General features: G+C 35.5%; 19 protein-coding genes, 2 long non-coding RNA genes and 3 other non-coding genes across 36 annotated transcripts; 13 read left to right on the forward strand and 11 right to left on the reverse strand.

Moving 5' to 3' along the window:
* Nucleotides 1-1,114: 1,114 nt before the first annotated feature.
* Nucleotides 1,115-3,034, forward strand: LOC126970856 (speckle-type POZ protein-like). Its single transcript, XM_050817004.1, has one exon. It carries the CDS (start codon nucleotides 1,207-1,209, stop codon nucleotides 2,200-2,202), a length of 996 nt encoding a protein of 331 aa, XP_050672961.1. The 5' UTR covers nucleotides 1,115-1,206; the 3' UTR covers nucleotides 2,203-3,034.
* Nucleotides 3,009-3,812, reverse strand: LOC126970900 (probable RNA-binding protein EIF1AD). Its single transcript, XM_050817051.1, has 2 exons — nucleotides 3,513-3,812; nucleotides 3,009-3,371 (listed from the first exon to the last, which is right to left on the reverse strand). The coding sequence occupies exons 1-2, from the start codon at nucleotides 3,633-3,635 to the stop codon at nucleotides 3,024-3,026; spliced, it is 471 nt and encodes a 156-aa protein (XP_050673008.1). The 5' UTR covers nucleotides 3,636-3,812; the 3' UTR covers nucleotides 3,009-3,023.
* A 4,679-nt stretch (nucleotides 3,813-8,491) lies between these two features.
* Nucleotides 8,492-14,343, forward strand: LOC126970915 (uncharacterized). Its single transcript, XR_007730729.1, has 2 exons — nucleotides 8,492-13,373; nucleotides 13,715-14,343. It is a non-coding gene; the product is annotated as an uncharacterized LOC126970915 (long non-coding RNA).
* A 6,565-nt stretch (nucleotides 14,344-20,908) lies between these two features.
* LOC126970791 (DNA polymerase subunit gamma-1, mitochondrial) lies at nucleotides 20,909-49,098 on the reverse strand. Its single transcript, XM_050816889.1, has 18 exons — nucleotides 48,668-49,098; nucleotides 47,922-48,117; nucleotides 46,688-46,842; nucleotides 45,170-45,369; nucleotides 42,683-42,831; nucleotides 40,937-41,150; nucleotides 38,936-39,453; nucleotides 36,791-37,009; nucleotides 35,391-35,496; nucleotides 33,118-33,248; nucleotides 30,587-30,756; nucleotides 29,302-29,425; nucleotides 27,367-27,547; nucleotides 26,316-26,485; nucleotides 24,914-25,049; nucleotides 23,848-24,016; nucleotides 22,234-22,350; nucleotides 20,909-21,111 (listed from the first exon to the last, which is right to left on the reverse strand). Exons 1-18 carry the CDS (start codon nucleotides 48,943-48,945, stop codon nucleotides 20,916-20,918), a joined length of 3,429 nt encoding a protein of 1,142 aa, XP_050672846.1. The 5' UTR covers nucleotides 48,946-49,098; the 3' UTR covers nucleotides 20,909-20,915.
* A 3,607-nt stretch (nucleotides 49,099-52,705) lies between these two features.
* LOC126970839 (AP-1 complex subunit mu-1) lies at nucleotides 52,706-54,410 on the reverse strand. Of its 3 annotated transcripts, none has more exons than XM_050816984.1 (2): nucleotides 54,268-54,410; nucleotides 52,706-54,193 (listed from the first exon to the last, which is right to left on the reverse strand). In XM_050816984.1, exon 2 carries the CDS (start codon nucleotides 54,184-54,186, stop codon nucleotides 52,918-52,920), a length of 1,269 nt encoding a protein of 422 aa, XP_050672941.1. In that variant the 5' UTR covers nucleotides 54,187-54,193; nucleotides 54,268-54,410; the 3' UTR covers nucleotides 52,706-52,917. The 3 variants fall into 3 exon arrangements, with proteins under 3 accessions (XP_050672941.1, XP_050672943.1, XP_050672944.1); XM_050816986.1 differs by having other exon boundaries at nucleotides 52,706-54,208; XM_050816987.1 differs by having other exon boundaries at nucleotides 52,706-54,203; nucleotides 54,268-54,409.
* A 227-nt stretch (nucleotides 54,411-54,637) lies between these two features.
* Nucleotides 54,638-56,611, forward strand: LOC126970873 (uncharacterized). Its single transcript, XM_050817023.1, has 2 exons — nucleotides 54,638-55,012; nucleotides 55,828-56,611. The coding sequence occupies exons 1-2, from the start codon at nucleotides 54,638-54,640 to the stop codon at nucleotides 56,209-56,211; spliced, it is 759 nt and encodes a 252-aa protein (XP_050672980.1). The 3' UTR covers nucleotides 56,212-56,611.
* Nucleotides 56,612-64,190: 7,579 nt separating this feature from the next.
* Nucleotides 64,191-80,956, forward strand: LOC126970849 (peptidyl-prolyl cis-trans isomerase D). Its single transcript, XM_050816997.1, has 8 exons — nucleotides 64,191-64,431; nucleotides 65,104-65,241; nucleotides 67,486-67,592; nucleotides 68,499-68,684; nucleotides 71,555-71,671; nucleotides 73,519-73,678; nucleotides 78,341-78,444; nucleotides 79,594-80,956. The coding sequence occupies exons 1-8, from the start codon at nucleotides 64,359-64,361 to the stop codon at nucleotides 79,831-79,833; spliced, it is 1,125 nt and encodes a 374-aa protein (XP_050672954.1). The 5' UTR covers nucleotides 64,191-64,358; the 3' UTR covers nucleotides 79,834-80,956.
* Trnad-guc (transfer RNA aspartic acid (anticodon GUC)) lies at nucleotides 75,403-75,474 on the forward strand. Its single transcript has one exon. It is a non-coding gene; the product is annotated as a tRNA-Asp (tRNA).
* On the forward strand, nucleotides 75,851-75,922 carry Trnad-guc (transfer RNA aspartic acid (anticodon GUC)). Its single transcript has one exon. It is a non-coding gene; the product is annotated as a tRNA-Asp (tRNA).
* A 27,718-nt stretch (nucleotides 80,957-108,674) lies between the features above and the next one.
* Nucleotides 108,675-129,410, reverse strand: LOC126970805 (centrosomal protein of 97 kDa). The gene is made up of 15 exons (XM_050816926.1): nucleotides 129,292-129,410; nucleotides 129,045-129,205; nucleotides 128,493-128,637; nucleotides 127,510-127,625; nucleotides 125,323-125,522; nucleotides 124,406-124,489; nucleotides 120,714-120,870; nucleotides 118,600-118,678; nucleotides 116,205-116,366; nucleotides 115,434-115,884; nucleotides 114,552-114,679; nucleotides 113,437-113,522; nucleotides 112,523-112,630; nucleotides 111,094-111,173; nucleotides 108,675-110,049 (listed from the first exon to the last, which is right to left on the reverse strand). The coding sequence occupies exons 1-15, from the start codon at nucleotides 129,293-129,295 to the stop codon at nucleotides 109,932-109,934; spliced, it is 2,079 nt and encodes a 692-aa protein (XP_050672883.1). The 5' UTR covers nucleotides 129,296-129,410; the 3' UTR covers nucleotides 108,675-109,931.
* Nucleotides 129,411-129,436: 26 nt separating this feature from the next.
* LOC126970831 (GPI mannosyltransferase 3) lies at nucleotides 129,437-155,373 on the forward strand. The gene is made up of 10 exons (XM_050816975.1): nucleotides 129,437-129,568; nucleotides 129,910-130,181; nucleotides 130,968-131,193; nucleotides 132,682-132,829; nucleotides 137,090-137,218; nucleotides 140,008-140,160; nucleotides 143,045-143,146; nucleotides 145,094-145,273; nucleotides 147,367-147,586; nucleotides 148,382-155,373. Exons 2-10 carry the CDS (start codon nucleotides 129,918-129,920, stop codon nucleotides 148,463-148,465), a joined length of 1,506 nt encoding a protein of 501 aa, XP_050672932.1. The 5' UTR covers nucleotides 129,437-129,568; nucleotides 129,910-129,917; the 3' UTR covers nucleotides 148,466-155,373.
* Nucleotides 155,374-159,258: 3,885 nt separating this feature from the next.
* LOC126970886 (uncharacterized) lies at nucleotides 159,259-165,409 on the reverse strand. Its single transcript, XM_050817037.1, has 6 exons — nucleotides 165,137-165,409; nucleotides 162,671-162,882; nucleotides 161,571-161,623; nucleotides 161,388-161,486; nucleotides 160,703-160,803; nucleotides 159,259-160,163 (listed from the first exon to the last, which is right to left on the reverse strand). Exons 1-6 carry the CDS (start codon nucleotides 165,193-165,195, stop codon nucleotides 160,064-160,066), a joined length of 624 nt encoding a protein of 207 aa, XP_050672994.1. The 5' UTR covers nucleotides 165,196-165,409; the 3' UTR covers nucleotides 159,259-160,063.
* Nucleotides 165,410-165,616: 207 nt separating this feature from the next.
* LOC126970803 (centromere/kinetochore protein zw10 homolog) lies at nucleotides 165,617-172,334 on the forward strand. Its single transcript, XM_050816921.1, has 4 exons — nucleotides 165,617-167,236; nucleotides 168,295-168,498; nucleotides 169,321-169,586; nucleotides 172,109-172,334. Exons 1-4 carry the CDS (start codon nucleotides 165,748-165,750, stop codon nucleotides 172,319-172,321), a joined length of 2,172 nt encoding a protein of 723 aa, XP_050672878.1. The 5' UTR covers nucleotides 165,617-165,747; the 3' UTR covers nucleotides 172,322-172,334.
* An 8,683-nt stretch (nucleotides 172,335-181,017) lies between these two features.
* On the forward strand, nucleotides 181,018-183,121 carry LOC126970772 (adhesive plaque matrix protein-like). The gene is made up of 2 exons (XM_050816844.1): nucleotides 181,018-182,725; nucleotides 183,113-183,121. Exons 1-2 carry the CDS (start codon nucleotides 181,307-181,309, stop codon nucleotides 183,119-183,121), a joined length of 1,428 nt encoding a protein of 475 aa, XP_050672801.1. The 5' UTR covers nucleotides 181,018-181,306.
* Nucleotides 183,122-186,827: 3,706 nt separating this feature from the next.
* Nucleotides 186,828-194,732, reverse strand: LOC126970890 (UPF0587 protein CG4646). The gene is made up of 3 exons (XM_050817041.1): nucleotides 194,230-194,732; nucleotides 192,666-192,782; nucleotides 186,828-186,972 (listed from the first exon to the last, which is right to left on the reverse strand). The coding sequence occupies exons 1-3, from the start codon at nucleotides 194,477-194,479 to the stop codon at nucleotides 186,857-186,859; spliced, it is 483 nt and encodes a 160-aa protein (XP_050672998.1). The 5' UTR covers nucleotides 194,480-194,732; the 3' UTR covers nucleotides 186,828-186,856.
* A 2,041-nt stretch (nucleotides 194,733-196,773) lies between these two features.
* LOC126970800 (ataxin-10) lies at nucleotides 196,774-207,746 on the reverse strand. The gene is made up of 8 exons (XM_050816918.1): nucleotides 207,499-207,746; nucleotides 206,564-207,429; nucleotides 204,587-204,718; nucleotides 202,882-203,689; nucleotides 201,225-201,369; nucleotides 200,243-200,306; nucleotides 198,579-198,640; nucleotides 196,774-196,949 (listed from the first exon to the last, which is right to left on the reverse strand). The coding sequence occupies exons 1-8, from the start codon at nucleotides 207,654-207,656 to the stop codon at nucleotides 196,824-196,826; spliced, it is 2,361 nt and encodes a 786-aa protein (XP_050672875.1). The 5' UTR covers nucleotides 207,657-207,746; the 3' UTR covers nucleotides 196,774-196,823.
* Nucleotides 207,747-212,633: 4,887 nt separating this feature from the next.
* Nucleotides 212,634-258,139, forward strand: LOC126970795 (E3 ubiquitin-protein ligase SH3RF3). Of its 3 annotated transcripts, XM_050816896.1 has the most exons (17): nucleotides 212,634-212,914; nucleotides 218,169-218,294; nucleotides 231,261-231,431; nucleotides 232,134-232,222; nucleotides 234,055-234,169; nucleotides 235,656-235,755; nucleotides 236,554-236,680; nucleotides 241,496-241,571; nucleotides 242,518-243,410; nucleotides 243,871-244,055; nucleotides 245,945-246,084; nucleotides 246,994-247,123; nucleotides 248,744-248,811; nucleotides 249,658-249,833; nucleotides 251,404-251,535; nucleotides 254,885-254,998; nucleotides 256,614-258,139. In XM_050816896.1, the coding sequence occupies exons 2-17, from the start codon at nucleotides 218,181-218,183 to the stop codon at nucleotides 256,789-256,791; spliced, it is 2,808 nt and encodes a 935-aa protein (XP_050672853.1). In that variant the 5' UTR covers nucleotides 212,634-212,914; nucleotides 218,169-218,180; the 3' UTR covers nucleotides 256,792-258,139. The 3 variants fall into 3 exon arrangements, with proteins under 3 accessions (XP_050672853.1, XP_050672854.1, XP_050672855.1); XM_050816897.1 differs by lacking the exon at nucleotides 251,404-251,535; XM_050816898.1 differs by lacking the exon at nucleotides 251,404-251,535 and having other exon boundaries at nucleotides 254,888-254,998.
* A 9,380-nt stretch (nucleotides 258,140-267,519) lies between these two features.
* On the reverse strand, nucleotides 267,520-267,591 carry Trnad-guc (transfer RNA aspartic acid (anticodon GUC)). The gene has a single exon. It is a non-coding gene; the product is annotated as a tRNA-Asp (tRNA).
* Nucleotides 267,592-287,075: 19,484 nt separating this feature from the next.
* On the forward strand, nucleotides 287,076-287,926 carry LOC126970881 (uncharacterized). The gene has a single exon (XM_050817030.1). It carries the CDS (start codon nucleotides 287,132-287,134, stop codon nucleotides 287,804-287,806), a length of 675 nt encoding a protein of 224 aa, XP_050672987.1. The 5' UTR covers nucleotides 287,076-287,131; the 3' UTR covers nucleotides 287,807-287,926.
* Nucleotides 287,927-291,365: 3,439 nt separating this feature from the next.
* Nucleotides 291,366-320,607, reverse strand: LOC126970811 (nuclear pore complex protein Nup58-like). The gene is made up of 12 exons (XM_050816934.1): nucleotides 320,380-320,607; nucleotides 318,824-319,491; nucleotides 318,328-318,426; nucleotides 316,891-317,010; nucleotides 311,252-311,320; nucleotides 309,519-309,649; nucleotides 306,532-306,673; nucleotides 305,463-305,606; nucleotides 304,426-304,569; nucleotides 298,160-298,276; nucleotides 294,382-294,462; nucleotides 291,366-291,805 (listed from the first exon to the last, which is right to left on the reverse strand). Exons 1-12 carry the CDS (start codon nucleotides 320,454-320,456, stop codon nucleotides 291,693-291,695), a joined length of 1,905 nt encoding a protein of 634 aa, XP_050672891.1. The 5' UTR covers nucleotides 320,457-320,607; the 3' UTR covers nucleotides 291,366-291,692.
* A 17,228-nt stretch (nucleotides 320,608-337,835) lies between these two features.
* On the forward strand, nucleotides 337,836-340,764 carry LOC126970917 (uncharacterized). The gene is made up of 2 exons (XR_007730731.1): nucleotides 337,836-338,739; nucleotides 340,599-340,764. It is a non-coding gene; the product is annotated as an uncharacterized LOC126970917 (long non-coding RNA).
* Nucleotides 340,765-394,570: 53,806 nt separating this feature from the next.
* Nucleotides 394,571-972,581, reverse strand: LOC126970799 (brain tumor protein). 8 transcript variants are annotated; one of them, XM_050816916.1, is made up of 7 exons: nucleotides 972,305-972,581; nucleotides 913,475-913,499; nucleotides 612,434-612,492; nucleotides 516,407-516,471; nucleotides 472,998-473,025; nucleotides 422,169-422,215; nucleotides 394,571-406,819 (listed from the first exon to the last, which is right to left on the reverse strand). In XM_050816916.1, exon 7 carries the CDS (start codon nucleotides 406,798-406,800, stop codon nucleotides 404,260-404,262), a length of 2,541 nt encoding a protein of 846 aa, XP_050672873.1. In that variant the 5' UTR covers nucleotides 406,801-406,819; nucleotides 422,169-422,215; nucleotides 472,998-473,025; nucleotides 516,407-516,471; nucleotides 612,434-612,492; nucleotides 913,475-913,499; nucleotides 972,305-972,581; the 3' UTR covers nucleotides 394,571-404,259. The 8 variants fall into 8 exon arrangements, with proteins under 8 accessions (XP_050672873.1, XP_050672872.1, XP_050672868.1 ...); XM_050816915.1 differs by lacking the exons at nucleotides 913,475-913,499; nucleotides 972,305-972,581 and adding exons at nucleotides 449,043-449,095; nucleotides 612,636-612,803; XM_050816911.1 differs by lacking the exons at nucleotides 913,475-913,499; nucleotides 972,305-972,581 and adding an exon at nucleotides 612,636-612,803.
* LOC126970867 (collagenase-like) lies at nucleotides 621,692-632,400 on the forward strand. Of its 2 annotated transcripts, none has more exons than XM_050817017.1 (5): nucleotides 621,692-621,810; nucleotides 626,484-626,751; nucleotides 628,129-628,218; nucleotides 630,064-630,266; nucleotides 632,232-632,400. In XM_050817017.1, exons 1-5 carry the CDS (start codon nucleotides 621,742-621,744, stop codon nucleotides 632,334-632,336), a joined length of 735 nt encoding a protein of 244 aa, XP_050672974.1. In that variant the 5' UTR covers nucleotides 621,692-621,741; the 3' UTR covers nucleotides 632,337-632,400. The 2 variants fall into 2 exon arrangements, with proteins under 2 accessions (XP_050672974.1, XP_050672973.1); XM_050817016.1 differs by lacking the exon at nucleotides 621,692-621,810 and adding an exon at nucleotides 623,504-623,707.
* LOC126970871 (uncharacterized) lies at nucleotides 820,031-822,078 on the reverse strand. Its single transcript, XM_050817020.1, has 2 exons — nucleotides 821,874-822,078; nucleotides 820,031-820,983 (listed from the first exon to the last, which is right to left on the reverse strand). The coding sequence occupies exons 1-2, from the start codon at nucleotides 822,043-822,045 to the stop codon at nucleotides 820,361-820,363; spliced, it is 795 nt and encodes a 264-aa protein (XP_050672977.1). The 5' UTR covers nucleotides 822,046-822,078; the 3' UTR covers nucleotides 820,031-820,360.
* Nucleotides 972,582-1,056,854: the final 84,273 nt, after the last annotated feature.

Here is a 1,056,854-nt window from a genome sequence, read left to right on the forward strand (position 1 = left end):
AATTATTATTGGGCTTTTTTATAATGTCTCGTTTACTAGATCATATCCAAGGTTGTGAATACATATAGCAAATAGTTGGATATATAGCTGGTTTTGAGGTGAGATCTTTATGTCACCATTTAAATTACATTGGTTGCATCGACTTGGTAACTGTGAATATTAAGTTTGAATACCTACCACAAATTAATAAGTTCATAAGGTGGAGGTGGAATAATATGTGCCTCAAGGAACGTATATGAGGTTTGTAAAGCTGCAGAATTTGTAATATATGCAATATAATTGTTTACATTAAAATGTCAAATATCTTTTAGCTTGGTGAAAATAGTAAACCTTACATTTGTCTTGATACTCCTATAATCCCAAAAAATTGTGCAAGTTTCAATATTGTGTGAGTACATGTAAACCGTAGGTATTGAATTATAAAATAATCTACCGTTTTTTAATTATCTTTCATTAAACATAAATACTAAGTTACATTTTCTTGTCTAGTTATATATATTCTTACATATGCCTTTAATTTAAATGCATAATTATATTGTTTAATGTATGCTATCCGATTATTTTATACTTCAAAAGCAAGCCATGCACCCATATGTTCACCTTTCTTTCATGTTTATCAAAAATTTAATAACAATTAGACCTTGTTTTTAAATACAAAATAATATTCTTAACAGATATCATGGAGTGACTCATAGTAATGATTACTGATTATTAATAAGCTAAATTAAAAAAAAGGTATTCCATAGACAACAGTGAAACAAGCAATCTTTAGTAGATATGACAAGCCAAGTATATAATATATGCATTTTAAATTATAACATAAAATATGCTAAGCAGATTTAACTATTAAACCTAAATATAGGCTATAAAATTGAATCTAATTATTTAAAAAAAACAGTTCTGTTTTGTGAGAGTATTTTTCTTTAAAATGTGAGTTGGGGGTTTCAGGTCAAGCTTTAGGGAGAATGCGACACCATAACTGGCAGCACTGTTAAAATGTTTTTTCCTTAAGGCCATTGGACTTGCATGCCGTGCCACTAAATAAATAAAATGTTTTGGCATAAATACTTGCATCCCGTGACTCATGCCATTAAAAAAATATATAATATTGATCTAGGGAATAGGGCAAAGAGTATTATGAATAGGGATTATTAATTACTTAGACCGGTATCAATTTACGCAACAAAAACATTTATTTGTTTCACAATGTCTAATATCAATTACACAACTAGAACCGAAGGACAAACAAAAGTCTACACATTGATGTGGACAGTTCCTAATTTTGTGATTTTATTGGAAACCAAAGCTAGGAGGGAATTACGAACAGCAGTTGATGCACGATTTCAGTTAAAAATGCAGCTATTAGGGCGCGACAATGATATCATTGAGATTTATTATTTGTCGCCAAGTGCCCTATTTTTGAAAGCCATACTTACTTTGTGCTTAAAACGATTTGAGGAAAGATCCATTGTTATGAAAGAATATCACACAGTTCAAGCAAACAAGTGGCAATATTTGGCAACTTTATTTAAGCGTGATATCGCAAGTTATGATGGTCGGGATATATTTCTTTTAAGTGATGGAAGCCTGCGTCTCAAATTTCAATTCATGGTTACCAATGATATTAATGTTGGTAGAGCTTACATCCCTGAAACACAATTGAGTAGCGATTTCGAAAGTCTTTTAAATGATGGTTTGTTTTCTGATGTACTGATGAAATCTGCTGATGGATCTGAATATAAAGTGCATAAGGCTGTATTGGCAAGTAGAAGTTTGGTGTTGAAAGCACATTTTGAACACAATACAACTGAATGTATCACAAATATTGTAGAATCTCCCCTTGAATCAGATGTATTGTTTGAAGTACTGACATTTATTTACAGTGATAAAGCACCTAGAGTAGATGATATACCTGAAAGATTATTGGCTGCAGCAGATTTCTACCAACTTAGCAGGCTTAAAACCTTATGTGAAGAAGCATTACACAAAAAACTTACAGTTGAAAATGCAATAGAAACTTTACAATTAGCAGATCTACATTCTGCTAAGACATTAAAACAATTAACTTTAGAATTTATTAAAGATGGTCAGTCTCAATTGATTACAAAAACAGATGGTTGGTGTAAAGTCAAGTCTGTTGATTTGATAAAAACAATTTATGAGTATATTATGACTGATGATGTAGATGTTGATATAAAATAATATCATGAAGACTAAAGTAAGTGGTCAGAATTTAGTCCTGACCTAATGAAATGTATTATATTCTAGCTAAATGTGTGGTTGCATTATAAACAACATTAAAGTATTCATAGAAATTAGTTTGATCTGATAATATATATATAACACAATTAAGTTATATCAATAACAATGATTAGATTAGATAATCATCAAATATCAGCTAACAGGTATCCCTGAAAAATTATAATATATATAATAAATCATGCTGTCTGCTTAGACATGTGGTCAAGTGATAAATATTTTATGAACCTTCTGCATTGAGATAGGGATAAGCGCAACAGGTTCAGAAAAAAGACTTAGAAAAACATGAATTAAAAGTACCATTAGCAAAGTGATAATTGCATACTGACATCATTAATATTCAATATGCAACTGGCGGTAAATCATGTAATTTACCACCAGTTGCAGAAAGCATCCTTTAAGTTAATGTTTCATTAAATATAATACTGACATATTCTGTTTCATTTTGTCAGTCAAAAATATCATGAGATATCATTAACACTAAGGATGCTTTCTGTAACTAGTGGTTAAACCTGGCTGTTAATGCTCAGGGATATAATGAAATAATTAATCTTGTAAGAGATTGTCTTGGAATGGATTTGTCTTATATAGTACTATTATTGATGCTTGTTATTTATATTTAATGTTAAATTTCAGGTTTATTGTGATATTTATTTTTATAGTTAGTTTGTTTTGCTGTCGTTTAGTGTAAAATTAATAGTGTATGCACTATACTGATCTTATCAAGGTAATTATAAATTAAAAGAAAATTAACATTAAAATCTTTATTTTTTTTCACTTTCCTGATCACTGCAACTTTCAGAGTTACTTAATTCACTAGAGTCACTTTCACTATAATATACATTTACATTTACTCTGTTTGTATTTACAAACATATCATCTTCAATTTCATCATTAACTTTTTTGTTCTCATCGAATTCCGTTGGCCAAATTTTGTTTTCTTTGTAGTATTTTATTGAGTCCTTATTCATGATTTTCACTATTTCTGCTTTGACTTTGTCTCCTTCAATAATTGGTTCAACAAGAACATAGTCACCCCGTTTAACCCAAATATTTTTTCTGAACTTTGTTGGCATTGATACAAGGTATTCTTCACCTTTGGGTGTGGCAATCTTAAAAGAAAATTGTATATATTATTTATTTTTTCAGTTAAGTTACTAAGCCTATGAGTTGTAAAGTAATATATCTTATTTTAGGTTACTAGAGATTTGTGATAATGCTGGAAATATTTTCGATTAAGTACGATTTTTTACCTCATGTAAGTTATTTCCTCTGCTTTTCAATACCTTCACGATGCTTTGATTTTCTTTTGGTAGCTCATAATCGTCCCACAATGCTTCATTCATTACATGTTTCCGTTTATTTACTTTCGACATTACGTTTGTAACTATAAATCCCACATAAAAATACAAATAAATGATGCATATACACCACAATTTCTTCAATGCGCCAAACAGGTATTCTTTTAGGTAATATTATATTTTAAGAAATATAAATATTGATGTTTTCACTTTACAAGTTAACAAACCTTCTTATTTGAACTTTGAAAATTAACATTTTGAAAAATATAACCTATATCTTTAAACTTCAATCAATACTGACACTTGACAGTGACAATCTGTAACGCATGCGTCGCGAAACGATTTATTAAGCTACGACTACAATACATTACCGTCTAATAATTATGGAATTAAATTACTGCTAAAATTACCGCGTTCGGTGGTGCAGTTACATTAGAGTTTACCGAGATAAGCCAATCACCTATGTGGTAAACAGGACATTTTCAAGATGGAGGTTGAAGCTGCGGCGGCGTTACACACCAATCAATTGTTATATGAATCTTTTACATTTTAACGAAACTAAACCAAGACTTAAAAGGAGTTGGTGGATGATAAAAATGCACAGAAAGCGTAATAGGGCTTTTGTGTTTGTTCAAATGGTTTCCTAGTAGTTCATTAAGGACTCTTTCTTCTTCTTTAACTCCTCTATTGTACATTGGAACGACAGACATTGTTTTGCTCGACGCCAAGCATCAATTTGTATAGTACGATTTTAGTGGTTTCTTTGCCGGGAATCCCATAAATTGGGTTCCAATTGGAATGCCTCTTAAAAACTCAAGCACTAGTAATGAAAAACATAAGACAACTCTGTTGGTTGGCACGAATGTCCCAGTTGAGCTCATGTTCCAATCTGAATGATCCGTAGTGGGACCACTAGAAGCAAAAGTTAACGCGGTAATCTTTGATATGTGAAAAGAGACCGCCACCCGAGCTATTGCTACCGGAATATGCCATATTGATTGACATTGTAAAATTATGGCCATAAATCGTGGCTACACCTAGGTGCTGTTTCAATTATTGGCATTTCACAGTAATTTAGCCGCAGCATAATAGTACTAAGAGCCAAGATATATTATTCAAAAGTTATTTGAAGTCTATGGCTGATCATAATATTATCGTCATGTCTTACGGATAATAATATTGGCGGGTGGCCTAACGAATGGGCATTTTATTTCCGCTCATTTTATTACCTACATGGTTATTGGTAATTCGACGTAGTCCCGTTATGGCAGCCACACATAGCGATTTACTTCAAGTAAACAAACGTGTGTGGCAGCGTTGCGTACAAGTTTCAGTCAGCTTGGCGCAACTCTCTAATAAACTCGTATATATATGGCATTGCACTATTTTTTTTTATGAGAGGGGGCAAACGGGCAAGAGGCTCACGGGATGGCGAGAGGTGAGGCAACCGCCCATGGACATCCGCAACAACAGGTGTGTCAAGAAATGCGTTGCCGGCCTTTAAGGTGGGAGTATGCTTTTTTCTGGAAGGTCCCTAAGTCGTATCTGTTCGGAAAGACCGCTGCCGGTAGTTGATTCCACAAAGTGGCTGTGCGACGCAAGAAATTTCGAAGAAAACGCGCGGTTGTGGAATGCCAGACATCTACGTGATGCGGATGGTACTTTGCACGTAATGTCCGATGGTGGAATTTGGCCGCTGGAATCAACCCGAACAGCTCCTCTGAGCACTCCCCGTGATAAATGCGGAAGAAGATGCAGAGAGAACCCACATCTCTACGCAATGCTAGAAAATCAAGCCGATCGGAGATGACTTGATCGTCGATGATTCGAGCCGCTCTTCGTTGTATGCGGTCAAATGGAAGAAGCTGGTACTGGGGAGCACCCGCCCAGAGGTGAGAACAGTACTCCATGTGAGGCCGAATTTGCGCCTTATAAAGTTGCAGGCGGTGGCTTTTAGTGAAGTACTGTCTCGCCTTACTGAGTACACCAAGCTTTTTTGAGGCCAGTTTGGCCTTCTCTTCCAAGTGACCACGGAACTGAACGTCGCTCGATATATCGACGCCAAGTATGCCAATACAGGCTGTAGCAGCTAGAGGAGTGATCTCGAATCGAGGGGATACGACAAAGGGAGACTTTTTAGTGGTGAACGCACAAACTTGTGTCTTCTTGGGGTTGAATTAGACAAAATTTTGTCGGCCCCATTCCGAGACTTTGCAAAGCCTAGTCTCGATTTCAGACACAAGTTTGTTCCGGTTCTCGTCGACGCTATCCCGATACTTGTTGGCATGGCCGGTGTAGGAAGCATACCCCGTGCTGTCGTCTGCATAGCAATGAATATTGCTGATTTGCAGCATATCATTGATATGCAGAAGAAACAGCGTAGGGGATAGCACACAGCCTTGCGGGACACCAGACTTTATGGGTTTTAAGTCGGAGCATGCACCGTTGATAACAACCTTGATGCTCCGATCAGCCAAAAAGCTAGTGACCCATTTGCACAACTTCTCGGGAAGCCCATAGGATGGCAGTTTCGCTATAAGCGCTTTATGCCACACCCGATCAAAGGCCTTCGCTATGTCCAAACTCACCGCCAACGCCTCTCCCTTCGACTCAACCGCTTGCGCCCATTCATGGGTGAGGTACGCAAGAAGATCACCAGCTGAGCGACCCTGACGGAAACCGTACTGGCAGTCGCTGATCAGCTGGTGCCCCTCTAGGTATCCCAAGAGCTGGCGGTTGATGATCAGTCGATCAAAGTAATGGAGTCCCATTACTTTGGAGAAAATGGAGGTAATGGCAATGGGGCGGTAGTTGGACGGATCTGAGCGTACACCTTTCTTAGGGATCGGGTGCACTAAAGCCGCCTTCCATAATTTCGCGACTACACCTGATGAGTAGGAGAGCCGGAAAAGACGGGTAAGAACCAGCGCCAGTTCCGGAGCACATGTCCGCAGCACTATCGGGGGAATGCCATCGGGCCCGCTCGATTTGTGAATGTCTAAGGTGAGAAGCGCCTTAAGCACGGCACCATGCCGGATTTTTACCTCCAGCATATATGAATCGCACCGCGAAATATGCGGTGGTGGTGCACCTTGGTCATCCAGAGTCGAGTTGGACGCGAAGAGGGGGCCCAGGAGATCAGCTTTCTCTTTCGCGTCATGGGCCAGCGAGTCATCATCCCTGTGCAGTGGCGTAATGGCTGGCTGGCAGAAGTTTCCTTGGACAGCCTTGGCGAGCGACCAGAACGCACGAGTTCCCGAGGGAAGGCGTGCAAGTCTCTCGCCAATTCTGCAAATTTGCTTCGACTTCGCGTCAGCAATAACTCTTTTGAAGGACCTGGAGACATGATTGAAGTGTTTTTTAAGTTCGCTGGAATTCACATTCTTAGATACCATTGACCCAACCCTGATAGCACTCCTGCTTTCGGCGAGAGGCCATTTTGCAGGACCGGTCAAACCATGGTTGGGACCTGCCACCGATAGGCACAGAGGAGGATGGAATGAAGAGTTCCATACCTTGCAGTACCACATCAGCAGCAGCATCAGCAGCGGTATCTGGATCTCCCAGCGAAAAACAGATCTGCCTCCACGGGTAGGATGCAAAAAAGCACCGCATCTCGTCCCACTCTGCTGACCTATAGTGCCACACGCGGCGACAGCCTAAGAAGCGGGGCCGTGTTAGGCGCGTGATCGGCACGGTGCTCCGGATCAGGCAGTGGTCCGACGACTAGGTAGCCGTCCGGATGCGAGGTCAACAGAAGGTCCAACAGTGAAGGTGTATGATCTTGCACATCTGGGATTCGCGTTGGCGCAATAACCAGTTGCGTCAGACCATATGCTAAGGCGAAGTCGTGAACAGATCTCCCTGTATGATCGGTGGTACGTGAGCCTAGCCATTCGGCGTGGTGGGCCTTAAAATCGCCAAGAAACACGATCGCTGCAGTGGGGATCTGCTCCAACACGGAATCTGTAGCCATTTGGATGTGTTCGAGGAGCCGGTCAGTCTCTGCGTTACCGCTATGGGACCTATACAGGCATGCGTAGATTCGCGGATGGTCATCGCAGTCTACACGCAGCCAGATGATGGATAGGTCCTGTCCTTCAAGAAAACTCAGGCGTCGAGAACAGACATCCTCCCTGACGTAAACGCACACGCCAGCCTGTGGTATAAAGGAGTGTTCCAAATTATACCCCGGGTAGGAAAGGTAAGATGAATCAGCCAGGGAGCATATCTGTGTCTCGGTTAAAAAGAGCAGGGCCGGCTTCGCCGTCTCCAGGTGAAAGTGGACGGCATTTCAATTTGAGCGAAGCCCCCTGATGTTGCAAAAGTCCACAGCGAGTGTGGAGGAGGGTGGTTTGAGCCTCCTGCTCTGTTTGCCCCGAGTCAGCGCAGATTTGCCCCCTCCAGAATACGCGGGGCAGCCTGGGCAACCACTGTTAGGTACAGGCCCTAATTGTGGACGCCCAGGGACGGATTCTCCAGGGCTGCATAGCCTGGTACCGTCCTGGAGTAGTCTCTTTTTAGTCTGTGCTGCCATTTGTATTTGGGAGGGGGGGTGTAGGCCTACGGATACCCCACTCACCGGACGAAATACAGCGGCATAGCCGCTATTTCACGCCGGTTTCGAGTGGGGGAGTGGTATTTCTCCGGGCGTGCCGGCCCAATTCGGTTGTGTCCGTGAGGACCCAACATGGCACTATCACTCCTGAACTGCACTAAAAATAATGGCGGCAAACGCTGTCTCGCTCTAACATATATTCGGCTCTTTTGTTTGTTTTGGTTTGAGTGTCATGTGTCATGTGATATGTCATTCATTCAAAATAAAAGTGACTGTTAACAATTTTTGTTACGAATTTTCGTTTTCTTTATTCGTGTATTATTCAGGGTAATGTGCTTAATTATTTATAGAATAAATGCGTAAGACTATCTAAGCTATACCATGTAATAAAAAAATGTGTAAAATATGTGGTTTACAATCTGGCTGGTCAGATGATATGGGAATAAGAGAATTTTCATGGCTAAATTCTTTTTGGTTAAAGAAAGGTAAGCACTTATGAAGAAATAATAAGCTAATAAAGAATGCTTAAAGTGATAGAGTATTGATTTAATTCATCTAGAGTAAAAATTATAATATTATAATCTATCTGTAGTGTTTGACACTTTTTTATCGATTGTCGATATTTTATTTTAAATTATTATTAAATTTTATTTTATTTATTTTAATTAATTGTATTTTTTTATGGTATCTATATTTTTAATTAATAAGTTTAATGAACTTAATAAAGTTTATAAGTTTATTAACCTTTAAAACCTTTTTATTATATTTGTCGGAGGAAGCCATTGAAGGAGTTGCTTGTTGATTGTACGATACTGCATAAAATTGTCTCTTTATCATGTAAACACATTTTAGAAATCTTAATATAATTTAATACGAATTTTTACATTGTTGTAAAGCCTAAAACATGTTTCTAATAACGGATTTGTGATTATATTTAAAGTAGGAAGTTATTAAGTAGCCATTGTCAACTGAATTACTGTTTAACGCATAGTGTGCAATGTTTAATGTTTATTGAAATTGTAAAAGCTTCTAATAACTTTTAATTTGATCTTACTTTATAAGTTACGTTTTTCCTAGACTAAATAACATTATTATCGTAATTTAAGTAACGAGCAATCAGAGCAGAGCACGTGGCTTGAGTGAGGTCGAGGCGCCATCTAAATAAGGCAGTTTGACAGTTGTTACGGGTTCAGTCGTGGAGTGAAGACGGAGCGATTTGGGTCCTTGAAGTTGGTTCGTTAGTGGTGTTAAACAGTGGCGCTTTGAACTCAACTGCTCGGTCTTAACAGTTATAATTTCTCCCACCGAGAACGGAGGACAAGACCATCACGCTGCCTAAATTTGAACCGGAAGTAGCAGACAGCGAAGCACGTGCTTGGCTAGCAACGGCGGACATCTGCTTATCGGACCGCAATATACAGGGAAGTCAACTAGTTCTTATACTTAGCAAAGCCATGAGAGGTTCAGCCGCAACATGGTTTTCCCAAATAGCTTTTCCTAATATGAAATGGATTGAATTTAAGGAAATTTTTCTTTCCCGCTTTGATACGCTTGAAACGTGTGCAGCGACGATACTAAACACGCTAAATAGTAAACCGCAAGAAGGTGAAAGCCTCGCTGCATATTCAAGTCGTCTGTTTACTCTGCTTATGTCACGTTGGGATAGTTTAGGTAAAGCGGAGATAGTGGTATCGCTAATACTTGCACATATGGGGCAAATAGAGCCGCGATTACAACGTCACATATATTCGAAAGAAATAACTACCCGCATTAAAATGCAGCGAGAGTTGATGGCCTTTTCTTACCGCAAAAGAAGCTACCAAGAGGCAGCGAAAACGCCCTAAGCTAAGTTCCATATCGACCAAATGTTACTATTGCGGAAAATTTGGACATAAATCCTTTGAATGTTTCAGCCGACCACAAGACAAGCAGCAAACAACACCGTTCTCCGAGCGCCCCAACACGGCCGTTGCTACTCAGACCTCTGTCACTGAGGGCCACGTAGCATCACGGTGCTCGAAGGCATTGCCGGTTGCACCAGCAGCGGCACCCGGCGTTGTGAAGCGAGTGGACATGTGCGATGTGAGACCTGTCACCGGAATAATCACTCAATGTGGTGAGCGCTTCTCGTTTTGTTTTGATTCCGGGGCTGAATGTTCCTTAATTAAAGAGAGCGTCTCTCGCAAGCTTCTTGGTCTATTACAATATGCAATTGTTACCTCGACCGGTGTAGGAAAATCTAGCGTATTATGCGACTCGCAGATCTTATGTGGAGTCACTCTTAGTGGTCATGACGTAGAAACTTTATTTCACATTGTGCCTGATGATTGTCTAAATAACGACGCTTTGATCGTACGCGACCTGTTGGATTTAGGGTTATCAGTACATATAACAAGCGATAAACTCACTATTGTTGAGAAACCCTCTCGAGTCAACATTTGTAACGTGGGTAGTGCGGTGGTTGATTTTCGTAACGCAGATACCGATATGCCGGATGATCTTAAACCAAAGTTATTAGACATCCTAAACATTTTTAAAGACTCGTTTGTCGAAGGCCTACCAGTAGAGTAATGACAGGTGAACTAGAAATTAATTTAGTAGACCCTAACAAAATTGTCCAATGGCGGCCTTATCATCTCAGTCCGGAAGAGCGAACGATAGTACGTAATAAGTGTAGTGAACTATTGTCTGCGGGAGTAATTAGACCAAGTAAGTCTCCTTTTGCTAGCCCGATACTTTTAGTAAAAAAGCGCGATGGCACCGACCGGATGTGCGTAGATTACCGAGAACTAAATTCCAATACGGTTTCCGACCGGTACCTCCTGCCTTTAATCGGGGATCAAGTTCAGAGACTCGCAGGCACACGATTCTACACGTGTCTTGACATGGCCGGGTTTTATCAAGTGCCTATAAATATAGAGTCAAATTCCATTGAAAAAACAGCATTTATTACCCCTGATGCTCATTATGAGTTTACTGCTATGCCATTTGGCTTAAAAAATGCCCCCTCTGTGTATCAGAGAGCCATCAATACAGCTCTAGGTGAGCTCTAGCGTACTCTTACGCAATCGTTTATATGGACGATCTGATTATACCCGCGGACAGTGTGGAGCAAGGTTTAGAACGTCTACAAGTTGTGCTAAAAACCCTCACTGATGCTGGATTTTCATTCAATTTGAAAAAATGTGCCTTTTTAAAGAAACGGGTCCAGTTTTTAGGGTATGAAATATCAGAGGGTGAAATCAGACCCAATCCTCGCAAAATAACCGCGTTGACTAACTCCCAACCGCCGCAAACCAGTCAACTACGACAGTTTCTGGGCTTGGCATCTTATTTTAGGCAGTTTGTCAATAACTTTTACTTAAGATGGCACCACTCTACCGTTTGCTAGCCAACAATAATACAAAAATAACTTTGACCACAGAGTGCGAAGCAGCTCGGCAGGACTTATGTCCCCTCTGTGTATCAGAGAGCCATCAATACAGCTCTAGGTGACCTAGCGTACTCTTACGCAATCAACGCTTACTTCATCCCCGGTTTTGATCCTCTTTAATCCAGAGCTGGCCATAGAGCTACATACAGATGAGAGCAGTGAAGGTTACGGCGCGATCCTCTTCCAAAGAGTAGACTCAAAATTACACCCAGTAGAGTACTATAGTAAACGCACTACGCCTGCAGAGTCTCGATACCACTCTTATGAGTTAGAGACACTAGCGGTTGTTAACTCTGTGAAGCATTTTCGTCATTATTTGTATGGCAGAACTTTTACGGTCGTTACTGACTGCAATTCGCTGAAAGCGTCAAGGGCCAAAGTAGACTTAACCCCTAGAGTGCATCGGTGGTGGGCCTTCCTCCAAGCCTTTGATTTCGACATACAATACAGGGAAGGCAGGAGAATGGCCCACGTCGACTTTTTCTCGCGAAATCATTTACCCGAGACAAACAACATCGCCGCCGGTGATACTCGTAGTTTAAATAGAGAAAATTACGTAGTAGATAAACGCGTCAATATAGCTGAGCTATCTTCTAACTGGTTACAAGCGGAACAACGGCGAGACCCCGAATGTAATGAAATTATTAGTAAATTTGAAAGCGACGATTTGTACTTAGAGAGTTGTAAAATCTACGAAATGCGATCAAATGTTCTCTACAGAAAAATTCAAAGGAACAATCGCAATATTTGGCTTCCAATTGTACCTAGAGCGTTTCGCTGGTCGGTTATAAAACATATTCACGAATCTATTCTTCATTTAGGATGGGATAAAACGTTAGAAAAGGTATACCAACATTACTGGTTTCCAAATATGGCTAAATACGTCAGAAAATTTGTTGAAAATTGCATAACATGTAAAGTAGCTAAATCACGAAGTGGTAAACAGACAAAGTTACATCCTATACCGAAAACTAATATACCTTGGCACACGATCCACATCGACGCCACAGGTAAGCTCAGTGGCAAAAACGATCAAAAAGAATATGTTTTTGTCCTTGTAGACGCTTTTACTAAGTATGTGTTACTCAGGCATTCCACAAGAATTAACACCGATAGTGCGATCAGCGCTCTTAAAACGTCCATATCTCTCTTGGGGACCCCAGTCCGTGTCATCGCGGATCAAGGCAGGTGTTTGCCAACAAAGATTTTAAGAATTTTTGCGCAAGTCACAATATCCATTTACACCTAATAGCAACAGGCTCTTGCCGCGCGAATGGCCAAGTAGAGCGCATAATGAGTACACTCAAAAACATGCTAACAGTCGTAGAAACAAGCCCAAATAAGTCATGGCAGGACGCTTTAGACGATGTCCAACTCTCTATAAAGAGCACTATTCATAGAGTGACCAAAGCAAGCCCTCTGGAATTGCTAATAGGTAGAGTAGCTAGACCGTTAAATTTGGTAACAGTAGACGATCATGAGATTGAGATAGAAGTGGAAGAGGTTAGAGAACAAGCCGATAGGCTTATAAAAACAAACGCATGTCTTGATAAAGCACGGTTTGATAAAAACAAGGCAAAAGTCATATCGTTTTCTGTGGGAGATTACGTTTTAATAGAAAATCACGAACGGAATCAAACAAAATTTGATGCTAAATATAGAGGACCCTTTGAGGTAATTGAAATACTGGACGGTGACAGGTATCATCTCAAAAGTTTAAGTTGTAATCGCACTTGCAAATACGCGAGAGACCGCTTACGTCCACTTCCCCATTCTTATGTCCCAATGGAACTGGATCCGTGTCTCTCAGATGACTGTGATGGTAAGATTTTCGTATAATACCTTCTGTTCGAATGACTGATCATAAGTGTACTATCGTGTGATAAAGCGTAGTAATTTTATCTAAGGTATTTTAGTACAAGTAGATGGTTAAAGTCTGGCATAGTTTTGTTAGAGGCGTGGTGGCCATTGAAAGTAAAACTAGCAAAGGGCGAGGTGGCCATTGAAAGTGAAACTAGTTAAGGGCGAGGTGGCCGTTGAAAGAAATAAGTTTTTCAAAAGGCAAGGTGGCCATATGGATGTTATTGTTATGTTGAGGTTATTAAGGTTCTGATATCTTCTTAGTCAGGAGTGGCCGAACTACACCAAAATATCTTATTTCAGATAATGATGCGCGGCCTTCAACATCACACGAGGGCGTGTGATATGTCAGGACGGCCGTGTCGGAGGAAGCTTTTGAAACACATTTTAGAAATCTTAATATAATTTAATACGAATTTTTACATTGTTGTAAAGCCTAAAACATGTTTCTAATAACGGATTTGTGATTATATTTAAAGTAGGAAGTTATTAAGTAGCCATTGTCAACTGAATTACTGTTTAACGCATAGTGTGCAATGTTTAATGTTTATTGAAATTGTAAAAGCTTCTAATAACTTTTAATTTGATCTTACTTTATAAGTTACGTTTTTCCTAGACTAAATAACATTATTATCGTAATTTAAGTAACGAGCAATCAGAGCAGAGCACGTGGCTTGAGTGAGGTCGAGGCGCCATCTAAATAAGGCAGTTTGACAGTTGTTACGGGTTCAGTCGTGGAGTGAAGACGGAGCGATTTGGGTCCTTGAAGTTGGTTCGTTAGTGGTGTTAAACAGTGGCGCTTTGAACTCACTGCTCGGTCTTAATAGTTATAATTTCTCTTTCTGATTATTAATTATCGGCTTGAATGTGTAACTGTGATTTTGTGTGATTTAAACGTGCTGAAACTAAATTAAATATTGTGAAAACTATAATCATCGTGTTTTGTGCTCGCACTTTACCCTCATGACGCCCACCACGTCCTCAACCACTATAGATGATGTCGTTGAGAAAAGTGTTTCTCCGACATATTATATTGTCGTTATGATGTGAAAAAAATATTTACAGCCTAAAAATTTGGGTTAACTAACTTCTGTTTATTTATTTATTTATTTACAAGTAGGTACAATAACAGATAACAAGACAAAACTATCATCTAATAACAAGTACAGCATATTTTTATGATCCTGAGATCCAATTAAAATTGTACACATCATTCACCAAATACAGTAAAAAAAAAATAAAAAATTAATAAGTGGACACAATAGTAATTACAGTATAACGAAATTTAGTTAAACATTAAATTATTTTAGATAAACTAGAAAGTTTTATAAAGAGTATTTTTAAAAATGTCTACATTTGTAAAGAATATATCAAAATCAGCACACACTTCGTTAAATTCTCTACAAATTCTCATAATCGGGTTGTTATGCGATACATTATTATTTGAGGAATTGATCGAAAATAAACATGGAGTACGCACAGATCGTGTTGGAACTTTAAAGTTTATCAAACTTAATAGATGACTATCCATAAAACCATTCGCAATGTTATGTAAGACGCACATATCAGATACCCATCTCCGTTTATCAAGACTATGCAAGTTAAATTTACGTAAGCGTTCAGAGTATTCCGGAATTTTACGTCTAACACCCAACCTGCTACAAAGAACTCTTACAAACCGCCGCTGAATTGACTCTATTCTATCACGGTGAACATTATAAATTGGAGACCAAATCACTGAGCAATACTCCAGGATACTTCTCACTAAACCTTTGTATAATAATATCCAGGAGTTTTCCTGTTTAAATGGTCTGGCGATTCTAATAACAAAGCTTAACATCCTATTTGCCTTTGAACAAATATCATCGTAATGGCTTTTGAAGGATAAATCCGAGTCAAAGATGACGCCCAAGTCCCTATCACATTCACACGATCTAGAACATTACCATCGATAAAATAATCATGAACAAATGGATTTTTCTTGCGAGTAAATGTAATGAGTTGACACTTTTTTATATTCAGCATCATGCGGTTACTTTTACACCACTGCCAAATAGTCTCGATGTCCCTTTGCAGCAATGAGCAGTCTTCTGGACCGTTTATTTTACGAAAAATTTTTATATCATCGGCGTACGCCAGACACTCACATCGAATTTTGGATAATAAGTCATTTATAAATGCCAAAAAAAGCAAAGGACCTAGATTTGAGCCTTGAGGCACACCAGAGCTAGCAAGAAATGGGACTGACTCGAAGCCACTCAACGCAACTAGTTGCGTACGATTTGATAAATAAGATGTGAGCCATCTATGAAGATTACCATGAATTCCCAGGTGATGTAGCTTACATAAAAGCACTGAATGGTGAACGTAGTCAAAAGCTTTCGCAAAATCTGTATATATCGAATCAACCTGACTCTTATCGTTAATTGTGTCACATAAGAATGAAGTATATACCAGTAAGTTAGAAACAGTTGAACGACCCGCAAAGAAACCGTGCTGACGTGAGCTTAAGATGGGCTTCAGATGGTTAAAGACATGTGCATACACAAGCCTTTCAAAGATTTTGGCGACATCTGTTTTGTCCCCAGTCTTATATATTGGTGTTACTTTAGCAATCTTCCATAAAGCAGGAAAGATTCCATTTTGTAGTGATTTGTTGTAAATAAGAACGAGGGGTTTGGCGAGACTCGCAGCGCACATACGAATTAAAATGGGTGGTATACCATCTGGTCCAGAATTTTTGGATAAATCAATGGATTTAAGCTGTTGAATAACATTTTCTAGAGACACTGAAAATTGGCAGATTGAAAAAGCCGAAGGAGGAAAGTCAGGAATATAGTTCACATTACTATTAGCGTTCATAGAGTAAACCGACGAGAAATGATCAGCAAACAAGTTCACAATGCCAGGGCCATCATTAGCGTATCGGTTATTGTAACTCATCTGTCTTGGGTAGGCATTAGTGACTTTCTTATTTTTAGTGTAACGCCAAAACGCTTTTAAGTTTATAGCCAGATCAGACTCTATGCGATTTATATATGTGTGAAAACATTGATCAAAAACTACCTTAGCTCTACATCTTAACATTGCAAAAGTATCATAATCTCTTGGATTACCGTAAGTTTTAAATTTGACATGAAATTTAAATTTAGATTTTAGCAACTTTATTAGCCCAGTAGAAAACCAAACGGGATAAGATTTTTTGCGTACTTTGGTTTTGGGTGTGTACTTTTCAATTATTTCATACAAAGTGTTATAAAAACAATGAACGAACTCATCACAATCAAGTTGCAAAGCCGACTGCTCCCAATCAAAGTCTTGAATTTCCCTATTACAGCTCTCGTAATCGGTCTTATGAAAACAGAGTTTCTCAGTTATAGAGTTGTTGAGTTCAAGCAACGGGGCTCGACCACTAAGTAGGGTAAGCTCAAAGGGAGGGTGGTGTGAGTCTAAGCGGCAAACAGCAATGGTATGACTTAGTGAGATAGTATCAGGGGAATCCGTTATCGCCAAGTCCAAGATTCTATTTAAGTGGTTAGGAATGTAGTTAAGTTGTTTTGATAAAGTCAGCTGGAAAAACTCAAACAATGCTCTAGATTTTTCGCACACGTGGCTTAGAGGAAGTCCTGTTTGGTTCGACCACATCATACTACCCAAGTTAAAGTCACCAATAATGCAGATTTTATGGTTTGGATGGCTGCTCATAATATTTTGACATTTATTAAGAAATTCTACATATAGGCTGGTGGGTAGGTAATCCGGTAAATATACTGTACATAAATTGATAGTAGTAACAGGATCTACTTTTATTTGAATCCATAAATCCTCCACCAAATCGGATTGCCAATCGCATCTCAGGACATATTCAACCTTTTTAGATATTGCCATAAGTACACCTCCACCATGGTTTTTTTTAAAATGTTTAAGGAAATTTTCACATCGATCTCTGCGCATTACAAAATACCGATCATCGAACAATTCAGAAGAGTTGATATTTACATTTAACCACGTTTCACTTAAGCATACAATCTCAAAATTATTACACAAAAAAGCATTATACACATCAATCGTTTTAGACTTTAAACCTCTTACATTCTGGTAATATAGAGAGATAGCCATTTGTACAAAAAGAAAAGTCAAATAAGTATCGTTTGCAAAAAGTGTACCGTTAGGAATAAGATGTTTTAACTCATTAATTCAAGACTTTTTTCATTTCTGATCAAAATGTATCTTGAGTCAGAAGATTTCCTAACATAAATTTTTCCATTCCGAATCCAAACAAACGAGTACTTTAACTCCTTGGCTTTTTTCCTGGCTGCAGCGTGTAAAAATTTGTTTTGAGGGGACAAGTGTTCCGAGACATATACAGGTTTTTTATGTCCAGTTATGCCGAGTAATGAGTTAGTATATATTCTGTTATAATTTCAGATTCAGGACCCACGCCTACGACCTTATTGCAACATCTGAAAAACGAATACCAAAGACTGTCTTAACCGAAACTACAACGCAAAACAAAACTACTAATAAAATATTAATTATGTTAATTGTTTTTTTTTCTTTAAAATACCATAACTAAACGTATCCCTTAGTTTAAACTTAGAGAATAATTAACGGATAATATATATATATATATATATATATATATATATTTTATTCGTTAATTATCGATAAAAATTATGGATTGATTCCAACCCTATATATTTATTATAATGGCAGCTCTGATATTACGTCATTAGTTGATTATGTTTGTATCAAGATTTAGTACAATACAATACAAGCAACATTTCTCATTATTTTGTATGGCACTCCCGTCCCTCTACGTAGTGTTTAAATTCTCTTTGGTTTCAGTAGCGTACTAGTTGCCTACACGCACGCACATTCTGCGATTGATTTCCCGCCAAATGAGTGGGACTGAGAATTCATAAATATTTATCGAAGTAAGCCATATCTTTGGCGAATAAAAAGTAAATATTATCAAAACAGGGGTAAAAACGGAGGGGATAGTAGTGACTATTTGTGATAGTTACAACCCCCAGTATTATGCATTATGCAAAAGTGAACCATTTTTGAGTCTAGGAAGACTATGACAGCTGTGAAGACTTCGAAAAAAAAACACTAACCTCTATTTTGAGCAATGCACGCACGGTAACACAGTAGATATCAAATGATTTATTAATACAGCTTTACTTAGTTTCATCGGTGTCGGTACCGACTAGTTTCGGACCATTCGGAGGTCCTTCATCAAGGTGAAGTGTGGTAGGTTCGCGATAACGTCCCACCTCTTACTGCGGACTTGGGCTCTTAGTGCGCGGCTGTAAATTAAAATATAGATAATGGTCAGTTTCGACGTGGCGTCTCTTTTCACTAATGTACCAGTAGCAGAAACTATAGATATCATTAAATAACATTTAATTGCCAGCAACATACCTACTGAGTACATGGTTATTTCTTCTGGCGAGGGGATTTCTATCTGCAAATGGATGGAGTGGCAATTGGCTCACCTATAGCACCAGTCATGTCCAACATATTTATGAAACATTTCAAGGAGGAAGCGTTGAAGAGCGCGCTAATAAAAACAAGGCACTGGTGGAGATATGTAGACTATGTGTTTGCTATAGTTCCCAGAAAAGGAGTTAGGACACTACTGGACTACCTGAACAAAAAGCATCCGAAGATAGGTTTTACTGGTGAAACGCGCATCCAGTGGTAGCCTGGTGCATACAGTACCTAAAAGCAGATTCCCATCACCATCCGTCGCACTTGTCGTCTATACCACGCACTCTCATTAATCGCGCCCTTCGTTTGTGCGATTCGCAATTTATTGAGACAGAATTGACACACGTGCGGCAAGTGTTGGAAGGCAATGTCTACAACAAACACGACCATCAAACAGCGGCCTCAGCATGTGGAGTGGGTCACGGCGTATCTACCATACGTGAGAGGGGTAACGGATCAAAATGGACACCTATTACGCTGTAGATATATCATTACGACAATTTTCCGCCCCCTGACGCAGATTGGTAGTCTTCTACGATCTCCTAAGGATCGGAACCCTCTGGAGAGCCCTGACGTCTACGAAGTTCCATGCGAGTGCGGTAAAGGCTACATTGGTGAAACGGGACGCAACATAAAAACCAGACTCACCGAGTACGCAGCAACACCTCGGCAGTGGCAGAGCACGCCCTAAACTCCAACACGTCACATTATATAAGTTCGATAAGGTGAAAGTATTGGCTCGCATTAAAAACTTTGAGTCTCGCAAGCTGCTGAAATTTATAGAAATTTACCGGCGACCTAATTTTAATAGAGACAAAGGTTGGGCTCTGCCACTAACTTGTAAACCTGTGTTACAAAACGCGTCTCGCTATAAGACCCATAGTGCCGATGATCATGTAGTGGACATTGTGAGTACATTCTGTGCACCCGTGGACACCAACAGTGATACAGTGTCAGTGATACCGTGCTCGTCATCACCTCGCGCCCCCCGCCCTTTCCAGCCGCGCGCTACGAGCTCAAGTCCGCAGTAAGAGGTGGGACGTTATCGCGAACCTACCACACTCACCCTGATGAAGGATCTCCGAATGGTCCGAAACTAGTCTGTACCGACACCGATGAGTGAAGCTGTATTAATAATTTAATAATGACTCGCGAAAGTTTTAATAATTTAACAGTAGGTCATACAAATCGCAAGTATAAGACTTGTCACGTACAGTAAACTAATATTCATGGCCTGTGTTCATCGGTTGTCTAACTGTTGAGTCTGAACACTACCTGTTTCTCGGGTTCACCTATACTTACACTCCGCAACGAAGAGCGTCCTTTGCGTAACCCACACTTCTTCTAAAGCAGTGATTCGATTGTACCTACGTCAAGCGCAGTGTTTGCGTTAGTGTGACAATCAATACCAAACTTGCGATTGAAGTTTGTGTGATTTATTTGTGTGCGTAATGCGCGGACATATTGGTGCCTGGCTTGTAGTGTGAATTAGAGTGGGAGTGATGGGCGGCAACGCGTTTCAATACGAATCAGGAACTATTTTCTTCATTACCTCTTCTGTGTTTGATTCCTACATTAGGTATTTACATGAATTGCGTATCGTATGGGCCCAAACACGGAACCCGTAGGGACACCCAAATGTTACATCCGCCTCCTCACCAGTCAACCCTGCAATAATGGTGGGGATCTTCGTGGATTAAAACATAATTTTAATTAAAGTATGTCTGTATTTTTTTTCCTTGTTTACCCTTTTTCTAAATTTTGTGTATTCAAGTCACTTGTTCTGTAAATAAAGTTATATGAGCTACGTTTTAACATAACTCTTACTCATGTAATATATAAAAGTAATTACAGAAGCATGCCCATACTCCCATAATCGATTCATACCGACTTTACCCCAGCGTAACATATACGAGTATGACCAGTCTCATTTTATACCCACCAACTAAAGTGATCTGTGTGCTTCACGAAGTTTTCACTTGAAGAAATAAAACAAAACTGTTTATCTTTATGGATTTATGTCACACTTTTCAAGAACATCAAATATCGATAGTGACTCCCCATTAGGTATGTTATATCCCTTGTCTAACCCGTGAGGGTTGGATGGTGTGGTACAATTTAAATTAGCTTCCTTCCTCAACACCTTGTCAATCTCCACGGACGTGAAAAACGCTACTGATAGCGGAAGATCTTTGATTCCCACTCTGAAAAATAATAAAATATGTATATAAATAATAAAAACAATATATAATATGTATTACACATCAACTGTAGAATTGTAGCGATAATTTTTTCATTGTCATTGATTAATTTTGCGTAAAGAAATCTATTTTAGTGAACGTTCTAAAGATACTACTAGAGCTCACTTTGGCCAAGTCATTATCAAGCCAATAAAAAAAAGTTATGAGCGGCTTCAAAAGTTTAGTTTTAAACACAGTACATAATATGTTAATGTTTTGTTTTTATTCTATGAATGTTATAACGCCCGCGCGTTAGTAGTCTGCGACTTCAGCAGCTATTTTCATCAGTTTGCAAACGGTTCTTTTCACCGGTGATTTTAAAGTGTATGTCTAGATGTCATCACAAAAATGGCGGACACCTTTGAGAGATGTTAATCTAAGTATCGTTTTCAACAAAGCGTCTCAATACGCTAACCACGATCAACTGAATTTCGTCAGTCTTCATAACTGTGCGTAAAAGAAACAAAATACACTTGATTATTGATTACGTATTTTGTAAAACGTATATTCCTTCTGGAATACGGAACTTGTGTATCTTTGTGAATAAATAAAAAATATGATGAAAAGAGACGTGACGAGCAAAACGTACCTTCCATTACAATGCATGCCGTTCAGGATTCTTGATAGAAACCAAAAATGCGCATCGCAATAATATCGCTCGTCACCATGAGACAAAGGATGTTAGGTCTCATTAGTCTAGTAATTTCACTGACTACGGCTCCCGTTCATTTGAAACACAATTATACTTGCACATTATTGCTGAGAAAGAACGAAGAACAAAGAAGAGACGAAAAACAGTGTTAAAGTCAAGCGGAATTAAACCGATTGGTGGTGACTGTTTTACTTACAGCTTAAATTATTAAAATGTCTGTTCTCTACGTGATCGTGTATACGACCAAAGATGCCAACAGTCTTAAGATATGTCCCACCAATATTGTTGTTGATAACTCATTGGTGGAAATATTGTGCAATATAGGGTTGTCACTTGTCCGTTTCAAAATTATGCCAAGAGTAAGGCAAGCACCGACCAGCATCCATGGTCATGAATTAAATTTAAAATAAATATTTAAACTTAGAACGCCTTACCGATGAGAACAGAACGCTCTTGTATAAAGATTGGTTATCTGTAACGCCAGCGCTGTCCGATACTTGAACTTTTCAGGAACAAGATACCGCACCTCATCGTGGAAACTCAGACTAAATCTAAAATAAAATACATTTTGTATTTAACCATAACCGGCAAAGCATGTTTTTTGAAGTTATACTTCTTTAGGCGCGTTATGAAAAAATTATCAGAGTGAAATTTTAAGATGCGCGCGCATCACTATGACACAAAAGTAACAGGTTGAAGTTGGATTCTAAAATTTTGTGACGTTTGCGTCATTCGTTATTATTTTTTTTTGGTTTCTTCGTACATTATTAGGACAGACGAAGGGTTCAAGCCCATACAGCCGTATTCATTATTTAATAATTAATTGTCAAAGCCATCGTAAAAGTATCGTAAAAAGCCAAGTAGAGTAGCACGAGGAATAATTAATCATTTTAATGCTTTTTATTTCGTTAGGCCAAAGAAGTATAACTTCTTGCGTGCATACATAACTTCAGAATTGTAGGTAAATATATTGGTAATCTGTTATGAATGAGGATATCGAGTCCCTTGAGTAAATTCTGCTTCGAAAATTTCTAGCATATAAATCAATTAAGACGATGCGTTTTATCATTTCAGTGAGAAAAGCGCAAATCTATAGCGAAGTTTTTATGGGATTACTTGAAGGACAACAGCCTTTTTTACCCATTGGAACAGACACAGCACGAAAAGCTTCTCCTATACACTATCCTCACGATACAGTATTGTAATCAAAGAAAGAGTATAATGTTGTAAAATATTAAAAATATAAGGAAATTTGTATCGAAAACGAAATCAGTAGTATATATAGTAAGGCGGGAAAAGTTGGGTTATGTTATTGCTATGTCTAACAATTTTAGGAACAAAATTTAAATATATTAAAGTGTCTTTCATATCAAAACAATGAATGATCACACGGCACGTATGAAAAGGCTGTAGCAATTTTAACCACATATTTTCAAAATCCGAAACAATGATTGATTCGCCAAGAAAAGGAATTTTCACAAAGTCATAACATTGGTAAAAAGACTGTGATCACCCATCCAAAAGACTATTATATTATTATTCTGGTGGTAAGCGTGAGCGGCAGTGATAACTTATCATTAGTGATGACATGGTCAATTTTGACTGCAAAATTGGCAGATCGCTCAAACGAGCCCAGCTGCTCTATCCAGAAGTTCAGAACATTACAGAATGTTTGTAGAGTTCTTAGAGCGACATCGTGATCGGATATATTTGCCCAGTTTTTGCTACCCTCGTGCATTCCAGTATAGTATATGAGTGAGCGTTTCAACTTCGACAACTAGACTGCGTACAGACTAAGTACATGTCCGTTATGCCGACATGATATCGTGTTTAAGCGGTATTTGTGCGTTTATTCGAATGTCCAATTTTTTAACGTGACGAAAAGATTAGTCTTGCCGATGGTGCAGGTATCCCCTGTATCGACTGCCGACGAATGTGGTTTGCCTATGAGATTTTGAAGTTTATTGTAACAGAGTGTATTTATGAACGTTAATAATCAAGTAATTCGTATGTTCATTGGCCTTACTAGTTAGTAAATAATAAAATACCTGGCGGAAGGCACCTCATGCTGCATGCTGACCAGCATGAGATGAAGGAAGTCGGCAGCAGCGCTCTGCACGGCCCAGTTAAGACGAGTTCCACCCCATCTTCCTGCAGCGTGCTCCAAAGCACGAGATAGCCGAGCCGAAAGGAACGCTGTACACGGCGATTCGGAATCTACAATCAAATTGTTCATGCATCATATAGTCATAGGCAAAAACGTTGCGCGCGAGTTGAATGCAGTCGGGGACTGAGGCAAAAACTGGAAGCATCTCCCCCCGCTGTCCGCACGCCTCGCCTCGCGCGCCTTCAGTGTAAGTGCTGTACCGTAGTCTTTGCTTACCGTATTATCGCGTTAATACTAAAGTTGCAATCCCGTATTATTTTTCTTATTTTCACAATGACTGATTCGAGTCCGTCAGTTTCCGTTCCAAAAATACGAGATCTTACTCATCGCCAAGCACGATAAATGGCGAAAAATGTTTGAGACGTGTGTTGAAGAAAGGCAGAACAATATTTGAGATATAATGATTGGGGTAAAATGATAAACTTGAAGCATTATTTAAATTTATCGACACATTCATGATTACGGTCATCAATTATAGTTAGATCGGATCGCATTCGCTGAACTCTGCATTCAACTCACGTGCTATCTGTATTGAACCACTACATACGGTGAAGCACAAGCATTTGATTACTAGAGGTAAAGAAACCGAGCGAACAATAGAGACTGTGTACGCTTGCCCAGCTGGACTTCTAAATCACATAAAATACCCATTGCTTTTAAAAGATGTAGAACTTCATATGGAATATATCCTCTTCTCTAAGTATAGGCTAATACTGGATAGGTGCATTTTCAGCTTGCAATAGCCAGAAATAAAACCTGTGGGGTTTACAAACTGCATGTTGATGGGCCACTGAAGTTGAGCAGAGTCGAGGCTGTAAGTATACCAAAAAATAGTGTGCAATTTACCCTACAAACAGACTCACGTACTCCTCCCACTGGTAGGATTATTCCTGTTAGTGAAACCTGAATTTCCCTTTGTATCACATAAATAAATCAGTCTTTCATACCCGCGATATCTTCAAGCTTGTTGAACATGTCCGACTCTGTACCACCGCGCCATCTCGCCCGCTCGAACATATCTTCCACTCGTTTACCGCTAAGTTTTGCCAGTCTTTGCGCCTGGTACGACGTCATTTCTACATCCTATAACGTCATGAGATGCTAGTACATGACTATACTTAATATCAAACGTTGGCTGTCAATGGTAATCGATACGGGCTCTTAGAAGTAAATGAAGATATCTGTAAAACCAAGGACAAAAGTGTCGATGCGAATAAATAAATTTCTTGATAAAGGCCAAGTTGTAAAATGCCAGACATCAACGTGGTGCGCTTTGAATTTCGCATTTTGAAGTAATGTCCTGTGGTGGTATTAACCTGAAAATTCCTCTTGGGTCAAATCGTTTCAAAATGCGATCAAATTGAAGGTGCTGGGACTCTTGAGCACCTAAGTGAGACCAGTACTCCACTTATAGGAAAATTTGCGCAATGCAGTTGCAGGCGGTGACTTAAAGCGAAGTCATCATCATCAGCCGGAAGAAGTCCACTGCTGGACAAAGGCCTCCCCCAAAGATTTCCACGACATTTGGTCCTGCGCTGCCCTCATCCAACGTATTCCGGCGATCTTAACCAGATCGTCGGTCCATCTTGCCTACCAACACTGCGTCTTCCAGTACTTGGTCGCCATTCGACGACTTAAATGCACCAATGGCCATCTGTCCGACGAACTATGTTCCCTGCCAACTGCCACTTCAGCTTCGCAATCATTTGGGCTATATCGGTGACTTTGGTTCTCCTACGGATCTCCTCATTGCTGATTCGATCTCACAGGGAAACTCCGAGCATAGCCCCTCCATTGCCCTCTGAGTGACCAATAACTTTCTCATAAGGCTCATAGTTAGCGACCACGTCTGCGTACCGTAAGTCTTGAAAGCGAAGTAATGTCTTGTAAAGAGATTATTTATACTATCGGTGTAGTTTAAGATGTAGTAACAGTTATTGAGGGAATGTGTAAAGAGGATAGATGAAAATAATAGGACTGCATAGTCTTTAAAAAAATCTTCAGTAAATTTAATAATAGTTAATATTTTTAGTTAAAACTAAAGAAAAATTATACCGAAGAATTGTAAATATAATGCAAAAACTATTCCCGCTTTTTCTCTGGGAAATTTTATTATTACATATTCCCCTCGCCAAACTTCTGGTTCGACGCAAAATTGCTGTTAAAATGGGCATGGGATGGAAAAATACAGTTTAGGCTAGTACTAGGTATTTTGTCACTTCGCCTTTTACGACACCCACGGGAAGAGATGGGGTGGTGCTATTCTGGTGCGACGCCACACTCATGACATCCCACACAATATAGTTTTCAGTTTTAATCATCTTTTCCAACAGAGGCGTTTTTACTAACCTGTCCATCGTCACCGTCCATAAACCCTTCCGTATATTTCTTCTTGAGGGTGTACACTTTCCTTCCCTTGGTAGATGTAAACATCTTGGCCGCTTTGCTCTTTGCCTCTGATATAGTCATTGTCGGGTTGAACTGCTTTAGAAGACGCTCGGCGAAGTTCTGACCAGCCCCTACAAGGCACAATTGATTCCTTTTATTTATTATCTATATCACATCTTGACACAAAGTAATAATTTTTTATCTACACACATGCTTTAAATCCTCTATTAAATATTCTAAAACAGTTAGCTTATTGCCAACATTAAAACACTCAATGTTCTAATAATCATTACAACACTCGTTTGGATGATCCAAACGAGTGTTGTAATGAAATCCAGTACAACATTATATCATCCGTTTTCATTATAACACTCCATTGGGTGATATTATCGTTACTAGGACTGGATTTTTTAATACTACTGTACTATTAGCAACTCACATTCGTGTTTAAATACCCCTTATTACACAACAGTTGCTTATTATGTAACTATTATAAAACTCCCACAACATTTTTTAGAGATACTATTAGTAATGTAATGATCATAATGCAGTCAACATTGCCCGCGTAACAATAGCAACTCTTCTATTTCTATTATTAATATTGTAACGAGCAAGAGGTTCGTCGGTAGAAAAAGCGTTGAATTCTAAGGATTAATTGATTAGGCATGTTCGATATTCTTGTCATGCAGTGCATTCTAGAATTTTCTCTCTAGAATGTTCCTTCACTAGTCATGAAAATACCTGAAAATGGGTTTTCGGAAAATTCTACCAAGTAACTAGTCTCGGCCTAAAAAACAGTTTTAACCAAAAGGCCACAAAAGCCAAAAATCGTTTTCAGGAGAAACTGGGCGGGTGGACATGTGCGTAGTTGTATTTTGCCCTACATAAGAGCCTTTAGTTTTAAGTGCATTCATATAACCGTTTGACGTTCAGTAAGTGATTTTAAATCCTATTCAGAATAAAAATATTTGAATTTGGCAGAGGCCGACTTTAAGGAACTTAAATGACGCACCGTAAATCCTCGCGTAGTTAATAACTTTGGCATGATCTCTGTTGACGTTAGCAGCACGTGCGGTCAGCGAGTGAAGATCGGTCTGGGTTCGTTTGTCTCCAGCCAACACGGCCCATCCAAAAGCACTTCCTCCACAGACTCCGATACTACTGTCTCCTAGCAGCGCGGCTATCCACAACTCCTGCATCATACACGGGTAAAAAGTCATATAAGTCAGTTTGACGACTCATATATTGCCGGGATGCCGGCTAGATTATGGGTACAACAACGGCGCCTATTTCTGCTGTGAAGCAGTAATGTGAAAGCATTATTGTGTTCGGTCAGAAGGGCGCCGTGATATTACTGGGAAAATGAGACTTAACATCTCATGTCTCAAGGTGACGAGCGCAACTACAGTGCGCGAGTGAATTTTCGGGTTTTTCGAGAATCCTGAGCGGCATTGCATTGTAATGAACAGGCTACTCGTTTCGTCCCTTATTGTTATAAAACAAATAGCGCAGAGGCTAGTGTCCCTGCCTATTGAGCTAGATGTCCTAGAGGTTCAAGTGACGGTAGGTGAAAACATTTATATGATGAATATGAATGTTTGTTTGCGAGTCATGGATGGTTTATATACATATAAACCATCCATGACTCCATCCATCCGTTTAAGTAAGTATATTGTATTAAATATATCGTTGTCTTGTGCTCATAGTACAGGCTAGTTTGGGGCAAGATAATTTATGTAAAAGTGTGTCCATATTATATTTTAAACAATTTATTATTTTTAAAGTTATATACCTCACTTCTGGAATTCATTATACAAATTAAATTTGTAAACAAAATGTTATGGACGAGCGGGACTCGAACCCGCGCCTCTCGGGTTCCGTCCGAGCGCTCTTACCAACTGAGCCAACCATCGAACGTAAATCTTGGCATGCCTTGTCCAACTCTCAAGTTGTGGCTCCATCTACAATTTGCTTTACCGTTGATAACCTGCTCAAACACAATTACTTGTAAATTAGGAAATTGATTTGAGTTGTCGCTCTTTCAACTCTAAACAATTTGTTATTTTTAAAGCGATATCCATATATAACTTCTGGGAGATTAATTATACATAATTTTATTTTTTCTGATTGTATTCCTTAAGAATCACCACTAACTGAAACAAATGGCGCTCACAGAAATTGATATAATTTGCGCTCTCTTAATAATATTATCAAATAATGAATGGGACCTTCAAAACCACACAAAAAAAAATATATCGACGCCATTACAAAGATCATTTTCTTCTATGGCAACAAAAACGAGCTTAATAAATATGTTTAGCTACACCCATGCTTTAAATCCTCTATTAAAGATTCTGAAACAGTTAGCTTATTGCCAACATTAAAACACCCAATGTTCTAATAACCATTACATCATCCAAACGAGTGTTGTAATGTTGTACTGAATTTCATAACAACACTCGTATGTTTTTTTTTTCAATCCCTTCATGCTCAAAGAGTTTTAACAGATGAACTCGATGCATGATATCTATATGAATTTCAAAATAAGAACATTTTTGTTTACGCGCGTTCCACACTACCAGAACGTCGCGCGCCGTAAAAAAAGTAGGTTATTCGAATCCCCGCCATTTTTCTTCGATATTTTTATTGTTTTGTTTACAAAAAATGAGCGATTCTTTTTAAACGCTGAATATTCAAGTGAATTTTAATTATTGCACTATACAAAATGTAAATTACTACTAAAATAAATAATTCTTTCATTAATACTTAATTTATTTGTATATAATCAGTAATGGATGATATCAGGTTACTACTAAGGCTGGCTGTTTTAATGTTAGCAGTTAACTAACTGTTTCAGAATCTTTTATAGGATTCATATTTACAGTTTGGATTTATATATATTAAGCTAAATCTTAATAACTCAGCAATTCGATGACATCGACGGTACCTGCGAGTCAACATCGGCCCCCACAAAGCAGTAAGAGGGGGGAGCCTGTACCATCGCACGCAGCTCCGACCCAATCCTCTCTGGATGAGCATTACTCGCCGTCATCCAAGTCGGTTCGCTCGCTCTGGTAAAAGACGAACCACATTTTACAACTCAAATCAAATCAAAACCACTTTATTCGTGTAGGTCAAGGAAATGACACGAATGTGAAGTTTTCTTGTCTTTTTACTTTTACCGTCACTTGATAAAAAGTTGGGCTTTAATGAGAAGAAAGGTGGCAAGAAACTCATTGCCACTCATTTAAATCAACATTTACAGCTTCACCGTTTTACAAATCATTTCGACTACAAGATATGTAAAATGATGCAACAAAAATACTCAAACGTCAAATACTCAATGCCTTACAATACAACATAATATACAAGCTAGGGCTTCCAACCGACATCTCGGTATTGCGGGATCCCGCATCATTATCCAATGCCGCGATGCGCGATTACGGGCGCGAGATCCGCGGGATTTGCGGACTGAAAAAAAGCGTGCAAAATAGGATAATCTGCGTGAATTATTATTCTTAATAACTCAAGTTATTAACTGTTTCGTATTTTCGTGATGTTCATACATCCTTTTAGGAATACCGACCACAAGTGTGGAAGCAGAAAGGGCATTTTCTGGCCAGGCAATAGAGTAAAATACGCAGTAGTTTGGCAGACGACAGTTTGGAAATGTTGTGTTTCCTTCGCAAACATTTTCAGTTAATATTAAAAGCTGAAAAAGTTAATAATTAAGTAATAATTTATCAGTTTAAAATGTGTGTTTTATTGGTTGATTTTGTAATTTTGCGTTGTGTATTTTTTGAAAACGATTTGTTTTGTTCTGCTTTTTATTCAGAATTTGTTATTGTTTTTTTTTTGTGAAAAAAAAACAGTATAATTTAATTGATCTTATTTTAATAGTAATATGTACGTAAATAACTGTGGAGTTGATAAATTCATTGTTTTAAAATGTGCATATTTTCAATATGCAGGATCCCGCAAATACCGAGATCCCGCGGGATTGAAAATTCGTAGTCCCGCAAATGCCGATATTGAAAACAGGCCACGGGATTGGAAGCCCTAATACAAGCTATACAGGGGCGTGCATTGGTTTTCTAGCAAGATAGGCACTGTGGATCTAACTAACTAACTAGTCGTAGTAGAGCTTTGGAATAAGCAAATATTGCTTGCCGTAGGAATCTGGTATTTAGCGTAAGGAAAAATTTTATGAGTTGTTCAATAGAAGCGCTCACCGTCTCGTGAGCGTCCCACATATTACGACTTGCGGCACAATAGCTCCGAACTGCCGCGAGTCCCGCACATCTGCCGGCAGCAGGTGTCTCGGCAACCAAACCACCTGTTGACCCATCACCCGCTCCCTGTTGTTTCGCCAGTACGACATCATACGGCCATAGCTCAACACCTGGAATTTATGTAATGACAAATATGAACACGATGAACGGCAAAAAGTCTAAAATGAAGTGGCAGTGGACAGTTCACATAGTTCGAAGGATAGATGGCCCCGGTGGGGCAGCAAAGTCCTCGAATGGCGACCACGTACCGCAAGACGAAGTGCCCCCACCCCAAGATGGACCGACGATCTGTCGTCGGAATACGTTGGACGAGGGCAGCGCAGGACCGATCGTTGTGGAGATCTTTGGGGTAGGACTTTGTCCAGCAGTGGACGTCTTTCGGCTGATGATGATAAAATATGAACACAAAATCAAATAAACTTTATTTAATTAGGCTTTAACTATGCGCTTTCGTATCGCCAATATAAATATTTCTTTTAAATTACTGAGTCTACATATGGTAGACAATTCGATAAAGGTACAAGGTAGGTGAGAAAACCATACAAGAAACGGCCAACGGTCACTCTTTTCAATCAATAGAGTATTTTACAATGGCTGTTATATACAAAACAAATTAGTTTGTAAGGTGCTGCATCCAATATATGAATCGTGTTCAAAGTTAAAAGCATTTTAAATATCAAATATTTCATAAAAAGTAATAAACAATAAACTGTAAAAATATTAATTATCGTATATTAGATGCATGCATAATTTAGGATGCATGCATAATTTAGGATGCTTCGTAAACATAATGGTCGTGATTATTGTCATAATTAGTAATCGTTTCCAAGAAATACTTATCTTAAAAAGTCTCCTTTATGTTTTATTTATTTTATTTTATTTTTTCTCCTTTATTTATCGTATGCTCTCGATTCGAGACACTCAGCCTGTATCGGCAAACTTGTCGTCGATATATTGAGCGACGACGATCAGTTCCGTGGTCACTTGGAACGAGGACTACTTGGACGAGCCTAAATAGGCCTCAAAAAGCATGGTGTACTAATTAAGAGGAGACAGTACTTCACTATAAGCCACTGTCTACAACTTGTATCTGAAATTGAGACTGCTTTGCAAAGTCACGGAATGGGGCCGACAAAATTAAGTCCAATTCAACCCCTAATAAGACACAAGTTTGTGCGTTCACCGCTAAAAAGTCTCTATCCCCTCGGGGATACGACAAAAGGGATTCGAGAATCGAGATCACTCATCTAACTGCCACAGCCTGTATTGCCATACTTGGCGTCGATATATCAAGCGACGTCCAGTTCCGTGGTCACTTGGAAGAAAAGGCCAAACTGGCCTTTAAAAAGCTTGGTGTACTAATTAAGGCGAGACAGTACTTCACTATAAGCCACCGCCTGCAACTATATAAGGCGCAAATTCTGCCTCACAAGCATCTTCCATTTGACCGCATACAACGAAGAGCGGCTGGAATCATCGACGATCAAGTCATCTCCGATCGGCTCGATTCTTTCGTGTTACGTAGAGATGTGGGTTCTCTCTGAATCTTCTACGCATTTATCATAGGGAAGGCTGAGAGTTGTTCAGGTTGACACCAGAAGCTGAATTCCATCCCCAGCTATTACGTTAAAATGCATAATTCCATCCACATCATGTTGACGTCTGACATTCTTACCTTTTCCTTCTTTTTTTCTATATCTTTGCAGTATAATCAATTTGTATCTTTCTTTACTATTCTAGAACCAACTACTATAACTTTATTGTGCCACGAAATATGATAAAATATTGCGGTTTAATTAAGAAACATACATAAAAAATTGTGCAGTAGGTATTAATTTTACTGCGGTTTATCTGGTAAACATTGAATATTTTAATAAATTTGTGATATTTTGCTGTTGCACCTTCCGAAAAACATTAAAATAAAATACTTTATTAATGCTACAAAAAAGAAATAATTTGACTGATAGCTAATGAAATGTGGATTCAGAATATATATTTAACTCAAAACCGACCAAAAGGTCTATTACTGCACGGTGGACTGTACTCGTATAGTATTAGTTTTTTATTTATAATTCTTTTCTCTGTTGACAATATATATTACTTGTATTGGTATTGGTAAGCAAAATGACCGTTGTATAGATAGAAATAGGTTAGTTAGAAATATTTAATTTATTTATTTCTAATATTTATAATGAATAAAGAGACTAGAAAATTACATGTTGAAGCATACCGACTGAACTCAAAATATTCAATAAAACAAAAATAACACTGAAGTTATTTTTTCAATTGATAGAAAAACCAGTGATATTATTATAGTGATAATTCAATGTTAAAAGCAATAGTAAATATATCGAAAACAATATTTGAGGTTATCTTATGTATATTTTAATATTTTTTTGAATTACGCCAGAGAAGTATAACTTCTCACAATGCGTACATTATTTACGCACAATTATTTTCATTATGAATACCTTTTCTGCGTCATTTCCTTGAGCGGAGAGCACATTTTGACTGAACATATTCAAGAAGTCCTTCGCGAGTGGATTACCAACTTTATACTTGGGCCCATCTTTGTGTGGCAGCCTTAAGAAGTGACAACAGCCTAAAAAGAGAATACTGATTCAGAAAACTAAAAATATATTTCTTTACATGATGTGTAACCAATTTTTAATCGAACTCGAACGGTTGGCTCAGTTGGAAAGAGCGCTCGCACGGAACGCGAGAGGTCGCGGGTTCGAGTCCCACATCGGCCAAAAGATTTTTTTTTCAGTTTCATTTGTGTAATTAAACCCAGAAGTGAGGGTTATCACTTTAAAAAGATTACAAATTGTTTAGATCTGCAAGAGCGACATCTCAAGTCAATTTCCTAATATGCAAATAATGGGGTTAAGCAGGTTATCAACTGTAAAGTAGATCCTGTAGATGAAGCCACAACCTGAGAGTTGAACAAAGCATACAAGATCTTATCAACGAACGCGAGAGGTCGCGGGTTCGAGTCCCGCATCGTTCATAAGATTTTGTTTTATTTGTGTAATAACGTGATACGTCGTTTTTATAACACCGCTTTTATACAACGTACCTAAAATGTAAAAATAATTCTTGCTTATTAGTATTTTATCACAGAATAGATTAAAAGAGTAGAACTGCCTTAAAACTTTCATAGTATAGGAAACAATGTCACCAAAAACACAAAGCTAGATTAAAATGTATTTGCAAAACACAGAGCACAATAATATAATTTGCTACAACATATAAATGCGGCTTTGGTAAAAAGCTTTAAATTGTTGTTCAAAATTAATTCTTATTACAACTCACGAATGTAGGCTATTATTTCATATCTTCAATATATTTTGCCATCATGAAAGATATTTATCCCATGCTTTAAATCATCCATTAAAGATTCTGAAACAGTTAGCTTATTACCAACATTAAAACACCCAATGTCGTAATAACCATTACATCATCCAAACGAGTGTTGTAATGTTGTACTGAAAATCATAACAACACTCCTTGCTTTTTTTTCGATCCCTTCATGCGCAGAGTTTCAACAAACAGCCACATTCTTATTGCTCGATGCGTAGTATCTGTATGAATTTCAAAAAAAGAACATTTTCGTTTACGCGCATTCCACACTACCCGATTATTAGGTATAATATATTATTCGAAACCCCGCCATTTTTTCTTGAAAAAATGTGCGATGCAAGTTTTGACAGCACACCGCCGGATATTTTAAACGCTGCAAAAGAAAATAATATTCAAGTGCATTTTAATAATTGCACTATAGAAAATGTAAATTACTACTAAAATAAATAATTCTTTCATTAATACTTAGTTTATTTGTATATGATCAATAATGGATGATATTAGATTACTACTAGGACTGGCTGTTTTAATGTTAGCAGTAAGCTAATTGTTTCAGAATCTTTTAGAGGGGTGTAGATAAAGTCTTGTATGCAACTGTTGATAATTAGGTATTAAAACACTCATGTGATACTATTAAACCGTTTTAATATATTTTATAACACAACAGTTGCATAAATAACTATTTGCTCTCCAACAAATATTAATCAGTTAATTAATCCAAGCTCCTTGAAAACCGCACTGTGGAGGACCACCACACATCCAGATGGTGTGGATGATATCCTAACTTGTGGCGTGTCGTGCAAAGGTGGAATTCGGCGGCAGGAATCAGGTTAAACAGCTCTTCTTCAGCTGTTATCGCTTTCCAAAGTAAACAATTAAGTGGACTATTTGACGCTAGAGGGAGCGGTTACCAAATTACTCTACAAGTAACTCTAATAATCCTGAGCGGCTCTAGATTGTAGTGGGCAAGGCATTTCATTTATTATCAAGTGAAGTCTTATATATTAAATATATATATCTATTATTAAAAGATTAGATAAAGATTAGTAAGTATTCACTTGAGTGAATTTTCATTAAATTGTTATGTAAATAGTTTAAATTGTTATTTGGAAACGTAAAATTATGTATCTAGTCGGTAAGTAAAATATAAAAATTAATATTTTCATATTATGTATGTTCCTATAATTTATTACTAAATATATAAAAGGCTGGTTTAAGCTAGTGTTTAATAAAGAAAGCTTTAAAAAGATACAATTTAAAAAAATGTTTTGCTCAATATGGCGGTGCTTTTATCGCTTGAAATCGGTACGAAAGACGTACAGGAGGTTTCATTAAATCTTATTGATATAAAAGTTTTTTACAATAATCTTCAAACCATCACCTTGTATCTCGATACCGCTCCAAACACCCAATCCGTGGTACTGATTGGCAGCCGCCTGGTCTTCCTTTCTTTTTCTGGCATAGTACGCTCGCTTGCCGAGATCTTCCTGCAACAGTAAACATAATATGCCTGTAAGAAAACACTGTTTAGTACATTTCTACAGGTTCACCGCCTCCCTTTTAGTTTTTAATTTAGTTTTAACTGCTTTCATAATAATTTAAGTAATTGCCTATGTAATCCTATAGAAAAAGTTAATTTTGTAACATACTTAGGTGTTAAAGTAGATACTAATTTCTCCTGGTTCCACCATGTTGACTTTATTTGTAGCAAATTAAGAGTTCTTCTAGGAAAATTTTACCACATTAGTTTTAGAATACCCATTAGTACCCTAAAGTGCTTATACTTTTCTTTGGTGGAATCCATAATTAATTATGCGCTTGATAGCTATGGGCTTACTTTTAAATTTTCTTTCTGTAAATGATTAATATTATAAATAAATAAATAAAAATAAAATTGCCGCCTTTTGGCATATTACACCTTCCAGAAACACTGGATTCAGTTACATCTAGGTTAATAAATATGTTTAAAAATACTTTTAATTAGTTACAGTTCGAAAAAAATTATTATAGAAAAAGCATTATTAAAAAGCAAAATTCCATTCTTTAAATTATATATCTAGCACGCCGGGTTCCACCCATGAGGAGCACGTACCCCTAAGCAAGCAAAATTAACGATCAATTGAGAGATTTTTGCGAAAGAAATAGAAAAAGAAATATTTTTATAGCAAAACAATTTGTGTTTTCAAAGATACAAATTAAATTTATAACCAGAATTTATGTACGATGCGGGACTCGAACCCGCGCCTTTCAGGTTCAGTCCGAGCGTTCTTAAACGGTATCTACTTTGCCAAACAATGCCGTTTTACTACCAAACATATACCAGATGTTATATATTAAATCGTATCTTATTTTAATTATTTATTTTCTAATTATTGTACTGTCATCATGCCCATTCCAATATGCAAATAAAAATAAACAATATAAACATACCTCATATAATCAAACTGCCTAAGATCTCGTACCTCGGTCATATACTGCGCAACGATACCGCCCGCTGCAAGTTTGCAGCGGGCAATTTTCCTCATCAAAATAGTTATTTTGATGAGGAAAATTGCTGCAATATTATTTTCCTCATCAAAATAGTTATTTTGATGAGGAAAATTGCTGGGAAAAGAAATGTTCGGAGAAGAAAGAGGTCTTGGCTCAAAAATATAATGGAGTGGACTGGCATCAAGTCAAGACAGTCCAAGAATTATTCCGCTCAGCCCATGGACAGAAGAAAAAAACTGACTGCTGACCTCCAGAAATGGAGAGGCACATGAAGAAGAAGAAGAAACATACCTCAACAGTCTTCGGCAGTATATATGTCTCAGCATCAACTCCCTCCTTACACTGGACCAAGGGGCACATTTCTAACAGTCTCTCTAGCGGCACTATTGCCACTTCATCCTCTATCTCCCCCCTTGTTCTACTGTATGGGACTAGGAAACCCCACCCTTCAGATTTTATATAATGCAGGGGATATCCTTCCCAGGTCAAACGGAGAAGTTTCGGAGTTATCTAAAAAATGGATTATTTAACAATGCATATGAGATTTGTACACAGTAAACAACAGATTATATTGTATGACAGTATATATGGTGCATAGTTCAACGGACAGATGGCCGGTAGAACAGAAAAGTCGTCAATTGGCGACCACGTACCGGAAGACGCAGTGTTAGTAGGCCTCCCTAAAGATGACCCGATGATCTGGTCAAGATCGCCTGAATACGTTGGATGAGGGCAGCGCAGGATCGTCGTAGAGATATTTGGGGGAGGCTTTTGTTCAGCAGTGGACGTCTTCCGGTTGATGATGAAGATGGTGAAACAACAGATTTATCTGAGATTTCAGTTAAATTCATCGAAGTACTGTATAAGTTTACTAAGACTGTGCTTTTTTGGTACTTTATTGAAAGGAATTTGGAATCCGACAACTGAGTCGAAAGTGAGTCATTTTATACGTACAAACAATTAATATACCTGCATATTTACAGAAAAATCTATGTCTTATTAATTATTCTTCATTTGCTAATTTTGTTTTTTCTATTGAATATTTTGAGGCAATACGAAACTGGCTAGGTGCAATTTACATACAAAGTATGTGTCAGCCTAAATCTTTAAAAAAAACTGTCAAAAAGACTTACTTCTCTTTGCGTAAAATTATAATCATTAACATCATATCAGACGGTAGACGCCCAATGCTGGACAAAGGCCTCCCCCAAAGATCTCTCCTTCCTTAAAGGCCGGCCACGCTCCAGTGATCCCTCTGGTGTTGCAAGAGAATGTGGGCAGCGGTGATCACTTAACACCAGGTGGGCCGTACGCTCGTTTGTCCTCTTTATCTAAGTCGGAGCGTAGACTTCACCAGTTGAGACCGTTTCAGTTTTGGATTGATATTCAATGTGCCTCTTACAATGCGGTGATTACTCCCAGTTTTCACTGAGTATCTTGAGGCCTTGAGGTCGACATAATGAAGTCAATCTCGTTTTTGCTGGCACTATCGGAACTGAACAAGGTGATATATAGATAATATGAAGAAATATCATAATATAGAGATCCCCCTTCTCAGCCAGGAACTGGCCAAATTATATTAATTTTTTTATTTGCCAGATAGATGTACAACAGAATGTATCACTCAGCAGAAAGTCCAATTCCAGTACTTGGGTATATTATAAAAAAAACAACTACAAATTCATCCCCGCAGGAATTAAGACTTCTATTACCTATATAAATAAAATTATTAGAGGCTTTTATTTGAGCGCGTATCACGGAAAAATTACTGGATAGATTTATTCCTCAGATACTTGTCCATTATCTAAAAAAAATATTGTGATACCAATATTTAATTATATAGGCACATTATACATAATAATTTTATAGGCACTACGTGTTCATCTGTGTACGCGGAAGTAGTCTTGGGTATCAGCTAGATAAATATGCTCTTTTTGTGTATACAATTTAAGAAAATTTGAGAGCTAATAAAAAGTATGTTACAACAACAGGAGAATGAGACATAATCTAGTTTAGATCAGTTATTAACGACTAAAATAATTAAAATGCTTGTAATTCCTGTGGACAAACTCAAATAGTCCAAACACCTACATTAATTTAATAGAAATCTGACAGAAAAGAACATTTTTTTTTTCAAATAATGAAGCTGTGAATGTGTTTCAAATAATGAAAAATGATGATTATATATACAATTCATTCAAATTAAAATATACAATTTAATTAGAGAAGACATCTTAATCAAAACCCTAATTTAAATTATTAAATTTTACCATAACCCATTAAAGAAATATTCGAGGACAACGAATGGCCCAAGTTAAACTTGTTTGCCACAAACTTGTTTGAACTTGGACAAAATATTGTAACTTGTGCTAATTTCTTTAAAAGCAGGTAAAACGTCGGGATAAACATGTAAATAATGTGGATTTTCTTTATTACCTGCATACTTGTCGTTATATTATTAGCTCCTGGAACCCAATCGGGAGCTTTCCCCGGTTTTGTGCTCAGCTTCCTATACCACGCTGGGTATCCAGGTAAATAGGGCCTCTTAACAGGCAACGAATCACCCAAATCATACAGATACAGAAATTTATCCTCCAAATCTCCCACATTATGGGGTAATTCAAACCTACTCCGATGCAATTTATCTATGTACTCAACGGAAAGGATATCTTCAGATGTATTCTGTCTCTTTTCATCAACCATTTCATGAATAGTTCCATCCTTATCTTTTACAATTTTGTTCTTAGATTTCTTCAATTTCAACCTTTGTGTCGACCAATCCTGATCCCACATCCATAAATCGTTTTTGTATGCGTCATTCTCCATCATACGACATGCCTCGTCTGCCTTTGTTGACAATATTTGTCTCGATTCAAGTTTGCAATCTTCGAATACTGTTTCAGCTGAATTTATGTATTGCGTCCAGTTTGAATTTACCGGTAAATATGCAGTACCTGAAATAAGTGATTATTATGACTAAGTGCATGCTGAGACGCAGGTGACGCAGCACAGTAGGTACAGTACCACTGACCTGTATAAATACCACTAGAGAGGCTGTGCCACATGTTTGACAGCAATTTTTTTGTGCCTATTTGAAGCGCCACTCGCGAGCGTCCAGATAACAAACTTTGACGTATAATACAAATGGCTGCGAAGGAACGTACAATACTCTGAAGTATTTTTGCACTTTGAATTAACTTCGTTCGTTTTCCGTGTTATTTATACATCAAGAATCAACGTAATAAAACCACAATTTTTTTTTTGTATATAGTTTCCCACCATGTATCGATGTTTGCTAAGGTGGTCATCAATAGTTTTAGTACCGCAGACTCTCGCTACATGGCCAACAGCGCCAAAATGGCGAATATCAAACAGGCACAAAAGTACTTTAAGACAGCAGCCAGTCTAGTGGTATATAGTAGATGTCAGTAATGTAATGTACAAGTACAGTTTTAGCAGGGCAGGGCAGTCGAGGCACTCATGTGAGAAATAATGTACTGTATGGTTTGGAGGCGCAAAATGCCAAAGAGAAGGAAGAAAAGTATTTAGAGTGAAGTGAAACGCGAAGCTAAACACAAACAAGCCATGGATAATTCCCTCCCCTAAAATATGATGAGGGAAGCCGCGATGATCATGCGTTATGCTCGTGAAAGTGCAGCACACAGTTGACAGGAGCATCTTCTCAACGTGGTCTCTTGTTGGTTAGTTTAAAGATTGTATTTCTTAACATTATTTCACATGTAAATCAAATACTCGCATAAATATCCACCAACTATTTTATCGACAAAAATACCCTATATAGGGGGTCAATTCCAAAACCCTACCAGTCTGCAGCTACTTTTATATTTATCTTAGCAAAATTTACCTTAATTTGTAAAATAACGGTGGTTTAAATTCTACGTCTTACAGAGGCTCAACTAAAACTATAAAAAAAGCTGGCACATAACTGTTTTTGTGTGATTGCAGAAGGGAGAAAAAATATTTTTTACAGTATAGGTGCTTTATTTTAAAACTGTGCGAAAACCACACTGTTAACCCAGCTTTTTTTTCTAATTTCATAATAATATTTGAGTTGCTTAACAAATTGATATGGGAATCACTGCTCTCGGTCTCATAATTTAGGAGTTATTGTTGATCACATACACGCCTTTACTAGCGTGCACAAACGCAAGTATGCGATCCGACTCCTTTGTTACGTTGTGTGTGAGCGGATACGGAAACATTCATCATTCATACATCGTGGATCTGAGTTCCGCCGCGACCACACCACACGCGAAATATCGGCTTGAAATAATAAAATATATATCGTGAGTACCCGTCATAATAATTACAATAGTGGGTCAAATATTGGCACATGAATGGCATACAATAGTTTATGCAATATTTAAAAAGATATAACATGTCGTAGGGAAACCTATTAGTGTTCTAGAACATTACCTAATTCCAACATGCCGGCCAACGTCACGGGGTGCGGAAATCTCTCAAGGAACATCGGCAGCAGTTCCCTTAAAACGTTATGCGTGGCAATGACGTCACCGGCGCAGTACTGCATCAGCATATGGAAATTATTCCTCACATCGTCCAGGGTGCCCTCTACGAAGATGTCACGAGATTCCTTGTTCACTGCTACACCGCAGTACAATTTGTGGACCTAGACATAAATGAAATCTTTAATGATTAGTTCAGGAGAGTTGTCGCCTTTGAAGTCATGTGTCACGCGGGGGCCATAGAAGATCAGCGTTTGTGTTGGAACATAAGTCTGAGTGGCTCCTGTTTTAAACACCACACGTTTTTTATATTTTAAGTTGCTTCTTTTTTATAGGTGTGTCTAAATAAATGTTTTTTTCTTTCTGATACTCATACAAAATAATTAATACTACAATTTCCTATTAATTATTAATACTACACTTATCTCCATGAGAGCAAATGATGAAATTAATAAAAAATATAAAATTAACCTTGAAAAATTATGGCGTTAAGATAATGAGACGAATATAAAGTTTCTAGAAGAGGATAATTTAGTAATATAGTAGGTTTCAGTAATGATCATAGTGATACAATGTTTGATAATTATTTTACATTTTATTCGTATACCTAGTCTTGACATAAATACTGAAACAAAGAAAAAAAATCCTATTGCAAATAACATTTATTACTTTTACAGTGTGTTAGTTTAATCCATAAATATAAAACAATTTAAAATACAAAAAGCTTATTAGAAGTGGTCTTCATTGGCTGCAATACAGTCCTTTAAACGTCGAGGCCAGTTATCAATAGAAGCACGCACTTTTTCCATGGGAAAATTCTTCACTACCAAACGTACGGATTGTTTTAGGGACTCCTTATCATGACGTTTAGAGCAAGCCGCATTCTCTGAAATTGACCATAACTCCCTAATCCAGCGGATAAAGATCGGGAATAGACGACCAGTCTTCAGGTCTGATGAATTCCGAAACGTTCATTTCCAACCAAGACTGCGTAGACCGAGCTTTATGGCCCGGCGCCGAATTGCTGGAAGGACACTTGGCGTTGCGTAGAGACGTCGCTTCATTGTGTGTCTTCTACCGCATTTATCACGTGGAGTTTTCCGAAGAGCTGTTCAACCTGATTCCTGCCGCCGAATTCCACCTTCGCACGACACGCCACAAGTTACGATATCATCCCCACCATCTGGATGTGTGGCGGTCCTCCACAGTGCGGTTTTCAAGGAGCTTTCTTCCACGTACTACAAAGCTGTGGAATGAGCTTCCTTGTGCGGTGTTTCCGGGACGATACGACATGGGTACCTTCAATAAAAGCGCGTACACCTTCCTTAAAGGCTGGCAACGCTCTTGTGATTCCTCTGGTGTTGCAAGAGAATATGGGCGGCGGTGATCACTTAACACAAGGTGACCCGTACGCTCGTTTGTCCTCCTATTCCATAAAAAAAATCACATTGATAAGAAAGGGCTATAATTTTTCTATCCATCGAGAGTTATTGAGTCTTGAAGGGAAAGCAGGTTAAGCTTGGACCATTTATTTCTTAAACACAAATATTCCGGAAGTTTATCATGAACAGCACTCGTTTGGATTGTACCTGGGGCAATTTCTGAACAAAATAAAAATTATTCTTGATAAATTCATTTATTTTAGGTGAGCAAGGGATGCTCATTTCTTTCCTCTGATGAATAATATTTAACAAACCTCAGTAAGACTATTCAGAGAGCTGATCTCTATCCAGTCGTCATCTGAAGGGTCTGGTTCTTTGTTCTTAGTTTTGAGGACAGCGCGCTGGTAGCTGGTGACGCCGCTCACACATGTATGCATCGACATTGTGTCCATAAACCGAACACCTGAAAGGATAGGAATTTTTATCTACACCTATGCTTTAAATCCTCTATTAAAGATTCTGAAACAGTAAGCTTATTGCCAACATTAAAACACCCAATGTTCTAATAACCTAATCCAAACCATCATCCAAAAGAGTGTAGTAATGTTGTACCAACTGAATTTCATAACAACACTCCTATGTTTTTTTATCCCTTCATGCGCAAAGAGTTTCAACAGACAGCCACATTCTTATTGCTCGATGCGTGGTATCTGTATGAATTTCAAAAATATAACAATTTCGTTTACGCGCGTTCCACACTGCCAGAACGTCGCGCGCCGTAAAAAAAGGTAGGTTATTCGAATCCCCGCCATTTTTCTTCGATATTTTTATTGTTTTGTTTACAAAAAATGAGCTATTCATTTTAAACGCTGCAAAAGAACATATATAATATTCGAGTGAATTTTAAATGTAAATTACTACTAAAATAAATAATTGTTTCATTAATACTTACTTTATTTGTATATAATCAGTAATGAATGATATTAGATTACTACTAGGACTGGTGTTTTAATGTTAGCAGTAAGCTTAATGTTCCAGAATCTTTTAGAGGATTCATATTCTGGGTGTAGATAAAGTCTTGTATGCAACTGTTGATAATTAGGTATTAAAACACTCATGTGATACTATTATCATTCCACGTCCACATTCGTGTTTTAATACGCCTTATTACGCAACAGTTGCATAAATAACTATTACTTGATGGCAAGTGACCATGGCAATGAAGTAATAAATGACGACCACTGCTGAGCGAGTTGTTACTTAGGTTATAGGTTATCACGGGCTGTTATCCGCAACTCGACGACTATGGCGCGCCTATTTTGAGTTGTGAGGTGGGCGGTTCATCTTGCCATCCCAGCCCCTCGAGGTAGTTAATCAAACCTCTGATGTCACCCATGACCTGGGGGAGAGTCCTCGGTGACTCCAGGAATTTGGCCCGGTATGTGACCACACTCCTACACTCCAGAATGATCTGTGCGGCCGTCTCGGCGGACAGCGGACTGTCGGTGACACCTATACTAAACAGATTTTTGTTCAAAGGGCCGTGACCCGTTATTACATGGGTTAATCTACGTAATCTTTGGCGTGGGAGTTTTAGTAGCTTGCGAGAGAGCCTGAAGTCCATTTGGAGTAGGGCCTCTTACGCTTGTCTACACCCACTCACTTCCGTCCAGTATTTACTTTGTAATTCCTTGGTATGTTGTTGTATGACCGTTGGAGGCTATTTAGAGGGGAGAGGGAGTTGTTACTTAAACTTGTACTGAGAAGATTCAAAAACAACGCCAATACGTGAAATCTACCAAGAGCACACTGAAATTTTAAACGTATTTCATTGCCCCGTAGAAATTATTAATTAAATATTTTACGAGTCGAATACACGCGAATAGCCTATACAAACTCGCAGATGTGTAAAAATATATATGTTACCAGTGGGTTGGAGATAGAACATAGCCTTTACACAGAAGTTTTCGAGAGGTCTATTGAAAGAATATTTCGAGTGAAGTGCGCTATGTCGGACTTAATAAAGGGCTTTCGATATTTGCGGGCTAATGATCCAGGTCATCTCCCTTGCTTTCGAGCTCGATTGCCGCTTAGATATATTGTGATAAGTAAACAAAAAGCTAGCCTGTTGATCTTGGCGTAGCCTTTATTCTCATCTCTGATCTGATGCATTCCAGTATCAGCTCGTTGCATAGAAACGGCTCTTCATAATAACTATGTCTGCTACTGCATTTATCAGGGGGAGTATTCCGAAGAGCTGATTGATCATTTTTAGGGATCATCTGATCTATCTAGACAAGCATGAACTTCAAACCGGTGCCTAATCAGAGTCATTCAAAGCATAGTTGAACTAATGCCATACGGATCTCTCGAGTTATTGACATACTCGGAAATCAGAGCTTACCGAAAGGTTGTTACGAGTCTTAGATCAAGTCGAAAATGTGCTAAAAATTTTCAAAGTCAAGCTTTCGGGTGTCCTTTGGTAGTGATCACCACCACCCATTTTCTCCACCAATAAAGACAAGATACAATACTTTCTTCTACGTACAACCAAGCTGTGGAATGAGCTTCCTTGTGCGGTGTTTCCATGACGATACGACATGGGTACGTTCAAAAAAAACGGCCGGCAACGCTCGTGTTGTTTCTTCTGTGATTCCTCTGGCGTTGCAGGAGAATGTAGGCTACGCTGATCACTGAATATCAGGTAAACCATGTTTGCTTGTTTGTCCTCCTTAACCTTAAAAAATATATTTGCCAGCCTATTAAAAACTCTATAACCACTTGAACAGTAATTTAGATACCTGTCTTCTCTAACCAGTACTGTTCTTTAACTTTCGATCTGTCGTAAGAGACATTATGGCCAACAACAATCCTTGGCCTGTTTAAGTCTCCGAACGGCTGGTCACCATCCGTCTCCAGTGGTATCAGGTTCTCGTACTTCACTTCATTGTAATGCCTGTGGTCTTGACAGTCTGCCAACGGTTCACTAATCCAACTGTACCTGTAATTTATATGTATGGGGACGAGCGCTATGGAGTCTTGATACGCTCCACCCTCAGCCGTTTTGCAAACGTTACATTCAACCACACTTACAATCAACATCCCTCATACAATACAGTAACTTATATACATCGTCAGTGACGTAGCGTGCTTTGGCGGGGCCCCGTATAAAAATTTGTTTGGGGGCCCTAATGAAGGGTAAAGATTGCTCACAAAAAAAAATATGATTGCATAAAATTAAAAGAAATATTTAATAATCATAATTATCTATATGTCACTTTTTACAAACTATTCAAATTAAATATAGGCAAGGAGAGTGTCCTTGCCTTTTTCCTTGGTTTCAAAAAAAGAAACTGCTTTTTTTTGTCATTTCTGAAATAAATATAAAATTGGGAAGTTTTATTAATTTTTAATTATGCACGTCGGGCGATAGCTACGCTCCTGTACATTATCCAAAGAGATTATGACATAGAGCAGGCAACACAAAGAAAATAAGCTAAACATCATCATTATCATAGCTAGATGGGATGATTTGCTTTGAGGGAGCCAAGATATTTACAGTCTACCCTCGGAAATAAAAATGCCCAAACATTGACTTCTTTAAAGCAAGTCTTCAAGGACATATTCTGAATTATTATGAAACATTTTAGCACAATCATTTTCGTGAGTGTGTTGTTTTATGTATTTGCTGAGATCAACACTTGTATTGCAGGTAATCACAAAATGACCTTTACAAACGTAAACTCTTCAACTGTTCAACGCAACCAAGTTATTCAGCAGTTCACAGAGCACTGATCGGGCTGATACTGGGATGCGCCAGACCAGAGATGACAGCACTACTTCATGTGTGGATGGACCTGCGATTCGCAGAGCGCTAGAATGTGGGCCGGCTTGAAGTATTGCCGTACTCTATTAATGACGCCCAGCTTCTTCGAAGCCAATTTGGCTTTGCCCTCCAGATGGCCACGAAATTGGCAATCGCTCGACATTTCGAGATCCAGTATTCCGATACTGGACGTGTTGTCGAATAGCGGTGACACGATAAATGGGCTTTTTTTACTTGCTTAACTTAAACGACTTTCTTAATGATACCACATATTGGGATAATAGTAGGAAATTATTTTGTGACGAAATTTTATAAAAAAAATAAGAAGCCCACTGAGTTTCTTTCGCCCGTTCTTCTGAGGCATAAATTTTCGAATGGGTGGTAGTTTATGACGCTCAATGAGAGTTTTTAGATCTTATTTTGAATAAAATTTGATAATAATGTAAAATATTATTCTGATCTATTAACTTGGGCTTATTATGGTGATACGTACCAAGCTGTAGGAGACACTGCACAAGCAAGAGTAGGTCTCTTCCCTGCTGACATTAAAACTTCTACATCAAATATCAACGCATCATCTGAAGGACAAGGAACTGATCTTGGACCATCGGATGTGTACTGGCTCCATCCTTTATTTTTTGACCATTCCTGCAAATTGAATATGGTATTATATAAATATGAAAATGTTGATCATAAGAGGACCTTCAGGACGGTAAATGACTCATCATTATTTCGGCCGTAAGACGTCCACTGCTGGACAAAGGCCTCCTCCAAAGATCGCAATGACGATCGGTCCTGCACTGCCTTTATCCAATGTATTCCGGCGATCTTGACCAAATCGTTTGTCCGTCTTGTGAAAAAGATTAGCAACGCGGACAGTACGACCTGCTATTTTAACTTTGCCTGCGACCAGCGTACCGTAACGCACTTAATAGTTTTGTCTCCTCAAGATTACTTAGTGTCTGTGTAAAGCGTGGGTATGTATGTTTGCGTCGATTCAAGTACTATCCTATTAATGTATTATGGCTTGAGTGCTGCCGATAGCCATTTTTCCAAATTATGAAATCAGTCTGTCAAATATGAGCAGATGTGTTGATATACCTAACTGGTATCTCATGCAAAGGCGGTCTCCATTGGGATTTAGGATGTCTATATTTTTATGCACTGTTACATGTATCCAAGATGTTACGCTTTTTAGATGTTTTACATGATGGGGGACAGTGAGTTGCACTGCTAATTTGTTTGGATGGCACATAAGTTGTGCCAGTAGGTTAAACACCAATTGAGATGCAGGTGAACACCATAAATGCTTTATTATATGCAACATTAATTGTCAACTAGTGGTGAATATGTACAGGTTTAATCTCTGCTTGATTACATATTTTTCCATGGCTCGGTGTTATTATTCACTAATCAGATGCTAATTTTTTTTTTTTTAAATTTTGATTGGGCATGATACCACTGCAAATGCAGAAAGAATTATGCAGCCGCCAATTATTCATTAAGCTCAGAGTATGAATACCCTTTTGTTACTAATACATGGAAAACATCAGCTCATTTATATATTTTATAATATTCATTTCTCATGAATATTATATATGTACATATAGATAAAGCACCGTAGGGATGTAGTGGCTGAGTTCTGTTTAACAATTATATTAATAGATTGTTCACAGACCAAAAACCTAGAGTATGTCAAATGTCAGAAGTCTCAAGAATAAATTTACCTTGGGAAGTTCTGGTAGATTGCAAGTAGATAATATTTGTAGTAATTTTCTATATGGAGCACACTGTTTCTCTCCAATATTGTAAAAGTGCTCTTCAATATCTTTTCCTTCCAATTTTGGAAGATTTATCACAACATCAGGTAGGTGGCTGTATTGTTTATAATTTATACCATGGCTTAGTAGATGATCCTGGCAGCTAAAAACATACAAAGAAAATTTTGTCATCTAAGCAAAAGAAGTAGTATAGGAATAACTTTGGTAAAATTATAAAAGACAAACAGCATTTTGAGCCTTACATAAATTAAACAAGCAGGAACAGTGTGTACCAAATTTTAACAGAGCAAAAGACTCATGAGGAAAAACTGAAGTCTTTTTTCAGAGATTCCAACGACTCATGTGCACAGCCATTATGTGATGCATGCACACTATACCAATAACAACCCTCGAACCCCTGGGGCTAATACCTCTGCATTTAACAGAAAACTTTCTCCTAAAACTATTGGATAGCAAGTACAGCCTATCATATCTCAGTCGAATAGAGTAAAAATCCACTCTGTGAGGCCCCTGCAACTGGATACCTAAAACATATCTTACAAAACAATATAACCACATACAATAGACCAGTTAGGTGCATATGAATTGAGGATTTTTCCAGATGAATTTAAAATGGGGTCCATTCCAATACGGTTGAGTATACACAGCTCCATCTACCAACGGAAATGGGTACATGAAGAACATTGAATTACCTTTTTATAACATTAGGATCTATAGCAACTGAAGAACCGCCAAAAAGCTGTTCAAAGATGTTCTTTGAAACCATTTGTATATTTACATCATTGATTCTAAACTCATCACACACACTGTCGGGTTTTTTGATAACCGGTTTGCTTTCTTCAATATTCTTTATATTTTTCTTATTCTTTACTATTTTTACTTCACTTGTAGGAAATATGTCACTATAATGTTTCTGGGTAATCCTACACGATCTGTTTATACTTGAAAATATTCCTTTCTTCAGCCGCATATTTATGTGATGAGATTCAATGGATAGTATAATAACTTTTAATTTACAAAAATATATTATGGGCTTTATTATTGCACTGACCACTTTTACTTCGAGTAATAATGTTTCTAACCTAGTAGGTACCTACATTTTTTTGTTTACAAACATTAATGATTTTTTTTATCTTATGGGAAAGGCAATAGAAGCGCCATGCAGCCACCGTCAAAGGTATGTTTTGTCAGGTCTGATTTAAAGCGATGAGGCAGAAGCCAAGTCATTCTTCATTCATGTAAGTTTCATCTCAGGGTATTAATTCATTTTAAAGGTATGATCAATCCCAGCTTATCCCTTTTTTAAATTGACAGTTCCGATTTGCTTGACGTAATAAAGTATAAGCTCTTACAGCCTAAGCACATGGTCGGATTTGGTACGGCAGGACCATCGGACGGTCGCCTCGCACCAATTGGCCTAGCCGCTAGCATCGTACTCGGTACGGTCCGAATGGTAATAATATTTTTGTGCGATGGACAACGCGACATACCATCGAGTATGGTAAGCGTACGCGTCTGATGTTTCGGCCGTACCAAATCCAATCATGTGCTTAAGCTATTATAAGTCGCAGGATTGATTTTTTATGCAATCGTCTTCTCGTCCGCCAAATTTCACTTTCGCATGACATGACAAAAACTTGGATATAATCAACACGTTCTTGATGAGTGGCGGTCTGCCACAGTAAGGGTATCACGAAGAAACTTTCTGCCTCGATCAATCAAACATTTCCTGAAACAAAAGACATGGGTAGCTACTAGAAAAAAAGTCGCGTACCCATACCCACCTAAAAGATCGTCAACGCTCCCGAAATGCTAATTGTGACTAACATGTGACTCGCACACTCGTTTTTCTTGATAAACCAGACAATGATCGAATATCTAAAGAAAAGCGTCATCACCTTTGTGTGTTAACACACGATACCGGCTAGATGCAAACCACAGTGGCGCTTTCAGCTATCACGCTACTATGTGCACGCACTGCTCGTTTAAAGGGTGACGTTACTAGTAAAATTACTGGACTAATATATTTTTTTATGGGATAGGAGGACAAACGAGCGTACGGGTCACCTGGTGTTAAGTGATCACCGCCGCCCACATTATCTTGCAACACCAGAGGAAACACAAGAGCGTTGCCGGCCATTAAGGAAGGTGTACCTACGCGCTTTTTTTGAAGGTACCCATGTCGTATCGTCCCGCAAACACCGCACAAGGAAGCTCATTCCACAGCTTTGTAGTACGTGGAAGAAAGCTCCTTGAAAACCGCACTGTGGAGGACCGGATCCAGATGGTGGGGATGATATCCTAACTTGTGGCGTGTCGTGCGAAGGTGGAAGTCGGCGGCAGGAATCAGGTTAAACAGCTCTTCGTAACACTCCCCGTGATAAATGCGGTAGAATACACACAATGAAGCGACGTTTCTACTCAACGCCAAGTGATCCAGCCGTTCACAGAGCACTGGGTCCCCGACAATTCGAGTTGCTCTGCGTTGCACGCGGTCATATGGATCGAGCTGATACTGGGGTGCGCCAGACCAGATATGATAGCAATACTCCATGTGTGGCCGGACCTGCGCTTTGTAGAGCGCTAGAATGTGGGCCGGCTTGAAGTATTGCCGTGCTCTATTGATGACGCCCAGCTTCTTCGAAGCCAATTTGGCTTTGCCCTCCAGATGGCCACGAAATCGGCAATCGCTCGAGATTTCTTCGAGACCCAGTATTCCGATACTAGGCGAGGCTTTAAAGGAAGTGTTGTCGAAGAGCGGTGATAAGAGAAATGGAGTTTTTTTGGTGGTAAACGAGCAGACTTGGAGGTGTCCAACATATCATTGATATTCAGAAGAAACAAAGTAGGACATAGCAGACAGCCTTGGGGCACTCCAGCATTCACGGGCTTCGGGTTCGAGCAATATCCGTCGACAACGACCTGTATGCTTCGCCCAGTGAGGAAGCTAGAGGTCCACTTGCACAAGCTCTCGGGAAGCCCAAATGATGGAAGTTTTGAGAGGAGCGCCTTGTGCCATACACGATCGAAGGCCTTCGCTATATCCAGGCTAACTGCCAGGCCTTCCCCCTTGCTTTCAATAGCCACCGCCCATCTATGTGTTAGGTATACCAGAAGATTACCTGCTGACCGACCATGGCGAAAGCCGTACTGTCGGTCGTTGATCAACTGATGACCCTCCAGTCAACCGCCAGCTCTTGGTTAAGTATACCAATGGCGGTTGATTGTGCTCTCCATGATTTTGGAGAGCAGGGAGGTATAGCAATAATAATATTGACACACTTTTTACACAAATTATCTTGCCCCAAGTTAAGCATATATTGCCTGTTTTATGGGTTACAAGACAATGACCCATTTAATACAATATACTTACTTAAAAATACATAAATTCATTCATATAAACATACATAAATACATTTAAACATCCATGATTCGGAAACAAACATCCATATTCATCATATAAATGCTTGCACCTAACGGGATTCGAACACGGGACCTCCAGCTTAATAGGTAGGATCGCTAACCACTCGGCTATACAGCAATAGGCCAGTAGTTTGCCGGATCCGAACTATCTCCTTTTTTTGGATCGGATGGACAAGGGCTGACTTCCATGGGATCTGTGCAAGCACATCGTCAATTGCCGCTTGAACGCAGCCCATGAGATGATCGGTTTCTGCGTTACCACTATGGGACCTGTAGACACACGCATAGATGAGGACGCGGTCCTCTAAATGTACGCGGAGCCAGAGAGTAAACAGGTCCCTACCCTCAAAATTGCAAAACATAGCGGCACTAGGCCGCTACTTAACGCGGTATTCTGTGCGAGTGTGGTAATTAACCCGGACGAGTCTGGCCCGTTTGTGCTGCCGTCATAAGACGGGAGCGTGACTCTCCCACTTCTAAAAAGCCCTTAGTCGCCTCTACGACACCCATGGGCCTGGGACTCCCCTATTCTTTTTACGCCCCGGGGAAAGTACAGGGCAAAATTATAATAAGACTTAACATCTCTCAAATAGACAATCACAATAGAAATGCTTCTCAGATTTTTAATTTTTCAAGAATTTTCAGCAGCACTCCATTATACCAGGCAAAGCATATCACTTAACACAAGGTGAATATCTTGGTTGTTGCATTAACACCTGAAGAACCAGAAACAGTGGTTTGTGCCTTTCTACAGTATGAGTCAAGGTAATCAATTGTGTGCTATGCCTTCCTCTTACCACTTCAGCATACCCACTAATATAATAAATGTTGTACTGAGTAAATATTTGGTGGTGACAAAAATCTCAAATTCCATCATGTTTGCACATCCGCGTGAACATGTCTATTAAAAGATTACTTCTGGTAACAAAAACACTATATCATAATAATAATATTGACACACTTCACACAAATTATCTTGCCCCAAGTTAAGCATATATAGCCTGTGTTATGGGTTACAAGACAATGATATATTTAATACAATATACATACTTAAACATACATAAATTCATTTAGACATCAATGACTCGGAAACAAACATATCCATATTCATCATATAATTTATGCTTGCACCTACCGGGATTCGAATGATCGTGTTTCAAACAAATTAGAATAGTGAGACTAATACAGAGTTCAGACTTTTGACCGCTATGTTAAGACAGAAATGAAGTTATGTAGTGGTAGTCGTGCCCTTGAACAGTGATGTTGATAAAACTTAAATTATAAACAATGTCAAAAAGAACAAAAAGTTTAGATTACAACAATTTAATTTGTCAAAATACAAAGGTTAAAATACTTTATTGAATTAAAATACACATAGTTATAAATATAAGGAATGTAACAATAAACTTCATAGTTCTTAAGAAAATTTTCATTAAAATCAGTTATAACTCAATTGAGTAGAAATAAGGATGATTTAAAACAAAAATAATCTTAATCGAACAAAAAATCTCTTAATATACTAATTGGTTCTTAATTGATAGTCTCCATTTTGTGTTATATATCTGACCCATGGCAATGCTTGATAACCACTCTTCTCAATAATTTTTAGGTAACGGACCTGAATACCAGAAGTCGTAAAGTATGGTATCTCAAACTTGACTTGGATTGGTGGTTTGCCATCAGTTTCCTCACACTCCACAGAGGGTAGGCCAAAGTGAGCTCTCATTAAGTACTCTTTACCACCTGGGAATGATTTAATTGACCAAGTTATGGCATTTTGTTCAGGCGTATACTTTACACTACCAATAGTTGTTTTAAATTTTGGTGAGTCTGCATCAGCAGGGACTGGTATAATTATCTCAACATTATTAGCAGTTGAACGTCTTTTGAACTGTGACTTAGCTTTGATCATATACTCTACTCTTGAATGAGCATGTCTCTCAATAACAGATTCGATCCAAATGAGAGGCTTCACATGAGTATTTAGCCTGTATGACATCAGTTCAAACTCACCATCTGGTGGAATAAATGAAATAGTCCTGTCATTCTCAAACCTGGAAAGCCTCACACATTGATGGAACTTTACATCTTCTAATTCAACTGATTTTGACTTCCCGCGGCCAGTACTTTCAAATAGAACCTTATCATTTAAACCAAGACGAAGCTCTGGCATTCCAGACAAGTAGACTCTCATTTTTATAGCTCCCACTATTTCACTGCGTAGTACATTTCCATTTGAGTTAGCTAATAAATTAACTGATTCAATGACATCAAGAAATACTTCATTTTTGCGATATTTTATACCTTCTGACCTCCATGACACAGCATTTGTGACTGCCATAGGAATTCTAGGTTGCATTTCCAACTTGTGACCCTCTTGAGTTATATACTCTTGTAGTATCTTGCTATCTGTGGTCTGGGGATATCCAAAATCTATCAATTCATCAAGGAGCTCATAAATTACAACAAAATTATCACGGATACTTTCCTCCTCAAGTTCTTTAAAATATTCACTCATAACTTCAACAATCTTATACAAAAATACAAATACTAATGCAATATTTGCATTTTTCTTGGAAGTAGATACAATATACAAGTTGTTGGTCTTTATATATGCAAAAGTACATTCGTTGGTCTGTAATAGTGGAGTTAACATGCCTTCTTCTTCCTTCTCCATCAACAGAGGCATAAACTTATCAATGACACTCAAGTCCACATCGCCACGATAGGTCCTCGAAATTAGGACTTTACCTTTGACATCCAATATGTATATTGCAGATGACGACATTTTGAACCTGAAATAATCTACACTAGTAACTTACGTATAGGGCACCTCCTATTTTTATTTAGCATTACAGATAATACTTACAGGTTTAATATTTAATTCCTGAAAAATCTATAGAGAAAATCGATTACATATCCATTCGAAACACTACATAACTCTTTAAATATCTATACTAATCTCTCAATAATTATGTGCAAAAATCCAGGTGTAACAGTGAGGCGACGACCTTTGGTCGACAGCTGACAAAAGCATGACAGAAGAGTGACAACTGTGTTGAAGTAAGAAACAAACTTAGGTAACACTTTCTGTATTTATGGCTATCTTATGCGGGCTACACACCTTCAGTTGTAACTGTACCATTTAACTGTACAGTCGAACTGTACAGTTAAAACGTAGGTCCATACAGCCTACCCACGTTCAAGTAAAAATATATGATCTTTCAGTTTTTATCATCATGGCCTCCATAGATGACGCTTTAGCGATCGTAGGGCTAATGTATGTGTTAAAAGTAAATAGAAGAAAACGAAAAAACTTGATAAATGAATTGAGAATTACTCCAAAAGATTTCAATAATTATTTGAGAATTAATGAAGATACATATTTGCATCTGCTTTCATTAGTGACACTATTAATAAAAAGACAAGACACCATATTGAGAAATGCTATAACACCTCATGAAAGATTAACGGCAACTTTAAGATTTTTAGCTACAGGGAGATCTTATGAATGTTTAAAATTTTCTACAATAATATCGCCACAAGCACTTTCCACCATCAAACCAGAAACCTGTGAAGCAATTTATAAGGTTTTACACAAGGACTACTTAAAGGTAAAAATAAAAAGACTCATGTTTTATTTATTTATTTTATATTCAAATTTTAATCATATGTATCGCGCATATGACCCCGCTGTTTCGTCTGTCCAGTCCGGGATTGATAGTTGGACCGTAGTATCACCCATAGCATTTATTGCTTGTCTCTTGAATTTCTTGACCATATGAAGATGTATTTGTTTGTGATACTATATTTGTCATCTGAGGTGCTAGTGTGCCTGCTTGATAGTACTGAGGTTGATGCATGGGTGACTGATTTGAAGTACCTGTATATTGTAATGGTGATGGCATAGAGTTATGAGACGATGATGGCAAAGAGCTATGAGATGGTGATAGTATAGAAGTTGAACTACTTGACCGTAATCGAAAATTATTTAGTATCATTGTTTTTTGGGCCATTACTCTATGTGACATTGCAAGATTTCCCATCTCAGCTTCGAATAAAGTTTCATTTATTATTTTTTCAGCCAACAGCTGTTGCTGTTTATTTTTAAAGTCTCGAAGTTTCAATGCTACCATTTTTCCGATAATGTCGTAGCGATCGTCTTGATATGTCGGCCGTTTAAAGTGGTCCTGAACGGATTGCAAAACGTCTTTTGTTAAATCTTCATTATTTTTCCGCTTTGTTTGCCGTTTAGATGCCGAACCAAAAGCAGACGAAGTTGAAGCAGTAATTGAGGTGAAAGCCGCAGGATTCTGATCAGAAAGATTTTCAGTAACATCTAACTCTGAATGCGCTGCTTCATTTTCAGACACTGATGTTGCACCCGATGATTCCATCACGTTAATCTGTAACATTTTCTTTGTTTCAGTTTCCACAAAGTTGCAGTGAATGGAAAGCAATTAGTGCATTATTTGAAGAAAGATGGAACTTTCCACATCTACTTGGCGCAATAGATGGTAAACATATTGCTATTACTCCACCTAAAGGATGTGGATCGGAATTTTACAATTATAAAAGACACCACAGCATGGTACTTATGGCTATTGTTGACGCTCAATATCAGTTTTTATTATGTGATTTCGGTACAAACGGGCGAGTTCCAGATGGAGACGTATTACAAAATACGAAATTTTTTGAAATGCTCCGAAACAACCAATTGGAAATTCCAAGCGAAGAAGCAGTAAGAAATACTCAGAGACGTTTGCCATACGTTTTTGTTTCTGATGACGCATTTCCGTTGAGACCGTTGTGATGAAACCGTTCAGACAAGCAGAATTGACTTCAACAGATAAAAAAATCTATAATCATCGTGTTTCGCGCGCATGACGAATTGTGGAAAATGCCTTTGGCATTCTGGCTTTACGTTTCAGAATCTTCCATACGGCTATAAATTTACATCCAAATAAAATTGAGTCCGTCGTTATGGCATGTTGTGCATTACATAATTATCTAATAAGAAAACTGCCAAATTCTTATACAAATCCAGATTGCTTTGATCGAGAAGACTGTGATACCGGAACCATCATACCAGGATGTACAACAGATATTTCGACTATGGAACCTTTAGAAAGAAGAAATGTGGGAAACATAAGTCGGAAACCCAAAATGATAAGAGAAGATTTTATGAACTATTTTAACAATGAAGGTCAGGTCCCTTGGCAAAATAATTTTATTTGATTTAATAAAATTATACTTATTTAACAAAGATACCTATAAGTTTCATTTACTCACCTCATCTTCTTCATCCAAATTCGACCGACTAGGCCTTGGTATATTTTGATCGTCTAAGAAACGTAATAGTGGGTAATACCATAACTCTGGCTCATAAATATCTTCAGCGCCTGATCCGGATTTTGAGGCCATGACTTCTTTATGTTCCTTGTTATACGTACAGCGTAGGTTATTAATTTTCTTTATAACAGCCTCTTTATTACTTTTGAATCTATTTCACGTAGTTTTAAAATATGCTTTTCATAAGCTGAATCTTTTATTACTCTATTATGATAATCCTTGCTCTTGATTTTCCATAACGAAGGCTCCGATTGGTATAGTAGTATAAACTCTTCCAGCCATTCGCATTGAGCCATGGTCGATAAGTTTTCGCAAAGGCAGATAGCAAGGTCGATCCGTGTTCACTTCACGCTCGCTGTGACAAAACTGACAAAACTGCGCAGTTTCGACTACACACTCTCAGTTTTAACTGTACAGTTATATCTGTACAGATTTATCTATTCATATTTTGATTAGATTCAGTTAAAACTGTACATTTCAACTGTTTGTTCTACACACCTAACGATTTACCTGTACAGTTCGCACAAATCGCACAGTTAAAACTGAAGGTGTGTAGCCCGCATTAATAGCGATATACATTGGGTATGTTCCGATATGCACTGCGACCACTGTACAGTGTGACGTCAATTTAGAATACTGTGAAGCCGTTCCTTTATAGCCTTTATAGTTATACTGGTTACTACTTAAAACCGAACGCAATCTCGTTAGAGTAAAAGTGTTCTGTGAACGCAATCGCGTATACTGTCAGCCGCATTTTTTGTCAGTGATAGAACTGTGCAGTGCTCTCAGTGCATATTGGAACATACCCCTTATTATACTTACTTACTGGCTATATACTTACTTATTGGCTAAATGCATTAGATGATTTTTCTTATTGGAAAATATATACTTCAAAGGTAGTTTGACGAGAGTTTAAGTTATTATTAAGGGATCCATCACAAAGTAACAGAAATCCTCAATTCTTAGGGGCAAATTAACGATACTCGGGCGATTTTTTTATATATGCAATCCAGATATTTCAGTCATCTACCGTAATGCTCAAGTAATTGTCGTAGTCAAATATGACGATCAATGGAACCCCCTTAACGGCTTATTTACTTTACTACCATATCTGTGGCACAATTTCAAATTATCTGTAACCATATTGTAATGTGCTTACGTTTGTTACTGCATTGCAGCATGACACTATGTTCTATCTATTTTTGCGTTCTTCGCAAGTCTCTTTTGAAATTGTGCTCGAGGTAGATTTCCTCTATTGAGATATCTCTCTGACTTCGTTGGCTTCATTAAAACAGCGCTGTCTCATATGGCCAGCACGTTTAGTAGGTCTTTACATATTATTCAGTCAAATTAGTTGGTGTACTGCAGATTTAATCAAAATCTAAAAAAAAATACAATAAAACAACCGCTGATTAGTTTTAAGGATTTTGTATATATATTGTGTACCTGAATTGAAATATATATTCCTCATACTACTCAAGCAGTTGTTTTATTCAATCTCCAAACGCTCAGTAAAGGGCGCAACAAACTCAGTGGGCTTCTTTTTTTGTATATAAAAACATGGTTACAATGTTAAATCGAACAGTAAAATTTCTTATTTAATAGCCTGTGGGCGGTCGCTCTATTCCCAATGAGTGGTATCAATAAGAAAGTCAATTAAGTTATACCATTACCCCACAAACGTTTTTTAATTCTTTTTAATTTTGTATTACATTTGTTTTGATCATTATCTGGTATCTTGTTGTAAAAGCATATACACTGCCCCACAAAAGACTTACTAATTCGATTGAGACGAGTAGTAGGCATTATTAGTTTATGATTGTTTCTGGTGTTAACATTAAGATAATGATAGTTTCTAACAAACTCACTTATGTGCCTACATAGGCATATATACATAACATTATTAAGAATATATTGAGAGACAATAGTCAATGTTTCTTTAACAACATACAGTTTATATCTATCTATCTTCCTCCATCTTTTTTTTTAGTGTGAACATAGTTTCCGTTAAAATTAAGTTTTTAATTATATCTGTTACAAAAATAATGTTACCTCGGTGTTTAATACCTTGATTAGTGTCCTTGCTTGAAGATAAATTGGTATTGCATCAATATTTTCAGTGGATCTGGCACAAAGCACTGTAAAAACTTTATTGCACTATCACGTTCTATGTATGATTAGAAGAGACACACCACAACAACGAGAACAAGAATATTAATTGAATATAGAGATAATAGAATAATCATTCGTCAGTTTAAATCTACACACGAAGCCGTCCCTCACCGTGCCATCACCTTTACTGTGAAACTTTATTGTGAATAAGTGAGTAACAACAAAAATATATTCTTTTCGTGTGTAGGGTACTTTTAAAATGAGGAGTGTATAAATAATTATTTTAGAATTGCTCAAAGTGCTGTATTTGACTTATTTCAAACTGTTCTACAAATACTGTGTAGCTTTGTTCTTACATTGCGGACTGATACTGGAACGACTATAGTTCAAATCCCAAGTTTATATATATATATATAATTTTTTTTTTCTTCTTTGCTCTTTTTTTTTCTATTTAATTATAAATTCAATTATCCTTATTTTTATGAAACTATCTACTGGAATATATAATTGATGATCTGCCAATTTTGCTCTTTAACTAATCAATTGGTGCATCCTGTCAGAGGCCGAGAGAGTAAGACTGCCATTAACTCGTTTTATTTACACTACATATTGCCATTAACACCAACCACAGGCTACAATGCCGCTCCAACATTCGCCGAATAAGTCGAACGCCAGTGCTAATAAGCAGGTTCAGTCGGAACCCGATATTCCTAGCAAAGTGAGCCAAGAGTATGACAGCTCCTTCGTGTCGGTAAGGAGTAAACGCTTGCGTACTGACTCTCACAGTGAAACTGATCGATTATCGGAGTTAAAGGACGAAATCAAAAATATGCTATGCTCCTGGAAAACTGAACAAAACTCTGCTCTTGCATCATGGAAAAATGCCCAAGACTCAATTCTAAAGAAGCTTGTTTCTGATCTAGCAGAAGTCAAATCTCAATGTAATACCATACAAAAATCTAACCAAGACATTGAGCGATCCCTAGAATTTATTAATAAACAATGCGAATAATTGCGTTTAAAAATGATAACATTGGAAAAAGAAAATAAGGCAAACAGAAGCAGTATATTGTTATTAGAATCAAAAATTCAAGAGATGCACCGGATGACGCGTTCTTTAACTGTAGAAATTCGCAGTGTCCCTGAAAAGAATAATGAATCTAAAGAAGATCTAACCACGACTGTTTCCGATATAGCAAAAACAGTGAACACTAAACTGCAGCTAGCGGGCCTTCGTGACGTTTACCGCAGTACTGGAAAACCTGGATCTATTAGGAACATAATAGTAGATTTCACTAGAGTACAGGACAAATACGATCTCCTCGCCTCTGTTCGCAACTTCAATAAATCGCGCAAGCCGGCAGACAAATTACATACGCAACACATTGGACTGTCTGGGGAGAAGAAACCCATCTTTGTCGATGACCATTTGCCCGCTTCGATAACGTACGCTAGAGACAACGGGTATAAATTTTGTTGGACTTCGAACTCCAAGGTGTTCCTTCGTAAGGATCAAGGGCTCAGAAAAATCCTGATAAAATCTGAGCAGTGCCTACAAGATCTTGATCAAAAACTATGACTAAGTATTACTCCCGTACGATCGTTGCTGTTATCAGATACTATGTTAAGAAAAATCTATCATTTTATTAATAACAAACCATGTAAAACACACTTCTTACACGAACATTATAAACTCACACAAATATCTCTTTATAACTCTATTTTTTTAATAATTGCAACACACACTTATCACGTTTCTAAAAACAGAATCATAACATACACAAATTCGATTTACATACTTCATGACTATTTTAGCATTAATAACTTATTCATGAATTCAGATAATCTCTTATTTAAGATAATTGATAAACATAAACCTATTTATTTGAAAATTGATATATTTAAAAATACACTTTACACTAGCCGTCCTTGTCCATGCTATATTTTGTTAATAAATATTTGCAATGCTTGATCTAATCACAAACAAAATAGATGCTTTTAGTGTCGCAAACTCTTTTCAGTGCTCACACGATCAATTCTTACAAATAATAGGTAACCCCGCTCGATGTATTAAAAGCCTTCATATAAATATCAGGAGTATATCTCTGACGTTGATATTCTTATTCTAAGTGAGTGCTGGCTTAAAAATACCCATCAATTACCGCCACTAGATTGTTACGCTTCATATTGTACCCACAATAACAAACTGCAGAACGACGGCATAGTGATGTACGTTAAACAATATTTGCACGTTATAGTCTGGGAACCTAAATTTGAGGATGGAAATTGCATAATATGTACCATTGGAAAAGAGTTTGCGTTTATCGGTATCTATCGCTCCCCATCATATTCCAACATAGACAACTTCATAAATTCTCTTACAACTGTAGTCTCCAGCTTAGATACGTTTAAAAATATTGCCATATTGGGGGATATAAATATAGACATTAAGCCCAATAATACCGACAGATGTTCGGATTACTACCTGACATCTACGGCTGCTCTAGGTTTATTACCGGCCCACACATTCCCTACTAGAATACACAATTGCTTGGATCATATACTCTTAAAAACAAACCTCACTTCTAAAGCTATAGTCTTTGATTCCCCTATAACTGATCATCTTCCCATTATGCTGAGCATCGACCGTGGTCGATTACATCATGGCGATAATTCAAACAGGACTAAAACTAGCGTAGACTATGAAGGTGTTCGGAAGGCACTCGATACATCCGACTTTTCCTCTATCACGTCTACTATGGACGCAGATTTGGCAACTAACCGACTAACTTCTATAATTACCAACACTATGAGCCTTTTTACAAATTTAATAGTCACATCTCGAAAAAGACATAACATAAAGCCCTGGATAACTCCAGGTCTACTTCGATGTATGCGTAATAGAGACAACTTACATAAAAAATTACGTCAAAACCCTACTAATCACATTCTTGATACAACATATAAAAGATACCGTAATTTTCTGAGTAACCTTCTGCATAAACTGAAACGTGAATTTCAAAAAAATGAGTTTTTGAAAACACAATCCAAAAGCCATGTGGAAGGTGGTTAAAACTGCTACAAATTTCAATTCAACTCGGAAACCAGAGTCCTCACAGCCTCTCCTTACCTTATACGATGATCCTCATATTGCAGTTAATGCAGTTAATAAGCACTTTGTGAGTTTAGCTAAAAATCTAGCAGCTAAGATTGTTCCCAATACCACAAGAATGGAGTCACTGACAACCTCCACACAATCCAACTCCCTTGTTCTCCTTGAGATTGGTACTGATGAAGTTGAACGCATAATCTGTGGACTACGAGACGACTCTGCTCCGGGTTGGGACCGAATCACACCCTTGGTAACCAAAGCGTCCAAAAAAGTCCTGATACCTGTGTGTGTTTCCTGAGGTAATGAAAAGAGCCTTAGTCAGTCCCATTTATAAACAAGGGGATAAAGGGGACGTATCTAATTATAGGCCGATTTCGGTTTTACCAGTCCTGTCCAAGGTTCTGGAAAGGATACTTAACAACCATCTTGTTAAATTTCTCAATAAATATGACATAATAGCTAAAAATCAATTCGGGTTCAGAAAGGGTATATCTTCAGAAGTTGCAACCACAAATCTTATTAGTAACGTAGTGAGTAAACTTGATAATAAAATAAAATGTTTTGCAATCTTCTTAGATCTCTCCAAAGCCTTTGACACGGTATCAATTCCGACCTTAATCACTAAGTTAGAGCGTTATGGAATTCGAGGTCAAGCGTTGGGAATTTTCCGGAGTTATCTTTTGAATCGGCAACAGAGTGTGAAAATAGACAAGCATATCAGTGACACGGAGTTAATTGACCACGATGTCCCGCAGGGCAGTATCTTGGGACCTACACTCTTCCAGCTGTATGTCAACGATCTGTGCAAACTAAACATACCATACTGCAGCATATACGCGTATGCAGATGACACCGCACTCGTTGTACATGGTAATGACTGGAGTAGTGCCAAACAGCACGCCCAAGAAGCGATTAACATCGTGGCCGATTGGCTTTCAACTAATTTACTCACACTAAATATCCGAAAAACACAAATTCTTCCTTTTTCCTTAACATCTGCTTCCTCGGTTCCACCTGAAAACTCAAATATCATTATACATACTTGTCATCCAATAACACCCACCTGTAACTGCCCCTCTCTCAATATTGTCTCCAGCGTAAAATACCTTGGAATCCACATAGACTCTAACCTAAAATGGCATACACAAATAGAAGCGTTAAAAGTGAGGCTGCGGAAATTAATATACATATTTAGGACGTTACGACACTTGACTGATCCCAATACGGTGAAAACTGTATACCTTGCCTTATGCCAATCACTTTTGACCTATTGTATCCCTGTTTGGGGTGGAGCCCGCGTTACTATTTTGTTAAGTCTGGAAAGAGCTCAAAGAGCAATAGCTCTTATTATCTTAAAGCATTATCTTTAGAATACTAAAGATAATGCTTTATAAACCTATCCGATACTCTACCAACCTCCTTTACTCAGAATGCCAAGTCTTAACGGTCCGGCAACTATATATTCTTCGGAGTGTATTAAGAAAACATGCGACCCTACCCCTCAACGTGACTGTTCTTGAACGACGCCGCACCCATATATGTCCCATAATAAAATGTAAAACGGCCTTCGCAAAACGTCAATATGATGCTCTCTCCTCTAAGCTTTACAATAAGATTCATGAGAAGACTTTTATCTACACACTAAGCAATTTTTAGGTAAAAAAGAAAACCACCACTTATCTTAAACAATTATCATATTCAGAAACGGAAAGTCTACTGTAACCTACTCTCTAAGAATTATACACACACACACACACACATTCATTCACATTTAATTTTTATTTTTTAAATTTGTTTCGTTTGTCATTGTCATTTGTCGAGGAATCACTGACCCCGAAGATACAGTTTTAACTAGTTTCGGGGTCAGAGGTCTTTTAATATCATTGCAAAACCAAATTTTCAATGTTCAATGTATTGTTACAATTAGCGATAAAAAGATGTAAATAATTGGTATTATGTAATAAATATTGTACATTTAGTAATTTAAGTTATTTGCAGTGAGTGTAAAAGAAAATGAAATAAAGTATTATTATCTATCAGGGAGTTCTCGGTTTGTTCATGGTTTTTCCATTTTGCGTGTAGGTGTTAGCAAATCCTGTTGCTACTCGATTCTAGGTCTATGACGCTCAAATTGATATTAAGTGTCACTTTGTCAACCGTCAGGCGTCAACTCCAAAGCAATTTTTGAATTTTGTAGTTGTCAAGTTGAGGTAGGTCGGGTTGACTCTGATGCTGCCTTTTTTAATTTTTTCAAAGTTATTTATTTACCTTTTATGATTTTATTGATTTTTATAAGATGTCGAAGAATAATAAAGTAAAATTTATAAGATTCAGAAGTCTTGCCACTATTCATATATAATTATATATATGTAAATGCCTTCAAAATGACAGCTTTAAATAAAACAAAACAAAAAAATCGTTTAGTGTATTTAGATATTTCCATTGATGGAGAAAAAGGTTTGTTATTTTTTAAATTGTACACCACGCATCATGGAGCCTTATGCTATACAATATTCACACTAATTAGGCACGATATAGCCCAATTGATATAGCTTTGTTTACAATGCATTTATAACATTCAACTGATTTCAAATTCAGTTCGATGTATTGAGGTCATTGTGAAGTGCATAATTGCTTAATATACCTAAACAGTGCTTATATCAAGTAGGAGTGTTACATTACTAATTTAATACAAGTAATAATTTAAAGTACACTCTAAATATATATATAATTAAAATATATTTTTTTTTACAATTAGTATGAAGAAATTCTATTAAATTGTGAGACTCAGCAAGCCATACACAATTTAACATAACTCATGTGCCTCCCAAAGAGTTCAATATAGTATCAGTGAATATATTTCATAATATTGTTTATAATACTTTAGATATTAATATTGCTTGCGCAATTTTATACAAATGAGATACAAGCAAACAAATTAGAATAGAATATTGACAAACTTATCTTGGGCCAAACTCGGCATAGCCTTTACTATGGGCACAAGACAACAATATATTTAATACAATATACTTACTTAAACATACATAGATACATATAACCATCCATGACTCGGAAACTTAATTAAAATTAGAAGTTTGTATTATTTTAATGTACTTTATTTTTTTTTAGCTGGTCGCGTTGTTATAGAATTAAGATATGATACTGTGCCTAAAACCGCAGAGAACTTTAGAGCCCTTTGCACAGGTGAGAAGGGTGTTGGAGTCTCTGGAAAGCCACTGCATTATAAGGGAGTCCGATTTCATAAAGGTAAGAAGTATGGATAGCCATTCAGAAAAGATTTACAGTTCATTTCATAATATATTATGACCTTGTAGCAACCATCTTGCTATAGCGATGTTTTTTGAATTGAAAGCATACTTTAGTACAAAATGCATGTGGCTATAGCAACTTTGAAAGTGACACCCTGTTCAGATTTGTGACCGTTTTTAATGAACAGTGTGTAAGAAATTTGTAGAAATCTCATACAGATATTGTGGCAATTTATCATGATTCTTTTTAATTTTTGTGTTAAGTTGTTTTCACATTGTACATGCTTTTCAGCTTATTCTCATATACCATTACGAGAAAGATAGAAAATATACTGTTTTTATGCTGGTCGTAATAATTATCACTTAAATTCGCTCGTTAACTGTTAAACAATGAAAACAAACCAGTAGGTACTGTGACTTAATTCAATTCACGATTCATTGACTATTGGCTACGTAGTAAACTTGTAAGTTGTAGAAGCAGGTGCAAGGGGTGCTCTTTTAAAATATCTAGAACATACTAAAGGACCTTGACCTGTTGAGATTTATTTATTTATTTTATCTTCCAATGCGATTTTTACATCCTTAAATTTTATAATATACTAGCGGATACCTTGCGACACGTCGTTCACGTACGTATTTTTACACCTTTCGTTACATTAGTGGACTTAAAGTAGGGATCCCTTATTTTTTTAAATGTAATATAGCCTATAACACTCGGGGATAATGTAACTTTCCAACAGTGAAAGAATTATTCAAATCGGTTCAGTAGTTGCGGAGCCTATTCAATGCAAACAATTATGAGCTATTTAAAAATATACAACTTGTATTAATCATAGAAAATAATATAAAAATCATGCAATAGATGAAGCCACAACCTGAGAGTTGAACGTCGTTGATACGTCACTCGAACAGTTAGCTCAGTTGGTTAGAGCACCGGCACGGAACGCCAGAGGTCGTGGGTTCGAGTCCCGCATCGTTTATAAAATTTTGTTTTTCAAATTTTATTTGTGTATTAATCCTAGAAGTGAGGGTTATCACTTTAAAAACATAACATATTGTTTATAAAAATAGTCTCACGTATTAATCTGGCCTGGCTACTTGCACAAAATAATAACATACACAATAGTATATTATAATACTGACCCACTTTGACAATGTATGGATACAAGACATCAACATAAAATATACTTACTTAACATACATAAATACTTATAAACATCCATGACTCAGAATAGTAGATTTTTACCCGAGTTAAACACTCTACTTTTCATTTCGAATATGGGGAAAATAAAACTAGTTGGTTATCTAGACACAGATTAGTATCCCGCCAATTTATGTCGACTTTTTAAATTTCAAATATGGAACTCACCGCGTAATTGTTGCGGTTTATTCCGCTCAAAGAAGTTTGCGATAACTTCACACTGGCTGTTTAGAATGTCACGTGGCCGCAGCATTTTTTTTAATTAGTTGTTGTTTACATAAAACTCTTTTTCCCTCTCTATGGAGGGAAGCAGCATTTTCCACCCAATAATCAAAACAACATTACTTTCCGAGTATTAGTAATGAATAGAAACATTCATATTCACCATCTAAATGTTTGCACCTACAGGGATTCAAACCCAAATCTCTAGGTCAGTAGGCAGAGTCACTAACTACTGGGCTTTATTGGTTGTCATACTTATATATTATATTATACTTGATTCTTTATACCTTCAAGTGTAGGTAGGAAAGAATCAAGTATTTAATTCAAGTACTAGAGTGTTTTTATGAAATATGGGACGAGACGAGCAGGACGTTCAGCTGATGGTAATTGATACGCCCTGCCTATTATGCAGTGATGCTCAGGATTCTTGCAAAACCCAAAATTTCTGAGTGGCACTACAATTGCGCTCGTCACCTTGTGACAAAATTTTCTCTCAAAAGTCTCATTTGTCCAGTTATTTCACTAGCTAGAGCGCCCTTCAGACCGAAACACATTAATGCTTACACATTACTGCTTCACGGCAGAAATAGGCGCCGTTGGGTACCACCCATAATGTAGCCGGCATCCTGTGCAAAGGAGCCTCCCATTGGTGAACTCCCAGTGGTAGAACACCACAGATTGCTCTGACCTCCTTTGTGATCTCATACTAGATAAGGGTCTTTAACTAACTTATCTTCAGTACATTATAATTTTGTGCTATTATTGTAGAAATTCCGAACTTTTTTTTTTCACCTATTTATTCATGGTTTACACTTTCAGCTGTTACACAGTTTATGATACAAGGAGGTGATATATTAAATAATGATGGAACTGGCAGCGAAAGTATTTATGGACCAACATTTGAGGATGAAAACTTTAAACTCACTGTAAGTTTTATCTATGTATATAAAAGAGAATGTATGTTTGTATGTTCCCTAATAACTCTAGTTAATAGGGAAATCCTAATAGCTAGTTTCAAAAAATATAACATTCGAAATTCAAATAGTTTCGATTAGCTAAAAGTGCAAAACTTTTAGTGTGCTCCATGTATATTTCTAATTATACAGTATCTTGTTACCAATTATTTATATGGATAAAATACCACTCGCTCATCCCGAGATCTCCCTTATACCTTCTACCCGATTGACTTGACAATTAGAATAGTCATAGATAATGTCAACACGAGAAACAAACATAAACTTGTTATGACTACTACTCGGTTAACTGTTAATAAACTTTTGTGTGGTAACTGTTACTATAACATAAATGATTTTCATCATCATACCACAGACTGGGAATGGAGCGAACACCCTCAGGCTATTTAATAATTATAAAAGTTTATTATGCGATATTATATTGTGACCGTATTTTTATCAAAGAAAAGCCCGCTGAGTTTCTAACGCCCGTTTTTCTCAGGTCTGAGGCATATATTTCAAGTGGGTGGTAGGTTTTGATGTTCAATAAGTGATTCGAAATTCTATTTTGAATAAAAATACTTGAATTTGAATCATCATCATCAGCCGGAAGACGTCCACTGCTGGACAAAGGCCTCCCCCAAAGATCTCCATGACGATTGGTGCTTCGCTGCTCTCATCCAACGTATTCCGGCGATCTTGACCAGATCGTCGGTCCATCTTGTGGAGGGAATACCAACACTGCGTCATCCGGTACGTGGTCGCCATTCGAGGAATTTACTGCCCCAACGTCCATCTATCCGCCGAACTATGCCCACTGCCAGTTCAGTTTCGCAATCATTTGGACTATGTTGGTAAGTGACAATGTGATCTTTACAGCACGATGCGGGAGTTCTCAGCATGGCCAACGCAGGGCGACGAGACACAAACGGATCTCAGTTCTGCATCACCAGCGTACAATGTCCGCAGCTAGACAATACTAACGTCGTATTCGGCAGAGTGCTCGCTGGCTTGGGCATTGTGTATGAAATTCAACGTTCTGCGATCGAGTCTCGACCCAGTGTTGTGAGTATTTGTTATATGAAGGAGGAGAGGATGAAATGTAGGACAGATATGTATTCAAAAATATTCAGATTTTTATTCTTCTTTTTTTATGACAGTAACGGACGAAACGAGCAAGTCGTTTAGCTGATGGATATTGATACGCCCTGCCCATTATAATGCATTGCCGCTCAGGATTCTTGAGAAACCCAAAAATTCTGAGCGGCACTAAAATTGCGCTCGTCACCTTGGGACAAACACAGTAATGCTTAAACATTACTACTTCTCGGCAGAAATAGGCGCCGTTGTGGTACCCATAATCTAGCCGGCATCCTGTGCATCCCACTGGTCCCACTTTATAATTCTGTTGTAAAGCTATCTTAGAATATGGTTCAATTATTTGCAATTCATTTTATGGTATACATGTGACGGATCTTGAAAAAATACAAAATAAATTCACTAAGCACCTTAAATATAATAATATATTATATACCCAGTGGTTAGTGACTCTGCCTACTGAGCTAGAGGTCCCGCGTTCGAATCCCAGTAGGTGCAAACATTTAAATGATGAATATTAATGTTTGTTTCCGAATCATGGATGCTTATATGTGTTTATATATGTTCAAGTAAGCATTACTGTGTATTGAAGTACTTGTTCGATCACACAATTTAAGAAATATATTATATAATTTCGTTATAATATATATATTTTTTATCTCGTATATATAATTTCATTTAAGTCAGCAATATCCATTTGTTTTTTTTCTTCTAAAGTATTGTAAAGTTTTTTTTTGTTTATCCTGTTTTTAAATAATGCATATTAGTGGAAACTTTATTGGTGTGTGCACAATATTTTGTTTTTTTGTAAATGTTTTAAATACTGTTTGGTTCCCAAAAAAAAAATAGGCACACAGTTTGTTATGTTTTTTTAAATTGAAAACCCTACCCTAACTTCAAGGATTCATATACAAATAAAATTTGAAAACAAAATTTTATAAAAAATGCAGGACTCGAACCCGCAACCTGAGAGTTGAACAAAGCATACAAGATTTTATGATGATACGTCAATCGAACGGTTAGCTCAGTTGGAAGAGCACTCGCACGGAACGGCGGTCGTGGCTTCGAGTCCCGCATCGCTCATAAAATTTTGTTTTCAATATTTATTTGTGTGTGTACACAGGTACGGGTCATCTGTAAGACTAGAGGAATCACACGAGTGTTGCCAAATGTGTTATAAATAAACGCTATGTAAAGTTATTCCAAATTTAAAACTTTTTGTCTTGTTCTTACCTTTGTCACTACAGAATGGCGATGATCTGATACTGGCGCACCCCAGTATCAGCTCGATCCATTTGACCGCGTGCAACGCAGAGCAGCTCGAATTGTCGGGAACCCAGTACTCTGTGAACGGCTGGATCATTTGGCGTTGCGTAGAGACGTCGCTTCATTGTGTGTTTTCTACCACATTTATCACGGGGAGTGTTCCGAAGAGCTGTTCAACCTGATTCCTGCCGCCGAATTCCACCTTCGCACGACACGCCACAAGTTAGGATTTCATCCCCACCATCTGGATGTGTGGCGGTCCTCCACAGTGCGGTTTTCAAGGAGCTTTCTTCCTCGTACCACGAAGCTGTGGAATGAGCTTCCGTGTGCGGTGTTTCCGGGACGATACGACATGGGTACCTTCAAGAAAAACGCGTACACCTTCCTTAAAGGCCGGCAACGCTCTTGTGATTCCTCTGGTGTTGCAGGAGAGTGTGGGCGGCGGTGATCACTTAACACCAGGTGACCCGTACGCTCGTTTGTCCTCCTATTCCATAAAAAAAAAAAAAAAAAGAATTACATGACAGAGAGAAGTAATTTTAAATTTGGTGTAACTTTACATTGCGTTTACTAATAACACAGATAGTGTCGAATTCATTTCATTTTATCATTTCAAAATTGTTTATTAATAAATTATAAAAATAAAAATAGATTAATACAACAGAAATATACAGCGATTTTCGTTTGAACATTAAACATGAGAATGGCTACGCAACTTTGAGGCTAGGAAAAATAAGGAACGACTATTAAAGTTTTAACAAACATAACAACATAAATCTCGTTAAGACAATGTATATCTGCTTCAATTACTTAAATAAATTGTGCCATAAAAGTGCCAAAAAAAAACAATTTCGAAAATAGAACGGCGGCCATCTTGTTGAGATCCAATGGTTCTATTGCTATTATCGGGATTTATATGCTAGAGAAACCAAATTCAAACTAAATTCAAATGGGTTTTTACCTTTTGTTGCTTATTTTTCGCGCCCCACACTCTTTAGTTTGCAAATGTTTCTTATGTACAGTTTTTAACGCAAAGTTGGGCCATAAAAGGCATTTATTTTCTCAAAATTGATTCCTTTAGAATTCTTTTTGATGTCATTTCTAAAAACTACTAGATACTACTACCGCTTCGGAAACAAATGGCGCTCTGAGAGAGAAGAAGCGGCGCAAGAAACTCTCCCAGCATTCTTTTTTTGCGCTCTTTTCAATCAAAATATACAATATTGTACAATCATTTCTATCGCTATAAAATAATCATAAAATAGTCCCAGGCTGTCCGATCATTTAGATGTTCAGCAGTGGAGTAATAGGATTTACGGCAGAGCCATTTTTTTATAAAACATTAAAATTTATTTATAGATAATGCCTGAACAGTGGCTGGGACTTTAATATAGAAGTGTATACATTTACCCTTAAAGCTATTATGTATCTTATAGTGCACGCGCGATGATATAGGTACTGGTCGCCATCTTGGTGACGTAACGTTGCAAACTGACATCAACCAAACGTTGATATGACAAGGTTGCATCCCTGTTCTAACTCGCGTTAGTTATAATTTACGTTATTTCCAGGAGTGTGTGATCGAGGACTGTGGCGAAATACTCGATGAGAATTGGGATGTGTGCTGCAGGGACGGTACCGTTGACCGCATGCCAGAGTTCCCGAGGGATATACGCTTCAATCTTCCTGTAAGCATTCTTGTGACTTAATATAAAACTTTTCTGATAAGTTAATGAGAAAAATGTATTATAATTATAACATGATGGTTTGCGATGGTAAAATTGGTATTTATTTACAAAGACATAGTAGTCTTATACTACCAGACAAGAACTTTGGTATAACAATTGTGTCGCAATTTTAGATCTCGCGGGCGGACAAAGAGGGGAGCAGGCATGGTGAATATGCCTTGCAAACGCAGATGTAATAATAATGACAATGTTTTATTGGTCATTTTAAACAAAATCGTTAAGTGTTAGTTTGTTGAAAACAACGTTCACGGCTTACAGAACAGTGCATTGGTCTTCTCGCTTGCTCGTAGTGGACTGAATGAGTTGTGGTGTCGGAACCGAAACTCTGAGCAATTATTTCAGGCCACAGAGCTTGTCTACTAGTATACATAGAAGTCTTTAATTTGGTATGAGGATTAGTGACGAGACCGTCAAGAAATTAGAGTGTGGGTAAATGATAGCGTAGAGCCGCTCAGGGTTCTCAATTGAACCCAAAATGCTGAGAGGCATCGTAATTGCGCTCGTCACTTTGAGACATGAGGTGTGAAGTTTTTTTTTATGGAAGTTAGGACAAACGAGCGTCACTTGATGTTAATTCGACAGCTTGGTGGTACGTGGAAAAAAGTTCCTTGAAAACCGCAATGCGGAGGAATGCTACACCTCCAGATGGTGGGGATGATATCCTAATCTGTGGCGTGTCGTGCGAATTGGAATTCGGCGGCAAGAATAATGTCAAACAGCTCTTCGGAACACTCCCCGTGATAAATGCCGTAGAAGACACAATGAAACGACGTCCATACGCAACTCCCAAGTTATCTAGCCGTTAACAGAGCACTGGGTCCTCGAAAATTCGAGCAGCTCTATAGTCTCACTAGCTACAGCACTGCGAAGCAAAACAAAAAAAATGCTTGTACATTAATGCATCATGGCAGAAAAATATACCCATCTATCCGACATCTTGTGCCTTTCCTTACTCTTACTGATAAAATTAGTGAAAGTAGTTAGTATATTGACATAACTATATCGTCATTTTTCTGATAATATTAATTGTTTCCTGCGTTTATTTGCAAGGCTGCCTGACCTTCGGAAAACTTCAGTATTATCATTGTATTGACAATGTTGTCAGCGATATAGTCAATAAATTGCATATTCTTGGTTTTTTCTCAGGTATAAATTTATACCAAGTTTATTTGTAAGGCCGTCAAATTATAATATTCTAGGAAAATATACAATGTACAGTTTGGATGTTCGTATAGTGTAACTTGAAATAAAACTTTTTCTCAAAGGGATATAATTAACTTAGGTTGAAGATATTCCCAGAAGGCCTACCATCAACTTTTAGTTAGCAATTCAATTCCGATGCAGTTCAGTTTAGGTAGGCGTTTGAATCGCTTGTGGAAGAATGAACGAAAGAAATTTATCTGTGGTCCGCGTTGTGAGAAAGAGATGAAGCTCTACAGTCGTTGCATAAGTCTGTCGCTCTTACTCGAATCATATACGATCATATGATTTTAGTGGTTTTGTTCGTAGACATTAGTACAAATATATTTTAAAATTGCGCTTTATAGCGTCCAATTAAGCCCTTTTTAGTACTTATTAAATAATAGTAATATATAAATAGTTCTTTGAACTACAAATTATAGGTTTGCTTAGGTTTTTTCGTAAAAATAAAGTGATTAAAACGAGTTATGAAATCCCCTCGATTCATTTTTGATTTGACAGGAGCACAGAGAACATTTTATTTAATTCGTAGGCCCGCAGATCTGTCTGCCAATGGGTATTTATTGGTGTTAATTGTATCATTCCAGTTGGATAAGTTGATATTGGCTATCCACGATATAAAGAACAGCGGCAACGATTTGTTCGGAGCCGGGCGGTACAAGGCGGCCTGCAGGAAGTACCGCAAATGTTTGCGATACCTGAAATATATCAGCGGGATGATACCGGGCAACGATGTTCAACACGAATGTGAGTACAGAATAGTATATTGTAATACAAGTGAGCTTAGTTTCTTTTTAATGAAAGAAATGGACGAGACATGCAGGACGTTGAGTTAATAGAAATAGATACGCGCAGGATTATTAAAAAAACCCAAAACATCTGAGCGGCACTACAATTGCGCTTGTCACCTTGAGACATAAGATGTTAAGTCTCATTTGTACCAAGTAATTTCACTAGCTACGGCGCCCTTCAGACCGAAACACAATAACACCTAATACATTACTGCTTCACGGCAGAAATAGGCGCCGTTGTGGTACTCATAATCTAGCCGGTATCCTGTGCAAAGGAGCCTCCCACTGGTAAAAGTTCCATACGAGGCTGTGGGTTGTAAATTAGCCGAGTTTCTAGTGAGCAAGTTGCTCACGAGTTTTATACGCACTCAATACAATTGCGATGAAAAAACGAGCATGTATTGCATACAATTTAAAACTTTCGTAAGCACCTAAGTAGTGTTGGTAGCCCCCCACTGCTGGACAAAGGCCTCCCCCAAAGATCGCCTTAACGATCGGTCCTCCGCTGCCCTCATCCAATCTATTCCGGCGATCTTGACCAGATCGTCGGTCCATCTTGTGAGCGCCTACCAGCCCTGCGTCTTCCGGTACGTGGATGTCATTCGAGAACTTTACTGCCCCCAGCTGCCTGCAATCTGTCGTGCTATGTGCCCTGCCCACTGCCACTTCAGTTTTGCAACCATCTGGCCAATGTCAGTGACTTTGGTTTTCCTACGGACGTCATTTCTGATTCGATCTCGCAGGGAAACTCCCTCTCCATTGCCCTCAGAGCGACCGTGAGCTTTCTCATCAGGCCTATAGTGCGTCTGACATCACTGGCAACACACACTGTTAAATATTTTTTTTAAGAATCAAAATAATTTGCATGTAGCTTCTTCGTCGGTGTGGTAGACACCACTATGTAAGCTTTCGTCCCTGATGAGACCCTCGACTTAGTTTCGTGCCTATAAACAGAACCCTCGGTGGGAATCGCTAACTTTCTCCACCAGTAAACTATGTATTTTAATATCGTTCATTTATTTTACCGTACGGTAAATAATAACTCAAAAACTATTAATATTCAAGGAAATTTTAAATATTATCCTTAAAGTGTAGGAAACGGCAATGCTGTACGTCCGTAAATTTTTCGCCTTGGAATCAATAGCATCGTTAAAAAAAAAGCATATTTTCAAAGAATTATACTGTTGTTATTTAATAATTAACAATTTTTTTTTTAATCTCTGTTATTATACTGACTACTAATAATGACTACATAAAAGTTTAAAAAATAAATCTATAAAGCTTCGGTATCGTGTAGCCCTTCTTATACTTAACAAGATTATGCGATAAAATTTAATTAAAGCCTTTTATTTAGTTTAAATAGTAATTTTTTAAAATTAAAAAAATTGTTTTTTTTTTCATTTATTTGTTAACTACCTTTAAAAAATTTTTTGTGTATTTTTTTTATCGAGTCATGTTTAAATGTTATGTATGGTTAAGTATTTATATCGTATTAAATATATCGTTGCCTCGCACACATAGTACAGGCTATGCCTAGTTTGGGGCAAGATAATTTGATTAACAGTGCGTCAAAACTTTTATTATATTATCTTCTCCGACTCATTCAGTATGACCGTTTATTCCGGGGAAAAATTTCATATGGAGTATTTACTATTTCAATATTTCAAATGTGTTATCACATCCTCGGTAGTATAGTGGTAAGTATCCCCGCCTGTCACGCGGGAGACCGGGGTTCGATTCCCCGCCGTGGAGTTTCTTTTTTTTTATAATTTTTAAATCCGAATTATTTAAATAACTTTACAAATTTAATTTTTTATTGTTTTTTAGTGAATTATGATGAAACTATAAGTATTTTTTATAATTCTTTGTTGGCTTGAGAGACTGGTCCCTTACATACTGGTGTGCCGTTAGCTCTTCAACGCCACTAGTTGAGAATAATTATACAGATGTTTAGTACTCTCAACACTTGACCTTAATCTATTACTAAATACAGATGCTAGCATCTTTTTTGTTGTCTCAAGGTTAAAAAGGCGATTAAAACAATAAGAATAATTAAAATTTATGAGCGATATTATGATTCATACGATTTGTTAGGTACATATTAATAATTTCACATCGGTTGTCACAATCCTCGGTAGTATAGTGGTAAGTATCCCCGCCTGTCACGCGGGAGACCGGGGTTCGATTCCCCGCCGTGGAGAACAATTTTTTTTTCAAGTTTATTTTTTTTAGTTAGATACTCTATAATTTCTTCATTTTTTTTATAAAATATGTATAATATGCAATAATATTATAATAATTATTAGTTACATTTAATGTTAATGTATATTAAAGCTATTAAGCTTTTGTTAACAATACCTACTAAATATTTTTTTTATATCTTATCTTTTAAAAATTTACCTTTTCTTTCTGTATAAATTATTTTTGAGGCTAACCTTGTTGCTCTTGTAATTTAACAGTGTTATGTAATGCTTTATTTTTAAATAAGAGTTAATTATTTTTATCAAAATTATTTACTAACACTACCACCGATAAGCTGCTTTTGTTGATCGACAAGAAACTCAACGTCAACAATTTCTCTTTTAAAATTCACTATGTTATAATTACAAATAGTTGTCCTAATATCGTTAATCACTATCACGACATATTATAAAAGAGTCCTCCGCCGCGTCTGTCTGTCTGTCTGTTCGCGATAAACTCGAAAACTACCGCACCGATTTTCATGCTGTTTTCACCAATAGACAGATTGATTCTCGTGGAAGGTTTTAGTGTATAATATAATAAATAAAGTGTTAGGTTTTTGTATACATTAACGTTATTAAAAGGCATAAAAGGCATTTATTTTCTCAAAATTGATTCCTTTAGAATTCTTTTTGATTTCATTTGTAATAACTACTAGATACGACTACCGCTTCGGAAACAAATGGCACTCTGAGCGAGAAGAAGCGGCGCAAGAAACTCTCGCAACAATCTTTTTTGCGCTCTTTTCAATAAAAATATACAATATTGTACAGTCATTTCTATCGCTATAAAATAATCACAATCTAGTCCCAGGCTGTCCGATCATTTAGATATTCAGCAGTGGAGTAATAGGATTAACGACAGAGCCATTTTTTTATATTTGTTGGAGGTGTCAGAAAAAATACGAGAAGAAAGAGAAGAAATACGAAATACGACGACAAAGACGGCTTACCGTCTGGGAGCTTTTAACGTTCTCAAAACCCTTTGAGAAATAACATATTTCCGCGAAAAGTCCGCGATGGCACATGTCTATCTCTTAAGGATATCATAAATCACATTTCAATACTTACTTTAAAAAATTGGCAGTTTTCAAGCGGTAATGTAATAGTTATTTATGCAACTGTTGTGTAATAAGGGGTATTAAAACACGAATAATAACGATAATAGTATCACATGAGTGTTTTAATACTTATTATCAACAGTTGCATGCAAGACTTTATCTACACAGAATATGAATCCTCTAAAAGATTCTGGAACAGTTAGCTTACTGCTAACATTAAAACACCAGTCCTAGTTGTAACCTAATATCATTCGTTACTGATTATATACAAATAAAGTAAGTATTAATAAAACAATTATTTATTTTAGTAGTAATTTACATTTTGTATAGTGCAATACTTAAAATTCACTTGAATATTCAGCGTTTAAAAAGAATCGCTCATTTTTTGTAAACAAAACAATAAAAATATCGAAGAAAAATGGCGGGGATTCGAATAATCTACTTTTTTTATTAAAACGCGCGTAAACGAAAATGTTATTTTTTTGAAATTACAATATATAGAAATACAGATACCACGCATCGAGCAATAAGAATGTGGCTGTCTGTTGAAACTCTTTGCGCATGAAGGGATCGAGAAAAAAAAACATAGGGGTGTTGTTATGAAATTCAGTACAACATTACAACACTGGTTTGGATGATGTAGTGGTTATTAGAACATTGGGTGTTTTAATTTTGGCAATAAGCTAACTGTTTTAGAATCTTTAATAGAGGTTTTAAAGCATGGGTGTAGATAAAAGTTATTATTAATACTTATCATTTTATTACTACATATTATAAAATTATTCAGAAATACGTTTTTGTTTAATTTTTACCTCATAAACTTTTATTACACATTTCCAATGGTTTTACAATATGTTATTCCGGACATCATTATTTTTATCTATTGACAGAACAGCGTCTGTTGGGTTTGCTCACTAACATACACTTAATAATACATTATATAGTTAATGTATGTTTGTTGTCTCCGTAAAATGAAATGTGAATAATTAATTAGTTGTCAATATGTAGTCCGCCTATTATGAACAAGTTTATTCCTGTTTTTATTGCGTTCGTGGAGATACGTATGTTTTCGTTTCCGTATTTATATCGTTTTTTAGTTATTATTAATCCATTACTGTTATTGTAAGTAAGTAGTTATTTTAATGAAAGGAACTTTTAAAATATAGCAATTGTCTTAAATAATCAAGGATATCGATAAAAATGTTTTGAACCCCTGAAACTTTGTTTACATTCTTTATCTCGTCTCGTTGGCCTTACTATAGATGTTTCTCAACCCACACATCATTAAAGCACGTTTAATATCTATTTTTTTTTCAGTGCAAGACTTTGTCGAGACGTTCCAACTGCAGGCTAGATTGAATCTGGCGGCGAGCTTTGCGCGGCTGAATGACCACAACAATTGTCGTGACTGTTGTTCACTGGTAAACATAATTTTATATACACACACACACACACGCCTTGTTCCCGTCGGGGTAGGCAGAGACAATAGAACGCCAATTGCTTCTACCCTTACAAACCTCACGCGCTTCCCCTACATTCATTACTCTTTTCATACATGCTCGCCGGGTGCTTCAGATCTTTCCTTTTTTCAAAACATTACCAATTTGGTCGACGATTCTCCTACGAGTACGAGGTCTGCCCCGACGGACTCACACACACACATAATTGTATGTGCTAAGTTTATATATTCCGGAATTGGGTTCCGAAATTCTGAAGTTCTTTTGGTCGACGGAACCACGTTGCAAAACATAACATTTCTGATTTCGTGATGAAAAATCATCAACGTTTGTTGTTTTACAATGATATTTACTTTGGAGGAAGTGACGCATCAAAAATTAAGGGAAACTAGAAATACTCAGCTCACGCAATTAATTGAGACACCTTTCCATCGTGTACGTACAGGTTGAAAAAGTTTGCTCTTGAGATATGTATATGGAGTAGTAGTGCCGCTCTGAATTTTTGTGTTTTTCAAGAATCCTGAGAGGCACTGCATAGTAATGGGTAGGGCGTATTATTTACCATCAGCTGAACGTCCTGCTCGTCTCGTCGAACTGATTGAAGGCGAACCTTAGCAGAATTTCACTCAAGAAGGCTCCCAACATTTGAACCTACTATCTAAGATCCAATACTTTGAGGACATCCCTTTAGAGACGTCTATCTATCCCTTTAGGGACAATTGTGTGTTCTGTGTCCTCACTTATTAGGGGAAGTGCCCAAGAGCTGTTCCCGCTGATTCCTGCCGCCGAATACTAACATCGCACAACACGACTTATACATAAATATCATCCCTACCGTCTGGATGTGTGGAGTTCCTTCACAGTAGTGTTTTCAAGGAACTTTAGTGCAAGAACAACCAAACTTTTAAATCAAATCCCATGCGTACTATTTCCAGCTCAATACAACATGGGTATATGTACTTAAAAATACTGTGCTACCACTTAAAATGCTAGTAACGCTTCTGTGATTCCAAAGGTGTCACAGGAAATGGATGGCGGTGATCACCTATCACTAGGTGATTTGTACGCATATAGTTCGCTCGTTTGTCCTCGATAAAAAAAAATTAATTACAGGTCCTTCGAGCCGATCCGCACAACGAAAAGGCGTTATACCGCCGCGGACAAGCTAATTTCGCCCTTAACAACTACGAAGCGGCACTCTCTGATCTCAAACTCGCCGAGCAAGTAGCCCCTAATAACAAGGCCGTGCAAAAACTTTTAGAAAAAGTGCGAATCGCTAGTAAAAACTACAACGACATACAAAAACAACGGCTGTCAAAATTTTTTCGTGACCAAGCGGAGCAAGGTGCGTGAACACGCCATCACTAAAGTGAAATTTAGTTTTGTCCTTTATAGAATATGATTTAGTAATTTACACCTTATATCTAATAAGTTAGAGATCATACTTGTTTGTTATGAAATGGAACCGATACCTAATCTTTTTTGTGACAGTGGCATTACATTAATGACCATAGACACACTGGCAATGACATAGGCATCAACACTTCGTCTAGTATAAGTTGGCATGTGGCAAACAAGGGAAATTATGATTTGATTTAATTATTTATTACTGAAATTTATATATTTAATTGCATATATTTTTTAAATTAAGCAAAACCTTTGAAAAAAAGAAAAATTGTAATATTGCAAATATTGTAACATGTGAAAACGTAACAAACGCCCCGTCTAAGTGCCAACTTAAACTGGACATAAAATACACACATATATACCATCATATTATATTGACTAAAAATTTTTGTGGTTAAAGAAGTTATGGAAGTTATACTTCTTTAGGAGCGTTATGAAAAAATGAATAGGCTGAAATTTTAAGATGCGCGCGCAAGTTGGTTCCTAAAATTTTCTGACGTTTGCGTCATTCGTTATTTTTTTTTTTGGTTTCTTCGTCCATTACTAGGTCAGGTAAAAGGTTCAAGCCCATACAGCCGTATTCATTATTTAATAATTAATTGTCAAAGCCATCTTTGCAAGATTTTTACAAAATTGTTCTTTCTAAAAACGTAGAATAGCACGATGAATAAATCATTTTAATGATTTTTGCTTCGTTAGGCCAAAGAAGTATAACTTCTTTCGTGCATACATAAGTACACACACTTTTTTAAATTATGTTTTGGTACAGAATGCCCTGCTGAAAAATAGAAATGACTTTTGTGTCGCGACTGATTTTTATCGATACTAAAATTTGTGAAAAAAAAGATAATGTTCACGAATTTTTTTAAGAGACACGTCACTTTTCTCGCTAAAATAAGACGTATAAAATAGCGCTTGGCAAATAACGTAAGTCTTATGATTTATTATAATAAGTAATAGATAATGAAATAAATATATTTTTTAATAAAATAGTTACCAAAGCTAAAAATATCTTCTTACGTTGTTATTCTAAGATCACTAGTTATCAATTAACGTCATATTCAGGTGCCCCCCCCCCCCCCCCCCCATTTAAGCATTTATTCAAATAAGGGTATCGTCTACAAATTTTTTTTATCAGAAACCTAGGTTTCGTTACTTTTGTTTTCTTATAATAAGTTGAGGAACATCCGATTTAGTAGTAGCAGATGCCCTCGCTACCTATAAATAAATCTAAGATCATTTATACGTCTAGATAGACAGCTGTGAAAAAAAATGACATTGACAGTTAATCTGTATTGAGCAATGCACGCACACTGTGTGTAAGATGTTTTTATTGGTTGTCTAGCAAGACACTTTTATATTATACAGCAGTGGGCGGCTCCTTTGCACAGGATGCCGGCTAGATTATGAGTACCACAACGGCACCTATTTGTGCCGTGAAACAGTAATGTGTAAACATTACTGTGACCGAAACACAGTAATGTGTAAACAAGGGCGCCGTAGCTAGTGAAATTACTGGGCAAATGAAACTTATCTTATGTTTCAAGGTGACGAGCGCAATTGTAGTGCTGCTCAGAATTTTTGGGATTTTCAAGAGTCCTGAGCGGCACTGCATTGTAATGGGTAGGGCGTATCAATTACTATCAGCCGAACGTCCTGCTCGTCTCGTCCCTTATTTAAAAAAAAAAAAACTATCTAGATGTATAAATTTTCTAAGAAATAAATATAAAAAACCTGTGTTTATTGGAGATCTATTGTTAACAATCCTTTCTTTCTTTCCCCACTTTGTGTTTTTCAAAACAGACATGAATTCCCTCTATAAATGAACCTCTATAGTCTATACTCAATAATTTGTGATTATACTTGTATAAGCGATGCGTTGAATTGGAACATGCGTAATTATTGTGATAAATAGTCACTGCCATTTTAATTAGTTAGATATAGGTTCAATTATTGGATAGGCGTTACTTAATTGTAACACAATAATAAAAAGTACTTTAAGCACTGCGATTTACCGAATTTGTTATTAAAATTGTAATTTAGTGTTCGATGCGGTGCAATAATGATATTTGTTTTTAAACTTTTATCATCGGCGGAAGTTTAACATTGTAATTATTATGACGGGTACTCACGGTATATATTTTATTAATTTGATGGTGATATTTCGATCCGATTGCATGAGTCGTGGTCACGGCGGAACTGCGTAGGCGGCGAAACGAAACTCTTGACACATTGATATTTGACACAAATGGTTTTTGATTCCCTAATTCACTACACACACTGACGATGTCCATAAAAAGGCATAAAAGCCATTTATTTTCTCGAAATTGATTCCTTTAGAATTCTTTTTGATGTCATTTCTAATAACTACTAGATACTACTACCGCTTCGGAAACAAATGGCGCTCTGAGAGAGAAGAAGCGGCGCAAGAAACTCTCCCAGCGTTCTTTTTTTGCGCTCTTTTCAATAAAAATATACAATATTGTACAGTCATTTCTATCGCTATAAAATAATCACAATCTAGTCCCAGGCTGTCCGATCATTTAGATATTCAGCAGTGGAGTAATAGGATTTACGACAGAGCCATTTTTTTTATAAAACATTTAAATTTATTTATAGATAATGCCTGAACAGTGGCTGGGACTTTATTATAGAAGTATATACATTTACCCTTAAGCTATGTGCTTATGAAGCATGCTTTCGGGTCTTCCATTTGTACTGCAAAGTGGGTCCACGGGATCCCATGTTTGCGCTAGGATGGTTTTAGACTAGCGCAAACATGGAATCCCGATGCAATGTGTCATGAGTTTCTCGTCGCCTCCGCAGTTCCGCCGCGACCACGATGCATGCAATTGGATCGAAATATCAACATCAAATTAATTAATAATCTTATCAACTCTTAAAGTAGATCATTTAGATGAAGCCACAACCTGAGAGTTGAACAAAGCAAACAGAATTTTATAACGAGGCGGTACTCGAACGGTTAGCTCAGTTGGTTAGAGCACAGGCACGGAACGCCGGAGGTCGTGGGTTCGAATCCCGCATCGTTCATGAAATTTTGTTTTTCAAATTTTATTTGTGTATTAATCTTAGAAGTGACGGTTATCACTTTAAAAACATAACATATTGTTTAAAATATATATCGTGAGTATAATAATTTCAATAATGATATTATTTTTAATATAGTGGGTTTCTTTTCGTACGGTGCAATATTATTTTGGTATGTTAAAGTTTAATCGAAGAAATTATGACGGAAATTTTAATGTATCATGGACAAAATTGCGTTTTTTTATTGTTGTATCAAGTTTATGTATATATTATCATTGCGTGTAAGATCGTATTTAAAATACCTGCATTATTGATTATATGTCACAACCATGAAAAACTGTTTTGCGAAAGTAAAAAGTAGTAATTTTTCAAGAATTGGGTTTTTCTAATCCGGTGTTGAAACCTCCGATTAACACAAGTAACGTTACTTTGAATTGATCTAATTTGGGATTAGTAATAGTAGTAGTTAATTGAATTATTGTTAAGTCACTTCTTCTCGTGAGAGGGATTGTGGTTTGAAGATGATCACCAATAATTCTGGGTAGGTTTTATATTAGACTCACTATCCCAGAAAACATTGTATTGCCATACAAATTTAAAAAAAAATGGGCTATAAAAATATATGTTGGCCAATTCTCAGACCTACCCGATATGCATATAAAATTGAATACAAATCGCTTCAGCCGCTTTGGAGAAGTGTGGAAACAAACACCGCGACCCGAGAATTTTATATATTAGATGTTATTAAAAAAATCAGATATTAGTGAATTTTGATTATTCCGAGAATTGAGCATTAACTAAGGGCGCAAAAAATTGTGTTTGTGATATTTTAGAATACCATACTTAATTGAATTAGATGTGTTAGTTATTTAACATAAGGGGTACATTATGTTTTATAGGGGTTTATATTATGTTTTCCTTAATTAATGAGTTCAAAGGTACTGGTATTATTCTTGATAAAGGTAGGTTTGTGTATTCAAGTTACTTAATCATAGAAAAGTACAATATTTATATGTAAATTTGACCTATAAAATCGACAGGCCACCAATCTAAGACTTAAAATTTCTCCCGTTGACAGCCAGACCAATCACAGAGTTCCAATTTCTCCCGTTGATAGCGGACAAACGGTTATTACTGACATGTAAATTATATTCTCGTAAGGTTAAGTATTTATTTTTTTAATTCAACAAATTTTTTTCAGAATTGGTTATTTTAATCACATATCGAAAATTCGAAATTACCAACCATTCACAAAACTTCTCCGTCATTCGTGATAAGTATGGGCCAAAATAATTTTCCATGAGTTCTTTTTAATTCAAGTATGCACATCAAAACCACACTGTACGCTAGACTTTGTTCCCATTTTTATAACCAGTCAACCATGCCATACACGTTTTCATTATTTATTGGCAGTAATGGTCGCCTAAAAGTAACCCGGTACCCATAAATAATAATAGAAGTTAAAAAATTTTTCTTTAAAATTTTAATGATTAATTCTTATAATTAGCACAGAATGCTTGATGGCTCCCGTCGTTTTCTTAATTAAATACAAAAAGGAATACATAATTAAATCCTGAAGTTTACTGGTCACCGTATTTATATATAATATCCAAAATGATGGAACTTTTTCTTACATTCTGCGTTCACTTGAGGGAGCCTTAAATAGGTACTACACTACAGGCCTGATACTAAAGACTTACGGCACAAGTGGAATAATTCTTTCACTCTCGCAGCACCATATAATATTACAGTCGATTATAAAATAATTTTAGGAATGAAGTTTTCAAGTGGGGGAAGTATTAAAATACGCTGCAAACTCAAAATAAATGATAACTGTAAGCTAATAAAACAATAAAGAATTTATTGGTGCTATTTTTACCAGTAGCAAAAATATCATGTCATGATAAAGGTTAAATTAATATTACAAATTATCTTTTAGTCCAATCGCAGATACACATGTGACAGATGACAGCTTACCTGTCGCCATGTTGGTTTTTGTGATTAATGTCAATTGTGAATGACATTTAAGACAATATCTTACCTTTTATTGATAAGTTGGTAAATTTGGTTGATATTGGTTAATTATTAGATAATTTATGCGTCTATATAGACTGTGACAACTGGGAAAACGTGGAAAGATATTAAAGTTGTCAGATAACTTCAATTTTGAGCAATACACGCACACTAAAGTAATAAACCTGGCCTGTTTTCATTTAGACGTATAAATTATTTAAGGGTTGATCTGCTTGTTGGAATAAATAATTTATACAATAACTATGTTGTAACTGAACTTGGTAGTAGTGTATGTAAGTAATTGGTTACTTAAGTTATTTTAAGAGTATGGTGTAATTAGGTATAGTGTAAGTAAAACGTGATAATTAAACTATAAGTAACTACTAAATGTAAAGTTAGTTCGTATGAGTTTCTTTGTATTTATGTTATATATAATTATTTGATATAGAAAAAAAAATCTGTATATTGTCTAGAAGTCTCGTATATAATCCGAGATGGAATCTTGTCACATTAACTTTTCGTAATTAACTGATTTTTTGAAACGGGTCTGAACTCGACGTCACTAAAATGGCGGACACGCCTTCTAGCAGTCTGGCTCCTTTGCACAGGTTTCCGGCTAGATTATGGGTGCCACAACGGCGCCTATTTCTACCGTGAAGCAGTAATGTGTAAACATTACTGTGTTTCGGTTTGAAGGGCACTAGTGAAATTACTCGGCAAATGAGACTTAACATCTCATGTCTCAAGATGACGAGCACAGTTATAGTGCCGCTCAGAATTTTTGGGGTTATTGAAGAATCCTGAGCGGCACTGCATTGAATTGGCAGGGCGTATTAATTACCATCAGCTGAACGTCCTGCTCGTCTCGTTTCTAATTTTCATAAAAATAAACTAGGATTAGTTAGATCTACAGTGCCTACCTTGGTATAAAACCAATGCACGCCCCTGTGCTCTCATCTCTACGCGGGAGCTCATCAGTACAACAATACAGTAACAGAACCTTACATTAACTTCAAACTAGAGCGCCCGAGTCTACGCACATACACATACACACAATTTACACGGTCCCTAAACAATCTTGGGAAGAGAAAACTGTGGAATACCACGCATTACGACGCCGAAACTGGCCGCTGTCAGAATTAAATTACCTTAAATTTGATGTTGACCGCTGTGTTACAATACTGTTCTATGACTTGTATTGTGCCTGTACTCACGTAGCGAACCAATTGTAATTTCTGGTCGACTTGGCTCTCTGGCGTTACGTAGAGATGTGAGGTGTCACTGCATCATACCACATATAATGGAGAGTGTGTGGATACATTAGGCAGGTTAATACCACCAGATTAATTACAAAATGCGATATTTTACTAGCACCACAATGATGTATACATATTATATTTAATTGTTATGTATCAATTATTAAATATTGAAATGTATATATAGATGTCCAATTTGTAATAATAATTCTATTTGCATTGTTATTAAAGAGATATTCTTAACAGTTACTTTTAGTCTTGATTTGTTCGAAAACTACTTTCAAGTTTGACTGCGAGAGGTTAATCTTTTTATTCTGTGTTTGGTGCTGGTTATACCAAAAAAGGCACGTTTCGAAATCAGTTTTTAAATATCCCCAAAGATTGAACAAAAAAATAAACTGATTGACCGGGCAGAACTGAAGTATGTATTGAAAAGTGATCATTAATAGAGCAAAACATTAGGGCGTCGATATTTTACATTTTAACTATAATGAGAAACACTGAGTAGTAAATAACAAATAGATATTTCTGTCGTGTCTATGGCGTTTTGCGTGTATCATATAAATTAAATTCAAAATGAATTCCATTGGTATTTTATGTAATGTTTGATATATAATATCAATTATTTCATTAAGTAGAGGTAGTTTTGTACCGGCAACATGACAATATACGATTTTATATTACATCTGCATTTTTATTTACTTCCTGTAGCAAACCTTTTGTCAGCTAACACAACTAATCTTTGATCGACCCCGCCCGTTATTATTTTAAACTCTTAACTTTGTAGCAGCTGGAAGAATTTAAAACTTACGCACAATTTATGGTACAATGTGCATGTGTTTATGCAAGTGGACCTCCAGCGCCTCACTGGGCGCAGCATACAGGTCATTGTCGACGGTTATTGCTCGAACCCGAAGCCCGTGAACGCTGGAGTGCCCTAAGGGTATGTGCTATCTCCTTCACTGTTTCTTCTGCATATCAAGGATAGGTTGGACACTTCCAACATATATAATATTGCTATGCAGACGATATAATATATACTAGTGATGCCATATACACGGGCCATGCAGGTCTCTCGGGAAATCGTCGATCAGTGTCAGAAGAGTCTTCTGTCGACTCCTCTCTTGAGAAGGTCGCGGAATGGGGTAAAATAAACCTTTGCTCTCAAGAAGACTGCCTGTGCTGCCCCGGGGCGTAAAAAAAATAAGGTAGTCCCAGGTCCAAGGGTGTCGTAAGAGGCGACTACGGGCTTTTTCAAAGTGGGAGAGTCACGCTACTGTCTTATGACGTCAGCACAATCGGGCCAGACTCGTCCGGGTTACTTACCACACTCGCACAGAATACCGGCGTGAAGTAGCGGCCTAGTGCCGCTATGTTTCGCATAGGTTAGTGTCGAGGACCGGAGGCCATTCCACCCCCATCCCCAACAAAGATTATGAAAGCGGTCCCTAAAGAGATAGTACCCCAGGAGGGTACCGGCTCTACCAGAGTCGGAGAATCCCTCCCCGAGCACTCTAGCTCGGGCTGCCCTTCGTATTCTGGAGAGGGCACAGTACGGCGCATGACCAAGGACAAACGAGGCAGTAACACCACGGCACCCCGCTCCACACTCAACGTGGACTTTTGCAATATCAGGGGAATTCACTCCAACTTAAACGCCGTCCACCACCACCTTGAGACGGCGAAGCCGGCCTTGTGTTTCCTTACGGAGACGCAGATATCTCGACCTAGCGATACGTCATATTTAACGTACCCCGGGTACAAAATTGAGCACAATTTTTTGCCTCATGCCGGGGTATGTGTGTACGTTAGGGAGGATATCTGCTGTCGCCGTCTCGGCAATTTTGAGGGTAGGGACCTGTCCACTCTCTGGCTCCGCGTAGATTTAGAGGACCGCGTCCGCATCTATGCGTGTGTCTACAGGTCCCATAGTGGTAACGCAGAAACCGATCATCTCATGGGCTGCGTTCAAGCGGCAATTGACGACGTGCTTGCACAGATCCCCTCCGCTGAAATCGTAGTCTTGGGTGATTTCAACGGGCACAATGCCGAATGGCTTGGATCACGTACCACAGACTACGCAGGGCGATCTGTGCATAATTTTGCATTGGCGTATGGTCTGTCCCAATTGGTTGAGTCGCCGACGCGGCTCCCGGATGTAGATAGCCACATGCCGTCCTTATTAGATCTTCTGCTGACTACACATCCCGATGGTTACCAGGTCTCTCTCAACGCCCCTCTCGGAACGTCCGACCATTGCCTGGTCAGGAGTGTAGTGCCTATCCGACGCCAACGTCGCAGACCACCAGCGAACCGCCGCGTTTGGCACTACAAGTCAGCAGATTGGGATAGGATGCGTTCCTTTTTTGCATCCTACCCTTGGAGCAGGGTTTGTTTCCCTTCGGATGATCCTAGTGCCTGCGCCGTTGCAGTAGCCGATGTGATACTGCAGGGCATGGATATTTTTATACCAAGCTCTGTAGTACCGATCGGTGGCAGATCACAGCCCTGGTTCGATGCGTCAGTTAAAGCAGCATCTGACTCCAAAAAACAGGCGTATCGAACTTGGGTTGCGGCGCTGGGCTCAAAGGATCCGAACTGCAAAGTTCTGAAGAGGAAATATAACCGTGCCTCCAGATTTTTTAAGCGGCAAATTGCCCGTGCGAAATCAAAGCACGTCGTCAAAATTGGCGAGCAGCTTTCCAGTTACCCGACCGGAACACGTATGTTCTGGTGGTTGTCGAAAGCTGCTCTTGGTAACTTCAACCAGCCGTCCATGCCGCCGTTGCACATGAGGAATGACACCCTGGCATAATACACCCATACGGCAAAAGAGAAAGCCGATCTCCTGTGCACTCTTTTTGCCTCCAACTCGACTCTTGACGACAACGGAAAAACACCGCCGACCATCCCGCGGTGTCAGAGCTCCATGCCTGAAGTACAGTTCCGACAGAAAACTGTTAGGCGAGCTCTGTTTTCGTTGGACGTCAGGAAGTCGAGCGGGCCGGATGGCATTTCTCCAATCGTGCTTAGAACGTGTGCCCCTGGCATAATGGCACACAATGCCCCTGGCACGATTGGACGCCGGTGCTAACGAGTTTATTCCGGCACTCTTATTCAAAAGGCGTAGTCCCTGATTCATGGAAGTTAGCCCTTGTCCATCCGATCCCAAAAAAAGGAGACAGTTCGGATCCGGCAAACTACAGGCCTATTGCTATTACCTCCAAAATCATGGAGAGCATAATTAACCGCCAGCTCTTGGTATACCTTGAGGGTCACCAGTTGATCAACCGGCAGTACGGCTTTCGCCATGGTCGGTCGACTGGCGATCTTCTGGTATACCTAACACATAGATGGGCGGCGGCTATTGAAAGCAAGGGGGAAGGCCTGGCAGTTGGTCTGGATATAGCGGAGGCCTTTGATCGTGTATCAAGGCGCTCCTCGCAAAACTTCAATCATTTGGGCTTCCCGAGAGCTTATGCAAGTGGACCTCCAGCTTCCTCACTGGGCGCAGCATACAGGTCGTTGTCGACGGTTATTGCTCGAATCCCAAGCCCGTGAACGCTGGAGTGCCCCAAGGCTGTGTGCTATCTCCCACGCTGTTTCTTCTGCATATCAATGATATGTTGGACACCGCCAACATGCATTGCTATGCGGACGACAGCACTGGTGATGCCGTATACACGGGCCATGCGGGTCTCTCTCGGGAAAACGTCGACCAGTGCCGGGAGAAACTTGTGTCTTCTATCGAGTCCTCTCTCGAGAAGGTCACGGAATGGGGTAAGTTGAACCTTGTCCAATTTAACCCCCCGAGGGCTCAAGTTTGCGCGTTTACCACTAAAAAAAAACCCCATTTGCCGTATCACCGCTCTTCGAGAACACTTCCCTTACAGCCTCGCCTAGTATCGGAATACTGGGTCTCGAAATCTCGAGCAATTGCCAATTCCGTGGCCATCTGGAGGGCAAAGCCAAACTGGCTTCAAAGAAACTGGGCGTCATAAATAGAGCACGTCAATACTTCAAGCCGGCCCACATTCTAGCGCTCTACAAAGCGCAGGTCCGGCCTCACATGGAGTATTGCTGTCATCTCTGGTCTGGCGCACCCCAGTATCAGCTCGATCTATTTGACCACGTGCAACGCAGAGCAGCTCGAATTGTCGAGGACCCAGTGCTCTGTGAACGGCTGAATCACTTGGCGTTGCGTAGAGACGTCGCTTCATTGTGTCTTCTACCACATTTATCACGGGGAGTGTTCCGAAGAGCTGTTCAACCTGATTCCTGCCGCCGAATTTCACCTTCGCACGACACGCCATAAGTTACGATATCATCCCCACCATCTGGATGTGTGGCGGTCCTCCACAGTGCGGTTTTCAAGGAGCTTTCTTCCTCGTGCCACGAAGCTGTGGAATGAGCTTCCTTGTGCGGTGTTTCCGGGACGATACGACATGGGTACCTTCAAGAAAAGCGCGTACACCTTCCTTAAATGCCGGCAACGCTCTTGTGATTCCTGTGATGTTGCAGGAGAGTGTGGGCGGCGGTGATCACTTAACACCAGGTGACCCGTACGCTCGTTTGTCCTCCTATTCCATAAAAAAAAAATCTCGAAATCTCAAGCAATTGGCAATTGTCGCGCCGTCATCTGGAGGGCAAAGCCAAATTGGCTTCGAAGAAGCTGGGTGTCATAAATGTTCAATTTAACAGGCAAAACTTCAAACCGGTCCACATTCTAGTGCTCTACAAAGCGGCCACATATCGAGTATTGCTCTCATCTCTGGTCTGGTGCACCTCAGTATCAGCTCGAGCCTCATGCCCTTTTGCCCCTCTTGTATAAAAAAATCTAAGATCCTGCCCCTTTTCTCGATACCTTTTCAATGAGTCGATTAACAACAAGGGACACACAGGAGTAAATAAAATCACAAAACATTTTCAGGGTATTGTAATAAAGGTGGGTACTGTATTACTGTAGGGAACTAAGGTACGCTAAACTAGCGGCACTCTATAATGGTCGATTTGGCGTCTTTCCGCTCATAAAAACTTAAACTGTATTGAACAAACGATTACCTGTTTTTTATGTGCGCTAATTTTATTGTAAAGTAAATTGACATAGGAATGTTACATTAAGTCCTATATTTCACCGGGACACCGTAAGCTACCAAACGTCATGACGCAACTGAGCTGGTCGCACCACCAAATTGGTTGCTCAACCAAACGGGCACTAGGTCCCTATAGAGCTGTATACATTTTATTGGTAGCGGCGCCTGGTTGAATATAGCATTTATGGTGTGTCAAAACGGCCATGATAGCATGCCGCTAATATAATTGAAATAGGACGGTGTCGTTTATACGTGGGTTGATGAATGGCGATTATATCTGCTCACGAAGTAGGCTGGTTTGCGACAATAACTTATAAGTAACGGTCCAAGACCCTCAAGGACAATCAGCATTCCATTTCTTTCACATTCGTGCCGTGGCCCGAGATCGTATTTTATACAGATCACAGTTTGTGACGAATTTGTGAGCGCCGATGTAACACACTTTATTTATCTGTTATTTTTGTGTATCAGAAAATCGCAGATGTTGCAAATTGTCTTATAACATTTTTTATGATTGAATAAATACATGAATTACGACATCACCGGTAGTTATGGGCCGTCTGAAATGTCATCCCTCTATGTCCGGAGAACAGAATAGTTTTAAATTTTTACGTTAAACTGACACGGTTACTCTAATATCGTCATTATTTTTATATTTCTGTAATCAATAACATTTTAATTCGTTATATTTTTAATTTAAATAAATTTGAAGATAAATATTTAATTAAAATGCATTTCAAGCCAAAGCTAGATTGTGTAACGAATAACAATCTATACTAATATTATAAAGAGGTAAAGTTTATGAGATTGTAGTGGGTAATCTCTGGATATACTAAACCAGTTATGAAAATTCTGTTACCCAAATAAAATTTAAAAACAACATTTTATGAAATCGAATCCACGATTTCTCGCGTTCCGTGTGAGTACTCTTCCAACTGAGCTAACCGTTCGAGTGACGTATTGTCATAAAATTTTGTATGATTTGTTCAACTTTCAGGTTGTGGCTTCAATGGTGAGCTTAGTTGGAAGAGCACTCGAACGGACCGCGAGAGGTCGTGGGTTCGAGTCCCGCATCGTTCATAAAATTTAGTTTTCAAATTTTATTTGTATATTAATCCCAGAAGTGAGGGTTATCACTTAAAGAAAACATTACAAATTGTTTAGATTTGCGGCATCGGTAAATGTGGACGAAGTCATGAGACGAAGACCAGTAACTAATAATATTGTGATTTTTAATGGGAAAGAAATGACCGCGGAAGTCGTCAAGTTTGAAAACTAATCGCCTTTCATTGAACATTACAACTGATACAGGGGCAAATAAATTAATGTACATTACCTAGTAGAGGTACAAAAGTGCAGCACAGATAATACTATGGGAAACACTACAGCTAACGTATTCAATGTAATCTTAATTATTCGCTGTAGAAAGCTAGTAAAATCTTAATTTTTACATTAATCTTTCACTTGTAAACCTTAGTTAAATACAGTGTAAAAAAATAAACATTTTTTGTAAAAAATACAATAAGGCTCTGAACACACTCGAAATTATTTGCGGAATTCCAGAAAACACAAAAAACAATACAAACACAGGTGAATTTAAGAATACTATCTCAATTAAAATTTTGAAATTATGTAATATTTTTATTTTGAAATCTCATTGTTGATTTTTATATTAGGTGGGAATAATGGTGGCTAGAGGGCGATCAAGTCTCTCGTTATGCATAAATCTTGGTAAATATATAAAAAAATCACAAAATACTATACTTCCAACATTGTTATTAAAGGAGATTTTTAAATTACATTTGTTGCTTGTCATGTGGAAACATATCGACGCCTAATGTTAAAAATCCTATAACTGCAAACATTCATGGAGAAAACTTCTTGTGATCAAATAACGATAATTTTAATGTAAGCCATAATAACACAATCTGGCCGGATGAAGAAGAATTAGAAGTGTTAATAAAGCCTTACAACGGCATTGTTAATCTTTTGTTTTCCGAAAACAGCAACATTTAAAACTTAGATACAAAAACTAGTAACACTACACACTGCTCTCTTTTAAACGTTTTTGAACTGAATATTTTCTAACTAAATCGCATTGACGAACAATAAACAACTAGACTCACGATCACGCTCAAAACTCTACCTACGCGTCTATTAGGCAGAGTTTTCGTTCAGTTGTGTTTCGACCGCGCTTTGAATACAACTTCACGCAATGACAATGTGTTCAGTGTAAAACTGCCCAAATAACTGCATATCCAATCGATTTGTCAATGTCGGATTTCAGGTAAGTGCCCCTTTAAGTTAACTAATGTGTGTAACTAACTTGACGTTAGACAAATTAAATTTGTAACCAAAATATATGAACGATGTGGGAGTCGAACCCGCGTCCTCTTGGATTCCGTAACTGGACGTTGTTAATCATTTTGCTAAATAATCACATTTCAATTGCTAAAACAAAACGTTCTTGCCTCGTGTTCGCGTCCGTCATAATCAATCTCAAAATCAAATTCTAATGAGCGTATACTTTGAACATAACTGCCACGTATTAAGGTGCTAATTTGAATTAATATTTTAATTTTATCTCTATAAGTTAATGAATACGTATATAAATATGTATTTATGTATGTTTATGTAAGTATATTGTATTAAATATATCGTTGTCTTGCAAATTCACTGTACAGGCTATGCCTAATTTGGGGCAAGATAATTTGTGTAAGTGTGTCAATATTATAATTATTATTGTTATTATAAAACGCCGCTCGGACGTTTTTGATAACCTTTTGATAGGTGATTGTGTCCTGTTGTTTAATCTACATCAATGCTAAATTGCAAATTATTTAGGCACTAAAACATCGGCAACAAGTTTTTATTCCTAATTATTCTACACTTACAACGATAAAGAAGATAAAAATGACTAGCGATAGAGTGTTGTGTCTTTATTGTTTCGGCCTTGTGTCGTATAATATGTAAATGATAACATTTGAAAAAATTGCAACTTAATTAAGGGCACCAGATATAAACTATAATATAATAAATATATGAAAACACAAATTCTAATATCACTTTTTGCTTTCAGATATCATTTAATACATTATAATAGCTCGAAACATTGTAAATCGGGAAGCCGCTTACAATGTAACGAATTTCTTCAGTGCTGTTTCTTTCGACATCGAAAAAAATATTTGAATGTTTGTGAAAATAAAGTACAGTAAGAAAATGTCATTAATTATTCTTAAAAAAACATGAAGAGAGATATTTGATAGCTCTGAGAATAAGTTGGATACATTTCTGTTGCCTAAGCTAACAAAAACAATAAAAAAATACACATTCTTATAAAATAAAAGCGTAGAGATTCCGTGTGGCGATAATACTTAACAACGAGGCTGTGATGTTTTAAAGCTATATTATTCATAAACACATATCAAAAATCAAACTTAATACCTAAGGTTCGCCGCACACAATCGAAATGGTTAATAATTAATATTATAAACTAGCTGACCCAGCAAACGTTGTATTGCCATCATAGTATCATCATCAACTGTAGTTAATCTATCAACTATAGGTAGCTAATATTAAGTTTGTTTTTTCACCTCCTGAGAAAGTTACACAGATACAAATATTCTAATTAGTTATTCATTTTAAACTATTCTATCAATTTGTTGTTTTTTTTAAATTCCGAAGATTTTCATATTTATTCACCTTTTAAACCTTCTCTGGACTTCCACAAATAATTCAAGACCAAAATTAGCCAAATCGGTCCATTCGTTCTCGAGTTGTAGCAAGACTAACGAACAGCAGTTCATTTTTATATATATATAGATTATTAATGTCGTTTTATAATATTATAAATCATTACCAGCAGGTTACTAAGTTGTTGGATTAAAAGACAAATGTTATATAATCACGAAAAGTTAGACCATGTGGTCCATCGGCTGGCGATTTTCCATTACGATTAGGACTTTAATAAAGTTGCAAATGTAAATTACAAAAATATTTAAATATTTAGCATAACAAAATATAGCAAAGTACTTTAATAAGGTTTGTAATATAATTATTTTATTTAAATTAACCAATTTCGATATATGTGCAGGTTACAAGTCATGGTAATGCTAATAAAAACGTTTTGGCATTAAAAACTTACTATTTAACTTATCTAAAAACTAAATTATTCTATATACTAACTATAGTGTAGTAACAAAATTTTAACGGCATTTTAAAACAAAATTGTACTAAATCAGAAATTGGCCAGCGAAATCTGATAAAAACAAGTAAACGCTAATGTTCTGTGAATTGTAATACAAAACGAAATATGTATATGAATTGTGCTGAAACTGTGCTCATGGGTAAAAAGGTGACTTGGTATTGCCTTTATGCATAAGCATCTACTAACGGAAGTCCAGCGGGCTGTATCTCATGAACACTAAAACATTTGAAATTTTCACAGAGTGCGAGTTATTAAAAATAAAAAGGTACATAATCATTAATTTTGTATCATGGCATCTGTGCCACGCTCAATTGCACGAGGCCGATTTTTAAATAAAAATACAGATTATTATTTGATTGTCAATGTTTCATGACATGTAAAATTTTCACCATGTCAAAATTTTGAAATGAACTCACCATGGCATTTGATACCTTTTCTATTAAATTTAACTATCTATTACTACACCGGAATTAATTTTTTTTGTAATTTTCCAAGGCGTTAACTTGCTGCAGCGGGATCCGTTGGCCAATAACTATAAATCCAAGAAACTACAACTAAACATTATCATCGACTAGCTACGCAATAACACACTTTTTAATCTCAAATTTTAATAACTAACGAGCTACTAATAACACAATTAGGAAATATTAATAATTTAAATTACATTTAATATTTATATCTTATGTGTCTTTTGGTTCTGGTCGAGAAAAAATCTGACGATAGAGCCAATTATATGATTGCAAAATACACGTAATCATTTTCCCATCTATGATTGGTCAATATCTCAACATACATAAGCTCTTACTGTTCATGTTCCATAATATATTGGCAGTGTCGAATTATTATTTATACTTTACTTTTTGTCATAAGTCTTACGTAATGCGCAAAATTAATTAATAATCAACCAAATCAACAATTAACAATATTTTATCAAACATTGAACATCGAACAAACAAACCTTTAGTGCTTATACAGTTAACTTTTATTCATATTATTCACCTGTCGTTTTTGAATACAGTAATAAATGAAAACATCAAACAAGCATTATTAATGCACAATATTTATATCAAACAATATGTTTCTTACTTGTTAACATTTACATCTATGATCTGCTGTGCGTAGAATCTATTCTGCATTAGTGTATCCACAAAAATCTTAACAGAATGTATACACGAAATAGGCTAGGCCCAAATACACTTCCTTGAGGTATTCCGTAGCTCAATTTGACAAAACATTTATTACAAAACATAGAATAAAATGAACGATTGCTGCGACTTTATTAATAATATTTAAAACCTAGTCTAGAAGGGTTGTAATTATATCTATAATAAAATAAAAACCACTAATGCAAAAATGATTCAGACTTAAATCTTTAAAATCTGTACCAAGATGTCTTTTTTATAACAAACCGTCACTTTTACACGCACATATAATAACATCAGATAAATATATACCATAGATAAAATAATTTAACAAAAATCATCTATGGTATATTTTTGTCTCTCGTTCACACGAATATAAAAGGGAAGGCAAACAGTGCATATAAAGCTCAAAGCGCGTTCCACTTTAACCCTTACGACTTACATTATAAAGCACATTATGACGACGAGGACGCAAAATTAGTTTGTTGTTTAGAAGGTACCTGTAACTGGCAAGAATTTCAACAGCAACAACATTTAAATCACATATTCGGATCCTGAAAGTGCATTTTTTTTTATAAAAACAAAATTGTATACACAAGTAAAAATATATTTTTTTGTATGAGTGTACACGATGTCGATTTTGTATTTAAATAAAGATATTAAGATATAAATAAATATTTAAAAACAATAAGATTACTAAATACTTACTATATATAGGTGAATTCCAATAGTGTGGTCAAATAAAATAAAGACTTAGGCTACGTTTTAGTTTAATAAAATTTTACGTACCCGTGCCAGTCTCGAACAATGTGTGACGTTGACTTGCTACCTATTCTATTAAACTCTGCTAATAATTCAAACTAAAATGCCGGGCAGCGTAATAAAACTTTGTAAAAAGAATACTACAAGAAATAAGAAAAACACTGGGATTACATATCATTAGTAAGTATTTTGCATTTATTAATTTCAAAGTAAAATAACACGAAACGTATAATAAAAAATTTGAATATGTATATGTATCTATAATAAATAAAATATTATCTCATTATAAACAACTAATTTCCCGTCCTCGCCAATCGAAGTCGGACGCAAAAACAGCCTGTCACGTTTTAACACAAGCACACACAAGCAAACATTCGACGAATACTTTCATTGCACTTACATCTATAGTTACACACCTTTGTACGTACAAACTACAGTTAGAAATCATACACCCATATAGAAGTTTCAACCCATTTCAAAATTAATTCAGGCTTTTGGGTACACTTTAAATTTGATATAAACCAGCTTCCTTTGGCGACTTGTGTGGACTTCATGATTATTCAAATTCAAATATTTTTATTCAAAATAGGATGTGACATCACTTATTGAAAGTCAAATACCCATTCCAAAATGAATGCCTCAGACCTGAGAAGAATGGGCGCAACAAACTCAGCGGGCTTTTTTTTTTTCATCGAATAAAAAAATTTATTCATGTTTACAAAGTAATATTGTACAATTAAACTTATTATTTAATAGCCTGAGGGCGGTCACTCCATTCCCAATCGGTGGTATCATTAAGAAAGTCATTTATGTTATAGTAACCTTAACCACACAAAAGTTTTTTAACAATTCTTTTGAATAACGTAATACTTTTGTTTTGAACATTTTCTGGGATCTTGTTGTAAAAGCATATACATCGCCCCACAAAAGACTTACAAACACGACTTAGCCGAGTAGTAGGCATCATAAGTTTATGTCTGTTCCTGGTGTTAACATTATGGTTATGACAGTTTCTGGCAAATTCACTTATGTGCCTATGAACATACATTACATTATCAAGAATATATTGAGAAGCAACAGTCAAGATGTTAATTTCTTTAAATTTTGCTCTCAATGATTCTTTAGGACCTAGGTTATAAATAGCGCGTGTACGGTCAACAGCATGTCGACTGTACATCACGTTTCGCGTATCAGCGTTTACGTCGCCTCGCGTTATTTCCTAAGTAATATTGTAACCAGTTCGCGACAAGCCGCCGATCGATTCGCGTGCTCATTACCATACCAACATTTTACCATTTTACCATATAGCATAAGTTAAGGTTTCAATATACCATTTGAGCCTAACTTGTGTTTTACTCTGTACGGAACCAAACCACCGTACATTGTGGTCCTTCGGCCTTTTGTTAACCAGTGACAAATTTTTTTTTTTAACCATTCCAAGGACATTGTGGTCCTTCGGCCTTTTGTTAACCAGTGACAAATTTTTTTTTTTTAACCATTCCAAGGACATTGTGGTCCTTCGGCCTTTTGTTAACCAGTGACAAATTTTTTTTTTTAACCATTCCAAGGACATTGTGGTCCTTCGGCCTTTTGTTAACCAGTGACAAATTTTTTTTTTAACCATTCCAAGGACATTGTGGTCCTTCGGCCTTTTGTTAACCAGTGACCAGAATTTTTTTAACCATTTCGAGGACACAAAAACATTGTGATCCATCGTTCTATTAACCAGTACCATTAGTTAACCATTTTAACCAAAATTCGTCGCGTGTGTAGTGAACCAAATTAGTGTTGACCAAAGTGCTTGTGTGTGGAGTGTAACCAGTTCACCAGATCGGCGATACTACCAGCGACTACCAACGGGGAGACTGCTGAGGACACACCAGGTCACCACGTACCAGTCTTCAAGTAAGATCTTTCCTTTTTATCACTCACCACTCTTTACCACTCTCTTTTGACCCGTAACCATGGAGGCTCTATTAACCACCCAAAACCAGATTATGTCCGCGATTAACACGCAGTGTGTTAATTTCAAGAAGGACGGGCCAGAACGAAAGACACCCGCCTATATTGAAAAACGTCTCAACGCTTTAGACTCGTACTGGAGTGAATTCCAGACCAACCATACTAGGCTTTGTGCTGAGTTTGAAGACCCTAACCATCGCTACTTCGCGGAAAACCATTACCAGCGGACGAAAGATTTTTACCAGGAAGTTAGGAATATGATTTCTAATTACGTAACCAGCGATCCCAGCAAACCATTACTGAGACCTGCTACACCATTATCGCAGGGCTCAGATAGGCGCGATATTTTCTCTCCCGCTCAGGAGGGTCCCTCTTTTAGCTTCCCTGCACCAAAGCTATCGAACCAGGGCAACTCCAGTAGGGTCGAAGAAATGCTGCGAAAGCAGAAGAGCAACTTCAAGGCGCTATCCCGTACCATAGAGGCTGTCGACCTTGAAAGCTGCTCCGACCGCTGGGAGTTCGAAGATATTTTACGAACTATCCAATCAAGATGGTCGGTCATCGATTCTCTTCACTGGGACATCGACAGCGAAGGGCTGCTCGACAACGAAGAGTATGAGACAGCATTCGCTGAGATGGAGAAGAAATACAACACCATGAAGAAGGCAGTGAACAGACAGATGTGGTCGTCATCTTACAGGGAACGTTCAACCCCACAAATGGACATTCCCACCTTCAGCGGAAACTACCAAGATTGGATATGTTTTAAAGATTTATTCTCCGAAACAATTCACCATAATAAATCTTTACCAAATGCGCAGAAAATGCAATTCTTGAAAAGTAAGCTCCGTGGCGAGGCTGAAAAATTAGTTCACCATTTACGCATCAATTCTGAAAACTACGAAGTATGCTGGGACATATTAAACCAACGTTACCATAATACTAGGTTAATATTTAATTCTCACATACAATTGTTACTAACCATGCCTACGATTCAACATCAATCTGCAGCGGTCATCAAAAGGTTACATGACACCACCAACGAGTGTCTTAACTCTATAAAAGCAATGGGCATCGACATTTCCAACTGGGACCCATTGATCGTCTATATTTTGTGCCAAAAGTTAGATACTGAAACCCATAATGATTACATTGTGTCGCTTAAGAATCCAAAAGAATTGCCTACTTTGTTAGATTTTTTGAAATTTTTAGAAATTAAATTTACTTCGTTAGAAAGCTCTCGTCGTAAGCAGGACTTCAACAAATCAAATTCATCCCAGGTACACCAAAACCAATACCAAAAACCATGGGCTGAAAAGCATACCAATAACCATTTACATAATTTTATGAACAGAAATTTTAAACCAAGACCAGCTGTAATAAACCACGTCAATACGAAACCAGTACATATTGCGCCACAACGGAAATGCATACTCTGTAAAACGTGTTGCCATGAATTGTTTAAATGCAAACAATTTCTAGAATCCGCACCGCTGAATCGACTTAAGGTCATTGAATCCAACAAATTATGTAAAAACTGTTTAATTAACCATTATGACAAGGAATGTTCTTCGGAAAAAACTTGCCGTTTTTGTAACCAGCAGCATAATACTCTTCTGCATAATGCTCTTGTCACTTTTGCACCATCTACTTCTAGAAATACCGAGATCGAAAATTCTCCTAGAAGATCCAATATATGCGTTACCAATGCCCCACAAGAAACCATGCCCAAATTATTAGCAACAGCTAAAGTTAATATTATGTCTATGGATGGCTGTCACCATACCATGCGAGCCCTCATAGACCCGTGCGCGGAGTCATCTCTCATTACAGAGAATGCCGCTCAACTTTTAGGCCTACCCAGGATTAAGCGCCACTGTGTGGTGGTCGGAGTAGGCGCAAAAGCCAACAATAGTAAGGGAGTCGCACAGCTTTCAGTGTCATCTCTTCATAATAATTTCACATTTAAAACGGAAGCCTATGTGATGAAGCATGTCGTCGGGAATTTACCACACGAAACATTAGAAAAACCAGCTTGGCCGTATTTACAAAAGTTACCACTCGCAGATCCAGAGTTTTATAAAAGTAGACCAATAGATTTAATTTTAAGCGTTGAAGTTTACGAATTAATTATTTTACCAGGTTTAATTCGTAATGGCACATCACTACCAATCGCGCAAAATACCAAGCTCGGTTGGATTCTTAGTGGTACCATAAAACCAAACCAAACATATTGCAACGTCGTCATGGTCGACTTGCAGGATATACAGCGGTTCTGGGAGATTGAAGATATCTCAGACAACTCTGTAAATATTACGGATGAAGATAACCATTGCCTTCATCATTATCAACAGCATACTACGCGCAAACCAGACGGACGTTATGTTGTACGGTTACCATTAAAACCAGAGATTACCGAAAAATTGGGTGAGTCTAAAACCAAAGCCGTAGCCCAATTTCGGCAATTAGAACGCAGATTTTGTAAAAATAAAATTATCGAACAGAACTACAAACAATTTATCCATGAATATATTAATTTAAACCATATGAAGAAATGTAATAGTAATCCGATACTTCAGTGCTATTTACCTCACCATTGTGTAATCAGAACGGATTCCACGACGACTGCCACGCGAGTTGTTTTTAATGCCTCAGCGAAAACTTCGACTGGACTTTCGTTGAATGACCTTATGTACTCTGGACCAAATTTACAAGAGGATTTGTTTACTCTCATATTAAAGTGGAGGCAGTACCAAATAGCCTTCACAGCCGATATAGAGAAGATGTTCAGATTTATAGATGTCCATGATGATGACCAGCCGCTCCAGAAGATCGTGTGGAGGGACGCTGAAAAGCAACCATTAGAAGAATACCAACTTACCACTGTCACATACGGCACCAAGGCCGCACCATTCCTAGCCATGATGACATTGAAACGTCTGGCTAAGGATGAAGGTCACCGTTACCCAGAAGCAGCAGAAGTTCTGGCTACCAGGCTCTACATGGATGACCTCCTCCATGGACATCATGACCTCCAGTCTGCAAAGAGGCTGATTTCCGACCTCATAAATCTCCTTAAGTTAGGTGGATTCAATCTAAGGAAGTGGTCGTCAAATCAACCAGATGTACTACCAGATAACCAGTTACCATGCGAAGACCAAGCATATGTTTTTAAATACCAGGAATCAACCAAGGCATTAGGACTTAAGTGGCATCCCGACGAAAATTATTTCACTTTTCAATTGAATTCCGAACCAGTCAGTAAACTCACCAAAAGAAGTTTACTCTCGAATATATCGAAGATATTTGATCCGCTTGGATGGCTTTCACCAGTTACCACCAAGTTGAAACTACTCTTCCAGGAAGTATGGCTCTTAAATCTTCTGTGGGACGACGAATTACCAGCTGACATCAACACAAAATGGAAAACCATAGAGGCTGACATCACGAAAATTAGCCATATTACCATACCAAGGTGGTTGCAGTCTTCTAAGAACGACACCATTGAATTACATGGGTTTTGTGATTCATCACAAAATGCCTACGCTTGTGTTGTATACTGCAGAGTCAACAATATTACCAGCAACCAGTCTTCTGTAGTATTAGTAGCTTCGAAGTCTCGTCTCGTACCTGTAAAGAAAAATGTATCGTTACCTAGATTAGAGTTATGTGCAGCGGTTCTACTTACCAAGGTCATGAAGATCACCTGTAAATGCCTATCAGATTACAACATCAAAATCTACGGTTGGTCTGATTCGACAGCTGTGTTAGGCTGGCTCAACGGCGACCCATGTAAATGGAAACCATTCGTCGCGAATAGGGTGAAGCAGGTCATTGACATTATACCATCGAGTAGCTGGCATTATGTGTCAACAAAGGACAACCCAGCTGACTGCGCAAGTAGAGGCATTACCACAGAACAGCTGATTAACCATTCCATGTGGTGGATAGGTCCCCACTGGCTACGATCGTTTGAAGAGTCCAAATTAACCAATAAATTATATACAACCTGCGAAGAGCTTAAAAAACCATTATTAAATATAAATGTAAACACAATTAAATATCAAAACAAGGTTATAGATAGTATAATTAGCAGATACAGCGATTTTACGCGAGCTTCAAGAGTGCTTGCGTGGGTGTTACGTTTTACACCTAAGTCATTTAATACTAATAAAACAAACTACTTAACTATATTAGAAATAAGAAAAGCTAAAAACTTAATTATAAGGCATATACAACAAGTAGAATTTTTAGAAGATATACAATATATTAAAAACCATAACCAACCTAACCCTAAGAGTAAATTATTAAAATTGAAACCATTTATTGATAACCAGGGGCTCTTGAGGGTTGGGGGGCGATTGACCAACGCCAAAATAGAAGATAGTATGAAACATCCGTGTATTTTACCACATAACCATTTGCTTACTGACATGATTATTGACCACGCGCATAAGATGACCTTTCATGGGGGTCCCCGGTTAACCCTTGCTTGGCTGCGTCAAGAATATTGGATCCTGGGAGGAAACAATGCTGTAAAGAAGAGGCTACGGAGATGTGTGCTATGTAGAAGGCACGACCCCCTGAAACACGACCAGTTGATGGGAGACTTACCACCTGCAAGAATCAACAGGACCCGCCCCTTTTACCATTTGGGGGTTGATTTTACTGGTTTTGTTGACGTCAAGTCTGCGAAGGGTAGATCAGTGAGATGTACCAAAGGATATGTCGCCGTCTTCGTGTGTATGGCGACCAAGGCTGTACATTTGGAGTTGGTCTCTGATCTCACCGCCTCAGCATTTTTGGCAGCCCTCAGAAGACTTGCGGCCAGGAGAGGATCGCCCGGTCACATTTACAGTGACAACGGGACGAACTTTATAAAAGCAAATAGAGTTTTGCAAGAGGAGATTGTTAACTTGAAAACCATATTGAATGCCCAGTTTTATGCAGAAATAGCTGAAATGTCGATAGAATGGCACTTCAACGCACCATCTTGGCCAAGCGCAGGCGGTCTCTGGGAGGCTGCAGTGAAGAGCTTGAAATACCACCTGAAGCGAGTAATAGGAGAACAAAAACTCACCTACGAGGAGTTCTCTACTCTTCTAGCTCAGCTAGAAGGATGCCTTAACTCCAGACCTCTGTGCCCGCTGAGTGAAGACGTCGAAGACTTAGATTGTTTGACCCCTTCTCATTTTCTGTCCAGTGGACCAACATTGACCATTGTTGAGTCAGAACACGACTTACGAACCAGATGGCAGTTAGTGCAGAAGATTTACCAAGATGTGTGGAAGAGATGGAGAGCGGAGTACCTCACACAGTTGAACGCTAGGTCCAAGTGGCGACGTTCACAACCAAATTTAAATGTTGGCGGCATTGTAATTATACACGATGCTAACCTGCCACCGGGTAAATGGGCTCTCGGTCGAATCGTGCAGCTACATCCGGGGCAAGATGGGCTAGTTCGAGTAGTCTCTGTTAAAACCAAAAATGGCATTATGAAGCGACCAGTAGTCAAACTATCTCTTTTACCTATTAACCACTCCAACGACGAAGACAGTAACCAAATTCATGAAACCACTGACCATAACCAGCCGAAACACCAGTCGAACGACGATTTACCAAAACCAAAGCGACGAGCTAGAAGAGGAATTGTTAATTTATTTACCATGGCACTTATGTTGTTTACCTTTTTATTTTCACCAGCCACGTGTGCATACAACGCTATAAACTTCAACGACAGTCAAAGTTTATATTTAGATAAAATATCAACCATGCGACTAGTTCAGGACGAATGGAAACTAGTTGTATACTACGATTTAAAACCATATTGGCAAGGCAGTAAATTGTTATCCAAATATATTGATCATATGGAATATATTTGCAAGGAATCGTCAGTCAGAAACCATTGTGAATCTATTTTAATACAATTACAGCACAGTTATACAGAGTTATCGCATTACAATAACATTCTGTCGACGCAGCAGTTCCCACGCGGGCACGCGCGGCGCAGGCGCGGCCTTATCAACGCTGTGGGTAATGTTGCACACGCGCTGTTCGGTGTACTCGATGACCAATTCGCTAAGCAGTATATTCAGGACATCGATTTAATTAGGGAAAACCAAAACCATCTTGCTGCTCTATGGAAAAACCAGACTTCCGTAATAGAAGCAGAATATAATGTATTGAAGAGGATGCAAGGCTCAATTGACAAACAATATAAAATATTTACTCATTACCTTAACCAGTTAAAGAACGCTACCAATGATGTCAAGAGTCAATTGAAAGACGTGGAAAACAATAATGAATTTTTATTATGCGCTATGGCAGCTAACAGCTTGGAGTCGAATTTGAAGAATGTGCAGGATGTTCTTTTAGATACTGTTTCGGAGGTGTACTTTGGGAAGTTCAACATACATCTTTTGAAACCCGACCAGCTTCTAGAAGAATTAAATATTATTTCCGGAAGATTGTCCAACGATTTAAGTTTACCAATAGAGAACACGCATACAGAATTAACCAAAATGTACCATTTACTCAAGGTCAGAGCGAAAATGCTAAATGACTATTTTATTTTTGAAATTAGAATACCATTAGTGAGTAGAGACCATTACCAAGTATATAAAATTTATCCTGTACCAAGACGGAACGGCAAAACCATGGTCACCCTAGTTCCAGTTTCGGATTACATTGCGATCAACTTACGAAGAGACTCATTTATGACCATATCACACTTAGAATTAAATAATTGTCTTCATTTAGATACTGAGACACAACTTTGTCCTTTGGAAAAACCAATTTCTCATATGAGTCATGATGACGTCATGTGCTCCAAAGACCAGGAGACGAAGCAGTGCAGAACCAAAACTGCCAAATGTCTAGATTGGTGGTCTCAGCTAAGCGAGGTCAATACATACTTTTTCTTTTGCTGCGACTCGTATCCAGTACGTATCATCTGTGGAGAGCAAATGTTTTCCAATCATCTTAATAATAGCGGCATTATTAGGTTGGGTCCAGATTGTGTTCTGAAAGGACAAGACATTACCATTTATGCTCGGAGGCTTCAGAACAATACATTAACCATACAGACGGATATACCAGCTATAGACATTCACCCCATCAACCACATCTTTAACCAGAATAAGACGTTCGTGTCGCTGATTTCGGAGCCAGCATCAGTGATGGGTGGTTACGATCAGGAGCTAGATGATATAGGCGCAAAAATAAAACAAATGAATTCAGAGAGTGGTCTAAAGGGTGGTATATCTTATCACGACGTTCACCACTACGTCGCGATATACGTGGTGGCGGGTGTGCTGGTGGCCGGGGCCGCCGCGTACGCCGTGCGGCGGTGGTGCCCGCGCCGCAGCCGACGCCAGGACTCCAGCGCGCCGCCCGCGCCGGCAGCCGCTGGCGCAGGGCCAGCCGCGTCGCACCCGCCGCGCCCTGAGCCGCGGGGTCTGACGAACGCAGCGTTTGTGTATAGTGTTAGTGACCAGTGTGTAAGTGTAGTTAACCACGGGCAATCTAGTGCTAGTAAAAATAGTGATAAGTGTAGTGATGAAGTGAAAGACCAATCCACTTCTCCTGTAGTGCATAGGCATAATTTTAGTGATTACTGTGGCTAGAGACATTAAGGTTACCATTAGATAATGCAAATTTGTTTATCACCTTGTCTCACGTCACTCGCTAACCATAACCATTTCTTTTTTGTACCATCTTCACCACCACTCTTTCTTCTCTCGCGGTGGCAGCATGTACGGTCAACAGCATGTCGACTGTACATCACGTTTCGCGTATCAGCGTTTACGTCGCCTCGCGTTATTTCCTAAGTAATATTGTAACCAGTTCGCGACAAGCCGCCGATCGATTCGCGTGCTCATTACCATACCAACATTTTACCATTTTACCATATAGCATAAGTTAAGGTTTCAATATACCATTTGAGCCTAACTTGTGTTTTACTCTGTACGGAACCAAACCACCGTACAGCGCGAATAGCCCTCTTCTGCAGCACAAATATTTTATTAATATCGGCAGCGTTGCCCCATAGCAATATACCATAGGACATAATACTATGGAAATAACTAAAGTATACTAGTCGCGCCGTATCTATGTCAGTTAATTGTCTAATCTTTTTAACCGCGTATGCTGCAGAACTAAGTCTGTTCGCCAATCCTTCAATATGGGGGCCCCATTGTAATTTGGAATCTAGAGTTATGCCAAGAAATATAGCAGATTCCACCGGTTCTAAGACCTCTCCGTTTAACAAACAAAACATTTGCATTTACATTTTTGACATTTGGTACGGTAAATTTAATGTATTTAGTTTTCTTGCTATTTAACAATTTAACAACTTGCTGTTTATTACAAACCAATACTACTAAGAAATGGGCCATTACAGGATGACTCAATTAGTTTCATGCAGCGCTTTTCTGTAATGACATGTGTTAATATTTCATGTTAAAATAATATAATCGTTTTTCAATTGAAAACTTATTCAGCAGCGTTGGACACTTTTTCAATGGGTGAAATCTCGTGAGTTCGCGTCTTCACCGAAATGCTTAAAGCAGTATATCTGTACCTCTATACAGCTGAAGTATTGTACAACATTAGTGCTGTATACATGTTATAAGTGAAATTGAGTAGATTTAGTTTAATTTTCAATGGTTATGTACTGAGTTCTTAAACATTATGAAATTTTAAATTTTAATACTAAAAGTTCTAGGCACTTCATTTCATCAGCGCTCAAAGATTTAATCATTCTTATTGTTCTTTCGGCTTGACGGTACCGCCCATGTGCAAGCATTATTTATATTTCAGACTACCTGACCCGCTAAACGTTGCTTTGCCATATAAATTATTTTTCGAGTTAAACCGTTTCTTGGACATTGCAACATTACTTTATTTTTCTAAAATTAAAGAATTTCTCTAAAATAAATGTAGCTTAAGTTATTCCTTATTACATCAGCTACCTGCCAATAAAAGTCCCGTCAAAACCGGTCCAGCCATTTCAGAGATTAGCCGGAACATACAGACAAACAGACAAAAATTGTAAAAAAAAAATATTTTGGTGCAATTATGGTGGTGGTTATTATATGCGGCACATATATATTGATATACATGTAGTAAAAGACGGTTATTTCAGTGTTACAAACAGACACTCCAATTTTATTTATATGTATAGATTAAAGGGTGCCTTTGCTAGTGAAATTATTGAGCTTCTGACACTATCTGTCAAAGTGACAAGTGCAATTGCGATGCTGGTTAGAGTATATATATATATATATATATATATATATATATATATATATATATATATTATAAGATTGGGCAAACCGGGCTGATGTGATGGGTAGTGAGTGGAGAAACCCATGGACATCCGCAAACCAGGTGTATATATACCATTAGAAACATTGCCGGCCTTTAAGTTGGAAGTATGCTCTGTTCGGTTCTGGAAAACCGCAGCCGGTTAATTTATTTATAAAGTGGCTGTGCAGTGCAAGAAGTCTCTCGCTAAACACGCGATTGCAGAATGCTAGACGTCAAAATGATGCAGGTGATGATCATTACATTACGACAAAATGCTAATGTTTTATGTAATGATATACGGTATATACGGTTTTATTTTACAAGGCTTTATAGGGCTCCTTGAAATCGTTAAATTTTTCATCAATTTATTGAAATATTGCCAGAAATGAATTTATAGTAACTGCGCAGTCACACAGATTCTCAGAGATCCCTTGAAATCGTTGAAAGAAGGTTTACATGAAAAAAATATAGAAATCGTCAAGAAACTATCCAAACTGCATCTATGGGTGTATGTATCATATCGGAATTTATAAGTCGCGTAATTTACGTAGGATATTTGTGTATTAATCCTAGAAGTGTCCAATTTAAAAACATAACAAATTGTTTAGATTTACAAGAGCGACATCTCAAGTCAATTTCCTCACATGCAAATATTGGGGTTGAGCAGGTTATCAGCTGTAAAGTAGATCCTGCAGATGGAGCCATTCCCTGAGAGTTGAACAAAGCATACAAGATTTTATGACGATGCGTCACTCGAACGGCTCAGTTGGTTAGAGCACTGGCACGGAACACCAGAGGTAGTGGGTTCGAGTACCGCATCGTTCATAAAATTTTGTTTTTCAAAGTTTATTTGTGTTACGTAGGATATTTTTAAAATTTATACGATCCTAAAACTCAATAACAATTCGTAATAAACGATGGATGGTTCACAATTATTATTATAAAACGAATCGAGATTTAGTCAAGTACAAAATATGTTCTATATTTGATATATTTATGACCAATTAAATTATTTCGTAAATTTAACTTATTTGAGATATGACAACGTACGGTTAACTAAAATACAATTTATATTTTGTTTTCAGATTAATTAAATGATTATCCATTATTTAATTGACTACATAAATAATGTTATGGATATAAATCGAAACAATTCAAATATAATGGTTTAGTCTCTATTACGAACACTCATACGTAATTTACGCGACTCAACGTCCGACGTAACAATACTGAGTAATAATGTAACGTTTTATCATTCTTCGATCAGTTCTCGTTTCATCACGCTCACTCGTTCGTCTGGTGTCTCTTTCTCCTCTATCAATGATTCAGTTCGTTCAACGTCAACGAACGCAATTTCGCTGTCTTTCTCGCTGCGAAATTAAAGTTTTAATAATTGTATTGTTAATGAAACAGTCTTTTTATACTAGATGAAACTACCAGGCAATTTGATGTGAAAGTTTACTATATATTTGAAAAGATTTACTGTTTGATCCCGTCCAATGCTGAGCTCTTTTTGGCGGTGTGTAGACTAGTCACCTAATTGCGTGTCTTCTACCGTATCAGGTTCTAATGAGGTTTAGCATCGCCGAAGAGCTGCAAGACCTGGTTCCTACCGCCGACTTCTACCATCGGCACAAGCTTGGATATCATCTTTGCCATCTGGATATGTGACGTTCCTCTTCGGTTTTTAAGGAAATGTCTGCCACAGAAGAGAGAGCTGAGAGCGAAAGAAAGAAAAAGAATATGTTTGGAGAGCGAATGAAAGAGAAAGAATATGTTTGTGGAGCGAATGAAAGAGAAAAAATGTTTTTGAAGAACGAATGAAAGAGAAATAATATGTTTGGAGAGCGAATGAAAGAGAAAGAATATGTTTGGAGAGCGAATGAAAGAGAAATAATATGTTTGGAGAGCGAATGAAAGAGAAAGAATATGTTTGGAGAGCGAATGAAAGAGAAAAAATATGTTTAAGGAGCGAATGAAAGAGAAAGAATATATTTGGAGAGCCAATAAAAGAGAAAGAGTATGTTTGGAGAGCGAAGAGAAAGGGGACGTTTTGTTTGCGGTTTTTATTTGTTGTGGACGAGGCCATAGATAATTGCAACGACTGTAAAGTGCGAAATATACGTGTTGACACGTGTGTAATAATTCTCATTGAAAATGTATTGGTGGTTTCAATGGTATTGGTAAAAGGTGATCACTTCCTATAAAAAATCTCACCCGTCATCACTACGATGTATCGCTATGTATGATTAGTTTCTAATATTCAATTTTATTATTACGGTTAATATTTCTTTTTATTTCAAAATAATTAAATTCTATTTGTCCCCAAACGCTTGAAGTAAAACAAAATACTTTCTGTGTCACCTGATGGAATTACAAGACCGTTGGCCCCTAAATAAAGCGGTTTTACTCACATAGATGGCGCGGGCGAAGACTTAGTGGAGGGGAGATTGGTTAGCGGCAACGACTGCGGTCTACGAAGCCATCGCTCTTCCTGTAAATTACATATAAAAGGGGATATTTTTAAGGACTGGTGACACACGTATACACAAATTTTCTTGCCCCAAACTAGGCATAACCTGCACTATGGTTACAAGACAACCTATAATTGGCTCTCTGTAATTATCTTAAGTATCGTTTAAGTTTTTAAAGCTGTTGGTTTTCCAAATAAATAAAATATACTTTTTTTTATTCCAATACGGGACGAAACGAGCGGGACATTCAACTGGTGGTAATTGGTACACCTTGCCCATTACAATGCAGTGCCGCTCAGGATTCTTGAAATACTCAAAAACTCTGAGCGACACTACAATTGCGGTCGTCACCCTGAGACATAAGATCTTAAGTCTCGATCTCATTTGCCCAGTAATTTAACTAGCTACGGAAACACAGTAATGCTTACACATCACTTCTTCACAGCAGAAATAGCCGTTGTGGTACCCAAAATTTAGCCGGCATCCTGTGCAAAAGAGCCTTCCCACTGGTGAAAATAGCTTACTTAACATACGGGATCCGACTCCTGGCTCAGTAGGCAGAGTCACTAACCACTGGGCTATATGGCTCGTTAAATCATAATTGAATCAAACATTCAGTTCGGATGGGTGACGTTTGTCAAGGTTAAACAAAAATAATCTGTTTTAAAATAGGCCCAACATAGGCAGGGGCGTGCATATTATATAGGCAATTAGTCAGTGTCTACCTCGTTATGAACCCAAATAAATATAGCACTAGTGTTAAGGCGAAGAGTATGCAGAAAACACGCAAACATGGTGTTTTTAGACAAGTTTTATGGTGAAAGTATAACATTTCGAGCTATGAACACTACTTAATCCTGTTACACATATCCTTAACTCATATTTGTAGGTTGCTAATGCTTGCTGTTGGTTATAGTTAACACTGCCGAGCCTTTTTGAACTACCACTTTTCTTTGAAGTTAAACAAGTTTTTTGGCATGACGTGACGCATTTTTTTGGTACTTTTCTCAGAAAAGTTATTCTTATAGCTTGTACTTTTTTGTGTAGGTTAATTTATTCAGATTAGAAGTGAATAACGAATTTTGAAAATATTGGCTTTGTTACATAGATGGCGGGCCGGCAGCCGTGAACTCATATCGCTCAAGGTCGCTGGCATTTAGTGTCGCCTTAAAGGTTCTTAACTAAACTTCTATTGGACACCCACTCATAAAATTTTTCCTTACGCTCGATACAAAATACCTACAGTAAGCAATCTGTGCTTATTCCAAAGTTCAACTACGACTAGTTAGATCCACAGTGCCTACCTTGCTAGAAAACCAATGCTTGCATAGGCAATTTTTTAATAATGCCTTTTAACCTGTAGGTATACCTGCGGCGTGGCGACCGCACTGATGTCAGTCTGCGTGGCGACCGCGTCTCTGCTTCCGCTACGCACAGCACTCAGTACCTCCCGCATACACCCGCGGAGCTCTTCAACCTAACGACGGATTAAAACCATTCTTAATTGTACAGGCATGCAAAATAGGATGTGACATCACTCATTGTGTCAAGTCAAAAAACTACCACCCACTCCAAAATGAATGCTCAGGCCTGAGAAGAATAGGCGCAACAAACTTAACGGGCTTTTTTTTCATCAAAAAATATGTTTACAAAGTAATATTGTACAATTAAACTTGTTATTTAATAGCCTGAGGGTGGTCGCTCCATTCCCGATCTGTGGTATCATTAAGAAAGTCATTTATGTTATAGTAACCTTTACCACACAAACGTTTTTTTAACAATTCTTTTGAATAACGTAATACTTTTGCTTTGATCATTTTCTGGGATCTTCTTGTAAAAGCATGTACATCGCCCCACAAATGACTTACTAACTCGACTTAGCCGAGTAGTAGGCATTTTATACTTTCCGTTCTTGGTGCTAACATTATGGTTATGACCGTTTCTAGCAAATTCACTTATGTGAACATACATTATCAAGAATATTTTGAGAAGCCACAGTCAAGATGTTTCTTTGAATTTTGCTCTCAATTGTTGTGTGATACCTTCGCAACCCGCGCCCTGAAACGATTTTTACATTCATTATCTAGACACGTTCGCCTTACATAGGCTCAGGGATATGTATCAGGGAAAATGCGTCTCACGTCAACAATTTTTCAGATAACTTTCTCTTATGGTATAAATGAAATGAAAGCTTTAGAGTAAAACCGAAGTAAATGTAGTAGAGAAGTATTAAAAATAAAAACCTTACTGTATACAAAGTTCACAGTGAAATATAAGAATTACCTGAGTCTGTAGAGTGGAGCAAGTTTCTGTGAGTCTCCGCAACACTTCAGAGTTGTCTTGGTTGTTCGAGTTTTGTTTCTGCGTTTCTATAAATATTAAAAGAATTTGTTATTTTTAAGTGATATCCCTTACTTCTGGAATTAAATATACAAATTTAATTTGTAACAAAATTCATAGACGATGCGGGAATCCAACCCTTCGCCTCTCGGGTCAACGTTCGACACACGGACACAACTTGAGTTTTTTTTTATGAAAATAAGGGACGAGAGCAGGACGTTCAGCTGATGGTAATTGATACGCCACGCCCATTACAATACAGTGCCGATCAGGATTTTTGATATACCCAAAAATTCTGAGCGGCACTACAGTTGCGCTCGTCACCTTGAGACGATAGATGTTAAGTCTCATTTGCCCAGTAATTTCACTAGCTACGGCGCCGACCGAAACAGTAATGTTTACACATTACTTCTTCACGGCAGAAATAGGCGCCGTTGTGGTACCCATAATCTAGCCGGCATTCTGTGCAAAGGAGCTGCCCACTGGTAAAGTACTGGTAGAGTTGGACAAGACATACGCAAATTCCATGAATTCACTCGGACGGCCGTTGGATCAATTGATAAGAGCGCTCGGACGGAACCCAAGAGGAGCGCGTTCTAGTCCCGCATCATCTATAAATTTTGTTACAAATTAAATTTGTATAAAAGAATAATTGCCGGCCTTAAAACTTAAAAATAGTTCGATTGTGATAATTTATATAGTGAACTATAGTATAGTTTCGTAAAATAATCACACTAGATGAATTAATAAAACAACTTCGAAAAAATGATGTTAAGTAAATTTCACTGCCCCAATTCTACAAAGGAATAACACATCCGAAGTCGTATCGTCCTGGAAACACCACGCGAGAACGCTCCACAGAATAGTTTTGGAAGAAAGTTCCTTGAAAACCGCACTATAGAGAAAACCCTCACATCTAGAAGTTGATTTGATATACCTTACAAAAAAACAACAAAAAAATCTCCAATTTCTTAAGTAAAGTCAAAACTTATTGTCAGGGCTGATCGTTTTAATTGACCCCATTTGTTAGTTGGTGAAAATGATAATGAAGGGCTCACCAGATGGTTGGAGCTGCAAGGTGGAAACCTTTTTCCAGAGCGCATTGATGGCCTGCATCTGTAACTGCTGGATTTTCCTCTCGCTTTCCAACGCAGCCTTCGTTGCTTCCATGTCGCTTGTTAATCGTCTGAAATAAAAAACAATTTAAAAAAAATCAAACGATCCTCCGAGGGAGAAGAGTTCCTCACACCTTTTCTTTAACCCCCACTCTTATTTGATATAAATATTATTTGTTTGTTTATATTTATAAATATTCCTGACTTTAGGCAACAATTTCCTGGAAGTTTTGATCCCAGAAATCTATGTAATAAATAATATACATTGTACAAATGAAACTGAAAACAAAAATTTATGAACGATGCGGATCTCGAACTAGGCGGACTCTCGCGGTCCGTGCGAGCGCTCTTTCCAACTGAGCCAACCGTCCGAGTGACGTATCGTTCATAAAATCTTGTATGCTCTGTTCAACTCCCAGGTTGTGGCTTCATCTACAGGATCTACTTAATAACATGCTCAACCCCAATATTTGCATATTAGGAAATTGACTTGAGATGTAGCTATTGCAAACCAAATGTTGTGTAATTAATCCCAGAAGTGAGGGTTTTCACTTTAAAAACATAAATTAATATACAATATTATGTAAAAAAGGCGCGACTAGCCCTTGTTGATAATATCCCAACTAGATTACGATAACTATTTTTACACTTACCCCCTTATTCATAATAGTCTGCTAACTTAAAGCATTGCTTATTCTCACTCTGTCTTCATCTATTGACCTAAGTCAGAATGAGAAAAAACACTCCTAAGCGGCTGTTTAAAGTTAGCAGACCATTATGAATAAGGGGGTTAAAGATAACATCCTGTATACATGGAATACATACTGGATATGCTGTCTCGCTCTGGCCGCTTGTATCGCGTGCAATATCCTTATCGTATCCTTATTTAAATTCCGACTTCGATATCCTCGCCACATTCGCTGGATGGTAATGGCCGCCACAGTTTCCTCATTCAATCTCTTCTGCCGCCTCTGGTTCGACGCCAATCTCTCCAAGTCACCGTTCAACTTCTCAGCCGAATCAACTTTCCCGTTGCGTTCAATTTTCGACCTTAACTTTGGGGAAGAGTTCGCACTTTTGCATTTAGGACTTCTCAGGCTGCGGATTTTTGGTTCTGAACTTGCAGTTTTGGTTAACGTTTTCTGGATGTCGTATATCGGGTCTTGATAATCGGGGCTCATAAGTGATTCTGGGACGGGCACCATTTTAGAAGCGGCTTCGAGTGGCTGGTTCGATGGTTTTGGCTGTTCTGCACATCTTGGAGGTGTATTGGAACCTGAAATTTATAAACTTTATATATTTTAGTGACATCTGTCTGAATTAATTCTTATGTTCTTAGGGGTATATCTCACCACGGTGACGCAACCAGACGAAATATATATAATTTTTTTAACGGAATTAAACTTAAATTTTAATAACAGAAGTTCAAAAACATTATGTGGGAGTTTATGATGTATTAGTATACTTTTCCCCATAAACGAGTGACCAGTTTTATGATATCTGAAAGTTGGAACAGCAACTCTATTTCTACATCTGGTCTTTATATGGTAATAATCACTGTTTAAACACCCGAAGTAGAAATATACATCGAAGTACCTTGTTTCTCCTTGTCCCGTTTCTCTAGATCGTGAAGAGGAAGCTCGCCAGAGCAGGACAGCGACATCTGGTGCGAGGGAGACGACGTGCGAGAGTAGGACGCATGGAAACTCGAGCTGAGCCGGTCGGGCGAACGACCCATATGTCGGGGCGTCATGCGAGCTGCAATATAATTACTAATGTTCTATTTTAAGCGTTAATAAAGAAACATGATGAAACGAGTAGATGATTTCATTTCATTTCATTTCACGGATCACCTACCACCTAAATGTAAAGTGATCCCCGCCGCCCAAATTTTCCTGCCACGTCAGAGGAGTCAATACCGGCCTTTTAAAGAACGACTCTCAGGGTATACACTATTATTCTATATTTTCCATCACTAAATATTTATTTAAAAAATATGAAACGCCGAGAAGGCAATTCAAAATACTAAAAATATATATTAGCTGAAGTATGATACACATGGTATAGTTGACCAACGAACGTCACGGTGTCGAATTTGTACATGGGTCGATATGCGCGCTCATCGTAAAAATGGTCTAAAACTAGGTAATTTAATATATCATTAACAAACAAATACCACAAGTTTTAGAGTTGCCGCTAAAATGAGCTGAAACATGTTTTATACATCTCTGGTGAGTGGTTTTATTTTTAATTCAAGAAATGGCAAACGTACACCCATACAGCCAAAGCCGGAAATATGTAAATTATAGAATACATCTAGCAGCAGCATCTTGGCAAATTATATCAACAAGTATTTTTTCTTAAGTTGACATTAAAATGTGAAGTTTTATGACTTAAACATGGTAATATTATAATGTATTTAATATAGTTTGTATAATACCTATCCTAGATTTAATTATCTGAAATCAGTTAAGGCGCGGTCTGACTATTGTAAACGCTACAACCAATCCTACAATATTTGTGTTGATCATGTGGCTAAGCTGCAAATGGGCATTTATTTTACTGATTTTCTTTTGTTTACTCAAAATTTACATATTAAATTGAAAAATTGTTTGGTTTAAGTTTTAGAAAAGTACTGATTCTATTAAATTCTTTAAAAAAAGAATGTTGTAATCGATGAGAAATCAGAAATTTTTGACTCCAAAGTTTATTTTTGGGGAGCAACTTCGAAATTTTTTTTGGATATTTTTAAATCTTATATATAAAATTCTCGTGTCACAATATTAGTAACCTTACTCTTCCGAAACGGCTTTACTGATTTTTATCAAATTTTATATGTAATTCAGTAGGTCTGAGAATCGGCTACTAACTAGTTTTCATCCGCCTAAATGTTAAGGGTATTCCACACCAAAAATTTTTTAGTTAATTTTTTGACAAATTTCCATCCACCAAACCGATGTAGGGTTGCAAGATGGCAATCGAATACAATAATTGTAGTACGATTTATTTGATAGGTCTGAGAATCAGCTGCATCAAAATTTTAATAATTTTTTTTTAATATGGCAATACGAGGTTTGCTGGGTCAGCTAAAAAAGTCCTTCTTTGTGCACTGTATTTTTTGCGTCAAATTTTTTTTTATTGCGTTATATTGTAATCGTCTCTCTAAGAAACCAATTTTTATGGATATTGAGGTATGTCCGCGCTTTAAGTTAACAAATCTTTATTAGGCTATAGAGTATAGAATTTTTCAAAGAAAAAAAAGATGTACTTTATTGAGTCTGTACCGTCTTTATCCTTAGCCTAATAAAGAATTGTATACTGAACTAATTTCGCCACGGAAAGACAATTTTTTTGGTGCCACAGATAATTAAATCTAGGTACATACATAGGTTGGTGATTGTGGCTGTATAAATGACAGATACAGTAAGTTAATAATTTATTTTCGATACTTAATAATTAGTGCAGTGCTCTGTGAACGGCTGGAGCACTTGGCGTTGCGTAGAGACGTCGCTTCATTGTGTCTTCTTCATTTATCACGGGGAGTGTTCCGAGGGAGTGTTTAACATACCTGCCGCCGAATTCCACCTTCGCACGACACGCCATAAGTTAGGATATCATCCCCACCATCTGGATGTGTGGCTTTCTTCCACGTACTACAAAGCTGTGGAATGAGCTTCCTTGTGCGGTGTTTCCGGGATTATACGACATGGGTACCTTCAAAAAGAGCGCGTACACCTTCCTTAAAGGCCGGCAACGCTCTTGTGATTCCTCTGATGTTGCAAGAGAATGTGGGCTGCGGTGATCACTTAACACCAGGTGACCCGCACGCGCGTTGTCCTCCTATTCCAACAAAAAAAATAGTATATTCATGATTGCAATCACCTTTTAAGCATTCGGAGAGGAGACGTCCTACAAGTATAGTTTCCACATAGATGTTATCAATTTGATAGATTTTATTTTAATACATACGGTATTATTTTCGTTTGCTAACCTTGCATTCTCGGCGACTGCATTTTCGACTTCAGCGGGATATGATTCTGGTCTTTCAACTGCTGTTGATGATGTTGTGCCTGAAACTCCAACAAGTTTAGTCACATATATACATAAAATGGCAGCCTGCGAGTGCATAATTTCATATTATAACTAAGCACCCAGGTTGATAACATCGTCAATACTTCCAATGATTCTTCCTTGATATATTATCTATTAATTATGCATTTATTTCTACATTTGGGCCTAAGGTTGTATAGAAGGGTTTCAGCTTTCATCTTTCTTTATTAGAATATAGGAATTCCATATATATACAATATAGGAAATATTCAATACAGTTATGCATTGTACATATACATGTACGTTTACGATACGGTAGGCATAGCAAGCTCTGACATCTTTTACTTGCATCAACCCATGGCATAATAATATACTCCGCTTTGTATTCTCTTCCCGTGGTAGCTGGGTCACAATTGGCCTAAGAATACGTGATAGTAATAGTAAAGATAAGTCAATTGATATGTTCAGCGATAATATAACAAAATTTAAACATAAATTAATTAAGACACTCGATTCTGCAGCTGTAGATATCACATAGATATTAAAATTCAAAACATTAAAATTGTGAATATTTTTTTATTTATTATTATTCTTGTATTTTCATTTTTATATACCTCTCATTATATAAATTTAACATTTACATAACTTTATTTAGCCTTTACTTATTATATAAATTTTAACTTTTTGTAGGACTTGTATTTGTGTACATGCTATAAATATATTTATGTGTATCCATAGCACCTAAGACTTGTTTAATGTTAATGTATCACAAAATGTAATTCTGTTGGTAGTTCATAAATAAATAAATAAATCAGTTGCGATGACTGTTCTCAAACTGTTCTGTTGTATTTTCGAGTGAAACAACGTTATAGACTTGCTACAAATGTGACCGACACGACAATAGCGATGAAATGGCGAGCTGTCATTATGACACTTGTCAATGCGATGTCTTGCCACTGTGTGTGATTCAATTACCCGAGCAAAATGTGTTTTTTAACTTAATAAAGCAATTTTAAACTCGAAATGAAATAAATAAATTCATTTAAATATAAATAGATGAATCACACCAGTTACTAATTAGTTAAGCTAGTAAGAAATTTGTTTCATTTTCATTAACTCAATGAGAAGGTAGGTACCTAAATTTACTGAAAAGGTCAAACAATGGTAGCACATATCGTGACGTAGTCTTAAGCCATCGTGGGATGAGAATACCAGGCGGAGTATATTATACATCAACCCTTTAACGTCAGAAATAGGTGAGTGTTAACAAGGTACTTTATTTATTAATTTATATAATTTTGGGCAACTAACAATCAACATATCTTTACATGCTTAAACTCAAAATAAAATAATAAAATGGATAAGAGTTAATTCACTTATAAGCTACCCCAGCATTCATAATTTCTACTACGCTTATAGGACAGTAGTTTTAACAATTTATTAACTAAAATTTAAAAATATTGTAATATGTAATTTAAAAGAATATTAGAGAGATGCCTAAAACATTAATGCATAAAAAATTAAAATTATGGTTAATAGATAAATGCTTTTATAGTTTAAAATAATTCTTTAGCCAAAAATAATTGTATTCAAATGTAATTTTTTGAGAGGTACCTACACATAACACATACAAACTAATGTTTATTTTATATTATATTATTGAATTAAAGCTATGTAATGTGTATTAAGAACGTATAAGTATAAATAAAATATAATATTCCAATATTGACAATCAAATATTTGTTTGCCGGTATATTGGCGAATTGTGCTGTACAACAAGTAATTGTTAACAACTATGTTACAACGATTCATACAAATAAATCATTTCATTTCAGAATAAAAATGAAAATATGAAAACAACGTTTCTAAGTCACATGTGTAAATTAAGTATTATCTTTTTATATTGAGCAAGCGGAATGAATAGATCAATGTTCTGCGATTTGACCAGTGAGTTATATGACCTACAGAGCCTAGAAATAGTTGCGTTTTGATCCAGATTAGTCCTAGATTGTGGCACTACAAACAGTTCTACTGCTACGTAATTTGTTACCTTACCTTGCTTAGAATAAGCCTCAATTTCCTCTGATCCTCAGTCTCGAGCGCGTCGGCAGTGAGCGGACACGTACTGGCAAGGTATTCACATAGCTCGCGATTCTGTCCCGTGTGGAAGTATCGGCCTTTGCCCTGACTGTACAGCCATTCAGCTTTTAGACTGAAATATATATATGGATGTCATATACTAGGGTTAATTCAAGCAGGTTTAACTCGAGACGCGTGTAGGGATGTCGACATCGCGTCTACGAACAAATCTTCGCTAATTTTTTTTGTTCGTAGCTCCGCTTATATTAAATCTATAATTAAAAAACACACGAAAACTTGAATTTGTGAATTATTGATACCTTTTTATTAAAAAGTCGCTAACCTATTATTAAAATGAACACCTACTTACACAAGAGAAAAAAAAACTGACATTTGACTTACCTCTTTGAAAATAATTTAATATATTGAATCATCATTTTATTATGAAATTATTATACTGTTAGAAACACAAGAAAATTTTCAAGACGTGACGTCACCTCTAGCAGCCGACAGACCGCTATATAAGCGGTAGCAGAACAGTTGGTGATTATCTCAGCGGAAACTCCATAGGGAGTGCCGCTTGCGCCTCTCTCACCCCAAGAGAAAGTCGCCTTCGATGTAGGCTTAGAGGGCACCTGCCCAAAGCCAACTGCAGGTGGTGTTTAGTTGGTAGGTTTTCATGTGAGTCCCACATAACCAACGCAGACTCAGGCTGCGTTGGTATGCATGAGCATTCACCACCTCCCTCCCGTCGTTATCCCGGAGGGTAGCCCTTGTTTGGGCGCAAAAAAAAAACGTAGGTGACCATTACTTCGTTTGTCGTCGGACTGTCAACATCTCACCGAAACTCTGTCCGTTTTCGTATTGATTGTTTGTAGTGAGTAATTATTTAAATTGTGTTGACAGTGACAGGTAGACAGGGTGAAGACGTCTATAAAAGGCGACGTCTTTCTAGCGTCGGCACATTTTCGCTGCAACCGTTGACTATTTAGGACGTTACTCTGCCCGATTTCTATTCGAATATTAGTCTTTGTTGTTTGAAATTTATTCTTAGAAGCTTAAAAACCCTTTTTGATCTTATTTCCTAATTATACTTTAATAACTCGGAAGTGCAAACCCCGAGTGCTCGGTCGTCGGTCACGTGATCGCCGGCAAGCATCCTCTGCCCCCACCGCACCACCTCTTCCTACTTGTGCCGCCTATTTATCGCGGAGATGTTCTACTCATACATCTTTTACTTTTCTAATATCGTAAAGAGACGAAGTTTGAATTTTGTAGGAGTTAATCATCAAATCCAGCCAGACACTAACAGAATTTCAAGAAACTAAATTAAAAGTTTGCCAAAATGGAATGGAGAGGAGTATTTTAGGTATAAAAAGAATTGATAAAGTAAAATTACAAGAAATAAAAACGAAAACAAAATTCAAACATGCACACACTGCATACAGACAGCTTAAATGGCGTTGGACGGGACATATGTTACGAGACCGTAAAGAAAAATGGACTAAGTTAATAAAAGAATGGTACCCAAGAGATGGCAAAAGAAATAGAGGCAGACAAAGCAAAAGATGGGAAGATGACTTCAAGAAAGTGGCTGGAATATGGACCCGTTTAGCGAGAGACAGGAATACGTGGAAATCTTTAGAGGAGGCCTTTGTCGATAGACAAGCTGTCCTACACAACATCCAGTTGCCGATAGTTCAAATAATAGAATAGATTAAATCAATTAAGTGTTTAGTAAGTAGGCATGTATATGTATACTAATTGTAAGGAAAAGCAGCAATAAAAGCTATTTTATTTATTTAATCATCAAATCTATCTGTAAATCATAATGCCGGTCGACAACTGGCAATACAGCCGACAGTTAAGTTCGCCTGCCTTCATTGTAAGTAACTCTTTTTAATGAGTCTCTATGTGAGCTTATACTCATAATAATAAGGGCAAAGTATTAACTACAACGACAACCAGTTAGTACCTATGTAAAATACCGAGCCACGAGGAATACCTTGTAATAATCTTAAAAGGTTAATACAATCAACGTGTTACAAGTTACGACTTATCGTGCAAGGCAGGCCGTGAACAAGGACATTTTTTTTATGGAATAGGAGGACAAACGAGCGTACGGGTCACCTGGTGTTAAGTGATCACCGCCGCCTACATTCTCTTACAACACCAGAGGATACACAAGAGCGTTGCCGGCCTTTAAGGAAGGTGTACGCGCTTTTTTTGAAGGTACCCATGTCGTATCGTCCCGGAAACACCGTACAAGGAAGCTCATTCCACAGCTTTGCAGTACGTGGAAGAAAGCTCCTTGAAAACCGCACTGTGGAGGACCGCCACACATCCAGATGGTGGGGATGATATTCTAACTTGTGGCGTGTCGTGCGAAGGTGGAATTCGGCGGCAGGAATCAGGTTGAACAGCTCTTCGGAACACTCCCCGTGATAAATGCGGTAGAAGACACACAATGAAGCGACGTCTCTACGCAGCGCCATCGTATCCAGCCGTTCACAGAGCACTGGGTCCCCGACAACTCGAGCTGCTCTGCGTTGCACGCGGTCAAATGAATCGAGCTGATACTGGGGTGCGCTAGACGAGAGATGACAGCAATACTCCATGTGTGGCCGAACCTGCGCTTTGTAGAGCGCTGGAATATGGGCCGGCTTGAAGTATTGCCGTGCTCTATTGATGACGCCCAGCTTCTTCGAAGCCAATTTGGCTTTGCCCTCCAGATGGCTACGGAATTGGCACGGAATTGTCGAGACCCAGTATTCCGATACTAGGCGAGGCTTTAAGGGAAGTGTTATCGAAGAGCGGTGATACGACAAATGGGGTTTTTTTAGTGGTAAACGCGCAAACTTGAGTCTTCTGGGGGTTAAATTGGACAAGGTTCAATTTACCCCATTCCGCGACCTTCTCGAGAGAGGACTCGATAGAAGACACAAGTTTCTCCCGGCACTGGTCGACGTTTTCCCAAGAGAGACCTGCATGGCCCGTGTATACGGCATCAGCAGTGCTATCGTCTGCATGTATCACTGGCTATGCCTGCGCAGGTATTTGATGATATGGCGGTAAACTGAGTGAGTACTCAGACGGGGCGGGGAGACGCACAGTGTGTTTGACGTTTAAAAAAAAATATTCAATAATTTTTGATTTAATGAAAAGAAAAATAATTAATGTTGTTATGTTGGTCAAAAAGCCAATGTTGACACACTTTGCATGAAACTGTCGTAGGTTTTAATGGATTAAAATAATATTAATTTAAAATATGGGGGGGGGGGGTCTAAATCTATTCAGATTAATACGAAATGTTTTATTTTTTCTTTTTACCGAAATGTTAATTACGGTTGATTAATTGGAACTCTAATTGTGGATCATAGTTTCATTAAATAATGTTTATTAGTTTTTTAAATTTTTCTATCCCTAGGTACCTACATCAAAAAAGGAGGTGATTTGTGTATTATTTTTTTTTTTACAGTTTATTATGGGCCGAATTAAATAATATTTTCGTTTGAAAGGGTATGCTTGCATATTGGTCTCGTTGTGAATTTTAGATCTGATGATGGCATCTAAGAGCATTTTAGAGAAATCTTCAAATTTAACAGGTTGACACATATCTTTTTATTTCTTTTATTAATATTATTTGAATATGGAAATATAAATCTTACCTTTCAATGGCGCTAACAGCAAAACCATCAATCAGTTTAACACTCATCATCCAGTTGAGGACGAACGGACGGTAGTCGAAACCACTGTTTTATTGCTAACAAAATTATTGTTATCTCTTTATAGTGTCATACTCATTACTATACTTTGTCATATTAAATCATTTATACGTCTATATAGACGGTGACAGCTGTGAAAAAGTCGAAAAAAATTGAGGTTGCCAGTTAACCTCTAATTTGATCAACGCACACTAATACAAAGTGACATACAAATCGCACGTATAAGGTATTATAACTTTAGTGTGCTTGTCACACACTACAGTAATAAATTAATTAAGTGTTTGACGGAGAACTAAATTTTATATTTCGCAATACTTATTTTCAATTAATTAAAATATATTCAATAGAACTTATTTTAACTCAACCTATAGAAACAAACGATAATATTACTTTTTACAGAAAAGCCCCAGCCCATTATATCACAGTGATATATATACCTTCACCACAATTTATTTACAGGGAACACACACACATAGTAAAGTATATAAATCAAATCAAATCAAAATCAGTTTATTCAAGTAGGTCACGAAAATGACACTTATGAATGTCAAAAAAAAATTAAATATTTTTCTTATTGAATATACCGCTACTTCGTAAAGGGTTGAGCTAATGAGAAGAAGTAGCAAGAAACTCATTGCCACTCTTTTATATCAAGATTTACAGATCATTGCAATCACAATGTAATATGTAAAATGTAAAATGATGCAACAAACACACTCAAACGTCAAATAGTCAATGTCAAAATGTAAATTAATACAAAAGTTATTATTATCACCATAAATCAATAAAGGTATTCTGTGAGCATTTTAAATGTTGCACTATTATAATTATAATATTGTATTATCATAAATAAAGGATACAGTTTATCCTTTGCTGCCACAGCTACACATGGGTTGCCCTGTATCGTGAAACTATCCAATTCGGTCAAATGCACCAGATGTGATATTTCATTGAGATCCTGTATGTTGTTATGGGCCAACCCTAAATGTGTCAAGTGAGAGGGGAGATATCTGTCACATTGACGTAGATTTGTTATTCGATTACGTTCCAAACTTAAATTCTGAAACATAATATTATATTCATTTATTACACAATAAATCTGGTTTGCATCATATTAGCTGTTATAGTTAAGGATTTAGTCAAATTTAACGTTAACACTGCCTTATATATAGACTTCGGAATATCTTATTCCTTGGCATACAGTACAATGGGGCCCCAGAATTATGCGGTTAAAAAGATTAGACAGTTGAAAGAAAGAAAGAAAAATTGTTTATTGATGTCATTATACATTCTGATAATAGTTCTTAAAGTTATACTAATCTAATTATGATCTAATGACGCCAATGGACCCCCAACTCACCATAGTTGTGGTTTCGAAAGAATCCACAACGCTGGTCTTCTGTGGAAACCCAGAGAGCGCTATTAACGCACAATTTTGTCACACGAAGGTGTACAAACTATTAATTCTCTATGAGCACAAAGCACAAAAAATAGTGAAACTCGGATCTAAAATTACATTAAACTTGCCATTGCCACACAAAACAAACTATTTTTTTAAATATTTATTATTTATATTAACTCACATAGATACGGCGTGACTAGTTTAGTTATTTCCATAGTATTATGTCCTATGGTATATTGCTATGGGGAAATGCTGCCGATATTATTACAATATTTGTACTGCAGAAGAGGGCTATTCGCGCTATTTATAACCTAGGTCCTAAAGAATCATTGAGAGCAAAATTCAAAGAAATTAACATCTTACAGTTGCTTCTCAATATATTCTTGATAATGTAATATATGTTCACAGGCACATAAGTGAATTTCGTAGAAACTGTCATTACCATAATGTTAACACCACGAACAGACATACACTTATAATGCATACAACTCGGCTAAGTCGAGTTAGTAAGTCTGTTGTGGAGCCATGTATATTCTTTTACAACAAGATCCCATAAAATGTTCGAAAGAAAAGTATTACATTATTCAAAAGAATTGTTAGAAAATGTTTGTGTGGTAAAGTCAAAAGGTGAAATGCTTTATTTGTAACCTTTGACAGGCCGCTATTTAACATTAACAATACCTTTAACTGGTGAAGATTGGATGGTTATGGTAAACAGATAAAGTTATGACATCATCTAATAGCTGTCAAATGGTATGTTATTGCTATAGTCAGTTAGTGCAACCCAGCCTTAGTTATCTATATAAAGCAAATGAAGACTAAAGAGAACAAATGAAAAAGAGAGAAACAGAGTGGCTGCACAGCTCATCATTCATTGCATAATATAAACACATAGACTCTTTTAAAACATTGGAATCACTGAAGTGTTTTGTTTTCTGTGGGAGTGATTCACAAAAAAAAATTGACTTATTAAAAATTACTTATTTTGTATATAAGATGGTTTATTTTGCAATGGTCTTATAGCTTTTATTCATTTACATTCACTCAAATCATCCTAATTATAAGCAATACACGTAAAATAATACGCACAGAATGCTGCGCGCGCGCAATAATCGCTGATGTGAGGCATACCGCGCGATCGTTTCCCAGTATAACCAGGTTAACACCAAATAGGCCATCTGCATCTTTTATCACAAAATCATGTAAAGAGAATAGGGTGATCCGTTTTAACAAAGGTGATCTACTTAAATCATAATATAGGTAATTATGTTTGATAGTTAAGTAAGGGTCAGAGAGCAGAGCAAAGTTAGTGATGTAACCAAACGTGCGAAATTGAAATGGGAGTGGGCTGGCTATATCGCCCCCAAGCATGGCTAGTGGTGCAAGGCAGTGATAGAATGGAGACCGTGGGGTGAGAAACGCCCGAGAGGTAGACCGCAGATGCGGTGGTACAACTATATCAAAGGACTGGCGGCAACAAAGTGGTTGGAAACTGCTCAAGACCGGAAAAGATGGCATAAGCTGAAGGAGGCCTACACGCTTGAGAATGGCTTAAGAAGAAAGTTAAGTAAGATATAAGTACAGAAGTTTCCTTCAAAACTACTAGGCTGCTACAATATTTTTAATATAAAATATTTTCAATTACCTTCAAATTCTTCAAATATGAAATATCAGCAATAAATGAGATCTGATTGTTAGATAGATCCAGATGTTCTAATTGTATATTGTGATTTAAGTGTTCTATTGATTTTATATTGTTCCCTGAAACACAATTAAATTATTAATAAAAAGTTGTTATTCTTAAATGAAGTGATTATTATCACTTACTTTAATAACAAAAAAACAATTTTATTATTCTGAATATAATATAGTCATATATCAGCAGAAAATCTTGAATTTTGTATAAGGAAACTAATTTTTAATAAGTCATCCATAGACAAGTATGGGCCTCACTAAATTGCCATCACCCATAATTACATAGAGTTTTATTATATTTATATTTTAGGGATAAATTGATGTGAATTGACACAGTAAAGTTAGTCAATAAATCTTCCTCTTTATCTCTAGCAAGTCACACTATCAGTACATAACATCAGCATTGTGGCCAAAATTTGTGTTATCTCAAAAGATCTGGACATGCATTTCATCATATCATTAATGTATAAGTTTCAGAGTTACTTTTGTATTTTCATGCCAAAGAAATAAACCGTCTAACATGCATACTGTACAAGTACTCACACATCCTTTTTAAATTTTGAAGTATTTAAGGGGGTTTTACAACTTTCATTTCAAGATAATGAATCCATACTTCTTATGGGGGATGTGGACAACCACATATTATGATAACAATAGTGTGATTCACTGCCAGAATTTACAAATTTGCCATTCCTACCATGAATAATGTATTTTAACAACAACACATCAAAGAATTTGCTATATTCCTAATTGGAATTGAAAAAGCAACTTTACAGGACTGGTAGACATACTTCTTGATCAATGAAAAGTGAAGAAGCTCACTTTCAAAAGAAACTCAATTCTTAAACACAATACATAGTTGAATATTATCATAAAAAATCAAGTAATTGAAAATACTACTGTGACATTCATAATAAAATAAAAGTTTGTCACCTGCTAATTTTAACACCTTCAAAAATAGCATCTCTTTTAGACCTTCAATTTGTAATATGCCATTGTTATTTAATGATAGAACCCTTAAATTTGTTAGCCGTGCTACACCATGCATTCTCACTAAGAAGTTGTTGCATATTGAAAGCTGTAATCATAAGAATTGCAGAAAAATTAATACATTAAATAAAGAAATCAGTGTGAGGCGACATGTTTGCTGTCTTCCATAAAAAAATTATAGACAAGGAATTACAAAATTATCTGAAAAAACAGCCAAATGCCTCAGTTCTTTCACAATTTTTTTTATACAATTTTAATACAATTATTTTATAATTTTAAAACAATCAGAGATAATAATCATGTAGCTATTATAAATAACTATTACATTTCTATTAGAGATAATCAAAGGCTCTTAAAAAATAAATGGTTAACAAATTATTTCACCATTTTTCAGTCAGAGTGTAATCTAACAAATAATTTAATGAATTTGGGTAACTACCTGCAGGTAGCTTAATAAATCTTATATCAGTTTAAATATATTGATAAGAACTTTACGTTTTGAATGTGAAGATAGGTGTCCAAATTATCTAATCGTTGTAATTCGTTTTGATCCAGAATCAAATTATTTATCGTCTTGGACTTCTCCGGAGACAGTTTCTCAATTTTTTTGAGTTCTTTCCTCGATAAATCCAATAATCCATTGTCCGATGATGAATCTGAAAATTTAATAGTGCCTATATATTAACTTTTTGGATTTAAATTCTTAGATACAATACATTAAACGGTCATAAGATCAACACACCCATAATAAAGTTGCAACGTTGAATTACGGCCTCATAATTGTCGTAAGATTTATTATTTAATTATTACAGTATTTATAATCGCTTCTTCAAATTCAAGACATAAACAACAAGTCCAAAGAGAATACAATTTAGTAGATACTAGATTCAACTTGGAAGTGTCAAAAAGAAAGACGTGAGTCAAAAATTTGATTGATTTATTTTTTGATCTAGTAAATATTTGTTATCACTCATCTATGGTGCAAGAAGCTGATAGCTGTGGTGTTGTTAACTTTTGAGGTTAGTAGCTAGTAATACATAAATAAGTTTTGTAGAAATATTTATCGTTATCTAAAGTATGAAAATGTTTGTAATTAAATAATAATTTATCTGTACTATGTAAATAGATTCTAAAAACAACAAAGTTCATTCAAGAAACTCCTAATAAAAAGACGCGGTAGTGGACTGGATATCATTAACTCCGTTTATTGAGGACATTTACATTTTTGAAGCTTGATTTTGGATAATGATATAGTTATATAATATCACCCTATTTGAATCCTTCACTCCTTTTTATTTTTATGAACTAGAACGGGTTGGTCTTTATGTCTATTTATAGCTAATATATGTAATCATTTTAGGCGGGAGAATGGCTTTGGCGAGCGGTCTGCGGCCGCTCCAAGTTTTTATTCTATTATTGAGTGCCAGGATTTTATCTGTCTTTCTGGTGCAAACCTGGTATGTTCCTGATGAATACTGGCAAACATTGGAAGTGGCCCACAAACACGTATTTGGTTATGGAGAATTGACTTGGGAATGGCAAAAAGGCATACGAAGTTACTTATATCCAAGTGTAGTTTCAGCAATATACTATGCTTTGAAATTAACCAGCCTCGATTATCCTACGATTGTGGTAAGTACAAATAAAAATATACATTTAAATGTTTTAAGTAAATTGTAAATAAACAAACATAAGAAAGAAAGAAAGTAATAAAACAAAGGTAACTTAATTGAAATAGTTTCATACAGGGTAATGGCACATATCTACCAATAATGCTACTTTGACTGCCTGAAAATTATTTGCTGCAAATTCTATCTATATTAGAATTTTGTTTACATCACAAACTGACATAAAAAAAGAACATGATGTCACCCCTCGTTTTTGATTGAAGAAAAACACTTCAATAAATAGGTAATATCCAGGATGAGTAAAAAAGAAGGATTCCCAGCCGTGATATTAACAAGTGAAGCACTTTTATGCTAGTGTGTATGCTGTTACGGGGGATACCAGTAACACAATTTTTTCTACCTGTTTTACACTTTTTCACATAACACACAACATCATTTTTAAAACATTTTATTGCCACACAAAACTGATCTGGTAAAAATCATAATGGCTGCCGATTGGCTTATATTGGTGTAAGTGTGTGCTTGGGGCTATGTACTTAGACATTTACCGGCTTGTTTAGGTGCTTTACTGTTTTGTAAGGTGGCATGGAGTCCTTCTTTTTTTACTCATCCATGGTAATATCATATTTTCAGGTTTTAGTTTAATTTTAGTAATACCATGTACAAAATATATTGTATTATTATGAAGACACAAGGTGTGCTATGCATTTCATAGTTTCTTTATTTCTTACTTTCTATTAACATACACTTATGGATATAGTGAAGGAATTGTAGTGTTCTGTTGTTTCAGGTACTGGCCCCAAGAATTTTTCAAGCTGTTCTAAGTGCTTTTGCGGACTACAGCTTTTACAAATGGTCAGGAAATCGTAAATGGGCACTGTTCGTCATACTAACATCATGGTTCTGGTTCTATACTGCAAGCCGTACACTGCTACAAACAACGGAAACTGCACTGGTTGCAATTGCACTGTCTATGTTCCCATTTAAAGCAGGGAAACCTAGTTATTATGAAAAAGGTTTGTATATTGTATTTGAAACATGAAAGACATTTTTTCAACATTTATTTGCATTTTATCACTGCATACATATATACACACCATATTGTTTGATTGCATTGTGCCATCTTGTAGTTAGTAGTTTGGTCTTTTTTGCTTTAGTAGTAACCTAATATGTTCATTCCATTCCTGATTGGCTAAAGATGTATGTGTTCTAGCGCTATTGTGATTAAAGACCACACCCTTTCTAATGATCAATTCCGGACATTTTTCTCAACTTCTTATCGCATTAATCTCATCAGTGAGATAGCCAAATCATATACCCCCAATAAAACAGGCGTATCTAACTTGGTTTGCGGCGCTGGGCACAAAGGATCCGAACTGCAAAGTTCTTAAGTGGAAATATAACCGTGCCTCCAGATTTTTTCAGCGGCAAATCGCCCGTGCGAAGTCAAAGCTCGTCGTCAAAATCGGCTAGCAGCTTTCCAGTTACCCGACCGGAACACGCAAGTTCTGGTCGTTGTCGAAAGCTGCTCTTGGTAACTTCAACCAGCCGTCCATGCCATCAGAGCTGAAGTACAGTTCAGACAGAAAACTGTTAGGCGAGCTCTGTTTTCGTTGGACGTCAGGATGTCGAGCGGGCCGGATGGCAAGCCTCGCCTAGTATCGGAATCTCGAAATCTCGAGCGATTGCCAATTCCGTGGCCATCTGGAGGGCAAAGTCAAATTGGCTTCGAAGAACCTGGGCGTCATCAATAGACCACGGCAATACTTCAAGCCGGCCCACATTCTAGCGCTCTACAAAGCGCAGGTCCGGCCACACATGGAGTATTGCTGTCATCTCTGGTCTGGCGCACCCCAGTGTCAGCTCGATCCATTTGACCGCGTGCAACGCAGAGCAGCTCGAATTGTCGGCGACCCAGTGCTCTGTGAACGGCTGGATCACTTGGCGTTGCGTAGAGACGTCGCTTCATTGTGTGTCTTCTACCGCATTTATCACGGGGTGTGTTCCGAAGAGCTGTTTAACCTGATTCCTGCCGCCGAATTCCACCTTCGCACGATACGCCACAAGTTAGGATATCATTCCCACCATCTGGATGTGTAGCGGTCCTCCACAGTGTGGTTTTCAAGGAGCTTTCTTCCACGTACTACAAAGCTGTGGAATGAGCTTCCTTGTACTTGTACTTGTTACGATACGACATGGGTACCTTCAAAAAAAGCGCGTACACCTTCCTTAAAGGCCGGCAACGCTCTTGTAAGCAAGAGAATATGGGCGGCGGTGATCACTTAACACCAGGTGATCCGTACGCTCGTTTGTCCTCCTATTCCATAAAAAAAAGCTTTTTGCGCCATTTCTTTTTTCTTAGAAATGCATTTGTTTCTGAAGAGGTAGTAGTTGTTTAATTAAATTTTTTTCATTGAATGGGTTTATTACCGCCACAAGCAATTAAAACAAGAAATGGACATAACAACATGAAAGCATTTAATAAGGGTGTATAACTTTTTCAGAAGACAACAGATGGGTGTGGATTGCTTGTGTGTCAGTTTTTGTTCGCCCCACTTCTGCACCGTTGTGGATTGTTCTCTCAGTGTATAACTTAATGACAACCAATAAGGGGCCACTCAAGCAATTGCTGTCTACATATTTGCCTATTGGGTAATTATTTTAATTTTTTTTATGGATCACTTTTAACACTCAATTGAAACATTGTTGTCATATTATAAAAAATTGAAAAATAATTTTAGGCTTTCCTTGCACACCATTTCTAAAAGCTATTTTAAAAGAGTCATGTATCTTCAACATTAGAAGTATATTATGAGAATGTATAATATATTGAAATGGGATTCTGCATCTTTTAGTGAAATTAATGGGCAAATGAGCCTTACACCCATATTCTAAGTCGTTACCTCGAAAGTCCCTCGACTAGAACTCAGTCGAGGAGGCCTCAAGGAATGACTTGAAATGACCTCAAGTTTGGTATTCATAGTTGTCAGTTTGAGGAATTCATGAGGTTCTTTGAATGAGTTGTGTCAAGTGATTAGTGAAGTGTCAAACGAAAGTGAACACATAAATAAACAAATATGAACGCAGCGTAATTAGAATTCCTTAAATGCACTTGAAAACAAAAACCTATGTTTTGCGCAAAAAATTGTGTGATATTTGTGAAGTGGGTGGCTTGGAGAAGAAAATGTTTTGTTCGCTTCGCATTATACAAGTGAATTCAATCGTGTGTTGTTGTTCTTATGGAGAAATTATTGGTTTAAAATGACTGCAACTGGAAGACAGCTTTTCAATGAAGCCGAAAAGATTTGTCTGCAGGAGTTAGTGATCAAATACAAATTAAATTCGATACCCACTATGGGGAGCGCAGTGGCTAAAAAAAATGCCTGGCTTAGCCTAACAGAGGAGTACAATGCCATAGAAACGAATTCAAAAGTAAGTACTTACTGTAGTTGAAAATATATTTTATTCTATTATATTCACTTAAGGCAAACTTTACGAAACACTTGAGCAATTATTTCTTTATCACTTTATTTTTAGAGGACTGAAGCTCAACTTAAAAAATGTTGGGACAATTTGAAAACCAGGCGTAAAAGTATGTTGGCCCTAGAGAAAAGGGTAAGGATGAGGACCGGTGGTGGTTCCTTTAATGCTTACATACCTAGTACCTCTAGCCAAGTCCCGGTACTGGAGGATGCTCTCGCTGAACAGACAGATGTGGAGTTGGCAGTGTTAATCGACAGTGATAACATACCTTGTAGTGTAGGTAAATAGCATTAAAGTACTTCTGGTACTTACTGCTTTAAGTTTATTGCCATTTGTGATTTTTTATGACTGTTTTTCTGTTTGGCTGTAATCCAAATTGATGATGTGATGTTGTTAGACACGTCATCTCAAGTACCAGCAGTTGAACATGTGTCAGAAAGAGGTAAAATAACCAACCTCTTTAAAATTATAAAAATTAATATTATGTTATTATATATTATGTTTATTGTTGAGTATTAATGTTATTCGTAATTTTACAGAAAACATTATAAACACTCCTCCACATTTGACAGAGTCCCGGTTGACTGTTTATAGTGCAGCTCCATCACAAGGTAGTTATAAAAATATTTTGTCAAAGTTTAAAATGAATGTACATTCAATTAAATTAAAAAAATGTTATACCTGAACACATTATAATAGGAAAAATAGTTGCCATAATCAACCGCTTAATTAATGTCTGACGTAAAATATACTCTTAACGTTTATTACCAGTTGTTAGTGGTAGTGACTGGGTCGACAGTTTAACTTGTTCTCTATTGATGGTATGGTTAGAGAGACAGAGACCACAGGCCTATTGTTATTATTAAAAAAAAAAACAATAAATGTCTGAAATTGTTGTTTTACATTTACAATATAGGTCTTATTATATGATTTACATTTCAGGGTCAAGAAATATACAGACCAGAGTGATTCAAGAAGAATTTCATATCTGTCAACAAACATATGAAAAATCTCAGCAAAGGGAAGAGGAGCTGCATAAGCGCAGAATAGCTGAGAAGGAGTGGATGGTGAAGACAGCAGAGAAGATTATTCTCAAAGCCAAAACTGAGAGAGACGCTGCAGAGGAACTTCTCCTCTGCAATAGAGCCAAAAGAGAAGAGGCTGAATTAAGTTTAAGAATATTTAAAAATAAAAATTTTGAAAATTAATTTAGTATTAGGTTGTATGTATATGTTTATTTCAATTTTATTGTGGTATAAAAAACTTTATTGCTTAGTATTCATTCATTTATACATCATCCATAAATTTAGTTGTAAACAGTATTTAACAAACTTATTAATAGAACAATAATAGTAAAGATTAATATTTAAATTTTCCTTAAAGTAACGTTTAAAAAAATAAAGTAACATATAAAAAAATGTATGTATAAAAACATAATAAGATGTAGGTGTTAACTAAAATGTCTTGCTATAAATGCAGCCATTATAACACTACCTCATGCTGTATCACCAGTGTGAGGTACTGGAACTACAGCAAGATTGGTTAAGGGTTCAATCATTTCTTGATTGGTCTCAATACTAATATTATGTAGCACAGCACATGCCACTATAATATTACATGTATTTGACAGATTATTTTGCAGTTTTCTATTCAAACATGCAAATTTTCTTTTCCATACACCATTATACCTTTCTATAATATTTCTAGTACTGATATGGGCCCTATTATATTTGAATTCAGGTTCTGATTGTGGATTATGGACTGGTGTATACATGTATGATGACTGCATAACCACTATCACCAATCAGTAAACCTGCAATTTCCCCTTCTTCAAATCTCATATAACACCTGTTATTATTAAATATTCTAGAGTCATGGACAGATCCAGGCCAGCGTGCTACGATATCATATATTTCCATCCGAGCGCCACATACTATTTGCACATTAATTGAAAACCAACCTTTACGATTGCGAAATACTTCGCCGTTTTGTCGGTTTGGATTTTTTATTAGAATATGGGTACAATCAAGGCATCCAATAACCCCAGTAATTCCAGCAACACGATGAAATTGAATCTTTACATTAGCTCGCTCAGGGACGCCAGGAAATTTAATGAAGCGCCTTACTTTTAAAGCTAAAGCTTTCGATACATTGGCCACAATCTTTGAAACGACTGATTGACTTATTTGGTGCAAGTCGCCGCAAACAATCTGTAAAAATACCGATTAAAGTTAAAATGTATAGATACAAAGCTTTGTATTGCAATCTTATGAATGTAGACAAGTTATAAGAATACTTACTTGAAAGTTTCCAGTTGCGTAAAATTGTAAGGCTGCTAGCATTTGGGTTACGGGTGGAATCGGCAATCCACGATTGCTGTCTCCAGTATTTTGGAAGAGCAGGGGTAACAAAAAGCTTGCCACAATATTTTTGGTGAAGCGGAATCTTATTCGATTCATTTTCATCATAAATTTCCATCGGGTTTTCTGCATCTCGTAACTATCGTCGCGATAGGTAGTCGTAAGGACTATCGTACATATATTCAATAAAATTTTCGAAAGACATTATAAAAAATTAATGAAATAATGTCTTTTGTAGCTAACAATTACTTATAAACTTCCTCAAGGTAGATGGCGATCAACCTTACATTTGACAGTTGGTTCCTCGACTCAAACTCACCTCGAGTGAGGAAGGTGTTTGAGGTAAGGACAAAAATGAGAACTGTGAATATGAAAACTCCTCAGTGTGGTTGAGTCGAGTCGAGGAAATCATGAGTTTACGACTTAGAATATGGGTGTTAACATCTTATGTCTCAAGGTGACGAGCAGTATTGTAGTGCTACTCAGAATTTTTGTGCTTTTCAAGAATCCTGAGCGGCACTGCATTGTAATGGGCAGTGCGTATCATTTACCATCACCTGAACGTCCTGCTCGTCTTGTCCCGTATTATCATAAAAAAAGTCTTCAAGGCATACATCATGGAGTACTTACAGGAGCTGTTCCGTTTGATTCCATCAGGCGAATGTGCTATTCGACAACCGCGCGTTTTGCGAGAAATTTCTTGCCTCGCACAGGCATGTTGTGGAAACAGTAAATGATTTAATCACTTATCACCAAGAAAGTCACATTATAAAATATACTTATTTTCTTTTTCGCCCATCTATCGCATGTCGCATTACAATCTATTAAAGTAGGGTAGAAGTTGTATTATTAATTTCTACTATCGCTTTCAAGTCAGTTTGTCCGCGCGGTCTAAGGCGCAAGATTTAAGCTCTGGTTCCCAAGAGGGAGAGTAGGTTCGAACCCCACACCTGACAGTCTTTTTTTATTATAAATCATAATATATAAATTTGTTTATTTTTCCATGCTGATATTAATAAAAAAAAGTTTCACTTGCATAGTGGTTTCATAAAATCATTTTTTGTTTCAGTATTCTTTCTTCTGGAGTCCTTATCGGACTTGACTCATTTATGTATGACAGACTAATTGTGACACCTTGGGAATTTTTCAAGGTCAATATTATTCAGGACATTTCCTCATTCTATGGAGAACACCCATGGTAAGTTTATTTATTTTATTTAATAGGAAGCAAACATTGTATGCAATCTTATGGTATATTTACACATTAATTACTTATATTATTTAACATTGTATACCCCATTTACGGGCTAACTAAAAACATTATTAACATATGACAAATTCCTCGTTTACTTACTATCTAAATTACTTTATAAATTACCTACACAAAAATATAAAAAACTTATAACTCTAAACAAGTTTACAACTCTAAGTTGTGTTGTTTAAATAAAATTGCCATTATTGTCTACGGTTCAATCAGCTGTTACCACTATTTAATCAGTGACAGTATCTCGATTAACTAAATTTTTAATTAAGTACATGGTCACTGGGTCACTAAAAATGGGTCAAGTCGCCATTTTGGCATGCAAGTATTATGCTTGTATTTTCGAAAGAATAGGACTAAAAAAGGTAAACCAGCGAAGCCCTTGTAGATGAATCTTCGGCTCGGCACCTGGAAGGATAGAATAGCCGAACGAATTTGACAAAGAGAATCTTCCCCCTCGAGCGGGCTATTTATGAGACAGCTGAAGCAGGAATGTAAGAACTACTGTTGTACCCCTTTCATTAATAGAGACCACAGATTACAAATTTAGTTAATCACACTTATTATATATTTTATTTTATGAAATGCTCACATAATGCCTCTAATTATTTACGGTATGTGTGGATTGATGCATCTACTATACTCAGTAACTCTTGTGTTTATGAGTATTAATTTACTTTTTTTTTTTTTTGACATACTCGTGTAAGCCTTTAAGTTTTTCACATTTGAGTATTTTTGTTGCGTCACTTTGCATAAATTGTAATTGAAATGATTTGTAAAACAATTAAAATGTAAATCTTGACTTAAAAGAGTGGCAATGAGTTTCTTGCTACTTCTTCTCATTAGCTCAACCCTTTACGAAGTAGTGGTAAATTCAATAAGAAACAATTTTTTTTTTTTTAACATTCATGAATAAAGTATTTTTGAATTTGATTATACTGTCATTGGTTACATAAAGTCTTAACAATGCATATTTGTTGGCATGTTTTATAACAACACATTGATTTGACTTTTGTCAATTAATAGGCCCACTATTCAGGCAAAGAAAAGTCTCTGCTAATTGTTATAAAGTATAATGTTCAAGTTAAGTTGTGTCCATGAAACTTTGAGATACTAGTGCAAAATAATATTTATAGGTAATAGTTAGTATTTTATAAATCTATACTAATATTATAAAGCTGCAGTGTTTGTTTGTTTGTTTGTTTGAACGCGCTAATCTCTGGTACTACTGGTCCGATTTGAATGATTCTTTCAGTGTTGGGTAGTCCATTTATCAATGAAAGCTATAGGCTATCATTTTTTTTCAAAATTAGGGATCCGTAATAAAATTTCTATTTTGTAACACAAGGTGTAAAATCGAAAACCTATTTTTGCGTGCGCTGCAAAAACTATTGACAATAGAACAAAATGATGTACAGGCTATAATATAGGCAATATTTTATTACTTATAAAACTATCGGCGTGAATTATACTTTATATGGCAAAACAAAGTCAGCTAGTATCAGATAAAAATTTTATCATTACATCTCATTCTTAGTATACTATGTTTCAATACCTATCTGTAATTATCAAAATTTGTGATAAATATTAATTTATTCAGTAACCAAAAAAAATTCTATTTTGTTTTTAAGTCTTCTATATGTTACTCTGTAATTCTAGAATGGATAGATCTGTTTTAATGAAAATTAGTAAATAATATTTTAATGTAATTGCGTACGTGAAATGTTGTAAATCATATGGTGAAAATTTATAACTACCAATGTAAGTTGCCCTAAAGAATCAGGGGTGTGCATTGGTTTTCTAGCAAGGTAGGCACAGGTAAAGATACAAGTACCTAATAATATAATAGTTAGAAAGTGAGATAGATTATGGCTTTGGGGGTTAATCTTGCGAAACATTTGTTAGAAAATAAGCCCCGGCCAGTATTTAGTCAGTAGGCATACTTATTAACGCTGTTAAATTGAGATGACATGTTTTTGGAACATTACATATTCATCTAGCCTACATTTTTCTGTGGTAGTATATCTTTCACGAATATGTTTTCTAAATTTGAGTAGGCAGTCTTATAAAGTGTCTATCAAAGGTTTTTATCGTAAGCCAAAACTTACTGGGTAGGTGTATAGCAATTTGATTATAGAATAACGGAACTAAATTAACTTTAACTTGTTATTCTAGCAGTATATATTAATTTATATTTTTATTAAGGTAAGCATCGTCTGATTGCCTATATGGAATGCACGCCCCTGTAAACAATATAGTTGAGAAGGTTAAATAGTTAATTGATACATGTTAAATTTCAATTTGTTATCTGCTCTTTTCTTATTCTTCTTCTTTCTAATTCCACCTTCGCACGACACGCCACAAGTTAGGATATCATCCTCACCATCTGGATGTGTGGCGGTCCTCCACAGTGCGGTTTTCAAGGAGCTTTCTTCCACGTACTACAAAGCTGTGGAATGAGCTTCCTTGTGCGGTGTTTCCGGGACGATACGACATGGGTACCTTCAAAAAAAGCGCGTACACCTTCCTTAAAGGCCGGCAACGCTCCTGTGATTCCTCTGGTGTTGCAAGAGATTGTGGGCGGCGGTGATCACTTAACAACAGGTGACCCGTACGCTCGTTTGTCCTCCTATTCCATAAAAAAAAAATTCATTGGAACTTTTCTTTGCAAGAACAATCGGTCCCAGTTTAATTGAATGTCTTTAAGTTAGATTTGATATTTCCAGGTATTGGTATTTAACTCAGGGTTTGCCTGCAGTACTGGGAATCAGTTTGCCCTTGGTTCTCTGGGGTATATTGGCAGTGGTCCGCAGACCAAAGGAACACATAATTGGTGTGGTCATTCTCACAGCAGCTGCCTTTCATATCATATTGCACAGGTGAGCTAATCATTTACCAGTGGGAGACTCCTTTTCACAGGATGCCGGCTAGATTATGGGTACCGCAACGACGTCTTTTCTGTCGTGAAGCACTAATGTGTAAGCATTATCGTGTTTCGGTTTGAAGGGCGCCGTAGTAGTTAGTGAAATTACTGGGCAAATGAGACTTTACCTATTATGTCTATAGATGACGAGCGCAATTGTAGTGCTTCTTAGAATTTTTTAGGTTTTTCAAAAGTCCTGAGTGGCACTGCATTGTAATATTGACACACTTTTTACACAAATTATCTTGCCCCAAGTTAAGCATATTTAGCCTGTGTTATGGGTTACAATACAATGATATATTTAATACAATATACTTACTTAAACATACATAAAGTCATATAAACATACATAAATACATTTAAACATCCATGACTCGGAAAAAAACATCCATATTCATCATATAAATGCTTGCAGCTACCGGGACCTCTAGCTTAGTAGGTGGGATCGCTAACCACTCGGCTATACAGGTCGTCAATGTAATAGGCAGCGCGTATCAATTACTTCACACTGAACGTCCTGCTCATCTCATCCCTTACTGTCATAAAAGAAAATTATATCTATATACAATAGTACGGCCCTGCTGCTTTTCTTTTCCTCTAGGTATTAAAAGCAGTGGTTAAAATTCCTTGATTACTGGTGTTTCACAACCACTTGACTATCAAGAAACTTTGTGTCACATAGCCAGGTTGTAATATATCTGGTCACACTAAACATGAGATGGATATTTAGTAAGGACACAAGAGTATGCCCGGTTCGGTCTGGTAATATTTTGGAGCCAACAATATGAAAAAATAGCAATTTAAGAAAATATTTATCAAGCCTTTATAACATACGAAATAATGTTACTTTATTATTAATTCAGTACTAAAATGGATAAAATTTAAGTGTAAAACCACTTTTACAAGCAGAGGCTATAGAGTAATAATTGTATAGATGTTTGACATAATTATAACTTTCAATGAAATAGCTGCCCTATGCCTTAGTAATAAGATTAATTTTTAGTCGCACTCAGTTTAAAGCTACGGTGGACTCTTAATACATTGATAATAGTTTACATACACTATGCTCCTCTAAGTCATAGGTTCTCAACGTGAGCGATAACGCCCCCTTGTGGGCGTTTGAGACTTTCGGGGGGTCTATAATATAATATCTTACGTTTAACTATAATCGTGGCAATAGCTGTTTTAAATTCCCGACTGATAGTATTATGGAAAAAAACATATTCTCAAAGTGGGCGGTGAGCAGAATAAGGTTGAGAAACTATGCTCTAAGCTATGTTATAAAGAACGATATTAAAACATAGGATAAAAAACTCTTAAATTACTTTTGGCCGTAATAAAGCATAATATTGGATGAACTAAAGCCAAAGAATGCGTATGCCTTGTTTATTTAAAACTTTCTTATGCTTCTCCATGTTTGAACGACTTTTACTCCGAGAATTAAAAAAGAAAAGAATATATATGCTTACATTACTAAAAATAATATACATTTGAGCTATAGACAACGAACTGCATATTTTCCTTCAGAATAAACACCCGGATGATTCAACGATTTTTATTTGATGGTCCATTGGCTGCAAAGAGGTTGTTATACGTCATCTAATCTAACTAAGACCAAAAGCGACAATCTACCAACTAATAATATTCAATATTTGAACCTTACTCATCCAGAAAAAACTTAAATATAATATTATTAGATCTGTTTTTATCAATTAAGTACGTTCTATACATGCAGATAAATCACGTCGAATGGAAACAATGCCGAAATATGGAACATGTCACAAATTAAACCACATCAGTATAGATGTGGCGTTTAGATAAACGCTCTTAGTCACGGGTTATCCTGCCTATAATCGGCAGGCCGTATCAGTCGTCACGCCAGCATTAATGAGGGCATTTGCCGCTCTTATTATACCAGCTGTTTTAGAGCCAAATGGTATTACCTGCCGCGATGGAAAGCGTCCTGATGGAATGTCGCTGGTGGCATGGGCACGGGGAAGGGTGCTGGTGTGGGACGCGACTTGCGTCGACACTCTGGCTCCCCTGTCATGTTCAAGTTTCGTCAGTTGGTGCTGGGGTTACTGCTTCGACTGCCGAAGACAGCAAGCGTCGCAAATATGTTTGTCTCAGTGAGTCATACATCTTTGTGCCGTTTGGTGTCGAGACACTTGGCCCGTGGGGCCCAGAGGCGCGAAGAATGTTCAAAGTACTATCTTCGCGCCTCAATAAGGCTACTGGAAACCCAAGCGCTGGCAGCTATTTCGGCCAACGGATCAGCCTTGCTATACAACGCGGAAATGCTGCCAATATTCTTGGTATTTAATTTTATGTAGTCCTAGTATTGTAAATATAGTTATAAGATTTGTTTTGTTTGAATAAATACTCCCAGTTGCCACAAATGACACCATAATAAGCATCGACTGATATATCTATACATTGAAACATTTACTCCAGTTGTTTAAAATACTTACCTTAATAGTACATAATATGTTATGTTTTTTAAAGTGGTAACCCTCACTTCGAGGATTAATACACAGATAAAATTTGAAAAACAAAATTTTATGAACGATGCGGGATCCGAACCCACGACCTCCGGCGTTCCGTGCCGGTGCTCTAACCAACTGAGCTAACCCTTCGAGTACCGCCTCGTTATAAAATTCTGTTTGCTTTGTTCTACTCTTATTAATTCAGTTCAGATTTGATTCGGACAGTGACAGTTGACACACGATTAAAGAGAGAAGTGTGATAACATTGTCTTGCACACTTGCGGTTTCGCTATCAGAGTACGAATGATATATTTTATATAATGTAAATTATTAAAAAAATCTCAATTTGTGCAGTTTGATTAGTCACAAGGAGTTCAGATTCGTCCTGCCGCTGCTGCCGATGCTGATGTACCTTGCCCAAGATGTCATCGTGCCATGGAGTAGGAAAGCTAAAAAGTAAATATTTCCATTTATATATTTTTTTTAAGTTTATAATATAACTTGATATGCTTAAGGTTTCACACGCATATCATATTAAATATTGTGTGTATAAGAAATTGACAAATGATATCGCGGACTTTTTTCTAAATGTAAATCTTTATTATAATGGCTATCATTTTCAAAAATAATTATGTAAATCTGACTCATAGAATCAGATATTAGCGTGTTCGAAGAGGAGTAAGATAGTAAGATTAACAACCCAACCTTACCACGCAAAATAGGCGCACAATAGACGTCGCGTTCCGGAGAGTAACCCGTGAATAAAATATTAAATGTGGGACGCTTTTGTCCAAGAAGAGGGAGAGAGTGATTGAGACCGAATAAGAGAGAGTGAGAAATGGCGAACGTATTAACTCTTGGCTTAACTCGTGCCGGTTAAGCACGGAGCCGTGGTTAAGTAGAACATCAACACAACTAGCGTTGTATACCTAGTGCAGGTTTAGCGCGCGGCTTAGTAATTATATGACCTCGATTTTTATCACATGTTTTAAGTACTGTGCTGTAGATACGCGACAAGCAACGCAATATCAAAATATAGAAAGCCAGGAAACATATACAGAAATGATATTATAAAAACATCATCGATACTTATAATATAATCCAAGTCGGGCAGGCTTTCCTATTCTTGGACATTTTGCTAAACGTAAACAAACATTTTGGCGTAGACAGTTCAAGGCTGATAACATAAATACCATGTTGACTTAAGGCTAGTAATAAAGACTATTTATTTTTGCTTTTTAATGTTGCTATATTAAAAACAATGGTAGCAGCTTTGATATTTAATTTAAGAAAAACGCAGGTGTTTAAAATCATTGAAGTAGCTATTTTAGATTACTTAAATTTAATGTTTCATAGGGCATCGTAGTTTGGTTTTGTTTAGTGACCGCAAAATTAAAAAACCACACTCCATAGAAAAACGGATCAAGTCCGTTTCGTTCGCAACGTAAATGAATTAGAGTAGGTTTAGAAATTCGAGATTTCAATCAATGACGTTCGGGATGAAACTTCGGAATGAATGGAACCGTAGTAGGAAACACTTGAAACTTTGTTTTTCGTTGAATAAGAGTAGACCTACCGTATAATTTCTGCATCTACGCTTTCTATTGTGTTTATTTTTTATTTAATTTGTTCTCTGTCCTGCGTGGCGAGCCCAAGTGGGCCTATTTTCCGATTTAATTGCGATTTAGCACAAAGTGACAGAAGAAAGAATTACCGACTAACTTTCCCTTATTAGATACCTAGATAATATTTACGTTTGTTTGTTCGCGATTGACAACCGACCGCTTATCTACCTCGAGGGTTCCGTTTTCGAAACTAAAGCCCGCATTACACATGCTTGCCACAGGCACTCTCTCGCTCTGTCGCATGATGGTGGCGACACACTATGAATCCATGAAATACTTATAAGTATAGATAGAGACGAACTTATAAGTTCGTCTCTATCCATCTCTGACCACTCTCATATTTCTCTGTCACCTTTCAACCTTGTGTAGTGTTTTCCATCGAGTTCAAGGCTTTTGACCACCAACGTTTTGGCTACCGACGTCATGGAGTCATAAGATATCCCAATTAATAATTACATTTATATAAATGCTGTTATTTATTACTCTGTTAGTAATGTATTGTATATAACTATCACTTCAGTTTAAAAATAATATAATAGCACCTAATATTCGGATCTTTAGTTAAATTTAATTCGTGTAAGTTAGTTGGCACTACAGCAGTGCTAGCTAATATTTGCTAGCAGTAATACGGTTGGGTATCGTGCCCTATAGAAGCTAGAGCGCTCAGTTCGAGTATTCATTACTCATTGTGAATTGTAAGGCGAAACTTTGGCCAAATGCAGTGATATTAATAATTCTGTAATTTAGTAGAGATCATTAAGTGATTTTATATTTACAGATGGCAACTGTACACCCTAGCCGGCTTACTAGTGGTGGGTAATGTAGCACCTGCTTTCTACTTTGGTACCGTACATCAGAGCGGCCCGCTGCGAGTGATGCCCCTGCTACGTGAGGAGATCAAAGACAATAAAACCTCTGTACTGTTTCTGATGCCTTGCCATTCAACACCACTTTACAGGTACTAATTATAACTTTTAACTGAATTAGATGAACAAGTATATGATCCATCTGATGTTAAGTAATCACCACTGTTTTTACTTACAATATAATAAATAACATTAGTTAGTATATATGTCTAGATAGAGCTTCTTGCTGTTAGACAACTGATGAAAACAGGCCAAGTTTATTACTTTGCTGTATGTGACTCTTTGTAGGTGTGCGTGCATTGCTCAAAGTAGAGGTTAACTTCCAACCTCAATTTTTTTCGACATTTTGACAGCTGAATAAAGTATATCTAGACGTTTAAATGCTTTAAGTAATAATAATTGACACACTTTTACACAAACTATCTTGCTCCAAACTAGGCATAGCCTGTGCTATGGGTGCAAGGTTGCAGTTACCTTGCACCCATAGCACAGGCTATATATCAAAAATATGCCAATAACTCCACATCAACATGGTTTCTATAAAGGTCGGAGTGTTGACACGAATTTAATTAGTTTTAGTGAACTCATTCTCGATGCTTTGGATGATAACGCACAGGTAGACGCTGTGTACACTGATTTTGCTAAAGCTTTTGACAAAATATGCCATAAGACCTTATCACATAAGCTTTATCGGCTTGGTATACACGGCGATCTTTTTCGTTGGATACAATCCTATATAGAGAATCGTTCTCAAGCTGTTGTCTTAGGTGGTTATACATCGCGTTACAAATCTATTCCTTCTAGAGTTCCACAAGGGTCCCATTTGGGACCATTACTGTTTATATTATATATTAACGATATTAGTGACTATATAAAAAATTCTAACTTACTTTTATATGCTGACGACACAACAATTTTTAGAGTTATCAGAAATGTAAAAGACTGTAATTCTCTTCAAGTAGATTTGAGTAGCTTTGAATCTTTTTGTTATAGCAACCATCTTTTTTTGAACTCCGATAAGTGTTTTGTCATCATTTTTAGTAGAAAGCGATTACCAGTTATATTCAATTACAAATTGTGTAATAAAAAATTGACTAGAGTTACTCAAATTCGTGACTTAGGAGTTATCATGGATTCAAAGCTAAGTTTTTTGCCTCACATAGATAAAATGTTAAGCAAAGCATATAAACAGTTAGGTTTTATTTTACGAATTGGAAAGCCATTTAAAAGGCCTTCCACGTATAAAATCTTATATAATAGTTTCGTACGGAGTCACGTCGAGTATGCCTGTAGTGTTTGGAATCCTGTCCATACTATCCATACCAACCGAATCCAAGGACTCCAAAAAAAATTTGTAAAGTCACTCGATTATAATAGTAATTCTAGGTACTCCAGCTACGCTGAATCATGTAATATTCACAATGTTGTCAAATTAAGTGATCGCCGAAACTCTTTTGATGCAATGCTACTTTATAAAATCGTAAATAACCACATTGATGCTCCTTTATTACTACAGGCCCTTAGTTTTCAAGTCCCCAAAAGAAATATACGTACTTGTCGAAGTAAACCCTTGTTCGTAGTTAAAAAAAGTAGGACATGCTATGCTGGAAATAGTTATATAAGACGGACCTGTCGACTTCTTAATGGAAAACTTGCTGATTTAGATATATTTTAAAGAAACCTTGTCCAGTTTTAAAAAGAATAGTCTAATTGTGCTAAGAAAAAGTGAGATTTGAACGATTATAACATTTTTATAATTTAGTAAATAAGTAAGTAATTTAGTAAATCTTAGTTTATTATTAACATTTTTTTTCTAGTACCTCTATTTATTTTTATTTTGTATAATTTATTTTTCTCTGCTGTACTTTAGTCTTAATTGTCATAAAATATTAATTTTAAGGAAATTGTAGGTCTAATTCATAACTAACATCTCTTTGTACACCTGAATATGTATGTGACTGTTTGTTTCTAAATATATAAATAAATAAATAAATATATTTAATACAATATACTTACTTAAATGTATAAAAATACATACAAACGAACCATGATCCAAAACAAACATGCATATTCATCACATAAATGTTTGCACCTACCGGGCTTCGAAAGTGGTACCCATAGCTCAGTAGGCTGGGGCACAAACCACTGGGCTATGCAATACAATTATTGTGTGATTTTTTCACAGCCACCTCCATGCAAACATCACCACCCGCTACTTGCACTGCGAGCCCACATCTGCCAACACTGAGGCAGAGAACTTCTACAACAACCCGCTGAGCTGGTGGCGTTCCGAACTAGCCAGAAAGCAGCCGTACACCCTGGTGGTAATGTTTGATGTGCTGCGTGGACGACTCGAGACTGTGCTGGCCGACTACGAGTTACTGTATGATGTACCACACACCGAGGTACATAATTATTTATAATTCTTTATTGACTACATTTACAGATTACAGTAAACCACAGCAATACTTAATGCCGGCCCACATTCTAGCACTCTATGAAGGCCACTGTTAGCTGAGCATTTTAGCCGTAGGTTAGTGGACTGTATAGAAGGACTAGGAAACTGGCCTAAGGAAGCTGCACCGCTGGTTACACTTAATCCAGCTCTTGTTTGTAGTCCAATTCAAAAAGATAGATAGAGGCTGTAACATGGTCTAAAAAACGCTGGCCACAAACTCTACCGGTGAATACTACCTTCGCACGGCATGCCACAAATTTGGATTTAATCACCACCACCTGGATGTTTGGCGTTTCTTTACAGTGCGGTTTTCAAGAAACTTTTTTTCCACATAAAACCAAGGAATGGACTCCTTTGTGCGGTGTTTCCAGAACGATAAGACATGGTTATCATCAAATCAAGCGCTTACAGTTTTCTAAGAAGCCAGCAACACTCTTGTAGTTCTCTGATGTTGCAAGATAATGTGGACGGCGGTAAGCACTTAACATCTGGTGACCAGACACTCATGTCTTTCTCTTCCAAAAAAAATGTGCTAGTCTTTTGGATAAACTTTTTAAAAATGATTGAGGTGGTCATAGTTTGTTTGTAAATTATTACAATATAATTTTGTAACATATTATAAATTGTATAAGAAAATGAGACAATTTCGGATTAATTAATTGAGCATTTAACACAAAGAGAAGCATAAAAGATATTTTTATTTTTACTTCTCATTTATGTATTTATGACCGGTTTGTTTCAGCTACCAGAAGGTGAAGTGAGTGAAAAAATTCTGGTGTTCAGAAAGTTAAATAAACGTACTGTGCAGCCTGATCCAGTTGTGTAATTATTATAATTACATAATATTACACTCTTACACATGAAAGCTCTATTCTATAATGTCATTACACTTAGTAATCACAGGATATTTTCGTGTGACACTTGAAACAATGCCAAATCAAATTTTTTATTTGATCCAGTGATATTATTTCTACGTGGAAAGGTTTTTGGGTTAAAAGGGATTTGAATAATATCTTGTATTGCCAGAAGAAGAACGCATGAAACAAAAGAATTAGTATTTTTTAAATGATCTTTAAAATTAAATGATTTTATTTTAAAAGGATATTGATGTGCATATTTCTAAAATTTTGTAATGTTAACATTAATATTTGTTTACTGAATTTTAGAAAAATAAAATAATATTCTAATGGCTTTATAGAATAGAACAGTAGTGGTTTTAGAAAACTTAAGAGACATATTTCTGTAGGACAACTTTTAACTAATTAACACAGGTGAATTGTTTCCTGTGAACTGGTACTGTTTCTTAGCGAGAATTAAATACCTTATAAATAGAGATGGGATCTATAGTCGATTAATCGGATACCGGATATTCTAACCATTGTAGCTTGTAGCTGTTATGTTAAACTTAGTGTTAGGACGCGCTTGAATGACATTTACGGCCTTACAAATAAACTTGGTATTAAGTTATACCTGAGAATAAACCAAGCATATGCAAAAAAAAATACAAATTGATATTTTGCATATGATTGGTTTATTCGGACGTATAACGCATCCCGCGTTTATTTACATTAATATTAACACACTTTCGCGCGCGTAATCAACGGATTTGAAGCTCAGAGGGATCGGATCGCGAAAGGTTTATAATTATCATTGTATTAACAGTGTTTTCAGCGCTTATAGCTAACATTTTGTGTTTACTCGGTTTATTCTCTGGTATACAAAGTTTATTTGTAAGGCCCTAATGTATTTATTTTTTCAACTTAATTTATCTTATGTTAATAAGAAATTATTATTGGATAATAGAAATTCACCCGATACGGGCTATCCGTCGTATCTCTATTTATAAACCATCGTTTAAGAAGTCTTTAGACTATGGAAAAGTTTTATTTCATGAATGTTGGGATGACAAATTATCATTAACGTTGTTATGCATTTCTATTTCATTTTTATACATATTTTTGTGACAAAGAATGTGACAGGAATTTAGCCTCTACAGTTATCATTTAATATTTTTTTATTCATCAGCTGCTCGCCGTACAGTTTATTTTCGTGGCTCACAAAGTATTCATTCGGATTTTATGCACAAACTAATAGGTATTAATTTTTGCCTAAAATCCTAATTTGTTTAAAAAAAAGTAGAATTAGACCTTACAACATGGGCAATCTGGCAGTGAAAGTTATGTCAAAATCAATTCATTGATTTGACGGAACAAATTGACAGACTACTGATCTTTTCTGGCTTTATTCCGTGTTCATATTCCTATGCATTTCGTAAAAAAATTATTTTTACAATATAAACACACTTTAATTTTATGCGAAGAATTTGGTTTGTAGTACAAAATCAAGTTTGTACCCCAAAACAGTAGTAATAGTTATTATTATATAATTGACATTATTTTTTATGATAAAGACATTATTATTATTATATTTTTTACATGTTTCCGTAGTAATTCAATGATAAAAATTCAATTGATATTCATATCATTAATTAAAATAGCTGTACAATGATGGATTATTGACATAATTATTGCATTAAATTAATTATTTAAATGTGTTAATTAAATTTAAAATATATATATACAAACATACAAAAAAATTAAACAAATTTCATACATTTTTCATTTCATTTATTCAGAATTTACTTTTATTAATAAATAATAATTAATTTTTGTTTCTAAGTTTTGATTAGTGTTATTGTGCTGCGAGTGTCTAAGATTATAATATTGTGTATTTCACAAATCCATGAACTTATAGCCAGAAATCTTGGCACTCTGGCTGTCATCAAATGAGAGAGCGGTATTGCCGATGTAGCTATCTTGCTCACAAGTTCGTACATGGGAAAATGTATAATATCTACTATTAAATTTTACTCGATTATTCAAATATTTTTTTTGCATTTCGATCATAAACAGTAACGGGTCGAATTATTCGAGTGATATCTGTAAGTATTTGGAAAACTGTTTAATATAAAACATAAATACGTTTATAAACGAAAAAATATGTATTTGTAATATTATATTACTGTGAGAAATTTTAATATCGAAATTAAATATTCGACGTTCTACTATTATAACAAAATTATTGACCCCGCGTGCCAGTAATTTATTGAATAGTATATATCCTATTACTAGTGTTATAATACTATAACAAATATACTTGCCAAAGGTTCATTTAAGAATACCTCGGGTTTTGTAATTGTACTTCAAATGATCCTTTCATTCGTGTGACGTAAATATTTTTACTTTAGTTTGTAGTTATGGTGCACTGCATTTTTCAAGAAAAGTGTATTATCACAGATGTCATATTTGACATCTGTCATGTTTTGATTTGACACTTAATAATGATCAATTTCTTTGTTGTCTACAGTCATAAACATATTCTGCTGTAGTATATAATGTCATACCCGTGTCTCGAATTGCTCTGTGAGTATTAAGGCAAGGGATATAATAAGAACTAAATCAAGTTGTAACTTAAAATCATAGCAGTAATATGTTAAATTGTAGACAACATTATATTTCTTATTCGAGCAAGCCGAGGTGCAGACAGACGAATTATTTATGTACCATAGAAATTAAAATATACTCTTTTATAATTAATGATTGTTCTATATATCATCTCGAGACCACCGATTTAACAAGTTTGAATATATATATTATTTTATTTACACTTTCTGTTGGGACTTGATGCATTTGCAACATTATTTTTGGTGAACTATAATCATCTTTAATTAAATTGTATTTTTAATGATCAACCTTATATATTCAATCTAACACTATCTGGTATTTGTTTTGAAATCTATTAAGGATACTGTGTTATTTCAGCGGTTTGTCAAACTAATATGGTAAGATTTTTTATTTGTCATTTCGTTTTGTGTACTACACGGCCACATCATCTTTGGACCTCCTCACTGGGACTTGAAGCCCTCTCTCGTTCCCCTTTCATCCCCTCGCTGTCGTCCTGTTGCGTCAATACGGTTTGCAGTTCAATACCGTTACATATTCATTGCTTTGTTTTTGAAGTCATTGTTATGTTTTGACTTTTGTTCTGACAGAAAAATAGACACTTTTTTACTTAACCCAGATTCTTACACTATTTTTTCATCATTATAAAAGTAATAATCAGCAATAACAACAACAAAGCATACAAGATTTTATGACGATACGTCACTCGAAAGGTTAGCTCAGTTGGCAGAGCACTGGCTAGGAACGCCAGAGGTCGTGGGTTGGAGTCCCGCATCGTTCATAAAATTTTGTTTTCAAATTTTATTTGTGTATTAATCCTAGAAGTGAGGTTTATCACTTTAAAAACATAACAAATTAACCTTTACATTAATCAGTAATTCATAAATTAAAATAATTAATAAAAATGTTCTAGTGATGCTTGTTTTGCACACCGTAAGGCTTCGTTCACACGGCATTGTCCTGCACGTTTTTTTGCAGTATACGTCTTAACGTATAAATAGTGACCCTATAACGTTCATAGAATCATTCACACGTCGATTGTACTTCAAAAAAACGTGTACCGCTTATACGTTTAAACGCATACTCAACGATCTTGTCAAGCAAATCGAATGAACTTTGACGTATTCGGTTCGCAGTGGCATATGGTATAGCTTTGCCTCCTTCACACGACACGATGTCATACGTGTTTTATCGAATAGCAACCGAAGAAGCGTTTAGTACCTGAGCGTCTTTTGGAGGGGTGGCAGCGTGGATCCATCAGTGACGTCTACTCACTGTGACAACTGTGGAAACTGTGGCTATTCGTTTATACACGAATGAAAATTTACCATATGAACACCCGGTTGACTATACGTTGAAAAACGATTACAGAAAAACGTGCAGGACAATGCCGTGTGAACGAAGCCTAACCAAGCGACGATGTGACGTCATCGCCGTCTGATCCAGAGATGACGTAACCGGGTAGTAGTGCTTTCTGTTGTCTTGTCTTGTGGCATGTGACTTCGAACAACTCTCGTGGCGAGTTGCACATTTATTATTGATATGTACGGTTCTCCAAAAATAATGCGAAACGTTAATCAATATGACACAAATTTAGTATCGAATATATTGATAATTATATACATTGGCTTATTATTAATCTTAGTATAAGGTATTTTGTGCTAAATTAATGTAGCTTTAAGATTGGAATTGCAATAGATATTATGATATAGTACCTAAGCTTAACACATTTTGCTCAAGGTTCAAAGACGAGTAAGTAATGTTTTCCTTAGTGGATTATATCATATTGAAATGTTTTTATATACTTATATTGTAAGATTAACATAAGGAGTATAAAGTATTTTCTGTTTTAGAGGGATATTATTTTCATTGTGTAGATGACAATATGAAATAATATTTCGATTTATTTTGTATGCATCAACATAACACGTTTTCTTTTAAACGAAATTTTTGTTATATACATTTTTTTATTTGAAATCTGCGTACACCTACCCTAAGAGTGGCAACGATTCTGTGATTCCTCTGATGTTGTTAAAGTCTTTGTGACCTTGATCACACATCAGGTGATCCCCTACACTCTTCCATTAAAATATACTGAATATCATGTATTTGAGCAAAATATAAGTAATTTTAATATTTTTTAATGTATTGATGAATTTTAACCTCCTGTCATCTACCCGATAAAAGTAATAGATTAATTCCTTTCGTGGATTTGTGCCCTATATGGGGGTTGTGTGTTAGTATGTTTTTAAAGACGAGTGTAATAGGATATTAAATATTAGGTTGGAAAAACATTAAAAGTGTACTAACTCTGAGGCTTAGACGTGGGATTAATACCTTTTTTCTATAAACAAATGTATTTATACAAACATGTCCTGCACGGCACATTGCAGTTTCAAATCATAAAACTGCATACTCAATATCTATACTAAGGCCAGCGAGTTGTGATAAAAAATGTAAACAAACGGACCGTTACTAAGTTACATTGCAAAAGCGACCGATTATTATCTCCGTCCCTATCACTCGTACGCAGTAATGGCGTCAGTTGGACGATGATAGCAGTTGTTTCGTGGTACAGGAAAGCAGTCGCAGTTGTCAACATTTAGTCCGCCATTTTGTGAACAAATTCATTCCTGTTTGTATTGCGTTCGAAGTGATACGTATTATTACGTTTTCGTATTTACTTATCAAAGTTATCAAAAATATGATTATATATTAGTTTAAAACTAAAAAACACGCTAAAATCCAAAAAAATCTCTTTGGTATTCAAAAATTTCCTAATATTAGATAAATCGGTTAAAGATAATGGTTAAAATATAAAATTAACATCAATTCCTGCCTTATCGACGATAGATAAAATTTATATAAATTAACAAAAATCTTATTTTGCAAATTGAAAAATGGAATAATTTTATCAAATTAATGCATTGTCATCGGTTCTAAATAAATCTACGAAATTTGAACGAAAGCTGGCCGTTTAAGCTGGATCAAAATAGCGTCCAAATGAGACGGTTACAAACAAACATACATACAGGTGAAGCTAATAAAAAACCGTGTAAAAATATCTTTATCTTGTCTCTTTGGCCTTCTGTACAACTGTCTCAATATGTGTTTTTCCAACCTATTTATCTATTGCTAAAAAAGAAACGGGAATCTAATATGGGCATACTGTGAATATATTTAGAAGTTTAATTTCAATGAGTGGCATTGATTTTCTTTCCATGTCTTCTCAATAAAGCTCTCAAGTTTTCCTAAATAATGGACAGAGTTCAAATTTGTTGGATAAAGTTCTGTTTAACATTTTTTTTTAATTCTGAATAAATAATTCAATTTGTATAATAAATAGTCTGGATGTATATTGAATGAAAATGTAAGTTGAAAAGATAATTTCACTTTCTTTTTATAATTTGTTTGTTACAATAGAATTCACAACACTGATAAAGCTTACAAATCTTAAGCTTAACATCAGATAAACGGAAAGCTTATTTTTTTACACCACATAAAAAAAATATACTTGAACCTTGAAGATAATTTATGCGTCTAGAATCTAGATTGAGCCTCTTTCTACTTCTATAAGGCAACGCATGATAACAGTCCTGGTTTATGACGATTGTGTATGACACGTTACGTCTTACACTTTCCATATGTCAGTCAAGTGTGCGTGCGTTGCTGAAAATAGAGGCTATTTTTACAGTTACAGTTAGCCGCTATTTTTTTCAACGTGTACACATCTGTCACAGTCAGTCTAGGCGCATGAATTATCTATGAATTGAATATAGGCACTATCACATTGCAGTAATTTTTGGAAATATGAAGGCAATGAAACTAACGAACTATAAGTAAATGATTTTATAACACTCATGTAATATACTCATAAAACAACCGAAAAATGTATTCCGCGCTGTACATTGAGACATTGAAATGATGGAGACGTAAAAAAGACAGCTAGTGTATGCCACTGTCCAAACTTTGTGTAAACAAAAGTTACTCACTGTCAAAATGCGTCACAATTAGGACACTTTTGACGCATCGTACAGGAATTGCGCGCGGTAATATCTGCTTCTTTTTATATATAAAAATATCATTCCCAAACATAACATATATTCACAGTATGATATATTATGTCTCTGCAACAGCTATGGGGTTCTTAAGAAAAAAAATTGTAGTAATAATATTTGAAATTTTGATAAATTTACATTAGAATTTTAGAAAAAGTTTTGTTGTTGTAAGATGTCTTTAGTGTGAAATTTAATAAAGATTTTATTTTACGGTATTGATTTTTTGTTTGATTTCAATAAGGGCTATATTTCACCGGGACACCATGGCGGCGCAACCAGTCGCCGGTACCAACAAATATATACAGCTATATAGAAAGTTACTCACCTGGTGTACGATTGGTGACGCGACCAGATGGACGCGTGCACAGAATGTTACTGGTCGCGATACCACTAATTAATTATAGAGCTATTTGGTGTCTCACTCACTCGGCCGCTATTGACGCTCCCACCTCAATGCATGCAACACGTGTGCACTGTTGATTTTTTTTGGCAGTAAGGGACGAGACGAGCGGGACGATCAACTGATGGTTATTGATACGCCCTGCCCATTACCGCTCAGGATTCTTGAAAAACCTAAAAATTCTGAACGGCACAACAATTGCGCTCGTCACCTTGAGACATAAGATGTTAAGTCTCATTTGCCCAGTAATTTCACTAGCTACGGCGCCCTTGATTTAGGTTCAAGGTAGAAATAGGCGCCGTTGAGGTACCAATTGCGTTTGTTAATTGCATATGATGGATAATTTCGATAAAGAAAGGTTTATTATCGAAATAAAAGTAGATCATCATTTTAGGATTATTCCGATAGACATTTAGAAATAGTTAATGGTAAGGCTAAATAAGAATGAAAATTTATCGAATTAGGCGTTACTTTGCGAAAATCCATAAATAATTATGGTGCCAGTGCTCTGCCAACTGAGCGAACCGTTCGAGTGACGTATCGTCATAAAATCTTGTATGCTTTGTTCAACTCTAAAGGTGTTGTGATGCTGATTATTACATATTATAATGATGAAAAAATTATAATAGTAATAAACAATAAATGATTTAAGATTCCCCGTGAAACATAGACCTTTAGAGGACGCAGATATTATTGATTGGTTGTCAACGGCCCTAAGATTTATGCTATATATTTGATTATAAGAATTACCAGATCCCTGTTGCTTCGCATGACGCACCATAAATAGGATATCATTATCTTTAGAGGGCGCAGATATTATTGATTGGTTGTCAACCGCCCTAAGATTTATGCTATATATTTGATTAAGTATAAGAATTACCAGATCCCTGCTGCTTCGCATGACGCACCATAAATAGGATATCATTCCCACCATCTGGAAGTCTGGCGTTCCGCTTGCGGTTTTCAAGGAAGAAAGTTTTCTTCGACGTAAACCAAACTAAAACTAGCGCGATGTTGCCAGGACGATATGACATGCGAACATGGGAGTACCACAGGGCTCAATCTTGGGTCCTTTTTTGTTCCTCAACATCAATGATTTACCATATCTTATTCATAATAAACATGATATTATACTGTTTGCTGACGATACATCTTTGTTATTTAAAATAAAACGCCAGCAAAAAAAAAATCTGTCAGGTTGACGACGACATTGCTGAAGTAGTAAATTGGTTTAATGTTAATAACTTTAATGTTTTGAACAAAATTCATAATTTGAACAATATTCAGACCGCTTACTATGCATACATTCCCACATGGCCTATCATATAATTCGGTTTTGTCTTTTTGTCCCCAAGCAAACCTATGTTCTCCGATGTTGCCCTCTTTGGAATCATGAGATACTTTTGTCAAGTTTGGACGATTCTCTACGAAATTTACTATCTAAAATATTAAATTATTCATTGTCTGATATTTCTTGGTGCCAGGCTTCTCTGTTCATTCGTTTTGGTGGAATTGGCATCAGAAAAATATCTAGTAAATATATCCTTACCAGCATTCTTATCTTCTGTTCACAATGTCAGCACTTTATATGACAAAATTATCTCCCCGTCATTAGGGTCCCTGCCACTGGTGTATGCGGAAACTGCTAAAAATGCTTGGAAAGCTGCCTGTCCAAGTGAAAATTTCCCTTTAAAAATGCGATCACAAAATCTATGGGATGAGCCACAGTGCAAAATCATTCACAAAAGGATATTATTATCAAATCACAATATTTCGGATCAGGCTCGTTTTATTGCTGTTAGCGAACGAGATTCAGGGTACTGGCTTCAGGCCACTCCTTCGAGTAACATAGGGACACTTCTTGACAATTCCAGCTCTCTGGATAGTTCTCAATTGCAGTTGGTTTACGTCTGGGTATCCCTAGAACAGTTCCCCATATGTGCCGCTGCGGAGGCAATGTAGACAGCCTTGGTCACCATGGCTTATCTTGCCGCCGCAGTGCGGGCCGTCTCTCACGCCATGCGCCTTAAACGACGTCTTGCGTCAGGCCTTTACTACCGTCAACGTGCCGGCTATCCTAGAGCCGGAATGTTGAATGGAATTTCACGTGATGATGGTAAGAGGCCTGATTCCTTGGAGTCGTGGAAAGCCACTGGTGTGGGATGCGACTTGTGTGGACACGCTAGCCCCCTCTCATATTGAACATTCATCGAGAGTGGGAGGTACAGCGGCGGAATCTGCCGAAAACCTAAAGCGGAAGAAATAGTGATGCACACTCGGTGATGGATACATATTTGTTCCCTTTGGGGTGGAGACGATGGGTCCTTGGGGTTCATCGGCACAAAAACTCGTAAAAGAGCTATCCAGGCGTCTAACCGAATTAACAGGTGACCCAAGATCTGGTACGTACCTCTGTCAAAGGATAAGTTTGGCTATACAAAGAGGTAACGTTGCCAGCTTCATGGGCACCTTACCTGCCGATAGCGATCTTAATGATATTTTCCATTTGTAATTAATTAATTTTGTTAGATTACTTAAGTTTTATTTTATTATTATTTATATAAATAGCGTTATTAATTATTAAGTCATATTTACATAATTTGAAATAAATATTCGATAACTTAGGTACTTTTAAACGAAAGGAAAACAAAATGTATAAGGTTTACACTTCCAATTAATATAAAGCACCAACCAACACCTATAAAAATTAATAATGACAAACTTGATGTAGAAGAAACGACAATTCCTAGGCATTATTTTATTTTATTACATTGGACTTTAAGCTACAATGGGATGCTCATATAAAAAACTTATGTAATCGACTTAGCTCTGCAGTATTTGCGATAAAAAAAAATTGGCAGCTGACAGGTGTTGAAACTGGTAGACTTGTATATTTCAGCTACTTTCATAGTGTCATGTCTTACGGAATTATACTGTGAGTTAGGGCTGCAGATATTGACAACATATTTATGCTGCAGAAAAGGGCAATTCGAGCATTCTATAAAATGCGTTCAAGGGATTCATTGAGAGAAAAGTTTAGTGAAATTAATATTATGACAGTAAACTGCCAGTACATATACGAGAACCTCCTATACGCTCATAAACATATTAACCAATTTAAAAAGAATAGTGATGTACATAATGTCAATACTCGAAACAAACATAAACTCGCAATTCCATTTACCAGGCTCCGTAAAATTGCTAAATCTTTTAAATTGGATTGTGTTATATTTTATAAAAAAAACTCCCAAATGATATTAAAATATTACCTATTAAAAATTTTAAATGTACCGTAAAAAATAAATAACATCTAAGGCCTATTATATCTAATGTGAAATATTATTTCAATGATATAGTTGGAATTAATGTTCTAAATTTTGTTAATGAATATTGTTATACATATTTGAATTCTTTTGTAACTTTTGTACTTCATCCTGACTTGCACTAAATAACCTAGAAAGTTTTAAAATGAATAAAGTTTTTCTTTTTTATTTCGACTTTGACCCATTAAGAAAAAGCGCGTAGGTACTTCTCTAAGCGTATTTCAGCTGCAACTATTGTGACAGACAGACAACAGTCTTAGTAATAAGCTTAAATATCTAAATGTTTATTATATCTAATGTTAAATTCAGAATGGTATAGATAAAACGAACTTAAATACATTTAATATATCTGTATTCAACTCACAATAGTTGGTATGTTTACAATATCATGTAGGTAATAATAAATTCTAAACTAAGATAATTTATACGCCTAGATAGAACCTCTTGCTGTTGGACAACCGATGAAAACAGGCCAGGTTTACTACGTTAGTGTGCGTGACAAGCTACGTCTTACACTCGCGATTTGTATGTCACTTTATGTTAGTCAACGTCAAATAAACTTTATTCTATTAATTCACTATTATTATTTTTTTATTACTGAATTTACCATAATATGTTCGTAAAAAGTTGAGCTCGTGCGAAGAACATAATATAAGAAACTCGGCGGCCACTGTTTTCAATCAAATAGAGTATTTTACAATGGCTGTAATATACATTACAAATGAGTTTGTAACTGCATCCAATAAACTTATGAGTCGTGCTTAAATTATTTCATAAAAAGTAATAAATAATTTACTGTATAAATATAAGTTGTCGTATATTGGATGCATCCACCTATAGAGCTTGAACTCGATATTGCTTGTGTAAGAATGCTTCGTGAACATGATGGTTGTGATTACTGTCCGTGTCTGATTACTGTTCGTGCTTTGCCCAAAATCTTCTCAAAATAGAGGTTAACTGTCAAACTTTTTTTTTCGAAGTTTTGACAGCTTTCACAGTCTATCTAGACGTATAGATTAATGTGTATTCAAACAACAATAGTATGATTACAATATCATATAGGTAAGAATAAATTCTAATTTTCTAAGTGCTTCTGTTTGTGCTTTGTCTAATTAAAATAAAGTTTCGACACAGAGGTACAGTTGTGTAGAAGGTGTGACAGAGTTTCTGGCCGCCTGGCGTCTATGTTGCAATGGGCGGTAAGCGTTCCACACAAAATATTTTCTTCACAGGCCCTCGCTTTGGGTCCATGACTCGTTCGTCATTTTTGCGGGGAATATTCCTGAAATATAATATTAGTTTTGTTCTTATATAACACGTTTATTACAAACTTGAATACTCGTTATTAATGCTGAATATATTCTTGTGCATATATTATTACTTTTTATGGAATACCAAACATAAGCAAAATTTCTACACACTTACTAAATAACTAAGAATAATTTATATCCTAGTTTTTTTTTATGTAAGAGAACAAACGAGCGTACGGTAACCCAGGTTAAATTCTCTTTGGGGTAACCTTATGTGAAGTGATCACCGCGGCCAGCATTATCTTGCAACACCAGAGGAATCACAGGAGCGTCCGGCCTTTTAGAAACGTGAAGGTACGTACTTTTTTTTTGTCGCATGGAACTGGAAATACCGCGCAAGGAAGCTCATTCCACAGCTTGGTATTACCTAGGTTATCATAATGCTAAAGGTTTAATCTTATTTCAATAATATTATAAATATAGTACTTGGTATAAATTTTTCATAGAGCTTTCAAAAAGCCTTGTAGTACTGTATTTTGTTCCTACCGTTGTATTAATTTAAACTACTTACTTCCAATATGAGCCATTTCGTTGCAAGCGCATTATGTTATTTTGACATATTAGTAACTCATTTTGCAGGTATGTCTTCTGATCATTAACTCTTACAAAAAGCTAGAAAAAAGAAATTTTATTAAGAATTCGCAGATACCAATAGAAAATAGAATTACGTCCATTCCATTGGTTGAACGTGGCAAAAGAAAATACACACAACGCCAGGTGCACGAACCCGATGAAACGGTTGGTCGTATAATCTTGGTATGTACAAGATTTTCCGACGAAGGGCCAAAATCCCAGGAAGGTTCTGAACTCCTGGAAGTCGTTGAGCTGGTTGGAGGAACCGATCAGCCCTGCACACTAAATGGACCCAATTAAGGGGTTGACTGTTGAAACTAGAGCTCCTTATGTTCGTTGTCATCATTCATTGCAAAAATTCTTTGAAAACAGTTCAGTTCAAACAACTCTACTTCATGGGACGCTGCCAGTGATAAATGCGGTATGAGACACACAATGAAGCCAAGTCTAAAGCGATGCAGCGTTGACAGAGTACTGGAGGACCTCCGATTATTCGAGCAGCTTTGCGTTGCACGCGGTATTTGCGTTGAACATGAATTTATGCACAAAATCGGATTCAACGGACAGATTTATACATGAGAGCGGCCCCTCGCGTATAAACATAAAGTAGAACAAGCTCTTACTTTTGATTCAGAATCCAATCGCCATTCTTTGCTTCGAAGTGTGCTTATGAGGTCGGTTTTAAGTCGTTCGAAGCGTTTCACAGTTCTCAATAATTCAGCCTGAAATTAGTAAGTAATTTACGCTGAGAAGACATCCGTATTATAGTTAGAAAATCATAGAAACCCATATTGTGTTCAACTTACTGGACAAAGTATATCTAGATTGATATTTAAGTCATCGTGTTTCAATTTGCAGTCTGAAACAAACCATAATAATCAGCTAACGAATAAGCCTAGGTAGTTAATGGAGAAAATAATGTAAAATTGCGGCATAATGTACTTGCAATAACAGCAGTAGGTACCGTTAGCAAAACATTAGCTAAAACAAAACAAGCTTTCGCCGGCAATTTCGCTCTTTGATTGACCGAAATTGATAGATGATATGTAGGGTAGATCATAGACCGACAGATATTGTGTCATTTCTCTACCGATTTTTCTTGCACTATAATGCGGCATAATATCTTACAATATAGTGTGAGTGAGAATTAATGATAAGCGTCGCCATTTTAGATTATTTGCTTTCATAGCTCGGCTAATAATAATAGGTAAAGTATTAAATAATATTTTTTTAATATTATCAACTTCTACATAATCTTTACAGAAGAACACATTATATTTTTATGTTGAAATATTCAAACATTTTTACTTATTCTTATTTTATTTGCACGGTAAAATATATTGAATTACATATGTACCCACGTTATCTATACTTTTCTTTTTTTTTCCGTTTTTTCTCTAGAACTCTGGGAATTCACACACTTGCACATTTTGTATTAGCATTCTTGAGATTTTTACGGTCGAGGACAAGTCTAGCGAGTCTGGACGATGTAGGAGGGTATCTAAAGCTAGGTCCTGTAGGGTTCGTATACGAAACTCGTATTTACCATTTTCTCGTTTCTCTTAAACTAAGAAGACTTTATTCAAAACTATCCAATAAATTGCCGTGTTGCACGCACAAAAGATGTACCTGCAGACCAGACCTGTATCATTTTATTTTTGAAATTATTCGATTAAGGTTTGATTGAGCCGTCTGAATGTGTTTTTCAAGTTTCAAATTTTTTGTCAAGTAACAAATGAACGACAAACGAAAAACGAATCCTTCTTTCGAAGACTTCTTTTCTATGTTACTTGATAAATAAAGTAAATACAAAGTTGTAGGTACTATATTTGAGTAAGTATCTACTTCTTATAAATAATTATACGAAATAATTATTACTAACGGGGAATATTTATTTTTGACTAACCTGGACCACACACTTTTGCATTTCTAATTTTTTCGCGGAGTAGAGGTATTTGTTCTTTTAAAGTATCAATGGCATCTAACAATTGTTTGTGTTTAGCGCTTTCTTTATGAAGATCACCGTCGAAATCCCATGGATATTCTGACTTTCGCATTTCCTCCTGAATGAAAACAATTTGTTTTTCTTGCTCCCCATTCTGCCATGCAGCAGCTTCCCTTTAATTTCATATTACTATTATTACTATTAATTATGTTATATATATATATATATATATATTATACTAGCGGACCCGACAGACGTTGTCCTGTCTTAAATTTGAAAATATTAAACTATTTTGAATAAGTCTTCTATTGAGTCTTCTATTGAGTCCTCTGTTGTCCTCTCTCTTTTGCCCAATTTCACCCGCAGAAGTAGAATCACCGCTCGTCGATAATACCTTACTTAAAGCGTCGCCTAGTATCGGAATACTGGGTCTCGACATCTCGAGCGAATGCCAAATTGGCTTCGAAGAATCTGGGCGTCATTAATACAGCATGGCAATACTTCAAGCCGGCCCACATTCTAGCACTCTATAAAGCGCAGGTCCTTCTACATAATATGAAGTATTGCTGTCATCTCTAGTCTGGCGCAGCCCAGTATCAGCTCCAACCATTTGACCGCGTGCAACGCAGAGCTGCTCGAATTATCGGGGACCCAGCGCTCTGTGAACGGCTCGATCACTTGCCGTTGTGTAGAGACTTCGTTTCATTGTGTGTCTTCTACCGCATTTTCGACGAGGAGTGTTCCGAAGAGCTGTTTTTCCTGATTCCTGCCGACGAATTTCACCTTCGCGGTGTGGTGGTCCTGTGGAAGTGCAGTTTTCAAGGAACTTTCTTCCACATACCACAAAGCTGTGGATTGATCTTCCATGTGCGATGTTTCCGGGACCATAGAAAATGGATACCTTCAAAAATATAGCGTACCTACACCTTTTTTAAAGGCCGGCAATGCTCCTGTGATTCCTCTCTTGCTGCAAGAGAATGTGGGCGGCGGTTTTCACTTAACACCAGGATTTATTTTATACCTCCTGAGAAAGTTAGAAAGATATAAAAATTCTAATTAGTTATTCATTTTCAACTATTCGTTCAATTTGATTTTGAACGACGGGGGATACGTCAAAGGAAAATCAAAATTGTTGTTTTTATTTAAATACGAGCATTTTCATGTTTATTCAAACCTTTTAAACCTTCCCTGGACTTCCACAAATAATTCAAGACAAAATTAACCAAATCGGTCCCGCTGTTCTCGAGTTTTAGCGAGACTAACATACAGCAATTCATTTATAGATATATAGATTATTACTACTGATCTGAACAACTCCTTGGACTACTAATTATTGTGAGTATTTTAGAAGACGTGGCTTACTCTAATCGCACGCCGCCACCGTGTTTCTTAAGAAATCTATAGCACTAAATTTCTATGGAAACAGTACGTAAATCCAAAAATTCGTGGCTTGCAATGAAAGCAAAGGTGAGAGGTAGTCATTTCGAATATATTATTATTTATTTATTTCTGAGACTTGGATAAATAAATATAGGTAAGTAATAAGTTTTATTAAGATGTCGTTACATGAAAAAAAAAATGCGCATATTTTTATTTGTAAGACAATTAATGGCTGAACTAGGTATGTATAAATAGTCAAAGAATATGTTCTAGTACAAGTACAGAAGTCTAACTCCGCAAAATCAATTAAAGAATTAGGGACTCTTGCGGCCATACAATTAGGTGTAATTCAGATCGCACAGCGCTATTAACCTACATCTTTAATCACCTAGAAGTTACCTCACTTTCTATCGCGTGAGTCTTACCTCTTCTGACGACATTAGGGTTTACATAGTCAAACCCATTTAGTACAGGAAATAAATAGGTGGCTATCATGTATGGTAATTTAATTATGACAAGAATAATAAATAAACAATAATTATTATTGTTGATGCTCCGTGTGTGATGTCGAAATCAAATATTTTTATTCCAGTAAGATTTTATGATACAAAACACTTTGGAATCATCAATAAAATTTTGCACTTGATTCGTAAGGGCGCTTCTGTTGAGAAGAATGGGCAAGAAGCTTAAAACAGTCTGTATAATATGCATCGCAGTGACTTTTTGAGTAGGTAAAATTAGCTTAACAAGAGTTTTAAATCTATATAAGCCGAACTTTGTAATGCGTTTTGGAAGACTATGATAAATCTCACACACTCAGCTATGTATGACATTTTAACTGGAACGCCATTTAAATTTTCACTGAGACTACTATACATTCATTAGCTCACCTACAAAATATGGAGTATTACATTTATCCTTATAATAAAAATAATATATTTCAATAAAAACTAAACTATATAAATATAAAAACTAACTTTTAACAAGAGGTTAACAATATTTATATTTTATTTTCATTCCATAAAGATTTATATTAATTTTCCTTACCTGCACGATTTTTCATGTTCTAGCTCTGCTTTCAAATTTTCTATTTCATTATCAATCATTATAAGGACAAGGACAGTAAAACTATGTAATGGATAATATAATTTATGAGAATACTATTTAAGTTCTCAAATTTTATAGGTAAAGTTATGAAATAAAGTAATATAATGAAGTAAACTATTGATTTAACAAATTATGCTCAGCAACCAAAAACGAACCGCCATTTTAGTATTATGAAATTTCTTATAATATTCATTTTACAATTTTATTTATTATATTTTGTAAATACCCATCACATTTTATTATTTGTAACAACATTATAATATATCAAACAGATCTTAGGCAAAGATATTAATTTAGACCTTTCAACAACACGATGATGGAAGTTTAGTTTGACCCACTCTTTGGTCTGTAGCATCAAATCAAACGTATTTATTATTTACTCTTGCTACCGTCTGTTTCTGGCTTCGACAAGTTGTTATTTTGAAATTTGAAATTATTAGGCAGGTACCTATTTACCTGCCACCATATTTAACTTTATAAATCTTATCGTTATAATTAAAATTGTAGTACCTAAAACTTATTTAAAGTCTCGTTATTTTCGTCTCTTCATTATGAGTACAGTGAGCCCTGAAAATAATACAGTACAACCAAATAAAGATTATAAGAAGCAAAAAGACCAACTTTTAACTAAAATACGTGAATTAACAGAAAAAATTCAACTACTTTCATTTGCCTTGCATCAGAATATTGTTGATTTGTATCTCAACTTCACTCCAACTAAAAGCTTGGAGCAGTTGAATTACAAGAACAGAAAAGCCAACATTTACAATGAATACGAAACGATTCAAAAAGACGTGTCCTCATTTGAAAATAAATTTAAAACAGAAGAGTTTTTGACTTATTTCAAGAAATTGAATGATTCTCAAAAACATTTACAAAACTTGTGTGATGTTGCAGAAGGTAAATATGTGTTAGATAAGGCACATCACGAAATAGAGAGATACAATTACAGTGAGGCTATTTTAACAGTTAAGCAACTGTTAGATAAATTACTTTTGTTAAAATTTGAAAGCAATTTGGCGAAAGCACTTACAAATATGATATCCCAAGCAGAAAATCAAATAGCAATTTATAAAGCTCAACTAAATATAGAATGGGAAGAGATATTTACTTGGACAGAACAAAGAGGTGTAAATCAATTAACATACTCTCTAACAGTACAGCAAAGTGATCTAATTCTAATAAAGAAAATATTAAGATCTCTGTTTGAAGCAGAATGCCTCAATGCAGAGCTGGGTTTGTTTTCTGATTTCTTTATAAATAAATTACTACATAATGTAATTAGACATAATTGTGATATATTTACTGATGATCATGTCGGTGCATTAGTTTTCAATATTAAAATTGATTTGAGTGATCAGTCAAAGCCAAACTTACAAACGATTGTAAATAATTTAACAGCTGTGTTTGAATTCCTGCAGTCGACACTTGGCTCACTACTAGAAACTGAAACAACATTTATTGAGATTTTCGCCAAATCTATAAAGACACAATTCTTCTCTAAAATAATTGAGGATTGCATTAGAAATAACCTACCATCTTGTGAGAGTAGCTACGAAAACTATAAAAACATTGTCATAGAACTTGAATCTTTTAATAAGTTTTTAGTTGATTTAAAATTTGTTGAAGCAAATAAATCACCACTTGATAAGTATATCAATGACACAGAATGTGTATTGTATAATAAAAAGTGTGATAAATTGTTAGCCGATGTGCGGCAACTGATGAATCAAAGTCTCTCATATCAAACTCTTACAGTAGGAACTGTATTCGATACAGAAAATGAGTCTTTACTTGATGTCACTCAGAGGTGTGTCGCATATGACCTTAGTAACCCATTGTTCCTACCTAAATGTGTTATATCACAAAATGTTAAGAAAATAATGACAATAATCACAGAACACTTGGAAGAATGTGTCAAACTGCCTGAAAAGTACAGTAATAAGCTTGTTACTTATATTAAAAAGATAGCTGTTATGTACCAGTCTATAGTACCATATAAATTTAAAGTCAATCTGGAATGCTGCCCTTTGGACATAGGTAAGACAAGCATATTTTTTAATCTTACTTAGAAAATAGTTATTTGTTCAACAAGTGAGCAAAGTTATTTTTTGCTGCGAGTGCTGCAAGACAAAAAAAAAAATTGCTCTCATGTGAAACATACAACTTTTCACCTCAACTACCGAGAAAGGTGTTATAGGTTATAGTAAGAGAAACAATTAAGATAGTAAATTGGCTAAAATGAGTTTCGGAATGCACTGGATCACATTGTTTATTTTTTAACACGGAGTAATTCCCAGATGTATGGTCACATGGGGTTCGAAATTTAAATCACTTAGCCTCACGAGTATTCACGTATTTTCGTGGTGAGGTGAAAATATATTTAACATTCTTACTTGTGATAAATCAATAGGAACCTCTAATAATGAAGATAAACACATAAAATCAATTCTGCAAGAAAATACTTGTGTTTCAGTTTAATTAAAAATTGATTTGGTAGGTATTTCTACATTGTTTGCATTTTCAATAAGGGCCTTCTAGTTCAAAAGCATGTTTATGGATACAATTAATACCATAATACCACCAGGCGCCATAATACATCTACTACACTCAACACCTAATGGAGGAGGGAAATTTTCATGGAAAAATGAAACCCTGATCCCATGTCAGGTAAAAGTTAGCCTTGTTTTCTTCTTTCGCCTATTGCTTCATTGCTTACTTATGCATTACATTGTAATATTCTGCATTATCATATCAGCCGGAAGACACCCACTGCTGGACAAACATCTTTCCCAAAGATCTCCATGATGATCAACCCTATATTGCCCTACTGGGGCTGCCAGGATCAGTGTCTTTCATTTTGGGGGGTTTTGCAATGATCGCCATACTTGGCAGGTGGGTTGGCAACCACAGAAGATGATTATGCTCTCTCAGATAGATACTGCTGCCCATACTCTGTTCTATATTCCTTAGCCATCTCTTTATGACACCCACAGAAGGTTATGGTGTGGTTCTATTCTGGTGTGACACCGCACACATATGTTCTATGTGGCAATAAAGATTTTATTTATTTATAAGTAATAATTATTTCATTACAGCTTTGTTCTTCAACAACTGCTTCTACTTGGCTCATAGCCTGCTGGGACCTCCATGGAAAAACACCCTGCCAGCACCATTGGCTGACTTTCTTAATTTAACCCTCTTGGAGTGCATACAAGACCTCAGAATAGTTGGATTAGAGAAGATTTCGATTTATTTGCAAAGTAGAAAAAAATTTATAATAGAACAAATGGAAACTAATGGTAATTTTTTTAAAACTATCATGAGAAAAGTATATTTTTGTGTTGTGTAGTGTTGATATATCCTTAATATATATAAATTATGTGACACGTTTTTTGTCCGCGATGGACTCCTAAACTAATGAACGGATTTTAATGGGGATAACTTCATGGAGTGCAGTTTGGTCGAACTTGAGAGATAGGATAGTTTTTATTTGGATTTGGGACCCATAATTATTTTTATTTTCAATATTTGTTTTGTATGGACATATTTTCTATGAGAGAATTTCATTATAACAACAGGGAGCATTTTTTATGAAATAATTCTTGATGTTTTGAAATATTATTGGTGAATTCGTATAAAACAGTATTTTTTTATTATCTACAGAACAACGTCTTTCGAGTCAGCTAGTATAAATATATTATTCCATTTAACACACACAAGTATTAATATTAACATACACACATATTGTCTACCCATTAATGTACCTACCACCTCTACTGTAAAATGTGACTTGCAATAAAATATTTTGATTTGATTTATTTGAAAAAAAAAATATTCATTTAATATAAGATAATTTTTTTTGCATGTGTTGGTATATATATATATCCAGTGGTAGTAATATAGATTTTGTATATTTTGACAACACAACAATGTTAATTTTCATAAAGATAAAATAATAATTTTTATGTAGCAGCAATGTACCTACACCATACCATCAAGTAAGCCATATGCTTTTCTATAAATATTGAGTTACATGAAGTTTATCGTCCTACTGTATAACTAACACCAGTTTGTTTATCCCATTTTAAATTTATATGTTAATATAAGATCTCTTTTTCCAGAATTACCATGGACACTAGAGTCCTATGACACATTTAACTTTGGAGTGAATAGTTCTCTCAGAATAATGAAGGAGTTGAAAAGCAATTGGTACAATATTCTACCACACAAGATGTATGAACTGGCATTATGTACTTTGGTTCAAGCACTGTGTCAGAGTATGGTAGGCAGAATATTTGCCGAATCGACTCCTGTCAGTGAGAAACTTGTTTACACCCTGGCAAATAGGTTTATTGATACAGCTGAGGAAATTAAATGTTTGTTTGAGGTGAGATTATTAGCACACTTATTTACTTGATATTTATTTTTCTAACTTTTAGGGATAATTTATCAGAGTGAATTTTATAATGACGACTGACCCGGACGTTAGTTGGTCAACTAACCATTTGTATCATACTTCAGAATAAATTATGCGGTATAATACGTCCTTCCCAGGCTTAGATATTTTCTACCTTACCAAAAATAAATTTATGCTGAATGTTAAAAATATATTATTAGACAAAAATGACATCAGTCAAACCACCTAAATTATTAAAAAACACTCATAATAACAACACACTCACCCAAACACTTACATGATATTTTGCGTATTTTTTTTCCTTTCTCGCTTTGCTATATTTGTTTTATCTCAAGTAGATTATTTATGAATTTATGATTATTTTTTATTGTTTTGCCTATCTATACTAATATTATAAAGCTGCAGTGTTTGTTTGTTTGTTTGAACGCGCTAATCTCTGGTACTACTGGTCCGATTTGAATGATTCTTTCAGTGTTGGGTAGTCCATTTATCGAGGTAGGCTATAGGCTATATATGTTTTTTTTTCTTTCAAAATTAGGGATCCGTAATAAAATTGCTATTTTGTAACACAAGGTGTAAAATCGAAAACCTATTTTTGCGTGCGCTGCAAAAACTATTGACAATAGAACAAAATTATGTACAGGCTATAATATAGGCAATATTTTATTACTTATAAACTATCGCGTGAATTATACTTTATATGGCAAAACAACGTTTGCCGGGTCAGCTAGTATAATATAAAATCACTATTTGCCAATGATTTTTACTTTATCATCTAGCTAATAAGAGATGTAATGTGCTGTAGATTTTACGAAATAAATTAATGATAAAAGACTTCTGTGTATACTATTAGACTAGAAATTTGGAATAACAATTGTGTCGCGATTATGGATCGCGTGGGCGTACAGAGAGGGGAGCAGGCATGGTGAATATACCAAATGCAGATGTAATAATAATGACAATTTTTTATTGGCCACTTTAAACAAAATCGGTAAGTGTTAATTTGTTGAAAACAACGCCAGCTTGCTTGCAGTCGACTAACGGCCGTTCTTGCCGTACTTGAGATAAAAATCGTAGCTATCGTTGACTTTTCTGTGCCAATAAACTTATCGACGGTAACTCACCTTATCCGTACACGCTGCCTGTCAATAGGAGGACGTATAGCTTACCAGCGATAGAAGTTTGTATGGAAATTGCACGCGTCCCAAGATTATTGACAGCTAATTACTGATAGTAGAAGTTAGTAATTTATCTCTATCTGTAGATAGTACGGCCGTAAGCGGGTTCCGGCGTCCGAACCGAAATTCAGTGAGCAATTATTTAAGACCACAGAGCTTGTCTAGTAGTATACATAGTCTTTGGGAATAATAATAAATTTTGAAATAACCAACAAATACTTCATCTTATATTCACAATAATTTAAGTTTATTAAGTATTATGAATGCCATGAAATGTGGTGCTATTTGTATAAAAATAATTTTATCGATATTTAAATAACTGGTAAGTATTTAACTAAATTATGTGGTCTCATTAATCATTAAATTCCTGTATCCCCTAGCTGGGGCAGAAGGCATCCACAGTGCATCTCCATCGCGATCGGTCCTGAGCATCTCTCTTAATTTCACTCCAGGTCCCAGGCTTCGTCAATGACAGTCCGCCGACAGGTTTGCTTTGGACGGCCACGTTTGCGTTTTCCTTGAGGGTTCCAATCTAGGGCTTGCCTCGGTATATGGTTGGGATCCCTACGGAGTGTGTGGCCTATCCCTACCCAGCTCCATTTGCGGCGTTTTATTTGTTGGTCGATTGGGACTTCATGACAGCGTTGCCAAAGATGATCGTTGGAAATTTTGTCGGGCCAGTGAATACCGAAGATATTTCGAAGGCGTCGGTTAACGAAAATCTGAAGTTGATGAGAGATAGGCATGGTGACCTTCCACGTCTCACACCCATACATCAATACGGTCTTTTACGGTGGACCGGAATATTTTGAGCTTAACTCTCCGTGTCAGTTTCCGTGATTGCCATACGGATCGGAGCCGTGCGAAGGTTGCTCGGGCTTTGGCGATCCGTGAAATGATATCCTCTTCAATCCCTCCAGTCTCTGACACGCAGCTCCCGAGATAACAAAATTTGTGGACGCGTTCCACTACCTCTGTGCCATTGAGCAACGGGCCTGAGCTCGTTGCCCCGCACCTCATGTGACTTGACATGTGATAAATAATAACTATATTTTGATTGATTGCATTTATATCGTCTGTATTACAATATTGTTCTTTCTACAAAATATATAAAACAGCATGAGGAATATTTTTGTTTTGTTACCTCAAAGGGCTAAACTTAGGTATTCTAAACAGGACACTAATGGGGCACTGCAGATTAAACAAACACCTCTCAATCCTAGGCCTCACAGATTTCAGAGTGTATAGATTCTGTAATAAATTTAAAATAGAATGTGCCTTTTATTACTGTCTGAAATGGTTTTTCCCTTTCAGGATCATGCAGTGTTAGAAAATAAAGTGGAAATATGGAAGAGATTCGCCAAAATGCCGCAGCTCCTTAAAGCTCAAATGTTGGAAATAGCCGAAATGTGGAACAGTTGTAAGGAGTTGTCTGAAAGTTATATCTGTGAGGAAATCAGACATATTGTTAAGATTCGGTTCCCAGATAATAAATATAGACTTAACATTTTAAAGGAAATACAATGATTATTATTTTGAATTTGTTTTATTGTTAAGCCAGATTACATCCATACATTAAATATCCTAAATTAATAATTTTTGCTTGGTTATCTTTTCTAATGTATTGCTTGCACTAGCGCGAAGGTGAAATGTAAAGCCAAAATTAATAAATATATCAATCTTTGTGACCAAAAGTCATCTTTAATGGATTTATTCGAAAAATTGCATTGGTTTTTCATTGAGATGGTTTCTATAATCCTAATTCACTCAGTCACAACTTGTCACTAGATGGCGTAACTACAAGGAGTATGTAAATTGATTTCCTTGCAATACTGATATATGGAAATGCTGGGAATGTACTTTGTGTTTCGTTTCCCAGCCTTTCAGATTGTATAGGAATGGTGTAACGATCATCAATTGTCACTTAAACCAAAAATACTTTTGTTTTAAGTTTTCAAGGAGTATTCTTCCACGTACTACAAAGCTGTGGAATGAGCTTCCTTGTCCGGTGTTTCCGGGACTATACGACATGAGTACCTTAAAAAAAAGCGCGTACACATTCCTCAGAGGCTGGCGCTCCGGTGATTCCTCTGGTGTTGCAAGAGATTGTGGGCGGCGGTGATCACTTAACACCATCGGGCCTACCATGAACTCTTATTGCGATTCAATTGACAACCTAAAATGAACTGCTTTGCTATTTCGTACCACGACGTGATTAGAGCTATATAATTTAGGTTGACGTCAAATCAACTGATTAAATCGCAATGTTGTCAATTGAATGTCAAAAATGATATCAATTGAATCGCAAACTGATTTAGTTCGTTCATTCATTAGTACCATGACGTAATATTTCAACCTAAACTGGATAGCTTTTATTTGCTTTTGTTTGTCCTCCTATTCCATAAAAAAAGATAGAAACATATCTTATTCACCAATACGGGAACTTCCTACCAACCACCAAACTCTGCCTATCAGATAAAGTATAATATCTAGGCGCCATCTTTGATTATGAATTGAATTGGACGAGCTATATCGATGCCAAGAGCAAAGAATAACATAATTATTGCAACAACACTTGATAAACGTTATGAAGTTACATCAGTTGGTAAAGGGGTTTTGACATGGGGAGAAGAACTGGTAAGAAACTTCTACCACCATCTATTGAATCATATAACAACTTAGCCTATTTCATTTTATATAATTAGGCAATGATGGTGCAGACTAACTACCCAGAAGGGGATCTGAGGGGGTACTTTATGGACCGGAACCACTGTGACTCATACCCTCATGCACAAAACAATGGAGACACAGTGAAGGCAAAGAATGCAGTTGGGGTGATATCGAAGAGGTTTGCTCTCAATCTGATCAGACAACACAAGTACAAAATACGCAAAATGTAGGTATTACTAACCGGCCACTGGCAACATAACAAATCATAGGTGTACAGACATCTAGTGGGAGGCTCCTTTGCACAGGATGCCGGCTAGATTATGGATACCGCAACGGTGCCTATCGCCACCGCATAACTGCCGTGAAGCAGTAATGTGTAAACATTACTGTGTTTCGGTCTAAAGGGACCGTAGCTAGTGAAATTACTGGGCAAATGAGACTTAACATCTTATGTGTGAAGGTGACGAGCGCAGTTGTAGTGCCATTCAAAATTTTTGGGGTTTTTCAAGAATCCTGAGCGGCACTGCATTGTAATGGGCAGGGCGTATGAATTACCATCAGCTGAACGTCCTGCTCGTCTGTCCCTTATTTTCGTCATTCATAAAAAGCCTTTTATGCAGAGGATTCAAGCAGACAGAAGAAACGCTACGTGCTTACAGAGTGCAGGAGTGTTGCCGAACGACGGGAACAAATTATCCCATTGCCGGCATTCGTTCCTGATGCATAAGTCTGAAAAGGCTGCTAGACTTCTGGGATGACCTGGGTTGGTTGCAGTAAGTAGAACGAAAACGTACAATGACCTCATCAATAGGTAGTGAACCAACTCAATTCTTGAATCAAAGTTAACAGTGTTCTAAATCTATCGTTACGCTACGTTCCCGTATTAGGCGTGCAAGAAAAATAATGTTCTGTGAGTGTTAGTGATAATTATAATTGTTGTGCATATGTCTTCGCGTGCAAACATTACGTAAGTGGAACCCAATTGTAACGTACGGAACAGCGGAAACAGGAAACTGAGAAATTATTGTCCACGCTACTTTACATGTAAGTAAGTCACGAATAATGTTTTTAGATACAACATTGAGGAATAAATGCGTCCGCTAATTGCGAAGAACCAGGTTAACCTAGTCCGAGTCAGTCTGTAATATAAAGTAAGTAAGTACCTACTTTTGTAAAAGTTTTTCAGCTATTGCACAGCTTCTATCGCGGGCCTTGAGCGTGGAGACCGAATGCAGAAATTCCGTAACGAAAATAACCTAACACCCCCCACTAGATGTATATAGATATTTCGCCACGGTCATTACAGTTGCCGTGGAAAAGCGGTTATCACGTATGCTTTTTGAGCTAAGGTCCCAGGTTCGAGCCCGGGGTACGTGTTGATTTTTTTTAATTTCTTTATTTTTATTATCACGTTTTTTTTAATTTTTATTATTATGACAAGCATTCTTATTTAGTTTCACCTGTCCCGTTGTCTGTCTGTAATCAAATCTTGCAAGTTTAATTTTACTCACTTCCCGTTTGCTTTTTTTAAAATTAATTTTATCAAAAATAGCCTCAATATTATTACTTTTTTATTTTCATTGTTGTTTTTGAATCCAGAAATTCAAAAGGAAAAAAAATACTGCATAAATAAAATAAATAAATAATTATAATTGCATAAGTTGATAAAAATGCTTTACCGCGGCAGTCCCCGAGTGCCACACGTCTTTTTTTTTTAAATTTGCATGGCGGCCTTTTTGAAATTCGCCATCTTGATTTTCAGCTGTGTTAAACCGTTGCAGCGAGATACAGTTGCTCAGGATGCCGGCAAGATTATGCGTACCACATCCGCGCCTATTTCTGCCGTGAAGCAGGAGCTAGTGAAATTACTGTGCAAATCCTACTACTCCACAGCTGAATATCTAAGTGCTCCGACAGCCTAGGACTGGATTATGATTATTTTATAGCAATAACAATACAATATTTTGTATATTTGATTAAATTGAGCTCCAAAAAAATGCTGAGAGAGTTTCTTGCGCCGCTTCTTCTTTCTCAGAGTGCCTTTTTTTATGGAATAGGAGGACAAACGAGCGTACGGGTCACTTGGTGTTAAGTGATCACCGCCGCCCATAATCTCTTGCAACACCAGAGGAATCACAGGAGCGTTGCCGTCTCTGAAACACCGCATAAGGAAGCTCATTCCACAGCTTTGTAGTACGTGGAAGAAAGCTCCTTGAAAACCGCACTGTGGAGGACCGCCACACATCCAGATGGTGGGGATGATATCCTAACTTGTGGCGTGTCGTGCGAAGGAAGAATTCGGCGGCAGGAATCAGGTTAAACAGCTCTTCGGAACACGCCCGTGATAATAGCGCCATTTGTTTCCAAAGCGGTAGTAGTGTCTAGTATATAAGAAATGACATCAAAAATAATTCTAAAGGAATCAATTTTGAGCAAATAAATGCCTTTTATGCCTTTAAATAAGACTTAACAACATCTTATCTCTCAAGGTGAAGAGCGCAATTGTAGTGCCGCTCAGAGTTTTTTGGGTTTTCAAGAATCCTGAGCAGCACTGCATTGTAATGGGCAGTGCGTATCAATTACAATCACCTGAATGTCCTGCTCGTCTCGTCCCTTATAGTCATAATAAAAATACAGACAGAACGACGGACAGCGGAGTCTTAGTAAGAGGGTTACCCAATATGCACTCAAAATTTCATGAGAATCGGTCAAGCCGTTTCGGAGGAGTTCAATGTTTAACACCATGACACGAGAATTTTATATATTAGACTAGCTGACCCAGCAAACGTTGTATTGCCGATATTAAAATCGCGATACAAAAGTAACTGTTGATCGTAGATGGGTGAAAATTTGAAGTTGTATGTATTTTTTAATGCTGACTCATAATCAAACAAATTTAAAAATAATGTCAAAAAAATTAAAAAAAAAATCGTGTGGACCACATTTAACATTTAGGGGGATGAAAAATAGATGTTGTCCGATTCTCAGACCTACCCAAAATGCAATCAAAATTTCATGAGAATCGGTCAAGCCGTTTCGGAGGAGTTCGGTCCCGCACACCGTGACACGAGAATTTTATATATTAGATACACCTGGATACTCCTAGATAATTCTTGTGATACAAAACATTGGCATTGACAGAGAAAGTAACAAACACGCACGAATGCTATTTATATGTGTAGCGTTTCCGCGCTTGTATCAGAACGTATGTAGCTGCGATCGAAATAAGAAACGTTACTATGCATCGAGTATCGGTAGGTGCAACCCTTACTAAACCCGCGGGAATTATTTGAAAACGCAACCGTTGTCTAGTGAATTGTGATAGTGCAATAATATGGATGAGTGCGTGCGTTATAGTGATATTAATAAAAAGTGTTGAAAGCTAAATAAAAGTTATACATTTTAAATTCATTGCAATGTGGAGTAATTTTATCATGTCACATAATAATGATCTGGCAGGTTTTTTGTTTTTATCAAAATGAATGCCTTGAGAATTCTTTTTGATGTCAATTAATTCGCTACAACTGCTTCGGAAAAAACTGCCAACAATATTATTTTTTGTCGCTTTTTTAAAAATGTCTAAGTCTACTAAACTAGTCATATGCTGTCTCATCGTTTAGATAACCTGCAATTGAGTAATAAGATTGATGATGAAAGAAGGCTTAAAGAACTTGTGTCGGAAGCCATAAATTAAAAAAATATGTCTTTTTTAAAATTTATTTAGAGAAAACGTACGTAGGCTATGACATGTCTGAAAATGAATACAATTGCCCATATAATAATCCGAATTATTAATAATAGAATTTTTAACCGATTCCTTGCTTTTCGTGGTGTAGCTATGAATATTTACTACTATGAGCAAAAATGTTCCGATGTTATGACGAAACCTTTATAAAAAAAAAAAAAGAATAATTAATATTTTTTTCTTAAGAGACTGTCTATAACGCAGCTGATTTAGGTTACGACAAGCTCTCGTCTGCAGTGATAAAACTATAATAATGTTAGCAGCACTTATGTCCTTAAGTTTAACAATAAATATTACTAAACCTAGTCCAATTTATAGCCTATAGTGAAAAGGTAGATGAAAATATGCATGAAGATATAGAATATTCTTTCTTTATTTTATCGAAAATAAGAGTCAATGTAACCAAAGAGATGCTACATTTTGATAAGTGTCTCTAGCGTTTCAATTGAATTTTAGAATTCAACATTTCAATCAATAAAGATTTCATTCATTCATTAATTTCTAATAGATACTATGATTTCGTAAATCTGTAGTCTATGTTTGAAGTTGTCAGTAAGAATTTAAATTGCAATAAGTAGGTATTTAATGTTACGCATTTATGATAATAGCTTACATTAAGGATTGGTCTCCGCTGCGCTCTAGTTGGAGCGTAGGCGCTACCGCAGGCGTAGTCATAAAGAGCGGCAATTAATACTACGCCCAAGTGGGCGTATGTACTCGAACAAAGTGTGACGTTAATGTATCACATGTTCTGTTAAACTTTACTAATAATTGAAACTAAATTGCTGGGTTGCGTAGTAAAACTTTGTAAAAATAATACTACAAGAAATAAGAAAGACACTGGGATCACATATCATTAGTAAGTATTTTGTATTTTATTGATTTCAATGTAAAATAACACAAAGCGTGTGTTACATTTTGAAAGATGTAATAGAGTGTGAAGATGCCACGCGCACAAGCATCTAATTGTTGCCGTAATAAAAAAGCTATTGTTCTTAAGTAGTGCGGTATCTAGTTGGAACGCAGCGGAGACCAATCCTTAATCTAAGGATTATAGGTTATATGTACTTAGTATTATATGGATTTTAATTTTTCTGCATTTATTCTTATAAATTTTTACAATTGCGGAATCGTTCTCATCCAATCTATTTCAGAAATTATAAGTTAAAAGCCAATATAAGCTTCAAAAATTAGCAATAGACACATGATTATTATTACTTAAAGTCTACTATACTAAGGATTCTACAAATAGTTTTGTGTTTTCCGACCAACTATTAATAAGTTTGCGAGATTGAGAGTGCCTTTTTACAGGTCGGTAGTTAATTAAAAAAAAAACGTAAAGTCTGATAAGAAGTTGTTATCATTCATCATGCAATTGGACACTTTGTAATATTTTCTACATTCTGAAATCGGTTTCACCGCACCGCTTAATGAATTCAATAAATTATGTTTTATGACAAATATCTCAATATTAATAAGAATTTTCAATAACTTTAACATTACCAGTATCCATCCACCAGTTATCCATTGGATCTAAAATTGTTCTATAAAGTTAACATTAATTGTAGCTTAGGTTGCCATGCATACTGAAAATCTTGAATATTGTTTTTGAAGTGCTAAAACGGTTCATTATCATCATTTCAGCCGGAAGACGGCCACTGCTGGACAAAGGTCTCCCCCAAAGATAGGGATGACTATAAAAAAACTAAAAACGGTTAAGCAGATGAAATTTAATACTAACGGTGTAGACTCCTTATACCTATACATTTATAATTTGCAATTCAATCAACTGAGGTGAGGAGGCGCGGGATAATAAATGCTCATTTCAATCATAACATATCGTAAACAATCCATACTGACTATTGCGGATTAATATTAATAGATCTGTTTCTAATGTGGCATCAATTAACTTTGTTTGGATTTAGGTGTCTATTAAGTCGTTGCTCTTCACTTAAATTGTGTTTTTATTGTACCTTGCAAATTTCCTCCTTCTGGTCACCCCCAAGTAAGGATTGGTAAAAGAGATATTAAAACAACTGCTTTAAAGTTTAAACTAATGGGTACCTATTCTCACATTAGTAGTTATTAGGTTTCGAATAAGGTTAATTACAGGGAAATGATGAGTGATTTTGAATCTTCAATTTTTTTATATTAACTAATATAATAACATATTTATAATGTATGTTTCTTATAATAATAATGACACACTTTACACAAATTATTTTGCCTAAAATTAGGCATTGCCTTTGCAATGGGTGCAAGACAACAATATATTTAATACGATGTAGGTACATACATTTAACATCCATGACTCGGAAACAAACATCCATATTTATCATATAAATGTAAGCACGGTCTACCCGGATTCAAACCCGGGACCTGTACGACCCATATAGCCACTGGACTGTATGGGTCATCACTTTGCATTTTGTTCATATACTCTTAGCCTAGACTGTCTATTATCATAAACCCAATATCTAAAAATAAACTAATCACAACTGAACTAGTAGGTTGGACAGACCCTCAACGATATTCTTTGCAATAATTGGTAGGTATGTAGGTACTAATAAAAGTGCGTAAAAAAGCTGCAGGAGTTTTTATATTCGACTTGCAGAAGATTATGCATGAACGAAAACTTTAACAAAATGAAACCACGCAGAATAGTACAAGTAAAAAAGAATTTCAGATGTTAGAGAAAAATAATTAAAAACTATATAAAACTACTAACACAAAAAATACAAACGCAAAATAGAAACATATATGCATAATGTTATAGTCTGCTGTTATACTCATTTTTATCAAAAGGAGCTGACTCAGCGTCATGCTGCGTTGGTATAATACCAACAGAGCGGTAATATTTAGATTTATTTTGCTTACGTTTTCTACAATATTTAGTTGATAACATTACCACACTTTAAAAACATTTTCATAAATATTTTTAACTAAAATAGTTAATATTTTAGGTATTAAAGAGTAAATGTGATAGGTATATTGAAATATTGTGTTATATTTACCGGCAAATTTAGTGATTTTTATTTTATTTTCAGACGATATACCTTATTATTGCGCTGGCTGCAATTATCACTAAATGTTCCGGACAAGCAAGAAATGATTCCATCGACCAACTGGCTATTGAGACGAAGACATTTCCTGTATCCACCAACAATACAACTAACATCACCAAACAATTCATTCCAATTCAAATCTTCCCAAAACCAACCAGTAATCAGACATTTGTTTACGAGCAGAGACCGCCAAGTAAACCACCTATTTACCTTACTCCAGACAAAAAGTATTACTATGATGTCCAAAGACATTATTATAAGCCCGTGCCACAGTTTCATGCTGTACCGCCTAGGCCTATGTATCCCAAAGATCCCATGAGGTTTACTGTTTATAAAATGCCCCCAGGGCATCAAGTCCCTCTTCATTATCCTCATCACACATCACCAGGTCCAATATATTCTACGACAACTCCCAAACCAACAGTTATACCGAAAAGCCCTCTAAAAAGTCCACCAATTAATCCAATTACTCCTGTTAAAAGTGTTCCAGTTCCAAATGCAAATGTAATAAGAACTGATTTTCCAAAGCCGACCTATATCTTTTATCCTAATAATATTTCGTTCATAACAACAACAACTACGACAACAACTGTTCCCACAACGACACGACGGCTACTTAGAACAAAGAGAATTTGGCCCAAAAGAATATTAGATAAAATGAATAACAATACAGCTACTAATGACACAACTAGTAATACAACTCAAATTAATGATATTCTGAAAAAGAATGCTACTGATCAATTTGGTTCAGCGAGTTCGCATAGAAGAATATTCGTGAATCAAAATAAAACAACAACAACTACAGATAAGCCTGAAGCGTCGACTAGGGCATATAGAAGAGTAACAAGAATACCAACACACAGATCCACAACGCCAGTGCCAGATTTCGACCATTCAAAACCAAACGATTGGATACCAATCCTCCCGTCCCATTACGCAAAAATTCCAAAAAAGCATACGCGGGTAAAAAGACGTTCTGATTTAACGTATGTAGACGACGAAGATGAGCAAAATTTAGGACATAATAAAGTGATGTACCTGCAATCTTACGGAATTGTGCCGGTAAGAAATTCAATACGGGGCTCACTGGATGATCCTGAAGAAGCAACGAACAATATAAACTATCGCAAGAGACCACGTCGGGTGCCTCCTTCGTATTTACCTCGTCAGATTAACCCCACAAGTCATCGACATGTGCAACAACCATTAACCGAATATCCGCCGGCCTATCAAAATCCTCATTTAATTCGACAATCGCAACAACGACATGTGCAACAACCATTAACTGAATATCCGCCGGCCTATCATAATCCTCATTTAATTCGACAATCGCAACAACCACAGTCTTTATATCAACCGGCTTATGGAACTTCCAACGACTATAGTCATTTGCAACAAAAAATACCTTCATACCAAGCGGCTTATATCGACCAAGATGAATTACAGTATGTACAACAACCGATCCGCCCGATTTCACCGACGTATGCAAACGTACAAAATCTACGCCATGTACAACAACCGTTTTCTTCATTGCCATCTGTTTATGGCCACCAAAATGAACTTCGACAAGTACAACAGTCGCTGCATGCGTTACAACCAACATATGCAAGTGCAAGTGAGCTGCAGCCGGTGCAAGTTGCATCACCTCAACTCAACCACGGATCTGTGGCGGTCGACGACAGCAACAACATAGCAAAGGTACTTACGAAGATTAAACACCATCATCACCATCATCATCACCGTTATATTAAAACGGTTGAGAAACAAGTTAAGGTACCAGTCAAAGTCGAAGTTCCGAAACCGTACCCTGTTGAGAAAAAAGTACCCTATCCAGTCCCAGTAGAGAAAGTAGTGACTGTTGAGAAAAAGGTTCCCTATCCTGTAGCAGTCAAAGTACCAGTAAAAGTAGTAGAAAAAGAATATGTTCCCAAACTTGTACCAGTTGTTCAACAGGTTCCTGTTGTCAAACATGTGCCTGTAGCTCAACCTGTTCCAGTTCAAGTCGAAAAGAAAGTCCCTTACCCAGTTCAGGTCGCTGTGCCATTTGAAAAGGCAGTTCCATATCCTGTGCAAGTCGAAAAAAAAGTTCCATACCCAGTACCTTTTAAGATATACATCCCAAAACCATTCCCTATTTTCAAAAAGGTACCATTTCCCGTAAAAGTTAAAGTTAAAGAACCTTTCGAAATCATAAAACATGTGCCAGTAAAAATACCGTATCCAAAACCATTCCCAATCAAAGTACCCCATCCAGTTCCTGTGCAAGTTGAGAAAAGAGTCCCTTACCCAGTTGAAGTTGAGAAAAAAGTTCCCTATCGAGTTGAAGTTCCAGTCCCGCACAAAGTAGAGGTCGAGAAGAAAGTCCCGATATACATACCAAAGCCTTATCCAGTCGAAAAGAAAGTTCCCTATCCAATTAAAGTCCCATATCCTGTGAATGTTCCAGTTCGGGTGCCAGTCGAAGTGCCAGTGTATATCCACCATCCCTTTCAAATTATCAACGATGATAATTTGAATGGAGGTAGTACAACTCAACATTTGATCGCAGGAGAGCCGTCGGAAACGATGGGACGAGGAGAACAGCAGGAAGCAGTGACTAGTTCCCCGGCTACTGACATCACTGTAGAAACCAGCTATACAGTGTACCATGGAGATACCACACCAGCATCCACAAGTGCATAGACTAAAATTCTAGGTTATTATGGTGAGTGAAAGTGAATAAATCTGAATGCTGTGATAAATGATCAATCTATCTTATAAACGCCTACACTCAAAACGACTTTAACGACGTTGTAAATTTATTAATTAGGTATTTAATACATTGTAAATATTACTAAGTATGAATGACTGTTGAATGAATATTATTTTAATAATTAAATTAATGATTGTCAATTATCAAACATTTATTTTATTTTCGTCTTGCCCAGCCTTGCCTTTCACAGAGGCCAATTTGAAAAGTTTTTTTTTTATCTTTTTAAGGAATAGGAGGACAAACGAGCGTACGGGTCACCTATTGTTAAGTGATCATCGCCGCCCACAATCTCTTGCAACACCAGAGAAATCACAGGAGCGTTGCCGGCCTTTAAGGAAGGTGTACGCGCTTTTTTTTAAAGGTACCCATGTCGTATCGTCCCGGAAACACCACACAAGGAAGCTCATTTCACAGCTTTGTAGTACGTGGAAGAAAGCTCCTTGAAAACCGCACTGTGGAGGACCGCCACACATCCAGATGGTGGGGATGATATCCTAACTTGTGGCGTGTCGTGCGAAGGTCTAATTCGGCGGCAGGAATCAGGCTAAACAGCTCTTCGGAACACTCCCCGTGATAAATGCGGTAGAAGACACACAATGAAGCGACGTCTCTACACAACGCCAAGTAATCCAGCCGTTCACAGAGCACTGGGTCCCCGACAATTCGAGCTGCTCTGCGTTGTACGCGGTCAAATGGATCAAGCTGATACTGGGGTGCGCCAGACCAGAGATGACAGCAATACTCCATGTGTGGCCGGACCTGCGCTTTGTACAGCGCTAGAATGTGGGCCGGCTTGAAGTATTGCCGTGCTCTATTAATGACGCCCAGTTTCTTTGAAGCCAATTTGGCTTTGCCCTCCAGATGGCCACGGAATTTGCAATTGCTCGAGATTTCGAGACCCAGTATTCCGATACTAGGTGAGGCTTTAAGGGAAGTGTTGTCGAAGAGCGGTGATACGACAAATGGGGTTATTTAGTGGTAAACGCGCAAACTTGAGTATTCTGGGGGTTAAATTGGACAAGGTTCAATTTACCCCATTCCGCGACCTTCTTAAGAGAGGACTCGATAGAAGACACAAGTTTGTCCCGGCACTGGTCGACGATTTCCCGAGAGATGCCTGGCCATGGCCCGTGTATACGGCATCACCAGTGCTGTCGTCTGCATAGCAATGACTGTTGGAGGTGTCCAACATATCATTGATATGCAGAAGAAACAGCGTGGGAGATAGCACACAGCCTTGGGGCACTCCAGCATTCACGGGCTTCAAAGTTAAATTTTATTGTAGATTGGTTTAAATTGCCTATTGAAACAAAAATTGTGAGAAACAATTTTGCTTTACAAAAGGGTGTAGTCTATGCCTGCTGTCAACATAACGACTAACTATGATGAACTGTCATTGAACATTTTAAATATGAATTTCAATTGCATATAATATGCTGCGCAGGTGTCTATTTTGTGGCATACATATTATACTTTTTCTATTTTTAAAATTGTATTATGATATTTTGTTAAAGTGGTAGCTAATTGGAATAAATTCTTACAATTTTTCTTCATAACAAGGTTTTTTGTTTGGGAAGCTATAAGCAAAACAAGGCTTTCTTTGGTAATTTTTCATATTCCTTTCATCATTATATTTTTTCTGAAAAACCTATTATTTTTAGTACCTACCTACCTATTATCTTTATGCTTATTACCACGATCCTGAAATACTTCTTCGGTCACTCTTCGACCGTAATTTACCTTTTCCAATTGTTAACAGATTTTATTCAGGTAGATTGCTTTATGGACGAAATACGTAGACGATATATCACTTTAGTAAACTTTTTATGATAAAGAAGGGCAAATAAAGGGAAACAGGCAGACGACAAGTTAACGCGTACCACTAAAAGAACCCCATTTGTCGTATCACCGCTCTTAGACAATAACTCCCTTGAAGCCTCGCCTAGTACCGGAATGCTGGGCCTCGAAACCATCAATCTGGGTCGTCAGGAGGGCAAAATCAGATTGGCTTCGAAGAAGCTGGGCGTCATAATTAGAGCACGGCAATACTTCAAGGCGGCCCACATTCTAGCGCTCTTCAAAGCGCACATCCGGCCACATATTGAGTATTGCTGTCATCTATTTGACCGCGTGCAACGTAGAGTTACTCGAATTGTTGCCGACCCAGTGCTTTGTGAAGGGGTCGTTCACCTGGCATTGCGTAGAGACTTCGCTGCATATTGTGTCTCTTATCTAATCTACGTGAACGGCTACGTACCTACACACCTTGTTAAGGTAGCCTGGAAACATCACGGAAGAAAGGTCACTTCACAGTTGGTACTACGTCTATATAGCATAGGACTGGTGGCAGGAATAATATCAAATAGCTCTTCAGAACAATCCCGTTATTAATGCTGTAGAAGAGACGCAACAAAGCGAGGTCTCTATGCGACACCAAGCGTTCACCGAGTAGGTTCGAGTAACTCTGTGTTGTATGTGGTTTAACCGATTACCGAACTGATATGAGGTGCAACAGTTCCGAGATGAAATCAAAACTCCATATGTGAGCGGGGCTGTACTAAATAGAGCACTTGAATACCGTCTTGAAGAATTGTAGGCACGGATCAAAGTTTGATCATTTGCTGTTGGAACTTTTAATCACCCTCTCTGGTTCTCCAAAAATACGAGCAGATCTGCCACAGACATGGCGGGAAAGACGATGCAATTGTATCATCATACCGTGCCCCGTTAATGATTTTAGCTTCGTGCAAGCGAAATTGATAGAAATGTACATTGCATAAGTTCTAACATTGCGTTTATTCAGGCGTAGCCATTTCACTTTCGTTGAAACGCATTTCCTATTCCGTACTTTTTTCCAATTAGTAGATATGAGTTTCCTTACCTTTAAAATTGATTATTAATTAAATTACTTTTTTCCACTAGGTTAATAAATTAACCTCTAAAGATGACCCAATAGTAAACTATTGGGTCATCTTTAGAGTTTCGTAACAGAACAGGAAAAATGGGGGAAGGTACCGCTCACCCTAAGTGTATTCAAGTGTACATCATTATGTTATTGTGTAAAGTTTAAATTTCTTAATTATTTTAATTCCTAACAAGATGTGTTCGTAAAATTAGGCAAACAATATAATACTTAAATAATATTTATATAAAGCTTACATTTTTTCCAAGATTGCAGAATTTCTTGATTATAGAATTTAAATCTTGTATCATTATATAATATTACGATTTATAAAATCTTACATTGGAACCTATTTCTTATAGCCTCTATTTTAGGAAGACACTTATCTTTTTTTGAAGATTCAAACCTTCATGCAACGCTCTGCAGTAGGTCTTCGCGAAGAAGCAGTGATCTCTTACAGGGTACACAGGTACCTGTGCCCATAAGCTCGTTTTGTCTCCATATACCTCAAATGTTTCTATTGGAAATACAGGAAATAACTACAGTTCAAGGAAAGGTTTGATAAAAAGATTCCCCTCCTATTATGTTTTTTAAACTTTATTTGATTGCTCTCTCTTTATTTGTTATATACTTATTATATTGCTATAATAAGTATATCAGTAACAAAAAATAAACTGTAAACTACCCTCAAATCACGCAAAATAATTTTTCGTGAGGTGTTCCGTAAAAAAGGGATCTAGTAACAAGCGGGTTAATATGGCGCTATAGTTATGTTAAAAATATTGTAATTATTCTTTTGATTTTTCGAACTATTTAAATAAAATATATTTGATGTTTTCTAAATTTTAAGTGACGGAACTCTACATGGATATAGGTAAATATAAATAATAATAAACACGTTTATATATATATATATTATATTATAATTTTATTTCACTTTAACAAATCTCCACTCCAACTCGTAAATAGACACGCACACATTATTCTTCTCATCATACTCTTCCCACTCTTTGCTTGTTAAATCCACATCTTGAAATTTTGTACCTGGAATATAAAGATTCATTTAAAAAAAAGACGTATTAGAGTTTGCGTTGTTTTATTGAAATTTAAATTCACAACAATTAAATTAAAAACTTTTTTTTCACCGCTGGTCTCATTCTCTTGCAACATCAGAGAAGCGTTGCCGGCCTTTGAGAAAAGTGCACGCGATTTTTTGAATGCGTCGTATAATCACGGAAACACCGGGCAAGGAAGCTCATTCCGTAGTTTGGTTGTATGTGGAAGAAAAAGCTCCATGACAACTGCACTGTAGAGGAGCACGATTTGTGGCGTGCGAAGGTGGAAGTCGGCGGCAGGAATAAAGTCAAACAGCTCTTCAGAACGCTCTCCGCGATAAATGTGTGTTATACAAAAGAATTGTTAAAAAATGTTTGTGAGTGTGTTATAGTAACCTTTACTACTATAACATAAATGACTTTCTTGGTAATGCCACAGATTGGGAATGGAGTGACCACCCTCAGGCTATTAAATAATCAGGTCAGGGCCAAGGCATTCATTTTGGAATGGGTGGTAGTTTTTGACTTTCAATAAGTGATGTCACATCCTATTTTTGATAAAAATATTTGAATTTGATATTTTTGGTTATGGGTTGTGGTGTGATGCAGCAAAAAGGTCAAATATGTTTACTTTAATTCCTATACAAAAGGAAAGTTTGAAGATAGGTACCCTTGTCAATAGAAAACATGAAATGATGGGGCGGAAGCTCAATAGATGCATTGTAACGGCAAGTAGTGCGGGTCTTCTTCTTCGTCTTCTTCCCTTCTCTAAAATATGATTCAGAGAGGTGATGGCTGAATAGCACTGTTATTGGAAACTCTGCTTCATATATTTATTTAATATATTTATAGTTTTAATTTTTATGTATATTTTTATAATCAATAGATCAATCTATATCAATCAAAGTGGTCCTTGTATAAAAAATAATGACTTACAATACTATCAAAAATATAGTTTTATTTAAAACAATGAAGTATTAACTTATAACTCATAGTTAACATTAATTATTATTGATAAACCAGACATGGATTGGAAGTACTGGAGAGAATTTGACAAGGGCTTTGCCACTAAGCACTTCAAATTCAGGGACATCATATAAATATTTTATGTTGTAATCGGAACCTCTAGGTACCAAAGTTCCATCTTTAATATTCTAAACTCTCCTTGTTTAACATTGTAATTATTATGATGGGTACTCACAATATATATTTTATTAATTTGATGCCGATATATAAATACAATTGATTTCTGCTGAACGCCAATAGGTACTTACCACAACTTGTTAGATAAGCTATCGAAATAAAAAAGTATTGTGGTTTTAGACCACACGCGCTATTACACGGGCAAACATGGAATCCTGTGGTCTTACTCTGCAGTATAAATGCAACAAAAAGACCCGAAAGTATGAAGGTCGTCAGTAGTGTGTGTCGTGAATTAAGAAATCAAAAACTAAAACGAATTGGGCGCCATATGGACAGATTGATGTACTATTAATGTCAATGTGTCAAGAGTTCCTCTCCGCCTCCGCAGGTCCGACTTCCGCAGTGACCATGATTAATTAAATTTGATATTGGCATCAAATTGATAAAATATATATTGTGTGTACCCATCATAATAATTACAATCTTCTAGTAATAGATAAGTGTTATACTTTATATAAGAGTACCAAACATTCTAAACTTCATAAAATACTATACTTAATTAAGCCAGTAACTAAAATAAACCAAAGTATATATCACTACAGAAATAATTGTATCATGCATTATATACAATTTAAGATTTACACCTATTGTAACAAAAACACCTTTAATGGATAATAATAAAATAACTCTGTTGGAAGATTTAGATAGCCTGACAAATAACATCACAGCTCAACAATGTTCTATTGAGTATTTTAATAAAAACACTCCTAGGGAAGATATATTCCTCTCCGTCGTAACCCAAAATATAAGAAGCGTTTATAACACATCGAACTTAGATGACTTAGATATCAATATAAGTATGCTAAAAAGAAATACTGACGTTATAGTTTTAACTGAATGCAGAATAGATCCCGAAAAACCAGTTCGACTGAAACCCTACTATTTTACTTATTACACTGATAGAAAAGTGAATCAAAATGATGGTGTTGTGGTATTTGTAAAAGAAACATTAGAACCTATGTTCTAATGTACACAATTGTCAAAGAAGTTGCTTTGGATGGCGCTTCCTGCCTTGAGATCGTATTGCGAAGCCCTGTGTCTAAAATGACACTAATTTGTATATACCGGCCGCCAGTAGAAAATAAACCTGAAAATTTTATAACTTCATTAAACGCCTATCTAGATTCATCTCATCTAAAATCTAATGTCATAATTACAGGAGATATAAACATAAATATTATTGAAGGGCACAGTGACAAATACGCTAATTAATATTTAGATACATTGGCTTCACATAAGTTACTACCTGGTCATAAATTTGATACCAGTAAAAATTGTTGTTTAGACCATGTAATAATTAACCTTGATCCTTCCCAATTTAATATTTTTGTAGGAGTTCTAAACACTACAATTACGGACCATAAAATGACTGTTATTTATCTATATCGTTTAAATAAACAAAAACAACAAAATATAGAACTTACACAGTTACACAGTGGAAAATCTTTAGCTATTGGAATCTCAACACCTCCTCATATTGTACAGCAATATTTTAATCGACTTCCTTCACAAGCAAATACAATTGGAATACTAGAACCCGAGCCATCAGCAATTATATCAAACTTAAAATCAGAGACTGCCTCGGGCTATGACAATATCCCAACCAAGTTTATTAAAGTGGCGAAAAAAGAACTTACTCCTATAATCACACTACTTTGTTCACTCTCACTCGCTCAAGGTATTTTTCCACAAGAACTCAAATGCTCCATTATACAACCTGTACATAAGGGTGGGTCTAAAGAGGATGTTAATAACTATCGGCCTATTTCCGTCTTAACAGTTATCTCTAAAATATTAGAAAAGATTATAAATACTAGAATAATCAAGTACCTAAATACGTATGGTTTGTTATCTAAATCTCAGTATGGCTTTCGTGAGGGAGTCAGCACTGAGGATGCTATTCAAGATCTGACTTAAGAGGTAACAAAATATGTGGATGGAAATAAAAAAACTCTATGTATTTTTCTTGACCTAAAAAAGGCATTTGACACCGTTTCTATTCCCATACTTTTGCGTAAAATTGAAAAAATTGGTATAAGAGGTAATTTTTTAAATTTACTGACTGATTACCTTCATAATCGGGCACAACGTGTTAAAATTAATAAAGAAATTTTTAGTTCTGTTAAATATTCTATTCTACATCATACGGAATTCCTCAGGGTAGTGTTCTCGGACCTACGCTATTTTTAATGTATATTAACGACCTTACAGATTTAAAAATACAAAATGGACAAGTTTTCCCTTATGCCGACAACACTGCCTTGCTATTTCATGGAGACAGTTGGGCGGAGGTCTTTTCTTTGTCAGAGAAAGGACTACTCTTAGTACAAAACTGGCTTAAAATTAACATTCTTACTTTAAATTTAACGAAAACAAATTATATTACATTTTCAATAAAAGATTCTACTCAACCTAATAAAAATTTTACCTTATCTGCTCATACATGTGACATGGCTGATATAGAAAACTGTCTGTGCACTAAACTTGAAAGAGTAAACACCACCAAATACCTCGGAGTAATTATAGACAAAAATTTATCATGGTATCCTCAGTTAAATGTAGATGCCAACAGAGCTAGAAAATTGATCTGGATATTCAAACGCCTACGTAAAGTCTGTGATATCAGACTTATTAAGTATATATATACATCTCTGATACAATCTATCCTTCTATATTGTATAAGAATCTGGGGGGGTACTTTTAAAACTCAATTCTTAAGCATAGAACGAGCACAGAGAGCAATAATTAAATATATGCTAAGCAAAAATCGTCTGTATGATACCACAAAATTATATGAAGATGCGGACCTTTTATCCGTAAGAAAATTATATATATAGCAATGCATACTAAAAATACACAAAAGTAAATCTATAGATCCTTTGATTTTAAATAAACGTAAAAATAATACAGTAATTAAATGTAAATTTACTAAAACTAAATTTGAGTCTAAACTATTTGATGCACAGGCTACTAAATTATACAATACCGCTAATAAAATCTTAAATATATACACAAAGACATATAGGGAATGTAAAACTAGCATTACAAAATGGCTGAAAACTCTTAATTATTTAGAAACTGAAAACTTGCTAAATTAATTATAATATGAGTAAAATAGTGTAAATATGTGTTCTAAAAAATATATATATATATATTATATTAATTTTTGTTGTAATTATAGTATAGTATATCATATGAATAGATAATTAAATTTCGCTTCCTGAAATTTGACTGTTATCTAAATATCGTACTTTGAACATTTTACTATTTTATAAATATTCGTAAAACTACAAATTACCTTAGTTCATAGTTACAGTGGTCGCACATTCTTGAGACAATGACAAGTGTTTTTATGTAGGTATATTATTTACAAGTTTAGTGTGAGCCACGCAAATATTAATCTTCCTTCAATATTGAAACAATTTTTAGTTTGTTTATTTTATGCCTAAGATTGGTTTATTTAAGTATAATTCATGTTTTTGTTAAATGTGTAAGCATTCTTATCCGTTGGAAAGAGCAGTCTTCCCTAACACAGGTTCTGCGAACTTAAAAGGGAAGTCCTACAAATACTATTTACTAAAATGCTAAATAAATAAATTTTTGATTTTTGATTTTGAGTAATCTTCGAAAAATATAAAAGCTATTTTTTATTTATTTACTATTTTTAACAATGGACTAAATGGTCCAACAATATTTTTCAAAACCTGCTATTACTAGATTTAAGATCTTCTATGAAAAATTCTTAATATATATATTAATAAAATTCTTAATATATATATCATAATAAAAAAAAATCTTCTCAGGTCTGAGGCATTCATTTTGGAATGGGTGGTAGTTTTTTGACTTTCAATAAGTGATGTCACATCCTATTTTGAATAAAAATATTTGAATTTGAATAACCTGCTTTAAGTTTTATCCTATGATATTCATTTGTTCCTCTTTTAAAATCTAATTTTTATTGTAACATAAGTTTTATCAGTTTTATTGCAGGATTTGTGCAGTTGCAGTACAGTGGAAATTAGTAGAATATGTCAACTAGCACTGCATGACTCAAGTGACAAGTGTAGCAGTGTAGTTGCAGTCCAACTAATATCTTCCCTTTCTTGGTGTGCATCCGTGCAGAATGGGATGTTGCTATGCCAACTCAACGGCTGACAGGCTTGCCCTGCATGTTTCAGTATGACAACTCTCTCTGTTATCCCTACTTAAACATTTTATTGAGATATAACCATTAGTTGGGAATGCAACTAATGGTTATTATATTTCTAGTGTTATAATAATGAAAATCACTATTAAGAGCAAAAAGGTGACTTTTTTTGTGAACATATATTAAATTTTCATAAATGTACTGACAATGAACAGTCATTAGTAGTAGTAGTAAAGTATTACACCTTTGTACCTTTTACTCAACTGCATTGTAATTATTTGTGGTAACAAGTATTTTGTGGTAACAATTGCATAAGTTAATTCAATATTTACCATTATTAGCAGATTCTGCAATCCAACCTGACCTTGGTTCAAAATCAATAGGTTCAATTCCTCTACAATCAAACACTACAATAGTCTTAAAGTCGGTATCATCACCTGTTAGAAATCCTGAAAGAGAATAATTGTTAGATTTTTAGTCAAAGTTTTAATTTGAAAAAACATGTAAGATTTGATGTTACATAAATATTATAATATACATGCTTGTCATATTTATGACTTTTACAAAATACATTATATATTACTAAATCCTTACTTACTTATATAAATTTAATTTAAAATTTAAACTTTTATATTATAATATTATTTTTATTATTAGTAGCATGTTATTATTATTGTATTATAAAAAAAGTGCAAATTTTTTTATTGAAAACTAGTGGACCCAACAGACGTTGTCCTGTACACACGTCTTAAATTTGAAAAATCTGTCCAGCCGTTAGGAGGAGTTCACTAACATACACATGAGCAGGAGAATTATATTATATGGACGTAATTGAGAATCTAAACCAATCTCAAATTCACTGAAACAAACAAAAAGTCATCAAAATCGGTCCAGCCGTTTAGGAGGTAGTTTAATTGGGAATCTAAACCATTCTTGAATCCACCCGAAGACACACATCAATCTCAAATTCACTGGAACACACAAAAATCTCATCAAAATCGGTCCAGCGGTTCAGGAGGTAGTTCAATTGTGAATCTAAACCATTCTCGAATCCACCTGAAGACACACAGAAAGTTTCAATAAAATCAGTCCAGCCGTCTAGGAGGAGTTCAGTGACATACACACACACACACAAGAATTATATATATAAAGATATTCATCTAATGAATATAAGCAGTTTTTACTAAGGTATATTTTCAATTTAGATGAGAAATTAATATTTGATGATACTTCTCTTATTATCTTTGGGATATATTTATAGATTGTTATGCACATACAAAAACAGTTTCTCTGAAACAATGTAGTTCTACAGTAAGGTACTTATTGTTTTATGGGGCCCCTGGTTGGAAATAGAGAAATGTGTTTATATTTACTAAATTTGCTAAAATTTTTTTTGCAAAAAAACACACAGCACTGCCTAATCATTAAAGTTTTAAAGAGTATGTCAATATTAATAAATAAGTTTCCTAATATTGTAGCTACCTAAGTTGCTGTACTTTAATAAAAACTACAACTGATAGTTGTAAAGAAAGTTGTATGACTGCAGCAACAGCCAACATGTAACCACTAAACCCGTGTGATACAAAGTTATTGGCAGCCATAATGGAAGAGCATTCAGTTTGGTGTCAAATACTACTATTGCACACAAACTTGCATACTCTAGGTATCACCAACAGTACCAACACCTTTTATATTGAGCTTAAGGGTCTCCTAAGTGATCACTGCCACTCACACCTTGCAAAACCAGAGGAATCACAAGTGTTGCTGGACTTTGAATATATATGATTACAGACTAACAAACATATTATTCAGCAACTCCACAGCAAGAAGCATGTAAAGACCCTAGAGCTAAGAACTATAAAGAGATACAGAAATTAAGTTAAATTTTAAACATACCATTGCTCTGATCAACAACATCAATCATATTTTCTCTACCACATAGTTTGCATTTTATAGCTAAGTTCGTCTCCGACCTCATGTGTGCTAGAGGTAATTTTTCCGATTCGGTTAAATCGTGAAATTTTTGCGATTCCTCCCCACAGCTTAAACATTTCAATTTTAGGAACCACTGATAGTCGGGGTGATTTGTGTATAGTTTATCTACATTTTCGAACTGCGCTCTAATTTGTAGCGCTATTTTCACCATATTATTCGTGAGATGAGTTGTATTTTGAAGTGATAGAATCTCTAATATTGATATATTTGTATTACTCGCGTAGCAGTAGTGGGTTACCTCTCCAATTTCATAGAAATTGTTTTATTTATTAAATTAATACACGTATTTCAGAATTTGTGGTACAAAGAATATTCAATATATGATTTAGTACTTCGAATATGCGTTTATATTCTTATTTCTAAGATAGTATTTACATTTTACTCTAACGAGTAAGGATTTGGGTCTTAGGAATATGTCAATTGTCAACTGACAAGTGCAAGTGTCAAGTGGAGAATTAGGTACCAGAATCATTTTTTTTTTTTGGTTTTGTTCATCCAAAGGTACCAGAATCACGATTCACGGCTCACGGTTGTGACAGCTTGAATAAATATGGCTCGGAGCAATGACATAATTGCTCTGAGAAATATGGACCATGGAAGTGTTTAGTTTGTTCTGCGAAACGGACGTAAGCATGAGGGCGCCACTTTGATTGACGTATTGACACCCCTTGAAGATTGTTTGTTTGACGGCTGAAAGCGCAATTTATTATTTTCTTTCATTTGATTATAAGCCTGACGCCACTTGTGACCATTTGTCTTGCATACACAACTCACTACGAACATAATTTTGCTTAAGATCACGTCTTATTAAATATAATAATTGAATAATCTCAAAAACATCGAATAACACTTACTGCATAAGATGTTGAAACTGATGAACAACTTGTTTTTATATATGTACTTGCCTACATCATCTCCGTCACTGGAGTTTAGCATTTTGCACCCGAAGCGAATCTTAATCGCCAGAATATTTCATTTCTAGAAGTACCTGTTGTAGTTTATGGTTTTACTTTTAAATAAAATATCTATGCCCGACGCAGTGTCCGGTTTCTGCCTTCTTCTTCTTTGGTTTGATATTTCGTGATCGCACCAAGCAGTAACATAACATATTGCAACAATACTTGGTAAACGTCATGAAGCTCTAAAATCAGTTCTAAAGGGGGATTTAAAATGGAGAGAACTGATAAAAAAAACTACCAGCCCATCTTTTAAATCATATAATAACAGAAATACTTCATCATCATGTCAAGCGAAAGACATCCACTGCTGGACAAAGGATTCTCCAAAGATCTCCACGACAATCGGTCCTGCGCTGTCCTCATCCAACCTATTCCCAAAAAGGATGTAAATGCTACGAAATAAGAGGCGGGGCTGCCCAAGAAAAAATTAAAATTTAGTTTAGTATGATACGTGCAGTTATTTGACATAAATTTTGAAATAGTAGTAATTACAGTATGTTGATTGGTGGTCAAGTATAATCTCCATTTTTTACAATTTTATATCGAGGATTGCACATTTCATATAATCGAGTGAATCGCTTTTTTCTTAGAGTTGCGCTAAGCTGCTATTCCGACCATCTTGACTAGATCATCGCTCTATCTTGTGGAGGGCCTACGGAATCTGCGTTTTCCAATACATGGTCGCCAATCAAGGACTTTATTGGCACAACGCGTATCTATCCTTCAAGCTATCTCCCTGCCCATCGCCACTTCAGTTTCGCAATCTTCCGAGTTGTGACGATGACTTTGTTTCTCCTACAGATCTCCTCATTTCATAACAAAATTGCTTAGCATACTTAATACTACTTATATAATTTTAAGTGACCACTTTCTGGAATAAGCAACTCAGTTTGTTTCGGTTTTGCCACTTATCAGCATAAGGGACTACTTACACTTATTCAGCTTCGTTCGCATTTCGCTGAACGACTTTAGTCTGCTTTTATTAGCCGTACAGTACAGTATTTACCGTTTCAGCGTCGTATAAATGAGAAAAAGACGACCGAACTCTCCTTCCAATCCTTGCGAGCATAATGATTACGCAATTATAAATCAAATCTATTCAGGAATTATGCAGGTCGCAATTTGTGCACAAGGCGTTGAGAACTAAGCGTTGTCCTGCCGCGTTCGCCCTCATTTTATGAATGATTGCTGCGAAAGCTGAACGGATGCGTACGCGTCTCTATAAAAACATTGTTTTCTATGGACATAAGCTGAATAGGTGTGAGTAGTCCCCTAGTTTATTGGAGTGTACGTATTTTTTTATATGTGATCGACAAAGTTATGGAATTAATGAATTATCCCGCCGAATATGGAAGCCGGTCCGGGTGAAAGTGAAACCATAACGAATTGCTCACAAAGATTAGGTGCCTTCGCAGATCTTTTTAATAATTATATAATGACAATGGAATATTAATGTACCCAAAACTCACACAGTAAAACAATAAACAATGATTGTAATATTTTTAATAACTTAAGAATACATAACGATGGATATATTTAGTTCCGCACTAAAGGAACCACTTTGATACTATTCCCCTGTGAATCAGTATGCAGTGTGAGCCCCATTTCTTGGAGTACTTCATTATCTACTGGACCTTGAAGAGTTAGTTTTGATATGACCTCCTGTAATATAACATTTTAGTTAGTTGTGTTAACTATAAATAAGAGAGATCTGACGGCCTACCATCAACTTTTAATAAGCGATGCGAATCCGATGCAGTTCGGTTTAGGTACCTAAACTGAATCACTAAAATTCGTACCATGAAGTGCTTTTTACTGTATGACGTTTGGATCGCTTATGTCTTCATATTCATTCTTATGAACGAAATAAAATTGCGTTTCGAAACGTAAAATGATATGATTTTAGCTGTTTTTTTTTCAAAATACATTTTAATAATTGCGCAATTGCGTCAAATTATAAACCATTAAGCCCTTTTTTATACTTATTAAATAATAGTAATATAAATAAATATAGTTCTTAGAATTACAAATTAAATGATTGCTTATGTGTTTTCGTAAAAATATCGAGTTATGAACGCACCTCCATTGATGTTTGATTTGACAGGACCACAGAGTACATTTTTTTTAATTCGTTCTTGCGAACAGGCTATAGCGCGGGCCCTTACTGCTTCGTCTTTAATATTTTCATTTTTGGTATTTATTTTCAGTATTTTGTTTTACAAAAAAGCCCAATAAAGTATTCTCATCTCATCTTTAAATCAATAAAATTTTTCTTTTCTATGTTTTCACTATTTTTTAAAAGTTATTAACAACACAATTAACTATCCTCTAAGGAAGTAGCAACTTTTTTCGAATCGGTCACTTTGACAAATAAGCTATCCAGTTTAGGTTGAAATAACACCTCATGGTACGAATGAATGAACGAACTAAATCAGTTTGCGATTCAGTTGATATCATTTTTGACATTCAATTGACAACATTGCGATTTAATCAGTTGATTTGACGACAACCTAAATTAAATAGCTCTAATCATGTCGTGGTACGAAATAGCGAAGCAGTTCATTTTAGGTTGTCAATTGAATCGCAATAAGAGTTCATGGTAGGCCCGCAGGTGGTATAAAATACACATTTAAAAACAACCTGGTTCAACGTTATAAAAATTAGAGTACAAAAACTGAGCTCTTGGCCCAATTTCTTCTCTTAGGCCCGGTATCCACCAGAGCGGAGAGGAGAGATGTATAAACGCAGTTTTATGGCAAAAATAACCTCAATAAGTACATTAACTTAGTGCTTGATTTTACTTTTGAGTAGGTAAGTAAGCAAGTAAAGGGACCCTGGGCTCTATAGCGACAGGTTACGTATAAGGGATGAATAGATATAAGTTTATTTTTAATAGTAGTAGTAGGAAATAACGACATCTTGGCTCAAATATTCAACTTGCGGCCCGCCCGGAATAATTTATGTTATGTATACGTCTTCGTAATAATGATATCAAGAATATTTTTAACTTCCAACCGTAAAGTGTTTTACTTGACTGCGAAAAAAGGATTTTTATGATTTTCGAGCACATGTATATGTATACAGGGCTCCAAGAAATCAATTTGTTACTCTATAATATATATAGCATAGGCGAAGGAATTTTGTAAATAGGTTAAGTTGTTATTTATTTGATTCAAAACAAATTACTAACGTAATATTATAACGAATCGAGGATTTTCCCTTTATTAGTTTAGACAGATTGCAGATTCACAAGCAAAAACTTCATAACAAATAGTATTATTTTATCCTTACCTGATTTTCGGGACAGTTTTCACAAAGGTTGCGTACAGCGAATATCACCCATTGCATAATGACTGCGATTACATAAGAAATATTATCTTAGAGGACATTCGAAAAAAACTGTCCGAAGCAAAACTCTGCCTACGCGTCTATTAGGCAGAGTTTTCGTTTATATACTGTGAACATTACTGCCACGAAGTAAGGTGTTAATTTGAATGAATGTTTTAATGTTGTCTGTATAAGTTAATGTCAACGCCGGTCGGGTTTTATTTGACGAGCTTTTACTACTAACTAGGCAATTGGGAGTCTAATTGAGTACGTCAATGGTGCCAGGACTGAATAATTCTTTAAACACATATATAATTCCGCAAATAGTTTATTGCATATTATAACCGTCAGTAGTAAACTCCTTATTAGGTAACAATAACTCGTTATACACTATTACTAATCAATAAAAAACTCACTAGTACTTTATCGGTTGTTATAGGTATCGTTCTGAATGTTCACTTTATCGCTCAGATATTAACCCCCTTATTCATAATAGTCTGCTAACTTAAAGCATTGCTAATTATCACTCTGTCTTCTTCTATTGACCTAAGTCAGAATGAAAAATAACACTCTGTAGCAGCTGTTTTAAGTTAGCGGACCATTATGAATAAGGGGGTAAGAATATTAATTACACAAGTAAGGATTAATCTCGAATGTTCTCAAATCAATCTGTTCAAAGAATGAAAACAAAGTTGTTTTGTAAACTACTCTATTTACAAAACAGATATGGATAGTAATTATGATGACGGGTACTCAGGATATATATTTTATTAATTAATTCTATATGATATGTATGTCTTCTATGCGCCACGAATTTAATAGATCTCGCCAAAAATCGACATTTAACGTTACCTTGCGTTACACTATAGTGTTCTACACGACAGAATACTAAAATTACCACACTACCTTTAAGAGGGCAGGTTAGGAATTTTATTCTTAGTCCTATTTCCTTCTCCTATATCCATTGATTTAAAAATAAAACCTCGACCGAACCGAAGGTTTTGGTTTTGACAAAAAACTCTAGCTTCAGCAAACAGTAATTTTGATTTTAGCAGAAAATCTACCGAACCTTAGGCCGCACCGAAACTTCGGAAAATTATTGAGAAAAATTTTTGTTCGAAGAAGTGTTCACATGTTTAACTTTTGATTATTTTATAGCAGCAATTTCAAAAGAAATAAATATTTCTTTTCCCAGCTCGATGAAAAGCTGTCCCTGGTACGAGGGACAAAAGTGGCCAATTCTCTCACGGCAAGACGACTTGTGTCCCTCTTACCAGGGACTAATCCTACAAGTTTTCATCCAGTTGGGTAAAAAATCGTATACGCACCACGTGAGATAAGTAGGACATTGCCACCCGAGATTGTCAACGTCGCCTTCGGCTCGGGAGGCAATATTCCGCGGGTGAGAATGACCTACTTTTCTCCCTAGATGCGTAATATACTATTTTTGCACACACTTATATGTTATTTTGTTTAACACGTTATAACTGCTGTAGAATTGAACAAAATAAGACAAATTTCAGTATATAATACATTTTTATAATGCCTGAAAACAGTTTCGATACTACCTACTACGGTTTCGGTAGATAATCCTGTTACGGTCGTAAATAAATATTATAAAAGGATACGTGGATTCCTTGCATCAATGTTACAGCAGTCTAATAGCACTGGAATCACCTCCAACTCTCGTATCTGCAAATACATATCATAATATATTACATTACATTCATTTACAGTGTAAATTAGTTCTCAACGTGGGCGATAACGCCCCTTGTGGGCGTTTGAGACTTTCGGGGGGGCAGTAGAAGACCCAGAGAAAATTAGAGGGCATTGAGATGGCGCAGATGGGGCGTGGGTAGATTAAAAAATATAGTCTAAAACGGCAAAAAAATACACGATAATACTCTAGAAAAAAACATATTTTCAAAGTGGGCGGCGAGCAAGATAAGGTTGAGAAACTATGTCTTACACGGATACAATATCGTTGAAAGTGAGAGGAGGAGAGGGTTAAGGTATAAAAGGCGCTGTCTCCCTGGATTCGAAACACTTCCGCTGCATCCATTGACGAGTTAAGGCGTTAAATTGTCCGATTACTGTTTGAATATTAGTCATTGTATTGTATACAAATTGTTCTTTTTAATTTTATGGTAAATTATTTAGATGTTAGCTTGTTTGTGAATTTATAGTAGGTGGTATTAATATTTGGAGTAAAAACCCCCTTTTGATCCTATTTCCTAGAATATAGAATCAGCAGAATAACTGTATGTGCAGTATCTAAGACAGTAAGCCACCACCATCGCTAACCACCGAAAATATTATCTAGGAACCATACCATTGCTTATGTTTATCTAGACTTTGACGTCACAGTGTGCTTCAACCAATAGCATTGCGTTTCGATGTTTTATCTTTCGCGCGTATTTATTGCACTTTTATTTAATATTTATTATTCATCAAAAATTTAACAAGAAAAAACTTTTTAAAATAAATTTAATAATAATAACGATTTAAAAAATAACATTTGAACTAAATATAAGTTACATGCATACACCCTATTACACTGCCATTTTTTTAACATTGTACAAGCCACATGTCACCCCAGTAATCACTCACCTGTTTCTTATTTTCTTGGTTCTTCCAGCACAGGTTGGCGATAGTTCTAACTAGTGTTGCTTTAAATCCGAATGCCACATGTCTTTCCACTGTTTCGACACAGGTCACAGCTTTCTTTGGTGTAGTCATATCAACTGCTCCCAATCTAAAACAGAACGAACTCTATCGAGTAAGGTTTCTCACTCATGTGGAAGCCAATTATTGAGTTTATAATTGGTCAATCACATTTTTAGTTATTATTTTGTGTTTTAAATAATCTTAGGTCGGGTAAAAAGTCTTTTTATTATATTATTACTATATTTGTAATAAAATCTCTTTGACTTTCTTTGAAATGACGCCTGCGTGTCTACCATGAACTCTTTTTGCGATTCAATTGACATCCTAAAAGGAACTGCTTGGCTATTTCGTACCACGACGTGATTAGAGCTATCAAATTTAGGTTGACGTCAAATCAACTGATTAAATCGCAATGATGTCAATTGAATCGCAAATTGATTTAGTTCGTTCATTCATTTGTACCATGAGGTAATATTTCAACCTAAACTGGATAGCTTATGTGTCAAAGTAAGCGATTAGAAAAAAGTTGCTACTTCCTTAGAGGAAAGTGAATCGTGTTATTAATAACTTTTAAAAAATAGTGAATACATACAGAAAAGGAAATTTTATTGATGAAAGATGAGATGAGAATACTTTATTGGACTTGTAAAACAAAATACTGAAAACAAATACCGAAAATGGAAATACTAAAGACGACGTAGTAAGGGCCCGTTCGCAAGAACATCAATCAAACATCAATGGAGGTGCGTTCATAACTCGTTATTTTTACGAAAACACCTAAGCAAACATTTCATTTGTAATTCAAAAAACTATTAATTTATATAACTATTATTTAATAAGTACAAAAAAGGACTGAATGGTTTATAATTTGACGCTATAAACCGCAATTTTAAAATGTATTTTCTATGCAAAAAAACCGCTAATATCATATTATTTTAGGTTTCGAAACGCAACGGATATGGTTCGAGTAAGAGACACAAACTTATGCAACGACTGTAGAGCGTCATCTCTTTCTCACACCGCGGACCATAGACAAATTTATTTTGTTCATTCTTCATAAGCGATACAAACGCCATTCAGTAAAAGGCACTTCATGGTACGAATTTTAGGGATTTAGTTTAGGTACCTAAACTGAACTGTATCGGAATCGCATCGCTTATTAAGTTGATGGAAGGCCCTCTGTACTGCTTTATTCCTGTGGTATTATAAGGGTTTTGGTGGTTTTGATATATGAGTAATATACGGGTCATAAAAAACCGTAACAATAAGCATAAATGAAAATTCGGGCTTTGAAGAAAAAATTCTGAAAATTCAACATTTAATCCACTTTATTATGGACTCGGCTTACAGATCTAAGGCATAATAAAACTTAATTCAATGATAGGTTCTCATTGCAACAGTTACTTACATTAGTGGAGCATAATTTGGTGCCCCAACAAAAGTTAGGTATTCATTAAACAATTTAGCAAACACATTAAATCTATGTTCTACAACTCGTCATATTTTACGTAAATACATATATAATTAAAGGTTCTAAGCAAGAACTATAATTCCGGTAATTTGAAAATATATAGATGATAAAATGTTCAAATAATATTACCTGGTTTTCTGTATTTCCGGTGAATCAATCTTAACAAACGGCACTTTCATCGACATGTCATCATCAGCAATTTTAACTTCTTTTGCCGGATCACTTTTCTTTTCCGCATTAGCATCACTACGAGTCTTCTCCGACGAAATACCCAGTATCTTCTGCAATTGTTCACTAAGATCAAAGTCTGTTGATAAATTCTGACTCTTTTTTATTTCCTTAGGAGTGTCTGGAGATTGTTTTTGAGACTCAGATTCTTGCACAGCTTCAGACAAGGGGGGAGATATTTCACTTGGAGATGCTTTCAAGTTTGTACTCATATCATTAATTATATGAATTTCTGTCGGCGGATCATTTGGAGAGCTATCTTGAGATTCAGTCCTGCTGTTATCCTGTAAATCCAATTTCGGTTGTAATGCTACAGGTATAACTTCAGCTATAGTATTCATGCTTCCCAGAGGTGAATTCGCATCCAGAATCAATGGTGGCTCAGTATCATCACATATATCTATTTTATGTTCAAGACTAATACGTCTTGTTGGCAACTGAATGCGCTCTTCTGCATTCCCTTTTGGCACAGAACTGCTACGTTTGAAGGCAACTTTTGTTAATTCATTATCCGTTTTAATATTATTGGCTTCCGAAATGAGGACTTTCTCTGGTAAATCTGGTAGATTTATGTTTTCAATTTTGTCGTTATATGTGATAGTGTCAGTACATTCAAAGAATTGCTCACTACTCTCAGATTCGGTGCATTCTGAAGTTGTTTCGTTACACGATAGCATGTTCTCAGCAGAATCGTTTTTGCAAAGCGGATCTAAAAGAAATTTTCTCTTAAAATTTTTCCTTTTTTTGTTTTTGATTACGATATAGTGGCTTTATTAAATATATCTATAGTTCATACAACCTCAAAAGCCTTAATTACACAATATATATTATGTTATAAAAGGGATTTGATCCACTGTTTGGTGGATAGTGGAAGAATTTTTTTGAGAATGTTTATGAGGATGGACTCTCGACAGATAGTGAATACTGTTTTTGCGTACACATACAAGGTTTCACAGTATAACATATTGTGATGGATGCAGGATAGCATTTTGGTGCAGCACCTGTTCACGAGTATAACACATCGACCAGCCATCGCTTGCCTTGCGCATATCTTACAAAACGCCCTATGAAGTCGCCACGAGCAGTTAGCATGAAAACCCTGCCCGAAAACTCAACTATAAAAAAAACAGATTTTTGTGATATAACTCATCATGAAATATGTGTACTCACAATCAACACTATAACAGTGTGCAGAGAAGCCGTAGTGTACATACTTGTGGTAAACAGCATCAAAAGCTACCAGTGGGAGGAGTCCTTTGCACAGAAATCCGGAAAAAGTATGAGTACCACAACGGCGCCTATTTCTGCCGTGAAGCAGTATGTGAAGGGCGCCGTAGTTAGTGAAATTACTGGGCAAATGAGACTTAACATCTCATGTCTCAAGGTGACGGTGAAGGAGCGCAATTGTGGTGCCACTCAGAAATTTTGGGTTTTTCAAAAATCCTGAGTGGCAGTGCATTTTAATAGGTAGGCGTATCAATAACCATCAGCTGAATGTCCTGCTCGTCTCGTCCCTTATTTTATTTTAAAAAAAAACTGACCCCATCAAACTAACATGTAGTTGTATATTAACAGTGACAGTTGAATGAATATTACATATACATACTTTGTCCACACTTATCGGCAGCAGTTATTTCATCATTGATCAACTGTTTTCCTGTTGCTTCATACAATTTGTTCAGAGATGAAAAGAAATTATTGCTCTCTTTACCAAGCTTGTGAATCGCTCTCAGAAGAACTAAAAAATATTTGGTACAATAAAAAACAAAATTTCAGTGTTACTACTCTCTTAAAAATTAAAAGGATAATAATCTAATATATATAAATTACATGACACGTTGTTTGTCCGCGATGGACTCCTAAACTAATGAACAGATTTTAATGAGGATTACTTCATGGAGTGCAGTTTGGTCCAACTTGAGGGATAGAATAGTTTTTATTTCGATGTGGGACCCATAATTATTTTTATTACCAATATTTGTTTTGTATAGACATATTACCTATGAGATAATTTAGTGACGCACGGTTTGACAGTTCTGCTGTGAAACAATTTCATTATTACAACCGGGAGCACTTTTTACGAAATAATTCTTGATGTTTTGAAATATTATTGGCAAATTCCTATAAAACAGTCTTTTTTTCATTATCTACAGAACAACATCTGTCGGGTCATCTAGTAGTTTATATATATTCCGAATGTGAGTGCTGACGTCGGTCGAGCGTAGTGCGTATCCGTTCACACTAACCATCTTGCGTTTAGTGTTCAGCTGACCGCAAACTTGATAGCACGTGTACAATTGCGAAGAAAAATTAAACCATTCTGAGCATCTTTAATATGTGCGTACTACTTAAGCAAAAGATTACGGAATAAAAGTCGGAGAAGATATTGTGTTCACCCAACTATTATAGAGCGCCTAATTGAAGCAGAAAATGTGTGCAATATACCTATTCGAAATTGCTCACGAATTTTTTTTACGATTTTTTATAGCAGTAACACACGCGCGTACAGTCGGTCGCTCGGAAAAGGCTGTCGGCTTAGAAATTTATCGCCATAGCGCGTACAGCGGACCAACGATTCTCGTCAGCACGACATAGCTTTACGCGGGTACCAATTCATCAACTTCATCAGCGCTGGACTCAATGTGATCATATGTTTTCATAGTTATAACTCAACCGTCTTCAGCGCTGACCAAAGTAAAATATACAATGGTTCTGATGTATATGACCTTACAATATTAATTATACCTTATTAATGAATTGAATAATATTGAACTGTGTATAATTTCTCTTTGGTGTACGGTGTGGAACAGATGGTTTCATAGCCAACTCATTTTGCAGATACTAGAGGATACATGTATCCAAATTGGATTTCTGTTGAAAAAATATTGTCAGATTCTATATTTTTGTAAACACCCATCACCATTGTTGTGCACCACACTCCCAAAGTGTGGTGTCCAAAAGACCCAACCCTATGGACAGGGTGTGTTTTCCTTCTGATGACAGCAGGGCTAATTCTGGTGCAGTGACATGTGGTCAGCCGTAAAAATTATCTGTAGCAGTCGATTTAAAAATTCTTTTTTGTATTATCTATGATGTTTTAGTAACTATTCGTAGCTTTATACTAATTAGTAGCTTTGAAGTATGTTATAGTTATAAAAAATTACAACATTCATTAGTAATAATGGAAATGTAATCTGTAGGTAAATCTAAAAAAATCATAAAAAATTAATGACAGCCCTACTTTAAACTAAATTTGTTTAAATTACGCAGTATCTATTGTTTATGTAAACTAACAAAGTGCTAGGTTGTATAATAATAAAAGCATTGACGTTCGTTTTTATAAACAAGCCGAGACACTTCAAAAGTAATAAATTTTATTGTGTAACCCGAGCCCGTTGACTTGGTGTCGGTATCGCGCGGCGGCATAAGACTGGCCATCGGCTCACGCGTTTTGTGGCGGCTTAGCCACTGACGGGTTAAGTACAAATACTCTTTTAAATAAAATAGATCATGCCTACCATCAAGCACACCTTATTTTACATCTTTTACTAGTTATTATAAAAAAAATCATAAAGATACTTACAAGCACAATTAATAAATAAGGATGTATCACTTTGTAAACAGTCCAAATACGTATCCATACTAGAAGCTGTGGCAATTATTTCAAGTAAAAACACTACTTCTTGAGGCTCAATTGTATTCACATACTTGTCTACGGTCTTCAATATACAATCCGATTTACTCTTGAACTCGTGCGACATAAATTTAACAAAATTAACAGATAAATTTATATCCTGAGATTCAGTTGACATAAGGATATTGTACGCAAGATTCAAAACGAGCATTCGGCATTCTGAGTCCAATTTGGAATAAAGTTTTTCAATATAAGTATTCTCAACTCCAATTAGATATTCAATTATTAAATGTGGATATTCAGAGTTTCCATTATTGTACATGTATCCTAAGGAGTTTAATAGACTAACATCATCCGGCAAAACATTTGGTTGCCCCAAAAGTATGTTATATACGATCATTGCAGCAGCAGAAGCGATTTTCTCATTTTGTCCAACTAAACAATTGAGGATTGTAGAGTCAAATTTGTTCCAAATTATTATTTGGTTGAATGGATTATTAACAACAAGATTTCCTAAGGTCTGAATGAGTACAGTCATGCATATCTCATACTTCTTTTGAAGTTCTTCATTTACAAAATCTACCCTAGGATGTTGGTATTCTGTAGCAAGTACAAGCATGGAGTCAAGAATTGTTAGTTCCTTGGATATGTATGTCTGCATTTTTGTACCAGCTGCCGCGCATGAACGGACTAGGCGAATGCATTGTTCAGCAACAGCCAATGTACTGCGATTGTACGATGCTTGTTCAACATCTAACTTCATAATATGGAGTACTTCGGCAATCAGTCTTAAAGTATATTCCGATGCTTTCTTACTAAAACACACCATTAAATCAAAAAAATATTTTTGTATTATTAACTATAAATAAGCCACTGAAACTTACGGTCGTAGGCGCCCGGTTTCTGCATCTCTAGATAACTGTGCTTCAGCACGTAACATTTCTTCCACCGCATCCCATTCCCCCGTTTCTAATTGGTAATTTATAAGTTTGGCGTCTAATAGAATTTCTTCAGCAAACCAAACACTTTTATCTCTAGACATTTTAATAAATTACAAAAGACTCCAGAGAAAACTTAGGTTTTAAAATATTTTCATAATAATTCCTTTTTTTATTTATTTTGCATTGATTTGACTTAGAAGTTTGAAGACCATTTTACGGCACGGGATACAAGTCTGTAGGCCAATTTTCATAGGCAAAGTGCAAGTTCCTACAGTCAGTCCACAGAATCTGTCGTATCAAACGTGGATTCCACCTTCGTTCCAAGTTAAGTCCAATTAGCTGACTGCAACCAGTACCTTAAACCCTAAAGATCATTTCCGTCCCAACAACTCAAGTATTTAAAAGTTTAAAAAGACTCGATGCCACGAAGGGATTGGGTGCAGATGGTTTTCCGTGCAGTCAGCAGGCCTGTTGCATATTTTTTTACTTTGCTTTTAAACTGTACAAAATCGAAACAACTATGGGTATGTTCCGATATGCACTATGAGCACTGCAACGAGCTATCACTGTAGAAAAATTTGTTCCGTTATGGACTGTCAGTATACTGCCGCTGTACCATAGGGAAATATATGACGTCATAAATCACCGCCATATTCCACTGTGAGCACTGGCGTTTTCGAGATAAGGTACTCGCAGTACTTTGATCACGTGATTAGTCTAAACCACTCGAGTGCCTAACGTTTTATAAACAATACATACTGTTTACTCGTTATCGCATATATTTTTAATCGGACAGTACTACAACAACAGTTTTTTTTTAATGAACTGTAAAACTTTAATACACTCATTTGAATGCTGCGTCAAAAAATGCGGCTGATAGTTTACGGGATTGCGTTCCGTTTTAAATAGTAACCAATATAACTGGCTATAAACTTATAAAGGAACGGCTTCACAGTATAGTACATTGACGTCACACTGTATAGTGGATGTAATTAGGTATCTATTTAAATAAATCAATTTCTTGTGTAAATTCATTGTGATAAAGTTTGATGTGAAAACATTTCTTAAAAATATTTAAGACTTAGTATTAGCATTATATTTAATTTGTTACTGTTAAAAATGGATAAAAGTGATTCTGCTTAATTTTATGTAACATAATTAAAATTTGGGCATTATTCATCAGTATATCAATCCAAACATTTATAAAATTTACGATATACTTCATTTAAACTTGCAAAATAAGTGCTCGAAAACTGTTGTACTTAATTACAATTCAAATATCATAATAATTAAACAATACGATTATATGGCAGTAAGCGTGCAGTTGCAGTGCAGTTTTATTAGTGGAATAACTATTCCAGAATTCCTGCAATGCAACAGGCCAGCCACAGATAAAAATTCGAAACATGTTAGAACAGAAATTACAAACCAAAAAAGGCGCCCGCCGAAGAGATCGGTCGAGTTTTGAATTAATGCATAAAGTTTTTAATTTGTTGCAGCACTACTCTACCTAATAATCGGTAAATTTCTATTTTACTATATAATAGAGTATATTAATTATAACATAATATTTCCTGTATTATAGTAATATATGTACATTATATTTGTGTATGTTACATTTTATTTCAAATAGCGGCTTCTCAAATTAGTCACAACTAAAATGTATTTTGAGCCATCGCTTATTTTTATTTATTATGTATTTCGGAATATGTTGAAATATATTTACTGTAATAACTATCGCAAAACATATTATTTCAGTAGATGTTTTGTGTTAATATTCTAAAGTTATTTATGAAATTGGTTTTAAATACTAGACCTCTCCTAACAGACGCACATATTTACTTAGCTCGCGCTCAGTGTGTTGACACAAGCTACTTTTACTTCCGATTTTTAAGATTTTTGTGGTAAACATGTTATATATATATTGCTGAGAAGTATGCGGGATATAGGCAAGGAGAATCATCTCATATGGGAGGAAAGTTGAAAAAGTGTCCAGCTTATGCTGTAAATAACAGTTCAAAAATCTTCCACAGTGGCGCTGGTGTAGGCACAGGCCACAGGGTATGGTATGAAGAATATTGAATGTAGCAATTGAAGTAATTGAATTAAAAAAATTAAGGTTAAAACCTAGTATTCCGAAGCACGAATTATTAGGTTAAAATATTGTAATTGATAGAGCTTTTGTCCACGATTATAATGCTACCACTCTTATTACAAGGTAATGCTCCAGAGAAAAAAAACAACCTATCGTCAAAATATGACATTTTTAAGGGCCCGCTACGCTCGGCTCGTGCGTTGTTTTAACTGTTCAAACATAACCTAACCTAACCAATTTTTATAAATTATTGTTGATAGAGTTTTGGTCCACGATTATAGTGCTACTAATCTTATTACAAGGTAATGCACAGTTTTCAAGAAAATAACAAAAAAAATATTACAATCTCTAAACGGGTAAAACACGTAAATAAAACACAGAAACGGAATAAAGTATAAAAATGACAGGAAAACGGAATAAACATTAAAGGAAATATGAGAAAAATAATTATAATAATATTGTTTTTTTACTGGCTTTATAACTCTAACCAACCTTTTTAGTCTAAAAATTATAATTGATGAAGCCGTCAGTCTATCCCAGACTATTTATTACGTTTCATTGTACTCGTTTTCATTTATAATTGTCAGTTATTAGCAAGTTTTTAGCCTGTCGGTGCCATGACAGCGCTCATCTATTGTTTTATTTACGTGATTTAACGGTTTTAGGTAGAAGTTTTTTTCGTTATTTTCTTCAAAATGGTGAATTACCTTGTAATAAGAGTGGTATCATTATAATCGTGGACTAAAGCTCTATCAACAACAATATTTTTTACCTCCTAATTCATGCTACGGGACACTAAGTCCAGTCCAAATTTAATATTAATGTCGACCGACGATAACCTTAAACAATTATTATGGGGAAACATACACTTTGAGTGACTAGTATTATTTTATATTTGGCGCTTCTCTTAAGATTTATCTTGAGCTACTGTGGCGCCACCCTTATTTAATATATTTTGACGGACACTTTTATATACACAGATGATTCTCCTTACCTCTACCCTTCATACTGAGTAGGTCATTTCGTTGCCATTTTGATAGAAGTATTTTTTGAACAGAAAACATATATAATAACATGACATAATAAGAAGGATAAAAATCTTCTTAGCAATCATCCTTTTTCTACCTCACCCTACGTTTAGCTTGATACATAAAGTTTTTTTTTAAATAACCGGATTTCTATATTATTTAAAACAAAATCCAGAATAAATTTCCTGCCGTATACTTTATCAATAAAAGTAAAGATACTTACGATCTATTCATAAAATAGTTTTTTGAAGTGCTATTTCTGTTGATCATCATTCCGTGTGTATGTTTCTACATGAAAACATCAAAATATTACTATTAAAAAAAAAAGATAAAAACTAGTTAATAAAACAAGTAATTATAATTGAAAAACTTCATTTATTTAAAAATATAACACTTTTTCCACTTTTTGTCAAAATAAAGGGTTGAGTAAAACAAAATTAAAACACAATATGAATTATTATTTGTGCATGGTTCTTTAGCTTGTCACTCAAATCAAGGTGAATACAGCTCAAAACATACTATCAAAACGCGACGGCACTCCACGCCATCCGACGGGTGTTACTACTAATCAATCCCATATATTTAATACGTTCAGAAACATATATGCAACACGCCATGTGATCACAGCCGACGCCACGCGTGTGTTGTACGAGAACTTTCGTCGTGTATGAACGATATTTATAAAAATGACCGATGAAAAATTAATAGAACTAGTCAAAAGATACATGGCTTGAGTTCGGTCCAATATAGGGATCATAATAATCGAATACGACGGGTAAGTATTAATTTTTTTAGGGTTTTGCACGAAAATAGTAAAAATGAAACACTTGGTGTGACTGTCACTATCCGTCTATCTGGCTGTTCCAGTCGATTATTTCTGTAAGTAAAACGACATGAAAGGAATAGTATTCTTATGGTTAATACCAATTTATTATTATGGTTAATAGTTTTTGTTTTAATTATGGTCAATAGAAGTTTACCTATATTTTAAATTTAAAGGAAAAATAAAACCAACGCTCTTTTTTAATAGCATAGTTTATTTGATAATAATAAATAGCCCCGCATTTGGCCGGTTTTTTTTGTATTATAACTATTAACCATAAAAATAAATCGGTCCCTACGTTAACTGACTATGACATTTGAAACCCTTGAAATTCCCCCTTTTTATAAAATATTATTTCATTTTTGTATTCCAATGATGTTGGGTAATTTTTATATAAAATACTATTCCTTTCATCTCCATCATCATTTACATATTGAAATTGACAGATAGAGAAAGTCGCACCAAGTGTTTCATTTTTACTATTTCGTGCAAAACCCTTAAAAAAAATTAAGACTTACCCGCCGTATTCGAATATTATGATCCCGATATTGGACCGAACTCATGTCTTATAACACCGGGTATCTTTTGACTAGTTCTATTAATTGTTCATCAGTAATTTTTATACATAGCGTTCATACACCTCGAAAGATTTCGCACAACAACGCGTGGCGTCTGGTGTTAGTCTGGTGTCTAGAAACACTCTACTTAACACGCTTCGGGTTTGGGTAGCGTGTGTTTCCCCACATCTGATAACACGCCGATCTAGCTCGAATGGATTTTACCGCGTGTGGGGGTTGTGTGATCACATGGCGTGTTACATATTTGTTTTAGAACGTATAAAATAAATGGAATTGAATAGTACTGACACGCGTCGGATGGCGTGGAGTGGCGTCACGTTTTGATGGTATGTCTTGAACTTCACTCTATTGCTACACGCTCCGCGATGGCCAAAATCGCACCGATCTGCACTATACCTTGCGATCAGAGAGCGTCGATACGGGCAGAATACTTGTCAAAGGCTCAAACACTCAGTGCGCGGAGCCAATAAACCGAAAAGAAGATATCTATGACATCGACAAGTGAGTAGTGACAGCATAAAATTAGGAAAATACGATTTACGAATGGCATTTTTTGCTGCACTTGTCAGTTGTGCGTGAAATTAAAATTATTACTGATAAATTATGTAAAACAGTGCAATTAATACGGATTCCATGTTATATATCAGTTTTTAATGGAAATATGAATTATAATCATTACATGATGTATAATATTATGTAAAGTTTCGAATGCTTCGGTGTATCCAAATGTTGGAATGGTCTTGTCGGGGTGGTTTCTCGGTGCTCCAGGATTTTAAGTGCACCGTGCAGTGATGGTATATTTTGGCGTTGACTTCGTTGAAATTTAAAATATTCGGTGTGTATGAGTCATCTTTGTTAATATTATAATTTAAACCATTGTTGAATTCATTTTCGGTGAGTTCTAAATAATAATATAAATAATACGCGATCTTACTCATGCATTAATATTTATTTGTTTTATATTAATCAAACAAGTACTGTGTGTGTTGTGTTTATATATAAAAACTATATGTGTGAAAATAAATTCTATTTTCAAAATTTTAAATTTAAAAGAATTACGCTCATTTTCGTAAAGTTAAATTTGGAACCACTAAAGTGAATTTAATTTAGTGGTTCCAAACAATCTATTAATATCCTCTCTGGTTTTAAAAATGATAATGGTCAATAATGATACATAGGTTTATTTGTTATGAGTTTATGACCATGCATGCACCTATGGCACAGGGCACATTTGAAATCAATAATGTTAAAACAATAATATTGTAAGATGCATTGTATGTACTCTAACAATAAATGTTTACACACAGAATATTATTGTGCAACAGAGCTCTCATAACTTCTTGATTCCCATAAGGAGCAAGCAATGTTGATTGTATTACTGTTTCAACAATTTGTTTTCTGTCAATTGTTGAAATTAGCATATGGTGGCACATTTTATAATACAAAAATAATAATATTGACACATTTTTACATAAATTATATTGCTCCAATATGGCCTATATTGCACTATGGTTGCAAGACAGCAATATATTTAATATGATATACATACGTAAATAAATGTCTATTAGAAACACATATTAACATTCACCAAAATTGTCACCTTTTTGCTCTAAATAGTGATTTTCACTATTATAACACTCTGATTGCTTGTAACTAATTCTAGTAGGCTTTATAATAGTTTTAAGGGTAAATGTATACACTTTTATAATAAAGTCCCAGTTACTGTTCAGGCATTATCTAATATTTTTTTTAAATATTTTATAAAAATAATGGCTCTGTTGTAAATCCTGCTACTGCACAGTGGAATATGTAAGTGATCGGACAGATTGGGACTACATTATGATTATTTTATAGCAATAACAATACAATATTTTATATTTTATTTAAAAGGGGGCAAAAAAGACTAGTGTTGCAAGAGAATGTGGGCGGCGGTGATCACTTAACACCAGGTGACCCTTACGCTCGTTTGTCCTCCTATTCCATAAAAATAAAAAATAAAAATGACTGCTAGGACACTCTCTTGCGCCACTTCATCTCTCTCAGAGCACCATTGATCTCCAAAGCAGTGGTAGTGTGAAGTGACATCCAAAAGAATTCTAAAGGAATCAATTTTCTGAAAATATATGCCTTTCATGTATAAATTTGAGTGAAAATGAATTACTTACTAGTTAAAAAACAACTAAAATCTTCTGTAAAAGAAAATATTTTCATTTCAATTTTTTTATGGAATTGGAGGATGAAGCAGTTCAGCATAGTGTCACCTACCACCAGCTGGTGGTAGGTGATCACTACCAGCCATGATCTCTTCAGAGGAATCTCAAGAGTGTTGATGGAGCTTTAGACATGTGTTAAATCGAAATAAAACACTTTTTGAAAGATGTATATGCAAATTGTGAAAAAATACTGTGTTAAATCTGTTTTAAGAACCCTGTTATGTTGTAATGATAAACACCACTTATAAACACTTACCTATGTAAAACATTGAGGCACTTGCATTGAGTGCTGATTGTCAACTATTAATAACATTTATATAATACTACTAGCTGACCCAGCTTGTAAAACATTGAGACACTTGCATTGAGTGCTGATTGTCAACTATTAATAACATTTATATAATACTACTAGCTGACCCAGCTTGTAAAACATAGAGACACTTGCATTGAGTGCTGATTGTCAACTATTAATAACATTTATATAATACTACTAGCTGACCCAGCTTGTAAAACATAGAGACACTTGCATTGAGTGCTGATTGTCAACTATTAATAACATTTATATAATACTACTAGCTGACCCAGCTTGTAAAACATAGAGACACTTGCATTGAGTGCTGATTGTCAACTATTAATAACATTTATATAATACTACTAGCTGACCCAGCTTGTAAAACATAGAGACACTTGCATTGAGTGCTGATTGTCAACTATTAATAACATTTATATAATACTACTAGCTGACCCAGCTTGTAAAACATAGAGACACTTGCATTGAGTGCTGATTGTCAACTATTAATAACATTTATATAATACTACTAGCTGACCCAGCTTGTAAAACATAGAGACACTTGCATTGAGTGCTGATTGTCAACTATTAATAACATTTATATAATACTACTAGCTGACCCAGCTTGTAAAACATAGAGACACTTGCATTGAGTGCTGATTGTCAACTATTAATAACATTTATATAATACTACTAGCTGACCCAGCTTGTAAAACATAGAGACACTTGCATTGAGTGCTGATTGTCAACTATTAATAACATTTATATAATACTACTAGCTGACCCAGCTTGTAAAACATAGAGACACTTGCATTGAGTGCTGATTGTCAACTATTAATAACATTTATATAATACTACTAGCTGACCCAGCTTGTAAAACATTGAGACACTTGCATTGAGTGCTGATTGTCAACTATTAATAACATTTATATAATACTACTAGCTGACCCAGCTTGTAAAACATAGAGACACTTGCATTGAGTGCTGATTGTCAACTATTAATAACATTTATATAATACTACTAGCTGACCCAGCTTGTAAAACATTGAGACACTTGCATTGAGTGCTGATTGTCAACTATTAATAACATTTATATAATACTACTAGCTGACCCAGCTTGTAAAACATAGAGACACTTGCATTGAGTGCTGATTGTCAACTATTAATAACATTTATATAATACTACTAGCTGACCCAGCTTGTAAAACATAGAGACACTTGCATTGAGTGCTGATTGTCAACTATTAATAACATTTATATAATACTACTAGCTGACCCAGCTTGTAAAACATAGAGACACTTGCATTGAGTGCTGATTGTCAACTATTAATAACATTTATATAATACTACTAGCTGACCCAGCTTGTAAAACATAGAGACACTTGCATTGAGTGCTGATTGTCAACTATTAATAACATTTATATAATACTACTAGCTGACCCAGCTTGTAAAACATAGAGACACTTGCATTGAGTGCTGATTGTCAACTATTAATAACATTTATATAATACTACTAGCTGACCCAGCTTGTAAAACATAGAGACACTTGCATTGAGTGCTGATTGTCAACTATTAATAACATTTATATAATACTACTAGCTGACCCAGCTTGTAAAACATAGAGACACTTGCATTGAGTGCTGATTGTCAACTATTAATAACATTTATATAATACTACTAGCTGACCCAGCTTGTAAAACATAGAGACACTTGCATTGAGTGCTGATTGTCAACTATTAATAACATTTATATAATACTACTAGCTGACCCAGCTTGTAAAACATAGAGACACTTGCATTGAGTGCTGATTGTCAACTATTAATAACATTTATATAATACTACTAGCTGACCCAGCTTGTAAAACATAGAGACACTTGCATTGAGTGCTGATTGTCAACTATTAATAACATTTATATAATACTACTAGCTGACCCAGCTTGTAAAACATAGAGACACTTGCATTGAGTGCTGATTGTCAACTATTAATAACATTTATATAATACTACTAGCTGACCCAGCTTGTAAAACATAGAGACACTTGCATTGAGTGCTGATTGTCAACTATTAATAACATTTATATAATACTACTAGCTGACCCAGCTTGTAAAACATAGAGACACTTGCATTGAGTGCTGATTGTCAACTATTAATAACATTTATATAATACTACTAGCTGACCCAGCTTGTAAAACATAGAGACACTTGCATTGAGTGCTGATTGTCAACTATTAATAACATTTATATAATACTACTAGCTGACCCAGCTTGTAAAACATAGAGACACTTGCATTGAGTGCTGATTGTCAACTATTAATAACATTTATATAATACTAGTAGCTGACCCAGCTTGTAAAACATAGAGACACTTGCATTGAGTGCTGATTGTCAACTATTAATAACATTTATATAATACAACTAGCTGACCAAGCAAACGTTGTATTGCCATTATAGTTAACAGCTGTAGTTAATCTACTAAGTATAGGTAGCTAGAATAAAGTTCGTTTTTTACCTCCTGAGAAACAAAGATTCTAATTAGTTATTAATTTTTAACTATTCTTTCAATTTGATTTCTGAACGACGGGGGCACATCAAAGGAGAATCAAAATCGTTGTTTTTATTTAATTCCAAGCATTTTCATAATTATTCACCTTTTAAACGTTCTCTGAACTCCCACAACTAATTTAAGACCAAAATTAGCCAAATCGGTCCAGCCATTCTCAAGTTTTAGCGAGACTAACGAACAGCTATTCATTTTTATATATATAGATAAATATAATAAGACTGTATAGAAATTTTTATCACCAAAAAGTACACAAGCCTTTTTAAACTCTATTCTATAACTAAAAAGGTTTGAAATGGAAAATTAAACTTGAACTTTAAATTATATATAATATTCAATACTAAATTGCTAAGATTTTTATATGTCAAATAATCTATTTTTGTTATACCACTACAATAGCTGTTTAATATTGGTCTTACTACTTTGCTCACCTGCTTCATTTACTTAACTAAGTTGTAATTCTATTAGGCTCAACAAAGTCCTCAGTGCACCATTTAAAATTTGCACAGGAATATAAACATAACAATATCTATTTTATAGACAACACAAGCACAAGACACAGTGTTAATAATAAAAAAATATTTACGCATGTGTTTTTTTAAAAAGTGATCTAACAATAATGACGTCTAAAATGTAGCTTATCATTACTGTATTACGCAAAAGTGTTTAGCTTGTATTAAACTTAAACATCATTAACCACAACATAAAAGTGTACAGGAACAAGTCAAAGAACAGAACACAATTTTTGTCAGCTGTCGTCTATCTATCTATCTGTCATCATATAATCTAAATTTTACATATGAATATGATCTATCCATTCGACACACCTTAGATATGCTTCAAATTGTGTTTAAATATAAGCAATATCTCAAGATTGTTGAACACTAAACAACAGAAAGACACAGTTTTGTAATAGACCTTTTTTTAAAACAAGTGTTCAACACGTTTAACTTTTAACTTTTTTGTAACAACTAGAGTAATTACATGAATATTACTGGCATAACCTAATTCATATTTTATTCTGCAGAGCAAGGAAGGCATGGATGAAGGTCTGCTCAATGACCTGTTGGAGTGTTCCGTTTGTCTGGAGCGCCTCGACACATCCTCAAGAGTTCTACCATGCCAGCATACATTTTGTCTCAAATGCCTCAAGGTATGGCCTCATTTTTTTTTAATATATTTAGTTTTCTAGTGTTTCATATGTAAAGGAGAATAAGTTGTAAATAATCTTATATTTTAACATGCAAGTAACTTATTTATTAGAGCTATAGGTAAATTATGTAATGAAATTCATTGATCCTGATGATTTATATATATATATAAATGAATTGCTGTTCGTTAGTCTCGCTAAAGCTCGAGAAGGGCCGGTCCGATTTGGCTAATTTTGGTCTTGAATGATTTGTGGAAGGGCAGGGAAGGTTTAAAAGGTAAATAAATATGAAAAAATGTTCGGAATTAAATAAAAACAACAATTTTGTTTTTCCTTTGATGTGTCCATACATAATTTCTATGAGAGAATTTATTGACGCACGGTTCGACAGTTCTGCTGTGAAATAATTTCATTACGACAGCAGGTTGCATATTTTACGAAGTAATTCTTGATGTTATGATATATTATTGACAAATTCATATAAAAACATTATTTTAAATATTATATACAGAACAACGTCTGTCGGGTCAGCTAGTTAAAAAATAAAAATGTGTAATGAAGCCCTTAGCACCAAAATTGAAAGCAAAGTGCATATTGATAGACAGAAATATACTAAGCTTAAGAATCCTTTTTCACCATTTTTATATTTTCATTTTTTTTATTCATATTATTCTATAGGGTGTATTCAATTGATACCCATATCAATAGAACCATTGAGTTCCCTCGATAACCTTGAGTGTAGTAGCTGTGTCATGATAAATTACACCAGATTTCAAAATGAAATGTCTTCACAAAACTTCATGCATAATAGTGTTAGACCAATGAGTTCCGTTATGTTGAGCCTAATGCTGAAGGTCAATCTAGGTCATTTCTTATGATGAAATGATCTGAACCAAACCATATTTTCAACTCAATGGGTTGACGGTATCTGCTATAATAATAATAATATTGACACACTTTTTACACAAATTATCTTGCCCCAAGTTAAGCATGCAAGCATATTATATAGCCTGTGTTATGGGTTACAAGACAATTGATATATTTAATACAATATACTTACTTCAACATACATAAATTTATATAAACAAGCATAAATACATTTAAACATCCATGACTTGGAAACAAACATCCATATTCATCATATAAATGCTTGCACCTACTGGGATTCGAACCCGGGACCTCTAGCTTTGTAGGTAGGATCGCTAACCACTCGGCTATACAGGTCGTCTATAAAATTCAGTTGCATCATTTGACCTGAATAAACATGCTTTTGATTAATTTGAATAATTGTTTGTATGAAAGACAAATACAATGTATCAGTTTCATTATTCCTTATCAGAAATTGAAACAATATTAGCACAATTTATTGACAGCAAGATGTTGCTAGGCCATAAAGTAAGCTGAATTGATTATAACAAAACTGTTCTAAATTGATGTAATAGTCACAATTGGCTTGAGCTGAACTTACAGGGGTGACATTGAGACCTATTTTTGTTCCTCTGTCGTTCTTACAGTTGCTTTGATGATCTTACTTATTATCTATAATATTAATATTATTTTTACCCAGCATATTAAGAGGACAAGGTTTTCAGCTTGATTTGTATATTTTCGGGCAAGCGCGTATGTGTGTGTAGTTGTTTGTAACTATTCTGGCGTGCGCTGCAAAAACCGTTAGAATTACACTATACTCGTATATATATATATATGTGTATTGTATTACGGAAATGTTTATCTTAAATAGTCATAAAAAAAAGCCTGTGACAGCAAAAATATACTCGTATGTATTTTAAATTGCGTAAGGTGTTCTAGGGGCGGAGGGGACCAAGCTAAATACTTCCATTTCACTTGGGGGGAGGGGGGTCTGCCAAATATCGCGTTATTATATTTCCATAGCAGAAAACGATGTAAAATTGTGTGAAAAATTATTTCGAGAATAAAATATGGCCAAATCTGACAATAGTGTTTTTTCGTATAGTACCTGCCTACCGAACCCCGCAGAGCAGCGAAATAGCGATCGATTGTTACATCGAAAAATTCTCAAAAATGCCTCACGTAATGAATGGACACCCTCTTATCAAAGCTATTATCGCCAAAATAAAATAGTGAACCATATACAATAAAAATTGATAATTTCTTTCTAATACACATGTGGTAGTAACAAATTGATCCTTATATCAAAATTATATTAAAAATTAAAAATATAAAAACTTTTATTGAACATTCGTACACGTCCAAATGTTTTGAGTTTTCTTTATTACAATGTTAATGTTTGAGACAAATATTGGCGAAATTAACTCTAAACATTTGGATAATTATGGATTTCCGCAAAGTAACGCCTACTTCAATAAATTTTTCATTCATACACGTTCAACATCTACCTATCTCAATGAACCTTTGGAATAACAAGAAGTTTCTGTTGAATGAACTACGGCCGTGTTTATATTATACTAATTATTATTTGAATAAATATCTCAGAAGCTTTGTAGCGGAAAGTAATAATAACCAGCGATAGAGATGTACAGTGCACTTAAATGGGGCACGTTAGTGCTATCCGTAAACAATCGCTTCTAGCTGTACAGGCGCGCTCAAAAGTTTTACAATTTACTTTTTTTTAATATTCGTAGAATGTAAAATTAATGAACTTATTTATTTAAATTTTGGTAAATATATTAATGAGACAAACCCTTTACGAATGTTTACCCAGCGAATTTTTGTTACATTAAAAGTTTTACATAGATATACAAGATCTATCAAAAAATATTAAATAACATTGAAATTGAATTGATGATCCAAATGTTGTGAGATTTCTTGAGTGTAATTTCAACTAAGACTTGTCTAATCGATTCGACACGTGTTTCGCCCTTGACACGAGGCATCCTCAGGAGATGTTGTTTCGAGGATAAATCTTAGAGGAAATTACAGTCAAGAAATCTCACAACATTTGGAAAATTAAATTGAAATGGTCGGTGACAAAATAGTATAGTCACTTTTGTTCGGTATTGATGAATGAATTATGTAAATGTTGAACTACTATTACTGTACTGTGTTATTGTTGTTGAAGGAAAATAAGCGGCAGAAAAGATGTCGATCAACTCTGTTCCTTATTATTTCCTGTTACATAACTAATGACGAAATTACTGCAATACTGTCAACGGTGACTAATAAATCACTACAGCTATCGTCAATATTATCCTAGATTCATGTGCGTAATTAATTGTTTTTGAATTAATTAATGCAGATAATGGGGGACCAACACGAACATTACGTAGATATAAAGTATGGGTATAACCGCTCGTTCACGCGGCTGTGATTGTTGCCTTACGAGTTGGTTTCTGAAATATAGTTTGGATTGTTTCATTTTTCATTGATCTGAATTGAATGGTTTTTTTAAAATAATATTTTTTTATAATGTGTATATTTTCTTCTGAACAGCTTTTTAAACTAAACAGAACCAGAAGGGCAAAAACTGATATGCGTACATAAACCGTATAGGCTCTTGAACAAAAGCTATAAATTTTTGCCCAGGTATTTTGCAAAAATAATAATATATACCTGATGAATGATATGCTGACTTCGGTGTACAAGCGTTTTAACCAGTACGAGTCTTCTTACGAGGTAGATACCATGCAGCGCCTTTTTCAGCCGTAAAAGTGAGTGCGAGCATTATTGTGGTTGTGGATTGAAGAGCGCCGTAGCTAGAGAAATTTCTGGGCTGATGATGATGAATTAAATTTTTTGGCTTAAAGTGGCGAACCCAGTTGTGATACCGCACACAAATTTCGGTTTAGGTTCTCAGAGGAGTTATTCAGGTTGATGGTGACCAGCCGCCGAATTCCTCCACCGGAAATTACTTTAAACTGCATATCTCCACCCACATCACGTTGGCGTCTGGCATTTTAGTTAGTTCTATTTATTTTGAGCATTGGTAACAAGACCATCACCTCAAACCAAAATACAATAAAAGATGAATATTTAAATCATATCTCAATATACTCGATTATAAGAAAAACCCCCGTTAGGTTTATGGGCAAAAAAAATCTTGATGTAGGTTAGGCCACCATTTTTGTCAATTTGTTTAAAAATTGACGTCTGGCATTCTAATCACGCTATTAGCAGAAACACTTTGCCTAGTACACTTTCTGGACTCTGCATTTTTCCTAATCCAATTTCCCAATCCACGAAGTAGGGACCTTCAAGCTTAGAGTATACCCCTTAAAGGCCGGCCATCGCATCTTTGACCCCAGGTGTTGCGGATGTCTATGAGTGGTTATCACTTCCCATCACGTGAGCCTCTTGCAGGTTTACCCTCTTCTTTGTAAAAAATATAAACTATTTATTTTTTATGACATTAAAGGTCAAACAGGTCATTTCATTGTAATTAATCTTGACATAAAATTGAAACCATCAAAAACATAACCTGTAAAAAAAACCATGTCTCGCAACTCAGTTCTTCTTCAATCTTAAGAAGTTGTGAGATCCATGTAATACCAAGTCTGTCTATTTATCCCCCATTTTAGGGTCCTTAAAGTATTATTATTACCTTTACATATTTAATATTAGAAATGAAACAAAAAATACGGTATCACTTTTGTCATCGACGATACCCCAGTTAACAGCCCCTACCTCCGGCGTAGTAAATAAACACGCTTTATTACTCGTCCTAATCTAAAACGGTCCGGTATGTGCACTGAGTCACTGGTATTGAGTCATACGAGTAATTCACAATTGACATGTCTTGAGTACTCCTTAATTGATAGTCTGGGGTCGTACGGAGTCGTATTGTTCTTGATAACCGAGAAAAAGGCCGCGAAATGAGGTTATTGGACGAGGTATCTGTGTCTATAAAGTAATTAATTATTAAAGCATCATTGAATATTAAAAACGTAACTCTTATAGGATTCTTGCTTTTTTTGCCCGCCAAGAGCCATTCTCTCAGGAACACGCCTTAGAAGAGATCATTTTCACAATTTTCTTCCGCAATCCTTGATGGATCGTCAATCTTTAGACTATTTGTAGATTTCTTTATTCAACAAGACTATCGCCATCGTCAGCAGTGATCAGGACATGCAGTTTTCTAGAAAATTCGTTGCCGATGCGGCGGGTCTTAGCGCCCGGCACTGCGGACCGAGACACGCCCAGGTTGGCAAGAATCTCTACACCGTTGGGTGTCATTAGCGCCTCATACTGGGCCCGGGGCGTTTGGTATTGGCTGCAGATGATTCTCGCTGTCTCGAGGCTAGAGTGTGGCAACACTGCCAACATTTGCTGCCACAGCAACACATTTCTTATTATCTCCTCTCATATAGAAGTCTGCTTGTTCGTCCACCAACCTATTCGATTCCTTGTACTGCGCTATGCACAATAGTCAATGCCACCTCGTTTGGAGTCGTTACAGTATATCGAGATAGATGAGTTCAACTACGTTTGAGTTGTTGAGGAGAATCTCAATTGGAAGCCTCTTTTCTTTTAACATCAGCGCTTCAGTTGTCAGATGTAATAAACACTTGATTCCTTTTAAGCGCCTTATATAAACTTGCTTGCCCACACAGGTTGTGACAAGATTTGAACGCCTTTGACATATGAGCTTACTTTCTGATGTATTCTGTCAATTATTGGTAAGAGTTTACTGCTGCAAAAATGGCTCATTCAAGTTAGTGCACAGAAATCGAAGCACATAACTTTCACTCTGAGAAAAGAAACTGTCCACCAGTTTGCTTCAATAACAACAATTTGCCTCAGTGTAAAATATCTTCGATCCTACTTGGCACGAATAAACGAGGCCAAGTGAACTACAAGTTTAAACGCCTATATTGGCTGATGGGTAGAAACTCTGCACTTTCTGTGAATAATAAAAATTTAATTCTTAAACCCGTATGGACATGTGGCATTCAGATATGCGGAGTCACCAGCAAAAGTAATGTTGACTGCCTGCAAATGGCGTAAACCAGCTTACTGAGGACTATTGCAAACCCTGCTTGGTACTCATATCACAAATCTGATTAAAGTCTGGCGACTGATTGCAGATTCACATGACGGGTTTTTGAATGACTGAACGTCTAATTTCCCCTAAGCTCAACGTTCTGGACTAGTCAATAACATATAACGTTCTTACATATAGAAATATTAAACATGCCACAATTACCACCATAATAAGCATTGGCTGCTATATCTATACATTGCCGCATTTACTCCAGTTGTTTAAAATATTATTGGTTATTATTGGACAAGCCGCGAAGCTGTCAGGTTATTTCCACCAAAGCAGAGAGATGTGAGCTGTGCTTATTACAACGCTTTCGGGTGTGCGAGACGCAGGGAGAAGGCAGCTGTGAAACGGACGCGAGCGCGGGCGAAATTCTATAGAAAAATGAGACATCTCCTCTCCTCTCCACTTTAGTGGATACCGGGCCTAAGGTTTAGAAAGAGTTCTGCAGTAGCGACGCATCTTATGATGATGAAATAGCAATGACTTGCGAATCCCTGAAACTTCAACAACACGGCGCTGTGTGATCTAACTTGTTTACGTTCCAGGAACTTGTCGTATTTTTTCCTAAAACATCAACAGTTAGTCATTGTTATAAGTGGCACGAATTAATTGTTTACATCGCAGCTGCTATCATGTTTGAACCAATTAAAAGACTTGTCATATTCATCTAGATGCGATAAAAAGTCATCAGTAATTATTTTACCGAGAGATTTTTTATGCGTTGCATCTTGATTTTGCTCATGTATCCGCTGAAATACATCTCGATATATTGGTATTTTATTAGAGGAAATAGTTTTTGCTTCATATTTATAGACCATTTAATTTAAAACGAAGGGGATCCTTTTCAAAGGGGATTACTATTTAGGCCTCATTTCAACGTCAGCTAATCTTCCTTCTATGTTAAATTGTATCGCGTAACGTGTATTTTTTTAGTATTTTATAGGTACAGTCAGCGTAATCTATACTAATATTATAAAGTTGCAGTGTTTGTTTGTTTGTTTGAACGCGCTAATCTCTGGTACTACTGGTCCGATTTGAATGATTCTTTCAGTGTTGGGTAGTCCATTTATCGAGGAAGGCTATATAGGCTATGTTTTTTTTTCAAAATTAGGGATCCGTAATAAAATTGCTATTTTGTAACACAAGGTGTAAAATCGAAAACCTATTTTTGCGTGCGCTGCAAAAACTATTGACAATAGAACAAAATGATGTACAGGCTATAATATAGGCAATATTTTATTACTTATAAAACTATCGCGTGAATTATACTTTATATGGCAAAACAACGTTTGCCGGGTCAGCTAGTAATATATACACTGGGTGTGACATTGGTACTGACATTTCGTTCTGTAAGCTAGAATTAATTAACTCGCTTTTGCCACCCCTATGTAACATAAGGTTAATGTACCTTTTTAAGGCCAATGTTTTGGCTTCAATCTTCAAATATCTGTAAATTATTAAAAAGAAAGAACTGACAAAATAGGTATGTACATCACTTTAGCAAGGCCCAAATATTATATCTTCTATATTCCTACTGTGGCCTGTATATTAGAAACAGGCTTAAGGTGTCGAGGATTTGTTTTAAAAGGTTCACTTATATTTGGAGAGCGTTTTTCTCCCATCCAAACATCATCCACAGTCTACGAAGATTCTTCATTTTCTTATGTATGTGGTGTGTGGTGTGATTTCGGCGGCAGGAATCAATAAACAGCGCTTTTGCATTTTGTGACAGTATAAGTGTGGAACAATAACAAGAGGCATTATTTCCTCCTTAAAAATTAAACCAGGGAGCTCATTCCATAGTTTGGACTAGGAAGAAAGTTCATTAAAATCGCACTAAAAAGCACAAAGGAATTTTTTATCTCAAAATTGATTCCTTTAGAATACTTTACAATGTCATTTCTAACATACTAGATACTACTACCGCTTTAGAAACAAATGGCGTTCTGAGAAAGAAGAAGTGGCACAAGAAACTCTCTCAGCATTCTTTTTTTTGCGCTCTTTTTAATAAAATATTGTACTTTCATTGCTATTGCTATACAATAATTATAATCTATATATAGTAATGTCACTGCACACTGAAAACCGTCAGACATCCAGATAAAGAGTATGATATCCTGAATTTGTGACGTGTCGCGCGAAGGTGGAATTTGGCGATAATAAAAAGATTTCGATGATATTTGAAAAGAATATTGAACTATAGTCGATACCATGAAGAAAACATTCGAGAAACTTCGTTAGGTAAATAACTGCCATGTTTCCTCTTAAATATCAATATTGGTCAATAAAATCAGTTGCAGTTCAACATATCTAGAGCACATCCCCGATATCTGAACGAAGTGTGTCGCACGAAACGTGTGTTGCCAAGTCGCCGCGTTCTATATTTACGTGCGCGCTACAAATAACCACCCTCCTAAAGTGCTATCATTTATTGTCGACCTCGACGATTGATGGAAAACTGCATTCGGGAATGTTTCTTGTCATTTGGAGTTCAATGTGATTTGGGGTTTTTTGATTTCATTTCACAGCGGACACTAAATTTAATACGCACTTTAATACATATGCAAATTGAACATATACCAAAATTGATGGATGATGCGGGGAAACCGTGTCCCTCGGGATACGATCTAATTTGAAAGAGCAACATCTCAAGTCATAGTCTTAATATACAATTATTGGGGTTAAGCAGTTTATCAAGAAGATCCTGAAGATGGCGCGACAACTCGGGAGTTGAACAAACTTATGATGATTGACGGATGATGCGTCATTAGGACGGTTGGATTAGTTGGTAAGAGCGCTTATAGGGCTTATCCCGAGGGGCGCAGGTTCCATCCCATCCTGCATCGTCCATAAATTTTGGTACATTAATTTGCATATTTTAGAAGTGAGGAAGATCAAATAAAAATAAATTATAGCTGTACTACGTAATAAATAGCTTATCCTTGAAGGCACTTAAGGAGTTATAACTTCAGATTATGATGTATAATGATAATCGAAGCCTGCTGGTTGAGGGTCACTGGTGTCTGTATAGTTTGGTAGACTGGACAGTTTGTTTCGCGTCGATCAGATGTTTGATACTCTAACAACAATAATCAAACGATTATTTAAATATAGTGTTATCTAATCAGTGAAAAGTTCCAAATGAATGTGAGTCAAGGTGTCAGAAAGTACTTGAAATTATATATACGGAAATACGTAGGAAAGTTGTATGAAAAGTACTTATCGGTGGTAATGGGCGCATAACAAGTGTGAGCGCAAAAGAAGGTGCATTTGTTACGTGATTGTCCATTGCTACCGTCATTTCTGGTCTGGAGCACCCCAGTATCAGCTCGAAACATTTTTTTCAATTCTGTACATATATTCCTTTAAAAAGACGTAAGTACTATTTATTTAAAAAACATATTATAGTTGCAATTTATATCAGAAAATTAATTATACTAAAATAAATTACAGCTCATTGCGGTAATTTTTTATAGGTAACCTATGGCTAATAAACTGCATACTCCGTAAATTTTCATTTAAAATTAGTTTTATTAAAAAAAAAACGCACTGCTCGATTCTGCAGTGCGATCTTGTACTATTAGTTTATGACTTTATGTCGCTCTAGATCGTTCTATATTTGAAAATCTCTCTCTCATAAAATTTAATCAATCTCTCCATATTTACAAATTATTGATACTATATAAACCTTTTTATACATTTTCAAGTAAGGTATACATTATTTCCCGTGTACCACAGTACTCGACATCCCTAGTTGTGGCCGGAAACGGAAGTCAACAGTGCCGTATAACTAATATTAATCTTAATTGAAAACTGTACTGTGGCGCTGGTAGGTTAGTGTTTCCTCTTCATTGGTATGGGATGTGGGAACGTTAGATGAATATACTCAATGTATTGAGCTGTCTGTTGGTTATAGAATAGCCTGAATAGTTCGTACGGATGACTATTAAGATTGAAACTAGTCATAACTTCATCGAGCACTAATCAATGCGTTTTTACTCCTAAAGATGTCATATACTCATTAAATGAAAACAATATGGCAAATCGTGCATAAGCAGAACTGATACTAGGATTTTTTGTGCGGTTCTTTGCCTTAATAGCCTAAACACATAGTCGAATTTGGTACGGCTGGGCCATCGGACGGTCCGGTAGGTGCCTTGTACTATTGGTCCGGTGTCGTAGTCGGTACGGTCTGGTAATAATAATAATTAAGTGCGATGGACAATGCGACATACCATTGAATGTAGTCCGCTACCAGGAGGTCTACTCGCAAACTCGACAACGATACATTCAGAATGATACGATAATACTCCGAATATATCGCAACTATCCTACTCTAACAAATGTTCGAATTCCTTATCGTTTATCGTTACCATAGACTAATATTTTGATTTTTTTACGATGTTAGTGTGAAACATATTTAATGTTCAAACCTAAACATTATCTGTGCTATGTCGCTGTTAAGTGTCAAAAGTCAAAACATACTTTAGGTGCTAAGGACCATGCCAGACTCTGCACCACCAATTTGGTATCATTTACACATAATGTAAATGTTTAAAAAAATATGTAATGAATATAATATGACCATTTAATATTGAATAAATCATACAAATCTTGCGGATAATAAAATGTAAAAAAAAGTAACTCAGCCCTTCTCGTCGACTTCCTATTTCTCAGGCGGCCATTTGCATTATTTCTACGCATAAATGATCAACAAAATGACTTAAATGACTTAGTAGTAAAAGAATCCTATTGAATAGTAAATCACATATAATTATTACACATACATTATTTCAATAATATTTATTAAGTATGTATATTGTATGGCAAATATATCTATACAACTTGAAACTAATGATAATAGCATCGACAGCCTAGAAGGTGTCGTTGAGACTATCGTAAAAGTGACGTTTGATTATTTGTGAAATTCGAATATTCGTCTCTGACATTTTCAACTAAGAGTAGGGCTAGGTCCGATAATATCGAATAATGTTTCGTTCGTTCAATCATCGTTTCGACATTTATTACGATGTAACTAAGAGTAGGATTCGAAACGACTAATGCCACGATTTATCTAATATCGATTCCAGGAGTAGGCCCTCCGACTGCGTCCGATGGTTCGGCCACACTAAATCCGATCATGTGTTTAGGTTTATGTTCTCCTCTTCCAAGGAAAAGTAAGACAATTAGCCAATAGCGGAATACAATGTATATCTAACTCACCTTATAGCCTTGACGCTCCTTATTTTGTCTGGAGACAAATCCATCAAATCACCATAGCAGCAACTCTCATTGGCAAGATGATGTCAAGATGTGATGAACCAGTTTAACTTGAGCCGTACAGAAATGGCTTGCGCTTGCTAGGATTTTATTCTTATCTAATGATTATGCACTCGGGAAAATACAATTTTTATCAGATAACAATCGCGGTTGTGTTCCTAAACAATGACTTTGCAAAATTCTAATCAGTTGTGAAGGTACGATTATTAGTTGAAAATTAGGCCAAGACCAAGTCAAATCAAACGTGTACCCCGTGAAGCGCGGCGAATTCATGTACAACTTTGCAAATCTCGTACCTACGTAGCATAATATAATGAACTAATTAAAAAAAATCTATCCTTTTCGTATTTACCCGGTTCAATGGTGAGTGAAGTGATTACTTATTGGTTTCCTGCTACTTAAAAAGTTTGACCCAGAATACAAGAGATATAAGCTTCATGCGAAGAAATAGAGTTGTTTTACCTGATTCCTGCCGTCGAATGCCACCTTCGCACGACACGCTACTAATTAGGATATCATCCCCATCGTCTGGATGTGTGGCGTTCCTCCAGAAATCGGTTATGCAAAGCTGTGGAATGAGCTTTCTTGTGCGGTGTTTCCGGAATGATACGACATGGGCACCTAAAAGACCGTACACCTTCCTTAAAGGCCGGCAACGCTCCAGTGGTTCCTTTGGTGTTGCAAGTGAATGTGGGCGGCGGTGATCACTTAACACCAGGTAACCCGTACGCTCGTCTGTCCTCCGTTTCTATAAAAATAAGAGAAACCGGAGATAACATTTGACTGTATAGGTTTTTCGTTCCTTAAAATCCCCGTCTAGTAAAGCCTTTTCATAAATAGGCAAAATATAATAAATTCAGGGTGGCAGGGTGGTAAAACTAGTCTCACAATGTGAACTGGCTATCATTCTGTTCAAATTTAAATGAGCTCTGTTGTCACGAAAAGTTTAATATTTATATTGGAAGAATATGTCACCAAAAATATCCAAGCACAGTTTATTGCGAATTCTTCTATTGTTTCGCTCGGGCGGGTCGTGACGTGTTTATATGATTTTGTATATATGTAGTAATAGTCTTATGAGTATATTTTTTTCCTTAGAGAGTGCGATACAGAAACAGTATTAGATGATTATGACCTCTGCAGCTGTTTTCATATAACATCAGATGAACCGCTTGCCCATTAACTTCCTCTCATAAAAAATAACTTAAGAAAAAAACAATTTAAATTTTCCGTGTGACCTGCTCGGCACAATACGCTGCGGTATATTTTCAAACGCCCGTTCCCTATTTTTTCATTTTGGAAGCCGTCAGTGGACTGACCCAAGTCCTCTGTTTGGATGTGGCCTGCTGTCGGGTGATGCAGCTACCCGGTGGCAGGCCTCGGCGTCCCATGCCCTGCGGTCCTGACGTCGTGTCTGCTGCATCATTCACGTTCCACGACCGCGGCACTGGAACTCCTACTTCTTCTGCCTCCACTCCGGGAGAGTGCAAACAGAATAAGTGGGACCATATTATTTTGATATAACTCGACAATGACTACGTGTACTCCCAAGCCGCGACCCTGCTTGAGAGTTCATAAATGGATAGAATAAGATTTAATACGCCCAATACCTGGTTACCTCCTCTAAAATGGGGATATCTTATATTATAATTAGTTTTAAGGTTGATTTTGCATACATATAATATAAACGGTTTATTCTATTTCAGGTAATAGTTGAGTCTCACAAGGAGCTACGATGTCCGGAATGCCGCGTGCTGGTGGAGGCCCGGGTGGAGGAGCTTCCTCCGAATGTGCTGCTCATGAGGATCCTCGAGGGAATGAAGAACTCAGCACCGCGCCGCGTTGTTGGCGCGCGGCTGAGGACTGCCCAGACCCAGGTAGATACCACAGTGCCATTCTCACCAACACCAGGCGTATTCGTCTCCATCTCTAGGCCCAGTGCTTAGTGACTGGTTGACAGTAGCTTACTACACGTTGGAACCCTGGAAGGAGAAGATAATATTTGAATGATAATGTTTCAAGCTTTCATAGTAATCTATACATATAAATAAAATTGGAGTGTCTGTTGTAATATTGAAATAACCGTTTTTTACTACATGTTAATGAATATATATACGGTACATATACCAAAATAACTATTTACAATTTTTGTCTGTCTGTTTGTTCCGGCTAATCTCTAAAATGGCTGGACTGATTTTGACGGGACTTTTGTTGGCAGGTAGCTTGTGTAATAAGGAGTACATTACGCTACATTTATTTTAGAAAAAAATGTTTTATTTTAGAAAAATAAAGTAATGTTGTAATGTCCATGAAACTCTAAAAATAATTTATATGGCAAAACAACGTTTGCCGGGTCAGCTAGCTACACTTAAAATAGTCCATTAGACATTCGTCCCGGTAGATAATTTTTGAGCTCCCTGGCCTTGACCTTGAAATGACCCTTTAGGGAGGGAGCGAGTTGAGCACCGGTTACAAATGCTTTGAACGCAGGTCTACCTAGTGGAAAAAGTTTACTCAATATTGTCGATAAGAGCAAAATTTTTGTGCCTACAAAACTAAAAAAGTAAAAAATGTTTCAGCCTCAAGTGAGCCAGCAAGGCAGATCTGACGGGAAACAGCTGCCTCCGCACGGCAGAGCCTTGTACGACTATATCTCCAAAGAGCCTGGGTAAGTGAAACTAAAAAACTCTATAGCATTTGCGTTTTTAGTATTATTGATTATCACGAGACGTATACTATTTATATTCGTAATAAAAGAGTGTGTATGTATGCACGCAAGAAGTTATTCGTCTATGACGTAAAAAAAACAAAAATCCTTAAATTTTCTTATGCCTCGTGCTGTTTTACGTTTGTAGAGAAAACCTTATTGTAATAAAGAAGGTATTAAATTAAGGTATGAACAACCAATGAAAATATTATTATCGCTTTTTTTTGAGTTTCTTGCGCCCGTTCTTCTCAGGTTTGAGGGAGTCTATTTTGAATGGGTGGTAGTTTTTGACGTTCGATAAGTGATCCTATGATGAATCCTATTTTGAATAAAAATATTTGAATTTGAATACCGCATTATTTATTTAAATAACTATACGTTATTTAAATACGTGTAGTAAATATCATTAAAATATTTGTATACACTTGGAGATAAATATTATTTTTTATTTTAAAACTTGTATAGGCTTGGTAGCTGAAGTATGATACAAATGGTTGACCGGCAAACGTCAGGGTGTCGAATTTGCGTGACGTAAATTTGTGTGGGCGCGCATCATAAAAATTCACTCTGATTTTTTTTCCCTTACTTAACTTCAAAAGTTTAAAAAAAAAAATTACAACTTCAAAATCCAAACATATTATATTTAAAGAGAGGCTAGTAAAATATTCGAAATCATATATTCTGTAAAATATAATTCTGTATAATGCATTTGGTCATGCGAAATAAGTTGGTGTCAGATAAACTAAATAAATTTTCATGCAGTGATTACCACCAAACTACTGAACAGCATAAATAGAAGAACTAGGCTCACTTTAAAACTCTCCAACATTTTCCGCTGTTTCAATTACAAACAACGTCTATTCTTTCTCATAAACAACCTTCACGAAATAATATATTTATTACTTTTATAATAAAAAAAGTAATATAGTTATGGATAAAATAGATGTTCCCCCCTTTACTTTTTCAAATTAAGTTATGTGTTCCTAATAAACAAATCCGTAATCCTATCCCCATCCATCTCCTCAATTTATAAACACTCTATCGCCGTAATTCCTTCTCCATTCGTACAAGTGTCAAATTTAATGAACTTGTAAATGCTAACCCCAAATAGACATATTTTTTACTTAAACCTAGTGCAATTCGGCAACTGATAACCAGATCACTCTATCTCCCCTAAGTATCAAAGTATTGTATCATTCAAATTAATGTGAACTTTAATTATATCATTTATTAACTGTAATTAAATTTTATAAATATAAACTTCTTGCTGTTAACCACTAGCAAAAATGTATATATTTATATCTTAAAATACGTATTACGTACTAATTCTATATTTAGAACTAATGTAAATGAATATAACATCTCGTAACTCTTTATTAAATTTATAAACTAATTTCTATCATGTATATGAAAACTAGAGATAGATCGAATCCATAGTCCAAATGATTGCGAAACTGAAGTGGCAGTGGGCAGGGCACATAGCTCGACGCACAGATGGCCGTTGGGGCAGTAAAGTCCTCGAATGGTGACCACGTACCGGAAGACGCAGTGTTGATAGGCCCCTCACAAGATGGACCGACGATCTGGTCCAGGTCACCAGAATACGTTGGGTGTGGCAGCGCAGGACCGATCGTCGTGGAAATCTTTTGGGGAGGCCTTTGTCCAGCAGTGGACTTCTTCCGGCTGATGACACCATCATGGTGTGAAAACGAATAAATTGCTTTTTGGTATACAAATAGATTTATAAATAGCTGTAAGTTTAATAAATAAATAATGATATGTATTATTTTTAGTGACCTGTCATTCAAGAAAGGCGAAGTTATTCTGCTGCAGAAAAAATTGGACGCGTTCTGGTATCACGGCGAATGTTCGACGCGGTCGGGAATGTTTCCTATCAACTATGTCCAGGTATTTTATATGACGTCATCATTGACATACAACTGTTACTGCTGAATGATCATTGGTCAGATAATAATCACAATATAAACAACCAATATTGGCTTCTGTGAATTAACTTAAAGCCTGTGTTCCTAACGCGATATCTGAGACATTCACCCTTTATTAGGCGTATATGGATTAAAATTTCTATGTGCTCGTTTGCAAATCTTTTCATCTTTCACTACAATTTAATTAATTTAATCGACACTAGTTTGTGAGTATAAAAATTTTTACACCTTTAATTTTCATTATTGTTACATGTCAGGACTATAAGATCGGTTATATATATATCGCAAATAATTTATTATACGTCGCAACAGTCCGTAATAATAAGCCGGGTCTGCTGCGCCAAATCTTTTCAGAAAACATGTTAGCAAAACAGTTAGTCCTTGCACCTGTTTTTGTTTCATTTCAAAAATGAGTTCCGACGAAGTGCATCCAGCTTTTTGTATTTTTTTTTATTTTCTACTATTGTAACATCCCAAAGAACCGGTTTTTATGTTATTAATTGTATAAAAAACAAAGTATTTTCTTTATTTCACTCCATCACAAACAAATCAAATAAAATTATTGCTAGCTACGAATATTAGATACTTCCTCATTCAGTGAAAGCTAACAAATTATGCGTGTATGTGTGTGCGAAGAGCGGTCTCCAGCTCGGTAGAAAGAACAAAACAGACACAGGACAGACGGCACCCATTATTCAATCATAAACCGGCCTGCCCTAGGCTGCGCTCCAGGAATAGCTTCTTAGACTCAGTGCAGCCTCTCAACCAGTCCGCTGAAACTACTCGTCTTGCCATGTGGAGGTCACGGCTAAGCACCTCAAACCCGAACATCAGCGTGAAAGAGAAACTAGCCAAAGGATACAACCTCAGCTGGCCTATCTGAAAGTCGCTCAACCGCCTTAGAGCAGGAGTGGGAAAATGTAAGGCAAACTTAGCGAGGTGGGGTTTCATATCTGGACATGATACGGAGTGTATCTGCAGTCATCCGAGACAGCCCGTTGACTGGATGCCCTGCGTGCCCAACAACATGCACGAACGATACCTCGTTCGTCTGCTCCACGAGACTACCGACCGAGCTATCACGGTTGCGGCTTTTTGGGCTGCCCGTATTTGAGGTGACCGTCGACTTGATCAGAAGAAGAAGACGAAATTCGACGTCGCTGTAACATTATTTATAATATCTATGTATTTATCTATCCCGATGTTACGTCAAGTTCACAGTTAGCGTGGGCATAGGTGAGATATAAAGGAATTCATATGCGCTGTTTTTGTGATTTCGTACCTTGAAGAGAATCTCTGAAATTATCCATTAGTTTTTTCATATTTCTTCAAAATTTTGTGCAACTTCAAAAGAAAACATCCCAAAAAAATGAAGCGCCATTAGCAGTGTGTTCGTAATACTTTATTTAAAAAAATATAATTAAGTACTATTATGATTGTTCTTGTAGGTGGTTGTACCTTTGCCGACCCCAACGGCGCTTTGCAAGGCGTTGTATGACTTCCGAATGTCCGCTCCGGATGAGGAGGGATGTTTAGCTTTTGATAAAGGTATGTATAGAATGTAAATTTCAATAAAGGTAAATGTAAATGTACTGCGTTATTAATAAACGTGAAGTAAAGTTATTCCAAGTTTAAAATAACTACTCCTTGTCCATGTAATTCTGTAGTAAGAAAAAGAAAAAAGTTTTAAATTTGGAATAACGCAGGTAATGTTTAAGTTATTTATGGATGGGTGTATAAGTGGAACGAACAGATAGATAGCCTATCTGAAGTTTAGCGATATCATCGGTGAATTTCAGAGAGTATATGCTCTGAGTCGACTACTTCGGATTACACCCGTTACCCTGACAATTATTAAAAAACTTATTAGGTCAACCCAGGACCCGACCCGTACCGTTACCGCACCAACTCGCCTGGCGCGGTTACTATTTTTGTGGTGGAAATCTTATTTAGGCTGCTATGCAGTACTAGGCGAACATAAATGAAGAAAAGAAGGCAATCTGTTTCAACAGTAATGTTTGACGCGTGTCTTGTGATGTTATTTATTGGAGTAATGTTATTAGTGAACATAATAATTATACTAGCGATAATGTGTTCGGTAATAATGACGGGAAGCTCATGTCATCCTGACGATATATACCAGGATTTCATAATTCGTTCAGAGGTTTATACCAAAGTTTAGAAAGGCGTCACAGTACTACTGTAAATTGAATTAAAAACTGGATAAGTATGAGTATGTCATTGTAAATTTGTTAGACCTACTAAGATAATATTTATACTATTAAAATTATACCCAAACGTTCGTATGTAAAATTATTAAATGAAATGTTACCTATTGTGTTCCAGGTGCGATAATAAAAGTGGAGCGACGCGTGGACGAGAACTGGGCGGAAGGGCGCGTGGAACAGCGGCTTGGCATATTCCCCATCGCCTTCGTGGAGCTCAACCACGCAGCCAGGATGCTGCTCAACAAGTAATAATATCACTTTATAGTAATGTCAAATACTCGCTGGCTGCAGTGTATAAATCCTCTGTGCGAATAATAATATTTTATGGAAAATGAGCGTACGAACATCTATCTGTACAGCAGTATGTATCTAGCTAGTAATAGAAAACCGCCCATTAATTCTGAAATTTGAGAGGAATCCGACGTTGTTGGGTTGTTTGAAGTTAAACACACACCCTCTTATTCATAATCGTCTGCTAACTTTAAACAGCCGTTAAGGAGTGTTTTTTCTCATTCTGACTTAGGTCAATAGAAGAAGACAGAGTGAGAATTAACAATGCTTTAAGTTAGCAGACTATTACGAATAAGGGGGTAAATCTTTTGTTTTTAATAGAAGCGTTACTCGTTACCATCGGATACACCGAATTCCACCACCGGACAACTCCCCGACGTCGACCTGTAAGACACATTCCCCGAACAAAAAGTTCATTTGCATAGCGCCAATTTAACTATTTGGAACGATATCTTTACAAAAACATTAATACTAAACTTAAAATTATGCATTCTAATATATATGAACTTAGTTATAAACTCAAGAACATGTTAAGTAACCTAAATTACGTAGCTACTAAAAATCTTATTCGATAACCACTACTTAAACCAGGTATAGCAATTGATAAATAAAAAGCTAAACACATACTCACACACAGACACACACATACACACACAAACACACACACAAACACACACATACACACACATACACATACACACACAAACACACAACACACGCCCTAAATTATAAATAAAATAGTTTCTGTGTTCATAATTTGTTGCATAACTTCATCTTCATCTTGTTTGTTAATGACTACTTATATTAGTTATAGCATTTGATAGCTAAACAGATATTCACACACACACACACACACACTCAATTATATATAAAATAGTTATTGTTGTCATCATTAGTTGCACAACCACCATTGTTAGTCACTTGAAAATATACTTTACTTTGACATTTTACATTGCACAACTGGGAAGAGACTGACCCCCATGTCACGGGCTGACCTAGTTCTGGGGTCGAGGGTAATTTTAAGCAAGATTGTATTTTCTTTTTGAAACAAATAAAAATTTATTATTATTATATTATTATACGACGACCTGTATGGCCGAGTGGTTAGCGATCCTACCTACTAAGCTGGAGGTCCCGGTTTCGAATCCCGGTAGGTGCAAGCATTTATATGATGAATATGGATGTTTCCGAGTCATGAATGTTTAAATGTATTTATGTATGTTTATATGAATTTATGTATGTTTAAGTAAGTATATTGTATTAAATATATCTTTGTCTTGTAACCCATAACACAGGCTATATATGCTTAACTTGGGGCAAGATAATTTGTGTAAAAAAGTGTGTCAATATTATATTATTATTATAAAGGTCCTCCGCTATATCCATGAATGCCGGGTTCCTATTTTAAACGAAGCTCATAGTATAAGAACTACGCTTTTTGTATTCGGCATTTTGACTGACGCAATCTCAATGCTTATCATAACGTAATGGACTTCCAATTCAATAAGTAAGCAATATTAAATCAAGTACATTGGTACTCGAGTATTGACTCTACGATAACTTAAACAAGCATTGGGAAAGATAAACAAAAAGTAATGAAATACTTTTAAAGGATTAAAACGCGTGTAATTGTAACTGTGTTTTTCGAATAGATTTTTGCGTAAAAGTTGGTCCCCCTGAAAACGAGATATCTATTGCAACGTCCGATTAATGACAGCTGGCAGGTAGCGAAACGTCCGATGACGCGATTAAGATTATCCGACGGCGAGCGCGAGATTCATCATTATTAAAAGCGATATAATTACATAACGACTCCACCTATGGCTATATAAAGAATACATTCACGTAGTTAAAAGTATAGAAAATCAACGTGTAAAATCATAAATTATGTTTTTGAACCCAAGTTATATATAAATAAAAGGTTAAAGCTCGAGATTATAGGTAGAAATGTGATAACATTTTCATTATATTAAGTTTTTATGTAAAATATTAGCGCACACATTAATACAACTTGATTATTATTGAAATAGACTATATAACCTATTTTTTGATATTAATATGTCATTACTTCGACTTACGGGATTGTTGCATTAAACTAAAATAAAGCACCCATTCTTAGTATATACCTACAATTTATCTGCGGAATGCACAAGTAAAACGTGAAATACTTGGTTGTCTCAATACATCCAGATTGTTGAATATTATAAACATTATATTGTCCCTATTACAAGCAATGATTTACTGTTAATTAATTGGATTACAATAAAAATTTGATATTTAAACCAAATCGATAAAGTAGTATCGATCATACTGTTATAACTTGTCGATTTAATGTCGTAAGAAGAATTTTATATGTAATTTGTAGATAAAATCGGAAACTAGATATCATGAGGATTAATTTCATATATAAAACAAATATAATACGTAATTAAAATATTACACTTACATGATAAACAAAACAATAACAAAACACTTGACACTACAAAAATAAACAAATGACAATTCCCCCCGCAAACCGATTTTCAATTAATTATTTCTTTTAATTTTTGCTCGGATACTTGATATTTAAAGATAAGCCTATTACAATTACTTACCATAGAAATTATTTAAGTTTTCTTTAGTGTTAATTCCGCCAATATTTGTCTTTAAAACAATTCGACACGTGTTTCGCCTCTACACGAGGCATCCTCAGGACGTGTTGTCTCGCCAAAATCTGGCACGAGACTCGAGCAGAAAACTTAAATAATTTGTATAATTATGGATTTCCGCAAAGTAACGCCTTATTCAATAAATTTACTTACCATAGAGTCTTAAAAATCGTATTTGACAAGCTAATTCACTCATACTACAGATTATAACACAAAATAAATACGCAAGTCGACTGGGCCACTCTGGTTGCCTGGACGTTTGACTGTCTAAAGAAAAAAGCCGCTCTAGTTGCCCGGACGTTTCAGTAGATATGGAAAGATCTTGAAACGTCGGGTTAACTTAAATAATAATAAAAATATAACTTTTACGCAAAAATGTAATGTAAAAACAAAGTTACAATTACACGCGTTTTAATTCTTTATAAGTGTTTTATTTGAATGTGTAACACTCGCGTTAATCAAAGAGAATATTAAGAAGTATTGACTACTATCCTAGGACCTTTTAAATATGTGTGAATTACGACGAGTAAGTAATTGCTAAACTTATTGCTTCTCTAGTCGAATTCTTTATTTATTTACTTTGTTGGAGATAAAAACAGAAACAAAACATTAAATACACATTCAAATTATAACGAAATGACATTGTTGAATGAACAAACAAATTTAGTCCCATCACCTTTGTTACGTAACTCTTTCGGGGGGTAATACGTCACAACAGCCGACCAATCACAACGCGTCATTTCATGTGACGAGGGTATAAATGTATATATATTTGTATAATTATGGATTTCCGCAAAGTAACGCCTACTTCAATAAATAACGAACTAAGTTAATTTCAATTGTTCCCTTGGAACGTCTCACTGAGAACATAGATGTTGAAGATTAAAGCGACAACGTACAGTTTACAATAAAAGTTAATTGCAGTTAAGGTTAATAACACTTGGTAATAGTGAGCTATATCATTGAAAAACTTGAATATACAAAGCAATAACATTTTAACTTAGATTATTTAAGATTAGTTTTATAGGCAAAAAGGGTGCACGAAAATATGTCAATGTAATTCAACGTATGTTTATGTAGTGTACATTTATTTATTTATGATACCTTACAGCTAAATAATACAGAATAGATACGCCAATTAAAGGGAATACTATTAACAGTACAATAAGTATGTGACAAAGTAGTTTAAGACAAAAACGAAAAATACTAGACAAACTTACAAGAAAAAAACATATATATATAAAAAATAGTAGAGACGTGAAATAAATCTTTATTGATGCCCCAAGTTAAGCATATATAGCCTGTGTTATGGGTTACAAGACAATGATATATTTAATACAATATACTTACTTAAACCTACATAAATTCATATAAACATACATAAATACATTTAAACATCCATAACTCGGAAACAAACATCTATATTCATCAAATAAATGCTTGAACCTACCGGGATTCGAAACCGGGACCGCTAGCTTAGTAGGTAGGATCGCTAACCACTCGGCTATACAGGTCGTTCATGTAACTCTTATGTTTACTCAACCATAACCAATGGACGATAGTTAAATTTCTTTCTAATTATTTAAAAATAATATAATGATATTTAGATCTAAATTATGCGGTGCATTAATATTGTCATTGGTTGTATTTAATACCTTCTCAATTACAATATTGTTCATTCTACAAACGTAAAATAGCACGTGGAATTAAGAAAATAATCTCAACAAGCTATCCACCTTTATGGTGTTACGTATTTGAACATTACTAGTCTAGGACTGTTAAATGACGTATCATTATTCCAACTAAACTTACATGTCAGATACTCACAGTCACTCACACCCACCCTCACACACACACACACACACATACACACACACCCAGAGACACACACGTGTACACACACACATATACAGAGTGCACTTTTTGACCTTTCGGTTCATATTGTTAACCTTAGGATGTAAATTGGTTGCCTACAGGACAGGCTACGCCTAGTGTAGGGACCAAATATAATGTAATATTATGTGATAAAGTGTCTGTATATAAAGTGTCTGTATATAATGTATTAGAGAATAGTAATAATGTGAAGAAATTAGCTATCCTACTAATGTCATCTGTTTTCAGTACACCAGTGAACCGTCAAGTCCCGCCGATACCAGACCAGTCGCGTAACGCACATTCTGACCACAGACATTCACAGGTAGGTCCTTGAAAGTTCATTTTTATTAATTATGAATTTTAAACATTACAAATGCACTTGTACTGTCAGCCATATATGTTCCTTCATTGTGTGCGTAATTATAAAAATGCATATTTTTGACGTATAAAGTTTTTCTCACTTCTGCGGGACAAGGTGCAAAATAAAAATAGATATGTATCGAACCAGATTTTATGCTATTCTTCTTCATAGTCGTTCCCTCATTGCTGAGGATCGTGACTCCGCTTAAGTTAGTCTACAGCTTTCCTCCATCTGTTTCGGTCTGTCGCATGGTGGTGTGCGATGCTGATGGGTTGGTTAGTCTGCTCGGATATTTGATCCGGCCTCTTGGTCTCTTCCCCTCAATTTTCCCGGTAACCATCAAACGTTCTAGGTTATCAGTACCGCGTCGTGCAATGTGGCCAAAGTATCTCATGATCCGCTGCAGACATGTAGTGGATAGCTCCTGGACTGCTCCCTATTTTTAGCTGTTTAAGGATCGAGGCGTTAGTGCGGTAAGCCGTCCATGGTATCCTTAGCATGCGGCGCCAGCACCACATCTCAAATCTTATGCTATAATAATTGATATGTATCTGGTTTTATTGAAAAGGAGGAGGGCGTAGCGGTCCTCTCATGGTTAATCATTACCGCCGGTCATAAGTAGCTTTCATACGCCCGTCTTGCTACAACAAATGATTAACCGGAGGAATTTATGGGAAAAGTAGCGGCGCTTGGCCCCAGTTTATGCTGGTTTTCTATACGAGTACTAATCCAATGGAGTCTGTTACGTTCATGGTGTCTTAGCCCAAAAAATGCCTATTTCAAAATACTTTCTAACAAGCAAACGAAACTTTTGAATGGACATCATGTTCAGGCGATGTTTCCCTTTCGTTGTAACATTTAAAATTTTGTCATACTTTTTTTTTCAACATTTATTTAAAACTTCCAGCATCCACAGAGGTACCAGCAATTGTCAATATCAACGCCGTCGTCAGCACAGGGCAACTACCAAAACATGTCCGCTCTGAGTCAGTCCCAGCCATCTCACACCAACCACCCGTCCAACGTGAACCATCCGCCGCAAACGTTGGCGCCCAACCAGAACGTTATCAGAAACTTAGTTGAACCTCAGACGAAGTACCTTATGGACATTATACACTTCACGAACGCGCATACAATGGGAATTCAAAGCGTTTCGCGACCGAACGATAATACGGACAGAATCCGGGCGACGAAGCTCGACAGTTACTCTCAGAAAGAATACGCGAACGTTCGCCACGACGTTACTATAAATTTCAACTCGAACATAAGCTCGGATTCGAGTTCTAGTATGAACACGCCGTCTGTCGGTTCGACTACGACGCCGAATACGAGCTCCAATACAAGTACGTGCGAGAGCGCCGAGCCGAGTCTGCCGAGTTCGCCGGATAACAATACCGATCGAAACACAACAGTAGTGGCAAAAGAGGAGAGTCAAGATTTGAACGCGTCTATGGGCGTTTTGAGCCTAAACGAAAGTTCGACAGCTACGAACACTTCATTAAACGTCAGTCTGCCGTTAGAGTCACAATTGAATGTATCAAACGCGAGCAGTTCGTCGCAGAATGCTGCTGAAGCGAATGAAAGTACAAACGATAGTGGACCTACGAGTTTGCCGTGTACATCGAAGGCGGTACGTTCGGGGCCGGATTCTTTGTTGAATTTTGGCTTGGGGCTACAAGCCGCCCTATCTCCGGCGCACAGTAAGGACAGTTACGCGATGGCGAGGCACAGAGATCATAGAGAGAAGCGCCATAGTCTTACGCCGTCTACGCATTTACAAGCGAATCATACTCAAAATAGGTAAGTCAAGTTTTGTAGTATACAAGTTGGTACCCGCGACTTCGTTCGCGATGTATAGATATATATAATATTGACCAAAAAATCATGTTGCTGGCGGAGAAAAAAATAGATCCTACTGGAAGCGTAAATTTTTGTAAAATAAAAAGCCTTAATGAAAATTTTGTTTTTATCCCTGTGCCATACTTTCTATTGGGATCCATTCGACTATTCTGGCATGATTGACCAACAAACATCTTTCATATTTATAATATTAGGATATCGGCCAATGGCCGTACAAATCGTTTATTTTTTGACATTTTGGTATTAACTTTGCGAGAATCTGTCAAAAATAACACAAGTAACTAATTATTAAGGCTTTAGTTAACAGCATTACATTCTGACGCGGTACCATTCTCTACATTAACGTCTGATTAAACCAGTAACCACAACATTGTAAAATTGTTCCTATTTACGCTTTCAGGCATTCAGCCGAGATTCTAGCTACCAGCCTGTTAGACCATACACCCGAGCGAGACAGAGATAGGCCAGAGAGGGAGAGAAGACGTCGCCGATCTCGAAGCAACGAGCGCCCTCTGCCGGCTGCGTACGTCGCCCTGTACCCGTACAAGCCGCAGAAACCAGACGAGTTGGAGCTGAAGAAAGGAGGTTTGTTACATTACCGACATTATTCATATATTACAGTATGCAAACACATGTTTTGCCAGAGTCATAGGAAAATATCAAATATAATATCATGCGTCACTCGAACGGTTGGCTCAGTCGATAAGAGTGCTCGAACGGAACCCGAGAGGTTGCGGTTTCTAGTCCCGCATTGTTCATAAATTTTGATTACACATTTAATTTGTTAGATTTAATGGCTTATAATTATTATGTTTAAATATTTTATTTATTCTTTATCACATACTCAGACATTGATAACGCCGATTATTATTCTAGCCTTTCTGGGACTTATTTTGAATAAAAATTAAATGATTTGATGCGGGGGCGTATTCTCTTAATGATAATAAAACGTGACCTTACCACTAGGGGACTCACTTGATATTGCAGTGTTCAGCTCATAGCTCCAAACTGTATACTATCACTAGTTCAGACAGCAAACCCCGGGGTGTAAAGAAGTTGTGACAAATTTAGGTTTTTCTACCAATGATATTTTTAATCGTACGAGTCGGCAGGAGTTTCAAACGAAGACTGACTAATCATTTTTTAATGCGACTTCGAGTGGATGTTTTAATGTGTTGACCAAAAAATCATGTTGCTGTGGGAGGAACTGAAGATCCCACTGAAATCGTAAATTATTCTAAAATAAAAAGCCTAAATGAAATTTTAGATTTAATCTATCTCTGTTCCATACTTTCTTTTGGGATCCATTCGACCATTCTGGCATGAGGGACCAAAAAACATCTCATTTCATATTTATAAATCAAATCAAAATAACTTTATTCATGTGGGTGACGGAAATGTCAAAAAAAATATTTTTCTTATTGAATCTACTGCTACTTCGTAAAGGGTTGAGCTTTTTGAGAAGAAGTAGCAAGAAACTCATTGCCACTCTTTTATATCAAGATCGATTTACAAATCATTTCAATTACAATATAATATGTAAAATGATACAACAAACATACTCAAACGTCAAATAGAAAATGCCTTACACGAGTAAGGCAAAAAAGTAAATGTAAATTAATACAAAAGTTATTGAGTACAGTAGCTGCATCATCCACATACACCGTTAATAAATAAAGGTATTCTGTGAGCATTTTGTACGAATCATTTGTTTTTTGACATTTTGGTACTAACTTAGCGAGAATCTCTCAAAATTAACACAAGTGACTAATTGTTAAGGCTTTACTTAACAGCATTACAGTCTGACTCGGTGCCGTTTTCTACTAAAGTCTGACTTAACCACCAACCAGAAGGCAGGAGTTTCAAGCGAAGACTGACGAATCATTTTTAATATGGCTGACGCGACGTGGATCCCATTCTTCACCCCAAGTAAAGTGACTAGACTAATTGATAGCTTCCGTCTCACTCACACAAGAAAAAGACAAACTAATGCGAGTTTTATGTAAAGAAATGAGATAGAGTGATTAGATTTTTTGTTTCGCCATGCGTGCCGGTTTTTTCAAGGTCAGCACACCCGGTGTGCTAAACAAACTTGACAGCGCTGCACAGATATTTTGTTTACTTTTATTTGCGTCTATAAATAGAAGCTATTATTGTTGTGAAACGTGTGAAATATCCACTATTTATTCAACATCAGTGACAATTTTAAGTAGAATCGAAGGAAATATGGTGCGATGTTGTGTTTTACGATGTATTAGTGATAGTGAAAGAACACTTGTGTTATATTATGTACCTATTGTATCTTTATATGTATAGGATATTATCAATTTCATGTTGGCCACGCCAAACCGATGTCTAGTTACTACACTTGGTCTATGCCCAAAGTGGAGTTGACGTTGAGGATTAGGTTAGTCAGTTAAAGTAAGTGGCGCGAACAATTAGTTACAATTTTATAATGTTAAACAAAATGGCAGGCGTGTACACGGTCCGCGAGCGATGCCGCGACGGTTGGTACAAGGGCTGGTGTGAGCGACTGCAGCGCTCCGGTGTGTTCCCCGGGAACTACGTGGCGCCGCTCACGCCGCTGCCGACCGCCCGGATCAAGCACGATAAGGTACATTTTTCCAGTTTTCAATAGGCTTAGAAGACAATGTACAAAAAAAACACTTGTGGGTGATCTTAAACAACCTGGGTTTCGTCAATTTTCTTCATGAATTTCTTTCATATTTCTCCTTGGCCCTCTATCTTTTGGTCCAGTTTTGAAATGTATTTTTTTAAAGATACAGTTGACGTACCATGAGGTTATATTATCTACTATATCAGTTGCAAAACAGCGATGCACTTGTTCAAACAAAAGAGTCTGCAATTAATGCCAGTGCAATAATTAATAGTCACATGACATTAATTTTGATACATATATTGATGTATAGATATATGACGAGCATTTTCTTTTAGTTCTCATTAGTTAAGATGAGACTGATATTGGTGGTAGATTTGACTTTCAATAAGGAGTTCGTTTTCTATTTTGTATTACGATATTTGAATTTGATAATATGCATCTATATACATATGTAGTAAGTATGATATGTATCTAGGTCTCTTGTTCATTGTTTCTTTTCATAATGATCCACACCCCTTTTATGTCGTCAAGTTGGGCTACTTACACCCAATTCGAATCAGTAACTAATTACAGTAAAGTAAAACATTAAATGTAATATCTCTTCGACATTTCTAAACAGTTTCTGGGATTAAATATACGAATTAATTTGTACCAAAATGATGGAGCCACAACCTGAGAGTTGAACAAGACATACCAAAATTTCGGTTGATACGTCACTCGGACGGTTGGCTCAGTTGATGAGCGCTCGGATGGAACCCGAGAGGTGCGGGTTCGAGTCCCGCATCGTCTATAGATTTTGGTTCAAATTTATTTGTACATTTTCAACACTTTGTCTTACACCAGGAACCTTATATCTTGCAACTTGACTTTGGTCACTTATGTTATTTGTCCACGTGATTCCAGAGTATTCCGAGTCCATCCGCAACCAACACGAAGGCGGCTCCAGTCGTCGTGGCGGCAGCTGGCTCTAGTGCCGGAGTGTGTGCGGCGCCCGATGCCCCGCCAAGAGCTAACAGTCCTCTTGCCAACGCAGGTATAGTACTTTCGAGCAAGACTACTAGTAGCTTGATGAAGGACTCTTTTTTTTTTAATGGATTAAGAGGACAAACGAGCGTACGGGTCACCTGGTGTTAAGTGATCACCGCCGCCCACATTCTCTTGCAACACCAAAGGAATCACAAGAGCGTTGCCGGCCTTTAAGGAAGATTTTTTGAAGGTACCCATGTCGTATCGTCCCGGAAACGCCGCACAAGGAAGCTCATTCCACAGCTTTGTAGTAACGCACTGTAGAGGACCGGCACACATCCAGATGGTGGGGATGATATCCTAACTTGTGGCGTGTCGTGCGAAGGTGGAATCTTCAGCTTGTAAGCGCTTTTTGAAGTTATATTTCTTTAGGCGCGTTATGAAAAATAATGAAAGTGAAATTTTAAGATGCGCGCGTATCACTGTAATACAAAAGTAACAGGTTGAAGTTGGTTCCTATTTTTTTTTTGTCATTCGTTTTTTTTATTTTGGTTTCTTCGTCAATCATTAGGACAGACAAAGGGTTCGAGCCAATACAGCCGTATTCATTATTTTATAATTAATAATAAAAGCCATCTTAAGAACATTTTTACAAAACCGTTCTTTCTAAAAACGTAGAATAGCATGAGGAATAAATAATTTTAATGATTTTTGCTTTGTTAGACCAAAGAAGTATAACTTCTTGCGTGCATACATAAGTACATACACACAAGTACTTTTTTTGAATAAAACCCACGCCTTGTCGATTGCGAACCACCACAGAAGGATGTTAATTCATAATTATCTTAATCTATTCCTGTTGGAAAGCCTAATTATTTAAACTGGTCAGTTATAATTTATATACAAACTTAGTAACAGCTTTAGAATCCTTTTTATCTCCTCATAGGTGTAGAAGTAGTCCGATTCCTCTGGAGTTTTAGTTGATTATTAAAGTCCTGGGTGCCGTCTAGTGACTGCAAATTACACCCCCGTTGGAGTATTCTTACAGTCCCTACCCCAGCAAACAATATAATAATAATACTTTCTTTTTCATGTTTTTACACTCACTGCACTTAATTTACGATGTTTATTCATGATCATCATCATGGTTTCAGCCGGAAGACGTCCACTGCTGGACAAAGGCCTCCCCTAAAGATGAAAACAATGTTTATTATATAATACAAATTAATTACATGGCTTTGTTTTTAATTGTATTAATTTCAAAAAAGGGTTTTTGCAGTATTATTAAAATAGGCGACCTCTGACCCCGAAACTAGTTAATACTGTATCTTCTCGGTCAGTGATTCCTCGACAAATGACAATGACAAGTGAAATATAATTATTATAAATAAAAGTTAAATGTGTATGGGTGTGTATTTTTGTTTGTAAGTGCGTGTGTGTGTGTTTAATTCTTAGTAAGTAGGTTACAATAGACTTTCCGTTTCTGATTGATATGATAATTGCTTTAGAAAGGCGGTTATGTTATATAGTATTATGAATTGTTACTGCAGTTATGACAAAAATGTGTCAGAGGGGAGTCTGTAGCTGGGATGTGAGCAATATTACCACGAGTTCGCGAAATGCTGAAAGATTATTTTAATATTTTTCACCACAGACAAACCCTTTGAATAATTTCTTTATCATACAGGTCAACCACTGTCATATCCATGGCATTTGCAGACACAAACTCAGCAAGCCGCTGCCAGATCTGATAAGGTTAGTTTTACTATTACATTGACGTATATTGACTTAATATTAATAAAGCTAATTGGTAGGAGACTCCTTTGCTCAGAATGCCACCTAGGTACTCATTCCACAGTGCGGTACCTCCTAGTGTTAGATCACAATGTGTGTTGCGGATTGAAGGGTGCCTTTTAGAGTGATTGAATAAAGAATTTTTATTGCATAAAGCTGGTATTACTATTGTGCAACCGTAGTTGATAAAAAATACTTAATTTATTATAAATAAATATAACATACATAACAAAAAAATAGTAATTTGTTACGTTTTTAAAGTGATAACCCTCACTTCTGGGGCTAATTACACAAATAAAACTGAATACAAAATTTTATGAACGATGCAGGACTCGAAACCGCGATATCTCGTGTTCCTCTCCGCGTTTTTCTAATTATTTAGAATAATATACCCTATTATCATGTATTATATGTATACAAATTAAATATGTACCCAAAATTTATGAAAGATGCGGGACTCGAACCCGCGACCTCTAATTAGTCTATTCGCTCTTACTTCTTCAAATCTAAACAATTTGTTGTTTTTAAGTGATTCTTAATTATATTAGTATATTGGTTAAGAGCGACATCAAAAGTGATATTCCTAATATGCAATTATTGGGGGTGAGCAGGCTATCAACTGTAAAGTAGATCCTGTAGATGGAGCCACAACCTGAGAGTTGAACAAGTTAAACCAAAGTTTATGATCCATGCGCTAGGACGGAAACGGAGAGGTCACGTTTTCTAGTGCCGCATCGTTCATAAATTTTGGTTACAAATTTAATATCTATAATTTATCTTTATATGGATGCCTGTAACCTTCCACAGAGTAAAGACAAGTCGAAGCCAGATAAGTCGTCGATATCAACAGGCGTGAGTCTTATGAAGCGCCTCGCCGCCATGAAGAAGTGCAAATCTCCTCCGCCCGTGAGCGCCGGCTACAGCATGGATAACCCCGTCTTCGAAGACAACACCACTGTTGCACATTACCCAGTGCATGTCCGGTAAGTTTGGCAGTGGGGGTAAAAAATATTCATACATTTTATAACAAAGAAACGAATTTAAAATGCGAACATAACATGTTTTTACGATTTTTGTGCTGCAAGATATCTATATATATAAATATGAATTGCTGTTCGTTAGTCTCGCTAAAACTCGAGAACGGCTGGACCGATTTGGCTAATTTAGGTCTTGAATTATTTGTGGAAGTCCAGGGTAGGTTTAAAAGGTGAATAAATAGGAAAATGCTGCTAAATTAAATAAAAAAACAACAAATTTGTTTTTCTTTTGATGTGTCCATACATAATTTCTATGAGAGAATTTATTGACGCACGGTTTGACAGTTCTGCTGTGAAACAATTTCATTACAACAACAGGGTGCATATTTTACGAAGTAATTTTAATTCATATAAAACATTATTTTATTTATTATATACAGAACATCGTCTGTCGGGTCAGCTAGTATATAATATATATCATTATTGATTTTAGTATGTTTTTTACGTTACTATAATTTTATAATCTTGATTACATTGTTCTATAAATGATGATATGAAAAGTTTTTTTTAGCGAATGCAGTTTTAATATCTAATTTATTGGTAATTATAAAACAATATTTTGAAGTTTCTTTATCATCTATATGTCGTTATATCTTTTTTTCTCGTTGAGACTAATACAGTGTGTGGATTGGATGATAAAGCTGCAGGCCTTGTTTAACGTTCTCGAGTAGTTTTTGTTTTTAAAATGAAATATTATATTTATTTATTTGTTTGTTTGTGTCTCATACATCGAGGTGTGCACGGGTTAACGTGTATGTGCGTGTTTCTGTCAATAATTGTTTTCATACCATAACTTTCTATTGGTGTAATATACAAAAAAAAATCTTAAAAAATTTAGTGCATTAGAAAAATGAGTCAAATATAATAATATTATGGGTACTTTGCTTTTTGTTTTTCAATAACCAAGAGGAATAATCTAGAATTATTTTATATTATATTATGGCTAGATTATGGGTCTGAAGGGCGCCGTAGCTAGTGAAATTACTGGGCAAATGAGACTTAACATCTTATGTCTCAAGGTGACGAACACGATTGTAGTGCCGCTCAGACTTTTTCAGCGCTTTTCAAGAATCCTGAGCGGCACTGCATTGTAATGGGCATGGCGTATCAATTACCATCAGCTGAACGTCCTGCTCATTTAGTTCCGTAATTTTATAAAAAAAAAATGGTTAGTTTTTGTTTCTTCAATGTATGTTGCGCCAATAGGAAGATTCCATTGTACTGACATTACCATCATAGTTCACAATGCACGTGTTTCATTAACAATGTGTTATATTTGACGTATCGTTATTTGTAACTTTCAAATAGTTCTTCGCGTCATAAGTAATATTACTACCATGATTTCATTATACTTTCTCGACGTTTGTACATAATTATAGCTGTAGACACATTTGCCTGAAACTACGCATCCTATCACATTCGGCCCTACAATCTTGCCCGAAACAGTCATAATCCCATAACATAGCACTTGCCCGTAGCGCACCCCGTAGCACACTAGAACGTAGTATACGAACAGGTCCGGATCTTGCCCGTCACAATTGCTGCGCACTCTGCCCGGACAAAGTGCCCCAAGCGGACTCACTTCCGGGCACGGGGGCTCCGCCATGCAGAGACATAAGGACCGATCGCACGATCACCGCATGCACAGGTTTGATACTAACGTCATTTAGAACGATCGATGATAATAATACACTCTTGATCATAGTTTCTCAACCTTATTTTGCTCACCGCCCACTTTGAGAATATGTTTTTTCTAGAGTATTTTCGTGTATTTGTTAGTCTATATTTTTTAATCTACCCATGCCCCATCTGCGCCATCTCAATGCCCCCTAATTTTCTCTGGGCCTTCTACTGCCCCCCCGAAAGTCTCAAACGCCCACAAGGGGGCGTTATCGCCCACGTTGAGAACCTATACTCTAGATACACACTCGCCGGCACGCAAACTTGACCACTCACGAATTTGGCAATATTCAGTATATTTTTAATCTGTTAGATTCTAGAAAGTGTAAAAATGGCTTTATTTACCACCTCGATTAAAAGCTGTCTTTTAGTCCTTGGTACGAGGGACAAAAGTGGCTGATTCTCTTCCGGCAAGACGACTCGTCCCTCGTACCAGGGACTAAAAGCGAGCTTTTCATCCAGGTGGAAAAAAAATCGTATACGCACTACGTGAGATAAGTAGGACATTGCCACCGGCGATTGGCACAATATTCCGCGTGTGAGAATGACCTTACTTTTCTCCCTAGGTGCGTATAATATACTATTTTACATGTTTAGAAAATATTTTATTAAAATTAACAATTATAGTGCTTGCCATAACGTTTTTGTTCCAAAATCATTATTAAGGAAAATAAAGTACTAATTTCAAAAGAGAATATTCTTAAAAAATTATCTTTTTTGTAAATTCTCTTGCTCTTATGACTGCTTGCATCCGATCAGACATGCTCTGGGTAATGCTTTTATGTCCACCTAGAAAATGGTGTCCTTAGTGTTTTGCTTGCTACAACATTGCGGAGCTGGTTAGGGGTTTGCAGGGTCGACACCGGTCCTAATCTTTCTTTTAAGCATGTGTCCAATGTGCTGTATTGGATTTAATTCCAGACTGCGAGCTGGCCACAGTAATTTCTGTAATATACGTATTTTAATTGTTACTACGAACTACTAACTATGAAACCAAAAATGTATTAACTCAAAGCTAAAATAATGAAAATCAAAATATGTTGTTAATCGCGGAAATGACAATCAACGCTTGACTAAATTTCAAAAAAATTTGGCAATAAACACTTAAACTTAACGACTAACCCTCATTAATCATTTGTTGTTAGCTTCTCTTCATAAATAAAAACCTTAAAAACAGTTACAACAATTATTGTTGTAATTGTTAAATAAGTGCTTGGCCAAGCTTTCGTGCCCCTGAGTGTATATAACTGGATTAAACCGCTATTTGATAGCATAGCCCTTGAAGCATGAGATATCATGAATATTTGATTATATAATATATCAATATCGATCGAAAAACATGGGAGATCCAAATTTAAGAAGAATTTGAGTATCTAAAACAAGAAGACAGAAAAATAATTGAAAGTACAAAAATCTAATCGGAATTTTTTTACTATCATCGATCGTTATTTCGTGTTTTCATATTCACTGTTTTGTTTTGTTCATCAGCATGATTATATATGGTGCGACGAGGATCTTGGTAGGCTTGGCTGGAATAAGGTACTAAAGCCGCCATCTTGTAAAACAAAATTTCGATAATTAAGTCACCTTATTTTGACTTAAATATCAAAAAAGAAATATTTCAATTATAGTAAATTGTAAAAACAAAAGTTGTAGATCTTATTATCGCCTAATACTTCGCTATTTGACTTATTTCCATAGGATTTGCAGTTTTGCTGGAAATCGTTTTTTACCCTTAATCACCCCCCCTCCCACTTTTTTTTTGTTATATTATGTTCCTTTTCCAATGGTCAAAAATTATCGACATTGGTCTAAAATCTTTAGGCATTTATTATAAGTATTATTACCCAATATGGTGGCGTAAATTACAAAATTCTTAATAAAGAAAATTAAGCGTTACTTTATTGTTGATCAATTTGTTTCTGTGCTTTATGACAGACTGTTGACTGACAATTGACATAAGTTGCACACACGTCGATTATTTTCTACCTCTAATAATAGACAACGCGCTCTCATTTTCCTAAAAAACAGCTCAATTGCATTCACTGAGATCTTTGTCACACCACGGTTTTGTAATTTGTAACAGTTCTTGCTTGGTGACAGAATGTGAATGCCTCATGTTTTTGTCTATTACAGGGTTTGTTTGCATTTATTTATTTACGGCCGTTCCCAATATTCAGTCTATCTTCGGTTGTGGCCTACTTGAGATAAAAATCGTAACTATCGTTAACTTTTCTGTCCCAATAAACTTATCGACGGTAACTCACCTTATCTGTACACGCTGTCTGTCAATGGGACGACGTATAGCTTACCAGCGATAGAAGTTTGTATGGAAATTGCAATTCACGCGTCTCAATATAAGGCGATAAGAATAACTTATCGGGTATATTGGGATAGCTTCAGATAATTGACAGCTTATTACTGACAGTAGAAGGTAGTAATTTATATCTATCTGTAGATAGTATATTGAGAACGGCCGTTAGTTTCTAAGTTTATATTTGTTATTGATTTGCTTTTATAATATACTGATTTATAATAATATATCGAGATAACAAGAAACTTAATAACATTTAAACTTATAATAAAAATATTATTTACTTTAAGTAATAATTTATTAAACAAGCGCACGACTTACTTTACATACTCTACTAAAAGTTGATAATACTTAATAAAGGGAAATGTATCGTTTAATATTATTTAATATAGTTTTGGACGTATTCGGTAATCTAATGCGTACTTTTTGACGTTAAGATGACCGTGTAAACCTGTATAGCACCTTCAAACTTCGGCCTGAGACTCCTTTGTACAAGATGCCGGCTGGACTATGGGTACCACAACGGCGCCTTTTTCTGTTGTGAAGCAGTAATGAGGAAGCATTATTGTGTTTCGGTCTGAAGGGCACCATAACTAGTAAGGTTACTGGGCAAATGAGACCCAACTTCTAATGTTTCAAGTTGACGAGTGCAACTGTAGTACAGCTCAGAATTTTTTGTTTTTTATGAATCCTGCGCCCAGTAGTGTAATCGTCAGGGCGTATCAATTATCATCAGCTGAACGTCCTGTTCCTCTCGTCCTTTATTATCATAAAAATATGTTTCAGTCTCAAGTGAGCCTGCTAGCAGATCTGACGGGAATCAGCTTCTTCCGCACGGCAAAGCTGCAATTGTAGTGCCGCTCAGAATTATTGGGTATTTCAATAATCCTGAGCGGCACTGCCTTGTAATGGGCATAACAATTACCATCACCTGAACGTCCTGCTCGTCTCGTCCCTTATTTTCATAATTAAAATAATAACATCCAGCTTTCTTACTAATCAGTAGGGGCAGCAGTGAAGCTGGCAGCCCCTGGCAGAGCCAACATCGGAAATCTCAATCTCTCGACGTGACGGCTGCGAGACGCGACCGACATCATTCACAAACCGTCAAAGAGCGGTAAATATAATTGAATAAGTTTATTTGGTGGAAATATATATATTTCGTTAGTGTGCTGTGTCTTAGAAAATTTATTATATCAGCGAGAAAAAAAAGCGCATAACCAAATACAAGACGGTCACATTATCTCCGGACCTTGCTGAAAAGTGAAGCCCCCTCCCTTTCCCCTTTTATCCCCTCCCTTTCCCCTTTCACCCCTCCCTTTCCCATTTCACCCCTCTCTTTCCCATTTCACTCCCTCCCTTTCCCCTTTCACCCCCTTTCGGTCCGCAGTTTTATCACCGTTAGGTACATGTCTTGATATTTTCGTGCTATGACTGCTTTGTTTTGGAAGTTTTCATTGTTAAGTTTTGACTTTTGTTGTTAATAGTTCTGTAGTTACTGTTGTTCTGTGTCACTATAATAGTACTGCCAGTAAAATAAATACATTTTTTTACTTAAACCAGATTCTTTCATTGATTTTTCATAATTATAATAATAATAATCAGCACACAACACCTTTACATCTATAATTTATTTATTAAAGCCTATTACAATATTAAAAGTATTACTAATTTATTTACAATATTTTTTATATATCATCCCACTGCTGGGCAATGGCCTCCCCCTTCTTTTTCCATTGGTCCTTATTGTATGTTGTGCGTGACCACATCACTCCTTCGTAATTTACTAGGTCGTCTCTCCATCTAGCAACCAACCCAGTGGACAACATCTATAATGCTAACTAAATAAATCGTAGTTTATTTATTAATAATCATATCCTAGTGATGCTTGTTTTGCACACCGTAACAAAGCGACGATGTGACGTCATTGACGACAGCTCCAGAGATAATATTACAGTATATATTATGTAAGTACAGCAAACACCGTAACAGTACGCATTCAAATAGAGTGTCTTTCTTTTGGTAAGTTTCTCTTTCTAAAAATCATTATGTGTTTTCTTTTAAAACATGATCCGAAAAAATGTTCAAAACAAATCTGTTACGTAATTCAAGACAATTACAAGACGTTTATGTGGTAATTGCTAGTATAACATTAATGACCCTCTTTCCCACCGATTGCGATCTTAATTAAATTATGTTTGTAACAAAATTTTATATAAACAAATAAAATTCATAATAATTGTAGATATTATTGCGAACGTAGTCATGTTAATAAATCATTGTTCTCTAACTATATTTTTTTTGTTATAATCATCAAGGATATTTGTTATGAGAATAAAAGATAATAGTTATTTATGCAACTGTTGTGTAATAAGGTGTATTAAAACACGAATGTGGGTTTATCATAATAGTATGACATGAGTGTTTTAATACCTAATTATCAACAGGTGCATACAACACTTTATCTACACCCATAATATGAATCCTCTATAAAAGATTATGAAACAGTTAGCTTACTGCTAACATTAAAGTAACCATTACAACATCCAAACGAGTGTTGTAATGTTGTACTGAATTTCATTACAACACTCGTTTGGATGATGTAATGGTTATTAGCACATTGGGTGTTTTAATGTTGGTAATAAGCTGTTTTAGAATCTTTAATAGAGTATTTAAAGCATGGGTGTAGATAAAAAAGTAATAAGCTTCAATCACTTGTTTTCTTTGTTCAGGTTTCGCTGCATAGCACCGTACCCGCCCAATTCCGAGTACGAATTGGAGCTAAAAGTTGACGACATAGTGATCGTCTGCAAAAAACGCGGGGACGGTTGGTACAAGGGGACTCTTCAGCGGACGGGCAGGACAGGACTGTTCCCGGCTTCATTTGTGCAGAGTTACCCGAACGATTGACTAGATAAATGATTTAGAACTACTTGAAATTTGGTCAAATTTTAGAACTTTTTATAATTAATTACTAGGCCCCGCTCTGTACAGGTTTTCTGATCATGAAAAACTGTTCAGAGTGACCCCATATAAAGTATAATCCATTAACAGCCGTTCCCAATATACTATCGACAGATACAGATAAAACCTTTTACTGTCAGTAATTAGATGTCAATAATCTGAAGCTGTCCCAATATACCCGATAAGTCGTTCTTATCGCCTTATATTGGGACGAGTGAATTGCAATTTCCATACAAACTTCTATCGCTGGTAAGCTATACGTCCTCCCATTGACAGTCAGCGTGTACGGATAAGATGAGTTACCGTCAATTAGTTTTTTTGGGGACAGAAAAGTCAATGATAGTTACGATTTTTTATCTCAAGTAGGCAACAATCGGAGATAGACTGAATATTGGGAACGGCCGTAAATCTACATAAAACTACCCAAAAAGGTTAGGAACGCTGCCTGGTACATATTTTATAACGTTCTGTACATAAATACTCAATAAAATTATTAATTCGGTGAATTTTCTTATTGAAAAGTTGCGTATAAGTTATGGTTTGTTCAGGTTTTTTAATAATGACATTCTGTACACTGCCCGAAATAAATTAAATCCATTCTTATTATACATTTTATTACATTTCTTATCATTTATACACTTTATTCAAATTTTACAGCGTGTATAAAAATGTGTTTTTGTGAACGCAATAATGTCGGTAATAATTATTGTAATGCGATTTTGAGCTTTAGTATCTCGACGTTTTTAATACAGTGAGTCTTATAGACTAAAAAATATGTCGTCAGTTCGTCATATGCTAATCTAATGAATTTATTTAATTGCAACTTTTATAAAATGGCAACTTTTTTTTGGCAGCTAGTAAAGAATTCGTTCGACGATTTTCAAGACAAGTTGTAAGTTCATTAGATATGAATCTTTAAATGTGTATAAAATATATGTTAGGGTGCAGTTAGTTCGTTATTTATCGAATAATTTTAGAACTTAACTAGATTTATTTGTATATTATCTGTATTTCGCATGTTCATCGTTCATCCAACGTTATTGTCACAGGTGGGCAATCAAATAGTATTTTTTAAATGTATTTGCTTTATCCGGGACCTTAAAGGACCTTTTTTTATGAGAAGAAGTAAGAATACGCGCTACAGATATCGCGCGAGTTGAATGCAGAGTTCAGGAATGCGATAGTGATGTGACCTTATTATAATTGATGACCATAATCAATGAGTGTGTCGATAAATTTAAACAATGCTATATTAATTTTACCGTTTAATCTAATAATTAAATCTATATTTATAAGAGATATATAGTCCCTCATCACGATATCTCTGGAACCATAAGCCGTAGAGACTTGAAATTTGGTAGGAATATTCCTTTCGCCGAGTAGAAGTCAGCTAAGAACGGATTTTACGAAATTCCACCCGCAATTTTTTTTTATTATGAACAGAACAACGTCTGTGGGCTAGTCTAAAATATTTGTTCTGCTCTTTCTAAAACATTTTTCGCCATTTCTCGTGCTTGGCGATCGGCAAAAACGCGGCATCGCAATTTTAGTATTAACGTATAGCACGGTAAGCGTACGATAATTGTCAAGGACGGCACAGCACTATACTATAACGCGGGAGGCGAGGAGTGCGGGCAGCGGGGGAGATGCTCCCGCTGCACAGAGTCGTATTTGCACGATCTACGCGGCTAAATAATGTAAATAACTAAAAAAAACACTTTTTCACAATAAATATATATATATATATATATATATATTTAAGTGTATATACATTATATATTTACAAAAAAGCAAAATACAATTTTCGGTCTGTACAAAGGGAAATAACGTAGAAATGCTAGTTTATTGGCATTCTTCTTCACTCTCCGATGAACTTTCTGATATATTGTGGTCTGCAGGTGCAAACATGGCCAAAGTTTCAGGTAAAAATGTTCCAGATTTCCTTTTTTTTACAGTCCGCATGCTACTAAGCATAGGATCAGAAGTAAGAAGAAGGCGATTAAATATATCCTGATTACAGCTTTCCCTTGAAAATTTCCTCGCATAATCTTGGCGGTAACATCTAAAATGTTCGTTGCGACCCTCAGCTGCTTCCTCGGAAAGCTGTCCGATTGGTAATAATCCCTTTTCGATGATGACTGCGCCATGGACTAAAAGTTTGTGCATTGTTGGCGTCATAGGGTGCCAATCATATAGGTCCACATAAACGCGAGCAGTTTCTGAAGCAAATTTTTGAGTCTGTGGTAATCAGCGCTCTGACTAGATGAAGCCACAACCTGAGAGTTACAAAGCATACAAATTTTATGACGATACGTCCACTCGAAGGGTTAGCTCAGTAGCAGAGCACTGGCACCGAACGCCAGAGATCGCTAAAAAAATATGTTTTCAAATTTTATTTGTGTATTAATCCTAGAAGTGAGGGTTATCACTTTAAAAACGTAACAAATTGCCTTCAACTCGCGCGATATCTGTAGATGTTCACCAGTCAGTGAAACACCCCGCCCATGACGATACAGTGCAGCACAGCATTAGTGATGTTACGAATATTCATCACTTTAAACATTCGCATCGACATTTGCATTGACAATGTCGATGCATTACGTATTTTATTCGGCCAATAGATAGTTAAGTTTTTTTAAAGTTATTTCCAAGCATTCGTATATTCGCATCTTGAAAAAATATGTATCACAACATTCTGAGCGGAATCGCATTTGTGCGCGTTAGCTTAAATAATATAAGCTTTTGTGTCGCATTAGCCCAGTAATTTGACTAGCCTTGGCGCCCAAACTAAAACTAAAGCTGTGCATGCAAAAACACTGTTTAGCAGTAGATAAAGGCGCCGCTGGGTATCACAAATAGCAACAGGTATAAGTTTTATGAGCTATGGTCGATATTTACACTAATTGATAAAATATTATTACAAAAAAAAAATCGACATTATAAAGCGTCACATTTTGTATGTATCTATATGAATTAAGAACAGATAGCAATAACCTTTAAAAAGAGACATCCTAACGTAGATGCCCATTTGTGACAACATTTTAAAATATAATATTACGCAAATAAGGAAAAATCATTATTTATAATGTCTTGGATTTTTGCATCAGAATCACCATATTTTTTCTTTATATACTTCCGGGGTCATTTTGTTATACTTTTAAAAATATCACTTCACATACACATTTCTACAGCGAGGAAGCAGTATTGTCTATGTTTGCGCTCTTTCGCACATGTTATTGGAAGACGTTGGGTTTGCCCAAGGTGGAGGAGTAAGGTAATTCAAAGTAAGGTTTCAAAAAATCTAAATGTCCTTTATGATTTAAAATTATATTATTCGTTTTATTGTAACCGTTTTACAATAATTAATATATATTAATTGTATTTAAAGTCATCATTATTCATAAATATCTTGGTCGTAAATTGTACTTTACAATAGTTGTAGGACATGCATTGAATTTACATTTGACATTACATTGAACTTATTTAGATGTGCGAGCGAAAGCGACATATTGGCACTACTGTTCTCACAATTAAAAACTATGAGGGCATCCGTGCTTTTAATTTAACAAGTATTGCTTTTATATTATCTATGGCCCCATAATTTCATTGTATAGGCAAAAAATACACAGTGTATTATCGTTAAAAATTGCGAATTTATTTTAGTACCAATACGCTTATTAATTTAATTTGTTATATTTCGTCCTTGATTATGTCTAGTTAATTGAAATATGTATTTAGTTTTACGTGACTGCCATATTGATTTTTTATAGTAGTGATTCCTGATATTATGAATTGAGATAACTTTTTGTATGTAAACTAACAATTTTGTATGTATTATAGGTTATGATAAGAATTATTAATTGAATATTTTGAATGGTTCTTACTTTACTGTAGAGGTTTTTGGAATATTTTAGGATATAATAGATGATAATGAACACGCCAGAGAGGTTCTGGTGTTTTTGTTACGATATAGTGATTAGCGTAAGTAGGAAATACACTTAAGGCTGTTTCTACAAAGGGCTTAACCGGTTTCGCCCACATTCATGAATATTATTAATATGCCCAAATAATATGCAAATCGTTATTTTATTCAATAAGATAAACTTTAACAGTCTTTGTGACATTCGACATCTAACTTCATTTGAACACTCTGAAGGATTATAAGGATCATAAAACCTTTTTTCAAGTTACCTATTTATTCGAACTGATCACTGACCTGTATAAATAACACTGGACAGGCTGTTCCATATGTTAGAGGGCAAATTATTTGTGCCTATTTGAAGCGCCACTCGCGAGCGTCCAGAGAACTAATTTTGACGTATAATACAAATGGCTGCGAAGGAACGTACAATACTCTGACGTATTTTTGCATTTTGAATTAATTTCTTTCGTTTTCCGTGTCATTTATGCTTCAAGAATCAACGTTATTAAGAACACATTTTTTTTTTTGTAAATAGTTTCCTACCAACTATCGATGTTTGCTGAGGTTGTCATCACAAGTTTCGGTACCGCAGACTCTCGCAACATGGCCAAAATGGCGAATATCAAACAGGCACAAAAGCACTTTAACAGCCGCCAGTGATAAATAGTAGAGGTCAGTGGATCTGATAGACAAATTCAAATATTTCTATTCAAAATTTGATGTGATATAAATTATTGAAAGTCAAAAACTACCACCAATTACAAAAAGTATGCCTCAGACCCGAGAAGAACGGGCGCAAAAAACTCAGTACTTACTTAAATATTTAGACACCGAAACTATAAAGATTGTTTTGGGTTCTAAAAAAAGGTACGGTTAGTTTTGTTCGCAACCCTGTCGAATGGAATGACAAAACAACATTTTACACCAAATTAATCATAAATTTGTCTGCTAATATCGAAACTAAAATGTTTTTGGATTGTTATAGTCTAAAAGAAATATTTTAATTCGTAGTACTGGCAAAAGTTTGGGCCCGGGCTAATAGTATCGGTTGCACCACAGTGAAAAATGCCCTTATTCTATTTTATTTGTATGTATGTATTATTATAAGGTACTTGCAAAAATTAGTGCTTGTTTTTTTATTTTATTTTTTAATACTTTTTTTTTTACCATCGTGATATTGTTTTGTTTGTATCTTATACAAATCTTTGGTACTTAGGCCACTGTTTACTAGTTAACTATTAGGTTGTAGGATTGGTCGTCTATAGAAAGCTCGTTTCTCTATGGTTTGCTACAAAATTTCTTATAAATTAATAATTTTACCAATAGATAAATGTCTTGTCCCTGATATTACCAGCTTGATAAATACAATTTCGATATAGGAAATTCGCGAACGTACGTATTATATTGTATTGTCGAGTATATATTGACAGAAATAGAGAATTCACAATGTGTTTCTTTAATAAAACCTCAAAAAAACAATCTAAAATCATTTTTTAGCGTCATCTTCCATCTTCGATACATATAATATTGTAACGAGTCGGGACTACAGGGTTTTGAAAACACCAGCAATAATGTATTATTCGTCGCAACATTCATTTACATACTTCTTACAAGGTACCAATAACTCGTTAAACACACTACAGATTACCAATAACACTCTCGCAGTAGCTTTGATCGCTCTAAAATTAATAAATTAGGCCTCTATAAGAACCGCTCAGGATTATTCTCGAATGATGTCGAACAGTGTTGTAAAGAATAAACAAGTTGTTTTTATAACAGGATGCTATGTCATGTTCAACCTCAGTGTGTGAGACATAAGCCCTACACTCCCGTAATTAAGCTGGTAGGTATCCTGTCGAATTTTATGACTGGCGTAAATTGATCTTCGTAGGTAACAATATTGTAACATTATACTTGTAGAGATCGAGTCTTTTCTATAGACCATTATACATGTAAATTTTAATACTATTTCGGTGTCGACATTTGATATTGGATTTTTCTGAAAGAAAAAAAAAACAACAACAATTATGGTTAGGGGGCGTCCATAAATTACGTGAGGTGTTTTTTTGAATTTTCTGTAGTAAGTAACACTTAAATCGATAATATTGTGATTAAAAAAAGGATGTCTACTCTAATTCTGTCGATGGAGAATCATGCGTGGTCTGAAGAACCTATATTGGAACCAACTTGTCCATTTGATTAAATGGATCAAAATAGTATATTTTTTTTTGTTGCAATAAGAAAAAAATTGCGTGATATTTGCCGAGATCCCCTCTCTTCAACGTAAGATTAGATGAGATTTGACTCGACCCCCTCCCCCCCTTAAACATCTCACGTAATTTATGGACGCGCCCTTACTCACTCTATTGAAATGTATGAAATGCTCAATATTACTTTCTGTTGTATCTATCTATGTTTATACCTACTTATAGTTTATATTAATCAAATTATTCCGCATGTATTTACTCTTTAATGTTATCTTCGTGTTTTATACTCATTGTGGAGTTTGAAGAACTGATTTTATTTTTAAGAATAGGTATCTATTTATTTAAATGTGCGTGTTGTGAGATTTTGTTCTTCAAGATGGCGCTGGTGTTTTGAAAGAGAATCATCTGCTTCAATGGTTTCGGAGTGGTTCTGTTTCGTTAGTTCTAAATTGTCAGTCTGATTTTGATAAGAACTTCACTTTATTTTTTTAATAGAAGTTTTAAAATACTTTGACACATATTTGTATATACTTAGACCTTTTTATGGAATTGTTAATAATTGTGACAAGTTTTTTAATAGTAATGAAATTCATTTTATACAATATAATTAGTTCACTTTGAAAGTTGGTAATCGTTTTTACTAACTTAGTAATTAATATCTTGGTTTAAATTTTTCGAACACAAAACTTCACGCCATCATAAAAGTAGTTTAAGGTACGCGTTGATTTGTTCGCAGCGAAAACGCACGCACGGCAGGTTTTGTTTACGGTATATTTTCATTAGTACATGTATTTAGTATAGCTTTTCGATAATGACTTATGAAATAACGATCTATTAAATGTTTTCGTTACATTAGCAATTACTAAGAAATATTATTTTCAGCAAATGTATAAAGTTTTTTATATAGTTAGTTATATAACATCGGGATGTGCCGTGTATGTTATAAATACTGTAGTTATGAAATTTTTATTGATAATGCTGCTTTATAAGCTGTAATAAATAACTGCGCGGGAGACGACTACAATCGACGCGTACCTTTATAGTTGATATAACTTAGTCATTAGCCGAACAACGAATTCAATATTTCAATAATAATGCATGTTAGTTAACGTAATTAGATCAAATGTTATTGATGTTGAAATTTTAAAGTTTGGCGGATATTTTGGACTTTTAAATTTGATCGTAGTCGAAAATGAATTATTTAGTTGAAATTATCAGGTCTGATGTAAGGGAACCATATCGATAGAGTTAAAGAGAATTAAATGATTACTTCTGACAATTTTTTATTTATATACTAGCTGACCCGACCGACGTTGTTCTGTATATAATAAATAAAATAATGTTTTTATATGAATTTGTTAATAATATATCATAACATCTAAAATTACTTCGTAAAATATGCACCCTGCTGTCGTAATGAAATTGTTTCACAGCAGAACTGTCAAACCGTGCGTCAATAAATTCTCTCATAGAAATTATGTATTGACACATCAAAGGAAAAACAAATTTGTTGTTTTTATTTAATTGAGCAGCATTTTCCTATTTATTCACCTTTTAAACCTTCTCTGGACTTCCACAAATAATTCAAGACTTAAATTTGCCAAATCGGTCCAGCCGTCCTCGAGTTTTAGCGAGACTAACGAACAGCAATTCATTTATATGTATATAGATATATAAAGTTGAATTATAATCCTTATTATTTATAGCAGCACTAATGTATGTTCAAGTTATTAGATGTATTTAGGATACTATGAATACGTCTAGGCGAGCAACTCTTTAAAATATGTATTCTGACAATTAATTGTTCAATTAAAACGAACCTCACCGATTACGATGGTTTTTTCTTAGATCATCTATACTTCTAGATAGATTTCTGTTTGACAACCGATAAAAACAGGCCAGGAATATTATTGTAGTGTGCGTGACAAGCTACGTCTTACACTCGCGATTTGTATGACACTTTGTGATAGTGTGCGTGAATTGCTCAAAATAGAGGTTAGTTCTAAAATCAATTTTTTCGACGTTTTCACAGCTGTCGTAGTCTATCTCGACAAGTAGTAGTACAAAGGAGAGTACAGTTCAGCTGATGTTAAGTGATCACCGCAGCTCATACTCACTTTGTAACACCAGAGGAATCACAAGAGTTTGGCCGACCTTATAAAGCGTTGATTAAACGTACATTCAAAAACACATTGACGGGCGAGGATCGAACCGGGGCCCCGTGGTGAGAGTCAACGGTCCATTCTATTGCGCCAGCGACACAAATTGTTTTTTAAGAGACCCCGCAAACTGCAGACTTTCGATCGGCCGATAGTTTGGTCGAGTTCGGCTGTTAAGTGCGCACACTAGACAACTATCGGCCGACAGTTTTAGGGACGATTCGCTATTAGTTTTAAATCGGCTATTGATGAGTCTGGCCGACTAAACAATCGGTGGTGTGCGCGTCTATAAGAGCGCTGTACTGATTTAACAGTCGGCCGATAGTTTGCGGAAGGTTCAGTTTGAAGGCAATCGTGTACTTTTTTGTCGGCCAATACCGAATCGTTAAACTATCGGCCGATCAAAAGTCTGCAGTTTGCTGGGTCTCTAACAATATCACAACGCACTCTTGGCTTATCCCCGACGCATGTCAAGGTACAATGTGTTTGACCAATCTTATTTGTTAACATTATGAATTTAAGATATTTCGTGTTCACAACGCTGCACATAAAGAGTTCTTATGACTGACGTTTACAAAAACTACATACCTATATACAAATAAAATTTTGGTTTATGGTTCACAAATTTTGTATACAAAAATCCCAGAAGTAAGGTATATTACCTTAAAATAACTAATTGTTTACATTTAAAAGAGCGACATCTCAAGTCAATTTCCTAATATGCAATTATTGGGATCTGTAAAGTAGATCCTAACGAAGCCACAGCCTGAGAGTTGAACAAGACATACCATGATTTACGATCCATGCGTCACTCGAACGATTGGCTCAGTTGGTAAGAGCGCGCGGACGGAACCGGAGTAGCACGGATTCGAGTCCCGCATTGTTCATAAATATTGGTTCCAATTTTAATTTGTATAATTAATTCTAGAAGTTTGGGATGTCAGATTAATATAACAAATTGTTTTTTCCTATATACCAAAAATTTTTCTAAAGTACGGAAGCATTTTCATTTTCCAAAAAAAGTAACTAAGTAGGTACCTTTACTGTATTATATTCAGATTTCTCCATATTTCAAACAAAGTTCACACTTTGAATGGAATTTTTTCAATATCCACACATTATTGAAAGTATTGAAAATATCTTTGGATTATGAAGATTTGGTGTGAGTGCAAAACTTACAGTGTTAACAGTGTTTTTTAATTAAGATGGTTATTAAGAACAGTAGCGACAAGCGACACCCTAAAAGTAGCGAGCGGTTATTCTATTGAACATTTATTTTTGTTCGTTGGTGGAACTTAAAGACTATGATATTTGTTTCCTTTATATTGACTAGGTTCTATGAAAATAAATAAATAATTATTAAGTTTGAGCCCCGGATTGAATTCTAATCATACGAAAATAATTAAATTGCATTATATATATTATAAACAACAATTTTCGTTCTAAGCGCCATCTTGTGACAATAGCATGACGCAACTACAGCACATTCGAAACGCGTGAGGAACTAAGTAAAAAATATTTGTGTTAGTTACTGCTGCTCACCACTGTCGCTGTGGTTTACGGCAGTTTCATTCGTAGTATGGGAACTGTCTCTCAATACGTAAGTATCCATTCCTATTCTGTAATAGAAGTCTTATTTTTGAATTGAAAGGAGTTAATAATGAGTTGATATAATTATTATAACAGGAACGATAAAATATTATAATTAAATAAGATTTAATTAAGCGCCATCTACATCAGCAATACAAAACCTATACAATAACTGCACATTAGGGCTTACAGACGTACGTACACATTGAAATAAAAACAACAAAATGTCGACTGCAACATTCAAGTTATTGCATAATAGGTCTTTAATCACAGACCTGTCGTCAGGAAATCTTATATACATAAATACTTACATTAAGTACTACAATTACAATACGTTATGTTTATTATTAGAAACTTTTAGTATATATTATTATTGGCTTACCACCAACTGAACATTCAATAAGTGGTCGTTGACTTAAATTAGTGATCAATTTCTTAAACCAGAGCCAAATAATGTCTTCGAGATTACTTAGAAATAATAATTTCAGGAAAATGAAAACTGCGTAAGTTATATCATTTACGTGTTCGGGATTATAATAAATTTGTGAATACTTACATACAAATGGATATATGGAAAATTTTAATATCTTTCTTTAATAGGTTAGTATAATACAAAATAAGTTATGTAAAAATGTATATGTATACACATAAAATAAAGATGTTCATACAATCAGGTAATTTTGTTTATTTTTGAGTTTATTTATATAGAATATAATAATATTGTGCAGATGTTAAATATTTTTCAGTAATTATGATCAAATAGAAAAAAAATCTGTAAATCACGAATAAAAAGGATCTCCACGGCGGGGAATCGAACCCCGGTCTCCCGCGTGACAGGCGGGGATACTTACCACTATACTACCGAGGATTGTGAATACTAAGTTGAAATTATAGATAAGATATAAAGTATTAAAATCCGCTTTATAAAGATTTTATCTTAGATTGATCAAACCGAGTAATACTCGGTTACTCCAATGGGTTACTCGGTAAAAGTAATAGTCGGCGCATCTCTATTTTCACTTTGGGATGTAGTTAACTCCAAACTGTAAAATGGTTCCTCCCATGACAGGCAAGCAGGCAGTCCCCCTGTTTTGAGTATCTGGTTGATTTGTGTATAAGAGTCATAGATAATACACTATATACTAGAGATAGATGTGCAACTCATGTTTTTATTTTGTAAAATCAGTGTACCCAGGCCAAGAGATGGCGCTGCGTTATTTTTACGCCTGCGGCCTACTCGTAGCTCAAGAAAGTTAGCCCCCCAGATTTTTTTTTTATTTTTTTTTATTACATCGTTAGTTCGCCATTTGTTCTTGATTGTTCTCTATAAACATTTGTTTGTTCTCGTTTTTTTTTTAACTTGCAATTCATTAAAATTGGTTAGGTTAGGTTATGTTAAAACAGTTAAAACAACGCACGAGCCGAGCGTAGCGTGCCGCGTTAGCGGCCGGCGAGTGCCAGAACCAAATAGTAGGCGTTTCCCCACATTTTTAATTAATTGTTTTTAAATAAACAACAAAAGAACAAACAATTATTTATAGCGAACAATTAAGAACAAACTACGAACTAACGATATGCGATATTGAAAATTCAAAAACAGGAAAAAATTTTTTTGGGGGGGCTAAGTTTGATGAGCCATTTACGTAACCACAAATAAATAACAAACTACTCTTCCAATGCAAAATGAAAAAAAAAGTGATTCTTAATAAAATAAAAAAAGTGAGTGGTGAAATAATATAATATTTATTATTTCAAAAGTTTATTTCTTTCTAATGTGTTTATTATAATATTTGTATGCCTGTATTTTAGTTGCATTATTATGGTAGATCTTTATTTTGCCCTTTAGCAATCTGTTGACGTTAGTGCACCAGCTAACTATAATAATATTAATTACTGTATACATTACAAAATTTTGTAGGTACATCTCTTTTAGGAGTCCTGCAAGAGAATGGTGACAAATCACAAAAAACATTTGCAATTTGCTGTATTGAATTGTTTAAATATTTTTGTTGTAGTTCACCATTTAACTGTGCTTGGATTATGATGCAAACATCGTCTGCAAACTCGCACAATGCCTCCGATGGATAATTTAGAGACCTTTTCGTGATGTCTCTTTCTAATGTGTAATCTTTATTACTCGGAGGCACTGTGCTTACTAAACTCATTCGGCAAGTATGGCATTTTTTACCTACTTTTTTAATTATTTTTTTTATTATGTAACCAGTAACATATTTTTTTGCCTCTTTACTGGTTGTGTTATTATTAATTAATTCCGATGTTTGCATGAAACCATTTATAACAGAATCCACATTAACAATATAAGTTGGTTCCGTGCTTGCTTCTTTTTGTCTATAATTTAGCAATTTTTTTAATGGTTTAAACAATGCCTTATTGTTATCTCGTTCACAGTTTGCTCCAAGTGAGTGTCGTGAAGTTAAATTGTTAACAAGTAATGTTTTAAACGCACATATAAACTGCGAGCATGTTGGAGATGTGTTTCGTATACCATTACTCCTTATATTGCAGAAAAAAAAATTCTAATGGATCCTGGTTTATATTTCTTGTCAACAGACTACTAATTCCATGTGTTTCATTCAAATAATTGAACATTTCTTTTTAAATATTAATGTTGGAAATCCACTTTTTTAGAGATGGGACTTGTTCAAATTTTGTTGAAGTTGTCCCATCTCTTAACTTTTTTTCCACTTTAAACTGCATCGACCTCAATACAGGCAGTGAGTCGTTTCACAGTTTAAAATGTGGCGAGTTAATTTTTAGTGCACTCTTGTATATTTTAGCTGATTTCTGGTAGCTGTGACCGTTGAACGAATCAAAAAGTTTATCCATTAGCAGTAAAAAGTCTGCTGTACCCAGACACTCCTTAGGAAGAATATCATGATCTGAAAAGAAACAAAAAATGATTACAAATAAGTGCTTGTGATTGTATTTTTTTATTAAATACATATAGTTAATCTATGGTAATTTTACAAAAAGATCTGTGCAAACCCAGAGCGAGTGCGAGTCAGACTCACGCATCGACGGTACCGGTGCTTTTCATCTTTTTGCACGGTAAATCAAAAAATATTAAAAAATAAAAATCTGTTTTAGAATATACAGGAAAAGAAATATTTATATATATGAAAGATATATAACCCCACTTGGTACTTCTTACTTGGAAAATTGAAAACACTAATTACTTATTTGTTCACTAACACATTTTAATTTTATTGTGTGATGTAATCTACGGTTTTCGGATTTATTCCTTTACTTGTGCTATAAGACCTATCTACCTGCCAAATTTCATGATTCTAGGTAAACGGGAAGTACCTTATAACTTTTTGTAACAGACATACAAACAATGAAGTGGTCCTGGGTTCCGATTTTCCTTCTGAGGTACAGAACCTAATAATGTGTTGTAATCTGAAGCTTGTTAATAAGTACTGCTAAAATTAGAGCTATTAATACTTACTGGCTAAATATCTCATTGTTGCAGACACCCTTTGACTGAATATTTGGGCTGCATTCTTTACCTTCATTTTAGGTATTTTGTCTTTTATAACATGACTTTCAGTCAGTTTATTTAATAATCTTATATCATCTTCACCTGGATCAGCATTTAGTAGCATTTGTAAATGCTCCCATTTGGCAATTTTGACTTCCCCGTTTTCAACGAACCTTAAATCCTTTGTAAGGAGATTATTTCTTAAACCCTTAAGGAGGTGAGGGGTGTCAAATATAGGAAATATTTTTGTTTCATTATATTCAAAACTTAAACTTTTGTATTCTTTCCCTTCAGCTAAATATTTTCTTTTTGTGTCATTTACGAGACTATTTATTACATACATATTGGTGGGCGATTGGTCACAAACAGTGGCAATAATCTTCAAACCAGTGCTTTGTACAGCATTTATTGCGTCTTGAACCAGCTTTTTTAATTCTGCACTCTTTGTTGTACTCTGGCAGAATGTGAAAGATATGGGCTGTTTGTATTTGCATTTCAAACCCTTGACCATAAAAACTAATGCATGGTCAGCAATTAGTTTAGATTTGTTTGGACCAAAATCTTCAAAACCAATTGTTTTATTATAATATAGGCCCGGACTTAATCCCACTTCATCAAAGATCAGTGTGCATATTTTTTTTTCTTGAGGTAATTTTTTAACTGTCTTCTTAAGATTTTCAATAATAGAATCATTGATTCCAGGCTTGATAACGATCGTTCTTAATATTTTCTGTATGGTCCGTTTCGATGGCAGTGCCATGAGTCTTTGCAATAATTTATATGCTTTTTGACTTTGTTTATAAATTGTAAGGCACAAAACTTTTTCTTCAGTGGAATATCTTCTTTCTTTAGGTCTTATTGAAGCCTTTTCTAATTGCATTTTAGTGAAAATGGCAGCGGCTTCGGGCAGTTTTTTGACAGCTTCCAAAAAAGCTTTATTTTGTGACAGCTTTGCAGCTTGTTGCACTTTTTGGTTTATAGTTTTGCATTTTTCCTTCAATTTTAACAGATTGACTTTGAATGAATCAATTTTTTTTTTATGAAAATAAGGGATGAGACAAGCAGGACGGTCAGCTGATGGTAATTGATGCGCCCTGCCCATTACAATGCAGTGCCGCTCAGGATTCTTGAAAAATCCTAAAAATTCCGAGCGGCACTACAACTGCGCTCGTCACCTTGACACATAAGATGTTAAGTCTCATTTGCCCCATAATTTCACTAGCTACGGCGCCCTTCAGACCGAAACACAGTAATGCTTACACATTACTGCTTCACGGCAGAAATAGGCGCCGTTGTGGTACCCATAATCTAGCCGGCATCCTGTGCGAAGGAGCCTCCCACTGGTAATATATGAGTGTCTGAGTGTTCGGGACTTGTCTTTTTTATATATTTAGATTATCCTGTTATTATTTTAAGTAAACATACATACTGACCTTGGATACTTATTTTAAAGCTTTGCAGTGCCCCTTACGTGGTAAAGTATTTTTAAAAGAAAGCTTTAAAAATATATAGTACACTACAAAAATATAGTAGGTATATTATATAGAAAATGAAAAATAAAAGATATTTGTTATGTATTTATTTTTATAAAAACTATACTCCTTGGCACTTCTTGTGCTTTTTAACATTTTCTGTCCAAAATAAATGTGTCATATGCTTTACCATACAGCGAATGCATTGACGACTGCACTGCCTTAGAAAAATTACCAGGGCCTTATAATTTATTATTTAGTTCTAACAACTGATTTCAAATAGGCATTGTTAGGAGTTCTGAGCATCTGTTATATTGCTGTCGCACTTTAGTGATACCGCCAAAGAGATAAAAAAACTTTTGCAAAACTATAATCTTTCGCAGAAACGGTCTATAGTTTTATTGAAACAAAATATTTTCGTAGGAATACCAAAAGGCATCTGTATCGTCGTAAAATTATTATCAATATCTACTTTAGTGGGTAATTGGATTTATGGTTATAAAATTCCGCCAACAACACAAATATTTTTATGTAATAAGGTAGATCTAGTGAGGCTACTAAGTCTCCACCTTTGCTTATAGACAAAGGAAACGTAATACCTAGGAAAAAGATCGTAAATCGAATGGAACCTTCTGAAGTTGAGATAAAAACTTGCATTACAGCGAGTTACTTATCACAAAATATCTAAATAAATAGTTTGTGTAAATTAAAGCCATATCGGTTCCTTACCAATGATTCTTTCTTTAACCGCAGAAAATTCCATACCTACCTACTGCAAGACACGTCCGGAGAGGATGGCTTTTTTTGTAAACTTATTAATTTTACTAATTTTTATTTCATGTCAGCAGTTCCTTCATAAATATTTTTGAATTCTGTGAGCTCATTTCATACTAAATGTAACGTTATTAATGTTTTAATGTTATAATTTCATTTTAAGTGTGATTTTATCTCATTGGTGTTTTGAAAATAGTAGATAAGTTTATGTTGTCAAATAAATAAACAACATTGTCTGGTTTCCATTTAAATAAAAACTACTTGATTTCAAAAAAAATATGCTTTTAATTATTTCATTAATTAATTAAGTAATTTTCCCGTAACAACTTATAGTTCCGCCGTAAGAAAAAATTATCTAGAGAGAAAAGTTGTTAATGCTTTTGACCACATCACACATTATACTTTTCAAAGAGAACAAAGGCATAAAGAGTACTTATTTCTATAATTCAATAAAAAAAAATCAGTCATACGGTCGGTCCTGTTTTCGGGGATTTTGATTACATTACATTTACATATTATATTGATGATATACCACTTTAAGTTATTAGTTTAAATATATACTAATGATGTGTATGCAAAGATGCGGATTGACGCATCGGTGCAGTCTCGTTACTATTTTTAGTATTCTTTTGATTAATCACTTCTTCTTTTTTAAGTCACGCAAGACGTTTGAGTATATTTGGTGCATCACTTTACATATTACCTACATTGTATAAAATATAACAAACTAGCTGACCCCACAGACGTTGCTCTGTACATAATAAATTAAATACTGTTTTTTATTAATTTGTCAATAATATTTCATAACATCAAGAATTACTTCGTAAAATATGCTCCCTGTTGTTATAATGAATTTGTTTCACAGCAGAACCGTCAAACAGTGAGTCAATAAATTCTCTCATAGAAATATGTCCATACAAAACAAATATTGGATATAAAAATAATTATTGGTCCCAAATCGAAATAAGACCTTTCCTATCTCACAAGTTGGACTAAAATGCACTCCGTAAAGTAGTCACCATTAAAATTAAAGTTCACTGGAAACAAAGTAAAAATTACTAGTTACTTAAGTAAAAAAAAACATCAGGACACTGGATTATATATATATATATATATTAATATAATGCTCACACTGCAAATTGAAAAGATTTAAAAAAGTAGCAATGAGATTCTTGCAACTTCTTTTTAAAGCTGTACTTTTCCGAAGCGGTGCTAAAATCTTTTACATTCATTAGTCGAACTGAGTGAATAAAATGTTTTCTTCCTGTCTTTCTATCCTTATATCTTTCTGGTTTTTTTTACATAAAAGAGGAGGCAAGAGGCTCACAATATGGAAAGTGCTGAAGAAGCCGCGCATGGACATTCTGAATACCAGGAGTCAACTCGAGCTGCAAGATGCTGGCGAGCCATGGTGGGCACTTACCAACAGATGACACCCATGACTTTTTTAGCTATTAGGTACTTAGGTATGTAGGTAGATTATTTGTGAAGTGTTTAATATTTGTTATCTAATTGGTCCTACGTCGCAATTATTTTAGTGGGAACTCGCATAAAACCGGTTTTAGTGAAACGATTGTAGCACTTAACTGTATCACGCGAAAACCAACGTTCTTTACAAGACCGACTTACTGTATTGTAATATAATATAATATTGACACACTTTTTTACACAAATTATCTTGCCCCAAGTTAAGCATATATAGCCTGTGATATGGGTTACAAGACAACGATATATTTAATATACTTACTTAAACTTACATAAATTCATATGAACATACTTATAAACATACATACTAACCACTCGGCTATACAGGCTATGTAATGACATGTCATACCTATCTATATTGATTTTATGAGTATTTAAACTTAGTTAAAGGAAGACATGGCGATATTTTCTCTTAGTGCAAAGCAATGACAAACTAGTTACGGAAAAGTCTAAAACAAATATTTTTTGTTTAGTCACGAATAACTTCCTACTTATCTATCGAAAAAAGACATCATTTGCGTTTCACAATGTACCTACTTACAAATAGCTGGTATCTACTAGGTGAGCGCCATTTAAATATATATTATATTATATATATTACTAGCTGACCCAGCAAACGTTGTATTGCCGATCTTAAAATCGCGATACCAAAGTAACTGTTGATCGTAGATGGGTGAAAATTTGAAGTTGTATGTATTTCTTAATGCTGACTCATAATCAAACAAATTAAAAAAAAATTGGCGTGGACCACCCTTAACATTTAGGGAGATGAAGAATAGATGTTGTCCGAATCTCAGACCTACCCAATATGCACTCAAAATTTCATGAGAATCGATCAAGCTGTTTCGAAGGAGTTCAACTACAAAACACCGCGATATGAGAATTTTATATATTAGATTAGTATATTTTTCAATTGTGACTACTCGCCAATTGAAAAATATATATTTATGTCTCTCAAAATACATATTTGTGAGTACAACATTCTATAGTTATTTTCTGTTTTTAGCGTAAATTGCATCAACAAACTACTTATAGAGAATTATTTATGTTTAAATTAAAAGAGTTACGCCTTAAGAAGGTTTACTTCAAAAACTGGATCTCTGTTAGACGTAACAACACAACCATTCAGCGGCAATTCACGGCTGAATGAATAGCTTGTAGAGCATTAGTTCAATAATCATTAATTATTATGATGTAGCGTGCGGACACAGAAATGTGTTCCACAATAGATCCGTATTGATTACCTGGGTATTTACTCATCGGTAACGAGGAATAAAAGTGTCCATTTTCAATATAAGCGATGCGAGGTTTACTGACTTATAAATTAATTGTAATGTAGCTGTAAGTTAGTATGCAAGATCATAACCAACAACGAATAGCAAAGTTTTCTCCAGTTTTCCTGGAATCCTCCCCCTAACACCATAATTTTGTATAAGTTTATAAGCTTAATAAAGTTTGATCCCCCAACTCGTAGATAGGGATAAAGAAATAAGTTTTCTGATACCTAGAAATAAGCATTAAATTGTTAATTGCTTCTACTAATTAGATAGTAACCTCTCATGTAAATATTTAATAGTAAGTAGTATATGTACCTATTATATTTACAAACTACATTATGTAAAAACAAATTATGTAACTACAAATGTCAAATATGATTATTTCTCTTCTACTTCCATTTCCAGTTGTTTGTAATTTGCAGTAGTTATTGGAAATCTGCAGTAGTTTTCAGGTCAAGTAGGTCTTTAGAGTTCTGAGCACTCCCTGAAAAAAGATCAAGATCAATTAGCTCTTTGACGATCTAGCGCTGTGCTAAGAATGTATTTATTAAAAATATGTACATAGCTTGTCGATATATTGTATATATTATAGTCGATATATTATATGTTTGAAATTAAAGGTATTAAATACGTTTCAAGATTTGCATTGTAGACACACATACAACGCGTTAAATTGTAATATTATATGTGTTGCTTTTACGACATAAGTACGTGACCGATCTATTATAAAAAACACATCCATAAAGAAGAGACAATCGACGACTGTAAGGTTCTAAAGTCATAACTCGTCAACAACGCAGATTGTTTATAATTACCCCGATAAACCTTCACGCCGAGTGAATGCAACTCGACGAAGCCAGTGCGCCGACGCCAAACATTCGTTTCGAAACACCAGTCGTTCTTCAACACGTGAGCCGATAACGCGTACACTTGCTCGCAATGTTCTAAACAAAACGCTGCAATGCCGGCTTATATCAAGTCCACGCACGGATCGATGCGTTTTGGACCTGGCACCACGAAGATTGCTCTCGATGCCGTCGTCAAATCGGGATTCCTAGTTCTAATAGGACCAGGGGGAATTCGGCAGCACGTGAGAGTTGTAGTATACAGGACTTCACTGGAGCATTTCGCTGTGATATACCCGAGAAAGCATCTGACAAAGGCTTTGGGGGTAGTGAACTTAAAGAAAACAGCTGTTGAACGCGTTGATAGCAACAACGAGTTTTTCATCAGGCAAAAAGGTTACGACGATACAATATGGGCTAGATTTTTATGCTCAGAACGCGACATAGATGCATGGATATCTGCATTCACTTGTCATTTGATAAATGTATGTCACAGTAGTCTTCCAGTGTTGACAGAGGTGGAAGAATAAAACGAAACAAATTGAATTAATTGAGGCTGTGAATTTGCAATGGGTTTAAGTGAAAGTTGATTTTTTGCTAGACCCGAGATAGCTCTTCAATATTGAACAGTGAAGTGTAAAGCTGTGAAAGTTTTGTGACTATTTCGTGTATATATAGTTAGATGTTAGTAACGATTCTTGTCACAATAACATATTAAATTGTGTTTGATTGTAAGTAATACTTTAGATATGATTACTTGGTCATTAATTCAAACAATGTCACGAAAGCCCTTATTCTAACTTGTGAACTTATTTTAGCATGTGGCCGGTTACAAGGTGGGCGTTAGTACGTATGTTTTTATAAAGTTACTAAGAAATAAATAATGATAAATATTTAAAGTACAGTTTCTTTTTCATATTTTTAGTTTCCCACTTCTTTTTATACGAAGCTTTGATCAGTGAAATGTTTGGCCTAGCCCTCTCCTTAAGTAATATATTTTATTAAATTGATTCCACTTAGGCCCCTATTGCTTCTATGAGCTCTGTCAGACCAGAGTAATATGTAATATAGGTTCAAAGGTTATTTTCGAGTTTCTAAGAAACCAAAACGGGAGATTGCTAAAAGCCTCCGCTTTTATATTTAACATTGATAGGCAAAGCCTAGAGCAGGCCTATTGTTATCACCTTTTTTTATGTCCTCTTCCTTTTTTATTTGTCCTCGAGAACAAACGAGCATACGGGTCACCCGATGGTAAGTGATCACCGCAGCCCATATTCTCTTATAACACTAGAGGAATCACAAGAGTTCATAATCATCATCATCAGCCGGAAGACGTCCACTGCTGGACAAAGGAATCCCCCAAAGATTTCCACGATGATCGGTCCTTCTCTGCACAAGAGCGTTGCCGACCTTACAAAGCGTGGAATAAATACACAATATGCATTCGAAAATTGAAATAACATTGGTATGTCGCAGGCGAGGATCGAACCTGGACACCATGGTGAGAGTCAACAGTTCAACCTAACTCGCCATCGACGCTTTTGAGTTTTGAATCGTATGTGTCACATATTAAATATTAGGGCAAAGTGCTTCATTTAAAATAATATACATTCGAATAATACAGAACTTAGATGATAATTTTAATATTGGAATGAAACGGTTATATAGGGAACTATAATTTTAGATAAAAGTAGAATGAATTCCATAATTATGTTCCAATTATACCTACAATTCTAGATGAACAAGAGATATCACTTATTAATATAAAACAAAGTCCACCACCGCGTCTGTCTATTCGCGATAAACTCAAAACAACTGCACTGATTTTCGTGCTGTTTTCGTCGTCGGAAAAAATAAGCCGTCTGGGAGCTTTCTTAACTTATTTATTCTAAGGGAAGACAGCATTTTCTTTGGGCTCGATGGGCTATTATAACAAATGAATGAATCGTGGAATTGTGTATTTTATATAGGACTATCGAAAAGTCCGCGATGGCATAATAATATGTCTATCACTTAAGTCTTAAGGATAACATACTTTATCCATTTTAATACTATAAAAAAATAGCAATTATAAAGCGGTAATGTAAAACCTGTATACCTACACAAATACGGTATCAATATCACTTTTAATTCTATATATTACTAGCTGACCCAGCAAACGTTGTATTGCTATATAAAGTAATAAAAAAAAATTTTGGGGTGTAAAAAGTAGATGCAACTGATTCTCAGACCTACCAAATGTATCGTACTACAATCATTATTGTAAGTATTGATCCATTGCCATGTTGCAACCCTATAGCGGATTTGTGGATGGAAAAGAATACTATAAAAATCGCGATACAAAAATAGGGGTTATTCGTCGAGGGTTGAAAATTTAGGGCTGTATGTATTTTTTTTTGCTATAAAAATACGTCAATAAAAAAAAATTAGAGGTATTTAGGGACCACCCTTAACATGTAGGGGGATAAAAAATAGATAGTAGCCGATTCACAGACCTACTGAATATGCTTATAAAATTTGGTAAAAATCAGTAAAGCTGTTTCGGGGGAGTAAGGTAACTAACATTGTGACACGAGAATTTTATATATAAGATAAAATCATTTAGAAATACGTTTTTGTTTCATTTTTAACTTAACTTTGGTTAGGTACACATTTCCGATGACATCCTACATTATTCCCGAATACTTACATATTTTTTTTTTATATTGACAGAACATCGTCTGTTGGGTCAGTTGTAATTATATTAGTCATTTAATAATATTATAACCAAATTCGAAATTGCTATTGCCAAAAGAAGAAAAAAAAAAAAAATTCGAAATTTTTTTGAATATAAAAAAAAAATTAACATATGTTGTATAATTACTTAGTTACCAACCTATTTTAAATTTCAAGAAAAGAAAATAATTTACACAAATTCATAGAAATCCAAAGTCTATTAAATTTTTTATTTTTTTGAGCATTGGTAACGAGATCATCAGTTTAATCAAAATAATCAATGACCGTCTATAGTTCGTGATTGAAAATAATATAATTAAAAAAAAAACATTTTGCATGTATGTGAAATAAATTTCGTAATATAGGTTAAGGGGCCATTTTTGAGAAGATACAATGCTTTAATATGTCAAGTCCTTAATAATGCCGTAGATGTTTTTCTAATAAAAATAAAAAATAGTATCCTTCGAGGCAAAGAAACACAAGAAAAAATGGCCGTTTCGAAGTGTTTTAGATTGTGAATTTCGAAATTAATTATTGTAACTAATTATTTAGAAATGTGTTTTGGAGAATTTGCACATCATAAATGTGGCAAATATGTACTTTATAATAAATATTTATGTAACATCAATCTAACATGCTTATATAAATAAAAATTTTGACTTTGAAATATATTGGACGGTATCATATTATTCATATAGGCTGCAGTAATAGGTACGTAACTAGGTCAAACTAAAAGTTTTGCGTAACTTAAAAAAACAACATGTTATTTAACCAAAATATTATATTTATTGCTTTTCAAAATACTCTCCTTTACACTTTATTTATTTATTTACTAATAATCCAACAGGTTTATATACCATTACAATAGACTTACAAATAGTTTTACAAATATGCCAATTTAGGATTAAGAATAATAGTTACAAAACTTTAATAGGTATACATCTGTTATTTAATGCTAATATTATTACATACGTTAATAATAATATTATTTAAGAGGTGTGTGTGTGTGTGTGTATAGTGTAGGTGAGTGAGGGTGTAGGTGATTGAGTGTTTTCGTGTTTATGTTATACAATTTTATTTTCGTGTGTTTTAAGTATTGAGATTTCGTGTAAAAAGCGTTGCTTAGACGTCGCAAAAATGTCAGTACCTGCGTACTCGGTATTATATAAGTATGTTATACGTTTTAAAATATTGTTCTGGGCATAATTTGTAGTTACTTGGGGGACGTGAAACAAGGAAGTGTGACGGGTTCTGTAGTCCGGTACGCTTAGATATATAGATTCTAATAATTCCGAACAGTCTATAAGGTTATTCCATAACATATGGAGTAACAGTATATCGCTTTTTTTCCGCCGTATAAACAGAGGTTCCATTCTAAAGCGTCCACAGACATCGTCATAGGTGTCGAAATGAGAGTAATCCTTGAAGCACAAGAATCTGACAAACTTCTTCTGTATAGACTCAATTTTGTTTATATGTACTGCATTGTGAGGTGACCAAATACATGATGCATAATCAAGGATACTCCTTGCGTATGTTGAGTACAGAGTTTTCATGCATGTTATATTTGTAAAAGAACTACATGTACGTTTGATAAATCCGAGTCGTTTAAGAGCTCCATTAGTTATAATTTCAATGTGTTCAGACATAGTTAATTTAGAGTCCAGTGTAACACCAAGATCCCAAACTGACTTTACTTCTTTTATTAAGGAGTCACCCATCTTGTACGTAAATTTAATCGGACATTTTTGCCTCGTGAATGTTATTTTTTGGCACTTGCTGCCATTTATACATATGCGATTCTTCGTGTAATATACTGCCAGATTATTCAAATCCTTTTGTATGAGATGACAGTCTGTAGTTGAATCAATGGCATAGTAAATTTTCTTATCATCTGCATACATCAAGAAACGTGCGTGTTTAAAACAGATAAATATGTCAAATAAGTATACATTATACAGCAATGGTCCTAAAATAGATCCCTGTGGAACTCCAGATAACACATATATAAAATCACTTTTGGCACCACCCAGAACTACAGCCTGTCTTCTGTTTATTATGTAGGAGTAAAGCCATCTATGTAAATCACCTCTTATACCAAGTGGATATAATTTTTTTTGCAGAATAATGTGATCCACGCGGTCAAAAGCCTTTTCAAAATCCGTATAAGATAACATCCACCTGTTTTCCTTTACTCATTTTATCGACAGTGTAATTAACAAGCACAGACAAGTTTGTAAGAGTAGAGCGCCTCTTCATGAAACCATGTTGTTCTGGTGGTAAAAATTTATGTACGAGAGGTGTAATACGCTTCTGTATTACAATCTCGAAAATTTTTGCCATCGAGTTGAGGATTGATATAGGTCTGTAGTTAACGATCTGGTTTCGTTGTCCAGTTTTGTATATTGGCACAATGAGGGCCTCTTTCCATTTTCCAGGGAACTCTCCGTAACGATTAACAGACAAGGTAAATATAATCGATAAAAGTAAAGCTAAAGTATCGGTACAATTTTTAAGAAACACTGGAGGTATTCCATCACTGCCCGTGCCCTTATTTATTTTGAGTGATTTCAGAATGCGTTTTATTTCATGTGCATCTACTGATATTTTCGATATAAGTTCGTTGTTTAGGCAACCCGATGGAAGTTCATAATCATCATAGGAATCTGCGGGATTTTCAAAAACACTTTTGAAGTGTTGACTAAAAGCAGAGCATATCTCGGTCTCATTATTGAAATCTTTTCCGTTGTATGACATAGTGTTAGGATGACCTATATTACCCGTTCTTAGGGATTTAACGTATGACCATAAACGGGTAGGATCTTTATTGATATATTCTTGCATACGATCGATATAAAATTTAAAACATTTTTTTTTTTGTAAAAGTTTTTGTCTTGAACGAAGTAAGCAAAATTCATCGAAATCTAGCGGATTTTTATATTTTTTCCATTTTTTGTGAAGTTTTAATTTATCTTTTACCACGTGTATAAATGCTCTACTATACCAGCATGGAAATTTTTTTGATGATTTATTTGTAATTCAGGTGTGAACAGAGCTATCAGATTATTAATCTGCTTATAGAATATATCAAGTATGTCGTTGATGTTGTCTCCTAGTAGAGTGTTATGCCAGTTTATTTTGGAAAGGCCTTCATTTATTTCAATAAAGTTTGATCTATGAAAATTAAAGCGAGAGCTATCTCTCGCTTTAATCGCTATCACTGCCTCTTTGGAATTGGTAAAAGTGAAACCTCTCATCAAATCTTTGATTTTGGGGAAAATACAGAAATCACAGATGACGTGGTTGTACTTTTTCGGAAGCTAAAATGACATAGTTTTGTTGGCCGTATGTGAAGAAGGGTTGTCATGATGTAGGAAAACGCGGCTTTTTGGTCATCTTTCACGAACTTTTTTTAACACCATGGGAACACAAATGTTAGAATACCACTCTGTATTAACACTCTTTTGATCTTCAAGTGGAATTGTGCAGATGGGACTCGTAGCTGAGAAAAAAATGAGATAATTTTTTTACTAACGTTTCTTGCCTGCCTCACTTTTGTTGGCCTGTTCTCATTTTCAAACACTCAATCACAAGATTGCTGTTTTTTTTCGGGTTCAAAACAATAAATCCACGTTTCGTCTCCTGTGACAATGTCATTAACAGCATAGAATGTCCGCTATCGTACTTCATTAGCATCTGTGAGCACCACTCCACGCGAGCCCGCTTCTGTTCATGAGGGATCTTACGACAGCAAAGTTTTAATTTAATTCTTCGTGTATAAATTTCTGAATTTGGCTCATACCAATCCTCAATAGTCCTCGAATTCTCTCATAGGTAATCCGCGGCTTTTCTTCAATTAGCCGCTTAACAGTAGCCACATTATTTTCGTTGACGGCAGTTGAAGGCCGCCCTTCGCGAAATTCGTCATGTAAAGAAATCCGACCTCTCTCAAATTCAGCAAACCATCGCCTCACGGTGCTTCTCTCTCAAAAGCATTTTGAAGACGAGAACTTTTAAAATATTTTGATGTGTAATAAAAAACAATTGACAAATGATTTCCCGCCCATTGTTTTTTTTATTACTAAGAAGGTTGCAGCGTTTAAAAAAATATAACATTCGAAATTTAAATAGTTCCGATTAGCTAGAAGTGCAAAACTTTTAGTGTACACCATGTAAGCAGATACTAACGCTTATGAACTATAAGTTGTTCAAACGTAATCTAATTTATAAAATTATCGTGTAATGGTGTTAAACTTTGAACTCCTCCGGAACGGCTTGACCAATTCTATGAAATTTTGATTACATATTGGGTAGGTCTGAGAATCGGACAACGTCTATTTCCCCCCTAAATGTTAAGGGTGGTCGAAACACGTTTTTTTTTTAAATTTTTTTGACATTTTTTTTAAATTTGTTTGATTATGAGTCAGTATTAAAAATAACATAGTTACAACTTTAAATTTTCACCCATCTACGATCAACAGTTACTTTTGTATCGCGATTTTAATATCGGCAATACAACGTTTGCTGGGTCAGCTTGTATATTATACATTTCGAGTTATATTTAGATGCAAACCCTTTGGAATTCACGCTCTGTAAGAACCAGGACATTTCGCATGCGAAGTCTGCAGGTGCAATGATAAAATGCGATCATGGGAATGTTAAAGGGATCAAATTATGCGACCAACTTCCTTCTAGGTGTTGCCAACATGCCACCCATTTAGCAGCTAACAAGGTTGCATAGTTATTTCGTCTCGTTACGTCAAATGTAAAGATACAAGTAATTTTCACATAACTGTGGTATTTTTCTCTACGAACCTTAACATGACGACATCATTTTTTTCACATTTTTTCGATTTTTGACAATGAAAGTGATTTGTCGTGCTACAACCCAAAGAGAATTTAAACACTACGTTCACTACAATCTTGTGGGATCTCTCCCAAAGGATCTCTCGTTTGTCGAAGATATTTTACTTCGATGGCAGTCCCTTATTAAAACAAAATTTTTCCGGGAGCGAGAGACTCCTAGACGAATAAGTGATTTGTGCGACGGTGCCTTTGATTTAGGCGATCGAGAATTCTAGTCACTAGGATTTGGAGCCAAAGATCTTTCATATTGGGAATACGATGATGTCAAAAGAAGCTATTATTTCGAACTGTAAAACGAATATTACTTACACTCGAAAGTATTATAAGATCACAGATTTATGTTTAAAACGTACTTGCCAAAAGAATGAAGAATTCTCGGTTCAATTAAAGAATCTATGAATTCAATTTAAATTGTTATTTTTAATTAAAAGTTTTTTTTTTATGAAAATAAGGGACGAGACGAGCAGTACGGTCAGCTGATGGTAATTGATGCGCCCTGCTCATTACAATGCAGTGCCGCTCAGGATTCCTGAAATCCCCCAAAAATTCTGAGCAGCACTACAACGATGTTAAGTCTCATTTGTTCAGTAATTTCACTAGCTACGGCGCCCTTCAGACCGAAACACAGTAATGCTTACACATTACTGCTTCACGGCAGAAATAGGCGCCGTTGTGGTACCCATAATCTAGCCGGCATCCTGTGCAAAGGAGCCTCCTACTCTTCTTTCAGTAAAATGTTACATCTACAATATTTAAGGTGGTGTTACCTCCATGTGGCATAGCTATGGGACGTCATATATAGATTCGCTTACGTTAATTACTTTTAGACGGTTTTGCATACTTGCTATCTTTTACCTGGTGTCGGGTTAAAAGGGTTTACCACGCGGTTTAAATCAAAGAGAGTTGAGAGCCTGGACGCCTTCATTCGGCGCCTCGTCGTCGCCATCTTCGCGCGAGGCGACGCGTCAGGTTTGCACATCTGCGGGACTTGGCGCTCTGGCACGCGCGGCCATTTAGGGCCCGGCTATTCATCGACCTGTACCCTTACGAGGCTTGAGCGCTAGGGCCACCAGGGAGACGATCACTACCGAATTCAACATCGCGCCCAATGCTCCATATTAGTGTCGCCCACCTAGACAATGATCTGAAAGGGATGAACAAGACGATCCCAAAGCGCAGCATCCGCTCTCCCACCCCATGACTTGGGCACCGTCATACCAGCGAAAGATACCTGATCCAGGGGACAAATTAGCTCCGAAAATCGTCTCATGCGCGCCAGAAGTATGAAAACGTGTGTGTGTGTAAAATCAAATCAATGTCACTTTATTCTTTTAAGTCCATAGAAAGAGAAGGAAATTCCTTGAAAACCGCGTTGTAGAGAAACGCCCGACGACCAGATGGTGGGATTAATATCCTAGCTTGTATGGTGTCGTGCGAAAGTGGGATTCGATAGCAGGAATCAGGTCAAAAACCTCAATACTCTCGAACATAGAAAACGCACAACGAAACGACAGCCTTCTCACACAACCGGAATTGAAAAACATTTTTTTTCATCAATGTATCTTATGATGGGTTTGAGTTACGTTTGACTATGTTTATTACATAGCTTTACATATTATATTGTAATTGCAATCATTTGTAAATCGATAAAAATGTAAATATCGATTTAAAAGAGTGGCAATGAGTTTCTTTCTACTTCTTCTCATTAGCTCAACCCTTTACGTAGTAGCGGTAGATTCAATAAAAAATACTTTTTTTGACATTCATAAGTGTCATTTCCGTGATCTACATGAATAAAGTTATTTTGATTTGATTTATGACCTTGTTTATAAATATATTCCATCCATGCGATAAAACCTTTAGCGTCAGTAGGTACCGTCCCGTAAACTCGTTTCACTCTATTATTCCAAAAATAAAATTAAAATCCTTAATCGCAATATCTGGTAATTTATAACAGCACAATAAAAACATTAGATAACTTATTCGGTATCTAGTTATGCAAATAACAGATATTACCACAATTCTTAGACATAAACGGTTCGATTTGAAAGCATGAAAATCGGGCTAAAGAAGGTTTGTATTGAATAATTTTATGTAATACTATCTGACCCGGCAAACGTTGTTTTGCCATATAAATTATTTTTAGACTTTTCTTGGACAATTGCAAATTTTTTCTAAAATAAAAGTTATTTTTTATATAAACGTAGCCTAAATTACTCCTTATTACATCAGCTACCTGCCAATAAAAGTCCTGTCAAAATTGGTCTAGCGATTTCAGAGATTAGCCGGAACAAACAGACCGACATAAATTGTAAAGTTGATGCATTTCATCAATAGCTAGATATATTCCAAAAAATAATAATCATAATATGAAGATAGATTGCATTTAAGTCAAACATATCATACTAAAATAGGTACGAAAAGAAAATGTTGGTTAAATAGGTCATACAAACATTCGTTTTATGTAGAGTTTTTTTTTTTGAAAATAAGGGACGAGACGAGCAGGACATTCAGCTGATAGTAATTGATACGCCCTGCTCATTAGGTTTATTGAAAAACCCAAAAAAATCTGAGTGGCAATACATTTCCGCTCGTCACCTTGAGACATAAGATGTTAAGTGTCATTTGCCCAGTAATTTCTCTAGCTACGGCAACCCTTCATACCGAAACAATAATGTTTACACATTACTGCTTTAGTCCGGTCAATTTTGACATTCGAAGTTACATAAAGTCCCAACAAGCTGAAAATCAATGAAATTGTTCAAAACATAATTATAAACAATGTTTGAAAGTTCCCCATCATTCCCATGTATGGAATAAAAATTTTATTCAAGGTCAAAGGTCAAAAAAATGAGTTTTTTCGCGATTTAAAAGTTGTTATCGACATAATATGCACACGTTTCCACGCCACCTATGAGGTAGTGTACTTAACGCGTTTTTTATAACTTTTTGAATCGATATATCTCAGAAACGGTGGCTCGTAACAAAAAAAGTACTGATACATTTTGTATAGATAATTTTATGATCTACAATTTTTGTCTGAGGTGCTTTGATAAAACTTACCGTTCTGCTTAAAATCGCGAAAAACTCATTTTTTTACCTTTGACCTTGAATAAAAAAAAAATCCATACACGGAAATGATGGGGAACTTTTAAACATTGTTTATAATTATGTTTTGAACAATTTCACTGATTTTCAGCTTGTTGGGACTTTATGTAACTTCACTCTCATTTTTTGGTCTAAATTGACCGGACTACTATACGGCAGAAAAAGGCGCCGATGTGGAACCCATAAAATAGCCCGGCAACGTGTGCAACGGAGCCAAAGTTCACTAATAAAAACAATTTAGAGCGCAATACTATTATATAATAGTTTATAGTTACCTTAATTTAGAAGCCAATTAAACCGTCCATACAAGTTTACAATATCGCGAACCAAATATGCACAGAACCATTACGATACGACCACGTTTATGTTGTTAAAAATTATGCGACCAATTAACAAAAGCAAATCTTACAAAACCGGTAAAAGCATGAACTCCAACACAACACAACGCAACTCGCAGATTAAACAAAACATGCGTTCTTTTGTGATAGCCGCAGTTCTAATAATTTATTTATATTTCACTGTATCATTCACGCCGATGACAAAAGAGGCTCATGTTGAGAAGATTAATAAAATGAATGAAGATGTGGAACCGTTTAGAAAGAATCTTACAGAATGCGCAAGACAAGTCAAAGCATCTATGGCAGATGTCGAGAATTTCTTAAAAAGAATACCCCAATCCACGTTACAAGGTAAATGTTTCGTTGCGTGCATCTTAAAACGTAACCGAATTATAGTTAACAATAAAATATCAAAAGAGAACCTTCTAGAAGCAAACAGAGCCGTGTATGGTGAGGATAGTGAAGTTATGAATAGATTGAACAAAGCAATTGTTGAGTGTTATGACGTTATCGAAGGTGTGTTTGAAATTTGTGAATATGCAACATTGTTCAATGATTGCATGCATATGAAAATGGAGCATATATTAGATAAGGTTACAATGGAGCGACGAATGGAGGCGCTCGGTGACATGACTTCCGATCCTGATGTTTGGTCGGATGAGGAAGACGAAATACTTAAATTGGTTAAAGATGAACTTTAAAAAGTGCATAAATTTGTAAAAATAAAAGTAATTTAATATTGTGCTTAGAAAATTCTTGAAAATGTAATTTTACCTAATATAAGTAGGTAGGTATTAAAGAATGTATTCGTTCGTTCGTTATTATTCTATCTCAGAATTTAAATCAAGTCCTTAAACTTCCTTAATATTGGAACCAATTTCGCCAAAAGTCACAAAAAGTATTGGCTATATACTCACAGAAAACATTAAAATTATTGGCAACAAATATTAATGCGCCTTTCACGAAAATATTTTTTAATGTTGTTCTTGCTACAATTTCGTGGTTGTATGCACAAGGTAGGTATGGATTGATTTTTTTATGAAAATTAGGGACTAGACGAGCAGGACGTTCAGCTGGTGGTAATTGATACGCCCTGCCCATTACAATCCAGTGCCACTCAGGATTTTTGAAAAACCCTAAAATTCTGAGCGCCACTACAATTGCGCTCGTGACCTTGAGACATAAGATGTTAAGTCACATTTGCCCAGTAATTTCACCAGCTACGGCGCCCTTCAGACCGAAACACAGTAATGTCTACACATTACTGCTTCACGGCTGAACTGGGCGCCGTTGTGGTAGTCATAATCTAGCCGGCACCCTGTGCAAAGGAGCTTCCCACTGGTGAATACTACAAAATACATAAACTTACGTATTAACTATTACTTTACAAATTATATGTCAAAATTTTTAAGGATAAGCTTTGAGGTTATTTTCCTTTCTAACATTCCGCGAACCTACTAAAGAATAAATTCAGCCACTCAACGCTAGAGAACACTGCATCCAAATTCCTATGGTAAGCATTCTAACAACTGTTATCACTTTCAAGCAGTATGACAGCTAATTACTGATAGTAGAAGGTAGTAATTTATCTCTATCTGTAGATAGTATATTGGGAACGGCCATTAAAGTACTTGGAGCCCGCGGCTCCGAATAAGAAGAACATTTTCAATGCCGACATCACATCTATATTGGCACGAATTCCTATCATATTCGCTTGCATCAGTTCAAAGTTTCTATCACACACAGGTATCTATTTAGGAACTGTCCCCACTTTCAATTCCAGAGAACGCTGTTACCAAAATACTCCAATTAAGCATGCTTCTGTTATCTATTTTCTTAATTTTAACAGTAATAATGGTGGTAGCTTTTTATAGAACCCACTAGATACCAGTGGGAGACTCCTTTGCACAGGATGCCGGCAAGATTATGGGAACCACAATTTCAGCCGTGAAGCAGTAAAGTGTAAGCGTAACTGAAGGGCGTCATAGCAAGTGAAATTACTGGGCAAATGAGAATTGACAACTCATGTTTCAAGGTGACGAGCGCAGTTGTAGAGCCGCTCAGAATTTTTGGGTATTTCAATAATCTTGAGCGGCACTGGCAGCAGACGTATCACTTACCATCAGCTGAACGTCCTGCTCGTCTCATCCCTTATTTTCATAAAAAAAATAGAGATTGAGGATGTCGTCACAAAAACTAGCGAATCTCGATCGAGCCAATGTTGCAGGCCTCAGCATAATTTTGTAACACTCGCGATATATATCATGTTTTGAACATACATTTATAATGAATCAGAAATTTTCTACTGTTCTCTATAATTTCGACACTGTTGCTAGCGTTAGGTCACGTTAAATAGTCGAGGTCATTATTTAAAAATCCGAAATAACACGCGGTACACACTATTTCACATAGATGTGGTCACAATGTGGCGTATCATAAAGGTCGGCAACTAATCTGTGTTGCGGATGCCTCACATTCCCTTCACTTCCCATCACATGAGTTTGTTGCCTGTTTGCCCCCCCTTATATATATATACAAAAAATAAGTGTGTTTCAGTTCCGACGCACGACTGGAGCTTCTTCCTGAAGAACGATTGTCTTTGAACAGGGTCTAAACAAAATCAAGTCCAATGTAGTCGGTAACAAACAAACATACAGCAGAAGCTTATTAATTATGTGCATAGCTCATATAAATTTGTATGAACTTTATTAATAATTTCAATATTTAATAAATACAAAAGCACACATGTTCATATATACAATACATGTCATATTAATGTATGAATTGTAACTTAGTACCCACGTGCTTATCAGATTTTCCGCGATTATTATTCACACCACTTTTTTCCATAATTTATAGAACTTTATAAAAGTATAATAATAAATCAATTTCAATAATATAATAAAGCTTCAAAATACAAGAAAAGAAAAATGATGTTTGCTATCCGTATCACTGAAATACAACTAATATAGGGACCGAGCGTCTAGACTGTCACGCCAACTGAAAAGTGCGCGTGAAATGATGCGCATCAAAAACGTTACTATCCCATTTGATGAGTAGGTTTTACTCTCCATATTTTTCTCATACTGGGCGCCTTATATGAAAATCGATTCTTAAGGAGTAAAGTCCCAAAACCTGGCTAATTAATAAATTGTGTATATATCGTAGGTATATATATTGTCAAAGCCGTGATGTAACAATGTCACTAGTGATATTATAATTGTCATCTAGATTCATTAAGAAGGCGAGGAAACACATGCTAGTGATATTCTCCTTCTTGACACCGTTATACCTCGGAATATCAGCAATCCAGGTTTTTCGTCTTCCATAATTCGTTCAACTTCTGCACACAACAAAGTAATAATGACCAAATTCTCGTTACTATAGCTAATCTTGTATTGTTGTTTGCGCAAACTGTAATTGGTATTGAAAAGACGCGAGCTTCCACTTACTGCAGTTGTAATGCGATAGACCGTACCGTCAAGCGACGAGCCTATATGCAAATGTATGCGTAACAACAGATATCTTTTCACGCCAGATGTTGAGGTGAATGCTAGAGTAACAAAATAGCCGCATCGACTGGTTTTGAAACATTGTCCTAAACTTCACTAAATTTACGAATATGGTATTACAAGGTAACCATGCCAGGCGACTGTTGAAGCTCGACTGGCCTCCTGATCGTTCAAACACGTTAGTAACCGACTGAACAAAGAGGAGGTTAAGTTGTCAGGAGGCAGATTAGAGAGAGCCAACATTGTCTATGGAATTAAAGTAAAGTAGACTTATGGTTTTAATATTTGTAACAGCGACCTAAAACAACACTTTTTCTTAAAAATAACCACATGTGTATAAAATTATAAAACAATTTGCAATAGGACTTGAAAATACTGTCAAAAAAATGTTTATAGCAAGTCTCTTTAACTGGCTGCTTGAAAATATTTTTATAGTATTAATCAATATTTAATAAAGTGTTAAGTTTTTGCATGCTTTTAATTTAAGCTGGATAGAGGTACACATTGTAATATTTAAGATCTGGACCTCCCCTATTCCAAAGCAAAATAAATAATTTCATTTCATTTCATGCCGCAATGCGCCGCTCTAATGCGGTCCGACCTTAATATGCTACTGACATATTATGTCAGCCGGGTCTTCTTTGCTTCCATTTGTTCATCCCTGGTTCTCATAAAACATTATTTTTAAACTTTCAGTTTTATAATTATTCTAAGTAAGTAACAACACGATATTTTTTGAAAACTTAAATTTAGAGATAGAAAGGATATTTATTCAACTATAGAAAATACGTTTTACATAAAAATTGGATTACATTTGGATAGAAAATGTTTAATACAATAAAACAATTATTTTACATGTCGCAGTTCCTGCCTTCACATTACATTAGACATTACTTATAGAAGTAATCTTGTACAAACTTGTTAATAGATGAAATAACAGATGCACAAATTTATAATTTTTTGTGGGTAGTTTTGAATATAGTTTACATATCCCATGCCGAGTCACGCAGGTTTCAATCTTAATCAATTGTAATAGAGTTCATTGTGCAACACTCCGCGAGTGTTAATGCCGCCATCATTGCTTCCCGCGCTTGCCCGGCGGTCGCAGTAGTTGGAAGCTGTCAGTCTGCGCTCCGAACGCACTTGTATTCTGCGTCGTGTTCGCGGGAGTTGATTGCCAGTTCGTTCCTGTCAAAGTTAAACAATATCTGTGTTATTACGAAAAAGTTAAATATGTGTTGAACACTTGTTTAAAAAAAAATTGCGTGAAATCTGCATTGTGCATGAACCTCTAAACTGCATATGAAGTCCTGGTACGTGTTGCTAGGAAGACACACGATTTCAACCGCTATGAAACACATTCCACAAGCTTGTTGGATGTTTATCCTTGTTTGATCGCGTTAGATTTTTCACCTCAAAAGTTCTATTCAGGGGTGGGACAGACGCCTTAAAGTGCCGTTTTCAGAAGACTGTAGTGCCATCTGTTAGTTGGCCCGAAAATGAAAGCATTGTCAGCTGTCACTCGCTTTGAAACCTTTCAACTTTTCTTTAGTTGTGTCACTGCCCACTGGTCATAAAATGGCGGCTACTTCTAGCGTTAGCGCATGTATGTAGCTCTCGTGTTCCATTTTGCATATTTACACTACTAAATATATCCTTTATGTTCTATGTTGTGGCAAAATTAAATAATAACTCTACGCGCAATTTCAACATGGTAAAAAATTGCAATACCTACATTAAAAAGTAGAGTTAGTTATTTAATTGCGTCACAACATTAAAAATGAATTTAATAATTTCGAGCTTATATTATGTATATTTATTTTCGGGGCCAATCTCCAGATGGCGCTAGTGTTCAAATAGACAGCTCATAATGCGTAGAGAGGGCTCTCTTTTCCCTATATATTATTATACTCTTTGGTTCTATTGCAAATTTGTATCTTTCTGTTGTTTAGCGTACAACAATCTTTAGACTTTGCTTATGTTTAAACACGTGTCGAAGTTTGTCTCGAAGAGTGTGTAACAGATAAATCATATTCATATGGAAGATTTAGATGACATGATGACAGCTTCAGTTTATGTTGCGCTTAACGACGTTTTAGTTAAACACAAGCTAAACACTGTTTTGTAACAGAAAAAGATAGACTTTACCACTTTAGACGTCATTATTGTTAGTTGTTATTTTTTTGTAAAAATACCGTACTTGTTCATATTCGTACTTCGTAGGTAAAAGAACTTTGAAATAGTCAATCAAATTGAAATCACTTTATTCATGTATATCAAGGAAATAACAATAACGAATGTCAAGTATTCTTTTCTTTTTACATTTACCACCACTTTGCAAAAGGTTGATCTTTAGTGAGAAGAAGTGGCAAGATTCTTTTAATTCATCATTTACAGCTTCATCTTTTGACAAATCATTTCAGTTACAATATATGCAACAAAAATACTCAAACGTCAAATAATAATAATATAATAACAATATTGACACACTTTTACACAAATTATCTTGCCCCAAATTAGGCATATAGCCTGTGTTATGGGTTACAATACAATGATATATTTAATACAATATACTTACTTAAACATACATAAATACATATAAACATACATAAATACATCCATGACTCGGAAACAAACATCAGTATTCATCATATAAATGCTTGCACCTACCGGGATTGATCCCGGGACCTCTAACTTAGTAGGTAGGTAGGTCGCTAACCACTCGGCTATACAGGAGGGTTGCAAGATAACGATATTGTTAATACAATATACTTACTTAAACATACATAAATACATATAAACATCCATGACTCGGAAACAAACATCAATATTCATCATATAAATGCTTGCACCTACCGGGATTGATCCCGGGACCTCTAACTTAGTAGGTAGGTCGCTAACCACTCGGCTATACAGATGTCTTGCACGAATAATTCAAAAAAGAATATTACAATAAAGAATGTATTAAATACAACCAAATAACGTGTTATTAAATATCATTGAACAATTTTTATACAACTAGAGACTTTTCTTTTATTTTAAAACTTTAATATAAATTAAAATTATATATTGAAATATATTTAGCTCTCGTTCATTGGTTATGGTTCAGCAGACATATTAGTTTACAAGAGGCTTGGTAACTGAAGTATGATACAAATAGTCTAGTTCATAATTTCTCAACCTTATTTTGCTCACCGCCCACTTTGAGAATATGTATTTTTCTAGAGTATTTTCGTGTATTTTTTTGCCTTTTTAGACTATATTTTTTAATCTACCCACGCCCCATCTCAATGCCCCCTAATTTTCTCTGGGTCTTCTACTGCCCCCCCGAAAGTCTCAAACGCCCACATGGGGGCGTTATCGCCCACATGGGGGCGTTATCGCCCACTCTGAGAACCTATGGTCTAGTTGATCAGCTAACGTCAGTGTCGAATTTACGTGACAGTGTGCCATCGTACGAATTCACTCTGATAAGTGGACGTTGTTCCTGACAAACGTTTCGAACCACTAACATCAGATTTTAAGGAATTCGTTTTTTAGGTTAAAAGGTATAAGTGTATTCCATACATGTGGGTTGGGCTATTAAGTCATGATGCCATTTAAAGAGTGACAGTAGGGCAGCCATTTTTTGTCAGTCCGTTAATATGTATCACGTGACCAGTTTTGTGTTCTTAACTCAATTTCGAAATGATTGTGGTTTGGAACGTTTTTCTGGAATTACGTCCAAAAATTTGCATATTTCCTATTATTGTGGATTATCTTACCGGTATTATCAGCCAAAGTTAGCGGCGACATAGTGCCTCCGATGTATGTGAACGGCGTGGGTCCCGCCAGCTGCGCGTTACCTGTAAGTAACATGTATAAATTATAATCTATATATATAAAAATTAATTGCTATTCGTTAGTCTCGCTAAAACTCGAGAACGGCTGGACTGATTTGACTTATTTTGGTCTTGAATTATTTGCGGAAGTCCAGAGAAGGTTTAAGGTGAATAATTATATGAATATGCTCGGAATTCAATAAAAACAACAATTTTGTTTTTCCTTTGATGTGTCCCCCGCCGTTCAGAAATCGAATTGAAAGAATAGCTTAAAATAATAACTAATGAGAATCTTTATATCTTTCTAATTTTCTCAGGAGGTAAAAAACAAAATAATTGTGTTTTATGTAGTTTGATAAATCTTAAGATTTGTATCAAATTAAATTTTTGAACCTAACCATAATATTGGACATTTGACAACCAATATGTCAATCGATACCTCAGATAAAAAGTGCTACATGCACGAGAACTTTCTTTTCTTCGGTTATCCTTTGTGATAGTGACATCAAGTTATGTGCATTTTTTGTTGATTTTTGTGATAGTGACACTTTATTGCTAAATGCGCGAGAACTTTTCTCACTTTGCATAGTTACAACTAACGATGCCGAGGAGAAGACGACCTGACTTAGGTCGTCGAAGTCAAGTCACTTGCTAACCGCAATGATGGCCAGAGAGAGACAGGTCAAGAAAAAAGTCGTATTGCTAGGTCAGAATTGCGTTCTTTAGTGAGTGACAATGAAGTAGATAGGCTAAGAATGCAAGTTCGTGCACATCAAACACAACAGCCAGAACGACATAATGAAATTGAGCGCTTCCGCAGACGCAGTGCTCCTGTGATTCTGGAACGAGATGCATTCCGGCAATAAGGCATTTATTTTCTCAAAATTGATTCCTTTAGAATTATTTTTGATGTCATTTCTAATAACTACTAGATACTACTACCGCTTCGGAAACAAATGGCGCTCTGAGAGATAAGAAGCGGCGCAAGAAACTCTTCCAGCATTCTTTTTTAGCGCTCTTTTCAATAAAAATATACAATATTGTACAGTCATTTCTACCGCTATAAAATAATCACAATCTAGTCCCAGGCTGTCCGATCATTTAGATTTAGTAGTAGAAGGTAGTAATTTATCTCTATCTGTTGATAGTATATTGGGTAGGGGAGACCGGAGCTGAATGTAACAGGGGTAGGTAGTTACAGTGACAATAGTCGCGAAACAGAAAACGCAATTTTGACGAAAGAAAGGGATAAATACTCCCGCCACCACCAGCTACCACGCCACGAGAGCGAGTGGCAAAATAATTTTTTGGGAGAGGAGCCCGGACATGTCGCCATTAAAATTGTAGGTTAGTAAAATTTTATACTTTTAGTAATATTGGTTTGCAACTTATGTTCCATAAAGGCAGAATTGTCCTTGTTGTGATTTTTACGCCCTAATGCTTTCGTTTCCCAATGAATCTACGTTTATACAGCTATGTTTATTGACGTTTTCACAGCATAACCTTAAAAGGTCAGAATTGGCGTTGGGGCTAAAAGTTACATTTCCACGGGGCAGGTTGTAATTTGTCACTACCTGCCCCGTAGTGCGTGATTGCCAACTGAGATAATTTGTGATTCATTTTTTTTATCAAGCTTTTGTCTCTTTTTTTCTACGAATAATATAAAATAATAGAAATATATAATATATGAAAAAATTTCTAAAGAAATCACGGTAAAATTTCTAAGGAAATTGACGAACAAGCACAGCAGCTATTTTGGAGGAGGAAAAAATCGCAAGACTTCGGATTATGTCATATGTCGCTAACAAGATATTTAAAGAAAAGAATAGATGCAGAAGAGAAGGACATACCTGTGGAATCTCTCACAGTCGGCTATCAGAAAAAAGGACAAGTTATCAACGGTGACCAAGAGCCCGTTGTGGTGAGTTACGTTATTAAATACCAGTCAATATTGCTACGGATTGACGTTAATGGATGTCAAGCAACTGGCATTTTCTTGCGCACTTAAGCACAACATTGTAATACCGCAATCGAGGGTTGACAAAAAGGACGCTGGATCTGGTTGGCTAGCAACATTACAACGCAACCAGTCGTCATATATATGAACACCAGAAGCTACTAGCTTGAGCAGAGCCATTTATTAAAACGAATGGTAATAAATTATTTTCCAAAACAGCTGACGTTTTAGAATGTAGATGAAACAAGTGAAAGCTAGAAAGAATTTAGTTTCAAAACGATCTAAACAAGTTGGTTCTATTACATCAGCAGACAGAGGTACTCTTTACACTCTCTGAATAGTAGTAAATGCAGTGGGGAACTCGGTGCAGTGTATGTTTATCCTTCTTCGATTTAAATACAGGGACTATTTTATTCACCTGCATTGGCCTCCAACCTGCATTAGAATTTGCGAAAGTGATATTTCAGACTACAGCAACTAACTGCTTGGCGTTCCTTAAAGATATGATCTTCAAGTTAAAGTTATAGTATAGTTTATCTTCGTTTAGTAGTTGCAAACGTTTTTTGGATCAAATATTAAGTTTGTAGTTTAGTTTTATTTTAGATTTTTATATTTTCGTTGTAATAAGGCAAAATACTGCTTTATGGGCATAATGTTAAGATGTTTAAATTAAGAAAAGAAACTGATTGTGATGATTGCTCCTAATAAAAACTCTTATAATAAATTTATTTTCTATTGTAACAATTTGCCCCATGTTGTGTAACAACCAGCCCCGAGCACGGGGTTGAAAGTTACACAGCTTTTTTTTCATAATTTATAAATTTATGTCATTACTATCAGTCTGCTACATAAAATTTATTTTAAATAAAGATCCTGTATAGGTACTCTATCAAAAAAACCTATACTCAGGTAAAACACTCAGACCAATAAAAAAATATGACAGTTTGTAAAAAAAATGTCACAACCAACCCCGACCGGCAACCAACGTCCATTAGTATATACGAAATAAAGAGGAAGCTATCATGAATGATAATTTCATTACAATATTAATCACTTTAAATTAGATCGTTACAGCATCTTTAGGAAGCTTAAAAAATTTAAATTTGGAACGCCATGACCTTTAATATGCTTTGCTTTATTTATGTTCGCTCGTAGGGACCCCTACTGACTAGCCTACTCTGCAGAGGCCGCCGCATGTACTAACGATTTCGATACCTACACGGGGAGTGAGACTGGTTACAGATTTAATTTGTATAATTAAATCCAGAAGTGAGGGATATCACTTTAATATATATCACTTTGTGTGATACAAAAATAAATATGTATATCTTTATACCCACGGACTAGTAAATAAATAAGGACTCCGTGTTACATACAGTGTAGCACCAAAACAAGCCGATTAAGTGAGAGAGTAAATACATAGCCCCACGCACACACTTACACTACCACAGGCCGATAGGCGGCCATTATGAGAATTGTCATTGTCTGTGACAGATCAGTTTGCATCTCAATAAAATATTTTAAAAATGCCGTCGTGCGTTGTGGAAAAGTGTAAAAACGATACTATATAAGTATTTGTGGCCATATATTATGATTATTTAAGGGAGAAAAAATTGTGTAACTAGTATCCCCCGTAACCACACACACACTAGTATAACGGTGCTTCACTTACTAATATAACGGCGCGGAGTGCTTCTTTTTTTACTCGTCCGCGTTTATACCAAGTTTATTTGTAAGGCCGACAATGTGCAGTTCATCTGTTACCTAAGGCAGCCCTAGGGTCTGCAAGCACGGCGCTGTTGAGACCCGACTCGTTCAGATGAAGCGACTTTGACTTTTTTCTGGTGCTGTCTTGAAGCATTTGATCCAAACTCGAGCCAGCTGAAAAGGAAGAATTAAAATATGTACTTTTTGATCCATTTGATTGCGGTATTTCAAAAGTGTGCTTAAAGATGTAAGCACACTTTTCTCCTTAGTCATATGTCAACTGTCACTGTCAGAATCAAACCTGAACTGAATATATGTTTTATATTGTAATTTGTGGCATATTCCATATTTCGGCTTTGTTTTTATATGGTATAATTTGTCTATATGTATAGAACGTCACTGTATCCAGGGGGGTGCAACTTCCCTACATTGGCACATGAAAAAAATTTGCATTGAAAGTGCTGCCACCTATTCTATTAGGTACGCTGCAACTTCATCACGATGGCGATAATTTAACATACATGATAGATGGAGCTAGTGATAGTGTAGGAGTCACTCTCTTTATCTGCACTATCACTATTGTTCTTTAGAGATCAGAATGCTATTTAGGAATGCAAGTAAAAGTCAGTTGTGTGATGCCAATCGAGAACAGGTTATTTATTTATCACAAACACCCTACACGGTACACAGTATGCAACAGACTGGTTTGAGCACCTACGTGCTACCTAACCCACGATGTTACAAGTATGTTGATTACGTCATCGATACATCATACACGCTACATATTCACTACATACACCCCCTTCTTAAAAGGATGTTTTTCTAAAAAAAATCTTAAGTTTAAGTTACATTTTCCTTACTAACTAATTACTAATACTACAGTGCATACACTGTACTCATTCCGCGCGGCCTGTTGCGCCACTGCACTTAACACTACACTACTCTGTGTCGCGCTTAGCTACTTACGCATAACATATCTGCACTTCTTCAAGCAAAACTGATATACCATGAATATACCAACTATAACAAAAATTACAGTTAACACTGTGACCATGATGGTCATTACTTCCAACTTATATTCCGTGTGTTGGATGCATTATTAGCTCCATTTTGCGCTATAATAACTTCTTCTTCTTTCTTTTCAACAGAGTACGTTTTGCCCACTTTAAATTTGCAAATCAAAGTGAGTTAAAAACTATGTACTAAACTTGCTTATCCCCAATACAGTGAGCGACAGAGTAATGTTTAAGCTAAGTTTGACACACATTTATTACACTAATGATTATTGTACATTCTGCTCTCAATATGACATACTTAATTCTAGCTTAAACATCTAAATATCTTGAAATCGTACTGGGTTTTTTATAATTCGGCTACTTCTTGTTACATATTTATCTGTGCATGAATTACTTTGTTCTGCACTGTTACAAGTATTTGCTATTGAAGAATTTAATGAGTCATCTAAAACATATGCAGGTTTCAATCTATATATCGAAACATTGTTGCTTCGCCCACTAATTAATAATGTGAACACTTTATATGGGCCACAATATGGAGGAGTTAGCGGTTTTCTAACCGCATCAATTCTCATAAATACATGAGTACAAGTAATTAAATCTAAAAGTAAAAAATTAAAGTTTTTCTGATTTATATTTCTACTCTTAGGTCTAAATTTACTTAACATATCTCTTAGTCTAATTATCTACGATTGTGAATCGTCTAGTTAACTTGTCGTCATTACAAAATTCTCCTGGTAAACGTAAGCAATGACCTAACGTAAATTCAGCTGCACTCATACCATCATTTTCGGGTTGACAGGAAGCTCTTAAACCTAACATGACAGTATGTATCTCCGTAAACCATGAACTAATATTCTTTAATTTAGCTACTAATGCACTCTTTAAAGTCCTATGAAATCTTTCAATTTTCGCATTGCATTGGGGTTGATATGGGGTAGTTCGCAACTTATGTATACCTAACAATTTCATGAGATCCTTAAACAATTCGCTTTCAAACTGTCTACCTTGATCAGTAGTGATCTTGGTAGGTGAACCGAAACGACATATCCAAACCTCATAAATAGCTTTAGCGACCATCTCCGCCGTCATATCCGCTATCGCGCATATCTCGGGCCAACGCGTGCGACGATCTATCATGGTGACGCAATACCTATAGCCTTGTTCCGTGACGGGCAATGGTCCTATTAAGTCCACGTGCAAATGTGAAAACCTATCACTTTCTTCAAAAGTACTAAATTGGGATACCGTATGACGATTAATTTTACTTTTTTGTCAATTAATACACGTTTTAACCCATTTACCAATATCTTTGTTCGTCCCCGGCCAAAATACTTTTTTTTTAGTTATCAGTAACCTAGTAGCTCTAATTCCTGCATGTGCTCATCGAATGAAATGTATAGAAAATATTTTTTCTATACTTCGCTGGTATATAAGGCCTACTGTACTTTCCTGAAATTTCGCAATAAATATTACAATCATCATACAAAGTTATTTGTTTTAGTTGAATGTTACTTGAGTCGCCTGCACTCAATAAATTTGCTAACTCGACATCCGTGGCTTGCGCTCTGGCGATTTCCACGTATTGTAAGTTAGTCGAACATGATATTGTTTCAACTCTCGACAACGTGTCAGCAACTATGTTATCTTCCCCTATTATGTGTCTAATATCCGTTGTGAACTCGCTAATGAATAACAACTGCCGAGTACGTCTAGGTATTTCTTTATTTGATTTCTGTGACGTCAACTTAGTGAATGCGTATGTTAAAAGCTTATGGTCCGTGTACACGGTAAAACTTCTGCCATCAACTATGTCTCTAAAATAAATTATGCTCAAATAAATCGCCAAAAGTTCCTTATCATAAGTAGTACTTTTGGGATTCCGTAAGCCTTTTTGAAAAATAATTTTTTAAATTTTCTTTACATAGTTCAAATGCCCTATCGGCCTCGTCTGTCCATTAAATTTTACGCTTATCTCTTCTCTTAGATCCGTGCAAATATTTATCTATGACTCCTTGTATTTTAGCAGCATTAGGTTTATGACTTCTATAAAAATTCAACATCCCTAAAAATCGACGAAGCTGTTCAATCGTCTCCGGTTTAGGAAAGTTATGAATAGCTTGCACTTTGTCTGCTGTAGGACAAATACCTTTACTCGATACCTCGTAATCTAGAAAATTAATTTTCTCTTGACCAAACACGCATTTACCTAAATTGATGGATATTTTATATTTATTTAACCTCTCAAATAATAATTGTAAGTGCTGTCTGTGAACAATCTCGTTATCGGAACCTAATATTATATCGTCTAAGTAACCAAATAAGACTGACCCTGCTCCGTTGACTTATTTTTTCTATTCCTGATAATATATTGGTGTTAATAAAACGCTGGAAGGAATTACTTGATCCTCTTAAACCGAATGCCATGCGTACTCACTCAAACAACCCGAAACTGGTAATAACTGCTGTTTTTTTACATCCTCCGGCCAAATTTTAATAAAATTATAAGCTCTACAAATGTCTATTTTAGAAAAAATATTTTTGTTATGTAAACCGTATGTAAAATCTTGCATTCTGGGGATTGGATAACGATCTGGCTTAGTTATGGAATTTAATATCTATAATCACCACAAGGTCTTATCTCTCCGTCTTTCTTTGGTACAATATGCAACGGACTCGCCCACTCGCTTTTCGAGGGTCTGCATATACCTTGTTCCTGCATTAATTCAAATTCTTTTTTAACCTTATCATACTTGTCAGGCGGAATTCTCCTAGCTCGAGTGTGAACTGGAGGTCCCGTAGTCTCAATGTGATGATATACAGAGTGTTCCGGTATGTCCCTAAATATTGGAGGTCGAGTGATATCCGGAAATGATGCTAATAAGTCTGCATAAGGATGGCTACTGTTAATACTTTTTATGGTTTCTGAACAATTTAATAACTTTGATCCACTCACGTACAACTTTGTTTCTAAATCAACTAATCTATTGTTAAACAAGTCTACTGATAACCTAAAGTGTCTCAAGAAATCGGCTCCAATTATCGGCTGTTTAACGTCGCACACAATATAAGGCCATTTAAAAACACGACGTAAACCAAAAGTAATATCTAAGTAACATATGCCATAGGTTTTAATTACGCTGTCGTTAGCAGCAAACAATTTAAAGTCATAATTACGAGTTACACATTTATGTATGTATTTTTAGGAACTACCGAGATACTTGCTCCCGTGTCAATTAAAAAAGTAAGTTTTGTAGAACAGTCTCTAATTAATAAACGATGATTGCGTAATACCTGCTCCGAGTTGTATTCGTCCACCGCACCCGAACACAACTTATCTAGTTTTCCGTTTTTGGGGATTGCCATGCACACGGCTGTTCACATTTGTTTGCCTTCGACCTGTAGCGGTAATGATAACGGCACAGCCAACCTGGATCTCCGGGAGTCTTCCTGCGAGTAGAACGCGCTCTGGATCGGTCGTACCCCTGACGTCCTCTGGATTCTGAACGACCACGCCTCTGCACCTCACTCCTCAACGCTGCAACTTCCATCGATAGCTTGCTAAGCTGGCTGACCAGCTCCACCAACGGCTCTTGGTACACGTTCGTGGGCCCGGCGCTGGTGCTGACTGCTGCGACGTCGGTTGACCTTGTGTTGTCAACTACCTTGTCCGCTATGTCTGCCAAATTATCCAGGGATTGATCTTGGCATACTGTTATCACGGCCCTTACCGCTGACGGCATTCTTGATAACCATAAACTTTTGAGTGTTTGATCCGACACCTGAACTGGACGTCCTAACTCCTTCCTCCGACGCAACAGCTGCGTATGCTTTTGTTCCCCTAGATCCATCTCTGACACTCATTTTTGAAATTGTCTCTCTGTACTCTCCTCATACACTTGCAGGAGCCTCTCTTTCAAGGCCTTGTATTTTTGTTCCTCTGGTGGTTTGGTCAACAAGTCGCTGACCTGTAGAGACAAAATTCAGCTATCCGGCTCTGAACCGAAATGGCGGTTAAACTTGAGTTTTCTGATTTTCGATTTTCCAGCTGCGTGGCATGTTTATCTAACGGCGCTTGTACTGCATCTTGAGCCTGCGCTAAGGCCTGGGCTTGAACTAAAGCTGGATCTGGCATGATGGTCGGTGAGATGAATGGTGTGAGTCTGCTGTGTCCTGTATCACACCGTGTTGCACGTGTCCAAGTCCAATGTAATATGATACGCACCGCGTGTGTTAGTCGGGGTCACCAATGTAGGAGTCACTCTCTTTATCTGCACTATCACTATTGTTCTTTAGAGATCAGAATGCTATTTAGGAATGCAAGTAAAAGTCAGTTGTGTGATGCCAATCGAGAACAGGTTATTTATTTATCACAAACACCCTACACGGTACACAGTATGCAACAGACTGGTTAGAGCACCGACGTGCTACCTAACCCACGATGTTAAGTATGTTGACTACGTCATCGATACATCATACATGCTACATATTCACTACAATAGCAAAAAACTCACTTAACTTACTTATTAAAGACTTGACTATCTTGTTGTAATCATTGAATGACTCTCCTTATTTAAAGGTGACTGCTAAACTCAATAAACGAATAATAATTTCGACCCACACAAAACAAACATCAATATGTATTCAATACGGTCTACAACAATAGTAAAAAGTAAAAACTATAAACATAATTAACGCCATCTAGCGACGGTACGCTACGAGCGTAAAAATAACGCAGCGCCATCTCTTGGCCTGGGTACACCGATTTTACAAAATAAAAACATGAGTTGCACATCTATCTCTAGTATAGTGTCTATCTATGATTGTATCTGTGCTATTCGGGTTATTTAGTTTTTAGTAGGGTTAGCCCTACTTTTAGGGACAAACAACTGCGTACAACGTCGGATCAGTTAGCTTAGTATGTAATCGGCCAAGTATGTTATCAGGCCAAAGCAGTTTGACCATCACCAATACGGTTAAGGCTGCTAAACACGAATCCAGGCTGAACTAATGTGTATTGCTCAAGCTATAGGTTCTACTCGAAAAATAGATAGTAACAAAACAACCGACAGGGTACAGAAACCAATCTAAGCGGAGATGCTCCATCAAGTTAGGCCATATTGTGTTCCGAAGTATACGGTAATTTTCTTGGTATGGGCTTTATACAGTAATTTTGTCGGTATGGCCTATATACGGTAATTTTGTGGGTGTGGCATATATACGGTAATTTTGATATGGCACATATAAGGTAATTTTGTATGTCGTGTAGAAATGGCCTATCAGAGTAGCTGGAGCAGTGTTTGGTACCTGCGTGTGCGGGCTCCTTGAGGATGTACTTGCGCAGGTTGAGGTACTGCTCGTGCTGAGCCTCCACCGCCGCGTGGACGCCTTGTAGCCGCCCCGCTAGAGCCACCAGCGACTCGTGCATACGACGGATGCCCAGGGTCACTTCTGTAACACAACATTTTACATATTAATATAAAGCTTCTGCCTGCGATAAAGGTGGGATGAAAAGATTAATAATAGAGCGTGTGTGTACTTCTTAACAAAAATCCTTAAAAAAAATATTCCTCATTCTATTTTACTTTTGTAGAAAAAACAATATTGTAATAAAATATCACTAAATTGTTTTTATACAATTAAACCGAATTTATTTTTATTTTAGACCTTGTGTATATTGTCAGGGTGTCGTTTTGGCGTGCCAGTGTGCGTGCGCATCGTATATTTTTTTTTATATTTCAGTTATCTATATCTCTTTGTCACAATAGCTCGTCTACCATTAGAGTGCTGTGCAGTGTAAGACGAATTGGTATTTTGAATGAAAGTGATATATAATTTGTGAATTTGGAAATTAATATAGAAGTGCAGATAAAGGGTCGAAATTGTGGGATGCAGAAGTCTGGATTCAAAATATTCTTAAATTAAGGATCGAAATAACTACTTATGTCATGTAAACAATTTATTATTTTTAAAGTGATATCGCTCACGTCTGGGATTAATTACACAAATTACATTTGTAACCAAAATTTATGAACGGTGCGGGAATCGAGCCCGTGACATCTCGAGTTCTATCCGAATACTCGTACCAACCTAGCCAACCGTTCGACTGACGCAAAGATCGTAAAGCGTGGTATATCTTCAAACCTCAGATTGTGGCTCCATCTACAGGATCTACTTTACAGTTGATAACCTGCTCACCCTCATTAATTGCATATTAGGAAATTTACTTGAGATGTCGCTCTTTCAAATATAAACAATTTGCTATTTTTTGAGTGTTAAAAATAATAATTTCTATATCTATGACATAATGAACATAGGCAATGATTTTTTTTCACAATTCTTACCTTGTTCTGTGAGGAGTTTGGGCGAAGACTGCATCTGTTTGTCAGCCACTTCCATCTGTCTCCGGAATGTTATCAGCTGCTGTTCCAGCTCCGACACCAGCTCCTTTATGTAGGAGGGGGGCACCGCGCCTTCGAAGTCCAAACCTGCCACATTATTTGTCTAAACTAGTATCGGAATTACTTCTTTGCACAGAATACCGGCTTTGTGGGTACCGACAATGACGGACAAGTAAAACGTAATAGTTAGTGATACATGCTGGTATTTATTTTTATGACAATAAGGGACAAGACGAGCCGGACGTTCAGCTGATGTTAATTGACACGCCCTGCTTACAATGCAGTGCTCAGGATTCTTGAAAAACACCCAACATTCTGAGCGGCACTACAATCGCGCATCAAACCGAAACACAACACAATGCACGTTACTGCTTCACGGCAGAAAAGGCCTCATAATGGACGAAATTCCTAGCAACAGTAAGGTCACCCTAACAAGCCTCTGGATTTATTAGCAATCTTCTGTGATGCTGGGTGGACGTATAATAATTTAACTCTTAGATCATTTATACGTCTAGATAGACTATGACATCTGTTAAAACGTCAAAAAACATTGACTTTAGAGTTAAACCCAATGTATTCACAATAAAATAATAAACCTAGCCCTTTTTTAATCGGTTGTTTAACAGCAAGAGACTATGTAGTATCTATGTATAAATTATCAAAGATTTAATATTTTCTTTACGTTTACTTTTTTTTATATTTCTTCCAGATACCACAAAGCTGTGGAATGAGCATCATTGTGCGAAGTTTCCGGGACGACACGACATAGGTACCTTCAAAAAAAGCGCGTACACCTTCCTAAAGGCTGGCAACGCTCCTGTGATTCCTCTGGTGTTACACGAGTGAGGGCGCCGGTGATCACTTAACACCAGGTATGCTCGTTTGTACTCCTTTTCCATAAGAAAAAGAATTGGTATTCTTGCTAGTTGAGCCAACTAGCAAGAATACACAAAATTGACATAAAAAGACATAGAAGTCTAAACTACATTTCAAAACACAAATCTGAAATCACCTGGAGGTCGAGACGCGGTTTCGACAGCGGCTAGCGCGGCAGCGTGCGCGCCCCGCAACCGCTTTGACTGCGCCCGGCATCGACCGGTCTCACTGTGTAGCGACAATGCCGCCCGTAGGGTACACTCTGCCTCACGTCCCACCTGCGGTGAATACGATACCATACTACACTATCGGAAAATGCAAAAAATATTAATTATTTTCCGTTAAATAGTTTAACTTCAAACTGTCTTAGAAAATACTTATTTATTTTGACAACCATAAATACGAGTCGATAATTTTTTTTTTACTTTTTTTTAGTGCACACATAGATAAGAGTAAACTGGCATCTATTTAAATTAAGTTTGAATATAATGCCCCTAAATATGACTTATATATGATGAAAATGGTCTTTGTTTGAGGCTCTTTCACGCCTAAACCACTGATCGTATCGACATGAAACTACCATCCTTCGATACGAAATTATTTTTCTAATTCCAATATTCCTTCATAAATTTATTTTCTTTTAAAATTCGCCGGGAACGGTTAGTTTAATTATACATTATTATGTATTACAACTGCTATGAATAAATAGAAAAAAAAAAACAGTTTATTTAGTTGCTAAAAACATCATGTGCTCAATGAACACCCTCGCCAAAAATTCAGATCTTGCATAAAATTGTCCTAAAAATTTTGTGTCATTAATTTATTACTGATTTTATTGCACGCCGTACCGCCTCGTATTTGAATTTAGAAAGCAATATCAAAGTTATGAGAAAGAATGATAAACATCGTCACTTTAAATTTCTTTATTCTATTGACTCGGGTTATACACTACTACCACAATACAATTAATATACTGTTTTATTAACTGGACGGTCTCCTTAACATTTCTACCTACTTCTAGTCGGAGCGCTAGGGTTGGCACATACAATAAAGATTGACGATGAGAACAACGTGGCGCAGCTAATTAAACTCGGAGTGCGACACGGAGGCCTACTCCTAAAATCGATATACGATAAATCGTGGCATTATTCGTATCGAATCCTACTCTTAGTTACATCGTAATCAATACCGAAACGATGATTGAACAAACGAAACATTATTCGATATTATCGGTCCTAACCCTACTCTTAGTTGAAAATGTCAGAGACGAATATTCGAATTTTACAAATAATCAAACGTCACTTTTACGATAATCTCAACGACACCTTCTAGGCTGTCGTTGCTATTATCGTTTCAAGTTGTATAGATATATTTGCCATACAATATACATACTTAATAAATATTATTGAAATAATTATATGTGATTTACTATTCAACAGGAGTTTTTTACTACTAAGTCATTTAAGTCATTTTGTTGATCGTTTATGCGTAGAAATAATTGAAATGGCCGCCCGAGAAATAGGAAGTCGACGAGAAGGGTTCGGTTACTTTTTTTTACATTTTATTATCCGCAAGTTTTGTATCATTTATTCAATTTTAAATGGTCATATTATATTCAATACATTTTTTTTTACATTTACATTATGTGTAAATGATCCCAAATTGGTGGTGCAGAGTCTGGCATGGTCCTTAGCGCCTAAACTATGTTTTGCCTTTTGACACTTAACAGCGACGTAGCACAGATAATGTTTAGGTTTGAACATATTTCATTCACAATAACATCGTAAAAAATCAAAATATCAGTCGTCCATATCGTTCATCGTAATCATAGACAATTTTTTTTATTTTTTTACGATGTCAGAGTGAATGAATTATGGGCAAACCTTGAAAAACTAAATATTATCTGTGCTATGTCGCTGTTAAGTATCAAAAGTCAAAACATAGTTTAGGCGCTAAGGACCATGCCAGACTCCGCACCACCAATTTGGTATCATTTACACATAATGTAAATATTAAAAAAATACATAATGAATATAATATGACCATTAAAATTTGCGGATAATAAAATGTAAAAAAAAAGTAACTCAACCCTTTTCGTCGACTTTCTATTTCTCAGGCGGCCATTTGCATTACTTTCTATATACGCATAAACGATCAAGAAAATGACTTAAAATACTCGGTAGTAAAAAAATCCTGTTGAATAGTAAATCACATATAATTATTTTAATAATATCTATTAAGTATGTATATTGTATGCCAAATTTTATCTATACAACTTGAAACGATAATAGCAACGACAGCCTAGAAGGTGTCGTTGAGATTATCGTAAAAGTGACGTTGGATTATTTGTCAAATTCGAATATTCGTCTCTGACATTTTCAACTAAGAGTAGGGTTAGGACCGATAATATCGAAAAATGTTTCGTTCGTTCAATCATCGTTTCGGCATTGAATACGATGTAACTAAGAGTAGGATTCGACACGACTAATGCCACGATATATCGTATATCGATTTTAGGAGTAGGCCCCCAGATTCGGTGGCGTACGGCGTGGCACTCAATTATTTTGTCTCTCCGAGAATGTTCAGCGGTCTTGTAAATCATGTGTATGTGTGCGTGCGTTGATTTGGGCGCTCTGGTATGAAGTTAAAGAACTGTTCTATTACTGTACCAAGGCGCTGCTGTGGTTACCCATCTAACGTATGACTTATCAAAGGAGATCACCAAAATTCCATACACCTTTGGGCCCAAGCCGTACAGCGATTATTCTTGTGTAATTGGTAAATATTTCCTGACTTAGATTCTCAAACTTTTTTTTATAATTCTATGGGCTTTATATGAAAATAAATCTCAATTTTAATTTATGTAAGGCTATTCTGTACTACTACATTTACTTGTTATTCGCAAAAACTCTAAATTAAGAAACGTTTTAAGTGTTTTTTGTTATCTAGTTCAAAACAATAGATCCCAGAGCAGTATAGCCTTAATAGTTCAATAATTGATGTTAAATAGATTTCAGCTAATTGCCATAGAAAGTTTATGTTATTTAATGTGATAATTAATCAGAAAAATCTAGTTATTTTTTTATGTATGTGGCATTTGTGTACCGAATATTCTAGTGTTACCTTTTGTAACGGTTTAATAGAGATCCTCATGATATCCGAGCTGAGCGACTTCTGTTTCCTCACAAACTCCTTGAACGATTCGACTGGTGTGGCGATCTCGTTTGGCAGTTTCGTCTGCTTTGGCGGTTCGCCTGAGAAAATATGATAATAATATGATAATGGGGAAGGAAAAACGACGTGACTGGATTTGCAACACAATTGATATACTAAGAATCAATGGTGTGACACCCCTTTCCTCAGAGGATGCATTGAGGCTGAAGGAACGCCACTGCCAGAGGCGTGCATTCCATATAGGAAAATAATCAATGCTTTCCTTAATAAGAATCTAAATTAATATATTTTACTACTAGTGTTATAGTTATTTATGCAACTGTTGGGTAATAAGGGGGTATTAAAACACGAATGTGGGTTTATGTGTGATAATAGTATCACGAGTGTTTTAATACCAAATTATCAACAGTTGCATACAAGACGAGTGTTGTAATGTTGTACTGAATTTCATTACAACACTCGTTTGGATGATGTAATGGTTATAAGGACATTGGGTGCTTTAATATTGGCAATAAGCTAACTGTAACAGAACCTTTTATCGAGGATTTAATGCATGGGTGTAGATAAAAGTTATTATTTTCCGTCATTCTATAGCCAAATTTCTATTGAACACCCATCCAGTAAGTTTTAGTTTACTTACTTTTAAAACAATAACACTGACATGTCGACGATAAATCAAAACGTGAAACTCTTGGCGTTATGTGTGCAATACCTAAATATTATATTGTTAAGCTAGGTACTTGTATCTACAGTGTTAATAATCAGTCAGTCAGTCACGTGACATTTTGATTGATGACGTCACAATATAACAAACAACAACATACTTTTCTATACGGTACTAACTAAGAAAAGATGTTTGATATTACGTCACCCACAACGGATAACATAGTCGTCGCGTTAAGATTGTTTTAGTCAACAGATAAAAAATAGCATAAAAATTGTACAAATTTAAAATACTTCCAATTTACAGTTTTGTAAAATAAATGTTTAGTTTTTGAAGTAACTATATACAATATTTCTATTATTTATATAACAACTGTATAGTAGCCGATTCTACAATACAGGTAATTTACAACACAGTAATTATTTAAGAATATATCGCTAGATGGCACTGTAACTATAATCGATTTTCTGTAAAGAGCTATAAGTTATATGGGCTTTGCTTAATAGAATAGTACCGACAATAGACACTTAGGTTCAAATAATAATTATTTCTTTGATTTCCCGCTATCAAGCAGGGCGCAGGTCAAACAAGTAAGTTACTTTCAAGACGCTTTTGGATTTGCAGTAATATTTCTATATTTACAGGAATCCTAAACCTGAAATTTGAATTTTCTTGTACAGTCAGAAAAAAGAGGTTCGTTACAATTTGAATTGCTAATTTTTGTGAGGTCTGACTAATTGGTTTTCTTTAATAAATGAATAAACTGATTTTATTTGTGTTTTATTCTTATGGTTTATACTATTTATTATTCACTGTTATTATTGTTAACTTATTAGAAATTTCAAGGCACGGATGAGAATTTAGATTTTTTATATGCTGGTATAATTTATGTGCTGACCGTACACACACATACATACACACAAATGTAAAAACGTCTTGAGAGTAATTCACCTGTACTTGTAGCCGATATTATTTAATCCAGTTGAAACTGCATTCTGAATTAATATTCAATACTTACTTTTACCATCAGTAGAACCTGTAGCACCTGATGTAGGTACTGCTCCACCCAAGCCCAAACTAGGTGCCACTGTAATAAAAAAGATTTATTATTATTTTTTGTCATAAATCAATTTATCCAAATTTTTTTTTGTAAAATATATCAATACCTCAGTTCCAAAGAGTAACAAATTCAAAAAACTCGAGTCGTTACCGTACGAAACGAAAATATCCTATAATGGAAGTAACAACTCAACTGCATTCAATTAGATTAAGGATTGGTCTCCGCTGCGCTCCAACTAGATACCGCAGGCGTAGTCGCAAAGTGCGGCAACTAATACTACGCCCAAGTGGGCGTACTCGAGCCAGTCACGAACAATGTGTGATGTTGACGTGCCACATGATCAGTTAAACTTTGTTAATAATTTAAATTAAAATGCCGGGCAGTAAAACTTTGTAAAAAAATAATATTACAAGAAATAAGAAAGATACTGGAAACACATATGTTCAGTAAGTATTTTGTAATTTATTAATTTCAATGTAAAATAACACGAAGCGTATGTTACAAAATATGAAAGATGGCACTGAGTGTCAAGATGCCACGCACACAAGTATCTAATAGTAGCGGTAATAAAAAAAAACCATTGTTCTTAAGTAGTGCGGTATCTTGTTGTAGCGCAGCGGAGACCAATCCTTAATCTAAGTGCAATCACTTATCTACTTGTTGGCTTCGCTCGTCTTCCAAGAGAAAAATGATGAACCAAAATACAATTATAGTTTATTTCAAGGACTCACTGCTTGCAATGAAATCATGGTGGAGTAAATTCAACTATTTGTACCTAATATTGATATCGAATCTTGTGCAAAGAGGATTACACATAGTACAATGATCAATGAATCCGGAAAGTTAGTGATTCTCACGAGTGCGCGTTTGTGGGCACGAGGCGAAGTCGAGAGCCTCAACACATCCGTTTATGGTAATTTATTTTAGGCTTTATCTACACCCATACTGTAAATCCTCTATTGTAGATTCTGAAACAGTTAGCTTATTGCCAACATTAAAACACCCAATGTCCTAATAACCATTACATCATCCAAACCAGTGTTGTAATGAAATTTAGTACAACATTACATCATCCGTTTTGATTACAACACTCCTTTGGCTGATATTATGTTTACTAGGACTGGCTTTTTTAATGGTAGCAGTAAGCTAACTGTTTCAGAATCCTTTATAGAGGATTCATATTATGGGTGTAGATAAAGTCTTGTATGCAACTGTTGATAATTAGGTATTAAGACACTCATGTGATACTATTCTAACCCACATTCGTGTTTTAATACCCCTTATTACAAACAGTTGCATAAATAACTATTACGACTACATTGACGTATTACAATAAACAACTAGACTCAAAATCAAGCTCAAAAATTGTCTGAAACACAACTCTGGCTACGCGTCTATTAGGCAGAGTTTTATACAATAGACTTTGAACATTACTGTCATAAAAATAAGCTATTAATTTGAATGAATGTTTTAATGTTATTTGTATAAGTTATCGTGTAAGGCCCGGTATCCACCAAAGCGGAGAGGAGAGATGTATTTTAATAACCAATCAGATTCCGTTAATTTCACATCTCCTCTCCGATTATCTTGGGTGGAAATGGATCAAGCGAAGAGGAGAGGAGATGTCTTATTTGTCTATAGAATTTTGTGCCGCGTCGAGCGATCAAGCGGCGCGACGGAGCGGAGATGAGTGAAGGCGTGCGGCCCCCCCTTTCCCCGCTGTCTTCTCCCAGCGCCTCGCACAACCAAAAGCGTTGTAATAAGCACAGCTCCAATCTCCTCTCCGCTTTGGTGGATACCAGACCTAAATGTTTACGTAAAATTTACAACGACGCTCGGAAATTTTTTGACGATTTTTTTTTGAGTTACTCGTGTTACGCAATTAGTAATTGACGTTTGTGTATTTTGTTGCAACACTTTGCATATATTGTAATTGAAATGATTTGTAAACTTAATTGAAAATAAGAAGCTGTAATACCATTCTGTTTTGGAAAGATCAACCTTAGAGTTTCTCTCTCTGTATGAAAAAAATGACATATTTCAAGTGTAAAGCAATTTACCTACGAAATAAAATATTTTTGAATTGATTTGACTTTTAATAGGCGATCGGGAGTCTAGTTATTTATAAGTCAATTATCATTGACCTACATCAGTATTTTTTGTGGACTAATGCGTATGAACTCACAAAATCTTTATCTATACCCAATACAGTATTTATGAGCTAGTTGGTACTACTAAACCTACTCTGGCCATAAATCCTGTTACAATTAAAAATAAACAAAATATTACATTTGAATTTGGAATCTGTCATTTTTATATGATTGTTCAATGTTCATTGAGTTTTCTCATTTTGGCGCCAATATATTGTACAATGTTTTGCAATATTAAAATGGAGTGGGGTGATAGGGAGAACCGAATCGCTGTGATTGCATTACACAAAGTAGGTATGGAGCCAAATGCAATTTTTGAAACTCTCCATACGGTTGGTATTACTAAAATGTTTGTGTACCGGGCTATTAATAGTATTAGTCCGTACGATTGGCAGTGAAGCATTTTCCCATGGAAAGAGTGCGTGCTTCTATTGATAACTGGCCTCAACGTTTAAGGTACTGTATTGAAGCCAATGGAGACCACTTTGAATAAGCTTTTTATATTTTAAATTGTTTTATATTTATGTATTTAACTAACACACTGCAAAAGTAATAAATGTTAATTGCAATAGAAATTATTTATTTTCTTTGGTTCAGTATTTATGGCAAGACTAGGAATAAACACCATAATATTTAAATTAAATACTCACTTTCTAGAACGACTAAAAACAGTTCAAAATTCCTAATATGTCTTTAATAACCAACACAGTGGATATAATAATATCTCAAGTCAATACCTGCAGTTTGTAAATCCATTTCAATAAAATTCGTATTTGTACGCATATTGTAGTCTAGAAATAAGGAAACATTGTGAATATCTTTTAAACTTATACAGACTATAACAATATCTTGAACATGCATTCATTGAAAAATTTTACCAATTTGAAGCGAAGAAGAATAATTTATACGTCTGGACAGAGCTTCTGCTGTTAGACAACGCATGCAAAAGGCCAGGTTTATAGCTTTAGAGTGCATGACGGCTACGTCTTGCGCCCGCGATACGTCACAGTCAGTTTGTTAGGTGTGCGTGCATGGCTGAAAATTGTGGTTAACTGTTTGCCACTATTTTTCGACATGTTAACAGCTGTCACAGTCCATCTAGACATATAAATGATCTATGGGTTATTTATTATAACAATGACAGTCAAGAGTTTCGTATTTCGGGCACGTGCCACTTTAAATTAACAAATTGTGTAACAAACTTGACGTCTTTGCTAAATAATTATATTTCAATTGTTAAAACAAAATGTTCTTCCTCGTGCTGACGTCCGAGCTTCTAATGAGCGTGTAAAATATACTTTGAACATTACTCCCACGAAATAAGGTGTTAATTTGAATAAATATTTTAATGTTATCCCTATAGGTAAGTTAATGTACAGTGCTCCCAAATTAATAAAGCGCATACAGATCTTCGCTAATGGGCGTATTCCCGTAAACACCCGAATCATTTAATCGTAAGAGCCCTAAACAATGCACTTGCATTTTGCACCTTGAGCGAAAGAAATAGGAGTCAAATCATGTGTTCAGAATACGAAAACAAATCGGGCGGTCGGCTGTGGTAGCCGGTCAGTCAGTCGTCTTTAAGTATTGGTGCTGACCGCACGTGTTTAGTCTATGTGGAATTATATAGAGCTCCTATTACACACCCCTCTTGTTATTATTATTGTAATATAATTCTACTAAATTATGCAAAAGTAATGCATTTTACCACTCTATATAGATATCGTCTCCCGACGGTTGGGAAATACGACCGTTGCCGAAAAGTGGCAAAGATCTGTATACGCATTATTAATTTGGGAGCACTGTATATACGTATATTGGTATTTACAAACGCCGCTCGGACATTTTTGACGATCTATTAATAGGTAATTGGGAGTCCAATTGTAAACAATTGTTCGTCAATGGATGCCGATTAGAATTTCGTGGTTTTTCAAGAATCCTGCACTACCTCATCACTCGAACGGTTAGCTCAGTTCTAAGAGCACTCGCACGGAACGCGAGAGGTCGTGGGTTCGAGTCCCGCATCGATCATAAAATTTTGTTTTAAAATTCTAATTGAATATATTTTTATATCAATTTAAATTCAGTTTTCTTCGTAAGTTTTTGGTTATATATTCCACTACACTTTCAACATTGCCTCTAGTTTCAATACCTCTCAATGTGTGAATTTCTTTAGTATATCCCTACTAATAATATAAATGTAAGTTTTTTTTTATGAAAATAAAAGACGAGGCGAGCAGGACGTCCAGTTGATTGGAATTTTATACGCCCTGCTCATAACAATGCAGTGCAGCACAGGATTATTGAAAAACCCAAAAATTCTAAGCGGCACTACAACTGCTGTCGTCACCTTGAGACCTAAGTTGTCAAGTCTCATTTACCCAGTAGTTTCACTAGCTACGGCGCTCTTCAGACCAAACCACAGTAATGCTTACACATTACTGCTTCACGGCAGAAATAGGCACCGTTGTGGTGCCCATAATATAGCCGGCATCCTGTGCAAAGGAGCCTTCCACTGGTACAAGTAAATTATGGATAGCCACTTTCACACAAATAAAAGTCTGCCAAAGTCCTTAATATCTTATTCATATATAGATTTTGTATGAATTAATTGTATTATAATCAAATAACTCACTTGGTGTCAAAGTTTTATAGCAATCTTTCCGAGCCAATTTGATGACATAGCTTTGATCTTCATTATTATTCCGTATTGGACTGATATTAATGGAAGGTGGTATCATTTGGAATGTTTGGGTTATCGGGATTTGTGGCGAGAATGGTGTGTTAGGATTCATTGTGGTACTGTAAATTTATAAGATACGGAATAAAAGTATATCAATAATAATTTTTTATGACTAGACAGAGGCTCTTGCTTTTAAGCAACGAATGACAACAGGCGACGTTTATTACTTCAGTGTGCATGACAGCTACGTTTTACACTCGCGATGCGCCAGTCACTTTGTTTTAGTTACGCACACTAGATGCTGAATATAGAGGTTATCAGTTTCCTGCTATTTTTTTCCAATGTTTTCACAGCTGTCACAATCTATCTACACTTATTAATTATCTAACGGCCGTTTTTAATAACCCATCTATCCTTAGTTTAACTTACTAGAGGTAGACAAATCCATCTTCTTACACTTACTTACATTTCAATAAACTATCGACCTAAAGCATTAATAATAATAATAACTTTTATTTCTTTGGACTATACTTACTATATTGGACATAACTGTGGATAGATAAGATCTTGTCATTAAACAGTGACAGCAATGTATCCGTAACTAGAGATATGTTATTGAAAACGGCCGTTAGTCAATAATGTAATTAACAGTTTTTTAGCTATGCTATGCACTATGCATCATAATTTATATGTATAATTCTTTAATTAATTATATCAATATTTATTTTTTATCATAACTTACTTTGAGTATAAAATTAACTTACCACTAGTGGTAGTGGTTGAGGTCCCCAAGCCTGCCTGTGACGTGGTTGTTGAACCAAAACCGAAACCACCAAGTCCGCCCAATCCTGAACTTGTAGTGGTAGTAGTACCAAATGATAACCCTGAAAATTTTAAAATATTTTCGTTAGTACTGTTATATCTTAAGTTTGGATAGCTATTAACTGATAATTAGTCACCCAGTGGTATTCAAGAAATGGATAAGATATAGAGGCAGACCACAGAGTAGATGGGATGACGAAATAAGACAGGTGGTAGAAAAAACCTGGGTCAAGTAGCACAGAGGCAGGAATGGAGAAGATTGGAGGCTTTTGCTAGCTAGCAACTGGACTCACATAAATGAAGAAAAAGTGATATTAAGCTAATGATAAACTGTCCAATTAAAAGAATTAAATAGGCATCATCAGCTGAAGATAGTGTGGTGTTACTTCTTATAATCTGCCTCGAACTTGATCGCTCCATCTGGTAGGGGACCGTTCTAAGACTTTCTTTATTCAAATTCAAATATTTTTATTCAAAAGAGGATGTTATATTACTTATTCAAAAGTAAAAAACTACCACCCATTCCAAAATGAATGCCTCAGACCTGAGAAGAATGGGCGCAACAAACTCAGCGGGCTTTTTTTTTCATCGAATAAATATGTTTACAAAGTAATATTGTACAATTAAACTTATTATTTAATAGCCTGAGAGCGGTCACTCCATTCCCAATCTGTGGTATCATTAAGAAAGTCATTTATGTTATAGTAACCTTTACCACCAAACGTTTTTTAACAATTCTTTTGAATAATGGTATACTTTTGTTTTGAACATCCTTTATTTCAGTGTTCCCAACTATGATCAGCTTTTCAAGGCCATTGGAGGAGGGGCTTCCAATAATATATTTTTTTTACAGTGATATATGTACCAACTACATTTTCCGTAAAAGTTGTTTTAATTTTTTTTATGACAATTCCCTGTACTAGGCTCCGTATAATTGCTATTTCTTTAAAAGTGGATTGTGTTATATTTTATAATAAAATCCCAAATGATATTAAAACATTAAAATGTATCAAAAAAAAATAACATCTAAGGCCTATTATAATGTGAAAGATTATTTGAATGATAAAGATAGTTGGAATTAATGTTTCTAAATTTTGTTAATGAATATTATTATACTCATTTGAATATTATTGTAACTTTTGTACTTCATTCTGACTTTCACTAAATAACTCATGAAGTTTTACAGTGAATAAAGGTTTTTTTTTAAGATTTGACAATATGGGACAAGACGAGCCAGATGTTAATTGTTTTTATTGGACACTATGGCCTAGTATGAGTGAGACATGGGGGTGTTGAATAAATAGTACATGTGAATTCGAAAATCCCAAATGAGACTCTTTCTTACAAACCATCAAAATTCAACTTATGATTCTGCATACCTGATGATGCTGTAGTTGTAGCACCAAAGCTAAGTCCAGTACCCAATCCTGTTCCAAGTGATGAGGTTGTTGCACCGAAAGCTGGAGTTGCAGTAACTCCTAAAAAATACAATTTAAAATTTTAATAAATATCTACACTTTGGAATGCCAATGAACTAAGGATTTTTTTTTAGTTGCATCCAGTTAACAAACAGAAGAAAAGTAAAATATCAAAATATATAAGTATAAAAAATTTACATTATAGAACATAGCATTAAAAATGGCGCTAGGCAGGACATATTATAAGGACAAGTGATGTGATGGGAAGACGTCACAAAAAAGCATAAGCTTTGAGTGTGTCTTTTATGTTTAACGGTTTTTATTTTATCATATATAAGATATGATATAGATAGATAAATAGATATGATATATCCTTCTGGCAAATATAGGTATGCTTTACTTTTGTACTGCATGTTATTTAAGGATCATATTAATAACAAAAGAAAATAAAAATTACCAAATGTTGGAGCTGTAGATGTACTACCAAACGCTGGCGCTGCAGAAGTAGCGCCAAAAGCTGGCACTGCAGAAGTAGCGCCAAAAGTTGGTGCTGTAGAAGTAGCGGCAAAGGTTGGCGCCACAGAAGTAGCGCCAAAAGCTGCCACAGAAGGAGCGCCAAAAGCTGGCGCTGAAGAAGTAGCGCCAAAAGTTGGTGCTGCAGAAGTAGCACCGAAGGCTGGGGCTGCTGAAGTAGCACCAAATGTCAGCGCAGTAGAAGTAGTACCAAAGGTTGGTGCTGTAGATGTGGCACCAAATGCAGGTGCTGCAGCAGTTGCCCCGAATGCAGGTGCTGCAGAAGTTGTCCCAAATGTAGGGGCTGCCGAACTAGCGCCAAATGCTGGGGTAGCAGTCGCTCCAAATGCAGGAACTGAGGATGCAGCCCCAAAAGCTGGAGTGGCACCAAATGTTGGTGCAGCAGAAGTTGCTCCAAATGCTGGTGTTGCACTAGATGCCCCAAAAGCTGGAGTAGAGCTAGCCCCGAATGCAGGGGTTGGTGTCGATCCAAAAGCTGAGGCTGCTGATGTGGCTCCAAATGTTGGTGTTGATCCAAATGTTGGGGTTGCTGTACCAAATACTGGAGCATTGGCGGCTGGGGTACCCAAACCAAAACTGGGTGTAGCTGGTCTGTGGATAAGTAAATATCTATTGTCTTTATTTCAGGATTTTTTTATTTCAGGATTTATAATGATCTAACAAAACAACCAATTTCTTAACATCTATGTGTTGATAAATTTACAATATTAGTTAGTCAGAAGAGGAATATGGGAATTGTTACATTTTTTTCAATCTGCGATAATGAAAAATGTGAATGACGAAATTAAGGAGCTTTTACTGTAGTTATAAAGCAACTCTGCCACCAGACTGGGCTGTGGTAATGAACACCCCTCCTGCCCGCCCAATCTGTGGTTGTACAGATTTGATCCATTACAGATTAGTACTCATATTTAGGTGTGTCACATTCAATATAAAAATATAAATTGACTTTGTAATTCAAAAAGTGTTATAGTCAACATGTTACAGGAAGAGTTTGTGATATTGCATATTTTTAGAAACTAGATGTTAAAGTAGCAATGTAAAATATCTAGCGACTCAGCAAGATGAATTGTCCCTCTATCTGTTACTTTATTTGTATTTATTATATATTGGTTATAATTCAAAGGCACCTGAGAATTACCTAGAACTACACAGTAATTATGAGTGTAAAACTATATTTAAGAAAAAGAAAACATTACCCAAACTAAGATGACATACAACAAGGCCACTATAATAATTTTTTTATTGCGAAATTATTATCAATTCATAAATAAAGCCGATAACATCTTTCATGACATGACATTAGAATTTCTGATGTAGCACCAGGCAAGAAAAAGGTTTTTTATCATGACTATCAATGTAAAAACTTTTTTATTACAATAAATTAAGTAATGAAAAAGTTTTTACGTTAGTTACTTGATTGAATTTTCTACTGAAAAAAGCAAAAGTAAAGGAAAAACTGTTAGTTACGGGTATTACTTGTTAGCGCCAAAACTGAACCCGCTGCTTAACCCAGTCGCTGGAGCGCTTGATGGTGTTCCGAAACCAAACGACATTTTAAGCTTTCGTATACGCTTGCTACTAAAAGTATTATGTAGTCACAAAAAATTATTTCAATCTCCGAGATTTCAATAGAAAACAAAACATTTTTTGAAAACGAACAATATAACCTGTTTCAAGTTTCAACTTTCAACTATCTCAAATCTCTATATACCGTAAAACGGGGTGATTAGGGATCCAGGGGTGAATAGGGATAAAATCAAAATTGAACCTGAGACGAGAAATTAATTTGCTTACCATAGATTACTACATACTTTTTGGAAGAAAATCGTAGTAGAATATATACTCTCTAGGTTGGCAGCATTTGTTTAACATGAAGTCAAGCAATTCGGCGTAAGATTCACTACTGAAGTTGTTGCTCTGTTACCGGTGTTTTTTTGTGGTTCTAAACTTTCGAGATAAATATATTTTTTTAGAACTATTTGAGCTAGTTTAGTTTTATTACGGTATATTAGTTATTTCTAGAGACGTTACATAAAGGGTGAGTACAATTTAAGCGCTTATTTGTAAATTTAACGGTTAAAAGTGGGTGGAGATACTTTTTATCGAAATTTGAGGTGAATAGGAACGCCGAATGGGGTGTATAGGGATGGTTAGTAAGTCTAATAGGGACGCCATATTTGGTTAATAGTGACGAGCTTAGTGACTCAATGGGAATGTAGAAGGGTCAATAGGGACAGGGCTGTCACCACAATGTTCTTGTTTTTTATCATATAAATAGTTACAAAATTAAATATCGGCTTTAAACATGCAAAGATTATTAATACATGATAACTAAAAAGTAAAAAATAGATTATGACGAGTAGTAATTATGAGGGGGTACAACAGCTTTACAATTCAAAGAAATCGTTACTTAAGATGTGGATATATAGGAAGAGCATGTGTTATGATAATTCTAATAAGCACAAGCTCAGCTTGGATAGTTACATGGTTCCCTTAAGAAGTTCCGATGCCCACTTTCCGACTTAATCACCAGATAAGTTTGCTGGTACTATTGTGATTCCATGTGAATTTGGTTAGTTATAATATATTTTTAATGCAATTGGTAGACAAACGAGTTTATATTTGTTGAACAATAATAAGAAATAAGTGCAATTCTATCATTAAATCTCTTTCTTTTTTCAGATAACATCTATTTTTGGACAACGCCGCGTGATTACCAAACTAGTCGAAACACAAATTATAAAAAATATGACGATTCTGTAATAGAAATAGCACTACACGAGTACAATAGCTCTAACCTTTCCTTTAAAGATGTTTCACGGAAATACGATATACCGAAATCAGTCCTGCATCGGCACAACACCCGTGTCATGAAAAAACAAGTAGGCCAAACTGCCCTAAGCCGGGCTGAAGAAGCGTACTTAGTAGAGTACGTAAATGTATGTTCAGAATGGGGATATCCTCTAGAACCCATTGATTTTAGATTGCTGATAAAAGGATACCTGGATAAAATGGGAGTTGATATCAAAAGGTTCAAAAATAATTTGCCAGGTCCTGATTTTATGTCATGTTTTCTTAAAAGGCATAAAAATAAAATTAGCAAAAGACTTCATCAGAAACCATCGATGAATATTTTAGAAAACTTGAAACGTCTCTTCGAGGCACACCACCTGCTAACATTGATAATTACGATGAGACCAACCTCAGCGATGACCCAGGACGTCAGAGTGCTGGTTAAGAGAACAGTCAAATACCCTGAAAGGGTAATGAACCATACAAAGGGTTCCACATCTCTTATGATGACTTCTGCAGCTGACGGCACTCTTCTACCCCCATATGTTGTATATAAATTGCAAAATATGTACGATACGTGGCGGCAAAATGGACATAAATATTGTAGGTACAACTGCACACCTTCCGGCTCGTTCGATGGTAATATTTTCCAGGACTGGGTTTGAACTATTGCAATGCCGTATTTCAGTGATAAAATTGGATCTAAAATTTTTATAGGTGATAACCTGGCCTCTTATTTATACTTAATATAATAATTAATATGTTAATTATAATACTTTAAGTATAGTATGTTGATTAAAAAAAGATTTTAATACTTCTATAATGTTGATTATTACAGTGATTTTATATTTTTGAATTCATTTGTATTATTTAACCTTTACCCGACTGTGCAAAATAATGGTAATATTTGACTTAGCCGTGACAACCCTGACTGTTTTTTTCTATTGTCCCATAGCTGATCCCTATTAACCCCTCTAAGAGTTTAAATAGGGATGGGCAACATTTTAAGCTATCATGAGTAATTCGTAATTTTTTTAAGTTCTTTCTACATTTTATCTAATAGAGATAGTTTTAACTCAAGTTTTTAAATATAAATAACATAGGTTTTATAGAAAGAAATCAGAGAAAATGTCATCTAAAATCTAGTTTCGTCCCCATTCACCCCGTTTTACGGTAATTAATCATTTCTCATTTGTGTCAACTGTCAAGTGTCAACTGCAGAGTGCAAAGATGAGAGACTTAGACTATGGATTTTTACTGTATCTACGATGAGAGAACATATTAACAGATCTGCCAGTGTCAAGTACGCTCTTCTTCTTGGTTCTTGGATTAGACGCTGAGCGTTTGAGTTAATCATCCAATCGTTTGAGCCTGTAGAAATTTTGGGTCTTCTGCAGGCCATTTTGTGATCCTTTATTATTGTACAACGAACTTTGATGATATCTAAGAACTACATAATATTGGTATTGCGTGTAATGTAATAACATTCGGTGGATATCCCGATAAGTACGTTTATTTAACGAGCGAAAGAGTGCTTTCGATATGCCACTTAATATCTATTTTTTTATTGACTATTAAACGTTCGAATAGAGTAACGGATTTTGAGTATTAAAATGCTACATTTTTAAAGAAAACTTTTATTTGATGGGGATAATACAGGTAGCTAAGTGGTAAGCTGGCAGTGGCAAATTCAATGTTTAAGTTTCATTCTTGTTAAGAACATCAAAATTGATTTTATAGATTAGAAAAAGAAAATGATTTTATACATTAAATATAAAATGAAAAAAGTCTTAATCCTATAAATCATATCGTATATTTTTTTTGATTTTTCAATCCTCAGATAAATCAACAGATAACTATCGAGAGAGTAAAATTAACCTACTGTTTATCTAACAATTAAAAGTTTTGAATTTTTCAATCGTTTTTTATCCAAAGAATAGTTGTCTGTGGTATTTTCGAAGTAGCTTCACACTTAATATGTACAAGCGAGATGGACATATGCATCATTTAACGTATAAGACAGAGAAAGCATGTTTGTTTGACATAACACATTCATTCGAATTACTCGAATTTTACATTTGTAAAATTTTCAATTTACATATTCGTGGTTCTTAGTGCTTAAAATGAACGAAAAAAAAAACCTGACAGTGCTGCAACCTTCCGAAAATCTGAAGTGAGCCACTTGACCGAGCTAGTGACGTAATACCGTTCAGTTTTAAAGAATAAAAAAACTGACGCCGTGACCAATAAAGAAATGATAATAACTACTGTACATAACGACCTGTTAAAGTCATTATATTTTTTTTAAATTTATTTAATCATAAATATATGCACAGTTGGTACTTAAATTTTACATCTCGCCAAACTGTTGCAATAGTTTGTTGGCGAATGTTCTTATGTGAGTGCCATCCAAAGCGGCAATGACTCTTGGAAAACGTGGTATTATATTATACAGTATGGAAATAGCTTATATGAAATAAATGTAGGTACATACTTGTTAGCATTGTAGTGCACTGACATCTAGTCTTAGCAGAGTATGTGTTAACTATCATTGTCACTGTCACGACATCGACAGGGACATTAACCGTGTGACGTTGAGTGCTATATATGGAATGCACAGTACAGCGGAAGACCAGTTCTAATCGGCTATTGGTTGCGTGCGGACGTGTCCGGTTGTAGTGCTACATAGTAAAGATCAGTTGTTTTACTCGTGAGCAAATGGCGACGAGGATAAACTGTAAGTTTTTCCTTATTTCAACTAAAACAATAGGAGGAATAATGGTAAGACAAATTTTACTCTACCTGCAAGTTTAAAGTAGTAACATAATTATATGGATAAAGTTTTAACAACTACTATTGTTCAACTCGTATTATGCGAATAGTTCTTCATTATAGTCTAGAAATATGAATATGTATTACAATAACATAATATGTTGATTTCTGTCGGAATGAATCCTATTACATTATTTTCGTGCGCGTAGTACGGAGTACTCGTGAAGTGGAGGGTAGATAAATATCTAGAATCTACATACCAACACTTAAGTGATAATAGTTAAAATAATTATCAGAATGCTTATAATGAAATGTATTTCGATTAATAAATAAAAAATTGTTGAATTCAATTTAATGAAATATTTTATTATATTTCATAATCGCTTGCCTATGGGACATAATAATATATTAGTAACTAAAAATAATTTAATATGGAACTACTATAAAAGACAAGAGCATTCGATTGCGGTATTTGAGTGATTGCATTATATTGCATATAAATAAGCACTTTAGCATTAAGTAGTGTAAAAGTACTTGAGCATTGAATTTAATTTATTAATTGTAGTAGCTGACCCAGCAAACGTTGCACACACACACACACATACTCACGCCTTGTTACCGTCGGGGTAGGCAGAGACAATAGAATGTCATTTGCTTCTTCAGCAAACGTTGCATTGCCATATAATTTAATTTAAAAAATATTGGGGTATAAAAAATAGATGCAACCGATTCTCAGACCTACCAAATATATCGTACTACAATTATTGTATTCGATTGTCATCTTGCAACCCTATAGCGGATTTGTAGATGGAACAGAATACCTAATATAATATAAAAATCGAGATACAAAAAATAGTTATAGATCGTAGAAGGGCGAAAATTTGAAGATGTGTGTATTTTTCAATACTGAATCATAAAAAAATGTCAAAACATAAAAAATATTTAGTGGTGGGTCACCCTTATGATGTAGGGATATGAAGAATAGATGTTGGCCGATTCTCAGACCTACCCAATATGCACACAAAATTTCATACAAATCGGTTCAGCGATTTCGGAGGAGTTTGGTAACAAACACCGGGACACAAGAATTTTATATATTAGATAAACTAATTTGTGTCTGCCAACCCTAGTACTGGAGGAAATTTTCAAGAAGTTTCAATTCAATTCAATTAAATTTTCTTTATTTGCGAATTTGGGTGATATACAGGTGTTGAATATAAACAAAAATATATGAGCAGCCAAACTCTGCTTAATTAAATGCATGCAACATTAAAAAAAAACATATTACTATACTATTATATAATGTTCTTCATATTATCATCTAAATGTCGAAAATCTAAATGCCAAAAAACTAAATAGATGTCAAAAACAATATTTATAATAGTTAAAAATTGTCCGTAAGGTAATCACTAATTGTATAATATGTCTTATCTATTAGGAACATTTTTAACTTTTTTTTTTAATTCGGGATCTCCTCCGTTTCTATAATAACCCTGGGTAAGTGATTATATAAACGAGCCCCAGCGCAGAAGAGGCTTTTTGTAAAATGGGCAAAATTACTGGGTGGCTGTTGGAGCTCAATGGCATGTCTTTTGCTCTTGCGATTATGAAATAAATTTAAATTACTTTTTACAAAAACAATAATTTCATAAATATACAGACATGGCATTGTGAGAATTTTATAATATTATTCTCTTGGTTATTGTTACGTTGTTGAAGAAAATCAGTGCGCAATGGTTTACTCAGCAACATTTTCTTAGGTTCCACTCTGTATATAAAAAAATCATCTACGTAATCACTATGACTGATTTTAAATTCAGAGCGCAATCCTGTAACATTACCTTAATTAATTCCAATCTCCTTATCTATCAGGACCCCTTGCAGTAGGTAGTGTCAATTCTTTCATGCTACCTCCAAAATGAAATGACTGGACTTCAGAGTGATATTTATAGCCATAGTTCTCACTAAAGTCAATGTGAACTATGGCTTCACATTTCGTATATTGCCATCTTCTTGTACCTTCATGCTTCAAAAATTCTGGAATCAGACTTTCAAATATTGCAATAGTTTCTTTTGGAGGGGCAGTTACTTTTACCTTTGCGATAACTCTTTTTTTATTTTCCACACCCTTTGTGACGTACGTCTCATTCTTATGTTCCCATTTACTGTATGTATATGCTTCATCTTTATCTAACAAGTATTCCAGCTTTTTATCTTTACAGGTACCGCATCTACTCAACAAGCATGATGTATTGGAACAACATAGTCTATTGATAACTTCTGCAGAGTCCTTTTCTTTGATTATTTTACGAGAATGTAATACTACCAACAATAGTTCTATGTTCGCATGAGTTTTACACAAACATGTTTCTCTATCACTGACATCTGGTATGAGTACCCAAAATGGCCTTTGCTTGCAAAAATATGAACAACTAACTTTGGTATTTTCTGCTTCAAAAAGTTTATGAAGATTTTTCATAGAATCTAATAAATATCTTCGTTGTTTTTTAGTCTTGTCCCGGGATATACATTCTTTTTTTCCAGCAGTCATTCTTGAAATGTCGTCTCTGTCAAAAAAGGTTACAATATCCTGTTTTAACTTTTGATAATAGTTTTTTTTTTGTTTCCTCGTTTCTTTCTCTAACAGTAAAGTGTTTAGTTTCAGACAAGACCTTATGCTCTTTTAGTATTGATTTTTGTTGAAGTATGTGATCACAAAATATATTTTTTTCTTTTTTTGATTTCAGCGCCTGATAATTAGTCTCCACGTTTTTTTCATAGCTTCACCAAACAAAACCTTTTTCTTTTTTCTTTCATCTTTTCGTCATTTATTAGTCTCAGAGCTTTAGAATTTGGACTTTCTACTCGTTTTTTCAGTCTCTGACAAAGTTTTCTGTAGTTATTTAGTTTTCTCTGTAATTCTTGTTTTTGTAATGTATACATCTTTTCTTTTTTCTGCATCAAGTACTTTAGTTTCCTTATCTTTTTATTTAAATTCTGAAAAATCGGATTGGCCTCGTCATTTCTTTGTTCTGGTTCTGGGTTTGTATCGTGGTCTCGTATATCAGCTGTTCATGTTCCTCATCATTATCATTTCTTAAGGGGTCGGTTTTACTATCACTCTGTATTAACATCCATAAGTTATTGTCCTCGATTCAGTAATAGTTTCCTTTGGTAAAATTTATTGAAATTTTCTCTCCATTTTTTCCTTTGTAACATTTTAGCTTTTGGTGTCCAATCTTTAATACTTAAAATTTTCTTACTTTCTTTTCTTTTTAAGTACCTCTGCCGTTCCTTCTCTTTTTCTCGAGCGTATTTTTCTGGGTCAGAGTTAATTTTAGCGTATCTTTCTCTCCGAGCTAATTAAGCCTTCTCTAGTATCTCTTCTTTAGAGCGGGATTGTGAAATTCCTGTCAAAAAATAACTAATTAGTTTAAAAATTTTCGCGGCTAAAACACATTGAAATATAAGAAATCATACGGTTTTAACGATAACGGATTCGATAGTGCACAACACAGGAATCACAATTAAAAATTATTATAATTACCATTTCTAATATTTACTAATTACCATTTAATTTAGAGTAATGGAAAATATAGTAATTATGCAACTGGTAATTAGGATTTCAAACATTTTGTTGAATAAAGAGTTCTTTATAAGGATTATGAAATATTTACCTACTTTATCTAAAAACGGATCTTATAACAACTTAAATAAACTTATCAGTTTAGAAAAATAATCATCTACTTACCATAAAAATTGAAAATGGCGATTAGACTATATTTCGACAAAAGCAAACCACGACGAGAAATTTTAATATGGCGCAAAAAAATGCGTTCTTTGATGCGTGTAGTTTGGTCGGGCGCCGAGCGCAAACTGGCGCAAACTTGTTAAGGCAGTTAAGCGTATGAATTCTCAAATTTTTAGGTAGTAAATTAAGACGAATATTTTTTAAACGGTAATTATAAAGTTACCCGAAGACATACTTTAAGAGCATTCTTTTTACTTAATTTATGTTATTTATGTAAAACAACTTGTGTATAGGGCTAAGGAAACTATTGCTATTTAAGAATATTGATCTAAGATTACATTCTTTAAAAGGGATTTAGCTATATTGAACAAAAACTTAATCAAAATGTAAAATGGGACACCATTCGTGTCACGAATGGTGTACATGGTGGTACATTTTGATGAATGGGACACGAATGGTAATTAGAATCTGGATGCTTGCAACCAAATTTCTCTAAATTTAATAAACAAAATATGGTTTCTAACAGTCTAGTTTAGATCTGTAGTACTTATATTCATATGTAGTTTTATCAAAATTCAAATATTTGCACTGTAGAAGATTCTTTACCATCCGCCGCATAATATGCACATTCTTAAAGAAATGCCCTAAAGATCTTAATATTATGTGCAACATTATGGTTATTTAGAATTGAACAATTGGTGTTTATATTATTCTGTTATCAGTATAATAAGATGTTTGCCGGATTAAGCAAAAAAAAAATTATAGTCTTCATATGTGATCTTAATTTAATCTTGGTACTGTCGTTAGATATTCATTCATGGTTCATTAGGTCGATACTCATTGACATGTTCTTCAAGCTAAAGTGGTAATCAAATAAAATTACAACACAAAAAATATTTAACCTACCGTTCCAGTATTTAAAAGGTAAATAAATAATAATAGTCGTTAAAAAGTTTAATTTTTAAATGGGGTGTCTTATGACTCCATGACGTTGGCAGCGCTTAACGTGTAAGTATTACGAAATTTAAAAAAAATATGATATGGGGTGCTAGTGATGCCATTGATTGGGAATGGAGCGGCCGCCATCGGGCTATTTGAATTATAGTTGTGATTGTAACTATCAAGATTTTACGCTCGCTGAGTTTCTTGCAACCGGTTTCCTCGGGTCTGAGAAATGCATTCCCGAATGGGTGGTGGCTTTTGACTTTCAATGGAATATAAATATTTGGATTAAAAATATAGAACCCCATTAATAGGCTGTCGAGACAAAATCCCATCTTTCACAAACATTGACAGTAACAGATAGACTTAGAAACATATGAAAAAAAAAATAAAGAAACGGGAAAGGTAAGGGGTGATAGGAAAAGAAGTATAGACATGACTTGGTTTCAATCCAAGGATAAGTCATTGTTTAATTAAAATTATTAACTGTTATACGTAGGTACATTAATATTCTTAATGTTTCTATATTCTACTTCTCACGATTTTCGTAACCAATGTGTTTGTCTACATAGTTGATTTTGAAATGTTATATATGAAAATCTATTATAAGTAAGGATATTGCTTAATTTTCCATTGTTAAGCTCAAGTGAATACATGTACCTACTTACTTGTATTTTTATAAAAAGGAAGGGATGTAGTGTACTGACATCTAGTCTTAACAGAGTATGTGTTAACTATCATTGTCACTGTCACGACATCGACAGTGACATTAACCGTGTGACGTTGAGTGCTATATATGGAATGCACAATACAGCGGAAGACCAGTTCTAATCGGCCATTGGTTGCGTGTGGACGTGTCCGGGTGTAGTGCTACATAGTAAAGATTAGTTGTTTCACTCGTGAGAAAACGAGGAATATTACAAGCATATTAGCTGACGATATACCAAAAATTTACGAAATCCGTGCATTGGTTTTGTCAAAAAGTACTCTTTTCATTTTGAGCAAATTTGATCGTCCTGTAAAATTTGGGTTACTGGGTCAATGATTCAATGAACTTGAATATTTCAATATCATAAGGCGGGGTTGCCGCTTTGTCGTGCAAAAGTTGACATACTAAGTTTACTAGCAGCGCTAGAAAAGCTGCCTTTGAATTGCGCCGCCCGCGGCCGTCAAAGAGATACCGCCGGTACGTGTATTTTCTAGCCTAAATCGGACGCGGTCTGGTACCGGAACATTCTTTTTTATTTATGGAACAGGAGGACAAACGAGCGAACGGGACACCTGGTGTTAAGTGATCACCGCCGCCCACATTCTTTTGCAACACCACTGGAATCACAGGAGCGTTGTCGGCCTTTAAGGAGGGAGGGTGTACTGTAGGTAGGTGTGTTTTGTAGGTACCCATGTCTTATCGTCCCGGAAACACCGCACAAGGAAGTTCATTCCACAACTTTGTAGTACGTGGAAAAAAGCCCACGCCAGGACCGCCACACATCCAGATGGTGGGGATGATATCCTGACTTGTAGCGTGTCGCGCGAAGGTGGAATTTGGCGGCAGGAATCAGGTGAAACAGCTCTTCAATGTCGTGCGGCGTAGGGTAAGGGCATCTTCTATCGATAATTAGCTTTCTTTAAAAGGAGTTGTAATCTATAAACAATAAGCTGTTTAATTCTATTTTGAAATTGTTCTGTAATAGTTATTGTAAAAAACTACACCTACCTAGGTATTTAAAACTAAACAGCTTCAGAATTTTTATTTTTATAAATTATGAAGTAGTTTAGAGATAATGATTGTGAATAAGGAAAAACTAGACAATAACAATTTATTACTTGTTTGTAATTTGAAAGCAACCTATCAAAAATCGTACCAACTTACTTATTCGCTGCTCAGGAAATTACTCAGATACAGTGGTTTCGTAAGTATTGAACTTACAAAAATAAACTATATCTTTACAAAGCTTATCCATTCATTAACTTATTAATTGTTAAAAATATTAAAACATTCGAATAACACAAACCTACTAGATTTTAATGCCATGTTTAGGTTGTTGGTTAGTAATTGTAAATAAAGTATCGATAAACTAGAATTGTGGGGTATACCCTTATTTAGTTTTGCCATTTTATTTAAGTATTTGTAATTTGTTGATTCAGTTTAACGTGAGCTTTCGGAATGTGTGTCCGATGTCTGGAGTGTCAGAGCGAGTGCCTTACGCAGCCCGCGATTGTTTCAAGTGACTGTATTTATTAATTTAACTTTCTTAAAGTTCAAGTGAAGTGTTTAAATAAATATTCATTTCTTCGCTAATAATTATGTTATTGTTAAAAGCTTGTTTACGAGAAGAGAAGTAACAGCCAATTCGCCGCCGCAAACGTTGTCGCTCCTCGGGGTCAAAGTACCTACGTAGTCTAAACAGACTATTTCGTTTTCCTAATGAAATTTTTATTATTAGTTTCTTTGAAAATTTCACATTTATAATTTAGGGGTTTTAATTTAATTATTAATTTTACTATACTTCTGTGGACCAGTATGACTTGTATTTTCATTTATTTCATACATGTATAAACAAACCATACTGTATAATCTCTTGTATGGTCAGGATTTCTTCTTGAGTTCTGGGTAAATGAATAAAATTTGTTCGTGTTGTGGTAAAATCGAGAAAAAAAAAAACATAAAAGAAAAATTTTTACAATTGAGCAACATTTTATTCATTCCCAATAAGTCGATAGAGTGCAACGTGGACACTATTCGACTTCAGTGATGGTTTGGTGGGATCTATGAAGGAGTGATTGAGCCATACTTTTGTGAAAAAGGTATCAAAACATCTGCACAAGTGTATAAAGATACAATTTGTGAGAAGGTGAAGAAGAAAGTAAAGCCCTGTGCTTCCCCGGGGCGTGAAAAAAAATAAGGTAGTCCCAGGCCCAAGGGTGTCGTAAAAGTGGGAGGGTCACAGCAAAATATGACAGCAGTACTCACCGGGACCGGCTCCACCAGATTCGGTGAATCCATCCCCGAGCATTCTCACTCGGGCTGCCCGTCGTATTCTGGGGAGTGGTATCTAGTGTCTGGCTAATTAGGAAACATCATCTACTTATTACCCAAGTATTATATGTAAAAATCTGCTTTTATACTATGACTTAAGTAAAATTATAATTTCATGAACATTAAGGGCTATCTGGCAAGGGGTTGCCACGATGTTAAGTGTCTGAGAAAGAATAACGTGATTTTTAATAATATTCTGAAGTTAGTACCGAAAAATCGCACTTTATTATTTGATGTATTTAGTTCGGTATTTTACACACCACTGTAACCCGAACTCCATAATGGTGGTGGGAGCATGCGCTGACAAACTGTCCACGGGCTCTTAGCCCATCCTATTTCGAATGGGTGCTAGTTTTCGCAGTTGAATGAGTGATTTTATTATATTTGAAATTGAATTTAATACAAGAATAGTTGTACGTTCGAGGGGTCTTACTCAACAGCTGAAAGGTATTGCCTAATGATACCTAATAATAAGATAAACTAATTAATGGTTGTGTGGAAGTAGAAGTTTAGAATATTTGCCGTTTTAACATCTATTGTTTGTGTTGTGTTGTCCACTAAATGTAATTTAGAAAACTGCATATAGCTGCAGATGCGATCCGTTACTTATCTATTTGTTATGATGTATCCAAAGTATAGCCATTTGCAATTTCAATAGAGGATTATTATCCTTATGCTTATTGCTTATTAGCAAAAGCTTACTGCGTACTACAGTACTGATCAGCGTGTGAAGAACCCATATTGTTTTAGCATCTGTTATTGTAAACTTGTCTTTCATGTGTTTTGTGTTAATTTAGAAAATAATGTGCACAAGTGGTTGAGGCGTGAGTAATGTTTGGGATACGGTGGACCGTGGCAGGGATAGAAATGAGTACAATATAAACCCGTGCAGTTGAGATCAAGGAAACGCTTCTACCATCCGTTTCAAAGTGAACTCTTCCACGAGACTAGAAAAAGAAAGTTATTTATATCTAGTTCCAGACAATTTAGGGCAATAGAAAAAAATATGTTCAAGAGTACCTTCCTCGAGGCCACATTCACATATAAAATGGTCCCTTACCCAGATCTTGGCCAAAAATACTGGGGAACAGACAAATCCCAAGCGAAGTCGTATGATGACAGAAGTGAAAAGTTTATTTTGTTTTTTTTTTTATTAGGGAAGAACCAGAGTTTAGCCGTAGAATTTACCTTTAGTTTGTTTTGTGGTTTGCCATAAAGCATTCCATGAACCAACCAGAAAGGGTTTAGACATAGCGCGTAGATCTCGAGGAAAACAGTAATTCAATTTTAATGTTCCAGAATGAATCGCGTCTTTAGCGCACGAGTCTGCAATTTCATTGACAGTTATCCCTAGATGGCTAGGTATCCAAGCTAATGCAACTTCTATTCCCATTATGTGACATCTGTACAGGGATGCCTTTGTTCTTAAATTAAGGATTAAAGACCTGTTGATCTTATGTGATTCAACATATGACACCGCCTTTGACAGGGCAATTGATTCGCCAGTAAAGATGGAATTCTGCGGGGGACTTTTGTAATTTTAAATTATATGGAACTTAGGGATCCAAACTGCAGACCCGACCCAGCTATTCTTGGATAATTTGGATGCGTCCGTGTACAACGTCACCCAATCAGACCAATCAGAAGATAGAATGGAATTAAATTTTCTATTGGCTTCAGGGCAGTGTTTAGTAATTCCAAAGTCAAAGAAAATTTTAGGTTGGAAAATGAGAGACTGATATTCTACTTCAAAGACTGGGCATAAGGCTGATTGGAAAATGGGAACTGGAAAGGCCTTAAATTTAGTATAAGAATTAAGTAACGGAGGCGGATCTTTATGAGACCAATATAAAGAAGTTTTAATAGTTGGAGACATAGAGTGCAGAATATCAAGAAGGGGGTGTGCGCTAAATTGGATTACATTAGTTAGGAATCTATCGGCTAGGTACTGACGGCGAAGGTGAAGAGGTGGGTCTCCACACTAACTTGGAGAGCGTTGACGGGAGAACATTTCATAGCACCAGTTATGATTCGTAAGCATTTGGACTGGATTTTCTCTAATTTGGCTGTCCAAATTAATAGCCCTGTGGCTATTTTGCTACACGGCTCAAGTAGAAAACTACCGTAATCAGAATGACTACGAACGATAGCATTGTATAAAAGTTTTTGACAAAATGGGTGGGCACCCCAGCGTACCCCCGAAAGGGCCCTCATAACGTTGACACCCCTCTCACATTTCTTAACAATGTACTTCAAGTGGTGAATACCGGAGAGCTTGGAGTCAAAAAAAAGACCTAGGAATTTAACATTATCCTTAAACGGGACCGATTCATCACCTACTGAGAGATTTTTTACCGGTATAGTGCGTTTTCGGGAAAAAATAACCGCAGTACATTTGGGAACAGAAAGAGAGAGTTTGTGGTCTATGAGCCTTGATTCAGATAATATAAAGCAGAATTTAAGCAAGATGAAGAATAGTTGAAAGAAGATGAGATGGAGTATAGTGCTATATCATCAGCATATTGAAGAATTTTGCAGAATGGGCTAACAGTAAGGCCTAGGTCAGAAGTATATATATTATATAGGATAGTTATTTGAGTAACAACTGTTACTGAATAAGTATTTGATAACAACTAGTATTTTAGTAACGACTGATATTTGAATAACAACTGTTACTGAACAAGTATTTAATAACAACTAGTATTTTAGTAACAACAGATATTTAAGTAATCGCTGTTAATGGAAAAATGATTGGGAGTATTTAGTAGGTACCTAAACACTAGTATTTTGTTACAGCTATAATTGTGTGATTTGTAGGTATGTTATATTATTTTGATACAATAGTATAAAATAGTTATGGCTCAACTCTTCTTTTAAATGTGGGATAAGAAAAGCCCTGTTTACTTAGATTGTCTAAGTACTGAATATTTTTCTTTCAGACATATTCGTAAATAATAGATTATTTAGATAAGATAGGTAGGGGAAAGTGGCCACCATTCGTACGCGGGGCACATTCGTACAGTTAGTTTAATAAAAAAACTAAACGGCACACAAACTCGCCTTTACTTGTGTATGTTGCTAGCGAAGTTTCGCGCCAGTCAAGTCACGATGTATTAGCTGACAAGACGTAACGTGTTTTTGCGCGCGGTAAGTAAATTTTTTACATTAGTTTAGTTCGTAATTGTGAGTAGAATTGTTAAGTTTTTGACAAAATGGTGGTGATTAATTAATGTTAACATTGTTTATTTTGAGCTATATTTGTTATATACTTATCTCAAACTAAATTATAATTTGTATAAAGTTTTATTTTAATTTTCTGCCAAGGCATGGGGTGCATTCGGACAGCCAGACAGGGGGCACATACGCGTATGAATGTGCCCCTTAAGATTTTATTAACCACCAGTATCTCAAAATTCAATAATTATGAAATAAAATAAAGTATAACCATTTAAAATTATCATGCAGACAGCACAATACAATATTTTCTTTCTATGCAGTATGCTATTTATAACTAAATGAAATATTTTTATTAAGTCAACCTTATAATTAGTATTTTATTACAGAATCATGGTGCGATTATATTAAAAAAGTAAGTATTCTTGAGAAAGAAATGGATCAAGAGTCCATGAATTTAGCAATTGATGATGTAATACAAGGACGATTTTCGCATATGAACACCGCGTTAAAATACAACATCAAAACGTTGGATAGCAGAGTTAAGAAATTTAACAATTGGCTCTAACGCCGATGCACCCTCACTAACTTTTTATTCCAAATTCACGAGTATACATGTTTTCTCCATGGAAGAAGCGACACGCGCACACGCCTTCAAATATGCGAAGGCGTTAAATTTAAAATATCTAGTGAAATAGGACGAAAATCAAATGGCTGGCTTTTAGAGTGGATGCGTAAATTCAGGGTACGAAACGCCAACTGTCTGTGAAACCCAGAGAACACTAGCGCTGCTCGATCATTCGCGTTTAATAAGAATGCAGTCCAACAGTTCTATAATAATTTGACTAATGTGTTACAGCGACATTATTTTGTTGCCGGCAGGATATTTAACTTTGACGATTATACTGTTTTAGAAACTCCTAAAATATGGGCTCATCAGATCACAGAAACAAGTTGGGCAAATCGTATCAGCGAAACGAGGCGAATTGATAACATTTGGTGCTTTTATTTTTGCTAGTGGAGATACTATCCGCTATTTGTACTTCCACAAGTGCACTACATAGACCATTTTCTTGAAGGCTGACATATTTGAAAGAAATATTTTGTTTATTTTATTTTATTTGATATAGAAAGTATTATCGAAGTCAAGCCACATATTTTTAGTTAGTTCATTGATAAGTGAATATTTTAATAAAATTTTAACGACTAATCGGTTTTTTAAAAACCCTGTATGAATCTACCCCATGGCGTACGAGAGTACCCCACCTACTGTACGAACGTACCCCGTCAGTGGGGTACGTTCGTACATAGCCTTCCTCGATAAATGGACTACCCAACACTGAAAGAATCATTCAAATCGGACCAGTAGAACCAGAGATTAGCGCGTTCAAACAAACAAACAAACACTGCAGCTTTATAATATTAGTATAGACTAGGTTAGGATCACTATTTAAGCATAGGTAGTATTGAATCATAATGAATATGAAAGTATAATGATTATTTTTATTACATCAAAACTATAAAAAAAAATTATAGGTCTATACAGCTTTACCTAAACAGAACTTTTGAAATTCGAAGTTACTACAAGAGAAAGTATACAGTAGCTAGTATATCATCACAAATAGTATTAAAATAACAGCTAGTATTTTGTAACAGGTATTTGTCACTGTTACTTTTGAGTCACAGTCACCGTCATACCTAGTATTGCATTTTGCCTAGTACGTCTCAACTCTAGTTTTTACTTTTCACTATTGTTGTAGACCGCATTCAATGCATATTGATGTTTGTTTTGTGTGGGTGGAAATTATTATTCGTTTATTGAGGTCAGCAGTCACCTTTAAATAAGGAGAGTCGTTCATTTTTTTTTTTTTTTTGAGAGGAGGAAATACTGTTACGTATTTACGCCCCGGAACGGGGCGTAACATGTCGGACTCGAGTGTCCGCGTAAGCGGACACCCCATACCGACTAAAACCTCCTCTGTGCTGTTAGCAGCTCTGGCTTTCACAGCGAAGTAGGACGTGGGCCGTGGAGGCCGCAAAGACTACGCAACAACAGTCGCGGGGCGTCTCCTAAGGAGACTCGAACCTCAGACCGGCTGTGTGCTTGTGGGAAGGAGAAGAGTCGTTCAATGATTACAACACGATAGTCAAGTCTTTAATAAGTAAGTTAAGTGAGTTTTTTTGCTACCACTAGGTCCATCTATCATGTGTGTTAAATTATCGCCATCGTGGTGAAGCTGCAGCGTACCTAATAGAATAGGTGGCAGCACTTTCAATGCAAATTTTTTTCATGTGCCAATGTAGGGATGTTGCACCCCCCTCCCTGCAGTGCAGCGCTGCGCAGCGCCGCGCTAATGCGTTCTGGCCTTTATCGATCGCCAAGCTCCAGCGGCATTCCCACTCTTGGTCGAATATAGTAGCCTGTTCGTTTCAGTTGACGCCAGTCGAAGCATTGCTCGAATAGCTATCTGTTGCATTCCAGCAAAGCCTCGTCTACAGAGTACCTTATATTAAAACATCCGATAATAGTTGATGGAACGTTTTCAATTAAAATAATAGATTTCTAGTTTGTTTTTGGCCACACGTCTTATTGATATTGACTGGCTAATTACATACAACTCATTACAGGTTTGACTTAAGAATTTGTTCTTTAGTTTTTTGAATTTGGCATATTTTTATACCTACTGTCATGCCATAATTTTTGTTTATTTAAAAGTGAAATCCTATCGGTTAATTGATTATAATAATTATGATTTACATGGCCAATGGTGGAGGATTGGCTCGTTCGTGCGCTGCTGTATTTAAAACAACTCCAACAATGATGGAAGTAGTTGCGACACCATATTTTTACCCAAAAATTACACCTGTAGTGGCTGAAACTCCACCACCTGTAATAGTGCGAAGAGAAATTTACAAAAGACTACCAACTGCTAGTATTGTAGCCAAATCTGGATATTTTAGTACTTTCTCTGTCAATAGCTTCCTTAGGCTTTGTTGAATGAATATCTGTCTGTCTCAACATGTATTAAGTACCTAATCAGTTTTTTATTTACTCCAGTATTAAGTTTGTTGAATCAAAGAACCATAACAAGCGTAAAATACTAAAAGTAGAACAAGTCGGTATATGATAGTGGCTGTGGAATCTACGGACAGTGCCCCCAATTTGGCAAATCTGTTAACTTGGCAAACGTTGCGTCCGTTTTCCATTCGGAGGTAAACGCCATAGTAATATGCGGATACGATCCAGAATGAAGGCTACATCGGCTAGTGTATTTACAGATAGTCAGGCGGACTATACTGAATGTTTTGGGAGAAATAAACAAAGTTACACTTCAAATGGTTCCAGGACATGCAGCCATCTAAGGTAACGAAATTTTTTTTATGGAAAAGGAGGACAAATTGCAAGGATTCCTGCGAAAAGCATTCAATTTGGCCCAGAACTATTCTGTGGTATCCCAACGAGTCTTGTTAAATGAACTTTTGACACATCATGTTCACAAGAATATAATAAACCCTGGATGAACACTACGGGTATAACCTGTTCCATAACCCTAATCCAAGTCTTCAGAAAAAATGCTGCGTATGAGGCGGTAGGGCAAAGTAGTGCAAACGTACGCATTCTAACCAGCAGGCCTATTGCGTATCTTTGTCAATATCAGTGACTAACCGACACTGGTTGTACAAGGAACTTTGATGATAACTAACAATTTCATAACATTGGTATTACATATCACATTCGGTGGATATCCAGTTACGGTGATAAACGGGAGAACAACAGTGCTCTTCAGTTAGGCACATCACATCTCTATTTTTTATCGACTATTATACGGTCAAATAGTATGACACATTTTAAGTATTGGAATTTGGAATGCTACGTTTTCGAGAACATTTTTATTTCACGGGGTTTATAAAGGTTTTTTTTAAATAATTTATTTAAAGACCATGGATGTGTATTCTTCAGCCGAAATAATTAAATGGTAAAGTTTTAAAATAGGCAAATTCAATGTTTATGTTGAATACCTTTATGTATTAATACACATTTTAAATGGTGTGTATATGTGCGTACTTAAGTTAAAGTTAAAATAAATTTAGCATAGGTAAGTAAAACACAAAATACATACCTCGGGAAATTATTGTAATTATGTAAATCGACAAAAGTTTTTTCTACTTTCTTTTACTTGAATAAATCACAATATGTCTTACTTGAGGTGTTGTGATTTTTCTTGTAAAGTTTATTTTTATATAGAAATTAAACATATTTATTTATATTAGTGGGGCTGACAGCCTTATTACAGAGTTAAATGTTAATAAGTAAAGGCCATTTATGAGGCTCCACAAGTAAAAAATTACTACAAACAACACTTAACTCTAAGTATAACATTTGGGAGATTTAAAACTTATAAAGTAGATTATTCACAATACAATCCTATTTAGGATCTAGCCCTAAGTTAGCCAAAATTTTTTTAGCTGATTGCACATCAGAGCAGAATAGGTCAATATTAACCAAGTGTTGTAATTTATTGAAAGTATTTGAAGTGCAGTGGACAAATGCATTAGCTCTCTCATTGGAACAGCTGTGTGGGACTCTGAGGTTTCTTTTCGGAAAGTGCTGGTACACATAAACTAACTTTGGAAAGAAGATGTAATAAATAACACTTAATAACATTAAAAGTCATATGTGATAGATACATAAAGTAAATTGCATATAAATATAGAAAATGTATTTTTCACATGCCTGCATGAGAAGAGTATCCATGTGACAAAATAAATATACACTAGCTTAGAGTTAGTTTATATTAAGCACATAAATGTTTTGTTTGTTTACTTTCTCACAATTTTTGTCACTTTGCCCTTAGACATTCCTTAAAATCTCCAATAGAAATTATATTGTAAGTATGGATCTCATTTTATTTGAAGCATTGGATGAAGTTTAAGAAGAAAACGAAAGCAAATGCCACAGTTTAGAAGAAATACTTAATAATTCTTTAAATGTAGGGAATCATAGGTTCATTGGCAGTGGAGGAATTGTCTGAATTTCCCTTGTCAATATTTTTTATTTCCTATCATTATTATTCAATATATGAATTTGTATTGCTAGACCCTTATCTTTGGTGAAATGTAAGGTTTACTAATTTTTATGTCATTGTAACCTAATAGTAATTTTTAAGAAGAATTTACTTATTTGTACTACTATATCATTTAAAAAATTATTATTTTTTACAGACAGCCTGTTGATATTGGAAATTCAGCCCCCAATTCTATTTTTTCCCATTCCGTAGATCCACAACTGTCCCTAAGTCCTCAGTTCTTAATCCCATATCATCAGGACCTGTGATCTATGAAAGTGAATGTGAAATGAAAAGAAATAAAATGCTTTATTTTTATATAATGTTTTTATTTTAACAAAAATAGAATAATTGGTAAACAAAATAATATTGATAAGAATTTAACTCCACACACAATAAAAAAAACCATTTTCAATTAAAAATAGAAAAATTAAATTATGATTCATGTTACATGGTATATTATACAGTACATCTCAGCTTTATTTACTCTCTTTCGGCCTTTGACAAAACAAACTAAGGTAAATAATTATATGTTTATATTTTTATTGTTACAATATTATGTTCTAAATAAAATTCTATAGTAACATTTTTTGGATGAATGTCATATAATTAACAAATAATGATTCTTACATTATAAACTTTATTTGCTAGCTCTAAGAATTACATTGCTCAACAAAAGACTTACTGACTCGACTTACTGGGTAGTAGGCATTAAAAGTTTGATCTTCCTGCTGTTAACATTATCATTATTAGTTTCTAGCAAATTCCCTAATGTGCATAATAGACATAACATTATCAATAATATATTGAGATGCAACAGTTAAGATGTTTATTTCTTAAAATTTTTAATAATATTACTCTATTATTACATAACTATAATATATTCTAACTATCAAAATATTGTATATTGTTCACTATTTTCCCAGCTTCTACTGTGTCATAGAAAAGTACCCTATGTAACAACAAGCCTTAGGAACTCAGATGCTCACACAGTATTTATGACCTTGGTATGAAGTTGAGTGTAATATTCTTCTGATGAACTCGTAGCAGCAAATAAGATAGGTGTCATCATCCAAGTGCAGAATCACCTAAAATATCAAAATATATAAAATAGCCTTTATAAACATTCAGTCCATCTTTAACAGTTAATTTGTAATATTTGAACATACCTACCTAATAACTAACAGCATGCACGATTTCTTTCCAAAAGCCATAAATGACTAGTAAATCATTCAAGGAATGTTAATATAAGCCAAGAACTCGTCTTTCCATTTGCAAAAGCCTTTTTATTCGCTCTTCTTTGGCAAATGCCGTAATTATATATACATAGTACGAATTCTAATTCTCCCAGAAAAAACACTATAAAAGTCTGAACTTAAATAAACTTTAAAATTTCACAAATATAACAGCTTCGGTGTTAATCACTAGGTACCATTTAGCAGTGCCCTTCACAAAATAATAAATGATTATCCACTTGCTTATACGATCGCAAATATCGAATTATCGATACGAAACGACTGTCAAAATGTGTTACGGTGACTATCACAATTTTAATGTGCTCATGACTTTATCACAGTTGTCCACTGACGATAGTCAATACGGAAAGTGATGTTTGACAACTAAGTGATGTACACTTCGTCAAGTGATCATCACTATTACCTGTCAACTGAGATACGCAATAGGCCTGCAGGGCACCGACGGGGCACTGCAGATTACCCAAATCAATTAACTCAATTCTAGGTTTATTATAGTGCAGATAAAACCCCGTTACGCAACCTCTGAATTTGATCCTTTAATGCCTAAACGTGACATCTCTTTGGTACGAGCAATTCTTCAGCCATTTGAGATACTTTAGCTCACTACAAAAGTTATAATATGATTCATGAAAAGAATCAATTTTAGCAGTGCGCTATAATTAACAGTGGATATCACAATAGAGTAAATTGGTCACAGTTAAACAGGGTTACCCTGAATTGTACTAAAGCCGCTTTGTATTTCTCTTAAGACATGTCCCAGTTTTGCTAGTTTTCTTAGTTAGACGGTCTGCAGCAGTTGCTGATTTCTGCCGACGTGCTGGAGTACATTACTGCTATTCTTTTGAGAGTCGCTTGGGCGATTCAAGTCGGAGTTTGTACTTGTTTTCCCATTATTCATTCACCCGCTCCCACTCTAGATCGATTCTTGCCACTTTTTAGCATAATTACCATAAATTTTGTTTTGGGCTGATTCAAAATAAACCCTCACCCTTCAAATTTTTTCGTGCATGCTTTCTAGTAATTTATGTATCACTTGTTAGTTGTTAGGCTATGGCTATCAATACGGTATTAGTGGGAGAGCCCTTTGCACAAGATGCCGGCTAGATTATGGGTACCACAACGGTGCCTTTTCCTGCCGTGAAGCAATAATGTGTAAGCATTACTGTGTTTCGGTCTTTTTTTTTAATGCATTTATTGCATTAGCCTTTACAAATTTCATGAGTACAGTCTGCCAAACTACGTAAGTAGTTTGTCAGCTGTCTGAAAGACGCCGTACCTAGTGATATTTCTGGCCAAATGAGACTTAACATCTTATGTGTCAAGTTGTGGAGCGCAGTTCTAGTGCGGCTCAGAAATTTTGGGTCTTTCAAGAATCCTCAGCTGCACTGTATTGTAATGGACAGGGCGTATCAATTACCATCAGCTTAACGTCCGAATCGGCTCGTTCCTTTTTCTAATTAAAAAAACACCTTAGGGTTATGCACAAATTAGAGTAATATTAATAATCTTGATGTTTACTTTTACTCCAGTGCTCCAATGTTATTATTGCTTCATTAGAATAATTTCTTAGACTGCTTTTGAGTAAGATTAAAAATTAACTTCACAGCTTCTATCGATTCAAGTGTGCGTTGGAAAATTGTGCTAAAAAAAGACTTAAGTGATTCAACGTCATTAACTACATTGAAAAGGTTGAAAAACATATGAGATATTATATATGTATGAGATGAATATATTTTAAACGCTAAAACTGTAGTAGGAACCATCATTGGTTCAAATAAAGACTCAAATTAGAAAATCTACCGTGTGGTTTGAGAGAGGAAGTGAGCGGCAAACAATTCTTTTAAATTTCGTAACACATTTGTTTTGTTAAAGCATATAGGTACATCGCCCAATAATAGATTTTCTAGCTCGACTTAACCGAGTAGTAGGCATAACAAGTTCATGTTAACATTATGATGTCGCAGTCTAGCAAATTAATGTGCCTATGAACACACAGAAATTATCAGGAATATTATTTTAATGCAACATTACTAGCAAAATTTTAATTTCTTTAAATTTTTTTCTATAAGATTCCTAAGACCTAGGTAAATAAATCAATTAATAGCGCGAATAGCCCTCTTCTGCAGCACAAAAATGGTATTAATATCGGCTGCTTTATTTTATTATATTTAATTATACCATAGGTCATCTATTCTATCTATATATATAAAAATAAATTGCTGTTCGTTAGTCTCGCGAAAAGTCGAGAACGGTTACCGATTTGGCTAATTTTGGTCTTGAATTATTTGAGGAAGTCCAGGGAAGGTTTAAAAGGTGAATAAATATGAAAGTGTTCGGAATTAAATTAAAACAACAATTTTGTTTTTCCTTGTATGTGTCCCCCGTCGTCCGACATTTGTTTTGTATGGACATATTTTCTATGAGAGAATTTATTGACGCACGGTTTGACAGTTCTGCTGTGAAACAATTTCATTACAACAACAGGGAGCATATTTTACGAAATAATTCTTGATGTTATATTATTGACAAATTAATAAAAAACATTATTTTATTTATTATATACAGAACAACGTCTGTCGGGTCAACTAATTATAATATAAAAATAACTAAAGTCATCCAGGTGTGGTCGTCGGCTGGTATTTATTTAGTCTATCGCCAGTGTAAAAATGATATAAGAAAAACCTAGAAGCGAGCTATTCCCTCATCATCCTGAACTTTAAATGGTGAAGATGATGCATTTATGCGTATTGGATCTTCTTCTGGAGGAGAAGTTTTTATATGTTACTAGCTGACTCGACAGACGTTGTTCTGTACATAATAAATAAAATACTGTTTTTTTATGAATTGTCAATAATATATCATAACATCGAGAATTATTTCGTAAAATATTCTCCCTGTTGTTATAATGAAATTGTTTCACGGCAGAACTGTCAAACCGTGCGTCAATAAATTTTCTGATACAAAATATGTCCAGACAAAACAAATATTGAAAATAAAAATAATTATGAGTCCCAAATCGAAATAAAAACTATCCTATCTCTCAAGTTGGACCAAACTACACTCCATGAAGTAATCCCCATTAAAATCCGTTCATTAGCTTAGGAGTCCATCGAGGACAAACAACGTGTCACGTAATTTATATATATTAAAATTATACTCGTATAAGTTACTTTCGATCAAGGAACGACTGTGTTTATTATATTGTTATAATGTTAGAAGAAGACTTAGAAGACGACGTGGAATTGTTAGACTATTAATACGTATCATATTTGAAGCAAGTCTTTACAAAGATTAATGAAGTTGTAGTAACCCTCATTTAGCACTCATGTTGAATATGTTTTCAAATAATCGTCTGTGTGATCTATTTCATGGTTTTTGTAGAAAACGAATAAGTATTATATTTTTTAACGCTTTCATTTAGTAGTTCAGCTTAGGAATATCTATCCATCCCTACTCTATGGTTTAGGTAATAGTTGATTTACAGTGATTTTTCATTATTTTAAAATAAAAATTACATGTAAGAATGTATATTTTTAATGTTAAATGCAAAGATAATTTAAACACCTGGTTAAATGTAGGTATATATAGTCTGGCTAACGAAAGCTGAATCTAGCAAATGGCGGCAAGTTCAAAATTTCATATGGTAATTTAAGTAGGTATGAATAATTTTGATACTTTTGGTATTTTTTTTTTGATAATTCTTTACCGGTTATTATGTAGGTAATGGTCTTGGATTTTAAATATACAGTCATTTATTATATAATTCTTGTATTATTGAGACATGAGTTATTTGCAGTAGAATTTAAAATTGTTACTTCAACGTACAAAGGGATCATAATATATATAAGAACCTGGAGAATTGAAGGGGTTCAGCTTTCATTAGCCAGACTCTGCCCGAAGACCAGCAAATATTCTAAAGTAAACAGCCGCTTACGTTGACTATGTGAACTATTTTTTAACAGATTTAGTTCTGAATTTTTTACTCCATAATGCTTTAATTTTAGGAGTAAAGTTTCGAGAAAAAAATCTATTTATACCAAATGAGATGTTATCTGCAGATATATTATTAATACTTCTTAGCCTCTAATCATATTTTATCATTAGGTACAATTTTATTTGATTTAAAAAAAAAGGGATAAGATAGGGAATTCCTCCGTTCTTTCGCTGTCGCGGCTTTTTATTGTAGCTTGACTGTTAGTTATGATAGCATAATAATGTTGAAGTGAAACTTCTTTAGAATCGTTGTGATTTCAAACTCGATGAAACGAAAAAGTAAGTCCATAGAGACACAAACACATAAATATATAGGATTCAGCTGGCGAAAGAATGAGATAGAACACAGTTCTCGGTTTCCTCTTTGAGCGACTCTTAGTACCATCCCCACTATCGTCTACTAAACATTGGCCATATTATGTATGCTCCTGTGTAGTGGGCTAGTCAGTATATCTTTATCTTGCTCCAGGTCCGAGCTATTTTTTTTTTGTTTCGAGAGGAGTAAAATACATTTACGTATTGAAGACCCCGAAACGGGGCCCATATGTCGGGCTCGGGTAAACACCCCCTACCGACTAAAAACCTCCTCTGTGCTGAAAGCCCTGAAGGCTTTTACAGCGAAGCCGGGCAGGGGCCTTGGAGGCCGAAAATGTAACTCACAGGCGCGGGGCGTCTCGGAAGGAGACTCGAATCTCGGGCCGCCTGCTCACTAGGCTGGTTGGAGAGAAGATCACTAACGATCTAATATATCTGTTAGTCTAGTGGACTCTAGGCCAGGTCCGAGCGTTCTACGTGTTATGTTAGTATGTGTGTTTGCGCCTGCGTATTGGAAAGTTTTAGTATAACAGTGTAAAGTGTGTTGATTGTTGATGAGTTTTTATTTGTGTCTATATTTTCATCTCCTTTCTTAAATAAATTTTACAATTATGCCAAAAACTGAAGCTGAAAAGAATCGTGAATATTGGCGGAAATAATAATTTCATATATTAACAAAAAACATTTGGTTTAGAGAACAGGATTAGGATAATTGATATAAACGAGATTTAAAAATTAGTTTTCCAAAGAAGTATCACTTCTGACATGTGTACTTTGTACGCACGCCATTTTTTTATCTTTCTGCCACGGTCATATTCAAAGAATATACTTGGTCATAATACCTACTAATATTATAAATGTGACTGTAAGTTTGTTACGCTTTCAGGCCTAAACCACTTAACAGATTTTGATGAAATTTAGTACAGAGATAATGTAGAACTTGGAAAAGGGCATAGGCCAACTTTAATTTCGAAAAAATAAATGGAGGTATTGAAATTGGAGATAGAAGTTTGTGTGGAAGTTAGTCGAAAAATTTTTGAATTAAGACATTTGTTAAGATATAAATAAATATTTACTATTGGCTACCGTTTTTAAAATTTTGATCTGTGTAGGAATGAAAATGCGTATGGAAGTCCAAACAACTATTACAACTCCGAATTTGATTATATTTGGTACAAAAATAAACTAGACCTTGGGAAAGGACATAAGCTACCGTTTTTTGTAAAAAAAGGCATGAACGGGTTCGAAATAAGGTATGAAAGTTTTGCATAGGAATTCGTCGTTTTCGGAGATAAAACATGAAGTAAGGTATTAAGTATTAAGTAAGGTATTTAGGCATTTGATAAAAAGTAATTTATAAACATTCGTTAGAGGCTTTTAGAACTTTGACCTACATTTCAAGTTCGCAGGTAAATACTATTAAAGAGACTATCCACAATGACAAGGGATATCCGCTGTAACATATATAAAAGAGCGCCGCCGGCAGCACAAAGAGCAGTTTGTAGGTGTATTATTTGAAAAGTTTAGTCCTAACAAATAAAAAATGCTGTCACTATTCCACGGGAACGAAGTCGCGGGTAAAAGCTAGTAATGTAATAATTAAATAGCTGAAAAGTGAAAGTGTGAAACGCCATCTCTTAAGATGTTAGTTAAACAGCTAGTATTCGAATATTGCAACCAACATAGGTTACAATACTAAATTAGTTCAACATTGTAGGTATAGAGAGCGCTGTTTTCAATTTAAGCAAGCTGACTGTGTGGTTGTAATATTAATTAAGGCTCTATATTGTAGTAAAATATTTCTTTCTTAATTTTTGTTGGACAAGTCGTGTTTAAATAAATAATTTTATGATGTTTCTCGTGAAAATGTCTAAATTATTTTCAATCCAGTAGAATTTTCTTAAGGTAAATATTATCAGCATTTTTGGTGAACCTATCGTGAACCATTTTCCTGTTTTCACTTAAAATTGATGTAAGACAAATTGAAAGGAATTAATTACAATTGTCTGTGGTAAGTAGGCACTTATACAACGAGAAACAAAGTTTCGTCCCCTACTAGAAGGGCCTGGGGCGAGTTTGCGAAAGTTAAATTGACTTTCACGATTTTTAATTAAAGACTAAGTTAAAAGAAATAAGCCAATGAAATAATGGGAAATGAAATTTCAGACTAAGTACCTACTGTAATAATTTCAACATTTTTAATATGGGAAAGTACTTAAATGAAGACATCGACTTGTATATTATACGATGTATATTTTATAGATATGTAGATAGAATACAAGCTTCTCCGATAAGTGACTAGGTAAATTATTATTAGCTTTTCAGAGGTGATCACTCAGTCTCGTTTCAAACAGTTGTGTCTGACGGGTCTAAATTTATGGATGTAACTTATGAATTATTATAGTTATAGTAACTTATATATTAATAATAATCGAGAGACAATTAAATTGTTATTTGTGCAACATTTGTCATTGTACCGAAACTAGAATGTTCACATAAATATTTGATTGATATTAACAAAAATTTAAAAAAATATTAAACTATTTAACTTGCTAAGTAATCTCTACATAATAAAGCCATGTAATACAATGGTTGTATGGTAATGGTTATAATACAATATTTATAAATTTAAATAAAACTTTTTGGGATTCCTTTTAGACGATATTTAGTGTAATTTTAGTTAGATAATCTACTTTGTAATAGTGTAAGTTTATATCTTATACGAGTACATTAAAATATAAGAATCAGCATGATTTTCCTTGAACGCCTCATCGTAATGTATTCTTCATTTATTTATGTTTGTTTGATAAAACCCGTTATAAAAAATCAATAAAATTTCAATTTTCTTTAAAGGAGCACATAAATTCACTAAACGTACTATTGATCTGTCATTTATTTTTTCAATTTATTTCGGAAAAATTCTCAAAAGTTTGGGAAATATATTTCACTTTGCACAAATTTTTTTTTTGTGTCTATTACAACGCAAAGCATTATGAAGAATGTTGTTCAGATGAAAACCATTGAAACTGTCCGTTGAGAAATGTCCGCTTTAACATATAAGTGAATTAACATGGATTTCAAAATTATATATTCAAATATATATTGTAAACAAAACCTAATTGCATAGTTACACTATATTGTATCAATTTGTATTGTAAAAAAACGTTTCATAAAGTTGTAAAGCATTTAGAAAATTCACAAATTGGGACAGAGTCTATAAACTAGCTCAGAACTTGTGAGTGACCTTGATACAAATTCCTTTCGTTTTACTCCTCCTACTCTAGAGTCTAGACTATAAGTGGGAGAATTCCTTCTATACTTACTTAGAATAATTTTATTTACCTACTAGAGACAACCCGCTCGTCTCTCGCGTGTCTCCTGCCCCATGGATAAGCATATGCAATGGAAGTTAAAACTTAGAAAAAATGCTGACTTTCAATATATTATGTAAGCAATCCAATTTGTTCAAAATGGCCTTTGTTGGCACATTCTAGTGAAGAAACCTCATTTTCAATGTAACTCTGTGGGAAATGTTTGAACCTGAATAGCTTTTGATCTCGACTACATAGAAACCCAAACGATTCTAAGCTTTTCTCATCAAGACCTTTCCAACAATTTATTATGTGGGTCTGTATATATTGTGATAAAATTTTGTCAATGCTGTCTTTGTGGATATTATATTAAACATATAATTTGTAGGTATATTCTGTAACGCGAGTATTTAAACGGCAGCGACTGTAGGTACATGCTGTAAAATCCGTAAAACGTCGGGGTGAAAAAGTATCAAATCACGGTTTTGTACTCGAAAAACTCAAATCTTTTTTGTCAAGTAGAATTTATTAAGTATTTACCTTCGCTACCCATACATTCATGCCAACCCTCGGGAAGGTAAATATGCCTTTGCTCTAACTATTTTGTATTACTTTTTTAATTGAATGAAAATAAATTACCACGTAAAATTGTGCAAATTGGGAAGTTAATGGTGTTTAGTAGGACGTCAGGTCAGAGGGTTTCCAAATGTAGGTCCTGTAGATTTGAAGCAGTTTCTCCAACCGTATGATGTTTTGCATTGTCATAGAGTTCTTATTGGTACGCTCTTGACAGAGCGGTCGTGTTTGTCAAGAAGTTTCAATAGGGACAGATGTAATGAATCTCACAATTTCTCGCCATCTCTCTCCGTTAGAGGTCATTCGAGTACACTCATGCACAGGGTCGCTCACAACAGATTTGATCTGATCGGTCCATCGAATAGGTGACCTTTCACGCGGCCTAATGTCTTCTACTTTATCCTGGACGATAAGATGTTCTATGGACTGGCTGTTTCGTCTCGTTACATCTCCAAAGAGGGCAAGTATGCGGGATTACACTATGGAAGATAAACGCTGTTTAATTCTTAGTTCCTGGAGTATCGAGACGTTCGTACGAAATTCGATCCACGAGACACGAAGCATCCTTCTTCAGCACCACATTTCCAGAGAGTCTATCTTCTTATTTTCTACCTCTCGCAATGTCCATGTTTCAGAGGCATACAGAAATATGGGTAAAATTAGCATTCGCATAAGCCTGGTCTTTGTGGTTTTTGTTGTTTCTGTTGCTCCATATTTTGCTCATTTTGTCCACTGAAGTTCTTGCTATAGCGATACGCCTCTTTATTTCCTCAATGCACCCATGGAGTACTAAGAGTGGATTAAAGGAGTTCTCACTTTAATATTTCTCTCAGTCCCTCATTGCTTAAATTATCAGACTGGTTGCATACCCTTTCAAATGAAAAATAACCAAATCGTATGATAACCGACGGAATTCTGCGATATATTGAAACGTAGATTGTGCGTTATTGATTGAGTGTTAATGTTCCCCTTTGGTTGTCAAATTTGGATATGGTTCTCCCCGTTACACATCCATCTCTGAATGTGGTCCTTAAATGCATCAACGTCATCTCTTTGGGAAGACCAATCCTTCAACCACTTGAGGTACGTGAACTCACTGCGAAAAATATATTAGGGGCAAAAGAAGTGAAGGGCAAATATAATACGCGACCTCCTTAATCAGAGGATTAGGGTGATTATCTAAGGACTTGTAAAAAGTTTCAGACAAGCTTCTAATATCTTGTTGAATGGTAGGAAGCTCTAAGTCCCGGTAAAGATCTGCGTTCCTGACTCACCAATGGGCGTTAAATGCCTTATGGCAGAAAAGACTTTCGATAGTTTGGAGTTTCTCTATGACTTTGGGATTCGCATGAGCGAAGACAGGGGCGGCGCAGGTCATTACCGGACGAATGCAAACCTTGAAGATTGTTCGCTTATTCTTAAAAGACATTTCCTGTGCATACCTAACATTCTGTTAAGGTGGCTCTGGTAGAAACGGGCAGAAAAATTGTTTACATTACAGTCATTGTCGCACTACCGCCATTACCAAATAGCACTAATACCATGTTTTTCTTCTCAAGATTGGACGCTGTGGTAAGACGCGTTGTCGATTACCACTTCAGAATTGGGCAGCAACTTATCTTTTAATTTTTTATCCACATACATACATCAAATCACACCTCTTTCCCGTAGGGGTAGGCAGAGACCACTTCTTTCCACTTGCTACGATCCTTACATACTTGTTTCGCTTCGTCCACTTTCATTATTCCTTTCATATATGCTCTCCGGTTTAGGGTACTCTTAACCTGGCCTTTATCCACCCACTTGTAAAAAGTAGGCCCGTCTCCATGATAGTCAACGGTCTCAGCATCTGATTTGAATATCGTCATTACACCATCAACCAAGGCATTTCGACACCCAGCGTGAAGAATTACCCAACGCCGTCTTTTCCCAATATCACCGCGAATTCCACGTTCAGACAATGATTTCCAACTTTTATTTAATTAAATTGTGTTACATGCGACTTAGTTACTAAACAAAATTGTAGTACTAAATATTTATCATCACATGCAACTCGTAATAAGGCATAGCAATGAACGACAGAGGGGCAGACATTCAAATATTTTATTCCTCTAAGTATTCATTAATAGAATAGTAACTTTATTCCAAAAGTAACTTTTTCAAAGAGCTTATTAAACTTTTAATATTGGTTTCGGCTTTTAAGTGTTCTGGTAACTTATTATAAATTTTAACTGACCGTTAACCGGTAGGGACCGGAACTGTGTAATGTTAATTTAGATTTAGTTTGCAAAATATTATTTTTATAGCGAGGTGTGTTGTGCCGGGGCACGTCTATGATTTTAGAGCATATATTTGTGTGCTTTCTTACAAACTTACATATTTCGATTATGTATGTGCACGGTAGTGTAAGAATATTTAGTTTTTGAAAATGAGGTTTGCAGCTTTCTCTTTGTTTAATATTTGCAAGCACACGAATACATTTTTTCTGTAAAAAAAAAGAGTTCGTGTGCATCTACGCTGTTGCCCCACAGTACGACGCCGTAGTTTAGCCACGCTTGTGCGTAGGCGTGGTAGGCTGTCACTGCCGTTTTTAAATTTGTAGATTTCTTTAGTTCTCTTGAAGCGTATATAAATTGTGATAATTTACACACATTATGACTGGCATTATGTAATTTAGTATGGGAATAAAAGGCTTTTTTATTTTATTTTTATTATTTATTTATGACTGGCATTAATATATGTTTCTTCGAGGAAATATATGTTTCGGTTCTGCATTCTGTAACATTTTAATAGGATATTTTTCCGACACTCTGTTATATTACTCTTTGATTTAAATTTTATGAAACTTTAACCCATTGTGTGTAAAAGGTTTCTAAGAAATTCTCAGTCACTATCAAATATGCCATTTTGTCTCAAACGACAGTAACTTACGAATACTTGGAACTTTTTTTTGGAATTCGTAAGACTGATGAATTTTTCTTCGGATAACTCCTAAATCAAAAGCATCAACAACATATTTTTCTTTATAACCTTTGGTTTTTTGGTAGAAATAAATTTTAATCGGCCCAAATTTTCAGTTGATGAATTACCTGCTTTTACTATATTATATTTTACGGGTTTTTCGCAGTACCCTCACAATTTTGGCAATTTTTGCATCACTTTTAAATTTGAAACTTTGTCTGTTTTTTTTTTCCTAAAATATTCGGCCACCTTAAAAAATATGTTTTTCACAGCCTAGCTAAAAAAGTTTTCACTTCAAGAATACAAAATATAGGTACGTCATTATACAAAGACAAATAAACTTTATTCAAATATGTTTAAACTAAGCGTTTTTGAATATTCTTAATACATATTTAATTTAAATTACTGAATCTACCATAAGTTCGGAACAAGTAGAGCTCGTGAGAAGAATATACAAGAAACTCAACGGCGACTCTTTTAAATCAATTAGAGTATTTTACAATTGCTGTTATATACAATATAACAAATAAGTTAGTAAGGTGCTGCTTCCAGTATATAAATCATGTTCAATGTTAATAAATAGTAGTTAAGAAAAAACTAACAACTTTTTATAGAAAACCGAACCAAAACATAGAAAATTTATTTTGAAATTTAAAATTAACATCAATTCCTGCTTTATATAGACGATAGATGAAAATTATATAAATTAACAAAAATCGTTTTTTTGCAAATTGAACAATGGTTAAATTTAACAAATTAATGTATTGTCATTGGTCCTCGATAAATCTTCGAATTTTGATCCTAATCTGGCTGCTTAAAGTGGGTCAAAATCGCGCCCAAATGAGTCGGTTACAAAACATTCATACTGGTGAAGCTAATAAAAAGCGTGTAAAAAGTGTTTTAAATATTAAATATTTCATAAAAAGTATTTTTTTTTATGAAAAAAGGGACGAGACGAGCATGACGTTCAGCCGATGGAAATTGATACGCCCTGCCCATTACAATGTAGCCACTCAGGATTCTTGAAAAACTCAAAAATTCTGAGCGGCACAACAATTGCGCTCGTCACCTTGAGACATAAGATGTTAAGTCTCATTTGCCCAATAATTTCACTAGCTACGGCGCCCTTCACACCGATACACAGTAATGTTTACACATTACTACTTCACGGCAGAAATAGGCGCCATTGTGGTACCCATAACCTAGCCGGCATCCTGTGCAAAGGAGCCTCCCACTGGTAAAAATAATAATAAAACACAAATAAAAATTATATATTAGATGCATCAACCTTTACAGCTTGAATTCATTGTTTGTGTAAGGATGCTTCGAGAACATGATGGTCGTGTCTCCCAGACATATATATATATATATTAAGTGTTTCCGGTTATACAGACACAATTTATCAGCTATGTTTCCACTCAGCGAACTCGCCGTTAAAATCTGTAAACGCAATTAAGTTTAAACTTCAGCCAACACATCGCTTCCTATGTCCACCTCAACCGAATACAGTCCACTTGACTGTTATACCAAGTGTGGTAAGTTCGGGTTTCGCTTAATTCGTTACGTGGGTAAGTTTGTAGGAGTGTTCTTTGTTGTCTAGACCAGGCTAGAGGGGATGCATTTTGTTTCCCCATCGCGTTTGTGTGTGTTTACGATCGATGAGTGCTCACATTGACAGGATATTTGTCTATTAATCATTGGTTTACGTTTATATTGTAAGAAGTTGAGCATACAGAGATGCTTAAATTCAAATATTTTTATGTTGGATATGAAATCGCTTAAAAAACTACCACCCACTCGGAAATTAATGCCTAAGGCCTGAGAAGAACGGGCGCAAGAAACACAGCAGTGTACTTATATTTTATTTTAATGAAATTAATAATTAAATACTTAATAATATTAATAATTTAAGTACTTAACTTCATACTGCAGCATCTGAATACACACGCACACATACACACATTTATACAGCCGCTAAGCAATCTTGGGAAGACAAAAGTATTACTATTGAGTGTCACGCCGTACGCCGCCTTTTTTTTCGAGAGGAGTAAAATACATTTACGTATTGGAGACCCCAAAATGGGGCCTATATATCGGGCTCGGATGTAAACACCCCCTACCGACTAAAAACCTCCTCTGTGCTGATAGCCCTGAAGGCTATTACAGCGTAGCCGGGCGGGGGCCTTGGAGGCCGAAAATGTAGCTCACAGGAGCGTGGCGTCTCGGAAGGAGACTCGAAACTCGGACCGCCGCGCCTGCTCACTAGGCTGGATGGAGAGAAGATCACTAACGATCTAATATATCTGTTAGTCCAGTGGACTCTAGGTTTGAAGAGACTACGCACTCGCCGGTGAGTGCGGTGATATATGTATGTGTGAGTGTATGTGTGACTATTTGCGTGTAGTGTTATTGTAGGTGTGTGATTTGTGATGTGAGTGTGAGGGTGTTAAACGTATTATATTAGGTTGTGGCCGCTGGAAATCGTAAAAGTGACGAGTGGCAGCGGTTTGATGTACATGGCCGCGCCTACGTCTCCGAGGGCGGTGTGGTTGGTTTGGTGTCGATGCCGGTGATGGTGTTGGTGACGCGTTCGCGATCGTAATATAGTCGTCCGGGTCGACTAGTACGTGTCGAGGTCGACTCTGTTTGTTCAGACTGTGGTCTAGAGGAGTGTAAGCACATGCCTCCCTCACCATTAAATTAGCTGTGCCGCGCTGTCCACATCGTCAATCTCTTTGTATGTACCAACCCTAGCGCTCCGCCCAAAAGTAGGTATAAATGTCAAGAAGGCCGCTGAGTTACGCTACTGTCCTATTACTAGTATTGTGCCTGTGACGACATCCGGATATAACGACGAAATAAGAGTGGTCCCTTTATCGTCGTTATACCCGAAATCTGATGTACTTACATAGAAAATATTTTTGAAATTAAATTACTGATGTCGGTACCAATAACAGATGTTGCAACATTGTAATTTGCTGCGGTTACAACAAACTACTACACCATCATAATGAGACGGAAGACGTCCACTGCTGGATAAAGGCGTCCCTCAAAAGATTTTCACGACCGACGATCGGTCCTGCGCTGCCCTCATCCTACGTTTTCCGGCGATCTTGACCAGATCGTTGGTCCATCTTGTAGGGGGGCCTACCAACACTGCGTCTTCCGGTGCGTGGTCGCCATTCGAGGACTTTACTGCCTTAACGGCCATCTGCCCGTCAAACTGTGTGCCTTGCCCACTGCCACTTCAGTTTCGCAACCATTTCTACATACTTATTATTACTTTTATCATCTAATAATATAAAATAAAATATCAATTTAAAGTTGTCTACAGTTCTAAGGTTATATTAGACTTGAATTATTATAAAAAGTTTCCGCCAAGTTGAGCTTAAACAAGCGGCTTAATCATGTTCTCGTAGCAATCCAGCCCATTTTTAACCCCCTATAACTTCTTTAAACTAGTAATGGTCACTGACTGACTGACCGATCATCAAAGCTCTAAGGCAATTCAAGGAGAAATAGAATCTTTAAATTTAGCATAGAATTAGTGTTTAACATAATATAAATCAAGGAAAAACGAAAATATTATGCAAATTCTGTCCATTTGTAATCTCATAAAAATATATGAGATAAGAAAGTTGTTTATGCCGTTAGTGTTTGTGTTGGAAGCTTACGTGGCAATTTCGAGAGTTAGAAGTCTGGGCGGAATTAATATTGACTATGGAAGTATTAAACCGCAAGAATTCTCAATTTGTGAATACAATAAACTAAAAAGCATTTAATGTGAAGATTAGTCAAAAAATGTTACATCAAAGTCTCTAAGAATAGAGACAGGGCATGGGCTTTGAGAAAAACTGTAGCTAAAGCTCAAAAAATAAAAAGAGGAGACTACCTACAAAAATAAGAAAAGCTGTTGAAAAGCTCATAAGACAGACAGTGAGCTTTGAGAAAATCTGTCGTTGGTATTCAAAAAGTAGAAGGTACCGGTACAGGTAAGAAAAGGGTTGGATTATCCTTGGATTGGATTATTATCACAAAAAGAAATTTGATGCCATCAAAAACATAACTTGTACAAAAAACAAGTTTCGGAACTCAGTTCTCCTACTGTACAAGTGAGATCCATCGTAATACCAAGTCAATTTATTCAGTCCCAACTTAAGGGTCCTTCTGTCTTAAGTTATTACGTAATAAGCTATCCCAGCAACTTATAGTGACCATATCAATATTAAATATGTTTTAAAAAAATAGATTGACGCAATCAATGACGCATTAAACAATCTAATTTAATAAAAAATCTAATTTTAAAGCTTGACTCTAAAGTCAGAAAGATGAACTGGGTCCTGGGCAAAAGTCAAGACTTTCCAAGCAAACTCTGTGTTTATAAAAGTATACTCAAACCGGTCTGGACGTATGGAGTACAGCTCTGAGGCACAGCGGCTCAAACAAATATAAATATAATGGACCGTTTTCAATCCAAAGTTATCAGAATGATATATAAGATACCTTGGTATATCAGCAATAGACATATGTATGTAGGATTCCCTACAGTAAAAGAAGAAATAAAAAATCATCTCCAAAGATATTTTGAAAGGATTTCGAATCATCCCATATTGGCTTCGGCCTTGATCAACAGCGACTGTGTTCAGCTTACCCGACTAAGAAGATAAAGTGGACTAGCTTGATAACACGTTTTGAATAGAACAACCAACAATTGAGGCACAGACGGCTCGAAAATGGCTACTGGAACTGGTGCCGGCATCTTCTCACAGGAACTGAACATACACACTTCCATACCCTTGGGCACACACAGCTCCATCTTCCAATGTGATTGCGTAGCCATCAAGGAAGCCGCCAGCGCAATATTAAGAAGAAACGTACATGGCCACAGAATCAGAATTCCTACAACTCAGTGCTAATACACGAGTGTCACCAAACCCTGGAACAAGTTGCCTCTTATAACCGGGTAACTCTGCAATGGATCAAGGGATATAGCGGTTCGTTGGGAAATGATGCAGCAGATGAGCTTGCAAGGCGAGCATTGCCAAATCTAGTGAATGGTCCATTGCCACTTCTGCCACTGCCCTTCAGCCAAATGCGCCCATGGATACGCTCTCTCACCAACGACCTACACAACACCCGATCGATAAATGTCTCAAGCTGTAGACACTCAAAAGAGGCTATACCTGCACTGTCCAAACTAACACGTAGACTTATCAGCCTCAACAGACATGACATCCGTATAATGGTGGGCACCCTAACGGGTCACACATCACTAAACAAGCACCTTTTCACAATCGGCGTAACGGACAGTCCTAAGTGCAGAGGCTGTCTGGCCGAGGACGAAACGGTCGCTCACGTAATCCTAGAATGTGCGGGGGTGGCCAACCAACGGGCAAAAACCTTAACCAATACGAGGTCGCTCCAGGAAGTCTTCCAACACCCCAGGAATGTTCTGAACTTCTGGAAGGAGCTGGGCTGGTTGGAGTAACTGGCCATTACTGCACGCAAAATGGACCCATGCTTTATTTGCGGAAACAGGAGCCCCTGTACCATACCATACCAATTCAGGCACGTGGCCAATGGGTCACTCTCAAGTAAAAAATAAAATCCCAGCACAAGCAGACCAACGTGTTGCTCATTGTTGGAAATTGCAATAAAGAGAGAAGAGAGAAAAAAATACTAGCATTCACCCGCGACCTTTTACACAATTTGGTAGAGATTTTTTCGTATTGTTTTCGTTATGTGAATGTAAGTTTGTTTGTTACTCTTTCACGTCTAAACCACTGAACTCTAATTGGTAGTGATATTTTCAAGTTTTAATTTTAATTAAATTGGAGCATTGGTAACAAGACCATCAGCTAAAATCTTATTACACAATAAACGAAGAATATTTAAATAATTTTCCAATTTACTCGATTATGAGAAAAACCCCAATAGGTTTATTGGAAAAAATAATCCTTGATATAGTTTAGGCTTCCAATTTTATCTGGATTTTTCCGATTTATCTTCGGTTTATTTCTTAATAACATAAGCCTAAGAGAAGTGTGGTCACTTAGCTAGTATTTTTATATACAAACTGACCCAGCAAACGTTGTATTGCCGATATTAAAATCGCGATACAAAAGTAACTGTTGATCGTAGATGGGTGAAAATTTGTAGTTGTATGTATTTTTTAATGCTGACTCATAATCAAACAAATAAAAAAAAATGTCTAAACAATTTAAAAATAAAAATGGCGTGGAACACCCTTCACATTTAGGGGGATGAAAAATAGATGTCCGATTCTCAGACCTACCCAATATGCACTCAACATTTCATGAGAAGCGGTCAAGCCGTGTCGAAGGAGTTTAACTACAAATACCGCGACATGAGAATTTTATATATTAGATAATGGACTACCTCCGCTCTGAAAAATAAAGGTGCCTTGAAAGAGGAGACATGTCGAAAATATATTAGCCGTAGAGTAAGTTATTATTTTATAAAATCCCGGCCTGACCTTTCCTGCATTAAATTCAATTCATAAAAATATAGGAAATATCCTTAAGATGTTTTCATTCGATAAACGAAAAGCAAGCAATGCATCACTCTCTAAAGAAAATTTGACGCTTTCTGGTGATTTTAGCAAACATCAAGAAATATTAAAGTGTTTTTTTAATAAAAGTTTTCCCCTTGTGTAGCTGTTGTGTCTAAGGTGTTCTATAGTAATCATCTATATGTCTAGATAGATTACTGTTAGACAACCGATAAAATCAGGCCAGGAATGTTAGTTTAGTGTGCGTGACAAATTTCGTCTTACACTCGCGATTTGTATGACACTTTGTGTTAGTGTGCGTGTATAGGATATATGCATGTTACTCATATTTAGTTGAAATATTATTTATTCTAATCTTTATTAGTATTTATTTTATCTCAAATAGTTTTTTTTTATTAAATTTGTGCTGAATAAGAAATATAATATACAAAAGTGCAATAAATACGCGCGAAATAAAAAAAACATCGACACGCAGTGCTATTGGTTGAAACGCATTGTGACGTCAGTCTAGATAAATATAAGCAATGGTATAGTTCCTAGATAGTATTTTCGGTACTTATCGATATATTTAATTATATGTATTATTTACAATGACTGAAATCTTACAAAAATAGATAGGTTTATGATGCGTGTTTTTGTGTTTAGAACCTAGATTTTATTTCTTCTGAATTTAAGAGAGTGGAAGTTGCAAGATAATTATGTGATAATTAATTTAATTTTTAAGTATTCTCAATTTTATATAAAAATATTAATTTCTAGGTAAAAAAATAGGTTCTAAATAAGTAATCACCAACATATTATATACTAAAATCTTCTCCGAAACACGGTGCATCTAATGGTACAAGAATTATTCTGATCGGTTCAGTAGTTTTGCAGTAAAACCGAAGGACAAAACCGGTCATACATTTATAAGTACAATATAGATTCATGGGATAGAGTCTGACGTCACAGAAATCCCGCGCAGAATGGCGCGTTTGAATAGCCGAAATATATCGCCGGGAAAGAATATTTAATTTTTTATTGAATAAGAATGTTTTTAGTTTTAAAGTATATTTTTTTCGACGTTTTCAAAGCTGTCATAGAGGTATCTAATCGTATAAATGATCTAAGGTGTAAGGAGTAAAAGACGAATTTTTTAACATGTTTTATTTGATAATACTTGTGCGGAGATATACAATATTTTTAGTACTATTAAACCGACTTCAAATATAGAAGTTTTCTGTTTTTACGATACTAGAACTAATAGTAATTTTAAATCACACATAAATTCACACTAACACATCCTCCTTTAAAAAAAGAATTTAACCATAATTGTTACACGAAGAGCTAGTCATATTGAGCTGCCAATGGTGAGATGTAATTATGGAAAACAGACAATAACCTTTGAGGGAGTTCAGATATATAACAACCTACCCTCAGAAATAAGAAATGCCAAATAATTTACTTCTTTTAAAACGAGGCATATACTTAATATTTATGAAACGTTTCAATAACATAAGTGAGTTGTTTTATGTCTTATCTATTTGCCTAACATTGTATTTCATTCTGTACCTACCAAAATCATTGTTTGTAAGTACCTACTTTAATTGTTAAAATGTTAATTTCTCATGTAAGACCTAGGTCTTAATGAAAATAAAGTTATTTAAACCTAAATCTATAAACTTGGGTTTTGCTAGTGATATATGGATAAATATGACTCATGTCAAATATCACTACATATTATAAAACAAAGTCCTCCGCCGCGTCTGTCTGTCTGTCTGTTTGCGATAAACTGGAAAACTACTGCACTGATTTTCATTCTGTTTTCACCAATAGATAGCGTGGTTCACGAAGAATGATCTAGTGTACTATTTATTAAGTCTTCGTTAAAAACCGATTTCTCATACTGAAAAGTATCAAAATTTAATTTAATTTAATACCTCTTATGCAAACCATTACCTTTAATATTAATAAAATACTATTATTTATATATGTATATGCTAACTATTAATTAAATTTTGAGTTATTTAATACTTTTCAGTTTTTGAAGTCGCTTTTATTTAAAGTCGTTTTTTTAGTTTTACTTTTTACTGTCAATTAATAATAAATATCCGGACGACGGAGCCTTGCTCGGATTTTTAAGAATGTACAAAACTTGAACAAAAAAAAAACTAATAGGACTTCTGGATTCGAACCGGGGTCTTCTGCTTTCCGGATCACCCAATGTCCCATCTTAGCTATAATAGTCTTGTATATAGTGGCGAAATTTACCTTTGTATTCTAATGTTATTGTAGCTGTTTCTCATTCAAACATGGATAAAACCATTTTTTTAAATTGAAACCTAGCTAGATCGATTTATCACCCCCGAAATCCCCTGCATACTTAATTTTATGAAAATCGTTGGAGCCGTTTCCGAGATTTATATATAATATATATACAAGAATATATATACATATATATTCTTGTATATATACAGAATATATATATACAAGAATTGCTCGTTTAAAGATATAAGATATATAATCAACCGGAATGAAAACTCCTAAAAAAGCCTTACACAAAAATAATTACTTATATCATCCACGTAGACAAAAACTACTGGGCCAAACTATGTAAAACTATGTATTTTTATGGACCAAATGGCATCTATTCCACATCTAAGAAAAGAAGAATTACAAACGTGAATTGTATCACAAATCTCAGGTACATACATAAAAAAAATACTGATCGAATCGAGAATCTACTCCTTTTTGAAGTCGGTTAATAAAATAAGATACGTATAAATAAATTAAACTTTAAAAAAAACAATGAAGCAACATGCAAGAAATGCACTCCGCACGATATAAGGACAATCTATAGGTAGGTAGTACGTACGTAGTGGTAACTGCGTCTCGACACATCGATCGCAACCTGTCTACTCTTTGTCGACTTCCCTGTCGTATATACTATCTGTTACGTACTCGGTGTTGATGAGGATAATATATTGTACAATAACTAGCTACTAGATCTCGATGATAGAGTACTTATAACATTATGTTCTTTGTATTTTAGCAGTTTTTTTGTCTTTGTATGGACGGAGACGTCACTGTTGAATTGACTTAAATTTAAACAGTTTTGTTAGTAAGAAATGTTTAACTACCACCAGTGCACCAGTGGGAGGCTCGTTTGCACAGGAAGCCGGCTTGATTTTGGGTACCACAAGGGCGCCTATTTCTGCCTTGAGGCAGTATTATGAAAACATTACTGTGTTTCGGTCTGAAGGGCGTCGTAGCTGGTGAAATTACTGGGCAAATGAGACTTAACATCTTATGTCTCAAGGTGACGAGCGCAATTGTAGTGCCTCTCAGAATTTTTGGGTTTTTCAAGAATCTTGAGCGGCACTGCATTGTAATGAGTAGGGCGTATTAATAATCATCTGCTGAACGTCCTGCTCGTCTCATCCCTTATTTTTATTAAAAAAAAACTATATCTCCTACAGAGAAAAACAAATATCTTTAGCCTGAGAAATTTGTAGTTTTGTTTGGAAGAGAGGACTAAGAGACTAGAGAAACACCGCACAAGGAAGCTATGTCATACATGGAAGAAAGGTCTTTGAAAACCGCACTGTAGAGGAACGCCAGATTGCACGAATGAAAGATCAAAGATGGCCTGAGACACTCACAAGATGTCATGTCCCGTCTGGGAACAGGAATAGAGGCGGACCTATCACAGGATAAGAAGATGAATTTAAGGTAGCCGGACCTTTCTGGATACACTGGTGCACCCCAGTATCAGCTCGATTCATTTGACCGCAGCTCGAATTGTTGGCGACCCAGTGCTCTGTGAACGGCTAGATCACTTGGCGTTGCGTAGAGACTTCGCTTCATTGTTTGTCTTCTACCGCATTTATCACGTGGAGTGATAGTATAGTGATAGTGTTCCAAAGAGCTGTTTAACCTGATTCCTGCCGTCGAATTCCACCTTCGCACGACACGCCACAAGTTAGGATATCATCCCCACCATCTGGATGTGTGGTAGTTCTCCACAGTGCGGTGCTTCAAGGTGCTTTCTTCGTCGTACTACAAAGCTGTGGAATGAGCTTCCTTGTGCGGTGTTTCCGGGACTATACGACATGGGTACCTTCAAAAAAAGCGCGTAAAACTTCCTTAGAGGACGGCAACGCTCTTGTGATTCTTCTGGTGTTGCAAGAGAATGTGACCGCTCGTTTGTCCTCCTATTCCATAAAAAAAAGATATTATCTTTGTCCTTTTTTATTCCTATCAGTTTCTTTATGCTGAGATCTTGTTTATCTATTAATAATATTACTTGCTTCTAGGTTAATACTTAGCTTTGATTTAAATAAAAATCAATGTATTTTTTAAGTGACAAATATTTTTAGTATAAAATTCATTACGAAGAATTGTGTCTGCATCAAAATTTTTGCCGATAACTACATTTTAAGCAAGAAATTAGTTCCTAAAATGTTTAATCATCTAGGATATTCAATCATTTGAAAAGCGACATCATAAGACTATCAGCTCAAACCAAAATAAAATAAACGAAAATTTAAACAATTTTTCAATATACTCGATTACAAGAAAAACCCCCGTTAGGTTAAAGTCGCCAAAAAAATCTTCATGTAGGTGAGACCTCCATTTTATTCTGTCACTCCACAGACACCCGACATTACTGGTAATAGCGAATATGATGTAAAATAAGGGTGACAAATGACAAATGCACAAATCATAGATTTTGGACTTTAAAATTGATACTTTCGAACAATGTGTTTAGAAAATCCATTCCTATGGTTTGGAAAATAAAGATTGAGGGCATTGGAATAAAAGTTCAAGATAGATTGACGTTGACAGTTGTGCTTGTCTATTACTTCGAGCGCACAACTGAAAAATCGCCGGTCAAAAATAGCTCTAATGAGGTACGACCTTTATTCGTGAAATGAAGACTCGGCAACGTACTTCTTACATTCTCAATATTTGTTATATCCAGGAGTCAATATTGACCTACGTACGTTTTATATCCCCATCGGCAATTTCTCCTATTACGTTAAACAGCTTCCTTATTTCCTTCCGACTGTCGTTAATATTTTATGACATGTGGAAACGTGTTTTATTGACGAACGGGTTAACTAATGATAAATAATCTTAAGATATTTTTATTATTACAATTTACTACTAACAATATTTCGGTCTCAGTTAGTCATACCCGTTTGTCGAGATACTTGGCCCGTGGGGCTCAGAAGCGCGGAGAATGTACAAAGTACTATCTTCGCGCCTCAGTAAGGCTACTGGAAACCCGAGCGCTGGCAGCTACTTCGGTCAAGGGATCAGCCAAGCTATTCAACGTGGAAATGCTGTCACTATTCTTGGTATGCTTCCTCGTAGTGATAGTTTTAATTTTATGTAATCATAATGATTTAAATATAGTCATAAGATTTCTTTTTAAATGGATCAAAACACGTGCACCTTGTTTCTTGCACACAGCATATGTTGATGCGACGTCGTTCTAAGATGGCGCTAATTCAGTAATGCGTCCTGTCATCATGCCAATGTTCCAGCTAGCAATACGTAGTTCGGATATTCACCATCGTCGCTTCTGAGAGACGCCCTAATATTCCTCTTGTTTTACTAACCTGTTGTGTAGCCCACCACGGGGTTTGGGCGCTACCGTAGGTTGGGTGCTCATGCTGGAATGCTTCATCCGAAGCATCCAGCACTCAAGCAGCCTCTTCTCCAAATATATTGAAGAAGACTCCGTGCGGGGTTTGATACGGAGTATCCATCACACGCCTTGTGGTCTACGGGAGATATTTACTTTCCTCATACCCTCCATCGAAGGTTTGTCCCCCATCGAGACTCCCCCTATCCACGTTCTCTAGGGAATTAGGCTACCCCGTGGAAACTCTTTCTCTCTTTACCTATCTGTCTTATTAATTATTTGTAACATTATTAAAAATTTGTGCATTATCTATCGGCATATCAATAGGGTACAAACAGTTACCTATGCTAAAACTTCCCAAAATGACTGTGCAAAAGTTGCTTACGATCTTCAAACCTGCAAAATAACTGCAGGAAAACTGCTATCATTACAATTCAAATATAAATTAACAGAATGATAATTTAACAGAATACGATTATATTGCAGTAAGCGTGCAGTTGCAGTGTAGTTTTATTAGAGGAATAGCTATTCCTGCACCGCAACCTTCCAGCAAAATGACTGCAACATGCCTGCTTACGGCCGTTCCCAATATTCAGTCTATCTCTTACTTAAGATGAAAATCGTAACTAAAGTTGACTTTTCTGTCCCAATAAACTTATTAAAGGTAAATCACCTTATCCGTACACGCTGTCTGTCAATAGGATGACGTATACCTTACCAGCGATAGAAGTTTATATAGAAATTGCAATTCACGCGTCCCAATATAAGGCGATAAGAATGACTTATCGGGTACATTGGGACAGCTTCAGATTATTGACAGCTAATTACTGACAGTAGAAGGTTGGATAGAAGGATGATATTGGGAACGGCCGTTGGTGGAATACCGTTTTGTCAAAATTTTATCTATTAGACAGGCGTTGTAGTACAGTTGCAATTTTCTCTTTGTATAGCTCTGCTGAACTGTGCCAGCCTTAAAGGCCGGCAACGCATTTCTTGACACCTGTTGTTGCGGATGTCCATGGGCGGTTGCCCACCTCTCCCCATCCCGTGAGCCTCTTGCCCTTTTGCCCCCTCTTATATAAAAAAAGGTGCAAACCAAAGGCACGCAGTACAGGAATGCAAAACTTTCAGCTTTTGTAGTGTAAGTATACTAATAGTATTAAAAACACTGTTCTGACCGTACGTATTAATTATTTATTTATAATTTCAGCGCACTTGTTCCAAAGCATGAAGGCATTTTCCAAGAAGATGCTGCATAACGATAACTACCCGTATCGAATATTTAAGTACCAACTTAACTTGAGTTTAAAGGCTATATGTTATGATATGGAGCATTACACACCCTTCGTTTTGGATCATTACAACATTTCCGAATAAACCTCTGCCACTTAAGTTATTACATTTTGGTCATAATTTTCATAAATTAAGTTAGCTTATTAACCGAATAATAAATTTAACTTGTCGGCTGTAACAATGAAGGATACATCTATATGTAAATTTTGAGTACGTATTTATATAATATAATATAATATTGACACACTTTTTACATAAATTATCTTGCCCGAAGTTAAGCATATATAAGCCTTGTTATGGGTTACAAGACATTGATATATTTAATACAATATACTTACTTAAACATACATAAATTCTTATAAACATACATAGATACATTTAAACATCCATGACTCGGAAACAAACATATATTCATCATATAAATGCTTGCACCTACCGGGATTCGAGCCCGGGACCTCTAGCTTAGTAGGTAGGATCGCTAACCACTCGGCTATACAGGTCGTCATTTATAATATAACTTTGTCTTGAAGTGCTTCTGCTATTTCATACAGGCGGGAGTTAAAAGTTGTATGAAAACCCATAGTCTAGGATAGTTAAAATAACCATATAAATAACAGAAATGAGCTTTGAGCACAGCAAATACTTCATACATACAGTGCGATTTTCAAAGAAATTTCTTCCACGAACAACCAAGTTGTCGAATGAGCTTCCTTAAGCGATGTTCCCACAACGAGTTTTACCGGCTCCTTTGCTCAGGATGCCGACTAGATTATGGGTACCACATCGGCGCCTATTTCTTCCGCGAAGCAGTAATGTGTAAACATTACTGTGTTCGGTCTGAAGGGCGCCGTAGCTAGTGAAATTACGGTCAAATGATACTTAACATCTTAGGTGTCGAGCGCAATTGTAGTGCCGCTCAGAATTTTGGGCTTTTCAAGAATCATGAGTGGCACTGCATAGTCATGGGCAGGGCGTATCAATTATAATCATCTGAATGTCCTACTCGTCCCGTCCCGTATTTTCATAAAAAAAAACGATATAGATACCTTCAAAAATAGCGCGTACACTTTTCTAAGAGTTCTTTCTGTCTTTCCTCTGATGTTGCAAGAGAAAGTGGGGGGCGGTGATCACTTAACATCATGCGATCCGTACGCTAGTCTGGCCTCGTCTTCCATAGAAATACACAAAGTGTTACTACCAGAGCAGTTCTTGATTGCTGGTTCAACTAGTCACCACGAGCAGCACCCGTTCATGAGCATGACCCGTGCCACGCCGTTGCCACGAAATAAAAGGACCCACCCCACTGCATCGCCATAAAGACATTTAGGCGAAGATGGCAATGCCTGCGCCGTTCCTTGCATAAAAACCGTATTTTTTATAATGTCTACTGTTCGTGCAGTAGTTTTTGAATTTTTCGCGAACAGACAGACAGAAGCGGTGGAAGACTTTGTCTTATAATATAATATAGTGATATAATGTGTGTAATATAACTTTAGCGTCTTAATAGCAAAATGTACTAACTCCGAGAACTCATTCAAATTGAATTTTAATAATTCAACGAAGCACTTGAGTTTGTCGGGAACTCGTGTCACATGTCAGCTCTACTGATTTACGTTTGTGTATGAATACACTTGCATTACAGATTGCTCAATGTATTTCGCTGATGTTACGCTAAATTGTTTATTGCAATTCCTTTAGTGGACGATACTAATAGACACGTACAATGAACATTATAAAGTCCCAGAGGATTGGGCCTTTTGTATGGAAAAGAAAAGTGATCACCGCCGCCCACATTCTCTTGCAACACCAAACGAATCACAGGAGCGTTGCCGGCCTTTAAGGAGGGTGTACGCGCTTTCTTTTGAAGGTACTCATGTCGTATCATCCCGGAAACACTGCACAAGGAAGCTCATTCCACAGCTTTTTAGTAGTTTCTTTATCCAGACGGTATATTTTTTGGGGAGAGGAGGGTAAACAAATGAACGCTATCACCGCGCATATTCTCTTGCAATTGTTGGAGGTATCTATATAGCCTGGAAATACCGCGCAAAAAAGCTCATACTAAAGTGTGGATGTACTTAGCAGATAGTGCCTTGAAAACTGCATTGTCGAGTACTCATCTAGATGTTGAAAATTTTTTTCATCATCACCAGTGCTGTCGTCTTCATAGCAATGTATTAGAGGTGATCATTGATATGCTGAAGAAACAGTGTAGGAGATAGCACACAGCCTTGGGGCATTCCAGCGTTCGAGCAATAAACGTCGACAACAAACTGTTTGCTGTGCCCCGTGAGGAAGCTGGGTGTCCACATCGGAAGCCCCTTCTGCCACACACGATCAAAGGCCTTCGCTATATCCAGGCTAACTGCCAGGTCTTCTTCCTCTCTTTCGTTAACCGCCTATATTGAAAACAACAGAGAAAAGCCGTTTTATTTCTAGACTTTCAGGTTCTTTTGTAACTAAATTCTATTTAATATAAATATTGTTTTAGTGGTTAGCAGTTCAGTAAATCCTTTTATTTGATACGCATATCAACCAGTGGGAGGCCTCGTTGCACAGTATGCCGGATAGATTATGGGTACCACAACGGCGCCTTTTTCTGCCGTGAAGCAGTAACGTGTTAGCATTATTTGTGTTTCGGTCTGATGCGTGCCGTAGCTAGTGAAAGTAATTACTGGGCAAATGAGACTTAACATCTTATGTTTCAAGGCGGCGAGCGCAATTGTAGTGCCGCTTAGAACTTAGCTTAAGCTCAGCATATTTTCAATCCATTATAGAAATGGAATCAAAGAACAAGCTAACACTCAGCTAAGTTTTACGTAAGTAAAATCTGAGCAAAGTCTAAGTACTCTCTATAGATTATTCTCGCTTTAACTAATAATAATATTGACACACTTTTACACAAATTATCTTGAGCCAAACTAGGCATAGCCTGTACTATAGGCACAAGTATATTGTATTAAATAAATATATTTAATACAACAACTTACTTAAACATACATAAATACTAATTAACATCCATGACTTTGAAATAAACATTGATATTCATCATATAAATTTTTGCACCTACCAGGATTCGAACCCGGGATCTTTTGCTCAGCCACTGAGCTATACTGGTAGTCGTTGTTGCATTGAAAGCCTTTGTTTATCTAACGCTACGTGGTCTTTCTGGTACTTTCAAAGATTTTACAATTTAATATCAATCCCTAAAAATATATGAAGTGGCGGGGATTGTGTTAAATAAACGTAGAAGATTATAAGTTAAAATTAAATTTAAAGCCAGACCATAGTTATTTTCAAGTTGGTTCTGAAACAATATTTTACATACACACGAACTTCGCAGTCCATCATGTTTATTACTTTTTTAAATTACACCCCATACTTGATAAAATAACGTTTAAAAGTCAGAAACCGTATTAAAACTCAATTATTGCTTCGCTTATCAACAAGTGCTACGAGGGTACTACGCAATAATTGACGTAGCTCGCACGCTGACTTTAATCGGAATCGAACATGCTAAGTGCAAATAATGTATTTAGGAAGATCATACACTAGGATCATGCAGATTATTCAAGTTTTTTAAAGTGAAAATTTTCTTTAGGTACTACATGTTAACAATATGTTATGTTTTTAAAGTGATAAACCTCACTTCTAGGATTAATACACAAATAAAATTTGAAAAACAAAATTTTATGAACGATGCGGGATGCGGGTTAGACCACCGGCACGGAACGCCGGAGGTCGTGGGTTGGAATCCCGCATCGTTCATAAAATTTTGTTTTTCAAATTTTATTTGTGGACTATAAGTTTTTAAACTTTTATCATCGCGGAACTTTAACATAGTAACACTAACTAACACGCATAGACAGATTGATGTTCTATTAGTGTCAAGTATCAATGTGTCAAGAGTTCCTCGCCGCCTCCGCAGTTCCGCCGTGACCACGATTCATGCAATTGGATCGAAATACTACTTCAAATCAATGAAATATATATTGTGAGTGCCCGTCATAATAATTACTATTTCTTTAGGTATGTTGAACACTTTATTTCGTGAGCAGTGAATGAGACTGCGCTGTCACGCTCGAGACAAATAAGGGATCGCGATCAGTCAGAGCAAAATTTACCAGAATGGTTTGCTGTATACATATTTGTAATTATATATTATAAGTAATATTAATAATATATATTATAAGTAATTATCTACTTTATGAATACAGAACAAAATTTATTTCGTATCAACCTCACTTTGATGAAGTTATCACTTCTGTTGAGTATTAAGTACCTCCATACCTTTTTTTAACAGCTATAAACGGGCTAACTATAACGCGCTTTTTACTAACTAAAAATTGCGCTGTTGATCGCAAATTGTGGTTCATTTTCAATGGTAATTAAATATTCATACCACTAACTCCCAAACTTTAATACTGTTAAAATGTACTGTTAACAGAGGAATTAATTCCAGGAGCCTGAAGGATATAGAACACATTACGTGCATACATATAGATAAATTCAAAAAATAAATTAAAATTAAATTTATTAATTTTAATTTTATAAAAAACAAAAGAATTGATGACGCTGTGTAGCCAGAGTATTTATTTATTTTATTTTATTTATTTATTTTAAGCAAACTTTACAGCATTTCTATTCTACAGATTAATTCTATACACTAAATACATGTATCGCCTTTAACAAAGTTTGGCAGATTAAATTATAATGAAATAATAACGCTGGCAAATAAATGGTAAGTAATTAGATAAAATAAAGAAGAAAGAAGAAGTCCTGTATAATTTGTGCTTGTGATACATGATTATTAAATAGATATATGTATAGTGTGTATGAATATGTGAGAGTGTTATGAGATGTGAGTAGTATAGTAGTATAATCAAGATAACTTGCAAATCATAATTTTTTAACAAAAAGGTAAAGCAGGTAAGGAACACATCTACGCCGTGTGTTCATATTGACACTTACATGTGATTTAGGAAAATATCAAATAATTTCATTTGAAATATGATTTATCACTCGTAATTGAACGTTAAAACGTAATAACTACTCGAAATAATATGTCCCAGACCTGAGAATAAGGTTCGCAAGAAACTGAATGTACCTATTTTTTTATCAATTTGCATTACGTATACATACACGAAGCAAGTAATTTAAACTAATCAATGTTTATGAAAAAGAACTTAAAATAATGTTATAAATAATTAATTAAAAGACTAAAGTGTGTGATCAGCCTTATGCTTCGAGGATGGCTGTCTGATGATGTCGCCTCTAGGTCTGGCTACGACGGTTTATTTAAGCTTATTTCTTCTTCTGTGACGTCATTTATCGAGTTAAATTGTGTTACATTATGTCGTAATTTTGAGATATATTTATTTTCCTTGTGTATCTTATCGCGTATTTCTCTCAATTTGGACAGTCTGTAGATATATTAGATGTAAAACAAATTAAAATAACACATCAGATGGAGGCTCCTTTGCACAGAATGCCGGCTAGATTACACAACGGCGCCTATTTCTGCCGTGAAGCAGTTATCTATAAACACTACTGTGTTTCGGTCAAAACGGTGCCGTAGCTAGTGAAATTACTGGGGTAATGAGACTTTGTTGACCTTATGTCTCAAGGATATGAGCGCAATTGTAGTGCCACTCAGGATTTTTGGATTTTCAAGAGTATGGGCGTATCGATTACCATCGCCTGAACGTCCTGCTAGTCTTGTCCCTTAGTAACATAAAAAAGAAGGAAAATACTTTAGCCCATACAAATAGAATTCGCGTTAAACACGAGTAAGTAATGATTACAAAATCACCGTTGCTATCACTAGTATCCGCGTGGATATCGAGTATTTCAGTATATCTAAGAAATAATGTAGTAAGCTAACTAATTTAAAATGTTTGATGCCACCATGATATTGGTAGTCCTAGAGTTTTTGTTCTTGTCATAAATAAGCATTTCATGTCCTAAAATTTATATTTATACTAGCTGACCCGACAGACGTTGTTCTGTAGATAGTAAAAAAACTCTTTTATAGGAATTTGCCAATAATATTTTAAAACATCAATAATTATTCCGTAAAAAATGCTCCCTGTTGCTATAGCGAAATTGTTTCACAGCGGAACTGTCAAACCATGCGTCACAAAATTCTCTCATAGAAAATTTGTCCATACAAAACAAATATTGAAACTAAAAATAGTTATGAGTACCAAATCGAAATAAAAACAATCCTATCTCTCAAGTTGGACCAAACTGCACTCCATGAAGTAATCCCCATTAAAATCCGCTCATTAGTTTAGGAGTCCATCGCGGACAAACAACGTGTCACGTAATTTGTATATATTAAGATATACTTTTTAATGTCAATTATTATGACCGCTAGCAAATGGCGCGCTGTGATAGTAAAAGCGGTGCAAGAAATAATAATATATTACCGACACACTTTTACATAACTCTCCCAGTATTATTTTTTTTGCGTTTCTTAAAAAATATTGTATATACAATATTGGCTTACCGATCGCTAAGATTTTCCGCTGTTGAGTAGTAAGATTTACAGCAGAGCTATTTTTTGATAAAATATTGGTCCTTCGAGCCGGATGTTTAGCAAGAAATTCATCACAGCCCGTTCGTGCCAACTCTCTAATTTTCTATTGATGATTGTTACCCTTTTGCTTATGAAATAACACTATTAGTAATTCCAGAATAAAACCATTCTAAAATCATCCATTCGGCGTCAAGATCACTTTAGCCTTTAAGCTTAAAATTGATTCTTAACAGTCTACTGCGTCCCAACTCTCATCCATAACTGCTATCCGATTATGTATAGACAAAGCTATTTAAATGCAAATCAACTGAGAATAATAGCACCGCTTTAGAGCTTCACTTGCAAATAATTTGTTATAGAGATTTATATCGTGTCTAGTCCGTTTACGAGGAGTTTTGTGTCGTTAAATAAATGTGTTTGTGTTTGTCTGAAAGGTTCTAAGAATATATATTATTGTCTGAAATGTTACGTGATCTTTTCAGCCAAATATATCAAGTCATGCATTTTTTTTGGTATATGCGCTGTCCTCTTTAATGCAATGCCACTCAGGGTTCTTGAAGAAGGAAAATTTAGAGCAGCGCCAAGATTGCTCATAAATCGCTTTAACCGCAAATATGTTGGCGGCGGAAAATGTTGCCGCTGTGGTATCAAGTGGTAGCAAATCTGTCGGTATCAAGTCGGCAGCCTGTATAAACTAAATTCACTTTCGTCGGTAGTAAAAGTTTAGCTTTTCAGTATAGGTAGTAAATGGTAACATGTAACTTTGACATTCATAAGTCTCATTTTTGTTCTAAATGTTTTTTTGATTTTAAATAAATATTCAAACAAAACAAATCTTATACTTATAAGCCCAGAGGCGCGGAGAATGTTCAAAATACGAGTACTATCTTCGCGCCTCAATAAGGCTACTGGAAACCCAAGCGCTGGCAGCTATATCGGTCAACGGATCTTACGCAGCCTTGCTATCCAAGTGTTACACACTCACTGAGACCGAAATATTTGCGACGCTTGCTGTCTTCGGTAGTCGAAGCAGCAGCCCCAGCACCAACTGACGTAACTTGGACATGAGAAAGAGCCAAAGTGTCGATGCAAGTCGCGTCCCACACCAACGCTCTTACCAACATTACAAATTGATATAAATTTTAAAACAATTCAAAACATAACCAAAGATACAACGACTTTTTATTTAACTGAACAATATAGAGATATTTATCCATCAATCTAAAAAATAAATATTAAATGAATTGGTAGCATTTTAGTTTCCATGAGAACTAAATATATGAATTTGTTTCCACAGCAATACGAATATACATATTTAAATGATGATCTTCGCATTAAATTGATTTAATATCACTCAGGAATGATTCCCAAGCCATTCCATTCCAAAGTGTAAGCGATTCCGCACATCTACGCAATGTTCAGATACGATGCTGATTATAAATCATATTATGTGTTGCAGGTGCGCCCAATCTGGGGCAACTATTTTGAAGCCGAATTTGTCTATTACCGTTTTTTTAATACTATTGTGACAGCTTCAAAAATTACAAATCGACAATTAAAATTATAATATGATTTGTTGATAGAATAATAAAGAAATGGTTTTGGTGCCATTTAAACACTGTTTCTTCAAAATTATTAAAAAAACAGAATTCTTGGGACTCTTATCAAATCAAATCAAACCTAAATCACTTTATTCACGTAGGTCAAGGAAATGGTACTTATGAATGTCAATAAAAATATTTTTTCTTATTGAATCAAATCGCTACTTCGTAAAGGGTTGGGCTAATGAGAAGAAGTAGCAAGAAACTCATTGCCACTCATTTAAATCAAGATTTACATCGTGTTACAAATCGTTTCTTACTAAATCTAATAGGGAATCATTGGCAAACTTCGTTCAATTCACAACTTTATTCCTAAATCGCTTTTCCTTATCTCCGCACTGCTCACTCCCTGCCACCGTTTATAAGAGAGGGGGGTATTTAATATAAACACTTTTTAATATTTATCATGAGCAATTTACTTTCAATTTCAATAATTTATTAATAACAATAATTAATCCTTATAAACAGAAATAACAATCATTTATTTAAAAAGGCTATTGAATTAAATCCCCGTTCCATCCGATTACCGGATAAACTAGTATATGGCCACTGTCCCAGAACAACACTGTACTTAAATAATTCGATGAAATGTCATAAACCACGAAATGTGTATAAAATTTTACATCCGTGCGAGCGCTCTCTTCTCTCTCAGCTCTCAATAAGAGTTGAACAATGCATATCAAGATTTATGAACTATCGTCACTCGAAATTGAAAGAGCGCTCGCACGGAACGCAAGAGGTCGCCGGTTCGAGTACCGCTTCGTTCATAAATTTTGTTTTCAAATTAAAATTTGTGTAATTAATCCCTGAAGTGATCATTTTAAAAAAACAACAAATTGTTTATAGAATTTATATTTAAAACTATGCGTATACACATTGATTAATATGGTGGCTACAAAGTGTTTTGTTAATTATGATTTTCGGAAAAAAATACATTTAATATTAAAGGTAAAACTCTGTCGTAATTGCGTTTCGTAAATTGAAACAAAACAAAGAGTAAATTGAGATATGATTATTAATAATACATATGGAAAGAGAATTACATTTTGAAATTGGCGAGTTATTATATGAATTACATCTGTTTTCATCTTTAGGCATTCCCACAAGGGATAATATTACCTAACCGTGTTTTATGAGCTTCTGAAGGTATGTTTTTATGTAAAAGTGATTTGCTAGTATCAATACCTAAATGTAGTAAATAAAATATTTTTATTTTAAACCGACTTCAAAAAGGAGGGGGTTATCAATTCGATCGGTATTTTTTTTATGTATGTACACCGATTACTCTGAGATTTATGATCGGATCATAAACTCACTTAGACTAGACTTAAAGCCTATCAATATGTAGCACATACAAATAATAGTATTTTATTAATATTAAAGGTAAAGGTTTGCATAAGAGGTGTATTAAATTAATTTTTTAGTTATTTGATACTTTTCAGTTTTTGAAGTCGGTTTTTTAAACGTAGTTGATTTTTTATTTTTTACGTTTTAGTGTTAGTTAATAATATATAATCAACTTGAATGAAAACTCCAAAAAAAAAGGCGTACACAGAAAACAATTATGTCATCCAGGTAGACGAAAATTTTCATATAAATGTTCATACAATGAAAACTACTGGGCCGAACTATGTAAATTTTTATGGGACCAAATGACATCTATTTCGCATCAAACAAAAGAAGAATTACGTAAATCGGATCATAAATCTAAGAGTAATCGGTGTACATACATAAAAAAAAATACCGATCGAATTGATAACCTTCCTCCTTTTGGAAGTCGGTTAAAAAGTCATAAAGAATAAACTGTTAAAAATATAAATAGTGGGCCCTAAGAATTTTACAGAAAATATATATAATGCTTGCATTTATCGAAAAAGTACAATCTCAAAAATAATCAAATTTAAATACTGTTTGGAACATTAAAGTCTTAATATAAATTACTTTAATATTTTTTATTTCATACATTTTTTGTGTGGTTTTTTATTACACCGTTTGGTGTAATAAAAAACCACACACCTAGACATTTGGCCCGTGGGGCCCAGAGGAGCGGAGAATGTGCAAAGTACCATATACGCGCCTCAATAAGGCTAGGTATCCAACGCGGGAATGCTGCCAGTATTCTTGGTACGCTTCCACGACCCACGTACTGATAGATTTAATTTTATGTAGTCATAGTATTGTAAATATAACTATAAGATTTCTTTTGTTTGAATTAAATAAAAAATAATTTAAAGAAAAACTTTAATATTTCATTACAATATTATTATACTCTCAAAATGAAACAGCATTTAAAAAAGGTTGACCAAAACTGCAAAAAGAGAGGTGCATACAATTCAAATGCAGATTCGACCGCGATGCACATTGGGGTTTTTGGAGGGCGCTACCCTTCCAGACACTGCTATTGATTTTCCTGGTTGCCCCTCCGTGGGGCGTTATTATTAAATAAATGGCGACAGACGACGACTCGGGTGTGGAAATGAATTTTGAGTTTCCCTTATTGCTTGTATAATGAGTATCTTTTAAATATGTTATGGCAAGTACTTCTAGTACTGAGGTAATTCAAATTCAAATATTTTTATTCAAAATAGGATGTGACATCACTTTTTGAAAGTCAAAAAAAACTACCACCTTGGCAAATGAGACTTGACATCTTATGTCTCAAGGTCACGAGCGTAATTGTAATGCCACTAAAATTTTTGGGTCTTTTAAGAATCCTGAGCGGCACTGCATTCTAATGGGCACGGCGTACCAATTACCATTAGCTGAACGTCCTGCTCGTCTCGTCCCTTATTTTCATTAAAAAAAATTTTGAATTACCAATATAATATATTGAAAGTTACCAACACAAACTTATATACAGCTTAGATAAGTCTTCAAAAAACAACGACGGTAAAGTTAATGTTTGAAAAAAATCATCAAGTTAGTCATTACATACACAATCAATTGATCATAAATTAATATTTGAATAAATGTATCTAGCATCACGAATATACTCGAATAAACCCAGACGTGGAAAATTATGTAATTATTCCCAGCAGGGTTCGAACAGGTATTTCTTCTGTCAATAGTATATATATGTATGGATATATACATATTTATTTATTTATAATCTCTTATAAAATGCTCCCAGAATACCTTTATTTATTTATGGTGTATGTGAATGATGCAGCTACTGTACTCAATAACTTTTGTATTAATTTACATTTACTTTTTTGACTGAGTACTGTAAGACATTGACTATTTCACGTTTGAGTGTGTCTGTTGCATCATTTTACATATTATATTGTAATTTGAAATGATTTGTAAATCGATGTACTTAAATGTAAATCTTGATATAAAAGAGCGGCAATGAGTTTCTTGCTACTTCTTCTCATAAGCTCAACCCTTTACGAAGTAGCGGTAGATTCAATAAGAATTTTTTTTTGACATTCATAAGTGTCATTTCCGTGACCTACGTGAATAAACTGATTTTGATTTGATTTGATTTGAATAAACGCAGATGTCGTATACTTGATTATATATGAACAAAACGAAGGGCTCGTTTTAATAATTCAAAATCATAAATAGAGTATCAATTATTATCATTTTACAATTAATCTGCAAAATTCGGAAAAGTGGAGCTTTAACTATTATTTATTAATAGTGACAAAAACAATTTGTTTATGTTTTTAAAGTGATAACCCTCACTTCTAGGATTAATACACAAATCAAATTTGAAAAACAAAATTTTATGAACGTTGCGGGCCTCGAACCCACGACCTCCGGCGTTCCGTGCCGGTGCTCTAACCAACTGAGCTAACCGTTCGACTGACGTATCGTTATAAAATCTTGTAAGGTTTGTTCAACTCTCAGGTTGTGGCTTCATCTACAGGATCTACTTTACAGTTGTATTATATCGTACATAAAAATTATCGTACTACAACAATTACTATTATATTCGATTGCCATCTTGCAACCCTATTGTGGATCTGTGGATGGAATAGAATAATATAAAAATCGCAATACAATAATAGGTGGTTTTCGTAGACGGGTGAAAATAAATATTTTTACAATTGTGGAATGAAAAAAAGATGTTGGCCGATTCTCAGACCTACACGACACGCACTCAAAATTTCAAACAAATCGGTTCAGCCGTTTCGGAGGAGTATGGTTACAAACACCGCGACACGAGAATTTTATATATTAGATATATATGTGTAGGCATCTATGTTTAAGATGAGGCTAGGTGGAAACCACAACGGCGTTTTCTTTTTGCCCTGAAGGTGCTTCCTTAATAATATATAGGTAATATGCAAGCATTTCTGTGTTTCGGTTTGAAGGGAATCTTATGTCTCAAAGTAAAGTAACTCAGTTTTTTGGGTTCAATCAAATATCAAAAATCATAATGGGCAGTGTGAACGTTTAGTTTACTTTATAACTTCTTATCTATTCTATATATATAAAAATGAATTGCTGTTCGTTAGTCTCGCTAAAACTCGAGAACGGCTGAACCGATTTGGCTAATTCTGGTCTTGAATTATTTGTTAGTTCAGAGAAGGATTAAATGGTGAATAAATATGAACATTTTCGGAATAAAAAATGTTATTTTTCCTTTGATGTGTCCCCCGTCGTTCGGAAATCATATTTAAAGTATAGTTTAAAATGAATAACCAATTAGAATCTTTGTATCTGTCAAACTTTCTTAGGAGGTAAAAAAACAAACTTAATTTTGGCTACCTATAGTTGGTAGATTAACTACAGTTGTTAACTATGACGGTAATACAACGTTTGCTGGGTCAGCTAGTCCTTTAATAAAAACAATATATTTCGTATAGCTATCATTGCATACGTCATCGAATATGGCGGTCTGCATGTTTGACTGTTAATTTAACGTCGAGACATCTAAAGCTACAAGCAAACTTAACATTGTAATTGTACTTCAATCATTCAAGCAAATTTGCACGTTAACCAGTCCGATTAAGGATTGATTAGGGTTTGGCGACTTGATTCCATGTTTGCAAGCGTTACAGAGCTATATAGATTACTCCATCATAAATTGAGTATAGTATATAGTGCTTAATCTTGAACCGATTAATACTATTATATATCTAATAATTAATATTGTTTCTAATAACAAAGGCTTACTAATCGTAATTGGCAATATGACGTATATTTAGAGGTCGTGTAAGGTATCTTACACTGCTAAGAGTAAGCTAGCGAAGGGCTGAGATCTATACCTTACGTAAAACTTAGCCGAGTTCAAGTTAGCGAGTTAGATTAAGGATTGGTCTCCATTGCGCTCCAACTAGATACCGTAGGCGAAATTGCAAAGTGCAACTACTCGGGGACCCATTGCTCTGTGAACGGCTGGATCACTTGGCGATGCGTAGAGATGTCTCTTTTGTGAGTCGGGAGTGTTCCGAAGAGCTGTTTCACGTTATTCCTGCCGCCGAATCCCACCTTCGCATGACACGCCACAAGTTAGGATATCATCCTCACCAGCTGGATGTGTGGCTGTCCTCCACTGTGCGCTTTTCAAGGGGCTTCCTTCCACGTATTACAAAACTGTAGAATCAGCTTCCTTGTGCGGTGTTTGCGGGACGATACGGCATGGGTACCTTCAAAAAAAGCATTTTCACCTTCTCTTCTTCCGTACTTGAGCCAGTATCGAACAATGTGGGACGTTGACGTGGCACATGTTCTGTTAAACTTTACTAATAATTGAAACTAAAATGCCAGGTTGCGTAGTAAAACTTTGTATACAAAATACTAAAATGAAAAACGACAGACACTGGGGTCACATATCATCAGTAAGTATTTTGTATTTTATTAATTTCAATGTAAAATAACACGAAGCGTATGTAAAGGTGCCATTGAGTGTCAAGATGCCACGCACACAATATATAATCTAATAGTTGCCGTAATAAAAAAGCTATTGTTCTAAGGTAGTGCGGTATCAGTAATCCTTAATTAGCGCAATCTTTATCTTTTTTTTTTTTTATCTTTAGTATGTACTCGTATAGTCATTTGACGCATTTCATTGTACACTTTAAGAACACAAAGTAAACTAAATTATAACTGTATTCCAAACTCAATTGATATTTAGTTTCATTGAAATAAGTGAAAAATCTATAAATGATTTATGCAGTATGCCAAAGAGGATGTAACTACGTAATAAGAGGCGGAACTGCCTGAGTAAAAGTTGAAATTAATTTTAGTTTGACATATACGTGCAGTCATTTGACATAAGTTTGAAATAGTAGTAATTACAGTATCGCGATTGGCCACGAAGTATAATCCAGCTTAGTTTGAAAGCGAACAGTTTCTTCAAACGTAGTGAATTTCGGGATCTCCGATCTCTCTTAACAAACACCTAACTACACTGATACGTGTATTATACGGGAATTTTAATACGTCTAAAAATAGCTGTTGTGATGACGCAAGGAATTGTTGATCTCTTTTTTGTTCGGCTTATAGTCTGAGTTTTTCCTAAGTCGTCGTTATGGTGGACTTAACCTTAAGGCTATCCCAAGATATCTCCAAATAAGCGAATAATTGAAATCATTTCTTGACTTATACAAAGCTTTGTAAAAATCTACAGAATATGAGAAAAAATTCTTTATATTTCTATTTGTTATATACACTGCGAAAAAAAAAATATCACCAAAATATCTCTAACTTTTACAGTTGGATCCATGCTAATCATTCAAACTAGATAAAAATTGTACGAAAATTTATTTATTGTACACCAATTCAATTTAACATGATATAACTTTGTTAGTTTTGTAAAGAAGATTGTATTATACTTGTAACAAACTAAAAATGTTTCTATTTCTGAATTAAAACTATGGCGATCTTGTGTGTGAGAGCTATCCTTGCTTTGTTCGATTTCTCAAGGCGAGTCCTCTCTTAAGAAGGTCGCGGAATGAGGAAAATTGAACCTTGTCCAATTTCACCCCCAGAAGACTCAAGTATGCGCGTTTACCACTAAAAAAACCCCATTTGTCGTAGAGACGGCAATACTTCAAGCCGGCCCATATTCTAGCGATATACAAAGCGCAGGTCCGGGCCACATATGGAGTATAGCTGTCATCTCTGGTCTGGCGCACCCCAGTATCAGCTCGATCCATTTGACCGCGTGAAACACAGAGCAGCTCTAATTGTCGGGGACCCAGTGTTCTGTGAACGGCTGGATCACTTTGCGTTGCGTAGAGACATCGCTTTATTGTGTGTCCTCTACTGCATTTATCATGGGGAGTGTTCCGAAGAGCTGTTTCACCTGATTCCTGCCGCTGAATTCCACCTTCGTATGACACGCCACAAGTTAGGATATCATCCCTACCATCTGGATGTATGGCTGTCTTCCACAGTGCGGTTTTGAAGGAACTTTCTTCTACGTATTACAAAGCTATTGAATGAGCTTCCTTGTGCAGTGTTTCCGGGACGATACGACATGGGTACCTTCAAAAAAAGCGTCCTTCCTTAAAGGTCGGCAACGCTCCTGTGATTCCTCTGGTGTTGCAAGAGAATGTGGGCGGCGGTGATCACTTAACACCAGGTGACCCGTACGATCGTTTGTCCTCCTTTTCCATAACAATAAAGAGCCACGGCATTGCCCCGGGCAAGATATTTTACTTACCATCTTGCTCTTCTTGTCCCTTTTATGATTAACAAGACAAGATTCCTGCTGCTTAAGTCACACCAAGTGAAATTCCATTTTAAGATTTGGATGTGTGGGTATCCGGTACAATGTGCTTCTCAAAAAACTTTCTTTCACGTAGGAGCAATTAAATGCTTGTAACGTTCAATTTCTTCCAGGTCACCTTTGAGCCCATAGATGCCTCATAAAGTACAAAAGCTTTCAGGTACTACTTATATACATTCAAATTAGCTAGTAGTGATTGTTTGCGATATATTACAGCATGGTATTGCGAGCTGGATTATAAGGTCGATGTTCACAGTGTTACAAAAATCATGTCCATATAAAAAGTGTTTCAAAAATAATAAAGATATACTTGTATTTAATTATATGATTATTCATTATGATATTACATTCATTTATTAATATTATTAATGCATTTATTTATCTATATAAATATATATATTTTTTTATTTCTATAAATAAAAAAATATCTACTAGAACGATGAATATAAAACTAAAAACCTTATAAAATATAATAACAAAAATATATTATTAAAAGGAATCCCTTTAGGCAAGGTTCCGAAGATACTATCAGCGTTCCCCCTTTGAATAGCTAGACTAATTCTTTGTCCGAGGTAGCTGCCAGCTCTTCGGTCTCCTATGATGTCGACTAACCTTTTTGTTATTAACTTGTAAGGCTTACAGCACTAGGACCCCACGCACCAAGGCTGTCGACACCGAATGGTACAAAATATTTGGGGCTTAGAGCCTGTATTTGCATGCTAAGATAGGATACGGTATTATTAAAGAGAAGATGAGATGCAAACGTCACAATTATGTCGATGAGTGTACCACCTTTGTGGCTTTCCCTGTAGAGTAAGTTGTACTGTGGGGAGTTCAGCTACTGGAAACCTGCTGACAGAACTTTCAGTCAACGATAATTCCTAGCTATTCAACGTGGGAATGCTGCCAATATTCTTGGTACAATTCAACATAGTGAAAGTTTTAATGACGTAGTCAAGTTTTTACTTTACTTAATGATATTTTTTTTGCAGAGGAGGAAAATACATTTACGTCTTGAAGACCTCGAAACGGAGCCCATATGTCGGACTCAAGTGTCGGACACCCCCTACCGACTAAAATTCTCCTCTATGCTATCAGCCCTAAAGACTTTTACAGGGACGTAGGACGTGGGCCGTGGAGGCCACAAATACTACGCAACACAGTCGCAGGGCGTCTTTTAAGGAGGCTCGAAACTCGGACCGGCTGGCTGTGGGGTTGTGGGAAGGAGAGAAGATGGAGGTGAAATGAAATGGGAAGGAGAGAAGATGAAGATGAAATGAAAACAATTGAGAATAAAACACTCGCCGGCTAGTGCGATGATGTATTTTATATGCAAGTGAGAATGTATGTGTGTATGTAGCTGGCTATCAGTAACAAACCATTTTTTTTAAATAAAACGAAGGTAAAATATTTTGCTTCCATAAAACTGTCCTGAAATGTTTTAATATAAATTATAGAATAAGATGTTTAAAGACTCAAATGTAATAATAATTTTCCTCGTTACACAGAATAGTGTTGACACAATACTAGATGTTGTAAGTTATAGATGGACCACGTCTTTATGGAATAAAAATTTTGAAGAAATGTTGTTAAGCGACGAAACATTAAATCTATCTATTTTTCCCAGGTTATCTTTATGTGTTGTCTTTGAACGGGAAAATATAGTTGATATTAAGTCGCTTTCTCTTTTTTATCACTGGTTACTTGATGTTAAGTGATCACCGCTGCCTGCATTCTCTTGTAATACCAGAGGTATCACAGGAGCGTTGCCAGCGTTTTAGAAAGGTGCGTGCCTTTTTTTTATAGGTACCCATCTCGTATTTTTCGTGGAAACTCCGCACACCTTATTCCACAGCTTGGTTGAACGTGGAAGAAAGTTACTTGAAAACCGCACTGTGGCTGAACACTAAACATCTAGATTCTAGATGGTGCACGCACTGAATTTCAATAGGGATCAGGTAAAACAGCTCTTCCGAACACTCTCCGTAATAAATGCGGTGGAAGACTTATAACACATAGACACACAATGAAGCGACACCTCTACAGATCGCCAAGTGATCTAGCCGTTCACAGATGACTGGATTCTTGACAATTCGAGCATCTTCTTTCAACGACAATTCGAACGTTGCACGCGGTCAAATAGTTCGAGTTGGTACTGGGGTGCGCCAGACAGCAATGCTCAGTATATGGCCGGACCTGCGCTTTGTAGAGCGATAGAATGTGGGCTGGCTTGAAGTATTGCCGTGCTCTAGTGCCCAGCTTCTTCAAAGCCATGCTTTCTGCTTTGCCTTTCAGATAACCACAATTGGCAATCGCTCGAGATTTTGAGACTCAGTGTTCCGATACTAGGCGAGGCTTTAAGGATGGTGTTGTCGACGGGCAGATTATGTCGTTTTTTCCTTTGCTTACCACTGAAAAAACGATTTGTCGTTTTTTCAGTGGTAAGCACACAAACTTGAATCTTCTGGAGGTTAAATTGGACACGGTTCATTTTACCCCATTGCGCAACCTTGCAACCTTCTCAAGTGAGTAGTCGATAGAAGACACAAGTTTTTTGCGGCACTGGTCGTCGATTTCCCAAGAGAGACCAGCATGGCCCATGTAGATATATGGCATCTTTAGTACTGTCATCCGCATAGCAATATTTGTTGGAGGCATCCAACATATCATTAAGATGCAGAAGAAACAGTGTAGGAGATAGCACACAGCCTTGGGGCACTCCAGCGTTCACGAGCTTCGAGTTCGAGCAATGACCGTTAACAAACATTGTATGCTGCGCCCAGTGAGAAAGCAGCAGGTCCACTTGGATAAAACCTCGGGAAGTCCAAATGATGGAAGTTTTGAGAGATGCACCATCGTTCGTTTATGGCAACACGATCGAAGGCCTTTGCTATATACAAAATAATTACCAGGCCTCTACCTTGCATTTGATCTTCGCTGTCTATCTATAGCTAACAGATATACCGGAAGATCGGTCGTCGACCGACCATGGCGAAAGCCGTACTATCGGTCGTTGATAAACTGGCGACTCTCTAGGTATACCAAGAACTTGTGGTTTTCCAGGTCAACACGACAAACATACCTTCAAAAAAGCAAACCCAGCTAAAAAGCTGAAAACAATGTAAAAAATTATGGCCGGCAGTGATCACTCGTTTGTCCTCTTACACAAAAAAACCCTGGAGCAGAATCAGGTAATGCATGTGATAAAAACTTCGTACGATAAGATTTTTCGATTTAGAGAGGTGCAAGCTTGCAAAACATATGCATTGCAATTTAAATCAAAGCTTTCAAAAAATGCCAAATACAGTCCATCTAAACACATAAAGTCAAAGAGAATACGTAGCATAGAGTTTCATCAGAGCCGGAGCGCTCCATCATAAATATTCAAGAAGTAGTAACAATTAAACAGATGGACTCCGTGGAAATGGTAATGCGACTTTACTACAGAAAATACAGAATCCTCACAATACTTTCTTGATTGTGGGATGTGTACCGGTTGCGTAATGAATCAATTCATTTAGAGTTTTGTATGATTTTAACTTGATGAGAATACTTGATACTTCATTTAACAAATAACGAATTCAGCAGAGGTTTAAGAGATTGGTGATTTAATAAAACAATCTCATCATAATTACCTTTTCTTCTTTGGGATACAAACAAAAATTGCCCTTATTGATTGACCTCGAAAAATTCTGTTTATTTTTCTTTATTTCTCAATTTCGCACTGCTGACAGGGGTTAGATTTTTGATACGTGATTTTGACTATATATACTATTTAAATATAACAGGAGCTGAAAGATGACCGAAATAAAATTTTTTGAGGGAAAAATAAGACCGAAGTAGACTTTGATGCAACGTTTTATGTCGTTTTATTAGAAAACGACGCAATATTACAAATATTTAATAAGTTTATTATTAAATAGTTGAAATTAAGATTCGTTTACATCGCTATCGCTGCACATTGTATAATACAACATTGTACATACAGTTGAAGAAATTTGTTTGTACATACACATACAAAGATAGTAAAGAATGTAAAGGTAGTACTCAGAGTGATTTTCCCATACTGAAATCATAACTTATATTCATCTGGATACGCTTGCGAGTTTGCCAATTTTGATTGATATCTGCCAAACTATTGCTCTCTGAGGGTGTGTGCAGATAGTCGCACTAATCTCACTTGTATTCTTAAACCTCAGACATCCTCTATGAGTCTATGGTCGGGACTTCGAGCTGGTCAACCAAAGCAACGTTTTTGAGCCTTAATAGCATTTACGCTTCCGCCTAACTAGACTGGTGCATTAGGTGCTGAAATAGTAAGATCGATCAATGCAGTTTGTGCATTAGAAATTCCGTTACGTGTGGGTCAGTTTTTTGGTGATAACACCGTATGATCCAGTGAAAATATTCCTGACCAAAACATACCTGCGTTATCTTTAAAACATGCTTTAGGAAAACGTAATTTAACTCTTCATATTTATTCATAAGTCGCCGATATTTGTCTTCTTAACTGTACAGAGATTTTTTATAAAATAGGGTTCAAATGGGGAAGAGACCCACGTAAATGGAAGTATTGAGGCAACCACCCATGGACATCCGTTACACCAGGGGTTAAGAGATGCGTTACCGGCTTTTAAGTTGAGAGTACCTATACTCTGATTTTGAAAGTCACTAATTCGTATATGTTCGGGAAACTAAAGCCGGTAATTGATTTCAGAAATGGCTGTGCGAGGCCTGTTTCTCGCAAGATTACGCACTAGATCCGGCTTCCATCATCCGACTTCTTTCCGTCACCCGTTAATCTCCGCTCCGGAGAAGATTATTGACGGACCGAAGTGGCCATAGTATTTAGTTATTTGTATGAATGCTCGCGCACTGCGTCCGAACTGAATCTGGGATTCCGAACTGTGTTCGAGCACAGAGGCAGTGGGGCAGTAGGATAAGTAGCCGGGGGCCGTAGTAGACATATAGTATAGTTCATAGGCATAACCAGACAGCTAAACAGCTAAACGTTTAAACTTTGAGAGCTAAATAACGGCTAATTGGTTTAATCGGCTTAATGATATAATTATTAACTGTACGAGACTTAAAGAATGGGTTATAATGATACAAACGTGCATGTTTTTTTAATAAAAGTCATATTAGTATATATTGTCCCACTGAAGCGTCCAGAAATTGACGCCGATAGTAAGGACTCAAGGACTTAAGGACATGATCAACGACGTGAATGCTGTGGCTCCGCGTAAAATGCCGTATGCTAAAAAATGGCCCCTGAAATGCTTGGAATTGGATCAGAGATCGGACTAGTGCGTAAGCGCTTTTAGACTTTAAACTTTGACCTTTTAATTAACAATATATTTTTTTAATATGTAAATTTGTCCATTTCAACATACTAGTAACAAATTTTGGATGCTCAATGAGATTGTTAAAAGCATAAGCCAGTTAATTATGAAAAGAGTCGTTCAGACCTCTGAGGACTATGATCGGAATTGTCAACAGGCCTAGAACCGAGCATACTTTAAAATTAGAGACATTTATAAATAAGATACACAAATACAAGAGTCAACCAAAGCTACCGATGCCCTAATAACGCCCAAAATATGAAATGGAAGTAGGTGTGGCATATGTCAGGACTGTCAGTGAGCGCTGGTCCTTAATCATCATCAGGATCAAACGGTGGAAAGTCCCAAGTAGCAGACAATACAAGGAAGACCGCTCACAGGATGCACAGATGACATCATAAAAACGGCTGGAACAAACTGGTTCCAATATATCAAGGACAGAGATCGCTGGAGATCCTTGGAGAAGGGGTTCTTACAAGGAAGGGTAACTAAAATTAGAATTTAATTAGATATAGGTATTTTGTGCTTTAAAATAAATAAATAAAGGCTTTATTAGTATCATTGGTCGCTCAGAGGTCGAAATTCAACAATAATTAAAAAAAAATACATTTAGTTATGGTTTATTAGATGGTCGAAGACTATATATAACCTATGTAATGTATGTGTGTGTCACTCAGGCAGTAGCTTGTATAATATTAAATGAATTAATGTAATGTATTTATAAGGCACTTTATACTATATAAATAGTTTAATGCATTTCTTCACCATATAAACTTTAACAGTGTTAAATTTCACGTTTAACCGTTCGTAAAAAAAAAGGTTAGGGACAAAGTTTTCGCTTTACGTATTAATATATTATAATTGTTAGATTGCCAGCACAAATGGACACATAAACTTAAAAGTCTAGCATCGAATACGTTAAAACCCCAGCGAAATACAACCCTTTTATTTGGGGTGAAACGAGGATTAATTCGGACGTGGGCCATGATTCAACCCTCATAATTGGAGTTTGATAAATTTATATCCATATTAGCTTTAGCCCGTGATTTGGGAAGCTGTGATTTTGTTTTGAGGTTTATATGTCTGTCTGTGACAGGGCTTTATGATGGGTATTCTACTAATTCATATCTGGAATGAATGTACTAAACAAATTAACAATTTCTACAGAGTTATTTATGGAAGCACATTTAGGCGACCTTATCGCTAATCAGCATCACTTCCAGGGAGATTGTATTTTTAATAACTTGACGAGGCAATAAGTTAACATACTATATAATATATCTTTACACAAATAATAAGCTTAAGTATATAATATATTTTTTTTTATAATAGATAAACTATATTTTCACCAAACTACCTTCTTTAAGGAAATTTTTTTTAAGTTTTTGAATTATAGAGCATTCAATCCAATGATAGCCTCAATCACAAATGAACTTGAAAAAGTTTTTTCGTTTGTACATTTTTTACTAAACTGGCTTAAAGATCTAGAAATCATATTGTCTTACATTTGGCTCGGCACAGACTAAAAACCTATCAATAGGTAGCACATACAAATTAAAGTATTTTATTAATATTAATGGCATTAGGTTTGTATATTATGTATTAAATCAAATCTTTAATAATTTATTTTATATATTTATTTATTTTAATTTATTTTACTATTTATTTTAACCTCACTAACCAACTTATTTCACCCTGAACTACTTGAATTAGTATCGGTTGTAAGCAAAACTCAAACCTTTTCAAAGTAATAGGGGAAGAGCCAAAGGTTGCTCCGAATCAATACATTTCCCAAGGGAATACCGGGAAAAGGATCAATACAACCTCATACAATATATCCCTAATCCATGTACCTATATCTAACGAACAATAGTTTAAGGGCAGTGGACGGAAATTTATATATATAACGAGAGTGACCCGTTCAACCTCGCATGGATGTAATGGTATTATTATCGAAGACATCAGGTCATGTTAAGTGGTCACCGCCGCCCACATTTTCAGGCAACTTCAGAGGAATCACAGGAGCGTTGTCGTCCTTTCAAATAGGTGTTGACGCTTTTTTAGTAGTAATTTTATTTCATCATAATTTAGAGAAAAAAGGGGTTAAATGTGTTACATTAAAACAAGGATTATTTCTTGATAAAAGAGAATAAGTTCTCAAGTGATGCAATTTTTAAATATAATTAACGCAATGTTTTTTTTATGGAAGAGGACAAACGAGCAGACGGGTCACCTGATGGTAAGTGATCACCACATCGCATACTCCCTTGTATCACCAGAGTAATCCCAAGAGCATTGCCGACTTTATAAAACGTCTAATAAACACATTGGTATGTGGTAGGCGAGGATCGAACCAAGGAGCTCTGTCGTGAGAGTTACCGGTCTAAGCTTCTGCTTTACCGACGCTTTTTTGACTGAAATGTTTACTGTGAGTAACAATATACTAGAACTAGCAAATAGACAAAGTTTGCGAGAGAAGAACGTCTCTAACGGAGATACAGCAAGATAGGGTTCGACCGTGGGCAGGTTGTGGCGGCGACGTGGGGCGGGTCGTTCCCTTCCCTAAAATATGGTCGAGGGAGGCGATGGCTGGTTCATGCGTCATGCTCGTGAACGGGTGCTACTCGTGGTGGCTGGATGATTTTGTTACCGGGAGGTCTTTTTGATGCGTTTTTTTTATTATTTTTCCTTTAAAGTTAAGGTTATTATTGTTTTATTTTATTTTATGAAATGCTCACATAATGCCTCTATTTATTTACGGTATGTGTGGATTGATGCATCTACTATACTCAATAACTCTTGTGTTTATAAGTATTAATTTACTTTTTTTTCTTTTTTGACTTACTCGTGTAAGCCTTTCAGTTTTTACATTTGAGTATTTTTGTTGCGTCACTTTGTAATATATATTGTAATTGAAATGATTAGTAAAACAATTAAAATGTTTACTTGACTTAAAAGTGTGGCAATGAGTTTCTTGCTACTTCTTCTCATTAGCCCAACCCTTTAAGAAGTAGCGGTAAATTCAATAAGAAAAAATATTTTTATATTTTGACATTCGTAAGTGTCATTTCCGTGACCTACATGAATTAAGAGTTTTTGAATTTTGTATTTTGACCCGCGATCCCCCTTTCGCGTTCCTAGCGAGAGCTCTTCCACTGAGCCAATCGTTCGAGTGACGTCACGTTCATAATTCTCGATATGTCTTGTTCAACTCTCAGGTTGTGGCTTCATGGAATCACTGAATATACTGGGTTAATGAGACTTTACATTCTATGTCTGACAATGAAAGGCACAATTGAAATAATCCTGAGCGGCTCTAAATCGCAATGGGCAGGGCGTACCACATACCATCAGGTCCTCAGCTTCATACTTACTTACTCTTCACTTTTATTTATAAACAAAACCTATCTCATCAGTAAATAGTCATTCCGCAGAAACAATATCTTAACGGAGGCTAATGCTAAAAGCATTGTCTACTAAGCCCTTAATGTACCGCTTGTAATAATAGGCATTACCATCTGGACTTAATTAGTATAAAGGATTTGAAATGCTTTCGACAAGTTCTGTATAATGAAGGCTATCATTTCAACTTAGTTGAATACTGACGGCTTTTTAGATGTTTTTTATTTGTTAGACCTTTGTGACGGAACTATTTCACGTAATGTTCGCTAACTTTAAGGCTATTTAAGAATGCTGGGAGAGTTTCTTGCGCCGCTTCTTCTCTCTCAGAGCGCCATTAATTTCCGAAGCGGTAGTAGTATCTAGTAGTATAAGAAATGACATAAAAAAGAATTTTAAAGGAATCAATTTTGAGAAAATATAAATGCCTTTTTATGCCTTTTATTTTATTAATTTATTATTTTTATATTATTTTTTAATTAGGTTATTAATTAGAAAACAAAATTGTATGAACGAGGCGGGGCTCGAATACGCTACCTCTGGCGTTCCGTGCCAGTGCTCTCCCAACTGACCGTTCGAGTGACGTATCGTCATAAAATCTTGTATGCTTTGTTCAACTCTCAGGTTGTGGCTTCGTCTACAGGATCTACTTTACAGTTGATAAATATTTGGGGTTGAGCACCCAATATTTGAATATTAGGAAATTTACTTGAGATGTCGCTCTTGTAAATCTAAACAATTTGTTATGTTTTTAAAGTGAATAATTTGTTTTGTATATTACAGCTAATGTAATTACTTCTTCTCAAGAGCTGTACTTTTTCCGAACAAAATGTAGATTCAGTAATTTATATTGCTCAAATATTTTGATGACAATTCAAAGTTTCATTTAGTTAGTTAGCTTAGTTTAAGTCTAATTCAATAAAATTGATTTGACTTTGACTTTGAAACAGTAATTTGTCATCTATACATACATTATAAACACGCTGGAACGCTTATACATAAGAGTTGATTTAAAATGGCGTAGTATTATAGTGATCAATTTTTATTTTTATCTTGTGTAACACTGCGCGAATGTATAAGTCATATGAAGCACGTTATACGGATACGCCCTGCGCATTATAATGCAGTGTCGCTCAGGATTCAATCAGGCATTACAATTGAGCTCGACACCTTGAGACTAAGATGTTAAGTCTCATTTGCCCAGTAATTTCACTAGCTACGACGGCTTTCAGACCGAAACACAGTAATGTTTACACATTACTGCTTCACGGCAGAAATAGCCGCCGTTGTGGAACCCATAATCTAGCCGGCTTCCTGTGCAAAGGAGCCTCCCACTGGTAAATTATTATGTTATTTAACTTAAAGACAGTACCTACTTCAAAGAGCAAGCATAAATTTTAAAAGCGTTATGAACCGTTTCGTTCTAAGATGCTTTCAATGTTCAAATCTCAGTTTAATGAGTTATGAAATATTTTATGATCATTTTGCTTTAAAGCATAAATTTTAGAAAGGTTTTGAATATTATAAAGGTTAATAGTTCGTAAGTATTAATAACGTCTTGAAGTGAATGAATAAATACTTAAATAAGAATTAAAATTAGTTTTGGCTGAAGTGAAAACTTCAAAATTAAGGTTAAGGTTTGGAATTGGTATTATATTTATATAAGACGAAAACAAAGTCGCGGGCAAATATTAGTTAGGACTTGCTTAAGCTAGTTAGTTAAAGCTAGCTTTTGCCCCTGAAATCGTCCGCATAGTAGTCAAAATCGGACGTGAAGGTGTTTAAAATGGATAAATCAACATCACATTTATAAAAGAGAAAACTGAAGGGCTGACAAACAGTCAATGAAACACATTCACTGTCTGATAGATCAACGTTTCGTTCCTTAAGAAAGTGTTTACTACAATAGTACTTCATAAACAACATTCTTAACCATTTTAGTTGAAGAAGCTTGTTTTTGGGCCCAGACAAAGGAGAAAGGGCGACCCTCCGGATAACGATCTCCGGCAGGGAGTTGGTGAATACTCATGCATACCAAAACCGTTTGGAATTTGTAGATGATGTTTCGCATGAGTGAAGACTGGAGTGGCGTAGGACATTACCGGTCGAATGCAAACCTTGAAGAGAGTTCGCTTGTTTCTAAAAGACATTTTAATGTGCCTACCTAACTAACATAAGGTGGCTCAGATACAAGCGGGCGGTACTGGTCACCGTGTGGACGTGAGGCCTGAAGGTGAGCTGGGAGTCGAGGGTCACCAACTTGGCTGTGGTCCTGAATTGGATAGGGGAGCCTAATAAACGAATGGGATGATCTTGGCGGAAGCGTCTGCACTTATGATCGAAACGGACTGCGGACGGAGCTTTTACCTGTGTTGACGTTAATACTCCATTTCCTAGCTCATCAACTGAGAGAAGCCCTGAGCCATGTGGAAACCCAGCCGTGGGGACGAGAGGACACCTTCGTGTCTGAAAGAAAGGTACGGAGGAACTTGGAGATATGAAGCCACTATGCGGACTAAACGAAGTGGCGGGCGTAAGTCTCTTAACGGAATATTAAGTTCCATTTGAACTTACATCTCCTACGAATTTAACAAAAATCCTTCCTTAGTGGATTCCTACGTCATACGAGGAATACGTGTGCGAGAGTTTAAGTTTCTAGTTTAAAGGGTTTGGCTTGTGCGTTTATTCAAAACTTTCATCCCCTATTTCAGCGCCTGTGGGGTTTAATTTTCAAAAATCCTTGCGTAGTGCATTTCAACGTCACTAAAGGAATATTGGTGCAATTTTAAGTGGTTCTAGACGCAGCGGTTTTAGCTGTGCGTAGAAGTAGAAGAGCAGATAGCAATAATATACATTTCATTTTTAAATACATACGTTATTAGACAACTACTAAAGATACTCTAGGAAGTCATGTGACGAGAAAACGCTGGCTGTGCAACGTCATTCACATCACATGCGCTTAGACTTTTAAACACGCCATGCGAGTTTAACAGCACAGTTGTAGATTTTCTACTAATTGTTCATTATTTTTAAGTACACAATAATCTCATTCAAGACTTATCAAAATAAAAGTTAAAAAAATTATTTTTATAAATTTTTCATCATAAAGTTCCTTTAGTTAGTTAAAGCCTTTGCCCTTCGGGGAAATTCGTTTGACACTCAATTTCATCAAAAAGTGCTCATGTGACCATTGTGTGAATCATTATATATAGTTTTTTTATTATGACATTACGTAATTAATAAATTTAATGAGGATCAGTCTTAGCAAAATTTACAGGAGTAATTTACACAAGGTAATTATAATGAGCCCTCTTCTTGGCAACATAATATCTCTCCAAATGACTTAATCGGTTTGAAAAATTCAAAGCCGATTACTTTTTTGCAAAAACGCTATGCTTGCAGTTCTCCGAGTCGTATCTGTTCGGGAAAACTGCAACCGGTTCCACTAAGTTACTTTGTGATTAGTTTATCTACTATTTATTCAAATATTTACTGCATTTGTAAGTCCAACTCAAAACAAGTCAAGTCTAACACAGGATGGACCGACGATCTGGTCAAGATCGCCGGAATACGTTAGATGAGGGCAGGACAGGACCGATCTTCGTAGAGATCTATAGGGGAGGCCTTCAAAAATCAGATCATAGGAATGTGTCATGTGCCAGTAATAACGATGGTGCAGAAATAAAACGAACATTTTCAAACCAGTTTCTTTATTCATGTTATTTTAATACAACATACAAGTAAATTTATCATCATATCGTTCAGATATTTATCAATTCTTACAGACTAACTTAAATTACCTGAATAACAAGTAGAGTATCGATGCGTTCTTCAAAACACCGCAGTGTAAGAGATTACAGATTTGATTTAAAATGGCTTTCAACCCACACGTGACAAAAAATAACATAACCAATAACAACTGTTGCCTAAATAATGGAATGTTTGGTAGAACTTCAGAATATGAAAATGTAAAATTATTGTATCAAGCGTGGAATAAGGACAACTTTAATATAATTATTTGTGAGAGCGTCTTACGTGACACTATCACTTGGAACGACACCTTAATGAAAATACTTTTATTTCTTTAAAATTGCTATTTTATTTCTTGGAACAGTATTCTTATAGATTTATAGAACAACAATTCGCTAACGGGAGGCCATTATAATTATTATAACTTTGTCACTCTGTGTTAGCGACGTAATAACGTGCTGAAAATATACTATAGGATTTTTATAATTAACCATTTTGATATTAACATACAGTATAGGCTCACGATGGGCGAATTTGACGACTGATAATAGCTGTATATGTTAGATCTTTTAGGCTATACGTTTTCATACGCCTTCAAGCATCTCGTTGGCAAAATGTTGCAGATTAATTTACATTACTAGCCAAACAAATTTAAGTCTTGAAAGTGTCCGTTCAGAAATCGTAGTTATTTTGAATAATTGTGAAGGTACATTTTAATTTACTTTTGGTTCGACAAATTTTGTACAACACTGTATTTTAGCATTAACGTGCTATAGCGCAGTAAATAAAAACAGAGTATGAATGAACTACTTTGAAGACTTAAAAGTTGAATATTAGCCTTATCTTAAATTTGTGCAGGCAAAGGGCTAGTTATATGAAAATTAATGTTTCTATAAAACTATGTTATACCATAACGTAGTTTACTTAGAGTTGAATAAATAAAAATTACAATTCTATGTTGTCCTTAATCACATAAAAGTTTAATTTTAAACATCATAAATTATTTTGAAAACACAAACGCGTCATACAAAAAACATTAAAACAACGGAAGCTGGAAAAATTTAAATGAAGATAAAAATAAATAAATAAAAATACCAAACTGACGTATCCAGATAAATCACGGGTTGAAATAGTATATTGGTGATGCTTTTAGAGCAAACAGAAGAACCTATTAGCAAACCAAAACATAGCTAAGTCAGTACAAACAAAACCCATGACTAGAGAGAAGTATTAACCTCGCGAACAAATTTAAATATTAAATTACAAACTAAACACATTACACAATGAAACTTAGTAGCTAATCTAACCGAAAGCGTTGACTAGCTTCATAAATACAATACATTAATAAATAATAAACATAATTGAAACAATGAAAATACTGATGAAGTAAGTGCTGAATGTAATAGTGGGGTTGTATAAAGTGCATCTGAGGCGGAAACGAGTGTATCAGTTTTAAAAGATCGAATACAATCTAATGTAACATGAACGCTAACAACTAGATTATTTGCCACGATTCATCTGCGTCTTTTGAAACTTCGGAAAGGAGTTGTAACACTTCGGAAAAGAGTTGTAACACTTCGGAAAAGAGTTGTAACACTTCGGAAAAGAGTTGTAACACTTCGGAAAAGAGTTGTAACACTTCTGATCCTCTGTCTCCTTACATGCCGTAAGTAGTAAACGATCTTAAAGATTTCAATGTCAGAGAATCGTGGCAACTATAATTACCACACGTAATTTAAATACCTACACAAATATAAATCTTAAGTATCGATTAGAATTCAAGTCATTATGAAAAAATATATCATTGGAAATATTTTTCAACTCTCCTTAACTTCGAACCATCCAAGAACAACTTATTATGCATGTGACAACCGATTTTATAACTACATTGTTTATTCCTAACAACACTTTGGCAACAAATAGTATTTTTTCCTTCCATTTGAATACAATAGTAACGTTAATGTTAACATTACCAAACGTTTCACACAAAATTCCGAAAATACGATATTTAGTAGAAGACAGAATAGGAGATTTAGAAAATGTTATCTAACTTGTAACTGCAATCATGATTTCGCACGCTTTTTTCAGCAAGATGCATTGAAGTTACAAGAGAGATAAGTCTATAATAACGCAGATAAAATCATAGTTAAACAATTTTGTTGCTTCCTCATAATTTTCTTTACTGTGATCAGTCTTAAATTTGAGTAATACGATCTAAGTTAAGTCATGAACCCTAATTGTTATCTTAAATCATTTCTAGGCCAATTATTTTGTTGTGTCTTTTGTATAATGTGAAATCATTATGAGAAATGAAAATAGAATGAATTAATAGACGAATAGATGTCACATAGATGTTGTTCTTTCTTTCATTCTTCAATCACCAACCGTACTTTAATTGTATCCTCACAATTAACACTAAAACAGGAAATAAGAATTTCTAAGGAAAAGGCTTCACTAGTAAGGCTCTCGGGGAAACTAATTATACCATACTTAACGCATACCTTATTCGTTTTAGAGTTATCAACATTGAATAATTTTCATTTTACAATTACCTTAACACGAAAGAGTACAAAAAATAAAGGAAATATTACGAAAACAACAAGTTCAGCGAAATCTATCGCATCTCATATAAGAACAACGTTTTTTTCTTTCCTTACAGTAACATTAACTATCGTTCACGTCCACAGAGTAGAATCGGAAACGATACCCAACACGCCCAAATTTATTGGACCTCTTGCTCCGCATGTAGCAGAACCACTTCAAGAAATGCGAATCATTTAAAGATTCCCTTCTTTAGATCGTTTCCCTTCGATTATCCTCAAGGTATCAAAAATATCTGCTAAAATAGCCCTTTCCCTTAGAGAAAACTCGATAGAGTAATATGAACAGTCTCAAAGTAACTAGTGTAGGTAACAATCATCAAGAGATGGGGATATGCATGAGTTGGAATATTGAAATCAACAACTTCTTACAAGTTAGAAACAGATAAAGCGCCTACAGTGCCCTACCGAACCTCTAATCTAGACAGGTATATAATACGATACATAGATAGCCCTTACAATATTACTAAGTACATATGATTAGGATGAAGTACGGGAAATAGTTAAGTCTGTACAAAATTTCATTAAGATTATTACTTTTAAAAAAGGAATAGAATATCCCTTAGAATTTAAGGCCTCGGCGCAAAGTGGTGTCTCAGTAGATCAATATTAAAAAGTTACATAGTTACATATTCAAAATGTAAGACCAAGGTTGGACTTGCCAAAGTACAGCAGCCAACAGTGCATTTGCAAGCGGTTGAAATTATGCTCGTGCGTACAAATGCTTTCTGAAAGCACTTCAACGACATTCAAGTTATCAATGATACCGTTAATGGAATCAATACAACTCAATGTTGGACTAACATCAATCCCAGTGAGAGAACGTTCAAAGCTCAAGGTGTCTTATCAACTAATCTAACGTAGACAATGCAATATCTAAAAATACACACTACAACATACATCTAAGTAGGATATATATCAATAATCTTCATAAGCATTGTGTTCACAATAAACCTGGCAGGATGGCTTAAAACGTGTAAAATCGATTAGAGTGTGGACATTTCAAGCATCGTAAAACTAAGGTAATATTACGTGCATATACATTATACGTTAACATTGAATTATCTAAAAGCAACACGTTGCGACTACTTCTAGAAAGATTCCAAATTTCCTATTCCATGACAACGATCGGTAACTTTCCAGCGACGCGAGGCCGAATTGATCTATGAATGCACTAAGTCGGATGACACCACTTGGTGGATGATATGTCCCGTTTCTAATTTTGAAACAATTAGCTATTAAAAGATTTCAATTGTTTAACACCTTTAAACTGCCTAAATATTGTCTGTAACCATTCCTTACACATTACTTCACTACGCTCCTCAACCTTTGCCAAACTTTACTAATTAAAAACATTTTGATATGTAATTAGCTACACATTTTATCCTACACAGTATTTGGAATCTTTCCACTTAATATTTATCGTTAACTTAAATCACACATCTTACACGTATACCTAGAAAATTCTTAACATATTCTATTAAACAAGCCAATTTAAAAGCAATTGTAATATTTTTACAAATGGATCTGGCCTGAACTCGAATAGTTCACAAGAAGTCAAAGATTGTTACATTTGCCGAGAACACAAATAGATCCACAGAAAATAATATTGGTAAAACTTGAGACAGAAGTAATTCAGAATTACTATATAATGATAATTCTATGCTTATATTAATCAATAGTAATGTAGAATTCGTAATATATAAAACACCTTAAGAGTTTCCAAAACTTGCCATAAAAAATTATCATTGTGAAAATAAATACTATTATTTGCAAACGTCTCAACCAACATAAGGGATAGTAAAATATTTTCTTTTTTTACAATAAAATGTATCATAAATTCAAACGTGAGTTAGTTAAAACATTCAGCGTAATCTTTGAGGATGGATGGTTTGTGCTCATATGTGCTTTGTTAGCTTCACCTTAACTTACAACAATCACAATTTTGACAATTCGCGTGGAAACGGAACGAAAAGACATCGAAGTGTTCTTCAACTTTTTACACCAAGTAGACATTCGTTCCGCCCTACGCAATGTCCAACACTAAAATTTTATTTTTAAACACAACATCAGTCATTGAATGTAGTTAAATAATCGCATGCATTATACATTCAAGAAAAAATTTCAAAAATTAAGTGAAATACAACGTTCTGTGCAAAGTCCACTAAATTATTTTTAAACAGCGAATGAAATTCAACAACTATACTAATCCGCTTATATCCGCGGCGATGGTAGAAAAATATCGTAATAAATTATCAAAATATTGTAATGAGAGAATTAAAACAATTCCTGAGCAATATTCACGTCTGCGGACGGCGGCGTCGTCAGCAGTTGATGATTGATCCTACGCAATATTTCAATAAGTTTCAATTTTTACCACTACAAATAGAACTATTGAATATAACATTTTGTCTGACATTAGTCGTACAAACGCAGTAGAATTGGAAGTCATCCGGAGTCCTGCAAACGTATTCAAAAGCGACAGTTCTATATACAATTATTGCAAATATATTGTATCACATAACATACAGTTACCATCTAATTAATTTAACGACACACTACTGAATATAATGAGTGGTTTAATTATCCACACACAAATATGACACGCTAACATCAATAGTTATAGCCTTGATGATTATTAACAGGTGAGTTTGATGAACGAGATCTCGACATCTCAAACAATTGGTAATCTTAACTATGTCTAGACATCGATATGATTATCTCTTAACTCAATCTTAACTCCCTAATCCTGGCAATTCGGATAACTGTTCCATTTCACTCACTAAGCCATGTTGTTCTCGAACACCGTGTCACTTTTCATTCTTTGAATCATAGTTTTCATTACAAAAATACTCACTCTTTCACACAAGATATTTTGCATCTATTAAATACCTCCCATCGTTACAATCTTGTACTCATCCCGGCTTTCCTTATAATTAACATGTACTGTTACTAACATAAATTAGTTTATTTATATACATATGTACATACTTCCTGATTCATGGGATAGCAAAGTAAAATTAAAAGAATTTAGGATTGCTCTTGAAATTTCATCAATGAACATCGTAGACCATGTAGATAATTGTATTGTTGTTATTGAATAATATCTTTGTGTCTTAAGGCCCTGAGAGAAGTTTAAAGAAGTTAATAAACAAAATGATGAATCACTATTAAACCTGTGTATTGTCGGAGTCTAAGAAGCTGATGGGAATAATGAAGTACCTAGTTCCGAAGATAAGTCTTATAATAATTTTGTAGTCTTAAGAGATCTGTTGAGTATAAAATTATAAACATTTCGTAAGCCTAATATGCTTACCTGGTAGGTGCTAGACAGTAAAATGTTCCCTAGATTAATTGACTTGGAAATTGTGGGTATTAGGTTAGCAATTAATATAATATTAAGGTAGATACCAAGCAGTGCCACTGTGAATTGGAGAGGACATAGAGGAATCCGTACTATACAGCTATTATAATTGAATAGAAAAGACTATTCCAGACAAAATTCCGAATTAAATTTTTCTTATCATACATTTATTAGCCCACACTCATAAGAATATGTAGACTAAGAATTATGAAACTGCTTATGCAACTATATACCGCCAAATTCACTGAGAGTAACGGAATGCTAGTGTTTAGACTAGAACGACAAAGCTTTTCATTTTCCGGTTCATTTGAAAGGAAAATAAAAGCTTTGTGACTAAAAAACATGTTTGTGCATTTGATTGTGAGTTCCTATATGGTGCCGACTACGTCCGTAAAATCTAAACCAATACTTACTAATTTCATGCCAATGTTTGTTCCCCAACACCAACTGTATCAAAAATTATCAATAATGCACACACTCACACACAATTCAAAACACACGCGGGTCCTACTACCAAAATATTATGTTTGTGCTAACGAACTTGGCGTAGGGTTGAAAATAGAAGCGATTTCAAAAATGTTTCGCGGAGTTTTAATAATAAATGAGGAACAACTAGTAAGTAGTTCTGGAAACGGTTCGAAAGCACAAACACAAAAAGAATTGCTACCAGTTTACAACTTGTAAAATAGTAGTGATCTCATAGCAATAAACTAAATAGCGATGGGCAAAGCAAAATAAAACACACAGTCAAACTGCAATGAACTGGTATTATTTAAAAAAAGCAATTATACAACAAAAATAATTCAAAACAAAACGAGGTACATTAATTTAAGAACAGTTGCTTATACAAATAATTAAAAAATATAATAATTATAACAACAAACATTGACAAAATATATTTAAAGGCAAAACATATTTCAATTTAATCAGTCCTCAAAGCTTCAGAAATGCAATTTAAGAATGTTCGTTCATGAATCCATAATATTATGCAAAAACACAAAAGTATTTGTGAACAAAATAATAATGAAAAGAACTAAATCATATCCAATACAAAACAAAACTCATTATTTCAAAAAAAGAATGAATCTAGAATACATAATAATAATAATAATATATGGTGTAGAATAAATCAAAAAGTTGTCATAATTTGCATAACCTTACTAGAATTTCGATATACTACGCTAATAGGTACCTAATAATACGATGAAAAAATTTTCATTTAAGTAGAAGCGTATGTTTTTCTAAAAAGTCATTCATTCGCCAAAATTGAACAAAAGCAACGAATGAAGAAACCTCTTGATAATTCTATGTGATCTTTTAAGCCTTTATGTTCCAACGGTGTCGTTCAATTTAAATGAATCAGTCTAACCAATATTGCTTCGTAATTTAAGTAACGCCCAAAATATGATTCCTTACAAATTGAAGCACTGAAGGCGCATAAGCTTAATGCCAACTTATACTTACAACGATGTGCGCAGTAGATTAGAGGAAATACAACTCGAAATCGCAACCCCGGATAATAATTACTAGGAACAAAACAGTTATATAAGATCATTGGCGATTCATCACTGAAATTTAGATTCTAGAGGTCGCAATTCAAATTCGAATTCATCTAATCTAATGGTAAGTACCTACAGGTGAACTATGAAGCCACGTCAAATATGAAAAATCAAAGCACCATGCAAATCGTATACATTAAAATTAAAAGGATCTAATTTCAGGAAGTGACTTGGGGGTGAATAAAAAGCGTATAACTATTACTGTGAGTTTTGCATTAGAGTTCAAGGATTAGGGAAGGGTCAATGAGTTAAACCTATGATTAAATTTAATAACTCAGTTTATGGTACATATTTACAAACACTTAATAGCAGATATCACATAAGAACATGGTTGTATGGCACATGTTACGCAGGTTTAGCAAATGGTGCCAGTAGTCATATATCGGCGTGGCTTCAATTCAAATCATAAAATAAAATCAAAATCAATAATTTCGACGAAATAGTATGCGTATCCTAAATCCTTATACTGATCAATAATATAAAACGCTTACCCAAAATCAAGGGTCGTGTCAGATCTGTTTATTGTCATAGATTCAGCACAAAAATCTATCTAAAACATTATTTGCTAAGAAATAACTACTGAGAAATGAAACTAAAAATAATTCTTCTAACACACGCAAACACACGGCAATAAAGTAATATAATAGCATAATATTTATAAAATACAAAATAAAAATAAACATTAAACATGCACCATATTACTACTGCTACAAAAATAAAGTTGCTTTCGTAAAAAAATACCCTAGCGGAATAACAGATTTATAAGTATTGTATATCGATCAAGCTATAATACTAAAGTGAGCAGATTGCGTCGCGGCATACAATGTCGGAAATCTCGAAAATAATTAATTACCAATACAAAATCTAGCGAAACGAACATGTAGCTAACGTGCTCTATTAGTTACTACCGTGGTCTAAAAACATTAAAATAACTACTTAAGTTTGTATAAAAACGAATAATATTATTATCAACCAAATGTTACTAATGTAAAAAACAACGAAATTGAGGATTTCAGGATCCGTAGGCTCTCAGTGACTAGGCGGTGATGACGTCATCGGTCCAAATATTGAAACTGTCAACGAACAGAATCCCAATTATCCAAGAATAAAAAACTACAACCGTTTTAGAAATGCTTTATAATACTATTAAGTTTTCTCAATAGACTGGCGTTACTTAATTATTATTAATATTTGTGACATAAATCTGTAAAGATTACATTCCATCTTTTAATGCGCCTATCGTCAGACTCAACGGCAAATCTTCACAGCTAATAAGATGATATATTTCTATTGTCTTAAGGAACGCCGAAGTCAACTTTGTCATTGATAAAACCCCTGTCCTAATGGTCTCGTAACTACATAGAAGGGGGTAGTAACTAAAGATTGTCCATATAGTTTCATCATTGTAACACTTACCTAATATTAATGTAACAACTTCTTAATTAGATTCATAATTACGTTTCCGTCGACACAGAATAAGTGCTAATTAAAAACAGGAAGTGCTATTGTGCCGAAAACATCCTTAGAACTACCAACAATACGATACCAATCGATGCTTTCTTATTACAATAAAATCACACGCTTAACGCCTAACAATTTTTAAGTAATAATAGTTAAAATATTGGTCCAACAAATGGGCTAAATAATACAAACGCCCTTAATATTCATCCCTAATTTAACATGGGACATGAAAAAATATTATTTCAATAGATCAAAAATGATAGGGATTGAGAATCATACAAATTTCTTTTTGGATCAACGCAACGGAATAATCTCTTATACTTCAAAAATGTATTCATAACAATATCAATACTAAAACTAATCTCATTACAGTATCGCTCATTACATTAAGTTCAATCATAATATTTAATGCATTTAGAGATCTGTCGCCAACGTATCAATGAAGGATTCTTGCTGTTAGTGAATTTTTATCACATCTAAACAGCAGCCATCCTAATTACACTCCTGCCTAGAATAAGTCATAGTTTTTGTAGCACAAAGTCACATTAAAAAAATTGACACATATTGGCCAGAATCATTTGAAATAATTAAATTATTATTGTTTTTTGGCGTTATAGAACTTGTATTTAAATGCGAACTTCGGGATGTTTACATGCCGATGGGGGGCACTTGCACGTAGCGATAAATGTATAGACGATAATCCTTGCTTGCCAGGACAACTGAACCGTCGTCCATCAAAGCCACGTCAAAGCATTGAGCGTGTTTCACTTTACTTTCCAAAGCTGAAACCAATTGTCCGTCTTGAGTGAATATCGTTAAATTGAAGTTGTTGTGATTGTCAGCAATGAGGATTTCGCCAGCTGCGTTGATTCCCACGCCAATTGGATAATTCGTAACACCCTCTCCACCAATCTGGCGTAGATAGATACCCTCATAGTTAAACACTTTAACGCAGTGTGCACGATTGTCACTTATGAATATCTCCTGCTTATCGTTGACTACAACGCCATTGGGGAACTCCAGGTGTTTAGAGCAACCAAATTTTTGTAGCACGTTACCGACCTGATCGAATATTATAACTCTCATAACTTTGCATTCAACGACAACAATACGACCTTTGTTGTCGACGGTTACTCCACGTGGATGCTGAAGGATATTTGCTCCAAATTTCCGTACAAATTGTCCGTATTGGTTGTAAATCTGTATCTGGTGTGTTGGTGACCTCTCTGTTACAATAATGTCACCTGAAGTACGTACTACTGCAACTCTATTGGGATACAACAACTGTCCATCTCGTTTGCCGCATTCTCCAAACTGGAATTTGAAACGACCTTCCTTGTCGAATATCTGTATGCGATGATTATTAGTATCAGCGACTATGATATCATTTTGAGCATTCACAGCTACACCACTTGGCTCCGTAAATTGGCCTTCCATAACTCCGAATTCACCAAATTTGCAATGGTATATCATTTTCTGTCTCTTAATTTGAGACTTTGGTGGGAAAATGGCAGTAGAAATTAACTTGTTGGTTAAATCCATAATTGGGTCTGTATGTGCAGAGCTTGTCAGCGAATAAGGATCAGTGGTGGTGGTAGGTGGGAAAAGTGAATCACATCCTCCATTTGACCATTTTTCGTATGGGTTAATGCCATTTAAATTTATGTCTCCAATGGTAGTTGAGAAAGGCCCCAAAGTAGTTCCACTATTAAATCTCTTTGAAATTAAGTTGGAATCAAATGGTGAAGTAGACTGGCTAGAGGGACCCAATAGACCATTTGAGTAAGGACGGTCTAAGACTCCATTTAGTCCTGTTGGCAGATGAATGCCTCCATTAAGACTTCCAGAACTTCCATTAACACTACTGCTGCTGGAAGATGATCCCCCATTCAAAAGAGAGCCATTAGTCGGTCGCGCAATAGGGGGTTGCTTACTGGGACCAATATTTGCTTCGGAGCTGGAGCGAACGTATCCAAATGTGTTTCTGACTCCAACTTGAATTGCTTGATAGTTTGAAACGAACTCAAGTTCGCAAGCTGTTTGAACGCTTTGTTCCGGATTAGTGCTCATTAACGACTGTAGTTTATTGTCTAAAAGTTTTCGGAACATCAATATTTCAGCAATGTTGGCGCATTTCGTCAAACGCTCAACAAAATCACATGTCTGGTATATTTTGTCAACAGTTTCTTGAGCCTTTTGTCCCACTACTGTGAGGGCTATTTGCTTCGTAGAGAAAACACTTTCAAGTTCTTTCAACAATTCTTGTTTGCGTTCTTCTAACATGGAGCGATAGAATTGAAACGTGTCATTTATCTCATTTTGTGCTTTGTGATATTGTACTTGGAGTTTACCGGCTGCATGTTCAACGGTTTTCACTACATGTCGTATTTCTGTTGCTCGGGTTTTAGCTTCATTCACAGCTGTTTGCATCAGTTCTAATTGCTTTGGTCCAGCATCAGAGAGATGTTCACAGTCATGTAAAGATGCAGGATGTTCAATGATAGTGCATTCTTTGCATACTGGCACTGAGCATGTGCGGCAGAAATATTTTAGGATATCATTTTTGTGCCTTGGGCAGAATGCGGTCTTATCTCCGTTTGCTGCAAACGTGGAGGTAAGCATGCCCTTGTCATCTTTCAATTCTGTGAAGGCAAGCACACGATGGCCTTCAAAGCAGTGCATGAATTGGTGTGCCATGACGCAGTTTGGGCAGAGGAAATTGGCACAGTCTACGCAACGAGCTACTGCGTCAGATTCCTTCGATTTGCACCCAGTGCAGCGTGCAGTTGGTGAGTTCGTCTGTCGAGCAGACGGTAAAAGATCTGCGTCCTGTTCAACAGCAGCGGCGATGACAAGATTTGTCAATAGTCCAGGAATACCAGCTGGTGGCAGGCAGCTGTCAACTCGGCAAGTGACGCAAGTTACTTTATCGGGGTGTGTTTGTTCACGTTCTAAGCAGCCTCTACAGAACGTGTGGAAGCAGTTCAGTACTTTGGGTTCGACGAATGTCTCTCTGCAGATCGCACAGGTTGTATCAAGGCCGTCGAACTCGCGCAAATCACATACAGCGGAATCGCTCGCAGGTGGCGAGGATCCGCTAAGGGTGAGGGGTGATAAGGAGCCACGCTCCAGCGAACCTATAGAGTTGGCACCGGGCAGCGACTCAAGGGACGGGGTGCGTGAGGCCATCTTCAGGAAACCGGCATCCCTGGAACGAGACAAATATCATATTATTAAACGCTCAATTCAGCAATGAAAGTTACTTTTTAATGTTTATAAATTATAATTCTAAGATTTCAACTGGCTATTTATGTGTCCTGGTCGTTTGTTACTGACTAGTCAAGTAATTGTAAAAATTAAAGTTGAAACTTTTACAACCAAAGTAGCTACTGCGGTGGTAAATTAGTTTTATATGCAGCGTGGCGCTATAATGGTGACACACGGGTAGACCTATCTAACCATAATCGTTAAAAAATAATTCTAAAATTAATTTAAAGTTAATTTTTGAAACGTTCAAACAAACAAATTATATATTTAGGAAACAAAACTTTAATCACCCTTACGTTGTCGCATAAGACGGCACGAAGATTTATGGAAAATTTATTTATTAGGGTGAATTATGTATTCTATTTTTGAATACTTTTATATGATTACGGTTAAGTAGTTCTTACCGTGTGTTTATTTAATGTCGTCATTTTAGCGACTCGCTGCATGAAAATTTCGTGTCACGTTATTTGTCCGTGTATAACTGATTTTGATCATATTTTGCACTCTGTGCAATTTGATCAAATTCGAGGGAGGCGAAATGTTCATATGTTAAAGCATCAGGTGAATGGATCAACTCTTCACTGAGACAGAAGCCTTTTGAAGAAGTAAGCGTATTTATGAATTCATTTTTTTTTCAAACTATATTTATCCCACCAATAATTTTCAAAGTCCCTTCAGCATCTGTCGTTATTTAAAAAAAAGTCTATTTGAGCATCAGAATCCAATCTTACAGTTAATATTCGCGAGAGCAAAAGGGTTGTCATATATCGTAGACATTGCAAATGTCAAGTAGATATACTCTATATAAGATAGACTCTGTGAGGACATGATAGCGTTACGAGGCACGTTCCACAACTTCTTACAACACACATAATATAAGCACAGATTGTGAGGAAATAAGTAATATTTGGGAGACGGTAAGCGAGTCGTTGTGGAGAATTCCTACGATGTTCTCGAAAGGGGCACCGTGTGACGTAACAGATGGAGAAATGGTACATCTCGGTAAATGGGTATTCGGAAGCTACATTCAACGTTATATATCACATCGCAAAATGGAGTTTTACGAATAAGTTGGATGGAATAGAGAATAATCGTATAACTAAATGAAATCTTTTATGCGTCCTTCTACAAATCTTTTTTTAGAAGCTGTTTTATGTTTATTGGAATTATAATTGTTTAGAAGCATTAAGAGAAAATTGAAAAAAAAAAAAAACTGTTGCTTCTGAATATATTCTTGACAATGTTCTGTTCATAAGCACATTGAGGAATTTGCTAGAAACTGTGGCAATCGTAATGTTAACACGAGGAACAAACATAAACTTATTATGCCTACTACTCGGCAAAGTCGAGTTAGTAAGTGTTTTGTGGGGCGATGTATATGCTTTTACAACAAGATCTCAGATAATGTTCAAAACAAAAATATTAATATAACATAAATGACTTTCTTAATGATTCCACAGATTGGGAATGGAGCGACCACCCTCAGGCTATTAAACAATAAGTTTAATTGTACAATATTACTTTGAAACCATATATTTTGACGAAAAAAAGCCCCCTGAGTATATTGTGGCCATTCTTCTCAGGTCTGAGGCAGTTTCTTTGGAATAGGTGATAGTTATTTACTTTCAAGTGATGTCACATCCTATCCATATATATAAAAATGAATTGCTGTTCGTAAGTCTCGCTAAAACTCCAGAATGGCTGGACCGATTTGGCTAATTTTGGTCTTGAATTATTTGTGGAAGTCCAGAGAAGGTTTAAAAGGTGAATAAATATGAAAATTCTCGTAATTAAATAAAAATAACAATTTTGTTTTTCCTTTCGTGTGTCCCGCGTAGTTCAGAAACCAAATTGAAAGAATAGTTTAAAATGAATAACTAATTAGAATCTTTGTATCTTTCTAACTTTCTCAGGAGGTAACAAACTTAATTTTAGCTATACTTGGTAGATTAACTACAGTTGTTAACTATGATGGCAATACAACGTTTGCTGGGTCAGCTAGTTTTGAATAAAAAATATTTGAATTTAAATTTAAAAATTTAAATATGCTTCAGAAACTATGGCAAACAGCAATCTTAAGATTACATATAATGAGAAAATACGTTATGATATTTTAATGCTTTTGTACTCAATTTCTAAGCGGTGCCATTCACAGCTTGAACCCAAATAACTATAAATAATAGGTGATTACCTTTTGTTTAACGTTTTAAAGATAAGATTAAGTACCTCACAGCTGGCTAATGCTATTGTGTAAACAATTTAAGCATAATTTATATCTAAAAGTTTTCAGACTTACAGGTAAGGCAGGGTAACGGATAAATTGAGCAGCTTTTAGTTGGCCAAACGATACAAGCTTCAAAAACTCTTAAATATTAAGTTTTAACATAATATTTCTAATATTTTTATTTTATTTATTACAACAATATACAATCAGTGTTGGGGTCTCCTTTTAAGCAAAGAGTTGCCTGTAGTAGGAGAAAAACATAGTAATAAGATGTAATAATAAACAAGTTAATTAAAACTAAGGGAAAGAAATCTACTAACAATAATAACATACTAAAAATTGATTTATTTGTAATCTAAACGTAATGTGCTGTGTGTGTATGTGTGTATGTGAACGAGTGTGTGATTGTATGTATTGGTGAGTGTGTGTGTTTGTTTGAAAGAAAACTTAAAGATTTAGTACCTAACTATAAATAGGTTTTCTGTGTCTATTAATATTTCATTATAAAATGTAGTGACAAAAACAATTTTAATTAATTATTAAGGGAATCAATTTTTATTTTAGTTTTATCGAAAGTACTATACTATTCTGAATGAAGATTAGTAGGGCAATAGAAAACCTTATGATTATAAGTAGTGGATGGCGATGTGTAATAAAGAGATATAACAAATAAAACTTTTGTGCCTTTTTTAATGGTACTACAATCAAGCTTGAGGTACAATCATAAGTGGTCACCACTGCCCAGGTGGGAGTCTCCTCTGCACAGGATGCCGGCTAGATTATGGGTACCACAACGGCGCCTATTTCTGCCGTGAAGCAGTTGTGTTAGCATTACTGTGTTTCGGTCTGAAGGGCGTCGTAGCTAGTGAAATTACTGAGCAAATGAGACCTAACATCTTATGTCTCAAGGTGGCGAGCGCAGTTGTAGTGCTGCTCAGAATATTTGGGGTTTTCCAAGAATCCTGAGCGGCACTGCATTGTAATGGGCAGGGCGTATCCAGTACCATCTTCTGTACGTCCTGCTCGGCTCGTCCCGTATTTTCATAAAAAACAAATGTATTTTAGAAGTTACCTTTAGTCAAGTTTAAGTCTATGTTTAACTAGTGGGTACTGTTTTTTCTCCTAATAAAGAAAATAAGCACACTAACAGACAAAATGAAAACCTTTTCCCTTTTCGAAGTCGGTTAAAAACAGAGTAACATTGTAGACACGCCGTCAATGTTTGTGTTGGATAACAAAACACCCCCAGCATTTGTCATGTTGCAAGGCTATTCACCTTGCGAATAATGTCCCCCACGCAGAATAACCACCCTCGCCCTACGTTGATGAACCCTCGTCGTTGCCATGGTTACGAGGCCCCTTCAAGCGCATACACCTACCGAAACCAAATTAATGTTTAGATTTTGCGCACCTACTCAAGGAATTGTGCAATATGTGGAAAACTTTTTTGAAAACAGTACGCGACTGTCGTTGTAATAAGAAAAGCTATTTTATACGTCTAGACTAGAGTCTCTTCCTGTTAGACAACTGATGAAAACAGGCTGCTGATAATTATTGCCAGCTGATGATAATTAATACGGCTTGGAAAACCCAAAATTCTGAGCGGCACTACAATTGCGCTCGTCACCTTGAGACATAAGATGTCAAGTCTCATTTGCCCAGTAATTTCACTAGCTACGGCGACCTTCAGACCGAAACACAGTAATGTTTACACATCACTGCTTCACGGCAGAAATAGGCACCGTTGTGGTACCCATAATCTAGCCGGCTTCCTGTGCAAAGGTGCCTCCCGCTGGTAATATATATATATAGAACGTCACTGACCCCTCTTTTAGTCCATTGCCGCTATGTATTATTTTGCTGGAGTGATTGTAGATAGCCAAAGCCACCGTCATACGTCAATGGCGACGTAACACGGGCGTCTGTCGGAGCGCAATAGATCACTGGTCCGACAACATCTAGACGCATCGAGATGCAGCTCGATAGTGGATTGGCAACTTGTACAATTAGGGCTGAACCGCGCATACTTATTTATTTACTACAAATATTACAAAACTGTGGCTTATTAAAGTGAAACTTTTATTACATCGTCTCAAACTTTTTCGTCTGTGTGTTGCATGTCACGTGACGGTCGGGCGGCGCCTATAGTTCGCAGCAGCTGACCGTGTAGTGTATAGACTATTTCACTCATTTGTGCTCCACGCTATTTTTTTTGTTTTTGTCAGTGTTCAATGCAAATGTTGTTTGTCAGTTAATGTAATGCTTTTCAATCAATATTTTTAACCAGGATTTAAGACACAGAGTTCAATAAAAATATTAGGTGGAGACTTAGTCTACTTTTATTATTTCCCATTATCATTCCAATTTTTCAAGTATAAAATTAAGATTGATAAAGCGATTTTTATACCCTTAATGAATATTAATAATTAAATTTATTATTAATTAAATTATTAAATTTAATAAAATATTCATTCGTCATTTACAGATTTATTCTGTGTACAGTTATAACTAATTAATTATTGATACCATTTTTTCAAACAAACGCGCGCCAAAGCTTAGGTAACAACAGAGACTACACAAAACAAGTTATCATTTGACATTTTATTATTACTTATCAGATAAGCATAGATTATAGACAATAGCAGATGAGCCTTTATCTATTTTATTATAATAAAGACAGTTGAGGGTTTTTTTAATAGATTCTTTCAGCTTTCTTGTCTTTTGTGATGCGCAATAAATATTAATGTTAGTGGCAGCCCTATCGCAAATGGAATTTGGCGAGGGGCGCAACGATATACAGCATGATATAACTTCCCCCGTGACGTGGCTACTACGACAGGACTTGCATACATAATAACTGACTGTACCACCCCTATGTATACAGGCTGTAATATAATTGTACATAAGTGGGCACAGCTATGTTTGTATATAAGATATTTACTGGTTGATGCCCTCCGCCGTAAGGATTATTAGAAAATATTCTTTGAAATAGCTCGTTCTCTATAAACAGAAGTCAAAGGCAAAGTCAAAGTTTTGATTGGTATAGTTTCAGGTAATCGAAGAATTTCCACATTTATATTATGGAAAAGGAAGACAAACGAGCAAGGTCACCCTCTTGCAACTCCAGAGCCGCTGCCGACTTATTAGAACTGTGTACACGCTTTTCTCGTATCGTCGTGGAAACACCGCACAAGGAAGCTCATACAACAGTTTGGTTGTACATGGAAGATGTTTCACGTCCGTCGCTCAGAACGATACTAAATCACTACTTACTTGCTGGTAATCTATAAGTCAACATGATTAACGTGGCTAAGACAGTTTATCTATCTCCCTTCTTTTTAAGATTTCTATTGTCTAATTCCACTTGAAGAAAGTTTTATATTTTTTGACGGTATGAAGAGATTACCTACGCATTTCTATATGTCGACTGATATACTGATACTTAAAGAAGTCCATTCAATAGTGGATCAAAGGTCTTTGAGAAATACAGTTAGTACATCGAAAGTTTAGTTGGCAATATTTATAGTAGTAATCAATAATGTATAATCTAGAATCTACTAGATACATTCACAAAAAAGTAGAAAACAATTTTTTACGAACGAAACAAATAACTTTAACGAATACCAATTCAGCGGACTGGGCCTCGACCGCATGCTATGTTCGTTATTTTAAATTCTGACAGCTGTCAGTTGTCACTTTCGTAGCGGGGCTGACAACCGTGAAAATAGAATATTCAAACAAAAATGGTTGTACGTGTGAAAAGTAAAACGTTGAAAATATTTTTCCACGAAAACTAAAATTACAACAACTACGTTATACGTAGTACAGTTTTTTAAGTGTTGTACTGAAAAATAACATACTAATTACATAATTTTCAACTTTAGGAATCCCGCCGCAGGTGCGGGTAGCGGGAATTTTATAACATGCGACGAAGAAGTAGCGATTTTTGAATAAAATTTAAAAAAAAGTTAATGTCTTGGGATATTTTTTTCATCGTGTTTTACCCTTTTTACCATTTTTTTATTGATTAAGACATATACTATGTCGTCCACAGGCGAAAAACAATTCACTGACATTAAAATATACGCTCTTACCAGAAACATCGACCAGCGAGATTTAAGAATTACTCTTACAATATTAAGAATAGAAGAATATATTTAACTACTAATGTAACAAGTTCTCTATATGTTATAACAATATTAAGATATAAAATTAATTGTTCCTATAAGAAATCAAGAAAGTACACAGATAATTCATACGTTACTATATATATCTGTGGCTATCGCTGTACAACATGTCTTTGAGAAAAAGGTCAAATAAGTAGTGGACGACATTGGTCATGAGTTTTCTAAGTCCACTACCTCAGGGGAGAACAGGAGACATCGTGGCTTCGCAACAAAGTTACCGCATTTCTAAATTTCCGCGCATTCCCACGAGTACGCTGTACAACTTCAAAAGATATATATTTTTAACTTTTCCGCTTGATACCTTATATAGGAACTGTATTATGAACGTATATTTTTATTTATGTTTTTAAAGGTTTTGGTTGGCGGTGCTTTTATTGGCTTCAACAAGCAATTTTTATTATTATTTCTACACACTCATGTGGGGAGAGAAAAACTTCATTAAGAGCTTCTTATTTAAGATTATCTTATTTCATTTGAGTACCAAGCTGTGTTTTAGGAATCCTCGAAACACTTTCGTTACAAATGAGCTGGTCCGCTGCCCAAGCGGTGTTGCAAAAGGTATTTTCGAATTGACTCATTGGCTGGTAGAATAAAGCCTTTATTGAAGCACAACCCAATTCTCTTTTTGCCGGGTCAAGAGAGAACTCATCTGGGCTAATCGCTTTTGTCTCGTGATTCTGATGGTTTGGAGGTCGTGCTCAATTTCGTCGAAAGAGATTCCGATCACGTTCTTCCGTTCGAACGACATGTTTTGCCCAACACATCCTCTCAAGCTGAACGAAACCGGTCATATAACACATGTGGTATAATCCATCCACCAAACATCCACTCCCACTCAACACCTTAGGGAGGAGAGGATAGCTGAACAACAGCGCTGCATGGAAAGAGGAATCCATGATGATATGTCAGATGAAGCTGGGCCTTCTCCTGATGCCTATTGTTTCATCGCACAGCCTAATTTCGCATTTTATTTTTGTACTGTATGGCAATAAAAAATTTATTTCATCGTGTTTTCCATCTACAGCCTTCTTATCTTATAAATTAAATACCACAGATATTAGATGAGAATAAGATTATGGATTGCAGATTATATTACACAGATAGGTACGTGTAATAGATACCTTTCTATGAACAAGTACGAAAATACCTACATAAATTCGTATACCGAAACGTATCTCTGGGTACTCATTAATTGCGATCTCGATGGAGCAAATTACATGACCCAAAAGGTTTATCGAAGAACACTAAATCAAGATATATTTTGCGGGAAAATAGTCCCTCAAAACTAGAGATACGAATCAGAATTGTTTGCGATTGGCCTGTGCCAATTGAAACTACGAAATTTCGGGTCGAATTCTAGCCATCCAGAAGGCGTTGTGTGGAAACGCCATTATTTGAAATTAGCAAATAAGTATTGAAATATATATGTATATCAAATACAAAATCCTGATTCACACTATTACAAAATGAAATTTCCAAAAATTCGTTCACTTTGGTCATACAGGGATTCTGTATGCAAAATTTCAAGTTTGTAACCTCAATTGTTTGGGGTCTGCGTTGATGAAACAGTCAGAATAAATATATTATCTTTTACAATGATGCTCCGCAAAAGGGCCGCTTCGAGGAGCTTCATATGAGTTGAAATATTATTTACTCAAGTTCCCACAACGTAATGGCTTATAATATTTTATTTTTACGACGACCACTTTCCTACAGTACATTTCCGTTCCCTGTATTTCGTAGTGGAAGCGCTACATACAATATTCTGCTTATTTTGGCAAACTTTTTTTCGTTGACATGAAAAAGCTTTCAGACAACTGCCCACGCCTGATACAAATGACTGACAGCTCATTGTTTTTATGACAAATGCCAAGGAATGACCTATCCTATACACACCTACTTGTATTTATGTTGTTTCGGCCTGAAATGTCAAACGGTTATTTATTTGTAAAATAATGTATTACTTGTTTTTCACGCATATTGTCCCTCTCCCCTCTAGATGGCCTGCAATGGTCATACGACAACACACCAAGGAACTACATAATAAATACTGGACGGAAGTGAGCAAATAGACTCCAAGCTCTCTCGGTCTCTGGTCAAACTCTCACGCCTAAGGTTACGTAAAATAACCCATGTAATAACAGGTCATGGCGCTTTAAACAAGCATCTGTTTAATATAGGTGTCACCGATAGTGCACTGTGCAGAGCCTGCATGTAGGCAGAAGAAATGGCCGCACTCATCATTCTGGAGTGTAGGAGTGTGGCTACATATCGAGCCAAACACCTGGGGTCACCGAGGAGTCTCCCCGAAGTCATGGGTGACATCAGAGGTATTATAAACTACCTTGAGGAGTTGGGATGGCAGGATTAGCCGCCCACTCCACCACGCGAAATAGGCACGCTGTAGTTGTCGTCTTGCGGATAGTAGCTCGTGATTAGGTATTTTCACGCAGTTATTGTTCCTAAGGTTTATAAGTTGTAGTTATTGTGCACACACACTCACTGTTCCGGATGCTTCACCTTTTCTAAAACGTCCCCAATTCGGTCGATGATTATTCTACGAGGTCTCCCGCGACGGACTTGCCCACACTTGCCTTATATATTTGATAAGTAATTTTTTCTTCACTCTTTCGCTCCACGTGTCCAAACCATTTCAGCATTTCTTTCTCAGTCCTCAACATCTTCTTCATCTAAGTTACTTCACAGAGATCAAATTTCTCCTTCCCACAAGCACACAGCCGGTCTGAGGTTCGAGTCTCCTTAGGAGACGCCCCGCGACTGTTGTTGCGTAGTCTTTGCGGCCTCCACGGCCCACGTCCTACTTCGCTGTGAAGGCCAGAGCTGCTAACAGCACAGAGGAGGTTTTAGTCGGTATGGGGCGTCACTCGAGTCCGACATATTACGCCCGATTAAACAGAGATCAAAATTCGTCTGCAGTTATCTTTTATCTCTGGAAACACGGTGCCTTTATACTTTATTTCCGAGGCCTAATATGCGTTTTTTTTAAATGATATAACCTGAAGTCAAAGCCAAGCAGTCTGCGTATCTCAGAATAGCAAATGTTTTGGAAACAAACATAGCTTGTTTATGACGTCACGTGTGATCCTAAATTACAACAATTTACCTAACTCTTTGCACCCAGCCAGATCATATAAAAGCTCATTTTTTTTGTTTATTTCTATACACCGTCTCTATTTCTATCTGCGTCTTTATCTCGCGGTTGTTTACTTTAGATTCTTAATTAATCTGGTAGTGAAAATCTTGTCAAAATCAATGCAGTCGTTTCGAAGATAAGCCGGAACAAAGGCTTATTGTGTTCATCGCCACCCGTGCTCTCTTCACCCGCGGCATCACAGGAGCATTGCCGATTCGATGCTCTCACGGCGAAGGACGATCGTGAAAAAGCCTACATACATCGGCGAAGAAATTCAAAGGTCCTGTGTGAAGTTCAGAAACTTGTTCTCAAGAGGGCTCGAAACTGGGATGGTTTTTATAATAGGCGTATGATTTACAATTCAGGTCGAACTGCGAAAAATAGTGTATTAAAACACAGCTAGTTATGGTTTAATTATTTTCTAAGATACACCCTATGACCTATGTCAAGCGACCCTGATTCTCGTCCAATTATGGATGTCGACGCCAGATTTCCTAGCACCGACCGTATGACTTTAGCATAAGGCGTTTTATTTTCCTATAATATAGGCCATACATCAAATAACTTAAATATTATTTAAACATCTACTATTTCTACATTTGTTATTTTTAAAGTGACATCCCTCACTTCTGGGATTTATTATATTCTCGGACGGAACCCGAGAGGTCTCGGGTTCGAGCGCCGCATCGTTCATAAATTTTCGTTACAAATTTCAAATACAACATTCATTCGATGCTTTTCTACTACTTGGACACGACACCTGCACGAAACAAGAAACTTTTGTAATCCTGTTATGACAGGTGAAATAATATATACGAGTACATCTTTGAGAAGATATCCAAATTTTAAAAGGCATAAATGGCATTTATTTTCTTAAAATTAATTCCTTTACAATTATTTTTGATGTCATTTTTAATGTAGATATTAATACCACTTCGGAAACAAATGGCGCTCTGAGAGAGAAGAAGCAGCGCAAGAAACTCTCCCAGCATTCTTTTTTTGCGCTCTTTTTAATAAAATATACAATATTGTACTGTCATTGCTATTGCTATAAAATAATCATAATCTAGTCCCAGGCTGTCGGATCACTTAGATAATTTTGTTCACCGCGAACAAAGGTTAACACAATAAAAAAAGCAAAAAGGTTAAATTTAAATATAAGATTTGATTTATTAATCCAAAGTAACCTTAATTAAAGTAGCCATAACATTACTTTCAACAGTGGACGCCCAATATTTACAAAAAAGATAGCGCGCCCTGCAAAAGTCGCCTCCATTTATAATTAATCCTCCCCTTTAGAATTTTAATGAAAACTTTCGCCCCTCAAATAAATTGACGTATATTTTTAACTAGAGTCCAACATCCCTTCACAAAATGCAAAAGATATTGAAGAACTCTGCCTAATCTTCTTCAGGGCTGCCACCCTTCGAATATTTCAAATTGAAAATGTGAGATTTATTTTTGAAACGCTTCGAATAAACATATTTTGCGTCATTGTTAATACTTGAACATACTTTATTTTCAATAATAGTATATATATTTGAAAGTTTAACTTTGTATGCGTTTTTGAGACGGAAATAGTTCATATTATTTAACAAAACAAATCTTAGTTTAACAATTTTGTGATGTACATTTCTTAATTTTCACTTGATTCAAAAGCGAAGATTTTGACAGAGATCTTGAAGACTTCCTACGAATTATTGTATCTATGGAAAATAAATAGTACCTACAAAGGACTGCAGGAAAACTATCTCTCAAAAAATAGGATTTACAAAACCAAAACTACTCATATAAAATACGAAATTAGTTTTATTCATGGAGGTTTTATTTGAAATCGCGTGTATATGTAAAATATAATATCGAGTGATAGCCTAAACAATCAATTAAAAATCATTTGGACAAGTAATTTACACTTCTCACAATTAAAGAATTAATAGAGTGAGCTAAACATTGTACATACTTGTTATTCTTTTGGTGAATTTTTTTCCGTACATTTTCAAAATATTGCCAGCCCTAACAGCATTATATGAAAGTTGTCCAATAAGTGTCGTGATGCAAATCACCCTTGACTCGGGATAAATAATGCAAGAATGTCACAAACTTCGATTGTACATCGCTGTTACAGGATATTAAATATTACTTTAGGTTTTCCGTACATTTTGAAATATATTACGGTACGAAAGAAAAGTTCTTCTAAATTCCTTTTTGTTAAATTGCATACCAGTGGGAGGCTCCTTTGCACAGGAAGCCGGCTCTAGCCTAATCTATTATGGGTACCACAACGGCGCCCTTTTTCTGCTGTAAGGCAGTAATGTGTAAGCATTACTGTGTTTCAGTCTGAAGGGCGCCGTAGCTAGTGAAATTACTGGGCAAATGAGACTTAACAACTTATGTCTCAAGGTGACGAGCGCAACAATTGTATGCCGCTCAGAATTTTTGGGTTTTTCAAGAATCCTGAGCGGCACTGCATTGTAATGGGGAGCGCCAACAATTACTATCAGCTGAACGTCCTGCTCGTCTCGGCCCTTATTTTCATTAAACAAAAATATCTGATGCACCAAAACATGCAAGGATTGTCAGGCAAAGAACTTGAACTCGAGTTATTTATGCATCATGAAGATTAAAGATTATGTTTAACAGAGCACGGGCTGAAAAAATATGAGCTCATCTTTAACTTCAATGGTCATCAGTTGGCAAGTGCGTTTAACAGAGAAAAGGCTACACGTGGCGGTTCTTCTATACTTGTTTATTATTTAAATTTAAAGAACGTGAAGATATTGTGGGCCTCTCTGTTGAACGTACCATTAAGAGTGTATTTGAGGAGTTTCTTGCGCCTGTTCTTCTCAGATCTGAGGTATACTTTTTCTCTTGGATGGTTAGTTGGTGGTTGACTTTCAATAAGTGATATCATAAGGTATCTTCTGGAACCTTGGCAAGCAAATAGTGTTTTATAGTACTAGGGCAACAGGATTTGTTAGATACTAATTATACCTCAAACCACAGACCTTCCTAATTAGCAGATAGGGACCGAATAGTACGATCAAAGTGTTTATCGGAGCAAATACGAACTAATTGGATAATAAACATTTTGTGTTTTAGACGACATTGTGTTGATTCGTTAGCAAATTGATCGAAACGTTTCGACCGCGGCGCTGACGAGGGAAGATTTAATGAATGGGCGGTGGTATACCCACTGTACAAGGCGATATCGGTTTTATAATATCTCAATAATGATATATTTGCTTCTTTGCACAGGCGCCTTTTTGCGCGGTGAAGCAGAAATGTGTAAGCATATATAATAATAAGGCGCTGTAGCTAGTTAAGTTACTGGGCAAATGAGACTTAACATCTCATGTCTCAAGGCAAGGCAATGGTAGTGCCGCTTAGAGTTTTTGGGTTTTTCAAGAATCCTGAGCGCCACTGTATTGTAATTGGCAGGGCGTCTTACATATGACGATTTCTTCTTCATCTGTGATCACCTGGTACCAAAACACTATAATGCTTCCTATCTCATTTTCTCCCACATTAACCTTATGAATTTATATGTCCGTCTCTTTTACTGTCGCTTTTTCGTTTAATTAATTTCAAAATCACAAGGATGCTAAAGAAATTTTCACTTCAAAAAAGAGTGTAGCAATGTCATTTCTGTAGACAATCAGCATTCTATAGAAGTGACAAATTATTACAGAACGTTGGACGAAAAGTGTATGCTTGTTTATACTGTGAAAACGAATTACTGTTTACCACTGCCTTTACTGCCATTAAGGTGTGATTTTTTTTATGGAATAGGAGGACAAATGAGCGTACAGGTCACCTGTTGTTAATTGATCACCGCCGCCCACAATCTCTTGCAACACCAGAGGAATCACAGGAGCGTTGCCGGCCTTTAAGGAAGGTGTACGCGCTTTTTTTGAAGGTACGCATGTATGATTTGAAAACAACACACAAGACAGTACATGAGAAAGAAAGAAAAAGCAACACATAGGTAGGCACGAGTCTATCTGTTGTATAAAAATCTTATCATGTCAATAAAAAATATTAAAGTATAATTCATCATTTTCCTTCGAGAGTAGCAGACTAAAATTATTCCCCGGGGTTTTGCACGATAAGTTCATCATTCCGCCACGCTATCGAATTACAGAATTATTTACTTACAACTATAATTACTTCAACTTACTTTATTCCAGCAACATGCGAATAAAAGCCTCCAGAGACGGAGCCTACACGCGATACTGTGTCCTATAAGTAATTCAGGTCATACGTGAACTTGTAAGTGAATAAATAATCGTTTCTAATAGATTCGCAGGTCGCTATTAGCACAGTGGGTAAGCGTAGTCAAACAATTCCGATCATACATCGAACTGTTTCGAAATTCATGAAATGGTTTCTATTCAAACAACTAAGTATGTATGTTACATCTCTCTTCCACCGTACATAATGTTTTACTACTGTGTAGGTGCCTACGTGATTAACAATAGTATGTGATAATCATTGACTAACAATAAAATATAAGTAGACTCCCAATGGACTATTAAAAGGCGCCTATACATTTACTTATACAGATAACATTAAAACATTTATTCAAATTAAAACCTTATTTCGTGGTAGCAATGTAAAAAGTCTGTTGTATACGCTCATAAGAAGCTCATTGATTATGGTCAGCGATGTATTTTGTTTTGTAATTATTTAGCAAAATTATTGAAACCACAATTTGGTTAATTTAAAGGGACTTGATATACCACACTCCACCCTTATTTAGTTTGAATATTTGTTCTATGGAAAGTTTTTTACTGAGCACTTTGTCATTGCGCGGCGCTGTATTCAAAGCGCGGTCGCATCACAACTGAACGATAACTCTAATAGACGCGTAGGCAGAGATTTGCTTCGGGTAATGTTTGAGCGTGATTGTGAGTCTAAGCGTCAATGCTGTAAATATAATTATTTACTGTTTAAGGCTTTCTGACTGTTATTTACGAGATATATTTTCATGATGTGGTGATTACGACCTTCAGATATATCAGCATTGTTACAAGCTCCATAATCGGGGCAAAGACGATGTAAATACTACGTAATAAGAGGCGGATCTGCCTAAGTAAGTTTGAAATTTAGTTTAAAAGGCATAAAAGACATTTATTTTCTCAAAATTGATTCCTTTAGAATTCTTTTTGATGTTATTTCTAATATACTAGATACTACTACCGCTTCGGAAACAAATGGCGCTCTGATAGAGAAGAAGCGGCGCAAGAAACTCTCGTAGTTAGTACGAAAAGTGCAGTAATTTGACTAAACAGTAATAACAGTGTGGCGATTGACAAAGAAGTATAATCCGGCTAAGTTTGAAAACGAACAGTTGCTTAAAACGTAGTGGATTTCGGCTATCTACGTATTTTACAAGATTATAGCCGTCATCTGTCAATCTATGAATGACTGCACGTTTCATACAATCGAGTGAATCGCATTTTTCATAGTAAGTTTCGCTAGGCTTCGGGCGTTGACTGTCGAAAGCCCACACCACGGGCGATACGACTATGTTTTGGTATTATAATTAAAACATTATACTTAATAATTCATTATTTTAAGAATAAATAATTAAATGAGTACCATAAATTACACACCAAATAAAAATGAGATTCAGTTATATGCAAAGATAAAAACATCTACATAAAGCTGAAGATATTTATAGTAATACTATAAAAGTAGTTTTATAGGACTATTTATTACTTACAATCCATACTATCCTAGTAGTAACCATCGAGAGCGATAGGAACTTACCTGAAAATAAAATAAAATAAAATTAATACAATATATTGTAATTTATAATAACAAGAAAATTGATACTGACTGCAACTAAGTGGGTTATAAGTTCTTACACAACATCTGAGATTCACTTGAGAAAAAATCTGTGTTATTACAAAAAAACATTTAAACATGGTTTAGACACATGTCTAACTATTAAGCGACGTCTAAAGATTGACGCTAGACAAAAGAAAGATACGGATTTGTAAAACATGTGTTCAACACGTGTTTAACTTTTTTATAATAACACCGTAAAAGTTTAAATTAACTGCTTTGTTCTTTGCTGCATTTGAACATTACTTAAACCTTAATAACTTAAACAAGTGGAAAACTGTTCCGGCAAGATTTGAGCATTCCAAAAATCGTTCAAAATTTCCCCTACGCGGAGTTTGATTACTTTCCTTTGACCTACCGATTGTTTAGTTCAGGCTTCGGTAATTACATACATAACAGAAAATCTTCAAAAAGTAACTCGGTGATAAAAGATCCCCGATTGCCATACTCTTGGATCAATTATATTTGTCTAGATAGACCGTGACAGCTGTGAAAACGTCGAAAACAATTGCGGTTGACAGTTAACCACTATTTTGAGCGATGCACGCACACTAACACAAAGTGACAAAAAAATCGCGAGTGTTAGATGTAGCTTGTCACGCACACATAAGTAATTAACCTGGTCTGTTTTTTGTAATTAGCATGGCTCATCTGTATCTAGACGTATAAATTATCAAATAAATGGCAATAATAAATCGAATAAAATGTTGTTAAATGTTCTCATTTTTATCAGGACGGTCGGAAAACCGTAATTGTGGTGGAGCTTGTTATAAGGACAATCCTTGATAGGCCCTCGACAAGAATATTTAAACAGGGGGAGGGCTGAGATTGTTAAAAACCGTGTGTATTGTTCGAAATTTAATTACGTTTTAGCTTTCATTGTATCAATACATTACGGATTATTAAAAGGCTGTTTTTGTTAATTTGAGAACCAAAAATTCGACACGAACTATATGCATTCTATAAAATACCTCTATCACTATTATTTCTACTTCAATATTAAATATTTTCAATATATTAAACACACAAAGAACAAATGCCCCATGCCTATGAAGAACACACGATCGGCGTGAATTTTTCTTCTTTTAAAGCCCAATTCCACTAAAATTATGAGATATTAATTGAATACTTTTCCATACAAGCGATTTTTTTACCGCGAAATGTCTTTGCTAAATTTATCTGGGATTCTAGACGCCCTTTCTCTCGAAAAAAAAAACCTACCTGATTTCGACACTGAGTAAGTAGGCATAGTAGTTAATATTTATCAAAATTTGCGTTGGTTATATGTTATATGTGTTAAATTACAATGTGATAGCATAAACTAAAACGTAATTATAAATAAAACACTTTTAAAGGATTAAAACGCGTGTAATTGTAACTGTGTTTTTACATTAGATGTTTGCGTAAAAGTTACATTTTTATTATTATTTTAGTTAAACCGACGTTTCCAGATCTCGTTTTCAGTTTACACGCGTTTCAATCCTATAATAGTGTTTTATTAAAATGTGTAACACTCGCGTTTCGAATTTTTTTAAGTATAATTCATTTGAATAATCAAGTTTAAGTTAGTTTTTATTAATATCGATATAATGTATCAACAAATTTACTTCCATGGATACAATATAAACGCCACAATTGATTACGAAGTCAAACAACATATTTACGAAATGGCCAATTCCTTCCGCATTTTCCTCCCAAATCGGATGCTTACAAAAACTCAACAACTTATTAACGTCACGGGAATAAAGCGCGTGCGAGCGAGACGAAATAACAGCCAATATCCGGTCGATCAGCTGTGCGCGGAAACAGCTGTTTTTTTTTTTATTATTTGGAGCGATTCGGCTGTAGACGTTAATGTGTTGCCAGATGTGTTTATTAACTAAGTAACCGTTAAGCTTACATTGTATGACTATAAATTAACTGATAACTAGGGACGTTAAGATAACTAACAGTCACAAATTCGGCCAGGTGCCATAATAAAACAATTATTAGTCGGAGCAATGTTCAGATATGGTTTTGCGATTAGATGTCCACGCATTAACGTTAAGTTAGGGACTCTTTAAAGGTTTTTGGAGGTCGCTTAGTGATAAAACAAGACTATTGACAAGATTTCTTTAGCAGATAATTGAGCTTCCCATCCGAGAAAATGTACAAAACAAATATGTTACCAAATTCAAAAGAATTGTTAAAAAAACGTTTGTGTGGTTACTACATATATTGTAACTAAATTAAGGGAAAAAAAGAGTTTCGTGCGCCTGTTCTTCTCAGGTCTGAGGCATAATTTTTCGAATGGGTAGTTTTTGACTTTCAATGTGTGATATCCCTTTTTGAATAAAAACATTTGATTTTGAATTATCTAAGTCCGCTACTAACAATAGCTTTCTTATTACGGCAACTATGAGATGCTTTTGTGCGTGGCATCTTGACACTCAATGGCATCTTTAAAATGTAACTTACGATTCGTGTTATTTTACATTGAAATTGATAAAATATAAAATACTGATGATGTATGTCCCAGTGTGTGTCTTAATTCTTGTCGTATTATTTTATAAAGTTTAACAGAACATGTGGCACGTCAGCGTCACACATTGTTCGAGACTGATTCGAGTACTGGAAGACGCCCTCTGGGGCGTAGTGTTTTATTTGCCTTACTTTGCGACAACGCCTGCGGTGTCTAGTTGGAGCGCAGCGGAAACCAATCCATAATCTAAGTTTAAAGTGTTCTTACTATAAGAATATTGACGCTTTTGTAGCGCATTCTGTAACGAACGTTATAATAATGGCCCCATATAATCCTGGAGACGAGCAACACATTTACCCATTAACTCCAATTCGTAATGCTGAAAGCATTAATCACATGACTCAGAAACTTCGTGCAATAAAAGTCACAGTAGTAATATTCGCACGGTCTACAACTCTTTAATTATATTCATAATTTGCATAACTCATGTTAATGCATTGTTAAGGCATTATTTTATTTTTAATGAATTTAAAAGGCTTATTACTCACTCTGCATTTTATATTTGTGAAGCTTTAGCTGGAAACTTATTTCATACTTAAAATTTTTACATGAGCGATAGAAAAAGCTTTAGTGTAAAATTATAATGAATTAACGGCCGCACCTAATATACTATCTACAGATAGAGATAATAAAATATAATGGATTTGGGTGAACCGTTAGACAGTTTTTTTTTTTAATTTATTACTGTAAAACTGTATTAAATACAGGCATTAATAGGATAAACTGCCGATAAATGCCGATTTTTATCTATGCTTTTGGCATTTCAATAGCTGATATTATATTCCAAATCTGTGATATCATTAACGTAGTCATTTATGTTATAGTAAGGTTTATGGTGTCAAAATTGTGCATTTGTACAACCTTATATATATCCGCACTTTAATTTGTTTCGGTTCCACAGTGTATTAAATAATTATAAATACTAGTTAAAAAAACTTAAAAAAAAAGGTTTTATAGAAAACTGAACTAAAAACTAGAAAAGATATTTAAAATGAATATCAATTCTTGCCTTATGAATTTTGAAAATTATATAAAACTAGCGGACCCGACAGACGTTGTTCTGTTATAAAAAAAAACAGTCTTGCGGATGGAATTTCTTTAAGACCGTCCTTAGTTGATCTCTACTCGGCGAAAGGAATATTTCTACCAAATTTCAAGTCTCTACGCCTTATGGTTCCAGAGATATCGTGATGAGTGACTATATACGTGGAAATCTCTTATATATATATGGATAACAAAAATCTTTGTTTGCAAATTGAAAAATGGAATAATTTTATCAAATTAATGTATTGTCATCCGTCGTCGATAAATCTACGAACTTTGAACGAAACGTGGCCGTTTAAAGTGGGTCAAAATCGAGCCGAAGTGAGTCGGTTACAAACAAACATACATACAGGTGAAGCTTATTAAAAGCATGTAAAAATAGACGGGCCGTAGAAGCAGCGGTGATATTTGAAACTTTTCTAATATTTCAGCTTTAAACCCTTAATGGTTTCCATGATCACGCGATCTTAACACGCGCTTATTATAATATTGGCTCATACAATGCGATCCAAGCACGACATGATAACTATCTGTAACAATACTCATTTTATAATAAAATTTGTTAATTATAATTAGCCCTACTCGAAGTATTTACGAGACTACCATCCCATGTTGAACGCTAAAACTTGTATCTTCAGTTATAAAACGAGGGAGTAGCATGACCACTATCGCGTGCTTGCTCACACTTACGAACATTCTGGGTGCAATGACTCACATTGTTCAAATTTATGACGTCATTCGGCCCGTCAGTAGGTTTGGTATTAATTAATGCGCTTTACTTCGTCATAAGACCACATACAGGAATGTTAGTGGTTTTTTTTTGTGAAAATACGGGACGAGACGAGCAGGACGTTCAGCTGATGATATAATTGATATAATTATGAGCGGCATTACAATTGCGCTCGTCACCTTGACACATAAGATGTTCAGTCTCATTTGCCCAGTAATTTCACTAGCTCCGGCGCCCTAAGGTGTTATAGGTATATATTTCCTATAATATGGATGTTTCAAAAGATAGCAAATAGTAATTACATAACGCAAATTTTGCTATTGAAATGCTTCATACAAAAAATATCTGGGTATCGCCACGAAACTAATATATCTTCAATTTTCTAGAGGTCGCGGGTTCGAGTCTCGCATCGTTCATAATTTTTAGTTAAAAATTTAATTTAATTAATCCCAGAAGAGGATTATCACATCAAAAAGCCACATCTCAAGTTAATTTCTTAATATGCAATTATTGGGGTTGAGTAGGTTGTTGGCAATTGCTAAGTAGATTCTCTAGATGGAGCCACAACCTGAGAGTTGAACAAGACATACCAAAATTTACGAACCAACCGTCACTAGAACTGTTGGCTCAGTGGAAGAGTGCTCGGACGGAACCCGGATCGCTCATAAATTTTGATTACTAATTTAATTAGCCCCAAAAATGAGGGATATCACTTTAGAATAAAAAATTGTTTAATATATCTTCAATTAATTTTGTTTAACTTTACCTTAAATAAACATATTTCACCAAATGAAAACCGTAGCACAAATTGCCAGATGCGAAACAGAATTTCGCAAGAGAACAATACAGGCAAAATTTAAAACTGACAACTCACACGGAGTCTCCCCATTTATCATACCTCCGAATTGAAAAGCCAGCCCGCTGTTGCTAACACGATATCATTAACTGTGTTTGAATTCAGTCGAATAACTAATCCCATTGTTAAGTAAGTTTCATCTTTGTTACAGAGCAACAGAGCTTATTTTCGCTTGTGCTTAACAGTTTGAGCTGTACAAAGTTTTGACATTAATAATTGTAACAAAGAGTATTAATGAATTGATTTGTATTTAACGTGGAAAGAGGTTTATTCAAAGTTGGTTCATGCATAAATACAGCGACGACGTGGAAAACTTTGTGATGTTCTTGGCTTTTGAAGTATTAATTAAGTGCGCTTTAAGATCGTTTGTACAATTGTTTTTTTTTAACTAATATTCGTATAGGGATACAAATAAAGATTCAATTTTGTTTAAAAAAAGAACAGTTTTGTGTGCACAAGTATAAGGGTAATAGCACACGCATGAAAAATGACGCTCAGTTTTTTTTGGTATTAAAGTATCTACCATCTATTATTATTAAATATAAGTGTGCTTTAGTTGTGCCTGATACGAGTGGTTGAAGGAGGTATTAAAGGTTTTATTTAATAAATGAGGTGTTATACTTAACAATGTTCCGAGTAAGAGATTGTCACAGTATAATAAAAGAAAACTTTGTTTAAAAAAGCGACTTCAAATAATGAAAAGTATAAAATAACTTAATAAAGATTTAATTTAATCCACCTATTATGCAAATCTTATACGTTAAATATTAATTAAATACTATTATTTGTATGTGCTACCTGTTGATAGGATTCAAGTCAGTGCTAACCCGCTCATTCACGCGTGGGGGAGTTTAGGTACCAGCTTACTCCTAATTTTCGAAGTCGGTTAAAAATATATTGCAACGGAACTTGCGGATATTGCGAGTGCGCAATAAGAACCGTTATTATTCATTAGTTTGTTCTACAAAGAAAAAAAAAATGAATGCTTGTGCATGCAAATAAGTAGGTAATAATCATTTTTAAGATAATACAGACGTGTCGGTCTGAGATTTAAGATTTCAAACGTTACTAACGTGTCAATATTGAAACAATAATTATTAACCAATAAAAAAGCATTTAGTTCCTCTAAATTGACTACATAGGAATTATAATATATTATCTCAATTTGAACACCGCTTCGGAAAAAAGCAAATGTCGCTGTGAGAGTGAAAAAATAAAACAAAAAAAAGACATCCTTGCTATTTTCATTACGGGAAATCGTAAACAAAATTCACCTCGCGCACAATCACCAACGCCATTAAAACTTCAACAATTCCAACTTAGAATTTTATAATAGCCAAAAATGACCCGACTCCAATCTAACTTTACCTCGCACCTCGCCAATGTAAATTCAGCTTTATTATTTACGAGTCAAGCGTCAAAATGCAACTAAATTATGCAACGGTACTGTCTCTTTGTCATACAAGGTCATTCGGTAATGTAACGTAAATTAAGTGGAGTACAAACAGATGCCAGAATCGGTGTAGACGATGACGAATACATAATAAAGGTTTATTAAAGTATAACAGAACTCATGATTATTGTGTAAGACTATAAAGGTATCGCCACACAGTTTAAGGCGTTACTTCAATGATTCAACACGTATGATAATAAGCAAAATAATAATAAAAATTCACACATTTTTTTTTAATTAATGTTTGGGTAGTCCAATGACAGTATGCAGAGAATCCGATTAATGAATGAAATATATTTTATTATATCAAATTTGATTTGTTTAAGGAATATACCAAAGCTATAAATAGTTGGAAATTTTAAAAATATGTTTTAACATTGCGCTCAGTGGTTGATACTTTAAGAGATAATATAGAATAATCAATCGATAGTTTGACAATTTTTCTCCAGACATAACTATTGGGTTGGGAGGTATAATCACTTAAGTAAGGTTTAATAGTTATGACAGCATATAAAACTATAAAAAGTAATCAATCTTCTTGTACATAGATAACTTCTATTCCAACTTTTGAACTATGAAACATTTTAAGCAAGTTGGAATGAAACAAAAAATCAAGAATCGACAATGTAACACACCCTAGTCCCTGTACACTGGTCTACATTGTAGATGCACGAGTTGCTCACAGCTGACACAGCAGGTCATAACTATCAGACTAGTCAAATTACTTCTAGCGTTATCACCCATTTTATGGGCTAGAGACACGGGGACGCCATTTCTCTTTACTTTTTCATGAGCGCTGATGATATCATCCTTATATTTAATTATATTATATAAAGTTAATGCTTTTAAAAATCTATATTTTTTTAATATATGTATTGGTTGCAGTTTCGGTAAAAAAAATACAACTACATAAGGATGCTAATGGAATATATCTTTTATATTAGATACAACGATATACACACCTCATCGGCTTTAAAATGATATGCGAATTGCGTCAATTACCAAGTGCTGTTGGCAACTATAATTTTCTAGTGTCTAAGAAATAATGCATTAGATATCATACCTTTAAATGTCACTTTCGTTCCATAATTTAGTTACATCATCTACGCGGTAAAGTGAGCAGTTTCAAAAATGAAAAGATTTCAAATACTTGTTAAAAATTAGAAAAGGGTCAGTCAACGCATACTTGTGTGGTTAGCTTTCTAAATATTTTGAATGGAGGCATTTCTAAACGGATACTTTGATTTCAAAATTTACGCCTTCAGACTGCAACAGCTTCGTTCTCGTGACCCGCTGCAACGCAGATTATCATTGTATGACGACATAATTACAACGACGCAATCAAAAGGTACCGACTATTAAATCTATTTCATCATGTAGTGTTTGCAATGACTATTTGTAATATGATGATCTGGCATGACCTTTAACCGACGCATACAAGACAATACAATATTGATTGATCGGACAAATCAAACAGTATGATCTATTGATTCATTTAACAGATTAAACTGATGTGAGATGACTAAATATAGCTTAGGTCATGACCTCACGAGGAATTGTTATGTAATATTTATCTTTATTATACCTATGTTAATAATAATACAGTTAATTGATCTGTAAATAATGATGTTGCAGGCAAATACCTCGCATGAACATTCCTAACATTTCAGAGAAGTTATGTGCACACATTTATGAGAATTTGCTATTTCTGAACGCCAAAACAGTTCGAAACACCAAATAAAAGCAAAATAAAATTTGTCACAGTTATAGAAATCATCAGAGAAAGTCAGTATAAAAATGATTTTTAGTATCAATCTCCAAAAAGCTGTATTGCAGATTTAAAAACTGTGATTTTATAATGAGATTTTATCAAAATATAATTAATATTGATACAATGTTGCTGCTCAAACTGATATAGAATTGTTCGAATGGACATCAGTCGTTTAAGTATTGTATTCACTTCTATTTTATTTTGTATCAAAATTACAAAAGCGGAAGATATTGTGTTTTTTAATAATCGTTTTTCTATTGATGGATATATTCTTTTTGATAGGGTATAACTAAATACGAGCATAACTATGTTGAAATCAGAGAAAAGTTAAATTAACTGTTCTCAAGTTAAGATGGTCATAAGTGATCACCACCGCCACGCTGGTATGAAGGAAACCAAACCACTAAAGGTATTACAGAAGCATTACCGCTTTTTTAGAGAATGCATTCACTTATTTGTTTCATATAATTTGAGACATTGCGCTCAGCGTTGTCATGTTACATAAGATCTTTGTCATTCAATATTCACGGAACTAGGATTAGAGACGTTTCATCAGGATGTGGTATTGTGAATTAAGATAATCTTATACCGCTGGCTCGTTGCTAACAAAAACTTTAAACCTTTTTCACGATAAACCTGCATGTTACTTTTATGGCTCGCATTTTAAATTTAACTTTAATACGGCCATTTCAACAAGCGACTATCGTACGTGATATACATTTAACTTCTGTTATGTCACTTCACAATGACTGCTCTTGTGCTTTTGTGAACAATTTTATTTAATAATTATAAATTCTGACAATATGGTAAGGTCCTGTACAAATATATAAAAATGCTTATGGAATTATTGAATTAAAAGGTGTATGGATTATTGAAGGGAGAATTTCTTAATGGTCGAAGATACAAAGCGCAGTTTTGTGGTCACTGCCGAAGCTCTAGAACTAGAAAAAAGTTTGCCAATATAGTTTCACTGACTATAAACGCTTTGTTATAATTTGGGAGAATTTTTTATCGTTGGAAAGATTTTTATACTACCAGAAAGAGAATCGACGGCTATATTTTTATCGTACTCGCAGTCGGAATCGATACTTCAATAAAGCCCTCATAGAGCATGAACATATATTGTCTTAGTAAGAAAAATATAAATATAAATCCAATATTTTTTTAGATATTATAATTATGTAAGATATTCTTGTTAGCTAATAAATAAAAAATCTTGAACTACTAATTTTAGCGTAATAAGGACACGCAAAATATAAACACCTCAATCAAATCCAGCGTTTCCCACTTCTGTATGAAGAGCCTTAACACCCCGATATCATTTAAAGCCGTCGTCATTTTGAACACTTAAATGCAGGTGCGTTTTCCCCAGGCATTTCGGATATTGCCAACGTGTTACGAATAGTGTTCTGTTGAGCTATAACTTTGGAATTTATTAGTTTTGACGTAATGTCATGTTGTGCCCGTAACTTCAGTGAATTGTTTGAGAAGTTTTGGAATAATCTGGACTTTACTGCATTATTGTAACTTTGAAATTGGGTAGGGCCTAGAGGTTATTATACCACATAACAATTATTGCTAGATGAATAATTGGGTAACTTTAAGTTTATAATTATATCTAGAATAGTGACTTAAGAGTTAAGTAAGTTTCATAATAAGTTGGTTAATCTATGCGTACATTGAAATTAAGTTGAATTTGAAATGAAAAATAGCAGTGTTTTACCTACTGTATGCATCTGAATGTTTACAAAGAATGTTACAGCAGAAAACTAATTAATATTAGTGTCGTATCCGACTTCGCCAAATGGAAAAACAAGTAAGCTTACAGGCTTGAAGGGTTTTAACTTGTTGGTATGGATATAACGCTTAGAAACATTTAATTACTACATAAGAAACCAATCGAAAACCCTTATGAACCCGACTTGTGAAAAGGCATAAAAGGCATTTATTTTGACAAAAATTATTCACTTACAATTATTTTTGATGTCAGTTCAAACTACCACCGCTTCGGAAACAAATGGCGCTTTGGGAGACAAAAAACGGCGCAAGAAATTTACAATATTGTGCTGACATTGTTATTGTTATTAAATAATCATAATCTAGTCACAGGCTGTCCGATCACTTAGGTATTCAGCTGTTCAGCTTTAAGACAAGTGAATTGCTAACTACAGAATATTATGTACTTTACAATGTACTAATAATTAGACTACTTTTTTCGATCTAATTGGTTTAACAAGTTTGTCCGTCTGTTCTCAACCATTAAAATTGCTTTTATTATTTAACTATGAGGTGCGTTTTGTGTGCTTTATTGCCACCCCTGTAAAAAGCTACATTAAATATAGTAGTACTTCTCTATAGGTATAGAGAAGTATAGGCGTGTATTGACAAAAACTAACTAATATTTAGTTTTTTTTAAAGTGATAACCCTCACTTCTGGGATTAATACAAATTTCGACTACCAACCCATCAGAGCGGTTGGCTCAGTGGAAGCGCACTCGTACGGAACCCGAGAGGTCACGGGTTCGAGTCCCGCAACGTTCATAAATTTTGTTTACAAATTCCTTTATATAAAATCATCTTTCACAATTTAAGCGTGTACATAAAACTGAAGAAGAGTTCCTAAATGTTTTTTTTATGAAAATAAGGGACGAGACGAGCAGGACGTTCAGCTGATGGTAATTGATACGCCCTACCCATAACAATGTAGTGCCGCTCAGGATGATTGAAAACCGCTAAAATTCTGAGCGGCACTACAACTGCGCTCGTAACCTTGACACATAAGTTGTCAAAACCTCATTCGCCCAGTAATTTCACTAGCTACGGCGCCCTTCAGACCAAAACAGTGATGCTTACACATAACTGCTTAAAGGCAGAAATAGGTGCGGATGTGGAAGCTGATCCTAGATGTCGACTTATACGTCATACCGAATTTTTTTTTCACCAATTATTTTTGTTTTTTATACAGCATTCTGTAACTTAAACATTATCAATGGCATTCTTCACACAGCTGCAAGACTTGACCAAGCAACACCAACCAACAGGCAACGGCAGTTTAGCTAAAAGCTCGTAATAAACTGTTACACGCACAGGCATTTATCATGTAGTTATGCACAATTGAAGCGACCCGCCCACCCCGAAACCTGTTGTTTTAATAATTAAATCCCCGCTAGCGAACACTTTAATCTGTTAATGTATCAGTCATCGGATTTACGACGTAGAAGGCTGTTGTTTTAAAAGCGCGCCCGACACAAATTTATGCCCGCATAAAGAACACCACTAAAGTGCCTTTTGGGTTAGCCTGAAAAATGACCGCCGTTTTACAGCTCGGAGCTTTCAATGGAACTTTTAATTAAATTAACCCGTTTCAGTTCAACTATCAATTTTATGAGAATCAATTGGAAACTGTGAAGTCCGATCCGATATCAGTTAATAAGACACAGATCTTACAACCTTTAAGCTTTCAACGTGCAAAAGCAAACCGAGTTATAAATATTGCTATAATATTATACACAAATAAAATTTGAATAACAAAATTTTATGAACGACGCGGGATTCTAACCCACGACCTCCGGCGTTCCGTGCCGGTGCTTTAACCAACTGAGCTAATCGTTCGAGTACCGCCTCGCTATAAAATTCTGTTTGCTTTGTTCAAGTCTCAGGTTGTGACTTCATCTACAGGATCTACATTACAGTTGATAACTTGCTCAACCCCAATATTCTTAATTAGGAAATTGACTTGACATGTCGCTCTTGTAAATCTAAATGCATTCAAATCCCGCATCGTTCATAAAATTTTGTTTTTCAAATTTTATTTGTGTATTAATTCTAGAAGTGAGGGTTATCACTTTAAAAACATAGCATATTGTTTAAAATATTATAATTCGGCAAAATAATATATATCCCTTAGTTCTTAATATAGGAAAACATAGGAAAATAGGTAAAATTTACAATACAGTCATACATAAATGTAACAAAACTAACTGATTAGTTGGCCGGTTGGCGCAAGCTTTTAACAATGAAATAGCTATGGGTCAAGACAAGGACAAGATGGACAGTAGAAACTACATACTGGAAGGGACCAATATAGGTAATAGGGAAGTCGGTAGACCAAACAAGGGGTACACTACAATTTTTTCAATTATTAAAATTCCTGCCCTCGTAGTTTGCCAGTATTCAGTTAACTCATGTAAATGCCAACTTAACCCAAAATAACGACTACACGTTAATATTGCTTTAATGTTGTAAAAAATAACATGTTAAGTTAAATGTTGATTATTTATAACATGGTTAAAAATGTCTTAAATAAAATTAGTTCATTGAATTTTACTGATTACATTTATATAACTTTTTGTTAATGTTAATTTCAACGCTGATAAATCCGCGTTATATAAATTGAAACCATAAAATATCTTCAATTCCGAAACGTAGGCCGAGAGATTATAACGACCTAACAAACAAACGAAGAACTCTTTTTCAAAGTCAGTCAAATAAACTTTATTCAATTAGGCTTAAAATAAGCGCTTTTGAATCAACACTATAAACATTTCTTTTAAATTACTGAATCTCACATATATGCGGAAAAAGTAGAGCCCGTGAGAAGAACACACAAGAAACTCAACGGCCACTCGTTTCAATACATAGAGTTTTTTGCAATGGCTGTAACATACAAAACAAATCAGTTTGTAAGGTGTTGCATCCATTAAATGAATCGGGTTCAAAGTTAAAAGCGTCTTAAATATTAACCCCCTTATTCGTAATGGTCCGCTAACTTTAAACAGCCGCTAAGGAGTGTTTTTTCTCAATCTGTCTTAGGTCAATAGAACAAGACAGAGTGAGAATTAGGAATGCTTTAAGTTAGCAGACTATTATGAATAAGGGTGTAAATTTTTCATAAAAGTAATGAAGAACAAATTGTATAAATATAAATTATCGCATAATGGATGGATTTAACCTTTAGAGCTTGAATTAATTGTTTGTGTAAGGATGCTCTAGTATAGGTGTAATATATATAACATGTTTAATTATCTGCTATCCAAACTACAGAATAGAAGTTGTAATGAAATGAAAGAGTTCTTTAATCAGAAGCACATAACAAGAGCAACACAACATAGGAAAGCAATTAAGGCTAGGCTCACAAGAGCTGCCGAGCAAACATGGCCCCGCGAATATTGAGGCAAAACAAACACGGGACCAACCAAATGGACCCTTGAGACTATTTTTATTTCAAAAATTCCCATTTTTTCCCCAGCAAATGCTGGAGTATTCGTAAACTACAAAATGAATGAATCTTAGAAAGCCTTCAATTTACTCAATACGAAGATATATGATGAGAATAGAATAAACATGATATACTGTATAATATAAAGCAATCATAATAGAAACTTAAATTTAAGTTATAATTTTACTCGGAGACATGCTTTAAAAACATGAAAAATTTAAAGTTTTAAGGAATAAATTGTTTCGTTGATAACCAAAATTGGCTTAGAAACAATATCATTAATTAATTAAAAAGCGAATAGAGACCATATTATGGGAGAATATTTAAACATTTTAGAAGAAGAACGCAGAAGTACATAAAGCCCGACGATAAGTCAAATTGAATCCATTGTGTTAGTATGAAGGTTATTTGAAATCAAACCAAAGCGATTCTATTCGAGACAAATGATAGAATCGTATTCAAGAACTCTCAGGAGAATCAATACAATGAAACACTGCAAAGGTGAGAGATTCAGTTTTGCTATAATTTATCAACAATCGTATAGACGTGCTCAATCAATCATCGCAGATCATCAATCAAATGTTCAACAAGTAAAAACAAAAATGGACAACCCTAGCATTACAAAGGGAACTGCTGTGTGAGCATTGGGCGTATGTGTGTGTAGCGTGTGTTGCTACGCGTCGATTTTCATGCGTAACGAAGCGTGTAGTTGTGCTGTGTGCATGTGGGTGAGCTAGGGCTGGCAGATGCGATTTCGCGCAGCTGTCGTCATTCCCCTCAAGTTCATTGTGTTGGCACGAGCATGCTTTCACTAAATTATTCGATATTATTATTGAGTTTTTGTAACTGTTTCAGTTGCAGTTACCATGTAGCTTGCGTGCGTCCCTGCGGCGACATTATGATCGTTATTAATGTACCAGCGTTGCATTGATACCAAATTAATCCTGATATTTATTTCCATTATTACCACGCACAATAAATTTACAAATGTGATAATGTCGCTTGCGTAAGGCTTTCATACTTATTACAACACGAAAAGTTCTTCATGACAAGCCAAAAATATGTTACAAAACTAATTATAACATAAAAATAAAACATAATTTTACAACACTAAGTGTCTCATAATCAATAAAAAAATACAACTCAAAAGTAATGCAAGAACAACTTAAAATACCGCATCAGATTGTCGAGTTGGATATATTTCGATTTGAAATACGATAAGTTTTAGTTGACTGGATCTACAAATTCTATAATACAATTTCCTATGAAAGAAGTATACTTAGATGACAGAAATATTCAGGGGAAAATACAACTATAATTAAATAATTGAGTATAAGAAATTGAAGGTCAGTTAAAGCACATGTGAATATAATGTTGTTATTGAATAGTAAAGAACGTCACAAATGTCAGAAAAAACAAGATGGCGCGTATCCGCAAATCGTGACGACATTGCTATAAAATATCTCTCATACGTCGATAAATTATAAAAAAAATATATGTAGGAGCATTTCTAGACTGGAGAATCGATTTTAGATATTCTGCTACCGGAAGATGCGGAAGACAAACAAATTTGATGTAAGTGTTGTAAAATATTATTTTAAGACGTAAGCAGACGAGGAGTAAATACATTGTAAAAAGTTATTGCGAATCTGAACAGAGTATTACAGCAACCCCGCGGCGTGATGTATAGCCGGGTAAACACACACTTAAATAATGAACGCGTATATTCTGTGTCTCCAAGCGAAGCTCCCGTGCACGTAGCGGCTGACATATTAGTTCATTTGCATTATTTTTATAAAAATGCTAAACAGTCTCACAGTATGAAAGTAATATTTTGTAGTAGGTTGAAATTATGGATTGTGCCACCTTTGAGACTATATCTACAGCGTGAATTTTGTGGTAAGTAGCAGTATATCTATATTTTAGTGCCCGTACACATATTTCTGACGATACAAATAAACATGAGATACCGTAAAAAAATTCTAAAGACTGATAACAACTTATGAAGTAAAATAATCATCACAGGTTTTCTATTGAAACAATATTGAGCTAAGGGTTGCAATTACAACACGTCTGTCTGGGAAACAAATAAATTTCAATTCAAATCAGAACTGGGAAGGTTAGTGCCAAAAGAAGTTCCAGGAAAATTTATTGAATTAGGCGTTACTTTGCGGAAATCCATAATTATCCAAATTATTTAAGTTTTCTTTAGTGTTAATTCCGCCAATATTTGTCTTTAAAACAATTCGACACGTGTTTCGTCTCTACACGAGGCATCCTCAGGACGTGGTGTCTCGCCAAAATCTGGCACTAAAGAAAACTTAAATAATTTGTAGAAGTTTCAGGGTTTAAATAATTTGTACAAAATGTTTGTTATTCTTTGAACTCCATCGATCCGGTTTGGTCATATAGTTCTATGTACAAATGTACTCTTATGAGGGGTGCCAATGTCCGGACGCACCCTAACTATTGTGTTACAATCGATACTCCGAATGGGCAGCCGTTGAGTCAACAGAGATAGGCAAGCTATCAAAAAATATGGCGCCATTTTGGATTAATGGCAATAATAAGTTGCTTTGTCTATAAAAGAACAATATATAACCGTGAATGTATGTTTTCTTCTTAAAATATTGACGAAAGAGATTGAAGATGAAGTATTTGACAATGTAGGCGCAAAAATAAATTGAAATAATTGGTAAAACATTTAAATCTTTTCGAGATTCAGACAAGTAATAGTATTACGAGTAACATCACGTAAAAGGCACTCCCAAAAATCACATCGTTAAACCGAAACACCTAAATAAACAACCACCGACCGCTAAAGTTAATTCATCAGTTAGAGATGTGACGTTATCAAGGACCGCCGGCAACAAACGTGCCCATTACAAAATACAAATAAACAAGGAAAATTAGGCTGTTCAAAATTACACAAATATCATATTTCTCAATGAAAACACAGCTCTTTTAAAAGAGAATATTTTTTGCTAAAACAAAGCTTTGGGTGTTATAAATTTTGTCAACGGATCAACACTGTACGCACAAAAGAAATTACATCGTATACCACCTATCAATTAACCTGGGCTTAATTTGATGCCCGGGAACAGTTAATGGTGCGAAACAAATTTGTGTAATTCCCGCTTTGTGTTGGGCATTTTGTATGGCGTGCTGTCATAATTCACTGTTTCAAAATTAGTTGCCGTGGCTACTCTCAATACGACTGTTGTCTGTGGTTCTAATGTCAATGTTACATTAACGACATTAGGAACCATTTTAATTAAGAATAAAACAACAATAGGGTCGAGGATCTCTTTTATCGACAGTTATAACGTTTATACGTATTGAAACATCGTCGTTTAGAATATGGTCCTAAGACTGATAGATCAAAGAAAGAGAAGAAAAAAAGGTAAATTTCATTTATAAAAAACAATAATTCATCATTCCAATACAATTTCAAATTCTCCGAAACATGAGCCACTTAAATTAAGCCACACATCTTAATAATACACTAGATTTTCCTAATAGATACGACATTTAAATTAAAGGGTTATTTTTATGAAAGACGGCATATAAGAAAAATATTCTTCAGCGATCACGCTACTTTATCATATTGGCGTAAAAATGTCTTCTAAAAATAAGTCTGCTATGACTAATGTAAGGTTCAATTTAACCCCTAACCTTTTGTAATATTCTGCTCTGTCAGGCTAAACACATCTCGGAGGTACAAAATGTTTCGTTCCATCTCGATTACCACCGTTCCAAGCGAAACGTATGACTCACTGTAATAAATTGGAAGTATCCCTTTTTGTGACTGTTTCATGAAGAAATACGGCGTCCAATTAGATGAACTGTTGAGCTAATTACAAAGGGCCAAGGTATCAATGAACACGATCAAAAGGCTTCAAATCTTGTCGTTTCTCATCAATTACTTCAAAGATTACCTCTTGTTTACAGAAGCAAACAATTACTGAAACGTTTATTGGACTTATGGTTTCTTTCCCATATTTTAAAATTACATTCTTCAGAATATTTAGTATTGTGTAGAATCTATTTTTGTAGAATCCAATCATTTTACCAATTCATGAATTAAACTATCCATGAACTGAATAAGAACTTCATTTCTAATACTCAAAGTCAAATAATCTATATTTTTTTATAGAGAAAAGATTATGTAGTGAGCCATATTACGACACACGACAGTAATAGTAGGTTATAATTCATAAATTTTTCATTTTTCTAATATTTCAACCATGTTTTTTTCAAACGCCATGTTACATACAAGACGGTAAACTAGGCATTTTGAAAGATCAAAATTTTTTTAGGCTAAATGTGTTACAATTTCACTAAATTAATTGAATTTTGAGCTGGCATAAGTGTGCAACACAATACGCATAGCAATAACTGCGATTAATAATAATAAGTATTACCAATCCTAGCACAACTATTACGAGGGTAGAAAAGGATTAGTCATTCAATAGCGCCCATTGTGCAGCTGTGTTGATATTGGTATCCCTTTCACGCGTATCTGTATTTGTATGCGTGCGAGTGTGAGGTCCAGTAGGGTTTCCACCCCATGCAATTGCAGGCTGAATTAATATGCCACGCGACTAGGGCTTATAATGCCCCAAGGGTTATTATAATTTTAATTCTGCTTTTCAATGCACATATGTACTCATGTGTTATCTCTGATCTACTACTATTATTACTTTCCTTATATATAATTGAAAACACTACTTTTTATTCAAGAGGGGGAGGATGGTTAGTGATCAGACTCGCTGTCTTTATGCCTTTTACACGAATGACGACCATGTACCGGAAGATGCAGTGTTGGTAGGGATAAGATGGGCCGACGATATGGTCAAGATCACCGGAATACGTAGAGATTTTTGAGGGAGACCTTTGTTCAGCAGTGGACGACTTCCGACTGATGATGATATTGTGTTTCGTTACAACCTCAAAATAATCCCCGCAGATATTTACGCCTACTAACTGGGCCGCCAATATACAACAGATTTTATGAATCTTCAAGGCGATAGCAATTTTATAAATATTATCCAACGGTTGAAATAAGGATAAACTGGTGCAGGACATTAGTAGACCTCAGAATAAAATATTATGCTATAAAGTACCGCACAAAGAAATTTAAAAGGCACTTAAACTATTGTGATTCATGATGTCCTAGATAACGCTGGCTTATCCGAGTCGTGGATTTTATTATGTGAATAAATGTTTAGAATACCAAATGTATCATTTTGGGTTAGAAATCTTGATGGTCGATTGTACTAAATATTGCTTAAGACCGGTCGAACACTGGTAGCTTGAAGCTAAACTGCTTTTACTTCATAGATACTATAAATGCACGAATTTGAAACTAGCTGCTTCCCGCGACTTCGTTCGTATATTATCACTGCATCTAGCGTCACAATATGAAGCCTATTTGTTGTTCCAACCTCTTATTAACAATTTTGTCCAGACATTCATACAAACAGATAAAATTCTATTAAGTACTTTTTTTCATTTGTCCGAAGGTTACCCATTTCTCTGTATTCTGCCCGACAGAATTACCGCTAGACTAACCGCCTCTTACTTGAGATAAAAATCGCAACTATGGTTGAATTTTCTGTCCCAATAAACTTATCGACGGTAACTCGCCTTATCCGTACACGCTGTCTGTCAATGGAACGACGTATAGCTTACCATTGATATAAAGTTTGTATAAAAATTGCAATACACGCGTCCCAATATAAGGCGATAAGAATGACTTATCGGGTATATTGGGACAGCTTCAGATTACTGACAGCTAATTGCTGACAGAAGAAAGTATTTGGAACGGCCGTTAGTGGCGATATTTAAGGAATTACTGCCAAACACAAAATTCATCCGCCTAATCTGGGTAAGAAGACTAAATTTTAAAACAACCATCGTATCATTTCTTTCGTACGACATTTACCCCCTTATTCATAATAGTCTGCTAACTTAAAGCATTGCTAACTCTCACTCTGTCTTCTTCTATTGACCTAAGTCAGAATGAGAAAAAACACTCCTTAACGGCTGTTTAAAGTTAGCGGACCATTATGAATAAGTGGGTTAATCTCTATTTACGAAAAGCGATCGGATTATACTACAAAATATAAACAATGTATCAATTATACCGAAGCGCTAATCACATAATTAATAAGCAATACAATGCGAATGTCGACGACGATACAGAATTAACATATTATTATGTGTTTGATTATAATTGTTGGGATTACAATGTTATTGTTAATTCATTACACTAGTCGAATAATTAACGGTTATATAATCATGCCTACGTTACACTCGTGAAAGTGTCATTACAAGATTTGGCTCACAGTTTCGTTTGATACCGCCACACATTGGTCATATTTGCCGTAATCTTTTGGGCCAATAATCCAATGTATGGATGTATTTGGAGAGAATGCGAAATTTTCGTTTCATGTCCAATACAAACTCGATCCGAGACAGTTTTTGAAGAAGTACATACGTAGGTTACATACATACGTAGATCAAAGGTTACTGCACGGACAAACACAAAACACCACACAAACATAATTTCTAGCGGATGGCAATGAATAGGTAACTTAGAAAAGGTGGCGAATATATTCCAAAAACATGGATAATAATTACAATCTGCACTCAAATCTACTGCATCCCAGATAGGCTTCAAAGAGTCATCTAGGTTTGTGGCCATTTTCTGAGGTCAATGTACTGTTGAGACTTAGAAGACAGTTACGTCATCGCGACTACAGACTATATACTGCTATACGTCAACTGCGAGGCGAGTAGTGTGAGGGTTAGGTTCGGTGTCCACCAAAGCGGAGAGGAGAGGACATGTATTTTTATAACTAATCAGATTTCCTTATTTCCACATCTCGTGTCTCATTTTTCTATAGAATTTTGTGCCGCGGCAGAACGCAGATGCGTGTAGCCGGCGTCTTATCCACAATCTATTTTTCCATTGATAGTTTAAATATCGAAGAATTAATTGTTTTCCTTCAACATCTAATTCCCCTTCCTCAAGCAAGTTAAAATATAACTTTGGTAACGATTTGACGTCTTTCTTTCGAAGACATAACTTGACTGATTTCGAGCTCTCACAGCTCCCATCTCCTCTCCGCATTGGTAGAAATAACCTGATAGCTTCGCGGCTCATCTCCTCTCCTCTCCACTCCGCTTTGGTGGATACCAGGCCTTGGGCGCGCTTTTATGACTTAAGTTAACTTTGCGCGATAGGTACGAAAAACATATGATTTTCTTTAATTGTTAACATAATGTAATTTCACATTTCTTTATTCATTGATAGTGTTGCATGGTTCCGTACCCATAATTCTATCAAGTAAGTCAAATCTTGTGAGTATTTTTGATGCAAACAATGCAATTGCTATGAATATTGATTTGAAAGGCAATTAATTAGTGAAGCTCACTTCTTATGGAAGGGAAAGACACAACATTTTAAAAGGCATCGCAATTTCACACGTCATTTTGTGACAAGATGACGTTACGTCTCTCATTCACCATGTAATTTCACTAGCCATAGTGCTCTTCTAACCAAAACACAATAATGCTTGCACACTAACGGCTTCATAATAGAAACAGGCTGTTGTTCACCCATCTAGTGCAAAGGGGCTTCCCACTGGTAAAAGTGGTAGTATATGGTTAAAAATCTTAGATCACATTTCAGCTTCTTGACAGCTGGCAAATGTTGAAAAAAAATTCAGGATGAATGTTAACCTCTATTTTGAGCAATGTATTAACAAAAAGTGACATTTCTCGTGTGTCAGACGTAGAATGTCACGCACACTAAAGTAATAAATCTGGATTGTTTTCATCGGTTGTCTAGTTGCAAGAGGCTCTATCTAGAGTCTAGACGTATAAATTATCTAAGGGTAAAGTGTAAAACTTTTAAATGCATAATCCCGTAATTATTTGACCTAAACGAATAACGGATTTATTCATTATAATTATAACTAAACTTTGCTATTCAAACACTTCAAGGTAAAATCATAGGGCCACTTTCTTTAATGCCTATAAATGAACAAAGAATGAATTGAGTAGATAATTTGATATTTAAAGAAAAATATTGCTCACAAATGAAACTAAATTACAGCAAATTAACGTATAGTTAAATAAAAGATAGAACTGTCTCATTCGAGAAAGGACATCAAAAGTACATTACGTTAGAATTTTAATAGACATTAACACTTGTACTAAACCTTAAAACCTTATCGTTCAGACTGTTGGATTCAAGGGAAACTCAACTGTTTCACAACGCAGTAGGTGCTATTTTCGCAATTCGTTCCTGTTCGTGTCTGGGTTACATAAGGTCTTGAAATGGAAGACAGGGCGTGAATCACAAATCGGTACCCATTATCTGGCGCGAATAAATACATCTTTATCTGGAAGTAGACAGACATTGGCTGGGCTATTCTACAGAATACATGCTTGTGCCAATATCGAGGATTTCGAATGTAACTCGAGGTCGTAACGGTTCTCAGTGTTATAAGTACTAAGGATTCATAGGCACATAAGTGAATTTGCCAGAAACTGTCATAACCATAATGTTAACACCAGGAACAGACATAAACTTATGAGGCCTACTACTCCGCTAAGTCGAGTTAGTAAGTCTTTTGTGGGGCGATGTATATGCTTTTACAACAAGATCCCAGAAAATGATCAAAACAAAAGTATTACGTTATTCAAAAGAATTGTTAAAAAACGTTTGTGTGGTACATGTTACTATAACATAAATGACTTTCTTAATGATACCACAGATTGGGAATGGAGTGACCGCCCTCAGGCTATTAAATAATAAGTTTAATTGTATAATATTACATATTTATTCGATGAAAAATAAAGCCCGCTGAGTTTGTTGCGCCCATTCTTCTCAGGTCTGAGGCATTCATTTTGGAATAGGTGGTAGTTTTGTTGACTTTCAATAAGTGATGTCACATCCTATTTTGAATAAAAATATTTGAATTTGATACAATTGTTTCATTCAAAATTGATTATATGGAAAATATTGTATGCGTACAAAGTACACATGTCAGAAGTGAAACCTGCATTGTGCATGAACCTCTAATCTGCATATGAAGTCCTGGTACATGTTGCTAGGATCACACATTCCGCAACCGCTATAAAAATAGCTTTCTAACAATATAATGATAATAAGAAAAAAAAACTGCAATTAATAAAGAGTAGTTATCAGAAAATTATACCCAAAATATCAAAAACATAATGGATAGTACTTTGAAGCCTTTAAGCGTAAAAAATTGAATGAAATACAGATACCTGATAAAAGTAAGTATTAAGCCTTCAGCTTTAAATAAAATCTAGTCCGTAAATAGAAAGGATAAAAAGGATAGGCGGTATTATCAAGGACTACATTAATTTTGTGTCTGCCCCAACTGTCCTGTCGGCATTAGTCATAGACAGTTACGTGTTTTGAGCCAATAATTTTGTTTTTAAAGGCTATTTTACATTGATTGAAAACTAACGACACCAATTTGGGTATTAACGTAGGTATCCCTAACTAGGGTTGCCAACTCTTCGGCGATCACAAATAGTTTCTAAAATTGTTAACCACAAAAAATACAAACTAAGGAAAAGATGATAAAAAATATAACGTACTTTATTTAAACAATATTTTTTATGACAATACGAGACGAGCAGGACGTTCAGCTGATGGTAATTAATAGGCCCTGCCCATAAGAATTCAATGCCTCTCAGGATTCTTGAAAACCAATAAATTCTAAACGCGACACTTCAATTGCGCTCGTCACCTTGAGACATAAGATGTTAAGTCTCATTTTCCCAGTAATTTCACTAGCTACGGCGCCCTTCAGACCGAAACACAGTAATACTTACACATTGCTGCTTCACGGCAGAAATAGCCGTTGTGGTGCCCATAATCTAGCCGGCATCCTGCGTAAAGGAGCCTCCCTCTGGCCTTCAAACACATTCAATTTTCGAGACACAGATTTATAACACGCCCGAACCTTCAACCCTTCAGACTGAATCCTTTTAAAATAGATTTGCTTCACCCTCGGTTACGTAACTAAAGTACTTTTTACTGTCCTGTGCGACACACCTACCTTTTTATATGTTGACGAGAAATCAAATATCTTCAGACACTTGACGTGTTGATAACCAATATAAATGCGGCCTCACGTACTTGGCGAAAAAAGATCTAAGACCGAACGTTGAATAAATTTCTTATTATTAGCGCAAGGTTTCTATGGCACTTGGCTTGCTATTACAACATTTAAAAAAAGTACAGAGTTGGAAATAAGCATACAAGATTTTATGACGATACGTCACTCGAACGGTTAGCTCAGTTGGCAGAGCACTCGCACGGAACGCGAGAAGTCGTGGATTTGAGTCCCGCATCGTTCGTTAAATTTTGTTTTCAAACTTAATTTATGTATTAATCATAGAAGTGAGGGTTATTATTTAAAAAACATAACAAATTTAAAAAAAAGGTCAGCTATTATAGTATGCACATCATTATACCTCTAAATTAAAAAGGGTTTTAAACAAAGAACATCTCATTATTGCCCCAGTAGTAGATGAAAAAAGATTAACTGTAAGAGCAAAAGATGGAATCAAGGTTAACCTAGAAGTATTATAACAATCAAATGGTTAGATTCAAAATCAAGAATAATGTATGTATGTAAATAAATAAACATAACAAGCTAGTGTTCTGCGCCCTTTACAACTATATCCAAGACTCATTAATGTATCACGCGTTAATTTGCGGAAATCCATAAATATCCAATTTTTTTTAGTTATCTTGAATGTTAGTTCCGCTAATATTTGTCTTCAAGCAATTCAATACGTGTTACGCGTTTACACGTGGCATCCTCAGGAGTTGTAGGCTCGCAAAATTCCTGCTAGAATTAGGCGAGTCCAAGAAGTCTCGTGCCAGATAGAAGCAGAATTTACACTCCCAAGACTGTATATACATTTTTCGTTCTTGAATTGGATACTTGACCGTTTCTCAAAAATGCATGTTACGTCTTCCGATACGTGGTCGCCAATCGAGGACTTTAGTGCCCCAACGACCATCTGTCCGTCGAGCTACGTGCCCTGCCCACTGCCACATAGTTCTTCAATCATTCGTGCTATGTCAGTGACTTTGGTTCTCCCACGGCTCTCCTCATTTCTGATTCGATCTTGAAATTAAATAACTAATTTGCAAATAGATATAAAGAATCTCATAACAGAAATAATGGATGTTTGCGGTTCGTTAATAAACACTCAATCACTAATTGATATAAACCAAGCTCATTACTTATAATTTTCCGTACCAATTACACTGAACAGAATCGCAATTGAATTATTGAAAAACGTTTGGAAATTATTGTGATTTGATTAAGGTAAACCGGAGTTTAGTGCCCGAGAGGTTAATGCTAATTAAAATCTGCAAAACCCGGTAATTGGAAGCGCTACCGGTATTTTAATAATTCCTTTTTGAATTACTTTTGCACATTTCTGTATTGTTTTTTACTTCTGCATCGATTCACTCTACAATTTTTGTATGAAACTTTACTGAGAAGGGAGGGAAAATAAACAATATATCGTTATCATAATTTTTTTTTAAATTTCTATTATACGTGTAGTATTATACCTCCAACTCAGAAATAAAACAAAGATATTTATGATTCTTGTTATTTTAAAGAAAAACACGTCCGTTCAATTCTTCGTAACAAGACCAACTGTGTCAAACTCTAATCAATACAATATCTTAATATATATAAATTACGTGACACGTTGTTTGTCCGCGATGTACTCCTAAACTAATAAATGGATTTAAATGGGGATTGCTTCATGGAGTGCTGTTTAGTCCAACTTGAGAGAGTTTGACAGTTCTGCTATGAAACAATTTCATTATAACAAGAGGGAGCGTATTGTACGAAATAATTCTTGATGTTATGAAATATTGTTGACAAATTCAGTCAGTATTTTATTTATTATGTACAGAACAACGTCTGTCGAGTTAGCTATTATATATATATAGGATATATATACCCGTGCGAAAATGAACTGTATAAGTATCTGTCAGTGACAAAGCATCTGTCATTATCAGCGCCTTTGAACTGTTACTGCTGCTATCCAAATCAACAGATGCTTGTCGCTAAAGAATGTAAGTTTAAGAAGAGACTAAGTGACCATAAGTATAATATCTACAATAACAATATAAACAGCCATTGCAATCTTACATGCATAACAACTTACAGTAGATTATCTTTAATAAAAAGTAACATCAGACCATCAAGGGTCTCCTACGCTTGTGTCTTGATTATTTACAGTCTTATACTTGGTAGCAGTATACTTCATACTACATAGTATCTACGATCGATGCGGGACTCGAACCCGTGCCCCTCCGTTTCTCTCTCTCTTACCAATTGAGCCAACCGATCGAGTGACGCATGGATCGTAAATCTTGTTATGTCTTGTTCAACTCTCTTTGTATGATTAAACCTAGAAGTGAGGGCTATCACTTTAAAGATATCAAATTGTCTACCAAGTAACGCGTCATACACTAATATCGTTCAGTTACCCATACCCTTAAGGATTATTCTCAAATGATGTCGAACAGTGTAGTTAGTATAAACAATAAGCTAAAAGGACGACAGTAAGTAAGGCAAGAAAATTCGACGCGACTTTCGCAATGATTTTTATTTATGACAATAAGGGATGAGACGAGGAGGACGATCAGCTGATGGTAATTGATACGCCCTATTATAATGCAGTGCCGCTCAGGATTCTTGAGAAACCCAAAAATTCTGAACATTACTGTAATTGCGCTCGTCACCTTGAGACACAAGATGCTACGGCGGCCGGCATCCTGTGCAAATGGAGCCTCCCCCTGGTAATATATTTTATACTTAATATATGTTTTTTTGTATGTTTGATAATAATAAATCTAAAGAAAATATTACCAGTGTAATTACATATAATTAAAAAAAATATTGTGTTCCCTATGAAAATTGCAATAATGTTAACCTTAGTGTGAGATTTTTAACCTGCACAATATGCCTATGAATAAAATTAGGGCGTGCGCTTCGAAAAGCGTTGATGATACAGAAAATAGGCTAAGTTTAAAAGTAAAATAAAAGTTATTATAAGATATTCATACTTTGAGAGATGCAATAACTTATTGTACTTTAATGCTGTATGTCCATCACTTACCTGAAACAAAAAGAAAAAAACAAAATTAAATAAAAATAATATTTTCGATCTTACTTAAAACTTAGTACTATTGATTATGTAAATAAACACGACAAATATTGGATGCAACACTTTACAAACTAATTTGTCATGTAATCGAGTTTTATTTGTATGGACGTAAAAGTTTATGTCAAGAAATAAGACCAAAGTTATTTGTGTATTTTATTTGATGTTAGCGTGTTAAAGTTAGTATTTTGTATTTAATAGATACTCAAGAGACAGTCAGTTTAATTTATATTTATAGAGAACAATTAGAGATACGCCTATTTCTGCCGTTAAGCAGTAATGTATATGCATTACTGTGCAAATGAGACATAACATCTTATGTCTCAAGGTGACGAGCGCAGTTGTAGTGCCGCTCAGAATATATGGGTATTTCAAGAATCATGAGCGGCACTGCATTGTAATGTGCAGGGCACATCAATTACCATCACCTGAACGTCCTGCTTGTCTAAAGTAAAATAAAAAAGATTCGTACTGAAAATCCATTAAAAACTAAAACAAGTAATCTTCCCGAAGCAATAACATTAATTATTGCAACGGAAATGAAAATAAGATACGAAAATAATTCCAATGATTTCGAAGTACATAATCACTTATCGGTGATGAGCGGGCGGGAATAATGTTTACGGAAGAATTAATTACTCGGGAAGAATTTTCATTAAATCGGTCCAATTTTCATTATAAAGCAAATTATCAACGCGTACTTGAAACTGTTGAAGGACTTTTTATCAATACGGGGCTCTTTGTAAGTTTTAGGGCCAATTACATTTAACTTGATCTTCATTGACCTAAATTTTATTGTTTAATTTATTTTGTTATAAATTCAATAAATTATTATGAATATGCGAAAGCCGTTTTATTCCGTAAAAAGACAATTAATTACCAGTTTGAGGCTTTTACACAGGATGCCGGCTAGATTATGAGTACCACAACGGTGCCTTTTTCTGCCGTGAAGCAGAAATGTGTAAACATTATTGTGTCTTGGTCTGAAGGGCACCGTAGCGAGTGAAATTACTTGGCAAATGAGACTTAATGTTTAATGTCGCAAGGTGACAAGCGCAATTGTAATGCCGGTCAAGATTTTTTTCGGATTTTTGGAATCCTGAGCGACAATAGCGGAATGGTTTTTTATTTTTTTTAATCTAACTGATGGTAGAAAATTTATTAAATTAGTCGTTATTGAGTGTTAATTCCGCTCATATTTGTCTTCAATCAATTCGACATATTCGAGTCTACACGAGGTATCCTCAGAAGATGTTGACTCGCCAGCTGGCACCTTGTGCCCGAATAGATGGATGGTTTTAATTGTAATTTCATTTCAGTCTTATTTTCATCTTTAGCTGTCTGTGTTTAAATAATAAACTTCAGTATATACTTTACAGCGACACATTCGGTGTTTTCCATCTACTCATAACAATAACTACGAAGAACGTTCTATCAGTACCAACTATTCATGATAATGCTGTGATGCTCATTATCATCTATGCACAAAGATCGCACGCAAAACAACCGTTACAGAACTATTTCGGCCAATCACATAAAAAGCAAACACCCAAACGCTCCAATCGCCATCGAGACTCGATCCTATTTACTGGAAATTGGCACAAAATAGTACCGCTCGGGGTTGGCACAGCGCCAGCCAGTCTGTCACTAAATAAAAGACTTGAAAGGGAATTTCCTTATCGGCTTAGCGCAATTATTGCTGCTAATATTGTACGCCAGCTATTACTTCGGCGGTATATTTCATTATTTTTGACTATAATTTTAAGGGATTAAGAGAGTACAAACGAGCGTAGCCCTTAAAAAGTGTACCCCCTTTTTTAGAAGGTACCCATGTCGTATTGTCCTGGAATTACCGCACAAAGAAGCTCATTCAACAGCTTGGTCGTACGAGGAAGAAAGTTCCTTGAAAACCGCACTGTAGATGAACGCCACACATCCAAATGGTGGGGATGATATCCTAATTTGTTGCGTGTCGTGCGAAGATGGAATTCGGAAGCAGAAATCAGGTTATACAGCTCTTAGGAACACTCCGACGCATAAATGTCTGGTTTAGCCTAAGAGTAGTAAATCAATGTTTTTATTGGCCACACTTTTATCTTACAGGACAGTAAGGGCCACACTGTACAGCTTAATAATAGAAGTCTCAGAAACTAAAAGATGGAATGTCACACGAAAGTTTATTTACCGGCAGCTATACTTCAAACGTGCTGGATACCGAAATTTGATCATACACCAGTATGTTTCGCCTCTGTCAGAGGACCATTTTTGTAATACAGGGAGTGTATAAGTCACATTTCACGAAACACTTAAAGTAGGTGGACAGAACATAACATAAAATACCGATGTAAAAAGAAATGTTGGATGAATAGCTCGTATAGCTGATGAAATTTTCCACACAATAGACAGAGAAACTTGAAAGATGGAGGAGTCTTTTACCCAAAAAGAGGTACATATCTCATAATATGATGGAACTAATAAAAAAATTATTATATTTTTATATACATTTTAACATTAACTATACATTTAATAATAAGAAAATAGAAAAATAAATGTTGCATATTACAATAATATATATAAATAAATATACCAAAATTCAAGTATAAACGAAATGTAGGCAAAAACCATGATATTAAACAAGTTATCGTCATTGTTTCAAATCCGTATTTCACAGAACTACCCGGCCGTATGATATAAAACAAAAACCATTTCCTTGTGTATAAAATTCTCTCGATAAAAAACCGTTCCGCTCAAACGATATTGGGTTCTCCTGATCATTTGACGACATCGTCTGTTTGTCATTTCCTTATACAGAATTCTCTGTACCGTATAAAGAAGCTTTGTTTATATCGTCATTATCTATGAGCAAAAGAATTCAGAGATTCGTCTTTATTTGTCTTGCGATAAAGCGTTCGAATGTTACTTTTGAAAATAATTTTGTGTAAGGACAATTCTTTTTTTTTATATAAAAAATAAATATGAGTGCAATTAAGTATGTACACTCAACGTTGAATAACGAGCGATGTTCAGTTCTGTCGTCACTTGGCAAAGAGACGACCAAATTGGCCTCTTAAAAGTTTTATATACTCAGTAACGCGAGACAGTACTTCAAACCACTTACTTAACTCTATAAGGTGCAAATTCGACCACCTGTGGAGTACTGTTTTCTGATAATTGACGGTCGCTGATACTGGAGAGCGTCTTCCGTTTGAACGCATATAACGAGGGGCTGTTCGAATCAACTCATCTCCAATCAGCTTGATTATTGGCATTGCGTAGAGATTTAGACCCCACATCTTCTATCTCATATATGACGGGAGTGCTAACAGGAGTTGTTAAGGTAGACAAGCAGGCGATTTTCACTACCAGCCATTAGGTCAAAATGTGAAATTCCCTCCGCATCATTTTGCAAGAAATTCATTGCGTCGTATAGCCCCTTTGTGGAATCAATTACCGACTGCAGTGTTCCCGAACCGATACGATTTAGGGACTCTCAAACCTAGAGCATACAGATTCTGAACTTGAGGACATCCATGGGCGGTCGCTTCACCATTTCCCATCACGTGAGCCTCTTGCCCGTTCTTCTGTATAAGAAAAGGCAGGCTGCTCTTAATCGGGAGTCGTGTAAATCTGGATTGATAGCGTAATTAAAATTTAAATGACAATGACAACCTGTAAACTGTTCTAGGTGGTACAGTCCCGCTAGGGCTTTAAATGTAAAAAAACATGTAGATAATAATATTATGATGATGCAAACTTATATGACATGAGTAAAGTATTTTCTTAAAACACATCTAATGGCTAGTTATACGCCTTGGAAATTAAAATCCAGAGCCGCTCAGGATTTGTGATTGAACCCAATCTCGTCAATTTGCGACATAAGATCTTAGGTCTCATACACCCAGTAATTTAATTAGGTACAGCGCTCTTCAAACCGAAACAACGTGCAAACATTATTGCTTCGCGGTAGAAAATTCACCGCTGTGATACCCACCCGGTTCGCATCCTGTGCAAAGAAGCCTTCCATTCTTCCACACAACATTACATTACTATTAGAATTACTTCACCAGCATTACATGGGTATGGACTTAACTACTAAAGAGCCTATGTTGTTGCATTCAAATTGGGTAAATAATCTGGTACTCAAGACATTCGAAACGAAAAATTGAACGAAAGAAAGGCGAATGCCAAGCTGCGAATCCCTCACAATAAACTCTGAATACAACAACGTCACTTATCTGACAGGAAACGTTGAGGAGCGCTGCGAAAACAAATTGAGCGCCGTCATCGCTTTTCTTGGAATAAAATCGGAAAGCATCGCGCGCGAAGTAATTTGTCGCTTCGACTGTAAACTTTGACATGGTAAGACGGTGTTTTAAATAGGATGGATTCTAGTCGAGTTTGTTGATTGCTTACTTAGCACTCCGGCAAAGAGAACGAGATAGAAGCAACCGAACATAATGGAACAAATTGGTGTTAGCTTGAAGTCTTTGTTGGTTTTGACCCGAATTAAAAGCATGTCGCCTTAGTGAACATTTGTGAAAACTAAAGTATATTGTATATGTCATTAAAACGAGCGCAAAAACAGAAAGCTGGGAGAGTTTCTTGCGCCGCTCTCTCAGAGCGCTATTTGTTTCCGAAGCGGTAGTAGCATCTGGTATATTAGAAATGACATCAAAAAGAATTATAAAGGAATCAATTTTGAGAAAATAAATGCCTTTTATGCCTTTTTATGCATTTGAAAGAACTTCGTCATCGTGTAATTTTAAAACCAAAGGATTTTTAGGTACTCATACAGATATTATCAGTGGTTGTTCTAATGACTAACCACATAGAGCTCCTAAGATAAGAATTGACGTCTGACCTCAAAATTTGTAAAAAGCAGCCGCTAAAAAGCTAAAAGGTACCAATACAACTGTTCACGATGTAATTTTAAAGCGTAAAGCCTAAATATACCTGAGTGATAAATACGTATGCGTTTTCTATGGAGGATTTAAATTGCAATCTATTATAATAAAATTTTAATAGAAAAATATATATTATAAATTCCAAATATAAGTACATTTTACACATTGTACGCAGAGAGCCAGCCTATTTTTGATAGCTTTTAAAATTTGTAGTTTATAAATATAAAGCAAAATTAATGAAAATCACATTAGGTTTGTATCTGGTCACCTGGTGTTAAGTGATCACCGCCGCTCACATTCTCTTGCAACACCAGAGGAATCACAGGAGTGTTGTCGGGCGATAAGGAAGTTGGTACGCCTTTTTTAAAGTTACCCATGGTCGTATCGTCCCGGAAACACCGCACAAGCAAGTTCATTCCACAGCTTTATAGTACGTGGAAGGAAGCTCCTTGAAAACCGCACTGTGGAGGACCGCCACACATCCAGATGGTGAGGATGATATCCTAACTTGATCTAATTTATCCTAACTTTTCAAACTACCTACATAATAATTATACGAAAAAAATGTTGCACTTCCGGTCTGCTAGTCCATAAAATATAACAAATTTCATTAAGTCTCATTAATGAATCATCCAAACCTTTATGCTGTATTATTCTAACATAAAGCCAATAGATGTCTAAAAGCCTAAGGTGCTACAGTGAATACCTGTTGAATGACCCAGATCTATATAGGACTGCCGTTTATCTAATCTAGCTTTTAAACGCTTCATTGGCTTAGTGGAACCGCGAAAATGTATTCAATAAGGGCTTTATTTTATTTTCACACTCAATGGATATTAACTCATTGTATTTATTGTTTCTTGTGCTTTAATTACATTAGTATTGAGTACTATTAGACATAGCTTAATAGCTTGAAATATTTGGGTTTCTCATCTTTTTCCATTTGGTATACCTTAAACATTCTATGCATTCAATGAAATCTTTATGGAAACTATTTTAGAATAACGATAATGACTTCAATTTATATTCGTGAATACTAAGTTTCTAATGTAATACAATAGTTTTGAAATGCATTAAAATAATATAAAGTAATCGTCATTCGACCTAAGTTCTTTTAATATTTAGGATAAAACTTAATTTCCATTTCATCATAGTCAGTTCAGTCCTTTTTAACACTTAGCAGTCATTATGTTATATATTTTAAATAAAGGTTTATCTTATGTTCTTCCCCATATAAACTTTAACTATACTCCTTAGTATTCGCAATATTCTTAAACAAGGGATCAGAAATTTTGCGTCATTAATAATAGTTTAACAGTCATGAAAAACACATCACTTTATCGTTTCGCTGTTATGAATGTTCTATGATATAATAGAAGGTTCATACTAATTAGATTTCGTATTTCATCGGAAAAAAAATAAATATTAACTATAAAATTTTCCTTCAGAATATGAAATTACTTACTTAACTGTAGAAAACAAAACGTCTAAAGCCCATTTTTGCAAATGCAACGAAATAGATAAGCTATAAAATTGCATTCATTTAATACTTACACAGACATATCCGCAGTAAGTGCGCTAGCTAGACATAAAACCTCACATGTTTTAATTGAAAGCACTCCATTAATTTCACATTCAGTCATAACAAAGAATATTACAGCCATAAACCCGGTCCCCCGATATGTAAACGGAGGTAACGAACACTCGTAAAACAGAAAGCGTAATGGAGTATCGGAATTCAATGCGTCTGGCTCTTATTCGATTTGCCCTACATCGCACCTGAGCTACAACACGGACAAAATAATACACGTTTATGACAGCGGCGATAAATTGTTTTAATGGTGTTCGTAAGATATATGGTTCAGGTTATGTAAGGAAGGTATATTGCTCTGGGGTACAGCTATAGGCTTCGTTCTTCATTTCGTCTTAAAGCCACACAGAAATTGAGGATCATAGACTAAAGTAGAGATCTAGAGAGCGTGCTTAGTCTTTGCTCAGACTTTAGTTACGTAAACTTTAGCTGAGTGTAAGCTACGGTTTTATAGTCATTTGACAGCTATATGAAAAAATATAAATATATTATTATTAAGGCGTTACTATGCGGAAATTCATAATTTTACAAATGTTTTGAGAATTTCTTTAGTGATAATTCCGACAGTATTTGTCTTTTAAACAATTCGACACGTGTTTCGCCTCTACACGAGGCATCCTCAGAACATGTTGACTCGCCAAAATTCTGGCACGAGACTCAATTATATTGAGCTTAACGCTGACCTGTATAAGGTTAGTTGAGCTTAAGCTAAGACAGACCAACGCAAAAGTCAGGTTCGCGTTTAATCACACTCATATAAGTTTTTACTTAAGTTAAGTCTGAGCAAAAGCTAAGTACGCTCTATAGATCTCAGGCTTAGAATTTTCTATCATATAAACAAACTGAGTGATAAATAATGCGTGGCCAATTTTGATTAGCGGTAGCGATATCTTGCGTGGCTGACTGTTTACGACTTGTCAATCAAAATGGGTTACAGTAACTATAGATTTGTATATCTTTTCTACCTTGCTGTATCTCTGGTAAAGATGTTCTCCCACGCACGTATAGGTACATATGTGTGTGGCCGTATTTCTCTAGCCGTCACCTTCAAGTCTTGTACATTTTTGATCGAAGGTTTCGCCCGATCCATTTTTAAAGATTAACTAATGAGTTTTTTTTTATTAGTTTAGTTTTGAGAGGTTTTTATTTTGCAAATTTTCAAATTCCGTACCTGAATGGTGACCATCGGGACCCCTATAGCTACGGCTCAGTAGTGACACTGATATATTTCTATTGCTAATTAATTACAAGTAATTTTTTGCACATATTGTTAAGAGCGCCCCACTTTTGTTTTAAAAGTACAAAGTGTAATATTTTCCTGTATGACGGTGAGTAAGCGTACGTGTACGACACACACTTGGCCGCTATTTTATATTATTTACATAACATTTACTTCAATTACATTTATTGTATATATATGTTACTTAAGTATAAATAGCTGAGTTCCACAAGGTAACTTCTAAAAAATTCCATGTTTTATTATAATAATTCAAATACACACATCAATAACATACTAACTTAACATTGTCAAAGAAAAACTTAATGGGCCTAAAACTAGAACAAGCCGCCCCTCAAAGTACATAACTTGTTACGGGAAGTCCAAACATATTGTAAAGTTCACTTGTATTTGAACCAATACATTTAGTCGCATGGCCACTTCGAACGGCTGTGTTCCACCAAAAGATATACTATACATTCTTTACTTCTACCTGTGTTTGTTACTGAAGTCTTGTTAAACTGCTGTATCGATTTTAATAAGGCTGGATGTGGGTTTGAGAGAAATACCTGGATGAGGAAATATAAAAAAATACATAATTAGTATTTGTAAGCCAAAATTTATATTTTTTATAATCTTGATCGTTTTCTTGCAACACCAGACAATTTTTTTTTGCCAGATATGCAATAAAATTATTACTTTCTTCTTACTCATTTGTCTTTAATTAAACAACAAAGCAGATACGTCAGGCTGCTTCTAGATATAACGAACGACGGCAAAAAAAAAACTAGAGGGAAAGAGTGTGTGTGACGAAGCGAGTGAAAGAGAACGCCTTATACTCACAATACAACCGAGTGTTAAGAGTTTACCCTGAGAGGCTGAAATGATGTAAAAAAGGATCGCGTGATTAAAACTCGCGCGTAACTATACAATACATACTTTATGTCAAAATGCCTCCCAATTATGACGCTTACGAGTCACGCGATGCGGGCGTTTATTAAATTATCTTCTTTTTTAAATATATAATATTATTGGATGTTGCTTAATTTAAACAGTCAAAGTAGAATAGTGAAGCAATATATAATACTAATACTAGCAACAGATTTAAGGCACGACCCAGCCAGCTTAGTTGTTAGTAATTTCATATTAGTGTACGGCTTATTATACTAGGGTAACAGGAAGCGTGCCTAATCTTAAATCACACCCCACGATCAACTAACCAAAGGTTTAAAATTGGATATAGTCTTGTTTAATAACGACTTTATTAAATAGGCACACCTGCATTGCTCGGAGTTTCGTCATTAATGTAACGCTGATTACAAAGTATTTCAAATTACATAATATTGAGTATATTACAATTTAGTTTCACAAAATTTATTGCATTAGAATACTTATTTTGATGTCAATTAAAGCATTACCACCGCTATTGAGACAAATGGCGCTCAGAGAGAGAGAGAGAGAGAGGAAACGGAACCAGAAACACAAAAAAAAGGCAAAGACCTTGTGATTCCTTTGGTGCTACGAGTGAGTATTCGCCGCCGTGATCACGTACCATCCAGTGACCTGTACGTACGCATTTTTGACCTTTTCCACAAAAAATAAATAAACAATATTATCTAAATAATATTAATATAGATTTTAAAAAATATATCTTATGTTATGTGGACTACAAGTATAAGATTCAACTACAGCGAACTCAGATAATATGGTAGGACATCTTAGTCAAACGACGTAAAGTTGGAAAGTAGAAAAGTTTCGTGATTTTATTTTTTGTTACAATATCGACGCAGTCGTCAGATCGATAGATAGCAGCAAGGGTTGTCACTATTTGCGCCTTCCAACGGTTGTACTTATAAAAAAGGACGTGTGATTAATACCACGCGGAAAGTAAGTAAAAAAAAGTATATGTTACTAGATGACCCAGCAAAAGTCGTATTGCCATATAACATAACAAAAAAATGTCAAAACATTAAAATAAAAATTTGGAATGGACTACCCTTGACATTTAGGGGGACGAAAAATAGATAGTAGTATCTCAGACCTACTGAATATGCATATAAAATTTGGTAAAAATCAGTAAAGCTGTTTCGGAGGAGTTAGGTAACTAATATTGTGATACGAGAATTTTATATATAAGATATACTTACATCGAAGATGCTATAACTAGGCGACACAAGTGGGAATACGGAATGATGGTACGTTTAGGACAGAGTGCCAAATCTGAATGGGTTGGCATTTCTGAGTTATTTAAAAATTAATATTTTGAATACAATAGTTTTGTTTCAATATGCTATAAATTAATTCTCAATTATTTTGTGATAGGTAAGACAAATATCATTAATATTAAAATTTCATTGTTCTGTTGTGTTCATATGTTCCAGGTAGATGTTCATGTTAAAATTAAATAGGTAAGAGCTTTTTTAACAAAAAAGGCATAAAAAGACAGAAGTTTACTTGTGTCTTATAGATTTGATATTTGCGATGCTACGAACAATCAATCCATCGAAGAGTTCTGTATTTATACTTTTTTTTCATGAAAATAAATGACGAGACGAGCAGGACGTTCAGTTGTTGGTAATCGATACGCCCTGTCCATTACAATGCAGTGCCACTCAGCATTCTTCTGAAAACACAAAGATTCTCAGCGGCAATACAATTGCGCTGGTCACCTTGAGACGTAAGATGTTAAGTCTCATTTGCCCAGTAATTTTACTAGCTACGGAACCCTTCAGACTGTTTACACATTACTGCTGCTGCTGTGCAAAGGAGCCACCCACTGGTATATAGATACGATGTTTACACCCTACCCGCGCATCGGGCTTAACCTGCATGAGACAACGCTAGTAAGGAAGAAGTTCTGCTTACCTTTGCACGTGGCCCTTTGGCCACGTGCTCCAAGTATCTTGCAACACGACAGAAGTGATAACTTTATCAAGGTTGCTTTTATTTATATCTGTGAATGCAGTTTTTTTGTCACTAAAATCGACGACACGGTTAAAGACAGATGTTTGTATGTAGTTTACCAGTGTTAGGCTTCTTTAGACAGGAAGACTACTAGATTATGGGTACCACACCGGCGCCTATTTCTGCCGTGAAGCAGTAATGTTTAAACATTACTGTGTTTCGGTTTGAAGGGCGCCGTAGCTTGTGAAATTACTGGGCAAATGAGACTTAACATCTTATATTGTCTCAAGGTGACGAGCGCAATTGTAGTGCCGCTTAGAATTTTTGGGATTTTCAAGAATCCTAAGCGGCACTGCATGGGTAGGCCGTATCAATTACCATTAGTTGAACGTCCTGCTCATCTCGTCCCTTATTTTCATAAAAAAAATGTAGTTTAGTATCAGATTTGCCCATACTGTCGATCTGTATAACTAAGATAACATATGGAATAAAAATATTATTGATTAATCCATTCTAATATTCTTTCGCCCGTATTACTTCACTATCCATATAAAACTACAACGTGAGTTCTATACTAAATGGGCACAAAGCAGATCTTCCAATAAAGAATCTTAATACAGACGGTCTGACCGAAAAGGGCCTGTAAGGCTCTCTGTTCGCTCATAAATAATACCCGAGTCAATAACTTACAATAAAAGTAGCGCCAATATATTTCTTGTTATCGGGCAACATAGGTAACTTGTGCCTTCTAGGTTATACGAATACGACTAGCCTTAGGGTTGTCAACTGTACCCTAATATATACCATATCTATTTATTTTCTCCTCACAAAGATCTTAAAGCTAAAACAGTACAGTTGTGTTATACTTTTTAACAGCTAGTATTTTGACTTAAATTTGTAAATAACTAGTAATATGCGTGTGTGTTTTTGAGTGTGTGTGTATGTGTGTGAGAGTGTTTGTGTGTGTGTGGGCGTACCCTACTTTCAGTTACTATTAGTGTTGAAGTTTTTCAGTAGAGGTATACTCCAATTTCTGTAACCTCTTTCAAGATATGCTTGCATTTAGTTCTGTTGAGGTGGTAAATTGACAGCACTTTGTTTACCTTAAACACAGAAGAATGTTTGGGAGAATCTAATATTAAACAATATTTTTTTTTTTTATTATAAAACAACATTCACTGTGTCACCGATCAAGTTACGTTTGAGTATCTTTACCCAGCACCGCTGATGGTATATCCCTCACAAACAGCAATAAGTAGCTAAAATTTTGACACAGTGATTATTACTATTTCTACGACTAATAAAACTAAGATGGTATAATCCAAATGTTATGTTTACATTTTCTTTTCGCGCTTTCAAACAATAGTTTGTTCTCCAAATAATTTTAAAAGTACGAAGTGTTTTTATCTTGTAAGATGGTACGGAGCCGTATGTCATATCACCAATTTAAAATTTGAAGAGATTTACTAATTGAATTTGAAACACGTCTTATTTAAGAAATATAGTTCGAAACTTCGGAATCTACTTAAAAAGAATAAAGCATTTATTTTCTCAAAATATTCCTATCGAATACTTTTTGATGTCACACAGATCACAGCGCAATGAAAAATAGTACACGTGGAATTTCTACTTGTTATATGATCTTACTTCTCAGCACATTCAGCACGTAATTACAACTCAATAATGATTTATAACAAACACTTTATTTTTAATTCTAACATTAAAAGTAATCTTTAGGTTGTCTTTTAAAAAAATATTATTTAATCGGTACAACATTGGCAGCCCTAGCATATCGACCAATTGGATTTGCTGCTCTCAAATGACGTTACGTGTGAAGCTGTGAATTATTTGATTGTATCTATCGAAGCATGTATTACGGAGGTATTACTGTGATAAATTAACAAACAATATTGTTAAAAATTTGTAAACAAATTCTTTTAATTACTACAGGTCAGATTATACTAGTACTTGCCCGTTGCATTTGCAACTAAAGGTTAATATCTCAATAAAATGTTAAGGTAGGGATAACATAGAGAGTTGTCATACTGAGACATGCAGGGCAAACCTGTCAGCCATTAAGTTGGCATAGCGACATCCCATTCTGCACGGACGCACGCCAAGAATGAGAAGATATTAGTAGGATGAGATTTATATGAGATGATAGATGATATTATAAACGTAAAACGCTATTAACTGAGGATTTTATAGATAAAAAACGATGTGATCACTACAGAAGTGAAAACTTGATAAAGGATTGGTTGATAGTACGTTAATACAGCTATTATTAGTGTCATAAAGTATCATTTACAATATAATATAAGTAATAGAATCATGTTAATTACTCTGATAAAATTTACTTGTACTGATTTTGAATTTTACCAAACGAGCTTAACATAGCCGAGCATGACAGCCCAGTATTTAAGTCATTTAATACTTACAAATTTACTTTAGCTCAGCTAAAGTTTTGCCATAAATAAACAATTTTAAACTTAGAAATAGATCAACTAGCAGATTAACCATAACGATATAACTCGAAAAATTAACATTACAGGACTATTAAACTTCAACGGCACGACATTTTTCCTATCCTATAGTATGACGGCTTAGACTATTTAACTAAACGGACATGCCATTTGGGGGCATTACCCTCTAAAAAAGCTACATACTTTTATGCACGTATCACAGCTTAAGATTTCCATGGCTCATGAACACTATCAATGACAGCTATAAGTGACGACCGCATCGCCGAATGGTTAGTTGCCCTGACTACTAAGCTAGAGGTCCCGGGTTCGAATCCCGGTAGGTGCAATCATTTAGATGATGTTTCCGAGTCATGGATGTTTATTTATGTAAGTTTAAGTAAGTATATTGTATTAAATATATCATTGTCTTGTACCCATAGTACAGGCCATGCCTAGTTTGGGGCAAGATAATTTGTGTAAAAGTGTGTCAATATTTAAAAAAAAGGTACATTTAACCACTTGCCACCACTTCGAAAAATAGAGCTTTAATGAAATAATGTTGCAAGAAGCTCATTTAAACTATCATTTATTGTTTAAGTATTTAACAAGATATACGCAAAACGTTTCGACTTGCTTCAGTAAGTATTAAAGTATTTAATAATAAAAATTAAATAATCGGAACTTTCCCAACAGTCGCTTTTATTATTACACACTCATGTACACTAAACCGACGCAAAAAAAGCGCGTACACATTTCTTAAAGGCCGGCAACGCTGTTGTGATTCCTCTGGTGTTGCAAGATAATGTGGGCGGCGGTGATCACTTAACACCAGGTGACCCGTACGCTCGTTTGTCCTCCTATACCAAAAAAAAAGAAAAACGAACATATTCATGTATTTTTATGAAAGCTTGTCTTCTTCATGCATAAAATGCTGAAGCTCGGAGTCTTCTTGGGAGGGTCTTACCTAGACCTTAGACTTAATAGTTAAAAAAAGCGATTCCAGTTTTTTAACTCGGGTGATACACTCATGCATCCGTGACGGAAAACATAGAATACAGGCTCCTTATTATGGAAGTGAAACTTCTTAAGAATCGTTGTGATTTCAAACCGGATGCAACTGAAAAAACCAGGTAAGAGACACAAATACAAAAATGTGTAGGATGAAGCCGGAAAAGAATGAGACAGAAATATGCATACTATTTTATTTTTATGTATGACGCGAGTAGGGATACCTTAACATATTCTTATGTCATACGCACGACATAGAACATAAATATGGTAGCGGTGTTAGTAATGTCTTTCATAGCGGTTGAAATCATGTGTCATTCTAACAACATGTACCAGGACTTCATATGCAGTTTAGAGGTTCATGCACAATGCAGGTTTCACTTCTGACATGTGTACTTTGTACACACGCAATTTTATTTTCTTATTAGTTACCATGTATCGGGCGCAGTGCGGTATCATCTGTTTACTGAGGTACACTAAGCTATAATTCGTTTTCTAATACTTATATTACATATGCTGGCATGAAAAATAATTTACACTTGCTCGTTCAGTGACTTGTTCCCTTGAAAAATCAAAATTTCACTCACAAGTTTGTCGACAATGAAAATTTTAATGTTGTGATATTATTACAACATCGCATTGCTTTGCGACGATCTGTCACGATATAGATCTTATCTCTGCTGTCATATGCTTGATGCATATGCCGTCTCCATATCGGTTAAATACTCTAACGTTATCTGTTAGGTCGGTTTATAAAATATTATGCACAGGTACGCAATGCGTGCCGTGTTGCCTGATTACAGATAAAACAGCGCCGACGACGTTTCAACCGTGCCTCGTAAAGTCAACCGGCATCCGCTCACGACCAGTTCTAGTTGACCCCTCTTGCGGTAATAACGTCACGTTGCTGTTAAGTCGTGTGGTGATAATGTTGCCAGGTGAGCGCGGAAAGCACGCCATAAAAGACAAATCAATTAACGAATAAATGAAGAGATCTTATTATTGACGTTAAAATGTTTTAGAGAGAAGGCGAAATATATCAAACGGACAGGAAATCATATTGATAAAATAATATTTAAGCTTTTATTCGGACAAAAAGTAAGCGATATGTTAAACTTAACGATTTTTTGGCACACCCTTGAATTCAAAGACTTATGACTACTTAGCCTAAAGTAATTATCAAAATTGGCGATTGCCTCAAATATAATCGCATAAACCATAGAAACATACCGACGAATTGAGAGCCTCCTCCTTTTTTGAAGTCGGTTAAAGAGTAATCATTTATGTGTCCTTGGTATGGTATTATTATATAAATCTATGGCATTTATTTTGATAAATATGTGTTTCGCGATTCGTTTGCGTCTGAAGAAACCAAATTCTAATTAATATTTATTTTTAATTCCCTAACATAAGTCAGAGTCTACCAACCATTTGGATAAGGAATGCCACACACCTAAGAATAGGCAAAGTGAACTAAGTCGCGAGTTTTCTTTTTACAAGCCAATATAATTACTTTCTCTAATCTGTTATTATCAGCTTAAACGGAGCCAAAATTAGGATCAATATAATCAAAGCGTCAACTCGTAAATGCGATTGTCATCAGTCCTGAGGGATTACCGAGGACCGTCATTCGGACGCGCCGACAATAAGCCTCCGAAATATTCCACTTTACTAAAACCTTTTTACTTTGAAGCCCGATTTTTAGGTTATGTTTTTGACAGCCCGACGCTTTGAAACGAATTAAGTTGATTGGATCTGGGAATAGGATTGATTTTTTGTTTTGAAAGTAGTGAAAAGCTTGTGAAATAATAAAATAATACATATACCTACAGTATAAAGAAGCTTACAGCTATTTATATTACATACAGATATGTTATATAATTAATTAATATTACACTAGCCAAAATAGCTTCTTATAATATTACAGTGATTATGTATTTTCTACGTAAATAGCAATAATGTCATAATAGGTAAATATTGCAGCCAATGGTTTGCAACACCATGCTGTTAAAAAAGTAAGCGTTACATCACTTGCTTATGGTTTTTTATTTATTACAATAAGGGAAGAGACGAGCAGGACGTTCAGCTGATGGTATGCCGCTGTCTTCTTGAAAAAACCCAAAATATCAATATCTGAGTGGCACTACATTTGCTCGTCACCTTGAGACAAAAGATGTTAAGTCTCATTTGCCCAGTAATTTTACTAGCAGTGGCGCCCTTCAGACCAAAACACAATAATACTCATAACTGCTTCACGGCACAATAAGGCGCCGTTGTGGTACCCATAATCTAGCCGGCATCCTGTGCCAAGGAGCCTCCCAATAGCGTACGATACAACTTTTTCCCTTCACATACCTCCCTTTGTACAACTCTAATATTCCTGGAACCCTTGACCCTTTTTCTGTATATCCCTTCGATGTTTCTCAATCTTATCCACGAAAGTTTTAACTTAAAACGAAGTACGAACAACGTCACATCGATTACGAAATCGTAACCAATACAAAGTCACCTTGAATCACGTGACAGCTCTAATAACCCAATATTGTGATACGTGCCGTTAATTCTAAACTGAATTATATTACACATTTTAATTAGGTTATGAAATGAAGGCAAAACAAGTGAGCATCACGTAAATTGTGTTGATGCATGCGTTGTACGTGGGAGATTACAAAACATTGGATATTATTGTGTCGCATACGAGTTACGGCATTCTTACTTATCTTTATATTAAATTTGTTGAAATATTACCGTGTCGAGCTACCTACCTGCTCCCTAGGAGACAGGCGTGATAATAATAATATGTGCCAGACTTAACCATTAGTCATAAAATCGAAATAATGAATAAGTGTCCCAAATTCGACTACCTACAACGGAAATGTAACAAATAACATACTATACATAGTTACTTACGCATTATTGTCAGTACACATTAATAAAAAATATATTTAGTTAGTTATATTTATACATAAACGTTAATTTTTAAATTAATTTATAACGAAATAATTCTATTTGTAATCAGCGCCATCTAACGATAATACCGGCAACTAAATGCTTGTAACCGTAAGAGTTTACACAAATGAAGTACCTACATAGTGAGATAAACTTGAGGAAACTTCGCGACATGATTAAACTTATTTGTCTTGCTTGCGAAATTCAATTTCACGAAACAAGATAAGTTATAATCAAGCTATTGAACACAGAATGAAACAATTTACTGCCAAAATGGTGTTCCTAAACAAACCATTTATTGATTTTCTTAACAGAAACTAATTTTGGAAATAAATAGAGTTTCTGTGTTCTCTTGAATCGGCGCTTATGATAAACTAATAATATATCTCATTGAAATAAACGGTTATCTACGGTAAGTGTAATATAGTTCTTGCTTACGTAAATATTTAAAATGAAAATATTACATAACACCTACTTTACAGTTAGATCGATCAAGATATATCAGATTGACTTATTATTCGTCCATCTGAATTTAAACTTGACGAGGGACAAAATTAAAATTTCTGATTCCTGTTACTTTAGTGTGTATGTGAGTATTAATGACTAAATTTTTATAAGAAAAAAGGATACAAAAAAAATTACTCAGTATTAGGAAAGTAAGATATTCAATAAAATAAAAGTATGTCAACTGAAACATAAATGACGTCACGCATCGCTTGAAAATGTACTCTTTATATTACGCGCAGTATTACGCGTTATCAATGATTTCTGAGGCGTTACGTCATAATTGTCCGCCATGACACCAACGCATTATTTCGCGCGTAATTCGAAATAGCTTCATAAAACAGCGTTACAAATTATTTTCTGAGATCATTTATACGTCTACATACACTGTGACAGATGTGGAAACGTCAAAAAAATTGAGTTTGATAGTTAGCCTCTATTTTGAGCAATGTGCACTAACATAAAGTAACATACACTACGCGAGTGTAAGACGTAGCTTGTCACGCACACTAAAGTAATAAAGCTGGCCTGTTTTCATCGTTTGTGTAGCAGCATGAGGTTCTATCTAGACGCATAAATTATTGAAAATTATTTTAATGTTGATAATATTTCTAAACATATACCTATTGGCATAGAAATATGTTTAGAAGTGTGGATACCAAATATTTTCCGAAAAAGTGTACCTCGGTATTCATTAAATACGTTAGTTTATTCATTATTTACGATACTGACAGTGTCATACTCCAGGACACAGCTCCAGGCACTGATTAGATATTAACAATGTTTTAGCATTTCAGATGCGAAACACCGTTCCGTATTTGAAATTCAATGAACTGTGAGTGACTTATAAGAACAAAATATAAAACACCTCCAAGACAATTAAATAAACTATGTTTTAGAAAAAACGACTTCAAACCTATCAATATGTAGCACATACAAATAATAGTATTTTATTAATATTAAAGGTTTGCATAAGATGTGTATTAAATTAAAGTTTTATTTAGTAATTTTAGACTTTTTAGAGTGAGTTCATAATGATATGAAATCAAACTGATTGAAAATCCCTTAAAAAAAACCGTACACAAAATAAATTACATCATCCACATAAACAAAAATGTACATAAAATGAGAACTACTGGGCCTAACTATGTAAAATTTCTATGTGACCAAATGGCATCTATTCCGCATCGAACTAAAGAAGAATTACGTAAATCGGATATTAAATATCAACGAAATTGGCACATGCTTAAAAAAATACCGATCGAATTGAGAACCTCCTTTTCGAAGTCGGTTAAAAATTTAAAACACCTCAAATACAGCGCGTAAAAAGAGTCAATATTAATAAATTAAATTATTACAACTGAGTCCTTGGAAATAAAATAATTCGTCAGCTTTATACCTTTGTAACACGGCAAGGTGAAGTAATTTGTTTATTTTAAAACAGTTACTAGTTTAGCCGATGTTAACGGGAATATTTGAACTAAATTTGAAATGTAATTAATGTTTCTAAACAATTTGTGAACTACACGTGTTACACGTGTAACAATTGTTGTGTTACACGTGTAACAATTGTTGTGTTACATTCAGGTGTTTGATTTCAGTTACATAGACTAGCCACTTGGTACTTGCCACTTTCGTTTAGATTTACTTACTTTAAAATCGCGATACAAAAGTAACTGTTGATCGTAGATGGGTGAAAATTTGAAGTTGTATGTATTTTTTAATGCTGACTCATAATCATACAAATTTAAAAAAAAAAGTATGGAACACCTTTAACATTTAGGGGTATGAATAATAGATGTTGTCCGATTCTCGGACCTACCCAATATGCACTCAAAATTTCATGAGAATCGGTCAAGCTGTTTCGGAGGAGTTCAATGTCAATCAACACCATGACACGAGAATTTTATCCGGACATGTACGGACTTTTTGACTCTAGTCCTAACTTTTCGGGATTTCATTTTTAATTATATTATTAAAGACTTATATTTCTTAATCTTTACGACAAACTAAATCTAAACGACTAATAACGGACTTTTATATCGAAATGTTTAATATCAGGACTTTCAAATTAATAAATGGTAGCCCTAAAAAGGGACTTAGCAATCGAAGACTACCTACACCGTTAATCGTAAAAACTTATCTAGGCGCCGTGAGCAGTTTTTTGTGGGTTTTGAATGAAAGTGAGCCGTCACGCTCGTTCATGCAAAGTGGGCTCGAATCGACTAAGGGAGCGCGATCATTCAGAGCAAAAATACAACAGTTTAATAAAAATAAGCGAAAAAAATAGCGGCAAACTGTTAATCTCTATTTTGAGCAACGCACGCACACTAAAACAAATTGACTGACGTATCGCGAGTGTAATACGTAGCTTTTCACGTACACTAAAGTAAAAAACTTGGCCAGTTGTCATGCGTTGCCTCGCAGCAAGAGGCTCTATTTAGACGTATATATTATCTAAGATTTTTTGCATTATAAGCTTTCATGAAGTCTGACATGTGGTGTTAAATACACACATCGTTTTGAGCGGCCATTTTGAATCCACCATCTTGTTTTTTTTTATCTGTCACAGCGGCAACACACGCTGTGGCAATATTGCAGCTGTTGCGGGTTATTAGATACAGCTAGCTGACAGACAGAAGAAGACTAAGAAGACAGGAGTCTTTAAAGGCATAAAAGGCATTTATTTTCTCAAAATTGATTCCTTTAGAATTCTTTTTGATGTCATTTCTAATAACTAATAGAAACTACTACCGCTTCGGAAACAAATGGCGCTCTGAGAGAGAAGAAGCGGCGCTAGAAACTCTCCCAGCATTCTTTTTTTGCGCTCTTTTCAATAAAAATATACAATATTGTACAGTCATTTCTATCGCTATAAAATAATCATAATCTAGTCCCAGGCTGTCCGATCATTTAGATATTCAGCAGTGGTGTTTATAAAACATTTAAATTTATTTATAGATAATGCCTGAACAGTGGCTGGGACTTTATTATAGAAGTGTATACATTTACCCTTAAAGCTATTATGTATCTTATGAAGCCTACTAGAATTATTTACAGGCAATCGAATAGCTTTCTAGAAGTTTCTCGTTGGTTAAAGTTTGGATACAGAACAAGAAGCAGGTTTCTTATTAGCACAGGCTCGCGTATCTGCAAAGCGTCCCAATTCGGACGCATTTTGACAACAAGTCGTTTTTTCAAATAAAGCAAATCAGCATTATTCTCAGTGGCCGTGTGCTGCGTTACTTTCTTCAGTTGCATTGTGAGTAATAAACTTATGTTGATTATAATTGCAATAATAAACCGATGAATTTGGAAGCGAATTCTGATTGGCGGCACCGCCATTTTGTGTCACTTTCTAAAGTGGCCATTTTGTGCGGATATTGCTCAATTCGATCACTAAGGCTATGGCCATATTACAGCGATGTATTACACGTGTTGGGTTACTAGCAATACTATGAAGTGAGTTACTGATGGCACTACTTAGATTACGCTGGCTTGTGGGAATCTTCCATCGTCGACTAAGACCTTAACGACCGGAATTTGCCATATGTAACTGGAATATAAATTTCTGCAATATCAAGAAGAAATTTAATTAATAAGTTTGTAATTAGTGACATTATTCGTAACTTTGTTAGAAATATTTCACAAATAAATTCATATGAGATTTATTCGAATAAAAATTTCCCTCACTTCTTTAATGGACGCCCTTAGATAATTTATAAGTGAGAGGCTCATTTGCACAGGAAGCCGGCTAGATTATGGGTACCAAAACGGCACCTATTTCTGTCTTGAAGCAGTAATGTGTAAACATTACTGTGTTTCGGTCTGAAGGGCGCCGTACCTAGTGAAATTACTGGGCAAATGAGACTTAACATCTTATGTCTCAAGGCCACGAGCGCAATTTATTGAAGTGCCGCTCAGAATTTTATGGGTTTTTCAAGAATCCTGAGCGGCACTGCATTGGAATGGTAAGGGTGTATCAATTACCATCAGCTGAACGTCCTGCTCGTCTCGTCCCTTATTTTCATAAACAAAAATACGTCTAGATAGATGTAGATAGTCTCTTGCTGTTAGACAACCGATAAAAAAGGCCAGGAATATTAGTTTAGTGTGCGTGACAAGCTCCGTCTTACACTCGCAATTTGTATGAAACTTTGTGTTACTGTGCGTGAATTGCTCAAAATAGAGGTTAGTTTTAAAGTTTTTATTCACAGCTGTCATAGTCTATCTAGACGTATAAATGATGGGTTATCCCAAAATCGCGAAACCCCAAGAACAATCATAAAATATATATTGATATATTTTTACATTTTGACTCGGCGTCACTTTATCACTGTCGTGTCAATGTCATAAATTTTGGAATGACTTGGCTTAGTGCCAGCGAGGACATGTGACGATAAATCCGATATGTATGGGAACTGCAATTGCGGTAGGGATGTGATGCTGTCGTTCTAATTCGATAAAACGTTTTTTAAATCCAAATTACCGTAGCAATGCGAGGCTTCTTTGCACAATCAAATCAAAATCAAATCAAAATCAAATCAAAATCAGTTTATTCACGTAGGTCACGGAAATGACACTTATGAATGTCAAAAAAAAAATTTTTCTTATTGAATCTACCACTACTTCGTAAAGGGTTGAGCTAATGAGCAGTAGCAAGAAACTCATTGCCACTCTTTTATATTTTTATATCTAGATTTAAAGATCATTTCAATTACAATATAATATGTAAAATGATGCAACAAACACACTCAAACGTCAAATAGTCGATGTCTTACACGAGTAAGTAAAAAAAGTAAATGTAAATGAATACAAAAGTTATTGAGTACAGAAGCTGCATCAACGGTTGGTCGGTTTCAAGTTTCCTCCAATTCCATAAAAAAAGTGCTCCGAAGCTAGTGAAATTATTATTATTACATTTTTAGAACCTACTCATTAAATTTATTATTCTATAGAAATTGAGGTGGGTAAGGCACTTGATGCGAGATACAAAAAGAAAATGGAGCCATGGAGAGTGACGGAATTGTATCTAAGGGATGGCAAGCGAAGCCGAGGCAAGCTGTTTACCAGGTGAGAGGATGAAATAAAGTTAACAGCGGGTCCTAACTGGAGAAGAGCCACGCGAGATAGGAAATAATGGAAAACTTAAGAGAAGGCCTCAATTTGAAGGTGAATTTGTTTTACTTATTATTATTTATAAATTTATTGGTCATTCTCCAATTCCAAAACAAAATATAGGTAAAAAGAGCGGGTCGGACTCGTACACCATCGTATTGCTAGTGTCTAACTATAGACGTTTAAAAAGATAGACAGACGAACGTACCCTAGCAATATGATTGCCGTTAGTAATCCTCCGGGTACAGAACCCTGAAAGCACTAGTGGAATGAGCCTTATATTATCAAATCCTTAGTAATATTATAAATATGAATGTTAGTTTGATTGTTACGCTTTAACGCCGGAGCTACTGAACCGATTCTAATGAATTTGGTTCAGCGATAGACTTCAGCATGGGAATCGATGGTCCCGCGGCATTTTTGAAAAACAGAAATTCACGTCGACGAGCTATAACTATGCCAATAGTAGGTTTAGTTTGCCATAGAAATCTTAATAGAAATAAGATTCATATGAATGAAGGGAACGAGAGCGAAAACGGGAACTGACACTGGGATAAGACATGAGATAATCTTCAAGTCCAAACTTGCTTATTATTTTAAAAACCCTTTATCTACGCGGGTGCAGTCGCGGGCATCAGCTAGTAATAAAATCAAAATCACTTCATTCATTTAGGTCAAGGAAACTCTAATGAAAGTATTTTTTATTATTTTACCATACACTACCATTTCGTAAATGGTTGAGATTGAATGAGTAAAAGTAGCAAGAAACTCATTGGCATTATTTAAAAACATATTTTTTTTTTTTATGGAATAGGAGGACAAACGAGCGTACGGGTCACCTGTTGTTAAGTGATCACCGCTGCCCATACTCTCTTGCAACACCAGAGGAATCACAGGAGCGTTGCCGGCCTTTAATTTATTATGTATGTAAAGTGACGAAGATACACAAACGTCAAATACTCAATGAATTACACGGGGAAGTCAAAAAAGTAAATGAAAATTCATAAACAAAAACAAGAATTATTGAGTACAGTATATGCATTAATCCACACAATATTATGTAAACAATTCAAGCTAAAAGATCACCACATAAACAGACTGATCGATAGAAATACAAATTACTGAAATTATTTCGATCGAACTGTGTGTCTCTGTAGTTGTATTACGGATGCACTAAAACGTTTGAAAATAGTTAACTTACTGGAACTCCAAAACAACTGGTTACATACCTGGAACAAGAAATAAGAAATCAAAATAAGGATCATTTTAAAAATTATGACAAAAACCAAACACCTAAACTACTAACTTAACTCAAAGCACGACTTGCTATAACTGAACTAAGCTATTACGGCCTTACAAATAAACTTGGTATTAAGTTACAGCTGAGATAAACCAAGAATATGCAAAATGATAACTATATCGATGACAACACTGTCAACACAATGACAATTTTAAAGTTTTCCGAATGACAAGCAGTTTTGCAAATAAACGCGGGAAAGGTTATACGTCCAAATAAAGTAATAATAAGCAAAATATATATTTGTAAACAATTGCATTTTCTTGCATAAAACGCAGTAATAAATATAGCACAATATTTTAATTACATAATGCTAATTACATAAATACTACCCACTATTTTGAACTAAAAATTTTATACCACTAAACTGTACAAGTGACTATCTTATAGTATTTTCTTTGATTAACGCGAGTGTTACACATTTAAATAAAACACTTTTAAAGGATTAAACCGACGTTTCAAGACCTTTCCAGATCTCGATCTCGGTTAACTAAAATAAAAATGTAACTTTTACGCAAACATCAAATGTAAAACCGTTAAAATTACACGCGTTTTAACCCTTTAAAAGTGTTTTATTTAAATGACTAGCTTATATCAAATATGTAGCCACATTAAGTTGCGCATAGCCAAATGTATAACAGATGACACTTCCCTTCTTTAGTGCTAAACACTAGAACATGAGTAATTAGGTTACAATTTTGCCCGCTTTTAAGAAGCTTAGTCTCTGTACCGTTTATTTACTCATGTGACACTAGCACTTACAGTAATATATGCTTATCAACATGACGTAAAATTTTTCGAAAACAAAGGTAATCATAAAAATCGGCACACTGTGAATGCAATTTGTTTTTTTTTTGTCCGTTAAAACTTTCGTAGACATACAATGGGGTACCAACCGAACTTACAAACGAAAGATGCATCTACCCTCAGTTACCGTTATGTAGTAAAATCTCACGAATTGAACAATGGAGTCTATTACATTTATTCGTCAACCGTCCAACTATTGTCCTATTAATAGGGGTTGACTAGTTTTCGTTGGTAGGTAAAATGGTTGTCACGGGAATACAGTGTTTATTTAGGTTCACACGATTTGCATACACTATTAATATTAGAGGAGGTCGTTAAGTCCTTAATGAATTAGAATTTATTATGATTAAAGTACATGTTGTACTTTAACTTTTCAGTTACATATTCCATGGTTTTAGTGACGGCTCTTAGAGTCCAATGGTTTGTAAGGTAGGTAGGTGGAAACATGTATTTATGAGTAAGGTTACTCCCAAGTTTAAAATTACTTCTACCTGTCATGTAATTGTGTGGTGACAAAGGTAAGATAAAGATAAACTGTGTTTCTTATAATCGAGAAGTTAAGTTATTCCAAGTTTAAAATTTTTCGTCTTTATCTTTGTGACTACAGAATTACATGACAGGGAGATGTAATTTTAAACTTGGAGTAACTTTACACTGCGTTTAAAAGTAAGACAGATAAAGTTGAAATCTTGGAATAACTTTTCTTCGCGTTTATTAATAGCATTCTTACGGCCTTACAAACAAAATTGGCATATAGTCATAACTAATCATAAACCAAGAAAATGCAAAATGTTTACAAAAAGACATTTTGCTTACGATTGGTTAATTCGGACGTATAACGTTTCCCGCGTTTATTTGCAAGGCTGTCAATCGGAAAACTTCAGAATTATCATTGTATTGACATTGTTGTCAACGATATTGTAAAAATTTTGCATATTCTTTGTTTATGCTTAGTTATAACTTTGTATAAGTTTATTTGGAAGGCCATTAGTGTGTAACATAATCAATTCTTAAAAAAGGGCTATATATCTTGAAAATTCTGTTACCAATAGAAAGCCACATTATTTGTGAGTGTCATATGATAATCCGAAAAATGAAAAGACTGTTTCGTGGTGGTCGGATTTGCAGAAAAAAACGTAGGCAGCATTGGTGGTGATGGCATCGGTTGCAGTTAAGGAATCACTTGCGTTTATAGCGGCGGCCGGAAGGTAACTGTACTTCAGTAGTAGTAGCTACGGTCAGGCGCGAATTAAGTCGATATAATATCTATAATAGTGCACTTGCGGGGGGAAAAAGAGGGAAAATTAGTATGGATAATGAATATTCCTTAATTGACGGGAACAATTGGAACACAAACTAATATTGTTATACTGGTAAATACGAATGAATTCGCGGCTAACAGCTACCTTTATATAAACAAAATAATATTCGAAAGTAAGGTTCCTATCCCTTAGGGTATGAAATGACCTAAAACTGGCGTAACTTTACAGGCACTACGCTTCGCTTCAACCTAAAACATGTATGCCAACTTATAACGAGGTTTCAATCAACAAGGTTTATTATAAAGTTTTTTGCTGCCGGGTCATGTTTCGTATTTTAAATTAAATGTTTCAAAACAAATTAAGTTAATATATAATATGTAACGTGGAAATAATGGAATTTTATACTGCGTACTTAATATACTATAATATATTATCTTACGGCCGTTCCCAATATACAATCTACAGTTAGAGATAAATTACTATCTTCTACTGTCAGTATTTATATACCCGATCAGTCATCTTATCGCCTTATATTGGGACGCGTGAATTGCAATTTCCATACAAAATTCTATTGCTGGTAAGCTATACGTCGTCCCATTGACAGACAGCGTGTACGGATAAGGTGAGTTACCGTCGATAAGTTTATTGGGACAGAAAAGTCAACGATAGTTACGATTTTTATCTCAAGTAGGATATAGACTGAATATTGGGAACGGCCGTTAGTATGACGGGCTAGTTTTTTGACATTTATTTCTTTTATGGGAACACAGCATAAAAATCTAAATAAAAATGTACTAAGAGTGACATTGACATGGCTGATTTAAAAATGTCACCTTATAGATCATCAGCGAGTAATTGTGAGTGGTGATTGAAATATTTTGTGTACCCAGTGAAACTGTAAAAGGAGACATCCTTATTTCCAAACAATTTTTAACTTTTAAAGTGATCACTTCACTTCTGGGATTTATTATATTTTTTTTAGTATGTCTAATGTAGTTGGTAATCAAGCTGAGAGTTGAACTAAACATACCAAAATTTTCGGATTATGCGGCAAGAGGGCGGTTGGCTTAGTTTTGTATCATCCTATGTCCGGTTCTAGTCTCACTATGTCCATTTTGTGTTCAAAGATGTATAATTATGTATTTGTTCCTAGATTAATAAATAATAAATAAATGTTAGACTTGTGGTGTTTCCAAACAACTCTCTTCTAAGTGTTGTACTGTGAGGAATAAACATAATATACATAATGAATTATGCCGAAACGAGTTTGATAACTTTGACTCATTTGACCTCCTATTCCATTAAAAAAATTACAAATGTGTCTTCAGCGGTGGGTGAAATTAGTGCGCGATTAAAATATGTTGAATTGCTCGTGAATTGCACGGCTATAGTAATATAAGATAAAACATTAATTATGTTATACGGCGATCGAACGCTGCGTCGCAAATGAATGCCTCTACATAGAGGATTCCAGCTAAATGGATGTAGGCAGTCATTTAGGGGACTGGTGTGGTGCAAGGTATAGACGAAAGCGTGGCAGTAATTAATATTTATTTATTTTTTATTAGAAAAGTTCTTAAGGCGTGTTGAGTACATCATTTTGTGGTTATTGAATAAGTCTGAGCTGTTTCGCTCGCCAATGTATGCCACGATTGCGTAAAGTTGGCTTGAGTTAGCAAAGGGAACGCGAGCGGACCAAATATTACTATTTACTAGTAAAAAGAATATTTGTATTTGGTATGATGATGAAATTTTCATATCTATCTTGTAATCATATATTACGTAAAAAAAAAGGAAATGTTTGTATTTTATGTATATATTTCATTTGGTTTATTATGAATTAGCTGAAAATTATTCGACCGATTTAATAGTACAATAGTACCTACTCGACAGCGATATAAGTAGGTTATTATCAGTAAGTAAGATTGCTTGGGGTATCCCGAGATACAACATAATTATATATAATCCAACGTTTATCTTCTCTCTAAAAATAGTATAGGTATAATATAATCCGAAATGTACAATATCTCCTAAATGATTTAAATAACCAATAAGTTATCACAATACTCCACAGCTTATGAATTGCACCGAAAACATGGCTGCCTCTTACGCGGGAAATGAACGTAATTAATTTGATTAATCGCGAAACGTCTTTGAAGCATTCCGCTGATGAGAACCAAAGGGCGATGCCATTTTTCCGATCTAACACCCAAATTTTAGACGAATTTTAGAAGTAGCATGAATATTAATCAATATTCCTGTCGCGATTACACAGTCGGGGCAAAAACCAGTGCGAAAAAAGCACTATACTATAACAATAATCAAAAACATAAGCAATCGTGACAAAATAAATGAATGGACAGGAATTATTCTGTTGTATAGGAAGCTTCTGTTAATCATCAGCCGGAAGACGTCCACTGCTGGACAAAGGCCTCCCCCAAAGATTTCCACGACGATGGGTCCTGCGCTGCCCTCATCCAACGTATTCCGGGAGATCTTGACCAGATCGTCGGTCCATCTTGTTGGGGGCCTACTTCATTACTACTAAGCTTCTTTTTAATGCCTATTTGATAAGACCGACTTAAGCACTGATTGAGGAACTGATATAAAACACGGATAAGTAAAAATATTTATTTATTAACAAAAATCCGCCAACAAGGTATATACAGTATGATACAACAGCAATTACTTTCAAATAGTAAGTGATGCCTCAGTTATATGCGAAAACGACATGCTATTCAACTAAATTAAGCAACAAAATAAAATAAGAACTATAATATATATCTATGAATACAATCTAAATATAAATGAACACAAAATTAGATCGAGTTGATCCCACATTTAAAAGTTTTTATAATATTTTTTAATTAATTGCCTAAAATGCGATCAAATATGTCAACTCGATCGTTTTGTCTGTTATATATTCCCTGGTTCCTATTCGTGGGTGAGTAATTACCTAAATTAGATCCGTCATAGTTACAGAGAAAAGGATTATACTTCTTACCAGGGGCGTGCATATCATATAGGCAATTAGGCAGTGCCTACCTCGTTATGAACCTAAATAAATATAGTTTTAAAGTTAATTTAGTTTAATTTGGTTCCGTTATTTTATAAGCTTACTTCTATTGAACCACTCATAATTTTTCCAAAATACCTTCGGCAAGCAATCTCCAGGCTCAACTACAACTAGTTAGATCTACAGTGCCTAACTTGCTAGGAAAATGGCGTGCATTCCTGCTTGTTACACACTCTCGATTGAGCTTTTGGTAGAGCGAGGTTTAGCTTCGAAAATCAATAATATTCATTTAGAGCAAAAGAGAAGGAGAAATACAGTCTAGATCATTTGTACGAAAAACGTAACCGCTTTAAGAGTTATAGTCGATTTTTAAATCAATAACAAATATAATTATTGGAAATATTTCCGGCGTATAGTTTTCCGTTACCTTGAAATCTCGTGCTAAAATCAATTCCATGTTCGCAATAAGTAAAACTATGTAAATACAGGTGAATTTCGTGCACATAATCTCAAGCATCGAATCAATCTCGGTTTAGATCTATACTAATTATAAAATATAAAGATTTGTACTTTGTACGTGGGTAGGTTTTGGAGTACTGGAGGGATTCCGAAGTCTTTCGCAAGTTTTTTTTTATGACAGGGACGAGACGAGCAGGACCTTCAATTGATGGTAATTGGTACGGCCTGCCCATTATAATGCAGTAACACACAATAATGGTTGCACATTACTGCTTCACGGCAGAAATAGGCGCCGTTGTGGTACCCATAATCTTACTGTCAAAATGTGTCCCAATTAGTTTGCTTTGGAATTACGGGCTAATAACATAACTGTTGCTTTTTAATATACTTAATATGACCATAATAACTGTTACAATTAAAAATAAACAAAATATTACATTTGAATCTGGAATCTGTCATCTTTATATGATTGTTCATTGAGTTTCCTCATTTTGCCGCCAATACATTGTGCAATATTTTGCGATATTAAAATGGAGTGGGGTGATAAGGAGAACCGAACCGCTGTGATTGCAATACACAAAGTAGGTATGGGGCCAAATGCAATTTATAAAACTCTCCATACGCTTAGTATTAGTAAAATGTTTGTGTACCGGGCTATTAATAGGTACAATCTGTACGATTGGCAGTGAAGAATTTTCCCGTGGAAAAAGTGCGTGCTTCTATTGATAACTGGCCTCAACGTTTAAAGGACTGTATTGCAGCCAATGGAGACGAATAAGTTTTATATATTTTAAATTATTTTATATATGTATGAATTAAAAACACACTGTAAAAGTAAGAAAGTTTAGAACTGAAACTTCTTTAACGACGCACGAGAGAAATTTTATAGCAACGTAACGACTTTCGGTTAAGCGCCATTTTGTTTTTGTTGTCAAAATGACAGTTTTGACATCTGTCAGGTGAAGTTGGCAGATACAATACCAAGGTTTCTCGTATCTTTTCATTTCGTCAATTACGAAAAATGATTTATATCAATTATTTATTTATTTGTTTGTTTCAGTATTTATGGCAAGACTAGGTATAATATCGTTGGAAATAAGGCAAGACGTGCATGATAGCGCGGCAAAAGTATCGAAGTGGTTGTTTATCGCTTGCGTTTGCCCACTCTTTGCAATTGGCTCGCCGGTTCTCCAGTTACCGACTGGGCAATGAAAGGCGTTATGTAACAACTGGTTTGAAACGTTAGGTACACATTGAACTTTATACAACACGCCTTCTAGGTCACCCACCATTGTTTCTGGCCGACTTAGACTTACGTAACCAAATTGTTTGGGCTTAGCGATTTACTTTTGTTCTTGTGAAATTTATAACAAATTCGCTGTTAAATATTCAATTGTAGAATACGCTGTTTTGCTGTCATAAATAAATAAATAGGACCGTTGTAAGCTGATTTAGGACCTTTATTACACATGGCATCTAAAAGTAATTTGTATTAATAGTATTTTGTCTCTTTTCTGCTCAGTTATGAAGGTCAAATTTATATTCAAAATAGATTATAATATCACTTATTGATAGTTAAAACACTACCATCCAAGAACGGGTGCAATAACTCAGCGGGTTTCTTTTTTTTTCATTTTAAATATGGTTACAATGTAATATTGTACAATACTACTTATTATTTAATAGCCTCAGGGCGGTCGCTCCATTCCCAATTTGTGGTATCATTAAGAAAGAAGTCATCTATGTTATGGTTACCTTTACCACACAAACATTTTTAACAATTCTTTTGAATTTCGTTATACATTTGTTTTGAACATTTTCTGGGATCTTGTTGTAAAAGCATATACATCGCCGCACAGAAGACTTACCAACTCGATCTAGCCGAGTAGTTTTTTAGTATAGTTTTCAGACTTTCCCCTATACTAGTATAAGATGGTGTTACTTGCCCAATTTCATAGTTCTAGGTCGACGGAAAGTGCCCTATATAATTAGATCTCCTTGGGAGTGTCTAAGACTAGTGAAATTAATGGCCTAATGACACCTACAGCCCAGTGGTTAGTCTGCATACTAAGCAAGAGAGATTTGAATCTCGGTAGGTGCAAACATTTATATGATGAATAAAGATATTTGCGTCAGAGTCATGGGTGTTTATTAGTATTTATGAATGTTTAAGTAAGTTATATCGTATTAAATATATCGTTGTCTTGTGCCCATAGTCTAAGCTATGCGTTGTTTGGGGCAAGATAAAGTGTAAAAGTCTATCAATATATTATATTAAAAGGCACAAAAAGGCATTTATTTTCTCAAAATTGATTCCTTTAGAATTGTTTTTGATGTCATTCCTAATATACTAGATACTTATACCGCTTCGGAAACAAATAGCGCTCTGAGATAGAAGAAGCGGCGCAAGAAACAGATATTTTTTATTTTTTGAGCTGTTTTTAATATTTATATCTATAAAATATTATTAACGAGACCTAATATTTTGTGTTTCAAAGTGACTAGCGCAATTGCGATACCGCTAAGAGTTTTGGGATCAGTATAGCCGAGTAGTTAGCGATCCTAACTACTAAGCTAGAGGTCCCAGGTTCGAATCCCGGTAGGTGCAAGCATTTATATGATAAATATTGATGTTTGTTTCCGAGTCATGATGGTTGACATGTATTTATGTATGTTTATGCGTATGTATATATGTATGTTTAAGTAAGTATATTGTATTAAATATATCGTTGTCTTGTAACCCATAACACAGGCTATATGCTTAATTTGGTGCAAGATAATTTGTGTAAAGGTGTGTCAATATTATTATTATCAGTCATGCACTGCATAAAATTTCAAAACGAACCATCTTGAACAGATTAGGTAATAACGGGAAACTAGCCTGCAAGTTGTCATCCTTGATTCACCGGCTTCGACACAAACAATACCGATACTTCCTCGAAACACTTTGTTATGAAAACAATTGACTCGCAGATAACGCACTAAACGAAATATTTGGACGTGATTTCTATGTTCGAAACAGGTATGTACAGGAACAATTCCTAAGAACATGTGGATTATCAATGCATCTTCTTTAAGTTACAGATATGCAACTCTGAGAATAGATTAAGTAATACACTGAACTAACGATAGCTTGAATTTTATAGTTTTAAAATTTTTGGAATGTTTAAGATGTTTGTAGAAATGAAGTTGATTTGCTATGCAAATTTATAGAGCGAATATTTTATATGCATGGAAGTAGTATTGGTAGGGTCAAGATGTAAATTTTACAATCGGCTCTGAATGTTTTTATTATGACAATAAGGGACGAGACCAGCAGGACGTTCAGCTGATGGTAATTCATACGCCCTGCCCATTACAATGCAGTGCAACTCAAAATTCTTGAAAAACCCAAAAATTCTGAGCGGCACCACAATTATTGCGTTCGTCTCCTAGAGACATAAGATGTTAAGTCTCATTTGCCTAGTAGTTTCACTAGCTACGGCGCCCTTCAGAACGAAATACAGTAATGCTTACACATTACGGTTTCACGGCAGAAATAGGCGCCGTTGTGGTACCCATAATCTAGCCGGCATCCTGTGCCTCAAAGGAGCCTCCCACTGACCCGAAAAGGGACGAGGACTGATATAAAAATAATTATTCTGTTATAAACATAAATTTAATAATTATCCTAGAGATTCTGGTAAGTATACAACCCATTAAAGTGATGTAAATATTATTTAAATTATCGTCACCCTATGTGTGATACGTGTAAATTTACAAGAATAATGCCCTGATGTTTGTTTCCAGTGAACTCCTAAACTAATGAACGTATTTTAATGGGGATTACTTCATAGAGTGCAGTCTAGTCCAACTTGAGAGATAGGATGGTTTTTATTTCGATTTGGGACCCATAATTATTTAATTATTACCAATATATGTTTTGTGTGGACATATTTTCATTGAGAGAATTTATTGACTCACGGTTTGACAGTTCTGCTGTAAAATAATTTCAATATATCAACAGGGAGCATATTTTACGAAATAATTCTTGATGTTATGAAGTATTTATTAACAAATTCAATTAACACAGTATTTTATTTATTATGTGCGGAACAACGTCTGTCGGGTCAGCTGGTATAATAGAAAGAAGAACGGTCCAAGAATAGCCCTTGGGATACCCCTTTATTCAGTGGAGTCTTGCCTATGTATATTCGACCAATCGACCCCGTCAATAATTATTATTGTACAATCCAAAAGATATCTTTTAATATAACTTTTACTGTGACATAAACATAACCAGCGGTAATACAATGCGAAAGTGCGTTTGTAGTCTCCTTCAAGGCTATGATCCAATTTCTATAAATTGCACTTAACAATCAAAATATCGAATTGAGGCCATGATAAGTACTTGGTGGCAAGTTGAAGGTCAACTTTCGCATGTATCTGAATGTTAAGGTCACCGCCACCCATATATTATAACAATTGGTCTGGCTGTGGTCACATTTGAACATTTGTTGACCATTATTGGTTTTGTTTTAAATTAAATATCATTAGGTTTTTACAATAAAGAGTACTTATATACTTCTCTTATCGTTTCATTAATTATTTTTATGATTATTATAATATATTTTCAGACAAAAACTAATATTAGCAATATTTTCACTGTGCCATTAAATATACAAGTTTCATTCATAATATTATTTAAAAAAGATGTATGCTTAAGATGACACGATAGAAGTGAAAACCTCGCAAGTGCGAGGTTAATGATACAAAATTCAAACAGGTAATAACATTTCCAATATATTCCAAATTTTAATTTAGTAGACTTGAGTCGACCTTAGCCGCAAGAACGTTACATTCGAGCATAACAGCTCATTCATAATCCACATTAAAGTGTTTGTAAGTATTTGACTTTGTACTCTTATATCACAGCCCTTTTTCAGTGTAAGGTTAAAAGGGAGATCCAAGAGTTCTTCCATCTACCACCACATCCGCTCTTAAATCTGTAAATACGTAAAGCTGCCACCGAATATAATGATTTGTGCTTATAATAAGTAAATAATTATGTTGCAATGAGAGCATTTAATAAGAACAATGAGAAACAACTACAAATAAACATCAAAACGGAATGACTCAGAACTCGTCTGTGAACTAAAGAAAAAGGTAAACAAAGTGAGTCAACATGAAACTAATATTCGTAGTCCGCGGAACTCAAAGAGTAGCCAAAGGGATCTTAATTACTAATACTGAAATCTGTAGATCGTACTTAGACTTTGCTCAGACTTAACTTACGTAAAACTTAGATCGCTATCTCAGTCTCTATTTATCATAAGCCGAAATAGCTAGAGGATTGAAATTTTGACAGAGTGTGAATTAGTATTGTCGCCATGTCAAATCAAAAATAAACAAGATGGCGGGTTTCAAAATGGCTGCCATGGACAATAAAAATACGTCTTTATCAAAAATATTTTAAAGTACTAGTTACATTAATCCTCTGTCTCGTTTGGCTCTCATTTGTCTGGTTTTTTCCATACATGTCATAATATTTTCTCGAGTAAACTATACTCGTTTGTCTTTGGGCGAGGAGGGTTGAATTGAATTCCATTTGGAGTTGATAGTCATCAAGTGCATTCGCCTAGAAGGTTTGTTTTTATATTAGAAGTGGCAACCACGCAAGAGACTCGCCTGGTAGACAGTAAACATGAGCAACCCATGGACGTCTGCAATACCAGAGTCAAGAGATACATTATTTAAATAGATGTATGTTACGTCTTAAGTAACGTTTTACGAATAGTATGTGACTACGTACCTAGCAACAGCTGTGAATATTATTTGTCCTTCATTTAAGTTTGTAGGCAGAAGGTAGGAAGTGTTAAAAATAAATTAAGACGAGACAATGCTCACAAAAATAAGAATGAATTAATTTGTGAGGATTGTAGGTTGGGGCGTTACATTGTAAATATAACCTCTTCAGTAGTCGAAGTTCAACAAAAAAAAAAAATGCAACTTGTCAAAATAACAGTTCAAATAAAAATAAATCTGCAAAAGAAGATCTAAACAATGAAAATCAAACAAAGACTAAAACCGATAAAAGAAAAGAAACATTCACACAATGATTTATTAAACAAATAATAAAATGTCAATTAGCGTAATAAAAAACGTTACAGTGTCCATTGAAAGGAATGCTGCCAAATTTATCACAAAAGAAAGAGAACTAATAAAAATCCTTAGTCGCTAACAAAAGTATAGCATTCAATATCACGGGAATTCTTTGGAAGCCTCCATTGAAGGTTCAAGTAACGTAAATAGGCTAGGGTTGCGCAACCCACTCTTTGTGTCTTTGACTTTATTATATATTATATTATATCATATACTATAATATAATACATGTTTTATAGTGTATGAGACTACGTGTTGAATTTCTACCGTTAATATAGTTTGTGTTTTTCTTCAACGATCTGAAAGAATACCTTACTAACAGCTTTCTTTATCCCAGACTCTATAGAGCGTACTTATACTTTGCTTAGAATTTATTTACGTTATACTTAGCTAAGTGTTAGCTTAGCATAATCTTTGATTTCGTTTTTAGAGTCGTTTGACAACTGAAATTATACTGGGCTTCTTTTTTTATGGAATAGGAGGACAAACGAGCGTACGGGTCACCTGGTGTTAAGTGATCACCGCCGCCCACATTCTCTTGCAACACCAGAGGTATCACAAGAGCGTTGCCGGCCTTTAAGGAAGGTGTACGCGCTTTTTTTTAAGGTACCCATGTCGTATCGTCCCGGAAACACCGCACAGGGAAGCTCATTCCACAGCTTTAAGGCAGCCCAATTTAAAAGTCAAGTTCGCGTATTATCACACTCAGCTAAGTTTTACGTAAGTAAAGTCTAAGTAGGTAGGTAGGTCTGTAGGTACGCTCTACAGATCTCAGCCTAAAACTGGGCAAGATTCGTGAGGTCGATAGGATATGACCGAAGAAGATCTGGAGGCCTCCATCAAAAAAGTATTTATTGATTCAGGAATTCTGCCCCGGAGCTGGCTATTCTTTAAATACATTTGATAAGTAAAAAAAACAAACAATGAAATACAGATATAATACAAGGCTTTAACAAAATATGTTTTTCCAGCATCGTTTTATTCATCAACATTTTGTCCTACGAAGTATCTGAAAAATTTGTCACAAGTTTATTTTTCCACATGAAATGTTCCCTATACCTGACAAAGTTTTTGGAATAAACACAAAAACCTGATGAGTAGCCAACTCATTATTAAATTTAAAATATTAGGTATGACTATTACCAATTAACCTTTATCTACCTGAAAGGTTAAGTAACCGTGATATATTTTACTAGCTAACCCGACAGACTTTATGCTGTGCAAAATATAAAAAACCCTGCGGGTGGAATTTCGCAAAATCCGTTCTTAGCTGACCTCGGCGAAAGGATTATTCCTACCAAATTTCAAGCCTTTACGTCTTATGGATCTCCTACTTATTTTAGAAGAATCCATCATTATAATAGTTTTAGATTTATGAAAACAATAAACTATATTAAAAGAAATAAATATTATTCTGAAACACATTCAGTTTAATGTTTAAATATCAATATTTAAGACAAATACCGCGATAAATTGGTTTTATGAACCTGAAGCTACCTTTACGAAAAAACAAGTTTTTGGATAATTATATTGAGATTGAAAAGACGTAGACTTACTGATGCTAAAGCTATTTATTATATTTAACACCACCACTTTAGAAAAGTTAAACTATAATGAGATAAAGTGGCAAAAACTTTATTGATATTAATAAAATCTCTTGCAATGTGGTGCAATACAACGTGGTGCATACCTACTCGAGTATTACGATAAACTTGTGAAAGTAAAAATAATAATATATATTAAGTATGAATTTAATAATTGTTTTGTGAATATCCTAAAATTAACACCTATTTGCAGTTTGATATAGATACTATAAATATTAGTATTTAGAGAAATAACGACGCCTCACAGCGTAGTAGTGGATTATAAGTACCTAAAACTTTATTATTCAGCAAACAAAATTCGATAATATTTATATATTACGAGGGTAATTCACAATTAAAAATGACTAAAAGCATATTCGTACAGCACTAAGAAAAATAAAAGAATCGGTGGATATAAAAATAACTTTGCATACTTGAAAATAATAATGGAATTACTTTACTTCTCAATTTCATTAATTCCCATTACTTTTATTATTCACATTATTTAGGATTCATTCACAAACATACATGCATAATGGACTGCCATTACATCTGACAAAGTTTGAATGCATAAGATATTTATAAATGATTTTTTCCGTTAATATTTTCATATTATTAAATATACAGTGTCTGTAAACTCAAGCTCACTTATTAATTTAAAAAAAAAATAACAAAACGCACCTGTTCCATTGTTATCCTTGAATACGCAATAACAAAACCGGTACTTAAATTCTATCATAAACTCCACACAGTAACTTAGAACTTACCAAAGCAATCCAAATCCGTTCATTAATAATATCTTGCAACGCACAGCCCTAATAAGAATGTCACTAAACTAAACACTAAACTAATTTGGACACAATGACTAGACACACAACCGTTCGCGCCGACGGCTGAATCATAACTGAACTGACTTTGTGAGGTCAAGTTTTCGGAAAAAATCAACTGCAGGCACGGCGGCATACGTTACGGACGAGATGGTTTCAACAAAAAAGGACCCTAAATATTATCGTGCACGGCTTCTCAAACCTTTGTTAGTCTTTATTTAACATTTTATTTTAAATGTAAGCATATTTTTGTAACAAGTTTAGTAAAAATCAATTAAATTTTAAAAGCATTTTTCAATTTACTTTTTATTATTTTGATGCATAAAAGAAGGCTCATATTTAACTAACAATAAATAATGTAACTTAAAGGGGTTATTTCTATTATAAGGCTTTTTAATTCTGTAACTGTTGTTATTAGAATTTAATAGCTAGCTTCAATGAAGGTAACTTAAACGTGTTTTATTTTAAAACAAAAACTAATATTTATTTACTGTAAATAAAATAACTGTTAAAAGCATATTGTATGTATTTTACAAGTATTTTTTTTATAATGTTATATATATATTTTTTTATTACAAAGTAAGTAATTTAATTAAGTAACATTATCAAGAATATTTGAAGTTTATACTAAATTCTAAAAGCTAAGTAGTTTGGCAGTCTTCATTTAAAAGTTTATTCGTTTTTCTTTAATAAATCAAAGCAGTCTCGGTAAATATATTCAAAAACATTTAGCAAAGACATTCAAGGTAACCGGACCGGCAGTTCATTGTACTCGAACGAATGACCCGAGAATTAGTTTTTTTTAAAATAAAACACGTTTATTGATGATGTAATAGATTGATATACGTTATGTGAATAATTCGTTACGGATAATGTATGTGCGAAATCAATCTAGTTGTGAATTAATTGTTAATTGGATAAGAATTGCCTGAGCATGGAATATTTCCATGGGTAATTACCGACGTAACACATAAAATGTTATAATAATTAATTTTATATGGCTCTCAAGTACACTTAGTAAATATAACTTTTTTTTTATAAAAATAAGAGACGAGACGAGCAGGACGTTCCGCTGATGGTAATTGACACGCCCTGCCCATTACAATGCAGTGCCGCTCAGGATTCTTGAAAAACCCCAAAAATTCTGAACGGTACTACAACTGCGCTCGTCACCTTGAGATATAAGATGTTAAGACTCATTTGCCCAGTAATTTCACTAGCTACGGCGCCCTTCGGACCGAAACACAGGAATGCTTAGTCATTACTGCTTCACGGCAGAAATAGACGCCGTTGTGGTACCCATAATCTAGCCGGCATCCAGTGCAGAGGAACCTCCCACTGGTGGGACAACTATAAAATATTTGAGCTATCCTATTACTTCTCTAAACATCATCAAAAATATTGATGTATTTCCGTTCCGCCACAGTGCGGTTTTCACTCCTCTTCCATAAAAAAGTATTTTTAGGATTAAATAGTATACAAATTTATTATTTCTATTCGATTTAGTATTGGGACGCCTTTTAAACCGATGCTTAATGTAATGGAACTTTTTTTTACTGGATAAATAAATTAAAACAAAGAACAGGAGTGTTTTTTAGAAATACGTCGTAATTTGTCATTGTGGCTTCGTTGATCTTATTTGAGTTCGAAGAATAACGATAATTTTTATGCAAATAACACCTTAATGCCAACGACCTAACTTAACACGACCTAAAATATTCGAAGACATGGCGGAACAATAAATTATTATTATTTTTTCTTTGCCTCAGTACCGTATCTTTGTTCAGTAGAGAATATTTATGCGATATCTGAGAAAAATAGGGTAAGGTAGTTTTAAGTGATCTTCGTCATCACACATATTTTGCCAAAATTTAACGGAGTCTTGGTACTGGGGTATCCGATCCGTTACCCTACAATTCCTGAAACCTAAAGTGGAAAATTGAAAAAAAAAAAAAAATTGAAAGTCTCTTTACTGTTAACTTTTGAAATACCAATCTTTTTATTTATAAATTTCACACGATAAGCTTTTACTATGGCAAGTAATTAATTTCGTTTCTTTGATTACCACGAGTGTTACACATAAAATAAAACACTTTTAAAGGATTAAAACGCGTGTTATTGTAACTGTGTTTTTACATTAGATTTTCGCCAAAAAGTGACATTTTTATTATTACTTTAGTTAACCCGACGTTTTAAAACCTTTCTAGATCTCGTTTTCATTGGGATTAAAATCTAATGAAAAAACACAGTGACAATAACACGCATTTAAATTTTGTGTTTTATTTAAAAATTATCAATATAAAAAAATGGTTTAGATAAGGAAATAATAGTTGTAAAAAAAATATTATTGAAGTAGGCGTTACTTTGCGGAAATCCATAATTATATAAATGATTTAAGTTTTCTTTACTGTTAATCTGAGTCGACTCAGATTTTGGCGAGACAACACGCCCTGGGGATGCAACGTGTAGAGGCGAAACACGTGCCGAATTGTTTTAAAAGCGGAATTAACGCTAAAGAAAACTTAAATCATTTGTATAATAGTTGTAGTAAAACATTAATTAATGGTGCTACCCTCCATATTAAAAGTTTGAGAAGCGCATAGTTTCGCAGCTGCCGTCTCCTGCACACATGTCGGTTGTCGGGTGAACGTGTCTGTCTGTACTCTCTATGCCCCTTCAGTAAGTGCGTGCCGAATGCCGCGTGGGGTGTCCCGTTTAATGACTGTAGTATTGATTTGTTTATTATTTACTATCTGTATGTATGTAGAGAGCGATGTGGAGTTACAGTTAGTTATTGTAATAGAAATAGCATTATTATATTATTTATATCTTAGATCATTTATACGTCTGTGATAGCTGTGGAAACGTCTAGATAAATTGAGGTTGACAGTTAACCTCTATTTTGAGCAGTTCACGCACTCGAACACTAAGTAATATACAAATCGCGAGTGTAAGACGCATCTTGTCATGCGCACTAAAGTAATAAAACTGGCCTGTTTTCATCGGTTGTCTAACAGCAAGAGGCTTTATCTAGGCGTATAAATTATCTAAGATTAATATAATATAGTTGGAAAAGTCATCAAGTATGGATAATTTTGATTGGACAAGTTTCTATTGCCAATATATAGGTGGTGGTTATTCTAGCGTATAGACTACCTGACAGTACGATATCGCGTTACCAATTATGATATGTCAATGTGTATATGTTATCTAGTGGTTTGGTCATCTATGCGCTAGTAATTCTATGGTTCAAGCTAGGTTTTTGTTATTGATATAAGATGACGATATTAAAAACTCAAATTAAAATCAATTATTATCATTTCAATAAATAGATCTGTGTTTTTTAACTGTATGTATCAAAAAAGTGTATCGAAACGTGTCTGTACTAATATAACAATTAATGTTATCATTAAATTATGAAAAAAAAAATATCTAACAGAAGTTCTTTCCATACACAATTTTTTTAAATTTTCGTGACTTTTAATTATATCACACAGTGCCTAAATCGTCTCACTAAAGTCTAATAACAAATGCAGAACGTACCAAGTAATAGAATTCAAGTTTAAGTTTACGTCTTTAGCTTTGAACCAAATATAAATCAAGTTTCACCAGTGGAAGGCTCCTTTGCACAGGATGCCGGCTAGATCATGAGTACCACAACGGCGCCTATTTCATTTTTTTTATGGAATAGGAGGATAAACGAGCGCACGGGTCACCTGGTGTTAAGTGATCACCGCCGCCCACATTCTCTTGCAACACCAGAGGAGCGTTGCCGGCCTTTAAGAAAGGTGTACGCGCTTTTTTTGAAGGTACCCATGACGTATCGTCCCGGAAACACCGCACAAGCAAGCTCATTCCACAGCTTTGTAGTACGTGGAAGAAAGCTCCTTGAAAACCGCACTGTGGAGGACCGCCACACATCCAGATGGTGGGGATGATATCCTAATTTGTGGCGTGTCGTGCGAAGGTGGAATTCTTCCGTGAAACAGTAATATACAAGCATTACTGTGTTTCGGTCTGAAGGGCGCCGTAGCTAGTGAAATTACTGGGCAAATGAGACTTAACATCTTATGTCTCAAGGTGACAGGCGCAATTGTAGTGCAGCTAAGAATTTTTGGGTTTTCAATATTTGTCTCGTCCCTTATTTTTATACAAAAAAAATATAATACGTCTACGTTTTATACACAAATTCGTAAAAGAATTCAGAATGTATTATGAGATTACGACTCCTTACAGTTGTGAGTACATACGAGTGGCCGGCAATAAACACGGCCTGTTAATACCATCGGTACGCACTAACAGATGATTCATATCGTCACAAGCGATCATCAAATCCCTGGTACATAAGGTCATCGACCGTACGTTGAACTTATATCATTGCCCACGCCGTAGGTAATTGTGCCTGCCTCAATGCGCTTGCGTGCTAATGCACTTAGGTATAACACCCTGTTAGTAATAGTATTTAGACGAACTGAAATCAAATCAAATCAAAATCACTTTATTCATGTAGGTCACGGAAATGACATTTATGAATGTCAAAAAAATATTTTTCTTATTGAATCTACCGCTACTTCGTAAAGGGTTGAAGTAAGAAGTAGCAAGAAGCTCATTGCCACTCTTTTATATCAAAATTTACATTTCCATCGATTTACAAATCATTTCAATTACAATATAATATGTGAAATGATGCAACAAACATACTCAAACGTCAAATAGTCAATGTCTTACACGAGTAAGTCACAAAAAGTAAATGTAAATTAATACAAAAGTTATTGAGTACAGTAAGCTGCATCATCCACATACACCATAAACAAATAAAGGTAATCTGTGAGCATTTTATAAGCGATTATAATAAAAAAAAATATATATATAATAAAAACTTAGCAAACATTATATGATATTATGTCAAATGAATTTCCGCAACGCAGCATCTCCAAAATAGCTAAATTTTAACGAAACAGAATTAAAAATCTCGTCAAAAGTCTCTTAGAAAAATGCCTTAAAAATTCTAAAAATATACTTCCAACAGCTAAAACACACAGACACTGTTGATCTTTATAAGATGCTCATTAAAACTCCTCGTTAGTACGCGTTTAAGAAAGTTAAAATAGGTTACTACGCTGAATAGAAAATTTGTATTACATTCGGGATTATTTAAATTTATTTAGAGCGTCGCTTCTGGCCTTTCAGTATCTTTATATTTGTTTAAAACGAAAACATTTTGAAATATACCAAAATACGATGCAAATAGAATTCTAGAGGTCCTATGATTTTTATTAGGAAAGCTTGGAGAAATTAAACTTATTTAGAGCGTCGTTTCTGGCCTTTTATTTAGTTTACATTTGTGTTTAATAATTGGAAACGAAAACATTTTGAGAAATATATACCATAATACGATGCAAATAGAATTTTATTTTTAATTTTACTTTTAGTAGGAAAGCTTGGAGAAATTAAACTTATTTCGAGTGTCGTTTCTGGCCTTTTACTTGGTTTACATTTGTGTTTAAAGTAATTGGTAACGGTTGGGATATAAACCAAAATACGATGCAAATGTAATTTTAGAGGCCTGCTCCCATAATTTTTTTTAGGATAGCTTTGAGGAATAAAACATATTTACAGCGTCGTTTGTAGCCTTTTCCTAAGTTTGAATTTGTATTAAAACTAATTGGAAACGATAACAATTTAAAATATATACAAAAAGACTAATAACATTTTAGGGGCCTGCTACTATAATTTGTATTAGTAAAGTTTTGACGGATAAAACCTTTTTAGAGGGCGGTCTGAATTTTTAGTAACTTTACATTTGTTTGTAAAATAATTGAAAAGGAAAACAATTTGAGATATACTTAATATAATTATTTATTACGAAAGCTTGGAGGAATAAAAACTTATTAAGAGCGTTATTTTTGGCCTTTTAGTAAATTTACGGCTTTATTTTTAGCTCGCTAATAAAAACACCTTAACAAATTTATTTAAACTCTAGTGTCGAAAAGCGTAAATTTAGTTGGTTCTAGATTGTAGCAACTTTAACATTTAATAATAAGGTTGCAAAAGCGACAGTGGGTACAGCAGTCCTTCCGTTCGGTGTTACGTTACGGTACGTGGTGTCGATTCCCGCCAGTGACATGCGATAATGATTGCATCAGCTGACAGGTGCCGAGGTTGAGGTCTAGAGCCAGGAGAAACACTACACCAAGGATGTGAATGTTAGGTAAGGTAAGTGCTAATTTGAAGAAAAACCGTTGAAGTGAGTAGCGCTCGCTAAAGAATGGTTCCGTACCTAATATATTTTGGTTCCAAACCAATGCAACATGGTATTATCTGGTTTTATTGTATATTAGTGTCTGAATACATGAGTTAAAACTTCAACAAGGTGCAGTGTATACTACAAAACGCAACTTTTTTATTTACTTACACTAAATAATATCATAATAGTATTTTTTTTTTTGATTAAAGTGAGTGTTACATATTTAAGTAAAACACTTTTTAAAGGATTAAAACGCGTATAATTGTAACTGTGGTTATACATTAATTTTTGCGTAAAAGTTTAATTTATATTATAATTTTAGCTAATACGACGTTAAATGGCCTCTTCAAAGCAGTCCCTCTGAAAACGTGATCTGAATGGGCGGTCACTCCATTCCCAATCTGTGGTATCATTAAGAAAGTCATTTATGTTATAGTAACCTTTACCACACAAACGTTTTTTAACAATTCTTTTGAATAACGTAATACTTTTGTTTTCAACATTTTCTGGGATCTTGTTGTAAAAGCATATACATCGCCCCACGAAAGACTTACAAACTCGACTTAGCCGAGTAGTAGGCATCATAAGTTTATGTATGTTCCTGGTGTTAACATTATGGTTATGACAGTTTCTGACAAATTCACTTATGTGCCTATGAACATACATTACATTATCAAGAATATATTGAGAAGCAACAGTCAAGATGTTAATTTCTTTGAATTTTGCTCTCAATGATTCTTTAGGACCTAGGTTATAAATAGCGCGAATAGCCCTCTTCTGCAGCACAAATATTGTATTAATATCGGCAGCGTTGCCCCATAGAAATATACCATAGGACATAATACTATGGGAATAACTAAATATGTACTTAAGTAGCATTAAATACCCACAACAATTAAAGTGATCACTTCACAAGTTGACAGTCGCAATGATTACACAGGGATCAAACTACAAGTAGCTTATCAAATGTATTCAATAAATAATTTGAATGGAGGAATCAATAGAACACTCAATGTGTCACCACGACACACGATAGATTCCACGAAGTAAACAGAAATAAAGCGACATGTCAGTTATTTCTGAAAACTGTGGAGACGATTTTAATTGGATTTTTCCAAGAAAATTAAAATTGGTGTCTTTTAATGCTTTAACATGGGAATAACGTCGGAATTAAGCCTTACAGCTTACTTCCGTTGGATCTATTGTGGGCTATTCTCAATATTTTACGCGCGAAATGTATTCATTTTTCTTCAAGGTTTAACGATGTTGTCACTGTCTTATCTATCGATATCTAAAACAGATTTCCACCTCTATACTATACTCTGAAGATATCTCTGGAACCATAAGCCTTAAATTTGTTAGGAATATTCATTTTGTCGAGTGGAGGTCTCGTATTTCACGAAATTTACCCGAAAGGGGGTTTGTGGGGGGTTTTGAAAACATACAATATATGGATCTTAACGAAACACGTTTTTGTTTTATTTCGAGCTTCTTTCATTGGTTTAGTTTTTAAAATGTAATTGACTGAATTATTTGTATTGCAAATATATATGTACTTCTAAGACAAAAAATATAGGTTTCGGATAAGTAATCACTAACTTATCATACAAAACCTTCTCCGAAACACGCTGCATCTTATGGCACAAGTATTATTTCGATCGGTTCAGTAGTTTTCACAGTATAACCATCCCTGCAACTTCCCGTTAACTCCATACCTAAACTGTTGAAATTGTACTTTTTAGTTGTACTATTGTCTGATAAAAGTTAAATAATGAGTAATGTTGAATGAATGAACCGATTTTCACGCGGTTTGCGGCATTCGACGACATTTTTTTGGTAAGGTATTTTTCAGAAGAGTTTCAATTGATCGAACTTTGAATTTCGGAGTAATTCCCAGTTCAAATTACTTTTTTCGGTTTTCTTTCATCTACGATAACAAACGAACGATACAACCGATTTTGGCCGGCTTGGTGGCGATCGGCGAAGTTTTTTTATATTGAGTAGTAGTTGATATTGATAGTTGAGCTGTGTAGCTTTAGTTGATTAAATTTTTGGAATCGCAGAGTAAAGCAGTTCAAAAATTATTCCAAAAAAAACACGTAAAAAAAAATGTTTTTGTAGTTTTTTAGAGATTTCTCAAAATCTATCGGTCCGAATTGTAGTAAATCTAGGTTTGGTCTAGCCCTTTCGAATGGCACCATCCGCGATGATATCGGTTAAGCCGTTCAAAAGTAATAAGAGATTTACATACATCCATACATACACAAACACACATACATACACAAACACACATACATACAGACGTACGCACACCATCTCGGGAATAGTAAGGGAAGCTGTCTAGGACCTTAAAACATCGAGAACTGATGAAAATTCGATTTTCGAAAAACGGGGTAAAATCAATAATTTCTCGAATTTTTCAAAATTTTGAATTCTTAGTCGAAAGTTAAAAAGTTCTCCATTTATTTGTACGGATGAGCAACTGTTGGCACTTTTCTGCATAAAAATTGAATCAAATATATTATACAATAGAATAGATATATAAAAACTCACAGAATATCCGAAAAACATTTTCGTATTATATTTTCACTCGACTTCAAAAACACGAATTGGTTCTCAATTCTACTGTTTATATTAACACCGAAAAAAATGGAACTGGTGTGATGATGAAGCCTGAAGGTCTCGGAACTCCTCAATAGATGTATTTGCTTTATGCTTATTACATTTGTCAATAAACGTTTATTATTACTCTATATCTAATATATAAAATTCTCTTTTTCGCGGTGTTTGTTACCAAACTCCTCCGAAACATGAATTTTGTGTGCATGTCGGGTAGGTCAGAGAATGGGCCAACATCTTTTTTCATTCCCTAAAATGATAAGGGAATAACAATAATTTTTATTTTATCATGATTCAGCATCAAAAAATACATACAACTTTAAATTTTCACCCTTCTACGATTAACAACGATATTTATACCAAGTATTTCCCAATTAATCAAAACGTGAAACTTGAGTTTCGCGGCATATCCATACTATTATATTATAGTTCAAACAATATCATATTATGTATATGAAATAAACAAAGCAACTGCAATACACTAAAACAAAGGGAAGTGCAAAGACCGCGTCGGGATCCAAACCCCGGTATGTAAACAGGAAGGGATCGATACGGCGAGGTAAACACGGCGGTTGTCATGGCAACCGCGACGTCACCCCCCCGCGGCCCGCTGTACGTGCCCTCCGCTCGTCCCCCCAGCCATTGGCGCGTTTGTTGTGACGCGGGGACATAGTGCAGCATTATCAGTAAGTTAATGATGGGAGCGTTAAAATTTAATTCTATAAAAAAACAGCGGTTTTCAAGGAGCTTTCTTCCACGTACTACAAAGCTGTGGAATGAGCTTCATTGTGCGGTGTTTCCGGGACGATACGATATGGTTACCTTCAAAAAAAGCGCGTACACCTTCCTTAAAGACCAGCAACGCTCCTGTAATTAATCTGGTATTGAAGGAGATTGTGGGCGGCGGTGATCACTTAACAACAGGTGACCCGCACGCTCGTTTGTCCTCCTATTCCATAAAAAAAAGAAAAAAAAATGCCATTTATACATCTTTGCTATACGTAATAGACGAATCACATGAACGTTATTTACGTCGTATCAACCTGGAAACGCTGTCGTAACAATCACTGTAATTAGATAGAAGATAGAAATATATACATGTTATTCTGGAACTGACAAAGGCTTCTTCTTTGGTGAGAAGTTATAATCGTTTACCATGTGCAAATAACACGCATAAGTTCGTATGTATCATTTTGATATAGAATTCTGGAGTTTCTTAAAGCTATCTTACCATAAACAAAAAAGTGTGTGTGTACTTATGTATGCACGCAAGAAGTTATACTTCAATGGCCTAACAAAGCAAACATCCTTAAAATTATTTATTCCTCGTGCTATTCTACGTTCGTAGAAAGAACAATATTATAAAAATGTTGCAACGATGGCTTTGACGATTAATAATTAAATAATGAATACGGCTGTACGGGCTTGAACCCTTTGCCTATCCTATTAATGGAGGAAGTAACCAAAAAAAAATTACGAATGTCGCAAACGTCAGAAAATTTTAAGAACCAACTTCACCCTGTTACTTTTGTGTTACAGTGATGCGCGCGCATCTTAAAATTTCACTCTCATCATTTTTATAACGCGCCTAAAGAAGTATAACTTCAAAATATTCAATTTACGATTATTCTATGTGTTATATACGTACTAACAACAAAGCATGTGATTTTTTTATTATTAATAATGTAATAAAATTTTCCTACGAAATTTTACATACCCAACATATTGCTTTTTATAAATGCCATTATAGTTTAGCCAACATAGTTTAATTAAATATACGAAGGAAAGACTACATATCGCTGTTTACATTATTATAAAGGTTTTTAGTTTATAAACACCACACAACCTACGCACCATTATAGTTACTCAATATGGATAACATTTCTTTTTTTTGTTTCAACTTAATTTATTTTGTAAGTTTTTCTTTATTTTTTATGTAGTATTTCTCGATTTTGTCTTAAACTACTAAATTTGTCACATATTATTGAACAATTACAATTAGTATTCCTTTTAATTGGCGTATCTATTCTGTTTTATTTTTCATATACTCTCTACATTTTGTTAGCTGTAAGGAATCATCAAGAAATAAAAATAAATATACAAAACGCAAAGTATCTGTTAACATAAGTTGCTCTCAACTGGTATAATTATACTGTGACATTTTTTATTGGTTTGTTTCTGTCCCGACGGGTCCTACAAAAAGATACGCCCTCGCAAAAGTTGCATCGACGTGAATTTATTATCATATATCGATTCAGACTCAAAGCCTGGTAACGAATTAACAATATTATTGTTAAAACTATAATAATTATACACTAATGAGTCCAAAATTGACGCTATATAGGCCGAATGAAGAAAATTAGGAAGCTTTACAATACAAATACTATTAAGATGTTATATTTTTTAAAGTTGAATTTATAATATTGTTTAAAGTATATAATCTTTAATTTATACTTACTTTATAGACTGATGTGGGTTTAAGGAAGGGGTTGTTAAAAGGAAAAGTTAGAGTGATTTGATCATTTACAGAGTGATGAAAGTAAATTGACGGCACAAATAATGAATTCAAGCTCTAAATGTTGATACATCCAATATACGAAAATTTATATTTATACATATTTTATGAAATAATTTATATTATTTAATCACGTTTCATATATTAGATGCAGCACCTTACAAATTAATTTGTTATGTACTACTCTATTTGATTGTGAAGAGTGGCCGTTGAGTTTCTTGTATGTACTTCTCACGAGCTCAACTTTTTACGAACATAATATGGTAAATTCAGTAATTTAAAAGAAATATTTATAGTGACTTTTCAAAAGCGCTTAGTTAAAGCTTATTTGAGTTTGATGCTCAAAAGGACATGTATGTTATATATTTTAATGCAGTCGCTTATCAGTGTCAACAAGTATTGCCATTTCCCTGACAAAAATAATCAATATTATTGTGATAATGATTATGCTGATATCACAAACATATAACACAGTTACGGCCTTACAAATAAACTTGGTATAAAGTTATACTTGAGAATAAACGAAGAATATGCAAAGAGTTAACTATATCGCTGGCAACACTGTCAATACAATGATAATTCTGAAGTTTTCAGAATGTCAGAACGCCATTACGTCGCGTTTTGTAAACATTTTGAATATTCTTGGTGTATTCTCAGGTATAACTATATACCAAGTTCATATGTAAGGCTGTTAGTATGGATATCAGCTACGTATGTGAATTGTCCTGATTTGAATTAATGTCCTGTATGTACTTAGAGTTCTTCGCCATTCTGGACGATCCTGAGTGTAGTGTATTGACATCTAGTCTGAATTGAGTATGTATTAATTATCACTGTCACTCTCATGACATCGACAGTGACATTAGCAAATAGCCAGGTTTTCCCAGTTTCCTGGATGCCCCCCCCCCAAGAATAATTAAGTTTTATCCCCCAACACGCAGATAGGGTTGTAGAAATAAGTTTTCTGATACCTACATATATAAGGCTCAATTGTAAATTGCTTTAATAAGTAGATTTAAGTAATTTTGTATATATATTTTAATATCAAATATAGAAATTTGATTTTTTTTTTGCGGGAGGGCGGTTCCAATCGGCTATTGGTTGGCGAGCTGACGTCCGATGGTGTAGTAACTAGTGGAGAATAGTTGATTCACTCGTGACCAAACGTGGGACATTACACTGAGTATCAAATTTCACTTCGATAAAGGGCAACCAATTCGTCTTCGATTCTGTAATTACCGCGTATCGTTGCCAGGAGTGCTAAGGGCGGCTACGTTTCCGTTAACCCCGGGGCTTGCCTTGGTATAAATGACCACAATTCCTTCGGAGTGCTTGGCCAATTCAAGTTCTATTTTCGGTATTAGATCTGCTCCGAGAGGTCGCTCATTGCAGTGTTCCCACAGATAGGCGTCATCTCCCCCGCCACGTACCAATGGGTTTCCTAATTCAATATGTACCTACGCTCTTTTGATATCTACTTCTGGTGATCGATTGTAGATACCAATTTATTAAAATTTGTTGTTTTTTAAAGTCTGTTTATTCCACCTAAATCCCGATACGGCTGGTTTTTTTTATGGAAAAGGAGGACACACGGACGCGTACGGTTCACCCGGTGTTAAGTGATCACTGCCGCCCACATTCTCTTGCAACACCAGAGGAATTACAGGAGCGTTGGCGGGCCTTTAAGGAAGGTGTACGTGCTTTTTTTGAAGATACTAAGGATTAGTTATTATAACTTTCAGATAGTTCTGTTATCGAAAGTAACTTTGGGCAAATTTTATTTTAAAACATAAATTTTCGGCTCAACAAAATTGAAACTCATAAAATTATGAACGAAATTTGATTAAGTGCATTACATCTACGCCAGCGAAAACGTAGGCTTGTATAGATATAAAAGCAATGATTATTCGTGTCTCAAAGTCATAAAAAGGGCATTTGATTAAAACCCCCCATTAAAATATTAAATAGGTCAACTGCGTACATTTTTGTTAGCAAAGTAACATTAATATAACAGATTTTGAATGGGAAAATTTCGCCCATCCTATATTAAGGGTATTGTTTCGTTAACAATAGATTCCATGGCGGCCGTACTGCTGTGGAGAATGATTTAATGTTTAACTTTCAAGTTTTCAGTCAACGGTTTTAAACTCGGAGTTTCTATCCGTTGGGATTGGTATTGGGAATTTGGTCTTGTTTACAAGCTAATTCATACATTAATAAAAATACATGGAGCAAATGAGTGAAGAAGAAATGACATGTTTGAGAGCTGCAGCGGGAAAAGGGCCCTTTGAAAGCTGCAGACCCGTATTTAAAAAATATAACTTATTAACAATTATTGAATTATACATATTTGAGTGCTGTATGTTTGTTCGAAAACAATTTAGCGAATTCAGTAAACATGAAAACACTTCTCTTTTCCCATCCAGGGAACCCACCAAACTACAAGTACCTTGCTGTAGAACTACATTATTATTAGAAACTGTGTGTTTATGTGCATAAAAATCTATAATCACATCCCAAAAATAATAAGAGAGGTATCGTCAAATAGGAATTTCTCATCTAAATTGAAAATATACCTTAGTAAAAAGTGCTTATATTCATTAGACGAATATTTTCAACTAAAAACTTGACTATATACTATATAATATTGCTACTAATCTTTTGTTAAATTTATATTATTGTAACTAATGATTTTTTTTTGTATTGTAAGAAATGTATTTAATAAAATTTGCACGTCATAAATGTGACAAACATGTACTTTATAATATTTATATAACATCAATCTAACATGTTTATGCAAATAAAAACTTTGACTTTAAAAAAAAACTTTGTTTATGACAACTCACTGAGTGTGTGTGGGCAATGAGGTCGCGGGAGACCTCATAGAACATTCGTCGACCAAATTGGGGACGAAAAAGGGAAAAATCCCGGAACCGACAAGCACGTATGACAAGAGTAATGAATGTAGAGGAAACGCGTGACGTTTGTAAGCAATGCATATGCGTGCATTGCTCAAAATACAGCGTGACATACAAATCGCGAGCATAAGACGTCGCTTGTCACGCACACTAAAGTAATAAGCCTGGCCTGTTTTTATCGGTTGTCTAACACCAAGAGGCTCTATTTAGACACATAAATTATCTTCGAATGACAATTATGACATTATTATTAGTTTTAAAACAAAAAGGTATCAATCTAATAAAAGGTATAAACTAATTCTAGTAGGCTTCATAAGATACATAATAGCTTTAAGGGTGAATTTATACACTTCTATAATAAAGTCCCAGCCACTGTTCAGGCATTATCTATAAATAAATTTAAATGTTTTCTAAACACCACTGCTGAATATCTAAATGATCGGACAGCCTGGGACTAGATTGTGATTATTTTATAGCAATAGAAATGACTGTACAATATTGTATATTTTTATTGAAAAGAACGAAGTAGAAAAGACATCAAAAAGAATTCTAAAGGAATCAATTTTGAGAAAATAAATGCCTTTTATGCCTTTTAATTCAGCATTATAAAATAAATATAGATTGTGAACTATGGTTAGATATCGCGAGCGAAAACATTTAGTATAAATTACTTATAGATTAGCGCTATTTACATTTACACGGCAATACAATATTAATTTAATAACAGTCATTAATTGATACTGCAAACCGTAGAGTAAATTTACAACAGAGGGATGCTACGTAGTAAAAATCGAGAATATATTTAATACATTTTTGCAGCACAGTAATTCGAATTTTCGTGGGATTAATTTTGAATTAAGTGGCTTTTATGTTGATATAGGCGCGCAACTGTGTTTCGCATGATCAATTTATTTATCTTTAAGTATTCTTCCTACAAGGCACAACGCCATTGGTATCTTGCAACAACATTTTCTTAGATGACCTTTTACGTCATTTCGAACACTACCACCGCTTCGGAAACAAATGGCGCTCTGAGAGAGAAGAAGCGTCGCAAGAAACTCTCCAAGCAATCTTTTCTAGTTCCAGACTGTCCGATCACTTAGATATTCTTGCTGTGGATTTACGACAGAACCATTTTTTTAAAACATTTAAATTTATTTATAGATAATGCCTGAACAGTGGTTTTGAAATATACCTCCAATGAACCTTTCGAAATAGTTATTTTTTTAATTTGATTTTTGGTCGCTGTCAATAATTGTTGAATGCGGTATTATATATATTATATAATATAGTGTTATACAGTATACTAGCTGACCCCGCAAAAGTTGCCTATATTAAAATCGCGATACAAAAGTAACTGTTGATCGTAGATGGGTGAAAATTTGAAGTTGTATGTATTTTTTAATGCTGACTGATATTCAAAAAAATTAAAAAAAAAATCGTGTGGACCACCCTTAACATTTAGGGGGATGAAAAAAAGATGGTGTCCGATCCTCAGACCTACCCAATATGCATGCACTCAATATTTCATGAGAATCGGTCAAGCCGTTTCGGAGGAGTTCAATGTTTAACACCATGACACGAGAATTTTATATATTAGATTATTATAACTACTGGCAGTTTTTAATGCAATTATAATATCAATGAATCCGAAAAACGAAGCTATAATTAAATCTTTGCCGTCATAATTCGAGCCTAGTCTCTGATCAATATTTGCTCATCGCCTGTGGAAATCTAATTTCTATAAATAACATTCGCTTTTGTTCAAACCGATTCGTTACAAATTAAATTGAAAATTAATTTAACAACATTTAGTATTTTAGGCAGTAAATGTTAATTAATTTCAATAACATACATAAATATGTAATATTGAGTTTCAGTTGCCAATAATTAATTCGTAAAATAACTAACTAGTAATTTGTATAACTATTTCACCGCCTTCAACGCAGAGCGAGAGAGATCTCTATAAAAACCCTAGCTGACCCAGCAAACGTTGCATTGCCGATATTAAAATCGCGATACAAAAGTAACTGTTGATCGTAGATGGGTGAAAATTTGAAGTTGTATGTATTTTTTAATGCTGACTCATAATCAAACTATCAAATTTAAAAAAAATGTCAAAACAATTAAAAAAAAATAATTTCGTGTGGACCGCCCTTAAAATTTAGGGGGATGAAAAATAGATGTTGTCCGATTCTCAGACCTACCCAATATGCACTCAAAATTTGCCGTTTCGGAGGAGTTCAATGTTTAACACGAGAATTTTATATATTAGAAGATGTGTCAGTAATAATTTGAAACTAAGTTGCTCTATTATCTATGTTAAACGCCTCACGCGGGTATACCTACGTTACCTCTGTAATGAAATTGTCAGCAGTAAATAATATTACTGCAACACAGATTGAAATGTATTAAGCAGAACCATGCCGGGCGGTTAGAACGCTTGAAAAACGCATAGAATCGCGACAAGAGTTAACACGAAAAACAAATTGTAACTTCTTTCTACAAATAAAGAAACGGAAAAAAGGATTGTTTATTTAAATGATAGGTACATAAAAAGGAGTTGGTGGTAGTTTGTGAGCTGGCGAGTAAAGGAACCCCTATATTCTCAGATTAGCTTTATCAACAATTATAAACAAGCTAACTAAACTTATTATGCGACAAGCTGACCCGGCAAACGTTGTTTTGCCATATAAAGTATAATTCACGCGATAGTTTTATAAGTAATAAAATATTGCCTATATTATGTCAATAGTTTTTGCAGCGCACGCAAAAATAGATTTTCGATTTTACACCTTGTGTTACAAAATAGCAATTTTATTACGGATCCCTAATTTTGAAAAAAAAAACGTAGCCTATAGCCTTCCTCGATAAATGGACTACCCAACACTGAAAGAATCATTCAAATCGGACCAGTAGTACCAGAGATTAGCGCGTTCAAACAAACAAACAAACAAACACTGCAGCTTTATAATATTAGTATAGATAAGTGTTTCGTCGTTATTTCCTTTAATCGCGCGTTGTGAGTCTCGAAACGGTTCAAATTGGGACAAATTTTGACAGCGAGAATTGTTTATACAATGCACATACCAGCCGTAGCTGTAATTTTTTTTATTGTTTGGATAACGCCACCCTTTTCCCGTAGTAGAATTTGATTTAGCTGATTTGTGGGTAAATTACATATACACCTGTATGTCAATAAATTAATTCAAAAGACAAGTCAAAGCGATTTTCATGAAGTCGGCGGTCGGTTCCTCTCAATTTAAACAGACTAGTTGGTATTAATTTGGTTGTACTTATGTGTGACAATTAAAAGTATTCTAAACGACAATGGACTGTAAAAAGGTGCCAATAGTAGCGAAACCGTCCAGCAATCCGCTTAGCAATCATGTCTTAATATTTCAAAGCACCATTAAAATAAAACTTAAAATATTTTAAACAAGGCCATCTTATTAACGCATCAATTTCAAATGTCAATATCTGAAAGTTGAGCTCGAGAGAGGAATAAATAAAGACTTATTTGTTGTTGAAAATGCTCGTTTTGTTTCCAATTTAATATTTAATGGATTATTGAAATTTAGTAATATTTTCAGCTAATGTTTTGGGCATTTAGAACTGAATGAGTGCTAATTCCTTGCGGGATAACTGTATCCAAGTCGTTACATCGCTGCGTACGTTTGAACAGACAGTGTAGCAATGGTGTGCAAAATAATTGCGATATGAATACATTAAGAGTCTCATAATGGAAAAAATTACAGTTTAGTTAAACAAGAATTAACGATTATATATTGTGTTAATAATTATGTGAAAGAGTTTCAGCTGGATATAGGTACTGAAATACACAATATTTTTACGACTTATATTGGGAATTATACATATTTTTTTATAAATCTATAAGTTACTCATGGATTTATAAACCATATAAAACAATTTTCTAACTAAAATCAATATACACCATAATTTCTCATCCCAATCACTTTATATTCCATCTATGTGCTGGACGGACATAAATAACGCCACATTCATACATTATTCACGGCAACCAGCGTCGTGACCGTTGAACGCCCGCCAACCGCTTCATCTGTCGACGGCCTACGACAGAATTGCGTTAAGCCTAACATGTCTCCGGGGAAGCAATCTTGAATATTTCTACAACCCTACCGCCGGTACTGTTTAACATATTTCTGGTTTAACGAACGCGGTGTTATAGCCGGTACTCGCTTCAATATTACTCTTAAATGTAGTCAAGCCAGTATTCAAAAGTTTCGGAAAGATTCAATTCAGTTTTCGGTTTGATTGTGATGTTATGTGGCCATGTAGTACTCAAAACATTCTAATATACATTACTCTTTTACATTAAATAAAACTGAAATTTCTCAATAAATAATGTTTCAACCGCGCTTTGAATACAACGCCACGCAATGGCAATGTGTTCAGTGAAAAACTGTCTATACTTACAGATACATATACATCATATATAAACCATGAAACAAACCTACATATTCAACATACAAAAGTATTGCCCCTACCGAGATTCGAACCTTTACCTTATAATAACATATTTCAAATAAATTAAACAGATAGGAAAAGTAAAGGATAGAACCGATACCCAGTCATTAGCTTGAGATTAATTAATTAAGTTACCTCGACTTAGGTATTACAAATATCACATACCAGTTTCAAAGCTATTCGTTTTCGCCAAAATTTATTTAAACTACACACTTTACTGTCCGTATAATATAATATAAGGAAAAAAACTCGTTAACTTTTCTTAGTAAATAAAAAAAAATGGTCAATGGAATCCAAATATTATACCAGCCTCAATGACGTTCTATACATATAGACACATCACGTCGTATAAAAGCAAAGCCGAAAAATGGGACATGTCACAAATTACACCATATTAAGATTGCTATATCTATACATTGCCGCATTTACTCCAGTTATTTAAAATAGTCTTGGTCAATAAGCAGCAATGTAAAACATACATTCAGTTCAGATTTGATTCGGACAGTGACAGCTGACACACGACTTATGATAAAAGTGTACTTACATTGCCTTTATGCACACTTTTGCCGTTTCGCTATCAAATGCGAATGATATTACGACCTTTTATGTGCATGGAACGACATTGACCAGCCCATATTTATTATGACTTGCTATTTTTTTTATGGAAAAGGAGGACAAACGACCGTACGGGTCACCTGGTGTTAAGTGATCACCGCCGCCCACATTCTCTTGCAACACCAGAGGAATCACAGGAGCGTTGCCGGCCTTTAAGGAAGGTGTACGCGCTTTTTTTGAAGGTACCCATGTCGTATCGTCCCGGAAACACCGCACAAGGAAGCTCATTCGACAGCTTTGTAGTACGTGGAAGAAAGCTCCTTGAAAACCGCACTGTGGAGGACCGCCACACATCCAGATGGTGGGGATGATATATGCCGATGATGTTGATGCTGTATATATCAACGTACATACTTGATACGTGCATTAGTTTTAGCGTGATTTTTGACTCAAACTAAAGCCTACCTTAAACTGACTTTATATAAGTTATTTTGTTAACTTAGATGTCAAAGTCAAGACTTGGTATTTATAACAAATAGTTAAATTAAGAGGATTAGTTGCTACTAGGGACATATCAAGATCCTAATGTCCACAAACAAAAATAAACTCCAGCACAAGGCAATAAGGTTTAAATTAAATATTTCACTAAGATGGGGAGATTACGAAGAAACATAAAAATACCTCTGTTGCGTAGGCATTAAGGTATAATTTTGATATTCCGTTAAGTAACCTTGAGGTTGTAATGCTTTTTAACGTAATAGGATATCGCCTTTTACTGGTCTTGCAAAAACGTGTCCAAATTATTTGTATGTAAAATCCATTGAATTTAAATCAATTATTAACGGATTTTTATTACTAAACCTTTTAAATATAATTTAAGGCCGTGTAACATTGATAAAGTTGTATTTTTATGTAATTTTTACGTTCTTACCTACACTAGAATAAAGCTGGGTTTACACCGTCCGACTAGTTAGACTACACTCGTACAAGTTAGATACACAAAATTTTATGAACGCGAGTCTCGAACCCGCGACCTCCCGCCTTCCGTGCGAGAGCTCTTTCCAACTGAGCCAACCGTTCGAGTGACGTATGGCCATAAAATCTTGTACGTTTTGTTCAACTCGCGGGTTGTGGCTTCATCTACAGCAACCCCAATATTTGCATATTAGGAAATTGACTTGAGATGTTTAACTTTGCAAATCTAAACAATTTGTTTTATTTTTGTTGTTGTATTGCTTTTAAATTTGTATTGTTTTTAAAACAACAATTGTTTTCAGTTTTATTTGTGCAGTTAATCTCAAAAGTGAGGGTTATCACTTTAAAATATAACAAAATTGCTAAGATATAGTACACTACCATATAGGTGTCGCCCGAGTACTTATCCCAGTGTAATTGTACTGAGAAAAGCTCGCTCAAAGAAACTTAATATTTTTATCTAAAGACTACCGACCTTACGAATAAGCTCGGTATAACTTTATACCAGAGAATAAACCAAGAATATGCAAAATGTTGACTATATTATCGCTGACATTCAGTGTCAATACAATTAATGTTATTCTAAAGTTTTCCGAAAGTCAAGCAGCCTCGCAAAATAAAACGCGGGAAACGTCATGTTACGTCTGAATTAACTAATTGTAAGCAAATTGTCTATTTGTAAACATTTTACACACAAATTTTAAACTTCTGTACAAGACAGTAATTGAGTAGGCATGAGTTTGCTTCGTAATATTTCCTCTAGGACAACTGAAAAGTGATTCTGAGATCTTGAATACACGTGCAATATTAAAAATAGAAAACAGTACCCCGTGGCGATATTCAACAGACACCCTCTTATCAGAGCTTTACCATATTCGAATAAGGAATTTAAATAATTATGAAAGGCAATTATTTCTCTCCTCTACGTTAATTAAATTCCACAAAACTGCAAAAAAACAGGCACAAATCTCTCATACGGCGCTAATATGGGATCGCCCAAGAGTGTTTTCTTCCTTTGCTCGAAGAACATATTATTTCCTGAGGCCTAACTTGTACAGTAAATTATACCTACAAACAGAATATGAGATCTATAGACAAAACTTTTTTTTAATGGAATAGGAGGACAACGAGCGTACGGGTCACCTGGTGTTAAGTGATCACCGCCGCCCACATTCTCTTGCAACACCAGAAGAATCACAAGAGCGTTGCCGGCCTTTAAGGAAGGTGTACGCGCACGTGTTGAAGGTACCCATGTCGTATCGTCCCGGAAACACCGCACAAAGAAGCTCATTCCACAGCTTTGTACCACTGAACGCAGTTGTAAAACATATAAATGTACTAAACTAAAAATCAATAATTTTAATTATTATACCAACGTCATAAACTTTCTTTTCGTACTAAACACACACACAAGAATTTCTTATATCTTATTTTATATGAATGTAGGGGAAGATACTGGACCTCAGGACACGGAATCCTAGTGTGAGGCCAGAACTAAAAATACTACTTGTAAAATTAAAAGTTACTTACTTTGTACCAATGTATACTTTGTAACAGATAATATGTAACAAATATGGTACCCATTAATTTTAAGATCTGTAAAATAGATTAACAATTACACAAATCGCGAATTAAGATGAAACCACAAAGCGAACTTATCAAAAGTCAACCCTACGATGGCGTACCAAGTTTGTCACGGCGGAAACGTTAATTATACAATCTTAATTATGAATAACTTTACATATTCATCAGAATCTCAGTACGTAATTCTGATTGAGTTGAGTTCGAAGCGAGTTCGTACTACGACAGCGTTGGGAGATATTTATACAATGAGGAATTCTGTATTAAGCTTTTAATCTTTTAAGAGAATTAGCCTAAGTACATCAATGTAGAAGACGATGTCAAATAATATTTATTTAACCCGCCAGATGGCAGTTCTTTAGTGGCATCAATTTATATTTTTTTAGGGTACAAGAGCGGACACGACTAAAATGGTATTTTATGTATTAAAATCGGCTTTACTCGCTGTATATGCACATATACTGCGAACACCAATAGTAACACAAAAGTTTCAGTGATTCCGCGTGCGTTATTACTACCAGCGTACCCCACGCTGTCAAGCCGCGCACTACGAGCGCAAATCCGCAGTATGAAATGGGACGTTATCGCGAACCCACTCCACTCAAATCCGAATGGTCCGAAACTAATCGGTACATACAATGATAAATAAGTTAATAATATCTCACGCATTTTTTTTTTATGGAATAGGAGGAGAAACGAGCGTACGTCGGTCGGGTCACCTGTTGTTAAGTGATCACCGCCGCCCACAATCTCCCGCAACACCAGATTTATCACAGGAGCGTTGCCGGCCTTTAAGGAAGGTGTACGCGCTTTTATCGCTCGTATCGTCCCGGAAACACCGCACAAGGAAGCTCATTCAACAGCTTTGTAATACGAGGAAGAAAGCTCCTTGAAAACCGCACTGTGGAGAACTTGTGGCGTTTTAATAATTTAAAATGGTATTCATATAAAGGCATATAAATAATTTCACAATTGGTATGAATAAATACAGACTAAACAAGAGGTTTCATACGACATTATGAACAACAAAAAACAAATTATAGCTACGCATTCTGTTCGCGCGAAAATTTCCAAGTTCCAAATAGCTATCGATCGCATTGCATTTACGTCGTCTCGCATCGCACCGCACCTTCCTACGCGAGTTTGGTCACGTAGGCCACTTCAAATAGTACCGACTATGGAAATCTAAATTAAAAGATACAAGTGACATAGCATACTGAAACCACGGACGAGTACAAAAACAAGGACTAGGCGTCGTGATATTAGCAAGTGAAGCACCGTTATGCTAGTGTGTGTGCGGTTACAGGGGATACTAGTTACACAAGTTTTTCTCCCTTAAATAATCATATATGGCCACAAATACAAGTTAATCGGCTTGTTTTGGTGCTAAACTGTTATGTATGGTGACACGGAGTCCTTATTTTTTTTACTAGTCCCTGACTGAAACAACGTGTATGTTCTATTTCAGTATATCTTAATGGCGAAATCTCTTTCACAAACCACAATCGAAATATTGACATTTCATCGGTAAGTATTTTTAGGTAGAATGCTATTTTTAAATAAAGCATACGACCGCTATTTTTCAATATGAGATTTTTGTTTTAGCCGCCATTTTGCAGACTACTGCTGCACAAGTATCTCAATATCTGCAGCGTTGCAAGCGTAAGTAGCAATGTATTGTATCATTGTATATACTACAACGGCTACCCTATATCTGGACCTCGCTGAAACTTTTCATAAAACAAAACACTCGCGTTTCCTACACTTTCAAACCTGATCATAGATAGATGAGACCCCGGCAGGGTCTTAAGCGTCATGATTGTGATACCTTATAAATTTTATAAAGGTGCCTCTATAAGAAAATTTGTAATTAGCCTTATAATAGCTGCGAGGGCATAAATTACCTCAATTGATGCCACTCGTAATTGGCAAGAGGAGACTCAACCCCGAATTAATTAACGAATGTGTCTCAAATAACGAACATTACGTTATTAGCTTTCTCCTGCGGTTTTACTTGACTATCGTGAAGTTTATACGAGACTCATTTTGGTGTCCGTAAAGTAACGCCTAATTCAATTTTTTTTATCGTGAAGTTTGTTTGTGCGAACACTTAATGAATTAATTGTTTGTATGTTTATGTGCATGATGTGTTCACCTGTAATTGCAGGAACACGATTTTTGGACTTTGTGTTACGATTTAATGAAAAGACATGTGTATTCGGTGTTGGTGGGATTTGAATAAATAAATGAATAATTAAAACACTGTTGTAATGTTCATCGTTTGCTCATGAGTGAAACAACTAATCTTAACTATGTAATACTACCACCCGGACACGTCCACACGCAACCAATAGCCGATTAGAACTGGCCTTCCGCTGTTCTGTGCATTCCTCATATAGCACTCAACGTCACACGGTTAATGTCACTGGCGATGTCGTGACAGTGACAATGATAGTTAACACATACTCTGTTAAGACTAGATGTTAGTACACTACAACTGTTATTTTCACAAGGGTAAGGTTTTACAACCGAAAAAAACTATAGGATAGTATTTTCACTATGCTAAGACGATATAAAGTGGAAAGTTAAACTACTTCAACGATTTTTGCATGTCTGAACGAAGGCGGGGTGATTTTGGACTTGCATCAGAATACTTTTGAACGCAATATTACCCTTATGGATTTCTATAAGGGCGGTCATCCTCTCGCCTGACAGAAATCATGTTATTGATACGCCCTGGCCATTGCAATGCAATATCACTCAGGATTGTTGATTGAACCAAAAGTTATCCCAATAATCAGTAACCCTCATCACTTAGGAACAAATCAAATCAAATCAAAATAACTTTATCCATGTAGGTCACGGAAATGACACTTGTGAATGTCAAAAATATATTTTCATATTGAATCTACCGCTACTTCGTAAAGGGTTGAGCTAATGAGAAGAAGTAGCAAGAAACTCATTGCCACTCTTTTATATCAAGATTTACATTTCCATCGATTTATAAATTATTTCAATTACAATATAATATGTAAAGTGATGCAACTAACATACTCAAACGTGGAAAAGTCAATGCCTTACACGAGTAAGTCAAAAAGTAAATGTAAGTTAATACAACAGTTATTGAGTACAGTAGCTTCATATAACACACACCGTAAATAAGTAAAGGTATTCTGTGAGCATTTTATAAGCGATTATAAATAATAACTTTTAAGAATCTGAAACCGAGTTTGCGGCAACAGGATCATCCTGCCACCACTCAACCATATTTTAGGGAAGGGGACGACCCGTCCCATGTCGCCGCCACAAGCAGTGACATTTAAGCGAGCATGACGAAACCTGTTACGAGAACTCAAGCAAACAACAATAAAATAATCCTAATCTACATATCATGCAATACTCACCAAATACCTCTACTTACAATTTGACAATTCTGCTTAAACTTGTATATAATATTATAATTTTACTAACAGTAATCAAAAGCTCAATCCTTTAGGGTAATCAAATCAAAATCACTCCATTCATGCAGGTCAAGGAAATGACTTTTCTTTTTATATTCCCATCGCCTTTGTGGGTTGAGCTTTAATAAGAAGAAGTGGCAAGACACTCATTGTGACAATCACTATCTAGCCGAATAAGAGCTTATTTAAATAAAATCTCAATTTTCAGTTGATTTTATTATGCATCGAACATAATATTACAATATAGTTATATACCTACATTACTAAAAGTTTATTATATAATATATAACATAAACACGCGTTATATCTGTCTGTGCTTACGTCAAACTTTAGTATTCCACTCAGATCCATATCGACTCGATAATACGACTAAATATGGATGTACATATTATGATTAATTCCTAATTAACTTGTGTTGTAGATCGGGTAAGTGATTAACGATCGTTGTAAGGGCTGTCACGTGTAGACGATTCAGTTGCTTGAATGAATATCTTGTCAGGGCGTTTTTAAGAACGCCCAAAGGTACAATGCAACGATTTTAAACAACTACTTACATATTACGGTAATGAACTGAAGATATTTATGCAGGCAGAATTGTAATTGGGAGTTGAACAAAGCAAACAGAATTTTATAACGAGGCGGTACTCGAACGGTTAGCTCAGTTGGATAGAGCAACGGCACGGAACGCCGGAGGTCGTGGATTCGAATCGCGCACCGTTCATAAAATTTTTGTTTTTCAAATTTTATTTGTGTATTAATCCTAGAAGTGAGGGTTATCACTTTAAAAAACATAACATATTGTTAAGATTTACAAGAGCGACATCTCAAGACAATTTCCTAATATGCAAATATTGGGGTTGAGCAGGTTATCAACTGTAAAGTGGATCCTGTAGATTAAGCCACAACCTGAGAGTTGAACAAAGCAAACAGAATTTTATATCGAGGTGGTACTCGAACGGTTAGCTCAGTTGGTTACCGGCACGGAACGCCGGAGGTCGTGGGTTCGAATCCCGCATCGTTCATAAAATTTTGTTTTTCAAATTTTATTTGAGAATTGTAATTCTTTAGGATTCACTATGAGCCATGGCCTGAAGACTGATGACTGAAGTGGCAGTGAGCAGGGCACATAGTTCGACGGATAGATGGCTGTTGGGGCAGTAAAGTCCTCGAATGGCGACCACGTAACAGAAGACGCAGTGTTGGTAGGCCCCCCAAAAGATGGACCGGTGATCCGCGGGAATACGTTGGATGAGTTGTTTGGGGGAGGCCTTTGTCCAGCAGTGGAAGTCTTCCGGCTGATGATGATGATAAGTCATGGACAGCTACAGGTCTCTTCGTCCCTTATCCTGTTCCAAGATGTTTTAGTTTCGAATCTCAGAGCTATGCGATTAATTAATATAAATTTTCATGACAGCCCTGAGCTAAACATCAATCCGTCAGCCGAAAACTCGTCTTCCTTAACAGTAACGTTCCTTTGTGATTTACTGAATACATAAACGATTGTTTTCAATTCAGTCGGTCATAATATAATGTTAATCTTCAAGGTGTGATTTGTGGAGGCGCCTTAAGCAAATTTACATTAATATTCGTTATATCATTAAAATAATTGGTTGTGAATAAATGTTTAAAGACAATTAAACATTGAGATCTGCCAACAATATTTGGAGAATGATATTGGATTGGATAGGGATTGGTACTAATTCTAGTAGGCTTCATAAGATACATTCATAGCTTTAAGGGTAGATTCAGGAATTATCTATAAATAAATTTAAATGTTTTATTTATAAAAAGGCTCTGTCGTAAAAACTATTCCACAGCTGAATATTTAAGTGATCCGACAGCCTGGGACTAGATTATGATTATTTTATAGCAATAACAATGACATTACAATAATACAACGACATTATAATATTTGATTAAAAAGAGCGCAAAAAAAGAATGATGGGAGAGTTTCTTGAGCCGCTTCGTCTCTCTCAGAGCGCCATTTATTTCCGAAGCGGTAGTAGTGTCTATTACATTAGAAATGACATCAAAAAGTATTCTACTGGAATCAATATGGAGAAATTAAATGCCTTTTATGCCTTTTTTATTTTTGTCTTTAATATTCTATAAGAAGAAAAGAAGATCATTGTTAAGAACTTTATAGTCTGTGTATTTTCGAGTGATATTGTATTAAATATATCGTTATCTTGTACCCATAGTACAGGCTATGCCTAGTTTGGGGCAAGATAATTTGTGTAAGAGTGTGTCAATATTATATTGTCAATATATTCGAATTTGATTTATTAGGATTTACTTCACTAGTGGACGATGCTGGCAGCCTAGCGAAACTCTAAAAAAGGCGATTCACTCGATTGTATGAAACGTGCAGTCATTGATAGATTGACAGATGACACTACGTTTTAAGCAACTGTTCGCTTTCAAAGTTAGCCGGATAATACTTCGTCGCCAATCGCCATACTGTAATTACAACTATTTCAAACTTATGTTAATGACTGCACGTTTCATACTAAACTAAATTTAAATTTTTACTTAGGCAGTTCCGCCCCTTATTATATATATTCGTAATATTTACATCCTTTTTTGATGCTGGATTCGAACCCCGGTTCTCTGGAGCTTACGCCTCCATCGCTCTAAACCTTTATTTATAAAATTTCGGTAATTTCTTCAACTAACAGAGGTTTGTAACCATTTTCTTCAGACTATACATCTTATCCCTTAACGAATTTTCCCTTTACCGGGGGCTTTGGACATTTCATACCTACACAAAATATCTGAAATAGACTCAAGTAACCCGCATAAATTCTGGGTTATTTATTGAGCTACCCCAGAACCTTTGCTCCGTCTCATCTCCGAAGATCTTTAATTCTAATCAACACTCTTGATTAAACGATAAACGCAAATTCGAGGAACAATTCCGAACGCAAACGAAACCCATAACCGAAAACCGACTGTATCCACATAAAGATAGGACTGTATATTGAATATCGTGGGCGTAATTCTAAAATCAGTGCCTAAGTAAATATCTTCAGAATCCCCATTTCGTTTTGTTTGAATAATTATCAATGGAGGGTAGATGGAAAAGTCTTGTTCGTATGAAAACTAATTTCGTGTTATGGGTGGAACTGTATATTAAATGTTTCGGAAATGTATTATTTCGTTTTCGTTTACGTTGTATTATTAATGTTCATGTAATCAAAAGATATATGTAGTAGTTACAATCAAAGATGTACTGTGTATTATGAAACGTGCGCTTAACCTTTCTATTGGGCTGTCTTACGGCCGTTCCCAATAATAACCTTCTACTGTAAGTAATTAGCTGTCAATAATCTGAAACCGTCCCAATATACCCGATAAGTCATTCTTATCGCCTTATATTGGGACGCGAGAATTGCAATTTCCATACAAACTTTATATCGCTGGGAATCAATACGTCATCCCATTGACAGACAGCGTACACGGATAAGGTGAGTTACCGTCGATAAGTTACAGAAAGATAATGGACAGAAAAGTCAACGATAGTTAAGATTTTTAACTCTAGTAAGAGATAGACTGAATATTTGTGTATGTTTAAGTAATTTTATTTTATTAAATATATCGTTGTCTTTTACCCATAGTACAGGCTACGCCTAGTTTGGAGCAAGATAATTTAAGTAAAAGTGTGTCAATATTATAATTTATATTAATTTTGAATTTGAATTAGTCTAATAATTTCTAATAAGTTCAAAGCGAAGCTCAAATAGCGCTTCTACACTATTGAGGACGCCGCCATTTGTAAATGCTATAATGACTTAATGATAATAAAATGTAATATTAGTAATAAAAATGAAGTACTTACGTTTTGATATCGTTTTCAGCGATATCTATTTCATTGTCGGTACCCAGGGTGCCTCACCCTTGATTCTGAAACAAACAAACATTATATTACTTTGTACCACTTCGATAGTGTAACCTTACAATAATATTTTATTTATTTATTACATAACAAACACTTGCTCCGGTCTTGCCAGCTCTGAAGCATTACGTGTCACATATCCATCTATTGATAGATTTTGGCGTTTTACGGCCGTTCCCAATATTCTGTCCATCTCTTACTCGAGATAAAAATCGTAACTATCGTAGACTTTTCTGTCCCAATAAACTTATCGACGGTAACTCACCTTATCCGTACACGCTGTCTGTCAATGGGCCGACCTATAGCTTACCAGTGATATAAAGTTTGCATGGAAATTGCAATTCACGCGCCCTGATATAAGGTGATAAGAATGACTTATCGGGTATATTGGGACAGCTAATTACTGACAGTAGAAGGTAGTAATTTATCTCTATCTATAGATAGTATATTGGGAACGGCCGTAAGTGATTCAAAGATCTTATTTTGAATAAATATACTTGAATGATGGTGAGAAAACTCATGGTCGCTTAACGGGCAATGGAGAGGGCTATGCTCGGAGTTTCCCTGTGAGATCGAATCAGAAATGAGGAGATCCGTATGAGAACCAAAGTCACGGACATAGCCCAAATGATTGCGAAACTGAAGTGGCAGTGGGCAGGGAACATAGTTCGACGGACAGATGGCCGTTGGGGCAGAAAAGTCCTCGAATGGCGACCACGTACCGGAAGACGCAGTGTTGGTCGGCAAGATGGACCGATGATCTGGTCAAGATCTCCGGAACACGTTGGATGAGGGCAGCGCAGAACCGATCGTCGTAGAGATCTTTGGGAGAGGCCTTTGTCCAGCAGTGGACGTCTTCCGGCTGATGATGATGATGAAATTTAATGTGAATTAGAATTATACATATTTCATTTATTATATGCCTAAATATATTACTTAAATTAAAAACACATTTAGTGTTGTACCCGCATGGTTTCTAACGACACCATTATCAAATAACCTTGGTTTTTAAACATAATCCCACTCAGGTACAGATATCTATCGGAGACTTGTTAGGACAACCGACCACAGGTAGCTATAATAAAGGTAAGATGACTTGCACTTCGTCATGAATTTTTAGACTTCGCGGAATTTATAGTAATTCTGTTTACCTGCGCTGCCGCCACCAATATTATTTATCAGCCATTTGTGATCCTATTCGGTTTTAGAAGTGATAACTTCTTATATGAGGGTAAACCGCTTCGTAACGTAACGCGTAACGCATATGGCAGCGGTAAGCATGCTCTTCCTCTCTCACTCTTAATCAATAATTGTTACTTATATAATGATACTAATAATATTGTATATACACAAAATTCTAATTTACATATTCAAGAATTGTAACTAAGAATATAAAACATTTTATAATCAACTAGCTGACCCGACAGACGTTGTTCTGTTCATAATAAAAAAAAAATCTTACGGGTGGAATTTTGGAAAATCCGTTCTTAGCTGACCTCTACTCGGTGAAAGAATATTCCTATAAATTTCAAGTCTTTAGCTCTAATGGTTCCAGAGATATCGTGATGAGTGACTATATACGTGGAAATCTCTTATATATATACATAAAAGATTTAAGTAATCACTTCTGTTGGGCGTCCCGAGTAGCACTTTTTTTTATTAAAACTTACTCATGTCTAATTGACCTGGAAATACTGTGCATGGAAGTTATATTCAAGGATTAGTTGTATGGGGAAAATAGCTTATTCAAAACCGCACTGCTACAGTTCTCTCCAACTAAGCCTCTGTTGTCTTTCAATCCATCTGTCATGAAATTCATGAAACGCAACCGCGGCGAAGGTACACAGAGTATATCATTTATATATTTTACGTATATAAGATTGTTTTCTTGTCTTTGTCGGTGAAACAAACTCTATTTTCGAATTCACATGTGGTACGTATTCTACGCTTTATAGACAAGTGGGTTTGGGTCGCTCGTGTGTTCTTCTCTCGCAAAAATAAAGTATATATGATAGAGGATGGTTGCCTCAATGTTTAAAGCTATTGTCTATATTTGGAAGCATGTGTTTAAATGTATTCCAGGTGTGAATCATATACTTCCGCTTCGTCTGACGTTACCCCATAAATATTTAACATGACATTACATTCAGATAATGCGTAAAGAGATATCAATAAAACTTAAGAATTAAATGGAGAGATTATTTTATTTTGGCGCCAGACAATCATAAAATACAATTACAATATGACCTAGATACTTCACAGAAGTGCCGAAAATTACAATATTAAATTAAATAATGCTAACTATATAATTAAACAATAACCCCCTTATTCATAATGGTCCGCTAACTTTAAACAGCCGCTTAGGAGTGTTTTTTCTCATTCTGACTTAGGTCAATAGAAGAAGACAGAGTGAGAATTAGCAATGCTTTAAGTTAGCAGACTATTATGAATAAGGAGGCAAGTGTGTACTAGGAAATAATAAGTTGTAATATAATATATTAAAAGGTTGCGCCATTTTGTTTATATTGCTTATTTTTTTATTTATTTATTTATTATGTGAACCAGAGACATAAATAATAATAAAGGTACTAGAGGTGACATCCGCATTACACATTTTTTTTATGAAAAAAAAAAGGGACGAGACGAGCATGACGTTCAGCGAATGGTAATTGTTACGCCCTCAAAGCAGAGGACGTGCCATGCCTGGACCCTCTGAGGATCCTACGCCTTCTAAAAGTAATAGGTCTCGAAGATATAATTTGAATCTCGGCACAGTAACACGTATGTAGTTAGAAGCCTCGATTCTCCTCCTTAACTTTTAAGTTTGAGAACAGGCGCGCTAGCGCAAGAAGCACAATAGATCCTAGGATTTAAGTGCATTAAAATCCCCAAATCATAATAATAATAATAATAAATACGCTCTGCCCATTACAATGTAGTCCCGCTAAGGATTCTTTATAATCCCAAAAATTCTGAGCGGCATTACAATTGCGCTCGTCATCAACGTAATATGTTAAGTCTTATTTCCCCTTATATAAGTATAGAGTGATAAATTATCTAAGGTTTGAAGCTTGTGGATGAGTTTCCTCAGTTTAGAAAATTAATATACTGAAATACAATATGACCGCCGCTTCGCACAATAATAACTCCCTAATTATTCGCTGGTGGCCTAATTGGCGACCTTTTCCGGCTAGATTATGGGTACCACAACGGCGCCTGTTTCTGCCGTGAAGCAGTAATGTGTAAACATTTCTGTGTTTCGGTCTGATGGGCGCCCGTAACTAGTGAAATTACATTGCAAATGAGACTTAACATCTTATGTCTCAAGGTGACGAGCGCAATTTTAGTGCCGCTCAGAATTTTTGAGGTTTTTCAAGAATCCTGAGCGGCATTGCATTGTAATGGGCAGGGCGTATTAATTACCATCAGCTGATAACGTCCTGCACGTCTCGTCCATTATTTTCATAAAAATACCAAAGTATTTCGAAGCTCATATTTCAACTTTGTATAAAACCAACTACTGTTTCTAAATTTATTCAGTTGTTCAGGAATAACTTCACATAATGAATGTCCTCGAAAAATTTTAATGTTACAATATTATTATGTGAATTAATTTAAAATTATCTCATCCATCAAATGTAAACTGACCCTCACGGTTGGCAGCACATATCAACACAAAACGCCACTTAACTCAATTAATACCGCAAAAAGACTAAATAAAACTACATAGTTAACTTAATCACGCCGAAATTAATTTATTATTTGTTTCAAATAATTAATCAAAATCATTTTATATCCTGTAATTCAATATTTACAACTGAATTAACCTATCGCTACTAATATTATAAATGTGCCTAAACGCCTAAACCACTTAACCGATTATCATGAAATTTAGTAGAGAGATACACAAGAGCTTGGGAAAGGATATAGGCTATCTTTAATCGCGAATGAAAGGCTTGGCGGGGTTGAAATAGGGTGTGAAAATTCGTATGAAAGTTCGTCATTAACGAAGAACAACACCATGTAAAATTGTATTTAGGCACTTGATTAAATATAAATAAATATTTGTTCTAGCGTTTTTAAATTTAGACCTGTGTGGGGATGAAAAAGTTGTATAGTTGGTAGCTTATAAAAGTATACCAGACACAGCAGTCCACTGTGTATTATTTGTAAAGTATATTAAAAAAAAAATGCTACCCAAAAGTCACTATTGCACGCGCACGAAGTCGCGGCAAATAGCTAGTATAATATTCAAAACGAATAATATATAATTTTGTACGTCGATATATTATTAACGGACTGTTTTGGTGGCCAAACAATAGTGTTAGTTTTGTTACCGGGCTAATGAGAGGGCTCATCAATACATATCTTATGTTTAACAGTTAGTAACTTAACAATTTATTATTTTTAAGTGATAACCCTCACTTCTGAGATTAAATATATAAATTTAATTTGTACCAAAATTTATGAACGATGCGGGAATCGAACCCGTGCCTCTCGGGTTTGAAGTGTAATTACCTATTTATAAAAATGATCTAAAACGTAAGGATAGTAACACAATTGTTAATTTATTATTATTTGAAATTCGACACTCCATCTTTTGAATATGCTGTTATTTGGACAGATTTTCACTGAACACTTTGTCATTGCGTGGCGTTGTATTCAAAGCGCGGTCGGAACACAACTGAATGAAAACTCTACCTAATAGACGCGTAGACCGAGTCTTCAGACAATTTTTGAGCGTGATTGTGAGTCTAGTTGTTTATGGTACGCATATGGTGTGACATTTTACATTTTGATGTGATGTGTCCTCTTCAGAACACTCCCCGTGACATACGCGATAGAAGATTCAGAGAGAGTCATAGCAATGACAGTACAATATTGTATATTTCATTAAAAAGAGCGCAAAAAAAGAGAATGCTGGGTAAGTTTCTTGTGCCGCTTCTTCTCTCTCAGAGCGCTCTTGGTTTCCGAAGCGGTAGTAGTGTCTAGTATATTTGAAATGATATAAAAAAGAATTCTATATGATTCAATTTTCAGAAAATAAATGCTTTTTATCCTATATCCACATCCCTAAACAGATCGATAAACGATCAAGCCGATATGAGATGACTTGACTGTCGATGATTTGATGATGATGTTCGATCGTATAAACAGCAGATACTCCATGTTACATGAAATATTTGGTTTTATTGTTAATTGCCATGTTCGTTATTTCTCCATCAATCCTTTGAATTGACGTCCTTTTAACCGACTTCAAAAAAGGGAAGTTCGCAATTCGATTGATTGGTGATTATTTTTTATGTTTGTTACCACAGAACGCGACTGTGCCGGAAACACCGCACAAGGAAGCTCATTCCACAGCTTCGTAGTACGTGGAAGAAAGCTCCTTGAAAACCGCACTGTGGAGGACCGCCACACATCCAGATGCTGGGGATGATATCCTAACTTGTGGCGTGTCGTGCGAAGGTGGAATTCGGCGGCAGTAATCAGGTTAAAAAGCTCTTCGGAACACTCCCCGTGATAAATGCGGTAGAAGACACATAATGAAGCGACATCTCTGCGCAACGCGTGATCCAGCCGCTTATAAAGAATACGCAATTATTTTTTTTACTTTTTAGTGCACATTATAGTGTTTTAGAATAATTTATTTGAAGTTGGTTGTTTTTTGTTAATTATGCGTGGCATTTATTAAAACTTTCACACGGCTTACTACGCTTTATAAAGTTTTATTCATTACAATTTCAAAAGATTAATATTAAACGAATAAAATACATTTAGATTTGAGATAAAGCAACGGTCGAATCTTATCAAACAGGGCTTACGATTGGGGTACGAATTGTTCCAAATGAAGCAATAAAGCGCTGTATCTGATGAAGTCGTGAGCGGTTCAAGCGCTTGACGGTCAGGTACATAAAGGTGCCCTCTCCTTTATTTGCATACACGGGGTTTGGTTTGACAATCGACTTCGTTACAATGGATGTATCAATCCTGCATACATTTGGATGTTTGCCATTACTATACAAATTTAATACGGCATTATATCACAAGAATGAGAATCACTTTCGAGTCATCTAAGTTGTGGTTCACAGAATAGATATTGCCCGATACAGTGCCTTTACAGATTTAGTAGAAAATTAAAATTTTCTGCTATTTTTTACCTGGTTTAACAAAATAGGGTTATCAAGTTTCAAGATCTGAGCATTCTCATCATTTTACCAGTGGGAAGCTCCTTTGCACAGGATGCCGGCTAGATTATGGGTACCACAACTTCGCCTATTTCTACCGTGAAGCAGTAATGTGTACACATTATTGTGTTTCGGTCTGAAGGGCGCCGTGGCTAGTGAAATTGCTGGGTATATGAGGTGCAAGGTGACGAGCGCAATTGTAGTGCCGCTCAAAATTTTTGGGTTTTTCAAGAATCCTGACCGGCACTACATTGTAATGGACAGGGCGTATCAATTACCATCAGCTGAACGTCCTGCTCGTCTCGTTCTTTATTTTCATAAAAAAAATATCATCGATTCAGGCTGAGATCTAAAGAGCGTACTTGAACTTTGCTCAGATTTTACGTATGTAAGACTTTGCTGAGTGTAAGCTTAGCATAATCTTTCTATTATGTTCACCTTAAGCTTAGACAGCCCAATGGAAAAGTCAAGTTCGCTCTTTACAGTTTACACTCACCAAAAAATTACGACTCCTATAGCCCACTGACAGTAAATTTTGCCAAAAACCATCTGTGTACAGAAAATACCACCTCCGAGGAAATAAATGGCGCTAAACTTCAAAATGACAACTATGACAAATACTATATTTGAATCACTTCATCTGCAGTGGCCCTGAAAACGAGATCTGGAAAGGTTTTGAAACGTCGGGTTAACTAAAATAAAAATGTAACTTTTACGCAAACATCTATTGTAAAACCGTTACAATTACACGCGCTTTACTCCTTTAATAGTAAATTCAAATTCACCGCTACTTCGTAAAGGGTTGAGCTAATGAGAAGAAGTAGCAAGAAACTCATTGTCACTCTTTTAAGTCAAGATTCACATTTTAATTGTTTTATAAATCATTTCAATTACAATATATGCAAAGTGACGCAACAAAAATACTCAAATGTCTAAAACTGAAAGGTTTACACGAGTAAGTCAAAAAAAGAAAAAAAAAATACTTATAAACACAAGAGTTATTGTGTATATTAGGTGCATCAATCCACAATCCACAGTATTTTATATAAATATCACTCGCGTCAATCAAAGAAAATACTATTTGTAAGAGCGACATCTCAAGTCAATTTCCTAATATACAAATATTGTGGTTGAGCAGGTTATCAACTGTAAAGTAGATCCTGTACATGAAGCCACAACCTGAGAGTTGAACAAAGCATACAAGATTTTATGACTATACGTCACTCGAGCGCTTAGCTCAGATGGCAGAGCACTGGCACCGAACGCCAGAGGTCGTGGGTTCGAGTCCCGCATCGTTCATAAAATTTTGTTTTCAAATTTTTTTTGTGTAATTGTAAATAACAGATAATGCTACTAACTACATAAACACAAATGTAAACAAGGAAGTTAATTTATAATACATTCGTCCATTCTGTAATGAGTCCAACGTCCCGTTTGTAACAAGCAAAGCTGAGATGTTTATTCTCAAAGAGAATTCTAAACATATCTACGGAACTACTAAACATGGGATCATTATAAATGATTTCTACAAGCTATTATTATTTAAGCATTTATTTGCCTTGCAACTCAACCATACAATGATACAATTAGTTTCGTTTTTAAAATAATAACCCTCGCTTCTGGGATTAGTACACAAATAAAATTTTCAAAAAAAAATTTTTTATGAATGATTCGAGACTCGAACCCACGACCTTTCGCGTTCCGTGCGAGTGCTCTCCCAACTAAGCTAACCGTTCGAGTGACGTATCGTCATAAAATCATGTATGCTTTGTTCAACTCTCAAACCCGCATCGTTCATAAAATTGTGAGGTGAATAGAAGTGAGGGTTTACACTTTAAAAATATAACAAATTGTTTAGATTTGCAAGAGCAATTTGCTAATATGCGAACATTGAGGTTGAGCAGGTTATCAACTGTAAAGTAGATCCTGTAGATGAAATTTTACTAAATACGTTACAACGTAACAGGACTACGGGGTTCGGTAACATCAACAGAATTTGCCAACAATTTATTATATTCCGCAGCAGTCAGTCATATACTAATAACATTAATATTTTTATTTTATTTAATTGGGAACAACAAACAATTGAACATCTTAATTATTAATTACAATTCTTATAACATAAATACATATATAATTAAGAATGTTATCCACAGATTACTTATTTGTGTTGGAGAAACATATTCAATAAAATCACCGTATCACAAAAGTATACATATATAGAATCATACACATATACATATTAATACTTATCCATATTGTATAACAATATTCGTCAAAGATTACGTAATTATTTTATGCAACTTGTTAAATATCGGTTTCTTGAAGGTTTCTAGTTTCTAGTTTGTGAATGACAAGGAAGTTTTGGTTATAGGTGAAATAGTGAACCACTCTAGTATCATTTGTTATATAACTTTATCACTGTTACTGAATGACTCAATGAATAATGTGCGCCCCTTTATAATACCGGTAAGGATCATTCTAGAATGATTTCCAACAGTGTAGTAGGTAGTAACAATAAAAACATGTTTTTGTAAACAACGTTAAAGTTTCTTTTACGCCGTTAAGTGCCTATCGAATTTTCGCGAACATGGGAGAATATGTTGTGAAATGTTACTAATTATCACCATGATTTAATTGATTTATTAAAGACATCAGACGTCCACTGCCTCACAAATGCCTCCCCCAAAGATTTTCCTCACGACGGCTTTAAAAAAACTATTTTATGACAGTAAGGGACGAGACGAGCAGGACGTTTAGCTGATGGTAATAGATCCGCCCTGCCCATTACAATGCAATGCCGCTCAGGAATCTTGAGAACTCCCAAAAATTCTAAGCGGCACTGCAATTGCGCTCGTCACCATGAGATATAAAATGTTGTTTCATTTGCCCAGTAATTTCCCTAGCTCCGGCACCCTTCAGACCGAAACACAATAATGCTTACACATTACCGCTTCACGGCAGAAATAGGCGCCGTTGTGGAATTGTTTAGGCACCAGGAAATTATGAGAAATGAATGCCGATACTAGGCCACAAACCACAATTCTGTGTTAATGATCAAAATTAGCCTTTAGTTTAAACTAAGAACTAAAAAATTCGGTTAAAATCTCTCAGGGTAGACGTTATAATTCCATGCTTACAGCTTAAAACAAAAGCGGCAAGTACAACTAAAATAACTTTATTTTCCAGAAGTGCAAAGGCGAGTAATTAATTAGCAGAAGTTCTGGAAGACTCGAGGTACGAGTACGACTAAGCTAATATGTTCGAACATCGCAACTATTGAGTTAGTTAGAGCGCTAGCGTCTAATGAGTTCAAATGTTCAACTCTGCGCGCCTAGTATTTTACTTGATCTTACAATACCTTCCTTTTTGTTTTAATGATTCTACTTATTATTTATGCTGCCTTAGTACTTTGAGTTTCCATTTACTGGCACTATTATTTGTCTGTTTGTCGGTTGTTTATGTTGGGTGACTCGCATCTAGTTCGCGACCGTAACCCGTTTAATCTTTCAAAATATTTGCCATCTTCCCTCATGCACCAGTAAACTTTTTATCGCGAAGTGACCACACCATTGCCACATCGGGTTCGCTACGAGTTTGATGATAGGTGTCAGCGACTTAGGGTTTGCCTCTGAGCCATGCATCTTCGCAACATTAACTTTGTTTTAAAATCACAGCAGAACAAAAGGTTTTTTTATGACCGTAAGGGACGAGAAGAGCAGTACGTTCAGCTGATGGTAATTGATGCGCCCTGCCCGTTACAATGCAGCTGCCGCTCAGGATTCTTGAAAAACCCCAAAAATTCTGAGCGGCACTACACTTGCACTCGTCACCTTGAGACATAAGATGTTAAGTCTCATTTGCCAATTAATTTCACTAGCTACGGCGCCCTTCAGATCGAAACACAGTAATGCTTGCACATTACTGCTGCACGCCAGAAATAGGCGCTGATTTGGTACCCATAATCTAGCCGGCATCCTGTGCAAAGGAGCCTCCCATTGGTAAAAGAGTCAGATAATTCGATCAGTGTATTCGCAAACTAACATTTGCTGTCGACACGTAGGTGACGCTCGAAGTCACCCTCATAATAATTAAAGATGGAACATTCGAGATGTTCCATCTTGTAGTTATTTAACGAATGCGTCAAATTACTCCATTACTATATAAACCAAATACATCTATTTAAATAAAACATACCAACATACAATTTCGTATTCAATTAATTAATATTATCCCTCACTAAATATCCTGTTTCACATTTCGGCTGGAAGGCTTAAATTTTAATTATGCTATGCAAATGTTGTTCCTAATACTTGTTATTAAGGTTTAAATTCGTCACGGCTTTAAGTGCTGACGCCAAGGGCTGGCGCTTTTAAAATTAATTAATTAAGACGTTCGTGCTGTTGTGTCGTTAAATTTTATTTATAGGAAGAGAATGGTGGGTTAATGGTAGGCGATGACCTAAGATCTTTATGTAGCAATTAATTAGGTAGCATTTGTGATGTTTACTTGACGAGCCATCAAATATGTCGCACTTAGTCTCAGTTAATAAAAAAACATGTTAAACTACCAGTTAAGCAAAACGCCGGTTAACGGCCGTTTTCAAAAACCTAACTATCCTTAGTTTTACTTACTAGAGGTAGACAAATATATCCTTTTACGCTTACTTACATTTCAATAACCTATCGACACATTACATTGAGTAATAGCAATATATCCGATCCTACAGGTACGTTATTGAAAACGGCCGTAAAGCTATTGTCAAACTTCGGCTTTCGATTTTGTGTAAAAGACCTCCTGTTGCGGCTGCCTCTCACCCTGCTTACAAAGAAAGTTACACACATTATTAGAAGCCCTACGAGATAGTCGTTCTGTAATCGTTTCACACCACTCACACTCACATCACACACGTACAATAACACTACACACAAATAGTCACACACTTATACACATTCATTCACACATATTTACAAACACACATACATATATCACCGTCGAAGTCTGTTCAAACGTAGAGTCCATTGGACTAACAGATATATAAGATCGTTAGTGATCTTCTCTCCATCCAGCCTAGTGAGAAGGCGGTCCGAGGTTCGAGTTTCCTTCCGAGACGCCCCGCGCCTGAGAGCTACATTTTCGGCCTCCAAGGCCCACGCCCGGCTTCGCTGTAAAAACCTTTAGGACTATCAGCAGGGAGGAGGTTTTTAATCGTTTGTGTCGGTTTACACCCGAAGACATATGGGCCTTGTTTCGGGGTCTTCAATACGCAAATGTATTTTCTTCCTCTCCAAAAAAAAATCAAGGACATGACACGTTTCTGCATTATACTATAAAAGCTATTCACCCGCGCCTCGGCAAATCATCACCGGCTACAGAATCGTGGCAGGCGTAAGAGAATTCTAAATGCAAGAAGGACATAACTAAAGATATAATTGGGAGAGCGTAATTACAGTAACAAAAAAAGACGTGTGGCACTCGGGGACTGCCGCGGTAAAGCTATTGCATAGCATTTTTTATCAAGTTATGCAATTATAATTATTTATTTATTTTATATAAGCAGTATTTTTTTTTTGATGGGAATGGGAAATGGGAAGTGAGTAAAATTTAACTTGCAAGATGTGATTACAGACAGACAACGGGACAGGTGAAACAAAATAAAAATGCTTGTCATAATAATAAAAATAAAAAAACGGGATAAAAAAAATAAAGAAATTAAAAAAAAACAAGATGTACCCCAGGCTCGAACCTTCTGCACAAAAAGCATACGTGATAACCGCTGTTCCACGGCAACTGTAATGACCGTGCCGAAATATCTATATACATCTAGTTAGTAAGTGTTAGGTTACTTTCGTTACGGAATTTCTAGATTCGGTCTCCACGCTCAAGGCCCGCGATAGAAGCTATGCAATAGTTTAATTAAAATTTGAAATTAAGTATATTTAAGTCATATGACACACGTGTTAACCCCGTAGATGACAAGCACACAAGCACGCTTCAGACTGACCAATAAAAACTGTATAACGACTGTATTCTTGAGATATACGTGTCTGTCTATGAAATTAGAACAAAAACCTATTTTCCACTTACTATATGTTTAGCCGAGTGGTTAGCGACCCTACCTACTAAGCTAGAGGTCCCGGGTTCGAATCCTGGTAGGTGCAAACATTTATATGATGAATATGGATGTTTGTTTCCGAGTCATGGATGTTTAAATGTATTTATGTATGTTTAAGTAAGTATATTGTATTAAATATATCAATGTCTTGTAACCCATAACACAGGCTATATATGCTTAACTTGGGGCAAGATAATTTGTGTAAAATGTGTGTCAATATTATTATTATTATATGACACAATCCCCGCGCATTGCAAATGGGACAGGCCTCCATCTTGGTGACGTATTAGTGGCGTGGTGTATAAGGAACTTCCTTCCACGTACAACGAAGCTCAGGAATGTGCTACCTTATACGGTGTTTCAGGACGATACGACACCTATACCTATACCTTCAACAAAAAGAGCGTACGCATTTCTAAAAGGCCTGCAACGCTCCTGTGATTCCCCTGGTGTTACAAGAGACTGTGGGCGGCGGTGATCACTTAACAACGTATTTAACGTTTATCCACCTCTTTCGTATAAAAATACGATAAGATCATATCCATCTGCGCTCGACAACCCTAGATGAAATAATTTGCTTGCCGTAAATTTCATCTCATCTATCTTCCCATCCTATAAAAAAAACAGTAAGCCATTTTGATTGATTGAAAACAGGCCCATTTTACACCATATTTAATTAAAACTTTGACAATATTTCCGATGCACAGTTTTGATATTTAAATTCGTATGTTATTGATAATAAATTAACATAAACTCATTAATATTATTGGACAACATTTCGATTCAGAACAAAGTTATGAATACATAATTGGAAAATGAAAATGTCTACATTTCGAGGCAACAGAATTTCTTAACAAAACTGTAATTACTGAAAGATATTATATACATTTTCCTAATTGCCTTCGCTGAGATGGAATGAATATCTTCACAATCAATTATTTATTAAATTTCGAGAAAAGATGTATCTACTGTTCGAAATCTGCAATGTGTAACGGCACCGATACTCTTTTGCTAGTTAGCTATTTAACCAACATATTTCTAGTATCACGACGATATGACTTTCCAACTCCTTTTTTTATTGAAGAGGAGGACAAATTAGTGCCAGTGTCAACTAATGGTATGTGATCACCGCATCCTATATTCTCGTGTATGACAACCCTTTTTGCTCTTAATAGTGATTTTCATTATTATAACACTAGAAATAAGGGATTGCTTGTAACTAATTCTAGTAGGCTTCGTAAGATACATAATAGCTTTAAGGGTAAATGTATACACTTCTACAATAAAGTCCCAGCCACTGTTCAGGCATTATCTATAAATAAATTTAAATGTTTTATAAAAAAATGGCTCTATCGTAAATGCTATTACTCCACTGCTGAATATCTAAATGATCGGACAGCCTGGGACTAGATTGTGATTATTTTATAGCGATAGAAATGACTGAACAATACTGTATATTTTTATTGAATAGAGCGCAAAAAAAGAATGCTGGGAGAGTTTCTTTTTCTTTCTCTCTCAGAGCGCCTTTTTTTTCCGAAGCGGTAGTAGTATCTAGTATATTAGAAATGACATCAAAAGGAATTCTAAAGGAATCAATTTTGAGAAAATAAATGCCTTTTATAAACATATTATTAAATTTTATTATTTAAGAAAGTAGAGGACGAGACGAGCAGGAAGTTCAACTGATGGTTACTGATACGCCCTGCCCATTACAATGCAGTGCCACTCAGGATTCTTGAACCCAAAAATTCTGAGTGGCACTACAATGGCGCACATCACCTTGAGACATAAGATGTTAAGTCTCATTTGCCCAGCAATATCACTAGCGGCGCCCTTTAGACCGAAACACAATAAAGCACATTACTAAAAAAGGCGCCATTGTGGTACCCATAATGTAGCCGGTATCCTGTGCAAAGAAGCCTCCCACATATATTTTACCAGTGGGAGGCTTCTTTGCACAGGATACCGGCTAGATTATGGGTACCACAACGGCGCCTATTTCTGCCGTGAAACAGTGATGTGTTAGCATTACTGTGTTTCGGTCTGAAGGGCGCCGTAGCTAGTGAAATTACTGGGCAAATGAGACCTTATGTCTCAGGGTGACGAGCGCGGTTGTAGTGCCGCTCAGAATTTTTGGGGTTTTTCAAGAATCCTGAGCGGCACTGCATTGTAATGGGCAGGGCGTTTCCATTACCATCAGCTGTACGACCTGCTCGTCTCGTCCCTTATTTTCACAAAAAAAAAAAAAAAATTCGACAACCAAAAACACATTAGTACGTAACTGGCAAGGTTAGAACTGGGTGCACCGCGGTAAGAGTCAACTGTTCTAACTATTGCGCCATTGACGCTTCTACCAGTAATTCTGCAATGCCTTTTTTCATCCAACCACATTTAAAATTTCTTAAACCATCAAAAGCATGTAATTACACTTAAATCACGCCAAGAACATCTTTCGGGTAATTGCAAGGGGTTACATAATTAATTAAGTAGGTAATCTAAATTCTACAAGATTAACTGGTTACATTTAAGTAAGATTTCAGGTTTAATTGTGAGATAACTGCGTGTGGAGAAGAAATATTTGACTGCTACTTAAGGTGAAGAGTAAGCAGAAAACACGCAAACATGGTGTTTTTAGACAAGTTTTGTGGTGAAAGTATAGCAATTCGAGCTATGAACACTACTACGCATTTTTTTGGTACTTCTCTCAGAAAAGTTATTCTTATAGCTTGTACTTTTTTGTGTAGGTCCATTTATTCAGATTAGTAGTGAATAACGAGGATTATAAGCATATAAACTGATTTCCACCCATAGATTGCGGGCCGGCAGCCGTGAACTCATATCGCTCAAGGTCGCTGGCATTTAGTGTTGCCTTAATCAGTTGAGCAGAAATTGAAACTTCAATTTACTTCAGAGTGAATTCAGTGGAAAAATTTATTTATGTATATATCTCTGGAGGTTGAAGTCCAAATCAAATCAAATAAAAAATATTTTATTTGACTTGAAATGTGTATTTTTTTCATACAGCTCATTCGGATTTTCATTTCAGATTTTCTAAGAGAAGAATGAGCAAGATACTCTAAGGTTACCAATCATTTCAATTACAATATATAGAAATGAGGATTTCCGAAAGAGAACCAAAGTTATCGACATAGCCCAAATGATTGCGAAACTGGAGTGGGCAGGGCACATAGTTCGACGGACAGATGGCCACTCCTCGAAAGGCGACCACGTACCGTAAGACGAGTGTTGGTAAGCCTCCCACAAGATGTACGGACGATCTGGTCAAGATCGCCGGAATACGTTGCATGAGGGCAGCGCAGGACCGACCGTCGTGGAGATCTTTGGGGGAAGCTTTTATCCAGCAGTGGACGTCTTCCGGCTGATGATGATACATAAAAAAATTCAAAACCGATATAGGAGGGCCATACGGGCAAGAGGCTCACGGGATGGGGAGAGGTGAGGCAACCGCCCATGGACATCCACAATACCCCTGGTAAGTATAAGCCTATATTGGACCTGAATAGGTATAAATTCGATTATATTTTTAAGGATATACATGAAACTTACATTACCTACTTGGACACTGACCCCTGTCAAGAGCCCTTTTTTTGAAGGTCCCTAGGTCATATCGTTTCGAAAAACAGCAGCCGGTAATTGATTCAACAAAGTGTCTGTACGAGGCAAGAAATTTCTTGTATAACTCGCGGTTGTGGAATGCCAGACGTCCACGTGACGTGTTTCCCAATATTTCAAACAAGGCTTACGACATCCTGCACTTTTATAGAAGTAAAACTGAAAAGTAGCTCCATTTCTCCATTTAAAATAGCCGAACCACCATGAATATGTTGGAAATAAGCGTTAACTGAACTTAATTGAAAAGAAGAAGAGCTTCGACGAGGCTTTTAAATAGCAATTTTCTAAGATATGTTACTGCTGTGCAAATTATTAACAATTACTGTGTTAGATTTAATTTGGATGATTCTGGATAAGCTCTAATGGTCGTATGTTTTGATAAGATTGATAGAAGCTGGAATTTCTCTGAAGTGTTTACATCTGCAGGTTGCAGATTATTATTCTCACTTGATAATATGGCTCTTGACAGAATACTGCACAAGTACAGATCCTGTACGGAATTCCCTTTAGAGTTCCGTTCCCGAAGATTAAGCCCCCTATCACTATTATCTAAAATGCTGTCCGCCTGTCAACTTGATATATCTCAAAAACAGTAATAGTTACATAGCTGGAATTTTGGACAGATTGTGTATTATTACAGCAACTTTAAGAAAAAATACCAAAATGGCGGCCCTATAAAGAAAAAGAAAAGTATATGATGTCTTGTATTATATGGGACGTGTTGAAAAAAGTCCAACACGCGCTTGACCGCTTTTTTTCCTTTGAACTTTCTAGGAAAGGATTTCTAAAAATTATGACATTTATAAATTGCCTATTGCACTTCAAAATTTTGTACAAATATCATATAGAATTTCAATTACTATTCTAAGTAATATATAGTACCTGGACGACTGAGGCTCGGATTTTTAAGTAGGTACAAAACTTGAACAAAAAATTACTAATAGGACATCGGGATTAGAACCGGGGTCTTCTGCTTTCCGGGACACCCAATGGCCCATCTGAGCTATTATAGTCTTGTATATAGTGGCGAAATTTACCTTTGTATTCTAATATTATTGTATCAGTTTCTCATTAAAACACGGTTCTTAGAACATTTTTTAAAATTGAAACCTAGCTAGATCGATTACTCGCCCCCGAAACTACCTATATACAAAATTTCATTCAAATCATTGGAGCCGTTTCCGAGATTCAGATAACTACATCTTAATACTGCTGATTGTAATGCAAACTGCGAACAATTAATATTTTAACTTTCCCCACTCGATGTTCAACATTGCCTCTATCGAATCACTAATAAATAGCAATCAACATTGTTATGAGGTTATAAGTTTAAAACACAAGTTGATACGGGCAAGTTTCTTAACGAGCGATACGGGCATACAACCACACTTAATGACAACTCAAACAGAATTAACCCCTAACATTCACACTCAAGTGTCATATTGGCGTGTTGGTAAAACAATAGGGAAGTTTAACAAAGAAATCAACAGATGGCTCTGAGATAAAAGGGATGTGAATTCATTAAGGGCTCGAAAGATGTCAAGAGAGCTACGTAATTTTTATTAGAATGGACGTTTTTAGGTTTTGTTTGTTCCGGATATTCATATTGTAGATACGGGTTTAAGACGTACATACACACACAATGCGTTTAGTGTAGAACCTACATCCGCGATTAGTTTTGCAAGAGAATGTGGGCGGCGGTGATCACTTTACACCAGGGGACGCTCGTATCGTCCTCCTGCTCCATAAAAAAACAGTGTATCCAATATACTTTCATCTATATTCACAGTATGGCCAACCTCAAGAACACAATACCTGACTCAGCCGAATTAAATGCGGCGAAAAAACTCTTTTACGTATGCTGTCATAATAATTTTTACATAAAATATCACAAAAAACAAAGGGCAGGCAAAAATAACTCATTCATAACATTTAACTGGGCGGCTACATCGCGGTAAATAAAAAATGGCAACACAGCACTACACGTTGAAGAATAAAAAGAAGAAAATTTCACTTTTACCAAGATACGAGCATAAATAATTCATTGGTGATCCCCCAAGTCGGTCATAAGCCTAACGTGTATTGTAACCATTAATTCAAATTTAAGTGATTTTTGCAGTGCAGGTGCTTTTTTTATGAAAATAAGGGACGAGGTGATCCGGACGTTCAGCTGATGGTAACTGATACGCCCTGCCCATTACATTGCAGTACCGCTCAGGATTCTTGAAAGACCCAAAAATTCTGAGCGGCACTACAACTGCGCCCATCACCTTGGGACATAAGATGTTAAGTCTCATTTGCCCAGTAATTTTCAGACCGAAACACAGTAATGCTTACACATTACTACTTAATAGCTGAGAAAATACTTCGCGAATATATGCCACGAAATAATAAATAAACCAGAAGTATATCAAGGTTTTTACCCACTTTGAAAAATTAGCAGGCTGTCAAAATATTAATTTGGAATCAGATCAAACATGGGCCTATTTCATCAAGCTGACACTTGTCAGTGACATAATTCGACAAGTGGCGAGTGACAATAAATGTCAAGTGACATATGCCAAGTGACAATTTTGGAAGTTATTATCTTCATGCTTTTCAAAATGGCGATTATTTTAATTTAATTAGAATTCTGTAGTGAAACAGGAATATTTTTCGAAACATAATACTTTTGTAGATTTGTCGGTAAATCTTGACATGAAATTGGAGTGGTCAAAGTTCACTTATAATTGAAGTAATTTCGCTATTAGTGACTAAATGGCTTTCCGCTATAACATTTATGTCTCCTTCAAAAAACAAAGGAAAATTTTTCGAAAAAGTAAAATCAATGCAGAAATTAAAATTAAAACATTACTAATTTCTGACCGAGTAAAATAGGGCCCAAGTATCACACTTCTAACACCTATAAAGTAATAAATATACCAATGATTTGTGGTTATTGAAATGTGACTGATTTGGATAAAAAAAATAAACACAAAATATGCGAATTTAGAGTCACCCTAACGCACGTTTTATTCACCTCCAAATAAACTCTAGCCTACAAAGTACCGATCTTTTTCAGCTTCAAATAACATCACTTAGCGAAATTAATTATTCGGCAAATCGTTAAATGTTTCGTTATAATATGGGACAGCTGAATAAGGAAAACCGTTCTTGAGGCGCTTAATCACCTTTTTTTTCAATAATTTGAATGGTGATCGAGTTGAAATCCTCCTTTTAAGGAATAGGAGACATAATTACAATGCAGGTTTTATTTTAAGTGATCACCGTTGACCATGCTTGGTTTTTTTATGACAATAAGGGACGAGACGAACAGGACGTTCAGCTGATGGTATTTGATACGCCCTGCCCAAAACAATGTAGTGCCGCTCAGGATTTTTGAAACAACCAACAATTCTGAGCTGCACTACAATTGCGCTCGTCTCCTTGAGACATAAGATGTAAAGTCTAATTTGGCCAGTAATTAAAATAGTTACGGCGCTCATCAGACTGAAACACAGAAATAGGCGCCGTCGTCGTACCTATAATCTAGCCGGCATCCTGTGCAAAGAAGCCTCTCACTGGTAAAAGTCTGTAGGGCGTCGTAGCTAGTCAAGTGAGACTTGAAGACTGAGATCTTATGTCTCAAGGTGACGAGCGTAATTGTCAAAATTTTTGGGTTTTTTAAGAATCCTGAGCGGCACTGCATTGTAATGGGCAGGTCATATCAATTACCATCAGCTCAGCGTCCTGCTCGCCTCATCTCATATTTTCATAAAAAAAAGTCCTTTAGTATTTTGAATAACGTCTAAACTACATAGGTAACGCACACACTGGCAAATCAAAATTGTTCACACACTATCTGACTGTGTGAGTGTCCAACGTACCATCGATGTATGAAATCAAGTAAATCTATACTTTCATTGTCAAAGAAGCGAACCGGTAACCGAGCAACACTCGGAAAACTTAGTTATCGGCTTTTAGGAAGTCGATGCGATGCTTTTATTCACTTACGTTGGAATTTCACTCTGAAACGAGTCACTACCAAATAAATAGAGCGACATACATCATGTTTGCACATGTCTTTTAATACATATGTTAAATTCAAAATTCAAGACCAAACATTTTTGTTCAAAATAGGATGTGACATCACTTAGTGAAAGTCAAAAAAAAAACTACCACCCATTTCAAAATGAATGCATCAGGCCTGAGAAGAATGGAAGCAACAAAGTCAGCGGCCTTTTTTTAACCAAAAAAAATATGTTTACAAAGTAATATTGTAAAGTTGTATTTTTTTTTTTAAATTTGTAAATAAATGTTTAAGACTTGTGTGCTGAAGAAAGGCAGAACAAAATTTCAGATTTAATTATAAGGTTAATTCGATTTTTTTTTATGAAAAAAGGGACGAGACGAGCATGACGTTCAGCTGATGGAAATTGATACGCCCTGCCCATTACAATGTAGTGCCACTCAGTAATCTTGAAAAACCCAAAAATTCTGAGTGGCACAACAATTGCGCTCGTCACCTTGAGACATAAGATGTTAAGTCTCATTTGCCCAGTAATTTCACTAGCTACGGCGCCCTTCAGACCGAAACACAGTAATGTTTACACATTACTGCTTCACGGCAGAAATAGGCGCCGTTGTGGTACCCATAACCTAGCCGGCATCCTGTGCAAAGGAGCCTCCCACTGGCATTGTACAAATAAAACTGAAAACAAAATTTTATGAACGATGCGGAACTCGAACCCACGACCTCTCGCGTTCCATGCGAGAGCTCTTTCCAGGTTCGACTTTTTTAAAAATTAACAAATTGAATTGTTTAAATCGACACACTCATGATTATGGTCATCACTAACAAGAAGTTCACAAGACTATCACATTCCTGAGCTCTGCATCCAACTCTCGCGTTATCTATATAAATAAAAATGAATTGCTGTTCGTTAGTCTCGCTAAAACTCGAGAACGGCTGGACCGATTTGGCTAATTTTGGTCTTGGATTATTTGTGGAAGCCCAGGGAAGGTTTAAAAGGTGAATAAATAGGAAAATGCTGCTAAATTAAATAAATAAAAACAACAAATTTTGTTTTTTCTTTGATGTGTCCATACTTGTATAATTTCTATGAGAGAATTTATTGACGCACGGTTTGACAGTTCTGCTGTGAAACAATATCATTACGACAGCAGGGTGCATATTTTACGAAGTAATTTTTGATGTTATGATATATTATTTACAAATTCATAAAAAACGGTAAGTATTTTATTTATTAAATACAGAACAACGTCTGTCGGGCCCAACTAGTCTGTATATAAAAACGAAGCAAACCACTTAATGACGAATAGAGAATAAAGTTACGACGGGCCCTAAATATCACAAAATGTAAAAGTAACTCTTTATTTTCATAATTTCAGACGGAAGACGTCCACTGCTAAACAAAGGCCTCCCCCAAAAGATGTCCACGATAGTTGGTCGTGCGCTGCCCTCATCCAACCTATTTCTGCGATCTTGACCGGATCATCGGTCCATCTTGTCTTGCCAATCAACACTGCCTCTTCCAGTTCTTGGCCGCCATTTGAGGACTGCCCCAACGACCATCTGTCCTTCGAGCTAGGTGCCCTGCCCATTAGCACTTAAAATTCAAAATCACTTCATTCATGTAGGTCACAGAAATGACACTTATGAATTTACCGCTACTTCGTAAAGGGTTGAGCTAATGAGAAGAAGTAGCAAGAAACTCATTGCTTCAGTTTCGCAATCATCATAAGTAACACATAAGGCCATAATATATACTGTTATTAATAATAATCCCTTGAAGCGTTTTATTTTTCGATTAAGTTGTAAAGGAAAACCAAACATATTAACATAAATAAATATTAAAGACATTTATAAAGGTAAATATGTAATTAAGAAACCTGAGGTTTTAATACCAAATGTGTTTGTTACACATAAAATATTAGCCCTCGATATTCTTATTACGAGGGAGAACAAACAAGAATCTTGGAATTTTCTCATCAAAAATTTGAGTGAAAATCTTTTATCGTTACGTTTATTTTAATATTTGAAGAACTTGCTAAAACGGTCTTAAAATTAATCACGGATAATATTTGAATAGCTAAAACTCATATTTATTCAATATCTGTTTACGGGTTCCGTACCCTTGAGTGAAATAGGATTCCTTGTTTCGCTTTCTGTACATCTGACAAAACGCCTTTTCTTACGAATGAATGGATATTTAAATAAAATATATTTAAATTATTAAGCCCTGAATTTCATCAATGACATTCATGTCACCTTACATAACAGTGTAGCAACACAACAAACCTATTATCGTGTGAATACATAGCTCCTCGCACACATTAACACTACTACAGGCCGATAGGCGGCCATTATGAGAATTGTCATCGTCTGTGACAGATCAGTTTGCGTCTCAATAAAATATTTTGAAAATGCCGTCGTGCGTTGTGAAAAAGTATAAAAACGATACTATATAAGTATTAGTGGCCATATATGACTATTTAAGAGGGAGAAAAATTGTGTAACTAGTATCCCACGTAACCGCACACACACTAGTATAACTGTGATTCAATTGCAAATATCACGGCGCGGAGTCCCTCTTTTTTACTCGTCGGTGAGGTTAACTCGGTTTGCATGTCATAACCAATAGAATAAGTCATAATTATTCCACCTTCGCACGACACGCCACAAGTTAGTATATCATCCCCACCATCTGGATGTGTGGCGGTCCTCCACAGTGCGGTTTTCTAGGAGCTTTCTTCCACGTACTACAAAGCTGTGGAATGAGCTTCCTTGTGCGGTGTTTCCCGGACGATACGACATGGGTACCTTCAAAAAAAGCGCGTACACCTTCCTTAAAGGCCGGCAACGCTCTTGTGATTCCTCCGGTGTTGCAAGAGAATGTGGGCGGCGGTGATCACTTAACACCAGGTGACCCGTACGCTCGTTTGTCCTCATATTCCATAAAAAAAAGTGTCAAAACTGTCATCCATTCGGCATTTAAGATCTTAACACGTTGTACCTATAAGACCGTTGGGTTTTTGTTAATGAACTAGTTGTGTTACACGAGGAAACTGGCATTTATTTATCTCTCTTGTTACCTTTACTTCTCTGTGTTGCTGATTCTCTAATAATGCTTACCTGTAAATAAATAAATAAACAATTATTCACAGGAACTTTCGTGATAATGATTAAATAATGCACATAAATACAACAGCGTAAAGTATATATAAAAAACCCCGAAACCAACGCTGATAGGACGCTTGTACGTTGTGATCGAGGCACCCCCCTCCCCGTTCTCCCTCCGCCAATGAGACCCTATTTTAAACTCCTGCGCATTGAAAATTCCGCTCAAAACTCTAATATGTAGGTAGGTACCTGAGATAGATAAATGTTACAGATACAATAATACGCTATCGTAAATATTTGTTTTATTTGTAATATTTGGCCCTTCTAGAAACACTCATAAAGCATAGCCATCTCCGCAAACATCAGTCAGTAATTCTGCCATAAAAGTATTATTAGAAAAACCGTTACTATTTAGCCGCAAAAAATTACAGAAATAAAACGACCTCATAAGTCACAACCTTTCATCACATATCCATCATGCGATAATATTCTTTTTCTCTCACACATAGGGTCGATAATGGCGCGTATGTAATTGTTTGTTTGTGCGTACCATGAACCCCACGTGGTCGGACACACGGTCACTCCAGAAATACACAACATAAAGTCATAAACACTGCAATATGTTCACAGGCAACGAACACTTGGTAGGAGATATATATATAGATCTGTACAGGGACGTATTGTACTGATTTCAATAATATAAATACAAGTAAACTAGCCGTTCCCGCCCGCCTCGCTGGGCGAATTTTAAAAGGAAATAAATTAAATTTTATTTATCTTCTTAAAAATACAATAAAAAAATAAGTAGCCATAAACCATCTAGGATAAATTTCGTATCGAATGGTGGTAGTTTCATGTCGATACGATCAGTGGTTTAGGCGTGATTGAGCCTCAAACAAAGATCATTTTCATTCAAATTCAAATATTTTTAATCAAAATAGGATGTGAAATCACTTATTGAAAGTCAAAAAAAACTACCACCCATTCCAAAGTGAATGCCTCAGGCCTGAGAAGAATGGGCGCAACAAACTCCGCGGGCTTTTTTTTTTCATCAAAAATATGTTTTACAATTAAAGTAACATTTACAAAGTAACATTGTACAATTAAACTTACTATTTAATAGCCTGAGGGCGGTCGCTCCATTCCCAATCTGTGGTATCATTAAGAAAGTCATTTATGTTATAGTAACCTTTACCACACAAACGTTTTTTAACAATTCTTTTGAATAACGTAACACCTTTGTTTTGAACATTTTCTGGGATCTTGTTGTAAAAGCATATACATCGCCCCACAAAAGACTTACTAACTCGACTTAGCCGAGTAGTAGGTATCATCAGTTTATGTCTGTTCCTGGTGTTAACATTATGGTTATGACAGTTTCTGGCAAATTCACTTATGTGCCTATGAACATACATTACATTATCAAGAATATATTGAGAAGCAACAGTCAAGATGTTAATTTCTATTCATTATATATAATATAGACAAAATATTAATATAAACTAAAACTACGTTTTGTTGTTAACTTTTATATTATGTAAGAACACAGAAAATACTGTATTTGTAGTTTTGGTACGGCGCACTGCAACAACAATTATTACTGTTGCAATTGCACTGTTATTAGGGTGTGGACACCGATATAAAATAGGGCCCTAATTAATACATTAAGCTTCACAACATTGTGATTTTAATGGAAGAGTCAAGTGAACACCAACGCAAATAATCCTTTGTTGAGATTGACAGAATCATTGTCGTTTTTAAATTAAGAAAAAAAATAACAATGCTTCATGCACACGAGAGGTACTTAATGGGGCCTCAAATTCAACTAGTCCGCACCTGTACGTATCTGAGAAAGGCGTTCAAATATTTTTTGTCATGATCTCCAATACATCTGTATTGGCTTTATAAGTTTACGTTCGATGAATAAACTTATGACTGGGGCCTCAAAACAAGATAAATGCAGAGCTGTTTTATACGTTGTATGTAAGTCTCCTGCGGCACAGTATACGTTTCGAAATTACTTGCAATCAAATTATTAAAACTTTTGTGATTAATTATTAAATTATTTATTAGTACGGCTTTACTCACGTTTTTGTCGGTGTCGGTACCGACTAGTTTCGGACCATTCGGAAGTCCTTCATCAGAGTGAGTGTGGTGGGTTCGCGATAACGTCCCACCTCTTACTGTCTCTTAGACATTAGAATTAGGCAAGACCGACACCGACAAAAACGTAGGTATTAATAAATACTTTCAATCAGTCATATTGGTTTATTTATTCTGTAGAAACATTTCAAAGTTTTTGACGATTGCAATATCTTCATGGTATTAAATATAATGTTATGTTTTACTCTGTTAATGTAAAGAATACGCTAGAGATTTATCAATATAGGAGCAAGTCAAGAGTTCCAAAACCAATGGAGCATGTATGAGGTTCAATGGTAGTGGAAGTAGCACGCTTTAATCTCTGCCTAACCCTCTGTAAGACATACCTGGTTATTTTACCAGTGGGAGGCTTCTTTGCACAGGAAGCCGGTTAAATTATTGGTACCTCAATGGCGCCTATTTCTTCCCTGAAGCAGTAACGTGTAAGCATTGCTGTGTATCGGTCTGAAGGGCGCCGTAGCTAGTAAACTCTTTTGCTGTTCCGCTATCAGACTTTGAATGATATGAGCTTAAATCCTTTTAACAGAACTTAATAAGGGATGAGACGAGCCGGACGTTCAGCTGATGGTAATTGATACGCCCGGCCCATTACAATGCAGTACCGCTCAGGATTATTCAAAAATCCAAATATTCTGAGCGGCACTATAACTGGGCTCGTCACATTGAGACATAAGTTGTCAAGTCTCATTCGCCCAGTAATTTCACTAGCTACGGCGCCCTTCAGACCGAAACACAGTAATGCTTACACATTACTGCTTCACGGCAGAAATAGGCGCCGTTGTGGTTACCCATAATCTAGTCTTATTACTATTATAAGTCATTGACCATGTTAATTCTAAGGAGGTTCGATTCTGACCAAAAGTTTAGCTACAGATAAAAATTTGGAAAATATATCTCTCAGTGACTGACAAGAGTTTCACGAGCCACAAAATTACCAATAGCCTATGAACTCTTTAATCAAGCAGGCGTGTAGATGTTATACAAAACGTTTGTCCCGAGTGATTAGGGTCTACCTACGTCATTGTCAAACACACCTTCAATAGGGCAATCCCTTAACAAGCCATCTTTAGCTGGGCGTTTCATTAAATTGGGTTTATTAAGATCTATATTATTTATAGAAAGAGATTATATTATAGAAACAGATTCTTAAATTTATAAATTTAAGTATTTATTATGAAATTATTAACGTAATGCGTGTCACTTATTGAACGTGAAAATAAATTATCTTTTCGAAAAGATACTGCCACAGACTCGAATATCGACATATCGATAATCGACAGAATCGGTTTTTTTACAGATAATTGCATTATTTACAACTTATCATGAAATAGCAACCCCGTTCCATTATTGTGATTAATATTAACCTCAAAATAATACATAATAATAAACAATAAACAACGCGTTCGTTACCAACATAATATATTATGTTGGTAACGAACGCGTTGCAAATTTGAAAAAAAAGTATAGATTATTTTAAGTTGTACCAATCGCATTTTATTTTGTGCATATTAAATGAGACTGAGGTGTCACGATCGGCTCGTTAGGGTAAAGTCTGCTCGAGCCGACTAGGACCATGACCAGCCATATAAATTTTATTTTAAAATTCATTACTGTAAATGCTAATAAGGGACGATACGTTCAGCTGATGGTAATTGATACGCCCTGCCCATTATAATGCAGTGCCGCTCAGGATTATTGGAAAACCCTAAAATTCTGAGCGGCGCTCGTCACCTTGAGACACAGATGTCTCATTTGCCCACTAATTTCACTAGCTACGGCGCTCTTCAGACCGAAACAATAATGGTAACATGTTACTGCTCCACGGCAGAAATAGGCGCCGTTGTAGTACCCATAATCCAGGAGGTACTTGTGCAAAGGAGCCTCCCACTGGTATTTGATTTATTATAATATAATAAATACATCCAGTGCGAATACGAATGTATCAAGCGATACTATTAAATTTCTCATACAGCAAAATACAAAACAAATTGAATTCATAGCCTACACAATCAGAAAAGTACGTTAGTTGATGTTAACATTCCCTGGGAACCAATCACATAGCATAAAATTACGAGCTATCAAACAAAACATGATCCGCGCTACAATGTTTCTAGAAACTTCCCTAGACAACCCCATAATCGTAAACTTATCCTCAATACAATGACGTCAGCAACAGGTAGGCTATTCTGAGACATGGTCACTGACCACAAGACCTTTCCGCGGGGTGACTGTCCTACCGTTGTATATTGACCCTTACACTTCATCACTTAAGCATCCAATAAGACAGCATGCGAGCTCATTTAAAACTGGACACCCGACCACTTTGTATAGAACCATCTTGATTTCTATATCGAATAAAGGATGTCTTTCACGAAGAGGGATCTTTTGAAATTGGTCGTTCGGTCGCATTCCTTTTAACATCCCATATGTTTTCTGGTTATTTTTCTGTCCTTGAATGCGCTGTGATCTTGTATTTATAGATGCTCTTGATCTTTGACGCATGCGATACACATTGGATGCATTTTTAACGACGCTACTCTCGTGGCCCCAGAATACAATGGGACATTTCATTCTGTTACATGGTGATTATTCAAAACTAGACATCGTTCTATTCTTTTATCAAGCAAATTCAAATACTTTTATTAAAAATAGCATTAAAAAATCACTTATTGAACGACAAAAACTACCACCCATTCAAATTAGACTTTCTCAGACCTGAGAAGAGCGGGCTTTTCTTTTTAAATAAATATGGATTACAATGTAATATCGTACAATTAATATTTTTTGGATTGGATGCAGTAACCTTACAAACTAACTTGTTTTGTATATAACAGCCATTGTAAAATACTCTATTGATTGAAAAGAGTAGCTGTTGAGTTTCTTGTATGTTCTTCTCACGAGCTCTACTTTTTCCGAACATATGGTAGATTCAGTATGTAAAAATAAATATTTGTAGTGACGGTTCAAAAGCGCTTAATATAAGCATAATTGAAGACTATTTGACTTTGACTTTACATATGCAATTTGTGAAAGTTAGTTAGTTATTATTGTTTAACCTGATTCCTGCCGCCGAATTCCACCTTCGCACGACACGCCACAAGTTAGGATATCATCCCCACCATCTGTATGTGTGGCGGTCCTCCACAGTACGGTTTTCAAGGAGCTTTCTTCCACGTACTACAAAGCTGTGGAATGAGCTTCCTTGTGCGGTGTTTCCGGGACGATACGACATGGGTGCCTTCAAAAAAGCGCGTACACCTTCCTTAAAGGCCGGCAACGCTCTTGTGATTCCTCTGGTGTTGCAAGAGAATGTGGGCGGCGGTGATTACTTAACACTAGGTGAGCCGTACGCTCGTTTGTCCTCCTATTCCATAAAAAAAAAGGAAGACTCATACTCTTGTATGATTTTTGCTCAAATGCTTAATAGACTTGGTATAAAACATTTGAGCAAAAGACGCCATCTCCTACAACATAGAAATGATAAAAGAAAATTAATTCAGTCTCTCGGAGAAAGTTTTTTCCATCTTGAATCAAGCAGAGGTTTATTAAATATTAATGTTTCCGTGCTCCTTAATGCATTCTGGGGACCGAACAAAGACCTTCTCCGTACAATATTATTGTGTAATTTAAATCTTTTATTCTACAGTTCTACTTCAAAGATTTATTGCTACGAAGATAGAACAAATTTCGCTGGAAATGCATTGCAGCCTTGTTCGGTCACAATTAATACAAAAACCGTATTTATGTATTAGGATTAAGCGTAAGTTAATCTCTCAAGTCTGCAGCTGAATTTTTAGCCCAAATACAAGCTATTCTAGCCAGCTTTATGTTAATGAATGACAACTCTTGTCAACTTTATAAAACAAAGGCGGCGTCTGTCAGTCTGTTCGCGATAAATTCAAAAATTACTGCACCGATTTTTACGCTGTTATAACCAATGGATAGCGTGGTTCTTGAGGAAGGTTTTAACATAAAAGTTGTTAAGTTTTTGTATTATATATACATTAACTATATTTGCTGGAGGTGTCGGAAAAAAAAGCCGTCTGTGAACAAAAACACTGTCTAAACACACTCTAAGCCCTTTGAGATATAACAAAGTAATGTATGGTAGAATTATGTATCTTATGTAGGTCTACAGAAAAGTCCGGGATGGCATATGTCTATCTCTTAAGGATATCATACTAGATCCATTTTAATACAGCGGTAATTTAAAAAGCTTACACAAATACGATATTAATTGTCATTTTATACTAGATAATGAACTTTCATTACAAATTTCCATTGGCTTTAGACAACATTATTCCCGAATACTTACATTTTTTCGTTCTATTGACAGAACAGCGTCTGTCGGGTCCGTAGTATACAATATACTCTTGTGTTTATAAGTATTAATTTACTTTTTTTTCTTTTTTTGACTTACTCGTGTAAGCCTATCAGTTTTTGACATTTGAGTATTTTTGTTGCGTCACTTTGCATATATTGTAATTGAAATGATTTGTAAAACAATTACAATGTAAATCTTGACTTAAAAGAGTGGCAATGAGTTTCTTGCTACTTCTTCTCATTAGCTCAACCCTTTACGAAGTTGAGGTAAATTCAATAAGAAACAATATTTTTATTTATTTATTTGACATTCATAACTGTCATTTCCGTGATCTACATGAATAAAGTGTTTTTGAATTTGAATAAACTTGTTGTTCTAAAATATATATGACAAATATAAAAATTACAAAAAATACTCCCTAATTGCTTTTGAAAAGAAACAATTGAAAATAAATCTGATAGTATGACAACAAAAAAAAAAGAAATAAAAATAAAAAAAAAGTATAAATTATAAATCAACACATTAATAATTAACAAGAGCTTGTTTTAATTTAATTATACATATAAATTAGAATTAATATAGAATATAATTAAACACATAATAATAAGTTCCTTGATAAACAGTGGCACTCCGGGAGTGCCGACGGAAGTGAAAACTGGAACAATTAGGTACGAGTGTACTTTTTCATTTAAATCAAATTTACTTTCTTGTAAACGGAGGCTCTATATATGTACTAGCTGACCCAGCAAACGTTGTTTTGCCATATAAATTATTATACAAATGATTTAAGTTCTCTTTAGTGTTAATTCCGCCAATATTTGTTTTTAAAACAATTCGACACGTGTTTCGCCTCTACACGAGGCATCCTCAGGACGTGTTGTCTCGCCAAAATCTGGCACGAGACATTTGTCTCTAAGAAAACTTAAATCATTTGTATAATTATGGATTTCCGCAAAGTAACGCCTAATTCAATAAAAATATAAATTATTTTTCGAGTTAGACCGTTTCTTGGACATTGCTTTATTTTTCTAAAATAAACGTAGCCTAAGTTACTCCTTATTACATCAGCTACCTGCCAATAAAAGTCGCCGGATTAGCCGAAACAAACAGACAGACAGACAAAAATAGTAAAAAATGTTATTTTGGTGTATGTACCTATATTGTATTCATAATATACATTTAGTAAAAAACGGTTATTTCAATATTACAAACAGACAATCCAATTTTATTTAAATGAATAGATAATTCGCACAATATTTTTATAAATTATAGCATATATGTTATTCTGGTGTGTAAGCTATATTATTGCAAAGTTTCATCAAAATCCATTCAGTAGTGTTTGCGTTAAAGAAGTTCAAACATACATCCAGACATACAAACTTTCACATTTATAATATTAGTAGGAAATACATATAAACAGTGGTGTCTATAACGGTAGCAATATCGCGAATTCCATGTTTTTTTCCATCTCACAAAATGTCCAATGCAACCAAAGTATTCACTTAACTTTATTTCAAATTGAATTACATATAAAAAAACAATAAAAATTGTTTTATCGAAGTATCTTCAAAATGACCCCAGAAATTCCAATATTTTACCGATGGTGGGATTTACAATTGGATTACCAATTTCCATTGCGGGTAGTTCAATTTAAAGAAATTTATAATCGTCTATAAACTAAAACTTCATTGAACAGGTTATCTCAAGGCGACTTGTCCAAATATTTATAGCAGACGACACACAAAAAACGCTCTTCCAAGAAATCTGTCTCCCGAATGGTCGCACCACGTGACCACGCCGAAATTCCTACAGAAATCGAAATGTTTTAAATCATTGCCTTTATATGCAGCCTATGAGATGATATTGTATATTGAATGCTAGTTACATGTTTTTAGGGTTGAGTTTTATTTGCATTTGAAATAGAGCCTTAAGGCTCGCTGGGATCGGTTAGTACCTCGCCTGACTGGTTCAAGACCAGTTCTGTTTCTGTTGTTTTATTTTGTTTGCGAGGCACTGACCATCGCAACAAAGGTCTACAATCTATACTTTTTCTTCTTTTTAAGCGGAGCAATGCCTTCGATGTGCTCACTTTGAGAAGGTTTTACGCCATGATATGGTGGTAAACACTTGGGAGTTTATTTGAGTTTATGCTTAGTATATTCTGAAAGTTATTATTACTTTTTATTGTGTAGTGTTTGATCTGTTAAATGTGCTTTAAAAGTAAAAGGTGGCGAGTTTTGCCGCTTTGGCTGATACATTATTTATTTGACGTTTTTAATGTTATTTTAGCATTTTCTGGTTGATATGTTTTGGGTATTATGGGAGTTTTAGCTTTCCAACCTCGAGGTCTCATCACTATTTGTCATAAAAGATACACAAATAAAATTTGAAAAACAAAATGTTATGAACGATGCGGGACTTGAACACACAACTTGCGGCGATCCGTGCCGGTGCTCTAACCAACTGAGCTAACCGTCCGAGTGACGTAACGTTATAAAATCTTGTATGCTTTGTTCAACTCTCAGGTTGTGGCCGCATAGCGCCGGAGGTCGTGGGTTGGAGTCCCGCATCGATCATAACATTTTGTTTTTCAAATTTTATTTGTGTATTAATCCTAGAAATGAGGGTTATCACTTTAAAAACATAACAAATTGTATAAAAAATAAATTTAATCCACAAATTTAATAAAGATAATGTACATCGGAGTATCGAGCAATAATGTATATACATTACACGAACATGGACCAATTGAATAGACGTAAACAGGGTGCCGTGATTAATTCATTTAGATAAAAGAAGACACATAGTTATTTAGTAGCGCGTAAGTATAAACAATCGATACTGACTGTCATAATTCGTCCCAATTGGGACGTTTTCGTGTCTCATTTCACGCGCTTACAACATATTACTGAGCATAAGGACCAATACCAAAATTAATGCTTACACATTACTGTGTTTCGGTCTGAAGGGCGCCGTAGCTAGTGAAATTACTGGGCAAATGAGACTTAACATCTTATGTCTCAAGGTGACAAGCGCAGTTGTAGTGCCATTCAAAATTTTTGTGGTTTTTCAAAAATCCTGAGCGGCACTGCATTGTAATGGGCAGGGCGTATCAATTACCATCAGCTGAACGTCCTGCTCATCTTGTCCCTTATTTTCATAAAAAAAACGACCATGGAGCCCATTTTTTTAGGTTACCATTTCAGAAGACATCTCAAAGCGCAATCAGTGATCAAGTGTATTTCCTCACAGACAGACACATTTGTGACATTAATTGTCGAGAATTCGTTTTTGACTTCAAGCGCTCACAACTCAAAATCGACATATAGATCGGAGATGCTTAAAAGAAGTAAAAACTACAGCAAAACTTCTCACAAGTTCGAAAACACCATTCATCACTCTTTGCAAATAAAGTCGCAGTAACTAGCTTGTTAATAAATTCCTCTCATACCAGTTCCTGTCTCGATACATGAACAAATGTTGAAGTAAAACTTATATTGTAGTTGGAACGAACTCCAGCGAAGAGGATTTATGGGCCAGCGAAATTAATCTTAAGATGTCGCTACAAGATTTATATTGAGGAAATGAGAACACTTCTGCATTTCACATCAACGAGATAGGAATTTTCGGTGAGAAATTTCGACCCCTAGCTTTAGGAAGTAGATTAAATGGAAGTATTATCCGACCAATTTAGCTGAACCAGTGATATTTTAGTAAAATTAAATTTTAGACGTGTTAAATAATTTATACCAGTATTTTTAGTGTGCGATCAGGGGATGGTAGATGGTGGGTGATATAATAATAATACTTTAATTCATCTTTTTCTTACATTCACTGCACGTAATTTACTAAATGTACAATATTTATTGTATAATACTCTAATTATAAACATCTTTTTAGATTTAATTGTAAAAATAATAACATTGGAAAACAGTTTTTCATTGATATTAAACCTCTGACCCCCAAAATAGTTAAAACTGTATCTTCGGGGACAGTGATTCCTCGACAAATGACAATGACCAATGAAATAATTAATAATAAATAGAAATAAAATGTGTGTGTCTGTTTAATACTTAGTGAGTAGGTTACAGTAGACTTTCTGTTTCTGAATCTGATAATTGTTTAAGATATCAACGAAAATCGTTTTTGAATTATATATTTTACAACTTCTTCTCCATCTATGGCCATGTATGGAGTCCATTCAGACATATGGGTATTGCTAAGAACGTAATCGAAAAAAGTGTTCCGCGCACCAGTTAAAAAGAAGTTAACCCGGTGCTGTGATTAAATAAATTATATTTATAATAAATTGTATTTCTCCTATTTGGAAGGTTTTCGCATCTTATTTTACGCGCTAAAAACATTTTTTTTATGGAAAAAGGAGAGTTGATGGTAATTGATACGGCCTGCCCATTACAATGTAGTGCCGCTCAGGATTCTTGAAAGACTCAAAAATTCTGAGGGGCACTGCTACTGCGCTCGTCACCTTGAGACATAAGATGTTAAGTCTCATTAGCCCAGTAATATCACTAGCTCCCTTCAGACCGAAACACAGTAATGCTTACATATATATAACGCTTATAATTTATATTATTTTTTCATGTATCGTCGCGTCGATAAGGCAGAAATTGATGTTCATTTTAAATTTTAACCATTATCTCCTTCAACAATGCGTGTTTTTTAGTTTTTTAAACTACTATGATTATTATGTCGTATACTTCGAAACTATCATCTCTATGTACGTGCCATTATGTAGAAATACGTACGTGCCAAATATAATGAAATATTTATATTATTGTTTAAATAAAAACATGACAAAATTCGTATATTTAGTGTCTGTTTAAATTTATTGTTGTGTCTAGTGTAATAAATACTTGAGAAGTTTGTGCGGTATCGTCGATACTCAAGTCAAGCATGCACTTGTGCGATATTTGGAAAAGTACTCCGGAAACTTTAAGTATATTATCCTCACGACACGTAACCTTCTTGAAAATATACTTCTTTAGCCGCGTTTTGAAAAAATGATGAGAGTGAAATTTTAAAATGCGCGCGCATCACTGTAACACAAAAGTAACAGGTTGATGTTGGTTCCAAAAATTTTCTGACGTTTGCGTCATTCGTTATTTTTTTTTTTGGTTTCTTCGTCCATTATTAGGACAGGCAAAGGGTTCAATATACAGCCGTATTCATTATTTAATAAATTATTGTCAAAGCCATCTTTGCAAGATTTTTACAAAATTGTTCTTTCCTAAAACCTAGGAATATAGGAATTAATCATTCATCATTTTATTCATTTCATGAATTTTGCTTCTCCAAATGTTTAAAGTTTTCTCTAGTGTTAATTCCGCCAAAATGTATTTGTCTTTGAACAATTCGACACGTGTTTCTCCTCTACCTGAGGTATCATCAGGACATGTTGACTCGCCAAACCGAGACTCAAGTCTCGTGCCAGAGAGTTTGGATAATTATGGATTTCCGCAAAGTAACGCCTACTTCAAAAGATTTTTGCTTCGTTAGGCCAAAGAAGTATAACTTCTTGCGTGCATTCATAAGTACAATCACACTTTATTAACGAGCTTTTCCTTTAAATTCCTTGATTAAATCATCACATACTCAGCTAAATCCAAGGCGCACGGTGAATTTTCTTTTACTTTGTCATTCTAACTATGCCGCGTTGACATGGAATGAAAGAAAAATGAAGCACTCCTTCGAGTGAACCGTCTGAATCCGCCATAAGCTTATGATAGGTGCGGACTTTGGAGCAACATAATTGCAACATATTTATAGCTTGTCTTACAACAAGGTCGTCGCACGGAAACCGCAACAATTCTCGGAACACGAGTCACCATATCCGTTCGCCTTCCATCCGCCCGCACAATATGCTAATATCACTTTTTGGCTGTTTTACTCGCAACGAGACTCGAATGACAATGCCCTTACCAATAAAGGTCTATTCACACACTTCAGTGACGTTTCAGTGCCAATACCATGTACTCACAACTGTTGTGTTTTTGTACGAAAACATACTAAGGACCGCGCGGAACCTCGAGGTAGATGTGCAGTGGGTTGTCACTCGCTCACCGCGATGTGTGTGGCGCTTTTGTACCAGTTATAGGCACTACACGGTCACATCATCTCTGAACCTCACTGGATTGTGAAGCCCCCTCCGTTTCACCCCCTCGCGCTCGTCCTGTTGCGTCAGTACGGTCTGTAACTTTGTAGTTTCATCACCGTTAGGAACTCGTACATGACGTGATATTTTCGTGCTATCACTGCTTTGATTTTGAAGTTTTCATTTATACGTTTTGACTTTTTTTGCTAATTTGTTTTAGAGTTGTGTAGTTTCTGTTGTTCAGTGTCGTAATAATAGTACTAACAAAACAATAAATACTTTTATTACTCAACCCAGATTTTTCATCATTACAATAATAAAAGTCAGTATCACAACACAACATCAATCTATAATACCAAATGAAAAAATAAATCGTAGTTTATTTATTAATAATAATATACTAGTGATGTTTGTTTTGCACACTTCTGTTCTGTTGTTTTGTTCGTCAGGTCCAAAATTTTTTTGAACCGAGTACAAGTCTTCTCGATATCATGTCCTATAATAAGCATAAGCATGTCCTATAATAGCATAAGACAATTTTGCGATAAATAAAAACCTACATACTAAACCTACTTACCTAATAAGGCAAAGCAAGTACGTAATTCATTATTTTGCCATCGTACGAGATGTAAGGTAGATTTCGCTATGTCAGATTGGACCTCAACCTAACAGCTATAAGTAAAGACCAACATTGTGTAATGTCGCCTGCTACTATTTCGCCAAAGCCTCATCCTGTCTTAGCTCTGAGTACTGGGACAATACAGTAAGAGAACAGTAGCTGAACTCACCGGTCTACTTGAAATTTATACCTATATCATGGCGGAGCGCTAGGGTTGGTACACACAAAATTATTGACGGCGCGGAGCAGCTAATTTAACTCGGACGGCGACCAGTCTCGGCGACGTGGCACTCAATATTTTTGTCTCCCCAAAATTGCCTAGCGGCCGTGTAAATCGTGTGTATGTGTGTGTGCGTTGATTCAGTCCCTCTAGTATGAAGATAAAGTACTGTTCTATTACGGCCGCTCCCATATTCAATCTATCTCTTACTTGAGATAAAAATCGTAACTATCGTTGACATTTCTGTGCCTATAAACTTATCGACGGTAACTCATCCGTACACGTTGTCTGTCAATGGGACGACGTATAGCTTACCAGCAAAAGAAGTTTGTATGGAAATTGCAATGCACGCGTCTCAATATAAGGCGATAAGAATGACTTATCGGGTATATTGGGACAGCTTCAGATTATTGACAGTTTTGTAGATCTGTTTTTTTATAACAATTCTATAATCGATGGAAAATTACTAAGGTTACGCCTTTTCGAACAACAGCGCGCTGTTGACTATGTACATATTAGCATCTAAAAAACATGACGTTTTTAAAAACATCGACAGGTTTTTATGCGTAATCAAACTAACAAAATCTCATTACGACTAGATAAGCTCCGAATCATTTAGGCAGATTAATAGAAAGGATTGGGAACCACTGAACTGGGTAGCTGAGGCAGAACATCCAATTGTTACACAAAACATTGGGTTACAAATTACCATAAAAATATTATCCCAATGACTCAGCCGTTTTCGAACAAAACGTTTAAACAAGGACCCAAATTTTCCATACTGCACTCAATTAATAATATTTTGTATCTCTGACAGGTTATGGACACGAAAAAAATATACACATAACCATCTAACCCGAAATCTGAGCTCATTCAATACAACAATGGATCTGAAAATCATGTCAAACAGCTCTTATTTTGTAAGCAGTAAGGGATACATTCAGAGTTGGTTTTTTGGGCTTTTAATCGTTTCATTTTCATCTTTATTTATGTTAATTTTAGGTGTGATTTCGATTGAGGTGTTATGGACTTTAGGACTGGAAAAAACTGGATGATACCGTGGGCTGTTTAAGAATTATATGGACGGTTAGGGATGAAATTTTACTAGAGCTGAAGTGTGAAGGATTTGAAAAGGGCAGGTAAGAATTCAATTTAATTTAATGTAGTTAACTATTATATAAAACTAAAAAGCCTGTTTAATAATAATAATATAACAATTCTTAAATCTTTACACATAACGCAAATCACAAAAATTTTACTGCCTTACAAATAATCTTAGTATAATAATAATAATAATAATAATAATAATAATAATAATAATAATAATAATAATAATAATAAACTTTTATTTCAGGCCATTAGACCCATAACTGTGTTAGTATGACAAATAACTTAAAACTATGTTAGTAGGTACTTATTTCTAGCTTAACAACTAATTCTATAACTAAAAACTATAACTAAAAAACCCGAGGGAGCCTCTTGGCGCCTATGTGCGCACCCCCCCAGCACCTCCAGAGAGGACTATCTAGTTTCCTGGCCAATGCGCTGAGAAGAGTGTTGGTACTACTCATTAGCCTGCGCATCATGGACGCGGCACGCTTGCGCATGATCGCGTAGAAATCATCCACGCGAGCATCCGCAAACATTGCCGACGCACTGCAGTGTCGAGGCTTCCTCAACACCGCTCTCAGCACATTGTTATATTGAACACGCAAGGCACCATAGGTCCGCTGCCTGTAGTCCATCCACAGACTGCACGTGTAAAATGACTGGCAGTAAGCCCTGAATAAGGTCAGCTTTACTTGCCCAGTACAGCGCGCAAATCTGCGGGCTAACATATTGCCTCGGACCGACAGAGCCCGGCGCTCTCGTTCCATGTCACTATCATCCCTCAGGCTGTCGGTTACTACATGACCGAGATACTTGAACTCAGTCACTTGCTTCAGGGGATTACCACATAATTGTATCTTTGGTTTAAAGCTGGATAGTTTGTTCTTTCCCCTGAAAATAAGGAACTCGCTTTTTTTGGCGTTGTAACTGAGTCCATTCATCCCGGCATACTCCTCACAGAGTTGCAGCAACCTTTTAAGACCCCCAACTGTATAAATTTACACCAGAGAATAAACCAATAATAAGCAATTCTTGTCTATATTTTGTAAATATTTTGCATATTCTTGGTTTATTCTCAGGTATAACTTTATGCCTTGTTTATAAGTAAGGGCGTAAAAGATTTTGTGTGTCGTCAGTTCAACCATAAGGCGTAGGCCGTAGAGACTTAAAATTTGGTCAAAGGTCAGCTAAGAACGGATTTTACGAAATTCCACTTGCAAGTTTTTTTTTAATTGAACAGAACAACGTCTGTCGGGTCAGCTAGTTTTATTATAAATTATTGTTTTATAAATATGTCCTTTATGTACGTTTATATGTATTAGTCATACATATCCGCATAATTCAAGGCCCGGTCTTTCTACAATCTCTTGTTTTATTAGGTACGGCTGTTATGAAAACATATTTCTATGAACTAATGTTTGTTAAACATTTGCATATATAGCTGTTCCGTAATTATAAATGGCAATGACACGATTCAGTTTGATCAACGTACACCAATTTAGATATTGTTATTGGAATAAAAAATTGCGTGCGTTCAAAGTACACAATGTCAGAAGTGAAACCTGCATTGTGCACGAACCTCTAAACTGCATATGAAGTCCTGGTACGTGTTGCTAGGATGACTCAATATGATTTCAACCGCATTGAAAGACATTACTATCACCGCTAGCATATTTATGTTCTCCTGGTGTCTATGCAGTAATACGTCGTGCGCATAACGTCAGAATATATTAAGGTATACTCGCGTCATACACATGACAATCTCTTCTTCAATTATGATCGCCTGGTACCAAGACACTGTATAATGCTTCCTACCTCATTTTCTCCTACGTTAAATCTTCTGAATATCTTGTGTCTCTTTTTACTGTCGCGCTTTTTCGTTTCATCGACTTTCAAATCACAACGATGCCAAAGTATTTTGTTCAATAAAGTCTGAAGTTTGGTACACCAACGTTTTTTTTGAGCACCAGATTTTTTTCCAGATAATTTTTTAACAATAAAAAGGGCACTACTTGTCTTGTCTGGATAAATTTAAGGTTTTATAACCAGCTGACCCTACAGATACTGTTCTGTCAATCGAAAAAAAATATGTAAGTATTCCGGAATAATATAGTCTAAAGCCATCGGAAATGAGTAATCTTATTTAAATGTACTCGTAGTAATAAAATAATTAGGATTAATATCGTATTTGTGTAAACAGATTTTACATTATCGCTTACAATTGCCAATTTTTTAATGTATTAAAATGGGTATACTTTTTTTTTATGGAATAGCAGGACAAACGAGCGTACGGGTCACCTGGAGTTAGGTGATCACCGCCGCCCACATTATCTTGCAACACCAAAGGAATCACAAGAGCGTTGCCGGCCTTTAAGGAAGGTGTAAGCGCTTTTTTTTGAAGGTACCCATGTCGTATCGTCCCGGAAACACCGCACAAGGAAGCTCATTCCACAGCTTTGTAGTACGTGGGAGAAAGCTCCTTGAAAACCGCACTGTGGAGGACCGCGAGGGTAAACTATATCTATATATATAAAAATGAATTGCTGTTCGTTAGTCTCGCTAAAACTCAACGGCTGGGACCGACTTGGCTAATTTTGGTCTCGAATTATTTGTGGAAGTCCAGAGAAAGTTTAAAAGGTGAATATATATAATAATATGAAAATGTTCGGAATTAAATAAAAACAACAATTTTGTTTTTCCTTTCATATGTCGTTCAGAAATCAAATTGAAAGAATAGTTTAAAATGAATAACTCTTTAAAACGAATCCTTGTATATTTGTAACTTTTTCAGGAGGTTAAAAAAACAAACTTAATTGTAGCAACCTATAGGTTGTAGATTAACTACAGCTGTTAACTATGATGGCGTTTGCTGGGTCAGCTAGCCCTTAATAAATAGACATAATATGCCATCGTGGACTTTTCTATATAAACTGTAAGATACAGTTCCACCATACATTATTTTATTATATTTCAAAGGTTTTAGAAAGCGTTTTAGTTGAAAGCTCCCGGAATCCCGGGCGTTTTTAGTTTAATATTATAAAAACACTTAAGAATTATTATAAACTAGTGACGAAGTGTCTCCGGCCAGTGTGTGCATTCACAACGATTTTAAACTTTTCTCATCAAGACCTTTCCAACGATATATTATGGGGTCTGTCATAAGCATTTCAAACTGCGTCTATGTACTTTAACATATATATAGACATATATAGAGATGTAGTCTGTAGTGAATATTACACTTACCCACATTTACTGTATTTATTTCAGCATTACCTGAAAAAAGAGAAACAGACATTGTTATTTAAAATATAGGAAGGTATTATGAAAAAATAAATTATAATTCCGTCACTGGTATTTACAAGGCTGTTGGCTATACTTTAAAGGTACCGTTCTACTGAACTACATCGCGAAGGGAAATAATATCCTAAACTCTTACGAGATGATCGGATATATTAACTTCGACCTAAAAGCAGACAGAGTTTGAGAGCTATAACGTAATGTATACAGTTTTAAGGTACGGGTTACGCAGCTGTTGTTAAGCGCAAACTACTTACGTACTTATCCTTAAAAATAATCACCGGGAAGAAATTTTTTAACTTTTTAAATACTTTCAATAGAAAGTATTAAGTATTTATTGGTCCCCGTAGATACCGCTACGATGGAGTTCTTAAATTTTTTTATTGATGCTCTAAACAAATTCTACATTACTACTTTTCTTAAAACAGAACCACCTCCATAATTGTTTCTTTGTTTGCATTTAAACAATTGTCGGGAACAACATTTATCAGGACCACTACTCTCTACAAATGAGTCTTATCATTTATTGATACGAAGTGCTTTGATACTCAGAAATCTAGGCTCAGCAATCCTGCTGAACCCCTTCAAACAAGAATTTAATCAAAGGTATCCGACGTAATTCGAGTTCACGAAAGACCAGGAGTAATCGTCAAGATATCAAGGTAAGGTAAATAGGCTTTACATCCAATTAAATTGATAAATGTCCAATTCAGCAAATTAGTAATGTCGGGGTTATAAGTCAGTTTCTTCGTCAATATCTAATTGACAGCTTCAAGGTAGGTAGTTATTTAGTTATTTCAAAGTGAAATAATCTCACTATAAAATTTCTTTTAAATTACTTAATCTACCATTTGTTCGGAAAAAGTAGAGCTCGTGAGGACATACAAAAAACTCAACGGCAACTCTTTTCAATGAAATTTTACAATAGCTATCATATAAATAATAATAATAATAATAAATTCTTTATTGCCATACAAATCATTACAAATATAAAATGAACAATTAGGATACGCGATGAAACAAAAGGCAAAAGGAAAAGGCTCAGCTTCATCTGACATGGAATCATGGATTTATGTTTCCATGCAGCGCTGTTTTTCAGCCATCCCCTCCACCCTAAGGTGTTGAGCGGGAGTGGATGTATTGTGGCTCCCCGATTACCTACTTAAGCTATCTTTTTTTTTATAAAATGTTATATTAGAAAAAAAAAGTGGTCTGATTATACTTGCAAGTGTATGTAAGTATGTGTGTGTGTGTGTGTGTGTGTGTGTGTGTGTGTGTATGTGTGTGTTTGCGTATGTGTGTGAGTGTGAGCGTGTGTTAATGTCCGTACACAGAAAAAATCTTTTAGAGACAGATATTTCCAGGGGAAGTGGTTCAATTTATCCGCAGCAATTTGCTTTTTTAGTATAGCAAAACGGTATTTTTTTAAAGGACTCGATACTCAAATAACAAATCAGTTTGTAAAGTGCTGCATTGAATATATAAATCGTTAAAATAATATTAAATATTTCAAGGTACGTATGTATCAACCTTTAGAGCTTGAATTCATTGCTCCTGTTGGATGCTTCGTAAGAATGATGGTCGAGACCACTGTTATAATTAGTAATCACATCCAAAAACTACAATTTTTTTCAACAAACAGGCAAGTCACCACAAGCATACTTTGCATCAAGGGATTTCCATAAAAAATATGATAAATCCTTCTATGTTTCAAGTTTGTTGACTGTAAAGCTGACATTTATTAATTGTTAAAACACTGACAGCTTCAACTGTCCGTTGCGAAGGCAGCCTAAATAAATATTTGGAATTTAGTTTCGTTACATAAGTTTGGTAAGACAAAACCTTGAACTAACGTAAACAAGCCGCAACTAAACCTAAACATACATCCTTTATTTAAGCTCTGGTTTATACCGCGGTTTTGCTTAACGCGCTGTTCATCACACATCGTTGGACTTTTGAAGCTTTTACAATGATTTATTTCTTGTTTATTTATTAATTTGTCGTAGTCGAGAGCCATGAAGCGAATACGAAGATGATTCGGTATTCGTCTTAGGTCGGGTGTAATCGTGCGGTGCGAGTGTGGGCGAGAGCGGGCGCCGGGTGAGCGCCGAGCGGTCATTCAGGGAAGAACTATCGAGCGATGCGGTTGTCTCGCACGCACATGTTTTAGAAAATTTATTGAAGAAGGCGTTACTTTGCGGAAATCCATAATTATACAAATGATTTGAGTTTTCTTTAGTGTTAATTCCGCCAATATTTGTCTTTAAACAATTCGACACGTGTTTGGCCTCTACACGAGGCATCCTCAGGACGTGTTGTATCGCCAAAATCTGGCTCTCTAAGAAAACTCAAATCATTTGTATAGGCTATGTTTTACTTGCTTTCGTGATCAACGCCCACAACAATGGAGACCCCATTAAGATCCTGTCTATGGGACCGGCCTTGCATCATCATATTTATTTACAACACCGTCGATCCTGTATCCATGGGTATCTTAAAAAAAATTGTTTGTTCAGACAATTCACCGAAACAGCTGTATCGCTTTTGACAGGTCTTCCATTTGCAAATGGTATAAGAACAATCACAGAAAATATCTATTATAAATGTTTAAATTATAGCTTCGAGATTGAAACAGTCGGTTTGGACCCTTCCGCTCAACAAAACAAAACAAGTTCCAAAACAGTCGAGTCATGATTTCTTCAACATCCTTCCAAGAGCAATTTTGAAAGTCACCAAAAAAGAATGTTCTCTTTACAAAATAAATGTATTTGTAACAGCAGGTATTCAATGTTAAGAGGATTATATAGAACATTAAACATTATATACTTTAAACTTAAAACAAAAATTTAGTTGTACCTACTTCATATATCGTTTAATATGAGAAAATTATTTCATTTTCAAAACTAGATAATATGTAGGTACTAAACACTCAAGCAGGATTTATTAATAGACAGTATATTTCCCATACCGGATAGTTATTTTGTAATAAAATTTACGTCATTGTATAGGGAATTTAATTTAAATTGCAGCATTACTTGAAAAAACAAATTATAATAATTTTTAAACAAATAAAAAATACAAAATTCACAATATGAGCAATGATTATGACTATATGAAACGAAATTGCATAGTTGTTTTGCCATATGGATCCGCTTCAGTCTACATTTTTTTTATGAAAATAAGGGACGAGGCGAGCAAAGTTATTTGATAAGCCCTACCCATTACAACGCAGTGCCGCTCAAGATTATTGTAAAACCCAAAAATTCAGAACGGTACAACAATTGCGCTCGTCACCTTTAGACAATATGTTAAGTCTCGGACCGGACCAAAGTAATGTTTACACATAACTGCTTCAAGGCAGAAATAGGCGTCGTTGTGGTACCCATAATCTAGCTCCTCTCTCCTAATCTCCTGTGCAAAGGAGCCTCCCACTGGTAAACATACTTCATTAGTTACTGTTATACTACATTAATAATTTCAATCTTTCAGAAATGTCAGTTTTTGATTGATATGGATTGCCAAAATAATATGGAATAGATATTGGCAACCAATAATTAGATTAGACTAAATTTAGATTTTTGTTAAGTCGGAAGAAGAGTTTACGTTTGTACGTAAATTCTAAATCATACGAAATTGATCTTTATTGTATCTTTTAAACGCCTGGTCTCGTACCAGTATGTTATATTTAAGTGAACCGCGGCGCACAGCTAATATAATAAATAATAAAGTAAATTCTGAGTAAACAGCAGTATATATAATACCGAGTTAAACCCACACGAACGCAGCCAAACCGAAGATTAACAAGCGTCTATCTGACACTTAATCCGGCGCTGACATTCGCATTAGGGCGGGTAAACACTGGCTCACACGCAAACACGTCAAGAATACTCGGCTACTGCACGGAGGTGGACTTAGTTGTGTAAGCTTTTTATGGGCTTTTATCAATTTAAGTTCTCCTAGTACTTTCTCTTCGCTTTCAGGTGAGATTTTCCCTTAGGATTCACCTGTTGTGTTGCATTTTCAAGGTTCCGATCCTGAAAAGTGACCAAAGGAAATGTTACGGCGGAGATCTATTAAGGGTACTTAGACTTTTCTTACGCAAAACTTAGCTGAGTGTGGAAAAACGCAAGTCTTTTGAATAGGGCTGTCTAAGCTTAAACATAATTTCAGCAGTCAGCTAAGTTTGACGTAAGTAAAGTCTGAGCAAAGTCTAAGTTGAGCTCTATAGATTGAGAGCCTAAGACTCCGTCCGAACTTCTGACAGCGGGCTGTCTCATAAACCGCAATAATTCGACAGTGTGCTAATGAATTGTTGTTTTAAAATAATATATTTAATATAGTTATGGTAGCTGAAGTATGATACAAATGGTCTAGTTGGCCAACTAACGTCAGAGTGTCAAATTTGGGTGTTGGTGTGCGCGCGCATCGTAAAAATTCATTCTGATAATTTTACCTATCGCGCCATAAGAAGTATAACTTCAAAAACCAGTTTTATTCAACGAAAGCGGAGACGAGAGGAGATGTGAGCTGTGTTTAGTGGAGATGTAAGAGCTTGAAATCAGTCAAGTGATGTCTACGAAAGGAAGCCGTCATGTCATTACAAAAGTACGCATCTCCGCTATGCCACGCCGCTTGAGCTCTCGACGAGGCACAAAATTCTATAGAAAAATGGGAACATCTTCTCTCCTCTCCACTTTGGTGGATACCGGGCATTAACCTTAAATAACCAACAACCATATGTACTTAACCTTAACCGGATATATTTTTTTCGGTTTGCACGGCTCGTCTCTAACGATCTAATTGGGATTACATCACAATTCTAGCGAAAATTGTGAGATGACTCTAAATTGATATAAATTAACTTGGTTATGCGTTATGAATGGCTATTATTATCTGCTAACAATTGATATGTTCATCCGTTGGCTGGAATAAAACAATCTGCAAGTTAACCCGGAAGATGTCTGCTTGCGTGACAAGAGTCTAGTAGTACGCGACTGGGATGATAAAGGCTTGAATATAAATAAGACACTTATTACTCATAATATAGCTGTGTGAGTTCTATTTATATACTAGTGGACCCTGTGAATCACACGAGTAGTTTGATCAATTAAATTAATTTGTATTGGTGAACGTAGTGGAATGATCCAAAAACTAAATTTTATCGGAAGTTTACTACAATAGATAACTGAAAACTGTATTCAAATTTATCCGTTTCGAAGAAACTGACATGAAAAGGCATAAAAGGCATTTATTTTCTCAAAATTGATGCCTATAGAATTGTTTTTGATCTTATTTCTAACACTACTATCGCTTCGGGTGTAAATGGAGCGCTGAGGGAGAAGAAGCATGAATTCTGAAAACAATTTTTTCCCTATAGTTACATACAAGTGCAACGTGTATAAAGTTTTTTTTTATAAATTGGTAGGTACAGACCCAAAACACTAACGATCTTATTAAATGTAAAGATTAGGCATTTTCCGGAACCTCATCTTTTCTCTCTTTCTTCAACGGCCTGGGGGGTCAATTAGTGGTGATTTACCCCTTCATGTCTTTGATGTTGCACCCCAAATCAGCTAGTTTTTAAAGCCTAAGCATGCCTTCGTTAAAGGTTTATTTATATATTGCGAATTATTATATTATTATAATATACTCGGAGCATAGTATTTTACTAACGCGATTACCCGTGGTCGTCTTTCGAGGACTTTGCTGCCCCAACGGCCATCTGTCCGTGGAACTATGTGCCTTGCCTAATGCCACTTCAGTTTCGCAATCATTTAGGCTATGTCAGTGACTTTGGGTGTCCTACGGATCTCCTCATTTCTGATTCGATCTCGCAGGGAAACTCCAAGCATAGCCCTACGAGGGTTTGGCTCGCTGGAACTAATTCAATTCATTGATAATATTTATTCCTCGATACAACTACTAATCAAGCAACAAGTGTGCGTGCACCTTTACGATAAAACAATAAGAAATTCTAAGAAAACAACAGTCGGCTTAGAGCGATAGAAATCCTCCGCGGGGATTATTTTCAAGGGATTTTTCCCGCGTATTTGTTTAGATTTATCACAATTCACGAATTTACTCTGGCCGGGGAACTTTCCTTGAGCTTACTTAAGCTTCACCTTGCCGTGTTAGGATATAATTAGATTTTATGTGAATCATATTTGTGTGTTGTTTATGAATGTTGATGTAATATAGAAAACGCCACTTAATACTTTAATATTTCTTTCCGTTTTAGAAGGATTAATTAAATAAAAATACTTGAAAAGACTCAATAACTACTTGTTTTATTTAATTACTACAGAGACGGAGACTGACAGAGCGGGATTTTTTAGCGGGGATGAGTTTCTGACAGCTGACGTGTGACAGAGTGACGTGTTCTTTGTTTCGATGAATTCATTCAACAGGAATTATTATCTAGACGTAGAATATTCTTTTAATGCAACACAATGAAATATTTGTTTTACTCAAGACAATTTATATTTATATTATGGAAATAGACATTTATAAGGACTTTGCGTGCTGAATTACAACCTTTTTTAAGAAGAGGACAAACGAGCGCATAATATCTCTAATATATAAAATTCTCGTGTCATGGTGTTAAACTTTGAACTCCTCCGAAACGGCTTGACCGATTCTCATGAAAGTTTGAGTGCACATTGGGTAGGTCTGAGAATCGGACAACATCTTTTTTTCATCCCCCTAAATGTTAAGGGTGGTCAACACGATTTGTCCAACATATGAGTCAGCATTAAAAAAATACATACAACTTCAAATTCTCACCCAACTACGATCAAAAGTTACTTTTGTATCGCGATTTTAATATCGGCAATACGTTTGCTGGGTCAGCTAGTATACATATATAAATGTCTTGAAATTAAACTAATTGCAACACTTGCCAAGCGAAATGTAAAAAATCACTGAATGTGCGCGCGTGTAGCGTTCAAAAGCCCATGGTTTGCAATAACTAGGGCATAGTTGCTTTGTACTAACTTATTAAAAATATGTGTCACGATTCTAGGCTTAATTATATAAATGATTACTTGTATACGCTATAATATGTTGAGTTTTAATGTTTTGTAAGCTAATGTAGTATGAATTCGGTTAGATACATAGCACTCTCTCGGGAACTCTCAAAATTGATAACCTTCCTATACTAAATTGTATCTAAATCTATGAAGTTATTTAGTCGCGAAAGTTTATGTACAGAAATACTTTAAATTAATAAGTATTTTGTCGTCACCAACCAGAACTAAACGATTTTTTAAGCCACGACGATAGTGTTGGGTCTTCAAAGCGCCCCTGTGGTATTGGTAGCGGATTTCTTAGTATCAATCAAACTAAAGAATGTTTTAAAATGTCAGATGAAGAAATTTTTAGTTTATAAAACTAATGAAAACTTACGTACTAAACATAACCCAACAACTGGGTAAGCCGAGCGTCCCACGTACCTTAATTAAATTATAATAATAGGGATGTGCGAACAATAGGCCGCACTTATCGATACCGGTTCCGACGAATCGGGGCTCCGCTTAGCATAACAAAGCGGTGGGTTGCCGACCATTGTTTGTGGCAGACGATATTTAAATATTCTGTGGTCCGACGCGACGACGCGTTTGCTTCGAGTTTTTTAACGAAAGAGCCGCTGTCAGTGTCGGTTTCGACAGGTATTGAAAATCGTAACGTGCTCCATCCACAGGACAGATATATTATTGATGATCGGCCGACCGTGCTTTGCCGGCGTAAGCTTGTTTTCCTGGCAAGCTTACGGGTGTAATATTTTATCATTAAAAACAATCGGTAGCGCAATTGACTCTCACCACAGTGTCCCCGAGTCGATTCTCACCGGCTAGATAGTGTTTTCAAGGTCGGCAACGCTCTCAAAGAGAGTATAGGCCGGCGTCATCACATGCCATTGGTAATATGTAAAAATATGTGCCTTTGGCCTCTACTTCTTCAACTATTCTTATTTTTTTTTAAAAACAAAAATTGCTCCAACCGTTTTGATGATTACCCAAAACGACTAAGAGAATAAAACGAAATATTTTCCAGTTTATATTGCTTTGGAAAATGGCAATAATTTGTTCTGATTTAACTATTTACATTTAAGTACTACTATTTAATAATACTCTTAGCTGGTCCCGACTTCATACGGATAAAAAAGATAAAAAATATTGAATTAAATTTGTAACCAAAATTTATGAATGATGCGGGATCGAACCTGCAACTTCATAAATAATCATTTTATTTAACTAATCCAATAAATGAGGTGTATCTCACTTTAAAAATAATAAATTGTTAAGATAAAATATGATTAATACAGTTATATAAAATTAATTTATTAAATTACTTACATAATTTGCAAATTTTATTTAACATAATTTGCAAGATTTATATTCGCCCAACAACATTATTTAAAGCTTTAAAATGGAAGGCATGTAATGTTGCCATGATTAAGAAATTCTGTAATAACTCTAACACAACCTCGATACCAAAGCGGAAGTAATTAAGTAGCCTGCACTTTGACATCAAAAACAGCTTAGGCAACGGGCAAATGATTGGATTTGATTGAATAAGCGTTGCAAAATCGAGTCTCGGTAATTCCAATTTCGATGTCATGTCAAAACATCGATAGCGTCTGTCAATCACTAGTAGTCGATTCGGCGTATTGTTCCGAGAACGATTATATTATGTAAGGATATATTTTGAGAGATTACATGTTAGTCACGTGTCTTGCTAGTCCATTTCCTTGAATATCATTAGGTTTTTATATTTTACTAGCTGACCCGGGAAACGTTGTTTTGCCATATAAATTGTATTGATCTTTTGCTAGCTAGTTGATAAGAGATGGCGCTAGTTGTATTCATTAGCAACAATCACACTTCTTTTATACTTTGTATAATACACACTATAGTTTTAATATAAATTATAGCCTATTTGCTATTCTGGTGTGTAAGCTATATTATTGTAAAGTTTCATCAAAATCTATTCAGTAGATTTTGCGTTAAAGAAGTTCAAACATACATCCAGACATACAAACTTTCACATTTATAATATTAGTAGGATGAGTCATATGACAATTTAATAACATGATTTTTCTTGACATTATTTGACATTTAGTTCACGATAATATGATTGCTTTTTGCTTAAACGCTTCAAACATATCTGCTGCCTAGGAATTAGATCGGCTCCTAGCCAGTACCGACTTAGGTAGTAGCTACGGACCCTCCATGGGCGATGACGTTCTATACACATTTTTTTTAATAAAAATAAGCGACAAGACGAACACTGCGTTCAGCTGATGGTAATTTGATAGGGTCTGCCCATTACAATGCGTGCTGCTCAGGATTCTTAAGAAACCTAAAAGTTCTCAGTGGAGCTACAATTGCGCTCGTCACCTTGACACATAATATGTTAAGATTTGCCCAGTTATTTCATTGGCTACGGCGCCCTTCGGTTTAAAAATAACGTCGTTGTGGTACCCATAATTTTGCCGGTATTCCGTGAAAAGGATACTCCCACTGGTAAAAGGATTTATGGTCAATCGTCCAGTCTGCTTGCGTAACGGCAAAAGTGTGCTTAAAGACAATGTCCGAATCAAACTTGAACTGAATGAATGTTTTACTACACTTGGTGTAATTTGCGGCATGTTCTGTGGAACAGAAGCTTCTTCAGCTTAGTTTGCAGTCCGGGAGCGCCGGCAGAAGTTACAAGAAAATTTACTACTTACGTATTTTCGATCAGGTCACGTGTCCTGACGCGAGTTTAAAATTTTATACCCATCCCAAGAAAAGTGCTCAACGCCGCTAAAGAAGTTTTGTATTTAAGATTAATTCAAATCGTCAGATTGAAGCGATTTCATTAGAATTATAATAAGCATGATGATGATGATACCTTATAGGTGGAAAATGAAAATTTCACTTAATATACGAAATTACCCACTTTCTACTTTTAAGTTACTTAATTGTTTATTCTTATGAGAATCAAAGATTCTTAAACCATAAACAATAAATTTCTGGATTTACTTAAAATATTGTTGCAATAAATATGCTTCTTGCATTTTTTTGCTTACTTTTCTTTTTCAAATCAGAATAGTAAGCAAAAATATATGACACTTAGTTGTAAACAAGTAGATTAAGTCTACAAGTTCAGACGTGTCGAATATCATTCAGAGCTGAAGTGACTTAACCAAAAATGTGTAAATTTTACTGAATTATTAGCTGATACAAGCATTTCGGTGACGCGAACTCGCGAATTTCACGCATCCAAAAAGTATCTTAACTGTAAACATTTATACTAATTTTTTTATTATGTATTTAACGCGTATATTTAGTCATGAGCATGTCGGTGACGCCTATAAGATGCCAAGGCGGTTAAGGTGTTTTCACTTCAAAAATATAGGTTCCGGAAAAGTAATCACCAATATATTTTTATACACAAAACCTCCAAAAGACTCTGTATCTTATAGTATAAGTATTATTCCGATCGGTTCAGTAGTTTTCGCAGTATAAGTTGAGTTTGACGACCTGTATAGCCGAGTAGTTAGCGATCCTACCTACTAAGCTCTGTCCCGGTTTCGAATCCCGGTAGGTGCAAGCAATTTATATGATGAATATGCATGTTTGTTTCCAAGTCATGGATGTTTATATGTATTTATGTATGTTTAACTAAGTATATTGTATTAAATATATCGTTGTCTTGCAACCCATAACACAGGCTGTATACCTAATTTGGGGCAAGATAATTTGTGTAAAAAGTGTGTCAATATTAAAAAAAAAAGTTATAACCGACATTATCGACAACACTGCATGTGTATATAGGATAGTACTTATTCCATTGTAATAAAACACAATTTAGCAAAAACATTCACTTGTCTCAATTAATATCGAAGACTCGGGGTAGATGGGCTATTTCGGTAGTTACAACAAATTGAAAGAGCCAAGTAAGTACCCGCATTTATTACGGTTTCCGTTTGTGACTCACTTGTACCGATCGGAAACACGTGTTTTCAATACTGGGGTCGATTTTTTGCTGAGGTATTCTAATTTTGGATATTTTTAAATTGTACCTGAGCTTTTTGTGTTCAACAGGTCTTTCGAGAATTCAATGAAAGTGGAGTGTATTGAGTTGGCTTCGTGCTCGGGTTGAAATGTTTGATTTTTATGGAAGCATAGACATCGCTTCCTAGATATTAAGTGATCACTCTTGGACATATACGTCATAAAATAAATGAGACATTCATACTAAAATTGAGAGTGACTTAATTTAAGAGCACAAAAATCAAAGGCTTCAAAAATGCTATAATCTTCTTTCTTTCTTGCTGATTCGATTCTTGTTGAAAGTTTTAGACTTTTATTATATATTTTGCGACAATTCAGTACTTAACGCACTTTTTTTATGACAATAAGGGACGAGACGAGTAGGACGTTTATTGATATGTTCTGCATAAAAATTCTGACCGACATACACCACAATTGCGCTCGTCACCTTGAAAATAAGATTTTAAGTCTCATTAGGTCAGTAATTTCACCAGAAACACAATAAGGTTTACACATTACTGCTTCACGGCAGAAAAAGGACGTTGTGGTTCCCATAATCTAGCACGCATTCTGTGCAAAGGAGCCTCCCACTGGCACTGATAGAGTTCCCCAATACCGGAGCCTGCACAAATATTTTGATGACAAAAAACAAACGAATACTTTTTGATGTCAACAAAAGCACTACCAACCTCATAGAGAAGAAACGGCACAAGCAAATCCCAGTATTCTTATTTTGCGCAGTTTTATTAAAAATACATATTATGCAATATTGTATTGTCACATTGCAATTGCTATAAAGTAATCTTAGATAATTTAAACGTCTAGTCTCTTGCTGTTTGGCAAGGCATGACAACAGGTCAGGTTTATTACTTTAGTGTACACGAGAGATACGTCAATCGTTTTGTTTTAGTGCGCGTGTGTTGCTGATAATAGAGGTTAACAGGTCGCCGCTATTTTTTGACGTGTTCACAGCTGCCACAGTCTATCTAGACCTATAGTATACCTAAAAAATAATCACAATCTAGTCCCATGCTGTTCATAGCTTTGATATTCTGCTAATACTTGTTGTATCTAGATGTAATATGATAGTTACTACGACTGACAATGTGTTCCGTGAACAGAAATCACCTGCATTTCTCGGAGACAACAGATACCGATATTATCAAACATTCCTCGCCCGAACACGTGCTATCGAGATTCGAAGAGATGTTTTTAATCAGCTATCATCGTCGGGCTCTCTGTACGTACGGAGTTACTAGGGCTGTTAACTGTTGTGGACCGAATGTTGTATTTTTAGATTCGGGGGTCTATTACCAAAATAGAAAGCCGAAGTTTCGTTCCGAAACGAACGAACGACGAACTTCGAATTAAATCCTTTTACCAAAGTACTTCGGATGCGAATAGTCACAGACATAACCATAAAAAGTAAATGACAAGTGAATTTGGGAATAAGGTTAACGAAAGACAAAATGTCTAATCGCGAACTTCGCTGCGATCTTCCGAACGTCAACCGAAACTTCGTACTTCGATTTTGGTAATAGGGCTCCAGTACCTAAAAAAAATATAGTACCTACACGGGGGATTAATATACATTAATATATTATGCTTTGAAAACATTTATTCAATGAATATAATTACGAAAGGTTCCTTGAAAATAAAAACCTATCTATAAAAGCTCAAGGCAGTAAAAATATTCATTCCAGAAATGTTTTAAAATTTGTATTAATCCCCTGAGTAGGTGTACAATAATCTAAATTTTTTTTATGAAAATACGGGACGAGACCAGCAGGACGCTCAGCTGATAGTAATTGATACGCCCTGCCCATTACAATGCAGCGCCACTCAGAATGATTGAAAAACCCAAAAAATTCTGAGCGGCACTACAACTGCGCTCGTCACCTTGAGACATAAGATGTTACGTCTGATTTGTCCAGTAATTTCACTAGCTACGGCGCCCTTCAGACCGAAACACAGTAATGCTTACTAATAAACTATTAATGTTGTGGTACCCATAATCTAGCACCCTGTGCAAAGGAGCCTCTCACTAGCATATTCCCACTGGTATACTGCTATATAGAATAAATTTGAATAAACAGAATCTAAGATTAAGGATTGGTCTCCGCTGCGCTCCAACTAGATACCGCAGGCATAATCCCAAAGTGCGGCAACTAATACTACTAAGTGGGCGTACTCGAGCCAGTCTCGAACAATGTGTGACGTTGACGTGCCACATGTTCTGTTAAACTTTGCTAATAATTGAAACTAAAATGCCGGATTGCGTAGTAGAACTTTGTAAAAAGAATACAACAACAAATAAGAAAGACACTGGGATCACATATCATCAGTAAGTGTTTAATATTTTATTTATTTCAATATAAAATAACACGAAACGTATGTTACTAAATTTGAAAGATGCCACTGAGTGTCAAGATGCTACGCACGCAAGCATCTAATAGTTGTCGTAATAAAAAAGCCATTGTTCTTAGGTAGTACGGTTTTTAGGTAGAGCGCAGCAGAGAGCAATCCTTAATCTAAGAAACAGAATATTCTTGTTCCATTAAAAAGCATTCATAAATCATCCCTTCATTCCACCCTCGCGTCGCACGACACGCCACAAGTATGGATATCATCCCCACCATCTGGATGTGTGGCGGTCCTCCACAGTGCGGTTTTCAAGGAGCTTTCTTCCTCGTACTACGAAGCTGTGGAATGAGCTTCCTTGTGCGGTGTTTCCGGGACGATACGACATGGCTACCTTCAAAAAAAGCGCGTACACCTTCCTAAAAGGACGGCAACGCTCTTGTGATTCCTCTGGTGTTGCAAGAGAATGTGGGCGGCGGTGATCACTTAACACCAGGTGAGCCGTACGCTCGTTTGTCCTCCTATTCCATAAAAATCAAACCCTCATGAACAAATAGGTTTTTTAAGCTGTAGAAAGTAATAAAGTCTAGGTTCACTTAAGGCAAATCCGTTCTGATATGAATCAATGCGGATTTTGTTTTTTGTTTTACAACCTCAGCAGAATTGAAGGGGCTTCATAGAACTGCTGTTGAGAACTTTAAAACGCCGAGAATTTCATTTGATGTCTTAAAATATGCCAATCTATATACCACCGACTTAAATTTGTTTGGAATTGTAGAAACTGGGAGAAAACATAATTTTATTTAAATGATAACTTCTTTGGGCACAAGCACGAGGGGAAAATATTACAAGATAGAATTATAGAATGAAATCTTGCGTTATTGTTAACTAATTGTCGTTTAAGGGATCCCGAATAAGAAACACTAATACACATTAGGGCTTCCAATCCCGCAATACGGGGATGTTGCGGAATATTGCGGGATACCGCGCCATTTTCCAATCCCGCGTGATGCGGGATTTGGGGCGCGGGATACGCGGTAATTACGAGACTGAAAAAAAGTGCCAACAAGTGTGGAAGCAGAAAGGGCATTTTCTACTGCAGGCTATATTGTGTCTAAGATACGCAGTAGTTTGGCAGACGACAGTTTGGACATGTTGTGTTTCCTTCGGAAATCTTTTCAGTTAAAATTAAAAGCTGACAAACTTAATAGTTAAGTAATAATTTTCTTTGTGAATTTTTTGAAAACGATTTCTTTTGTTTTGATTTGTTTTTATTCGGAATTTGTTATTGTTATGTTTGTGAAAAAACGGTATAATTTGATTGATCTCATTTTAATAGTAATATATATGTACGTAAATAAATGTGGAGTTGATTAATTCATTGCTTTATATGCCTTAAATGTACATTTTTTTAATATGCGGAATTCCGCAAATACCGAGATCCCGCGGTATGTATATTCGTAGACCCGCAAATACCGAGATTGAATTCAGGCCGCGGGATTGGAAGCCCTAATACACATATAATACTAGCTGACCCAACAGACGTTGTTCTGTATATAATTAATAAAATACTGTTTTTATGAACCAAACATCAGGACAAAATATTTATATATATTAAGATGAAACTTATGTATTTGTATATTAGCAATAACATTTATATATTAAGAGATACTTCATTTAGAACATACTTCTATCTTTGATTCCGGCAACGCACGTACACGACGGACAGATGGCCGGTGGGGCAGTAAATTCCCCGAATTGCGAAAACTTATCCTCGTTAGTACGAAGTCCTCCTCGAAGTCCGTAAACCGACGAAATGTTTGTTTTTGCATTATTTTCTAAATATTAATTCTGTTCTATTCGTTTCATAAAAATGTAACTGTATAGTAAGTATGTATACCTATCAATCCAGCTGCCACATAGCCTTCACTTGAACCTTATAAGTTATTAACATTTGATATATCAACAGCTGTGAGGATATCCTTCGCTCGAAAGTTCTAGAATATTCGACTTTGTAAGAGGATAATAGGGACGTTAAACCCGTTGGTTGGTCGGTGTATTTACCTTTTCAAGGCCGCGGCTACAATCTCCATCGGAGTTGCATTAAATGTTGGGTAAAATATTTACGTCTGCGTGACATAATATCTATTTTTTATTCAAGGATGTAGTCTTTCCTAGGTATACAACTTTGTAAACTCTTATTTGTTTGTTTCTGTATTTGCATAATTAAAACACGGATATACCGCATACCTATATTTCTATTTTCCTTTTCAATTCTTTGTATAAGGGGGCGTCTATTAATTACGTGAGGCATTTTTGAGAATTTTTCGAACCTGACCCTTGGTGAGATATCGTAAGATTTTCCCAAGGGGGACCGCTAATATCACGCGAGATTCTTTATGATATAAAATTTATGTTTTGGCTGCAATCGTGTTGGATTATTGAGAAAAATAAACCACTTTTTCTATTACTTATATTGAAGTTAAAGACCAGTATTTGTGAAAATGACCGATGATTTAAAATCACAATCATAAAATAAAAAAAAGGAATATTAAGCAAATAATTAAGGAAAGATTTATTGTAATACAGTCCATGGAGACTCATGCATATGTTAGACCGTTTTTTGCTCCACAAATAATTACGTGATATTTGCCAAGACCCCACTAACGGCCGTTCCCAATATTCAGTCTATCTCTTACTTGAGATAAAAAATCGTAACTATCATTGACTTTTCTGTCCCAATAAACTTATCGACGGTAACTCACCTTATCCGTACACGCTGTCTATCAATGGGATGACATATAAATTACCATCGATAGAAGTTTGTATGGAAATTGCAATTCACGCGTCCCAATATAAGGCGATAAGAATGACTTATCGGGTATATTGGGACAGCTTCAGATTATTGATAGCTTATAACTGACAGTAGAAGATAGTAATTTATCTCTATCTGTAGATATAGTATATTGGGAACGGCCGTAAGTGAGATTTGGAGAGATTTAGCTTGATCCCCTTCCCCCCTAGAAGATTTTACGTAATTAATGGACGCCCCCTAAGCGTGTTTATACCAACATCAGTTAATTTCCTCAAAATAAAAGTTTTGCACCACTTATGTACCTAGGTAAAACCGAATAAACCCAGTTCAGAAAATAACCAAACCCAATAAAAATATCTGTAATAAAACACAGAAATAACTATTTAATGAACGTTGCTCTAACCTGCCATTTAAAACAGCTTAAGTACATAGAGTTTATTGAACCCAGTACTAAGATAAGATAACATATTCTGTGAATCTCTCGACGGGCTGCGGCAAGGTCAAATGTAGTCAGACCCCTCAACGAATGTGTACAAAAACTATGATGAAACCGGAAATCGCAATTATTATCAGAAAATTTAAAATATTTATTATATAGAAATATAATTGCGATATGTGCTTTGATATTTTAAAGAGCATTTCAATTACTCTACAAGAAAGATAAAGTCATTTTACTATGCATACTTAATAACGGCCATTTTGTATTAGAAAATAAAATAGTAAAACCCGCTTAAGAGACCCCGCAAACTGCAGACTTTTGATTGGCCGATAGTTTGGTCGGTTTCTTAATCAGTATGAAGATGTATGAGAGTGCGCACATTATAACGATTCGGTATTGGCCGACAAAAAAGTTTGATCGGCTACACGATTGCCTTCAAACTGAACCGTCAGCAAACTATCGGCCGACTGTTAAATCAGTACAGCGCTCTTCTAGGCGCGCACACCACCGATTGTTTAGTCGGCCAGACTCATCAATAGCCGATTTAAAACTAATAGCGAATCGTCCCTAAAACTGTCGGCCGATAGTTGTCTAGTGTGCGCACTCATCACAGACCCAACTGTTTAGTCGGGCCAGTGTGCGCACTTAACAGCCGAACTCAACCAAACTATCGGCCTATCGAAAGTCTGCAGTTTGCGGGTAAGACTACTTTACAGGTTAACAACGCGTCTTAAGGCCGCTACCCCAAGAAATAGCCAAAATAGCACATAGTTAAAAAGCATTTCATAACGGTGTATATAAAGCTTTTATTTTCACAAAAAATAAGTACATTAATATTATAGATAATAATTGTACAGAAAATTGTATTATGTTTGTAATAAATTAAAAAAAAATTGCATGGCATTAAAAATGCTTCTAATTTTGAATAAAAAATTATGTCCAAATGCTTTGACTCTATGAACTCTTCTGGCACGAGACTAAGTTTATCGAGTTAATATCTCCTGAGGATGCCTCGTGTAGAGGCAACAAAATAAAAGAAAACTCAAAACATTTGGATAAGTATGGATTTCCAATTAAAAGCAAAGTAACGCTCAATTCAATAAATTAACTCTAAAAAAATATGGCAATCTTGTACGGGAGAGGTAACTTAGCTCCGCTGGATTCCTCAAGGCCGTTGGCTCGGTCCCCAGCCTTAAGCGAGAAAGCGTATTATGCGGGATAGGGAAATAAAACGTGCTACATAATATAACGATCTAGATTTTTATGCATTACCAATTAAAAGATTTTCAACACAATTTAACTTTTGCGTATTTGCTTTGATTTAAGGCGAAGAGTAAGCAGAAAACACGCAAACATGGTGTTTTTAGACAAATTTGTGGTGAAAGTATAGCATTTGGAGCTATAAACACTACTTAATCCTGTTACACATATCCTTAAGTTTTATTTGTAGGTTGCTAATGCTTGCTGTTGGTTATAGTTAACACTGCCGAGCCTTCTTGAACTACCACTTTTCTTTCAAGTTAAACAAGTTTTTTTGGCATGGCGTGACGCATTTATTGGTACTTCTCTCAGAAAAGTTATTCTTATAGCTTGTACTTTTTTGTGTAGGTTCATTTATTCAGATTGATTGTGAATAACGAGGATTGGAAGCATATAAACTGTTTTCCACCCAAGAATTTTGAAAATATTGGCTTTGTTACATAGATGGCGGGCCGGCAGCCGTGAACTCATATCGCTCAAGGTCGCTGGCATTTAGTGTCGCCTTAAAGAAGCTGCAAGGCGTCTTAATTCACTTACAACTGATAATGGCTGGGCGATTGACAAAATAGAAGTTAACTCCTCCTCGTCTTTATCATACTCACTTAGGGCTTCTTTTTGTGTGTTACTCACATTATCAATAAGTCAAATCATCAATTCATTGAAGTTAGTAGGTTGCCACAATGTCATAAATGAAAGAATATCCAGGAAAACCCAACAGCATCAGGGGTTAGGGTAGACAGTTACTGTATTATTAATAAAGGCACTGTAAAATTACTCCAAGTTTAAAATTACTTCTATCTGTCAAGTAATTCTGTAGTGACAAAGGTAAGATAGGGATAAAAAAAATAATCTTGGAATATTTAACTTCGCTTTTATTAAAAGGCATCAAGGCATTTATTTTCTCAAAATTGATTCCTTTAGAATTCTTATTGATGTCATTTCTAACATATTAGATACTACTACCTCTACGGAAACAAATGGCGCACTGAGAGAAGCGGCGTAATAAACTCTCCCAGCATTCTTTTTTTGCGCTCTTTTTAATAAAATATACAATATTGTACTGGCATTGCTATTGTTATAAAATAATCATAATCTAGTTCCAGGCTGTTACTGTCGTATCACTTAGATTTTGCTTAGATTATAACATTTATTATTAATAACAGTATGTGTAAGGACAGTAACACTTAAGATTCTGTCCTATCTGCCTTCCCTTCGGGGACTAGCGTGAAGGTAAATAAAGTGCATGACCTATATATAATGAATGTAGCTACAAATAAAACAAAACAAGTTTAATATATAAAGGTTTTGCTTCTACGCAGCACTAAGTACGATCAGAATTTCCGCATTGTTTCGCCATTTATGCGCACTGTACTTGAAAACATACGACATGGGAGGAATTTTATATCGTATCATGCCTGATGAATAACTTTAGACAGAGCGTTGACATTATGACATTTAATAATATTTTCTGTGATTAACACTCGCAGTGTTACAACTTTAACTACAATACTTTTTAAAGGATTAAAACGCGTGTAATTGTACCTTTGTAATTTAGTTTTTACATTCGTTTTTGCGTTGTTGCATTTTTATATTATTTTAGTTAACCCGACGTTTCCAGCACTGTTTCAAGGGGACTAGGGTTGAGAGAGTTTTGTAAAAAACTAATATAAAACATAGTTACAATTACACGCGTTTAAATCCAATAAAAAATATTTAATTTAATTTTGAAATTTATATATCAGATGAAACTTTCGATTTTATTAAAGAAATCTTTAAAGCAAGGAAATTAAAACAACTACGATTTCAGTCTCCTTCGTATTTATCAAGTTTTGGCTTTCAATGTTTTTAATAAATTGCGGCGCTCAATCTGTTGTTTTATAAGTTCTATGTCCTTCCACATTCTACGCAGCGTATCGACTGACAAATTGGCAATAAATGCTTTTAACGTACCAACGTAAATCGTGTCCTTTTTTAAGGATTTTTATTTCTGTTTTGTACGTAATTGTGAGAAATTACCGCCGCCAGCTAGCTCAGAATATATAGAACCAACTTACATTTTACCACGACGATAATAAATATGGACAATAGGTACCTGAAACAAATAAATTAACATTACTTTATGTTATACAAAAAATATATATATACATATTAATTGACTTTAAAGTAGTCTGTTGGATATGTCAAAAAAAGCAGCTTTTTACTTTATTGTTAGCCTTACATAATATATACGTTTAGATAGAGCCTCTTCTGTCAAGCAACGCATGACAAGAGGCCAGGTTTATTACTTTAGTGTGCATTACAGCTACGTCTTACACTCGGGCTATTCGCGGGGTATTTTGCGCAACTCGCCGACCAATATGTATGTTATTGCGTGAGAACAACATGGTTTCACACCCTTGAACGCCCAGAGCCAGTTGGAAAATTGTTCACGCTATCTTTGAAAAGCTTCGAGTGTATGTAGGGTGACCTCATGATGTTTTCCGGCGGTAAGAGCGTGGACGAAACGGGCATTATGAAATCAGACAAAACCGAAAAAACCATTGGTGAGTGACGGGCGGTGCCTCCCTGATGAGAAGCAACAGCATTCGTGCCCCCGACTAGGGTAATGTAGTAATTTAAAGTCCTGACAATTCATTATAGTCCGGACTTTTAAGATGAACTCGTTTAGATTTCGTTTCTCGTAAAGATAACAGACTTGTTTGATACTAGTTAACATGTAGTTTTATAACTATGTATATTCAATTATTAGGAGACGCGACAAAGTAAAGTTCGAGAGAACATTAAGAGTCAGACAAAATTCTAAAACGCACACAAGATGTGTCACAAGCAAGAAAGAGAAATGGACAAAAACCGTTACAGAATGGTATCCAAGAGACGGGGAACGATGGAAAGGTAGACAGATTAGAAGGTGGGAAGATGTCTTTTAAACGATAGCAGGACCGGACTGGATGAGAGTAGCTAGAGACCGAATAAAGTGGAAGTCATTAGAGGAGGCCTTAGTCGAAATTTAGTTTAAGTTTTATTTATAATAAAAAATTAAGTAAGTAGTAATAATAAAGGGTATTTTATTTTATTTATTGTTTTATTATATTCCATAATTAAAAATAAAATTCGAATAAGTTAGATGGTCGGACACAAATTAAAATATTTTTATTCAAAATAGGATGTGACATCACTTATTGAAAGTCAAAAACTACCACCCATTCCAAAATGAATGCCTCAGACCTGAGAAGAATGGGCGCAACAAACTCAGCGGGCTTTTTTTTTCATCGAATAAATATGTTTACAAAGTAATATTGTACAATTAACTTATTATTTAATAGCCTGAGGACGGTCACTCCATTCCCAATCTGTGGTATCATTAAGAAAGTCATTTATGTTATAGTAACCTTTACCACACAAACGTTTTTTAACAATTCTTTTGAATAACGTAATACTTTTGTTTTGAAAATTTTCCGGGATCTTGTTGTAAAAGCATGTATATCGCCCCACAAATGACTTACTAACTCGACTTAGCCGAGTAGTAGGCATCATAAGTTTATGTCTGTTCCTGGTGTTAACATTATGGTTATGACAGTTTCTGGCAAATTCACTATGAACATACATTACATTATCAAGAATATATTGAGAAGCAACAGTCAAGATGTTAATTTCTTTGAATTTTGCTCTCAATGATTCTTTAGGACCTAGGTTATAAATAGCGCGAATAGCCCTCTTCTGCAGCACAAATATTTTATTAATATCGGCAGCGTTGCCCCATAGCAATATACCATAGGACATAATGCTATGGAAATAACTAAAGTATACTAGTCAGTGTACTAGACAATCCGGACTACAGTCTAAAAGTCCGGAAATGTCCGGAATAATCCGGACGGATGGTAATCCTACGCTCACATGCACTTACCTAACTTATCTTTATTCAATGGCCGTTGCCATACCGAGAACGCGTGACGTCGCTCGTGACGTCATACGCATTATTTACATACATTTCGCACACAATTAGCACAAGCGTGCGAACCATCGTGCGAGGTGATCCGCGCCGCACTATATCATCACTTTTGTTTATCTGCCAATATTTTCCGGTTCAGTGAACTGTGTTTCTTATATTGATAACTAATATAGTTTTTAACATTGTATTATGTGTTTGTTTGTTATACAGTACACATACACATTACATATATATATATATATATTATATTCAAACTCAAAAGCTATTTATTCGTTTAGTATTTATTATAACGAGTTTGGGCAATGAGTTTCTTGCTACTTCTTCTCATTACCTCAACCCTTTACGAAGTAGCGGTAGATTCAATAAGAAAAATATATTTAAGACATTCATAAGTGTCATTTCCGTGACCTACATGAATAAAGAGATTTTGATTTGATTTGATTTCGATTTACATAGCTTTTTTGGGTTTATATGAAAATAATTGCCGTGTGTGCCAGTAAATGTAAAGTCTCGAAAATTCATACGGCTTTGAATTTGAGCGCTAGACCCTCAAAAATAAACCCACAATCACGTGAGTTGTACGACTAGTCGACGAGCACCTTAACATCGGCTTGGCCAACAACAGAAGTCGCTTAAAGATTTGTTATGTATTGTGATTTATTTAGGAGTAAACGTTCAAAGAATATGAATAACTATTTGAATTTGGAATAGAACATGGGCCATACAATACAATGATCTGTATCTAAGGCCTGACCTATCTTTTTAAGAAATTTAAGTGGAGTCTCCTTTGCCCGGTGCTAAGACCAGCTAGATTATAGGTACCACAACGGCGCCTATTTCTTTCTTGAAGCAGTAATGTGTAAGCATTATTATGTTTCGCTCTGAAGGGCGCCGTAGCTAGTGAAATTACTGGGCAAATCTGACTTAACATGTTATGTCTCAAGGTGACTAGCGAAATTGTAATGCCGCTCAGAATTTTTGGCATTTTCAATAATTCTGAGCGGCACTGTATTGCTCGTCTCATCCCTTATTTTTTCATTAAAATTAAAAGGTCGATACTAATATAGCCCTCATGTTTACGTTCGGCGATTGGATTTCCCTAGTACCCAAGGGCGTGCATATCACATAGGCAATTAGGCAGTGCCTACCTCGTTATAAATCTAAATAAATATAGTGTTCAAGTTAATTTAGTTTAATTTGGTTCCGTTATTTTATAACCAAACTTCTATTGATCCCAACTCATAAATTTTTCGAAATAACTAAGTAAGTAATCTCCAGGCTCAACTACGACTAGTTACATCTACAGTGCCTACCTGGTCATAAAATCAATCCACGCCCCTGCTAGTACCAAACGCATATATCGCATAGCTTGCTCTAATCCACACAATATTACGTATTTCAGCTTGACACCTGTTGTATAAACCAGTATTGTATAATCTTATATAAATATAAACTTACATAAGTGCAGCCGAGAGTGTACAATAACATTAATATGTGCGGAACAATGAAATTTAATACAAGTATCAAAATGTTTATATAAGAGTGCAAGGTTGTGATTGAACTAACTTCAAAGCATTTATAGTGTGGATGTGCAATGGCAATCTATATATATAAAAATGAATTGCTGTTCATTACTCTCGCTAAAACTCGGTAACGGCTGGATTGATTTGGCTAATTTCGTTCTTGAATTATTTGTCGAAGTCCAGAGAAGGTTCAAAAGGTGAATAAATATGAAAATGCTCGTAATTAAAAAAAAAACAACAGGAATACATTTTACCGCTTTGGAAGTGTCCCTCGCGCAAACTACTCAGTTCAGACAAAAATGATATTAGATATAGATACCACATTATGGGTTTGATGAAAAAAAATTTTTGAGTTTCAGTTCTAAGTACGGAGAAACCCCAAAATTTATTGTTTTTTTTTTTCTATTTTTGTCTGAAAATCTCAATGCAGTTCACAGAATACATCTACTTCTTCTTCTAGTTTCGGAAAAAAGTGGATGTGACATACAGACGGACAGACAGACAGACATAACGAATCTATAAGGGTTCCGTTTTTTGCCATTTGGCTGCGGAACCCTAAAACAAAACAAATTCTCTTAAATGACTCAATTTTCCATAATATGATTTCGAAACAACCTGTATGTAATCTACTTCGCTGAATAATGTTCGCAGATTCTTTCTTTTTTTTTCTGGGACCGTACCTTTATAATAAGCTCCATAAGGTCTTATGTCTGTATGGTCTGTACAGGTACAAATGCAGCACCATTGCACACGAATGGCTCCTTTTCCAAACCGACTGTCACACACAGGGACTTCTGGAGGTCTTGAATAGATAGCTCGCCTATCCGAGAACACCCTCTCTCGCACGCATGGTTGCACACACTTTCTCACACACACACATACCCTGTCTCCCTCTCATGCATACACACACACACACACATTTACCTTTACTCTTTAATATGATAAAAATAAAATACCTACATAGTTATTTCGATTTTTAGAGCTTTTTAGTAACTGTGTAAAAGTGGAACCTTGGTGACCAGTATTACAAGTATTTTATTACAGGCACCTGCGATCTACAACCAAAACTGTTATTACCTTATGTATCTCCTGTATTTTTGAAGCTTTCGTTGTATTGTAATTTTGAGTGTCTGTGAGAAAATAAACATATTATTATTACTTATATGCCTCGCGCTAGCGCAGGCATTGACACCTACTTGCCCCACGCCGAACCGTATCCGTTAAGGCGAAGAGTAAGCAGAAAACACGCAAACATGGTGGTTTTTAGACAAGTTTTGGGGTGAAAGTATAGCATTTCGAGCTATGAACACTACTTAATCCTGTTACACATATCCTTAAGTCTTATTTGTAGGTTGCTATAGCTTGCTGTTGGTTATAGTTAACACTGCCAAGCGTTTTTGAACTACCACTTTTCTTTGAAGTTAAACAAGTTTTTTAGCATGGCGTGACGCATTTTTTTGGTACTTCTCTCAGAAAAGTTATTCTTATAGCTTGTACTTTTTTGTGTAAGTTGATTTATACAGATTAGTAGTGAATAACGAGGATTGTAAGCATATAAACTGTTTTCCACCCAAGAATTTTGAAAATATTGTCTTTGTTACATTAATGGCGGGCCGGCAGCGGTGAACTCATATCGCTCAAGGTCGCTGGCATTTAGTGTCGCCTTAATGTCCGAGCTGCGGAGAGGTGGTAGGTGATACTTACAAAAATAGTTTTTGAATAATACATTTATAACTTCTTCTCTATCTATGGACCTTATTAAGTCCATTAAGACATATGGGTGTTGCTAAGAAAGCAATCGAAAAAAGTGTTACGCGCACCAGTTAAAAAGAATAAATTAGATAGAAGAAGACAGATAGTATTTGTGAGTAGCGCGTAAGTGTAAACAATCATTACTGCCTGTCATAATTCGTCCCAATTGGGAGGTTTTCGTGTCTCATTTTACACGCTTAGAACATATTATAATATATAAAATTCTCAAACTCCTGCGAAACGGCTGAATTGATGTGTATGAAATTTTGTTTGCACATCGGTTAGGTCTGAGAATCGGCCAACAACTTTCATACCCTAAATGATAAGGGTGACCCCTAAATATATTTTTTTATTTTTTTTGACAATTTTTTTAATTTTTATTTTACTACGCTGGCATTTAGTGTCGCCTTAAGTACTCGTAGGCAAGTGACGCCATAGACAGGATGATTAAAATTATCTCAAAATGGCACTGGTGTTTTCAAATGTAAAAAATCAACCTCCTTGAAAGGCAAAAAACGCATTTCTCTAGGTGTACAACGAGAGAAGTGGTGATTCTGTCACCGAAAAGCCCGCTTTTGTTGTTAAATATAATGTTTTTATATTCTTCTACCCTACAATACACTTTAAATGTTAATAAGATGTTCGTATACTACCTTTATTTAGATTTTAGAGTGTGGTTTATTTTTTTAAATACATATTTTCATATTTTTTTTATTTAAGAAATTTTGTTGCATGAATTTGCGTGATGAAGCTTGAAATATTTATTTAAAAGAATACTTATACAAATGATTTAAGTTTTTTTAGTGTTAATTCTGCCAATATTTGTTTCCAAATTGAGTCTCGTGCCAGATTTTGGCGAGACAACACGTCCTGAGGATGCCTCGTGTAGAGGCGAAAAACGTGTCGAATTGTTTTGAAAACAAATATTGGCGGAATTAACACTAACGAAAACTTAAATCATTTTTATAATTATGGATTTCCGCAAAGTAACGCCTAATTCAATAAATTTTCTTAAAATAATAATAATTATTTTATATTTTACGATGTATAGAGTCATACGTGTTATTTTTTCCAATATGAATACTTAAGTAACTTTTGATTTATACCATATTAAGTGTATTATATTTTGGGCTCCAAAACTATAAAACACTATAGTACCTTTGTACTTGTAAGACCTCGATATACCAGTTCTGTTATCATTTATAATATTATGTACCAGCCACTGACCTACCCTTTCAAAGGATGTATCAAGTTCCAACACCAGGTAGGTGGTAGGACCCAAACAAAAAACGACAGGTAGAGCGTCAAAGATCAATATCTCTGAGATTACGACACGTTCTGATTTTAAAACTGCTCCATCATTTTAGGGTTCTTTAAACGAAACCGAAACACGAATTATTATTATTAAGGCTGGGGACCGAGCCAACGTCCTTGAGAAATCGAGCGGAACTATAGGTTACCTCTCTCGTACAAGATCGCCACAGTTTTAATACAGAATTAGCATTTTTAATTTATGAATATTTTTTTTAAAAAACTATAACATGTTAAATATTAGTATAATTTATAAATTTTCGTACAATTTTTATCTAGATTGAATAATTAACATGGCTCCAACTGTTAAAAGTTAGGGGAATTTGTGTGATTATTTTTTGCACTCTCTATAAAAAAATTTAAATGTAAAAGATGTAAAGAAATGCAAAATTATAGGCTTTATATATAACGTCAAGAAATGGTTTCAATTATGCGCTTTTTCGGCGATTTATTGGGATAGCGGCTTTGCCTCTTTACCTAGGAGTTTATTTGTTATTAACAGATTGGCTTGTACGTCTGTGTGAAATAGCTCTCAGCTGATGGTAATTGATACGCCCTACCCATTACAATGCAGTGCCGCTCAGGAACAATTGCGCTCATCACCTTGAGATATAAGATGTTAAGTCTCATTTGCTCCGTAATTTCACTAGCTACAGACGAAAACTCAATAATGGTTACACAATACTGCTTCACGGTAGAAAAAGGCGCCGTTGTGGTACTCATAATATAGCCGGCATCCTGTGCAAAGGAGTCTCCCACTGGTTTTAAACCGACCGCACGAATATAACTAACACATACGGATCATCAAACTTAAATCAACTCACGCTTGCCCGTACATTGTTTTCATAACTCAAAATCATAAAATATACAAACAATCGAATATGCGCCTTATATGTAAAAATATAAGCAAGCAAATAGCTCGTCAACGCCGAATCACTTGGTTACCCCTTGAGGGTCAACGTCTTACCTGGCTGAGTGCGTCAGGCATATGTCGGTTTGTTGACCGCGATACTATCTGATCCTCGGTTAAAGGATGTGCTTTTTATGACTACAGTGAGGTCTAATTGATGGTAGGTCAAGCAAAACTGGTCATAGGATATAAAACTTACAATCATTCAAATAATATTTTTATTAATCTCCATTACTACTACATAACTTCACAGATTGGGAATGGAGCAACCGCCGCCGGGCAATTTAAACTAAATCCTGCTTGGCAAACAAACATTCCTAACTCTTGTTTGATTTTTCTGATGAAAGATGAATCATTAATCAATCAAATCAAAAATGTAGCTGATGTTAAATTTATAAAATTGATTGTATTATTCACAGGTAAACAACTCATTAAGTTAAAAGTAGGGAAAAGGGCAAGAGGTTCACCTGATAGGAAGCACTGAAGCGACCGCCCAAGGACACAGAGCTAGAGCTCTAAGTTGAAGGTCGTAACTTTCGGGACTACTGCAGGAAATACCAGATAAAAAGAATAGGAAATTCATAAAAGCGTAAAAAAGACAACTTTAGAATAATGCCCAAAGTGCCGTATTTTTCCAATATAAACCATTATGCTATTCCAATACCAGCTTCTTCTACTTGACCGTATACAATAAAGAGCTTCTCGAATGATGGACGATCAAGTCATTTCCGATAGCATTAATTCTTTGGGCGTTGAGCTATCAGATCTCTCTGCATCTTCTGCTGAGTATATGGCGAGGAGTGATTTGAGTTGTTCAGGTTAATGCCAGCAGCCGGTCACGACACAAAATTCCAATCTCATGACGTTTATGTCTAGAATTCGTCAGATTTGTAGAAACAACTGCATTGGGTGAAGTCCCAAACCGATACGACATATTAATCTTCAAGTCAAAAGCATTCTCCATCTTAAAGGCTCATCTCTTTCATATTGCTGATGATAATATTCGCTTAGTTTTAACTTTCCACTTGCCCTTTTGCTCCTAATCTAATTAAAGAAAAAAAAATAAAGTGCTAAATCTTTGTTGGTTAAAATAAGATACAAAAATATTGGTTTTGGTCCGAAATAAGCAAATCTAAACAATTTGTTATGTTTTTATAGTGATAACCCTCACTTCTAGGCTCAATACTAAGCCACAACCTGAGAGTTGAACTAAGCATACAAGATTTTATGACGATACGTCACTAGAACGGTTAGCTCAGTTGGTTAGAGCACTGGCACGGAACGCCAGAGATCGTGGGTTCGAGTCCCGCATCGTTAAAATTGATAAAAGTTTGTTTTTCAAATTTTATTTGTGTAATAAGCAAATCATTAGAATTTGTATACTTACTATTGGCCCATATATTTTAGGAAAATTAGGAGTAATTGAGGTAAAAAAACATTTTCTTTATACCGAGTCTTAGGCTAAGACCCATAGAGCGTAGTTAGACTTTGCTCAGACTTTACTCACGGAAAACTTATCTGAGTGTAAACCTAGCATAATATTTGATTTCGTTTTTATAGTCATTTGACAGCTGAAATTATACTGAGCCTAAACTAAGACAGCCCAATGCAAAAGTCAAGTTCGCGTTTTATCACACTCAGCTAATCTTATATCTTTAAAGGAGCAATTCTTGTATATATATTTATATTCTGAATCTCGGAAACGGCTCCAACCATTTTAATGAAATTTAGTATACAGGTAATTTCGGGTGCGAGAAATCGATCTAGCTAGGTTTCAATTTTAATGAGAAACAGCTACAATAACATTAGAAAACAAATGTAAATTTCGCCACTATATACAAGACTATAATAGCTCAGATGGGATGTTCAATGATCCGGAAAGCAGAAGACCCCAGTTCAAATCCAGTTATCCTATTAGTTTTTTGTTTTTCAAGTTTTGTACTTTCTTAAAAATCCAAGCAAGGCTCGGTCGGTGAAGTCTGAGCAACGTACGCTTTATGGATCTCAGTCTAAGTAACTAAGCATAATATTTGATTATTATCACCAGTTTCCACGAAGGCTGTATCTATTAAATCTATTCTGTGTACTACGCGATGGGTGGTAGCTCGCACGTTTGTCGGGGCGATCATAAAACCTCTAAACATTTATATAAACATATTTCATGTGAAAGAGTTAACAGACGAGTAACTTATCAAATAAAGCATGGGTGACCAAAATCAGAACACAGTTTACAATATAACACCCCCATGCCGACGCATAGATACGTAAATATGAATGAAATAAATGCGTTTTTTTTGGAAGAAAGTTTGTCCTCCAGAGAAAAGGGTAAGCGCTCGGGGAACTTTCGATTTGATTCCAGAAACCGAGTTATTTTAAATCCTATTTTTAAACTCCCGTTCTCAAGAATATAAGTATCAAAATGAAACAATGTTTGTTACTATTGCTGTTATAAGAAAAGATTATAAAAACCAAGATGGCGGAATCCAATATGGCCGCCATGCAAATTACAACAACGTTTCATAACAAAGTATTTAAAAAGTAGGCACAGAGGTGTTATATTTTGTGCACTTCAATACACACTGTTAAAATTTGTTCGCTCTTATAAATACACTTAGCAAAGTTATATTATAACTTGGTTTATCTTAAAATAAGACAAGAATATGCAAATGTTTACAAAATACAGATATATTGCTTGTGATTAGTTTATTCGGACGCATAACGATTCCCGCGTTTATTTGCACGGCTGCCTGATATTCGGAAAACTTCAGAATTATGATTGTGTTGACCGTATTGTCAGCAATAAATTCTACATTTGGCATATTCATGATTTTTTCGCAGGTGTAGCTTTATACCCCGACCTTTCGACCCCTATAGCCCAGTGGTTAGTGACCCTGCTTACTGAAATTGACGTCCCGGGTTTGAATCCCGGTAGGTGCAATCATTTATATGATGAATATAAATGTTTGTTTCCGAGTCATGGATGTATATAAGTATTTATGTATGTTTTAGTAAGTATATTGTATTAAATATATCGTAGCATTGTACCCCTGTACTATACAGATTATGCCTAGTTTGGGACAAGATAATTTGTGTAAAAAGTGTGCCAATATTATAAAAAAAATACCAAGTGTATTTGCAAGGCAGCATATTATGTCTATCTTTTGTGGTTCAATCAACCAGCCCGCCGACGGAAACATTTTATGTCATGTTTTTTTTTTTATGGAATAGGAGGACAAACGAGCGTACGGGTCACCTGGTGTTAAGTGATCACCGCCGCCCACACTCTCCTGCAACACCAGAGGAATCACAAGAGCGTTGCCGGCCTTTAAGCGTTGTACGCGCTTTTCTTGAAGGTACCCATGTCGTATCGTCCCGGAAACACCGCACAAGGAAGCTCATTCCACAGCTTCGTGGTACGAGGAAGAAAGCTCCTTGAAAACCGCACTGTGGAGGACCGCCACGCATCCAGATGGTGGGGATGATATCGTAACTTGTGGCGTGTCGTGCGAAGGTGAAATTCGGCGGCAGGAATCAGGTTGAACAGCTCATATGTCATGTCATAATTAAGTCCGTTAGATACTGCTCGGGTACTGAATCAAAAAAAGTGGAAACCAAAATAATTTCTAGAGTTTTAATAATGATAATTATCATCATCAATTTCTACGAAGGCTGTTAGATTACACATAACTCTCGATGGGTGGCAGCGCAAAGGTCGTAAAACGTCTAAGATAAATACTAGTTCTATGAGCGTTCTTTCAGAGTTCTTAAGGTAGTAAAGTTATCAAGTGAGGCATGGATCATGCTTATTTCTTACTTTGTAGATTTTATGAGTCTCCCATAAAGATGAGTGAGAGTTTACTAGCTGACCCGACAGACGTTGCTCTGTAGGTACATAATAAATAATTGACTGTTTTATTCTGATTTTTTCAATAATATTTCATTTAACATCAAGAACTATTTCGTAAAATATGCTCCCTGTTGTTTTAATGTAATTGTTTCACAGCAGAACTGTCAAACCGTGCGTCTATAAGTTCTCTCATAGAAAATATTATGTACATACAAAACAAATATTGGAAATAAAAATAATAATGGGTCCCAAATCGATAAAAACTATCCTACCTCTCAAGTTGGACTAAACTGCACTTCATGAAGAAATCTCTATTAAAATACGTTTATTAGTGTAGGAGTTTACTGGAAACAAGGACAATAGATTTATATAATTGAGATTGAAAAAAAAAAACACCGAAGATTCTAGAAAAAAGTTAAAGACGAATCAGTAACTGTTATAGAAAAGGAATTTGATGTTTGAGTAAACGAAGATACATAAAAATCGAAAAAGTATAAAATAACATAATTAAGTATTTATTTAATACACTTGGTATAATAATAATAATATTGACACACTTTTTACACAAATTAATTATCTTGCCCCAAGTTAAGCATATAAAGCCTGTGTTATGGGTTACAAGACAATGATATATATAATACAATATACTTACTTAAACATACATAAATACATTTAAACATCCATGACTCGGAAACAAACATCCATATTCATCATATAAATGCTTGCACCTACCGGGATTCGAACCCGGGATGTTATGTTAACGTAATTATATGTTAATAAAATACTTTTATTTGTATGTAATATGTATATTCATAGGTTTAAGGTAGGTGCTTCGCCACGCGTGACTTTGAGCGGGCTAGCTTCGGAAAGAAATCGTAAAGATTCACGTAAATCGGATCAAAAAACTTAGCGTAAAAAAAAATATACCAATCGATTTGAGAACCTCCTTTTTGAAGTCGGTTAAAAATATGTTGGTGCCCAAATTGATAGAGCGATTCATTTTGAGGATGGTTTCTGCCGGCTAGATGGGAGGTCGGACCACAGCGGCGCGCTATGTGTGTTTCAATTTGAAGAGCGCTGGAGGTAGTGAAATTATTAGGCTACTAAGGAGACTAAACATCTTGTTGCAAAGTGACGAGCACAACTGCGATACCACTCAGGTTTTTAGGTGAAATCAAGAATCCTGAGCGAAACTGTATATGTGGTCACGAAACTTTTTCACTTCACGGTCACATTTTCCAAATTGTCTCTATCAGATCCGTAGCATCACTATTGATATCACCACTCCGAATGCATTAGCTTCGTCGATGACAGTCTGCCACCAGTCGTTTAAGAAGGCCACGTGTTAGGGGTTCCAGCACTGTCCTGTACAAATACCACTGGACAGGCTGTTCCATATGTTTGACAGAATATTTTTTTGTGCCTATTTGAAGCGCCACTCGCGAGCGTCCAGAGAACTAATTTTGACGTATAATACAAATGGCTGCGAGAGAAACGTACAATACTCTAGTTTTCCGTGTTATTTATACTTCAAGAAACAGCGTGATAAATGTGATTTTTTATGAATAGTTTTCCTATCGATGTCTGTTTAGCTGCGGTTGTCATCACTAGTTTTAGTACCGCAGCCTCTCGCTACATGGTCAACAGCCCCAAAATGGCGAATATCAAACAGGCACAAAAGCACTTTGACAGCTACCAGTCCAGTGGTATATAGTAGAGGTCAGTGGGTTCCTGTCTAAGGCTCGACCTGGCCCTTCAGAGTGAGAGGCCTCTCCAGTCCCATCTGCGGCGTTTCATCGCGACCAAAGATGATCATTGCAAATTACAGGGGAAGTACCATGTACTCTACATGGGATTTTGAGATGGCACAAGTTTGAGAATATCATCTTTGGGAACGAAACTGACTGTACTCAACAACTTTTGTATTAATTTACATTTACTTTTTTGACTTACTCGTGTAAGACATTGACTATTTGACGTTTGAGTATGTTTGTTGCATCATTTTACATATTATATTGTAATTGAAATGATTTGTAAATCGATGTGTTCGAAGTAAATCCATCGAACAGCATTATATTACAAATATTGCTTAGTAGATAAAATTAATCGTAATAAAACCATATGTTGTCTTTAGTAAGGCAGTACGCGGGTGACCATTGATCGGGCCGGTCCTGGTTACCATTGACCATTACAGGACCGGCCTGAGTAACCATTTAAACCATTATTATTTATTACCAATGCATAGTAGAGATGCAGTACGCGAGTAACCATTGATCGGTCCGGTCCTAGTTACCATTAACCATTTGCCTATAAACATTACAGGACTGGTCCGAGTAACCATTCTAACCAATTAATAGTAGAGATCCGCGTACTCACCAGTAGAACCATTAAATATAGTAATTTAGCAAGTATCATAGATAAGTTTAATACCTTAAGTAAATAAATACTTTTACCATAAAACCACTATATATATATACCCCTAAGTGCAACCCTTTTCAAGATGTAAATGTAAATCTTGACATAACAGAGTGGCAATGAGTTGCTTGCTACTTCTTCTCATTAGCTCAACCCTTTACGAAGTAGCGGTAGATTCAATAAGAGATTTTTTTTTTTTTTGATATTCATAAGTGTCATTTCCGTGACCTACGTGAATAAACTGATTTTGATTTGATTTGAAATGTTGTGATTGCCACTGCTAGCAAACTAGCTACAAAAAAAGCTTTCCACGTTTCCGTAATGAGAACCCAGCGGCCACATTGACACAAGCACATAAAAATATTTAATAACGTTTCTTTATGCCCGTGATAAAACATTGCCCTCCCAAATTGAGACATTTTATTATTAGAAATACGATTTTGACAGTCGTAAACGGGCACAGAACCCCCGGTTATTATATTGGGTTTACGAGAAATAGCAACGCCAAGTTTAGAGGGAAATCATTCTACGTTATGTTCTGAAATTTGAAAATTAATGCGTTTCTTAAGCTGTTGTTCGAAATAAGTTTAGCATAGATGCAACAAATCAATGGATTATTGTATTTATTTATACCCACCTTTTTGACCACTTATATAGATACAGTTAATGCATTATCTTTGAAGGATTTGATTATCTGAAGTCAGATCACCAGTTCATTCACGCCTGTTAAAAACCTTTGTGTGGTAAAAGTTACAATAACATAAATGACTTTCTCAATGATACTATGAATTGGGAATGTAGCGACCGCTACTTAATAATAAATTTTATTGTACGATATTATAATTAACTAAATTTTATATGCCCGCTGAGTTTCTTGCGTCCGTTCTTCGCAGCTCTGCGGTATACTTTTTCTAAAAAATTTTTTGTTATTTTTTTTAAAGTGATAACCCTCACTAATGGGATTAATTAAATAAAATTAAAATAAAATTTTTGAACGATACGCCACTCGAACGGATGGCACAGTGGAAGAGCGCTCGCGAGGAACTCGAGAGGTCCCGGGATCGAGTCTCGCATCGGTATTAAATTTTGTTTTCAAATTTAATTTGTATACTTTTTCAAAAAAATATTCGAATTTGAACATTATTTGAGATATCGTAATGACTAACGCGGTCATATTTATTGGCTTATTGGTTCCTGGTTATTGATGTGAGTGATCTCTCTCAGTGATCTCTTCGCTTCATGGCCGGTGGGGCAGAAAAGTGCTCGAATGGCGACCACGTACCGGAAGACGCAGTGTTGGTAGGTCAAGATCGCCGGAATACGTTGGATGAGGGTAGCGCGAGACCGACCGTCATGGAGATCATAGGGGGAGGCTTCCGCCCAGCAGTGGACGTCTTCCAGCTGATGATGATGATGATTGTTCAATTTGATCAGCTACTAATATAAAACCAGTCCAACTTTAGCAGTCTAATCCTACTAATATTATAAATGTGAAAGTTTGTAGGTCTGGATGTATGTTTGTACTCTTTTAAAGCAAAAACTACTGAATGGATTTTGATGAAACTTTACAATAATATAGCTTACACACCAGAACAACACATAGGCTATAATTTTTATAACTATAATGTTCCATTCCGAATAGCAAAATAATTTAAAAACATTGAAATGTTGATGAATAAACAAAATACTTTCTCTCTTTTTAATCACTTGATCTACTGAAACGATTTGAAAATTTTTCTTTTTGTGAATGTTTTATGCGATATTATATTAACCCGAAAAATTAAAAGACTTTTTCGTGGTCGTGGTTGTCGGCTTTAAGTGAGTAAGTCTGATCAAAAACGGTCAAACACTATAAATAATTTAGTTTGACGGGTCAGCTAGTATCAAATGAATGTGAAAGTTTAATAAAGTGATCAGATATACCACTCGCAATAATAATATATTCACTATCAATGCCAGTAAACAATCAGTAAGTGTGTTACGATAACACAATATAATTAGAATATTCAAACGGAATGGAAATTTACTTTTAAACTGCACCTTCTCGGAGAATACCGTCGTATCGACTATTGATGTCACTTTGTCGAAAGTGCGTCACTTATTACGTGCTAATATGCGAGCGGAAAATTTGTATGGAAATCCATTAGGTACATATGTTTTTTTTTGTTTGGCTTTTTGAGTAAATGGAGAGAAAACGATTTTTTTTTTATGTATTTGTGCAATCACTGCAAATATACTACTACAAAGCTTTGGAATGAGCTTCCTTGTATTGTGTTTCCGGGACAATACGACATCGGTACCTGCAAAAAAAGCGCGTACACCTTCCTTAAAGGCCGGCTACGCTCCTGTGATTCCTCTGGTGTTGCAAGAGATTGTGGGCGGCGGTGATCACTTAACAACAGGTGACCCGTACGCTCGTTTGTCCTCCTATTCCATAAAAAAAAAAGAAATCAAAATAATTACATAAGAGGTGAAGTACATTATGTCTAAAATATAATAATTTATGTTTCTTCATGTTTCTACTATATTGATGTATAAGATTTCTTTTTAGATCAATGAATGAATGTGCATTTTTTATTCGAAAGCAATGTTTACAGTAATGTACTAATAAACATATTATATAATCAGAATGATACCTATGTAATTTTAAAACTTTTTCAAAACTATTTTACATATTTTGTATATTCATAATATTATCTCGATGTTGTGAGTCAATATTTCTTTTTTAGCAAAAGTTATCAGAAATCTTTTATTTTATTTTGTTGTCAATTGGAAGCATGTGTTTAGTGAATAATTCTCGAAAAAAAAAACTACCTACGCAACGCCAAAGAATCACGCCTAAAAACACTGTACTACAAATCATCTAGTATACCTTTGTCTTCACAACTCCTAGTGGTACAATAATAATACCAGAATAAAAAGCAGTTGAGTCGCCTTCCGTTTTCCGCGTCGTTACAAAGTCAATGTCAGTGGCGTTCACCTAGCAAGGTTGCGTTGATAATTTTTTAATGTCTTTAGCGATACGATGTGAAAACCGGTCTAGAGCGAGTACGAGAGAACACTAGGCGGTTCCGTATCTATAATTAGATAATTAGTATACAGCAAAGTTTAAAAAATTAAAGCACGGAACGCGAGAGGTCGTGAGGTTCGAGTGCCGGATCGGTCATAGAATATTGTTTTCAAATTATTTGTGAATTAATCCTCGAAGTGAGGATTACCACTTAAAAAAACATTACAAATTGTTTAGATTTGCAAGAGCGACATCTCAAGTCAAATTCCTAATATGCAAGTATTGGGGTTGAGCAGGTAAAGTAGATCCTGTAGATGAAGCCACAACCTGAGAGTTGAACAAAGCATACAAGATTTTATGACGATACGTCACTCAAACAGGTGCTCAGTTGGAATAGCACTCGCAGGGAACGCGAGAGGTCGTGGGTTCGAGTCACGCATCGTTCATAAAATTTTGTTTTCAAATTTTAAATACTTATTGAAGATGTTAACTTTTATTCTTGTTTCGTAACAAAGAGATTATCAGATTACCACTCCTTTAACACAGACAAAGCGATAGGGCTGCCAATCAAATCTAACCCAGTCATAACAATAACATTTACATTTAAAATATTCTCCATCTGCTCTTCTTTTGCAGTCACCCTGAAAACGTGATCTGGAAAGGTCACAAAACGTCGGGTTAAGTAAAATAATAATAAAAATGTATCATTTACGCAAAAGTATTGTAAAAAACACAGTTACAATTACACGCGTTTTAATTCTATAAATAGTGTTTTATTTAAATGTGTAACATTCGCGTTTATCAACGAAAATACAATGTACGATCTTCTTTTATTTCGGATTCTAAACTCAGTAGTTTTGGCTAAGCTATATACAGGTTGTCCTAAAGTTATGGGACATGAAGGGAAAGTACCTTAAATATCGAAGATAGGCTATTTTACTGAAAGAAGACTTTATGTTATTTTTAAAAGTTAGTACTACTGCATTCAAAGATTTTCTAAAAATTACTTGCCACGTCTGTGAATCGAACAGACTGAAATGTAAAAAAAAACACCCCTACTTTTATAATGCCAATCGAAAGAATGGCCAAAAACTAATAACTGTTCTTAAGTAACATAGTATTTTAAAAGAGCTGTATAGCCACAGAGAGCATAATATATAACTGAGACTGTATATATAGTCAGTAAAATACCGGCAGTGGAATTCCACAACCGGACATCGTCAAAATATGAAATTCCACACGTATACATTACGAAATACCCAAAGCACAATATGATCGGCTTTGGTACGGCCGAACCAGCGGTCCGGAAACGGACCATATTCGATAGTATAATATAATAATATAATCTATATATATATATATATATATATATAAAAATGAATTGCTGTTCGTTAGTCTCGCTAAAACTCGAGAACGGCTGGACCGATTTGGCTAATTTTGGTCTTGAATTATTTGTGGAAGTCCACAGAAGGTTTAAAAGGTAAATAAATAGGAAAATGCTGCTAAATTAAATAAAAACAACAAATTTGTTTTTCCATTGATGTGTCCATACATAATTTCTATAAGAGAATTTATTGACGCACGGTTTGACAGTTCTGCTGTAAAACAATTTCATTACGACAGCAGGGTGCATATTTTACGAAGTAATTTTTGATGTTATGATATATTATTTACAAATTCATAAAAAACGTAAGTTTTTTATTTATTATATACAGAACAACGTCTGTCGGATCTGCTAGTAATAATATAATAGTAATGTCACACTTTTCACACAAATTATCTTGCCCCAAGTTAAGCGTATATAGCCTGTGTTATGGGTTACAAGACAATGATATATTTAATACAATATACTTACTTAAATTCATATAAACATACATAAATACATATAAACATCCATGACTCGGAAACAAACATCAATATTCATCATATAAATGCTTGCACCTACCGGGATTCGAACCCGTATGTCGCATTCTTCATCGCACAAAATTATTATTACTACCAAACCCAATTGGCACCAAGTTCGATCACGTGTTTGGGCTATAAAGGACGGCAGTCTTGACAAAGACGAAAGAGTTCATAGAAATGTCCTTGGAAAGGAAATAGAAGTGCTAATTTTACAAAAATCGGATAATAATCTAATATATAAAATTCTCATGTCGCGGTGTTTGTAGTTAAACTGCTTTGAAACGGCTTGACCGATTCTCATGAAATTTTGAGTGCATATTGGGTAGGTCAGAGAATCGGACAACACCTGTTTTTCATCCCCTTAAATTTTAAGGGTGGTCCACACCAATTTTTTTTACATTTTCTTTTATTTATTTGATTATGAGTCAGCATTAAAAAATACATACAACATCAAATTTTCACCCACCTACGATCAACAGTTACTTTCCTATCGCGATTTTAATATCGGCAATACAACGTTTGCTGGGTCAGCTAGTAATAAATAAATATCTACTAGAAAATAGCAAGAAACCTCGCAGTGTTCAAAAGTTTAAAAAACATTTATGCGACCATTCAAAACTATTACCTATACTATAATAATGACATTGACAATCATTATCATTGACAGCATGTCAAGTTTACAGCCAGTTCCATTTACATAAATATCGCATTAATACCGAAATAATTATTAACTTTTTTAATTACATATCAGCTGATATTATAATTGTTATTTAGAACGATATTTAAATATGGAACAAAATATTTATGTTTAAAAAATATATGACATGACCTGTTAACTAAATTAATTACATAAAATCCCCTGACGTTTTTTTAATTATATAACTTTATGTGATTCAAGTACGAAATCCATACTTAAAAAAAAAACTCTATTTCATACAGGCATATATATTCTCAAACTTGAATTTCGTATACTTTTTGATGTCAGTTAAATCACTACCAACGCTTCGGAAACAATTTTCACACTAAGCGAGATGAAACGGTGCAAGGAAATCTCCTAAGTTTCAAAAATTACTGTTAATGGCAGAAACATAATAATTTTGTAAGTGTTATAAGGTACAAATGATTTGAGTTTTCTTTAGTGTTAATTTCGCCAATATTTGTCTTTAAACAATTCGACACGTGTTTCGCCTCTACACGAGGCATCCTCAGGACGCCAAATCTGGCACAAGACTCTTGGAGTCTCGTTTAAAGACAAATATTGGCGGAATTAACACTAAAGACCACTCAAATCATTTGTATAATTATGGATTTCCGCAAAGTTACGCCTACTTCAATAAATTTTCTAGTGTTATAAGGGTTCCGTACACAAAGGGAAATCATCATTAACCCTAACTATATCATATACCCTACATTAACATTGACGCTATAAATACCAAGTTCAAGAATTTCAAAATGGCCGACAAGCAACTAAAATAGTTTATTCTACAAAAGTATTCAAAAAGTTTGTATATATTTACGCTTCATAAGCGCGGACGAATCACACTTGACCAGTTTTTATTTTTACCGTGTAAGCCTATTATCATCTGTAGAGACTAAGGCCTTGTACCCACTATGCCGGACCGGTAGATCTGACAGAAACCGGACACCGGACAGAATGTTCACATTACACCGGATCCCGGATCTTCTTCGGTCTTATCCAACAGAACAGGTATCTCTTGGACAAGCGTAATTAAAGTTTCTGCTTGAATGTCCATGCTACACGTCTTCTTTTATCAGAAAATGCGAGCCGAATCACGTGAGGGGAGCACGGGCGGGGCGAGCGGGGGACATTTGACGGCGCAAATTCGTTCACATTACTCCGGTCCGGTGGTTTTACCGGCACTTCGCAGTGACAAAACGCTCGGTAAAAATGCCGGGCTCGGTATTTTTTCCGGATCCGGCATAATGAGAACAGCTTCATATATATTCTTTAGCCATTAGCTCTTCCGGCAGTTTTACCGAACCGGTATCTGCCGGTCCGGCATAGTGGGAACCCGGCCTAACAGAAGGCTCAATTTAGACTGGTCGCCGCGTTGACTCACGTTTCTTCATCTGTGACGCAGTTTTTCCTGTCGCCGGCTATGGCCGTGACATTTGCTGTCTGACCGATTGTACGGCCTTCGGTGGCGGTCATCAACTCGGCGCACGAGTCGGTACGACACGCAGTTTTCACTAGCGTCTTGCATCTCGCTCGCTCTCATACACAAACAGCGCGATAAAGCGTTCGTTACTCTTTTAAAGTTTCATGTTCAAGTACACGCTATTGTGATGCTAATCGTTATTTAAATAACGGCCATTGTCGATTGACGAGTAAACCTGCGTAGATATTTAATCGTTTATCAGCTACAAAGGGCTTGATTTATTATTAGGTACCACAATATAAGATTCACCTATTAATAAAAGAAAACCAAACATACTTTTCGACCTTCAAGGCGACATTAATAATAACATATAATTGATTAAATTAATTCATAAAATAAATCTTTCAATATTTTATACATTTAAATTAGCTATAATGATTGCGTATGAGCTACTTTAGCGAATTTTGTTTTCACTTTGAGCGTTACATAGTATGGCGTGACGCCTCAATGATCAGCGCTCTTTAAGATTTTTTCACTTCAATAGTATAAGTAATGAAGAATGTAAAATAAACAATATGAGCGTTAAATAGCCTAGCATGACAGCTCAGTCTAATTCAATATCCACAAAGAAAGTGCACTTGTTCATGAAATAATAACACGAAACAATAATGCAAACTTATGTTACAAATAAAATAAGAAATCGTCGAGCTAAACGTATATTCCCAGGAGACCCTTAATACCCATATTCGCAAAACAAACAATACATTGAACAAACTGAGGTGAGCGGTCGCGATGTGCTCATTGGTCAGGTAATGATCCCAATATGTCACAAACAATAGTTATTGGCTACTGTGGATTAATATAAGATCTTATGTTCCTTTGTAATAAGGTAGATTGGCTAAAGACATATATGAATAATTTATCGATATAGTATAAGGCAAATATACCTAAATGTTTATTTTGTAGTAATGTAAGTTATTCCTTGCGAGACTGTCGCCTGTATGACACATACATTGCTATGTACACTTGCATTGATCTCAATATTGAGGTACTTGTGCAGCAATGGTGTGCAAAATGACGGCAATACGAATAAATTGAGAATGTCATAATGAAAAATGGTGGCTACATATTTTATAAAAAAAAGGAGCAATTTGCTTGAAAAAAAGGCTTACCGATTTATATACTAAAATACATTATAGCGGCTCGAATCATCGACGATCAAGTCATCTCCGATCGGCTTGATTCTCTAGCATTGCGTAGAGATGTGGGTTCTTTCTGCATCTTCTACCGCATTTATCACGGGGAGTGCTCAGAGGAGCTGTTCGGGTTGATTCCAGCGGCCGAATTCCACCACCGGACATTACGTGCAATGTACCATCCGCATCACGTAGACAACTGGCATTCCACAACCTCGCGTTTTGTCCGAAATTTCTTGCCTCGCACAGCCACTTTGTGGAATCAACTACCGGCAGCGGTCTTCCCGAACAGATACGACTTAGGGACCTTCAAGAAAAAAGCATACTCCCACCTTAAAGGCCGGCAACGCATTTCTTGACACACCTGTTGTTGCGGATGTCCATGGGCAGTTGCCTCAACCCTCCCCATCATGTGAGCCTCTTGCCCGTTTGCCCCCTCTTATATAAAAAAAAATAATAATAATAATACGCATTGATTCACGGCGTCCACCGTTCAAGTTCAATAAATAAGATCACATGTTAAAGAGTGGGGAGCTTCACAAACGTGACGTCACAGAAGAGGGGTTAAAAATCCATAAAAATTGTGTGACGTAATTTATGGATGACCCCTTAATACTAAATCACTACTTATGAGATACGACTTGAGGAGACATCTGTGACGCGGTTTTGTCACTACTAGTACATTCCTATTTAGATATCTATGGTATGCAGTATATTATCCTGATTGTAAGAACCTTCTGCTATCGGTTTTTGGTCAGCTGCAAAGCTTTCTAACTATGATTTAAATGTATTGACCAAGCACGACTTGAGGCATTAAGGTCGAGGTGTTGCAAAATCGATAATTGTTACAGAGTGGTCGCTTAAGGAAGTTTTGCGGCCGTCAAGGTTATTTTGTAGTGAAGGTATGCGTTGTTAGGAAATACTTGTAATTAGTGGGCCGCGTTTGACAGATGACATTGACGTTTCGTGTCAACGCAGCTGTTGGCATATTTAGAGTGATACTTAAGGTTTTTTCGGGAAAGTTCCCGATATTCTTAGGATTATTTAGTATTTATAGATTCGCGAGTGTTGCACATAATATGCAAGGAAACGTCGTCGGATTAAATAACTGTTAGTTTACTTTTTTTTTTAATTAGGCGTTATTATGCGGAAATCTATAAGTATCCAAAAGTTGTGATTTTCCTTCAAGACTTTGGCGAGTCAACATCTCTTGAGGATGCTTCGTGTATAGGCGAAATACGTGTCGAATTGAGTGAACACAAATCATAGTGGAATTTACACTACAGAAAATTCACAACGTTTGGGTATATTCGGTTATTAATTGCGTTTTCCTCCTTGGAAACAAGTTCATCGTTTCGACACATGACTTTTTTGTGATAAACGCACAGACCTGAGTTTAAATTGAATAAGGCTAGTTCATTAGGGCTTTATATAAGATACTAGTTTTCTTTTCTCCAGAACTCTTCTCATTTAAGTCGAATAATAAATGAATTTAGCAAGAACTTGTTAACATTATCAAATGCCTTTCTATACATAATACTTACCCATATAAATGTTTATCTCCACGATATGTAGTTATTATCATGCCAAGAAAATTTTTCTTGGCAGCGCTCGCAAATACGCACTTCGTGGAAAATAAAAACAGACGCCCATCTACGTTGTATTATATTCATATGTTACAGTCAAACTTCAATTATAGCCTCTTCGTGGATTGACTGAAATTGTATTTAAATACTAGCTGACCCAGCAAACGTTGTATTGTCGATATTAAAATCGCGATACAAAATTAGCTGTTGATCGTAGATGGGTGAAAATTTGAAGTTGTATGTATTTTTTATCATACAAATTAAAAAAAAAAAAATTAAAAAAAAGTGTGGAACACCTTTAACATTTAGGGGGATGAAAAATAGATGTTGTCCGATTCTCAGACCTACCCAATATGCACTCAAAATTTCATGAGAATCGGTCGAGCCGTTTCGGAGGAGTTCAATGTTTAACACCATGACACGAGATATTTATATATTAGATTTAATTTTTGAATGCCTAACATTCCAATTGACTGTCTGTTTTAAACAACAGATGGCTGAGCCATAAGGGCGTTTAGTTTAAAGGCTCGGCTGTTAATTGCATGACTGACTTAGATGGTTGGCCACGATATAATATAAAACATTAAATGTTGTATAATATGTCGCGGTAAATTTACAAGAGTGATAAATAAATCCGATTAAACTAAAGTCACAAACAAAAAGAAATAACGTAAGACAAAAATTCTATACCTATATATTAAAAAAAGGGGAAAAGGGACATTGGTGCCTATATCTGGCATGCTTTAAGCGCGAAATGCGTATTTATAAGAATTTATGAAAATGCAAAAAAAAAATTATGATTTAAGTAAACTCATAAGAGCATTTGTAGTCATAAAATTTAACAAAAATAAGTGCGCTAAAGCCTCGAAAATAAAATTTTCGTAAGTTATTAAAAATACGTTAGTAGTGTATGCTACGGGGTTGCAGAGACTCGCGATTTGCAAGGAACTGCACGCCAAACTTCTTTATCCGCAATATACTTTTTAGCATTATAATAATCCCATGCCATTAAAACACTTATTCTATGTGTCTTGAATGTTTTGTCATTTAGGACCTATACCTATAAGTTAGACCAATTAATTTCAGCAAATCCTAAGATTCGGATTTGTGCATAAAACTGCATCAGTTTCAATTATTGGGTAAACCTATAAAATGCGAGGATGATTATAAAATAATCTGTATTGCACTTTGCCTGCTACATCCTAGAAGAGATTGAAGTAAAAAAACTCGTTTTTAAAGCGCAGAAACTAGTAAAATTACTAGACTACTAACAAATATATCTATATTATAAGGTGACGAGCTTTATCATGTTGCCGAAATCAGAATTCTGCGTTAAAAATGGGCGGCAACGCATTTTAACAGCCAGTGGCTGTCACTCACATGTCGTGCTTGTCTCATCAACTGTCACATGTATAAACCAGATAAGACGTAGACTATTAATAGCTATTATATTTGCAATGCAAACAATACTGTCAGCCAACTGAGTTGAGCGGGCGTGTGCTACATACTGAATGCTCATTGGTCAAGTAATAATCACAACATAATATGGTAAGAAATCCCCACAGGCTAATAATGTAGTATCTAAAAGTGTTAATTAATTAAATGAAAATATTAGGATAATGTTCATTTAGGTCTGACTTGTTAAAATTAGATTTGAAAGTATTGAGTTGAGACATTTTATTGTGCCATAAGGTTTTTCCTATAACTAACAATTTAATTAAGATAGAGGATCATTCGCTGTTGTTATGACAAATAATAAGTTAGAGAATCATACGCAGCTGGTATGAGTTTTCCTAAAATTTATCTTTAACTAGCCTAAACGAATAACGCCGGAGTTTCAATGTTTGACTGTAACACAAAAAAGAGAATTTAGTGCAAATAAATGACTCTTCTACATGGAAACGCATTTTCGGGATGTTTATTTCTTAATGGAATTTAAATAAGGGATTTTATCAGCTAAGTAGTGCAAAGGATGTTAGGGAGACGCGTTTGGCCGAAAATGAAAGAAAAAAATAATGAATCAGCAAAAGCTGTCGTGAAAGACGAAATTCTCAAATAGGTTAAATAAAACAGAAATCAACCCACAACCATCCGGTATAATTATATGACTACGGCGGTTAAGATAAATAAGTTTAAATTCATGAATATAGTAAAAGTCACACTTTTGGATGGGTGAAATCTCGTGAGTTCGCGTCACCGAAATGCTTAGAGCAGTATATCTGTAGTTATACACCTGACGCATTGTGCAAAACTTAGTGCTGTGTATATTTTATAGGTGAAATTTAATAGTTGAAATAGTGTTTTGTTTGATTAATATATTATTGAAAATCAGTTTTAAAAATAAATTTAAATTAATAAGTAATTTAAATGTTATTAAACATTTAGCAATTTAAAACATTAATACTAAAAGTTATAAGTTTTCACTTGTATCGGCAGTCTCTACAACTGTAAATTTTATTTGTTGAAATGTGCCTTTTTTATATTTCATATACTCGAAAAATTAGTAGATAAAAAAGTATGCTAGTCGTATTAAGAAACTTCGAGTCTTCGTCGTTGAAATACAACAGAGTCGCGCTATTAAAATTCGAATGATGTGAAAAGTGAATTATTCGATCTTCGACTTATCAATGTTTAAATATAGACCTTAGGTCATTGTGTTACGAACGTGTTTACATTGACCGTGGCAGGGTCATGGAGTATGCATGCACTCGGCTTATTGCCAGATACAAGTTACTGACCTTCGACATTAAACCAGTTCAATTTTTATATTTTTTTTATGATTGCTTGGACTTGTTCTGGAGTTGCCTGCCCTAAGTGTCACTTATTAAAAATACATACCTACACAGATTTATGCATCTATAAACGATAAGAATATATTTGTCAGCAACATTATTATTAATATAATAGCTGACCCAGCAAACGTTGTATTGCCGATTTTAAAATCGCGATACAAAAGTAACCGTTGATCGTAGATGGGTGAAAATTTGAAGTTGTATGTATTTTTTACTGCTGACTCATAATCAAACAAATATAGATTTGATTGTCCGATTCTCAGACCTACCGAATATGCACACAAAATTTCATGAGAATCGGTCAAGCCGTTAAAATGATTTATTTGTATGAATCGTGGTAACATAGTTGTTAACAATTATTTGGTGTACAGCACAATTCGCCAATATATCGGCTTACAAATATTTGATTGTCAATATTGGAATTTTTATATTTATACGTCACTAATAAACTACTAATAATATAATAGGTACGTTTCGGAGGAGTTCAATGTTTAACACCATGACACGAGAATTTTATATATTAGATTATTTCGATATCATTACAGTCAGATCATTATCGGAATAAAAAGATATTATTTATAGTCGTTACATGATCTTAATTTAATTGTTACACTTAAAATTAATTTTAATAATATATTCATGAAACAAAAACACTATTCCAACAATGCACAGTACATATTTACGCATTGAACTTTTCAGTAAATCCATTAATTTCACGTATAAGATGTTTAGCACTAATGTTGCACAATCTGTCAGTTGTATAGCTACAGGTATACTGCTTTAAGCATTTCGGTGACGCGACCCCATAAGATTTAAAGCTAAAGAAGTTTTCGCTTCTATAATATTAATATAAATATCAAACCAATTAAATATTTAGAAAATAAATAAAAAATTGTAAATACTTAGTAATATAAAAACAATTATTAGTTGGGATAATATCGTTTGTGTCCCTGACGTCGGGAGCGCTTGCTAACACAAACTTATCAAAACAATAATGTTGCCGACATAATAAAAAAAAAACTATTTTTTCTAGAAATTTTAAAGAAAATCTGTAATGAGCTATTCAAAATTGTGGATATAAAGTTAACCAAGCGTAAAAAGTATCTCAATGAATTATTATAATAATACGTAAATTAATTTACCTAAAAAAACATATCAAAAATCTTAAAAACATTTACTTTCTTTACAGATAAAATAATGGGAAGCCATAATAATTCCATTTCATAAAAACTATTTAAATGTTCCTTTTATGCTTGAAGAAGTTAGAATTGATACATTGTTATGTGTTATATATATAAGTATACAATAATCTGTCAAGCGAAGTTCCCATATAACTATTCCCATGACTGCGGCGCGGCGGTTACACCGCATCCTCAGACGTTGAACAAAGGGCGCGGGCGGTAATTACCAGCAATCATTCAATTATTGTGCGTAGGGTGACCATCTGTATATTTATCGTTACGGTTTCAAGAAAATTGTCATATTATACAGCCAATTGAACGCCCAGTTGTTTGATTTTGATCAGAGTACATTATATAGTCTTGGGTGAAACATTTTGTCGTTTAACATTTGAGTTTTATGTTACATCAACCAGTCGTCGCTGTATAGACTCGAACCCTTTGCCTGTCCTAATAATGGACGTGCAAACAGAAAAAAAACAACAACCAGTGCGACAACCTAATCACTGTTCTCTATTTTAACAGTCAGTGTAAACGATATATTTAAAAATAAATAGGCGGAAAATCGGAGAAATACTCTAACTTATCTCACGAATGATTAGTCTATAAATTTTAAAGATGACTTTTCTCGAAATTTCGAAACTGATGAAATTCATTGTTAATCAACTTTAACACGTAAAATCTCCAAAACTTTTACATGTAAATAATACGACGAATTTCTTATCCAGACAAAATAATATTATAAAATAATATCTTACAGTGACTATTGTCGCAGTATAAGATAAATCTATTTTAAAAACAAAACCATATGCGTAATTAATACAAATATTGCGTCAACTGTTTTCTTCTGTCGCTAAATACATCAACATTGTCTCGAAGTCTAGTGTCTATATATAACTACAACATGTCGACTCACAGCCATTTACAACACAAGTGGTTAAGCATAGGTTCTGTACCCTTCCAAAAATACGGCGTGTGGCCCGAGCGAAACTGCTCGGGGAAGGAGGTCTCCTACACTGATAAACCCGGTACCCTCCGCGATAAAATCTTATAAAGAAACGCTGACATATTCCGGTGAAGTAGGGGCTCCGGTCCTCGACACTAACTTATGCAAAACATAGCGGCACTTGGCCGCTACTTTGCGCCGGTACTGTGCGAGTGTGGTAATTAGCCCGGACGAGTCTGGCCCATTCGTGCGGACGTCCTAACACAGCAGCGTGTTGCGTGACTCTCTCACTTCTAAAAGTCGAGTCGAGGCATAAGAACACTAAACGCGTCTGATTTCGTGTACGTATAACTAAGTATGAGTACCGATTTGCAATGGAATCAGTCGGTACATATCGCACGGCGCGTGCAGGAGCGGGACACCGCTCTTTTTCATAACCGCACCCAATCCTTGCTGTGTCTGTTACCGTAGCTGACTCACTACTTGCGTTTATCTCTAGTATAGTAAGTACTCTGACGCTTTAGTTACTATACATATCTGTTGTTATGTAGAGTCAATTAAGGAACATTCTCGAAGGTCCTATGTTTTGTAAACAACTGTGTTTATCAAGCAGCAAGGTGTGTCAAGGTCCAGATTCCTTTACGTCGGTAGGTACCTACCGAATTCCATAACTCTCCCGAACATTGGACGCTCGTCGTGACCTTCGTAACAATAGATATAACTTCACACTATACTAGGGTGCTATTTAACATTACAGAACCTGTATCTTCATAAATCCTCAAATATTATGAAATATCGTATTTTCAATGCAACTCATCTCTTTCTCATCACATCAATAACTTATAAAGGCTAATCGTTAATTGTTTTCAATATTAAACGCACGAAAGCTCAAGATAATTTGGTCGGTGTGATTTCAAGCACCAAGTCATCAGGCGTGTCTGCAGACTGCAGTCCCTTTGTTCACAGAGCATATCATGTAAGTGCGTTCTCAGGCCGCCTCGAGTCAAATGATTTACTTGACTCATTCTGTTACTCACTCGATTCTTTGTTCCAGCTGATTCATTTAGTTGGCTTTAATTGATCGCTGATGTCTTCCTGTGTTTTTGTCTATTACGACTGATATTATCACTTAGTTTACAGTTATGTTTAGGGATCAGATCCCTAAAAATAACTGTCTATTTAATCTTCTTTTAAAGAATCTGTGAATTGCACACACTCGCGCATGTAGTTTCGTACCACCGTACAAACATAATAACACTTTTACCTTTTAAATACTTTTACAATGAAAACAAGTAAGGGTTTTTTTTATGAAAATATGGGACGAGACGCCCATTACAATGCATTGCCGCTCAGGATTCTTGAAAAACCCCAAAAATTCGGAGCGGCACTACAATTGCGCTCGTCACCTTGAGACATAAGATGTTAAGTCTCATTTGCCCAGTAATTTCACTAGCTACGGCGCCCTTCAGACCGAAACACAATAATGTTTACACATTACTGCTTCACGGCAGAAATAGGCGCCGTTGTGGTATCCATAATCTAGCCGTTTTTAAACTTTTAAACTATTAAAAATATTGTATTTATCTTCGATTTTGGGACTAAAGTACATAAAATGTGAATGGCTTTTATATATAGAACAATATTAATACACTCTTTATCTTTAACAGGCGGATAATAGGGTTCCAGCTGGTTACTCTTCGGGTCCGGAATCTACAAAGGAAGCTACACGTCATCGTTTAGGTCTTACGTCATCTACACTCAAACTCGAGCTGAAATAAGTTTGGGTTCCTGAAGGAAACCCTAAAAGGAGAATTTCTACTCCTACTCTAACATACTGTACACATGCGTATACATACACTCACGCCTTATTCCCGTCGGGGTAAGCAGAGACAATAGAATGCCACTTGCTTCTATTCCTACAAATCTCACGCGCTTCCTCTACATTCATTAGTCTTTTCATACATGCTCGACGGTTGCGGATGCTTCGGACCTTTCCTTTTCTCAAAACGTCCCCAATTTGGTCAACGAATGTTCTACGAGGTCTCCCGCGACCGACTTGCCCACACACACATGCCTTATATACACGAATACTCACAAATGAATACGAAACGTGGATTTATTATACAAAAATGACAACTTAACTGGTAGCATGCCACAAAACAATTGAAAGGAGCATACTAAAACTAACAAGAACACTTAAAGTGAAAAGTGAACAGATAAAGACAGAAAACGAAAGTTATAGATGCCTTAGATTACGCTCTGATACACAAGTGGTAGGCTGGACGTATATCAAGATTCACAGACCGAAATGGACATTAAAAACAACTATTTGAGAAGGACGAACAGAAAAAGAAGGGAACGCCCTTGAAAAATGTGGACAGACGATGTGAAAGGGTCACCAGGAAGCTTCTTTTTTTATTTTATTAAAATTAGGGACGAGACGAGCAGGACGTTCAGCTGATGGAAATTGATACACCCTACCCATTACAATGCAGTGATGCTCAGGATTATTGAAAAACCCAAAAATTCTGAGCGGCACTACAATTGCGCTCGTCACCTTGAGGTGTATGATGTTAAGTCTCATTTGCCCATTTATTTCACTTGCTACGGCGTCCTTCAAACTGAAACACAGTAATGATTACGAATTACTGCTTCACGGCAGCAAAGGAGCCTCCCACTGGATGAAGAGGAAATGGAGTGTAGGGGCCACTTATAGATGAAGAGATCAGTGGACAGATAAACAGTTGCCGATACCCAAGAAAGGGTTCGAGTGAAGGAGAATAAAGACAGTTAAACTAATAATAATGATTAAAAAGAAAATTGCATGTTTTTAAGAAACTTAAAATTATATTTATCATATTAAAGGAACAATTAATTATTATAATTAAAAACATTACAATAATGATCGTAGATTAGAAATAAATGGGTTTTATTTTAAGAATCACTTCGATGTTTGTCATTTTCCTAAAAACGCGAAGAGGTAGTAAGTTTTATTTATAATTAAAATAGGCACGTAGCACGATCCCATAAAGCCTATAATATAATATATTGTAACGTCACGCAAATGAAAAAATATTTTTTAAAATCTGGAGGTTTGACGCGTAGCGAGATTTCAGCAGAAGTACCAAATGGAAAAACAAGTAGAGTTATTTGTTGTTTTACTAAAAGCCTTCTCCGTTACTTAGTCAACATTTTTCAAGGTATTTCTACGATAAGGTCTGTTATTAGACCTGCTTCAATCACTTTTCCTATTAATCGGACTTGAATACCATTTCGACCATTTTCTTTTAATGTTTAAATTCAGAGCTACAATTTAGACACAAAAAATGGAATAACAGTTACATCATAGTTGGGTTTTTTGTCTTTTGCGATGAAAATGTTTTTTTTTGTAATTTTTTTACAAATAAAACATCTAATTATTTATCGTAATGTTTAAAACGCTCAATAATAGCTTTAAAGTAGAGATGTGTCGACTAGTCGGTTAAGCCAACTATCCGGCAACTATCGTTATCTGCCACTAGTCGGCGATTATTCGGCAAAAAACGCCGACTATCCGGCTTCTTACTTTGTATGTATATGATAATAAAATTTATGAATTGAAGGAATTACAGTAAATAAAAACCTTTCTTTATTAATATTTTTAAATTATAATCAGTCAATACATTTCGAAAAGTTATTTTTTTTGGGAAATAATCAGTTTCCATAATTAAAATATATTTATTAAAAAAAACATATATATGAATATTTTAGCTAGTCTGCCAAAGTCATAATCGGCACATCTCTATTTGTAGGGCATCTATGTTTAATATTTTAATAATTTTATAACTTCAGAATATCTATAATTAAATGGATAATTACATACTAGAATATTGCAAAACATGTTTTCAATTTACGTAATTTATGGATTATTTTTCGGCGTACTTATTTTACGCAGGTTTAATTTGTATAATTATGTAATATTATGTAACCCTCAAAAAGGTTTTAACAAGTATATTATTAATTAGACGCACATACAAGATGCAAGTAAAACGTAAATATCCCAAAATATCAATCCCCCTTACCATTAAAATACCGCGCGAGTGTGAAAGAGACGGAGCATCACAACAACACGTCTACCGAAAATATACCCGGTCCCTTTCCCACTATACCGGAGAAAGTGAAATAAAAATAGAATTCTGTGAATAGTACGTCCCATGTTTGGAGTACACTGGAATATTCCACTTCCAGTATTTCTAATTCAAGTGAACATTCAGGAACTACGTTATATATTTTCTATACTGTTTTACCTAAAATTCAGTTTTTAAAACGCTATCCGATATTTTTCTTCTGCAACATAGTTGTTTTTCTGTTTTTAAATTTTATCCAACGTCTTTTATGATTAACATCAGTCTGCTTTGCAAAGAGGTTTTAGAGCACTAAGGGTATATTTATTAGAAATAATGACACTCAATATGCTTAGTAAGTGTAGGTTCTATTGTTTTGGATTGCCTCAACTTTTTATATGTTACATTTTGTATCTATCAATGTAATATAATCTTATGAAGTAATTTTTATCACGACATGAGATGTACTTGAAAAGCACACATATTCAAGATCATAATATAACTGTTAATATAAGTGACATAAGAAAGAATTAGGGATATTAGTAGTAAAATTTTAGGGTGGTTATTCACGTACAGAGGATGCATGAAATGTAGATTGATTGTAAAATTTATTTGGGGAATTTGGTAATATTTTGGGTAAGTGTTTGGAAAAATTTACCTTCGCGTACTATACCTAGGTACCTACATAAGAACAGATACTGAAATGGGTCAGTGGAAGTGTTATAGATTTACGTAGTTGCCGTGAAAATGTAGTCCCAAATATTTGACTTCATCTCTGGATGAAAAGGCGTGATTGTATATTTCGTCTGTTCAAGTATATTTGAAGTAAATTTATCTTTAGACTAAATGCTTCTCTATGTATAAACAAAACTCATCTGCTATGACAAAGGAACATAATGAAGTAGCACATCTCAAGACCTCATTCAAACCGCACTGCGCCATCACCTAAGGGTATGGGCAAAGGGTGAAATGTCTATTATTGTCTTATAAAAGTCCACGCCCTTTAAAACGGATCAAGTAAATACCTACAAGTAAACTGCTATTTTGGCAAAAAGTGTATGTAGATAGTTCTACTCGTACCTACTGAGATGACAGCGAGATGTAATGCGTTTTCAGATAACAGATGAAAGCAATAAAGTAAAGAAAGAATAGTTTAATTCTTTATAACTTATAAGTTCAATAATAAACATCTTATAACACAGTCAAATACCTACCTACAAATGTCTGTAGCATTAGTATCACATTTTTAAAAAAAACATTATATTCAAAATAGAATTTTGCACTTTCTTTCCCTTAGAGCACAGAATAGACTTCGTAAAATTGAATTATGTAAACACTTAACAAGTTGTGCATTTGACAAGATAATACCGGGCGCATTGTGAACTGTTTAACATAGGGCAGGGAAAGTACAATTATCAGATATTATGTCTAGGCTAGTCTGGTAATATTTCAATAAATTTACCTTTAAAAGACAGGTATGACTAGGAGGTGGGGGCAACTCGAATTCACGGAGGTGACACACTATTGCAATTAAATATTACCTACTGTGGAGTTGATAAGATTTGGAAAAATAATGAAATATTATGTTAATTGTTAGAAAAGTATGGAACCTCGCAAAACCTCAGCCAGCACAAGTAAAATACTCAGTTTCTGCAGTTATTTTATGATAACGAAGATATTATGATACCATTAGATATATTAAATAACACACAATATAAAATATAACAACTATAGGTCAGGTTTTTAAAAAGAGTTCTCCGTCTTATGAAATCGTAACAAGGTCACTGAAGCTTTGAAATATTAGAAATTATGCCGTTAGTCTTTTATTTTCTGCATTAATCATTTAAAAATTTATATAGGTACATTAAAAATAAACCGTTTATAACTAAATACTGTAAGACTAAATATTAGCTAAGTACCTAGTTAATACTAAAATACTGATGTAAAGTAATTTTCCAGTAGACATTTGGCTGTCTCGATTTAAGCTTCCATGTACCCATTCATATTATTATAAATGATAGAAATGATACCATTTTAGACCTAGTGCATAATAGAAAAACAATAGAATGTACCATAATTGATTTTAGCGCCTGTTTAGCGAAAAACACCGATACTGTGCTGACGAAATAAGAAAGCTTGTTTACCAAAGAATTATTACAAAAAAAATTAATGATTCGTGGTACCTAGATTAAAAAATATTGTGTTAGTAACAGTTGAACCCTACGGTACCTATTAAAACCTATTTGGGGTAAGAGTATGGATATATTTTAATTTACATAGGAGCAACAAGTAGTTAGATAGGTACTTTAACATCTAGAGCCTTATAAATGCCAAACATATCGAATCGAATTATATAACAAATCTCTGTACGCAGTTGAGACACGTTTTAAATTTATAATTTGTACCTACATAGTTTAACTTACGTAAGCTATAAATGCGGTGGCAAAAAAATAACATACCTACCTGAGTACAGAAAGAGGTGAGTGACCCAAAATAAAATGGAAAAATTACGTGTTATTTTAGAATTTGCGAACACGATCATAGAATCACGTTTCATAGTTGTATTGAAATAAGCAGGTAGATCCGCGGTTCACATAAAAAAAACTTACCTGTTTTTAAAAGATCACTCAATATCCTTTCCACAAAACTGCTCGAAACCGAATATTATCTGAAAATAGAAACGAATTTTATTAATGCTCGTCTGAACAAACTACCCGGTTACTAAGAACAAACGTACGCAATGCAATAAATCTAACCGTCATTCAAAAACTAATGATACACAGTCGAAAACTATTCCGAATTGATACGCACCGATAATAAACACGTCCACAAATGTTTTATATTGTTCACAAAGCACGTTTCCACGCACTGTATTAGCCGGTTGCGGAGTTACTAGTTATTTCCGAATTGTATGGAGACAAGCGTTCGTTAGGGCGATCGCTGCGAGACTGAGCGTTCGGCCGACGGCGTACTAGCGCCCTCTCAATTCTCATCCGCCCCACGTTTGAATGTGTGAGTGAACTGCCGATGTGGGGGTGCTTATTGCGTCCTGCGCATTATTTATTTTCAAATACAGGATGAATAGTCTACTTTCAGTGCATCTGTAGACAAAATTAAATGCTCAAATACTTATTTTTCGATGGATGATGTTCGTGAACCGTGGATCGTGAATATAATAAGGATACGAAGAAGCGTCTCTTTATAAACGGCCGTGAACTGACATCGTCGACGGTCATTGCCACGCAACACTGCTGGTATAAAAATACGTCATTGAATCTTTTACGCTCACAATATCTATAACCAGGTAATAAAATAATATTGTGTTTCTTAACACATTAGCTTTCCTATTATGTAATAAATAATTACAGAATATTATTTTGTCTCTTTATTTGGGTATTAAATGCAGTTATTAAATATGTTTTTTATCTTAATATATATAAATTACGTGACACGTTTGTCCGCGATGGATTCTTAAGCTAATGAACGGATTTTAATGGGGATTACTTCATGGAGTGCAGTTTAGTCCAACTTGAGAGATAGGATAGTTTTTATGTCGATCTGGGACCCATAATTATTTTTATTTTCACTATTTACTATGAGAGAATTTAGTGACGCACGGTTTGACAGTTCCGCTGTGAAACAATTTCATTATAACAACAGGGAGCATTTTTTACGGATTAATTCTTGATGTTTTGAAATATTATTGGCAAATTCCTATAAACAGTATTTTTTTTTATTATCTACAGAACAACGTCTGTCGGGGCAGCTAGTATAATATAGATTGACAAAGGTGAGGCGGGTAGGAGCTAAGGTTATATTATGAACTACGGAGTTAGTTGCCCTGATAAAGAACTTGGTATCTTTTCAAATACTTTGGTGCGTGTCTAGGTACTTATAATGTACTTTTTGGATTTGTTTCATATAATATTTGGATAGTCCAGGGCTTTTATAATGAGTATTATGTACATTATTGAAAAGAGCGCAAAAAAAGAATGCTGGGAGAGTTTCTTGCGCCGCTTCTTGCCGTCAGAGCGCCATTTGTTTCCGAAGCGGTAGTAGTATCTAGTATATTAGAAATGACATCAAAAATAATTCTAAAGGAATAAATTTTGAGAAAATAAATGCCTTTTGCCTTTTATTATTATACAACTTATTTGAAGTAGATGTAGGTACATCGAACGTGTAAAAGGTTTTGAAATGTAGCATATAGACGTATGGTGGCCATTAGTTCGACTCACAAGGTCGTCCCACGAATGTGGAAGTTCTGCGCCACGTCAATCAAGAAACGAAACCATCAAGATGAGGAAAGTCGCATATTTGCGGCACGTGTTTAGGCACAAGAGGTACGAAGTCCTACAACTCATCATGATGGAAAAAGATGACGGAAGAAGAGGCGTAGGTCGCAGAAATGAGTCTTGGCTGCGCAACATCCGAGAGTGGACAGGAATCTCAATCCGGCAGAACTATTTCACGTCGCGAAGGACAAAAAGTTAAAATTGCAAAGCTGACTGCAAACCTTTGTTAGGTGGAGAGTCACGCGAAGAAGAAGTAGGTAGATACATAAGTAATTGATTTTGATGGCCCTCTTCTAATTTAATCGAGCCATGCACCCGGTTCTACCCGGTTTTGAACTATCCGGTGCTTTTAAGCTTTTTCTATAAATCATTTCAATTACAATATATGCAAAGTGACGCAACAAAAATACTCAAATGTCAAAAACTGAAAGGCTTACACGAGTAAGTCAAAAAAAGAAAAAAAAAGTAAATTAATACTTATAAACAAAAGAGTTATTGAGTATAGTAGCTGCATCAATCCACACATACCGTAAATAAATAGATTCATTATGTGAGCATTTCATAATATATATAATAACTTTAACTTTAAAGGAAATAATAACAATAAAAAACACATCAAGCAGACCTCCCGGTAACAAGATCATCCAGCCACCACTGTCACAATATTACTTCGATTATGCATTATTGTTGTGAGTTGTGGCCTGTGTCTGTGAACTATATGTATAACTTTTGAAAGGGAGTTTTCAAATTTTCGTGGAATATATAAAAACAGGCCCTGTAACAATACTTGGTTGCAGGCCTAATCAGGAGAGTCCATATGTTCACCAAACCAACATTTCATTGTCATCTTCAACTTTATACAAATGAATTAAGTTTTCTTTAGTGTTAATTCCGCCAATATTTGTTTTTATAACAATTCGACACGTGTTTCGCCTCTACACGAGGCACCCTTAGGACGTGTTGTCTCGCTAAAATCTGGCACGAGACTCTTGGAGACTCGTTTAAAGACAAATATTAGCGGAATTAACACTAAAGAAAACTCAAATCATTTGTATAATTATGGAATTCCGCAAAGTAACGCCTAATTCAATAAAATTATCTTAAACTTTGCCAATAAAAGCCGAAAGGGCGGACACTCCATCTACTAATAGAAATAAATAAAAAGCGGCCAAGTGCGAGTCGGACTCGCCCTTGAAGGGTTCCGCAGCAAGTAACATAATATAAAAGTTATATAGAAAGGAAAATGATATTATTAAATTATTTAAATGGAAAAGGCAAAAAACCTTTGCTCCAAATCATACAGTGCAAATGAGCATCATTTATACGTATTAAAAAAAACTACTTACTAGATCTCGTTCAAATCAATTTTCGGTGGAAGTTTGCATGGTAATGTACATCATATATTTTTTTAGTTTTATCATTCTATTTTTGTGTGAAAATGTTAATGCGGTTCACAGAAATCATTACCTATTCACCTTCTTACTAAGTTTCTACAGTATAGTTCTTATAGTTTTGGAAAAAACTGGCTGTGACACGGACAGACAGACACACATGATGAATCTATAAGGGTTCCGTTTTTCGCCATTTGGCTACGCAACCCTGAAAACTGAGTATTATGAATCCGGTGAAAATGCTTATACTGAAACGAAAACATTCCGTTCCATTGGATTGCATTCCGACCTGGACGCCAGAATGACCTTAGATATCATAGGTTTTTGTAAGTTCGCTAACACAATATGGAAAGATTTTCAGAACTTTTAATACGTAAAAGGACGTGAACAGCATGGCCCATCAATTAGTCAATATTTTCGGAGCTTAAAATAAAGACTAATATCCTCTTTTTTATTTAAATAGGCGTTATTTTGCGGCAATCTGTAATTATATAAATGTTTTGAGCTTTCCCGAGTGTTAATTCCGCCAATATCCGTCTCCAAATCCCCATGGCATCCCCAGGAGACGCCGACTCGCCAAATTCTGGTAAGAGTCTTCAGTGTCTTGGATCTCCTCAATTTGCGGGCAACGCTTCATAAGTTATTTCCGTCATATAATGAGGAAGGGAGACGAAAGTAAAAAAAGTAAGAGGTTATCAATGTTAAATACCGAAGGCAAGAGATCAATAGACCGCTCCTCAGATTAAAAGCGAAGAACCTATTTCCATATTAAGTCTAAGGTTTCATGATTCGGTTTTTTTTGGATAACCTACCGACTTTTATGGCGCCGTGCGGTGAAATGATTCGGTCTTGAGACGGATTCCGTAAGTTTTTGTTATTGCAGAATACCATAATCAGCGGTTATTACCATCAGTTGGCCGTGCTTACACCTTATATCCTCCTAACCACATAAAAAGTAAAAGTGTTGAGAACCATTATATAATATTAGTGTATTCCATACATGTGGGTTGGTCTACTAAGTCATGATGCCATTCAAAGAGTGACAGTAGGGCTGCCATTTTTTGTCAGTCCGTTAATATGAATCACGTGACCAGTTTTGTGTTCTTAACTCAATTTCGACATAATTGTGGTTTGGAACGTTTTTCTGGAATTTCGTCAAATTGTGATTTGAATTCATTCAATTCAAGAGGTAAAAATTAACTGTATGTGCCATTTAATAAGTAATCTATAGTTAAGGAATTTTTCATAGGTTTTGGTACTCGTATTTTTCAAAATGACTTCCTTAGAAGACAGGCGAACTCTAATCGATCTTATCTTTGTATTAAAACTTTTAAATGACAAGATTGACTTTCCTCAGCTTCTGAATAAAGTTAATTTTCGTGTCCCTAGTAGATATCCCCGGAAGCAAATTATTCCGCTAGTTCAACCGGTTCGAAGATGTATGTTTGGAGCGAACTCTCCTATTCCTAGGCTGTGCAAGATGGTAAACATATACAGCGATTACATCGATATTAATTTCACGACTTCTGTCCATACAGTTCGTAAATTATTTGTATGTAAGTTTAGTGAATAAAATGTAGTCATAATTATTATGTTTCTTAGTTTTATAATATATATATATATATAATAATCTTAAATAATAATAATTTAATAAAATTTAATGCCTGGGAGGAATCGCAGAATGCACTTGGCATCTTCTGTGATTTATCTAAGGCTTTTGATTGTGTTCAACATTCAACGCTGGTCAGGAAGCTATACCACTATGGCATAAAAGGAACTTCGCTCGATCATCTGACTTCATATCTAAACAATAGAATTCAGAGGGTCGACGTGAATGGCAGGAGATCTCCTGGGACTCCTCTCAGTATGGGGGTACCACAAGGGTCTATTCTTGGACCGTTCCTCTTCCTTATCTATATAAATGATCTTCCTAATCTTATAGAGAAAAAACATAAGGTAGTATTGTTTGCGGACGACACTTCACTGATTTTCAAAGTGAAAAGAAACCAAGCTATGTATGACGAAGTGAACGATATTTTATCTGACATCGTGTACTGGTTTAGCGCTAATAACCTATTGTTAAATAGCAAGAAAACTAAATTCATTAAATTTACCGTACCAAATGTCAAAAATGTAAATGCAAATGTTTTGTTAAACGGAGAGGTGATAGAACCGGTGGAATCTGCTATATTTCTTGGCATAACTCTAGATTCCAAATTACAATGGGGCCCCCATATTGAAGGATTGGCGAACAGACTTAGTTCTGCAGCATACGCGGTTAAAAAAATTAGACAATTAACTGACATAGATACGGCGCGACTAGTATACTTTAGTTATTTCCATAGTATTATGTCCTATGGTGTATTGCTATGGGGCAACGCTGCTGATATTAATACAATATTTGTGCTGCAGAAGAGGGCTATTCGCGCTATTTATAACCTAGGTCCTAGAGAATCATTGAGAGCATTCAAAGAAATTAACACCTTGACTGTTGCTTCTCAATATATTCTTGATAATGTAATGTATGTTCATAGGCACATAAGTGAATTTTCCAGAAACTGTCATAACCATAATGTTAACACCAGGAACAGACATAAACTGATGATGCCTACTACTCGGCTTAGTCGAGTTAGTAAGTCTTTTGTGGGGCGATGTATATGCTTTTACAACAAGATCCCAGAAAATGTTCAAAACAAAGGTGTTACGTTATTCAAAAGAATTGTTAAAAAACGTTTGTGTGGTAAAGGTTACTATAACATAAATGACTTTCTTAATGATACCACAGATTGGGAATGGAGCGACCGCCCTCAGGCTATTAAATAATAAGTTTAATTGTACAATGTTACTTTTTAAATGTTACTTTAATTGTAAAACATATTTTTGATGAAAAAAAAAGCCCGCTGAGTTTGTTGCGCCCATTCTTCTCAGGCCTGAGGCATTCACTTTGGAATGGGTGGTAGTTTTTTTTTTTTGACTTTCAATAAGTGATTTCACATCCTATTTTGAATAAAAATATTTGAATTTGAATTTAAAACCAAATCATTTAACCATTATTACTTGCTAGCGTATGTTTTTTTTCCTCTTAAACTAATATTTTAGTTTAAGAGGAAAAAAGACTAAAACTTTGTGAAAATTATTAAAGCATGTGGTAGATACCTGTAATTGTTTGTTACATTAAACACATTATATTTAGTCTATATTATAAATATATAACGCATCAATGTAAACAAATGTAAATAAATAAATAAATTTAAAACAAAATACCAGACAGTTACAGCACAAATTATAACACAAAGCACAAAGCTAACTATTGTTTAATCTGATGTAAATTTTTTATTTATTCTATTTTTTAAATCAAAATTATTATTTTTTTATACTATATATAACTAAATAAAATGCTCGCATAATGCCTTTTTTATTTACGTTATGTGTGGATTGATGCATCTACTATATTGTACATTAAGTATTTGCTCAATAACTATAATTATGTTTTTACTTATTAATTAACATATTTATTTTGACTTACTCGTGTAAGGTATTTAGTAATTGACTTTTGTGTATTTTGTTGCATCACTTTGCATAATATATTATTGTAATTGAAATGATTTGTAAAATTAATTTGTAAATAAGAATCTGTAATATCTTTCAGTTTTGAAAAGAGTAACCAAAGAGTTACTTGCTCGTTCTTCTCTGAGGTAATCTACCTACAGAAAGAGCTGTAAGAAAAATATAGACATATTTCAAGTGTAAAGCAATTTATCTACGAAATAAAAATATTTTTGTTTGTTTGTTTGTGCATAGTAGATTGTATTGACGGTAATGATGCTTGGTTCTTGTCTATATCCGCACAAGCCATCTAAATTTGTATAATATGATATTAAATAGGCTAAGTTGTTATCAAAAGATGGGCTGGCAGTTTCTTATCAGTTCTTCTCTCCGTATCAAAGCCCCTTTACGAACTGATGTATCTTTATGACGTTAACCAAGTGTTGTTGTAATATAAAAAGGCATAAAAGGCGTTTATTTACTTAAAATTGATTCTAAGATACTACTACCGCTTCGAAAACAAATGGCGCTCTGAGAGAGAAGAAGCGGTGCAAGATTCAGCCTTCTTTTTTTGTACTCTTTTTAATGAAATGTACAACTTATTATTTATTTCTATAAAATAATCATAATCTAGTCCCAGGCTGTCCGATCACTTAGATATTCAGCTGTGGAGTAGTAGGTTATTCTAGTTACGATTATTGTAATTTTTGGAGTCGGTGTCATCTAAGATAGGTTTGTTAATACATACATAGTTATGGGTCAGATGTGCTTGAGTTGTGAGGAGGCGAGAGGCGAGAGCGGGTTGCGGCGGAAGGACACCGATTCCAAAAATAACAATAATGGTAACTAGAATAACATGAATTAATTAGATTGTATAAAAATACGCAATTATTTATATACTTTTTAGTGCACATTATATCTATTGTTTTGGAATAGTGTTTTTGAAGGCGGTTGTTTTTTTGTTAAAAATTTTCATAAAAAAAAGATGAAAACAATCAGATTTATTAGTTTTGTGTGCGTGACAAGCTACGTCTACCACTCGCGATTTGTATGTCACATTGTGTTAGTGTGTGTGCATTGCTCAAAATAGAGGAAAACAGTCAACATCAATTTTTTCCACGTTTTCACAGCTGTCACAATCTATCTAGACTTATAAATGATCTAACTACTGTTTACAATAACGTATCTCTAGATACGAATATATTTCTGTCACCGTTTAATGACAACATCTTATCTATACATAGTTATGTCCAGTATAGTTATACGGCCGTTCGCAATATTCAGTCTATCTCTTACTTGAAATAGAAATCGTAACTATTGTTGACTTTTCTGTCCCAATAAACTGATCGACGGTAACTCACCTTACTTGTACACGCTGTCTGTCAATGGGACGACGTATAACTTACGAGCGATAGAACTTTGTACGGAAATATTGCAATTCACGCGTCCCAATATAAGGCGATAAGAATGACTTATCGGGTACATTGGGGCAGCTTCAGATTATTGACAGCTAATTACTGACAGTAGAGGGTAGTAATGGCCGATAGTCCAATGCTTTATGTCGATAGGTTATTAAAATGTTAGTAAGCGTAAAATGATATATTTGTCTTACCTCTAGTAAGTTAAACTAAGGATACATAGGTTATTTAAAACGGCCTAAAGTATCTTAGCAATGACGAGTTTGTGGTTTGAAACATAATTACGAACGGCTTTTTATACCTACGTCATAAATTTTCGCTTGACCATTGATGTAAGAATAAAGAATTGTGTGCCCTTATGGTTGAATGACGCACTGTCTATTTTATTATTAGCCTGTGGCAAGGCGTATTTATGGTTAGAAATTATTAAAGTTTGTACAGAAAAGTTGTAATAATAGTTATTTGACTACTGAAACATGAAGTGCGGTTTTTACTAGCGGTAGCACTTTTGTCGATAGGTTTGGTTGCCTTTACAGCAGGAAAATAATATCATAGGAAATCAGAAACTATACGCGGACAATTGACGATGGATAGTTCATTTGATGCAATACCACAGCGTTTCAATCATATATTTTACCACTTCTTCTTCTTCTTCGCGTGCCTCTCCGACTAGCGAAGGTTGGCGGTCAGCTTTGCAGTTTCAATTGTTTGTCCTTCGCGAGGCGAAATAGTTCTGCCGCACTCGCCATGCCAGTCCACTCTCGGATGTTGCGCAGCCAAGACTTTTTTCTGCGACCTACGCCTCTTCTTCCAGCAACTTTTCCCATCATGATGAGTTGTAGGAGTTTGTACCTCTCGTGCCTAAGCACGTGCCCCAAATTTTACGACTATTTTGAGTCAACTCCGCGGGTAGACGGAGTAACAAAGGGGTGCGGTAATAGGAGAGCGGGGTCCCCCCTCCTACCCGTGACGTCCTCAGTCATACCGGTTTGTTGGTTTGCCTACCGGTACTATACCAATTATACGGCTTATCGCATTGCTATTCGCCAGCCACAATACTGTTTTGTTACTTAGTGCTTCAGAATTAGTATTTTTAATATACGTAGTGTGTACCACCTGTGCTGTAAAAGGCTGTGCATCAACATTTTATAGAAACTTTTTGTGACAAGTTCAAGTTCAAATTCAAATATTTTTATTCAAGATAGGACATTATCATGAAGCCGTCGGTATTCACGAGGCTGTGAGGATTAAAACTGCTGAAGAGTCTATGGACTTTGATGGAGCTAGGATAATAATTGGAGGTAGTGCTTCATCACTAGGAGCTCATCCTTATATGGTAAATGTTTAAATATTTTAAATAGGGTAAGATCTAAGACTAAGAGTATCTCCAGTGGGAGGCTCCTTTGCACAGGATTCCAGCTAGATTATGGGTACCACAACGGCGCCTATTTCTGCCGTGAAACAGTGATGTGAGGGCGCTGTAGCTAGTGAATTTACTGGGCAAATGCGACTTAACATCTTTTGTCTCAAGGTGACGAGCGCAATTGTAGTGCCGCTCGGAATTTTTGAGCTTTTCAAGAATTCTGAGTGGCATTGTAATGGCACTTATCGAAAGTCAAAAACTACCACCCTTTCCTAAAGGTATGCCTCAGACCTGAGAAGAACGAGCCAAACAAACTCAGCGGGCTTCTTTTTTATATTATTATTTTTTTTTTTTATATAAAAACAAGGTTACAAAGTAAAATCGTACAATAAAATTTATAATTTAATATCCTGTGGGCGGTCGCTCAATTCCCAATCAGTGACATCATTAACAAAGTCATTTATGTTATAGTAACCTTTACCACACAAACGTTTCTTAATAATTCCTTTAAATTTCGTAATATATTTGTTTAGAACATTATCTGGGATCTTGTTGTAAAAGCTAAAACGCCCTAACTACTAACTCGACTTAGCCGAGTAGTAGGCATTATAAGTTTAAGTTTGTTGCTGGTATGGTCAAGATGTTTAAACAACAATCATCGAAACTAAATGTCGCCACAGCTCTACTAAACTATGCTCTACTAAAAACAGAATAAGTAGGCAGATATTAAGTTTTTTAGCTAGGTTCTGCGGAGCTGACGTCACTATACTACATTCATGAGAACGAGCCGAGCTGAACGTGGCACGAATTATGACGTCACTCGGGCGTTTCGCGCCTAAATGGTTAATCGAAAAATACTGTAAATCCAAAATTTATCGCTTATTTTTATTGAAACAAAAAGTAGTGTATTTCTATGTATATATAGGCTCATAAAGCTACGAGTAATTTTACGGCCTTAGTGATATTCTCCATTCGTATTTTCACACTGTTGAGGGCAGATGATACCGTTTAACATCCTACTTGCAACCGAAAATAATCAAAAATACCGGTCAACGCACACACGAAGGGTTCCGTACAATAATATCTACAAGTTAAGTTATTCTTTTGTAAAAGAGACTTTTAAACTTCGGCCATTTTGGCGGCCATTTTGAATTCGCCATCTTGATTCTTTATTTTTTCTTTATTTCTTTTACAATTTAACACCTATTTTGACCATTGCGCGTACACTAACACAAAGTGAGATATTAATCGCGATTTTAATAGGTAACTTGTCACTCACACTAAAGTAATAAACGTGGCCTGTTTTCATCGGTTTTCTAGCAGCAATTGGCTCTTTCTAGACACATAAATTATCTAAGATCAATACATACTAACAATTTAAGCTATTGTTTTAGATACAGCCTCGTACATAGGGAGGAAAGGAAAGCCAAGTTTTATATAGTATGGGATATTTTTAATGTACATATAATAGCACGGAGTGATCCTGATTTAAAGGGTTCTGTGTGACCTAGAAAAACAACAAAAATTATGATTCACGTTATCAGGTTATTTCCCGCAAATGCACATAAGAATTTAATCGCCAAAAATTAAAAGATTAATAAGATATGATAAAACCCTTGTATAAATACTGATATTTCGGCATTATTTAACATTAGTATTTACTTCATTCAAAATTATAAATATGTTTTACTACGTTTTGAGTGTGTTTTTCTTTTCTACGATTCTCGCAGAGGATATTATTACCAATTATCATGAAGCTGTGGGTATTCATGAGGCTTTGAGGATTAAAACTGCTGAAGAGTCTATGGACTTTGATGGAGCTAGGATAATTGGAGGTAGTGCTTCATCACTGGGAGCTCATCCTTATATGGTAAATGTTTAAATATTTTAAATCGGGTAAGATCTAAGACTAAGAGGCTCCTTTGCACAGGATTCCAGCTAGATTATGGGTACCACAACGGCGCCTATTTCTGCCGCGAAGCAGTGATGTGTAAACATTACTGTGTTTCGGTCAGAAGGGCGCCGTAGCTAGTGAAATTACTGGGTAAATGAGTCTTAACAGCTTACGTCTCAAGATGACGAGCGCAATAATTGCAGTACCTCTCGGAATTTTTGGGTTTTTCAAGAATCCTGAGCAGCAAAGTGTATCAATTACCATCAGCTGAACGTCCTGCTTGCCTCGTCCCTTATTTTCATAAAAAAAATATCTCCAAATTATGTAACTGATATTTTTAATACGACAACTTAATGCTTTTTTATGGGAAAAAAGGACAAACGAGTGTACCAGCCATCTGGTCAAGTCTCTCTCTCTCCTACCAGAGGAAATACATTAGCCCTTCCTTTTACATAGGTGCTGTAGAAAAGGCAGCAAAAAACGAACCACACCACAATCATTTCGATATTGAGTTGAGAACAAAAAACTGGTCACGTGATTCATATTGACGGACTGACACAAAATGGCAGCCCTACTGTCACTATTTAAATGACATCATGACTTAGTACCCCAACCCACATATATGGAATACACTAATATTTATTAAACTTTATCAAACTCCACAGTGCGGTTTTCAAGGAGCTTTCTTCCACGTACTACAAATCTGTGAAATGAACTTCCTTGTGCGGTGTTTCCGGGACGATACGACATGGGTACCTTCAAAAAAAGCGCGTACACCTACCTTCAAGGCCGGCAACGTGATTCCTCTGGTGTTGCAAGAGAATGTGGTCGGCGGTGATCACTTAACACCAGGTGACCCGTACGCTCGTTTGTCCTCCTTTTTCTTAAAAAAAAAAAACTTTAAACACGATTGTTTGTGACTAACTACGTCCAATTGAGATGACGAAAATCATATATTAGTATATGACGAGTGGCAGGAATCTGGTATAAAAGGTCTCTGGAACATTGGTCACAATAGATGCGGTAGAGGTTATAGTAGAAGGGTAGACTAAGAGGAAGAATTTGTGGGTTTCCATACAAACGTTCTCAACTCCTTGCTTGCTTGTTATTAAGCCTAGAGCAAAATTATTTTCAAATAAGATGAACATAATAATTATCTGTGACTCTCTTGTTTGATACTTTTGTACTTCAAAAAGTGCTCAAAACGGCGCATATGGCCGTTGTATCACAGTAACACACTTGTTGAGTCTATTAATATAAGAGATTTCCACGTATATAGTCACTCATCACGATATCTCTGGAACCATTAGGCGTAGAGACTTGAAATTTGGTAGGAATATTCCTTTCGCCGAGTAGAGGTCAGCTTAGAACGGATTACGAAATTCCACCCGCAAGATTTGAACAGAACAACGTCAGTCGGGTCAGCTAGTTACAAATGATGCGCGGCCACCGCATGTCGATAATATTCGAACTACGCCAACCTAGCGAAATTCTCTAAGAAAAAAACGTGCAGTCATTGATAGATTGACAGATGACGGCTACAATTTTATAAAAAACAGAAGTAGCCGAAATCCATTACGTTTTAAGCAAGTGTTCGCTTTCAAACTTAGCTGGATTATACTTCCTCGCCATAATATTACAATTAATATTTCAAACTTATGTAACAAATCATTGCACGTTTCATACTAAGCCAAATTTAAAATTTTACTTAGGCAGTCTCGCTTCTTATTACGTAGTATTTACATCCTCTTTGAACTACGGTGGACAGAACCGATCAACTTGAGGTGCATAACGCTTTTTTGGTACGTGACATTTTCTGCAAGTCACTGTAAGCCGCGACAAAGAAATTAATTCCAATAATACTAAATATTATTTTTTACGTTTTTACTGCGAAAACTACTGAACCGATCGGAATGATACTTATTATGGGTACCACAATGGCACCTATCTCTGCCTTGAAGTAGTAATGTGTAAGCATTGCTCTGTTCGGTCTGAAGGGCGCCGGAAAATAACTGGGCAGATGAGACTTAACATTTTATGTCTCAAGGTGACGAGCGCAATTGTGGTGCCGCTCAGAATTATTGGGTTTTTCAAGAATCCCGAGCACTGCATTGTATGGGAAGGGTGTATCAAATACCATCAGCATTACGTCCTGCTCGTCTCGTCCCTTACTGTCATAAAAAATAAAATAAAATGCAACGTGTTTTAGAGAAGGTTTCACAAATAATTCAACTGAGATAAACGGGCGCGGGGCACTTAATTTATATGGCAAAGCAACGTTTGTCAATTCAGCTAGTAATAAATATTTATTAGGAAGAGTACTTGCTCTACGTATAAAAGAATTGGGGATGACATTTTATATAACATGATCACGGACTAGTAAAAAAAAAGGACTCCGTGTCACTTTACATAACAGTGTAGCACCAAAACAAGCCGATTAACGTGTAAATACATAGCCCCACGCACACACTTACACAACACAGGGCCGATAGGCGGCCATTATGAGAATTGCCATCGTCTGTGACAGGTCAGTTTGCGTCTCAATAAAATATTTAAAAAATACCGTCGTGCGTTGTGAAAAAGTGTAAAAACGATTCTATATAAGTATTTGTGGCCATATATGATTATTTAAGGGAAGAAAAATTGTGTAACTAGTAACCCCCGTAACCGCACACACACTAGCATCACGGCGCGCAGTCCTTCTATTTTCACTCGTCCGTGATTTGAAATAATTTGTAACTTTATGTTTCAGGGTGGACTGGTGGTTCTTCTAACAAATGGCCAACAGTCAGTGTGCGGGTCAACCCTGATATCCAACACCAGATTGGTAACTGCTGCTCATTGCTGGAGAGACCAGACAACCTCAGCCCGGCAGTTTACTGTGGTTCTGGCCTCAGTTCGATTGTTCTCTGGTGGTGTCAGGATTGTAACCACCAGAGTAATTCTTCATCCTTTTTATAATACCCAGAATTATAATTATGATGTTGCTGTTATTACGATAAATCATGTGGCGTATACAAGTTAGTATTTTTATAATGTTCTAATTCACGGGAACCATATTAGTAAGAATCTGCTGTATATCTGCATGTCTGCCTGCGGGATGTATCTTATATACCAGAATAGTTAGATAATTTTATGATTTTTAGAGAATTGCTATACGTATGTATAGCAAAATTTAAGACTTTTATGGTTTTCTCATGGTTTCCACTGTCAGATCTGGACCAAATTACAATGGGACCACTCGGGAAGCACCAGCTTTCAAAAAAGCATTATCAAAATCGGTTCACTCAGTCGAAAGTTTTGAGGTAACAAACATAAAAAAAACCGACGAATTGATAACCTCCTCCTTTTTTGAAGTCGGTTAAAATAACAAAACTCATAACAGCTCAACAAAATAGCCGACAAGTAAATTTTTTTTCGAATTATAAAGTATTTTGACTATTTAGCAGATTTGTTGCCTTGTAACTAGTAAAATATTTTAATAATAATATATTTTAGTAATTCATACATGAGCACCTGCGTCCCAGGTCTTTTTTTTATGAAAATAAGGGACGAGACGGGCAGGACGTTCAGCTGATGGTGATTTATATGCCCTGCCCATTACAATGCAGTTCCGCTTAGAATTCTTGAAAGACCCAAAAAAGGCATTTATTTTCTCAAAATTGATTCCTTTAGAATTTTTTTTGATGTCATTTCTAATTACTACTAGATACTACTACCGCTTCGGAAACAAATGGCCTTCTGAGAGAGAAGAAGCGGCGCAAGAAACTCTCCCAGCATTCTTTTTTTGCGCTCTTTTCAATAAAAATATACAATATTGTACAATCATTTCTATCGCTATAAAATAATCACAATCTAGTCCCAGGCTGTCCGATCATTTAAATATTCAGCAGTGTAGTAATAGGATTTGCGACAGAGCCATTTTTTTATAAGACATTTAAATTTATTTATAGATAATGCCTGAACAGTGGCTGGGACTTTTTTATAGAAGTGTATACATTTACCCTTAAAGCTATTATGTATCTTATGAAGCCTACTAGAATTAGCTACAAGCAATCCCTTATTTCTAGTGTTATAATAATGAAAATCACTATTAAGAGCAAAAAGGTGACGATTTTTGTGAACGTATATTAAATTTTCATAAATGTACTGAGAATGAACAGTCATAATATTTATTTCTTTAAATTTTTCTTTGAGAGACTGTCTATAACCAAGCTGATATATAGAAGTTGTCAAGTCCCAAATGAGCCCTTCAGACCGAAACACAGTAATGTTTACACTTACAGCTTCACGGCAGAAATAGGTGCCGTTGTGGTACCTATAATCTAGCTGGCATTCGGTGCAATGGAGGTGCATATTTAGTCATGTAGAAGCCTATAAGTATGGAATGCTTTCAGGTAACATTCAAGCCCTGAGGCTGGCAACTGGCTCTGCAACTTATGTCAATAATTGGCCCACGGCTGTTGGCTTCGGAATGACAAGTGACGGTAAGGGTTTTGCAATTTGATACGAGTATAAAATCTGGCGAATCTACGCGGTAATTCTACTCGTATCCATATAATAATATTATAAATATATGTATATGACTCCAAGCTTATAAGTCATTTAGTAAGTTTTGTTATTCGGTAGATCTCTCGTGACAGTCATCGTCATGCTCGCTTAAGGCGACACTAAATGCCAGCGACCTTGAGCGATATGAGTTCACGGCTGCCGGCCCGCCATCTATGTAACAAATCCAATATTTTCAAAATTCTTGGGTGGAAAACAGTTTATATGCTTACAATCCTAAATGAACCTACACAAAAAAGTACAAGCTATAAGAATAACTTTTCCGAGAGAAGTACCAAAAAAATGCGTCACGCCATGCCAAAAAACTAGTTTAACTTCAAAGAAAAGTGGTAGTTCAAAAAGGCTCGGCGGTGTTAACTATAACCAACAGCAAGCATTAGCAACCTACAAATAAGACTTAAGGATATGTGTAACAGGATTAAGTAGTGTTTATAGCTCCAAATGCTATACTTTCACCACAAAACTTGTCTAAAAACACCATGTTTGCGTGTTTTCTGCTTACTCTTCGCGAGGCGAATAACGCGCGGGAAGCGGGACGCGTTTTAGCGTAATTCGCTCGCTGCACGCGATTTACGCGCGTATTTTGAATTCGCGCGATGCTTGTGGACGCGACGTGTATTGATGTTTAGTACCTCGACAACGCGCGTATGAATTCGCGCGATACGATTCGCGACGAATTCGCCCCTTCTGGACAAGGTCTTAGCCTTTCAAACTGACTCGACTTCCCGCGTGTTATTTTTGGTTCTTCAGTGGAGAAACATCATGCATTGTGAGATCAAACAATCCCGCCGGGCGTCCCGCTCTTGTTTCGCTTCAACTTGAGCGACTATTCGCGTCAATTTGAACATTTGCATACAAGTTAGCTGACACAATCGGCGCGAGCGACTTCCGTCCAGCGTCCGCGCGTTATTCGCCTCAGTTTGAACAGAGCTTAAATGCCACTGCTCGACGTGGGGCGGGTCGTTCCCTTCCTTAAAATATGGTCGAGCGAGGCGATGTCTGGTCCATGCGTCATGCTCGTGAACGGGCGCTACTTGTGGTGGCTGGATGATCTTGTTACCGGGAGGTCTGCTTCATGTTTTTTTTATTTCCTTAAAATTAAAGTTATTATATATATTATTTTATAAAATGCTTGCATAATGCCTTTATTTATTTACGATATGTGTGGATTGATGCATCTTGTAACTCTTGCGTTTATAATTATTAATTTACTTTTTTTTATTTACTCATGTAAGCCTTTTAGTTTTTGACGTTGAAGTATTTTTGTTGCGTCACTTTGCATATATAGTAATTGAAATGATTGCTAAATTGCATTAAAAATAAGAACTTGTAGCACCTAATCTATTTTGTTAAGAGTGGAGGAACGCCACATATTCAGACGATGGAGAACCGATCGAAGGTGGAATTCGGCGGCAGGAATCAATTCAAACCGCTCTTCGGAACACTCTCCGTGATAGATGCGGTGGACACACAATGAAGCGACGTCTCTACGCAACACCAGGTGGTCGTCGAGCCGCTCACAGAGCACTGGGTCTCCGACGATTCGAGTCTGGGGTGCGGCAGACCAAATATGACTAGTAATTCTCAACAAATAATATGTGGCCCTGTAGAGCGCTAGAATTTGGGCCGGCTTGAAGTATTACCTTACCCTATTTACGAAGCCCAATGTTTAGATTTAAAAATAATGTTTTAATACACCGCGTATACTTTTAAAAGGTATTTTGTTACAAATAAATATATAACTGTAAAAACTTATGTTATAGCCCAAGTCGGAGTGCCAACCGACACAGTGTTGAGGCAAGTCAACCTTCAGGTGATCACCAACGCAGCTTGCCGGAACTACTACGGCTGGAACATTGTACTGGATTCCACTCTGTGTACTGACGGTGGAAGAGGAACTGGCATATGCGGTGGAGATTCTGGTGGTCCACTTGTGCTAAACATTATAGGTTTTGGGAATACCTTGGTATGTATACTCTTAAACTATGTTTTATTTATATTTTTTATTTATTACACTTTTTTGACACCACATTAACAAAAACCACCATCTGGATGTGTGGCGGTCCTCCACAGTGCGGTTTTCAAGGAGCTTTCTTCCTCGTACTACAAAGCTGTGGAATGAGCTTCCTTGTGCGGTGTTTCTGGGACGATGGGTACGACATGGGTACCTTCAAAAAAAGCGCGTAAACCTTCCTTAAAAGCCGGCAACGCTCTTGTGATTACTCTGGTGTTGCAAGAGAATGTGGGCGGCGGTGATCACTTAACACCAGGTGACCCGTACGCTCGTTTATCCTCCTATTCCAAAAAAAACTTACATACTTACCTACATAATAATATCATGTTGCAAATCGCAGCCTTATCACTATATAGTGATCTCTTCCAGGCAACCATTTGTAATATAATAACAGAGATAAACAGTACATTAAAAGGGTAAGAAAAGTGTCAAAAATATACACACACATAATATATACAATACTAAAATATACATAAATATATAAGAAAGTAAAATAATACTTAAATAAAAAGTAGAAACAATAAACATATTTCAATTCAATTAATTTTTGTCAAACAGAATTTTACGCATTTTTTAAAAATCTGAGAAAAATCAAGGCACGGGCATACCATCCTATTCTCGAAGCAGTTCAGGTTATTTTTTCAAGATAAAATTAGAAGCCTTAAAATTAGAATTTTTAGTAATCAAGTCGTATTGAATAATCACGGTATATTTCAAGTTTCATTCAATTTGAACCGGAAGTTTAAGAATTAAAACTAGACAAAGTTTCTTAATTTTGTCACTCACTGACTGACTGACCGATCATCAAAAGTCTAAGGCACATAGAAGCTTCAAATTTAGAAAAAAATCAGTGTTTATTGTATGAAAAAAAGAGGTTAGTGTATGCAAGAAAAAAAAAATTTTTTATATGATTACTATAAGATGTTGTTAGGTTACCTAATTACCCTTAAGATGGACTAAATAAATTTGCCAACTTTTTTTTATATATTGACACAAATTATCTTGCCCCGAATTAAGCATATAGCCTGTGTTATGGGTTACAAGACAACGATATATTTAATACAGTATACTTACTTAGACAAACATAAATACATGTAAACATCCATGACTCGGAAAAAAACATCAATATTCATCATATAAATGCTTCCACCTACCGGGATTCGAACCCGGGACCTCTAGCTAAGTAGGTAGGATCGCTAACCACTCGACTATACAGGTCGACTTGGTATTTACATGGATGTCACAACTTTTGTTTGAACTGAGTTGCGAGACTTGGTTTTTCTTACAAGATATGTTTTCGCAGGCATACGCTTTTTTTGGCGACTAAAGGCATTTTCTAGTGGGAGGCTATTTTGCATAGGATGCCGGCTAGATTATGGCCACAACGACGCCTTTTTCTGCCGTGATGCAAGTGTAATTATTATTGTGTTTCGGTCTGAAGGGCGCCGTAGCTAGTAAAATTACTGGGCAAATGAGACTTAACATCTTATGTCTCAAGGTAACGAGCGTAACTATTAATAGTTACGTTCGTTAAAAAGTGTGTCAATATACAATATGTTATGTTTTTAAAGTGATAACCCTCACTTCTAGGATTAATACACAAATAAAATTTGAAAAACAAAATTTTATGAACGATGCGGGATTCGAACCCACGACCTCCGGCGTTCCGTGCCGGTGCTCTAACCAACAGAGCTAACCGTTCGAGTACCGCCTCGTTATAAAATTCTGTTTGCTTTGTTCAACTCTCAGGTTGTGGCTTCATCTACAGGATCTACTTTACTTTAAAGTACATCCCGCATCGTTCATAAAATTTTGTTTTTCAAATTTTATTTGTGTCAATATTATTATTATTACTCCATACGAACGAAGGCAGGCAGGAGCTAGTTACTTAATATAATATTATTTTTTATATTACAGATTGGTATCAGCTCGTTCGGATCAATTCGTGGATGCCAAGTTGGAGCTCCCTCGGGTTTCGTCAGAGTTGCACTTGTCAACAGCTGGATTCGCCAACAAATGTAGTTATATGAATATAGCAACGTTTAATATTGTATCATTAATGTAGTAAATAATTTTTTTAAGTATAGTTTTGGCGTTTAATTGACTGTCAACACCATTTATAAGTAATAGATATCTTTACTTGTGAAATTGCAGTTTTCATGAAATACGTTAACGCCCTTTTTTCTCTATATTTTTGAAGTGAGAACTTTTTTAGCATCGTTGTGTTTCAAAGTCGATGAAACGAAAAATCGACACTTAAAAGAGGCACATGAATTCATAAGGTTTATCGGGAGAAAACCAGAGGGTACCAGGCGATCATAGTTGAAGAAGAGATTTTCTTGTATATGACGCGAGTATACATTAATATATTCTGACGTCATGCGCACGACGTTTTACTACTATAGACACCGGGAGAACATAAATATGGTATCGGTGATGGTAATGTCTTTCATTCTTCTTCTTCATATGCAGTTTAGAGGTGCACAATGCAGGTTACAGTTCTGAAATATGTACTTTGGCGTACAAATTATTTTTTTTATTTTTTTATTTATTTATTTTACACACAAAAAAAGTATTTTACAATTTACTTAAATTTAAGTACAAATATAAACCCATTCGGATTTTACCGTGTACTACACTCGTCGCATGTTATAAATAACTAAGAGAAAACTAAGAATATACTATATGACACAATATCAGTACTTCAAACTAATTACAATATGACTTCAAAGCATTAATAACATGAAACACTTATTCTATTTTTTACAAACTTATTATATTAAATTACAAACAAACAAACCTAGTTCTTATCGCATACTTATTTACAAGTACCCTTCAATTCACTTCGTTTGTATATTATTGTTCTCTGTTGAGGCTAAGGTAGTTTTATTACGACATATACAGGATGATTGTGTTTCATACCTATCTATTTATTATTTATTATGTATAAGATAATATTTTTTTAATTTCACTTTTATATTTTTAATTACCCATGCAATCAATGCATTTCATGCCAACGTAATGGTAGTTTACTGATGACTTTTTTGAAGTCTGAAGTAAAAAGTCTGCTGGACGGGATGCAACAAATTCGTCAAAACCATTTCAAATTGCCTCTCGAGTTATTGATTTTTTCCCCGCCAAGAAGTTATCCAAGATCTGGAAAATGTAGAAGTCTGTATAATTATTACTCTCCTTCTAAAAGTAGCCCGACTTCTATCGACTGTCCAGACCTTCTTGCTGAGCTTCAGTTTAAAATTAATTTAATTCAATGTTAGATTACTGCGACAGCATGATTTACTAAGACTTCAACACACCAACCTAAACTATAAAATAAAAACTTTTATTTGGCGAGCAAGCAATTGCTTCAACAATCTGTCAAGTAGTATGTATGACGACTGACGACCTGTATAGCCGAGTGGTTAGCGATCCTACCTACTAAGCTAGAGGTCCCGGGTTCGAATCCCGGTAGGTGCAAACATTTATATGATGAATATGGATGTTTGTTTCCGAGTCATAGATGTTTAAATGTATTTATGTATGTTTAAGTAAGTATATTGTATTAAATATATCGTTGTCTTGCCACCCATAACACAGGCTAAATATATGTCTATTTTGGGGCAAGATAGTTTGTGTAAAAAGTGTGTCAATTTTTTTTTTGTAAGTAGTGATGATAATCTAGTTCTTTTCTGTTCAAGCGTAAACTCGCCGCACCTTATCCAACAAATTCTCTATTCTTAAGTTGTTAGGTTTACTTTATCATTAATTATCATGTAAATTGTAATTTTCGAATTGTATATGCTCACGGTGTCAGTTCCATTTTTCTACTCTACCACTAATTGTGGAAACCTATAAGTGGCTCTCTTCTCAGGTCTGAGGAATTCATTTTTGAATGGGTGGTAGTTTTTGACTTTCAATAAGTGATGTCACATCCTATTTAGAATAAAAATAATTGAATTTGAATCTGTAATTATCTTATGTATCATTTAAGTTTCTAAAGCTGTTAATTTTCCTAATAAATAAAATAAAATAAAATAATATTTTCTATAATTTATGCAGTACCACATTACATGAAATTATATTTCCAAGTAAACAATGTTGAAATTCAGTTTAGATGCGTTTTAATTTCAAGTATTTTATTTTTGGAAACAGAATCAGTCTTTCGGGCTGTTTATCTCTGATTAGAAAGAGACCAATTTTCAAGTATTTTGTTTTTATTTATGGCAACACATTCGTGGGTTACCTGATGTTAAGATTAAACAGATTAACACAAACTTGCTACATTATTTCGAAAATACCTTTAAGCTAAGATACAACTCTTACTTCAATGTCTAATTAAGTTCCCCGCACTATCAAGTGTGAATAAATTATAGTTTGCAATTAAACCACCCCTCACAGAGAAAGTAAAATTTAAATATCGAACAATCTATACATTTAAAGTCTTCTAATGTTAATAACCACGAAAAGGCCAGAGATCTAGAAATATTGTACTGTGATTGGTCCTTAATGCGGGTGCAAAGAAAATGGGAGAAAATTACGTTCCATTACATACATGGGTATATAGATAAAGATGAAACTAATAAATAGAGTACAAAAGCACCACCAAACAAGCCTGACCGTTTCCCTTTCAAAGGTCTAATAGTAAACTAAATCCTTTTATTTTTGGCGTTCTGAAGTCGGTGTGAAAGTTATTCAGAATCATTTTTATAAATATATGAAATATCTATTTTTTATTTTATCAAAATAAAGGACGGGACGAGCCGGACGTTCAGCTGATGGTAATTGATACGCCCTGCCCATTACAATGCAGAAACGCTCAGGATTCTTGATAGACCCAAAAATTCTGAGCACTACAACTCCGCATAAGATATTAAGCCTCTTTTGCCCAGTAATTGCCCACTATTTCTGCTGTGAAGCAGTAATGTGTAAACATTAGTGTGTTTCGGTCTGAAAGGCACCCTAGCTAGTGAAATTGCTTGATAGTATTATATCATGTAAGATGAAATAATGCCTTCATTTTACTTGACCAGGTATTTTAATATCTCAGATATTTTCAAAGAAATCGGCATCAAATAAATGCAGAAATACCAGCTATTTTTTATTTCCGCTTTAAAATAACATCAAATAAATCAAAAAAACCACTGAAAATACCGATTTGAAACATTTGACGTCGAAAACGAATTACGCTCTTATGATTTATGTCTTGTCACGTCCATATAAATAAATGTCCAGTTATTTGTTGGAGATATCAAATGGATTGAATGAATTTTTATTCATGCAAGCAGCTCGTGTGATGTTAAATGAATAACCGCTACACATCTGCATAGCAAATGTAATGGTCAAATATTGTATAAATTATATTTATTTAAAATTGATAGAGTAATTGATACGGCCCTGTCCATAACAATACAGTGCCGATCAGGATTCTTTAAAATCCCCAAAAATTTCTATGGGGCACTACAACTGCGCTCGTCACCTTGAGACATAAGATGTTAAGTCTCATTTATTTATTATTATTTTTGTAGTAGTTAAATCCAAATCCTTTGTGCGTAGGAACGTATCTAGCAATATAACTATAATAATTATATATTCTATACTAATGTTAATATATTGCCTTCTCAAGTTTTTATAAATGCAAACTCGCGAGAGATCGTTGATTAGCAATTATGTCGCTTAATTGCTGTAAAAACTCATTAATTTTCATTTCATTCATTATATAACCATTTTACATGTGTTGGGTATGTATTTAGTAATCTACTTAAGTTTTCAGAGGCTTGAAATTTGGCTCGGCAATGTAAAAACATTTAGATATAGGAACTAAATCCATTGGGAAACCTTTTATTCAACGTGATAAGAAAACTTTGTTCATCAGGATGAATTACAATTAGCAGACTGATTTCAGGAAATCAGTCTGCTAATTGTAGTAAATGTTCAATTTTCATGCCGTAATGAAATTGTTTCACAGCAGAACTGTCAAACCGTACGTCAATAAATTCTCTCATAGAAATTATGTATGGACACATCAAAGGAAAAACAAATTTGTTGTTTTTATTTAATTCCAAGCATTTTCCTATTTATTCACCTTTTAAACCTTCTCTGGACTTCCACAAATAATTCAAGGCCTAAATTTGCCAAATCGGTCCAGCCGTCCTCGAGTTATAGCGAGACTATCAAACAGCAATTCATTTTTATACTTATAGATAGATAAGTTTTACTTTTAAGGATACTTTTAATATTATAAATTAAACAATTTTGTTCTCCAAAAACTACAATAAATATGCTTTACATAGTTTTTTTTTTATGGGAAAGGAGGAAAAACCAGTGTACAGGTCACCTGATGTTAAGTGATCACCGCCGCACACATTCTACTGCAACACCAGAGGAATCACAGGATCGTTGCCGGCTTTAAAGAAAAGTATACGCGCTTTTTTTAAAGGTACCCATGTCGTATTGTTCTGGAAACACCGCACAAGGAAGTTATTCCACAATTTGGTCGGAGTTATTTATAAAGTCCTCTAGTTATTATAGCTAAAAAAATCTCAATGGACTTAAATCATTATCTATCGAACAAACTCTCCATTTAAAAAAATCTATTTATGAGAGCTTTTTTTTTGTTTCAAATTCAAATATTTTTATTCAAAAATTTAATTATTATTAAAAGTTAAAAACTACCACCACATTCCAAAAAGTATGCCTCAGACCTGAGAAGAACGTGCGCAACTAACTCAGCGGGCTTCTTTTTTTTTCATAAAATATATGGTAACAATGTAATTTCGTACAATAAAACTTATTATATAATAACCTGAGGCCGGTCGCTCTATTCCCAATCAGTGGGATCATTAAGAAAGTAATTTATGTTACAGTAACCTTTCCACACAAACGTTTTGAAAATTGTTTCAAAAGAATTGTCTTTTGATTATCGTAATACATTTGTTTTGAACATTATCTGTGATCTTCTTGTAAAAGCATATACATCGCCCCACAAAATACTTACTAACTCGACTTAGCCCAGTAGTAGGCATTATAAGTTTATGTCTGTTCCTGGTTATGTTATGTTTACAACACTATGGTTATGACAGTTTCTAGCAAATTCACTTATGTACCTATGTACATACATTATATTATCAAGAATGTATTGTGAAGCAACAGTTAAGATGTTAATTTCTTTAAATTATGCTCTCAATGATTTTTCATTTAATTAATCTGTTTTAATATAAACTAATCTGTTATAAACCAGTATCAATTATATTTGAGTTCCATCAATACATACATAAATATATACAAAGCAGTTCTTTGATCTTTCAATTCCGGCTCATTCTTGTCTATTCAGTGATTCTTCTTTTATTTGTCTCTAGCCTTAAAACGTAGCGCTTACAAAAGCCTCACTCCAGTCACGGTTGGTTAGCTAATGCCATATCTATAGTTGAGACTCCCCTATTCACCTATACAGTCAACTTTAAAGCCCCCAGTCTGGCCGTCTAGCCGTCTGGCAGTGCCAAACTGAACACCCTTACCCGTTCGTAATAAAGCCTATGCATTCCCTACAAAACCTCTCAACTATACATATGTGTTTACCACTTCATACAAAACTGTAGTTTATTCCGCAGTGCTAAACCTTATTTTCGTTTGAAGTTCTTTCAAAGGTTGTTGCTAAGTGATATATTATGGTATGTACGTTGAGTTGTCAGCGTGTTAGGAAAATTCGGGAGTACTCGGAAAATTGGATTTAGCATTTTGAAAGCTTCTTTAATGGGAAATTGAGGGGCTATGCGTGATGAGGGGGGAATAATATCCGGTGAAGAGTAGATATTTATTGAATATCAACACCGAATATACTGCATCTAAACTAAATCGTTAATACACAAAACTTAAAATAAATTGTTGCTAGTAATTTCAATATTTATCTTTGTATTCCGATGAATCTTTGAAAAATTTGAATGAATATCGACGGAAGTATAATATGAAAAGGCATAAAAGTCTGTAATAACTGGAATTTTTTTTTCTGTCTGTTCACCAGTGAGCTCATTTGCACAGGATGCCGTGTAGCTTATGGGTATCACAACGGCGTCTATTTTTGCTGTGAAGGAGTAATGTGCCGGAGCTAGTGAAATTACTGGGCAAATGAGACTTAACATCTTATGTCTCAAGGTGACGAGCGCAATTGTAGTGCTGCTCAGAATTTTTGAGTATTTCAAGAATCCTGAGCGGCACATCAATTACCATCAGTTGAACGTCCGGCTCGACTCGTCCCTTATTTATTTATTTGTTTATTAGGTTTATTTACAATCACTTACACACAAATATAAAAAGTAGAACTAAAAACTAGGCACTAAATGTAGTGATTACTTACAAATAAACACAGCATGCACAAAAATAATTAATTTTAGGTATTATATACAATAAGTTACGAATTAAACATTTTAGTTAAATTAATAAATGAGTTACACACAGTTACATCAATTTTCCAATTATAACATTATTAAAGATTACCAATGATGCTGCAAATGGTCTTGCGGAATTTGGCTAAGGAATCAGCAAATATGCCAATATCAGCTACGCTATAAGAATTTAAAATTGTACATAATCGAGGGACTGGGGAATTGGTACCTAGGATCGATCACGTTCGACGAAGTGGAGGACAAAGTGGAGTAATAGGCTTACGTGGAATTCTTACTGGTACTCTTAGACTAAATTTATTTAGCAATAAAGACGTTCAATAGTTTATGAGTAAACAGAAGATCCAGAAGTTCTCTACGTTCATCCAAAGTGGTCACTTTAAAGATGGCCAGCCTTTCTTTGTAAGAAGAAATTTTCTTGGCTTTACCGGCCCTAAATGCCACATGATGCCTTGTTGTCATAACAAAATAATATGTCTTTTCACCTCAATTATACCATATGGTGCGCAGAGAGAAAATAAACAGTGAGAGAATAGCTCATGTTGCATTACTTGGATTTTATTAATGAATTAATGAGAATCATGATTCCTAAATTGGGTATCTACTGTAACTAATGGTGTATGTAAATGGTGGCTGGATGATGTGTTTTTTATTATTATTATTTCCTTTAAAGTTAAAGTTATTATATATTTTATTTTATGAAATGCTCACATAATGCCTCTATTTATTTACGGTATGTGTGGATTGATGCATCTACTATACTCAATAACTCTTGTGTTTATAAGTATTAATTTACTTTTTTTTTCTTTTTTTTGACTTACTCGTGTAAGCCTTTCAGTTTTTGACATTTGAGTATTTTTGTTGCGTCACTTTGCATATATTGTAATTGAAATGATTTGTCAAACAATTAAAATGTAAATCTTGACTTAAAAGAGTGGCAATGAGTTTCTTGCTACTCCTTCTCATTAGCTCAACCCTTTACGAAGTAGCGGTAAATTCAATAGGAAACAATATCTTTATTTTTTTTGACATTCATAAGTGTCATTTCCGTGACCTACATGAATAAAGTGTTTTTGAATTTTGTATTTTAATTTTAATCGATGCCTGTTTATGAAATACAAGTGTTGACCCTGCAAACGTTGTTTTGCCATATAAATTTGAGTACTGGGGTACACCACCACATACAATGTATGAATGAAATTAGAAATTGAATTGTCGAATATGTATTATAGGTAACTCTTAGGTAATAAAATAAAGATTTGTCATTTTAAGTGTATTCCCTCTCTTCTGGGCAAAAATATTTTATTAATATACTAAAATTTATAGACAATGCGGGATTCGAACCCGTGCCTCTCGGGATAAGCGCAGCGCTTTGACAACTTAGCGTAACTTAAGCTACCGTCTGAATGCATTATCCATGAATATAAATAAATATCTCTAGAGTTGAACAAACATATCAAGGTTCATTGATAATGCGTTATTCGGACGGCTGGCTAAGTGGTAAGGCGCTGGGGTGTATCCCAATTATTCTTTTAGTAATCCTGGTATGTAAATTAAATTAGTATAATCAATAGTTGTGTTGTAAAGTTTCGTAATGATCGCAACAATAGATTGATTTTTGTTTTTTTTGAAAGATTGCTAGAAAAACCCTACATACCATACCATCAATAAGATGTAGGGTGAAATCAAATGGGTGAAACCTGACCCCGAAACTAGTGAAAACTATTCCTTGGGCTTCAGTGATTCCAACTGTAGAATATAATTAACGACGGATATTATTGATATATAGGCTTTTGGAATGTTCTTGGCTTCTCTGTAATTCTAAATTATAAAAGAAACTAGCCGTTCCCGCTCGCTTCGCTGGCGAATTTTAAAAGGATATAAATTAATGAAGGGACGTTGGAATTAAAAAATTAAGTAGCCTTAAACCATGTAGGATATACTTCGCATCGAATGGTGGTAGTTTCATGTCGATACGCTCAGTGGTTTAGACGTGAAAGAGCCTCAAACAAAGACCATTTTCATATTACATTGTATATATATAGATGAAAATGTTTGTTCATATGGTTAGCTGTCACGGGCAGAATACACCATGTTTATTTATACTTAAGTTGAAATAAAATTGACATTTATTAAGAACCCCGTAACCAATAATTATATATACCTATTAAAAAAATAAAAATCTCAGACAAAAATTGTTTGTCCTTATAATTTATAGCAAGTGAGGTACCAGGGACACATAAAGAGAAAAGGGGCTTCAGCCGTCGTAAATAACTGAAGTGCGCCGAGACAAAGGATTTACAACTAGACTCACTGTTTAGATAAAAGCATTTTCTTTACACAGACATATATACAATAATACAGTTTTTAATCGAGATCATAATCGGTTTTTGATTAAAGAATAAATACATTAAAAAAGGAAAAATAATTCAATAGCTTTCAGCGTATACAAAATATAAAAAAATGCCAGAATTCGACGAAAATTTAAAACATGGTTGATAGTTTATTTTAGCTGGGCTGTTTAATCATTAAGCCTCTTGATTAGGTATTTGTGTGTCTCATCCACTGATCTGATCTGATAAATACCAATGGACAGGCTGTTCCACATGTTTGAATGCATTTGTCCCTATTTGAAGCGCCAATCGCGTGTGTCCAGAGAACTAATTTTGACGTATAATACAAATGGTTGCGAAGGAACGTACGATACTCTGAAGTAATTTTGCATTTTGAATTAATATCGCTCGTTTTCAATATATTCCCACCTCAGCAAACATCAATAGTTTTCCAACATCTATTGATGTTTGCTGATGTTGTCTTCAAAAGTTTTAGTATCGCAGACTCTCGCTACATGGCCAACAGGGCCAAAATGGCGAAATATCAAACAGGGACAAAAGCACTTTGTCAGCCGCCAGTCCTCTGGTATATAGGACTATACCCAAAAGTTTGACGCCTTTTCAGACTGATACAAGTTCCCAGGAGCGATGTTGGACCATGTCCAACATCACAAGAATTTGTTATAGTTATTTAGCTACCCTACTTTCTTCAGTAATCATGTTCTGTGGAACAGTCGTGAAGCGATCTCAAAGCGAAAGTGACCGAAAAAAGACATGGCATAAAGGTCTCGTTACCAGGCCATAAAATCCAAAAAAAAAATCATGTTCTGTGGCATTCAACTTTCATGAGTCCTCTGTATATAGGGCTGTCTATCACACCTATGTTAAATAAGTGCATGCTTAATGGACAATGGCCGATTGTTATACAAATATCTTTACGTTTTTTGTCCTTTTTTAGACTGACCTGGTTTTAGGAGAGACTTTTGAATACCATCGTTTCTTTTTTTAAAGTTTTTATTCGAAACAATGACATGAACCCCTAAAGAGCATATCTGTTTAAGTTTTTGCGTTTTCTACGTTATATTGCAATAATTATGTTAAGGTATTTTAATATCTAGATTAGAACAGTACATATAAATGTGGTTGTTATTCTACAAAGGCGCCTATTTCTGCCGTGAACCAGTAATGTGTAAGCATTATTGTGTTTCGGTCTGAAGGGCGCCATAGCTAGTGAAATTACTGGAAAAATGAGACTTAACATCTTATGTCTCGAGGTGACGAGCGCTATTGTATTGCCGCTCATAATTTTTGTGTTTTGAACGCTGAGCGGCACATCATTGTAATGGGCAGGGCATGTCAAATACCATCAACTGAACGTCCTGCTCGACACGTCCCTTAATCGTATAAAAAAATATTTTTCAGTAAGCTTATATACACTGGACAACAATAATGAGTCATTTAGAAAAACCGCGATATCTCCCAAAGTTATTTACATAGATCCCTCGTATAAATAATATGTTATAGGCAGATTTGTTACGCTTACTTTAAATATCAAAAGAGGTTGCATTTGAACAAGGCCCAGCTTCAAAAAAAGAAATTCCGATTTTTAAACATATCAAATATCAAATTTTTGGAATAGAAAATTTTCTCGCTTTTGTTTTAAACGGAGCTGTCATCAAAACAGTTTTTTTGGCTGGTCACAGTATTTTGTGCATCAACCATGCACCAACATGTCGTTATCTACTGAAGAATGTACACGAATTATCACCATGGTACAAGAAGGAAGGAGTCAGCGGCGTACAGCTGGAACATTCCCCTTTCCATGGACTTACCAACCTTTCGGTTATCAAGATCTACATCCCATTTGCGCCAAGCCACTACGAGTCCGACACCAATGGAGGGGCACTGATACCCAGTGAGCTCCCCTCCCCCATAGCCCCCGTGTCGGTAAAGCTACCTCCACCACGTTTGACGGGTAACCGCCGAGGAACCTTTCGGAACCATCTACTTCAGGTCAATTGAAGGCCACCGCGCCCGTTGCTCGGATAACCGAGATGAGGTGGCTACTTGGCCAAGTACAAATAGTAGGTGTATCTTTATCCACTGTTCACAGAGTACTCCAGCGATTTCCAGAGAGCAGCATGAACATCAGGAGACCAGGGAATGGCAGGCCAAGGTGTACAACTACACGAGAAGACCGATTCATCGTGAGCACTATGTTTAGAAATTGACATCTCACCACTGTTCAGGTCCGAAATAGCCTCCAAGAAATTCACCACAACAATGTAAGCTCTGACACGATACGGCGGCGACTTCGGGAAGCTGATATTAAGCCTTATAGGCCAGCAAATGGCCCTAAATTGCCCAGAGAACATCGAGTTACCAGGTTGCGGTTTGCTCGAGAACACGTCCGATGGACAGATGAAGATTGGTCCAGGGTTATGTTTTTCGATGAGTCAAAATTTTGTTTATTCGCACACGATGGGAGACGGAGAGTATATAGGTAACCAAATGAACGTTACCGTCAAGATTGTTTTGAGGAAAAGCCATTCGGTGGAGGATCAATGATGGTTTAGGCTCGGATATCTTCAGAGGATCGTACGGAGTTAGTAATTATAGAAAACGGTTCTCTGACAGGTCCCAGATATGTAGAGGAGGAGTTTTAAACTTAAGTAATTTGTGTATTAAAAATTGTTCAAATACCTCACCTTAGTGTGATTCAGAACAAGATAAAAGAAAAAGTATTAAAACACTACGCATTCATAAGAGATAGAAATCGAACTAGCGACCTCGCATACCTAACCCATATTAACATAATCGGGATACGTGTAGACCAAGAGATGGTCACATATTTTATTATCATATTCTCCCATATTATTTTAAACATTTTTGTATATTTAATAAGTGTTTGAAGAAATACGGGAGTAGTAAAAATATTTTGGGTTTTTTATGACAGTAAGGGACAAGACGAGCAGGACTCTCAGCTGATGGTAGTTTGTAACGCCCTGTCCTTTGCAATGCAGTGCCGCTCAGTATTTTTGAAAATCCCAAAATCTCTGAGGGGCACTATAACTACGCTCATCACCTTGAGATATAAGATATTAAGTCTCATTTGCGCAGTAATTAGTGAAATTACTGCGCAAATGATATGCACACTTGCTATGGCGGCCTTCAGACCGATACACAATAATGCTTACACATTACTGCTTTACGGCAGAAATAGGCGCCGTTGTGGTAGGTACCTATAATCTAGCCGGCATCCTGTGCAAAGGAGCCTTCCAATGGGTAAAATATATTAGTCAGCTCTTAAGCTATGAGGTTGTTCTTTTGTTTAATAAAATCGATTTGTTATCAACATTCTCTGGATGCCTTAATGCTTAACGCACAGTAACGTGAACAAATGTCCCGTTAATGAACTAATTTGTTACAAAAAATGACACATCTAAATGTTTCACAAGATTAATAGCTATGAGCCTAAATGGCTTTCTCACAGTTCATAAATTTGTTGGTCATTTGATGTTATCTTTTATATTATATACGAAAGTTATTAAGTATCATGTTGGGAGCTGAAAACACTAAGTGATTTTTCGTTGTGTGCGCTTGTGAGCGAGAAAAAGCAAATTGCGCGAGTTAATTGCGCCGTTTCTTCTCTCTGAGCGTCCTTTATTTCCAAAACGGTGGTGGTGATTAACAAACAACCCAAATAATTATTGTTATCGAAACAATTTTGGGAAAATTAATGATTTCTATTTTTTTTGAGTCAATTAGTTGTCATAGGGGTTTCAAATTTTACAAATCAGTATAAATATGTTTCTCAATAATAAAAAGCACTCAACGAACGAAGGGGCGTGTTATTTAAAATATTAAATTACTCCTGCCTGTCATGTAATTGACAAAGGTAAGATACGATACGATGACACAAAAAAATTTAAATTTGGAACAACTTTACTTCGCGTCTATTGACAACACAGAGTATGTTTATGGTCGGTGTCACCAACGTTTTCAATAAGCTATCTATCCTTAGTTAAACTGACTAGACGTAGACAAATCTATCTACATTTCAATAACCTATTGACAGATAGCATTGGACTATAACTATATAGTTCATTAGTTTAGAAAATCACTGGGAAAATCACAAGCATCAGGACACTGGATTTATATATAACTAGCTGACCGGACAGACGTTGTTCTGTAGATAATAAAAAAAAAAACTGTTTTATAGGAATTTGTTAATATTATTTCAAAAGATCAAGAATTATTTCGTAAAAAATGCTCCCCGTTATAATGAAATTGTTTCACAGCGTAACTGTCAAACCGTGCGTTACTAAATTCTGTCATAGAACAGTCCAAATAAAACAAATATTGAAAATTAAAATAATTAGTCCCAAATCGAAATAAAATGTATCCTATCTCTCAAGTTGGACCAAACTGCACTGACATGAAGTAATCCCCATGAAAATCCGTTCATTAGTTTGTGAGTCCATCGCGGATAAACAACGTGTCCCGTAATTTATATATATTAAGATATATAAGATGTACCTGTTTGAATTAAAGGACCCCTAAATGTAGATGTAATGTTAGAACTTTAAGGGATATTTCGTTATTTTTTAAGTGATATTCCTCATTTCTGGGATTAAGTATACAAATTAAATTTGTACCTGTACGATGCGAGACTTAAACCCCTGTCTCTCGGGTTACGATGCAGCGCTCTTATCATCTAAGGCTTGACTTAACTACGCAGACAATTGGCTTGGAATAAATAGAATGGTCAGATTATCAAGTATTCGAAATTTACGGTTTACAATAACATTAATTTTCTTTTATATTGAAAAACAACTGCGTTCTGTGAACGGCTGCGTGACTTGGCATTGCGGAGAGACGTCAATTCATTGTGTGCGCTGTTTCCCCTGATTCTTGCCGCCGAATTCCACTTACGACAACACGTCACAAATATCATCCTTACCATCCTAATATCCTATCCTATCATCGTATGATCCCCACAGTGTGGTTTTCAAGGAAAAAAGTTGTGGATTGAGCTTCCTTGTGCGATGTTCTGTACCTTCAAAAAAAAAGACCGGCCACGCTCCTGTGATTATTTTGGTGTTGTCTGTGCACTTTACACCAGCGTACGGGTACGCTCATGTGTCCTCCGTTTCCATAAAAAAAAACTAATTAAAAGTCAGTCTATATTGTTATTTATATTATTATAAACATTCAAATATATTAAGTGGACTGTATAGTTTGCCAGTACCGTTCAGACTGCAACAACATTTATTATTAATGAAGTTCTGTGCTGTGGAGATTGCACATTACGAGACTTATCTGAAACTGAAATTGCTTTTTGACTGCCGCGAAATTATTGTGTTCGAAATATCACAACTTGTTTCTCATTAATTTATGTTTTGTAGTATTACGAAGAGTGGTTTATTTAAACCTCCGACGTATAGCGAAATTGTAGAAATTGGTAAATATGTCGTCAAGTCGTTGGCTGAAATCTACAGAGCGTACTTAGACTTTGCTCAGACTTTACTTACGTTAAACTTATCTGAGTTGACTTATGCATTGGGCTATCTTAGCTTAATCTCAGTATAATTTTACCAGTGGGAGGCTCCTTTGCACAGGATGCCGGCTAGATTATGGGTACCACAACGGCGCCTATTTCTGCCGTGAAGCAGTAATGTGTAAACATTACTGTTTCGATCAGAAGGGCGCCGTAGCTAGTGAAATTACTGGGCAAATGAGACTTAACATCTTATGTCTCAAAGTGACGAGTGCAATTGTAGTGCCGCTTAGAATTTTTGGGTTTTTCAAAAATCCAACTCATTGTAATGGACAGGGCGTATCAATTACCATCAGCTGAACGTCCTGCTCGTCTGAGGCCGTAATGAGTTCTTGCTTGTGGATATCAGTAATGCCAGCCAGCCTTTGAAGTGAGAAAATGTTTTAAGCTTAAAGGCTTTCGAGGTTCAGTTCGGGAATGATGTAGGCAGCAGTTGATTTCAGAAATTGGCGAGGCAAGAATATGTTTCTTGCTTATCATGCTATTTGTGATTGCCGTACATGCTTTGGGTAATATTTGGCATTTTAAGGTGATGGTGAAGGTCTGGTGAAGCTGTACACGTGGCACGAACATTCAATTAGGCGTAAAATAAGCGCTTTTGAATCTTTGAATTACTGAACATATGTTCGGAAAAAGTAGAGCTCGTGAGAATAACATACAAGAAACTTAAGGCGAAGAGTAAGCAGAAAACACGCAAACATGGTGTTTTTAGACATGTTTTGGGGTGAAAGTATAGCATTTCGAGCTATGAACACTACTTAATCCTGTTACACATATCCTTAAGTCTTATTTGTAGGTTGCTAATGCTTGCTGTTGGTTATAGTTAACACTGCCGAGCCTTTGAAGTGAAACAAGTTTTTTGGCATGGCGTGAATCATTTTTTTGGCACTTCTCTCAGAAAATTTATTATAAGTCCTTTTTTTGGTAGGTTCATTTATTCAGATTAGTAGTGAATAACGAGGATTGGAAGCATATAAACTGTTTTCAACGCAAGAATTTTGAAAATATTGGCTTTGTTACATAGGTGGCGGGCCGTCATCCGTGAACTCATATCGTTCAAGGTCGCTGGCATTTAGTGTCGCCTTAACGGTCACTCTTTTCAATCAATAGAGTATTTTACAATGGTTGTAATATATATAAAAAAATATTTGATTCATATTTATCACTCAAAGTACACTGAATTTTAATAACTGTTATGGAAACGTTCTTTAAAAAAACATTAATTCGATCGCAGTTTTGCGTCAGAATCCTACCACAGTTTCTTCTGGGAATTGCAGTAGAAAAACACAGTAGGTAATGTTTTAAGAGATAAGTACGGAACTCTTTTGATAAATATATTTATACATTTATATTCTAAACAAAGAACATCTGTCGAACAGTGTTTATTTCAACGCTAAGTGATAGTTAGTGATGTGACTATGTGTCGACAAATTATCATAATTATGATAGATTTTTGTAATGTAATGCATTAGTAACCTACAGTTATTTATGCTTTGATAGAACAATGGATTGACCTCGTTGTTTTAAATATATTTTGTAGTAGAAGTAGTTTTTAATATTCGTTACCAAGTTATAACCTAGTTGGTCTTGTCGCTAACTATTAAAATTGTTCTATTATTCTTAATTCTCAGTGCAACTTCGATAGTCGTGTGATGTTCGTGAAGGATGTTAAAACGTTATAATGTATTTGCAAAAATAATAAATAATAGTTTAAAAAAAAAACCTTAAAAGGTATAAAACTATATGGAAAAATTAGGGAATTCGATTTATAGCGGTATTTACTCCACTGAATTTAATTTACTTCTCACTGCATTACAATTAAATATTTTAAATTTGATGATGGACTGTATGAGTAATAGAAGCACCTCTTCACATTCTATATTATATTCGTTTTTGGTTTTTTCAACATCAAATCAGCTCATCATTATGTTTTTTTTTAACAGTTGTAAAGAATATGTTTTTTTTTTTATGGAATAGGAGGACAAACGAGCGTACGGGTCACCTGTTGTTAAGTCATCCCACAATCTCTTGCAACACCAGAGAAATCACAGGAGCGTTGCCGGCCTTTAAGGAAGGTGTACGCGCTTTTTTTGAAGTTATCCATGTCGTATCGTCCCGGAAACACCGCACAAAGAAGTTCATTCCACAGCTTTGTAGTACGTGGAAGAAAGCTCCTTGAAAACCTCACTGTGGAGGACCGCCACACATCCAGATGGTGGGGATGATATCCTAACTTGTGGCTATATTTACTTATTTATATAAACACCTGTTAACTTCATAAATGACGTGAATATTTGCTTTTAGTAAAGGCTTTTCAATAAACAGATTGGCATTGATAAACAACCTCAGTATTGCCTTTATATAAAATATATTTTAATCGATATGCATCCCCTCACTCGCAACCGCCATAGCCACGCTCATCTAAACAAAGACAGCATTGTACCGTGCCCGCATAAAAATTATAACTTAATACCTCCTGGCGAGACATTGTACGGTTTATTTCGTAAATTATTTCTTGATAGTACTTATAATATTTATACTTAACTCTAGGGTTCTTTAAACTTAAGTACCTAATTCGAAATAAAACCTCAGTCAGTCTGACACGACTTGCGACCATTTAAAATACCTCTTTTTTATTTATTATAATAAAAATAGGTGTATAAAATATTTATTATATGCAAATATTTTTGTTCCAAATTTAGTTTACTTTCTCAACTACAGCTTTAAGTCCTGACTTTTAATGATATTGGAACTTCACCTTACAAAACCGCTATCTGTTATTTCTAGGTTTTGACCGAATGAAGTAGCAATAAATGTAGAGGTAATAGCGATCAGAGATATACAGGACTATCCTTAAAATAGGAAAGCAACGGAACTTCTTAAACACACAGTGAAAATCCTAGAAGTTGCCAAAAAATTCTTTGTCAAAGAAAAAAAGGCAGCTGACTTTAATTTTCCATTCAATACGAGATATCTCGAAAGGAATAAATGTCGATCAGCCCAAACTGATACATAAAAGTTGTAAGTCTTGTACTGTAAGTGATGTTTTAACATATCGATTAAGTAAAAATCTGTTATTTAGATTTTTAATTCGTAAAGTAATTCTTTTTTCAAAATTGAAAATTAGAGATATTTTAATGTAATCATTACAAATGGCGCTCGGAGAGTATGGCGGAAAAAGTTTCTCGTTTCTTTTTATATTACCATCACATCACACAAATATTTGTCAAAGACGCTCGTTACCACTCCCAGGCTGTCTCATCGTTTACTTGATCTAAATAGTAGTAAGATTTAATGTGATCGAAGACAAACTCTTAGTGGCATTATCACTCAAGTAATCTTATAACATTAATTGTATAAAAATATTTTTCGTTATTCGACCTTGTTTTTGTATTACTCTCAATAAATCCACTAGTGTACTGTTATTATTTTATGCTAACCTTCTCAAATCGGCAGTGCCCCTGTCACTAGATTTTTCAGATACAACTGAGAGTGCCGTACGGCACCTTATTCCCTCACCAAGATCTGACCATTATTTTGTTTATAAGATGGTTTATTTTCCATGGTCTTATCTTCTTCTTTTTCTTCGCGTGCCTCTCCGACTAGCGAAGGTTGGCGGTCAGCTTTGCAGTTTCAATTGTTTGTCCTTCGCGAGTCGAAATAGTTCTGCCGCACTCGCGATGCCAGTCCACTCTCGGATGTTGCGCAGCCAAGACTTGTTTCTGCGACCTACGCTTCTTCTTCCGTCAACTTTTCCCATCATGATGAGTTATAGGAGTTTGTACCTCTCGTGCCTAAGCACGTGCCCCAAATATGCGACTTTCCTCATCTTGATAGTTTGCATGAGTTCGCGTTTTTGATTGACGCGGCGCAGAACTTGCACATTTGTGACCTTGTGGGTCCAACTTATGATCAACACATGGTCTATATGCCCATATGTCGGCATATAGACGTATGCATGGTCTTATAGCTTGTTTCAATAGCTTTCAGATAGATTCACTCATATCATCCTAATTATAAGCAATGTATTGCTACAAGTAAAATAATACGCATTGACAGAATGCTGCGCGAGCGCCAAAATCGCGCCGATCTACACTGTACCGCGCGCCGATCAGAGAGCGCAGATTCATTTAGGTTAATTTTTATAGGTGAAAAGATTAGAACAGAACCAAAGTCATAGGTACACAATTACTCGAAATGATTAAATTTTATTTGTAGTAATGATTTAATCGTAGTCGAAGCTAGGATCAATGTTTTACAAATCCGTCTTTATAAATTGCAATACACGAAAAATTCGAAATGTATTTCCAACAAATCTTTTTGTAACAATCGTTACGAGCAAACACGTCACGTATCCAGTGCAAACTCTAGTCGGACATTTTCAACTGGGATTAAAAAAAATCAGTATTCGAATTGTTAAATTTTAAAAATAAAACTAGCGACAGTCTGCTTTCCGGACAGCCGTGTGCATGGACACTGGCGCACCCATCTGTAAACATGTAGCGTAAGAGATGGATATATTTTTGGATATTATATTAACGATCTGTTTAAATGGTAAAAATTTGTGGGTTTGGTTGATTCATGGCCTATTTTATGATAAACACCACTGCCACCACTCATGTTGTCAAGACTCAATTAGTAATTTGTTACTATAATTTTATCATAACTTTGCAGTTCTAAAAGTGCACATTTTATGAGATGTGTCATAAAATTATTTTTACTTTTGAACTCTTAGCATAAACACGGCTTCAGCATAAGCTAAGTTGCATAGTAAACTAACTTGCTTCAACATGTAAACAAATTTAAACCACATTTTTTATAACATATAAATAAGCAGTAGGATTATTTTTAAGTATTTTAAAAATAATTGATGTTTATTGATATTAAAGGTGAAGATGGTTCCTCGAGAATAATAAAAGTATATTGTGTTTTCAACCATTTATTTATGTAAAAAAAGGTAATTAATATTTTTTTATTAATATGTTCAACAATAATTTATCTTTCTGACGATATTCGTTTATTACCACAATATAATTGTTTATTTTTTTTATTTTTAAGCCCTACTAGAATGTACCTACATGCTTCGCACTTAAGACATGCAAAGGTCCATTAAATGAATGTCGGTAAACGAAAGCTAGGTCACTAACTGCTGCTTGTTTTCCGACAAAGGACATTTTCCTCGAGAAAAACAATATCCACTTTTTGTTATAGAATCAGGCGTTATTTTGTTGAAATCTATGGATTTTCAAAATTTTATAAATGATGATCTATAATCTATCATTTATTTATTTCCGATAAGATTCCCAAAGTCACACACATGTTTAGCCTCTACACGAGGCATCTTGAAGATCGAAAGATTCAATAGATAGTTTATAAAACTATTATGAATTTATCAGTATTAGCTCTCATAAGGCGATATTTATTTATTACAATCGTCGTGATCACAACGCTGTCCCGTGTAAAGTAAAAGAGTTGAGAATACAATAAAGTTAAATAAAATAGGTTTGATATCTTTTAAAATCAAGAACTTAGTACGCAACACGTAACTTAAATAACAGTTAATATAACATTGAAGTAACCTAAGTGAAATAACCATTTTAGTTGAATAGTGTACATATGTTGCAATTAAAATTTTTCGTATAAATTTCCTTTTTTACATTCAAAACAATGAAATGTTGTTTGGACCGGATTGCAAGGGAAACTTTTAACAAGTACTGAAAACATAAAATTGTAACGAATTGAAACAATAACTATCTCAAAAAGCTTTAAAAATTGACGAACTTCTGTTGTTAGTTATTGTTAAACCAATTGTTAGCTAACTCTTAAACTATGTATTGTGTGGATTTTTATTTAAAATATTTTGTAAGCGAATGTAGTCTATGCTCTGGGTAATGATTGGAAAAGAGACTATTTTAGGGTTCAGTAGATAGAATGATAGATAGATACATACGAGTAAATTTGTTTGTTTAGGAGTTGTTTGTTGTCACAATTGAAAGCAAATACTATTCAATAAATAACACTGTTTTGTTTATGGAACAGGTAGTGATGATCTAAATAAAGTGACGTAGATATATTAGAGTCGCTAAAAGAACTTTTGATATATTAGAGTCGCTAAAAGACTTGAAAAACGAAATTTTATGAACGATGCCGGACTCGAACCTACCGCATCGAGCACCGGCATGGAACGCCGGAGGTCGTGGATTCGAGTAACGCATCGTTCATAAAATTTTGTTTTTCAAAAATTACAAAATCAAGTAACAATAACAATAGAAACAGAAATTATTTGTGTACAAGAAAATACTTTTTTCCATTTTTGTTTACAAAACAATACATGCGAATTCGAAAAAAAAAAGAACATAAATCATTTGGTACCTAACAATCTCGTAACATCTAAATATCTTCCTCATCACAAATGGAGCTGTAAATATGTATATATGCTGTGGTATGCGATAAGATTGCGAGTGGCGAATGACTGTACGAAGCTCTGGTTCCTGAGAGGGAGAGTAGGTTCAAACCCCAAAAAGGTTTTTTATATTGAAGTGAAACTTCTTTAGAATCATTGTGATTTGAAACTCAATGAAACGAAAAAGAGAGACGATAGAGGCCGTTGCCAGGTATTATTTATAAAACTATTATTTTGGCCGCCGTGCCAAATTATGATTTCAACAATATGGATATCGCATCCGAGGTTGTCGAGGGTGCAGAGAACGAATTTGAGATCATTTTTGAAATCCAAGATGGCCGCAGCGCAAAATTATGATTTCAACAATACGGATATCGTATCCGAGGTTCTCAAGGGTGCAGAGAACGAATTTAGGATCATTTTTGAAATCCAAGATGACCGCGGATTATGATTTCAACTTTATTTGATAAAAATTGTATGAAGTTTGTTGTATGCTAACTCAGCTAATGCACATTCCGTTCGAATTCCGCCATGATAACAGATACAAAATTAATATTATAGAATTATTGTAATTATAATATAACTTGCTTGCTTATCTTTTGAGATAAGACGCTTTGCCCCCAATTGTAATAGTTAGGCTTTATGTAATTAAGAAAATTTAATCCAAATCACTTATGATAAAAAAATATTAATAATGCGCTTAAAGATGTTTCTGAGATGCCATAATTTTCTCGTGGCGTGACGAAATAAGAACTTGTGGGGGTGAACACTTAGTTGAAACTGACAGTCAAAGAGGATGTAAATAGTAAATACTACGTAATAAGAGGCGGGACTGCCTAAGTTAAAATTGAAATTTAGTGTAGAATGAAACGTGCAGTCATTTGACATAAATTTGAAACAGTAGTAATTAAAGCATCCCGATTGGCCACGAAGTATAATCCGGCTAAGTTTGAAAGCTACAGTTGGTTACAACGCAGTGGATTTCGGCTACCTCCGTTTTTGTCGTCTGTCAATCTATCAATGACTGCACGTTTCATACAATCGAGTGAATCGCTTTTTTCTTAGAGAGTTTCGCTAGGCTGCGATAGCTCTCTGCTAAAAATTTGTAAATATGATATTTGCAATTATAATAATTAATATTAATAATAGTATTTATTCTCCTCTTAGGTCTAATACATTCCTTTTTATTACAAGATTAAAGCCGTCATCTGTCAATCTGTCAAGGACTGCACGTTTCATACAATCGAGTGAGCTTTTTTCTTAGAAAGTTTCGCTAGGCTGTTGACAGTATCTACCAAGTATTGGGTGACCGAACGGAGTTCGGTACAACGCTGTGTAACTATTGTGTCGCATTTACAAAAACTCAATACAAAACTAAGCAATAGTGACAAAAATAGGTAATATTAACAAGAATTTCTCGTTAAAATATAATATAAGAGACTGCTTTGAATATATCGCTATTAATTAATTAAACATCAAATTGCAAATCCAATAACATACTGATATAGAACAAATATAAAATAACATTAAAACCTTTCTTATTTCCAATAAGCGTTACAAATGTTTCTTTTTGCAATACATAAAAAGACATGATAAAGTCGTTTGTAATATGAAGCTACAGAATTTCCCGCCATTTTACCGAGCACAGATAACGTTGGCGCAAATACGAAGAGGTATTCATGCAAGGAGGTCGTATCGCGTATTTTTTAATTTCGTTCTTTCCTTTGTTTAGTTGTCGGAATGACATAACGAGACATTTAGTTGTTTTAATCTCTTTCTTTTCTCTTACTTACAGCTTTGCCTTTGTTAGTAACTGTAATTGAAACAGAGTAGGGTTAGTTTTAATTATTATCAATGTACTTAATATAATTACTTAACTTATAATACATACAATATTGTACATTTTGATTAAAAAGAGCGTAATAAAAATAATGCTGGGAGAGTTTCTTGCGCCGCTTCTTATCTCTCAGAGTGCCATTTGTTTCCGAAGCAGTAGTAGTATCTAGTATATTAGAAATGACATCAAAATGAATTCTAAGCAAATGAATTTTGAGATAATAAATGCCTTTTATATAAACATATATTTTTTTTATATTGTGTAATTATATACGAGTAATAAATAGAAGATTTTATCATTAGGGAACATAATAATATTTAGCGGCGAGGGAGCTTTTTCAAAGTACGTCGCCCGAGCCAATATTAAATTTTGCGCCCGAGTGATACACTCTTAATTTTCATCGCCCACTATGAGGAAATAATAGGCGCCTCATTAACTAATGATAAACGCCAATAAAACAAAGAGTAACAAATAAATTGAAATTAAATAGTATCTAATAAATAAAAAATTAAAAACTTATATTTAAGACTATTCAAACATTGAGACTATTTCGAAATTATGAAAATCATTGTTATAGTTTAATTAGAAATATAGAATTGTTGTAGATTATTTTTCCTGTGTGTTTGAACTAATGTCCGAATCTGGCTTATTTTGGGGAAAATGTGACGGCGAATCTCGTTGATTGGATGTAGATGGACGCGGCGACAGTGGCATGGATGGATTAACTGAGGGTTGCAATTTAATGTTTTCACATGTTTTCGCCTTGTTCTCAATGGATCTTCTGTTCTCTGCAGCACTCGACTTCCATCCTCCATGTCGTTTGACAACAGTGGAGTCCGCTCCACAATCTGTCAAAAGGTAGCGGAAGTACGACGAAAACATTATCTATCTGATATCTGGTAACATCAAATTAGAAGCTTTTTCTTGTGGTATGTTAGAAATCTTTCTTTGACTTTTCTTCTCCCTTTGCGCACCACTTCAGTAGTTTTACAATTTTACCACCCTTTTCTTTCTTGAATTATCAATTAAGAAATTACCAGTACGTCTCTTATAGGCTGCAAGTCCTAAATCATTATTTTTCAAATACACGACATGGTTTAAGGTGCTATCTTCATCTCCTAAGATAAAATCTTCAGCTTTCAGACAGGATTTCTTTCCCTTACTGCTTTGACCACCTTTTTCGTACGAACACTACGTGGATGGCCAGATCTTTTTCTGTCACAAACAATGGAGGTCGCATTGCACCTATTAATAGCTCAGCACAAGTTTTACTAATACCAAGCGTATGGAGAGGTTATTAAAATTGCAATGGTCTCCACACCTACTTTCTATAATGCAATCACAGCAATTCGCTTCTCCTTATCACCCCACTCTATTTTAATGTCGCAAAATAATTTACCCTGTCTTGGCGCCAAAATGAGAAAACTCAATAAAAATGACAGATTCCAAATTCAAATGTAATATTTTCTTTATTTTTAATTGTAACAGTATTTATGGCCACACTAAGTATTATGCAATACTCACCAAATACCTCTACTTACAATTTGACAATCCTGGTAAATTTGTAATTAATATTATATATAATTAATGTAATTTATCATCTTTAATATTATATTTTACTAACAGTAATTAAAGGCTCAAATCCTTTAGGGTAATCAAATCAAATCAAAATCACTTTATTAAGATAATAAATTTTGTATTGTATGTTTTAGTTAAGTACAGTGTAAATCTACCAACCACACTTAATTTCAACTTCAAGTATTGTGTATTTTAGTAGTAAAACGGTAAAAAACATTTCGCAAAGGAATGTTTTTGTATTTTTTTCCAAAGATAGCACAATAGAATTAACCTTTGACTCTCACCACGGAGATCATGGTTCGATTTTCACCCGCCACGTACCAATGAGTTTTCGGGTTTTCAAATTCATATAATGTACATTTATTCAATACTTTATAAGCTCTCTCGTGTTACAAAGAGAGTATGAGTATTACGCGGAATACCGCGGAATATTTGAATACACATACAATCAGGTGACCCCGTATGTATGTTCGTTTAAAGAATCCAATAAGTTTGTTATATAGAGTATAAATAAGATTGATGTTTAAATTTATAAATTTATTACGGGGAGTGTTCCGAAGAGCTGTTTAACCTGATTCCTGCCGCCGAATTCCACCATCGCACGACACGCCACAAGTTAGGATATCATCCCCACCATCTGGATCTGTGGCGGTCCTACACTGTGCGGTTTACAAGGAGCTTTCTTCCACGTACTACAAAGCTGTGGATTGAGCTTCCTTGTGCGGTGTTTCTGGGACGATACGGCATGGGTACCCTCAAAAAAAGCGCTTACACCTTCCTTAAAGGCCAGCAACGATCCTGTGATTCCTCTGGTGTTGCAAGAGATTGTGGGCGGCGGTCATCACTTAACACCAGGTGACCCGTACGCTCGCGTGTCCTCCTATTCCATAAAAAAAATATTTTAAAACTAAATCCTAATTTATTTTAAGTAATATTGCGGTATGTGTTAAAAGCGAAGCCACAAAATACTTATAAGCTTAAAAATTAAATGTAAAACCCAAATAAATACGAAAATATCGCAACATTTACACTTTATAATTAATTTAATAACGCACCATGTTATCCAGTTTCATATTAATTAATGAACAAGTAAACATCGTGAATTTAATTCAATTTTCGTTTAATTAAGTTCATTTATGATGTTAATTGTAAAATAATATTATGATGATCATAATCTGATCGAAAATCAGAAGACAAATCGTAGTTTCATTAATTAATGGGCAGGTAATTAAATAATATTATTTAAACGTCTAGATATTCATATTTATTTATTTCACAAATAAAATTTGAAAAATAAAATTTTATGAACGATGCGGGACTCGAACCCACGACCTCTGGCGTTCCGTGCCAGTACTCTCCCAACTGAGCCTATCGTTCGAGTATTATTTGTGTTAATCCTAGAAGCGAAGATAATCACTTTAAAAACATAACAAATTGTTTAGATTTTCAAGAGCGACATCTCAAGTCAATTTTCTAATATGGAAATATTATCCTTGAACAGGTTATCAACTGTAAAGTAGACCCTGTAGATGAAGCCACAACATGAGTGTTGAACAATGTATACAAGATTTTATGACGATTCGTCACTCGAACTATAAGCTCAGAAGGGAGCGCATTTGCTTTGTAAAGAGCAAAAAGCGGCTCGCGTTACTTGGTGCATCAGAACTCTAGAAAGATTCCACGCAGGATCCTCAAATGCTGTATACAACATCGTATCAGGTGACGAATCCTGGATATATGCGTACGAACCCGAAACAAAAAACCAGTCACGAGTTTGGGTGTTCGAAAATGAGTTACAGCCAGCAAAAATTGTTCGTTCACGGAGTGTTGCAAAAAAAATTGTGGCCACGTTTGTCTCCAAAACCGGCCATGTTGCGACTATTCCTCTTTAGGGACGGTTAATGCAGAATGGTATGCTAGCATTTGTTTACCACAGGTCGTTTCTGAACTCCGTAAAGAGAACTGCATTCGCCGCATCATCCACCATCACGACAATGCGAGTTCTCACACCGCGTACAGAACAAAAGAGTTATTAGAGCAAGAAAACATAGAATTATTAGACCATCCGCCGTACAGCCCCAACTTAAGCCCTAATGATTTCTATACTTTCCCTAAAATAAAAAATAAATTGCTGGTCAGAGATTTTCATCACCTGAAGAAGAACTTCCGAATGGAATGGTTACTTCAATGATTGGTTCCATCAATGGAAAAATCTGTCAAATTTGGCGGAGAATACCTCGAAAAGCAATAAATACATTTTTAAATAATAATTTTGTGTCACTTCCTTGATTCCCGAAATTTTCAGTGCCACCCTCGTACACAATGGCAACACGCCAATATTTCCAGCACGAACTATCAATCAGTTAGCGGTGATATGTGTCCGTCGGTTCAGCCACTGATGCACTTTTGAACAATGAGAATAAAATAAAAAAGCCTCTACCCCACTTTCCTACATTTAGTAATAATTTGTTCATAAATCAGCCAATAAGTACAGGCCTCCGCAGATTGTAACTTAATTATAATTGCTTAATTGTTCCTGTGTTTTTGCCATTTGATAAGTTAGCTAGGGTTAAAGGCTTCTTCATAAGTCTTGGTATTCAATTTTACAATATAATCCCAGACAATATATTAGAACACAAATTCATGAAATATTGTAGTTTTTTTGACAAAAAAGATAATATGATTCAAGGTCAATAGCCTCTGGTTACATTATAAAAAAAAATACATTTAAGAAAAGCGACTCCAAAAACTATAAAGTTTAAAATAACATAATAAAGACTTATGCAAACCTTATTTATACCTTTAATATTAATAAAATACTATTATTTCTATATATCAATGCTTCATTGAAAATAAATTTTTAAAATCTAATATATAAAATTCTCATGTCGCGGTGTTTGTAGTTAAACTCCTTCGAAACGGCGTGACCGATTCTCATGAAATTTTGACTGCATATTGGGTAGGTCTGAGAATCGGACAACATCTATTTTTCATCCCCCTAAATGTTAAGGGTGGTCCACGCCAAACTTTTTGTTTTAATTTTATTGACTTTTTTTTTAAATTTGTTTGATTATGAGTCAGCATTAAAAAATACATACAACTTCAAATTTTCACCCATCTACGATCAACAGTTACTTTTGTATCGCGATTTTAATATCGGCAATACAACGTTTGCTGGGTCAGCTAGTCTTAATATACACTGGCCTTCAAAAGTAAGTATCACACTTTTAAAATTGGGATAACGTTTTAAGTTCACAAGATATACTTTCGAAATAAAAAGGACTCCAAAGAGAATTTAATTTTGTACATAAAAACTTTATAGTTGGTAACCTTCTTTTAAGAACTGGCTGAATAAAAACTTCAAAAACAAAACCATTCCTTTTTCAAAGTGGATGTTTCCGAATTACAATTTTACCATTCACATTTTTCTTTCTGTTTTAAATTTTTTTCAAGATCGATGGGTCTTGTTTTAAAAATTTATGCTAAAAAGCACATACCATTTATTTATCATGCCTCTTTCAGTTGAAGAATGTGCTAGGATCATGGCTTTTCTGGCACTAGGCATCAGGATGAGTCGCACTGCAAAAATGGTGTGGTGTGTGACGGTATGAACGGTCCAGAAGGTAAAGCGAAGGTACGAAGAGACTGGACACCATCTGAGGAGACCTTGTAATGGCAGACCAATGTGTACCAGTGCCCGAGAAGATCGTTATATTATTTCCACTGTGTTAAGAAATCGCCACCAAAATGCAGTTGAAGTCCAGCAACAGCTACTTCAGACCCGGAGGGACTACAATAGTGACAATACAGTGAGAAGAAGACTTGCTGAAGCAAATTTGAAACCCCGAAGACCAGCGAGTGGCCCAAAACTCGAGAGATAGCATCGAGTAGCGAGACTGCGATACGCCCGTGAACACATGCAGTGGGATGAAGAAGAATGGTCAAGAATTTTGTTTGCAGATAAGTCTCGATTCTCCCTTTACACTTCTGATCGAAGGCGACCTGGTGAGCGATACCTTCAAGCCTGCATCTCAGAAAGAGTCCAATACGGTGGAGGCAGTGTACATGTATGGGCTGGCATATCTTCAGAAGGTCGCACAGAGCTAGTAGCCATAGAAAATGGCACCCTGACTGGGCAAAAATATGCTCAAGAGATTCTCAATGAGTATGCAGGGCCGTATTTAGAAAATATGGGTGATGAATCGATGCTGATGTATGATAATGCCCGGTCACACACGGTTCATATCGTACAAGAGTATATTCAGGAGGTCGGTATCAGCGTTATGGCTTGGCCATCAAGAAGTCCTGATCTCAACCCGATTGAACACGCCTGGGATGAGCTTGGGAGGCTAGTCAGAAATCGCAGACCACCACCTACTTACTACCCTCAGGGCACTAAAGCAGGCCCTGGTAGAAGAATGGGAGAATATTCCCCAACATCGGCTCCGAAACCTAGTGTTCAGTATGCCAAACCGGCTCGAAGCTGTAATCAGAGCTCGAGGAGGCAATACCAGTTATTAGAAATTAAATAACATGTAATACATTTTAGTTGATTTTTTTTACACTAAACTAAAAATGTCTATTTTCATTGTTTTATCTTTTTTAAGTTAAAAATGTTACTAATGTATAATTTTAGTTTCTTAGAATTAAAGCCTATAAAATTTGCAACAAAACGTTTTTAATCTTAAATCTCTACCTTCTATAATTAAGAAAAAAAAATAATTTGAAAAGTGTGATACTTACTTTTGCAGGCCAGTGTATATATTTATTTTGTGCGTCTGTTGTAATTGAACTCCTCCGTAACGGCTCGCCCGATTTTAATGAAACTTTCTGTGTGTCTTCAAGTGGATTCGAGAATGGTTTAGATTCACAATTGAACTACCTCCTAAACGGCTGGACCGATTTTGATGATTTTTTGTGTGTTCCAGTGAATTTGAGATTGACTTAGTTTCTCAATTCCGTCCATATAATATAATTCTCCTGCTCATGTATATGTTAGTGAACTCCTCCTAACGGCTAACCGATGTTTCAAATTTAAGATCTGTGTACAGGACAACGTCTGTCGTGTCCACTAGTAGTGATATAATTTTCCCCTACAACACCACGATAATTGTAAAGGTCTGTCAAACATCGAAAACCATTTAGTAATGGGATTGAAAGCTAAGCAATCAAAAACATCAAATTATAATAATTAAATAACATGAAAGTAGTTTCCCCAAACTGTTTGAACTCAGAGTTCAAAGGACGATGCAAATATATTTTATGTATTCGTAAACAAGAATCAAAACTAATTCCTCAGTTGCCAAGCAAATTTCTATCCAATAAACACTCAAAGCAATTAAATTGAAAAGCAATTTCCTATACCACTCTAGCCTTTAGAGTCTGTGGAGTTTTGACGAGAGAAATTCAAGACAGAAGACGTATTCTAATGTGCAAACGGTAGCAGATAAGCTTTGTGCGGCGGACTGCTCGCTTATAAGTTTATGTTGAGATTAGTTCTCTTTGTGAGGCTGTGTGTTATTAAGGTTAGGCTGGTTCGCGGATCTACGTAGGTACTTTGTTTTATCATATACTTATAGTATACTTGCGAATATTTATTTATTGACACACCAACAGCATTACATACAAAACATTAAAAATAATTATGCTCTTATAGGTTTATAATCTGGTATGAATGCCAGTTACTCGGGCATACACCACTCTCATTGCAAGACATTAATTTAAATACAAAATACAGTTCGACCTACAAATTTAACAAGGATTTTAAGCAAATTACTAACAATAATACATACAATATAACGAAGTAATAGTTTGTATGAGTATCAACTAACATATAATTGTTATTTACAAACAGAAATGTGCCGTTAGTTTTTTTTTCAGACTTGTCACTGTGTCATGAAAAATATCAAAATCTTTTATGGACGCGGAAAATCGATTTTACTCAGAACACAACCTTGATAATGGAGAATGTTTAAGGGCATTTTCCTACTTACTAGTTCCACAAGTATGTTAGTAATCGGATTTCGTGGATATCTGTGCGGGATTTTTGAGGAATGTTAGATCCAGTATTATGCGGCGATTGTAGAGTGACAACATTTTAAAGTGTTTCAGCCGCTGGTCTTAAGTGGCCTTATGAAAGATGCCGGAACTATGATATGCCAAGTATCTAGTAAAGGATCTTTGTAGTCTCTCTAGACAAACGTGTATACGTGTATCATCAGTTCAGTTTACCAGTGGGAGGCTCCTTTGCACAGGATGCCGGTTAGGTTATGGGTACCACAACGGCGCCTATTTCTGCCGTGAAGCAGTAATGTGTAAGCATTACTGTGTTTCGGTCTGAAGGGCGCCGTAGCTAGTGAAATTAATGAGACTTAACATCTTATGTCTCAAGGTGACGAGCGCAATTGTTGTGCCGCTCAGAATTTTTGGGTTTTTCAAGAATCCTGAGCAGCACTACATTGTAATGGGCAGGGCGTATCAATTTCCATCGGCTGAACGTCATGGTCGTCTCGTCCCTTTTTTCATAACAAAAAATCAGTATAAGACAGTTCGTCATGCTTACTAAAATAGCTTTGCTTGGGGCGGCGTCATGTGCCGGGTCGTCTCCTTTCCTCAAATATGTGCTTAAATAACGCTCTTCTCGAAGCCAACCCTGCTTGTGATTTATTTGCATCTGGATGGATGTCAGACGATTTTAACAGAGTGCTTGCGTTTTTGTGAGAGGAATGGATGAACGGTATTTGGATGTTAATTAATTGTTAGTTATTTACAATAATTTTTGTATTTATTAATTATTATTTGGGTAATATGTTTTGTTTGTAATTAATTCTTACTTTAATATTGTCATTGGCTTGCGCCGTTTTATTAAAGAAAATAAATAAATAAATGTGCGAAGGGAACGATGGCTGTTCCATTGCTGCTTGTGTTGCCAGTAGGACCCGTAATATTAAATATCAGTGTATTTGTTGGATGCAATTATGACAGTAATCACGACCATCATGTTCACGAAGCATTCTTACACAAACAATGAATTCAAGCTCTAAAGGTTGATACATCCAATATACGATTATTTATAATTATATTTCAGGCTCTTAAATTATAAATGTTTATTGTACGATATTACATTGTAATCCATATTTTATATTTAAAAAAAAGCCCACTGAGTTTCTTGCGCCCATTCTTCTCAGGTCTGAGGCAGTCTCTTTTGAATGGGTGGTAGTTTTTGACGTTCAATAAGTGATTTTAAATCCTATTTTGAATAAAAATATTTGAATTTGAATTTGAATATACAGTTTATTGTTTATTACTTTTTATGAACTAATTTATATTATTTAAACACGATTCATATATTGGATGCAGTAACCTTACAAACTAATTTGTTTTGTATATTACAGCCATGGTAAAATACTCTATTGATTGAAAAGAGAGGCCGTTGAGTTTCTTGTATGTTCTTCTCACGAGCTCCTTTTTCCGATCATGTGGTAGATTTAGTAATTTAGAAGAAATATATAGTGACGATTCAAAAGCGCCTAGTTTCAGCCTAATTGAATGATGTTTATTTGACTTTGACTTTGAAGAGCATCTCTAACGGCGATTAGTCTTTTTAGATGGATTATTATTTTTTTGTTTTTCGACTACGACTACATCTTCTTTAAATCCACCGTATAAGAAATGTTTAATAATGTCTTGGCGTGGATGCGGTAAGAGGAAATGAAAGCGAAGGATCATTTAGTATCCAATCGGCAGGAATCAAATTGCCCAACGAACCGTGTTATAACGCATTAAGTTACAACTTTATATTGACGTCGAGCTGTTACGACTTAAGTCAACTTAATCTAGAAATAGTTGCTGCTAAATACAAGATATAGGTTTGACGATATAGATGCCTCTGTTGGAAGCCTTTCACTTTCATACATAGCTGAGTGGTTAGCGACTCTACCTACTAAGCTAGAGGTCCCGGGTTCGAATTCCGGTAGGTGCAAATATTTATATGATGAATATAATTTGTTTCCGAGTCATGGATTTTTATATATTGTATTTATATATGACTAGCCGTTCCCGCCCGCTTCGCTGGGCGAATTTTATAAGGAAATAAATTTAATATTAAAAAAATAAGTAGCCATAGACCATATAGGATAAATTGCGCCTCGAATGGTGGTAGTTTCATGTCGATATGATCAGTGGTTTAGGCGTGAAAGAGTCTCAGTCAAAGATCATTTTCATCATCTTAATCTTAATATATATAAATTACGTGACACGTTGTTTGTCCGCAATGGACTCCTAAACTAATGAACTGATTTTAATGGGGATTACTTCGTGAAGTGCAGTTTGGTCCAACTTGAGAGATAGGATACTTTTTATTTCGATTTAGGACCTATACTTATTTTTATTTCCAATATTTGTTTTGTATGGACATCTTTTATATGAGAAAATTTATAGACGCACGGTTTGACAGCTCTGCTGTGAAAAAATTTCAATATAGTTCACAACAGGGAGCTATGGCGTTCTATATTATGTATGACAGGGAGCATATTTTCCTATATTATAGTTCTCGGTGTTATGAAATATTATTGACAAATTCATAAAAAAAACAGTATTTTATTTATTATGCACAGAACAACGTCTGTCGGGTCAGCTAGTATATATATATAGATTAAGTAAGTATATTGTATTAAATAAATCGTTGTCTTGCAACCCATAGCACAGGGCCAACCCATAGCCTAGTTGATGGCAAGATAATTTATGTAAAATTGTGTAAGTAATATTATTATTATTATTGTACGCCAAACTCCCTTTGAGCACAAAGGTTATATCAAGGTTCCAATCAACAATTTCAATTACGTGGCAAAACCAAATTTTACAATTACTGCTTTCCAAAATTTCCAAGATCAAAAGATCTAAGTTATTTCCAATACTATATCAATTACCTTCTGTTCTATTCAAAGGTTTAGAGGAATCTGTCATTTTCTAATTTGTCTCGCGACAATTAACACTCAAACACAGACGGCTTATTAAATTATATTGAACAGAAATTTTTCTTTTATGTCAATAAGGGACGAGACGAGCAGGACGTTCAGGTGATGGCAATTACGCCCTGTCCGTTACAAGGCAGTATCGCTCACAATTGTTGAAAAACCCAATAATTCTAAGCAGTACTACAGTGCAACAAAACTCGTCACCTTTTGACATAAGATGTAAAGTCTCATTTGCCCCATAATATCACTAGCTACGACGCCCTTCAGACCGAAACACAATAATGCTTACACATTACTACTTCACGGCAGAAAAAGGCGCTGTTGTGGTACCAATAATCTAGCCGGCATCCTGTGCAATAGAGCCTCCCACTTGTTATAAAATTGTTAATTTTCTACAGCAAGAATCCATTATGAATGTAGAGAACTGGGAAAGTAATCAGGCCAAACTGTTAACCCACACTATTCCATAAAAGTTTCACTCAAGTGAATGTAAAATGTAACACGGTTCTCGTACAGTTCACAACTTCAGGGGATTTCCGGTAATTTTTTCACTTAACTTGGAAAATGAAGCAACGAGCCGACTTAATGAATTCTTTGTAGTGTGACCATGATATTTATTATTAAGCTATCGACGAGTAGTATGTGAATTCGCTAATAAGCGAATAGACCAATCAATTTAGCAACGTGTAGCAGGTTTACTGGAAGCAATGCATATTTTTTGACGATGCTGTTAAACCACTTAAATTAATAAATTTCGAATTATTTCCAACAAATTGCCATTAACAATACTCAATAAATATATTTGTGAGTTACTCTAACTCTACCAAAAATGGGGCGAAAAATTAATCTTACTAGGGAAATACTTTTAACTCACATATCCATAATTCGCATGAAGCTCATATGTTTAACAATGATGGGTCAACCTGTTTATGTATTTTGTTCATTCACCTGATGGTTAGTGTTATTCCTATTACAATGTAGTGTTGATCATGATTCTTTAGTCTAATAATTTCACTAGCTACGGCACTCTTTAAATGGAAACAAATAACTGCTGCATGGCAGTAAAAGGTCACAATTTTGAAATCACCTAGCCAGCATATTATGCATATTATTAAGTCTCCCACTAGAAGCAAACTTTCTGTCTTATAAAAAATTTAACATTTCCATAGCGAAAGTGGTCAATAGAATACAGATTTCTACCATAATTAAGTAATATTAAAAGTACATAAAATAGAGGAAATTATGGCCACCCTTGTGATTCAGAACTCTATTCTAGTCCAAATAAAACTAAATACAAGTACGAACAAACTCTCCTTTGATGCTTTTAATTTTATTCCGCAAACTACAGACGCGGGTTTTTCACAAAGTTAACTCGAACATTTTGTCGAGAAAAATGCGCGGTCGTCTGTCTGTACGTAAGTTTGTCTGACTTTTCCAGTTTCATTTAATTCGGATATTTGATGTGTTGTTGATTAAAATTTCCTCAAGGTGGAAATGCAATATTGCTGATAGACTATTTTTCAACTTTTTAAAATATTCGATAGTCAACTGGTATGTTTAATTCTTTAAAATAACTCCATTTTATGCTAAGAAAAATTGTTTTAATATCAAACGACAAATAGTCGCGCCAAAAAGGGAGCCGCCATGATTGTGACGTCATTATAACATAAAGAAACGTCAAATATGCAGTGAAATCTTAATTTATTTTTCTAAAAATTAAAACGACGTGTTATATGTATACCCCCTTATTCATAATGGTCCGCTAACTTTAAACAGTCGCTTAGTAGTGTTTTTTCTCATTCTGACTTCAGTCAATAGAAGAACACAGAGTGAGAATAAGCAATGCTTTAAGTTAGCAGATTATTATTAATAAGGGGGATAGTCTGTATCGTTGATGTGTTGCTGAAAACAAATTGTTCCTGCTATAGTGACCTCACAAAATGGTGGTCGGCGATTTCTGTCACATGACATACAAATGTTTTGAGTTTTCTTTAGTGTTAATTTCGCCAATATTTGTCTTTAAACAATCCGACACGTATTTCGCCTCTACACGAGGCATCCTCAGGTCGTGTTGTCTCGCCAAAATCTGGCACGAGACTGTGTGTGTGTGCACACACGTGTCGAATTGTTTAAAGACAAATATTGGCGGAATTAACACTAAAGAAAACTCAAATCATTTGGATAATTATGGATTTCCGCAAAGTATCGCCTACTTCAATAAATTTACATGACATACAGGTAATAAAACTATGATTTTAATTTCGAAAATCTAAATAATTTTCATGTTTAACAAATTAGTATTAAATTCGTTTTTTTCTTCGGTAAAAAATATCTATCATACTTTCATAATTTAATTTTGATAGATGAAACTGACCTGTTTTGACCATATTGTCTGGACTGGCTGCTGTCAGCACAAATGAATATCCAGTGGGCACTAATAGTTAAAAACGGAGTGGGTCTACTTCCAACTTTTCTCCTTTTTTACGTTGTCACTTAAATAATTTATAATTATTTCTCAATAGCTGATATTCGTGACTTCGTCCGCGCACATAGATGATGGAACACGTAGTGCTTATAAAAATTGCTGTTTCATAAAACTTTAATACTTTTATTTAATTAATTAATTTCTTTTAAAGTTTAAAGGGTTTTAAGGCTTAAAGGGTCTTAGGAATAAGACTTAGAAAACCTCTACCAATTTATTTATGTAGATTTACACCCTCTCGGAAAGTGCCGTCTGACAACTGCGCTGAAAGTAATTTATTTCGTAAATATGCAACCGAAAAAGTGACATGAAAATCCATTTCTAACGTGTCCTCTAACGGCCGGTCTCAATATTCAGTCTATCTCTTACTTGAGATAAAGACCAATAAACTTATTGACGGCAACTGACCTAATCCGTGCTCGCTGTTTTCAATGGGATGACGTATATCTTACCAGCGATATAAAGTTTCTATGGAAATAGCAATTCACGCGTCCCAATATATATGGCGATAAGACTGACTTATCGGGTATATTGGGACAGCTTCAGATTATTGACAGCTAATTACTGACAGTAGAAGGAAGTAATGTATCTCTATTTATAGATAGTATATTGGGAACGGCCGTAAGGCCTTTTCTTCTTCTTTCTTCTTTCTTTTTCTTCTTCTTCTTCGCACGACACGCCACAAGTTACGATATCATCCCCACCATCTGGATGTGTGGCGGTCCTCCATAGTGCGGTTTTCAAGGAGCTATCTTCTTCGTACCACGAAGCTGTGGAATGAGCTTCCTTGTGCGGTGTTTCCGGGACGATACGACATGGGTACCTTCTAGAAAAGCGCGTACACCTTCCTTAAAGGCCGGCAACGCTCTTGTGATTCCTCTGGTGTTGCAGGAGAGTGTGGGCGGCGGTGATCACTTATCACCAGGTGACCCGTACGCTCGTTTGTCCTCCTATTCCATAAAAAAAAAAAAGATAAGTTATACTTCGTCGAAAAATGTTAAGGTTGACTATTTTGACAATGCAACTAACACAAAATGACATACGACTCTCGAGTGTAAGACGTAGCTTGTCACGCACATTTTTCATCGATTGCCTTTTTTTTATAAAAATAAGGGACGAGACGAGCAGGCCGTTCAGCTGATGGTGATTGATACGCCGTGCCCATTACACTGCATTGCCGCTCAAGATTATTGAAAAACCCAAAAATTCTGAGCGGCGCCACAACTGCGCTTGTTATTGATATATAAGATGTTAAGTCTCATTTGCCCAGTAATTTCACTAGCTACAACGCCCTGCAGACCGAAACACAGTAATGTTTACACATTACTACTTCACGGCAGAAATAGGTGCCTAGCAGCAAGAGGCTCTATCCAGACGAATAAATTATCTACGCGTGTTCTTTCATTTTCTGACATTTTGACAGACTTACGTATTGGCTAGTTACAATTTACATACAAACTAATTGCTCGAGATTTAGTATGTATGACATATCCTTTGCGTCGACTATTGCAGTTTTAATTTCTTTCAACGAAATATCGAATTTCGCGTGAAGCAGCTTGTATCAATATTAAATGTAGTTAAATTGAAGCGCGGATAATTTCCGCTGTGGAATAAACGCACGATGTAATCTATAACTCATTCTCTCTGCTTCCAGTGAATATTTTATAAGAATTTCATGTACAATGTATTATGCGTCAATTATATATGGTATCTTCTACTTAAAACACAAAATTATTCCTATGAATTTTCTAGATTGTTACACCAGAGGAGAGGTACAAGAGTAGGTCTGTTGTAAATAGTTTTTTTAATCAACGCGAATGTTACACATTTAAATAAAATACTTTTTAATGTATTAAAACGCGTGTAATTTTAACTATATTTTTACATTACGTTTTTGCGTAAAATTTGCATTTTTATTATTATTTTATTTAACCCGACGTTTCATAACCTTTGCAGACTGTCCAAGTATTTTATTTAAAAACGTACATGTGACAGTTGTTAGTGTAAAACCATGCTGGATTTCCGCATTTATGTACGGCAATACATTATTTATATCTTAGATAGTTAAAACGTCTGGATAGAGTCTCTTGCTGTTAGATAACCGATAAAAACAGGCCAGGAATACTACTTTCGTGTACGTGACAAGCTACGTCTTACACTCACCATTTGTATGACACTTTGTGTTTGTGTGCATTGCTCAAAATAGAGGTTAGTTCTAAACTAAATTTATTTCGACAGTTTCACAGCTGTCATAGTCTATCTAGACATATAAATGATCCAAGGCTACACCCATGCTTTAAATCCTCTATTAAAGATTCTAAAACAGTTAGCTTATTGTCAAAATTAAAACACCCAATATCCTAGTAACCATTACATCATCCAAACGAGTGTTGTAATGAAATTCAGTACAACATTACAACACTCGTTTGGATGATGTAATGGTTACTAGGACTGGCTTTTTAATTTTAGCAGTAAGCTAACTGTTTAAGAATCTTTTATATAAGGAATCCTATTATGAGTGTAGATCTAAGTCTTGTATGCAACTGTTGATAATTAGGTATTAAAACAATCATGTGATACTATTACTACCGACGCATTTCACTGATCGTTCTTCCACTTTGATCGATGTTATTTGCAGCTCTTCTAAAGCTTTAAACCCAGTCGTGTATTACGTCCCTACTCTTAGCAATCATGCTTTCATTTCATGCCAGCTTCAAGTAAGTAAGCCAAAACCAATACCTAGATGGATATCTTATAGACCACTTAAAAACATGAATATTGTTGAATTTAATACAGTTGTTGAAGCCACAAATTGGGAACGTCTTCTCTACATTCATACTGATATGAATCAATTAACTGAGTCTTTTAATTCGTACGTTTCAAATACTTTGATACATACGCTCCTATGAAAACTTCTTATATTAAAAATCAAAGTTATCCATAGATCACAGAAACAATAAAGTCCATGATGACCTTAAGGGACGAAGCACATGCCAAAAGTCGTGTTACAAAGCTCGAATCAGATAAAAATTAATATAAGGAACTGAAAGGTATTGTAAATCGGGCCATGTTTCAAGAAAAAGCCGCTTATTTTAAACATAAGATCAATGATAAATGTAAGGACTCTCGCGATTTATGGAAGAACGTTAAGCGAACTGTTGTTGACTTTAAAGGTAATCACTCTGACTTACCCCCTAATCTTAGTGATCCTGGTCAAATTAATGATCATTTTTTAAATGTCCCAGGCAATGTTGATGATAGTATTTCTGATTCTACTTTACTTGGTCGTTTCTCTCCTGCAAGCTTCACTTTAAAAACTGTGGATAAATTTGTAGTTTCCAAGATTATTCTAGAAATTTCTACCAATGCTCAAGGTGTTGACTGTATTTCACGTGATATGATCTTGTTGACTTTACCACGTACTTTAGGAATTATTACTGCTATCTCACGGTAGCAGTAATAATTCCATTAAATAAGTCTATTAAATCTGGTGTTTTTCCGGACATTTGGAAGGAAGCTTTGGTCAAACCTCTCCCTAAAATTAATCATCCAACTGCACTAAAGAAAGCACCTAATATCTTGCCTCAAAACAATCGGGGTTCCGGGCAGGCCGGAGTACAGCTACTGCACTTTTGGATGTAGTTGATGATTTTCTGAGGGGCAGGATGTGGGGGAGGGAACTCTTCTTGCGTTACTAGACTTTTCTCGCGCGTTTGAAACTGTAAGCCATCCAATACTTCTTTCCAAGCTAGCTTACTACGGTGTCGACAGCGCCTCATTATAATGGTTTTCCAGTTACTCAAGTGGGCGTTCTCAACGGGTCAAATTCACTGATTCCTCTGGTGCTAAACATTATTCCAGAGCTTCTTCGGTGACTAGAGGAGTGCCGCAAGGCTCAATTCTGGGTCCAATCCTTTTTATTTTGTATTGCACGGATATAACAAGTAGTTTCCGAAACTGTAAATTTCATATTTATGCTGACGACCTCCAAGCGTACATTACCTTCAATCCTAACTATACTACAACAGCAGTTGTTAAACTGAACGAAGATAGAATTGATATATGGTCTCACAAAATCGGGTTAGTTCTTAATCCATCTAAATCAAAATTTATGATTTAAGGTTCAAAAACTCAAATACAAGTTATTAGTGATAATTCACCTGTTGTTAGTATTTCGGGTAATAGTATTGACCGGGTCGATGAAGCTCGGAATTTTTGTGTTTTGATGGATGGCAGACTGCAATTTCATAATCATGTGCTTGAGACTGTTAAAAGCTGTTACTACAGGTTAAAAGTTTTGTATAATGTGCGGCAATATTTAAGCGAGGAACTTAGGATTCTGTTATGCGAGTCCTTAATATTGTCTCAACTTTATTACGCTGACTCTGCTATTTGCGAGTGTTTTCTGTCTAAATCTAAAAAAATGATTCAGCAAGTACAGAATGAATGTGCACGCTTTAGCTTTTATATCCCTCGTAGAGTCCACATTACCCCTAACCTTAATCGCAGTAACCTAATGAACCTTCCTTGCCTTCATTTTGCCACTTTGCTTTTTAAAATTATCCGTACTCGTACACCACCTTATTTGTTCCACAAATTGGAGTTCTCACGACGCCATGTGCGTATGGCTACACGTTTGGTTTGCCCAAAACACCGTACAACTGCATTGCAGAAGTGTTGGAATAATATTCCGCCTCCCATACGGGACTGCGTTAGTTTAGGGCTATTTAAATAATTAAAATACAAGGAATATCTTATTAATGTCCAAAAATCAATTTAAAATATTTAAAAAATTTGTTTGTTTTGGCAATGGAATGTTTAAATCTAGTTTAATTGTTTTTATTTGTTGTTAGTTTTAATTTTACATCCGAGTTTCACTATTTTTTGTGCTCATAGAGAATGAATAGTTTGTATACCTTCGTGTGACAGGACTGTGCGTTAGTAGCGCTCTCTGGGTTTCCACGGAAGACCAGCGTTGTGAATTCTTTCGAAACCACAACTATGCTGAGTTGGGGGCCCATTGGCGTCATTAGATCATAATTAGATTAGTATAACTTTAAGAACTATTATCAGAATGTATAATGACATCAATAAATATTTTTTCTTTCTTTCTTTCTATTATCACATTCGTGTTTCATTACGCCTTATTACACAACAGTTGCATAAATAACTTATAACGTACTATCTATTTAAGATAATAACAGCCAACATACGACAAAACATGACTGTACCATATTGCACGTCTTCTACGAAATATTTCGATTCGCGTTCCAAACTTCAATTTATCCAAAGAGAAACAACAACAATGATATTTGATGTAAGTTTCTGAAGCGATAATTACTCGCTTCACTCCAAGCTGAACTATTCGAGGAAGAATTTCTTTTGAGACGCGTAGATAAGACGCGCAATTAACGCAACAAAATACACGGCAACTTGCAACTTAAAGTTACATTTATGTAAATGATGTGAGAATTTGTAGATAAGCACAATCTAGAAATATCTAGAAGTTGCTCATTCGATTAGGATACTTAAAATGTCATGGTAGTGAGATTTGGGACAATTTTTGACGTGATACGAGTAACATCTTATAAGACGATGAACGCCGGCTGCATGCACGAAAATGTGTCACGTTCTGAGCCGAGCGTGCGAGCGAGAGAGTGGTAGAAGTGAAAGAGAGACACGATCGGACTAAGCGTTCGGCTTGCAACGCATCTTGTTCTTTGCTTATTATATATAGTTACAGAATACTCCATATGAGGCTGGACTCGTGTTTCTTAGAGCGCTAGCAGCATGCCTTGCTCTTTTTATATCCCTCACAAGACAATTTAGCTTTTTTTTGTTTATTTATTTGTGTATTAATGCTAGAAGTGAGGGTTATCACTTTAAAACCATAACAAATTGTTAAGATTTACAAGAGCGACATCTCAAGTCAATTTCCTAATGCGCAAATATTGGGGTTGAGCAGGTTATCAACTGTAAAGTGGATCCTGTAGATGAAGCCACAAACTGAGAGTTGAACAAAGCATACAAGATTTTATGACGATACGTCACTCGAACGGTTAGTTCAGTTGGTAACAGCACTGGCACGGAACGCCAGAGGTCGTGGGTTCGAGTCCAGCATCGTTCATAATACTTTGTTTTCAAATTTTATTTGTGAATTTAGCTTTTACTTAATTTACTGATGAGTTCCTAATTTGGCATGCGCTTGAGATTAAGGGCAATATTCCACCAGGGTGTTGCCCCTTATAAATAATATAGCGAGCTACCAACTTGGTGGTGCGACCAGCTCGGATATGCGCGTTACGTTATATTTCATCGGGACACCACGGTAGCGCAACCAGACGCCGCTACCAACAAAATCTGTACAGTTCTGTAGAGAGTTATTCACCTGGTGTCCATTTGGTTACACAACCAATTTGGTGGCGTGACGAGCTCGGATGCGTCATAACTCTGGTGTCTGTATGGTGTCTAGTTTGGTAGCTAACGGGCACCACAGAGGCGTTGTGTCCCGGTGATATACAGCTCTAAGGGAAGTGTTGCCGAAGGGCGCTGAAATGACAAATGTTTTGTGTTTGTGTTCTATTTTGAGATTTATGCGCAAAAGTGGAATTTTTTGGGGATAAATTAATCAAGATTACACCATTAGATTTTACCTCATTCCCGAACATGCTCAATAGACGACTCGATAGAAATACCAAGTTTCTTATCAATTAAAAAATAAGTCAAGATAAAGGTAACATTTAAAGTTTATAATTAATAAAGAATAAAAAATGATAATAGATAATGGAATCTTAATCATTTTTCTTTGCAATTATAGTCTAAGAGATACTAAACTTCTCTTAATAGAAATTTTATTATATATATTAATAAGGAATTATATTATATAAGGAAATTAGTTTTAAGTACTGCTAAGTATGGAATTACTTTGGCAACGGTTACGAGATATTCTCAGGCATACGCTACTATTCGTGATCCGAGACTTTACACCACACCACACTTTGCAGTAATATGTAAGCATTATTGTGTTTCAGTCTAAAGGGCTCCATAGATAGTGAAATTACTGGGCAAATGAGACTTAATATCTTATGTCTCAAGTAATGGTCAGGGCGTATTACCGTCAGATGAACGTCCAACTCATCTCGTTCCTTATTGTCATAAAAAATAGTTAAATCGTGAAATAAGCTGTCTACAACTCGTTGTATATGTTACCTTAGTTTATAGTGAATCTCTTTCGAAAGATATTGCTTTCATAGACTTCGTCATCTCTTATGCTAATAAAAGGTTGGGTGAAATTCCGAGAAAACTTTTTGCCACTATATTATTTTTGGAGTTTACCGACCGTCGAATTATCTTTAATAGCTAAGGTGACCCAGAATTCTAGACTGTAAGTATTCAGTAGAAGAAAGTTTAGGGATTACTTGATGAAACTGTTTTCTTAATTATTATTTTACTGCGGGGCTGATAGAAAATGGAATGTGTCGCATTTATAAGAATTAATATGTGGAATTGTTAATTAATATATGTTCATCTGATGATCACCGCCAATCATACAATCTTATACTCTTGGAATCACAGGAGCGTTGCCGGCCGTTTAGATAGGTTTACGCACTGTTTTTGAGGTGGACAGAATTCGACGGCATGCAAGGATTGGCAAGGAGTCTCATCCCTATCAACTCTCCAAAGTAGCACAATAAAGCAACCTTATCGCTATTCAGCGATCTCTACCAGATCCTAAAGGGATCTATTTTTAAGAAATAAATAACTAAATAAATACTTTTGAGATTGGCTTAAACAGCTTATACAACTTGGCACTAAAATGGAGACATTAAAGAAAATTAAAGATTGAATAAAGTAATTGAAATTTTAAAATCTTCGAACAAACCAATAATACATTTAGAAAACAAATATTTTATCACCCCTTACGTAGGCGCAATTCACCTACGAGTTCTAACGGCTACGGCGCGGCGTGGAAGAAGTAGGTGTGAGTGACTAGGTTAGCTCGCAGCCGCTAGCCGTGTAGTAACACGGCTACGGCTAGTTACAGGATGTTCCGAAATTATGTTAAGGAATATTGATTTATGTAGGTGAATTATATAATTCTCCGCCACACGGTGTATATGTATAGATAATTTTAATATTAATAGTTGTATTATAGTAGTACAGTAATATTGTACAGTAAAAGTTATTATTTAAAAGCCTGAGGGCGGTTGCTCCATTCCCAATCTGTGGTATCATTAAGAAAGTCATTTATGTTATAGTAACCTTTTTTATAGAAAAATTTTGCCTTGTTATAGCAAACGTTTTTTGAATAACGTAATACTTTTGTTTCGAACATTTTCTGGGATCTTGTTGTAAAAGCATATACATCGCCACACAAAAGACTTACTACTACTTACACGTATTAATATCGGCAGCGTTGCCCCATAGCAAAATACCATAGGACATAATACTAAGCTAAACTAAAGTATACTAGTCGCGCCGTATCTTTGTCAGTTAATTGTGTAATCTTTTTAATCGCGTATGCTGCAGAACTAAGTCTATTCGCCAATCCTTCAATATGGGGGCCCCATTGTAATTTGGAATCTAGAGTAATGCCAAGAAATACAGCAGATTCAACGGGTTTTATCACCTCTCCGTTTAATGGAACACTTAATATCGAAGATACGTGTGTTATCATTTACCACTATATCTGAAAATTTGGCTTTAATGAGAAGGAAATTGTAAGAAACTGATCTAATATACCAAGGTTATAAATCATCCATTTGAATTCCTATTGAAAAGTAGAATGTCTATGGAAAATGGAATTTATTAAAATACTTATAAAACCATGTGCACACACAAAAAGAATAATTCAACGATACAAAACTGTAAACCGATCATGTATTTTAAATGTATAAAGAATTCATTCCATTCACGTTTATTGCCTTCGTTAGTTTGAATTTCCGTTTCAAAAATCAAGCGATACGCCATTTCCGTTGGTTACATGAAATTGTATTTAAAAATGGAACGAGCCTGAAAAAAGCCCGAAATGGGGCGAGATATTTTATTTACCTTTTCATGCCTGCAGCTCTCTCTTGATGAAAGAAACTATATTTAAAAGAGGTATAAAATAACGATATCTCAGTCAAGAAAATCATGTTTTTTCAGACATTTAAATGTCCATTGAGTTCAGACCGAAACACAGTAATGCTTACACGTTACTGCTTCACGGCAGAAATAGGTGCCGTTGTGGTACTCATACTCTAGCCGGCTTCCTGTGCAAAGGAGCCTCCCACTGGTAATAGAAGTCGTTTCAAAGTCTGGTTGGCAAAGATGTTGGAACAGAGTGGGTTTGTACACAAAAAAATGACTAAAAAAAAGAAGATAAGAGTTTTTAAGACAAACGAAGAAAATAGAAGATTAGCGAATATTAGTTTCAGAGACGAAATTTAGCTCAATAGGAATCGATACGTTGTCAAACCTTGGAATGATTTGTTACACTGGCCTGCAAAAGTAAGTATCACACTTTTCAAATTATTTTCTTTTCTAAACTATAGAAGGTAGAGATTTAAGATTAAAAACGTTTTGTTGCAAATTTTATAGGCTTTAATTCTTAGAAACTAAAATTATACATTAGTAACATTTTTAACTTAAAAAAGATAAAACAATGAAAATAGACATTTTTAGTTTAGTGTAAAAAAAATCAAATAAAATGTATTACATGTTATTTAATTTTTAATTACTGGTATTGCCTCCTCGAGCTCTGATTACAGCTTCGAGCCGGTTTGGCATACCGACTTCCTGAATATACTCTTGTACGATATGAGCCGTGTGTGGCCGGGCATTACCATGCATCAGCATCGATCCATCACCCATATTTGCCAAATACGGCCCTGCATACTCATTGAGAATCTCTTGAGCATATCTTTGCCCAGGGAGGGTGCCATTTTCTATGGCTACTAGCTCTGTGAGACCTTCTGAAGATATGCCAGCCCATACATGTACACTGCCTTCACCGTATTGGACTCTTTCTGAGATGCAGGCTTGAAGATATCGCTCACCAGGTCGCCTTCCATCAGAAGTGTAAAGGGAGAATCGAGACTTATCTGCAAACAAAATTCTTGACCATTCTTCTTCATCCCACTGCATGTGTTCACGGGCGTATCGCAGTCTCGCTACTCGATGCTGTCTCTCGAGTTTTGGGCCACTCGCTGGTCTTCGGGGTTTCAAATTTGCTTCAGCAAGTCTTCTTCTCACTGTACTGTCACTATTGTAGTCCCTCCGGGTCTGAAGTAGCTGTTGCTGGACTTCAACTGCATTTTGGTGGCGATTTCTTAACACAGTGGAAATAATATAACGATCTTCTCGGGCACTGGTACATATTGGTCTGCCATTACAAGGTCTCCTCAGATGGTGTCCAGTCTCTTCGTACCTTCGCTTTACCTTCTGGACCGTTCATACCGTCACACACCACACCATTTTTGCAGTGCGACTCATCCTGATGCCTAGTGCCAGAAAAGCCATGATCCTAGCACATTCTTCAACTGAAAGAGGCATGATAAATAAATGGTATTTGCTTTTTAGCATAAATTTTTAAAACAAGACGCATCGATCTTGAAAAAAATTTAAAACAGAAAGAAAAATCTGAATGTTAAAATTGTAATTCGGAAACATCCACTTTGAAAAAGGAATGGTTTTGTTTTTGAAGTTTTTTTTTTCAGCCAATTCTTAAAAGAAGGTTACCGACTATAAAGTTTTTATGTACAAAATTAAATTCTCTTTGGAGTCCTTTTTATTTCGAAAGTATATCTTGTGAACTTAGAACGTTATAACAATTTTAAAAGTGTGATACTTACTTTTGAAGGCCAGTGTATTTGTTTAATAAAAAGCCAACGTTGTATACAGTATTCGTAGTACAGTGGTAACGCAGAAACCGATCATCTCATAGGCTGCGTTCAAGCGGCAATTGACGACGTGCTTGCACAGATCCCCTCCGCTGAAATCGTAGTCTCGGGTGATTACAAAGGGCACAATGCCGAATGGCTTGGATCACGTACCACAGACTACGCAGGGCGATCTGTGCATAATTTTGCATTGGCGTACGATCTGTCCCAATTGGTTGAGTCGCCAACGCGGCTCCCGGATGTGGATAGCCACATGCCGTCCTTATTAGATCTTCTGCTGACTACACATCCCGATGGCTACCAGGTCATTGTCGACGCCCCTCTCGGAACGTCCGACCATTGCCTGGTCAGGAGTGTAGTGCCTATACGACGCCCACGTCGCAGACCACCAGCGACCCGCCGCGTTTGGCACTACAAGTCAGCAGATTGGGATAGGATACGTTCCTTTTTTGCATCCTACCCTTGGGGCAGGGTTTGTTTCCCTTCGGATAATCCTAGTGCCTGCGCCGTTGCAGTAGCCGATGTGATACTACAGGGCATGGATATTTTTATACCAAGCTCAATCGCCCGTGCAAAGTCAAAACACGTCGTCAAAATCGGCGAGCAGCTTTCCAGTTAGCCGACCGGAACACGCAAGTTCTGGTCTTTGTCGAAAGCTGCTCTTGGTAACTTCAGCCAGCCGTCCATGCCGCCGTTGCACATGAGGAATGACACCCTGGCCCATACGGCAAAAGAGAAAGCCGATCTCCTGTGCGCTCTTTTCGCCTCCAACTCGACTCTTGACGACAATGGAAACACACCGCCGACCATCCCGCGGTATCAGAGCTCTATGCCTGAAGTACAGTTCAGACAGAAAACTGTTAGGCGAGCTCTGTTTTCGTTGGACGTCAGGAAGTCGAGCGGGCCGGATGGCATTTCTCCAATCGTGCTTAGAACGTGTGCCCCTGACGCCGGTGCTAACGCGTTTATTCCGGCACTCTTATTCCAAAGGCGTAGTCCCTGACTCATGGAAGTCAGCCATCGTCCATCCGATCCCAAAAAAAGGAGACAGTTCGGATCCGGCAAACTACAGGCCTATTGCTATTACCTCCCTGCTCTCCAAAATCATGGAGAGCATAATTAGCCGTCAGCTCTTGGTATACCTAGAGGGTCACCAGTTGATCAACGACCGACAATACGGGTTTCGCCATGGTCGGTCGGCAGGTGATCTTCTGGTATACCTAACACATAGATGGGCTGCGGCAATTGAAAGCAAGGGGGAAGGCCTGGCAGTTAGCCTGGATATAGCGAAGGCTTTTGATCGTGTATGGCATAAGGCGCTCCTCTCTAAACTTCCATCATTTGGGCTTCCCGAAAACTTGTGCAGGTGGACCTCCAGCTTCCTCACTGGGCGCAGCATACAGGTCGTTGTCAACGGACATTACTCGAACCCGAAGCCCGTGAATGCTGGAGTGCCCCAAGGCTGTGTGCCATCTCCTACGCTGTTTCTTCTGCATATCAATGATATGTTGGACACCTCCAACATTCATTGCTATGCAGACAGCACTGGTGATGCCGTATACACGGGCCATGCACGTCTCTCTCGGGAAATCGTCGACCAGTGCCGGGAGAAACTTGTGTCTTCTATCAAGTCCTCTCTTGAGAAGGTCGCGGAATGGGGTAAATTGAACCTTGTCCAATTTAACCCCCAGAAGACTCAAGTTTGCGCGTTTACCACTAAAAAAACCCCATTTGTCGCATCACCGCTCTTCGACAACACTTCCCTAAAAGCCTAGCCTAGTATCGGAATACTGGGTCTCGAAATCTCGAGCGATTGCCAATTCCGTGGCCATCTGGAGTGCAAAGCCAAATTGGCTTCAAAGAAACTGGGCGTCATTAATAGAGCACGGCAATACTTCAAGCCGGCCCACATTCTAGCGTAGTACAAGGCGCAGGTCCGGCCACACATGAAGTATTGCTGTCATCTCTGGTCTGGTGCACCCCAGTATCAGCTCGATCCATTTGACCGCGTGCAACGCAGAGCAGCGCGAATTGTCGGGGACCCAGTACTCTGTGAACGGCTGGATCACTTGGCGTTGCGTAGAGACGTCGCTTCATTGTGTGTCTTCTACCGCATTTATCACGGGCAGGTTCCGAAGAGCTTTTTTACCTAATTCCTGCCGCCGAATTCCACCTTCGCACGACACGCCACAAGTTAGGATATCATCCTCACCATCTGGATGTGTGGCGGTCCTCCACAGTGCGGTTTACAAGGAGCTTTCTTCCACGTACTACAAAGCTGTGGAATGAACTTCCTTGTGCGGTGTTTCCGGAACGATACGACATGGGTACCTTCAAAAAAAGCGCGTACACCTTCCTTAAAGGCCGGCAACGCTCCTGTGATTCCTCTGGTGTTGCAAGAAAGTATGGGCGGCGGTGATCACTTAACAACAGGTGACCCGTACGCTCGTTTGTCCTCCTATTCCATAAAAAAAAAGTATTAAGCCTTATTCTATAGCACACTGTAAAGTATATATGATAGAAATTGTATACCTCACTTATAGGCTAACTCAACCTGCATAATGAATATATAGAGAAGAACTGAATAATAATACAATAAATTCTTTGCAAATATAAAGCCAAATTGGCTTCGAAGAAGCTGGGCGTCATTAATAGAGCACGGTAATACTTCAAGCCGGCCCACATTCTAGCGCTCTGCAAAGCGCAGGTCCGGCCACACATGGAGTATTGCTGTCATCTCTGGTCTGGCGCACCCCAGTTTCTGCTCGATCCATTTGACCGCGTGCAACGCAGAGCAGCTCGAAATGTCGGGGTGCCAGTGCTCTGTGAACGGCTGAATGACTTGGCGTTGCGTAGAGACGTCGCTTCATTGTGTGTCTTCTACCGCATTTATCTCGGGGAGTGTTCCGAAGAGCTGTTTAACCTGATTCCTGCCGCTGAATTCCACCACGACACGCCACAAATTAGGATATCACCCCCACCAATTGGATGTGTGGCGGTCCTCCACAGTGCAGTTTTCAAGGAGCTTTCTTCCTCGTACTACTAATCTGTGGAATGAGCTTCCTTGTGTGGTGTTTCCGGGACGATACGACATGGGTTCCTTCAAAAACTCTTGTGATTCCTCTGGTGTTGCAAGAGAATGGGCGGCGGTGATCACTTAACACCAGGTAACCCGTACGCTCGTATGTCCTCCTATTTCATAAAAAAAAACAACTTACCTTACCAAAAACATTACAAAAAAACACAATAATTAAAATATCTAAAACGTAATAAATAACTCAAATACAATATACTGATAATACTGTTGCCCCAATTTCAAAGTGCCAACGGGGAAGAGTAATCCCTTCATTAGTCATCAAAAGGAGGATTTGTGCCAGAAGCGCTGTTGCTTTTAAATCACAAAAAACAGGAGTATCAATTTGATTTTTTATCATTATGGACATCAGATTGACTTTTTTTTTATGGAATAGGAGGACAAACGAGCGTACGGGTCACCTGGTGTTAAGTGATTACCGCCGCCCACATTCTCTTTGCAACACTAGAGGAATCACAAGAGCGTTGCCGGCCTTTAAGGAAGGTGTACGCGCTTTTTTTGAAGGTACCCATGTCGTATCGTCCCGGAAACACCGCACAAGGAAGCTCATTCCACAGCGTTGTAGTACGCGGAAGAAAGCTCCTTGAAAACCGCACTGTGGAGGACCGCCACACGTCCAGATGGTGGGGATGATATCCTAACTTGTGGCGTGTCGTGCGAAGGTAGAATGGTATAATTGGTGAAACTGTCGAGTGGTATAATTAAACTTTGAAAAATATAACAATAAACTTTATTCTCATATTTTGTAATCATCACTTCTGAAACTGAAGAAAATATCTATACGTACCCACGTCCTATGTGTCACTTCATAGAAGAAAATTTATTTTTTCGTAGCAAGGAATGTAGTTATCGTAGCTCTCGTAGTTAGAATCCATGTAGCATATGCAGACGTCTACGAGACTGTCGTTTATAATTAGTTAGGAAAACAAGGCGTCGCTACGCAGAATTGAGTTTTGCTTTTCTTGTGAGAACTTAAAATATTATTCCATTGTACGTGTTTGTTAATTGTTATTTTATAAGATAATTTATACGTCTAGATAGATAGTGACAGCTGTGAAAACGTCTAAAATAATATCGTTGAATTGTAACCGTCTACTTTCAGCAATCCACGCACAAAGTGTCACTTTATCGTGAGTGTAAGACGTATCTTGTCGTGGACAATAAAGTAATGAACCTGGCCTGTTGACTAAAGCAAGAGTCTCTATATAGACGTACTAATTTTCTGAGGTAATTTTATAGGAAATATTATTAACATTGAAAACAGGTTCAATCTACCATATTGTTAAGGTCGAATTTGAATTTAAGAGAGAGATAAATTATTTTGGAAATGACAGTAATTTGCTACATAATTTATAGCCTATAGAATACACCTATCAACTTGATCGCTGAATAGTGTTTTTTGATAAGAAAGACTCACATTTCTTGTTTTTATTAATTTTATATTATAATTTGAATGCTTCTCAAAAGATCCTATAACTATTACAATTATGGAAACCCCATTAGGTCTAGTGACTAATTTTTAAATTGAATTTGAAGGAGATTTTCTCTACATCATCTCCAATCAAATTATTCGTTAACTTGTAAAGCCAAATTAAGTTTTCACGGAATTTTTAATCTTTGTTATTTTATCAACTGTTAGGTTCGAGAAAAATAAGCAATACTTTTAAAAATGGTGTTAATATCATGATGACAGGCTGACCACTACTTTAGTAAAGAGTGTAGCTGGATTTCTGGACGGTGTAAAGTTATGCGGTTTAAAAAATAAATAGGTGGCATTAGGCTGATTGGTGTTAGTTCCACATATAGAAGTTTCCAAAGTTATATAGTAAAATTATCATCCCGTCACTATCTGCTGCCGCTCAACGTGCCGGCTATCCTAGAGCCAAATGGAATTTCACGCGACGTTGGTAAGTGGCCTGATGGCTTGATGTTAATTCCCTGGAGTCGTGGAAGCCCCTAATGTGGGATGAGCAGCTAGCACCCTCTCATATTGAACATTCATCAAGGGCGGCAGGTGCAGCGGCGAAAATTGCTTAATAATCTAAAGCGGAGGAAATATGTATCACTCAGTGATGGATACACATTTGTTTCCTTTGGAGTGGAGACAATGGGTCCTTGGGGTTCATTGGCACAAAAACTCATAACAGAGCTATCCAGGCATCTAACCGATTTATCATCTGACCCATCTGGTACGTACCTCTGTCAGAGGATAAGTTTGGCCATACAAAGAGGTGACGTTGCCAGTTTCATGGGCATTCACCTGCCCACAGCGTTCTTAATGATGTTTACTATTTGTAATTAATTAATTTTATTATATTATTTAAGTTTAATTTTATCATTTTTTATAAATAGAGTTATTAATTATTAAGTCAATAATATGAATCCAGTGTTAAATTCTTCCATCGGGAGGCACCTTTGCACAGGAAGCCGGCTAGATTATGGGTACCACAACGGCGCCTGTTTGTGCCGTGAAGCAGTAATGTGTAAACATTACTGTGTTTCGGTCTGAAGGGCGCCGTAGCTAGTAAAATTACTGCGCAAATGAGACTTGACATCTTATGTCTCAAGGTGATGAGCGCAGTTGTAGTGCGGCTCAGAATTTTTGGGTATTTCAAGAATCCTGAGCGGCAACGCATTGTAATGGGCAGGGCGTATCAATAACCATCAGCTGAACGTCCTTTTTTTCATAAAAAAAACCATAAAGAAATATATTGTAATTATTTTAAATTGTTTAATATATTTGACTCGTCGCTCTTATGCTAATGGGGCTAAAACTATTTATGCAGTGTTTATCGTCATAAGGCATTGTTTGCGTATCTATTCTGTTCAGCTGTCATAATATACTGGAAATAGTACAAGCAAACCTAAATGTGTTAAAACAAAGTGTATTTTATAGAGAATATCGCAATGTTTTAAAATAAAACAGTATCTTTCCGGATGGACGGGCGCGCGGAACATCAGTCGTTTGTTTACTTTGAGTTCATTGTTCTGTCGATGGGCTAATGTTATTGTTCCATTTACATGTGAATTTCATTATTAACGTTTGAAATAAACATTTTGTCACTGAGATAAATACTTCTTTTGACGCACCGCACACACATTTTTCGTAGGTAATGAGTTAGACTGATCTGACATTCCACCTTCGCACGACACGCCACAAGTTAGGATATCATCCCCACCATCTGGATGTGTGACGGTCCTCCACAGTGCGGTTTTCAACGAGATTTCTTCCGCATACTACAACGCTGTGGAATGAGCTTCCTTGTGCGGTGTTTCCGGGACGATACGACATGGGTACCTTCAAAAAAAGCGCGTACACCTTTCTTAAAGGCCGGCAACGCTCTCGTGATTCCTCTGGTGTTGCAAAAGAATGTGGGCGGCAGTGATCACTTAACACCAGGTGACCCGTAAGCTCGTTTGGCCTCCTATTTCATAAAAAAAAATCTGTAACGTAAACGTAATAATTGTCATTATTGCAGGGCGCATAGCTCGACGGACAGATAGCCGCTGGGGCAGTAAAGTCCTCTAATGGTGATCATGTACCGGAAGGCGCAGTGTTGGTATATTATTTTGTTACTATATTATTTTATACAACGTAAGTTGATGAAATTTTAAATAATTAACTACTACTTCAATTTGTTTACATTTGCTTACATTCAACATACTTCATACCATACCCTTTGTCTACACTAGCGCCATTGTGGAAGCTTTTTGAACTGTTATTTACAGCATAAATTGGACACTTTTTCAATTTTTCTCCCTTAACAGATAGTTCTCCTTACCAGTACCCTCCATATAGAGATCAAATCAAATTTATTAGTTTTTCAGAGATGTTCGAAATTTGAATGAAATAATATGATCAAAATCGATATTTTATTTAAAATAAATAATATTTCTACAGTTAAGAAATTTGTTCTAACTAAAAGTCTATTTTATGGTGGTCATAATGTGCGGTACTTGAAAGATGATATGATATTTGAGTATATAAATAAATATTATCTAACGAAACAAACTTATTCCATTCATTAATTGCACATGCATTTATATTTCTTTATTAAGAGAATGTCTACCAGCAGTTCTACTGCTTCGCTAAATCGAAACAGTTGCACCTCATCAAGACAATTTAATTATTAAATACACACTGTTTGTTTTAAATTGAATTATGGTCGCTTTGTTTGTTTCATTAATTTGCATTTTCCTCTCGAATGGCGGATGGAGATAAATTAATTTACGTTTGCAAATGACATTTTAAGGAAATGTGTTTAAAGCATTTAACAGTGCTTGAATATTATGAAGGTTTATTATGATTATTTATTAATTGTTTCTTTCAACCCGGTAATATTATCTCTGTATACTGCACCTAGTGTCACTGTAGTACGAAATAAAAGAAAAAATAGATACATTAAAAAACTTTTATGTTATACAAATGATTTAAGTTTTCTTTAGTGTCAAGTGTCAAGACTCTTCAGTCTCGTGCCAGATTTTGGCGAGACAACACGTACTGAGGATGCCTCGTATAGAGGCGAAATACGTGTCGAATTGTTTAATAACAAATATTAGCGGAATTAACACTAAAGAAAACTTAAATCATTTGTATAATTATGGAATTGCGCAAAGTAACGCCTACTTCAATAAAAATTAACTTTTATGTTATTTTTGAAGTGAAAACTTTTGGCGCACCATACACACATTCTTTCGTAGGTAGTAGGTTAGGCTGATCCGATACGCTGAGGTGAAAGGCTCGATCGGGTGAACTTTGGCCTGCCGAGTGTACCCGAGCGAGGAAGATGCAGTCAGCTGCTCTTCGCTGCTGTTTCAATGTGTATTGTATACTATTCAATTTATACGTAATAACTGGCCATAAACCATCTAGGATAAATTTCGCATCGAATGGTGGTAGTTTCATGTCGATACGATTAGTGGTTTAGGCGTGATTGAGCCTCAAACAAAGACCATTTTCATTATATATATATATAGAGTAACATTATTAATTTAATAGTTATTATTTACACGTTATAATGATTATTTTAACAATTATTATAGTTTATTTGTTACATACTATTTCATCACACTAGCTCGTAACGTGGCTCTTATGACATCCCTTTAAGGCTTATTTTTAATTACCACACTAGGGCAGTATTAAATGTTTTATGCAGTGAGTTTTATTGTATCGAATATATTTCAGCGTCGGCAATAGGTAGACCCGTTGATTCTCAACACAAAGCCTCCAGTTCAATTTTCGTCCGCTACGTAACAATGTGTGTTCGGATTTCCAATTAATATACTGTACATTTTCCTCTGTTATAGGATAGTTTGGGCCGCGATGTACACAACAATTAGGTGACCCGTGTGTAATCTGGTTTGTCCTCATATTTCATAAAATAATCTTCTTTAAATTTGTTAAAATTGTGTATCATGTACTTTTATTCAAGAACATATGTAATAAAAGAAAACAATAATACAAGAACACCGCTCGCATCACCGCTCTTCGACAACACTTCCCTTAAAGCCTCGCCAGAGAATCGGAATACTGGGTCTCAGAGTCTCGAGCGATTGCCAATTCCGCGGTCATCTGGAGGGCAGAGCCAAATAGGCTTCGAATAAGCTAGGCGTCATAAATACAGTACGGTAATACTTAAGTATTGCCGTGCAGTACTAAGCGTCCAAAAAATACATCTAGGACGATAGTATGAGTTCCTTGGTTTGCGTGCGCCTCTAATTCTTTATGAAAAAGAAAGCACCTTCTTTCAAACCGAAGCAGCATAGAACAAGTAAAAATGTACAACTTGATCCAATTACAAAGCAGAAGCAATACTCTCTGTAACTTATTTAAGTTAATAATATAAAAGGTTATTTAAAGCGTGGCATTCTTGCAACACTGCAGCAGTGGTATGGCGCACACGGCTTGCTAATATTGAATAAAACCAACGCTCTCGTAATATTACTCAAGCCACAGCTCCAGCTTATTACATAACACGTAGACGTATAGATCTGGAAGTGGCCTTATATTTAATTAATATACTTTTTAATAAGATGGCCGGAATACGTTGGATGACCGATCGTTGGATGACCGATCGTTGTGGAGATCTTTGGTGGAGGCGTTTGTCCAACAGTGGACGTCTTCCGGCTGATGATGATACTTTTTAATGAATTAAAACGCGTGTTTTCAGGGCAACTGGTGAAAACGTGATCTGAAAAGGTGACCTAACGTCGGGTCAACTAAAACAATAATATAACTTTAAAAACGCAGTAACAATTACACGCGTTTTAATCCTTTAAAAAGTGTTTTATAAATGTGTAACACTCTTTTATGAAAGAAAATACTAGTGGCCTTATAAATGTTATGTATAAATATAATATATTAGCTGAATCCGGAATCAATAAAGGATACTAATAAAAAGAAAAGGTGTGACTAAGGAAGAGAAAACAAAACGGCAGAAGTGAAATGAAATGAAATGAAATGAAATGAAATGAAATATATTTGCAGGAAACATTGTACTTAAGGTGTTAACAATATAATGGATAATCCAATATGTTTCGTCAATTGACATGCAAAATATGTTACAAAATTGTCTAAACACTAATCGTACTGTTATATTGAAACATGTCGGATTTCACAATGATATCAATAATATTTATAAAATGAAATTTTAATACTTATATAATATTATAATATGAGACGTAAATAACTTAATAATTCATTTAGTACCTATGTATAATATTAACAAATTCAATGTCATAAAAGTATATTAATTTACATATATTATTATCAAATAGACTAATTCATTTTGTATTGAAAAATTCATTTAAACTATAGAAGCACTTATTTGTTAACCACTGATGCAGTCTTCTTTTAAAAACTTTGAACGGTAAATCTTTCAATTCATTGGGCAATTTATTATATATTTTCACAGACATGCTGAAACAATTTCTACTAAAAAAACTTGAACATTACACAAAAATATCAATTTATAATACATACATAAAAAATTTAACACTTCAGAACTATGACAATTATTTTACGTAAAAAGCCTCAGAAAAATTAACTTTTATCCATAATTTCAACGACTATGTTACGATATTTTTTTCAAATTAAATAAACCACAAAGAAGCAGAAAGACCTACCATTCATCCCTTAAGTCACATAAAAACGAATATGAATCAAAAAGATATATAGAAAATTTAAAACATAATATCAAACAACTCGGCACCTCTTATCAAACAGTAGATCTACAAAATTACTACAACAAAATCGAATATATTATAAGAGATAGTTTAAAAACAAAACCAACGGAAGAAAATAGTAAAAACAAACACAACAAAATACTATCTAAAAGAACTATAGATCTAATCAATGAAAGAACAAATCTGATAGCAATAAAAAATAAGACAAAAGATATGAAAGAGCTCCACTTCTCTCTCTCAAAAACTTGTTTAAAAAGACAGGTTAAAAAAAGCTATAAAGAATGACTACAATAATCACAGAAAACGAATTATAGATATATATATCTAAATACATACAGAAGCTCAAAACGAGCTTACAAAGAACTAACTATACACAAAAATTGGATACAAAAATTCAAAAGTAATGATGAGACTACGAACAGACAAGAAGTGCTGAGATATGCCACAGAATTCTATAGAGAATTATACAGCAGACCATCAGAATTTGCAAACGAATATATTAGTGACGAAGATATTATTTCAAGAGAATCAAACCAAATAATAGAATATATAACTGAAAAAGAAATACTGTTACACTTAAAGAAACTAAAATACGACAAATGCCCCGGACCAGATAGTATTAGCAATGAAGCGTTGAAGATAGGAGCACTTCATCTCGTGTCACACTTAACACGACTATTTAATATGGTGCTGGGAACTGAAACAGTACCTACGCAATGGTGCAAATCCGACATAATATTGCTATACAAAAGGGGTAGCCCACTGGACATCGAAAATTATAGACCGATCAGCCTATTATCAAATATATACAAGCTGTTTGCGTCTATTCTGCAGAACCGCATAAATGAACATATAGATAAGATGCAAACGGTCGAACAGGCTGGGTTCCGTGCTGGCTTTTCAACACATGACCATATACATGTAGTGGAACAACTTATAGAGAAACACAAACAAAATAATTGCGCATTATATGTTGCTTTTGTAGACTACTCAAAGGCATTCGATACAAAAACTCACAATTCTATTTGGAAGGCACTTAAGACATGCAATATAAACAAAACATACATAAACATTTTGAAATACATATACAACAACAGTACAAGCCAAGTAAAACTAGAAACAAGAGGAGAAGAAATTAGAATCGGTAGAGGCGTTAGCCAGGGTGACCCGATATCTCCTAAACTGTTCATAGCCGTGCTAGAAAATGTTTTCCAAGAAATTGATTGGAAAAATAAAGGTCTCGAGATCATGAATCAATACTTGACACACTTGAGGTTTGCGGATGATATCGTGCTTTTTGCGAAAACAGCAACCGAATTAGAGTGCATGATACAAACCTTGAATAGAGAAAGCAAAAAAGTCGGCCTGGATATGAACTCGTCCAAAACTAAAGTTATGACTAATATACACAGGATACCATTATATGTAGATGGAAAACAAATAGACTACGTTAACGAATATGTGTATCTCGGTAAACAGGTCTCTTTCAGCAGAAATAGCAATGAAGAAGAGGTAGACTGAAGAGTGAACATAACTTGGAAAAAATTTTGGGCACAAAAAGAAATTCTCAAAGAAGATTACAGCTTGGCACAAAAAAAGATTGTTATGGATATATGCCTTATGCCAAGCCAAACATACAAATAAAATAATAAATAAAATTACAACAACACAAAGAGCAATGGAACGAAGCATCCTAAAGCTAAAGAAAATTCAAAAAATTAAAAAATTAAAAGCGAGATTATAAGAAGGAAAACCAAGCTTTCAGATGCTCTTGAATATGCTTTAAAGCAAAAATGGCAGTGGGCTGGACATATCTGTAGAGTAAAAGACAAAAGATGGACACTTAAGATAACAAAATGGCAAGGGCCGATAGGAAAAAGACGAGTCGTAAGACCCAAGAGACGGTGGGTCGACGACACAAAAGAGATAGCAGGAAAGGAATGGATGAAAACAGGACAGGATAGAGAACAATGGAAAAATATGGAGGAGGCTTTTACCCGAAAGGGATCCGAATTAAACCTATAAGTAGCATTAATTTTAATTTTAATTAATTTTACTAACTTAGTTTAAAAATATGTAAATCAAAACAGAACAGTGCGAACGGTTAAATGTCGAGTAGCGGAAAATAGCCCATGATTATCTGTACTCCTCCCTCTAACATATAATACGTTTTAATTGTTTATTAAAAAAAAATTCATGCCTTCATCATTAAAATTTTTTATAAATAAACTTGGCTTGTAAATGCATGTTTTTAAAACCTGTCAGTCTCTTAACATTTTTTTTAATTATATTTGGGGGTAACGTCGTATCTAGTAACTATATTGCCGCGTTAACCAACATAATTAGTATGCTGCATCAAAAGTAACACACCCCAGGGGAGGGTATAAGGCTAATAGATTTTATACTCCGTTCGAAAACCTTAGCACAGTGCGGTTTCGTGTATATTCTTACCAAAGAAAATTTGGTTATTTATTGTAATATCGTTACGGGTTTTCGGTACGCAGCTATATACCAGTGGGAGGATCCTTTGCACAGGATGCCGGCTAGATTATGGGTACCACACCAACAAATGTAAACATTATTGTCTGAAGGGTGCCGTAGCTAGTAGTGAAATTACTGGGCAAATGAGACGTAACATCTTACGTCTCAAGGATACGAGTGCAATTGTAGTCAGAATTTTGGATTTTTCAAGAATCCTGAGCGGCACTCTATTGTAATGGGCAGGGCGTATCAATTACCATCAGCTGAACGTCCTATCCGTCATAAAGAATCGCATTGTTAATGAGATGGTGTCCAATGACGAAAATAATGAAGATCATTTTTCGTAATCCACTGTTAAAGACTCTATAACAATGGATTATACAACGATATCAAGGAAAATTCGACTTTGTGCCATACGTAGTAAGATTGATTATCGATAAGAATTATCGTTTTAATCAACAACATGTTTTCAAATACGTTTAATACGATCTAATGACGACACTATCTTGTTAAGATGGAGAAGAAGAATACTTATTGAAGTAGGCGTTACTTTGCGAAAAACCATAATTATCCAAATGTTTTGTCTCAGTCTGAGTCTCGAGCGTAGAGATTGAGTTTCGTGCCAGAGTTTGGTGAGTCAACATCTCCTGAGGATGCCTCGTGTAGAGGCGAAACACTTGTCGAATTGCTTAAATATAAATATTGGCGGAATTAACGTACTAAAAACTCAAAACATTTGGAGAAGAAGAGTTTTTAAGGACGTTTACCAATATTAAAAAGTGAAACGCGTCATTCGAAATAAAAAAGGGGTTTTAAGTTTATCTAAGATTTTTATGGAAGAGACTACAAACGACCATACGGGTCACCTGATGTGAAGTGATCACCGCCACTCACATTCTCTTGCAACACCAGAGAAAGTACTTTCTTAACAAATTTTAAGAACGATGCGGGACTCGAGCCCACGACCTCCGGCGTACCGTGCTCTAACCAACTAAGCTAACCGTTCGAGTGACGTTTCGTCATAAAATCTTGTATGCTTTGTTCAACTCTCAGTTTGTAGTTTCATCAACTCACCAACCCCAATATGCATATTAGGAATAGGTCATAAAATATTGTCTTTCAAATTTTATTTGTGTATTAATCCTAGAAGTGAAGGTTATCATTTTAAAAATATAATAAATTGTTTTATTATATATTATATCCCGTATAGTTTAGCTGATATTGTAAGTATGTAGTAGTAAACATTTATTCGAATTATAGTAAATACTTTGTGTTATTCTAACACTATCGAATATTAAGAACTACTTTTCTGTTCAATAAAATATTTCATAGATCATAAAGAGACACAAAATGTTATAAAGCTAACAAATTTTGTAAGATTTGAAAAGAATGACGAATAAATCCCAAGCAGTCCAAACAGAGTTAACAAGGAAAATAAAATTGAAGTCCCAGCGACATTCGCAAACAAAATGAAAATTACAGCATTTAAAGAAATCAAGAGCAAAATTCTAAATGATGTTGTCAATAAGTTTCGCAAGATGTCGGAGAGGGAAGCAATTAAAGCGGCCCTTGACATGGAGTGTACGTTATTTGGTGTTTTGTTCGGGCAATCCGGTAAGGCTGCTACAAACAGGGGTTAAGAGGTTTCGACAAACATCATCGGAAATTGATAAAATGTCTTTTCATTCAAAATTTAATGTCTTAAGATTTATTCGTTGTTTCCTAAAACAACTTTGATAACAAGCTATTTTATGGAAGAAGAATTATGAGTGATGGTTTATAAATAACTAACTGTTCTGTCACTAGAAAATAAAATCTTGTAAGTATTTGGAAATACTGTAGTCTATCCTATCTAACCCATGGGAAATGTGACATCAAAGTTAATGAGTTCAAAATTACCTGTGGGAGGCTCTTTTGCAGAGGTTGCCGGCTAGATTATGGGTACGACAACGGCACCTATTTTTGCCCTGATGCAATAATGTGTACACCTTACTGTGTTTCGGTCTGAACAGCGCCGTAGCTAGTGAAATTAGTGGGCAAATGAGAATTAACATCTTATGTCTGAAAGTGACGACCCCAACTGTAGTGCCGCTCAGAATTCTTGGGTTTTTCAAGAATCCTGAGGGGCACTGCATTGTTATGGGTAGGGCATATCCATTACCATCAGCTGAACGTCCTGATCGTCTCGTCCCTTATTTTCATAAAAAAAATGGATAAATTTTTTAAAATGTTAATTTCGTTAGTATGAAAATGTCAAAGGTTGCAACATTTGAACAGGTAACAATCGACTATTCTATTTCTCTTTTTCTTTTCCCTTCACAAAGCAATTGCCCTCGCCAGCCGATCGAAACAGGTAAAACTCCTGCCACGCTCAACAAAAAGATTAACCAGTTCAAAAGTGGAGCTTTTGTGCTTTGAGACTTTTGTGCTCAACTTTTAATTCTGTTAAATTTTTATTTTGCAGTCATTCTTCAAAAGCACACCTTTTCCGCTAGGATTTTCACACAATTGAATTTGATAAGTACTAACTACTTCTGTTTTTCTATTTTCTAATTATATTATAATAAAACTGTAAAAAGCGGTTGATAACTTCACGCTGCCTACTTCTGCCGTGAAGCAGTAATGTGTAAACTTTACTGTGTTTCAGTCTCAAGGGCGCGCTGGCTTGTGAAATTACTGGGCAAATGTGACTTAACAAAATATGTCTCAAGGTGATAAGCGCAGTTGTATTACCGCTCGGAAATATAGGATTTTTCAATAATCCTGAGCGGCACTGCATTGTAATAGGCAGGGCGTATCAAGTACCATCAGCTGAACGTCCTGCTCGTCTCGTCAGTTATTTTCATAAAAAAAAAATTAAAAACATCGCAACCCGTGAAGTAATCATAATTGAGTACATCTGTTAGTGTCGTCATCAATTTCACTTCACTTAATAGTTCTTTCGATGAGCAAACTCATGAGTTTGAACTCTCCAAATAGAGGTCTTGTCTCTCCAAAGATTCAAACCCACAAATAATTAAATCAAATCATAATCACTTTATTCCACTAAGACAAGGTTAACAATTACGAATATCAAAAGTTTTGTTCTTTTTACTATTTACTACCACTTCCGAAAAGGTCGAGCTTTAATGAGAAGAAGTGGCAAGAAACTCATTGCTACTTTTTTAAATCAACATTTACAAATTCATCGTTTTACAAATCATTTTAATTACAATATTTATATGGAAAGTGATGCAAAAAATACTAAAACGTCAAATAACTGTAAATTGAAATTATTATTATCCAAATATTGTGAGCCTTGTTGAGCGTAAATTCCGTTAAGAATTGACTTTAACTAATTCGACATGCGTTTCGCTACACGAGGCATGCCCAGGAGATGTTGACTCGCCAAAGTCTGGTGCCAGAATTTACACTCAAGAAGGCTCACAACATTTGGGTATATTATTAAATAAAAACAAGAATTATTGGCATAAAGTCATTTATTTTCTCAAAATTGATTCCTTTAAAATTCTTTTTGATGTCATTTCTAATAACTACTAGATACTACTACCGCTTCGGAAACAAATGGCGCTCTGAGAGAGAAGAAGCAGCGAAAGAAACTCGCCCAGCATTCTTTTTTTGCGCTCTTTTCAATAAAAATATACAATATTGTACAGTCATTTCTATCGCTATAAAATAATCACAATCTAGTACCAGGCTGTCCGATCATTTGAGTACAATAGATGCATCAATCCACACACCGTTCATAAAAAAGGTATTATGTTAGTATTTTATTAGCAATTATAAAATATGTATTAATGCACTAACTGTGATTTCAAAAGTGTGTACATGCCAATAACTTTTTCGTTACTAAGTACCAACATAATAACATCGTACATACATACAAACATACATATAATCACGCCTCTTTCCCGTAGGGGTAGGCAGAGACCACTTCTTTCCACTTGCTACGATCCTTACATACTTGTTTCGCTTCGTCCACTTTCATTATTCCTTTCATACATGCTCTCCGGTTTAGGGTACTCTTGACCTGGCCTTTTTTCAAGACGTTCCTGATTTGATCTTGAAACGTCCGCCTAGGTCTACCCCTTCCAATACTTTCATTCACACTGGCCTTATACACTTTCTTCGTCAATCGTTCTTCATTCTTTCTCTCGACATGTCCAAACCATCTCAGCATACCTTTCTCAATTTTTGTCCTAACATCTTCTTTCTTCTTAATAACATCGTGCCCTAAAGTAATTATAAGTTTTAAGAGTGCATCCTGCAGTACAAGCATCAATCAACTCTACTCAGCAAGGTGCAAGGCGCGCTTAATCCCCGGGTTCACACGTTCCAATTTCTAGAGTATTATCATTGTTGTGGCTTACACGAACGCTAATGTAAGTTGGGTACGAAATTGTTAGAGGTTTTGTATCGGTGGCATTATTATTATTATATCAGTCTTAGATCATTTATACATCTAGATAGAGTCTCTTGCTGTTAGCCAACCGACAAAAACAGGCCAGTTTTAATACTTAGTGTGCGTGACGAGCTACGTTTTACACTTGCGATTTCTATGACACTTTGTGTTAGTGTGCGTGCATTGCTCAAAATATAAGTTAACTCTAAACCTTTAAACTCAATTTTTTTCGACGTTTTCAGAGCTGTCGCAGGAATTCTGTCATGATCAAAGGTATATGTATATATATATATAGGTATATAGTATTGGTTTCTTTTAGAGTTATAGCACAGTTATAGATCATAAGAAACGTTTTGACTTAAGTTCTGTTACAAATATAAATTCATAATTTTTTTTTAAATAGGCGGTTTAGTAAAAGATATTTATTATTAAATTTCAGTTACAGAAACAAAATTCTATTCCAAATGACTCGAGGTTTCCTGTCTACTATTATACTAATCTATATATATAAAAATGAATTGCTGTTCGTTAGTCTCGCTAAAACTCGAGAACGGCTAGACCCGATTTGGCTAATTTTGGTCTTGAATTATTTGTGGAAGTCCAGGGAAGGTTTAAAAGGTGAATAAATAGGAAAATGCTGCTAAATTAAATAAAAACAATAAATTTGTTTTTCCTTTGATGTGTCCATACATAATTTCTATGAGAGAATTTATTGACGCACGGTTTGACAGTTCTGCTGTGAAACAATTTCATTACAACAACAGGGAGCATATTTCACGAAATAATTCTTGATGTTACGATATATTATTGACAAAATAATAAATACATTATTTTATTTATTATATACAGAACAACGTCTGTCGGGTCAACTAGTTATTAATATTTACAACACACAGCGCCCGCTCATGAGCATGACGCATGGACCAACCATCGCTTCCCTCGCACATATCTTAGGGAAGGTAACGACCCCTGTGATGCCGCTAGCAGTGTCATTTAGGTGAGATTCTTTGTGCGGTGTTTTTGGGTCGATACGACATGGGTACCTTCAAAAAAAGCACGTATACTTTCCTTAAAGTTTGGGAAGACTCCTGTGATTCCTGTGCTGTTGCAGGGGCGGTGTGATCACTTAACACCAGTTGATCCGTACGTTTGTCCTCCTTTTCCGTAAAAAGCGCGAGTATGACAAGACCTGTCCCGGAACGCAACTAAAAAAATACGGGTTGCACTCCGGGAGTGCCAGCAGAAGTGAAAACTTGAACATTAACGTTGTCCATTTTTGATTATTTTGAATTGGTTAGGGAAAAATTTAGCACGAAATGCTTTATTTATCAGTATAAAAGTACGAGCATTTATGTGGTTAAATATAATATTCATTTATTGCATTATCGTACACAAAAATGACAATATACATTACATAAAAAAATTAACACAATTATTTTACATTAAAAAGTTTACCTCTCAGAAAAATCAACTTTCATCCCTAATAAACTGTAATAATATTTCACGGCTGAGATTCGATCCCTCGACCTCGCGGTATTTCCAGCTTCACAATCACAATGATTCAACCACTGGTTCAATGACCGTATGATCATTTGATTGAAATAGCCCAACTATAATTAGTTAGAAGTATAAAACTTTCAACCATACTTTCAACGACTGTCTTACGAAATTTCGCTCAGGCCACGTGTCCTGACGCAAGTTTAACATTTTACACCCATCCCAAGAAAAGTGCTCAACGCCGTTAAAGAAATTTCACTTCAAAAACCTAACAGATATCAAATCTCAAAGATTTATATCAAATCAAATCATTTATTAATAGCACCATTTTTACAAGCCAAAGGAAAAATAATTCAATTAAAAATTATCATTATCATTTTGTTTATTCAAATTCAAATTGAAATATTTTTATTCAAAATAGGATTTAAAATCACTTATTAAATGTCAAAAACTACCACCCATTCAAAAGAGACTGCCTCAGACCTTTTTTAAATATAAAATATGGATTACAATGTGATATCGTAGAATAAACATTTATAATTAAAGAGCCTGAGGGTGCTCGCTTCATTCCCAGTCCGTGGTGTCATTAAGAAAATCGTTTATGCTATAATAACCTTTCCCACACAAACGATTTTTTTATAATTCTTTTAAATTTTGTAACACATTTGCTTTGTACATTTTCTGGGATCATATTGTAGAAGTATTTACATCGCCCAGCAAAAGACTTACTAACTCGACCCAACCGAGTAGTAAGTTAACAAGCTTAACAAGTTTATGTTTGTTCCTCCTGTTAACATTATGAATGTCACAGTTTCTAGATAATTCCTTAATGTGCTTATGAACATACAGAACATTATCAAAAATGTATTGAGAAGCAACAGTCAAAATGTTTATTTCTTTAAATTTTTCTCTTAATGATTCTTTAGGACCTAGGTTATAAATCGCGCGAATAGCCCTCTTCTGCAGCACAAAGATGGTATTAGCATCGGCTGCACTGCCCCATAACAATATACCATAGGACATAATACTATGAAAAAGTAACTAGGTAGGGAAGTACCTAACTGAGTATAATACATTATTATGTTTTTGTTGTAATGTTATATAACGAAAATAAATATTTTTTACGTATTGTAAGATAAGTATACTTATTAGACTGTGTGTTACTTAGGTCATATGACTGGCATCTTGTAAAACTCCTCCACTGAGTATGTTCGAGAAGCCACCTTCGAAGTTGTGTCTTAAACACCGTTGTGGAAGTTGCATCTTTCCTGATCAGCAGCCTGTTATACTCAGATGGACCCATTATGTATACTGATCTCTCCGATTCTCGCAGGTTATGGTCTGGCGTTACCTGTAAGTGAGCGAGATTGTTGCTGCGTAAAGATCTGGATGTATTAACACCTTTTCGTCGGAAGAGGTTTATATTATTATACGTAATACGTATCAACTCGCAAGGTAGAGGCATGATTTTTAGTTCTCTAAACAGCTCTCTACAAGAGACATCGTCCCAGACGCCCACAATGGTGTGCACGGCTCGTTTCTGTATGACAAAGACTTGTCCATCGTCTGCGGCCCGCGCCCAGAACTCCGAAACGTTAGTGAGATTACTGTGAGATAGCACGAGACTATCACGCTGCGAGATGCTGTGCTGGCGAGCCGGCGTAATACAAAGCAGGTACGACCCAGTCTAGAGCAGAGCTCGTCAATGTGGATATCCCAGGTGAGGCTACTATCCATATAAAATCCGAGCAATTTTATTGAATTGAATATTTTATATAAGTCAAATCAAATCAAAATCAGTTTATTCACGGGTCACGGAAATGACACTTATGAATCAAAAAAAAATCTTATTGAATCTACCGCTACTTCGTAAAGGGTTTAGCTAATGAGAAGAAGTAGCAAGAAACTCATTGCCACTCTCTTATATATCAAGATTTACAGATTCAATTACAGTATAATATGTAAAATGATGCAACAAACACACCCAAACGTCAAATAGTCAATATCTGACACGAGTAAGTCAAAAAAGTAAATGTAAATTAATACTAAAGTTATTGAGTACAGTAAGCTGCATCATCCACATACACCATAAATCAATAAAGGTATTCTGTGAGCATTTTATAAGCGATTATAAATAAATAAACATGTAAATATCCATACATATATATGTATACACAATAACTTTTAAGAATCTGAAACCGAGTCTCCGGCAACAGGATCACCCCGCCACCACAAGCAGCGCCCGTTCACGAACATGACGCATGAGCGAGCCATCGCCTCCCTCAACCATATTTTAGGGAAGGGGACGACCCGTCCCAAGTCGCCGCCACAAGCAAGTTGACTAACAATATTGCACAAGCACATGTTTGTAACAGCAAACAAAATCGAAAGTTAGTGTAGAATTCAACCGCAGCGTATAAAGTACCGTCATGGATCGCGTTGTAACACCATTCTAATACGACTCTGTCTATTCGGGCCTGAGTCAAAGCCTTACTTTATAAGCTTAAGATTAGCCCTTAACTTAACCTGATGTGATCTGTTCTAAACCAACCGCCAACAATTAACCTCATGAAATCTCTAAAGTTATAAACTTTTCCATAGCAATATTGATTAGAAGCAAAACTGCATTAATAATAATTGATATTCAAGCCAGACTAGTTCTATACCCATAGGCATAATTAAGTATGTATGTAAACAACTTTGTTATTTTTAAAGTGATATCTCTCACTTCTGTAATTTATTATACAAATTAATTCTTAAAGACATTACATCTCAATTCAATTTCCTAATATGCAAATATTGGGGTTGAGCAGGTTATCAACTGTAAGGTAGATTCTATAGATGAAGCTACAACTCGCTCGCACGTAACGCGAAAGATCGCGGGTTAGAGTCCCGCTTCGTTCATAAATTTTATTTGTGTAATTTTATATTTTAATGAAGCAAAAATAGAAATAAAAAAGAACCCTGAAGTTACCGGAAAACCTAATATACTTTTTATTTAATCCTATGTTATTCTATATTTAAATTGAAAGTGAAAATAAAGTATGAATGAATTCATTTTAAAATAGGTTAAAAGTAACGTGAGTTTTGTAATAACAGGGAAACGCTAAAACAAACTCGTTTCAAAATTTAAATCCCTTCAAATCCGCTTAGTTATTTAACAACTGCGAGAACTACTTCCGCAACCGGTCGCAACCGGTTCACACCGACTGTAACCGGATTTTTCCAGTTCCGTGAATAAGAATATGGCTACAGCTTTCATGTCGCTGATATATAAACCGCTTAAACGAAATTGGAAGCCTTCCTGTTTGAAAAGTTTTGACTGAATGTTTGAAGTGAAAGAAAATTGCCAGGTGTTTATTAAGACTTTTTTTAAATTTGTGAATTGAATGGTTTTGTTGAATAATCTACTGGATACTAATATATGAATAGAGTTTTACTTAGGTTTTAATAAGAATATAAATTATGGGGGGCTGACATATAAAATATTTAGTATTTATTTGCACAGGATGCGGGCTAGATTATGGGTACCATTTCTGCCGTGAAGCAGTAATCTGTAAACATTATAGTGTTTCGGTCTGAAGGGTGCCGTAGCTAGTGAAATTACAGGGCAAATGAGACTTAACATCTTATATCTCAAGGTGATGAGCGCAGTTTTTGTGGTTTTTCAAGAATCATGGGCAGGGCGTATCATTTACCTTCAGCTGAACGTCCTGCTCGTCAATTGACGAACTCTATTATTTTCATAGATTGGCGTCGTGTGAGAAAGAGACCAGTCGATTTTTCACGAAGTGATTCCTGGTGACTTTGATACAAGTAGATATTTTCGTAACAAACTTTTATTACCTGTTGAAAATAATAATAGAATAAGGTTACAGAGGGCCGCTTGTTAATCCAATGAAACCTTCAATTTGCGAAGCGTAGTTGACATAAAATAGAGTATCGTTTTATAAAGGGCTTAATATCAAAAGCCCTGTATTTTTACTAACTACCACCTTTCAAAGAGTGCTTGTAAACTGTTATATTTTGAACGGTTTCTGGGATATATATTTTGCTATCTTTATTTGACGATTGTTTGACTGTGATAGCTGTGAACACTTAGAAAAAATATTGGTGAACTGCTGGACTCTATTTTTACCTAGGCACGCACACTTAACCTAAGTAGCATACATATCGCCAGTGTAAGACGTAGATTTTATGCACACTAAAGTAATAAACCTGGCCGGTTGCCATGCATTGCCTTATATTTCAGCGGGACACCACGGTCGTGGAACCAGTTGCCGATACCAACAAAATGCATACAGGTCTATATAGAGTTACTCACGTGGTGTCCGTTTGGTTGCGCAGCTAGTTCGGATGCATCATACTCTGGTTTCTGTATGGTGTCTAGTTTGGTAGCTAACGGAAACCACGGTGACGCAGCCAGTCGACGGTACCAATCTATAGAGAGTTAATAGCGTGGTGTCCATTTGGTTACGCAACCAATTTTATCGCGTGACCAGCTGGGACGCGTCATGACTCTAGTGTCTGTATGGCGGACGAAAGTTAGTGCAAAATCAGTTAAGTATTTAGTAATTAGATTAAAAATCAGACTTCAACAGTCTTACATCTGAATTTGAATGTACAAAGTACTATCTTCGCGCCTCAATAGGGCTATTGGAAACCCAAGCGCTGGCAGTAATTTCGGTCAACGGATCAGCCTAGCTATCCAACGTGGAAATACTGCCATTATTCTTGGTACTTATTTAATTTAAGGCTGTGGACCGAACCAACGTCCCTGAGGAATTGAGCGGAGCTAGGTTACCTCTATCGCACAAGATCGCCATAGTTTTAATTCAGAAATAGAAGCATTTGTAATTATTTTATGGCGGGACTGGTTGCGCCACCGTGGTGTCTCGGTGAAATATAGCCTTAACAGAAAGTACATAAATAACAGTGTGAAGGTGGAAATATTCAGAAGCAACAGTCTATATGTAAACTTCTTAAAATTTGCCACCTATTTTTTCATTACTAAATTTATTCATTCACTTGCTCACGAACAAAACAGTTCACTGTAAAATCATCCGCAAAATGGCAGTGAAAATTGTACCTGATTTAAATCTGAAATAACATAACCCAATTTCGTTATAAATCAAACAAAACCATTCATACAAATTACCTTTTAAAACATTTCATATAATAGCCGTATAAAATTTAATGTTAATTAGTTTTTTGAATGTTAGTCTTTTAAATGCGGCTACGAAATACTTACCCTTTTGATTCTCTGCGCGTCTATAGAATTAGCGAAACTTACAGTACCTGAAACAAAGAATTTGCATAATTTGAAAATTAAAAAGCTTTCAGCAATTTTCTTTTGATGGTAACCTCTCGTTGTAGGATATTATGAAAATCGTGCGCGTAAAGCAAATGTAACATAAATTTAAAGGTACTAAGTATGATGAAATTAAGTTAAATTTTTCTGTTGTGATATTTATATTATATGTGATTTACATATAAATCATACAATAACATATTATGCTGAATATTAATATTTGTACATAATAAGCGATTATTTTTTAATTATTTATTGATAACTTCATAATGAATAGTAATAGTAATTAATTATTAAATTATTTACATCTTACATTACAAATATCTTGAAGTTTATTTTTTATTTTTATGATGGCAGTGTGAAATCCGATGTTTAAGTTACGGCCGTTCCCAATTTATTATCTACAGATTGAGATAAATTACTACCTTTTAATGTCAGTAATTAGCTGTCAATAATCTGAAGCTATCCCAATATACCCGATAAGTCATTATTATCGCCTTATATTGGGACGCGTGAATTGCAATTTCCATACATCGCTGGTAAGCTATACGTCCTCCCATTAACAGACAGCATGTACGGATAAGGTGAGTTACCGTCGATAAGTTTATTGGGACAGAATAGTCAACGATAGTTACGATTCTTATCTCAAGTAGGCCACAACCGGAGATAAACTGAATATTGGGAACGGCCGTTAGACAGTAGTGTTTTGGTACTTCGAGCATAATTCAATATACCTAATTAGCGAAATTTTTCAAAAAAGCCTAGGTATTCTTAAAGTAACGATCATGTAGACAACTGGTTAATATATTTTGCATGTTAATTGACGAAATATATTGGATTAATAATACCAAAAATGGTACAATGTTTCTTGCAAATAAAATAATTTCATTTAATTTTTTTAAACTGTTTAAAAGCATTAATGGCACAGAAAGCCTTTGTGATAGACAAAACAGAATTGAGACACTTAACAAAGGTATACAGAATTAATTTTCAATATATTTTCGATGGCACAGCCTTCAACAATAACTATTGTTTGTTTAATTAAAACCTTGTACGAGTTTTGAGTAACGGTTAAATAGTTTTATATCTTAATAAAGTATATAAATTACGTGACACGTTGTTTGTCCGCGATGGACTCCTAAGCTAATGAACGGATTTTAATGGGGATTACTCCATGGAGTGCAGTTTGGTCCAAATTGAGAGGTATTATAGTTTTTATTTCGATTTGGCGCCCATAATTATTTTTATTTTCGATATTTGTTTTATATGGACATATTTTCTATGAGAGAATTTAGTGACGCACGGTTTGACAGTTCCGCTGTGAAACCATTTCATTATATCAACAGGGAGCATTTTTTACGAAATAATTCTTGATATTTTGAAATATTATTGGCAAATTCCTATATTTTTTTTATTATCTACAGGACAACGTCTGTCGGGGCAGCCAGTAATATTAAATAAACACAAGATATAATGGTTAGTTCCTATATATGTTATTATTTTTGATTTCTGTAGTGCTACTGTAGTTTGAAACTCGGTGAAACGAAAAAGCTAAAAGACATAAACATAACATATGATTGATGATTTCATTATCTTATTAATTTAAAAAAAAATGTAATATTTAATTATAACATCAAATTAATAATTAATATATTTGCAATATTATTTATTTATTCAATCCACCAGTGATAAAATTACATTAATTCAGGGAACAATACAATATTTAATCTAAAGTTAATTCTAAATGCATTATCTTTTAAGGCAATTATTATGAAGCCTACAAATATTTATATGGTATAATCAAATGAAGTAGGTATTTATACATAATTTAAAAAACGTATTACCTTATTACCGAAAAAAAAATTCACAATGAAATAGTTCTATGTCACAGGTAGTTCGCTATACTGAAATCAAATATTATGATTACATTAAATTAAAACTATCATTACGGGGAAGTGTAAAAAGAATACTGGCAGCATTTCCGCGTTGGATAGCTAGGCTGATCTGTTCACCAAAATAGCTGCCAGCGCATGGGTTCACAGTTAGTGAGGCGCGTAGATAGTACTGTGTACATTCTCCGCACCTCTGCACTCCAGGGGCCAAGTGTCTCGACACCAAACGGCACAAAGATGTAAGACTCAACTCACTTTGCTTTTCTGTTTGCTGTCTTCGGCAGTCTAAGCAGCAGCCCCAGCACCACATGAGAAGGAGCCAGAGTGTCGACGCAAGTCGCGTCCCAACCAGCACCCTTACTGATGATATGTGATCCCAGTGTCATTCTTATTTCTAGTAGTATTATTTTTACAAAATTTTACGACGGAACCCGGAAATATTAGTTTCAATTATTAGCAAAGTTTAACAGAGCATGTGGCGAGTCAACGTCACACATTGTTCGAGACTGGCTCGAGTACGCTTACTTTTTTTTTAAATAAGGGTCGAGACGAGAACGACGTTCAGCTGATGGTAATTGATACGCCCTGCCCATTATAATGCAGTGCCGCGCAGGATTCTTGAAATACCCAATAATAGCGCTCGTCATCTTGAGACATAAGATGGTAAGTCTCATTTGTCCAGTAATTTCACTAGCTACGTCTTCGTAACCCTTCCGACCGAAACACAGTAATGCTCACACATTTCTGCTTCACGGCGGAAATAGGTGCCGTTATGATACCCATAATCTAGCCGGCATCCTGTGTAAAGGAACTGGTAAAACTTGGGCGTAGTATCAGTTGACGCATTTGCGACTAAGCCTGCGGTATCTAGTTGGAGCGCAGCGGAGACCAATCCCTTATCTAAGGATGATTTAAAATATAATGCAGTTACCGCAGCTTCCAAAATAACACATTATAACTACCCTATTTTGTGCGAGTTACCCCAATTATAACTTGTCAAATTAGTTTTTCTTCAAAGCATAGTTAATTAAAACATAACAGAGTAAAATTTGATAACATTTTCCCAGTAATTACTTTGCCACCCACAAAAATGTTCCGAGCGAAAATTTCTTTACGTCTAAACAAGGTAATGAGTGACAGAAAACAAATGACCCTCAAGCGAAAACTAATTGGGTTTCCTTTAATAATCGTTACGAAACACGTTTCCCTCATGCCATTGGTCACTTTTTACGAGCTTTTTATATCTGTGTCGCTTGATGAAAGACTGCTTGGTACCGGAATATAAAATATTTATTTGGTTTCTCGTTCGGAGTAAAATTCTAAATATGAAATTCATATTCGACATTGGATATTTCAATTTTTTTTTTGGAAATCTGTAAGTAGATAAAAACCGCTCCGAAAAATATGACTCAGGCAAATATGCCTGTTTCGCAAATGATTGCGAAACTGGAGCGGCAGTGGGCAGGGCGTAAAGTTCAACGGACACATGGCTGGTGGGGCAGGAAAGTCCTCGAATGGCGACCACGTACCGGAAGACGCAGTATTGGTAGGCCCCCTACAAGATGGACCGATGATCTGGTCAAGATCGCCGGAAAACGTTGGATGAGCAGGATCGTCGTGGAAATCTTTGGGGGAGGCCTTTGTCCAGCAGTGGAAGTCTTCCGGCTGATGATGATAATGATGAAATAATATGCCTAAGGTATATTTTAAATTTCAAGAAATAGATTTAAAAAATTTCAAAAAATAGAATAGTAGTGCTATTCTATTTTTTGAAATTATATATACTATAGGTGCTAAAAATTCAGTGAAACTTCTTCTTCTACTTTTATTGGTTGATTTTAAAATATTTACACTTTTAAGTTCAAAATCAAAAGTTTTGTTGCTAAAGTTATTTAATTAGACATCACGTAGGAAATTTTGATTTCAAATTTAAATAGTAGCCTCCGTACCAACTACCAATGTGATTTCGGTTTTCGAAACTGTTTTTGGCGTTGTGAGCACATCCATTTGAGGGGATTAAATGAAACTGAGCTGTCACGCTCGAACATGTAACGTTTGTTCGGGTAAATTCGGCTTAGTCGACTGAAGAATGTATTTTTAATTAAATAAATTTTTAAAAATATATATAAATAAAAATAGGGATACTTGTGGACCCCACGCGAGAAGGATATTTACCAAAAAGAACGCGTGTACTTAAAAGTTAATATTCAAAATACTATAAAGTTCATTCCAAGAGTGCCTATGATGTGACAATCAAAATTGGTTACATAAGTAACAATAGATTACCTTTACTATATTTTTTTTACACGGGACGAGACGAGCAGGACGTTCAGCTGATGGTAATTGATACGCCCAGCCTATTGCTGTGCTGCTCAGGATTCTTGAAAAGCTCAAAAATTCTGAGCGGCACTACTATCACGCTCGTCACCTTGAGACTTAAGTCTTATACATAAGATGTTAAGTCTCATTTGCCCGATAATTTCACTAGCTACGGCGCCCTTCAGACCGAAACATAGTAATGTTTACAAATTACTGCTTCACGTTAGAAATAGGCGCCGTTGTGGTACCCATAATCTTCTATATTCTCTAGTATATGTGTGCGATCACGTAAGGGTGATTATATATAATTTGTTAGTTTGAAAATTTCAAAATTTATCATTATTGTACTAGTGACGAGTCATTCGTCCCTTGCGTGTCTTCTGCCCGTATATGAATGTCTGGTGTTGTAATTATATAAACAATCCAATTTATTCAAAATGGCCAATGTTGGAAGGTTCTAATGAACAAAACTCATTTTCAATATTAATGGGAAATGTTTTTACCTGAATAGCTTTTCATCATGACCGCCTAGAAACCAAAACTCAACAATTTCAAGCTCTTCTCACCAAGACCTCTACAATGTTATCTTACGGGGTCTGTACCTATTGTAGTTTTATTTTATTAAGAAAACCAACAGCATATTACATAATAGATAAATAAGGTATAATATTTTAAAATATTAATGCCAATAACAGGTTTCCCTTATCATATTACGGTTTTCGAAATATTCAACATGGTGCGATACCTACTAAATAAAAATGAGATTTATTTGAGATTATATAGGTCGTTTCGTTACATAAACAATATTGTAACTAAATATATATATATATATATATAAATATATATATATATATAATACGTACTACATAATATACATACATGCGAAAGCTGATGGTCGCTCGGAGGGCAATGGAGAGGGCTATGCTCGTGGCAGTAGGTAGGGCATATAGTTCAAAGCGTAGATGGCCGTTGGGGCAGTAGAGTTCTCGAATAGCAACCTCGTACCGGAAGACGCAGTGTTTGCAGGCCCGCCACAAGATGGACCGACGATCACGGTCAAGATGGCCGGAAAACGTTGGATGAGGGCAGTGCAGGACCGATCGTCGTGGAAATCTTTTGGGGAGGCCTTTGCTGGACTGCTGGACAGTGGACGTCTACCGGCTGATGATAAAGATGATGAAGTATGAGATATGATTTCGACCTGTACAGCCGAGTGGTTAGCGATCCTACCTACTAAGCTAGAGGTCCCGGGTTCGAATCCCGGTAGGTGCAAGCATTTATATGATGAATATGGATGTTTGTTTCCGAGTCAAACGTATTTATGTATGTTTATATGAATTTATGTATGTTTAAGTAAGTATATTGTATTAAATATATCATTGTCTTGTAACCCATAACACAGGCTATATATGCTTAACTTGGGGCAAGATTATTTGTGTGAAAGGTGTATCAATATTATATTATTATATATATGATAAAATAAATTAACATATTAATATGTGTTAGCGAGCATCAGTTACTTAGATGTTACATTGAAAGTAGCTGTATATAGGAAATCACAGTTACTTTTCCAGAGACATTTAATTTAAAAAAAAAGACAATAGGCTTGGTTATAACACTTAAAGGCATCGAGTTTAATTAAGCAAGAAATAATGACAATTAAGTATGATAAGTGATTATGGATCATACACATACATTTAAATTACTTGTATATGTTAACGGGTATGTAAGCAAGATTCTATATATGGTAAAAGCTATGTTTCTTGTTGCATATTTTTATAACTTGTAATAACCTTGATCTTTTGAGTAAACTTTACTTTTGTAGTTTTATAGCGAATAATTAATCGATCGAGTGTGGCCGTTTCGCCGGTTCGCCGTTTAATAACCAGTAGGTACTTAAAAGTGCTAAGAATTTTATACATCTTCTTCTTCTTAGTCTTTCCCTTACTGCTGAGGATCATGACTCATATTCGGTAAACGAGCTGTCTTCATCAAATTAAAAAAAAAAAAAATAGGATTAAAATCACTTATTTTATTTCAAAAACTACTCAAGCCAATCGAAAAAGGTATGCCTCAGAACTGACAAGAACTCAGTGGGTTTTTTTTTCATAAAAATATCGTTTCAATGTTATATTGTACAATAAAATCTATTATTTAATAGTTGGGCTGCACCATTCCCAATCTGTGGTATCATTATGAAAGTCAATAATGTTATAGTAACCTTCACCACACATTTTTTTTAATGACATTCATAAGTGTCATTTCCGTGACCTACATGAATAAACTGATTTTGATTTGATTTGATTTATGTATATCGCCCCACAGAAGACAGTACTATCTCGACTTAGCCGAGTAGTAGGCATTATGCGTTTATGGTTGTTGGTGTTAACATTTTGACTATCATAGTTTCTAGCAAATTCGAATCTTCTGTCATACGAACGTGTAGACCGTTCATTTGTCCCCAAACACCATAAAAAGCGGCCAAGTGTGAGTCGGACTCACCCATGAAGGTTCCGTAGCAACAAGTAACAGAATATTAAAATTATTGTAGTTCGTTGTAACTTTGATCGATGTTTTAATAATAGTGTAAGTATTTTTTTTCAATTAAGTTATCGATAATACGATTTATGACGTATTAAAAAAAACTACTTACTAGACCAATTTTTGTTGGAAGTTTGCATGGTAATTTATGTACCCAATTTTTTTTTTCGTTTTATCATTCTCTTATTTTAGAAGTTACAGGGGGGGATACACATTGGAAGTGTCTTTTACGCAAACTATTCAGTTTAGGAAAAAAAATATCAGAAACCTCATATGATTTTTGATGACCTATCTATAGATACCCCATACGCATGGGTGTGATGAAAAAAAAATTTTCAGTTTCAGTTCTAAGTATGGGGAAGCCCCAAAATTTATTGTTTTTTTTTCTATTATATCTACTCAACGGTATAATTCCTATTGTTTCGGAAAAAAATGGCTGTGACATACGGACGTTCAGATCGTCAGTCCGTCTTGTGGGGAAAATCTAAGTAGAAGATAGCTTCTAAATGTTATATCTACTATATATCTGCCATAGGGCAGGAATACAACATTTTTATTATTAAGACTTAATGCATGCATAATATTATGATTAATTGAAATTTATGACAACGTTGATAATTGAAGCTTGGAATAAGTCGGTCGCCATTTTGAGTTATTAATTCTATTGACAAAATGTCGCGAAACATCCATACAGATGTAAAAGATAAATTTGGAGACCTCATACTCTATGTGGTAATATAATTCAATGGGGACAAAAGTTAGTCTTGTTCGACAATTTGTTTCCAAAGTCGCGCAAAGTTGGAAGGGAATAAGTAATGTTATTATTCCCTTAGTGTACAACAGAGGTTCCCGATAATAAACATCCCTATTAATATTATATATGTGAATGTAAGTTTGTTTGTTACGCTTTCACGCCTTAACCTTTCGATTTGTCGGGGACCCAGTGTTCTGTGAACGGCTGGATCACTTGGCGTTGCGTAGAGACGTCGCTTCATTGTGTGTCTTCTACCGCATTTATCACGGGGAGTGTTCAGAAGAGCTGTTTAACCTGATTCCTGCCGCCGAATTCCATCTTCGCACGACACGCTACAAGTTAGGATATCATCCCCACCATCCTGATGTGTGGCGGTCCTCCACAGTGCGGTTTACAAGGAGCTTTCTTCCACTTACTACAAAGCTGTAAAGCTGTACTAATAAGCTTCCTTGTGCGGTGTTTCGGGACGATACGACAGGGGTACCTTCAAAAAAAGCGCGTACACCTTCCTTAAAGGCCGGCAACGCTCCTGTGATTCCTCTGGTGTTGCAAGAGATTGTGGGCGGCGGTGATCTCTAAACAATAGGTACGCTCGTTTGTCCTCCTATACCATAAAAAAAAAAATCACCGAACCGGTTTGGTAATTTTACTAAGATTTACTACAGAGATAGAATAGAGCTTTGAAAAAGGCTACCTATTATTGCAAATAATGGTGGGGTTGAAATAGGGGATAGCAGTTTGTATGAAAAATTGTCATAATCGAAGATAAAACCATGAAACTTAGCATTTAGGTACTTGATTAGAAATAATTTATAAATATTTGTTCGAGCATATTTGATAGTTTGACCTACACGGGGATTAAATAGGAGATTAAAGTTCACAGGGAAATACTATTAAAGAGACTGTTCACAATGATAAGGGATATGCGCTGTATTATAGAAGTATCCTAAAAGATAAAGAAAATTGCCTAAAATAACTATTTAACGCGGACGACGTCGCGGGTAAAAGCTAGTATACTTATAAATAATCCTGTTCGTATTTTTGACCTGATGGTAAAGACACCGCTCAAGAATAGAATAAATTGAAATTTACCTTTTTTTTTACCATTGAGAGTGACAATAACATAACATCGGCTCGGAGTTTCTCTTCTGTTCTTCTCTCAATGTCAAAGCCTCTTTTATAATAATATTAAGTTATTGTTAATCCCCGTGGAAAATAAATGTATTGATATATTCGGTGGTGGGCGGGTCAGGTTTAAAGAAACTGTTGTTAAACACTTAGCTGGTACTCAATCTGCATTTGTCAAATAAGTAGTTTTTCTTTTTTTTCGTCTTCATTATTTTAATAAGTTAAAGTTATAATTTGTACTTTCATTTTTTTTTGTTTTTATTATAGCTTAGATAGTATTAGTTCTATTTTTCAGAAGTAATTAGGGAGTATTTTTTGTAATTTTTATGTTCACCATAATTGTCGTATGCTTTACAACTACTAATTGTAACATTAGATTAAGAAAATTGTATTGTACATGATGTGGTGTGCTTTAATAAATAAATAAATGTATTTATTAAACTCTTCTCTTCTTCTTTAAGAATTAAATTATTTTCATAACATTTGTAAATCTATGTCGCTGCATTGTTAAGGTGTTCAAAAATAACATTTCAAATATTTAAATTGTAAATTATTATTTATTTTTTATTCATTTCATAACTTTTTTATTATTTCAATAGCATGTCAATAAAACTTTTGTTAAAAATAACATATTACTGAAATCGAAGAGGGGAGCCACCTGGTGCAGGTATTATTCGCCTAAAATGTGACTCCAGCCACCAGTTGCTGTAATCTTATGTTTTTAAGAGAAATAAATGATGATTGTTATTATTATATTCTTCTTATTTCATATATATATACAGCCCGTTAACTGTTCGCTTATAACTAACATAAACACCAAACAATAATTATCATTGACTTCAAAACTTTCACTCAGTAAGTCAAAATGAATTAATATTTTGGCAAGAACCGGATCATAATAAGTCTGTATACATCTGAGGGACCTTGAGTTCTGGCCTCAGGCTCTCTCGTCTGCCCTCGAAATGAATCACTTTCGTTTATGTCACCCTATTCTTTGACCTTGCTACGAATTAGTGTCTGACTGTACCGATTATGTTAAACGTCGGTATTCCAGATTCAAATTACTTATATGTATGACACAAATATCAACAGCTTTATCTTAGCGCGAGATGATACCATTAGAATCTAAAGAAATGGAATTTATAGAAATAGTTTGACAATGCGAGTGCTATTCCAACTGAGCCAACCGTTCGAGTGACGTATCGTCATAAAATCTAGTATGCTTTGTTCAACTCTCAGGTTGTGGCTTCATCTACAGGATCTACTTTACAGTTGTTAACCTCCTCAACTCGCACGGAACGCGAGAGGTCGTGGGTTCAAGTCCCGCATCGTTCATAAAATTTTGTTTTCAAATTTTATTTGTGTGGTAAGAAACCCTACATTCCAGCAAAATGTTTCATCTGTACACTTTAAATTTGTTTGCTTCTTTCAGCCGAGATATGTCGTCGCCATCCGAACTGGTAATATTTATAATCTAAAAGTATAGCCCAAGGGTCGGCAACAGGTGGATCGCCAGTGATCGAACCTCGGGCCGCCAAATATGAATACCAATGTTTTGTACTAGGTACAGGTTAATACGTAGATAAGATAATATACCTTTATTTATTGGAATAATTACAGAAAAATATGAAGATTGCATCAATTTAGCCTCTATGTTTGGCTCGACGTAAGTATGAAACATCTTTATCAATTATCACTTACGGTCGTTCCCAAAAAACTATCTACAGATAGAGATAAATTACTACCTTCTACTGTCAGTAATTAGCTGTCAATAATCTGAAGTTGTCCCAATATACCCGATAAGTCATTCTTATCGCCTTATACGCGTGAATTGCAATCTCCATACAAACTTCTATCGCTGGTAGGCTATACGTCAGCCCATTGACAGACAGCGTGTACGGATAAGGTGAGTTACCGTCGATAAGTTTATTGGCACAGAAAAGTCAACGGTAGTTACTATTTTTATCTCAAGTAAGAGATAGACTGAATTTGCTGTTCTTCTAGAGAACTAAACTATAAAAAACTCGCTCAAGACCATCGATGCAGTTTCTCACATTAATTTTAGGCCTTGTCTTTTATAAATCTGAATTTGAAACCATACAATAAATAGGTAGCACTTAATTATTATCAGTTATTTTTTCTGGACCTCGCGTCGTTCAAATTTTCCCACAATATCTGGACCCCAACTTAAAACTTCATGGCGACCCCTGGTATAGCCGATCAGAAGAAAAACGAAAACAAAATTTCAAATCACTTCATGAACAGTTCTGTGCAACTTCACATGAGTGCAAAAACTTTTTAAAAAAAGACTGAAAACTAAATGTCAGCACAGAAAGCTGGTGCATCCTGTGTGGTCCCATTCGATCGGTGTCAGCCAAGGTTTGTAACTACATACATAGTTAAAGATGAGATGTGCTTGAGTCGCACGCGCGACGTGAGGAGGCGGCGAGATTCGAGAGCGGCGCCGCGGCGGGAGAAAACCGATTCCAAAAATAACAATAATCATAACTATAATTAGATTGTATAAAATACGCAATTGTTTTTATACTTCTTGATGCATCTTATATATATTATTTTAGAATAGTGTTTTAGAAGTCGGTTGTTTTTTTGGTAAAATTTTGTTTCTTAGCCTTCTTTCGTCATATCTGGTTGAATTCAAGTACAATCCTGCGTATCGATCATTGCGATTTCTGTGGGCTCTGTTTCAATATACTCGTTAATCAATGTATTCTTTCTTCACTTACCTTTCTATCTTGCTGTTTCTTTGTTAAATATGTTCTTCTCTCTCACACACGCTTTGTGGTCTGTGTGTCTAGTATATTGTAAGTCTTTCGTTATTATGTGTGTTTTTGTTACTTCAAAAATGTATTGTTTGTGGATTTCAAATATTTTTTTTTCATTTCAAACGTAGTCCAATGAACTAGTGATTGGATCTCCTTATTGAATACTAGTATCCTAGATGTCTTTGGGTTCGTTGAAATTGTCACAGTTTGTATAAATTCCATGTCTTTAAATTTTCATGGTATTATCTCGCATCATCATTAAGCTTCTTATAATAGTGGTTAAAGTATGAATTTGACGTTTTATTGAAACGTTTTTCACATGGTACCTGTGTCTTCTTCTCATCTTTTAAATAATGTGCATTCAAACATTCCACTATCGACTTAAGTTGTTTTTTTTATTCAGTAACATAGAGGGGTAAATTAAAAAGAATACAATAATAATAAATAAAAATTGAGAAAGGTATGCTGAGATGGTTTGGACATGTCGAGAGAATGAATGAAGAACGATTGACGAAGAAAGTGTATAAGGCCAGTGTGAATGAAAGTGTTGGAAGGGGTAGACCTAGGCGGATGCTTCAAGATTAAATCAGGGACATCTTGAAAAAAGGCCAGGTCAAGAGTACCCTAAACCGGAGAGCATGTATGAAAGGAATAATGAAGGTGGACGAAGCGAAACAAGTATGTAAGGATCGTAGCAAGTGGAAAGAAGTGGTCTCTGCCTACCCCTACGGGAAAGAGGCGTGATTTTATGTATGTATGTATGTACAATAATAATATCGTTGTTACAATGTCTCTAAATGAATTCTTCGCAAAATTTTGATACTAGTTAAATGATTTTGGCTTAACGCTTTAGTTTTACTTTTAGTTAGTATTTCTTTTTATAGCAACCTCCCGAGCTATGCAAATATTAAAATCTGCAACTTGCGCCATTTTGACTTCATCATTCAGTAAGAGTAATTAAATGGAGATTATAGCATGCGCACCCGAAATTTTCGTAAGCGTTGTAAAGCCGCGTACACAATAGCAAGAATATTAATATTATTAATTTTTTCGACTTCGCCTAACCTATTCATGTTGTAATAACAAATACTCGAAAATAGTGAAGTACCTGACATCCAAAGTTCATCTGTTTGTCAATGGAAATCTTGTTTACATAAATTCCTTAATTAGTTTAAATTATTGAAAAAAAAAAAAACTTAATAAAACTTAAATTATTCACGTCTATTTGTCCAAATATATATTTTCTCTCTTTTTTTCTTTTATGGTAATGCTTAACAGGTAACTTAAGTTCAAATGAAATGAATATTCGTAATTTTTTATGCCGTTATTATTTAGCCGTCACCAGACGAGCATTAGGTTTACTAGATCCTAGGTGTTTTTAATCACTTATCATGAGCTACAAAGCGCCTCCGATAAGTTCTTTAAAATGCCTACTGTGGCTTCTGTAGAACCCGTTCTAGTAGAACACCATAATTGAGCCAATGTCACGTTTCAGCTGTAGACCACCGAGTTTAGAGTGTTTTATTTGATCAGTGTTAACGAATTTACGAGTGTTTACGGTAATGATAGGTGCCAAGGTTGAACAAAGATTTATTTTCTTATTTAAAGATAAATAATTTATTTGAGGAGTATTGAAACTTAAAATTTAATCTTTTAAAAAAAATATTTTGAACACTTTCAATAGCGTGAATATATTATTAATATTGTGAGATTCAAGCAGTCAAAACATATTCTGAGTACTCGTATGGTCTGATATAAGCATTTTATAAAATATTAAAAAATTATTTTCCTTTTTCTTCTTCTTTAGCCGTTCTTAAACTCTAAGATGTAGGCCTCCTTCAGCTTATGCCATCTTTTCCGGTTTTGAGCAGTTTCCAACCACTTTGTTCCCGCCAGTCTTTTGATATCGTCGTACCAACGCATCTGCGGTCTTCCTCTCGGGCGTTTCTCACCCCACGGTCTCCATTCTATCACTGCCTTGCACCACGAGCCATGCTTGCGGGCGACATGGCCAGCCCACTCCCATTTCAATTTCGCAACACGTTTGGTTACATCGCTCACTTTGCTCTGCTCTCTGACCCATTCGTTTCTTTTACGGTCTCTCAGTGTAACCCCTACCAGTTTTCTCTCAATTGGGTTTTTGAAAAAAATTTTTTTTTGTGATAAATGGAAAGATTATATATTAGTTTTATAATAAAACTATTTTTTTTTCGCAATAATTCAAAAGTTATTTCAAAATAAAAAAAATTTTTTGAATCCAGTACCGAAGACACGCCGACAACTCCCGAACAAACCCGAGCGCGTGTGACGTCTTAATGTTAGTTTTCACTCATTGCAGTTGATAGAAAAATAATAAATACAGTGTTTTGATCTATTTAATTTTGTTGTCATTATTAAATATTTAAATTTATATTAAAAATGTCGAACCTCAAAAGTTATCGTTCTTGTTTTGTACCATTATGTAAGAATACTACAAAGGCAACTCCTGATAAAATGTTTTTAAATGTTCCCCAAGATGACAAACGTCGAAATAAATGGTTTCAAGCAGTGCACCGTGATAATCCCCAAACAAAATCGAATTTTTTTTGTTGTGAAGATCATTTCGATGTAAGTATTTCTTAATACCATTTTTATTAATTATTATTTATCTAAGTATATAAATCAAATAATTATTATATATTTAAGTAAAGTTCAGTAAATAATTTTTTTTAACTGGACTCCAAATCATAACCTTTAAAATCATAGCATTAAAAAAATTTTTTATTGATAAATTAAAGTGCTTAAATAATAAATTTATGTATCTTTATCCAATGATTGGGATTCAACTTCAGCAGAATTAAACCGAACGTCATTTTTTAAAAAATCGGTGATCATAAATATATCAACATCAGGAATATTATCAGACTTTGCCTTAATAAATCCTTTATCACACATAGCTAATCGAAACCAACTAACAACTCGTATTTTAGCAATAAATTTTTAATATTATTGTCTAGACACGTGTAATAGCCGTAAACGCTGTACTGTTATTAAATAGCTATAACATTATGACGTCACAACTATGGTGACCAATCATGGCGCGTTTATAGTCACGTGATTTTTATTTAAATTTCATCAATTTTTAATTGTTTATAATTAATTGAAAAAAATTTTTTTTGAAGTTTTTTGCATTAAATATCAATATTATTAATAATAAAGTTTTAAAATACATAAAAAAAAAAAATATTTTTTTTTTTTTCTAAAAACCAATTGCCCTTTGAGCCACCTGAAGATTGTGGAGGATCTCCTTAGTAAAAACCCAAGTCTCAGCCCCATACGTAAGCACTGGCAAGATGCACTGGTCGTGAATACGAGCTTTTTGGTCAGCACTGATTTTCATGTTAAACGCGAACTTGAGTTTGGAGTAAGCTGCCCACGCCATTCTTATGCGCCTGTCAATTTCGTTAGCCTGATTGTCCTCTCCCATTACGATCTCTTGACCAAGATACACATACTTTTCCACTTTTCGATGAAAGTGCCATTTACGCTGATGTTTGCGGTACTATTTAGGATGTTGGTCATGATATTGGTTTTGTCGAGGTTCATTTCTAAACCATACAATGGCTTAGAAAAACAATCCATCGTTTATTTGCAAGGCTGCTTGACATTCGAGAAACTTCAGAATTATCATTGTATTGACATTATGGGTTTATTCTCAGGTACAACTTTATAAAAAGTTTATGTGTAAGGCCGTATATTATGTTTTTCATATAAAGTCTTTTACATCTGACGATCCTTTTAAGCGGTTTATATTTAATTTAATAATTCAACATAATCGGATCGTTAAGTTATCATAAAACACTTGTTAACATTGAGGTATAAGCCATTAGAGGAACAATAGTTTCCAAATTCAATTATTAGCTGTGGAACGAGCGTTATAATAGATCCTTTGATATCATGATAATAGAAGGGTTGATTTAGTGTACCTACTGTTATCATGTTAGACATCAGCATTTTTAAAGTGAAACTTATATTACATCGTCTCAAACTTTTTCGTCTGAGTGTTGCATGTCGCGTGACGGCCAGGCGGCGCCTATAGTTCGCAGCAGCTGGCCGTGTAGTGTATAGACTATTACTCATTTGTGCCAGTGCTCCACGCTATTTTGTTTGTTTTTGTCAGTGTTTAATGTAAATTTTGTTTGTCAGTGTAATCCTTTTCAATAAAAATTTTTTTAACGAGGGCTCAGACACAGAGTTCAATAAAAATAATAGTTGGAGACTTTGTCTACTTTTATTATTTCCCATTATAATTCCAATTTTCCATGTTTTAAATGTCTATAATGTGAAAAATAGATTCACTTCTATCGTGGTCTCATATAACCACACAATCCTTTTCTTTTTCTATAATAAATTCGTAACACATTGTGAACCATACACTTAGTAGTAAAGGTTCTGTTTATTGTGGTAAAACAGAACTTAAGTACATAATTATATTAACAATTACATAAGTATTACATCATTTTCTGTTTTTTAAATTTAATATAATCTTTAGAGAATAGAGTGTTTACTGTATGTTTAAAATGCACAATAACTGCATATTTTAGTGAATATGTTCTACGAAAATAAACACCACGTAAGTAGTATTGAAGAATCAGTATTTACCTGTGAAATGTTTTCTTTATTTGGATTGTAGCTGTATATAACAACAATAACAACTACCATTATATTTTTTAATTAATATCCGTTAAAACCCAGTATAATTATGATAAAAATACTAACATTTTAACGTGGTCCAAACTAAACAAGAATTAAATTTAACAGGAGACTAATGGACACTAAATTGTTTAACAACGCTTTCACGGTCCATCTATTCCGTCTCTTTCTCACACTTTGGTTTTTGTGTAAGGATAGTTAGCTCATTCTCACACAGGGTTCGTCTGGTATTTTTTTTTATGGAATAGGAGGACAAACGAGCGTACGGGTCACCTGGTGTTAAGTGATCACCGCCGCCCACATTCTCTTGCAACACCAGAGGAATCACAAGAGCGTTGCCGGCCTTTAAGGAAGGTGTACGCGCTTTTTTTGAAGGTACTTATGTCGTATTGTCCCGGAAACACCGCACAAGGAAGCTCATTCCAAAGCTTTGTAGTACGAGGGAGAAAGCTCCTTGAAAACCGCACTGCGGAGGACCGCAACACATCCAGATAGTGGGGATGAAATCCTAACTTGTGCCGTGTCGTGCGAAGTTGGAATTCGGCGGCAGGAATCAGGTTAAAATAAGGGTATATTAAATTTATGTTGTGAACACACCTTTAGATGAAAACACGAGTATATTAATACATATGTAATACACCTTAGCTTTTGACACACATTTGCTGTAAACACGGACTCAATTCGAGTGTAGATTAAAATTAATTCGAGCTATTTTACATTCGCTGCCGAGATCAAAAGTTTGTTCATAATTCACTAACGGCCACTTTATTTACTCTCACGTTTAAAGCGTTTGATATTCATGTTCAACAGTTGCAGTAATTTATACTTGACGAGTTGTTTAGATTGTGAACCGTACATTCGATTCTCGTCGGTGTGTGCTGCTAAAACATTTGTTTGGTGTTTGCTATTTCGTTTTAAAACTTATACAAGTTTTAGGTCGTAGAATAAGACGTCTTCACAATAAGCGCTTTATTATAATTTACAATTATTACTTCACTTAATGTACGAATATGGTATTAGAACGCAACCATACTGGTCAATTGTTGTAGATCAACTGGCTTGCTGATCGTTTGTGTTAAGCACGTTAGTTATCGATTGAAAACTTACAGAACAAAGAGGAGGTAAGTTGTCAGGAGGTAGATAAGGGAGAGTACCAACATTGTCTATGGAATTAAAGTAAAGTATACATATGGTTTTAATATTTGTAACACAAGACCCAAATTAAGAGGACAGTGAAAGATGTAAAAAAATGAAATGTTTTCTTAGAAAATGGTCGCTAAGTGGTTTTCTCCTGTTCTTATACTTAGTATATACTTATACTTGTCTGGTACTGAGAAGTCACTGATAGCTGAAACACAGTTCATACTAGTTTAGATGTCTGTGTTCCCTGTATTGTATGTAAATGATTAATAATATAATTTAGAAACATATTTTTAGCTGGCAATACTATTATTAATTATTGTTATGTTTTGAAATAAATAAAGTTATTATTATTATTATTATTATTATTATTATTATTATTATTATTATTATATATACATTTATAATATTCACATTCACCTGCAAAATATATGAATATAGAATAAGGAGAATATAACCATTTTTGTGTTTAAGACGATTTAACACATTTTACTTTAATAAACATTTAGGTTAATATTCTTTAAGGCCACTATCCCCAGAAATCGCTAAAGTAGTGCATAATTGAAACCGTTTCTTGACACTTTATATAAAGCGTATATTTTTACATTGCCTCGGCCATTGGCTCGGTCCCCAGCCTTAAGCTAAAATCACGTGGTTACTCTCTTAACAACATAATATGTGAGCCCTGTTAGTTTATTTATAATATATTTGTCTGAAATGTTTTTTATTATGAAAAAAGGAACGAAACGAGCAAGATGTTCAGATGATGGTAAACTATACGCCCTGCCCATTACAATGCAGTGCCGCTCAGGATTATTGAAAAACTGAAAAAAATCTGAGCGGCACTACAACTGTGCTCATCACCTTGAGACATAAGTTGTCAAGTCTCATTTGCCCAGTAATTTCATTAGCTACGGCGCCCTTCAGACCAAAACACAGTAATGCTTACACATTACACATAGGCACCGTTGTGGTACCCATAATCTAGTCGGCATCCGGTGCAAAGGAGCCTCCCACTGGTAAAATGTATTAAAATTAAGCATAACTTTAACACATTAACTCGTTAATAACTTAAAGTAATCCTAATATAACATACCTTACATAATCAAAAGCATAATTTCTCCAGGCTTACTTAAACCCTGCTAAGTTTAACAAGTCTAGCTTTAATATTGAATACAGGCACGTAATCGCCCCGAAACTTTTACTATAATTCTGACTTAACTGTTAGGTATTACGTAACTTTATAAACTTACTTAGCCGTAGTTCGAATTATTTAAAATTTATTACACAGCCTCTGTGTATTTATACCTATGATGGCTTAAGTTAACATTGTTGTACTAAATTAAGTTGTACTATTATTAACGCATAAATATTTGTATGTTTTAAGGTCAATAAAACTATTTTCATTAAATAAACTATACACTTTAAAGTGAAAACTTCCTTAGCCGCGTTGAGCACTTTTCTTGGGTTGGGTATAAAATGTTAAACTCGCGTCAGAACACGTGACCTGATCGAAATTTCGTAAGACAGTCGATGAAATTATGGATGTAAGTCTATTTTTCTGAGAGATAAACTTTTTAAAATGAAAAAATTGTAATAGTTCTGAAGTGTTAATTTTTTCATGTAATATAAATTGTCATTTTTGTGTACGATAATGAATAATATATGTAAATGAATATAGTATTTAACCACATAAATGCTAGCACTTTTATACTGATAATTAAACCAATTCATGCGAAATTATTCAAATCAAATCAAAGTCACCTTATTCCTGTAGGTCATGGAAATTAAACTTATGAATGTCAAAAAAAAATATTTTTTCTTATTGAATCTACTGCTACTTCGTAAAGAGTTGAGCTAATGAGAAGAAGTAGCAAGAAATTCATAGCCACTTTTTTAATTCAAGATTAACATTTTCATCTTTCCCTATACATTCAAAAATATTCAAAATTGCAAAATGTTCAAGTTTTCACTTCTGCCGGCACTCCCGAATCGCAACCTATATTTTTTTAAGGGGTGAGTCCATAAAATTTGGTACTTAATAAATTTCCATACTTACTCAATCCCAGAAGTGAAAATAACAAACTCGCTATCCCAGAAATAACAATCCCAGAAGTAAATATAACGAATAGCCCTTAAAAATAACAAACTGTTTAGTCTTTAAAATTTTAGCACTTATACATTACAGACAGATAAACGGATATTGCTTAACACCTAAATGTAAGCTCCGTGTAAGTTTTGAAAAAAAGTATGTGTGTACTATGTACCCACGCAAACAGTTATTCTTCTTTGGCCTAATAAAACAAAAATCTTTGAACAAAATTAGTCCTCGTGCTATTTTATGTTTGTAAAAAAAAACAATATTCTAATAAAGAAGATATTGAATACAGCCAATGAAAATATTATTCATAATTTAGATTGAGAAGTTATTGTTTATTTCAAAATTTGTGTATAAGTTGAAATTACATATTGAAACTTATTTAATTCTCGTCTATTGGTTATGGTCAGTAGAAATATGAGATACAAGAGGCTTGGCAGCTGAAGTATGACTCAAAATATGGTCTAGTTGACCAGCTAACGTCAGCGTGTCGAATATGCGTGACGGTGTGCGCACACATCGTAAAAATTCACTTAAAAACAAAAAAAAATTCCTTGACTTACAGCTTGCAACCGTCAGTTTCGTGAATTAATTAAAATTTAAACATAATACGAAGGTAACTAAATACGTGAACTTCTTAACATAATCCAGGGCTTTTAATGTGTTATTAACTTCCAGAAGACATACTTGAGCCTGCGACTTTACATATTACGATGCTATTAACGGGTTTAGGTAGTTGTGTGGGGCCAGAAGATGAGCGACTGACAACGATTAACGAATTATAATTTAATTATAATTACAATAAACGCGTCGGCTTTACAGACTTTTTTTTTATTTTTAATCTTTTCAGAGTAACGATATTAAGTTACTTTTCGACTTATGACAATATCTCCTGATTAGAAATTTTATACGTTTTCTAAGCCTTTTTGTTATACGTGGAAGATATGTAAATAAGAAAAATACAACTAATTGCGGTTAATCCACAAACCCACATTTTTATGGTAAAGGAGGACAAACGAACGGAAAAGACTGGAATCAATAGTATAATAATATATCACATAATTATGTATGTTTAAAGTGATGTGATCAAAGCAAAGAACTTTGATCGTGTATGGCACAAGGTGTTTCTCTCAAAACTTTCATAATTTGGGCTTACCGAATTTTTCCATGTGGACTTTGTAGCTTCCTCACTGGGCACAGCATACAGCTCCTGTGACTTCTTTGCTATTCTGCAGGTGAATGTGGAAAGGAGAATCATTTAAACTATGATGCCCGTAGCCTTACGCCTCATTCATCCTCCATATAAGGACGACCTGTATAGCCGAGTGGTTAAAGATCCTACCTACTAAACTAGAGGTCCCGGGTTCGAATCCCGGTAGGTGGATGGATGTTTGTTTCCGAGTTATGGATGTTTATATGTATTTATGTATGTTTAAGTAAGTATATTGTATTAAATATATCGTTGTCTTGCAACCCATAACACAGGCTGTATATGCCTAATTTGGGGCAAGATAATTTGTGTAAAAAGTGTGTCAATATTATATGAAAGATGTATACTGTATTAAAACAAAACAATTACTATCGTATTTAGTGGCCTCAATCTTAATTATGTAGGCTCAGGAGGTAGTTGTTTTAGCAATTACTTAGCGATAACACACGTGCGCTTATAAACATAGTTCGCAATAAACAAATGGGTATTTTTCAATGTGGTTATTTCTATTTTTCATTGCAGCTCTTTGTTTTTTCTCGATGTGTAACTTTGTAGGGTTAATTTTTAATTTTGCTAAAACTTTTTTTTTTATTTGTTGTTAGAGGATTTGCTATTATAACTTTAAGTTGTGTTTCATGGAGCAAATAACTACATGCAGGAACTTAATGTAACTTGTTCAGTGTCAGGTGATTTCTCTGAATCTGGTAAAACTCTGGTGTGGTGGTGTGTAGGGTTTACATGTAGGCAGAGGAGATGGCCGCACTTATTTTTACGAAAATAAGGGACGAGACGAGTAGGACATTCAGCTGATTGATATGCCCTGCCTATAACAATGTAGTGCCACTCAGGATTCTTGAAAATCCTAAAAATTCTAAGCGGCACTACAATTGCGCTCGTCACCTTGAGACATAAGTTAAGACTCATTTGCCCAGTAATTTCACTAGCTACGGCGCCCTTCAGACCGAAACACAGTAAATTTTACACATTACTGCTTCACGGCACAAATAGGCGCCGTTGTGGTACCCCTAATCTAGCCGGTATCCTGTGCAAAGGAGCCTCCCAGAAGAGAGAGAGAGTGTATACATACGAAGCCAAACAACTGGGTTCACTGAGCTCATGGTTGACATCAGATGTTTGAATTCTAACTTCAGAGGTCCTGTGGCTCAACAGAACATGAAAAGGAAACACCACACAAGGAAGCTCATTCCACATCCTGGTTTTACGTGGAAGAAAGTTCCTTGAAAACCATAGTGTGGAGGAAAGCCAAAAATCCAGATGTTGGGGATGATATCCTAATTTGTGGCGTGTTTTTTTTAACTACTTTTTTCATTTGCTAGTCGGCAATTTTGGATTCCTCCAGCACGATTTTTAGTATTTCTTGTTATAGCTGCAACAACAACATACCTATATATTTATTGAACAGTAAGATTGACTGTCCAGAGTAGTAACTCTATGCTAAGTATAGCATAAAAGAATCATTCTTGATAATGTAATGCATGTTCTTAGGCACAAAAGTGAATTTGCTAGAAACTGACATAACCATAATGTTAACACCGGGAACAGACATAAAATAAAAATGCCTACTCCTCGGCTAAGTCGAGTTTGTAAGCATTTTGTGGGGCGATGCTTTTTTATATGCTTTTACACCAAGATCCCAAAAAAGTTCAAAACAAAAGTATTACGTTATTCAAAAGTATTGTTAAAAAATGATTGTGTAGTAAAGGTGAGAGATGAAATTACTTTCTTAATGATAGCACAGATTGAAAATGGAGCGACCGCCCTCAGGCTATTAAATAATAAGTTTAATTGTACAATATTACTTTGCAAACATATTTTCTGATGAAAAAGAACCCCGGTGAGTTTGATGCGCCCATTCTTCTCAGGTCTGAGGCATTCTTTTTGGCATGGGTGGTAGTTTTTGACTTTCAATAAGTGAAGGCGCATGCTTTCCAATTCCCAAATCCTAGTCATCTCCATACGCCCATGGCGTGGTGTAACTATCGATAGATCCTGCAGACTGAAGTTACAACGACCTAAAAATGAAGAAGACCTAGATATATTTTCTACATCTAGCACCAAACTAAAAAGGACTAATAAGTTCTTCCGGATTAAAAAACTGTAGTTAAGTTGGTTTTAAATCATAATATTACATCCTTGCCATAGTTTTTTTAACTATAATATGTGGAAACTTTGAAGTAGCCATCAATAATTTTAACTATTTCATAAGTTATCATTGTAAGTTAGGTTTTTTTTTATGAAAATAAGGGACGAGACGAGCAGGACGTCCAGCTGATGGTAATTGATACGCCCTGCCCATTGCAATGCAGTGACGCTGAGGATTCTAGAAAACCCCAAAAATTCTGAGCGGCACTACAACTGCGCTCGTCACCTTGAGACATAAGATGTTAAGTCTCATTTGCCCAGTAATTTCACTAGCTACGGCGCCCTTCAGACCGAAACACAGCAATGCTTACACATTACTGCTTCACGGTAGAAATAGGCGCCGTTGTTGTACCCATAATCTAGCCCGCATCCTGTGTAAAGGAGCCTCCCACTGGTAAAAGTTCCCTAAATAATTATAAATAAAAAATGATTTTTATTGAGTCTTAGTAATCTGGTTGCAATACCCCTAAAAATGCGTGCAAATAACGTACCTATTAAGGCAGTGATCCAAGACAAGAGAAGACAGTAACACGAATCACAAAGGTCATAATTAGTGTCTCACATAAAAACTAATGAAGCGAGGACGGGGCAATAAAAGACAGTCGTGCCTTGTATACTTTATCCTGAGGGAATTCGGGTTCCAGGGTTCGCTAATCGATTTTCGAAATATCTTTGACAGATGGCGTGTTGAAGACCAGCAACGTGTTGTTCAAATTTCTTCAACTTATTGTTATGATTTTTAGTTCACAAATCATTGATTTACTACTACTATTTAATTTTTTTTTATCAAAGTAGTATTTTAAATTAGTCTTCGTTGAGCGTCAAAAATTACCTACATAATAGATACATAATAGTTTTAAGGGTAAATGTATACACTTCTATAATAAAGTCCCAGCCACTGTCGAGGCATTATCTGTAAATAAATTTAAATATTTTATTAAAAAAATGGTCTGTCGTAAATCCTATTACTCCACTGCTGAATATCTAAATGATCGGACAGCCTTTGACTAGATAGTGATTATTTTATAGCGATAGACATGACTGTACAATATTGTATATTTTTATTGAAAAGAGCGCAAAAAAGAATACTGGGAGAGTTTGTTGCGCCGCTTCTTCTCTGTCATAGCGCCATTTGTTTCCGAAGTGGTAGTAGTATCTAGTATATTAGAAATGACATCAAAAAGAATTAAAGGAATCAGTTTTGAGAAAATAAATGCATTTTATGCCTTTTTATTAGATTATTACAATTATATTATCACAAACACGCAGATCAATATGTAGATATGGTTTCTGGTATAAATTACTTCGAAAAAAGAGTATATTGTGATTTTAAACAGTTGCCTAAACTTTACTTAATTGTTTTGAAGGTTCTATGTAATGTAGCTACTTTGATGGAAAATATTCATAGGCCTTATCTGTAAAACCATTAGTCCTTTGAGAGAATGAAAAATGCTGACATTTTGGAAATATTTTCTTATCGCGAGCGTATACTATGGACCACTTCCATGAAGGAGGGAGGGGAAGTACATCTTTGACTAAACACCTTTTATTGACCTTCAGAAGATTATTGAAATTATTATCGAAACATCCGCCGAAGATATATTTCAGTGTGGAAATGGCACACATTGTTCAGACCTTTCTAGATATTGTGGATGGAGGGGGTTAAAGGGGGAGGTGGGAGGTGGATAAGGAGTTGACAAGTGATCCCTTCTTACAGCCCCAGGTCACGTAGTAAGCACGTGTTAGTTGACACGCATACAACAGCTCCACAATGAAGCTAATATTTCGTTAACACACGTGTTAAGACTTAAGGAAAATATTTAGATTGTCAGTTATTATTGAGTTTCTGGAATATAAGTGATTACTTTGTTTGTGAATAAACTAAGTTTAATTTTTGGATCATTTAAACGTTTAAAAAATTGAGGTTCACTATTAACCTCTATTTAAGTTACTTCAGTTATTTAATAAACCTGGCCTGTTTTCATAGGCAGCAAGAGGCTCTATCAAGACGTGAAAATTACCTAACCTTATTTTTTAGTGATTACTTGTGACTTTATTTTTAGTGTCCGTGTTAATGTATTAACTCTATATAAATCTTGAGGTTTTTTTTCATGATTTACAAGTTGCTAGTTGAGGTATGTTTTGCAGCATCTTAAGAAAAAATTTATAAGATGACGAATCTATAAATAATCATTTAAAAGAGTTTCAATATGTTTCTTCGAACTTCTTCGCATTAAACTTAAGTTTTGTAATGAAGCGGTAAATAGTAAAATGTATATGTCACAGGGATATGATAAAAACAGTGATTTTGTCAAATCTCAGGTGGAGGGGAGTGAGAGGGGAAGGGGGAGGGAGGGAGATGTCCTATGTCCCCTGGCTGACTCCCCCAATCCCATGAAAAGGTAACGCACCATTCTCTTGAAATTCAAATTAATGTAACCTAACCTCAAAACAGATAAAAGTTTAAATTAGGGGCCCATATTTAAAAAAAAACCACGAAGGGGTTGGCTATCCCCTTCCACCTAACCCCGGGTCGGGGTATGACTCAAGTCTGATGCTCGCTTCGTTCGGTTTTACATCCTAAGTTCTTCTAGTCGCGTCACTCATTGGCATTTCACGGAACCAACAAACTATGCAAACTCTCCATGATCTATTTGACCGTTAAATAAGAAAAGTTTTATTCTCACCGGAATGAAAATACTAAAATACGAATTTCAAATTACCCGGTACGTTTTCACATACCCAAGTCATCATACTAAAATTACCTGAAAACTCCGGAACTTCGAAGATTTCATAGACATTAGAATGTCGTTTTAAATTCACGTTGCATTAAATCCCTAATCTGTTTTTCATACGTCGTTTTCACGTTAACATCGGCATTACATTATCGTTTATTTAATGGATCGTAGAACGGTTTTTGATATTAAATCGAATAACCGAACCGATTAAGATGGCGCCGATTACCGATTAATGCGGGCTTGGGTTTGAGTCGAGCTTAATATCGGTTCTATGTGAGATATTGTAATATTGGACTGAAGGATGTTATAGAATGAATTACATATTTAATGGTTTTAACCAATGATATTCTACACATATACATAAAAACAAGGCTGAAATATGGATCATGCCAAACTTTTAACAAAAAAAAAAAACAACCGACTTCAATAACACTATTCCAAAACAATAGATATAATATGCATTAAAATAATAAAAATAATTGCGTATTTTTATACAATCTAATTAATTAATCTAATTTTAGTAACGACTAGCTGATACCCGCGACTTCGTCCGCGTACACACATGACTAAGCACGTATTACTTATAAAAATGTTTATTTCTTATGACAAAACTTAAGATTTATCGTTGATAAAAATTTCATTTTCAAATTTTATTTGAGCTAAAATTAAGTTTATATTTTACCTACTAAGAAAGTTGGAAAGAAATGAAAATTCTAATTAGTTATTCATTTTAAAATATTCATTCAATTTGATTTCTGAACGACGGACGACGACACATCAAAGGATAAACAAAATTGTTTTTATTTTATTCCGAGCATTTTCACATTTATTCACCTTTTAAACTTTCTATGGACTTCCACAAATAATTCAAGACCAAAATCAGCTAAATCGGTCCAGCCGTTCTCGAGTTTTAGCGAGACTAACGAACAGCAATTCATTTTTATATATATAGATTTTTGTTACTTTTGGAATCGGTGTCATCCCGCCGCGGCCCGCTCTCGCCTCTCGCTTCCTCACGACTCAAGCACATCTCACCTATAACTATGTATGTAGTTACAAACCTACCTTGGCTGCACTGACATGGGACCACACGGGCAGCACCAGTTTTCAAATAAAAAATAATTATCAAAATCAGTTCACCCATAAAGTTCTGAGGTAACAAACAAAAAAAACATAGAAACGAATTGAGAACCTCTTCCTTTTTTGAAGTCGGTTAAAATTACACCAAATTAGGCTTGACTGCTAAATCTATACATTGCGCATTTACTTTAGTTATCTATATATATATAAAAATGAATTGCTGTTCGTTAGTCTCGCTAAAACTCGAGAACGGCTGGACCGATTTGGCTAATATTGAATTATTTGTGGAAGTCCAGGGAAGGTTTAAAAGATGAATAAATATGAAAGTGTTCGGAATTAAATAAAAACAACAATTTTGTTTTTCCATTGATGTGTCCCCCGCCGTCCGATATCTGTTTTGTATGGACATATTTTCTATGGGAGAATTTATTGACGCACAGTTTGACAGTTCTGGTGTAAAACAATTTCATTACAACAACAGGGAGCATATTTTACGAAATAAATCTTGATGTTGTGATAATATATTACTGACAAATTCATAAAAAAACATTATTTTATTTATTATATACAGAACAACGTCTGTCGGGTCAACTAGTTTATATATAAGCTATAAGCAGCAATGTAAAACGTTTATTCAGTTCAAGTTTGATTCGGACAGTGACAGTTGACACACGACTGAGGAGAAAAGTGTGCTTGCATTGTCTTTAAACACACTTTTGCCGTTCGGTTATCAGACTACGAATGATATTTTTACCTTAGATAATTTATACGTCTAGATAAACTGTGACAGTTGTGAAAACGTCGAATAAATAGCGGCGAACTATTAGCCTCTATTTTTCAACTAACGCAGCATTTTTACTGTAATATTGAAATGATTTTTTTGCATCACTTACGTAAGTACAATGTGTATTAATTGTTTTTTTTAAACACTTACTGTAAAGATACGGCTTTCCATTTTATCATATTTATATATATATATATATAAGGAATAATAAGGAACAAGCCCGCATATGTCTTGATAATTGATACCGTTCCGACGGAACTTTAAATATACCCGTATCGTCACCGTAATGTCAGCTGTTTCTATGCAGATACATGTCACGTACGGACTGCGTTACTATCGTCGTTACGTTGCATTGTATATTGCATAGACTAGCGAGTTTTTCAATGTTATTTTTTTTTTGACGACCTAAATAGACGAGTGGTTAGCGACCCTACCTACTAAGCTAGAGGTCCCGGGTTCGAATCCCGGTTGATGCAAGCATTTATATGATGAATATGTATTATATATATATTTGTTTTCGAGTCATGGATGTTTATATGTATTTAAGTAAGTATATTGTATTAAATATATCGCTGTCTTGCACCCACAGGCTTTGCCTAGTTTGGGGCAAGATAATTTGTGTAAAAGTGCGCGTGCGTGTTCCGCGAACCCATTACAGCTTCAAAAGTTCAGGCGACCCCTTCTCAGCCAGATAAATAATTCATAATTTAATTTTTAAAGACTACCAAAATGATATGCGGGAAGTCTCAACGTGGATTTGATGAAAAGAAAACAAGACTATTCAGAACTGCCAAGGGAAGCTCTAAAGTTAGTAATTCATATCTGCGACTTCAGGAATTAGGAAATGATTTGATTGTTTATCATTTCAGCCGGAAGGCGTCCACTGCTGGACAAAGGCCCAATGATCGCCATGACGATTGCTTCTGCGCTGCCCTCATCCAACCAATCACAACGATCTTGACCAGGTCATCGGTCCATCTTGTAGGGGGCTTACCAACACTGCGTCTTCCGGTACTTGGTCGCCATTCGAGGACTTTACCCCCACCGCCCACCGGTCATCTATCCGTCGAGCTAAATGCCCACTGCCACTTCAGTTTCGCAACCATCTGCGCTATATTGGTAATAATGGTTCTCCTACGGATGTCCTCATTGCTAATTCAATCTACCAGGGAAACTCCGAGCATACCCTCGCCATTGCCCACTGAGCGACAATGAGCTTCCTCATAAGGCCCATAGTTAGCGACCACGTCTGTGTTCCGTATGTCATCACTGGCAACACACATAGTTTAAAAACCTACGTCTTCAGACACTGTGGTATTTTGGTCGAGAAGATTTTACTGAGCTTCCCGAAAGATGCCCATCCGAGTTGCCAATTCAATTTGATTTTTAGCATTTCAAAAACAGCATCACGTTTTGATAAATTTTTGTAAATTAAAATAAGGCTTAAATATTATAGTACCTCTTAGACTACTTTTTTGTGAAGCAATTCAATATGACACTGTCTATCTTCTAAATTGCAAAAATAAACTTTTATCAAAATAATTTTACTCGTAAATCCTTCTTATCTACTCAATAGATTTCGGACTTCATTATTTAATAAAATATTACTCTAATCCATCATACAAATACGCGAAACAGAAACCTCATCAAAACTACCCTTTTCAACGTAAAATGCGTGCAAATTCATTTTCACCCCAGCACACTCTAAGATTAATTTTACCTGACAGGAAAAAGTATTCCCGTGATAACAAGGGAACTTTCAACTTATTATTAATCATCCCACATCCCGACATGAACCCCATAACATTACAAATCAACTGACGAGGGGAGATAACAGCCATTTATGGGGTTTTGTCACAATATTATTTAAAGATCGCAAAAAAGAATCCTGAGAAACGATCTGCGTCATTCCTCTTACTTTTCGACGCTGTTGTCGTCTTTTAACATACATAATAAAATATTATATTATAGTATATAAAAAAGAATATGCATTTGCCAAAAATTCCATTTAAGACTCTTTAAAAGGCATAATAGGCATTTATTTTCTTAAAATTGTTTCCTTTCGAATTCTTTTTGATATCATTTCTAATATACTAGATACTACTACGGCTTCGGAAACAAATGGCGCTCTGAGAGAGAAGAAGCAGCGAAAGAAACTCGCCCAGCATTCTTTTTTTGCGCTCTTTTTAATATTTGTTCTGTCATTGCTATTGCTATAAAATAAATAATCTAGTCCCAGGCTGTCCGATTACTTAGGTATTCAGCTGTGGAGTAATAGGATTAACTTAGTACAAAATGTCAAGTTTGTAGACCCAGCGGTTGAATAGTCGAAACTAGTATTGCATTATTTATTAAGACGATTTTCATTGTTATATCCTCAAATAAAATTACACAAAAAACTACCGCAAAATATACTACCACATAATAAAATAATAATTCAAACTGACAAAAGTGTCAGTTTATCAGGCTAATGACCTGGTTGTGTACCGGCTAATGTTAATTACACCATTATTTTGCAGTTCAACGCACCACAGAGAATGGAACTCGCGACCTTCGCGAGGTCAATCGCATTCAAGAGCGTTGCCATCACAAAAAAATCACAAGTTACTTAGTTTATGGAAACTTTTGAAACGGTTTTATCACGTTTATAAAAACAATCAGATTAATTAAGTATATTCTATTTAAATAGAACATTTAAGATATTTTACGAAACAGAATTTTCTGTTCTATACAAATTGTATGTTTTATGTGTTTCCATAATTCTTTCCAGACATAGATCTGAATATTATCTGGTTTTAAAAAGCGCGTACAATCACTATGGCTGAGTTCCACCAAGTAACTTTAATAATTACAAACATGTTAAAGTACCGGCTAAGCAAAAAATGTGTTTCACCATTTAACAATTTTTAGATGACGTCATAACTTTAACTAATAACCGTAACCATTTACGGCCGTTTTCAATAACGTATCTCTGGTTACGGATACATTGCTGTCAACGTTTAATGACAAGATCTTATCTATCCATAGTTATGTTCAATATAGTCTATGCTTTATGTTGATAGGTAATTGAAATGTTAGTAAGCGTAAAAGGATAGATTTGTCTACTTCTAGTAAGTTAAACTAAGGAGAGATAGGTTATTGAAAACGACCGTAAATCTTCTCCGGTCAAAGCTATTGTTAATGTTAAAAGTCTCAAATTAGTATTCTCCTGTGTTCTGTGAAATATTCGATATTCACTTGATATTTCACTATTTTAACTTAAACTATGCCAAGGAATACGTCGGTACAATACACTCTGGCGTCTATGTTAAAGTCATCGTTAATGGTAACGTAATATTTGACTATAATCTTAACTATACCAGCTAATATGGTGCAACACAGACTGAAAACGCTCATGCCATTTCCTCGCTGTTGTAGGAGAGTATAGGCGGCGGTGATTACTTAATATCATACCTCCTTCCATCCTTTAACCTATTCTTCACATACATACATACAAATAAAAAAGTTAAACTAGTCTTGACTGACATAGAGTATAAACCAAAGGTGATAAACTGTCAAAAACTTAATTTTTCTAAGGTGGTATGAAGCTGTGAAAAGCATGTCATTTTCATTGAAAATAGCATGTCGGGGTTAATTCTAAGATGTTAAGCGCTCAAGTACTAGACATGCTTAAGGTGACGTTAAGACGCCTCGCCCACAGACTTGATATTTACCAGAGTAACGAATTAATTTAAAACGCAACGTTTAACTATATTTATAAATATTTAATATTCATTAAATTTTCTATACATAATATATAAGTATTACGTAAGCCAATATTAAATAAATTGATGAAGTCGATGTTTTTACTTTACCTATATAAAATTAAAAGTGCCGGTTAGTTAATTGTATACAAATTTTTTAAACCAAAATATAATATTATAAATAAATTTATCATTTTTAAATTCTTTTTCTTTTTTTGTAGAACTAATAACTAGGTGCTAATCAAGCGTCTGTAACAATATACAATAGTTAAAATAGTGGTTTTATTAGATAAAAAAACTAATAAAAAATTTAAAAAACTCATCAAGAATCAATTAAATATAGATATATAGTACTTACATGTTATAAATAAAAACCTGACGCTATATTGATTTTGAAAGCTTCGCAGACCAAAAAGACTATTGGATGAGATTGACGAAAATCATTCTTGAAAAGACTAAAATATGACGTTGGGTATATTGTTGAAGTCGTCAAGAAGTACCTATGTGAGCTCATGAGTTAATAATGGAATGACGAGAAATAAGTTTACATTTTTTTGTAATTTACATACTTTACTTTACATTTCCATTCTTGATTCTGATGATGACCAGGTTTTAATTTTATCAAATGCATATATACGAGCAAATCTGCTAATTTAAAAACCTCTTGTTTCCATTTCTTATAAGAGAGATAACAAACTGTTTCTCCGTGTATTTTCTACTCAATGCACGGGCCAACCGGTAAGTGCACTTAACATCGCGAAGTTGATGGCCCCACTTCACTCTTATACCTTTTAAAATCCCTCCTTAACGTTATTGTCTCAACTTAACCTTTTAATTTTGTGCAACATATTGTTTTTTCTTGTGATCACCTGAAAGCAAGTGATCACCGCCGCCCACACTCTCCTGCAACATCAGAACACGAGTACGCACGGTTGTTTGCAGATACTTATGTTCCTTCTCGGGAATGTATAAATAAATACTTCAAAACTGTATTGAATCTAGTGTATATTAAATGACTTTTACAAATATGACTTAAGTGCCGCGGCCGATAGGTTTCTTAAATATGATGCGTGCGCGTTGGTTGACCGTCGATGGCAAAACAGAATGGTGGGGACAGGAGGCTTCGTTCTCGCGCCTCACCCGAGGCGCTAGTCATGTGCCGCAACACTAGTGATGTGCCGCAACACTTATATTAATGGAAGAACTGCTCAAGGAAGTATATTCCATAGTTTAGTTGGAAGTGGAAGGACGTTCATTTAAAACCGCACTGTAGAGGAGGAACATGACAGTTTCAAATGGTGAGATGAGAGAGGTGTATAGACAAACATAGTTTGTGAGGGAGAAGAACATATCTTACAGAGGTACCTCCTCCCTGCGTCGTAATACTCAGTACTGAAGGTCGTGACCACCCATCTGTATCACTTTCTCTCGTATGATCGCTCTCCATCTTCCTCCTCTGGCATCTCTCTCATTCCTGTCTGTGGCGGTGTGAAAGGCATTGTGAACCGTAGAGTCGAGAGCAGAGCGGATCTGGTCGTGTTGGATTCTCAAAGTTTCCATCGTCCTTCCTTGCGATCTGACCGAAGTATTCTAAAACTCTGCGCAGACATTCGGAAGATAATCGCGAAGGGATCCTGAGTTCACGCAGTATGGAGAGATTAGACCGAAATGCTGTCCAGGGGATACGGAGCATCATTCACCAGCACCACGTCAATAAGTTTATGTTCTGCAGCTTTAAGTGTCCAGGTCACAGCGCCATACGAAAATATCGAGAAGACTAGGGTCCGTACCAGTTTGGTCTTATTTTTTACAGAAATGTTGCGATCTCTCCAGATTCTTCCAAGCTGAGACATAACGCTATTAGCCATGCCAATTTTCCTGCGCACTTCCCAAGAACACACACACACTCACAGCAAGAACGAAAAGGTAAGCGAATCTATTGATACGGTAATCGCTATATTGATAATGTTCACTAAAGCCAGAGTACCGGACTTCTTCGCAATCATAAGATCACGAATCGGATTTTTTTTGGAATCGTCTCCGTACCTAAACCCAGTGGGAGGCTCTTTTGCACAGAATGCCGGCTAGACACAACGGCGCCTATTTCTACCGTGAAGCAGTAATGTGTAAGCTTTACTGTGTTTCGCTCTGAAGGGCGTCGTAGCTAGTGAAATTACTGGGCAAATGAGACTTAACATCTTATATCTCAAGTGACGAGCGCAGTTGTAGTGCCGCTCAGAATTTTTGGGGTTTTTCAAGAATCCTGAGCGGCACTGCATTGTAATGGGCAGGGCTTATCAATCACCATCAGCTGAACCTTCTATTATTTTCATTAAAAAAAACCTCTAGTTACGAGATTCTCCGTACATTAGTGGAGGATCTGAACTGTTCCATTTTCAGGCACTGGCACTCAGTGTAACTGGAGGCGAATAGAAAATAGCCCTGATACAACAGGTACCAATCAGGTACAACCAATTTGACTGAGCATGACGAGTAACGACAATATTTGAATTATGTTAACCTTATTGCCATCGGCAATTTCTAATTATTTATTTTTATTGTTATTTAATTTTTTATTTAAATGTATTAAGGTTGTATTGGTTTACCGTTTAATAAAGACTGTTATTATAATTTTTAATCGATTTTGATTGACAATTCGTAAAAAGTCCGCCACGCTTGGCATTAGTTCTAAGGAGCCTTAAATACCTTAGTATTTTGAATACCAAACCACTAGCTATCTAGCAAAATTGGCCACGCATTGTCGAGCTGTCAGGTAGTTTATACGTTAGTATATTCTAGGCCTATAGTAAGAACTATATTATAGTTTGAAGCGTGTGGTGTTTATGTGTTTAGTAACATTGATACTAAAAATTTATTTGTTACAATTAAAATAATATGGATTTCCAAAATTACCACCTCTGATATCGTCTTTCTACCCATAAATTGCATCCTCGCTCATTAGAAAACCTTCTCCCCTAGGAAACTAAGCTATTTCATTCTTAAAGCTAAACACTTCCCTCCGCGAAATTGTCTCCGAGGTCTCCAGAACCTTTAAAAAAAATGAATTCAAAAATTAAAAAGAATTGGTTCGAAGCAAAATTTTACATTAATTAGGCCTTCAGATGTCTCGTACATCCTTGCACCTTCATGTTACTATACTCAAATTATTTATGATTTTTAACCGACTTCGAAAAGGAGGATTTTTGCAATTCAATTCGTATATTTTTTACATTATATTTACATGTTTTCGCCAAGATCTTAACATAGAAGAAATGTCTATAGCAACTTATTCCCAACCTGCGTGAGGAACACCAATAAGATTATTTCAGCCGGAAGACGTCCACTGCTGGGCAAAAGCCTTCCCCAAAGATTGTGATGACGTTCGGTCCTACGCTGCCCTCATCCAACTATTATTTGACTTATTAAGATTTAAATGCAGTGAGAATTTTTTCAATTTTTTTTTTCTAAAATTGACATGCTGCTTCCTGTTCATAGAAACTACACATTACGAATTCTTGTGGAAATGAAATAATGAGTTTTATTTATTAATTATTTTTTTAGTTAAGTTAAGAATTTTGTTTTTCTTTTGTTTTAGTGTTAATGTACTTAGATTATAATTGGGCTGACATGTACATACACATAAAAGCCCCTAAATAAAAAAGAAAAAAAAATTACAAAGTTTGTTCATAATTATTAAGGCTTTGTGGTGAAAGTATAGCATTTCGAGCTATGAACACTACTTAATCCTGTTACATGTACCCTTAAGTCTTATTTGTAGGTTGCTAATGCTTGCTCTTGGTTATAGTTAACACTGCCGAGCCTTTTTGTACTACCACCTTTCATTGAAGTTAAACAAGTTTTTTGGCATGGCGTGACGCATTTTTTTGGTACTTCTCTCAGAAAAGTTATTCTTATAGCTTGTACTTTTTTGTGTAGGTTCATTTATTCAGATTAGTAGTGAATAAAGAGGATTGAGCAAATAAACTGTTTTCGACCCAAGAATTTTGAAAATATTGGCTTTGTTACATAGATGGCGGGCGTCGGCCCGCCGTGAACTCATATCGCTCAAGATCGCTGGCATTTAGTGTCGCCTTAATTTAATATTTCTAATACAAGTAATTGAAAGCTCAAAGCCTTTCTGGGTAATTCATACAAGCTTTGTTACCATGCAATCCTTTACATTTCATAGTTTTCGTTCCATAAAGCGAAATTGTTTCTGATAGTCTTGAACAATCTATTTGGCTAAAATATAAACTTGAACTTCAACAAGAAGCGTATCAACGCCTGATAGAAGGAGCACCCAATTAGTTATTATTTTGTCAACTGGTCACTCAAAAAAATAAAGAAAAGCGGTCACATATCCCAATACATTAAGACAAAAGTTGTTAATAACGTGTATACGTCGAAAATTAGGGACGAGATGAGCGTCGATAATCGATAAGCCATGCCCATAACAATGCAGGATTCTTAAGAAAACCCAAAAATTCTGAGCGGCACTACAACTGCGCTCGTCACCTTGAGACATAAGATGTTAAGTCTCATTTGCTGAGTAAGTTCACTAGCTACGACGCTCTTCAGACTCTTACACATTACTTTTTCACGGCAGAAATAGGCGCCGTTGTGGTACCCATAATCTAGCCGGCATCCTGTGCAAACGAGCCTCCCACTGGTGCATGACTTATGGGTGCCAAACTTAGAAAATAAAAAAATAAAATAAATATAGCCTTTATTTTTCTACTTCAACAATATCTTTTTATATCTTACTCTAGTTTGAAGTATATACATATTATATGGGTGCCAAACTTGGTTTCTAAAATATAAAAAATTAAGCAAATTAAAAGTGTGCCAACATGGGATTGAGCTCAGCATGTAGACAATAAGAAAGCAAGATAAAGTAAAAATAACAAACATAAGAAAGAAAACAAAGATAGAAAGTGTAGAAAACACAATTTAGCATTTAAAATGGCGTTGTACAGGACATGTGATAAGAAGCAGACAAGATAAATGGACAAAAGACATTATAGAGTGGTATCCAAGATATGGAAAAAGAAATAGAGGGAGACAAACGATATGATGGGAAGATGATTTCAAAAAGATTGCTAGACCAACACGGAGAAGAACAAATTAAGACAGAAAAATATGGAAAGATCTGGAGGAGGCCTATGTATGTATGCCTACAAGCGAGCAATGATTAACATAAGATATATATAAGTATATATCAGGTGAAATATAATTATAACAATTTACCCCCTTATTCATAATAGTCTGCTAACTTAAAGCATTGCTAATTCTCACTCTGTCTTCTTCTATTGACCTAAGTCAGAATGAGAAAAAACACTCCTTAGCGGCTGTTTAAAGTTAGCGGACCATTATAAATAAGGGGGTTAGTACATTACGTTGAAGCATAAGTTGAAAATGTACCTTTTTAGTTTGCATGCAATAAAGGCTTCATTCATTCATTCAGTTATCATTTTGAAAACGAAGAAAAGAAAACTTTATACACCGGAGGCCATATCAATTAAAACTATCTTCAGCCAAAAAGCATTACCTCAAACATTATCAAAGCAAACCAAATATATGCTGTCACCACTTTTACCGGCTGCATAAGCAATTACAGCTCAAATTAACAGCCACGTGTGAACCTTATGCCCTTGCAATAAGACACACATTGACAAGTGTAGTTCTTGAACACATGGCTTTGGGAAGTAGGTTATGAAAGTGAAAGCTTACGTAATCAAATACTAGGTCTGCGAGGAGCTGGTTTGTGACGCGTTAAGCCGGGTGTTAAATAATCAGGATTTATTTATAGTTTTGGTTTAATTAGTACCGGTTTTAGGGCGAGCAATATCGTATTATTAATACTTACGTGTCTTATGTAATGCTAAGCCATAATAAAATTGGAGGCGATGGCACCAGTATACTAACGTGGAATTATTTGTATGATATGTGAAGAGTCTTTAAGTCTTCGTCAGACAGGTGCAGGGCCCCCGACAAGTTGAGCAAAAACAAGCGACACGGCCGTACCACCCTTTTCTCGAAGCAGTTCAGGCAATTTTCGACTCCCTATAACTTCATCGTGGATAACATTAGAAGCCTGAATTTTCACTAAACATCTTATTATTTATGTATTACTTCTGAAATACATTGTATCTTCGATAAAAAATAATAAAACATGTTCTTTATTTTCATGCGATGGCCAAGTTAAGGTAGTAAGGTAGGTTTACGTTAGTCAATTATGTAATAACTTAAGACAGAAGGACCTTTAAATAGGAACTAAATAAATTGACAGACTTGGTAATCAAACCAATGGATTTCACAACTTTTAACCGTAGAAGATCTGAGTTGCGAGACTTTTTTCACAAACTTGATTTTGATGGCATAGTACTAACAGTTCCTAAAGCGTTTTTTTTATATAAGAGGGGGCAAACGGGCAAGAGGCTCACGGGATGGGGAGCCGCCCATGGTGTCAAGAGATGCGTTGCCGGCCTTTAAGTTGGAAGTATGCTTTTTTCTTGAAGGTCCCTAGTCGTATCAGTTCGGGAAAACCGCAGCCGGTAATAGATTCCACAAAGTGGATGTGTGAGGCAAGAAAATTCTTGCGAAACGCGCGGTTATGGAATGCCAGACGTCAACGTGATGCGGGTGGTACTTTGCACGTAATGTCCGGTGGAGGAAGTCAGCCGCTTTAAGAACTCGCCCAGAGGTGAGAACAGTAGTCCATGTGAGGCCGAATTTGCGCCTTACAGTTGCAGGCGGTGGTTTATATTGTAGTACAGTCTCGCCTTACTGAGTAAACCAAGCTTTTTATAGGCCAGTTTGGCCTTCTCTTCCAAGTGACCACGGAACTGAACTGGTCGTTTGATTTATCGACGCCAAGTATGCCAATACAGTCTGTGGCAGTTAGAGCAGTGATCTCGAATCGAGTTTTTAACGAGTAAGACAAAATTACAACTAATTCAGTGAGAAACATACGTGTAAGGGCAGGAGAATGATGTCCGTTTGATGAAAGTCAAATTCCAAATTACAATGAAGGTTTTTGTAGCAATCATTGAAAGCCTAAACCTTCCAAAGCGAAAAGTTATGCCTCAGACCTAAGAAGAACGGGCGCTAGAATCCTTGGGGTCTTTTTACGAAATTATTTAATTTATTTCAAGTAAAATCAAACACTAATGTAACAATTACGAAGCTACGTATTTACCGGTCATTCACATTTTCTAAAATAGCGTCCATTTATCCGTGCCACGGAGAGCAGACTGAGGTTACATTTTTAACATCAAAATTTCCGGAATACACACGCTTCAACACTGCACTAGGTACATAAAAGTCACAAATGTTTCGCAGCTTACGTTGCCCTTTTCCCATTTTTGTAATAAAATCTTAATATTCATCAAATTTATTCATTTGGTTCACTCATTTTGACAGAAAGTAAAAACAAATGAGAAATAGCTGGAAACAAAATTTCACTATATTGTTTTTTTTTTCTAAATACCTTTTTAATCTCATGAAAACCAGCGCGAAAGTCTTAATATTTCAACTTTTTATCTTGATATATAATTGCATTTAATGTACTTAATTAATAATATTTTAACTAAAATAAAATAAATTTAAATATTAACACCAGGAACAGACATAAACTTATAATGCCTACTACTCGGCTAAGTCGAGTTAGTAAGTCTTTTGGGGGGCGATGTATATGCTTTTATAACAAGATCCCAGAAAATGTTCAAAACAAAAGTATTACGTTATTCAAAAGAATTGTTAAGAAACGTTTGTGTGGTAAAGATTACTATAACATAAATTACTTTCTTAATGATACCACAGATTGGGAATGGAGTGACCACCCTCAGGTTATTAAATAATAAGTTTAATTGTACAATATTACTTAGTTAACTTATTTTTTCGATGAAAAAGAAATGCTGAGATTGTTGCGCCCGTTCTTCTCAGGTCGGAGGCATTCATTTTGGAATGGGTGGCAGTTTTTAGTTTTTGACTTTCAATAAGTGATGTCACATCCTATTTTGAATAAAAATATTTGAGTTTGAATTACAATTTTAATCCGTCTAAATATTGGCCTTAAAAACAAAAACAAAAAGTGCATACTAAACACTATCCCGACATAATAGCACTCAAGCAAAGTAACTTAAGTTCAAAGAGCGAACAAAGTAATCAAAGTGAGTGTAAAGTTCGCGATCCCCAAACATCTGCTAAGCGAAGGCTCCGCGCGAAGTGGGATCGATCGGGATTCAATAAAATTAAAGATGCAGGAAGCGTGCGCGGGTGAGCCTTTCAAACAACCCGCTCTAAGTTATGAGCTGTAGCGTCTACACGACTCGCAAGAAACTTTCTTTTACTTACGACTTTGGAACAAACTATCTGAAAAGGTAATCTGAATCCAGGTTTATAGAAGGAATCAGTTTCTTCCTATCAACCTGAACACTACTGGATTTGCTATAAGAACCTTTCTAACTGGGTATTTTTTATACAACTTTTTAACAAATGTAAATGAGTATAGTTCATAAATAATTAAAGATAATTATAATACACTTGATTATGATTATTGTAAGAGCAACATCTTTGTTGAATAATAAATAATATAGGATATCATTCCCACCATCTGGATGTATGGTGTTCCTCTACAGCTGTGGAATGAGCTACCTTGTACGGCGTTTCCTGGACGATACGACATGGAAACCTTCCAAAAAAGCGTGTACACCTTAAGCGCCGGCAACCCTCCTGTGATTCCTCTGGTGTTGCAAGAGAATGTGGGCGGCGGTGATCACTAAACATTAGGTGACCCTTACGTTCGTTTGTCGTCCTCTTCCATAAATAAATAAACACCAAAAAGAACTCGTAAAAGTAAATAGACCAATTTTCTGGCGCAGTTTTTTTTCTCCTAGATTTGTTTCTTACAAACATGTTGCGATAGGATAAATATTCATTCCTATTTTAGTAAAAATTGAGGGGAAAGCTCAAAGAATAAACCCAGCTGAAAATAAAGAGTTTTAGTAAAAAAATACTAATTTATAGCTTTCTTGCATTGTTTATATAAAGCTTACTTAATGTTAATGCACCTCAAATAAATTGTACCTCATCAACATGAAACTGAAATTGTTTTTAAATTATGATTTCCAACGTTCGTAGGAGCAAATAATTGACTTTTGGTTTGCGCATATATTCGCACGGGCATTGGTCCTTAGCACAGACACATAACCGGTTATAGGATATAAAAAAAATGCCAATCATGAAGATCCTGGTAAGAATAACGGAACAGACTGTTTAAATAAATGTCTTGTCATCGGTCCTTGTTAAGTGTCCGAAAAGTGTTCAAACAAGTGAACAAGAAAGTGTTCAAACATTCCTTTACATAGAAAAATCAAACTAATAAAAGCTAGTTATAAAAGCTATAAGAGATGTTTGTGTTAATTTCCCATGAGCAGCTAAAACGATATTGATAAGATTCTGTGTATGTTTGATTAAGTCTGATGGTGTTTTAATTATATAAAAGGATCTGTTAGCTGTTGCTGATATTTTTTGTATCGATTACCTATTTTTTATCGAAAATAAATATATTTCTTTGCATTTGAGAAAACTATAGAAGCAAATTTGAAACAAAGAAAAAAGCTTCTAATTTAGGCCATATGATCTAAGTAAATCCGCAATTCTCACATACATTCGGTATGCTTAATATGTTTATTTACCACCTAACTTGAGATGGGCTCGATACATTACGCATACTGTATGTTTGTTCGAATAAACATATGGAAATCACGGCCCGTTTACATACGAATCACATTTTATCCCAGTATTTCTAAATAGATTCCCATTTCTGTTTTAATATTTAAATCTGTATTGCATTTTAGTAAAATCTTATGGGATTATGTATTTTGTCTGGTGTTTTTATGTCCACCGTAATATAATGACTTCGGGTGTATTTTTATCATGGAAGAGGAGTATTTACGTAACGCACAAAATACGGCTCGAATGATCGATTATCAATCTTGATTCGTTGGTGTTACGTAGATATGTATATGTATGTGTGATACTACCCCATTATCTCAAACTCTGGGGAGTGCCCAGATAATTGCTCACCACCAGCTGAATTGCCCCACCGGAAACTTCCTTAAAAATGCGAAATTTCAGCCGCATCATGTTGAAATCCAGCATTTTACAACCGTGCACTTTACCAGAAATTTAAGCTTGGACAGCCACGCTATGGAATCAATTACCAGCTGCACTTTTGCCGAACCAATACGACTTAAGGACTTCAAGGTTAGACTATACTCCCAAGTTAACTATTTGTCCAATTCTCCAACGCGATACGCATTATAAGTTTGGTGTGTGCCTGGAATAGAAGCGGTGATACAATGCCACCTTGGCTGACACCAGTACGGGCTTGAAATTGCTATATAAAATATCATCCATCTGGACTGAAGTTGTTCCTTCTTTGTAAAGACGCCTTAGAAGGTGCACAAGATGTTTGGGTGTGCTCATCTCTAAAAATATTTTCTACAAACTTGGCCATTTTATAGAGTCGAATGCTTTAGAGAAGTCAACGAAGCAAATCTATGCTGCCTTGTTGTTCTTGGGCCTTCTCGATGACCATGCGAACAATGAAGATCTGTTCGCCTTTACCTCAAACACATCAGGATGCTCTCGCCATTATAATTAATTAATATAATAAAACTAAGATAGCTAGTACGATAGGAGGGTACCGTGTACGCGTACTCACAACCCTAAAAATGGTACATAAGTAATAGTAATAACATCAAGCTACTAACGTAATAAATCAATATATATTAATCAGCCAATTAGTGCGTGACATAACACCAAACAATTAATTAATTTAATTAAGACCAATCTCAATTGGAAGTCAAAAGCACCTTCAATCGGCTTGAATTGTCCGTTTGCAGGAAATTAATTCTAGCTTGCAAACGTGTTAGAGAGAGCGTGTGTGCTTTAGTACGCTCTTGACGTCATTGGGAGAGGTAGATTTGTAATTGCATAGACTTAGAATATACTTATGTATAGACGACCTGACAGCCAGATAGTCCGTCATATTTGTCAATGTGTGTAAGCTTGTGGTTTGATATTCAAAATACTTAGAAGCTAATGTGAAGTGTAGCTGACTGTTTTTTTTTATGACAATAAGTGACGAGACGAGCAAGACGTTCAGCTGATGGTAATTAATACGCCCTGACCATTACAATGCAATTGCACTCACCTTGAGACATAAGATGATAAGTCTCATTTGCGTGAGCAACGTAGCTAGTGATAGCTACGGCGCCCTTCACACTGAAACACAATAATATTACTGCTTCACGGCAGAAAAATTCGCCGTTGTGGTCACAATATTTATATCTATCACCCATAATCTAGGCGGCATTCTGTGCAAAAGAGCCTCCCACTGGTAAGTAAGGTAAGTTTTCAACTTGTCAATCGAAATTGGCCATAGTAACAATAGGTTTGCTTTCCTTTTTTATATTATTGTTAATCTGTTAGAGATTCTTGTCCCTCGCGCTCTTTGTTTGTTTATACGCTAGTACATTGTAAGTCTATAAGTCAGCGTGTGCTCTAACTTAAAGCTTTCTAAGTCTATGCATAATTGTATGTCTCATTCACAAATTAGTTTTCCCTCAGTAGACTTCAGGGATTGTTTTAAATTATTTTTTTTCTTTGATTAATGCGAATGTAACACAGTTAAATAAAACACTTTTAAAGAATTAAAACGCGTGTTTAATCCTTTAAAAGTGTTTTACTTAAACATTTTTTTTGTTTCATAATAATAATACATAGGTGAAATCAGTTTAACTATTTCTTAGAATAGTGTACACATCCAAAAAAAAACATGCATGAACGGGATTACGACATATAAAAACTGAAAAAATATTATGTGTCTATGTATATGTTTTATTTGTTAGTCATCCAGCACCCACAAGTAACGCCCGTTGACGGCCAGCCCCACAGTTAACGCATGACGCATAGACCAGTCATCGCCTCGACTTCATTTTAGCAAGAAGTCAACCAAATAACAACAAAGAATATATAAAGCAATGCTCAACCTTTACCTACAAAAATAGTTTTAATGTATAGAAATATTAAGAACATTTCTTTCAGCTAACAAAATCATTAATATTAACAACTTAAAGACAAGAACTCAATGAGAATTCGTAGTTCCTTTTAGTTATTAAAGTAAGAAATTCCTTAAGACTTCCTTTTACCGCAGAAATAAAAATAGGATTTCTAAGACCGTTAATTACTCCGCGTTCTTCGAAAATTCCCTTAGGGAGTGAGATGTTCTATTTTATATTAAAACGTATTTCTATATAAGATCTTCAAAGAGCTACAGGATTATCTGTTCAATTACGGAATTTTTTGTTGGATGTTACTATGTCTATAAATAGTAAGTATGTATATACTAACTATGTATTTTATGTAACCAATATTCGTACTCGGTATAAATAAAAAGCATAATTATATTGTTCCAACCAACCACTGAGTCTCAAACGTATTATAGATACTTGTAAAGCGGCTTTCGTTATATTTTTATAGTTACAAACAATAACTTTACAATATTAAAATTATTAAAAAAATACGGCACGGATATCGAGAATTATTTAAAATAAGAATATAGTTCGACTGTTGTTTAAAAATTTCTCCATTCTTTGAGTTGAGTATCCACACATACACATATTTTAAAATGACACTATACAAAAAGTAAAAAGAAAAATGTAATTTATGATTATAATATTATAAGTAAAATACTTTTTAAGTGGTCAGTTACAGACATTTTTGGGTTGGGTAATATTGTAGTCGTAAGTTTTTAGAGACACTTAAGGGGTTTCCACACCATTTTTGTATACCCTATGGCTCGCTACACAAATATAAAACAAAGCAAATTGCAAATGCAACGCAAAGTGACACTTAACCTAAAAATTTGAGTAAAATTTTACAGCAAGTGTAGTGTTCTTATCCGGGAAAAATTCCCGTTAAAATATTAGCTTTGCTCTCAAGCCGCTTAGGAATTTCCTGCAGTTGCTTGCGTCTAGTTGAAATATTGAAAAGTCGGATGTGGCTGCGGTGCGGCTTGGGCCGTCGCGACAGCGGAAGCGGAAGAGATTTATTCTAGCGCGCAGAAAAATTTCGTTAAGTCTGTGAAATATGTATCTACGCCATTATATCATAAGGGCGACTGCAAGTTTTTCGACATTTAACAGAGGCTTTGCATACTTTGTTGAGAAAATAATTACTTAAGGATGTACGAATTACAAAGACGGTGATGATTTGTTTTAAATGTGTTTGTTTTAAACTTTTTTTATATAAATCCACACATACATATATATATATAGAAGAAGAGAGAATTAATCAAATGAGGTTTTGAATAGTAAACGTGAAAAACTTTCTTTATTGAGATTTGGCGTTGCGTAGGGACGTCGCCTCATTGTGTGTCTTCTACCGCATTTATCGAGGGGAGTGTTCCGAAGAGCTTTTTGGCCTGATTCCTCCGAATTGCACCTTCACACGACACGCCACAAATTAGGATATCATCCCTACTTTCTGTATGTGTCGCGTTATTCCACAGTGCCGTTTTCCAGTATCTTTTTCCACGTGTGGAATGACATGTGGGTGGAATTTTTCAAGCTGTGGAATGAGCTTCTTTGTGCGATGTTTCCAGGAAAATACGACATGGTTACCTTCAAAAAAAGGAACTATACTTATTTAAAGGGCCGGCAACTTGTGATTCCTGTGGTGTTGCAAGAGAATGAGGGCGGCGGTGATTACTTAACATCAGGTGACCCGTACGCTCATTTGTCCCCTGTTTCATCAAAAAATAATTTAACTGGACAACGTACATTTAATCAATTTTTTAATTCAATTACTCGCATTTATGGTTTTATTATTTTGTACGTCCCCGATCTGACCAAAACAATATACTATGCCAAGGTCAAATCAGTGCTTCAATTCCTATTCGCTCTTGTTCTTAAAAATAAAATCATAAATACACAATCATCGTGCAATAACTTCTTAACTGTCTTACCAAAGGTGACTTAAAATTCTCTGAACTATGAAAATTTATTGAATTAGGCGTTACTTTGCGGAAATCCATAATTATACAAATGATTTAAGGTTTCTTTAGTGTTAATTCCGCCAATATTTGTTTTTAAAACACCAATCTTGTTTTTGGCGAGACAACACGTCCTGAGGATGCCTCGTGTAGAGACGAAACACGTGTCGAATTGTTTTTTAAAAACAAATATTGGCGGAATTAACACTAAAGAAAACTTAAATCATTTGTATCTCTGAACTATACTTTTACTGTATGCATGGGAGTGATACTTAATCTTTTGTATTTTTATTGTATTTATTACGCAGATACCGCCACGCTTATGCAATAGAATCGCACCCTTACAGGAGTTATTGGATAATCAAATTAGGCGATATTGTATTTTAAATGGATTTGTTGGAGTAGAATGAATGATAACGAGATTCTTATAGTTCTCGTAAATTGAACTAGAACTCTCCGAGTGCTTTGCAAGGTATTTGTAATTGTTTTTTCTTAATATTAATCTCTTTATTACAAATGTTACAATTAAGTGCTTAATGGAAAATATGATGTGAATGAAATTTATCTGGAAGGGTATTTTTTTATGACAATAAGTGACGAAACGATCAGGACGTTCAGCTAATGGTAATTGATACGCCCTGCCCATTACAATGCAGTGCCGCTCGGGATTCTTGAATAGCCGAAAATTCTGAGCGGCACTACAATTGCGCTCGTCACCTAGAGACATAAGATGTTAAATCTCATTTGCCGAATCATTTCACTAGCTACGGTGCCCTTCGGAATGAAATACAATAATGCTTACACATTACTGCTTCAAGGCAGAAAAGCACCGTTGTGGATAGCCCATAATGTAGCCGGCATCCTTGACAAAGGAGCCTCCTACTGGCATCAATTTAATACATTAATAATTGGATTGAATAAATTTAGGAGCGGATATTTTTGGTTTTAACTTACATTTTTGTTTGCCCTTTTATTACTATGTAATCATCATGTTATTTTGAAGACACGTTATCGAGAGAATATAATAATAAAGGCTACATTTTTTCCCGAAATTCTCAGGAATTCCCGAGGGGTCGCGATATGAATTAAGCGCGGAGTAACGAGCAAAAGTTATCAATCACGTTTTTATTTTATCAACGAATTCTGCGGTATCCATATTCGAGATTGCATCTTCTTCTTCCGTTCATAATAATGAGTGTTTTGTTTCCGCCTTCATAGCTGTGAATAACAGAGAAAAAACATACGAAATAAGTGCTTTTCCAGTGGGAGGCTCCATTGCACAGGATGCCAGCTAGATTATGGGTACCTCAACGGCGCCTTTTTTCTGTCGTGAAGCAGTAATGTCCGAAGGGCGCCGTAGTATTTTTGGGTTTTTAAAGAATCAGCTGAACGTCCTGCATCCTGCTCGTCTCGTCCCTTATTTAAAAAAAATCATTTTTGTAGTCTGTGTTTTTTATCCAGTTGAAATTTATTTATTAAGCATCAAGAAGGAAAAACGTGGGCAGATCTCATAAAAGGTGGACCGATTACATTATAGAGATCATTGGCGAACTAACTGGCTCGAAAAAGGGAAAAATAAAAAGGATTGGATTGAAATGGAGCAGGCCTTTACCCAACTGGAATTCATTGAAAATTGAACGAAAAATTAACTCAACTAACATTATATTATATATTATCAACTAGCATTATAACTCACTATAAAAGTTAAAATAAAATAATCATGTTTGTCGACTAACCGTACTCACATACATACTAAATATACATACATACTTATTAACACAAACACTGTGCGGACCAGCTTAGTCATTTCCCGCCCATTTAAGCGGCAACTCGAAAACTTGTGATATTTGTGTGTTTTTTATTGTTTTATTTAAAATTATCTAGTCGTAGAAAAAGTATTTTATGCGACACGTTGTTTAACTAGGTCAAAAAATGCTCGTGGCGTTATAAATGGCAACCCGCGCCACTGTTATTTGGTCAAATTGAATGCAGAGATTTGATGTTTTTTCGACAGGCTTTTTACAAAATATATCTTATATCCAAACAAAAAAAAGTTAAAATTATAATGGGATTTTCTCCTTGCAGTCAGTATTTATTTATACCTATAGAAATTACAACATACATTCCACTCTTATTACAACATTCTTAAAGAAAATGATAATTGCGATTCTACTTACAGGCAATGCATGAAACATAATTTTATGACGATTGTTTGTTTGCTATAAAATAATAACGAATTATATAAATCTAACAAATATTTTACAACTACTTCTACACATATAAGAAGAAAAATATATAAGAACAAATTTAAATTAAATTAGTAATTAAAAAAAACATACTAAATTAAACTACAGTATATCCGTACTCATATGAAACCAACGATACATTCCGAGAACGTCTAGTAGGTATAATTTATTTTTTATTATAAATAGCAGTTATGTTATTACAAACGTAGATATATGCAGACGGAGTCAAAGCAAAAGGTTGTATTCACTAACCAGTGAAGCAACACTTAGTACTTAATCCCAAACAATAATTACAACTGGAAACTTTGAGTTAGACACATTCCAGAGCAATCCACAGTAATGTCCAGCGAATTCCGAAAATTTCGGTAATCAAGAGTTTTGTCGGACAAATGGATGCGCTAGTTTTAGTGACAATTCTAGAAGTTTCTCTACAACTACCTCTTGTTAGCAACTAGTGAATTCCCCTTTGTTACAGCAACTTATTGCGCCAGCGAAAGTTATTAATAGAGGATTTAATTCTGCATCTACATTATTTAATTTACTGCTTTATAAAATATGTTGTAACTAAATTCACAATACTATGATTACATTAATTTCGTCACGGGGAAGTGTACCAGGAATACTGGCAGCATTTCCACGTTGGATTGCTAGGCTGATCCGTTGTCCGAAATCGCTGCCCGGGCTTGGGTTTTCAGTACCCGTATTAAGCCCCGAAGATAGAATTTTGTACATTCTACGCGCCTCTGGGCGCTACGGGCCAAGTGACTCGACACCAAACGGCACAAAGATGCAAGACTCACTGAGACCAAAGTACAATGAGCACCAACTGACGTAACTTGGACATAAGAAGGAGCCAGAGTGTCGACACAAGTTGTGTCTTGCACCAGTGCCCTTCTCCGTGCCCAAACCATCAGAGTCATGCCATCAACAGCTTGCCATCGCGGCGGTTAATACCATTTATCTCTAAAACAGCTGGTATAATATAAAGAGCGGCAAATGCCCTGCGGATGACTTCATAAATTCTGGCATGACTGATACCGCCTGCCTATTTTCATTTAATTTTATATCTAGCTGGAGTGATACGCATATTGACAATGTTATATTATCAAGTAGCGTACGGTAAGTATTGTATCTTGCTGTTGGATTAACTTTATATTTATTTTTTTATTACGAAAAGCAAACAACTACAGCTTACAGAGTACGTACGTAAATAAATAACATATAAGACTAATAAACTTGTAGTCAGATACGCTATCCACATCTTACTATGTAAAACTTTCAGGTGTTCAATGCTAGGTACACCGAAAAAGTGTTTATACAATTCTAATTGAAATTAAAGAGAAATAAATAATGTTCTGAATTATGGCTAGTTAAAGTAAATTAAATTTACAACAATTAAACAATGAATAAACACAAAAAGCAAATAATGATCTACACAAATGTATACTAAATTATTAGTTACAATGATATTAACCTAACGTACTTATGATGTTTAGTAGGTATTTAAAAGTATGTATGTATATAAAAAAAAATAAATGCAGTATTTTTTTAAATTGGTACTTGAACTGGATCTCGGATAAATGGAAAACTTTGTACTTCTAATATAAATTTGTCCTGTAAATGGTAAACATTCTGATGATATGACCCTTGTTACTTCATCACGCTAGTATTGGTAGCTTTTGGGGGCTGCCATTTTAACTTTTCCTCAAGTTATTTCAGTGTTCGATCGACTGCTGAAAACAGTAAAAAGCATAAAGCTTTTTTTCTTTTATGATAACATCCTAAGTTTTATCATGTTAATCACAATCTAGCCTTAAGCTAGTAGTAAAACTAAGAAAGTGTCCATTAGTACTATTCTTATTGTCTCTATTAAGGCGCGGTCATACCTCAATATCCACAAAAATTGGTTTCTTAGAGAGTCGATTACAACATAACGCAATGAAAATATTCCGACGCAAAAAATACAGTCCACAAAGAAGGACATAAAGAAAATTTTGAATCGAATAGAATATTTATATATAAATTGAAATATCCAATAAAAAATTTGGAAGTTGCTTCCCAAAAATAAACTTTGAAGTCAAAAATCTCTGAATTTTCAGCGATAAAATATATATATTTTTTTTAAGTTTAATAGAATTAGTACTTTTCTAAAACTTAAACCGAACAAATATTCAATTTAATCTGTAAATTTTGGATAAACAAAAGAAAATCAGTAAAATAAATGGCCATTTGCAGCTTAGCTAACTTTGATCAACACAAATATTGTAGCGTCGGTTGTAGCATTTACAATCCTAGTCAGTCCGCGCTTTAAGGGGAAGACACTATGTCCTTATGGCCTTTACCTTATGTTACAATATGTTACTTTTATTTTTACTCACTGCACTATATTAGACTAGCTTTTCACTACACTAACTCAAAAGGTTTAGTTCTTTTGAGACTTATCGAGCACAAGGATGTCGGTCTCTCGAGTAATCGTACAAAGTGCTTCAACTTAATAAATTATTACAAGAAATAGAGCATAAGAAATCAAACAGCACGCAGTTTTGCAGTCATAAGGCATTGTCACGGGTTTCCCAAGAACCCATCTTCTTTGCTTCCTCTTTTTGAATCTCTACTACCAGTAGGAATAGATACTTACCTATTACTAAGAAATGTCTTCTTTACCCCTTCGTTTCACAGCAGTAATGTAGCATATAAACTGCAAACTTTACAAAGCTCAAAAATTTCAAGCTTAAATCATGGAATAGATGAAATTCTCTCGTCCAGGTCCTAAAATTCTCTCGCTATTACCTGAAGCCGGTGGTGATAATCACTATAGTTAACATAAACTTGATTATCTCCCTGTTCTAAAAAAGTAACATCTTTTGAATATTATACGGCTTGACATAAAATGTGCCCATCTTTCATGTAACACCTACTCACTAATAATTAACAACAAGTTTGGGAACAGCTGACCGCATTGGTATTCGCGGGGACTGTAACAACTTTGAAACTAATTACGTCATCTAAGTATCCCAACTTAGGTACTGGGTAACTTGAGTGCTTGCGCTTTGTAACTTGTCGGTTAAGAGACGATGACTTAACTAAAGTGTTATTTATACTAGTTTGCAGCCTCTGAAAGAAATTTTAGTAGGTGCATGTGGTTTTATTTATTAAACTTTAATAAATTAAGTGATAACTTTATAGGAAGTTATATTTCTCAATAGCCATTAAAATTTACCAAACAAACGAAGTACTTCAAATTCGTATATTTTTATTCAAAATCGGGTTTAAAATCACTTATTGAACGGCAATAACTAACACCCATTTGAAAATTTATGCCTAAGACGTAAGAAAATCAGCTTACTTCTTCTTTTTTTTATTAAATTTTGTCACAATAATATAATTTGGTACCATGAAATTTATAATTCAATAGCCTAGGGGTGGTCGCTCCATTCCCAATCTGAGGTATCATTAAGAAAGTCTCTTAAGTTATAGTATTACATTCTACATGTAAGTGCATTACCTTTACCACATACCTAAAGGTGTTTTAACAATTTTGATGAATTTGGTAACAAATTTATTTTGTGCATTTTCAACAAACGACTGTCTCGAAACTAACATACTATGTTATTTTCGAGACAGTATAGGCTACTATATACTTACGGACTAGTAAAAGAATAAGGACTCCGTGTCACCTTACATAACTGTATAGCACCAAAACAAGCCGATTAACGTGTAAATATATAGCCCCACGCACACACTTACACTACTACAGGCCGATAGGCGGCCATTATGAGAATTATTGTCATCGTCTGTGACAGAGCAGTTTGCATCTCAATAAAATATTTTAAAAATGCCGTCGTGCGTTGTGAAAAAGTGTAAAAACGATACTTTATAAGTATTTGTGGCCATATATGATTATTTAAGGGAGAAAAATTGTGTAACTATTATCCCCCGTAACTGCACACACACTAGCATAACGTGCGTCACTTGATAATATTTTTTACTCGTCCGTGACTATAACTAACTGAATTTTGTAATCTGTCATTTACCTTACATCTGAGAAGAAATGGCTGAATTATAAATTAAGGTAATTGTAGCTTTAGTTTTCAGCTTGCTTAAACTACGCCTTAATATTTTTAAAAAGGGATTCAAAGTTGTCCATAGGAGGCTCATTTATTAAATTCAAACCTATCGTAGGGAGATGTGATATTGGCCATTGAAGTAAAACTTTTTTAGGTACTAGGTACAGGCTAGTAGCCTCAGGGATTGTCATAATATTCCTTATTATTAGAGTGAAAACTACTTTAGAAAAAAAAAGACAAGAAAAAGCGACAGCAAAAAGAGACAGACACATAAATTCATAAGATTTAAATTAACTGAGGTGGAAAATATCAACCGAACTAAACTAAGTATTATAAGTTTTATGTAAGCGAATAATAATAGAATTATGCGCATAATTTGACGACACCAGAGAAATAGGAAATAAGATTGTTGCCAAGAACGTCTCTTTGAAATACAAAAATTTTAAGTTTAAATGGTTACTTCCTGACGATGTAGGCTACATATAAGTATAATTAGATTCAGCTTCAGAGAAGTCGCTATTCAAGCAATAAAAATAATCGATTTAACAGCTTCAATAGTGGAGTAGTAATCACGGTTCCAATAGCACGAACTCAGAGGCAGGTAATGGGTTGGAATATCACCTGGCTGGGTGCCAGTTTGGCTTTTGAGATCAACTATACATACTTAATGTTGTTATAATGCAGCTTACTTTTAGAGTGACTTTAAATTGCTTCAAAAGCTTGGTAGCTATATATCGTATTATCGATAGATTCTTTGTTTTTGGTAGATATAACATCATGCTCGCAAAATACCTTTAGTATTTTCTTTGATTAACGCGAGTGTTACACATTTAAATAAAACACTTTAAAAGGATTAAAACGCGTGTAATTGTAACTGTGTTTTTACATCAGATTTTTGCGTAAAAGTTACATTTTTATTATGTCGTTTTCGTCTTGAAACGTCGGGTTAACTAAAATAAAAATGTAACTATTACGCAAAAATATCTTTATTTAATTACTCTTTGTATGGATTTTGTTTAACTTATTAATTTACATTTACATTTTTTGACTTACAGTGTAAAGCGTTGAGTATTTTTGTTGCAACACTTTACATATATTGTTACTTAAAAGATGAAGCTGTAAATGTTGATTAAAAAAAGTTACAATGTGTTTCTTGCCACTTCTTCTCATTAAAGCTCAACCCTTTCCGAAGTGGCGGTAGATGTAAAAAGAAACGAAAACTTTTGACATTCATAAGCTTCATTTCCTTGACCTAAATGAATAAAGTGATTTTGATTTGATTTGATTTGACATATTCTTCATCGAAAACCAGTGGAAGCGGCTAAAAGAGCCGCTTCCACTGGTTTTAAAAGACACAGGATGCCGGCTAGACTATGGGTACCACAACGGCGCCTTTTTCTGCCGTGAAGCGGTAATGTATAAGCATTACTGTATTTTGGTCTGACGAGCGCCATAGCTGAGTGAAATTACACGGAAACAGAACACAAATAAACCTAACAGAGGTGTGATATATTTGTTCTCTAAACATCTTCGTATTAGTATTTTCTTTTCTAATTCTCTTTCTAATTTACTTGAAGCACGCAGAACGTGATATACTTTCCACATCGCATCTACGATCAAATATTCGATTGAAGGTTTTTTTAAAGCTTCAGTAACATCTATAATATGAATCCTCTTAAGGAATCTGAAACAGTTAGCTTACTGCTAACATTAAAACAGCCAGCTTAGTAAATTAAATCAAATCAAAATCAAAGGCGGTGTGCTGTCAAAACTTGAATCGTTAATTTTTTTGTAAATAAACAATAAAAATAGCGAAGAAAAATGGCGAGGACGGGGGGATTCGAATAACCTACTTTTTTTTCACGGCGCGCGACGTTCTCGTAGTGTAGAACGCGCGTTAACGAAAATGTTCTTTCTTTGAAATTCATCAGATACCACGCATCGAGCAATAAGGCTGTCTGTTGAAACCCTTAGCGCATAAAGGGATCGAAAAAAAAACAAAGGAGTGTTGTTATGAAATTCAGTACAACATTACAACACTCGTTTGGATGACGTAATGGTTATTAGGATATTGGGTGTTTTAATGTTGGCAATAAGTTAGCTTGTTTCAGAATCCTTAATAGAGGACTTAAGGCGAAGAGTAAGCAGAAAACACGCAAGCATGGTGTTTTTATACAAGTTTTGTGGTGAATGTATAGGATTTCGAGCTATGAACACTATTTAATCCTGTTACACATAACCCTAAGTCTTATTTGTAGGTTGCTAATGCTTGCTGTTGGTTATAGTTAACACTGCCGAGCCTTTTTGAACCACCCTTTTTTCCCACATTTCTTTGAAGTTAAACAAGTTTTTTGGCATGACGTGACGCATTTTTTTGGTACTTCTCTCAGAAAAGTTATTCTTATAGCTTGTACTTTTTTGTGTAGGTTAATTTATTCAGATTAGTAGTGAATAATGAGGGATGTAAGCATATAATCTGTTTTCCACGCAAGAATTTTGAAAATATTGGCTTTGTTACATAGATGGCGGGCCGGCAGCCGTGAACTCATATCGCTCAAGGTCGCTGGCATTTAGTGTCGCCTTAAAGCATGGGTGTATATAAATTTTAAAACACATCGCCAAAAGGAATTCAAAAGAACTTTTCAAGAATATGATAAAAGCAAGAACATTCTAGGCACTCATGCAATGTTTCCCCATTAAATATAGCTGAATTCCGATACATTATAAAATTAGGATTGTATTCCTTAGGAAAACATTCTTAAAGCCAATTCTAGTTCGCTATAGCAGACCGACCCGACCGCAAACGATGCTCATTCAATTTAGTTCTTCGCTCTCAGAAATACCTTCCTCGATATCAGCGCACATTCAATTTTATATTTTATGAAGAGTATAACAACAGTTGATTTTGCTTTGTCATATAAATTTTTAGGGCTTTCTTATCTGTCGGGAAAATTGATTTACTTCTGTTTTATAGTACAAATTTACAGTTGGTTTTTGGGACAAATACGATGTCAGAGTAAAACAAGTATATTAAAACGGTTGGTGTTATTATGTGAGTGTGTTTTACTGTCGCCTTCTGAAGGTGTGCCTTTAAGAGGTATTGTAGAACTGAATTTAAAAATTCGGTCGAATCAGAAATCAGATTTGGTAAAAATACTGGTTGGTTTACCAGTGGGAGGCTCCATTGCACAGGATGCCGGCAAGATTATGGGTACCACAACGGCTCATATTTCTGCCGTGAAGCAGTTATGTGTAAGCATTACTGTGTAACATTACTTTCGGTCGGAAGGGCGCCGTAGCTAGTGTAATTACTGGGCAAATGAGACTTAACATTTTATCTCTCAGGGTGACCAGCGCAATAATTGTAGTGCCGCTCAGAGTTTTGGTTTTTTCAAGAATCCTGAGTGGCACTGCATTGGGCAGGGCGTATCAATTACAATCAGTTGAACGTCCTGCATGTCTCGTCCCATATTGGCAAAAAAAAGACATATGCAATTCTGACCAAAAATCCTGAGTAATAAACTCAAAAATCTCGTTTACTCTTCCAAAACTTAACTGAAAATTTGAGCTGAACGGAAGGAAATAATCTGTTGAGCTGTTTCATTTTCTACCGCATTATATTGCCGGAATCCAACACGAACCTTCTGTTTGCCGCCTATTTGATTAGAACGTGCTAAGCACAATTTACGTACCGGAAGACGTTGGTTTCGCAGGGCCCGCACAAGATGGACTGATGATCTGGTCAAGATTGCCGGAATACGTTGGATGAGGACTGCGCAGGACTGCTCGTCATGAAGATCTTTAGGGGACGCGTTTGTCTATCAATGGATGTCTTCTGGCTGTGATGATTATAATAATGATGAAGGTTTATTTGGAGTAATTTAGCACTTACTTTACTTAAAATAAAAATATCATATAAATTCAAACAGGGATTACACACATAATATACAGATACTAGTGAATTTATATCATAAATATTGATCTAGAATGAAAAACAATGAGAAATTAGTCGCTTATATTGAAAAATTATCGTTAATATTTGCGCCTAATAAATATCAGAATCCGGATAGTAGGTATTTTTTATCTTTATGTATTTTTCATAGCAATAGTTGCTAGTAACTGTGGGTATCATATCAGGGTAAGGTATCAAAGTATCAGGAAGGCGTTGTCACTATCAGTGGGTGTCGGCATTGAGTAACCGCGACAAAGCGCGATCGCACTTACATAAAGCTTATCAACTCGAGACATACTGTCCCCAACGATGGACAGCAAAAATAATTTTAAAAATTTCATTTTTCAACCGACATAAAAAAGGAGGATATATTTATTTTATTTATTTATGTATATATTTATTTTGATTAAAACGGTTACAACACCAATTACAATAATCAAGTACATTAAACTATAAGTGTTAGACGCTATTATGCGAGGACTCACAAAGTTGAAGCAGCAACTGAACCAACACTTCAAGTCTATTAGTAAATAGATCACAATCAGGGCGGGCTTCTACGAGGTGATTAAACAATTTCAAGACTCGCGGCACGGGCGCCGTAGTTCGTGCTACCGCGCGACACGCGGGTACCGCCAGCAGACGGTGATTTCTACAACGAATATAATTGTCAGGTGTATACAATCGAATCAGCTCATTATGAATATCAGAGGCATCTATTAAGCCCCGGCTAACTTTCAGCAAGGTAGTTGCCTGGTCGAGAGCCCGTCTGGTTTCCAGAGTGTTGTATCCAAGGCAACCGACGACATACGCCGTCGGGTACAAGTACGGGTAGTAACCTAGTTTCCACTTATACAGGAAACGCAAAAATGCTTTTTCTACTTTCTCCAGCATAAGGGAGTAGGTAACTTCGTAGGGATTCCATACGCACGAGCTCGCTTCAAAGCAGTTGTATAATATTGACGCTGTGGAAATCGCGCGCATTCCTTAATACGAAACCCAGTCTCATAAAGGACTCTTGAGTGACTGTTATTATATGGTCGTGAAAGGTAAGCTTTTGGTCAAATGTCACACCCAGGTCTTTCATTGAATTCCGTCTACTTATGAGCTTACCATTAATGCGGTACTCAAAAGGGATTGGTTGTCGCATTCGACAAAAATTCCCATTTTATTATGCACACCCCAATTATAAACAGCATCTACGTCAGCCTGAATAGCCTCACATTGCGTCTCATTTTGGATGCTCGCATATAATTTTAGGTCATCCGCGTAAAGGAGACACTGCGCATACTTGGGAATCTCGGGTAAGTCATTTAACATTAATAAAAATAATAAAGGTCCTAGGATTGAGCCTTGATTCACTCCAGAGCGGGTATAATAAGGGTTTGATTCATAAATTCCAAGTCTAATAAACTGCTGCCGATCACGGAGATAGTCAGACAAGAGATTAAGAAGCTTTGGACAGAAGCCTATAGCACAAAGTTTTGCAAGTAGGATCTCATTATTAACCCTGTCGAAGGCTTTACGAAAATCAAAGTAAAGGACTACTTGTAATCGCATATCTAATTGTGTTGATATAAATTCTGTTAATGTTAACAAGTTTGAATTTACTGACCTTCTGCATCTAAAACCATGCTGAGCATTACTAAGAAGTTTAGCTACCTGTAAATAAATTAGTCTGTGGAGAACATTTTCAAATATTTTAGCTGGTGAAGATAGAATTGCTATGGGTCGATAACTTTCAACATCGGATTTATCAGAACTCTTCAGTATAGGCGTTACACGCGTTGTTTTCCATTGGAGGGGATAGCAACTTGTTTGCAATGATAAATTAAATATATGACATAAAGGGGAGGCAATACATGTCTTTAAATCCTTGAAGAGAAAAGATTGTAATCTGTCAGGTCCTACTGAACTGGAAAATTTTAATTTATTAATACCATATATAATATCCTGAGATGTGAATTTAAGTATATTTACATAGTTGCTATTATGGGAAGTGTAATTATTATTGGCTTGTGCTGTATATACAATCCAATTGTATTTTTGTATGCTTCTCACCTCAAATAATAACTGTTTTTAATACGATTTTTTTTGACGTTTGAGATGATTAATTCCCATTAGTCATTTGAGATGATTTATTTTTTAAACGACTTTAAAAATGGAGGAGGTTCTCAATTCAACGGTTTTTTTATGCTTACCTCAGACTTTCGATGGGGTGAACGAATTTAATTTAATTAAAATTAATTTAACCGATTTCGATTATTCTTTTTTATTGGAAAGGATGTATAGAGATAAGAGTTTGGTGCGGTACTTACTATGAGATCCATGACAAAGTAACGGAACTCATCAATTCTTAGGAGCAAATTAACGATACTTAGTAGAATCTTGTGTGTGCTATCCGGATTTTTGAGTCACCTACCTTTACGTCGTTAAGGTTCAATTGTCGAAGTCGAATGTGATGATCAATGGAACTTCTTAGCGACATACAGTAAGGATGGGAACTGTGGCAGAATTTCAAACTGTCTGTTATCAAATTACAATTTGCTTAAGTTCATTATAAACATATATAGAAATAATAAACACCCATATCTCGGAAACAAATACGAAATATAGTCATCATATCATTTTTTGCACATACCGGGTTCCGTCTCATGACCTCAAGTTCAGTAGGCAGGGTCACTAACCACTGGGCTGTAGGGGTCGTCAAAAGAGAAGAATTTAAATTTAATTATGGAATCTATGATCAATTGACAAAACTCCTAACAACTAAAAACAACAAATTAAGCAATAATTTTAGCCAGTAAGTATCATTGAAGTTGATCATGAAGACCATACAAATTACATTAACTTCGGAACTCATTAAAGGTTTTTCTTATATAATTTTATCTCAACTATGATAATTTGTTTTTAAATCATTAATTCAATATTGGACTCAAATACCATATCAATGTTGGCAATAATTAAAGAATTTATTTTCGAATGGGTGATAAATATCTACTATTTAAAAAAAAATACATTATTATCTGCAAATATCCGGCGTGAAAAATCAGCGGGAAATTCACTTTTTTTCATTTAAATTATAGTACGTACTAATAAATATAAATGCCTATGAAAAAGACCGGTGGTTTGGTATTGTTAATATAAATGTATCTCATTGTAAGGATTGTTTTGTTAGCTGAACGGAGTACCCGTGTGTATCGCCTTATCAGAGTTACATAACTGTTGTGTAACGTTGTAGGCTGTGTGTTGTAACCCACATTGTTGCCTATTCCTGAATACATTAATATTCACGTTTCCTGGGAACGCCTAGGTGTTGCAATAGAAAATCTAGATATTGTCGTAAGATTATATTTTGTGGTAGTTGATCTATAAGTGCTGTATGTATATTTTCTCGAGCTGTCTGTTATAATAATAAAGACGAAAATTTCGCATCGAATGCTCAAAATCACACCACAATACATACAATAGTATTAGCGTGATATCACCTTGAAGAAAAGTAATTTTCCTTTTTATATATTACACAAGAGGGTGACCTCTGGTTGACCTTCATAACCAATGGTTTAAGTTCAACCATAATTCATATATTTCTTTTAATGTCAGTCACATTATTTTATTCATCAATAGTAGAGAAAAACGATCTCATTAATCTTTTAGTATTAAATATTACTTTTGCAATTTATCAAATTCACTGACTTTTGTTTTAATATTTTTAAAATAAAGTAAGCTATTATTGTAGTCAATTTGTCTGTTATTATTTTCTTTTTAGCTTACTGCATCTTTTCTATTTGTAAACTTTCACTGTGCTAAAACTTGCACTATTCCACGCCCGACAACATTCTTGAAAAGGAATCTAAAGTTTTAACATCACAAATTCATATATCACTGACCTCCACTATTTACCACTGGACTGGCGGCTGTCAAAGTGCTTTTGTGCCTGTAGAGTCAGCGGTACTAAAACTAGAGATCACGAACTCAGTTAAACAATTTCGATATCTACCGACCACCATCTGGTGAGAAAATATTTATAAATAAAAAATATTTGCATACTTTATTACTTTAGTTCCTGAAGTAGGAATAGCACGGATAAAGAACGAAATTAATTCAACATGCAAAAAACTGTGCGCTTCTCTCGCATTATACGTCAAAATTAGTTCTCTGGACGCTCGCGAGTGGCGCTTCAATTCGGCACAAAAAAATTGAAGTCAAACATATGGAACAGCCTTTCCATTGGTGTATATACAGGTCAGTGTCATATATAGATAACCCCAACAAACTTGTTTATACTTGAGACTAAATTCGAAATGAAATTGTATATTTCTTCTATCAAAAATGAGTCTATAATCAGAACTCGCTCTAAATTCGTAGTACATTATAATCCATTCGAAATTGACATCAGTGAGGCGAGTTTAATCCAGGATTAAAACTGTTTGCTTTTCAATTACATTGTGATCCGGTGACCGCAACTTAATACCTCACTATTCTGTGTGATCTATAATTAATTGTGGATTGATTAATAGTTGGTTAATAACGTTTGTACACGTTGAAATGTAATTAGATGCCAATCGAAACAGATGAATGGACAAAAAAATGGTGAATGAACTTAATTTTTCTTTCTAAATGCTTTTTTTATGTTACATCGCCACCCATTGACTTCTGCAATACCAGACGTCTAACTTCAGCCGTTCTTTAATGTTAATAAAGAACGAGACGAACAGAACGTTCAGCTGACTGTAATTGATACGCCCTGTCCATTAAAATGTAGTGCCGCTCAGGATTCTTGAAAAATCCAAATATTCTGAGCCGCACTTGTTGTGGCCTCGATCCCTCGAGACATAAGATGTTGAGTCTCATTTGCCCAGTAATTTCACTAGCTACGGCGCCCTTTAGACTGAAACACAGTTATGCTTAACCATTGCTTCACGGCAGAAATAGGCAACGTTTTGGTACCGATAATCCTTTGCAAAGGAGCCCCCCACTGGTAATTCTTAAGTGTTCTAAGTTACTATGGAATCGCAAACCTAAGATATTTTACGGTTTATCATATCTATGAAGATAAGGTACATTTTACAGATATAATATATAGTAAAAAGTGTGCATCTTGGGACGCCCGACAAAATTGATAACTTAAACTAATCTAAGTTGAACTCTATATTATTAAAAAAAATCACTTGAGAAAAGCTTAGATTTTTACTTAAATTTTATGTTGAAATTTGTTTTATGTAAATGAATATTTTCGAACATATTACAGATTTTAAAATTGCGGGACGTAGCGTTTGCGGCGGTTCCGGCCGGCCGGAACGGCGGGAGCGTGCCTATAAATAGCGCGTCGGAGGTGTTTACTATCGGAGCTCTCTAGCAAGGCATATAACAATACTTAATAAAAACGTGCTTTTCAGCGCGACAATGTATCAGTAAGCCTTGAATTGATTAACAGATTATCATCACTGTGTGCGTCTATATAAGTAAGGAATATCGTGCGTATTTAATTGAAAATAATTATAAAATTTCATTTGTACCGAGCATATTTTTATTTGGTTGTATTTTATTTTTATAAAAAAGGATTCCTTTTGTTTGTTTTAAGGTTTATTTTATACCAAAGTTAAGGTATTTTGTTTATCGATTGATGCAGTACAAAGTCTGCCGGGTCAGCTAGTAAAATCATTTTTTCTAAGTTACAATTCTTGAATATGTACATTAGAATTTTTTGTATGTACATTATTAATTAATACTATAAAAATAATAACTGGTTAGAGTGAGACAGGAGGTGCCTGCCGTAGCGTGAGATAAAAGGAAGTAAGCCTATAAGAAGCTATCACTTCAAAAACTAAAGCTATGGTTATAAGATTTAAAAGACGCATTTTCTATTCAGATACACAACCTTTCAGTATGTTAAAACGTGTACGTAAAATATAATGAGTTATCTTAAGTAAATTCATGCAGAATGCATCTCAAGTCCTTAGAGAAGGCTTTTGAAGGCTTTGAGTTAGGGATTACTCGTATAGGCGTCCTTCACCGAATAAACGGCCCGCGCTGAACCCCCACCGAATGACCGGATTAATCAAAAGATACATAATAGCTTGAAGAGTTATATATATCATTTAATAATAAAGTCCCAGCCACTGTTCAGGTATTATCTATAAATAAATTTAAATGTTTTATTAAAAAATGGCTCTTTTGTAAATTCTTCTACTCCACAGCTGAATATCTAAGCGATTGTTTGATCGCTGGCTGCCTGGCGATGATTATTTTATAGTAATAACTTTTGTAATAACTATATATACCACTACTGCTATTCTAGTGGGAGGCTCCTTTGCCGAGGAAGCGGGCAAGATTATGGGTACCACAACGTCGCCTATTTCTGCCTTGAAGCAGTAATATGTAAATTATACTGTGTTTCAGTCTGAAGGGCGCCGTAGCTATTGAAATCACTGGACAAATGAAACTAAACATTTTATGTTTCAAAGTGACGAGCGAAATTGTAGTGTCGTAGTACTGCTTTGTATTGGGTAGGGCGTATAAATAACCATCAGCTGAACGTGAGCATAAAAAATTATTCTAAAGGAATATATTTTGAGGAAAATAAATGCGTTTTATTCCTAATTGGTAACATAGAACTCAGCTTCAACCAATTCGACACATTCGATGCATCCTCAGTAGATGTTGACTCGCTGAACTCCGAAACTATCGTTCCACTTAGCCAATTATGGATAGCATTTACAGAATTGTGGATTTCCGAAAAATAAAACCAAATTCAAAAATTTTGTTTAAAGGTATGTTTGGCGATAGGGCATATAGTAGATATGTCGCAGAGAAATGATAATAATAGAGATTTGGTCAATTCCCTAAGTGATTTGATCAAATCACGGAGAATGTTTAAAGAACAACACGATTTTATCATTTATCTAAACAAATCTAGTGATTTGATCAAATGCCAGGGTTGGTACCGTGAAATGACAATAAATGACGCCACTAGAAGAACTTAGGACGTAAAGGCGAGCGAAGCGAGCTTCAGACTTGAGTCATACCCCGACTCGAACAGGTTAGGTGGAAGGGGATGGCGGGCCATGCCCCTTCTTGGTATTGTTTTTTTAATAATATGGGCTTCTAATTGGCCTTTAGAGAAACTTTTATCTGTTTTGAGGTTAGGTTACATTAATTTGATTTTGAGGGAGTGAGCCAAGGGATAGAGGACATCTCCCTTCTTCCTCCCTTCCCCTCTCACCCTTTTCCACCTGCGACACGATACTAAATTCTTACCACATTATGTCTAAGTCATTCCGAATAAACCTTTTAAATATAGAAGAGAAGACTTTTGTGATTTCATGGAACCTCTAACACCGATTAAATACTGTTGTATTTAATTATTTCTAAGTAAAAATATAACATCAAACGTCACAATTCGAGGTTCGTCATTGAATTACTTTCAAATATTCACTTCGTTAATAGTTTTCCCTTGCCATTAAAACTTGCTCGTCCCTATTGGACTTTCGTTTCGTTGTCTTTTCGATTATTTTCTTTGTAAGTTAATACTTTTATGTGTCTTCGGACTAAGTGATTTTCATTACGTTCTCTTTGATGTTGAGTTGTATACGCCTTTTGAGATTGTTAGAAATATTTGATGGAAAATCGTAATCTCTTTAGACTTATTGGATTTGATTTTGAGCTTCTATTTTATCCTTATATATTTATTAGCTTTGCCAATACTTCATTATATTTTCTTACAAGGACTATTCATGTCTTGTGGGTTGATAAGAAATAAGAAAGTACCAGAACACATAACACACGGTCTCCTTGAAATTTATACCTACGTAGGCGGAGCGTAGGTACCTACTACTTATTTGGCTTGGCACCGACTTCAAAGCTATCAATATGTAGCACATACAAATAATAGTATTTTTAAAATTTTGTTTTTTTTTTTTTTTAATTTGAGTTATTTGATACTTTTCAGTTTTTGAAGTCGGTTTTTTTAAACGTTGTTTTTTATTTCCTTTTTAGTGTCTTAATAATTATAATATCAATTATCAAATTAACCTGAATGAAAACTCCTAAAAAAGCCGTACACATAAAACAATTATATCATCGAGGTAAACAAAAATTTTCATAAAAAATGTTCACAAAATGAAAACTACGGGGCCAAACTATGTTAAATTACGTAAATCGGATCATAAATCTCAGAGTAATCGGTGTACATACATAAAAAAATGCCGATCGAATTGATAACCTCCTTCTTTTAGAAGTCGGTTAAAAAATTTGGAAAACGGTTGCAACTTCACGCTAATTCCATACCTTTAGCTGTTCTATGTTTAACTTTGAATTAGGTTCCGAAAAAAACACTTTTTTCGGTTTTCATTCGCCAATCGACGTGATTTTTTTGATGTTGAGAGCTGATTAGTTCGTGGGATCGATCGGTTAAGCCTTTTAAAAGCCATTTAAATATAAAAACTAGCTAACGCACACATTGACAAATCAAAATTGTTCACGCATTGTCGAGCTGTCAGGATGTCTATACGCTAGTACAGTCTAAGTCTATGGTAACAAAGGAGAGCGGCGCAATTGCAATCGGTCGTCTTAGGTGTCACTATAATCTATATATATATATATAAAAATGAATTGCTGCTCGTCAGTCTCGCTAAAACTCGAGAACGGCTGGACCGTTTGGCTAATTTTGGTCCTAAATTAATTGTGGAACTCCAGAGCAGGTTTAAAAGGTTTGAATAAATATGAAAACGCTCGGAATCAATTAAAAACAACGATTATGATTTTCGATGTGTCTACCGTCGTTCAGAAATCAATTTAAAATAATAGTTTAAAATGAATAACTAATTAGCATTTTTATATCTTTCTAACTTTCTCAGGAGGTGAAAATAAACTTAATTTTAGGCAACCATAGTGGATAGTTTAACTATCATCAGATTATTTCTATGTAGTAGTGTATTGATAAATCTTAAGTTTTGCCAAAAAATAAAATTTCTGAACCTAACCTGCACCAGTTTATTTTATACAAAAGTTTAGGTCTTTTATTTATCGATTGAGGCAGTACGAAGCCGGGTCATCTAGTCTATAATAAGTTCCTACTGTGGGATTACAAAAACACGTGTTAAACACTTGTTTTAAAAAAGTTCTGTTACAAATCCGTGTCTTTCTGTTGTTTAGTATCAATCTTTAACGTCGCTTGAATAGTTAGACACTGTTTAACAAAACACGTGTCTAAGCAGTGTTTAAATAATTTTGTGTAATAACACCACTACTCTTTATAGCTGTAAGCTATCAAAATTGGAGAATGACACTAATTACATTTGCACCAAAATTTAAAAATCATGTGGGATTCGAACCAAGCTAATCTTTATATGGACAGGGCAGTATAGTATAATATGAGAATATTATCAACTGAGCCAATTAATAAAATATTAAACTTTTTGTTATAAATTTATCAGAGCGCGCCGAATGTAAAATTGTCCAAATAAGAATGTTATAATTCAATTTGAGAAGAGCTTAAATTTCGAACATCACTCGAATAATGTAATTGGCGTCCATTGTTCGCAGGCTCCAGCCAATTAGAGTCGATATCGCTGTTACGTCACCAGTTTGACGCAAATACCCAATTCATTCCATCAAAAATTAACAATTATTAAACTTTTTCAATCTCCTTACTTCAGTTATCTCGTATATGCGAGTTCTATTGGTTTCTTAATCTATAAACATAGATTAAGAATTGGTCTCCGCTCCAACTAGACACCGCAGTTGCCGCAAAGTGTGGCAACTAATACTACGCCCAAGTCGGCGTACTCAAGCCAGTCTCTGTTAAACTTTGCTAATAATTAAAACTATATCGGTCGGGTTGCATAGTAAAACTTTGTAAAAATAATACTACAAGAAATAAGAAAGACACTGGGATCACATATCATCAGTAAGTATTTTGTATTTTATTAATTTCAATTTAAAATAACACGAAGCGTATGTTATATTATTTTTTACGCACGCGCATTTGTATACTTGATTACAAAGAGAGCTAAAAAAAGAATGCTGGGAGAGTTTCTTGCGCCGCTTCTTCTCTCTCAGAGCGCCATTTTCTCCGAAGCGGTAGTAGTGTCTAGTATATTAAAAACGACATCAAAAAGAATTCTAAAAAAATAAATTTTGAGAAAAAAAATGCCTTTTATGCCTTTTGGTTACAGAGCTTATAATCAATGCTGGTATGTCTTAAACAACTTAGAATCTTAGATTACATAAATCTATTGAAGAAATAAGCATTTTTTTATGGAAAAGGAGGACAAACGAGCGTACGGGTCACCTGGTGTTTAGTGATCACCGCCACCCACATTCTCTTGCAACAACAGAGGAATCACAGGAGCGTTGCCAGCCTTTAATGAAGGTGTACGCGCTTTTTTTGAAGGTACCCATGTAGTATCGTCCCTGAAACACCGCACAAGGAAGTTCATTCCACAGATATGTAGAATGTGGAAGAAAGCTCCTTGAAAACCGCACTGTGGAGGACCGCCACACATCCAGATGGTGGGGACGATAACCTAACTAGTGGCGTGTCGTGCGAAGTTGGAATTCGGCGGCAGGAATCAGGTGAAACAGCGCTTAGGAACTTTATAGTTTCCAGTAAAAGTGAGGTGAAGACTCACATTATCACGCCGACTAATAATTTAATTACTCACATGTAGTTACTACCACGTTTCATATGAGCCTTTCATACCTGAAACAAGAATAATTTACATTATTAATTGCATTGTACAAAACAAAATTTTGACATAGCGTTCCGTTAATGTGCTCTTCAAATTGGACGAAGTTATTAGATTTATTTGTAAACTTTTCCAATAATACATTATAAAACGAAATTGGAATTTCAGCTCGACAAATACCGCCGAGAATTGAATACAGATTTTAATCTAACAACATATTTGTGGTGGAATCACTCAACACTCCCCCGAGTGAGGAAATGTGGCTACAATGAAATATCTCTTATAGAAATTCGTGGTCGCATTAGATATTTTACTTTCGGTTGAAGGTTTGAAGTAAGTATGAAATGTACAACAGGATAATGACTGGCTGTCTATGCCCTTAATTGAATTAAGGATTTACTACTGATATTTGACAATTGACAGCTGACACTTTGATATCCTCTTAAAAAATTATTGAATAATATAGCCGCCTGTTGAAAGCATTTTGAAGCTATCTTCATAGTGCCGTTTTGTGCTTGTGTCGGTTATGATTTTGATGTTTCAAATTAATTCATTTTGAAACCTGTATTTTTTTGTGTATTTTTGTATTATTGTTACTTATGTGTTATGATTTACTTACAAAAACTATTGTATGTCCCACTTGACCATTACCAATGGATGCAAACTTTGTCTTGGTAAATTAATTTAAAATAAATTAACTACGAAACTATACAAATAATGAATGTACTATTACATTTCGTGAAGCTAACCGCTTCTGTTGAGTTAGAGAACTTTATTACCATGCTAGAATATAATGCTTCTGGTACAGTTTCTGGTTCTTGTTTCCTGATGGGTGGATGCTCAGTGATCACCTATCTTCCACTGCGCATTCTGCTCTATTCCAGCAACTCGTCAGGAACCCTTCGGTACCTCGTATAAGTCCCCGATTCCTTCTAGGATCTAATGATCAACTCTCAGGTTGTGGCTTCATCTACAGGATCTACTTTACAGTTGATAAACAACTCAAACTCAATTGCATATTAGGAAATTGACTTGACCATGATTTACGAACTACGTCACTCGAACGGTTGCCTCAGTTGGTAAGAGTGCTCGGACAGAACTCGAGAGGTCACGGGCTAGATTCCCGCATCGTTAATAAATTTGGTTACAGTAAAATTAATGCGATCACTGCGTAGTATGTGTAGGGTAAGACTGACTGATAGAATTCTGAATACGGTAATACGAGCGCGCTGTGGTTTGAAAGAGGATGTTGTGACAAGGATTGAAAAAGGAATGCTGAAATGGTTTGGACACGTGGAGCGAATGAGTGAAGAAAGAATGACGCATCAAATATATAAGGCAAGTGTGTGTGGGCAAGTCAGTCGCGGGAGATCTTGTAGAACATTCGTCGACCAAATTGGGGACGTTTTGAGAAAAGGAGAGGTCCGAAGCACCCGCAACCGGCGAGCATGTATGAAAAGAGTAATGAATGTAGAGGAAGCGCGTGAGGTTTGTAAGGATAGAAGCAAATGGCATTCTATTGTCTCTGCCTACCCCGACGGGAACAAGGCGTGAGTGTGTATGTATGTAAAATTAATCCCAGAAGTGAGGGTTATCAGTTTAACAATAACAAATTGTTTACTTCGTATATCCTAGTAGTCCTGATAAGTATACAATGAAATATTGGCTTATCATTGGTACTTGATACGTGCGGTAATTTCAAAGTAAATTGGATGTCTTGAAGAGGGCTATAATCACTTTCAACGATTCCTCTACAAATATAGATACAGACGAAGAATAGGAGATTGGTAATCGAGCGCCGAAAGAATCAATTCCCGAGGTATTTACGAATTGATTTTTTTACCCGTGTCAAACACTCTACTTTTCATTTCGAATATGAGGAAAATAAAACTATTTGTTTATCTAAACTATTCATACATAATTATTAAAATTAATTGTCAAATTAGGACAATTTATGTCATCTTTTTGAATTTTAAATATGTAACTCACCGCGTAATTGTTGCGGCTTATTCCGCTCAAATAAGTTTGCGCTAAGTTCACACTGGCTGTTTAGAAAGTCGCATGGCTGGAGCATTTTTTTTATTAGTTTTTTTTACATAAAACTCTTCACAGCTGACAGCAGTTCTTTCCGTTTGTAGTTCTTTCCGGCCCTTAGGTGGGAAGTATTTTGTATGAGTTGTTCCCTCTCTATGGAGGGAAGCAGCATTTTCTACCCAATAATCAGATCAAAACAACATTACTTTCCGAGTATGAGAAATGAAAAATATGTTTTAATAATTATTTTGTATCAGTTTTATATTGTTTTTGTTGGTATAATTTTCAATTATAAATTCAGTTTATTTAAACATGACTTAATTATTCGTACTAAACACTCTGTATATAAAAAATAATAAAATAAAACTTAAATCTATACTAATATTATAAAGCTGCAGTGTTTGTTTGTTTGTTTGTTTGTTTGTTTGTTTGTTTGAACGCGCTAATCTCTGGTACTACTGGTCCGATTTGAATGATTCTTTCAGTGTTGGGCAGTCCATTTATCGAGGAAGGCTATAGGCTATGTTTTTTTTTCAAAATTAGGGATCCGTAATAAAATTGCTATTTTGTAACACAAGGTGTAAAATCGAAAACCTATTTTTGCGTGCGCTGCAAAAACTATTGACAATAGAACAAAATGATGTACAGGCTATAATATAGGCAATATTTTATTACTTATAAAACTATCGCGTGAATTATACTTTATATGGCAAAACAACGTTTGCCGGGTCAGCTAGTAATCTATTAAAATTAATTAATGGCAAATAGTTATATATCGTCAAGATCGCGGTCTGCAAGTCAGGTGGCCATGAAGCTGGCAACATTTTTTTTAAATCTGTTTTTTTTTTTTAATAAAATTTTTCATACTGTGCGCAGTTTGATCAAATTTGAGATAGTATAGCTTTTATTTCGACTCGTGGCCCTTAATATTTTTTAATTTCAAATTTTATTTATGTACGAATAATTCTATGAAATAAATTTGATGTCCAATTAGTTTATTACAAGAATAGGGAAAAACTGAGAAAATAGTGTAATTAATGACGTTCTATACACAAAAAAATCGCAGTCTGATAGCGGAACGGCAAAAGTGTGCTTAAAGACAATGTATACACACTTTCCTACCTAGTCGTGTCAACTGTCCGAATCAAATCTAAACTGTTTAAATGTCTTACATTGCTGCTTATTTACCAAGAATATTTTAAACAACTGGCGTAAATGCGGCAATGTATAGGCTTATTATGATGTAACTTCTGGCATGTTCTATATTTCGGCTTTATTTTTATACGACGTGATTTATCTAATGTATAGCAACGTCATTGATTGTGATGATTGAACTTCTGCAAATTTTGTAATAAGAAAAAATATTTTGAATTTTGCTCACAGACGAGTAAGAGAAGAAGGACTCCGCGCCGTGATATTAGCAAGTGAAGCACCATTATGCTAGAGTGTGTGCGGTTACGGGGGATACTAGTTACACAATTTTTTCTCCCTTAAATAATCATATGTATCACAAATACTTTTATAGCATCGTTTTTACACTTTTACACAACGCACAACAGCATTTTTAAAATATTTTATTGAGACGCAAACTGATCTGTCACAGACGATGACAATTCTCATAATGGCCGGCTATCGGCCTGTATTAGTGTAAGTGTGTGCGTGGGGCTATGTATTTACACGTTAATCGGCTTGTTATGCTGCTACACTATGAATTATGTAAGGTGCGACGGAGTCCTTATTTTTTTTAATAGTCCGTGATTTTGATATGTAATTTTGTAGATATGCATTTCTTTACGTGAAGCGAAGCGCACCGTTCACCAGATAGTAGTGTATAAAATATCAAGTATATGTTACACATAAAAATATCATAATATGTAAGTTCCATTGTTTCCAAACCCTTTTCACGTTGAGTCCACAGATAATCAAGACATGTTATTTTAGGCCTACGTGAGCCTATAGTCCTACTGATATGAGCTGTACATAGCTATGTATCTAACCTAGATTATGTAGGAATTTAGTGCAAGGTTTTTCTATTTGTACTTCTGCGTTAGGGAAAAATTATAAGAGTGAATTTTCACGTCACCACCGCTTACACCGTCAAGTAAATTTTACTTGTGGTGGCTGGATGATCCTGTAACCGGGATTATTTTAAAATTAAAGTTATTATATAAAGTTATTTAATAAAAGGCTCGCATAATGCCATTATTTCTTTACGGTATGTGTGGATTGATGTATCTACAGTACACAATAGCTCTTGTGTTTTTAATTATAAATTTAGTTTTAGTTTTACTTACTCTTGTAAATTTAGTTTTTGACAAACGTCAAAAAAACAACAAAAAATACACAAACGTGTATTTTTTGTTTGTGTGTAAATTGAATTAAAAATAAGAACTTGCAATACCTAATCTGTTTTGAAAAGAGCAACCTTAGAGTTTCTTGCTCATTCTTCTCTAAGGAAATCTGCTTTCTGAATGAGCTGTTTTGAAAAAAAATTACATATTTCAAGTGTAATATGATTTACCCATGAAATAAAATATTTTATTGTTTCGATTTGATTTGATACCCTGACGTTAGCTAGTCAACTAGACCATTTGTATCATACTTCAGCTACCAAGCCTCTTGTAACTCATATGTCTGAACTCATGATGTCGGATTGGTTATTAATATTGACAAAACTAAACTTATGTATGTACATTCGTCTCATCATAAAACACAAAATGAACCCGCTATTATCGCCCACCACCACCGTTGTTTCCACAATCCAATACAGACGTGTGATTGTATTAAAATAGAAAATGTACAAGAATACTCGTACCTTGGGCTTGTGATTGATAATAGACTCAATTGGGGACCTCATAAAAACCATGTTTGTGCTAAATTGAGATCGGTGCTTTGTAAACTTGCATATTTAAAATATAAGTTACCTTTTAGTGCCCTAAGATTATTATATATGGCTCTGGCGGATTCCGTTATAAACTACGGACTAAGCAGTTACGGAAGGACGTACAAGTTATATTTAGAGGATATATACAAATTACAAAAAAAAAAATTCTTAAAACTATCGTTCCAAATTATTTTTATAAACACAAAGAAAATACGGACCTTGCACTATTTAAACATTGCAAGGTTATAAATGTCTTTGATAAAGTGAAATTCCGTATATTGTCAGATATAAATGAATCTAAATTCCTTCGAGAAATTCAAAGAATGCCTCATCTAAGACAATTTACAGGAACAAACATGTCATTTAAATTACCTAAACCTACAAATATATATGGCACCAGAGCAAACAACTACGTCATTCCTCTATACTTAAACGAGACTCCCTTAGAGATCCAAAAATTATATATAAATAAAAATAAATATAAGTCATCGTTAAAAAAGTACTTTTTACAAAATCCTTCATTAATATAATTGTATCTGCGGTAAGCTAAGTAGACAACTAATTTGTAATTACTAACATTTAGTTGATAATTATTATTTGTTTTGAATTTTATTGATTTCTGTACTACTTTGTTTAAAATTGTAATTTAACATCTTGTAATAACTGTATTAATTGAAAGTAATTGTTGTTTTATTTTTAAATATTATGTAATTTAATTCTAAGCGGCTTCACACACAGATAAGCTTCCTAAAGTTTAAGTTATTATATTGTAAGCTATAACTATATTGTATTAAAAAAAAAAAACTGAACTCTAACTCTGAGACTGAACCACAACCAATTGATGAGAATTAAATAAATTTCAATATATAATTTAAATTTATTTACAAGTTTTAAATATATTTTATTGAACATAAATAATTTAATGATATTTTATTACACTTTATTTACTTAACTAAATTATGCGGTATGATAATATTTTACATTGGTTTTATTTAATACCTTCTTTATTATATTATGGTTTCTATAAACGTAGAATAGCACGAGGAATAACTTTTTTAAGGATTTTTTTTACGCAAAACATGAATAAGTTCTTGCATGCGTACAAACACTTTTTTTTTATAAAACAAAAAGAGAAGTTATCATAAAGAAAGAAATATCATACAGAAAGAACTTATTGAGCGACTAACTCTTTTACACCCATTTAAATAAAAATATTTGGCTTTGACTGAGCTTGGTACTAGATTAAAAGAAATTAAGACATGACAACCCACGCGCACCAACTGAACCAGGAAGATTAATATTTATATAACATCAGCTGACCCCGATATTGTCTATCATTGACCATTGTATTATCCAGAACGCCCACATCACGAAATGTTGGAACTCGGGAAATTGCGGTCCAGGAATGGAGAGGATGAGTAATTTAATCCTAAGCTGTAGTAGGCAGTAGATTTTCCTTTTAGGTGCGACCCTTTTATTTCGAGGGTTCCTTGCCTGTTTTATTGGATGAGCTTAGCACCTTGTGGCCATTAAACCAGAGTTTATATATACTTTATTTTTCATCTCATATTTATACTAACACAATCCTCGTAAGAATGTGTGTTTGTCATTCGACTAAGAAAAAGTTTAATTGAATTGATTAAATTTTCAAGCAATTCAGTTCAGCGACTGATCCAGTGAAGTTTGTAAGCGATCGGATAATGTTCTTAATGAAAGAATGAAGCTTATGTAATGCATAGAGTATTATCATAAAACAGTTAGATATTTAAATATAATATTTAAGAATTTGATTACATTCAAGGAATAAAAGTAGATCCTTTATTATATATTTTTTTCCATAGCCTTTGTAATTGGCACACAGGGCGATGTTGATGTTCTGACAATATATTCTATTAAATTATTTATTAATACGGCTTTACTTAAGTTTTTGTCGCAGTCGGTACCGACTAGTTTCGGACCATTCGGAGGTCATTCATCAGGGGTGAGTGTGGAGGGTTCGCGATAACGTCCCACAATTGTCATGGCGGTTAGAGCAAGCCGTACTCTCTATAACTCACCATAAATCAAAATCCATCGGATTAAGATTCAGTCAGCAGCTTCTGATGAGGTCCGAATCGTTCGTTTCCAACCAAGACTGCGTAGACCGAGCTTTATGACCCGACGCCGAGTCTTGCTGGAAAGATCATTCTTGGTTATTGAACATGGTGTTGTTAAGGAACTTCACTACCTTTTCAAGAATGGTATCTTGATACACTTGTGCTTATGTTTTGATACCTTTTTCAGAAAATAATGGCTCAGTCACTGTTTCATAAATTCTAATACCTCACCAAACCATCACTGAAATCGGATAGTGCCCACGTTGCACTCTAATTGGGTTTCTAACAGGTTTTTTTCAGTAACAGACAGTGGATGTCTCGTTGTACCTATGAATAGCCTGGTAAACAAATATTTTACTAATACCAAGCGTATGGAGAGTTTAAAAAATTGCATTTTGCTTCATACCTACTTTGTATAGTATTGCACAGCGATTCGGTTCTCTTTACCACCCCACTAGATTTAATATCGCAAAATATTGTACAATGTATTGACGCCAAAATGAGAAAACTCATTGAACAATCATATAAAAATGACAGATTAAAGATTCAAATGTATTATTTTGTTTATTTTTAATTGTAAAAGTAATTATGGCAAGACAAAGTATATACTGACACGCCGTTCTAATGGCCACACCTTAAATGTGTTATCTAATGTCCTTCATTTCTAGATTTCTATTATGTTGTTTTTATTACTTTACAACCCATTGTGTAATATTAAATTATCCCAAAAATTATAATTATTAATAAAGATATACTGATTGTTGCAAAATAATTTAATAATTGTTATTAAAGTTTACAAGTACGACATAATAGAGAGATAGGACAGTGTATAAATAGCCACCAATAATTATTATGAACATAAATAATGACTTGTTTACTTTGATAGAGATTTTATCTGAATAATGTGACAATGTTGTGGGTTGAATCTAGAAATAGCTTTGGAGACAATGTCATGTCGTGGAGAATTTAAATTTTATGCACATGAATAAATAATATTGAAAGCATTTCGCATTTTTAAATATTCTTTAGCCGTAAGGGGTTAGCAGTCGGCTATTAAAAATAAAATAATGGACAAGTGTGTGTCGGATAATATTTAAAGTTTAAACATATCCAAATATCTGTTCTAACAATAAGAAAGTAAGTTATGTAAACATGCAGTCTAACTTGCTTTTTATTATAGTAAAATTACTGCGACTGAAATATTTTCTATGTTATTTTTTTTTCATTATTTTACGAGCGTTTTGATACTTACAACTTTTTTTTTATGGAATAGGAGGACAAACGAGCGTACGGGTCACCTGGTGTTAAGTGATCACCGCCGCCCACATTCTCTTGCAACACCAGAGGAATCACAAGAGCGTTGCCGGCCGTTAAGGAAGGTGTACGCACTTCTTTTGAAGGTACCCATGTCGTCTCGTCCCGGAAACACCGCACAAGGAAGCTCATTCCACAGCGTTGTAGTACGAGGAAGAAAGCTCCTTGAAAACCGCACTGTGGAGGACCGCCACACATCCAGATGGTGGGGATGATATCCTAACTTGTGGCGTGTCATGCAAAGGTGGAATATGACATTTGTTTTATCTAGTTACTTGAAACTCGTGTAAAGAATTACACATGTGATATAGACATGTGTTTTATTATAAGATATGATTAAAATTACATATTTATCTTGCCTATTTCATATAACTTGCAAATAATCTTATATTGTTTTAGTGGCGAAATCCTAGAGATGTTGGTGGCTTGGTGGATTGTTCGACAATGCTATTAAATCTCCACGGTCGCGATAACATCGTTTTTGATGAGAAATTTCGTCAACATAATGACATTTCCTTAGCAACCATAATAATTCTCCTTTAAGCAATCCCTTTTCCTCAATATTTATCCATACCTACTAAAACTAGAAAAGTTGGAAGACCGTGTAAGAGGTGGGCTGATGATGTGATTGAATACGCTGGAAAAGACTGGCTAATAATATTGGGCAAAGACCGTATAGTGTGGAAAAAAATGGAGGAGGCCTTCACCCAAAGAGAGGCCCATACTACTAATTAAACATTAATTATTAAGAAATACAAAAAAAAATACTAACATAAAACTATTCTTTTTTTAAGTTCTTATAATAATAGGCTTAAGTTAAGTTTACTAACAATAATTATAAGTTTGTTTTAATTTTTGAATTTAGTTTAACTTAATTATGTAATTTAGTATGGGAATAAAAGGCTTTTTTATTTTATTTATTTACTAATACTAAATCATGGCACTGCTATAACAGTCCAAACTGTTTAAATATCTCGCTTTGTTTGTCGCTATTATATACGCTAGTATATAGTAGTATAGAGAAACAAAGCGAGAGAGGAGAACAAATCTAAATGTTAGGGGAATATGTTTTAGCAGCAAGTTGCCTATTAAAAATTGGCTGAGTCTATTAATACGGGTATTGTACGAACAATTTATAATTATTAATATGGGGGTACTGTACGACAAATTTATAATTATAAAAATGGGGGTACTGTACGAACAATATATAATTATTAATATGGGGGTACTGAACGAACAATTAATAATTATTAATATGAGGATACTGTACGAACAATTAATAATTAATAATATAGGAGTACTGTACGAACAATTAATAAATATTAATATGGGGGTACTGTACGAACAATTTATAATTTTTAATATGGGGGTACTGTACGAACAAGTTATAATTATTAATATGGGGGTACTGTACGAACAATATATAATTATTAATATGGGGGTACTGAACGAACAATAAATAATTATTAATATGAGTATACTGTACGAACAATTAATAATTAATAATATAGGAGTACTGTACGAACAATTAATAATTATTAATATGGGGGTACTGTACGAACAATTTATAATTTTTAATATGGGGGTACTGTACGAACAATTTATAATTATTCATATGGGGTACTGTACGAACAATTTATAATTATTTAAATTTGTTTTTGGGACCTATAACTAGTGAATAAGGGCTGATTCGGTTCTGGCAGTCGCCGGCCGATGCCGCGGCACGCTACGCTCGGCTCATACGTTGTGGTCAACAGTCTAAATTTGTTTTTGGGAACTAGTAAACAAAGGCTGATTCAATTTGATAACAATTAGTTGATTACACTATCCTTACAAATAATGACTAAACAATAAATACAAGAAACAGACCAATCAGCGACGGCCTTATAAACCAACGACCAGTAAAATTGTCAAAATATCACGTCACAAGAAGTCATAGAATATCACTATAGTGTAGGCACCCGTGAAATTATAATTAGTCGTAATTAAAAAAAAATGAGTACATGTACAAATAAATATAATTTATTCGTCCACTACTCGTAAAAAAAAATAATAATTTAAATTTAATTAATTTGTTGACATAAATTGTAAATATTTTTTAAGCAATCTGATGAGAAATTAAAAAAAATATTTCTGCCAAGAACTGTGAAGAATCTCTCAGGATTATCAACATACAGAAATAAACTTTACTTGATGTGAACTGCCAGGCCATGAAGTACTTAGCAGAAAATTCATCACATACTTTGTCCTTATTTATCGCACGAAACGAATTTACCACCTTTTCTCTTGCGCACACACTTACCTGAAGCGAGAAACGTTTATTGAAATAATGATGAACAATAAAATATATAAAATTTAAATTTGTATTAAAATTAAAAACAGGTACTTTAAATGAATAACGTACAGTGTTTATACATGGCATCCCTAACGATCTAGCTGACTGATAGCTGGCAACCATATTTTTTTCGATTCTTTACATAATTTCTTTGAAAATAACGTAAAATTTATTAAAAACATATCATTATAATTTATATCAGCAAATTAATATTATACTTAAATTAATTACAGTTAATTGCGGCCAATTTTTTTATGGCAACCTATCGCTAATTCGTTGTATATCCCTAATCAGTGGGATTTTACGTCATGGATATAGTTTCCAACAAGGTTGTGAATGATTTTGGAAGATATTTTACCAGTGGCTATATTATGGGTACCACAACGGCGCCTATTCCTGCCGTGAAGCAGTAATGTTTAAACATTACTGTGTTTCGGTCTGCAGGGCGCTGTAGCTAGTGAAATTACTGGACAAATCAAACTTATGTCTCAAGGTGAAGAGCGCAAGTGTAGTGCCCCTCAGAATTTTTGGGTTTTTGAAAAATCGTGAGCGGCACTGCATTGTAATTTATATCAAATTACCATAAGCTGAACGTCCTGTTCGTTTTGTCCCTTATTTTCATAAAAAAATATGAAAATATGCAAATTGTTCCCTAGTTTCTTGGGGTTGCAAAGGACAAATTTGCAATAATTTTTTAAGATATGATGGCTGCCGGGTAAAATATGGATAATCATAATAATTCTTGAAAGGCGTCTACCAAAGCTGACTCAGTAAATATTTAACAGTAAATTTTGTCAAAAGCCATCCATCTGTAGATGGATAAATATTAATTGCAAAAATAATTTAAAGTATTTACTACAATAAGTATGACATTGTTTGCGCGTTACAGTTTTCAATATAAAATATTTTTGTATTAAAAATAAAAATCTTTATTTCTGTAGAGGTACAATGAAGGATATACCCAGTAACCGATTTGATAGGGAACTCTGAGAATATGTTTTCATGAAGTGCCTTTTTATGTACTCCTTTTATTCCAAATACCATATAACTCCGGCTTTTAGATCGACACGAAATATTACGTATTACCCTCAAAATTTAAAAAGAATGAACTGCAATATCCTTTAGTATTTGAATCATTTATGAAGCATCATTCGAATTTTCTTAAATTAACATAAAAATGGTCGATTAATTTCGCAGAATTCAACCCAAATCCGCAAATCCTGTCTGTTTTACGAGAATACAAAAATATTTTTAAAGGACGGGGGTTTTTTGCGTAGATTAAGTATTTCGTTATTCTGCTTGGGGCATCTTGGAAATAAGGGTGCACGCTCACTAGTCACAATCTTAACAAAATTTAAATAGCTATCTAGAACTTCTATACTTTATAGATGTACACAAAAGATCCTTATCAACTACTACCCAAAATAGAATAATATGGGACAAGACGAGTAGGACGTTCAGCTGATGGTAATTGATACGCCCTGCCCAGTACAATGCAGTGCCGCTCAGGATTCCTGAAAAATTGAAAATTCTGAGCGGCACTACAATAATTGAGCTCGTCTTCTTGAGGCATAAGATGTTAAGTCTCATTTGCCCAGTAATTTCACGAGCTACGGCGCCTTTCTGGCCGAAGCACAATAATGTTTACACAATACTGCTTCACGGCAAAAATAGGCGCCGTTGTAGTAGCCACCGTAGCAGCCACTGTAGCCCAACTGGCATATATATCGGACAACTGCGAAATAAATCGAAGTAACGAAAGAGTAGGATTTTTGTAGCAAGTCGGGTAGGAGAGAGACATTAACAGTCTTTCCGATAGACAGTCATTGGCCACATACAGCCAACGTAAGATGTTTCTCCACCACCACAGAAATATTTTACAATCTATTTATAACTCATATGGCCCAGTGGCTAGTGACACCGCCTTAATACGCTGGAGTCCCATGTGAAAACATTTGAATAATGAATATTAATAATTAATTTTAAGAATTTAATTAATTTAAGAAAAATTTAAAGAAATAAACATTTTGACTGTTGCTTCTCAATACATTTTTGATAATGTTCTGTATGTTCATAAGCACATTGTTGAATTTTCTAGAAACTATGACATTCATAATGTTAACACGAGGAACAAACATAAACTCGTTATGCCTACTACTCGGCTGGGTCGAGTTAGTAAATCTTTTGTTGGGCAATGTATATGCTTGTACAATATGATCCCAGAAAATGTACAAAACAAATGTGTTACGAAATTTAAAAGAATTGTTAAAAACGTTTGTGTGGGAAAGGTTATTATAACATAAACGATTTTCCTAATGACACCACGGACTGGGAATAAAGCGTACACCCTCAGGCTCTTTAATTATAAATGTTTATTGTACGATATTACATTGTAATCCATATTTTATATTTAAAAAAAAACCCGCTGAGTTTCTTGCGCCCATTCTTCTCAGGTCTGAGGCAGTCTCTTTTGAATGGGTGGTAGTTTTTGATGTTCAATAAGTGATTTTAAATCCTATTTTGAATAAAAATATTTGAATTTGAATTTGAATGTTTGTTTCGAAGTCGTGAATGTATATGTGTAAACAAATTGAATTAAATATACCGTCATCTGACGCGTAGTAAACAGGCACCCATTAATATGTCTAATTTGAGGCTAGATAATTTGTGTCAATTGTTATTATTATTTTATAATGGAACGGCAACACGCAAGATGGTAAAACTGATACGCCCTAGATTATATAAAATAACTCACGCGATATCAAGTGGCTATTTTAACATTCCTCTTTTTACTATAGGTGTCACTGTACCCTGTGAAGGGCTTTCATGTCGACTCATGATTACCTACTTATGCCTCACTCATGTATAAAATAAAAAGGCAATTTTAAAAAAGATGTGGTCGTGGGTTATTTTATAGCAAATAGCCAGGTTGATAGCAAATAGCCAGGTTTTCCCAGTTACCTGGATTTTCCCCCACAAACCTAATGTATTAGTTTTTTAAGCATGATAAAGTTTTATCCCTCAACACGTAGATAGGGTTGTAGAAATAAGTTTTCTGATACCTACATATATAAGGCTTAATCATAAATTGCTTTAATAAGAAGATTATAAGTAATTTTGTATATATCTTACTAATAAATATAGAAAATTGATTTTTTTTTAGATGTGGTCGTTCGTCATGTAACACATAAGAAATTGTATACGTATGGAACCAAAAGATAATGTCTTTTTTTAATTTGCAGTTTATAGTAACTGTAACTCCTAGGTTATAGGATTGCATGGATTTCTATTTTTCAGCACAACAAAATCGTTTAAATATCGCTTTAACCATTTTATCAGTAATAAAGAAATAAAAAAAAATCAAGTAAAATAATTAATACTAGACATATGTAAGACTTTCTGCATTTTTTTTACATAAAACATAAATAAATTTGGAATCAATCATGTGAGCGATCACCATTATACCTTTCCGACATCACAGAAAGTTCATCTTTAATTCACGGCAGCAATAAATTTCGAAATAGATCCAGGTGAACATCACCTGAGGGGATCCCCTCTCGCGTTGATAAGATACCGAGACGGGGCGAAATGAAAATGTAGGTTTGCATTTTATAATTACTTAAGGTATACTATTGTATTTATATTTTAAAAGTAAGTACGACTATTTAATATATTTTATGGACTATTTTTTATGAACGTGGTCTGACGCAAGTTTAACATTTTTTACCCATCCCAAGAAAAGTGCTCAACGACGCTAAGGAAGTTTTCACTTCAAAAACCTAATTGCTGTACTTTCTAAAAATATGAATGATAGTAAAATTACAAGCTGTACGTTACCCCTAGTTTACAGTTTAGAAACACTGAAGCAGATTATTAACTAGAGAAAGCTTTTCTAGATATTATTACACTTACACAAATAACATTTGAAAACAAAATTTATGAACGATGCGGGACTTGCACCAGCAACCTCTCGCGTTCCGTGCGAGCGCTCTTCCATCTGAGCCAAGCGTTTGCGTGACGTATCGTTGATAAATCTTTATTCAACTCTCAGTTTGTGGTTTCATCTACAGGATCTTCTTTACAGTTGATAACCTGCTCAACCCCAATATTTGCATATCAGGAAATTGACTTGAGATGTCGCTCTTGCAAATCTAAATAATTTGTTTTGTTTTTAAAGTGATCACCTTCACTTCTAGGATTAATACACAAATAATATATATTTTAAAGAAACTCAATGCATTGGATCCCAACAAAGGAGCTGGGCCAGATGGCATTCCTCCCTACTTTATTAAGCATTGCTCAGAGGCTCTGATAGACCCTCTTTACTTGATTTTTAACAAATCTTTACAAACTGGTGTTTTTCCTCATGTTTGGAAATAAGCACACATCATACCAATACACAAATCGGGTGACCCTAGCGACTGTACTAATTATAGGCCTATAAGCATCTTATCCAGTTTTGCCAAAATATTAGAGTCCTTAGTTTACGACCTAAACCACCACTTTATCCCGCATATCACTCAGAAGCAACACGCTTTCTTAAAAGGAAGGTCAACCACAAGTAACTTGATGGAGTATATATACTTTATTTGTAGAGCTTTCAACGATCATGGTCAAGTTGACTCTATCTATACTGACTTTCAAAAGGCTTTTGAAATAGTAAATCATAGAATATGGACCTGTAAATTGGAGACATGGGTCTGCATGGTTGCCTCTTACGTTGGATAAAATCTTATATATCCAATCGTAGTCAATTAGTAGCTCTAAAGGGATTCTACTCACGACGAGTCCCTATCATATCCGGTATCCCTCAGGGATCCCATTTCGGCCCATTGATGTTTATTATATATATTAATGATCTAATCCCTAGGCTAAGAAATGTTTCCCTACTTTATGCGGATAACCTTAAAATTTTTAGTCGAATTTAAACTGTTAGTGACTGTATTAACCTACAATTGGATCTTGATACTCTACTCGATTGGTGTAGTGCTAATAGTATGAGTTTGAGTATAAAAAATTGCTCCATTATATCTTTCACTCGTATTAGAAACCCAATCTTGTTTGACTATAAAATTGATAATATACCACTTGAGCGGAAGTTTGTTTTACGGGATCTTGGTGTTGCTTTTGATTCGAAAATAACTTTTAAATATCACTATGAAGTAATAGCCAAGAAATGTAAATTAAAATTATTATAAAATTAGGTTTGGTCTAAAAAGGGAGCTAACTACATACGAGGAACGGCTATCTCACTTCAAGTAACTGAGCCTCGAAAGTCGTCGCAAATTGCATGGCCTAACGACTTTATACAAAATACTCGATGGCACAATTTCTACTACCCTCTTGTCGGATATTCATCTAAGGGTTCCCAATCGGTCTTCAAGACATGATCAGCCTTTTATCATTCCGTTCTGCAATAATAACGTGTCCTTCCATAACCCTATCTATAGAATTTGTCGTCAATACAATGCACTAATACTTGAAATCAGTAAAGTACCTGACATCCACAGTTCATCTGTTTGTAAATGGAAATCTAGTTTATATAAATTCCTTAATTATTATTTTTTTTAAATCTTAATATTATTACCATAATTATTCACTTCTATTTGTCCAAATATATATTTTCTCTGTCTTTTTCTTTTATAATACTACATTACCTAAAGCTAGTTTTAAAATCGCTATTATTGATTTATTTTCATAGTTATTAATTTATGCTAAACATGCTGAGTACACACCCTCGTGGAGTTGCAGCCTATATTGTATTTAGCTGATAGTTTTATTTGTTTATTATGTATTTATTGTAATTCTGTTGTATGTACCTATTACATAAATAAATAAATAAATAAAATTTAAGAACATAATTTTATGAACGATGCGGAACTAGAACCCACGACCTCTCGCGTTCCGTGCGAGTGCTCTCCCATCTGAGCTAACCGTTCGAGTGACGTATCGTCATAAAATCTTGTATACTTTTTTCAACTCTCAGGTTGTGGCTTCATCTACAGGATCTACATTACAGTTTATAACCTGCTCAACCCCAGTATTTCATTCATAAAATATTGTTTTCAAATTTTATTTGTGTATTAATCCTAGAAGTGAGGGTTATCACTTTTAAAACATAACAAATTGTCTATCCTAGATATTATTAGCCTTACGGTAGTATAGAACAGCCGAGATATATTTCTTGATCCTTAATCCTCAACACCTATACAATACGAAAGGTCAAATGGAGCAAATTGGTCCATTCATCTTATGAATGGCAAAATCAAGGGAGCTTGCTTATTTACGAAGACGAGATCCCGGATTGAATTACTGAAACCATACATCACCTCGTCAGCATTCAGACAACTCTCGCACTTCTCGACATAAAAATAAATCATATTTATGCCTAATAGGATTTTGGTGCTGTCTGAGTGATTATATAACATAGACGGGACTTATTTTGCAATATAAATACACGGACTAGTGAAAGAATAAGGACTCCGTGTCACCTTACAAAACAGTGTAGCAGCAAAACAAGCCGATTAACGTGTAAATACATAGCCCCAAGCACACACTTACACTACTACAGGCCGATAGGCGACCATTATGACAATTGTCATCGTCTGTAACAGATCAGTTTGCGTCTCAATAAAAAGTGTAAAAACGATACTATATAAGTATTTGTGGCCATACATGATTATTTAAGGGAGAAAAAATTGTGTAACTAGTATCCCCCGTAACCGCACACACACTAGCATAACGGTGCTTCACTTGCTAATAATATCACGGCGCGGAGTCCTTCTTTTTTTACTCGTCCGTGTATAAATATAGGTAATAGTTGTATCCGATACATTATAAGCGCGGACTTAAATTAAGGCCTGAATTGATTTTGAATAGCGAAAATTCATCTCTTAAATAACAGTTTTCCTCTAAATTCATATAACTTCAAAATTATATATTTCCTAGAGGTTCCTTTACACAGGATGCCGGCTAGATTATAGGTACCACAACGTCGCCTATTTCTGCCGTGAAGTAGTAGTGTGTCTAGTAATCTTTATTGTGTTTCTGTCTGGAGGGCGCCGTAGCTAGTGAAATTACTGGGCAAAATAGACTTAATATCTTATGTGTCAAGGCGACGAGCGTAATTGTAGTGCCGCTAAGAAATTTGGGTTTTTACAAAATTCCTGAGTGTGATCGCATTGTAATGCGCAGGGCGTATCAATTACGATAAGCCGAACGTCCTGCTCGTTTTGTCACTTATTGTCATAAAACTAAGTCTATTCGAAGCATTTGTAGCAAATAGCACGCATTTGAGTGCTAGATTGTAGCCTTAGACTTATAGCTTAGACTTATACTAGCATATAGAAAAACAATACATACATACATACAACAATAACAATACATAAACAATAAAAATCATAAATTGACATGGGAATAATTATTTTAGAAGTAATTCGAAACCTCAGATAATTTATACGTCTAGATAGAGCCTCTTGCTGCTAGACAACCCATGAAAACAGCCCAGGTTTATGACATTAGTGTGCATGACAAGCTAGGAATTATATGTTATTTTGTGTTAGTGTGTGTGCATTGCTCTAAATAGAGGCTCTAAACAATTTGTTATGTTTTTAAAGTCATAACCCTCACTTCTAGGATTAATACACATAAAATTTTAGTTCAGCTCAGCAGAGCAAAAGCTCAGTTGGTTAGAGCGCTGGCATGGAACGCCAGAGGTCATGGGTTCGAGGCCCGTTCATAAGATTAAATTTTATTTGTGAATAGGTTAACTGTCAACCTCAATTTTTATCGAAGTTTTCACAGCTGTCACATCTAGTCTATCTAGATGTACAAAGGATCTAAGTCATTAGAGAAGCTAGTTTTGTTCCTAACTATTTTCATGGTTTTGCCACAGTCTGGAAAGTCTAACCTAACTTGGCCACTTATCCATCTATCTGGGAGCTTTTATCACCGGGTAGAATCATCAATTCTATTATCTACTACCAACAACTGATAACATTAAAAAAGAAAGTACCCAGAATTGATCAATAGTAATTGGTGCGGTCTTTCATTCTTTCACACATTTTAGCGCTGTCAGCAAAAGTAATGAGAATTTGGCTGGGAGGTATTATAATTAGGAGTATATATATTCAATTTTATATTTTTTAAAATTTTATATTTATTAATTTTAAAAGGCATTTATTTTATCAAAATTGATTCCTTTAGAATTCTCTTTGATGTTATTTCTAATATACTAGACACTACTACCAGTTCGGAAACAAATGGCGCTCTGACAGAGAAGAAGCGGCGCAAGAAACTCCCCCAGCATTCTTTTTTGCGCTATTTTTAATAAAAATATACAATATTGTACTGTCATTGCTATTGCTATAAAATAATCATAATCAAGTCCCAGGATGTCCGATCACTTAGATATTCAGCTGTGGAGTAGTAGGATTTACGAAAGGCTGTCGAAACTACTTGTCACATTTTTTGATCAAAAGTTCCAAAATTTCAACAGCATCGGGATCGTGATTTGTAATGTATGTGTAGATTTACATGAAAATAAACATCTAAAAATATATCTTGAGTTTTCATATAAAATACAAAGAATTTTTTTCAATCCTATAACATCATTTTTATCTTTTAATATAATGCCTCGTGAGGTATGTTGTGAGTTTTATTCATATGCAAAATACGCATGTGTCTCTTAAATTCTCACACAGGCACTATGTGGAAACATCTCCCGCTGTAGCATTCCAGAAGGGATACGACTTAGCATACTATCACTTCAAAAGATAGCGACATACTGGTAGACCTCTAGTACTTCAGATGTCCGTGTGTAGGCAAAAACGACTAGTTTTAGTTGTTTGCATGTCAATTGACGAAACATATTGGATTATTAATAATATTATCTTAATATCTTAACTACAATGTTTCTTGCAAATAAAATTTCATTTCTGTTCATTCATAGATATTCTCACTCTCATTAGGTGAGCCATTTTTACCATATTTATCAAAAAAAACTCAATTTTAACAACATTTAGAACTTTCAAAAGATTTACTTCAATATTAGCTTTATTCTTAGCAAACTATATAATCTTACCCTACTCTGTCTGTCGCTCGTTGAGTCTAAGAGCATTATAATGAAATTTGTCTGTCCTCGTGTTACAAATAAATAAATGCCACGCGGTGTTATTGTGTTAGGCGAAACGTGGAGGTAATTGGTTTATCTTTTATTGTTGTTCCGCTGCTAATCTCGTTTGTTTTCGATTTATAATGTACTTTCGTTTAATCTACTTTACTGTACATCTTTTTATGCAGGATAATTGGGGAGTCGCTGCCTAGTAATTATTATAAATTTACTAGCTGACCCAGCAAACGTTGTCAACATTTAGGGGGATGAAAAATAGATGTTGTCCGATTCTCAGACCTACCCAATATGCACTCAAAATTTCATGAGAATCGGTCAAGCCGTTTCAGAGGAGTTCAATGTTTAACACCATGCCACGAGAATTTTATATATTAGATGTAGAAATGACCAGATTTTATTTAAAAAACAGATACTATTTACACAAAACTGAAATTTGAAAACAAAATTTATGAACGATGCGGAACTCGAAACTGCGACCTCTCGCATTCCGTGCGAGCGCACTTTCACTTAGCCAACCGTGAGTTCTAGTAGTTAGTCCCAGAAGTGAGTGATCACTTTAAAAAATAACAAATTATTTAGATACTATCAATTCAAAATAATATCTTGCTGTCCCAGTACTAAATGAACGGATCTATTTCTTGGCATTGAGACGAGATGTAGGTTCATTGTGAGTATGCTAGCGCATTTTCCACTGGGAGTATTCCGAAGAGCTGTTTGTTCTGCCTTTCTTGCCACTGAATTTCATCATCACACGCCACAAACGTAAATATCTGCTTCAACGCCTTGATATGTTGATTTTCCAAAGGTCGGATTTCAATTTACCTTTTTCCATGTAATAATATACAGCTCAACAACGCTGCTCTGACTCCTTTGGTGTTGAATCAAGAATGGGCGGTCATTTCTCCTTTTGAATTATTGGAAGTCTACAACTTTTTTTTTAAATTTTTTTTGATGACAATAAGGGACGAGACAAACAGGACGTTCATCTGATGGTAATTGATACGCTCTGCCCATTAAAAAGCCGCTCAGGATTCTTGTAAAACCCAACAATTCTGAGCGGCACTACAATTGCGCTCGTCACCTTGAGACATAAGATGTTAAGTTTCATTTCTCTCTCATTCTCTTCCCAGTTATTTCACTAGCTACGACGCCCTTCAGACCGAAACACAGTAATGTTTCCACAATGCAGTGCCGCTCAGGATTCTTGAAAAACCCATAAACAACTAGTATAGTGCTAACCGTTAAGAAGAAAATTCCTGCGATATCCTAGCAATAATGCACGAAAAAGACATATAGAGCTTCACCGTAATGGTTAATTGCGTGTCAGTAATTTTAAAATATAATTTTTTTAATTAAATATTTTATTTAGTGCAGCCAATGTAGAATTTACCATCGTGGTTTTTATTATTTAATGTTGCAGCGGTAATAATACACATTGTTAATCTATAACTATTTAGTTCTTTTGATGAAAAAAAAAAGCCCGCTGAGTTTGTTGCGCCCATTCTTCTCAGGTCTGAGGCATTCGCTTTGCAAAGCGTGGTAGTTTTTTTGACTTTCAATAAGTGATGTCACATCCTATTTTAAATAAAAATATTTTAATTTGTATTTGTTAAAATTCTTGGTGTTTATGACATACACCCGCTAACATTAAGACGAGCGGACGGTCGGACACCTAAGTTTTTGTGATAGGATTCGATTACCTGGGCAACTAACTTAAATTTCCTTTATAACTAAAAAAAACTAAATTTATTTTCTTTCAAGACTAAAGTAAAAGTAAGACACATATTTTTATACTTAAAAGAAATAAAAATACATACCATAGTATCTTAACACTATAAAAATGCTTTAAGTGTAAGCAGGAATAGATTCTAAAAAATATTTATTTAATATGCAGAGTTAATTTTATATTTAAAGAAGGTACTTAGGTAAAGATCAGAAAATAAAATGCTTAAAGAGCTCTTAGACTAAAGAATTAAGCCCTGTAATAAAATACTGCAAGCAGCATGAAGTATGCTTCTCACGCACATAACTAAGTTATATATGAAGTGGTCTTATAGTAGACGTAACTTGCCCTCTTCTCCCCAATTGGGGTTGAAATTTAGATAAATGTACTAGAACCGAGACATTTTCCTGTAATGCCCCACGGTACCTGACTACAGATTCTTATTAAGGCGAAGAGAAGCAGAAAACACGCAAACATGGTGTTTTTAGACAAGTTTTGTGGTGAAAGTATAGCATTTCGAGCTATGAACACTACTTAATCCTGTTACACATATCCTTAAGTCTTATTTGTAGGTTGCTAATGTTCGCTGTTGGTTATAGTTAACACTGCCGAGCCTTTTTGAACTACCACTTTTCTTAAAGTTAAACAAGTTTTTTGGCATGGCGTGACGCATTTTTTTGGTACTTCTCTCAGAAAAGTTTTTTTTTGTGTTGGTTAATTTATTCAGATTAGTGGTGAATAACGAGGAATGTAAGCATATAAACTGTTTTCCACGCAAGAATTTTGAAAATATTGACTTTGTTAGTAGTTACATAGATGGCGGGCCGGCAGAAGTGAACTCATATCGTTCAAGGTCGCTGGCATTTAGTGTCGCCTTAAGAGACTACTTTTATTACGACTATATTGCATATTATAATTTGACATTTATTTATTTGGTAACAGCGATACAGTTGAATTAAATAAAAAAGCATAGTTAATTATATGGCCAAAAATGGATTACACAATTAAAATATACAATAGAAGGTCCAACTGTTCCTGTGATGTGATCTGGTGTGTGTGTGTGTGTGAGTGTGTGTGTATGTGTGTTCGTATGTGTGTGTGTGTATGTGCATCTTATTTCTGATTTTAATTTTTTTTCCACTTTCCCACACGTTGGCACGAGCGTGCCAACGTGGTACTTTGCGAAAGCAAATGCATGCGCAAAATCGAACTTTGCGCACGATAATAGGAAAAATATGTTTCGCCCAGTTTACATGAAAACACGAAGCATATAGGTAGACCGACGTACAAACGAAATAGTATGAGCAGAAATTCCACTCGTACCGATAGACAATAAAATACTCTTATCGGAATAAACGAGCCAGTTTACAACCGCGACCAATAGCCGAGACATCGACAATCGACTCGACAGTAAAAGCAATCGATTATTCCACGTGCTACTCGATTGCGTAACCTAATCCGATATCGTACAGTGAACAGACTGACATTGGCAGTGAATGTGATTTAAATAGTAATCGACCTGATTTGTTGGATTCACGATTCGATGTGACGTTTGAATTGTACGATGTAGAAGGGGGATTTTGTCTCTCTTTAATCTTATATATATATACATATAATAATAATAATATAACATTGACACACTTTTCACACAAATCATCTTGCTCCAAATTAGGACTATGTTATGGGTTGCAGGACAACGATATATTTAATACAATATACTTACTTAAACATACACAAATACATTTAAACATCCATGACTCTTAAACAAACATCCATATTCATCATATAAAATATGCTTGCACCTACCTGGGTTCGAACCCGGGACCTCTAGCTTAGTAGGTAGGATCCCTAACCACTCGGCTATGCAGGTCGTCATATATACATATGTTTTATTATATCGAGGGGCCCATCGAAACGTCATCAAGTATTGCTTTTAACAAAAGGACTTATCGATCTCAGATGATCTAATAAGAAATTAGGCGGAAAAAAGATTACCTATACTTCTGTTTTACTAGAATACCCTGTATATTGCTATATCACACCACTATTTTACTTACACAATCGATCACAGATTACCAGTCCTTTGCACAGGAAGCCAGCTAGATTATTGGTACCACAACGGCGCCTATTTCTGCCGTGAAGCAGTAATGTGTAAGCATTACTGTGTTTTGGTCTGAAGGGCGCCGTAGCTAGTGAAATTACTGGGAAAATGAGGCTTAACATCTTATGTCTCAAGGTGACGAGCGCAATTGTAGTGCCGCTCAGAATTTTTGGGTTTTTTTAGAATCCTGAATGGCACTGCATTGTAATGGGCATGGCGTATCAATTACCATCAGCTGAACGTCCTGCTCGTCTCGTCCCTTATTGTCATAAAAAAAAAACAGATAATCTAAACTAGGCAATCGATAGATCTCGACGAAAGCTGACTAAAGAAGTGTCGTAGGACAATATAAGTAATAGAACAGATGCGTAACTCAGCTGTCTTGAAATTTATACCTACGTCTTGGCGGAACGCTAGGGATGGTACATACAAACAGATTGATGAGGCGGACAGCGTGACGCAGCTAATTAAACTCAGATAGCGACCAGTCTCAGCCGCGTACGGCGTGACACTCATTCAATAGTTTTGTCTTCTCAAGATTGCTTAGCGGCCTTGTAAATCATGTGTATGTGTGGGTGCGTCGATTCGGATGCTCTAGTATAAAGTTAAAGTACTGTTATTTTACTGTAGTGTGGTAGCAGCCTCTCCAAGCCAATAGGTATTATTCAGGCAGCGAGAATATCTCAATGTGTGTGTTTTTCTCTCTCCACCGGGACCAATAATCCCTCTCACTCAATGTAACGAGATCATTGCTCCTTAGCTATCGAGTGATGTAATGAAACTTTAGTTGTAGATGATAGATATGTAGCCACTTGTCTAAACCTATATTTTTATAATTTTTTTTGGATTGCCTCCCAATATTGCAGGATTATCATGAATTAAATAATTTACTCACCATCAGTCAGTTTATTTATGCAGACAAAGTTGCGGTCATAATGAAACAGCAAACATACCTTTGTACCAAGTCGCCATTTTGACGTAATGTTTTCCAACAAAACTCATCATTCAATTAAGTAATTCCGCTGGGATTTCCTTGTCTTTGTGTGCTTGGTCATTCTGTTGTTATTTTATTTAGCTCGGGATGGCTTTGGATAATAGAATTACAAAAGCAGATTAAATACATTGAGGTAATGTGACCCACGTGCTTGATTGATTGTTTGTAACACGCGTTAGGGACAGCTGTCATCAACTTACTTACGGCTGTTCCCAATATTTAGTTTATCTCCGGTTGTGGCCTACTTGAGATAACAAATCGTAACTATCGTTGAATTTTCTGTCCCAATAAACTTATCAACGGTAACTCACCTTATCCGTACACGCTGTCTGTCAATGGGACGACGTATAGCTTACAGCGATGTAAAGTTTGTATGGAAATTGCGATTCACGCGTCCCAATATAAAGCGATAAGAATGACTTATCGGGTATATTGGGACAGCTTTAGATTATTGACAGCTAATTACTGACAGTAGAAGGTAGTAATTTATCTCTATTTGTAGAGAGTATATTGAGAACGGCCGTTAGTCTTTAGCGTTTGTAGCAATAACATGCATTTGAGTGCTAGGTTGTACAATATAATAGCTAATAGAAAAACACACACGCATTGTGCGTGAGAAAAGAATAGATACAGTGAAATGTAGATACAAAAGATAGTAAGAAAAAAAGTGTCACCGATATTGATTGGCAAGTCGTAAAAAGTAAGCCACGCTTTACATTAGTTTCTTTAAATTTTCAATCCTAAACCACTAGGTAACGCACACATTGACAAATCAAAATTAGTCGCGCATTATCGGACTGACAGGTAGTGTGTACGCTAGTATATTCTTAGTCTGGTTGTGAAACTGAAGTGGCAGTGGGCAAGGCACCCAGCTCGATGGACAGATGGCCGTTGGGGCAGTAAAGTCGTCGAATGGCGACCACGTACCGGAAGACACAGTGTTGGTAGGCCCTGCACAAGATGGACCGACGATCTGGTTGGATCTTGGGGGAGGCTTTTGTCCAGCAGTGGACGTCTTCCGGTTGATGATGATGATGATTCTTAGTCTATGATTGTAGGCATTTCAGTTATGAAGTCAATCAGTTTTTTAATACAGAAGCGAAATGTTGTAGAACATTAAACGAAACGCATAGGCACCATGTAATCGCCGGCAATTTGAACCTTTTGGTCTCGAGAATACTGTACTTAGTGCTGCATGTTTATATTGTTTGGTTAGGCGGCAAATTACTGTTTCAGTGTTGCAGCGATCTTTAGTTCAAACTTGTGGCAAAAGGGAGACGTGAGCTAGGCATTGCTTTGGTTAAGTTCAATTTTTTTTAAAAACATTCTCACACAAATTTTCTTGCCCCAGACTGGCATAGCCTGTACTATGGGTGCAAGACAACGATATATTTAATACAATATACTTACGTAAACATACATAAACACAAATAAATGTCTCGGAAACAAACATCAATATTCATCATGTAAATGCTTGCACATACCGGGATTTGAACCCGGGACCTCTAGCTCAGTAGGCAGGGTCACTAACCATGGGTCGTCAGTTCTATATAAGTTAGGGATAAGAACGTTGATAGTAAAAAATATATATATATATAAACGTAGACGATAAAATAGTTAGTAAGGTAGTTTTTGTAAAGTTACTAGAATTATATTAATTAGATTGTATAAAAATACGCAATTATTTTAATAGTTTTTAGTGCATATTATACTATCTATTGTTTGGAATAGTTTTTTCGAAGTCGGTTGTTCTTTTGTTAATCTTAATATATATAAATCTCGTGTCACAATGTTTGTCCTCAATGGACTCCTAAACTAATGAACGGATTTCAATGGGGATTACTTCATGGAGTGCAGTTTAGTCCAACTTAAGAGATAGGATAGTTTTTATTTCGATTTGGGACCCATAATTATTTTTATTTCCAATACTTGTTTTGTTTGGACATATTTTCTGTGAGAGTATTTTTGACGCGCGGTTTGACAGTTCTTCTGTGAAACAATTTCATTATAACAACAAGGAGCATATTATTATGTTACAATGAAAAATTATTGACAAATTCATCAAAAACGGTATTTTATTTATTATGTACAGAACAACGTCTGTCTGGTCAGCTAGTTTTTTATATATATATTAAGCATATTATATGCAATAATCCCGAAACAATTTGCCATTTTTTTTAAGTGATAACCCTCACTTCTGCGATTAATTACACAAATAAAATTTTAAAACAAAATTTATGTAGACGAAGCCACAATCTCGGAGTTGAACAAGACACACAAGATTTATCAACGATACCTCACTCGAACGGTTGGCTCAGTTGGAAGAGCGCTCGCACAGAACGCGAGAGAACACGGGTTCGAGTCCCACAGCGTTCATAAATGTTGTTTTCAAATTTTATTTGTGTCAATGATCCCGAAATCTATCCGAATTAAATTTTTAAATATATAAATCTGATTGTAAAACATTTTGGTTTTATTTCATCACTTATATCCACTTTCGAAGTATATATTACCTAGCGAACTGAAAAGTTTCTTATGTCCTAACTCGTTACCAACATCTGTATGAAAACTAAATGATTAATGGCTTTGGATTCTAGCGGCGTGAAGCACGTTAGGAAACATAAAGTGAAATAAATAGACTGCAAACTTTGAAATAAAATAAAACATTATATACACTTTAAGAGACAGTGACACGAGAGAGCGAAATGAGAGTACAAAAGGATCTTTGTATGAATTGTCATATTAGGTAAGGAAATGTCATTGACTAAATATTTGTACTGCTAACTAATTGACCCAGCAAACGTTGTATTGCCCTATAAAGTAATAAGAAAATTATTAATTAAAATTTTTGGGGTATAAAAAATAGATGACGACCGATTCTCAGACTATATAATTTAGGTTATATAGTTATTTTATAATTATCTAGGCTAATCATTTACGGGTGTGCAAGATGTCATCGGGAAACAGCTGTTATATTTCTGAATGTTGGCCAAGAAGTGCTTAGTATCATTAAGAAAGAAATATATATAAAATTTTATTAGTTATATATTTTAAATTATTGTGCCCCATCGTTCAGGAAAAACAATTTCTTTTTTATATTAATTTTTTTTCGAGAATTTTCATATTTATTCACCTTTTAAGCCTTCCCTGGACTTCCACAAATAATTCAACACCACAATAAGCCAAATCTGTCCAGCCGTTATCGAGTTATAGCGAGACTAACGAACAGCAATTCATTTATATATATATATATACATAATATACAAAGGCCACCCTATATATATATATACAGGATGATACAGATACACCCAAAACGGTCAGAATGGGGATTTCAGAATATATAAAAGATAGAAGAATATCTTCTAAGGAACCACGATATCGATTTTAGAGAAAACAAAAACTGCATTCATAGATTTTCGGAAAAAAATCATACACGACTCGGGAATCGAACCCAGTCATTTTGGAAAAAAAAAAGACAATTTTGCTTTATTGCCATATTGATAGTGTAGGTTGTAAGAAGTGATTGTGGCTATGAAACCTTGTGTCTAAAATTAAAAGGTGTTTTTGTGAAAATGTTCTGTTAAACTTTGCTACTAATTAAAACTAAATGCAGGGTTGCGCAGTAAAACTTTGTAAAAATAATACTATAAAAATTAAGAAAGACACTGAGATCACATATTATCAGTATGTATTTTATTAATTTCAATGTAAAATAACACGAAGCGTATGTAAAGATTGAGTGTCAAGATGCGACGCAGACAAGCATCTAATAGTTGCCATAATTAAAAACCTGTTGTTCTTACGTAGTGCGGTATCTTGTTGGAGCGCAGCGGAGACCGATCCTTAATCTGAGATAAGCATTTCTAAGTCAAAAAATATAGGTTCCTGATACGTAATCACCATAAATTGTATACTAAAATCATTTCCGAAACACGCTGCATCTCATGACATAAGTATTATTCTGATCGGTTCAGTAGTTTAGGAGTATAACTAAAAGAAAAAATGCTGAGTCGTTTATTAGTATACATTTTTATTTATTTTTAAAAAGGCTTACCAACCAGATATACTAATTTTAATTTTCATATGTTTAATACTTATATCTACGAGAACATACTAGTCATATACATGTAAAATATACGTATGCACAGCGTTGAAGATAAAAGGTAATGTTGAAGTGGTTTGGTTTATATTTAATGTTATGTTATGTTTTATGTATAAAAAAAACTACGTTTATTAAAACCGACTTCAAAAACTGAAAAGTATAAAATAACTTAATACATCTCTTATGCAAATCTTATACCTTTAATGTTAAAAAGGATTGTGTGGTTTTATGAAACGACGGTAAAAGTGAAACTTTTTTTCACATTATAGACATTTAACTAAACTTTTTTTGGATTAATAAATAACAACATTTACATTAAACACTGACAAAAACAAACATAACAGCGTGGAGCACTGGCACAAATGAGTAATAGTCTATACACTACACGGTCAGCTGCTGCGAACTATAGACGCCGCCCGACCGTCACGCGACATGCAACACACAAACGAAAACGTTTGAGACGATGTAATAAATGTTTCACTTTAATAAAATACTATTACTTGCATATGCTAACTAATGATAGGTTTGAAGTCGGTGCCAAGCCTTCATTCAGTTCATATTTTTTTTTAACTAATTTTTTATAACTGTCATTACACCTTATTTACTCCACATCGCTATTTTGTGCGCGAAAACTATACAGTTCCATTTATACGTTCAAATTGCATATTACGTAACACATAAAATATCAATACGGACTCAGGGATTTACTTTGTTATGTGAATTGGTAAATCTCCAATCGACATCAAAGTCAAAGGATAAGCCTTTGTCCTCGGCAAATACAAAAAATAGGCGAAATTGCTGAAGGTGTGAAATTGGTTGGGAGCGCTCGCTAGGGACCGCTCGAAAAACTGAGCAAAAGAATTTTTCCGATAACGGCAGCAACATTTTGATGTAACTTTATTATACTTCACGATATATGAAAGTTTTAACAATCAAAGTTATTGCAAAGAATGGCTGAATTCAATGTAGCTAAATAAATATGGCTTAAAACAGTACACAACTAGACAAAACAATACTTTATATTTGTATTTTTTTTATGAAAATAAGGGACGAGACGAACCAGAAGTTCAGCTGATCGTAATTGATACGCCCTGCCACACAACGCAGTGCCACTCAGAATTCTTGAAAGACCCAAAAATTCTGAGCGGCACTACAACTGCGCTCGTCACCTTGAGACATAAGTTGTTAAGTCTCATTTGCCCAGCAATTTCACTAGCTACGGCGCCCTTCAGACCGAAACACGGTAATGCTTACACATTACTGCTTCACGGCAGAAAAAGGCGCCGTTGTGGTACCCATAATCTAGCCGGCATCCTGTGCAAAGGAGCCTCCCACTGGTTATGGTTATTGTATGTCTATAGGTATGCAAAAAGATATTTATTTAAAGGCAAAGTAACAGTTTTTTATCTGCATAAATATGTTAAGTTAATGGCAAATGAAAATGTATACTAACTCCCTTATTCATAATGGTCCGCTAACTTAAAACAGCCGCTAAGGAGTGTTTTTTCTCATTCTGACTTAGGTCAATAGAAGAAGACAGAGTGAGAATTAGCAATGCTTTAAGTTAGCAGAGTATTATGAATAAGGGGGTAAGTATATTATTCAGATAAAATAATAAAATATTTGATTTATTCATTTATTTTTTATATACAGACACTTTATCGCATAATATTACATAGTATTTGGTACCTGCACTAATCGTAGCCTGTCCTGTAGGCAACCAATTTACATCATATGTGTGTGTGTTGTGTGTGTGAGTGGGAGTATCTGATTAATCACGATACAAAGTATTATCTTATTAAATTTGTCGATTTTACTGTTACAGATAAACATAAGCTGATAAACTTAGAAATGGTGTTTGTATCACCAAATTTGATGAAGAATTTTAGAAGAATTTGCGTTCCCACATATAATATATTCAAATTATGTACTATATATCTAATATCAAAAGCATGAACAAAGGATATCCTTGCATAATTAGTCCAGAGTGACCCTTCATCCCCCTTGTTGAGTATTGTGAACTAAATTAATGAATACCTCTGTACTCATGTCAGATAATCTACGCATTCAATTTGAACTATCAGCGTCATGAACGAGATAGACAAATAATTTGATCCAATTTAATCCAAATTAATTGAATTCCTCTAGTCTATGCACAATAAACTCTAGGCTGTAGCTTTACAGTTTTTTATAGAAATTTTATTCAAACAAAATAAAATCATATAACTATATTTACAATACTATGACTACATTAAATAAAAACTACCTTTACGGGGTATTGTACCAAGATAACTGGCAGCTGATCTATTGACCGAAACAGCTGCCAGCGCTTGGGTTTCTAGTAGCCCTATTGAGGCGAGAAGATAGTACTTTGTACATTGTTCGAGCCTCTGGGCCTCTCCTCTCCAATCCAAAATGCTTTGTATGCTTACTAATGCTCCATAGCACATTTAAAACGACTGGCTATATTGAGTGATACATATAAAAATTTTAAGGAAGGAAGTCACTAAACACTTTCAAAGAACTTATTAGCAAAGAAACAACTTTTAAAACATTACAAAGATGAGCTCCAGAAGATCTAACAGAAGCATAGATAAAATAACAATATAAAATGGGAAAATTACTGGATTTCGCTACAAGTGTGACCTTGACCTATTTATAATACCTTCAAGGACAGCTGAATGTTAAGGAAACATGAGAATCATCATCAGCCGGAAGATGTCCACTGTTGGACAAAGGCCTTCCGCGAAAAATTTCCACGACGATCGGTCCTGCGCTGCCCTCATCCAACGTATTCCGGCGATCTTGACCAGATCGTCGGTCCATCTTGTGGGGGCCCTAATTATAATACTAAAAACCAATTGTGTGGTTTTACAAAATCATAATGCAAATGAAACTTTTTTTGCATAAAATAGAAAATTAACATAAGCATAATAGTCGAAAGAAAAAAAATATGCATACAAATTATGCTTTACTTAAAAAAAACTATTGTCAGGTGTGGGCTTCGAACCCACACTCCCTCATCGGACCCAGAGCCTAAATCGGACGTATTAGACCACTCTGCCACTGTATCTTAAAATTAATAAATGAAATTAATGATTCTGCCTCACCCCTACTCTGTACCCGGCTTTAATGCGACACGCAACGAAAAAATTTAATGCCAAGTAATAAACGTTTCACTTAAAAATGGACACAGAGGTTAATAGAATAAGTATTTAGAATAATAGGCAGTCGAATGAAAACGTAATTAAATTGACTGTGCTGTATGTAAAATGTTCGTCACTTATTTTTATTTTTTTATTTTGATTAATAATTTATTGAGCTTTGTTAAAAATATTGTTATGTGAAATTACTTTTGGAGGATTTCTTTACGATAAAAAGTGAGGACACGAGTAAGAAATTCATCTGTTTCACATCCGCAACCCCAATGATGTTGCGGTGTCCATGGGCGGTTTCACACCTCTCCCCAGCCCGTGAGCCTCTTGCCCGTTTGCCCCGTCTTATATAAAAAAATATTGCGTGCGTAAAAAGTACACATGTCAGAAGTGAAACCTGCATGGTGCATGAACCTCTAAACTGCATATGAATTCCTGGTACGTGTTGCTAGGATGACACATGATTTCAACCGCTATGAAAGACATTCCTACCATCACTAATATATATAATAATATGTTCTCCTGGTGTCTATGTAGTAATACGTCGTGCGCTTGGAGTCAGAATATATTAAGGTATAGGTACTCGCGCCATACTTAAGACAATCTCTTCTTTAACTATGATCGCCTGGTACCAAAACATTGTATTATGCTTTTTTGTATTTGTGTCTCTTACCTGTCGTTTTTTCCGTTGCACCCGGTTTGAAATCACAACGAATCTAAAGAAGTTTCACTTCAAAGACGTTCATGCAAGTATGTATTTATATTTGCTTATACTCATGTCCTGTTTATCTAAACTTATATCATAATGTGGAAACATTTGTGTTTTTGTATGTATGTTTGTAATGTTTTCACACAAAAACTACTGGACCGATTTCAAAACTTATTTCACCATTAGAAAGCTGCATCTTTGCATAAGTAACATGCATCTTTAGTTAGTGACATAGACTATATTCAATTTTTAAAATAAATATTGATCCCCAATAAAAATGAAAATAAAAAGACCGCGATACCGCATATTACGTCCAACTAATTTAACTATGCCACTATTTTAACTACGTTTTTAGATTTTAAAAGTTGATTAAAGTGCCGACAATAATCAAATTATTCATACTTATCCCAATAAATAATTATATTATAATTAATACTAGCTGACCCAGCAAACGTTGTATTGCCGATATTAAAATCGCCATACAAAAGTAACTGTTGATCGTAGATGGGTGAAAATTTGAAGTTGTACGTATTTTTTATATGCTGACTCATAATCAAACAAAAATTAAAAAAAAATGTCAAAAAAATAAAAAAATAAAAATTGGCGTGGGTGGTTAACATTTAGGGGGATGAAAAATAGATGTTGTCCGATTCTCAGACCTACCCAATATGCACTCAAAATTTCATGAGAATCGGTCAAGCCGTTTCGAAGGAGTTTAACTACAAACACCGCGACATGAGAACTGTATATATTAGATTTTACAAAATACTTTTTAAATTATGAAAATCGAATCCCTTCAAAAGATAACGAATTTAAAAATGTCAACCTAAACAAACAATGCGCTAATAAAATAATAAGTGAAATAGAACTTTTATGTTAACAAAAATAAATCTATACTTCGACTTAGTGGACTTTCCACTTCCACGGTATCTACGCGAGTGAAACCGGGGGGCATTGCTAGATGTATTCTACTATAATTAAATTACAATAATTCACAAATGATGATACAATGTAATAAATAATAAAGCTTAAGATTAATAACTTCGTGTGATACTCGTACAATTATAGCACAAGTTGATTGATTGTTTAATTACTCATAACAAAACATACGAACCTCTCATATGCAGAAATAAGACCATAATATTTTAAATAACACCGCAAACTTTCCGTCACTGTTTAACCGCAAACAACAATAACATAATAATATTATTAAATGACCTCGGGGCTACTGCATAAGTCCATACTGTTTGACCTAATTATAGTTGTGATTATAAACATGTGACGATTCACAGAAACACGAGTGACTGGAATAAATTCAAGTTATTTCACAATAACATAACCGTTTATGTTTTACGCTATGCTCGGAGTTTCCCTGCGAGATCGAATCAGAAATAAGGAGATCCGCAGGAGAAACAAAGTTCCCTACATAGTCCAAATAATTGCGAAACTGAAGTGGCAGTGGGCAGGGCACATAGCTTGACGGACAGATGGCCGTTCGGGCAGCAAAGTCCTCGAAAGGCGTCCACGTACCGGAAGACGCAGTAGGTGGTAGGCCCCATCTTTGGGGCCTTTGTCCAGCAGCGGACCTCTTCTAACTGATGATGAATAGGCGGGATTGGTTTACTCTCTAGTCGACTTGAGCTGAACGAGCCTTACATAACCAAGCATGACAGCTCAGTCTCATTCAATACCTACAATATAAATTGCTCACTGCGCTTAAAAAAACTCCCGATCTTAAATATGCGCAGGAGTTTCTCTTTTAAATAATATAAGATGTAAGTATCATTAAGTTAGCCCATTGATATTACGTTGTTAAATGATCCAAGTCGGTCAGAAGTATCACAAGATGAATGAATTGTATGACCTATATAAATTTGAAGGAAAGGTGAGAAGTACCGTATATCCTCTTTTATAGGACATATTAATGCCCCATAGTTCCGTCCGTGTATCGCGAAAGAAACAATTTCTTATTGCCATACAGAAATGTACGAAATAGCCAACATTTTTCTTACTAATGACTCGACCGTATAAGATGAGTATGGCGTTAGTGTTAGCGAGTTGTTTTTTTATTTTTAAAATAATGTAAAATCTATGCGTTTTCAAATGACACCCGAAAAAGAACTCCTTAATAAAATTATTAATTTTGGGAATGCTTAAGAAATATTTATTTAGTATCTATTATTTAGTATCTATCGAGAAAGTTCCTTAAAAATTGGAAAAAAAAGTACTACGATACTCCGGCGAGTGTGATGAAGATACTCATGAAAGAAGCGAAATAAATTATTCCAAAAGAATGTGGGCGGCGGTGATCACTTATTACCAGGTGACCCGTACGCTCGTTTGTCCTCCTTTCTCATTAAAAAAATCTAAATATTTAAAATGTTATCGGAATGTGCAATGTAATAAATACAAAGTTTATGGCATGGCATGGCATTTATGCAGATTCATGCATTATTTTTGCATTCTACAAAATATATTTAATTTAACCCAACTCTATGGACTGATATTTTGAATGCCAAAAGTTTTCTTCCTACCGAATGAAATGCAATTCTTTATATATTTTTTAAACCGTGACTATTAAAATTATTTGTGAATAGATATAGAATAAATAAAAATTCTCACAAGCTTCAGTATATTAAACCAGTAAACCAAAAGATAAAGAAACAAAATAATCGCTAACAGTGACATCACACCCTTCTTACATCCCTACTAAGGGTGGTAGTAAGTCGCCAGTCATGCCACTCGATCACATCTCACCTAACGGGCTGTCTACGTTAACACCGTCATTTTTTTCTGCGCACTTCTTTGTATGGCCCAAGTGAAAATTGAATGTCACTTTTGATTTTTTAAATGTCATTCTTAAACGGATAAGCGTCACTTGATAGAAAGTGATCTCCTCCGCTCTTTATAACATAAGCTGACATGCATTTTTTATGATTTTTTTAGATTTACCTACAGATTACATTTCGATTATTACTAATGAATTTAGTAATTTTTTATAACTAAAATATACTTCAAAGTTAGTAATAGAATAGTTACTAAAACATCATAGATAATACAAAAATAATTTTTAAATCGACTGCTACAGATAATTTTTACGGCTGACCGCATTTTGACAGCTTGTCGTATTTTACACAGATAAAGTTTTAAAATTAAATATTTTTACTTTTATATTTTTGTCTGTTAAATGACCTTTTTTGTGGTATATCGTGTAGCTTGTCTTACTCTGTGTATATTAAACGAAAAAATATCTGCTACCGTTGAATGGTAAGCAAACATAATATGTCTGCTTGGCACCTCACATTCTATATTGTATAGTGAGGGAACTAGCACTAAGAGTTTCTTATCATAAGGGTTAGATCTTTGGAATCTTTTGGCCACACTATTTGGTACAAACACAGTGAAAATATCGTAAGTTGCGTGTCGTGAATCGATACATCTTTAAAAGTGTATTTTAGCAAAAAATTATACGACTAAAATTCATTCATTTAATTGATATAATTACCAATGCATTCCTTTTGATATTGCGAAAATACGGAAGGCATTACCTGTCCTATTTATAGAGCTGATGATGTATTGTATATGTATTATTCAAAAAAGTGGATAAAATGTCTATTTTAATTAATATATATATATATAAGATATTTCCACGTATATAGTCACTCATCACGATATCTCTGGAACCATTAGAGCTAAAAACTTGAAATTTGGTAGGAATATTCTTTTTACCGAGTAGAGGTCAGCTAAGAACGGATTTTCCAAAATTCCATCCGCAAGAGTTTTTTTTATTTTGAACAGAACAACGTCTGTCGGGTCAGCTAGTTTTATGAATATATCATATGCTCGCTCCGATAGCTTGTACCACACAAATAAGATTTGCAGCGTAAATTATTTCTTTATACAGTGAACGTAAATATCTCTTGTAATTTCACGATAAGCTGCCGTGTGTTGTTCGGAGATAACGAGGTTTTCGGAATAACGTTAATTTATTACGAGATTACAAGTCAGCAATATGTAAATAACTATTACGACAAAAACGTATATTTGGAGACCTGTCAGTGATTGATAAAACTGGACAAGACTACAAGACTTTTTGCAGTGGGAGGCTCCTTTGCATAGGATGTGCCTAGATTATGGGTAGGTACCACAACGGCGCTTATTTCTGCCGTGAAGCAGTCATGTGTTTGCATTATTGTGTTTCGGTCTAAAGGGCGCTGTAGCTAGTGAAATTACTGGGCAAATGAGACTTGACATCTTATGTCTCAAGGTGAGCGCTGTTGTGTTGCCGATCAGAATTTTTGGGTTTTTCATGAATTCTGAGTGGCACATCATTGTAATGAGCAGATCGTATCAATAACTATCAGCTGAACGTCCTGCTCGTCTAATCCCTTGTAATCCTAGCGTGGAAAACATAATAGATGTTGACATGGACAAGATACTCGACCAAGTGGTAAGAATTCGCTGAGAGAGGGAGAGAAGCAAGAAATCTAAGTTTTCGAGAGAATCTCTTCATATACAGAAGAGACAGGAAGCCCAGACAAGGCAAAGAAAACCCAATAGTAACTTCATCAGAGTAAGTAGCAAAGAATAAATTCTCTAATAAATGCTCTAACACGCGCTCCATAGAGGAAGCAATATAACTAAATTTGGGTTTAAAAGACTTTGTATAACAACAGGGCGAAGCCATCTGATGAAGCTTATCAGGTAAAACGAGAAAGTCTTTTTTACAGGTTAGAGTTTATCCTGAAAGTTGGTGACTGCCATGCATGAGCTACCGCATTAACCACAAAACAATAAAGAGGATTCCAGAACCACTTTGACGTATTTAGTTGCGAAACAAAAGACGTCCACCATTTGTTTTTTTTACTGTAAAGGCATTTATTTTCTCAAAATTGATTCCTTTAGAATTCTTTTTGATGTCATTTCTAATATACTAGATACTATTACCGCTTCGGAAACAAATGGCGCTCTGAAAGAGAAGAAGCGGCGCAAGAAACTCTCCCAGCATTATTTTTTTGCGCTCCATGCAATAAAAACATACAATATTGTACAGTCATTTCTATCGCTATAAAATAATCATAATCTAGTCCCAGGCTGTCCGATTACTTAGATAGCTGTAGAGTAATAGAATTTACGACAGAGCCATTTTTATTTAAAACATTTAAATATATTTATAGATAATGCCTGAACAGTGGCTGGGACTTAAAAGTGTATACATTTACCCTTAAAGCTATTATGTATCTCATGAAGCCTACTACGAGTAGGATTAGTTACAAGCAATCCCTTACTTCTAGTGTTATAATAATGAAAATCACTATTAAGAGCAAAAAGGTGACGATTTTTGTGATAGTATATTAAATTTTCATAAATGTACTGACAATGTACATATAATATGACTAAACATTCAGTAAGGAATCGTAACTCCTTTAAAAAATGATCCTCTTCAAGGAAAGGAATTGAGATTTTTCTACTCATCACAGAGTAGTCAAGTTACGCGATAGATTTTATCTGGTAGTCATTAAATGGAGGGACTGCTAAGTAAAGTGAATACTAAGGTGTTTATGAAGTTACTTATTGTGAAACTAAATATTATTTATTATAATATTATAAAGGAGATTACATGTAATAGTAGATTGTTAACCGAGGGTCGAAGAATCAATTTCCGAGGTATTTAGACTCTAGCGTCTAGTCCGAGTAGGAATTGATTTTTTTACCCGTGTTAAACACTCTACTTTTCATTTCGAATATGAGTAAAATAAAACTAGTTGTTTATCTAAGCACAGATTAGTATCCCGCCAATTTATGTCGACTTTTTAAATTTCAAATATGGAACTTACTGCGTAATTGTTGCGGTTTATTCCGCTCAACGAAGTTTGCGCTAAGTTCACACTGGCTGTTTAGAAAGTCACATGGCTGCAGCATTTTTTTAATAGTTTTTCTTTTGCATAAAACTCTTCACAGCAGTTCTATTTTTAAAGTTCATTCCGGCCCTTAGGTGGGAAGTAATTTGTATGAGTTTTTCCCTCTCTGTGGAGGGAAGCAGCATTTTCTACCCAATAATCATATTAAAACAACATTACTTTCCGAGTATGAGAAATGAAGAATTTATACCTTATCTGTCTTATTAATAAACACAATATATAGTTACTCCAAGTTTAAAATTACTTCTTCCAAAGTCAATCTTCAAATCAATAAGCAAATATTGATGTTACACTACTCCTTGCCGCAAATTTGTCGTTGTTTTTCTCATCAAGTATTTAGGGCAAAGGGTTAACGATACCACAGGTTAGGAATGCGGCGACCATCCTCAGGCTATTAATAAAAAGTTTAATTGTACGATATCACATCGAAACAATATATTTTATGAAAAAAAAACACGCTGAGTTTGTTGCGCCCGTTATTCTCAAGTATGAGGCATGCTTTTTTGAATGAGTGGTAGTTTTTGACCTTTATTAAATAATATCGGATGTGATTTTGAATAAAAATATTTGAATTTGAAAGGAACCTCCCACTAGAAGACCAATTAATCCGAAAGGAACATAGTAAAACACCAAGCCTCTAAAAACCATAAAAAATATGGTGATTGTAGTTTCGTTTAGATTTTATTTTCGGTCACATAGTCAAGTTGCCGCCTTAAAATAACACGTCTTGATTATCTGTGGACTTCACGTGAAAAGGGTTTGGAAACAATGAGGTTTACACAAGATATTTTCCGTATGCTGACATTTGACATTTTGTGTTTCAATATGATAATATGGTGCTACATTTGCTCAACATATAACAGGGTAACTAGACTTGACTTTGCTGGAATTTAATTATTAAAATGACACAATATAATGTAATAATGATTAAGAGCTGATTTCACTATTGTGAAGTAGGACGCGATTAGAGCACTTTGAAATAAGTTTAAGCGTTTAAACGAGATTAAAGATTCAATTCGCATTTTACAAACGCAACATATACGAAGTTATAGGCTAAACGCATCTTAATGCTAACCATCGAATTGCAAGCGATTAACTGGGAGCTACATTTGATCCTGTTCACGAAAACTGCGTTTACATGTCTTAAACGAGAATGTAGACAATTTGTTATTTTTTTAAAGTGATAACCCTCACTTCTGGGATTAATACACAAATAAAATTTGAAAACAAAATTTATGAACAATGCGAGACTCGAACCCGCGACCTCTCGCGTTCCGTGCGAGCGCTCTTCCAACTGAGCCAAGCGTTTGCGTGACGTATCGTTGATAAATCTTGCTCGTTGCTTTGTTTAACACTCAGGTTGTGGCTTCATCTACAGGATCCACTTTACAGTTGATAATCGGCTCAACCCCAATATTTGAGAAAACATAACATTTAACAGGATTTATGAACGTGACGTCACTCGAAAATTTAATTTGTGTTCAAATTGTTTGCAAAGGCATTGGTATTGTTTTTGCAATGAATATTATTGATAACAGTTTGAGAGTCTTACACTGAACTGTTGATAACAAACTTATGACGCAAGAAATTTAAGAGAAAAATGAACTTATTGATAAAGTTTTCTACGTCATTGTTCAACTTAAACTTCAGTTCAATTTAAATGAGTTTTTTCGCAAAACTTTAACAATTCAAAGTAAATGCAGTTCGGAATTGTATTCTTTCGATTCATTCCGTCTAGACCGTGATTGATCGTTTTTAAATGTTGTTTACAGAATTAAATATCTCTCTCGTACAAATTAATACCTAGCTAATACTACACACATATATACACGTTATCACGCCTCTTTTTCGTAGGGGTAGGCAGAGACCACATCTTTCCGCTTGCTACGATCCTTACATATTTATTGTGTCCACTTTCATTATCCCCTTCATTCATCCTCTTCGGTTTAGGGTACTCTTGACCTGGCCTTTTTTCAAGACGTCCCTTATTTGTCTCGAAACGTCCGCCTAGGTCTATCCCTTCCAACACTTTCATTCACACTCGCCTTATACACTTTTTTCATCAATCGTTCTTCATTCATTCTCTCGACATGGCCAAACCATCTCAGCATACCTTTCTCAATTTTTGTCACTACATCTTTTTTCAGACTACAGCGTTTTCTTATCTTACTATTTCTTATACTGTCACTCAGTTTAACTACTAACATATTTCTTAACGATCTCATCTCAACTGCTTTTATTTTTTCATGTTTCTTCTGCCATACCCAACTTTCAATACCGAACATGAGTATCGGAACCAAATCACACCCAAACGAGCCTTGTTAGACACCTTCCGACTGCTCATAAAGGAGTGCAAAGCTCCATTCACCACATTTCCTGCTTTCACTCTTCTTTCAATATCACTTTCATATTTTCCAGCTAATCTTATACTTGTATTGATATTTTAAATAGCAGCGAAGAGTCAACGGTTCTAACTATTGCGGCACCTTTCATAAAAAAATATATATTATTTTAAAAAACAAAAAAATGGTACGGAAATTAAAAACAAAAAGACGTGTGGCACTCGGGAACTGCCGCGGTAAAGCTATTGCATAGCATTTTTTATTAACTTATGCAATTATAATTATTTATTTATTTTATTTATGAGGTATTTTTTTTTATAAAATTAATTTTAATAAAAGCAAACGGGAAGTGAGTAAAATTTAACTTGCAAGATTTGATTACAGACACACAACGGTACAGGTAAACTAAATAAAAATGCTTGTCATAATAATAAAAATTAAAAAAAAAACGTGATAAAAAAATAAAGAAATTAAAAAAAAATCAATTTGTACCCCGGGCTCGAACCTGGGACCTTCTGCAGAAAAAGCATACGTGATAACCGCTGTTCCACGGCAACTGTAATGACCGTGCCGAAATATCTATATACATCTAGTAAGTAAGTGTTAGGTTATTTTCGTTACGGAATTTCTGGATTCGGTCTCCACGCTCAAGGCCCGCGATAGAAGCTATGCAATAGCTTAAAAAATTTCAGAGGGACAAAGCCACGGACGTACACTAGCTAATTACTCTGAGTAAGTACAAGTTTAGCAACGTTAGAACGATCCCGTCAGATTAGCTCGGACAGCAATGCTGAAATATGCACGAAAATAAAAACATATCACGACCCTACCACAACAAAACCACAGTACAGCGCTAAAATTATAATGTCGATGCACCATTTCCAACTCGACCTTCTTTTAACCCACTTTAAAATATACCTTAAATTTAACTGCATAAGAATCGATTTTCTATAATCAAAATCCCGTGTTACGCTTTATTAGAAGCAATGAACATCGCCATTGAATGAGATATGCAAGCCGAAAAGATGTAACTACTGTATTAGTTTAATTGAATTTCGAATCTTTTATTGTAAAGAATAGGGTCTAAATTAGCGTTTTTGTAATAATTATAATGCATCAGCCGATGAAGTCTGGATAATGCCCTTTGTTGATAGGTGGAATTTATAGAATTCCGATCCTAATTAAGTGAGGTCTAACGATCACATTCGCATACATCTCCCGGCTTTCCAATTCAACAACGCCGTAACTACAAATGTTAATGTTGTTTTAAAATATGCCTTGAAATCATGTATTAAGGTTACTTTTCGCTTGTAGCTTATGTAAAGTGTCATGACATTGCACCGATGCGAATGACTCCCGGACGACAACGACCAGACAAGGGCAGGACACATGTCGTCTACATTTGAACTTGGAATTATTTACACACTAAGTGGAATAAAAAACGAAAATTAACGGAATTAGGGTGAAAACAGATTATGTTGACTACACTTTTTTACCAATAGACTTGGTTTTGAGCATACTTTTGATGCATATATTTTTTTTAATGAAAATAAGGCACGAGACGAGCAGAACGTTCTACTGATGGTAATTAATACGCCCTGCAAATTACAATGGAGTGCCGCTCAGAATTCTTGAAAAAACTTCGGAAAAACTTCTGAGCGGCACTACAATTGCGCTCGTCACCTTGAGACATAATGTTAAGTCTCATTTGCCCAGTAATTTCACTAACTACGGCGCCCTTCAGACCGAAACACAATAATGTTTACACATTACTGTTTCACGGCAGAAATAGGCACCAAAATACTGAAAATAAACTTCCCATGGTGTTTTAAATAACGACACATAACGAAAATTTCATTTCTAGGACCGCTATCTTATTATATTATACAGCTCGTGCAAAATTAAAAGGGCATACATTGAAATTTTAGATTTAAAGCTCAACAATTTCCTAAGTGTTGGTAAATTCCTTAACATTTATATACGTGACATTTTGAACTACATGATTAAATGATTTTTCTTTCTTTCCTATGGTGATGAGGCGAGGTGTTGAAATATGGTAATACTGAGATACCACCTCTCATATATGGGCGGGATACGGGTGGATGAGTGTCCGCGAGGTCCAAAACCTTCTACTTTACTCTGGACGACAATTCATTTTATTTTTATGAAAATAAGGGACAAGACGAAAAGACGAAGGAACTAGACTAGTTGGACGTTCAGCTGATGGTAATTGGTACGCCCTGCCCATTACAATGCTCTGGCACTACATCTGCGCTCGTCACCTTGAGACATAAGATGTTAAGTCTCATTTAACCCAGTAATTTTACTAGCTACGGCGCCCTCCAGACAGAAACACGATAATGTTTACACATTATTGTTTCACGGTAGAAATAGGCGCCGTTGTGGTACCAATAATCTAGCCGGCATCCTGTGCAAAGGAGCCACTGGTGCAAGACGCTCTGTGCCTGTTCCGCCTCGATACGTCATGTCCTATTTTGACCCTCAATACTCCAAACATCCCTCTTCAGAAACATATTTCTAAACCGTCAATCTTTTTCATGAGCCTGGTCTTTGTGGTTTTTGTGGAATTCCTGTTTCTCGGTCATAATTGACTTGAACAAAAAAACATAGATACTCAGTAGAATGTAGTCAGACCGACGCCACTAACAGCTCGTGAAATCTAAAGAATATCTAAGCGATCGGACAGCCTGGCTAGTCCCAGTAACATTACGATCATTTTATAGCAGTAACAATGACAGTAGGTAATATTGTTTATTTTATTAAAAAGAGCGCAAAATAATGCTGCAAGAGTTTCTTGCGCCATTTCTTCTCTCTCAGATCGCCATTATTTTCGGAGCGGCGGTAATGTTTCAACTGATATCCAAAACAAGTCTAAAGGTATCAATTTTGAGAAAAAAAAGGCTTTTTTGCCTTTTAAAAAAGATAAGACATCGTGAAATCTTATGCTACTCAACTTATATTACTAATTAAGGCTCTTCAAATTCAAATTTTCAAATTCAAAATCACTTTATTCATGTAGGTCACAGAACTGACACTTATGAATGTCAAAAATAATATTTTTTCTTTTTGGCAAAAAGCATTTATTTAATTACTTTCTCAAAATTGATTCCTCTACAATTCTTTTTGATGTCATTTCTAATAACTACTAGATACTAATACCGCTTCGGAAACAAATGGCGCTCTGAGAGAGAAGAAGCGGCGCAAGAAACTCTCCCAGCATTCTTTCTTTGCGCTCTTTTCAATAACGATAGAATAGCGATAGAAATGATCGTACTATATTGTACAATCATTTCTATCGCTATATAATAATCCCAATCTAGTCCCAGGCTGTACGATCATTTAGATATTCAGCAGTGGAGTAATAGGATTTACGACAGAGCCATTTTTTTATAAAACATTTAAATTTATTTATAGATAATGCCTGAACAGTGTCTGGGACTTTATTATAGAAGTGTATACATTTACCCTTAAAGCTATTATGTATCTTATGAAGCCTACTAGAATTAGTTACAAGCAATCCCTTATTTCTAGTGATATAATAATGAAAATCACTATTAAGTGCAAAAAGGTGACGATTTTTGTGAACGTATATTAAATTTTCATAAATGTACTGACAATGAACAGTTATAATATTTATTTCTTTAAATTTTTCTTTGAGAGACTCTCCTTTCCTTTAGACCTTTCTACATTTCTTATTAAATTTAAAGAATATCTAAGCGATGGGACAAACTTGGGCAAGATTATGATTATATAATAGCAAAAACAATGACGGTAGAATATTGTATATTTTATTAAAAAGATCGCAAAAAAATTCACCATTTCTTTTCTCTCAGATCGCCATTTATCTTCGAAGCGGCGGTAGTGTTGAACTGACATTGATGTCAAACCAACAGATAAGACACAAAATATATCAAGGGCACTTATGCTACTCAACTTAAATATCAACTCAACTAAAATCTTTAAACCTGTATAATCTACATATATAAAAATTAATTGCTGTTCGTTAGTCTCGCTAAACCTCGACTGTACCGATTTGGCTAATTTTGGTCTTGAATTATTTGTGGAAGTCAAGAGAAGGTTTAAAAGGTGGATAAATATGAAAATGTACAAAATTAAAAAAAAAACAATATTTTTTTTTCCTTTGAAGTGTCCCACCTCGTTCAGAAATCAACTTTGAATAACTGATTAGAATCTTTATATCTGTCTAACTTTCTCAAGAGGTAAAAAAACAAACTTAATTTTAGCTACCTATAGTTGGTAGATTAACTACAGTTGTTAACTATAATGGCAATACAAAGTTTGCTGGGTCAGCTAGTATATTATATAATCTGAATCTTTGAAACGGCTCCAATGATTTTCATAAAATTTAGTATACAGGGGATTGCGGGGGCGATAAATTGATCTAGCTAGGTTTCAATTAAAAAAAAAACTTTATCCGTGTTTTACTGAGAAACAGCTACAATAACATTAGAATTCAAAGGTGAATGACTATTATATTTCAGATGGGACATTGGGTGATCCGGAAAGCAGAAGACCCCGATTCGATTAGTTTTTAGATCCATATTAGTTTTTTTTTGTTCAAGTTTTGTACATTCTTAAAAATACGAGCAAGGCTCGGTCGTCCGGATATTTACTAATTAAAGCTCGTCAAATCTAAAGATGACTCAAAATATATTTATTTATTTATTAGAAAAGGCTTACCAACTAGACATACAATTAATATTATGACTACTTATAATGTAACATTTCTTATATTTAATATTTGTATATCTAACTTATAGGTATGCACAGCGTTGCCTTCATTTATTAATGTAAGTTAAGTAATATTACTACAATATGTATGTTTACTATTACTAAAAACTATAATTTTAAACATCCAAATTATAAGGGTTCAAAAGCGTATTTTTTAAAATTGCCAAATGTATTAAAATTTATATCTATACTACTATTACTATGGAATTTACTGTTATATAATTTTGAGATAAGTTGGATAGGTGAATTTGAGCCATAATTGTTTCTGAAGAATCGTACATGTACTGGCAGATATGTACTAATACGACATGGATAAGGTGGTACATATAATCCAATCTTAGATAGAAGTAATGGACAGTCTAATTGATTATTTAATAATTTATATAAGAAAAGAATTTGTGACGCATTTCTTCGCAATTCTAAGGTTTTCATATTTAATCATTTTAATTTGTCTTTGTAACTTATAATAGTGTAATTATTAGTAACAAAACTCAATTTGGATATATTTTTTTTTTAAACTGACTCAATCCTAGTGATGTAATTTTTGTAATAGGGGCATCACACTACCGAATTGTATTCAACCTGAGATCTTACAAGGAAATAGTATAGTATTATAGGCGTAGGAATTGATGTAAAAGCCTTGGTGTTACGTAAGAAAAACCCAAGCATTTTAAAACTTTTGTGAGCTATTTTGTCAATATGTTTATCAAATCTCAACTCCTCGTCTAAAATGACACCCAAATCATCAAGACATCTTATGCTACTGTTTAATTAAGTTTCCTTGTAATATTTAGTAGATTATGTCAGTGTTAAGATTAGGTGCCTCTACTATTTTCGAGAGCATAAAATACGATAATTTAACAGTAAATCAGTTGTTACCGGAAGCGTATTAATTAAACGTGGGTTGGTTGTGTATTATATTCTAAGATTAACAGTTTGAAATTAGTATGTTCTTAAACTTTTTAGGACTAATTTGAATTAAGTGAACATGCCCAGGAAATGAAAAGGCTTTATTATACGCGTACTTAAACCGAACTAAGAAGTAAAAATAATAATTTATAGTTTTTTCGCGATATATATTCCACAGATTTATTTATATAAAATTATCCATTACTTTTCTAAAATAAAATTAGGCCACTTTAGAATCTCCCGCCAAAATCAGTGGAGCTGTTTCGAAGATTATCTGGAATAAACCACGTAAAGAACATTGTGAACAATCAAATGCGTTTGACATAAATCTGTCTTTTTTATGACAATTAGGGACAAGACGAACAGGACGTTCAGCTGATAGTTATTGATACGCCCTCGATAGAGTGCTCGAATCGGTGACTCAAATATCCGGATAGCACAAAAGAGATTCGGCCGGGTATCGTTAATTTGCTCCTAAGAATTGAAGAGTTTTGTTACTTATAATCTGAACCTAACCAAACTATCTTTGAAGTATGTATCCTTTTCAATAAAAAAAGAATTTTCGAAATCGGTTGGTGCGATATTGAGTTATTCGTAAATTTGTCGAGCACATACTTATAGCAAAATTAAGACTTAGATGGTTTTCTTATGGATGCCATTGTCAACCAGTCAAAAGAATTATGAAAATCGGTTCACCCAGTCGAAAGTCCCCCGTCGTTCAGAAATCGAATTAAAATAATAGTTGAAAATTAATAACTAATTAGAATTTATAGTTTTCCAACTTTCTCTGGAGGTATAAAGTAAACCTAAATTTAGGTAATTATAGTTAACACTGTTGTTAACTATCTATCAGATTATTTCTATGTAGATTGATAGATCTTAAGTGTTGTTGAACCTAACCGCACCACAAAACAAAAGAAAAAATATAGTTAGTAAAAAAGCTCTAAATTGATTTACAGACCGTATCATAACTGTGTCAATATCAAATTGAAACCTTATAAATAGCCAGTATTTCAGGAAAACTCTGTTTTGTAAGTGAACAACATCATGTGTAATAAATCGATTAATTAATTAATCGAAAATAAAAAATAAAATTTCATTTATCGCGAGCATTGTTTTTATTTGTTAGCGTAGCGTAGCGTGAGCGTAGTTTTAACATCCTCTTTGGTATTCTGTACTAGAATAGAAAACATTTCTTTATTTACTAAAATAACTTTACAGATTGAAAGTGTTGGCTTTTCCGTGTGACAGAGAGACAGAAAGAGGACTTATAATAATAATAATAATATTGATACACTTTTTTAACAAATTATCTTGCCCCAAGTTAAGCATATATAGCCTGTGTTATGGGTTACAAGACAATGATATATTTAATACAATATACTTATTTAAACATACATAAATACATTTAAACATCCTTGACTCGGAAATAAACATCCATATTCATCATATAAATGCTTGCACCTACCGGGATTCGAACCCGGGACCTTATCAATAGTATGTGTACGAACTGACGCAATCATTGTAGTGAACCACAAGAAGGGAGCCCATTTGCCACTTAGGGCTGTCACTAGACACTTTTAGAATGAGATTTTTTTTTAAATATGTTACCAACTTATTTTAGACGACTTTATTACTATTGCGACTGTTTGTTTGAATAAGTAGGCTTCTACTCGCTGTGAAAGGAAAGGGGGAACCAGTGGGAGGCTCCGTTGCACAGGATGCCGACTAGGTTACGAGAACCACAATGGCGCCTATTTCTGCCGTGAAGCAGTAAAGTGTAAGCATTACTGTGTTTCGGTCTGTAGGGCGCCGTAGCTAATGAAATTACTGGGCAAATGGGACATCTTATGGCTCAAGGTGACGAGCGCAGTTGTAGCACTGCATTGTAATGGACAGGGCGTATCAAATTTATTTCTTTCATTGGTTTAGATCAAATTTATTAGAGAATTTTTATTGTGAGCAGAATAACGCATGTCGCATTTGCCCAGCAATTTCACTATCTACGGCGTCCTACAGACCAAAACACAGTAATGCCTACACATTACTGTTTCACGACAAAAATAGGCGCCGTTGTGGTACCCATAATCTAGCCGCCATCCGGTGCAAAGGAGCCTCCCACATACTTGACGAGAAAGAAAAGAAATTACTTTTTGATGGATGGACAAAAGACACAGAGACCCACAAGAGATATTATGCAAGTAAATATGTTTACCCCTATTCTATCTTAGCAAAGTAAACATACAACATTAAATACCTAGAGAAAGACGAGCCTTAAGGCACGTCCACAACAGTGTTCAAGTCACGGAGCGAAAGGTAGATTAAACTTGTTTAATATGCAAACAGCATAGTGTGGCCATGCCACGACGCGATGGTCTGGGTTGTGTAATGTTTTCCTATTACTTATGACCTCTGCTGTAATATGAGATGCGCTGCACTGCGGGCACGAACAAATTAACTAGTGTTATTGTGCCTGTGACCTTTTCCTCAGAAGAGATGGAGAGTTTAAATTAACCTTAATACAAAAAATGAAATATTGGTGAATTGAGCACTTGGAGAGTGGATAATGGATAGCAATAACATGTCAAGTGTTAGAGTGGATCCCACAAGGAAACACGAAGAGGAGCAGACCATTAGATTAGATTGAGGAGATGTGGTGAGAAGGAGCTAAAGAAAAACGGCAAAAGTATGGTGAACTTTAATAACGGGATTAATGCTAAGTCAAAACATATAATAAACGTATGTAATGAAATCTATGTACGTAATTTAACGAGTTAAAAATTAAATTATACGTTTACTTGTGTGCAACTATTAAAAATTATATTTTCACCTATTTATATTTTAATATTTCAAATCGAAAAAAAAAAATGATAAACGGACCATAAAATCCATATGATAGTAGATACATAGATGTTCACATAATATGGACTTCTTTTATACGGAAATGTACGATAAACTATTATGGGGTATGTTTATAAAACACAAAAACAATACCAGCCCTTTAGGTAGATGTATGCACTTGTTTTGAAAGTACCAATGTACATGCCACAGATTCGTTGTTCGTGGCAAAAATTCCTTCCACAATGTAGGGAAAGTAATCCCGCTGGCCAGGATGATACTCAAGGTTTTGGCGTGTCGTTTGAAGGTGAAATTCGGAGTCAGTCGTTGCGAAAAATCATGGCTAGCTATTTTGTAAGTCGCGAGTAAATAGCAAGACATATCCATGCTATTAGCAAAACTTAGCGGGTAACAGTTTAGCTCTACATGGAAGAAAGCTCCCTGAAGCTACCGTGTAAAGTCACACATCGCCACACAAATAAATGGTGAGGATGAAATTAATGATCAATGGTAGAAATGGTTACCAGCTGAATCTTTAAAAAATTTGTTATTTTTAAAGTGAGCACACAACTTTAATTGATATAATTAATCCCAGAAGTGAGTATTAAAAATAACAAATTGTTTAGATTTGAAAGAGCGACATCTCAAGTCAATTTCCTAATATGCAATTACTGGGGTTGAGCAGGCTATCAACTGTTAAGTAGATCCTGTAGATGGAACCACAATCTGAGAGTTGAACAAGACGTATCAAGATTTACGAACCATACGTCACGGTTGGCAACCCGAGATGTCGCGGGTTTGAGTCCGCATCGTTCATAGATTTTAGTTACAAATGTAATGTGTTTAGCTAAATCTTCATTTAGTCTCATCGATGGATACCGTTCCCTAACAGTATGTGTAGAATCTAGTAGCAGGGTATTATTAAACGGTTACATAACAACACTAGAAAACCAAATTGATAGCGCTGAATGTATGTGCTAATTGATGTTAACTGTGATGCAACTGAGTTGCCAACAACTTGAGGTTCATTCACTCTGCTCTGTAGTACAAGTCCTCTATTCATGAACTGTTTATGAAATCACACGTAATAATTACGTATTCATTTATACTTATCCATATACAGTATGACTGATGAGATATTAACAATATTAAAGGACGTTATTAAACCTGATATGAAGAAAAAAGTAACATTTAAATAATTTTAATTGACTAAACAATTTGTTATGTATTTTAAGTGATAGCCCTCACTTCTGGGATTAATTACACAAATAGAACTGAAAAAACAAATTTATGAATGATGCGGGACTCGAACTAGCGACCTCTCGCGTTCCGTGCGAGCGCTCATTCCAACTGAGCCAACCGTTCGAGTGACTTATCGTTTATAACAACTTGTATGCTTTGTTCAACTCTCAGGTTGTGGCCTCATCTACAGGATCTACCTTACAGTTGATATCTTGCTCAACCCCAATATTTGCATATTAGGAAATTGACTTGAGATGTCGCTCTTGCAAATCTAAACACTAATCAAATTGACTACTCAGTAAAATTAACCGAAAGTTAAGTAATTCATTGCGCACCGTATAGACCATAGTTTCTTTACCGTATCTTGCTCACCGCCCACTTTTAGAATATGTTTTTTTCTAGAGTATTTTCGTGTATTTTTTGCCTGTTTAGACTATATTTTTTAATCTACCCACGCCCCATCTGCACCAACTCAATGCCCCCTAATTTTCTCTGGGTCTTCTACTGCCCCCCCAAAAGTCTCAAGGGGGCGTTATCGCCCACGTTGAGAACCTATGGTATAGACGCACGGAAGTACTAATTCATGATATTGGTAATAATGATTGAAGAAAACTTGACAATAACGGTAAGGTAAGAAAAATTCTTTATTATTCAACTCAAAATAGAATTATTGAAATGAATATATGACATACATATATGTAAAGCTTAAAATTAACGTAATTTTCAAATGCTTCTGGTCGAGGTGCCCTGAAACTGAGGAACTAAGAATTTTGTCCTTTCCATGCTGCAACCTCATTTTCATTGTCAGGGTAAAATTTGAGGATGGTTGATGGAAAAATATACAAATTTTACGAGATTTTCCCGATGTGCTGCAAGTTTGCTACAGAGGGTAATTAAGATAATTTATTTTAGACTCATTCAGTTACGCAGAAGATATTTTGTCGAAAGTATTACTGTGGAAGTTTTTCATACCGGTCCCTATGCGGCAGAATATAATCAGGGCTTGGTTCTGAAGATAATGTATTATCGCTAAATTGGTAGTCAATATTAGTAGCGTTGGGTGAAGAACAGTTTGCATTTTCCATATTAATTTTTTTTACCAACTGTAGCATACCAATTTTGAAATCAATTGTTTGATTGACATTCATTCTTCTCATGTAAGTTCGGAAACTGAGAAGAAACTTTGTGTCATCGTCTTCTTCTCTAAAGACTTGTTTTGGTTTAACTCCTTTCCTTTTCTCCTTCTCCTCATGTGAGCTTGCGATTTTATATATGATATCCCTTTTTTTGCTTGTTTTAGATAGAAGTGGTGCTACTGCTGATGGCGAATTAATAGTTTTGCTTCCTTTGGTGTTTTCTTCTCTGTCATTAACATCTTTTACAATGTCATCTGATTCATCACTTTCGGAGTTTCTTTCCGATGTTCTTTTATCAAAGATTGGAAATAAGAAATGTAATATATCTGCATAGATGTATTTTTTCGATTTTTTTGCACTTGGATTACTTTTATTTTTTTGTATTTCCTTTCTATAATAATCTCTTACATGTGTCCATTTCCTTTTTAAATCGGCACCTGAAAAACGAATTTAATGTTCACAAATTCCTGACAGCGGTACATTGCACAGCTTGTAGAAGGTAAAAATTTACACAACCATTGTGTGATGTTCATTTGCTTAAAAGCATAACATTTATAGCTACGGAAGACTTGGCTGCATAGAACACGTATAATTTTCGTCTTCTTGAATAAATATTTTGTTTTTAATAATCATTTACGCGGCAATTGTTTTCTTTTAAATGTGTTCTATGGAGCCCTTGAATTTACAACACGAATTGAATCATTGAAGTGATAACCTGATCAATATACTGCTGATTTGGGAGGAGGTAAGAATTTGACATTAAGTGACCTGTATGCTTCATTTTGGCCATAAAAATACTAATATCAAAATTTCAGCCTAATAAATTAAACTACCTTCAAAAGTACGTTGGATATTACTGAAAATTATATTAAATTGCTTAGTTTTATAATATCCTGAGGCATTCTTTTTAATCCTATCCCACATTGTATAAGAAGTAATTTTTTTATCACAATAAGGGACGAGACGAGCAGGACGTTCAGCTGATGGTAATTGATATGCCCTGCCCATTACAATGCAGTGCCGCTCTGGATTGTTGAAAAACCCAAAAATTCTGAGCGGCACTACAATTAATGCGCTCGTCACCTTGAGATGCAAGATGTTGTCTCAATTGCCCAGTAATTTCACTAGCGCGCTTTAGACCGAAATACAGTAATGTTTACACATTACAGCTTTACGGCAGAAATAGGCGCCATTGTAGTACCCATAACCCAGCCGGGATCTCAGCATCCTCCCACAAACCTTTGCCTAATACTTCCTCACGCCGGTTGAAGAACTACTTCAATGTAACTAAATATAAGAATAATGAATAAAAATCAAATAAACTTACTTTTGTTCAATCGCTCCGTCTTAGTATGAGACTCCCAATTATTGATAACTTCTTTACATACTTGTTCCCACGCCGAATCCCTTACATCCTTGTTATGGTAATCTTCGTGAGTAATATTCCACAAGCATGGGACTTTTTCAATCGCTAGAATTAGCGTTTCGGTATCGCACATCGTGAAATACGTCGACTCGGCACGGTGCAAGAGCGATACTGAATAGAAATTTCCGAACGTGTTCGTACTAAGGCTGGGCGTAAACGTTCGGAAACCGGATTAGGATTCCTGATTCGGAATTACGTGAGACTAGCGCAAACGTCCGGTTTTTTTGTTCGGATTTTTTTACGACCAGTACGAATAGAAACGCTTGTGAAAGCACACGCAAGTACTATCATGGACGACGAAGACGAATTGATTACTATTACTGGCGCTAAACAAGAAGAAGAGGAATCGTCGTAACTGGGCACAATTTTGAAAAATGACTAAAAGAATTGCCATAGGTATTGTTCGACCGCCATTATTAAATTTTCCGCTTCACACATTTTTTTTACCTACGACGAGTCTACAGACATCCACTCGCTACAAACGGTACTCCGGTTTCCTGACCAGGAATTCAGAATCGGAAACCTCATATTACACAAAAAAATATTCAACAAGCCGCACATTAATCTAGTTATTTCCGAATGATAAAAAAACCTAACGTTCGGTTCAGTGCGTTCGGTTCCTAAGAACGGAAAAAACTCAATGACGTCATCCCGAACGCAGCTCTCGCGTACATTTTCGCTCAAGCGCCGCAACGCACGGAAATTTAGATTCGATATACTCGTCGTAGGTAAGAAAATGTGTGAAGCTGAAAAATTTATAATGGCGGATGAACAATATAAATGCGTATGTTATTTCAATACTGCAGACTACCACAATAGAGACGTAAGGGACTTGGCTTGGGACCAGATATGTAAAATGGTTTTTTATAACTCTTAACTTTTTATTAACACTTGCGTGTGCTTTCACAAGCTTCTCTATTCGTCGGTCGTAAAAAAATCCGTACAAAAATACCGGTCGTAATTCGTGATCAGGAAACTTTATCCGGTATCCGAACGTTTGCGCCCAGCCTAAACACTACAAATTATATGAGAATATCAAATTCAAATTCACTTTATTCATGTAGGTCTCAAAAATGACACTTATGAATGTCAAAATAAATATATAAATATTGTTTCTTATTGAATTTACCGCTACTTCATAAAGGGTTGAGCTAATGAGAAGAAGTAGCAAGAAACTCATTGCCACTCTTTTAAGTCAAGATTTACATTTTAGTTGTTTTACAAATCATTTCAATTACAATATATGCAAAGTGACGCAACAAAAATACTCAAAAGTCAAAAACTGAAAGGCTTACACGAGTAAGTCAAAAAAAGAAAAAAAAAGTAAATTAATACTTATAAACACAAGAGTTATTGAGTATAGTAGATGCATCAATCCACACATACCGTAAATAAATAGAGGCATTATGTGAGCATTTCATAAAATAAAATATATAATAACTTTAACTTTAAAGGAAATAGAGTAGCACCCGTACACGAGCATGACGCATGGACCAGCCATCGCCTCCCTCGACCATATTTTAGGGAAGGGAACGACCCGCCCCACGTCGCCGCCACAAGCAGAGGCATTTAAGCGAGCATGACGATACCTGCCACGAGAAATCTACCGAATAACAAAACAATTCAAGTTCATCTACATATTATGCAATACTTACTAAATGCCTCTACTTACAATTTTGTTTCAAATTACATAACTCATGATAATGATTATTAAAATTGATTAAAAAACAGTAACAATATTAATATTTAAATTATATAACTATAATGACATTTATCAAACTAAGACAGACATGTAACAGCCCAGCAGCTCAGTTCGAGTTCGGATATATCGATTCGTTTATGTGTCAAATTGGAATTCTGCGTTCGGAATCTTTTACAATGAATTGAACGCTACCAATTTAATCCGCGCGGCTTAAATAAAAGATTTGTTAAGCATTTTTTATTCTGGAACCTTATCACTTAAAATAACATAGAGACCGAAAATCATTGTGAATATATTTAAATGATGTGAATATTTGGACGTTCAAGGTCGAGTGCTTGAGATTACGAATTACTTCATTAACAATTATTATAAAGTTATTAGCTGTGTCTGGCCTGCCGTTTTACCCGTGTTTAATAAAATATGATTACCATAACATACCTTTTGTGGCTTATGATTAAGAAAAAGGCAAACGGTATCAAAAAGTAAACCACGGGTAAATGCCGTTGGGGTTCACTAAAACTTAATGTTAGTAATTACTACAAACATCTAAACACCTTATAAAACAGCGCGAGCGCGGGGATTTCTCACCGCCCGGCGAAGCGACGCTAAAACTCTGCCATCGGCGCCTCTAACGGTCGCTCTACGTAACATTGACACAGATAATTAATAACTCCTATAGTATAAATGCAGCCCGGACGCTATAACGACGAGGACGAGGACAAAACCGATCGTCGTGGAGAAGTTTGGGGAGGCCTTGGTCCAACAATGGACGTCTCTCAGCTGAAACGATGCTGATGATGGACAAAGTTAATGTTCTGTACTTATTGCCTCTTTATTTTGTGGTATGACCTATGCTTGATAGCCATTAGAAATTGGCCTACATAGGTATGAAAAAATACTAATTGTAGAACCAAACAAAAAACAGCTTATATTAGAAGAGATATAAAACTATAATACTTCTCAACCACCTGTAACATCTCTGCTATTTACCTGCAACAAAATAATATATAGAATGTTTAATTGCTTAAAGTAGGTATATCACAAATTAAGAAAACTATTTATGTATATAAAATAAAACAAAAATGAAGCTCTAAATATTGATGCGACCACATATAACCTGTCAGTAAACCACATAATGAAAAATAGAGAAGTAATTATAATTTTAGTTACACATAACATACATTTCTTTATCAACTGCATAGTCCTTAAACGCCACGATAGAGGGCAGGTAGGTAAAAAACTAAACAAAGTCGCGGGCAGTCGTTAGTACTGTATAGAGATAGACAAAATCCGCAAACAAGGCAATAAAACGTTACACAAGAAAGGCGTAGGATAGTGGGAGCTGCGACGTATGACAAGCAGAGACCATTTTGTTGAGAACACTGTTGTGGGTGGTACAAGTTAAAAGAGTACGTCGTTTGTTTGATAATTCGCGCAAATGATGTTTGTGAAATCATGATCAAGCTTATCGATTGTTTAAAATAACAGGGCTGTTAAATTAATTCACTTAAACTTTAAACTAAGAGAAACATCAGTAGCAAATAATACAAAGTCATGGCTATAATCTAAAAAGTGATATCAGAAAGTTTTTTTAAAGAATTAGCAAAACAGTCATTGACATTCGTTATATCAAAAAAGCACTTACAGCTTGTATTATATTTCACAATATATATAAATATTTATTTAAGTATAGATATGGTGCTGCAACAAAAATACCCGGTTGACGTCTCATAAAAAAGAGTTATAAATGTATTATAATGTGGGCATTTATTTAGTATATATATCAAAATTCTTGTACATACATAAACGCATTCGAGTTTTACCGTGTCGTTGGAATACTTTTAATATTATTTAAATTTAAAGTTTAATACTTAATGAATTATAAAAGAAAATGGCAACACGCATGGTAATCATATTTTTAAAATATTAATTGAACGCTTATAACTTGGACCGTTTGTTTACGTGTAAGTAGACCTCTCGTCGGTACAGGATTGCTTGCTGAAGTACCATTAACCCCTGCGCGCTAAATGTTAAGGCTTTTATTAGCTCTAGTTTTTGCCCAAAATGTTGCAGAGTTTCTTTTGACTATTTTTGGCCTGTGACTTTACACATCTTCATTAATCCACCTTAATACGAGTTTATGACGTATATTTTTTTCAATGTGTGTCGCAATTAATTTTTAATAATAATTGAAGATTTTTTGAAGGATATTATTTTAGGCGAATATGTTTTAATTGGAATAAAGGAGCTCCACAAACTATGTAAGAAATATATCGAAGGAATATTTTTCTCATCTGTATAATTATGTTCTAGGCTAAAAGCTTATCAATTCTACCACTCAAAATATAAATATAAAATACGATACAACAATCGTCATAAGCTTAAATAACACCGAAGTAACCACCATCTGAATGATAGCTTTCGACTTAGAAAATACTAGCGTATATTCTACCTGACAGCCCGATAATGTGAAAACAATTATAATTTGTCAATGTGTGCTTTCAAAATACTAAGGAGTGAATGCCTAGCGTCTCTGACTTTTTACGACTTGTCAATCAAAATAGGCTACAGTGACAACATATTCTCTTTCTATATTCCTGTATCTCTGTTAGAGATTTTCTTTCCTGTTGCACGATGTGTTTTTCTAAACACTATTATATTGTAAGTCTTAGATAGTTTATACGTCTAGATAGAGTCTGTTGCTGTTAGACAGCTGATAAAAACAGGCCAGGAATATTAGTTTAGTGTGCGTGGCAAGCTGCGTGTTACTCATGCAGTTTGTTTGACAAAGGTTTGTATGTTGGTGTGCGTGCATTGCTGAGAATCACAGAACAGTTTAAAGAGATACCTATTCTATTAAGAGGTCCCGGGTTCGAATCCCGGTAGGTGCAAGCATTTATATGATGAATATGGATGTTTGTTTCCGAGTCATGGATGTTTATATGTATTTATGTATGTTTATATGAATTTAGGTATGTTTAAGTAAGTATATTGTATTAAATATATCATTGTCTTGTAACCCATAACACAGGCTATAGATGCTTAACTTGGGGCAAGATACTTTGTGTAAAAAGTGTGTCAATATAATTATTATTATAACTTTGTGCTCAGAATAAAGGTTCGTTCTAAGCTCAATTATTTTCAACGATTTCACAGCTATCATAATTTTTAAATGATGTAAGTTGTAAGCAAGTCTATGGTTTTCATTGCGACAATTGAAACCAGGCGATTACACCGTAAGAGCGCTTTTGCACTACGTCTGATCACAATCTGATCCGTATCCGCGAAAAGACGGCTTCCGTCATCTGATTTTTTTCCGTCAACCGTGGAACAATTACTTCGGACCGTGCTTTTCGGGTACGGATCGGACTGTGATCGGACGTAGTGCGAATGCGCTCTAATTATTACAAATACGAAAAATCTTTAGAGTAGTAGTCTATGGTAGTTTACGCACTAGATCCGGCATCCGATTTCTTTGCTCTTAATAGTGATTTTCATTATTATAACACTAGAAATAAGGGATTGCTTGTAACTAATTCTAGTAGGCTTCATAAAATACATAATAGCTTTAAGGGTAAATGTATGCACTTCTATAATAAAGTCTCAGCCACTGTTCAGGCATTATCAATAAATAAATTTAAATGTTTTATAAAAAAAATGGCTCTGTCGTAAATCCTATTACTCCACTGCTGAATATCTAAATGATCGGACAGCCTGGGACTAGATTGTGATTATTTTATAGCGATAGAAATGACTGTACAATATTGTATATTTTTATTGAAAAGAGCGCAAAAAAAGAATGCTGGGAGAGTTTCTTGCGCCGCTTCTTCTCTCTCAGAGTGCCATTTGTTTCCGAAGCGGTAGTAGTAACTAGTATATTAGAAATTACATCAAAAAGAACTCTAAAGGAATCAATTTTGAGAAAATATATGCCTTTTATGCCTTTTGCCTTCCCGTCAACGGATAGAAATAGTTCTACGACTAACTCGGACCGTGTTTTCACGGGTACGGATCGGACCTAGTGCGAAAGAAAGATTTTTTTTTATTTTGAAACGTATAAGTAAGTAGTTTTGTACAAATACAAAAGAAATAACATAAAAAATCGCTCTTAAATCGTGATATCCAAAAACCGTTAAATAATCGGTAAATTGAAATCAATAACTTTTTAAATATCACACAAAAAGTATCTTAAATTTTGATATTAAACACTCCCATACATTTAGATTGAGACTGTTACATTTAGAGAGCATTGGTGTGAAGTCAGATTATCTGATTGGCTAATGGAAAGGCTTTTACCATATTCAGCCCGGTATGGATTTGAAGTCGGTTTTCGTAGAATAATAGTATTCGACTCAATTTTGGTAGGTTATAGTAAAATAATGTTTTCATATTTGGGGTGTTTTAGGGAACGCAGAGGTGATTGCTAACTATGGGCCTTATGAGGAAGCTCATTGATGCTCAGTGGGTAATGGAGAGGGTTTTGCTCGGAGTTTCCCTACGAGATCGAATCAGAAATGAGGAGATCCGTAGGAGAACCAAAGTCACCGACAAAGCCCAAATGATTGCGAAACTGAAGTGGCAGTGGGCAGGGCACATAGCTCGGCGGACAGATGGCCGTTGGAGCAGTAATGTCCTCGAATGGCGACCATGTACCGGAAGGCGTAGTGTTGGTAGGCCCCCCTCAAGATGGACCGACGATCTGGGCAAGATCGCCGGAGTGCATTACCAATCGTCATGGCGATCGTTGGGGGAGGCCTTTGTCCAGCAGTGGACGTCTTCCGGCTAAAATGATGATGATGATGATATTAAAATACTTATAAACAAATTGTATTTGGTAGCTGTGTCACTAACGATCGTTTGTTTGTGTTTAAAAAAGAAAAATCATTCAGGCGAGAGCTGCTTATAATTAGATTTCTCTTCAGTTGGAGGGAATTTTTCTTCAAAGACAGTTTGCACTTCGTTAGCGAGACCTAATGAAACGCAAACTTTAATATTTTCTTATTAACTTTATGCAGGCTGAATTAAAGAGAAATTCTAAATAAGTTGGAAAATTATAGAATTTCTCAGAAGTTTCATTTCAATATGAAGTTAAGAACCGTTCGTTATATGGAATGGGTTTCAAGATTTTTTTTTTATTGAAAAGTAGGATAAACGAGCGTAAGGGTCACCTGGTTGGTCATTCTCTTGCAACACCAGAGGAATCACATGAGCGTTGCCGGCCTTTAACGAAGGTGTACGCACTTTTTTTGAAGGTGCCCATGTCGTATCGTCCCGGAAACACCGCACAAGGAAGTCCATTCCACAGCTTTGTAGGTGGAAGAAACAGCTTTGAAAACCGCACTGTGGATGATCGCTACACATCCAAATTTGGTGGGGATGATATCCTGTTTTGTGGCGTATCGTTCGAAGGTGGAATTTTTATTTTTTAGTTTATATTTACTTTTAGTATTTAATTTTTATATTAAGTACCAACCTTACAATGGGTCATTAATTAACGGATTTTGCTGGCTTTTATCCAACAGTACATCAGTGACTTCAGATCCAAGTTATCAAATATCACACAATCATCAATCTATCAATCAATCAATCAAAACAAAAAGTAGGACGCAAGTATGACCACGCTGTCCACTTAGCTAGAGGTCCAGGGTTCGAATATTTATTTGTATGTATGTATAAGTAAGTATTTCGTATTAAATATACCGTTGTCTGCTCCCATAGTACATTCTATACCTAGTTTGGGACAAGATAATAATATGTAACAGTGTGTCAATATTATTGTTAGAGTGTGGGCGTCATAGAATCATAACATACAAGCCTAAAGATGATCTGACAGCTCGACAATGCGTGATCAATTTTGATTTGTCAATGTGTGCATTACCTAAGGGATAGCTCTTTTAATATTCACAATACTAAGGAGTAGAAGTCGTGTAATAAAAGAAAAAAGCACACGTATAAACTCTTTTCGTTACAAGCTCAGATATGAATGTGTGTTTCTTTTCTTGGTCTTATAGACTACGTAAATTATATATAGCACGTAACGGTGTAGCCTTAGATTAAGGATTGGTCTCCGATGCGCTCCAACTAGATACTGCTTTACCTAAGAACAATAGCTTTTTTATAACAGCAACTATTAGATGCTTGTGTGCGTGGTATCTTGACACTCAATGGCATCTTTCAAATTTTGTAACATACGCTTCGTGTTATTTTACATTGAAATTAATAAAATACATATTACTTACTGATGATATGTGATCACAGTGTCTCTATTATTTCTTGTAGTATTATTTTTACCAAGTTTTCCTACCCACCCGGAATTTTAGTTTTCATAACATAACATTCCTCACATTCTTCGAGACTGGCTCGAGTACGCCCACTTGGGCGTAGAATTAGTTGCCGCACTTTGGGACTGCGGCTGCGGTATCTAGTTGGAGCGCAGCAAAGACCAATCCTTAATCTAAGGCTGAAACACCACCGTAAAAAAGCCTTTCAGCGCGATTGAAGTAAACCTTATTTGATTATGTATACTTACAGCTACATGAGATATTCTCGCTAGCCTCAGGTATACGAAAGATTGAAAATTTAACAAATAAAGTCAGCTGCGGTAACGAACGAACGTTCGTATACTTAATATAATTTCGATTACGTAAAAACTATTATTTCTAAATAATCCATAGTGTTAATGATTTTTTAATAATGCTTTTATAGGATTCATACGCCTTAAAAATGATTTGTTTTGGAAAAACCCAAAAATTCTTATCGGCACTACTGTTGCGCTCGTTACCTGGACACTTGAGATGTTGTCTCATTTGCCCAGTACTTTCACTAGCTACGGCGCCCTTCAGACCGAGACACAGTGATGTTTACACATTACTGCTTCACGGTAGAAATAGGCGCCGTTGTGGTACCCAAAATATAGCCGAAATCATGCGCAAAGGAGCCACCCACTGGTTTATGTTTGTTTTAAATAAAAAGTACAAAATTTATAAAAAAATGTTTATCACATAATGCTAAATTAGTAATGATTCTAGAAAAGGATTTTCTTATACAATGGCGTAAATTTTATTCCAAACTAATTACCAAGCTACCGACACGAGAACTTAAAATATAGGTTTGAAAAAAATCAATTTATTTTCTTTACGAGTATATGTAACAAAATTTTGTTTTTATGTTTAAAAAATATTACAGTTTTAATTCAGTTCTCATCCGGAGCCAATTGCTAGTTTGCTAACGAAAACTTAAAAAATAAATTATATAAACTAGCCTAACAAGAAAGGCATAAATAATCAAGTCGAAACACTTTAATGTGACCGTTGATAATAAATTACAAGTGATAATTAAATAACGATAAAATTTTATCGTTGATACGTGAGAAAATGACCCTAAAACAACACTATTTATATCGATATCAGTGAGGTGAACGACACTGCTCTTGACCTATCACAGCTTCATTGCGTATAATGACACAAATTCTTGAATTTAGTATCAATAAATACGATTTTATTACACTTATCAAGTTTTAACAATGCAATAGCAATTGTGCGGTTTTATAAAACCACGATGCAAGTTAAACTTCACAAAAAAACATTTACATCAGTATAATATATAACAGAAAGAAAAAAACTAATTTTTCGTATTATATTACTTATGCTTTACCTACTAATTTTTTTATAGAGGACATACGAGGGTACGGGTAACCTGGTGCTAAGTGATCACCGCTGCCCACAATCTCTTGCAACACCAGAGGAATCACAGGAGCGTTGCCGGCCCTTAAGGAATGTGTACTCGCTTTTTTTGAAGGTACCCATGTCGTATCGTCCCGGAAACACCGCACAAGGAAGCTCATTCCACAGCTTTGTAGTACGTGGAAGAAAGCTCCTTGAAAACCGCACTGTGAAGGACCGCCACACATCCCGATTGTGGTGATTAGTGATGGTTAGGATATCTCCTAACTTGTGGCGTGTCGTACGAAGGTAGAATTCGGAGGCAGGAATCAGGTTAAACAACTCTTCGGAACACTCCCCGTGATAAATGCGGACACAATGAAGCGACATCTCTACGCAACGCCAAGTGATTCAGCCGTTCACAGAGCACTGGGTCCCCCGTCCCCGACAATTTGAGCTGCTCTACGTCGCACGCGGTCAAATGGATCGAGCTGATACTGGGGTGCGCCAGACCAGACTAGACCAGAAATTACATATGATTACTTGATACTATATTACTTATGCTTTACTTATTTTTTTTTACGGAGTACATACGAGGGTACGGGTCACATAATGTTAAGTGATCACCGCCACCCACATTCTCTTGCAACACCAAAGGAATCACAGGAGCGTTCCTGAACTCTCCTCTCGTCGCCTCTCCTCTCCGCTTTGATGAAAACTGGGACTTAGAGCACTCGAGTGAACTTTCCTCATATGGCCTGATAATATTATAATTGTATGAATAAATTCAATAATTTCAATACATACAGTTTGACACAAAAAAACGAAACAGCAAAATAATTATTGTTACCATTGAACTTCTACAAATTTCGTAATTAACAAAAATGATTTTAAATTTTAATATGAAATTTTGTATACGCCGTGGTACTAAGATGGTGACTTAAACACACGGGTAGAGCTACTTAACAGTAATCATAAAAATAGATAAATCAATTTTCCGTGATAGCATTTCGGAACATCCTGCAAGAAATCTAGTAGCCGCGAGCTAGCGTAGGCACTGACACCTACTTCGTGCCGCCTTATGCGACCACGTAAGGTGATTAAGGTTTTGTTTCCTAAATACATAATTTGTTTGTTTAAAATTTCAATTATTTTCTTTAAATTTAAGAAATATTTTCTTACGATTAAGGTTAGATAGCTCTACTTATGTGTTCATTTAATGTTCTTTATATGTTCAGGTGAAGTGAAGCGCACTGGTCAACAGCGAGTGATTTACGGCCGTTCCCAATATTCAGTCTATCTCCGGTTGTGGTTTACTTGAGATAAAAATCGTAACTATCGTTGACTTTTCTGTCCTAATAAACTTATCAATGGTAACTCACCTTATACGTACACGCTGTCTGACAATAGGAGGACGTATAGCTTACCAGTGGTAGAAGTTTGTATGGAAATTGCAATTCACGCGTTCCAATATAAGGCGATAAGAATGACTACTCGGGTATGATGGGACAGCTTCAGATTATTGACATCTAATTGCTGACAGTAGAAGGTAGTAATTTATCTACTATCTGTAGATAGTATATTGGGAACGGCCGTTAATAAATAGAAGGCATTACTAGAGCATAGTACATTAGAATTTCCCAACATTACTCTATCTTTAATTTAAGGAACAGAATGTGCACCAGCCCTAACATTTCTCCCCAACCCTATATAAACAAGAATGAATGGAATTTGTAATCCAGAGAGCACACAGTCTTGACCTTTCTTAACGCGCCAATAAATTTCAGCACACCAATATCATTTCCAACTATTAATATATTGGCTATAAAAATATTTGCACGGGAAAATGGACTCTACATTTAAGGGAAAGAGGTGAGTTTTGATAACTATTTATTTGAAGAAGATTGATATTTCGTAAACATTACTTACGTAAGTATTTTGTGTGTTTGTTGGTGGATTATTTATGTGCAGTAAAAATTTGAAGCTTACATGAGGTTCTTATATGTCTACTATATACTACAACAGATATAGATAAATTACTACCTTCTACTATCAGTAATGAGCTGTCAATAAACTGAAGCTGTCCCAATATACCCGAAAAGGCATTCTTATCGCCTTATATTGGGACGCGTTAATTGTAATTTCCATACAAATTTCTATCGCTGGTAAGCTATACGTCGTCCCATTGACAGACAGCGTGTACGGATAAGATGTGTTTCCGTCGATAAGTTTATTGGGACAGAAAAGTCAACGATAGTTACGATTTTTATCTCAAGTAAGAGATACACCGAATATTGAGAAAATAAATGCCTTTATGCCTTTATAATATCACAAAATTCTATATTCAAAATGTCATGGAGATTTTCATAACAACTATACAAATGCTAGTCGAATTCGCTTGGAGAGGATTCAAGACTATTAATATAATATACTACCCAGTTACATTGTCTATGGATCTGTTGTCGATGACGTCACATTGTCGCTATTGTTACGGTATGTAATACAAGCATCACTAGGATATTATCTACATCTATAAAAAATGAATTGCTATTCGTTAGTCTCGCTAAAACTCGGCTGGACCGATTTGGTCAATTTTGGTCTTGAATTATTTGTGGAAGTCCAGAGAAGGTTTAAAAGGTAAGGTTTGAATAAATATGAAAATGCTCGGAATTAAATAAAAACAACAATTTTGTTTTTCCTTTGATGTGTCCCGCGTCGTTTAGAACTGTTCGAAAGAGACAAATTGAAAGAATAGCTTAAAATGAATAACTAATTAGAATCTTTATATCTTTCTAGCTTTCTCAGGAGGTAAAAAACAAACTTAATTTTAGCTAACTATATTTAGTATATTTTATTAACGATTTAATATTTGGTGGGACTGAGAATCCTCACTTACGCATGTCAGACATGGCCACTAACCTATAGAAACTTAGAAAAAATTAAAGTTTGTCAGAGAGGAATTGAGAGAAGTTATAAGAGATATATGAGAGAGCTAAGAATAAGGGACAAAATATATAAATGAAGGATATTCCTATAAATAGGAAAAGAAATCGAGGCAGGCCTAAAAAAGATGGAGCGATGACATAGTAGAAACAACAGGAAAGATGTGGACAAGAATTGCAAGAGACAGGAACAAGTGGAAATCAATGGATGAGGCTTTTACCGCTAAAGGCGGTCCTTATGTCGAAAACAATAAATAATTATACTAACAAAATTGGTATTTTTTATTTAAAATAGTGAAATACTAACACATACTAACAAATATAATTTATAAGTAAATATCTAAATGTATAGATAATAAATAAGGAAAAAAATAAAAAAAAATAAAAGGTCTGAGAATCGAGAAATATTTTTATAGCCCAAAAATTTTAATTCTTTATTTTTTTCTTATTGCTAATGCCAAGAGTGGCTGACTTTTCACGTATTATCAACCCATAATATAATAGATTCGCGTTCCTTACTATCTTGCTGTATCTATCTGCGTTTGACGCGTTGTTCTCGTGTCTTGCAAGCTTTGTCTATAATCTATATGCTAGTATTTTGTATATCTATGGTCCTAACTCAAGAAATCTGTGTCACTACAATCTACGGACAAGGTATGACGCAACACTGCAATATTCTACAACATATCATCAACATGTTCCCACGAAGTAATTGCATGGCTATTACATTATAATGTTGATAATCTAGAATGAACTCTGTTTCCTAAAAGCTTAAGTCCATTTTGTATAAATTGTGATAAAGAAAGTAATCTAATTTGTATGATTACAAATTGACATTATTTCAGATTTTCAAAACTAATAGGTAACGTCTTTACGGCCAATTCATACGTTCAATTGCAAACAAAAATTGCACCAGTCGAAAGCTCCTTTGCACAGGATGCCGGCTAGAGTATGGGCACCATAACAGCGCCTATTTCTGCCGTGAAGCAGTAATGTGTAAGCCTAGGTTATTCAGAATCTAGATATAGCGTCATGCGTCATGCTCTACGTTTCAATGTCGTCAATCTTCAATATTATACCATAGAAAACGCTTTTTTTTCACATAAAATAATAGTAAGAGTACCTACGTCATCCCATGGTCCATTGAAATAGTACATTGTCAATATATAAATAGAAGCCCGAGCCGAAAGCGAGGGTAAGGCCATGCTACTTGGTTTAGCTCGGCTAGACTAGGCAAGGAACAAAGAATGAAAAATATTTATTTCAACTTTAGATCATTTAATCGTCTACTACCTCTTGCTGCTAGACAACCGTAAAAAACAGGCCAGGTTTAATATCTTAGTGCGCGTGACATCCTACGTCTTACACTCGCGATTTGTATGACACTTTGTGTTAGTGTGCGTGTATTGTTCAAAATAGCGGTTAATTCTAAACTAAATTTGCGACATTTTCACAGCTTTCATAGTCTATCTAGAAGTATTAATGATCTAAGTTTATAATATATCAATTGATACGCCCTACCCATTACAATGCAGTGCCGCTCAGGATTCTTGAAAAACCCAAAAATTTTGAGCGGCACTACAATTGCGCTCGTCACCTTGAGACATACGATGTTAAGTCTCATTTTCCCAGTAATTTCACTAGCTACGGCGCCCTTCAGACCGAAACACAACAATGGTTACACATTACTGCTTCACGGCAGAAATAGGCGCCGTTGTGGTACCCATAATCTAGCCGGCATCCTGTGCAAAGGAAATTATATTTGGTAAATTATATTAAGTAAAAAATATGTATTAGAAAAAAAACATATTGTATACGTGAATATGACGCCGTTTATCAATATTTGTCAAGGATTGACCAAAAGCTAAATACTACACACTACACTAACTCACTAACACATCTGTAAAACTAACACACATGAATATCTTAAATTCAGTCCCTTACCAGTGTTTGTCTATTATGCTTGTATAATTAAGTTATATAATTACTTATATATTAAGTTTATGGTTTCAACATAATCGGCCTTACAAATAAAATTGACATAAAGTTATAACTAAGCATAAACCAAGAATATGTAAAATGTTTACAAATAGATTGCTTACCAATGTTTTGTTCGGACGTATAACGTTTCCCGCGTTTATTTGCAAGGTACCTTGTCATTAGGAAAACTTCAGAATTACCATTGTATTGACAGTGTTGTCAACGAAATTGTACACATTTCGCATTTTCTTTGTTTATCATCAGTTATAATTTTATACTAAGTTTATTTGTAAGGCTGAATATGTTCATGTATATTATTCCATAAACACTTCCCTGTCTTTTAAAAGCACATGCCCCAAACCAATACATCAACATATTATTGGAAAAATATTCCGAAATAGGAGTGTATAAAAATGATAAATTCAATAGATTTTCTCTGTAAATATCAAGGGTTTCACGCTAACGTTGACAAGCAGGGCACGTGTGTTGAATATTTGCTCGCCAGATTACCTACTGCCAAACAGAATCTGAACTTGTTCCACGAATATTTTTTTTCCAATTTCATTATATTCTCGATGTTTTTAGCTCTCTTTATACATTTGACAGATTTGACAGCGATGTTGAGTTAATGTCATAGATTTACAACATACTATAGACAAAGAAATCGTGCGAGAGAGGAAAAACATATCTAATATGGAGATATAACAAGATAGAAAAGGTAGGCCAATATATTATTACTGTAACCGATTTTGATTGATAAGTCGTAAACAGTCAACCATTTTCAGCCAGAATAGGGTAATAATAATAATTCTTTTATTTCAGTAATAAGATTAATATTATGTGCGGCGACATGTCACGGCAATTTTAACAGGCATCTTTTTAATATAGGTGTCACGGACAGCCTGACCGAGGTTGCCTGGGGGCGGAGGAAACAGCCGCTCACATTCTGCTGGAATGCAGTGAGGTGGCATACTACAGGGTGAAGCACCTGGGGTTACCAGGCGCTCTTCGGGAAGTCTTCCGAGACGTTAAGAAGTTGGGTGACTTCTTGGAGGAGCTTGGCTGGTTGGAGTAGCCTTCACCACCCTCGCACGCAAAATAGGCGCATATGACGTCGAGTTGCGGAAAGCGCCCGTATGAAGAAGAAGAAGAAGTATTTTGAAGCTAACGCACACACTGGTAAATCAAAATTGGTCACACATCATCGGACTGTCAGATCGTCTATACGATACTCTATTGTTAATGTAGATCTATATTATTGTGTTGAGATGATGGATGTAAATAGACTGACAGCACATGCCAGAGTGAATGTGGAAGGAAGTACATTCTACACAACATTAAGTGTATCAAGAATAAAAGAGAATGTACCTATAAAATATTTGATCCCAGTATAAGTAGCCAGGAAAGTATTCCTGGAATCCTTTACATCTTCTTTTTTCCATCTTTCCATGCGTAGAAAATGGAAGTCCAATTTATCTATGTATTCCTTTATAAAATGGAAGTACGTTCGTCGAAAAAAATCATTAAGAAAAATATTTAAAGAACTTAACATATAACTTGTTGCGTCTCGATATATAAATGATAACGTAATAATGTATGTAGACAGCAGTCGATTTGGTCTCCAATTTATAATGTTCACCGTGATAGAATACAGTCAATTCAGCGGCGGTTTGTAAGAGTTCTCTATAGCAGGTTGGGTGTTAGACGTGAAATTCCCGAATACTCTGAGCGCTTACGTAAATTTAACTTGCATAGTCTTGATAAACGAAAATGGGTATCTGATATGTGGGTCTTACATAACATCGCGAATGGTTTTATGGATAGTCATCTATTAAGTTTGATAAACTTTAAAGTTCCAACACGATCTGTGCGTATTCCATGTTTATTTTCGATCAATTCCTCAAATAATAATGTATCGCATAACAACCCGATTATGAGAATTTATAGAGAATTTAACGAAGTGTGTGCTGATTTCGATATATTCTTTACAAATATAGACTTTTTTTTAAATACTCTTTATAAAACTTTCTAGTTTACGTAAAATAATTTAATGTTTAACTTAAATTTCGTTATAATGTAATTACTGTTGTGTCCACTTATTATTTTTTTTACTGTATTTGGTGAATGATGTGTACAATTTTAATTGGATCTCAGGATCATAAAAATATTACTGCTGTACTTGTTATTAGATGATAGTTTTATCTTGTTACCTGTTATTGTACCTACTTGTAAATAATTAAATAAATAAATAGACACAATGTTAACTTAGTCATAATGTCAATTGTGCAATACAAATGGATTCAGATACTCAAAAAAGTTCATAAAAAAGTGTGTATAAAATGTTAATTCAAATTTGTTCAATAGGATCAATGTAATCACTTTGAATCGTCAAGCTTAATGCTAAATTAACTATGGCTTCACTATCGCTACTCACTTGCTAAGAAGCCACAAGAAACTCAGTGAGCAAAATTTTTTTGTGATTACATAATGACAGAGAGGATCAATATTATAAATGAATAAGAATCAATATTTATTTTTTATTTTAATTATTTAATTATTTTAAACAAACTTTACAGCATTTCTATTCTACATATTAATTCTATAAACTATATACATGTATTGCCCTTAACAAAGTTTGGCAGATTGAATTATAATGAAATAATAACGCTGGCAAATAAATGGTAAGTAATTATATAAAATAAAGAAGAAGAAGTCCTAAATAATTTGTGCTTGGGATACATGATTATTAAATAGATATGTGTATAGTGTGTATGAATATGTGAGAGTATTATGAGTTGTGAGTAGTGTGTAGTGTTCAGTCTAAAGGGCATCGTTCTCAGCTTGGGACATGTGCTCGATCACTGAGTTAATCATTTTATTACGGCTGATGAAAAAAATGTCAATATCTTTAATTTTTTTTTCGTATAAATTTACTATCCTGTGCAAAACAGAATGTCTGCCATAATTAGTACGCGGTTGGCCAACGTCGAAAAGGCGTCTACTCCGTGTATGTGCTGGACTGGCCCATACTCCGATCCGTCCGGTCAGAAGCGAACAATCTATAATATACAATATAAATGGATAACAGCAATCTATTTATTTCAGTTGCAAGTAGCCTTTAATGAAGTCTTGCTGTATAAATAGTCCTTAAAACTTAATTTAAATATTATTTTTGTAAAATCTATTAAGTACTTGATTTTTTTTTATTATTCGGCAGAGTATTGTATGAAATATAAACAGTCACCCACAAATGAATTACTGATTTTATGACGGCAAGTTTTCAAAACTTAAACTATATCCTTTTTTTAATTTAAATTGTGACGGCAAAAATACCTTACATTTTTTGAAAATGTAAGGTATTTTTATGTACATGAAAAATATATTAAGAGTTAACCGTTATTATTTTTATCTCCTTGAATTGATCTCTTAATGACTCATATGTATTTCAGACATAAGCCTTCTTCTGTAGCACAAAGTTGCAGTCTACTCTCTGATGTCTGATACTGTGATAGTAACTAAAGCAAAGCAGTTATTTGGTTTTCACGTCTGCTAGATGACGACTTTTATTTATAGCATATCTTCCAGAACCTAGTCTGTCCGAAAACTTGCATGTACTTGCATGAGGTCCCTATTAAAGTCAAGCCTTTGGCCACCTCTAGATTCTGGTCTTTATTTTTTTTTAATATTTTTTCAAATTAGACATAATAAATCTTGTAAATTTTCCCACAGGGAAAGGTAGATCGTTAATATAGATAAGGAATATAAATGGCCCTAATATTGAGCATTGTGGCAACCTTATTGTTTCAAGTGAATCAGATGATAATTTGCAATTAATATCAACTCTCTGAATTCTGTAACAGATTTAGGATGTCATAAAATTCAGAGCGATACCACAGATTCCGTAATTCTGTAGTTTCTTGGGTAACTCCTGATGGTAGACCGAATCAAAGGCTTTGAAAAAGTCCCAGCCGTCATGCATATTCTCAGATCGGCCGTTTATTTAACATTAAATAGCTTAAACTTAAGAACTTAATTTAAAAAAAAGTAATGGAGTACTGTAAAAAAAATAAGGCAAGCAACAAGAAGCAGAGGCTTCTATACAAGGATCATCCAACTATGACCACATTACGCAAGTAGCGCCCGTTCACGAGCATGATGCATGGACCAGCCATCACCTCCCTCATCCGCATAACGACGCACTCATCAATCTTATGTCATCATAAGTCATCGCATATTCTACTATGGGCTGATAAAACTGTTAATCTCGATAGGTAAATAATTATCAGAAAAAACATCTAATTCCATCAATATTAAAGTAATTAAATGTTAGCTAGTCGAGATGAAAAGGATCCTTAATCTATGTATAAATTATAACAACGCAAACTACGTTAGATCGATCCAATTAGTAACAAATGTGAAAGTACCTTCACAGTTATATAACTGGAAAATGCACTTAAAAGTATAAAACTCTTAACTCGTAAAGTACTTCTCCTGTATAGTACAAAGACAGGCTTTATACTATTATTTAAAGTGAATGGAACACAATACTGCATTAGGTATGACTATGACAATAAGCGGTAGCGGTTAGAATATGTACTTCGATTGGAGACCGGAATACGGTTGCGTTTCCGTGCGAGGCAGCACTGAAATTTCGGGAATCAAGGAAGTGACACAACATTACTATTTAAAAATTTAATTATTGCTTTTCGAAGTATTCTCCGCGAAATTGGACACATTTTTCCATACGATGGAACAAATCATTGAAGCAACCATTCCATTCGGAAGTTGGAGTCTCCAAAATAGCCGTTTTGTAGGCGTCCACAGCTTCTTCAGGTGATGAAAATCTCTGACCATCGCAATTTATTCTTTATTTTAGGGAAAGTATACAAATCATTAAGGCTTAGGTCGGGGCTGTACGGCGGATGGTCTAATAATTCTATATTTTCTTGCTCTAAAAAATTATTTTGTTTTGTGCGCGGTGTGAGAACTCGCATTGTCGTGATGGAGGATGATGCGGCGGTTGCAGTTCTCTTTACGGAGTTCAGAAACGACCTGTGGCAAAGATATGCTAGCATACCATTCTGCATTAACCGTTCTTTGTTCCTCAAGACGAATAGTCGCAACATGGCCGGTTTTGGAGACAAACGTGACCAACATTTTTTTTGCAACACTCCGTGAACGAACAATTTTTGTTGGCTTTAACTCATTTTCGAACACCCAAACTCGTGACTGGTTTTTTGTTTCGGGTTCGTACGCGTATATCCAGGATTCGTCACCTGATACGATGTTGTATACAGCATTGGAGGATCCTGCGTGGAATCTTTCGAGAGTTCTGACGCACCAAGTAACGCGAGCCGCTTTTTGCTCTTCACAGAGCAAATGCGGTATCTATCGGGAAAACAACTTTTTTACACCTAATTGTTCATGCAAGATTATTTGTATTTGACTCATGCCAATGTCTAAAGTTGCCTGAATTTCGCGGTATGTCACATGTCGATCTTCCTCAATCAGCTTACGCACAGCATCAACGTTTTCTTTGGTGACTGCAGTTTTTGGACGACTTTGACGGGGATCATCACTGAGCTTGACACGTCCACGTTGAAATTCAGCAAACCAGCGATAAATTGTGGTTATGGATGGGGCTTCATCACCAAATGCAGAAATCATCCGGTCAACACACTGTTTTTGTGTTAAACCACTTCGAAAGTCATAATAAATCATCGCTCTAGAATTTTCTCGAGTCAATTCCATTTTCTCAATGACTAAACAAGTTTGGCAAGACCTTGTGACAAGACCGAGAATCTTTTTTTAAATAAATAAATGGTATTCGATTTTTAAGACCAAGAAGTTTTCCATTAAAAAGATTTTAATATGACAGGAACAGTGGAAATATTCCATTCCCGATACATTTAGTGCAGCCTATGTATTGCCACAATTTTAGTTGAATGACAAAAAAAAATGGAACAACAGTTCCAAGGCATGGTGCCTTGTATTTTGGAAAAAAAATAACTATTTTGTCTAATAAAAATGTTCTTTAGAAATCGTAGAATTCTTACTACGTACGTAAAATTTAGGACCATTTGAATTTTTCAACATTCAATACAAATTTTTGATAATTTAAAAAAAAAGACCTTATCGGTGATTTGTGTTCACAGTATAATCAACTAATTAGCATTTTTACAGTTTGACCGTATATTGGGAGGAAACTATTCACACTTGTCACTTACTATATATATAATTTTAATTTCATGCAAGCCCTTTATTGAATGTAGATGAAGCTGATGCTCACCTAGACACTTTCTTTATTCAAGTTTCAAAATGTATTATCTCGTTTTGACAATTTGGGGATTTAGTCGGTTTTCCCATTAACACGACTATATATATAATTTTATTATTTTCATTGCCAATGTTTATGGTAGCAGTAGACTTGGGGGATTAGAAAACTATTTTAATTCATAAATATTTAATTCTCGAAGTCTCTGTCTCGGTGTCTAGAGAATACCAGCGTTTAGAAGTAAATTTTACATCAACGCAACCGTTTTGGTTCTTGTCCATATTCCTATTAGTTGTAAGATTTCTGAAAAATTTTAGTACCAAATAAACCTTTTAATTATTATTATTATCATCTATCCCGATTGATTGTAAAGGAGACTCAGGAAAACTTATTATAAGCAAAAATAAATTGTTGAAACTTTATAGACGTTGAAAGAATCAAATCGCTTCCGCTTATCACTTCACGCTATCTCCACTATGCATTCACATTTGAATTCCTATTTAGTATAGCGTTTCTGCTGATATCATTTGCATTGAAATTTTCACACTACACGATCATTATTAGATTGTCTTGCGTCGCGTTTCGCAATTATTACACTCGTATTGGATATGTCGTTAGAGTGTTTCCACGAGGTTCTGGAAAATTATCCGTTTAACGTAATTATATTCTAAAAAATTGTCTTTTTACTGCTTTTAAATGAATTAAGGCTCACAGCTTGATATTTATGATTTCTGGTAAGCAAGCCTTACCTTAACCTTTTTAGTTATATTATGTTATATGTTATTTGTTTGATCGCAATCGATAAATTGATAATAATCTTTTCTCTTTCAATCTCAATTTTAACAGCAGCGAAAACATTTATTATAGATTGATTACGTTGACAACATTATCTATATATTATATAAAAGAGAATGTATGTTTGTATGTTCCCTAATAACTCCTAAACTATTCGACCGATCTCAATGAAATCTTTCATTCGTTGAAGCTCAAGGAAGGCTTACATATATAATTTAAATGGCAACGTTTGCCAGGTCATCTAGTTTCTAATAAATGTTTACAACTCTGTGAAGATAAGAAATTATCACGTCTGGCGTGCATTTCTAGTTTTTTTTTCTGAAAATGGGCGTGCCAGTCAGTACAAGTATAATGAAAACTATTGCCTATGCAAACGTATGTCAGACAATTCACAGAAATTTTAAAAATCTTTTAGGATTTTCTTTATTTAACCATATTACAGCGCGACTATTTAATTTTAGCTATTTTCATATTATTATGTCCCATGGTCATTCGAAATGATGTGACCTAAGTATTTGACTTTATCAACTATCTTTAGCTTTTTATTTGCGAGAAATAAGCAAGGATAATTATCTATATATATATATATAATATACTTTGAATTTGTAGAAGTATATATTGCCAGCTAATTCAACATATCGAAATACCTTATCATGGAACACAGATATATACACAACTGACAGCACAGAGAAGCAAGACACTCCTTTGAGAATTTCACAGCTATTTGTCATTCACTGATTGATTTAGTGCCATTCTTGTTTGAGTAAAGCCTTTAATTTACTAAAGCTATTCAGCTACGAAATGGTTTGAGGTTACATAACTATTAGTAAACGTTGAAGGGGGTTTGGAAAGACAGCTTTTTTATGGAAAGGAGGATAAACGACCGTACGGGTCACTTGATTTGAAGTGATCACCGCCGCCCACATTCTCTTACAACACTAGAGAAATGATAAGCTTTGCCAGGCTTTAAGAAAAGTGGACGCGTTTTTATTGAAGTAGTCGTCATACGTCCTGGAAACACCGCATAAGGCGACGCTAAATGCCAGCGACCTTGAGCGATATGAGTTCACGGCTGCCGGCCCACCATCTATGTAACAAAGCCAATATTTTCAAAATTCTTGCGTGGAAAATAGTTTATATGCTTACGTTATTTACTACTAATCTGAATAAATTAACCTACACAAAAATTACAAGCTATAAGAATAACTTTTCTGAGAGAAGTACCATAAAAATGCGTCACGCCATGCCAAAAAACTTTTTTAACTTCAAAGAAAAGTGGTAGTTCAAAAAGGCTCGGCACTGTTAACTATAATCAACAGCGAGCATTAGCAACCTACAAATAAGACTTAAGGATATGTGTAACAGGATTATGTGGTGTTCATAGCGCGAAATGCTATACTTTCACCACAAAACTTGTCTAAAAACACCATGTTTGCGTGTTTTCTGCTTACTCTTCGCCATAAGGAAGCTAATTTCATATTTTGGTAGAAAGTTCCTTAAAAATCGTACTGTAGAGGAACTATAGATAGCCAGCTGTTGGGGATGCTTACTTGATATGCTTTGTAATAGTATCGGCTGTATCTGTGATTTGTATCTTTGAACGCGAGTTTGGCTCTTTAAGTTAAAAAGTTAAACGAAGTTAGGTTTTTTGCACGATTCTTTTAAAATCACCTTAACCTATTTCCTCCTCTCCTGTTTCTGCAATTAAACCACTAGCATGGGTCCATTTTGCGTGCAGTAATGGCCAGTTACTCCAACCAGCCCAGCTCCTTCCAGAAGTTCAGAACATTCCTGGGGTGTTCACAGACTTCTTGGAGCGACCTCGTATTGGTTAAGGTTTTTGCCCGTTGGTTGGCCACCCCCGCACATTCCAGGATTACGTGAGCGACCGTTTCGTCTTCGGTCAGACAACCTCTGCACTTAGGACTGTCCGTTACGCCGATTGCGAAAAGGTGTTTGTTTAGTGATGTGTGACCCGTTAGGATGCCCACCATTGCCACCTTAACCTATAGCAAATATATGAATATTTAAATGGTGTACCTAAGTTAGCGAGGACACAGATAGAATTCTTTGAAGCAACATCTTTTCTTAAAATACATATAAAGTGGTGTACTTAAGGTAGCGAGACCAAAGGTAGATTTACCTCATGCAATTATTTTCTATAGATGCATATATAAATAGTATACCTAAGTTAGCGAGGCCAAAAATAGATTTGTCTTAAGCAAGATTTTATCTATAGATATACGTATAGAATTAAAGTACTTAAAGTAGAGTTTGTGCACGTTTATTTCACAATCATTAGACCCTTGAAGAAAATCTTATTATTTTTTTTCCACAATTCTTGATCATTTATTTGTTAAGTCGATCTAGTAAGAAAAGTCGCGAGAAAGTTCTGTATGTAGGTAGATGATATTATCAATCAAATTTACTAAAACCAATTAACTAATTAATCGAACCAATAACCAAGTACTGATCACTTCCAATTTTCAATTTTATTAATAACTCGCCCGCATTGAAATTTTTCTAAAAGATTTTTATCTGAGTTGGCTCCATATTTCTCAATGAAATTTCTTTTGAATTCGAAATCAATGGCCAATTACGGGCAAATATGAATGCATCGAAGCGAACACCTCTGACCTGAATCTATGAGCTTATTGCATTTACTAAATATATTTGAGCCTTTTATAGATTCTTTTTAACATTTATTTTCATTTGTTTTATGCTTCACTACATCCCTACCTTATCTATATACACACTAGCTGACCCAGCAAACGTTGTATTGCCGATATTAAAATCGCGATACAAAAGTAACTGTTGATCGTAGATGGGTGAAAATTTGAAGTTGTATGTATTTTTTAATGCTGACTCATAATCAAACAAATTTAAAAAAAAATCTCAAAAAACAAAAACAAATTCGTGTGGACCACCCTTAACATTTAGGGGGACGAAGAATATATGTTGTCCGATTCTCAGACCTACCCAATATGCACTCAAATTTCATGAGAATCGGTCAAGCCGTTTCGGAGGAGTTCAAAGTTTAACACCATGACACGAGAATTTTATATATTAGAGAAGATATATATAATGAAAATGGTCTTTGTTTGAGGCTCTTTCACGCCTAAACTACTGATCGTATCGACATGAAACTACCACCATTCGATGCGAAATATGTCCTAGATGGTTTACTTACTTATTTTTGGAATTGCAACAATCCTTCATTAATTTATTTCCTTTTAAAATTCGTCCAGCGAAGCGGGCGGGAACGGCTAGTAATATTATAAATGTAAGTAAGTAAGTAATGTAAGTTTGTTTGTTACGCTTTTACGCTGGAGCTACCAAACCGATTTTGATGAAATATGGTACAGCGATAGACTAGAGCTTGGAAAAAGGCATGGGCTACATCCCGGAAAAATCCATGGTTCCCGCGCGATTTGTAAGAAACTGATATTCAAGTCGATAATCTATAACTATACCAATAGTTGGTTTAGTTTACCATAGCTATTTTCCTCGATATAAGAATCATATGATATGTTGGGAACGGGAGCGAAAATGGGAACCGGACCTGGAATAGGACATAAAATCTTCAATTCCAAACTTGGTTATTATTTTAAAAACCTTTTATCTACGCGGACGAAGTCGCGGGCATCAGCTAGTATTATTACTAGACAAAGTCCACCGCCGCGTCTGACTGTCTGTCTTTTCGCAATAAACTCTAAAACTCATGCACCGATTTTCATGTTTTTCACCAGTGGATAGCGTGGTTTTCGAGAACGATTTGAGTATATAATTTGTCAAATTTTATATACATTTTTGTATACATTTACGATAGAAATACATTTTTATTAAATTTTTTACTCATTAACTTTGATTACACATTTCCGATGGCTTTAAACTACATTATTCCCGAATACTTACATATTTTTTTTCTATTGACAGAACGGCGTCTGTCGGGTCAGATAAAAATCGCAGTATTTGTAGATGCCCCACGAGATGGACCTATGATCTGGTCAATACGTTGGATGAGGGCAGTACACGACTGATCATCGTGTAGATCTTTGGGGGAGCCCTTTGTCCATCAGTGGATGTCTTCCAACTGATATGATGATGATATTAAAAACCTATGACTAATTTAATAGCCTGTGTTCGTTACAAACAATATATTCTTGATAATGTAATGTATGTTCATAGGCACATAAGTGAATTTGCCAGAAACTGTTCAATTTCACCTTCGCACGACACGCCACAAGTTAGGATATCATCCCCACCATCTGGATGTGTGGCGGTCCTCCACAGTGCGGTTTTCAAGAAGCTTTCTCCCTCGTACTACAAAGCTGTGGAATGAGCTTCCTTGTGCGGTGTTTCCGGGACGATACGACATGGGTACCTTCAAAAAAAGCGCGTACACCTTCCTTAAAGGCCGGCAACGCTCTTGTGATTCCTCTGGTTTTGCAAGAGAATGTGGGCGGCGGTGATCACTTAACACCAGGTGACCCGTACGCTCGTTTGTCCTCCTATTCCATAAAAAAAAAATCTGTCATAACCATAATGTTAACACCAGGAACAGACATAAACTGATGATGCCTACTACTCGGCTAAGTCGAGTTAGTAAGTTTTTGTGGGGCGATGTCAACAAGATCCCAGAAAATGTTCAAAACAAAAGTATTACGTCATTCAAAAGAATTGTTAAAAAACGTTTGTGTGGTTACTATAACATAAATGACTTTCTTAATGATACCACAGATTGGGAATGGAGTGACCGCCCTCAGGCTATTAAACAATAAGTTTAATTGTACAATATTATTTTGTAAACAAATTTATTCGATGAAAAAAAAATAACGCCCGCTGAGTTTGTTGCGCCCATTCTTCTCAGGTCTGAGTCATTCATTTTGGAATGGGTGGTAGTTTTTTGACTTTCAATAAGTGATGTCACATCCTATTTTGAATAAAAATATTTGAATTTGAATAACAAGAAACGCTATAATTGCATAATGTATTTTTTTTGCACTTTGCACGTCACTGTGCCTTAACGCTTCAGGATGTTTTCAGAACGATACCGTACTGTAGAGGAAGGCGAAACATCCATGGTGAGGGTGATATCCAAGCACTCAGATGAAACAGCTCTTCGGAACACTCCCGATCTTTAACAATACGAGAGCAATACTCCATATTATGTGAAATGTGTGTTGAGAATGTGGGCTAGCTTGATGAATTGCGCAGTAAAAAGACGAAGCTTTTAATTGTCCATCCTTTTATCGCGGGCCTTGAGCGTGGGGACCGAATCCAGAAATTCCGTAACGAAAATAACCTTACACCCCTCCACTAGATGTATAAATGCATAAGAGAATTTTCGCCATGGTCGTTACAGTAAAAGCATAAGTGATAACCGCTGTTCCACAGCAACTGTAACGACTATGGCGAAATATCTCTTATGCTTTTTGTGCAGAAGGTCCCAGGTTCGAGCCTGGGGTACGTCTTGATTTTTTTTTTAAGTTCTTTATTTTTTTTATCACGTTTTTTTTAATTTTTATTATTATGACAAGCATTTTTTTTTGTGATTAATACACAAACTTGAGTCTTCTAGGGGTTGAATTGCACAAGGGTCATATTTACACCGTTCTCACACATTCTCAAAGAGAATTCTATATAGGAAGCATGACCTGTCATAGTATCTCCAGTGCAGTCATCTATCTGGCAATGCATGTTGGACGATAGCAATTAAATTACACCAATCCTTGAGTTGATTCTAGCCGACGTTACATTCAAATTCAAATATTTTTATTCAAAATAGGATTTAAAATCACTTATTGAACGTCAAAAACTACCACCCATTCAAAAGAGACTGCCTCAGACCTGAGAAGAATGGGCGCAAGAAACCCAGCGGGCTTTTTTTAATAAAAAATATGGATTACAATGTGATATCGTACAATAAACATTTATAATTAAAGAGCCTGAGGGTGTTCGCTTTATTCCCAGTCCGTGGTGTCATTAAGAAAATCTTTTATGCTATAATAACCTTTCCGACGCAAACGTTTTTTAACAATTCTTTCAAATTTCATAACACATTTGTTTTGTACATTTTCTGGGATCATATAGTAGAAGCAACAAAAGACTTACTAACTGGACCCAACCGAGTAGTAGGCATAACAAGTTTACAGAGCGTAACGGGTCAGTCTAATTCAATACCAACAAGAAATATTCTCAGCGCATCAAAAAAAATTTTCATGTCGAAAATAATCGGTACTATTTTTTAGTTAGCGAAAGAGCAAAAAAAACTTAATGAGTTTGTACGTAGATAGTCCATGCTTCAGTCTGATACTCTGGTTTGTGGAGAATGTGTGGTTGTATATTATAATAACTGATATACATGGGCCGTTTGGTGTTTCTTTTACTACAACATACAAAAAATATTAAAGCTATCGAATGAAAGACCCCGTGCTAAAGTATATCTCAGTTAAGGCTGATTTACACGTATTAAGTTGCCAAGTCTTAACTAAATTTCAAGCGACTTAATTTTAAGTAACCGTTTACACGTAAAAATGCTAAATTACTAGTTAAATTGATTTATTCGCTCAAAATGGACGACCACAATTTCTGTAATTTAAGGTTTTAATATTCCATAAACAATCGTCCTTTATGTATTCTTCAATGAACTTTATTGTTGTGTCTTCCGCCCACTTCGACATTTTCGAAAGATTTTTATTTATAAATTAAGTAGGAACTACGTTGCAATCACTCCGCCAGCTCATGCTTTTCACTTAAATTTAACTAAATTTTGCCTGACCAAACGTGTCAAGTGATTAGCCACGCCCACCAACTTAACCGAAAAATAGACAAAATTCTATTCTACCTTGTTTACTTGCAACTAAATTTTAACTTGCAACTTCTTACTAAATTCACTGTTTACACGGTTAAATTAAGTTAAAATTTAGTAAATTTTTAGTCAACTTAATACGTGTAAATCAGCCTTTAAAACTTACACGAGTAACTAAAATACGTTTTACTAATTTCATAATTAAGGCTAAATGTTTTGTCCGTACTATTCGATTTATGTAATATTATATACTTTAATCTCTTTTTCCCTTATTCATAATGGTCCGCTAACTTTAAACAGCCGCTAAGGAGTGTTTTTTCTTATTTTGAGTTAAGTCAATAGAAGAAGACAGAGTGAGAATTCGCAATGCTTTAAGTTAGCACACTATTATGAATAAGGGGGTTTGACTATATATGTAACTCAAATAAAACGTAAGAAATTTGAGTTTAAATTGTAAATACATACATTAGTAAACTACTGCATGCTTCGATGTTGTGCCAAGTTCGGTATAATGAGTGCTACCTTCAGGAAACATCGCATCTTATTACTTTGTATCAGGAGTAGTGATGTGATAGTGTATCGATAAATGCAACTTTTTATGATAGAAACAAATCCTGTTTGTGAAAGACAGTAAGTAATTACTATCTTATAGCCAATGCACCCTTTTTTCTTTGTATATTTTATCTATGTATCTATGAACCTAGAAAATTTATATATCTGATATTAATTTTCTAGGTTCATCTGAAACCAAGTCAAACCGAGCAGCAAAAAGTATGTTAAGTACTTAGATTAAGGATTGGTCTCCGCTGCGCTCCAACTAGATACCACAGGCGTAGTCGCAAAGTGCGGCAACTAACGCCCAAGTGAGCGTACTCGAGCCAGTTTCGAACAATGTGTTACTTTGAAGTGCCGCATGTTCAGTTAAACTTTGCTAATAATTGAAACTAAAATTTACTTTAGGTTACGTAGTAAAACTTTGTAAAAATAATAATACAAGAAACAAGAAAGACACTGGGATCAGATCATCAGTAAATATTTTATTAATTTTAATGTAAAATAACACGAAGCGTATACAATATTACAAACTACGAAAGATGCCATTGAGTGTCAAGATACAACGCACACAAGCATTTAATTGTTGCCGCAATAAAAAAGCTATTGTTGTTGTAAAAGGGTCGTGCGGTATCTATTTATAGCACAGCGGAGACCAATCCTTAATCTAAGGTTATGTATTTAACTTATTCATATTTAAAAAATTGATTCACACATTTCATGAATTGTAGTTATCTACTCGTATATAGACAAAAATCTAAATTGATGGGAATGAGTTTCTTTTAAGGCAATTTTCTTTCGACCTTCAAGAAAAAAGCATACTCCCACCTTAAAGGCCGGCAACACATTTCTTGACACACGTGTTGTTGCGGATGTCCATGGGCGGTTGCCTCACCTCTCCCCATCCCGTGAGCCTCTTGCCCGTTTGCCCCCTCTCATATAAAAAAAAATTAGCTAGGTGAGTGATTTTGTGAAATTTGATAGCATATTTTTTTTTCAATATTAAATTTAAAATAAACTCTTACAAAGTTGTAATATTTGAATGATAAAAATTAACTATAATTTTTTTCTTCAATGCAAAACTCGTAGGTATTGTGGTTAATCATCATCATCATCAGCCGAAAGACGTGAACTGCTGGACAAAGGCCTCCTTCAAAGATTTCCACTACGGTTGGTCCTGCGCTGCCCTCATCCAACGTATTCCGGCGATCTTGGCTTTAATTTATATTAATCTTGCTATTGTGGATTACATTAAGTTATTACTTATTATACATTAGTTAAATCATTCAAGTCATCAATCAATAGGATTATTTTATGCCATGGAACTTACACAACTTCCGAAAATGTTATTTTTTATTAAAATGGAACCCTTTTTAAAATCTAAATTACTCATATATCATTGGAGTAAAATTATATTCTTACGGAGGTTATGAGTACCTTTTTTTTTATCAAATATCCAAAAATATCTGAATTTAATCATTTAAATATATTGAATAACTAATCGATGTTTGATCACATCACTAAGGTTAGTTTACGAGTTGCCCTCAGGCTCGCTCTGCACTCTGCACCAGATACATTCCATCTCCTGTAATAACATCAGCTGCTCATGTTTATTATGTATTAACTTTCTGTACAAAGTAACTCGTTCTAAACTGCCCTGGAAATGTGTTTGAAGTTATAGAATTCCTACCGTATTCCTTACACATGTGTATGTATGTATTTCCACTAACAACTTATAAATATGAATGAAAGTATGTTTGTTATGCTTTTACGCTGGAGGTGCTGAGCCGTTTTTGATGAAATTTGGCACAGCGAAAGACTAGAGCTTGGGAATAGACATAGGCTCCTTTTTATCCCGAAAAAAGCCATGGTTCCCGCGGGATTTGTGAAAAACTGAATTTCATATCGATGAGCTATAACTATACCAATAGTAGGTTTCGTTTGCCATAGCAATCTTCCTCGATATAAGATTCATATATTTTCAGAACGGGCGTGAAATAAGGGAACCGGAACTGGAATAGGACATTAGATAATCAATAATTCCAAACTTGCTTATTATTTTTAAAAATACTTAATCTACGCGGACGACGTCGCGAGCATTAGCTAGTATATTAGTTATAATAAAGTTAAAACAAGCCGATTTTTGTACATTATAGATACTGAAGAAGAATTCACATTGGGTTAGGATCTTATTAGAGGAATAGGAATCAAAACAAGGATGTTTTAGATTATTTTATCTGAATATTTCTACTCACTTCTCGCAAAACCTACAACATGGAATTTAAAGCTTTTTTTTATGTTAGAGGAGGACAAACGAGCAAATATGCATACCTATTTTTTCACTAATGTATTCCAACAGTTTTATTTTAAGGTTTTTAGGGTTTCAGGTGCCAATATACCGCGGGAAATTATCATATTCCAACGACATTGCATTTAATTTCTAAATGTCTCTAAAAAATAAAAATGTGTTATTCTAAATTACACACGTACAAATTAGTATTGCTAGACTACGCAAAAGTAATATAAATAAAATTTAATATTGAAGTGTATGTTAGTAATAATTATAAAAGAAAAACTTTTTTTAATATAAATATTCACCATTACGAAGGTCACCGATATAGCCCAGGTGGTTGCCATAATGAAGTGGCTGTGGGCAGGGCACATAGATCGACGGACAGATGGCCGTTGGGGCACTAAAGTCCTGGAATGGTGACCACGTACCGGACGACGTAGTGTTGGTAGGCCCCCCACAAGATGGACTGACAATCTGGTCAAGATCGCCGGAATAGGTTGGATAAGGGCAGGACTGATCGTCATGGCGATTTTTGGGGGATGCCTTTGTCCAGCAGTGAACGTCTTCCGGCTGAAATGGTGATGATGATGATAGTGAAAAACGTTTTAAAAAATGCGTATTAAAATCAACATGGCAACCACAGATGCCCGTATTTACCCTGTTTTACGGCAGAAATAACTTTCCCAACTAAAACTTGTACCTAATTTGCAAAAGATGTTAATACTATTATGATGACTCAAAAGTTTTGCTAAATTTTGTTTAATCATGTGGCTGTCTCTATTGTTATAAGAATCGAAGGAAAAGAAAAAAAGTGTATCTGTGTCTCAGCTCTGACGCACGACTGGAGTTTACTCCTTCAGATCTACTGTCTAAATAGACACAAAAAAAATATATTATATAATTAAAAAAAAACACACTAAAAAGCACAACATTCTCTTTGGTATTCGAAAATTTTCTAATATTAGATAAATCAGTTAAAGATAATTGTTGAAAATTAAAATTAACATCAATTCCTGCCTTATCGACGATAGATGAAAACTATATAATATAAACTAACAAAAATCTTACTTTGCAATTGTAAAAATAGAATAATTTTATCAAATTGATGCATTGTCATCGGTCCTCGATAAATCTATGAAGTTTGAACGAAATCTGGCCGTTTCAAGTGGGTCAAAAGCGCGCCCAAATTAGTAGGTTACAAACAAACATACATACATAAGGCTTACTTAAAGATTTCCATATCAAATGGTAAATAAACGAATGAAAATACGTAAATAATCATGGACGAGTAAAAAAAGAAGGACTCCGCGGCGTGAACAAGTGAAGCACCTTTATGCTAGTATGTGTGCGGTTAGGGGGGATACCAGTTACACAATTTTTTCTCCCTTAAATAATCATATATGGCCACAAATACTTTTATAGTATAGTTTTTACACTTCTTCTACTTTTAAAATATTCTATTGCGACGCAAACAGATCTGTCACAGACGATGGCAAATCTCATAATGGCGGCCGATCGGCTTGTAATATAATTGTGTGTCTGCGTGGGACTATGTACTTACACGTTTACCGGCTTGTTGTAAGGTGACACGGAGTCCTTCTTTTTTTACTCGTCCGTGGTAAATAATCTATATATTTTTATAAAGTTCTTTCTAAAAGCGCAGAATAGCAGAGGAATAAATCATTTTAATGATTTTTGCTTCGTTACGCCGAAGAATTATAACTTCTTGCGTGCATACATAAGTACACACACACTTTTTTTTAATAATCTAAAGCAGAATTAATCTCAAAGGTTCACAAATTGCCACTTAGTATCATCGTCTTTACAACAGATGTTATGAAATCGGTTGCTAATAATGAAATTCACACCTCTCCTAACGGTCGCAATTTAAGCAAACATTAGCGTTTGGACAAATTTGGGACACCTGTTGGCTTCTATTACTGTCCCGTGTTGATAATGTGTTTGTTTAATGTAAATTGTATTAGATTATATTATACGTGCAAAGGAACATAACGATGCCCTTTGTGTCACAATTCGTTTTATGTAACTTCTAGGGCTGTCGCGCTACTAGTTTTTGTTATCTAGTTTTGCCAAATATACAAAAAACTCTGTAAGGCGATCACTATAACAGATTTTTTTTGAGATTTCCCGAAAATATCATTATAATGGCACTATTTGTTATCGAGTATGGTCGCTGCATGACTCCTTTTACGACTTTTCTCTAACTCTCGTAGTTTCCGACTTTGCCATCAAATTCAAATTAAAATATTTTTATTCCAAATTGGATGTGACATCACTTATTGAAAGTAAAAAAAACTACCACCCATTCCAAAATGAATGCCTCAGGCCTGAGAACAATGGGCGCAACAAACTCAGCGGGCTTTTATTTTTCATCAAAAAATATGTTGTACAATTAAAGTAACATTACCAAAGTAACAAAGTAACATTGTACAATTAAACTTATTATTTAATAGCCTGAGGGCGATCGCTCCATTCCCAATCTGTGGTATCATTAAGAAAGTCATTTGTGTTATAGTCACCTTTACTACACAAATCTTTTGAATAACGTAATACTTTTGTTTTGAACATTTTCTGGGATCTTGTTGTAAAAGCATATACATCGCCCCACAAAAGACTAGCTAACTCGACTAAGCCGACTAGTAGGCATTATAAGCTTATGTCTGTTCCTGGTGTTAACATTATGGTTATGACAGTTTCTAGCAAAGACCGCCCTTATCAAAAAACCACCCCGCATACTGCGGGATGAAATTTTCTTTATGAAGAGCAGTTCGTATATTTTATAGGTAGGCATAAAAAAGGCTTTTATTCTCTCAAAATTGATTCCTTTAGAATTCTTTTTGATGTCATTTCTAAAACTACTTCCGCTTCGGAAACAAATGGAGTTCTGAGGGAGAAGAAACGACGCAAGATAATCTCGCAGCGTTTTTTTGCGCTCTTTTAATAAAACATAAAATGCAAATTCGAAAATTTGCAATAATATTTGATATTAATCCTACTAATATTATAAATGTGAAAGTTTGTATATCTGGATGTAGGTATGTTTGAACTTCTTTAACGCAAAATCTACTCAATAGATTTTGATGAAACTTTACAATGATATAGCTTACACACCAGAATATCAAATAGGCTATAATTTATAAAACTATAGTGTGAATTATACAAAATATAAAAGAAGTGTGATTGTTACTAATGAATACAACTAGCGCCATCTCTTGTCAACTAGCAAGCAAAAGATCAATACAATTTATATGGCAAAACAACGTTTGCCGGGTCAGCTAGTATATAATAAAAGTGTCAACCCTACAACTATTTCTAAGTATGTACGTAAATTCAATGAATGACACATAACATTTTCACGTACTTTGAACGTAAGTCTCCGGATTACATTGTAAAGCTGGTTTCGATAGATTTCTTTGGTGTTGTATTTAAAGCAACTGTGTCATAATTTGAATCTTGACTGAGAATTATAAATTTAATTTAATTAAAAATATTAAAGTTATTGCATTAACAAAAAAAAATGGCTCTGTCGTAAATCCTATTACTCCACTGCTGAATATCTAAATGATCGGACAGCCTGGGACTAGATTGTGATTATTTTATAGCAATAGAAATGACTGTACAATATTGTATATTTTTATTGAAAAGAGCGCAAAAAAAGAATGCTGGGAGAGTTTCTTGCGCCGCTTCTTCTCTCTCAGAGCGCCATTTGCTTCCGAAGCGGTAATAGTATCAAGTAGTTGTTAGAAATGACATCAAAAATAATTCTAAAGGAATCAGTTTTGAGAAAATAAATGCCTTTTATGCCTTTTTATGCCTTTTATTTTTCAATTCATTTTCATGATTAAATAAATAATTATATCAGCTTAATAGTAACGATGAATAATAATTTAATTTTATCAATATCGGCTGTACCTATAATATATAGAACATATATAGGTACAGCCGATAGTGTATATACATATGTATAGAACGTCATCGGCTGTACCTATTGTCTCTCTCTATTCACGTAGTACTAAGCTACCATAGCCGCGCGTATCGCTATTACGCCTAAGAAACCTTCTTGCTATTTCCCATAAAATATTAAGTCATAACCGAAATTTTGACAAACAATTGAAAATTTCGAAATTGTCAATAATAATGGTTTGATAACCATCACAAACTGTAAAAATGTGGCTCGTGCAAGAATTTGGCGAGTCAACATCTCCTGAGGATGCTTCTTGTACAGCGAACACGTGTCGAATCGATTAAGGACGAATCTTAGCAGAATTTATACTTAAGAAGGCTCACAACATTTAAATAATCATGGTTTTCCGCAAAATAACGCTAATTCATTAAATTAACAGTAAAAATGTCTGAACTGTGTGTTATTATTTGAATTGTTCATTTATTAATCGTTTAAATAATTAAAAGTTGGTAAAAAGGTAAATCTTTTCTCATTGAAACTATGTACAAAAACGTTAAAAGTCTTATGAAACGCGTTATAATTCTACTTAAAGCGTAATTCAAATTCAAATATTTTCAATCAAAATAGGATTCAAAATCAGTTATTAAACGTCGAACATAATGACGAATATAGCACATTACTTTTATAATACCATCCAAACCAGCAGTGGGAGGCACCTTTGCACAGGATGCCCGTTAGATTATGGGTACCACAACGGCGCCCATTTCTGCCGTCAAGCAGTAATGTGTAAACATTATTGTGTTTCAGTCTGAAGGGCACCGTAGCTAGTGAAATTACTGGGCAAATGAGACTTAATATCTTATGTTTCAAGGTGACAAGCGCAGTTGTAATCGAAATGAATGACCATTACAACTTGACTGATATCAGAGCAGACGATAACAGAACTAAACATCCCCAAAATTAAGTCCAAAGTCCACTCAAAGTCAACAAGCCATTCAAACTTCTTCAATACAATCTTCGATTTGAAAAATCCCAACAAGTTTCCCGAAAGTTCGAGACACGCGAGATAGGATCAATAAAGACGATAATGCTTTGCAAGGGTACGATTGCCTTAGGATAGCCTTTGAAGTGTTCCAGTTAATTCGACATGAAGGGACCGATAGCTACATGGAAATTTGTTCTTAGAAGTCGTATTGAATTGATACAAGTATTGTAAGTCATTTTAAATGGTTTGGAATGTATAGCGAGGGTATGTATCAATATAAAATATACTTCATCAAATACAAAGTTCTACGAAGAATAATATAAAGTTATAAACCCAATATTATGAACCTCTATCTCGTTCTAGTCTGGGATTTACCCCAACACACCGCGCCTCCACGATCAAACAAAAAAAAATTATTTCGTAAGTAAATTGCATTACACTTGAAATATGTAATTTTTTTCTTACAGCTCTTTCGGAAAGCAGATTTCCTTAGAGAAGAACGAGCAAGAAACTCTAAGGTTGTTCTTTTCAAAACCGATTGATATTACAGATTCTTATTTTCAAATAAATTTTACAAATAATTTCAATTACAATATATGCAAAGTGATGCAACAAAATACACAAACGTGAATTACTAAATGCCTTACACGAAGTCAAAAAAAAAATGTAAATTAATAAGTAAAAAAAATATCGGTTACAAGTATACCACAGCCAGTGCTTTCTTGTGCTCTGACTGACCTTTTAACTGACATAGATATGGCGAAATTAAGTATTAATTAAGTATACACTTAATTAATACTTAATTTCGCCATATTAATTAAGTATACACTTTAGTTATTTTCATAGTATTATGTCCTATGGTATATTGTTATGGGGCAGTGCGGCCGATATTAATACCATCTTTGTGCTGCAGAAGAGGGCTATTCGCGCGATTTATAACCTAGGTCCTAGAGAATCATTAAGAGAAAAATTTAAAGAAATAGACATTTTGACTGTTGCTTCTCAATACATTTTTGATAATGTTCTGTATGTTCATAAGCACATTGAGGAATTCTCTAGAAACTGTGACATTCATAATGTTAACACGAGGAACAAACATTAACTTGTTATGCCTACTACTCGGTTGGGTCGAGTTAGTAACTCTTTTGTTGGGCGATGTATATGCTTCTACAATATGATCCCAGAAAATGTACAAAACAAATGTGTTACGAAATTTAAAAGAATTGTTAAAAATTTTTTCTTAATGACACCACGGACTGGGAATAAAGCGAACACACTCAGGCTCTTTAATTATAAATGTTTATTGTACGATATCACATTGTAATCCATATTTTATATAAAAAAAAAGCCCGCTGAGTTTCTTGCGCCCATTCTTCTCAGGTCTGAGGCAGTCTCTTTTGAATGGGTGATTGTTTTTGACGTTCAATATGTGATTTTAAATCCTATTTTGAATAAAAATATTTGAATTGGAATTTGAACACCCCGAGACTTAGATACATATTTTTATATGCACTTCCAGAGAATATTTAATTCTTAATGCACCTGTTCAATATTTAATTAGCAATGAGTTTATTATTGTTCTAGTGTATGCACCCCTGGTTAAACATATGCAATGATAGTTAAAATTTAAAAATAAAATGCTCCTAAAAATGCTACTAAAAATATTTGAATTTGATTAAAGCGACTATTACATATTTAAATAAAATACTTTTAAAGGATTAAAATGTATTTTATTGTAATTATATATTCACATTAGGTTTTTTTTATAATTTATATTGTAATGCTGCCCTTTCCCATTGTCTGGGCGCAAAAAAAAAAGCGTCGACACATTTTCGCTGCAACTGTTGACTAGTTAGGACGTTACTCTGCATGATTTGTTGTTTGCCTCGATTGTGTTGTTTGAAATTTATTCTTAGAAGCTTAAAAACCCCTTTTAATCTTATTTCCTAATTGTATTATATGACCTAACTTTATTATTCACGGATGAAACCGCAGCGCACAGCCATACGAAAATAAGAAAAACGATTAACCATCCTATCATTCGCAATAAAGTAAAAGCCAAGAATTATAACTCACAAAAAATACAAACATCTTAAAGCGCTTTCAGCGAAGTAGCCTTACGAAGGCATTAGGACATCATTTATCAAGGTGACAGATCATCTAGCGCTTCAGCGCTGACAAATGTTGCGGTCAGGTAAAAACCACTACACTTAAATTCACTTAAACATACTATGATAGCGAAACGGTTTATAGTATCATATTTCATGTTAGCTTTGTCCCGTGAATTTCAGAATATTATCTTAATAGATATTTGATTTCTTATAACGTATTATGGTTGTTTATATTTCGGGGAAATACATAGTTTTAAAATGCATAGCTTAAGGGCGCTGTACATGTATTGTACGCATATCAAACGTAAATGTAATATATAAAATTCTCATGTCGCGGTGTTTGTAGTTAAACTCCTTCGAAACATCTTGACCGATTCTCATGAAATTTTGAGTGCATATTGGGTAGGTCTGAGAATCGGACAACATCTATTTTTCATCCCCCTAAGTGTTAAGGGTGGTCCACGCCAATTTTTTTTTAATTTTTTTGACATTTTTTTTTAAATTTGTTTGGTAGTAAATTATGAGTCAGCATTAAAAAATACATACAACTTCAAATTTTCACCCATCTACGATCAACAGTTACTTTTGTATCGCGATTTTAATATCACCTTCCTTAAAGGCCGGCAACGCTCTTGTGATTCCTCTGGTGTTGCAAGAGAATGTGGGCGGTGGTGATCACTTAACACCAGGTGACCAGTACGCTCGTTTGTCCTCCTATTCCATAAAAAAAAAATACAACGTTTGCTGGGTCAGCTAGTAGATAAATAAAATTTCAAAAATAAATTTTATGATCCGTGCGAGTGCTCTCCCAATTTAGCTTACCGTTCGAGCGACGTATCGTCATAATATCTTGTATGCTTTGTTCAACTCTTAGGTTATGGCTTCATCTACAGGATCTACTTTACAGTTAAAAACCTGCTCAACCCCAATATTTGCATATTAGGAAATTGACTTGAGATGTGGCTCTTGTTAATCTAAACAATTTGTTACGTTTTTAATGTGATAAACACTCATCTCTGGGATTAATACTCAAATAAAATTTGAAAACAAAATCATATGAACGATTCGGGATTCGAACCCATGACCATGAAATTTAATTTGTGTATACTACGTCACCGGGAAAATTGAGGGGAAGAGACCAAGAGGCCGGAGCCCACGACGCGCTGGTCTGATCAAATATCCGAGCAGACTAACCAACCCTTCAGCATCGCACTCCACCATGTGACAGACCGAAACAGATGGAGGAAAGCTGTAGACGAACTTAAGCGGAGTCTCGATCCACAGCAATGAGGGAACGACTGTGAAGAAGAGAAGAAGAGAGACTCCCTACTACTAATAAGTGAGGGTTATCACTTTAAAAACATAACAAATTGTGTAAATTGATAAACTTATTGGCAATTGGCATAGCAAAGCAAAACTACCTTACAACTATTCTTTTTTCTTAATAAACTTTATATTTTTAAACTTTATATTAATAAACGACATAGAGAATTGCTTGTCTATGTGCTTATGCGTCACGACAGCGTAAATCTCCGACTTATCGCGACAATAAGGCCGCAGCTTTCGATGTCAAAACTATTTACATATCAAACTTCCTTAATCGCTGTGATGTTTTGGTTACCATACTTACTTTTTTATTTAATGACTAACTAGTCTAGACCCGACAGACGTTGTTCTGTATATAATAAATAAAATAATGTTTTTTTATGAATTTGTCAGTAATATATCATAACATCAAGAATTATTTCGTAAAATATGCTCCCTGTTGTTGTAATGAAATTGTTTCACAGCAGAACTGTCAAACCGTGCGTCAATAAATTCTCTCATAGAAATTATGTATGGACACATCAAAGGAAAAACAAGTTTGTTATTTTTATTTAAGTTAGCAGCATTTTCCTATTTATTCACCTTTAAAACCTTCCCTGGACTTCCACAAATAATTCAAGACCAATATTAGCCAAATCGGTCCAGCCGTTCTCGAGTTTTAGCGAGACTAACGAACAGCAATTCATTTTTATATAATACATAGATTAGGTACCATTGTTACCTATTGACAGTGTTACTTGTTAAATAAAAATCTTGATTATAGATACCGCCTTACACTATACTACAGGTACATTTAGCAACTATCTTCGCAGAGTCGAGAAATAATATCGCTTTGTCCAAAAGACATTCACTCTCCTAATATTTTCCCAACGGAGCCGTCAGAAATACTGCTTCAAAAATATAACAATTTTATCAATTTAGAAACTCAACAATATGTTCTGTTTTTTAAAGTGATAACCCTAACTTCTAGGATTAATACACAAACAAAATTTCAACTCTGAACAAAGCAAACAGAATTTTATAACGAGGCGGTACTCGAACGGTTAGCTCAGTTGGTTAGAGCACCGGCAAGGAACGCTGGAGGTCGTGGGTTCGAATCTCGCATCGTTCATAAAATTTTGATTTTGAAATTATATTTGTGAATTTAGAAACTGTCATTAATTGTATTATTGATGATATCTACAAGAAAGCTATAACTTTTAAGACCAGAAGTCTTAACAGAAAAAATGTCAGTATCAAAATATATCTTTTATCATTTTACATTTATTGATCTGTCATTTATCTCGTGGTCTCGTGTCTGATTCATGATCATGTAAAACCTCTACTGTATTATTAAGTAAAACGCGAAGTAAAGTTATTCCAAATTTAAAACTTTTTATCTTTAACTTTACCTTTGTCATAACAGACTTACATGATATACGTTATTAAATGAATACGTTTAAATATATTTACCAGTGGGAGGCTCCTTTTCACAGGAAGCCGGCTAGATTATGGGTAACACAACGGCGCCTATTTCTGCCGTGAAGCAGTAATGTATAAGCATTACTGTGTTTCGGTCTGAAGGGCGCCGTAGCTAGTGAAATTACTGGGCAAATGAGGCTTAACATCTTATGTATCACGGTGACGAGCGCAATTGTAGTGCCGCTCAGAATTTTTGGGTTTTTTTAGAATCCTGAGCGGCACTGCATTGTAATGGGCGTGGCGTATCAATTACCATCAGCTGAACATACTGCTCGTCTCGTTCCTTATTATCATAAAAAAATGCAGGTTGGGTACTTTTTAAGTCTGAAATTTTGTATTTGGACTGAGAATTGAATATGATTATCAGAAAATTGGAAACCCTTCAAAAATAATCTGTCAAATAGATTTATAGATAAATAAATTTTCTTCTCGTAGTCGATTCGACTCTACTCAATTTTTTTTCATAAAGAAGATTTCACTTCAGTAGCAGGCGTAGTACGAAAATAAGTTATTACATGTTGATCGAAATCAACATGTCTCCTGAAAGTCCATCGAACCCCACATCGCTCCTGTCACATCGGATCTCATAAAACATTCCGTTTCTGATTGGACGTCAGTCGCGTCTAATAAAGTGCGTATGACGTCACAGGTCCCGTCCGATAAAAAGGTCCGCAGATCCGACCGAACCCATTCATAAATCACTCAGCCCATCCAGATTTGCATGTCAACATTTCACTCGTGGTGCCGCGAGATCTAAATGCGTCGAATTTAAATTTCAAAGGCGAGATTCCGAAATGTAAATTCGAAGTACGTGCGAGAGTGATGGCAATTTGGGTTTCACATGATGTTATATCCCAGTTTTGTTTTAAGCTGGAGGAAAGAAATATACAGGAATAACATGCTTAACACAATGGCGCCTATTTATAATTTGACAAAAGATACGACGACCTGTATAGCCGAGTGGTTAGCGATCCTACTTACTAAGCTAGAGGTCCCGGGTTCGAATCCCGGTAGGTGCAAGTATTTATATGATGAATATTGATGTTTGTTTCCGAGTCATGGATGTTTAAATGTATTTATGTATGTTTATATGAATTTATGTATGTTTAAGTAAGTATATTGTATTAAATATATCATTGTCATGTAACCCATAACACAGGCTATATATGCTTAAGTTGGACCAAGATAATTTGTGTAAAAAGTGTGTCAATATTATTATTATTATATGTCGGTGTCCACTTACGGCAGTTCCCAATATACAGTCTATCTCTTACTTGAGATAAAAATCGTAACTATCGTTGACTTTTCTGTCCCAATAAACTTATCGACGGTAACTCATCTTATCCGTACACGCTGTCTGTCAATGGGACGACGTAATCATACCAGCGATAGAAGTTTGTATGGGAATTGCAATTCACGCGTCCCAATATAAGGCCATAAGAATGACTTATCGGGTATATTGGGCCAGCTTCAGATTATTGACAGCTCATTACTGACAGTAGAAAGTAGTAATTTATCTCTATCTGTAGATAGTATATTGGGAACGGCCGTTACACTACAAATGCCAAAAAGATAGTCTGGAAACGATGTCTAGTTCTCAAATACAGTATTAAACAAATTAAATTTATTTCAGGGACCTTAACATTTTAATAACCAGTTTCCCGAAATATTTTATGTAAATAACCTAACTAATTAGATCCAAGTACATTTAGAGCGTTTAGGAGTAACAAAATAGGCACAAACCAATAAATAAACATATAAACTTTTGCTTTTATAATATGAGTGCGATTTTTGATTAAAAACGTAAAAAACCTCCTAAAAAATATTCGGGAATAACATGCTTAACAACGGAGCCTATTTCTGCCGTGAAGCAGTAATGTTTGAGCATTATTGTGTTTCCATCTGAAGGCCGTCGTAGTTAGTGAAATTACTGGGCAAATGAGACTTAACATCTTATGTCTCGAGGTGACGAGCGCTATTGTAGTGCCGCTCACGAATTTTTGTGTTTTTCAGACATGACGAACCTATAAGGGTTCCCTTTTTTGCCATTTGGCTATGGAACCCTAAAAACGATTAAGAATACAGAATTTTAACAAACGTTCTATACACACAGAAACGTTTTTTTTTATTAAGTGATCACCGCCAACCACATTCTCTTGCAACACCAGAGATATCACAGGAGCGTTGCCGGCCTTTAAGGAAGGAGTACGCGTTATTTAATTTACCTTTTTACCTTTGACACATGTTTCATAACTAATATATATTAACTATAACTACTGTGTTGATTTCAATTAAATATGATACGCCTTGCAGTGCCACTCAGGATTATTGAAAAACCCGAAAATTCTGAGCGGCACAACAACTGCGATCGTCACCTTAAGAAATGAGATGTCAAGTCTCATTTGCGTCCGACCGAAGCACAGTAATGTTTACACATTACTGCTTCACGGCAGAAATAGGCGATTATGTGGTACCCATAATCAAGCCGGCATTCTGTGCAAAGGAGCATCCCACTGGTAAAATGTAAGTTATTAAAGTTTTGATTAAAAGTTAAAGATTAATAGATTCGTTAATTTTCCATGAATATCAAAAGTGTATATTACATTTTTAATGTTTATTCCAAATGTTGGTAGTAAGTGGAAGCCGGAAGACACCTTGATTACCATAAAATTCGTAGAACTATTATCTTCTAGAATAACCGATGACTCATGAAGATAACGAAGCGGAAATTTGATTGTTAATTAACCGTGAACCCCTTTTGAATAAATTTGAACCCGTAACGCTTTGAATGAATTATTGCTCGACGTAATCTATACTAATATCTGGAGAGCCGGTTTTTTCTTCTTCGGTTATACTGCGAAAACTACTGAACCGATCGTTATAATACTTATACCATAAGATACAGCGTGTTTCGCAAAAGATTTGATTATATTGTATTATTTAGTAATCACCAATTACTTATCCGGAAAACATATAATTCTTTATTTAGAAATACTTACATATTCTTATATATACACAATATAAATAACTAGCTGACCCGGCAAACGTTGTTTTCATGAAAAGTATCCATAGATTTATATCAAGGCATGGTCTAAGGAAATTTCAATGAGATTATTGAAATGTCATCCATCCTTGACACGTTCTAATTTTCAAGTAAATCAGACAGACTAAAGAGTAGAAGAATACTACGTCCTCCTTTATCGCATCGTCGCTTTGATGTGTCTGCAAAAATAAGGGACGAGACGAGCAGGATGTTCAGCTTATGGTAATTGATACGCCCAGCTCATTACAATACATTGCCGCTCAGGATTATTGAAAAATCCAAAAATTCTGAGCGGCACTACAATTGCGCTCGTCACCTTGAGACATAAGATGTTAAGTCTCGTTTGCCCAGTAATTTCACTAGCTACGACGCCCTTCAGACCGAAACACAGTAATGCTTACACATTACTGCTTACCCATAATCTAGACAGCAAACTGCGCAAAGGAGCCTCCCACTGGTATGGTGGATATTATATTATTTTTTAAACAACAATTTTTCAGTATTACAGATTGATTAAAGGCGTTGTGTTGTGATGAAGTTATTTTAATGGTGAGAAATACAATGAAATAATCTGGGTTAAGTAAAAAAAGTATTTCTTTTTCTGGCAGGTCTATTATACCGACACAGAACAACAGAAACTACACAACATACAACAACAAAAGTCAAAACGTAACAATGAAAACTTCAAAAACAAAGTAGCGATAGCACGAAAATATCACGACATGTACCTAACGGTAATGAAACTGCAAACCGTACTGACGCAACAGGATGAGCGCGAGGGGGAGTAAGGGGCACGGGAGGAGGCTTCACGTTCCAGCAAGGTACAGAGAAATACGTGTCAAAATAACATTTAACCGTAGGTGTAAAAATAGTAAGCTAATCGAATATACATTAAGAAATTCATATCTAACTGTTAAATAAATTTCTCATTTCACGTCAAATGTAATAAGAATTGAATTCACAAGAGTTACAATAAAACCTTATAAGAGCGAGGACGAAGGATGAAATAGAATGGCTATTCGAGCCCAGCTTCAGTAGAATTTTCTAGCACGCTTCAGTCTTCGTGTGCATTTTGGTTTTATATGACGGGAATTGTGAATGACGTGAAATAGATTGCTTAATGGATATTAGAAGAGTGTTCCTTATGTATATGTTCAGCAGCAATGTATGCATTGTTATATTTTAAGCTCGTGTAATATAAGTTAGCACCACTAATTGATGATTTTGATCATTGATTTATGATTTGGTATTTTATCAAACCCTTACGTTTCTAATATATTCAAGTGTAGATATTCAAAGCGCTGGTTTTTTATGAATTCTTTAACAATAATTGTTGTATTCTATTTATGAAAGTTACTTTATAACTTCTTTCTCTAAATCGAACAGATAGTTCGATTTTGATGACATTTGTAACGAAATTTAAAAGAATTGTTAAAAAACATTACTGTGGGAAAGGATACTATAGCATAAAAGGTTTTCTTAATGACACCACGGAATGGGAATACAGCGAACACCTTCAGGCTCTTTAATTATAAATATTTACTGTACGATATCACATTGTAATCCATATTTTATATTAAAAACAAAACGCTCGCTGAGTTTCTTGCGCCCATTCTTCTCAGGTCTGAGGCAGTCTCTTTTGAATGGGTGGTAGTTTTAGACGCTCAATAAGTGATTTTAAATCCTATTTTGAATAAAAATATTTGAATTTGAATACATGGTCTGGTGTCCTTACACCTATGTTCATACCAAATTAGGATATAAAATTTGGAAGATGCTTAGAACCTTTATTATTAAATTGAATAGAAATTTTCATTTATTTTTGTTGAAATAATTTGCTATGCTATTAATTTTAATTCGGAGCGAGTGTTCCAGCATTCGTCCAGTCAACAGCTCGTGAAGATGCCTTGTATAGGTGTGAAACGTAATATTTTGTCGAAATGATTTTATAAGTCTTATCTGAATTAAATATCAAAAATTTGTTTTTAAATTTTTTAAATTTAGGTAATTTATACGTCTTGATAGAGTCTCCTGTTGTTAGACGACCGATAAACACAGGTAAGGAATATTAGTTTAGTGTGCGGGGCAAGCTACGTCTTACACTCGCGATTTGTGTGACACTTTGTGTGCGTTTTTGTTAGTTCTATAGTCAATTTATTCGACGTTTTCACAGCTCGAAACGTAACCAAAAATCAATTAATAATTTGCAATTCTAGTAGAATATATCATCATCTGAATTAGCGTCTAATTTAAAAAAAAATACACGATATCAAATCTAAGTAAACATGTAGATGTAAAAAAGTCCATTTACATTGGCGTTGAATCTTAAATACTTGCGCACAAGAGCATTACTTGCGACTTATAGAGTTCTTATGTGGGTCTGTATAATTACCTGTCTTGCTTTATTTGTGAAGTCCAGATTACAAAGAAATCATGAGTGTAAGAACGGTTATTCTTTTCACACGGCACGGTTTTACCACGGCAGAATTTTATCCCTGAAGCAATAACGTACAAGCAGAATTGCGTTTCTGTTTTAAGGCCTATTTCACTCCCTGTGTACTTATCGAAAATGTGGGTACACGCGGCGGCCACGCCAGAGTGGCTTATCCAGCAGGGACTTACGAGCGAGCAGTTACGCACGTGCGAGCTTTGACGTTGTCACTTACTTCAGCGATCCGACCGAAGTTTTAAAAAAAGGAGAAACTAAAAAAAGGCAAATAAATACAATGCAGTGTTAAACTTCTTAAGCGCGGATTTCGATACAAACTTATATATTTTTAAGCCTCCTACGTTGAAAGGTAAGATCTACTAGTTTACCAGTTATCAGGCTCCTTTGCACAGGAAGTCGGCTAGAGTATGGGTACCACAACGACATCTATTTCTACCGTGAAGCAGTAATGTGTAAACATTACTGTGTTTCGGTCTGAAGGGCGCCGTAGCTAGTGAATTTACTGGGCAAATGAGACTTAACATCTTATTTCTCCGATTTTTTTTATTATTTGCCTCTCAGAATTTTTGGGCTTTTCAAAAACCCCGAGCGGCACTGCATTGTAATGGGCAGGGCGTATCAATTACCATCAGCCGAACGTCCTGTTCGTCTCGTCCCGTATTTTCATTTAAAAAAAATAGCTGGAAGTGAAGGTATTCTAAAAACTGCAAGTCGTAAGTTTTTATTAAAAATAATCGCTGGACACAGATCAGATATTCAACGGCTAAATTTAAGAAGAGTAATGTCAGAAGCGGTGAGAGCTACGTGATAGTAAGAGAAGTAACTTCTAGGTAAATATATCTATAGATAATTGACGACCCATATAGCCGAATGGTTAGTGACCCTGACTCCTAATCTAGAGGGTCCGGGTTCGAATCCCGGTCGGTGCAATCATTTATATGATGAATATGGATGTTTGTTTCCGAGTCATGGATGTTTATATGTATTTATGTATGTTTAAGTAAGTATATTGTATTAAATATATCGTTGTCTTGTACCCATAGTACATGCTATGCCTAGTTTGGGGCAAGATAATTTGTGTAAAAGGGTGTCAATATTATTATTATTATTATTAATTATAACTGTCTGACCAGATTTGCACTTAATTGTATCAAATTCAAATAATTTCATTCAAAATTGGTTTAAAAATCACTTATTGGACGTCAAATCTACCACCCATTCGAATTAGTATGCTTAAAACCTGAGAAGAACTCAAGCAAGAAACTCAGCGGGTTTTTTTTAATTTAGTGACAATATTATATGTAGTAGTATTGTACAATAAAATTTATAATTAAATAGCCTGAGGGCGTTCGCTCCAGACCCAGTCTGTGGTATCTATCATTAAGAATTTTTTATGTTACAGTAACCTTTACTTATTGTAATAAGTCCCTATTTCTTTAATTTATTTTGCTGAGTGAACCTACTGTAACTGTACTATAATAATAATACATCATTTATTTTCAGGCATTCCATAAATCTACAAACAATCTAACTTAAATTACATTATACTTTGATTTTAATTAAATTACAGATAAAAAAGAAAAGTTAATATATAATGTTATAATTACAATTAAAAAAGATAATAATTAAATTATAGATATAAAAATTATAAAATTAATATAGTCTAATACAATTCAATGTTTAATTAAATTTCAATCCTTTACATTATTATAAAATATATATTACTAGCTGCGCCGACAGACGTTGTTCTGTAGATTATAAAAAAAACATACTGTTTTATAGGACTTTGCCAATAATATTTCAAAATATCAAGAATTATTTTGTAAAAAATGCTCCCTGTTATAATGAAATTGTTTCACAGCGGAACTGTCAAACCGTGCGTCACTAAACTATTATTAAGATATTGAAGTAACGGCGTTACTTTGCGCAAATCCATAATTATTATCAAAATGATTTGAGGTTTCCTTAGTGTTAATTCCGCCAATATTTGTCTTTAAACAATGCGACACGTGTTTCGCCTTTACACGAGGCATCCTCACGACGCGTTGACTCGCCAAAATCTGACACGAGCCTGGAGTTGAGTCTTGTGTCATACGGAATTTGGCGGAACGGTGTTTGGCGGAATTAACACTAAAGAAAACTCAAATCATTTTGATTGTACTATTATTACTGAACTAATGATCATTTATATGATGAATATGGATGTTTGTTTCCGAGTCATGGATGTTTATATGTATTTATGTATGTTTAAGTAAGTATATTGTATTAAATATATCGTTGTCTTGTACCCATAGTACATGCTATGCCTAGTTTGGGGCAAGATAATTTGTGTAAAAGGGTGTCAATATTATTATTATTATTATTAATTATAACTGTCTGACCAGATTTGCACTTAATTGTATCAAATTCAAATAATTTCATTCAAAATTGGTTTAAAAATCACTTATTGGACGTCAAATCTACCACCCATTCGAATTAGTATGCTTAAAACCTGAGAAGAACTCAAGCAAGAAACTCAGCGGGTTTTTTTTAATTTAGTGACAATATTATATGTAGTAGTATTGTACAATAAAATTTATAATTAAATAGCCTGAGGGCGTTCGCTCCAGACCCAGTCTGTGGTATCTATCATTAAGAATTTTTTATGTTACAGTAACCTTTACTTATTGTAATAAGTCCCTATTTCTTTAATTTATTTTGCTGAGTGAACCTACTGTAACTGTACTATAATAATAATAAATCATTTATTTTCAGGCATTCCATAAATCTACAAACAATCTAACTTAAATTACATTATACTTTGATTTTAATTAAATTACAGATAAAAAAGAAAAGTTAATATATAATGTTATAATTACAATTAAAAAAGATAATAATTAAATTATAGATATAAAAATTATAAAATTAATATAGTCTAATACAATTCAATGTTTAATTAAATTTCAATCCTTTACATTATTATAAAATATATATTACTAGCTGCGCCGACAGACGTTGTTCTGTAGATTATAAAAAAAACATACTGTTTTATAGGACTTTGCCAATAATATTTCAAAATATCAAGAATTATTTTGTAAAAAATGCTCCCTGTTATAATGAAATTGTTTCACAGCGGAACTGTCAAACCGTGCGTCACTAAACTATTATTAAGATATTGAAGTAACGGCGTTACTTTGCGCAAATCCATAATTATTATCAAAATGATTTGAGGTTTCCTTAGTGTTAATTCCGCCAATATTTGTCTTTAAACAATGCGACACGTGTTTCGCCTTTACACGAGGCATCCTCACGACGCGTTGACTCGCCAAAATCTGACACGAGACTGGAGTTGAGTCTTGTGTCATACGGAATTTGGCGGAACGGTGTTTGGCGGAATTAACACTAAAGAAAACTCAAATCATTTTGATTGTACTATTATTACTGAACTAATGACACTCGAAAAACTGATTTCCCAAATAGACGAGTACAAATGCGATGCAAATTTGTTGTTTTTTAAGAACAATTTTTTATGTTTTTAAAGTGATAACCCTCACTTCTAGGATTAATACACAAATAAAATTTGAAAACGAAATTTTATGAATGATGCTCGAAACCACGACCTCTCGCGTTCCATGCGAGTCATAAAATCTTGTATGATTTGTTTAACTCTCTCTCTCAAATTGTTTAGATTTACAAGAGCAACATCTCAAGTCAATTTCCTTGTATGCAAATATTGGGGTTGAGCAGGTTATCAACTGTAAAATATATCATGTAAATGAAGCCACAACCTGAGAGTTGACTCGCACGGAACACGAGAGTGGGTTCGAGTCCCGCATCGTTAATAAAATTTTATTTGTGTTTTTCAAGAATCTTTAGCGGCACTAAATCGTACACGGTGTATCACTTATCATGGCGAACATCTAGCTTGTTTGGATAATTTTCCTCATTAAAGATTTCTATGGCGTCTTTATTTTGTTTAATACTCTGAGTTATATAATGATGTGGAAAGCTGAAATCAATCATCGTTATCGGTGAATGGATCGCCTTATTTACAAACTCGCGCTCGTGAATGAGCCCGTTTTAAATGTTTATATTGAACCGTAGAACTGTTAAGTAAATATAATTTATTTGAGTTGGTCAGTGGGAAATTTTTAGTTGAGTTAATGATATCTAGCACTGGGACTATTGCAATTTTTTCAACAAGTGCCATGTTTGATCGTAACATCAAGAACAGTGCTTTTGTTGTTCAACCTACATTTTCTTGAAATATAATGTGAAGTATTTAAGGCTGGGGACCGAGCCAACGACCTTGAGGAATCGAGCGGAGCTAAGCTACTTATCTCGCACAAGATCGCCATAGTTTTAATTCCGAATGAGAAGAATTTTTAATTTGTTACAAACATAATAATTATTTACAATAATAACAAAACCATGTCATGTTAAAATAGTATTGGTAAACAGTTGCTGGCTTCATGCATTCTATGTTAGGAAATTGACTTGAGATGTCGCTCTTGTAAATCTAAACAATTTGATGAAATGAATTGATTTGATGATTGAATGAAATCGATTAGATTAAGCCACAACCTGAGAGTTTAACAAAGCATACAAATTGTTTAGATTCACAAGAGCGACATGTCAAGTCAATTTCCTAATATACAAACATTGGGGTAGAGCAGGCTATCAACTGTAAAGTAGATCCTGTAGATGAAGCCACAACCTGAGAGTTGAACAAAGCATACAAGATTTTATGACGATACGTCACTCGAACGGTTAGTTCAGTTGGCAGAACACTCGCATGGAACGCGAGAGGTCGTGAAATTTCGTTTTCAAGTTTTATTTGTGTATTAATCCTAGAAGTGATGGTTATCACTTTAAAAAACATATCAAATTGTTTAGTTAATAACTTATCATACAATTTTTATCTAGGTTAATAATTAACATGGCTCCAACTCTAAGAGTTATGGGTACTTTGGTGATTTTCGCTATGTCTAAGGTAGAAACGTAAAGAAAAAATGAATTTTCTTTTCATATTCTGTAGACACATAATTATTTTTGTAAAAATAAAAGCTTTACTTAATTATACACTATTTTGGCGATTTCTCGGGATAGCGGGTATTCGCAGAATAATAGTTAAATAAAAATTGTATTCCATGATTTGTTTTTTCTTCTTGTTTTAATTTATTTTTACTCTCATATTGATGTATTAAATAGTACATATTGTATTTTAATTGTATCACTATTCAGTTGTTAATATTTTTGTGTTTTTTTGTTATATTCTTTAGTAATGTAAGTTTTTTTTAAATGTACTGCAGTTGTTTTTCATTTTATTATGCACGTTGAGTTAACCTGTGAGGTATACAATTTCTATAATAATATTTACGATTGTGCTTTATAATAAGAATTATTACTGTATGCAACGTTTGCTTCATATTTAATAAACAAAAATAAAAATATTTTTTGGTAATTGATACGTCCTACCCATTACAATGCAGTGCCGCTCAGGATTCTTAAATAACCCAAAAATTCTGAGCGGCACTACAATTGCGCTCGTCATTTTTAGACACAAGATGTTAAGTCTCATTTCCCCAGTAATTTTGCTAGCTGCGGCGCCCTTCAGACCGAATCACAGTAATGTTTACACATTACTGCTTCACGGCAGAAATAGGCGCCGTTGTGGTACCCACAATCTAGCCAGCTTCTTGTGCAAAGGAGCCTCCTAATGATGTATGAATAAGCTTCTATACAGCAAAATAAAAACATTCTATGTTGCAGCGTTTTACAAACACAGCCTCCAAAATTAACATAGTAAAATATCTCCAAAGAGTCTGTATAAGAATTAATAGCAAGATTTCACGGCGAATAAACAGGAATAATTTCAAGTGTTATTTTCGTTGGAAATCGTTGGATTTCCTCAGGCTCAATGCTTTTACGCTTCTCTGCGTCCCTTTAGAAGTAATAGAGCCCTTTTTTATCTCTCTATCGAGAGTTTCTGCTCCGAGTACTTTATAATTGTGTTGAGTTGTATTTTCTCAGAGTAACTCTTGTCTGTATGCCAAAACCAGGCATACGAAGATTGGGATGTGATCTTATTTCACTTAATTATTGTTCTTTTTGATCGAATTGAAAACTTCTTTAGCTCTAAGAATTTCACTTATCTATACTAATATTATAAAGCTGCAGTGTTTGTTTGTTTGTTTGTTTGAACGCGCTAATCTCTGGTACTACTGGTCCGATTTGAATGATTCTTTCAGTGTTGGGTAGTCCATTTATCGAGGAAGGCTATAGGCTATGTTTTTTTTCAAAATTAGGGATCCGTAGTAAAATTGCTCTTTTGTAACACAAGGTGTAAAATTGACAATAGAACAAAATGATGTACAGGCTATAATATAGGCAATATTTTATTACTTATAAAACTATCACGTGAATTATACTTTATATGGCAAAATAACGTTTGCCGGGTCAGCTAGTTGGCTATAGAATGACACTTAGCTATCACTCTTGGCTATGTAACCCTTATTCGGACAACATCAGTCAACTACGGCAGCAGTAAAGTTATGTCATATTCTTCTAATTTTAAACACGCAACGTTTTTTTAAGTTGACGATATTTTTGTTTTTAATCTATATATTTTATGTTCCTTCTAATTCTCTAGTCTTAATATATATAAATTACGTGACACGTTGTTTGTCCGCGATGGACTCCTAAACTAATGAACGGATTTTAATGGGAAGTACTTCATGGAGTGCAGTTTGGTTCAACTTGAGAGATAGGATAGTTTTTATTTCGATTTGGGACCCATAATTATTTTTATTCTCAATATTTATTTTGTATGGACATATTTTCTATGAGAGAATTTAGTGACGCACGGTTTGACAGTTCCGCTGTGAAACAATTTCATTGTAACAACAGGGAGGATTTTTTACGAAATAATTCTTGATGTTTTGAAATATTATTGGGACACTCCTATAAAACAGTATTTTTTTTATTATCTACAGAACAACGTCTGTCGGGGAGCTAGTTTTATATATTTTACTTCAAGTTAATAAGATTATAATCACCAAGTCATATTAGGTTAATTACCAAACAGGTTGATACTTTAGCATTGCGTAGAAATATGAGGCATCTTTTACTGCATACATCACGGAGAGTGTTCGAATTAATTGTGCAGGAACTGACTGTCACTACCTAACATCAAGTCAAAATATTAATTAATAAAACATATTCTTTTGTTTTCTTAAGACAATAAGGAACGAGACGAGCAGGACGTTTAGCAGGTGACAATTACCCTGCCCAAAACAATGCAGTGCCGCTCAGGATTCTTGAGAAACCCAAATTCTGAGCGGCGCTACGACTTCGCTCGTCGCCTTGAGACTTAAGATGTCACATTTGCCCAGTAATTTAATGCAAAAAAATAATACAACGCATTTTACGCAGTGTATAAGCCTACGCGTTGAGTGCTAGAAAGAAATTCTTATCAAAGTTGACACTCTTATATCTTGTATGAATCTTATATCTTTAAACGAGCAATTATTGTATATTAATATATATAATCTGAATCTCGGAAACGGCTCCAACGATTTTCATAAAATTTAGAATACAGGGGATTTCGGAGGATAAATCGATCTCCAGCTACAACTACAATAACATTAGAATACAAAGATAAATGTCGCAACTATAGCCGGATAGCAAAAGACCCCGGTTCGAATCCAGATGTCCAATTAGTTCTTTTTGTTCAAGTTTTGTACATTCTTAAAAATCTGAGCAAGGCTTGGTCGTCCGGATATTGCAGGAAACTGAATACGCTTGCTGAACTCATATCGTCGCAACGGACATCGCACAAAATAAAACGTGAGAAATTTTCAACGTGACACACGTAGCAGGCCAATAGTATAGTTACACGAGTATATATCCTTTCAAAGGCCTCTAAAAGCGTCGAAGCACACGGACATTCGCCAACAAAAGCTGCAAATTGCGAGCGGCGGTGAGCCGTGACGTCATCACAGCCTCTCCATCGAAGCCTCGCTCGGTTCACCGCACACGCTAAACGACTAACGAACATTCGCTTTGTAGAATTACCGACATGTTTGGGTAACGGCGCCGTATCTATTTTAAATCACTTTTGGAATATCTTATCACCAGTGACAGGCTCCTTTGCACAGGATGGCGGCTAGCAACGACAACGGCGCCTATTTCTGTCGTGAAGCAGTAATGTGAAAGCATTATTGTGTTTCGGTCTGAAGGGCGCCATAGCTAGTGCAATTACTCGGCAATTGAGACTTAACACCTTATGTCTCGAGGTGAGGAGCGCTATTTTATTGCCGCTCAGAATATTTGGGTTTTTCAAGGATCCTTAGCGGCACTGCATTGTAATGGGCACGGCGTATCAAATACCATCAACTGAACGTCCTGCTCGTCTCGTCACTTAATTTCATAAATAAAATCTAATGGTAAAAGTGACAGAAGAAAAGAAAGTGTGTCACGATATTTTTATCCTACGAGATTTTGATAAAGCACAACTTGTTTTTTAATTATTCTCGAATCATCCATACATATAGAATATTAGCACTCAGATAAAGAGATGGTTTCTCAGAACTGAAGGAAATAAAAGCTGGAGTACCACAGGGAAACATGTTAGGTCCAGTTTATTTTGTTACACGCCTAAGATATTCCAGAGCAACCACAACCAATACCATTGCAACTTTTAGGTACACAAAATGTGGAATTTTGAGTTAAATCATCCATTAACATCATATGTGATTGGACAGAAAAGCGGCGTGCGTGTTAGATAGGTTCACTAGCTTAGTTCAAAAAACGAGTTGGATTCGAGTTCCGCCACTGTTTAATCAGAAAACCATCCTCAATATTTGTGAATTCTCCTATACAAAAAACCAACATCCTGTGTATGGTATGCAACTAGGGATGTATCAAATAAAGTTATGTCCAAACACATGTACAGTTCCCAAAATGATACATTTGAGACTATTAAAATGTTCCGATAAAACACTTTAAATAGATCAAAGATCCCATATAAAGAGACAAGCACTAAGTAAGTGACAATTTTGGCGTTAAATTGGATACAATTCCTCTTAATGGCGCGGAAGTTGCTAATATGGTAGGTCACGATCTAAGAGGGGAAAGGTCGTTGCTAATGACATCACCACACGTGCTATTGTAACGGATTTTGTTTATAAGTCTATCTGTATTTTATTAGACATTGTACTTTTATGTATTTTGTGGTCTGGAAATTTCTCCCATTAGGAACAGAAAAAAGCGGTATTCAGTTTAGAAAAAAAAATATATTAGAAACTTCAATATCTCATTTTTGAAGACCTATCCACAGATAACATACACGTATGGGTTTGATGAAAAAAAAAAATTGAGTTTCGGTTCTAAGTATGGGGAACCCAATTTTTTTTTTCTATTTTTGTGTTAATGCGGTTCACAGAATACCTTAACAAAGTTTCAGCAGTATAGTTCTTATAGTTTTGGAAAAAAGTGGCTGTGACGTACGGACGGAGAAACAGACAGACATAACGAATCTATAAGGGTTCCGTTTTTTGCCATGTAGGTAAGGAACCCTGATAATGTACAAGAATTTTTATTATTTGTCTCGATAACGATGAATATTGAAGGGTTATATTATCTTCAATCTTGAAGGAATAAGCCATGTACCGTGGCCAGATTAAACTAATAATACTAGAAAAACAGAGAGTTGTATTATGGTTTCAGCACATATGCCTCAAATAACAGCCTTTTCATGAGAATATCTATTCAGAAGGCTTAAAGGCGTATAAAGGAAAATGATTACAGTCGTAACATGGTGGGGTAAGGCCATTTCGATGTGTGTTACAACTCAGATCATATTGTTACGGGCAAATATAACAGTAATGTTCTTCGAATCCTATATGCTCGATCTGTTAATTATAACATAAAAATCATAATGAATCGCGAGAGACTTCTTGCCTAGTACAGCCATTTTATGAAACCTCTACCATAGAGAAACAGATACTTTGACTTCTAATATTGTAGATACCCATGGGCGATGGTTTCTCCCCGGATATGGTGCTTGCCTCCACACTTCATAGTTCAATACACTTGAATCTTATGTTTGTCTACAGATATTTAGTTAAAGTAAATGTTATGATTACAGTCACAACCTTTTTTACTTCCGTAAGTGGTAGATACGAGACTAGCTATTGCTGCCTATGATACCTAGAATAAAAAAGATGGTTAAAATTTCAGAAATGGAACTCTTTTCCAATATTACTGAGTATATATTTTGTGGATTTGTCATTTATTTTACGATTTGGCGGTAAATTGTAAATTATCACGGCAGCATGAATTTAATGAGGTGAAAAAATTTCTGCAACAATTTTTTATGACTTTCGTCGTCATTTATGTCAACAAGAAAGTAATGATAGAGTGCAATTGGCCTTTAACTATGAAGCTATAGTTAAGAAATGTCTCGTGAAAGCTGAAACAAATAATAAAGAATCCACAAGTAACAATAAGAAGCGTATTGTCTCAAATGATGGCAGTTTATGAGATCACATAACGATATGCAAACAAGAGCGACGCGGTGATATTCTGAGGATGGAACCGGGGAATCGTTCCTGTATCGTCTGCATAATGCTAATATTTATATTCGAGCTGGATCCGAGACGTTTCGTATGGAAATTTGGCTTATTGAAACTTTTGAACGTTTCTCGTAGTTTTATGATTGCTTCGGAATTGATACTTTATTGCCAAAAGCAATTCTGAGCTTAGTTTACGTACCTTCATGCAATAATACACAATAACATCAAATATAGTACCAATGAATAGTATTTATAATTCTAAATAAAAAATATAATTTCATCTTCCGTAATTTAATATTCAAGCAATTACTATTAATAGTATAACATCCCCAACCCGATTAGATAGAATGATAAAGGATTATTTTCTGAGGAACTAATAAATATCAGGAGAAAAGGAAAACCTTTACCCGTCAAAGGGTACCCCTTTCACAAAACAATGCAATGTAGGTAAAAAAAATGTTGTAATGTGAAATACATAGGCAATTTCACTTTAACTACAGATTTTGTAGACAATAACCACTCAATAATTCTCTTGCCAGCCAACTGAGCCTTCCTGAGATTTATAATAGCACTGCTGATGTATAATGAGTCTAAGTCGGAAACATCGATTGATCCATATAGCTCAGTGGTTATCGAACTGCCTACTGAGCTTGAGGTTCCGGGTTCGAATTCCGGTAGGTACAAAGATTAATATGATGAATATGGTTTTTGCTGAGATATGGATGTTTATGTGTTTTTTAATGGAAGGGAAGGACAATCGAGCTTACGGGTCACCTGATGTAAAGTGGTCACCGCAGCCCACACTCTCATGCAACACTAGAGGAATCATAGGAGCGTTACTGACGTTTAAGGAAGGAATATACGCTTTTTTTGAAGATACTAAAATAAAGCCTACACTGGGACCGATCTATTATTACAGATAGAAATATTATTGCCAGCAAGCTAGATATTGGGCTCGTAGACTGTTTAATTTATAACCTGGTGAAAGCGAAAATGTAAGAACTATATCAAAACAATAACGCTTTGGTTAGAAGCCACTTAGAATATAGCGCGGTTATTTGGGCGCCTCATGAAGCTAAGTATAGTATAATGTTAGAGCTTATACAAAACAAATTTACACGTTACCTGTACATGGGGCTCTACGGGATTTACCCCTTTTATCCGCTTATGTACCCCACATTATTTATTTTAGGTATGGTAGGATATAGCGAGCTGAGGGTAAGAAGGCCTGGCGCTGATATCATATCTATTTAAAGTCTTAAGAGGAAAGGTGCATAATGCGGATATATTGGGCAGACTGCATTTTGCTGTTCCGGATAGGTACGTATGGCGCTGACGTCGGCCGCCGTTGCTGATGGTGCCATCCGCGCGCACCAACTTGTTAAGCCAGGCAGCGATGACTCGTGCTCTTCCTACAGTTAACGAAATAGCCTCATAGACGGATCTATTTTGTTGCACTCAGGGTGAATTCACGAAAGTAGCATTATTTATAATATGTTATAAAATTTAAATATAAAAATGTAAAATGTAAAAATGTATGTACCCCTATCGCATTGGAATACTCCGTAATGATAGTGTGTGTTCTGATAAAATAAATAAATAAATAAAAATATTCCAAAATCGGGAAGTGCCCTTTGGCACTAGATCGTTCATATACACCAAAATCGAAAGTGCCGTACGGCACACCGCACAATACGCACTGACCAAGTTGGCACTCATTTTGTTTATTAGATAGTTTGTTTCGCCTGGTCTTATAGCTTGTTTCAATAGCTTTCTTATACATTCTCTCATACCATCCTAATTATAAGGAATCTATTAATTCACGTAAAATAATACGCATTGACAGGCCGCTGCGCGCCGATCTATGGCACACCGCGGCGGGGGCACTTTCCAATTTCAACGGGCAACGCAAGAAAAGTAAAATTAGCTGAAAATAATTGTGTTTATAGTGAAATAAACAGGAAATGATCTAAGGTTCCCGAATAAGCCTTCTTTTATGAACGAGTTGAAGAGGTACTTCTCCATAATGAGGAAACCATGGAAGACACAGTGAAACAATTTTCGGACAATTCCCGTGACCTATATCTTTTGTTGTAAAGTTTTAGTTGTGAGCGAATTGTAAGGAAAACGTGATTCAATGTTAAATAGAATTGTTTTTGAACTGAAATGTTTTTATTTCGAAATAGTTGTTTTTCTTGTACACGGTTTTCCTTGGCAGCGTTTACGTATGTTTTTTTTACTTTCTTTGTACACAGATACAAACTAGATTAGACAAAAATTTAGCTTTTTGCTAAGTAATAGTATATATCGCTTTACCAGGCTCCTTTACATAGGATGCCGGCAGGTCATGGGTACCACAACAGCGCCTATTTCTAAGGATATCCATATCCGTAACCGAAACTATCGGATATCCGAAATAAAAAAATATCCGTAACCGTAACCGAATCCAAAATAAAAGTTTTGGATAGTTTCGGATAGGGCGGAGTCTAACTAAATACTACACTCGTACGAATTAACTGTGCACTCCCCTGAAATGCGACACCTCTCCCGCTACCTAATGACGTCACAGTGCGAGGTGCACAGCTAATTCGTACGGGTTATACTTTATAGTATATATGACACGTCGCGTCGTGACAAGTTTTTGTTTTTGCCCGGCCGACAGACTACTGCGCGCCCGTTTAGTCGTAACTTTAGAGTCTAAAATCTAGAGTTTAGAGGTTATTGTAAGATTACGTTACGTACGATGTAATTCATTTTACGATTAATTATTAAAGGTCTTTTTTATTGTAAATTAGTAAATAAATTGTCAGTGACTGGAAAAATGCGTCCTAAATCTAGTTTAATTTCGTAATATTTTGATGAAGTGAATGATATTTTGCAAAATGTAAACAGTGTGGGAAACAATTTTCACGCAAAGGAGGTGGCACTACTTCACTCAAACTTCACCTTAAATCTCAACACAGTGATAAGTATGAAGAATTGTTGTTGCTAGAAAAAGATAACCCACAAAAACTGACAAATCCCCAACAGTTGACACCTTTACAGGAGTGTAAAAAACAGTTATCAATGATGTTGATTCATATATATGTAACTGATTTTGATTTTGCATTTAATTAGTTACCTATATAATATTACTAGCTGACCCAGCAAACGTTGTATTGCCGATATTAAAATCGCGATACAAAAGTAACTGTTGATCGTAGATGGGTGAAAATTAATGCTGACTCATAAACATTTTTAAAAAAAAATGTCAATAAAATAAAATAAAAAATTCGTGTGGACCACCCTGTTGAAAAATAGATGTTGGCCGATTCTCAGACCTACTCAATATGCTCACAAAATTTCATGAGAATCGGTCAAGCCGTTTCGGAGGAGTACGGGAACGAACATTGTGACACGAGAATTTTATATATAAGATATAGGTCTATAGTATAGTATAACACTTCAAAACGAGTAGCTGTAAGAATGAATTACTTGTATGACAGATTGCGAAACCTACAAGGTACAATTAAAGTCGAATATAATCTTATTTGTATTTCGTTTTACAGTTCCTTAAAAAATTAATAACCGTAACCGAAACCGATAGTATCCTTTACCAATATCCATATCCGGATCCGAAATTATATATCCATAACAACACTGGTCTGAAGGGCGCCGTAGCTAGTGAAATTACTGTGCAAATGAGACGTATCAAGAATTCTGAGCGGCACTGCATTGTAATGGGCAGGGTGTAGCAATTACCATCAACTGATGTCCTACTCGTCTCGTCCCTTATTTTCATTAAAAAAAAAGTCGACCAGCAGTCGTGATTGGTCATCAACAAAAATATAATATAACTAGCAATGTCCTGCGGTTTCACTCGCGTACATAACGATTCTATGGTAAAGTCTACTAAGTCGGACTATACATTTATTCTTGTTAACAGAAAAGCCTTTATTATACTTAGTTATTATTTTATTATTGCATTAATTTCTTTATTTTGACATTTTTAAATTCGTAACAATATTTTTTGAATGAAATGTCAGATTTTAATAATTTAAAAAGTATTTTACAGGTATTAAAACGGTCATAAAATATAATTTAATGGGATTAGGATTTATACAGATATATGAATAAATAATATGGTTTGTTTACTGTCGGCACTTTTATCAACTTTTAAAATGTAATAAAGTAGTTTTAGTGGCATAACTACAGCAGTTGGACATATTATGGTATCGCGGAATTTAAGGCGCGGTCATACCTTAATATCCACAAAAATTGGTTTCTTAGAGAGTCGATTACAACATAACGCAATGAAAATATTCCGACGTAAAAAATACAGTGCACAAAGAAGGACATAAAGAAAATTTTGAACCGAATAGAATATTTATATATATTTTGAAATATCCAATAAAAAATTTGGAAGTTGCTTCCAAAAATAAAGTTTGGAGTCAAAAATCTCTGAATTTTCAGCGATAAAACATCCATTTTTTTTAAAGTTTAATAGAATTAATACTTTTCTAAAACTTAAACCGAACAAATATTTAATTTAATATGTAAATTTTGAATAAACAATAGAAAACTAGTAAAATAAATGCCCATTTGCAGCTTAGCTAGCTAACTTTGACCAACACAAATATTTTAGCGTCGGTTGTAGCATTTACAATCCTAGTCAGTCCGCGCCTTAATAGAGATATTGATACATTCTATAATATTTTGTTCTATCGAATTTTTATAAGGGATCCCCATTTTTTTGTAAATGTGATATAGCGTATGTGACTCAGTGAAGATGCAGCTTTATAATGGTAAAAGAGTTTTTGAAATCGGTCCAGTAGTCTTTGTGTGAAAACATTACAAACATACATACAAAAACTCAGATTCTACTCTTTAAATTATTTGTTTAGATTATAAGTATTGTCTTACTTATGGAGCTTGATTGGTCAGAGCACAATCCACCACAGTATTAAAATTATGATATATATAAATATAAAATCGTAGAAAATAAAAGTATAAGAAGAAAATTTTACTGAATTTATTTTTTAGCTTGCTATTTTTTTCTAGGCTACTGAATATTTTTACGGAAAATGATACTGGCCCGTTAGAATTTACACATAAATAGCTACGTTCAATTTTGAGTGTGAAGTGATTCTCCTACTTGGGTGTATTGGTGCCCTCAACTTTACCTCGTGTCTAAAAACTACACCGCCGCCGTAGGAATAACTAACAGAGTCTCCTTGGTGAGTAATGTACACAAAACTATGTGTTTTAAAAAAAAAAATAAGGGTCGAGACAAGCAGGACGTTCAGCTGATGGCAATTGATACGCCCTGCCCATTAAAATGCAGTGGCGCTCAGGATTCGTGAAATACCCGAAAATTCTGAGCGGCACTACAACATCGCTCGTCACCTTGAGACATAAGATGTCAAGTCTCATTTGCCCAGTAATTTCACTAGCTCCGGCGTTCTTCGGATCGAAACAGAGTAATGTTTACACATTACTGCTTCACGGCAGAAATAGGCGCCGTTGTGATACCCATAATCTAGCTGGCATCCTGTGCAAAGGAGCCTCCCATTGGTAAACTGTATTTGACTCTTTGCTTTTCAATCTCAAAAGCCGTGTTTTTAAAAGACAAGGTATTAAAATATTATATCAAACTGCAATTTAATGCGAACATCGTGATACGGAGCAGACATACTGTGCAGGAAACAGTAGTTAGTGGAACAATACCTACCACAACATAACACAGAGAGGGCAAGGGCATTGGACGCTCTGAGGCCGGCATAGATTAAATTATATTTTGCAGATACACCATTTATACATAATATTATATCAATAATATAAAAATGTTCAAATAGAACATTATCATAAAGAGAATAGACAATCGCTCCCGATTGGGTTATATAATATTCTTACTATAGTTAAACAAAGGATAGGACGTGCAGATGATCACTAGTGGGAGGTTCCTTTGCACAGGAAGCGGTGCCTATTTCTGCCGTGAAGCAGTTATATGTAAATATTACTGTGTTTCGGTCTGAAGTGCGCGCAGCTAGTGAAATTACTGGGCAAATGAGACTTAACATCTTATGTCTCAAGGTGACGAGCGCAATCGTAGTGCCACTCAGAATTTTTGGGTTTTTCAAGAATCCTGATCGGCACTGCATCGTTATGGGTAGGGCTTATCAATAACGATCAGCTGAACATTTCCATACAAAAAAACCTGTAGCGGAAACAATATAAATCACAAAACAACTGCCCGTCAATCTTAAACTTTGTTTAATAATACTTAGTAGGTATTATATTATAAACTTAGAAAGTTACAATTAAACTGCGACCACACGTTTCAACCTTAAAACTCGAAACATACGTGTTTCTTTTATATTTTCGCACTGATATTTATCGGCCAACGCACAGTTCTACTATTAATAATATGTCGGGCTTTGATTCAATATTAAATTTCACTTATAAATTTAAAAAACAATATTTGATTGAGATTATTGTACCTTTAAGTCTTATTCGATGTATAATTCATCTTTTATCTCAAAAATTTTTTTTTAACAATTATCATAAATCGAAACTAAAGCTGTGAATCAGCCTCGTAAATTCTTAATATTATTAATTAAATTATCGTAAATTTAATAATAAAAATTATTGATAATAAGATATGAAGTTTGATTGAAAAGTGTAGGCTAATGCAGTAAATACCATGATATTGGACATCCATTAAACTCTTCACGAGATATAGATTCAAGTAGAACTTAATCTTTGCCTGTTTCAAAGTGTATTAAATTATTGTCAGACTATTTATAGAGTTTTAGAGAGGACATCGTAAGTGTACTCAAAAGTATGAATATAAACGTATGTATCAGTAATTTTTTTCTTAAGGTTAGTGAAAAATTTGCATTTGTTAGGTTAGTTTTAATACCATTTAAGACAAAAATATTTTTTTAAATTTAAAATATTATCATCATCATAATCATTCTTCATTTACGTCTCAACAAATTTTCTGCTTAAAACAAACAATGTTATGTTCGAATATGGGTTGATATAAAATTAAACTTATAGTGACTACAACGCTAAACTAAGTTAAGAATCAGCTACGATCAATTTCAAAATAAATATGCTCAGAAAGCTTTGATGCTATAAAAGTTTATCAAATATTTAGTCACAAAGCGACGCTATATCTGCGTATAATACTTGGTCATTGCCAATCTTGACCTCTCCGCGTGACCAGTCGCGATCGTTGGCACTACACAGCACACATGTATCGTCTCGTTACAAGTACACTCATTGTTCCGCACACCGTGGGAGTTAGGCATATTCAATATTCTAGGCTATTTATAGAATTCTAGATAGCGCTTCGTGATTGTCATAACTATGATATATGAGCGGCTTATGTGGCGTCGTGTAATCCTTCATCCTACCGATAGATTGTGATAGTTTATTTCATCTTAAAACGCCGCCTACATTTTCTGCCACCTTGTTGTAGTAGTTATTTATGCAAATGTTGTGTAATAAGGGGTATTAAAATATTTTAATACCTAATTATCAATAGTTGCATACAACACTTTATCTACACCCATAAAATGAATCCTCTTTAAAAGATTCTGAAACAGTTAGCTTACCGCTAACATTAAAAAAGCCAGTTCTAGTAACCATGATTTCATACAGAATTTCATTACAACACTCGTTTGGATGATGTAATGGTTATTAGGAAATTGGGTCTTTTAATCTTGTCAATAAGCTAACGTTTTAGAATCTTTAATGGAGGATTTAAAAAATAGGTGAAGACTAAAGCATATACATCGCGCCACAATAGCGTAACGATAACGTTATAAGTACCTACGACCAACAATGGCTTAAAAACAACATCCCATTAAGATGCGCGTGCATTACTGTAACAAAAGTAACAGGGTGAAGTTTGTTCCTAAAATTTTCTGACATTTGCGACATTCGTTTTTTTTTTTTAGTGTCTTCGGCCATTATTAGGACAGACAAAGGGTTCAAGCCCATACAGCCGTACACGATATTTAATAATTAATTTTCAAAGCCATCTTTGCAAGATTTTTACAATATTGTTCTTTCTACAAACGCAGAATAGCATGAGCAATAAAAATTTTAAGAATTTTTGCTTTGTTACGCCAAAGAAGTATAACTTCTTGCGTGCATACATAAGAACACACACACTTTTTTTTTAGAATACAAACATAACTGCATTTATTCTACTCACCTCCTTGTAAAGCGCTTTCGTATTAATGTTACGACTGGGTGAAACTCTACAAATGATTTGAGTCTTCTTTAGTATAAATTCCGCCAATATTTGTCTTTAAACAATTCGACAAGGATATCGCCTCTACACGAGGCATCCTCAAGACGTGTTGTCTCGCCAAAATCTGGCACGAGAGTGCAGATTTGAATAATTATGGATTTTCGCAAAGTAACGCCTACATCAATAAAAATGGGTGAAACTCAGTCATTTTATTTCAAACAACTACACGAGCGGATAGATTCTTGAAAATATATCCCTAACGTGGCGCGGCGGTGGTAAAAAAATATTTGAAAGTCCGTTACGAACGTTCTGTTTCACTTATATTTTACTCTGTTGTTGTTTTTTTCGGAAAGTGATACTGGCCGCCTACAATTTATACACGTACAATTTATATACACACTCGCGTTTCATTTTTAAAATAAATATTTGCAATGTTTTTGCTAAACTTAAAATTAAATATTATTTTTCTCGTTGGTATAGTTCAGAGCATTATTTACTTTTCTATCATAAAAGAGAAGTAAATCTGCCATTACAATGTCAGACTATGAGAGAGACGACATTTTGTGGAGCTACGTTTGACGTTGACCGTTCTAGAGCGACAACCTTGGGAGAAAGATTGAATTTGGTCAGTAGGGCAAATTGGATGAATGTAACTCAAAATAAGAAAACATAGAGCTTATGAAGGGCTACACTAGTAATAAAGAAGAAGACTGAAGGTACCTGCTATTACATTTGGCTTGGCACCGACTTTAAACCTATCCACAGGTAGCACATACAAATAACAGTATTAATATTAAAGGTATAATATTTGCATAAGAGGTGTATTAAATTAAATTTCTAATAAGTTAATTTTATACTTTTGAGTTTTAGAAGTCGGATTTATTTTTGGATTTATTGGATTTTAAGTGTCATTAATCAATTAGTAAACTATAAGATTTCTTTGCTTTTTATTTTCATATCTTAAATAGTAATTTTTTTAAGTAGCTATGGGTTACAAAAGGTTCCGCGTGCCTTAAACAATATAGATCCCCTATTTCACGTTTTTGTGAGATACTGAAATATCGTGAAGAAAGATTATTAGCTAAGAATGCCAGGAAGCCTAAGACCCAGTTTTCGGAAAACTGGTTAACAATAATATAATAAAAATAAAACTCGTAAAAAAAGAGTACACAAAATATGATAACATTATCCACGTAAACAAAAATATTCATAAAAAATATCCAAAAAATGAAAACAATTGGGCCAAACTACATCATTTAATATATAAGGGACCAAATGGCAAATATTTCGCATCAAACCAAAGAAGAATCACGAAAATCGGATCAAAAATCTCATCGTCGTCGGTGTACATACATAAAGAAAAAGATTGAGAAACTCCTCCTTTTCGAAGTCGGTTTGACAAAAGAAGATGTACTTTTTGTTTTAGAGGAATGGAATCGAAATGTGATACGTTCCGTAACATATATAAGTAACATTTGTGCGGATTTTAATCAGTACAGTGTATTATTCAGGTCCCCACACAAGACCGCAATTAGGAAAGTCTTATCTTAAAACACTATTTCATATCGCAAGGTATCTCATTTGCGAAGTCCTTTATCTCCTTTATACCTTTGTGTCTTCTTCATTGTTCCACAGGCTTACCTCAGTAATATAGTGTACAATAGTAACTTTGACAATACAATATGTTAATATAAGATTATATTTAAAAATAAATTACTGTTAGACACATTAAGTTTGAAAACAGAATTTATGAACGATGCGAGACTCAAACCCGCGACCTGTCGCATTCCGTGCGAGAGCTCTTCCACTGAGCCAACCGTGAGTGACGTATCGTTGATATATCTCGAGATTTCTGTAAATACTGTAAACTTAAGTTCTGCCAAACAAATGATTATTACGTGGCAATAAAAATATATAATGAGTAATTTTTTGTTATATGAGAGGGGGCAAACGGGCAAGAGGCTCACGTTATGGGGAGAGGTGAGGCAACCGCCCATGGACATCCGCAACAACAGGTGTGTCAAGAAATGTTCAAAATCACCTTAAAAGGCCGGCAACGCATCAACCTTAAGGTGGGAATATGCTTTTTTCTTGAAGGTCCCTAAGTCGTATCTGTTCGGGAAGACCGCTGCCGGTAGTTGATTCCACAAAGTGGCTGTGCGAAGCAAGAAATTTCGAACAAAACGCGCGGTTGTGAAATGCCAGACGTCTACGTGATGCGGATGGTACTTTGCACGTAATGTCCGGTGGTGGAATTCGGCCGCTGGAATTAACCCGAACAGCTCCTCTGAGCACTCCCCGTGATAAATGCGGTAGAAGATGCAGAGAGAACCCACATCTCTACGCAGTGCTAGAGAATCAAGCCGATCGGAGATGACTTGATCGTCGATGATTCGAGCCGCTCTTCGTTGTATGCGGTCAAATGGAAAAAGCTGGTACTGGGGAGCACACGCCCAGAGGTGAGAACAGTACTCCATGTTAGGCCGAATTTGCACCTTGTAATCATTATCATCATCATCATTTCAGCCGGAAGACGTCCACTGCTGTACCAAAGCCTCCCCCAAATATCGCCATGACGATCGGTCCTGCGCTGCCCTCATCCATCCTACTCCGGCGATCTTGACCAGATTGTCGGTCCATCTTTTGGGGGTCTACCAACACTACGCCTTGCTTTACGTGGTCACCTTGCTGCCCCAACAGCCATCTGTCCACCGAGCTATGTGCCCCGCCCACTGCCACTTCAGTTTCGCAATCATTTGGGCTATGTCAGTGACTTTGGTTCTCCTACGGATCTCCTCATTTCTGATTCGATCTCGCAGGGAAATTCCGAGCATAGCCCTCTACATTGCCCGCTGAGCAACAGTGAGCTTCCAATTAACAAAAAATTAACAATATGGCTAATATTATATAATTGTTCTAAGTCATCAAATGACTATTTGATTTTTAGGAAAATTCACATATTTTAAAATGTATAATACTGTTTTATTTGAATTTTAAATGAATATCTAATATATAAAATTCTCGTGTCACGGTTTGCGGGACCGAACTCCTCCGAAACGGCTTGACCGATTCTCATGAAATTTTGAGTGCATATTGGGTAGGTCTGAGAGTCGGAAAACATCTATTTTTCATCCCCCTAAATGTTAAGGGTGGTCCACACAAAATTTTATTTTTTACTTTTTTGACATTTTTTTTTAAATTTGTTTGATTATGAGTCAGCATTAAAAAATACATACAACTTCAAATTTTCACCCATCTACGATCAATAGTTACGTTTGTATCGCGATTTTAATATCGGCAATACAACGTTTGCTGGGCAGCTAGTATAATATAATATATTGCTTAGAAATTTATAATACTTATTGGTTTGGGTTAATTTTGTATAAAATTGAACAAATTGACCGATTGTAAAACGGACCTTATTCAAATGCAAATAAAGATTATTATTATTATTAGATGAACCTCATGCTCGTCTTGTGACTTTTCTTTATAAACAAAACCATCCCAGTAACACAATGTTCATATTAATCTAGAAAAAGTAGAAGCACTATTGTTTTCAATATGATTCAACTACATTACGTAAGCTAATTTTAGAAAGTAAGCCAATTCAGTTGAATGTTATTTCAGTAATTGCAGTATTTGTCAAAGACTTGAAGCGGGTTGCGAAACTGCTTCTAAATTAATATACCCACTCGGAGTTTCATGGCGACAGTGAAAGGTGGTGGTACTGTAAGCGATTTTATAAGCAAAGCGATTTAGTGTAAGTAAAACTTCAAGGAAAGTAACGTATTATTATTACATATCGTTGTTGGAATAAAATTCTACAATGATATATTATGTAGTGGTATGGTACTAGATGTGGTAAAGCTTCATGGCAAGCCAACATTACGAGGGATTTTTGTATTGTGAAGGAGACAATTTAACATTGATATCTGTATCAATATGACAAAATATACAAATAAAAAAAAATACTATTTTAAAGATAAAATGTTTACCCACAGTACAGCCTAAGCTCAGCCATAAAAACAATTATTTAATTGTAGTATTTACTACAACCTTAATACTCAATCACTCCAAAACGAGTTAATGGATCTCAATAAAATGACACACCTATATTTTTACCTGGATAGGCATATTGGATATGTTTTATGAATGTAGTAATAACGCGGTCCAATTGGCAAGTTACATATAAACATATAAGATTCATTTATTTAAAAAACAGCACATTTAAAATAAATCAAGAAGACTTACATTAAATAAAATTGTCACCTTAAATGGGTATGTTTTTATATTGAATTAAAATTAGTAAATCTCGCTTGCACTAGGGCTCCAACTTTTTGCATATTAATAAGGCTACTGATATATTGTTATTATAATTTCCAGGTGCTTGTTTAACTGGTTTTCAAAGCTTCAATGAAAGTACTCACGTGCGCATGACAGCTGTCAATAACGGTTATGACGTTGAATTTCTAGAGAACAATGGATTCGCAACTTTGAACAATGGTTAAAACATTACCTAACTGACGCTATTTCACTTGTTTTTTTTATGAAAATAATGGAAGAGACGAGCAGGACGTTCAGCTGATGGTAATTGATACGCCCTGTCCATTACAATGCAGTGCCGCTCAGGATTATTGAAAAACCCCAAAAACTCTGAGCGGCACCTTGAGACATAAGATGCTAAGTCTCATTTACCCAGTAATTTCACTAGCTACGGTAGCCTTCAGAGCGAAACACAGTAATGCTTATACATTACTGTTTTACGCCAGAAATAGGCGCCGTTGTGGTACCCATAATCTAGCCCGCATCCTGTGCAAAGGAGTCTCCCACTGATAAACTCTTGCTCTGAATTATTAGGGTATTCGAAAATATTTGACTTGTGGTCAGATAATTTGAGAAACAACTCAATAACGTGAAAAAAGTTTAGCGGAGATTGAACCCGCAACCAATGGCTCGGTAAGTACCTATATATACTTATAATATCATTAAATGTATTGACTCTCTTCATAAGTGTTGACTAGGGCTATGTATTACTCAAAATGATTTTTTGGTTTGTTTGAAATAGATTTGGGGGGTAATTTAAATATTTTTATACTAAAGTCACTTATTGACCGTCAAATCTACCACCCATTTGAAAATGTTTTTTACAATAAAATTTATTATAACATAGATAACAAGGGTTGTCACTCCATTCCCAATTTGTGGTATCTTAAATTAAGTAGGTACATTAAGAAAGTTATTTATGTTATAGCAACCTTTACCACAGAAACGTTTTTTAACAATTCTTTTGAATTTCGTAACACATTTGTTGTGTACATTTTCTGGGATTATGTAGTAAAAGTATATATCGCCCAACAAAGGACTAACTAACTCGACCTAACCGAGAAGTAGGCAAAACAAGTTTATATTTGTTTATACAACATAACTTAATGATCACAGGCCTAAACAAACTGACAGCTAACCGAAGTGTAAAAGTAATTCAGTAATGTCGTCCTGTATTAGCACAATAGAAGTATTAGAACAGAGCGTAACTCAGCGGACTTCTAGAAATTTATACTCACTTCGGTAGAGGGTTAGTACATACAAAAAGTATGACGAAGCGGACGGCGAGGCGTAGCTAATTAAACTCGGACAGCATAGAGTATAATAACATATTATAGGGAAAAGAGAGCCCTCTCTACGCATTATGAGCTGTCTATTTGAAAACTAGTGCCATCTGGAGATTGGCCCCGAAAATAACTACATATATATATGAGCTCGAAATTATAAAATTCATTTTTAATGTTGTGACGCAATTAAATACCTAACTCTAATTTTTAATGTAGGTATTGCAATTTCTGACCATGTTGAAATTGTGCGTAGAGTTAGTTATTTAATTTTGCCACAACATAGAAAATAAAGGATATATTTAGTAGTGTTAATATGCAAAATGGAACACGAGAGCTACATAAATGCGCAAACGTTAGAAGTAGCCGCCATTTTATAACCAGTGGGCAGTGACAGAATTTTAGAAAAGTTGAAAGGTTTCAAAGCGAGTGACAACTGACAAAGCTTTCATTTTCGGGCCAACTAACAGATGGCACTACAGTCTTCTGAGAACGTCACTTTAAGGCGTCTGTCCCACCCCTGGTTTTATCTTCCCAAGATTGCTTGGCGGCCGTGTAAATCGTGTGTCAGTGTGCGTGCGTCGTTTCGGGCGCTCTAGTATGAAGTTAAAGTGTATCATTACTGTATTGTGTCCTCGGTAAGGACTGCCATTCATACATATTGTACTCGTAGATATTAATAATACGAATGTGATAAATAGCACATAATACATGTTACGAGCGTCTATAATGAAGTTTGAAACATTTTACGAGAGTCATTACCGTGCCGCGCGCCGGCCGGATACATCGTCGTAAAATACGCGGAGCGATAATGTAATGGAACACTAAAATATTTGTTATGTGACAGTTTCGTTTATGGATATCCGAGTGACATGTACGAAAAGTATTGGACCTAGATCTGAGAGAAATTAGCCGTCGAAGAACGAAATAACTTAATCTGCTTGTTCTCACCTAATCTCTTCTACCTACATACCTTTGCACACAAAGGTGTAGGAAAAGGAAAAGACCAGGCAAATCCACTTCAAAATTACTCAATATTAGTTCCTTTACATATGTCGTTATCAGTGAGTCTTACATATTTGTGCCGTTTGGTGTCGAGACACTTGGCCGGTGGTTAGCAGGGGCGCGGAGAATTCACAATGTACTATCTTCCTCCTCAATAGGGCTACTGGAAACCCAAGAGCTGGCAGCTATTTCGGACGGATCAGCCTAACTATCCAACGCGGAAATGCAGCCAGTATTCTTGGTAAGCTTCCCCGTAATGATAGTTTTTATTGTGAATATAGTTATAAAATTTGTTTTGTTTGAATAAATTTTATTGATATCTGCATATTTACGCATGTTAAAGAATTATTATAAAAGATATACACAGCATACTGTGGCCCTGTAGTTTTTTCTCGTAACAAAATGAGAGTAAGATTGAAGCGACCTTATGTCCGATCTTCACGTTTATCACACCATGAGAACTCGACATGCCTCAAGAAACCGTTTTTACTCTAGAGGACCTACATATTTCAGAAACCTTTCGACATCCACTGCACTAACTAGGTCTAGTCCCAAATAAATACATGTATTTCGCGGTTCGGCCAATATTTAAGATGGTTAGAAAAATTTCATGTATTCTCAGTAATTCAAAATGTCTTCACCTTCGGACCTTCCCTTGAGATGGCGGTAATTTATAGATAACGAAGGTAGATACTTAAAAAAATCTAACGAAACATATTAAGATTAAATTTTTCTAGCGATCTAGCTTCTATAAATCTAAGCGATCGGATAGCCGGACCAGATTATTATTACTTTTTACCTGACACTGAAAAATGAAAATGTTTAGAAAATGAATGAACGGCTTAATGTAGAAAGTTGCCAATACTTTTTTGTTTTTCGAAGTAACCTCTGTTCCTCTCTACATATCGTCGCATTCGATGGAACCATTGAGAAAAGCAGTGGGCCCATTCTTCCTCAGGGGTCTCTTCTATGGCATTTTCATACGATTTCACCGCATCTTCAGGGCTCGTAAAGCGAATACCTCAAATTTTATCTTTAGTTCTTGGGAATAAATAAAAGTCGCAGGGTGCCAGGTCGGAATTGTATGGCGGATGACTCATTATCTCGACACCTGCCATAGTCAAATATTCAAAAGTCCGTTTTTCGGAGTGTTCTGAAGCATTGTCGTGGTGAAGGAGAAACCTGCTTCGAGGGCGCTGCTGTCAAATTTTTTCAAAGAAAACAGGCAAACAGCGATTGACATACTAGTCTGCAGTAACTATCCTTCCATATTCTAGCACAACCGTCGAGAAATGACCTTTCCGACCAAAGAATGAGGAAATCATCTTTTTTCCTTGACTTCTTCCTTTCTTTACCTTAGTTTGCCGATCCTCGAAAGTAAACACCCACTGAGCTGATTGTCTTTTGGTTTTGGGTTCGTAGCAATATATCCAGCTTTCATCACCTGTGACGGTGTCAAATACAGCATTTGAGTCACCGCCGTTGAACTTATCTAACATTTGGCGACGCCAGTCCATGCGAAGGTGTTTCTAGTCGTCGGTTAAAGTATGGGCAATCCACCTGGTAGAAGGCTTCCAGACGCCTAAATGTTCTTGTAATAATTTTTGAAATTGACTCATACCAATGCCTAGGCTTGTCCGTATCTGCTGATAGGTCACTCTCTTATCTTCCTCTATCATGCGTCGCAAAGTACTGTTATTATCTTCAGTGGTCTCTGTTAAAGGACGTCCCTCACGCGGATCAATTTGAGATTGCTACATCCACGCTTAAACTCGTTAAACCGATTGAAAATAGTGGCACGAGATGGGGCTTCATTAAAAAACGAACACACGACCCCACAACGAAAGTCATAATAAATCATTGACTGAAAATTTTAGGTTTAGTGTTAGGTTCATTTTCACGTGTAACAAGAGTTGTAGATTGGTGCCAATTCACAAAAACAAATGACAAATGAATGCAATATACTACATTAGGATACCAAAGAGTTCTAAAATTGAAATTCCAAAAAAGTTTTCTCTAATAAAGTCTAAACATTTTCAGTGTTACCCGCGTAGCAATAACAATGCCTGTACAATATTGTATATTTATTAAAAGAGCGCAAAAAAGAACGCTGGGAGAGTTTCTTGCGCCGTTTCTTCTTTCTCATATAATACATGTTAATAAGCTGTATTTATGGTGATGAAACAAGAGTTTAACTATGACGATTTGATTCATAATTTACCTAAATATATCATGAGCAAATAAAATTTTCCCAATGCAGTAACTCTATTACTACATCAATAATCTATATAAATGCAGTCAGTTTAATAAAACATTAAATCAAATAATAGACCGTCTAAATTTGCACCGAGTGACGTCATTTCCGTCACGTCACCAGGAAACGGATGCTGTAACGAACCAACACATGGTAATATATTGGATACATATTAGCATAGCTGTTAGCAAATAAAATACTTTTTAAGAGTTGTGTTTGTTTAATACGTAACTGAAAGTAACATTTCTTGATATTTTGATCAAGCTATGATGCTTTTATCCCAACATTTCGACCCGTACGCTCGTTTGTTCTCCTTTTTCAATAAAAAAAAGTAGTTACGCACATGGCAAACAGTGTTAAATTATTTCATCTCTTTCTTTGTTTATATTTATTAAACAGAGCGTATGAATTACCATTCATGGTTTATTGTACATAAAGAGAATAATGTACATACAAATTATTTAAATAAGCGACAAATATTTTATTATTTAATACTATTATTTTTAGCAACGAATAAATTTTTAATTAAAAGTGCAATAATTTCTGTAAAACATAAGTATTCGAGAAGCAACAAAAACGTACTTCACAGCGAATTTTAAATAAATGAACGGCGACAAATAACAATTTTCAACGAATCCTCTCCGTTTGTTTCTTAATATGAACTATGGCGTCATTAATAATTAACGCCTTAATTTTTTTTCAATGCTTTATGCTTAGACCATTTATACGTTCAGATAGACTATGACAGCTATGAAAACGTCAAAAAATTTAAACTAACATGTCATCATACAAATTAAGATTGTAAGACGTACCTTGTCACGCATATTAAAGTATTTACCTGACCTGTTTCTTTCAGTTTTATAACAGCAAGGAACTCTATCTAGATGTATAAATTATCTAAGCCTATACATTACTTTTTCAGCTTTTAATATTTTTTCATTATCAAATACAAATCTAAAATACAAATTCCCTCTTTCATGAGGAACTGGCACCTTGAATGTATCTATTTATAATATTAACAACAACATTTAAACACATTTCTACCTTCAAACATCCCCCACACAATATTGTTTGACCAAATATCTGAATACAGCACAAACATAATAGAATTTCACCAAAGCATACACGAAAATCACTTGAGCGTTGTTCTAGACATTTCCAAATCCAGATGTACTGTCTAAATTCTAGTTTAATACCTGAACTTAACATATTGGAGTCTAATACAAGGGTATTCATGTGGATTCCCAACTGAATCTATAGTCTGCACTCACTTTAGATTCGCAACCGGATTGAACCGGATCGAACTAGTTTAGGGCTACCACTTACAATATTCATTGGGAGATTTAATCTGAAGTTGTAGCATTACTTGTTTCCGTATTTTGTAATGAATTATGTGTAATGATCTACTTTTTAAATGTAATTATAAAATATATCTATTTTTATTTGGATGGCAGCCATTTTGAAGTTCGCCATTTATATTTCATGTAATGTAATAGTTAATACAAACTCCGTCTCATTTTCGGCTGTTTATTAGATACAGCAGATTCATTCTATGAAATACATGCTTGCTGGCAGACACACAGACGGCCTCTTAAAGCTCTTCATCATCATCATCACCACCATCTCTTAAAGCCCTTAGGTCTACCTAATCCGAAACTAATGCCATATAATCTATATTCATTCAAAATGTATGCACATTATTAATATTGATGTGACTGTTAACGAAAAATAACTTTAATAATTTTGTCTGCCTGTTTCGGATAGTTAGATATACAATATTTAGTAACACCGTGAAAAGAGATAGCCAGCTTAGCTCATGATGTTTATAAATATTAATTGGTACTCAGTTCGCAGCTGCGGTGGATTCATAATACATTGTGAATTAGTTTACGCACACTATGATATACTCGTACTTACTTATTGTGTACTGTGTGTTATTAGGGCTGAGACGTAATGAGCGAAACAGTAATCTATTACTTTATTATTTTTTTTTATTTTTATTTATATATTTTACTTTAACGCTACCTAACTAATTACTGCTGGCTGTAAATTGAAGAACCGATATAAAAAGGCCAAATATGATATCACTTGTAGAAAGTTAAAAACTACCACCCATTCAGAAAAAGTATACTTCAGGCCTGAGAAGAAGGTGCCCAAGAAACTCAGCAAATGCCTACTTACTGTACTTATTAAGTATGTACTTAGGTGCAATGTTTATCTTTATAATGCATTTTATTTAAATCAAATATATATAAAAAAATATGACGTACCTATGACTGAAACAAAAAATCACGTGCACGTTGCGGAAAAAGGAGGACAAACGAGCGTACGGGTCACCTGGTGTTAAGTGATCATCGCCGCCCACATTCTCATGCAACAACAGAGCAATCACAGAATCTACGGCGCCTATTTCTGCCGTGAAGCAGTAATGTGTAAACATTACGCCGTTGCTAGTGAAAATACTGGGCAAATGAGACTTAACATCTTATGTCTCAAGGTGACGAGCGCAACTATGGTGCCGCTCAGAATTTTTGGGTTTTTTCAAAAATCCTGAGCGGCACTACATTGTAATGGGCATGGCGTATCAATAACCATCAGCTGAACGCCCTGCTCGTCTAGTCCCCTATTTTCATAAAAAAAGCGTTAAATTATTATTATTATTAAATTATTTTTTTGTCCGTACACCGATAGTATTTAAAACCGATCAAATTGTAAAAAGAATCTGCAGGTGAACATGTAATAACTCAATTGTACTCGATATAACTTGAACATGTTTATTACCACCATAAGAATATTTTATGCAATTTCAAAATTTAAGGCTTTTGGTAACCCTAGAAAGTAATTTCATATTCTTAAACTAGATGGAGCTGGATTCAAACGGATTAGATTTATTAAACGCAATTGAAACTTGCTTGGATTTTAAATTTGAACCTTAATCCTTGAATCTCACAAACTGAGCATACCACGGTAGAGAACTTACAAATTAAATTTCCTGTACTTCGTTGAGTTTACTATTTTGTTACTTAATATTATAAATATAAGAGTCTGTAGTTCGAATGCATTTTTCTTAATCATAGAAAACAATAATTGGTTTTATTTAGATGGCGTTTTCACATGTAGCCAAAGTAGCTTCAATAAAATACCGTTAATTTTAAAGTTTTATTCTATGGATACTGAATGACACTGAGCCATAACACTCGGCTATGTAGCGGTTATTTGGTTACAGTGAGCTCCAATTTACTCGGGCAGTTGAAGTTTTCAATTCTATCGTGTGGTCTTAAAATATATTGATTTTGTTTTTCTTATCCTTCGGTCTGTTGATAATACAGACTGACATCAAGAACCCATCTTATCAAATCTTAAAAGAAAGTAATATATCCATCACCTCAACATCTTATGTCTCAAGGTGATGAGAGCAGTTGTAGAGCCGCTCAGAATTTTTGGGTTTTTCAATAATCCTGAGCGGCACTACATTGTAATGGGCAGGGCGTGTCAATTACCATCAGCCAATACCAAAAAAAAAACTTTGGCCGCTGCATCTACCGGCTTTGACAACCAGTATACACCAGCACCCCCTAAGCCATTATGACCAAGGCTATCTAACGCTAAGAGCGCACTTAGGTTTTGCTCAGACTTTACTTGATTTAAAAGAACTTAGTGTAAGCTTAGCATAATCTTTGGTTTCGTTTTAATAGTCATTTGACATCTAAAATTATACGAAAATTATTAAAGAGAGCACATATGCAAATTTCAAGTTCGTGAGTCATCACAATCAGCAAGTTTTACTTAAGTTAAGTCTAAGTAGAGTCTAAGTAAGCTCTATAGGTCTCAGTCTATGTGCTGCTGCCTCCGTAGGGGCACGTGCTAGGCACAAACCCATGGCCATCCAACGGTCATCCAAAAGCGTCATCTGAAGCCCTAACTCTCAAAATTTAGTTTTAGTTATTATTTTTTTAAATAATATAGTCATTACAGTTTGTTATGTTTTTAAAGTAATAACCCTCACTTCTAGGGTTAATGCATAAATGAAATTTGAAATCAAAATTTTATGCATACAAGAATTTATGACGATACGTCACTCAAACGGTTAGCTCAGTTGGGAGAGCACTGGTACTGAACGCCAGAGGTGTGGGTTCAAGTCAAATCACTAACACTACCACCAGTATCGAAACACAGTAATGCTTACACATTACTGCTTCACGGCAGAAATAGGTGCCGTTGTGGTACCCATAATCTAGCCGGCATCCTGTGCAAAGGAGCCTCCCACTGGTAGCGGAATGGAATGATAGACCTATCTTTTTTCGTTCTACCCTCAACAAAATGGTATACAACTAAAAGGCCGACTATGAGTGTCGGCGACGGTAATCGACCAACACAACATCAAGTGTCTCGAACCTTCAGACCGAAAAATAAGAAATGCTTACACATTACTGCATCACGGTAGAAAAGGTCGCCGTTATGGTACCCATAATGTAACCTGGATCCTGTGCAAAGGAGCCTCCCACTCCTTTTTAACACAAATTAAGTAAGTTTCTAAATCATATTTCTCTTAAAAGCACACGCAAGAGGATATTGTTAATATAATTATAAACGAATACGTCCAAAAATACTCGTGTGTACTGAAAGAATAATAAATCGCACGCCATCACTTTAATAACGTTAAATTGACTGATGGCTCTGCGAAATAAACATCAGTTAGTACACAGTACAGGTTTAATAGTAATTTAGAACGACTAATAATTTTTAATAATTTAATAAAATTATATATTTATATCCCAACCCCAATGAAATTATTTGTGCTGTCATTATAAATCTATTTGAAAACACCACCGAATTTAATTATTGATGAATGATATTTCTAAAATTTAAATAAATACTAACATGATTTTGTTAATCTATATACTTAACTTACTATAAAAAAGCGAGATGCTGGATTAACTTCAGCTCATATACTCCCAAATACCATCATCGAAATACCAGATTATTGTGATTAGAATTTAATAGTCAAATTAATATTACAGTTGGAATATGATGGAATTAAGCTCTCCGTTTCGAGTGGATCACTTTGATAACATTATGTAATCTATACTAATATATAAAGCTGCAGTGTTTGTTTGTTTGTTTGAACGCGCTAATCTCTGGTACTACTGGTCCGATTTGAATGATTCTTTCAGTGTTGGGTAGTCCATTTATCGAGAAAGGCTATAGGCTATGTTTTTTTTTCACAATTAGGGATCCGTAATAAAATTGCTATTTTGTAACACAAGGTGTAAAATCGAAAACCTATTTTTGCGTGCGCTGCAAAAACTATAGACAATAGAACAGAATGATGTACAGGCTATAATATAGGCAATATTTTATTACTTATAAAACTATCGCGTGAATTATACTTTATATGGCAAAACAACGTTTGCCGGGTCAGCTAGTAAAGATTATAAGCCTATAGCGATTTTAAAGATTTTATTTTTAATTATAAGTTAAAGCATTGCTAAAGACAAAAAACTTTTTAACAAACGGTTCTGAAACATAATTGTAATTATTTATTAAAATGGCAAATCTACTAACACACAAAATATTTTTTTAAATCATCTCAGATATATATAAAAACTTGGTTGCCTGTAAACTCGGTGTACAGACGATAAGTTTACGTAATAAGATTATAAGAAAACACCTTTTTATATGATTGTTTATATAGGTTGGGCCATCTATTTTTTTTAATTTTGAATCAGCTATAAAAACACTTCTGATTATTTTTTAAAATTTCTATTGTTTTATTGGAAAGGTTGAACTTTGTAATTTAAGAATGGAACACAATATCATTCATATGGCTCAGCAGTACCTCATCCGATCAATCCAAATTTTCAGTACATTTTTTGAATCTTATCAATGGCAACTTCGATTACACGTTTCCACACTTTAATTATCCCTGTGTGGTTTGTGTAACACATTAATGGTTTCTTACAGAACATAATCCAAAGGGCTCAAATGACAGCTCCGAGCACCTATTTCAAATAGGATATAATATAACTTTCTGAAAGTCAAAAAGTACCCATTCGAAAAATTATAGTTTTTAATATTTCCAAAATTTGTTCGAGCATATAGTGCCCATTTTGTAAATATTAAATATAAATGAAACTTCCTATCATTAAAAGAATGTCATTCCACCTTTCAACGTCAAAGTAATCACTGCTTCAAATTTAATACACTACACCCTTTTTAAATCATAATATTTTTTTAGTCAAAATTGTAACATGACCATTATTACTGGACTCACCAACTGATGCTACTTTTTTTACAAGAATACTACTTTTTTTCAAAGAACAAGATGCGTCACAAGCCGAACCTAAGAGTTTAGACTGATCGTGCCTCTCGCTTGCACTTTCGGCTCACGCGGAACGTGGCACTTTTTCGTGCATGCAGCCGGCCGCGGCGTTCATCGTTTTAATAGACCCATCAAACAAGTTTCGTCAAAATTGCTCAAGCCGCTCTTGACTTATATAGAAAAAAATAAAACAAATAGAATTTGCATCTTAAAACTCAATAATCTATTACATGTTTTAAAAAAAGGAAAAAACCAAAGTACTGTAATAGCTGAACTGTGCACATAAAGCTATTTTCAGACACACATTTTTATGGTACGGTAATATATCTTTGTAATATTTTGTTCGAGTAATAATTTATAACACGTATTAGAATTGATGCATTAAGGACATCTTGAATTTTGAGGTAATATCTAAATAAAATGAAGTCTTGCTTTCAAAGAATCATTTTATTTACAAAGGATATTACGGTCAAAAGATACAATCTATAGATAAATTTAAATGTTTTATAAAAAAATGGCTCTGTCGTAAATCCTATTACTCCACTGCTGAATATCTAAATGATCGGACAGCCTGGGCCTAGATTGTAATTATTTTATAGCGATAGAAATGACTGTACAATATTGTATATTTTTATTGAAAAGAGCGCAAAAAAAAGAATACTGGGAGAGTTTCTTGCGCCGCTTCTTCTCTCTCAGAGCGCCATTTGTTTCCGAAGCGGTAGTAGTATCTAGTAGTTTGAAGTAGTCTAGTAGTAGTAAGTAATGACATCAAAAAGAATTCTAAAGGAATCAATTTTGAGAAAATAAATGCCTTTTATGCCTTTTATTATATTCAATTGAAGTCCTATTTACGCACTATTGTGATAATTGTTTATATGTTAGTGTTCATCAATACATAAGCATCTTTGTCCAAATCTCGACATCCATAAAAATTAGTACAAATTAATATGTTTTATCCCAGAGCTGAGTTTCTTTTTCTTATGGAATAGAAGGACAAACGAGCGTACGGGTCCTGGTGTTAAGTCATCACTGCCGCCCACATTGTCTTGTAACACCAGAAGAATCACAAGAGCATTGCCGACCTTTAAGGAAGGTATACCCGCTTTTTTTGAAGCTAACCAGTTGTATCGTCCCGGAAGCACTAGGAAGCTCATTCCAGAGCTTTGTAGTACGTGGAAGAGAATTTAAATGAAAACTGCACTGTTTGACCCGTGTTGTTTAAACATGTATTACTAATTATCCTAGATGTTATTTTCTAAGGACGTCCAATTCGATTAAACTAAATTGTTGTTTATCTATCCTGAGGCATCAGACTTGTGGATCTAACCGGGGGCATCGTAAAATATATTGCGGGTAAAACTGTCTCGGTCATTTGAGTCGCTATCAAGGAACAGTATCAAAGTATACACAATGAGTGAAGCAATGGCGAGCCTACACAGTGTTCCACTTATCAACCGGTTCGCCAATTCCAACAGCTGTGTGACTCAGGCGTTGCGTCACTGTCTCTATGCAATGTGAGACAAACTGCTACCACGGACGAAAAACAGTTGTAATTTTGTTTTGTAGATGTAACAAAAAACTTGAGGGAACAAATGACCAGACTTGGAAAACAATATTTTCATTTCAAAACGTACACTTATAGTTTGTTCTTGTAATAAAAAAAACAGTTCTGATAATGAAATCCAAGAGTGATTCAGGGTGTTTCATAATCAGTAACAAATCAAGAATGTGCATGATATGATTTGATGAAGTGTAACACAAAATGACGTGGAGTCCTCTATGATAAGTGCCTCGTGTGTGACATTAGCGTCTTAACCAAGCATGTAAAAGGTTCTAATAAAGTGGTACCATCAAATTTGTTAATACAGGCGGAAAGTATGCACAAGAACTTCTTTACAAAAATATATGCTCTGACTTGCCACTATCGGTCAATTTTGGTGGCAAAATCAAGGCAAAAATTAATGATTTCCGTATCATAAATGTGAACAACACAAGTTGTTGAAAATTGTTTATCTGGGCAGCAACTTTAAAATTATATCTAATTATTTTATACATTATTCTGGAATGTATATTATTTTTAACTTTATTGTAATGTTTAACTTTTTTGTGTATTTTTTATATGTATCATATTTAAATCTTTTAAAAAATTGTATCTAACAAATTAATCAAACTGAAGTGTCAGTTATCTTCCAGTATTTTGCCAAATTATTGATTTTACCAAATTATCTAACCAAGTTTGACGGGCATTTCACTGCCAGAAGCTTTTGCTATATTAGGTATATTAGGCTTCTTTTATTTTTGGAAATTAATAAGGTTATCAGGCATGGGGTCAATGAAACCTGCAAAACAACGTCCAAATCACTACCTAACTGAAATTTACGCCATTGAAGTGGTTGGTCATTATAATATTATATTATCAGATGTAAACGCCGCGTATTGTAACTGATATGGAACCTTGTCATATGGACGTGAAGTGACATGACGTAGTCAATATGCAAACGGTGCTTTTGATTAGTGATTTTTGATGTGTCTGACTGGACTTTTTTTATCAGTGGGAGTCTTTTTTGCAAAGGATAACGGTGGATACCACAGCATCGCCTCTTTTTGCCATGAAGCAGTAAAGTGCAAGCATTATTGTGTTTCAATTTGAAGGAGGCCGTAGCTGGTGAGATTACTGGGCTAATGAGACCTAACATCATAATTTGTCTCAAAGTGATGCTGCTCAAAATTTTAACATAAATCAAGAGTTTTGAGTGGTATTGCAATGGGTAGTGCGTATATATATCCATCAGGATAACGTCACTAAAATGGCTGTCCGTATCACAACACTGATAGTTTGTGTACACATTTAGAGCTGCTCGTCGAACACGAAGACAGTGTGTAGTTCAGTCGGTCGGTATAGGTCAGTTCCAGTGGTCTCGTGCGGGCCACGTGTTTTACTTTCTTTGTCATGTAATCAACATCACATCAACAGAATATTAATCATTACGTGAGCTCAATATGTTCGACGCGGCAATCGCAGTATATAATGCTCGGCCGGCATGTCAGAAGTTAACACTTTATGAAATGAAAAGGCGAGGTTAATAACACGAAATATATATTTTTTTTTACTTTCTGCTTGAAAATTTTCAAAAATCGGGAAGACATTGGTTTTACTCTGTTTTTCAAAAATCGAGATTTCATCAGATATCGATGTTTTAAGGTCCTAGGAAGCATCCCTGCTATTCCCGCGATGATTTCCGTAAGTATGTATGTATACGCGAGTGTGTGTGCGTGTATGGGTGTATATAAACCTCTTATAACTTTTGAATGGCTCGACCGATTTCATCACAGTTGGCGCCATTCGAAAGGGATTGAAGAGGGAACTTATATTTTGACTCATCTCAAAACAACTAAAAAAATTTTTCTAAATGTGGTTGTGGTGCTGTTATCTAAAATAATATTGCCATATCTTCATTTAATAAGGGTTCATTTCATTCACAGTTCATTTAATAATATAATATTAGGGTTATTAAAGTTTTAAGAATTAATGTAAATAAAATGATATAGGTTGTATTATTACTCCTAAGTTTTATTCCTTAGACACTTGGCCCTTCATTTAATCTTAAAGAATATTAAGTTACCTCGTTGTATGATATTTTTTAAATCAGTGTAATATTTTTTTTTTGTAAATTTTATAACATTTTACACTGTTTCATTACATAGATAGTGGATGGAAATTTTAGTAGACTCAAAAACCGCTTGGATGTATTGTATATTAAACAGTTCTGACATAATATATCTTCCGGCTTCATATCAGATTAGACCGAATATTTTTGAAAATATATGCTTCAGTGATTTATATATGATTCTAAATGTGATGATGATAAATGATAATTGAAAATATATGATTCAGGAAGACACAGTATTCGTAAGTCCCCCACAAGATGGACCGACAATCTGGTCAAGAGAATACGTTGGATGTGGACAACGCTGGACCAATCGTCGTGGCGATTTTGGGGGAGGCCTTTGTCCAGCAGTGGACGTCTTCCAGCTGAAATGGATACTAAAGTGTAAACAAACAAAACGAGTGAGAGACAAAATCATCTCTATCAGAGTAAGAGAAAGATAGAAAAGAAAACCGAATCTATTAATAATAATAATATAATAATAAATTTCTTTATTGAGGCAACAGAGGCCCATATTTTGTTAGCTTAAAAACTATGTTAGTATGTCACACATAAAATTTGAAACACAAAATTTTATGAACGATGCGGGGCTTGAACCCACGACCTCCGGCGTTCCGTGCCGGTGCTCTAACCGACTGAACTAACTGTTCGAGTACCGCCTTGTTACAAAATTCTGTTTGCTTTGTTCAACTCTCAGGTTGTGGCTTCATCTACAGGATCCACTTTTACAGTTGATAACCCGCTCAATCCCAATATTTGCATATAAGAAAATTTACTTGAGATGTCGCTCTTGTAAATCTAATCAATATGTTATGTTTTTAAAGTGATAAACTCACTTCTAGGATTAATACACTTAATGTTAAGGAGTAATTATTGATACTGTAACCGATTTTAATTGGCAAGTCGTACTAACTCAGCCACGCATGGCATTAGCTCCTTAAATATTGTGAATATGAAACCACTAGCCTACACACTTAACAAATAAAAAATGGTCTCGCGTTATTGACGGGCAGGTCAAGGTTTGTATATTTGGTAAAGTTGTTCAGATCTAAGAAGAACGGGTGCAAGACCTAGCAGGTTTTTTATTTTCGTGATAATATTATTTTAGTAGTAAAGTTGCCTGAGTTCGCTCCACTTACACGGTGTGATATCATTAAGAAAGGTCCAAATGGTATTACCCGCCGCAATGGCAAGCGTCCTGATGGAATGACGCTGGTGGCTTGGGCACGGGGAAGTTTGCTGGTGTGGGACGCGACCTTCGTCGACACTCTGGCTCCTTCTCATGTCCAAGTTACGTCAGTTGGTGCTGGGGCTGCTGCTTCGACTGCCGAAGACAGCAACCGTGGCAAATATGTTGTTCTCAGTGAGTCATACATCTTTGTGCCGTTTGGTGTCGAGACACTTGGCCTGTGGGGCCCAGAGGCGCGGAGAATGTTCAAAATGCTATCTTCCCGCCTCAATAATGCTGCTGGAAACCCAAGCGCTGGCAGCTATTTCGGTCAACGGATCAGCCTTACTATCCAACGCGGTAATGCTGCCAGTATTCTTGGTACGCTTCCACGTAATGATAGTTTTAATTTTATGTAGCCGTAGTATTGTAAATATAATAGTTAGTTACCCTTACCACATAAACGCATTTTAACTTTACTTTTACGTGGTAGAAATAATACTGGTTTCTCATGGTTGGCTTACAGTGCCCAGGTTACATCAACAGCTATCCATGGGAATATTAATCACTTTTTTAATAATCAATTGTGTAATACAAATTTAAGTGGACCTTCTAGAAACTGTTGCGTGCAGCCCCTTATCTTATGTCGCACCCTAACCAGTAATAACCAGTTCTCGTGTTAAACATTAAATTACATTAATAATGTTTATTCAGGTTACTTTATTGTTATTTAAGTAATATGATTTATGAAGTCACATGACGTTAAAGTTCTTATTGTCAATGAAATTAAAATTAGTCAATGTTATAAAATTTTATCCTTACATTAAGGATTGATAATTACGTTCTAATCCTTCAATAAGTGTTTTATTTAAATACTTAATAAAATAAATCTAAATTATACTTCTAAATTAAAACTAATTTTTAATCTTTCATTAAGAAAGCTTTTTTTTTAATTCTTTTTATGGAAAAAGAAGACAAAGACAAACGATCACCTGGTGTTAAGTGATCACCGCCGCCCACATTCTCTTGCAACACCAGAGGAATCACAGGAGCGTTGCCGGCCTTTAATGAAGGTGTACGCGCTTTTTCGTTGAAGTTACCCGTTGATGTCGTATCGTCCCGGAAACACCGCACAAGGAAGCTCTAAAAACTGTTTTGCATAAATGTGCAACACTCGCGTTTATCAAAGAAAATATTATTAAGAATTAATTTTATAAGACTTATGCCACTAGTATTGCCATAACCTCGTCATAACTTCTTTCTATCTAATATATAAAATTCTCGTGTCATGGTGTTAAACTTTGAACTCCTCCGAAACGGCTTGACCGATTCTCATGAAATTTTGAGTGCATATTAGGTAGGTCTGAGAATCGGACATCTATTTTTCATCCCTCTAAATGTTAAGGGTGGTCCACACGAAATTAATTTTTAAATTTTTTTTGACATTTTTTTTTATTTTTTTTTAACTTATGAGTCAGCATTAAAAATACATACAACTTCAAATTTTCACCAATGAACAGTTACTTTTGTATCGCAATTTTAATATCGGCAACACAACGTTTGCTGGGTCAGCTAGTAGAATATAATAGCGTACAGACGACTGTACAGCCCGATAAGACGCAACCAATTTAGATTTGTCAATCAGGTAACAACAGATTCGCTTTCCTTTTCTACCTTGCTGTATCTCCGTTATTATGTCCTTCTCTGTTTCTCCTTTGTTTGTCTACACGCTAATGTATTGCAAGCGGAGAAGCAAAGGTACTGACATAGTCCAGATAGTTGCGAAACTGAAGTGCCTGTGGGCAGGGCACATAGCTCGACAGACAGATGGCTGTTGGGGCAGTAAACTCCTCGAATGGCGACCATATACCGAAAGACGTAGTGTTGGTAGGATACAACATGGACCGACGATCTGGTCAAGATCGCCGGAATAGGTTAAGGGCAGCGCGGGACCAATCGTCATGGCGACCTTTTGGGGGAGGCCTTTGTCCAGCAGTGGACGTCTTCCGGTTGAAATGATGAATAATGATGATGGGCGCAACTTAAGTTTGACAACTCGTATATAATTTGTTATGTTTTTAGTGATAACCCTCACTTCCAGGATTAATACACAAATAAAATTTGTAAATCCAACTGAGCTAACCGTTCGAATGACGTATCGTCATAAAATCTTGTATGCTTTGTTCAACTTCAGGTTGTGGCTTCATCTACAGGATCTACTTTACACTTGATAGCCTGCTTAACCCCAATATTTGCATATTAGGAAATTGACTTGAGATGTCGCTCTTGTAAATCTAAACAATTTGTTATGTTTTTAAAGTGATAACCCTCACTTCCAGGATTAATACACAAATAAATTTGAAAAACAAACATTCATAAAATTTTGTTTTTCAAATATATAAATAATAAATATAATTTCGTATATATTAAGATAAAAGAAATAAAACAAAATAATACACCCACAGGTGTTTTACCTTTGCAAAAGGGATTACCTTGAAAAATAGATCGCAGAAATATAAAAAATAAAATAATACAACCCCAGTGGGAATATTCGAAAGAAACGGAGTAATTAACAGACTTAGAACTCTTGTTTTTATTTCTGTGACCGAAAGAAATCTTAAAATATTTCTTGCTTTAATAACTGAAGAGGAATTGCGAAGTCTCTCCGACTTGGTTTCTTAAAGTTGTTAATACTTAAGGACGTTAAGGTGAGCTGGTTACTGAATAGTGCAACCATTATATTTTACTTAGCTTTCGACCGAATATCGTTTGAAAGAACTTTAGTAGAACATTCGGTAAACATTAACTGCCTTATTCATAATAAAACGCTTTTCGAAGTTATAAAGCTATATTAGTTATAACGTGTTTTAAGCCTATCAAACGTTCGATAAATTTTCCATAACTAATACGTCTCTATAGTACGCAATATTGCCATTTTGTACAAAGAAAATGTCAATGGTTTGTCAGTTGTCAAAAGTCGATGTCAAAATAATTTCAAACTTCAAAAATCAAAGTTTTAAGGTCTGTCGGTTGTCAATCTATGACGGATATCCAACAAATTTGAGCGGGAAGCTATTTATCACATTATTTAACGAACAGCTGATCGATGTCCGCCATTTTTTTTTGCGTTCAAGTGCTTAAAATAGTTTTATAGAAGGGTCCTAGCTATTATAAGTCACGTCAGTTTTATCGAAGAGATAATGAGCGTTTTAGCTCTAATATGCGATTATGAATACCATTTTTTAACAAGCGGATATTAGCGATGTTTTAAAACTCCGCTAAGTCATTATGAAATTAAGACTGTAAAAATTCGGACGAACTTATATCGTTTAACTGGTAGCGACTAGTTGGGTATTGTTTATGTAAAAATATTGTTTTAAAAGAATAAGGGACCGGACGAACAGGACGTTAAGCTGCCGATAATACATACGCCCTGCCTGGGATTCTTAAAAACCCAAAAATTCTGAGCGGAACTACAACACCACAGCACTTTACAGCTTTGGCCGCACACTTGTATCCTACAAATATTTACCTGCAAAACGGGTAAGCCAGGGTAGAAACACCCGTATTTTCTGCACTCCGAATTGCAGTGCGTCATACTAGCACATGAGTAACTAGGTACAGAGCATAAGCTAATTAAGAGAGGACAAAATTTTTATTGAAGGGAAGTGTTATAAACGTAAACTTGCAGTATTTGAATTGAACAATATTAAATAAAACCTACCTACTTAAAATATGATAATTTTTTTTTTCGTATTATTCATGCATACAGTACAGTAAACAATCATATTATTATTAATATAATATCACTTTTTATGTTAAAATAAATATTCAAGCTTGCAAAATACATGTATAAAACAATACGTGCTAATCTTGAGATTGTCAACTGCCGGTGCGATCGTTAACCTGTTATTTACAGTTCTCGCCGCGTACGCAACAAGCGGCCACTGGACACTCAACATGCCCCGGATCATTAGTAGTACAGAAGTTAACCATGTGATACTAGTACCGATAGTCTAGCGATCGTCGCTATTCCTAAACTCGTTGCAATTGTTTATCAACTCTCAGAGAAAAGAGTATACATTTTGCTTGATTTTGAAAAGATACAGAAATTGCAGTAAAGAAAATTAGATGAATCAAAAATGCTTAATTTAAGCTTTTTCGAACAAAGATATTTATCATTATTAAAAGATAATTTGGTTGAAGTCCAAGATGATTTGGTGAAACTCGACGGGAATCAAAATTTATATTTGTTGTTGGCCATTTTTTTCGAGAACGCCGCTAGCCAAACGACAACAGTGGATGGTGCGCGCCATAGGGCCATGTTGACCGAGTTTTTTCTGCCGCAATTGGACGAATTAGGACTGCAGGACATGAGGTTTCAACAGGACGGAGCAACGGCACACACTCCGCGAGCCACAACCGATATTCTGAAGGCGGTGTTCCCGGGTCGCCTCATCTCTCGTTTTGGCGATTTGCACTGGCCCACAAGATCGCCCGATTTAACCGTTTCAGACTTTTTTTGTGGGGTTTTTTGAAGTCTCGTGTTATCGTAAACAAGCTCGATACTCTGGAAGCCCTCAAGGACAAGATTTGACACGAGTGCGAGAACCTATCGCCCGAAGTTCTCGCTGAAATGATGAAAAATGCCATAAAACGAGCCCATTTGGCTATCAATTGTGACGGCGCCCATTTGGCCGATATCATATTCTCGACTTGACCACTACAATTCTAAAGGTTCAAATAAACATAATCGAAAAACAGAATAGAAGTTTTTCATTTAGAAAAAAAAAGAGAGCCAAACAACATCGGCCCAACCTGTATATCATCACCATATTGTTTTATTGTATGCATATAGCAATGCTTTGTTTTTGGCAGTTTAACAATTGAATCTATTTTAGCAAACAATAGCCCTTGTTTTCAATTAGCAATAACTGTGTCACTTCTATAAACTATTTCAAAATAAATATTTTTAAGGTAAGATTCGGATTCTTGCGATCGCGACGCGCGACAGTTTCCAGCGACAGAGAGCTACAAATGCGACTTACTGCTTTGCATGAATTGATTTGAAGCAGCTTGGTCGCTAGTCGCTACGGGAGCAGCGCCATCTCGTGACGCGGGCCAAACTCTCACAGAAATAAGCGATTTGCTCGATTGTATGAAACGTGCAGTCATTGATAGATTGACAGGCGATGGCTATAATCTTGTAAGAAACAGAAAAAGCCGAAACCCACTAAGTTTGCAACTGATTGCTTTCAATCTGAGGCGGAATATACTTCGTCGCCAAGCGGAGTACTGTAATGACTACTATTTCAAACTTATGTCAAATGAGTGCACGTTTCAAACTTAATTAAATTTCAATTTTTGCTTAGTCCCGTCTCTTATTACGTAGTATTTACATCCTCTTTGATGCGGTAAAGAAATGGCTACGTTTTCTACGCACCAAGAAGAGATATTGATATAATTAATTGATAAAAACCCACCCTTACATAATTTAAATCTCCAATATTATAAATATAATATAGTAAGGGAAGAAAGTAATCAAAAACGCATCGAAGAAAATTTATCTTACAATAGTTTTTCTGTTTGCGGTAATTTTCCGACACGATATGCTGAGCAATAAAACACCAACAAAAATTGCTAGTGGTCGCGATTGCTGACACCGGAATGCTTCTTTGCTATACTACTCCACAGCTGAATATCTAAGTGATCCGACAGCCTGGGACTAGATTATGATTATTTTATAGCAATAGCAATGACATTACAATATAGTATATTTGATTAAAATGAGCGCAAAAGAAATGCTGGGAGAGTTCACTTAGAGCGGCATTTATTTCAGAAGCGGTAGTAGTATCTTGTATATTAGAAATGATATCGAAAAGAATTATAAAGGAATCAATTTTGAGAAAATAAATGCCTTTTATGCCATTTACTACTATACTACTAGTCGCTAGGTCTCAGGCGACTAGAATCGCAGCTATCCTATCGCTGTCGCTGGTCGCTGGTCGCTAACATCGCAACGCTACCTTACGTATCTAGGCAACGGATCAAACTGTTCACAGAGTACTGAATAGCCATCAGCTCTCCGCATTACACTGTTTCACTGCTATTTGCAATATTACTAATACTATTTAAACTCTAAAGTTTTCTTACTTTTATAAACAGCTATTTGCTTCAGCTTAAAATAAACTCTTATAAATTTCCTTGATTAAATTCAAATAGATGGAGAGAAATAAATTACACGGAATACTTGGAGTTTATTGGAAATTCTTTGCAAAAACTTGATTAACTCCCGTTAATATTAGAGTATTTGTACTCGTTTATCGTTACAAAGTATTGTATAATATTTACAGTTTATACAGACTTACCTTTTTTCCTTCGAAGATGAACTACCTGAAATAACAATTTAAAAGTTATTACTTAATAAAATGGTATAGCAATTTTCATATTTATTAATGCACAAAATCATTCATGCCACATTTTCCACTCTTAAGGCCTATCGCAGATGACACACTTTTTATGCGATTGAGTCTGCGGCGCGCAAAATGTCTTTGGCAGATATTACACAGACTCAACACACACGACGTACACTTTCGCTCATTTTGTCGGCAGAACTGCAGGGATGTACACGCAATGGAAGTACAGAGATTGCGCTGTATTATTTCGGACTTGAGATTTAGAAAAAGAAGAAGAAAAAGAGAATTTTGGGTTAATCCTATTCTTTCAGAAAGATTAAAGGGAGTGTTTCATATTAAATATTCAGTTCTAAAACTATATCCAAATATGTTTGCACACTTCATCCCACAATTACTCTGCCAAAGATGTATCATACAGTGCTGGTCTGTTTTCTATTTCTTGTATCATCACCATGTTACTCGTCAATCACTAGCAACTGCAAACAACAGACTAAATTGTGCGTCGTCTGCGTTAGCGCGTGTAGGCGGAGAACGTTATATGTTTTTGGCGCACTTTTTGTACGGCGCGGTCTGTCAGATCTACGAGGATATTTTGTGTGTCAGACATTTTGCGTGTCTCCTGCGTTACTGCATATAATTCTATATGTTTTATAATCACAGACTAAAAAGTGTGTCACGGATAGTCTGCCGTCTGCGATAGGCCTAAGGATGATATTTTTGATAAAATAATAAAAGATAACCCTTCATTAGTTTTAGCGACTAGTAGTAAAAGTAGTGATTTACCCCCTTATTCATAATGGTCCGCTAACTTTAAACAGCCGCTTAGGAGTGTTTGTCTCATTCTGACTTAGGTCAATAGAAGAAGACAGAGTGAGAATTAGCAATGCTTTAAGTTAGCAGACTATTATGAATAAGGGGGTTAGTATTAATAAGAACGGCGTCATGAAACAATGCGCAAATTTGTTGAAATCGAGTATTGTACGAGAAAAAAAAATTCATTGGTAAGTCTTTTTTAGACTAAACTTCTGTTGTTTTAAATATAATTTATATGGCGACCAATTTCCACTATTTGATTTTTAAGATATGCGTTTGCGTTCAAATTTACCACACTGATTGCATTAATAATAATCTTATATTTCGTTTTTATAGTCATTGGACTTTTGAAATTATAATGAGCTTAAGCCAAGACTAATGCAAAAGTCGAGTTTGTGTTTTATCACACTCAGGAAAGTTTTACGTAAATATAGTCTACCTACCAGTGGGAGGCTCCTTTGCACAGGATGCCGGCTAGATTATGGTTTCGGTCGGAAGGGCGCCGTAGCTAGTGAAATTACTGGGCAAATGAGACTTAACATCTTGTCTCAAGGTGACGAGCGCAGTTGTAGTGCCGCTCAGAATTTTTGGGGTTTCAAGAATCCTGTGCGGCACTGCATTGTAATGGGCAGGGCGTATCAATTACCATCAGCTGATCGTCCTGCTCGTCTTGTCCCTTATTTTCATAAAAAAAAAAGTCTAAGACCGCTCTAATGATCTCAGCCTAATTACCAGTGGGAGGCTCCTTTGCACAGGACCGGCTAGATTATGGGTATCACAACGGCGCCTATTTCTGCCGTGTAGCAATAATGTGTAAACATTATTGTGTTTTGGTCTGAAGAGCGCAATAGCTAGTGAAATTACTGGGCAAATGTGACTTAACATCTTATGTCTTAATGCGCAATTGTAGTGCCGCTCAGAATTTTTGGGTGTTTCAAGAATCCTGAGCGGCACTGCATTGTAATGGGTAGTGCGTGTCAATTACCATCAGCTGAACGTCCTGCTCGTCTCATCCCTTATTTTCATTAAAAAAAAAGACGAATATGTATAACCGACTTAGTCTTAGCTACGTTTAATAAATAACTCTCTCATTCAAACTTCCAATTTGTTTTAGTTACGTTTTAATGTGGGAGCGTTATTTTTCATTAAACACTAGTTAATTTAGAACGTAGACTCGGAACTCCCAACTAATTTACTCCACTGTACTAAAACTGTTTCTATTTACAAGTTACCAGGTAATTTGCTTAAATGATTTATGCTTCAAGTATTCCTGTTAGTGTATTTTTTCGCAAACCTCCGAGGGATGAACGTACATCTCGTGTTTATTAAGGTTTGCACGTTTATTACAAAAAAACATCATTAGTAGTACCATCTTCGACAATACTTCACTAAAATTCTTTCCCAGAACATCATCTCCAACATCTGGATGTGTTGCGTACCTCAACATTGTGGTTTTCTTGAAACTTTCTTGTACCAACAAGCATGTGGAACGAGCTTTTTTTGCGGTGTTTCCGGGACGATACGACATTTGTGGTGACTCATTTGTCTCTCTCTTCCAAAAAAAACTCACAATGAAAATAACCTAAATTATTAAGTAATTCTAACTATTATTACATAGATAGAGACAATAGAACGCCACTTGCTTCTATCATTACAAACCTCACGCGTTTCCTCTACATTCAATACTCTTTTCATACATGCTCGCCGGTTGCGGATCCTTCGGACCTTTCCTTTTCTCAAAATGTCCTTATTATCTCCATCTTTAACTATTATTATAAATGAAAATTTATGTCTATCTGCACTACTAAATCGAATATAATGAAATACATATAACACACTCATTTTAAGGAGTGCGGAAAAGGAAATCGGATTTAAATAAAACACTTTTTAAAGTATTATAAAGCGTCGAACAAAATGACGAAATAACTATGTAACTACTTATTATAATAAAAATGTTACTTTTACGCAAAAACGAATGTAAAAACACAATAATTACGCGCGATTTAATCCTTTAAAAACTGCTTTATTTAAAAATATAAATTTCTAAAGTTTACCGGGCACAATTTACTAGATTTTTTTAAGAGATCCCAAGCGAGCGCAGTTTTAAAGAGACAAAGTCGCCGACAGTAGCTAGCATTCAATATTTAAAAAAAAGTAATTTACTTATTGATAAGAAGGTGTTTTCCTTCTTAAAGTCTACCCTTAGACCGGCGAAGGCCATATTAAGGTCACGGTGTCCAATTAGTAAAACTCTGGACCCATCCAGAAATATTTCAATTTCGTATTCAAAATCTCTCAAAAGGATAGGGAAACAATAAATTTCGCCACAAAAACGTCGACCTGAGACCCTCTCTCGTAAATAAAAACATTCTGTACCATTGTATATCTTACGCAAAACTCTTAACCCAAAAAATATGTTTTAACTTTATAAATCGTCGGAGGGCACATGAAAAATGGCTTCTCTCAAAACGTTTGTCTTTTGCCCCACATTTACTTTCGCCAAATTTAATTCTATTTACATTGGGGGATAATAAACAGTGATATATTTCGGACTCTCCTAATGTTTCAGAGTTAATTCGCTGCTCCTTTCTTGTATGGGTTAATTTACTTTGTTTTATTGAAAATAATCAAACAATTATATATTTAACTGCATTATGATTAAAATAACTCAAACATTATCTCATAAGTTAATTTGTTAGTAAGACAGTACGGCTTTTTAAAGTCATTATTTCAATTTATCATAAACACGGAACACTTCAAATAACAATAAAAAAGTTTGATTTTGTTTTTGTGTACAAAAAACAGCAAACGAGCATACAATTGAATTAATAGTCAAATCTCAACCCTAGAGTAGTCACAGGGGCGTTGTCTTTTAGTTTTTTATGGAAGAGGAGGACAAAAGAGCGTGCGGGTCGCATTATGTTATGTGATCACCGCCTTTCACATACTCTTGCAACACCAGAAGAATCACAGGAGCGTTTCCGGCCTTTATGGAAGGTGTACGTGCTTTTTTTGAAGGTACCCACGTCGTATCATCCCGGAAACACTACACAAGGAAGTTCATTCTACAGCTTTGTTGAACGTGGAAAATAGTTCCTTGAAAACACTATGGAATACCGTTGAACGCCACACATCCATATGGTGAGGATGATATCCTAATCTAAGGCTTGACTTGCTAAGGTGGAATTCGGCAACAGGAATCAGCTCAAATAGCTTTTCAGAACATTCCCCATGCGGTAGAAGACGCTACGAAGAAGCTACGTTTCTACGCAATGTCATGAGATCTAGCCGTTCACAGATCACTGGGTCCCCTACAACTCGAGGAGTTCTGCGTTACATGCGGTCAAATGGTTCGAGCTGATACTGGGGTGCCCCATTTCAGAAATGACAGAATAATACTCCATATATGGTCTTAGCTACGCTTTGTAGAGCGCTTGAATGTTGGCAGGCTTGAAGTATTGCCGTGCTCTATTTACGACGCCCAACTTCTTCGAAGCCAATTTGGCTTTGCTCTCCAGGCAGCATTGGCAATCGCTCGAGATTTCGAGACCCAGTTTTCAGATATTATGATTATCTATCGATCGACGATCAGTGATCTGTTGACTTTAATGATAAGAGATGATGATACGTTCATCTGGTGCTAAGAGATGTGCGCTGCCTATTACAAAGCAGTGCCGCTCAAGATTCATTATTGATCCCAAAATCCTAAACGGCATCGCAATTACACTCATAACTATGAGACATGTTCACTCTCATTAGCATACCAGTTGGAGCCTCCTTTGCACATGATGCCGGCTAGATAATGAGCACCACAACGGCGCCTTTTTCTGCCGTGAAGCAGTAATGTGTAAGCATTAATGTGTATCGGTCTGAAGGGCACTGTAATTAGTGAAATTACGGGGCAAATGAGACTTAACATCTTATGTCTCAAGGTGACGACCGCTATTGTAATGCCGCTCAGAAATTTTTGGGTTTCACAAGAATCCTGAGCGGCAATTCATTGTAATGGGCAGGGCGTATCAATTACCATCAGCTGAACGTCCTTCTCGTCGCGTCCCTTATTATCATAAAACAATTACTAATTTCACTATCTACAGCGCCCTTCAAACCATAAGACAAATAGTGCTTACAAACTATTGGATGGTGGCAGCAAGGCGCTGTGATAGCCTTCTAGAATTCAAGAAATAAGAGACCTTACGCTGGTAAAACTTGTGATTTACTACCAACGAGAGAAACCATAAATACAGAACTCAATCGGATTACTCAATTAATCCCAAAATAAATGAAATTAAAATGCAACAGTTTGCTCCACAAAGTTTGTTTATTAGTGAGCACGTTATCGGCGGCTAGTTCCGAGAATTGCTTATTACGCATCCACCACTGTGAGCGTGGATTAAGTTATAAAATAAAGCGATTTGTTATTACTATATTATCATAAATTATAATAAAATTATTAAAAGTTCTTTTTTGTGAATATTACAAAATATATATTACAAACTACTAACTATTGTTAAAATTCACCAATAATTACACGTGTTGTTATTATAATAATTTAAAAAGTCATTATCTTACTCATTTTATTAATTTCGATTAATTAACATTCTGCTGGAAACCTTGTTTTGGAATCAAAATAGTCATCTTTGCTTACGAAGCAAGGAAAACGGCAAGGTAGCCAAGGTGAGAGTCAATGGTTTTGTACCTATACTGACTATACCAATATTTTCAATAAAGCGTCTGTCCTCCTAATGACCCTAAAATAACACTGGCAACCGTTTAGGCTGGAACAATATTAGTAGGCTATTCTACAGCGTATATATTTTACAGTGGTACTACCCCGGGACTGCATTGCACGTAAAGGCAGTATATTGCTTTTAAATGCCGGATATCATATATACTACTATCTTCGCGCCTCAATAAAGCTACAGGAAACCTAAGACCTGGCAGCTATTTCGGTCAACGGATCAGCCTAGCTATCCAACGCGGAAATGCTGCCAGTATTCTTGGTACGGTTCCACGTAATGATAGTTTTAATTTTATGTAGTCATAGTATTGTAAATATAGTTATAAGATTTGTTTTGTTTGAATAAATGATCATAGTTGATCATACCAGATGATATAGTGTATGATCATTATAATTATCACTCATATAGCATCTATTGCCATTTTTATTACTAGGATGCGGCAGGCTTCTTATATAAAATTGTCAAAGGTCATTTGAAAGGCAGATTTTTGTGGCATAAAAGATCTTATGAGATACCAAGCTCATATCAAAATCTTACGTAATCACTGTCGCCTGTATTCACTTATAGCACTTTAAGAATTACATAAACGCTACATCCTATGACTTATATCAATCAACATTTGTCGGCTTTCGGCTTATCGTAGTTTGGTACTTTGTCCTCGGTGTATTGTGAAATGAAAGGTTATTACCACCCTCATAGCGACGGAGCCTTGATTACGAGCCCTTATGACAGCTTACTTGGATGATAACACTTTGATAACTTTACGCAGGATTCTTTGATGAAATTTGAATTAAGGCGAAGACTGACTAGGATTGTAAATGCTACAACCGACGCTACAATATTTGCGTTGATAAAAGTTAGCTAAGCTGCAAAGGGGCATTTGTTTTACTGATTTTCTTTTGTTTATTCAAAATTTACAGATTAAATTGAATATTTGTTCGGTTTAAGTTTTAGAAAAGTACTAATTCTATTAAACTTTAAAAAAAGGATGTTTTATCGCTGAAAATTCAGAGATTTTTGACTCCTTGACTTGTGGAAAGCAACTTCCAAATTTTTTATTGGATATTTCAAATTATATATAAATATTCTATTCGGTTCAAAATTTTCTTTATGTCCTTCTTTGTGCACTGTAATTTTTGCGTCGGAATATTTTTTTGCGTTTTGTTGTAATCGACTCTCTAAGAAACCAATTTTTGTGGATATTGAGATATGACTTGGTGAGCTTGAAATAATTCATTTGATTGTAGGTTTTGTTTTAGGCGTTTGGCAGAATTTTATTGAAATGTATGTAGATCGCATTGCAAAGATTTGGAAATTCAAATTCAAAATAGGATTTAAAATCACTTAATGAACGTCAAAAACTATCAACCATTATAAATAGTCATGCATCACACCTGAGAAAAACGGGCGCAAGAAAATGATGACTATAATGGGATTTTTAAATATATTCATCCGACATAAAAAATGAGGATTTGACAATGTCTGTTTGTTTGTTCATCATACATCCGCCGTTTATGCACCACTTTGCATTTTTTTCTCGTTTCAAAGTGTATTAAGATGTTAAGTCTCATTTGCCCAGTAATTTCACTAGCTACGGCGCCCTTCAGTCCAAAACACAGTAATTCTTACACAAAACTGCTTCACGGCAGAAATAGGTAAGTACAAATACACCATGTGTTGGACAAACACATCAAGATTTCTAAATTGTACGTCATTCGAACGGTCAACTAAGTGGTGAAGGTGCTGGGGCATATCCAGTGACGGGGGGTTTCGAATGCCTCATCATCCATAAAGTTTTGGTGAACAATTTAAATTTGTATAACTAAAAGTACTCATATATAAGTAAATAAAAGCACTTAACAAAACCAACTCATTTCTTTTGAAATCACTTTCGCGAGACAATATTTAAGTCGTAAAAAGCACAAATCTTGCGTGAATCTCGGAGTCCTACAAAAAATTCACAATTTAACAGATTCACTTGCTCACAGCGCCATTTGTCCGGGATTTCAAAGTCAAAAGGTGTGACAGTATAAAATAGGCCTTCTCTCGTCCTTCATTTAGTGAGTGCCAAGATAAATGTCTTGGTATAACGTTTGTAAATTACGGTTCGTTATTCGTCAGCGCATAATTTCATTTTTAACCGACTTCAAAAAAGGAGAAGATTCTCAATTCAACTGTATTTTTTTTTGTTTTTTACCTCAGAACTTTCGACTAGGAGAACCGATTGAAATGACACACAATAATTCAATTTAGATCACAAAAAATATGGAGGGATATTTGAAATTCGAACGATGATGATGATGACTTTTACTCGTAAATAATCACGTACTTTTCAACGATTACACCTAGCCAGGGCTTCATAAATAAAAACTTTTTTTACAATACTTTCTGAGTGGGCTATTGACCATCTTATTTAGCTCGTGAAATATCAGGATACAGTAACTAACAAAAGGTTCTGATGACCATCTTGTATGGAATGCTTCACCAGATTCACTTACTGACCAAATGATACTGTCTTCATACAATACAATGCTTCACTTAAGGGGTTGAATGGATGTTTCTCATAGATTCTATAATTAGATACTTGTTAGGCCTACTACTTGGTTAAGTCGAGTTAGTCAAGCCTTTGTTGGGCGTTGCTTCAACAAAATGAACCCAGAAAATGACACACAATAAAAGCGGTAGCTGGCAGAAATGGTAGACCACAATGGAAGAAGTTGGAAATGGTGTTTGTCAAATAAGTAAAGTAAATTATGCATTTATTCTTGTCAACACAAAACATATATACATGGTAAAATTAAGAAATTAAAAATAGGATGTCAAGAAAAGGACACCCACTCAGCATTTTTGTAATTGAAACTAGAATCACCCCAATTCCAACACTGGTTTTCAGTAGGTACCTACCAAGTCGAACTGTTGGCAGTAGCTGTAGACAACAAGGTTCCTTTTGATATAGGTCTTAAAAGTGGCCGTCTAAAAATAGTAGAAAAAGAGAAGAAACTAAAAAGATTTTTCGTTATTGAATTAAAAAGGACTGTGGATGTTATATTTTTTACACATTATCACATAAATGCTTATATTATTACACTCTTTATTATAATTTTATCATATTTTCTACATTTATATATATATATAAAAACAGTATTACAAATATAAACGTAAAAAAATAGAGTTCTGCTGGCGTTGGTCACGACTATTCCGCCGGTGGTTAGGGCGACAGACTGAGGAATTTTCGCACGATGCATGCCGTTCCCAAAACAGCTGATTTCTGTTACAGACCCTTAATCCAGTTACTAAGCTAGAGCCTCTTGAGATGATGGTCGAGGCTCATTCGTCATGGTCGATTGTCGTTTACAGAAACGCCTATTGGGACAATTATTATTGAATCAACATCCCACATGTCAGTAACCTCGTGTGCCAGGTGAGGTACTTCGACAATATTATATTATTATTAAGTTGGTATATTATCAACCTCCAAAAACGACACCTAATTCGCTAAAATATTAGAACTGTCCGTATTCAGAGCATCCGCCCGTAAATCACAGAAACTAGACGCTACCGGACAAATGTTCTTAATAAATCTCTGAGATCATTTAACATTTTCGCTTGCTTGTTAAAGTATAGGCGAGTTTTAAAATTAGTACGAACCCAAGCGAAATGAAATGTTTTAATTAAGATTTACTTTTGATCTAATACGTCGTTACTTATTCATATCTGCAGTACGTTTTATATGTGGAGAAAATTATATGGGAAAACATATGAATTAGTAAATTTTGAATTGTCGTTAACAAGCAAAAATAAATTCAAGTTCACTTTAATTACGATTTAAATTCTTCATTAAAATGAAGTATTTAAATCGGAATTTATATATATATATATATATATATATATATATATAAAATTTAAATTTTTTATTATTTATATATATATATATATATAAAATTTAAAAATTTTATTTTTAAATTTTATATATTTTTTGGCGAATTTTAAAAGGGCGCAACGGTGGAATTTGAAAAATAAGCCATAAACCAAATTGGTAGTTTCATGTCGACACGATCAGTGATTTAGGCGTAAAAGAGACCATTTTTATTATATCTATACTAATATTATAAAGCTGCAGTGTTTGTTTGTTTGTTTGTTTGAACGCGCTAATCTCTGGTACTACTGGTCCGATTTGAATGATTCTTTCAGTGTTGGGTAGTGCATTTTTCGAGGAAGGCTATAGGCTATGTTTTTTTTTCAAAATTAGGGATCCGTAATAAAATTGCTATTTTGTAACACAAGGTGTAAAATCGAAAACCTATTTTTGCGTGCGCTGCAAAAACTATTGACAATAGAACAAAATGATGTACAGGCTATAATATAGGCAATATTTTATTACTTATAAAACTATCGCGTGAATTATACTTTATATGGCAAAAAACGTTTGCCGGGTCAGCTAGTATATATATAGAAGATATATACCAGCTAATAGAGACAAATGGAAAAATTACCAAACTCGATGGCAAGCGTTCTGATGACATTTTCCTTGTGGCTATGGCACGGGGAATGTCACCGACGATCTGGTCAAGATCGCCGGAATACGTTGGATGAGGGTAGCACACGACCGATCGTCGTGGAGATCTTTGTGGGAGGCCTTTGTCCAGCAGTGGCCGTCCTCCGGCTGATGGTGATGATGGTGATTATGACACATGTAGGAACTCATATAAATGTAAAATCTAACACGTCCCTTTTTTACAATTTTAGTAATAAGAATATAACATTTAGGTCTTAGTGAGAAATATGTTATGATTAGATAGTTTTATTAGTTTATTGTTGGTATTTTTATAATTAATTGTATCTGTTTTTTCTCCAAACAAATAAGTATATTTTATAGTTACATAAGTCTTAATAGCCTATCCTAGCTATTTAAATCAAAAATCTTTTAGTTAATTAACACTGTTTAATGATATTAATAGAGTAAAAAAGTTCAATATATTTATATCACTTCACCTTTTTACTGCGAAAGTACTAATCTTGAAAATATATCTTAAATAACTTGACTCAAACTTTAAGTGTAAAACTTAAGGTTCTAAATCATGAACTTTGACAAAAGAAAAATACCTGTTCATAAAAATCTCTTATCTCTATTGAAAGTAGGCGAGGCGAGTTATAAATGATGATTACATTTCACCAATTTTATTTTGAAATGGGGTCATTAAGTGTCAAGTTTCAAGTTCAAGTTTAGTTTGATAACTTGAAGTAATTTTTTTATATCCCTACTTCTATACATATATAATGAAAATGGTCTTTGTTTGAGACTCTTTCACGCCTAAACCACTGATCGTATCGACATGAAACTACCACCATTCGATGCGAAATTTACCCTAGATGGTTTATAGCTACTAGTTATTTTTCCGATTCAAGTGTTCCTTCATTAATTTATTTCCTTTTAAAACTTGCCCAGCGAAGCAGGCGGGTTTATAAATGTAAATGTAAGTTTGTTACGCTTTCACGCCTAAACCATTGGACCGATTTTGATGAAATTCAGTATAGAGACAGAATAGAACTAGACTAGATTTCAATCCCTTTCATGGCAATAAAAGCCTTGAAGGGGATGAAATAAGGGAAGGAAGTTTGTATGGAAGTTCGTCACTATCGAACATGACACAATGAAATTTTGTATAGAACTAGGCACTTGATAAGAAATAAATAAAATATATTTGTTCTAGCGTTTTTGAAATTTCGCCATGTGTGTGGTTGAAATAGGGGATGAAAGTTCGAACAAAGTCACGCTTTCACGCCACCTTGAGCGAGGGTGACCGTAAGCATTCAAGGTCATTAAGCGATGGACTCACTCGTTAGTTGACGGCTGATATAAGAAAACAGTATTGACACAATGGTAATTTAACAAAATACAAGTGCTATTGTTTGACAAAATAGAATCAATTGTCAAACTGTTAAAAACATAATATTATGATATACTACGAAAACAATGCGATGATGATTTGCAATTTGCAAATGTGCTCCAAACAAGAATTAGTATGGTTCTGTATGAAGTAGGAGAAAATAGTTTTCATTAAATATTCTCTACTCCTACCGACGACTAATGTGCAAAAAAAAGAAGATTTACTGTTACTCCATATGTTATGGAATAACCTTATAGCCTGTTTGGAATTATTGGAATCTATATATCTAAGCGTTCCGGACTATAGAACACGTCACACTGCCTTGTATCACGTCACCCAAGTAACTACAAACTATGTCCAGAACAGTATTTTAAAAAGTATACATATAACATACTTATATAATACTGAGTACGCAGGTAATGATATTTTTGCGATGTCTAAGCAACGCTTTTTACACGAAACTTCAATACTTAAAACACATGAAAATAAAATTGTATTACATATACACGAAAACATTCACCCACACCCTCACTCACCTACACTTATATAACATATACACACACACACACACTCACACCTCTTTAATAATATTATTATTAACGTATGTAATAAAACTATCATTTCGGGAAGCATTTGTTGAATAGTCAATATTTTGTTCATTTTCGTCTTTCATTCGGCACCCATCAATCCAAATGAATAGTTTAAACACAGAATGAAACAACAGTGCTGAATGAATGCATTAGTGAACTGATCCACCGATGCTGAGTATTAGAATTCTTCATCACTTCTACTCGAAATGAACGAAAAATAAACAATCTCAGCACGGAGAGAACATTGTATCGGATTCGGCCATTTTTTTTTTAAAGACCAGACCGGAGATGACAGCCATACTCCATATGTGGCTGGGCCTTCACTTTGTGGAGCGCTAGAATGTCGGCCGTATTGAAGTATTGCCGTGCTCTATTTATGACAGTTTCACAGTTTCTTCGAAGCCAATTTGGCTTTGCCCTCCAGTTGTCCGCGGAATCGGCAATCCCTCGAAATTTCGAGACCCAGTATTCCGATACAAGGCGAGGCTTCAAACATCAAATGAACACCTCGTCCCATTTCAGATCATTCTTGGCCCAAATCAAATTTCCCTTTTTTATTTACATATTGCAATATTACATTTATAAATATCATTCAAATTTTAGAACTTCTTTCTTTGACCATCTTTGCGATCGGGCAAAATGGGCGCCGCTATGGTATCCACCAGTCGGAATCCTGTGCAAAAATGTCTCCTCCTGATAATAGCATATTATGAGGTTATTTAAACAAACTGATAGAGTATTCTATCTGCTAATAAATAAAGAAAGTCATGACCTTTAATAGCCTTTGATATTTTTAGATTAATTACTTTAGCAACATAACTGAAGATTGGATAGGTATTGCTAACGACAGACTAATTAAGCAAAATCATTTACCTACCTTTGATTTATGATTCTGATATCAAAGAAGATTCGGCTCTGTGCAATTATAAAAAATAAAACAATGTTACTGTTTGAAAATAACAACCTCAACGGCTATGTTATTGTACTTTTTAAATATGAAATTAATTTTATAGCATTTCAATATATTGTGAGGTTTAGGTAAATTCTAACCATCAATCAATCATCAAATGAAGTTCCTTTCATGATTTTCGATAATTTTGCGGTCATTTTATCTTGTGTAATTAATACAAACAGCGTGTTAGCCCCTATGTTCTGCTGCTGAACATACAACGAAATCTGGACATATTATAGTCACAAAAAATATATTAGGGTTGTCACATTCAACGATATCTCGACGTCTAGTCACAAAAAATTATTAGGGTTGTCACAAAAACATCGTCGTAAGGTACACATATTTAAATTAAATATTAATTATTATAAGTAGCAAAATCAATAACAAGATTTCAAACATGAACTTTCACGAATAAAATAAAACAAACAATTTAAATGTCACAGAATAATCGAAAAAAGCATATTAAAAATTAGGAATGTTCAAGGATAAGAAATGATATTATAATCAGAGAAAGACTAAAGGATGGTTATGGGTCGGTCATGTATCGGATTTCACAGATGGACGATACAGGCAACGAAATGGAGAGGTCCGATAGGAATAAAAAAAGTAGGAAGAAAAGGTAAGGCTTATGATATAACGGAACATGCACGAAAAGTCTGGTCTAGACTCAGGATGAAAATGGTAGAGAACTACCAGTATGGGTGAAGTTCTGTTACAAACAAAATAGTTACCAATAAAAACAACAACTAACTAACATAAAAGTTATTCTCAATGTTCTATATATCATCATATCTAAGTATATTCCAATTAGGTATGGGAATAAAAGGCTTATACTAAACTAAAAAAACATATATTTATCAAAATCATGTTGTGGCACTAACACGTGTAAAATCTTTCGTTTTCGTAACACGCCTAAATACGAGTACCAAGACGCAATTGAGCGAACCGGTACAACCGAGGACGTCCGCGGCAGGAATCAGAAAAATTCTAATAAAAAGAGCTCTTTGGATAAACGAGGTAAAAAACACTTAACAGTCATCTATCTCAGCGCCAAGTTAGATCAAATATTTAGATTAAAAAAATCATAAAATATATATCCAAAATATATATCTCAGACCTAAAAAGAACGTGTGCAAGAATCTAACCTAGATTTTTATTCATTTTTTGATTTAAATGCGAGAAAACTTACAACGGAAACGGTTGACTATAGGTCAAAGTAAGTAATTATCAAAAAATACCACTCCAATAATTATTAAAAAATACCACAAATTAATTCCAATACTAATCCCAGGGTACAAGAAGTTTGTAAGAACTAAATGACGGTACTTCTAAATATTCATTCATCATTTAGTCGTTCGATGCGGACCAACGGAATATTTGCATATTATAATTGTTCGTCCCAAGTGACGTTCTCAGGACCGAATATTAATACTACCAGATGGGGATGACGTAAATTGGACGAATTCAAAAACCTTTTCAAAGTCCGAATATTTAATTGACGATAAAATTTCATTTTTGATTCTGCGATTCATGTTTTAGTGGGTATATAAAATTTACCAGAAAATGTGCACGCATAATTATTGTGATTTATTTCTTCAAAATTGGCAAACTGCCTATATAACTTATATGCAGTCAACCTCTAGGTCACAATTTTGAAAAACGCCAGTATATAAACTTTTGTTTCTAGCCAGTAGAAGGTGTATTATAATGCCGTAGGTCTAGACTTACAATATATTCATAATATTATAATTAAACCAATAGCTAAACTAACATTTTCCATAGATCAGACAGAAAATATTATACACGCACATAATATATACACACACATGCACCCAACACTCACAAATACACAGTATCGCACGTACTCTCACACACACATAGGTACATACATTTATCAATTAAGTTAATAATAAAAAAAGTACTTTGCTGTTCTTTAAGGATTATAAATTGTAACTGTAAATCTATGTCGCTGTTTTGTTAAGGTGTTCAAAAATAACATTCCAAATATTTAAATTGTAAATTTTTATTCATTTCATAACTTTATTATTTATTACACTGGCCTGCAAAAGTAAGTATCACCCTTTTCAAATTAATTTTTTTTCTTAACTATAGAAGGTAGAGATTTAAGATTAAAAACGTTTTGTTGCAAATTTTATAGGCTTTAATTCTTAGAAACTAAAATTATACATTAGTAACATTTTAAACTTAAAAAAGATAAAACAATGAAAATAGACATTTTTAGTTTAGTGTAAAAAAATCAACTAAATGTATTACATGTTATTTAATTTTTAATAACTGGTATTGCCTCCTCGAGCTCTGATTACAGCTTCGAGCCGATTTGGCATACTGAACACTAGGTTTCGGAGCCGATGTTAGGGAATATTCTCCCATTCTTCTACCAGGGCCTGCTTTAGTGCCCTGAGGGTAGTAGGTGGTGGTCTGCGATTTCTGACTAGCCTCCAAAGCTCATCCCAGGCGTGTTCAATCGTGTTGAGATCAGGACTTCTTGATGGTCTAGCCATCACGCTGATACCGACCTCCTGAATATACTCTTGTACGATATGAGCCGTGTGTGGCCGGACATTATCATGCATCAGCATCGATCCATCACCCATATTTGCTAAATACGGCCCTGCATACTCATTAAGAATCTCTTGAGCATATCTTTGCCCAGTGAGGGTGCCATTTTCTATGGCTACTAGCTCTGTGCGACCTTCTGAAGATATGCCAGCCCATACATGTACACTGCCTCCACCGTATTGGACTCTTTCTGAGATGCAGGCTTGAAGGTATCGCTCACCAGGTCGCCTGTAAACACTTCGCCTTCCATCAGAAGTGTAAAGGGAGAATCGAGACTCATCTGCAAACAAAATTCTTGACCATTCTTCTTCATCCCACTGCATGTGTTCACGGGCGTATCGCAGTCTCGCTACTCGATGCTGTCTCTCGAGTTTTGGGCCACTCGCTGGTCTTCGGGGTTTCAAATTTGCTTCAGCAAGTCTTCTTCTCACTGTACTGTCACTAATGTAGTCCCTCCGGGTCTGAAGTAGCTGTTGCTGGACTTCAACTGCATTTTGGTGGCGATTTCTTAACACAGTGGAAATAATATAACGATCTTCTCGGGCACTGGTACACCTGGGTCTGCCATTACAAGATCTCCTCAGATGGTGTCCAGTCTCTTCGTACCTTCGCTTTACCTTCTGGACCGTTCGTACCGTCACACCCACCATTCTTGCAGTGCGACGCATACTGATGCCTAGTTCCAGAAAAGCCATGATCCTAGCACATTCTGCAACTGAAAGAGGCATGATAAATAAATTTTATGTGCTTTTTAGCATAAATTTTTAAAACAAGACCCATTGATCTTGAAAAAAATTTAAAACAGAAAGAAAAATGTGAATGGTAAAATTGTAATTCGGAAACGTCCACTTTGAAAAAGGAATGGTTTTGTTTTTGAAGTTTTTTTTCAGCCAATTCTTAAAAGAAGGTTACCGACTTTAAGGTTTTTATGTACAAAATTAAATTCTCTTTGGAGTCCTTTTTATTTCGAAAGTATATCTTGTGAACTTAAAACGTTATCCCAATTTTAAAAGTGTGATACTTACTTTTGAAGGCCAGTGTATTTCACTACCATGTCAATAAAACTTTTGTTCAGCAATGTGTTATTTTTATAACACATTGCTGAAATGGAAGAGTGGAGACACCTGGTACAGGCATTATTTGCCTAAAAGGTGACTCCGGCCACTAGCTGCTGTAAACCTATGTTTTTAAGAGAAATAAATTATTATTTATTATTATTATTAATCTCTTTATTACAATTTCGTCTTATTCTCTACATTTATATACATACCATATTTATAAAAAAACAATATTACAAATATAAATATAATAAATAGAGTCCCACCGGCGTTGGTTCACGACAATTCCGCCGGTGGTTAGGGCGACAGACTGAGGAACTTCCGCACGATGCGTGCCGTTCCCAAAACAGCTGCTTTCTGTAACTGATCCTTTATCCAGTTATTAAGTGAGAGCGTCTTGAGACGATGGTCGAGGCTCTTTGCTGTAAGACCGTTTACGGAAACGACTATTGAGACAATTATTGTTGAATCAACATCCCACATGTCAGTAACCTCGTGTGCTAAGTCTAGGTACTTCGACAATTTGTATATTTCAGCTTTCACAAGGTTATCATCACACGGGATGGTGATATCAACAATAAATGCCCGACGCTCTAACCGATCTAGTTGTAATACGGGACTTCAAAATGCACAAGATTGTATCGAAGAGCAAGATGCTGATGAATAATCCTGGCTACTTGGTTGTGTCTGTGCAAATACTCTCCATTGGCAAGACGAGAACAACCGGAAATAATATGTCTGATAGACTCACCAGGATGATGGCACGCCCGACATATGTCTACTGTGCCATCCTTCATGATGTATTTTTAGTAGTTATTCGTCTTGATAACTTCATCAGCAATTGCTCAGGCAAATCCTCCAGTTTCTCCAAAGAGGTCACAAAATCGTAGCCAGGTCACAGACGAAATCGTGTCTACATCAGGTCTGTAGAGAGCCCGGTAAAACCGTCCATGAAGCTCTTTTCCCCTCCATACGTTCAAGCGATCTTGAGTACTGAGTATCACCAGTTTACGCCAATTCTCTTTGGATAAAGAGAGCGGTAAGTCCATTGTCTACTGCCACAATTTCTCGATGCACTACCCATTGTTTACGTAGGAAATATTCCCTGAGATTATAAAGCTCACGATTATGCAGGTTATTGGCACTTAGAAACCCACGACCTCCACATTTCCGTGGGATGTATAATCTCATCAAAGATGAGCGTGGATGGTGCATCCAGTATGTCATCAGTAGTTTACGGACCTTTCTATCTAGGGGGGGCATTACCCAGCTGTTGAAAGCACGTACCTTGTTTCCACCAGATAGGAGACTTTTTAAAACTTTAGTTAGTCGATTAAAGAAACATACCGTCATCAGCTGTTGAAAGTCCCTATCTAAAAATCCTAGACATTCTGATATACCAAGGTATTTGTAGGTTTCAGTCGCACTAAGTGATTTGAGAAATAATGACTCTGAGAGGTGTATATGTTCGCTATTTACAACCCTGCCTCTGAGGACATGTATGGTTGCACATTTAGCCACACCGAATTCCATTCTGATGTCATAACTAAATGTTTGCGTGACATTATTATTATTAAAATTATTTCAATATTATTATAACAGACAAGACAAAGCAAGCGAGAGACAAGAACATCCCTAACAGAGATACAGTTACATAGAAAAGGAAAGTGAATCTATTGTTCCTGTATACGATTTTGACTGACAAATCAGACAGGCTTGGCTAAAGCCCATCTTACACTTCACTGAATTTAGTCGTCTAGTCGACAAGTATAATCATATTTAGCAAGCTACCAACCTAGATTCAGAAATAAGGATGGTATCAGACTGATTGAATTATTTAGAAACCTAATTAGAAACGCATTTAGGAATGTGTGATATTTGACGACCTGTATAGCCGAGTGGTTAGCGATCCTACCTACTAAGCTAGAGGTCCCGGGTTCAAATCCCGGTAGGTGGAAGCATTTATATGATGAATATGGATGTTTGTTTCCAAGTCATGGATGTTTAAATGTATTTATGTATGTTTAAGTAAGCCCATAACACAGGCTATATATGTCTAATTTGGGGCAAGATAATTTGTGTAAAAAGTGTGTAATAAAGTGTTTGATCGCATTGAGTTACTGATTTCAGTCACTCGTGGCTCTTTTTGTTTTGTGTGCCCGAATAATAATATTAGCCAAACAAGTTTCAGGAATATTTTTTGTCAGTAGGGGTTGCGATATTAAAGAACTGAATTTTAAATCTTCATATTATGTATTTCCTGTTCCAAAAAATCCATGTTTTACGACCAATCTTTCTTTTGCAACAATGTAGGATATTATTTTGCTTCTGAATAAACGGTGTCACACTGTGGTGTCATAACATTTAATAATTTATATGTCAAACGATCTCGAATTCATTCGTAGAAAATTTTAAGTCCGCTGGTTCCAAAGTGAATTTTGCTAGAAACTGTCATAACCATAATGTTAACACCAGGAACAGACATAAACTTATAATGCTCACTACTCGGCTAAGTCGAGTTAGTAAGTCATTTGTGGGGCGATGTATAATATGATGTATATAAGTTCGCGGAAAATGTTAAAAACAAAAGTATTACGATATTCAAAGGAATTGTTAAAAACGTTTGTGTGGTAAAGGTTACTATAACATAAATGACTTTCTTAATGATGCCACAGATTGGGAATGGAGCCACCGCCCTCAGGCAATTAAATAATAAGTTTAATTTGATGGAAAAAAAGCCCGCTGAGTTTGTTGCCCCCATTCTTCTCAGGTCTAAGGCAATCGTTTTGGAATGGGTGGTAGTTTTTGACTTCCAATAAGTGATGTCACATCCTATTTTGAATAAAAATATTTGAATTTGATACTTTATTGAAGTATGCGTTACTTTGCGGAAATCCATAATAATTATCCCAATGTTTTGAGTTTTCTTTAGTGTTATTTCCGCCAATATTTGTTTTTAAACAATTCGACACGTGTTTCGCCTCTACACGAGGCATCCTCAGGACATGTTGACGCGCCAAAATCTGGCACAAGACTGTCTCGTGGATATGAATTTAAATTTGAATTAAAAACCCATTATCGTTCCTCGCGCTTTAAGTGGTAACTGATTTAACTGTAACTAAATTTAGGACAGTGAGATCAGAAGCTTCTAATTTGTAAGTTGCTTCTGAATTTAGACGACTAAATTGAGTGTAGTGTAATAAGCGCGTAACCACTAGCTAAGGCACACATTGACAAATCAATAGTTGTCATCCAATAACAGGCTGTCAGATCATCTACTAGCCCGTATATTCTTGATCTATAGTTATACGTCAAAGTTTGGAAAAATGACTGAATTCCACACAACAGCTTTTCACCTTTTATAAAACTACCGCATTTTTTTAAAAAACTTCAGGAATTAACTCGAGATTGTTGCCGCAGACTATCAAACTTCATTATCAAACTACACGGAATACGATTTGTCTCTGTTTTTTTGTTTCATTTAATTAAATGAGAAGAAGTGACAAGAATCTCATTACCGCTCTTGTTTTTTGTCTTTACTAATATTATAACTAATAAAATCTATGCTGTCATATAAGAAAAATACTGAAACGCTTACATAAGTAAAATGAAAAAAATATTTGCATGTTTATATATTTGTCGCAATTAGAGGTCCGATAAAAAATATTAATGTCATTATGAACGATTCAATGATTGAATTGTTTTCACACAAATGCACGTTCGCTTTACAAAGGCTGCGATTGCAACATTCATATCAACGGGTTACTCTTAATTACTGCAATAATTACCCTTATTATGTGTATATTTGATGTAACGATCTTGTTACTCCAGTTATTATAAATTAACCTTTATATTTTCTTAGGATCTCTTCAAAGCATGTTTTAAGGCTATTTCTATTAGAATTTTACGAATAAAACATCTATTTTACCAAGTATTTTTTATCAGTGGTAAGCTACTTTGCACAGGACCGGCTAGATTATGGTTACCACAACGGCACCTATTTCTGCCGTGATGCAGTAATGTGTAATCATTATTGTGTTTCGATCTGAAGGGCGCCGTAGCTTGTGAAATTACTGGGCAAATGAGACTTAACATTGTATGTCTCAAGGTGACGAGAGCAATTGTAGAGCAGAATTTTTGGATTTTCCAAGAATACTGAGCAGCACCGCATTCTTATGGGCAAGGCGTATTAATTACCATCAGCTGAACGTCCTGCTCATCTCATCACCAAATTGTCATAAAAAAAGATTGTATTGCCATATGAATCCTCTTAAGAAGCCTTTCTATAAGTGTAAGAATACATTTTTTTTATGGAATAGGAGGACAAACGAGCATACGGGTCACCTTGTGTAAAGTGATCACCGCCGCCCACATTCTTTTGCAACACCAGAGGAATCACAAGAGCGTTGCCGGCCTTTAAGGAAGGTGTACGCGCTTTTTTTGAAGGTACCCATGTCGTATCGTCCCGGAAACACCGCACAAGAAAGCTCATTCCACAGCTTTGTAGTCCGTGGAAGAAAGCTCCTTGAAAACCGCACTGTGGAGGACCGCCACACATCCAGATGGTGGGGATGATATCCTAACTTGTGGCGTGTCGTGCGAAGGTGGAATTCGGCGGCAGGAATCAGGTTAAACAGCTCTTCGGAACACTCCTCGTGATAAATGCGGTAGAATACACACAATGAAGCTACGTCTCTACGCAACGCCAAGTGATCCAGCCGTTCACAGAGCACATAGATGCAAAGAATAAATACTTAATCTTCAAAATATTTGTTTACACATTTAAATCACTTTATTATTCCTATAAAGATACACTTGAAATTAAACTCGTCAAACATAGCGGTGCAGTAGTTGCAGATAAATTGATAAACTCAATTATTTCAGTGAGCAAAACTAACTTCGTTGAAACCGCTTTATAGTATGTGGATGAATCTGATAAAATACTTGCGTTTAAATTTAATTTATTATGTTTTGCGAGCATCAAAGGACTTGTATTTTATTACTAACTAGCTTACCCGGCAAACGTTGTTTTGCCATACAAATTATATTTAGAGTTAAACCGTTTCTTGGACATTACAAGATTACTTTATTTTTCTAAAATTTACGTAGCCTAAGGTACTACTTATTACATCAGCTACCTGCCAATAAAAGTCCCGTCAAAATCGGCACAGCCTTTTCAGAGACTAAACGGAACAAACAGACAGACAGACAGACAAAAATTGTAAAAAATGTTATTTTTATTGTATATGTATTCATAAACATGTAGTAAAAAACAGTTGTTTCAATATAACAAACAGACACTCCAATTTTATTTATATGTATAGATGTATAAACTAGCTGACCTGACAGACGCTGTTCTGTCAATAGAAAAAGAAGATGTAGGTATTCAAAAATATTGTAGTTTACAGTCAATGACGTTCCATACATAAGAACGTCATTGTTTACAGTCATTGAAAATGTGTAATCAAAGAAAAAATAAAACAAAGCGTATTTTGTGAATGATTATAATATGTAGTAATAAAATTATAAGGATTAATATCGTATTTGTGTAAACAGCTTTTAAATTTATATATTTATTTATAGCTTTATTTCCTTACATCTATACATTTAGATATTTACTTATAAATTGTATTTGTTAGTATGTGTTAGTATTTCACTATTTTAAATAAAAAAATACCAATTTTGTTAGTATAATTAGTTATTGTTTTCGACAAAAGGACCGCCTTTAGCGGTAAAAGCCTCATCCATTGATTTCCACTTGTTCCTGTCTCTTGCAATTCTTGTCCACATCTTTCCTGCTGTTTCTACTATGTCATCGCTCCATCTATTATTAGGCCTGCCTCGATTTCGTTTCCTATTTATAGGGTACCAGTTCGTTAATACTTTGGACCATCTTTCGTCTTTTGTTCTTTGTATATGTCATGCCCATTTCCATTTTAAACGTAGAAGCTTTTACATTATCTCTTTATAATTGCAAACTTTTTGAAGTATTAAAATGGATGTACTAATTATTTTTGGTACTTTCTGTAGACCTATAAAAGATACTCCTCACTTCTGGGATAAAATATACAAATTTAATTTGAAACCAAAATTTATGAACGATGCAATACTCGAACCCGCGTCGAATTTGACTCGGATGAGTGGGAAAGAGCGCTCCGGCGGGATCCAAGGGCCAAATTAAAATGATAATGTGCTAGAGAATTTAAGTTTTTCTAAAATCCTAAAAAATCTCCCGAGTGTTATTAAACTTTTTTTTATCTAAGAGTCGAGTGATGAGAAGTGGTGAGACAACCTTCAATGGACATCCACAACACCAGGGGGCAAGCGATGCGTTGCCGGCGAGAGTATTCACATCAAAAAGACACATCCTTCAGTTTTTTTACATAACTGAACATTTTATGAAATAACTAGCAGAACTTTATTGCAGCTGATTAAACAATCAATGCGTCTTTTGTTTAATTTTTTGGAATAAAAGTAAATATATATATATATATATATATATGTGTGTGTGTGTGATAGGGTGAAAACTTCAAAACAAAGTATACTTAACACCACGGACTAGTAAAAAAATAAGGACTCCGTGTCACCTTACATAACAGTGTAGCACCAAAACAAGCCGATTAGCGTGTAAATACATAGCCCCACGAACACATTTACACTACTACAGGCCGATAGGCGGCCATTATGAGATTTGTTATCGTCTGTGACAGATCAGTTTGAAAAAAATGTGTAACTGGTATACCCGTAACCGCACACACACTAGCATAAAGGTGCTTCACTTGCTTATATCACGGCGCGGAGTCCTTCTTTTTTACTAGTCCGTGCTTAACACATAATATATTATATTTCAAAAGTACTTGTACCAACATAACACAATTATAAACCCTCGCAGCCTCTCTGTACGCGAGGCGAGGCTTTCAATGTATCACTGTTATTGAATCACAGTGATACGTTTACTGTCCGTCTCTGTAGAGATGGAATTGTAAATGCTTTTTATAATTGATTTAGGCCGGGTTCATGTTTGACACGGAAAAAAAACTAGATTTTTGACTCGTTTTTATTCAGATTCGTTCGACTACGCACGAACATAACCGATCTTCCAATTACAATGGGATCGCGCAGTTTTTAATGCGTTGAACTTAGATTAAGGATTGGTCTCCACTGCGTTCCAACTAGACACCGTACTACCTAAGAACAACAGCTTTTTTATAACTTGGTATTTTAGATGCTTACGGTACGCAGACGTGGTCGCTAACTATGGGTGTTTTGTGAAAGCTCATGGTCGCTCAGAGGGCAATGGAGAGGGCTATGCTCGGAGTTTCCCTGCGAGATCGAATCAGGAATGAGGAGATCCGTAGGAAAACCACAGTAACCGACATAGTTCAAACGATTGCGAAACTGAAGTGGCAGTGGGCAGGGCACATAGTTCGACGGACAGATGGCCGTTGGGACAGTAAAGTCCTCGAATGGCGACCACGTACCGGAAGACGCAGTGTTGGTAGGCAAGATGGACCGACGATCTGGTCAAGATCGCCGGAATACGTCAGATGAGGGCAGCGCAGGACCGTTCGTCGTGGAAATCTTTGGGGGAGGCCTTTGTCCAGCATTGGACGTCTTCCAGCTGATGATGATGTTGATTTTAGATGCTTGTGTGCGTGGAAATAAATATCCCAGTTTTATAGTCGGCCATGTTACATGAGGTGACTTACGGTACGCAGACGTGGTCGCTAACTATGGGCCTTATAAGAAAACTCATGGTCGCTCAGAGGGCAATGGAGAGCGTTATCTCGGAGTTTCCCTACGAGATCGAATCAGAAATGAAGAGATCTTTTGAGAGAGGCCTTTGTCCAGTAGTGGACGTCTTCCATCTGATGATGATGATGATGTTACTAAAACAAATCTAGAGTCAGACGTAAATGACGTCACAGCTTAGTAATCATCACCATGACGCTTGAAGTATTGGATTTTTTACATGAAACAATCATTGAGCGTGTTATTCAAAGTAGATAGAATAGGAGACTATCTTAAATCTACCGCCATTTTCACTGCCGGTACTTTAACTTCCGGTATCGTTTCAAACTGGTTTCAATTAAAATAGTATTATTTTTTTGACGAGAGACGGAATGAGTTTTACGTGATTCTTGATTGAACCAATATTTTGAGTTTTTTTTTTGAAAGTAGGGACAAGACGAGCAGAACGTTTAGCTGATGGTAACTGATACGCCCTGCCCATTACAATGCAGTGCCGCTCAGGATTGTTGAAAAAAAAAACCCCAAAAATTTTAATGGCACTGCAAATGTGCTTATCACCTTGAGATATAAGATGTTAAGTCTCATTTGCCCAGTAATTTCACTAGCTACGGCGCCCATCAGACCGAAACACAGTAATGCTTACACATTACTGCTTCACGGCAGAAATACGCTAATTACGCTTGTCATTTTGAATCATTAAATGTTAATGGGTAGTCCAGGAATTTGACTAGCTACGGCGCATATTAACCAAGATACAATAATTCTTGCATAATACTGTTTCGGGGTAGTATTTGGCACCTCTATGTCTCCCACCTATCCAACTATCCAGAATCTTGTGCAAAGAAACCTCCTCAAAAGTCTAAATAAATTCAATTATTGTACAGATGAACGGTGTAAGTCGGGACAATAGTTAATAAAATAAAATGGCACGACCTCTCCTTTAGCACCAGATGTTGCTAACAGCGATGCATCAACTTAAAATCGTAAATTACCCATCTCCTTGCCAAATCTTTTCTACACTCGGATGAACTTCCGACCTTTGGAACACTTCCAAACTCCTTTGTAAGAGAATTGCCACACAAACTGCGTGCTTTAGTAATACTAATTTTCAGTTTATCAAAAGTAGCAAATAAAAATTCCTAATTGAACTTTATCTACTTTAACCGTAAAAAGAGACGGACACATAAATTAATAAGAATTAACGTGGAAGAAATATAAGAAGCTTTATACAGTGTTTTGGTACTAGGCGATCATTGAAGAAGAGATAGTCTTATGTATGACGCGAGTATAACTTAATATTTTCTGAGGTCATGCGCACGACGTATTACTACATAGACACCAGGAGAATATAAATATAGTAGTGGTGATAGTAATGTCTTTCGTAGCGGTTGAAATCATGTGTTATCCTAGCAATATGTACTGGGACTTCACGTGCAGTTTAGAGGTTCTTGCAAAATACAGGTGTGAAACCTGACATGGTGTACTTTGTACGCCCACAATTTTATTTAAATAGCATTTGCTGTGTGTTATACAATGAATTCAAAAGATGTGTTTTAACACTGTCTTTACAGTGTTTCGTCAAAATCTTTTAAAATATAAATCAAGACCTTAAGGATTTTGAAAATGTTTTCTTGTAATCTTTATAACGACGCTATAAAAATGGACCCCGTGAGACGATTATGGAAATATTATTATATTATTGATTTTAATTATTTTTCATATTCAATTAATTATTTTTGGATTAATAGCAAACTGTACCTGCAAATTTTTACCTATTCCTCTTCGTGCATTTTATTTCTTACAGATATTTTTTTGTGAACAGAATAAGAGGATTTACAAACACAGCTAATGAAGTCATCACTGCCACGGACGGATTCTTCCATCCAACAAAAAGAAATTAAAAACCATTGACAGGCTTAAAGACTAGTATATACATATATTATACTTTCATCAGATTCTCTTTATTTATCTCTCTATTTACCTACCATTTAAATTCTTGTTGAGGTGTGAAGTAGCACTTTAGATTAAATTGGATACTAAGTACTTTCACTAAGTACATTCCTTAATGTACATGCATTATTATCGCAGACTTCTCTTATCATATTGAACCATGGTTTTTCATTTTCCAGTTTTCCAACCATTCAATATTATTTATTGTTCTTCAATAAATTACTCAGTTTGTAATATCTTGAACAAATCTTTATTTGGACGTCTGGTCTTGTGTTGTACCCTTTGAAAGTTGTGCGTAATTGAATGTATTCTTTTAAATTCAATGTTACTCATAATATTAAAGTATAAGTAATATTGGAGATAAAGAAAAGAGGCCAAAAGTATTATTTTTTTACATAAAGATATGTTAAGTAATATATATTATATTTCATATGGATTTTGGAAAAAATAAGATAAAAAGGGATAGTATACACAGAAAGACAAACGTTTCAAGCTTTTAAAATTTTTTTGCTCAGAGGTAAAAAATCAATTTAGCATATTATAGTTTCTCAATTTTAGTGACGGTTTTTAAAATTACATATTCAGTACTGACACTAATTTAATTATCATATATAGAAATGATTTCTCATTTGACAAGTAAGAATTAAATAATTATCTGGAAACGCCGCGCCGCAGTCCCATGTGGAACAGCTCGAACAAAACGGCGTCTACACTTTATAGCTCTTTATTTAAACCGACTCTGTCGCTTATCATGAGGTGTATAGATGTTGGAGTTAAGAGAGTTGCTTGCCAAGACTCGAAATCGGCGAATAAAACAATCGCTGGAATATTTTAGTATTCAGTCAATGTTACGTAATCTTTGAGTAAGCAATACTGTTTTCACGGATGCAACAATATATTAGATCCCTAGTAACTAAGCCGAGTGTTGAATAAATTTATCTTCTATTTTCCAATCTAATCTTACCTCGTGGTTGTTTATGTTTACTATCTATCGAAAATACATAACTAAATAAATACATAGAATATTTTTGAAGTGAAAACTTCTTTAGCATCGTTGTGAGTTGAAAGTCGATGAAACGAAAAAGCGAGACAGTAAAAAGAGTACACAAAAATTCATAAGATTAAACGAAAATGAGATAGGAAGAATTATACAGTGTTTATACCAGGCGATCATAGTAGAAGAAGAGATAGTCTTATGTATGACGCGAGTATACCTTAATATATTTTGAGGTCATAAGCACAAATGCACCAGGAGAACATAAATATGGAAGTGGTGATAGTGATGTCTTTAAGTGTGGTTGAAATCATTGTGTTATCCTAGTAACATGTACCAGGACTTCATATGCAGTTTAGCTTTAGTTCTTTAGCATTAGTTCGTGGAAAATACAAGTTTCACTTCTGACATGTGTACTTTGTACGCACACATTTTTTTTAAATAACATTTGCTGTGTGTGTAAAATGAATTCAAAAGAGTACTTTATAGAACTTTGTGTGTTCTTCTGTATGTCCGGGCAAGATGCAAAAACTACTGTATAGATTTAGTTGAAAGGATCATGCCAGATTTTGCCCCACCAATTTGTATCATATACACAATATGCAATTATTAAAATATTATGTAATGAATATAAAATGACCATTTAAAATTGAATAAATAACACAAAACTTGCAGATAAAAAAATGCAAAAAAAAGATACTCAACCCTTCTCGTCGACTTCCTATTTCTCAGGCGGCCATTTGCATCACTTTCTACGCATAAACGATCAATAAAACGACTTAAATTACTTGGTAGCAAACAAAATCAAAATCCCGTTAAATATGAACTGAAAATAATGCTATTTGTTTAAATTAATTATTAATATTGTAAATCATACATATTTTTTTTTTATGGAATAGGAGGACAAACGAGCGTACGGGTCACCTGGTGTTAAGTGATCACGCCGCCCACATTCTCTTGCAACACCAGAGGAATCACAAGAGAGTTGCCGGCCTTTAAGGAAGGTGTACGCGCTTTTTTTGAAGGTACCCATGTCGTATGGTCCCGGAAACACCGCACAAGGAAGCTCATTCCACAGCTTTGTAGTACGTGGAAGAAAGCTCCTTGAAAACCGCATTGTGGAGGACCGCAACACATCCAGATGGTGGGGGTGATATCCTAACTTGTGGCGTGTCGTGCGAAGGTGGAATTCGGCGGCAGGAATCAGGTTAAACAGCTCTTCGGAACACTCCCCGTGATAAATGCGGTAGAAAACACACAATGAAGCGACGTCTCTACGCAACGCCAAGTGATCCAGCCATTCACAGAGCACTGGGTCCCCGACAATTCGAGCTGCTCTGCGTTGCACGCGGTCAAATGGATCGAGCTGATACTGAGGTGCGCCAGACCAGAGATGACAGCAATACTCCATGTGTGGCCGAACCTGCGCTTTGTAGAGCGCTGGATTGTGGGCCGGCTTGAAGTATTACCGTGCTATATTGATGACGTCCAGCTCCTTCGAAGCCAATTTGGCTTTGCCCTCCAGATGGCCACGGAATTGGCAATCGCTCGAGATTTCGAGTATTCCCCAGTACTGTAATAGAGTTAAGGCGCCAACAGTGCCACGTCTACCAGCCTACCTGCCATACGTAAAGAGTATTACAGACAGAATTAACAGGATCCAAAAACGAGCTTCAATTAATACCATTTTCCAGCCACACAAGAAGATCCAGTAATTCAGAGAGAGTAAAATGTAATATTCTACTGCAAGATGCGGGTGTCTTTTAACTGGACTGTGACTGTGGCCTGTCTTACATTGGGCAAACCAAACGCAATATCTCAAGCCTACTTAAAGAACACATTGCGGATAGCAATCACAGATGTCACTCTAAGTCAGAAAGAACACATAACAGACCGTCCTAATCACTACATCCGATTCGACCAACCAAAGGTAAAAGAGAATCGATTTCTCCCCAGACTGGAACGTGAAGCTATTGAAATTAAAAAATACCCAAATTTCCATAGAGAAGACGGTCTAAATTTATCTTTCACCTATGTTCCAATTATCTCTAAATTAAAATCCAAAACTACACATACCAAAAAAGAAGAGGACACTGACAGTAAATTTTGCCTAAAACCAAATGTCTACAGTAAATACCACCTCCGAAGCAACAAATGGCGCTAAACTTCATAATAACACTATTTTGACTCATTTTATTTGCAATTCCCCTGAAAGTGAGATCTGGAAAGGTCTTGAAACGTCGGTTTAACTAAAATAATAATAAAAATGTAACTCTTACGCAAAAATCGAATGTAAAAACACAGTTACAATTACACGCGTTTTTATCCTTTAAAAATGTTTTGTTTAATTGAAACAAAGTAGTGTTTGCGTATTCAAAACGTGCCCTACTATAACGCATGTAAAAGCAATATGTAACAAAAATCTCTTTGTGAAATTCAGCACTGCCCTAAAACACAGTAAAACCAACACGTGGTACTAATAATTATTCACACCGCCTTTGTACAACTGACACAAACTAAAATAAACACACAAAATGGAAATACTTCAACGATCAGCGCACATGGAAAACTAATAGCAGTTTCACATATTTTGTTCTTTCATGTACATCAATAACTCTGCTGAATTATTATCTGTGTATAAATAGAATTCGAACCATCATAATATATATTTTAGCCACGAAATAGTGTGCGTGAATTACACTTTAGCTGTAAAAATATGTTATTTATGGTGATCAGCTAAATAATGTACCAGTGGGAGGCTACCTGGCACATGATGTCGGCTAGATTATGGGTACCATAGTAGCGCCTATTTCTATCGTGAAGCAGTAATGTGTAAGCATTATTGGGTTTCGGTCTGAAGGGTACCGTAGCTAGTGAAAATACTGGGCAAATCAGACAACAACTTATGTCTTAAGATGACGAGCGCAAATTGTAGTGCCGATCAGCATATATGGGATTTAAGAATCCCAAGCAGCACGTTATTGTAATGGGCAGGGCGTTTCAATTACCGTCAGCTGAACGTCCAGCTCACCTTGTCCTTTATTTGCATAAAAAAATATTAGTTCCATTTTATTTCATTTTTATGTTTCACAACAACAACTCTACTATTCATACGACTCTCTCTGTATAGCATCGATTTTATTATTATTTTATCTTTTATTATTTATTATTTCTTTATTATTGTGACTATAGAAAGGTTGCTGATCAAAGCTTCAATGTTGTCAAGGACCGAAGATATAGCCGATGGGCCTAACAAATAAAATTGGCATAAAGTTATACCTTAGCATAAACAAAGAATATTATCTATTTGTAAACATTTTTCTTATGTTTGGTATATTTGGATGCATAACGTTTCCCGCGTTTATTTACAAGGCTGCTTGACATTCGGAAAACTTCAAAATTATCATTGTATTGACAGTGTTGTCAGCGATATAGATAACATTTTGCATATTCTTGGTTTATTCTCATGTATAACTTTATACCGAGTCTATTTGTTAGGCCGGATTACTTTTTTTTAAGCCTTCACTTCAACTTAAGTCATATCTGTTAATAAACAGAATCTCAACCGTATTTCTAATTTATTAAAATCTCGCATTTTCAATTTCATCGAAAGAACCCACACATTCTAACTTCTCCAAAGTCAAATTTGCACATGTAAGTTTGAAACAAAGTACATGTTGTTTGCGCGGGCGCGTTCGCCTGCGGGTAACTTCGTGAAGTAAGGTAACGCCATGTTTTCACGTGTTCAAATTATAGGGTTGTCGCTCGACATAATTGTATTAGATAAAAATAAGATTATCAATATCCGGACGACCAACCCATGCTCGGATTTTTAAGAATGTACAAAACTTGAACAAAAAATAAAACTAATAGGACATCTGGATTCAAACCCAGGTATTCTGCTATCCGGATCATCCAATGCCTCATCTGAGCTATTAAAGTCTTGTATATAGTGCGAGATTTACCTTTGCATTCTAAAGTTATTGTAGAAGTTTCTCATTAAAACACGGATAATACTACATTTTATAAAATTGGAACCTAGCTGGATCGATTTCTCGCCCCCGAAACTACCTGTATACTAAATTTCATTTAAATCGTTGGAGCCGTTTCCGAGATTAAGATTATATATATATATACATATTAGAATTGCTCGTTTAAAGATATAAGATAAATAAATATTTTATGACTATTTTAATAATCCATACCTATTCTCTGAATGATGGCAGACCCGTCTGTATATAAGACTCCCGCTTTAGAGACCTGATCGATCCCTTTTGTGTTAACTTGGTCAGATAAAGTCCAGCTCAAGTCAACTAAGGAATCTCGACCTCAGAGTAGAATTATCTATCTATATACATAAAAGAGAATGTATGTTTGTATGTTCCCTAACAACTCCTTAGCTATTCGACCGATCTCAATGAAATCTTTTGTAATAGATTCGTTGAAGCTCAAAGAAGGATTACCTTTATAGTTTGTCGTGTCACGATCCCACCCACGCACTCACCCACGCATTTACCATATCTCTCGAACCGTTTATTGACAGAACAACGTCTGTCGGGCAGCTAGTATTATATATATATATTTAGGTATACCTACTACTATAGTACTAAACGCAGAAGCAAACTATTAGTCTATTTAATACTTTATATTACTTTCAGATCCTTTACGGCCTTACAAATGAACTTGTAATAAATTTATACCTGAGAATAATCCAAGAATATGCAAAATGTTGACAATACTGTCATTACAATGAGAAGTCTGAAGTTTTCCGAATGTCAAGCAGCCTTGCAAATAAGCACAAGAAACGTTATACGTCCGAATAAACCAATCATAAGCAAAATGTCTAATTGTAAAGGTTTAGCATATTCTTGGTTTATACACAGGTATAACTTTACACCTAGTTTATTTGTAAGGACGTTAAAGCTTATTTCCGTTGAGCTATGGTTTGAATTGGTTAATGCGCGGAAGTAAAATATTGGGTCTCACTCGACGAGGGGTGCGAGATGAGAGATTGCACCTTACAGTCAGCGTTTTGACTCGCAATTATATTCAAATTCAAATATTTTTATTCAAAATAGAATTCAAAATCACTTATTGAACATCAAAAACTACCACCCATTCAAAAAAGACTGCGTCAGACCTGAGAAGAACGGGCGCAAATAACTCAGTGGGATTTTTTGTATAAAAATATGGATTACAATGTAAAATCGTACAATAAACATTTATAATTAATGAGCCTAAGGGTCTTTGCTTCATTTCCAGCCTATGGTATCATTAAGAAAATCGTTAATGGTATAGTAACTTCTCCCACATAAACGTCTTTTAACAATACTTTTACATTTAGTAACACATTTGTTTTGTACAATTTCTCGGATCATATTGTGAAATCATATAAATCGCCCATTAAAAGACTTACTACCTCAACCGATTAGTAGGCATAACCAGTTTATGAATATTCCTCGTGTTAACAGTATGAATGTTACAGTTTCTAGCGAATTCCTTAATGTGCTTATGAACTTATAGAACATTAACAAGAATATATTGAGAAGCTAAAGACAAAATGGTTATTTCTTTGAATTATTCTTTTAGATTCTTTTTATAGTCATAAGAATTAACTTTGGTATATAACTACGGCGCCTTTTTCACCTGTCACGTGCTAATTTGATAACATCATTTGCATTCTCTAAATACGCCTTATGCAAGTAAATTACTGAACTTCTAAAACTTGAGGTGCCTTTAAATAATTAGAATTAAAAAAAAATCATTAGCTATTCCTTAGATAAATCTTATTGTTTCATTGTATTATATAACCATGAAAACAATGCGCATAGTAAAATACATAACATTGACAGCCCTGATCACACAAAAATTTTATTTATTTATCAAACTTACCTTCTAAACTCGACTCGCGTGTTATCTGAAATATTTTAATATACTGTACTGAGAATTTTAAACTCCATCAAATGTGTACGGAGTGTTGTAGAAGGTAAATAATTCAACATTCGACTTTATATTCCGCCAGGTATTCTACCGTAACTCTGCAAATAAGTTTTGAAGAAGAGTTTCCTGCATATTCGGAACATATACGAAATGCGTCTATTTTAAAATTGATATGGGTGCATGTTACTTCACAACTATCAACTTCTCACATGAATGCACCTTGTTAATCTATTAAAACAAATTTCAGAGCGACATCGCACATTGTACTCGTAAGCTAGAGTCTCTTACATTGTCCAGTGACTTAAATAAAATACTTTTTAAAGTTTTAAAACGTAATAATATATTTTTTTTAAATTTACTTTTATTTCAAATTATTTATTGTTAGTTATTTATTATAAAGTCATATGACTTTATAATTAATAACGCTATTTATATTAATAATGATAAAATAAGACTTAAATAATCTAACAAAATTAATTAATTACAAATAGAAAATATCATTAAGATAGCTATGGGCAGGTAAGGTGCCCATGAAGCTGGCAACGTTACCGCTTTGTATAGCCAAACTTATCATTTGACAGAGGTACGTACCAGATCTTGGGTCACCTGTTAAATCGGTTAGACGCCTGGATAGCTCTTTTACGAGTTTTTGTATCTTTATCTTTTTGTAAACGTAATTGTATCTGTGTTTTTAAATTAGATTTTGCGTAAATGTTAGATTTTTATTATTATTATTATTTTATTAAACTTGACGTTTCGTGACTTTTTCAGAGCACGTTTTCAGTGGGAATGCGGTTGATAGGAGTCAAGATAGTATTTGTCATAGTTGTCATTATGAAGTTTAGAACCATTTGTTGCCTCGGAAGCGGTGTTTGCTGTAGAAAGATGGTTATTGGCAAACTTTACTAACAGTGTCCTCTTCTTTTTTGCTATGTATAATTTTGGGTTTTAATTTGAAGATTATTGGTTCCCAATTGTCAGACAATTGTAGTCCGTTTTCCCTATATTGAAATTTGGATGTTTTTCAAATTTCAATGGCTTCACGTACCGTTTTTAATTCTTAAAAAAGTGTTTTATTTGAATGTGTAATACTCGAATAAATTAAAGGTAATTTATAATTTGTGTGCACAGAACAGTTAAAAGACATTTTGTGTGTGATTTTACTAGGTACAGCGCTCTTCAAACCGAAACACAAGAAGTGTTTTGGTTTACACTTGCTTGGGGCCAGAAGACGACGGTATGGCTTTCATCTTGTGCTAAGAGACCTCCCGTTGGTAAGCCTCCAACTGTTTATCCTACGTGTGTTATGTTCTAGTTTAGCCCGGTACAATCCAGTTTGTTCTAAGTTAAAGAAAAAAAATCTTCAACATATTATTAATCAGGCCATTCATATGGCCACGAAGTAATGGCTGTATACCTTCTTTCGTTAGGTTTGAGATTTTGAATGAACGCGAATTTTGCGTGTTTTTTCGGACATCGAAAGAACTGGTGCCATGAATTTTATCTCCAAAATTGTTGGTTTATTTTTGAAAATGTTTATCTTCACACAGAAAAAAACATGTCCCTTGTGCACAAATAGGTTACTGCACCAAGGGCAGTGAGTTTATGACATTAGTATAGCCAGCATCTATGTTGATATGGTTTAATTACGCCTTTGACTAGTTCATCTTATTTGTATAAAACGAAACATGAAACTAGAACATGAACAAATTTCGTAAAGCCACAAACTCAGAATCCAGGTAAATATGAATGTAGTCCACAGCAAATGCAAAGTACTCATCTCACACATTAGCTAAGTGAGCAGCGGTCATTTACCCGTGCATCAATCTGGTTAGCACCGGTTACATCCGGTTCAGGTTAGTTTGAACTTTATTGCTTATTTTCAGTATTTGCGGTAAGCGGTAGCAGATGTTTGATGTTTGAACGGGCTTCAGTTATATTTACTTTCTAATGTCCGGGTTTCCTTTTGATGTTATCTACGGCGTCGGGCTCACCTGATAGTTGCTTGTAGTTAAAGTATTTATTTATTTAATTGTATGGATGGAATTGTTTGTACTACCAACTATTGACACGTTTTTTATGATATTAAGGGACGAGACGAGCAGGATGCTCAGCTGATATTAATTGATACGCCCTGCCCATTACAATACACAGCCGGTCAGGATTCTTGAAAAACCCAAAAATTCTGAGCGGCACTACAATTTCGCTCGTCACCTTGAGACATAAGTTGTTAAGTCTAATTTGCCCAGTAATTTCGTTTTAATGCGCATGTATGGGTACACAAAAACCTACATGTTGTTTAAAATAAATAAAATGGCTGAACTAATTTTGATGAAATTTTAAGGCAATCTTTAGATTAGCCTGGGAAGTGTTCAACTTTGGTAGTTAACTTTATTTATTACTTTGTTGTCAAGGTTATGTTTTGTGACACAGTGAATCGTTGACGCTTTCAATAACATCGTTTAATAAAATGAGACTGTTGAAGTGATAACTTCTTATGGAAGGGTAAACCGCTTCGTAACGTAACGCGTTACGGCGCCAGTCTATCTGGCTTCCCTTTCTCACACGCATACGGCAGCGAAAGACAGGCTCCTCCTCTCTCACTCTAACTAATTGTTATTTTTTTAGTATTCAATTATGATACTAATGTACATACACAAAATTTTAATGTACATATCCAAGAATTGTAACTAAGAATAAAATATATTTTGTAATCAATAAAGATTATATTAATTAATAACCATTCCCTACATTATCATATTACTATACATTAAATTTAAGTAATAACCTAAGCTTTTCTCAAGTTAAACAATTTCAACATTAAATAGTTCAACTAACATTAGTTTAAGTTATCACTTCTGTCGGGTGTGAAACGCACACTTTTTATTATTTATTTTAATATATATATATCGAACTAAATGAGAAATAATTTAATTATAGATCATAGTTAAAATTATTATATCTTGTATTAGCACTATTCACTGTTTCGAGATCAAACCTTATAATTATTAAATATCGTACGAGGGCGGCACTGAAAATTTCGGTAATTAAGGAAGTGACACATTACTATTTAAAAATGTATTTATTGCTTATCGAAGTATTCTCCGAAAAATTTGACACATTTTTCCATACGATGGAACGAGTCATTGAAGCAACCATTCCATTCTCCAAAATGGCCGTTTTGTAGGCGTCCACAGCTTCTTCAGATGATGAAAATCTCTGACGACGCAATTTATTCTTTATTTTAGGGAAACTATAGAAATCATTAGGGCTTAGGTCGGGGCTGTAAGGATGGTCTAATAATTCTATGTTTTCTTGCTCTAAAAACTCTTTTGTTCTGTGCGCGGTGTGAGAACTCGCACTGTCGTGATGGAGGATGATGCGGCGGTTGCAGTTCTCTTTACGGAGTTCAGAAATGACCTGTGGCAAACAAATGCTAGCATACCATTCTGCATTAACCGTTATTTGTCCCTCAAGAGGAATAGTCACAACATGGCCGATTTTGGAGACAAACGTGGCCACCATTTGTTTTGCAACACTCCGTGAACAAACAATTTTTGTTGGCTTTAACTCATTTTCGAACACCCAAACTCGTGACTTACGTGGTTTTTTGTTTCGGGTTCGTACGCGTATATCCTGGATTCATCACCTGATACAATGTTGTATACAGCATTTGAGGATCCTGCGTGGAATCTTTCGAGAGTTCTGACGCACCAAGTAACGTGAGCCGCTTTCATATTGGTGTTGTCAGTTGACTGTCTCTATTTTATATTTTAATAGATTATTACAATTTAACGATAAGATTGATTATTTAATAAATCAAGCTTTATTAAATATTATCAACCAAATATAAATATTTAAATGAATTAAAATTATAAATATGTTGGTAAGGCTAACACTTGTGAAAAACTCTCGAGTAAATTCAGAGTCGGAAACTAGTCTATCGTGTAACGTTCTGTGGCGTGTAACCGCTGAGTTTCACGTAAGTAAAGTCTGAGTAAAATCTAAGCAGGCTCTATAGAAATCAGCCTAAGATCTTATCATTATTCAGAAAAGGTACGACATTGTCTCGCATAGCAATGTCAGGGCTCACATTTTGAGGAGTAATTGCGTTTGAAGACTTCTTATCAACTTTCCGTGAAGTTATTAAGATGACTTCCAAGTTCAAGGTTTTTTCGATATTTATAGCTTTTATTTTGATGTACTTATATAAATTATTTTCTTTGGCATAAGATGATAAACACATCCATGGATGAGGAATCGTAAACATCCATTTTTCATTTTGGTTAAGTTATACATCTTTTGGCGTGTTAGGGATAAGTTATCTGATTTAATTAAAGATGCACGCGCACAGCGTCACGCAAATTCGACACCCTGATGTTCGCTGGTAAACCAGACCATTTGAATCATACTTCGGCTACCGAGCCTTGTATTTGAATAAACGAGTTTTGAAACAAATAATAATTAAATCAGGAAGGTTTTAAAGGTTTTGTTTAGATGGATTTTCATTTTCGTGTTAAAGTTGATTGTTTTGGATTTTCTATTGCAATACGAGAAACAGAGAATTGCTGGTTATAACTGGAGGATGATGCAATAAATATGTAGACTTGGTCGCTAACTTGCGCCTTATGAGGAAGCTCATGGTCGCTCTGAGGGCGATGGAGAGGGCTATGGTCGGAGTTTCGCTGTGAGATCGAATCAAAAATGAGGAGATTCATAGGAGAACCAAAGTCATCGATATAGCTCAGATGGTTGCGAAACTGAAGTGCCAATGGGGAGGGTACATTGCTCGACGGACAGATGGCCGTTGGGGCAGTATAGTCCTCGAATGGTGACCACGTAATGGAAGTCGTAGTGTTGGTAGAACTACAAGATGGATCGACGATCTGGTTAAGATTGCCGGAATACGTTGAATGAGGGCAGTGCAAAAGCGGCCGTCATGGCGATCTTTAGGGGAGGCCTTTGTTTAGCAGTGGACATCTTGATGATGAGATTTAAGACCAAATGGATACACTTTTATATTATATAATAATAATAAACTTTAACTTTAAATAAACTCACAAAAACAGAGGTTCACAACACTTAAATAGATATGCACTACGTCTTAAAAATTAACTTATCTTAAATAAAATACAGTGTTGACTTGAAACTCTGATACCCATGATAAGATCTAACTTGTGTTATGGGTACCAGTGTTTGTGTAAATCAATTTATATTGGTTTAAGATAATAATAACATTAAAATGAAGAAGCACGTATACATCTCATCTAAACAACATTTTACAATAATTCATAATATATGTAGAATATTCCATATTTCCATATTTTTTAGTTTTATAAGTTATATTTATATTGGGATCGTATTAAGAAATATATGGCCTATGTATATTCAAGTCCATGGAGTCGTCCATCATCTTCGTCACGCGAATACCTTAACGGCCTTGCAAATATACTTGGTATAAAGTTATACCTGAGAATAAACCTAGAATATTTAAAATGTTAACATTTTGTCGCTGACAACACTGTTAACATTATGAATTGTGAGGTTTTCCGAATATCGTTATAGGTAAGCCCAAATAAATCAATCATAAACAAAATGTCAATTTGTAACCATTTCGCATAGTCTTCGGTTATTATCATATAACTTTATACCAAGTTTATTTGTAAGGCAGCATAGATTTAAGGTTAGGTCATGCGACGAGAGTATAAAAGTGTAGTTAAGGCTCACACTTCAAATTCAAATATTTTTATTCATAATAGGATATTACACCTCTTATTGGAAGTCAAAATCTACCACCCATTCGGAAATGAATGCCTCAGATCTGAGATTTCATTATTATTAATTCACACTCGTTCTAGAAATTGGCCTGTCAACAGCTCCTGCAGGTGCCTCGTCTAGGGGCAAAACACGTGTCACATTGGTTACGGCAGAATTTCGCAAAAACAAAAAACCCGATCGTTCAGTCGGTTCAGTTAGGTTCAGCGGTAGTCGATGCTTCGGTGGAGTACGCGATTAAGCCTTATATGCCATACCAAACCCGACCATGTACTTAGGGGTACAAGGTCGGATTTGGTATGGCCTCAGTTTCGGACGGTTCAGTGGGCGCTTCGCATCAATTTCCACCAGTGCCGTACAGGATTCTTGGAAAACCCAAAAATTCTGAGCGGCACTACAATTGCGCTCGTCACCTTGAGACATTATTATAATGTTAATCTCATTCGCCCAGTAATTTCAGTAGCTAAGTTGTGGTACCCATAATCTAGCCGGCATCCTGTTCAAAGAAGCCTTCTTAATGCCCTAAGTCGCCTCTAACGACATCCTTGGGCATGGGGCTTTCCTATTCATTGTATGAAGGCATAAAAGGCATTTATTTTCTCAAAATTGATTCCTTTAGAATTCTATTTGATGCCATTTCTAATAACTACTAGATACTACTACCGCTTCGGAAACAAATGACGCTCTGAGAGAGAAGAAGCGACGCAAGAAACTCTCCAAGCATTCTTTTTTTGCGCTCTTTTCAATAAAAATATACAATATTGTACAGTCATTTTTATCGCTATAAAATAATCACAATGAAGTCCCAGGCTGTCCGATCATTTAGATATTCAGCAGTGGAGTAATAGGATTTATGCCCCGGAGAATAGGGCAGAAGGCAGAAAAAGGCGCAGATTGGTACTTAGCGGGTACAAAGAAGTCACTTGTAGAAGTGCGTCGACTTGTAACTTACAGTAATCACCTACACAATCGAGGCTATTATTATAAATGTACATTCGTCTTGAGTCTCGACAGAATGTCTACGTTTCACAACGCTAATGATTATGTGACGAACAGAACCCTAATATCAGTATCACTCGTACACTCACCGAAAAAAGTGCTTTACTTAATTATCTTTTAAATATTTGCATTACTGACCGATATTTTTCAATAATGAAACCTTTCCATATTGCACCTTCTGATAATAAATGTGTAGAGGATTTTAATCTTCAAAGAAGGCTTTTTTTTTTAAGAAAATAAGGGACGAGACGAGCAGGACGTTCAGCTGATGGTAACTGAAAAACCCAAAATTCTCGTCACCTTGAGGCAAAAGATGTTAAGTCTCGTTTGCCCAGTAATTTCACTATCTACGGCGCCCTTCAGACCGAAACACAGTAATTTTAACACATTACTGCTTCACGGCAGAAAAGAGCACTGTTGTGGTACCCATAATCTAGCCGGCATCCTGTGAGCCTCGCAGTGGTAATTGTAATTATAAATATCAAAATATAACATTGTGTATGTGACTGTAGTTAACTGTTAATGGTATTGTGTTAATGTATTTCTGTAGCAATATAATGACGTCATGATGTTCTACACTAACGCACACATTGTTATTGCTATAATAGTGTAGTATATTTATTACATTATATTTAATGTGCAATGTAAGATGGTCGGTAGTGTTAAGTTTATCGATACGGAAGGCGCTGGTTTTTAGGGTTCCGTAGACAAATGGCAAAAAACGGAACCCTTATAGATTCATTCATGTCCGTCCGTATGGCACAGCCACTTTTTTCCGAAGCTATAAGAACTATATTGTTGGAATTTGCTAAGTAAATACATCTACTTTGTACTACTTTTGAGTTTTGGGGGTTTTTAAATTTTGGGGGTTCCACATACTTAGAACTGAAACTCAAATTTTTTGTTACATCAAACCCATATATACATATGTATCTATGAATATTTCTTCAAAAATGATATTCAGGTTTTTAATATCATTCTGTTATAAACTGAATTGTTTGCACGAGAGACTTCCAAAGTGTTAATATGTGTGTAACTTCTAAAATGAGAGAAAGATAAAATTAAAAAAAAAATATGATGTACATTACCATGCAAACTTCCACCGAAAATTGGTTTGGACGAGATCTAGTCAGTAGTATTTTTAAATACATCATTAATCGTATTATCAAAAACCTAATTGAAAAAAATACACTATTATTAAAACATCGCTGAAATATTAAAATATGTTTATTATGGTTTTTTTTATATGGGAGAGGGCAAACGGGCAAGAGGCTTTCGTGATATGAAGTGGTGAGGCAACTGCCCAAGAACATCCGTAACACCAGGGGGCAAGATGCGTTGCCGGCATTAAAATGTGGGAGTATACTGTAATCTTCAACGTCCCTAAGTTGTATCGCTTTCCGGAATTGCACCACATAGTTGATTCTACAAAGTAAGGCAAGAATTTTAGAATGCCAGACGTCAACAATCAATCAACAGAATTGGCAAACATTTAGAATTTCGTGATACATTATTCCGATACAAGACGATATAATATGATATTTTAAAGACCAATCCCTATTGAAGAACGAATCTGTACCTTTTAAATCCTACTGTAACATTGCTTCAGGTTCACCTATCTAGTTTTAGTTTTAGAGGAGATAGAGATTTTGCTGCGCGACCAAATTGAAAAAGATGTGAGACTAAAACTGTAACCAAAACATAATATAACGGAAATGCTAAGGTGGTATACACAAGCAAATCACTACATAGCTAAAACAAAGTCCCTTCCTGCTGTCTATCCCTGTGTATGTTTAGATCTTTAAAACTACGCAACCGATTGCGGTTTTTTGAAATAGATAGAGTAATTCAAGGGGAAGTTTTATATGTATAATACATGCATAATATAGTAGTTAAACACTGATAATTTTAGTAGTTTCTAATGTGATGTCGTAAATGAACACATTTTTATACGTTTTATCAAACCCTTACCTATGCGTAATGCGTATATTCAGTACGCGTAACAAAGACTAGGAATACATTAGAGATTACATCGAGTGACGTAACGAGACAATAAACAATAGACTAACTATTCAGGGCAATATCTCAATTAGGTTGGCAACACACAATCGAATTACGAAACTAAGCAAAGGTTGAAGTAGTGAGAGGTTCCGGGCGATTATTGGCTAGTTGTTGTCGGAGAACGGATGACAGCCAAGGTTGGTTAGGAGTTTGTATTGAAAATTATCTTTGCACTAAACTCAGTTGACACCAAACTTGCCAGTTTGAAATATGACGAAATCGGCAAAACATTTAGTGCATCCAGTGCTTCCCAAATCGGCAGTGCCCCAATCACTAGATTTTTCAGATACACCAAAACCGAGTGTGCCGTACGGCACCCTACTCTCTCACCAAGATCCTTTATTTTATTTATGAGATGGTTTATTTAAACATTTTATTTGTATGCATTCATTTTGAATTCGTCGTCTCTTCTCGAGTTTCTCTCAGTCGACTTTAAAGAGCGTTACATAGCGACACATACACACTCGATAGTAATAAAATAAGGTGCTCAGCACGCCAAAACAGATTTCAATTAAAATGCTCCTGAACGATGTGGTTAAATTCTCTTTGGCTCGTATGACACCAAGTTCACGTCATATTGTATTTAAATACACATTATATGGCCAAGATAACTGTACAACATAACCTACTTTGTTATCCGTCGGTAAAAGACTGATAACATGTAATCGGTACTTGCTTTAGAGCAAAGCGTTTGTGTATTGTCACTAGGGCTGTCAAGCGTATTAATTTTGCTCTTATTTCAATAAATATGAAACTTTTGAGTTATTTCAGCCATAACGGAGTGCTCAGTAGCCTAAAAGCTAATACCCTATGCTTTAAAAAAATTGACACGGACATTTTGAATCGATTTAAAGACCACAAATTAAAATATTATATTAAGCCTTTAGATCGTTACTTATCCACGATATAAACTATACATCGTGATAGAAAAAAATACATTAGTGTTAAAACACTCTTCATAAAATTAGCTAGTTTACGTTAAATAATTTTATGATACACATAAATTTAATTATTATGTCATTTCTGCTGTCCACATATCTTTTATTTACTGTGTACAAATTTAATTGGATCACAGGATCACATAAAGTATCATGTACGTGTTAATAGAATATGATAGTTTTACCTCTGATATACCAACACGTCCCGCGCACCCGCAGAACCCACCTGCTGAGCTGTTTTGGCGCCAAACCTGGCGCCGGCTACTTGAGACGCTATATCCAATTGTGCTTACAATAGACGAGGCATCATAATGCGGTTTATGTTACGGGTAGCTAGATAAACAAGCTTGGTTATTTTAAAAAAAAGTGATTTATAATAGATTCGTGCTGTGATATCGCCGCTCTTTCAGAGTTGTAGGAGAAATTGTGACTATTTAGATAAACGCGTCAAATCAAAAATATTGCGATAGAATTCTTTTTTTAATTTTTTAAATCTGTAATTTCATTGTTATGATTTCTTTAAAAAAAAAATTTTTTTTTTTCAAATAAAATTTTCAGACATTTTTCCGTTGTTTGCTAAACAAAAATGGCCGTCGCCAGCAAAAGCCAAATAAAAACTAATATATTTTGTCTTCAAAAGCGTTACGCTTTGTTTTAAGGCTCTTAGAACCAAGAGCAATTAAAAATAGAAATTCAAATATTTTTATTCAAAATATGATTCTAAATCACTTATTGAACGTCAAAAACTACCACGGTAGCCGTGTACGCTTGTGCACTGGAACGTATGGGAGGCCTGTTATCTGTTATTGTGCCTAATTCTAAATAAATTAAGAGGATATACTTTTCCCTCTGCTTTCGTCAGATACTCGGTGCCTCCTCAATTAAATTATTGCAGATATCCGTTAAGAAACTCGCCGTGACAGCCCTAGTGCCCTTACGTCAACTTCCTGTCGACACAGTTAAACAGTATTGTACAGCTATACAGTATATACTTTGTTTAATTGATTTCGCTGATAATTACTTTTATCGGCGTCGTTGAGAACACTCAATTCGATAATACGAGCATACGTCTCTTAAGTGTCTACTTGTGATAACGGTTATCTGTTTTTTTTTTAATGAAAATAAGGGACAAAACGAGCAGGATTTTCAGCTGATGGTAATCGATGCGGCCTGCCCATTACAATACAGTGCCGATGAGGATTCTTGAAAAACTCCAAAAATTCTGAATGGCACTACAACAGCGCTCGTCACCTTGAGACATAAGATGCTAAGTCTCAGTTGCCCAGTAATTTCACTAGCTTCGGCGCCCTTCAGACCGAAACACAGTATTGCTTACACATTACTGCTTCACGGCAGAAATAGGCGCCGACCCATAATCTATCCGGCATCCTGTGCAAAGGAGCCTCCCACTGGTAAATCTGTTTACCATTTTTTATTATTAAATACTGTTCATCTCCCAAAATAAAAAGTGTGTGCGTGTAATCTTTACGCGCGATTGAAGTAAAACTTAATAATAATTATCTTTAGGAATAATTAACAGCAACATTAATATATTACATTAAATAGAACCTTATTACCAAAAAAGCGCTCACGTATTACTGAGGAGCTTTGTAAGATTTTTTGCTATTTTTTTTCTCGAAAACGCTAACGATATAATAATAATATTGACACACACAAATTATCTTTCCCCAAGTTAAGCATATATAGCCTGTGTTATGGGTTACAAGACAATGATATATTTAATACAATATACTTACTTAAACATACATAAATTCATATAAACATACATAAATACATTTAAACATCCATGACTCGGAAACAAACATCCATATTCATCATATAAATAATATAACTTCATCTTTTGAGCAAAGTTGACATTTTCTCTAGCTAAACTAAAATAATGCCTTTATAATAAATAATATTATTTAATCAAGTGAGATTTTATATATTTTACAAAGAATGTTATAATATGATATTATTATTCATCAGAAAATATACACTTAAAACTTTTTACAGGTGAGGTCATTATCAGGTCCTTGATTTTCTCTTTTATGCTTATTTATTGATGAAAGAGTAAAATGTTCCTGGGATGTGTCCGCCATTTTATTTGACTGATTATTATTTTCATTTTATTTTCTATTTAAAATTCATTAATACGATTTGCACATTTACTTACAAATATTCACTCCTTGATTGATGTCATTGAGCTGGCACGCAGAACATACTACTGATCCATATTTTAATTCTGTTTCATATTATTTTCGCTGCAAATCTTCGCTTGCTGTCCCATCCCAGCCTCAGAAAGTGGTGCTGCATCGGTACAAGTGTTGGTGTGTCGGTTTGGCTACCCAACACAATGTTTTAGGATAGTATATTTCCTAAGTATTTTTGTCCTGTTAATATAGTTGCTAAGGTATTTATTGTTTTCAGATTTGTCTTCTACACATAGCAACGCGCAGGTCGTGTCATTCGAGGACCAATAGCTGAGCTTGTGTGTGAAGTGACTGTTAAATGGACCAATAGTGAATAGTGAATTAATGAGTGATAATAATCAAAACATAAACAATGTTTGTAGCCAAGCTAGTGATCTTATGAAATATGACCTATGCTCTCCTACACGTTATTTTAGAGGTGCAAGAGGCTTAAAAATTCACACCGGTAAAAAGCACAGTTCCGCGTTAGTTTCGGATATACATCATAGCACCTTGCCCTCGACAAATAACGCATATCATGTTACAACAAATTTTTCGGAATTATTAGGAAAATTAAAGAATTCGGTTCCAGTAGTAAAGCGAATTCCAAAAGGGGCTCGCATTACTGTTGCAACTGCACTCTCCAAAGTCATTCGATCTACAGTAAACCAAAATTCAAAAGATAGTTGGGAGCATTTGTTCATGTTCGCATATTCAACTTTACATGCAAAAAAAGATGACCACAGTTCACTCACACAGAAAATAAAATCAAATTGTTCTGACCCAAATATCTTTGGCAATATTTTAAATAGTAACCAAAATTCACAATTCAACATTTTTCGAAAAGTAGAACAAAAAGTTAATGACGGTGACGTGAAAGGTGGCTGCATCTATACTTTTTCAAATGATATCCTGGCACCCGACTCAAATGAAACATTTGGCTTTACAAAGTAAACACCCATCACCAGATGCTAATTGTGTTATTCCGGAACCATCTTTTTCCGATAATCATCTACAGGCTAATGATGGTGATGTACTAAAAGCAATAATGTCCTTTAAGACTGGTTCTGCCGGCGGCCCCGATGGACTGATACCCCAGCATCTTAAAGATCTGGTATGTCCTTCCACAGTGGATGCGGGTAGAGCGTTGTTCGAGGACATTGTTCTTTTAGTAAATCTCATGCTTTCCGGAAAAGTTAATACCGAAATTACCGAAATTTTATATGGTGCGAATATATGTGCTCTTAAGAAAAAAGATGGTGGTATTCGTCCTATAGCTGTGGGCTGTACATTTCGACGCCTTGTTTCTAAAATTTGTTTTAAACATATTTCTCCTTTCCTATCCACTAAATTCATTCCAACTCAGTTGGGTTTCGGCTGCAAAAGTGTTTGCGAAGCTGCAGTCCACGCTGCGCGAACTTTTTTGGAGAGAAACTCTGGTGATGTCTTTTTAAAATTAGATGTGAAAAATGCTTTTAACTGTGTTGATAGGGGAGCTCTGCTGAGAGAAGTTAAAAATTCAATTCTTTCAATCTATCATTATATTTGGCAATGTTATAGTAAACCATCCAAATTATTATTTAAAAATCATAATATTTGGTCTTCTGTTGGCTGTCAGCAAGGTGACCCTCTTGGTCCAGCAATATTTAGCCTTGCCATTCATTCCGCCATAACAAAACTAAAATCAAAATTTAATGTTTGGTACTTGGGTGATGGTACTTTGGGTGGTGAAGTGGACTCTGTTTTAGATGATTTGAAAGTTGTAATAGAAGTTTTGGCTCACTCGGCCTTGAGTTAAATTTTTCGAAATGCGAGCTTTTTATCGGCGAAAATTTCCAAATTTCAGAAAGGGTTGATATTACCAATAAATTTAATGTTCTGGCCCCCAATATTAAAGTTTTGGATAAGAATTCACTTCACCTTCTTGGAGCTCCATTATTTCCTGTTTCAATTCCAACGATCTTAAACGATCACATTAAAAAATTTAATAACGTTTCGGACAGATTATTGAAAATTAATTCTTATATGGCCTTAACTATTATTCGGTCTTGTTTATTTGTTCCAAAATTTACGTACCTCTTAAGGTCTAGCCCGTTATGGAAATTTCCAAATTTGCTTGATGTGATTGATATTTCACTTAAAAATATTTTAGAACCCGAGTTGAATTGCATGTTTACAGATCGTGCATGGTCTCAAGCCTCTTTACCGATACGGTTTGGTGGTTTGGGTACTCGCAAAGTTTCGGGCGTTGCCTTACCAGCATTTCTATCTTCAGTTCATATTGCGCAGCCTTTGGTTACTACAATTGTAAATCATATACCAGGTAACTCAGAGATTGTGTATTTGAACGAAGCTAACAATGCTTGGCTAAATATTGCAAACATTCAAAATTTTCCAGACGATTTAAAGTGTCAAAAAGCATGGGACGCACTTCTTTGTAAGTCAGCCTTTGATGATCTTTTGATCTCATCTACTGACATAACAGAGCGTGCTCGTCTTTTGGCCGTGACACAAAATGAGTCGAGATTTTGGTTACAAGCCTTCCCTTCTGCGCCGATTGGAACGCTACTTGAAAATATATCATTGTCAATATGCGTATCACTCCGGCTAGGTATAAAACTGAATGAACCACATCAAAGTAGATGTGGCGTTCAGGTAGATGCTCTTGGACGCCACGGGTTATCCTGCCTAAAATCGGCAGGCCGTATCAATCGTCACGCTAGCATTAATGAAGTCATCCGCAGGGCATTTGCCGCTCTTAATATACCAGCTATTTTAGAGCCAAATGGTATTACCCGACGCGATGGCAAGCGTCCTGATGGAATGACGCTGGTGGCTTGGGCACGGGGAAGGGCGCTGGTGTGGGACGCTACTTGCGTCGACACTCTGGCTCCTTCTCATGTCCATGTTACGTCAGTTGGTGCTGGGGCTGCTGCTTCGACTGCCGAAGACAGCAAGCGTCGCAAATATGTTGGTCTCAGTGAGTCATACATCTTTGTGCCGTTTGGTGTCGAGACACTTGGCCCGTGGGGCCCAGAGGCGCGGAGAATGTTCAAAATACTATCTTCGCGCCTCAATAAGGCTACTGGAAACCCAAGCGCTGGCAGCTATTTCGGTCAACGGATCAGCCTTGCTATCCAACGCGGTAATGCTGCCAGTATTCTTGGTACGCTTCCACGTAATGATAGTTTTAATTTTATGTAGTCGTAGTATTGTAAATATAGTTATAAGATTTGTTTTGATTAAATAAATCTGACTTCACTCCTTAAATAAAACTATTAATAATAAGAAGTTGAAGGTTATATTAGCACATATTAATATTATGACGTTGTTATTGAATATTAACGAATATGGCTGTATAGGCTCGAACAATTTGCCTATCCCAATAATGACGAAGAAACCAAAAACAAATTAACGACAGTCGCAAATATCAGAAAAATTTTGTAACTCATATATAAATAAGCAAATTATACACTTGGAGATTTTCAAAAAATACTACTGTGCATATTGCTTTTTTTTTAAACCATAATATTATAACGGCTTAAAAAATTGTTTCAATTTACTTTTTTACTGAGCGTTACTTCCGTCAGAAAAAAATTCTAACTTACCCCCAAGTCGCGCCTAAAGAAGTTTTACTTCAATAGGATTGTTAACCACATTATGTATGATCTTTTTGAACAATTCAAAGTAAGAAAATTTCCATATAATATTATTTTTTTTCAACTTCCGATACAAAATCACATAGACAATATGATTTGGTTTGTCAATGTGTTCAATAGCTATTTTAAATATACAAAGAAGCTAATACCAAGCGTGGCTGACTTTTTAGGACTTGTCAATCAAAACCGGTTACATTAACAATAGGTGCGCTCTCCTTTTCTGTCTTACCGTGTTCTTCTTTCTCGCTCGCTTTGTTTGTCTGTGTGTTTGTATGTTTTACGTCTATGGTCACGGACGAGTAAAAAAAGAAGGACTCCGCGCCGTGATATTAGCAAGTGAAGCACCGTTATGCTAGTGTGTGTGCGGTTACGGGGGATACTAGTTACACAATTTTTTCTCCCTTAAATAATAATAAATGGCCACAATTACTTATATAGTATCGTTTTTACACTTTTTCACAACGCATGACGGCTTTTTTAACATATTTTATTGAGACGCAAACTGATCTGTCACAGACGATGACAATTCTCATAATGGCCACCTATCGGCCTGTAGTAGTGTAAGTGTGTGCGTGGGGCCTATGTATTTACACGTTAATCGGCTTGTTTTGGTGCTACACTGTTATGTAACGTGACACGGAGTCCTTATTTTTTTACGAGGCCGTGGTCTATGGCATGTAATCTCCGCCCTTGCTACACCAGAGGAATCACTGGAGCATTGAAGTCTTTTTAAATGAATGTACTTAATAACTTTATAATTCTCTATGTCGTGTCAGTTTAGTACTAAGTGAAATATTGGTTCTTGCAATCCGCATTGTGAAAGAACAAACATCGAGACTGGGGATTATATCTGACTTAGCGTATGGTGTGATTGCAGGTTTCAACGACAGCAATCAGGTCAGGTCAGGCTATTTGGCATATTTCCCGTGAGATAAAGAATACTCGCTTTAATACCTTTTTCCTATTGGTTGTTTATCGCATTTTTGACTCGGTCTACAGTTATAAAACCAACGTGACAATTAAATATTGCTTAATATAAAACCACGGACTAGTAAAAAAATAAGGACTCCGTTTCACCTTACGTAACAGTGTAGCACCAAAACAAGCCGATTAACGTGTACGGTGTAAATACATAGCCCCACGCACACACTTATACTACTACAGGCCGATAGGCGGCCATTATGAGAATTGTCATCGTCTGTGACAGATCAGTTTGCGTCGCAATAAAATATTTTAAAAATGCCGTCGTGCGTTGTGAAAAATTGTAAAAACAATAACATAAAAGTATTTGTGAATAAATGATTATTATGGGAGAAAATATTATGTAACTGGTAGACCACGTAACCGCACACACACTAGCATAAAGGCGCTTCACTTGCTAATATCACGTGCACGGAGTCCTTCTTTTTTTACTAGTCCGTGTATATAACGTGTTACAAAATAAACGGTAAATATGTAAACAATTATCAAAACCAAAAATTTTGTCAACCCTAGTAAGCTGTCATGTCAGGGAATTAAACTGAAAAGCCTACGTACCTATTTTTAGGCGACTTCAATAAAAGACGAGGTTCTCAATTCGTCGGTATGTTTTTTTTATGTTACATCAAATCTTCGGACTGGGTGAACCAATTTTGATAATTCTTTTTTTATTTGAAAACTGGTGCTTCCCATGTGGTCCCAGATCTGACAATGGCAACCATTAGAAAACAATAAAAGTCTTTAATTTGCTATAAGTAAGTGCGCGACAAATTTACGAAAAACTCACTATCGCGCCAAGCGATTTCTCCCCAATTGTGTCACCTATGTATCGCAAAGACGTTCTACATATAGTTAAATTCCTTTTTACTTACTTTGAACACACGTGAGATTACATGAAATAGTATTTCAAATTTAATATCTGTGAAGGAATATCAAATCCCTGAAATATTCGACAGATCTAACACAGCCCTACAAAATTTTTCATATAATGTATTATATGGCGTACTCGTTTGAGATAAAGTTGGTAATCGTCTGGCGTATACTAAACACGTGACTCTTATTGTTTCCAACTTAAATTGCGTATTGTTTTAGCCATACTGTGCGCTTACTCAACAGTGTTTCCTTCTCACAAAGAATTTGCCCTTGTGTTGTATTTTCGTAAAGACATTTATTTATAAAAACTGACAGGAAGAAAATTGTAACTTAGCGAGACAGTAAAAAGAGACAGACACATAAATTCATAAGATAAATCGTGGGAGAAAAAACGGAAGTTACACTGTTTTGGTACCAGGCGATCATAGTAGAAGAAGAGATTGTCTTATGTATGACGCGAGTATACCTTAATATATTTTGACGGCATGCGAACGACGTAATACTACATGGACAGTAATGTAATAATGATGGTAATGATCTTTCATAGCGATTGAAATCATGTGTCATCCTAGCAATATGTACCAGGTCTTCATATGCAGTTTAGAGGTATAATGTAAATTTAGCATCGGATACAGCAGTTCCGTTGACTGAGTGTATGGACGCCAAATTTAATTTGAAAATTTAGTTCATACATACGTTACCATAAGCCACTTGTATCATTTATTGTAAGCTTTCAGTCTGAATAAGTCTATGTAATATATACTAATAAAATCATAATAATAGTATAATAATTATCAAACTTTGTATACAAAGATCATAGTTATAACTATGATCATTACGAAAACCTTCAATTATCCTCTTCCCGAAATTTTACATTCGTCTCATTATCATGAGAAATAAATAGATATCATATTATATTCCTAACATACTTTTTATTTGGGATAAAAGTGTTGCTTTATCATTAGTCTCAACGAATCTCAAAGGCAATACAGATTTCCTAAATAGTAGTGAGTTATTTACCATCAATTACTCTGCTAGGAAGTTTACTCCCAAGTCGCAATACAAACGTTGCTAATCCGAACCAATTGTGAATTCATTAGCAACACGTAGAGTTGCAGTGTTAATATACCTCTTCAATTCGCACATCCCTAGACACTCTTGTTTAGACTGGATTCAAAGCTCTACTTAACAAAGAGACTAAAGTAAATATATGACGTGGAGCCGACAGTGCGAACAAAACTTTTACAAAATTGGAAAAAAAAGGTCTGAAAAAATGGCGACGTAAAATTAGCGAAATTGAAAAAAAAAAACACCGAACTTTGTTGCTTTTTTGTTGCAAATTAGTTGCTACAAAATTAATTTTGTTGCCCTCCCCCCTCCCTAATTCGGTAATGGGGGGAAACGCCTACTATTTGGTTCTGGCTGTTGTTTTAACTGTTCTAACATAACCTTACCTAACCCATTTTATTGAATTGTAGTTGATAGAGCTTTGGTCCACGATTATAGTGCTATCACTCTTATTACAACGTAATACACAGTTTTCAAGAAAAACCAAAATAAAAGACGACCCTCTCCGCCTCTACCAATTTTTATTTTGTTGCTGACTCTCCCTGCTAAAACAAGCTGCACTGTGAGGAGCAACAAATTTTCATTTTTAGTTTCATTTATAGTGTTTCCGCAGAAAAATCGTTAGTTAAGCAAGTGTGGCCGGTTTTTTTGTAAACCGATCTTCAACTTCTATTGACTTCCGGTTTTTATTTTGTTGCTGACTCTTTCTGCTAAAGCAAGCTGCAGTATGAACAGCAACAAATTTTCATCATAGTTTTTCCACGTAAAAATCGTTAGTTAAGCTATTTTTCTATGACCTCCCTTTGCGTACCGCTTCAGTTTCGGTGTTATTTATTATATATTCTCTTTTAAATTATCAGATAAAAAAAACCACTACGTCTATTATAGGCAACAAGTCCGAAGACATCTTTCAAAATACGCGACATGGGCAGCAGCACCTAGAAAGGTGCTGTCTTCATCTTACGAGATGAAATTTTTTGCTGTCGGACATGATTTCTTCTAATTTTTTTCCTTGCTGCTATGACCACCTTTTTCGAACAACCACTACGTGGACGGCCAGATCTTTTTCTGTCACAAACAGAGGAGGTCTCATTGTACCTACTAATAGCCCGATTACACAAACATTTTACTAATACCAAGCGTTTGGAGAGTTTTAAAAATTGCATTTGGCTTCATACCTAGTTTGTGTAATGCAATCACAGCGATTTGGTTCGCTAGCGTGGCCGATTATTTTGTTTTTGGCATAATTAAAAAAAATATTTTTTTTTTTCCTCTTAGCATCTTTCAGCAACAAATTGACCCCTATTTGCTTGATTGATCAGTCTACATTCAGTGATTCCCACGCTATCTTAATTTAGTTAGTTAGTTAGCGTTATTGCCGATTTTTGCGATCGGTTAGAGCAAAAAAATTAATTTTTTAGCAACTAATTAGCAACAAATTTCGGTGTGTTTTTTTCAATTGCGCTAAATTTACGTCGCCATTTTTTTCGATCTGGAAAAAAACACCTCTTTGATGATATTTTTGACAGTAGTGCCAATAGCGCGCTCTCTGGCGTTCGATTGCTGAAATACATTCTGTTTCAATACGTGTTACAGCTGTTGGGATCTAGATGGCGCAACTATGACTCGGAATCAAAACTATCGAATGAATAATTTGCTAATGGCCGCTTTATGTACTTAAATCTCTGCTTCTGTAAATCTGCATAAAGTTGATGTAAGTAAAATAATAACCTTATTTTTATGGCAATAACCTTTACAGGAAAATAATAATAATAATTATACAAATAAAATTTGAAAACAAAATTTTATGAACGATGCGGGACTTGAACCCGCGAACTCTCGCGTTCTGTGCGAGCGCACTTACAACTGTGCCAACCGTTCGAGTGACGTAATGATGATCAAGTTGTGGGTTCATCTACAGTATCTACTTAATAATTGGAATATGATTATATGCATATTAGGAAATTGACTTGAGGTGTCGCTTTTGCAACTCAAATTTTATTTGTGTAATTAACCCCAGAAGTAATGGTTATCACTTTAAAAAAAAACATAAGAAATTTTTAATAATAACTATATTTTAAATCTATGGGGTGAACTATTCAAAACACAACATGGCATGGATCTATAGGAAATAGAAACGTGCGCCTCATACATAATAATTAAATAAATAAAATAAAATAAAAAAATTAAAAAAGGCCTTTTATTCCCATACTAAATAACATAATTAAGTTAAACTAAATTTAAAAATTAAAACAAACTATAATTATTGTTAGTAAACTTAATTTAACTTAAGCCTAGTATAATAAGAGCTTAAAAAGAGAATAGTTTTATGTTAGTATTTTTTTTTAGTTCTTAATAATTAATGTTTAATTAGTAGTATGGGCCCCTCTTTGGGTGAAGGCCTCCTCCATTTTTTCCACACTATACGGTCTTTGCCCAATATTAGCCAGTCTTTTCCAGCGTATTCAATCACATCATCAGCCCACCTCTTACACGGTCTTCCAACTTTTCTAATACCCACTGGCCCTTTCCATTTCATAATAATTAGACCGATGAAATGAGAGAGATAGGTGTTTTTCTGTCTGTTCTGAGAGTGGAACTAACTGACTCGCAAAAAAAAAAGAAGGAATAGAAAGGCCTTTGCCCAACTGAGATCCACCTGAGAATTAGACAATATTAATTCAACTAACACAAGCATATCTAATATATAAAATTCTCGTGTCATGGTGTTAAACTTTGAACTCCTCCGAAACGGCTTGAGTTGATTTTGAGCGCATATTGGGTAGGTCTGAGAATCGGACAACATCTATTTTTCATCCCCCTAAATGTTAAGGGTAGTGCACACGAATTTTTATTTCTTATTTTTTTTTAATTTATTTGATTATGAGTCAGCATTAAAAATACATACAACTTCAAATTTTCATCCATCTACGATCAACAGTTACTTTTGTATCGCGATTTTAATATCGGCAATACAACGTTTGCTGGGTCAGCTAGTATAATATAATGATTGAAATGTCATCTTAATAAAATTGTAACACGCAAAAACTTATAATAATCAAATGGAAAATAATAATAAGAGTTTAGATAATTTAATCGTCAAGATAGAGCCTCTTACAGTTAGACAGCGCATGAAAACAGGCCAGGCTCATTACTATTTACGGCCGTTTTCAATAACCTATCTATCCTTAGTTAAACTTACTAGACGTAGACAAATCTATCCTTTTAAGCTTACATACATTTCTATAACCTACCGACATAAAGCATTGGACTGTAACTATGTTGGACATAACTATGGATAGATAAGATCTTGTCATTAAACGGTGACAGCCATGTATCCCTAAGTTAAACTAAGGGTAGATAGGATATTGAAAACGGCCATTAGTGTGCATGACAACAATACCTTTGTGTTAGTACGCGTGCATTGCTCAACATAGAGGCTAACTATTAACCGCAATTTTTTCGTCGTTTTCACAGCTGTCATAATCTAGACCACTGACCTGTATAAATATCACTGGAGAAGCTGTTCCATATGTTTGACAGCAATTTTTTTGTTACTATTTGAAGCGCCACTCGCGAGTGTCCACAGAACTAATATTGACGTATAATGCAAATGGCTCTAAAGTAACGTACAATACTCTGAAGTATTTTTGCATTATGAATTAATTTCGTTCGTTTTCCGTGTTATTTATAGTTCAAAAATCAACGTAATAAAGGACACAATTTTTTTGTTGTAAATAGTTTCCCCCATCTATCGGTTTGCTGAGGTTGTCTTCAATAGTTTTAGTACCGTAGACTCTCGCTACATGACCAACAGCGCCAAAATGGCGAATATCAAACAGGCAAAAAAGCGCTTTGACAGCCGCCAGTCCAGTGGTATATAGTAGAGGTCATTGATCTAGATGTATAAATGATGTAAGAGTAAAAGGCCTTATTATTTTCGTTGCTCTATTCAAAAATCATTGTTACCGTGCTAAAATACTTTCGCTATCAAAATCTTTTAGTACTCATAAACAATCATTTCTATAAAATACTAGCTGACCCGACAGACGTTGTTCTGTATATAATAAATAAAATAATGTTTTTTTATGAATTTGTCAATAATATTTCATAACATCAAGAATTGCTTCGTAAAAATGCACCCTGTTGTCGTAATGAAATTGTTTCACAGCATAACTGTCAAACCGTTGCCTCAATAAATTCGACGGGGTACGCATCAAAGGAAAAACAAATTTGTTGTTTTTATTTAATTCCGAGCATTTTCCTATTTATTTACCTTTTAAACCTTCCCTGTACTTTCACAAATAATTCAAGACCAAAATTAGCCAAATCGATCAAGCCGTTCTCGACTTTTAGCGAGACTAACGAACAGCAATTCATTTTTATATATATAGAAGATAAGTCAAAGCACCTATTATTATAATTTCATAACCAACATTTGCGCAAACTGGTTGTCAAGATCAAGGTGCTCCGTTTGTCATTATAAAAATATATTGGCAATTAAACTGCACTGTAACAACCGGTTTATTAACTTTGAGTTGAGAATGTATAAAATTGATGAAAAATAAACGAAAGAATCTGGGTTAAGTTAAAAAAGAATTAATTTCTTTGTTAGAACTGTTATTCTAGCGACACAACAGATACTACTATTAACAACGAAAGTCAACATATCACGACATGTACCTAACGGTAATGCAACTGCAAACCGTACTGACGCGGATGAGCAAACAGGATGAGCGCGAGGGGGTAAAAGGTGAACGGGAGGGGGCTTCACGTTCCAGAGAGGTCCAGAAATAATGTGGCCGTGTAGTAACTAGTTCGGTTTTTGGGATACAGACCAGGGGTGGGACAGACGCCTTATAGTGACGTTTTCAGAAGACTGTGGTGCCATCTGTTAGTTGGCCCGAAAATGAAAGCTTTGGCAGCTGTCACTCGCTTTGAAACCTTCCAACTTTTCTTTATTTGTGTTACTGCCCACTGGTCATAAATAGGCGAGAGCTACATGCACATGTATGTAGCTCTCGTGTTCCATTTTGCATATTTACACTACTAAATATATCCTTTATGTTCTATGTTGTGACAAAATTAGATAACTAACTCAACGCGCAATTTCAACATCGTAAAATATTGCAATACCTACATTAAAAAGTAGAGTTAGTTATTTAATTGCGTCAGAACATTAAAAATGAATTTTATAATTTCGAGCTTATGTATAGTTATTTTCGGGGCCAATCTCCAGATGGCGCCAGCTTTCAAATAGACAGCTCATAATGCGTAGAGAGGGCTCTCTTTTCCCTATATATTATTATACTCTTTGGATACAGCCCGCTGACAGACAGTGGTACGGACGGACATCGGCGTTTTACTAATAAGGTTCCCTTTCGTCGAACTTCGGGTGCGATACTCTAAAAACATTATGTGTATTTTCATATGTGTAACAGTCAATCATTATTAAATTTATATATTTGTAAAAAAAAAATTACTGCTGTAGGCGATACTTTGCGGAAATCCATAATTATCCAAATGATGTGAGTTTTCTTTAGTGTTAATTCCGCCAATATTTGTCTTCAAACAATTCGATACGTGTTTCGCCTCTACACGAGGCATCCTCAGGAGATGTTAACTCGCCAAACTCTATTTCTCTCTCGTGCCAGATGATCATTTGGATATTTATTTGTGTCAAAAAATTACACAAATGTGACATTATATCATTCACCACCACTTCGGAAAAGTTTAGCTTAGATGAGAAGAAGTGGTATGAAACTCAGTGACATTATTCTAAATCAATAATAACAGCTTCATCATTTTCAATATTATTTAAATTATAATCTATGCGAAACAACGCAGCATAAATACTCAAACGTCACTACTAACATGACTTAGTTAAAAAACAAAACAAAATAAAAAAATATCCGGACAACTGCGAGTTGAACTTGCCCACCGAGGGTTCCGTGCAATTATTATCCATGATTTAATTGCAGATGTATAGTTTCAGATTACCAGTGGGAGGCTCCTTTGCACAGGATGCCGGCTAGATTATGGGTACAACGGCGCCTATTTATGCCATGAAGCAGTGTAGACATTACTGTGTTTCGGTCTGAATGGCGCCGTAGCTAGTAAATTACTGGGCAAATGAGACTTAACATCTTTTGTCTCCAGGTGACGAGCGCAATTGTAGTGCCGCTCCGAATTTTTGGGTTTTTCAAGAATTCTGAGCGGCACTGCATTGTAATGGGCAGGGCGTATCAATTACCATCACCTGAACGTCCTGCTCATCTCACCCCTTACTATCATAAAAAAAAGACTTTTCCCTATACTTAGTTTATAAAAATTTCATAGATCTAGGTAAACGGAAAATATCCTATAAAGTTTACCTATAAGGTACCTTCTTTTTCCTTTTGAAGTACGAAACCCTGAAAAACACGAGCTAATAAGGACAGTTGATGTATCAATCCACGTATATTGTAAATAAATAAAAGTATTATATCAACATCATGAAAATATTCATAACTAAAAATAATTAACCTTAAATCTAATAACATGAAGAAGAGTTCTCAATGACAGGATCAACCAGCCATCGCAATTATGACGCTTGGACCAGCCATCGCCGCCCTCGACCATATTTAGGGAAGAAACTTCCCGCCCCACGACGCCGCCACAAGCAGTGAAATTTAAACGAGCATTACGAAGTCTGTCACATAATAACAAGAAGGAATGTGTATCTACATATCATGCAATTAATGTAATTAATAATACTAGAATTGCTTCGAGACTAGCAATCGCCGGTTTCATATATAAGTAAGTGCAGGATTGTATAACTTTATTAAGTATTCAGTCGACATCGAGTCCGCTAACCAGAGCATGTACTTACATTACGTCAGACTTACATTAACCAGCTGTTTATCAGAGGAAACGAGTCACTTATCACATGTTTGCCACCCATCCATTCCTGTAACATGATAAATATACACTGTACTTACCTCAAGCAAAACACGCGTCGAAAACCCCAACACGCAATACGAAACAAAACAAAACAAAATCGTTAGTCACAAAACAATAGCACACAAATGCACACCGGCGTTTTCGGCAAACAAAAATAAACAACACTGAACAAGAACAAAAACAACGTAAATTATAGGTTTAATGGTCTCTACAAAGGCCTGCGGTTTCAGCGGGCAACACAATTGATTCCGAGGTTTTTCTCGATAGAATCGCGTAAGTATTTTCTGCAATAGAATCGCATCCAATACACGCTTCGATGGCGCAAGTAGTACTGAACGAACGTAGAGTGAAAAAACAACAAACCAGCCAAGAGCATGGGCCGCGTACTCGGTGAGGAAACGCAATTATTCAATACATCTATCCCTTTCTTACTCAAGGAAAATCGAATAGGTTTTCGCCTTTGTTATACAACGGCGTGTAGCTTTGATGAATTGACTAGGTTATGTTTGGAAGTTGAAGAGTAGTTAATTAGTTTTACGATTTCAATTTAAGTTTTTGGCTGACATCAAGAATTATTTTGGGGAATTAACTACTTTTTAATATTACTCAATACATTTTTCAGTTCTGATTATTAACTTCAATATTTAAATTCATTAAATCTGTTTGAGTATTCACTTCTTGTGCTCAAAGAATAAATTGTACAGATATTGTAGAGGTAGGTATGCTAAAAGAAGAATTAATTTACATGTGCGAGGGTAATGTGTTTGATTCTTGGCATGACATAAACATACTTTTTCTTTAGAATAACCGTATTTAACCGACTTAAAAAAAAGGAGGAGGTTCTCAATTCGTCGGTATGCTTTCTACCTCAGAACTTTCGACTGGGTGAACCGATTTTGATGATTCTTTTTTTATTTGAAATCTGGTGTTTCTTGTGTAGTCCAATTGCAATTTGGTCCAGATCTGACAATGGCAACCATGAGAAAACCATAAATACTAGTAATAAAAAATGATAAGGATTAAAATCGTATTTGTGTAAACGGCTTTTACATTACCACTTCATAATTGTCATTTTTTTAAATATTAAAATGGATATAGTATGTTATCCCTAGGACATATGACATCGCAGACTTTTCTGTAGATCTCAATAAGATACACATTTTCACCATACTATATTTTGTTATATCTTAACGTTTTCTTTAAAAGCTCCCAGACGGCTTATGTTCTTCCGACACCTCTAACCTATTGATTTAACTTATACAAAAATATATAGAAAACTTAACAAATTATAAAATACATACTAAAACTTTCCACGAGAAGCACGTTATCCATTGGTGACAACAGCCAGAAAATCGGTGAAGTAGTTTTTGAGTTTATCGCGAACAGACAGACAGAACTTCTTCTTACAATCTTGTAAGTTTTAGCTTTCTAAACATCATCTCTATAAAATATTTCACTACACCCATCTCATACTTCCTGCAAGGGTTTAGATTTCGTTCTTCATGGCGTATAGATTTGACTATATTCATATTTTATTCAAAAGCTGTTATTTAAATAGACATAATATTTTTATTTGTAAATACAGATAAGGCTTCCGGACGGATGTAGAGTAGAGTAGATAAAAAGTTAGAAACGAACTGAATGTGGTTGAATAGTAATATATTGGTGTTTTATTTTGTTAAATCAAGATTTTATACAGCCATCTGATCACATGTAGTGTCTCTACGCCGTTAGAATTTTATATATTTCAATAACTTATGATAAAATTACAAATTTTAAATTTGTTTTTTAAGAGCATATGTTCGAAAAGGATAAGAGGTTGAAATTTATCCCCGTTAGCTCCTTTCTACATACGGTACGGTACTTTCTACCTTTAGTCCATCAAATGTTGTTTGTAAACATAGTAAGTATTGTAACTGACATAAATTGCTAATTAAGTAAATAAAGGAAATAATTTACGGCCTTACAATTCAGCTTGGCATAGAGTTATATCTGAGTTGTTGACTAAAGATTCGAAGAGCTGTTTCACCTGATTCCTGCCGCCGAATTCCGCCATAAAGAAGGATACGTCTCTACGATTTGGATGTGTCTCGATCCTCCACAGTGCGGTTTTTAAGGAGCTTCGCTGTGCGGTGTTTCCGGGACGATACGACATAGGCATCTTCATCCTTTAAGGCTGGCAACGCTCCTGTGATTCCTCTGGTGATGCAAGAGAATGTGGGCGGCGGTGATCACTTAACACCAGGCGAACCATATGGTCATTTGTCCTCTTCTTCCATAAAAAAATATCGCTGACAACACTGACATTACAATGATAATTGTAAAGTTTTTCTAAGGTCGGGCAGCCTTGCAAATAAACGCGGGAAACGTGATACGTCCGAATTAAGTAATCTTAAGCAAAATGCCTATTTGTAAACATTTTGCATATTCTTGGTTTATTCTCAGGTTTAATTTTATACCAAGTTTATTTGTAAGGCTGTTATTGTTTTACTTGCAAAAGCTGTGAAAGCTCTGACACTCTACTTTACGTATCTAGAGAAACATTTCACATTTTATCTTATCATTGTTGTAGAAAAAAAATCAATATTTTTTTTTCAGTTTTGTTGTCTCGTTGTTAACATGTTTATTTTCTCTACTGTCTCTGCAAATAAAATATAATGATAAGGACCAAAGATTGTAAATTAACAATAATCATAATATTGACACACTTTTACACAAATTATCTTGCCCCAAACTGGGCATGGCCTGTACTATGGGTGCAAGACAACGCTATATACTTAATGCAATATACTTACTTTAACCACGAACTACTAAAAAAAGAAGGACTCCGCGCCGTGATATTAGCAACTGAAGCACCTTTATGCTAGTGTGTGTGCGGTTACGGGGTATACCAGTTACACAATTTTTTCTCCCTTAAATAATTATATATCCACAAATACTTTTATATTATTGTTTTTATACTTTTTCACAACCCACGACGGCATTTTTAAAATATTTAATTGGGACGCAAACTGATCTGTCATAGACGATGAAAAATCTCATAATGGCGGCCGATCGGCTTGTATTAGTGTAAGTGTATGCGTGGGGCTATGTATTTACACGTTTACTGGCATGTTTTGGTGCCTCACTGTTATGTAAGGTGACACGGAGTCCTTATTTTTTTACCCGTCCGTGACTTAAACTTACATAAATACATAATATAAACATCCATAGCTCGGAAACAAACATCCATATTCATCATATAAAAGATTGCACCTACCGGGATTCGAACCCGGGACCTGTAGCTTAGTAGTCACGGTCGTCTAAATTAAACACGAGCGCTCTACATAAACAAGTCATCTACAAAAGTTGGTGTGGCATTAATGTTTTAAATTCGTACGATTCGTAATTCAAGTGCTTACAGAAACTAATACATTGTACAAAACGTTTTTGTTAATCAGAGTTGAGAGAGAGAGTAAAGAGAGTTAGAGAGTCACACGCTTTCATGAGCATAATGTGAACAAATTGAATAAAAACGTAATGAGGCGTCAATTGGAATTAACATTGTCTGAGTTTAAAAATGTCTTACATTTAAATAAAACACTTTTATAAGATTAAAACGCCTGTAACAGTAACCGTGTTTTTATATTAGATTTTTGCTTAATAGTGACTATCTTTATTTTTATTTTAGATAATTTATCTAACACCTAGGATCCAATAATCTCTTAATTGAAACCCACACCTACATATACCAAAACATAAGGGGACACTTTCAATAAATTTTGCCAAAAACCATCTGTCTACAGCAAATACCACCACCGAGGCAATAAATGGCGCTAAACTTCATAATGACAACTATGACAAGTACTATCTTTGACTCATTTCATCTGCAGTCCCCCTGAAAACGAGATCTGGAAAGATCATGAAACGTCGGGTTAACTAAAATAATAATAAAAATGTAACTTTTACACAAAAATCTGATGTAAAAACACAGTTAAAATAACACGCGTTTTATTCCTTTAAAAGTATTTAATATAAATGTGTAACACTCGCGTTAATCAAAGAAATTGCTAATATCTATACTAATATTATAAAGCTGCAGTGTTTGTTTGTTTGAACGCGCTAATCTCTGGTACTACTGGTCCGATTTGAATGATTCTTTCAGTCTTGGGTAGTCCATTTATCGAGGAAGGCTATAGGCTTTGTTTTTTTTTCAAAATTAGGGATCCGTAATAAAATTGCTATTTTGTAACACAAGGTGTAAAATCGAAAACCTATTTTTGCGTGCGCTGCAAAAACTATTGACAATAGAACAAAATGATGTACAGGCTATAATATAGGCAATATTTTATTACTTATAAATCTATCGCGTGAATTATAATTTATATGGCAAAACAACGTTTGCCGGGTCAGCTAGTCTTATATAAATATGTCTTAAATTGAGTAATATAACAGATTACTCAAATACTCGTACCATCTCTATTGCAGCAATTCTGCAGTTGTGGCCTCGCGTTCAAATATCAAGGAATTATAAAATAGCTCACATAAAAACACAGGCTCATTAAGTACTAGGTACCGTTCACCGTCCTTAGATTTGCACGAATTTGCAATTTGTCGGAAAGTGCATTTATAAAAGTATAGACGGAGCAAATATAAAAAATATATAATATATTGTATCTTCAAAAAAAGAGCGTACACCTTCCTTAAAGGCCGGCAACGCTCCTGTGTTTCCTCTAGTATTGCAGGAGAATATGGGCGGCGTTGATCACTTAGCACCAAGTGATCCGTACGCTCGCGTGTCCTCCTTTTCCATAAAAAATATTTACATGCTAAAAAATATCTTCAATATATGTTTTTTCGTATTTTATGCGCTGCAATCCCATTCATTGGATTACAATGAAGTTTTGCTAACCCTTTTCTTGCATTGGCGGGGGTAAGTTTTAAGCATACTAACAGACAAATTATTTTTGCATTGATTGTTTATAGTAACACAGTATAAATGTGATTTCTTGAAAAAAAGAAGAAAACTGCTCTATGAAGGAACGCATCCAGATGGTGTGGATGACATCTTAATTTGTGTGGTAAGAAGGTGGAATCAGGCGGCAGGAATCAGATCAAAAAGCTCATCGGAACACTCCCCGTGATAAATGCGGTAAAATACACACATTAAAGCGATGTCTCTACGCAAAGTTTAGTGATCTAGCCGAGCACACAGCAATTCCGCCGACATGCAGCTCTGAGTTGCACGCACCTGACCGCACCTGACCGCACCTGATGCACCAGACTAGAGATGACAGCAATACTCGATATATGGGCTGACATGCCTGCGCTTTGTAGAGCGCTAGAATGTGGCTGGTATTGAGTATGGCCGTGTTCTATCAATTTCCTCCAGTTTTTTCAAAACCAATTTGGCTTTGCGTTCCAGATGATCGCTGAATTGGCGAGCTTTCAAGACCAATATTCCAATACTAGGTGAGCACACAGGCGAGGCATTGATAGAAGTAGCGGTTACACGACATGTGGGTTATTTTGTGGTTAACGTTCAAAGTTAAGTCTTATGTCAAACGTGAATCGGTTCATAAATCTATCATAAAATACCGATCGAATTGAGAACCTCCTCCTTTTTGAATTCGGTTAAAGCAAAGAGTTCCAAAGAAATGGTAGATATTTAAATATGTCACATTATATATATTGATATAGCACACACAGCACTCGTTGAACGCTGTCTGTACGCTGGATGTAATTTTGCTTACATAATTTTTACGCCTTCCTGTTAGACAATCGATAAAAACAGACCAGGTTTAATACTTTAGTGTGCGTGACAAGCTACGTCTTACACTCACGATTTGTATGACACTTTGCGTTCGAAAGAGAGGTTAACTCTAAACTAATTTTTTTTCGACGTTTTCACAGCTACCATGATAGTCTTGACGTATTTATAATCTCAGTAATTTTCATTCTTTTATGGAATAGGAGGACAAACGAGCGTACGGGTCACCTGGTGTTAAGTGATCACTTCCGCCCACATTCTCTTGCGACACCAGAGGAATCATAGGAGCGTTGCCTGCCTTTAAGGAGCATGAACGCGCTTTTTTTGAAGGTACCTATGTCATATCGTCCTGGAAACAGTAGACAAGGAAGCTCATTCCACAGCTTTGTAGTACTTGCAAGAAAGTTCCTTGAAAACCGCACTGTGGAGAACCGCCACACATCCAGATTGTGGTGATGATATCATGATTTATGGGGTGTCGTGCCAAGGTGGAATTCGGCGGTGGGAATCTGGTCAAACAACTCTTCGTCAACAACAATGTCGTGAACGACGCTGAAGACAGGAGACCTGATAGATTGATTCATATTCTAAGACTCTGTCTATTGTGTTACTAAAGCTTGCTATTAAAATGTTTCGTTGAAATTCATTGTGGATTGTGATATTTACATTTGCAATAAAGTTTAATTTTATGTTGAGTCATAAATAACTCATCAAGTATATAAAGTTTTATTATTAATAAAATAACGCTTTAGTTATTTCTGCTATCTCTATGACTTATAAAGCATACCAAATATATCGTACTACAATAATTATTGTATTCGATTGCCATCTTGCAACCCTAGTGCAGATCTATGGATGTAACAGAATAATTGAAATTGTATGCATTTTTCAATGCTGAATCATAATCAAATATAAAATAAAAAATTGTCAAAAAGGTGCTTATCATATCTCTTATCATATATGAAAAATAAATGTAGGCCGATTCTCAGGCCTACCCGATATTCACACAAAATTTCGGCTCAGCCGTTTCGGAGGAGTTCGGTAACGAACACCGCGACACGAGAATTTTATATATTAGACATCTAAAACTGAAGATTACTCTTTTCATTGATTTTTATATTGTTCTTCTTTTCGATAACTTTAAAATTATAACGTACCTTCAAAAGTCTTGATCGCTTGGCGCTTTGTATCGCTTTATTATGTCAATTCTACCGCGGCGCATCTAATGCGGGGAGGTTTCCGTAGAGCTATTTAACCTTAGTTAATTAATAATAATAATAATAATAATAATAATAAATTCTTTATTGCCATACAAATCATAACAAATATAAAATGATCAATTAGGACACGCGATGAAACAAAAGGCAAAAGGAAAAGGCTCAGCTTCACCTGACATGGAATCATGGATTTATGTTTCCATGCAGCGCTGTTTTTTAGCCATCCCCTCCTCCCTAAGGTGTTGAACGGCAGTGGATGTATTGTGGCTCTAATCGGGGGATTACCTACTAAAACTATCTTTTTTTTTATAAAAGGTAATATTAGAAAAACAAAGTGTTCTGATTACCCTTGCAAGTGTATGTAAGTGTGTCTGTGTCTGTGTCTGTGTGTGTGTGTATGTATGTGTGATTGCGTATGTGCGTGAGTGTGAGCGTGTGTTTATATCCGTACAAAGAAAAAATCTTTTAGAGAAAGATTTCCGGTGGAAGATAGTTCATAGTGTAGTTTATATAATCACATGAGACTTTCTTCAACGTACATCCAAATAGTAAAACTTCCATGCAGTGATTTCACAAAACCATATGCCGTCAATTTTCATACAGCTTTAAAAGTATGTTAAAAACAATACATTTTTAATTACTAAAAAGAAAATACATCGGTACAATATGGTTTCACTCATTGGTATTCTTATGAGGAAATTATTAATTTAATACTGGGTTCCCCATAATAGACTACCCATTTTAATATTATTAATAAATTTCCTACGAGATAACTAAATAGGTTGTTCTCTGTGGTATTAACTTCTTTCGTCTCTCGTAGTGTTTGGGATTAAAGGTAATTATTAATCAAGTAGGTGCCGGTCACAAATAAACTTTAAGGTAATAATTTCGTGGAACCTCAATTTTACGAGAAGTTAATTAGTTTTCATCAATAATTATTTATTATTTTTTTGCGATGAGACATTATTTCTACATCAGTTTGAACTTTAATGGATTACTCTGTCCAACAACGTGTGTTTTGTGTAGAAACGTATTGACATAAGAAGCAATTCGTTATTCGATAGAAGAAGATAGGCATGGAATAAGTCAAATAACAACAATAGGGGTCACGTACCAAATCGTAAAACTGTTAAGTTATGGGTACGTCATTGGCGTGTACAAAATTTGAAAAAGCCTAGACGTTGAAGTACAGTTGGTACACCAGAAACGAGTTAGAATTGCATTTACAAGAAGTCCTAAAAGGTCTGCTAACCGACAAACCTAGGAATATCGAAGGGAAGAATCGATCGAATTCTTGAAAGGGATTTAAATTTTCATCATTTCATCCCTATATATACCAAATGGCACAGCACCTATATATAGCAATGAAGATAAAGAAGCAAAGTTAGCATTTTATCAAGGATTTTTGGATTTACATCAAGGAGCAATTCACAGTCTCCTAAAGACCGACGAAGCAAATTTTTATTTGAACAGCATGGCCAATAAACATAATTTTAGATACTGGTCAAATGAAAATCCTCGTGAAATCACAGAATGAACAGATGGAGGTTGTATGTCAGGATTTATGGAATCGAAAAGTTGTTGTGTGGTGTAGAGAAGGATCTTTTGGTATTATTGGCCCTTATTTTTGAGAGCCAACCGTATCGACTCAATCAAGTATATCAACTCTCAGGTTGTGGCTTCATCTACAGGATCTACTTTATAGTTGATAACCTGCTCAACCCCAATATTTACATATTAGGAAATTGACTTGAGATGGCGTTCTTGTAAATCTAAGCAATTATGTTTAAGGCATAAATTTAAAACATAACTAATTGTTCAAATATACATCCCAATAAAAAAAGTACGTTTTGTCTAAGTGGTAGTAGAGTCAGGTATTGTAATGCGATCATAATATTCTTAGGAGCAATACACAGTCAGGTATTTATACCTGGCAAACGGCTTACGTTGGACCTAGAAATAGAAATATAGCTGGCAAAATAATGGTTATAGGCATCTCTGGCCTACCTGTTTAGGTTTTTCAGGCATATATCTGAAAAAATCTATAACGCCTACAACTTTTTTATAGCAAAGTATTTTGCAAGATAAAATATCTTATAATAAGTTAAGTTTTGATGGTAACTGTACAATCTTCATCAGTGGTAGGGATCACTTAACACCTATATATACCCTCGAGATCTCGTTTAACCTCCTATTACAATAAAGAAATACCACGTATTTTCGTTCTTTTGTATGTTTAAGATTTGATTACAATGGGTAACAAACGGGCTATTCAAATTTCAAATTCAAATTCGAACATTTTTATTCAAAATAGGATTCATAATCACTTAATGAACGTCAAAAACTACCTGTATAGTTTTTTTTTGTTTCATTTAATATTGTAATCGTATAAAATATAGTCTGCGACGTTGTCTAGCTCAAAAAATGCTCGTGGCGTCATTCATAGAAGTGCTCTCCTGCGGCTCACTTCGTGAGCCACGCCACTCACGTTTTTTGACCCTTCTTATATAATTGTTGCATAGAATACTATTATTTATTGGCGAACCCTAAAAATGACTTGTACTTACTAGAAAAAATAACAATCTCATGTACCTACATAATATATTATGTCAAGTTTTATAAAAATATAACATAGTGTAATATTTCCATCTATTAGAGATCCCGATCACACTCTTTTTAACCGAAACACAACACTATAACTGCACAGCTACTGAACTTATGTTACTCACTGTACAAATGATAATTTACATAAAAAAGCATTGCAGTTAAAATAGATATGGGTAAATAAATTCCTACACTCCAGTCTACACTATAATTTCACCAGCGCAAAACTGTAGCTCTGCGGCCCAAATAGTCAAATCACGTAACCAATACGAATTTTCTGCAAAATTACACACAGACGGAGATTTATGGACATGCTTCAAGTCCTTTGGTGGTAGAAGACGTTTATTTATGTAATGGTAGGCACCCCGGTTCCTCAATTATAGAGGCTCTTTTTACGAGCGGCCCAAAGGTCGGAAACATACGGTAAGATATTTTGTTATTTTCTGTTCATATTTCATTAATAAGACTGGTCGAGTGGGAGTAGAAGTGAACTTTCACACGAACGGCGGAATCCTCCATGAACGAGTTCAAGATATATTCATACTATCGTAAGAGATTTGTAATAATAATAATAAATTTTATTTGACACACACATGAAACATTACATACGTACAAAAATAAAACTAACCCAGGACATATTTAACAAAGAATAAATAAATAACGTTTCTTAAATATATAGCAGCTGTGTGGCAGTATGTGTCAAAAGGGATTTGATGCTTGACGTCGCGGTGGTGAGTAATAAACTAAGATGCCACAGTCGCTCGTCGTACCGCTTCGCAGTGGCGTATATTTGAGCGAAGCAAGGTAAACTAAGTCTGTGTAACAAAACAAAACAAAATTGATCTAACAAGATTTAATCAATCGGCTTAATTTTTAAATGAATATAAATAGCAAGTGCTAATTTAGAACATGTTTGTTTTTAATTATAATAATTGAATCAAGTCGAAATTCAAAATTCTTTGTCGACAATAACCTAGAAAATTTTGAAAGATTTCTTCATAGAACTTATATCCAAAAAAATTTTAAATCGGTATAGAAATGGCCGAGAAACAATTTAACACAGAAATCAATTGGTTTCACCCTGTGGGAGCTCCGCTCAGCTTCACTTCGTTTCGCTCAATTGTTAGATAATTATAAATATTTACTCATCCAAACATAATATTATCATATATAATTAAAAAAATAAAAAAGTTCAACCTAAGAATTATTAATACCTTTTTTTAGTTCAACCAGAGCTGGCCAATCTCGCTCGTCGTTACGTATTTCTTCATTTTACTCAAAAGTTTGAAATTGTATTGAGGTCACGCAATGGTGGAGGCAGGTTGTTCAAACATTTGGGCACGCTATAACGAAAGCTACCTATGAAGGCAGCTGTATGATGTTTAGGCACGTCTAGCATCCAGTGTGATAACCTGGTACTGGTATAGGCCCTGATTTTATCCCCTAGCCAACTGTATTGGTAATGAGGCATAGGATATTTTACATCTCCAAAGAGTTAAACTGCAAAATGCGTTCGCCTACGACTTTCCATATTAGGAACTTCGGCATCGTTCAGATATGATGTTATAATATAATGTAAAATATGTAAAAAATGGGTCCTTCGTTAAAGACAATCAAACAAAGTTTAAACAAAATAAACACAGTCCGACAAAGTTTTTATTTAAATTTATGTTAAAGCTCTCCTCCATATACTACATAAAAAATTTGACACGGTATGCAAGTCCTAATGTATAAATTTCAAAACAACTTTTACTGCCGGCTCTCTGTTTTTGGCTAGATCAAATTATGAATAAATTTTTTATTTATTTAATAAATATGTTTGTTTTTTTATAAATAAATGAATAAAATGTGGCGGTGATGTGTTAATTACTGACCCGTATTTTTCATCTAATTTTTACGGGATCCATCATCCTTTCACTTCCCATTAAATTTTTACGTGCAATCTACTATTGTATTAACATGGATGAAATTTTATTAAAAATAAAATTTTGCAAACGGCTGCAATATTGTTTATCATCATAGTCAGAATTTATTAGCTGAAATTAATATTTTAGCGTTCTTTGTACAACGGATATTGCGCCTTTTAAATTTGAATTTAAATATGCATAAATGCATATCACTTTGTTGATATATTTTTTAGTAAAATAAGTAAACGGGAAAAATGTATATTTACAGTTTTTTTATGGAAAAGAAGGACAAACGAGCGTGATTACCACCGCCTACATTCTCTTGCAACAATGGTTCACAGGAAGGAGGAATCACAGGAGCGTTGATGGCCTTGCTACGCAACACCAAGTCATAAAGCACTGGGATCCCTACAATTCGAGCAACTCTTAGCTCTTTATAGATAATCTCTAATATATAAAATTCTCTTGTCATGGTGTTAAACATTGAACCACTCCGAAACGGCTTTACCGATTCTAATGAAATTTTGAGTGCATATAGGGTAGGTCTGAGAATCGGACAACATCTATTTTTCATCCCCCTAAATGTTAAGAGTGGTCCACACGAATTTTTAGTTTTTCGACATTTTTTTTAAATTTGTTTGATTATGAGTCAGCATTAAATACACACAAATTTTCACCCATCTACGATCAACAGTTACTTTTGTATCGCGATTTTAATATGCGCAATGCAACGTTTGCTGGGTCAGCTAGTATTAGTATATATTTTAATATTGCAATAGACAGATAATTATGGACATCTTCCTTACGTTCAGCCGGTGCGATGACTCTATACTCTATTCTAGCGGTATATAACTGTTTGTCAAAGCTTTGTGTTCTGAGGAGGTTGTGAGGTAATTAAGGCTGTAGAACTGTTACATAATTGATATGCCACAAACTGTGATAGAAATTGCAATCAAACTTAGCTTTGATTTAAATCTAGTGACTATTGATTCGATTGGCATATAGATTACATTACATTATATAGATTACTTACAACTGCTCTTAATGTCCCATCTATCATAAAAGATTACTTAGGCTGATATCTATAGAGCTTAGACAAATGTGTTACGAAATTTAAAAGAATTGTTAAAAAACGTTTGTGTGGGAAAGGTTACTATAGCATAATTTCTTAATGATACCACAGACTGGGAATGAAGCGAACACCCTCAGGCTCTTTAATCATAAATGTACGATATTAAATTGTAACCCATATTTAAAAAGAATACCGCTGAGATTCTTGCACCCGTTCTTCTCAGGTCTGACAGTCTATTTTGAATGGGTGGTAGTTTTTGACGTTCAATAAGTGATTTTGAATCCTATTTGTAATAAAAATAAGGTTAAGGATATTTATTTAAAAAATGTTATTATTAGTTACAGCAATAAAGGCTTATTTTTTTTTATGTGTTACTGTTATATATTTTTTATAAGTTTTAATAAGGATCATAATACAAATACTTGCATTTATACACTATAAGTTGCTCGAGCTGATGGTAATTGATACGCCATGCCCATTACAATGCAGTTCCGCTCAGGATTCTTGAAAAACCCAGTTGAAAAAAATTTATTGAAAAGCCCAAAATTCTGAGCGTCACTACAATTGCGCTCGTCACCTTGAGACAAATGATGTTAAGTCCCATTTGTCCAGTAATTTCACGGGCTAAGGCGCCCTTTAGACCTAAACACTATACACATTACTGTTTCACGGCAGAAATAGGCGCCGTTGTGGTAACCATAATCTAGCCTGCATCCTGTGCAAAGGAGCCTCCCACTGGTAGAATAATTAAAACAAAAAAAAACTCATAACATTTGGATGGATATGGATCTCCGCAAACTATTTCCATTAATTATATTACTTTAAAAGTTACGATGTCTTTATTATGTGGTTATAAGTATGTGATGCTTTCCCTATACAAATTCTTTATTTATTGGTAAATGTTTCTAAAATGCTATAGCATTTGAAAAAATCCGCAATACCATAACTAATTTTATGTTCTATAATATACAATCTATTATAAATATATATTTTATGACATTTTTCTTTTTATATACACGGTTAAAACCATAGGGCATATTTCTTCCATAAGATTCATTGCTCGGTTGAAATGACTGGCGTTAAATTCTAATATAAGATGTTGTTATGAGAATCAGGATTAATATTTTTATCGAGTGAATTAATTTTTTTTTGATAAAGAATTTATTTTAAAAGGAGATCCATAACTATCCACATGTTATAAGTTGTCGCAAGTTTTAATTTCGCGAAGATTTGTCTTTAACCAATTTAACACTTGTTTCGCCCTACACGAGGCATCCTCAGCAGATAATGACTGGCTGAATTCTGGCACGAGGCCCAATTATAGTTATATTTAATAATAAATTTAAATTAATGTTAAAACAAAATATAGGCAGGAAATGCAGAATCAAAAATTCACAAGCTAAATAATTTATACTACTTTTAGTTTCTCATCTAAAACTCACTTGGATAATATATGAAAATTGAATGTTATTAAGGGTATTTATACAGACGATTTAATGACAAAAATATAAATAAAAAGATAATATAAACAATTTGTTATGTTTTTAAAGTGATAACCCCCACTTCTACGATTTATACACGAATAATATTTTAAAACAATATTTTATGAACGATGCGGGACTCAAACCCACGACCTCTGGCGTTCCGTACCAGTGTTCTGCCAACTGAGCTAACCGTTCGAGTGACGTATCGTCATAAAATCTTGTATGCTTTATTCAACTCTCAGGTTGTGGCTTCATCTACAGGATTCACTTTACAGTTGATAACATGCTCAACCCCAATATTTGCATATTAGGAAATTGACTTGAGATGGTTTCGAGTCCCGCATGGTTCATAAAATATTGTTTTCAAATTTTATTTGTGAAAAGATAATATTATTAATATATTGAAGAAAAAAAGATGTAACGCCTGATTAATTTTTAATAGCAATTTTTTCTTAACTAACATTGACTACGTTGTTTACGTAGGTAATTCAAATTCAATTCCATCACACACTACAATCCAACAATTTTATAGGAATCTGTGTAAACAGTTTTACAGGACTTTGTATTATTTTAAGAAGAACAAAAAAAAACTGAAATTAATGACTCAGACCTGAGAAGAACTCTTAAAAACTCTGCTGGCTTCTTCTTTTTTTAATTGCGGTACAATTAAAAGTATATTAATTTAAATATCCTGAGGGCGGTCGCTTCTAATCTGTGGTATCATTAAGATAGTAATATATGTTAGAAATTATGTAACCTTTACCACAAACGTCTACGTTAAACGACTTTTAATAATTATTTTTTATTTGGTGATACATTGGGCACGGGGAAGTGCGCTGGTGTGGGACGCTACTTGCGTCGACACTCTGGCTCCTTCTCATGTCCAAGTTACGTCAGTTGGTGCTGGGGCTGCTGCTTCGACTGCCGAAGACAGCAAGCGTCGCAAATATGTCTCAGTGAGTCTAAAATCTCTGTGCCGTTTGGTGTCGAGACACTTGGCCCGTGAGGCCCAGAGGCGCGGATAATGTAAAAAGTACTATCTACGCCTACCTCAATAGGGCTACTGGAAAATCAAGCACTGGCAGCTATTTCGGTCAACGGATGAACAGCATTTCCATGTTGGATAGCTAGCATCCAACAGGTATAGTATAATATGCAACAGTTCTATAAGAACGGTCAAAAAACCCAAGTGGTGTGGTTGTGCAATAAGAACGCCACCAGCGTTTATATATATACACGTTTAACTAGTTCTACAACATCGCTACGAATAGGTAATTTTATATGAAAAAAGTATAAGAAACAAAAACCGCAAGTTTTCGATTTGCCGCTTAAATTGGCGGGAAATGTAATTATATACATACTTATCAATGGTGAGTGGTTTCATTTTAATTTCAAGAAATGGCAAGGGTACTCCCGTACAGCCAACGCGGAAAATGTGTAAATACAGAATGTACCTACCTACCAGCATCTTGGCAAATCATATTACAAAGTTTTTTTTTCTGAACCTTGTATTTTTGATACATAAAGTTACGTCATACTTATACAATAAGTTAGGATTCTAAGTGAAGTAGGTACTCAATACAAGAACCACTTAAGTTAGAGAGAGGAAAGCGCCCTCTCGAACGTAACAATTGCTGGTTGACCATTGGTACATTGTCAACGTAATTGGAGAGTCCGCCATACAAAAATAATATTAAAATAAGGTTACCAAGTAGGCACAAAGCTATACCTAACTTTCGAACTACTCGACTCAACAAATAATATTATGTTACTATGTAATAAGTTCATGTTTTCGATTTTATTATATTTGACTCACACCTGTCAATTTCACGAAAGTTCTGTGATGTTTCTGTCATTAATACGATTAAAAAGCGACTCTTCTTTGTAAAATCGGGAATAAATACTTAGTAAATTCATTAATAATACCAATGAATTTCATTTACATCACTTAAAAACGCACTTTTTGTATATAACTTGGATAGTTGATACACTTTTTGACAAATAATCACAAATAAAATTGGAAAAACAAAATTTTATGAACGATGCGATACTCGAACCCACGACCTCTGGCGTTCCGTGCCAGTGCTCTCCCAACAGAGCATGAAATCAGAGTTCCAAGTTCCAGAGGGTCCAGTTTATTTGCTCTCCAGTCCTCCAGCCCCGCTCTCCCCTCTCGCCTCCTCACGTCGCGCGTGTACTCAAGCACATCTCACATATAACTATGTCTGTAGTTACAAACTCACCTTGGCTGACACCGACTCCAAAAATAACAATAATCGTAACTAGAATTAGATTAATTAATTAGAATAAGTAAAAATATCCAATAATTTCTGCGCAGCAGGTTATCAACTGTAAAGTAGATCCTGTAGATGGAGCCAAAACCTGAGAGTTGGACAAAGACATCAAGATTTACAATCTTTGCATCCCTCGAACGGTTAGCTGAGTAGGTAAGAGCGCTCGGACGGAACCCGAGATGCGTGGGTGCGAGTCCCTCATCGTTCATAAATATTGGTTACAAATTTAATTAGTATAATTAATCTCAGAAGTGTAGGACATTACTCTAAATTAATAAATTTTTAGTAGAGTCTACAAAAACATATCAGCCAAAATTTACTTGAGTTTCTGCAATTAGTCATAGATTGCTTATTGGCATCTGAATAAAAAAAGACGTGTGGCACTCGGAAACTGTTGCGGTAAAGCTATTGCATAGCATTTTTTATCAACTTATGCAATTATAATTATTTATTTACTTTATTTATGGAGTATTTTTTTTCATTTGTATTTTTTTCTTTGATTCAAGTTACACTTTTTGAGCGTGGTGACCGATAAGAAAATAATTATTATTTCTTTTATTAAATAAATGAGAAGTTAATATTGTTCAAAATATTTTTATTATCTTACGAATGAAATAAAAAAAAATCAAGACGTCCCCAGGCTCGAACCTGGGACCTTCTTCACAAAAAGCTAAGTGCAAAAAGCTAAGTGATAACCGCTGTTCCACGGCAACTGTAACGATATTGGCGAAATATCTATATAAATCTAATGTTGGTGTTAGGTTATTTTCGTTACGGAATTTCTGGATTCGGTCCCCACGCTCAAGGCCCGCAATAGAAGCTATGCAATAGCTTAAAAAAATGTCCATGAAGCGAATTCTGTTGTAGGTAACATTAATTTGGTACTGCATTCCTAACAATTTACTCAAAAACAAAATACTATCCATAACAAAAATATTTCACGTCAAATTTAAAACCGCAATGGCTTCAAATAACGCAAATTTTATCATTTTCAAATATTACTAGGAAATCTGGAGCAATGTGTCAAGCAAAGACCGCGTTGGTATGACGGCGGTTACCGCAAGTGCGGTGAACTGGGTTTGACAGAAATATGTTGTTGGTTTCAGATTTAAACGTAATTTAGCTTCATGATATTATAAAGTCTATTTAATAAGATGTTCTTACTAGGAATTTAACTTGAAAATTGTTTGATGTCTATATTTTATGTCAATCAACAAATAAAGGCATAAAGGCATTTATTTTCTCAAAATTGATTCCTTTAGAATTCTTTTTGATGTCATTTCTAATAACTACTAGATACTACTACCGCTTCGGAAACAGAAACTCTGAGAGAGAAGAAGCGGCGCAAGAAACTCTCCCAGCATTCTTTTCTTGAGCTCTTTTCAATAAAAATATACAATATTGTACAATCATTTCTATCGCTATAAAATAATCACAATCTAGTTCCAGGCTGTCCGATCATTTAGATGTTCAGCAGTGGAGTAATAGAATTTACGACAGAGCCATTTTTTTTAAAACATTTAAATTTATTTATAGATAATGCCTGAACAGTGGCTGGGACTTTATTATAGAAGTGTATACATTTACCCTTAAAGGTATTATGTATCTTATGAAGCCTACTAGAATTAGTTACAAGCAATCCCTTAGTTCTAGTGTTATAATAATGAAAATCACTATTAAGAGCAAAAAGGTGACGATTTTTGTGAACGTATATTAAATTTTCAAACGTATATTAAATATATATGGTACCCGAGCAAACAACTACGTCATTCCCCTACACTTAAACGAGGCTCTCATAGAGATACAAAAATTGTATATAAATAACAAATAGTAGTTAAAAAAACGGAAAAAGCACGCATGCATTATAAAATTCAAAATTATTTTTGGTATTCGAAAATTTCCTAATATTAGATAAATCGGTTAAAGATGATGATTGAAATTTAAAATTAACATCAATTCCTGCGTCTATAAGACAATAGATGAAAATTATACTTATTATAAATTACCAAAAATCTTATTTTGCAATTTGAAAATGGAATAGTTTATCAAACTTAATTTACTGTCATCGGTCCCAGATAAAGTTACGAAGTTTGAACGAAATATGGCCGTCGGAAAAATCGCGTCCAATTGAGACGGTTACAAACAAACATATATACAGGTGGAGCTAATAAGAAGTTCAAAAATAATCGCGAGTCTTATACAATCAATTTCAACTTCGCACGACACGCCACAAGTTAGGATATCATCCCCACCATCTGTATGTGTGGCGGTCCTCCACAGTGCGGTTTTCAAGAAGCTTTCTCCCTCGTACTACAAAGCTGTGGAATGAGCTTCCTTGTGCGGTGTTTCCGAGACGATGCGACATGGGTACCTTCAAAAAAAGCGCGTACACCTTCCTTAAAGGCTGGCAACGCTCTTGTGATTCCTCTAGTGTTGCAAGAGAATGTGGGCGGCGGTGATCACTTAACACCAGGTGACCGTACGCTCGTTTGTCCTCCTATTCCTTAAAAAAATCTAATTAAATAATCTAATTCTAGTTGTGATTATTGCTATTTTTGATATCGGTGTCAGGAGCCCGCTCTCGCCTCCTCACGTCGCACGTGCGACTCAAGCACATCTCACCTATAACTATATGTACAAGCCCATCTTGGCTGACACATACTCCAAAACTAACAATAAAATGAATATAATCTCATATAATAATAATCTATCTACATAGTTGAGTTAAATCAGATTGCAATTGGAAAAGAAACCAAAGACATAGACCACGGAGTAAGTCTTAATAGTAAAACTAGTCTTAGCTTCTTATATTGACATAGCAACATGTAAAGCTTACAAAAGCACCGCAATGGGGCATTTTTTTGCTGTCAAGGAGAAGTGTGGAAGCGTTATTGTCTTTTAGTTGGAAGGACTTATTTTTATAACTAACTTGTTAAACTTATATTAAGGATTTGTCTCCACTGCGCTCCAACTAGATACCGCAGAAGTATTCGCAAAGTGCGGCAACTAGGACTACGCCCAAGTAGGCATACTCGAGCCATTCTCGAACAATGTGTGATGTTGACGTGCCAAATGATCTGTTAAACTTTGCTAATAGTTGAAACTAAAATGCCGGGTTACACAGTAAAACTTTGCAAAAATAATACTACAAGTACCTGAAATTGGTACAGCGATAGACCAGAGCTTGGGAAAGGACATAGGCTACATTTTATTCCGGACAAATCCATGGTTCCTACGGGATTTGTGAAAAAGCCGGTTCACGTCGATGAGCTATAACAATACCAATAGTACTAGCTTGCCATAGCAATCTTCCTCAAAATAATATTCATGTAATATGTTGGGAACGGGAGCTCAAACGGGAACCGGCACTGGATTAGGACATGAGATAATCTCCAATTCCAAACTTGCTCATAAATTTAAAAACCCTTTATCTTCTCGGGCGAAGTCGCGGGCATCAGCTAGTAATTACAAATAACACAATTAACGACGTACCTCATAACGAAGTAAACAGCGGGCGTGCCCAATATATTGAATTACGTGCGTAAAAGCGACGTATTAAAGTGTACGTTACAAGAAAATATGACAAAAAGTCATTGTTAAGGATAATAACTAAATAATATACCAATTCAAATTCAAATATTTTTATTACAAATAGGATTCAAAATCACTTATTGAACGTCAAAAACTACTACCCATTCAAAATAGACTGCCTCAACCTGAATAGAACGGGCGCAAGAAACTCAGCGGGTATTCCATGTTTTTTTTTTTTAAAAACATGGAATACAATGCACAATAAACATATTTTATAATTAAAGAGCCTGAGGGTGTCCGCTGCATTCCCAGTCTGTGGTATTAAGAAAATCATTTATGTTATAATAACCTTTTCCACACAAATGATCTTAACGTAACACATAAATCCATATCCACAATTTGTAATCGGGTTGGATGTGACGTTTCAGTAAAACAAGCGATGATATCCAATAATGTACAATCGGCAGACGACCGCACCAATGCAGAAACCAATTTGTCGCACGCAAATCTGCGGTTTTCGTTTTACGAATTTTGCTACCTACCAACCAAAACTCTTCGATCATAATTAGGAATAAGCTAAAAGAATTAGCTATTTTCAGAACAATTTCGTTTTATATAGATCGCGAAGAATTAGATTTTAATACCCACAAATTCAAATATTTTAATTCTAAATAGGATGTGACATCACTTATTGAAAGTCAAAAACTAATAGCCATTCCAAAACGAATGCCTCAGACCTGAGAAGAATGGGCGCAACAAACTCAGCGGGCTTTTTTTTTCATCAAAAAAATATGTTTCATTTTTTTTTCAGCCTGAGGGCGATCGCTCCATTCTCAATCATTAAGAAAGTCATTTATGTTATAGTAACCTTAACCACACAAACGTTTTTTAACAATAATTGTTGTAAAAGAATTATTCTTTTGAATATCGTAATACTTTTGTTCACGACAGATCGCTTGATCGTTGTGATTAGTTCTGTAAGTTCATCATAGGTATGTAAAATTAGTAAGTTCTTAAAACGCACTATTAATAATTTTCGCAAAATGTAGTATATCGTACTAGTAAGGGGCAGTGGATCGCTGTCGAAAGTATGCGCGCAGTGAATAGTGCAAGTGAAGAAGTAGTACAACAGCCAAGCAGTTTATCCATTGGGCGGAAAAGTAAACCAGACAAGGGCGGAGGAGCAGTACAACCGGGGCAGCGAGAGGAACAGGCTTGGGCGGAGAACCAGTGCAACTTGGGTGGTGAGAGCAGCAGCCTAGGGCGGAGAAGCATTGTGACTTGGGCGGTGATAGCAGCAGCTTAGGGCGGAGTAGAAATACAAACTGGGCGGCGGAAAAGGCGGCCTAGGGCGGATCAAAGCAGCCAGGACAGCTAAGTTATAATCACATGGTGGAGTTCATCATTCTTGGATATAGTGAGTGAGTGTTGTGAAACGTGAGTACAATGAATCTTTAACAAATATTTAATTGAAACATTAGGGTGATATTTTAATCAAGCAATTTTGAACTTTATTTATATGAACACTTACTTTGAAACTTTAGACTTGTGCCTTTCAAGAATATTTTGTTCTTAATAATGAAGATATAACAAATAAGATTATATTTGGACTTATTAAATTTCTGAAAATAAAAGTTCAACATAGAATTTAAAGTGATTAACTTGTGTGCATGTTAGACTTAGAACCTTGTATGCACAATTGATTTTTAGTACTACTTTATTTAGAAACACTTGCAGAATTTTAAAGTTTAATAGGACAAAAGACTTTGTATTTTAGTGACTTTGATCATAAAATATTGAACTTAATTTTATAAAGTTAAGATTTTGTAACTGAGTTAAAGGTTGAGTGTGATTTTTAAAGAGTATAGTTATACCTAATTAAGAGCAGTTATACAATATACTCTACTACTATTGGTTATAAATTTAAAGTTTTTATATTAAATAAATTTATTCGTATTAGTTATTTAGTAGTAAAATGGAGGGTTCCGTAAATATATTAAAAAAATTGCAAAATATCATTAACAAAGGGTTAGTTAATTTCAAAAAAAGTCCCAAGGATAGAATAACCAGAGAGTATATTGAAACAAAACAAGAATTGCTTGAAAAAGATTGGGAAAGGTTTTTGGAGACTAGTTCTAAATTATATGAAAGTTTGATGATGAATGATGAAAAAATTTGATGCTGTAGAAAAAAAGGTACGTGAAATATACGATACTACAGAGGATATTTATGTCACTTATAAAAGTTTATTGAAGTCTACGTTATGTAAATTTAATGTACTAAAAGAATCTAGTTCTAATCGGCCAACCTCTAATTCACTGGTTAAGTTACCAAAAATTTGTATTCCTACCTTTTCCGGAAAGTATTCCGAATGGACAACGTTTTCTGATCTTTTTAAGTCGTTGGTGCATAAAAATGACACCTTGGACAATGTGCAAAAATTGCATTATTTAAAAAGTCACTTGACTGGTGAAGCAGAGCAATTGATAAGACATACACCAATCACTGAAGCAAATTATGATCAGTGTTGGCAACAACTAGTTAAGAGATACAGCAATAAAAGGTATTTGTGTAATTGTATTCTACAGAGATTGTTTGGTATAAAACGAATGAATGTTGAATCCGTTGCATCTTTAAAAGAACTTTTAGACACAACATGTGATTGTTTAAATGCACTGAAAAATTTGAATATTGATGTTAGTTCATGGGACGTTATTATCATACATATAATTACATTTAAGGTAGATTCTGAAACACGAATGCAATGGGAGTTGAATATAACAAATAATAATTCTCGGAGTGAATTGCCATCTTTTGAACAATTTAAAGGTTTTATTGAGAACCGCTTTCGTGCGTTAGAGTGTGTAGAACCAAAAAGAACTAATGTTCTTTTTGGCTCTACACACTCTAACGAAGTTGCGAGTAAGTTGCGAGTTTTGCACAGAAGCACATTAGCTCTATTTTTGCAAAATATTTGCTAAACAAACTTACGAAAAAAGGCGTGATTTTGTAGCAAAAAATAAAATATGCTTTAATTGTCTGGGCAGCAATCATATAGTGTATGAATGCAAGAAGCGTACTACATGTAGACTTTGTCAAATGCGGCATCATTCTTCTAGGAGAGGCTGTTCGTAAAGATTCTAACACTATGAAGAAACATGATAAGGATAGTACTAATTCACCTATAAGTACTGATCCCATAGTTTCATGCTTTTCTACAGGTAAGGTTTCGAAACCAAGACAGGTTTTATTAGCCACAGCGCTAATAAAAGCTGAGTCAAGTATGGGCCACTACCTAACTGTTCGCGCTTTACTTGGCCAAGGGTCACAGGCCTGTTTTATAACAGAGGCCACAGTTCAACTTTTAAGACTGAAGAAGGTCCCAATTACGGGCTCTGTCTCTGGTCTAGGACATACGTCAACCATGATTAAACACATGGTACATTTAACGATTAAATCACGGTTAAATTCAGAATACATCCTAAGACTGAATGCTTATGTATTAAAAAGTATTACTGCTTGCTTACCAGAGAAAGATCTTAGTTCAAATATCTTCGACTGGTTAAGTTTAAGCGGTCGTAGTCTTGCTGACCCTGAATTCAACACACCCAATAAGATAAATGTCCTATTGGGTGCTGACGCTTACGCTAGTATTATTCAGGAAGGTATATTAAAAATCCATCGGGAACTCTAATCGCCCAGAACACTACCTTCGGTTGGGTTTGTCGATTCTGAAAGTTACAGATCAAACAATATTAGAGCAATGCATTTACATATTCAAGATGAAGACGACAATATGTTGAAAAGGTTTTGGGAAATAGAAGAGCAACATAGTACAAAGAAGTTACTCTCACCAGAGGAAATGAAATGTGAAGAGTTTTATACTAAAACCACAATGCTTGTGGCAGATACCTATGTATCCGGAGTACTACTTTACTATTAAAGTTACCGTTTCGTGACGAAGATCCTCCTTGCACAGCTGGAAATTCACGTGCAATAGCTGAAAAAAGATTTAAATCATTAGAGAGAAGATTAGAAAAGAACAAGGATTTGAAAGAAAAATATACCGAAGTTATAAGTGAATACTTGCAGTTAGGACATATGAGAAAGGTTAAAGACAATGATAACAAAAGGAATGAAGCAGTATATTTACCTCATCACGCTGTCATAAGAGATGATAAAAGTACGACCAAGGTGCGTGTGGTATTCAACGCTTCTGAGAAAAATAGCAATGGAGTATCTTTGAATGATACTCTAATGATTGGACCCACGTTGCAAGCAGATCTTAGACACACTGTTTTAAGATGGAGATTACATCCTATTGGATTAGTAGCGGATATTATTAAGATGTACCGTCAAGTCCTTATATCAGAGGATGATGCAATGTTTCAGCGGATCCTTTGGTGCGATAGTCCTGATAAAAATATTCAAGATTATGAACTGATTACTATTACCTTTCGAACAGCAAGTTGCATATGACGAGGGAGCTAATTATGCTCTCGCCTCAGATAAAATTTTAAATTGTTTTTATATGGATGATTTAATGACAGGGTCAGAAAGTGTTGATGAGGGTATTTACTCGGAAATAAAAACATTATAAGGAAAGGGCGGATTTTCATTACAAAAATGGAACAGTAATAATAAGCAAATATTAGAAAGGATAAGGTCAATTGAAAGAAATGAAAATATAGAACAAACCCTACTTGATACGCACGTAACAAATGAAAAAGAAGATTTAACCATTATGCAAAATAGTACAATAAAAATCTTAGGACTTACCTGGAATCGCAACGAAGACAGCTTCCAATACTCGGTGAATCTCTCGATGTCTTCAACTGCACCTGTAACTAAAAGAACAATTATTTCTCAGATAGCTCGTTTGTTCGACCCATTAGGCTGGTTAGCGCGTAGTGTGATTGTTGCTAAGGTTTTTATACAAAAGTTGTGGCTTGCAGGAGTAGGTTGGGATGACAACCTCAATATAGAATAAGTAAAGGAATGGGATACTTATCGTGAACAGTTGTCACTACTAACCGTATGAGGCCGTAGTTTACATCCGAAGTATTGATCCAGAAGGCAAAGTACACGTCTCGTTGCTAGTTGCAAAAACTAGAGTTGCACCCGTTAAACAAATTAGCATCCCACGCTTAGAATTAAGCTGTGCGCTACTTGTATCGAAACTTATTTCAGAAGCAGCAACCGTATTAAATATTTCTAAAAATAATATTAGAGCTTGGACTGATTCCACAGTGGTGTTAGCTTGGATAAACAGTAATCCAAGTAAATGGAAAACGTTTGTAGCCAATCGCACATCAGAGATTTTGTCTTTAACAGAACCGTGTCAATGGTTTCATATTTCGACAAAAGAAAACCCAGCAGATTGTGCTTCAAGAGGGATATTACCAAATGTGCTAATGGATAGTCAGATATGGTTTTCAGGACCATCGTTTCTCAAGGAGAAATCCATAGTATACAAAAGGGTTAAAGAAGTGAACACAGATTTGGAAGAAAGTGTTAAGGCGTTTGCTGTTGCTGTAGTACCTGAATCAGAGACTACAATTTTTGAGTGATTTTCTTCTTTACAAAGATTAATAAGGCTTACTGCATACTGTCGACGATTTTTAAAGGGTTATCGTGAGATAGCAATTAAAAAACAATATTTACTAGGGTTCGCTGCACACCAGCGAGACCATTTTTGCACAGTGGCGTGGATTATGCTGGTCCGATAAATATAAGGACGACCAAGGGCCGAGGCCATTATTTCGTTCAAAGGCTACATATGTTTATTCATTTGTATGGCAACTCGTGCAATCCACTTAGAAGTTGTAAGTGACATGAGCACACAAGCGTTTCTAGCTGCCTTCAGACGTTGCATTCCAAGGCGAGGTCACTGTGCCAAGCTTTGGAGTGACAATGGTACGACCTTTGTAGGAGCTTCTTGAGAGCTTCAGTCCGTTCTTTCGTCAAGGGGTGAACAGTTGGAAGCAAATGGTACCGAGTAGCATTTTATTCCTCCACACAGCCCTTACTTTGGAGGAATTTGGGAAGCCGGAGTGAAATCCACGAAGTTGCATCTGAAGCGAGTTATTGGAGAATCAACACTCACATATGAAGAAATGAGTACTTTTCTTGCGCAAGTAGAAGCTTGCTTAAATTCGAGGCCAATCACGGTTGACACATCAGACCCTAACGAACCTACACCTCTAACGCCGGGTCATTTTTTAATCGGCGGACCATTGATTAGTGTACCTGATGCCTGTAATCACTTGGACTCTAATGTGAGTTCTTTAACAAGGTGGCAATTTATTCAAAGAATGCTACAGACTTTTTGGGATCGCTGGTCAAAAGAATATTTAACGGGTTTAATGAACCGGTATAAATGGAAGGCCAGAATTCCTGACCTGAATATAGGTGATATAGTCCTTATAAAAGAGGATGGTCTTCCACCAACGCGTTGGATGATGGGTAAAATTATAGACAAACATCCAGGTCATGATCAGATTACTAGAGTTGTTAGTATTTTAGTTAAGAAAACTGTAATTAAGTAAACAATGTTAACAAATTATGTATTTTATTAAGGAAGCAATGATTTTGCAATATTTTTGTATTTTTATAGGGATTTAAGTTTTTTTTTTTTTATGGAATAGGAGGACAAACGAGCGTACCTGTTGTTAAGTGATCACCGCCGCCCACAATCTCTTGCAACACCAGAGGAATCACAGGAGTGTGCCGGCCTTTAAGGAAGGTGTACGCGCTTATTTTGAAGGTACCCATGTCGTATCGTCCCTGAAACACCGCACAAGGAAGCTCATTCCACAGCTATGTAGTACGTGGAAGAAAGCTCCTTGAAAACCGCACTGTGGAGGACCGCCACACATCCAGACGGTGAGGATGATAGCCTAACCAGTGATCCAGCCGATCACAGAGCACTGGGTCCCCGACAATTCGAGCTGCTCTGCGTTGCACACGGTCAAATGGATCGAGCTGATACTGGGGTGCGCCAGACCAGAGATGACAGCAATACTCCATGTGTGGCCGGACCTGCGCTTTGTAGAGCACTAGTATGTGGGCCGGCTTGAAGTATTGCCGTGCTCTATTAATGACGCCCAGTTTCTTTGAAGCCAATTTGGCTTTGGCTTCCAGATGACCACGAAATTGGCAATCGCTCGAGATTTCGAGACCCAGTATTCCGATACTAGGCGAGGCTTTGAGGGAAGTGTTGTCGAAGAGCGGTGATACGACAAATGGGATTTTTTTAGTGGTAAACGCGCAAACTTGAGTCTTCTGGGGGTTAAATTGGACAAGGTTAAATTTTCCCCATTCCGCGACCTTCTCAAGAGAGGACTCGATAGAAGACACAAGTTTCTCCCGGCACTGGTCGACGATTTCCCGAGAGAGACGTGCATGGCCCGTGTATACGGCATCACCAGTGCTGTCATCTGCATAGCAATGAATGTTGGAGGTGTCCAACATATCATTGATATGCAGAAGAAACAGCGTAGGAGATAGCACACAGCCTTGGGGCACTCCAGCATTCACGGGCTACGGGTTCGAGCAATGTCCGTCGACAACGACCTGTATGCTGCGCCCAGTGATTAAGATTTAAGATAAGACAGATTTAAGTTATTATTAGTATTATACACTGGCCTTCAAAAGTAAGTATCACACTTTTAAAATTGGGATAACGTTTTAAGTTCACAAGATATACTTTCGAAATAAAAAGGACTCCAAAGAGAATTTAATTTTGTACATAAAAACTTTATAGTCGCTAACCTTCTTTTTAGAATTGGCTGAAAAAAAACTTCAAAAACAAAACCATACCTTTTTCAAAGTGGACGTTACCGAATTACAATTTTACCATTCACATTTTTCTTTCTGTTTTAAATTTTTTTCACGATCGATGTGTCTTGTTTTAAAAATTTATGCTAAAAAGCACATAACATTTATTTATCATGCCTCTTTCAGTTGAAGAATGTGCTAGGATCATGGCTTTTCTGGAACTAGGCATCAGTATGCGTCGCACTGCAAGAATGGTGGTTGTGACGGTACGAACGGTCCAGAAGGTAAAGCGAAGGTACGAAGAGACTGGACACCATCTGAGGAGACCTTGTAATGGCAGACCCAGGTTTACCAGTGCCCGAGAAGATCGTTATATAATTTCCACTGTGTTAAGAAATCGCCACCAAAATGCAGTTGAAGTCCAGCAACAGCTACTTCAGACCCGGAGGGACTACATTAGTGACAGTACAGTGAGAAGAAGACTTGCTGAAGCAAATTTGAAACCCCGAAGACCAGCGATTGGCCCAAAACTCGAGAGACAGCATCGAGTAGCGAGAGTGCGATACGCCCGTGAACACATGCAGTGGGATGAAGAAGAATGGTCAAGAATTTTGTTTGCAGATGGGTCTCGATTCTCCCTTTACACTTGTGATGGAAGGCGAAGTGTTTACAGGCGACCTGGTGAGCGATACCTTCAAACCTGCATCTCAGAAAAAGTCCAATATGGTGGAGGCAGTGTACATGTATGGGCTGGCATATCTTCAGAAGGTCGCACAGAGCTAGTAGCCATAGAAAATGGCACCCTCACTGGGCAAAGATATGCTCAAGAGATTCTCAATGAGTATGCAGGGTCGTATTTAGCAAATATGGGTGATGGATCGATGCTGATGCATGATAATTCCCGGCCACACACGGCTCATATCGTACAAGAGTATATTCAGGAGGTCGGTATCAGCGTGATGGCTTGGCCATCAAGAAGTCCTGATCTCAACCCGATTGAACACGCCTGGGATGAGCTTGGGAGGCTAGTCAGAAATCGCAGACCACCACCTACTACCCTCAGGGCACTAAAGCTGGCCCTGGTAGAAGAATGGGAGAATATTCCCCAACATCCGCTCCGAAACCTAGTGTTCAGTATGCCAAACCGGCTCGAAGCTGTAATCAGAGCTCGAGGAGGCAATACCAGTTATTAAAAATTAAATAACATGTAATACATTTTAGTTGAATTTTTTACACTAAACTAAAAATGTCTATTTTCATTGTTTTATCTTTTTTAATTTAAAAATGTTACTAATGTATAATTTTAGTTTCTAAGAATTTAAGCCTATAAAATTTGCAACAAAACGTTTTTAATCTTAAAACTCTACCTTCTATAGTTAAGAAAAAAAATTAATTTGAAAAGTGTGATACTTACTTTTGCAGGCCAGTGTAGTATAGATCAAATGTTTTGTGTATAAATTGTAGGAAATGTTTTAAGTTCATATTGTTTACATTTGTTTAGGCCAAATATGCCTAAAGGGTTTTTATAAATAGTGAAACAGTCACCGCATTAATTAATTAATTTACTAATGAATTAAATATTGTGGGTGCACAAAGAGTTGCACTAATTCCTTCTCTTTCCTACCTGCACCCTATCCCTCCCACTTACGGAGTAGCGCGAGCGCAGCGGATCGATGCGTTCCGCGAGGAGTAATTACTTAGTTAGTATTGAATGAGTATTGAACTTGTATTGAGCAAATATTGAACTTGTCAGCGCCGTGATAACTCATTAATCGTCTCCTTACGTGTAATCTCGTGATCAAGTGTCTTGTGATCCCTTGTTTCATCATTATCGAATTCGGGAAGAAAGAGTGGCCACTCAAAGAAAACGTCTACAAAATAAAGAGGGAAATTCGCGACCCGGCACGTGGTGGAAGAATCGCTGCTGCTCTGGTAAGTCCTCCTGTCTTATTTCCTTACACCGGCTTCCTAATTAAAATTTTCACCTAGATCCAGCGCATACACATTTTTTGGTCACTTCGGCCAGGGATATCTAACTTAATTAAATTTGTTAATTCTGTTAGCCGGCCGCCATATTAAATTGTTAATACTTAAGACGTTGGCTGTTTCACTGTTATTTACTTAACATTACATCAATCAGTAGATATCTAATTAACGATGGCCACTTCTAAATCACAAGAACAAATATTTGACCGTAATTTACGTAGGTTAGAAATTAAAGTAAAGGCCTACTTTACACGTATGCAGGATATGTACGATAGTATTGCGAAGTTGGATACTGCCGATAAAATAGACACATTTTTGTCTAAGGCTAGTACGATCGACATTATTCGATCGGACTTTGTACGTACATTAGACGAACGTAATGAGTTGTTAGCTTCAGAAGTAAACGCTGGTGAGCCAAATTATGCAGCCATGCTCGCTTTTGAAGACCTATATGCGTCTGTTAGATTCAAATACTCGCAGTTGTCATCGCGTCCCAATACGCACAATACCTGTGAAACCAAAATGGCGTTTCACAAGTCAAGCCCAAAATTACCGAGGCTTGAATTAATGTCTTTTAATGGCGAATTAGAAAATTGGCCTATATTTTATGAAACATTCAAGTCAAGTATTCACGAAAATATAGAACTAAATGATAGTGAGAAAATTCAATATTTAATGGGTAAATTAACGGGAAAGGCATTAACTATTTGTCAGGGTTTTATGCCAACGGCTGAAAACTATTCTGTTCTCTGGCAGACATTAATTAATAAATATAACGACAAACGCGTACTGGCTGCATCGTACTTCGATAAGCTGTTAAACTTACCTTCCGTTAACGAAGATTGTTCTAATAGTCTAGATAACTTCATAGATAAATATTCATCTCTAATTAGTTCGTTAAAACAATTAAATTTAGATAGTTTGGAAGATTTTATTTTTATTCATTTAGGTTCAAAAAAGGTTGGCTTAAATATTTTGAAATCGTTTGAAATGCATCACGGTACTTTAGCTAAACTTCCAACATGTTCGCAATTTATAGACTTTATTCGTAATCAGTCACATATTTTACAACGAGCTAATAATATTGTAGGTACGAGGCAGTCTAGTAACAAGTCGATAAAGAATAGTACGTCCGTTTCAACTTCTCGTCCCAATAGTAATAATTATAATAAAATTAGTAAGACTTTTGTTATTAAAGATCAAAACAAATGCTATTGCTGTGGTAATACCGAACATTTTCAGTTGCGGTTTTGTAAGAAATTTAATGCATTATCGCCCACGGAGCGTTTTGATTTTATTAAATTAAATAAAGGCTGTGTCAATTGTCTAAGTAAAGAACACACAGTTCGTCACTGTACTTCTAAATCGACGTGTACGCAATGTTCACGGAGTCATCATTCACTTCTTCATTTTACGTCTGAATTAAATCGCGAACCTCACTCGAAAATACTGAGTGAACGGATAACAAATGCCAGCTTTGCCACTAATGTTAGTTCATCGCAAGCTGCGCATGCGACGGCCGCATCGCCACAATCTATTTCTTTGTGTGCCATTAATCCGAGCGCCGACGTACCGCGCGCACTATCGCCTGGTCATACTATTCTACTCGGTACCGCGCAATGTAACGTTATTGATTGCGCGGGAAATAAAAACACCGTTCGGATTTTAGTGGACAGCGCATCGCAAAGGGATTTAATTACACTTAATTGTTGTAAGAAATTAAATTTACAACTATTGCCCTCTGTACAATTCCCAAAAATATCCCACTAACTAAGGTATTAAAACACTTAATAGGGGCGTACCAATCGTATATTCACCAGTTACATAATAAGTAAGGTCACAGTTCTATAATAAACTTAGATAATGCGTCCTTGATGGCTTAGGGCGACATCTATGAACAATATCAAACTGTAATCGGTTACAAACCCTAACATACCGGCCGCCATGGACGTAGTCCAGCCAAAACAACAATACTTACATATTATATGCAACTTATCAATACTATGAATCTTAATCTAAATCGTAAATTTAACAGCAAACATCAGTGACTTACAAATAATACAAATGAAGAAAAATATTCGCAGTGGTTACAAATTAAATACAGTTAATCTTATATATATAAAATCTACATATCTACTACAAATAAAAATTAAATCCTTAACAGGCAGTATAATCAATTTAGATACGGGCCGTTTAATAAGATTTCCCTTGTATTTGAGGGTGACTACGCGAGTAAGATTGTCCAAACCTGGATGTTTATCTACAATTAGACCAAAAAGCCACTTAGTTGGAGGTAAATCATCTTCCTTTACTAAAACCACACTACCAATATTTGGTTCTGGAATGGTAGCGTTCCATCTATGATGCAATTGCGTCAAGTACTCCTGAGACCATCTACGCCAGAAATCTTGAACCATTCTCTGAGCTAACTGCCACCTTTTTAGGCTACTTATAGTTGACATTTCATAGTTAGCATCAGGTACAGACACTAATGGTTCTCCCACCAGAAAATGCGCTGGTGTTAGAGGCTGAGGATCCTCCGGATTGTTGGACAACTGAGTCAAAGGTCGAGAATTAAGACAAGCCTCAATCTGGGACAATACGGTAGATAACTCCTCATATGTGAGTGTCTTGTCACCTACAATACGCTTAAGGTGATACTTAGTAGACTTTACGCCAGCTTCCCACAATCCTCCAAAATTTGGAGCACGAGGAGGGATAAAGTGCCAAGCAGTACCATTAGAGGATAAAAAATCAAGAATATCTTCAGCAACAGTAGACCTTTCCAAATTGAATAAATTCTTTAGCTCTCGTGCACTGCCAACAAAGGTAGTACCATTATCACTCCAAAGTTCAGCGACGTGACCTCTTCGAGCAACAAAGCGCTTAAAGGCTGCCAAAAAGGTTTCAGAAGTCATGTCACTGACTACTTCCAAGTGAATGGCACGTGAAGCCATACATATAAAAAGGCATATGTACCCCTTCATTGAGCGATGTCCACGGCCTTTGGTGGTACGAATACTGATTGGACCGGCATAGTCCACTCCACTTCTAAGAAAAGGTCGATGTGCTGTTACTCTGGACACGGGTAGCTGTCCCATCATCTGTTGGTTAACCTGGGCTGAATGGCGAATACAGATCACACATTTTTTAACAAATTGTCTTACAACACTTTTAGCTCCAATAACCCAGTACTTGCTTCTCAAATAGTTAAGGACAAGTTGTGGACCACCATGAAGAGTCCTTTCGTGAGCATCGTGTATAAGAACGTAAGTAAAATGTGATTTGTGTGGAATGATTATAGGATGCTTCATATCATCGGACAAAGAACCATTATGCAACCGTCCCCCTACTCTAAGAATACCATCCCGTCCCAGAAATGGATTCAACGAGGTAAGTTTACTTGTTTTATTTAATTTTTCATTATTCTTTATATTTCCCATATCTTCTTCAAAATTTTCTTTTTGACAAATCTTAATACAAATCATAAGTGTTTCTTGTAATTCTTTAGCAGTTAAAATGTTACTAATGTACCTTTCATTTTCAGGTTTGTTCCAGTACAACACTCGACGGCAGAAGGACAACACTCTGGTAAGTTTTCTTAGAGATGAAAATCTCGAAAATATATTTTCGTCTTTATCACTAGTTACAGTGTGACTACTAATCTTATGTTTGCGTTCTTCCAAAGATGTGTCTCTCTCTTCTCCCTTGCTACAATCTATGTACCTACTGTACAACCACTCAGGGCCCAGTTTCCAGAGGTCATTGTGTACAAACTCTGTTGCAGATAATCCCCTGGAAGCGCAATCAGCGGGATTTTCTTTTGATATAACATGGGACCACTGATTTCCATCCAACAAGGTATGTATTTCGGAAACTCTATTGGCAATGAAGGTCTTCCATCGACTTGGATGGCTTCTGAGCCAAGCCAAGACGATAGAAGAATCCGTCCAAGCGTGAGTTTGATGTTTAGGAACATCAAGAATGAGACCAACTTCATCTAAAAGTCTTGCTAGCAAAACAGCTCCACACAGCTCAAGACGTGGAATTGAGACCTGCTTTATGGGTGCTACCCGAATTTTTGAAGTTATCAAACTCACATGCACGTTGCCACTATTATCAATTATGCGAGCATAAACAACAGCTGCATAGGCTCCGTTTGATGCATCACAGAACCCATGTAGTTCTCGACATTGATCAGTTAAATTCGATCGTATCCATCGAGAAATGCGAAAGGTTGTAAGAGATTTCAAATCATTCCTGAACTCCAACCAGCTTTTAAGCAATGACTTAGGAAGCTCGCTATCCCAATCAACGCCAGATAACCATAGCTGTTGGATAAATATTTTAGCCTTGGTCACAACTGGCGCTATCCAACCCAATGGATCGAATAGACGAGCAATGTCGGAAATAACCTTTCGTTTGGTTATTGGTGATTCCACCGAAGAAAGCTTGACAGTGAACTGAAACTTGTCCTCTTCTCTATTCCAGGTGAGTCCTAGTATTTTCATTACTTCATCAATTTTAATTTCCATGGCTTCATTAGACTCGCTGTTTTCCGCCTTAATCTCTTCAAGCAACTCCTGACTATTGCTAGAAAACTTTTGTAATGGAAATCCACCACGATTCAGTAATTCCGTCATCTCTTCATATATTTGAATGCCTTCGGCTACCGTATGACATCCGGACATTAAATCGTCGATATATAACTCCTTTAGTATTATATTTGAAGCCAACGGAAACTCTTTACCATCCTTACGGACCAGTTCTTGAAGAGTTCGCACAGCCAAATATGGTGCTGATGATGTACCAAAAGTGACTCTTAATAAACGAAAATGTCTTATTACATCGTTTGGGTCATCACGCCATAATATACGTTGATAATCTGCGTCGCTCTCCGCCACCTTCACTTGTCGATACATTTTGACAATATCTGCGACGAGTGAAATCGGGTAACAACGCCATCGCATGAGTAAATGTCGTAACTCAGGCTGAAGTGTGGGACCAACCATTAAGTCATCATCAACGGGGTATCAGTTGAATCCCTTGCATGAAGCGTCAAAAACCACACGAACCTTAGATGTAAGTTTGTCTTGACGTATCACCGCATGATGTGGTAGGTAAACAGCGTCTGGTTTATCAACATCCTCTGCTAAAACTTCTTCCATATGACCAAGATCAAGATATTCGTTAATTACCTTAGAGTACTCAATTTTAAGACCAGGATTTTTGATTAAGCGTTTTTCTAACATAAGAAATCGCTTAAGAGCTATATCTCTTGAGTTACCAAATTTACATTGCGGATTATCCGACTTAAAAGGAAGTTTGACAATAAATCTACCAGTTTCATCCCTAGAAGTACTTTCCTTGAATAACCTTTCACAATTTTCTTCCTCTTGAGTGAAATACTTCTTAGGTTTACTTGATTCAGATTCCAACTCCCAGAATTTTTTTAATAATTCGTTCTCATTACAGTGTGTCAAATGCATGCTAACTACATTGTCACACGTCCCGTTCCTAATTACAGTTTCTCCGTTGTGCATTTTGCCAGAGAGGATCCAACCAAGTGCTGTTTGCTGCGCAATTACAGATCCTGGCGGACCCCTGACTAAACCTTTCAACAATATTTGGCTATACACGTCTGCACCTAAAAGAAGATCAATCTTGCTAGGTGTGTGGAACGAGGGATCCGCCAACTGCATGGACAAAAGAGTTGGTAGCATTTGAACATCAACTTTCTTACTAGGTAAGAATGTTGTGAGTTTTTTCAAAACATGAGCCTTGATTGTAATGACAAAGCTCGGATCTAGACGTGACTGTATTTTCAAAACTACAGAGGACTTTGATAACAAAGTTAAACTCTGGGCGCCGCCTAAACCTGACATAAAATTTGTCTCAGAATGCTTTTTGAGACCAAGCAGTTGAACTGCAGCCTCTGTAATGAAAGAGGCTTGAGACCCTTGATCAATCAAGGACCTCAACACAACCGGTGTAGTATTAGCTTGTGAAACTGCTTTCACTAAAGCGCTAACAAAACTTGATGGTTTGTGTTTGAAAAACAAGATAAAATAGGACGATCAGTACCCTCACCTTGAGCCTGGGAAGAATGAATAACGTTACCTACTACCGAAGTATTTCCTTCACCAGGTTGATCAGCTTGCGTTAAGCTTGCTGATTTGGGAGATTTGGTATGAAGTAAAGTGTGGTGCTTTTTCTTACAAATTCGACACCTTGTAGATTGATTGCATTGGTATACTGAATGATTAGGTGTCAAACAATTAAAACATAAATGCTGGGTTTGGACAAAATTACGCCGTGAGTCAACCGTTTCCTTAGAAAATTTCTTACAATTAAATAATTTATGATTTTCAGAGCAAAACACACAATTAAAACTAGTAGTGGCGACATGAGTACACGTAGGTTTCTCTTGCTTAATTAATTTAGGGTCTAAAAACTCCAAGGACCTAAACCGATTTTGTAAAAATTCCTCAAATGATGCCATAGTTGGTAAATCAGAAATCTCGGTTGCCTTTTGTTCCCACTGTTTACGTGATTCTGAGTCTAACTTTTGACTTATTAGAAATATAATTATTATATCCCATGACTTTACATCGATACCTAAGTTTTTTAACGCACTCAAACATTCTTGAGTAGCATCTAACAAATTTCTGATTGCACTCGATGACTCAGACGACAGAGCTTTTTGATTTGTTAACCTTTTAAGAATACAGTTAGCTTGAAATTTTTTATTATTATACCGGCTTTCTAACTGCTCCCAACAAATTAAATAATTATCCGCAGTACATGAAATGTGTCTCACCAACTGCTCCGCCTCTCCCGTGAGACAACCCTTAAGATAGTGCAATTTTTGTACATCATCAATGGTAGTCTCATTATGAATCAACGATAGGAACAAATCTCTAAAACTTGGCCACTCCGAATATTTACCAGTAAATTTAGGTATCTCAATCTTAGGTAATTTAACATTGCTCTGATTCGTTTTATTCTCAACGGATACAACATTTGACTTTTTTAATATTAATAATTTATCTTTCAATAATGACTTATAATCTAGATACATTTCCTCACAGTTATCGAACACTTCATTTAAAACATAATCATTTTGTATCAACACATCCTTTTTCATTTCATAAACAATTTTTTGATGATTTGAGAAGAAAGAAGACCACAATTTCTCTAAAGCTTCTAAGCGCGTTTCAAGATAACCTATGCTTATTCTTTCCTTTGGAGATTTTTTAAAGTTACATAAATTTCTTTCAATTTTACTTAAAATATCATCCTGAAGTTTAATATAATTATCACCCATGACTAAAAGTTAAAACAACTAATCTAGTTTAAATCGAAAACAATATAAAAATTGAATCAACAAAAATCTCAAAAATGTTAAAATATTTTTCTAAGTTAAAGACAAAATCGTTGAAATTTTTCCAAGTCTTTTAACACTATTCTTTTCACTTTAAAATCGGACATAGGTTCCCCGTCGGATCACTTTTTAACAAATTATTCTAAGTCCTAAACACTTTGAATTTAACAAGTCAATAATAACTTCTATCTTGAATTTTCTAAGTTAAATCTTCCTAGTAATTAAAGTTTAAACTTGTACTCACGATTAATCTTCGGTAGTTGTCCCACACATACACACACTTAACTTCTGACGTAAGATGACATATGACAAGTGACGTTACTTGTCTTTGGACGGCACGTGGGTTGCTGTGACAGGTGTTGCAGGGGGTGCTCCCCTCTGCAATTGCTGCTCCTCTCCAGACAGGTGTCCCAGGGGGTGCTCCCCTCTGCAATTGCTGCTCCTGACGCCTCTCCAGACAGGTGACTAAGGGGGTGCTCCCCTCAGTTTTTAAAAGTTCAGGCCCAAATAGGTGCTCCCTCAGTACATCGAAGAGTACCGATCACCACAAACAGGCGCTGAACGGACTTGACACAATCAACCGCAAGGCACCAGTTCCGGCACTCTCGAAGGACCATGTACAATTCCCAAAAATATCCCACTAACTAAGGTATTAAAACACTTAATAGGGGCGTACCAATCGTATATTCACCAGTTACATAATAAGTAAGGTCACAGTTCTATAATAAACTTAGATAATGCGTCCTTGATGGCTTAGGGCGACATCTATGAACAATATCAAACTGTAATCGGTTACAAACCCTAACACCCTCCCCTACAAAATATGTTTATGGAGTAGGTGACTTAACGAATCCTATTGAAGGATATACTAATATTACTTTACGTTCACGTTTGGACGATTCCATTTCTTTTACTATTAAGCCTTTAGTGACTCATTGTATTACCGGCGAGTTACCGTCCGCTACAATTGATTGCGAACGTCTAGAATATTTAAAAGGCATTCAATTAGCCGATTGTTCTTATTCAGAACCTAGTGATATCGACTTATTAGTTGGGTCCGATTTCTTCGCTCGTATAATACGACCAAATATTATTGCCCGTGGTATGAACGAACCCGTGGCTATCGAAACCTTATTTGGGTTTATTATTTACGGTCAGGCTCCGGTTTTATACCCCGAGACTGATATTCACACTTATTGCACATTAGATTACAATAATTCTTTTGAAAAATCCGTTGGTCGTTTTTTCGAATTGGAAGACGTACCTAAAGCGAATATACTTTCGTCGGAAGAACAAGAATGTGAGAATTTTTATTCCGAGACCACCGCGCGTGATCATTGCGGTCGCTACATTGTTGCATTGCCGTTCAAGGATGATCCGAGTAAATTAGGGAACTCGTTACAGGCAGCTACGCGTCGGTATTTATCTTTAGAGCGTAAATTATTATCGAACGTAGATATTCATTCAGAATATCATAGAGTATTTAGTGAATATTTAGAAAAGGGCTATTTAGCACCCATCACAAATAATAATTCGTTTAATTCTCATTATGCCATACCACATCACGTTGTCTTGCGACCTGATAAAAGTACTACAAAATTACGTGTGGTACTCGATGCAAGTATGAAGACATCATCAGGGTTGTCACTCAATGATATGTTGCATGTTGGACCAAATCTTCAAAATGATTTGTTTAAAATTATATTGAATTTTAGACTGTTTCCAATAGCGATCAATGCTGACATTAAACAAATGTTTTTAAGGATTTTAGTGAAAAATGAAGATAGACCGTATCAAATGGTTTTATACCGAGAAAACAATAATCAGCCGCTTCGCTTGTTTCAAGTAACGAGGGTACCATTCGGTTTATGTTGTAGCCCGTACCTCGCAATACGAACGGTTCGTCAATTGATAACCGACGAAGGCTCGCTTTTTCCGGCCGCGGCTCCCGTTGCTGAGCGTGACATATTTATGGATGACCTTGCCACCTCTTGCGGAACCCCTCGCGAAGGCATCGAGTTATCTCAACAATTAGTTGAGTTGTTCCATGCTGGCGGGTTCGATTTAGTTAAATTTTCTAGTAATTCGGTTGAAGTTATGGAAAGCATACCATCCTCCGCTCGGGTCTCGTCTGATGTCGAGTTCAGCCCTGACGATTCGATAAAAATATTAGGCCTACGGTGGCTACCGTCTGAAGATGTTTTTGCGTTCACAGTAAACATTCGTGAATGTGAATGCACGAAACGTAATATTTTATCCACTATTGCCCGAATATGGGACTTAATGGGATTGGTGGCCCCAGTCACTCTACTGGGAAAATTAATTATTCAATCATTGTGGAGTGAACACATTGATTGGGATGAAAAGCCACCACAAAAAATAGTTTCTTTGTGGCGCCAAATTGAGTCGGAATTACATGTTCTGGAAACCGTTAAAATTCCGCGTTTTGTAGGATACGACCTACAGTGCGTTGTTAGTGTCTTAGGCTTCGCGGACGCTTCCGAGAAAGCCTATGGTGGAGTCATTTATCTTCATATTTATTTTCCAAATGAAAATAAATTCTTAACTAATTTAATTTGTGCTAAATCTAGAGTAGCTCCTATACTTACCGTTTCATTGGCTAGATTAGAACTTTGCGGTAATTTAATTTTAGCTAAATTAATGCGTTCAGTTATCGAGACATATTCGCAGCGTATAAAAATTAATAATATTTATGCATTCACGGATAGCATGGTAGCTTTAGCATGGATCAATGCACCAGCATCTCGTTGGCATACGTTTGTGGCGAATAGGGTTGCTAAAATTCAAACCCTGTTGTTGCCTAGTAACTTCTATTTTATATCAGTTAAAGAAAATCCTGCCGACTGTTTGTCGCGTGGCCTTACTCCAGCACAACTGGCTGCTCATCCACTGTGGTACCATGGTCCGCGCTTTGCCGATCTGCCTATGTCCCAGTGGCCTATTAGCGAATATAATCAGACTACTGATATTGATGTCCCTGAAAGAAAGCCTACTGTTTTAGTTTCAGTAGATAAGATTGAGCTTCCTCTTATACTTTCTCTTGCATTAAGAGTTTCGTCTTGGAATAAATTAATTAGAATTGTAGTTTATATATTACGGTTTTTGAAGAAATTACCCAAAACCTTTCAAGTTACCCATTTAGATTACGCGGAATTAACAACTATAAAGGAATTGCAACGTTATTACTTTCATGATGAATTCAGTAAAATACAGTGTCATAAAACATTGTCACCTGCCTTTCAAAAATTGAAAGCGTTTGTGCATAATGGTATTTTTCGCGTCGGCGGACGTTTGAGTAATGCCGATTTGCCCTACGATAGTCAACATCCTATATTACTTCCCCCACGTGATCATATTGTAAATTTAATAATAGATCATTATCACCAAAAATATTTGCATACTGGACCTCAATTATTAATGTCAATATTACGTCAAAAATATTGGATATTGTCTGCTCGAAATATTGTTCGTAAACGAGTACAATTATGTAATATTTGTTTTAAATTTAAACCTAAAAATGAATTTCCTGCAATGGCAGATTTGCCTGCAGCCAGAGTACAGGAAGCTAAGGCATTCTTTCACACCGGAGTCGACTATGCGGGTCCCTTACGCGTTATTCCTTATCGTAAGCGTGGTGTTCGTAGTCAGAAGGCCTACATTTGCCTTTTTGTGTGCCTCGTCACTAAAGCGGTGCATATAGAATTGTCGAGCGACTTAAGTACAGAATCATTTTTAAATTCTTTTAAACGTTTTATAGCACGACGTGGCCCCATTAAATTCGTTTATAGTGATTGCGGTACTAATTTTATTGGCGCCAAGTCATACTTGGACGAAATATACAAATTAACGTCATCACAAGAATATAATAATAAGCTAACATCAGAGCTTTCAGGCAATGCAATTGAGTGGAAACTTAATCCACCTGCATCTCCACACTTTGGTGGTATATGGGAAGGTAATATTCGGAGTGTAAAAATGCATTTGCAAAAGGTAGTTGGTCTTCAGCTACTTACTGTAGAAGAAATGAATACCCTCTTAACGCAGATCGAGGCGGTGCTGAATACCAGGCCTCTGTCTGTCCTTAGTTCAGACCCTTCTGAGCCGTTGCCATTAACCCCGGCTCATTTTCTAACTTTAACGCCCTTAAAGTCGTTTCCTTCTGAATCGATTCCTAGAGATGTGAATATTATAGACAGGAAGCGTATGATTGACAGTCTATTGCAGTCATTCTGGAGACGATGGAAGTTAGAGTACTTAAATACATTGCAGTGTCGTAATAAATGGTTGAGCAATACGTCACAAATTAAAGAAGGTACCATTGTATTGTTGTACTCAGATAATAGTCCACCTTTAGATTGGCCTCTGGGTATAATTGAAAAGATATTTCCCGGTAAAGACGGGGTTGTGAGGGTTGTCGATGTACGTACTAAGTCCGGTGTATATCGCCGACCGGTAGTCAAATTATATCCACTTCCATCTCAATAATTACATACAGTCCACTTCGTATTAATATAAAATAATAGTAGCTTAAAATAAAAATTAGATTATTATATTAAATAAGTCAATAGTTATAAGTAACATTGTTGTACAATTAACTTTAATTACCTTTTAACTTAATTAGGTTGGTTGAAAGAACTGGGTTCCATCAAACAGGGGGGCATGTTTAGGCCAAATATGCCTAAAGGGTTTTTATAAATAGTGAAACAGTCACCGCATTAATTAATTAATTTACTAATGAATTAAATATTGTGGGTGCACAAAGAGTTGCACTAATTCCTTCTCTTTCCTACCTGCACCCTATCCCTCCCACTTACGGAGTAGCGCGAGCGCAGCGGATCGATGCGTTCCGCGAGGAGTAATTACTTAGTTAGTATTGAATGAGTATTGAACTTGTATTGAGCAAATATTGAACTTGTCAGCGCCGTGATAACTCATTAATCGTCTCCTTACGTGTAATCTCGTGATCAAGTGTCTTGTGATCCCTTGTTTCATCATTATCGAATTCGGGAAGAAAGAGTGGCCACTCAAAGAAAACGTCTACAAAATAAAGAGGGAAATTCGCGACCCGGCACGTGGTGGAAGAATCGCTGCTGCTCTGGTAAGTCCTCCTGTCTTATTTCCTTACACCGGCTTCCTAATTAAAATTTTCAACATTGTTTATTTTCATTTTGTTTAAATTTAAAACCCTCGCTCAAGGTGGGTAGATTTAGGATAATAAGTACATTTCCTCAATAAATGTCCTTGGTGGGCGGTATGTTCACGACAGATCGCTTGATCGTTGTGATTAGTTCTGTAAGTTCATCATAGGTGGCGGTATGTAAAATTAGTTAGTTCTTAAAACGCACTATTAATAATTTTCGCAAAATAAAAATACTAGACGTATGTAAAATAATTATAGTTCAATTAGTCAGTTCGATTCAGGCAGGCAACGCGAGCACACGAGCCGCGTTATCTGTCCTCCTTCGAATGTTTATTACCTGCGTTATCCCACTATCTGCTCAGGCTACCTGAGCTAGCTATTGTTATCGCGCGCTATTGCTCGGGACTCTTTGAGTCTCGCACCTGCTACGTTCCTTCGTAGAACGTAGCTTAGTTATTATCAGTGTTAATTACCCGGTTTTACGATCGTGTTAGTTAGCACCTGTGCTGTGTTTCGCGATTCTGCACGCTAATCGTGTGTGTTTGTGAGTTGCAGTTCGTGCCGTGTGTGTCTTCCCCACTGGGGCCTGCACAGCGTTCATCGGGGTTCCGGCCCAGCCAGTCTACATCCAGTAAAGCTAAGTCTTAGGCTTAATTACTATTATTAATTTCTTTTAATTTTTGTATATTTCATTTTTATTAATAGTATTTTGTTAATGTACAAGTGTACAAATTAACTATAGTTGTCCACTTAATTATTATATTCCCCCTCTGCCTGACTCGGGCAGCGGGGAATGTCACCCGCTCAACTTAGCTAAATATTACAACCATGGCTTCACCAATGGTTGCCGACGAGGGCTTTTTCAGCGCTCTACTTGATAGGTTCCTTACGGAGAAGATCGCTCCGCTAATGACTGAGACAATAAATAAGACAGTGGATGCCGCTATTAAAGCGAAATCCAAAAACTATAACTCGTCGTCTGACGTTTCGGGTTCTGACGGGGAATCCGAAATGGAATTAGGCAACATCTCTGATGTTAGTTCCGTGGCCTCGGTCAAACCCAGAAAAGTGATCATTCGATCAGCCCGCCCGCCTGTCCTTCAGGCTTACTTTGACGCGCAGGCGACCCCTAGGGTCCCCGCGGTCACTCCTGACCGCACGGAAGGCCCTCAGGCTTCCAGTGCTTCACCGGCCCAGCCGGAAACCACTCTACCGTCGAGAGCGGAGAGTGTCGCGTCGGACACGGACGGCTTCACCACCGTGAGCCGTAAAAAGAAACGCGGTCACGAATCGCCTTCTGTCGATGGCACGCCCGCCAAGAAAGCCGCGGCCACAACTATCTCCACTCCCGCGCCCGCGCCCGCTAAAGCCCGCGTACCGCCTCCGACCAAGCGCCCGCCCCCTATTTTTATAGGAGACCGAGGCCGCTGGTTGGTGATCAAAAATACGATCCCAATGACGCTCTCCTTCCAGGCGAGGGTGTACCAATCTCTTATCAAATTAGAGACCAAAGAGGTAGCGGACCACCGCGCCTTGACATCTCTTCTTAGAGAGCTGAGTGTGGGTTTCCACACGTACGCCCTGCCTGAGGAGAAGCGTCTGAGGGTCGTTATTAGGAACGTCCCCAGAGAGATAGACGAGGCCGACATTCTGTCCGACCTCAAAGAGCAGGGTTACCCTGCACACGAAGTGCACCGTATGCGCGGCACCAACAACCAACAACCATTTAACATGGTTCTCGTCGTCCTCTACCTCACGCAAGAGGGAAAGGAAATTTTCAATATAAAATCGGTATGCTCCTTTCAGGGCATCCGGACCGAAGCTCCTCGCAACCGCGGGGGGCCCGGTCAGTGTCACAGATGCCAGTTATACGGGCACTCGGCACGCAATTGTGAACACACCCCGAGGTGTGTGAAGTGCCTCGGCAAACACGGCACGCCGGTGTGCCCTCGACCAGCGCAATGCGGGGAGAAGGGGCTCCCCGCGAGCTATCGCGGGTGTCCCAAGGCACCCAAACACAAGCGTCACCCAGGGCGCCGCCAGCCGCAAGGCAGAGCAGAGAAGGTGGAGTTCACTCCAACCTTCAATCCTGCGCCGCCTCCTAAGGTAAACGCCTGGGCGAGGTCTCCTCCAGCTGCCAAAGCTGCCACAGAGGCCACTCTCGCGGCCCCCGCGCCCCTCCGGCCACCGCTAGCGTCCCGCCCGGCGGCGTCGGTCCCGCGACCGAGGCCACCGGCGCCCGCGTCCGCGTCAACAGGCAACCAAGGCAGCAGCGCCTTTGCCTTCATGTTTGAGCTGTCAGAGCTGTTCGACATGGACGAAATCACGGCCCTGGCCAACAGGCTCGAGGCTGTCCGGGACGACCCGCCGTCGCTCCTACAAGTCATGGCAGACAACGCCAAAATATTCCGAGCCCTCTCCGATATAGGGGGAAAATATAAAAACATTCGCGATGCCTAATTACGTAAGCGGACGGGTTAAACCACATACGCTCCGTATAGCGTATTTTAACGCCCAAGGCCTTAAGCCTCAACTAGACTTGGTGAAGGAGTTCGCTCACGAACATTAGACCTATTCTTAGTGCAAGAGACATTTCTAAAACCACGTATACGCGATCCGCGTATCGCTAATTATAACTTAGTCAGGAATGATCGCACCACCCGTATGGGCGGTACCCTCATTTATTTTAAAAGGTCTCTACACTGCATACCTATAGATCCTCCGGTCCTCACTAACATCGAGGCTTCTGCCATCCGAGTCAGTATGGCGAATCACCAGCCAATCTCTGTTATTTCAGCTTATCTTCCGCCTAACAAACAAGTATTAGACACAGATATAGAAGCATTACTCGGCCACGGGGCCGCAGTCATAGTGGGCGGCGATCTTAACGACAAACACTCCAGCTGGAACAGAAGAGCCACAAATAGAAACGGAATCTTATTAGATTCGCTGACAGACACGCTGAACTTTTCAGTAATAGCACCCGACGAACCAACACGTTATCCGGATAACGTCGCGCACTGACCCGACATTCTAGACGTTGCGTTACTTAAAAACGTAACGCTCAATGTAAATTCAATCGAGGTTTTTCACGAATTAGAGTCAGACCACCGGCCCATCGTCCTAAATCTAGGCCCACCGGTTAACTTTCAACCACCGACGAAAACAGTGATCGACTGGCAACGGCTGGAAAAGGATCTCGAGTCTATCAAGTCCGACGACCTTGACCTTATACCGGACGTAATCGACTCGGTTGACACGGCTCACAGTGCTATCTCTCATGTGACGTCACATATACAGAATAGGATCAAGGCCTGCTCCAGGCAGGTTCCGACGATGCAACCGCATCGCCTAAACCTGCCTCCAGAGGTCAGGAACTTACTCACACAGAAGCACAAAGCCACTAGATTTTACGATAGGTATCCGTAGGTCGAGAATAGGCGCCACCTCCGCTACCTACAGCGGGTGGTACGGGAACGTATCGCGGAACTCCGCGGCGAACGTTGGGACCGCTTGCTCGGCAACCTTAAGCCATCACATGTGGCTTTCTGGAAGCTGCCTCGCGCGTTCAAACAGGAGCCGCCCACTGTCATGCCTCCTTTGGACAGACCGGGACTGCAGCCGGCGCTCGATGACGATGAGAAGGCTGAATGCCTCGCCGATAGTCTCGAGAGTCAGTGCTCTCCAAATGCAGCAGCCGACCCGACACACGTTGACGAAGTTGATCGTGAAGTTGAACGTGGCTCCGCTCTGAGCCCTTCAGGCGATGTAATAAAACCCACCTCTTATGAAGAGGTGAAGCTAATTATTAAGGAGCTTTACTCCAAGAAGGCCCTGGGGCCCAACACTATAAACAATAGGGTTCCTTAAATCCTACCCTCGACTCTTATTACTTTATTGGTTACCATTTTTAATATTCTATTGTCTAACAGCGCGTTCCCCGAACAATGGAATGATTCCATTGTTATCGGTATCCCAAAACCCAATAATGCTAAAGCTAAACCGAGTAGCTTAATTAACTCGATCGGGAAACTTTACGAAAGATTAATTCTCGCGCGTCTTAATCATTACATCGCGGAGCTTAACCTGATACCCGACATACAGTTCGGATTCAGAACCGCTCACTCGTGTCCCCAGCAGGCTCACCGACTCACCGAGTACATCCTCATACGGCGTCAATTTCACGCTACCACGGCAGCCGTGTTTTTCAATGTGGCGAAGGCCTTCGACAAGGTATGGCACAACGGCTTAGTATTCAAGCTGTATCAACTGGGAGTGCCAGACAGGCTCGTGCGCATCATACGAGCCTACCTTACTGATCGCTCCTTCCAATATCGAGTGGAGGGCACCCTATCCTCACCCAGACCCATCAGGTCTGGCGTGCCACAGGGCTCGGTCCTCTCACCCACTCTTTTTTCGCTCTTCACGAGCGATATTCCCAAGTTTCCGAGTGTCCAGCTCGCTCAGTACGCTGACGACACGGCACTCTACTTTGGCTCCAACCGCTCAACCTTGAGCAAGAACATTAAAGTGCTTCAAGCCACCGTCGATGAACTAGGCAACTGGTTCAGAAAATGGCGAATTGAAGTGAACCCCACCAAGAGTGCAGCGGTACTCTTCGGTAACGCGAATAGCATCTGCGCTAAAAAACAACGGACCGACGTTATTAAACTGTATGAAACACCCATTCCGTGGGTGAAGGATTACAAATACTTAGGTGTCACGTTCAACAGCAATATGAACTTTAAGAAACATATTGATACGGTATGCAACAGAGCCCGATTTGTCCTCAGTCGCCTTTATCCACTTGTGTGTGGGCGAAGCAAACTTCCGCTCAAACACAAATTGACGCTGTACAAAACACATCACCTTACACAATCCATCACCACACTCGCCGGCGAGTGTGTTCTTCTCACCTTTTCATCTTTCATCTTCATTTTCATTCTCTCTCCTTCCCAAAAGCACACAGCCGGTCTGAGGTTCGAGTCTCCTTAGGAGACGCCACGCGACTGTTGTTGCGTAGTCTTTGCGGCCTCCACGGCCCACGTCCTACTTCGCTGTGAAAGCCAGGGCTGCTAACAGCACAGAGGAGGTTTTAGTCGGTATGGGGCGTCCGCTTACGCGGACACTCGAGTCCGACATATTACGCCCCGTTCCGGGCGTAAATACGTAACAGTATTTCCTCCTCTCAAAAAAAAAAAAGTTCAATTAGTAATAAAATTTTTGATAGAAAAAGGCTGGTTTATTTAGCTAAACCCCTCAGTACTTTTACCACGAATCGGGAGTGGCAGTAAAGTGTTCCCCAGTAGTAGGCATAACAAGCTAATGCTTGTTCCTCTAGCATATTTTAAGAATATGGTTAAGACACACATCATCAATTCTTCGTGCAAATTATTGTCTCTTTATCACTCATGTTAGCCTGGTATCTCATCAGTAATTTTATACCCACAAAAGAAACTGTTCAGTGCAGCTAAAGAAATTTTCACTTCAAACCAATTCAGCTGTATAATATTAGTAAAGTTTTTACGATTCGATTAAGCAAAGGAGATTACAAGATGACGCGATAGAGCACGCGTCGGTAAAGTTGAAACAAGTTTAGAGATAGTTTGTAAAGATAACTTCGACACTCGGCAATAATTACAAACGAGTTAATTTTATTGTAATTGTAATTTCAAATTCATTCTGAAAGCAATAAAGTTATTATTAAGGATTTGGTTATGAAATTATTGTTAATAATAATAGCAATAATCATGATCTCCGAATATGATTTTGTCCCATTTGGTGTCGAGGCCCTTGGTCGGTATGGTCCTAGCGATATAAGGCTTTTTAAGGAAGTAGCAAAAAGGTTAGTCGACATCACAGGAGACCGAAGAACTGGCAGCTACCTCAGACAAAGAATTACACAACGTAATCTTATTAAAACAATGTACTTTAAAAAACGCAGATTTCCCACGGATAGCTTATATAAAGAAACTAAAATACCTACAATTAGAAAACTATATATTACAAACACTATTACAAGAAAGCATAAATCCCTCGCTTATGACCCTAAAATCCTGCAAAAAAGAAGAAAAGACATTGTGGCAGTAGTTCCTAAGTCAAACTCAACTTTTGCTGATAGACAGTTCAATAAGCGCTCTGCCAAATTATATAATTTAATAAATAAAGAATTACAGATATATTCAAAAAACGTATATGAATGTAAAAAACTTACATCTAACTGGTTAGAACCCAAATCCTATGACTGGGTAGAACAGTTGCTGAGTAGCTAGTTGTGTATGCTACAAGTATATTTATATAAATACACACACACACACACACACACACACACACACACACACACACACACACACACACACACACACACACACACTTGCACACTAAACACTCATTTCCCTTCTTTCCCCTTTCTCTGATCATGTCTATTTTATATATAGTAGTAACATAACGTATAATGGTAGAACTTTTATAAATAGTTTTAAAGTACATATTATTTCATTTGTGTAATTTGCATTGTAAAAAAAAATGTCAAAATTATATTTTTATTAGTTAACTTTTACATGTATGAATAACTCTTAAGTATAATGTAATTTTGTTTGTTATAAATAAAGGTTAAAGAGCGGTGACTCCCAAAACAGGCGATAAACTTAACGGGAAACACCTGCCCTAGGGGCAGTTTTTAAGTACTTTTTGTTAAAGAAATATTATTATTATTATAGTCTAGCTATTCAAAGGGGTACGCAGCCATTATCTTCGGAACCTTATTATTTATTTATTTATACTATTAATCATTCACAGAAAGAATCTTAAAAGCTAACATAGTCCCGCAAAACTGTTTGGACAGTTTGTCTGCAGGATCAAGTCTCTTGTAATACATTAATGCATATTAGAATATTGATTTTATACAAGTGTAATTAACAAATATTGAAAAAAATATAATAAAAAATCTAATTTTAATTTTAAGGCAGTGTTGACAATAAATATTTCTTAAGTTTAGTTTTAAATTACCTTACCTAAAGGGACTCCTTTTTTAGTTATTATTTTTTTAGGTTTTTCGTTTTGGGTTCATTGTTCTAGTATATATATTTTTTTTATTTCTGTATAGATAACTATTAATTAAACTTTACATATAATATTAAATAGTCACGTATTATTAATAATCAAGATATTTAAAGTTTATTTTTCGCAATACAATAAAATCAGTAACTAAAAATCAATCCATAAAAATCATCAATTATGATAATACTAATTATTGATCAATCTAAATCTCCAAATTAATACTCAATACCTTAGATGAAGGATTGGTCTCCGCTGCGCTCCAATTAGATACCGCACTCCTACAACAATAGCTTTTTTATTACGGCAACTATTGGATGCTTGTGATGTTGTGTGACATATGGAAATTCAAATTCGTGTTATTTTACATTGAAATTGATAAAATACAAAATACTTACTGATGTTATGTGATCCCAGTGTCTTTCTTATTTCTTTTAGTATTATTTTTACAAAGTTTAACAATGCAACCCGGCATTTTAGTTTAAATTATTAGCACAGTTTAATAGAACATGTGGCACGTCAAAGACACACATTGCTCGAGACTGGCTCGAGTACGCCCACTTGGCACACTTTGCAACTACGCATGCGGTATCTAGTTGGAGCGCAGCGGAGATCAATCCTTAATCTAAGCATATCACATATTTGCCAATGCACATCAAAGTTATCTAACTACTTTATAATAAACATGTACATACGGAAGAAGAACTACTCTATATATTTGTGGGAGGCTCCTTTGCACAGGATGTCGGCTACATTATGGGTACCACAACGGCGCCTATTTCTGCTGTGAAGCAGTAATGTGTAAACATTACTGTGTTTCGGTCTGAAGGGCGCCGTAGCTAGCAAAATTACTGGGCAAATGAAACTTAACCTCTTCTGTCTTAAAGTGACGAGCGCAATTGTAGTGCCGCTCAGAATTTTTGGGTTTTTCAAGAATCCTGAGCGGCACTGTATTGTAATGGACAGGGCGTAAAAATTACCATCAGCTGATCGTCCTGCTCGTCTCGTTCCTTACTTTCAAAAAAAAAACACAATGGCGCCTATTTCTGCCATGAAGCAGAAATGCGTAAGCATTATTGTGTTTCGAACTGAAGGGCGCCATAGCTAGTGAAATTACTGGGCAACTGAGACTTAACAGCCGCTCAGAATTTTTAGGTTTTCCAAGAACCCTGAGAGGCACTTATGGGCAGGGCGTATTAATTACAATCAGCTGAACGTCCTGCTCGTCTCGTCCCTTAATGTCATAAAAAAATACATTTAGTTCTACAGCTACAACGTACCATTTTGCGTTTTAAAATCTAAAATGAAAACTTAATCATAAATAATAAAAGCTTCACAAAACATTTGCTGGGTTTGTAAAGTTATATCAATAATTAATAAACAGAAAACGGAGTTAAGATATTATCAGTAGAATTTATTAACAAAGTTTTATCAACATAAAATAGAAAACGTCTAATGACTTAATATTATTAGACTTTATATCATGGAAATTTGGGATAAATAATTTAAAGCGAAAACTTACTGATTTTTTTAGCCATTCCGTACCAACAAAAGGAAAAAATTTACCCCACGCCTACACTCTGTTGTGGCTCTAGAGCCTACTACTATACTAGTATCCGACCGTCTGTCTGTTTGTCAACACGCGTTTTTTTTTCGGGGCTCGTCGTCGTCGAGTTATATTCTCACCCCCTGTGTGAGGCGGAAGGAGGGTGTCAGGGCTGAGCCCTATACCCTGGCTCTTCTTCTCCCAAGACGTTGGGAGTGTCTTTGGGTAATTAGAATTTCGGCGCAAAAGCGAATACGCTTGGAACACAACATTACTTTCTTATTAATTTTTTTTTGCTTTGTGTCCTTGCTAGTAGCTAGTTAGTCAGTCCTTTGTCGTTTTCGGCTTCTTTTGGGATTGCTTTCCTCCTCTTCGTTTGCTATGTCTCTAGAGTCGTCGTTTACCTTCCTTTTTCTCCCACCCTCTTCATCCGGGGTCTCGGTCTCGGGTATCGAGGAAATTGAAATACTCAGTTCTCTTGAAGCTGTGAAAAAAAAACTCAGATTACGTATAAAGGATACACCCGTTAATGTCGCAAAAAACGCATTTTTCGACACTCTCGAAGGAATACAAATTTATAGGGCATTTCCCACTCACATACAACTATGACATTTCGCAAGTAATACCGTCTTATACTACAAGTAGAGGAAAAAAATCCGAAAAATATTCATTAAATAAATTATTAAATCATAAAAAATCGAACTGTCAATGAGCGAGTCCGTCTCGTTGTCTGTTGTCGCATTGTCTGGTCTTATTACTATTAGAAATGATGATTTAATTGTTTGTACAGGGTGGCTATTTGGCTAGTTCTAATGAGTCCTAGTTACACCGCGTCCAGAATTGAACTATTGTGTTCGCCACTCATACTTATAGCTCGTCGTCCTGCCGCCTTTACGAACCGCAGTATTTTCTTGACGCGAGTATTACAAACAGCATCTGGGAGCAGGGTGAATTCGCCAAGAATGTAAAGTAATGAAACAAGATGGTAGAGTGATACGCCCTGCTAAAAACACGAATAGTGCTGGCACAAATCGCACTACAAAATAGTAGAAATAGTCACCACTGTATTGCCTGTCAAGCTAGCGAAACGAGATGAAGCTTGTCAAAGGATGCCTCTTAGGTACGTTCAATTGCAATCTTTAGTAATACTTTTTAATGCGAGAGTAAATTTGTTTGTAACGATTTCACGCAACTACATAACCAGTCATAATGATAATTTCCACATACGATACGAATTTCTTTCCACCATCCTTAAAGGCCGGCATCGCTTCTGTGATTCCTCTGGTGTTGTAAGAGAATGTGAGCGGCGGTGATCACTTAACAATAGAGTGCCAAGTGTGAGATTTTTACCTATTCGATCGCTTAAAAGTTAACTATTATTTGTATGGCGTCGAAAGAGCGCTGTGATGTTTTCCTCTACTTTCACTAGATGTCGCTCTTTTGTCTTCCTTTTTTCATAAAAAAAAGATGTAAATACACACACACGCACACACACAAATACCACGTCTTGTTATAAATATTGTAATTCCATCATTAGAATTTAGAAGTACGTTCAACAATAGTATTATTTTAACCTAACTCAAATACTGTGGAATTTGTGTTGTTATAGATAACGAATGACGGTGAAAGGGAGGTATGGAAGGAAAGTAAAACATTTCAAGGCTTCTCAGTATCAAATAATTAATTTGGGAATAATTATAGTGTAATCAAAATTGGCCAAATAATTTCAACAATATAGATATTGTTACCATGGTTATTAAGACAATTCAAATTCAAATATTTTTATTCAAAATAGGATGTGACATCACTTATTGAAACAAAATTATTATTTCAACAACACTGCACATATGTTTGCAAATTTGATGGGCAGCAGAGAATTTTCAAAAGAAAAAAGAGAAGAGCACTGAGGTTGTCAATACATCTCTTGACCCAGGGGTCACCAGGCTGTAGCAGATGTTCTTGGGCGGTTGCCTCACATAATGTATACTGACTACCATCTGTCCAAATACAATTATTCTTTCGTTCGTTTTTTCTCCTTTTCCATAAAAAAATATGGTGTTTTACTGTGTTGATTGCTTAAAATTCAGGCCCTTATAAATTTAAACCCCTTTTGGCTGTCAGATATTTTTTGTATTATTTAAAAGCTGTGTGACTTTTTAAGGTTTTTAAGGCTGTGTATTATGCATCAATAAATAAACAAACTAACGTGTACGTCTTATATGAGATTCGATTATGCATTCATACTTAAAATTATCCCTAAACACTTTGTTATTTTTTTTTAAAGTGATAACCCTCACTTCTTTGGTGTCAGATGTCGGATGAAGCCACAACCTGAGAGTTGAACAAGACATACAAGATTTATCATCGATACGTCACTCCAACGGTTGGTTTAGTTAGAAGAGTGCTCGCACGGAACGCGAGAGGTTGCGGATTCGAGTTTGTGTCGTTCATTAATTTATGAACGTATTTTCAAATTTAATTTGTGTTACAATTATCATACAATCGGTTACGTATAAGGTCTTCAAAAAGGGATGGTATCTGTATGAATCAATTAGCTATAAACTCATCTTTTTCTGGTTGTCCCTAGACCCTTTTACAGGCTTAGTCCCCTTTCAGTTTGCCATTAACATAAAGATATTTCTTCTTTCATTATGCATAATATGTAATAATGTTGAACGACTAATTGGAAAACTTAACTATTAAGTTGTTAGATGTTTTTTAAATTAAGCTTTTATATTGAAGAGAGTATTTTTTGACAGTGCAAGTAAGTATATCTTTATTTGGAACAAACACTACAAATACAGGTCAACATTAATAAACTATAATAATAAATAATATGAACAAAATATGAAAAACAAATTTTAATAATTACGAATATAATATACATGAAGATGACCAAAGAAAAAACTAAAGTAAGACTTATTCTAGATCAACATAATTTGTGTTTGCAGTGTTTTGTCTTGTCAAAAGGTTTGCTACTCAGCATATAAGTTGGGTATAACCCAACACTGATTTTCAGTAGCTACCTTCAAGAAGGCAGTGTCGATGGTGCATATGCAGACTTACCATATATTAGCGTATAGACTTGCGTGCAAGATTGAAGACAATCTCTAACGAAAATACAGCATGATAGAAAAATAAAGTGAACCTATTGTTACTGTAACCGAAGTTTTTTTATATGAAAATAATGGTCGAGACTAGCAGGACGTTCAGCTGATGGTAACTGATACGCCCTGCCCATTACAATGCAGCACCGCACAGGATTCTTGAAATAGCCAAAAATTCTGAGCGGCACTAGAACTGCGCTCGTCACCTTGAGACATAAGATGTCAAGTCTCATTTGCCCAGTAATTTCACTAGCTACGGCGCCCTGCGGACCGAAATGCATTACTGCTGCATGGCAGAAATAGGCGCCGCTTTGGAACCCATAATCTAGTAGAAATCTTGTGCAAAGGAGCCTCCCACTGGTAAATGGGATCGCGAATCCATTTGACCGCGTGTTACGTAGAGCAGCTCGAATTGTCGGGGACTCAGTGCTCTGTGTACGGCTGGATCACTTGGCGTTGCGTAGAGACGTCGCTTCATTGTGAGTCTTCTACCGCATTTATCACGGGGAGTGTTCCGAAGAGCTGTTTAACCTGATTCACCTTCGCACGACACGCCACAAGTTAGGTTATCATCCCCACCATCTGGATGTGTGGCGGTCCTCCACAGTGCGGTTTTCAAGAAGCTTTCTCCCTCGTACTACAAAGCTGTGGAATGAGCTTCCTTGTGCAGAGTTTCCGGGACGATACGACATGGGTACCTTCAAAAAAAGCGCGTACACCTTCCTTAAAGGCCGGCAACGCTCTTGTGATTCCTCTGGTGTTGCAAGAGAATGTGGGCGGCGGTGATCACTTAACACCAGGTGACCCGTACGCTCGTTTGTCCTCCTATTCCATAAAAAAAAATGGTTGAATGGCAAGTCGTAAACAGTCAGCCGCGGATGGCATTAGCTCCTTAGTATTTCGAATATTAAACTAGCTAGCGCACACATTGTCAGATAGTCTATACGCTAGTAATAATAAAAACTCATTATTATCACTGATAAGGGACCACTTTTACTCACCAATATTAAATTGCTATGAGTCAATGGGTTTTCCCTTATTCGTCATACGTTTATTACTCATATTGACGTTGTGAAAATGTAGTCATAACGTAAACAGTCAAACTAAAAAGGAAATAATTTGTATAGTAGCTGCTGCCTGCGGAGTCGTCTGCTTGGACGCTATAAAGACGCAAAATAGTTTTTAAATATAAAAATAAACGTAATATTTAAAGTTTCAAAATTAAAAACTATTGTATTTTCTTTGATTAACGCGAGTGTTACACATTTAAATAAAACACTTTTTAAAGGATTAAAACGAGTGTAATTTTAACTGTATTTACATTAAATTTTCCAGTCTCACTGAAAACGAGATCTGAAAAAGTTTTGAAACATCAGTTTAACAGCAAAAATAATAAAAATTTAACTTTTATCTCATCTAATATAAAAATACAGTTACAATTACACGCGTTTCGATTCTTTTAAAAGTGTTTTATTTAAAAACTATTGTTTTACGTAGTTTAGTATTTATTTATAGAAATAACGTACATTTTTTTACATTAGTTACATTTTTCTTACTTGGAGAATTTATACCTACATCTAAACGGAAAGCCCGATCTGAATAATTTATTACAATATATTAAACTTCCTCTTGAATCACAATATCTATTGCTAAATTCCATTAAAATCCGTTGAATAGTTAAATCTAAGCAAAAGTAAGATCTAAGCGAACAGACAGCGGAAGCGACTTCATACATGCAAAGAAGTCAAAAAATTACCCTTATGCGTGTCAAATTTACACAATTTTTTTATGAAAGAGCGTGTGGGTTTTTTTTCATAATATCGTAAGACGTCCACTGCTGGACAAAGGCCTCCCCCAAAGATCTCCACGTCGATCGGTGCTGCGCTGCCTTCATCCAATCTACTCCTGCAATCTTGACCTGAGCTTCCAGTACATGGTCGCCATTTGAGGACTTTACTGCCCCAACGACCATCTGCCCTTCGAGCTATCTGCCCTGCCCCCGGCTAATTCAGTTTCACAATCATTCAGACTATGTCTATGACTTTGTTTTTGATTTGATCTCACAGGAAAAGCCGCTGAGCATAGCCCTCTCCACTGCCCTCTGAGCGATCATGAGCTTTCTCATAGGGCCCATTGATAGTAAGCCTTTAGCTAACCTGTTGTTATGATCACCGCCACATTCATCCTCCTGCAGTACCAGAGAAATCACAAGAACGTTGTCGGCCTTTTAGAAAAATGTATACACTTTTGAAGATACTCATGTCGTATAGCCCTCGAAACACTGCACAGGAAAGCCCATTCTATAGTTTGATAGTACAGGGAAGAAAATTCCTTGAAAACGACACTGTAGAGAAACGCTAGACATCCGATATGGTCGGAAAGATATCTAGGTTTGTGGCGTTTATATGTAGCTACAAATTATATTATTTTGAAAATTTTTGTTATATACATATATAAGATCAAGCGGCAAGAAATTTATTGCTAGCCTTTTAAATACATATTAATAATGGGCACAATGCCGAATGGCTTGGATCACGTACCACAGACTACGCAGAGCGATCTGTGCATAATTTTGCATTGGCGTATGGTCTGTCCCAATTGGTTGAGTCGCCAACGCGGCTCCCGGATGTGGATAGCCACATGCCGTCCTTATTAGATCTTCTGCTGACTACACATCCCGATGGTTACCAGGTCTTTGTCGACGCCCCTCTCGGAACGTCCGACCATTGCCTGGTCAGGAGTGTAGTGCCTATCCGACGCCAACGTCGCAGACCACCAGCGACCCGCCGCGTTTCGCACTACAAGTCAGCAGATTGGGATAGGATGCGTTCCTTTTTTGCATCCTACCCTTGGGGCAAGGTTTGTCTCCCTTCGGATGATCCTAGTGCCTGCGCCGTTGCAGTAGCCGATGTGATACTGCAGGGCATGGATATTTTTATACCAAGCTCTGTAGTACCGATCGGTGGCAGATCACAGCCCTGGTTCGATGCGTCAGTTAAAGCAGCATCTGACTGCAAAAAACAGGCGTATCGAACTTGGGTTGCGGCGCTGGGCACAAAGGATCCGAACTGCAAAGGTCTTAAGAGGAAATATAAGCGTGCCTCCAGATTTTTTAAGCGGCAAATCGCCCGTGCGAAGTCTTAGCACGTCGTCAAAATCGGCGAGCAGCTTTCCAGTTACCCGACCGGAACACGCAAGTTCTGGTCGTTGTCGGAAGCTGCTCTTGGTAACTTCAACCAGCCGTCCATGCCGCCGTTGCACATGAGGAATGACACCCTGGCCCATACGGCAAAAGAGAAAGCCGAGCTCCTGTGCGCTCTTTTCGCCTCCAACTCGACTCTTGACGACAACGGAAATACACCGCTGACCATCCCGCGGTGTCAGAGCTCTATGCCTGAAGTACAGTTCAGACAGAAAACTGTTAGGCGAGCTCTGTTTTCGTTGGACGTCAGGAAGTCGAGCGGGCCGGATGGCATTTCTCCAATCGTGCTTAGAACGTGTGTCCCTGAGTTGACGCCGGTGCTAACGCGTTTATTCCGGCACTCTTATTCCAAAGGCGTAGTCCCTGACTCATGGAAGTCAGCCCTTGTCCATCCGATCCATAAAAAAGGAGACAGTTCGGATCCGGCGAACTACAGGCCTATTGCTATTACCTCCCTGCTCTCTAAAATCATGGAGAGCATAATTAGCCGCCAGCTTTTAGTATACCTAGAGGGTCACCAGTTGATCATCGACCGACAGTACGGCTTTCGCCATGGACGGTCGGCAGGTGATCTTCTGGTATACCTAACACATAGATGGGCGGCGGCTATTGAAAGCAAGGGGGAAGGCCTGGCAGTTAGCCTGGATATAGCGAAGGCCTTTGATCGTGTATGACACAAGGCGCTCCTCTCAAAACTTCCATCATTTGGGCTTCCCGAGGGCTTGTGCAAGTGGACCTCCAGCTTCCTCACTGGGCGTAGCATACAGGTCGTTGTCGACGGATATTGCTCGAACCCGAAGCCCGTGAATGCTGGAGTGCCCCAAGGCTGTGTGCTATCTACGCTGTTTCTTCTGCATATTAATGATATGTTGGACACCTCCAACATACATTGCTATGCGGACGACAGCACCGGTGATGCCGTATACACGGGCCATGCAGGTCTCTATCGGGAAATCGTCGACCAGTGCCGGGAGAAACTTGTGTCTTCTATCGAGTCCTCTCTCGAGACGGTCGCGGAATGGGGTAAATTGAACCTCGTCCAATTTAACTCCCAGAAGACTCAAGTTTACCACTAAAAAACCCCATTTGTCGTATCACCGCTCTTCGAGAACACTTCTCTTAAAGCCGCGCCTAGTATCGGATTACTGGGTCTCGAAATCTCGAGCGATTGCCAATTCCGTGGCCATCTGGAGGGCAAAGCCAAATTGGCTTCGAAGAAGCTGGGCGTCATCAATAGAGCACGGCAATACTTCAAGCCGGCCCACATTCTAGCGCTCTACAAAGCGCAGATCCGGCCACACATGGAGTATTGCTGTCATCTCTGGTCTGGCGCACCCCAGTATCAGCTCGATCCATTTGACCGCGTGCAACGCAGAGCAGCTCGAATTGTCGGGGACCCAGTACTCTGTGAACGGCTGGATCACTTGGCGTTGCGTAGAAACGTCGCTTCATTGTGTGTCTTCTACCGCATCTATCACGGGGAGTGTTCCGAAGAGCTGTTTAACCTGATTCCTGCCGCCGAATTCCACCTTCGCACGACACGCCACAAGTTAGGATTTCATCCCCACCATTTGGATGTGTGGCGGTCCTCTACAATGCGGTTTTCAAGAAGCTTTCTCCCTCGTACTACAAAGATATGGAATGAGCTTCCTTGTGCGGTGTTTCCGGGACAATACGACATGGGTACCTTCAAAAAAAGCGCGTACACCTTCCTTAAAGGCCGGCAACGCTCTTGTGATTCCTCTGGTGTTGCAAGAGAATGTGGGCGGCGGTGATCACTTAACACCAGGTGACCCGTACGCTCGTTTGTCCTCCAATTCCATAAAAAAAAAATAATAATAATAGCTTCATCATTGCCAAGTGTTGCAACATAATAGTCTACACACATGATTGGATTTGGTACAGCCGGACCATCGGTCGGTCCGGTGGGCGCCTCACACCAATTGGTCCGGCGTCGTACTCGGTACTGTCCAGACGGTAATAATAATAAGTTTGTGCCATGAACACTGCTAAATACCATCAAATATGGTCTGCTACTAGACCACGTTCGATGGTTCGACCGTACCAAATCGGATCATGTGTTTAGGCTATTATAATACTAGAACGTTTCAACTTAATTCAGAAAATATAAAATGTAACTAAATCACAAAAACCGTTTAATCTTATAAGCTTCTGTTTAGGCGGTATCTAGTTAAATTTAATTACTACATTAGTAGCTTAGAAATTAGCGGCCTTACAAATAAACTTGGTATAAAATTATAACTGATGATAAACAAAGAAAATGCAAAATGTTTACAATATCGTTGACAACACTGTCAATACAATGATAATTCCGAAGTTTTCCGAATGACAAGCTGCTTTGCAAATAAACGCGGGAAATGTTATACGTCCGAACAAACCATTCCTAAGCAAAATGTCTATTTGTAAACATTTTACATATTCTTGGTTTATGCTTAGTTATAACTTTATGTCAATTTTATTTGTTAGGCCGTATGAACTAAACCTGAAGAATCATATAATTCTTGGACCATACGTTAAACCTAGATTTAAATTTAGACTGTGTCAAACGTCTCCAATGAAACTTAAGAAAAAAAATTTAATTAAATATAAATAATGCATTCAAAAACCAAGCTAAAAACTATTTCATCTTCTATTATATTTTATGTAAATTAATTGCCTTTTATCACATTATAATTTAAAGCTCCTACACCTTTAGTTCACATGGAAGAGATCGCTAAATATTGATAACAATAATAATCTGTATAAATCGTAAACATTATTTTAGTGCAGTGAATAATTTTCATTCATTCAATTACAGGAGTCCAAGCATTATGCCATAATTCTCTTAAATTTTGCAACAAGGAAATGTATTTTACATAAAATAATAGTGTTCACCTCATTGTTATGTAAAACTGTTAAGTGGACCACTTGGAAGTTTTAATTTATTCGCAAACTTGCAAACAAGTCCTTAGATCCTCGTAACTTGAGATGATTTACAAACGATGACGTCACAGCTACGCTGAAATGTATTAATTGCGTCAATTTTAGCGTGACCTCAGCTCATAGATTACTAAGATAAGTTCTCTGTAGTATTCTAACTTTAGAATAAAAGGTTTCACTATGTACCTATAATCTACTCATAATTTATACGCAATCTAGGCCATGACAAATCGGGAGGCATCTTTGTACAAGAAAGGTTTCAATTATCTCATTTGACTTTTCGATTATCAACCAATGATATTATAGTATTAAAAGAGGTAGATATGTCACTAGCGCGCCGAAAATCAATCGCCTAAATGGAGTCAATTGGTTCATTTGGTCGTAGTCGCTCTCTCGATACGAAAACGGTACACACGCGTTTGTTGTTGACAGAATTGCTTACAATTTGATTTGGGTACAACATTAAAATGCCGTCTTGTGTTATGGGAAGATGCACTAATTACGAAACTAAAAAAAAACATAGAATTACATACCACAGTTAAGAAATCATGAATTATAACATTTTATTTGATTTCATTATTTATCTAACAAAATAAATATGTCGCCATGACAACGCCGATCGCCGCCATGCCGATCATAGATAAACGTACAGAAATGACAAAATATTGATTATATATTATAAAATCAATGATTTTATAAAAAATTTAAGAATTAAATTTTATTTAGAATGATTATCTACCTAATTTCAATGCAGTTTTACTACTTTATAGCTTTTACTACATGAACTCCAGAATAAATCGTATATTAGGCATAAATCACAGTGTACGGTAAAAAGTCATATCTGATGAATTAACTGTATTTTTTCTATACAAATACGAAGCAATTAGCAAATTAGAGTTATCTCTTTTTCGCTTTCGATAATTGCATTTACCATCCTTATCCTATGCTATTGCAATGTTAAATTATTCATGTGTGCGTTAGTGTATCATTTTCAAACACCGAATGTTGTCTACGTAACCTATCTATACTTTTAAATATCATTGTGATCAACATTATCCATTTTAATTTTTAACGGAAACGTCATGAATGGCACATATAACAAATGGAGGAGCGACTTGGTAGAGTGAGAGCGGCGGCCATATTGAGTGGGGCATTCTTGGTTGGACGGTCGAAGTGTGCGGACGTATATCGAATAATGAAGGATAACGAGTGATTTATACGTATCTGCTGATTAACCTCCTGTTTGCTGCATGAGACCACCGTTTAGTACCTACTCTGTTATTTGTTTAGCACACAAGATATTAATTTACAATTACTGTGTGTTTATTGACTACGCTTACATTTGGATTTTCTGCATTCAGGTACCACTGCAGCGCCTCAATCTGCTACCAAAAGGATTGTGAAAACACAGTTTACCAATGGGAGGCTCCTTTATGGTATCCATACGTATACTTTATGGTATCCATAATCTAAACGCATCACAGGATGCTGGCTAGATTATGGATATGGATTATGGATGCGCCTTTTTCTACCGTGAAGTATCTACCGTAATCTGTAAGCATTATTGTGTTTCGGTCTGAAGGGCGCTGTAGCTAGTGAAATTACTGGGCAAATGAGACTTAACATCTTATGTCTCGAGGTGACGAGCGCTATTGTATTGCCGCTCAGAATTTTTGTGTTTTTGACGAATCCTGAGCGTTACTGCATTATAATGGGCAGGGCGTATGAAATACCATCAACTGAACGTCCTGCTCGTCGCGTCCATTAGTGTCATAAAAAAATCTATTTTGCCCTCTGCTTGCGCTAGCGCGCCTACCCTCATCTTCCTGTACTTAAGAATGAGATGGTAAAATGAAGGTTACTATCTAGTGAACGTGTGCCCTTATTTTACCAAAGCTTATATTACAAAATTATTTTTACTCAAAATTACTTTTACGAGGCGTCAGATCCTCAGAGGATTCAGGTATCCTCTGCCAGTTATAATGGTACAAGTGATGTATAAATACTGTAAATTAATTCATTAATTTTATCGGTACATCATATTCATCATTTATCGTATGGGTGTGATAACTGCTTCATATACATTGTACAAATATTCAGGCAGTAAAGTAAACGTGATGCAGTGCGTAGAAATAATTCATAAAAATTTATATTTAACGACTTTTTTATTTGCTTTGACCACGGCGAGTTACAATTTATACACAAACTATGAAATACATAGCCTTTGAAATCTTTTTTATAGGTTGTAAAAACCCTTTCAATAGCTCACTGCGATGTTATATTGATGTGCTAAAATTGCTATACTTTAACTAAACTCTCTCCCCTGCACCTTTGTATTTGTTTTGTTTATCCGTCTGCCGATCTTTCGCACGATAAAATTTATTTTTATCATCACCAGCCGGAAGACGTCCACTGCTAGACAAACGCCTTACCCGGATTTTCCAAGATGATCATCCCTGCCTACGGCGATCTTGACCAGATAAAACTATATTTTAATTATGAATGTATTATATAAACAATACATTTATAGGGCGCTTAACTCGACGGACAGATGGCTGTTGGGGCAGTAAAGTCCTCGAATGGCGACCACGTACTGGAAGACCGAGTGTTGATAGGACCCCCACAAGATGGACAGACGATCTGGTCAAGATATATATATATATGTATAAAGCAAATGGTCTTTGTTTGAGGCTCTTTCAATCCTAAACCACTGATCGTATCGACATGAATTTACCGCCATTCGATGCGAAATTTATCCTAGATGGTTTATGCCTACTTATTTATTTATTGTATTTGAAATAAGATGAAATTTTTTTAAATTATTTCCTTTTAAGATTCGCCCAGCGAACCGGGTAGGAACGGCTTTTTCACACATAAGAGCGCTCGCACGGAACGCGAGAGGTCGCGGGTTCGAGTCCCGCATCCGAGGGTTATCACTTAAAAACAACAAATTGTTGAAAATTGGCAGCAAGAAACAAACATAACCCGAAGTCAAGCGCATAAATCTGTTGCAAAACAAATTAACTCAAAACGTATTTGGTAATAAACAAAAACTGAATTAGTAATTACATCTCAAGGATTAAGTTGCGCGTAACTTCTACCAAGTGTTGATGTTATCGGCGTAAACTATCTCCAACTTGACATAACTTTATCCATACTGTGATTTATCGCGTCATCTCATAATTTACTTAGCGTATATCGAAGTGTAATATTATTAATATCTAGATTACATTTTCGACAGCAATGTATAATTAATGTAGATGTGATATAGTTATTACAAAGGATTCCCTTACACGATCGTGTGGATACTTTGATTATGTAGAGATGAAAAGCAGATGATGATTATTGTTATTTTGCAAATTTTAAATTTATATTCGAAATAGGATGTAACATTACTTATTGAAAGTCAAACGTCCACCCATTCCAAAAATAATGCCTCAGACCTGAGAAGAACATGCGCAACGGGCACACGCAGCAGGCGTTATTTTTTTTCATAAAAAAATCTTCACAAAGTAATATTGTACAATTTAACTTATTATTTAATAGCCTGAGAGCGGTCGTTCCATTCCCAATCAGTGGTATCATTAGAAAGGTTTTTTATGTTATAGCAAACTTTACTAAACGAAAGTTTTTCAACAATTCTTTTGAGTATCGTAATACTTTTGTTTTGAACATTTTTTGGTATCTTGTTGTAAAAGCATATACATCGCCCCACAAAAGACATACTAACTCGGTTTTGCCAAGTTGTAGGCATTATAAGTTAATGTCTGTTCCTGGTGTTAACATTGTGGTTATGACAGTTTCTAGCAAATTCACATATGTGGCTATGTACATACATTACATTATCAAGAATATATTGAGAAGCAATAGTCAAGATCATACTTTCTTTAAATTTATCTCTCGATTATTGTTTAGTTTTGCTAGCCTAAGCTGATGCGTGTATATTACTGCACTTGTGTTTTTAAATTTGGCCAATGTTTCTTAATTATATTTTTAAAAGCAAGAAACGTAAGAAGCACTTCTTACACTTTGCGGTAGGGAGTTCCACATTTGCACGCGGTTTGGCATGAAGACATATAAAAAAATTATTATTTACAATACTATGACTACATAAAATTAAAACTATCATTACGGGGAAGGGTACCAAGAATACTGGCAGCATTTAGATAGGTGCCAGCGCTTGGGTTTCAAGTAGCTTAATTGAGGCGTGAACATAGTATTTTGAACATTCTCCGCGCCTCTGGGCCCCACGGGCCAAGTGTCTCGACACCAATTAATTTGTTATTTATTTTAAAGTGATTACCCTCTCTTCTGGGATTAATAACACACATTAAATTTATAAACAAAATTTATGAACGATGCTGGACTCGAATCCGCGACCCTCTCAGGTTCCGTCAGAGCGCTCTTCCACTGAACCAACCGTACGAGTGAGGTATCTTTCATAAATCTTGTTATGTCTTGTTCAACTCTTGGGTCAGTCGCGGGTTCGAGTCCTGAGTAGTTCATAAATTTTGTTGGCAAATTTAATTAATGTAAGTGATACCTATGGTTGATGGCACATTGAGGCTTCTCAGTCAAGACCCACTTTCATTGAGTGGCCTCTTAGATGTATGTTGTACTTTAAGGTGAAGATGTCTTCAATTTTTAATAAATTGTAATGTTTCTTCAGGATGTTGTACGTTTCCATGAGGCCTCTTCCCTTCCAGAGTAGGCGTTCTTCGTACGACATCTCTTTCAAATAATAGGATGTCTTTTTAAAATATGGACTCCAAATTTGGATGATTTGGTATTTATCAGAGGTTGTATGTATGTTTTGTTGATATTAAGAAACAATTTCTTGGCTATAACATAGAACGCGTTTCTGGTCATGATTTACACGATGGAATGGACTGTGGATGGACGAAAGGAGATATGGATGGAAGTGCTGATAATGTTCCACTCAGGGAAAGACTCCTCTATCATATCGGGAGTGTTCTGTAAATGTGCTACGTCTAAAGTACCAATAAAAGGAGAGCTTTTATGAAAGAATTAGTGTAAATTGTTGTCCATCAATTTAGTCTACCCTCTGGGAGTAAGAATGGTAACATCAAATTCTATATTTTCATTCCAAATATGATTTCAAATCACTTAATATACATCAAAAGCTGCCCAACCGAAAATTTATGCCTCAGAGCTGAGAAGAAAGGGTGCAAGAAACTCAGAGGGCGTCTTTTTTAAATTTTCATGACAGACGGTTAGTCGCTCCATTCACAATCTATGGTATGAAAGTCATTTGTGTTATAGATAGATTGTATATATTGTAATTATATAGGGAGACTATGTAGGACATTCGTTGACCAAATTGGGGACATTTTGAAAAAATAAAAGGAATGGTCCGAAGCACCCGGAACCAGCGAGCATGTATGAAAAGAGTAATGAATGTAGAGGAAGCGCGTGAGCTTTGTAAGGATAGAAGCAATTGGCGTTCTATTGTCTCTGCCTACCCCGACGGTAAAAGGCGTGAGCATGTGTGTGTGTTCGCTATATGCTAAAGTTCGATATATGATAGTTTGCTTTCACTATCAGTTATAAAGCAATATATATTTTGTATAAAATGCCTTATAACTACATTAATACAAATTTATATATTATATATCTTTGACTTAAAACCCCTAATTTAGTTTGAACTTAAAAATTAAATGAATTATGGACGAATTTTATGACCTCTAGAGACCACTAGTATAATTAAATAACACAAATTAAATTTGAAAACAAAATATATGAACAATGCGGGACTCGAACCTGCGACCTCACGCGTACCGTGCGAGCGCTCTTGCACTGAGCCAACCGTTCGAGTCACGTCAAAAATCTTGTATGTCTTGTTTAACTCTCAAGTTGTGGCTTCATGTACAGGATATAGTTTACAGTTGATAACCTGCTCAACTACAATATTTGCAAATTAGGAAATTAACTTGACCGGAAGTGCCAGTTATAACAAATTGTTTATAATTAAATAAGTCAAATCTACAGTATGAGGAAGTAAGTAAAAGTCAAAACAAAATTCACCTTCGACAATATCCAAAAGAAACTAAACAAAACATTGTAAAATAAATGTTTACAAAAATGTGGATATTTCAAAGTCATAGACTATACAATAAAGAGGACATGCTCACAACAAGTAGTCATATGTGACATAAACAAATTTGAATAGCGGGTACATATTGTTACGGAAGTAATATGGGCTAGTTTCGGAAAACCATATTAAGTATGCATTGTACAAACCGTGACGTCAAGGTTTACGTAAACTAGATTTACCTACTGCACGTTTCAACGCTAGTCAAGTCCTTTCAGATAATGTAGAGACTTTTAAATCGCAATAAAATAATTTAAAGTAATACTTCCGGCCACCCGATGTCCGAGCTCCGTTTCAGGGTCGACAATACGTAAATGTATTTTCCTCCTCTGGAAAAAAAAATGAATTAAAACTTCCTGAGGCGCGGTTTGAGAGTAGAACGGGTCATTTTTCTGACGGAAATATTACTATACTATAATAGACTGTTCTTTTGATGATGCAGTCAGTAGAATGCTGTAGGTATAATGTAAAAAGGTTTATCTGTTAAAGGTTACTTTATCATAAATAAGTCTCTTAATAATACCACAGAGGCACAGAATGGGAATCGAGCGACCACCGTCAGGCTATTTGAATTATAAATTTGATTGTAACGAAATATTATAAAAAACAGAAGGCCGCCGAGATTCTTGTGCCCGTTCTTCTCAGATCTCAGGCAGTGATTTCATAACGTCGATATTAACCAGATCATCTATCCATCTTGTCCTATCCTATCAATGCGTCTTCCGGTTCGTGGTTGCCTTCGAGGACTTGATTGCCCCAATGGCCATCTGTCCTCAAGCTATGTAAAGTGACACATGCAAGGCGAATATTGACTCGGGAAAAGAAGCGCGTAAATCACTCCCGTGGTTTTTCTGGTCTTGCACGAAACCACGAGGTGACGCGTAGGCTCGTTTGTCCTCTTCTTCCATTTAAAATGAAGAAGCCTATGAACTGAGCTAAGACTGTGGTAAATCCTTAGTCTGTAGCTCTGCAGTAACGAATTGTGTATTGTGAATACGGATGACTGTATGGTATATCTTTGTCGAACATTGGTAGAATTTTAATTTAGTGTATTTTCGCTTAGCTGGCTGGAGAATTAGTTGGGTTTATTGTGGCAGTGTGTAAAGCTTTTTAATGTTTACACCAGGCTAGTGGTTGGCTGAAATGAGTAACAATGTAGCAATTTGTGTCATTATGATGCCTAATGAATTTTACATTAGCAGGAATAGACGCAGAGTGAAATTTAGACAGAGTAATTTGTGACTGAATTTAAAGTTAATATGGGTCTTGTCATCTTGGCTACGAAGCTTCTTTTCATTTGATGGTAGGCGAATGAGCGTGAAACGAGTATACGTGGCATCTGGTGATAAGAAATTATAACCCACGCTCTTTGGGATAGGCAGTGTGACGAAAAAACTGAAAGAAGAAAGAATAAATTATTAATATATAGAAGAAAAAATAAGTTTCTAATGGTGGATAATAATGGATATTAATGTTAGAAGAGGCTAGAAGTCAAAGAAAAAGAATATTAAGTTTTATCAAGGCACTCTTTTTATTGCAGCTAGACTTTTTAATGATGAAACATCATACAAATAATAATGTTATGGTGTGTCTATTATATTCTCAAGTCTGGATCGGGAAATATGAACTTTGTGGTCCGATATAAATATATTATGAGACATTTTGCTTTGCTAACTTTGTGAACTAGCAATTAATTCACGTTACACGGTCGAACAATATTGTAATTATGGAAGGTTGCCATTACTGCTATACAGTAAGGGCTATATTTCACCGGGACGCCATGGTGGCGCAACCAGTCGCCGCTACCAACAAAATATGTACTGTTCTATAGGGAGTTTTACCAGTCTTAACAGTGGGAAGCTCCTTTGTACAGGATGACGGCTAGATTATGTGTACCACAACGGCATCTATTTCTGCCGTGAAGCAGTAAAGTGTACTGTGTTTCGGTCTGAAGAGCGCCGTAGCTAGTGAAATTACTGGGCAAATGAGACTTAATATCTTATGTCTCAAGGTAACGAGTGCAATTGTAGTGCCTTTCAGAATTTTTGGCCTTTTCAAGAATCCGGATTAAGAAAATTGTTTTTTTATTTGAAAGTCAGCCACGGTAGGTATGTAACTATAGGTGAGATACGCTTGTGTCACACGCGCAACGTGACATGGTGAGAAATGAGAGTGGGGCTGCGTCAGGACGACGCCGATTACAAAAACAATAACAATTATAACTAGAATTAGATTAATTAGATTGTATTAAAATACACAATTTTTATTTCTTTTTATTGGATATTATATCTATTGTATGGGATTAGTTTTCTTTGAAATCGGGTGTTTTTTGTTAATTTTTTTTTATTTAAATTTGTAACTTTTGCGTTAATCAAAGAAGTTACTATAAATACATCCCTATACTCGAAAAGGACAAAAAAAAAATAATATGGGCATAAGATTGACTATTTAAACAGTTTCACTGTGTACAAATAATATTTAACTTCACATAAAATTTTGATAGAATATGAAACAAGCATTAAATATATTAACAATAAAATAAATTATGAGTATAAATTTATAACAACGAAAACACATCTACATTAAATTTTAATTGCGTTGTACACCTAAACAAATACCTCGCAACAAATCCACATATACTCTTTTTATTAAATTGCGCATTTGTTTATTCATCAAACCGTAATCTGTACATAAAAACATGTTTATATATAAAATTTGCTAAACCTCAGAAAAATGGTTATTTTTGCGAAACTTCAAATGCTAACATTTAATATTTCTATAAATCGTATAATAACTCTTGACTCATGTGTAATAGGGTACTTTATAAGAAAATACGAAAGGCATTGACTTCTAAAGAAAAAGCTTTCACACCTACATTCTTCAAAGATTTCGCCGTTTCATCGAGCACACATAAAAGTACTAAATTGTGTATTGACGGGTCCTATTCTCAAATTATAATATTAGATCAATATAATAAGTGTCGAACTGTTTCAGTTGTTACCTTATCAATCTCTACTGTACATTTTTGAAATTACAACGTCCTTAGGCAAACTGAGTGCTTTATTTTGTGTAACGTTCGTTCGATAAAATAAAATTAAAAGGACTCGAGTAGATGAAAGCGTGCGACGAGAGCAATTTAAAAAAACCCTAAAATTCTGAACGGCACTTTCAAACTAGTTATAACGCCGTTCAAACCGAAACACAAATAGCATATAAAACGGTTTTGCATCACGCAAGTAAGCCGGCATCCTGTACTTAGGAACCACCCAAAGAGAAACAACAAACTAATAAATGGATCCACACCTTGTGAATACAATTAATTCATTTCGCGGAGTAAGCTATAGAGAAAGAGAGTGTTATTTGGAGTCAGATGGTTCATCAATTTTAATAAGACCATAGGAAATAAGTTAAACAGTAAACCATTTTGAGCTGTGACAAAAAGATTTCAATACAACGCCAAAAGAGTGGGGCATTCAAAATTTTCCTTGACAACTAATTGATTGTTTTAACTTCTGTTTTTTCAGTTTTTTCAGAATGCTAATTGCGGGTATATTTTTTACTTTTAGGCTTATAAAATTGCTAACTTTCATCACCAGTGATAATTTCAAATAAAACAATCAAGTGATTTTGACACAAAAACCTTCAAACACGAAGGTGAAAATGTATTCGAGATTTTGTCGCATACATTGAGAATTAAACCTACGAAATATGTGAATATTGTAAATGTGTAAGGAAATGCAACGTGGCATGTTTCCGCTAGAGTAAATTTCTTTAAAAGATCGACGAGGATGAACAAATATTTATGCTCAGCGGAGCCGTTTGATTCATATCTCATATTGGAGTTGCTATAGGTTCATTCGTTTATTGAAATATTCGTTTAGATTCAAGTTATCAGTTTTATGTTGGTTTAAAGTTAAGATGAGTTTTTCAAATTGCAATTGATAGGTCACTTTAGTATCAGTTCATTTGACCACGTCCAACACCTTACTAAATTAAATTTCAATGTCAAATATTCTTTATTAAGGACGAGTTGACCCAGCAAATGTTGTATTGCTATATAAAGTAATAAGAAAATTAATAATTAAATTTTTGGGGTATAAAAAATAGATGACGACCGATACACAGACTATATAATTTAGGTTATATAGTTATTTTATAATTATCTAGGCTAATCATTTACGGGTGTGCAAAATAGATGTCATCGGGAAACAGCTTTTATATTTTTGAATGTTGGCCAAGAAGTGCTTTGTATTATTTAGAAATAAAGATACATTAAATGTAATTAGTTATTTATTTTAGATTACTCTTTCAATTTGATTTCTGAACGACGGGGGACACTTCAAAGGAAAAGCAATATTTTTGTTTATATTAATTTTTTTCCGAGAATTTTCATATTAATTCACCTTTTAAACCTTCCCTGGACTTTCACAAATAATTCAACGAGTTCTCGAGATTTAGCGAGACTAACGAACAGCAATTCATTTATATATATATATATATATATATATATATATATAGATAAGGTTAATTACAGGTTTATTAGCTAGTATGTGTACACTTAACTCATGTATATTTCCAACCTATGGCTGCCAAACTTGGGAACTCACAGCAGCATAATGGTTGAAGGTAAGCCAGCGAGCCATGGAAAGAAGCATGATCAACAAAAGAGAATAGTCAAGATAAGTAATAAAATAATAGCCGACGTTGCTTATGCGATAAAGAGTCTAAAATGGAAATGTGCAGGACACGAAATGAGAGGACCCGATAAGTGGAGCAAAATTATCACTACATCAAGAGGTTGCAAGAGAAATAAAGGTAGGCAAAGAAAGAAGATGGGAAGATGTCATAGTGAAAATGGCTGGAAGAACCTGTATTAGACTATCTGCAAACAAAGAAGAGTGGAGATGAACAGGGGAGGCCTTTGCCCAGAGGCACACAGACAATTAAGTATTTAAGTGTTTAGATAAGAGTCATGTATTAGGATTAGATTTTGTCAGAATAAAAGGCTATTATTATTATAATTATGTATAATCTAGTTAATAAATATAGCAATATATTCTTAAAGTACAAATTTTACAAGTGTCAATACATATTAAAATACATACACACTCACGCCTTGTTACCGTCGGGGTAGGCAGAGACAATAGAATGCCATTTGCTCTTTTCATACATGCTCACCGGTTGCGGGTGCTTCGGACCTCCCCTTTTGTCAAAACGTCCCCAATTTGGTCGACGAATGTTCTACGAGGTCTCCCGCGACCGACTTGCCCACACATACTTGCGCGCTTCTATTGGCACAGTCTGACCGCTTATGAAGGCATGCAGCGCTCCATTCACACAGTTACCCGCAGTCACTCTCCTTTCAATATCACCTTCATATCTTCCTTCTCTATTTGCTAGCCAAATATACGAATTCTGTTACTTGTTCATTGACAATTTATAAATTTATTTGAAATTGTAAAGGAAATTATTATTATAAAGTTACTTAAAGGAAATATACAAAACAAACAAAGTCAGGTGGATTTACATTATGAAAGCTTTAGTGGTAGCAAATAATTTATAAACAAAATTGTAATTATTAGAATTATTAGTAACATAGTACTGCTGCAGTTAACGTCTCGTCTTCTACCACATCCAGAATGTTTTGTGTGGCAATGGCAAGTTTAAATCAAGTTTAATTATATTGTTCCGGAAAAAAAAAGAGTAGTTTTAGATCCGAGTTTCACTATTTTTTGTGCTCTGTGCTCATAAAGAATTAATAGTTTTTACACCTTCGTGTGATAGGACTGCGCGTTAGTAGCGCTCTCTTGGTTTCCACGGAAGACCAGCGTTGTGGCCCATTGGCGTTATTAGATCATAATTAGACTAGTATAACTTTAAGAACTATTATCAGAATGTATAATGACGTCAATAAACATTTTTTTTTTCTTTCTTTCTTTCTTCAACAGCTCAAGCTTTGGGGTTGATATGGGAGCTGAAAAAAAATAGACGCTTTGGTAAACTTTGTTGTTTTTATCAGCATGATTATGAGTCTCATTTTTTATTGTACGTCTATGGTAATACCTAAGATTTTTAAGCGTCGCCAATAGCCTCACACTGGAGCACCTACCCATCTTAACTTGCAATGTCTTCAGGCCATAATATAAATGAGGGTAATATATAATGTACAACTTTAACATTGTAAAATGAGCAATTTATTGACTTAAGCGACGGTGTACCAATAGGTTGAACCATTGACTCTGACCACGGTGTCCCCGGATCGATCCTCGCCCGCCACGTACCAATATGATTTCAGTTTTCAAATCTATGTATACGTTTATCCGACGCTTAATAAGGTTAATAAACTGCAACGCTCTGATTCTCCTGGTGTTAGAAGACGTATGACGATGGGTCCTGCTCTGACCTGGTCCAACCTATTCCGGCGATCTTGACCACATCGTCGGTTCATCTGACCTACCAACACTACGTCTTCCGGTACGTTGTCGCCATTCGAGGACTTTACTGCCCCAACGGCCTTCTGTCCGTCGAGCTATGTGCCCTGCCCACTGCCACTTCAGTTTAGCAACCATCAGGGCTATGTCAGTAACTTTTGTTTACCTACGGATCTCCTCATTTCTGATTCGATCTTGCAGGGAAACTCCGAGCATCGCCCTCTCTCCATTGCCTTCTGAGCGACAATGAGCTTCCTCATAAAGACCATAGTTAGCGACCACGTCTGCCTTCCGTATGTCAAAGAGAGTATAAGACTGCAGTAATTACATACCATCCTGTATTCTAGTTTGTTCTCCTCTTCAATCAAAAACTTATATGTCCCCAAAAGACATTAGAATTTTCAAGGTTATTTTTCAAATCACATTTATACTGAGTTGCAGAAGCAAAGGCAAATCAATATATTTTAGGAGACGTGAACACCGGAAGTACGCAACATAAAGCCTCGGCTATAGGCGGGCATCAGTTCCGGAAGTAGCTCCACGCATATCCATTTCCGGTAGTTTGTTGGCTAACTGAGTTTCAGCCGGAGATTGAATTTATGATTCTACTCTAGCTCCTTGTGAATATTGCAGTAGGCAATATTGCAATATTCGCAAACAGTACTTTGTTTATTCAAGTTTTTTAATATTTTTTTAATAAGGTTCTTGCAAATGTGGTGGTAATGTAAGACTAGACATCAACAATGTGGGTTGTTTTAAGACTATAACTTTATTATACAACGAAGAGCTGCATATAAATCTAAGGATACTCTCAGTGCTAGATAAACAAATCCAATTCGAAATCTATGAAGATTTTTTATTTTTTCATTTTGGTATTTTAACCCCTCTAATACAATAGTACATTACGATACAAGTGCGCGAAGTAGGTCGTTCCCGCTCGAGCGAAGCGAGTGAAGGTAGACCCACGTGCGCACGAGTATCGTATACTATTTTTCCTATTAAGTTGCGCAAAGTTCGACCACTATAATTATTTTCAAACGTTCCCGCACGTTCAGCTATATTCCCGCACGCTCGTGTCATAATGTGGGAAAGTGCTTACTTCGCGAACGTACTTTGCGAACGCAAATGCATTAGCAAAATCGAACTTTGCGCATGATATTAGGAAATAGTATATTTAATTACGAGTGCGGAAAGCCTGTCATTGCAAAGAGTTCCGACAAATGTATACCCGATCCGAGGCGCAATGACGGTTCCGATTGTGTACTGAACAACTAATTTTAATAGTTGCAAATAAATAAAGCAATTTAATAGAATAATAAAAACAATTAATCATTTATTTCTTATAAAAGTTATAATTCACATATACATTGAAATTGATACTGTTATTTATACTAACTGGGGCAATTTTAGGTTGCATATTTACCGTTTCAGACAAACTATTATTAAATGGTATGATTGTTCATGTATATTTGTCAAAGGTCGAATTATTATTATCGACGAAGGTAGATGGACGAACGTTCTCTTCAGTATTGTCATGTAAAGGAGATGGACTGGACTATAAATCATTGGATTGTGTGATTTTTTTCCCAGTTTTTAGTTTGTTGTTTAATGAATCAGTAATATAGCCTTGTGCAACTTTGTCTGTCTTCCAACCTCCTAGTCGCTTTAAGGACGTCAAATAGGCTCCTGAATTTGCTAATAATATTCCTCTGCTACAGCAGAGGTCAGTGAAAATTGTCAGCATCCGGCAAACTAAGAAATTTAGCCATTTCTTTTTGACAGTTGGGAAAGAGAATGTACGAGTTCGGAAAAGGTAAAGAAAAAGCTCGAGATTGTAATAGACCAAATCCCGAACGCTATAAATTCCTACAATACGCAACTTTATCCAACAAAGATTGAATCCGTAGCAAGTTGTTCTGTGTATCATATCGTACGTATGTAATAAAATACTTATGAAAAGAATTCGTATATTTTTAGAGATGTCTGCAAAAGTACAAGGTAATATGAATATTATAACCTCCTGCCATGTACTTAGTAAAAAGCTTGCAGAATTTGTGAGCTTCATATTTAAGGATGAGAGTACATCACCTTTGCTATAACCTCAGTATCTAGATCTCTATGCTATAGAGTAAGAAAATATAGACAGTATCCAAATGTTTTGAGTGTTAATTCCGCCAATATTCGTCTTAAAACAACTCGACACGTGTTTCGCCTCTACACGAGGCATCCTCAGGAGATGTTGCTGTAAACCACTCTTTTATAGCCTCGTCGCATGAGATGGCGCGCTGTGATTGGTGTGTGGCGTATTTTTTTTTTGTAAATTTGTTTGTTCAATCAACAATGTAAACATTTTATTTTTGTGTTTTATTATTTCTAATTGTTCTAACACATTTTTCACATGTTTGTAAAATATTAAAATTATTATTATTTCCGAGTGAGTGACCGGTGTCAGTTAAATGTTTCGCGAAGTGTGATTTGTCGGGATGATTATTTCTAAGTGCGGCATTATGTTCTTTTAATCTAATTTCAAAATTTCGACCCGTTTGACCTATACGAACCCCGTTACAAGTGTCACAACTTAATTTGGATTTCCGCAAAATAATGCCTACTTCAATAAAAAATATAGACAGTCCCTTCGTCAACAATGCAATGTTACAATACAACATTAAGAAAATTTATTGAGGTAGGCGTTACTTTCCGAAAATCCATAATTATCCAAATGTTTTGAGATTTCTTTAGTGTTAATTCCGCAACTTAACGAGACTCAGTCTTGTGCCAGAGTTTGGCGAGTCAACATCTCCTGAGGATGCTTCGTGTAGAGGCGAAACATGTGTCGAATTTTTTAAAGACAAAGATTTGCGGATTTAACACTAAAGAACACTCAAAACATTTGGATAATACAACATTACCTACATAAATCGATTTGTGGGCTTGCTTTGTGACCATTATTTTTGTAATTTTGTAGTTGTCATATAACCCGGTTCGTAATGCTTAATAAAATAGCATTTCTTGCAGCGGCGTCGTGTGCCGGGTTGTCCCTCCATCCCTCAAGTATGTGCAAAGGTTTAATTGAAAGGTTACAAATTTTCGAAATGTGTTCAATAGATCCAGGGATTAACCCTCACCTAACCACAAACCACCTCACAAACCTTAACTCTTGATAATATTAGTATAGATAAAGATTATTTTACTTTCAGTTTAATAATAGTTTCAAGCAGAGATTAAAAATGTAGAAACTAGCAAACAAAGCATGCGAGGGAGAAAACTATCTCTAACTTACATTTTTTATGACAATAAGGGACGAGACGAGCAGGAAGTTCAGCTGATGGTAATTAATACGCCCTGCCCATTACTATGCAGTGCCGCTCAGGATTCTTGATAAACCCAAAAATTCTTAGCGGCACTACAATTGCGTTCGTCACCTTGAGACATAAGATGTTAAGTCTCATTTGCCCAGTAATTTCACTAGCTACGGCGCCCTTCAGACCAGTGCAAAGGAGCCTCCCACTCTAACGGAGAATACAAGATACAAAAGGTAAGCAAATACATTGTTATTGTAACCAATTATGATTGACAACTTAGCCACCCTTCGTATAAGCTCCATGCTATTTTGAATATTAAATTACTAGCTATCCCACACATTGCCAATCCAACATCGCCACACATTGTCGGGCTGGCAAGTCACCTATACGCTAGGTTATTCTAAGGCTGAAATCTATAAAGCATACATAGACTTTGCTTACGTAAAACTTAGCTGAGTGTGATAAAACGCGAACTTTACTTTTGCATTGGGCTGTGTTAGCATAAGCTCAGCATAATTTCAGCTGTTTAACTGACTATTAAAACGAAATAAAAGATTATGCTAAGCTTATACTCACCTAAGTTTTGCGTAAGTAAAGAGTGAGCAAAGACTAAGTACGCTCTATAGATCTCAGGCTTAGTCTATGGTTTCAAGCCATGGAATTTTGTGACGTAAATAATATTATTAACACATTCTCAATTTCTCTGAAATTGTATTACTCTGTGATATATCTTATGTAAAATAGACACCACTTAAATATTTGAAATAAGAACGAAATATTTCATAGCATAAGCTGTCTGGCCGCACTTAAGCGAAATATCTCAGTGTGCAGTATATTTTACGGGATTCAGCAAGACTTGTAATAAAATGTGAGCATTTTAAAGTACTTATATATCACTTGATAGGTGATCACCTACTGGTACTACCATCAATATTTTAAGCATCATGAATGTCTTTGGAATCACTGTTTGGCGATCTACAAAGATCGCAACAAACGTGCGAATGCGATCACATCGTTGAAACTTGGCGTTCACTAGACATCATTCACCGCCGTTCATCAAAATTGCTTTTGAAATCGAAACACAAATAGTGCATGTACACTACTGCTTGTCAGCAGTATATGGCGCCGCTATGGAACCCTTCTAACCAGAGTCTATGTGAATAATAGTCTATAATATGTCTCCTTTGATGATGTATGAATTCTCGTCTTGGTCTTCTCTCGCCGCGCTTGCGAGGGCGCGGTGGGGGAATGCTGATCGGGACTTCTTGTCGGAGCGGATGCTCCCCTTTGTGGATCTTAGGAGCTGAGGAAGCGCCTGTTTCCTCAGCTCTGGTGTCAAGTCCGGTGAGTTATCGCCGGTTTGCGCGGACCCTGGCAATCAGCCCCGAAGAAGAAGGAGGGCAATCAGCCGGGCCGGGCACAAACACGTCACTCTTCATCCTCGTCCCGCACGAGATCGCGCGGGTAGCGGCGGGTATCAGGTGGTCGCGCGTGCCAGGGGGCAGATCTCACATTTCATGGAGATCGGATGCGTCGGCACGCGCGAACATGTTGACGGCGAGACGACAAATGAAGTCGTCCAGGCTCTCGACTCTTAGGTCCCTCTGAATTGTCTGGTTCCTCACGTACCATGGTGCGCCCGTGATGCGACGGAGAATCTTGGTTTGAGCGGTTTGAAGCCTTTTCCGATTAGTTTGGCTCACGAGCGCGTACCATGCAGGCGCCGCGTACGTGAGTCGGCTGCGTAGGTGGGTCTTGTACACTAAGACCTTCAACTTCAGAGGGAGGCTTGAGGAAGGCACTGGACGAAGTAAGGCCATCACAACGTTTGTTGACGCGATGGTCTTCGTGACGTACTCATTTATGTTGAAGTTTGTTCTATGAAATCAAACACGCTTAAGGATCTGAGTCTCAATTTTATCTAGACTGAGCCTGAATCATTGAAATAATATAAATTGGCTGACCTAACTAAATACAACAAAATAGTGTTAGCGCGTTTAAGAATATCAAGCCTCATAGTGAGCGCCATCTCTTGAGAGTTTTATGAACTAAACTCTAAACACTATAAAAATCCTCATCCTCTAAAATAATTATTTCCTAAAGCGTGATTTTGGAGTCTTCCTTCTTGTGGCGCGTTAGGGAAAAACTATAAGAGTGAATATTTACGATGAGCGCGCACACCGTCTCTCAATTATTCGACACCCTGTCGTTAATTTGTCAACTAGACCATTTGTCATACTTCAGATTTAGATATTATAGGACGTTCAGCTGTCAGTAATTGAAATGCCCTGCCCATAACAATAACGTGCCGCTCAGGATTCTTATGTCCAATATATGCTGATCGGCACTATAATTCGCGCTAGTCATCTTGAGACATACGATGATAAGTCTCATTTGCCCAGTAATTTCACTAGCTACGGCGCCCTTTAGACCGAAACACAATAATGCTTACACATTACAGCTTCACGGCAGGAATAGGTACCCACAATCTAGCCGGAATCCTGTGCAAAGGAGCCTCCCACTGTAATAATCGTCTAGATAAAGCCTCTTGATGCTTAAATCAAGATCAAGTTGCTTTAGCAACGCATGACAACAGGCCAGGTTTATTTCTTTAGTCCGCATGACAAGGTACGTATCTAACACTCGCTAGGTTTGTCACTTTGTTATAGTGTATGTGCGTTCCTGAAAATAGAGTTTAAAAGTACATTAATTTAAAATTAAAGTACAAAAAATTATTTTTTATTATATAAAAATAATTTAATGATATTTTAATAAATCTTTTATTATTCAAAACAAAACAAATCTTATAACTATATTTACTATTCTACGACTATATAAAATTAAAACTATCATTACGTGGAAGCGTACCAAGAATACTGGCAGCATTACCGCGTTAGATAGCAAGGCTGATCCGTTGACCGAAAAAGCTGCCAGCGCTTGGGTTTCCAGTAGCCTTATTGAGGCGCGAAGATAGTATTTTAAACAATCTCCGCGCCTCTGTGGCGCACGGGCCAAGTGTCTCAACACCAAACGGCACAAAGATGTATGACTCACTTACCAACCAAAGACCAACATATTTGCGACGCTTGTTGTCTTTGGCAGTCGAAGCAGCAGCCCCAGCACCAACTGACGTAACTTGGACATGAGAAGGAGCCAGAGTGTCGACGCAAGTAGCGTCCCACACAAGCGCCCTTCCCCGTGCCCAGGCCACCAGCGTCATTCCATCATTTTCATTTAATAAATGGTATGTAACTTTAAATGATTCGATAGAGTAATATTTTCATTGGTTGCTTTTAATATCTTCTTTATTACAATATTTTTCTTTTTACAAACATAAAATAGCACGAGGATTTTTTTTCAACATATTTGTTTTTTTACGCCGTGTGTACACACACACATTCTTTTAAATCTATAATTTCTCACCATCCTTAACCTACATGACCTACTTAAACTAGTAAGACTGGCAAGAGAACAGCCTCCACTGCAAGTTCAAGAACAGTTTGAGGTACCACGCGAGTGAACACACCGCCAGTCTATCTGCGTTGACACACGAAGATAGAGACTGCTAATTAGTTGCTCGCCACGCGAGTTAAGGCGACACTATATGCCAGCGACCTTGAGCGATATGATTTCACGGCTCCTATGTAACAAAGCCAATATTTTCAAAATTATTGCATCGAAAATGTAACATTTTAACAGGCCCAAACAGTTTAATTGCTTACAATTCTCATTATTGATTACTTTTCTGAATAAATGTACCTACACAAAAAAAAAGTAAAACCTATAAGAACAACTTTTATGAGAGTAGTATACTAAACAAATGCACCATGCCGAGAAAAAACTTGTATACCTGCAAAGAAAACTGGTAGTTCGTAATAGCTCTGGAGTGTTAACTTTAACCAACAGCAAGCATTAGCAACCTACAAGACTTAAGGGTATGTGTAACAGGATAAAGTTGTGTTCATAGCTTCAAATGCTATATTTTCACCACAAACCTTGTTTAAAAACACCTTGTTGGCGTATTTTCTGTTTACCCTTCGCCTTAACATACCTACTGCACTGCGAGTGAATTACGTCGTGATACTGTGCTCCAAAATACAGTCCACAACAATACCTATACCAGATAGGTCGTTCCTTACATTTGCCTGTCCTTAATTCCTTTATTAGCACAAAACCGCTCCGCTAACACGTGGTAATTGCCACACCCACAAGCGCATACATTTATGGTACAAAATAAATACCACACAGTTCCCTCACTAAACGAAATATTTGCCAAACCTATCTTCTACCCAATGCGTGTTTAATATCGTCCTATAAGTTTGATGTTCGGAATACTTCCGATTGGAATTACATCATAAATCCAGTTCAAACATTACCAGATAAGCGTGGTCGCACTATCGCGGCACTAAAAACTTTATATGCCATAAACTTGTAGTTTCCTTTCAACTCTCAATATGAGAGAGAGATGACTTCGACGGATATTGTTATTTTCATATGCTTGAATTATTACGAGTTTTATTATAGAGCAAGAGATTTAATTTCGTTTGCTTAAACGAAAACGAAAAATCTTTTTTTTTTGTATGGAATAGGAGGACAAATGAGCGTACCGGTCACCTGGTGTTAAGTGATCACCGCCACCCACACTCTCTTGCAACACCAGAGGAATCACAGGAGCGTTGCCGGCCTTTAAGGAAGGTGTACGCGCTTTTCTTGAAGGTACCCATGTCATGGAAACACCGCACAAGGAAGCTCATTCCACAGCCTTATTGTTCGTGGAAGAAAGTTCCTTGAAAAGTGCACTGTGTAGGAACGTCACACATCCAGTTGGTGGGGATGATATCCTCCATGCTCTATTACAAAACACCGAATCAATTAATGTTACGCTGACAAAGAAAAGACGGGAAAGTTAGTGTAGTTATCACAAGAAAAGTTCACTGTGGAGGAACGCCAGATGGTGGGGATAATAAATTAGGTCAGGTCTGAAGGTACCCATGTCGTATCGTCCCGGAAACACCGCACAAGGAAGCTCATTCCACAGCTTTGTAGTCCGTGGAAGAAAGCTCCTTGAAAACCGCACTGTGGAGGACCGCCACACATCCAGATGGTGGGGATGATATCGTAACTTGTGGCGTGTCGGGCGAAGGTGAAATTCGGCGGCAGGAATCAGGTTGAACAGCTCTTCGGAACACTCCCCGTGATAAATGCGGTAGAAGACACACAATGAAGCGACGTCTCTACGCAACGCCAAGTGATCCAGCCGTTCACAGAGCGCTAGGTCCCCGACAATCTTAAGTTCTAAGTAGATAATATAATTGTTACATAAATTTTCCTTAAGTTAAGTGCTTTTCTTACCTTTGTTTGAGGGTAGGTTTTAGTCGCAATGCGATAAATATACACTCTTTTACAAAAAAAGGGCACCTAGATAAATAACCTGTTTCACTGGTATCTTCAGATTATTTCATAATTCTAACGGCCGTTCCCAATATACTATCTACAGAGAGAGATAAATTACTACCTTCTACTATCAGTAATTAGCTGTCAATAATCTGAAGCTGTCCCAATATACCCGATAAATCATTCTCATCGCCTTATATTGGGACGCGTGAATTGCAAATTCCATACAAACTTCTATCGCTGGTAAGCTATACGTCGTCCCATTGACAGACAGCGTGTACGGATAAGGTGAGTTACCGTCGATAAGTTTATTGGGACAGAAAAGTCAACGATACTTACGATTGTTGTTACGATGTGTCTCAAGTAAGAGATAGACTGAATATTGTGAACGGCCGTTAGTAACTTGTAGCTTCATAATACTTTAAATAAATAAATAAAAAGTTGTTTCAGTCAATTTCGTCATTACAATTCGATGTAATTAATGAAAAATTATCCCAGAGTCTAAACAGCTAGTTGCACTACGTCGAAGTACGGGGTGGCAAAGTATACAGGTTTAGCCTTGTTGGGCCTGCGTAACTCCTCCCTCCTTATGCTGGAAGCTGACCCAGCAGCTTCCCACAGTGTCCTCACTGTGTTGTACAGCGGTGTCCTTGGCTGCATGCGACTTCCTCCAGCTATGCCTGTTTATTAAATAAAAAAGCAAGCTAAAAATTTAAGTGACTACTACCATCTCAGTCTATATTTTCCATTCAATCAAACCGTCAAACGACTCACATTTAGCCTCTGGGACACAACATTCAACCTTCCTCTAGAAGCGCTATAATTTTGCTCGCTGTTATCTTTCTATCAACTAGAATGAGTCGCCGTCACTTATTACAAAATAAAAGTTTGTTCTCTGAAAAAAAATATCTAATATATAAAATTCTCGTGTCATGATGTTAAACTTTGAACTCCTCCGAAACGGCTTGACTTTTTCATTGAATTTTTCATCCCCCTAAATGTTAAGGGTGGTCCACGCCAATTTTTATTTTTTTATTTTTTTGACATTTTTTTTAAATTTGTTTGATTATGAGTCAGCGTTAAAAAACACATACAACTTCACTTTAAATTTTCACCCATCTACAACGATCAACAGTTACTTTTGTATCGCGATTTCAATATCGGCAATACAACGTTTGCTGGGTCAGCTAGTAATATATATAAAGGAACATTGGTGTCTATGCCAGCTGTCAACAGGTCCACTTGTTAGTTCATCATATCACTGTTGGAATCGGGGTTATTCTAACTCAATTCCTTATATAATGTTGAGTGGGTGACCTTTTCGTGATATGATATTTTTGTTTTGTTAAATTTTTTACGTACTTATCTACTTATAAAAAAAAATCCATGAAACAAAACTTTTTTTTATGACCATGAGAGACGAGATGGGCAGGACGTTAAGCTGATGATAATTGATACTACCTGCCCATTCCAATGCAGTATCACTCAGGATTTTTGAAAAAACCCAAAAAGTCTTAGTGGCACTACAATTCCGCTCGCCAACCTAAGACATAAGATGTTAAGTCTCATTTGCCCAGTAATTTCACTAGCTTCAATACCCTTCAGATAGACACAATAATGCTTACACATTACTACTTCACGGCAAAAAAGGCGCCGTTGTGGTATCCATAAAAGATATTCTGTGCAAAGAAGCCTACTACTTAGTCGCCTCGTACGACAACCTTGGGTCTGGAACTGACTTCTGTATCGGGACATACTTACTTTACTTTTATCAAAACACTGGCCTATTTAAGAAAAAAGCCTTAATAACTTTTGACTTACATTTGTCAGGTTTTTGACTTCTACTGAATACTTCGAAGGACGAACAGTATAATATCATTTATAAATAGTAAATCTGTGTACACACACTAGATATGGAATATAGACATACGTACCGAGTGTCTGAAAGCCAATTACAACTCATAGGAGACTCCCGAGAACTACAATAATGGGCTTGACTAATTGGGAACTATACAGAGTTGCACAAACTCAAATTAATTCTGTAGTCATATTTATTAAAATATTGGTTAAAACATTCTGTCAGTCGATTATAAACTTACGAAAAGGTTTTTTTATACACCTTGGACAGTTATGGTCACTCTAACTCTCTGAAATAGTTGTAAAATAATCACCGAAATTGTGATTTATAATTGTGAGTATTGTGCAGTGTAAATTTCAATAATTGGAATTTGTAAATGATTAGTTATATAAAAAAAGTGTATCCACATACATGACCACATGACGGAATTGAAAACTTTATCAATGCGAGACCTGATGAAATAAAAGTACTTTTTTGTTACTGATATTTTTAATATTTTTAAATATTAAATCAAATCAAAATATAATCTCTACGATTAGGAGAATATTAATATACTATAGATTTTCGTGTCTCTCTCTTATTTATTAACTTTTATCTTATCTTATTAAATGCGTTTTATCTCACGTTTCTCTTTCATTTTACATCTTCGTGAAATAAAATCCAAATGAAACAATCACAAAAGAAGTATCACTTCAAAATGCCTCATAATTTGAACGGGCGAAGCTGAGGGCGATAATTCTTATAGCATATAAACAACTCTATATAATTAATGAAATGACTGCAGTAACCGCTTGCCTTCGCATCGAGGTTGTGTATAATTTTTCAAGAACTTGAAACTAATTACAAGTCAGTGAAGCAAGGGTTAAAAGCATTCTTCTCCGAGACCAAGATACCTATCACTTGCAGATATTTTTAATCTTTTTCACTAGAGTAAGTAATTTGCTTCCGATTGAAGTTTTTACTGGATAATTCTTAACGGACATTTTTAATTTATCTCGGACGTTTTAATTAGACTTGGGCAATAAGATTGCCAGGATTTTATAGCTGAAGCGGCGTTTTAATTCTTAATGTAGTATTTTACATTATTTTTGTTGTTGTTATCATTTTCTCTTCAGACCAAAGCTTTAAATTTAAAGCAATCGCAGAAACGTTGTCTTTTGGATAGGTGTACATGCTTTTATATATAATTTTAGTCTGTATTTATTTATAAAACATAGTAGCTTAGATAATTAAATAATACTAAGCATTTAAAGGTTGTTTTTGATATTTAAAAAAAATAATAGAACTAAGCATAACGCTGGTTTATCATTACGAAAAAAATTGTTTATTTTGAATATTAATCAGACTTTTGACTCGAATAAATATCGTTCGGTTGCGGTGTTAACAACTTTTAGTATAATTACATAAATAGGAATTTTGATCAAAATACTAACAGACGTCACGTAGTGAATAATCACACAAATTGCTTCATA

The sequence above is a fragment of the Leptidea sinapis genome, chromosome 22 (assembly GCF_905404315.1).
Source record: "Leptidea sinapis chromosome 22, ilLepSina1.1, whole genome shotgun sequence".
In the NCBI taxonomy this organism is placed as follows: domain Eukaryota; kingdom Metazoa; phylum Arthropoda; class Insecta; order Lepidoptera; family Pieridae; genus Leptidea; species Leptidea sinapis.

Excerpts from the sequence above, each read along its gene's own strand:
- LOC126970856 (XM_050817004.1), top strand. The coding sequence starts at position 1,207 with ATGTCTAATATCAATTACACAACTAGAACCGAAGGACAAACAAAAGTC.
- LOC126970900 (XM_050817051.1), bottom strand. The coding sequence starts at position 3,635 with ATGTCGAAAGTAAATAAACGGAAACATGTAATGAATGAAGCATTGTGG. Across the intron at positions 3,372-3,512 it reads GAGGAAATAACTTACATGAG|ATTGCCACACCCAAAGGTGA; the intron begins GTAAAAAATCGT and ends TTTTCTTTTAAG.
- LOC126970791 (XM_050816889.1), bottom strand. The coding sequence starts at position 48,945 with ATGCGGCTGAAGAAAGGAATATTTTCAAGTATAAACAGATCGTGTAGG. Across the intron at positions 48,118-48,667 it reads GATCCTAATGTTATAAAAAG|CTGCCAGGATCATCTACTAA; the intron begins GTAATTCAATGT and ends GTATGTTTTTAG. Across the intron at positions 22,351-23,847 it reads CATGAGGTGCCTTCCGCCAG|ATTTAGTCTGAGTTTCCACG; the intron begins GTATTTTATTAT and ends ATTTTATTTTAG.
- LOC126970839 (XM_050816984.1), bottom strand. The coding sequence starts at position 54,186 with ATGTCGTCATCTGCAATATACATATTGGATGTCAAAGGTAAAGTCCTA.
- LOC126970873 (XM_050817023.1), top strand. The coding sequence starts at position 54,638 with ATGGCCTCCATAGATGACGCTTTAGCGATCGTAGGGCTAATGTATGTG. Across the intron at positions 55,013-55,827 it reads TACACAAGGACTACTTAAAG|TTTCCACAAAGTTGCAGTGA; the intron begins GTAAAAATAAAA and ends TCTTTGTTTCAG.
- LOC126970849 (XM_050816997.1), top strand. The coding sequence starts at position 64,359 with ATGACAGCTTTAAATAAAACAAAACAAAAAAATCGTTTAGTGTATTTA. Across the intron at positions 68,685-71,554 it reads TCGAGTCTCGACCCAGTGTT|GAGTGTGTGATCGAGGACTG; the intron begins GTGAGTATTTGT and ends CGTTATTTCCAG. Across the intron at positions 78,445-79,593 it reads GTCGTGACTGTTGTTCACTG|GTCCTTCGAGCCGATCCGCA; the intron begins GTAAACATAATT and ends AATTAATTACAG.
- LOC126970805 (XM_050816926.1), bottom strand. Across the intron at positions 125,523-127,509 it reads CATATTTGAAGAATTTGAAG|AATTTAAGTTTGGAACGTAA; the intron begins GTAATTGAAAAT and ends ATTATGTTTCAG. Across the intron at positions 112,631-113,436 it reads GCTCCACTCTACAGACTCAG|GTTGAAGAGCTCCGCGGGTG; the intron begins GTAATTCTTATA and ends ATCCGTCGTTAG.
- LOC126970831 (XM_050816975.1), top strand. The coding sequence starts at position 129,918 with ATGGCTTTGGCGAGCGGTCTGCGGCCGCTCCAAGTTTTTATTCTATTA. Across the intron at positions 130,182-130,967 it reads TCGATTATCCTACGATTGTG|GTACTGGCCCCAAGAATTTT; the intron begins GTAAGTACAAAT and ends CTGTTGTTTCAG. Across the intron at positions 131,194-132,681 it reads ACCTAGTTATTATGAAAAAG|AAGACAACAGATGGGTGTGG; the intron begins GTTTGTATATTG and ends TAACTTTTTCAG.
- LOC126970886 (XM_050817037.1), bottom strand. The coding sequence starts at position 165,195 with ATGATTGATAATGAAATAGAAAATTTGAAAGCAGAGCTAGAACATGAA. Across the intron at positions 160,804-161,387 it reads GATTGGATTCTGAATCAAAA|CTTTTTGTAAGAGTTAATGA; the intron begins GTAAGAGCTTGT and ends TCTTTTTTCTAG. Across the intron at positions 160,164-160,702 it reads CGAAATGGCTCATATTGGAA|GAATATTCCCCGCAAAAATG; the intron begins GTAAGTAGTTTA and ends ATTATATTTCAG.
- LOC126970803 (XM_050816921.1), top strand. The coding sequence starts at position 165,748 with ATGAGTACAGTGAGCCCTGAAAATAATACAGTACAACCAAATAAAGAT. Across the intron at positions 167,237-168,294 it reads ATGCTGCCCTTTGGACATAG|CTTTGTTCTTCAACAACTGC; the intron begins GTAAGACAAGCA and ends ATTTCATTACAG. Across the intron at positions 169,587-172,108 it reads AAATTAAATGTTTGTTTGAG|GATCATGCAGTGTTAGAAAA; the intron begins GTGAGATTATTA and ends TTTCCCTTTCAG.
- LOC126970772 (XM_050816844.1), top strand. The coding sequence starts at position 181,307 with ATGTACCTGCAATCTTACGGAATTGTGCCGGTAAGAAATTCAATACGG.
- LOC126970890 (XM_050817041.1), bottom strand. The coding sequence starts at position 194,479 with ATGGTGAAAATAGCGCTACAAATTAGAGCGCAGTTCGAAAATGTAGAT. Across the intron at positions 192,783-194,229 it reads TGTTGTTGATCAGAGCAATG|GATTTCTAACAGGTGATGAT; the intron begins GTATGTTTAAAA and ends ATTCTCTTTCAG. Across the intron at positions 186,973-192,665 it reads TGCAGAATCTGCTAATAATG|GTACAAAATTTCAAGATGTG; the intron begins GTAAATATTGAA and ends TTTATATTCCAG.
- LOC126970800 (XM_050816918.1), bottom strand. The coding sequence starts at position 207,656 with ATGTCTAGAGATAAAAGTGTTTGGTTTGCTGAAGAAATTCTATTAGAC. Across the intron at positions 200,307-201,224 it reads ACCAAGAAAATAAGAAACAG|ATACGAGAGTTGGAGGTGAT; the intron begins GTGAGTGATTAC and ends ATGTATTTGCAG. Across the intron at positions 198,641-200,242 it reads CATTGATGCAAGGAATCCAC|TCATTATGCAATGGGTGATA; the intron begins GTATCCTTTTAT and ends ATGTAATCGCAG.
- LOC126970795 (XM_050816896.1), top strand. The coding sequence starts at position 218,181 with ATGGATGAAGGTCTGCTCAATGACCTGTTGGAGTGTTCCGTTTGTCTG. Across the intron at positions 246,085-246,993 it reads CCCGGATCAAGCACGATAAG|AGTATTCCGAGTCCATCCGC; the intron begins GTACATTTTTCC and ends ACGTGATTCCAG. Across the intron at positions 251,536-254,884 it reads CACGATCACCGCATGCACAG|TAGGGGCAGCAGTGAAGCTG; the intron begins GTTTGATACTAA and ends CTTACTAATCAG.
- LOC126970881 (XM_050817030.1), top strand. The coding sequence starts at position 287,132 with ATGTTGTTAAAAATTATGCGACCAATTAACAAAAGCAAATCTTACAAA.
- LOC126970811 (XM_050816934.1), bottom strand. The coding sequence starts at position 320,456 with ATGTCGTTTGGTTTCGGAACACCATCAAGCGCTCCAGCGACTGGGTTA. Across the intron at positions 311,321-316,890 it reads CTCAACCACTACCACTAGTG|TGGCACCTAGTTTGGGCTTG; the intron begins GTAAGTTAATTT and ends TTTTTATTACAG. Across the intron at positions 309,650-311,251 it reads AGGTTCTACTGATGGTAAAA|GCGAACCGCCAAAGCAGACG; the intron begins GTAAGTATTGAA and ends ATATTTTCTCAG.
- LOC126970799 (XM_050816909.1), bottom strand. The coding sequence starts at position 487,151 with ATGAACGGATTTGGATTGCTTTG. Across the intron at positions 406,820-487,128 it reads AACGGATTTGGATTGCTTTG|GGATGCCGGTTTCCTGAAGA; the intron begins GTAAGTTCTAAG and ends GTCTCGTTCCAG.
- LOC126970867 (XM_050817016.1), top strand. The coding sequence starts at position 623,519 with ATGTTTTACTACGTTTTGAGTGTGTTTTTCTTTTCTACGATTCTCGCA. Across the intron at positions 626,752-628,128 it reads AAATCATGTGGCGTATACAA|GTAACATTCAAGCCCTGAGG; the intron begins GTTAGTATTTTT and ends GAATGCTTTCAG. Across the intron at positions 630,267-632,231 it reads TAGGTTTTGGGAATACCTTG|ATTGGTATCAGCTCGTTCGG; the intron begins GTATGTATACTC and ends TTTATATTACAG.
- LOC126970871 (XM_050817020.1), bottom strand. The coding sequence starts at position 822,045 with ATGTGCGATACCGAAACGCTAATTCTAGCGATTGAAAAAGTCCCATGC. Across the intron at positions 820,984-821,873 it reads GACGGAGCGATTGAACAAAA|GTGCCGATTTAAAAAGGAAA; the intron begins GTAAGTTTATTT and ends TTCGTTTTTCAG.